Source organism: Sturnus vulgaris, chromosome 12 (genome assembly GCF_052056855.1).
Source record: "Sturnus vulgaris isolate bStuVul1 chromosome 12, bStuVul1.hap1, whole genome shotgun sequence".
Taxonomy (NCBI): Eukaryota; Metazoa; Chordata; class Aves; order Passeriformes; family Sturnidae; genus Sturnus; species Sturnus vulgaris.
The window spans coordinates 2,608,534-3,761,966 of record NC_142254.1 but is presented as its reverse complement, the minus strand read 5'-3'; the positions used below and the strand labels follow the sequence as shown (position 1 = coordinate 3,761,966).

At 42.5% G+C, this 1,153,433-nt stretch overlaps 17 protein-coding genes and 5 long non-coding RNA genes across 38 annotated transcripts; 11 read left to right on the top strand and 11 right to left on the bottom strand.

The window, feature by feature from the left end:
* Positions 1-4,686: 4,686 nt before the first annotated feature.
* On the top strand, positions 4,687-20,085 carry LOC148222337 (uncharacterized). Its single transcript, XR_015806160.1, has 3 exons — positions 4,687-5,226; positions 16,736-16,852; positions 19,565-20,085. It is a non-coding gene; the product is annotated as an uncharacterized LOC148222337 (long non-coding RNA).
* A 57,609-nt stretch (positions 20,086-77,694) lies between these two features.
* CEBPA (CCAAT enhancer binding protein alpha) lies at positions 77,695-80,549 on the bottom strand. The gene has a single exon (XM_014881937.2). The coding sequence runs from the start codon at positions 80,274-80,276 to the stop codon at positions 79,299-79,301; it is 978 nt and encodes a 325-aa protein (XP_014737423.1). The 5' UTR covers positions 80,277-80,549; the 3' UTR covers positions 77,695-79,298.
* A 17,061-nt stretch (positions 80,550-97,610) lies between these two features.
* On the top strand, positions 97,611-105,364 carry CEBPG (CCAAT enhancer binding protein gamma). Of its 3 annotated transcripts, XM_088171822.1 has the most exons (3): positions 98,541-98,636; positions 102,263-102,415; positions 103,309-105,364. In XM_088171822.1, exon 3 carries the CDS (start codon positions 103,419-103,421, stop codon positions 103,869-103,871), a length of 453 nt encoding a protein of 150 aa, XP_088027948.1. In that variant the 5' UTR covers positions 98,541-98,636; positions 102,263-102,415; positions 103,309-103,418; the 3' UTR covers positions 103,872-105,364. The 3 variants fall into 3 exon arrangements, with proteins under 3 accessions (XP_088027949.1, XP_088027947.1, XP_088027948.1); XM_088171823.1 differs by lacking the exons at positions 98,541-98,636; positions 102,263-102,415 and adding an exon at positions 97,611-97,852; XM_088171821.1 differs by lacking the exon at positions 102,263-102,415 and having other exon boundaries at positions 98,517-98,636.
* On the bottom strand, positions 101,997-246,967 carry PEPD (peptidase D). 3 transcript variants are annotated; one of them, XM_088171819.1, is made up of 15 exons: positions 246,876-246,961; positions 241,409-241,592; positions 240,077-240,204; positions 224,670-224,733; positions 222,668-222,715; positions 221,055-221,116; positions 214,738-214,782; positions 208,424-208,499; positions 206,972-207,018; positions 170,838-170,906; positions 164,110-164,187; positions 147,595-147,743; positions 130,212-130,396; positions 118,358-118,549; positions 101,997-102,279 (listed from the first exon to the last, which is right to left on the bottom strand). In XM_088171819.1, exons 1-15 carry the CDS (start codon positions 246,917-246,919, stop codon positions 102,136-102,138), a joined length of 1,515 nt encoding a protein of 504 aa, XP_088027945.1. In that variant the 5' UTR covers positions 246,920-246,961; the 3' UTR covers positions 101,997-102,135. The 3 variants fall into 3 exon arrangements, with proteins under 3 accessions (XP_088027945.1, XP_014737398.1, XP_088027946.1); XM_014881912.2 differs by lacking the exon at positions 101,997-102,279 and adding an exon at positions 109,733-110,382; XM_088171820.1 differs by lacking the exons at positions 101,997-102,279; positions 240,077-240,204 and adding an exon at positions 109,733-110,382 and having other exon boundaries at positions 246,876-246,967.
* A 52,597-nt stretch (positions 246,968-299,564) lies between these two features.
* Positions 299,565-482,451, top strand: CHST8 (carbohydrate sulfotransferase 8). 2 transcript variants are annotated; one of them, XM_088171818.1, is made up of 4 exons: positions 299,565-299,613; positions 342,039-342,263; positions 478,811-478,848; positions 481,034-482,451. In XM_088171818.1, the coding sequence occupies exons 2-4, from the start codon at positions 342,155-342,157 to the stop codon at positions 482,180-482,182; spliced, it is 1,296 nt and encodes a 431-aa protein (XP_088027944.1). In that variant the 5' UTR covers positions 299,565-299,613; positions 342,039-342,154; the 3' UTR covers positions 482,183-482,451. The 2 variants fall into 2 exon arrangements, with proteins under 2 accessions (XP_088027944.1, XP_014737385.1); XM_014881899.2 differs by lacking the exon at positions 299,565-299,613 and adding an exon at positions 299,735-299,856.
* Positions 394,920-499,955, bottom strand: LOC148222336 (uncharacterized). Its single transcript, XR_015806190.1, has 3 exons — positions 499,868-499,955; positions 482,755-482,885; positions 394,920-395,199 (listed from the first exon to the last, which is right to left on the bottom strand). It is a non-coding gene; the product is annotated as an uncharacterized LOC148222336 (long non-coding RNA).
* An 18,103-nt stretch (positions 499,956-518,058) lies between these two features.
* Positions 518,059-564,102, top strand: KCTD15 (potassium channel tetramerization domain containing 15). 3 transcript variants are annotated; one of them, XM_088171817.1, is made up of 5 exons: positions 518,059-518,532; positions 524,131-524,306; positions 547,072-547,216; positions 554,682-554,987; positions 560,282-564,102. In XM_088171817.1, exons 2-5 carry the CDS (start codon positions 524,143-524,145, stop codon positions 560,435-560,437), a joined length of 771 nt encoding a protein of 256 aa, XP_088027943.1. In that variant the 5' UTR covers positions 518,059-518,532; positions 524,131-524,142; the 3' UTR covers positions 560,438-564,102. The 3 variants fall into 3 exon arrangements, with proteins under 3 accessions (XP_088027943.1, XP_014737371.1, XP_088027942.1); XM_014881885.2 differs by lacking the exon at positions 518,059-518,532 and adding an exon at positions 518,702-519,010; XM_088171816.1 differs by lacking the exon at positions 518,059-518,532 and adding an exon at positions 521,321-522,721.
* LOC106856498 (transcription initiation factor TFIID subunit 4-like) lies at positions 563,804-709,598 on the bottom strand. Its single transcript, XM_088171815.1, has 15 exons — positions 708,547-709,598; positions 704,731-704,903; positions 691,107-691,244; positions 690,202-690,429; positions 689,220-689,342; positions 687,540-687,629; positions 685,502-685,759; positions 676,130-676,235; positions 672,012-672,126; positions 664,226-664,395; positions 646,075-646,205; positions 644,066-644,191; positions 633,795-633,851; positions 609,085-609,207; positions 563,804-565,510 (listed from the first exon to the last, which is right to left on the bottom strand). The coding sequence occupies exons 1-15, from the start codon at positions 709,568-709,570 to the stop codon at positions 565,346-565,348; spliced, it is 3,027 nt and encodes a 1,008-aa protein (XP_088027941.1). The 5' UTR covers positions 709,571-709,598; the 3' UTR covers positions 563,804-565,345.
* A 243-nt stretch (positions 709,599-709,841) lies between these two features.
* On the top strand, positions 709,842-711,712 carry LOC148222335 (uncharacterized). The gene is made up of 2 exons (XR_015806189.1): positions 709,842-710,171; positions 710,311-711,712. It is a non-coding gene; the product is annotated as an uncharacterized LOC148222335 (long non-coding RNA).
* Positions 711,713-714,398: 2,686 nt separating this feature from the next.
* On the top strand, positions 714,399-732,713 carry LSM14A (LSM14A mRNA processing body assembly factor). 3 transcript variants are annotated; one of them, XM_014881838.2, is made up of 10 exons: positions 714,399-714,751; positions 722,105-722,268; positions 723,479-723,611; positions 724,549-724,668; positions 726,325-726,501; positions 726,813-726,875; positions 727,464-727,643; positions 729,104-729,275; positions 730,123-730,351; positions 731,389-732,713. In XM_014881838.2, the coding sequence occupies exons 1-10, from the start codon at positions 714,631-714,633 to the stop codon at positions 731,410-731,412; spliced, it is 1,383 nt and encodes a 460-aa protein (XP_014737324.1). In that variant the 5' UTR covers positions 714,399-714,630; the 3' UTR covers positions 731,413-732,713. The 3 variants fall into 3 exon arrangements, with proteins under 3 accessions (XP_014737324.1, XP_014737314.1, XP_014737336.1); XM_014881828.2 differs by having other exon boundaries at positions 714,400-714,751; positions 724,546-724,668; XM_014881850.2 differs by lacking the exon at positions 726,813-726,875 and having other exon boundaries at positions 714,402-714,751; positions 724,546-724,668.
* A 505-nt stretch (positions 732,714-733,218) lies between these two features.
* SS18L2 (SS18 like 2) lies at positions 733,219-734,702 on the top strand. The gene is made up of 3 exons (XM_014881818.2): positions 733,219-733,369; positions 733,534-733,610; positions 734,183-734,702. Exons 1-3 carry the CDS (start codon positions 733,301-733,303, stop codon positions 734,268-734,270), a joined length of 234 nt encoding a protein of 77 aa, XP_014737304.1. The 5' UTR covers positions 733,219-733,300; the 3' UTR covers positions 734,271-734,702.
* Positions 734,703-735,259: 557 nt separating this feature from the next.
* Positions 735,260-795,398, bottom strand: GARRE1 (granule associated Rac and RHOG effector 1). Of its 3 annotated transcripts, none has more exons than XM_088171813.1 (14): positions 795,340-795,398; positions 765,833-767,164; positions 757,907-758,113; positions 755,493-755,633; positions 755,115-755,210; positions 754,816-754,977; positions 753,778-753,936; positions 749,304-749,401; positions 747,113-747,238; positions 745,662-746,647; positions 742,202-742,367; positions 741,194-741,328; positions 739,041-739,119; positions 735,260-738,624 (listed from the first exon to the last, which is right to left on the bottom strand). In XM_088171813.1, exons 2-14 carry the CDS (start codon positions 766,325-766,327, stop codon positions 738,307-738,309), a joined length of 3,168 nt encoding a protein of 1,055 aa, XP_088027939.1. In that variant the 5' UTR covers positions 766,328-767,164; positions 795,340-795,398; the 3' UTR covers positions 735,260-738,306. The 3 variants fall into 3 exon arrangements, with proteins under 3 accessions (XP_088027939.1, XP_014737293.2, XP_088027940.1); XM_014881807.2 differs by lacking the exon at positions 795,340-795,398 and adding an exon at positions 794,527-794,546; XM_088171814.1 differs by lacking the exon at positions 795,340-795,398 and adding an exon at positions 789,990-790,114.
* Positions 739,711-744,225, top strand: LOC148222334 (uncharacterized). Its single transcript, XR_015806188.1, has 2 exons — positions 739,711-739,815; positions 744,031-744,225. It is a non-coding gene; the product is annotated as an uncharacterized LOC148222334 (long non-coding RNA).
* A 21,885-nt stretch (positions 795,399-817,283) lies between the features above and the next one.
* On the top strand, positions 817,284-839,044 carry GPI (glucose-6-phosphate isomerase). Its single transcript, XM_014881793.2, has 18 exons — positions 817,284-817,463; positions 821,591-821,681; positions 822,053-822,121; positions 824,850-824,969; positions 826,789-826,872; positions 826,958-827,104; positions 828,818-828,889; positions 829,912-829,956; positions 830,714-830,767; positions 831,661-831,721; positions 833,183-833,226; positions 833,455-833,607; positions 833,927-834,056; positions 834,428-834,504; positions 835,750-835,878; positions 836,307-836,382; positions 836,465-836,531; positions 838,000-839,044. The coding sequence occupies exons 1-18, from the start codon at positions 817,345-817,347 to the stop codon at positions 838,121-838,123; spliced, it is 1,662 nt and encodes a 553-aa protein (XP_014737279.2). The 5' UTR covers positions 817,284-817,344; the 3' UTR covers positions 838,124-839,044.
* Positions 839,045-892,312: 53,268 nt separating this feature from the next.
* WTIP (WT1 interacting protein) lies at positions 892,313-976,497 on the bottom strand. 2 transcript variants are annotated; one of them, XM_014892588.2, is made up of 8 exons: positions 974,662-976,398; positions 946,234-946,335; positions 917,793-917,860; positions 904,658-904,720; positions 902,086-902,216; positions 900,963-901,014; positions 899,195-899,263; positions 892,313-896,386 (listed from the first exon to the last, which is right to left on the bottom strand). In XM_014892588.2, exons 1-8 carry the CDS (start codon positions 976,100-976,102, stop codon positions 896,234-896,236), a joined length of 2,079 nt encoding a protein of 692 aa, XP_014748074.1. In that variant the 5' UTR covers positions 976,103-976,398; the 3' UTR covers positions 892,313-896,233. The 2 variants fall into 2 exon arrangements, 1 of the variants encoding a protein (XP_014748074.1); XR_015806187.1 differs by lacking the exon at positions 917,793-917,860 and having other exon boundaries at positions 896,318-896,386; positions 974,662-976,497.
* An 8,191-nt stretch (positions 976,498-984,688) lies between these two features.
* Positions 984,689-1,001,409, bottom strand: UBA2 (ubiquitin like modifier activating enzyme 2). Of its 4 annotated transcripts, none has more exons than XM_014892589.2 (17): positions 1,001,211-1,001,409; positions 997,598-997,681; positions 997,257-997,327; positions 996,065-996,129; positions 995,540-995,640; positions 995,273-995,394; positions 994,533-994,600; positions 992,283-992,404; positions 991,447-991,546; positions 990,749-990,909; positions 989,886-989,979; positions 989,683-989,795; positions 989,110-989,265; positions 988,455-988,551; positions 987,828-987,933; positions 986,922-987,058; positions 984,689-986,008 (listed from the first exon to the last, which is right to left on the bottom strand). In XM_014892589.2, the coding sequence occupies exons 1-17, from the start codon at positions 1,001,352-1,001,354 to the stop codon at positions 985,725-985,727; spliced, it is 2,025 nt and encodes a 674-aa protein (XP_014748075.1). In that variant the 5' UTR covers positions 1,001,355-1,001,409; the 3' UTR covers positions 984,689-985,724. The 4 variants fall into 4 exon arrangements, with proteins under 4 accessions (XP_014748075.1, XP_088027935.1, XP_088027936.1 ...); XM_088171809.1 differs by lacking the exon at positions 1,001,211-1,001,409 and adding an exon at positions 1,000,741-1,000,866; XM_088171810.1 differs by lacking the exon at positions 997,257-997,327 and having other exon boundaries at positions 1,001,211-1,001,384.
* A 1,285-nt stretch (positions 1,001,410-1,002,694) lies between these two features.
* PDCD2L (programmed cell death 2 like) lies at positions 1,002,695-1,008,259 on the bottom strand. Its single transcript, XM_014892585.2, has 7 exons — positions 1,008,062-1,008,259; positions 1,007,814-1,007,977; positions 1,007,616-1,007,685; positions 1,006,206-1,006,597; positions 1,005,085-1,005,198; positions 1,003,346-1,003,494; positions 1,002,695-1,002,845 (listed from the first exon to the last, which is right to left on the bottom strand). Exons 1-7 carry the CDS (start codon positions 1,008,170-1,008,172, stop codon positions 1,002,715-1,002,717), a joined length of 1,131 nt encoding a protein of 376 aa, XP_014748071.2. The 5' UTR covers positions 1,008,173-1,008,259; the 3' UTR covers positions 1,002,695-1,002,714.
* A 2,184-nt stretch (positions 1,008,260-1,010,443) lies between these two features.
* On the bottom strand, positions 1,010,444-1,019,410 carry LOC106863215 (fatty acyl-CoA hydrolase precursor, medium chain-like). The gene is made up of 14 exons (XM_014892590.2): positions 1,019,276-1,019,410; positions 1,018,061-1,018,253; positions 1,017,127-1,017,271; positions 1,016,546-1,016,679; positions 1,016,053-1,016,206; positions 1,015,130-1,015,231; positions 1,014,233-1,014,322; positions 1,014,065-1,014,118; positions 1,013,439-1,013,579; positions 1,013,268-1,013,354; positions 1,012,198-1,012,345; positions 1,011,879-1,012,010; positions 1,011,482-1,011,554; positions 1,010,444-1,011,064 (listed from the first exon to the last, which is right to left on the bottom strand). Exons 1-14 carry the CDS (start codon positions 1,019,346-1,019,348, stop codon positions 1,010,890-1,010,892), a joined length of 1,701 nt encoding a protein of 566 aa, XP_014748076.2. The 5' UTR covers positions 1,019,349-1,019,410; the 3' UTR covers positions 1,010,444-1,010,889.
* A 4,684-nt stretch (positions 1,019,411-1,024,094) lies between these two features.
* Positions 1,024,095-1,034,905, bottom strand: CES2 (carboxylesterase 2). 2 transcript variants are annotated; one of them, XM_088171808.1, is made up of 13 exons: positions 1,034,744-1,034,905; positions 1,033,361-1,033,565; positions 1,032,888-1,033,026; positions 1,032,490-1,032,623; positions 1,031,843-1,031,996; positions 1,031,500-1,031,601; positions 1,030,663-1,030,761; positions 1,030,054-1,030,194; positions 1,028,793-1,028,873; positions 1,027,834-1,027,981; positions 1,027,093-1,027,242; positions 1,024,715-1,024,787; positions 1,024,095-1,024,565 (listed from the first exon to the last, which is right to left on the bottom strand). In XM_088171808.1, exons 3-13 carry the CDS (start codon positions 1,033,005-1,033,007, stop codon positions 1,024,376-1,024,378), a joined length of 1,392 nt encoding a protein of 463 aa, XP_088027934.1. In that variant the 5' UTR covers positions 1,033,008-1,033,026; positions 1,033,361-1,033,565; positions 1,034,744-1,034,905; the 3' UTR covers positions 1,024,095-1,024,375. The 2 variants fall into 2 exon arrangements, with proteins under 2 accessions (XP_088027934.1, XP_014748079.2); XM_014892593.2 differs by lacking the exon at positions 1,034,744-1,034,905 and adding an exon at positions 1,034,097-1,034,321.
* Positions 1,034,906-1,035,232: 327 nt separating this feature from the next.
* CIAO2B (cytosolic iron-sulfur assembly component 2B) lies at positions 1,035,233-1,037,070 on the top strand. The gene is made up of 5 exons (XM_088171806.1): positions 1,035,233-1,035,390; positions 1,035,531-1,035,608; positions 1,035,800-1,035,925; positions 1,036,343-1,036,388; positions 1,036,852-1,037,070. The coding sequence occupies exons 1-5, from the start codon at positions 1,035,250-1,035,252 to the stop codon at positions 1,036,947-1,036,949; spliced, it is 489 nt and encodes a 162-aa protein (XP_088027932.1). The 5' UTR covers positions 1,035,233-1,035,249; the 3' UTR covers positions 1,036,950-1,037,070.
* A 17,334-nt stretch (positions 1,037,071-1,054,404) lies between these two features.
* Positions 1,054,405-1,058,468, top strand: RRAD (RRAD, Ras related glycolysis inhibitor and calcium channel regulator). The gene is made up of 5 exons (XM_014892587.2): positions 1,054,405-1,054,547; positions 1,054,768-1,055,105; positions 1,055,212-1,055,285; positions 1,055,795-1,055,999; positions 1,057,458-1,058,468. The coding sequence occupies exons 2-5, from the start codon at positions 1,054,772-1,054,774 to the stop codon at positions 1,057,733-1,057,735; spliced, it is 891 nt and encodes a 296-aa protein (XP_014748073.1). The 5' UTR covers positions 1,054,405-1,054,547; positions 1,054,768-1,054,771; the 3' UTR covers positions 1,057,736-1,058,468.
* Positions 1,058,469-1,107,193: 48,725 nt separating this feature from the next.
* Positions 1,107,194-1,112,133, bottom strand: LOC148222333 (uncharacterized). Its single transcript, XR_015806159.1, has 3 exons — positions 1,112,070-1,112,133; positions 1,109,030-1,109,135; positions 1,107,194-1,107,389 (listed from the first exon to the last, which is right to left on the bottom strand). It is a non-coding gene; the product is annotated as an uncharacterized LOC148222333 (long non-coding RNA).
* Between the last annotated feature and the right edge of the window lie 41,300 nt (positions 1,112,134-1,153,433).

Genomic DNA, 1,153,433 nt, shown 5'->3' with positions numbered 1-1,153,433 from the left:
CAAAGCAGATCTCTTTTAAAGCATGTGATGTTTTCCAAAGCTGTTGAACTGCTGTAATTTCTCAATTAAACAAGAGAGATGCTGGACCTAACTTTGTTTTCCACCACTATATAGATGTATCTTCATACAGAGTTTAATTAATGCTGAAATTAGTCACCAAGTGCTTTGTGTTTTCTTGAACCTTGCCTGGAGTTTAAAAACTCAATGGGGAAATTAAGGCCACTCAAGCTGTCTTCTTTTCTATAATGGAGAAATAAATACTAAGGGAGATTGAAGCTGAGTCACAATTTACTAAAGAGGCTTGCAAGAAACACAGCAATAGTAATAAATGATTGTACAAAAAGAAAATGGTTTAATCAACAAAGGCAAGATATTGCCTGGTCCTCTCAAGAACAAAACCCAAATGGTGGCTGTCCCCAGGCTGGCTGCCATGTGGAGCCCAGGAGAACAAAGGCAGCACACCAGAGGTTCTTGCAGTTCAACCTCCTCCTCCTCCCAGCCTGGCAACAAGGCAAAAACAGGGCCAGAACAGAACCTGGAGAGGCAGCTTAGCCCAGAAACTCTTCTGCCAAGCTGCTGTGGCACTTCTTTTTCTCTTTCTCTTTCCTTCTCTCTCAGCACCAACACACTCTGGGCCCCAGCAGGTTTGGCTGCACGTGGCTTAGCTGTGCTGGCATTGTCCTGGTGCTCCATTTCCCCTGGCTTAGCTGTGCTGGCATTGTCCTGGTGCTCCATTTCCCCTGGCTCAGCTGTGCTGGCATTGTCCTGGTGCTCTATTTCCCCTGGCTCAGCTGTGCTGGCATTGTCCTGGTGCTCCATTTCCCCTGGCTCAGCTGTGCTGGCATTGTCCTGGTGCTCTATTTCCTATGGCTCAGCTGGGCTGGCATTGTCCTGGTGCTCCATTTCCTATGGCCACCTCCCCATAGGAGCTGTTTTTTCCAGGCTTGGTCTCCATGGGGCTGGAAAAAATGTCAAGCTGGGGACCTGCAGTGCTGGCAGTGCCATCCAGACAGCCAATATCCCTCCCCAGCACCAAGCCAGAGAAGACTGGCCCACCCTTCCTCTTCCCCCTGCTCCCTTCAACAGACAGCCCATTAAAGATGATGTAGGGGAGTGTAGAATACTGTTTTGGTTTCCCTCACATAATGCTAAGCTCTGCCTCCTATCCCTGTAACTAGGACAACCTGTAGGTACTGTATTCTGATCATCAGATGGGAAGTGCTCTACTTTGTTTCTCAGCAATATTTTGTACTCAGTTTTTATTGTCTGTGATAAAACTCAACCTCATTATTATCTCAGGATTTGGGTGACAGTAGAGAATGCATCACAGCAAAGCTAAAGCCTAGCTGAGAGCAATTTTACTATTAGAGACACAATTACTGTCCATTACAAATTCCAGGAATGAGCACAAACATAACTTTAATAGGTGACTATGTTGCAGTAGCATGCAGAGAAAAATGACATCCCTCCCTCAGCACAGAAGAACAAAGAAATAAATAAAAGACTTTTGGTTGCATGCTCTGCATTGAACTCAGGCAGTCCTGAAGGCATTTGGCTCTTCAGTGCAAAGCAGCCTGGCTCCTCTGTCTGTTGCTGTTTCACTTGATTTAGGAGACTATTTCAGGCTGCTGTCCTGCCTGGTTAGGCACCTGTACAGAATGCAGTTAGCTCCACTCAGTCTGCCTGGGATCTCTGGTTCCTGTTCTCCACAGCAGTGCTGGTTTACCAGGGTTGTGTCTGACTCTGCATCCACTCTTCTTGTCCCAGAGAAAGGATGGGTGTTTGTGTGAACATTTGGACACTCCTAGGCCCAGAGTACAACTGGAGCTGAAAGTGATTTTTTTTTCTGTTTAAATAGCAGCAACTGAAGTTTAACTGAAGTTGTTTGCATTTAATTTATTTTCACAGTTCAGTTATTACTGCTTTAAAGAAAGCTTTTTTTTTTTTTTCAATAGAAATGAAACTTGGACCAAGAGTCCCTTTCAGGAAAGCACTTCCTTATCCTGATAGCTCTAAAGTAAATTCCTGATTTTAAACAACTGCCCAAATGCTGTTGACTCTCCATCTCCTAAGAATTGTTTAGGCAAGTGAATGAAGCACGTTAGAAACAAATATGAAGCTGAATAAAAAAGCAATCCATTTTCATTGCTCATAACCAGAGAACAGCACAAATGCTGAGGAAGGGGTAAGTGCTGAAACTCTAACTGATCTTTTTTTTTTCCCTCAGCAAAACTATTTAATTTAAATAATCTCAAAGTTACATTTGAAATAAAAATTACATGCACAATATCGTTCCTGTTCTTTTATGAATATCTCTTCATATCACACTCATGTCTATGAAGAGTAGGCTCTTGAAGACTGGAGACTTCAGTGAAGGCTCTTGAAGTCTCTAATACCTTACTTGGCATGGGTTCTCGTTTTCTTGCAACTTCAGTAATTCATCCAGCTATTGCAAGAAAGGGGAAGCTGTGTATACAGGTTCTAGACAACATTATTTCCATGCTCACATTTTATAACTTTTAAATTAATTTCTGTTCTTGAGGTAACAACATAAGTTGTTGTAGAGATTTAATCATATATGACATTGTAGCTACCTAAACATTTGTATTTGAATAACTGTATAAGGTTACTCATTAGAGCAAGATCTCAAATCCAACTGACTGGTTTTCTTTCCCAGATGTCTGTCCTCCTGTCCTTGAGTTCCCTTTTGTTTGGCAGTGTGTTGAGTTTATAGCATTTTGACCATATGACATACAAAAGCTTTTCTGAAGGAATAATGGAGAAATTGTCTTCTGTGTCTTATTTTCCAATAGAGGATCAGCAGCTCAAATATTTTTTGCAGTCAGGCATTGTGGGTGTGAGTGAGGCTGGGCAGGGGTTGAATGGATGAGCTTGGAGGAGTGGTGTGCTGGGCCATGGCATGGGCATGAGTGCTTTGTGTTCCAGTTATGCCCCATCCAGGTGTTACTGCAGACCTCTGGCCTTAGAAGTCAAGTCCATGGCCACCAAATACAATTCAGGAGAAGAACAAGAGCGGGGAGTTGGTGGCTGAAATTCCTTATCACTGCCACTGACCTAAGCATGGTTCTGGCCAAATTACCTGCTATTCCATTTGTAACAACAGGAGTAACTACAGCCCAGTTGTAGTGAGCTCAGCTGGACTATGGTGCTGTGCTAACATGAAAGAACACAGTCTATAATGCAGTGAAGAAAACAGTGCAAGTGCTTTGGGTCATTGCAATAGACTTTCTCTGGGTAAGTGACATAAAGAAGTAAGTGATGAGTTTTGATTTATTTTTAATTTAAAATACACCTATTAAATGAATTTTGCATGAATGCATTGCAGGCACTCTGCCTGTTGTCAGCATTTACATCTGTAAATGTGAATGTCCAAGGCACGGTGCAGTCGTGTTAATTCTTACTTCATGGGAAAAAGAAACAGAACAAGGAGTTAAGTGCCCTTTTTTCTTTTTTTTTTTCTTTTTTTTTTTCAATTCTGTGTCAATAATCCAACTAGCTTAAATGTATATTTATTCTATGTTGGAAATGCAAACTATTCAGAATGCTATGAGAGCTATGAAAAACACAGGGCTTGGAAAACTGGCAGTTTTTGTGGTTTTGGGGTTTTGAGTAAAGTTTCACAACCAATCAGCCCAGAATAATGTCCGGCATTTCTGCTTGTTAGTCTATTTATTTATTTACTTTGGCATTGTGAGGCAAGGCAAGACACATTTGGAGGAAGGTCAGTGAAAATACTCCAGCTCTGCCCAAGGGGCTGATGCTGGAAAGTGCTGAGGTCCTACTGCAGTTGAGGAGGAGCTCAGCACCCCTGTGAGTCAGTGGTCAGTCAGGAACACAACCTGCCTGCTCGGGCAGCATGGGCACTCACAGCCTTCCCGAGGAATCTGCACAGAAAGCAAAATCGATATTGGGTCCATTTGACTTTGGTTTGGTGGCCGCTGGATTTTGTGCGTCTCCTTTCTGCTGGTGGCCCTGATCTCATCTGCATCACTGGAGACCTGCCCTTTGCTTGCTGCTGTTTTCCAGCAGCCTTCCCATGGCGGCCCCCAGCCTGCCCCCGTGGCCAAGCATGAACTGTTTAACTGGGCACTGGCAGAGACTTTGAAGACAGTGGATGCAGTCTGTGGTTCCTGTCCCTGCTCCCCAGAATGTGCTAACATGTCATACAGTATTTTGCTCGTGGGTTTATGTCCTTGGGATATTAGGATGACTCGAGTTCAGGAGAGGAGACCTCCCAGGAGGAATGTGTTTGCTCAATGGTTTGTTCAACTTATTTTGGGCATTTCCAGTGGGAAAGGCTCCCCCTGCTCAGCTGTCACTGGGTGTGCTGCCCAAGGGAGGATGAAGGATGGCTCCAAAAGGACTGAGGTGATTCCTAGGGAACGCAGGCAGTCCTGAGGCTCACAGTTAGCTGTCCCACTAGTTGTCACCCCGTGTTATTTACAGTGGTGCCGAGGCCCCAGTGCCGCAGGGAGCCGGGCTGTCCTGCCAGCAGAGCCTCAGGCACGGGCTGTGCTGCTCTGGGGCCAGCAGCCGTGTGTGCAAGGTCCAAACCAGGGCTCTCCTCTGCGGCTTTGTTTGTGTCCTTGCGTGTCACAGATGGGGCAAATATTCACCACCAGGAGGCCTGTGGAGAGGAATAAGCAGTCCAGGGAAGCAAAGGCTGCTTCCCCATCCCGCAGCAGCCCCCCAGCCCCTGCCCCGCTGGCAGGGTCTGCGCAGCCCCCTGCAGCCACCGACCCGGAGAACATCACAGCCCAGGGAAGATGTGGGGCTTTGCTGTGACAGCCGCCGGCCTTGCCGGGGGACACAGGGTCAGAGGGTCCCGGCCACGCCGAGGTACCGAGCACCAGCAGCTCCCGGCTCCGGAAGATCCCGGCGGAGAATGCGCGGCGATTTCCCGGGAGCACTGCCACCTTGTGTCTGTGCAGCCTGTGCCGTGTGTCACATGCGCTACCTGGGACAAACAGGTCACCCGCGGCCTGGGGTGGCTGCGGGACACTGCTGGCTGTCCCCGCACTGCCATCTCTCTCCTGACAGCCCTGTGCCCAGCACCCACTGTCACACGAGACAAGGGTGACAGCACAGCACGGGCTGCGTGTCCCCACAGGAACACCGCCAGCAGTCCCCTCCTACAGCTGATGGCTCTGTGCAGCGTGGGAAGAGATGCTCTAGAGGGTTTGCTTTTCTTCTTTAACCCGAAAGGTCAGTTCTGGTTATCCCCATCCTTTCCTGGGTGCCCAGGCAGATTGTTCAGAGCTGCATGCTTCCAGCAGGCACATTCTGTATTCCATTAGTTTAATGGCACTGTCACTATGAATTGCAAACTTTCTCAGCTCCGCCCTTGCTGGTGAAACATGGCAGCATAAGGAACATCTGTTCTCTTACCCTTTGCTGGAAATGGGAAACATCATATTGCATTTTTGTTATTAGCCTTATTTGGATGCCAGTGGTTTTGTTTCTAAACACATCAAGGCAGCTGAATAACCTAATTGAGTACTACAGAAAAAAAATGGTTTCATGCAAATACGGCTGCCAGCATAATTATTAGGACAATACTGAACTTCTATTCCTGAGATGGGTTCCAGTTTCTTGGTTTTTATATTGCTCCCTTGCTGATGAATTTCATTATAAACATCTCCACAAAAACTGATCTATAGTTAGGCAGTAAAAAAGTTAAGTTCTTAATTTTTAACATTAACAGCCAAACAAACCTAATTATTACAAATATGAATTTAAGCCTTTATTTATACACAAAATAATTACCCAGTTTTCACTAGGAATAACTACCACAGGTAAAACTCTGCCTTATATGGCTTAAAATGGGCTCCAAGATTTTTAGTGCAATTTCATTAAAGACAACAGATTTTTGCAGCTCCTATGGAAGATGTCAGTATGTATAAATAGAATCAATTTAATAATTCCCAGATTTAATTATGATGGATTCATTGTTATTGCATGATCAACCACAGCACACAATGGCAATTAAGAAGAGTACATATATACAACTCTCTAGTCCACCTATTATATAGAATCACTTCATTATTAAGCCTGAGGGCAAGTCAAAGAACAAGATTACAGTAAGAATATAAAAAGTGGCAGAAACTGCTCCAATAATTTTGTTGGTGTCTTTCATGTCCTTCATGATGTGCACACCTTTAATGGGCCTTCATAAAAATATTGCACTTCTATCATATCTCCTTTACTAGCTTCCTAGAGCATTCTAGGAAACTGCTAGCCAGTTGTGGTGTGCTCTGGTTTTGGTAGATTTATCTAGGTTTGAAGAAGTCTTTGGTGAAACCTGAATATCAGGCATCTGGTGTAAACGATGGGGAAGCTTTTTACCCTGATGATTTCATTAGGTTTTATTTTCTTTTAGACCCATAGCAGAATTCAAGGCTGTTTTGGGTCACCTGTGAAGTTTGTTTGGTATAATTCCTAGGAAAGGCGTGCTCATTGTCACAGAACAATTGTCCCTAATGTCACATTGGTAACAGTTTCTCTTTAAGAAAGGCAGACTGTAAAACCAGTAATCCTGGCCAGGTCAGGATTGTGTTGAATCAGCAGAACTTTTGTGGGGAAGCTTGCACAGCACGTGCCTGCCCTGTCTGGCTCAGTCCATCGTCTTCACAAATAATAACATTTACTCCAAATTTAAAGAGGCGCAAAGTTCAACAAGCCAGATTTATTCTGGGGGTATCTTCACTGAAGTCAGTGAAGCTTGTAAACTTGGCCTGATATTTGGTGTTGGATGAGTGAATATAAGAACAATTCTTCAAGTGTTTGTTTGCTTTTTTACAATCACAGAACAAGGCAATTTTCAGCAAAGTGTTGCATGCAACTGCTCTCAAAATGTAAGTCATAAAGGATGCTGGATTTGGGTTTTGGTTGAATTAATGCTAGAAGTTTCCACTAGGTTTATGCTCATTTCTGACTCCCCCAATACCTCCTCTGTGAGAAACAGACTCCCTGGATACTCTAACTAGTCCATTCACTGGAAATCTGTACAGATGGTACCCTATGACAGTGGGGGTATGTACTTATTTGCTTCATAAAACTCATATTTCCCTAAAGCTTTATCCACTGGTATTGTTGCACATAGTGCAATAATGTAGTGTAATTATCAGCTAATCAATTAAACTCGTGCCTGGACCTCAATGCAGATTTGCCTATGCTTTTGCCAATTAAAAAAATGGCAAAACTGCCTGTGAATTTTTGTATGAGTTGATATCAACCAGTTGCATATGCTACAGCCAGACACTGAGAATGAAGAACAAACATCATCCTGACAAGGGAAGATTGTTATGGCAGAATTTGTTCAGTACTTTGCTTGGCCTATTTTATTCTATTTTAACAAATCTGCATTAGTAAGTTTACAGTGGTTTGTAGTTTGAGTACAGTGTGTGCTATGCTGTATTTGTGATTTGCTATTAGTAAACAGTTCTGAGTGCACTATTTGCAGAGCCTAAGTAGACCTTCCAGTCTACTGGAAGTAGCAGTAGCAGTTCATCATGGCATGTTTCCCATCATCACCTCTGCAGCTCTGATGCTGAGAACACAGAACCAAGTCCTCTTGGAGCTAGAATCTGTGGCCATTTGTTTTATTAATCAAAGAGGGAAAATTCAATGCAAGCAGGGCACTCCAGTGTCCTGAGATGCCTAATTGCTGAATAACCCCATTTTTTAAATCTTTCCAAGGAGATTTCTGTCCTGGGGAATGCATCTGAGACCCTTCCTCTTCTCTGGCCCAGCCTTGGAATTTGCCTGGGCTGTGACTTGTGCTTCCAGGCCAGTGTCACCACTTGCTGTACGTGACCCCTGGGGTACCCTTGACTTCCCCAGGCCAAGCAGGGTGATGGGAGTCTCATGGAGCATGCTGGTGCCACTTGCTCCCTTCTGCTTTGCAGCCCAGGGCAGGGGTGCCACGCTGGATGCCCCAGCAAGGGTAGCTGGCACTGCCAGCACGAGTTGCTCCATTGCAGAGGTGGGAGAGAACAGGAAACAAGTGGTGACTAACAGTCCACATTCTTTGCTTTGGAGGCAGCAGAGCCACACACAGCCCCTCACTCAGGGCAAGCTGCTCAGGCACAGGCTACTCCTTGGTAAAATTCATTGCATCTGGTGCTGCTCATTTCCTTTCAGTTTTTATCTAGTCTTTCTATGTTTCCTGTTAGCACCTAGAGCCATTCAGGACAGCTCAGGGACTGCTGCTCACTGTTTGCTGTGCAGAGACCAGTAGTGGTTACAGCACTGTGATCCAGCTAGCATGTTTTGGTGCATGCTGCCTGTACTTTTCCATGTTCTTGCAGTGGGTGAAGTGCAAAGGATGAGGATCTGGGGCATGGAGGGACCTCAGTGAAGTCTGTTAAATGGATCCTGTGTTTCTGCTGGAAAAGACCAAGGGAAACAAACAGCAAAGACCAGAAAGCTGTGTGTAAAATGTGGATTCTCATGTGTCTCTCTCTTTGGCTATCTTTTATTTGTGCTGATAAAACCATCCACTCGAATATTTCCTGCATTTCTCAGGTCTGTGAACTCCTTTATAGAGTGAGCTTGTTTGCCAGGCAGGTTTTCCTCAAATTCTCCTGATGCCAGTAATTAAGGGATTATTGTAATTACATCACTGGTGCAGATATTGAGTATTAGTGCTTAGGCTGAATGTGCCCACTTTGATTTCTCTACAGTGACGCTAGGTAGGCTGTGCCTGAGCTCTGCTCTAAATGAGCACAGTGTCATTAATGACACTGCTTTTACAATGGGCACTTTTGTGCTTAAGAAGCTTTTTATACCTTAATCCAACCTGATGCAAGCTATGGATGCAAATGCATTACAGGTACAATTTACTTCGTGGCATTAACAAAACTTAAAAACTGATTCGGACTGCACTGTGAAGTGTTTAATGAGCCGTGTGTCAGATCCTTGGAGCTGGCTGAACTCCTCTGGCTGCAAGTCAGTGTCTAATGCTTTCATTTCCCTGTCCTGTGCCTGGCACTAGCCTTAATGCTTTGCTCCTTCCAGGCATGAGAGTTCTTCTCGTTTACACTGGCCTTCAGGAATCAGAAGGAATTGAAAAATATTGTAGACTCTTTGTGGATCCCCTTCCTCCATCTCACTGCAGCAGGGATGGTGTGGCATGCTGCTGACAGCCCCTGTGCCATGGTCCAGGTGCAAGGGAAGGCACGGCCAAGGCACACACATCTGGACACACAAAGCCACCCCAAGTGGATACAGACACCGGGAAATGTGCTCCTGCAGGTCCTGAGCAGAGGCCTCAGCTTGGGCTGAGTGCTGCGAGGAGCAGAGCAGCTCTGCTGGAACTTCTGCTCTTGTGGTTCAGCACATCCAGCACGCCTGCCTTTCCAGCCTGTTCTCAGTGACTGCTGAGCCTTACCACATCTGGCTCTTTCATCTTTGGCCTCGAATGGCCTTTCTCCTAATGGCAACTTTTCCACTGCACACAGGCTCCTGAGTTGATGATAAAATTATGTTTCCCTGTAAGCTGTGCATGTGAAGCCGTGTCTTGTTCCTTGTCTTATTTCATCTGCAATTAAACTGGTGATGAAACCATTCAGATCCTGAATGCCCTTGCACTGTGGTCAATACAAAATTCTAACACTCACGAGAACGAAGTCTGATTCTCGAGCTCCCTGGCAGATCATTATTTTTTATCCCTTTCTCTGCCCTGCTCCCTTTCTAAACCAGCTGTAAAAGCATTTGTGCTGTAGGACAGACTGTCCCTCATCTGCACCATGAGAGAGCTTCATTCACAAACGACCAGCCCGAAGCAGTGACAATACCCATAGAGAAATAATCTCTACCATTTCTACAGCCTTTAATTTTTGTTTGTCCTGCTGCCATAGAGGTTGTATATTATGTATGCCATCCTCACTTGCTTCCTGTTCCTGGCCAGCTGTGGATTGATGATAGCATCTTCAAGTTGTTGGACTTCCTCTTCTTGTCTTTAATCTTTTGGTTTCAAAATGGCCCCCACATTTACAGTTACCAACCACAGCAGGCAGATAGCAGCAGCTGGTAGCCAACCAGACAACACTGAACACATTTTAAAAACAAAAAGAGATCTGGTCTTTAGGTTATGTAAGAAGTTCTAGTTCTAAGATTTAGCGAAACAGAGTCATTTCTGAAATGTTTGGCAGTTAATATATTAAATGTGCTAATTCTTGACATTTTCAAATTCACATTGGTTCAGTTTGACTCACCTGTACTTGTAGAAGCAGTGATATCCAGTAACACACTTATGCTACATAGCATATAAATTCAAAATGTAGCAACTGAAAGGAATTTTATAGTCCATGAACTCACTTGACTTGCAGCAGGCTCCTTCCTATCACATCACGCATTCCTTCTCCTATTACTAAAGACTGCTGTTCAGGAAAGCAACACTTTTTCTGTAGTTAACACCTGTGCTCGCAGCCAGGATAAAGCAAACCTAATGTAACCATCCAGTTCTTCAGAAGCAAAGCCACAGGTTATTTTGCTTCCCCTTCCTTTCCTTCTTCATTAAAATCTAGTTTCACAGGGCACAGAGCCTGACTGAACTGAAGAACAGATGTTTTGGAAAAAGTCCTGGCTATAAGCTGCTTTTTGTCTTTTTCTGGTTGGTTTTGTTTAAAGATTGAGAGGGAAATGGACCTTATCGTACATTACTCCAAGATGTCTGAAAAGTAAAAACAAGTCAGGAAATGCAGATTTTCTTCAGTCAAATGCTACAGACCTCCCAGCTGGGTGTGCAGCCAATGTGCAACTCGCACAACTGAAACATCCACATGTGTCAGGATTAGGAAGATGAGACAAATTCATTCGTTTGCTGCTAGTATGCACTAGTCACTTCTAACTGCTTTTTGAACTTATTTTTATGCCACAATCATGCAATTCTGCTAATGAAGTTATAATTCAGTACTGTTAACATCAGAGTTTAAGCCTGGGCTGTCAGTAACAGGTCTTGCTTCTGAGGTTTCTTCAACCACGACCTATTGGTTCAAGATACTGCAAGTCCTTGCTTTCTATATTCCTGTCACAATCCCAGATGTCTACGTTTCTACATTAAGTGGTTTATTGTAAAAGTTTTATCTAAGGCTATTATTATCTACTCAGTGTTTCATTGTGAGGGAAGTTATGTTTATCATTCAAGAATCATAGCCACAACCAGGAGATCTATATTCAGTTCATGATGTTTTACCTTAGGCCTCAGCCCTGCAATGTGTCAGGTCCTTGGGCAAAAGCCAGTTGTGCATGATCAGTATCATGGACTGGTAGAGGAAGGTAGAGGGTTTATGTCCTCTAATCTGTAATCTCCTCCTATCTCTTGATTCATTTATAAAACGGGGACTGTGTCATAAATGTTCCTTCATCAGCTTGTTTTTAGGGTTCTTTGGGTAGCTTTGGTGCCAACCATCTTCTGTTAAAACCCATCTACGTTCTGGGCTTGATCCAAAATCAAGGACATCAGAACAAATCAGGCCAAACTCCCTGAGGCTCTGGGGAGAGGCTGGGAAAGGTTATTCTGTGCCAGTCTGAGGGGCCAAAATCCCCTCTGATGGCTCCAGAACTGACTGGCTCTGTAGCTGATGTCCAGCCCCAGTGTGTTTGTGGCATAGCCAGGCTCCTAGGCTGACATGATCAGATTCGTTCTGTCCTCCTCTCACCTCTCTCCTGTTTTTTGACTCCAAGAGCCAGTCCAGTCAATATGGTATTGTTATCACAACCACTGTCTCATCTGTCTAGCCTTTAGTGGTAAACACCATGCATGTTACACAGTCATTCCATCTCCTGGCTTTACAGAATCCCCTGATTGTCCAGGAAGCAGCTCAGCTGCCTGCCAGGGGTGGCCAGCAGCTGCCTTGGAGTACAGCTGGGTTATGTTTTTCAAAGGGTGACTTCCACCCCACACCCCCAGTCTCAGGACAAGGAGACACCAACCACGGGAGAAGGAGACAGTGACCAAAGAGCTCAGCCTTGTCTCATTGGGCTGATAAATGCACTCCCTCTGCCCCTACCTGTGATCTCTGTGACCTGCTGATGCAGAAATCAAATAGTCTTTGGCAACAATCTATGTTGGCCTGAAAGCCACAGATTAGCTTCTGAGAAAACCTGATGTAACTTTTCATTCTCATTCCCAAGTCAAGAGGGAAGACACCCCCTCACACACCTCCTCCCTCCCCTCAGTTAAAGGATTTCAATTTCCACTTAGTAGCTGATGGTGGTGGTGGATGTGATACACGTGCTTGAATAGATATGTTTAATGTGAGCCAGGGAAGAGCTGTTCTCCTCTCCAGGGTGCTTCATCCTTATTTTCCCACTGAGATTGTGCATAATACACAGCACTGACTTTTCAGAAAAGCTGAACCAATGGGAGCTGTAAAATTGCAGCTTGTGTTTCAGCCCATATGTACTTTGATTTTGTGGTAGAGAAAGAAAGAATATCCCTTCTATGATGTAAGCAATATATTCTCAAGTGCTGGTTATGTTATGTTAATGTTACATGATGTCATGTTATGTTATGTTATGTTATGTGTTATGAAAAGCTGAATACTGATTTTTGCCAAACTGGTTTAAGTTCAGCCTTTCTCTACTGGTCTTGGGGAAGGCAGTCTGGATTTTCGTTTCAAAGCAATCGTGTCTTCACATTTCCAAAGTAATTACATTTACTCTCATCAATATGAACAGAGTATGCAAGCAATATAGAAACACTAGGAAATGGGGGAAGTCTACCTTGAAAGTGCAGCAAGACCTGCCCTTATCAGCCCAGGACGTATAAATTAGTTTCTTTTCCAACTCATTTAACCTTGGCCAGTAACTTTTTGTCTCAGTTTGCTTCACTTCCAAAAATGTATCCAGTTCCTCTCTTGATGCATGACTAAGGCTCTTTTCTATTGCTGACTCTGTCAACTGGGTAGTATTCCAGCCCCTTCTCATTGTGTAATTCTGCCTCAGTTTAAATATATTATTCCCCTTTTGCTTTCAAATGAGTTATCTCAGAAACAGCACTGGCACCATGACGTCCCATTAGCTTTCTGCTTTCTGTGTGCCTTTCCTAGCCAAGCTCTAACTACTAATTTAAATTTCCTTTGCACTCCCCACTACCCCATGTACAGCTGCTCTAGAGCCCATGAGACACCCAGGCAAGAGGGAAGGAGAGACCCAGTTGCTCTTTAGCATGAATAGCTCAGAGCTCAGTTTAGTGGTGCCAGCACTGAGAGAAGCTGCAGAGATGCCTTCAGCTCAGCCTCAGGGGTGGTTTGTGCTGTGGATATGAGGCACCCATGAGCTCCTGCAGCTGATACACCTGCTGTGCTGGACACTTGGAACCAACATGTGCCACAGCTGCTATGTGTGTCCTGTGGTGGCAGCTGGAACTCAGGAGTGTCCGAAGTAACATTTGATGGCACAGCAGGAGGATGAGCAAGAGTGTCTGTGCCCAAAGGGGCTTCTGAGACAGGCTGCTGGCATTGCCCTGTAATGACTGCTAGTCTGGTCTAGGGGTGTCTGTGTTTCAGAATAAAGCTCTTAAAGGGCTAATTACAATTAAACCAGACAGATTGTTGGAAATTAAATCCATGGGCTGTGTATAGTGATGTTACCTCCATAAGGAGATAACCTGCCTTGTGCTGAGTCTCAGGTGTGCTGTGAGCAGGACACAATGAGCTCTACAGTCTCTGCATGTGCATGAGGGCCACAGCAATTCATTCCTTCTGCTGTTTATTCTTGCATAGGAAGTGTGAGAAAACATTATGATTAGTGCTAATCTGTTTTAAATGGAGTTCAGTGGACCTTAGGGGATCAGTGCACATATTCCAGCACAGTGGGCTGCACAAATTAGACAGCATTATGTAGCCTGCAATTATGCAGATGTATAGTGTTTCCATAATGTATTTGTGTTTTGGAATAGATTGTATAAATCTTTAGGTTTCCTACAAAAATGTCCATCTTTGCTATCACTGCCAGCTCACCAGGCTGTTCTGTCATCTGCTCAAATCTTGTTAGGTCTTTGGAGTGCTGTGCAGAAATATCTCTCAGTGAGATGTGTGTTGTGAATTAGTCCTGACTATCAGAGGGTGCATGCTGAGGTGTAGCATTAATATTCATTTGGAATGGATGTCCTGGCTATTAGCCAGAACATAACCTTGTTGTGTTAGATGTTGGAGAAAAACGTCCTGCCCCTAAGAACTCAGTCCCTATATAGCAAGTATTAAAAATATTTAATATTTTCAATACAGTTAAAAGAATAGGTAAAATAAAAGTGTGGGTGGAAGTAATGCTGTAATAACTTATTTTCCCTGAACTGAAGAAAACATTTCCAAACAAAGGCTAATTTATATATTTACTTTAAATAGTGTTTAAGTGTCCTTTTTCACGGCATTTTTACACTGGAAACCTTAGCTATAAAATAATTTCATTTTGCTTATACACCGATAAAGATGTTAAGTAAGTGTTCTTTAACTATTTTCCTTCTCTATAGAGTCATGGGAATGTAGTGACACCATATTTAAAAATCTTCTTTCCTCTTCCTGGCAAGATTTTTAATTCCAGTGGAGAACGACATCTCCTTCTGCTTTGTTAGTGTCATGCATGCATGTGCCTGCTGTTGTTGCAGCACAACAACTTCACACCTGACACAAATGAGCAACAACAGGCAAAGCCAAAATAAGACTCTGTTTATGTTGATAATAGCTTTCCTCTGTGTTTTGTGTGCTCTTTCTAGGGCAGAAGCTAATTCCAGTTTTGGACCAGTTTGCAGCTGGTCATCTGCTCGGATGGCTTCAGATGTCACGGTGTGCTGCAGGGTTAAAATATGCACAGATTCTGCCAATGCCATTTGCAGAGGTGAACAGCAGCTGACTTGGCAGAGGCTGGACACTCCAGAAGTCCTGCAATGGCTCCTGTGCCAAGTCGTGGTGATGAATATCCAAGAGTTAAGCTACACGTTTTTGTACATCCTCTCTGTTCTTTGTGTGTGCAGCAAGATTTGCTCACATTTGCTTTTCTAAATTAAGATATCTCCTGTCAGGAGCTCACAAGAACACTGCCTGAAATGATGCACACTTTCTGGCTGTTGGCCATTCAGACATGCTCCCTGCAGATATGTAGACATGGTCTCTGCACCTTGATGGCAGCACAGGGAATTGTGAGAACTCTGGGAGTTGGGACAATTAGGAGAACTCTGCCCCCAGAGTGTACCATTTCTATAAGCAATGGAATTCAACCTTCAAGATTAGAGGCCAGGAAAGAAATTAACTCTATATAATGAATACCTGTGAAGCATGTGGATGAGGAAAAAATTGCCAAGGGCCTTTGAGCCTCAATCCTTCACTCTGGTTACTGCTGAGGAAAGAGTAAGAAAAATCATATGACTTTCCCTGACCTACTTCCATTTCACAAGATAGGAGTGGTGATCAGCCTTTCTTTGATTCACTTTGATCAGTTCATCTTGCCCAGAAGAAAGAAAGAAAGAGTCATTTCAAAGCTTGTAGCCCTACTGAGGAAGCTCCTGGGGGTTTTTTATCCCACACAGAGGAACAGTGGGCTCTGCCCATCAACATTGATGACAATCCAAGGCAGCATAGAGGGCAGAGGCTTGACTCACCACCATGGGTGCAAGAGCAGCTCTTTGACCCCACTGCACTCATGGGGGCATCTTTCCTGGAGAGGTGATTCATCACTGAGGAAGGCCAGGCTGAAGTATGGACACCACCTTTCCAAAAGGGACAGCTGTGATCTCTTGCACAATCTCTTCCCCTGCCTGTAGTAGCACTGGAAATGACTTGCTGCTCCTGGGAATGAGCCCCATGGTGCAGATATCAGGGACTCTCCTCACTGTCAGCTCTGGATTACTAAAGCTGAGCCACTACATGCAATGTCCCCTCATAATGGGGTCTTTGTCAAAAAGGGCTTGCAGACAGTTTAATGGGTCTTTCTCAGGAGCCATAAAGATTGCACAGGGATTTCTGGAAAGACCCAAGGCTTTTGTCTTTTTCACACTGCAGAAATCTGATGTATGTTTCATCCACCTAGTGCAGGAGTGTCGCATACTCTGTGGTCCAACCTTGATTACACAAGGTGACAGCACCAAAAAATTGGTCCACTTCTAATCAACAGTTCTGCTACAAATAAGCCAAACTTTTCAGGGGAAAATCTGATAATCCACTGAGAATTGAGGGGGATCACAAAGGGGTAAACCTCAAAAAGGGGCACCAGTCCTAGACAAAGAACTGCAAAAGTGAAGGGCCAGAAAGAAACTGTGTAGGTGAGGAAATGTGGGACAATATGTGTACCATGGAACCAAAACATTTTAAGGGTTTGTAGCAACTTTCAAGTGATGGACAGCCCCAGTGGGTGACTTTGGGCTCTAGGCATCTTCTTCATGAGTTGTGGTGAAGCTTGAAGGATGGGGAATAAAGGAGGAGCATGTATGACTAAAACTCAGTGAAAACACAGATGAATAATATAGAGGGGCATACATCCAGCATGCAGACAATGAAGAGCATCTGAAGGGCAAATAAATAAGAGATCAGAAAGACTAAGTCTTGAGAAAGCATAAGGATTAGAGAAAGCACAAGGACTTGAGGGATGCAGCCCAGGGCTCTAAGTACATCAAAACATCCTTGGCTCCAAAATTTTCTAATCTGGAGATGGTGGCTGGGAGAGCACTCAGGGGAAATGTTTTATGTGCTTACCCTGTGTTCATACTTTTCCCCAGGCATTTTGCTTTTGCCCACTGTTGGAGACAGGAGCTGGATGGACCTTTGGCCTGGCTCAGTGTGGCTGCTCTTCTGTTCTTGTGTTCTCATATTGTGAAAGAGTTGGAGTCCTTGTGGTGAGTCTTGCGTTCTTTAGCACAAGCTGCAGGACAAACCATGCTTATCATGGTGCCATTGCTGAGTCAGACACAAAGGGATCTTGCTGACATTCCACATTGCTTTGCACACAGCATGCTGAACAGATTGTCAAGAAAAGACTCTGTATTGCCCAAAAACTACCAGGCTCTTCACCAAGATGACTCTTATGGAGGTACAGCAATTTGCTTCTCCTGCAGCCTCCGGCTATGGAAGGGTGGCAGCAGCAGCTTTGTCTAAGAGAACGTGGTTTGGTTTAGCATCCAGAGTTTTGTATTGCTGGGACTGCCCGGAGAGCCTCTCTGGGGCACTCCCCTCACCTCTGTCTCACTGCAGCCCGGTAGCCTCTGCTCTAAAGGCTGTTCCCTCAATGTGCTTGTGAGGCTGCTTTTGTTCTCTGAGGGGATGAAGGTGTTGGCAGTTCTTCCCATTCCTCTCGTTACTTGCATCTCAGCTGGTGACAGGAGAACTTTCCGAGCCTCTCCACTGGATGTTTTGGCTGCCTTGCTCCTCCCCCACTTCTCTGGCTCGCTAATCCCAACTCTCTTGTATTTGTAATTGTCCCAATGAGTAGAGCTAACCTGTCCTGACTATCAGGGCTGGAATTACCAGGGAGGGTCTCCATTTTCCAAGAACACTGTGGCACTTTTAAAATATAAGTATCTCCCAAGGACATGAATCTCCTGAGACCTGCACTCACCTTTTACCTTTTTCCTTTTTCCTTTTTGCTTTTCCTCGTTTATTCATTCCCATGGTGAGAATAGCAATGCCTTTTCCTTGCCCAATATTTTTTCCCACAATATTTTATCGTTTATCCTATTTATCAGGTAGGAAGAAGGGAGGAATTCGTAAGTAGTGAGAAAGGGAATTTGCTCCTAGAGTGAATGAGAGGAGGGTCAGAGTTCCAGAGCAATGTTTATACACACGTACAGTAATTTCTTGCTCAGTGTATGCATATGTATGCACGTGAACTACATATGTTAACAATATATTTTTCCTAAGGTCAATGTTGTGCTCTGCAGAGCCCAGACCCCACTTAGGGGAGAAACAAACCTTGCCAATAAATGGATTCAATTTAAAAGAAACTAGGTGGAAATAATGATGAGGAAATGAGAAAAATAGGCTTTTGATGAAATAATTAATGACTAGTTGTGACACAATCTCACAGCAGCAATCCAAGGCTCAGGGAGATCAGAGGAGACAATTTACTGCCAGACAATGCTTACTATGCAAAGCCAAGTAGCCTCCTGTTTGCAATTTAAAATCATACCCATATACATGAGCTGCAGTTGGTGGTGGCTTGTTTGTTTTAAACTCTCTCCTAACAAAGTAACAGCACTCCCTTCACGTTGCATCTGAAAGGGGAGCAGACCAGCAGCTTCCAAGCAGTTCTGTAGCATTTCAGATGGGTCCAGCTCTAAGGCAGCTAAAGCCAGGAAATGAGTGTTTCAACATGTGTGAATTATTTTACTGCCATCAAACTGAACAGAGCTCTGCTGCTCACAGATCTGGTCCAAAAGACTGAAATTAGTTATTCTTAGCTGGGGGTGTCTGAGCTAGGAAGGTCTTCTGAAGAGTCTGCAAAAGGTGCAAAGGAAAAGCAAACCTTTTGTCAGCAGGCTTGCTTTTGCTGTCACCAACCAAACACCAACAGGGGGGTTGGCAATATTTTTATGAACCCACAAGTGGACAAAGAAGAAAAACACTTGGCACAAAATATTTTTTGCAGAAGGCTCAATTCTTCTCTCAGAGATGATGTTCCTTCCACCAGCCATGCTGAGCTGAGGGTGGCAGTGGGTTGGTTCCACTGAGAAGAAGCTTTTGAAGAAAATCTTGCTGTTGTCCCCACTCACCCAAATCTGCTTCCATGGCAGCGTGGTCTTAGCAGTCCAAACTGGATTGCTCTGCCCAAAAGCACTTCAGGAGTGCACCAGATGGGCTGGGACTGCTAGTGGGGGTGTTCAGTCTGTATAGCCAAGCTGCAGATAGTCCAAAACCACCAAAATCACTGCGACACAGACACAAGGATGGCCACACAATGTATTTCCCAGCACAATCTGCTTCTTTGCAAGACATTACCTGTCATTCCAGAAGAGCCAGTGCCACCACTCTTCACTCAGCTCCTGAGACAAAGGTTGTGGAGATGCAGAGCCGTGGGGTTTGCTCCTTTCACTGGGCTGCTCTGCTCATCTGCCATGCCCAGCAGATTAGTGGAGGAAGGCATGTTAGGAGACAGTCCACTCCTAATCACTTCCAGAGGTCCTGTTTCCAACTTGGTCAAGACACTGCTGAGTCATTTTCATGCAGAATGAGTTATGGCTGTGTTTAAAACCTCTTTATTACCCTTCAGTAATCCAGAGCTCAATCTTGAGTTTTTAATGTTGCTCTTCTAAAGGGCAGATTTATATGTAGAACACTTTACACTTTGGTTTCCTCCTAAATAATAACTAATGTTGTTCTATGAGTGCTTTATGGCATTAGTTAACTAGTCCTGACAACACCCTGGTTTTACATATGCACAGCAGAAAGTTTGGATGAGCTTCTTAAGTCTGGTGTTTTCAATTCTCATGATTTTATTGTGAGTCTAGGGTGGGCTTTTTCTTCAAGTCTCAGCTTCTGGAAGCACACAATCACATGACTGTCTCACTTTTCCTTTTTTTTTTAGAATAAATTTCTAATTCTTTCAGTTGCAGGGGAATGCCTGAAAACGTGATCCTAATGCTTTGCAAGACTCAGAAACCAGATGCCAAACGAGAAGCCAAACCATGGTGCCATTTTAAAGTATCCAAAGCTTTAAGGTGGTCTAAGTATGCCCTGGGTCTTCACCCATGTTTTCTGAGTGTGGGAGGGTTCAGCAGAAAGTAAAGCTTCACATTTCATGGACATGAAGGCAAATAAAGCCTTCAGGGCTGTTAATATTCTCCATCTCCCCTCTCTTGCTTATTTGTTCCTGATTTTCATCCTGCATGTGCTTTGCTTTCCACATTGTGAGTAGTCACATTCCTCACGGTGTAAAGAAAAACACACAAATAAATCTTTGCTCCAGCAAGCAGTTTTTAAATCAAATTTTTACATACAAGCAATGTCAAGATTTTAAACTCTTCTATCTGTTATTATATGCTTGTAGAGTGCACTTTGCATCAGGCTGGGGGATACAGTTCATGGATCTCAAGGCTACTGTGACACACCAACCATTACAGCTATAGATGCTTCTAGTACCAATAAAATAGAATTATAAAGTAGACTTTGTGATTGTGTTTATCTGCTTAAAAAGTTGCAAGGAAGCCTGTAGTAAGCTTTTCTTATGCTATGGCACTGCAAACCAGCTTTTTCTACGTTGTAAAAGGAGCTGGGCAACAAAAAGGTGAGTGACATACGGATTTTATGTCATAGATTTTGTGGGTTTTTTACTTCATTATTGGTTTTGTACGGAGCCATTTAATTTTCCCCATTATTTTCTGCTGACACAGTTACAGATTAGAGACCATAGGTAGATGAAATGACTTCGGAGCAGTGATTTAGATTTCTTTCACAGGTTTTTAGTCCTGTGTAATGCTTACTGCTCTGCATGGGAATCTAATGCTATTTCAATTACTCCACACATGTATTTGTTCTTTAGCTATTAGAAAATCTCTGTTGGAGTTGGAGGCCAGAGCTTTCCCAAAGAAAATATTTCCTAGCCTGGAAATCTTAATGATACAAGATTGTCTTGATATTTATTATAAACTGTCATTTCTTCATTTTCTCCCATTGCTTCCACACAAATATTTCTGTGAGTCCCTGAACAAATCCCTTGTTTCTCCAAGTTGGACAGTTGCCTCCCTCTCACTTCTGCTCAGCTGAACAATTATTTTTTTCTCCTTTAAGCATTTTAATCATGCTTGCTGTTTTTTAAACCATTGTCTCTGTTTGCCCACATGTTTACATGCCGAGGAGAAAAAAAACCTTTCATAAGTAGAATCAAAAGAAGCAGTGGTTTCCATCCTGTGGTGCCCAGTTAATATGTTAGCACACCTTCACATGTCAGACTGCCAGCAGAACCACAAAGGAGCTCCCTGTGCCAGCCACCATCACTCCACTGAAGGAGCTGATGGGAGAGTCAATTGCCTGCTTCAAGTATTGACCACAAACCTATTTAGACAGGTTTTGTCTAGGAATGGAAGAATTCCTGCATTACAATCTTCCTAGGACCTTCCAGTTCTCTGCCCTCTTCCCTTACTTATCTGCCTAAGTAAGGTTGCTCTAATTTTGAAAACGTGCTCTGTTTTGGTTCCAGTTTGGAGTGTTCAAAGCCAGACAACTCTAGTTTATGTTTACCCTTGTTAAAGGCAGCCTGTTCTACAGGCACAGCAGAACCAAACCAAGACAGAGTGCCATTCACTTAAGAGTTGGACTTGATGATTTTTGTGGGTCCCTTCCAACTCAGAATATTTTGTATATTGATATTTTACACAGAGGAAAGTGACCAAGACTCCAGTTGATGAATTTGCTAATATCAAACAAGTGAAATACTATCCAGCACAAGACAGCCACAAATAGGTCCTTCCCAGCAAGGAGCTGCCTCCCTGCTAGACCCTTTCCTCTCACTTCCAGCTGTTCCAGCTTCCCTTCCAGGAGGAAAAGTGCTGCTGTCGAGCTGAGCTGCATGCTGCTGGTGTGACAAGGTGCCTTGGCAGTGCTCCTGCAAAGTCAGCATCCAAATAGGAGCAGGCTAACGTGTTCCTTGGACAATACAGGGCCAGGAGGGAGGGATTTAGATGGGGATTGTATAACTATGCTGAGGGTATAAGATGGATGGGCAGTCTAGCAAAGGAGATGGTTTATATATGCAGTGTCAATAGCTAACTCAGTAAGATCATAGAAAATACCTTGCTGAATTGAGGAGTGGAAAAGAGATACAAACAGTACTGATTCAGCTGGCTGCTCTCCTCTGGGTCATTCCTTACAGATTTACCATGTACTTTTGGTTTGATTTCCCCTCTCCAGTCTTTTAGAGAGTGATTCCTTTCATGATGATTTAACCCACACCTTACAATATAGCAACTCAAGATAGTGGATTGAAAGATTTGTGTTGCTGATTCTGCAACAAACTCATCGAGTGCCAAATGTGCTTTCAATAATTTCCTGCATCAAGCTGAGCCAGTTGGTCAAAGGCATCTTCAAACCAACCCCTCAGTAATACCTGGGCTGATTTGATCTACTGTCTTTCATTTCCTGCTATTTACTGCAGAGCAGTTTGTTTCCACTTACAGCTTTGCTCCTCTACCAACTACTGAAGCTGTTTAAATAAGCTGCACTCCAGGATTTGGACATTGACCTGTGTTTTACTTGTTTGTTTAGTGAAACTGCCACATAACTGACCCAGCAGTCAGGAGTTCTAAACAAACTTTAGCTGCAGAGTGTGTGTTTGGTTCAGCTTTCACCTTGACACAAAGCTCTGCTTTCTGGAGGAGCAGACACTCTCTGGAGAACAGTGCACACCAACTTCTCTTCAGTAAAGCACAGCCAGAAAAAGGCAGCAAAAAGTCCCATGGCATGCAGAGGTGGATTGCTCTTGTTTGGTTTGTTTTTTTTTTTTTTTTATTTTAAAGCACGTGGGATTAACTTACAAGCTGTTTATGTTAATGTGCTTCAGCATTAGGCTGCTTAATACCTATATGGTGTATAAAGCTGCTGTGAACAGATTGGCCTATGATCTCATTTATGTCACCATAAATCCAAAGTGACTCACTTGAAAACAAAACTTACACTAAGTCTCCATTAATGTTCCTAATCATTAATTTATTCTATGGTAGGTTTCTGTTCCTTACACGTGAAAATGCAAGTAGTTTGGGGTGTTTTGAAGCAAAATTATTTGCTAAGGCTGTAAACACTTAAATTCCTCTAAATATTGTAATATATAAATTCTGTTCTATTGAATATTTTAGTCTGAGCAAACAAGATTTACATTGAAAATGTAATATAAAGTCCTTAATCTCTAGTTTAAACTATTAAAAGGAGTCCAACTAAAGTTGACTAAGAAAATAGTTATGGTATCAATTCTGTGGTCTCTTGCAAATAAGTGTCAACTGTTACTGCCTGGTTATTATCAATGCCAGGAAATGACCACCATCCATTTTACAAAGTTAGCAATGCCTTTCAGAAATAAGTCTTTCAGGAACTTGTGGAGGCTTCTTATGACTTGGAGGAGCTTTCAGCAGGGACACGGCGGCTTGGACAAATTGACAAATCTTTAAAACTATATGTTTGCACCAGTAAATTAATTCAAAGTCATTTTTCCTAAAGAGCTTCCCTGCAGGGGAGCTATTATACATGCTCTAGCCTGAAACTTGAGCTGGCCAGAGAGTGGAAATTGTGTTTCACAGACAATTTTGAGATTTTGAAATTTGTTTTCATTCCAATTCAAAACAAAACCTCAAAATGTTGAAATTCTCCACAAAGGAAAATTCCACAAAAATAAATAGTTTAGGCTGATTTAGATCATTATAGCTTTTTAAAATGCATATATTATATAAAATAAAGAATCCTAAATTTTTTATTTTAAAAAATATTGGGTTGTTTTGGGTTTTTTTTCCCAGAAAAATAGTAGGTAAAACGATAGTTTCAGCAGCATTTTGACAGAATGACATTTTTGGAGGAAAGCTGCTCCATTAGATAATTCTCCATCTGAAGTCCATTAGAGTTCCTATTGCCACATTGTCCAGACCTTTTGTTGTAATACAAAAACTCTACAAATAGTCCAGTGCCAGAGCCACGGTCTGTAACATTGCTGCTTCTGGACTTCTTGTTGTACATTTGTGCCATGGCAAGACCTACAAGGTCCACATGGGAGTCTCTTTGTTCTTGGCAAGGTGTGAGCAGCAAGGAATGAGCACCATTTCTGAAAGAGCTCTCAAGGTGTGAGAGAAATATCCTGCAGTTGCTTTTGCTGCTGTCAGGCCCCCAAACACAAGAAATCCTCTCCCTGGTAGGAGAGGCAGCAAACAAACCAGCACTGAGCATTAGTGCTGGCTCCTTTCACTGAAAGAAAAGGACCCAAACAAGGAAATGTGCCTCCTCTCTGTCCCTGACAGAGCAAAGTCCAAGTGAACAGACTCTAGGACACTTCAACATACACCAGTGTCAACAGCCTGCATCCCACAGGTCAGAAGAGACAGTGGTGACATGCTTTCAATGCCTCTGCTGAATTTTGGAACACTTGTGCAGTTCCAAGGTTACCCAAGCAAAGGGGAGTCTCGTTTTTCATCCATGTAAAACTGGGATCTATTGGACACCAGGACCAGACGGAGGATGCCTCACAGACTGAAGACTGCCCAAAGAGGAGCTTTGGCTGATACCCTCCTGCACTGCATCACTCCAGCAGCGTGAGAGAGAAGCACTGAGGCTTGCACTGCATTCAGAGCAGAGGCAGTGAGAGCAAATGCTCTCCTGCATCAGCTGCTCTTCCACCCCTCCTTAGGGACCTGGGCAAAATGGATGAAGCTAAAAGACTTTACATGTGCTGCAGCCTCTTTGCTTCTGATAAGCACAACATTTAGTGTGGGTTGCTAGTAATGACAGTGGCAGGTGAAGAGGTTATTGGATGACAAACCTGTTCACACAGGTCTAGTGAGATTCTTGCCCTGCATGCTGTGCCCAAGAAGAAGGAGCAGTGTTTGACTCCCTATTATATGTAACAAAGCCAGCATGTTGTCTGCAAGTGGGACATTTAAGCTTGGAGGGTAATTCTGGAATATGTTTTTTTCCTTGGGATATTTCTGAACTGCAGTCACTAGAAAGTGTCATGTAGGAGTCACCCTTACTTGTTGAAAACTTGGTAGGATGTCTGTACAATATTATGGCCATCAAACTATGTCTTAACCTAATTGGTTGCATGTGAGATTAATTGCTTTAATATAAAGAAGTGAATGCACTGAAGACCTGCCAGAGGTTGTGGAGAAGATCAAAGAAGGTCAGATAAAAGGCCAAGTGTAGCTTTAGTAAGAGCAATTGTAAATTGTTATTCCTTTCCAGCTCCAGGCTGGGGCTGTGATCCTTAGGATAGGCTTAGACAGAGCCTGCCCTTGACAGCCATGTCCATCCTCTCATGGAAGCATTATGGGCCAGGCAGCTGCATGGTTTCATCTTCATCTGGGGCCAATAATTCAGTGTGATGAGTTCAAAATGCTTCAGTCCTCTGGGAAGTAAAAATCTCTCTTGAGAAATTTATAAATTAAGTGTCTTAAACTATTGTCAGAAACTCCATAAAAGCGTCAGGAGAGAGGCACCAACCTTCCTGGTTGCACTGCCACCCTGCCATCTCCCAAAAGACCATCACCACTGCAAAGCTGTTACCATCACGTTGTGCCCACACACAACAGCCCCGCTCAAAGGCCAAGAATTCACTGCATTGTAAAGATCACTGCAGTTCAATACCAAGCATGCAGGGTGCAGAGCCCTCAGTGCCTTGCACAGGACCTCACCTTCAGAGCCCACTAGCGTGGAGCTGCAGGGCACAGGTCCATCCTGCTGTTCTGCCAAGTGCAGATCCATTTGGGGAACAGGCTCACAACAGCATCGAGAGAATATTGGCATTAAGGTGAGACAGGTTTCTAGATGAGAAAATGCCATGAACTTGTTTTCCCAGCAGCCAGTTGTATCAGCTGTTCTTTGTTGGTTTAATGCCATCTCAGAGCATGTGAGCAGCCCTGCTCAGTGTTCAGAAGCAGTGAGCATCAAGGAACAAGGGTGATTTTGGTGTTTTGGTGCAGATCTTCAGCAAACGTTCTGGAGCAGAGCAAAACCTCAGCCCCTGCTGGGGGCACAACCAGGAGAGGCTGCCCCTTCTGCAGGGCTGCACATTACCTGGCCAAGGGCTTATACAGGATCCAAAAAACTTCTTCAAGGCTCAGTCTGTGCAATGAGAGATGCAAGCCAGAGCTGATTGAACAACACAAGGTGTTGCCATTAGGTGTACACAGGGCAAAGGATCAACTCCAACACCTGAGCTGCATTTACATTTTTGCTGCCATAGCTACAATGGTCAGGAAGAGAAAGGCAGTGCTCCTCTGAGCAACAGAGCTATGCTGGCAAGAAGCCTGGTGTGAATAGCCAGGTCCCCTTTGTGTTGTGCACCCCTCTAGCACACTGGGGATGATTGATTGCACAGGAGCCCTCTCCAGCATGAACCTGTCCTTTCCAAATTGGCATCTTCAAGCTTCCAGGGCATCCCTCACCAAGAAAAGGCAAGGAAGACAGCCCACACTGAAAACTGGAGTAGCTCTGGGCACACTCATGAGGGAATTTGCCTGCATCTCTGCTTCTTCACAGCAGTTCCCAGTGAGGCTGCAAAGACACGAGGACAAGATGCAAAAGCAGAATCTTGCCAGACATCAGGTTTGATCTGCACCAGATTCCCATCTTTGGGGCTCTTCTCATCTTTACACAGGGCTCTGTGTCTGGTCCTGGACATTTTAGGACTGGTCTTCCCTGATGGGATCTGGATGAATTATGCTATTCTGTTACATGTACAAGGAACTCTTGAAATATGCCTAAACACAAGCCCTGTAATTACGGTGCGTGTGTTAACAAATTAGAACAAACTGAGTTAAGCTATTAGACGAGGCTGCAATTGCATGCTTGCTTTCTGCTGCTGCCTGGTCAGAGAGGGCACTGACACAAAGTGAAAAGCTTGGCAGCACGTGAGAAGGGCAGCTGAGCCCTCCAGGTTCTGGGAGATAAAGGTTAGATGAACTAGAGTCATTTAAGTACAAGTACACCTGACTGAAATAATGAGCACATTTTAAAGCCTTTTATTTCCTTAAACACCAGTGTGTATTTAGGCATCTCTAAAAGGGCTATGCCTACTTGGCACTCATCAGCCTGCCATGGCCCATTAAGGGCCTGCCTGGACTCATGGCAGAAGCCAGGACTGGTGCTGAGCACTCCAGAAATTCCTCTCTAGCTCCAGTTCTGTTTGTTTTATTATCTTTGCAGAGTAAGTCATCTACAAGTCACTTTCTGAAGGGCCCCATACTAAAAAACACCAAACACTCCATGGCACTAAGTGGTGACTCAAACCAGTGCTATTTTTCCCCAGGATGTTTGGGGAAGCCAAGGCACTGTGGCTGGAGTGTCCCTGTGACCTGTGCTTGTGACTTTGAATGGCTTCCAATGGCTTTGACCTTCTCAGCACAGGGTAGAGATGCAGTGCCTCCAAAGTGCTGAGAGAGAAGTCCATTGTGAACAGTATCCATGGGTTTGTCATTCCTTTTTTTAATTACCATTTCACTAATTAGTACTAATTTAGCAAATGAATGCCACGATTAGCTTGATTGGGACTAGAATGAAGGGGGAGGTGTGGGATGTTGAGGAGTCTGCTCTGGTTTCAGTGAGGAGCTGCTGTCCTGCAGGGATGGAAGGTGCAGCTCAGGACTGTGTGGGGCTGGCCAGGAGGAGTGGGCAGGCAGACCCTGATCACATCCCCAGGGGCTGTGAGCTTCAGGCTGCTCTGTGCAGACCCTGATCACATCCCCAGGGGCTGTGAGCTTCAGGCTGCTCTGTGCAGACCCTGATCACATCCCCAGGGGCTGTGGGCTTCAGGCTGCTCTGTGCAGACCCTGATCACATCCCCAGGGGCTGTGAGCTTCAGGCTGGTCTCTGTGCAGACCCTGATCACATCCCCAGGGGCTGTGAGCTTCAGGCTGCTCTGTGCAGACCCTGATCACATCCCCAGGGGCTGTGAGCTTCAGGCTGCTCTGTGCAGACCCTGATCACATCCCCAGGGGCTGTGAGCTTCAGGCTGCTCTGTGCAGACCCTGATCACATCCCCAGGGGCTGTGAGCTTCAGGCTGCTCTGTGCAGACCCTGATCACATCCCCAAGGGCTGTGAGCTTCTGGCTGCCAGCGTTGTGCTGCAAGCAGGGGGATCATGATGGGTTGATGTTCACGTAGAGCCTATTGAGGCTGCAGAAATGTCCTGGAGAGGGGGACACTGTTGCTCTCTCTGGTGGGAGGAGAGGAGCCTGAGCCATTATTCATGAGGTTTTTGACTGTGGTGTCCCCTTGCAAATGAGCAATGTGCAAGACAGGCACCTTCAGAGACTGTCACAGCATCTGCAGAGTGTCCCAGTGACATTCATCCTTCCCAGCTTCTACCTGCTGCCATCAGATCCCTGCACCCAGCCTGTCTGTGTCCTTGGCACCATCACTGGGGTCCTCCACATCTCCCAGGGGAGAAATTTATAAGCAATTTTGTAATGGTCTTTTCCCATTATCATGCTGCCTGATGAGAAAAGAGGGTAAAATCTCTACACAGGAACTTGGACAAATGCTGTCCAAAATATGACCATGGAAAGCTGCCATGTGCTGGAGTGCTGTGGGCACCAAGCAAGGGAGTTGAGCACTGCTCTGGCACCCTGGTTCTGCTGCTCATGGGGTGGCTCAGGCCTCTCCAAGAGACACAGCTCCTCCAGTGCCACTGGATCCAGCCAACTCCCATTGAGCAGATTTTACTGCTTTCATCACAAAATATTACTGCTGCTAAGAGCTGTTCAGTCGATGCTGCACGTATCTCATGGACTGCTGCAAAGTCCAATTAAATTAAGAAATTGTGAGCTCAATAATGGTCCAGAGGAAGCAGCAATTACGTATCTATTGTCTGATTGCTGCTTTTTTTTTTGCAGCAGGCATGTCTCCTTGACATTAGGCCTATGGAATCTGCACATTAATAGTAGCTTTAAATGGTCAAGAGGTTACAGCAGTAAGGAATGTTAGCAAAAAATGTCTCTGTGGAGTTTAAACAACCAGTATTTTAGGCAGGGCTTGGTGGGTTACTGTCCCTGCACAAACAACTAGAATGTGAGAGTCTGGGCTGGGAAATACTTAAACTGTTTGGAAAAACTTGTTTTGTGCAGCTTGAGAGTGTCCCTGGAGGCTGTGGCCCGATGCCATGACTCCTGGTAAAGGCTGGGCTGCAGTAACAATGAAGCTTTTATGGGGAAGCTGGAGAACAATCAGAAACTTTTTGGTCCCAAGGGATTATGGGGAGGGGAGTTCCTGGGTTCATGATGTCTGGCACATTATGCACATTTCCACCAGGATTTGGGGGTGTTCTATGGCATGCAAGGTATGCAAATTGCTAAATGTGTTTTCAATTTTGCTGTGTTGTGCTGTCTTTCTTGGGTGATCATTTTCTCTTCAGTGCAGCCAGAAGACAAGATGGGTTTGTAGCACAAGAGGAGAAGTGTGTTTGTCTCACAAGCAGTATTGACCATCTCTGGTTCTCCAGCATGCTCCTGGCTGGGTGGCTGCAGGATATTCACTAACTAAAATTCCTCCAGGACAAAGTGTCCTGAACAGAAGGGCATCTCTGACGGACCTCCTCACCAGAGGGATCAGTGTACATAGAAACTCATTTGTTATTGCTGCAGCCTGTCGTTTGCATGCCATAGCAGATGTCAGCAAGAGGTCTGGAAGTCACTGGACATCCACTCCATCAGAGTTATAGCAGTAATGCAGATTTTCTTCAAAGGCATCACACTGCTGGCAATTAATTTGAGGACTTTGTTACAGAAAAGAAGGCATTTAGACATAGACTTTCATCACTAATGGTGTTAGCTGCTAGAAAAAAAGACAGGGCAGGATGGACCCTAAAGCCAAAGGAGAAGTTCAGCCTGAGGGCCAAAGTGCCACTCTATGTCCATTCTAGTATTTGGTTTGGAAACAATAACCTGACCCAATGCCCATTGAAAGCTGTGAAATGATTCCTGTAGATTCCAGTAACCTTGGAAGGGAGCATCCAGAGGCTGAGGAGCAGGGAACCCAGCTGCAGGAGCAGCCCATGCCCCTGTGAGCCTGCAGGGCAGGGCATGGCCGTGCCCTGTGCCCTGCACATACATGCCAGGACAGCAGAGGGCTGGGCAAACCCTTGTTTGCCTGGGCAAGGGAAATCAGCCTGGCACTGAAGAGCGTGGAAGTAATTTTTTTTTTTTTTGTGATTACCAAGCTGAGACTGCCCAAAGCTTGTAGGATTCAATGTGTTTTATTGCTGCTCTCTTTCCCTTCTCTGGACTCTCAAGGAAGAGAACCAGTGACAAGTGGGCTGGCTTGCTCATTGGGTTCCCCTGCCAGGGTCCCCTTATCCCCATTCTGTGCATCTTCCCCCACCATTTGCTGAGGTTTAACCTTAGGCCTGCTTCCAGTTTGGAAATACTGAATAGTCCTTAATGACAGCAGCACAAACAAAACCCTATAAAGGCAAGATTTGTTATTTCCATGGGGTTAATTACCACATCAAGCATGTTTATTCACTTCTTTAATAAATTCTTAAGATAGGAACATGTACTAGCTTGACCAGATTCATCTGTGCATATATTTTTCTTGTAGCCATTTTTGCAAATCTGTATGTGCAGTATAGAAAGAGGCAAGGGATGCCCATTATTTAGACAATAACTCATGAGCTGTGTGCTTTTCTACCTGAAATGGCATTTACTTCAGATCTGGCACAAAGTTGACTTTATCAATACTTTAGTTGCCTTTTTTTCTAAAAGGAAATGAGTAGATCATAAATGAGTATTAACTACAGCAGTGTGATCTATTATTCTGACATCCACTTGCCACAGGAGGAATGTGAGGTCTATGTCTGCTTCTGCTATGCTGATAACACATGATCATTATATTCCTGAGATTAAAAATCTGCAGTGGCAGATGCTGGTGCAAGCCCAGGATCTGTGATGTGAAGCTGTGCTCCTGTGAGGGTCCTCCAAAGTTCATCATTTACTTCCATATTACTGATGAGGACAAGTTGAAGATTCACACCATCAATTTGAATTAATAGCTTGGTTTCATTGGTCTGATTTACTGACATAGAGAGGTGACCAGTGGCCTCTGGTTCTAGGTGATGAATCACTTGAATAACTCTATGGGGACCAGTATTATTAAACACTGCATCTGATCCAGTTGCATTCTGATATACACAGGTGGCAAATGGGGTTTCCTCAGCTGCTGATTCAAGTGTAGCTGCCAGGGTTTCAGTGGTCACACGTGTGAGGTTGGCTGCAGTGTCCCTGATTTCCTAGGAAGGTACTGGCAATGGCTCAGCACTGCACTGCATGGGAGCCCCCTGCCATGTCTCAGGAATTGGTGTCAGACAGAACATTTCGTACAACACAGGAGATTTGTCACCTTCAGTCAAAGGAAGCTGTTTGTGTTAATGCCCAAAGGTAACGTGAGACAAGGCAAGCTCTCTGGAACACACATTGTGCCATTGATGTACAGTACAGTAAATATAAAAAACAAAGAATCCACTGTGGTATTTACCCTCACTGCAAACGCATTAGCAAAATAGGATTATTTGCAATCAAATAAAATAGTACTGCTTTTAGGCAGAAATCTTGGGTGTTCAATGAAGTGTGCTCCTCAGGTTTTTTACCATTTATCAACCCCAACACATTCCTCCCCAGTTTTTTTTTTTTTTATGCCTTCCATTAATAGTTAAGAAAAACCTAGGGAAAATAAACACTCTATTCCTGATTGTTTATTCACCAGTCTCTTAGGAACCATAATTACGTCTCCCAGGAATTGTGTTTTATCATACTGTATATCTTAAAGAGCCACTTTAGGTAAAATAACAAGGAGTGCCTTATGAAAGAAAATTGGATTAATTTTAAGATTTTTTTAACCCTCTGAAGAATGGTTCTTTGTTTACTTCTTTAGTGCATGTGGCAACTTGCCCAAGTAAATACTATGCTGCATAAATACCAGAGATTGGTATTTATGATATTACATAAACACACTGTGAATAATGAGTCATTGTAACAGTGAAGAAGAACATGAGCAACATACATTGCAGTCAATGCACTGTTCCTCATCAATATTAAGTGTCACTGAAGCATTGTAGTACAGCATGACACTGAGAGTGGAGAAGAAAAACACTATTTAGCACATCAGAGTTTACTAAACAAACCAGAAAACAGCCAAAACAGGAATCTGGTGAGGCTAAGAAACACAGCAGTGAGGCATCAGCATGCAGGGGTGAGGGATCAGTGATTAGGGGTATTTTGGGGTTGATTGGCAGAAGGCTCAATGCTCTTTGTGCTCATCCTGCTGTTACAGGGAGCTGAGCTCATTCCCCTGACCCACAGTGGTTCAGCTCTGCCTGTGCCAATAGGATGTTCAAACCAGTTTTTTACTCACCTTTCCAATTTCTGGAATCTTAGTTTCTCCAGCTGTAGTTCTATTAAATATTTACCTGTACTTCAGCAAAACTGTGTGTGTGCAAGGATTTGTGTGAAGTGTTACTGTGCCACACTTTGCATTATTGCCAAATGATCTGGCTCCTCTGCTGCACGGGGTTCATACCTGAAAAATCAAAACCCTTAAAGGAGGATGTGTATGCCAGACCTTCTCTTTTAAAGCTAGCAGGGTATTAACAAACTTTATTTTTCAAATCTCTGTTATAGTCTGTCTCATCTAAACAGAAAAAAAAAAAACAAGCAAAAATGCAAACACTCAAATCCTCGAAGGTGTACTGAACCCCTCCTTTCAAAAGTATGATAAAAATTGCCACCCATAATAAAGCACAAGCCTAAAAGCATGATTTAAAAAAAAAAAATTCTCCTTCCCTGGAGCAGTCACAGCCCTTGAGTAACAGCAGAGAGCTCCCAAAGGCAGAGATATCCACAAAGAAGGTGGTTGATCCTCCTAAAATCCAGAAGTTTGGGGGTGCACTGTGCTGGGTGCAGCTCCCTCCCTGGGTGTGGGTTTGCACATTGGGAAAGAAGGCTGCCTCCTTCTGCTTGCTGTGGTTTGCTGTCCACAACAGGGACTTCCTAGGTGTGAATAAAGGGATAAACTGAGGAATACCCCTGGTGTCCTGCTCTCCCACCTGAGAAGAGAGCTTTGGATATCCCCAGGGGCCTGGCAAAGCTCATGGGCTTATGGAAACCTCTGGATTGCTACCTGGTTAGTAGCCGTTTATTGTGGTTATTAAACCAAATCTTATTCCTCTATTTTTTTCCCCTGGTTTTACTTCCTTAGTCAAACACACTGGGTTCAAGTAGAGCTGTGTTCTGATGTTGTTCTGGGTGCCACGTGCTCTTCCATCTCATGCACGAGGTCTTACAGATGACTGGAACTGGCAATGACATTTTTTCCCCTTGTGCTTGACAGATTTTGTACAAAGCAGGAGGTGACACAGGTGAGGGGAGAATAGAAGGCTGCTGGTCTGCAAGGAGTCACGTTTAGAGGATGTGTTCTGGGCCAGGACCCAAATGCATGGCAGGGTTTGACAAGGCTTTGCTATCAAGTCTGGGAAGGGCTGGCATGTCCCCTGTGCCATTCTGTGTGACACAGGATTTGTGCCCAGGCCCAGGCAGCTGCCTGAAGCACTGCAGGTCCAGGCAGAAAGTTACACCTTCAAGGTTTGCCTGTATTTCCTTTTTTCCCAGAAAAAAATGAAGCAGTAATGTATACTGACAAATTTGAGAGAACAAGAAAATGGTCAGATTTCAAATTCAATTCAGTCCCATTTTGTATTTTAGTGTTATTAAATCATCAGCACTGCCCAAAGCCTTCAGTTTCATGGTGTATGATGCTCTTCAAACATATACTGGGATATTGTGCCAAGACATCTCCCCTTTGTTTGGATTTTGGAGCCATGTCTTAACTAGCAGTTATCTCAAAACACATATTGAGACCTGTCCCAGGCAGTTTTAATCTGAATTCTTTCCTCAAGTTGTTTGGGGTCTTCTGTTCTCAGTTCCTGGGAACCTGAGTGATGAGATGGCAGACTGAGGTCAGCACCAAGTCCTGATAACAAGAAAGGCTCATCCAAGCCCCAGAGAAATCAGTGGGAAGGCTTGGGTGGACAGCTCTCATTTTGACTCAGGTCCGGAGATACTGGGAAAATAACAAAGGCAACAGAAAGAAATAGCTTGGTCAATTTTGGGGGGTTATTCCTCCTGTCTTTTAAAAGGAATAAGTCTATTGCCTTTGTTACGTATTTATCTGAGAAGTTGTTTGTGTTCCCAGTCAGCTGTGTCACAGCAATGTGCCTGTGTGATGAAGGCAGAGTTTACAAGTTTAAAATTTCTTTTTCAGCATAGTTCATGACAGGGAACTGCGAGTCACCAGTCTCCTCTCTAACATGCTGGCCTGCTTGGCATAAAAGCATTCACACACTTAACATAAGCCTGAGGGTCACAGTGGCAAAGAATGATAGCACTGCTTCAGTAGTTCAGTTGGTTATTTAATCATTTAAATGTATGCAGATCTGAAGCAGCTTCCACACCTCTGATTAGTTTGTAACTTTTATTCTGTTCTGTCTTGTTCTTTAGTTTTGCACAAAAGGATGCAGACACTATTTCACTGCCACTCGCTTTGGGAACACAGCCCTCTGTGGTACCTATGGAAGGAGAAAACAGGCAAGACACTGCTTTCATTATTTCTGCATGAGTAAACTGCACACCCAGGATCTCAGCACTCACTTTGCCTGCAGAAATGCACATGAAAAATACTGTTCCAGGCAAATGTGTCTATATGGGGCTAGTCCACAGGCAGAACTTACAATTCATTTTAGATTTTAACCTTTTCAGAAGCTCAGCTGTCTAAACAAGGCCTTTATGTTTTGTGTCCTTGCCCCAGCTATTGCTGCACTAGTGAGTATCCATGTGATTGCAAATGGAGACAAGAGTGATGCAAACTCAGAATATAACATCTGTTGAAGTGGCTTAGAAGAGGATCTTATAACTTGAAAATGGTGTCACGGCTCCTCGGTGGTCCTGCCTCCTTCTGCCACTCCCCACACATGCAAACAAAGAATTCTGTCTCCCAGTTTCACCTGTTGTTGTTTGTACAACTGGCATTTTTCAGACATCTTTTCTGTTGTTTTTCAAGTACCTTTTCTGATATTTTACTTTATTTTGAAAGTAGAAAGATAAATAAATCTGCAAACCAGACATGGTCAAGTGTTAATCAAAGTTGTCTGGCAGGTGAGAAGTTGGCATCGATTTACCAAAGCAAGAGACTTGTCTCTTTGCTTAGCCAGTTCAATATCAGATTTTGGGGATCCTGAAAAATATAATTGTTGTATAGAAGAGAATATGTCTCCCTTGTATCTCAACTATGCTGAGGGGTAAGAATGGTTCATATTAAGGATTTTCTACTCCATAGATAATGTTTGTTTAAGAAATTTGTAAAGATTCTCACATCAAAATTATGCATGGACCACATCCACAAATATATTACATTAAGACAAGGCGTATAGCTATGGATGTATTTAGACAGGGACCAATGCAAAATTATTTCATTGAATTTTGTACATTTCTGCGTAGAGTTAAACCTCATTAAAATGAAAAATTGCATTTTCATTCTACAGTTCATTAAATCACCAGCCAGGCCCACTCTGGCAGCACCTGAGGAGCTGGGAAGGACCCCAGGCAGAAAGTGGTGGCTGCAGAGGGAGTGCTGCAAAGTGCGAGGCACTGAGGCTGGACAGTGTGCCCTGGCCATGGGCACACATCAGGCTTTTACCCAAATGTATGGAAACCCCTTCCTGCCCTACAGTCAGAGGGCAGGACAGTCACCATTCCTGCCACCCACCTGGCAGCAAGGAGGGGCAGGGATGGCTCAACATTCAGGTTTTGTAGTGGCATCACTCACTTGTCACCTGCCCCACTGCAGCTGGGACAGGAGCCACAGACCCACAGGCACTCCCGTGCCCCTGCCCTCCCTGCTCCAGAGCATCCTGCACTCCAGGGATCCTCATCCATTCTCATCCCACACAGCTCACTGACAGCTTTTGGCCTTGGCTTTGCATCCCTGTGGGCTCTTGGCTCCTTTCAGCCAGATATCTGCTTGGACAAGGGATCAAAGTGCCCCAGACTGACTGCAGGTGAAGGAAAAATACACGTGAGAATCTCACTGAGAATAGGCAGACTGAAGGTTATGTTGCTATTATTGATATATTTCACTTTTCCTGGTATTCCTTCTAATTTCTGGGCTATGGTAGGATTCTGTTCTTGAATTTCTAAAGAGAAATAGGCTGAAAAAATTACCATTTCACCCAATGCTGTGCAATCTATCCTTTCTTATGCAGATGCCTGTGAAATTACTTCAGTACATTTTAGCATAAGACCATTAGACTAAACATATATGAATTCTTATTTTCCCATTCCACGGTACCTTTTGTTTCTCTGCACCATTAAGGATTTGTCCCCTCTCTGTGATACAGCTTACCTGTTCAATTCATGACAAAAAATTTACAGCAGATGATCTGAAGAAAAGCTTAATGCCAAAAGGTACTAAGTAAAAAAGGTGCTCAGCTACTTGGTAGCTGTACAAGAGATGTGGTGTCAGAGATGTGTAAGAGCAGCCTCAGATAATAAACTGCATAATAAGGTGGATAATAAACTACAGCAGTGTCCTGGATAGTTGATACAGTTGATTTTGCTGAAAATTGCCTTTGGTCAGTAGTTAGATGCTTCATCATGCAATGCCACAAGTATCAGTGCTGCATTTAAGGATAACATACTTAGTGTACTCAGGTGTATTATCCACAAAATATTTTCTATTAAATCAGTAGTTTATTCTAGTAAAAAATATCTCAGTGTTCTTGTCAGATACCTCCAAATGAATCACTAGTCATTCTTGCTCACTGACGAGGTCAACTGATATTTTCCTTATCACCAAAAGCTTTAAATTCAATCTGTGATCTGAAGAAAATAGGCAGTGTATGCTCTTTCATTTTCATCAGTGTGCTAATAAAGATTCTGCAATTGGATCTTATCTGACAAGATGATTAATTGCATTTCTGCACGAGGGTAAATAGAATTCAGGTCCATCTTCCATCCTTGCATTTGGCTCTCTCTGTAGTGAAGGGTTTTTGGTTCGTAAAAAGCGTGCATCCTGAAACTGGATCTGTTGATCAAATTCCATTTTTTACCACTTCTATAACCTTAACTAGCTTTTTTTGAGAAAACTGAGATCAGCCTCATTGATGATGTTCCATGAGTCAGAGACATGTCAGGCTAGAAGGGTGATAGCTGCTCTCCTGCAACCACAGGCACTCAGCTGGGATTATTTATGTGCCATCCTTAATGGAACATGCTCAGACTTGAAGGACTAGTGCTGACCTTCCCTTGCTAGCTAATCATTTATACACTCCTTGTTTTGAGTGCTCCACCTTAAGGCTTCTCATGACTCACTTTCTCTCTGCAGTGAACAAGTAAATGCTGAAGGACACTGCACTTTTCCAGGTGTGTAAGCTGTCCCTTCACACTCTCAGCAGCAGAAGCTCTCCAGGCAGCAGTGCTACTTATTGTGGTGTGACCCCAGAGAAACAGGACCTAGAGAGCTGAGAGGGTGGTGATGTTCTGGTTGTTCAGGCTTCTCTGGATGAATGACAACCCAACACTGTCACAGGTGCTGTGAGCAAGGGATAAAGTTCCTCTGCCTTTTGGAGACAGTGAAGTGGCACATTTATTTGGGAACCCCAAATATTCTGATAGATTACCTTGACCATAGCCCAATGCTTACTGAAGCAAAATGAAACCTGATTATATCTCTTTGGGATATGTATATATAAACCATATATAACATATATAATATCTACAATATAATATAGAATTTGTTATGGTATATTGGCAGTTCTACCTTATACATTAGGTGGGTATATATGCATGTACAACCATCTATTCATATGTACATGCACATATATGTGTGTGTGTGTTTATAAACACACCTCTTTTAAACCATTTTTGTTCATTGTATATGGCTGAGAGTTCTTAAGATGACTCACTGAATGGACACTGGCAGACATGTTTTGTGTCTGAAGGGAACTGTAAATTGTAAATTTCTGTGTTGTTTAGACCCAAAGACAGTCAGCTGCCAAGGATGCTGTTGGTAACTCTTACCCTCCCTGCAGTGACTGCTGCATTTGCTGAGTGGGGTTCTCATGCTGACACCCCCACTCCCCTCACACTGCTTTTAGGACAAATAAACAGTAAGTAGCTGCAAATGCTTTGAACATACAATGAGTGTACAAGGGTTAGTGTTAATAATATGCTATGGAATATAGCAGTAATGGAAAAGAATCAATATTGCCATTAATAAGACACACAGCAGTTCACAAACAAGACACTGAGCTTGAGAAACCGAGTGGAAGCAGATGTGAGAGGACATAGGTACAAGAGTGTGCAAGGAAATTCCATCTTGCCTTCATCCTTCCCTTGGGTAGCTCTTCTCCAGGAAGCATTGGTGGGAAGGCTTCCTCCAAAGAGAGCTTATCTGCCTGCAGCAGCGTTAGTTTGGTCTGAGGTCAGGAGCAGAGGGAAGGGAGGAACATCTTTTGGCTTATGTTCAGCAGAGGTTGTGGGATTGGAGCTTAATTCTAAGGAGCTGCAATAGGCCTAAATGGGTGGGGAACACATCCAAATGTCATTTTGATGTGATCTGACATGCTAAGAGCACTGCTGCCCTCATGGTCCCTGGGTGAGACACGTGTGATGGGATGGAGCTGCAGCACAGCAGTCCCAGGGGAGCAGTGTGAGAACAGGGCACTGGGGGCTGGTGCAGTGTGAGGGACTCAGACTGCAGGGCTGTGATGCAGACAAGGATGTGGTTCTTTTCATTCCTTCCCCGTGTCCCATTGTTTCCTTCCCAGGCACACACAGAATCTTCCTCTGCCACTCCCAGCCCAGCTTTTCTCCTCTCTTTGGCTTCTTGTCCTTCCTCTGTTGTAGAGCCAAGCTCACCAGTACCCACACCCAGGGCAGTGGGGACTTGCCCATATTGAGTTAAATTTGTCTTTTTTTGCCGTTTCTCCCTATCTGGGACCCATATGTTGAGCAAAACAATTGTAAATGGGATTAGTTCATGGCTTTGGCATGGGGCAGCAGGAGGCAGGGCCAGAAATGGGCTCCTCAGAAAAGGTTGTATTTCACAGATGTGCCCATTAATTGTGCTGGGTGGACTCACTTTCATGAATTTACAGTGTGTGATCCCAGCACAAAGTGCACATTGGAGCCAGGTGATGTCTCCTCCCTGTCAGGCAGGAAGGTGCTGGAAAGGCCTGGGAGCCATGAGCACACAGGCAGATCTTGCCTGCCTGGGATGTAAAGGACATGACCTGTCCTGCCATCAGCTTCTAGAGCCAAACTCTCCCTGGCTTCAGAGGACACTTTATGTGAGTGTGAGGAACCATGGCAAGGTCAGGGCTAGATTGCTTCACATCACCAAAATATGAATTCATAGGTTCATCCTGGAGCAAGGGTTGTGCAACAAAACTAAATGGAATAATATAAAAGCTGGGAATGGAGTGCAATATTACTGGAGGAAGCACACCAACAGCCTCATAGGAACATGACACACAGATTAATGCAATCAAATTAACCAGAGATTTTTTTTTTTTTTTTAAATCACAGACATGACCTTAGAGCTTTCCTTTGCATGCTAAATATACCACCTTTGACACTGTGAGGTGCATTGCAGAACTACATCTTTTAATGGAAGTTCCCAGGCAAGCTGCCAGTGCTCTGCAAACAGAGAAATTTATGGTCTTTCAGGTACAAACCAGCATGATTTGTGGTCTGGAGGAGGATGTGGTTCTTTCCATTCGTTCTCCCTGTCCCCCCCTAAGCCTTCCAAAGCACACATGAGCATGGCTCAGCAATGCACTTGTCCCAGGTCTGGTAACCTGGGACACTCAAGGTTATTTATATACCTTCAGCAAAAATAAGTAAAATTTCCATAAGCACAATCTATTAATCATTCTGCAAAATACTACGTTGGCTTCACCAGCATAACTCAAGATGTCCAGCAAGGGTATGCTTTCTTCTTATTTCTGCTGCTGAACCTGTGCTCTTTTGCTACTTACAATAATTTAAAAACAGTTTGTAAACTGGGAAAATTCCTCTCTAGAAATTGGAAATGTATTTTCCCATACTGATCTTGCACCAAAATAAACAATATTCACCCTGGAAATGGACCTGATTCGAAGTTCTTGTGCTATGCTGAATAAATGTGTGTCTGCAGATGGTGCAGGCAGCCCTGAACTTGCTTTGCTGGCACTCAGTGCTGCTTGGATGTGCTCCACAGCCATGTTCCACAGCACCATGCCCCAGCTGGCCCCGTGCTCACAGGAGCACCAGGCAATGGAGAACAGCATTTATTTGGGCCTGGCAGTGATGAGCAGAACTGCTCTGTCTCTGGGGCTACATGGGACAATACAACCGTGCTCAGGTGTGCAAAGTCACCTGCCATCCATGGTGTGACATTAGAAAAATTCTAAATTAAAGCCACATCAAGTCCCAGGTGTGCTGGGATGGGTGTGACAAAGTAACAAATGCTGTGATTTATAATGAAGCAGTGATTTATAGCCCTGCTCTTTTGACTGTTTTCTGTCAGCTCAGAGAGAATAATTTGTGATATCCATCTTGAGCCCCCAGTTCATGGCATTATTGCTCAGGGACTGTAAACAGGGTAAGTTTGGTTACTTTCTAGATTTTCTGCCTGTAGTAATAACGTGCACCAGGGAGGGAGAGAGGAAGATGTGGAAACTGCTGCATGCACAATAATATTCATGAAATCTTGTGCTTAGATATTTCACTGTCTGCTTGGTAACATGGCTTTGTTTGCTTCCTCCATTCAAGGCTCTCAAAATGCCTCATAGCAATTCATTGAAGAGCAGTAATATTTTTATTAGTTCAACTGATAGGCAGACAAACTTATATTTAAAGAAACAAACATATATGGGGCCACAAAGACCTGTCTCCATTTAAATATAACCTGCAACAGAAGCAGCAATTTTCAGTGCTAAATATGGGCTAAGAGCTACTGTGAATTCAGGTAACTGGTGCAAGGTAACTTTGCTTCTCAAAGGGTACCAGTGGGGCAAACAGTGCCTATTGCTGCTCCAGAAATGCAGGCTGAGGGGTGGCTTGGCTTTCTTAAGATTAGCTGACAGTTTTGAGAAACTAAGGAAGCCTTGATCCAAGGCTCCCAGTTTTTACTAAGGCCATAAAATCACATTTTCCTTCTTGTGGACCTTATTGTGTCAGAAATAGTTTCGATTATAAAGCCTTTTTCTGCCTTTGGGATGTTAATGTTGGCATATAGGTGTTTTCAATCTTCTCCAGAGAATTTAAGTTGCTCTGAAAAGGGAATTAAGTAGGGAAGATTTTCTACAATTTAAAAAATCCTGCACTTCAATACCCATCCTCTAAGAAATGCTTTGTGATCCAAAGTATTGTTGTCTGTCATTGCATTGGCAAGCCTTCCTTTGTCAAAGCCTTTCCATTTTTTCTTCCTAGGATATTAACACAGACATAATCATCAGTGAAAGCATCTACTGAGATAAAACTTGCTTCTAAAACTGGGTTGGCTGGAAGGGACATCAAGTTATTTATCTTGCATTTTCAGTGGTATTTTTTTAAGCATTAATAATTATCCAGATTATTGGTTTTGCCTCCCTTCCAACAATAAGGACGAAATTTGGAACTGTTTCACAGTGATCTTGGAAGAACAAGAATGGGATGCCTTGTTCCTTGTGTAGGATTCATTCTAAATTCATTGTTATTTCCAGACAATGTCTTCACCTGGCTGTTTGCCCTGCTGTCTCCCTGGCTGTATATTGTTAACCTAAAGATGATTTGAGGTAACTCAAACTTTACCCTCCTCAAGCTGAGTTATTGGAAGTATAAATGACACTTTTTCCAGCTGTCTTGACAGAAGTGCTGCTTGCCATTACCACAGCTGATTGTGTCCTTAAACCAAAGCATTTCCAGAGTCCATGTCCTCCAAGGTCTCCAGAGCCACAGCTGTGATGGCTGAGGCTGTTACTTGTTGGTACCAAGCTGATGAAAAGCTACTAATTATTATTCCTCTGCACAGATTCACCAGAAGTCAGATGTGTCTCCATGGGCCCAACAAAAACCAAGAGTTTTGTGCAGGTGTGGTTTGGAAACAGCCACACTTCAGAGGTCTGGGGCTCTCCTTGTAGCATGACATGGGGTGCCCTTTAAATTCATGGGACACTTGAAATCCCAGCCAAGAAGAGGCTTTTGAGTGGTTAGATGCATTTTAGAAATATGGGTTTCAAATTGTTAGTTTTACCAAATTTATTAGCTGTCATGGACAGGTAGAGCCTTCACTGTCCCTGTCCTGTCTGAGCACACAGGACACTAACGTAGCAGCATCAAGCCTGGCTCACACATGACACTGCCACTGTCACAGTGTCCAAAGCTCTCCCAAATGGTGGAGCAGGGCCCCCCTGCCCAACCTTGCACTGTGGAGCAGGGAGAACCCACATGTCAAATGCCAAAGGACATTTTTTATTTTTAAGCAACAGCTGTTACTTGCAAAACAAGTTTTTTCTGCTATGGATTTTTTCCTTGGTAGGTAAGTTAAAGTAATTGTGGATGTAGGTGTAGAGCTGACTTCTGCATGAGAAAGGAACACATAGGATCTGCTGCACAGGATCACATGGGAACACAGGATCCTGCAAGCAGGAGGCTGCTCTGTCAGTGCTGCTGCAGCCAGGGCTGGATCACTTGCAGCCTGGCACATCCCCACCCTCAGCTCACAGCAGCAGAGCTGTCTGGCTGCTCTGTGCCAACCCCAACTCCCTTCAGCCACTGCCAAATCCCTTGCAGGGCCAGTGTTTTCCTGGTATCCCGTCAAGAGCCCTGGGGAGGTGGTCTAGCAGCTCCCAGCAAGCATCTCTGCTGGGTCAGGCACCACCTGGCCACTGCCCTTGGCTGCTGGGCCATTCCTGGCAGAGGTGACTCAGAGGCAGGGAACCCTGCAAGGGCCCTGGCACAAGCCTGTCCTGAACCACTGCCTACAGACTCCTGCCTCTGCCCAGCTCACCCTTCCTGCCGCCTTTCCCCCAGGGTCCTAACTCCCAACTTTGTTGCTCTATAAACATAACAATAATTATTCTCTCATTGGACACATAGCCATCTTCTTTGTTTGCAGCTTAGATAAATATCATTCAAATCATGGAGTCTGATTGGTGAGTCAGGATGATGGCAGCCCTCCAAAACCTCCTGCCCATGGAGTGTGTTTGTGTGAGAGGGAGAGAGAGTTTCACTGTATGAAGAGTAAGAAACTGGAAGCCAAGTGAATTAAATACAAAGCAGATAATTATATGTAATTCATTTACTGACTAATGATTGCACCTTAGTATGGAGGTTCATGAATTCATTTGACTCTGCAAGGTTCTCAAAAACAATCTCTGCTATAAGATAAAAGCTGGCTGACTTGTTAACAGACCAGTGTTTACATTAGTGTTATTGTAAGATCTACCTTTTTGGCTCATTTCATATTTTATCTTATGACCATTTTCACTTCTGCTGGGTTCATCTGGTGTCCCTTGGCCAGTTACCATTGCTCAGGGCTGGTCAAGGCTGGGTGTCACTGCAGACTGAAGACATCCTCTGAAAGCAATTAGACCTGGTTCTTCTCTCTTGTCTGCTGTAGCCAAACCTTGCCATGGAGACTGTGATTTTGGCAGGGAAGCAGCAGGTCACAGACCCCTTTCCCCACTGCTGGGGTTCCCAGCAAACTGGCACTCTTCATGGTGTCACCCAGTTGCCACCATAGCCTGATGCCATCAGCACCTTGCAGCTGAACACCAGCAGGCAGTACAGACCTCCACCTATGGACTCTGGTTTCAGGTTGAAGACACAAGGACAAAGCCTTTAATGGGGTGAAAAAGCTTGTGCTAACCCAGTGAAACCCAGCAGCAGTGTCTCAGTGTTGATGGCACTCTTAAGACCAGAGCCTGTGTGACACCACTCACACCTGGCACTCCCAGACCCCAGTGCCTGGGCAAGCAGGGCCTGGGCACTGCATCTGCAGTTGCAGGGTGGAGGTGTGACCCATGCCAGGCAAAGCCCCATGCCTGAGGGCTCACTCAGTGCTGCCAAGGAGCAGAGGTGCTACCCAAGGTGACATTTGTACCAAGTGACACAAACAGAAGAGCTTTTGAAGTTGTGCTCCCCATGCAATTGCTACACATAAGTGGAGTCCCTCTCTTACCCCTCCCTTCCAAGTAAAACTATACAGTCAGTTAATTGCTCAGGGCCTCTGTGATTGGGGTTTGTCAATCAACAGACATTTGACTGGGCCATCATGTAACTGGGAAGCTTTATTTTATCAGTCAGTTTAAGCACAGGGCACAGCATTTGTGCACGAGGCAGAGGGCAACATCTGCAGGCACTGGAAGAATGTACTTCTCTATGAGATGCACCTAAAGACTGAATTTGGGAAGGGAACAAAACAAGAATGACGTATTCTTAAGGGAATAATAAGGGAAAGGGGACGTTATTTGGTAGTTTGAATAGACACTCTTTAATAAATCATGACATGGTGGCACTGAAGGAGGAAAAGCCAATCAGGGGTTACACAGGCATACACTTTCTGCCATTGCCATCGTGTGCTGCAGTGTCACACTGCGGGGCTCCAGTGGGACAGCAGCAGTGTCTGGGGTAGCTCCCACTGCTGCAGGAGCACACACTTACAGGTGTGTCCTTGGAGCTGCCTCCAGCCTGGGTGCATGAGCTCACTCACAGCCAGCCACCCCTGCAGGAGCTTTGCAGCCCCCTGGGCAAGTGGCAGAGGTGCTGCTTTCTACATCCATGGCAGCCAAATAATGAAAACAGCAGCAACAACAACAAAAAAAATCTAACCCTCTGCTCTGCTATTTTTTATTTGAGCAATTTGTAATGAGAAAAGCCAAAACCAGCTCATCTCGTTGACATGAGTATTCCCATTGACTAAAATGCAGTCACCATGCACTTTAATTTTGAGCCTGTGCAATCCTTTTCCGATGAAGATCTGGCAAGCCAGGGCAGATTTCAGTCTGTGAGATACTTGCAGTGTGATAGTATTTTACCTGTAGGTGGATCTTCATTTTAGATACTGAGATGCAGAGCCAATGAGCCTGATTCACGGCTGTGTTACTCCAGTTTTGCAGTGGAATAACACCACTGAATCATCAGCAAAGCTGAAATAACAAAGGATAAAATGGGAGCATTGTGTCAAAGTGTGCAGCGAGTGCATGGAAATGACGAGCTAGCTCCCTCTTGCAGAGCCATTAACTTATATGGACTTTTATCAGTTTGAAATGAATCAAAAATATGACAACGTGCCTAGGCTAAAGTTTTACATGTCAAAAAAAATTAAAATTTAATATAACAGCTAGTGTGGGAATCTCTCAGTATCTCGATGTGGTAAGTAATATTTAATTTTCAGTCAGAAAAAGAGGATTTTTGAGAAGAGTCCTTAAACAGCTTCTAAGAAGATGCAAGTTTAGATGTGGTTAATTTCTATGCACCAGCTGGGAACCATGTAGAACTTAGAAATAGGGCAAGTTAAAAAGACAATCCTGTTGTTTTGCTGTTTGGGTTTTTTTTAATTTGTGAAAACACTCGTTGAACAGTTGAAAACAACTGAGTAATTGTGAGGTTTTTGCAAGTAATGCTCTGGAAAAGCCAACTGAAGGTAGTAGGCAAGCTTGCAATTAGTATTTCTAATTATAAAGTGTATACATAAAACAATGTAGCATCATAAATAAAGACCAAATGTAAATGATGCAATAGGAACAGTAGAACATCATATAAAGATGGACAAAAAATCCAGCAGAGAAAGACTTGTAAATTATCCATGTTTTTCCAATAATATCAACAACAACAACAGCTAAAAGAATAGTGGTGCTTTGTTTTATTTTATGCAACTTTTACAGCGTCCCTGTCTCAGTGCCACCTGATGCACCTGCTTGTGCTGTAGACCAGAGTGTGCCTGGGGTGATTCCCAGGAAGGTGTCAGAGGCAGTCCTGACAGCCCATCAGACACACAGGTGGTGTGGGAGCCCAGGCTCTGAGCTTGGCTCTGTCTTTCACCTTACCCATGCCTCATGGCCACTGCCACCATGGCAAACAGCTGCCAAATGCCACAGTGGAGGGGGCTTTGAGCCTGACCCCGCAGGGCTTGGTGAGCCAGATTTGTGTCAAATTCAAGCTCTGGGCCTGAACAGGGACTAACTGAAGTGCTACACAGGGGACTGTGTTTAGTGGTCTGTGGTATGTTTAGATACACCCTAAGCTCTGCCAGGCTAGGAAATGCTTTATGTAGAACAGGGGAAATGGGAAACTCCAGGGCTCTGGAGTGTCCCCACTGCAGCCCTGCCCTGACTGACACCTGGGCAAGAGCTCAGCAGCATTACGTGCTGCACTCTCACAGCTCTGCTCTCCAAATAAAGCCCTGGATGCAACCAGAGAAGGTGAAGAGACATAATACCTTAGGGAAATGTTTTTATTTATTCTCCTTGGGTGCATATATGGCAATCACCCATGCAGCATGATCCAGGATGTTGAAAACCATTTCATTATGTTCTATAAATAAAGGACTGATGTGGTTCAATTGTATCAATTATGCAATTCTTCTAAGTGGTGTAGTCAAGGGTAAATTCAGGCAAAGGGCACTCCCTTTGTAGCTGCTTCTGCTCTGTGCACTTCTAGTATTTACCTGCTCTTTATATACCACAGACAGATGAATCTACCCACTATTATTTACCACTATACCACTGACTCCTCTTTGGCCAGGAGCTTTTCCTATGCACAGATGACACAATGAAATAGAAAATGGAAGTCAGGACACTGCTGTGTGTTAGTCTGTTGTGCAAGATATGTGGCTATACAGTAATTTTGAGCAAAGCACCAGGTTTAAACTGACACCATTATTATGCAATATTGTTAATTATGGCTAGGAGGGTATTTGAGGGTAGTTGGTGCTACCTGTGTCTATTTTATAATTATACCAAGAAAAGAACTACTAAATTGTGCCCAAGCTAATTGTATCCATTTGATTTTATCCCTCCTCTTCACCATTGTAAGCCACTTGCATTCTGAGCTGTAAGTTCTTTTGAGGGGTTTAGGTGCATTTGAGCTAAATGCAGTGGAGCTCAGCATTGACTGGGCAGCTGCAGGTAACATTGCAATAGCAGCACTAACAACAGCAATAATAAATACAGCTTGTCCAAGTGATAAGTACACAATAAATTTCACTTTTTTCCTGTCACAGTTACCTGCAAGAGGTTTATCCTTATCTGTTCCTGTGCTGTGTGTTCTAGGATGTGCTTGAGCAGGGAGATGATGAAGCTCTGCAGCACAACACGGTGTCCTCCTGGTGTGACACCTCCCAAGAGCAGCTGGGGACCAGCAACAGCTGGGTGCAGCAGCACAGCAGTGCCAGCCCTCCTGCCAGCTGTGCTGCAGGGTTTCAGTACTCAAGGGATGCACAGGACAGCTCAGCTGCTCCAGGGGATGGAGATGGGCATCCTGAAGTGCAGCCACCCTCCTTCAGCTGGCCCAGCTCCCACAGAGCCAGCCTGGGCCAGTGGCTGTGGTGCAGATGTGACATTGTGCCATATAAGCTGTCTCATTTGAATGTTACCTGTCAGTGTCGGGAAAAAACAAAACTAACAAAGAAACAACCAAAAAACCACCCCAAACCTAACAAAAACAGACAAACAAACAAACAAAAAACCCACAAAATCGAAACCAAAACAAAACCCAAAAAACCCACCAAAATAAAACCAAAGAAAGAAAGGAATCCCCCAGTGTCAATGGATTTACCCCAGAAAATAATTTGCTAACCCATGGTCTTGTTTGCCTATGACAAAAGGCTAGTCTGCCATTGATGGCACTTATGTAAAATAGAACTGCCTGCAAGGCCTGAATGCTGCAATTAACAGGCAGTTTTAAAAATTACTGGCTAATGCTATTTAATGGAAATATTGCCAACTATTGTTGTAAAAACTTGGTTTGTTCCTTTGGTATTAATATAAAATGACTCAGCATGGCTTCATTGGGAAAACATACCTCTGTCTGTTACATATCATTACCTACATTTTTACACTGGCTAAACAGTATAGTGCAAATATTGGAATTTAAAGATTTAATTTCTCAAAATTAACTAGAGGGTCAACAGCCTACCGAGCAACTACAATGCTGGTGATACAACCTGGCCCTTTTCTTGTAACATGGCATTACTGCCTGAGCCTGCTCCTATGGCAGCCAAGGCAGCTTTTGCCACTGGTGGTGTTAAAGCAGTAGCAAGTTTAAAGGCTTCTATATCAGGGAAATACACTCCTGTAAGCCTGAGCAGCATTTCCAGTGCACTGTGCACAGTATCTCTCAGAGAATTAATACACATTCTTGTTCATAAACTCTCTGGACCACACTGGAGAGTACAGGTAACTCCAGGATAATGTGCTCTGCTCATGTGATGTAGCTGTTCTATCACCTAAGAACACTTCCACTTATTTCACTTCAGTTGCAATAGTGACTAAAAGGTTATTTCTCAAACCTTGTCACCCAGGAGGTACCAGCTGAAATGGTTCTGTTTGATTGCTAAAGAGTAGAAAGCAACAAATTAATATTGGCAAATTTTAGATGAGGCATGATGGCAATGTTGTACACCTCAGCCTAATGCCCACCTTCACTTGAGGGAAAGGAGAAACCAGACTTGCAGACACATTAATTGCCTCCTGGTTTGAGAGTTCCCACTCACCTGTTTGGAAATGAACTCCAGAATCACCCTGCTTTCTATTTACTGCACCGAGAGCCAGTAATCTCCCAGTGCTTCCAAAGAGTCGTTAATTGCACTCCTAATACGGCATTTTATGATGCCTTTTAATGTATAGATTTAAAAGAAAAGGCAGTCCATACAGAGATTGACCTTCCTGATACATGAAGGGGAGGCAAAGTTCTCTCTCTGTTCAGCTGGAAGTAGCACAAAGGTGACACTGCTTATGTTTGGGACAGCTCAACAGCGTGGGCGTGACTCACCAAACCAGGGTCACCTCACCTCAGCTGCAGCTCTCTCAAGGGCAAGGATCAGACAGTGTCAAACAAAAACAGAGCTCCCAAAGTCTAGCTTCTGGCTGCACCCACTGGGAGTTTGAACATACAGGGTGTGCATCCTTTCTGGGGCAAGAGCCAATGCCCATACATTTTTCCTAAGGACAGGCACTTCGTAGCACACAGGCATTGATGTGGGTGGTTGGCACCTTCTGGACACGCCTGAAGTAAGCAAGACAGGGACACTGACAGCACCAGAGGGATTTGGATACCCCATCCCCCTGGCTTTCAGAAGCTCTTGGAGAGCCCTGTGAAACCCAGAGCATAATCTGATGCTAGTTCCAACCTGCCAAGCTGAAATGCTGGCTGGCATTGTCTGTAACCTGCACTGCTCTCAGAGCAGCTGCTCTGCAGTGCTCCTGCCCAGCAAGGCACAGGAACTCCCCAGATAACTTCCCTTTTGCAGACCCACATGCACGTGGGGGAGCAGAGACCCAGGACAATAAGGCAAAGCACTCCCAGGTCTGGAGGCTGGGAATTCCCAGTGCTGGGGTCAGAGACAGGACTGCAGTGTATGGCATGGCTGTCACTGGCCTAATCCCTGCCTAACATCCCTGCTAGGTGACATCCCTGCATCAGATGACACTGATACTACAGTGCTTATAGAGGCTGTGGAGCTTGTATATTAATATATTGAGTGAATTGATTTCACCTTTCATTGCTCTCTCTTCTCTTTTCCCTCCAGTGATCTGCACATTAAAAGACAATGTATCCCCTTGTCCAGGAGGTCCAATGTATCCTTGTACCAGGAGAATCCTCGTCCACTGGCTAGAAACAGTGAAGATGTTAATGCATCTTCTCTTTTGAAGTGTTATTCCATCCTTCCATACATCTTTCTTCTTTTGTAACTACAGTCGGCCATCCCCTAGGACTTACACATAGATAAAACCAGATCTTGCTAAAGAGATGGCTGCTCTTGTTCCACAGTGTGTTTATAAGCTTTTTTGGCTACTATATATGATCCCTAAATGGGAGCCCACTTCCTAGGTAAGGACTCTGGGGTTTAGCATTTGCTCTGTGGAACAGGTCACTCAGCACAGCTCTCAACACCAGAGCTCTGAACCTTAGAACCAGGGCAAGGGGAGGCTACACTGGCCCTGATGAAGTGTTTGGGAACATCCCCCCAGTGGGGATGGGCTCCACAGAACCTGAGCCCAGCCAGAAGGGCTCCATGAGCCTTCTTGCAGACTGTGATGTATCTGAAGCTGCACCAGGGCCCCTTGCCTTGCTCCTCCTGCCCTCCCTTCCCAGGCAGAGCCCTGCTCTCTGGGGCTGAGGCCCTCCCTACATGCTTGGCCTTGCTTCTAACAACCCCCAGTGATGATGGAAGATACTAAGCAACCCCAGAGCTTGGTGTGGACATGTGGGACACTGGTGCCAAAGAAGTTTCAAAAGGTGAAGGGAGGAAAAGTTGCCTACTGCTGGTACTGTAATGGCTCAGCTCTGATACCATAAATAAAAGGAAGTGTGCTGGATGTTTTGTTTTGCTTGTGTGTAAACTGTATAGTTAGAATCGGAATAAATATATTTTGTCGATTCTATTACCTTTTTGATACAAACATAAATAATCTTAAACAAAGAAGGAGTGGAGACTGGCCAAGCCAGACTGGTTCAATAGGAACTACACTGACAAGGGAATAATTTTATCCCACAGATAAGGGGATGAAATTACAAGCTTTCAGGATGGTAAAGCCCCTAGAGTAGGAGTTGTGTTTTACACAGGAGGCTCTTCAAAAAAGAAAGGAAAACCTAAAAACACTATAATTTTTTTGCTGCCAGAGCTGCTTTCTAGCCTAATGGGAAGGCTGCATGCAAACAGCTGCTGAGAAATAGGAACATGACAGGGTAACAGCAATTAGGAACATTTTAATGATCATTAAAAAATCACAAGGAAATTATACCAAGTATTAAGTAACTGAATATAAAACAGACATCAAGAAATCATGCTTTTACTTTGCAATTAATCTTAGCAATGAGTTCTAGGCTTACCACTCTGATGCCAACATGGGAACTTCCAGTAGGCAGCAACACATAATTACTGCTGGGTAGGGGTGAATCAACCACTTTCTGTCATGAAGCAAAGGAAAGACCCTCGGACAATCTGCCAAAGGTGGGTGGGTGGGTGAATAAGAGTGTTACTTTCTTGCTAGACTCCAATCAGGGCACCACACCTTTTGATAGTATCTCTGTAATTAGCAAACAACTTTTAATGATATTGTGTCACTCCAGGAGGGTGACCCAGCAAATCAGGTTTCATTAATGCAGAAGGACTGCAGTGTGCAGGTGCTCACACTTACCTTGGGATCCTGGAATCCTCAGCCTGCCATGCAGAGGAATCTGTGTCTCCTTCATTATCAATGCACATGGCTCAGGCAGCACTGTCACTACACTAACATCCTTTTTGCTTTTCTGTCTATCACTCCTAAAAGTCTTCTAATGTGCTAGTAAGGAGATTACAGGTGTAAGTCCATCACAGAGTTACCATCACATTAGCATGGGTACAAAAATGATGAATTATTTATGTTTCTTCCCTTAGCAAGACATGCCCAATGCTGCCTGCCTGAGTGCCCCTACAGTTGTTACCAGCCACCACTGTGCTGCCTCTTCCTTCAAGTGCAATTCCATGCTCCAGTTTCAGTCACAAAGAATGTGTCTGCTCTGCTGAGTCTTTCTGGTTGTGAAGGCCCCAGTGAATCCCACAGGACCACCTGTGAGGCTGGCCCATCACTGTACTGACCAGTGATTCCAGGAGTTTTGTTTTCCACAGCAAAGGGGCAATTCAGGGCATGGCACAGACACTGCCTTGGCTGGGAGCAGGTGCTGTGGCTGCAGCCAGGCCCCTGTAGCAGGAATAAGTCTCAAGCCAGCCAGATGCAAGCCAGCTTGGCATGATAGTATTCATCCTGCTTGGGCTCCACAGTCACACCTGGTGGCTTTTCAACCATCTCTTTCTTACCTTCTATAGCAGTACCACTGACCTCAGTCCTGTATTCAGATATCTGTGAACCAAAGCTATAACCAGTGAAACTCAACTGTTGTCTCTGAATTCAAACCACTGTAGGCCATTGTGCAAATGTGTTTTTTGACAAATGCCTGGCCTTTCCTGTTGACTGAACTACTCATGCTCTCTAGAAAGGATCATGCCTATCCCTAACACTCCCTGCAGCTAACCTTACCCTTTCTTCCTGCTTATCTTTTGCTTTTACTCCTACTATTTGAATCTTTGCCAGGGCCAGGCCCTGGCACCACCATACTGTACTGTCCAGTGGCCTGGTAGCCTCATTGCCCTGCTCTTCCCATTTCTTCCTTGTAGGGCTCCTGCTCTGAAGTTACACAAAGACCACAGCAACAATGGCAGGAAGATTGTCCTTTGGTGGTGGGGCTGGGAAGAAAAGGAGTCCCAATGGGGGAGAAGTGGGAGTATCCTGGTTAGGTTGCTTCTGGGTTTGGCCTGCTCAGCCACTCCCTAACAAAAATCTCCTCATCCACCAGCACAGGCTCATGCTGAAGGTCTCACGAATCCAACACATGTAATCAGCCTGCTTGTTCTGAAAGGGATTAGCTAAAGCAAAGATGATGTTTTACATAAGATATCCATACATTTTTCCTGGGAATGTTATGGAGCAAATCCACAAAGGAGCCATGTCCAGATACAAGAAGGTAACAGCCAGAATGTATCTAAAAGAGACAAATTGTACCTGACTGGTGTAGTTGTCACCTGTACTGGAATGATGTGCTCAATGGACAAAGTGGGGGAAGCAGTGGGTGTCTCTTTATTTTGCTTCAGCATGGTCTTTGGCATTGTCTCCCATATGGGCCAATCTAGGATGGCATTGCCTGAATGGATGCACCACAACCTGCCTGAAAAAAGCTCACAGGTATCCTGTAAGGCTTGAATGATAATAATAGTCAAGAACTAGACATTTAATTGGTATTAACAGATGGCATTCTTCAAGTGACAACACTAGGGCCAGTCTTCAGCAGGAATCTAGATGACAGAAAATAATGGTTCTTCAGCAAGTCTGTGCAGGACACTGAATTGAGGTTCTATGTCATTATGCTGGAGGACAAGGCAGCCATTCAGGTGGTCTTCAGCAATCTGGAAGACAAACATGAAAGAAATCTGTTGAAATTCATCAAGGACAAATGTAAAGTCTGCACCTGAGACAGAATAAACCTGTGTGACAGTGAGCAGCATGCCTTTGCAGTGCTGATGGGCAATGCCACATCTGCAGGGATGAACAGCACAAGAACAAAAGAAATTGCAATGAACATCACAGAAGAAATTTTTCAAAACAAGAGCAGTTAAACTCGAGCAGGTGCCCAGAGAGGTTTGTGAAATCCCCATCCTTGGAGATTTCAAAAATGTAATGGACAAAGCCCTGAGCAGCCTAAGCAAATGCTGAGGTTAGCCCTGCTTTGAGGAGGTTGGTGTACAGCCCTCATGATGTCCCTTCCAACCAATATTATTTTGTGTCAGTTTTGTTGGGCTTTTTTGTTTGTTTTTATAGCTGTTAATCAGGGACAGTCATCTGGAGTAAATGATTCCCCAGAAAGAATGGAAGCTGTTACCAGTACTGTGGTTGCCTGCCAATTATTTATTTATAATATGAATGAATTCTGACTACCATCACAACTTCAGTCAAGAGACTTCACTTCAGCGATGTTGTGTTTAAAGATTAAAGATATTTCCTCTCACAGATCTTAAAACTAAGCAGAAAAGAGGTTCTGCCTCCAGATAGGAGTCAAATTTGAAAAAAACCTCCTCAGTTCAGAGCTAGCAGTAGAAAGATTATTTCTCGGCTTTGTTTTGGATATATGCTCTCACATATTCTTGTGGTGGCAACTCAACATGTTGCGAGGTTTTCTAATGAAAACATTGTTTTCACCTGAAAGCAACACCTGAGATGTTGCCTCCAAACAGAACCTCTGCTTCAGGATTTTCCTCACTCATGATTTGTTAGCGTAGACACCACAGCCCATCTCCACTCCCACTGTCCCTTGCACGTGGCTGGGGAGCAGCCTGAGATCCCAGGTATGTGGGGACAACCTTCCAGGTTCTCATACACTGCACAGAGCAGGACACACAGGGAGTGTGTGCAGCACTGAGCAACTCTTCACACACTCACACACACAAACACACACCCACGTTCACACTCACACACACAAACACACACACTCACACTCACACACACTCCAGTTGTGTGTGTGTGTGTGTGTGTGTGTGCATTCAGCTGCATCCCAGCCAACACACTGTTGGCACACATATTATTTGTGCAGCCATTTGTCCAGCGGCCCAAGCTGCCAGAAGTTCAGGAAAATAGCTGCTGCCATGACAAAACCACAACCAAAGTTGGTTGCTGAGTCTCAGCAGAACCTGCTGCAAACATTGAGGCATGGCAGACCATGCCTCCAAACAGCACAACAACACCAGGTGTGTCACTCGAAAAGTGGGCCAGGATATTGAGATATATAGGATATATAGGATATATAGATTGACCTGCTGGTGTCTCTGGAGAGACACAGATCACTCCTGTGAGTCACAGACCCAAATTCCCCCCAGCCCTCAGCCCTTCTGTATGCTTCTTTTTGTCAGAAAAACGACGAACTTCAGAAAAGGCACAAGATTTGTGCATTAAAAATAATAAATGCAGATCTCTGCATTAGTTGGTTTTGGTGACACCAACATAAAACCTGGGCCAAAAAGGAAAAAATAAATAAATAAAGTAAAACCCCAAAACTATTTGAAAGTATGTTCAGAAACTAATAAGCAAAACATCTTATCCAAACAAATTGTAGTTAGATCTTGGGTGACACCATGCTTATTAAAGTTTAGCCAAGGAGCTTGCTTGGAGATACTTCTCCAGCCTTAACATTACATTACCAGCCTGGACAAGTGCTACTAGAAAACACCTCATTAAAATGCTGCTGTGGTATTTATGTATCAATGGTAATTTATATCACATCCATCACACACACTGATCTGGCAACTATGATCAGCAAATTGGACTGCTTCTCCCTTTTGGCTCAAATCCACTCCCCAACGTCCCCCACTCCCCAGCCAACACAACTGCTTCCCACTGGGTATCTGCATGTGCTCAACCTGGCAGGACTGTCATTCTGAAAAAACTTCTCTCTGTCCACATTTATCCAGCCCTGCAGCACTGCAAACATGCAGGTGGGATATCAGAGAGATGCAACAACCACATCAAGAGCCAGACACACATCTGTGGTGCTCTGCAGGTAAGAATCCTTGGGTACAATCATCAAAGACATTACAGACCTTATCCCTGCAGTGGACAGGCAGCTGGAATCTATATTTGCTGCAGGGCCCAAGTGGCTTTGGAATGCATGAAGGATAATAGCAGAGAAGCACATCTGCAGGTCACAGACACTAGTGCAACAGCCAGTGTGGTAAAACATCCTTATAAGAAAGCACAGGGTGTGTCTTCCGTGGGGGAGAGGAAAAAAAAAGGAAAGAAAAAAGGAGAAAGAGAAAAAGACTGCCCAAAAAAAAAGACATTAGGTGAGGTAGCTGGGACTGCCAGGAGCAATGTGAAATCAGTTTACATTAGAGCAGGTTGCTCTTGATTTCACTACAGTAGTCGTCATGCTTGGTAAGAATAACAAGCTATTCATATGTGCAGCTCAGCACATGCAGCCCACCATAAAAAAAATCTGAGCAAATGCAGTGGCTAGGATGGGATTTTTTAACAAAGCACATGAGATGGTTATGTAAATGAATTTCACTTCAGGAATCTGTTTCAGGAATCTTCACAACAATGGTTTCCCCATAAGGGGAATTTGTTACCTGATGTTTTACCTGAAATCTGCACTTTGGATTGAAACACTGTCATATACACATCCCTGCAGCTCCTAGATCTTTCCCACTATCTGGCCCCTTCAGTCTCCAGCTTACTTTAATACTTTCAAGCTCAGAAGATCTAGATTTGCACCTTCATGCATGCCCAGAACTGCCCTAGTCCTGACAAGGCCAAGCAGCTCAGCCCAATTCACACCTATGTCTGATCAGGATCAAGAAACTAGGCGTTGCTTTGCCTAAATCCCCCGAGGGCTTTGATCGGGGATTATATGTTACCTGGTGACTGTTTCATGTAAAATGCATAAACAATGCTGAGAGCAGAGTCCAGAATCTCAAACTGCCAGGAGGTAGGACAGCCATGCTCAGCTCACCACTGGTGCAATGGTGTTGCTCCAGAGCAGCAGCTCCTCAGCAGAGCACTGGCCCTGAATGCTCAGCTCCCAGCCTTGAGGCTTCCGTGCTCTGCTAGAGGTGGCAGCTGAAAACAAACAGCTTCCAGAGAACAGTGACCCTGTTTGTCACTTCCTGGCTGCTGGTAATCCACATTTCACATTAGGTATTTGTGCTGTGACAGAAGGCTGCTTCCAGAAGTCTGGATCACTGCAGCAGTAGCATTTAAGTCTTAAAATTTCCCTATTAATTTCTCTGGTCACCACCCTGAATGCTTTGATCCTTGTGTGGAAGTGCCAGGCTTGCCTCAGGCATGCTGAAGGGATTGCTGGCTCTAAAATCAGGAGCTGGGCTCTAGAAATAAGAAACACAGAGCTTAATACTGAGATATCAAAGTACAATATAGCTTTAAAAACTTGCAATTACATCTGCAAATGGATATACCACATCCTTAGCCTAGGTACTCAAGTCTTGGTGTTTGATATGAGGCACGTCATGAATTAACATGAGCTAAGTGACAAAGTCATTAGGAAAATCTGCACTGCTGCTATTGCTAAAGGGAAACAAAGTCCTCCCCTACCCAAATAGTACATCAGCTTCCTCCCTGATAATGCTCTCTTCCTAACAACTAGTGGTGCATTTGTCCCATTCAGGACCAAATCTGGGGGGAGAGCAAACAGCCTTGTTTCTTCTAAAATAGGGGGGAAATTGCATTTATATCTTTACATAGCAAAATTATTTCTGTGTCTACATTGCTCACAGAAGAATGATTTTGCCATAAAAATGCACAAATTATTGCATTTCTCTGAGGAAACATCCAACTGAACATGCTTCCATATGGACCAAATTCATGACAGTGTGCAGCTTTGTCTGGCTGGTTTCCATTTTTACTAAAAAAAAAATATATTTGTGATGGTAGAAATTGATAATTCTGCCCTGGAGGACCAAATACACAAACGTGCTTTGAAAAATGCAGTATCTTGCTTATAAATGCAAAGCAGAGGTTGTTTCTAAGTTTCACTTATTCAAGAACTCTTCCATATTGAATCTCCTATTTGCTGCAGTGCTGAGGGCATTCCTTTGGAAACCAATCAGCACACCCAGTATACAAACCAAAAATATCAGCAGAGAGCCACAGGCTAAGTTGTTTCTCATAAATGCTCTCAGACTTCCATCTGAGATGACATGATAAAGAGCAAAGCTATCCACATTGCTTTCATGCCATGATTTGGAGGCAAAACCTCTTTCTGATACCTCAGAAGAATGACAAAAAGAAAGAGAAAGCTGGGAATGTGTTCCTGAATTGTGCACTTCAGCCAAAGCAAGCTCCACCACGACTTTATGACTAATGCCACAACTCATCTTTGGACTTCTACTGCCTTTGTCATCACAGGCAATATTAGGGACTCCCCAGCTAAAAGCTGGGAGCAGCTACTGACTGAGCTCTACATCACCAGAGCTGCTGCTCTAAGAAATTTGGCTCCTCCAGTACAAGGCAGAAGCAGAACACAGTCAGTGGTGGGTCCAACCCCAAGACCACCATTAAGAGGGCTATGGATACTGCAGGGGTGGAAAAGGAAAATAACTTTCTCTGAGGCTGGTGGATGCCAGGGTGCATGAAGCTGAGGAAGCAGGTCACTGTGCTGTCCCCCAGCAGTGAAGCTCACCTGGTGCAGCCATGGCAGTGCAGAGCTCTGATTCACAGCACTGTTTGCAGGCCCACCCTGTGCAAATCACTAACAGCTTCAGGGGAAAAGTAACAGATGGTCATGGGGAAAATTCCCAGGGTTTCTTCCTCCTCTCCTCTGTGATAATAGGCTACTTACGGTTGTCTGAAACCACCTGCATTTTTTCCCAGGCATCCTGGCTACCAGTTAGAACAAAGTGTATGTCTCTACAGTGGTGCTGGCAGCACTGGGCTCGCTTTTCATTAAAAGCCCCACCTTTGTGTGCAAGAGACTGTACAGTCCAGAAGCTCACTGCCATGATGCCACTGAGGGGTGACATGGTAGTGATGACTAATACTCAGGCTTAGGTTCAGGGAATACTTAACATTTTCTAGCTAATCCCACTGCTCAGGTAGCACATCCTGGTACCCCAGTTTTTCCACTGCTGTAAGAGGAAGAATTAAATCATCGCCCGGTTTTTAGAGAAAGAGTGCAGCAAATCAGTGTTGTTAAAGACTCCTGCAACTTGCTAGGCAACTTAGAAACAACAGATGTTACCCAGAACAAAACACAACATGAGGAAATAGCACACAATCCAGGGAAGGGAGCACAAAATGCTACCACCCTGAGTGTATACTGCTGCAGCAAATGTGTACCTAACGTGCAAGCTGAATTTTCATGTGACATCCTGATTCTGCAAAGTCTGCCATCTAGTAACACTTACTGCTCTCCCTACCATTACATGTGATGCACAGCATAGCCATGTGCTCTGCCAGAGCAGCATAGAAGCACAGGATCTGGACTTTTGCCATCCTTCTAGCCTTGCTTAAGCTACAAGATATTGCCAAAATCCCCAGCTCAGCCAGATGTCATAAAAGTGAGCATCAGTTTCACTTAACTCCCTGTTTCTGACACCAGGTTTTCTGGGATGAGCATCCTGCACACACAGGTCAGTTCAAGGATCTGTACTGCTTGCCAACCACCCACTTAAAACCCATCATGCAGGCACAGACACATAGGGCAGCATCAATGATGCTTGCTTCCCTAGGACACTGTGTGTCCTCCACTCCCCTCCCTCCCATCCTAGACACAGAACACGGTGAGGCAAACACGAGGGCTCTGGGGCACCCAAAATATCTCTTTCCTGGCAGCAAGAAGCCACTGGTGCTGCCTCCTGATGTGTGTGAGCACTCAGTTGCACGAATCCTCTTTTCCTCCTGCTACAAAGACCCTACAACACATCTCACATATTCTTCCCAGTATATTCTGTTCCTTCACATCAGAATCTGCTGCTCAGCCTCATTGTCTTCTGCTTGGTGCAGATAAGCAGCTTGGTACAAAGCCATTCCTTCCCTCTCCTGCTTGTGTGGCCAGGCCTTGGATGGAGGCAGGCCCTGCTCCCTCTATGGCTACAGAGCTCAGGAAGATCCTATTAAAGGTCTAGCTCTTGAAAGATGCTCTGACTTCACAGCCAAACACAACCTGCTCTGCAGAGACAACCTTTCCCCTCCAACCTCTCTCCCTCCCCCAGGGTTAACAGGCAGTTGGGACTGCTGGAGTGGGGTTGTTGATTTGTTAAAGGATCATTGCCTTTCAAATTGCATTCCAGGAAGCTAGGAATTGTCACCTGCAGGCTGCATGATTTCTGTTCCCAAAGGTGATCTTGTGTGTGTGTGTGTGGTGTGTGCTGTGTATGTGCCACCCTCCCTTGAGAAATAACCACACCTGGGGCAGCCCACCCTCAGGCAGTGGCACTGTGGGGCCACACCAGCCCTGTCCTGCTGCCTGCACTTCACATCCCCTATTTTGAGGACTGGATATGTGCCTCAGGCCAGGCCACTGAAGGACAGGAGCACAGCTGAGAAGCTGTGGTTAGCTGGCAGGTGTCACAAGTATTACTTTTATGATCAGTGGCTCTAATGGCAAAACCTTTTCTAGGGAATCCTATCAGCAGCCAGTGGATGAATCACAAAGCACAGACCTATCTCTTTTCCAGAATACTGTTTGGTATCTAAAGACAAGTGTTTCTTAGAAAATGACTGTGGTTTTTTTGCAAAAAGCAATGGCAGAACATGGGTCACAACGCATAAAGTACACTTATGCTCAGTCACTTGGAACAAGGATGTGCTGTAGCACCCCTGTTTGAATTTTAACTGTTGACTGTGAGCCAGCTACAGAGGTGACGTAGGTGTTTTTTTAAATTACATTAGTAACTTAGTGGAGTGTCTGTAAGCAGGCCAGCTGCACCTCAGCTCTTGACTGGCACAATTCTATAGAGAAGATGCACAGGTCTGAGCCTCAAGGAGAATTTCCAGGAGATAAATAATACCTTATCTGATATTTCAACCTTGATTGCCTTCAGTATCCTGAGACAAACATTGGAAGATATATGGAAAAGATTTTGCTGTTGTCATTGTTGCTATTGTCCCTGATTACAAACCCTCTCAATAGATCTGGAGATGTTGAAAATCATGTATGAGAATGTGGATTATTTCTAGCTGGTATTTTAGTCCAGAACTAGAAATAATGGTGATGGAAGAAAAGCTAAGCCAAGCTGATTTGTTACAGTAAAGTTGTGCTGTACTTTAGATTACTTATTAACAAACAGCAAATGGGCCTCTGCCTTGACCTTTTTCATTTGAGCAAATATACTCTTCCTGCCCCTTGTAAACAGAAGTTACTGGTAACTGAGTCACGTACCCCCTCACATCCCTGGAGTTAGTTTTTTTTCATCTGTGGCAAGGATTTTAGTCAAATTGAATTTTGCCAGGCTCACCAAGGTTATTAGCAGTATTATTAGTCTTAATAATACAACAGTAATAATACTTCTTGGGATCACCATAAACCTGAAAGCATCTAAGTACCTCACAAATATTAATTAAAAAAACTCCACAGGAGATCTGAGAAACCAGCAGAAATTGTCAGCTTTGCTTCAGAGCTGAAAACAGTCACAGCAAGCACAAGTGGCAGTTTGCCTGATGAATTTCAATTAATGGCTGTGCCCTTGGTGTCATGAAATGCCAGGTGCACAGTGCCTCTGGCAACACTGTCAGGTTAAAAGCAGCAACCCATAGCACAAATCTGGAGCAGCAGAAGCCAGTAGTAGGTTTGGGAACTGGAATCAAAATGATAGGTTCTTCCACTGAGAGCTGGGGTTTCAGTAGCTGCTGTGCTTTTAATGGGACTGTTGGATTGCCCCAGGTATCTCGTGCCTTAGGAGTGAATGGCTCCTTTGGAATATCCCTCTTCTGCAGATCTTCAGTGAACTGAAGATCAAGAACATGCCTACAGATCTGCAAATATCCAACAAGCTATGGCTATCCACTCCTTTGTCAGCTTTTATGTTAAACCTTTTTGAATGAAGGAGGCAAACTCTGACAACCACAAGGAACTCCTCTGCAAAGCTGATGACTACTTTTCCTACCTAATTATTTCCCTGACTTGTCTGTACTGGTATGAAACCTCCAGCAGTGGCCGAAACATGACAATAGCACCAAGGAGTTTGTAGAGTTCATCTTGATTTTAAGTTAATTTATCCTGCAGATATCACCCAAATCCACTCTGTAAAGGAAAACATCAGGTACTTGGTAAACAAGGTGAAAGTTTCATCTAGATTCTTAACCAGTGATGTCTAACAGTTTTTGCAGCACGGGGTAATTACTTGTACTAATTGCAGACTCCTCTAAGGAACATCATGCCACAGCACTTGGATGATTGGATGTACTATCTGGAGGAGTGACTTTTTGTTTTGTTGATTTGTTAAAAAACTTACCATTTGTAGGCATAGAAAGGAGACAAAGTCAATCTGGACACAGACAAAGTCAATCTTTTCTTGTAGTCAGAAGGACAAAGTCCTAATAACAACAGCCCTCACAAGTGAGAGATCCAGGTGCAGTTTCTCACTCTGACACAGACATGCCCATTGAGCATGTCACATAAGCTGTCTGTCCCCAATAGTAAAATTAGGATAATAGTAGTTAGTTCACATCAAAACAGTACGAAAAAGAAAGTTTGTCTGCACTGAGTCTTCACCCATCAGTGTCTTCTTTCTTACTCTCTGACTATGCTCACTCCCATGCTCCACACCTTGTGAAGACATTGTCTGAGAACCTCTTTTCTGGAAAGGTGGATGCTCTGCCTTCCCCATCACATTCATCCAATTTACTCCATTTAATTCCTCCAAGTTCTTTAGAAAGCTCTCCACCTTTGCAATGAATTTGAAGCATCTCATTTGTTGACAATAAATCCTTACGTTTCACATATTCCTTTACATCTCCTGTGATAACTACTCCAATTGCTCCTCACAAAAAAGACACTGGTCCTATGGCTGGAATTCTGTGAGGTCTTGCTATATCAGGCATGGTAGAGTTCATTTCCCTCCATACACTTCCCTGTTTCCACTGCCCCAGCAGCTCCTCTGCACAAACACATTGCTGCCACAGAAGTTTTGTCATGTGATGCCCAGTAACTTTAATGAGAACCCCATAGCTGCCACCCCACACAGTGCTTTGAAGATCTGGGCTCTGTGTTCCATCCCAGTTAGACAGTCTATAAAAGCATGGCAAACAATTCAGGCACAGTCTCTGGCTTGGCCAGCTTTCTCCACTTGTTATTCTAGAGCAGAAGCAGCTTCTGGGCCTACATTCAGGCAGGAATGGAAGTGATGCTGCATGTCTCTGGGAGCCCTGCTGGCCAGCAGATCCTAGAATACACAACCCAAGCAAAGGTGGGGGTTCTCTGCACACCCTGCTGGTCTTGCACTCTCCAGGCATAACATTTTGCAAACATCAGAGGAGCAGGAAGAATCCTGCCTCCACTCCGTTCCCCAAGCTTGGCAGGAGTTTTGGGAGTTTCTGCAGGGTAAGGCACACTGTCCAGTTACATGCCCTTGGCTGCAGTCATTCACAGAGCCATGGAATTACACAGAGCTTTCTAAAGAGCCTTGGTGACTGCGATGGAAAAAAATAAGCAAAGGTAGGGAAGCATGCTGGAGTCTGCTGCCAGCCTGAGAGGACACCTTGCATGGGAGAATTTCCTGTTCACAGCCTGGGGACAGCTGTGTATAACCTCCACTTGCTAAGGGCAGAGGCTCTCTGGATTTGTGTAGACCCCACTTTGTCCTAGCTCTGTCTCACCCAGCTGTGGGCTCTGTGCTCTACAGACACGGTTGCCTTCACTGTTGGCCCTATTTTCCTCCCACAGCAGGGAAGCACAGACAATCCTACAAGCAGGCAACAGGACCATAATGTGGGACTACAGTAAGGAAATGGGTTGCTGAAGTCCCAGACTCATGGACACATGAGTCCAGTGCAGGTATCAAAGAGCAGGATCATGCTGCCACAGCTTTCTGCATCCTTCTTCCTCACTTCCATGAATCCATCAGCTGCCAAAAGCAGCTGCCTGGTGGGGCAGGCCTGCTCCACACCACCCAAATATCCAGGAGCAGGGCAATGGTGCAACAGATCCTTCCCTTCCCTTCCCTTCCCTTCCCTTCCCTTCCCTTCCCTTCCCTTCCCTTCCCTTCCCTTCCCTTCCCTTCCCTTCCCTTCCCTTCCCTTCCCTTCCCTTCCCTTCCCTTCCCTTCCCTCCTTCATCAAACCCTGGGCTTGTCTCCTTCACTGAAGAGCACACCTGGGTGTGATGTCAGGTGAACAGGGAACAGTGTATCACCATCACCCTGTTCTTGGCTCTCACACAATTGCAGCAGAGGGTGTGGGATGACCATCCCTAGGCCCAGCTTTGTGTCCAGAACTTCAGCCCTCTCCTTCTCTGTGGAGGTCCCCCTCAGCAGTAAAAAAGAAACAGAAAGGATCTGGAAAGCTCTGTGACCCAGTGCTGTTTTTGCATCTCTACACACATTACTCTCTGAATGGGCAGAGATCTGTGAAGCTGCTGATTCATTAACATCTTTGCCATCTTGGCTGCTTCAAATGAGAGTTCACTCTGACCCAAGAATTATTTACTTCTCTTGGCTGTTCATCACAAACTAATACTGTCTCCAGTCCCTCAAACCTTGAGGGATTTGTGTAAAAATAAATTTTATTGAATTTCTTGTGGAGTTGTTACTTTTGAGCAGTAAAACACTCAAGTCTCTGACAGAGAAGGGAATGATATCTAGAGTTAGTCTTGGGAGAAGACTACTCACCAACTTCATACCCAACCAACTTCATACCCAGCCAACTTCCTCAAACCTATCAATATCAGCATATTTGCCAAGTCACAGCTTGGGGACCATGGAAGAATGGATGAGAACCTCTGACACTCAAGGGCCCTGAACTGGGTCTGTGCATGGATTGGAAATAGGCTTCCAATCCAAGCTGCCAAATACTGCACCTGTTCATTGATATAGGCTACAGCCACTTTCTGTCACATCACCAGAAAATCTTCATTTCCTTCTTTCTCACCTCAGCTGTCATCAGTAGCTGTTTTTGCAGATGATTTCAGATTTAGTCCTATTGCCTTTGCCTCCTTTCTTCTCTCATTGTGCTCTAAGAATCTGTTACTGCCAATCTACTTTCCTATGAATGATCAGTCTCACTAAGCAGGGTAAAGCTGTGGTCAGTAAGATTTCCTGCCAGTGCACGTTATATGACACTATTGTGGCCAAGAAACTGCCCCCTTCCTCCCCTCTAGCTATGTCTTCCTACTTGTGAAACCATCCCCTCAGAACCAGAAGAACCCACTCCAGGATAAGATGCCTGAGTTGGGCTAGCAGGATTTGGCCCTGAAACTTTGTTATTAAGAGCTGACACCAGAATCCAAAGAGGTGCTACTCAGCTGCACCTCCCATTAAGATCACTGGTATGGAAGGTGGTTTGCATACCTCAGTGTTAGCCCAAGCATTATCACATGGCAAATCAAAACCATCATAATAAAATTTTGCAATAACCTCGGTTTAATTAATAGTAAGGAGGAAAGAAGTCTTGCCAGGCCAGATGGCAAACTCTTGGTTTCTCACATGATGACTGTCAAATTAGCATCTCCACAAAAGAACGTCATGGAATATATTTGATAAACCTTGGAAATGTTTATCAAAGTGGCAGTAAAGATCCTGACTGATCCACCTGGATCTGTCCACATGAAACAGCCAAATGTAGACTAGGTTTAAGGAGTTACCACCAATAAAGGACTGAAGTGCATAGAGCTAGGCTTTGGCAGTACTCAGGCACTGAAATTCAGAGTCACAGAGGTCTCATGTGCCTGTACTCTGTGGTATCTCCTTGGCTCACATTCAAGATTTATGCTTCCACATCTGGCCAGAACAGCATCTCCAAGGAGATGCACTTTACACTATCCTCCACGGGCATCCAGAGATGAGATGCCTCTTCCCTGAATGCCCTAAGGGATGGGGTCTTTGTAAACCAGCTCTGAGAACACCAAATGCAGCCTGAGGCTCCTCAAACCAGGGAGCTCTAATCCCTTCACTCTCAAACAGAAGCTGCCCACCAGTGGGACAGGGAGAGCAACCATCCCACTAGTGGAGGGCATGTTTTCACCTTCACCCAGAATAGCTGATCAGCTGGCAGTTAGACAGTCTTATGGGAAGTGAGAGACAAACACTCTCAGATTGAGGAAGGCATTGAACTCAGGTCTCCCACTTCCTCAGTGAACGCTCTGTAACAAAGGACAGTGACTTAGACATCAAGCAGAAGGAAGGAACACTACTCTTTTATCTCCAAGAGCACTGTCCTTGGGATGATGCATGCCATCAGAGTGTTTACAGGACTCAAGCACTAAGTTCTGAGTGCTCTGATGGAATGGCAGGGATGGGAGAGTAGAAGATTTCAGAAACACCTGTATTTTCAGTCTGCCCTCACACACCACACATGGTCTCTGGGAGTGAGATGTCTCAAACATCTAGGTTAGGTCTGAAAGTAGCCCTTACTTGAACAGGGACAACGAGAGGGAGAAAGTGCTATGTCATTGTACAGCATTGCTGCTCCATTTCTTGGGAGCCTCCACTCATCTGGACTAGGATCCCTTCAGCCCATCCTAGCAGCCTGCTGTCCTCTCCTGTCCATGGGCTAGGAAGCCTTGGCACAACAATGCTGCTTTTAGCATTAGGGTCTGGCTCTTGAGACTAGAGACACTGGCACCTCCTCTCTGGACACTGAGCCCTCCACACCCTGACTTGCACTAAGTCAGCACCACTCTTGGGGTGCCCGGGTGGCACTATCAGCACCAGGGGCTTGTCTTTCATCTGTGCTCTTTGGATGAAAGGATGTGGTTCATTGAAGGATTATAGGTTTTTGGTTAGTGAATGGACATCTTCTATGGGAATTTGTTTTGGTTCTTCTTTATTTTTGTCTTTTGGTGGGACAGTACACTTTGAAAATTCCTTTCCTCCCCCCTTACAGAAAATAACAGAAAAAATGACTGACACTTTCATACTGCAGAACAATCTCTACACTGTACTAAGTTCTGTCTCAATGTACTTTCACAGCCTTATCTGTTATCTTGCAATAACAATAACAACAATAAGAAAATGAATTTTCCATATAAAACAAAGCAATAAAAGCGCATCAGCTGCAAGCGCTAGTTGGTAATCCCATGAAAAAAAGGCAATATGACACAATTTTTGTAAGCTGTTTCTCTTGGCAGATGTTATTTCCATTTCCAGTGTAAAGGCTGAAGTGACTGACACCACTGTTAACTTTAGTTAAACCCTTCTATAGTTGCTGAAGCCACTGCAGGGTTCTGCTTTCATGTTGCTGCTAGCACAGGGAGTTTCAGAATAATTTTGGATTGGCTTGGATACAAGTCTAGCAGGGTTCTACAAATAGAAATAGCAGAAGAAGGTAGTAGAGTAAAAATATGCGGTGCTAGATCACGGGTGGAGAAGTAGCACAGACAGGAAGCCAATGAAAGCAACAGGCATGCTGCTGCTCTCTGACACTTGCTAGATTTTGAATGCACTCTATTTCCAAATTTCTGAAAAAACTACCACTTGCATTAACCTTGCCTCCTACCTACATAGCAGCATTGGTAGTCATTCTGGATAAAAAGGCAGCCATGACAGGAAGGGGAACATCTGCTTTAAAAGCTGCCCTTTCAAAGGCACCCTGTGCATTGCATCACAGTTCACACAGTCACCGTGCTATGAAGTTTCATCTCACAAACAGGTACACTGGGGCACAACCCTGCACTTGAACCTCTCTGACCTTTGGGGATACCTGTTTTCAGTCTGGGCTCAATCCATTCCTATGATGGCCCACATCTGACAATCTGCATGCCTGCAGCCAGACTTTGTTATTGCACCTAATGGCCTGGCTTGTTGGCCAAGACCACGACCAATTCTCACTGTCTCATGTGGGATTTGTAAGGAAGGAAAATTAAGGAATCTGAATCTGGATTTAGGAACCTAACTTGTGGCACTTGGAGTGGAAAACCTTAACCAATAAGACTTCACAACCCTATTACCATGACAGCTCAGGAATGCCAGAACTCAGCAGTCTGCAATAAGGGGCCACTTTAAATGTAGATTAAACTGAAAACAGCCCTTATGGCCTAGAGCACCTGGGACCAGTGTCTGCCAGCTGAAATGCCTTGAAGGTAACTATTGCTGGTGAATCAGGTGCTGGCTGAAGATGCCTACAGTTGCCTCAAGACACAGACAGAGTTTTGTTCCAGAGACATTGGTTTGGTTTTTTTTTTAGTACATAGGAAACTTGTCAGCTCCAACTCTATGGAGATCCATGCAAGCCTCCTGCAAACCTCCTGCTTGCTTTGGTTCCCATACACATCCACTGAATTTCACTCACTTCAGCCTCACAAATCTCCAAACTCAGCCTAGAGAGATAAACTATGCCAAGCCCAGGCTCCAGCTATGGAGCAGGACTGTTCCCCTTCCTTTGAACACTACTGTATGAAACCAAGTTGCCCTACTGTGACACAGGAAAAATATGATCAGCATCCAGTGCAAGGTGTTGGAAGGATGTATTTTCTCATCTGTTTGCAACTGAGGGTGAAACAAAGGGTGAGTTTTTCCCTGGCTGGTGTCTTCCTGATAGCCAGAGACAAAGTCACTTGTCCTTTAGATTCCCTTAGATGTGTCCAGCAATGATCTCAGAGATTTGTTGACATGCCAGTGGGCACTTCTGACAGTGGATGGGGTGCCAGTGGTTCTGCGTTGTCTTTTCCGACAACTCCCAGAGGACAGTGATGCTTTTATGCTTAATACATGCTGTCATTTTGTATTATAGCTTTTCTTTGGAAGTAACTTCATAAAGGACCAAAAGAAAACACAATCTCAAACCCCAAAATCCAAACATCATAGAAAACCGAGGAGTTCTGCAGACATCACACATGAATTACTGCTCCTTCAACTGACCCAGAGCCAAAAGAAGCCATAGCCCTGCCTGCTTTACAACATGATCTGCCACTGGCTGGTGGTTACTGGTCACCAGCATGACTTCCCTGGATTTTTGCTCTTTTTCTTCTCCAGTCCCATGATGTGGTGAGGCCCTTGATAGAGGCTTTTGCTGCTGTATCAGCGTTTCTGGCATGACAAAAAAATTTGTGACAATAGAGCAGAAGTTTGGATTCCACAGCTATGTTGCTTGAAGACACAAATGACCAAGCACAACCCCAGTGCCTAACTGTCCTCCTCCTCAATCTGCCCTCCCATGCCTGATTCATGCAGCAGTCACAGAGTGACAGCAAGAGTTACAGTCTTGCATAAAGAATTCACAAATGACTTGCTCAAAGCAGACTGGATGGATTTGCATGTAATGGTTCAGTGTGCTGGAATAATATTACAAGCACACTCCATCCAATTTCATCTTCAGCTTAGTAATTCATTCAATATTGCAATACACTTGACAGATTAAGAAACACTTTTTATTTTATTAGGCTTAATTCCCTTTGTATCTCTCTTATTTTCCCTGCATGACAGTTTGGGAATGCCATAGAGTTACAGGACCAAAAATAGACTAGTATGTACCAAGTGTGTGAATGACTATGCCCCGTGATAAAAACAATGCCATAACTTTGGGGTGATTTTTCAGTAATTCTATTTCTGTTGATACAGGTTGTCTGAAAACATAATTGACTAGGTTCTGGTGAATAAATAAAACCAGATAAATGATAGATGGGAATATACCTCCTGCACATCCTGGGTTTTTCAAAAGCATGCCTATTCCCTACACTCGACACACAATCTATACATTTTAAGGTCCAGAAGGCACCTATTTTTCACACCTAACTTTATAATTTTACACTAGGCTTCATAATCCTAAAAATATCTCTGTGGCACAAAGCCACATATACAATACGTGGGTGGAAAAGCTGTTAGCATAGTGGGAAAATATTCTGCTGAAACTCAAAACTTTGAAGAAACAGCTGAGTCACTCTTTCACAGTTAAGGTAGTCTGGGCTTGTTACTCTCTCCTATACCCCTGGATGGTGTCTGGCACACTTCCCCCATCCTCTGACTGCCAGTGACTCCTGTGCACTGCTAAACAAGAACTGCCTTGGAAATATTGGGTTTTCCTGGCACGGGTGAAAGTTTCCATGCAGGCACACAGACTGCACGAACACTGCTTCTCCTGGGGACTCCTTGGGCACGTGCAGCAATGCAGGTACCTCTGCACTGACTCACACACATCAGCTCTGCCTTGCTCTGCAAGGTGATATTCAGCAACATCACCAACTTACAATACGATCACAGTTCTCAAGGCAAACCATGTTTTCCTGGCCTGAGATAAAAAAATCCTTTTTTATTTAAAATCATGAACATAGGCAAAATTTCAAAACCTAGCTCAAGTGCACTAAGCTAAAGGAATGAGACAAAAACTTTGAAAACAAACTCGTTTATCATTCTCTTATATTTTCTTTTTTCTCCTCCTCTCCTCTCCTCTCCTCTCCTCTCCTCTCCTCTCCTCTCCTCTCCTCTCCTCTCCTCTCCTCTCCTCTCCTCTCCTCTCCTCTCCTCTCCTCTCCTCTCCTCTCCTCTCCTCTCCTCTCCTCTCCTCTCCTCTCCTCTCCTCTCCTCTCCTCTCCTCTCCTCTCCTCTCCTCTCCTCACCTCTCCTCTCCTCTCTCCTTCCTTCCTGATTCTACAGTCAGCATTATTACTTTGGTAAAGAAGAGGGAGCTGTCTATGAGCCATTTACTACTACGTAAAATTACTGAAATTACAAAGGTCTGTAAGTAGTAACTGCCAAAAGATTATAGGCTCAACTAATGCAGTCACCCATGAAATACATAAGGCTTATTTTAGAAAGCACTCTAGTACAGCCTATACATTTTGATCCCCAGAAAATAAAACTTGGCTTGAAAATATTTTGATCCTCTGACCTGCATTTTAATGCAAGATTTCCCTGAAAACTTGTTTGTGTGTGTACAAATCAGAAAAGCTTACACAGATGTCAACAACAGCTCAATTTGTATGTGTAGCAATGTGCCAGTTTTTCAGCCTGTAAGAATCATTTTCATATGAACTGCAACAACAAAATATACTAATTAGCTGCACCATACACACACAGCAACGATGCAAATGCTATTGTTGGGATTCACAGTGGCTTGAGGGACAGGTTTGCCAAAATGGCAATATCACAGGTAACTTTTGCATTTCAAGCCCTGTAACAACAAGCCCACTTTTACTGATAAATCTTCCATAAAAGCCTATTTCCCAGTTTTGAGTTATGTGCTAATGTGATAGCTTCTAGCCAGTCTGATATGTTTCCTCCTCTACTAGGAGGACACAGTCCATATTGTACATCATAAAGCAGTGCTTAGGATGTGAACATCCTCCAAACCTGAATTACCTTACTCTGCTCTACCATCACATTGGAATTATGGGTGGGACTCTTGGTGAAAGAAATGGAGGGAAGGATTTCCATATATTTTCAAAAAATTTTCTGCAACTTTCCTTGTTCTCACATTTCACAATATCCAGCAGTCCTCCAGCAAGAGCACTCTGCTTTTCACGGGAAATTATTCTGTCTGGGGAAAAAATACACTTTTCTAAATAAACAGAGTATGTTATATAGCATGAAAGCTAAAAAAATAAAGCAGGCTCAGCATACCTACACCCCACCTGCCATCACCAAGCACACAAACATGTCCAGACTTTGGCTGGATAACATTTCAAGTGCTAGGCCCTCCAAGAGCAGATGTCCATTTTCTCTCTCTCTGGGCCTTTTTCTCCTTTTCCTGTATTTTTGTCCTTGAACATTTGCTCCCGGTCCAGTTAAACTCAATGCTAATTTTGCCACTGGAAGAATTAAAATCTAAACAGCCCCACATCCTAACTGCAGCCTTTTTTCTCCTCTCTTCTCCAGCCTTCCCTCAGCATCACATTTTCTTCTGAATACATCCCTTCTTATGTCCACTGACATTTATGCTTCTGCTGGCTGGTGGATGCCCATCACTGGCCTGTAATGCCCTGTGCTGTGGCACCATGCTGGTGAAGGGAAGCCTGCTCCCTCATTCACGTGTGTTTTACACATCCAGCAGCACTGGGGACAGCACTGCCAGGCTCATGTGAAGGGTGTCTCTATGCTCCTTTGCTCAGCCCTGTTTGCTCAGTCACTCCTGAGCACAGTCCCTGCTGCAGAGTGAGCAAGCAGAGGCAGGGCACAGCTTCCATCACTGTCAGCTGCAGCATTTGCAAAGGAAGAGCAACCACATCAATATGTAAACTTCCTATTAACAGCATACCCCAAAAGAAAAGGCAGACACAACTTGATGTGCTTCCAGGAAGCCTCCTCCAGCAATGCCCAGCAAAATCAAAGATACCTGCATGCCATAATGGCATCTTGCATTTAAGTATGTAAGCCTCTAAAAATCATTGCTCTGTTACAGGCACAAAATACAAATATACATACTGTCCACCTGAGCCCCAAAATGTTATCAATCCTTAAAATCTTCTATGGGCTACTGAAAGAGCAAATTTCACTCGACTAAATGAATACATGAAAACTCTCTCAGCTGGCTGCTCATGAGCTCTTGCAGGGATAATTCAGGCCACTGATGTAACACTGAGGAATACATCCAGCTACTGAACAAAAGTCACGATGAACATCACTTATGTCAAGAAATATCTGCTGCTGTTTAAAATTCTAAGCTAATCACAAATTAGCTAATGAAGTTAGTTATATTACTGATAGCTAAATAATCACATTTCCTAAAGCACCTGGTAATCCCATTACATAATATATTACATGAGATAAATTAAAAACATTAATGACATTCTTCATGTATTATATAACGACCTATATATTGCTATGGATCTCATGAAATACCCACTTGGAATTTGCCTTAGCAAAGGCTGCCTTCAGACTGTTTTTATCAATTCAGAATACTTCATGTGCTATCTGTAAATGTTATTTCTCCCAATGCAAACAGAAAGCAGTATACCTAGAGCTTTATTTATTTACATTGCCTACATGTGCACTTCAAATCAGAACTTGACACTGTCCTGTGGAAATCATAGACTGACTTTTTCAAATAAATGTTTCCAATAGAATTGTTATATACATTCCTCACTTAGCAAACCAAATACACAGTGTTACTCTTAAAACTGCAGTCTAGGGAATCAAATCCCAGTTTTATTCCAGTCAACAGGAACTCCCCTCACTTCCAGAAACAATTTGAATAAGCCAATTATGTAACAATAATAAGATAGGTCAAGAAATGTTTGGTATGAAAACTCTGGCAATCCCATTCTTTTGATATTTAACATGAGTTCCAGTAAACACAGGAGGGTTGCTGACTGGAATGAAGCAAACAGCAGTGCCACATAGCCTTTCAAATTTTATATTAGATTATGAGAAGTCTAAATGCTAATTTGCACAATTATGAATCAACAACATTCATTTCAGCCTGGCTCTGTCATCAGCATTTTAACTGAACTGACATACCAATAAAAATGTGAACATAACTTTTAAAAAGTAAGGGAAGATACATTCCCAGTCCACCAAACTGAACATGGTTCCACCACAGCAAATTAAACCCTAATGTATAAACAGTATAAGAAAGGAAAATTTACATGACAGAAATTATTACAAGCTTGTGTATAAGAGCTAGAATATGTGGCACTTAGTGACCACAGCAGATCTGGCAGCCAGCCCTGATCTCAGAGTTGCTGCTTTGTGTGCACTTACTGTTTTTCACATAGTCTCCCCTCCCTGAGGGAACTGAATACAAATCATATGGTGGATCCAATATGTAATAGCAGCTCAAGATTCATTTGGTTGCTGAAGCAAGTCTACAGTCAGATGCATTAGGAGCTGCAGATTGAGAGCGAGAAAACTGAGACACAAAATTTCCACAGTATTCAAGAAAGTTCTGAAACATTTTGAGGCATCTATTCAGCCAAGGTTTTCCCTGTCTTCAAAATTATTTGCCAAAGTGGTTTGAATGTCTAAAGTGGGGTTAATTCCTAAATGTGGTTCTTTATTTTAAATGTAAACAACTAAAATCACAAAACCCCTCTCAGAAAAAGCTGTATGCTAATTCCTCTCTGCTTGTCAGTGAAGCTGTACTCAGAAAAGCATTCATTGCTGCCTTCTACTGAGCATTCTCCCGTTTTGTAGAAGTCATCAAACTAATAAAGTCATGCCTAAAACTAGGGGAGGTCTCGAATCTCTCTGTTGCCTAAGAACTGTTGTTAAAACGTAAGTTGCCCTGCCACACAGAAAATACAGTCAGTGCAGGTAACCAGAGCCAGCTCCTACCACATGAGCCCAGTCCTGTTCCCACTGAAGTCAATGGCAGAACTCCAGCCCGTCTAATGGGAAGGGCAACAAGCCTTCTATCTACTTAATACAAATGAAGATACTCATCTCCTCTTTGACATATTTTGGGCTCTAAGCCATTGGCTGACACTTGTTTGGTTCTCTGCACGTATGTGACTCATGGGATAATATAATGCCTAACTTCCATTCTGCCAGACCTGTCTTTCTTTGTGGTAGACTATTAATTTCAGAGGCAAGATGCAATACTGCAGTAAAATAGGATGGTGTTAAACTAAGAAAATTGCACTTACTGAGAGTAAATGAATCAGATTCCCTGTGTGAGGATTCCCTTCCAATTAAGGAGGCATACCCATGTAGTCCTGAAGGCATCAGCCCATTCCTCCTGCATAGAGAGGGAGCTTGTGGAAGGCTCTAGCAAGGTACTTGGCAGTACAGGTAGTGTAAACATACTGCCCTTGCCCCACCAGGGGTAACCTGAGGAGCAGCCTAATAATGGAAAGGACGTAAAAATATCTGTATTCCAAATAGCTGATTTTCATTTCAGGCTACATACACAAACTGGGTTAATGTGGATATACAGGTGTTCAATCAGCTCAGCATATGCTGATTTTCCACCAAAGGTGTAAACCCTTTGAGATACGGGCTGATTTTCTCTCTTTAGATCCATAACTGAGTAGTAGTACCATAAAATAATAACAATAGAATATAGACTGGAAGGAATATCTGAACAGACTTTCTGGTTCTTTCAAAGATTTTTGTGATATACTTATTATTACTAAGTCTTGGCTTTAAAATGCAGTATGCATTTTATGTATGATAAAGCAAACCACACTGTAACACTGGTACTTGTGTGGTGTTTGTATGCAATTTCATGTGTATAAACATGTATTTCATTACAGGGGAAGAAAGACACACCCAAAAACAGAGATGTCAATGTATAAAATGTAATTTTTTACTTCATTATACCAAGAGAGGGCAGTGGGCCTGTTTCTCCACCCTTTACTCAGACATTTGCCATTCTTTTCACCACTGAATTGCGTCAAAGCCAATTCAACCAATAAATCCGAATCAGTAAGCACAAAACACCTGCTTTCTCCTACCAGCAAAGCATCTCTCACTGCCCCCTTCAGTGTAGAAATTTGTTCCTTTCCTCCAAACTCCTGAAGCAGGTAGATGAGGAAAGCTCCTCAGGGGCAATTCGCTTGTCACAGCAATAAAAAATAAAAGACTGAGAAATCATGACATTCCTCTACCACCCCCAACCTGCTGCAGGACTTTGCCATGGTCATGAGCAATCTCTCAACTCTGTACACAGTGCTAGAAGACAACTACTCCCTTCATCCTCAACATGTGATTACTTGCTCAGCCTCTCAGTCAGTGCCCAACCCCCCGCCTCACCCCCTCCATGTCCCCAGCCCCACATCTGGGACTGGTGAGGGGCAGGGGTGGAGAAGGAAGGACTGCACAGTCCCACTAGTGCAGCAGGACGGGCAGAGGCTTGGCAGCATTGCAGCAGTGCTGTGAATAAAAGGAACAAGCTCAGTGGGAAAACCAAAAAACCACCCAGCAGTCATGAAGATAAATGTTGCTGAGTACATACACCCACAGCACCCTCCCAGAGCTGGAGATGATCAAGCCTTTGCCCACGTCAGGCAGTCTTGGGATGCCTGTGTGCAGGGGGATGAGTGGCAGTGCCAATGTAAGAACAGTCCCTGCTCATGGTCCTGTCCCTTACCTGTGTGTGCCCACAGCACAGCACAGCACAGCACAGCACAGCACAGCACAGCAGTGCTGCCTTCCTCTGCAGCAGCACAGACTGCCAGCTGTGCTCGTAGGAGTGAGCTGCTCCACACAATCCCCAGAGGTCCCTTCCAGCTCCAGCTGCCCTGGGATATTCAGAGTGGATGGTGCATAAAATCCTTTCCACCATCCAGCTTGTGTAGTACATGCTTAAATACTGCTGAAACAGGCAATGCATGGGGTCATGTATGAGACTGGAGCACTGCAGGACTGCAGGCTTTGACCCTGCTGCTAAGGCACAAGTTCCTGGACATGCTGCTTTAAGAACTTTTTTCATCTGGGCAATGATTTGGGGACTTTCTGAAGGCTCAGCTGTGTCCCAGGGTAAGGGTTTGGTTTGAAAGGAAGAGAAAATGCAGTTCTGGAGCTGGGAAGGGCTGGGAGGGGGCTGCCAAAGCAAAAGGCAGTCTGCAATGAGCACGTTGAGACTGCAAAAAGCTCCGTGCTCTGAGAACTGTTTAGTCTGAGCCATGACTGAGGGCCTTGTCGAGGGCTCAGCCTACAGTTAGGGTTAGGATTAGAGAACGCTGCTCACTTTGGCACTGTGTTTAAGGCAAGTGTCTCTAAACACTTTTATGATATCAATAATTTACCCTTCGTACTATTCCAGGGCATTCTGTGTTTATATAACTATTGAAACACCTATGTGGTAGACAGGTGATCTTACTGTTGAATCACAGAATGGCTGATTCTTCTGCCACTGAAGACTAGTTTAATCTACAGTTCATTTAAATTAATGGAAAAATCTGCTTTGTGAGGCCATAAATGATTTGCTGAAACCAAACACACACACACGGTGAGTCACAGTTCAGAACGTAACTCAAACAACCAGGACTGTATTCCCATGCTCTAACCACTAGATTACAGTCCCTCCCACATATACCCTGCAATAATCTTTGCTCAAATGATAACAGCATTTCCCCACTTTACACGTTGGACAGCATTACTCAGTAAGGCACATCCTACCCGACGGGTGTATAGCTCTACAGGGCAGGGGAAGGAAGGAAGCACAAGTAAAAGTCATTATTTTTGCCCAACACCACTAGATCTTAACTCTCTCCTTGGAAAATTACTAGCTCTGGACCCCACAACTTACATTTAACTGAAAAGTGAAATCCTTGATCCCGATTTGCATTCATCTTTCACCACCCCAAGCAGCGAGTTCTTGCTTTCGGAAGAGCAGCCTTCCCTTCCCTTCCCTTCCCTTCCCTTCCCTTCCCTTCCCTTCCCTTCCCTTCCCTTCCCTTCCCTTCCCTTCCCTTCCCTTCCCTTCCCTTCCCTTCCCTTCCCTTCCCTTCCCTTCCCTTCCCTTCCCTTCCCTCATGGCCCACATGAACCCCGAAGCCTCTCGGAGCTCCCGATCCAGTGCAGGGCCCGGCAGCGCTGGGGGTGCACCTGCACCAGGCCGAGCCCTATCTCCCCCCATGGCTCGCACATCGCCGGATCACACACTTGTGCATCCAATTCTCTCTCTCTGGGGTGTTTAATTTCTGCTGCCATGTGCCGCACTGGACACCATGAGGGCGATGGGCACACCATGGAGCAGCGAGCGCTCCCGGTGGATCCCCCTCAGGGGGCAGGTCGGCACAGGCGCTGCTGAAGGGCCAGGGCTCGGGGCAGCTTTCCCTCCCTCACTCGCCTGAGGAGCAGCCCCAGCCCAGCCCGGGCCGCCCGCCCGGGCACCGAGTCCCGCCGGAGAGAAGGGCGGGCGGGCGGGCGGCGCCCCGAGACCCCGCTGACCCCTCACAGGGCGCCCGGGCACTGCGCCACACGCCGGGAGTGATTTCACCTCGGGGCCGGCCGCCCCCACGGGGCAGCTCCGGGACGGGACGGCCCAGGCGGAGCCGCCTCCCCTTCACGGCTGCCCCTTCCCGCCCCCATCGCCGCCCGCTCCCGCGCCACCTCCCCGCCATGGCCCGCGGCCGAACCCCGCCTGCCCCGTGCCCTGCCCCGCGTCCCTCCGGCACCGAGGGGCCCGGGGCGGTGCCTCTAGGCCCGACCCCGCGGGGGCGAAACCGCCCCGGGGCGGGGAGGGCTGCGTCTGCCCGGGAAGGGACGGGCAGCGGCGGTGCTGCCGGGCGAGAGGGGTCCGGCCCTGCCCGCCGCCTCTTTCCTCCAGGCCCCGCTGTGCCCCGGGCTGGCCCCCGCTGAGACCCGTGGCTGCCCGGCCGGCCGGGCCAGGGGCGGCGGGCGGGCTGCGTGTCCCCGGAACCCGGCGCCTCCCTCGTCCCTCCCGGCCGCCTGTCCCCGCAGGCCCCCGGCCCGGCCGCGGCGGGGTGAAGGGTGAAGCGAGGGGTGACTCACGGGCACACATCTGCCACCGCAAGCGTTTAGGAAATTGCCGTTCTCTTAAAGGCAACCGTGTACTTATTTCTCTGGGGCGAAAACCGGGGAGCTGCACTCCATTAACGCGTTTCAGTCACCAGCCCTGGCAGGGGATGCAGAAGTCAGTGGAGAGCTGGATTGCTGGTCTGGAGGAAGAGGAGAGCTTTTGCACTCCTGTTACAGGAGAAGGACTGGAAACAAGCAGAGAGGCGGGTGGTTATGGTAGAATATATGCTGTTTATTTATGAAGGTAACCAGGACTTCCGACAAATTTTATATGCAGTTTCCCCCCCCCCAAATTAAAAAAAAAGACCCACCAATGTGTGTGCATATACATACACGTATACATACCATACACACACACTGCACACACATACACACGCTGCCAGCACTATGCTCTCTCTGTCATGCTTTCAAACAGCTCCATCCACCTTGTTCTCTCTTGTCAAGACTTACTTCAGTTAGACAAATTGTTATGCAGCTACGGCACAAGGAAGAAACGTTCTGCATGGCTACCAGAATGCCCAGGGGGCCTGTTTGTTTGTTTATTTTTCTCTCACTCTGGGAGAAGCTCCAGAGTCCAAAGGTGCAGCAGCACCAGGGACAAGCCTCCTTGCCCCACCGCAGGCATCCTGCAGCCCCACAACCCACGCCCCGTTCCAGGTATTCCTGCCTTGAGGTCGGGAGGCAGCAGCCAGTACAGGACAATGTGAAGAAGGCAACACACATTCATACTCACCCACCCATACAAATAATAAAATAACGTTGCAGCACAAGGGCATAGTCTCTGTCACCAGATAAGAAAGTTGTGTGATGGCAAAGATCTAAGTAAGGCAATAAAGTATAGCTAGTGTACACGGAACGGCTTTCACATTACATGAGGCACAGTTTGGGAGGACAGAGACTTGGAGAAGAGCTAAATGTTCTGGAATAAAGCAAAATACACTGAAAGTTCATAGTAAATACCCGCATCAATAGGTATTTATTCATTTGTGCTTCGCCACGTCGTGACATACAGTACTAGACACTGCTGCTCTTTCTTTCAAAGGAGAGAGCTCACCATACTCTTGCAAGCTGCTGTTCCATCAGTCCCAGGCTGTCCATCGGTCCTGCAGCAGGTTTGGCCCTTTGCCTCCCTCCCAGCCAAGGTAGGGGCCAGGGCTCGGCAGAGGCAGCCCAGCCAGGCTGCGACAGTCCTGGCAGCAGTCTGGAGGCTGCCCCACACCTCAGTGCTCCTGACGGGCGTCCAGTGCTGCACATCTCTCAGACTCAAGTCGTCTTCTCATCGCTGACTTCCCCAAAGCTGCTCCCGCCTGCTGCACTGCAGGCCAGCTGGAAGGGGTCTGGCAGGACACCCCAAACACCCCAACCCTCAAGCCTGCAGGTCCCTCATTCCCTCTCCTCGCACCCTGCAAGGCTGGAAGGCATAGTAAGCCCCAGAGCTCCTGCAGCCAGCTTTTAAGGCACATCTGGGTTTCTATGTGTGCTTTATTACTGTTGTTGTTATTATTATTATTATTATTATTATTATTACTGTTATTTACCCTGTGTAGACACGTGGTCTTTTAATTCTTTCTTCCCCTTGCCTTTCTCCTTAGAAAACCCACTATGTTTTCAGCTTACTCGTGTGTCATCTCTAAGGCACAAACCTTTTTATACTAGAGCTGCCTGGCTTCTTGTATAGGTCGTGGATTGATAAAAAACAAACGAAACAAAACAAAACCAAAACAAGCCCCCATTCCCCTCCCCCCGGCACACCGCGCTCGCCGGTACAGAGTATCTGTGCGCGGGCAGGGCAGCCCGGCCGGTCCCGGAGCGGCGCTAGGCGCAGCTTCCCATGGCCTTCACCAGCGAGCTCTCGGGCAGCTGCCTGAAGATGCCCCGCAGAGTCTCCAGCTCCCGGGTGAGCTGCTCCACCCGCTTGCGCAGCCGCTCGTTGTCGGTGGTGAGCTCCAGCACCTTCTGCTGCGTCTCCACGTTGCGCTGCTTGGCCTTGTCCCGGCTCTTGCGCACCGCGATGTTGTTGCGCTCCCGGCGCACCCGGTACTCGTTGCTGTTCTTATCCACTGTCTTTTTCGATTTGCTCCGGTGGTCCGAGGGCATCATCTTGAGGGTGCCCGCGGCGGGCAGGCCGCCGGGAGGGTGCGGGTGGTGCGGATGGTGCGGGCTGGGCACGGGCGTGGGGGGCGGCGTGGGCTGCCCGGGCTGGAGGTGCATGGTGGTCTGGGCGCAGTGGGCGATCTGGTACTGGAGGTGGGACGGGTGCTGCTGCGGGGCGTGATGGGGATAGAGGGCCGACAGGGCCGCCGACTTCACCTCCTCCTCCTCGCGGGGCTCCTGCTTGATCACCAGCGGCCGCAAGCCCGGCGCGGCGATGCGCTCGTAGAGGGGGTCCAGCTTGCCGTCCATGTAGCCGGCCACGCAGCCGAAGAGCGGCTGCTGGTGGTGCTGCGGCTGGTGCCCCGGCGCCGAGGCGGCGGCGCCCGCCCCGTGCATGGTGTGGAAGTCGAAATCCCCGGCCAGGATGGCCTTGGCTTTCTCCTGCTGCTTGTTGTGCTGGAAGAGGTCGGCCAGGAACTCGTCGTTGAAGGCGGCTGGGTCGATGTAGGCGCTGATGTCGATGGAGTTCTCGTTCTCGCAGATGTCGCCGAGCTCCGCGCCGCCCGCAGCAGGTGCCGCCGCCGAGGGAGCTTCTCTGTAGCTGTAGGTGCTGCCGGGCAGGGGAGTCTGGAGCTGGTGGTGCTGGCCGCTGCTCATCGGGGGCCGGGAATCGACCTCGTAGAAATTGGCTTGCTCCATGAAGCAACTACAGTCTGCCGGGCATGGTGAAGGGCTCCTGCAATCCAGGTTTCGAACGGGACGGCAGCGGCAGCGGCTCTAACAATCTCGCGGCGCGGTGCTGCACGGCACGGCTCGCTGCGCCCGGAGCCCGTCCCCCGGCCCAGCCCCGCTCCGCTCGCTGCCTGCCCTGTTGCTAGTGGGCTGCCGCCGTCCTGCGTGCCGTATATATACAGCCCGCAGCAGGGCCGGGGATCGCCCTCTAGTGTCCAACCTCCTGCTGGGAACCTTTGACCGCCGCGCAGCCGGGTCCCAGTGCCCCGGCCGGGCACGGCCGCCCTGCCGCCGCCCCCGGGAGCCGCCGCACCGCGGAGAGCGCGCCCCGCACTCCTCGGCCCCCCCTTTTCCCCCCTCTCCCGCCGGGGCCCCGAGCTCGGCGGGCGCTGAGGGCCGGCTGACTCCGGCCAAGGAAGCTCCGCGCTGATAAGAGGCCCGGGAGAACGGCGCGGGGACTTTGCGCCCGCGCTGCCGGGGCCGCTCGGCGGGGCAGAGCGGCCGAACGCGGCCGGTCCATTTCCACCGCCCGCCGCCTCTGCGCCCAGAGCTGCGGCACAGCGCTCCCCGGCCGCGCTTCGCACACAGTCTCAAAGTTCACCATCCGCGCATACTTGCAAATATTTGGCCAGTCGGGAATATTCGCCCCATCGGGTTTGGGACCCGAGGCGCTGCCTGCCTGGCGGTGGTTACCTGCTGGCAGAGCTCTGTAGCCGTCGGGCTCGGAGCAGCCGCCCGAGGCTGACTGCCCCGCATGCCACCGCGGCCCGGCTTCACCGGGGGGGCTCGCCCGGTCACAGCGGGACCCGCGGAGTCCGGCCCCGAGCGCCGCCAGGACGTGCCCGGGATGGCGCCCGGCGGGCAGGGGCTCAGAGCTCAGAGCTCCCCGGCTCCGCTGCTCGGAGGCGATCGGCCGGGCCGCCCTGCCGTGTCCGGCGGTACCGCCGGTCCCGAGCCCGGAGGAACTGACCCGTCTGCACGGAACAGCCCGAGCCGGGTCACCTGCGGGCCGCTTCATTCCCCGCACGAATCGAGCAGGTAAATTTAATGATGGATTTTCCCAAACGCACACTCAGCGATCTCGACCAGTGCCGGGTATCCTGACCCGGGATAACGGCGGGCGCAGCAGGGCCCGGACCCTCCGGCGCAGCGCTGCAGTGGCCAGGTATCCCTGTACTGCACACGGCTGTGTGCCCGGCCCCGGCAGCAGCCTTCCCGGCCTCCTTTTTCTGCGGGTTTTGGAGGCCATCAGTGTTCCCGCAAGTGCGGGACTGGAGAGGAGCTGCGTGTCCCAGGCACCGCTTGCCGTGTCCGGGCTGTGCGCCTGCATGTGGCTCTGTGAACAGGCCACAGCCTCCCCGGGAGCCTCCAGCTCCAGCTCCAGTTCGGGCGGGGTGGGGATGCACAGAACTCCTCTGGCTGTCATCACTCGCACGACGCAGAATGGATGTGTCTATTCCGACTTGCACAGCACCCAGGTGCACCTTGGGCAGTCCACGGGCATTTGGCTCTCCTGGTCCTGAAGGTCCCTTTGACAGGACAAGCCAAGCCCACTGGAGTAGGTGCGGGCTTAAAATTGCTGCAGAAAGATCTGTGGGGAAAATGAATCAAACACAGATTGATGTCTAGAGAAAAAAAAAAAGATGCAATTCTTAGTTCTGAATGTTCCAGCAAAACAGAAACTTGTGACAGTAAATTCCTCAGAAAGGGTTTGACAGATTTCTTGCAATTAAAAATCACTGACAAAGAATTCAACAGGAAGCAAAAATGACAATGCACCAAAACCCCATGTTTTTGTTTCACCCAATGCAGGTGTGAACTCTTGTTTCATGAGCAAATGCAAGGCCAGCAGAGTCAGTTGGCACACTCCAGTGTCCTCTCAGGTGAATGGATTCTGTAATTACAGCAGGGAAACATTAATTTACAGATAGCAGAGTATCCTTTTCACTATCAATTGAAAAAAAAATTAATCCTAAATTGTTTTTACATGCAGTCAGTATTTTCTAAAATGATATGTCTTGGTTTCAATGGCGTAGCAGTGCCTCACAGGGCTGCTTCCACTGGGAGCTGCAGCACTGTCAAAGCCACAAAAACACTCATAAGAACTCTGAACAAAGTACTGGTACAGCAGAAAAGCCTCAAGTCTGTGACAAGAGTGAGTTTTAGGTGTTTCAGAGTGGAGAGTAAAATGTCCCTGACTGCACCCAACTGTCCAAATCCAGCTTGTTCTACTCAAGTGAACCCATTTCCAGAAATGGGACAAGCACAGAGCTGGACTTATTGCTTGTTGGGAGAAATATCATCTGGAATAAAAGCTGGTAAGCAGTTTATGCTCCAGTTTTCAAGAGGCCTTGTCTGACTCTGAAGTCAGCAGAAACAGGAATAGGCCATGAACATTCAAACTAAAAAGTCAGTGCTGCATGAAAGAGCAGAAGGATAACTAAGAAAGTGTAAGCAGAAGTGTATCACTGAGTTTGTGATTTAATAACAATACCTACGTCTCTCTAGTCTTTAAAACACTCACATTTTATAATCATTCTAAAATTAAGGCCTAACTACATATTAAAAAAAATATTAAAGTAAATCAGAATGTTTAGGATCAGATTCCATTCCTAATTACTGTAATTAACGAACAAGTCCCCACAATTTAAGGACTGGTTTGCTCAGTTTTGGTTGTTTTTTTTTTTTTTACATAGACCACTTTTATCTAAGTTAAGAACTTTTAAGTCTTCCATTTTTACACAGAATCCTAAATTCCTGTTCAAATTATTTTAATATAGTATAAAATGAAGTTCCCAGCCTTATCAAAAAACATATCTTTGTCTTTTTATTTTCCCTCCCCGTTTGAAGACAAATAAAATGTTTAGAACCAGATCATCCCCAAACAAGCACAAATGCTTATTTCCACATTCATATCAACAGTGATTGATATCAAATATTTCAAATATTAAAGAGAAAGCTTGTTGCTTATGTTACATGAACCAGGGAGCTGATTTAACTAAGAGAGGAAGGATGTGTGTTGCACACTGTGGCTCCCTGAAGCAGTGCTGTCAACTCTTGAGGGTGCTATTCTTCCATCCCAAAGCAGATCTTGCTGTCCAGAAGCTCAGGGAGGGCGAGTAAAGTGCTCCACAATTCAAAACAGCACCAAGAGTCATCTATACCGAGTCAGCTGTACTCCTTTCTGCTTAGGGAAGGAAACTGAGCAGAAAAACATAACTGTGAAGGAATGTGACTAAGTGCATTTGTGACTATAAGAGTTTTTAATTGCACTGGAACACTGAAGTCTCTTTTGTGCTCCTGTGGGTTACTGGCTGTGGGCAGGATGGTGCTCTGCTTGCTGATCCAACAGCCTGGCAGTTTGTGTGCAACATAGCATGTGGCAGCCTTGTTAGGAACCAGAGTGCAATTGCACATTTATTTTACTACCTTGTTAAACCAGAATATTTCATTGCTACTGACAAAGCTCCAGGCAGGAGTCTGCACGCAAAACTTCTTGGGGTTAATGGCAGCAACAGCCCAGCCTCTCCTCTCTGCCACCTGCAGAAGTGCTGGGGGAAAGAAGGGGTGGGCACTGTGGAGCAGAAAGGATGGGACAGCTGCTCTGGAGTGACAGGAGGATGTTCTCCTCAGCTGTGTCCTGAGTGCACCTGAGGAGTAGGTAGGGATGGAGCAGCAGTGGTTTCCTATGCAAATAAAGAGCTGGCAATCTACCATCTTACTTGTTGTGGTACACTGAAACACAAACTTCTCCCCTCTCCTGTTGTGTTTTCTGCCCCAGGGAGGAGACACATGATACTGCACATAAAAGCTGCCACACATGACAATTTTCAGAGGAAAAGACTTTATATGCCAAAGCCTTGCAGGCCTGTAGATCAGCACGCAGTGGTATCTCACAAGCCAACCTTCCCTTCAGCTGGAAATGGCAGCTGGGGACTGCTTATCCTTTCGAAATGTGCATTTTGGTCCAACAACAGATGATTTAATGACTTACCATTCCAGCTTTTCTCCTTTGGAGAAACACAACTCCAAGGTGAACCAACGCAAATCCATGCTATCTCCCTCTTCTTTTCTTGTACCATTCCCCTTGTTTTCAGGGGGTCTATGACCATGTCCTCAGTTCTTGCTATCCTGGTGTACTGACTTCTGGCTCTTCTACTGAGAACTCAGCTCTTTGCAATTTCCAAGCTAGGTGACCGAGGGTATTTTCCACTTCCATTTACCTGAGAACTGTTCACTTGCATTCAAATGACCCTCACAGCCCAATCTGTTTCCAGCTTGTCACCTGTAATCTTGCACCAATCAGTCTGTGAAGTTGTTTCTTATCCATTCACAATCTTTGCATGGTAAATGAGCCATTGCATACACAGCTCCTCTTATAATTAGGACCATATTTCACTGACCACATCCACAGTGCCCAAAACACTGCAGATGTTTTTCAGATACAGGATTAAGTCCTGTTCCAAAGAACATACAGTTGAAATACCACAAAAAAAACCCCAAACAAGTGACACTGTTGCTCCTCACCTCTCAGGGTACTGTTTTCTTCTGCAGTACTAGGCCATCACCTTTGCCTTAAGACTTGCACAAATGATGTTATGATGTTTAACAGCAGTCTTCCAATGCATTAGTTATCCCTTTGTTCAGTATTTGGCTTATCCACAATCATCCATTCTCTCTCTCTTTAGTCTTTCACCTCTGATTAAATTATAACCTCCTTTCGTTCACACCTGAACTTCCAATCTTTTGTCTTTACCTTACAAACTTCAATGGTTTCTCTCCTCATGAATGGTTCATCATCTTTATTTTGTTCATGCTACATGTTCCTGGACAATGGAGCAGTTTATTACTCTCTGTTTCATAGCTAGAGAGCTGTGAGATGGAATGACTTGCCAAGGCCATGCAAGACATACGTAACAAAGCTGAGAATTTAATCTCTCCTATGCCCTAATACCAGCCTGCTAATATAAACAATGAGCATGCAAAAGTTTGACCACTACATTCCTACAAAGGAAATCCTTTCATACACTGCTTTCTTGTTTGTTGGTTTTTAAAATGGAAATAGGTCAACTTTTTTTTTAATCTGAAATAAATTTATCTCTGAGGTGAACTGCCAAGAAAATGTCATTCTTTTTTATTTTTGCCATTGTATACTTAAAGAAATATATACAAAATACAGCTTATTTTCTTCTAGACCCTAGCCCTAGTCTACTGGATTGAAGACTCTCATTCTCAGTAGGAACCTGTGCAGACCCTTACATGGCATACAAACTATGCAGCAGAACAGTAAAAGGGTATCCTACCCCAAACTCAATTCTCAACTATGCTTTTAGGGAGGAGTTCTCAAAATATTCTCTGAACATTATGGCTCTTAGACTTTGGCAAGTTAATTTTCATGGCATTATATAAGAGCTAGTCCAAACCCAGAGATTTAAAATCCTTGTAAATCCAGAAAAATTATACTTTTTAAATTTTCCGCTCAGGTGACACCAACTTCTGGCATCTAATTAAGATGCTCTCAAAGTGCCTACATGAGCTGTGCAGGGAGCTTAGATTTACAAATCTCAATGTCCTAAAACTAGATGCTGAAATAACAGCAGCTTAATAGTCTTGTCAGCAGGACTGCACACCTGGGTTAGCATCAGCATTTACCAAAATCCTGCTAGTTAGAGCAGTAGCATCTCCTCACTTGCATGAGTAATTCACTCTGATACCCAAAGTACATTATGATTATGGGCTTCTCCATAAAACAGCAATTTGCAATAGTACCCAAACTGCCATTTAAGGCCAAACAACTGCAGTGGTTTCAAAGCACACCTATGTGAACACTGAATCACAAAGAAGAAAATCCCCTTGTTTGTCTCTTATACCTGTGTCTCAGCAACATTATTCATACTTGTCCTTTTAATGTAAAGGTTGTTTTTAAGCATAACTTTGGCAGTCCATAGTCAATCCAAAATCATCTGGTTTCGAGAATCATCTGGTACATCTACAAAACTGAGCTAGTGCTTGAGAAGACTGCCTAAGTAATGAGGAATCTTTCCACTGACTTAGAAGTTAAAATTTGCTGTTCTCAAAAGACTTTCAAAAAGAAAATGAGACAGCATGTTTCAGGCTTCATCACTCTTTATAAGTAGTTTGCACTGTAGACATTATTTTTTGACTTTCTGAAAAAAAAAAAGTCAAAAATACCAAAAAATGTCAAGCATTTTCTAGAAGTATAGAAAGAGATGCTTTGCTGCACAAAGAATGTACAGTCAGAAGAAGATATGCAAAGTGAGAGCAATGGGACTGGAAATGAAGAGAAAGATCAGCTGATAAAAATAGTCATGGCATTTCTTCATTATGTATTTTAGTACATGACACATCCTGTCATAAAACTTAGTCCTTGGCATGGACTAAATTCTGTGTTCTCATCCAACTTACTCCCCTTTAGAAGACATTGTTACAAGGATCAAGATTAGGCTAAAGAGTAAAAAAGTAGTAAAAGTTTACATTCTGTAGTACAAAATGGATCTGAAATCCTCATGCTGTTGTTTCACAGATGAAGACATTGCTAAATCCATGTCAGACTTCAGCATGAGAGCCCTGACAGAACTCAAGGATTTGGTGGGATTTTTCCACTGCTCTTACAGTGAAGCTATTGTGTGATTTGCTGATCAGACACTGGGATAACCCATGACCTCACAGTTTTTATTGCCAGCCTGCAAATATTTGATACTCAAAGTACCTATGGAATTAAGGACTAAGATTTTAAAATACAAAGATAATATACTTTTGGTGCAAACCTTCTTTTATTAATGTCATAAAGCATTCAACTTCAGTGGCAGAAAGCTTTGGGAGCACACTCAACTCATATTTTAAAATGTCAGGTTCTGTAATTATTGACTCTAAACTAAGAGGAAGCAATTTGACTGCTCAGAGCAGATGCCATCTTCTATCTAAAAATCTGACTCCCCTGTTGAGATAAATTCAGTTTTCTTTAATTATCCCGCTATTAGCCCAGGGATTACTGGTATGAGTAATCCAAGCAAGAGCTGGCCAACTAAATAAAAAATGTCAATGGCAGCAAGAGGAAAGGGAGCTCAGGAAGGAAGGAAGCTCAGCACAGTTCTTGGAGTCGCTCAGTGACATCACCAAGGGATCCAAGCCATGATCAAACCAACCACCAGCATGGTGGAGCAACAGGTGCACAGAGGAATCAAGTCAGAGGCAATCTTAGCTTGAAAAGAATCACAGTTTTTCTTATCAATTTCAAGCTAATCATTGTGGTACTGCTGGCATCAGAATTCCCTTGACTCTCCTAGAGACGAGCCCTGGGAGGCAGCTCATCCTTTGGAGGCAGCAGGCAGTGCTGAAGTTCCATCCTGCAGGGATTCCCAAGATCCCTTGAAAACATCCAGAGAAAGAGCCTGGCACTCCTGGGATAACAGCTATTCTGACTTGTCAGCCTTCACTGGAACAGAAGTTGCCCACACTAACATTCAACATGACAGTCCTGCTAATAGAAATAAAGAGTCTTTACTCACCACTGCATGAGTTCCTCAAGACCTTCATATTTTTTTTGTCCAAACTGAAATCTTATACTCTAGGTAAAACAGATCTTAAACTTAAGTGAAATAAGAGTTAATCACAAAGCAAGTGAGTCTAAAGATCAGTAGGGTTTTCCTGAAAGAATCACAGACAGATAAAAATCTAGAATTCAAAGTTTCAAAATTTTGGAGGAAACAGGGCTGGCTACTTCAAATGATGATGTTGGAATAAACCATTGCTTCTGCTTAGTGTTTAAAGGCAGCTGACATCTGAGATACAGAATACTTGAAATAAATATTATCAGAATTCATACAAATACAATCAGAAGATTTATTTTGATGGAAGACATTATATTTTTTACTAATTTTATGGAATCATAGAAGTATTTTGTTTGCAATAATATTTCAGAAAGTAAAAAAACAGTGACAGTTCTAGGGTTTTGGCAAGGTTTGGGTATCTAAATGCTCATAAACAATGCTGAAAATTGTTTATGAGCATTTGAGCAACAATGTCATGTGATTTACCTGGCCATAGTTAATAGTGGAGCTAAGTGTAATCAAGGCTAATCATTCAGCAAGAGCCCAGGGCTGAGAGGTTTCTAATTCTGAACAAAAAGTCCTTGCAAAAGATTTGTGTTTCCAAGTAAAAAATGAACAAACTATGAAATGGGCTCCCATGCAGCAAAAATGTCTATTTTTTTTCTGATGTAATTAAAGATAGGAAATGGGAATAAGGTTTTGGACTTTAAATTATTCACTTTGAATAATTCTTTCAAGACTAAACAATTATGCTAGATGCCAATTTTAATCAAATTACATATAATATGTTAATATGAGTGTAAATCCTATATTCCGTGACAAACACCAAGATTATATTAATGTTACATAATTATATTAATGGGGAATATGAGCAGTGCAAGCTGCTCACATTTATGACATGAATGTGGTAAATATAAAGTGAAATTCAACTTGGCAAACTGAAATTTAATTTCAGAAAAATAACTCTTGTCCTCTTCAAAGAAGGCAAAATTTCCAGATTTTTAATTATATGAGTTACATGATTCTAAAAATAATTCATGCAACATGCTTTAATGTTGGGTGCTATAGCCCTTGCTTTTATTTTACTAAAATATATAACTTTAAAAAGACTGTGATGATTTAAAAACCTGTGTGGCACAGAACACATAGCATGGGAAGGCTGAATTCATGCTGGTGTCTGCAATCCGACACTCAGCTGCAAAAGACAAGGACAGGAAAGTGTAACTTGGCACAGAACCCTGTTGCTCCCTGTCAGAGAAAGAACTGCTGACAGTAACCACAGCCCACACAGCTGGCATTTATGTTGGGTAAGACAGCACAGCTGATAGGGGGTCAGTATTTTCCATTTAGAAAGGGGTTATCCCCCACCAGCATGAATGTTCTGGGTCATTTTAGAAAAGCTTAGTTGATGGAAGTATTTATGTGACTAAGTGCAGGGCTTATGGACCATTTACATTTAATTTAAGTCATCAAGAGATCATTTGCATCTATGGTAGGGTCTAGACCACATGGGAATTACTTTTCTCCTTTTTTAATAAACTGAAATAAACATGACTTACCCAGCTCAGCATGTCACTGATAAAGTCTGAGGCTCCCATTCCCTTCTCTTTCATGGAAGTTGAAGACACTTCAACTCCTGACTACAGTTGTCCCTTGAACATAGCTGTGCAAGTTCAGCTGCTGTTTCCACTGAATATGCAAAAAGTGGTGCCAGTGTTTAATGGAAGACAATCCATGTAAATATGTGTGTCCCTGTTAAGAAGAAATGCTTTATGTTCAAGCTGTGGAAAATGCTGCAGGAAGAGCTCAGATGTTGTGACATATCAACTGCAAACTCAGTCTTCAGGAAGGTGCTTTGCCCCAGTGCCCTTTGCCTATTTGTCCCACAGTCAAATCTCCCTTGCAGCACTGAAATACCTCTTAGTCCTTGGATCTACATATTTTAATCACATCCATCTGGTGGGCAAGTATCCGAATGTGTGACTTATCAAATTTTAAGTGGACTGAAAACCTTTCCAGAAATCTATTAAAAACCACTCCAAAAGAAAGTGAAAGCATGCAGCTCTTCAGTCTCCATAACTCAGCTACCAGTTCTGCTATAGCATGAGGTGTCTGAGAGCTGCAGTCTTCACATGAGGGAAGCCAAAGATACTTGGGCTGTTCCAGACTGCTGCAGTACTCTCCACTGATGTTGAATAAATGCCCCTACATTAAATCAGTGTTCAGAAAAATGAAATATTTTGTTACAAACTTTTTGTGTTTAAGGCATTGGCATTTGTTTTGAAAACCCTGTGTTTTTTCAGTTATCTATGGCACCACTAAAGCACAATGTCCCATGTTATCTTGCTAGCAGTGCAGAAGTTTCTCAAAGCAGGAGTTCTCTGGAAGGTGCTGCCTATGTGCATTTTCCTGCCAGGAATACACATATACCTGTGTGCACTCATCCTGTCTTCCTTGTGTTCACAGGAATGAAAAAGACCACCATGTGCATTAGACCCTTTGTCCCACTTGCTGAGTCCCTAAATGTCAAAGGGCTTCACACAAGAAGAAAAAGAGGACATGATATGAAAGTACACATAAACAAACATACCTTGAAGAATCTCTTTTCCTGATATGCAAAGTCCTTTTCTCCAACTGCCAAACCACATTTACAATAGGACTGCAGGAAACTTGAAAGCAAAGCCTGTACTCCCTGGAGGAGAGCCTCAAATACCTGCACAAATGATTGTGACTTGTACCATATTCATTATGCACTTTCTGCAATTCTGTGCACCTTGGTGAAGTCGTCTTTAGAATGTGTATGCTCAGCAAATATTGAGTCTGCAGCAAAAGACTTCAGGGACAGCAGTGCTTTTGCAGAGTGAGTCCCAGTCTCTGCCAGCTGGGTGCAGGTGGTTGGTTGAGTGCACATGCAGCACTGGGAGTCTGTGAGAGCAGGTTCAATGTTTTGAAGTGTTCTGTGCTGTCATCAACTTTTTCTTTGCATGTTACTCTCTTTGGCTCCATATTTTGCAAACAGGTTGTTCCACTCTAAGTCAGTGACATCAACTTTGTTGTAACATTGCTGAGCCTGAATTCTCTTCTTGGGAAGGATTCCTGATAACTTCAATTGGTGTCTTAATTGTGGGAGAACTTCTGATCAAATAAATCATGTCTGATGTGTGAAACCCCCACATGATGGCTAAACAACTCAGAACGAGGAGACTCCTCTGTACAGAGATGTGCCAAGTTGAATTTTACAGCCATTGAGGTACACAAACATGAATGCAAAGAACATGTAGTGATGGAGGGAGCACAAAGCTTCTCCTATCAGAGGGAAGTCTGATCTAGTTACTGTTGAGAGGAGAGAAAACCAGACATTGTTGTTCCTGGAACATGCTACAAAGTGTTTTTCTCTACAAATTTGTCTGCAATGTTTATATTCAATACAAACCCAGATTGTGTTTTGTAAGTTCACAATGACAAAGATATTCAGATACCTGCAAGTGTAAGTGCAATTGCTTTGTTCTTCTGGGAGCCTGCATTAAGTTTGAAGGTTGGCAGAGCCAAAGCAGAAAGCTGTGCCCCACTGTTTCTTTGGAAATTACTTCTGTTTCAGGAGGCAAGAGAACTGATACCTTGGAGTGGCTACCTAAAACAGAGGCTAGACAAAATTCAGAGAATAAAAGCAGGTATTTACTGAAGGCCTTCAATAGTACAACTTAGGCAGTCAAAAGCCTCCAAGGGGCTACACCCAGGATGGACAATGGTCATGAGGTTTTCATACAGTCATAAGTTTGGTCCATTTATATACCAGGGTTAACCCTCCAATTACAGCTTCACGTAATGAAGTAATTTACTCCAAGTTTATCCCCTCCAATTCACTTGTTTACATCTCTTGGGGCCTGAGACAATAAGGTGTCCTTGAGTTTCAGGCCTAGAGAGGAATTGTTATGTCTGAATAAAATGGGAGAACAGTAGATGACAGGCTATGGAGTTTTAGAGTTATACACTAAAGCAGTAGAGGGCCTGAAAATATAAAAGCTAAATCCTAAGGCATCAGAACTAGAAACAGTTTACTCACCAAATGCAAAGAATTGACATTCTGGAAGGAAGATGGCCCTGCTGAGCTAAGTACTTACCTTCTTTTCTCTTGGGGACAAAAGATAGTCTGCTTGCCTGACCAAAGTATCAGTCACTGATTATCTTGTCCAAAATTCTCCTCAATGTTTAGCAGCAGGAGGTCAGTGACAGACAGGTCAATTGCAAATATTGCAATTGCTAATACATTTCCTCAAATGTCCTCTCACATATTTTTTACAAGGATAAATAATTTTCTGTTTTCATTTTCTATTCACACTCATGAACAGAATTGAGGTGGAGTAAACAATCAGGTGGACTGTCCTCTGCCAGGTGCCAGACTCTCAGTTTTGTGTTTCAAATGGCCATTCCCTGAGCTTTTCATGGTATTTAAGAGGTCATATTGGTCACAAGAAATAATAAAGCATTTATAAGAACGCGGTTTATTTCCTCATCTTTCCAAAACCATGATGCCATAAACAAAGCTATGCTTCTCCAATTTCATCGCTTTTCTGGAAGGGTATTTATTTTAGGCTTCTGTTCTGAACCATTTTCAAGTCTGGATAAAATTAATGACTGAAACTATTCACTCTTCTTGATATCATAGGAGTAAGGTAAAGTTCTTCACTGGAGTATACCCTGTGATAAATAATGCCCTGGTAATTATGGGTGGGGATTTTCGCATGGTGACTGATGATGCCTTGGAAAAGAGCCATGGCACTGTGCATTCAGAAGCTAAGCTATCTAAATCCTTGCAGGCCTCATTTATGCTTTTGGGAATATAGGACAGGTGTGGCAATTACTAAACCTGGATACTTGAGAATTCACCACTTATTCCCAGGTGTGGGCCATTAATTCTCGCTCAGACTTGTTAGAACTGAACAAGTTCTCTTTTGAACCAGATTTTATATGTGCACATATACTCACACAATAAATAACATTTTCCTTTCAATCCATTTATCTATTTTGTTTTTACTCATCTTTAGCTCTGCAGCCCTCATCTTACCTAACATTTTACATCCACATGGCAGCAAACCCCCAGAATGTTCAGTGGCAGATCCCTGTCATGTTCTGTAGATACCAGAAGACTTGCAGTTTGCATTGTTTCGTACAATTACTAAAGAGGCTTGGGTAAAACTCAAGCCAAGCCCCAGTGAAATTCACAAAAAAGGCTATACGAATTTTTATTGGAACAATAGACATCAGAGCAAAGCCAGAGAGCACTCAAACACAAACACGTTTGTAAAATCTTTAAAAAAACCCCAACAAACTGTAAAGGAGTATAGTGTTCATTCTTTTTGTTAGATGATCTTCCAGAAATCTGAACACTTTGGGTTGACGTACCTAGAAGCCTCCTCACAGACCAGGCATTCTCCAGGGACATATTTGATATTTTTAAACTCAAATACCTACAAGAAAGCTTCTAATTCCACATTCTGATATTCCCATAGGAGGTCACAGATAGTAATCTCAGCTGCTTCATTCACTTCAAAGGGACGTGTGGCTACTGAACACTAATGTATATCTGGTCATGTTCATATACCTAAAATATATTGGTCATCTCCTAAGCAGTCCTCTGGAATACAGTGGAGAGATGGGATGATATGTTAAATTTTAAAATAGCAAAAATTTTTGTGACAGTATTTTTATGTGCAAAGAATTGTCACAAAGGTAACAAGATGTTCCTCTACCTTCAAATCCCTCAAGAAGCCATGGCTGTAATGGCACACTTCTCAGGTCAAAGTACCATCTGGAGAAATGGAACACTGGCATTGGAGAACCTGAGCTGGCTTGGATTGAAGAACAAATTCCTGACAGCATGACAGCACAGACTGAGTAAGGGTTCCATTAAAATATAAATTTACAATAAACAGTATTTTGTAGCTATGAAAGAGAAGACTCTGATGTGTGACTGCTGAAGAACCCAACCTACTAACCAGAACACCACACAAAAAAGTGAAACTTGCAAAAATGTATCTGTGCAGTTGGCTGATTCTGAAGGTGCTTGCTAACAGTTTCTGATTAAAAAAATCACCTTCCTGATAACAGAATGAAACAAAAATATGGCAATTAGGAAATCAAATCTCTGGGCACTGCTATTGCAGATTCTACCTAGATGAAACCAGTTCCTCAAGCTTGAAGTACCAAACCTCTCATTCCCCTCAGAGCTGTAGAGGGAAATGTGAACAGCAGTAGCTGGAGAAGCACGGTGTGTAATGCCTATAGAAGTGACAGCTTGGGTTTGTACAACCATTTGTAAAAGCATACAGATCATCAATGCATTCATTTTCTACTATATGATGTATATATCTCATAGATCTATTAGTTTTTTTCAGACTCTGTAAGACTTCTGGGTTAGCCTGATTCCTTTTGCTATCACCCAATAGCTGCTGAAGTTGTGGGGAACAGTTGTCTATTATGGGTTTTTTTGTCCTCCTCCATTTAAGAACCATTGCATTTAGTTTGCATGTGTAATTGAATTGATTGATTTTTCAGAAACCGGTATAAGTAACTCTAGATAGCCAGATAACCTGGATATTTTGATAACTGCAAATAAAGGGGAGTAATTCTGGAAGATGCAGGACTAGAAACTGGAAATAGTTAGTTACAAGACTTATTAGCTGCACAGAGAGAAAGAACAAAGGCACCAGATTTTTCCTGCAAATGAACTCCAGGCAAATGTGACAATAAAATGGATGTTTGCTATTAGTACAGATTGGTTCCTTTCTTTACTTAGTATTTGCTAGAACAAAAGCACTGTAGCTTTCCAAGGCTGGAGTGAGTCAGTGCTAGAATTAGCAGTACGATACTGAAATAGCAATCACTACTATGCAGTATTTCCTTTCTCCTCACCTAGTCAAAAAGGCTACCTCTGACAAATCAGCTATTAACAGATAAGTTTCTGTCACTTAAATTATTCAATCATAGTGAAAACCCAAACTCTGCACTTAGGAGCTATAAGCTTTTTCAAACAAATAGGCTGAGCTATTCATATTGCTTTTTCTCTGTGTTTAATTTTTTTATATATATAGACAGAGCTCTGAGAAAAGAAATTCAGCAATCCTTCTGCTTTCTGAAGCTTTAACAGCCTCAGCTCTGCAAAATTCAGAGTTCTAACAATAGGATTTTGGTCTTGGTACAGGTCAGTCCTGAACACGAAAAGTAATTATTGTAATACCAAAATGCAGGGCTGTTAAGAGAAGGGAGATTTGCAATAATAAGATTATGGAAAACCTCTATTACAGACTTTGTACTTCTGGGATATTCCTGAATGAATGCCATCTGCTTGGTGATCATAAGGAATGAAATCATATTGAGAGAATCTTTCCAGTTTTGAGTAAATCTGGGTTGAGACTACCAAGAAAAGGGATAGTAGTTACCAACAAAATGTTGTATTTTGGTATAATTCAGTGCATTTCCCCTTAAATACATCTGAGTGTTCCTCACAGCCTGGAATTATGTGTTTTTACCTAAGGGGCCTATTTGTTTCCACCTGTAAACTACATATACAAATATATTTATTCTTCTCTCTTCTAAATCACTGGAGAGAAATTAGCAATTTCTTCTCTAGAATTCAAAGGCATGACTGTTAGACCATAGTGAAAAAGTACACAGCAGCATCATATGTGAAAAGTAAACTTTTTACTGAAATGTGCAAGTCTGAAGTAAAAAAAAAAAAAAAGAGGGAAACAGAGGCAAATGCTTATGGAAAGAAACAATTTTTTAACGTGTAGGTTGTAGTCCAGGAGGTTGTAGGGTTTTTATTTTAAGACAAAGAAATAATTGCCCCCGAAGACAGAGGAAATACGCGTGAACAATGGAATCAAACACAACTGAAACTATTCCAAGGGCAACAAAGTAGTTTTTGCTCTAAGTGAAAGGCACCAGGGAACTTTTTACTGTTTTTGTGTTAAAGGAACATACTGTGTGGGCAGTAAACAGGGACATTTGTCCCAACAGGCTCCTCTCCCCTTTATACCTTCTGACTCCAGTTCCTGCAGTTTCTATTTCCTCAATGGCCTTTCTGCCTCGAAATGTGAATTGCTGCAGATTGCTTGAAGACACTGAGTATCAGTGTAATTTTTTCCAGGACTAAAGTCTTCAAACAGTCATGAGACTGGATAATGCATTTGAAACTAAGATACTATTCCAGAATTATCTATTATCACAGGGGTAGCTGGTTGCTGTAGGAACACAGCCAGAATCAGAGTGAGAAGGGCTCTGTCCCAGCAGGGATCAGGCTGCTTCCAACACCCCACTCCAGAGCCACTGCTCACCTGGCACAGTTTGTACACAAGAGGTGAAGCGTGTGTTTCATTGCCACATCCCAGTCGTCCATGTATTTCTGTGCTTACTTTTTAGGTTGCTTCACACTATTCTATTTTTACTGTATTGTAACATTGTGGGGAAGAAAACACCCTGCAAAAACTGAAGGATGCTGTGTGATGGTTTCCTTTAACAGGATATAATGCCAACCAAGCACTGGAGTGCCTTACATGCAGGGAATTATGTGTGAGCCTCAACTTTCAAAATAGTCAGACTCTGTGAGAATAAGTTTGTCTGCATTTTATTTTCTTCAGCTATCTTTGATGAGGATTAATGAATGAATGGTCATTAAATGCTCTAAAATCCTACGAAAGCATACTAAGAGCACACATTTACTTAACTATTGTGAGCAAAGGATAATGTTTGAAGCTTACCTGGAATTTCACTCTAGCTATAGATGGATGAGTCGTTGTCACAGAAAAGGTAACAGTTTCAATTAAGAAACAGAACAACATTAGAGAAGCTAAAGCAAATACTTGATAATTGGCAAGGAAAAGTATGTTTGTGGTAAATGAGCTGAGTAAAACTGTTTGCCCAGACTAACCCTCAGAATTTTTCTGTAAATATGGTTTATTTTCCACAGGGTTTTACAAAAACAAAACCCCTCCACAACATCAGCCAGCCATAAAAATGGTAAATATAAATAATTGTATCTATATTACTGAGCTCTGCAATTGTATTTACAAATCTAATTCTTCACAGGTCTTTTGCAGGCATAAAACATTTTCAAGCACGTCTATGTGTTAAACCAGAGTAGCATAGGTCCTTAACATTTTTTTCTCTGCATTAAAAAATCCCACTTTTCCAATAGAATTGTTTTCACTGCCTGAACACTTGAACTTGTTCTAAACTTGCCTACCTTACAGATTATTTTCAGACCTGCCCACTGCAAACACACTCACCTGTGTATTGAAGTGCACATTTCCCACTCAGGGAGCTGCAAACATACCTTGCTCACACACAGCTTGAGATGTGAGCCTATGTCTGTATATATATACATATATAAGTATATGCTTGTTTGGGCAGAACTAAAGTGATATAAACCAAAGAGTCTGGAAATATTAAGGGCAAAAAGAACTTTTCTCCTCAAAAAGTGAAGTATTTTATAACAACAAACATACCAGTGAAATGGTGCATAATCTTCCTGTGACATTTAACTCTATAATCCAGATGTTTCCTAGTCTGCCAACATTTAGGATCTCTTTTCTAAAAAGTTAGAAAAGAAAAATTAACCAGGAATCTAGGAAATTTAGAAATTTGCTGTAATTTCTGCTGCAAAGAGAACTGTTGATACTTTTTTGGGATGTCTTTGGCATTCCTTCCCCTTGATCTCACAACATTCTACAGAGGCAAAGCACACAGCAGCTAGGATCGAGATGGGAATACACTGCTAGGTGTTAATTAACAGCCTGGGAACAATTAGGATATGCCAATCAGTACAGAAACACACCACCATCAACTTGGATGCCCGTGGGGCACTGGCCAGCTTCACCAGACTCACGGAACATTCTGAGCTGGAAGAGGCTCATGGAGTCCAGCGCTAACGCCAGAGGCCCACGCGAGGACCGAACCCACGAGCTGTGCCAGGTACGCCCAGGAAACCGCCCGGCCCGGCCGGGCCCGGGCACTCCGCAGCTGCGCTGTGCTCCCGCCGGGCCCCGGCCGAGCTCTCCGTGCCGGGTCTCACCGGGCAACGCGCTCTGCGCTTCTCCCCCTGCAGCTGTGGGAGGACCCTCTCCAAGTACGGGCGGGCCCCGGTTCCTACCGGCGCGGGGACGCGGCCGCCTCGCTCCCCGCCAGCCCCCGGGCCGGGCAGGGCGGCCTCTCAACCCGGTCCCTGTCCAAGAGAGGAAAATGGATCCCGGGGGCCCGCTCCAGCGACACGCCTGCCCACGAGCGCCTTTTCCTTCAGGGACACAAACCCTGCGAGCGGCCGTGACAAGGCCCCGGCCATGGCCGGACTCCGGCCGTGCCCAGGGTCAGGCCGTGACGAGCCCCGGCCGTACCCGAGCTCAGGCCGTGGCCAGGCTCCGGCCGTACCCGAGTTCAGGTCGTATGAGCCCAGGCCGTGACGATCACCGGCCGTACCCGAACTCCGGCCGTAGCGGAGCTCAGGCCGTGACGAGCCCCGGCCGTGGGGGGGGCTGGAGCGGAGCCCGAGGGACGCGCTGCCCCCGCCCCCCACCCCAACACCTCCGTGCTTGGCCCCGCCCCCGGCGGGCGCTGATTGGCCGCGCGCGCTGCCAGTCCCGCGGCGGTTGCATCACCCGGGGGCGGGGCGGCCTCGCGCGGTGTCGCAACCGGCGCTCGCCGCACGCGCACGGTACCGAGCGCGGCCCGCCCGGCCCCTCCCGCCGCTCGCGCCGCTCAGGTAAGCGCGGGGGGCGCGCGCCGGGGCCGGGGGGCCGCGGCCTCCCCCGCCCGCCGGGCCCCGCACGGCAGCGCGTGATGCAATCGGCGGGCGGCCCCGGCTGCCTCCCCTCCCCCGGTGAAGTCACGGCTTGGCAGCGCCGGGCACCCCCGCGCCCCGCTCGCTCGGGGGAGGAGCGGCGCGGCCTCGGCGGGCGGGAGGGCGGCCCGGGGAGGGCGGCGGCGGCGGCGGCGCCATGGGCCCGCCGGGGAGGGCCGGGCCGGTCCCGGTCGGTCCCGGTCCCCCTGGTCGGTGCCGGCCCGGGGGCGGGGGGAGCGAGGCCGCGGCGGGGCGGCTCCGGGGGCGTTGGGCGGCGGGGCCGGACGGGAGCGCGCCCGGCCGGGGGCGGCCGGGGAGCGCGGCCCGGAGCCCCTGCGGTGCCGCCCGGTGCGCGGCGCCCTGGGGAGCGGCTCGACGGATGTGTCAGGCTCCTGACGGATTCCCATAGCTCCAGTCAAAGTTTCAAACCAGAACTTTGGCAGGCAGGGAGCCCCGCGCTGGCCTTAGCGCTGACATCCGGCAGGAAGAGCAGTCGCAGCTCCGTAACAGTGCCGCGCAGAGCCACTTCGGAAAGCATAAGCTTTTATAACTTGCAAAACTTTCGAATTGAAGGAATTGGTTTATCGTTAGACATCACAGCTGTCGTTTTAATTCGAAAGAATTTTTTAATGCCTCCTTGCCTCCCAGTATTTGGGATTCTGTCACGTTAAAATGCATGCCTTATGTGTTGTGATACCTAAGTCTGTTAAGGATATCAGAGTGCATTTTTCTTGTAAGACGTGTATTAAAAATGGAGATTCTGAAATAAATGTGGAAAAGTAGTGTTGTCAGCTATGGCAAGAAATGATGGGATTGAGCTACCTCGTCCCAAAAGCCCAGCCTTCAGTACGTGAGAGTTAGCACCAGCTCCTGCAAACCTGTGAGTGTGAACCATGCAGGAGTCGGCCCTCCCACTGTTCAGCAGATGTGTGCCTGGAGTTCTGTGCCACTGTCCTTAGTACAGGGTCACTGGAATCTAGAGTCGGATCCTGGTAGGGTATTCCTAGTGAAATCTAGGAGAAGAAAGGCCAAAATTGCTGTTCAGATTGGGACCGATTTTGCATTTGACAAGATAGCTTTGTGAATTTGTACAATAAAGTAATTCTGACTAATGATCAGAATCACAGTCACACCTCAAGAAATGAGCAGAGAGAAGCTCTCTTTTTGCTACCAAGTTAAAAAAAAAAGTTAAAAAGATTTAATTGACAAAACACTTTTTTTTTCCGCCAAAGCAAACATTTGGAAGTTTAATGTCTTCATTTTTATTTTTTGTATGTGTGAAAGCAAATTAAGGCCTTCATTGCTTCATTGGTCCCTGAGGAGTACTGTGAGACAGTAAGAAACATCTTTCTGCCTGAGAAGACACCTCTTGAGTTACCAGCTATTATGCTGTAGTGGGTGGCCAGTTGGTTTCCTGGGTGGCCAGTTGGTGGCCCAAGGAGAGAACCAGGCAGTTCTAACTGGCCACTGGAAACAGTACCATGTGTTGGGTGGAACCAGCCTAGGGCTGTTGCTGAGCTGAAGCTCATGAGTAGTTTTATGGGAACAAGATGCTGGGAAACTGGGCTGGCTCTCTGAGGAGTTGTCTCCTGCTGTGCTGGGGCTGTCACGCAGTCACAGGAAAGCGACCTGTGTGGAGAGGTGTGGAACAGCTGACTTGTGCTGAAGGATGGCCCATAGCACCTGCTGCTATCTGGGGTAGCCTTCTGACAATTGGTAATGGGCATCCAGCCTCCAAACACCAGGTGGAAAAACAAGTTTCAAGCCTCAGTTGTTGGCACTCCTGTAACTTCGTGATGCAGTTCAGTTAGTGCTACTTGCTCTGCATATTCTTTGGAGCAGGACAGGAATCCAGATGTCACCTGTCCCAGTTAAGGGTTCTGATCATCAGGCCAGATAAGAGCGTGTCTCACTCAAGAAATAGTAATTTAATAAAAAACAAATCAGTTCCACTAGGAAGGAACTGAGGGAGGTCTGTGAGCAGGCAGGGCTAGAATTCTTGCTTGAGAGGTGTGGCACTGCTTATCTTCTCTGCTTATACCTATGTACTGCCCAACTAAAATATTCCATTAATGTTAGGTTTAATGGAACAAATAACTTTTTCATTGAATTATGGGGAAATCTGATAGAGATAGGAAAGAAGTGTTAAAGAATTATTAAATAGTTTTGATAGTGTAGAAAGAAGTAGCACATGGAACCTGGTGATATGAAGAAACTTGTCAGGTGTTCCTTTTGGGACAGGAGCCACCTCTTCTCTGTAGTAGCTCATGGAGCACAAAAATCAGATCGTGAAAATGGTGTGGGTTACATAACTGGCTTGTCCAGGTGAATTTTGCAAACACTGAAATGTGTTGAAGCAGAGGGGACAGCAGAGCATTCTGTCTGATTTGGAAAAGGTGTCAAAAATCTACTTGTCAGAGACAACCTAAGAGAACTGTATATGCTTTGAGGGCTGCAGAGATCCTGTATTTTAAAATAAAGTGTAGACAAGGCCAGTGTGTGCTCTAAGAGGAGCATACACTTACACCTTCACTAAAAAATGTTTGTGCAATTGCACATGCACAGCTACAACTGGCCCTGCCAGTCTGGTGTTGGTGCACAGGGAACACCTTGTTAGCTGGGTATTCAGTTTAACTGCCCAACCAAACTGCTTATTAGGTGAGAATCTGACACTGAATCACGGTTTGCAAAAGTTGCTTTAAGAGTTGCTATTGGGAAAATACTAATACAAAGGTGTTAGACACTATGTATCTAGATTCAGCTCCACAGATATCAAAAAGTTGATGGTCTCATTCTGCCCTGAAATAGGAAAATGACAAGATTTCTTGATAGGAAGGGTGTGGGTATCTCACACATCTTCACAAGTGGGAAGACTTCTTGGTGACAGAATATTAATTTTGAGTAACATTCAAACCAAATTTAGTGGGCTTTTCCATGAATGTTATTGAACCACATTCTGCAGCTGCATCTCATTCTGGCTCCTTCATCATGGAAGAAAATATGCAGTTGATCTACACAGTTGAATTTTAGCATTTTAATGATAGCCCATCCAAAAGTAAAACAGCAACTCAGACTGCTGAGAAAAACAAACAGGAACAGTACACAGGTGATGAACCTTTGAGTTTAGAATTATTAGTGACACACAGGAGCTGGCTTACAAGCCTGTCCCCCATCCCTCCATTCATCAGGCAGACAATGAAGCCATCCATCTGCTGCTGTGGATGCCGGACGTGTTCCTGGGCTGGACACTGCCCACCCTGGGCAGTCAGCACTGCCTGTGCTGCTGCAGCTGCTTGCTTTTCCCCAGGCCTCTGAAGGATGTATCACACTGGTTGTGTGATATTGCATGTCTGTGTGTGACAGTGCTGGGCTGCACTGCAGCCACACAGTCTGACCTTGGAGTAGGATTGTTTAGTGCCAGTTAAATGGTTTTCTTCAACATGACAAATCCGCAGAGATTTGACTGATCAGTATTTTTCATTGGAGTCGTAGGTAGGTGTTTCAGGAGCTTAGGACCATCCTGTTGTCCTTCCCCTCTTCTCTCCCAGCCATTTAGGAAGTCATCCTGTGAGATGAGAAGAGAAGGGGACCAGCTATTAGCCTTGCCAGGGCCATGGCCCTGCAGCTGTGGTGGAATCCTCCTTGTGCCACCAGTAGGGCCAGGAGCAGGCTGACCTGAGCAGCAGGAGAACGTGAGTCAGGTGAGAGGATGTCTTGCTCATCAGGATGGTTTGTCTGCTGGAGAGTGGACAATGACCAGTGCACAAACTGCAGCAGGTGACCTTATTTGTGGATGAGTCAGCTGTGATTGCTGTCTTTTGATGGGTGACAATCCTCTGTGTGGTGATCTACATTGCCATCACCCTGTGTTCCTGTCCCACCTGCTTGGTTCATACTGTTACAGGCTCAGCATGCTGCTTGTGGTACAGTGTCACCCAGACACAGCATTTGCAATGCATTACCTTTCTCCATAAATCTCTTTTTCCACTCTGTACTAGCAGACCTTACGACAGCCATCAATTTGAACATCATCTTTAAAACAAGTGCTGTAAGATGGTTGAGAAAAGGTGGACAGGCTGAGCACCCTTGCTCCAGAGAAAAGAGATCAGGGAGGAATTTGTCTGTGGATACACCCAGAGATGTGGTCCGAAGAGGACAAGGATCAAATACCCCTGTTGGTCAAGAGTCAGGCTGTTAATAGGTTTAAGCCACAGAAGGAAAACTCCAGTCTGAAAACTAAGAAAATTGTATAACTGGAGGAAAAGTTAGACAGTGGAACATGTTGCCAAGACAGAGGTTGTGAAACTGGAGATATTTGAGGCTAGGCTAGACACCCATCCATCAGGGATGGCTTTGGAATAACTGAGTGAAGCCAGTGAACAATTCAAACAGCTTGACTAGATGACCCAGTAATAGTCCCATCCAATCCAAATATGTTTGAGGCTTCAGAAATGTAGTTTACAGCTTGTCCACTTCCAGCACAGTTATCATGTATTACTGCCAGATGTACCATCAGTACTTTATGCTAAAGCCAATGATGTATAAGACTGTAGTTGAAGTCAGCATCTTTAATAACTTTTTTTTCCCCTACTAGGTTCACCTTGCTCTTAATCCATGTGAAGATCTGTTGGAAACACCTTCTGGAAACCCAAGAGTTTTCAATCTCCTAATAAATTCTGTTGTGTCCAAGAAGAGCCCGTCCAAATGAGCAAGACATCCCAACAGAACACCACCACAGATGCGAGCGGAGTAAGTGTGATTCACACCCAAGCACACTCCAGTGGTTTGCAGCAGGTTCCCCAGCTGGTGCCAGTTAGTCCTGGTGGTGGAGGCAAAGCTGTGCCTCCGAGCAAACAGGGAAAGAAAAACTCCTTTGTGGACAGAAACAGTGATGAGTATCGTCAGCGCAGAGAGCGAAACAACATGGCAGTGAAAAAGAGCCGGTTAAAAAGCAAGCAGAAAGCACAAGACACGCTGCAAAGGGTCAACCAGCTTAAAGAAGAAAATGAACGTTTAGAGGCAAAAATTAAACTCCTGACCAAGGAGCTGAGCGTACTGAAAGACTTGTTCCTTGAGCATGCCCACAATTTTGCAGATAACGTGCAACCTGTTGGCACTGAGACCACCACAACAAATCCAGAAAACAGTGGACAGTAGACACCTGCGACCTTATGAAACAAACTCTTGAGGAGCAGCTTGTCTGCAGTGCCCATGCAGTAACCAAGCAAAAACTGTACCTTTAGTCATTGTTTTGTGGAGATTTTCTTCTTTAAGATTTAACACTGAAGATTTGTAACAATTAAACCAGAAACTGGTTAGAGTATTTGTTTTAAATATTTTTCTTCTCAAAGATTTATGCAGATCTGAACTCATAACCAACAAGGAATGTAATATTTAGGAGATGACGTTTTCACAGGAATATTCACTCACCATTTTAGACTTCGCATAATGGGAGGAATCCAGCAGGATGGCTCACTGTAGTATCAGAAACTTGTAATTGGATAGAACGTCTTTTAAATACCTGTTAGTGTATTTTAGCCCTTTGTTTTCTCCATTACATAGTACAAACTGCAAAGGCTGTGGAGAATTTTTGCTTTTTAGTTTAAATCTGTAGGACAAGTCCTGTGAAGCACCACGTAGGTCCCTCCTGCCCAGGTATAGTAAATGGGGAGGTTGTAGTAATAGTGAGCTGGGATGCTTACCAATGTTCACCAGAAAAATAACAATATGCTCTGATGATGTGTACAGGCAGTTGGCCTCCAAATGGCACGGGAAGCATCATGTACAAGAGGCAAAGCAGCACACTGACAAAGCTTTTTATTTAAGCTTGTATTCATATTGCTCACATAGTGACTGGGGCCTTATGAGAACAAGAGTTTGTTTTCAGAAAGTTTCAAAATGCTACCAAAAAGCTGTGCCCTTGCTGGGAAGGAGGTATTGGGGAGGACAAGAAGTGCAGCTTGGCTTAGGAGTGAAAGGGGCAGGACAGCAAGTGTTCAGCTGGGATGTATGGATCACTGCTGGCTGACATTAATCTTACAGAAATTTACAGTGATTTTAAAAATAAATGGCCCTAGTATGAAAAAGTGATTTGGTGGAATTTCTACATCCATCATACAGCTGTGTGAAGGAGTATCTTTAGTCTTATTTCCATAGAAGTTTTTCTGTAGCAACTTTTTTATTGCTACTGCTTAGTCTTTGCCATGATCCATAATGCAGTGCTATGTGCTATATTGAGGATTTAAACAAAGTAAAACAGGAACTTTGATGTAACTTTAATTTATTTTCATTTTTAAATATTTCATTGATGGTTATTTTACATTTAACCTGTGTGTCTGTCTTGTAGATTACTACACTGTCTCAATTTCCCTCTTACACTACCTTTGTCCATAGATTATTTTGGAGGATGCTTGTTTGCTTTGTATCTGTACTTAGGAAAAAACATGGATGTTATCTCTATGAAGATACTGTTAGAGTATGAAACCTTGAAAAGTTCTTTTTTGAATTTAAACTTTTAATACATTTGGATAACTTTATGGATTGTTTTGGATTATGTTAGACTTTTTACAGATATGTTTTTTTTCATTCTAACTGCATCTGAAGTTGGTAGGGTTGAAATACCAGAAGCTAATAAAAATGTTTTGCTTGTAGTGGCCTCATTTTTCCTGTCCCTTTTCTATTTCCCTCAAGTGCAGTTGCCCAACTCACACAGCTATCTTTGAGAAATCAGTGCAATAGTCTCTGTTCCTCTCTTCCACTCAGGTTTCTGCTCCCTGGAAGCCATCAGAAACTCATTACAGTTTTGTCTTAATGTCTGATTTAACAAAAAAGGAAAAAAAATTAAGACTGAAAATATATTGCAGTTAGAGGGGAGGGGAGATGAGCAGAACACCGAAACTTAAAAGAAAAAAGAGGACCTGAAGGCATCTCATTTAACTGCACCTCCTCTGGTGCAAAGGGCAGCGCTGATCCCTTTCCTGGCCGTCTGCCTTGTGCTCTGGGACTCCGTGGCCCTGCTGTCCTGAAGTTGGTTTGCCAGGCTCATGTGGGGCCCTCCTTTAGCAGTCTGAACAGGGGCTGCAGATCCTGGCTGTTTGTTTGTGATTCTGGTGAAGATGATTTTCTTAGATCTCCCGTGAGTGAGGGTGATCCTCTTCTCGACTTTTCCACCTGCTGCTCCTGACAGCTGTGATCCTGTTTCCTTCATGTTTAAAACCTAACCACTGAGTCAAAAAATGACAAAAGTAATTTGTTTGGAAAACGAAATTTCTAATTTATCAGCCCCTGCACTGGTTTTCTTTATTGATGTTGTGGTTTAAGCCCAACTGGAAAATAAACCCCAGGAAGCCACTCCTGTCCCCTCACCCCCTCAGGTGAGAGAAAAAAAAATGCAGATTAGGGGTTGAGATAACAATTTACTGTAACAATTTAGCAACAATTAACAATTTAACAGCGACCAGGTAAGAAAGCAGCCAGTGGCAGCAGCGGTGACAGAGGTGAAGCCGCGCCGAGCTCCGAGCCTGGGACTGAACAGAGGGGACGGCAACGGCGGCGCGGCTTCTGAGCAGCGCCTCGGGCCTGAGCCCAGCACCGCGGGCCTGAGCCCAATGCTGGGGTCTGAGCCCAGCGCCTCGGGCCTGAGCCCAGCGCCTCGGGCCTGAGCCCAGCACCGCGGGCCAGAGCCCCCAACGCCTCGGGCCTGAGCCCGGCGCCTCGGGCCTGAGCCCAGCACCGCGGGCCGGAGCCCCCAACGCCTCGGGCCTGTGCCCGGCGCCTCGGGCCTGAGCCCGGCGCCTCGGGCCTGAGCCCGGCACCTCGGGCCTGAGCCCAGCGCCGGGGCCTGTGCCCAACGCCTCGGGCCTGAGCCCAGCTCCTCGGGCCTGTGCCCAACGCCTCGGGCCTGAGCGCAGCTCCTCGGGCCTGTGCCCAACGCCTCGGGCCTGAGCCCAGCGCCTCGGGCCTGTGCCCAGCGCCAGGGCCTGCCGGCACAGGGACAATGGGACCTGGGCATGGGGACAGCGGGACAGACAGCGATCCAGGCATGGGGACAGCGAGACAGCAATCCCTGGCCTTGGGGACAGTGGGACAATGATCCCTGGCCTTGTCTGACAAGAGGACAACAATCCCTGGCCTTGGCTGACACTGGAACAAGGACCCCTGTCCTTGACTGGCAATGGGACAATGATCCTTGTCCTTGGCTGGCACCAGGACAAGGCCTGGGAGGAGCAAGGGGCTCTGTGCACCTCACTGCCATGATTGTAACAAATCAATGTTTTAGCCTTACTTCAGTGAGAGGCTGGTTCCAAGCAAAGGGTCAGTCTTGTCTTATTCTAAGCCCCCACCTGCCAAAGTAGCTCCAAGGCGCAAAGGTCGTTTCCTGTTTCCCCGAAGGTGAAACAGCCCAGGCTGTATGACAGCAAAGTCCCTTCATGTCACCCCTCTGCTGCAAGGCACAGAAAATTTCAGTGTAGACCTGTAAAAGTTAAGATTTTTCTTTTGACATATTATTCTTAACTCCAGTCTGTGACAGAATCCAGTGCCTGTCAGTACACAAGGAGTTACAGCACTGCCCATTTCAGCAGGAAAGCTGATCCCATTTTCTCGCCGTAGCGCTAAGGGAAGGGGTCTGCTCCAGCCCCCACTGGGAGCTGCACTCCTGTAACCACAGCTGCAGCAGGATAATTGGCAGGTAAATTCAGAGTGCACCCAACCCCAAGGAGCTGAAGCAATTTGCAGAAGCAATTTACATGTGTCATTTCAGAAGTGCTCAGACGTTTCTAAACACACAAATTTGCTCAGCACAAGATACATTCTGTTACTTCGGTGCCAACTCTATTCAAGTCGGTTTGTGCTAAGGGGAAAAGACATTTGGGAAAACATGACAGTATAAAATACCTTGATGTAGTCAAAAAGAAAATTTACCATAACCTGTACATTAATATACTTGAAATTATTTAATGTAACTTTTTAAAATATTGAATATCACTTTGCCTTTTTAAAGAAGGCTTATTCCCCCTCCTCTCTCCAATTTAGGAAAAAAGGTCTATTTCACTTTTTGCTTAAGTGGACAAAAATGATCATAATTACTGAACAAACTTCTGGAATGAAAGATGAAATTTTGATTCCCCGAGTTTGTAGGCTTGGTGACGAAGGAAAATGGGAGCAAGTGCCTCATCCCAGAGCCAAAATCATCCCAGGTGGAGCGGGGACCGGGAGCAGGGACCGGGGACCGGGAGCGGAGCGGGCGCTCCCCGGGCCCGCGGCAGGACCGTGCGCGGCCACACCCAAACACAACCGGTTCTGCTGCTGCACAGCCCGGCACTGCCCGACCGGTTCTGCAGCAGCAGAGCCCAGCTCCTGCCAGCATTCATCACGGCCAGGGAAGGCCCAGGAACTGCACCGGCGTGACGGCTTAGCTGAAACAGTTCCAAAACTCTCCTTCTTTCCAAATCTGTGAAGTGTTACTATAAAATAGTAACTGCTGCTGCACCCAAGCACAGCAGGTTTCAGAGCAGTGAGCCATCCATCCCCTGGGCGTGTTCAGAGCCTCCACTTGGCTGTGGAGGGAATGGGGCTGAGGCCACAAGCACTGCTTTCCACTGAAAAAGCCCGAGTTTTGGGGGCAGATGAGTTCAGAGCAATGCCAGTATAATCTCTGTGTTCTCATATCTGCAAGGCACAGCAAAGCCTGATGGCTCTGTGCAGGTGCTACGTTTCAGAGGTGGAAGATTCCAGTCACCACAGCAGGAACATCAATGCAGCAGCACGTCCAAGCTTCTGATCTCACAACCTCGCTTCCTGAAAAAATAGTTTCCCTTCAGTCAAGAATTCCTGCACTTGCCTCTTACAAATTAATGTCAATAAACCTCTAAAAAATGTAAATAGGCTTATTTATTAATTGAGTGACATTAATGGAGTCCTCTGGATTGTTTCACAATGTTTCTTTGGTCTCCCATATGAAGTCTCCTACACAGCAATGGATCACCAAGCTCTTGGGAATAAGGAGCAGGTTCTTGTCCCACAGACCAACCTGCTAAGCAAAAAGAGCTCTCCTAGAGCAACGTATATGACACTTTTAAAGGAAATTATTTCAGGCCTAGATCCAGTCGGGGGTGAGGGGCACAAAGGCAGTGGGAGTGGTTTCTGGTTTCTGACAGCACCCAGGCCCATGCTGTGCTGTGCTCCCCACGTGAGGCAGGGCACTTGCAGGAGCTCACAGTCCATCCCATCAGTGTCAGTGGCCTGGGGTGAGCAACAGAACTGAGCTGCTCACACCAAGTTGCTGAGGCATCAACTCAGATGATTCCTTCAGTGGGAAAATCCTCACCTGGCAGGCAGTGAGATCCAGAAAGGCCCTGATGCTCTGCTGTGGCTTCAGCTCCCCCCAGCACAGCACAGAGATGTTCTGGAGTGGCTTTTCAGTCAAACTGCAACAGAATCTGAATATTGAACAGGAGTTTTGATGTGTATGTAGAGTGAGAAAGATTATTTTTATGTAGTTACCAGCACCTAGTGCTATTTTAGGATGCAAGAAATGTATTTATTATTCTGCAAGCTGATGAATACCTACAGTAAAGAAAAGCTTCTCTTGGTAATTCAAATCTTGCATGAGTGGAAAATAATTTTGTGACCAATATTAATACGTTTGTAAGGTATCCAAGTAAAATTTACATTATTTCATTCTGAACTGTCAAACACTGAACAGTTAAAAATAACTCTATCATGCTGCACAGCATATGCTGCTGAATGACCATGAGCCATGCAGCAAAGATATTCCCTTCTTTCAACTTTTGAGGCTAGAAGCACCATAGCAATCTATGTTTTTAAGGAACAAATGGATGAACAAATCTAATGAGCATGGGGCTGTGTGTGAAGGATCAGTACAGCCACTATCCAGAGCAGAAAACTCTGGCTAGTGAAGGGTCAAAGTTTGCAGAGAACAAATTGGTAGTAGGGTCAGATAAAGAAGCAGGAACTGGAGCAGAAAAGCATAATAACCACAAAGTTGTGAACACAAATGATGCCAAGGTGAATTTTAATAAAAATTTGGTTCTGCTTATTGCAAGGATACAGATCCATAAGAAAAATATGTGTCATTATGTCCACTGAGAACAACTGATTTTTATTTCTGTTTTTCACAGAACTTGTGATGAAGTTTAAAAAAGGAATTAAGAGTGTTACAATGGCTCATAGCTTTCAGATAGTCCATTTGGTATTTTAGAGTCCCAATCATCAAAATTCAGATTTAATTGCAAAATATATGTGAGCTGAAATCTGAAAGAAATATGATAAGGCAGTAGGGCTATTTAGCTGCCACTTGGTCACATAAACTGCTGATTGCAAGCAGCAGTTGAGTTACCTGGACCTTCTACCTTCATTTTTAATGCATGAATTTTTCCAGCTAATAGCCTGCCTGCCTCTCCTGCTATTAAGAATTGGATTCATTTTATTTTATATGCCCTAGCATTAAATCAGAATGATGACTGATTAATTGGGGCAATAAGTATCATCCTGAAGTTTACTGCTCTTGGCTGGAGAGGCAGACAAATGATTTGGCACTGCTCTGGCCCTCTGCCATGAAAGCCTCAATTTCCTCCACAGTCCGTGGGACACACGTGAGCAGCTCCATTCCGGTGGCTGTCACCGCGATGTCGTCCTCGATCCGCACCTGCACAGGGAGCACACGGTTACCAAGGCATTCCACATGGGATGGGCAGCGCTCAGGCAGCAGCAGCAGCAGCAGCAGGGCACAAGGTGCTGCTGCAACCCAGGCACAGCATCACACTGCAAGCATGGAATTGCTTGGCACCACCAGCGCTTTGGCACGGGGCTCTGCAGGCTCCAATTCCCCGTGAGCCACTGGCCTCTGCCACCCTCCTGGGGTCACACAAACTTTTAGTGACCCCTGGGGTGGTGGTGGCCCCTCAGGTGCTGCTGCTGCATTGGGTACATCAAGGACAGTCTGAGCAAGGTGCTGCAGCACTGAGTTCATGCTATGTCATTCCACGGGGCCAGTAAATCTCAACCCCCTGACAGCAGGAGCAGTAAAAAGAACATTCTTCCCTGGGTTTGCCTCCAGCCTTCTTAGCACACGGCTTGCTAAGAACAGCGCCTCCTGATGCCCACAGTGTCTGCTATCAAAGCTGTCCTGTTGCTGAGCTGCAATTCAGGTAGCTTCTCTTTGCACTTAAAACTTTTCTCTAAACACAACAGGCTTTCAAAGTGAAACTTTGAACGTGAAATAGCTTGTAGCTGATATTCCAAACATTGAATTTTGAACTGATGAGAAAGTCCTAACCAGGCTGGACATTTCTTTTAAAATACAATCACTAAATTTCAAATCGTGGAAGGAAAAAGCAGATCCTCTCAGTTTTTCTTTTTCTCTCAGTTTAACTCTTGCTATTAAAATGAAAAGTGTGCTTCATTTCTGTTTGTCTCTAATCTCTTCTTACCAGTAAATGTGCCTACACAGTCATTCCCGTTATCTTATCAGAAAAATGTTGCTAAGTTGCTAAGCTGCAATAAAAGCAATTTTAGTAAGGTGCAAATCCAAAAGAACACAAACCCTGGGTACTCCCACCTTACAATTGCTTTAATTGTTTCTGACCTCTTGACATTTTCAACTAAAAATAAAGCTGGTTAACATTTGTACTTCTGATTGCAAAATAATCCATTTGTTCAAACAAAATGAGTCATCCAGTCCTTATTAAACTGTTTAATGATGTCTTTGCCAGATTATTTCTTTTACATGGTATCAAGTTAAGTGTATTATAAAGCAGAATTAAATAAACAAAGTCCATTGAGTTTACACATTTGTTTTGGCCAGCTGTAAATTTGAAAGCTGTGAGGTTCTGTATGCTCAGTATGCCTGAAAGGCCAGTGCCTTGCTGCAGAAGAGAGCAGCAACACATGCAATGACTGCACTTGATCAGATTTTACCAGCATGGGCTTTTTGATTCACTGCTTCAAATCTGACTGCAGAGCAAAACAAGGATCCAGCAGTAGGGTCCCATGGCATTCAAAGGCAAATCCTGCTGTGTGCCTGTCCTGCTGGGTCTTGGGCCTGGGTACAGCCTGCCTGGGTGGACCAGTCCCTGCCAAAGACCTGATGGTACCAGGCAAACCCTGCAGGAGTGTCAGAATCCAGGGACAGAGCTGGTAAGATGGTAAAAGCCAAAGCATCACATTGGCAAGCCCAGCCAGTGTAAATGGAGCAATGATGTGGAAAGTAAAAATGTCAGTGCAAAAGTAAGTCTGAGAACAGAGGGAAGGCCAGCCAAAGCTAGAACTGACTGTGCCTACAGAGAGAGCCTTTTCCCAAGCACTGCCAGGCCAGCTTCACAAACCTCTCCCTGCCTGAGCTGAAATTCCCCAGCTACAGCGACATATCAGCCAGAATTCATCTGCTTAACCAGTAACATCAGCAAAAAAGCAAGAAAAATGGTTTGTGTTTTCCAGTTTGGTGTTTCATGCCTTCACCAATACCTCTGCACTCTTTAGGAGGATGGACTGATTTAAAAGCAGAGCAGATGAAAGCCAGACTATAGGAGGGAAGAAAAAGTGGGGCAAGGTGTCTGTCCATGCTGTTCTCTATCTAGGCCACAAGAGAAAATCAGGGTGGGGAAGGAACTGGGAAATAGTCAAGAGTCATGAAAGGACCAGGGAAAGGAAGGTATAATGAGGTGAGACAGGACTGACAAATAATGGACAAAGAGAGCTGAGACTGGCTAAGGAGTCCAGGATAGGGAGATCCTGGTGGAGGTGAGAAGTGAGACATCCCGAATGAGGAGAGCATACAGAGACTGGAGCTGCCAAAGGCAGGGAACTGAGGGTGACCAAATGGAGAAGGATGAGTGCCACACCCAGTGACTCCTTGTATAGGAGGAGCATTGTTAGGAGATCATAAAATCGATCCACAGTTGTGATCTGCTGTGAAAAGTGGGAGAGCCAGTACTGTCACATCAGCCCTGCTCAGCGTCAGCACCTCCAAACGGTCTTTGGGATGTGGATGGAGGCACACAGAACCACTGGTCCCCTGGGACCACCCACCACTCCCTAGGAACACGCCACTTCTTTCCCTGGAATCTAACCCTTCCTCCACTGGATGAATCTCACCTGAAATGGATGCTTGCCACAAGACAGAAGTCAGATTTCCCATTTTCAGGGCATGATTTTTCCTTTGCCTAAAAGCAACATGAGTGCAGAGGAACAGACTCTCAAGGGGAAGGGAATGGTTCCACTTGCTCTTTTCTTTCACACCCTCCACGCTTCACCCCGAGTTTAAACTCAGCAGCAGCAAGGAGCAGCTTCACAAGACCTGCAAAACCTTCCCCACAGGAGAGCCTGTCATTTGGTCTTGTCTTCTGTCCAAATGGGCAAAAGATGCTGGATCTGCCTGGCAAGGCTCATTCAGCTTGGGACTGCCTTTCCCAGAGGGGGACAGTGGTTATGAAACTTGCTCTCAGAGCTGTCCCTGTTTGCAGGCTCTTTGTTCATTAGTACTGCTTGTTTCAGGGCTACAGAGTGGTTTGGAATTGGGCACTGAAGTGTGAGGCTCACAGCATCCCCAGCTTTCAGGGTGCTCTGCAAAAACCTAGGGGAGGCTTTACTTTTTTTTGGTGTGAAATGGCAGACCATTTACCATTCCTGTAAAGATGCAGTGGCCAGGAATGCCAGGACTGCTCCAAAAATGCTCCAAAAATTTTCTTATCTTGGGTAGTGGCATGATCTGTCTAGATAGACTTGATTGCACAACTGCCTAACACCAGCAACAGGCCATCATGTGGCTCAACTCGATGGTCCCAACTCTGTCCCAAAGCAGGGCTGTGGGGGCACAGCCAAGGACAGCACAGGAGTTAAATACCAGGGCTGGTGTCAGCTCTGTACAGCCTCGCACTTTGTCCTGACTTACTAATACAGTCATGCTCCCCAGAGCCTCCTGTGTTACCTTCCAAGGGAAACAGGGTTGAACTTACTAATTTCTTTTGGATGATAATATATATACAAGGCTTTTGACAATCAAAAAACTCTTTTGGCCAATTAAATAATCCAGATTTGCATGATGACAGATCCCAGATGTCAAAAAAGGCAACTGGTGAAATGTCTCTCCTTTTTTTTTTTAATCTATTGATCATTTGTTTATGACTGTGGAAAGCAGCAGCACTATCACTGCAAGACCTTAGAGTGGGCCACTTGCCTGGAAATGATGACAGGATGTGGCCACACATGGGACCATCCAAAGCAGACCAGCACACATCCAGCTGGAGGATCCATGGGTCTGTTCCTACAGCTGCTGTCCTACAGAGGCAGCTGTGTGTAGCCAAGGGAACTTATTTCAACTCAGTCATCAACTTACCAATAATTTTTAACAGAGCAAACTCATCATGAGCAGAGTTTGACTTCTGTATCTCAGAGGGATAGGAAACAGAGCTGCTACATCAAGCCCAGGGTGCAGGGATGGGGAAGGCTCCTTCCCCTTGGTACACACTGGCTATGCCAAGTGTTTTCTGCAGAGGCTCCAGGCTCTGTGCCAGTGAATCTCATCCTATGCTGGAGTCTTCCTGGTACAAGCAGGTTTCATTCACAAACAAGTCTTCGTGTCAAGAGAACATTAATTTTAAATGTCCACATTTAAGTGTTCACATTTTTATAGAAGAGGATCAATATCATTAGGGTGAGGCCATGTATTTTATTAGATTAACTGATGCAGATGGAAAAAAGCCTCAGGGGCCCAGTCCTTTCACCCAGGCTCAAAAAGTAGCATTAAACTACAAGCTAAATACAGGTTAGAAACAGCTCGACTTACTTCAACCTAATTATATTAATTACACAAAAGAAAAGGGTTAAAGAAGATTCATAAGCAACTAGCAGTAGGTTTTGGGTTGCCTACACCTATCACTTCCCTTAGAAGAACTTTTAAAGGAAGTTAAGTATGTACATTGTGACAATTGCTTTCCTAAGAAAACTTTTGAAGAAATGCTGTGTAGCACTATTACTGTGATACAATAAGCAGTGTTAAAAAGTAGATGAGCATAATATTTATTGCCTAGTAAAATTTTTCATTTCACAATACAAATTCACCATAAACTCAGAAACAGGGCCTAATCTTCTGAAAAATAAAGATCAGGACAGAGACAGCTACATGGCTCTCTGAACCAAAGGTAGAGGCAGTTAAATATCTTGTTCTTTATTTGCTTTAGCATTTATTCTGAGTAAGGGAAGTAGTATTGTTTTGAAAAATATTGTAATATTAGCGGATCTTCAAGTTCCTGGGCTTTGTAAATCTGTTTAATTTTTAAATGAGAAAAATCTGTAAACGGAAGAAATTAATGCATTTAACACCCATCTGTCTTTCAGCATTTTCTCTGAGTTGCATAGTTTTCAGATATTAAGTCTAGTGCTAGTTCTACAAATCCTAGGGAAAAATAAAGCCTGAGCAGAGACTGAATGGCTTTACTGTGTCTTTGAGAAAACATCATATGAACTGCATGAATCAGTAATCAGCTTATGAAGAATGGAAATGTCAAACCCTAAAGGGCAGCATTTGGAGTCAGCATTTCCCCTTCCCTGAGGATTCAGCTGCTTTTCCTGAGCAATACATACAGCCATATGCACATCCCTCTATTTGCACATCTGTGTTTATTCAGGAGCATGTGGGGCAGAGTCCAGGCAGAGCAAAGGTGCCCTGGGCCAGGCACTGTGCCAGCGTCCAGCAGCAGCCCCTGTCCCACAGGATTTATGACCTCGGCAAACTGGACCTTGCTTTTGCAGATGGAGAACTCAAGTACATGTGACTGAAACGTCCCAAAATTGGCTGAGGAAGTTGGTGAAGGACTGAACTCAACAGCTGTCAAAGTAAAGAGTGTGGGGCTTCAGACAGGGCAACGTGCCCTGAGCACTGCTGGGGGAAGCCAGAGGTAAAAGGTTTGGTAAAAGCCCCGGTGAGGAGGGCCCTAAGAGCACTGCTTAGAGCAGCAGTGACAGCACAAAGGAAGGTGCAGGAAGGTGTGCTGGCCACGGACCTGTCCCAGCAGGGCAGGGAAAGGAAACTCTCTGCTGATTCTTCCCTGCTCCTGCAGCTTCCACAATCTCTTCGTGGCTAACTCCAGGCAGCACAAATCACAATAAATGGCTACACTCTTGCCCTTTCTGGCACACTACAAGAGCTTTGCTTCTCAATGCAGAGACTTTCACAGTCAAGACAATTATCCAAAGCCCAAAAAAGACATGAATTCAAGGTGAATTTATTAAAAATCCACAAATTCCCTGTGTGGACAGACTTACTTAGAATTACGGTGGTGTTACTTCAGTGAATGTTAGTTCATTTTTGAAGTGAATTACACTAAACCAAATTAAGAACATTTTAATTAGTGCTGAGCTCTGCAGAGGGAAATGGAGAACTTATTTCCTTTTGTAGAATGTATTTTACTTTTACACTTAAAGGAAGATTGGACTGGCTGTAGTGAACTCTTCAGCTAGAACTGACATCAATACTAGCCCCTGTACTATGAATATTTGTCAGTAAAAACATTGGCCTTTACAAGATGTTTTTTAATCCCATAGAAAGAAAGTTTTCTGGCATGTTTTTGTGAGAAATACTCTGGATAAACTAGAATGAAACATCTTGTTCATAACTAAGCACTCTACACAGCACGAATAGCATCTTCTATTTATGCAGAATCAAGTCAGAATGGTAAAGATGGAAAAACTTATTTTGATTGCATTATAATTCCGCATTTGTGAACAATTCAGAAATATTCAGATGTATTCCAGTCTCAGATTTTATTTTCATTCTTCTCCTGGACAAAATCAAGTGACAACATCTGGCTCGGAGTTTGTGTGTATTATTATTTTTTCTCTCTAAGTAAAATGTATTGTTCACAGGGGGATCAGAGATTTAGATTTTTGCTCAATCGTTTTTGGGCTGCCCCTTCTTTTAGCAAAGTTTGTTGGCTAGCTCTCCTTACAAGTCATCATTACAGGAAGCTAAGCAAAAATGAGGGAACAAAGTTAGCTTGAAATCTCTGGAGCAAAAGTGCCTGATCCAACAACTTATTACCAAAGTAGAGACCCCGTGCTGTCACTCCTATTCTGTGCAACCACAGGCACGGGTAAAGCATAGACACACCTTAGGCTGCAGAAATGGAGCGGGCATTCACAGCCATTTGGGAAAAATGTGGCTTTGCTGAGCAATTTCAGGAAAAGCTCACCAGGAATCAATTCAAATGCAGAAAAACTCCCACGGAGTGTTTACAAGGAAAACTAAGACAGTTAAACCTGTTTCCATTGCAGTGTCAAGCTACAAAAGCACATCCCAGTGTTCTTTTAAAATGCATTTCATCGTGTGGTGTCATACAGAACGTGCTCACAGTTAGAAAATGCAGAATTAGCTGTCTTTTGTTCACAAGCACTTCAGTTGTCTGGCTGGTAAATCTTGATAAAGAAACAACACAGAGACAGATAATGTCCCAGACCTCGGCAGTGAATTCAATACCAGCAAGGGTAAAGTCCTGTGTTTCTTAATAAGGCTGCACCCATACCATGGGTGGCTGCCCTCAAGCCTGGTTGGCTCACATGACCGGGGACAGCACACACAGCTTTGCAGTCAGGGCTGGTGGTTCCAAAGCAGCTCAAACCAAAGTGCTACAGTAATCACCCTCTCAAGGCTGGGGTACAGTGATAAATCGGTCAATGGCAGCAGCAGGCAATCCCTATCGAGTGACTTCTCATAGCAGAAAATCACGGCACTGCCAGCGACTGCTCGCTGTATTGAGACTTAGCAGAAGAGCCATGGGGAGGATGTGGAAGGGCAGCTGCCTACTCTATCTCCCCTGTGCAGGAATACAGAAGCTCAGAGAACAATGTGGCACCCTTCAAATGTTTGCTCTGCTGAAATAAAAGCCCACTGGAAGCACTGCGACTGCTGAATGCTCTGCGAGGGCGGTGGCTTTGAATGGGAAATGTGCCCTGGACACTGTGTACAAACAAGGCCCCTCCACTTGCCCAGCAGCTGCTGCAGGGGAATGATTGCCCAGATCACCTCCACCTCCCGTGGCCAATCCTCCTGTGCACACTGCTGCCCGAGCCTGTCACACGGAGCACGGGTGCTCTGGAACCCCATTCTTCTGGAAAACGGGGAAGGTTCCCCCGAGGCACAAGTTTCATGTCGTTCTGTCAATAATCCTGTAAGAGCAATTATTGCTGTTTTCATCTACTGCCTCCCCAGCTTAAACAGCATCAGGCTCTTCTGCCCTGGCAGGAAGCACTGGACTGTGCTGCTGTCAAGGAAGCCAACTCTGGACCACAGAACTCAGTCTCATATTTCATAACATACATGTTTCACACATTAGACAAAACACCTACCTGGCAAGCCACTGTATGGTGCTGGCAGAGGATATTTCAGTCAATGGGAAAATATGGGTCTATCAATAATCATTAGTACAAAACCGCATTAAAAGTTAGAATGAACCCCCCACCCCCAGTTTGCCTGCAGAGTCAAATGGTCCAAATGACTCAAGGTGCTGCTTCAGGAACAGCCCTATATGCAGTACATTACAGCTCCCCGAAGACTTCTCCTCAGATACACAGTGAGGGCAAACAAAGAGAAAACCAACGAATAAAAGCATCTGCTAAGAAAGACTCACCCCGCCGAATCCTCGGAAGCGCTGCAGGACGCTGCTGTTGATGAAGCAGGCCTGTGCAGGGTCCCTGAGGGCCTGCTCCAGCAGGGGCTCGATGAAGTAGATGCCCGGCTCGATGGTGAGCACCATGCCCGGCTGCAGGCGGCGCGCCGTGCGCAGGCTGCGCAGCCCCGGCTCCTCGATGCGCTCCACGCCCTGCGCGACACAACAGCTCTCACACACACACCAAGGCAATGCACGGAGCACCTCGTGTCCAGCCCTCCTATGGGACTGCTCCATCCGACACACAAAATGTGAACAGTCATCATAAAGGAACTGAAATTTCGCTATGTAATTACCTCCCTCCCATCGGTCCTCATTTAGCTTTCGCACACAGTGATGACCAGTTTTCAACTCAATACCCCAACTGTTTTTTGCACCACGGAAATCTTGGCTTTGGATATGTTTGGTACTGTTGCTCTCCACCTTGGGAGAAATACTGCACTACAAAGCAAAAAAAAATTACTTGCACTACTCCTTGCTCTAACTCCCTTGCAAAGTATGATATTGTAAGCGACATGCAAATTTTGAAATGCCCCTGCCACGTCATGGCTGAAACAGCTGAACTATGAAGCAGAGAACAATTTCTCCAAGGATATGCAAATACTTATTCTCACCAAATGTTATTAAAACTACACATTTACGATCTTGATTCAGGAGCAATGAGTCTACACATGACCTCATAAAAGCAGCCCATTTAAACTAAACTTTTGTCAGATTCAGACTTTCAGGCAACATGGTGCTGACTGGTATTATTAAAACTTAAATCAAAACAAGTCTCAACTAGCAAAATATTCTCTTCTTCCCAAAAGGTGGTAAAATAAAATGATATATGAGGATATGCTTAGTCAAGGAATTAGAAACACTGCAAACACCAATTCCGGATATTAATTTTCTTCCCCCAAAATGTGCCAGGTATTGCAATATCAGAATAAATATATCTCAATCCCATTAGGTTTTTGAAAATCCTTTGCAACTGTAGCAAAATTTCCCCAACAAATTATCGTAGTGACCTGTGAACAGCTCACAGGCCCACCGGCTTGCAATCACGCACACACACTCTGCTCACAAAACCTTTTCTGCTTTAGCCAGGGAGTCAGAGGTTCAGATGGCTGAGACCATGGCATTATTTATCTGGTCTCCACACAGCTTTCCCGAATCTCGCTTCTGGCCAAAGCCACGGTGCTTTCCCTTGCCAGCAGAAGGGGCAACTGGTGTCAGCATCACTATGTGGATGACGGGTGTCACGAGGATGAAACTTCCCCTTTCTCCCAGACAAACCCAGCCCAGCACTATCCCAGTGCTGGGGACCACGTCCTGGCACAGCCCAGCTCCCATGCTCCTGCCAGGCCAGGCCAGGGCAGGGGGAGGGAGGGAGGCCAGAGCACACCCTGCACATTACCCATGTTTTCATCTTACTGATCATTCCTTCCTCAGAGTGCACACAGCCCTGCAGTATTGTTTGCTCCTGAGCTCCACTTTCAGTTCAGAGAAAGCCTATTTTACAGAAATACTGCTTTGCAGCAGCCCCTCCACAGTGTTTGCTTTATTCTCACTGATTACCCAAGCAATGCTGGGGTTGCTTTTGTTCCCTCTGCAGAACTTATTCTGTTCCTACGTACAGCATCTTAGAGTAGCCAAGATTTCTAGAGTGAACCAGCCTGGACATTTGGACACAGGTTTGCCCATTTTGACTGTGTGTTCGAAATGTTTCATGTCATATGTTTGATTTGGACTTTGCAGAGCACTATATATTACACTATATATTACATATTCTTAGAACAAGAAAACATGGTTTTGTTTTACTAAGCCTAGGAAACAAGAATACTGTGATATTAAGCAAGGCATTTTGAATTTGTATTCTTATCAAAACTCAAAGAAAATCAATATATTTCTAAACTTGAAACAATAACTGCACTGAAATGGAGCCATTTTTTCTCTCATACTGCCCTTTGGGGTTTGGCATTTCACACATTCATTGTAATGTGTAAAGGAAATGAGGGCATCCAATCTTGTGTATTAATCTCTCCATGAGCTGTAAACAATTAGATTAGTGTCTGGACCTTTTGGTGCCTCGCCAACTATCTATCGGCTACTTTACAACAAACAACCCATATTTGGCTTTTAAGTACACTTCTCAATTCTACTTGTAAATGCCTTTTCCAAGGCAGTCAATCCAAGACAGATGCTAGAAAGACAAATGCAGAGCGAGGAAAACAATCGCAAACATCCTCTGAAGGCAGCCCTGGCACAGCATCCATAATTTTTTGCCTTTACTTAAAATAAATGGTGTTTAACACCATGTGTGACAATAAAGCCTCAGTAGCCCCCTTTATTTACTTCTGTACAGCTGCTGAAGCAATGGTAGGCATTTTGTCTAGACTGCTTGCAGTCTGATCCTGCTTTTAGTTCTTCCTTCAAGAAGCTAACAGCAACTCAGGAACAAGACTCAAGACACACATTTGGATAGTCTCTTAGCAATGCAGGGAGACTTCCTGAGGAGCCTGAATATTGCTGCTCACCCAAAAGCAGCATTTTTACTTCTCTAGAAGGAATTCACAAAGTCTTTTTGCTATTCCCCCCATCCTATCTCAGTGCTGGCTCTAGGTTTCATCTCCAGATCTTTGGATTCTGCAGGTACTGATGCAAGCTATACCACAAAAGCATCCCTAGCGGGCCTTCAAAGGAAAGGTAACACTGCTCAGCTTTTCAAAGCTGAAAAGCAAGCATGACAGCAGTGGGTGGCCTTGTCCCTTTTAGGAGAGGCTAGCAGGGTGCTCACCAGAAGATGTGTGAAATGGCTGAAGAGACCAGGTTCTGGCTATGGCTTATATGTGGCCACTCACACTCTGAACACAAGACTGCCCCAATGCAATTTGCTGCAAGGCTGGAGGACAAAATGAGCTGGCACACGAAATAAGAAGAGAGGGACAATGACCAAGCTGGGTAGATGACAAAATTCCTTCTTTTGAGAACAGTGCTGGATTAAAACACACATCAGACCATGGCTTCAGCATCCCAAGTGACATCTGATCTCTGGCCACTCATGACCACCTTGGTAGCCACCACACCAATCAGGTCCAGGGGCTGACAGCTCTCTCTGCTGTGGTTGTTTATGAAAAGTAGGACAAACTGAGGGCTTTTTTTAATGACTGAAACACCACAATCCACAAACAGAAGATGACAGGCCTGAAACGAGATTTGCCATTTTCCATTAAGTCAAACTCTCTTGGGAGCAAAGGCCGACAGGGCAACCTGGCACTGCCATCCTTCAGTGTGAATCTGCTGCCATTAATGGATTTCCTTCCTTGAGAGGAGGAACCTTCCCTACATCTCACAGCTAAACAGCTCAAGCTTTGCTTTCAACAATGACCATGATGTTGTTTTGCAGTCAGACAAAATGAATGGTGAAACTCTGAGTGCTGGTACAGCAGCTGTGTGTGTACCTGTTTCTATCACCATTATATCCTGGTGGCCTGGCCACTGAGCAGGACTCTTGTCACAGTGCTGCACAGAGAGAAAGTATAAGCTGATAATTTGCCCCCAAAAAGTGTACAGAAAAGTCTAGAAAATATTAATGCCTAGGCATCTAAAAAGAGACTTGCAGCTATATTCTGTGAAAACTAAATTTTGAATAACTGTTTATTCTCCTGTATATTGCAACAGCTGACTATATCTGAAATTGTTTTCTAAGACTGACTTTATCTGGAGGTTCTGCTCATATTTTAAGATTGAGATACTCCTTCCCCAGTAAGCACAGATGTATGACACTGTCATTTGTGACTGTACTCCTGCCAAGAACATTGGATTCCAATTAATGGTTCATCTAAGGTAACAAAAACCAGCATGCCTAGGCAATAAGGACTGTCAAGGGAACAAGAGAATTATTATGTAAACTGATTTTATTACTATGTAAGCAAAATAAAAGTTCAAATTAAGAGTACAGTAATACAAAATATTACTATTTTTGGAATAAGCAGGGAATTAGGAAGTATGCAAATCTGCCTATTTCCCAGAAAAAGGGCTGTGAAAGACTAGAATTTGCAATATCCCCAGAATATCTCAGTATAAAGATGAATTACTGCTTGCTCCTAAGCAACTCAATGGTTAATACGTTGCTTTTTCCATGGAAGAACTCCATTGTGTATCATGCTGGACGTTGCTCCATCAGCAGCAGAGAAAGCCCCAGGCCCACTGGGGCCTGATGCTGGGTTTGGTTTTGGGTAAGAGCTGAGGGAAAGCACAGGTGATGTCCCTGTGCTGGCTCTGCTCACCCATAGTGACAGTAAGTGCAGGGAGGTGCAAGGGCACCCTGCCTGCCAAAACCAGGGGCTGCAAGCTGGCATCACCCCAAAGTTTCCTCAAGCCAGCAATGGCAACAGACCCCAGGCACGGCAGAGAACACCTGAGGTACTCACAACTGCAAATACACTGAACCACAGTAAAAGACTCACTCGTGACACAATCTAGTTTCACATTCTCTTTTCCAGCTAAATCATCACAGAACTTTTTGGAGCCTGACAGACTGTCCCAGTTGGAACACATCCAGCACAGTTAAGTCCTAACCACTTTACCAAGATAAGTGCAATCAAGTATTTAAATTAATCAGAATACTAACATTACATTTAGATAATATTAAATGAGCACTAAAGTGAAATCTCAGCTCTTTTACTCTTCCCTATTCTCCCACTGCACATACCTAACTTCTAATTAGCTCATTTAATGTAAAAAGAACAGAGAGCTCTGTGCAGGTAGGAAAATAAAAGTCTCAAATTGCATTTCACGTGTCTCCTGGTCCCTTCTCTCTAAGCCCTGGTTTCACTTGCTGAGTGTTACTAATGAAGATTAGTTTATTCAATCTCTCCAGCTTTTCCCCAGTAGCCTGAGCTGCCTATAGTGACCTGAAGGAACTGCTGTCAGTCCTGCCTTTGAAATGAGCAGCAGGCTACAGGAGAATATGCCCCAAGCAGCACAGATCACTCCTGGCATTTGCAAATCAAAGCTTCCACTTCTGCAGGAGAATCGAATTATGAGCTGGAGCTTTTGGGACACAGCTCAAAGTTAATATTGGCAGAATAGAGGACACATGATGTTTAACTGGCTATTTTACTTGAAGTGTTTTCTTCTTTTTCTAAGTATTTACTGTGGTATCAGGTTTAAGTTACCTAATAATTTTCCTGATATTACAGGGAATGAGGAAAAATCATCTGCCACTTATTTAAGGCACTTCTGCCTCATGATTCAGCTGGAACTGAATTTCAGTCCATCACCACAGCATGGTTCAGAGCAGAACTCCCCATATCATTTTTGCTTTCTGATCCTCTGATGTTACCAAGCTGCAGTGCTATCATAATGGAAATAACAAAACATATGGACTACATTTTTTTCTCTTTTCTTAGAACCTAAGTTTGAGGGAAAAAAAGATAGCAAATAGTAAAAATCACCAAGTTGACAACTACAGCATTAACCCAGAAGATGAGGAGAATATTAAAAAGAAACTTATGAGAATTTTATAAGAAATGAGAGAAAGAATTGCAAAAGCTACCAACAACAGTGTTTTAGAATGAAACCAATGACAAGCACCATTTCAAATCTAATGAACAAGTTTCTTGTGACACACAAAAAGCAGATGTAGGCAATAGTCTTAAATGAAAGGGCTTTTTCTTTTGTGATCTTTAGATACCATTAGTGAAAATTGTATAGCAAAAACCCCAAAGTATACCAATGACACCTTACTGTTTCTCATGTAATTGAAAGCAAAACTCTACTGTTTTGTTTTTCTCTCCTACTGTACCTAGAATGAATTGTTCAAAAACACCCAAGCTCCATTAGTTGCTGCTAAAATTTCAGAAATATTTGGACAATAAATATTCAGATAAAAGCTCTGTTAGCACACAAAGTCTTTTGCAACAAACTTCAATAAGTCAAAGAAACATAAGCAAGAATCTCCATTAAAAAGAAAAATTAAACAGAACTAATGAAACCCAAACCAAACAACTAAAAACCTCAAGTCCTTAACACCCCCCTTCTCAGCAGAGGAGGGGAACTCTGTGGTGTAACAGGGCATGTCTCCATCATGGCACTGCACTGACACAGCAGCTGAGCCTTCCCTCCTTTCCTGCCACTGCTCAACTCCTAAATCCCATTAACACCCAGACTCCAGCATCTATCCTCACAGGGAAAAGCTGCTGGGAACTGATCACAGCTTTTCTGAACACAAGATGACACAGCAGGGTGAGATCTATTAGCCTAACCCTGGGAGAGGTTTAAACCCCACACAAGAATCCCAGGCTGCAGGAAACTCTCCTGGTTGCTGTTTGACCCAGCAGGTAACAATAAGCACCAGAGATTTCCGTGCTGCTCTGCAGTGGAAGGCAGGATCCTCTCATCTGTTTCCCTCCTGCATGCTGCCTACTCAGTGGCTGTATATATGTTTTTGCTATGCAGGAATTCAAAGAATAAAAACCAAAAAAACCAAAACCAACAACAACGAAAAGCATTCAAGGGGTCCTCCCATGAATTAGAAGCAGCGAGTTTTTTCTCCTAATCTTTTCTCAAAGTGTGCAATCACTTGCGAGAACAAAACCAAAAGCTAAAACTAATGAAAAGCTTTTACTCTTTGTCAAGTAAAGGCACTCTAAGTGCCTTCCATACAGGTTGTTTCATGTTTGCAGGTCCTGGGTAACCAAAGCTGGAGCAGGGCTTTGCAAGGTTATGGCAAATGAAGCAATTTGCACCACCAGCGCCCCACACAACAGCTTTAGGCTTCTTGGTAAATTCACTTCATCCTCCGATTCTTAAAGGAAAAAACATTAATGCATCATTTGCAATGCTAACCACAAAATAAAAAATGAAATCTGCTTCAGCAGAAAGTCAGATACATAAGGAAAATAGTTTTTGCCAGAACAAGATTATTCCTGTATTCTCCAGGACGTTTGGTGACTTAAATTCCCAGTCAGTCATCTGGGATCTGGGAGCAAGCTTTCTATTAAAGCCACACACAGCTTGTGCACAGCAGAGATGCTCCCCAAGCATGAACAGGGACGGAAGGATCTGGGAAACTCCAAAACAGACCTCCAAACTTAATTTGTGATGCAGAATAGCAACAAAAGGATCAGCTTTTTATGAGAATCGAATTAAAATTTTAAACTAAGGTAAATCTTATAATTTTAAAAAACAAAGCAAAATTAAACTCTTAATTCATAAGATGCGAAAATCACAGTAGTTATTAACCTAACTTAAATTAACTGGCTTATTATTATAGAAAGTCATCAAATGTACTTAGCATTCTTTAGAGCCTTATAGTCAATTAATATAGCATGAAATTGAATCAACTCAGGCATCTAGAGACATGGAACCTAGATTTAAATGAAAACTTCAGCCTCATCTACCTCAGGGTCTGAAAATTTGGGGCCACCTACAACATTTTCTTCATTGCGACAGGCACAAACCCTCATTTATATCCCATATCGAATTTACCCAGAAACAACTGCAAGAATGTGAGAAACCCATCCCCATGATTAAATTTTACAGCAGAAGCTAAGCCCAGTGGGGTTTTCACCCTTTGAAGCGAGCTCTGTCTGACTGAGGGCCAGATTTTCTGAAGTGATTAGTACCACTGGGGCTGAATTTTCACAAGTGCTTGAGCTGCAGTCAGCCCCTCAGAAGAAGCAGGCGGGTTTTCAAAGCAGCGCTGGGATTCCCACGAGGAAACTGCCGTGCCCAGGGAGCTGCTGGCTGCTCAGCACTCCCCAAAACCACAGCACTCCCCAAACCCAGAGCACTTCCCAAACCAGAGCACTCCACAAACCCTGAGCACTCCCCAAAACCAGAGCATTCCCCAAAATCAGAGCACTCTCCAAACCAGAGCTGTCCACAAACCCAGAGCACTCCCCAAAACCAGAGCATTCCCCAAAATCAGAGCATTCCACAAACCAGAGCTGTCCCCAAACCAGAGCACTCCCCAAAACCAGAGAACTCCCCAAAACCAAAGCACTCCCAAACCCAGAGCACTCCCAAAAACAGAGCTGTCCCCAAAATCAGAGCACTTGCATAACCACAGCATTCCCCAAAACTAGGGCACTCCCCAAACCCAGAGCATTCCCAAAACCAGAGCTGTCTCCAAAACCAGAGAACTCCCCAAACCCAGAGCACTCCCCAACACCAGAGCTGTCACCAAAACCAGAGCACTCCCAAAACCACAGCATTCCCCAAACCCAGAGCATTCCCCAAACCCAGAGCACTCCCCGAACCAGAGCTGTCCCCAAAAGAAGAGCAGTCCCCAAAACCAGAGCACTCCCAAAACCAGAGTTGTCCCCAAAACCAGAGCACTCCTAAAAACAGAGCAGTCCACAAACCCAGAGTACTCCCTCAAACCAGAGCTGTCCTCAAAATCAGAGTACTCCCATAATCACAGAATTCCCCAAAACCAGAGCTTTCCCCAAACCAGAGCATTCCCCAAAACCAGAGCACTCCCCAAACCAGAGCACTCCCAAAACCAGAGCTGTCCCCAAACCAGAGCTGTGCCCAAACCCAGAGCACTCCCCAAAACCAGAGCACTCCCCAAAACCAGAGCTGTCCCCAAACCCAGAGCACTCCCCAAAACCAGAGCTGTCCCCAAACCCAGAGCACTCCCCAAAACCAGCACCTTCACTTGGTGCTTCACTGGCAAACAATGCTGCTCACACTACTGTGAACATGTTGCCCTAAAATAAGGTTTCCAAGACACATTCATTGCTGGCCAAAACCGATTATTCTTTATCACAGCAAAAATTAGGAAGGGAAATGTTATATTTTCTAATATCTCAGAGTATACTTTGCAGAAAATCTGCAAGCATTTAGAACATTTGTCAAAGAAGAAAGTGCTTGTTCAATGCTGCATGTGAAAGCAGCTTACTGGAAAAGATGAAAACTTATTGCCAATTTTGAAAAAAGAAATCTTTGGCTACCAATGAATAACTAATCTAAGCTAACAATGTCTGGAAATAGTTTTTTTGGAACACACAAAACTTTCTGACGGATAAAAATTAGGAAATTAACGTTTATTGTATTATTTCAAATGTAACTGTTTACACTTGAGGAAAATAATGGAATAATATCCACTTGGAAAGTTTTTATTTTTAAAAAATCGTTTGTAATACTCCCAGAAATTCCCTTGGCCAAAAGCAAAGAAGTTGCTTTTTGACCAGCTAGAAAAAAGAACATGATACTACGGGCACGGGCTCTGTGTACAATAAACACCAAAATGACTTCATAAAAATCTTTGTGAAGATCTCGCTAGCTGGTAAACATTTAAAACGTACCACAAATTACTCCAGAGTATACTAGATGTCTTCAAAATGTGCTTTTTCATGAAACAATGAGGCATGGATAATAAGCCTTCTCCCATTTCAGGCAGACACGTCCCACCCTTGCAGGAAAGGTGCTCAGCTGCTCATGTTTAGATTAACTTGGGCAGAGGCACAACCCCTGCATCCTTCCATGGCACCCTCCCATCAGGGTTCCTAGCCCAGGGAAGGCTGATCAATTCCAGCTCCCTGATGGGCTCCTGGTGTGTCCTTCCCACAGCCAGGTACCTCATCTTAGCCAAAGGGCCTCCTGCTTTGGGTCAGAGAGAAGGGAAGGGTCTACCAAAGGTGAAATTAATGCTGCACACAGAGTTTAAAGGGGTTGTTCTTCTGCAGAACTTGGAATTCATAATTTTTGAAATTAAGGTGATGCCATACACCCATCTACGTGCACTTTTATATGCAAATTAGCTACTTGCTCGTGAGCTTTCATACATGCTTCACATTCAAGGAATTTCTGTTTAGGATTAGATTTTGAAAGGAAACTAGCCATGCAAACATTCTTCATGTAAGAATGCAGTCACATGCCAACTCAAACAAATAATTTTAGTATTTGCAGGTATAAAATTCTGTGTAGAGCTCTGGCATTTTTACACAGTAAGTATTAAACTGGAGAGCCTATCTCATTTGACAATACAGTCCCTATATCCATTTTTATCTGTAACAGGCTGCTCTTTCTAAATTGTGGCTAGATCAGTTTGCTTTCAAAAAACGATTCTTAAATTATATAATACACCATATAATAACAATTATAAATTCAATCATATGGAAACAAAAACTATTGTCAAAAAATGATTCTGTAGCTTGTATGTCATACTACTGAAATCTGCTGAGAGATGGAAGGTGTACAGAGTCCATTGCTCCAGACTCACATTTCTAGAAATCAGTTCTAGAAATCTCCCTTGACAGTAAGGTACTTGCTCTAACCTCAAAGGATACAGTTTTTAGGCAAAACCAAGAAGGGTACTTTGCATTCTCTGAATTCTTCTCACTTGTTCCTAAAATTTAGTTATCTCTTTACCCTACCAAGTCTTGAACACATGCTCCTGTTTTCTAAGTCCACCACATTCAGAGAGGTTATTCACAACACAAGTGAAAACAATCTAAACAAAGGCATGCAACAGTAGGGTCCTGGATTTAAAAGTTTATGAACTCTCCAAGTAACCACAGTCCTTGTGCTTTGCTGAAGGTCTCTATTTGTACACAGAGAGAATGCACTTGGGAGGAATAAAGGGACAAGCATCCATCCTTTCTGTATCAGCTAGTGCAGAAACCTTAAAAGCAGAATAGGACTGCTTTTGATTTTTGTTTCATTTTTATTACCTGTAAGTTTATTAGCTGATGCTAATACATCATTATCACAATATTGTATCTCAACTATAATTATATTGTGAACATAATAAGTATCCTCAAATATTATATACTGTTTCCTCCCTGCCTGCAAAACTGAACCAGCAATGCCAGCTGTTATGTAGCCTGGTCACCCAGCATGAACAAGCACCAAAATATGCTTAAACCTTACCTGTAAAGTTCCTCGTTTCTTTTGCAGATTGTTGCAAAAGAACAGCTTACATATGAGAGGAGACAAATGATCCATTTCGGTACTGTATTACTGAAAATCCTTAAACAGTTAGCCTCAAATAACCACAACCTAACACAAACACAATCCTTCTGAAATCTTTCTGAAGCTACTGCAAACTTCCTTTATTAAACATTAAGTACAATTAGCCTTAGAGATTTTATTCTTTTAGCTATCATTGCAGACCCACTGCTGTTAATTGGTTATAGAATTTTACCTATTCTGCTTTCAGATCATAGTCATGAATCATCAAATTAACTCAAGGAAATAGACAATCATTCTGTGTTTTCTGCAGGAATTCAGAACACAAGAGGTTACACTTTCCCATTTGCAAAGACTGGAAGACTTGATGGACTTTTTTTCTTTCTGCTCTCACTCCAGGACAGTACATCTACCCTGGTGCCCATGCTGACATGAGCCACCAAAACTCAAGGCAGGGCTGTGAGCCAGCTTGTTTCCATATGACACAGCCCCTGGGATTTACTTCCAGGTACAGCATGGGGCTCCTGCAGCTGCCTCACATCTGGAATGGAGCAGGTGAATCTTGCCAATACAGGACTCAGGCAGACTGAGATGCCCTGCCACAGCACAGGGTACTTGGGTGGTACCTGTCAGAGCAGTGACTTATGGAGGAACAACACAATGTAGAAATTGAACACATTAAGAATGCCCAAAGAGCACCATCAGAAACAATTTATGTTTCAATGAACTAATAGATTTCCTTAGAGCAAGCTGCATAAAATACCACATCTACAAAAGAGGAGACACTTAAATGCACATCTGCTCTACCTCTGAGAAGATGCAACTGGGTAAGCACACATAAAGTATGAGCAGTGCTGATGGAACTGAGGGGGTTAATCTGCAGGAGAGTGGGGAATGGACTAACACTAACCTCTGGGTAGCCTCCAACATCGTGCACGTCGATTCCAAGTAGATGTCCAAGTCCGTGTGGCATAAATATTGCACCCAGATGAACCTTCACCATGTCATCTACATTGCCTTTCAGAATGCCAATTCTAGTCAGCTCCTCCAGATGGACTCTGTCAGCCAGACGGTGCATATCAGGCCAGGAGACCCCTTAGAGAGACAAACAGGCAGCTGAGTTAACTATTGCTACAAGTTTATTAACAACAACTTTCAAAAAACAGATATAAGACATGTGCCCTTTGTTTATATAAAAAAACAAAGGTGGAAAGAGCAACTACATTTTCACAAAAACATTTTAAACAAGACAAAACTATTTTAACATGTCTGTGAAGTACAGAAAACTGCAAACAAGAGAAGCAGCAGCACCTTAGAATCCAGACTGATATGAAAAGATGTTAATACAACGTATCTAAGCATGCCCACACAAATGTAAATGAATCGGTGAGTCTCCCATAAGAATGTCCACTGTAGATTGAAGTTATTTGAAATGCAGAACATAGACCATTACTATCCTATTCTTTTCAAGAATGATCATACCCATTTAGAACATCTGACACGACACTGACATGGACTTCTTTTCTACGTACATTGAAGATTTAAAGCCCACATCTTTCTGGCAAAGACACTCTCCAGAAATTAATGGTTCCCTTGTGTTAATGGGCTGTGTAAAACACAACTCCTCTAATACATGTACTGAAACAGCATTACAAAATACTGTTGTTTGACTGGAGACAGAGTGCCAGGATACATTAGGTTGCTATTATTTTGGTATAGGATACAATTTTGTTTGACAAAGTGCTGGGGAGAGGAGGGAGGAAGAAAGCAACTCTTTTGTTAGTAACAAAGTACTGTCCTAATTAGTTCACCATGGCATTGAGTCATCATCAACAGAGCAGCAGTTGCAGAGTCAAGACAACTAGGGCTAAGGTACAGTTGAAGAATATTTTCCTTATTCAATTTTGGCATGATTAAACAAATAAGAAATGAGCAATTTTTAAGGCCGAACTCCCACCAAGTTCCGTTTGCTTTAATCCAGTTAAACATGCAGCTCTAGGGTGTTGTGAACATAAATGTCATATCTTAATTGCATTATCACTTTTTGCTGAAGGTACTGAGGCTTCAAAGACCAAAATAAAATCATCCTATGGGAGTGCTTGGATAAAGCACTCAGCTGTCTTTTATGGCTCTGATATAACGATCAGAATCAAACTGAGCAGCAAGTGGCTGCTCTGCTCTGTGCATGCTCTCACAAACCAATGCCCCTCCACACTCCCACTGCACTGGCTGGGAAAGAGCTCGGTGCAATCAGTGAGCAGGCACTCAGTGACCCCCATCACATCACCCACACACCCAGCCTGCACACAGCTGCTGCCTGCCAAGCAAGGCCACAAGGCAGAGGACAGGCACACACAAACTCTCACTTGCTACTTCCTCACAAAAGCCAACAGTGCCCAAGTGAGTGATGCTCACCCACAAAATGTGTGCTATTTTTATGATTTCCCTACTTTAAAAAGGAATTAAGGTTTTTCATCCAATACAAACCAATACAGCTATAACCAGCTGCTCTTTGACAACTGTTCAACATATTCTGTAATTATTTATCTTTCTGAATATTGATTGTATTGCAATTTTCACTTCTCTAGATTCACCTGTGCCTCACAGCTCTCTCACATTAGGCTCCACTCTATTGAATATAAATTGAAATCACTACAATCCATCACATCAATATTACAATATTGACAATATTATTGTCACACTAAAAGTATTACTGAATCACATTTGCCTTCCTGTTTATTTTATAGTTGTGGGAACACAGAATTTCTATGTCTAAGTCGAGGTTCAGCTTTTGCAGTTTGCAGCTAACTCCAACTGCTCTAAAAATGTTCAATCTTTTTTCCTGAGGAAACCAGCTGTTCTTTCAAGATCTCTTCCACAACTTCTTAGCTGAGTATTACTTCAAGTCACCTATTTTCATTGCCATAACTGCAAAGGCACAGGTAACAACATCTGACCCTGGTCAACTGTTTGAAGCCTCACCCTCTCTTGTTAAAAGTGAAGGTCAGAACTCCATGGCTGGAAAACAAAACACAGGCAAATCCTGGATGCAGCTGAGTAGTTTGGGAGAAGTGGAGCTGAGGTGCCTGCTCAGCTTCCCTCTGCAGCTCTGCTGGCACTGCTGGTCTCAATCCAAACCCACAGACTCCACTTAAAGACACATAGCCACCTTTATCAAACTGAGAAAGAGATACTACAGGAGATACAAATATCAAACTGATCAGAAATAAAAACACCCGAACCACATATGCATTTGTATGCAGAAGTTTAATAGAGCAAATTAATGACACTATTGCCCTAACTGAAAAGACTGCCATGGTAAACCCTGAGTATTTCTAGGCATTGAGCAAATCCATTAGAATTCCTTCTTCCCTCGTCCCTACCTTTTTCTTTTTCTCTCATTGGTCTTAAGTGCAACTACTTCTCCTCCCCTTCTGCCCAGTACTCTTAATTCCCCATCTGTTTTGGTTTTTATTCATCTTATCTGTTTCATTAGAAACTGAAGACAACAAAAAGCTCTGCTGTAAACTAAATAATGAGGCTGGATGGAAAATCTGCAGCTTTGGGCTCTCTCTTGGAGCTAGGGTGGTGCTTCAGACAGAGCCCAGCAAAATTACTCTGGAGCACTCTTTTATCATGCAGCCAGTGCCATGAACTCTGCTAGATATGAAATATGTCAGCTCCAGTTCTCTCCCACATGCTGCTAGAGCTGCAGACTGGGGCAGCTCTGGCACAGGGAAATTAAGCTTCTGCTGGAGGCACCCTGCTAAATAATATAAATCTTGGTTTACAAATAAATAGGTATTCAAATAGTCTAAATTAAAAAGCAAATGTATCTGGTTTAGAGATAGATTGCACTTTCTAGTCTATTGTCTGGCTTCATGCTTTATTCTGTTATGACTATGGGGTGGTGGCCACCCCCCTCCAAGACACTTAACCTACAAGCCTTGCATAAAACACTCATATACAGAATATTACTTGAGTGCTAAGACAAAATAGGAAGAGATTTTGAGCTAACTAGAGACAGTGAATTAAGTGGAGTGATTTTTCTGGTCTTCACTTAAAAAATGGTGATATCCTTGTCTTGTTTGATATGAAAGGATTCCCATCATGCTAGGAATAACCTTTAAGAATAAGGGTCAAACAGATTTCTACCCATGTCTTAAGCAGGTAATTTGACAAAGAAAGAGGATCTAAATGCAAATCTTCAAACATTTCCTACTGCCTTTAAAATATTAAAAACATTAACTTTGTGAAGAGAAAAACTATTTTAAAGTACTAAGGCAACTGCTTGAAAGTACAGAAAAAAATCCACTGGAAAAAAGGAACAACTGTAATTCAAGGAAGATGTCTTTGACCATTTTATACAAAAGTATATTCATATGTTGTAGACATTTATTATAGAGTGAACAGAAATATATGATGCTTTAGAGTTATTTTAAAACTAAAACTGTATTATTATTAGTTTTATCTGGCAACTGGAGTCTTTATAATGCAATGGCCTGTGCAAGCCCAGCTGTCCCTGCGACTGACTGGCATGTCTGCACTCAAGTGTCCTTTAGATAACTAGTATGTATACTTAAAGAGTAGAAGTCCTTAAATTCTGCTAATCTAATTTTCCTCTGTAGATACTGAACTTCCAATAATTGCAAAAAGCAGAGAAAGGAGGAAAAATTAAATAGCAGAGTTGGTAGCTTCATCAACCTGACAACCTGATAAGAAGCCATGAACAGAACTTTTTGGTATTCTCACACGATGTGCAACTTAACAACCTGGAAATGCCACAAGGACCTGCAGTGAGAATATGTGAGCCCCTCTCACAGCCCAGAGGTGTCTCTGCTCTGCTCAGATGTCTGTGCACACGTGTGTGGATAGCTTTAGCATGTTCAAGAAAACAGTAACAAAGAGTCTGCAGGCAGCCAGGGAACAATCTGCCCAACAGACTGCAGACTTGCAGATGTGAGGAACAAGAACACTGGCCAAACAGTGCTGAATGTACAAAAATTTGTGCAAAGAATCCTTAATTCATGGAGGCTCCTTAACCTTCAGACACCAGCTTTTGGATTAGTGGAGGTCCAGCAGAGACTTCTGTGCCCTGCTGCAAGCTGACAGGAGAAGTCAAACACCACATTAGCATTCTTGTAGGGAGAAAAAGCAGCTAAAAACCAACCAAATATCACAACAACTTCCACACAAAGGGCCTCTACCATCGGGGGTGTGAGTTACTTCAGTGGCTGTTTGCAGCATGGGCCAGCACTGACCTCCCACCAATCCCTCACTAGGATGTTTTACTCATGAATTATTCAGGACTATTATTTTTAGGCTTTGGTGAAGTTTATCATAGTTGTAGACATGCTTTTTGTGTAAGAACTTCTACGATAGTTGCAGAAATGGTTTTTGTGTAGAAAGGTTAGTTCAGTTATTATCTTTAAGCCAATTTATAAACCAATTATAGTCCAGTGACAGATGAGGCTTAAAAAGTCAGATTGGAGGGTCCTTGGACTTTGACAGCTTGTACCAAAATGAGTCTGTACTCAGGAAAATCTGCTGATGAGGTGTCTGCTTCCTTCTTAATTCTCTGCCAAATGAGATACTGGGTAATACAGGTCACTGAACCAGTGCTTGGCTCCCCAGGAAAGCTCAGCTCCCAAGGCTCATTAGGCTGTGATTTGTTCCCTGCCATGCAGCACGTGCTCAGCACAGAGGTCAGGTCAAAACCCACCTTTTCCAGCAACCAAAGCACTTGAGATTCCTTCAGATACAGAGTGAATGAACTACACAGCAGCAAACAGACACTGGACATGTCCAATAATGCAATAAAACAGACCACGGATTAATTAAACAACAAAAATCTGGGGAGTTTATTAGTTTTCAGACACCATGCAAACAGTACATTGGAGGTTTGCAGATGTGTGAAATGGCAAGCTTAGTGCATTAAGTTTGCCAAAAGTTTTTTTTTTAAGGTATCCCCATAAAGCTAAATGTTATCTGATACTCTTAGATATTACTGTGAAAGAAAGGAAAAAGATAAAACTAATATTATTTTATTTCCTTGAAAATATTTCCTCTCTGATATCTGTTTGCCAAACCCCAGAAAATTTCAGATAAAACCCCAGGTTCAAGGACTCTGGAACATCATATAAAAATCTCTGCAATAATGTGTGGCCTCTTTGATCACACCAATGGAGGAGATTTTTGTACCCTCTTTGCCTTCCTCTAAAAAGAAAGAAACACTTCTAGTGAAACCAGAAATCAAAAGCATTCCTATCTTTTGATGAATATACCATAAATTTTTAAACAGTAGAATTAAAAAGATGAATTGCTATAACACATCACACTATAAACTGTTCCACAGTTGCTGTTAAATCACTAGTATTTTTATCCCAGTGATTATTATCTGAAGTTTTATTAGAAGCCATTTGAGAACATAAAGTAGAAACAGCATACAAAAATAATTTAGAATTACTGCGTGGTATTTAGCCACTTTGGTCAGAAAGTACTCTGAAAAGGACTAACAGGATTTTTTTGGCCACGACTTAGGGTACTTTGTGGTTGTAATGTGACAATGATTAAACCACAAATGATTTAACAGGGCTTTTTTTGTTGTTGTTGGGTGAGGGTTTTTTGCCAACACAGATGTCACAATCTTACTAAAAAAAAACGAGTATGGCAAGGTTGTAGTAACTTCTCCCCAAATTGTGCTAAGGTTAAGTTACATTTAATTTCCAAGTGTCCACAGACAAGGACAAAAGGCCCAGTGTCCCCTGGCAGTGCCACTGAAATGCAGACAGAACACACAATCCCAGTCCAGCCAGCAACCCATTGGAACAGATTAAAATCTGCCAACTGGCAGACACCATATCAGACATAAAACAATAGGTCTTTTGAAATTCCAATCAGACCCAGTTTAAAAAACAAACCAAAACATAATTTAAATACTAAACCAATTATCTTTTCCCTCCTCATTTGGGTGCTAGAGAAACAGTTGTCGTATTTGTGATTTTCATGCTTTCTTTTTGGCCCACTACATGAAATATTCAGTAGTTGCTCTGGTTTTGAACTTGGTGTCTTGCAGCACCAGGAAAGGCAACTCTGCCATGGGCCAAACCCCCCAAATGCTGTACTCTAACACTGGCAACGTTTGGGCAACAGTGAAGCTGCTCAAAGCTTCATCTAGTGTGTGGATGAGCACATGGCTCAAGGGATGAGCACAAGATGATTGCATGGATGCCTAATTCAGAGGTGCCATTTTTGATTGTACTTTACAACTGTGGCATGGCTGCAAACTGGCTGCCATATGATGAGAAGAGCCTGTTGATTTTCCCAGCCCAGTTACCTGAGCTGACCTTGCCCTGTGCCTGGAGCCCCAGTGCCACAGCTCTGAACCAGGATGGGCTCCTTCTACAATCATCCCTTTATTCCCAGAAAGATGCACCTGCCTTACAGGCATGGGAAACAGAGATTGATCCTCACCATGTCTGAAATGTGGACTTCTTCAAAATGCTGAGCAGCCCTGTGCTATTCAGCTGTACTGTGCCATTCCTTTTGCATCAGTATGGTGGAGGCTTTCAGCAGTAAGTGCATCCTCCCAGGTATAAACCCTGCACAAGGTGAGCTGTCACTCACCAGGAGCAACATGAGGATAACATTCTGCCATGCACAAACATTAAACAAAGCAATAAGAAGAGCTGCAGATGTGGAGCAAGAGGAGGGATTTTTTTCCATGTCTGGAGCAGTGCTGGCAGACACTATAGATTTTACAGCATGTTCCTTCCAAAACAGGTGTATGTTGAAGACGAAAAAAGGAAAAAGATTGACAGAATGAAGGAAGTGCTTGGAGGGAGTGATAGCAGTGTGGAAATTTATCAATCTTCTGAGCTCAGAAAAGACTCTGTTTAGATAAGACTCAGGGCAAACAGCATAATTTATGTCTAGCAGGTTTGCACTCTGTCAGCTACAGCTGATGCAGTGTCAAGATTGAAGGACTTGTGAACTTTGCACTTCAACTCCAATTACAACATATAACAAGCACAATTCCTGAACACTGAACTGTGAGAAAATCCGTGCAGGTACTAAAAATCAGACAAGGTACAGGCAGCTTATTCCCCAAAAATCACTATTAAAACCAGAATTGTACAATGTTACAATATAGAGCATGTTACAATTAGGGAAAAAAGATTTAAAAAAGCCTTAAACCAAAATCCATTCAGTATAGAAAGGCTAAAAAACCTGCAACCAATTTAGGTTGAGTCTGTAAAGATATCTAAATGTATTTGCTTGTGCAAGCCACACCTTTGAAGAATCCATTAAAGTAGTGAAAAAATCCCCATGTTGAGCTGGAAAGCTGCAGGTTTGTCCCTGAGCCATGGCAGCTCCTGCTCAGGTATCTGAAGATCAGGGGGACTTCAGGGCTGAAAGACCCAGCAGTTCCAAGTGCCTGTTTTTACACCCTTGGGAGTAACTCAGCATTATGTGAGGCCTGTGAATGCTGCAGTGCTCTCTGTCTGTGGGGCAGGAAGAGCAGCTCCCAGGTTTGCAGTAGAGACCTCACATTCCATCAGATTGCTGCTTTCACAGGGGGTCTGCAGGACCCAAATACTCCCTTTCCTTTCACCTCCTGCCATAGGTTACTGCTGTGCTGAGCAAGGTTAGGTTACTCGACCAACGAGAGCTCTGGCAATCAATCCTACCAGTTTTATTTAATATCTTGAAAGAATGAAGATTTTCAATTTGATTGACAGTATTGTCTGTGCATCCTTTAGTGCCTTTTGCTTTATTTCCAAAGTAGTAGCAATGCCTTAACCATTTATACCAACAAAACTAGAATTAAAGCACCACAGAAAGCTGTGCTACCTTTGCTGGGTCCAACTCAGAGTCAGTATTCAACTTCTGTTGAATTTTTTGTTTCTTCATTAATTGATGAACATTCATACCAGTAAAAAAGTACAGCCAACTCCATTCAATAGAGAAGAGAGAGAGCAGATTGCAAATAGATTTTAAAAACATACATTGACAAGATTTACTTTCCAATCTGTCTTTCAACACAGTAATGCTTTCTGAATTGCAAGGAGGGAAAAATAATACTGCAGTGCCATTCAGCAAGATTTGTGAATATCAAATATTTGCTACAACATGCCCTAAAAGCATTTGTTCTTCAGAGGAACTGGACTAAAATCTTCAACTTCTGTCATTAATATTTTATTCCTGAGAAGAATTGTTTTGCTGCAGATATTACAGCAGATTAATAATGATCAGCAGTGCTTTGACTAAAATATGACAATCTGAATGGGAATAATTCATATGGGCATCTTGAAATTATACAAACTGTAAAACAGATTGTGCTCTCATACCCTTCCCTGTTGTGCTATTGTCAAAAATTCCAGTTTACAGTCCAGTTTCTTTTTAAAAATTCACCAAAATCAGCTACTGTTTTTATACAGCACAACAGTGAAGCAAGACCACATGGTGTTCCACTGTTCTGGACTACACAAAATTAAATTCAAAATGACTTCCATGCAAAAAACACCCACTGCATGTGAATAAGAACCTTCTACCTGGGAGGACAATCATTAGTAACAGTTACAGTTATTTTCTTTGGGTATAATAGATTTCAATCCTAGTTGGATACAGTGACAATTACTCTAAAGCAGTATTAGCAACCAAAAATAAATCTGAATTGTACAGAAGTTTTAGAACTGTTGTGGACAAAAAGAAGCAGTAATCTATGAAGCTGCAAATTTTGAATTTGCATATGTTGCCAAGCACAACTCTGCTCAATTTAATAACAGAAACACCTGCTGGTAATATGGTCTGCTATGCCAAATATATACCCTAGCTATTAGTTTTCATTAAACTGTTTTTATTAAACAGATCTTTAATTGAGTTATTTTCATCTTTGGTCTTAGTACTATTCTACCTGAGCTGGATTCTCCACTATTCTTTCTTTGTTAGAGGCATTTTACTGGAAAATAGAACAGGGAATCATACTGCTGCTTTGAATTCAAATCACAACATTTTTGTTGTCTAAACAGGTTATTTATGAAACTAAACTTACTTCCTCTTGTCAGTCTCAATGAAAGAACTCTGCCTCAGTATTTAGATGCCAAAGGAGGACACACCATCCAAAATCTACATCCTGCTCTACTAAAATACAAACCATTCACCCTGTAAAGTCTCTGGGCTTACCCCTCTACCCCCATCAGCTTTTCCACTTCAATCCTTTAGCATCAGGCAAACAGGGAGGAGGCCAAACACTAGAAAATAAAATGGCTTCTTTGTTTTGTTCTTCTAATTCACAACATTCCTTGGAAGGCTGGGCATGGGAAAACTAGCTAAGACAGCCCCTCCATTGCAAAGCAGTTAGGAAGTTACAGCAATAAAGGAAACCTGAAGAAATCAGGAGAAACACACAAAAAATGGTCAGAGTTTCACAGAGCAGCTCCACTCTTATGCAGTTACAGCTGCCCACAGGACAAAGACCACATGGGATTAACTTTGTTCTGCATCCTGCAGCTACAAATCCTCCTGAATAAGGGGAGAGCAGGGGTGGCTGACACTCAAACTCCAGGAACACACTGAGCCTGCTTTCCAGGCTGCCTGTGGCAGGTGGCTCACGGCAGACCTGTGACATTCCACCCCAGAGAACTCCCAAGGATTGCTTCTCCTGGTGTTCAAAGGAAGTCCTCAGAGCCAGAGCTACACAAGGGGCCCCCTCTGAATCATTCTGTATCTCAAACTGCTCATTTCAAAATCGTCTGAACATGACAAAGAAACGACAGACTGGAAGGGTCGCTCCTAACATTAGAGAAACACTTCAAACACCTATTCTCAACTGCAAAATGCAAGATTTGACCCAGTGAGGCACCTGGAGCAAAGACAGAGGAGGGACCATCAGCTAGAGACCCTTCTGAACTCTGCTTGGCCTCTCTATCTCAAAACACCTGAGTCTTTTGAATTTATTTAGCATCTACAGCAAAAAAGAGGAGCCACTTCTTGTAGACTCTGAGGATCAAATGGTATCTACATGATTAATAAAAGGATCTTTCATTTGCTTGGCATGTAGGTCTACTTCTTTGCCTGAAATACTTTTGACTGTACTTGAAGTGTACTTGACTGCACTTTCCTGAACAAAGATTATGTGGCAATCCTGGCATCAATGAAATCTGCAAAGGCTGATCTTTGATCCTGGAAGACAGCATTTAAGAGCTTAAAGAACCCACATCTTTAACTGAAACTGGATTTCTGGGAAAACCACACACAAGGAACCTTCCAGCCCTAACATGGAGAAACCTCCATCTTGTGTTGTCAGAGCCCTGGTACAGAGATTTTCTTCAAGACCTTCCTCAAAAGCATTTATCGGAAAAGCAAAGCCTGAAGGCCAGAGGCAAGGCAATACTCACTGTCTTGGACAGCAAAATGCACAACTTGGGGATATGCATATAAAATGAGCTCCAACTTGAAAAATGCAGAGATACAAATTCTATAGGGAAACCCTGTGGTAATGTCAGTATCCCAAGGAGGAATTCACACTGCACATAAACTGATGTGATGAACAACAACTTCTGTGCATATTTGGAACTAATTTTTATTTTTCATTTTATTGAAACAAACAAACATCAATCAGCAAATATTCCCAGCTGCATAGCTTAATGTCTGAATGCAATTTTGATTCAATGGGGACTCTGTATACACAAGCTTTTCAAATCATAAAAATGTAGAGATAGGGACTTGAGTGACTGCCAACCTAGCCTTACTCAATTGTTCCTTGGGAGCAGTTTGCTAGACAAGGAGATCTTTTTTGAAACTGGAATTTAGGACAATAGACCTTACAAAGCGAGGTGCTTTAATTCCTTCTTCCTTGTACCCCAAATATTAATGTATATAACTTAAAAGATTGAAAATAAGATTTTTTTAAACATAGCTTTTGCAGTATTACCAGGAATGCTAAGCATAAGTAGCTCCCTTCCTTCTCCTTCTCCTGTGATTTTCCATTAGACTACAGAGAAGACAGAGAGTAATGCTTGGAGGTCCCAGGATGCAATTGCAAAAGGATGAAGATGGAAAGTATGTGATTGCTCCAATATTTAGCTCATTAATCTTAAAGACTCTGTTTATGCTCTAGTGCGTTAATACAAAATCGTTCTAATTGCAAAGCTGAGAGATAGGCACACTTCCTTTTTACTTCTTCTCAACACAGTAGCAACACATTTCAGAAACTTCAATGTTTCTATAAACAGAAACTGTACATAGAAGTTTTCTATATGTAGCAACCATACCGTCCTCATCAACTAGGAATTAAATTTATAGAACTAAAATTATTAATATTCTCTAAATGCTTAAGATAATAACCCAAACAATAAATAGCAGAAATCACTTGAGAAGCTGCACACAGTCATTTGCTGCAGAACAAAAAAGGAGCCACTCCACAGAAACTTCCCCAACACTCCTGGACTCGTATGTATCACTGACAGCACCACAATGGTGCCCAGGGCTGGGCTAGGAATGACTGCACTTCACACAGAGACTCCAGCACAGCCCTGCCTGTGGGCTGGCAGCACCACCTGCCCTGGGCAGAGCCTCAGCTGACTACACTGATCCTCACCTGCATCTCCTTGGCATCCACCACTGGCATTTCCATGTGCATGGGTCACAGCAGCATGGGCTGGCTCAGCTTAGGAGGGATACCAGGAGGGTACCAAGCCCTGGCTCAGAGTAGGGTGAACTTGAAATTTAGATCGTGTTTCTTCAACAAATTGTTTCTTGACGTTTCAGAGAGGGACTTAGAGCAAAACAAATTATTTCACACTTTCTTTTCCAAAGAGATTTATATTAATTCCAAAAAGCAAACAATAGCAGTCTCCCAGGTGTAACCAGCTACAAATCATGGACAATAAAGCCAACACATTGACATTGGATCTAACACAACTAGGATAAAGAATGAAGTGAGACAGTTTTGGGAACCATGCACATGTGCCCTTTCTAATCCTCCAGAGCTTTCCACTATTAACAGACATGCCCCTCTTGCTCACAAAAGATCTAATCTAGTGCTGCAGCTCAGGCTTTCAGCTGCTGCCATGAGGTGTCCACTGGAGGTGCTACAGCCATCAGGGCTGAGACCTTCACCCCTGCACTCTGCAGCCTCATGCCTACTCAGGGTGTGCTACACAATCCTTTTTTTCCACCACAGTTTGCTTTTTTAAGCCTGGGCAATTATGGGGGTGGGGGAGAGCTACACTAAGAGCAGTAATTTTATGGTTCTAGCATCAAGGACTCTGGAGTTGAGCAATATCAACTGACACTGTCTGTGTGAGCTTTGCTTGGACCCTTGGTGCTGACATGTGATGGTTCAGTCCTTTAGTTACATGAACATCTGCTCCTCTACACAGATTTCAATAGTACCTAGGTCTTTTGATGATGCTGCCTATCCCAGTCCTGCAGTAAAATCTTAAAAAATGTAAAAGAAATTTCAATGGCACTTGCCAGAGGAGCAGACCCAGGGCTATGTTTTGCAATGTAGGCAGCTGGCTAAAGGATAGAAGACCTCATGCAGCAAAACTGCAACAACCATTCATGTGTTACTGAAGATATGGAGGAGAGCCTCAGAAGCACCAGTGGAAAAACTTCCACCACACCAAGCAAAGCTTCCCACCAACCACAAGATGCAAATCCACAGGAAGCTCCAAGTTCATTTACTTCTAGGGCTACCCAGTTTCCAGAAGACTCCAACCTCCAAGGCAAGCACAGCTCCTGAAACCACTGAAGATTTCTGTTCATTATATAACTCCTCTTCCATCTGTTACAAAAGCTAAAAACAATGAAGAAAAAGCCCAAGAGACTTCACAAGCAGGCAAGCATGGCAAATGCACCTAAAAGTTGCCTCTGGTAATCAGCAACCTTTCTTGCACGAGAGCCAGGTTCCCAGCAGGATGCTAAGCAACTTGCTTCAAACACAGAGATTTTTAAAAAATTATTTTACATTTTTTCATTAATCATTTTCTTTCATTTTACCAGAGTATGGCTTGACAATCTGGAGTGTAATTTGTAGAAAGGCTGGGCACTGAACAGCTGTAACAGAGGTCAAAAGATCTGGGGTTTGAGCAAGAGCAATGTTCAACTCTCCTCAAAAAGATCTTGAGGCTGATGAATTTCCCTCTTGGAATCCCAAATGAGTCAATAGCTTTTACATTAACTTCTCTGGCCTGTTGGCTCCTGCCTGCAGAAGGGGGACTGCTGCACACTTGCACATCATTGAGATGCAGTCTGAGCAAACCCACTTGCCTGCCCAGCATCTGTGTGCTGTTATGATGAGCACTCTAAGAAAAACTGGTGAGGACGTTGATAATTTTGGATTCAGAGCAGGTTTTCAACAGTAGGCAATAAACAGCTCCAGGCCATGCACAGAACAAAAGGTTAAACTAAATTACTGCATAGCTGCTCATTAGCTCAGTTCTTACTGTTATATGGGTTGTATGAAGACAGCAGAGTGAGAAACAATGAATGTATCTACAGGAACATTTAATTCCAATCATCCTTGGAGGTGAAATCTCTTGGCTGTCCCCACTTACTGTGTTTTTGTTTACACAGTGGAATTTTGAAGTGCATGAATTGAATTAATTTCAGATGAAAGTAGACTGGGACATGTGCTTCAGGACTGCATTTAATGTGCCTCAACCTTTGGCAAATCCAATGATATTAATAAAGAATGCAGAAGTGAGACAAATTAGGACACTAACTTCTGGAATACTCTGAGACATGTGGCTTTACAGTTTCACTCTTTTCAAAACTATTCCTTCTATGTAGCATATCTCTATAAAGCAAATTTTATCTCAAATCACTGTTCTGAGAAAGAAACAGACAATGCCTCAGCCACTGGAGGAAATGAAAGTGTCAATATTCTGCACATGTGCCTCTGTATTTTAGTTCTGTGGAAGAGGAAATTTAATGCAGATGGACTTGACACAATTAAGAATATCCCCTAAGCAGAAATGCAACATTCCTCTCTGACATCTTGGATCATAGGCCTGACTTTGTAGGAAAGACAATTAGCCCACTGCCACACAAGCACACTTAATTTTGACTTTCCCTTCAATGACAAGCATCACTGTCTTCATCAGTGCTCCATGTTCAGTGGTTTCAAAATTGCTGCTTATGCAAGACTGAGTAAGCCCTCAGTCCCTCCCCTTTTACTTTTAACAAATTTTGTTTGTGGCAGAAGTTGTGATAACTGCACTGAACTTGGGCTGTAATCCCACAGAGAGTGTTTCTTAACTTTCAGAATATATCATTTGCCTTGCAGAAGGAATTCTGTTCTTGGAGTTATAAGGTAAGGAGACCAATATAAATGATTAGAGCTGTTTGTACATTCAGACCATGCACAGAACGTAGTCAGATGAATGCTTATCTAGAATGAAATAAAATGTTCTGGAGTGTTTTTAAAATTATAACAACTATTTGTATATAGAAATATAAAGAGAATGTATTAGGAAGTCTATTACCTCTCAGCAAGTATCTGCACTCAAAGGTTAATTAGGTTCATATGAGAGCCAAACTGAAAAAAGAAATGCAAATCTCTCAGGCAGAATGTTTAAGGTTGCTAGCAAGCTGTGTCCTTCCATAAACACAGTTATGTAACCCAGTATTTGGTCAGTGACTCTCCCTGAAGTACTTGCTCCCTATCTTGAGTCAGAAAGACCCCAGGAATCATTAACACCCTGATGACAACTACTAGATGTGCCCTGTGACCCTGTGCCACAAGGCACAATTAAAGCCCCAGTTGTGCAGCAGGAGACAAAACCATTTCCTACAGCTGCTGACTGTGCTGTGCCCACTCTGCTCAGCCTGCTCCAGGAATGGCTCCTGCCACCTGACCACTCACTTGGCTGCCTTTCATCTCGGGAACTCTGGGAGCAAAATAACAGCAAAATTAACATAGGCTCTGTAATCCAGAAAATCTCACTAAAATGTGATGGCTCTGGATTTTAAATTTAGTGCCTCTAATCCTGCACACTCCTCTGCCTCTTCTTTTGGAGACCCCAAGTATTACAGGGAGGAGAGACACTTGTGAATTCACATCATCATTTCCCACTGCTGTCTGCGACAGTACCTGGCTCCCCCAGGAGCAGATCCTGGTGATTTAGTCAAGGAGCTCACAAATCAGGTTTGTTTAAGGAGGCTGCAGCCTCTCTCCCTGAAACCTCTCCCTCTGGACAGCACTGACAATGCATCCATGGGCATCAGCCCCTTGAGGGGCTCTGGGGTTTCTCAGCAGCCTGACAAGTATCTGATACTAACCATGCCATAATGGTCAGCCTTTCCATTTCTTCTTTTTCAGAATGCTGGTCTTCCAGGAGATCTTAAAAACTTACTAGACTCTTAACTGGATCTGTAATTCAAGAGTCCAGGTTGCATTTCATTGCATACAAAAGGAATGAAACTAATGAACCAGTTCACAGACCATTTTATGTTGATACAAAATTCATGATTACTAGTCTTATGAAGAGTGGAAATGCATTTGCAGTGTTCTTCCAAACAAGCAAGACAACAATATGAACAGAAAGTTCAGTCCCTTTTTCTGCCAGAGATTAAGAATGATTTGTCTATCTGTGGATCTCAAGCTCCCAAAGTAGTAAAAAACCTTTGCAACTACTTCTCAGAAATACTCAGCTTAGTATGTCCTTATTTTCTGACACAGTAAATAAAGTGTTCAGCAAACGGAAAAATTCTCTACACCATCCTGAGCACAGCATCATATTAGCTCTCAAATTCTGAAGCCGGTCTGCAGCTTAGCATAAAATATTGCTAAAAATGTTATCTGAAATTAAAGATGACACTGAAATGCAACACAAACTGTGAAGAGGAATAGGGATGAGTCTTCAGGGGAGGAAGAGCAGATGATGAAGAATGCATATTGTTATTAAAATAACAAAATATCTAGTCTCATTTTGCATTTAAGCATCGAGTGTTATTTCTCCTGATGCCTTGAGAGGCTGCCTAGAAGAGAGGCTGGGCAGTGTTAAAGGAATAAAGTAGATATTTATTAAAAAGGTTTTCAAAAGATTCACCTTGGGCAGTACAAGATCCTAGCTGTGACTCCACCCAAGACGAACAACAGATCACACGTTTTCACATTTTTATAAGTTTTGATCCATTTACATATTGGGGTTAATTGTACAATTACAGCTCCAGGTTCTGCAGTCCCATCCTCCCAGACTGCTCTCCTCAATTCCCTGTTGTTTACACTTTTTGGGGCTGAAGCTGCAGTGGTGTCCTTGGTTCTGGGGCTGGAAAAGGATTGTTTTGTCTGACTAAATTGTCAGGAGAACCTGCTAACACTTTATATGAAGTTCAGAGTTATATACTGATGCAGTGCAGAATGTGGATAATATGAAAGCTAAAACTCAAGGCATCACTCCCTTCCAAGCTGCCCAGATAAACAGTGCTGCTGCCAGCCTGTATAACAGGAAAATTGCTTCTGTTCTGACTGGCAATCCAGAAGCACAGGCACTCAAGGCCTGACGACTGAAGACTAATACAGCACATTTAAAGGATAAGTGTGCTTTGTGCATTGAGTACATTCTTCTCAAAGATGTTCCATTAGTAATACTGAGAAATGCCCAAGTACCTTCGCCAGTGACAAAATCACAGCAGCAGCTAGCTCTAAAATATTTATTTGCTGGCCTGAAAGCAGAATGGGAGAAAAATAAGGCTTTCATTAAGCCAGACAGTTGTTTTAAATGAAAATGTGTATTTGTTGAATCACTTTGCCTCCAATTTAAAGGCATACAGTGAAGTACTCAATAGCCAATGCTTTTGAAGGCTTTTTAAGGTTAATCATCCTTCCCAAAGATGCATACTGCATCCCCTTTTTCAACAGAAGATTTCTATTGTGTCTACACATAAAATATAGAAAATGCTTAAAACAAATTGAAGAACAACATGTTCTTACTTGAACTCTGACTTCAGCATTTTGCATAAACTTCCTGAAAAGATGGCTCTCTGTGTAAAGACATACCTGAGTAACAACTGCCATCCTTAGAAGAAGGGAATTAAAAAAAAAAAGAAAATAGATTGAAGTGTCTTATTAATTGTGTTAACAATTGTTTCTATGTCATGTCTTTAAAAGTGTATGGAAAATGTTGTGTATCCTACCTCCATAGATTAGGAGCTGCTTAACCATGGAAATTAATTTTATCATCTTGTTCCCTCCCTTCCAACACTTTCAAAAACGCAAACATAATTGATTTGACAGCCTGAATGCTGCTCTCAACTCCTGCAGACAGGCCCTGATGTTTTACCTGGCTTGATTGCTTTCATCACAGCCCGTGATGCCTTCAGCACTGCCTCGTAGATAGCCCTCTGGTCAGCAGTGAACTTGCCATTGGCAGGGAAGGTGCAGGTGATGTCAGAGCTATAGCAGTAATATTCTCCTCCCATATCAAACAGGCTGAAAAGGAAACACAGGGCAAAGAAATGAAAATTTAGCTCCAAAGATATAGTAGAAGGTAGCGGACCCTTCTCTTGGTCTGCACTTAAAACCATGGACATTTTGGTAGATCACCAATATAATCACTACCTGAACATTGTTCTAAGTACAATGGGATGACAGTCCCTTGGAATCTCCTGGCAGAGGGGTATCTGCATTCCACATAGGTTAAATGGACACCCTTATGGTCCAGGATGGGAATGGGCAGAGAACACAGAAAGGAAGATAAAAAGCAAATGAAGAGTCCACTTTAAGCTCCTCAGTTACAGTTTCTAGGAATTCTTCTCAGAAGAGAAAACATGTCCTTTTTTTCTGTCCTGAGAAATGCTAGCACCACATACAGCATCCAACATCCAAAACAGAATCCCACTTAACAATGAAATGTTAATGGAATGTTAAAGGATTATGGAAATATCCAACCATAGAAGTACACATGGTACAGCTTTCTGCATCACAGACAGAAGAAAGAAATTATGAAGTGCTTTCTTTTAGGGGACAAAAAAACTGGCTTACCCCTTGAGAAGTGCATTTATTCTATACATGTATAAATGATTCACCACTGATTGCTGAGCTGTCAGAAATCAATCTACAGGAACAGCAAATGGGAGTCTATACCCTTGTGAGGACCATGTCAGACATTTGTAGTACCATGCTTCTCAAGCCTGCTTGATAAGGTATTGCACTGCCTTCAGCAGGCTCAGAAATCAGTAAATAACCAAATAACCATGTGGACTAGACAACACTTGAGCAAATAACCCCCTTGGCTCATCAAATATTGATTACAGGAAGGCACAATTTTTTTATCTTGATACGGTATTTGTGTGACCTCCCGATTTCTATGGTAATGAGTCAGAGTTGAAATCTGTGAATTTAAGTCTTCTTCCAACCACCCCAAACAACTGTGAGAGTCTAATCACCATAAGAAATATGATTTTCCTTCACTGTGTTTGAAAACCTTGGAGTTTTCCTCCTCTTGCTGCTTTTTCACAGCAGGATCAGTCAGACAGCACAAGCAGAAGGCAGGGCACTCCACTGGGGCACCCTTCTCTGCCACTGAGTCCCAATTACAGTAATAATTAGCAAAACTGGAGCGTAGCTCTGTCCCCAAGCAGCATATGTGACAAGGTAAGGATAAATATAAACTACCACAAAAAGTGCTATCACACTCTGCTGTAGCTGATCATTTCCAACACAACTGCTACTGAAAGCAATGGACAGTGAGTAAACAAAAGCAATCACGATAAAACTAAAGAATATTTCAGCAGAGCTAGGACTCTTCTTGCTGCACTGCACACACAGACACATGCTCACGAAGATTTACTCCAAGAACTTTTAAAATCCACTCGACAATTTCCTCCATGAACAAATCTCTGCCCTGCCTGCAGTCTTTGGAGCCTCCCCAGTCTGGGCACGGTTCAGCTGCAGACAGACTTGCAGGACTGGAACATCAGGAACAGCCCCAGTGGCTGCAGCTGCACGAGGCTTAAAGCTACAGGAGCAAACTCCTCAGGACAGTGCTACAGAGAGAACTGCAAAGGTACCTGTGTACACACCAGCCCAATGCAAACACCACATTCCTTCACTCAAATATGCAATGCTAATCCTGAAAGTTGCTAGCTGAAAAAAGACACAAAACAGGCAGCAAACATCAGATCCACAGGGTGAAAAAAACATGATTGGACACCAACATAGAAATTGCAAACCAGCCTGGCCAGATCTCAAAATCAGAAACCCCATCAACATTGCCTAAGTTTTCATTTTATGGCTAGACTTGCTTCTAAAAATAACTGAAGGTACACATAAAAAATCTACAGATACAGAAAAATAGTTGCAGCAACTAAGAATCACAGAAGCTGCCACATGCTGTAATGTAACAAGAAGAAACAGATCAGTTCTAAATCTCTGAACACATCCCAGACTGAGCCTTTCAAAGTCACAAATCACGTTTCAAGATGGGTTCTGCAGCAGTCCTGTGGCCTAACTCTGTAGCATTTACAAATGTAAATGCCCACTCAGCATGGTGAAGGTAAAGCTGTGACCAACAACTTCAGAACTCCCCGTACACATCTACTGGAAGTTGCTATATTTTATTGTATATATTACCTGCAGAGTAGTTATTCTGAACTTACCAAGGGCAGAATTTTACCTATGTCTTTAACCTTACAATTAGCAGCATTTTCTCAAACCCATTCATCACTCAGTGGCTGGTAAATAGTTCTTGAGTTATTGGAGAACTGAGCAATGGAAAAAAAGTCACAAAGCTGATGGTACACCAAAACAAAGCTCACAAGCTAGGAAGCACCATTTGTTCAGGTCTCTTGGCTTCCAGACAAGAGGAGACATGAGGGAAGATGATCTTTCAAATTCCACCACAGATCACAGCACACCATCCAGCCTGTATGCTTCAGAGAGAAAGCATCCAAACCAAATGGGACATCTGGGAGATATTTTGGCTCTTATCAGGAATTCTCTTCCATTTAACTTCAGTTGGGAACATATCCATTAGCTAAAATGTTGCCCAAGACATGGAAATAGCCCAAATATTGTAGTTATACTGAGAAAATAATGGGAGCCTGAGAAGATCCCAGTTTCATATATTTGCTTGCCAGGCAAAATAAATGGTGAAGCATATTTATATCAAATAAAATGTATGACAGCTACTATCTTTTCCTGTTGACTAACCAGAAAAAAAAATCTAAAAGAAGGTTCCTTGGAAAAAATACATTTATTTTACCCTGAAATTAGATGATTAATTGCTAGTGAAAAAGATACTATTAGTGCATTCTAGTTTGTTCTCAACTGCATGTACAAAATTACCTGTCCGATAGTGCAGTCTTAAAAGAGTCAACAGAGAAACAACCACTTAATGTTATTTTGACTGTTATCAAACGTAGCAGCAATATAAACAAACCAAATGCAGAAATGAAAATGGGCCTTATAGGCACCTTGATCTGTAGCTTACCTCTTAAAAGCTGTTTAAAACAGATCAACATACGCAATAATATCATAAATATTCACCAAACCCTATCAGATTTCCCTTTTAGATAAATTAAGTGCTCCACATCTAGCAGACTGTGTATGTCATCGTTACATGTACGTTGCATATACATTATATTTTGTATAACAAAACTGTGAATTCAGTTTTCTGCTGAATGGTGAAAAACTTCATTCTAAAAATACCCTTTCACCACTCCTTTTTCAGCAAGAACACCATTGTGAATTGCTGATTTCAACGAGATGGTAAGTCTGAGGCTGTCAGGTTTCTGAGACACTTGAAAGGGATGGTGAATAGAGGAGACATTAGGTTTTTATGTCAAACTGTTCATTGATTTAGCTTGAAGTTGAGAAGGTCAGCTCAATCTCTTTCAAAACTTTCTGAGAGAAAGCTAATCTTGCTTTGCATCATTTTGTTGTGAACAAAAGTAACACCTTCATTTTAGGGTAAAAATTGCATGATGTTGTATAAAGCAGATTTAACAGTCAGAAGACCTGAGCACCCCACGAAAATTCTATGCAACTGTTTCTATTTATTTTCTAGAATGACTAGGAAGCTGCACCATAAGTAAGAGATGCATAGCAAAAATAGTCCAAACTTCTTGGAAGTATGGGCATAGCTCTCCCAATGGAGGCCTCAGTTCTTTGTGCATGCATAATCTTTCCTACAAAACATATTGCAAAATACTGTAAACATTACTAACTAAAACTGAACAATGCAAAGTGTAAGAAAAATCAGATAACCTGCCAGTTGCTCTACTGACAGAGTGCCTTGCTCATGTACCAGTAATCCAACATTAGCCAAGAGCAGTGGAATAGAAGGCGCCTTCTGCCTGCTTTATAAGTCACCATCAAAAATAACTCGGAGCATTTAATTCCTTTCATAGGGAAAAATATAAACCCACAACTTTAAATCATTTTGCACATAAACCAGTTTCATAGTCAAAAAGAAGAAGAAATGTGTGTGACATGCCACAGCCTTGCAGAAAGGCTTGACTGGACATGCCTCTCCTCAGAGCAGCTCCCAGCCCTTCCCAGCAAGTCCCTGCAGCAGTTCTTCCATGTACAACCCAACTGGGGCTCTGCTCCCCATGCAGGAACCCAGCAGGGAAGTTTGGAGGAAATCTTTCAAGTCCTGGCAATTTTAAAGTGAATACAGGTTTTAAGTCAATGCTGGAACTGAAACACAATGGGATGCACAAAAAAAGTTCCTTTCCCCTCTTGTCCCTCTGAAACAAAATGGATGAGTAAGACATGGCTGCGTTACTTTCACAGAATATTGGCACCACAAAATGCAGATTTATAGTTACATTTTTTGCTTTCAAGCCAAGAAAAATAATATGCATTTTGATATTGATTTTAGCTTTCTTAACCTTTGACTGTGAAGCAGCATGAAACACTTTGTGTAACACTTTAAATTTGAACACTGTGGACTATAAAGAGTCATAGTTCTTTTCTTCATAAAGTCACTGTATGCCATTTTTCAAAAATAAAGCATCATCTTCCTTTAAGCATGTGTTTTACTTTTATAGGCTTGCTGACACTTTTATTGTCAAATAATTTGAAACTGCCAGGCAATGAAGCAAATTATGGCCAATATCACAATGGGAAGCAATACTTTATTTGGGATATCTGAGCCATGTGTATGAATTGTTATGATCCAACCACCAACCCAACCCAAAGACAAGCTCTCGCAGGCATTTTTCGGGAAGCCTACATCTACTCCCACGAGCTAATGCATAAAGCTGTCACCTTCCTGCTCTAGAGATCTGCTTGATCTGTACACTCAGAACTGCATCTCCTCACGATAGTTATAGAATAATTACTCTTCAGCAGCTGTTAATGTGGCAGAGCAATGACTGGGGTGAAAGCCAGGTGGGTGTCCTTATGCAATGCACCCTGACACTCATACTGAGCATCACCCACCTGCACCCCTCATCCTCCACAGGGTCTGCTCTCAGGACAAAGCCTTCCCTTCCCCTGGGTGGGTTTGCAAGAACAGCAATTAGAAAACTGACATTGCACTATCTTACCGTGCCCTCCTCACATCTCAGGTTAAACAGGTGTGAATACTGAAGCACTTTACTCAGCAACATGTACTGAGGTTTTAAGGGTTTGAGCCATTATTAACCAGCACATCTATGAGCAGCCACACAGATGAGCTCGTGCCAGCCAGTCTCAGGACAGCAGGGATAAAGGTCCCCACATTCTTATCCTGCTCTTACTGCCATCAAAGCAAGTCATCCCCAGCTGGAGATCTACACTGTGTGATCTCAGCATACTCTGCTCTAAGTCCACAGAGCGCACTCTGTGCTTTACACTTGATACAGCAATTAAACCCTTAAGTATCCACACACTGACAAAATCCACCGTTTGTTTGGTTAAACACTTCTAAGGCAATTTCAGGCTTAGGGGAACTAGGTATCAGCATTTCTATGAGATACATTTTGGAAACAGGCCAACTGATTTGGAAATAGGGTGTTTTTATAGGAGACCACAAGAATGAGTTATTGTAAATGATATCACAAGGAAGAACACAGAGAGATAAGTGACACATACTTTTTCATACACTTCCATCTTGACTAGCCAAGAGTTATCAATTAAAAAAGCAATAGTGGGTAAGATAACATCACAAACCCCAAGAGAGAATTGGGACAGCATAGTCCTACCATTCTCAGGAAGAGGTTTTCTAAGAGAAGCCTTGCTGTTACCAGCTTCCATCTGACATGGCAGACAAGGAACTTGTACTGGCTCTGTCTTGAAGCCAGCTTGGCTCACTGGTTTAAAGCCAGCTTTTTGTCATCAGCACCCATAGAGTCAAAAATAACCTTTAAAAAGTATTCAAGAACACTTTGTGCATAGGAAATTTGATTCTGGGTATTCACAAGAAATCAAGTTTTTGTTTAAGGCTCCTGCTCAAAAGAAGAGGCTGTAGTCACACAGGTAAATGCAGTTACAGCTGCATGACTACTCTCCACCCAGCTGCAAGTTAGGTAACCATGTGGTCCCACACTTGTTGTACCTCTTGTACCACTGTCTCACTTCACAGGCTTTCCCAAACTGTCTCAAAGATAATGGGAGGCTTGTCTCAAACTTTTCTCACAGAAGACGACAATATCCACCACTAACTAAGCTTTGCTCAGATAGAGTGTGATAAAAATAAATACCTCTCTCTACATCGAATTTTGAAGGAGAGAGGATTGCCTGCCTGTATCTCTACAATTCCAACTACAGACACTTCAGTGGATGTAGCAAGACTATACAAAAGTTTGGGCTGGCTGGATTAAAAAAGAAAAAAGAAAAGAAAGCAACCAAACACAAAAGGTTCACCAGGTGCTGGTGCCTGCACTGCTCAGGGTTTCCCCTCACTGTCACAGATACAGGACTCTGGCTCACAGGATCAGAGCAGCAGTGTGGTGATGGCTGCTGTACCCCTGGCAGGGAGCTGTGCCCCTGCTCTGCTGCTTCAGCCCTGACACTGAGAGAAAACCAACAATAGTCTGTGGGAGTGTGTAGGAGTGTCCTCTCTTACAATGATTTGTCCCAAGCAGACCTTCAGATCCATTCCGCCCATAAGATACAAAATCTAAATCTCACTGAGTCTACCAAATGAGCTGCACATAAGAGCTGGTTCAGTAAACACCCACATATACTAGTAAGATTGCTATTTTCATACACAGGCTAAGAAGGAGTCCCTTGCTTGCAGCATTTTATCTTTTGCAGAAATCTATGACAAGATCCTTAAGCTTCTGTGCTAAAATAATCAATTTCCATGATCAAATATAAGCCCTCTTCTACCCCCATGCAGTTTGCATTAATGCCTTCTTAAAAATGTTAAGTTTGCCCAGAGCAAAGAGCCAAGAAACCTTCTGATTGGCTTGTTCACAGATAAATTGGCCCCCAAGTGCCATTCTCAGTGTTTCAGCTAAAGCAGAGGGATGTTTCTGTGCTGCACACAAATAACAAGTACTGGGAACACCATGCCAGTAGTGCTGGATTGGGTGAAGGAGGTGGCAGCAATGAGGGTTCCACAAGATGCAGAAGGCAGCTGAAAAGCTCAGCCAGATCCATGATGACAGTGTGCCAGAGACCAGGAGCACACTCAGGGGAAGCTCTGATGAAAGGGTTCCCTATTTGACTTGTCTTTTAGCTGAATGGGTGATTTCTTTTTTCTGTCTTTACTACCCTAATTATTAGCCATTTTTAAGAGACCTATTTAGTAAGTCTCTCAACTAATTCTCTTTAGCAGTACTCTCTTTAGCAGAGACAGTTTAGTGAAAAGTCAGCAGAGATGGCAGCAACCCCCAAGTTTTGGCCAGTTTCCATCCATGAGGAGCCTCCCCATTGGAAAGGCAGTATCTGGGGCTGCAGCTGACTTGCTCAAACAAGGAGCAAGGAAGTCAGAGCTGCAGGGAAGAGAGGGGTGCATTCAGGGAGAAACCTGTATTGGCAGCTGAGTACTTCCCATTCAACATGACACCAGCAAACCTCACTGGCTCCTCACCAGAATGTCTCACCTGCACAGGGTAAAAACACTACAGCTGCCTTTGCAAGTTACTAAAACTTCTGCAGCTGACTAAACCTGCCCATTTCTAGATGTCTCCTGAGAAGTGGAAGGTACTGAAACTGAATTGTACAAGTTTGACAGTTCCAATACAGGCCACGATTCTTGGGTGCTGACATTCAGAACTACAAGGCTTAGCTTTCAGCAGCTGTTTCTGGACACTGACCTGCATTGTCCAGCCTTGACAAACAACCATTGCAGATCAACTGAACAGGTGAAGGGTCAGGCCTTACTTGATGACTTTACTGTAAATATTGTCATGTTTTCTTACGTGTGTATGTCCATGCTCATGTGGTTCCAATGTCTTTCCATGATGAAAACTGGGCCAGTGTCACTTAGTTTTTTTGACAGCTTCTGTTTTTTTTGTTGATTGTTCAAGGAACCTCCAAATTATCAGTTCTCAAATGGAACACAACAGACAGGAGTTTTAGAATACTCTACAGAAGCTGACAACTGAATGAAAAAACCCTGAGAAGACAACTGCAAGCCTTTCCATGGACATGTCCAAAAGTTCAAGCCAAGTGCACAGTAGTGAAGGTAGCAACTAGTATTTCCAAAAAGGAGGCTGCTTGCTCCCCAGCCAAGCGTGTTATTTAGCCTGTAAGAACATTTCTTTCCTATTTGAAAGAAATACCCATTCTTCAGAGCAGAGCCTGAGGTGGAAGTACAGCACTGCATTCTGCAATTAGAAATACTCCTGCCCTGAGCACCTCAGTGGGCTCAGCCCCAGTGTGGAGCAGCAGAACTCCTCCTGGGGCTCTGCCACACTCTGCCTCTGCTCTGGGGCAACAAGAGATTCTCTGGACAGACACAAGAGACCTAACACTGACCTGAATACAAGGACTGGGAATTGCATCTGGTTCAGGGGGAGCACACAGAAGTTGTGTTGGGGACTAACTGGACCTTCCCTCTGAGCCCTACAGTGGTTTAAGAGCCAGGCAGACTCCCACTAAAATTGTATTTTGACCTACCCAGCTGAGTTCCCCACACCACTGAGAAAGATTTGACTACTGATTTCTATCCAACACAGGCAACATCCATCAAGAGTACTTCTATCACATTTCATGTGTATTTGTGTTAAAGACCACCACAAAAAGTAGATTACAACTCCAACAACAGCCAGTTTTTTTCAGAATATGCTAGGAATGCTACACTAAAACAATGACAGATAAAACTCACAGTTAACAATTAAAAAGACATTTCACATACATTATAGACAGCAGAAATTTGCAAGGCAGACCATAATATAGCACTTTAAGGAAAGCTGAAATTTGTTACAGCAAACACACTACTAATACTTAGTGATCTTTGGTGAAAAGGCTTATACACTTCTGACACTAAGCAACCTCACAGTCTGAATTAACCAGTACTAACAGAACACATTCAATTACAGCAAAATTATTGTTAATTCTAGCAAATACATTTCTCTATTTTTAATCCACTTCAATTTTTCTGAATTAGCATAAAATTAATATAGTCCCTAGGTAGAACAAAATGAAAAATACCTACACTTGATGAAAACACTAAATATTAATCAAACGAGAGGAATCAAGCCAAAGGAATTATTTCAGAAATGGATAGCCAGTTAATTTTGCAATCAACCAGTAAGTAGTAGCAATGTACTTTGTATTATTATTAGAAACAAAACCATTACTACAAACAAGCTGTTTCAAAACTGCAGACTGAAAAGTTAAAGCTAACCATAATTTTTGCATATTACAGCACTGAACTTCAAAATTCATAAAAGTGCACAAGGCCAAATGAAAATACTAGTCTCACCCACGTAAAATAGTTGAGCATTTACATCTGACACATTAACATCCTGAGATCTTACAAGCAGTGCTTTCAAGAAGTAATAAATACAAAATTTTGTACCGTAGGATAGATGGTTTTAACAGCAGACACTGAAGAACTTGGGTTGGAAAAGGAAGGACTTCTATTATGTGATGGAAAAGAGACAGTTCCTGCGTTTTAAATGCAACATTGCCCCCACCTGGACAAATGAGTTTTGGTTCTGGGTTGATGTTAGTATCGTAAAACTCGACAAAATACTGATATTTCCAAAAAAGAGTTTGGAAAACAGATACAGCAAACTTTGATCATCTTTTCTCGTATACCTATTTCAAGCTCACCTAAATCTTTTCTTGACTTATTGAAAAATTTCCAATATTTTCCTAAAATAAATGACAACCACTCAGTACTCACAGAAAGTCTTATACTTACTCATGCATTCAAAGATAGTGCATTTTCTACAAATAAGACTGTATAATATTACAATAAATATGTGGATATAATTTCAATGCAGTATGTATACTGCACATGTGTAGTGTGTGCATATATAAAAGATAAATGCACATAGATTATACATTAATTGACAAATCTTTTGATTACAGAAAACTATCTATTATGCTTTGAGGTCAAAGAATTAAAATCAGCAAAGTAACTTTTATTTTAGCTAATAGAAGGATTAACCATGAACAACTGATTCTGGCTAGCTTTTGCAAGAAGCAATTTTCTTTTGTGATATTCTTCCCAGAATCACAGAATAGGCTGATTTGGAAGTGACCCATCAGGATCACCCAGCCCCTGTCCCTGCAGCCCCCCAGCAATCCCCCTGTGCATTCCTGGGGAGCCTGGGCAGTGCCAGCACCCTCTGGGGGAGCAGAACCTTGCCCTAAAACCCAACCTAACCCTCTCCTTCTTCACCCTCCTTGGAGTGACCAGCCACTGCACGGAGCCTGAAAGCTGTCCTTTGTCCCTTTTCAGTCATTAAAAATAAAAAACCCCAAACATTCAACATCTTCCCTCTCTGCTTCATCCAGAACAACCTTTCACAACTACCTGTACTTGCAGCCAGGAAGAAATCCCTGTGACAAACAAAGCTTCTGAAATGACAATAGGAGAGGTGCTAGAAGGATCTTTTGAGAGCACCACAGGTAATAACAAAAACAAAACACCAAAAGCTACATACAAATGACAAATGGAAGGAGACAAACCCAAGTTTGACAACAGAACACATACATGTAAAGGCAGTGCTCCCAGAAGGAGCTGAGTGTATGCTCTGGCAAGTACAGGATGTTACCAATGTGAAAACTTGGGCAAAGCTCACTTCTTTCCACAGCTCTTACTTTAGTGCCCCCTGCTGTCAGTATTATTCTGATGATTTAAATTTGCACTGGGATATTAAGGAAAGAAGTAGAAACAAAAATATGCCTCAGAGTTAAACTATTCAGATAAAGGCTTTTTGCAATACTAGACAGTTTTCCATATCCCCAGGTCTATCATTTGACTCAGCAAATAACTGTGGTTGTTGGTATAGCCAAGACACATTTAAATCATTTAACATTATGCTAAGATTGTACTTTTATCACAGATGTGTTTGGTTTTGTGACACTAGCAAAGCTTTCTGATACCTGATTGCAATAAAACTATTTCCAGGTAAAACTTGTTTTCCTATCATCCACAGCAGTGATGGCAGTTATGGGAACAGCAGTGAGAGACATTGTTTCACCAAGGATAATGTAACTCTGCTGTCATTGAAATCAATGAATTATTTCAATAAAATAAGTAATCATTGAGCAATTACATGAGTGTTAAAAGAAACAGTCAAATAAAATGAAAGACATCATCCAATGATCCATCCTGCTTCTATTTAAACTTCTAAAACTTCCAGTTTTATTTTATAAATAATAGGTTGCCCCACTGTGAATACAAGGTTAACGGATTTTCTCTTACATCTGCTGCATTTCCCAAGCAGTTGATGCTGGTTGTACTCTCCTTATTTATGCTTCCACCCAAGCCCTCTCAATAAATGACCCTCTGGCCCTGGCTCCAGTGAGGACCAGTGTCCCCTCCCAGCTGCCAGTGCTGCAGCAGGCCCTGGCCCAGGTGAGTGCCTGAGCTCCTTGGGGTGTGGAGCAGACCCTGCACAGCCTCAGGGTCTGCTGCTCATTAACTTTGTGACTTTGGAGGATATTTCTAAACATTAAAAACGCTTTTTTTTTTCCCCAGTAAAATAGAAAATTATTTTGCAAAGCCAAAATGGACCTACTAACCCCCAAAAATGTCATTAAGTGCTTGATGGTCAGTGAACCTGCCAATGAGAGCTGTTTACAAAGTGCTGAATTTTCACTGAGGTACATTTGTCAGATGCCATAAAAATACCAAGACCTGCAACTCATGACACCTGCAGAACAGCACCTCAGGTGAGAGCTGTGTCTATTTCAGTTACACCTGGGGTCAGGCTGATTTTCTTACTTTTCTATTATTTAAGTGTAAACCTCATAATGAAGAATCAACATTAATTTTAAGATCAAAGAAGCATTTTTCTACTGCCAAACATTGCAGGAGTCCTGTTGATCAACTGCAACAGAACAATCAACTCCTGCCACGTGTTTGGCACACGGCAATGCCAGGAACCCACAAAGTCAGGCTGCACGAGCCACCAGGCTGCAAATCAAATGCAATAAACTACAATTTTACTCCAAAACTTCTCAAATCAAAACATAAAGTATACACTTCAGGGTCACATCTCTGATGGTTTCCAGAACAAACCAGCAGACCACAGAGGTGAGCAGAGACGTTTGCCTTGCCCCTTCCTCTGCTGCACGTGGCTTTTATGGCCTTCCCCTCTCCCCCCAGCCATGGTGTAACTCCACACTGCAGCATTGGCAGGGCAAGAGCAGCAGGCAGAAGGAAGGATAAAAAGCAATTTTCTTCTATTATTTTTAAGGAAGCTTTCATTTTCCAGATGGCAGATGCTGATTTGTTGAGACAAAACACTTTTCATAGAAGCACGCTGGCTCTTACTGAACTTGTTCTGGATATTGTTTCCCAGGTCAAGTCATAACTTCCAGCCAAAGTCAGAGATCAGTTTAGCAGAACTGAAACCAGTTTCCACCTCCCTCTAACTTTTGAACCACTATCTTTCTGCAGTGTGAACAAAAGCAAAACTGCTCATGAGACACTTGTCCAGAAGAATGAGCCAGTGGGGGCTGCCCTTTGATGAGCAGGAGTCCCATGTGCACCTTTGCTCTTGATTTGTGCCTAAAGGACTCAAATCTCTACTCCTTCAATTTATTTGGGTTATTGTCTTCTTGAGTAGCAGCTTTTAATTTCATTCTACTCCTCACCAAACTCTGAAAGACCTTTGGTTTTCCAAAATGCTGGAAGCCTCTTGTGTGCAAGGCAGGAGATTGCAAACTACAACAAGTACTTTAGCTTATGACTCCACTTCCCTTCTACCAACTGCAGTTACAGCCTTAGCACAGAAACAGAAGGGGCCTTGGCATCCAATTACTAATGCAATACCTGGAGAGGATGCAGTGAACCTCAGTCCAGGGATCAGTTCCAATCCAAGCTGTCAGAGCTTTAAGATGACAAAAGAAAATCAGTATTTGTGAACAGCCTGGCCATACATCACTACTGCAAGCTGTGATTTGCAACATTCCAAATAGAAGATTTTATTTAAAGCTAATACTGAGTAAAAAGACCAATTGCTTACAATGGTGACTCAGCCTACCCATTTATCTGGATGACCTTTCCAACCACAGAGAAAACAGACACCTGCTTAGGGGGAAAGTGCTTGGTTTAAAGCAAATTGATAATTTCAATGTTCATCACAGAATGTCATAGTACATGAATCATTTATACAAAACACTGCTGCTATTGTAGTATTTGCTTTTAATATCCATACCAGTTAAATATCTGTATCCTGAATACCTAAACTTCCCTAAAAATACTGATTTCTTTCTCAGTCAATCACAGTGCTTTGTGTTAGATAGCTATTTCAATATTTAACAGATTGAAAAGAATAGCCCTGCTTAGCAAGACAGTGTGAATTAAAAAGAAGTGTCAGAAATTCCCTTGATAGTCCTTTGTTTTGCACTGGGATCTTTTAGTGCATAAGCTGTACCTATAAAGTGTGGATTATGATGCAGCATCAGGGATGCAATTCCATACCAGTATCTTAGAGAAGCCATAAACCTACTTGATATAGGTTAATTTAAAAAATAAAAAAAAGACCATCATAAAGCCAGGCTTTTCTAAATCTGCCACAGCTTTTGACAAAGAAGTCAGAGTAACAGCCTTTAAAAAAGATATAAAAAAGCAATAGCACAAGTATTTTGGCCTATGATCTTTTGATGCAACTAAATCCTTGTTACTTATAGTTTTAAAAGAGCAAACAATGCATGCACTCAAGCATTTCACAGAAGCAAAGCCTTAGTCTTCCAAATGTATTTTTTCTAATATTCAGGTGTTTAGTCGACTTATTTATGATACTTACTGCACTGCACTGCTTTGTACATTAAAAAACTGAGCAGAACATTTCTGCAAAACCCATGAATGTTATTCATATCCACTAAGTAATGTTGAGAAAAAGCTACGAAATGCTACTGAATAATTTATTAAAAATCATACCAAATACCCACTCTCCCAATTCTATTATATACAACCCTATGAATAGTTAAATTAATGTTATGCCAAAACGCCAGAGGAAACAGAAATAACCCTTAAAATACTGTTACCTCTTTTTCACCAAAAATAAAGTCTAGTTTTCCCCATGTTCAGGGCTTCCTAAGACTATCCAACAGAGGGCTCCCCATAGCTATTAAAAAGCTTAATTGAAAGCCAATATATAAATGCTAATATACCCAGACAAATCAGCACAGTGTCATTTTAATGCCTCTTCTGTATGCACACACACACCCCTTCTACACCCAAATCAGACATTTGTAAAGGCACAGTGAAACCACTCAGGTAGTGCCTTGGCTGAATTTGTATGCTGCTCATGTATGCTACACCTCAAGACTTTTTCTGAAACACTATTTTTAACTGTGGAAAACGAGTGCGTTTTTAAATTGTCTTTACAGAAATTAAATCACTTTTTCTTATTATTCTTTTATTCTCCCTTGAGATAAATACTAAGAAGCCAGTGTGGAGCAGAGTTTGCTCTGTGAGTATCAGCCAGTGGGAGAGGCAGGGCAGTGGCTGGAGCCTGGCCTTTGCTGACACTACCTGCACCTGAAACCTTCCCACCCCGAGGATGGTGCCACTGCACCGTGTGGGCAGGAGGTCATTCCAGACTCTGCCAAACCTTGCTCTCTTGGTTGAGGCAGAGGTGCTGCTCAGCAGTTTTGAAACGCTGAAGTGATCAATGTATTTGGTAGGCTATGGTTTCCTGACACTCAGATACCTGAGGCTGATAAAACCCAAACATATTTTAAAGACTTTTCCAGTACTGCAGAAAATAAGGGATTGCAAAGAGTCTTGTATGAGCTCCTGTGGTTTAAGAAGGACTACAGCCATCCACTAAACTGTCCTTGGAGACTGTAAGTGAAAGATTCCTACACATACCCTCCACCCTGAGGTCTGCCTCACCATTTAAAGACCTCAGTTTTAAATATGGGATACCATAATGCACTGTGACATATCTTCTCAGTAATATATGCTGAGATTTCCTGTATGCTACACACCTTCTTTTTTAAATTTAATTGAAAGACACAGCTGGTACACTTTTATGTTGGTATGCCCTTCCTGATCAAAAAATGCTCATAGCATATTATCTACTCAAACACAACGTAATCATAAATCAAAACTATTGCCCTGCAATAAATTAACTTCATTATTTGATGGGTTTAGTAAGCTATTAACCATAGATGAAGATAACACATAAACTATTGTACAAGAAGCTTTAAAAAAAGTTTTTACAGTATTATAAAGAAATTATCTATCTGTAATTCCATAAGTTCACTGTGCAGCACCTGAAGATGTGCCTGGAACTTTAGCCAACAAGGCATATTTTTTAACTTCTGAGATTCAATTTGTTTTCCATAATAGGTTTTGAGCTTATCGATGACAATACTAATTTGCTTTCCTTCATACATTCACATTTCACTGTGAAAATACATACCTGCAATCTTCCTGCACAGGCTACAAAGGTAATCCAATACAATTCCTCCACTGAATGTCAGTGATTAACTTCTCCAAAACTAGTTCTGCATTCTTATAAACAAAGGCTTTTTGACCCATATCTTTGGAGGTAAAGTATGAAAGTTATGATCTGATCTATTACACAACAGGCAAAAAGGTCTGTCTTTCAATTGATGGGAATGTTTTTGGTGCTTCCATTCACTCTGCTTTTACCTGCAGTGATACTGCAAAGCATGTGGACCTGTAGTACACAAAGAGAAAATCTTACGGCATTTGCAGCTGTAAGTAAATCTTTATAGGAAATTTTTGGCACAACACAGAACTGGAAGCTCCCTTCCCTGACCTGAACCGAATTTGATCTCTTCGAATATTCTAATCTGTGCTTTCTTGTCAGGGTGTCTGTGTGCACACAAGCATTTGTAAGCTCTAATCCATTCTGCAATTTGATGCAATTCTCTCAAAGCAGCCAACACTCTTGTGATCCTCCACCCCTCCACCAGAGCTGAGGTTTGCACCTGAGGTTCGAATCTGAGGTCCAAGAGCAAACTCAAATCACGAATTTTGCAGCTGCCTTTGTACTTAGAGTACAGTAATTTCCTAAACTAAGTGCCTCTGGTCCAGAAGTGTTTGAAACAATATCTCCTTCCCCCTTTCAACTGGAGATGCAGGTGTACAGGACCTTTGGAAGAAACCAGAATAATTCGGCATGCAAAGCTATCTTCTATTTTAAAGATTTAGACTTTTTATCAGTATGCAGTCATCTTTTTTCCACAATTCCTGTATGGAAACAGCAGTAGTGAAACAAAAATATCAAACAAGCTCTAACTCTTTACTTACCATAAGTCTCCATCTTCAATAGTCTTATCATTTGGGGCTCCAGCATGGCCATAGTGCAAAACAGACGAGTTCTCCCCACTGATGGGCAAAACCAAAATTAGCACAATTAGTGGAAGAAGAAACATTAACACTACATTCATAGGACATAAGAAGGAACACTGTAAGCATCAGTGTATCCACATCAAGAGCAGCCTGTGAGAGCTGTCACAATCCCTGCCCTGCTGGGGGCTGCAATAGCTGCCCCAGCACTAGTGCAGCAGAGATGAGCATGGCACAGGAATTGTGCTAGCCCAGCTGTAAGACAGCACCTTGCTGCAGAAGGAACATGGCACAGTTCATATGAATATATCCTCTACCCATGACAGTGTAAAGGAAAGCATTATGCACAAGTAATTTTTTCAATTTACATCCATTTATTATTTTCTGGTGGGGTTTTTTTTTGGTTGTTTGGGTTTTATTTTAATTGCTTAGTGCTATTTTTCCCCTATTCAAGATTAAGTAGTCTTATGTATAAAACAAACTATCTTCCAGTGGGGGAAAATGTGACATTTGAAACACTCTAGGAAACACTGGGACTGGAGAAATGCAGCTGTTCAAGGGAACAGCTCCAGTTCCCTTCTGGCATGGCTACAGGTGGTCTCTGCTGAAGGGGTGCACTGCCTGGGGAACAGTCACAGCTTACAATGCCAGGAGCAGGCATGAAAACTGTCACTCTCTTCTTACCTGTTGTTGAAAAATCACATTGCAAAGAAAAGGTTTTTATTCCTGGAAACCTTGCAGAGTAAACTGCTGATTCACAAGAATAAAACAGCTCCAGAGAAGGATGGACACTTGTTCTGTTGTTCTGAAGTTCCATGATCCCCCAGGTGACCTACATTTGGCCTTGGCATCCTCTCTTGCCTACTGATATTCCTCTGGGTCTATAAAATGTCAGTTAAAAGGCTGATAAAGATCTCAAGCTCTACCTATTCTTCTTTTACTGTGCTCTTCAGATAGATGCTCTTGCTTTTTCTCTTCAAAAAGCTGGAAGAATTACATCACATCCAAAAATACACGTTGGGACAGGGTTACTGCAGCTCCTCTCCAACCCCTCCAGCTCACTTGCCAGTCTGTACCTCAGCTTTCATCCAAACCTTTCATTGGTAACCCTGCTCAAATCTGGTTCTTTCAAGCTGTGATGCTGGAACAGCTTTGTATCTTGGATGACAGGAATCTGAGGCTCAATTTCAATCAATCTTTTGTTGTATCTGGAGTAAATGTGACATCTGACATATTTCTCATATTAAACTTTAGATGTGTGCAATTACAAAAACAGTGAGCATGCACTGTATCCAAAAAGAGACTACCTTCAAGACACATGAAGTACTTGTGATATTAGATATTTAACAGATCATCAGTCATCCAGTTAATTTCATAAGCAATGATTATGGAGTGGAAAGTGGAAAGTTTCTGCAGGCTCTCAATCTAAATGGCTGGGCTGTGTCCCTGGAAGTATTTAAAAGGACATGTAGCTGTGGCACCTGGGGACACAGTTCAGCAGTGAACTTGGCAGTTAATGGATGGACTGGATGATCTCAGAGGGCTTTTACAACCTGGCTAACTCTACACTGATATTTTGAAAACAATAAGTATTTATTGTTAAGGTTTTTTTAGCATATAAGAATCATTATGCAGCAAGACAATGAAAGGTGATATTTCAGAACCACCGGGATGACTTTTTGGTACAAAATACTTCATAAAATTATACACACCCCAAACAACAAAATTAGAAAATTTAAAAGCTGTTAAATCAAGAGTTAAAAAGCCCCATAGAACTAAGGCTCACACATCCATTTTGTGATGCTGGTCCAATGGCTTAAGCACAGTTTCACAACTGGATGGATGCTTTTTCCTTGCTGGATGCTGGACTTGAGAACCTCTGCTGCAGTGCAGATAGCTAAAAATGGACCCAGAAAGCCTGTATACAAGATCAAAACAGTCATCTTTCTGAGACGTTCTGTCTCCTGGGCACTGTCGGAATATTTTCCACACCAGGACACTTCTAAAATTAGTTTGCTCTATCTGAAGAAAAAAACTTTGTAATGGGGCAATGGAGTGCAATCAAAAGAAAAGGTGTCCTGTGCCAGGCACGGTGTCCAGTGGGAGCAGTGCCAGGTGCCAGGGGTGCAGGCTGCTCCCATCCCTGGGCTGCACTGTCGGCATGGGGAGGATGCACCACCACTTCCTGCCTCAAGAACTGCTTCCCAGGTGGGGGGGATGGCATGTGGAAGCAACTGGAATGACCTTGCATGACATTGTTTGGTGTTTAAGGAAAAACAAGAAATTAAAAAACACCAATAGCTGGCATGCAAATACATATTCCACAGCAGTTTGTTAGGAATTTAGCTGCAGATACTATTCCTTATCTCCCTCCAAAACTGGGGATAAAGTACAAGAAGCAAACAGCACATGCATATATTTATGATCAACTTTTAAAAAATTATCATGAACCTTAAGGGCATGACTCCATGCTTATGTATTTGCAAACAGCTCGTTTACTCATCAAGATATGTTGGCACCCTCAGCAATATATACCATACCAGTGCATAAATAAGTCATATACTCAAATTTGACAACTACACAAATGCTTTCAACAAAACACACTGCAAATACAAAGATGAGAGGTTTCTTTTGCACATTTTAACATAAAGGTTTTAGTTTACAAAATATTTCTGCTAGGCTCAGCACCAACTGTGATGGGAGCTGCATGAAGGATGTGTTTTTCAGCACCGGTGGTGAAGTGTTAAACAGGCACAATCTTTCTTGGCATTCAGGCTCCTGATCTGTCAGGCACATCTTGGCTCTGTCACACACATGGGATCACAGCACAGAGAGCACATTTGGTGCTGAAGACCAGACCTGCACACCATATGCATTGCAGGGGTTTGCCTGCTGGGATTTATTGGTGTGAGAGGATCTGCTCCCCTAGGACTGGCTCTGGGCAGATCCCTGAGCTCAACACCCATTAGCAACCATGGCAGAGCTGACATGCTCCTGAAAGCTCTCCCAACTGCTTTTCAACCAAAACAAATCCAGCACATGCACAGTACTGATCCCTGGCTCTGAGCAGGCCCTGCAGCTGAGGATGAGTGGGACAGCTTGACTCAGAAATGCTCTAGTGACTCAAATTAAGACAGCAATATGGAAACCTCCAGCAGGTTCCTGCTAAGATGTGCACATCCAGTGTCCCCTGCAGGGTGCAGCTTTACCACTGTCCTGAGATGAAGGCAAGGAAGATTCTTCTGGAGCAATACTACAGAAATGATGTGTACCCACAAGGTAAATGCTACAGTTAGCCAGAAATTGTTCACACTGATTCACTAAGCCTTTCAAAGTGGCTTTAAAACAATTTAAACAAAAGCCCCAGCCACTGGCAAAGCAAATGAGCCTTCATGTAGAAGCCTCTTCCTGCTTTTTCAAGAGGCAACAGTTGCAAGGTCTAGCATTAGAGCACCAGGCTGTGGTTTAGGATGAAGAGCTGTGGGGAGGTGAGGATCACTGCCTTCTTTTCAGTCAGCACCTCTGAAAATCACTGCATGCCAGTGCTCACCTCCAGGCAGCCAACCTGAAAATCCTCCCAGAGGTCTCTGTGTATCCATTTCAATTCCTTTAATAACTTGCTTCTAACTGGAGCCAAAGACATACAGAAAGAATTGCATGAAGCAGCAGAAGAGCTGCAAATTAACACCCTGAGAAGGCAAACCACAGTAAGAGATTCTGATTACTAGCAAAGGAAAACAATCCCCCAAGATTCATTTTAGATCAGAAAGCACCCTGAAAGCAAATTACTAGAAAAAAGAGGAGAAATGTCAGCAATACTTTGAGGATAGAACTATGCTGAGCATGAAGCACTAGAAAAAGTGTAGCTAGTAGCTCTATATTAAAGAACATCTAAAGAAAAACCAAAAGACCATTGAATAAAACTGGAACATATTTCCATCATGATTTAAATCATCATAGAATGAACTCAGAAGAAAGCATTAATCCTTCTTGCCACTTTTTTGTCTAAGGCATGTAATCTTAAAAAGTTGTACAGAACTGAAACAAAGAAAAGCAGATTCAATAAGTATCCTAATCTGGCCCAAAAAGCTTCACTTTTGGCGACCCTCAGATAGAAGAAGACATTTCACTGCACAGTGTTATTCCTAATGACTGATAGCACTGGCTGAGAGCTGCCATCTGCCCAGAGAAGATCAGTCAAGAGGATCTGAACCTGAGTGTCAGACAAGAGAGTAACAAGCAGCAGCTGATGGTGCCTTCTGTGGTGGTTGTAGAGATACCAATGCCTCCACCACCACCCAACTCCAGCTGGAACCTCTGCACCTTCCCAGTGGATGCCAGGACACTGGCAATGCACCACCTTTGCTTAGCCATTTGTAAAAATGGTTCCTTGCACCCTAGGTACACTGCAGTGAATAATTCTTTAGCATCAGGACACTACTTGGAAGCAGCACTTTGTAGAGGAGTGCCAAATAGATCCAAATATGCTTAACAAATTCTCCCATTCTCCTTTCATGGCAGTGATGTCTGCACTTCAAACCACTCCCCAGCTGACAGCTGTGAAAGTATCACTAACTCCAGGACTAATCTCAAAAGGTAACACCCTGTCACACTCATCAGTGTGTGCTATTATTCTCATAATAACACTGAACACATCAAGGAGTTTTGGTTTGGTCACACCAAATATTCATTTAGCATCTCCTCAAAGAGCATAACACTGCACAGGGACAGCAATAAATAAATAAATATCACATGACAAGTGATTTATTTCTGAACTGAAATGTCGTATTGATTACTCCTGATTTCCAGCTTAATCAGCATATTTTAAAAAAATTTGAATAACAAACTTGGTTTTTATTTAAAAGGATTATTCTTTTCTATGGAAACCATTATCAGGCTTGTGATCTAAAAAGGAAAGATCCTATCAAAATATGCCCATTTTAAGTGTAAAATTCAGCATGCATAGAATAAAACATTCAAAAATCCTAATTGCAAAAGCTATTTTTAACTGTAAATGTAGTTAAGTGAAATATTTACAATGCATGACATTTTCACAGTATTAAAAATTGTCTATTACTTTTGCCATTATTATGTTAATTGAATTCATTCATTTATTAGGAGCTAGCTTAAAACTGTTAATATTATTCATTCTTACTTCATCACTCATAGTCAGAACACAGAATACAAAGACCTTTGTCTGTAAATTGCTGTCTCATGTAATTATTTTTTTTTAATCGAGTTTGTTGGCACTTTCAATTCTAGTGGTAGGATACAATGCCAGCTCCTAAGGACAACAGTGAGTCACAATGTTGTTTGGACCTTGCATTCCAAGGATAATCCCTCTCTATGTTTTAAATCCTCCAATAGTTCAGAGGCAGCTCTAATCCCACCCCCATGCCCTGCAGAGCAGGACAGGACACCCAGGGGGCTCCTGTCAGCCCCCAGGCCAGAGCTACTGTTGGAGCTTTCCTCCTCCTGGCTTCCCCAACACATGGAATGCAGGCCCTGGGTTTTTCAGTCCTGTGGAGAGAGTTCAGCCTGTTCCCACAGGCCACGAGGACCCACTGCACAAACACTGGCTAGACATTTCTATAGCTTTAGCAAAGTGATTTGACCACCAGTACCCAAATAGATCCTGCAGCACCGGCTCTGATCCACTCTAAGTGAATGTGAAGTCTGCATGGCTGTGAAAAATCATAACATCACTGTCTGTAACAAAAGCTTAGAGATGGAGTCTTATTTCACTGGGATGTTAATTCTCGAGTTATACAACAGTACTTAAACCAGAAAACTTTTCAGACAATTTAGATACACAATTTACCATAAAACTGCTCATGCTCCTGCTGCAATTTTGCATATAGATTGGAAAACTGCATTTACAAAGAAGCAATAGAGTAAACTGCAGAAAGAAGTGAAGGTGCTAATTGTTCTTAGTACCTTCAAAGCAATATAGCATTATTGTCATTGACATAAAAATTATCTTTTGTAAGTGTATGTGACTTGAGTGTAGGGCAAATGTTCCTGAGTAGCAGCAGAACAAGTGGAACATATATACCAACATCTATGGCTCATCTAACTGTCATACATCTCTGATTAGATTAATGCCACTAAGTAAGATTAATCTCTGCATGAAGCACACAGCTGTTCTTCAGCATGTATCCCACACTGATTTCTTGTGCATTTCTACAACTGCAGGGAGAACTTTTATACTACTTTCCCAAATCTAGCTGTTCAGCAAGAAGCAGAGAGAGCAAAAAATTCCAAATTCCAAATTAGTAATTGCATACTAATCTTTGAGACACAGAATTTTGAGGATGATAAGAAATACTTAAGGTGTATTTCAAAGAAAGTATTTTTGAGCAACAGAGAATAGTTCTAAAGCCCTTCTCCAGGATGCTATTTAATAAAAAAAGGCAACTGCAGCACAGGGGTGAGCATAAACACATTCTTGGCAGCAGCAGCAGTCATTGGGGAACCTCTGGAGTGCAGCAGAATCTATTACCAAGTTATGTCTTCAGGAGACAGAGGTAGCCAACTACCTCTCTCTGTCTTTTCCAGTGAAAACAGGTCAGAACTCACTCTGATGGCATTTGCAAACACATGACATGCCTAAAAGGACCAATTTTACAAATATCCAGGGGGAAACAGACGATGAAGATTTCACAGTTCAGTGTAAATCATCCTCTTACCTGCCACAGATGCACGTGTAGGAGGTGTGGCGCATGCCACCTCGAGTGTAGCAGTAGTGCTGGAACAGGCTGCAAAGAAACAAAGGGGGTAATGAATGATTTATACTAAATCACCCCAAGACACAGAGAAAAACAAGTTCTGCTTGAGTACAGCTGTGTTGGTGTAAATCCCCAGCTGCCCAACAAGGCTCTCTGGCCATTTCTGCTCAGCTGAACACTTCACTTGCCCCACATGCAGGCTCAGCAGCCCTGCAGAGCTGCATGCCATTTCCCCAAGCCATTCAGCAACTCTGCAGCAAAGAGGGGCTCAAGTGCAGCTCAGTGACCTCAAATGGCAATTGCTTCCCTTACAGCTCAGCACCAAAAGGGAAATTACTGTTGGCAAGAGAGTTCATCTGACCACAGAACAAACAGGATGGTAACAGTGAAAATGCTGAAGCTGGTAAAGCTGGCCAAACTCTCCAAAGTGGAATTGAGAAAACCACTGCATTGCTGCATTTCAGGTACACAACCACATCCATGATCCTTCTTGTCAGTCCTGCTGCCCTCAATCTATGTCAAATAGATTCAGGAAAAGTGAAGTCCAACCAGCCTTTCATGGAGGAAGGAGCTTGCCAGACTGGTCAAAACTCTTCAAAATAATTTCAGCTGAAGCCCTCTCATTTTTACCACCTCACAGACACCTTCTGCTGAAGGTGAATCAAATATCCCCTAAGCCTGATTTGAATCTAACTGTTCACCCTCCTCTCCAGACAAGCCAGCAGAGCTCTCCCTTCACATAAAACCTGGTACTTTGTGCATCCCAGTCCAGGCTGGAATGCATAGTCTCAAGAAAACATAAGATTTACTCAATTTCAGAATGTGGTACCTGAATACCTCTATGATCTTTCCTGTCCAAACACGGGGAAAAAAATTAACACAACTCAATCCCAAGAGCAAGAAGATCACGTGGTAAAATGAGGCCAAGTCTCCTGCAGTCTATAAAGGACAGCACAAGGCAGCATTGTTTGCTTTTGTGTGTGCTTGGGACAGGGAAGGGAAGGGAGAGCAGCCCCTGGAACCCCTCTGTCAGTGCCATCCTGCTGGAGGAGCTGTTTGGCCTTAGAAAGAATTACAATATTTTCATCTTCACTGTCAAAGTCCCCTTCACATGAGGGCAGATGTGCCCAAAGCACAATTAATACAGGATTAGGTGCTTTACGAGCTAAGCACATATCATGGATCCTTTTATTCTTTTTGAAATATGCTCTAGTCACAATCCCATTCCCTATAATGCTGAATGAATTCCAAAACCTTATTTCTTGTAATACTGAAATAATTTCATTAACATAGAGTGATAATGGTGCTATTCAAAGAATAGAGATGTTGTGATTTTGTCCTTCTTCAGCAGCAAGCCACAGAATACAATTCAAATTCAAAAGATATTAAAGACATTACATGCTTGTAAATCTAAACTGGATTTTAAACTTACACAAAATCAGAGTATTTAAAGAGAAACAAAAGACAACATACAAATTAATCACATATGAAAAAAGAAAAGCCTCCACTTAGAGACTCAGTAGAAGGCCACCCTGCTTACAAGATCTCTTTTCTGTTCACAATACCGTGGTGGTTTATAAGGCAGAAAACACTGAGTTTGTTTTGGCCCATAAATGAATAATGGCAATGAGTAAGTAAAAAGCCAGAGAAGCTAAGGAGAAACTCTGACATGGTGAGAGCCCAGCAGAGATCTCACTAAATTGAGCTAATAAAATTTATCACCTAAACTGTCATTTTTTCTGACACAGACATTCTTTCACAGAAATGGACATTTCATATGGAAACATTTGTTTGCAAGCAAGGTTTACTCTGTAAGACATGACACTATACACAAACATTCTGCACAATAATTATAGTTATATATGTATAGTTACATTTTAGGAAGCACCTTTTGTGCATTTTATAGACCCTTCACCTGAAATGACTGAATAAACTATGTCCTTTAGAGAGCAACTTCCAGCAACCTAATAAAGAACTTAAGAATGAAATGTGAAAATGAAATAACAAATGCTCTAAGCATCTTTCCATCATCAGTGATGCAGGATAGCAAGGTTTCTTTTTCCATATGACAACTGATCATATATTCATAGTTGCAATTACTATGAAACTATGCAGCCAGTAATAGTAGTCACCTCTTGAAGTACTCCCCGACTAGCAGTAAAAAGCAATAAATAAATTAACATATGCTTTGTGTAATCCAGCTGTTGCCTGAATTTTGTTTCTGTTTCATCATGGACTTCCTTTGAAGACTAAGAAAGAAGGGGCTATCTATGTGATTGAGCTGATGATAGCACAACTTTGCCAGGTGATGAGTTTCCTGTTAGTAAAACTACTCACATCACTTTTTTGAATTTACTTTTCCAGGGTATGACTTCATGCAATTGGAAAAAAAAAATACAAAATTTCCATCAGAGACAGCCAACATCCTTGTATGATATGGCCTAGGTAAGTGAAGGCCTGGATATCCTGCTGATGACAAAGGCTGGCTTTTCAAAGCTAGAAAGTGTCCATGTCAAATTAGAGAAGGACTTTAATCTGGCACTCTGCATACATTTCAAATATTGCATCCTGAACTTCTCCTGGTCTTTCTGATTGGAGGATATGTGTGTTCAGTCAGTTTTATGTTGCTGCTGGATGCTTTGCCCTGAGCTTTTAATGCAACCAACAAAGGTACAGAAAGGAAGCAGCCCTTTCTCTTCTTCTTGCATGGGTTTAAAGCTTCCTGCCATGTTTTGTGCACTATTTCTCCAGAGGGTGTGTGTATCACTTACCATGCAAGGATGGCCTCAATGGTGTACACAGATCAACTACTGGTGCATTGGCTTGTCACATGTCACCTTCAAAACTTTGCTAGAGCTAGCATGGGCTGTGCATTGCTTTGGACACAACTGGTTTGTTGCTGTTCCTGTATAGAGGAACATCCTCGGTTTGGTGCTCTTTTTATTTTTTTTCTCCCAAAACCATCACTTTCTTTGACTGACAATATGCAGAGACTTAAGGCAGTTTTAAAAAAATTCCCTGTTTTTTCCATCAATTAAAAAAACCCCCCAAGTATTGGTCACCACCAAGTCAAGTAAATCTGACATGAGTGCACTTCCCCTCCTAGAAAATTTACTGAGGCACAAGATAATGTTAACCCCACTGCTCTGCTGAGTCTCAGCTGCCTCCCTGACTGTGCTGACTTGAGAGAAGAAAAATTCCCCTTTCAGAAAATTGGGTTATTCATCAGGAGCAATAACAGAACAAGTATATACTTTCAGATCCTATGGAGTACTGCATACATCCAAACAAATCTCCAGAATGCTTAAAGAGCCTCAACTTCAAAACAGCCTAAAAAGCCAGTAAAGTAAAACCTTCTACAAACAGTCTTTCTGACAATGATGTTTGTGTTTTATGATCATCTCTGGTCCAGTTTCCACTGCTATCTAATGAACATTGACAATTACAATCACCTGTGTGCTATGAATTGAAACTGCCTTAAATAAGGTAGTTTAGTGTCAACAATTTTCTTAATTTAAGTGAATTTACAGAATAAAGACACGTAAAGCAGGAGGAATAGAATTATTTGTATTTATTGCTCTCACATTTTGCTTTTTTTCAGGTCTTCCTCATCACTAGAATACAACATATCCATACACACTCAGCAGCGTTATTTTTATTTCTAAAAGAAGTACATAAATAATCTCTAATTTTAATTCTTATAATCTGTTCTTCTTGAGTTATAAGAAATACTGATAAGAAAGCAACATTTTGATTTCTCAGCTATTCATTCCTGAAAATAAGACACTTCTAGATCAAAAGGTTCAAATTTTAAATAAAAATCCAATTGAGCATTTTGACCTGTATCTTACAAAGCCAGTAAGAAATGCAATTACAGAAAGCATAATAAACATGGAGAAAAGAGAGATACAGAAAGAACTAAAAGCAACAAGAATATCTGAGTTTGTTAAAAAAAAAAAAAATTTAAAACCTCTCCAGGTTTCTCTAACACTGCCCAATCCATGCCTCATCTTGTGATGGTCCCACACCTTTCAGTAGCTGCAGCCAAGTGCTGCAGAATGAGACATGAACATCACCTTGGGCTGGAGGAACAATTACTCATCCCAAGGTTTCTCATGAGAGAGAGAGAGACAGAAAACCACTGAATAATCCTGTTCATTATTCCCAGATGCTGCATCTAGAACATCTGTGGATACTGGCAGCTCAAGAACCCAATTTTTACGTTGTGTATCAGAGATCTGCTGCCAATTTGTCCTGTGAAGCATCCAAGTCCACAAGAGTCAAGGACACTTGTAGGTCAGCATCTCATTATGGTGTTTATATTGAAAACATATATTTGAGAAAGTTGCCTCTTGATGAAAAGAAACCTTTGGATACTTCAAAATTAGTATTCTTTGAACATAGTCCTTGAGAGTTACCTTGAAACGCAAGCAGGTGGGTTTCAACTATAAATTGGAAACCACAGTAATTTAGGGGAGTTCTGGACAGAAGTTGGAGGATTTTCTGTAGCTCCTTCTTTTATTTTTATCACTACAAACAGAAGATGTAGGTGAATATCTATTAGTTACCTGTGCACTGAATTACTTTTGAATTACAACTAGAATGTGTGCCTATGCTTTTGTATGGTGTAAATATGAAGCATACAGGCTAAAATCCAACGCCTTTCCAAAGCATTCACAAAAGGCCAAATATTCCAAAGCTGATCTCTCTAGTTATAGCAGGACTGAAAGCCATTACTTTGATTATTTAGACACTCAAAATCTCCACATAAGAAAGCTGTAAAGCCCAAACCCCAAAAAATTGTTGAGCCACAATAAATATAATTTGCCAATGATTGCTAAAGCATTTATACTTAACATCAAACTAGGCTGAAAGAAACATGCTCAGAGGAAAGAAGGCAAGGTGTCAGGAACAGCCTGGCAGTGAATACAGGAGCAAAGTGAGCAGTGCTTCCTTTAATTCCACACTAAATATAGTGAGGTTCTTAAAAACAGAGCATTTTTCTTTGTTAACCTACTTACTCTGCTAATGTAATGTATTTTCCATGGGCAGCTAGATGCTTAAAGGCTTAGCCTATCTAATCCTATTTTCATTTAGTTCACAACAGCACACTGCAGTACTGCAAAACATCTCTGAGGTTGTTTTAATACAAAAACAAAAAAAAAGTCAGTACTTCATTGCAAAAGGGTAAAATAGAGTGGAGAAGTGTAGGAGGAATAATCCAACTTACTATTAATGAACAAACGATGGATTACTAACTTGCAGCCAAGTAAGACAAACAGCACAATGAGCAGATGAGCAAAGTTATTCTATACCTTGGAGACAATATACTTACTTATTTATGCCTGGAAATTGTTTAGAACAAAACTTGTAGATCCATGAACAACAGGAAACAAAACCACTCCTGTGCACTGACTTCTTAAACTAACTGGTTACACTACTCCCAGTAAAATTTTAGATTAAAATCCCTGGCTGGGTTATTTTGCATGCTCACAGAGGAGAACTGCTGAAGCTTATTATCAACCAGAGATACTGAAAGGAGCTATACTTTGAAGCATGTCTATTTACAATTGTCCTAATTCATATCATGCACAAGCAGAAATAATATGTGATTTTTAAAAAAAGAAGTTGATCCTTCTGAATTCTAACATCTAGTTTCTGTTCTCATTTTTGCTGTATTTTCTTTAAATAAGTTACTTTTCATTATGTGCATCAAATGCTACATAATAATAGAACCTTAAAAGTGACCAATGTTATTTGAGTCCAGCATGACAGAAGAAGTAACTTTGGCAAGCAGGTGTGACACAGGAAACTGGCAGTACATTTTTTACATTTTTACATTTAATGTAAATACAGTAAGAATGTTTATGAAGTAAGGAAGAGCTGTGTAGGAGCAGCACAGAAGTAAGTGTACTCACATCTGTAATAATTAATATTGGGATTTCTAAGTGTGTTACTTCTCTGTACTAAAATGGATCACAAGCCAGAGCTCATGGCAGGAACAGAGGGTAAGATTACCCTAAAATGCAAATATATTTTAAGATATAAAACAACACAGATAGAAGGAATACCATTCCTTCAGGAACCAAAGCCCATCAAGGTAAAGCCATTAATACTACCTGGAAACCAGAGACACATGAAACAGAAAGTCCATAAATAATACAAAACTCAGCACTGTCACATATGTCAGATATGATTTGCAATGATTGAAAGCAATTGATAATATCAGTTCAAGAACAGAGAGTTTAGGTGAGGGGTAATTAGCATTTTAATTGCATAATTGGGAATTATAAATTACCTGTCTTATGTAAAGAATAACTGAAGAGCTTATATGAGATGAGTTGATAATTCATCTTTTTGTGTAAGCTGCACAGGTCGGTGAATTCAGAGAATCAGGAATTGCATTTTCCTCACACACAGCGACATTTCCTTTCCAATTCTTAATTTTGTAGCTCTTCCTCATATCTATTCCACATGAAGAAAATTCCCCCCATCAATTTGCAAATCTAGAATTTTTGATTTTTGAGTCAGAGAACATGACTCTGATACTGCAGTAGTTTAAGATTTCCTGTGGAATGATCTCCCCTTCTCCCTTCTCCCTTCCAGAGAGGTTGATGTAAGTTTTTTTATAACAGGACTGCTGGAGTTTAATCCAAGTTTTTCTTTTTCCACTATGAGGAAAGGACAAGAGCTTTCAAAGATGGGATTGTAAAGAAGTGCATATGGAGACTGTCACTTGGTTTGTCTTTCATCCGATTCTACACTGGTGCCACACCTCTTTGACTCTGAAAATTCATCAAGTTATGCTTTTTCACAGAAGTTCAGCTAAGCCATTTCATTACCAATGTTCAAATGCAAACAATGATTATGTAAGCCTATAACCTCCCACTCAGTTGCTGCTTTTCCAGAAGATTGGCAAGACAACAAAATGGGTACCCTAGAGACAGGACAGTTAACAAGAATGCTCTGTAAATACCACTTTTCAGTAAGTCAATCTTCACCTTAACAATTAAGAAGCCTTTAAAAATTTCTTTAAAATGGTATGGTTGTCAAATTACTATTTTACTGAAACTCTTTTAACTCTACTCAGAAAATTCACCTATCATTTGTCAGAAGTGTTTGATTCATCTGCATAAAACCCAGTTGATTGTGGAGTCAAATATTATGACTATTATGCTACTGAAATCTTTAACTATCAATCCTGTTGAAATACAGCTAGTGTTTCATAGTAATTGAGCTGATTAAGATATTAAAAATAAAATGGTTTAATGTCAACTCTGACAGACTTGCAAGTCAAGGTTTACCTCACCTGGTTTTTGGTTAACAGAAGCTCAGAGGCAGGAGGTGTGTGCCTCCTGCAGAGCTGCCAGCTCAGCCCAGGAGCTGTTATAGAGAACAGAAATCCTCAGAAATGAGGATTCCCCACAGCACTGCAGCAGGCTCCAGCCAGGCCAAGAACCCCATGTGCAATGGGCAGGAAAGGCCTGCCTAGGACGAGAGATGCCATGGCTGGAACTCCAGCTGTGATGACACCAGCACAGGCAATGGAATGGAGCTGATGTGAGTGACCACCCTGCTGCCTGCACAGCCACAGCAGGGAGAAGGTCACCTCAGTGCTCTCCAGCTGCGGGGCTCAGCACGGGTTTGAAGGTGGGAACTTGTCCTTCTGTGCTGTGCTAAGCCCACCTTCCATGGGCTCCCTCCTGCCCCTGCCCCTGCCCCTGCCAGGCTGCCTGTACTAACACAGAGGGCTCCTCCTGCTCTGCTCCTCTACAGCAACGAGGAGCTGGAAACCTTCCAACAGGATTTGTTTTCATCCATTTTCCAGAGCAGAGGGATTTTCAAATAGTTTTCAATCTTTACTAAATACATAAATGGAAAACAGATCCCACTGCCACACTACAATGCAATGATCATTAAAAGAGTCTCTGTTTTAATTCTTCACCAATTCAAAAGACCACTTGGAATCACATCCATTACTAACAAGGCAGAACAAAGTTCTGCACTGGCCTACATTTCATATTTAATTTAATATTACAGAAAGACATGGCAGAGATGTTTCTGAGACTTATTGCTCCATTTCCAGCTCTAGCAATTCTAGATCACAGCCTGTGGCTGCTGAGGGAGGCAGGAATTGGACACCTCACTTCAAGGTTCCTCCACAAGAGCCGACCTTTATTAGGCACAGTTCTCCTCATAGAGCTCAGAGGGTCCGCGCAATCAATTCCCATTGGCTGACCCAGCTGCCGCTCAGCCAAGCAGCCAATAGCGGCTCACTGCCGCTCAGCCAACCAGCCAATAGCGGCTCGCTGCCGCTCAGACAAACAGCCAATAGTGGCTCACTGCCACTCAGCCAAGCAGCCAATAGCGGCTCGCTGCCGCTCAGCCAAGCAGCCAATAGCGGCTCGTGTCCCCAGCAGCCTAGGCCTGCTCTGTCCACACTGAAGTTACATCACAAGGTAATTATATAACCAGTCACCTTCCAGTTATAAATGGAGATTAATTATAATTGTGAGGCCTTCAGGCCAGCTGTTGGCCACCACAACAACTGGCATACTTTAAATTAAATTTTTTGTAGTTTAAACGTATTTATCAACAGCTAATTAACGAGGTCTAAATCCTTTGATGACAGAATGATTAAACTGCATTTTAGCTAATCCATCTTTAATTAAAATGCTGCCAGCAAACCATTTCTGGATATGTAAAAAAGACACATTTATAGATGCTCACTCTTTAACTATGCATTATGTAAAGCCAATAATTAGAAGAACTCATGATTTCAATTATATTTTAATTACTGTTACATATAAAACATGCTTTAATAGATGTAATGCAATACATTTTCTTTCTTTACAACCCACTAATCATTCCTATTGGGGTGACAACCAAATAAAAGGAAGTTTAATATATGAGATAGTAGAGGAATCTTTTTCTAGCTTTGAGCCAATTCTCTCTCCATTTCTTCTTCGCAGCAGAAAGGTGCTTAATTATCTGCAAATCTAAACCACAAATGAATCCCTATAAATCCCTGTTAAAACTCTAAAAGGAGATTAGCAGTAACTGACCATAATAAAGAGAAATGCTTTATCCTTATTACTGCACCAGCATGTTTTCAAGTTTCTTCAACTCAAAGCACAAGGCTACTAAAAGCCTGTGCTTTATGAAAAAATAGAAGGTGACAATTAACCAATTTTCCTATTTAAATCCTTTCTAATTTAACAAACAAGAAGAGCCAAGAGAGGCTCTAGTTACTGGAGGAGCCATCAATTTTCATTTCTCTAGGACATCCTCTTACCTCCACCAGGGAGGGGAGGCTGGTAGGTGAACATAATGTCATGGCTGCAGCCAGCTCCCATCACCTGCATTAATGGCAGGCTGACACTTACAAATGTGACAGAGATAAAAGTTTAACTATTCTTTACTATGGGTAAGTCAGTCTGCAGTGCAAATCTCTTTCTAAAGCTGGTCAGGAACACTCAATACCCCATAGCAATTCAACCTTTAAAATGGCATGTTATTGCAATAGATTTTGTTTAGCTAAGACAAACTAAAACGTGATGAATTACAGTTTTTAAACATGTTTCTAAGCTCTCCTTGTTCCAAGTAGTTGTACATTACTGTAAACTATTTTATGCCTTCATTGCTTGCAGTGATCTAAATGTGACATGAGGAAACCAGTAACTGTAGGAGAATCCTGTTTACCCATTATATTGTATTTACAAATATTAGAAAAGGTATATTTTATTATTTAATCTGACTCATACATGTTAAAATTGAATTTTCATGTTGATTTCTACTGTTTGGATATGTTAATGAAATTGCTGGTATCTCAGTTTACTTCAAATTTTCTCTAAAAATATTTAACATTTAAAACACTGTGATAGTTGTTTCCACCACAGGCACCTATCATGAAATCACTGAACATACAAATACTGAAATAACCACAAAACAAGACTTGAGCTGCTGCCTAGTTTGATTTACATAAATCCTATCCTCTCATTTTCATTTTTGACTATTTATGCTTATAAGCAAGCTGACTGGGGGCAGCGAATTTATTTTACTACCTTACAAAGTGCTTTGTCCATTTATATTCTGATGAAATAACAACAGCTTATTTTGAAGAGTATATGAGCTGTATCTTCTCGAAAGAAGATGTCTAGAAAGGTCATTTGGAATATCTAAGTACTCAAATCTAACAAGAACTAATGCTGATGTAGCAACGAGCTTTATCAAGGTTTATTGAGAACATTCATTACTTTTTAAAAGATTGCAGTAAATCTACCTGGAAGAGAAAACACACCTCAAAACTTCTTATGAATGGTACCTGATTGCAGTTCCCCCAGGAGCCTGGTAGTGCCAACAGAAGTGACAGAGGCTGAGAGATGCAGACAACCCAGACTGCATCATCTCATACCACCTGTTCTCCCAACCACATTGCTGCTTTTCCTGTCTCTCCATCATACCTTGGTAGTATGAGACCAAGGACACACAGTAACATTAAACAAAATGAAATATTGAAGAAGAAATATTTTAGCTGTGAGAAGCACTGGGGGAAGGACAGTAAAAAGGCCAATACCAGAAATAGCATTATGATATAAACTAATCAGATATATATTGACAGCTTGTCTTACTTTCAATGTAATGCACTGCTTCATTTGAATGCTAACTGTAGTAAGTGCTTTTGTTTGAAGACAGCACTTTGGCCAGAAGTGTTCTGATTTCCTCCTCAGTCTACAGAGACTGCCAGAGCAAGGACACAGCATGTAAATGCCAGCTGTCACCTGAGAGGTGACTAACATCTTCTTGGGAGGATATTTACTTGGAGGAGGCTCGTGCCAGACAATTTCACTTGCCAGAATTCAGAACCCTGCAACCCAGCCTAGATCTCCCACATGATTTCTGGAGTAACACAGTGCATTGCTGCTTCTCCAGCAGAGAATATGCAACTAAATACAGAAAAGCTGGTTAAGTATTTCAGAATCTTCTAGCAAACTCCACAACACTATCCAAACTTTTCTTAAAATTGCATTTACCCTGGTCCCAGAAGCCTTGAGTAACATGGTGTGTTTGGTTGGGTCTGCTTCCAGATGCTGTATCGTCAAAAAGAAAGGTTTTTTGGCTTGATAAATAACAGATCAGAGATGTCCTTCTCTAATCTTTTCAGACCATGTTTCAAGGGTCCCAGTCACATAAAATGAGTGAATAGCTGTCCAGAGGACTACACCATTTACCACAAATTACTTCTTTATGGAAGAATCAATTTTATAGTCTCCTGAATTTCAAACACTTGCCTTTTCAATCCAGTGGAATTACTCTTTTGAGAGCCAAGCCTGAGATAGATGACTCTAAGGATCTACTCTTGGGGTTGTGAAATATCTGTTGTAAAAATCTAGAGAGGACTTATAAGTCTTTGCAAAAGACTGAGTAAAGAAAACATGTATCAACACTTTAAAATTATATGGCAAAAAGTGTCCAGACTAATCTGTTGAGTTTCCAACAGTTTTCTGTCCTGACACACCAGCAAGCTAAATTCAAGTCAATCCAATACAACAGAACCAGAAAGTGTTATCAAGAGACACCCCCTCCATGCTGTCCTGGAAACTCCCACGTGCATGGTTTTCTGCTGATGCAGGGAGAGTTTTGCAAAGCTGAACTCATGAGAATAAAGCTTTAAAGACACATTAACTGATTTCAACTCCTAAGGAGACAATAAGCAACTTGGAAAACAAATACCACTGCAAGAGCTGGGGAACAAAATGAAATGCATCCAGGAGAGATGATTCCAACAGCTCTTAAGCTCTTGCAGTCTCAACAAGAAATCCATAATACTGATCGTGATTCCCTTAATCCATGTCTCAGAGTACAAATCATCATCTGGGTGCAAGTGAAGGGAAAGTACACTCTCAACAGAACTTTCAACAATTCAAGCTGTCACACAAGGCTTGACAAATCCATTTGCCTGCTTTTAAGTGGCACACAGAAAATTGCCTGACTCGGTGTTCATCAGTTTCTGCAGATCTACTGATCTTATTGAAAGAATTAAAGCTGTAAGGATTGGAAAGATAGTATTAATCAACTATAAATGAGCCTAGCATTTCACTGCATGCCTAAAACTCTGAGGGTGTTTCAGTTATTCCATTCATGGCAGAGCCTCCACTAGCAGCAAATAGAGCAAGAATTCCAGTCCTTAGCTAACAGCATAATGTCTAGAACGATCAAAATAATGAAAGAGCTTTTGTCCTGATGCTGCATGTCTACCTAAAGATGGAAACTGTTTATGTCAAGATGTGAAACTGCAGAGAAGAGCCCTGTCTGTGGGAAGGCACAGTCCAGCTCTTGCACCAAAATGACATAATCTGTTCTCTCTACATCAAAGATTTGTTACCCACCCACCCCGGTTCCTTCTCCCTACAGGAAGATGAAGGCACACAGAAAAACAAGCAACACACAGAGGCAGCACTTGCAGGACCACATCTCTCAGACTTAACCCCACAAACTCTTCTGTGCTTCCTGCTGACGTTGCTGGAGAAGAAATCGCATCCCCAAAGATGGGTGAAAAAGATCTACACAGGCACTCTGCCTTAAAGCATGTCCCAGAGTCTGATGCCACATCCAAGCAGCAGTGGATTGATCTACAGAAGTTCTCAGCTCTTATTTCTTGCCATGTAAATCTCTGCAACAGGAATGTGAGTAGCTCTAACAGGTCATCCAGGATGCCTACAAGCCACTAATTCTGCCAGGAATACAAAGTCTAAAATACCTCTTGATTCAGCTGGCAATAATCTTGTCACTAGTACACTCTACCTTTCAGCACCTCTGGAGGTGCAGAAGAGGTAAACATCTTTCACTGTGTTCAGTAAACTGAGCAGATATAAACAGAAATATGGGCTTTATTTGCCATTCCTCCCAAAGCAAAAAAGATGAGATCAGTGCTGAAACCCCCCTAACAGGCTATGGACACAGTCACTCTTACCATTGGATCTGACAGGTCTCCACAAACTCAAGGCAAAAAGATCTGACTCATGCCCTGAGCACCAGGTAGGGGTAAAGAGCAGGAGGGATGGTAAAAGACCAGGATTGTTGAAGACCATGGAACATCAGGAAGCAGTGAGGGCTGCTGAATTCTCTGAATTCAGGGTGGTTAGGAACTGCCCATTGGTTTGTTCAGACACGTGCATTTTTACACTTAAATTCTGAGTCCTTCCTTAAAAAAGTCTTTGCCAAAACAAGCTGGTTCTCCATTTAAGAAGTGCTGATTTTGTAAACAGGTAGAATTCACCATTTCCTTTGTTTATAATTTATATCTTATCTGTGCCTTTCAGTTTCTATTCAATGTCATCTGGCTTCACCATACAGTTACTAAACATGTGGGGCCTTTTGTTTAAGCACCCATGCAGCCCCCAACAGAACCTGAATGTTCCTTAAAGAATTGTCTGTATTTACCAAAACGGCTATTGTTGGATAATGCTGTGCATAATACAAGGCCCTCACATTTCTCAAGAAAGAAGTGTTCTTTCCCAGCACATTTAAAATGGAGCTGACATTAGAAGGCATTAGCTGTGACTTTCCACACAGACACCAGGCACAGAAACAATAGAGTGAGACATCTAAAAAACATTACCTTGGACTAGAGTCATTCCCCCTGAGGTAATTAAGTCTTTGTTCTGATGTATATACAAACATCTCATTAGCTGTTTCTGAGTCTTACTGCACAGAAGACATGGTCATTGTTTGCAAACTCTCACATCTAAATTATTTCCAGATCACAAGTGCAGTATTCTCTAGCTTTCATCTAAATTCTTTCTTCTTAAACTTACGACCTTTCATGTTTATATTTTAAAAATGATATATTGATAGGCTCAACTGATTAAATGATCCAGATCTTACTGCTCAATTCCCATCATTTTGATAACCTACTGACTTTCAAAGATCTACACCTATTCAATTTATTGAGATCTAGAAGTTTCTTCTGAGATGTCAATACTGCCAGATTTAACATCATCTCCTTTGCAACTCCACTTGTGAAAAAAGAACAAGTGTTAGAAGATGATTCGTTCCTGACAACCACTTCTGTCAGTTAGCCAGGCTTAAATCCCCTAAATGTGTACCTTATTAATATGGTTATACAGCTAATCCCCATGTTGTGTGATAACAAGTCAAATGCACAGCTGAAGGATAAATATGTTAAATATAAGCCATGGAATTAAGTTTATCAACTAAATGTAAACTAAATAAAAAATTAAATCCTGATTTCTTTAATAAGATGTCCTTCATAACACCACATTAATTCAAATTAATTAATACTTGTCCTCCACGACTGGAACTTCATACCAGCACTGCTGTAGTTTCCAAATAAGCTTTTTTCATCATGAATTCAGCCTGATATCACCCATAACCCCAGTCTGCACCTACTGGTTGCTCCCTCTCCTCCTGCCCCAGTGTAAATCAGAACCAGATGATCTGCTAAAATTTAAACCATGTTTTCGAATTTCTATATTGAATACACATATGGATAATAAAATATTTAGGACACAGTAAAAGCCAACAATATTCATTCATTTCCTCATGGAACAAATATGCAGTTTTTAATTTTTAATACTCACTGAAGAAGAAATGGAACTGCTAAAGGAGATCTGTCTGCATCATACCTTCATTTAATAAAGTTAATAGTGAAATTATGTTTATATATATACATGCATATATATATATGTGTATGTATAAAACCTGCATTTTTAAAGGACTACTTATTTAACTACAGATGTCAGATGACTGGTAATTCTACCAAAAAAATTCCTTTTCCGCTTCATTTTTGAGTTCTGTTACTTTTATTTGTCCTCAATTATTCAGCAGAAACCAGCAACATCAATAAAAAAATGTCAATTTTGATCTGCCTCATAAGATGCAAGAGCTCTAGATACATTTTCAGTCAGCAGACAGGGTGAGTAGAACAGCTATTACTAACAGCTGTTAGACAGAGTGGCAGGACCAGAAGACAGCTCCCTAGATTTAGGCTGGATTAAGTGGATACTGTACTCAGACAGACCTTCAAGCACTGTAAATAACTTTAAAACTCTACATTGTGGCTGTATTCTCTCTGCTGTCAGAATTGGTTAGGCCACATCATGAGATGGTTTACAGCAAAGTGACAAGGACTTTGCTGAATTGCAAACTTTATATGGCTTATCATAATAAATTAAAATTACTTAATGCAGGTACTGGAGCAAAGGTCTACAAGAACGAGTGAGGCAAAGAAGACTGGCATAGAACTAATCAGAAAAACATTACAGGAGTGGAGAAACTACAGCAGCTTTGCTAGAAAGTTTGCTAGCTTTTAAATAACATTTTCTGCTTCTTCCCATGCTATCAAAACATTCTTTGGTGTCTGAGGTTGCAGTGTAAGATGTAACCAGCAGTATGTATTCCATCACCATCTTCACAAGCCGTTCAAAGCAGGTGGGGCAGTGATCTTTATCTCTTCCATGACTCATCCCTGATAACTCTGGGGGTTATCTCTGCTAATGGCCCACTGAGTCCCACTGCATGACTGATAAAATTACATCATCCCACTGTGAGACGCCCCACCCAGGAGGAGGAACCAAGCATTCCTATCTGGATACAATCTGAGGTTTGGAATAGCACAAGCAGCCTTATCTGTAGGATTCCCAGAGGACCAGAGCTACATCAGCACCACTGGACCTTCAGAGGAAAATTGAACCTTTCTACAAGATCACCACTTCAACAGAACCACATCTATCCCTTCAAGACGACTGCAGCCACCATTTAATGAGACTGCTACCCCCACCCTGACTGACAGGGTGTCAGGTTGGATTCTGACTGTCAGTTTAAGCCACCGTTTTCTGTCTTTGTTTTAATTTTCCTATTCAATTGTAGTTCTGGCTTGGAATCTCCTGCTGATTTGTTTTCAAGCTAGTATATTTGGTTTTATGCCACTTGTATTTAAAATAGACTATTAAATGGAAATAACTTTTAATTGGGCAGATACCCAAGTTCCATGATCGTTGCAGATAAATACCCAGTTTTCATGACCCAAAGACAGGACATCAGTATTATTCATATTAAGAAAGGAATCAAAGCAGTATGTTTCACAGCAGTTCCTGATCCTGTTTAACAAAAGCACAGAGATCATGCTAGCATTTAACTTTCTTTTTCCTTTAATTTCTAACATGTTTGTCAATATCCATCTCAAAAATTAAACCAAAACCCCATAATATATAGAACAGAAAAAGACTCCAAACTCAAATAACCCAAAACAGATACTGGTGAAGAGCTCAAATGCTCACAGAAATGTTGTCATTTCTTTTTTACCATTAATATTTTCAGGTCCCCCTTATTGCTCTCAGAAGTTCCAGGATTGTATTCCATAGCACTGCAGCTTTGGAATAGAACAAACAATGAGAAAGTGACTTTTATTCAAATATTTTGTGCTCTTATACTGATTACCTCCATGAATTTCAAGAGAGATCCCTTCATGCAGCATTCTCCTCATCCCACAGCCCTGCTCAGGAGCTGAGGCAGTGCCAGTCCTTTTGGAGGTTTTCCTGCCCTTGCCTCTGCCCACCCCACACTCACTGCACCAAGCTGGTGTCCTGTGTGCCAAACCCACAGTCCTGCTCACCAGTGTCTTTACTGGGCTTCCAGGGAGGAAGATGGCACACAGATTGCACAAACTTCTGCTGCTCCTTTTCAACAGGAACACCTCTTCATGCCCATCTTGCATTATTAATAAGCTTTAAAATGAAGAATAGCCAAGAAGGTAGGAGGGTCATTTCAGAAAGCACTTAAGTATCTTAGAAATTTAAGTATAATTTAAATATTAAAGACTGATTCCTACTCTATCCAAAAAGATCCAGTTGGATTTAAAAATCTAGCCTTTAAAACTTTAAATTCTACTGAAAAGGTGGTATGGAAGAGGAACTAGAGCACTTTTCTAAATTGAAACCAGTCTTTCCTTACATTAACAGCAGCTCCTTTGATAATTTAAGCTGAAAGGAATCCAATATATTTTTCACTCTCTAGTCTTACTTTTAATACCCTGTTAGCTTGGATAACGAAAATAGATGAATCCATTTCACTTGCACTTTCTTGTGCACCAGGTGAGCTTGCCAGCCCCCAGCACAGCCCAAGCCTTTGGGAAAACACAGCTGCTCCAGGCTTCTCCAGGTAAGTGAATGGAATGACTTCTATTGCTCTTCATTAGGAAAAATGGGAGAGGAGTTGCTTAGGGATAATATTTATCAATTGTGGTTACTCTCGGGGAAGAATGCAGAGTTTTAATTTCTCTGTTTGAATTTTTTGTAATTGCAACTGGAAAGGGATGCCATTATTATAATGCACGCAATTAGGAAATAAACTGCAGTTCTCCAAACTATTTTGTTTACTTTCCCACCAAAAAACCAATGCAATAAAAACTCTTCAAACTGCTACAAAGCATCTTTTTGATCACAGCTATCCAAAACAAGACTTTTTTTTTTTTTTTTTTTTTTTTACCCACAGGAAAAAAAAAAACTTCTTTGTGCTACTAATTTTGTAATACATTTTACCATGTTTCTCTTGAGTGAGTTTTCTAGAGAATCTTGCCAAACTCATTTACAAATACTCCCAGCTTTTGGGACAAAATCAAAAAGTTTCACCTATTTACTCCAGCTGCTTCCAGTACCTGCAGTAATCACCACACTGGGGTGAACTGCAGTTTAGAGATGACCCAGACTCATGTTCCTATTCCCATTTTTTACAAGCAGTTTAATTTTGTTTTTCTTATATTCACTAACCTGTGTTGAGAATCTTTAAAAGCAAATGTACCACTCCTTTAAGCAGTAATTTCCTGAGTTGTATTCTGCTTTTATTTTATCTCTTAACGACTAACAATAACTAAACCCCATCTCATAACAAAAACAATCTGAAGAGCTTAACAGAAAACTGAGATTTGACTCTCAAACTCTAAAGGAGTGCAGCTGTGGAAGCACCTGAGCAGGAAGAAGGCCTGGGGTGGTTTTGGGGGCACACTTGAATGTTGCACAGAGGAACAGGAGATCCAGCTGAGGATGGTCATTTGCTGTTACAGGTACTCCAGGGAGAACTGGAGTTTCTCTGTGTCCACAGAGACAAGATATAATGAAAGGAAAAACATCAGGTGCTCAAACAGACTTGCTTGGCATCTCCCAGCAGAGCTCAGAATGGAAACACATTTTTAAGTTCTGGTCCAAGCCTTAGCCCCTGGATATGCTGATCCTTGTCCCAGCTGGCTGACTTGGCAGTGTCTCAGCTGGCAGCTTTCTTGATTTCAGCTATTAGATGAGCATTTATTATAATTCTGTTCTGTTCTCATATGAGAACTTCAGTGCAAGGCAAGTTCATGTAGCCCCATTAATGAATTGTGTATTAACAGGATTAAAAACCCAGGTATTTTTCATACCTCAGGATGTACAGGCTATGCATTGGCACACTGGCACTTAGTGATGTTTTTTTACAATTCATAGCATCACTAAGGTTGGAAAAGCCCTCCAAGACCACTGAGTCCAACCTGTATTCAATTCCCACCTTGTCCCCAGCCCAGAGCACCCCATCCAGGCATTCCTTGGACACCTCCAGGGATGGGCAGTCCAAACCTCCCTGGGCAGCCACTTCCAATATCTGACCACCCTTTCCATGCAGAACTTCCTGCTGATGTCCAGCCTGAACCTCCTCATGTGGAGGGAGGGAGGAAAGAAGGGAGGAAGGCAGGCAGGCAGGCAGGCAGGCAGGCAGGCAGGCAGGAAGGAAGGAAGGAAGGAAGGAAGGAAGGAAGGAAGGAAGGAAGGAAGGAAGGAAGGATTTTGAAGCAATTTCAAAGAAACAATACATGAAAACAGATATGCTAAAAATGAGGTTGAAAGTTTAAACTGATGTCTAATCCCACCTGAAGTCTGGAAAGCAGAGAAGCTGAATTTTCAGCCATGATTCTTCAGTGCTACATGTGTATAGGAGCCTCACCAGAGCTCTGACCTATGCTTCACAGTCCCTGTCAGCTCTTGGAAACACAATCACAGCTGGCACAGAATTTCCATGTCACCTTTTCTATACATCCCATTCAGAAAAAAAACCAGCATGCACGTAGAAAATGCCATATTTTGAATTTTGAGCAATGTACATTCAGTCCAGTGTGCAATATGATTTCACGTGTATTTACAGAAGAATATCTTGCAAGACAACAGTTTGAAGCATTTGTTCAATGAAATGTCATTCCTGTCAAGTGCACCATTCTTTGAACAGCCACATCAGACCATTTTTTCACAGCAAGGAGTAGCATGAAAGTCTCAAGGCCAATGTGTTTTTCTGGGTCTTTTGTGTAAGATCAAGCCTGTATCAGAAAAAGGTAATCCAGCTTCCCCCAATTCTTAACAGGTTTCTTCTTTTCTATTATTCCTTAAAGATGTTCCTCAGCATAGACTGAAAGCTTATTCAGTTGCTCACACTCAGACCAGTATTACCATGCAGGGTTTGTAAGTGTATCTCAGACAGGCACACTTCCAGGAGTTTAACAGATACTTTGCTTGTACAATACAAATCAGCAAGACTAGTGGCTTTAAAGAAGTATTCTTGTTAGCAAAATGCTCTGTGAACATTACTTTTATCAAAACCATGTGCCAACTCACTGCACAAATAAATTGCAACCTCATAAAATTGTCAAAATTGTATCCCTTAGGAGCAACAAAGCACTTTCTGCATTGTAAAGTATTTCATATTTTGTTTCTACTATGTAAAGTGTAATAGGCTACACAATTTGATTTATATTTTGGGGATCCAGTACATCTATTAGCTATGTAAAACACAGCACACCAAATATTTCAGTGTTTATGCTCTGAGTTTCAATTATCCCTGACACTGAAATAATGAATTGGTGTAGGCAAGAAAGTACTGGGGGGAACAAAAACCAAAACCCCAACCAACAACCCTAGCCAGAGGGTGCTGGGCACTGCCCAGGCTCCCCAGGGAATGGGCACAGCCCCGAGGCTGCAGAGCCCCAGGAGCCTTTGGGCAGCACTGCCAGGCACAGGGTGGGGTTGCTGAGATGTCTGTGCAGGCCCAGGAGTTGGACTGGATGGTTCTTGTGTGTCCCAACTCAGTTCTGTGAATAGAAAAGAACTGTCTGCTGACTACTGCCAGCCTAAATCATTCCAGAGCAAAGCAGGAGCCAGACTGGCGAAACATTAAGGTAAGAGACCAAGAAAGGATTTAGCTACATAAAGAAATAGTAGCTTTCTAATACTGGGGTGGAGAAACATTTTAATGCATGCCTGTACCATCATTAACATTGAAATCAATATTCCTATGTGAACTAAGAAAGACTATTTTATTATGAATAAAAAATAATCAATTAATTTGAAATATGAGGAGGAAATAATAGATAATTTATAGATTGATTGCTGCTATGAATGAAAACCCGACCTCAGCTCACAGTTTTGGAAATGAAGATCATATCTGCAAGTTAGCCATTTTTTTAAAAGTTGCATACAAATCCTTGCTTAAAGTCCCTCTAGAAGTCTGTCCCATGCAGTAAAAACTCCTGATACTATCTGCATGTCAACACAGGAACACTGACAGCAACCTCTGCACAACAAAAGTCACACCTGTACATTTGAACAATTCTTTCCATTTTTCACACTATGAAAACCCAAGTTTTCTTGTGTTTCTTTTTTAATCCTAGATAAATTGCTCTGAGTAGTGGAAACAATTGGTCCAATACACATATTAAAACTTTAAGATCAGCTTTGTTATGTATGTTGAAGTTTAACTAATGTACCACAAAAACCCTCCTGTGCATGCAAACAGCAAACCCCCAAATCCCCAAGCAATAGCTCTGCCCCCCTGCCATTAAAATGACAAACTGCATCCCCAGCTGCAGCACACCCAAACTCTGTAACAGATTACATTGAAAATTGAGCAATGCACCAAGGCAGCTATTAGTCTTTCAACTCAAGTGTCAGCTTCAAACAAATTAATGGCTGAGCAATCTCAGCCAAATGGCGTCTTGACAATTACAAACTGCAATTCTAAATCCAAATTCCAGTGCAAGATTACTGAGTAAGTTTTCTGAACTGTAGTAATTTGCTTGAGTAAAAAAAATATTGCTGAATGTGATTCTGCTAGTTATCACATCCACTTCACCATCCAATTCTGTAAAGAAAGACACATACTGGAGATGAAAGAAGAAGAGATCAGAGCAAGAATTTGATATACAAGAGCTGGAAGTTACAACACTTGCAACCCTTGTCAAATTCCTCCAACTACACCCATCTACACATAATCTACAGCTAAGATGAAACTGAATATTTCCCAAGAACCAGCATGATGTGAACTGTATCTCAGCTTGAAACTACAAAGGAATTGGCCAGTAGTTGAGATTTTTGCACACTATCATCCATTTTCAGCACACACTCTTGGAATTAGGGAAGACAAGTAAGCAGACAGTAGCAACTAATTGTATGGCCCTTTCCTTTTCCTTAGAGCTTTATTTTTTCTCTTCAAAGCTTTACAGATTGATTGCAAAGCTATGCTGTAAATCAAAAGGAAGCCACTACTCATTACCTGCTTAGAATTTTCTGAGCTCTTTACTGTGAAGCTATTTCTCTGCTGTTTGATCCACAGGCCACTGGCAATGTCTGCAAGTGCACTACCTGCCATGGCAGCTGAGACTCATTTTTTCCCAGATCTGTTTTCAACAGCCTGATGAATTTCCACCTGCTTCCAGTTCTAAAGAGAACCACCAGGGCATATCATTCATGGATTCAAAATACTTGTTCAGAGCGAACAAAAAAGAAAAAAAAAAAAAGTAGTCGAATAGCAAGTCAGAGTAAAAGAAGGTGCATGGTCTACCAGTGTAGACCAACATGCCCAGCTGTGATTACCTACACTCCACCTGAAAAATAAGGGAAGTAATGCCTTTTTCTTCTTCTTAAAAAGAAAATTTTAAAGTACTGTTGCCACTGTAAAAGTTATCCCTCAGCAAGAAAAAATACATTGAAGGACACAAGCATCCTGCTCAACCCTATCAGCTTCTAACTTTCTTCCTGATGTATAAAAGATGGCAGAGAAAGTTTTATTTTGGGGTTGTTTTTATCTCTGAAATAGACCAAGTCTCTTCTCTCTACTGCTGCTGGAGGACACAACTGAAACAAATCACTTCCATTTTCCAGTCCTTCAGCATGCAATAGTGCACTCAGCCCCTCAGCCATGTTCTTTCTAGATAAAAGTGAATCCTTTCAGCCATGCTTTCATCACTGGCAGCTTTGAGAAGCCCTGTGCCTCTTGTTTTAGTGAACACAGCTCCAAATGGCAGGTCTCTGGCAGCAACCCAGCCTTGACTGGCCGAGCCCTATCAACTACAGGAGGCACCTGTAGGGATATGGGTGTATCCTGGGACACTGATGACACTGGATGCTAGCAGAGGGCTAGTGAGCCCGGCTGGGAGCAGTGCAGGAAGATGAATGGCACCTGGTAATGATCTGGCATTTACCTGGCATGACAATGGTGACATCTGTGATTTGCCATGATTTGTAGTTGGAAGGCAGGAGCCCTACACCCATTCAGGTGTTGAGGATTAAGGCAAAGCCACCAGCAGTCAAGATTAGTGTGGTGCAAAGTGCTGGCTGGCAGGGGAGCCCCATGCTTGAGCTGGTCCTGCTGGCACCCCACACTCCCCACTCAGTCCCTCTGAGCACAGCCAAGGACTGGCCCAGCACAAACCTGTAACACACAGCCTTTGTGTCATGCAGTCTCAAGTGAAATCCTTCAGCAGTCTCTTCCTACATGCTTCATTTTTCCAAGCTGTCTTCAGAGCATCAAAGCAGTGCAAAGGGCATAACCCTGCCCCTCCTCTGTCACCAAGCAGGAGGGGAAAGTGGAGCAAGGTTAAATGTATAGACTGAACACTGCAGGAATGAATACAGCTGGCAAACAACAAAGTGATTTTAGGTAAAAATAACCCGCAGGGATCATGCTCACAGATGCAGGTACAGCCTGCAGAGCAGCAGTACATTCTGTGTGGATCAAGTGGGACAACATGCAGGAGGTCACAGAGCTGCACCTGAGAGATGGAAATGTCACCTGGGCTACAGAATAGGGCTCAGAAAAGGAGAGCAGTGCATTTCCCCATGTTTTCGAAGAAATTTTTCAATGCTTGTCACAATAATCTGAAATAACATTCTGAACTGCTGAAAGACCTCACAAAAACTTTTAAAATTACTTATGCAGCTAAGCAAAACTGAACCAAAACCTAGCGTAACTTCTAGGAAAAAAAACTTGTTAAATTTCACTGGAAGTTCCACATAATAACTAAAAGATACCACTTGTGTCTACCCACACAAATGAAATCTGCAGCCTTTATGAAGCAAAAAAGCTTCTGGATTCTTACTTGCAAGATCCTCTCTTCACATCTCAAAACCAGAAGTTTTTCACTTAATGTTGCCTGAGACTATTCTGAGTATCATAAATATTTTATATTTGGAAAACAAGGTGATGAACACAAATCACTAACGGAGAAACAAAAAGTACAAGTAAAGGTGACTCATCCTGTCCCAGAGTTGATCTATTTGGGACCTATTTGTCTTGCATAACATTCCTCTTAGCATCTCACAACTAATGTCACTTTGCAAAAGTCTTTGAACACATGATGCAAGTTCTATCCATTTTATCAAAGTTTTGTCACAGTTAATTATCCAGCACCGAAGAACATATATGAGAAAATAGGGAAGGGGCAAGAATTCTGCTGGGTTTGGATCTGTTACTTAGGTAACATGTGGGACACATATTGAGAAAGTAAGAAAATTACAGCCTGAAAAATATTCCAGGCTGAAGCTTCTCAGCTCTGTTCTCAGCCGATGAGCTGGTCCAGCTCAAGGCTAGGGAGAATTTCTCCCAGGGTGATAATTTGGTCAAAATAAAAAGGAATTAAGAACAAGATAGAACACCTGTTGGGGTACGTGACCAGGCCCTAAGCATGGGGTGTCTTCTCTCTGAACCAATCACCTTTTCTCTACTCTTGGGGTTGCAGTCCTGCTATAAAACCAAGTGTGTTTCTGAATAAACTTGGCTCTTTCTTCCTGTCATGACAGACCACCATGTAGCTGTGCATCTTATTTCTGCCTCACTTAAAGGGTTAAAACCCCTTTCCACGGCTACAGTAACAAAAAAATATTATTTCAATTTCTGCTAGGAGTAATGGCCACGCTCTGATTTGGTGAGTCTTAAACAAAGACCGGAGTGAAGGAAGCAGGAATGCACACCCACGCTGCAGCCCCTCCAAAGGATGTGCGTTTCCCCGCAGGCAGGACGAGCTCCCGGTCCCGCCGGCCCCGCGGCTCCCGTGCACCGGAACGTGTCCCCGGGCTGCCGCTGACAATCAATCCTGCCCTGTTCCTAAGCAACCCCGCACTCCCTCCACGCTCTGCCCCCGCCACACAAGAGGGTTTAATCATCAATTCACTCTGCATGCAACCTGCCCGAGCCCCATCAGGACAGGCTTGGGCACAGCACTGCATTAAGCAGCATCAGGCAGCTCCAGCCCCAATTTTGTCTTCACTGAGGCATGCAGACCGCAACTTAAAAGGCAGCACTTTTACCTTTCAGTTGTTTATAAAGAAAAGATTTTTTTAAAAAAATCCTGGCTCAAACATAAAATAATGCAAATACAAGCTAAAAATTTTTATTCTTGCCAGCAGGAATGAAAACATTCTGTTGGAGGTACTGAGGGTTAAACTTTTTTTTGACATTTATAATATTCAGTGCTGGAAAAAAAATCTCAGCAAAGAGTAATTGCTCCCACAGGGACCAATCCATGGGTCACAGTTTTCTGCACTTGATGGCAACAGAGCCTTGACTGAGATTTTCTGTAAGACCCAGATTTAAGCTTGCAGCATAATCACAATGTTTGCCCTAACTCCAGAAGCTGAGCTAAAGCACCACTTCTACAGTGTAATTATTCTACATATGTTCCAAAAACCCATGGGGAAATTTTATTATTCAGAAGAATAAATAGGGTAAAAATAAATGGTTTTTAATTTTAGCCAATTTTTAAACTCCTTATGAATTTTCATTTTTCTTATGCAAGTTTAAGTCCATGGGAGAAAGGATTTGCCTTGAAGAAATAATTAAACTTTCATCTTCAGTTACGCTTCTTAGCAAATACACAGCCACCCACATAGCACACAACGCATAAGTGCTGTTCAGTGACAGAGTGCCAACATAATCACTAATGCCTCATAATCTTCCTTTCACTTTCAAATTGAATATTTGAAGTTTGAACTTGTGTTCAACAACCCAGAGCAAGCAGAAATGCAGTAAGGGCTTAGGTTAAAAGGGCGTTGGTTTCCCAGCATAGAGCTTAATTTGCCCTCAATAGATTTTTGAATACTTGAGCTATTCTGAGAGGAAAAGGCAGTAATTTGTCATTTGGGATATGCAAACCTACTACCTTAAGGATAATAAAAGATTATAGCACTCAATTTATGATGACAATGTCTGGACCAAATTTAATCAGGTGCAGAAGTCAGAATTTTGAAGGGAAGGGAAGCTGAGGAAGCCGTTTCAGGAAGACCCAGACACACTTTGCAAGTCTACCATGACACCTTCTCCAGTTCCTGGGAACATTTCAACATTCTTTATGTAGGGACCAAACAAATGACCACACAGGTGCTCTGTAGGCAGGTCAAAAAAATCTGTACATCCCCTCACTGGTAAACACCTTGCACCCTGTTCCTTTCACTGGCCTCAAGCCACATCCATCTGGACAAACGCTGCTCCTTTTGCCTAGGCTGCTTTCCAGCACCTGAGCTGGCTGAAGGATAGGGCAGAAAGACCAATCACCAACAGTGGAAATCAGAGGTTAATGCAGACTGAGCCACTGAAACAGGATTAATTTTCAATTGTTATTCTAAACTGCACAAGGGACCCAAATCAAGCTCCAAGGGCTGGACATATCAACACAGGTGATAAAATCACTACATCAATCCCAAGTATTAGAGCCAATATGAAAATGAAGCACAAAATAAAACAGAAAACTATCAGAAAGAATTTATATCATCTACCCAAGAATGCCTTCGAGTAACAGAGCCAAATAACCAACACGTTCACCTAATCCAAACAAATTCTAAGCACCCTCAGAGGTCTTATGGACACAAGTCTCTAATCTACAGCAGCAACAGAAAGAGCACTGGCCCTTCCTCAGTTTAATAATTTCCTGTCATACAATACCCACTTCCTTCTCACAAAGACAGAATTACTGATGAAAAGCAGATAACTCCTCGCTCAACATCTCAGGAATCTCCCCCAAATCTTGCAGGACTGGGAAGCCAATTCCTGAATGCCATTGCAATTTCCAACCCAAACAACATATGTAGTAATAGACACGTTCTTATCTTCCTTCAAACACACAATAAAGAAACAAAAACCCAAAAACTGGAAAGTTGACCCAAGGTAATATACTACATCGAGCATCAAACCTTCCATTACAGAGCAAATCTAGAGGTTACACAGGCAAAAGGCTATTAATAAATCACATGGAACATCCTAAATGTCACACAGTCCTAACATTTACAGTTACACTGTGCACCCAAATAACCTCACACCTGCTAACCAGACAAGAGAATGCTTGCCCACCTCTGCCACTCAGTACTGACCAAAAGGACATAACAGGCTCAATCTGAAAGAAGAAAAGCAGAAATCCAGTCCAATACTCCTGAAGGATAAGGCACTTTACAAGAGGTTTGTACCAACTGAGAAGTGATAGCAACTGTATCATACAGTTACAGATTAATTTGTGCACCCTTCACATAGTTCTTTTAAATATACAGGTTTCAATAGATTCATTGGGAGACCCAGAGTCAATTGTCAGCAAAGTTCTTTGTAGCTCTCACTTGCCAAAACTGCCTGAAGGTTCAATTTGATTTTACCAGAAACATCACCTCTGCTGTCTAATGTCATTCAGATTCCTCTCCAGCCCTAGCATTTTCCATTCCTTTTGCCTGCCTACTAGAGGTGTCCTGCCAGAGGTCCATTTGTGAACAATGGACCAGTGGTGGGTGAGTGGTGGCCAGTGACCATCTTGGGCAGAGTGACCACGAAATATTAGCGTTTTCTATACTGGATGAAGTAAGGAAGGACACCAGAAGAATTTCCACCTTGGACTTACAGCAGGCAGACTTTAGCCTGTTTAGGACATTGACTGATAAGAGTCCCTTGGGAGCCAGCCCTGAAGGACAAAAGAGTCCAAAAGTCTGGACATGCTTTAATAAAGAACTGTTAAGCATTCAGGAACAGGCTGTCTACATGTGTAGGAACACAAGTTGCTGGGGAGAAAGACCAGTCTAGTTAAACAGAGAACTTAGGCTGGAGATAAGGGGAGGAAAAGAGAATCTATCATCTTTGGAATAGGTATCAGGTAACCTGGGAGGACTACAAGGATGACACGAGGTCATGTAGGGGAAGATCAGAAGAATCAAACCCCAATTAGAACTTGATTTGATCTGTCCAGTTAAACACAACAAAAAGTTTCTATAAAAACCTTGGCAGTGTGTGTCTCCAACATTTCTTGAATGCAAGAGGTAGTGCAGAGACAGGGGATGAGGAAACAGCAGAGGTACTTAATGCCTTCTTTGCCTCAGACTTCAATATCAGGACAAGTTGTCCTCAGCATACACAGCTCCTAGAGCTGGAAGTTGGTGATGGGGAAAAAATAATAATAATCCAGAAGGAGGTGGTTAGTGACCTGCCCTGCCAGTCAGACACTCACAAGTCTATGGGCCCTGATGGGAGCCACCCCAGAGTGAAAAAAGAACTGGTCAAACCACTCCTCGTCCTCTACCAGCAGTCCTGGTTAACTGGAGAAGTTCCAGCTGACTAGAAATCAGTAAATATGACACCCACCTCCAAGAAGGGTTGGAAGGCTGATCTGGGGAACTCCAGGCCTGTCAGCCTGACCTCAGCTGTGGGCAAAGCTAAGGAGCATTTCATCCTGAGTGCAGGACAACCAGGAGATCAAGCCAGCCAACATGGATTTCTAAAAGCCAGATCCTGCTTGATCAGCCTCATCTTCTATGACAAAGCGACCACTTAGCAGATAAGGAAAAGGCTGTGGATGTGTCTATCTAGACTTCAGTAAAGCATTTGACACTGTCTGCCACAGCATTCTCTGGAGAAACTGGCTGCTTGTGGCTTAGATGGGTGGACTCTGATAGGTATAAAACTGGCTGACAGCCATGCCCAGACACTTATGGTGAATGAAGCCAAAGCCAGCTGGGGCCAGTTGCTAGTGGTGTTCCCCAGGGCTCCGTTTTGGGGCTGCTCCTGGTTAACGCCTTAATCGATGATGTGGATGTGGAGTTTGAGAGCAGCCTCAGTAAATTTGCAGACTCCCCAGTTGGGGGGGAGTGTGGATCTGCTGGAGGACGGGAAGGTTCTGCAGTGGGACTTGGACAGACTCGATCCATGGGCCAAGGACAGCGGTGTGAGGTTCCACAAGGCCAAGTGCCACAGCCTGCAGGTGAGCAGTCACCTCAGCGTGAGCCCAGGTGTGCCCAGGTGGGCAAGAGGCCAATGGCACCTGGGCTGTATCAGCAGCAGTGTGGGCAGCAGGAGCAGGGCAGTGCCTGCCCCTCTGTGCTGGGCACTGCTGAGGCCACACCTCGAGTGCTGTGTCCAGCTCTGGGCCCCTCATTTGAAAAAGGACATGGAGGGGCTGGAGTGTGTCCAGAGAAGGGCAACAAGGCTCATGAAGCTTCTAGAAAACATGCCCCATGAGGAGCAGCTGAGACAGCTGGGTTTGGTCAGTCTGGAGCAGAGAAGGTTCAGAGGCCACTCTTTCTAACTACCTGGCAGGAGGCTGCAGGGAGCTGGGGCTGATCTCTTCTGCTGTGCTTACAGTGAGAGACAAGAGGAAATGGCCTCAAGCTCAGACGAGGAGACTCACACTAGGTATCATAAAAATATTTTTCAGTTTGGGTGGTAGAATAGTTTGCTCAGGAAGAAGGTGGAGTCACCACCCCTGGAGGTGATTAACAGCAAGCTGGATTTGGCACTGGGAAATGGTTCTTGATTCTACATATCATCCTGCAACAACCCTGATCTTGCATTTTTCAATACTGTTGATAATGCACACACTCAAACTACCACCTGCCAAAATAGTACACAAGTCTGCACAATTCATCCCCTAGACAGATGATGCAACCATCAAACAACCAAACCAAACAAAAATCAAACAAACAAAAGAGCCATCACAATAGACATCAGAAATGCTGCTTAATAAGCTGCAAGGTGTCTCTTGCACACTATGCTGATATGGATGCTCTAAGAACAAATTTGGAAAAGAATTTATGCAGTGGGCATGCCAGCAGCAAGGAACAAAATCTGCTCTTTTTCTTTTCATGTGTGTAAAATAGGTTTCATTTTCAGGTCAGTGTGTGATATCACTACATTAATGGACAGTCTTGGTATTCTACCCATTTCCTTCAGAGAGCTTCTGGTCTCTGATCATGATCATGAGCAATTCTGTTTATCAAAAGATGGCCAACAAACACAAAATTCTCATCTCTGCTTAATCAGTAATTAGCAAAAATTATTGAGGTAAAGCTTATAATGCAGATAAGGCCTCATACACAGTAGAATCTTTAAGTTTGACTTGTCTGAACAAGCATGAACAAAATCCACATCAAATAATAATTTCAGCCTGCTGTCTTTTACAGTAAGTTTCATTTCACATATCTCCAATCTTAGTTTGTCATTAGAAATGTTAATTAGTTCACTATCTCAATACCACACTAGATTCAGTAAAAACTAAGATCATTGCTAATTGAAGAAAGCTTGTTCTTCCTTTAATATAGTAATAGTCACTGCAGTGACTAATAGAAAGTCACTGTAGAAAACATCCATAGAAATTAACATTGCTTGCTATTTTCAATCGGTTACAAAATGAAAATAAAGACACTAATAGTTTTTAATTTCCAAGAAGATAATCAAAGGATAATTATGAAATATCACATTTACTGTATTACTAACCTTGTGAGGACATACAGTGACACAATAACCAAAGTTATCTCTTGCTATGCCATGAGCCAAGTTCTGTATGCACACATGTGGTGTACATCCTGCCACAGCTCTTTCTGAAGGCAACCATTTTCCAATATGAGCGTGGTAGTTGTTCTTTGGTATCTCTGTGATGATAGAGGGGCTTCTTTTAAATTTCTCACATGGTCCAAGCTCACAGTTTTTTGTAGAAGGTAAAACCCAATCGTGTGGAATTTCAATCATAAGTCACAAGAGTGGCCTGTGCAATTAAACAGTACTCTTGCACCACGAGGTGACTGGGAGAACATCCGAGCTTCCCCAGGACCTCCTGCAAAGGGCAGATGCTGAGAGAATACTGGGAATATACTGAAACTGCTCTGCTCCCCCCCAGCAGCTGATGGAGTCCATCACCAACCACCATGAACAAACTGACCAGCAGTTCAGGTAAAATGGGTCTCAGAGTGCCCCAAGAAATGTCTAACTCCCACATTTCTCCTGTCAGCTGGGCAGAAGGGGAGAGCAGGAAAACTGGAAGTGGGAATATGTGTGCCAGGGCTGGGGCAGCTGAAACTTCTGCAGTAGATTTACAATCCCTAAAGCAGATGACATGCTGAGACAGGAGGTCTCCATCCTCCCAAGTAATGCTCTCCCCCATTTCTGCTGAGTCGAGTGTGCACACATTTGCAATTGTGTCTCTGTATGTCATAGAAGAGAAACAATGCTCGGGGGTTTTCTAAAGCAATTTTTAAATTTACATTTCTTTAAAGACTATTTACAACCTTCAGCTGGATTAGGAAATGAGTGGCGACAGCCTAAGTTAAAACATCAAAGGACCAGCTGTACACAGGGAAGGTGGGCAGGAGGGGAAGGCTGCAGGAAGTGCCTCTCTGAATTCACTTGCTCTTCCAGGCAAACACATTTTATCTGACTTCCCTCTGGGCACTGAACACACGAGATTCAGCAGCCCCTCAAACAAAGCAATGAGCAGGTACTCAGCATGTGCTGTCAGAGATGTCAGCACTAAGCTGCCTACCTGGCCCTGGACACTGTTGGTCATTTCACATCACCATTTTTAGGAAGTCCTGGATGACCCCTGCTGCCCCTAACACAGGCACAGGTACAGAACCACTATAGCTACTATTCACTGCCAGCCCCAGTGTATCCATGTTCAACAGAAGCTCCTGGGCTGCTGCACAGTGAGGATTTCTTACTAAAAACAGAGATTGTGGCCGATCCTCCTCTTCCTTCAACCCTTGGGCTAGAACTAGATACACAGACAAATCAATAATATCAGGTACAGGATCATCTTACACCAAACCACCATGCAGACAGCAGGCAGACTCCTGTCCTAACACACAGGCCTGCAGAAACAAAGGAAAAAATTGTGGATTGCACTGGGGTTTTTAAAATGTGGGAAAAGGTCACCTTCCACCTCTCTCTCTGTTTCTCATGTATTTTAAAGTTTTAAAAGTAACCTTTTGATAGTGGCACCGCATGTTTAATAACACATCACCTCTAATTGCAGTTTGGGAAATAAGGCAGTCAAGCCATTTCCAGGCTACACAGCATTAATTGTTAAAAAAAAAAAAAAAAAAAAAAAAGAAGGAAAAGAAACAGACATAAAAGACATCAAAGACATCAGTAACGGAGCAGACTGACATACTGCTTGAGACTAACCGAGTCCTGGTCTCTTGTTTTATAAAAATACACAAATATCAATGAGGGTCATGACACAATTCCCATGCCAAAAAGCAACTCTGAAAGATTCACCTGTGTATTTTTGTCAGCTGCAGTGGGCATTCGTATTTACTATCTATACACACTTATGTGAAGGACTTAAAAAGGTTATAATTGAGCTGAAATTCTATCCAGCTTCATGAAAAAAACCCAACATTTTTCAAGATCATTTGCTGCAGAAGTCAGTGAAAACATTTGAAAGAGCAAATTTTTTCTAAAACATTCAAAGAGCAAAATAATCAGGAAATGGTAAGTGGCAAATACTGATTAGCTAAAATCATCAGTATTTCACTAAAAGGAAATACCCAAAGGAAAAGAAAATTATTCTGGCTATTTTCTCTTTTTTAGTGAAATAACATGTGTGGTTTATTTTCAGTTTGTTCCACTGGAGCAGAGGAGAGAGAGAAAAATAAAAGATGAGAGCCATAATCTGTGAGAGCGCTCTCAGACTTCCCCAGATAGAGAAATTTAACACTGACATAACAGCAACTCATCTCAGAGCCCAAGCTCTGCTCTGGAATCAGGGACAGCACTGAAAAGAACAGGGATAAAGAACTTTTATCAGCCTCAGCTGGTAAGAGGGGCAAGGTGTAAAAATAGTCTGTAAGCATTGTAAACCAGCAAGAAGAAACCTCTGTAGCTGCTTTCTTGACATTTTATTCTTCAAATTATTGCTGTTATAGAAGAGTGGAGTTTAAGTTTAGCATTAACTGCTGCAAAATTCCCACAATTATTTCCCCTCCAATGAAGAACTTTTTCCTAGTATCCCATCCAGCCCTGCCCTGTGTCAGTTTGAAGCCATTCCCCCTTGTCATGTCACTCCAGGTCCTTCTAAGTAGTCTCTCCATCTTTCCTGCAGCTCCTTCAGGCCCTGCAAGGCCACCCTGAGCTCAGCCCAAAGCTTCTCCTCTGCAGGTGAACAATGCCAGCTGTGCCAGCCTTTCCTCCCAGCAGAGCTGCTCCATGCTCTGCTCATCCTGGAGCCTCCTCTGGGCTCTCTCAGCAGCTCCAGCTCCTTGCTGTGCTGGCCCAGGGCTGGGGCAGCTCTGCAGGTGCTCAGGGTCTCACCTGGGGGGCAGAGGGGCAGAATCCCCCCTGCCCTGCTGCCCACGCTGTCTGCTCTGTGCACCAGCCACTGCCCCCTGTGCACTAGCCACTGCCCCCTGTGCACTAGCCACTGCCCCCTGTGCACTAGCCAATGCTCCTCTGTTTTGAAAGGCTCCACTCTGCAGAATCAGAACCCAGGTTTTGGGCACTGGAATCAGTTCTTTGCATGGTAAGCCCAAGGTACTCCTGTGTTCAGCAGCTGCAGAGGTTTCTGAAGAGACAGTCACATAATCCAGGGGGTGTTGGACAAGGAAATGGGTGTTTAGGGCTGGTTTAGTGCTGCCAGGCATCATCAAGGCAATGATAAATACATCATCATTTAATGAACTCAGCACTGTGCACACACTCCTGGCACAGTGACACCAAAAGGGTTAATTCAGTTTACTGTGCCTGTGAAGCTTTTAGCAAAGAAACAAAGCATGCAAAAGCTGCTTTCAGCAAGGACAGTTGGAAGATAAGAAGCTATCTGCCTCAAGAATGCCATGACAGAGAAAACAAAGGGCTGAATCTCTGGGAACATGGCATGGAAATGGCTACATTTTAATATGCATGTAGCAACTGTATATAAGTAACATTCTTACAGATCCACATGTTCATGTTAGGTTAGGATTTCCAACACGAACCTCAGGCCTGAATAAATGACACTCTTTTTTAGTATTGGAGAGTCTTATTCTGATATTTTGGATATTTGGTAACAACAGCACCTTGAGTGCTGTTAAGAAGAGGATAAACCCCCACAAAATGGGCAATGCATACAACAGCTGTGTGTCCAGAGCTCACGATGCAGGAAGTCACTCACTTCACATCATTCCCCAATCAAAATGACATTCCAGTAGCCACCCCAATCCTGAAAATGTTCTTTTTGATAAAAAGGGAACAAATGAGGAAATGCACAGAAGATACCACACTTCATTTGGTAAAAAGTACACAGATGAAATCTAGAAATTGATAAACACTGATGCAGAGAAGTTATCTGCAGGCCTTCAGAGCACTCTGGAACAGGTAACTGTAGCTCCTAATTAGTACTTTCAGTGTGCTTATATATAGACACAAAACATCTCTTTCTCAATATATGCACACTTAAACAACTTTGCTGAAATCACAGATTTTATTCACACACTTGTCAAGAGGTTTTTTTTACTATTTTGCTGTATTTTAACAATATATTCACTACAGAGCAGTTTCATAATTAAAAGCCTTTAATTAAACATGAGATAAGCACAAATACTAAACAAACTGCTCCAGAGAAAACCCAGAATCTGACCTACCAAAACTACTTTACATTGAATTCCATGCTGTGAATTACTGTTTGTAGATAATTGCTTTGGCTGTCTCCTTAAAGTCAACCGACCATACATTAAAGTTAAATAATATCAAACCAGAAAAGTCAGGGCTGATTGGAGTTACAGGTAAATGCATTTATTTTTAATATATCTCAGCATTAACACATTACTGGTTTACAATCATTTACCAGCATTTAACCAAATGGACAAAGAAAAGGCAATTCAAGTCCTACATCCAGTAACAGGAAATTTTAATTGCTTTTGGGATCTCTGCCATTATTCTCCAGCAGATGGAAGAATGGCAAACAGTGTTAAATTTTTAGGGCCCTTTTTCCTTAAAGGAATGGGTGCAGGGATGAATTCCACCAGTAAAAGCAACTGAAATCCTAATTATAGTCTCCAAGGCAGACAGAGTAGAGCAGTCTGCCAAGACCTCTTTCATTAGCTGAAACTCTTTCAAGAAGTGTAATCCATCAAGATGTTTGGAAGAATAGAAGGCAATTTTAAATAGGTGTAGTAGCTGCTTAATTTATTTATTTTTTCAATTGAAAGACACAAATAATCTTTTCAAAAGGTTGATGTGTACCAAAGGAGCTAGCCAGTGAAGAATGAAAGTCCTGGACAACAAAGGTAATTCACCTTACAGACTTACAGAAGAGTGTTTATATATGTAGTTGCTGTATGACATTTAAATCAACCTGCCAGGATCATGACATTTAAAAGCACCTGAGAACAAATTCTGCTCTAGGGAAATTTTTGATTGCTAATGATTTTCAGACCCAAAATTTCACTATCAGCATGTATAGCATGGCCAGTGAGTAAAATGAACAGAAACACAAAGTTCATAAATAAAGACAGAATGTACACAATTTTTTCCCCTGTTACCTGGTGGTATATGTAAATGCAATTTGAGGCACTGACAAATTATAGACATGAGCCTATAGTATCTGCAGAAATTTAAACTGCTTAAATGCAACATGAGTTTCTCCATATTGCATATGTTCTAAGGGCTTTATTTGTCTTTTGTGCTACCTTGAAATCCTGATGACAAATATTGTGGTCTCTTTATATTCCCCTCCCTGGGTGCTGCTCTAGCCTGCTTACAAGCCTTGAAAAATTACTGCCAAGAAACAACAGTAACTGACATATGACTGCTATTTTCTATTTCTTCCTTATGCAAATACTTTGAAAATTGAAAATACCACGTACAAGTTAAAAATAAATGGACTTGATGATCAAAACCAAGCTTTCTATGATAAATGCTGGTGATCTAATGTAACTATTGATTCAAGAGAGGAGACAATGTTTTCCTTAGATCTAGACACATCATCAGTGTAGCAGTTAGGACCAGCCAAACCCCTCATGGATGGGTACAGCACGTTCTTTTCAACATAAGAGAGATCTGCTGCTTTCTTATTGCCTTAGCAGCTGTAGAACACCCATCACACATGTGAGCTGAGCTCCTTGTGCAGGCTAAGTACAGCCACTGCTGGCTTGTAATTGCAGGCAAAATGGAATTGAACACAGACTTTCATAAGACTCTTAAACACCCACTCATGAGCCTTCTAAGCACAACCAGACTAAAGGCAGTGTTTAACCATAAACACCATTTTATTGCATGGCTTCAAACAATGAAAACAGCTATTTACCAATTTACTTCTGTAAATTATTGTAACTACAGAAAGACAGATATGTTACACTAAACCAAAAAATAATCACAACTCATCAAAATGCATGTTTGAAACAGATTAAGTACCACCTCCAAATAACAAAATAATGCTTAGAAAGGCCTTCAAACACCAACGACCTCTCAGTCTCAACTGAATCCATGCTACTGCATTGTCTCAGCTATGGCTTTTCCCCCTACTACAGAGATATTATCTTTTTTATTATAATTAGTGTAAGAACTCTTACCTCTCCATCTCGTATTCTTTCATTCCCACTTTTACAGCCTTCATTACCTGTAAGATACATATTAGCATGGGACCATCACAGCAGGAGGGGATCTCATATTTATAAATTTATGACTTATGACTATCTCCAGAGAAACCTATATTACAAAAATATAATCTGTACTTCATTTAAATTTACATCAGTAGATGCATTTTAAGACTACACTGGAATCAAACACTTTAGTCTTTAAAAATGCCCGCAGTTTCCAGCAATAAAGCAAGTTTAATTGCCAAACTATTATATCCTAATAAAGTGCAGCTCATCAAAATACCAATGTTCAACTGGGAAAACTGTGGTGAACATGGCAGCAAGTCCTTTTGTTCTACTTGGCAAAACAAGGCTATGAACAGGATTATGCTTCAATAGGAGAGTCTCTTTTATACTTTGAAATCTGAATCAACAGAAAACTACTAGAGCTAATACTGATTTACAAGTCTTAAATCCGGTCCTTGTTCTCAGATTTGCTAACAAAGTTTTATTCCTTTGTTTCTGTATTATAGAAGCTCTAGGCAGCTGCTCTACAGAAAAAAATACTCTCAGATGTGGTAAGATTATTCAAGGATGACAAAAAACCAAGGAGTACGAATGCAAAATGAGAAAACTCCTTTCAGTTTTCAATTTTACAATATTCATTTTAAAACATTCTTACCCTTCATAGTTTGGATACCTGAGGAGCAGGAGCCAAGACAACAGCTGGGTCAGTAACCTCATCAGCTGCTTTCACCTAAGCTCCCCCTGGTCATCACCACTCTCAGAACTCACAGGCAGATCTGCATCACTGCACGGAGTACAGGACTGACACCCAAGTTGATTTTGTCATCACCACCAGGAGAGGAGTGCAGCTCCCCTGGTGTAGTGCCAGGCTCAACCTGATGTAGCCTTGCTGAGAGCTTGGACTTGTCATTGTCACACTGGTATGGCAATGGAACAGCAGGGTTCAGCACTGCCCCAGGGACACAGCCAGCTCTGAGGAGCACCCCGAGGAATCCTTTCCCTGTCCTACACTGTGCATGGAAAGACTTCCCCCAGTCCCTCAGGATCTGGGGACAGCAATCTGCTAGTTAAACTTTTCAGAGCTGCACATGGGCCTGAATAATCTTGATATTTTCATTCTCCATCACTGCAGAGGTATTTGTGCACACAGAACAGATAGACTGCATGCAGGTCACCTTCTGCTGAGGTGAGCTCTTACCCAAACCCACACTTCATTTCTCACACATCACAAACTCACCAGTGAGTTCAAGGACAATGCAAGGTATATTACTGGGCTGTAATAGAAGGGATATTATCCTCTTATTTCTATCCAGCCTTTCCATTATTTTATTACTAAGCAATTCTGGGTTGCTTGGGACATTTTCTGAGTACCACTGCTACACTAAGAGCAAAAATTATTAACAGTAAAGGATCCATTACCTCTTTATGAGCTTCACTGGAGATTTTATTGGTGTAGCGCAGAACTTCCAACTCCATGTCTGTCTTAATGACACGACTTAAAGAGAAGAAGAACAGATAACATGTTAGACTGCAGCTTCACAGCTTAAGAATGCAAAATGAAAAAACCCTGAAAATAATATGCATCACCTATAATAAGATTAGATCAAGTACACCTCAAGTGCAAACAGCTATTACAGTATTCATGACAGCAAAGTGTTGTTGGCATTGATTCAGCATTAGCAAAACAATCTTACAAAGGCAAGTCACAAGAATTTCAAACATCAGCCTGCCCTATTTAGTACTTACAAACAAGTGGTTCAACCAACATTTTTTCAACTCATTTTACAATACATTAGAAACAAAACCAATGCAATTCTGCATTTGTCATAACTCTAACACTTCAAATGGAACATTTCTGCAAGCATGCTCCATTTCCTTTTAAACACAATTTGAAACTATTTTACATATTTAAATTCCCAGAGCTCCCAGAATTTCTGTTCAGCACAATCCCAACTCCCACCTATTTGCAATACCTCAAAAGGTGGGCAGGGGGTGGTATGAAAAAATGCTATTTTTGTTTGGTGTTAAAAAACCCAAGCCATGAAATTCAGAAGCCACAGCAGCAGTAATTACAGCCATGATGTCCATTCTTTCATATGCTTCTGAAGGAAGATAAAAAACATAAACCCCCTAACAAACCAAAGCCCTAGAAACCCCATCCTACTCTTTGTGCCTTATGAGATACTGAATTCATGTATGTTTATGAGCCCTGATACTCTCTTCTGAACTCATGTCAAAAATGCACCATTTAACTCTTCTTTACATGTATTTCTATCACATATTTAAAATAAAAGCAGCTATTGAGTGTGACATACACAGTAAAGCAGACACAAAGTTCCATAACCTCTATTAAACACCATATACTCTTTCCACTGTTACACAAACTGAATTCCTGGTATTTTTCATGCCCATCTCAAAGGCAGCTGTGAAGTACATACTGTTTACAAAGTACAGAACTACACCTATTGAATTGGATGAAAATATTTCAATCTTGTTTTTGAGCTGCACTCCAGGGCTTGCAGCAGTTACAAAGAACCATAACTGTCATACTTTGAAACTGCCACCAAGACCCCTCTTTTTACTGTAGCATGCTCCTCCTCACACTGCTGTAGAAAACTGTTGGCTGTATTTTTGCTCTGTAGTTTGTTTTAATGAGTCCAGAAACAGGTTTCTCAGCCATCAGTGCCTCTGATGTGAGATTACAGCATTTCCCACACACAGTGCATTATTACAGCACAGCCACTCCCTTTCAAACACCCCTCTTCTGGCAGGAGTAAAGGTATCTTTGTAAAATCCTGATATTGATCAAAATGCTTTTACAAACAGAAACACTGTAGAGGGGACTGGATTGACTTTCTTAGTCAAATGGAATATGACACAAAATAATCACTATGCAATTGAGAAGGAGAAGTACAAGGTTTTAAAAATGCACACCCAGGTGAAAAAATTGCACTGGGGTAGTAAAATCTGCTGACCACGAGTGAGGAAACAAACTTCCACTCTTGTCTTTCAGCCAAGACATAAAAGAGTGGCTCAAATATATTCCAGTTAGAATGAGGTAGCAAAGGCTTACAGATTTTTTTAAAAATTCTGTTCCTTGGACGACTGCATGTGCTAGCAATGTAATTTAATACTTGTTTGATGTGCCTTTATATTACTTTCAGTATATAGTACATATCCATGATCTGTAATTGCCTGAAAAATTGGTTGTTTCATAATTCAGTTGTCTAATCTCTTTGTTGGAATCCGCTAGTAATAAAAGTTAGTAACTGCTCCACAGCAAGTGCAAACAGTGTTAGAAACAATTTCCCTTAATGTGGGCATAAGGCTTCAGAATCAAGGTATTTGTATTAGATCACAACTTCTCAGGTATCAGTCTGAATTTAGGAATTCATGCTCAGCCTCAGACTGACTATTTATGCAATGCAACCCCTTCATTTACACAAGGTCAGACACTGAAATACTTCACAGAAAACATTCAGGCATTCTGAGACCAGCAAAATCCACTACCCAACCACCAGAAGGAGGGAGAGGGAGGATGTACAGTTGTGCAGGGAACAGGATCAACTTCAGCCCACAGCAGGCACTGGGCTCCTGGCTTCCAGTGGTGCTGCTGATGGAGTTCCCACACCCTGCCTGTATTTTACCCTTCTCACTGCTCTGACAGTGCAAAAAGCAGCAGCACACTCCCAGCCAGGTTTACAGCAGTGCTTGGCACTTCAGGGCAATCTTGCACGTGATGAGTGTCCACAGTTCTCATGATGTTTTCTCCCACTTCCAAAATAAGGATAGGAAGAAAATCCCACCTTTATTCATGAATGTGAACTTCAACATTCTATTAAAAACAGTTCTTGGACCAATTACAGCCTTTGCATAAAGGCATTAATATTTTAATGGGAACAAATAATTCCCAGGCTCTGGCTAATGCAATTACCACAATGTACAGATTGCACATGCAGGGCACTCAGATCAGCAGGGGGGACCACTCAGTGCAATCTAGCTGAAATACATTCACAAGTCTCTGACTGTCAGAACTGACCTAAAACTTTCAACTTTTTTCCCCCCATGGTTTTACCAAAGTAAAAACATTACTTCTTCCTCATTCTCCTTTTACACATATTCTCTGCTTTTATTTTCACTTAGCCATATAAGCAGCTGGTCTTTTCACACATGTCAGTCATCCAACTGGACAGAGAACCCTTAATATAAACAAGTATCATTTCAATCCTGAAAGTGCATTTGGGCATTTTAAATGTCTGGATATCAAATTACATGCATGACCTAATCAAGTGGTCAAAAGAATAGAGAATTTAAGGCAATTATGAGGCTGAAACTCACATAACTCAACTGTATATTCCTAAAGCAGTGCTCTTCTCAAAGATACATAAATTGGTTCTCTCTGTGCATTCTGCAGCTCTGATAATGCTGCCAGAAGTATTTGTTTCCAGTTATCAGATCAGTGTTTTATCAGCTGGCTTGTTTTGCTGCTTTTTAGTACATGTGTGCAACCTTAATATCTCCTTTCTGTGACATACATGGAAAACACCTGGGAATGTCCACTCCTCCTTTTCCTTCTGTAAATATTAGATTGACAGGCCACCTGACATGTAAGGATGATGCCCATGTGGGCAGACTTCACAGGCCTGCCTTATTTTTACCCTTTCTCACCTCTGCTGTTACCTTTGCACATTTTATTTATAGAAATTTCTCTACCACAGTTTATACATTTATGCTCTTCTGCAATGCATAAAGCCTTGCTAACTGAATTAGCATCAAAGCCATCAAACACAGCAATGCACAAATGTAAAGGAGAGGCATCACAGCACAATTCTGAAAGACAGGTGCATGAACACCAAAGACAGGAGTTCAAAAAAATGTTAAGAAGTTTGCAGCACAGATAGAAAAACCTCTGAAAACACAAAAAGCAAATGCACAGTTTTAAGACATTAACGTACAGATCAGTTTTCACAAAGAAATAATTACAGCTTTCCATCAAAATAATGCAAAATACAGAACATATGAAATCACATCAAACTATCAAACCCCATTTTCACTGAGCTTACAGAAAAATACAGTATATACAAAGAGAGCTGCACATTACTAAATGTTTACTTCTAGCAACAGCATGATTATGATAGACACTGGAAAATTACAGGAACAAAAGGCCATTTAGCTAAGTGTTGGTGTCAAAAAAACCTCCTGATTACTAAGGAGATAATTTGGACAAGTTTGAATGCTTTCTTCTGTCAGATGACATCTTCTTTTCAAAACACTGGAATCAATACTTAGCATATCCATTCACTATGAAATTTGAAATGGAAGCATTTAAATCTGAAATGAAACTTTAAAAATTTGTTTGGAAATACATCCACTCAATAAAATGAAAAACCCCCAAAAAACCTAAAACACTCTCTGCAAACTGCTGAAATCCAGCAGAAGGTTGAATTCCTGTGTTTTAACTTTAAGTTCCATACCAAGTCAGAAAATTATGAGCTCTTGAAAAAGTGAGCAAGAGAGGCAACAGATCCTTAACCACAAACACTTTGCCTCTTGTCAGTATTGAACCATTTTTCTGCATTTTATTAGAAGACTGTGTAATACTAGAGTTGGCTTTTGTAGCTCCCAGTTCTCCCTGGCTGGTTCAGAAAGCTCAGCCATTTCATCTCTAGCTGGCAGTTTGACAGCATGGCATATAGCAAAGTTTTTCTGACAAGTACCATGTAAAACACAGTAGTTCAGAGCTTGCCAAATCTGAAATGAAATGCATCCCTGCAAGGAGATGATTCAAAGGATGCAATTTCCTACCCCAGAATATAACCCAAAAGAATTCATCTTCCTAAAAGAAAAATTTTCTTAACTCTAAAAATACTGCTTTCCAAACAAACTTTCTTGGCTGGTAACTTGACATTCCAAGGAGATTTCTACTTTTGTAAGCTTTAATATACATGACCTGTCATTCACATGGTAATTTCACCAGACACTTAAATCCTAACAACCGTCTTTAGCATACTTCTCACTTAAAATGAAAGCCACTAAATTCAACAGAACCTTTAAAAACATTTCTGAATAGAATTCTGAGCTTTTTCTTTTCTTAGAATTTCCTTTCCTTGAAAGGCAGGTGTAGGGAAGGTGCAGACCAAGCACCTCTCTTCCATGAGGCTGCAGGAAAAGCTAAATCAGAATTGCAGGCTGCCACTCACAATTCACTGAAGAGATGATTCTTTCCACCCCAGCTCCAAGTGCTGCCTTTCTACTGCCCCGATGTTCCACCTCTCTCAGTACAATCTCCAGGGCACAGAATTTATGTTTGTCCATACTTGAGCTCCCTAAAGAAGATTTAATCACCCTTTAATTGAAACCCCAGAGGAGAAAAGCTTCTGTCACCTTGGTAAGGTAGATGGAAACAACCTGAAAGCTACCTTGGGAAAAAGTCTGCAGCCCTGCTCCAAAGCCTTCTGCAGCTAAAACTGCCACCTCTGTCCCTGTTGTCTTGCTGTATCTTCAGAGCAAAGCTTGGAAGTCAGACAGAGCCCTCTTAAATTCAGAAATCAAACCTCTAACATAACTTCTCTGTTTAGGAAAAGTAGAGGTGCAAATTCTATTAGGACAGAATGGGCAAGATGTAAAAATCATCCCCCTTACACTCATGAGCAGGAGCAGTAAGTCCACTAGCACAGCTCCAGGCCCATCCATGACTCAGGGATGGAGCAATGTCTACACAAAGCCTCCCCACTTCCCTTTTGCAGCTTTATGTCCTGCCAAGCAATGAAAAATATCTGCCACAACAGATATGTGACCTTTCAATAATTCGAAATGTTCTGAAATCACTGATGTTCCAAAAACATCTCCACAGTTTTCAAGCTGGCAATTAGCTGTAGATGGAGACAGCAGAAGATGGTTCTCAGCATATGTGCTGAAAATAAACTAAAAAGCATAATATGTAATAGCATGCAATACAATAGTCAGAGGGTGCACCTGTATTTTGTATTTTAAGCTAATCTGTCTTAACTAAGGATTTGCTTCCTCATTTCTAGATTAATACACAAAAAAAAAAAAAAAAAAGCTTAGATAAAAAACTAATTCATTAACAAAAATCCACTATGTTCTTTCTTCAGTGATTTCCTAAATGGAAAATTAGAGAGCCTTAGTTATGGAGCAATCCTGTGGACAAAGTCAGCAATGTTGACCAAAAGAGGAAAAGTGGTAAAATGGAGCAGCTTTGCACTTAGTCACACATCTAGTCTGTTTGTTTCAGATAGGATACAGCAGAATTCCCCAAGAATTACAAAGTACAGTTACATGAATAATAATTCAACAAAATTAAGGCTGTTAAAATAAATCCTGGAGAAGAAATGACACCTAATTAAATATTCCCTGTTTAGACAGAGTTTTGATCTACGTTTGATTTCTGTTGCTATAACATAAATTATCCTCAGTTCTTTCATTTACACAAATTCATATTTACATGAATGTGACTTCAACCCTAACACATCCTAGAGAAATGTGCATCCAGATGCAATGCTTAAGAAATGTTGCATAAATTCTTTGGTTTTCAATGCTGTTACCTAGCCCTATTATTGCATTTGTACATTATTTCCAGTCCATAACATGAAATCAAAATTAAAATTCCTGTGGTAAAGTAGGAGACTTCTGCTGAGGGAATCTCTCTGAAGCAATGGTACAGTATAAGCATGTTCAACACTACTTATAGAGAAAGATTTTATGTTACTCACCATTCTGCAATTTCAGGATGAAGAATCTTGTTGTTCACATTAAATCTAAAGAAACACAAAGACACTAATATTAAAAAGCAGCCAGACACAACAGAGACCACATACTCTTTTTTTTTTTTTTTAACTGTGTCTTCTCTGGGAAAGTAAAGTGAAAACAAGTGTTGTATGGGACTTCAGTAGAGAACCCAGTGAGAAGAATGCATTTAATTTTGGAATACATGAGACTGAACCAGATACATAATTTTAAGGATGTGTAGAAGCCAGCATAACAGTATGTTTGAGACATGCTTATCACACTTCTTTTGACAATGATAAAAGGTAAGGTTATCAGTTCACTGCTGTGAGTGTGGGCTGGACCAGACTGACCTCCACATGTTCCTTCCAAATTATTCCGTGATTTTTACTTTGTTCCTCAAACATCTCAATGAAATTAAACCCAGTGGGTTGCAGATTTCACCCTTTGTTTCATGTGCACAGAAGGTGGCCAGGTGATAAAGAAGCTTACTTAGAGGATGGTGAAAGGGAAAATGAGCTCTCCATGTCTTTGCCAATCTACAGAAAAGGCAAAGCAGAAGCTTCCAACTCACCTTGGCCTCTGACACTTCACTATTTTTCTGTTTACTTTCTACATGAGCAATTAATGTATTCTTGGAATGATTTTGAAGCTCTCTAAACAATAGCACTACAGTGGCCAATAAATAGAGTAAGGAGCTGAGTAATAAGGTGGAACACAAATGGATTTTCAAGCATTGTTAAAGGGGTTTTTTGCTTACAATTTAAATGCCTAAGGAGTGTTCTGCATCAAAGATATTTTTGTCTGCTCATGACTTTTGGCTCTCCAGTTAGAGTATTTAAGAGAATTAAAATGTTACCCAACAGTTAAAGCTCCCAACAGTTCTCCAAAAGAATGTTATAAGGCAACAGTTTATTTTCCCACATTTTTGAAGGAAAAAATTAAATCTATTCCAGGTTATTAACCACTCTTTATTCATCAGAAGGGACCAATGAAAGCACAAATCCAATTTTAAAAATTACTTGGAAGTCACTTTTAATTGTGTAAGGGTCTTCCTGCATCCTGAGAAAGCAGAACAAAAAACCTCTATGCTTCTCTTTTTCAGAAACAGATGCTCATAAACTTCTAAAACCCTAATAAGGAGAAGGCTAGTGGCTCTGTCTTCCTACACCAAGACACAAACCAACAACTTATTACAACATTCAACAAGGACAAGCTGTATGGTATTCAATGTTATGGGTATTAATGAGAAATCACTGTAAAAACAACTCAAGACAAAAAGCCACCCACCAGTCACAGAACAATGCATCATTATATAATAAAATTGGTCACTTGGAAACAAGAAAGTATCAAAAGGGCATATTTGCAATTTAATCATCACCATCTAAAAAATTATCATTTATGTACACCAATGCAGAAAAAATTCTACAATGGAAGAGACACAAAAATACAAATCTATATGGAATAAAATAGTAAAATCAATCTATGAAGAGTCTAAGAAGCCAAAAGCCTGAGCTCCCTGTGTGGCTGGAGAACACACCAAGTGACACCACCACAGAAAACCTAGACAGAATTATGCTGCAGCTGTAACAACAGACACAAAACCTTTCAATAATGACATCAGTATGTCAGACACAAAACTGATCACTGAAGGCAAATGTAAGGAGACAGTGCAGCACTGGAGTGTCCAACACCAGCTCTATCCAAACTGGAGTAAACTGACATTGTGGAGTAACAAAAGAAAATAAAGCACAGGGAAGGGCAGCTACAGAAGGCAGCTGACTTTGACTCTGAAAATCCACATCTCAAAAAACTGATTTGATCACTTTAGCCACAAGCACAAATGGATGAAATCAGAGGCAAATCAAATGAGCCAGACATGAACCTCATAAAAGAAGACTGTCTAACCCAAGCATTCAGAAAAGGGGGGAAATGATACACTGGTGTAGACTTAGAGCGGCTCACTCTTTTAGAAAAGCCATTTCAGCTACAATCCCCAGATTTTATCTTTCCTGGCAATAAAGGCTCTTCTTGAAGTTTGTGCTGCCAGAAATCCAAGTCTTGCTGGGTGGAACCACCTACTAAGTGGCAGTTCCTTAAAATTCTGGTTTGCTGTCAATTGGGGAAGCTCATTAAACACACAGAGAGGCAGCAGGATTGAATCAGGAGGGTGCTGGTGGGTGGAGAGGAGCCAGGAGGTCATCAGCTGAACAGAAGTTCTCTCTCTTACCTGAAATACAAACTTTCTGATGTAATGCCAACTAGAAAACAAGATGTTAGACCTCTGAGACACAGCATCAATCCACATGAGCCAGGGAATGTATTGTAGGTCACTTTCTCAGGGAAGTCAAAGATTAAGGACAGAACTGTCTCTGATGAGCTCCACTCATCTCATGGAAGCTGTGGGTCCTGTGTGAGTGGCCACAAGGCCACCTGTTTATAACTGTGAGACTTCTAAGGCTGACAACTCAAATTACACTTCAGTTACTGCTGTGGTTTAAGGATAGCTTTCTCCAATTTAGTGCTCTCCCTAAAACCATGGTAGACAGCAAACAACTTACTCATAACAAAACATGTACTACCTAATGTTAGGGGGATTAGGCAGTGCAATCTAATTTTACATTTTTCTGCAATTTGCAAATTGACAATACTTAGATGATGAGATATGTGGTCTTGAGGAAGAAAACAAATTGGCATTTGCTACAGCTGCAATCTGTAATGTATTAATGCTCCCATTTAATCAATGCAGAACTAAGAAATACTACACTTTAAGGCATGTCCAAATTGATTTCATACTCAGTTGTCCTTGCACATGCAAGACAAATTCATTAGTTAAAATAACCCTAGAAATCTACACCTCCCATATAAAAGCACTGCATAATGAGACCTCTTTTTGTCAGTTTAATGAATATACTGCGTGTGTCTACAGTGATAAAGATCTAAAACATAATCACACACAATGTTAGAATTTTCTCCTCTTCTTCACCATGGAAAGTCTCTGTCCTAATGATGATTTGGCTATGAAATATGAAAAGAGGAATTCAGTGCAAAACTTTAAACAATAGGTACATTGCTTCAACTGTCCATCATTTACTTCAATTGACTCTGAGGATGAAAAGACCCCTGCCAATACAGTGAGCAAAGATTTATTCAACAGTGTTTTAAAGCATATGGCACATTACTGTTCAACCCTACAGGTTAAAATCCATTTTCTGTATGGTGAGTCACATCCTCTCAAAGCATTTTTACATGGGCTACATAACTGATGTGCTAAGATTAAAGAAAATCCTGCACATTCTCCAGTCTGAAGAATGGATCCATGAATTAGGAAAAAAGCCTGCAAACACAGAACCGGCCTCTATTACCAAATAGAAATATTAATTTCTAGAAAAGAAAGTGCTAGAACTACTTTAGAAATCTGCCTTCTGGGGCAAGTGAGCAATCCACTTCTGCAGGATTCCAAAGAGCTGCAAACAGAGCTCAGCTGAGGGGAGTCACCAGGAGCAGCACCAGGAAACAGTCCAGGCCTGCTGTGTTAAGCCCTGTCCCAGGCTGGGCCCTCACTGACCCTCTGCTGAGCAGGGACCACTGGCCTCTGTCCCCACAGCCTGTAGCAACAGACCAGCTTTTCTGAAGGACAACACCCCTTGCTATATGAGAGAGTTACACATAAACTAATGGAGACCATTAAATAATTCACCACCATAGACTCTATAATCAGGATAGAATCAAGCTTAGCATGACAAAAATAACTTCAGGGTTATCTTCAGGGCACAGAAATGACCCACAACCACAGCAGTCATTTTGTCTCCAATGACTATTTATGACAGTAGAAAAATTAACCAAATAGCTTAGGTAGTAATGTTCCAGAAGAAGTTCAAAAGGTTCCAAAAGTAAGACAGGGGAGCAACATCACTAGGGCAAGAAAAACACAGCTCCTGACAGAAGCAGATGAACAGCCTGCAAAGAGAGTAAGATTCACCTTTTTCAGGAAATCAGACATTATTTTCATTATTATCCACCATGAAATATCCCCCACACCCCCACTGGGGCAGGTCAACCTAGGAGAAAAAGGACATATGGGAGCAAGAGAAACACAAAACGGTCCTAGCAGGAAATTAGATCCTGGCCAGGAAGCCAGAAAACAAAACAAACATCTCAGGTGTAAAATAGAGCATCATGGCCTGGCTGAGGCAAGGACTGAGAGAGCCAGCAAGGCACAGTCACAGGCAGGCAGGCAGGAGGGAGCACAGTTTGCAGGAACACATTGCTGTGCGTGTAATCTTCCTGGAAACAATCAATACATCTGAAATATATCTTTCTGTAATGGAAACAATTGCAATAGACAGTTACACAATTCTGAGGCAAGCAGAGTTTAAAAGGAAGCCCAGCCCCTCCTCCAGACCATCAGTTACCCCCGGCACGTGGAGCAAGCACGAGCCCACCAGAGCCACCACAGCCCAGGAGAAGACACAAATGGAATCAGGGAGATCAAAGAAAGGCTGGAGTGACAAGTGGTTTGAAGGCATGGTCTCTGTCAGGAGAGTTGACCCAACAACAAAATCAGTGCATGCTCTTCCATACTGTGAGCTTGGGAGGAGAAGGCACCAACCAGAGCTGTCAAAGGCAGCAAAATGAATGACCCAGTGCCTAGGGCTGGACAGGGATGAACATGTGCCAAGTCTCAAAAGAGAAATACCTGCTAACAGCTGGAAATCCCTGCTAGGAATGGAGAAGCACTCTTCCTGGAGCACATGGACAGCATGTTTCACACTAACTGAGAAGCCAATGCTTAAATATCATTATGTCTTGTAGGACACACTCTATTAAAATCTCAAATGAAGTGCTAAATGGAGTGGCTTCCTAGCTTTATGTTGACTAGTGAATGGGCTACTAATTAAACTCTTTAAATGGAGTTTAGTGAAATTCAGGGTAAAAAAGGGGATTTTGGTAGTTCAAACAGACTTTTGTACCTCATTCCAATTAAGAATTGCTGGTGAAGTCAATAACTGTTTATATTTCATGTGGAGGTGTATCAGAGAAAACTGGAGATATTGCTCCACACAGATTTTGGAGTCCACCTGTGTGTGGAGAGTGTAAAATGAGTATCTACTTGGACAAAGCAACAGAACTCTCACTGGAAAGGATGCCAAACACTCATCAGAAGTGACCTGCATGTACTGTGGAGTAATTCATACTAAACTCAGTGAGCATAAAAGATGTGCCTGGCACCTTGTTCCCAATATCCCTCACAGAACCATTACATTCCCATTTAGGATGCAGAGAGGAGAACTAAGTAATTATGAAATCAGATTCCAGATTTCAGAATCACTTGACACAAAGAAAGAAAGAATCCCAGCACAAAGCATGTTCAGACCATACAAATGTGTGCCCAGACTTGCAGCAAATTCTGTGCCCTACCATCTTCATTGTAGAATTAACATGCTGTTAACAGAGGAGGATGGAAAAAAAATATAGTGGGGTGACTGGGAGCCAGCTATCATAAAAAATGCTCAGCATCTCAGCACAACTGTTTATTTTAACAGGATTTTTAATGAGGAGGAACTTTTTGCTATACACTTGAGCTAAAAACAGAAAATTATCTTCTTTGAAAGATATTGTAACAGAACAGACAATTGTATTTCATTAAAAATTGAGGCCATCATCCTCATATCCCAGAGCAAGCTGTGATGTATTTCTATTTACTGCCCTTTCAAAATACTGCATGCAGGAAGACATTTCACCTCACTAGTAGCCAAACTTCATAAAAAGACAGCATTAAGGGACACTAAAAGCTCACATCTAGACAGAGAAATGATTATTTCTTTTTTTGTGATTTGTGATTTTATTTTACACCTGTAATGTAACATTTTTTCAGAAGACTGTGCATAACCAGAATCCCTAATATCTAGATTAATAATGTACAATGAACTCAGTAAGAGAAAGAAGCAACTCTTAAAGATTAATTTTTCTTCAATCTGAAAATCATATGTTCCAATCCCAAAAGTGGAAATGGATGCACGAGGATGGGTTTATTTGGTTTTAAATAGCTGCAGTGTAAACACAGACAAAGAGAAAATTTGGATTCACTTAGCTAAAAGAGAGATTAAAAGAAAAAAAACAACTGACTGTATTTCAAGTCATTAGAAACAGGGATCAAAATTTCTTTGGAAATAAAATGTTTGGCATCTGATCTGCCATTCAACATCCTTTCATTAAGAGAAAACATCATTTAATTTGAAATATAAAATGAATTCAACATAACCATGTAACAATTAATGTACAAAAAAGCTGTGTCACTTACTGGCTGATCCCCTCAAACGAAGCTTCTTTGGAGACATTTCCACTATCAGTATTAATACCACGCTGGGAAGAAAAAGATTAAAAGGACTGTGATTCTCAGCCAAACACATGTATTTAAAATTTAAATCATGGGGAGAACTTGATTGCAGTAAGTATTTGGGAAAACTTACACATAAGTGTACCTGAATCACTATAAATAAAAACCCCCAACTGTTTGTTCAAACACAGTCCAGTACAAGAAATAATCAGTTCCATAGCAGACCAGCACAGAACTCAGGTCAGGATGTGCTGCTTAGGAAAAAGGCAAGCTTTGATTTCTAATGCCCTTACATCTTGAAAGGGAGGTGTGAAACTATAATATAATTATACAGGGCAAGAGAATGAAAAATAGGCAGGGTTTCTTCTAAAGTCATTTAATATTAAAATAAATTATTATGCAATGCCTTGGCAATGTTACTATTTAAATTTGCTTGCTGCTCCCCTACAGCTTTCCATTCAAGCAAGCAGCATAAGCAAGAGTATTTTGGCTGCCACACAGCAGATGAACACTTGTGACACGTGCCTGGGGAACCCTGCAGAGCAGCAGCTCTGGAATGAGACCACAGGAGGAGAGGACCAGCTTTCCATTCAGTAGCAGACAGAGAAATGCTCTTCCCTTCTCTGAATACTTCTTCACAGCAGTGGGAGGAATGTGAAAGCACCACAGCACCCTCCTCTCAGCCAAAAATTATGTGAAAATTCCTGATTACAACAGGATGCTCCCAGAGTGGTAACTACTCAACAACTCCATGGGAAGAAATGCACAGTAAGAAGCACAAGATAGTCAAATATTCAATTTCTCTCATTTCTCTTAAAGAACATGAAATTAAGACATAAGGGCATCTTTTAAGTGTATATGTGAGTATAAAAATATAAGTGAAAGAAAGACTGAAAAATATTTAGGGCCTCTATGCTAAATGGATAAAGAATTCAGATCTGAGGCCATATAACTTCCTAAGGAGGGATTTTTTTGTTAAGATTTCTGTCTGGTCTCTATCATAGGAAAACAAGAAATCCAGGAGCTGCCACTGCATTTGCTGTAAGGGAAACTCAGAGTCAGCAAATAATTTTAATAAAGACTGGAGACAATAAAACAGATAGTAAGAGTTTACAAAACACCTGTAAAGCAGGGTGGGAGAGAGGTGATGGGGAAGGAGAAACTTGCAGTCTTTGCCTCCAATCATTCATGCTTCTTCCCAAGAAATAAGCAAGCACCATTCAAAATATTTAGCAAGCAGAAAGCCCCAAATATGTTCATGATATGGCCAGAACAGCATAAAAGGAAAAAGGGATTTGAAGTCAGTATAGATAGGCTGGAGGCCATCATGGTCAATAAGCTTGTCATGTTTTACCAGAAAACCAATACAGCTTCTGCAGACAGAATGCAGACTGGATGAGGCTAGAGGATACAAATCTTGAAATCATGGAGGAGCCAGACACTAGACTGCTATACATGGGTGACCTCAAACTTGGTGTAAAAAGGGGAGGTAAAAATAGAGAATGACAGTGCAAAGAAATGCTGAATAAACTGGTACCCTTATTGAAGAAATTTAGTATTTTCAGATTATGACTTACCAAAGTCAAAAGTACAGCAGGTTTCTTTGAAGCCAGTACGCTGGATATCTAAAAAGAGGTTTTAGATTACTGTTATTAATCTTTCTTCCTCATAACCACATTGATACCAATTTCATCAATATTCACTGTATATAAAGCAAATGAGCTGCAAAGACAAAAATGTTCCTCTGATACCTTTCAGATATTGTAGTATTACCTGAGACATGCAACAAGAGATAGCAGAATACAAAATATTGACAGAACCACAGTGATCAAGTTGATTGTGTCCTTTAGATATAAATACCAACTATAACTCATGTCTACTGTCATCATTAGGAAGACACAACATAGGAGTCAAAAAGTAGTAATGTCACACAGAAATAAGGAACAGCAGGGTACTCCATCTTGCACATATAACACTTGCATTAATATTATTACTGCAATGTGCTAAATGCTTAACAAAGAATATTTACTGTTCTTCTCACTGGGTCACTTCTAATGACTAATCCTTTTATTAGGCTCCTTCAGTGTCCTTCAAACATTCACAAACTGACAACAAAATCACTGGGCTTTCAGACCTGCTGCAGAAGGGTGGGTGCTGAATTACACATACCTTGAGGCAATGAACACATGACACAGCTTCATGGAGCAATATTCTATCAACTTTAAATCACCTTAATAGCACACTACTAATATTAACAAAACCAAGTATATGGTAGGAAAGTTCAAAAATATCAATTGCACCCTTTACTTTTTTTTGTTTCTTAATCTCATGAATTATCAGGATAACACACCTATACATGTTCACTGACAAAAAACTATTCTATAAAAAAGGCCCCTTGTGTCCTAATGGTGGAAAACCAATTCCTCAGCAAACAAGGCAAAAGTTATAGAAGGAACTGTTGAGAGCCAGTTATGCAAGCTTCAACAGCTTCCAACTTCAATACATGCAGTCCAGGTCAAAAGCAGCCTTCGTTTTTAAATTTATTTACTGGTCCACATAAAGAGCTCTTTTTCCTATCCATTAAGTTTTTAAGCAGTAAAAAAGCAGTGAATAGAACTGCAATAAAGATATTTGTTGACAGAAAGTGACCCAAAACGACTAAAGTGAATGTGATTTTTAAAAATAAAACATGTATTTTCTACTTGCAATTTATGAGCACTGGAGCACCTGAACACTACAGGACTTCAACTCACACATGGCAAAAATCAACCTCTCCATAGCTCCCTCCACTTCCAGCTTCTGACATACTGATCAAACTTTACTTTGTTGCTGGACTCATTATCAAAATTAAATGAAACCTCCTCACAGCTGATGAGAGCAAAACTTTTGGTCTAGAGAGCCAGAGTTAGTGTTCTATGGGAACAGAAGAATCAGAGGAGTCTTCTTTAAGCTGCTCTCCATGAAAGTGCCACACAGAGCTTGGCAGGAATTCTGTCCTCACCTGCTGAGCCTTCCTGCCAAAGAAACCATTGCTGGCCAGGTGCACAAGTGCACAAACATCTGCTCAGAAATTAAATCTGAAACCTAACTAAGCAAGGCACACTTGCACTGAGAAATGGGAATATATTTGCTTATTCAAGTAATAGGCTGATTCTGTAGAAAATAAGAGTGAGGCAGGCAGCCTTTCCCAACAGCTTTTTGGAGGCATAAAAGGAACATAGGCTCCTAAGTCAGAGCTAGGACATGCAACCTCCTTGACAGTAATCTCCTCAAATCTCAAAGGCAATCCAAAAAAATTTATTGTATTGGATAAAGCCACACACTGACAGGTGTGGCTCATCATGCACAAAACGTGTTTATGAGAGTGCCTTTGGATTAAGAATGTGGTCAGATCAAAACAGCCTTAAAAAATATTTACAAGTGCTTTTTAAGATAAAAGGACATTTTCCAGTAACAGAGAAGATCCCACCAAGTCAGGAGACATCCAGTAAGGAGGAGACTAAAATTAAGCAAAGTCATTGCCACTCACTGTGATTTTGTATTCACAGAAAAAAATATTCAGAGACACAGACAACTCACCTCAGTCACATAGTGGGCTTCATCCACAGCATATTTGTTCTTGAAGAATTCAGGGGGATGAATCCTTTGGAAAACAACAAAAAGAAATATTTGGGTTTAGCTTTGCTCGTATATTTAATAAGGCCACAGACAAAGAAATAATATTCTCTACTACACAACAATAGAATCAGATAAGAGGAATGTTTTACTAATCTTATCTTTAACTCTATTTCTCAAAAGAAGAGATTACATAGAAAGTTGCCACGGCTACAAAAATCAGTGTGCTTTTATCCAGTCCATGCTTAGATAGCACAGTCTCCTCAGAATGAAAGCGGTTTTTTCCCATTCTAGGCAAGACAGTTTTGTTAGGGACTTCTGCCATGCCATTTATACCCAACTTTCCAGCTCACCAAACTTTGGAAGGATGTGGAAATAACAAAAGGCCAGCCTGCCCTGTGTTACATTCAAAGAATGAATAAAACATTCACTTTTTACCCTGGTAACTGCTCTAGCAGACTGAGGGCTATTAAGACATGGGCTCTGCTGCCTCTATTCTTCAGGACACCAGAGATCCACTCCCCTAAGCCAACAGAGCAGGCAACTTTACAAGCCCATGTCCAAAACTAAATCTCTTCTACTCTTTTCTCCTGATATCCAGCCAGAGACATTTTTCTAAAGGCAAGAAGAAGGTGAAGGATCTGCTTGCAGTCCCTCCAGGGCTCTCCTGCAGTATTCTGTACCCGTGGCTGTACTGCTCATTCCTTTTACTGAATGGTAGCAGCCATCCAGGAGACTTCAGCCTCTGATTACAATCTCCATGTCCCCAACACTGAAATAAATACAACCTCTGTAATCCTGAAAATGTGCTCTCAAAATAATAAAATCACCCAGTTATATCTCCTTCCACCAAGAAAACATTTCTTTACTTCCAGAGTAAAGAAAACAGGAGAAAAAGCCATGACTGGAAGTGCTGGAGCTCAGAGGATCCCGTGCATTTTGCTTCCTGAGCGACAGCAGGAGAGCAAGTGATGCATGCAGGACTAAAGCTCCAACTGTGTCAACACCACACAACAAGAGCACAAGACATCTGGGGAAAGAATAAATGAGGCTGGAGGCCAAAGAGCATTTCCAACCCTTGCAGTGAGGACCATCAGAAGTGGTGGGGCAACCAGCTCAGCACCTTGAGGAGCTGCTCCACACTGCAGCACGTGCCAGAGCTGCTGGCAGTACCAGGATGCTGCAGCACTGCCTTATGTTCACTTCTTTAATCTTGTGTGCTCCTTTATCACTTACAGTTCTTCATGCTCTAAACAATACTTGGCTGTGATGTGAACAACATGAAACTTTTTATGGTGTTCTCAAGCAGAAAATCACTGATTTTAAAAAATTTATTAGCTGTGAAAGTACTACTCGAAAGTAACACAAAATTATCTCATTATATGTTCCCTTTTGCAATACTCCTTGTGTCTCTTCCTATCAGTGGCAGAGATTTCAAAGTAATTATCATTTATCTTTACTCTCTGGCTAATTTAAAATAACCCACCATATCCTCTTATCTTTATATACCCTCTATATTATAGCTCCCTTACCTCCAACTTTTGCATACTCTGTTTCCCCTGCAGGCATCTCCTTATTCTTCCTTCATTCCTCATACATCTAAGTATTTTAATAATCCAGAAACATGATAAATAGATTTAGCACCTTCCAGTTTTGTTCTCTTTTACAGTTTTAATCAATTCACCTGGTATCAGAAGAATCCCAACTGTAAAACCAGCTAATATATGGCCAATGGTAATTTATGGTAACATATGCTCTTTAGAGCAATACATCCAAAGCACCTTTTTATAATTAGTTACATTGTTTAAATCAAATAACTGTTTAATTTAAAGTAAATATTTCATAAAAGTATACCCACAAGTGTGCTAGATTTCACTCACTTCATTTAAACCAGTTAAAGTAAGAATAGGTTTCATTTTCTATGTCTCCAATAAGGAAATTTCTCTTTTCCCAAGCTCTTTCTCAACTTCTTTTTTGTTCTTGCTGCTGCTAGTTGCCTCCTATAATAGTGTAGCCTACAGCACACAGCCACTAATTTAATTCTTCAGTTATGGTTAATATTAATCTGTTCCAGCTTTAATCCCTCCAACATCTCTTTTTATGTACACTATGACTCTTTTGAGGAACAAAAGTGGCTCATCATTCTTGCAAGGCTGAGGAATTTTTCTCTAAGAGAAAGTGAACGGCAGCTTCCCACAATCCTCCATCCTCTCCCTCAGTTATTAAACTAGGTCATCGTTGAGATACTTTTGACTTCATCAGGCCTAATGACAAGCTGCCATGATTCCCAGATGTCATCCTCCCTGCTCATCCTCTTGCTATCTCGCTCAAAAGTCAGAAAGTTTTAGCATGAAGTTGAGAGCCAGACTTCTCAGCTCCTCTCTGAAGCACCCACAGCTCTGCCTCACTTTTTTTAGTCACTTAGCACCTCCAACTAGATGGAAAAATAAATTCATATACTTCCCACAAACTACCATCCCACAGGAGCCACGATGCTCCAGTGATGAAGCTGTTTCTCCCACTGGGAAGATTTCTAAGACCAGCTCTATTGCAGAACCACAGAGGTGCAAGGAGAAAGTGTACATAAAGCCTGTATCAGAGCCAAAAAATTCTATGCTGTCACATACAGAAAAGCAGTATAGAAAGCAATCAAAGGTCAAGGAGAAGGAGAAGCAAGAGAAGAAAAGCATGCCAAGGGAGGCAATTCTGCCCCTCTGCCCCCCAGGTGAGACCCTGAGCACCTGCAGAGCTGCCCCAGCCCTGGGCCAGCACAGCGAGGAGCTGGAGCTGCTGAGAGAGCCCAGAGGAGGCTCCAGGATGAGCAGAGCATGGAGCAGCTCTGCTGGGAGGAAAGGCTGGCACAGCTGGCATTGTTCACCTGCAGAGGAGAAGCTTTGGGCTGAGCTCAGGGTGGCCTTGCAGGGCCTGAAGGAGCTGCAGGAAAGATGGAGAGAGACAATTGGCAAGGGCTGGAGGGACAGCACATAGGGAATGGCTGCCAGTGGCAGAGGGCAGGGCTGGATGGGATCTTGGGCAGGAATTGTTCCCTGGCAGGGTGGGCAGGGCTGGCACAGGGTGCCCAGAGCAGCTGTGGCTGCCCCTGGATCCCTGGCAGTGCCCAAGGCCAGGCTGGATGGGGCTATTGGAAGCCTGGGATAGTGGAAGGTGTCCTTGCCCATCGTGGGAGGCTGGAAGTCAATGATCTTTAAAATCCTTTCCAACCCAGGCCATTCTATGATTCTGTGATCCTCAATGGTACCTTTCCATAATCTCTCTACTCTCTTCCATTTTTTCCCCAGTTTAGTGGGGCTCAATGACAGATAATTATGCAAAACATGGTAGTTACTGTAAAAAGCACCAGTGCAGAGTTCCTGAACCGATAAAGGGCTCAGTATCCATTTTTATGTAATTTGAATGCAAAACAGGCTAAAGCTAGCACTGATCACTGTTGTCACAGGGTATCTGCCATGAAAGGCTCACTGGCATAATGAAAATCAGAAGTTACATTCAGATATCATAATTTCAAGTACATCTGATACTTCCCAGGGATGAGGAGTACGTTTCTCCACAAATGACTCTCAAGAAGCTAGAGTAAGTTAACTGGTTACAACTTTTAGGTTTGGCTTTGTCATTTGTAACGCTGCTATGGGCTGCCAGTTTTAGAATTCTGATTAATCACTGCAGAGACTACGTGTGAAAAACCCCACAGCAAACCATAAATTAATTAGAAGGATTACCCAAGTGGAAGATATGATCCCAGATATTATTGAATCATGCCTATTTACCTATAAAAAATTAACCCCAACCCTTTTATAAACAGATGTGAACAGATGCAAGGACCTAATTTTTACAGGCTTCAGGCAGGGGCTTGGGGTGTGCAGAGTTGTTTGGATTCCCTGACAACACAACTTGGCAAAAACCCACAGAGAGTAATGCACATCAGCCCCAAAAAGGCTCAATATCCTTTCCCTATTGTTTTATAACTCCAGCCAAGCAAATACCAGTGTTAAATAGAATTGTCAATAGTTAACTTGCAGAATAACAGGAGTCATCATTTTCTCTTACAGTGGAAATAAGGAACTCCACACTCCTGGAACATGCCCATGTACACAAGGCCAAGCATCTAGACAAAAATCTGGGAGTTCTGCACTGATATCCATTTACATGAACATGGTCCTCATTTTTCTCATTTTCTGCCACAAAAGACCCCTTAAACAAGAGGCTGTCTCTACTTCATCACTCACAATTTGTCCCAATTCCTGGTGAGAGAGCTCGAGTTATTTTGAGGTAAACATTAAGCCGTTCACTTTCTGCTGTTGCTTATCAAGCAACTCCTCTCTCTTCCATGTTTTTCTACCCCATCTAAATCACCTGCTTGGTTTCTTATTCTCAAGATTTTCAGTGATTGGGAAATGCTGAAGATGGCCTAAAGACGTGAAGCTATATTTTATCTTATATTTTTATTCTTACACACTGCCTTATTTTAACAGCCACGGTTTTATTTAAGCACCAAATATTGAAGATTCATCCTTCAATGATAACAAGTGACAACTTTATTTTAAACAAAATTCTACTCAGGTAGCAATGGAAAAAAAGAGGTGGGGGAGCAGCAGTAAAACTCACTGTAAAAATGCAGTGTGAAACATGAAGTCAGAGAGTAAATTCATACCTTACAATAACTGTACTTCATTTCTCTTACACACATTTATCAAACACAAAAGCCACCAGCAAAAGTGTAAGGGAGCACATTATTAAAAACTAGTAATCACAGATCCCAGTCAGTTATTCACCTTAGTGAAAAAATCCAAGTTTATTCTAAACTTTTCCATTAGGTTTAACTAAATTCACATGGTACATGATGGCCTGTTTAAAAACCAGGATGCTTCATCAAGTCACAACCAAATCACACCAGTTCAGATTCTGCCAGACCCCATTATTAGGACTGGTTTCACTTTGATGTGATCCTCAAATAGGAATATAACACTGACTCTTCTGTTTATCCATCAGCAAGATGAACAGCTATGATAGTTCTATAAATCACTATAAATACACCCAAAATTCATTTTAAAGCTTTTACATATTTGGACAATATTCAAATCACAATTTCTTTGCAGCAGTTTATCAACCATGTTTTGTTTCCACTTTAAACCCAATAAAAAATTTGGTCTCATTGTCTAAAAACATTTTAAACCTGTTGTTCATTACATTGCACAAGAATTCATAACACAAATCTTAAGAGATTTGTACAAATTTGACATTACTGTAAGAATTCCATTAAGCAACATTTCTTTGTATGCTAAAGGACTCTGGAGCAATAGTCTTGTAATGCCAACATGATAAAAAGTGTTCCAGTTTTCAGAACTGTACTCAGAAAAGAGGTAAAATTAGATGGATCTAAATCACAAATGCCAAAGAAAAATTGTGAACAGAATTTATAACAGTTGATAGCTATTCCTGAAAGAAACACATCTAAGCCACCTGTTAATATATTTGCAGCCTAATTGCTGATACACATTTTAGGTATATGCTTTCATTTGCATCTAAATATTCATCCAAACTTCAATATATTTAACACTTATTCCTAAAGGTTGCTTTGTATTTCCATGTTTCAGTGCTTCTAGGACAGATTTTCAGTTTTTGGTTTTTCCAGTGCATCTGCTCTAAAATAAAATTCAGCTTTTCATTGGCATTTTAGTTGGAGTTCGTAGTTCAAGATTAGTTATCTCACTGCATAGCCTAGAATGTAGAATATTCATGTAGGAGAAAAATATTCCAAATGGTATGTTCACTAGGACTATTAAACAAATTATACACATTTAATGTTAAGATTTGAATGGTTTCAGAAAATTCCTTAAGTCCTCACATTGACCTTTTTTGTGTTTTACAGCTGTTCTGGAAGAAAGGTGTTTTACTGCACTGTTACATAGAAAAGAAAGCAATAGGTGTTGCCTACCATAAGCACCAATGTGATGTAACTGCTCTTCTGCAAAATGAAATATTAACTTAATATCAAATGGCACAGACAACAAAGCAGAATTCTGGATGTCTGACCACACATGCTATCACTGAATTTATATTAGGGCAAATAATGGGAATTAATTACAATTTCTAATCACTGTATCTGGCTTTTGCATGAAAAAACAAACAAAAACCAAAAACAAACAAAAAACCACACACACACACAAAAAACCCAAAAAACAAAACAAAAGAAACCCAAAACCAACCAACCAGCAAAACCCAACAGCATTTATTTAAAAGGAGCTGTAGGAATCTCAAAATAACCAGTCACCAACCATTTTGAGGAGCTCCTACTATGTCAGGGAAGAAGAGTCTTATTATCTTTAGGATCCACAGCTCCTGACAGATACCAGAAAGTGATGTTTTCACAAGCAGTAATTAAAAGTAAAGATTAATATAGTTGGAATAATAACAGAATAGATCAATAACAAAATACAAAATAATGTTCAGGGCACAGTACTCTCCTAATAGGTTCTGCAAGTTTTATTGCCTAAAATACATGACAAATTGTTCAAGCTTTTATCACAACATCAGGAGAGGATGATTCTTGATGTAGTGAGACAGCAAGACTAAAACTAGTGAACTTCACAGTAAAGATTTCTGCTTCTTCCATTCAACCCTGACATTCATATTAGAGTAACAGATACAAAACACCACTTTATGGCAAAATCACTTTGTCCACATTATCCTGCAGGTAGCACCTGTATATGGCACTGCAGCACACACACAAGGCATGAATTAAATTACATTTTTCCTCACTTAAATGAGGGAAAGCACATGCACAAGGAGAAAATTGGACAAGCATAATCTTCAGCACTTGAAGTTCTACACAGTCAACAACTCATTGGACAACAACATGCTAGAATGAGCTTAAAGCAGAGTATAAATTTCAGAGAGAGTGCAAACACAGAGTAACAACCTTGGCAAAATTTAAATCAGATAGAAATACATCAGCATATGTAGAGCTGAAGGAGGAAAAGGGATGCAAAACCAATGTTTTAATGCTGTCAGAGATTCACCAATAAACTCCCTTCTCATTACAATATCATCAAGTTAACAGATGGTAAAGCATTAACCAAACAAGAGGGTGTCAAGAACTGCTAGGAAGAACAACACTGCACACTTTAAAAGACACCAGCAGATGTTCCTGATTTTGTCCAAAAAAGTGCCATCACCTTTATATCCAAAAGGAATTCCACTATCTCAAACAAGAAGATTAAAAGGCATCAAGGTAGATTTAAAACAAAACAGTACTAATGGGCTTGCTGGTATCACAGCCAACCTCCAGCAATGTTTTGACTACCTTCATGGTACTCCCTTTCCACATTTCTCTACATTACTGCTACACTCTTTGAAAGAAAACTACCTGCACACATGTAAACTCCCTGCTCCTTTTGATTCAGTCTACAGTAAGATGGATTCTGAGAAAACAGGGGACTTTAAAAGGAATCAAAATGAAGATGACAACTGAAGCTGATCTGATGGAAAACAAGCAGGAGTGTAAGCACAGCCCCATCTGGCTGAGGGGCAGAGAAACAGAGTCCACAAGCATGAAACTGGACACAAGGTGCTGGGTGTGTGACACTGCACTTCCCAGTGCTCTACAGATCATGCAGAATCAGAATAACTAGGAGCAGCAATACAGGCCTCTGGACTTAGGAAATCAGAAATAAAGTATGGAAGAGAATGTCACAGTAAGTCCTAGTAAAAGCCAAACACTGATCTCCCTATTTCATCCATTTCAAGTGTACAGTCTCACTGCTCCCTGTGTAGCTATTCCCACTATATGTATTTCCAAAAGATGAACAGTTCTCTAGACTTTCTATAAATTCTACCTCAAGTAGCAGTGTCTCAATTAGACATTTAAGAGACACTATCAAGAGCTACCCAACAAAAACACAGAAAACTTGCAATTGGTAACCTTTGCTTATTCCTCTCTGCAAAATTCTTCCTTGGAGTCAAGGGCTCTACACAGAAAGAACTGTGACTAAGGAAATGTTTACACACTGAAATCCCCAAAAGATTTCTTGTAGCTCTCTTCTCAAAAAAACAAAACGAAAATAAAGCACAAGAATTATAGTGGTTAAGGTATTAAGTGTAATTTCTAGTCACTATACACAGTAAGTGTTTCACTCAAACATTGGTTTCAATCCATGCTTCTTAACAAAGGAAATTATATACTGAATCTGCCAATAGCAGATGTTCTGCTTGTACTTTGGAAAAACACCAGTACCGAGGTGGGGGGGTAGACAAAGCAGCACTGATTTTTACAGCAGGATTAGATGACCTGAACAGCTTTAAGGAGGAAAGGGATGATAACATTCCCATTTTACAACTTTTAAGGAAAGCCATACCACAAAGAAATTCCATGAATTTGGCACAACAACTCAATGGGCACAAAGAAAAGACAGAACCTACACTTGCACACAGTGCCCTACCCACAACGTCATGCTGTCTCTGACTGCCAGAGCCCCAGCAAGGGGTATACAACAGTGAAACACAATCTGCCAGCTTTACACTCATATTTAACTTTTAAGAAGCATTAATATTGATGATACATTTCCCTAACATATTTTAACAGAGCAGTTCGGTTTGTCTTTTTCTTTTTTGGTTTCTCAACAGAGACCACACTCTTTCAGAGAGTCCTTCCTGAGTATAGATAGGTCACTGGGAATAAAAAACCTAAGGAAAACAGTTAACATCAAGAGCTAAGAATGTGGAATTTCAGAAGTGCAAGAATAGAGGAACCACTGTAGGTATTTCACTTGAGGTTTTGTTCACTGAAGCTCCTTCCCAAATGCAGGGCAACAAGAAGCAGAGCTCTGCCCTCAGGCTGGGCAGTGGCACAGCAGAAGGCAGTGTGGAGGTGCAGAGCTTTGTTGAGGCACTGCTGGCAAACCCCACGGACATTGCTGCTGCTGCAGCTCACCCTCCTACCAGCAACAGCCAAGTCCTTGTAGGAAAAACACACGGAACACCTCATAAAAAAAAGAAAACTTGGATTCTCTGATATTTCAAAATGTTATCAGGAGTTATATCACTGAACTCAGTACTCCTGGTAGCACATGACATAAAGTATAAAATAAGAAATGCCTGGTGGGGGTTATCAACATTCCCTGCCACACCACCAAAATGAGACGTGCTATCTCCATGTGTGGTTGGAAGCCACATACGGATATTAAAAAAACTCTGGTGCAGCATCAAACAGATTTGCTTAGTGCTGGTTCTTTTCTCAATACATCTGAATCAAAAAGAGGAGAGGAAAAAGAAGCACTTTGATGTTTACAAAACCAACAACTGAAGCATTCACTTAAAGGTGTATGCTGGTAGACATGGCCAATCAATGGACTGATACAAATTGCTATTATGGTTTCAAGCCTTCTCAACAAGAAACTTAAGCTGTTTAAGAAAGCCATAAGAAAACAAAAATTTCTAAAAATAATTACTTAGTAAAAGTGATAAAAACAATACACATTCATCCCAGACCAAGAAAGGCTTGTGGACAGTGAGAATACTGGGACAATGACTACACTGAACATGTGAGAAGTCTGAGCATTTCAGCAGTGCTTTTAGAGAAGACAGTTGTCAGTAAAGTGGCAAGAGATTCCAGACATTAATTATTCTGAAAAAGTCATTTTTATCCACAGAGAAATCGGCCAGCAGGCTCATGAGACTCATGATGTTTAACAAGACCAAGTGCTAGAGCTGCATCTGGCTGGGGCAATCCTCAGGATCCATCCAGGCTGGGAATGAACAGGTCAAGAGCAGTCCTGGGAGAAGGACCTGGGGGTGCTGGGGGTGAGGGCTGGCCCTGCCCTGGCCATGTGTGCTGGGACCTCAAACCCCCCTGCCCTGGGCTCAGCCCCAGTAGGGGAGGGGGGATTCTGCCCCTCTGCAGAGCTGCTTTCAGCCTGGGGGTCCCAGCACAGGAAGGGTGTGGAGCTCCTAGAGAGAGTCCAGAGAAGGCACCAGGATGATCAGAGGGCTGGGACAACTGGGATTGTTCAACGTGGAAAAGAGAAGTTTCAGGGTGACCTAACTGCAGCCTGACAGTGCCTGAAGGAGCCAAAAAGAAAGATGGAGAAAGTCTGTTTTCAAGAGCCTGGAGTGACAGGACAAGGGGGAATAGCTTCAAACTAAAATAGAGTCGGTTTAGATTATATATTAGAAATAATTTTTTCTCTGTGAGGGTGCTGAATTCCTGGCACAGGTGGCCCACAGAGGCTGTAGCTGCTCCATCCCTGGAAGTGTTGGATAGGGCTTGGAGCAACCTGGGATAGTGGAAGGCGCCCCTGCCCACGGTGGGAGGTTGGAACTTGATGATCTTTAAAGTCCCTTCCAACCCAGGCCATTCTATGATTCTATGAAATACAATAATAAATGAATGAGGGGAAAGAAATGGAAATCACTGTACCAGGGAGAGAACTGGAATCATGGAAAATAAACACCCCAGGGAATTGCACAAGTAAGTCTTGTCAATCAAAAGCAACCAGCTCTATTGTGCAGTTTTGCAATGATCAGATGAAGGGTAAAGCAACACATGTACTACCTGAGTATTTGTAAAATATTTGACAAAAAAAAAAAAACCTTTCTCAAGACTGCTACTCTCCAAAATCAACTCAAATTGACTTGGACAGAAACACTACAATGTAACCTGAAACCCAATGACTAGTCATAGTAAAAAAGCAGAAAAGCCTAAAGCAGAAAATAAAAATAAATAAATAGATAAAAAGATGAGCATTACCCAGGCTGGGAAACCCTCCAACTGCCACACTGAGAAGTGCTGTGTCAATTTAGATGGATGTTCCCAGAAGTTAAAGCAATAAACAGAAACAGACTGTAAGTCTTGATTAGTGGGATACTGCAAAGATTTAAATTAGTTCTGACACTACTCAGAAACAGAACTGAGTGTGTTTGAGATCCACAGAGAACATTTCCAGGTGGTACCAAACTCTGCAGATAAACTGCAATGCCAACTGGTACAAAGCAGTAATAAGATGACCTACAGTGATTAAAACCTGGGGTTTTTTTAAACTGCAAAATAAAGATTCAGTAGGTACTGGAAAATGATAAACTGCAGTAAAAGATCAAATTGAGACACATAGAAAAAGAAAAGCATATTTCATTTTAGAGAAAAAATTACAATAAAAAACAGCAGGAGATGGCAGATCAGTTCTGAAGATAAAACCAAAAATCACACAGCTCTGGAGCAGGCTATGGACAACAGGACCTGCATGCTCCATTAATAAAAGTCCTGTAAAAAATGTCCTTCATTCCTGCAAAAATGTGCATTAAGAAGAGCAATTAAAGTAATCTGGAGTTTGTTCCCTATAATCCCCAAGCACACTCCACTCCCTTCCCAAATAGCTGTCCTCACTGTCAGCTTCTCTTCTACAGACCTTGCCCTGTTGTTGCCAGAACAAGGGTAATTAATGCACCAGTCTCCATCACCATGATACAGTCAGATGAACAAACCATGCTGTGCACCATTTAATACTCACAATTATTCAAAATACAGATGCCACAAAATCTCACCCATCTCCATGAAAAAGATCAAGAAATCAATTTCTCAGCTTCTAATTTTCATGGTCACAAAAAGACTGTGAGAATAAAAAGGTAAAAGCCCACACAGACTGAGAGGCTACTTTCTTTTACAAAAGTGTTAAGGGGGAAAAAAAGCAAACAACAACCAAAAAAACCCCAAAAACAAACAAACAAAACCAAAACAAAAGAACACCAACAAAAAAACCCAAGAAAAAAAAAACACCAAAAAAACCACAAAACCCCCCCAACCATATACTTCTGCAGTTTTTTCAAAAGGCAGTAAAACTACTCAGCTTTGCTGAGGTCAGTCAAGTGTAATCATCAAAACCAAAGGTTGATTTTGGTCTTAACCTACCTGAAATTGATGACAAGGTTTTAAAGAGCTTCCTCATTAGGTCACTGAGAAATAACTAACATTTGCAAAGCATTTCACTGTGTTTTATTACAGCTCCAAGTGCAAATCCAAGGTTCAACTTTGAACACACAGATAGCTTTCAATCAAATTCATGGAAAAACACTACTTATAGTGTGTGCAATGTCAGATTAAAGCTGCAATACTTACCAGTCATCCAGAGAAAACACAGGAAATTGCAGCATTAATTGGGCACCACAGCACCATTTTATTTTTATGAACCATCAATACATTTAATATGTATTTCTAAAGTTAGAGTGTGAAAGGGTTAAATACTTTTTGTCTTCCATTAAAAACACCCTATGTGGCAAGGCTATTAAGTTATTCTGGCATGCTCTCCACATAAAGCAGCTGCTGTACAGTATGTTTTACTTTATAAAATATCTTTAATCAGCACACTGACTAGTTCTGTCATTTATAATTAAGGAGGTAAATGGCAGGTGCAGCATAAATTAGCAAAACTGAAGTCTTTATGAAGACTTCCAGTCATACCAACTCAAGGCTTTCTAGGAACAGAAACGATGGCTTAACAGCTTCGTTGCACCAAAAACTTGACTAGGTAAGACTATGCCAAGAAAGAGGGAGATTTACAAAACATTTACACTTCTGAAGCCTTTACTGTCCTATATTACCAGATTCATTTCTTAAACTCTTCCTTCTAAAGTTAAAAACAGAAGAACATTGAGGAGCAGAAAAGCCACCCACTGAGCTCAGAGTCATTCTCAGAGTCTGTGTTTCTGCCTTACACATAACACAGGGACAGGGGCAGAGGTACAGGTCAAGTGACAGGCAGAGTGGTTCTCTTACTTGAAAAGATTTTTCCAGCCAACAACTAAGAAACCTGCTGGCCCAACATCTGGAGAAATGCCCACACCCATAATTTAAAAACAGAGCAATGTTGCTGTGATCCCTTCCATGAACAAAAGATCACCAGTCCTACAATTACTCTCATAAAAATTCTGCAACTGTCACCTTAAGTGGCTTTGGTATTTTTCAGAGAAAGTCCATAGTCTGCAAGCTAAACTAAGTATGTCCTTCCCTTTAAAACTGCAGAGGTTATTTTGGCTAGAAGGATTTCTGAAAGGTATTTTTACAAATCTTCAGAGCACACACATTCAGCATGAAGTCCTACCAGATCAGTAACACCTCCAAAGTGGCAGCCACCCCCAACACCAGAAGTGCTTAGTGCTGTGTCCTGGGCTGACCCCAGCCCAGAGTGCTGCATTCCCACCTCCATTCCACCTTCTTCTCCAGAGTCTCCAGGCACCTCCACCTCAGCACCACTCATAAAAACAAGTGCAGTGGTGAGGCTGGAAAAATTTCAGTGCTCATGGTCTCATTTGGAAACTTACAGCTTGCTGATCTCCAAGAAATCACTCTCAGACACCACACTGGCTTTGGCCAAACTAAGACTGCAATTTCAATGGAGTCAAGAAGCCCCATTTTTGTATTACTTCAAGGCAAAAAGATTAACCTTTCTGAATGACACATTATCCACACTATGCTTCAAAAGCAACTCAAATATATGTTCTTCAGAAGTGAAGGCACAACACAACATCAAATGATACATTTAGTAATACAGCAGTGCTAAAACTAGCAAAGAACCTCTTGCATTAATTTTAAGAGAAGCTATGTGTTTCTGCCCAAATCCACAGATTCCCACACCTGTCTTAAACAGAAAGCAGAATAAACACCAGGCAAAGCACCTCCAGCCTGTGCTATGAACAAGCAGACCAGCTGCAGACCTCTGTAAGATACCAACCTCTCAAGCACCACACAAAGCATGACACTCATTTGTGCTTCACTGCTGTTTAAATGACTGCTCCTTCAGTGGGTACACAGTGCCTTCCACAGGCCCAGAAGGAAGCACTTCCAAGGCAAACTCTAGGATAAACTGCAGTGGATGGAAGGCATACTTACTTGTGGTTTTCTTTCAGTGCTAATTTTGAGTTAAAATCCCTAGCTGCGTGCAGTACCCACTGCCAAACAGCTTATGAAGCAGAACTGCTACTGACTCACAAATGAGTTATTCAGCCATCCTCCTTCTGACAAGCAGAAAAAGTACATGACCAGGGCTGACAGAAGAGAAAACAAGATTCAAACAGAGAGATTCAGGAAGGGTAAGGAGAAGGATTTAGAAACAACAAAGACCATTTGTTATACTCTGCAAGAAGACACAATGACAATAAACCACCTTTAACTAGACTTCATAAATTCCATAAATGGACAGGTAAGTGCTGCACAAACAAATCAAAAAGGCCACTTATATAAGTTATAAGCACCACAATATTTTGTTTGAGAATGAAAAATAAAATGCTGGAATTTCAATAATATTTTTAAGCTTTTTTAGATTAGGCACAATCAGAGTGGGTATGAAACAGCTGTTTTGAACTAGCAGAAGAGAACTTAAGGATAGGAAAAAACTGTCTATAAAGTGGGAGCAAACATCAAGTGGGAACTGATTTCAGAGTACACATGTGGGGCTCCAGAATCTGCCCTCCCACACAGGGGTGGCTCACAACTAAAATATTTCAGACAGCAGTATGCAGATTTGTATGCCATCACAATTTCAGTCCCCAGACAGGTCTAAGATAGTGAAATGCATATAAACTCCCTGAGAAGACAGCAGCCATGCCCTGCCATATGGTCTGGCACAGTTCAGCACTTGGGATCAGTTACAACTGTTTTCCTTTTCCCAAAATTAGCATTAAAATACAAGTGATAGCTTCAATTAGAAGTGAAGCAGCTTGTCAAAAGATTAAATTAGAAGCAATCCAGTGTTCTGAGACAATGTAGATGATACAAAAATTTACAGTTTGGTAGAGGGTATAAATACAACTAAGACTGAGAAAATAAATGAACACATAAATAAATCAATTAATTCCTCCACTGCTATGGCCCTGTGCAGTATTTGTACCAAGGTAGATGGAGAGATGTTTATGGCATACTCATAGAATAGCATTAAAATCACATTTTCCTGTCTGTGAGTTCACTTTGAAAAAGCCTGTCAGAGACTAAACTACCTTATGCCATTCAGAAAGCTTCATTAGCTAAGGCTGCTGCAAAATGGCAAAGCAGCTTAAAAAAGCCTGCTTTATTATTTAGCTTGCTTGGACTTTACACAAGATACTGACTTTTCTTTATGGTTCACCTTTCTCTCAGAGCTACCACGAGACTCATGAGTTCCAATTCTAAAGGTATTGTGTTCCAAATGGTGGTGGATCATTTCATATCACATGATCAAGATCATATTTTGTATCTTTGTATATATCACTCTATGTATATATCATTGATTTGGTGGAATCTGATTAAATGACACAACACTGGAGCTCTACAGGCAGTTATGTTATATAAAGTACTTGGATACCCCAGAATGCAGTTAAAAGACAGGTCTTACTTTCCCATCCAAACAGCATAGCTTTCAGGGAGTTGTGGAACAAAAAGCATAGATCTTCCAGTATCAACATCTACTGCTCCAAAGCAGCCTGCTTCAGTTACTCCAAAAGTCCAATGAAAGTAAGATTCCTAGGTTAAAACAAAATATATTCTTAGAAGAAAGACCTCACTTCTACCAGCTCTAAATATACACTACAGTACATATTAATTCTTATTTCCCCATATCTCGAAGAGATCTCTTGCTTTTGGAGGGAGAGAAATAGTTTAGGTCTAAACCTTTTCAGACTGGTTAGTTTTAGGTTAGAATAATACAAATCCCTTTGTTAGCAACTGGAAAGGATCAGAGATTAATAAACTACCATAAAGAGGTTAACTCAGCAGAATAAACATTAAAATACATTCTACCAATCTAGAATTAGGGAATGTATTATCAGGGAGAAACAACCACGTCACAAGAGACAAGGCAAAAGCAGAGTGCAGCTTCATTGGGTTGTGAAGGCAGAGTGCTGAAGTGAAACCCCAACCTTCCCCAGAGAAGAGGAAACTGCACCAGGAAGAGCCTTTATCCAAGAATTATTTTAAGAACAAGCAAGCAAACAACAAAACACCTAAGAATACAGAATTTAATTTTGGTAAGGACAGACATATGCTCCAGTGCATCTCCTCTAAAACCAGACTAACAACTACATTAAGATATGTGCTATCTAAATTAGCATTTACTGTGTTTGTTTCTTCATAACATATAACAGCTCAATTAAATTCACAAAACAAAGTGCTGCAGAATCTATGCAGGGTATGAGATATGTGTAATTTGAGTTCTTTTCCACCAACATGCCCAGAACATGTTAAGTCCTATTTGTAATAGAAGAACACATGAGTACTTAAGGAAGAGTCTAATTCAAGAAGACACATGTTGTAACTTCCAAGATATAGGCTTCTGTTTTATAAAACCATGAAATATACTTTTCTATTAATTCATTCAGCTTAGGTCCACAGTAACATATTTTATTACACAAGGAAGGTTGTTTTTTGGGTCACAAAGACTGGAAAAATGAAGAGATATTCCACTGCTGTCTTTAAGATTAGATTCAGTGATGAGCAGTAAGGCCTTGAACAGGTTTAAGCCCTTTAAACCAGATAATGAGCCTGCACTAAAGCACTGAATGTGAGAGCAGCTCAAAGCTGAAGAAGCAACGTTATGATGAAGCCAATTTATTTAAGTGAAGCAAGACAATGCACATCTGAGAGATAAAGAGAAAATAATTTAAAATCATTTTAAAACTCATGCAGTCAAAGAGAGTTTCTTAATTTGAAGTTTTGATTCAGCCCTTACCTGGCGAAACACAATACCAGTATCAGTACAGTATCTCTGGGTTTCTTCTCCACCCTGCAGCAGAACAATTGAATTCTTCTGGACATCCTTATTCTGCCTCAGGCGTTCACACAGCCGTCTTCTGTTCAAGGCAAAGAGCGCTAGGGGCACTTTCAGAGTCTCATTCCCCAGCCAAAAGGAGGGTCTAGAAGAGATTTTTTCAATTGACAATTAATGGCAAGGACAGCAGTTAGCACAATTTAGATGCACAGTGTTCACCAGTTTAGTTTTAGTTCAACTCTACTAACAAGAGGCTCATCACTCATGGAGAGATGTTGTACATATGCATTGATCTCAACCATCAAACATTGCTCACACAAGTACCAGAGGAAAAAGATGGAAACAGGGGACAAGGCTGGCTGCAGCTACAGCCCTCAGCATGTCCCTCATTACATCCCTTTGGGTGACACAGCACAAAGTGACTACAGCCCATGTCAGCCTCTCAGAGGAGAGGCAAAGCAGGAGGGCAGAAAATTAGTTCTGAGTTGCTGAAAACAGACGTGGAAGTTTACATTAAGTCCAACTTTAAACTTCAGCAAGTCCTTCTGGGAAACGGAGTGGAGAGAAAAGATGATGGATAGCAGACACAGGACATCATTCCCCATACTCACACAGTATTTCAATATATGTATGTTTGTTCTTGCATGCACATAAGCAGCTTCAACCTGTGACTGAACTCCAACACGTGGCCACAGAAGCCTGTATTGGGTACTAATGCCTGTCCCTAAGGCCACACAAATGTGCCCAGACAGCCCAGAAAGTTTCTGAAAGAGGGCACTCAGCAGAGCTGCAAGTGCGAGGATACAGTTTAAAAGCAGAGCTCGCTGTTACTAAGTAATTTTAGATGTTGAAAGTACCTCAAGAACATGTGGCTGATTCACTTACATTTGTTTGGCGTCCATGAGTGCACTTTTTGGAGTAGAAACACTATAACCTTTCTGGGATATGGAGCAAGGGAGGAATTTAACCAGATGATTTGAGAAAAATCTAAAAGCAGTTTATTTTGGGAGTGATTTTTTTATGCTTAATATAGCAAAGCTGTGCTTTGGAGCTTCAGTATTAGAGATAATGAATAAAATTTATCCATAAAATCCTATTATTTAAGTCCAATTTGTCCCTCTACTCCAGCTTTTCCAAGACTGACTGACTGAATGGTCACTTTCTGTCAGCTATGATTTACAGGAGATGCCAGAAAGGTGCAGTTAACTTGTTACTGTGTTAAGATGACAAGAAATGAACCAACCACCAAAGGACTTAACCTTAGAGGAGCAAAGCTCCACATCTTAATTATTATATAGCTTTCATAGGCAATCTGAAAGGTAACCTTTGATTTATAGCTGCATAACCTCCTAAAAGACTTTATCAACCTCAGAAATGTAAACCCTATAATTTCCTACTGCAGCCACAGCATAAAAGAGCTAATAAAACACTTTATTTTACTTGCTTATAACAACTTGATGTAACAGCATAAGTAATTTTAGAAGGTAAAATACTGTTCTTGCTAATCCAATTTTCAAACTATCTGCTTACAAGTTCAGCTGATGGTACACAAAACCCAAATGTGTTTATTTTTATTCCTTCTAAAACACACCTGACAACCCAGCACCAAGGCAGGTAATCATCACAAGGGCTGCAGACTGCTTATTGCAGCACATCAGCACAGCCTGGGAGCACAGCATAACTTTTGTTTTGGTGTCCCCATGCCTGTAGGAAGAAGGAAGCAAGTTCATACAATCCTATCAAGAGCTGGAAGAACTGGAAGTTCTAAGCCAGATAGTAAACCTTAAACTAAAGATAGGCAAGGCTTTCCAGATCCAAAGCTGTGGCTTAGTAATTCAGCAGTGCACAAGAGGCTGAAAATGCTGTTCTCCATGCAGGATCATCCCTTGCAGTAAGTACATGCAACAGCCTGGAAATCATATGCTCACCTTATGGGACATTTATAAAAGGGAGGAGAGAACATCATCAGATGCCCTCATACCATATGTTGCTCTCAGATCTTTGTGTCTGCTGATTAAAAAAAAAAACCCAAAAAAATCCAACAGGCAGAGGCCGTAGCACAGCCTGTCTCATGCTTTGCTTCAAAGGAAGGAAAAAAGTCACCTTCATTGCAAGTTTACTCGCTTCAAAAGTTTGGAGATCTTTTTCTGTGATTTAAAAAAAAAAAAAAAAAAAAAAAGAGAGAGAGAACTCTGACCTCTCTCCTCCAGGCCTATTCCTACACCCTGGAGTTCACAGAAAGCTGCTACAAAGGCATATTTTCGTCTCCCTTAAGTCAAATATGAATGCTTTTATTACACTTAAAACCTTTGGCAATCCAAATGAGACTCAAGGAGAAATAATGGCATCAGGCAGCAATTCATACCAGTAGTTTTACTGAGCCACTTAAGGGTATCTTTTACAGGGCCCTTAATGCTAAAGTGAAAATGCATTCTAGTGCAAAATGATAGTTCTTGTACACATTTTCTCTAAGTGAAAATGTGTTCTTCCTTGGACATAACAGATCCCACTTTCCCTGTCTGAATATGGTGCCACAGTATAAATCCACAGCAGAGCATGGCCTCTGCTGTTGTTTTAGAGTGGCACAGTTTCTTTAGGAGAATGGCCTTGGTCTGTGTTTTAAGGCTACTGTAGAAATCACATGAACATGCTGGACCCTGCAGCAAGGGCTGCAGGACCCAGGGGCTGGGCTGAGTGCTGCTGCAAATCCTGCTCTGTTCTCAGGTTCTCTGCTGAGCACTCACGTTAATTCACATCTCAGACAGAGTGAGCTGGCCAGGAAATACACCTACTTTTACAACTGGAATTCTGCAGAGAAAACCAGCTAGGTTTTAGAGAGAATATTCAACTTAGATGAGTTTGCTTCCTCCACAGCTCTTGTTCTCTTTTTTCTCCTGCAAGCACCCAGATACCAAACTGATGGCACTCCCATGGATGGACTGACAACACAGCAGAACACCCACAGGTGCTGCTTTGCCTATGCCTTTGCAAGAGATCCAGTCACTTGGCACACATGAGCTGTGCACAAGCTCTCCACAGCTAACACAGAGAGCTCTTTTCAGAGACAATACTGACAGGGGCATTTAAATCTTACCAAAAAGTGTATGGCTGTACACCTGGCTTTCCATGGCAAATAAAAACTGGGAAACAGAACTCTCATAATACTCAAGATCACAAGAAAAAGGTCACACATAGGACTGGCTGTTCAGTAACTTGTAGTAAATTGAGTGGGTACATGTATGTAACTGCCCCACATGTGTATCAACCCTACAGATACACATGCAGTTACACTGTAGGCAGGGTAAATTTGCCTCGGAACAAAACTGCCACAAAAACTCTCTCTAGGGAAGCTTTTCATTTCGGTCCATGATCTCTAATCATTCAGCTTTATCCCACAAGACACACAAGTCACAGAATCATAGAATGGGTTGGACTGGAACAGACCTTAAAGATCATCTTGTTCCACGTCCCTGTCATGAGCAAGGACATCTCCCACCAGACCAGGCTGCTCAAGGCTTTGCACAGCCTGGCCTTGAATACTGCAGGTGCTGGGGCATCCACAGCTCCCTGGGCAATCTGTTCCAGCATCTTACCACTCTTACAGTTAAGAATTTCTTCCCAATATCCAGCCTAAATTTCCACTCTTTCAGTTTCTACCTATTACTCCATGCCCTATCACTACAGCTCCCGATGAACAGTCCCTCTCCAGTTTCCCTGTAGCTCCTTCAGACACTGGAAGGTGCTGAGAGTCTCCACACAGCCTTCTCCTTTCCTGAACAGCCACAATTTTCTCAGCCTGTCTTCTTACAAGAGGCACTTCAGTGCTCTGATCAACTTTGTGCTTCAGCAGAGTTCTCAGAATTAATACAACACATTGGCTGGTCCTTCAGGGTCGGTTTCTTCTGTTAGCACAAGGACTCCAGCATCTCCAGACACAAACTCAACCCAAAACTCTCATGTGAAGTTACACATTTAATAAAGAAATGTATTTGATACAAGCACTGCTTTGTGGTGCATGCATCTTTGAAGCTATGCAGACTTCTGCAAATAAACCTTAGCCAGTGTCAAAGTGGATATCTGCAAGAACAAAACAGGGCAAGAGAAGCTCAGCTCCCTTGTTTTCTCCAGTCTGGTACCAGCATTCAACCACTGCTCAGCCTGGTAAAGGCCTCCCCCAGTAGCTGACAGTTTCCTGCTGGCTGTCACATACAATTTTTATGATCACTTAGGCTCAAGCTCACAGACAAGCTCTTTTATTTTATTATACTGCAAGTGAAATATAGCTAGGAACATTAAACTACATCTGTTCATTTAAAGGGTATTTTTCTTTTGCCTGGAGCTCCTGATTTTCAATGCTTATTTCAGAAGTTTTATATTTTAGAGAGCACACATTCTGGCACTATATTCATCTAACATTTTGGATTTGTTGTAAAGCAACCACCAGAACATACTGGTAACCAAAACTCCTATTTTATCTCTGGTTTTCCTACCATTTTTCAGTTAACCTTTTGTACTTCTGGTCTTTCTGAGCAGAAAATTAATGGACTGCCATTTCTGTTCTACTGAGATCCCACAGAGATGATCCAGATTTCAGTGAAGATGAGAAACCACTGAAACTACTTCTCAGAAAATTTTCACTTGTTTGTTGACTGGGCCTTATTTTTTTTATTTGTTTTGTGCAACAGATTCATCAACATCAGCCTGAAGCCTAAACAATTGTCTATGCCATTTCCATATCCCATATGTAAAGCGCAAGAGGCCTATACTAACAGCAGGACAAGGAAACAGTAACTACAGCTGTTCAAGGTATAAAATGGGTATCTTCTTCAACTCAGTGCTTCTTGTAAAGTTGACAGCTGGAAGTCCCGGCGCCGCTCCACGTCGTTCCCAGCAGCCCAGCCCAGGTGGGAGCTCCCGGGGCAGGGCACGCCCGGACAGCGCTGGGGACACCAGAGCCGGAGGGGACCCCCAGGGCAGCGACCTCCCCAAAGCCCCGGGTCACAGCCGAGCCCCAGCGCGACCCGCGTTCGGCAACTTTGGAAACTTCTCCCTTCGTTCTGATACACTTATAACAGCACCTTCTTACAGCACGGGAAGAAATGGCTGGATTTTGCTGCAAAACGTGGGGAAACCCTTGTGCTGTGTAATCCAAACCACCTTTAAGCACCGCTTCCAAACCTGACACAATTTAAAGGATAACGCTCAGCTGAGGACCCTTCACAGCCCTCTCATCGCCCCGCGCAAAACCCGAAATCCTTTCGGGGAACCCCGGGTCCAGCGCCCGCAGCCCAGCGCCAGCCTATGCCCTGCCTGCCTGCCCGGCCCGGAACACCGCTGGCCCACCGGGCCCCCGCGAGCACCGTGCCCGTCGCAGGGAGCGGGGTGCCGGCTGTCCGGGGCTCCCGGGGCCGGTCCGGAGCGCACTCACCCCGCCGCCGCAGCCATGTTCGCTCGCCAGCCCTGCGCTGTCATGTGACGGCGGCGCCTCAGCGCGGGGCGGGCGGAGCGGCCCCATCGCCCTGCCCTCAGAGCCCAGCCCGGCCCTGCCTTCACGGCCCCATCGCCCTGCCCTCAGAGCCCGGCCCTGCCTTCACGGCCCCGCCGCCCTGCCCTGCCTTCACGGCCCCATCGCCCTGCCCTCAGAGCCCTGCCCTGCCTTCACGGCCCCACCCTGACCCTCAGAGCCCGGCTCTGCCCTGCCTTCACGGCCCCACCCTGGCCCTCAGAGCCCGGCTCTGCCTTCACAGCCCCGCCGCATTCCCTTCACGCCCGGCCCGCCCTGCCGTCACGACCCCACCCTTCCCTCAGAGCCCCGCCGAGCTCCCATCACGCCCGTCCCGCCCCGCCCTCACAGCCACGCCCTCCCATCACAGCCCCGCCCTGCCCTCACAGCCCCACTGCGCTCCCCTCGCGGCTCCGCTGCCTTGCCCACACGCCCATCCCATCCCATCCCATCCCATCCCATCCCATCCCATCCCATCCCATCCCATCCCATCCCATCCCATCCCATCCCCTCAGGCCCGTCCCGCGCTCCCTTCACGGCCCCGCCGCAGGCCGGGCTGGCACCACCCCGGGACTCCCCCGACCCGGGGGTGCCGTCCTGAGGGAACATCTGCGGCTGCCCCGGCCCTCTCCGCCCGTGCTGGCTTCTAAGGAACAATTCCAGGCCTCGAAGCCAATATCACATAATGTAAATACAACCTTTTACAGGGATTGCTGCCCGACCGCTGACCTCTCCTCAATTAATGGTCTCTCAAAAATCCATTTCATGTGCAGTTCTACTGTAATCGCTGGAAGAGATGTTTTGCACCTGCATTTTGAAGTGGTGAAAGGTGTTTAACAGTGGCCTGGGGCGTGGTGTGCTGGAGCCTTGTTTTTTTCCTATTCATACAGATTACGCCAGAACCCAAAACGACTCGTTCTTGCCTCAAAATTACTTGCGCTTGCTTCAAGATCATAAGATACCTGAAGAAACTATCATAGTCCAGGGCACACATATCAAGTAACTCAATGCGGTTGCAAAAGCAAATACTCAGGAGCGTGAAACACAAGAATGAGAGATTGGAGCTCTGCACCTGAACACAGGGTCCTCTGCTGTGTGCAGCAATAAAACAGCGATTAATGCAGCTCTGGGCAGGCAGGTAACCCTCCCTCCCTGCGAAGGAACTGTGAGTCCTTGCTCTGGAGCTGCTCAGTGATGCCACTGCTCTGTTGATCTTGCACTGATCTCAAAAGAAGGTACAGTGATACCTGAAACACTGGGCTGCTGCACATGGAGGGTCTGCTCCCACCACAGACACTTGGGAAAGAGAGGAATGCAGGGCAGTGCAAAGCAGAGTATGATGATAAAATACATGGAGCTTAAAGTTCACGTGTGTAATGAAAAATCAGTGCACTAAGACATGCACAATTAAGTCCCTTTTTCTTGTTTGGTCATATTGTCCTCTAGAAGTTGCAAGAAAACTGCAGCTACTCATGCACAGCTGGCTCTGGAGTGGTGTGTGAGAGCTGCAGAGCAGTCACAGATTGATTTCAGGAAGTCTGGATAGGCACATGTAAACTGATAAAAGTAGAAAAGTCAAGCAGTCTTCTCTAGCTCTTTATGTTTTTACATCCAAGAGTCAGAGACCTTTAGTACAAAATACATAATGAAAAGTTTCTTTCATGAACTCCACGTTTGACAAGTAACAATACTAATTTTGGCCCCATTTTAGAAATAATTGGTAAGTTGTTGAATTTCAAGAAACTTCCCTCAGTTTTAGCAGACTAAAAAAAAGTGAACTGTAGTGAAATATTTTACTGCTTTCAGTTCCCTAGAGGGGATTCCTTCTGCTTAGGTTCCAGCAGAACCACTGGGAGGAGGCTGGGAAGCTCACTTTGCTTTGCCTTCTCCTCTCTACTAGAGAGAAAACACTAAAGCCTTCAAGGCACTCTTCCAAATACTGCCATTAGTGGCTTTGGGCATTCATCCTTCCCTGCTCCTCTTTGCCTACTCCTACACTTGCCCTCTGTAAAGGTCTCCTGCACTGTAGTATCTGCTCTCTAAAATGAGTTTTTTGGGTCTCTGTCCTGTTTATTTTAATTTTCTTCTTGGTCATTTTATCTGCCTTCCAAAAACAATCACCACATTTAGAAGTTCTCAGCAGGAAATAAGACTACATTCATTAGGGGGGAAAAAATATCCTGTTTGTCTGTCTTAGGATTTGAAAGAATGAAACTCCTACCTGTGCACAACTTAAACTCATTTGTAAGTGCCTATACTTGAAATGCCAGCCACAGGAATGGCACTGGCTGCCAGACTGGGAGCAAGCCCAGCTTTATTGCACACATAGACAATTCTGATTCTCTCCGTGCTGCCATTGACTCTGCATCTGAGAGGAGTAACCTTAACATCTGAGAGGCTGAGTTTAGAACACTTCCCTCTACACCAAGATCTGACTGACCATTACTGTCACTCGTGTCCCAGCAGGACTCTCAGTGAGCAAGAACATCCTTTCTCATGCTGAAGGCCTGATTTTGTCATTCAGGCAGCTTCAAGATTCCCACTGTAGCAGTTTGGATGTACAAGAGATGCAGGACTGCAACATGTGATGAGATTCTCCACTAGCCCTCTGTATTTCAACTGTTCATACTGCTGGCCAGGCAGGATCTTAGAGTTCAGCACCATCAGTGCTGATTGCTTCTGTTATCTCAGCTGAAAAGAAATAATGTTAGGTAAATAAACTTCCTTTTATCACATGAAAATTACACAGCTGTTGTGAATACAGGTCAAGGCATTTGCTCCTGGTTTTAGAGTACAATAGATGAAAATCCAAAGTTAGCAAGGGCAGATGCAGTCCAAATATGAACTAGTGGAAAAGGAAGGATGCTGCAGCTGTAGTAACAGCACGTGCTTGGGGAGCATCACCTCTCCTTCTGCCCTCCAGCCTAGAGTGGTGTCAAATACTGAAGCTAAATACTCTCTGACTGCTGCAGTGTCTGAACTTCTCTCCTGCTTTGGGAAAATGCAGTTGTGGAGAGGCCAAATCACCTGGGAGTGCCGTGCAGGATCACAGAGCCACGCTGAGAACACGGTACCACAGGAAGAAGTCTCGAGCTGCCAATACCATGGCATGAAGTGGGAACAGGGTCTAATGCTCAGTGACTAAGGTTACCCTCCCTAGAAAATCCTTACTTGATATATGGTTTCAATACAAGTTTCAACTGATTTTCTAAATATCCAGAAAGCTTTCTTATCATACGTGCCACCACAAAAACAGAAATAATGATCTGTTTGATCATTATTGATCAAATATTGATCAATGCTTGATCTGTTTTTCTGCTGATTGTCCCTCCAAAATTTTGGAAGGTAGAATACTGCTGGCTGAAATACTCTGTGACCCTTTTCACTTGGATGGGGGAGCACTGGCTAGGCAAAGAACAACAGATGGATTTTGTACATATTTGAGTCAAAGTCTTCCATACATTGTAGAATCAGCTATTAGTCCTAAGTAATTATACAGACTGGTATGTTAAAATGTGTTAATACCCTGGAGTTTTTTAGTAGAATCATTCTACAGGGACCCCTACTGCCTTTGTTTGATATAATGGCCATAAGTCTTTAATGGGGAATTAAGATTACAAGGTCCCTTCAAAGCAACAGATTGAACAAAATCATTTGCCTTTGGCATTTTCATCATGAAACGATTTTTAGTAAATTTTCCCTCAAGCACTCAATGTATACTGTTGTATTGATCTTTTGGATCTTGAAATGAACGTGTGATTTTCCCAAAGCTTGCTTGAACTAAATTATTATAAAAGACAAGAAAGGTAAAACATTACATTACCTCATTACTCTCACCATTGACTTTCAGTTAAGAGTAAGAAAATCTAGTATATTCAAAATGTGCCCATCAAGGATCACACAGGCTAAGGTAGCTTCTCCAGCTAATGTTTGATCTTCACAAAAATGTATAATTTTTTTTTAATGTTCATTAGTATAGACGGTAATTGTTTTATTTAAATCAATCTGCCCACCAGTATTTGTAAATTGCTGCCACAGTAACTCCTCAAAATCAAAATGTATTAAAATAGCGCTATCAAAACTGCTTCAAAGGCTTCCTTTTTAGAGGTTTGGGTTGTCAGGTTTTTTTAAGAATTAGTTGCCAATATGATATTCTCTGTTCTGCTTCTCTAATATCCCTGGCAGCCTGAAGGAATCAATTTTTGTATATTGCAACATATTGCTTTGCTTCAATAAAAGGAGACTTCTCAATGATTTTTTCAGTCTGTTTGCTCATATATTATGTTTTTTGTTAACCCACAGGCCAGGAAGGCACAGTTTATGTCTGTCTGTTGTCCTTTGCCTAGTGGCCAGCACCACAGCTCCTTTCTGGTTTTCAAGTTTGAGTGTACTTGTACTGCTTTAAAAATGTGACATGAGTGCAGTTCAGTCATGGCTAATTGCCAGGTATAAGAGATAGGCCACTATCCTGTATCTCCTTTTTAAAACTGATACTAGCTAGCATGATAGATGAACATTTTTGTTTATTCTAAGTAAGTTTTAGTGAACAACCTGTAGTGCAGTTTTGCAACAGTGAGTTTGGGACATGAATGTAGTCAGTATCACTGAAGCCATTAACCCAACAGCATCACCAAAGTTTTACAGACACCACGTCTGAGAACAAAAAATCATTTTACATTACTCATCGTCTATTTCTTCAGCATTTCTCACTTTCAAAAGCACAGCCTCTTTTTACAATGAGGAGTGGCTCTCTGGCTGTATTTTGGAGGACACAACCAAAGGGGCTTTGCACCACCTTCTACAGCAGAAGCACGGCAAGAGGCTGATGGAGCTTTTGTAGTGTGTTACAGAGAACTTGTGTAGGCTGCACAGGTACCATTGGTACAATGGGAAAGCACCCCTTCTCTGCAAGCTCCCTCTGGTACCTTGAACTTATCTGAACCCTTGCAATATATTGTACAGTTTTAATACAGAACAGGTTTACAATGCTTATTTTTTTTCATTAGTGTCTGCATAATATGCTCTCCACCCAGTGCATAACAAATCCCCAAACAAGCTTATAATATGCATATGTAAATATTTTCTCAAAAGATTAATGCCTTCAGGTTTTTGCAGATTAAGATCCGTATCTTCACACCAATTTATAGTCAGATTTCTCACTTTATTGGTAGGAAAATCCTCTTTAATTATTGTTTATCTGGAATGTATTTTCCACTCTGAAATCTTACAATAAAATTGTAAGCCACTGGTTTGTCAAGATGTGTATTTTGTTGATGATGAAGAAATTGCTTTCTCTTACACAGACATTTTAGAGTCGTCTGAAATGAGTTCTTTCAGGCTTTGCACAGGCAGCATTTATTTTTCTGCTTGAAACAGTCCTACCCTCCTTGCTAGGAAAGAAAGGCATGGTTGTGATGCTGCCCTCTAATGCCAGGAACCACTGCTCCTGTAGCTTTTCCTTTCTTGTGCTGCTCTGCAGAGTGCCAACAGTCGGTCTAGGAATGACAGCAAGGTTGCCATGGAGCCACGTCTGCCACCGCATGAACTCAGCCCTTCCCGGCCAAAAGTCATCAGTGCTGCTGCCCCAAAGTACCTCCCAGCACTGGCCCTCAGTGCCAACTGCAGATGATGAGATAAATTACTTCTTTTTCCTGCAAACCACTCATCTAATCTCCTCTGCATCTGACTGGAAATTTAACCCAGCTGCCTTCAATTTAAACCTAAAAACCCCCAAGTGATAAGAAACTGGCCATCAGATTATCTAATCACAGGCTATGTCCTGGGACTTCAGCACTTTTTCAGTTTGGTCAGACCACTTACACTACCCAGTGTCCAAAGGCCTCTCTCATGAGCCAGCTTTAACCTGGGAGCTTAGGAAGGAGCAGGGGGACTGTGCAATAACATACTAGAGGACAGAGAGGATAAAAAACTAGAGCTTGTGAATCAGAGAGTTCAATTATCTTTTGAACTGTAAAAAAAGTCTGTTTTGCACAACCACTCTCTCCCCTAAAGACATTACACAGCCTCTCTTCAGGCAGTAGAAACTGTGCCAAAAGCACAAAGTTCACTGAGGATGTTATCCGCCTCTTTGCCTTTTAATGAACCAACTGACTAACATTTATTTTTAAAACGGGTCATATTTCCAGGCATTTTTCAAAGACTACCAGTTTGATGAGAGTGTGACTCGGTTTATTGCAGAGACAGCCCTTATTTGCTGAGTGTTTCTCCAGGGGTACAAGCTGGCACCTCCCTGCACAGGTATCTACAAGGTGACTTGGATGCCTGCATGAAAATTAGGCTCAATGAGAGTCAACTTGGGCAACAAAAACAATATCTAGAGTCACCATCTTCTGCTGCCTAGCCTCTAAATTCAGATCTCATTGTCTATTTTTAATTTTGCAGTTATGAATATGGAGATGATTTCTAAGGTTTTTTTGCTAGCTACCCTTTGGCTCTGTACAAGTTTAAGCTTTTTTGAGGACAGCTTCTCCTGGTTCATGTCAGCACTAGCAGTGTTAATGCCATTTATGCAAAGGAGATTCAGAAGGGGACCTCAAAGAACGTGTGTGCTTTAACTGTGTGTGTGTGTGGTGTTTCCAAGCATCCTGTGTTTCAGGTGGCATCTGTCTGCATCCTTGAGAATGAAAAGGCTCATACAATTTCATTGATGTGGTGCTACAGCTGTGCCATTTTTTCTGCCTCAAGCCCTGACAGGCGTCTTTGTTTGCTTGTATGCAAGGGCCCTGTTTGAACTGTTGCCTGGTGTCCTTGCTTTGTAGGCTGCAGGAGAGGTCTTGGGGTTTTTGGTTTTGTTTTGTTTTCATTTTCAGAAAAAGTGGTAACTTTTTTGCATCTGTTACTGTTAACAGCAATAACTTCTCTAGTCCAGGCTGACATTATATGATGGCCAGAGACAAAGGATTTAGCTTCAGAAAATTGTGTGGGTTCTCAGTGAGTCCCAGAACTGGGGAGATGCCAAGCAGCAATAAAGTGCAGGCTTTACTCTGGGATGCTGCTGTGGCAGGCAGCCTGCTCTCCTGCAGCCCCAGCTTCTTCCCAGTGATAACTGTTAGGGGTTTATGCTGAGTATCAGGAGGTCTAAAGCAGGTATAAACCAGAACAGTTCCAATATTAAATGTGACCTAACAGTGCTCATTTAGGACATGGCTTTGTTTACTTCCTGCTGATTGCATGTTTAACTGTGCAGCACCCCTTTGGTGATACCACCCTTACTCTTGTATGAGTAAGGGCAGAAAAAGAATAACATTGCTTTCCCAGGACTGTAAAGAGGTGATTTTCACTTGTTTCCAAAGATATAAAAAGCAGAGAAGGAAAAACCTCTTCAGGCTCAGGCTTCTTTCTGAAATCACACCTTGGGGCATTAGGGTACCATCCATCAGTTCATCAGCTGCTGTGGGCTATGCCCATCTCCCTTGCTGTGCAAAGTCTTCCCAGTTTCACTTTTCTGCAGTAAGAATGGGAAAACAAATCTCTGAGCCACACAGCAAAGTAGGCCCAATGACATGCTGACTAATGGTGCTTTGACATCGTTCAACAGATTTTATAGAGAATAAGGTCCCATCAGAAATTTGTCAGCAGTAGTTTAGGAAATACTGACTGAAGATTTGCAGAGTTAACAGCTTTGTGGGTGTTTGCTGTTTGGCCATCTACCTAAACAAACAGCTGGTGCAGTTGGAATCAAGTCAGCAAAGTTGTTACTAATTTACATTCTTTGGGCATGTCTCTGCTCCAGGCACAGACATGACTGAGCTGGAGCATACTGGCAGCCCAGCTATTTTTAAAGCACCTAGCTTGGTACTGGAGGAAATCAGTTACAGTAGCACAGAGCTTATCATAAATTCATTTACCCAGTTTTTTGGCTCAAATATTAGTGCCAGCAGGATTAACTAAACCCTTTTAAAATGAGAAAAAGGAGATAAAAGGACTTGATTCAGCAGCAGTCCTGATTCAAAGAGAAAACTCACAGTTGCTCACTCTAGGAGCTATGACAGGCTACATTGATGACGACAAGATGACAAAAAACTTGAATTTGCTGTAGTGGACATTGAGGTGGGGATGGGGGGCAGGGAGCCAGTAAATACAGTGCCTGCTGTGGAGAAGGGTCTGCCCTTCACTGTGAATCCTCTGTGTCACTGCAAATGGAAAATGCCACATGGAAATGAAGGAGACGCCTATTAATATAGAGTCATTGGGGTAATGTGCACTGGAAGAGGAGGAGGGATTGTGTCTAGTTGTAGCTGCAAGGAGCTTTATGTGCTGCAAGAGCTCTGACTTACTGCTGCTGGAAGACTCTTCTAACTGCAGTGGCAAAGTTCAGGGACCTTTCCCTCATTCCCAGTGCTAGCTGGCAGAACCACCCTTTTGCAATGATTTCTTTTAAAAATTGACTTGTTTTATGCATGTGACTCTTGCCTGTTAGGAGCTGGTCAGACTGGCAGGAAATAGCCCAAGACAGTCGAGTGCTCAATGTGTGTAACTTCTGGCCAAGAGGAAGGCCATAGCCCCAGTCACCCAATAACCTATTAACCTATCCCTAATCTGAGAATTATGCCCCTTGCTATCTTGAGCAACAGTGAGAATAAAAAGTGTAATTAAAAAAAAAAGTAAAATATAAAATGGAAATATCCAATAAACTTCAGACCTCCAGCAGGAGCCACACTATTTGCTGGGATTTCAATCTGTCAGAACAGGACTTGCTGGAAAAGCAGTTCCTTGTAAAAATCTGCCTTCTTGTTCAGAACATTGAGGGCCATGGCTAAGGCACAGATTAGGGCTAGGTCCTCACAAAACTAACAATGAAGACTAGGGAGCTGTACATTAAGAAGCCCCCTAAAGCTATACCAGCCAAGTCCAAAGGGGATGACAGTAGGAAATGTATCCAACTATTAAATGGGGAGAAGCACAGCCCCTAGAGTACACCAAAGGAAGAGTGAGCAATGTCATTGCTGCAGCACAGCACAAGCCTTGCAGACTCTAATGAGACAGGCTGACTAACAGGGAAAGGACATGGGAGACATTCAGCAGGAGCAGGCCTCACCTTGGAACTGAGCCCAAATTCTGTAGCAGACAGTAATAATGAGAAAGGCAAGATCAGAGGAGACAGCTCTAACAAAGAGAGAAGGAGATGGGTAAAGACACCGAGCACTTGGCTCCTCAGTCCTCTGGCTCCCACCTGACCTGTTCTCCCAGCTCTGTCCCATCACCTTGGCACAGCTGAGCCTGCTGAGCAGGGCAGTGCAGCTCAGCTGCTGTGGGTACATGCAGCGTGCCTGCTTGATACATCCACAGCCATTATGCATGGGTAATCTTTATTACCCAGGGGCATTTCTCTTTTACATATCCCTAGCTCAAATTTTACTGAAATAATTTTCTTTTTTTATTGGCCTCTTACATTGTTAGAGTGCCCATGATTTCCCCAAGGTTAGATGATGAACGACAACACATCATGCAAAGACAAAATACAGGCATTTTCCAACTATAAAACGGATTTTTTTCATTTGATATGTTTCCTTTTCTTGTGCAACGATAAGTAACCTCAATGGGATGAACAGCACAAATAGAAGTTTAACAAACTCTCTTCTGAATCCAGGATCACACAAAATATAGATTTAGTAAAAATACTAGATTTCTACTAACATGACAGAGCTTCAGAAAATGGAGCAACCATTATAAAGACAATTTCAAATATAATCAGCTGAGTTCAATCCTGCAATTAGCTGTGCCTAGGCAGCCAGCTGAGTCCCTGAGAGGTTCCAGTGACCTCAGTAAAATCAGTGGGAATGTAGAGACATAACCTTCAATCTCTACACTATCAAATACAGGCTCAACTCCTCATCAGTTTAAGTCTCTCTTTTTCCTCCTTCCTTTTCCCCAGGCCTCTCCCTCAGCCCAGCAGCACAGACACCAAAGGGGCAGCAGTGCCCCTTTCCCTCCCACCCTGCCATCTCCTTGGGAGCATTTGATAGCAGCAATACCTCCCAGCCAACCCTGTGCTGGAGGCAGCTTCTGTACAGAAGTATTTTCTGTTCAAGCAGGCATTTCCAGCTGCTCCTGGGGAACAGAACATGAATATCACTGCTTTTCTGGCTGAAGCTCTGTGCTCTAAGCCAAACCAATCTGACCAATAGGTCTTTCCTTAAAAAGCCAGGCAAGAAGTAGCAAGCAATGTGTGGGTGCCCACAGGCAGGTACCTGGGGTGACAGTGCTGCCTCACCTGTGGGTGGAAGAAGTTCAGGGACATTATTAATCCAAACATAAGAACAGATCTTTCCTCTCAAACATATGCAGATTACATGGGCAGCAGCAATTTGACCTTAAAAAAAATCATAGAAAAGAGGAACTTAAATTCAGAATAGAAAAATAAAGTAAAGGAGAGATGATATGAACTATTTTATTATGGCAAATACTTCCAGAAAATCCAATTATCAGAATCTCCAAGTGAACACTGTTATACTTACTGTTCTGAAGGTCACTGTATTGGTGATAAATGGTAGGATATGCAAATACCAAGTGCTCCACACACTCCAGAAATACTTCTAATCAAATACTGTTCACCCCCTTATCCATACCTATCCATGCCACACTGAAGGGAGAGCAGGTAGACAATTTTTTTCAGTCTTCTTTGGTCCTGGCTGCCAAGGGTAATGAGCTGCCACCTCAATTTCATCCTCCTTTTTGAAGAAAACTTCACTGAAAGACTTCACCTGATCCAGGGCTTTGGTTCACCCTCCCACTACAATTTCTTCTGTTACTAGGATGGGAAAAATAATTTTGTTTAAAAAAAAGTACCAGAAAAGCTAAAAATCCAGCAGAATAGAATTCCAAGGTATCAAACATAACTAACAGGGCTCTAAGGAGAAATACAAAGCAGAGAGCATAAATAACATGTAACCCAAAAAGACCTCAGAAATAAGTTACACACCTGAACTTTTGAACTCAATCTTTCCCCTGTAGTATCATGTATAAAAATGGTATGATTGATGGGCTTGAAATTCACATTTCAAATTTTGCAGATGAGATTAAATTAGGGAAAACATCCAAACCATTTCTAATACCTTGGAGGAGTTAGATTGATTATACTCTTGGATTAATAGATGGTAATTGTAGATACACAAAGACCTTTAAGTCTTCAAGCAAAGGACTTGCAGAAGAAATAACTATTATTTGGAAAGGCACTGGGGCAATCTACCTCATAAAAGATAAAACTTACAGTGTAATATTGTTAAGGTTTTCAGCCAATGTACATATGAAATGAAAAAATAAAGAATCAGATTGCTGAAGGAATAATGGAGAGATAAAAGAATGACAGTTTTATTTTGCGAGGCACTGGTTAGATGTCACAGAGACTTCAATCACTGAAATGAAAATATATTTTCACTCTACCAGTAGCAAGCAGAGAAAGAGTAATATAATTAAGGGTGTGCTCAGACACACAGTGTAAAACCTCTGCTATGGAAGAGTCAACAGTAAAAAAGGTTGTTCCACACAGGGAGTCAAGGCTACACAACACTCCAGGTACTGCCAGTTCAACACAATGCACCAACTGAGGAGGGGTAACCCAGGAATTTGCCCTGCCCTGGAAATATCCATGGACTCATTCATTCAAGGATTAATGCAGGCCTTGAGCTCCTCATGATGACTGTGTGTACCAGGTTAACACAAAATGTACAGTAGATGATACAAATCTGGGTAAGTCTCCTGCTATGGTTTTTAGACAAGGTGAAATTGGGACTCCCCAGTGTTTCAGGATTAGGTGGCAAGTGAAAAGGATACAAATGCAATAGCTATAAAATCTCATGGTTGATCTAATGTTTCTGTGCTTAAAGTAGGCTTTTATATCCAAAGTTCTGCCAATCATATAGAAATTGCTGACAAAACAATGAAAATCAAAACTAAGGGTTTAGAAATGCAGTTTTACTTAAACTATCACAATATTGATAAACAGACAGGCTGAGTGCTACAAATGCACAAGCCTGCCCACAGCAGGTACAAGATTTCTGCTCTTGCCTACACGTACATAACCATGGCTGACTCTCACCTGTGTTCCTTTGATTAGAACGATGTATTTGGGATTTTTAAAGTCTTCATGAAAGCAGGATATATTCGATGGAGAAGCGAAATGATCAGAGCATTTGCAAAAGCTACTACCTTTTATAGTCCTGGAACAATCAATATTGGTCACAGTATTATCCAGCATTACTGTGACAGAGCTGTGCTGCAAAAGCTTAAGGAAAAGCAGTGTTGGATCAGCCCTGAGGGCCAAAGAAAAACAGATACCACTCACCAGAATTTGTTTAATCTACAAAATAAAGTCCTTTTGTTCACATGCAGCAATGGTTAAGAAGTATTGAATCTTGATCTATCTGTCACAAAAATGCTGGGTGATTTCCAAACTTCCCCCTACCATTGGCATTTGCAAAAAAGGAAAGCTTCCTGCTATTCATGTCATTATATATAATCATATAACCTGAAAAACTGGTGGCACAGCAGTGCAGTAGCCAAGGGCTTGTGTAGCAGTAAGAGCAGCTTCTTTCACACATGCAAGCTTTGGGGGTTTGGATTGAAGCACAACATTTATTTGGTCACTTGTGGACAAACATGGAACCTACTGAGAGAAAGCTAACTGGAGAATAGCAGATTAGACTAGGAGCCCAATCTTATAGGCCTCAGCTGAACCTCCTGAATGTGGGAAATGTGAGTTCAAATTTTTTTTGGAGTGAAGAAGTCCCTTGTCTTCTAACCATCACCAGTTCATAAAAAGAAAATTGGAATGGATCTGTTGTGGGACAGCTCGTGGCAGCAGGGGAGACCTGAGCAAACCTGGCCTCCTGCTCTCTGCCTTGCCTATCTCTGTACTAAGAAACCAGGGCCCAAGCTGAGACAACCTGAAAATCCTGCCTAAATGCCCATCTCTCCTGAAATCAGTCCATTCTGCTAAAAATATTTTAGCAGCATTTCAGCTGGAAATGAATTCTTGTGTCATTTTCTAAGCACCAAGACATGCCTGTGGAAGGGCTCCAGCCACAGATGTTCATCAGGAAAACTTGCCCAAAGTCAGTGTGCTGAGACCCTGGCACCACGGAGCTCTGCCCAGCAGCCTCAGGGAGTGGCATGAGTGCATGCCTGGCATTGTTTTATCTGTTTCCAAGGCTCTGAGGCTCTGTGGGATCAGAGGGATCTGGATCATCCCTGCTAGGGTGTGGTTACTGCACTGCAAAGAGAGAGACAGGACAGCAACACACACGGAGCTCTTTGGGGGAAAAAGGCCAATTTATTGTACAGACAGCCCGGATTTAAAGTGTGTTAGTGCAGCCAGGACAGGACAGGAGCTCACTGGACAATTGGGAAAAACATCCTTGGGACAGCACCTCAGGATGTGTCCCACGGGAAAGACACCAGGGGTTAATGTTGGTGATGAATTCCACTCTGTTTGTCACCATGTTGTCACCCTGGGAGACTCCTCCCTAACTGAAGCTGCAGTCAGCTTGTCAGCCTGGGAATGGAGCTGAGAGTCAGGAGAAATCCAGGCCTGAAAAGAATTTCCAAGCTGTAATTCCCTGGCTCTCCGAATGTGTGTGTCCACACTAGGGCAGGGAGTTGTCAGCCACGCGTGGCCAGCACTGCAGCAGAATCCTGGGACACTCCTGACTTGCCCAGTGCCAAGCACACTTGTGATGATTCTCATGACAGGCTGCTCATAGCTATGAAAAGAGCAATCAGAAGACCTCCTGCTTCAAATGAACCATCTTAATTCACTGCAGGACCTGAAAACACTTTTGAGACAGAGTTCAAAGAAATAGAGGTTGTTTTTACAAAACCTGCAAATTTTTAGTCCTAGCAGATTTGCCACCAAGTCTCAGAGTAAAACAAATCCCCCAAAACCCCCAAACAAACTAAAATCTTAGATTATTTAATCTGATACCTGTTTTCCTGCTGAGTTTGTGTTTAAATTCAGACTTAATAGAATTTACTCCCATAGAACAAACTCAGTCTGGAAAACAGGGAGCCTCCTCACCCTACTTTATTGTTTAAACTAGACCTTCTGCAGACAGTTCTTCCTTTGCAAGTAAAACCTTGTTAACAGTGACAAATAAGATTGAGATCAGTGTTTTATTAAGGACAGACTCTTGCTACAATGTACACAGATTATTTTAAATCATGTCATTGTGTCTAAATTACAATTTTCATTTGAATAGGATTTTTGAATAGAGAAAGGATTTATTCTCAAAGTCTGGAATTCCTATAGGAGTACCAAAAATACAGCAGGTTCTATTGAGAAAGTATGAATTCTTACATTAAAGCTATTATCCTGACCAGAGCTCACATGTGCAGCACAGTACATATACTTGTGGCTATCTTTATTTCCATTTAGATATGTTCTATAACAAAAGCAGATTTGTGATTCTAGCTTTTGCAGTGGAATTGGAGAACTTTTAAAACAGGAGCAGATAGAAAGGATTTAATTAATCTTATCTCTGCACATTTGCACATTTCTCTCTTGAGAAAACCAAACTTCTGTGCATACAGTTGTTTGCAAGCTAATGCTTGAGATAGATTTCTGAGTAGAAGTTAAATTACTTGCACATGTACAGTAAATTGATAGCTAAACCTAAGTTGGGCTGTCCCTGAACAAAGCAGCTTCTCTGAGAAATGATAGCAGGTATTAGGTTCTGTGCACTTAATGCCCTATCAGAGGGCAAGTGGCTACAGGCTTCTGAAGGAGCCACCTCAGGTAATATCGTACTGAAAAAGTGCATCAATTTCAGAGTGCAAAACCAGCAGATATTTACACTTTTACTTAGTTATAAAATGCATCTAGAGCACATGCAAAATCTTAAGTGTAGCTCACTGCTGGTACCATTGCCAGTATCCAGCCTCTGGTCTGACCTGCCTGACTGAAGGACATGTGCACACAGAGCAGCTCACCCTTGAGTCTGGGAGATGGACAGGAAACTGGGCTCTGCAAAAAGCTCATCCTCCTTGGGGACACAACACTGCATGCTGGGCTGGGCTGTGCTGTGCTGTGCTGTGCTGGGCTGTGCTGTGCTGTGCTGTGCTGGGCTGGGCTGTGCTGGGCTGTGCTGGGCTGTGCTGGGCTGGGCTGTGCTGTGCTGGGCTGTGCTGTGCTGGGCTGTGCTGTGCTGGGCTGTGCTGTGCTGGGCTGTGCTGTGCTGGGCTGTGCTGGGCTGGGCTGTGCTGTGCTGGGCTGTGCTGTGCTGGGCTGTGCTGGGCTGGGCTGGGCTGGGCTGTGCTGGGCTGGGCTGTGCTGGGCTGGGCTGTGCTGGGCTGTGCTGGGCTGTGCTGTGCTGGGCTGGGCTGGGCTGTGCTGTGCTGTGCTGGGCTGTGCTGGGCTGTGCTGGGCTGTGCTGTGCTGGGCTGGGCTGGGCTGTGCTGTGCTGTGCTGGGCTGGGCTGGGCTGGGCTGGGCTGGGCTGGGCTGGGCTGGGCTGTGCTGTGCTGGGCTGTGCTGGGCTGGGCTTTGCTGCTGCGTAGGCACCAAAGCAATGGGGAAGGCACAGACAGGGGAGACACAAGGACCTGTAGGATTTGGGTGTAACTGCTTGGAAGTGAAATAGGGGTGGTTGCAGGGGGGTATGTAGGGCTGTGAATCCTTCCTCAGCTGCAGCAGGACAGTGATGGAGATGATGACCAACACGGGCTGAACTCCTCCTGTCAACAGTTATACAAAAAGATTTCTGCTGGCAGCAGACACAAAATGGAGGGGGACAAGCTGTAGGAAGCTCTTCATTCTGGGTGTGGATGACAGAGCCACAATATCCTGCTAAATAGCACAGTGCATGCCCATGACTTGATTTGAACCTAGAAGAGACTAAACATCACTGCAAATTTTAGGACTGTAATTTTAAAAGCTTGGGTGAGAATTCGATCAGAATATGGAAATGACATGCATAAACTTAGTTTCTCTGCAAATGTTGACACATGCTCCAAATCTCTCCTATTGACAAGTTTTCTGTACTGAGTTCTCTCTTGAGATTTAAAAAAAATCAGAGCTCCCAACTGCAAGTTTCTGCTCTATGTGCTATATTTCTTAAAATTATAATGAAAGAAAACTGACATTTTCATAAACTAGAAGGATTGTATTAAGGTCATGCAATGGGTATTTATAGTCTTGTTAGTCTTTAGTCCCTGGTAGCAACTACCAAAAATAATCATGTAATGTGATATTATCACACTCCTACTAGTTACAGTGTGAAAGTGAATTAAAACATGGTTAAAATTTTCTCCATGGAAGCTCTGAAGAGAGGCCAGAAGAAGGACAAAGGAGGACACTGAAACACAGATCTGAAAGCACAGCACATCCTGCTGTCACTCCATGTGAAGATTAGTGGCCCACCATGCCCCAGTGGAATTGCTTCACCATTTTCTGCTGCACCAGCAGGAAGAGACCAAAGATAATTAGCAAAGAAAGTGTCATTTGGATTTGTCCAGTAACAAGTAATATACCTCCAAAGGTTCATCGATTCAGGCTGTAATTCCACCTTAGGTTATGACCACGTCAATAAACAGTTCCTTCTGGTCTCATGGATCTAAGACACCTCCAGGCAGACTCTCAGAGGAATGAGATGTGTGGCACTCACTGTGGGCAGTGTGGGGGTGATTCCAGCTCTGCTGGTTATTTTCTTCATGAGCTGCATCTCCTTCCTTCCATAGCACGCCCCCCATTTATTCCCTTTGAATATACAAGAGCAGATATTCTTCCTCCTCCCTCCAGAATACTGCATCATCTTGGTCTTATGTGGAAAGATGGAGCCAAGAGGCCAAAAGTTTAGTTTCATTCCACAGCACAGAAGAAAATGATAAATTTATGGCAAATCACTAAGTGTTATCCTGCAAACTGGAGAAGGTGCAAAGCAGAGCCATCTGGCAGTCTCTCCTCCCTCCTTCTGAATCGCTGTCACATTTCAAAATCAGCCTGTGTTTTCCATCAAAATTGGGAACCCATGGGCCATGGGCTGGGAAATATCTCTAGAGTGGGTGGAACAGGGGGCAGAAAGCTTGAATCCTTACTTGATGCTGCATTTTGTGGTGATTTACTTCCAATCTGCTGCTTCCCCTGCTCCTAGGAGGGGGAGAGGAGATGGCAGCTGGTGGTAGGCACTCACTCAGTCCTTTGGCTACAACCACAAATGCTGGAACAGTTGACAGGCAGGACCAAACCCCAACATTTTCAGAAGGTCCTTCATTTCTCCAAAGTCATGTGATCAAAACAGTCATCCTACCCTTCCTCTGGGAAAAAAAACATCTTTTCCCCCAGCCCCACTCCAAAGCTGCAGCTATGCTGACGTTTTTGTGAATGTTTTATATTTTGCTGCTTTTGAGTAAACAAGCTTCTGTGGAGAGATAGAGAGAAGTGTGAACCTAAATTCAGCTCTTTTGATGAAAAGAGAATGTTTCTCTGTGTAGGTATGTGATTGTTTAGGCTCCATCTGAGCAGAGTTCATGGATACAAACAGGTACCCATGACAACCCAGCACACAGAGGCCTGGATATTCTGCACGAGGATGAATGGGTTAGAACATACACAATGATGAGGATCTTCCAAATGAAGGATGACAGCAAATCACTTCCATCTGTGATGTAAAAGAAAACCTTGGCATTTCATTCTACATACTTGATCTTCTCTAAGTACCTTCCCATTTGTTCTGTAAATAAATAATAGTTTTACTTTGAGTGTGCTCTTCTCCCAGGTAAGTGGAAAAGACTTGTTCCCTTATCAAGAGCAGAAAATGTGCTATTGGTTATAGGAGTGTCAACAAGGCATGTACTGCCCAGCAGACCCCAGGAAAGAAAATAAAACAGAAAAATAGAGTGGCTCCAAGTTTAATTTGTTTGCTGTTCTCATTCTGTCCCTTCATTTCTGTTACCAATCCAAAATTCTTAAATCTTTTGGATAAAATACTAGCTTAACTAGCAAAACAGAACTACACTGTAATCACAGTTCTGACCCAATTATTTCATTCTGCTTGGTGATCATTCCCTTCCATGGCAGAAAGCTGCAATGTAGAGCCATAGTCTGGAGTGAAAAAGCTGCCCAAGAGCAGGATTTTGCCACTTTTTTATCCCCTCTACTGTTGTGAGGCATCCTTTGAGCAGTTCCTTGTGAGGATACAGCACCCTACAGCACGTACTTCCATGCATTTGCTTATGAGTCATGGAGAGCTTCATGTACATCTTAGTTCCATAGCTCTTCCATAGAAGGACTACTTTTTAAAATGTTTTTTAACACCAGCCATAAATTCTTAATCCAAGTACTCAGCTTCATCAGGACTTGCTCTCACGTCAGACTGCATCCCTGCATGAAAAGACATGCCCTTTAAATATTATGGAAATATTACCTCTGACAAAGATGCACAAAATGCCACAGACTGCAGAGTGCACTTACATCTCTTTTACTTATGCTGAGATATTAGAATAGTTCTACTATTACCATTTATTTGATTGGAGAAGTTTTTACATATTCATGCTAATCTCAAGCAAGTGCCTCAGTCCGATTTATGATGTAAGTTCTTTTCATTTTTTAAGCCATTCATGCAGGCTTTTCATTAAAGTAGAAGAGAATCTATAATGGATTCAATATGTAATGCAAAGATCAGCTTTGAAAATAGACCTATTTCTGCCTAAGTCATCAAATATTACATGTACATGACTCTAAGTTCTGAGAAAGCCAACTGAAATGAGAAACTGCCTCTGAAGATGATACTGTGGGTGCTGGGAATTAGAGAGATTTTCCATTTGTTCAAAGTCTCCTTTCTACTTCTGTACTCAGATCTTCCTTCCCAAATCTGTATATCCTCCCTTCCCATATCCTGCAGCCTCTTTTGCACCTCTGCTCGTGAAACTTGCTGGTGTCTTGTCCTTCTGGCAGTCTTTTGTCCTCCATCATGCTTGTCTAAGGTATGAGACATACAGTGAGAGGCCTCCCAGTATTTCTGTAGCACTGAAACTGGTACCTGGCCCAAACCTTTTATCTTCTTTTGACAAAGCTTCTACTAAAGTCATTGGTTAAACAGACAATGAGTTATTTTTCCCGATTTGGCCTTAAATGCTGTGTATATTAAAATGGGGAGAAAAGCAAAGAGATGCTGTCAGTTAGCATCTCAGTACTGAGCACAATATTAAGAATCAAAGTCTTTTCTCAAATTAGAGCGGACATGAACTCTTAAGAATAGAGGAGAACCTACCAGTAAAACATACAAATGAGTTCTCAAAAGGTATTTCTATTAATAATGAGTCACTGATCCATCTAGGCAAGATTTCTAAGTCCCCAGGGACATTTACAGGCCAATAAGTGAATCAAATAGGGTAAAAAGGAGACAAAGGAACAGAGATCTTCAAGGCATCAGCTACAGTAAATGGAAGCAAATGAGAAGATACTCACAGCAGGTTGCTGTGAAGGATCTGCCAAGGGCAGAAGGCAAAATCAAACTCTTCAGGAGCAAACCCAGCAATGACAAACATCCATTTGGACATCTAGCAATGCACAGCCAAACCAGACAAACAAATTCATGAAGAATCTGAGCAGCTTAATAAGGTGTCCTACAGAACTTCAAGGCCAAGTCAACATCACTAGTGAGCCAAGCTAATGCTAATTATGCAGTTCTTTGACATTCTACTAGAGGAAACCAAAAATTGTTCAATTCATATTTGACAAATAATTGATCTGACAACTTAGTTGATTTATTTGGAACAAGGTATATAATAATTGACCTTCCTCTTTCCCATATTTATTTTCAGCTCATAGAGCTGCATAGATTACTTGTGAATATATTCAAGATTCCTTGTGAATATATTCATTGAACATTTTATTGGATCAATTTCTCAAAGATGCTTATGGACAACCAATGTTTTTTCCTTTTAATTCTCTTGCTTATGTCATGCTGCTACACCAAGAGTTATGGATGGCCAGGAGCACAAGAATCAGAGCCTCAGGGAGCCCTCATCCTTCTTGGTTACAAAAAACAGCAGCAAGCACCTCTTCATTAGCAGCTACAAGAGGACTTACAACACACCAGTGGCAATCCTGCCTCCATCCATCAGGATCATTCCCCTTTTACCCAAACCACTGCAACAGCCTTGCAAACAAGAGAAAATGTAGATTCTTGCCTATTGCCAGAGAGCTGAAGTAGTCCAGGAACAGAGATTTTACAATGCTTAAAATTTTGCATTTACTTTTAATGTCACTCTGTGTAGAGCCAGAACCATTCAAATTCTTTCTGTAAAGATATTTCAGTAAAAGCTTTGCTGATAAAATGAGAAGATGCCTGTTGTTTAATCCCCACATCTTTGCTGTATTTTTCCTGCTGTTCTTGTTGTGCTTAGTTCCTTTGCTACTGGCTCAGTAAGAAAGCAGAGCATAGTGCTACTACTCGTTTAAGTACATTTTGGGGGAAAAAAGGCAAGCCCTGTACAAAACCCTAACTAACAAGATTGCTGTAAGCCCTGAGGAGCTGCAGCATTGCCTCTGTGTGTAGGTGGCCTGAGCCAATGGCAAATGCAGCAAAGCACCAGGAATCCAAATACTACTGCAGAGTTGGGGATCGAGCTCAGTTCAAGTGTAAACAAGTGAAACTCCATCCAAATCGGTGCCTGTGCCTGCTTTTCCCAGGAGGGTTTTCTGCCAAGTGTGTATTCCAGAGGCATTCCCTGCAGCCAAGGCTGGCCAACCTTCCAGAAGATACTGCTGCCAGCAAGGAGGGACAGCACTGGGAAGCCTGGTTAGCCAAAAAACCTGCCATTTCACAAACATTATTGTTTAGCACTGTGCTGTTGTTTCTCCTCTAGGAAGTCTGTACTGCATGGGAAAGGCTCAAAATGTTGAATTCCTTTGCAAGTGCCATGTTTACATGGCATGCTTGCACATCACCTTTGCTTTGCTGGGAGCAAGGCAACGACCAGATCAGAAGCTGGAGTTTCAGTCATCAGCAGAGTCCCCTGAGACTCCCCTCTGAAGCCCTAAAACAGCAGGTTTTACTAGGTACAGGTCATGTGGAAACTTGCAGAATGTGGAAAATCAAACAGCAGCACAAATCCAGCTCAAAATTGGTGAAGATTGTGCCGTGCTCTGTTTTAAAGCATTCTGGTCTGAGTGGTAGAGATTACAGTGACATTAGGGCAAACCCTGAAGCAGATCAAAGCTCAGAGGGACTGTTCTCACACACAAACCCTACTTCAAATAGAGAAATCAGAGAAGGGGAACAGGTGATAAAACATACTCCAAATGCCAAAATTCATCCCCTAGCTGCTGCTGGACCAGATTAACTTGCCATGGCACGCAGGGAGCAACAGCATCACCAGAACAAGCAATCCAACTTCAGTGTCTGATACCACTTCATCACAGTGAAAGATGTTTGGCCTGTCTACCATGTGTACCCCAATCACAGATTCCTCACACTTTTACAGCAAGCCTGCTCATCTTTCTTCCTAAAACAAATAATCTCTGAGGCTCATTGCAAACCACCAGTGACACTTAGTATTCTGATCACTCCATGCAAGTCCACCTGGTATATTGTGTTTTAAATCCAAGCACTGTTATGGCTATGCATTTTCACTAGCTCCATGGTAGAACACAGTAGCTCTATTCAGTAAGAAGTAAATCTAAATTTCAATCCTTGACTGATGAGGGTTATATAACAGTGGTTTTTTACACTTTTATGCATCTTGAAACCAAATCTGTCAAAACATGTTAACTAAACAATAGGATACTTAAACACTCACTGCAATATCAAGAAGCTTTTTCTTCCTCCCATTTTACTGGTTACAAACCTTTTTGATCTTAAACGGTGACAAAGGATCATTGAAAAAGTCCCCACTGTCTGGTAATGTCTGGAAAACACTATTTATCCTAGACAGTATATCAATGTGTCATCTAGCTCAAGGAGATTATAAAAAGGGATGAAGCACATCAGCTCCAGAGGGACTTTCAGAAATCTGACAACACCCCCACTTGGCTCATGGCTCACCTGCCCCCACATCCCTACAAAAAAGGATCCTACCAAGATTTCTACTCTGCTGCCATATGGATGGAGCTGTGCAGTACATCCTTTGGCTTGGCACTGGATGAAATCCCTGACCCTGCTTCCTGATGGTGTGAGGTGTGATCCCAGGCTGAGAGGGAACAAGAAGCACATGGAGCTTCAACAGCAAAGGCAAACAAAATACTGGATCTGCTCCCAGGACTACTGACATCACCTGCAGTTTCTGCAGAGACCTCGAAGCCTTTGTGAACATTTTTGCTTTCTTTTAGCTAAAGTCATTGATGAAAGCAGGATAGATTTGAGTTCCAATCTACCTAAGCTGCCAGATCTAAATAGTGTAATGATAGAAAGGTAATAGTTTCCTGTAATCCTGTAAACATCTCTCATTTACCAGTATCCAGCTCTCCTGTCTGCAGATATTGCTCATACTTCCCCATTAGCCTCTCTAGCAAAGATCAAACTTGTATGTCTCATAACTCCTTGATGTGATTTATAAAGCTATCTAACTTGTTTTCTTCCTAGCTTATCTCATGTAACCTATTTGTCTTTTTATTACAGCATCTTATCTGCCCCTTATTTGCTGTAGCTATTTATCAAAGACTTACAGTAATACCTCTTCCTCCAGCATTATTGATGTGGATGTGTGCACAGCCAAACCCCAGGCTGGCTGTACTGCTGCAAGGGGGACAAAGCTGAGGCTGTGGAGCAGCAGCCCTGCTAACCAGCAGTCCTGCAGGGTGACTTCACAGCCCTCCACCCCAGCTGTGCCTGTGGGTACCTTCACTGGCCTCAGGTGGGATGTCCCTGCCTGTGTCACCCAGGGAGTGGCAGGGCCACAAATCACAGCCACCAGCAGCTGTTTGCTGCAGCTGATGAGAGAGCACTTCAACTTTTGGGGACTGACTCACACTGTCTACCCTAGCCTGTCTGTGGTAAGTGAGTTATGCTGGTGTTTTGCTGCATGACAAGAGATGTACAAGTCTTAGATCATTCAGTATATAGAGCCCTCTGGAGATGAGCTCGGTTTTATAACTCTATTGCCAATACCAATATTATTGCTTGCCATAGTTGTGGTTATTTTCAATCAAATACCTCAGCCAGGAACAGCTCTTTGTGGTTGGTTTTGAGTCTAATTTGTTGCTTAACATCAGCTTAAAAAGGCAATGAAAAGCAAAATAATGATAAAAATATTGGTCTTTAATATTAAAAAAAGGCTTGTTAGGGTGCATGTATATCCATATACATGTGCATATATATCAGAGAGAGAGATGTTTTGTGAGCAGTAGAGGTCTGCCAGGTATGATGTCTCCCATGCAGAAGGGCTCTGTGCTGTGTCCTGGGAATGCCAAGAGCACAAACTCCTTCAGAGCCATATTCTGTGTATTTATATCTGGATTTGAATATTGTAGAAAACTAAAGTCCATCTTACTGTGTGTTCTCATGAAGAGATCTCATCAAACTTTTCTGAAATAGAGATGCCACTTGACCCATCCTTTAAGCAACCATGTGCAACCACACTGTCTACAATGCTCCTGAAATCTTTCCTGAGCAGGAAACTCAGCTGGCTGCTGGGGAGCTGCTGCCTGCTGTGGATGTGTAACAAACTCTCTCCTCGGGGGGGTTATTTCAGAGAACACACACTCTAAGTATACTTTAAGCATATGTCTTACAAATTTCTTCTATTAAGTAAATCTTCTCTAATTGTATGAATTCTTATGAGCCACATAAATAAATATCTTTTCCCATGAACATTACTATATGTCGATAGACAAAAAGTAGCAAGTTCCAGGCACTCATGATGTATGTTTAAAAACTTACTAGTTTTTGAATTGTTGTCTTTCTCTTGTCAATTTAATATTTCCATGCCCTTTTATTTTTTAAAGCAGCAAATAGGAAGGAATTTGACTTGAAATTCTGATTTATATATCAACTCGGACTAGTTTTCTTAGGAACTAGCTAATCTTGACCTTCTAACCCTGTCTTCACACAGAAATTTATCTAATCATTATCAATCCTATTCTCATTTACCAGATCTACCAGGTGCAGGAAAGTCTTAAAATGAGCAAGTGACAAGCATGAGAAGAATGATGAGAAAGAAAATGAGGTGTCAGGTTTGTAAGTAAGGGAAGATACAAAAGAAGTACTGGGAGAAAAGCAGGTGAGGGTAGCAGTGCCTTATTAGTTGTAAAAGATTTGTTAGATTTTTCCAGCTCAGGCACTGAGTAGCTGGCCAGGAAAGCTAGCATGAGGCCTGTGCCCTCTGGGAAATGAAATTTCTCTAACCAGGGGATTAGGAGCCTACCATGGCAAATTTGCTGGAAGGAAGATGAATCAGACTGAACTGGGACACTGGAGGAAGGATCCTGCTGGAGTTGGGAGAGGCCAGGGGCTGAAACTAGAAGGGGGAATGTCAGGACCTACAAGATGGTCTCCTTTAAATCTTCCACAAAGGCTTCCTCATGCACTGGTTAAGCCCACAAAAATTGAGACATCACAGAGATGTGGATGACAGGGCAAGAGGAGAGGTCAAACCTGAACAAAGGGAAACAAAAGGCACCATTTTATCTGTAGGAGAAAAGCAGTGGGATGCTTCAGGTACCGAGTGACCTGAACAAGAATACAATAAGCATTACAAAGTCTGCATTAAGGAAGGAGAATAATTCTTTCTTTTCAAAATCAAATTCAAGTAGAAGCAGCCTTAGCAAAAGCCACTTTATATAAATTAACACAATTCTTTCATATATCACAATGTCTGGCTGGGCCAGAGGAATTTTATTGTCTGCAATTTCCTCCCAGCTGTGGTGCTTCGGCTGCGCCGCACACGGCTGCGTGTGACACTGCTCAACAGAGCAGCTCAGCAGGAGGACAAGGGATGTCTGTGACATTCACCAGGAGCCTTCTGCCTCCCAAAAGGAACATGAAGGCCAGGTCATCTGAGATCGGCTCATTTGGTCAGAGCATGGTGCTCATAACACCCAAGTTGTGGCTTTGGTTCTCATATGAGCCACTCAGAGTTGGACTCCATGGTCCCTGTGGGTCTCTCCCAGCTCAGAGTGCTGTGACTGTGTGATGGGATTAGTTTGTGCTAACTCAGTGTAGACTGAGAACAGGGGATGGAGATGACTGATGGTTATTTCTGTGTGATCACTGAGCAACCCTGGGTGAGCAGGAGGGCAGCAAAGGGGTGTGACAGCAAAGCCCTGGTGTGCCCAGCCCTGGCCCCAGGGTCACTGCAGTGCTGCCAGCTGGGCTGTGTCACCTGGTGTGCCCAGCCCTGCCAGGGCAGGCATGGTCACAGTGCAAAGTGGGCTGGAAGGTCAGTGAAATCACACAGTGTGCTACAACTAAGAAGTTACCTAAGAACCCTAATAACTGAGGAAATTGGAGGAAAACCAGGAGTGTCACACCTCTGTATGGCAGAGGTGAATGCTAATGATTTCAAGGCTTTCTTGTGGGAAATAATCTCCATCAACAGGTCCACAGTAGGTGGACAACAATTAAGACCTGGGATGAAGTAACTATCACCATCTGCATAAAGGGAAAGAAAACACACAAACTGAGTTTCAAGGGTACTTGAGTTAGTCTGGTCTCTGTGATTGCATCAGGAAAATCACCCATAGGTCCTTACACAGAACTAGTCAGGGGCTAGGAATTCACCTTGGAGAAGTCATGGAGAGGCACAAAACAATTGGAAAGTGACAGTGCCCATGCTGAACACGGGGGAGGATGGCAGAGTGAGGAATGAAAGGGCAGCTGAGAATGCTGAAACAAATAAACAAGTGATTTGTAAGGCCAGGGAGGACATGAAGGAGATGAACAGCCCTGTGCATGAATCTGTCATGTAAAAATAATATCAAAACAATATCATTTCATTTTGCAACAAGGTAGCAGACCTTGTGGTGAAGGGAGAAGGGCAAATCTCATACTTAACCTACTAAGTCTCTGACACTGTTTCTCATATTTTTGTATAAGCTATGGATATAAAATGTAGATTAAACTTCTGTAGGAGGATGCAAGAAAGACAGGGTGACTTAAGCTGGGGAGGAGTTATTGATTGTTTACTGTTCAAAATGGAAGGATGCACAAAACAAAGGCACTGCCTGGGGATTTGTCCTGAGCCAGCTCTGCTCAATGCCACATGGCTGTGACCTGGAAGATAGGATATAGAGTATTCTCAGTACATTTGCAAATGACCCCCAGCCAGAAAGGACTGCAAATGTGTGGGAGGACAGCATCAGAATTGCAAATGGTCCCAGCAAGCTGGGGAACTAGCACAAACAAGAGGGTGCATTTCAATAAGAGCCTGCAAAAATACTCCACTGCAGAAATACAAGATGGAGGAAAACTGGTTAGCTGGAAGTTCTTTGGGAAAGGATCTAAGAATTATAGTAAATTATACTGAGTGGCAATCAAGAATGCCACAATTTTGAAAGAGACAGGCATGCACAAATAAAGGGATAGTCTGCAAGTTGTGCAGTTTGCTGGGGAAGATGAGCAGTGTAGGGCAGTGTCCCTCAGGAGGGACCTGGACTCTTGGTAAGGGTCTGAAGGAGAACAGTGGGAAAGGTCAAAGCCTAGAAAACAGGCCTACACAGAACTGTGAATGAGTATTTTTATTTAGCCTAATGCTAAATACAAGCTAGCTTTGGTGAAAAGACACGAGGAGTCAAATGCTTTCTTTGTCCACAGCTGACAGAACAGAAGCAGTGTGGAGCCCAGCATCCCCAGCCCTGCACAAAAAGGAGCATCAGGGCCAGTTTGTACAGACACTGCAGATGAGGGGTTTTATTAGAGGAAAAAAAATCCAAACCCACTGGAATAATCTGAAACCAGGTTAGCATGGGCTCACACAACTACTTCAATAATCAAACCTATGATGAGAAAGGCATGGTCAAGCTCAACATACAATGATCAAGGAATGTTAACCACTGAATACTTGAGTTCAAGGTGTGCCAGTCAATCAAGGTGAAAAAAAAATCATGTCACACAAATCCTTCTTCAAGGATAAAAAACTTCCATGATTTGTATTTTCAGATGATTGCAATATTATAAGAGGGGTCGGTACATTGAATATTCATAGATTGCCTTAGGTAATGCCCTAAAGTGATCAGAGGAATCTCTGACTGCCCAGCAGTATAATTTTATTTGTTCTTAATTGAAATTTGGGATTGATCAAGTTTTTGTAATTGTCCTTAAAATGCTCCCTTCCTGGATGTTTATCCTGTCCAACCTCACCTCTGACTGTCTAGCTGTGTTTTGTGGGCACTGCTTTTGTGCAGTCTCAGCTGCACAGAGACTACTCCAAAGCTCCAAAAGGAAGCTCCTTAAGCACAGGCAGTGGCAAGGAGCCCTTCATTGCCATCCCAAACCCTCCAACTCCTGTAAACCACTTTGAGAGTGATGACTCTTCAGCTGAAGCACAGCAACACAGCACCAGGAGTCCTCTGGATCCATGGGATCCTGCTGGGACCCAGTGGTGGAGAGGGACATCAGGACACAGCCCTGACACAGCTCATTTCCAGCAACCCACCCCCACTGCCTGCTTCACAACCACCCTGCTTTTTGTGCCTTATACCCATCATGACAATATCCATCCTGACAAACTCCCACATCTCATTATGACACCAGGCACAGCACTGTAAAATTAATGAATTAGCAGGAGGAGAAAACTACTCATTTGGAAGAAAACTTCTGGAGCAATATAAAGCTGCAGGAAACCTGCCTGATTTGTCTGTTGGCAAGTTCTGCTACTAGCTTTAAATTAACACTGCAAGTGTTCTCAACTGATTCTCTACAGGAACTAGTCAAGTGAACCTGAACACACCTGTAATTGCACATTGAAGTTACTCAGACCTCAGTTTTATGTCTTGGAACAAATTAGGTTTATTTTTAGGTTTTTATCTTCACCTGAATCCAAAGCTACAGCTACAGCTTTGTAATGTTAAATTCACAAAGGTCAAAATCAGAAGAAAATTATTGCAGCAGCTGTTTTGAAGTGAAACATGCATTTTACAGAGATCTGCTGGTAATGTTTTGTTCTGCTTCTCTGTTCTTGCACAATTTTCTGTGCAAAGAGACTCTTTTGACATTGGCATTGTATTCTGCAAATGCTGGCTAGGAACAACTTCTCCAGCTTACACAAGGTTTTTAAAACTAACATTTTTTTTTTTTTTTGTATTATCTTCATCCTTCCCATGTCAACTTAGCAGTGATTGAGAAATGCTAATTGGGGTTTTTGGGTTTACCTTACATCTTGAGTGTAATAATGTGGATCTATTTGTTTTGTCAGATTAGGGTGGTGTAAGAGCTAAGGAAATTTTTATGTCATTACAGCTCCAGTATTCAAGTTAAGACATGATGAAGAAGAAGAGGAAACTTTAAAATATGGAAAAAAATGTGGAAATCTGAGCTCTTTGAAACTATATATAAACTATGTAAAATTTTAGCACTATATAAGGCATCCCACATGCTTGCTCCTGTTGCTAAGAGCAATCTGGAAGTCAAAGTCAACAAAAGCTCTCACCCCAAGTAATTCACGTCTCAGTCACTATCAAAACCTCTAAAATGTCAGATCTTACAGTCAGCTCTAATAAGAGTGACAGGTGACAGGACTTAGCTCCTCCTAACCTTGGTAGCACAGTACCTACATTTTCTCTCAGCTTTTCTTTGTGTGCCAAACCTTGCAGTTTCCCTTGCCAGGTGGATGGTCCCCATTGCTGGGCCCTGCTGTCCTCTGTGGTACTCTGCTGGAGGCTGGCATTCACCACAGACACTCAGAGCAGCCTTCAGATGTTTTTACTCCCCCTGAAAGACCAACCCAGTGCTCGAGCAGCACAAAGTGAGGCAGTCCTGCAGGTGGCTTCAGCATCAGCGAGCTCAGCTGGAGTGGGACCAGGAGAGCAAAGCAGCAGCTGACAAGACCCTTCACATCTCCAGCATGTGGGGATCATGGGTTTAATTTGGATTCGATTGTTCTTGATTATTCTTTGGGGAATCAAAACTTTCTGAAGAGAAAAAGCATTAGGTGCACTCTAAAATACTCATCTGGTGTGTAGTGCAGTTCAGAGCCCAGTGTCCTGTTAAACACCAGGCATGATCAGATGGTCAGCATCAAATCAAGCCCTACCTAAACCACTGTGTCCAACGCCCACCTTCTCCACTCCTCTGTCCCAAATCGCTGGGAAGTTTCTTAAGGTAACTGGGGAGGAATGTTGCAGATGCCTTGAAAGTCAGGATATCATGCAAATCTGTCAATCTCTGTTATAAAGTGCCTTAATTATGCCCCACTGTGTTCATTACACAGGTCTTATTCCCATTTGAAATGCATTCAGCTCCCAGCACAACCATTCCATTTGATTACCATAAGATTTTTAGGAAAGGGTAGCACTGCTGACTCACAGAAGTCTTCCTGAGCTATTTCAGCCCTGTTTGATTTAAGGAGCTGTGCAAATTTCCCTTCTCTGTGCATTACAAACTTCATCTGCTTCCACTTAGTCACAAAGCTGAGATCTAAAAAAGGCAAAATCCCCAAGGCTGACACAAAGAAACACCCTGACTTACACTCTCAAACTATGAAGAAGTAAATTTCCAGCATAGTGAGCTACCCACCTAGCTGCAGTTATTATGTGTTAAAATTCCCTGTACACCACACAGAAAATTTGCCCTTTAGCATTTTTAAACTTTTTTCCCCCATCTTACAAACTTCCAGAATACTAAAGTGACTTTTAGGAAATTGCTCTTACTGGCAAAAATTCACTGATATCCAAACATAAGCCTCAAACACAGAGGTCAGAACCAGCCCTCTAATTTAGAGTAGGTAGGGATTTTCTGACAAAACATGTTCTGTCAGAAAATGTCAATTAATCAACTTTCTCCAAAAAGGAGACTTTGTCTATTTCATTAAAATGTTCCCTGAAACATGGACAAAGCAGGCTCCTTTCCTGCCTGCCTCCCAGCACAAATCAGAGCAGAAGGAGGGGAACCTGCCTGGACTCTTCTTCCCAGGAGCTCTCCCAGCCTCCCATTTTTACTGTTGTTCTGTTCTGCTGTTTACAGAATGAACCTTTTAGCCCCAAGAGCCCACGGGGGGCAGCCCAGTGGTTCTGCCACCCTTGGAAGAGCAGCAAATCAAAAGGATGTCTCCTCTCCAGCCCTAGGTACAAACCATCAGGACTGGATGTTAATACTGGTGTCCTGGCACAAAGCTCAGTCCTAACATTCTCAGGTAACCACTGAAATTACTGTAACTCGCTGTGAGTTTTGGATAAGTACAGGGAGGAGCTTTGGACTATGGCAAGTTATGTAAGGGTAGTAAATAATAGGGATTTGTCATTTCCTCTATGAGAAAGGCTATCTGCCAATCTGCCCCACTCTCAGTGCTATCAGCATCCCACTCCCGTCACAGGCTTGGGCCAATACATCACACACTGATGCTCGTGGCTGAAATTCATTAGAGGAGATATATCTGGGTTAGTGCTTCCACAGGAATGAGATTTTCTTCTGGAAACTGTGAGCTGATAAAAATTCCCTTTGTAAATATCAAGGTTGCTTGAAATTTTCTTTGTAATTTTCTTTTCTGAATGTGAAGGATGATTCTGAATGTGAGGGAATGGCAGAATGTGGGGAGTTTTCCTCCTGAAGCAGTCTACTTTTTATGGAAATGTTGAAAACATTTTCATTTTCTCCAATTCTGAACTAAAAATATTTATTTTTGCATCTTCTAAGGCTTCTACAAGAAATTAAAACTTTTCTTCCAAAACCTAAACATTTCATAAAAGCAGGCCAGTGTTTCCCAAAGGAATAAATAGCAGCTGTGCCTTTCAGGCCTGCTCAGCATATTCTGCACATCAAAAAGAAAGATGTGTAAAACTATTGATCACTTCTGCTTGAATGCACTAGAAATCTGAATTTAACAAAAGTGCAAACCCAACACTGGAAATTTCTGTATGTTCCCAAGACAAGCACATTACGAGATGTGAGGAATTGCTCATGGTGCCCCAAGTTCAGTTATTTTCCCCAGGAACAAAACCTGCCTTGCTCCTGTTGCAGGTTACAATCAAAGCATCCAACATTGACAGGCTGTCAATTAATGTTCAGCTTGGGAGATTTTTATTATGTCCATAAAGAATTACACTGTGGCCATTGCACTCACACATTGAATCAAAGGGGAGTGATAAACAGTCAGAGCAAGCCTGAAATAATGCCTAGCTAGTAATCTAGCCACATTATTTTAATTCTCTCTAATTCTCTGTGCTTGTGGAAATCCCACAAGAGAAAATCTAAATAAATGAATCATAATTATAAATGTTGTTTATGTAATTGGTAAATGGTGCAGAGATAAGTGAGCACTGTTTATTCCTACACAAATACAAATTACATCTGGACACTGCACCAAAGATGTGCCCCACAGTACTCCAAATTTAACAAGACCCAAAGATAAAAAGCTCAGCCCACTGCTGTGGTTGTCTCTCTGTCTTACCACACTTTCATATCTAAGCACACCCATACACCATGGTTCCCAAATTGGAATTATGGATCAGATAATTTTAAGAAAACATAAGCACATTTTTCATATCCCAAGTGCAAAAGGAAAGGGCAAGATAATCCGTCAGCAAACGAGCTCCTTATCGGGATCACAGGCAGTCCCATTACTGCAATGACAGCTAGCTCAGCTGCCAGCCAAATGTCTGCAAAAGGGCAGCCAAAAATCCATCAGTAAAAGCTCATTTTTCACTGCTGAAGGAAAATCCAGTGCTGCCATAAAGGCTGGCACTGGCAGGGCTGGCTCCAGAGCGAGGTGTGCAGGGCTCAGCAGGGAGCTGGAAACAGCCACCTCCCATTCAAAGAAAACCTATTAAAGCAGGAATAACAGCACAGGGCACGGTGGTTTGCAAAGCTCAGAGCTGAGTGTGTGTCCTGAGTCACTGGGACCCCCCTCCAGCCAGGAGCCACAATGCATTATTTCATTATTTTATCAAATGAACTTTAGAAGTTCAGAGGATAGATTTTTTTTTTTAAAGGTGGAGAAAAGAAGACTACAGGCAGGCTTTTAAGCACATCCTAGCTTTTTTTTCAACTGTGTATTCCAAGGAAGCACAGTGCCTCTGTACCTTTCTCTAGAAACATCTTTTTGAGGTGCTCCAGTGCCAGTGGAGGCACAGGATTGACAACTCTGGAGATTCATTCTGCTGTTTACCCACTGAACAGCCACAGTGCAGGCAGCACAAACTTTACTGAGCCTGCCTGACCAATGTGCCTTTGGCACCTGTTAAAAAATTCAGCACCCTCCAAGACATGGTGAGCATTGCAGGGGAAGCAGGCTGGGTGCTCAGCTGGCAGCTGCCCCTCGTGTCCCCAGCCCTGGCACTGCTGCCCTCCTCCCTCACTGCACTGCCCAGGGATGAGCAGGACAGGAGCACACCACAGCCGTGTAAACTCGGGATTCTTCACTTTCAGCAAGAGCCCACATCGAGCCTCTCAGAACTGGTGCCAGGCAATTTGCCTGAGGGATGTCAGGAGCAGCAGATTCTCAGAGGTGCTGCTCCTCATTCCAGCAGCAGCCTGGCAGCTGCTGCAGAAGCAGGGCAGTGATGCAGGAGCTCAGAGCATGAGATGGAAGTCTGCTTTTAAAATATCTACACTGTGTAAGCAGATTCAAGCTCATCTTGCTCAAATTGCTTTACTAACCACATTAACCTCTGGGACTCCCCTTTGTTTCCTGGAGTGGGTGAGTAATAACTCAGGGATCCAGCAGTAATGGCTGAGCTCACTTTCCAGTGAGTATTCTACCAGACAACATGGGAAGCTGTGGTTTCCAGAAATGATATATTGTTAGTGCTGCATCTGAAATAACCCAGTAATTGCTTAATGCTTTATATTTACATAGGCTGTACATTATGTTTGCTCGGAGAGAGGGAAGGAAAACTAAGCAGGAAAGGAGTTTGCAATAAACCTACAGTAAGCAATAAAGAGCTATAAATGGTAATCTGTCAATAGCACCAGCTTCACGAAGGGCTTGGTTTAGGGAAAGAAGAGCATCCTTAGCTCCCCACAGATCTAAACCAGTCCAGACTGATGTAGTACCAATCAGGATTGAGTCCTTCCTGAAGGATGAGCTATTAAATGTAAATATACATAAAATCTTATTTGAAAGATCATATTGACTATTAGCAAGGAGAAAAAATGATCTTCCAGATAAGGCACAGGTATGCTGGGACTCTGCAGTGAGCTCCAGCAATACCATAGATTCCTTGCTTCATCCTGACTTCCTCAATGTCCCTGTTCTTCTCATCTCTGCCCTCATAATGGGGATCATTCCTCTCCTTCCCTCCCTGTACTGGGCTGTGCCATCTTTCTGTGAGCATGTACACTTCCCATGTGAGAGGAGATGCCCCAGGCCACCAGCTGTAAACTAAACAATGATTTGTAATCTTTCTCTTTCTTTCTTTTTCTCTCTTTCTTTCTTTCTTTCTTTCTTTCTTTCTTTCTTTCTTTCTTTCTTTCTTTCTTTCTTTCTTTCTTTCTTTCTTTCTTTCTTTCTTTCTTTCTTTCTTTCTTTCTTTCTTTCTTTCTTTCTTTCTTTCTTTCTTTCTTTCTTTCTTTTCTTTTCTTTTCTTTTTCTTTCTTTCTCCTTCCTTCCTTCCTTCCTTCCTTCCTTCCTTCCTTCCTTCCTTCCTTCCTTCCTTCCTGCCTTCCTGCCTTCCTGCCTTCCTGCCTTTTATTTGTTTAGCAAATGTTTAACTCTACAGAGTTTACCATATTCACTAAGAAACTGATGCTAAGGAACTTTCACCTCTTCCAAGTTTCCTATCCCTGGGAAATTGAGAACAGTCATGCACACCAACTTGTGGGTGCTCATCTGTTTTCAAAAACAAAAACTTCTGCAGATTTTAATTGCAAAATTGCCTGGCCTGAGAAATAAACAGCCAAAGCCTTGTAAGTAAGCAAGAATGTGCATGTGTGTGCAGCATGATGTGAATACAAACCCAAAGGGGCAGTGGGTAACCAAAGTTTGCAATCTACTGGTTTTCCAGGTCTTCAGTCTTTATGTTACATTGAATGCAAAATGAAACAGCTCTTATATGAAGAACCCCTCTGAAATCAACTGGAATGGCTAAAAGCCATTAGGCCAGGAATTTTAAAAGCATGTGCAATGTGAGGAAAACCTAATGAGAGAGGACTCTGCCTGAACCAGCAGCTGTGGTGGAGTGTGGGCATGAGGTGAGACCAGGAGCACTGCCCAGCCTCCCAGCAGCTACACACTGCTACATGGTGGATGGTACTGCACTGAGAAACTGGCAGGTACCAGGCTACAGGAGAACTGGGAGCTATAAAAACTCTGAGGATATTATAGAAAGATTACCATGTTAAATATATTGCAGCCTGCTGTGGGCAAAAGGAAAGAAAAATAAGAAAGAAGGGAAAAAAGAAAGGAAGAAAAAACCCAACCAAAGCTAATTCACTCAATTCATATACACTTGTGTCTTGCAAGTAAAGTACAAGATTCAGCTATTCCAGTTTATTGCTAGACCAAGGGAAAAGCTGCTCGATTGGCACAGGGGTGAGCAGCAACCAGAGCAGAAGCAGCTGTGATCAAGAGTCAGGGGTAGGAGGGAGTGAAGGGCATGGATCCAAGGTTATAAAACCCAGGCAGGACTCCCATTAACATGACAATTGTCTCTCAAGGATCTGCAGCCTGTAAAACAGCACAGGCCAGTGTGACAACACCCAAAATACACGAGCATGAGCAGGGCCCCAGAGCACAGCCAAGCAATGCCTCACCTGCTCAGGAATCATCTCAAGGTACAAACATCCATGCAAAAAGTTATAAAATAAAATAATTTCATTCCTGGTCTTTGCAGGGAACCTCTCACTGACATGCTCTCCCTGCCCCTCTGCACCCCTCATCCAGGAGAGTGGGCCAGTGGGACTGGGGGCAGCAGTCTCACACTGCCCCACTGCTGCCCAGCTTCCCATGGGGACAGCCACCAAGGACACCAGCCTGCCAGGCCACTGTGCTCTCACACAGACTGAGCTGAAATCCAGCACAAGACACTCAGGGCTTTGGTGGAATGACACAGGAGCCACAGTCCTGACATCTGTGGTGTCACACACTGGGCCAGGGGTCGTAGCCTGGCTGTGAAGGAGAACACTGCCTTCTGCACCTTTCTGATAATATTACAAAATAGGCAGGGGAGGTGACAGGACCCTGTAGGAGATGCCACCATACCTTGCTACTGAGAGTTCTTTATGAAAATTGTGGGAAGACAGAACTAATTAGCAGTGAGTGGTAGGAGCAGATGAACCTTTTAAAAAGGAAGATCTCCATTTTATGCCCAGGGCACCTCAGTAACAAGCAGAAGGAAAAGTATAGAAAGTATATGAGACTAATGAGGAATTATTTGAAGATTCATAGAGCAGGACTGGGCATTTAGTTACAATGACTGAACAAGAAATGTGTTACTGCTCCTTCCAAGGAGTTACTGCACAGAGAGAAAACTCTTCAGCTCCAGTGTGCCTTTGCTGGGGCAGGGATTCCTGCAAGTTTGCAGACAGGAGAAGGAACATTTCAAGGTGTAGCAGCACCTCAGAGAAGGGGACCTGCATCTCTTGAGGCAGGAGCTGTGAATGCCATCCTGTGTCTGGGGAATGATAGAGAAATCACACTCACCTGAACCAAAATCAATCTGGGCCCTAATAAAATGTATCCTGTTATGGACTAACCCAACCCACACAGAGCAAAGACCTCACTGACATCAGGGAAAACAGCAGAGTCCCAGATGACACTTGCCAGAGACAAATGAAGGAATGTTTGCACAAAACACCCTTTAGAGGGACAGTCAGCAGAAGTCCCAGGTGAGCCAGAAATGGAAATACTGAAAAGCTGTCTTCCCATTGCCTTTGGAGCCTGTCACAACATTCCTGGCAGCAGTCTGGCCATGAACAGTGCTGCAAAGGCTGAAGAATCTGGCCGGCAATTTTTATTTTTCTGACAAAAACCTCAAGCCCATCCCACACATGAAATCTGTGCAACAAGATACTATTGCAATAGCTTGCATGGAAAATCTTCCAGTTGGTCAGTCCAACTGTGGAGCTGAGTAGCTTGAGAAGTCTGAATACATTTAACTTTCTGTTTTCACCATGGAAATGCTCAACAAAACTGGCCTTTTCAATTTCAATAAAACTGGATTTTCCTGTAGGTCCCCTGTCAGCCACTGCAATAATAAGTGAGAGTGCTAAAGCCTGGAATTATTAAAAACTGAAAAAGAATAAAATGGTGTCCCAGCCCCACTGCTGCTGAGCTGGATCTGACTGCATTCACTCTGCTGCCAGAGCTGTAGTGTCCTTCAAAAATTTCAGAAAATACAATTCCATCTGTGATTTTGCTGATGCCAATCTGGAGGATCTGCTGACTTCTTGCTAGGTCCCACTCAGAGCAGGATATGGCCATTGCATCTCTGCTGACACACTGCTGCTCCTTTCACCTGGGCCAGGCCATTTCTGGGCAGTCCTGGATACTGCTGAGTGTCCTGGGGGGTTTGTCCTTCCTCATCAAGATCTCCATTTACCTGTTCCCAAGCAGAGACTAAGACTCAGTCTTCTAGCACCAAGGAGGGTGCTTTTCTTTGCCATTCAAGATGCTGCTCTCCTCTGGCTGGCCAGGCCAAGGATGGAAAAGGGTACAGATGGGAAAATGGAGCAGGATGGGGCAATGGACAGGGGAATGGGCAGACACTCATAGAATTATTTCAAACTCCAAAGTTGTCTATGTTTTTTACCAAGAAGTTTTGGCATACCTGTCCTTCAGGCTATGATCAGTCTCAAGAATAATGGCTATAAAACATGACTAGAAAAATATTGATGTCTGTTTAGACATGCATTGTTAAGTAACCATCATTTGGCAGTAGTTGAAGAAATTATTTTGTCTTTAACTTTCTCCAGTGTCTGTGTTCAGGAAAGTATCCTCAGGAGTGATGAAATTCAGCCATTCACATCTTAGTCAATGCTTTGAGGATTAGGTAGTTTTGAAGTATCCAAATCTACATTTCACATGTCACTTTTTTAGCAAAATATGGATATGGGTCAACAAAATGTGAAACAGAGCAGCTTTTAATAAAGCCCTCAGGTTCCAGCAAACCACATTGTTAACAACAGCTACAACCACGTTCCAGTGTGTCTCTGTCCTCCCCACACTGTCTTAGCTCCAAAGGCTTTATTTTCCCCTGAGATTCAAAAGGGGCTGTTAACATGCCAGTTATTAACACTGTGCTCAGTTCAGATATTTCACTTGTCAGATAGACAACAACATCTGACTGAAGCCTATGGTCAGGGCAGAGCTGCTGTGTGGCACAGGGAGCCCCAGAAACCTGGGAGTTTTGAGCTTTCTGCCTTTTCAGGCACTGACCCCCATGAGAACACTGCTTTTGACCTGAGGCCTTGGAGAAGGCTCTCACATTTGAGTGATGGAGTTAAAGTCATGGGTGTGTAGTTGGAATAGAAGTGTGTGATTTCACACGGTGGAGGGTTTGGAATTTGAAGGTTTTAGAATATATTAATAGGTATGGGACAAGATGGAGGTTCTTGGGCATTGTCTCTTTCTGTCTTCTTCCTTCTTCATAATTTCAGGCAGTAGGTTTTGGTTGGACAGTCAGTGCTGCACTGCGGTGCAGGTGTTTGGTTATTGGGTCAAAAGTATAAATAATATAGGTGTTAGTTCTTTATTGGACTGTTTAGCTTTAAAAGACCTTGTAACTAGCTAGATTCACCTCCATTTTGCTCGTTTCTAGCTGGTGGCTAGAAGTGTTGCTAAACTTTCTGGACTTTTGATAAGATTTAACAAACAACCAAGTCCAAACACAAGAGAATTCATTTCCTTAGTGTTTTTAATCCTGACTCTGAGTGAAGACAGAAAAAGATGAAGACAAGCCACTACTTAGGTGGTGCAGTTACCCCATTTACACCCCAGGACACAGCCCTGCCCCAGCCAGCTCAGGGATTCCCAGTGCTGCTCTCCCCATCCCTCACACACACAGGGCTGTGTTTGCCATCCTGTCATGAAGCCCTGCCTGGCTATGACTGCAGTGTGTTACAGGGACAAGGTTGGCCACTGCCAAGTAGTAGTGATGCCATTTCCATCTGAAGTGTGTTTCCATCCATGCTGCCTGCTTGCCTAAAAGAAAGATCCAAAACCGAGCCTAACCCTTTTCCTTGGCAGGTTTACAGATCCTTTGCACTTTCCAAAGTACAAGATCTTGCATATCTGTGCTCACATCACTTTCCTTCTTTTGCTATAACGACAGAAGTTTTGGGTCTCTCTGTTCCCACAGTGGAATTAATCCCTGGAGGCCCAGCCTCAGCTGAACCTTATTCAGTTTTTGTTGGCTGCTGCAGAAGTGCAGAACACGCTGCTCAGGAGAGAGTTCACAGCTTTTGGTGCCTCCCTGCTGTTCCTTGAACAGAGGCATGAAAGGAGAAATACTCACATTGTGCTCCCAGGTACCAAGGACTACCTGGGGATGGAGCTGTGCCTTGTCCAGATTCCTCATCTCTTCCCAAGAACTCCTCGTGTGCAGGTGTCCCAGTCCTCTTCTGGCTCCTGGACAAAACCTGGCTGGAACAAAGGGCAGGCAGAGCCAGGAGCCCGAGTAGGTGCTTGCACATGGGGAACTGCTGAAAGCTCCTGCTCCACCCGACTTGCTTTAAGCTCAGTTTCTGCTTCAACACAATATTTTTTCCTTGACAGCTTGAGAAAAATAACTTCTGTTATTCTGAAGGCTATTGAAAGTAAAAGCCAACAAAAATAAAATCTCTTGCTATTTCCTACTTCCATGTAACTTATTGCAGTTGCACAGTGCATGTGCTGCCCAGCTCCCCCAGCTGCCTGTGGGGTCAGAACCCTTGGGGAAGACACACACCAGATCCATGGGATGAAGTGATCCATGCCCTGGAGAACTTACAGCCCCACGGGGTAATGGTACCTTTGGGGCTACTGGGACACCTTCAGGGAGGTTCAGGTACAGAGAAGTCTGAAGAGTAAATTCAACTTTCAGAAGAGTTAATTCAAAGTTTTAAGTTCCCTGGCATTAGTAGCTTTATGTTCCCACCAAGAGCCCTGTCTCTGCCAGCTGCATCTGCACTGGGGAGCCAGAAATGCCTTCAGTGAGGAGGCTGACAGGCCTTGTCAATACAAGGCAAATGACAAAACTAAGGATTTTAATTACTTATTTCATACCTCCTTAACAGAAATAATGGTCCTGAAAACCCATACCAAATCCAGCTGAAAAACAAAGGAATAAAGGGAGCAAGAGAAAACCTAATCCTGAAGTAAGGATGAGGATGAGCCCATCTACCAACTCTGAGTTAGAGCATTTTATTTAAGAACATTTATTTTTGCTTTGTCCTGTTTACCAGAGCTTTAGACCTTTGATCCTGCCAAAGGCTGTACAGACGATTGCACCTGACACATTGCCTCTACCAGTGACATTCAGATGCCTTTCAGCTGCATGACCAACACAGCTGCAGAGCAGGATGCTGCTGGAAAGTGGATTAGGAGATTGCTCATCCTCTCAAAAAGTCACCTGGGACAGCTGTGTGTTGCTAAGCTCTGCATCAGATGGAGAGGAAAGGGTATTTTGCACAAATCAGGAATTTGGTTTAATTGTCACAGTTCACAGCTTCAGCAGGAACCCAGGGCATGAGGCTGGTGGTTCACACTGCAACAAGAAACAGAAGAAAACAACCCAGAGGTTTTTAAAATAGGCATGGCACACCAGGCAAACCCTGTGGCAGAGAGAGGGAAGATCCCAGAGCATCAACATCCCAGCTCCACTGCAGGCTCTGTGCACTCAGAGAAAGGGCTTTGAGCAGTGCTGGCCTCCCCCCTGGCAGAGACATGAGCTCTGTACTTCCTACCAGCCACCTGGCTAGTGAGTCAGAGCACATTTAAAGCCAAATGCTTGTGAGATTGGTGGTGGGAAGAGAGGAGTGAGAAGCCTCCTTATTCTGCAAGAATTACAGGACTGATGTGGTTCTTCATTTTATCCCTGCTCAGTACACACAGCATGTTCAGAAATGTTCTTCACAAACAGGGCCAAATGCAGTGCTGGTGCCACCCCCCTGTCCCTGTGGTACACAGAAGGGAACTTGCCCCTTTCCTCCTAGGAACTGTGATTCCTATTACCTTCCCAAAACAATTTCATATGAAAGTGGACTCAAAGGAACCATGAAAAATCAAAGACTACCTGAAGGAAATTAAGCAAGCCTCTTTCTGCATGCCATTAAACCCCAAATTCTAAGGAAATAACCTTGTGTGCTTCAGACAGTTTGTTTCACTCTGCTAGTTTTACAAATGATTTTAAATTACACATGCTCAAATAGAAAAGGATGGCAGTAAATAGGAAGCTGTAACTAAACATTGCACCTTAAGAGGTAGCAGATGAGATACCAGCCACACCATACAATGGCATCAAATATATACAGATTTTCCTAATATTTTCCATCACTTTGATTTAAGGAAAAGATGGCTTCTATTTGCAGCCTGTCATGGAGTGCTTTGAACACTTCTGTGGTCTTCCTTTGGGTTCCCTATAATTTATCTAATTTCCTAAGCACATTTCTTAAGAATCATTCAGGGATATTGCCACGTTTTTATATTTTTACTGAGTTTTCCTCAAGCCACGTATCCCCACAGGAATTAAAGCAACTGAACACAGAATCCTGACCTTTGTGATCTGTCTTGTTTTCAAGAGATGCAGCTCTTTGTGTGGTCAAAAAAGACAAGCCCAGGCATTTGCTCTACACCACAGCTCATCCTTCTCACTCCTCTGTGCAGTCAGTAATTCTGCTCCCCTGTTATCTGCTCCCTGCATGGCAGCCTGGGTACCAAGGCAGAAAGTGAGGGTTTATGTGCCACACACACCCTGTGAGCACAGACAGGGCAGCCTGGCTCTCTGTGCCCAGAGTAGCCCTGGGCATGGATGTAATTCCATCCAGTTACAGCCCCTACCAACACCTGCAGGAGCCTGTCACCAGTGCTGCACCTGTGGTGTCACACCCTGTCAGGTGTCAGGGTGTCACTGCCTGTGCAGGGACTGTGGGGAGACTCTTCCCGTGGTCTGTCCCTGCCGGGACAGCTCCAGCAGTGATTCTGTGTTGTTGGAGTCTGAAAAACAGAGGCCTCTCTGAGTTCCTCAGAGAGAGATCAACAAGCTGCAGTGAGAGCTGAAAAACATAGTCCAAGGTACCAGTGTAGAAAACAAGTCTTAAAAACAAGTCTCTGTGAAGGCTCCAAAACATTGTTTTAGACATAATAAAAATACAGTAAGAATATTGCCTACATTTTTCAGATAGAACAGATAGGCCACGTGTGTAGATTATATGTTAACTTTCATACTAAGAAACGAGAATTGTAATAGGTTAGGAAGAAATGCTTCAGATTTGTGGTTTTAGCTCTTTAGGTAATTTGTAAATAAGAATCCATGTATTGGAGTGAGAGCTCTCTCTCTTTGTTCTCCTTTCCTCCATCACCATCATCATCACTACCACCACATGAAGAAGAAGAGGAAGAACAAGAAGAAAAGAACACAAGAAGAAAAGAGCAGGGAGCACCTGCCTCTTGATACTCTGTACCAGGCTGCAGCCTCTGCTCAGGACTCTGTGCTAGGCTGCAACTCCAGCCCTCTTGGGACCTTGCACCAGGAGCTGCTTCTGCTTCTAATGGGACTTTTCTTCTATTTGGGACTCTGTGCTGAAAGCTTTTAACATGGACTTGAACACTTGGGACTGTTTGCCTTTTGAGACTGATGTGCCTTTACAATAAACAACTTTATAGCAACAACTGCTCAGCTCTTTTAAAGAAAATAAACCACCCAACACCGTGTCTGAGTGCCTGCCTTTGCCAGGAGCCTGGGCACCACCTGCTCCTGCAGACCTCTGCCTTGAAACAGACATTTCAAAAGTGCCCCAAAATAAACACTAATAGCTGCTGGGTCAAACTGTTTGCTGGCTCAGTGGACACATGGGGCTTCCTCCTGCAGCCTTCTCTGCTTCCATTTGACTCCTTTGTTAAAAATGCTGAGGAAAAGATACTTTTATAAATTAGGCTATTATCTCAGATTCACCTTTTCTCTTCCCTTAATGAAAAACAAGTCTACAGCAAGTCAAATAAATAGCCCTTAAGTACAGTACAGCCAAATTCTTCTAATGTGTGTCTTGGAAAACAGGGAATACTCACAGTGGGTGCAGCTGTGCATCTGTATCCTCAGAACCCCAGCAGGATGATCAGCATCTCTGCACCCCAGGAGAAAGCAGCACCACCTCCCTCCCTGTCACCAGTGCCATCCACTTTCAAAAGCACTCTCTTCTCAATTTCCTTTCAGGCTTTTCTTCTCATTCCTGCCATTGCTCAGCCTGTGAGGGAATGCTCTAACCTCAAGCCTTACTCTGGTTCCCAGAGCCTCATTTTTTTTGAAACTATGAGACTTCCCAGCATCCTCAAGCCACTCCACATTTTCCTGTCCTTTTTCTAACATATGCCTTATCCCTTCATTTTTGTTTACTACTCTTATCCCCTTTACTATTTTTCCCCATTTTTTTATTGATCCATTTTTCTTTTTACCCTCTTCCCTTCAACTCTTCGCTTCTCTTTTTTCTCCCTGCCCCATTCTAGTGACACTTTCTGGCTAGATGTATTACCCACTGTGCTGAGGGGAAGCAGTGCATCTGAATTCAAGCTGCACTGTACAACGACAGCAATACTATATGTACTTACAGAAACAGCAAATCAAACTCCGAGTGTTCTCGTCTCCCCGTGCTAAATTCCCAGAGCCAAATGCCTCCCATTATCAAAACAATTTTAAATAAAGCTAAGGGGAGGATTAAATGAGAAGTAAATTGGGCATTTAAAGGCCAGTTTGCAGCACTCAGCTGCTCTCACTTCAATAGCTGCACTGCTCACCTTCCATCAGGCCCCTGCTCTGCAGAGCAGTCTCTGTTTCCCCACTCTGCCAGAGATGATAGAGACACCCTGCATGGCCAGATAAGCAATACATGTCCCTCTCCCTTGCCTAAGATTAAAATGAGTACATCAATTTATTTCCTATTACAGGCTACAGCACAAATCAGAGAGGGAGAGGGAGCACGTTCTGCACTTGGCTCTGTGCTCAGAACTGTGCCTTGTCCCACACACCTGGGGCCTCTCTGCACACACCTGGCCAACACTTTTGTGGTAAACCCTCAGCTACTTCTGAATAAAATAGGTGTCAGGAAATAACTACTGCTCTGGGATGACATGATTTTGTACTTTTTACACCTACAGCAAGTGAATGCCAACCTACCTTCTAACCACATCCTTTTTGGATAGGCCCTCCCCAGCTGGGTGGGGGCAGAGCACACCTGGGTGACGTGTTCCCTTCATGGCCAAGGGAATTTCATCTGAGAAATGAAAGTGCTTTAATTGAAAGCAATCAAAAAGAGTGACGCCAAGAAATCCTTTTTTTTTTTTTTCCCAGCTCTAAACAAAATGACAATTAAAACTGAGAAATTAGTTGTTCAGAGGTCAGGAGAGGACTAGCTAGAAGAAGATAATGCTACATGTTTATACATTCTACGTGTTTTCTTTCAATTTTAATGAGAATCATTTCTAAACTGGCTGACACTCATGTGTGAATTATGACATCTGGCTCTAGAGGTTGTAGATACAGGCAGTGACTAAACACACATGTACTGCACCTGTCCTGCTGACACAGGGCACTTTCTTGCACTGCTAAACGAATGCAGAGGAAGTAACAAAGAAATGCTCATGTTTAAATTAAGATTCAGAAAAGGTAATTCTTCTTGTCAAGGAAAAACAACAGAGTATTTACACAGATGCACATGGATACATGTACACCTGTGCAGGCACTGAGAGGGGGAAGGAGGGAGAATGAGACACAGGAACACCATCAAGATCTTACTGTTCTCACCAAAACACTCCAGTCCTTTTAACAGGAAAAGATCCAGTCCTCATATACATATATATTCCCAGGCTGTGGTCTAATATGTACCTTTTGCTTTTTATTTAGCTATACTCTTTGACTGCTGAGTTACATATTTAAAATACACAGAATCAGTATAGGGAAGCGTAGGAAAAAGCAGAAACAGGTTCCTCCTTAAGACTCAATTGAATTACTCTGAAAAGATTAATTAAAATTGAATTCTCTTTTGACACAAAATCTCCTGTTTGTTAGTTCTTGGTACGTCTATTACCTAGCTTCCATTAGGAGATATTATAGTCTGTAATGAAATAAACTTCAAGGACCCTGTGGGATTAAACAAAAAGTTTACTGTATTCTGAGAGCTGCAGGAACAGCGAGCTTCCAGTGCAAACTGGCTTGCTTAATGAGAAAATGTTTACATGTCATCACTGAACTCACGTCACGGATCTCTATCTTTCCTTTTTAAGGTACAGAAGGGCAAAAAACTGAGTGTGGATTGGAAAACAGCTTGATTTGCAAAGTGGCAGCCAAAAGTAAGGTCTTTATTTGCTCTCTCCAAAAATCTAGGAGGAGGGGGAAGGAGGGGATTTCCTTCAACCCTGAGAACAGGGTTTAATAATTCTAGGGTTTAATAATACTAGAAAAAGAATTAGAATTATGAAAGAATAAGAATAAGAATAAGAATAAGAATAAGAATTATTAAAAAGGAAAGGCCATTGACACCTCCAGCATATGGCTGTGGTTTTGCTGCCAGTATTCGGGGAAGCCATCCAGGGAATCACCTACATTGGGGATCAGTGTGAGTGAATTAGATACAAATTAGATACAAAAGTGAGAGCATTTACATTGCAACTGGTGCTTCAGGTCTGATGTGCTACAAAATGCTCTGTGTTTTACCATGTCACACTTGCAGCCTAAGGAGACACTTCACAAACCCCTCAAAATGGGCCTGGGGGCAGAGTCTGGCCCTAGATGACATAAGGGAGAATTTCACTGTAGTGTTGAATTGACAGTAGCACAAAGAGTCACTGACCACTTTAACTGGACAAGGAAAATCAGTTTGAGAGAGACAGAGCAAATATTATCTGTGTCCTTTTTTTTGCATATTCTCATTTGATGGCACTTGCAAGGACACCGTGAAATCCCCAGTATCATAAGTCTTGGCCTCAGAAGCTGCCACTGATATCAAGAGGATAATATTTGTGTGTTGGCTCTTTGGGGCACTGTAACAGAGCCCACCAAACAGGTATTCACCACATCCCAAATTTGTGCTCCCAGCTACACAGCCAGCACCCTCGTACTGGAAATGTAAACACAAGCTGCTGTTTTAGTGCAATCACACTAATGTAGTAGCTTATGTTCTCTTTTCCTTTATTTCCAGAATGGACGGGGTGCCTGAATCAAACCACAGCTAATACTTTTTCTATTTTCTCCTTTTTTCTTCTCCCTAAGTGTTCAGTCAATTAAATCTTGCTTACATAAGGAATTCTTACTTGCCTTATTCCTATAATGACAGTTGACAATGTTCAGACTAAAGGATGCCAAAATCTGTTTTTCCCTAGACAGTAAAAATACAAACAGAAATCAAACTCAAGCAGACTAATAAAGGACTACAAGAGCTGACAGTGCTTTGTGAATTTGAAAGGTTACATTGCTTGGTTCAAAATAAACCTGAAATCCTGAGTCTGCCCTGAGATTTTTGCCTCCCCTGTTCACAACCTTCTTCCCTTTGTCATATAGATAGTTGTTCACAAAGGAGTTCACTGACATCACCTTGCTCATGTAGTCCAGATGGCCTAAAGTGATGAAAATCCAAAGGTATTCCAGGAAGTGACCTTGGAGGTGCTTTAGTGATTCAAAATTCAGGGAAGACTGAAAGCCTGACTCTGGAAGCATCACAGCTCTAGCTCTAAGGAAAACCTGTTCACCTAGGCAGCAGCTGCCTTTTAAAGGACAACAGCAGATTCCCCAGTTGACAAGACATCTGCTACAGTTTCCCACAATTACTGATTTACAAAGGAAATAAGAGCTGGTTTGCATCATGTATGTCAATAGCTGGGATTTTTTCCTTCTTACCCTTCGGCTTGTGTTACCTCTAATGAGACAAGATGACAATGCCTGTTCAGAAATGAAAACAAGAGGGGGAAATCTATAGAACAAAGATAGTTTTACTTCATTTTCCTCTGAACTGATCTGTTAGCTTTCCTCTGAGAAGCTGGCCAAACAGAAAATCGCAGGTCTGTGATGCTCTCACCCTCTGGGAGATTAGATAGATAGATAGATAGATAGATAGATAGATAGATAGATAGATAGATAAAGATATAAAGTACCTCTTCCCAAACCACACTCAGCTTGGCAAAATAAAAATTAAATCAAGATGGTTTTGCAACACAAAAGCCACCCTCTCACTTTTGCTGAGGACTATTTGAAATAAAGATGGATCATAGTGTGAGTCATTTATCTCTCCTCTCTGATGCATTCACACACGCCTACCACTGCAGGGGGATTCAGAGCAATGACCTGAATCTCAAGCACCCGTGGGTTTGCAAACAAAACCCAGCCAATGAGGTCATGCAAAGCCAGGTCTAAATGTATGGCTTCCCCTTTGCCCCTGGTTTGCTCCTCTCAGTATTTCAAACAGTGGAAGTGCAGGAGAAACAAGGAGTGGTGCCACGTAATGAAACCATGGATCACAGAGCAGCTCCAGAGTATGGCATTCCCAATTCACAGGGAGGGTATTCAAGCAAACAGACTAGGTGAAATCCCAGCTGACCACAATACTTGCACTTATTTTAATCGTTTATTGAAAACAGCATGCCAGATGCAAAACTAAGGGAGAATGAAGAAAAAGAAACATCGGCTTCATTAACAGCTTCAGCTTCAGCTCCCTCTGCATGAACCACATACAAAAATTCTTTACATTATATGTTTAAAAAAAAGCTGAACTGTTAATAGCAACATGAGAGGGAAAAGACAGAGGTAGCAAAGAAAAGAAGAGGAAGGTCTGGTCAAAGACAGGTTTGTTTGGGCAGCCAGTGGGTGGGATGGATGATGCAGAGGTGCACTCCAGGAATAAAGAAGCAGAAGGCAGGAGATGCTGCAGAGAGAGAAGGTCTGTGATAAGGGATCAGGAGCCAGGCCTAACATGAGGCTGGGAACAGCCTCATTTTGTAGTTATTCTGCTTTGGTTGGTCCTCAAAACAGTGGTTCAGCAGCAGGCTTACATGCCTGCACAGTGTTCCCTCTCTGCTGACTCATACCACCAACTTACAAAACACATAAAATTGAGAAGAATGAATGCAAGTGTCAGGAGATCTTCCCCTGTTCCCAGCAGCCAAAAAAGGAACTTGTTTATGCCACCTATGAAAGAGCTGTGACACATTCTTTCAGTGATGGAATGATCCCACTAGGATCACTTTTGCTGGCCAACATTGAGCATATTTTTCTTCAATTCATCTTTCCAGTGTGATTTATTCCACACATCCACTTGGAAAAACATGCTCAGCACCATCACAGCAGCTGCACAGAAAAGTCCATCACTATATTGATAGATCATGGTTTCATTTTCTTGCCCAAACACAAACAAGGAGCTGCACATGAGGTGCACACAAATTCTGTCCCTGAGCTTTACTGTCTCAGGAAATGACAAAGCAAATCCATCCAGGACAATGAAGCCAATCCAAAAGAGCCCCAAGCCCCAAATGCCAGCATGGATAAGATTTGAATACCCTCCTTGAAAACCCAAACTTAGAACAGCACTCTGGATCACCTGCACCAAGTTAGTCCTTGGAGAATGGTTACCTTATCTTAAGGTTTGGTTTGGGGAGCCATCAGCAATTACTCCATCTTAACCACCATTTTTGCAGGATGGACGAAAAACAGGAGCAGTAAAATACTCCAAACCCCTGCACCCTTGTATGTTATTCTGGGGAGTATTTCAACACACATCTTGGTGTGTCCTGTTCCTTCCTGCACCTACCCAGTGTAAGGAGCACAACAGCTCCAGCTCTCAGTTACTCTAAGTTATTGATGGAGTTTCCAAGGAGTAGTTTTGAGTGCCATTTTTGGATTCTGAGTCTGGCAGGTCTGGCTGCTCTCACTTATGACTAAATCAAATGCTTCTCAGGCTTTCCTGTCTAAACCATATTGTTCCTTCTGGGCCCTTTGGCTATATTTTATGAAATAACTGATGTTCTCTATCTCCAGGGGGCAATTTATTACTGCTTCTACCAACAAGGAACCATATGATCTAATACATCTCTTCCAGTTCTGTCTTTTGAGGTTTCTATAATTTTTCCTGAGATTTTTATTTTGCTCCCAAATAATCGTTTGTGTACCCTACAATTTGTCCCGTGGATATTTCTTGGTCTGAAAAAGACACTGCTACTACTATAGTTGCCAGCTACTACCTATGCAGAAGCATTGCTCCAGAGGCAGAGTGCATGGAATTATTTAATATTTTCTTCATTTTGGTTAACTCCAGAAAATTCACTATTATGCCACTTTCTTCTATCCCTAGCATTACTCTGTGTTTTCCTCGACCCTCACTGGCACAGTCCCATACCCCAGCTCACCCTGACTGGCTCGTTGTGTGTAAGCAATTTTAAGAAAATGGTCTTCAGAGAAAAGCTCTGTTCCCCCAGTCAGGTCTTAGCATCAGTAACATAATCAGATCCTGGAACTGGCCAGAGAAGAAACTTAACTCTGGCCCAAAAGCCTACACGGGCAGATGTTTGAACCAGGGTTTTACCAAGCACCTTTTATTTCATCTGGGTGCCAAAATGAGTGGAGCTTGCAAATGAGCTTGTTCCCCATGTAGTTTACATATGGGGCTCAATTCCAGGTGCATTAGCATCCTGTTATCAGCTGCTTTTTGAGGGAAAGATCCAAAGGGAATGAAGGATTAGAGACCTGGGAGACAGCATGGCCCAGATCTGCTTTAGACAATCCAGTGAGGCTCTGAATTTGCTGCTTTTTGCACTAAATATAGGCACACACACACACACACACACACACACACACACACACGTAACTACATATTTTTTTCTTCCATAAACCCCAACTGCTTTTGCTGCTTCTTGAGGATGGTGGTTTTGAAATGTCCCTTCCAAAGCTGGGACAGATGTTTCCAGTGTTGGGGTTTATTAAGTTCCTGTGGCAGCTATTTCCAAGGCTGCTTTGTCACACATTTCTTTGCAAGAGACCAAGAATGGCAGAGGGGCTTTGGAGATAAGCATTTCAATTGCAACCTTTATACTAAAGTGTAATAGGAACATCAGGGAATTAAATAAAATTATATTTTTCCTAGATGTCTGCTTAAAAAGGAAATTCAAGATTTTATGGATGCCCCAGAGACAAACTATTACATTACATTCCCTGCTGTTCTTATTTGAGTTCTGTCTGTTTGAGCACCTCAACTAGCACAGAATCATTCATAAAGAATGGGCAAGAGAGACTGTGTCCCATCAATATTTCAAGCTTGGTTATCAAATCAAGAGAAATTCATGAGTTCTGCTCCAGCTCAACATTTTCAGGTTTGATACTATTGTTTGACAGTTTAGAGGGTTTTCCCTCTGCATTCTCATTGTCATTAATATTTTATATGATGTTCCAGTTGATACTATTGTAATATTTATTAATTTTTTTTACTTGGCTGTACTAACCACTTTTTTTCTTTTCTCTTTCAGCAGGGAGAAATTCACACTCATTTGCTATTTGTGGGGTGATGACATAGTGTGAAGAAGCAGTAATGATGACTGACTGATAGAAGACACCATATGTTCTCTTCATTTTTCTCTGTGCTATTTTCTGAGAGATGAATAAAGACTCAGTATAAGACAAGCTTTCCTATATATAGTATTTTTTTAAATTGACCTTTTTTTCCCAAATAATTGGCAGGATGGGAGAAATGATACTTTTTCCTAAAGCATTCAAACATTATTGCTATAAATATCAGGCTCCAAATCACCAAGATAAATAATTTCCAGTCTTTTCCACCAGAAACATTTTACATGTATCCAGACACCAGAAACAATTTTACAATTAATTCCACTCACCCCCAAATGTTCTCCATCTTTCCATAGCAAACATTTTGAAAATATAAGTTGCATTTGCTGATGACTAAGCAAAGGTAAACAATTCCTTCCGGTGTTAAAAGAAACTAAATTCTACATAGGACTCTAAGTGACTGTGTGCATTGCATGATAATCAGAAATCCTGATTATAAGCACAGTACTAGCATCACGATACTAGATTATATGCTGGGGTGTTTCTTTGCACCCTGAGTGTCTGAGTCCATGCAACTAATAAAACAGAAGATTGCCTTCAATACATATTGCCTTTGTTTTAACATATTTTAATATAAAATTAATTGGAAATCTCATTTCCTAGAAATAACAGAATAAAAATCTTTTATTGTTCTAATATACGCATTTACCAAGTATATTTTTTTCCTAAACAAACATTTTCTTTTTTTTTCTCTGTCCTTTTTGTTCTTTCTACCCTCTCAAAACCAAGGCTTTGTGATTGTTGCTCTTCCTCATAACTTTGTAATAGCCACTAACCAGCCCCAGAATACAGCAGAGCCACACACGTATCTGCTAATAAGCAGTCAGGAGCAGAAACAAAGAAGTAAACAAAAGGGATTCACATTGCCTTCTGTTCCATTGGAGACAGAGAGGGGAAAAAAATAAAAATCAATCCTCCAAACAAAAAAGTAACCCCCAGAAATCGTTTGTTTAAGATACCTTATTTTTCAAAATTTTTCTAAGTAATAGAGCCACAATTGGAGAAAAACATAATTGTGAGTCCTGCAAGGCAGCAGGGCAGAGAACTCGCTGTCAATGGAGCTCGTGCCAGGACTCTTGTTTGGGCTTTGTTTTCAAGGTCACCCATTTAAAGCATTTTTCATAACACAACCTGAATAAAGAATACAGAGGCACATTCTGCTCACCCTGCTCACAAAGGCACCCAGCACAGATGTAGCAGGAAAGGTTCCTTATGCCAGGAGATGGCCCTTGGAGGACGTTTTCTCCCCGGTCACCTGCCATAGCAACAGACATCCAGCATGTTTTACATTTATAGTATGCAACTCACTTTACCCAGTTATAGACTTATTATTTTGCTGTGACAGCTTATGCACCCTGCACCACAGACAGCAGGACAGAAGGGGCTCAGGTAAAGCAATGACTGCAGTTTTTACATGTTATTCTTCCTTTGAACTCCAAGTGGCATGAATGCATCTTCCCCTGGAAAGCTGTCATGTGCACCTTCTTTTCCCATGACAATGGAGTTACATAAAGTCTGACCTCAAAACTCTCATTTAAATGTTCCATCCTATCAGCAATGAGATGCTGGCTTAAGGACTACAAACTTGGGTCCCTAATCAATATTTTAATAAATAACACCTACTTAGAACAATTGACTGCTAGGGAGCAGAGTAAGTATAATGTATTTCTGCTAATCTAGTCACAGGATAAATGTCATCGTTTATTTGTAAGACACACCTGAAATGACTCTGAAGGCTGTAGATAGGATCCATCTTGCCACTTGGCATTTCATACTGTACACACACAATGCCAGGTTAAGGTGAGTGGTGGGCATGCACTCAAGGCAGCACGTCTGGCATTGGCAAGCTCCCAACGCCCCTGGGCTGCCAGAGCTCGGTTCTGTGGCTCCCTGGCAGCAAGGGCACCTCCTGGGACCCACACTCCAAATCGAGGAGTGGGTGCAGAGCACAGCATATCCCCCGATGCCAGGGTCTGGGGACACTATGCAGTCGAATTAAATGGCCACTTCATTGCACTAGCAATAATAACCGAGGCCATTCTTGGGCATTACAGCCATACCCCAGTTTTGCTGCCACGAGACTCCTTATTTTGCTGCACAATTATGTGGGAAAAGCCTCTCTGTATTTTAGGGTGGGAAATAGCCAGCAGAGAGTGCAAGAGGTCCCTTCTGTTCTGTTACTCCACAGTCCATATCCAGGCTCAAGACAAGGCACCTTGGTGCCCACCATGCCCTGGCTACAGTGTGTCTGCTCCAATTTGTTGGTCGAGGACACCATCACTTCAATTCTCTTCCGATTATTTCTGTGTCTGCCCTTGAGGTGTGTGTTCACAACCTTCTTCTGGGAGCAGGTATGGGCCACCGATCTTCCCAACCAGTCTCAAAATACTAATATATGTATATACACATATATTCTACAAACTGCAGCCCGGAGGAGACGCCCGGCAGGATGCTTGTATCCACAGGGAGGATATGGAGGAGCCTCCCTTCTCCGTTCCTCCCAGACGACACCCGGCAGCAGAGGAGCAGGGGCTTCCCCCGCAGCCTGCCCGGGACCTTTCCTCCCTCTCCCGGGGGTGCAATATTCCGCCGGGAGCCGCGCGGGCCGAGGCTGGGGATGCGGGAGCCGGGAGCGCGCAGGGCGGTCACGGGCTCGGCCCGCAGCGCTCCGCTCCGCGCCCAACTGCCCTGCAGACAATGCACGATCCGGCGGCCGCGGCGGGGAGCGCCCGGCGCCGCCTGAACGTGTCAAACTTGAGAGGCGAGAGCACCCCTGGAAAGGCGGCGGCCCCGGCCGGCCCCGCCCGCGCCGCGGCGAGGGAAGATGCGCCGGGGGCGCGGCAGGACCGGGAGCGCTCCCCGCCGGAGGCCGCCGCACCTGCTCCGGGAGGTGCGCGCTGGGCGCGGGGCGGCGGCCGCGGCCGCCAGCGGGGCCGGGGCCGGCGGGGCGGGAGGCGGGAGGCGGGGAGGGGGGCGGCGGCCTCCCGGTTCCGGGCGGGCTGTCCCGCTTTACTCTCTCCTCCCCGCCGAGGATCGCGGGCGCGGAGCCGCGGCTGCGGCGCGCAGGGCGGCGGCGGGAGCGGCGCGGAGGATGCGCTGAGCGAGCGCGGGAGGCGGCGCGGCCGCGGCGCAGGTCAGTGGCGAGACCCCCTGTCCCCGGGCCCGGGACGCGCTTCGCCACCCGGATCCGTCCCCGCATCCCCCGGCCGCTCCCCAACTTTTCCCCGCACCACTTCGGGAAAGTGACCAAACTTGCGGCGGGGCCGCGCTGGGGCCCCTGGTCCCGTGTCCCCTCCTCATCCCCGGCGGCGCGACCCCCTGACCCCGTGGCTGTGTCCCGGCTCCCGGCGCCGTGATTCCCGGTGCCGGTAATTGTGGGGCGGAGGGGCAGCGGCGGCGCTCGGGGCCGGCGCGGTGCGGGGCGCGTCCCCTCCGCCCCAGCCCGCTCCGCTCCCTCCGCGGCCGGGCGGGGCCGGCCCAGCCCCGCTCGGGCACCGGGACACCGGCACCGGGACCATCCAGGTGAGGATGGAGCCGGCGGCTTCGACGGGCTGAACGCTCGTAGGTGCGGGTCCGGCACGGGTTTCTGTAACGAAAATGACGGGATCCAAAGCAAACTAGTTGATAAATGCAGGCATCTCCCTCGGCTGGAAACCCAGTTCACCCGGAGTTCAGTCTATGCGAGCAGGAGCGGTATGAGGGGGCACGGAGGTATTTTTAAATTTCTGAAGTTATCTTTAGAGAGCAGGGGGTTTCTTTGGGCGCTGCTCTCCCGCAGGAGTGCTTTTCAGCACGTCCCGATTCCCCTGCCCCTGCTCGGCCACACCGGCAGCTCAGACCTTGCAATGCCCCTTTACACCTCAGCTAACCCTCCAGAATGGGTATGTTCAAAGCACGGCAAACACACAGCAAAGAATGATTTGTACAAGTGTGTTAGCCCCAGTGTGCTGGTGCTGGGCAAGCGGACAGCACCCTGCTGACGTCTGGGATTCCCGGTGCTGGCTAGCCAGGAATGATGTGATACCCGGTCGTAGCTGTGTCATTAGTTTTTTTAAGATTTTCCAGGGGTTAGGAAAACCCTTTATTGTAATTATGTCGTAATGTTGCTTTCTGTCTGTAGCTGACTTATGTTGCGTGTAGATTAACATGTTTAAAAAACCCAAAGGTGCTATTTTTTTAATGTTAGACACCTACTCTGAAATTCTTGTATTTTATTGCAAGATTTAAAAGTTGCAGCTATTAAGAGAAGAGGCTGTATCTACAGTACCAGGGAGAGAGGGTGAATAGTAAACCTGAACGGTCTCAGAAATGAAAATTGGAAATGCTGCTGCTAAATCTGTTTTGTTTATTAATGATGCTCACCATTTGACAAGAAAGCTATCCTCAGTTTATCCCAAGAAGATTTCATTTTGTCAGATGCCTGGTGTCTCATCAATTCCTTTCATGTCCCTGGGATTTTCTCTTTTCCAGGCTCAGGCCACAGCAGCTCTCTGTGTTGGGGATAACTGTTAAGCTCTTCTTTTGAATTCATGAGCTTCCAAATTAAACTTTTGCTGACACCTGCTACCTAGCCTGGTTGAGCATAATGACAGTGTCACCCAGGCCACTAGAGCTCTGCCACCAAATTAAGTAAATTGCGAACAAAAATAATTGTAAGGTACCTGGACTAGGTAACACAATGATTTGGGGGACATCTGGGAAACTCTGGCTACTGGAAATCCAATCAAAGTCTGCTTCTAATGGAGCAAACTTTCCAACAGCAATCACAGGCAGGAATTAAATCCATAGAGTAGATGGCAACAGAGATTAATAATCATCATCAATTAGCTGATGGAATCAAACAGAACAAAATGAGGGTAAACAAAGACCTGTCTCCCCCTCCCCCTTGAATCCAGTCCCACCTTCATTTATCCAGAGTCAAGACTCTCTCCTGAGCACTGGCTTCAAGTGCCAAAAAATTTAGCAGGTGTCATAACATAAGGTCAAGACTTAATTATTTATATGGAGACATCAATCACCCTGTGGGGATGATTTATTTATAAATCACCAGAGCTGTAACACAAGACAGTGAATTCTGATTTCCTCCTGCTCCTTCCTGAAGGGATCAGGAAGGTCCACACTGTGGCCAAAGGGCCTCAGGAACCTATAGAAGTTTTTGCCCAGCCCCACATGAAGGAGGTTTTTCTACACCTCTTAGATCGTGCAACCAAAATACCACCGGGGAAATCTCATGCATATTTGCTACATCTCAGTAATGAACATTTACTGATTATGGATTGTCTGGAGAATTTAGCTTTTTAAACATTATTCAAATTTTTATGTTTATGTAAGCTAATAAGACTAAGGAGATTCAGTAACTACTCTTTGCCTTACGGTATTTGAAAAGAGTGTCCACGGGGCTTAGCTCAGCATCTTGCACAGTCACTTTTAAAAGACTAAAATAGAATTTTTCTGCCTGAAAAAAACCACCCTATCTCTATTGAGTAAAATGTTCTTTGCTCACAATTAATGCCAAAAGTCAATTTTCTAATATGCTTTTTATGTTTCTGCTGAGCACAAACAGGATGGCACAGTAAAAGCTTTTATTGCCATCTGATTAGGCTGCAGTGGGGGTAAGTAAGTGGCTTGGGCCAGCAGGGCTGCAGGATTGCTGTGCTGAATGCAGAAAACACAGAGAAGGGCATGGGATGTGAGCACCAGCCACAATCCTGCTCTCAGGGTCATGGAGAGAAATGTTATCAGTTCTGTGGGCAGAAGCAGGATCAGGCCCATTAGGTTTTCTGATAGCTGGACAAAGTCAGGAACATGTGCTTGGGCTTTTCCTTAACCTCCTCTTCTGGGATTTTGATTAAGGGTTAATTACAGCCAAGGATTCACAGAGATTTGTCCATTTATTTATCTGTTAAGAGGAATCATGCTATTGATCTTATTCACATGACTGTTTTTCAGGCAGGGAGGTGATTTGAGTGAAACTGGTACAAAAAGAATATAGGAAGAGACATGGAAAGGAAAGTTATGGTAAAAATAAGAGCTAGGATGGAAGGTTTCCTTTGCTTTTCTATCATTATCTTGTGAAACTGTGTAGCCCAAACCCATCAGCTTTACCATCAAGGAAGGAGGAGCACAAGGAGTATCCAGGGCATCTTGTGATCCTTCCGAACTCCATTTTGGCAAGAGCAAGTCAATAAACTCTCCTGCACATCCATTATTCTGTTCCCACTGATTTTAAAAGAAGACCATTCATCACTGTATTTCAGCGACAAAAATACTAACATAATGTTTCACTGGGTTTATAAGAGGGTGTGAAAAAGGATGGATGAGCTGGCAACGTCTTCAAGGAACAATTAAGACATTAAGAGTGTGAGAAAATATTGTTAGGAAATAACTAATTAGAGAGAAAATAGGAATTTAGGACCCGATTCAGTTATGAGATGTTCCTCAAGCACCCTCTGGATTTTGCTCAGAGCATGTGAAAAAAATGAAAAATTCATAGTATTTCTTGTAGGCAAGACCAGTCATCTGCTTGTGTGTTTTTATGGTATACTGGGTATATTTATAGCATTGAGTAATGCCAGCAACATTCAATGTAAAGAGTAACAGATGCCTGTATTGTGAAACAAGGCACTGGCAAGGCAGGTGGGAAATTATTTCCAAAATATTGCGGCAACCAGGCTAGGAGAAATCTAGGAAGATGGTAAACATAACAGACCTAGGTAGCTTCAAGCAAAACCAGGGTTAAAGCCCCAGGCTGAGCCCTACACGTGTTCTGTAGAGGAGGAGAGTCAGGACTCCTGTGTGCAAGCCCCAGCAGAGGTGGCCTCCACACCACTCCAGCCTCAGTGCATCCAGGGGCATGGGTGACAGTGAAATTGCAGTGGAGTGCAGAGAGAAGAAAGGAGGGGAATGAAATTGTATTGGCTCAGCTGCAAGAATCAAATCACAGACTTCCCTAATCAGACAGATGATGCCTAACTAGGGCACAACGTGAACCACAAAGAAAGGTGGCAGATTTCACAAATTAGTCATGGCAAAAATGGTGAATTTCACAGCTTGAAGTGAATTCATGTTATAGGATGAAACAGCACAAAGTGATTAAGAGCTCTAACTGATAGGAGCAATAAGCATGTGAGACTTAGTCATCACACAGCAGCCAACATTTGTCTCTGGCTTCTGCTGAGCCACAGGAGCAGCCCTTCAGCCTCCAGTTTTTGACGCTGAGTGGGAGCTGGTGGGGGCAATCACAGACAAGATCCCACAGATGTTTGCTGGAGGTTTCTGTGAGGTACAGCCATGGCAGTCCAATAGAGCTGGAGCTGCCACTCTGCAGGGAGATGTTCTGCAGGCACAGCCCCGCTCCTGGTGCCACCACTGAAACCTTGGAGCGGTGGCAGCAGGACCAGCAGGACCTCATCCTCACAGCATGACCCCACTGGTGAAGAGCAGAGAGGGAAGACGGCTGGGAAGGGTTGGAACAAGAGGGGTCACTGTTGCAGCACATTCCCTGCCATGCTGGGGATGACCTTCCAGGTGTGGCAGTGCCATTTTTAGAGCCACTAGGTGCTGGCACTTGCCAGCTCATAGTAACCACACCACAGCATGCATCCCTAATAGAAAATAACCATTGAACAGTCAATTCCCAATTTTTATTATTTCAGGGGATCAAAACCAGCGTCACAAGCCTCTGTCACAGGTGGTATTGCGTGACTTTTGCTGGTAAAACATTTTAATAGCTGTGACAGCACACTTTCAACGAAATGTCTGTTCCAGATACTGGAATGTTACCCCAACACTTGTATCCTTGCTTAGATGAAGATAAAAATTCTGGAGAAAAATGTCACCATTACTTCTTAATACTTTTGTTTTCAATGTACGCTCTTCTATCATAGCTATTGAAAATCCATAGAGCAAAATGGAAGCAAAGTGAGCTAATACCAACCAGGACAAGCCACCCTGGGGAATTCCTCCTCTGACAGCATAAGCCTCCTTCAAACTCTTGCCCGGCTGCGGCCAGGCTGGGGCGGTGCCCCCGCAGCCCCGAGCCAGGGGGGTTAACACAGCCAGGGCTGGCAGGCGGAGCCGAGAACCCTTCAGGGAGCAGAGCCTGGCAGCTTTCCTCTGATTATTGAGGGTGTTCCAGCACCCTCGGGTCTGCTGGGCACAGCTGTGTTAATATTGTGCAGGGAGAGGGGAAGCTGTGGAAGTTGCCACGACTGAAGCCATAGAGGAACGTAATGGGGCGGTGCCAGTTCCTTTAAATGCCACCTGGAACTTATTAGCCATCCACGGGGGTTAGTGGAGCATCTGCATTCCAGGTTATCAAACACTCACCCTCTGTGCAGAGTCCAGCTGCACCTCCGCTGGGCACTGTGCAGCCACAGCTCCACTCCTGAGCCAGCACTACAGGATTTTCAATTGTGCTGTGAAGAAAGACCCCAAGAGGAATTGACCACTCTTGAACGAGGATGCAAATACAAAGTTTGAAAATAAATATAATTTCTAAAGCATTTTGAAAAGAATGCCTTTAGAGTCCTGGTAAGGAACTAGAAAGGACGTTTAAGAGGGCAGTAGGGGGGAGAGAGCCTCTTCTCCTACACTGATTTTGGAACCTGGCAAGTTTTAAGAGATCCTTCAGTAACATTTTGCAAATCTATGCTAATTTGATGTATTGGAGCTCAGCACTGTGCCAATTCACTGTCAAACCAGTATTAACTAGGCATTTTGGGGGAACACTGAGAGTTCAGGGTCCATTAAGTATGCAAACCTCGCAATTATTTCACCACCCTTAAAATACTTAATTTGAAATGTGCATCAGAGCACCCATAAATGGTCTGTCAGTCTTCATCAAAATGAAGCCTCCCTCTCTGGAAGGTGCAAGTCAGTGTCCTGGGAGAGGGGGCTGGTGGCTGTGCTTGGGATGAAGACAAGAGGCAGGAGGGGGCTGATGCTGCCTGAAGTGCTGCCATGGAGAAGCACAGCCACGTTGAGGTCTGCTAGGGCCTGATCTGCCAACTGCCATTCATACAGCAACCAACCTGGAGACAGTCAGGAAATGTTAAGTAAATGGCAAACCTCAAGAGAGCACTAATTACTCGCCTTGGGAAAGGTGGCCAGATCAGTTGCATAAACTTTCTGAGTGCTTTTTCAACCTGAGTGCCTGTGATCTGACATCCACTTAAAGCTGGGAGCTAAATAAAAGTTGCTTTATTCTTTAACAGTTGCTAATTTAGCCAAAGCTGCAAGAGATCGTGGTCTTTAAATCTCGGTTCCTTTAATGCCTGCATGGAAACTGGTTGAGAGAGGTTGGCTTCTCCTTCTGTTCAGCATGGTCCTCACATACAGACCTGACCCCCTTCAGAGTAGGGAGAATCACACAGTAGTTAGCTGGTAACGTGTATATTTAGATGACTGACTTCAGGCACCTACGTTTGAATATGTGATTTAATATGCCTTCATTTTTATGTCCTGAAATGGGGATACTACTTAGCTCAAAGAAGATGAATTCATTTTTGTGTTGCTTTTAAGTTCTTTAATGGAAGATGTTAGATAAATACTTATTTAATATACTTTAACAGGGTTTTTTTTTTGCATGAGCTGCTTGATCTGCTTAAAGCATATAAATCAGAATGAGCTGATTAGTATTAGTATAAATCACTATTGGCTAATTAGTAAAATAAGTTCAGAAATCTAAAGAGTGCATCAGAAGTTAGACTAGTGCATAAAAAGGGGTAAAAGCTAAAAGCTAAGTTACTCTTTCATTGGCAAAAAGCAGACATTGTTTTTTTGTGACCCTTTAAACTTCTCATTTCTCAGGAATCACAAAATCCATTTGTGAAAAGATCTAGGAAATAAAGAAAGAAATTGTACAAGTTGCATCCTGGTCAGTAAAGCATGTGAGTCTGCAGGCACATAGACAGGATGATGCCATGAATCTCCCCTTTGTGTTGCAGTTGAGAAGAGGAGTTATTTTCTTCTTCTGAGCAGATGCCAAAGGCTCAGAGGAGGGCGAGCAGCCCCTTCCTTGTAGCAGAAATGAATTTGCCTGGTTTCTCAAGTCACAGAGGAGAGAATCCCGTGCTAATCTGCAGGGATGAAACCTCTTCCTCTGGGGGTTATCACAGCACTGGTGTAGGGCAGAGCATGACCAACTGTTATTTCATCCTTCCATCCCCCAGTCCACAACTTATTCCATCCAGTACAGATTTCCACGACTATCAGTTCTAGGGAAAGTTCCTTCCCTGCCATCTCTGTGATATTTTACAAATCCTTACGTGCTTTTTTCCATCTTTGCCCGAAAGCAGACTTTATCACACTCACATCCAAAAACCTCTCTCTCCAACTACAGAAGCTAATTTATTACTTTTCTGGCTTATCTTCTCAACCATTATTCTGATCCCATTGTTAGTGTTTCTTCCAATAATACCAAAGCCCTGTGACAGTGTTTTAACGAGTCACTTATAACCTACTAGCAAAATAATTCACATCTGCCTGTTAGTTATGGCACTATGATCCACCCAAGGAAGCTGCTGTCCAATAAATTACTGAACCATCTGCCTTCATACAGTATTCCCCAAACTGTCCAGCATCTCTTCATTGCTTTCTATCACCTAACTTAGTGCAGAGACTTTTCAGCACTTAATTTCACTTAATTTCAGCACTTAATGCCAATATTCCTTTGCAGACTAGGGGGAAAGGATTTCCTTTCAAATGCCACTGTTCCCAGTGAGACTGGCAGTAGTATTATCTCACATCTTTAAATACCAGTATTGGAGTTACCAGTGTGACAGCAAGATGCGGAGATTTTATGATACAGAAAATTTACATGAACTATTTTTTTTCAACATTTAAAATCTAAAGTTACTTTTGAATCCTTGAATTAATTAATTAATCCTTTTCTCATAAACACAGTAATTGTTTAATTCTTTGCACTTCCCATATTATTTTGTGTATGCTACCACTCCTGCAGGTCTCAGTGACTCCCCACAGCATTAGATGCTGTATATGCACCTAACACGTGTGAGTCTGTGGCTCACACAAAGCTCTTCTCTTCTCTACCTTACACAGGAGGGCTACAGCACTGATGGCAGCTAGTGGATAGTATCTATAAATAACAAATCATCACACTTACCTGCACTGTGTTCCTCTTATACATTATTATTAACCTCTGTTGCAGCACTTTTACTTCAAAATATTAGAATCAACTTGTTATTCTACCTTTAGTTTATACTGGGAGAAACCTCAGCTCAGGGTAATGTCAGGAGATTATCTGAGGTCTTTGTTATAGTAGCAGCATGTGTTGCTTGCACAGAAATTCATCTGTTTTTCATAAATATTTGATAGGGCTCTATCATCCTCATCATCATTTTGGGCTGGTTGGAAGAGGATTCCCCCCGTGATTGCAACCCATTTCTGAGTTGTCATGGAAAGTCAGTCGGTGATATTTCAATCAGAGTGTTCTTGTAACAAATTCCATTCAAATTCTGTCTGAAAGGGAGTTAAGGTTTCATCCTGCTGCTTAGAGAATGATATGCTAAATGCAGCTTCCCATGGGCTTGGCTGCAGTCCAGCACTTTGTAATTTATAGTTCTCCTTCCGAGTTCTGGCTGTGACCTTGGGACTGCACGGTGAAGTTCTCCCAGCTCCGGCACTTTTTGCTAAAGCACCGTCCCGGAGTGCTCGTCCCCTTCCCAGGCAGCGCAGGGCAGCTCGGGGAGATCCGGGGCAGTGCTCTGGCACACGGGGGCAGCAGCACAGGGGGCTGCTCACCTTCTTGTTTACTGTTAGCAGCAGATCATGGAACGTTGTTCTTAAATGACAGAAATTATTAGCTAGCTTCAAAGCGTGGAATTCATTCACAGAAAAGGTTTAAATTATATTAGCCAAAGGTGTTTTCTGCATAGATAGCCACAAAACAGCTCTAATTTGAGATCTCCGAACAGCTGTTGTGCCCTATGTATTTATACTGAAAAAATAACTTGGAAGATTATGTTAACAGGCAATTACAATTAAAAAAGTTTTAACATTAATACTGATCTTGTTGATAGCATACAGAGGGTGCCTAAGATGCTTTACTGAGAAATGTGTGTGTCCATGGCCAGAGGAACTGACAACCCAGATTGTAACACATGCCACTTTTAACGGAAAAATTGTGTAATTGAGAGAAATTATTGCCCCTTGAAGATTACATTCATTATAGATTGTAACAGAGATATGTCTTGAGAATGACTGCAGTTCCCTTCAGTTAAAGAGCTATTCAGAAATGCCAGTGTTTGAGCTCATGGACATAGCTGCAATTGTTTTAGCAGAGTTAGTGAGGGAAAGCAATTTAGAGGAAGGTACAGCAGACCCATGCAGCTCTTTTGTTTCTTTATTCTTTCCAGATTTTTCAAGGACATATCTTCTGAAAGTACTTGTTTGTACTTACCTATTTGGATTCCTTAGGATGGAGAATAATTTTAAAATAAAAAAGGATGACTTTTAAAATAATGATTTAAAAAAAATTAATATCATTATTTTAGAAGTCTCTCAGACTTTTTATTTTACCAGTAATTTCCATGGATTTTCTGCAAAACGAGCGATATGGATTTATCTTTGAAACCAAAGAAAAACAACTCTTCATTTTTTCATTTGGTCTTCAAAGTATTGCATCTGACATTTTTAGTGATTGGCACTTAGCATAAATGAACCTTCTCTGTAACCCAGTTGTATCCCAGTTGTATCTCTTTTGAAGTGCTTCTTCTATTACCTATTGTGAATACATCAGCGAATCATTATGTTAAGTAGTTCTTTGTAAACAATAAACCAGCAAACCCAAGAAACTGCATTTGCTAGGTGCTCATCACCAAGATACGGTACAAAGATACACCACCAAGATACAAAGCATACATCAGCTCCCTGGACCAGTCTGAAAATGGTGGCCCTCCACTGGAGGACTTCAGCAGAAATATGTTAGGCTTTTTTTGCTTCACTTGTGACACCACTACAGTGAAATGATTCCTCCTGTGGGCAGTGCAGAGGTGAGGTGTGTGGAAAGGCCCCAGGGCAGTGGTGCTGAATGCAGTGCCCTGACAGGAAAGGACAACTGGCAGTATTTATGGCAGGCTTCTGTGCAAGAGGTTTCTGTGCTCTACACTGAGTATTTATTCTGGCAGTAGCTCTAATTGTGCTGTAAACCACCCTGGGTGCTGGTTGCTGTGTGCCCAGGAGTTTGACTAGAAGCCAGCCAACAGTGAGCTCTGTGATAATGGTGCATCATTTCGCCGCAGGAGCCTCATGCCCGTGGGTAGCAACAGCCTTCCTGCTTCCTCCCACGCTCCTCTGAGCAACCAAATCCCATCTCCAGGGTGTCTGCTGGACTATAAACTGGTTGTTTATTATTAGCACGCCTTATGAAGTGTGAGGCTGGTTAGAGAATTAATATCAGCCTGTCTCCAGCCCAGCTGACCCCATTCCCATGCATTTCTAGGGCAAAGAAGTAGCAGGGAGAACTTGTGCAGAGGGGGCCAACCACCAGAGTTTATAATTTCCTCCAGGAAAAAGTGTTCCCTTTGCAAAGTCCTGCTCAGCCCTGGGAATCTCCTCATTCTTTCAGTGGAGACCAGTCAGTGTTGGCTTTTGCAGTGCTCTGAGCAGCAGAAGTGGTTTCTTCCAACTTTTCAGTGTTGCAGAGGTTTTTGTATGATCATTGGTATTATTCATGCACACCTCCAGCTCTTCATCCTTAAGTGACTTTGAGACTTCCTTCTAATCCATCATATCAGCAGCCCTCTTGGCTGGCCTTGCCTTAGTGACAACTGCTTCTTCTTCCAGCAGTTCTCCTGACACCTCTTGTCAGTGGGACAGAAAGCTGAGCTCAGTAAGAGGGGACTAGGTGGAATTCATCCACATTTGGATGGGAAGGGAGGTGTGTGATGGATAAAGGACACACGTGGGAGAGCATCACAGGAAGCAGCTGGGCTAATTCAAAGCAGCAGCTCTGCCCTGTAATTCCATGTGTCACTGTGTGCCATTACCTGGAGCAGAGCCTGTGAGACCAAGGAATACTCCTTCCATGTGAGCTGGCTCTTGTGTGTGTGATTAAAGCCTCTCTGCATTTTCAGGCCATACACCATCTCACTGGCTGCCCAAGCCTGGCAGTAATGCCACACTGGGCACTTTGCCTGCTTGGCTATTCAACTGCCCTGTTACTTTCTTTTCTCAGGGCTTCTTTTCCCCTCTGATATCTCATCTCAACTTTTTCTTTCTTAGCTTCAGACCATTGCTCCCTGGCCTACAATTTTCTGAGACTGTGAATAACTTCCTTCATTTCTGTTGTTCCTTTGATATTAGACTGTGGTCATGTTCACCCTGAGCCATCTCTCTCACTGAACTCTGAATTTGGCTTTCTCAGCCTCTCCACGTTATGTTCTCTAATCTACATGTCACTGTCCTCCTTTGTTTTCATCTTCTTTTTGAAGTTTGGTTGCTAGAAATACAGAGCATCATGGTTTTAGATGGCTATTATTTGTATTGACTTACATGCACTTCCCACAGTTAGCTGTATTTTCTTACCCAGAAGGGCTATTTTTGTTTATATTGGTTTACTTTATGAAATTATCTCTCTCCTCTCCAAATTTAATTTTGCAAATGAAAATATATGAAATAACTCTCCATTTTGCTGCCAAGGTATCAACAGAAAGCAGTAAGACTAAAGAAGACAACTGGTTAGAAAGGCTCCAAAGTTCAATTTTTGTTTGCTGCAAAAGCTTTGTATGAGTTTGGTGCAGCTCCTGCCCAGGTAAAGGGAGGCAGGGATAACCTCAGGGTCATCCCTGGGTTGTGTGTAAGGATCTCTGCCATTTTGGAAAGTACTATCATGTCCCCAGACATTGAGTTTCTCCAGTAACATGGTTTCCTCTGATTTATCACCAAAATATGAATTTCTGTCCTATGGGAAGTTCTACATTTGGGGTTTTTTTAAGATTAAAAAAATCTCAGTTTTAAAACTTGTCATGACATACAAAATTCTTGGGAAGGAAATTCAGTTTGGTGGTAGCAGAAACGCTCCATCTGGATGATTTTGATCCAGCCTGGGTGATTTGGCTGTGCTGATGAATCTCCCCTTGTCTCACTCAGCATCCCACAGGAGCTGCCAGTCCCAGCCCACCCTGCCCTGAGCTCTCCCTGGTAGATCCCAGGGCTCAGCCAGCACCAGCCTCTACCACACAGCACTGCCTCCCTCACCTTGTTGCTTTCCCTAGATAACAAACCTACACCTGAAAAGTGTAAAATGCCGAAAGCCTCAGGAAAAGGCTGTATGCCATCATGGAAAAGGAGATCATGCCTGGGAGTGAGATCCTGGTATGGTGAAAGAATTGCAGTTCCCCAGAGCAACAGGGAGGTTGAGAAGAAGGGAGGAATCTGAACCTACATTTGTAAAATGAGGCCATATTAAGATTTCTAACAATGTCAAAGATCTGAAAGATGGAAGCAGCCTCCTGCACTGTAGCATGTTGGGCTCTGTGGATTGGATTTCTGCACATGTGCCACTCCCTGCCTCCAGCCTGGCACCACCAGTGGTGTCCCTTGTAAAGCACAAGAACCCATCAAGCCAGCACTTTTCCAGCTTCCTTTACTCCCCAGCACTCAGTACCAGTCCCTTGGTTTGCTTACTCCTTTATCCTGTGAAACCACAGGCTCTTCTTGTCCTGGGCTTGTAATGGCTTTGCAGTTAGGGTGTCAGTTCTGAAAAATCATGAGAGAAAGAATACCTGTAATAATACTGTTTTTAAAAGAACTAATTCTCAGTTCTACATTGACTTATTGGAAAAAAACCCTCCAATAACTATTAACAGCAATGCACATGAGGACTGCTGATGTAAAGGACAGGATATTTCTAAAATCTCTCCCATCTTTGTACTCTATAAATATTTATTTGTAGCAGTACTGCCGATTTCACTGGCACTTCAGCTCACTCTGTGTCAGCAGAGCCATGACATCTTCATAGGACAATACCAAGTGAACAAGTAACATCTGCAGAGCCTCTTCCTGCCTGAAGAATTGGCCTCTGAATAATTTTTCTTTTCAGTGGTTGAACCAAAATCAGTAGGGGGAAGAATTGCTTCAGTTGTCCAAAAGACACCTCGAGTATTTTGTTTTTACCACTGAAACAGAAATCTTCAAAATTAAAATTAATTTCCAATACAAAAATTACTTTTTTTTTCTTATAAGTGTCAAAATAAAACATTTGGATTTTTTTAAGTTCAGAATAATGTTTCTCATGTTTAATTAGTTGCTACCCTCATTTAAAAAAAAATCAAAAAATAAACAAATAGTTCATGAAACACATAATAAATGAAAGATCCCAGCAAGCCTCAGCAAGAATTACAATGAAGTAATTACCTTTTAAGCAATCACTGTTTTTAATGGACACTGAAATGCACTTTGGAAATGGGCTGTTGCATCTGTCTTTTAGTTAATTATTAAATTCCAAATGTTTGAAATATGTATTGTAAGATGACTTTATTTTAATTTTCCCAGCAGAGACATTGACAGCTCCTGGATGATACTACACTGAACTGTCCTCTTTAATGACACTTTCTTTTTAATAATCATTGATCCACAAGAATTTGTCAGTTCCTAAATAGGAGCTCATCCCTCACGTTGCTTGTGAGAGCTCTGTCAAGGGCTGAGCATGGCACAGAGGATCTCCTGCTATGCAAGTTCACCATATAATCACAAGAGTAGGATATGATTTGGATTCTAATATTTTGTGACTGCTCTAAATACCACAGTGTACCAAAATGCCATGTCTTTTGTCCATGTGTGCTGACAACATTCTGAAAGGGAAGGTAAAATCCTGTGGTGAATCATAAGCAAAATAACCTGATTTGGAAAGCTGTATTTCCTGTCTGTTCCTAAGACCAAGAGCCTCTCATCTCCATCTCCACCCTGTTTGGGCCAAAATATCACCTTTTCTTAGCTGATTGTTTAAAAGATTGAGCATCCCAACCCAGTTGTTCATGGAATAGGAACACAGAGATTTTTGCCATCCTTCAGCAGATGACAGGGATGGCTTAGCCTGCCTGGGCCCTCAGCATGAGCCCTGTCCAAAACCCAGGGAACAGGCTGTGCTCTTTGCTGAGGGAGCAGGAGGGCAAAGCAGGGGGAAAGAGGGCAGGCAGGGAGAGCACACAGTCCATGGTGAGACACCAATCCATTAACTGGTTTTGCCTCTCGTGCCCTCCTGTCTCTGACACTGCTCCCAGCATATCCCTCCCCAGCCCCCACACTGACAGCAAAATACACTAAATAAAATCAGGCAAAGACAGCAGCCCATGCATCTGCTTAAGGCAAGAAAAGAGGGATCTGGGCTGTCTAGGGACCCTGGTGAGGCAACAGACATGAGGCAAAGGGGTAAAAGGGTGCAAGAGGAAGGTGTAAATTCAAGACCTAGAGCTGAGATTCAAATATAAGAGTGAGAAGCCAGACAAGCTGAAAGGGGAGCTGGCATCCATGCCTCAAGGGATTCATGAAGAACAGAAGGCTGCCTGGCTGTTAAAGTGTCCTTTCAAGGACACCAGGGAGGATGAGAACAGTTTACAGCAATTCCTGGTGGCAGAGACAGGATGAGTCTCCTACAGGCTGGACCTTGAATCAGTCAAAGTGTTGCAAAGCCTTGCTTTTTCCTCTCACTGCTCTAGGTCTTGTCCTAGAGTCACCTTGAATGTTATGAAAGCAAACACCTTCTGGAAATGAAATTGTAACTTGTGGTATAAGAGCACACGTGAAGCCCTAGAAAACCACAGACATTACAAAATCATGTTATAGTGGGTCTGGTCCTAAGGAACAACTGGGGCTTCCAGCTGTTGTACAGAGCCTTGAGAAGCATCATCCTCTTTATAATTTTAAAAAGAAAAGACATCAACACTTTTGTGACTTCTTCCCTTTATGGGGAGTGCTATGAGGGAAGAGATGGGAAAGGCCTCCCTGTCCTTTCTCAGAGAATCCCCTGGATTAGGGAAAGGGGAATCCTTTTGGACCCCCCCTAGATACCACTACTACACTTTTTCTTTTTTAGTGATTTCCAGCAGTTCTCTCAGATTAGTACCCCCTCAGGACAGTTCTGCTCACAGACACATAATGCTGTGTTTCCTCCTTCCCTCAGCATCTCCCCTGAACTGATATCCTTGGGAAGGAGAAAGGTTTACACTTTTTCCCCCTTTTCTCTTCTAGTGAGCTGTACTCATTCTCTGCTGCTACACAAACAATAAACCAGGCACCCAAGCAGGGACTGTCTTAGTAATATTCCATTTCTCTGTCAGACTTTAGGTCAGGTGATAATTTTGGGTGAGGTATTGTCTGCAAAGACAATGAATGCAAGAAACCATTTTTATCCCAGCAAGGGATAAACCAGATGATCCAAGCTATTTTCTCTGTTACTATCTGTGTTTCTACTATGGAATAAACTGTTGGAGGAGGAGAAGGATTCATTGCTTGGACTGTAGTGATGGATACTTCCAAAAAAGCTCGACTCAGGTTATCTCCTCATTGCCTCGTAAGGCCAGCAGTGTCCAGCAAAAAAAAAGGATATTTCCCTGCTGTGCAGAGACAACCTGGAGAGCAGAGCCTATTCCCCCTGAAAGGTGTCACAGACAGCAAGGATTCTTGGTGTGAATGGCTCAGGTCTTGAATATCTGCAGGAACTTGAGGCAAATTTTGAATTTCTTTGTTATTTCAGCCTTTCTGAGATATATTTCATTCTAGAATGAATTCTTAGGACTTGTGTTCTAAGAAAACTCTAGGAATACTGAAGTAGGGAGGAGAGTTCTGGAGAAATGCATGGATTACAGCTTTTCCCTTCCCTGGATTCCTGAACCACATTCACAGCCTGTCCATTACCAACCTCAGGGCAGGGAGACATTTGCAGTCCTGATGCCAGCAGAAAATCTCTCCATGAAGCAGTTTGTTTTTAAGATCCTATTCATTATACAGTAAAGGTCTCACAGGTCAGTCTGTTGTTTTATTTTTTAAATGAGAATGCCATAGTCCAGCTCATAACAACTGTGAGGTACCAGCCCTCAGCTTTGTACATTTGTTTTTCCAGGCAACTGAAGGAAAAAACCCTTTAGTGGGTTCAACAAAGGGAACTAAATATAATTGTTTATAGTATATAGACATGAAGGTGACTCGTGGATGTTTATACTTCCCAGACTGAGAAATGTTATTCAGGGGAACAGGATGTTTTGAGCCTACAGCATCCTATTTTTTTTTTCTGTGAAATAAAACTCCACGGTATCACAGCGTCAGTAGTTCTGCTGTTAGCCCCTCAATTCTATTAAGAAATTCTTGAATATTCTTTCCCTGCCTCTTTTCCCTTTTTCATTTTTTTGTTTTGTTTGTTCTTTGTTTGTTTGTTGTTTGTTTTGCTTACCAGATATAGAAACGCTTCTCTTAAAACATTGTAGTCAGTGTCTGTAGCTGACACTGCATAAAGTTGTCATTATGATTTAGGATTTCACCAATTGTGCTTTATTACTTTTATATTTTGCAAGAGGATTTTAACTTTCATTTTGTGTATTTATAGAATTGTTTAAAGTGAAGGGGCTTTGCCTTACTAAAAGGATATTGAGGAGAGCCTGTTGTTATTACCATGCAAGCCAGACAGTCTGAACTGTCTTTTAGTCAGATGTAAATCCACAATTATAAATCACCATGTGAAGGGGAATAGCAATCATTTCATTTTGATCTATCACCACAATACTTTTCATATAAATGTACTGACCAGAATTGGAAATTTAGGTGTATTTTCTGTGTCTTTATGCAGTAAACATCTCTTTGAAGCACCATTTGTGCTAGACCTCAAGAGTATCTCTGAATAAGAGCTGCTCACATAGAAGAGATGGTGCCAGCCTTATGTACAGCAGAGGGATTTAAAAACCCACAAAAACCATTCTGGGTGGAAGAACTGCATAGGCCTGTCAAATTTCTACAAACTGGGGTGTATAGCATGTGTAGTTGTGTCCATATAATGCTTAAATAGTTCCCTCTACTTCAAAGAAAAGGGCTGTCCTGGGAGCTATGGGGCAGTCAGAGTTTAGTTCTTGCTTTGGACTTCTGTGGTATTTTCTGAGAGTTGTTTCATTTCATTGTGCCTAAGTTTCTTCATCTGTAAAATAAATCCTTCAAATACAATTGGATCAGCTTCATACAGCAAATTACATCTGATGCTGAATCATGTCTTTTATCTCTCTATCTGCCTGCTTATTTTTATTGTGAGCTCCTCAGGGCAAAGACTATCACTTGAAGTCTCATATATAATAAAAGTGTCTTTAGCACCACAGATCCCATTCTCAGGGACTGGAAGCTTAGTGTAATAAAAATAAACAAATGTGATCAGCCATGGGAATTAAAATAAAGCATCCAAGTCAAAGAAAATCTATACTTATGACCTTCTCTCATGAATATACTGGGCCCCAGAACAGACACACTGTTTAGATGCATCCCAGATGTAAAACACTTTGTTGTTTGGCCAATTGGATGTGTAAAGGAAAGCTTTCTTGCCACTGCAGAGCCATGTAAGAATAAAATAAGACCATTTCCTAGTCTAGGAAATGGGGTAGTCAATGTTTCAATGACCTTAACAAGGGTTTGCAAAGGAACATTAATATTCCTGAACCTCTTATTTTCATTTGTAGGAGCAGGTTGGTTAGTCTAAACATATGTGAGCTGGAGAAAAATTGGGGGAAAAAAGGATTTTTCTGGTGACACCGACACGTGGAGGTGGGGTACCTGGAAAAGAGAGCTGAGAACACAAACAGGTCTGCCTGTTTCCATAGCCAGGGCTACCAGCCAGGTTTTGTGGCATGCTCACATAGGATAGAAAGACTTATTTTAAAAGGTCCTTCTTAGAAGGCAGAAGCTAAAATTTTGTTCTTATGGACCATGTCATCTCCTGATACAGAATAGAGATACAGCCTGAATGAAAACATGACAGGGGTTTGGTCTGATGAGCAGTTTCAGAGCATGCTTACCATACTTCATCTGGTCAAAAAACTAAAGAGCAGCAAAGATAGGAATATTTTCTTTTTTTAATGCCTAGATTTGAACATTATTTGCAAATAAAGACAGAGGAGATAATAGGCTTATTAGGCTGTAGAAACACGCTTGAAAACTGTGGGAGGAGCTGAGGGGTCATTGAGGTCAGTCCCTTGAGGTTAAGCAGGAGCTCTTTGCTCAGACAAAGCTCAGTGTCTCCCATTCACGTTGGTTGCAAATCCAGAGGCCAAGGTTGTGTCCTAATGATAAGCTCGTGATACATTGCTCATTATTTTTCATACATATGAAAGTAATTTTGTTCCCAGAAGAGGTCTCTGGGGTCAGCAGACACCCCTGCTTCCCGTTCCCTTCCATGGCATTAACGCTTCTGTGGCGGCTTCTCAGCAATTTCGCTTGCTGGGCCCACATTTTAAAGAACATTATTTTCTTCCAGAAAAACATTTTAGTTCTTGCAATCAGTGCTTGTTTCTGTAAATTAAGGAATGAATTGTGCCAAATTGTTCTCCTCTTCTTCTCTCTTCTAGGGCTATTTGCAATGTAGCTTATGTTACTGTCAGTACATCCACTTCGTGCTTTACAGGGAAATGAAATCATTACACACAACACACATTGCTAGACCTCTTTCATAATCACACACTCTTAATTGGCATGCAAGCACCAAGATCCCTGTAATACATGCAGTAAAATGTCTCTGACTCATTTTTTTCTCCCAGGTTGAAAGGTCAATGAGAATATTTTTCTTTAATTTGACAGGCACACAAGAAATAATGCAAGACTCATTTATGGTCAGGTAATGCACAAAGAAATCTATAAATCAAGCTAAGGGGAATATTAGATCATGCTCATATCTGAACCCATCTGGCTTAGTTCAGGAAAGAATCAATATGAGGCAGAGAGCTCAGTATTACTCGTGATTTATGCTCTTGCATCTAAGGGGAGAAACATTTGCAATTTTTAATTCTCTTCATCTAAAACAAAAGGTGGAAAAGAAACTACAGTTGGCTATTACAACACATGCCATAGGTAAGTGATAGGGTGACAGATTCCAGCTGCAGGGGGAAGGGATGGTTCGTTCTACTTAATGACTCAGCACATTGTTTTAGCGTTTTCATCTTCACATCCCTCCCCCCCAAAACGTATCAGTACAGAGCTATTAAGAAATAAAATTGGCTAGATTTCCACAAGTTTTGTATTTGTAAATGAATTGCAATTGATAGTTCACAGGCACAGTACTGTTAGAAAATGTAGCATATTGTAACACAATTTTCTTCACTGTCTTCTTTCAAATACTACTTTCACTAATAAACACCACACCTAAAAACGTGGCATGGCTAAATATTCATCCTGCCCTATACCATGGTATACACATAAGCTTTTGATCCTTTTGTGAACACCCAGGATTTACATGAAAGATTTTTACTTCTACAGTACATCTCTCAACGAAATAAAATCTCCAGTTGGCCTCGAGTTGAGCCTCCCCAAGAGGCAGGAGGAGGAGTGTCAGACGGCATTGCTGAAAGCTGTGCCAGTGCACGGGCTGGGAGGCAGAGGCAGAGCGAGAGATCCCCCAAAGCAATTAGGGTATGAAAAACACACTGCAGTGATGGGTGCCATAAAAGCGTCAGGGGAACTGGGGCAAGTAAAACATCCATTTCAGCTTCAGTGATTTGTTTTACATACACTGCTAATATCCTTCATACAAATACCAAATGCAGTTTAATTTAAATCTCGGAAGCCATTTAGACTAAAGTGAGAGCCTGACATATTTTTCTCACAGCTAATGTGTACGAGAAAAATCAATAATTTTCCCAGTATAATTTGATAAATTATTACATCAGACATTATTGATCCAGTCAAAGAAGAAAGAGGTCAAAATAATGGAAATCAGTTGGTTGTGATTAGAAATGCTTGGGATATTCATTTGGAAAAGGTTGATAACTAAAATGGTCTATGGGCTTTACACTTATTGATTTAATAAATAGAATAAGCCTTGCTGATCCAAAACAAGGTTACTTGTATAGGTGTTTCAGGGGGTTTTGTTGCTGAAAGCCAGTCTATATGTCTTCTGTATGTGTTTAAATTATATTTTAGTTCAGTACACTGAAAGCATTCATTTTAAACATCTGTTCCTTTCAGCCACAATTTTCTACTGCACTTTGCTGCCGAAAATTTCATTCTGGTAGTAGGCTTAATACTCTTTCAAGTATTTATTTTAAAGTTTTGAGTACGTTTATGTCATTATTAATAGTGAATGCATTAATTAATCCACACACACCTTATAAACATGGGGAAGGATCCAAGAGCCTCCCACAGAAGAGGGTATGTCCTTCTAGCAGAGAATACAGTGTTGCACATTTCAGTCCAAAAGACTCCAAAATAACCTTAACTGGCACTTAGCAGAGATCATCCTCCACCCAGGAAGGCCCAAGCCTGAGACATTGTCGTGCAATGGCCCGGCAGTGCAGAGCCCTCAGCCGGGCACAATCAGGGAGCAGAGGCTGCCCTATCACTCTACACACAAGGGAGAGAAAAAAAAGAGGCAGAGTGGGATTTATCTGGGCGGGACACAGTCAGGATACAATATCCACAGCTTTCTCTGCCCTTGTCTTCATACCAAGGGAGTCTCTTCTATTTTGGGCTTCCCCCTAGTCTTTGTTCCCTCACTAGCTTTACTGTCCGGGCACTATTCCCTACCTGGGGTTCAGTTTCCTTTTTGCAATCTCAGCTTTCCACTTCGTGCTTCTGCTGTTACCATGGTCTAGGCTGCCCGTTCTACAGGAGACTGCTGCAGTGAACACTGCGACCATGGCCCTGTCTGCCTCTCCCCGGCCTGGCCCTGCTGCAGTGCCCTCAGCAGCCTCAGCCGCCCTGCCCAGCCTGCGCCGCTGTCGCTGCCCGGCCCGGCCTCAGTGCCCTCAGGAGCCCTGGCCTCTCTGCCTGGCCCTGCCCGCCCTGCCCGGCCCTGTCTGCCTCCCCACGGCCCTGCCCGGCTCTGCCTCTGTGCCCTCAGCAACCTCAGTCGCCCTGCCCAGCCCTGCCTGGCTTGTGCCATTGCCCCTGCTCTGCCCAGCCCTGCCCGGCCTGTTCCATCGCCCCTGCTCTGCCCAGCCCTGCCTGGCCTGCCCTGCCCTGCCCAGCCCTGCCCAGCCCTACCCGGCCTGTGCCATCGCCCCTGCCCTGCCCAGCCCTGCCCAGCCCTACCCGGCCTGTGCCATCGCCCCTGCCCTGTCCAGCCCTGCCCGGCCCTGCCCGGCCTGTGCCATCGCCCCTGCCCTGCCCAGCCCTGCCTGGCCTTGCCTGGCCCTGCCCAGGCTGTGCCGTAGCCCCTGCCTGCCCCCCTTTGCTGCCCCTCTGAAGCAAAGACAAGGGATCAGCTCCCTTGTCCCCACCCCCTGCAAGGACTTTGAATGCCCTCGGTAAGAGCAATATCTGCCGGCTGCTGCTAAGGAAGCAGTGGACCTGAATGTGTTTCACCTGCTCCCTCCCAGGTGGCATTTTGCTGGTGCCCATCGGAGCAGTCCAGAGCACTGCCTCTGGGAAGGGCAATTTAACTGAGCATACAATACAAGTATTATTACTATAGCCCTGAATTGAAAAGAGAGTCAGAGCTCTGCTACATCTCTGGGAATGTGGTCACATCCATCCGCTTCAAACCTCCTTCTAGCACAGGAAATGTGTATGTGCAGATACGGCTCATTGGAAGTTTAAAATTTTTATCCTGTCTTCTTTCCTTACTTGGAATTACTCCAGATTTTCTCTTGAGCATGAGAAGAAACTAAATATGCTTTCCTTAAGGTCTTCAGAAATTCCTTGCTCTGGTTCTGGTGTAATAAATACCAACTGACATTTGAGGTGACAGTAGTTACAAAGCCTGGGCCACACAGGACAGCAGTATAGTGTGAAAAATTAAAACATCCATACGTACTGCTTATGTGCTGCGAGTAGAAGGAGATCCTGAAAAAGAATTCCATATTTCATCCTAATCATCCTTCAGCATGGCCAATGCCTAAAAATATGTGTGTTTTCCCTTGCCAGAAGCACATCTAGCAGGCACAGCAGCTAGGAGTTAGATAGCCAGGGTGACAAAAGTCATTTCCCAGGCAGGTAGAAAATGATACAAGCTGTATGGCACATGACTGGATTGATCATACCTGTTCTGCACCTATTTGAAGGTACAATAGCAGAGCACAGCAAGTTACACTGGCTAACTCAGTGTAGCAGCATCACAGCCTCTCTACTGAGTTAGAGTTACGAATCTCCTTTAGACAGTACAATGCAACTTTTCCTTCTGGATAAGATCTATTATTTTTGTCACCTGCTCTATAATAAGACATCTGAAACACCATTATCCCAGACCAACTTTAAAGGTTCTTTTGCCTGCCCAAATTGTTCCATCCTAGAACTCACCAGAATGAGCAGTGTTAGGATGAGAAGAGCTGGCTGGGGTAAAATGGAAGAGAAACACTAATTCCCAGTTCGTGTACATGCTGCAAGATGAAGCAGAGTCTTCTGAGTTACAGCAATGGGACATGGCAAAGCTTTCTGGTCCTTTCTAAACAGCCCAGATTTCACTGAGCTGAGCCAGGCTGTAAAGTGTAAGACAGACAGTGCTTAAGGGGCCATTGCTAAACATTTCCTTTGCTTTCCAGGCACTGAGTTTGGCTCTGGACATTTACATGCAGTAGTGGTTTAGGATTAGATTGAGAAGTACTTCATGCCTGGGATTACACCCAAATTCAGGGAAGTCATTTCAGATCTCTGTGGAGCAGTCGTAGCCTAAAGCAGAAAGGCAACTGTCCTGTGCATGGTGAGATGCCGAGCACTGAGCTCTTAACAAGGCACCAGAGAGTCGTTTGGTGTCCCTCACCTGAAAAGAGAGATGATTTCCCCAGCGGGGAGCCTGGTATTTGTACTACAGTCAGGTCATAATGTTTGTATCTCTGTTAAAATAGCTTGTTACTCCCAACGCCACTATCTTTCTGGCCACAGAGGCTAAAGCAGTATTTCTTGTTCATACTTTCTGTGGGTTTTTTTGCTGCAAAGCTTCACTTCTTTATTGTTTCTTATTTAGAAACTCTGAATTATGTAAATAAAGTGTGTGGCTTTTGCTTTTCCGGGGGTTGGAGCTGAGTTAATGTAGAGCAGTGCCAAGGAGCAAACAGTGTTAGAGCATGTTTTAAATTGCCATTCTCTTGCTTGTAATTTATTCTTCCTATCTCTAGCATTCCTCTGCAGAGATATTTGTAAAAATAGGTGTTCCATGCACTGTATATCACAGGTTTATTTAGGATTGTTGTTGAAGATTTACACTGCTCAAAAGAGCAGTCATAGCAGATAATTCCATTTGCAAGCTTCAACAAAGTGTTGTGGGGAAAGTGCTGTTATCACCGTGAAGAATTTTAATGATGGCAGGGTTTACAGACAACTTCTTTGGCAAGCAAGGCTGCGGCAAGATAACTCAGCAAGTTCCTTTGCCAGTGGTGCTTTTGTATTTCTGCTGCTGCCTGTTAAACACACATCCACCTCCCAACCCTCTCCAGAAGTTTCAGCACCATGTCTACCCTGCAGTGCTAACCTAAACATAAAACACCTCTCAGGATCTCACTTAGAAGGGCTGCTGGGTGCCTCATAGACCGAGCACCACTTCTTCTGTTATAAAACTTCTTGTTAAATAAATGTGTTTTGGTTTGCAGTTACAATAAGGACACTCATAATATTACTAATAACCTAACATGATAACAATGTGATCACAGGAGAAGCTGGGTTGAACTACTTTTTACTTTCTGGAAGATTCCTCATTAATTCACATCTTGCTGACCACAAGGTTCACTATTACAATAAATTAATACTCTCTTTTAGTAATCCATTACTAACTGTTGGAGGGAGTGAGGAAGAGAGAAGTTTGCAAGTTGGTGACATTCTTCACTTCATAGTCCTCACTGACCAGAGACCCTCCCTACACATTTACACCTGCAGGGACATTTGAGAGGGATTTCAGTGATATACTTGTGATATATTGCATGTAATATGTAATTATTATGTGTCATATATTGCACATATGCACATAATATATAATGATAATACAGTGCTATATATTGCAGTTATCCAGGTTAGCTTCCTTTCCCTGCAGACAAACTGCTTTTCTGTTTCACAAGCCTTGGTAACCCCTGAGAAGCTGCTGCCTTGGCCACCTCAGGGTCCCCAGTGCTGCCAGCCCTGCCCCTGCTGAAAGGGGAAGAGGGACTCAGTGTCTGTGGCCTTCCCTTCACAACCGTTCACTGCTTTCTGGAAAAGGGAATTTTTGCTGCTCCTTCTCATATTGCTTGTTTTCAGCAAAACCATCAGATTTTGGTGCTGTCAGTCTGGCATCCCCTCATTAGCACTAGAAAAGCTCATCGGTGTAATTCTGTGTATATTGCACTGGAAACCTTGCAAGATGCCACAGAACTCCCTCGTGATATTTTTTTTTTCCTTCCTCTCGTTGCTTTTATGTTGTCGGCTAGAACAAAAGCAGTTTCAGTTAATTATCTGTGTATTTTCTGAAACCACTAACCTACATCCCAGCTAGCACAGAACAGTTGCTTGACTGAAGTTCTTGGCAGATTTAAACACCTTCTGGTAGTAAGTTTAAAAAAATCTATTCCTATTTTCCAATTTGCATATTCAAATTTTCTTATACAAAAATAAACATTCTACTTTTTTCACTATTCTCCAGTACCTAAGGAAAAAGAGGATGATTAAGTAGTTTGAAAACTAACCTGAAGAGTGGAGGGTTCAAACTCATCCTCTTTTTGTCCACAAATTTCCCACTTCTGCAGGCAAGTTCTTCAGTTTCCTTTGCCACAGCTTTACCTTTGTAAGAGGCAAGCAACAGCATTGTTTTCATAACTAGAGATTGTGAAAATCTCAGCTATTACAGTAACAGGAACAGTGCAGGTGATTAAATAGATAGACTGTACTGTAAGAACAGAACTTGGAGGCATTTAATCTGGTTTAGTGCTTTGAAAATATATTTATCTCCATGAATATGACTTTCTTTCAGTGCCATTCTGTTTTGATGCACTGTTCCTGAGCTGAATCCATTTCCTCAGCTCACTTCACTACCCTAAGTATAGTGAGAAGAGAGCTCAATGACACTGTGCCAATGTAATGCAGCACACAGGATGAGATGGCTCCAAGTATTAACTTCTTGATTTGAGCCACCACCAAACAGCACATCATAGCCCTAGAGTTTCAGGAACATTTCTTTTGCACAGTAGCACATGACTTAGCTGGAGCTCAGTTAATGTTTCCACTGATTTTTCACAGATCTGTGCCCTTGCATGCAATATGCAGACAGACACGTCAGTCACAGTCACCTCACTGACGGGTACAAACTGAATGTCACCATCTATGCACCCACCATGTTGTCCTCACCCTTGATGGCAATTAAATGTGATTTCTTTTCTCCACTTGGGGAAAAATTAAACAGCTGCAAGATGTGGAGATTTTATCATGTGTGTGGAGGGAGAGGGTTCAGATGTCTCTCTTCTGGCAGATAATTGCTTAATTTAATGAGGAAGTTTTGTAGTATTTTTAACCATTGCTTCTTTGCCTTGTTTAATTATTTGCATATGGCATCATCAAGTTAAAAAGAGTGTATACATTCAGCACTTCTTCTAAGTCTTGTATTGGACATTAATGAAAAGAAGCCGAGGATAGGTTTCTTGCTAATGATGATGGAAAATTAGCTTCAAAACCCCAGAGGTGTCTTGCAAGATACACCAGTGATATATAAAGGTCCAAGGAGAGAAATTCAGCATAAAATATTGCCTAGGCTCTTTTAGACTGTTTCTCCAAGAGATCCTTTTCCCTTTTAATTTTGTAGTTACGAGGGAGGATGGCAAAGAGTAAACACAGAAGGTTCTCAGAGACTGCAAGACTGCAATACTCGCAGCAAGTGAGTGAGGCTCGTAAACAGCACAGCCGAGACAGCGAATGCCAGCGTGGCATATACAGTAAAGGTTACATGCCTGGAGACCTGCAGCAAAAGACAGATTCTTGGCTTTTTTTTTTAAGTCTTGAGCTAGTGAAAAGTTGAGTGTCTGGAGAAGAGCAACTCTTTATGCATTAGTCATAACGTTTTGAAGGGCAGCAAATCCACAGGCAGGAGCACAAGAAAACAGTTGCTAGTCCTTTTCCTCTCGTTCTGTGAGGTGCAGCCTCCAGTTTTTCCCAGGCACCTCAGGCAAACAAGGACCCAGTTCAGAGAGGACCATGCTCTATTTCACTCCATGCTACCCTATGCTTCAGCATCTCATTTGCAATCCTGTGTATTGTCTGATAAGGTTGTTTGAGTTCAGCAGTTGTTTTAAGTGTGAGGGGAAGAGACAGTGTTGATCATTAGGATGGTTCAGTCAGTGGTGAGAGTCACTCATGAGAGTGTGTAATACAAGCCACATTTAGCAGTAAGGGATCTGTTTGCCCAGCTTCATGTTTTCCTGCAGCTAAATTGGGAAGAGTTGCAAGAGGGAGGGTCAAGGTGGTGCTGCTGACATGGCTCAACCATTTCAACAGTCACATAGGTCTTCAGTTTGGGAGGTTGTTTATTTTCCTGAACAATAGACTCCTAATTTTTTGTTTGAAGGCCTGCATAGCTCTTCAGATAAATAAGTCAGTCTATGGCAATAAGGCTGCTTTTTTAAAATAATTTCCAGAACAGTTTAGATATAGCCCGTATACACACTCAGCTTGAGAATTCCTGCACCACACAGCTGCCTCTCACTGCCTGCACTTGCTGTTTGCATTGTCTCCTATGTCCCCTGGGTTATCCCTTTAATGGCTTTGACATTAAACACCTGAACAGTTGCTCAATATACAGAATAGGAAAAAAGGATGAGGCAAGATGGATAAAAGATAAATGGAGGTGACAAAGAAGGTATCACTAATGGTTCAAACCAAAATAGCTCTTTTTATGTTTGAGCAGGTCCTTGAAACACAAGTGCATCACAACCATTAGCCATAAGATGCACAGTTTGCTTATGTTACTCTCAGTGCTCTCAATTCACTTTGTTTTACTGATCTACAATATTTTAAACACAATTATGATTTTGTAGTTACAGTTTAGCTATGTGGGAAAGAGGCTTTAAAGTGTTCTTGTCACACAGTGTGTGCTGGAAGTAGAACTAAGGGTTTGAAGAGGTCCCAGGTGCTTCTTGTTTTGTAGTCAACATTTAGCAATAGTTCAGTCATGATGCTACTTTTAAAGGGTGCAAAATTCACCTGTAGGAACAATCAATAAAATTGGAAGAAAAAGTAATGGACTGGAAGCTGGAAAAGGCCAGAATAAAATCTAAAATAGTGCACTTAACATCCCTGTTTCACCCTGAGTATTTTGGGGATCTGACACTGGTCCAGCCACTTTTAGGCACACACAGCAAGGCAGTATTTGGGTAAAGTTGTCGTTTTCCCTGTGGTGCATATACATAAACTCTAGTCCTGAGTTACTGTTAGCCCTGAAGGGGGCTGCAGAGCTGCAACATTGCTGTCTGGAACCATAAAGTTCCTCTGCTGGCTTCTGCAGTTTGTTAAATTAAACTTTTAGAGCAAGTTGTGACACCCAGAGCAGCACAGTGAAGTTTTTGTTCTAACCACAGCTTAGTGCTAGTGATCAACCCACACACTGCTAATTGCAAGCGGGGTAGAAATAATGTGCAGCCTGACTTGACTTTAAAAAAGTGTATTTTCCTCAAATCCTACACTGATGTTCCTCTGTCAGAGTCACACAACCATGAAGTGTCATCTGATGAGGCAGCAGAACATAAAAGGTATGGATTTCAGGCTCTGAATGGTTTCATCTAGCCAGGATGAGTAGAGGCATTGGTCTGAAAAGTTACTAAGGAGACAGAAGTTGCTTTCAATGAACTTGAACAAACCCAGGCCAGTGACAGGACTTCCTTGGGAAATAACCCAGCTGAGCTGTTTGCAGCAGCCCATCCCTGTGGTGTGAGCAGAGCCCGCTGCCCAAGTGCTCGCTCCTCTCTAAACCAAGCCATGTTGGCAGTGCAGAATTGCTGTGTCAGCCACTCTTGCTGAGATTAGAAGGCACAAAATCTTAACTTATTCCAGTTAAAAGGTGTGGAGTGACTGGGCAGGATCTGGATCAAACTGAAGGAAATTTAAGGAAGAATACTCTTCCTTCTTAAAAACCAGACCTCTCTGCTCAGAGGTTTTATGGTGTGCAATTAATGTGGCCATGTGATACAGCTCCAAGTTTTTGCCTGGAGGTTGGAGCCCTTAAGAGTGTCTTGTATCAATACATTTTTGAGTCCTTAAGTGTGTTTTGTATCAATATGTTTACCATGCAGTATGTATGTATTATGAAATTAGAGTAATATTCACAATATTAGTTTTGGCAATGTAGGACACAGAATTTATCTTTGTCAAGGAAAGCATCCCTTACATTGCAAAATTATGACCAAAGAAAACATTTTCAAAAAGGTAGCATTTTGTTAAAAAGCCATTTTGGCCAAGAGAATTGACTTGCTCTAATCAAAACCACAACACTATATAAAGCACAATATAAAATAATGGAGAAGTGACTACACTTTTGTGTGCATCTGAGCATAAAATGGTGAAACAAGATTACCTCTCAAATGAGGGAACTCAAAGGCACATTCTGTCACCTACCTACTGCTCTACCCATAGAAGGGAGAAATCATCCTAGAGAGCACCTGAGTCAGGTAAAGAAAAATCAGTGGCATTTCATTTTTCTGCTTTACTGATGTCAACTGTTCAAAATTCTTGAATGACACTCTCCAAAATAATGAGGTTTAAAAATAGTAAATGTCATAAATGCTTTCTGGTTTTTATTCCATAATCAAAGTAATTACAACACTATTTAAGGTTAAGTGCCTTATTAATCTTTCATTACCTGTGATTGAATTAAGGGCTAGCAGCTTTCAAACCGGTCCTGCAAGCACTTGCTAGCTGGCTACTACCCCTTTCTTAATATAAGCAGCACAACTCTGTCGTCTCAAGGGACTCTAGCAAAACATTAGCTTTTGTAACATGACTGGAAAGGTACCAAGTTTGGGTTATTTTCAGTCTGTGGGAGTAAGTTCTAGAAAAAGAACTGGTTGGGGAATTCTCCAGCAGAAGGTTTTTTTAGCAAGAAAATGCCCTTTTCGCACAAGCGATGTTTTCTGTGTGGAAAAAGAAAATTTTTAAAAATACATTTTTCCCTGGGAGAATCAAAACAAAGGCTGGCCCAGCTGCTGCCTGCTACACACTCCCCACTTCCACTTTGAGCAAAAAGTGGGTTTAACAGCTGCTTCCCAGGCAGGCTGCTGGAGTCCCCCTGACATGTGCCAGCTGCAAAGGGAGAGGAGCAGGATGCAGTGGGGAGGATTGGAGCCCTCCACATTCCTGGTGAGCCTTGGTCAGTTCCCAGGCTTGCTGCACACCTCTGAAAGTCATAGCAGCCACACACAATGAAAACACTACTTCAAGGCCCAAGAAATTAAATTTTTCTGCAAATCCATTCCTACAAAAATGTCACTTTGACATTTTGTCCTGGTTCAATACACCTGTTTTCCCTGGGGAACAGAGTTGTCTGGTTTTGAGATGATTCTGCCCACGGATGGCAGGCTCTTAGGAGAACCCCCTGCCACCACTCCTGTGGGTGGAACAAGGACACAGTGTCTGAGTGACCCTGCTGGCCATGGGCAAGGGCTGTCCCAGAGCTGCTGGGGTACCTGAGGAAGCAATTAACAAATTGGCCTTGAAATTAGAGCTGAGATCAGAAGAAAAGCTCCAATCCCTCTACCACCAGAGCTATAAAATGTTTATTCCAACCACAGCATAGAAACATGGGTTTAATGGCACTTAAATTTATTGGTGTCTTACAGCATCCTAGGACATGAATATATTCATCTCTTTGCTTAGTCGCAGGAAATTGCAGTGATGGATTGACATCATTTTGTAATTGCATGCCATGCACAACCAAAACAGAGCTCAGGCGGTGAGCTGCATTCTAAATAAATGCTCAGCATTTGTTAATAATGAAAGTTCAGCTAGCTTGATATAGGAACTGCATATATAGGATGCAATATTAATTTATTATGCTTCAGTTGAGATTTTTAAGGTAGTCTGATTTTCCTTGAATGCATGTGTTTATCATTATCAGCCTGAACACAACTAGCACTCTTCAAGATTTCTCACTGAAAAGAAATTGAGCGTGCAAATACTCTTTCATCATAATCACACTGACTGTGCAGGGTAATTCATAAAAGAGCCCAAAATATATTGAAATTCAATATTATTTTAGTCCAAATCAATATTAATAATTGTTTGTATTTTAAAGTGAAATTTACAGTTGAAAAATGTACAGAGATCAGCCCATAGTTGCTAGCACATCAAATTTTCCTATTAAACTTAAAGGCACAGTAATTTTACTTCAAAATGTTTCTTATAATGCAAGAGAAGGCATTGATCTGTGAAAACAGCTATCTATTATTTATATGAACAACATTAGAACAGATTTTAATTATAAATGAGTTGAAAGGTCAGTAACTATTTTATTTTAAGGTCTTGATTTTAAATTTGGGGAGCTTAATAAAAATATTTATGTGGTTCGGCTCCCAGTGGAAAATGCACAGAAGGATTAGGCACAAAACACTCTATCTACAATCAAACCCCAAGACTATTGGTACCTTTTACAGAACCATGAAATGTGAGTGATTACAGTAAACTCATAATAATTTCTTTGATCTTCAGTCATAGAATCATAGAACAGTTTGGAAGGCACCTTAAAGATCATCCAGTTCCAACCAGATTTCAATTTAGTTCCTTCCAGGTTCTTTTGAGTGTGAATGCCTTGATTTCAGTACCAAATGCAGATAATTTGAGTTTGCAGTGATGTTGTCTGAGCCCTCAGCCAGAACTTGATCAGTGTCAGCCCACAGGAGAGATGGCAAAGGGAAGGGTTGAATAACCCTGTGTGCCACAGGGCTGCCCACACCAAACAGGAAAAGATCCCTGGTTTGTACCAGATTTACTGCTTCAGTGTCTGGGCCCAACTCAGCAACAGGCTGCTTCTACAGCCAGAGCAGTGGTGCTGGGGAGAGGAATGGCAGAATGCCTTTTTTCCCTCCCCAGGAGGAGTCCTCTGTGTCACAGAGACTTTGACAGATGTTCCATTTCCTGGAGCAGGCATCATTGTGCCTGTCCACATTACAGCAAAAAGAGGGAGGAAAGGATGAAAGTTTTGAGGCCGTGTCTACCTTCTCCTCCCTGAGTGCAGAAGCTGAGAAGGGATGGAGTTACAAACCGGGTCTGATGTCAGGTGCATGGAGTCAGTAGAGTATGTCCATTCCTACAGAGAGTCAATGGAACAACAGGAAGTCTGCTGGTGACATCCAATATTTGCAGCACACAGGTATGCCTGGCAGCTACTTGCCTTATCTGTTCTTATTACAAATCACACAAAACGTGCTTAAAAATAACTGAATACCAGCAAATCAAATAGTGATATTCTCCCACTGTACCAGCATTACAGAACTGATTTTAAGGAAATCTCCTTAAAATGCCTATTCAGAATTCTCATTACAGCTCAATATCAAAAATTGCATTCTGTTTAAAAGACTGAGTAGTTGCACTGATACCCACGTGTTTCCTCTGGCTGTTCTATCCATGTTTTCCTTTGAAATTCTTGCAGAGTAGCTTGCAGAAAAGGAAGAACTAGAAGTGTATCACATGTAGGAGTCCAAGTTCCTTTTACAGTCACCATCGTACTGGTGTCTGCTCCTCTGTGTAGCCAGGACCTAGAGACACCTTGCAGCTCCTTTCTCACCCACCCAGTCTCACACTTGGTGCAGCCTCCTCCTAAGGACACAGCCCCGTTTGTGAGCACAGCCTGTGGCCTCTCCTCCGTGGATCTGTTGGCAGCTGTGCCCTCCTGTTGTTCAAAGCAAGGCTGTGCTGAAGCTGCAGGTGGGATTCTACCCCTTCCCCAAAGCTGACTTTGGCAAAAAGCAAAGCTTTTGGAAATGCAGGGGTGTAAGAGTAGAGTAAATGTTCGCTGTCCTGTGTAAGCAGTGCTCCGGTATAACACCAGCAAACATTCCCTCACATTTCCTTGCAGCTGGCACTCTACCCCAAATGTCACAGCTCTGCCTCTCTGCAGCCTTACCAGCTTCCACATGCACCTGTCCTCACTCACCATCACACAGAACCATTTCACTCCTTAAAGTGATGGAAAAGTTTCCAGATCCTCCTCTTCCCTCCTGCACACCTGGGAGATCTCTCAGTGTGCAGATCTTCCCTTGGTTCCACAAGGCACATGAGCAGCAGGGGCTCAGTCCAGGCCAGCCCATGCAGATGGGGGCACATCACAGCTCTGCCTCTGCACACCCAGCCAGCCCCCTTCAGCACTCACTGCTGCAGTAACACAGTGACTGAATACAAATAAAAATTCCATTTCCTGTTGTTTAGAAATTGCACTTCAAAAAAGCAAAAAAAAGCAAGTATCTGTTTCAGTTTGCTTTATTCTAGGGTAAAAGTTTCATTTGGAGTCAAAATATAAAAGGCATTTTAAAGACAAAACCAGTTTCCCAAGTAGATCTAGTTGTAAATGTCTTCTCAACTGACTGCTTTGTTTTAACTGCCCAAATCAAGAACAAGAAAAAATACCTCAGCTCTGATATACAGGCATAGTCTAAGTGAAAAAGCACCTTGACTAAACAGATCTTTGATTAGAAAGAAAGCAAATTTCAATAAGAAACAAATTACTCATGGCTAGAAGGACTGAGAGTCAGTATTAGCTGAGAACTGTCAAATGTGCACCATTACAGGAGGTGCTAGAGTCAATAAAGGAACCCTCTGCACATCTACAGCAAAAGGTGCCATTTCAAGGTTAGGAGACCTATTTTGTTCTTCCAGTAGAAGAACATCATCACGAACCCACACAGTGTGAAACAGGAGCTTGTTTTCCTTCTGCTTTTGCAGAAATTTTGGTGTCTTTTGTTTTCTTCAAGTGCACAATTAAAACCACCCTCACTGGTGACAGGGACCATTTGGACCATTTCACAGTTCTTCCTTTTTTTTTTTTTTTTTGCTTGCTTATGTCTCCCATACACAGACTCTCTGCTTCAGATACTTTTGTCCTTTAGAAAAAGGGAAATAAAATTGAGGAGTCATGAACCTCTTCACTGCATGAACTGTATTACACATGGCACAGTTAAGCCATAATGTTGAGGAAGAGTTCCCCATACATATATATGCATAAAGCCACTCAAAATTAATGCTATAAAAAGTATTTAAAACCTCATGATATCAAGAAATGTGCCATGGGAATAAAACTTTTACCTAATGAATAGGAACATATTAACTTTTTATACACACATACACATATATACATATATATCAGCTGCTCATAAAATCTTTAAGTTTTGTCATTTTTTCCTCCTTATCATAACACACCTAAAACTGCAAAAAAATTAATTTATAAAGGAAAAATTCAAATTTACATTTGCTACATACTGACATAAAGGAGAAAGGATATCTGGGGTAATCACTTGTTTAGTACTCCTGGAAATCCAGCTTATTCCAGATGCATTGTAACTTCTGAAAGAAGGCATTTTGATTTGAAATACCCAGGAAACCTATGCAATAGACAAATGAAGCAAGACAACTGAAGAAGAATAGAATATCATATAACTGTTTTATGACAGTGCAATAATCTAAAAACCCTTTGAAGATGTGAGAGTTATTTTAAATAGAAGAGAGATTGAGGCAAGTGGAGGGAAAGGAAGCATTTCAAATTGGCCTGTAATGAGAACCAAGTGGGCAGCTGAATAACCAGAACTTTTCTGCTGTATTTTACAAGAGTTCAGTGTTCTCCACACAGCATATTTCTATATGTAATATTGGATGGGGATAACATGCCTATAAATCCTGCTGCCAGGCAGTGCCTGGAAAGGCTGGGCTGCCGTGCAAATTGTGTGCCTTCCCCTCCAGTGTGGAACAAAGCTGGACAAGTTCATTATTGACACTCACTGTTTACACTGTCACTGTGCAGTTCCTGTGAGATGTTAATTTGAAACACAGTAAAAAAAAACTTTTTTCATTTCAAAGGCAAACTGCTTTTGAGGTGATGTTTTAGTTTAGGAATAGAATTATAACCCCTCGAGGATGTTGGAGAGGTGTGTGTTGACTTGCTAAGGCCCTGCTGCAGGACTGAGGAGATTAGTAACACATGATGCCTGCTACAATTTGCACCCAGAAAGATAGGAAAGAAATCTTCTTGACTTTGAAAGGATTATTTTGGTTGCTTACTGAGTGCTGTCCCTTTTGGTCTTATATTGTAGATGAAAGTAGAAACGAGAAGTGCCTGCTTCCTATTGCAACTTGTGATGGAAATGAGAGGAGCAGCATTAGCAGATTTGCCAGTGGTTTTGGAATAGGAAAAAGGGGTCATACATTACCACTCTTGACTTCAGCTACATAAAGCAATAATAGAGCTTTCTGCAATTATGCTGAAATTCAGGCTCTGGCACATTATGTGGCTTTAATATCCCTTTTAGTACTGTGTGGGTCCAAAGGACAACACTGGTGGATGTGGGAGAGTAGAACTGGACCCACTAATACTTGACAAAACAAGTTTCCAGCAGAGTAAGAGAAAGCTTCTTACCCCCCTTTTCTGCACTCTTTTGGGTAAATGGATTGGCTTATAGGTGAGCAAATCTTGTAATTTCCAGGAATATCTTCCTGTCAAGAATTCCTCGTTTTGCATAATTGGGAGAGATATGAAAGCCAAGACGTGTCGTGACACCAGTGACTGGACAGTAGAGCTGTTAATAGGCAATAAGTTCTGCCTAATTTGCTGCTGTGCACTGGTGGCAGGTAGCAGAGGAGCTCAGCTCAGCATGTGCGTCTGGGATCACTGGGATGCAGGAGAGGCTGTTTAGGCAGCAGGGGGAAGAGGTGTCAGCCCCTCAGGCTGGTCCCCAGCTCAGCAGGTCCAGTTCACCCAAGTGCCAGTTCCTGCCTCTGCAAGTGGTTCTTGGGGAAATGGAGAGTGGGAAGCAGTGCTGCACAGTCACACAAGGCAGGTGTGTGTTCCCTTCCTGAATTGCAGCTGCTGAACTGGTCTGTGCATCTGCAGTGCCCGGGAGATACCCCCTGGAGCCACCTAGGCCAGGGTTCATCATGGTCCTGAGGACACCAGGCTGAGCCACCCCTCTCCACTCAACTATTTCACTTCTGATTTAAAAGGATTTCAGAGTTGGAGAAACCCTTACCGTCTCTGCTGATTTCATCAAAATAGGTTTAATTCCTTTCCCCATAGGAAGGGAAAATATGAATCCAGATCTTTTCAGAAGAGAGTTTTGGGGATGTTCCAGGAGCAGGATTATTTTGAACAGTTTCAACTTTCAAGTTAGTATTTCACCTTTCTCCAAAATGCTTCTTTTCTATTATTACACAAAGAAGAACATGATTATGTATGAAGTCCAGACAGAATGTTTTGATTTGAAATATCGTCTGGAAACCAATTTGTCCTTCCCAAATCTCAGGGAAAATCAAAGTTTTTGTTCTATTGATACGGGAATGATATATAGTGATAGAAGATACACCACCCAAAGATGAACATTTGATGAATGGAAGTAGCCACAGGATTAATAGTTTCCTACTTCTTTTTGTGCTAAAGAAGCTAGAGGATTTGGGGCATAATACTTAGGATTCATTTGCATTCCCTATTTCCAAGAAGTGCTGACAGATACAGAATAATGACTTTTAGTATCTCCACCTCTGCTTTTGTAAAACTCCTATAAGAAGTTAGTTTTGCTGGTGAATATGAATAATGTTTATAAATCCAATCTTTGCTTCTGTAAATGTTACAACAAGCCTTATCTAGAAGTCAGGGGTAAAACACACTGGACACTTGAGGGATGGGAAACCTCAGTGCCCTGTCTTGGAAGGCCTTTTGTCTCTGTAAGTGCTTTGAAGCAAGGAAACCCATGCTTGGCTCAGCTGCAGAGTGAGAAGTTGCTGTTGTTCACACACCTCCTAGAAACAGCTAATGGATCTAGAAGAGATCACTTCAGTAATAATAGTAATTTTCCCCTATATTCTTGTAGTAATAATATTCCCTTTTTCTTAATTCGGCTATTTACCTAGTATCACTATCCCAGTCTCTAACTATATTCCACAAGTAAAATTATCGTAATAATGCAGAAAGTAAGTGCTTCATTATGATTCCAGACACCCAAAAGAAAAAAAACCCCTCACATCCCCCAGCTGCCAACAGCTCCCAGTTAAACTTCCCCAGATCAACTGCAGGCGTGCTGAAATTTAACATGTAGTTTTTATTGCTGTCAGGCAAATCTTGACTTAGAAAAACATTTCTGCATTAAAAAGTATCTCTCTGAAACTGGCAATCCTACCAGTGTGTGCTTTAGCTGGGGACAGGCCATCAAGGGTCAGACACCACTGAGGCTGCTCAGTGCAGTGCCACGTTTCTCTGTACACAGAACCTGTGGGAAGATGGGTTGATAGGATAATGCAGAAGGCAATTTCTCCCAATGAATTCCAGCTGTTCTGGTTACTGAGCAGTGCAAACATCTGTGCCTGCCCAGTGAGTTTGGGTGGTATCAAAGAGTGGCTGGCTGGCTACAAGTTACAGTTTGGGTTGGAGCTTGAGACCCGGAGTGTGCTGGCTGTGCTCTGAGGAAGGGACATGTGGTGGTGTCAGGGACAGACAAGGTAAGAAGATGCTGTGTGAGGACAGACAGGGTTAGGTGGCTGGGAAAGGGACAGGTTGGGGTTTAGTCAGTCATGCAGAGAGGAGACAAAGTCAGAGCTGTGTGGAGCTGCCTGTGAGGAAAGGAGTCAGAGTTGCATGAGAGAAGTCTGCTGAAAGAAGGCATGTAAAGTTTTCTGTTAAAGGACTGGTGGTGATGCTGGTCCAGTCTGTCTTGACATAATTACTACAAGAACCTGGATAGTGGCACCTCCACAGAGTTCCACAGCACCAGAGGGATGCCCCAGGAATGGCACAGCCAGAGCCACAGGAGTGGCCAGGCTGATCTCTGCTGCTCAGCACCTGGTTGTCCAACAGCACATAAGGTGCTGATTCCTGAATCCCTGATTCCAAAAGACACCTGCATCCTGCTGCCTCCTTTGAATAAACAGCAGGCTCTTGCTCTGCTCTCAACTGCAGGAAGAGCAGCTAAACCTCACACAGCATGAGCAATGAAGTTTACCATGTATGTGTGAACTAGGCATTTATATTCATTCTCAGGTGATTTGTAATTGTCCAATTTAGTCATAAGTAGTTTAGCGATTTGCAGAGAATTTGGGTGTTTTGTTGACTTGCTGATGTATATGGCAACAATATATAATGCTGAGGCTGGCATTAGTCTGTGTTCCTTGATTCACTGGCAGCTGCCTTGGCACCCTGCGGGGAAGCCTGAGAAGGGAGAGTATAAAGGTGCCTTGCACACCTCTCTGGCACACCTTGACCCTTCCCTTCCCCTGGTTCCACAGAGGAAAAAAACTTCTTTTGCTCTCATCTTGGCACATCCATCTTCAGGCTGATTTGGCTGGGCTGCTCACCAGCTCTGCAGTGGAGTGACAGCACAGCAGCACCAATTACACAGAGGGCCAGTCAGCTTGGGCTCTGCAGGGTGGCTCAGGTGACCAGCCCGAGACAGAAATGGAGCAGCCTTGGACCCTCTGTCCCTCCTGCTCTCTGCAAATGGCCAAGCTCTCGTTCAGCAGTTGTTGGCAGTGCTGGGAAAGCTGCATACCCTGAGATCATGTTTTTCTAAGGCAGTCTTAGATTTGCTACACTCGTACTGACCTCAGCTGAAGAGAAGCCTTTTCCTGGGGAAAAAGGGACAGCTTATCCTGCCACTTTGCTCTGCAAGGTTTTATTTTACTTTCCTTTGATGCATCAGTGTGGTTAGAGAAAGATCCAGTTCAAGATGGAACAAAGGCTAGCTCCTGAGTTTCAACCTAAGGATTACACCATGCCCTTAGATTGTATCTCATCCATGACTTGTTAGCAGCAGACAAGGGAGAGAATATCATGTCTGCAACACTCCTGGATGGACAGATAGCCATGAGGTATCAGACATCACCTGAGTGCAGCCTGGCTCACCCACCTCCCACTAGGGATCAAACAACAGAGGTGCTGTCTTTCTTGAACTGAGCCAGTATCATAACACCAGACTGCCCACAGTGAAAGTGTTTGGTCATTAGGCCTCCAGGCAGAGATTGCCAAGAGCAGACCTACATAGCACTACTTTCAGAGCCACTTTTGTCAGAAGATTTAAATAAATGTTTGCAGAGTCTTTCCATACTGCTTGGGAGCAAGGAGGAATTAGTTCTGCTTCTGTGTTTGTAAAGAAAAGATTTGCTGCCAGGAAATTTTGCTATAATATTCAAGTATTTTCCACAAACATATTTGGATTTATTTTTTTACCTAAAACTGTACATCTTTTTCCTTAAGTCTTGCATTGATGATCCAACACCCATTCTCCTACCTCATGCTAATACTCCCTCAGCTCACAATTCATAGGAGTACTGTGGTGATTGATAAATGTCTTGGAACTGGAAAGTGCTGAGTGTTTGTGCACACTCATGCTGCTTTTGAGTCCAGGACAGTCACATACCAATGTAATGGGAAAGCTTAGGAAAACAGATATTGATACCTAGGAGTTTTCTCCACCATAGGAATGTAATAAGGAAGAATAAATTGAAAGTTAGATGTTTCAATTCATTATTGCACATTCTAATGAACCTCTTTCCATCTGTTTAATAGGTTCAGGGCAGCTCAAAATGGAGTTCAAATTGAAAGCTGCTTTGCAACCTTATCTGCTTGCACTCTGGGTAATGTGAAGAATGACAAAAAAATGTTATTGCCCATTATGAGGAGCACAGTTAAATTATGTGACCACAACGTGCAAGTTGAAGGGTATGGATTCATCCAAATTCTGCCCCCCAGATGCTGGGACACTGGCTGGGTCAATGCAGGGCTCCCACATAAAGCATCCATCACATGCCTGAGGAAGTACTGCCTGATGAAACTGTTAGGTCAAGCTGCACTCAGGTTTTTTGTAGGTTTTTTCCCTCATCCATCTTTAAAATGATGTGATTGGAGTGTAAAGGGTATTTTTAAATGTTTCCTTAATGAGGATACTTTGTTCACATTTATCAGCCAGTGCTAACTGCTTTCAGAGCTCCTCTGCTCCTGTAACTGAACCACCAGGCTGGGAGGGCTCGGGAAGCACATGCTCAGCATCAATAAACCAGCCACTGCCATTCACCAGCTTTGCTCACAGAGGACATGTTAATTAAAGCCAACTGATTGGAAAAATAATTACAGGAGAATAGGGAGGGGGAAAGCTTAGACCCATCATTTAAAGATCTGTGACGTTTGTGTGTTGTTGAGAGGTAGTAGTTTTATTGAGAGGAAAGAGGATCTCTTCCTTTTTCTTTCTCAGATTCCTGTGCTCACTGCTTGCAGAAATATGCAATGGCTGCAGGCAACAAGCAGCAGTATTTCTTTAGTTCTGCAAGTACATGTGGCCTTCTATTCTTTCAAATATATGCTTTCACCTAGCTTTGTTACTGTTGTATCTGGAGGTGTCCTGAAGAGGCTGTAATGTTCCAGCCAAAAAGGTTCTGCATTCCTGGACACAGTTATTCTATAGGATGTGGAATAATGTAAACACTCTAACTGTTAAAAACTGCTATTGTAGCATTTCTTGCACTAATTAAAACCTGGCTAGGGATCTACTTTCTTGATGATGCTTCTACTTCAAACAAAAACATTTCAACAAATCAAATCCATGGAAAATGGTTTCACATTTTAAGCTAATAATAATAATAGTTTTAGAAACCCATTGCTCAAGGGTATAATTCATTTAAAAAGACCTTGGAATTCAGCACTAAGCAAATATAAACCTCTTGTTATTTGGGGGTGGATGTTTTACAGCTACTCCCTCTCAGGTGATGATTCTGCATTTCTCACCAGCTCTGTGTCCCACCAGCTGCATTCCAGCAGGGAGGGGCAGTGCCCAGGGCTGAGAGACTGGCAGCCCCTTCAGCTCCCTGCAGCATCATGGCCTTCCTGAAAAACCTGGGGCAAGGCACCTGCCTTGTGCCTGTTGTAGCTTCCTCCTCCCCATGGGCATGCAGAGAGCATAAATAGGTGACAAAAAGGAAATGCTGTCTCTTCAGAAACCAAATACAATTCTTAGAAAGCTCTGACTGCACAGATTTTCAAAATGGTGTGAGTTTGGTGTTGTGCCAGCCTTGCCACCACTGGATTTGGTTGGAAGTGCCCATTTATCCAAACCCCTGCCTATGTAGCCAAACAAATACTGCAGTGAACCAGAGGGAGGGTGAGTTGTGTTCCCTGTTTGCTCATAACAGCAGTGGTTGGAACTGGAACACAGTTACTTTGAAGGCTAATCTGACTCCCCTGGTGCTTTAGAGATAGCATTTGGCATTCAAAGGTAAACATATGTAGTAAATGCAAATGTCCATCCATACTAGATTCACAGCAGGCACAGAGGGACCTGCACTAGGACTTAGAAAACTTGGCTTTGCTGGTGCTGAAAAACAGTGATATTTTCATTTAGTTTTACTTTTAAAGGTGTGAGAAAGGTTTAAGTTTAAAAAAAAAAATACACAATTACTGTCTGCTGTAATTTGAACAGAGAATAAAAGCTGAATTTGTTTATGCATAGAGAGAACTTAGTGCTCTGCACTCATTTAAGATACAAGCATCCCCCAGTGTTCCTGGCCTGGAGCTCTGGCTGCTTTACACACTGAATAAATATAGTTGCCACTAAATAATGTTAATAACCCTATCAGTCAGAGTCACAGAATGACTTCATCTTTCACACCTCATGTTCTTCTTTGATGCATTTTAGAAATTTAGAATGCCAGTGCACTACAGAAATTAAAAGCTTGCCAAGGAAACCATGAAAAGCATACAAGTTGCCCTAACACCAAATATTCCAGGCACATTAAGGACAAATCTTTAAAGACTTTTCCTGACATAACTACTTTGAATCATCACCTCTCTACAACCCATCTTTTCTGCAAATTGATGTTATACAGTGCTTCTGTATTTAAAATCCCCTTTGTAAACAAAGACTAGCTTCAAAAACTTTCCTTTAGAGCAGATCACATTTGCAGTAAAAATATGAGAAAAGCAAAGTGGTTGCTACCCCTGGAACCTGTTGCTGACCTCCAGCTAAGCCCTTATATTCAATAATTTGCTACTAAGAAATCCAGTTACATTTAGGGAACCAGTTCCACTGCCTGTGCTCTAATGCACCTTTCCTTGTGCTACTGGGAAATGCAGGGTTGGCATAGCTCTGTGGCAGAAACATTCACTTTAATTAATTAAGACATGCATCCCTGGTAATAGTTTTCCTCCCTGGTTCCCATTTCTTCACTGTTTTACTTGTTAGTGTCATACAAGGACAGACACTTGTTCCAGTAGGACTTTTTATAGGTTTAAAGCCTCAGGGCTGTGCTCAGTGAGGGGTTTAGAAAGACACACAACTGGTTCATGTGGGACCAGGGCTGCTTTGGGACTGCAGTGCCAGCAAATGTCAGAGCCAGCAGTGAGGATTCACAGAACAGCCCCAGAGCCTCTCTGGAGCTGCCAGGGGAGGAGAGGAGCCGTGCCCGTGGCTCCTGCACAGACTCCTGCATCCTGCCCTGCCACTCTCTTCCCTCGTGTTTAATGCCAGCCAGTAAAAGGGCTGACCAGGATTTCCCCTGGAAATCACTTTGCCTGCAGAGCTGCTTCAATGGGTGACCTGTGGTGGTCGATTTGAGTGTGAGTGTTTTTTCTCAGAGGTGAAGCAGCAGCTGCCAGTTCTGTGTTTGGCACGAAGGTGCAGCTTTCATGATTGTTCCCCACACATTATCTCCCTTTATGGTTTTCATATTGTTTAATCAGTGAGAAATAAAAAGTGACATATTCTAAGCAAACTGTTGAGAGGGATTTCTCTGAAAATTGCAGTCATGGTATGACTGTTCTTCCCAAAATGCAATTTTTAACTATATACTACTTTGTCTTTTCTACATGTTTAGAAAAGGACATAAAATTAAAGACAAACTGATGGGACAGAAATAGACTGGATGATTGCAATTCACTGTACAAAAGAAATACTAGAGAAATCAGTTATTTGGTCTAAATGAGAAATCTACTAATCTTGGAAAAATAAAATTCCCTCTATGCTAAGTTTTAGGGGTTTGGTTTCTTACTTCTTGTAGACACATTACACCAGACTTCCAGATGAGAGGACGAAGACTATGAGTGAAGAGTGTCCTGGAGATCGTATGCACTTCTTTTCCTGGCTCAGAACTGGATTGATCTGAGAACAGTAATTATGAGGCTGACATGTATGTTCTCCTTCATCTTGCTGTTTGGAGCAGTTGGGCTCGTTGTCTTCATTCACCTGCAGGATCCAGAAGAAATAGTTCATCAGCAGACACCAGGTTAGCATTCCTGTTTCTGTTTGAATTACCTGCCCTTTCATGATCAGTATTTTGTACTTATATTCTCAACGTGTTTTACATATTTCACAGAGAATACCTCAAAATAAGTATGTCATTCTTAATGAAGGCTACCTTGAAAGTAATTATCAATGTCTAAAAAAACCCTAAATAAATAAAAAACATTTGCTGAAAAAAACAGTTCCAAGAACCAATGAATTGATTATACAGGGACCTTTGCCAATGTGCATAGGGTCAGCTGGGTCGAGTTAAGTTTCTGCTAAGGTTGAGACCAACTTCTGCTGCCAACTATATCAGTATAAATGTGAAAATGAGAGATTTCTTCAAAAGTTCTGTTCCTGGAAATGCACACCTCTGAATTTACCTTTCTTTGTGTATGGTATTCAGTGTGTCATGAGATGCAAAATAAGAGCTGTGTGAATGAGTCACATCCGGAACTTTAAATACTTCAGGATGCATTCACTTAATTAGCTTAACTCCAATTAAACCTTTAATAACTATCACTCATATGCATGTTATCTTCCTGCACTACTAACTTGAAACTGTGAAGAGCCACAGAGGCCACAGAGATAGGAGAACTAGCAAATTGTGGGCTGAAATAGTAGTTTCTTTTTAAAGAAATGCACAAAAGAAGTATGAAAGGACCCAAGATCTCTTGATTTACTTACAGTCCTTTTCTCTTTGACTATGGCTGTAATGAAGGCTACTTTAGAGCCTAGACAAATGCCAGTGCAGTTACTCTTGTTCAGGATAATGCCACTGTGTTCTGGAGTTTGGTCTTTGTGTTTGCTCTTATATGCACTGAAATTGTCCCTTGACTAAACAAATGCTTCATGAAAAGCTTATTTGTTTGACATCTTCATTGTGCAGTGAACACAACTGTGTCTATTTAAAATCATTGCTAACATTTATAAAGAAGCTGAACTGTAACACTGAGAACTCTTAAATAATTACATTAATTGCTAATTTCTGTGTCTAGGTTTGTTAAGTGCTTGTTTCCATGTCACAAAATAATCTGTACTTTAATATGTTGTTTATTTAGTCCAACCAAACACACCAATTTTGAAAGCAGCCACTCAGCTGAAACTATAGAAGTAATAAATCTTCAGTGTTGTGCAAAGCAGGGAATTAACTAGTTCCTTCAGCACTTTTATTTATTTATGTATGCTTAGATGCAAAAGAGTTTAGAGATGAAAAACAGAGGTACTGGCCATACTTGACTGAAACTGGCCAGTAGTTTAGCATGGGGGAAAGGTGTATGGACAGCAAATACAGGCAGTACTCTAATGCATCTAAGAATGTGTAACTTTACATTGAAAAGTTATTTCTTTGCTCCTGAAAGAGAAGGTTTCCTAGTGTGGTCTCAAAAGCAGTGCAATTTCTTTTCCATTCTTTTCGTTGTCGGTCCCTCATCTTGACCTGTTCTCTGCCATAAACCTCTTGAATGCTGACTGCTGACTGTAGTACACTGGAAGTGATTTTTTAGAGCAGTGTAACTAGAGACAGGGACACTGAAGCATGTTTAAATAAAAGCAAGTTTGAACAGAGCTCCTACCCCTGGCAGGGAAACCCACTCTGTAAAGTGCTCAATTGCTGTGGATACCTAAAACACAAACGTGCCAACGATGCTGTTACTGCCAAAGGTGTGTAATCAATGCCTCAATTCTCATATTCCATTACTATTTATGTTAATAGGAACCAGGCTATACCCTTGAGTAAAAGGTGCTCAGTACAATTACTTTTATTCTGTTTGGCTGATTTTCATGTGTGTTAAATGCTTTCAACTCCCAATGGACTGAGAAACTCCTCATATCCACTACTTTTGAAAATGATACCAGTTATCACTAAAACATATTAGGTGACTTAAAGAGCAAGGAAAAAATACCCATTCATTTATTTAAAAAAACAGATTGGCATATTTCCTTCCTAGACAGTCTACTGTGAAAATCTATCAATCACAGGCAACGATTTTGGCGTGCTGAGAAGGATCCTTCCCTTTCTCTGCTCAGAGTGTTTCTCCATAAAGGGGCCTGGTTCTAATGGAGATGGGATATTGCTATAATTTCCTTGCCTGATTGCTCTCTTGAGAGAATTGAACAAATGCACGTATCATTAAGCTACTTAGGACAACAGATTCTGCATGGAAAAGCTTTACTGGATTAGCCTTTGCTTTTGTATTTCCTATGTAGTAAAACACATTTGCCAGACGCTGGAATCTCATCAGCAGGGCTGGAGAGAAGTTGGTAGAACTCATTTTCCACTGAAAAGCAGCATAGGAGCCTTTGCATTGTCCAAAAGGACATTTTTGTTGTTAGGATGTTAAGTCATCTTTAATTTAGGATAGAACAACTTAGGAAACAAGATTAATAAAAATACTTTGGTACTTCAGTTTTATCTGTCTGTTTTGGAAATTGTCCTCGATTGTTTTAGTCCTAGTAAGCATGACAGTGAGACCTTGATGTATTACTTAAACCAGTATAAAATCCACAGTCATAAAACTTTAAGTAATGCTTACATTACTTTCACTGAGCAAAGTACTCCTGACAGTAGCTGTTTGTGTTGATTTGTTACTATTCATTTATTCTTTCCCTGTGCTTCACATTGCTACCTAATTGTGATGCTGTACTGAGAAAGCAATATCAAAGTAATTTTCCACAACATTAGTTACAATTTTCTTCTGATCTTTCAAGTGAAAAAATCCTATCCTGTTGGCTTCTGTGAGCATATAAACCTTGATTACATTTATCTGTTGGAAACCAATGCTTATGAAGTACATGTGCCCAGGACAGCAGGCATAGGGCCTTTTTTGCTGATTGACAAACATGCTGTCTGTGTAGTTTTATTTATATAACACACATCACTCTGAGCAGATATATTTAAGACAGACAGCCATTTGGGGTGGGCAGAACAGATTTCCCAAAGCAATATATTAAATACAGTAGATATTCCTGTGGCCATTCCCAAAGCAATATATTAAATACAGTAGATATTCCTGTGGTCATTAAAGAGACAATAACTTCACTTAGGACAGTTCTTTTCTTGGCATGTATGAAGAGTGCTCTTGCTAGGGGGAGCTCAGGATAAAAACTGAGGAGTGGTATGAGTGATAGTCATACCCCAAAAAGGAACACAATGTTCTTGTAATAATTCTGTATAATTATATATGCCCCCTGCACAAACATCAGGGCACAAATACAGGCTGGGCAGAGAGTGGACTGAGAGCAGGAGAAGGACTTGGGGGTCTTGGTGGCTGAGAAGCTCGACATGACCTGCATGTGTGCAGAAAGCCAGCCCTGTCCTGGGCTGGACCTCAGCGTTGGCAGCATGTCAAGGAAGGGGATTCTGCCCCACTCAGGTGAGACCCCACCTGCAGAGCTCTGGGGTGCCCTGCACAGGAAGGACATGGAGCTGCTGGAGACAGTCCAGAGGAGGCCATGGAGCTGCTCCAAGGGCTGGAGCCCCTCTAGAGCCAGGCTGGGAGAGCTAGGGGTGCTCACCTGGAGAAGGCTCCAGGGAGACCTTAGAGCCCCTTCCCGTACCTAAAACAGATCCAAGAGAGCTGAAGAGGAGCTTGGGACGAGGGCCTGGGACAAAAGGACAAGAAGGAATGATTTTAAACTGAAAGAGTGTTAACTTGGATCAGATGCAAGGAAGAAATTCTTCCCTGTGAGGCACTGGCACAGGTTGCTCAGAGAATCTGGTTGCTCCATCCCTGGAAGTATTCAAGGCCAGAATGGATGAGGCTTTGAACAACCTGAACTAGTGAAAGGTGTCTCTGGCCCAGGGCAGTGGAGTTGGACCTCGATGATCTTCAAGGTTGCCTTCCACCCCAAACCATTTTACAACTCTATGATTTCATGATGTAAAACTTGCCTTCTGAAATAATCATACCATTATTCTGAAATAGACACTCTAAAAGATTTGTTCTAAGTCAAGCACATTTGCACATGGTGCACAAGAAAAATTTAATATATATATCCCCATCCTAATGCTAATGTATAAATGTCCTGTCTGTGACAAGATAGTAAACATGAAAAAAAGACTTTACAGTAACAAAATAATTTAGCCACTTCACCACTGTGTTAGTCCTGGAACAGATGCCAGTTTGGTTTTTTAACTTTTTTCTATGTTTTCTGTATTCTTTGCACCTATATTTGTAGCTCTGTAGCCTATTGTACTAGTAGCTAGTTTTCCCAGTTATTTTCCATGGCCTTTCCCTAAGCAGAAAGACAAAACAAATTCCAGAGCTCCAAGCCCTGGAACCCTGTGCTGTCTTGATTCTTCCTAGGAACCAAGGCCAAGAACAGCTCTTTGAGATCCATTTAATGGACAAAGTACAGCTGGTGCTGAGGGGGGGACCCTCTTTTGTATCACCCCCTTACTAAAATTATCTCGAGTTTCCTTTCCAAGTTGGGGAAAAGGCAGCAGAAGCACAAAAGAGAAGGGTCCTGTCCAGCCTGTGGTAGAAGGAGGCTTCTTCAGCATAGAATGTGCTCCCTCTGTTATCAGGGGCTGCAGTGAGAGAGTCAGCAGGGCAAATGAGCCCTTCCCAGTCTTGGCCAGGGCCACAGCAGCCCATGAGATCCCTGGGAACATGGGCTGTGAGAGCTGCATTTGGGCTCTACAAGAGAGAGCAACTTGGAGCAACAGCAACACTGAGAGAAGAGTCAAAGGGCACAGCAGGTCCTGGCAGATCTCAAGTACATTTCAAACACCACATAAACTTCTGAGCCACAGACCAGCCAGTCCATGGGCTGGAGACAGGGCTGTGGTCAGGAATAGCAGGTGGCTGGTGAGGTCCTGAGCACCAGGAAGGAGCACTGCCTCCACTGGCACCGGGTAAATAGCTGTACACAATCCCCATAGCTGCACAGTGTACTTGAGACTGTGCTCTATGGACTGTAGTCAATAGAGATAGGGTGTTTTAAAATGGCATAGACTTTTCTAATAGCAGATTTTGCCACATAAAAACTAGAGGAAGTATTAATAATCTTCTATATAAGTCTGTGGGGAGAAAAAAATAATTGCATTTTTGCCGTAGGGTTACCAAATCCACAAACCTGTAAGTATTTTCAGTTAGAACTTTTAAGATGAGTATATATGGTCACATGCTTCTCTGGGAGCTGAAAAAAAATGTGGAAAATACATCTCAAAGGATCCATATTATAAAAGCTCATAAAGGGCGAAAACACGGAATGGCTTTGCACTCTGACTGTATCAGAATTTGAAAGTCAAATATGAATATAACCAAGCCTGAAACTCATCTGACTGAGATTTTGCAGTGATTCCCATCTTACCTCATTGACCAGTTTCTAACATTATTCTATCCTCTTTATTTTCTGCTTTACTGAGGCTGTGATGGGGAGGAGAGGGAGGAAGGGGAGATGTGGGGAAGGGCTGGCACAGGGATGCTGCTGTCCCTGACAGCACAAGGGGGGCACAGCAAATACTGCAGCAGCCTTAGAGCAAATACCAGTACTACAGCTATACTCAGAGTTACTTATTCAGAGCACACACACCTTGTTACTCACAAACTACACTCCTGTGCACATCTCCATGCTCACTGTACATTTCCATAATGCTGTCCCAGTGCACAGTGCAGCGTTTGTTTGCCAGAATGGAAACTTTCTATAAATACAGTTGAAAATGAACTAGCATTGTTTAATTTCAGAAGTCATTTTTCTGCCATTTGCAACTTACTGCTCTTTATAAGCTAGAAACCATTTAAACTACTTCTCAACTGAAATGATGAGCAGAGAATCTGGTGACTGTAGCAGAGGTGAGGTGGCTTGCTGATGCTCTTTTGAGGCAGAAGAAACATCTGTTATGTGTGTAGGGTAGTTCTGCCAACTCAAGAGAGGTTGAACCTTCTGCAGTGCCATACTCTGAGTCTTCTTAAACTGAACTTCCCCGAACAAAGAACTTCCCTGCAGACTGGTTCACAATGGTCTGCAGTTATTGGGACAAAAAGAGAAATATCTATTTCCTTGTCTGCCAAGACAAGGCACTTAGTCGGGACTTATGAGTGTATTCCCTTTCCTGCTGCTTGAAATGGTTGTGCTTTAGACTGTGAGTGTGACCCTGGTTGTTTTTCACATTGGAAAGAAGTGCTAGCAATGATTTCACCAGCCTACTGCTCTAAGGGATCAAACACTGGCCAGATGGTTTCAAAGGAAACCCTACCCCACACTGCCAGTGCAAGTCTGTTCGAAAGAAATGTAGTCCAGTGTAGAAAGCAATAACAATTAAGCTGTTTTATCTCCAGTGTACTATACAGAGATTGTCTCCTACAACCTTCTCCTCGCTTTCATGGCTATGCCATATTCTTGGCAGTTTTATAAAAAATGCAGCATTTATTTATTACATGGTATTGAGAAGGCACCACTTTCGTCCCCCCCTTTTTTTTCTTTTTTTTTTAGTTTCTGTTAACATTCTTGAGCCTAAAGCCTAGTAAAGCCATTCCAGCTCTTATGCTATAGCATGGCAGACCTGTATTCATTTGACAAGTATTTCCTGTCAACCATCAGCAAGTTTTTCACAGGAGTCACAGCACTGAAGTGTTAAGTCTGTGGAACTGGGATCCAAAGCTGCTGTGATTTGCTCCTGTCTTGCCCTACTGCTCATAGATTGTGCTGTATTGTGTTATATCAGGCAATTCACCCATTCAGTGTCTCCATTTCCTCTTATAACAGGAATTCTCTGCAGAGGATTCAAGGTACCTAAGGACTTTTTTTAGATACCAAAAGAGCAAACCTTATTAACTATGATATTATCACCAAATCCAGCGCCCTTCCAGCAGCACTTACAGTCCCACTGCAGTGGTGCACACACACTGAACCAGATGACTGAACCAGATCCACTGCCCATTTATTTCATGGCATAAAGACCACGTCACCTAATCCCAAATGTATTTATCAGTATCAAACCAGAGTGGTGTAGTGCTGACTCACTCCTGTAGGGCAGCTTTCACTTTCACAAATTTCCCTATCCTCTCTCTTTCTGTGAGCATTTCTTCTCTGACTGGATTAAAAAAAAAAAAAGGTTTAAAGGTTTGGTATTTCCTTTAAAGCTTAAATTTTAAAAACTGTCAGAGGCTGACACTTCCTTGTTGTGTCTGGCAAAATAAAAAGCAACCTGCCATCTCCGAGCTGCATTCATTTATGGTGCTTGGCAACATATCACGGCCAAAACCCAGCTGCACCATGTCAGAGGACTCTCAGAGTGGCAGCTTTCTGAAAGTATATTCCCAGGGAATGAGCCTGGAGGCAGCTAAGATTCCCCTTTTGCAGAAGCATTACAAAAATGTGCAAAAGTTGATCAGCAGACTTTAATTTCACCTCAAAACATTTATTCTAAATATAAGACTGTATTTAATTTTCCATAGAAAATGTGTCTGCACTAGAAATTCTCCTTCCATATGTCGGCTATCATTCAGTTTGCATGATTTTTAAAACATAGTAACATATTGAGGAGTTTAAGTCAGTTTAAAATACTTCCTGGATTTTCTGCAGTTTATGCCATTTTGAACATGTTTTATAATATATGTTTCCATTTCTGGAAGTTAATAATATTCCCTTAAAAGCTTAACCAAAACTTTCTCTCTCCAGCAATATCATCCTTTTTCATTTAGTAAACATTAATTTTCCTTTCATGATTCTAGTGGAGCTTGAAATTAAAGGTGGCTTTCTTTCCTATTATGGCTTTCTTTGCATATCAGCATCAAAACTGCTAGTTTACTGCTTTAGCACCAGTCAAGAGAGCAAAAACACAAAGTAATTGATCTTGTGTAGGCCCTACACAAGATCAGCTTCATGGGGACCTCTTTATAATTTTCTCCAAGCAAACAATCTATCTCTTTTTGAAAATAAATGACTGGTTTGAGATCTGTCACCACTTGGTATACACAAGGTGGTTAACTGATTTTAATTTTGTTCTGTACAGGCCCTCTCCTGTAAGACACCATGCCATAGCAATAGTGCAGTAAAGCACTTCCCCATCAACTGAGAGACTCAGCTGCTGCCTCTGCTCCAGTTCCTCGAGGGCTCTCCTGCCCAAGGGTCAGAATATTCTGCATCTTGTCAAATTAAGTCCCATCTTTGTCACTTTTTAGTCTCAGCCACTTCAGAAGATCTGTGTGATGATTAAGGGTCAAAATGCTCCTGCCAGAACCTTCCTGTACTGCCACTTCTGCACATCAGGGTAATTCAGAGATGTTCTTTCATTCTTTTCTTTAGAATCACTATCCATAACTACAGAAATTGAGTATTTTGGATCTTCTGTTCCTATGCTTGGTTGGAAACCACACAACTCTTGACAGGGACTGTATGTCTGATGTTTTGCTCTTTGTATCACATTAGCTGAGAAATCTGTGTTTACAGACTTTGGGTGTCCCTAAATGATGAAACCAAACCCCACTGTGCCACCAAGGATGTGTGAGCACAGTTACACGGGGCTGGGGGAAGGCAGGGACATCACGTCCCTTTATGGAGCAATTGGTACTGAACAGCCTCAGGAGGGAAAAAAGGCAGGGTGTGAATGAAATTCCTCATCCTTCAAGAAGGCACCTTGAAAGGTGCTCCACTGCCCTGTTCCTTTTGCATTCTAATTCATTTTCCTTCCTCCTTCCATTTGGCAGTGCAGAGCTCTCTGTCATGATGGCACACACAGTGCTTGGGACAAACAAAGGTGTACTGGCTTTAGAATTACTTTAGGCTTGAATTTCCAGGAGTCTTTGGAGGCCTGCACCCACTGCAGTCAGAGTGGCTGATATGGAAGCAGAGGACACACACAGGTCCTTATTGTGGCCAGGAGGACAGAAAGCACAAGCCTAAAGAGAGGAAACTGGTCACTTGCCTAGTGGCTACTTGAGAGGCATGGGAGGGCAGACTCCTTTTCTCAAGGAGTAATTGTGCTCTACCTTTTCTGTAGGCAGTGCACAAAAGCCAAGGTCCTGCATACCAGTTTCCAGCTTGCTGCATTTTTTTTTCTTGACTTGTTTGACTTGACTTCATTTGTTAACGAAGTCCTGTACAACCTAATACCCCTAAGTCAAACCACGAGAGAAATTACAAACAGCAATCATTGCTGCTCTGTGTGAATGGAATGCAGCTTTAATTGAGCCCTCCTAATTGTGTGTGCAGCTGCTCAGGGAAACATGATGATGCTTATCTCATACAGGAAAACAAACTCTGCTCACTATCCCACTGTATATGAATGAGAAGGTGTGTATTCAAATGGTCACAAAGTAAATATACCCACCTGCAGGAAGGGACCAGGAATTTTATGCCATGGCAAAGCAATTCTGTACTCATTGAGACTTCAGTGCAGTTCACTGTAATTGCTTAAAACTCATCCTAAAGACTGTGTGGAGAACTTAAACAGAGCTGGGATACCATTTCATGTGCTGAAAACCAATGTCAGCACCTCAGTGACCGAGTTCACTTGGATACTGTGGACAGCCAGTACTAACAGTGGAAACGAATCCTCTGCTTTTCCCTGAGCTGTTAAATTGAAACCTGCCCCTCCCTTCATCAGCTCAGAGATGCTATTTCCTTGTAAACAGGACACATCCTTAAATCATTATCTAATTAAAATTCCCATTATTCTGCATCTATGAGCTGCTGATGCTTCTACTAGTGAAGGGGATTACGTTGCTCAAGAATGTACCAAGTGAGGTGTTATTTAACACCTCTGCACTGGTGATGTAGGTGTTCAGTGCTGCATGTTAAACCAGCCACATCTCTGCGTGGTCCAGTGGTGAGTGCCACCAATACCTGCAGAAAACTTCCTGGCATGATTTCTATTTTGTAGGAGAAAAAACCAAAATGAACAGACCTTACCAAACCATTGTAACAACAGTATTAAGAACAAAAAGCAGATGATGTCTCCCATACCTCTCCTACATATGTGGAAGAGGACCAGGAAAAAAAACCCAATGTGTGCAGCAGAAGAATGGTGGGCAAGGAGGTCTGAGAAACATCAGCTGAGACAAATGCCTTTTCTGTTCCTCACATTTGAAATTATCCAATGAAACGAGTTTTGTGGGGTTTTTGTCGGAAAACATACAGAGAGACTAGTTCTGCTAGGTACTTCAACATTTTTTTAAAAGGAAAAAATTATTATTAAAATGAAAGTTTTTAATTAAGTGAGAATATAACAAAATTTACTGCAGTTTTATAATGTCTGATAATAGGCAATGGGTCCAGAATGGGCGTGACTGAAGTTCATGGGGTGCTACAATGGAGATAAGGGAAGTAGGAAAGAAAATGTACAATTACTACAGTTACCTTACAGGAGTTACCAAACTTAAAAAGAACACCTGGAATTTTTAAAGCACTAAATATTTCTAAGGAACAATAATGATATAATTATATTATACTCTTACATACAAATCTTTGGAACATAATACATTCTTAATGTCTACACGTTTGCACACCATATTTTTCCTCTTGCTAGTTCCAGAGATCAAATTATATATTCAGTATATTCTGATTATTCTCTGCCTGTTCCTCTAAAGGCAGTGGCTTCACTTCTTAATTGCGACCCAGTGGAGATAAGTTCACCACAACATAATTTAATGAACTATGGAAGAGTTACCTCTTTCAGCATGAAGTATCAAGCTGCATGTCAGAGAAAGAATATCTCCTAGGTGATGTTTCAGTAGATAATAATTAAGTAAGACATTTCCTACAATAACACCACCCACACACAAATGCAGCCCTTCCCCCCAAATTGGACAACACATAAAGAGAATTAATAAGCTAAGGTCACTGTTCCTAAAAGAGATTCAGTCCCACAATTTCTTTCCTCCATGAAATCACAGATAAGAAATCAGAAACCTACAGTACAGACAAGGGAATTTTTCTGTTTTTCCCTTCAGCTCCAAAAGCTGAAATGTACTTTATTTCCCCTTCACATCGGTCTTGGATGTGCCATCACCAGAGTCCCTTCCAAGTGTGGAGCCTTTCCTTTGTGCCCTAAATGATCCTGAGCAGATCAGCAGCAGCACTCTCAGCACCTCCAGCCCCCTTTCCTGGGCCCTTTGGGAAGAGATTTCTGCAGCACCAGCCTTACTGTATTTTTAACTTAGTTATATTTTTGTGTGGAGAAAGAAAGTCAGACTTTAAAACATCCCCTGTGAGGTGGCCTGGGGAGCAGGACTGAGCTGTCCCCATGTCCCTGCCATCACACTGCCATCCTTCATCTCCCTCATCCACAGCATCTCCCTCATCTCCCTCATCCACACCTGCTCTTTGCAGCCTGTCCCTACCTGCAACAGTGAAAGCATCCCTGTGTCCCTTGATCTTTGTGTATTTTTGTTGCAATTTAATCTTAATTAGATTTCAAATTCCTCAAATTAGGGTGTGCAAGTAAAATGCTGGCTCCTACTGAGTTCAGAAGTGTGTGTGGATTTTTAGGCATTTTTACAGCATTCAGCCACTTTCCTCACAGCTTCCACACTACCACTAACACATAGTCATGTGATTAAAATGAAAGATATTTCACAAAGAACTGCTGAGACAGCGTTTCAAAACTTCTGAATATTTTAATATTCATTATTTAAATGTTTCTGTGTTTCTGCCCTTTTAGCAATCAACCACTGATGCTGTTAAAACATTGAAGGGCTAATTATTCCTATTCCAAGAGAAACCCGATTTGCTGCCATTAGCAAGGCAAACCATCTTCTTGTAGCCATTTAGCAGAACCAGAAGCAAGCACAGAGCTCTGATCTTGATAGTAGCAAAGCATTTGCCATCTCCTTCCCCATGAAGAAGGTGCATGGTGCTAGAGGCTCACCTTGGGAAAAGGCAATTCTGCTTTCTGGCTGTGCCTAAACAAAGCATTTATTACACCTGTTACATATAATGACTGTTTTCATAGCCTAGTTGCCTGAATCTGTCCCTATTTATTTTATTTAGCAAGCTTAACTATTCTTTGTCAGGAATTTCCCAAAACTAAGATTCCTTGAATGCACAGGTGCATTTGGATTGTATGTCCATCTTCTCCACAGCTGTGTCTTAGCTGTGGGGCACCTGTAAGATGGGAACCCAGGTGCAGGTGGCCAAGCAGGTTTTTTAGACAGAGAATGGGAAAATCCTCAGGTTGTTTCACTGATAATTTCTCTGTTCCCCATCATGAAGCCAGACCTCCATGGCTTGGAGCCTCCAAGAAGGAGTGACCAGGTCAGGGTATGCAAAATATGTGGGAACCATTCTATGCCACATTTTCAAGCCCATGGATTGGTTTTAAGGCAACTAAAAGGTGCAAACAAAGGGAAAAAGAGTAAGCTTGCACCTAGCAAACCTCAATATAAAGAGGTCTGTGTGTCCACACAATAATTTTAGGAGCTCACAGACTTAATGGATGTCGAAGCTCCAGTTTAAAGGGCAGAGTAACCAGAAGTGCATCTAAAGCTATGCATTTGGTTGGAACTATAATCTCTCCAAAAGGAAATTGAAGTAAAGTGTATTAGGATTGCTCCACACCAGATACAAATAACCACCCAGCTGGAAAGTTGCATTTCCTCACTGGGCCAGTGCAGAAGGATGGTTAGCAGTAAATGTTCCTGTGCTTAAAGGCCCTTTTTGCAGCCTCACTCAAGTTTACAGGGAAAAATCCCAGCCCCAGATTTCTTCAGAAGTCATATTTGCTTTGTCACTGTTCAGAGAGCTTTTGAGGATGAGTCTTTGAGGGTGCAGAGCTCTCTTCCCCTCAGTGTGGTTCCCCATGCTGCTGATCCATGGCTCCAGCAGTGAGCAGTGCTGTGCACAGATCACGTTAGACACACTCCAGCTGCTCACAGCAACCACATTTTAACCCTCCTGCAAACACACATATTTCAGATTTCTTCTAACATTTCTTTCTATATATGAAACAACAGAAAGATACATCTTTGTGTATATTGGGAAATAACCAAAGCTTCAGAATGGTTAGTCTGTTTCAACATTCATCTCGACCAAAAAGTGATGCAGAAGTGATGCATGTAGCCTCTGCTGCAGCTGGTGCAACCTCATCCTTTAATCTGTACTTCCATTCAGTTCCTGTCCCTCTGCCCAGACAACAGTGCAAGCCCCTATGGAAATGACAGGAAGGGATAGTATCCAGAAATCCTGCAGACATTTCTGTAGGAAAGGTAGAGTGGGAAGACCCTGAAGTAACAGGGGTCAGTCTCAGCAGGTTCCAGTGACACCTCTGCTTTCAAACTTCTGGTGCACTGGGCTTTAGCCACTCATACACAGAAACAGCTGATTTGATCAATGATTATGTTGGCTCCTAAAGCAGGTGGAGGTCCATGTACTTTTAAAATAGCTTTAGAAAACCTGATTCAAAGACTGTTGGAGAGAATAGTAACTTTTTTCAACTCACTTTCAAGCGTGTCCCAAGAATTTATCAGTTCCTGCAGCCTCTGCTTCAATCGAGTTGAGCTCAGCTTACTGAACATGATACTCTGCTTTTTTTCTTATTACTGGTTAGAATTTATATTCACAGTGCAGCACTTTGAATCAGAGGTTTTCCCCAGATGCCTCTGATGCTTATCCTCCTTTGTTGAAGAGAATGCTACTTCATCTTGCAGAGCTGGTGGCCTCTTTTCAAAATCTACCACGCTGCAAAGAATGATGTTGTCAGACAGAATGATCTTTCTCCAATTGCTTTTGCAGCACTTTTGTTATAAAGATGTTAAAGATAACACGGAAGAGAAAAGGAACAGATTTAGAGTCTTGGGATAACAAAATACAAAGCATGACAAAGAATCATAATACTGATACTTGTAATTGAAAGAGCTGCTGAGTAAGTCTATTCTGAGTTTTGGGGAAGAATAAGGGAAATTAGTAATGTAGGTTGCTAAAAATAATAAATAGATTTTTGTGAGAAATTATAACAATATTCTTTTAAAGGATTGTTCATTGCTTTGTTTCAATGCTGTAACTGATACTTATTTGTGCTAACTGGAAAGAGCATCAGTCCAAGATAGCACACCTTCAGCAGTCTGAGCCTCCAATTCACAGTTAAGTTAATCCAGGGAACTATTAAGTACAATAAAAGGCCAGGAATAGCATGAATATCATGGGCAGATAGAGCCACAGCACTTACTCTAGCCCTGTGAAACAGAAATTATAATGAAAATATTTTAAAATGCATTGATATGGAGAATCCTTAGTAACATTACACCAACTTAAAAGTGATGGCCCAGCTTTTGGGGCTGAGTTCTGCTCACGGGGTCAAGATCTGTACACAGACTGCTAGATGGTGTTTTCTCAAAAAAAGACCTCAATCTATCTCTTACTGGTAGCTCTATGTTAGCACATTTATACTAGTGCTAAATACTTTGCAAAACCTGAGATACTGAAGAGTAAAAAGATTTAACTAGAGAAAATCTCGTTAGAGGTACAGGGGACAAAGCACAAGCTTCATTATGCAACTACACATGTCCAAAGACAACTTGTGCAAGAGTGAAAGAGATTCTTCTAATATCCTCCTTCATGGCAGTTGTTCTATTCTTCAAGTAAACAAAAAGTACAGGTCGCCCTGAACTCACCTTATTTTGGCTAGATTTCCTATTTGGTGGAAATAGGAAATGGAAAGAGCCCTCCTCCCGTTGAAAGGAATACAAAACCCAAGGGAACAAGAAGCCCTAAGACAGTGCCTACTGTTAAATAAAGCCTGGATCTCCTCATTGCTGAGGGACTGTCCCCTGTTCCACATGGATGGAGCTGCAGTGCCCAGAGAAGGTTCTTGGAGCAGGGTTGGGCTGTTCCAGGGCTCAGTGCCCCAAGTGTACAGCCAGCAGCTCCTGCCTTCACTCCTGTGATGATTCTCTCTTTATTGCACCTAGTGAACAAGCTTTAAAGGATGCAAACACCAAGTGGAGAACATACCTGGTGGGCTCTTTCCAAGTATCTTTTTCTTGCTTTCTACCTTTGTAAACAAGTTAAAAATGCAGCAAAGAGGAAAATTCCTAGTGACACTTCAGACCTTGCTGGGTCTCCTACCATTACCACTCTCAGCAGCACAGAAGAATAGTTATGCCAATTAAAAGAGTTGGAGTAATGACTTTGGAATAGCAGATGTCTAACTTGTCATTTCTGAGTGAAGTCATCTGACACAATTTCTGAATTTTCTGGATTTTTTGCACAAAGTATTATAGCCTGCACAAGTCTAATAATTAAAACGCTATCATAGTGAATAGCATGTACCAGAGCTGAGGATTAGGTGATCTTACTCCTGTAATAGGATTTGCCTGCTAATTGTCACTGAGATGACAGCAGCCTGTGTTATTAGGAGCAGAGATATTGCCATGCTGGCTCAGATCAGCAGCCCTTCTATCCATTAAAATATCCTGTCTTTAGCTCCAAGCAGTATGTACTGGTTTAGAAGAAAAGGCAAGGTAGTCTGTTCTGGAATAAACTGCTGTCAGGTAAAGGTTCTTCAGTATTCTCATTACTAACACACAGGTTATGCCCTAACCCGGGAGCACTCTTATTTCTTACAGAACTCCTTTTATGTTGGCAAAGAAACACAGTCTTTTAATTTCTCTTCATAAAATTGTCTTTCTGTGACTGCCAGACAATTGCTTAATTCAGAAGATACATGGTGTGATGGCTCTCCTTGTTCTTCACCTGAATTTGTGTGTGGCATCCCAGTCACGCCCAGAGCAGCCCCTGATGGTTGCATGGGTAGAACTTCATGAGAGACAAAGCCCAAAAATTGAGGGATTCACCCAGAAATGTGTGACACAGTGATGCAAGAAGTGACATGTATAGAGAAGACTCTTTCCTACAGCCTGTTCCTGAAATCATCAAGCCTCAGGGTCAGTTCAAGAAATCTTGGACTTCACAAGACAATAACAATGGTTGTGGAAATTGTAACTGAATTCAGTGATAACTCCTCCTGCCTTTTGGAAAACAAATTCAGATTTTTGGGAAGGGCAGTCAGGAAAGAGGTGAGCTACAGCAGCTTCCCAGTGACAAGGGCTCCAGAGCACCAAAGAGCCGCCTTTGCTGCATCAGCACAGTCCTGCCCTGTCACCCCATGAATAGAATGTGCAGGGAAGGAGGATGCTGAGGAGGGAGAGGAATAGAGGTGGGTGATGTGAGAAGAGCAGCTCTCTGAATGCTTGTCTCATCAAAGCTCAAAACAATCCCTGCCCATGGCTAGGTCACAGATCAGTCTGCTTCTGACTTTACTTGTAAGCTGGAATAATTTCATCATTTGGGATTCTTCTTTCTTTATACTCCAAAACCAAGTGATCATTCTGAAAACTCACACTATGACTTCTGCATTTTTGTTTCTACTGCATAAGTAAGACAAAAACAAGCTGTGAAAGCAGTACACTGCAATAGCAGGTGATGGTATCACAATATGCTCAAGCTCTTTCAAATCTTTCATTAGTCAAACATCTGCTGCAGATTAATATTGGGCCAAACTTGTCTATTGGGTAATTCAATGGCTCCAGTACCATTTAAGCAAGGGATGATCTGTTCCAACACATGTACTGTCTGTGGGTAATTTACTCTGGTTTAGAGCTTCTCCCTTGCACTGCTCCAGCTGAAATCCTCTTGTAGTGCAGTTGCTATTTACTAGCTTGTGCTGACACATCCACTTTTTCTGACTTAATTCAAGAAAATTCAAAATGCACACATTGCCAAGGAAATTAATTTATTCAATGAGCCCAGCAATGTCTACTCTTGCTAATTCTGTAATGCTGGAATAAACAAAGTCAGAAATTATGCTTGGCTTTCTAGGCATCAATAAAACCTCATAAAACTGGGAGGACTCATAAATTTCACTGTATAAAACCTGATATTAAGGCAACCCTTAACTTAGAAAAATTCATATTACATTTTAACCAAACAACAAATGAAGCTAATATGTATTGATTGCATTAAAAATTCATAAATGTGCAGAAAATAAATAAACAGTCTTTCTAGCATTGCCGTGTCTTTGAGGCATTGATTCAACTCTGTAGATGCTGGTCTGCCACTCCAGCAGCTGTTCAGTAAGCCCAGTGTTTGTCCATCAATGTCTTTTGTCATTGGTCTGACTGTCCTGCTCTTTCCCAGGTTGGCAGACATTTCAAAAAATGAACTGTCGCCATGGGATAATCAATTAATCCAGCGTGAATTGCTTGACCGAATCTCCTAATGAATGTTAACATGTAAACACTTGTCAGGCACTTGCAGACCAGAGGGTTTGTGTGGTGCTGTTGGTGTCTGGAGAACTGACTGGCAGCACATCCCGTGAGCACAGACCTAGCTCATTGTGTTAATAATGCACATTGCTTACAAGGATCTCTTTAAAATAGATTAGCTGCAACCATAATGATTTTATTGATTTTACAATCTTTTCTCCTTCTGTAGAAATTGAGATGAACCTTTGCAGGAAGAAGTTGGTACCCTACAGGGTCTAGGGGAGTATGCAGGGTATGAATGGTTGATGCATTTTCATGAGCCATTGCCTCTCCTCACAAGAGCAGTTTGCAGCCAATCCCTGTAATTACAATACTGCTTAGCAACACCCCAAAAGTCCTATTGCTATTTCAATGATAAGCCTCATTCATAGGGATTACATTTGTTAAATTAATATTAAAACTATGCAACAGTTCTCCGTGAAGATGTAAATTTTAATTATTTTGTATAAATACGGTGCCTTAAACCACTGGGCTGTGATTAGAAGAGTGGAGGGTAACTGTTTCAGCAAACAGTGTTAATTGTCTGCTATGCTATCCAGGATCCTAAGGCACTAAAGTGTCAATTTTTGTTCTCTAAACTTATTCTTGAACCTTTAAATAAATTAATTTATTATCCAAACTGGTCAACAGAATGAGCCAAGGAATTTTTTAAACTAAAGCATTTTGTTTTTAAAGTCACTGGCTTTCAACCAAGATTTTGGATTTTGTCCCTCAGAAGTTCTGTGGGTTTTTTTTTTTCCCAACAAAACTCACAAAAGAAAAAATTCCATATGATATTTTTCTGCATTCAAACACAGCAGTTTTACATATAAATACACTTTTTTCTGGAGCACTTCCCCTCCTGAACAATCTCCACTGAACACTGCACTTTTTTAAATGAGAGCACTTATTCAGATGAAGGATTATGGATTTAGTAATCCAACTTTAGCCGGGCTGGTTGTAAATTCAGTCGTGTCTGTGTGGTGATGAGCTGCTCTGTGGAGTTCAGAGCAGAGCTCTGCTGTACCCGGGGGATGTGCAGGGTGACGCAGCCCAGCAGGGTCAGGCTTTGCACACAGCAACGCTGTGTTCTTTTAAAAATTCAAAATCGCGATTTACGGACGGGAAGCAGCTTTTAACTTTCATGTTTTGGAGATGCTGCCTGTGCTGTGAGCAGGTTTTTGAGCGGGCAGCGTGCCGGTCTGTGCCGCCCGTGCCAGCGCTGCCGGTGTGCGGGAGCGGGCACCGAGCGCTCGGGCTGGGCTGGGCTGGGCTGGGCTGGGCTGAGCTGAGCTGGGCTGGGCTGGGCTGGGCACTGGGCTGGGCACTGAGCTGGGCTGGGCTGGGCTGGGCTGGGCTGAGCACTGGGCTGGGCTGGGCTGGGCTGGGCACTGAGCTGGGCTGGGCTGGGCTGGGCTGGGCACTGGGCTGGGCTGGGCACTGGGCTGGGCTGGGCTGGGCTGGGCTGAGCACTGGGCTGGGCTGGGCTGGGCCGGGCTGGGCACTGGCCAGCGCTCCCCGGAGCCGGCACACGGGAACGTGTGTGGGAATTTGCAGAGCTGCCGGCATGGAGGGGCTGCGGCTGCGCTGCTCCCCGGGCACACCGAGCCTGCTCCCCATGGCTTTCCCCGCAGCCCCGGGGCTGTTTCGGGAATTGCCCAAAGGGCAGCGCAGCCCCAGCCGGGCACCCTCGGAGCCCTCTGAGCACCAGCGCTCCAGGAAAATGGCATTGGCATTATGATCACTTTGTGATAATTGATAAAAGATTCGTGTTAATCACAAAAGCATTGGGGTTTGTATAAACCAGAATACTGAGCTCTGAAGTGAAGCATGGACACTAGATAAAGGAAATTATATGATTAAATAATTCTGTTTAAAATCACCTTGTTATGTTATGTTGTATTATGTTACATTATAATATGATATGTTATGTTTTCCAAATAAGTTGTATCGGCTACCAGGTTGCAAATTCAGACTTCCCAATAGCCCTTCCTACCTTTGTCTGATCAATACAGCCTATCCCAAAAACCAGACTCCCAGAACTTCTCAGGTGGTTATCTCAAGGACCAGATGGCTATCTGTGACTGATTATCAGCCAAAAGCTTTGTGAATTTGTGTATGGATATTTATTCAACAACCACTGCTTATGACAACAAAAACCCAAAAATTATTGATTACAACGAGAAACCCCAGTATAAGAAGAGGCTGCAAACCAAGGTTTGGTGGAGTGTGGAGTGGGCGGTGACCCCTCACGTTCCCCAGCGCTGCTTGCTCTTTCTATATCAAATGAAACAATCTAAATTTTGCCGAATATCGAGACTTTTGTCTCTCATTTATAACAACTTTATTTAGTGAACTTCCTCTATGGAAATGGCACACCGACCTTTGGAACGATGTGCTTTGGCTTTTCCTTGTGAAAGGAAGCAGTATGTTCTTTTATACCTCCCAGATCATACAGTGTTATTAATCTAATATAAAAAGCATCAAAGAATGAAAATGGTATCTGAGACAGTACGCATCACACTGTATACCTGCTTTGCAAAGCATATAAAAATATGAAAATATGCTTCCAGTTGGTCTAATGCTAGTTACCCTATATATTTCTCTTTTTCAAAGAATCATTAAGGTTGACAAAGACCTCTAAGTTCACCATCAACTTACAAGACCCAATCTTTTTGTCACATTATTGTAATGGAATATTTACCTAGACTTACTTATATTATTGCATCCAATGCAAACAGTGAAGTTAGTTTCCAGATAGTGACTAAGTTTATAAACCTCGGCTTTGTCAACTTTCCAAAGCTTGAATTTAGATCAATGTATAGCTGTTCTGTTTCAATCAAAACTGATTTTTAATATTATTGCTTCTCTGGAACCACATGAGTGATAGAGCAGAGCAGCATGTTTCATTCATTCTTACATTGTAATTTGTAACATAAGTGCTTCTTCTGAATCCCCATGAAATTAATATGTAAATGAAGTAGGAGTTATTTTCTCAAAAAAAAGACATGCCTTTGAAGGAGAGGCAAGCAACGAAATCCCACCCAGGCTGCACAAAATATTATCTAGCTGTGCCCTCTTGAGTGTGGTCTTCAAAATAAAAGGGAAAAGAGAAAGGCTATGCTCAAGTGTAACAAAAATTTATCAGTTAATACAGCTATCAAGTTTATTTTGCTTATCCTCATGGAGTCTGATTCTCATTTATGCTTTTCCACTATAATTTATACCCTGGGAAAGTTCATGTAAATAGCTAGGCAGTGGAGAAGAATGTTAATGTAACTAAAAGTAAGGTTCTCATAATGACTTTATATATGTATTTATACATAAATGAAATAAACAGCCTGCAGTCGTCAGACATGACTTACAAGTTTTATTTAAGGAATGGACATTTTTGCTACTTCCCTGGATTTAACAAAGTCAGTAGAAGGCAAACATAAATATGAAGGATTGAAAAGCCATTCCCTACATTTTTGAGGTCTGGATTCTCCCTACATGGCATTCTCAATCCTTTAATATTCCGTGGTGGCATTTTTGGGCTGATAATAACTATTCTATGATATTGTCCAGGTTTTGTTCCCAAGCTCATTCAAGCTTGCATATCTGTGTAGCTGCAAAAAACCCAAAATCCAAACAGAAAGGCACGTTGTAGCAGATTCATTGAATCTGTGACCACGGTGGAACCCCCCTGCTGACCTTGAGCAGGTAATTTAGGCCACTGCCCCTGTCAGTGGCTCTGAGCAGGCACCACCACACAGGAGCTCCTGTCCCATTGCAGCTTCACTCGTGTCCAAAGGCCCCCAGGCTGAACAGATGACTCCAGCAAACCCCAGCACTGGCTTTTAATGAGATGCCCAGAATAAGTGTGCATGAAAAGGACATTGCAGGGATACCTGAGAGCCCCATCTATTTTCAGCAGTGCTCACTTTCGTTTATGGAGCAGCAATGACATTTCTGACACGTGCTCTGTGGCTGTCATAACATATTTTCTTAACCCTTTGCCAAAAGCACCTGGGACTGGACTGGAAGCTCCCCACTACCTGCCATGGACAAGTCCTGCTCCATGAACAATTCCAATGTCACCTGGAAGCCTCAGCCCACCAGGAGCTGCCTGTCAGCCTCCTGCATTTTCTAGTTCAACAAGGACTTGACTTTGGGGAATCTCTGAAGTGTATTTCATATAGTTTCAAATCCATTTCCATACCTTCTAAAGTGCTTTATCCACAGCACATCTGTGATTATCTAACACCACGTTACAGGGACCTTTTTGGAAAGACTTTGCCTGAAGCACTGATTTTGCAAACGTAGTCATACATGCTAAACCTTGATCGTGTGCCTACTCCTGTGAAAACCAGTGACACTGTGAATATTTGCTTTATACTTAATACACTGTGGAGTGATATAATGACAGAAAAACTTCTCTGTGTAAACAGACTAAGGATTGTGAGAAGCTACACAAAGAAACAACACCCACACTCCTCCCTTCTTCCCTCATTGCAGAAGATTTTTTCCTCTCTCAGTGGTATTACTGTATATTTCAGCTTCTACACTTTTAAAGCTGTTTTTAATTCAGTATTTTCATTTTAAAATGCTGGCTGAAGATATAAAGAACCTATAGCATCAGTATTTTGAAGGCTAATTAAACTCGCAGTATCAATTTTCAAGCTTTTAAAAATTATTTTATATTTATTTGGTTAATCTTAACATAGCAGAGGTTTGGGGGTTTTTTTTGCAGTCATCTTTAGTATTTTTCTGTTAAGATGAGGGCAGAACACTTATTTAATGAAACACAAAATGAGAACTACTCACAAAATCACCTAATTGCAGGAGAAAGGGATTTGGTAAAAACCTCATGCATTTGAACTATTTTTTTAAATCACGCTTACAATATGACAACAGGTGTTTATTTTGTTGCTGTTGTTAATATTATTTCCACCTTTCCCCAAGGCCAGCTCGAGTCTGCCATGGAGCACAGTTGGCTCACACGGGGAGCTCAGCAGGTGCCGCTCAGGGCAGGCAGGGCTGGCAGGTTGGGTCCAGCTGGGGAAGGAGCAGGAGGATGCACAGGCTGGACCAGTCCTTAAAGCTTTGGGATTCCCAACACCTTGGTCTGCCAGGGAGCAAGGACTGGGCTCCAAGGGCAGCTGGGAGCCCAGAGTGTCAGGACTAGACCCGTGCTGGCAGCAGCTGTGAAATGCAGCCCCTGCAGCCCTGCAGCCCCTGCAGCCCCTGCAGCCCCTGCAGCCCCAGCCCAGTGGCTCACACAGGCAGCAATATCCTCAGACTGCAATGGCACAGCAGACTTTAATGTCAACTTTCTCCTGCTGCCCTTTGAGATAAATACAGCATCCTTCTTAATCCTAGCACTGGCTTAGCTGTGCATTTGCACTACCTACAGCTTACAGGATCAAGCCTGGAGTTGTTAAATGATCCCAGAAAAATGTATTTCAGGATTTTGCTATCTTCAAGCTTTACAAAAAAGCTATTGGTGAAAAAGACAGTGAATAATCATATTTGTTCCACTATCAAATGGCAAAATATAAAGAAACCGTTATCTGAATTGGATCGATTCAAAATGTTTATGCTGCTACTGAATGCCACTTGAATATTGCTGGGTAGATCAATTGAAAGATGGAATTTACCTCTAGTTCAGAGTTGGAAGTACAGGCTGCACACAGTATGCACCTGATTAATCCACAGAAAACAGCAAAATACACAGGAAGAGGAGAGTCTGGAACCCCCCCAGCAGCACAGCAACACCAGCTCCAATCTGGAGCTTTACTGCTGATGCTCATCTCTGACAGAAATTGTTTCACTTTTGCTGAGAAACAAAGGATGTTCTTTAAGAAATGCAAGATTCCTGCCCAGCTGGTGAGGCACACAGCATTGCAACCACTCCTTTCCTCATACAAGTTCACCCCCACCCTCACTCAGGGGCAAACCCTGTAAGCCAGCTGCCTTTTTCTGGTACTGGTTTACATCTTTTGGCTGCTGTTTAGTGGAGCAGGCATTGCTGTCAGAACATACACTGGGAGATTTAGTTTAAAATTTACCTGACACATTCCAGATAATCAGATCAGATCTTCAGTTACTGTAATTCCATCAGAGAAATCCTTGTGGGGAGCTAAGGAGAGCTGGTTACCTGCTGGATTTCTCTGGCTAATTATGTCATCTACACCGAGTATTGTTTTGCAGACAGCATAGCACACATGCTGAAAGAGTTCATTAACCAGTAGAGCAGCTCATGTTAAATGTTTGTACTGCCTGTACTTTGTTGAAGAAAGCATAAATCTATTTAGAAGAGGAATCATTGCTATCATACAGGAAATTAGCTCAAAGATAGCTTATTTGTCAGCTAAATATATACCTGCATCTCTCTCCCCACATATGGATAAAAATAATTACCTTTGTGGGTTTTATCTTTTCTTGCTCTAAATTAACACCTCTGTGCCTAACAGGAATGCCTGGCACAGCTGATGAGCTCACCTGAGCTGGTCCCAGCATCCTCAGGGATGTCACAGCTTTTCCACTGCAGAAGTGCAATCCTTGCTACCCTCTCAATCAATGAGCAATTCCAAATGCGACCCAGATTATAACATTGACTGATCTGTTTTCCTGGTTTTGTTTCAGCAGTTAAATCCTTGCACAAATGCAATCTGAAGTACCAAACAGGTTCAACTCTTTCCTGGTCTCTATGCTCAAGGCCCAGGGAAGAACTCCTTCATGCTTTTTGTCATTTGACAGCAATGTCACTCTGACTTAAAACTTTAGATGGAAGATGTAAGTACCAGTAATGCAGAAGGTCTATCAGTAGCATAAGGAGACCTTCTAAAAGCCTAAAATTCATACAACTGAAGACCCTCATTTTCATAAATGTCCCAAGTGGCATAAAAGAAAAGCTTTCTGTTGTATTTAATAAACATCACATGTAGGCATGCTGCCAGCCTTCACATGGGCCAAGGGACACACAGTGAATTCCTGCATCTTCAGTGTTTACTTCATGGCTCCTTTGGAAACAACAGTGGCTAACTGTGTTGATGGAAACGTTGCCTGAGGTTGCTGAGCAGTCATTAAACCCTTAGCCTTCTGTTCAATATGAAATGACGTGCTCATTCTGCATTTCTTCCACTGAGCTGCGATGGAGGAGCCATGATTCAATTGATATGCCTGGCTCAAGCCCAAAAATGATTGCACTGCACTTTGCTGTAGCAGGCTGTCAGCTCACATTCAGAAAGCCATACAGGATGCAATTGTCTGGTCACTGAAAATAGCTTTGCTGCATATTTAAGCCATTTCAATGTGGCAATAAGAGAATTAATTCTCTCTTCTCCTCCTGGAAATGGATCATTTGCATGGCACTGCCGCTCAGTGTGCACGGAATCATGGCATCCCACAACATATTAATATTTTAGTTTGTTATGTCTTAAGTTATTTTTAGCAGCCAACTGTCCTTGTGTGAAGCTCCAAACTGCAGCAGGATGCTCAGGCCTGTTGTGTGCGTGGCCAAGGACGCATTGTCATGCAGCTCTCAGCAGGCTGCAGCCTGCTCTATTATTAAAGTCATCTCTGAACTACCACTCTAACACATGTAATCATCAGACACAGGATGTCTTTTCCCACCTGCTCACTGTTTATTAGCCTGTTATCCTGCAAGTTTTAACAGCAACTTGCGTTTCAGCTGATAAACACCTAGAACTGAGACTCACTGTAAGAAAGCACAGCATTCTGAGATCGATGTGTCTTGAGTGACTGATGCATATTCTATTTTTTCAGTAGGCATTTCTGGTTTTAGCGTTGGTTTAAGGATTGAGACATTTATAACGATCAAAAATAATTAAATATCAATATTCTGGCTCTACAGGCAAGAATCACATCTAATAAACCAAGTGGGTAATAGAATTCTATTGCTTTGTCCTTCTTTTTTGAAAATGCACAAGTTTTCTATAGGAGCTGAAATATCAGAATATCAATTTGGAAATGGATTTATGTCAAATTTTATATGCTGAAGAGATCCGTGGTCACCAACTGAAACTTTTGCTGCTTTTTAGTGACATAGTAAAGGCTCAACAAGATCTATGATGTGTTAGCCATATATACAATGTATTAATTATCTCAATTTCTTTACTCCTTTAGGGCAGAACCTTTTGCATTTTGGCAAGTTAACACGGTGCATATAGGTATTAAGGAATATATTATTATTTCCCCCCTTCCAATAGAGAGAGCGAGAATATGGGTTGCTGAAATCTTCAGCAATCATTAATGTCACAGAATTTGAATTTGAATAGGCAGAAAACAAGGGAAATACCAATGTCAGTGGAGGAGCCTTGCAGGCTCCAAGTCTCATTGACTTCACCTTTAGGAGCCAGCCTTTCTGAAATTATGGCTTGATTTTGCTTTCCCTCCACAAGTAACTGCATTGCACTCCTGATGGTCTCTGCAAGAAGATTTAAAAAAAAAAAAAAAGAAAAGAAGAATCCAGCTCATATTCACCTTCAAAACTGAAGCAAAAGAAGTGTGGAGAGCTCTCCCATGATTTTGCTTCCTGTGTGATTTCTGCCCAATATTGATCTGCAGTTGCCACCATTAAGAGGAAACTTCCCAGGAAGTGCAAATTTGGAGCTGGAGCAGCACTTGTGCCATGCCCCCTGTCCTTGCTTGTTGCTGCTGCAAGGCACAGGGACACATCCCCAGCTCCTTCCCTTCGCTGCCTCTGCTCCATCCCTGCAGCCCTGCTGCCCAAACACCTGATCCTCACAAAGCAGTGGAAGCAGCAGGGCTGGAATGTTCATCCTTAGTAGGTGCCAGCTGGCTGCTGGAGTAGCAGGATGAGGAATCCTTGCTCTCTGCACGGCTCCTCTCTGCTTCACACCGAGCAATTTGCATCACCACTAAACCAGGGATGAGCAGTGTTTGGGCTGCCTGTGTTTAAACACTGCTGAGGGGTGGGTGAGAAAACAAGGTCCAAAAAACAAGAAATTCCTGATTTGTGTATTTCCCAAAGCAGCTTTACTTCACTACAGGAAAACCCAAGTGGGGGATCCTACAGTTGTTATTTGCTGTTGAGATTGTTCTGTGCAGTGGAGGTTGGGTTAATAGAATACAGAAATACTAATGAAGTATTGCTCATTCAGCTTTTGCATTTTTTTCCAGCCAGTTTCAGTGGAGTTTTATTTTTCTTTCTTCAGTCCCTTGTTTAAAGATACATACTCATGTTCACTCTCTCATGTAGTATATGATGTCCAAACTTTTAAAATGAATGTATTTTGCAGGAAAAAAAAAATCTATTGTCTTATGTCTGTAGTAATTATGTGATATTACAAATACTACAAAACTGGTATAAAATAAAATCTTAATTCATACTATGCAAATCAATAATAATAATATGATAGCTCTTCTTGAGCAAATCGTATTTTCAAGAAAAGAGATACAGATTTGAACTATTTTTTAATAGTAATTCTACAGTCATTCCATAATAGATTATAAAAATCCAGATGCTCAGTACCAAACTATCTTTCAGAATATAAGAGGCATATGACGGGGAGGATATGAAAAGGGTAATTAATTGGTTCATAATTTATTAATTATAGAGTAAGGAGTTGGAAGGGGTGGCTTTGTTTAAAACACCTAGACTTCACCATAACCACATGTTAAAATCTCAGCAGGATTGCTTTTAGGGAGGAAATGGGATAAAATCACATCATTAATTAACTTATAATTTATTAATTAAAAAGGAGGTGGAGGAGGCAGACTTGTTTAAAACATCTAGACCTCTTTGCTAATGAATGCTACAGTCTCAGTAAGACAATCATGTCTTTCATTGTGCCCAACATGTAAAGCAAGGACTGCACCAATTCCTGTGCACATATCTGAGGGTTGGGGCTTGTCTTCATTTTCTTCTGCCTAAATTCAGAGTCAGGATTAAAATCATGAAGGAGATGAACTTTTTCATGTTCAGGCTTGGTTGTTTATGAAATCTTATCTAAAGTACAAAGAGTTCAGCAACACTTCTAGCTACCAGCTAAAAGTGAGCAAAATGGAGGTGAATTTAGATAGTTACAAGGTCTTTTAAAGCTAAACAGTCCAATAAAGAATTAACACCTATATTATTTATATCTTTGACCCAATAACCAAACCTCTGTGACCCACAGTGCAGCACTAACTATCCAACCAAAAACTACTCCCTGAAATCATGAAGAAGAAGGAAGAAGACCAAAAAGGGACAACACCCAAAATCCTCCATCTTGTCCCGTACCTATTGCTGTATTCTAAAACCCAAATTTAAAACCCTTCACTATGTGAAATCACACACTTCTATTTAACTACACACCCGTGATTTTAACTCCATCACTCAAATTTGGAGGCCCCAGGTCAAAAGCAGTGTTCTCATGGGGGTCAGTGCCAGAAAGCACAGAAAGCTCAAAACTCCCACGTTTCTGGGATCCAGCAGGGATGGGGGCTCTTGGCACATCCCACTTAGACACAATAGCCAGGACTGTGTTTGAATGGCAGAAATACAGCACAGCCCAGGAAATGAAGAATGGGCTGTGGTACAATACAGCCACACTGTCCCTCCCTCTACTGAAATTCCCAGGTTGTGAAAATCTTGTCGTGCATACTTGGTCATTAAGGTATCAACATATAAAATGCCCCAGGAGCCTTTGGGCTGAAAAAACTGGGATGAGTGCTTAAACCTAGATAAAAAAGCACAGCTTTTGGTAATTAAAGTTGATAATAGGTTGACTGCAGGTCTGTATCTAGCAAAGCACTTCCATGCATGCTGAGCTTGAAGTAATTAATTAGTTTTGCTTGCACACTTTAAAAAAGGCAGGTGAATGACTTCTGTAAGCAGCAGCAGATCTGGAAAACTAAGCTGAGGCTTACTTTGGAAAGAGATTTCTAAAATAACTGCAGTTTTGTTTCTGTGTCCCTCATATTTCAACCTTGTTAGGTCCTACATGGCAGATAATTAGATAATACAACACTACATCTGAACATGTGCATTCACTGCTTAAATTCACTGCATGTCCTAAACAAGCCAATAAACAAAAGGTCTCAGGTGCTCAGCAGCACTTTACAGGATAAGGCTGGTAATGAGAAGCAACTACTCATAGGTCGTGCTTGCTGGGTAATCAATGACAGAAGATGAGGACTCTTGCTTATGTCTACAGTAAAAATACTCCTGGTGCAGCCTCCAGATAATCACAAACATCAGTTTCGTTGGTGGGGGCAGGTAAGAAAATGCCACAGCCCCATCTGAGAGAGCTCTTTGTCATTTCTTTCTCCTGTCTTAGAAAGCAGCAGAAGCATGGCATTGCTGAGTACAGCAGGAGCCACCCACAGTAATTTGATCCGTTGACTCTTCTGTTTGAGTGTGTTTTTGGGAGCAGCTGTACAAGCCACAGAAAATGTCCTGTGAAAAGCAGGGCTGTGTTTAACATGGCTTCAGTGGCTCACGAGCAAAAGGTTGCTGACTGCTGAGCATTATTTCACACAAGTGTCACCTGTGCCTCACACCAGCATCTGCACACGCCAGAGAGGTGCTGAATACATATTTAATAGGCTTGTTCTGTAAACACATCCTAATGGAAACAGTATTTGCCAACAAGGGCAGTTCTGCCCGTGGCTTTTAGTGCTAACACTCAATGAGTAAAGTGCCTCTGTGCTTTCCTGTGTTTGTTCAGGAAACAAACCTGTGCTCGTGTTCACGTTGGTAGAAAAACTACACTGGGACTTGTTTTCATATCTGATTGCAAAGGCAGATGGCACAGTTAGCACATGCCCCAAGGGCAGGAAAACCCAAAAGAGCCAACAAAATCTGTCCCATCTCGAGGAGCTTTTCAAAGCGTCACCATTAACAGACCATCTATAATTATTGAAATAATTAGATTAGAGTTATATAGAGGCAATTCGAGACACTGGTCCCAGATAAATGGGTGATTCATTTAAAATGGCTCTTCCTAAGCACAGAGAAATGACTGCAGACCAAACCAGTTACCTCACCATCCTGTGCCTGTCCCCAGCGAGGGCCACACAGCACCTCTCAAAAGACTTGGAACAAATCATACCCAGGGCCACAGCAGTGCTAACTGGAAGAAGCAGCCTAGTTTCATTCATGTCATTTTACTTTGTTTTTTCGGTGTAGTCTGAACCAAACTCCTCAGCCCTAACGAAACACTCCTGGAATCTGGCATCCTTCTAATGTAATTGCCAAGGCATTTATATTTGTGATGGAGCACAACTTTATATCAAGCCTGACTTCCTCATGGAGATTCATTTCCACAGTCTTTTATTTCCCATTGACTGTAACAGTTCAGAGCCACAACACCTCCTGCTCTTGGGTGAAGAAGTTGCAGAGGTCTGCAGCAGGAGCTGAAGGAAGCAGCATCACCAATGCACATCAGTGCAGGGCCATCAGCAGCATTCCTATGGAACAGCTGCATATTAAAGTTCCTCTCATCTACATAACTGTGACACAAACTCTTCTAGTGCATAAATCACAGGGGTATTAAGGGCTGAGCATGCAGACAGAGGCTGCTTTAGGAACTCTACCTCAGAACAGCCAAGTTAAGCCCACTATTATAAGAAATCCTTACTGTTTAGAAAATCCAATGTGGCAATAATACCTGCTAAAAAGAATATGTTTCTTTCAAAGCGAAAGGAAGCAGAAAACTTAAAGAAAGTACACTTTTAAAAACGTTTAAATATTTGCATATTTGCTGATCTAAAGGAAGAAAGGATCCAGGTTACCTGAGAAATGGATTATTCAGAAGAATAATGTAAAATTCTTTCCCACTAGGTGTTGGTTGTTGTAACAGGGGAATCAGACCCCTGTGTTTAATTTCCCCAGACAGCTGTGCAGACCCAAACAATGTCAAAGACACTGCTTCAGGGACACACATGTGGCAGTTTGCTAAACCAAGTCTCTCTGCTATTTTCCACAGCAACCTGATCCTTCCCTTTGATTTTTCATGAAAGTATAGCACAGGTAGAGCGAGGCAAGAAAGGGTTAAGAAGAAAATGTGGTCTTCATACTTTTCTGATTTTGTGAGCATGAATCTCTTTCATGGAACAGCTGTCAAGTCAGCCAACGAAACAGGTCTACTTAGGTCTCCTGACAATACCAACTGCTGTTGTTCATGTATCCTCAGTGACAGCAGCAAGATGAAAATCGAAATGAATCGCTCTACAAATGAGACACTTTTCTGCTTTGACTTTCCAAAAGTGACAGTGTTGTTTGTTTTTTCAGTCAGCAACATTTAGAGATGTTAGAAGGCTCTGATGTCAGGAAGTTGCTCAGGGGGCAGTTTCAAAAATTTAAAAATAAAAGGGGGGAGAAATCTGCATAACAGTTGCCTGCATAATAATGTTTGAATTTCTGTCCATTAGTACTACTGCCACAAAACTGAACAGCAAAATATTCCAAATAAAATATTCCAAACAACTGCAGGCTTTGAGCAGCAACTCAAACTGTGGACATTTCATATCTCACGACAAAGTATTTATTCATTATCCTTAATGTGCTAGGGCTGCAAAATGTGAGTTCTGACCACAGAAGCCACTGCTCAGCCCCAGCTCCCATGGAGGGGCTGCAAAGCACAGATTCCTTTCTGTCCTTGGCTCAGCAGAACGTTTGTCGAATTACAGAGGAAAAGAGATTGTTAAAAGTGTTCTTCAATATGAGTATGAAATAGGAACATTTGGCCTCATATGCAAAGAGCTGAAAACACCCTCCAAACAAGCATCTGCAGTATATGTGAATTAATATTTCTCCCCAGCTTGTACCAGAAGAACCTAAGGCACAAGGTATGCACTGAAACCCATCAGTTCTCTCTTGTTTTGTGCAATATGCAGCAAGAAACAAAACCTAAACTTGTAAAAGACTGATTTTAACAGTTGCATTAAAACTCATGAGCCATATCAAAACAAACACTGAATATATTTTTGCACATCCAAATGAAACCTTCCTTTTAAAATGCATCTTCATTGTCATTTTTCTCCTAGTGTAACATCAATACAATACCTATTACAAGAAGCACAAATCTAGCTTTTAGAATTCCCCACAATTTCAAAAATAGAAAAAATGAAATGCTATCCCCTCCCCTCCAAAAAACCCCAAAACAGCAACAAAAAAATCCCACCCCAGAAATGGAGAAGGCTTTTAAAAATGCATTATGTATTTATTTGGCTTCAAAGGACCATGGACCTTACAGACTCCTCTCCATGGTGTAACAGAAATGCCTCTCACAGTAGATCAGCTCAGGCACTGCAGCAGCACAAAGCAAATTCTCTCACATCAGGATGGTTTTGGAGTGTGCTCAGGGATTTCATGTGTAACTGGCTCAGTTACACAGTGATATCCCAAATCTCTAGAAACTTTCTGAAGTTTTCTGTAAATCCACTGAGTGAAAAGCTGTTCTCAGTCCATGAATATTTCTCCAAAGCCCATCCTTGTCAAACAATCAACTTTAAAACTTCCTCTTCTGTCAGGCAAAATTTATTTTAGGGAACAGCCTCCCAAAATCCCTGGGTTTGCAGGTGCCAGCTGTGAGACATCCAAAGAGCCCAATTCTGTTTTAATAATTAATATCAGTACTATGTGCTAACAACACTTCCAATCTGAGAGTCTCAAAGTGATTTACAAATACTAATTAAGCCTCCAAACATGTTGTGAGTGTCCCCACATTACCAATGAAGGAAGAAAACTCAGTCATCTGGTCCCTTTATACAGAAAACCTGTGGGATTTGTCAAGAAAGAGTGTCAAGAACACCACAATTCCAGTTCTGTACTGCCAGCACAAAGCCATCTTGTGTTCCTGGGGTTTTGTTAATCTTTTTTTATTAAATTGTTTGCAGATTATACAGTATTTTCTTGAACCATATGGGTAGATAAAGCCAGAAATTCTCCATCATGAACTGGTTGGTTTTGATAACCAGATTATTTTGCATCTGGTCTTTTCTGAAGCTGAGGAATAAGTGAAGATGAGCACCATGTCACTGCAGTTACCAGCACTGCCTTGTGAGATCTTGTAGTTTAGCTGCTCAATTTACAACTATTCTTTAAAACTCTCCATGCTCACAATGTCTAGTTGGGCTGCTTTTTTAACCCTCTTTTTATTTTCCCCACAAATTAAGTGATACAGCAGATTTTAAAAAATAGCTGGGGAAGGGGAAGAGGAATTGAGGGTTTTCTGTTTCTTTTTAAACTGCTGGAATCAGGTGTGTGTTCTGCTGAACAAGTGGCATTGTTGCTAGTAAAGGGACAGTGTTGGTGACAGATTTGCCTTTTGATCTCCTTGTTGAAAGGGACTCACATGTGACCCTCTGCCCTCAGTGAAGACAATTTCTTCACATCTCTAAGTCAAAGACCTGAGAGTCAGTCCAAACCTAGGACTCAGAAAAACTAGATCAGAAACTAACAGAATAGTCAATTATAGAAAATCTTCATCAGATGACTGATGATAGTACTGATAACATGATTTCTTTTCATTTTAGTGCTGATGCTTGTGCATCACAAACCTCCCTCAGTCCATCTGTGGAAGATGCCAGAACCCAGAAATACAGAGTATTTTGTTTAGGCACTCTGAATCCATGTTCAAACAAGCATGAGGTAGCTCAGTTGACAGGACTGCACTCTGAAGGTGTAACAAGCAATCCCAAAGTGCAGGCAAAGGCTTTCAGTGCTGATCAATCATTGCCCATCCCTTCCCAAAGGGCTGCTGCCACCTGGCACAGGGCCAGCACTGCCAACTGTGACACTCCAATGAGAGGCTGGTTGATAAATAATGCAACACAATTTAATTCTGGGATTTTTGGCACCACTGAGCTGAAGGCAGAGGAGTAAGTAGGAACTTCCTGGGCTGTTAACAGAATGTTGCCCTCCTCCACTGCAAACCCTGCCACAGGGACAGCCTTGGCAAATGTGCATGTAAACCACTGCAAATTTCAGCCTATTGATATCAGGCCATTGCTTCCCCCTTCTGATAGTTTCTATTACCTTCTTCTCCTTTTGAATTCTTCCAGAGCAATATCCTCTATTTTTTTAAGCCTCCAATATTCCCCACCAGTGCATCTGGTCCTTTTCCATTTGACCACTCCATCTGAAAAGTAGCTCCAGCCTTGGAATATCTCTACACTCCCCTGACAGCTAGAGTAGCAGGGCCAGAAATTATAAATTACTCTATTGTGCCCCAAAACTGGCAGCCCAGGCTGCTTGCTGATGCATTGATCTACAGAGAATGCTCCTGTCTCAGCCATCCATGTGCCAGACTGGAGCTGAGGTGAAGGAGCAAGCCTGGCCAGAGCCAGTCTTTTACTGGGCTCAGTGTAGGCATGCCAAAGGGACCACCCTGAGGACATCAGGTTTGCCAGCTTGCCCTACTCTAGGAGATCAGTGGGTTTTTCATAGCATTTTAAATGTATAAATAAGCTGCTCTCTGGCACAACTGAGATGGGTTCGGGCTGCAAAAAGCAAGAAATTTTCACATCTGTCAGATTAATTTAAATGAGGTTGGTTAGTCAGAGCAGTTCAGTGGTTTGGAAAGTAAAACTAAGTCCTCAAGAGATGAGTAGGGCCTCGGGGAAATCTTCAATAAACAGACTTACCAGCAGGCTACACAATTTACTGCACATATGAATCCATGAGTGTGAAAGGCATGTGTGTATGTGTGTGTCTGCAATGTGTATGTGCACACACACATTCACCAATCAAACTCTAGAGAAAGACCAAGGGCTCTTTTGTCCCTTAAGTCGTTGGAGCTGAATGGATTTAATCAGCAGGTTGATAAATTGCAGCCTCCTTCATTTGCACAGGTGCCACCACACAGACCTGTGGCAGTGTCCTGGACAGGGGATGAGTGGCAGTGCCATGCCTGGCCCTATGCACAGGCAGCCAGCAGGAAAGATCTGGTATTTGCTGTCCTGAATTTCCTGCTCTGTCCTCCTTTGGTCGTTGAAGGAATCCTTCCTGCTACAGTGCAGCTTTTAAGTCAATCTGCCTTAACAGTTTTCCCATCACCTTAATGTCCTGACCTAGGTATATGTTTGAAGAATCCATATAATAAATATATTATTTTATATTTTATTTCGTTATTATATTTTACCTACACCAGAAAATGTAACATTGACTGTTTCCCAGCATTTTAGAGTATGCTTTGGAAGCCCAGGAAACCCAGGATGATTTCCTTTTATTTCTACCTGAGCATTTCTTTTTCAGAAAGCCATTTGACTGGCTTTTCTGAATGTAGCACCATAAAGAAGCACATATTTCCAGGATTATAGAAAGTGGGTTCACTGCAGAGTTCAAGCATCAGCTGTTGATCTTTGTTCCTGTACTTTGTCATAGTATTACTGCAGCCCCTAAATAACACAGGACTGAATTGCCAAACTAAAACCACATCGTTTGTACAGATTCTCTGTGACAAAAATAGTAGGACCCAAATCATCAGATAATTCAGCTTCCAGTACTGCAGGGAGTAGATCAAGCAGCAGATTGTAATCTCTTTGAGCCCAGTGTGAATAACCAGCTATGGAGTGGTGTATCAGGGATCAGAACCTGCCCATGGAGTGCACACAGCTGTTTGTTTGCTGTGCTCCAAGGGTGAGGCAGGCTCCTCAGGCACTGTGTGCTGCTGGGGAACGATGTGTGCTAGGGAAGGTCTCACCTGAGCCAGCCTGCCTGTTGGACAGCTCCTAAAGGGTTTTCTCCACATTGCCACAGCCTGACAAGGGCTGAAATGGCCCAGAAAGTTACATTTGAAATACTGAGGAAATTGGCTGCAAATTTTGTGTGTTACGGAAAATCAAACAACACCCAGAGTAAGTGAATCCTGTATTATTTGAAAGTAAAATGCACGTGAAGGTCACATTGGTCAGGATGTGGTGACAACCACATTTTCTAAAGCCATCCTGAAATCCCAGTGTATGCTGTGCCATCCCAACCTCTGTGCTCAGTGCAGATGGAACTTCACATCCTACTTTCATTAAAGATACATGAAAGACTTAGCAAATTCAGAGACTTTCCTGAAAACAAGGTCCTGTGGTTTATTTATTTATTTTAAAAATGGAAGCATTAATGGTATACACAGAATATATAGCTCAAAAAGTTTTTGACAGCTCAAGAAGGGAGCTTTGAGTATACAGAAGATCAGGAGTCATTACTTTTTTTGTTATTCTGATTTGATTTTGCTATTGATTTACTTTGTTTTTGACAAAGACCATGTAAACTGAGTTGTAGTACAAAACCTCTAAATAAAAACCTCCTGCCTGGAAGCATTCTGGAATATATTTTGCTCATAGTCCTTACCTCCTTCACGAGGGAAATTCTTCTGTGAGTAGTTTTAGAAAGTTGTTCTGCCAGGAGCTGACTTTTGGCCGTGTGCTGCATGCAGCATTTACACACAATAAATTTAAGAGAAGGTAATCTCATTATGCAATTGTTCTTGTGAACATTAGGAAAGCTATTAAAATTTGATGTGCTCGTTTATCACCAGCATAGTTATTACAAATACTAATACAACAGATGTGATTATAGTTTACAAGTCAGTGCTACATGGGAGGATGAGATGTTGGCAATTGTTTGTCACACTTGGCTCAGAATTAATTTTTTAAATAATATTATAAATGCATCATTTTGTTTTTTTCACTCTGCTCCAGGTAGACGTTCGTCTTCTAGTAGCTCACTGTATAAGTTCTCTAAATAGCTGTAACTTCTAATATAAAAATGGGTAAATTACTAAATAATGCCTAATATTTGACATGATCCACATGTCAAACCCAGTTTGATACAAAGAACTGGTTGTGCGTTTTTCAGAGTGCCAGACACATTGTACAAGTTAACCAGCTTTATAGCAAAATGTTCCTTCTGGCTTGATGCTAGCAAATATTGCTTCTGAAAGGGGATTATTTATTTATTCACAACAAAAACCCAACAGTCCCACCATATGGTTTCATGTAGGATATGCAGTGTCAGTCAGGCATGCTCTGTTAGCCAACACCATTTGTCATGTATAAAAATCTCTTTGTTCTGTGTTTACCTTTTGGACCACTTCTTTTAGACATACATATTTGCTAATATCCAAATGCTAAATAAATCAATAATAAATCAGACTTTGTGCAAACAGGAAGAGAAGATGAGGTGTCTGAGCACCAACCTGGGACACATGATTGACAGTTAATAATTTCCTACCTAGTGATCTTATTTGTGCTTTCACCTTAATACCAGGTTATGTGCAGCTGGCATCAAAAATACCTCTTCTGCAGTCATTTATAGTGGCTGTTGCACTCAGCTGATTTAATAACCTTATTCTCCAGATACTATCAAAAATATGCAGCTAAATAATAGTACTTCAAAAATTGCTAGAATTAGTTTCTAAGGCCCTAATGTTACCTTTAATTAACTGCAGAGGAGAAACATTATCACTGTCAAGTGTAAGATAATCTATTAAATTTAGGATTTTGAATCCTTGGTGGTACCTGTAACTTCGGCATTTTCCTACCCTACCTCTTCTACCTGATTTTCCAAAAAAAGTTGGAATGTGCAAAATGTGGAGGGTCTTGAATGATGTCTTTAAAATAAGGGTAGGGATGAGCCCAAATACCAGAGGATGGAAAATTAAATTTAAGGGTATATGAAAATACCCCTGCCTTTGAGTTGCCAGGATAAAATGGAGCAGATACCTCTCAGTATGGGGCTGTCTTAGAGAGAGCTGAATTCATTGCACTGCTTAATCCAAGGAGAGGAGAAACAGAGCAATTTATCAAAAGCATAAAACAGTATTTTCATCCTGCTGCTCTCCACTCACACAGAAAAAAAAAAAGAGTTGTTTAGAGGAGCCATAGATAGGATTATGCTCAAGATTTCCAGGGAGAGGAGCAAAACTGGATTTTGTCCTTGACTGCTGCAACCCCTGCTGCCCATGGCACCAGGGCTCCCTGTCCTGCCATCCCTGTCCTGCCATCCCTGCCATCCCTGCCCTGCCATCCCTGCCCTGCCATCCCTGCCATCCCTGCCACCCCTGCCCTGCCATCCCTGCCCTACCATCCCTGCCATCCCTGCGTGTCACTGTCACCCCGTCCAGAGCTCACGAGCTCTGCACAGAAACCCAGGAGTGCTGACTGCTGACATGCTGAAATCCATAATGACTTATGAGGCAAAGAGGTAATGCTGGGCCTCCCCATAGTTTCTGTGAAGACAAATCAATTATCAGCTTTTATAGCTTAGATGAGTTTTAAGTTTTTAGCCAAGTTTTTCCTAATTTTAATTACCACATGAGATAGAACTAGACAGTAGGGAAGCTGCTGCTTTCACTTCCCACAACACTGGAAAACCCAGGAGTTTTTATTCGACCCCAAATGACAATTTTAGGAGGAGAGACAGCCAGCAGGCTCTCTGGCCTCACAGGTGTGGCATGCACTTGGAATACAGATGACTTAAGATCCTGTCCTGGTACCAAATTAAACACAACAGAAGGTTCAGCCTGAATTTTGCACATCCCTGTCAGCCACAAATTCTGACTCAAATGGTATTTAATTCTTTCCAAAAGGAAACTGTTGCAGCTGAGTTTGAGAGCAGCACTTACACTCAATTGACCTTGTAAGGCAAGTCCAGCCCAAATATTCACACCCTTAAAAGCCAGACAGGAGATTGAGGAGACTGACCAATCTCTTATCATTAAAACATTAAAATATGTTTTGTCAACTACCTTGGGTGTAGTAAACAGCACACTTCCCTAGAAAAAGCCACAAACACAGATATTTGCATCATTTCCAAATCTGCCCCAGGCAAGGCTGGGGCAGGTCCCTCCTTCACCTGCCTTGGCACAGCCAGCAGGGCCTGTGTTCTTTGAGATGCCCAGGTATGGGGGCAGGATGCAGGGAAGGCTTCAGCTTTATGAAAATGTTATGAAAAGCTCTTCAAAAATTGCTTCTGGGGTCGTAAAAAAAGGAAGGGGAAGTGAGTATTGTTAACAAAACAGAGCCCCTTGAGACATATTTTATTTGCCAAGCAATGTACACAAAAACCAGATTAATTAAAGTTACATTCATATATTTTAAACAGCCTTAAATTATTCATTTCCATTTTAAAAATATATGCAACCACAGTTTCTTCAGCAATAAATTTTTAAGATGGTGGGACATTTTACATCATACCGTTCTCTGGAGACCTTTCTTTGCATCTTGGGTTGTTCATGAAGCCAGGAATAGTGGAATAGGAATGACTGGACAATATTAAGCAAGGCACTTCTGCATCTGGACTCACTGGGCACAAACACCAGGAGCAGCTGAAGTGGAAAGAGGGAGCTGGAGGCCCCATGTGCTGCTGAGCTGGCACATGCTCCAAGGAGCAGGTCCAGACTGAAGTGCTCTTCCAGAGGGATGCCCAAAGCAGGTTTGCTACCCCTGGCAGCTGCTGCAGGCTCTGTCTGTGCAGAGTGCAGAGAGCTCAACATGAAGTTTTTTGTCAAAAGCAGAGAATTCAAATTCTCCTGCTCTGCTGCTGTGACCCCCTGTGTGAGCCTTCCAAACCCAGGTGTTGAGCTTTCTCCCAGTGCCACCCTGCAGAACAAGATGATGTCTCCACTACTCCCCTGAGACACTGAATAGGGCTGAACAGAACTTCCCTGCTTAAGCTACGAGGCAACTCCTTCATAAACATTTCCTACCATCTCTGTGGACAAATCAAGTCACCCTTTCACAGGACAGCATCACTTTCCGTTCTAAAATTGTACAGAGCAAGTGGTTAAATAGACCAATAAGCCAAAAATTTGCACAGAATTTTTAATTCAATGTTTTACTTTTCAAGCTGCAAGTTGAGTGAAGTTTTACTTCTATCACGCAGGTGATGCATGCAGGAAAATTTTCATAGATTAAGATTTAAGTCACTGAGTTCTTGTAATTTTTTCTCAAAAATGAAGGGCAATAAAAAGCATCTAACCTGTCCCTCTCCAGCTCCACAGAGTGAGCAGAATGTGCAGTGAAGCACTGTCAGAATTGGTGCTTGATGTGAAAAACGGCCACTGAAGCTGAAGCTTGCAAGTTTTTGACAATTAAAGCTCTACCCTGCTGTCCTTCAGTGAAGCTGATGGGAGGTTTGCCTGGAATTGGTTTTGTGAAGCCAACAATGTGAGACTGCCATGAATATTTTAAAGTAAAGGAGTTGGAATACTCTAATGATCTTATGTAAATCTAGTCTAAGAAATTCATTGGTAATTTTTTTGAATGGATCATTAAGCAGGGGAGAAAAGGTTGGAAAGCAGCCGGAAAAGGAGAACATTTTCAAAAGCCAAAATACTCCCCAAATGCTTCAGAACCATCCAATTAATCTAGCTTGGGGAAACCAAAGGAGAACAAAGTGACAGAGCATCAAATACATGAGTAACTATAGGCAGATGCTCCAGTTTGTCAGGAGACAGCAGGAAGTCAGTAATGCATAGTTACCATGATTAAATGCTGAATTTGAACCTTATATACATTTTAAAATATTTGTGATTTAGCATTTTGCTCCTTAGCATTCGTGCTAAAAAAGGAAGTCCTGTAAAAATTCCAGATTAAGCAGGAGTACAAAGCATGGTGGTGCCACCACTGGTGAGAGTGCCAGCACCTCGTGGTTCCCTGGCTCACCTAAAGCCTCAGCACTGCACAGTCTGCTGCAGGACACTTTTGATTAGCTGTTCAACTAATTCTTTTTTTTTTTTTTTTTTCCTGTGAAACAGCACAAATATTTCTTAAGAAATTGATTTTTTGAAAAAAAAAACCAATGAAACTGCCCTTGGCAACTGAAGAACTTTTAATGCCTGATTTCCTTAGTCTTTATGTGAATGCATACTATTATTTGGAATGTGGGAAGAGCATATTTATGAACATTTTTGGTGAAGAAGTGATTGGGGTAAGGCTATATGTGCACAGTAGACAGTTTCACAGTCTGTCTGGCAGAGTTCACTCATTAAATCCCATCAGTTTTCTGTTGACTTTTCTCTTGAAGATTTATTGCAGAAGCAGCACTATGTCTGCAGCATCTAAGTCACAATAGCAATTACTTACATGTGTGTGAGATGTTGAAATAAATATATACTTATTCAGCTGGTGCCCAGGGAAAGGACTGCTCTCCAGTGTAAGGTGACACTGAGCTGTGCTCAGAACCTGCACTGCTGTCCAGCCCTACTGCTCCCAGGCACAGGTGGTGTAGCAGGTTCTCCCTTGAGGTCATGAGTTTTGAGCTAAGGATTGATGGCACCTTGTGACCAGCTTTAATTTGGATTGCTCAGACTGAAAGCATCAGTAACCAGGATACATTTAGATCATATTCCTACAAATTCCCCCAAGAGGATTTTTTTTTCTCTAATTCCTGCTGTAAAAGTTCTGTTCCTGTCTGATCCTCATGACTGCAGCACAACGATCAAGTTCCTGGCAACCTGCAAGACACCCTCTTTAGCTCTCTGAGTGAAAAAGAGCCCTTGTCTTGGTTTGGAGGCAGGGAACTGAAGTTCTCTAGGAGAGATGTCCCCACTGAGGCTGCAGTGACAGCACTGCTCAGTCAGCCACTTTGGGCTGGTCAAGCACCACTCACATAATCAGTGCAAAAGAGGATGCAGAACAGCAGTGGGGCACAGATTGAGGAACCCTCCCTCTGAATTTCCAGGGTTTGGCAAATTTTCAAATGAAGCACTCATCTGAAATGCTTGGGTCATTAGAACAGGTCAGCTGTTACATATGCAAATATCTGAATTAACTTCAAAGAGGTATGTCTTTGAAAAAAGGATCCTGGTATAAAATCCAAATAATTTTTATGGGGAAAAAAAAATCAAGTTTCCATGGTTTTACCTAGAGGTACTGCTGATGGCAGCAATTCTGGGAAAAGACAAGTTTGGGTTTATGTGACAAACAAATCTTCACAAATTACTGAGGCTGCTTTGTAAGCAAATGGTGACCCACTGAAAGGAGTCATGCAATATACAGAAAAGATCTGGGGCCACTCCAGTGATTGAATAAGACCAGGACAATGCCAAGTACAAATGGAGCTAAAGTTTGGGAAAAACTGTAACAGTGAAGCCTCCTGCAAATAGCTAATCCAGATGATTAAACAAGAAAATCACTAAGGAAGATATCATCCCTAGTGACATACTTAGTGACTTCATAAAGAATTCAAAAGTTGGTGTTTATGTGTGCTGGAGAAAGAATTGATACCCAAAGATGTGCTCATCATAGACAAAAATATTTAGATGGCTTTTAGGGAGAATTAAGAGACTTGGACCATTCAGAAAGTGAATTAAAAACTATTTTGTTGACAAAATAACTAAAATTGGTCAGAAGAATTTTACCTAAATTCCTGCTCACAGGTCAGACACTTGGGAATGTCTTTCTCTGTGATTGAGGAACCCAAATTTCTCTCTGTTTTTCTCCCTGACGCCAAGTGTCTGCTTTGGCCTCTGCTAGAGTGCCCTCTCCTAAATGAGGCTCAGAAAGCAAAATAACACTTCCCATCCAAACATCAAAAGGAAAATTTGGAATGGAGATGGCAGCTGAGTACCAAATGGCTTGGTGTAAACACATCTCATGTGTTTCCTACATAAACTCTGTGCTTGAAAATACCACACTGATCAGGAAGGTCAGAGTTTTGCATGCCATGAAGCATCAGAAGCATTTCTTTCATTCTTATTAGGAATTAAGAAGTAGAGTATAATTCTCTATACTATTGATAGGGTTGGAAAGTGTTGCCTATATTTAGACATTACAGAAATCTCTCTTTCACAAGCCCTGAAGTAAGTAAACATTTTGGATATTTATAAACTGGTTCATTAGTGCTCCCTTCCTTCCCATGTCAAGTTACACAAAGAATGAACAGGAGCACAAAAATTCACCGAGGCCCAAGGTATTATTGATCAGAATCATAACATTCCAGTGACAGCTGCTTACATTTACTGCTGCACTAAATATTAATAAGGGTTAACTCTAAGTTATTGGCATTATTATAGAAAGAAATTGGATGTCACATTTCTGTGTAAATTCCACCTTTTCATCCCGTAAATATCAGTGCATGTTAAATATTTGAATTTTCACTGTATTAAAGGATCTAAAGTTCAATGGTAATTAGTGCAATCAGGTGCCAAATGATTCCATTTCCCAGGAGAGCAGTATTATAGAAGGAACTATGGCAAAACTTCAAGGACTGAATCTATACTATAATTAGTATAAACCTCACATCTTTAGCATAATATAGTACTTACATAATTTGTTCTGTGAATTTTGCAAAGCACTACCTATAAAAAATTTTGAAGCACCTTAATTTGACAAAAATAAGAATTTAATTATCTTATAATGCTGATATTAATGTTTGACAGAAAACAGAAATTACTTTAGGAAAAAAGCCTAGTTGGTTGGGGAGAAGTTTCTGCAGCGTAATCCAGAAATCAGAATTATATCTAAGTGCTGTCTAATGTTCCCTAGTATTTACTCTAAGTCTCATTTTCCTCCTACCAGAATAATTTCTGTTTCACAGGTGTGATACTGAACCCATTATCAGTGAGAGGTGGTACCTCAGAAATGAGAGCATACATATCTGCCATCAAAGTAAATTGTACACAACAATTAGCAGCCATCAATCCAAAATCTAATTTTAGATTCTTGATTCTGGAAAACCTGTCAAATAGTTGTGATTTCACTCCCATGAACAGCACTAAGGGATCACTGAGAAAACAGTTAAGAGCTTGCTTATAGGCAGTGATGTCTTTCTGGAGATCATTTGATTCCAAAGGTAAATTCAAAGATCCCTGGTGTTTATCTCTTATTAAAAATAAAAATCTCTAAAGGTAATATTTTAATTAAAGCTATATAATTTCCTTGAATACACAATTTCCTCTCTGTCCCTCAGTCTGTTCAGCCTGGCCTTAGGTAACAGGAGCAGTTTTGTGAGCAGCAGCATTAATGAAACCCTTGTTTCCTACAGATTTGTGTGACTTCATTGACAGAAAAACTGAGCTGCTCAGGCTCAGCTTTTCTAGCAGTTGGGACATTTTTTAAGTCATTTTGTCTTGCAAATTCTTGCACACTGTCTGGCATGAGAGCTGGCTGTGTCCCCTTCCCTGAGCAGAGGCACTTGCTGGACTTTCTTGTCCATCCAAGCTGCTAAGGGTGTAATCCTTGCTGAGACCCCTCCTGCTCCTTCTGTCTGATCCTGACTACTGGGTTCAACAGGTATGAGAGGCAGGAAAACACACACGGACCTATACATTTGGATAAGTCTTTTCTTCACATAGCCAGCTTATTTTTAAAATAAATGTGTGGCCCATGCCTGGAGTGACACAGCAGGGAGAGGGGCTGGGTGAGTTCAGACACTGCAGCTGCTGCTATCAGGGCTGTGATAGAATACAGATAATATGATAGTGTAAATACAAAACTGACTCTGCCCTACTCCCATCTTACTCAATGTCCTTCAGCCTCGTGGGGGCTGCTCCCTGTGGGAATCAATCCCGGTGGCACCTCTGAATCTTCTCACTGCAAAGCACTTTGGAGTTCAGCCATTCCCCCCAGGTAGCTTCAAAGCCACATGATAACAATGCCCTAATAAAAGCTGTCTTCATCATTTTATATTGATGGCACCCATTTGTTATAAATCCATATTATGGTATTGGCTTTTCACAAATATTAGGGTGGGTGCCATATGTGTGGTGTTGAAATGGTTTTTAAGGTATAGTTTTCTTTAGCAGTAGCACAGGCTGATAAAGTGTCTGCAGTAATGAAGTGCCCTGGCTGGATAACAGCCAGTGAAGACACTGCTACTGACACAGCAGCCACCAGCACCCACTGTCTGTGCACACTGAACACCACAGCCCAAATTAAGACTGATGAAAAAAAGAAATTAAAACCACAGCCAAAAATCACACACGCTCTAAAAAGGTGGACTCAAAGAGTGGCCATGTAAAACAGTTCCTGGAATATGGGCAATAGTTTACAGAAAAGTTTGAAAATGTCTGATAGGTCTATGAACATGCAAGGGGCTGATGGATTTAAGGGCTGCTCTTGGCTGAATGCCAGGCACCCAGCCGATAGAACTTTTTGCTTTATTGTTTGTCTTTTATTAAACCTTTTAAAATCTACCAAGAAAGTGAGCCTCGTTTTTCACACATTCCTCTAGCCTTTCTCCAGAAACGTTTATGAGATATGATGTTAAATAATCACCTAATCTAAATGACACTGCAGCATGCACACACCCAGTGCACCATGTAGGTGTTCTCCCCAGCTGAGGAAACTGACTGTGCCAGGCTGATTTGTACTTCAGACAAACAAGCCTGGACGCGTTAGATCTGTCAAGAGCTGCATTTTCTGTGTTTCACACAACATTCACAGAGTCACAGAGAATGCTGAGTTGGGAGGGACCCATCAGAGCCATGCAGTCCAACTCCTGGGCCTTCACAGACACCCCAACAATCCCATCCTGTGCCTGTGAGTGGTGCCAAACTCCTCTTGAGCTCTGGCAACCTTGGGGCTGTGTCCATTCCCTGGGGAGCCTGGGCAGTGTCTCAGCACCCGCTGAAGGAAGAACTTTTTTCTGAAATCCAACCTAAACCTCCCCTGGCACAGCTCCAGCCGTTTCCAGAGGTCCTGTTCCTGGTCAGGAGAGTGAAGAAATCCTGAAATCAAAGAGAAATCCTGAAATCAAAGAAATCCTTTGTGAGGATGTTGAAGACCCCAGTGAGGTCTGACCTCAGTCTCTTCTCCAGGCTGAGCACACCAAGTGCCCTGAGCTGCTCCTCACTGAGGGCTTCCCCTCCAGACCCTTCCCCATCCCCATGGCCTCCTTTGGGCACTCTCCAATGGCTCCAGGTCTTTTTTGTGCTGTGGTGCCCCAAAGTGCCCCAGTTTTGGGAGGTGAGGCCGCCCCAGCCCAGAGCAGAGCAGAACAATTCCCTTCCTGGCTGGGCTGGCAGTGCAGGGCCTGATGCCCCAGGACAGGGATGTCCCTCCTGGCTCCAGGGCACTGCTGGCTCACATCCCAGTGGCCACTGACCAGGAGCCCCAGGTCCCTCCCTGCAGCTGCTCCCCAGCCTCTCATTGCCCAGTGCACCCACACAGCCAGGGGGGCCCTGGCCCAGGGCAGAATCCAGCCCTTGCCTGTGTGAATCTTCACATGGCTGGGGATGGCTCCTCTCTCTCATTTGTCTGGCTCTCCTTGCAGGGCCTCTCTGCCCTCCAAGGAGTCAACAGCTCCTCCTAACTCAGTGTCACCAGCAAACTTCCTCAGTGTTCCTTGGAGCCCTGGGTGCAGATCATTAATGAAGATGTTGGAAGCACAGGGCTGAGGATGGAGCCTGCAGAGCCCAGCTGGTGACAGGGCCCAGTCTGATGTCACCCCAGCCACTGCCACCCTTTGTGCCTGACCTGTGAGCCAGCTGCTCACCCATCCCACCATGTGTTTATCCAGCTGAATGCTGGGCATTTTGTCCAGAAGGATCCTGGGAGAGATGGTCTCAAATCTTTGCTGAAATCCAAAAAATTCCCTTGCTCAGCCAGGTGGGTTACCCTGCTGCAGGAGATCAGGTTTGACAGGCAGGGCTTTCCCCTCCTGCTGGGTGTCACTGATGACTGCATGGTCCTGGCTGACCCTCAACACCTCCCAGAAAAATCTTTCCCATGATTTTACCAGGCTCTGAAGTGACACTGACAATCCTGTCATTTCTGCGGTCCTCCTTCTTGCCTTTCTTGAAAATCAGGATACCATTCACAGCTTTCAGTGAGCTGGGACCTCCCCAGATTCCCAAGACTGCTCAAAAATCATCAAGAAAGGTTTTACAAAGACATCAGCAGCTCTTTGACGATTCTTGGATGGATCCCATCAGGCCCCATAGATTTATAGGGATCCAGCTGGAGCAGTAGATCTCACACAATTTCAGGGTCAACTGGGAGTTGATCATTGTCACAGTCATGGTCCTCCAGCTCAGGGCACTGAGCCCCCTTGGTCCCTGATCCGTGTTGAAGACAGAGACCAAGAACACAATAAACACTTCTGCCTTCTCCCTGTCCCTGTCTGGGAGGTGACCATCCTCATCCTGGAACAAGACACTGTTATTTCTGCATTTCCTTTTGCCATTGATATATTTGGAAAAGCTCCTTTTTATCATCCTCCACATTTCTATCAACTTCAAGTCCAACTGAGCTTTGGCTGCAAAGATTTTTCTCCCCATAGTGGTGAGCACCTGAACTTGCTTCCACTGGGTGTATACCTTCCTCTTTTGCTTAATTTCCAAGAGGAGATTCCTGATCAGCCAAGACACTCTTCTGCCCCACCTGCTTGACCTCTGATATTTAGGAATTGCTGTTCCAGTGCCTTTAGGAGATGATGTTTAATAAGTGACAGCACTGATGGACCCAGCACCTGCCACAGCATTTTCCCTGGGGATTTAACTCAGTAGTTCCCTGAGCAGCCTGAACTCTGCTGTACTTCATAAAGTGTGGTTTCTAAACTCCTATCTGTTTGATTGACAATTTAATATCTTTTTGGATCTTTTTATTCCCCATGAAAAAAGCCCACCACTTCAAATGAAGGATGCTGTGTTTTTAATCAAATGTCAGATTTGAGCACCTCAGCTCCAGTCCTTTGGTGGAAAGCATTTGGCAATACAGGGCATGTCAAAATGAGTAAAGCAGTAACAGCCAGGTAGAGAAAGAGTTCCCAAATATGTTCTCCTGCTCCAAGGTTATCTCTTATGTTGAAGATTAGATGTTCATTTGCCTTGGCTTATGTCAGGGAGTGCTGCCTTGACTTGGAGAAGAACTTCCATCCCCTCGAAGTGCAGATGTGCTATATTTAAGGCTGAAATCTTGAACAAAACTATGCCTTTCATATATTGCTGTGCTTGAACAAAACAGGTACATTCCAACCACTTCAGCTGAGTCTCACAATAAAAATCTCTCATTCTCCTCCCAGAAAAGGTTTATGTAAATCTTAATTACTGCATCACAATTCCAATATTTACTGACATGCTGTAAATCCATTGTGTACAAAGCAGACTAGGATCCAATAATACAGACGCATTGTTTAATTATATGTTTATTAGAGCAGTAAAACTAATAATCCCCAGTAAAATCTTTGAAAATTATCCTGTCATGATAGAGTAATCACTGTCCTTTCAGCACAGGATAAAAGCACAGCAAACAGACTTTGCTGTGTCACAAAGCTGTAGCAGGCACAGTGACATGGCTCCAAGTCCAATTCATTCTGTCAGCCTTACACAATCAATGTATTTAAAAACATGCATTAGGAAAGCAATGGAATAATTCAACTTTCGGTGCCTATATCAATTATTTCATTTCACTGGATCTCACTCACAGAGAATGGATTCTAAAAGCTCATTTTAACCACGCAGCTTTGATCCAAAGCCAGAAACAATTAGGGGGTCTTCCCTTTGGACCAGCCATCTGTGAATGAGGCCAATCCTGACAAGCCCTCTCTGGGGCAATTCAGCTGGGTTCTGGCAGGATGTTTTTGATATGTGCAGAATACATTTCTGTTCAGTCAGGTAGCATAAGGGCATTTTGCTTTTTGCAGGTTTACTGTGCACATGCCCTCTTGGTTACAGTGAACCATAATTCATGAGGATGCAAGCTGGTCATGTAACAGAGAAAATGCATATTTATCACCAGCTTTCCCTATAAATTAATTCTAATGGGGAGAAGAACACTTATTACAATGTGCATGCACTTTTCCACGTGGAGACAAAGCATCAATGTCTCTTTATCTGCCTGTGAGTTAAGAAGCTGTTCTGGAGCCCGTGGGCTGTGGCTGTTGCTAGGACAACTGCGGTGCAGCCGTGCCCAATGTCCGTGATCACGCACCACAAGCTGCAATTTACCCACAGGTTCCTCATTTATTAGAGCAGAGAAACAGCAGGATGGCTGCTGCACCATGTCCCACACGATAAGAGCACCAGGAGTGTGGAAGGAGTGGCTGTCACCACCTACCCTGGGTCTGGATGGATGGTGCATTTGAAAGGAAACCAAAAACTTGGTAAATGCTTTATCAGAGGAAAGTGTAGCCTCTGAGCCTGGAAAGGAAATTAAGGAAAACCCTAACACTTTGTAATTGCCACAAATGAAACACAACTGTCCACATTGTAAACTTTGAAGGACTGCCTCAGTTTTGGGGCAGACCTGTAATGACAGCTAAACGTGAGAGTCCGTCAGAGACTGAGGAAACAAGCAAGAAACAGCACAGTCTGGGGCTTTGCATTTGTCACTCCATTACCTGGCAAAGAATAGAGCAGTAATTAGCTAATCATGTAAGTAATCATGCAGAGCCAGCACTACTTCATGTAGTGTGTTTTACCACGTGGGAGGATGTGCTAACAACAAAAGTTTTTTGCTCTGTAAATTATCTGTATCATGTTGTTCACTTTCTGGGAGCACCTTCAGGATCAGTCACCAACCTTAAAGTGTCCAACTCCTCAGGAGGAGACTCCAACAGCACAGCCTTCCCTACAGCCTGCAGGATTCCACAGTCCACAGAATTCATTTGGCCAGCAGAGTCTTACACTCCTGTACTGGCTAAAATATAAAATTATTGAGGTGCTTCTCTAAAGTCAGTGTGTTGTAATCCTATCAGCATGCAAAAGTAAGCGCTGAGTCACTAAAGGTTAATGAGAGAGGGATGAGGAGAGAGGTCTGTGCTATGGGCTGAGCAGTCACCTTCTTGCACAAAGGCAGGAAGATGTGCAGGGTAACCAGGCAAGGGGAAGAAAAGAGCACCTGAACACTCAGATTACTGGAGGAGCTCTTAGGGCAGCAGCACCTGCCGACAGAATTCAGTAAGGCACTCTGATAATTCTGAATTTGGGTTTTAAAATCTTCACAGCACTTGCAGTACACAATGGTGTCACATTGTCGCTGCAATGACACTGAGACATCAGAAAAAGGCACTGCTTGTCTCGTTTTGTGTATCCAGCCTTCACAGACATGCACCCTGTGTTCAGGGGCTTGTCAGCACCGAGCAGCCGTGTCTGCATTGCTGCTGATAACAAGCATTAGTGAGGTGAGAATTGAAAGACAACTATAGAAGGTAGCTACGAAATGCATGTCAAATATTAATTTTCTTGTAATCCACTACTTCCATTGCTCTGAGACATCACCAAGACATTTGTAGCTACAGGTTCCCACTCAGATTTTCTTGTGGACATCAACCAGCCAGTCTCATTACTTGAACAGTGTTTCACACTCTAGAGTGTATAGGTCTTTAAAATTTTTCTGCTTCCTCCTTGTTTTATCATGTATTATGTGCATAACTATTTTAGTTTACTGCAATAAAATCCATTCTCCTTAAGGCACAATCTATAATGAACAAATAAAAAATGTTATTTTGTTCAGAATGTGTTATGAACAGCTTAGTATCAATTTTAAAGAAGTGTGACTAGCTTCCTAATGGCTTCTTATTTCAGTTATTTCTAGCTACAACTACGCCAGACAAATGCTTTAAAATCATTCCTATTAAAGCACTTGAGAGGTTTTTAGCAATGCTTAGATGTGCCATCAGTAAGACATTTTAAATAACACACCTAAAAATAGAACTGTTTCTAGAGATCATACAGGAAATGTGCCATAAGGGAAATATGCTTATGATAAAAGAGATTTCCTATACATATTCTTAGCTTCATAAAGCCACTTGAGAATCCCATTTTAGAGACAGGAAATCTATGTACCTTAACCCTTATTTATATTCTTTAAAATCAAACTGTCTTCCAAGCTGCTCATGTTTGAATGCTCCAGTTATGCCCTAAAGGCTCAGCACTTGGGAAAATTTCTGCCTTGCAGGATGCTGAGTTCAGATTTAGGTTTTGAGCATTATTTTCCATACTTGGAGTCACAGTGGAGTCCAATATATCTGAGCTCAAGAAACTAGCCCAAATTTCCCTGCAGCAATTCACATCTCCCAGGCTTCAACACATACTTTGATCAATCTATCCATTCCCTGATTTCAGCATCATAATGGAGCTCTCCAAATTCCATGGAACTCTGTGGGACTGCTGAGCATGAAAGAAATGGCAGAGCAGCAGGAGAGGTGCACATGTATGTCACTGTTGAGGCAGGGGTGACATACAAACAGACACACTCCATTTCAGAAGGCTAATATCCCGTTTATTACAACACCATGCTGTCTTTTCTACCCTCTACACAGTTTACACTTTGTTCATTGGCTACAGTGGATCAACACAACATTCATTGGTGTAAAACATCTACGCCTCTGTTTTCCACAAAACTTTTCTAAAAATATTTTTCCCAGCTCAGGTTTCCTTTCCCACTTATCTCCTTCTTCTCTTCTTGGTCTCCAGGCCAATGGAAATAGAACACCTTTCAGAAATAACCCTTTTTCATTGACCCTCTCTGGCTCACACACCAGCTGTGAGTCCAACCATACATGTACATCCCACTGAAAGTCTCCTGGTGTTCCTTCCTGCATTCCTTGCCTTTTTCCCAAGAAACACACTGACAGCATCAACATTGCAATCAGCTCTTCAAACAGTACAGATATTCAAATCCAAGGAATGGTTCCTGTTGTTCTCCATTTTCTTTTCAATTAGATCTGTTATACAGGCATCCCTTTGCTCACTCTTACATTTCCCTGTCATCACTGGAGCTGAGCAACTTCCACAAAAACAGGCAAGTCCTTTGGGCTCCATGCATTATTTGGATCTTGGTTTTCATAGGATGGCAGAACTGAATTCAAGAGACAAATTTTATTTTTCGGTAGAGGAGAGTGAGTGTTTGACAGTATTTGAGCTGCTCTGGTCTGCCCAGGAAGCAGCTCCCTGAGTAATGAGTGCTGGTGAGTGCCCTGAGGGTCTGTGCCCCTGCATTCCCCCTGTGACACACAGGGGTGACACATCGTGGTGTCTGACTCCACACATTGTCCACCAGGCTTCCAGCCACAGGAGAATCTGCAACTGCCCAGGAGTCTGGCCACAAATTAGACATCATCCAGCACACCTAGCAGGTCCTTCATTTTCCTCATAACAGGAACCTATAAATAAGCAGAAAAAAATATGTGGTTTTTTTGCAAATAGTATAAAAGGAACTAGAGAATGTCTTATATGTCCCCTAACTGTAGGAGTGGTTCTCAGAATGGATGAACTGCTCCTTCTGCTACCTGGCTAGACAACTGCTGCTGATGAATTTTGACATGGATAGTATTAATGAAAGTCATTTATGTGGAAGGAAAAAAAGCCCAGTCTTCTCTTTATTATCTCTTTTGAGATAATAGCAGAGATTTCTGTCCTGTTCCTGAAGAAAAAACAAAAAAAGCCTATAAATTCACTTAGATGTGTGTATTCAGCTTTCTATATATTACTCTGTAGTTTTAATTTTTAGCACATCCTATTTATTAACAACCTGACTTCCCTTCTAACATAGTACATTTTAAAATCCATTCAAGAGTAAGACACACAATTCAGTGTGACACAAAACACAATACATGAATATATCCCATTAAATCCTTACAAGCCCCTTGTCTGGCAGTTAAAAATCACAAACTGTAATGCAGCTTCCTCCTCACTTCCCATCACCTTGGACTTAGCCAAAAAGAAAGGAGTTAATTCTAGTACAGAAGAGCAAGGTCCACTAATTTAATTCCTTTCTTATTGTCTCATTTTTCTTAGATCAGCTTAAAGAGCAGGTACTTTGTTTTAGAAATTGAATCACAGTTTCACTTTGGAAAGGCAAGCCCTGTCAATATAACAGATATGAAAGGGGTTGTGAAAATTCATACCTGCTTGGGTACCTATAGGGTGATACTTATCTCTGTTGGATCAACTGCAAAAGTACTCAATTCAAAAGTACCAGTGTTATAAATGATATCATAAAGGCTGGACCAGGAGTGATTAGAAATAAAAGAGATGAAATGGAGTAGACCCCAAAAATGTAAGATTTCTTTTCATTATTATATAGATAAAAATTGTGTATATAGAAATTTGCATTTGAAGGGATGTATGTTAGGTACTAAGTCAATAATTCAAGGAGGAGAGAGGAAGCAGTGAAGCAGAGACAGCAGTGACCAAAAGATCTGTTGGGCTGTATTTTTGACTGATGGAAGCATTTGCATTTTGCAGGAAAACAAAACAAAACAAATCAAAACAAAACCCTCAAACAAACAAAACAGAAAAGAAAAAAGTAACAAACATACCAAAGACCACAAAAACCCCCAAACACCACCAATAAAACCCACAAAAAACCCCAAACAAACAAAAACAAAAACAAAACAAAACAAAACAAAAACAAAAACAAAAAAACCACCACAAAGAACCAGAAGCATAGTTCATAAAGAGAATTGAGTTTTTAAACTTATCCAAAACAGCAAAGGATTTTCACTTCTCTGTAGAATGAAGCTCGATGGTACAAAAAGCAGGTTTTTATTGGGGGGGTGAGATTCTCCATTCTCTCACCCTCTGTTTGTCCCCATTGCCCACACCCTGCAGCTCTCACTCCTTCCCCATGGCACCTTAGCCTGGAGCCTCTCTGACAAAGCAGCTCCCTGACAATAGCGAGAGAAGAGAAAGAGAATTCAGAGAAAAAGGAAATTTGACATAAATATTACCTGAGAAAAGGGGTTTTGGTGGCACGATAATGTTTTGGTATCACAGTGACAGGACGTGGCAAGCTGCAAAACTGTGTTCAGGCAATGAGGAGCCACCAAGGAAAATTCATCTCCCAGGACAAAATCTGAAACTTCCAAAGGCAGGCAAATTTCCAAAACCAGGCATTTATATTTGTTTCAATCTCCTGTGAAATTAAAAAAAAACCTATTTACTGATAGAATTCTTTAAATGTAGTTGCTATGGTAAGTTAACTATTCATGGCATTTTAAAAGAAAGCAACATTGGGGTTTCCTCCACGGGTAACATGGGTGCACCTGGGCAGAGGAAAGGAATGAATAAATGACTGTGAAGGTCTTTTTCTTAGACCTTTTCTTTCAGACATGAAAGCATCTGTGCTAAAACTATCACTAACAAAATCCAGATGATCAAAGAGCTTGCAGTTAAGTCTGAAATGTCCCAAATAAAAACAGATTACTTAAATTGCAAATCCCTGAACACAGTGAAGTGTCTCCACAGTTTGGTGAATTACCCAACTAAAGGGAGGAAATATAACAAAACTGACTTAAATAGCTATTCAATAACTGCCACCAGCAAACCTTCAAAAGGAACTCATTTTTAAAATGTCTTGATTAAAAACAAATATAAAGTATTCCTGCAGAGCAATTACAGGGTTCTTTATGTCTGGCATGCCTTCACTAATGAGGAAAGATACTGAAGTTAATTTTTATGAAAGTTCTTGTCATCTAATACTATTAAACTGGACTGGCTTTCAAGGGGCTCATAAGCAATTTGTTGACACTGTATTAAAAGGTTCATGTACTGAATTATAAGGAGTATAAAATTTTGGAACAGAGGCACAGAGAATATTTTTGGCTTCCATAATTGTTTACCATGCAAAATACGTAGCTGGTAATACTCATTTGTATATTACCAAATTATACTGGAAAGAATATTGATCCCTTGCTATAAATGAAATGGCAGCAAAACCACAAGGACTGAACAAGTCCATTTGATGAGTTGGTAAGAAGGACATCAACATTAGAGTCTGCTGCTTGAGGAACACTTACAAGTCTATGCTTATGACATTTAAAAGAGTTTACTTCTTTGTTCAAATAAAGGACAATGGCTTTAATAATTATTTTTCTAAATTAGTTTTTAAAGTATTTATTATCAGTGGTATGAACACTTGCTAGTATGCTGAAATAAAAGAACTGTTCCTGGATTTAGTTCTGAAATACTGACAAAATTAAAAAATGATTTGCAAATAGGTTAGATATTCTCAGCACAGACTGCACTGTAATGATTTAGACATATAAAGAGGCAGCTGCATGGTGTGAGAGCCGTTTCTGAAATGGCTGTTCTCTTCTATTTCTGAATTTTACACGCAATTGATGAAAAGGTTCAACTTCCTTTGTTGGTGAGGTGTCTTTGTTATCCCAGCACCCAAGCAAGCATTTGAACAGTAGCACATTGCATTTCTTTCCAAAGAAATACTCCAGGGAGATGAGGGCAGCTGGCACACTGCATCCCTCAGGAGCACACAGAAAAGGAGAATCCAGCAGTGGGGCTGCAATTTGGTTATTACAGAATCAAGGGATTGCTGTTTTATTCACAGGGATTCAGTGAGAGGCATTGCTCAGATTCTCTGCTCCCCTGCCCCAGCAGCAGCTGATTAAAAACAGGTTTGTGATGTCTCACCCACCTGCAAACTGTCCTGCAAACTGTCCTGCTCCCCTCTTTGGGATCTGCCAATGAAGATCAGGAATGCTACAAGAGCTAGAACCAGTTTTGTACAAAATTGGGTTTTGTTATTAAAGCTCTGTGCAGATGCACAAACATAAAACAACTGTAATGTACATACAGCTTCATCATTTTTTTTAAACTGTTTTAAAACCAGCTGGTTTTCCTCAGCTGTACATTGTCATTTTATCTTGCTTTTATCTTACATATACTTTGATTACTTTTTTTGTCATTAATTCTATTCCCTTGATTAATATTTTAATTTTTCCCTATCTGTCTCATTTTCTTCCTCCCCCCAAAAAAAGAGGTTTGCAGTGTAATTAATTTATAATGGTAGGAAAAAACCAACTGAATGGGATTCTATGAGCTTTTTAATTTTGGGTGCCTTTTTTTTTTCCCCTAGAGGATCAGTTATTAAGTTTTACTACCTTGATATTGTCACTTGAACTTAAGACCTAAAAGCAAAGTGGTTGCCTTGCAAACAGCACATTTGGACCATTTTAAACAAAAATTGTCATGATCAGCAAACACATCTAACTGAAATGAAAGCAGTCTCTGAAAAGCACTTGTTATGGAAGGAGCAATTTCAGACAGCAGGGGTCAGGAGAGGGGGTGCTGGGAAGGTTCCTGTAAATAGGGGTATCTCTGTTAGGTTCATTTAGTGAAATCCTGTATCCCACTGCTCCTGGGGGAAAATTCACACACTAAAGTAAAGGCCTGGCATGCAGGCCACTTTCAAAAATGAAAACAGTGGTTTTTAAAGATGATTAAAAAGCAAAGCTAACTTTTAGCACTGAATATCTCAATTTGATGTGAAAGGTCTGCACTGCACTTCAAAACATCCACACAGCAGCACTGCCCAGTATCCAGACTACAGCACTGCCACACAAACATCTGCATAAACATCTGTCAGCCTGCTGAGAGAGCCCAGAGGAGGCTCCAGGATGAGCAGAGCATGGAGCAGCTCTGCTGGGAGGAAAGGCTGGCACAGCTGGCATTGTTCACCTGCAGAGGAGAAGCTTTGGGCTGAGCTCAGGGTGGCCTTGCAGGGCCTGAAGGAGCTGCAGGAAAGATGGAGAGAGACAATTGGCAAGGGCTGGAGGGACAGCACCCAGGGAATGGCTGCCAGTGGCAGAGGGCAGGGCTGGATGGGATCTTGGGCAGGAATTGTTCCCTGGCAGGGTGGGCAGGGCTGGCACAGGGTGCCCAGAGCAGCTGTGGCTGCCCCTGGATCCCTGGCAGTGCCCAAGGCCAGGCTGGACATTGGGACAGTGGGAGGGGTCCCTGCCATGGCTGGGGTGGGATGGGAGGAGTGTAAGGTCCCTTCCCAGGCCTTTCTGTGATTCTGTGATCTGGGCACCTGTTTTATAAAGATGTTGGGAAGGAGAGCCATAATCAGATGATGTTTAAACCCCTTCTGATGACTTGATAGGCAATAAAAATTGTGCAGGAGAGACACTGAGAACTGATTAAATAGAGAAGTGTCAGATGCAGCACTGAGGGTATGAGAGAATAAGGAGTTTAAACATTTGGATAAGCATTTTTAACTCTCCCTACACACACTTCTCCATCAAAACAGTTTGCAGCATGACTCCCCACAATTTAGCCTATAGATCAACCTCAAAGCAAATTGACTCACAGTGTGCTAAAAAAGAAATGGAAATTACTTTCTTCCCTGCTCCAGAAGTGATAAAATTTACCCATAATATGAATCAATCGACGGATTCCAAATCTCTTAGCCAGACACTTCTACTGATAGGGTAAGAATAAACGTTTTTATTTAAGGAATGATTTTATAACCTGTTATCAAAATTACAATTTATTTTTCTTTTATAAGCAAACAAACAGCACTGTGAAAGAGAGAGATTTTGTAGCAGCCTGGCAAGAACTCTGCTTTGTTAAGGTGGCAGGGACCAAGGTAGGTGGGAGTGCTGGGAAGGTAAAAGGAGCAGCATCAGCACCGGGGAGTGACTGCAGGGCTCGGCTGAGAGATGCTCCCTGGGCAAGCTCCTGTGCTTCCCCTGCTGAACAAACTCCTGAGTGAAATACAGGTGGGAGAACAAGATTCTTGGGTATCACAGAAAATGCAGAGAACTGTAGCTCAGATAGAAAACTCCAGCCCTGCTATGCTCTGATTTTCCTGCAAGCCAACCCTCGGCTGGGATCAATAGCCCAAAGAAAACAGGAATGACACAGCACACAGCCACTGGCTGCACCTGAGAACAAAACCCTCTTTGGAGCATCTGTTTACCAAGTCAAAGGGGATTTAGACTCCAAACATACGTGGTTTTCCAAAATGATGCTTTTAGGATGTGTCATTCTTCATCTTACAAGAGGCAGATGAGAGCAGAGAGCAGGGCCCGGGGCTGTGGGCTGGGTGCATTTGTGCACAGAGCACCTGAGAATTTACAGCCTAAACCAACAAGGCTTAAAACAACAACCTTGTGTCCAAGGAGCTGAGTTTGTCCCCGTTCTGTACCGGGGAACTGGGCCACAGGAAAGTGAAATCACTTGTTCCTTCCAAGGAGTGGGCTCAGAGCTGTGAAAAGTCCAATCTACTAAATCCTTCACTTCGAATTTTATCTGCAGAGATTTCTTTCCAAATCCCTTGGAGAGCCAAGGTATTTCTCCCTCCATTACTAGTTTTTCTTTACACTAGAGAATTTCCAAACAATTTAGTGTCTCAATTAAGAGCTGAAGTTTTAACCTAAGTGAAATATTTCCCAGGGCATGATGCCAGACCTGAGTGCCAGCAGCACCTGTGGCTCTCAGCCAGGACACTCCAGACACTCCACCTTACAGTGTGGGGAAGTTCTGGAGAGCCACAAGGGAGATGAAAACACAGAGCCTTTGGGCAGGATTTTGGAAGGTAGAAAAGCAGTGCACAAGTTGAGAAATAATAACACAAGATCCCCCTGAACTGTGCACACGTGCCCAGCCCTACTCAAGCAGCCCCAATGCCAGCATCTGCTCAGGACTGGGAGAATTAGACCCCAAAGAGAGCTCCTGACCCTTGACAAAAGTATAAAAGCAAGATGTGAAAACTATCAGGAATGCATTTTCCATGCTAACAGTGCCAATTTCTGTGTGGTAAATCTAAAGGCACCCTACATACTTCTGCAAAGGATTGGGGAGTGGGTTAAAGGGCCATAAATACGAGTTTTTTCCCCCTACACCATGAAAAGCTGAGCTGATTTTGAAAGCATTCCACGTATACTTTCTCTGCTATTTCTAAAATAATTTTCCTTCCTTCCCAAGATGGTACATGGTGATACACTGGCCAAGTTTTGAAATTTAATCTGAAAAATGCTTGAATCTGCACGAGATATATTTACAAAGAAAAATCTTAAACCTGCCAAGATTTGTAACGCTGCAAGATGAAAAACTCCTGGGTATTTTAAAAGAATAAATGATTGTATACTTGATACCCCAGAAGAATCAGCTTCTACTGCAAAGCAAACTGAAGCCAGAGGAAAGACTTCTGCTACCTTTTGTGGGCTTTATTCCAGCTTTTGTACGTCTGCAGCATTTGATGCCAAGCTATAGATGGAGCAGAAATCATTAACCAGCATTACATCATTTTGTTGGCTATATTTTATGTTTTACTTGAATTTTAACACAGTCTCTGGCATTATATTTCCCATTTAAAAGTAGTGTATTCTTACCTTTCTTCCACAGGTTATTTCAAAGAGCATTAAATTGATTGTTGTGTTACTGGCACTGATTTTACCAGTTCAGGCTTCTTTAGGAAAGGCTGGTTTTAATTTCAAGTAGAATGCAAATTAAGATAGATATTGGACTACAGAACTCTCAAAAGGTTTCACAATAGTCATGAAAGATGCCAGGTTGATAAAAACTGGGAACTGATATTTTGTATTTATCTGCATAAGAGATGCAGCTGAGAAAGCAAATTTCAACATCTTCCCATGCCATAAAGCACCTGCCACTCAAACCAGCCACTCCAGGGCTGGGGGAGCTCAAGTCTCTTGTGTCCTATCAAAACTGCATCTCCTGGCACTATGACTATGCAAAACAAAGCAAACAATATTGAACTTCCATCCTCAAAGCATTAATTTAAGTTGGTGTCCACTTAGAAACATTTTGAGAAACAATGCCAAGGCACTGGGATCCACATCTCTCAGAAATATTTGCATAATGAGATCTTCATTTGGGCATACACAGTCAGTTTTGAATGCCTTGACTCTTTTTACAATAGCATTGATAAATTAACTCAGAGGCATTACAAATTTGATTTGGGGAGCAATTAATTTACACCTTCTGAGGCAATTTATGCTGCCCAGTTTTTATCTGGGTGAAAATCAGACAAATGCTTTCCATATGGAGGAGGGAACCTGATGTCTCTTAGGTGCCCAGTGGCTGTGAGGGCATTGCAGACTGCAGCAGGTACCCTCAGCAGATGGCAAGGCACTGACAGCTTTAGATGTTCTAAATTAAATGAATCAAGATACCACTTGTTCCAAGTGAGTGGGTGTTTAATCACATTGTCCCTTTCTGTTGTTGAGAGATAATGTTGATTTTGGTAATAAAAAAACATGAGAATTGTGCAAAAGATGGAAACGTGCTTTAAATTCAGAACAAAAGGTCAATTTTCCACTCATAATCAACTCTTCCATTCTCCTATCAAATCACATTTGAAATAAAAGAACTTTTAAAGGTAGAAAAATCTGGCAGTTTCCACAGTGAAAGTAAATAAGTTGTTATAAGTTGTGTGCATCTGGTCCTTTCTGTTACTCAGAAATACAATACAGATAATCAGCTCTGATCTTAAACCTTTAGGCTTTCCAGTCCTTGTGCCACAATTCATATAAAAACGTTAATCATTGCCATGTTAATTGTCACTTGAAATATCAGGCCACTGATTTCTACACATCTATTTCATGTATCTCATGTTAGTAACAGATATTTGAACATTATTCCTTCATATTTTAGCTTGCATGATAGGCAGAATATGAACCCAAAGTCTGAATACGCACTTATAAATCCAAAATGAAAATGTCATTATTTCCTTATGTGCTTACATACATGGAAAATTGGGCTCTCTTCATAGAAGTCTTTGGCCTGATTTAGGGCTTGAACAGTCACCAAAGGGATCAGTTGCATGATCAGTATGAACAGGAGCACAGCAGACTACTCACTGCTACTCAGACTTCTCTTATTTGGGTTTTCCTCAAGAAAAGCAATTCTGTTTAATGCCATAAATTGACACGAGCTGCTACTTGAGCATGAAAGCAATATCAGCAATTCTGCTTAATGGCAGCATTTGGTCAGTTATTGAGGAGCAAAGTGGTGTTTTAGCAGGTGTGGTTTAGGCATGAAACACTCATCTCTTTTCTTTTATCAAATAAGCTATCCCAAAAAGAGTAAAAAAATACAAGACAAAAAAAAAATTAAATGCAGTGAATACTTCATAATTTTAGTTGATATTTAACTTTGCCTTTTTAGATTTATCTGCCATGAATTCTTCCTACCAAGTGTAAACATTCAAAGCTCTACAGAATAAATTACTTTTCCTTTAAGGGAAATAATGTGCTGTCCCAATTAAGAGAATTCTCACGTACTAATTTTATGCCATCTAATTAAGGTTCATTTATGGCTCTAGGAGGCTGGCCTGGACTTGTGGTGAATAGCAAAGACTTTGAACCTCCAAGGCTGGAGGTGCTCACCCTGCTAGGTCACAAGCAGCCTTGAGCTCTCCCTGGAATCACTGCAGCAGCAGCTGTGCTGCAGGTGGGGCAGATGCAGAGCAGATGTGCAGCACCCCGTCCTGAGGCTGTCCTGCACAGCTGCCGAGCCCAGCCAGCTCCCTGCCCTGCAGCCTGAGCCCAGCTCAGGCACTGCCTCAGAGTCCAGCCCTGGGCACCACAGGAAAACCCCACCCAGCCCTTTGAGGGCTCTAGAGGAGGGGCAACAACCTCTTAGACCAAGCCCCTGGGGACACAAAGGCTCCCTCTGTGCCAGGGACACTTTCTGGAAACTATTTTGTGATAAAAGACCATAAAGCAGTGCAGTGTGCTGAGGAAAAAGAGCAAACCCAAGTAACCTGTAACACTTCAGTGTGATGGCCACAGCACTGCACAAGGCTGAGGAACTGCCCCAAAGATGCCATGTGCCCTGCACTGACAATGGGAACGGCTCTTTATTACACGTCTGGGCTGGAGACAAGGACAGATGCTGAAGTAAACCTTCCAAGGGCTTCACTGTTTGGAAATGTGTCCCAGGGTGCCAGGTAACTGCAGCCAGCAGTGCCCTTGGCACAACAGAAGGGAATGTTTTCAAAAGGATGAACTGTTCCTGAACAAACTCTGCCATGTGCTAAGGCACAAATAAGCACTGATTCAAAATCAGCCACAAACGTCTTCAGCCCCAAACTCTTTTCACCTAGTGGGCAAATTTATGGGGGCCAAAGCAGCGTCACTGACCACGGTTTAGAGTTGTCCCTGTGGAAGCAGCAGCACTGAGTGTTACTGCTGGAGGACATGTGCATACATGTATAGAGGGTGTAGAGATATAGGCACACAGCCCCTTGCCACATTTGGTGTCAGGGAGCCACAGAACACCCACCCATCCCCACGGGGCTGTTTAACCTTCCCAGCAGCAGCAAATGCATTTTCTGATCTGTGCTGTGCTCAGGAGAGCCCTGAGAGCACAGAACACCCATTTCCCCAGCCCCCTGCAGGTCCTCAGCTCTCCTGTGCCTCTGCAGCTGCCACCAGAGTTGTCATTACTGAGTGTCTGACCAGCCTCTGCTCCCACAGAAATCATTACCTCCTGCAGACAATCATTTCAGCAAAGAGTAGAAAATACTATAGGACTAGAAAAAGAAAAATGAGAGCTGGTAGGCTTACCAAGATTAGATGGGTTTGTTAGACTGGGAACAAAATCAGGTTTCTTGTTAGGAAAGGGAGAAAGAAGAGGCACATTTCCAACCTTAATTTTAGCCCCTTCTGGAAGGCTGTAATGGGTTTGGAGGAAAATGCTCTCCTCCTCACCGAGATTTCTACTGCTTCAATTGAAATTCCACTGCGCAGTCTGGAAGTGTGCTACAGAGACCTAATTCATTAATTTTTATTTTATGTTATAAATAAATAATATTATGAAATTAGAGCAAAATGCAAATTCAAATATCTGTGTTTAGAGTGCACATATAAGAATTCATGGGCAGAAATGGAGAAGCTGTCAAAGCACAGCAGAAACAGATGCAGTGGTCTTGCTGTGACACTTCCTGCATTTTTCAAGCATGATAGCAGGGAAGGAAAGGCAGCCCAGGGAGAGAAAACACACCACCTATTACAGCTACACTTCCAATAAGAATTAAATACAACAAAAAGCTAAGTATCATCCTGGAACAGTCAATATTCTCTTTCTCCACTTGGTACAACATTAAAATGAGTAGAAACTGCATCAGCATCATGTGATTATAAACCTTGCATCTGCTGCAGGAGATTCAAAGAGTAGCTTGCCTTCCAGCACTCTTGTTACCCACGAATTTTTTTTTTGTTAGTGCTGACTCTAAGTCTCTACTTAGAAAAAAAACATAATTCCACTGCTAAAAGATGGCCCACGACTGTTGTTGTTGTGCTTTGTTATACTGTGGATCCAAAGGAAGGTTCATGCCTTGTAATATTTCCCTTCACTCTTCCTTGAATATATGGAAAGCCTACTGAAAATACCTAAACTGGCTGCCTAAAGAGAGACAAAATGAGCCCTCACAAAAAACAACAATAAAACTCCCCACAACTCATAAGTGACTCTGTTGGTATCTTATGTCTTTGAGAGCAGTACAGCACAGAAATATCCAAAGGCAAAGGAGGAATACAACTCCAGTCTATAAATAACCAACACAGCTTTTCCTCCAAATCTCCATGCCTGTGCTGGAACTTTTGTGTTCCAGATATTTTCTTTTAAGGTTTTAAACCTGCTGGAACAGATCATTCCTTGGTGGCCCATGGTACTGCTAAAGGCATGACCTCCAGTGGTTGTGTGTGAGGAAATTCAGCTGAAGGTGAGGATGCAATCTGGTGAGGGCAGGCAGTAACTGCAGTTCTTGCTTGCCTTGGCTGCAGGAGAATTTACATGTTACAAAATAAATGGCTAGATTCTCCAAAACATCTTATTGGCTTTCAAGTCAATGGTATTTGTGGTCTTAAACTACTTAAGTGCTTTCAGAAATCCAGCACTAGTCTGTAAATCTGATTTGTTCTGTCCAGTTTGCCCAAGAGGCAGCACTTGCAAATTTTCTTCCAAGTCCCAGAATCAGCAGTCACCTCAAGAATCTCCTTTCTTAGAGACAGAAAGTGAAAACTGTCTGAATTAAGAAACCTAAAATACTCAAAACTTCTGAGACTTCTGCTTCAGATAGGACATATGACTACTTTAAATGTTCTTGCTAAAAAATAAATATTAAAAACAATTCATTGTGAAATGGAGAAACAATTAAATTGCTAAGTTGCAGTTCAAAGCTTCCCCTTGCCAAGAGAAAAACCAAAACTAAAACGAAATAAAACTAAATAGGAGAGTATATATAATATTCCCATCCTGACTATGAACCTTCATGATTCTATGATTCTGTAATGACCCCTGTGCCAATGATGGATGTAACAACCTAGACAAAAGCTGCCCCCTGCTCCTTGAAGCAAAACTGCTCTTACTCATCTTAGAGGTCAGGAATGTGCCAGGAACACATCAAATTCCAATCTGTGTGTTAAACAATGCCAATGTTTTCCATGAACTTCCAAAGAAGACAAAGTACAGTCAGAACTCATCCAAAGCTTTGAACTTTTGTAGCATCAAAAGTGACAGAAATAATACAAAGAATTGGAATTCTTACCAGCTTTTTTCAGTCACAAGTACTGGATATGAAATGTAATTCGCAGGATGAGAGAATTTCAGATAAAATTAGAGATTTCCAGGAAAGATAGTTAAATAAATGCCAGATAAGTGCCTACTGCAGCCCTGTCTTACCCTCTGTGCCTAGGGTGTTTCCTGAGATTGCCATCCCTCTTCCACAAAGCTCTTCTTACCACGGAATATCTGTTTTAATCATGTGCATCTATTGTAAAACATAAGTGCAAAATCCCTTATAAGAATCAGGCATCAAAATTGGCCTTTTTAAAATTGGGCCAAAACATATAAAATTAAACCTTCTGTCAGAATTCCTACTGCTTCTAAAAAAAACAGGAATTACATTCACTAAGTGAATTACAAGATTATAAATGGAAACTGATAACTGCAATTATATATGACAGAAAACAAGCTTGAAAACTCCTAGGGATATTATATGAGGCTTTCTTTGTATTTCCTTCCCTCCTTTTCCTTGTAATGAAGAAACTGTTACTGGCAAGTGGAATTAACCACGAGCTGCTTTGAATGCTTTTAGTCTGTCACTCTGCTTTACACTCAAGAGCTGACACTGAAAGTAAGTCCCTTCTAATAACCCCACAACATATTTTCTGCCTGCTCTGCTCTCTAATCACAGCCATGGGCACTTTCCAAAGGAAGTCTGACAGACCTTAGCCTGGCACTGGCACTTTAAATGCCAGCTGAACAAAGTCTCTCTGCTGCATGTGATCTTTAGGGAGGGAAAAACTTTGGTTTTCTTCAGTTACAATTTGTGAACATCTGAGAGGCTGACGTGATTCCTTTGGAGAGCTGGGTGCAGGTGTGGAGCCCCCAGCACAGCTCAGACCTGCTGCAGCAGAGGAGGCACCAGGACCTGCAGGGGCTGGAGCATCTCTGCTGTGCAGCCGGGCTGGGGAGCTGGGCTGCTCCAGCCCCGGGGAAAGAAGGCTCCAGATGATCTCACTGCCAGTCCAGTGCTTAAAGAGGGCTTAGAAAAGCAGGGAGAGGGACTTTTAAATGGGCACATGGTGACAGGAGCAAGGGGAATGTTTTGAAACTAAAAGAGGGGGGATTTGTATTAGATGTATGAAAGAAATTCTTTACTCTGAAGGTAGTGAGGCCCAGGCAGAGGTTGGCAGAGAAGTTGTGGCTGCCACATCCCTGGAAGTGTCCCAGGCCAGGTTGGATGGCACCCTGCCTGTGGCAGGGGGGATTGGAGCCAGAGGGACTCTTCTGCTCTATTGTCTTTTCAGGAAACATAATTAAAGTGAACCCTTTTGACTGTATAGCACAGGAAATATCTGAAAGAAATAGAAATAGATCTGGAAGTTCTGACTCCTGAAACCTGCCAGCCTGTCCTCCTTTTTGGTTATCTGCATTCAATTCCCATTGGATCATTTAAGGTGCTGTCAGCTAACTAAGGCATGCTGTGTTGGGAGTTATCCAGGTATTGAGAAGGGCAGGAGATGTTCTTGTGCTGGACCTAAATAATCCCTGCCTACCAACTTACCCACAGCAGTGTCTGCTGCTGTACCAAACACACTCCAGAGGAAGGGATGGGCCAGGCAGGGTCCTGGAGCCAGGCAGCCCCAAGGCTGGCACTGCAATTTTCAGCAGCTCTCACTGGCACGGAACTTTTTCCCTTTGTTTTGAAACCTCCTTTGAAACACGGGTCACAATTTATATGTGAAATAAGTCAACAGTGTAATTGTGCACTGTTCCACTGGAGGGACAGACTGCTGTGTGCCTGCCTGTGGGTGCCATCAAAATCCTGTGCCTCATGTGATGGCATTCCCTCCTACCCTGATAGCTTCATGCTCTGATGGAAAACTGACACAAAACTTATGTTCATCATAAATCCTCAAACTGTAGTTTATTACTATTATGCTAGGGAAATATTCCCACTTACTGAGGCTGTCCAAGGATGGATACTGTGTGAGTCTTTCTGACAGCATCCAATAAAAATGCTCCCAGCCACGGCTGCACAGATAAATCTGCACAATAGGCACAGCAGAAGTGTCCTGTGCTGGCCATAAACTGCTCCAAGAAAGGAAGGCAAACAGGGAAAAGTCCATTAAAGGCACAGCAGTGATACAACCAGGACTGCACACAGGCTGGTTCTAACCCAAAACTTGGCTTGCCATAATCCTGCCAGGCTCCTTTCCCACATATATCTGACATGCTCCCTTTCCTAGGTGTATAAGGAAATCAATTTATCAAGTTTATCGATTACATTTCATCTGAAAATAATATTAGAAAATACCATGTACTGAGCCTGCAGCAAAGAAGTGAGATCACCTGAAAATTCCCCAATATAAAATGATATTTCTGGAGGTAACAAAGTGCAGTGTCACCTATTTCAAGCTTCGTGGCACAGAATATAAAAATTGGAGACTATGATCATTGATTTGGATTGGAAAGGGTTTTAGCCCTTTACAAATCTGTGAACTGTTATCCTAAATTTTTAGACATTTGCATTCAAAATAGATTCTATCCTTTAAAACAAAAAACGAAACAAACCAACCAACCAACCAAAATTAAATAACAAGTATTTCCCCAGGCAGCAAAACTAATGTAGGGTGTAGAGTCTGTGGTGGCTGATAGAGTGCAAACACCATTTGAAGGTTTTCTCGTGGCTGGTGGAGTTCCTAACATGTTAGAGCACTTGTGCAGCTGAAAAACCCCATGCAAAGCTGGCAGCAGTGGTGCATGCACAATCCCTAGAAAAATAGCCCATAACTTTGGAGCTCCAAAATGCAAAATAAAATTATACTCCCCCTCTTATGTTTCTTTAGAAAGGGTCCATTTGTTCTGTTTGCTTTTAGCAAAGCCAACACCTTGTAACACAGTGCTCACCTTCAAAGCCTTCCACTTCCCTATGGCACAAGCAAGCAAAGCTGGCTGCACACAGAAGCTGCATCTTGCTAAACAAGGGCTCCTCGTTTCACTTTTCTTTTTTTTGCATCCCCCAGTCACAGCAGTGCTCTTGCTGCAGCATCCACCCCACTGTGGGCACTCCCATTAAATGCAGGCGGGTGCTCAGCAAAGCACAAAGTTCTGAACTCGGGGCTCTGCATCCCCAGCACTCAGGAGAAGCCACCCTGAGCTCGGGGGACACCAAGTGCATTATTTGAGTTTGTTCCACAGATCTGAGATTTCAGAAAGGTATCTGTGATGGATCCCATTTCATCACTTCTATTCTTCAGTCTGTCTATTTGAACATATTAATAAAATATGTGCAACAGACACTGTCAAATTGATCAGCATTCAGGAAAAAAAATTCACTAATGTGTTTCATTTTATTTTGACTACTTCACACACCTTTCACCTTGTATATTCATCAACCTTTCAGCATGGCAGGGATCTACAGACACTGGAAGTTGTCTCATTGGTGCCAAAAATTCAGTTTATATTGCAAATGTTTTAACACTCTGACCTCTACTTGAAGAAATTTATGTGTGTCCACGCCTACCTAAATATTGGAGGTGTCATGGTGAATATGAAGCTGGAAGAGAATGATTTGTTTTCACTTATAACTCTTTTCTTTTCTCTGAAGTTTCACATTAACAATCCAGAGACCTTCCTGTTAATCATTCAATTTTTGAGAAGTTTTATTGCCACTGAGACTGCACCTGAGCAGAGAAAGTCTGCCCAGGCAGCATCAGCCTGCACTGCTGCTGTAAGACTGAGGTTTCTTTTGTTCATTTGGTGAGCAGGAATAGAAATGCACAGTCTATCACCCCAGTTAATGAAATTTCACAACATCAAAGATCTCTTGAAATTCACCCAAAAAAAAAAAAAAAAAAAAAAGACCAGCAAGGTTACCTAAGATATCATCCTCAAAACTCTGGGCTGTTCTTTGCAGCTATTTTTTTTTTTTTTTTACCAAAACAAGTTTGAAAAGAGCAAAGTGATGGGATTTTACAGCCCTTTCCTTGCAGCAAACAGAGACAGGAGTTCAGAGTCCATATTATCCTGGCAAAGGGCACAGAAATAGCCAAGGTGTTGCACACTGCATAGATCAGAGCACAGACAGTGCTGGCAGCAGCACTCCCAGGGACACTCCAGCAGAACAGCAGACACTGGCACAAGCTGCCACCACAGGAGTCTAATTAGTGTTTTCCACAGCTTCTGTGGAATTTTTGCCACTGTAAATCCAAACATGCTGCATTCATTGTCATTTCATTAGGATTTTTAATAGCTTCTGAGTGGATAATAAAGAGAAGAGAAAAATATTCATATAATGGGAAATGAACGCCAGAAAATCTTGTAATTTGGTCGTTGTTAACCGTGTGACAGTGATAGTTTTGACTTTCTGTGATAGTTTTTTTTCAACTAAATGTGAAGCAAACACAAATGCTGCTCTTGTTTAGAGTCTTTCTAGACTACCACAGGTACCCTAAGATAACAGAGTAAAATTAATTTACTAGAATTTTCAGCCACTTAAAGCTCTCCTGAAAGGAAAAGGAAAGAATTACAGATGCAAGTGCTTTTTAGACTACAGTGCCCAATTCTATCCTTTTAGTTCTGGCACCTTTCAAGTCGAGCCTTTACCTTTTCCTGAAGGTGTGATAGGAAGCACTTTGATCCCTACCTGCTTTTGACATTCCTTTGTGCATTCACAGCATTGTTCTCTATTACAAATACAGGTGAAATTGTAGCTTAAAAATAAATTAACATTGTGAAGCATGGGGAGCTGATGTCAAAGCTGAATGTATGGGTTTTTATTTAACACTGAAGTCTGTGCTTCCTAATGCTCCTAGCTCAAAGCATGGTAATTCAACAGCAAATTAACACAAAGTAGCCCTAACTTTGAAAATTAGCATTATACATCTTCTATCACATTAAAAAAAAATCTTGCTGTAATGTATCTGAGACTTTTCCATTTTTGATACCCTGGTGATAAATAAAAAAATCCTCACATACACACCCACCAAGCAGTATCAGCTCAGGCACAGCACACTGAGTCTGAACTGAACAAATACCTCTGGCAGGGGGTGAGATTGGAGGAAAAAGGAGCAGGACTGACTCAGATGGAGTAACTCAGAGCACTGTTTCAACAAGAAGGAAATGTATTGGTAATTCAGCAATGTAAACCCACAAAGAGGAGTGTGGCACAGGTAACCTGATCAAGGTATCCAGGCTTGGGAAACCCTCGAATGGATGTTCTGCCTGAGAGAACTCAGAGGAGTCTGGAGCTCAAGAGGCTTAAAAAACTAACTTAGCAGCAGAAACAGAACCAGGGGAAAGCCATATCTTCCACCTCTGCACATGATCAACACTGGTTCTGCAGTATGATATTAATACAGTTTAATATAATTTAATATAATTTACCCTGCTGCAAAAACACTGCAATCTGGTGTCCTTTCAAACTCTTTATGTAGAGAGTTCGCTCACAGAATCCAAAAACTCTTACAAAGCCCTTGGTTTCTAATCTCAAAGAAAACTGATTTAGAATACACTCTTTTCCACACCTCCGTTCTGAAACTATTTTTTCTGTCCAGCCCACCTGGGAGCCATCGCAGCTGATCCAGACCAGCCTTTCTGTGTCACTGTTTAAGCAGCCCCAAACGGGCATTGCCAGCCCACCCCACACTGCTCCCACCCCACACTGCTCCCAATCCATACTGATCCCACCCCATACTGATCCCAATCCACACTGATCCCACCCCACACTCATCCCACCCCACACTCATCCCAATCTACACTCATCCCAATCCACCCCACACTGCTCCCACCCCACCCCACACTGACCCAAATCCACCCCACACTGATCCCAATCCACACTGCTCCCACCCCATACTGATCCCAATCCATACTGATCCCAATCCATACTGATCCCAATCCATACTGATCCCAATCCACCTCATACTGATCCCAATCCACACTGCTCCCACCCCATACTGATCCAAATCCACCCCACAGTGATCCCTGTCCATCCCACACTGATCCAAATCCACACTGCTCCCACCCCACCCCCCACTGATCCCACCCCAGCCCTCCTGCTGCCCCTCCAGCACTCCCAAACAATTTGCAATCCCAGCATAAAGTTATGTTGGCCCCCGAAAGTGCAAAAACGTCCGGGTTGTGCTATGAGTTCTATTTTGTGACTTTGCAGAACCTCCCTGCCCTCACTGCTCCCACAAGCCTGGGCTCACATCTGCTCCTTGCACACACATTAATCCACAGGGTTAAGCCAGGACTGATCTCTGAGGAACATCACAAGCAATTGATGATAATACCCCTCTAACAGGATCTGGAGCAACCTTCTCTTTAGTTAGCTCCCCACAATCCTTGCATTGATTGGTTTGTATCTTCAAAAATGAGAAAGTACAGGTGCAGCTATCACACTATCTGCAAATAGCTGCTTATCTCTGCTTCTGTTTCTTTTAACTGACTGGCAGTCTTGTGAACTGACCATAAAATTGCAGGAGATAGAATTAAAAATATCATCTTACTCCTTTTTTGTTTGTAAAATCTGCAAAACCATTTTGTTGCTCGTCATTTTGAAGATGGCTGCTCTTCACAGTGCTGCCACTACCTTGGCCAACTTTATTTCTAATTTAAAGTTATTCTGGAATCTCTAATCCCTCATTTGAAATTTCCATTACTGGGGGCTCTAATCACAATTTCCTTGGCAAGAAATACATTTACACAGCTCCTGTCTGTTAGTGCCAACCTAGTCAGCCACTCCATCAGAAATACCTGCTTTCAGGACAGGAGGTGCCTTTGCACAAATACAGATGTGCACTCACCCAACAGTCAAACCATTTTCAGTTATAGTGTCCCTTGAACCAGTGGCTTTTTCCTGACAACATCAAAAAATTGGGATTTTGGGGGAGTTGACATTAAAGGTAAAGGCAAAATATTTTGTTGCTCTTCCTTCTTTTTTACCTGGCAGGTTCTTTTTGATGAGGAAAAGAACAAATAGATTTCTATTATGCCATATCAATCAAACAGCTTGAACTCCATCCTGGAGAGCAGAATTACCAGAACATAACTCCTTTAATGAATACTTGAGTACTTTGTGCAGCTTTGGACACCACAGTATATAAAAGGCATGGAATTATTAGAGACTGTCCAAAGGAGGCCACGGGGATGGGGAAGGGTCTGCAGGGAAGTCCTTGTGAGGAGCAGCTCAGGGCACTTGGTGTGCTCAGCCTGGAGAGCACCGAGGTCAGACCTCACTGGGCTCTTCATCATCCTCCCCAGAGACAGCCCAGGACAAGGACCAGCCTGTGCTCTGTGACCAGGGAGCAGCTGCAGCTGGGCCAGGGCAGGGTTGGGTTGGATCTCAGGATAAAGGTGTTCCCCCAGAGGGTGCTGGCACTGCCCAGGCTCCCCAGGAATGATCCCAGCCCCGAGGAACTCCAGGGGCGTTGGGACACCAGGGATGCACAGGGGGATTGCTGGGGGGCTGCAGGGACAGGGACTGGGTGATCCTGATGGGTCACTTCCATTTTCTGTGTGTTTTGGTGTGATTTAGCCACTTCTATAAGTATCTCCTGTAGATATCTCACTTTTTTTGCTTTCTTCACACCCCCAGGACTTCCACTCAGGCTCTTCATCCATTCATTACCACCTCCTCTCCAGGATCACAGACTCTGCTTAACATAAAACACATTCCATCCTTTCCAAACTGCTCCATACACTTATTTTTAAAACATGTTGTTTAATTCCAACTCTTATGCTGGAAATAATAGAAAGCATCCTTCTTGAACGAGATGATAAATATATAAGTTATAACAGACTCATTATCTGTAATTTCATGAAGTTCACTAAGCCATTCTACAGAACCACAGGTTTACTTGGATTCACTGATCACTGCTCCAGGTAAAGGTAATTTTACAGGATTCTGTCAGTCTTTGTTTAAAGGAGCTTTTGCTCACAGCTGCTTCACCTTACTCTTAAAACCCAAAATGCACAACTTTTGCTTTTTCTTTGGCCTGTTTCCCTCTTTGGCATAATTCTCAAAGCATTTCACTGCAGAACTTCTGGTCAGAACAACTTTTAGCAACTAGGGGGTTCTGCAGGGGCACGAGTAAGGTCAAGTCATTTAATTCTCACATTGATACACTCACCATCAGACATCCAAGATATAAAATATTCATGCACATAGATGTAATATTTGCAATAAACATTTGAATCATATTATCCATCTCAAGCCTGCCCTCTTCTCCAGTGACACAGCATTGACAATCATTAATAAGTCATGCTCAGGCTCTGTTCCACTCATTGTTCTTCCTGCCAGGACACTCAGCCCAGCAGGTGCCTGTAGAGCACACACTGAAAATTCTCCTCCAGCCTGTGTCACATTTAACAAATGCCTTAAAGCAAAACCTTGGGAATAACCTAGCCTTTAATAAATACATGGCTTGCATGATAAACACTACCCTGATTTTTAAAAATGCTCTCTAGAAGGAGCTAAATATTTACTGTTGGTGCTCCATCAACTCTTTGTAAGGTACTGGTGTCATTTTCACCCTGAAGATGAGAATCAATATTTTCTGTATGTTGTTTTATTCAGCTGCCAAAGTTACCAGAAAATGTTGTAACATAATCAGGGTGGAAGAGGGTGAGTTTAAAATCGTAGTCCATGCACAGAGACATTACAAGGGAGTGTTTCTGCCCCTTAGTGAGGGGCTTTTATTGCATTGCTGAAGGTTTGGGCTGGGAGAGGGTCAAAACCAAAAAGACAGACATATCTTAGCACACACATTTTTCTAGTGACAAGTCTGAGAGTGGAAGATGCAGAGCAGAGTATCTACACTTGAACAGAATGCAAACTGACTCCTTTGACTCCAAGCATCAAATGAGGATTTTTAGTTAAGTATACTTTGAAATAATTGATCCCTTACATTATGTACTTGGAACCTTCATTGTGCAGCACACTGGCTGTATATTATCATAACCATGCTGAAGTAACTAAATCTGTGTATTAAAAAAAGGGAAAAATAGATGCTAGAGAATTTGTTTTCATGTTTAAACAAAACATTCCTTTATACTGAAAGGGAGATAGATCATATGGCAAATGTGTATAAGCAATTACTTTCTAATTAATAAATTATTTTAAATTATTTAATTATTTATGTATTGAATTAATTATTTAATTAATTTTTAATTAATAAACCTAAGAAGGTTTATACTTCCCATCTAAATACATGACTAGATGGGGAGCAGAGAGAAAGGTCAACACTCATTAGGCAAAATGAGGGGGGGAGAATTAATCTGATTAATACATTAGCATACATATATATATATATATATATATATATATGAATGACAGCAATCTTGAACCTCAACACATTCCCAACCACAAGTTCTTAGGGGTCATCCTAAGTCATCCCTGTCAGCCATAAAATTGCAGCAATCAAAGTGGCAGAGTCATTGGTAGGAAGGAAATAACATCAACTTTGAGCAAAAGGATAAGTTTAGCATAAGTCTTTTCTAAAACTTTGTGATACACTATTGGAATGCATCATAAATTCCAGAGGCTGTTAAATATATTGCCTGGGAAGAAGATTGCAGAAACACACAGCTAAAGTACAATTGGATTACAAAAGCTTTATAAGTTACTGCCCTTCATCTCAGTCACTGCAACTGGTGCAGGCTTTTAGCCTGCTCTGGTGCACTGTAAACTCAATAAGGACTCTTGCAGTAAATAAATTTCAATTCACCATTGCCATGACACACAGTTTGTCCAAAGGCAGTGGCAGCAGCTCAGCTGAAAATGGCATCACAGGAAAACACCTGGTGACAGGGAAGTGCCAGCTCACTTCCTGAGGGGGGAGTTTTGCTCTCAGGCAAAGGCAAAAATATCTCAAATCCTCCTGATATTAGACAGAACTTTATAAAAAATACCCTCCCTTACCCAAATCCATCTTCCACTTTATATCTAGTTGGTAGCAGCAGACTTAGCTGAAAACACAGTACATAATGGATATATAGAAACTCTGATCATAAAATTTTGATATTATATTGTCTCAATATTCCTTTGTTTCATGGTGGTAAATTTACTGTTGCTAAAGGAAGCTGGATGTACATCATAGTATTTCCAAAAACTCTTCTGAAACATATTCTGTCTCAACCTTTATTATCTTACATCTCTGCAGTGAGTAAACTCACCCACAGACTTGTGAATTCTGCTTCTCCATAAGAGACTAGGCATCCTAACAATCCTCACATGCAGAAAAAATTGTATTCATTTCTTTATCCACAGTTCTCCAGCTTTCAGAATCAACCAACAAAACAAAATTTTCCATCTAACTAAATCTCTCCATAAATCCAACCACACAATTGCCTTAACTTAGAGATAAAAAAAATAACTGCATTGCAGTTTATGATCCCAGATCCAGAGATTAAAATGAACTCAATAAATAAACAAGCTGTGGTTTGCTGCATACTGAAAACCAGATTCTTCTTCTGCTTAAGGTACTACCAGGGATATTGTCTATCATAAACTGGGTAAATGGTCAGCAAAGAGGAAGTTATCCATCTTGCAACTTACAGAAGAAGAAGCCAGTAACAGAAACAAAGCATTCCTTGGCTGACACTGGCTAAGAACGCTGCCAAGACAATAAAGTGAATTAGAAATTGGGCTGATGGTATTGGAAATAAATCAGAGGGGTGGGAGGGCAATGGGAGGGAGCACTGGCTCACAAGTTCAGTGTGACTACTCAGACAGCAATGCTAAAACTCAAAATTAAGTCCAGGGAACTGAAATTTAAACGCAGAATGATTTTCATTTAGAGATTTGCTGACTTTGTTCCTGGTCCCCACTCAGATGTCAGCCTGCCAGAGCCCCCAGACAAGAGAGCCAAGGGAAAGCACCCAGCCCTGCATGAGGCTGGGCAGGGACCAGAAATCAAGGCTTGTTCTAAGCACATGGAACCAGCAGAAACCAGCTCAGAATTCCCTGGATTCCCCAGGGACAAAAAGGTGAAACAATCCCACAGCAGCTGAACATCCATCCAGCCTGAATGTTCAAGAGCAGGGCTTTGCACCCACAGGGATTTAATTTTTATCCAGGCTCTGAATATGAGACACTTGCTTTGCTGTTTGCTGGTTTAAGGTGTACACAGAATTGGAGCAAACAGAAAAATCAGCAAAGCACGAAGTGGGGAGTACCTGCAGGGACAGGAACCTTTCCTGCTGAGAGCTGAGTGTGAAAATTCCTGAGCCCCTTGGCCAGATCAGACCCGTGCCTGGACCCAGGATCAATTTATCCCCACTGACTTCTGTGCTGCCTCAAAGCAGCTCTTACAGAATAAATTATTGCAAAATTCCAGAGTAAGTTTCCTTCCTGCATAAAAAAGTCCTATTTCATTTACCTCTCCTTTGCATAATTGGTAACGTTTTTCTTCAGCAATTAAATTAGTATTTAAATTAATTTCTTCAAACATTAAAAGCTGGGCATCCTCTGTAAGCTAGAGATTTTTATTTAAAATATTTGATAGAACTGGAACAAAGCCAGAAAAAACTAACTTTCCTCTAACTTTCAAGACTTCAACTCAAAGGTCTTAAAAATCTTTTTTTTTTTTTTTTTTTTTTTTTTTTTTTTTTTTTTTTTTTTTTTTTTTGTATTTGTCATTTATGAAGCACCTTTCAAAAGCACAGTCTTAAGGACACTTCAGATTTCTGATAATTACACTTCAAGTACCACTACAGCTAGCACAAGTGTAAGCATGGAGCCAGATTTTGCCTTTAGTTTGGAAAGGATTTTGGTTCTCACCAGCCTTGGTCTAGAAAGCAGGAATCTCCAGTGACCACATTTCCATAGTGAATTTCCATTTTATTTGGTGGGATTTTACACATATAACAGAGTCTGCCCCACTATATAAAGTTATTCTTTTCAAGTAAATCTGTATCTCCATAATTTACAGACTATGTCAGAGCACAAAGAATAGTTCAGTCAATTGGGGATTACAGCAAACCATCATCACTAAAGGTGATTAATATCCTAAATGCAAAAAATTGAATGTTTTTCTTCAAGCCCAGTGTTAATAAAAGACTGTCAGTCAAAATGGGGGTCACAACAATTATGAAAAAAATAAAGCATGCTTTAAAATATTTATTTCAGCATTTGTTGACATATAACTACTCAGTGGAATAATAACTGCAGGAGCAGGAACCTGCTATCATGGCTGGAAATTTAATCATTCAAGTACTGAGAGCTTCATCACTTATTGATGGTGTAGAACATCTCCACAGCACACAGAGCCTCCCACTGCCTCTGAACGTCAGGAGCCAAAAAAGCTGTGATAGAAAACAAGAACATTCTGTAATGATCCTGAGCAAAAATGTATTTTTGGGGAGCTTCCTTTGCTCCCCCCCAGTGCTCCAGTGGCCAGAAGGGGACCATGTGCTCATGGATCTTTGCAAACACAGGAGACACTTGTAAGATTCTTGTTTAAATCACTGACCAGGCTTCCTGAAGGTCTGGAGTGAGAAGAGAAATTCATCTTTTTGCCTTCTAGGCCCAGCCCACCAGAGCACAGATCAGAACAGGGAGTTTCAAGGAAGGTACCAAGAGCACTAAAAGCTTTGGGAAAAATGGAGGAAAATTCAGAGATTCAGCTTTTTTCTTTTTAATGTAAGAAAGAGAACAGGAGAGGACAGAAAATGAATTGTTTTAATGTAAAACACTTACTAGGAGGGAGCTTGATGAATGATTTTCTGTGTCTGCTGAGGAGGAGGCAAGACAAAATTGGCCTAATTTTCAGTGAGAAGCCCTTAGATTGGGATAAATTCCAGACATCAAAAGGCAATTATAGCAGAGCAGGCAGCTAACAGAGGTTATGCAAACCTGTCATTCTTTACAGCACAGGTTAGGCAAGACACTTGTCAGGCAGAGGGCAGGGATAACCTCCTCCTCCTCCTCCTCCTCCTCCTCTGAAAAGCTGCTGCTCCTAAACGGTTTAAGCCTAGAAAACTTTATATACACTAAATTTCAGCTTGCCTCAAGGCCTGCCATGTGATCCTTTACAAAGTGTGATGAAAGAAAGACACTGGCAGAGGGGTGAGCTCATGGACTGGCTCCCTGGGCTTTGCAGGCTTTTCTTGCAATCCTCATGCACCGGGGGGAAAAAAAAAATTAAAAAATTTTAAAATAATTTTTTTTTTTAAAGTAACATTCCGGGGGGTTGTTCCTGTACGTGTGGGTAGAGCACAGCCTCCCCCAGCTCTGGCACAGTGACTGGGGACGGGCCCCAGGCTCCCCAAGCTCTCCCTTCACACCTCCAGGAGAGGGGAGGGGATGTGTAAGACAGGAACCCGTGCTTTGTTCAGGTCATGCAAAGCCTCAGGTGCTCTGATCATCTTACTAATAACCCCCTAACCACTTTTAAATGTGCATCTGCTTTCCTGACCCTGAATTTCTCTGGATTCCCTTTGGAGCAGGCAGGAGCCAACATTTGCTCCAGTCCCTCTCTCAGCCCTGCCCAGCCACATTAACATAAGGTGCTTAGCTCTGTCAGGAGAAAGAATTGCTGTGGAGAACTGCAGGATTTCCTCCCTGTTAATGAGTAGATGAGCATTTAATCGTTCTAAGTCAATTTAAACTGCCTGCTTGTCTTCACAAGCTTAACTTCTAATATTCCTTCTTAAGTGAATACCACAGAAAGAATATTATTCTGTCACACCTCCTGGGTGTCCCAGTATCAGTGCATAGGGCCACTGATGAGTCACAGCATAGCAGGAATTTCTTCGTTTGCCTGCAACTGGTGGAATTTTAAAAATACTTTCAGGGCCTGGATTAAGTGCATGTGAAATGTGGTGCTAAACAACTTGGCAATGTACAGGCACCAGGTCAGTCCAAACTGAAAAGAACAGTTTAATTTCCTTGGCATCCATAGATTTAAAAAGCAAAATAAAACAAAACAAATCCCAAACGAAAAATCTGAACACCACAACCTGAAGCTTCCATCCAGCTGGGATTTCAATGTTAAAGAGACAAGCAACAGTTCATCTTGATATTCAAGGATAGATATATATCTTTTTTAAAAGCATTTAAGTAGCAGCCCTGTGGGTAGTGACATACAGGGGAATGTAAACTGATGTCATGCAGTGATAGTAACATTTTTCAAGGTTGTATTTTTTAATTTAGTTGCTACGATCTACTTATACTGCTAAAACTGTATAAAAAGGGACTGCAGCTTTTCATTCATAGATAAAAATGACTAAAATTTACTTTTCTCATTATCCATTGTCTGAAGAAGGCCATGCTCATGAGGCAGAGATAAGAAAGCTCATTTAGGGATATTTGTAAGGACTAGGATTTGCACTTGTGTGTTCAGTAATAATTATAGCCACATACTCGCCCTGCCACACATAATCTATCATCTGATTACTGCTGTCCACCCACTGAAGGTTAGTGATGCCAAATGCCTCTCATTACCAGGGACACTGGGACTGGGAGGCACTGCAAAAGCAGGAGACAGCACTAGCATAAATAGTATCAACAATAGGAGTTATTTGATATCTCTTATGAATTGCTTTCATTAAGTATCTCAGAAGCCTGAGGTTATTTAGAAATTTGTCACTGTCCAATTAGACTTTGTGACAGAGCAGCCCTGGTACATGCATGTGGTGAGCAGAGAGTGCAGGGAGGGGACAGGAGTCAGTCACCACTGATGTGCAGAGCAGAGAGACATCATCACCATGAGGAGCCTTCCAGACCAGCCCTGGCCCCAGCCCGTGCTCATGACCTCCTGCACAGCTCTCATGGACGTGCAGGATGAGGAAATCTTTGAACAAATCACCCAAGCTGTGCCTGCTAAGGAAGGAGGGGAGTTTAGTTGCAATTATGTTGAGATGGACTGGAGTGGCATCACCACCAATCTTTTATTAAAAACATTTCCTGTATCTTTCAGTGAACTTTTCCCAACAACTCTGACTCCTTTCCTCACAGGCAGCTCCACACAGCTCTGACTTTGTCTCCTCTCTGCATGACTGACTAAACCCCAACCTGTCCCTTTCCCAGCCACCTAACCCTGTCTGTCCTCACACAGCATCTTCTTACCTTGTCTGTCCCTGACACCACCACATGTCCCTTCCTCAGAGCACAGCCAGCACACTCCGGGTCTCAAGCTCCAACCCAAACTGTAACTTGTAGCCAGCCAGCCACTCTTTGATACCACCCAAACTCACTGGGCAGGCACAGATGTTTGCACTGCTCAGTAACCAGAACAGCTGGAATTCCTCAGGAGAAATTGCCTTCTGCACTGTCCTGCACTATCCTATCAAGCCACCTTCCCACAGGGTTTAACCTGGCAGAGGCAGCCCAAGCAGCCCCAAGGAGCAGCAGTGCAGGGATTGTGTTTGCTCAGCTCTGAGCAGCTCTGTGTGTCAGGAGCTGCTGGTCCCTGTCCCCACTCACTGTGCCGTGCACTTTGGCACCAGTGTCTCAACAAGGGCTGAGGTTTTTAGCCCAAAGAGAGGCTTTGAGCCCAGCTCTTCTCACAGTGAACAGCTCAGGTCCGTGCCAAGGCCTCCTGGAGCTGCAGTGACCAGCAGGGAGCTGTCACAGATATCCTGGGTTGCACATCAGTCACTTTGGAACAAGGCTTCCAAGCTCTACCACCACTACCAGGTTTCTAAATGCTCTTCATTTACAGGATAAAGCAGAAGTAGAAATTGATCAGAAACCAAGTAGAAAACACAAACTAGGGCCATACTGAATTCTGGTGATCAGCATTTCTTCTTCCTTGCTTTATCAGATTCTCCCTCATGTTGGACCAGTCCCTGTGGCTTCCCCCAGTGCTCTGATTTGCAGCCTCCCCCCTCTGCCTTGTGAATTCTCATGGTGTCACCCAAAAGGCAATCACTGATCCCCAAATCTTTCCCTGATGCTCAGCACTCATTCCTTGTTAAGCCAAGGTACAGCCTCACCTCTGAGTAAGGCAGCCTTTAACACAGCTGGGTATTCGAGATACCAGGCCAGGACAGGGGGGAAAAACAACAGGATAAGAGAAAGCAATGATCTTGCATACTCCAAACAGAGGCCACAGACTGACAGAGATGCACTAAAATTGCCTCAGCATCAAACAGTGTCCGTGAGCTGTGCATTTCCTAAAGCACTGCAAGCATCCTATTTTTAAAAAATGAGCTATGAAAATTAACAAATACACTGAGAACACTTCTTCAAGACGCATTTCTTGTAAGCCAAGTCTATTTTAAGTATATTAGCATTGCCATAACAGACAGCACACACAGATGCATAACTGAAATTCTGCTGTCCTTTTGCAAGTAGTATTTTTCCATCTGTAACCACACAGAGCCAGAATACAAACACCCACAGAGGATGCCTTAACTTCAGCACCCCCTGGGCTCTCCTCTGATCTAGAGAGATTCTAGAAAAAAAGAAGATGCATCCCAGCCACCCTTTCTTAATGCAGACAATGAAGGAAGATGACAGATCTTTCTCATACAATTACATTAACTAAATTATACTACTAAATTAGGATTAAGTGTGCCATTCAAGCCATTCCTGAGTTCAGCAGGTGTCAAGAGATGCCAGCACTTTCTGAGCAGCAGAGGAAGTGTCAAATGTTTGGAACAGAACTGCTGCCAGGGGAGTTGGGTTAGGAGTTATCTGCATATTTCTATGTCATTTATTAAAGATCCATTTTGTTGCTATTTTAAACATAGCCACAAGTGCCAATCTGGGGAAACAAATGAAGTCTTAAGAATCTTCCATTCTATTTGCTTCTAAATATCTAGAAAAATCCAGGGGAGAGGAAAAAACCCTGGCAATCTTTTCCTTCTCTAGGTGGCTCAGTCTTCACACCTTGAACATCTGAATCAGTACTTTCCTGAATCAGAAATAGGGTTTTGGATTAATCTTTCTTGGCTTTATCTGGGTTGCTTCTTAGTAAAATCACTATTTCACCTAGCAAATCCAGTGGAATAATTTCCATTTTGTCTGTTGCAGTTGTGTTCTGTTGCTTCTGTCGAGGATTCAGGTTATGGTTCAACATTTAACTCACTCCTGGAGAATTCTTTGCTGTCATCTTCAGTGACAAGTGGGTGCAGTTTTCATAATCACAACTAAAAACTGTAGCTCAGAAAATAGATGTGTGACTTCAAACCTTCACAAGGAACATCTTGACATTTAAATCCAATTGCACTTTCTCCTTCCTGATGAAAATATGATACCAACTAGAGGAAAATACTCCTACACAAATATATCATATTCTCCAGGCCCTGTAAACTTTTTGGCACCACTTCTGGTATTACACATTGCATTCTTTATCAGTCATTTTACAAAATAAAGGGTTAGAAAGTGTGTAGTGGTTGATAGGTGAAGCCAACAAGTCTATAAAAAAATTATTTGGAAAGGCTTCATAGGATGATGATCTTGTCCCCAGTTGAAATCATTAATTGCAAAACCGGAATGAACTCCAAGTTAAGACAGAGTACTGCTCTTTGTAATAAATTAAACTGTCAATCACTCAAAGAACCTTTAATAACACACTGGTTCCCTGAGCTCTTAAATTACAGGCTGAATTTCATTTGTCAGTCTGCTCTATGTGAAAAAGGATTAATTAAACTCATTCCAGTATTACAGTAAGGCCCTATTTCTCTTAGTACTACAGAATAATTGACTGCAAATGAATTGAAAAGTGAGTAAGTAATTGTAGTTATTATTCTGATGTAAATATTAGTTCTCTTTTGACATTTCAGAAGATTCAGTAGAGGCACTTTAGTGATAAGACAGATCATTACCCTGGCTAGGAAAAAGAGATAGCATAGAGAAAGTGAAATTACAATCATTAGTTTAGATACCTAAAAATATTCCTATTATTTTCTTTTCATATAGTTATGTACCTTAAAGTACATTTTCATTAACTGCTGCTCCTGATTTATTGTATTTAGTGCACTGCAGTAAAGGCAATGGATTCTGTGCTGGTGCTTTGGAAAGAATTCAGAGGGGATATGAGTTCTGACAGAGAATGAGTGAGACACAGTCATGACACTGCCAGTGCTATAAAATTCAAATCAACAGATTGCCATGGTGAATGACTAAGTTTAATGAAAAAATTATACCAACAGGCACATTGAACAGCAAGAAATCACCTTTTAATTGGACAATCAGAATAGCTCAGACAAGGAACTGCAGCATCTCCAGAACGAAGAGAAGATTTGCTGTTCAGAATTGTGGGTAACAGGAGATCACTGAAGCCATTTTCTAAATACAGCATATCCTGGCATCTGTCTAGAGATCAGGGCCACACACACCAAACCAGCTGCCCAAAATTTAGCTTCTCACTCTGCATTTTCATTTTGGGGGCAGCTAGACTGATTTCAGCAATTCTTTGTCCCCTAAAGATTGGGGTTTTTATAACATTCTTGTAAAGCAGAACCTGGGGGAAAAAAAACAAACCTGAAGCCTCTGAATCTGGGATTTTTTCCCAGGTTTTGCTTCTTTCCTCGTTTCATTCTTTACCTTCTCTGCAGTTTTGATTCTCAACCTCTCAATAGAAGATCACAAGAAAACTTCAAAGCAGTTTCAGCCTCCTGAGCAGGGAAAGAATGGAGCATTTCACTCCCCAGCATGGCCTGGGACCTGGCTGTTCTCACTGAACTGGCAGCACAACTTCTGCACATTTCAGCATTACCATGAAGCCACAGTTCAGACAGACTTTGCTTGTTATTGTTTATTTTCTGCTCCTCTTTTTTTTTTTTTTTTCTCAGGCTAAAACAGGCTGTTTACCTCACAGAACTTTAAATAAATGTTTCTTCCTCAAGTGCACAACACACAAGCCTGCCAAGGAATGCAGATGGTATCTAATTTCTCTGAGAATTTATCTGCTCTTTAGAGATATCCTTGTTCTTTCCTTTTTTCCTCCTGTAATTGAAGAAAACTCTTCAGCAGTTTGGATGAATGTTTAATTTTACACATCTTTGAAAGCAGAGCATCATAACCCAGATATTTAGTACATATCTAGGCTTTCCTGTGGGTTATAATAGGAACAGGTGGATAAATGCAAGTTAGTTTTGAATTACCATGAGGATACCTGAGGGTAAGTGGAACCAGAAACCCATTTAAATCAGTTAATTCAGGGAGCCAATTAGCACATTGAGATGGTGCAAAAGAAGGACCCTGTGCAATCATTGGTAAAGGAACTTCAACAACAAGAACATTCTTCATTATTGAAATGGAAATGGAAATGCAATGTGCATCAATAGCTCAAAATAGGCAAGGCATTATCGAGAATAAATATCTAAACAACAATTCATATTGAAGTGGATAATTAATTTTTTCCAGCTACACTTTGAAGACCATTAATGTCAGAGATTTTTGTGTTTCCTCCTTACAGGTTTGTTATAAAATACTGCACTTTATAGATAACAAAGACATTCTGCAACTAGATAATTAAGTTTGCTCATAACTTCTTGTACATTAAGGTAGCAAATCAATGTGGCCAATGAAGCAAAGTGATTCTTTAAATTAAAAACAAATGTGTCTGCAGTTTAGGGTTTGCCACTACCCTCCTTGCCTGACTTGTCACCAATTCTTTGTTTCAAACAGGCACTCAGATACAGCAGTCATCAGACAATTGAAAAGCCTGGCTGGGGAAAATAAAAATAACTCTATTTTCCTTACTTAGTTCCCCCAAAACATGGAAGTGTGCAAAAGGAGAAATAAAAATAGATTACAAGAAAAAGGATCAGGTTATTGATAAAACTGCTGTAAGAGAAATAAGCCATAACATTAAGGAGTGATGGTTTACACTCCATGGAAAGTTCAATACATTAAATAAACCTTTCAAAGGGTCATCTCAAACCCTGTAAAAATCCTCTTATTTGGCAAAAGATAAGTATCTACTTGAAAGTAGAAACTAGAGGATTAGATTAATTTCACAAACGTTTATATAAGATCATGAGTTTTATAGAAATCTGTAGCACTCTCTTGGAAATTAGGCATATTTCTTGTGCAGAAAAAGGGGGCAGGGGAGAAGTAATTGCATGGCAGTCCCAGAGAAAAATATATCAAAGATGGGCTGGAAAATAACACGAGCCAAATAAAGTTACACTCATCATGCAGACAACATAGATCTGTGGAAGGGAAACACTTCAGATAAACGAGGCATCACTCCATCAAAAGCCCCAGGAAAGATGGGGAAGGAGATTTTCAAATTCATTTAATTTCTAGGTGCCAAAATTTGGCTGATAAAATAAAAATGAACTTCAGTTTTTTGCCTGAATCTCTCCAGGCAGATGGTACACTAGGAAATACGGGTCAAATTCTTTGATCTATTTGCCTTAGAACATTCAAGTGTTTTGCAAAGGGAAAACTTCTGCAGCCCAAGCTCTGCAAAAGTTTCCCAGCATTGTGTCTGCCTTTTTCCAACACTTTAATTGGTAATATGCAGCTCCATAAAGTCATAATGCCCACTGCAGAAACCATTCAAAATAAAAATGACAGCCTTTAGCCAAATCCTGAGATTTGTTTTTATTGAAATCATTCAATCCAATAAGAACTGCCATACTTCATAAAATATGTAGGATTTAAGACCCAGGTTTCTCAAACATCTGAGCAATACTGGATAACAAATGGAATTAGGGCATTAAGAAGGTAAAATAGGATTGGAATGCAGTTGCCTAGGAGGGCTGTTACAGAAGCAGGATACAGGATGTCAGATTCTCCACCTGGCTAAGCATAGCTGGTAAATTGGTAGTTTCAGGTAAAACCTGTGTCTTTATGCCTCAGCTTTCCAACTGTGAAGCTTGAGGAAAATCCTCCCCTTTAAGACACTGAGATTTCTCAAACAGTGATGTGTAATTCCAGAGTGTGTTTGCATCTTCCCAGGGCTCCCTGCATCATTAGTGCCAGCTGAACAGGCACCAGCAGAAACACAAAGATGTGGATTTCATCTGAAAACTGCAATTGAGGAAATGCTGTGAGGTGCTCCCAGTGTAGTGACTTCAGGGAAATATCCAGCATGAAATGATGATGAAATACATGGGTAAGGTTCTTGCTGACCCAGAAAGGTTCAGGCATTTATTCAAAGGGAGCAGGTATAACAGCATTCTGGTTTTTTTAAAAAGTTACCATAAAATCAAAGCAGTGTTTGCATCCAATGCTGATTCAAATTAAACCAGTAGAAAAGCACTCAATAACTTTAGTAGAATTAATATCCAGCCAATTTTATTAAAACTCTATGGGCAATTACAGCCTTGGTTATGTGTAACATAGTAGTAACACTGGTGCTGGAGTTATCCACAAAGTTCAAACTCTCCCATGTGGAGCCCCTGGGTCTGCCACAGCTCCACCCATAGCCCTGCCCTGGAGGGATGTCCCTTGACTGGGATGTCCCTTGACTGGGCTGTGATTAGCTTATCCCAACCCTCCTGGAGAGATGCTCCTTAGGTTGGCACATCTTTTTTTTATCATGGTGAGCTGTCCCCGAAGGCTTCAGTGATCCTTTGTAACCCATTGGTCTTTCCCCTTGGTACCACCCTTGCTTTCCCCCATAAAACCCCCAGTTTTTCCCCCAGTTCTCCAGGGAGCTGTGGTCCCTGGCTCCCATCCCAGAGCTGCTGGATAATAAAGGAATCTCTGGGGAATTGCCATATGGCCACTCCTGTCTCTCTGTCCCTGGGTCAGCCTGGCAAGCAGAGCTGACATCACTGAGCTGAGATCACTGATCAGAGCTGATCATTTATGGCCACAGGCCACAGCTTGCTGAGGTTTATCCAGAGCTAGAGACCTGCAGGGACCCCTCAGAAGGCAGTCCCTTGTGGGACTCTCTCTGGGAAGGTTGGCACCTTCCCAAGTTGGAGCATTGGATCTCCACAGACCCCTCCCAGCCACTTACCATTGGCACCCGAACTGGGACTTGAACCCTGGACCCTCAGATCCCAAACTCCCAAATTGTAACGAGTTTGAAGTTTAGCCTAAGGGGCAGCAACAACTGGAATCTGTGCTCATTCACTCCTGCTCCTTTGTGTGTCTGGAGGTGTGAATGCAGGATCCCTTTTGCCTGAGCTGTGTGCAGGTGGCCCCGGTGACCCAAGGGCTCCTTTTGCCCACTGCTGCACACACAGATCAGCTCCAAACTCCAGACTAACAGGGAGGGACAGCCAAGACTGCACAGAGCACTTCACTCCTGTGTTGAATTAATGGCATAGTTAAGGTTGATCACATTGTTTAAAATTTTCATTGCATAGAGGATTCAGGAGAATCTTTAGACTGCAGCCGAAAGCAGAGGTTTAATAATGCCTGGCAGGCTTCTCTCTTTTGTAGTTACATTTTGTGATCTTCATTCTAGTGACACCTCGTTACCCAAACAGGCAGTACTGCCTACTTTAAATTTCACCAAGCTCATGGTTATGGGGATTTTTCATCCAGCTGCTGTGTACATGCACAGGAGAGGGGAGAGTTCTTTTGTGTCCAGCTTTCAGTTCTTTCTCTCATCTCCCTTCTTGTGCCACAGTTGACTGACACACTCTTGACTCTGTCCCCAAAGCTGCCCATCACACCCTTCTCATTTATTACTGTGCCCTTCTACTGTCTCTGATAACACAGCAATATTATGAAGTGCTTGGTTCAAACCAAAGACAGCACCCTTTTTGCTTTAGCCTTCAAAAAACATGAGTCAAAAGATTTCTAGGACAATGACTCATTTAGGCTCTGCCTTCAAAGTTCAATTTTGTATGTGCCTTTTAAAAATTGAATTCCAGGATCCTGCCAGGAAGTAAAGGGCATCATTTCCTAGGGTTCAGGAAGGCCATTCTCCCTTTGCAGAAATCATTTTGTTATGCCCTAGCACAGCTCTGAACTGTTCAAGTCAGGATTTCAATGAGTTTCTAGCTCAGCATGCATCATTTGCTTTCAGGAAATGTCCAGGCAAAGGCATCTAATCCCAAATCCTCTGTCCATGTGGTCACAGGCACTGTGGAAAACATTCCCAGCACAGAGCAGTCTGCCTGCTTGTGTGCTAAATCTGCTGCTCTGGAAATGAAGAAACCCACACTGAGTTCATTCAAATCACGTTCTCTTCTTCATGTTCCTTTTTTAAAGTTTCCTAACATTTTAATGATGCTTCGTGTTCCAGGGAACATCAATACCTGACACTGTGTCAAGTAGGTGGTAAACACACACACCCTGCATGGGAACTGCTTTGCTATTCCACCAAGAAAGCAGGAATATTAATGAATGCTCTGTTCTATTCTCCTACATATCCTAGAATATTTCTTCCTCTTTCCAAATCTGCAAGAGTCCAAATATTGAACTAATATTCTTTAATTATGGTGCTGTTGCTAGATATTACCTCTAATTATGAGCATATTAAAATCCTGCTGTTCTGCCTACTGTGACACACAAAACCAAGTTTATTTTCTCAGACCTTCAAGCATCATGATGTACTCAAGTCATTCACAAACACAAAAGATGCCTTGATTGAACTGCTTTCTAGTTATTCTTAGAAAAAACTTTAAACTGTAATGATGCATGCCTAATTGCCATGAAAAAAAAGTCTTTCAACAATTTCCAGAAGAAAACATATAAAGATTTTGCCTGTGCTCAAGAATTGACTTGAAAACAGAAAATAAATAAACACAAAATGAATCTTAAAATTGTATTTCACAGTCATGCTTAAAAGATCTGGAATTCTACTACTGACGAAAATGGGCTGCAAAACTTGCTAGCAGATAGAATTAAAAATTCTAATTAGAATGGAACATCACATCAGTTGAGTAATTTCAATCTCCAAGTGGTCTCTAGGAATTGTTATTTTAAGAAGCTGTACCCAGCCCTCAGGCCCTCTGGAGCTGCAGCTCTGAGTGCCAGCAAGGTCAGCACACAAATCAAATGTCACCTGCTGTCTCCAGCTCCACACTGATTTGTTTTAACTGAAACCAGGTTTGCTGGGAAATAACTGGCAAAATGACTATCAAATGCAGTACAAACCTCAGCTATATACCTAATTATTTATTGGTATGAACAAATCTGTTAGCAAGACATCTAAATCTCCTTTCCTCCCTCCTCACAATACACGGCACACACGAGGCACATGTGCAGTAACTGCTCACACGAAATCAGACCCTACAAACCCACTGGAATTTTTTAAAACTCAAAAGCTAAATCCTGCTCCTTGGAAACCAAGATGTCATCGAGTTTAGTTTGCCCATTATTATTGGTGAAGTATTTCGTGCTCCCAGCAGGGCTGAGAGACACCCAGTGAGTTGTGAGGGCTCTGCAGAATGAAGAGAAAGGCTGAGCAGTCACTGTTCAGGGCTGGGGAGATGAAGGCATTTTCACAGCGTTGCTACAGCACTTCTGAAAATCTAATTTAACATTTTGACTGCTCTTACACATACATGAAATCTAATCATCCAGATGGCAGAAAAACTTCTTAATATACGGGATCACAGGGAGGGGCTGGGGTTTGGGATCTTTTTTTACTCCACATGAAAAGGAAACACAACCTTCTTTCACGGGTTTAACATTAATTAAATATACATAGATCTCTGTGCTGACTGCAGTATGCTACATGGTCGTTTCTTTTCAGCATGTAACTCTCTAATTTCCTTTGAGTCCATTTAGAAGTCTATTACATTAAGGGAGGGAAATGCATCACTTTGGTAATTATTCTGTTTACACTCACACTAACCCACACAGCCTTAACCACAAGACAAATAAAGATTATTTCCCAGGTTAATAAGGGTTACATTCATGACAAAAAAAACCTCGTGGAGTGTGCCACAAAACACCTTCAGATCAATTCTGTGCATGTCTGCTGCTGTAATTCAGGAATTGCACTGCTGGCCCTGCACCAGAGCAACACTGAGCAGGGCTACAGGCAACCTGCACCTGTGTCTGCCTTAGCCCAGTTTGTGTCATCCACTGCTGCTTTTGATGCAGCCCAAGAGGAAAAACTGAGTCCTGTGACTCATTTGGATTTTTAATTAACATCCTTAAAAAGATTTGTGCTTGTCTACACAGTATAGGTTTTAAACTGTGAGAGCAATACAAAGTGAAGGGAGTAAACTTTAATTAATCGTGTTTTCTTTAAGGCACATTAAGGATTTCACTGTGCAGGACGTTAAATTATCACGAGATCTCTTTCTCCAGGACCTCTCTGTTTTATGATTTCTTTGCAGTTAATTACTGGGGAGATTGTCTGTCCTCTCCAGGCTGATGTGACAAACTGCAGAAGGAGCTGAAAGGCTGTCAGCAATCATCTGAACCCTCATAAATGCCCCCAGTGGTAATTAGCCAAGTTGAAGTCATTTCCAATTCAAGGTATTAAAGTTAAAAGCACTGTTAGAGTGAATTTACAGGAGGTTTTGTGTGACTGAGACTCTGGTTAGTGATAAAAACTGTTATGGCTTCACCTATTTTTTTGCCATGAATTTACAGGAATTATACATAGTCTAATAAGTATTTTAAAATATTGACATTTGCATTTCCTTATGCTATTCCTAGAAGTCATTCTCTGAATTACTAGGAGGAGAAACTGGAGAATCCAAAATTGCAGGATGGTAAATGTTAGAGAAACGCTCACATTGCAAAGTTCACACCCACAATGCTGAACTTCCCCAAACTAGTGGGAAAGCAAAGGGCTCAAGGAAGCTGCAGGTGATCCCTGAGGGAAGGGAGAGTGTCCCTGAGGGTCACTGTGACATGGGCACTGTGCAGGTGCCATGCTGTGAGCACAGGACACAAGGCCAGCAGTGCTGCTGAGCCAGGCTGCTCTGCTGAAATCCTGCGCCTTCCCCAGCAACCTGGAACTGCTTCTTTTGGCTTCCTTAGAGCCAAACCCCCCCCACACCACGCCTCCCACAAAGGAAGTTCCAAAAGGAAGATTTTTATTGATCATTTTATTGTAGGTTGCATGGTCAGTTTGCTGATGCTGGTGGTGCTTGGAGGTGTTTGCTGGGAGGGGTGGCCAGGCTGCTCCTTCCTCACCTCGGTCCAGGCTGCCAGGAGGGAGAAAGGCTCCTGAGCACCCCAAAAAGCTTGTCTGGAACCAGCACTGCTGTCCCTGGCCCTGTCCTGGCTCTGTGGCACTGCTGATATTCCTGGGAGTGCCCAGGCCTGGATGCTGCTGCAGCCCTGGCATTAGGAAAGGGAATTCTGTTATGTGAACTATTGAGCTTCTTCAAATGGCAGAGGAAATAAAACAAAGTTAATTAGAGAGAAGAGAATCTAGCCTGAAATATGCATAGTACAGAGAGATGAAAGAGGACAGAATAATCCAAAAATTATATTGTGAACAAAATAAAGGAGGCACGCTGAAAAAGAGGTCAGGAGCTGTGTGAAGGAGGGCACGAAGACCAGAGGGTAAAAAGCTGATTAGCTGCTAATACACAAGCAGATCTGAAATGGTGAGGTAATTATCTTAGGAAGCAAGAGAAACTTAAAACAGTCACACAGTAGAAACACCGAGTACAGAAAACTCTTTGAAATTCTTTTCTTTGGAGAGCTTTATACAATAAAAAGAACTCAAAGGGGCTGTGATGGGTACAGTAATTCAGAAATTGCAAAAGGCATACAAGCAAGGGGAAAGATACAGGAAAAGATCTAAACGTGCAGTGCATTTACCATCAACTGCCCAGCATCTGCAATGTCACAGTATTGATGTTTGGTGTCCTGGAGCTTTGCCTTTAAACTGAAAGAAAAATCAATTGAACCTCAAATAGCAAAATTTTGGCTCTGTGAAACATGGTTCTAGGCACCACTTTTTGGTAAAATTCTTGTAGAAAATGAACAGCAGACAGGTAATTTAAATTATGAGAACACTGAAATGAGCAAGGGAAAACAGTTTCAGAACAATCCCCTCTTAAATACTAGGATTCAACTTACATTTTTCTTTAGAATACTCTCCTGTATTCACCTGTTCCTTAAGCCTAACTGGATCTTATAGTTCTGCTCAGAAGTACTGCAGAATATAATTCATAAAATCTCTTCTAATTCTTTGGGGAGTCATTGGAAGTGCTAGAGATTCCTTCATGTTTCCAAAGGCAGCTAAAGTATTTTACTGTGGAGCTGTGAAAGCCAGCATTAAGCAGTACAAAATATGAACACAATAAAAATGTGATGACCCACTAAACTCGAGGGTGTCATAGAATCACAATAAAAATCAGGTTGCAGGGCACTTCTGGAGGTCTCCAGTGCAACTTCCTGCTAAAAGCAGAGCAGGCTTTCAAGTTAAATCAGGTCGCCATGGTCTATCACACCTTTATGAGAAATTGCCACAGAGATTAAGAATAAGTAGATACTTCTAGGAGCCGGTTTTCTTCTGTGGTCTCTGTCCAATCAGAAATAACAGTCTGGATCCTGCAAAGCAGCCTGACCCTCAGAGAACATTGGGAGCTCACTGTCGGTGGGGCAGGTGCTTTCATTCTGAGTAGATGATGGACAAAGCAAGAGCCCAGCTCTGGCCAATGCCCTTGGAAGAAAAGCAGTGTGGGCTGCAGGCACAGGGAATGCAGGCTGGTACAGCTCTGCCTGCCAGGAACTCACCCAAAGCCATGCCCCAGTACAAGAGAACTGAAAATTGCCTTCTGTTGGCATTTCTGTTTGGAAGGAGGAAGTGAAGTACTTCTGACCTCCGTAGTTACAATTTTTAGAAACTCATTCTCCAACAGATAATGGATTCATTTCTGCTGCATAAAGCAATATCCTCCTAACTAACAGGATTTCAGGGGAAGAAAAAGCACCTTTATCCCCAGTACCATCAAAATGCCAGTGATGTTAACAGGCTCCTTAAAGCCCAGCCAAGGTTTGCCCTCAGTACCTGAGCACAGCAGTGAACTGTACAAGCTCTCAGGGAACCAACATCCAGCCCAGGTGTGCTGGGGCAGCAAGGGGAGCAGGGGCTTTGTAAACACCCCTGCTCCCCATACCAAACACAGCGTGTGCTACACTGCAGAAACACACACACACACAATAGTACAACTCCTGCAAAACAGTCTCTGGTTCCTTGCTTAAAAACAAACCTCATTGAACACACTAAAAGCTGTTAGAGCACTCTTGTTTCCAGTTTTATCAAAACTTCCATTAAATGATGCTGACATGCAATTACTGTGCTGTTAAATACCAGGCCACTGCTGGGCTTGGACTAAAGGCCACTAATGCACAGACTGGCAAACAGGCACTGGATCATTGTCTGTGCTGGGGAAGGCAAAGAGACGCTCAGTCAAAACTGCATTAAACTTCTATTTACCATTGCTCTCATAAGCAATAAAAGTCTGAAACAGCAGTAGAGTGGCTTCTACCTTACAGTCAGAATATTTGGCAATCCAAAGTGGTGTTTTATGAGCAAGTTTGAAGAACCAGGGTACAATGGCTGCAAGAAGAACTCGAACATTCCTTTGAATTTGCTTCGTATCAAGTAACTGACACTGCTTAATAGACAATCACAAAATTACAACCTCATCTCAGTGACATTTTGACCCAGGTGGTCCCTTCCCCACCAGAGTTTATTGTCCCAGTCCCAGCCCTGTGCCTTCAGCCAAGGCATTAGCCCAGGCTGGCTGCACAGCTCGGGAGCAGCACTCAGAGCAGGCAGAGCTGCTCTCACAGCAAACTCCGGGTCAGGAAAGGAGCTGAGAGCTGGGCTTGGGTACACGGGGGTTGAACACAGGTTGTGACAAGGGGTTCCCCTCATCACTGAAAGACCCTTCTGAAAAACTGGAGAGGATAAAAACAAAGGGAGCAGCTCAGGAAAGAGAGTTTTAACACAGAAAGGTGTCCCTTGCAGCCCAAGAGCAGCGCTGGGCTGTGGTACCTGGCTGCAGGTGTGCAGCAGGATGGACACAGCACACAGCAGGGCCATGCACAGCTCAGCCTGCAGCTCCAGCTGGGGTGGGGCAGGCACCAAGGAACACCCTGCACCCAAGGGGGACACACAGACCAGGATTTTACTGCCCAGGCTACGTGCTGTATTAGTTCTCTTGAAACTAAAATGGTTTTGATCAGATTGAGCAACAGTTCCTTGTAGTGATGCTTTATCATTGATACCTCTGAAAGAAGACATCACAAATAAGTACAATTTAGGCTGTTGGAACTGCATTTATTTAATGCAGGTTTATTAATCCACACTTACATCAAAGTAGAAACCTTTTGTTGTAGTGAAGAGAAGAAGGGAAGGGATACTTAGAATCTTTCAAGCTTTTAGACTCCTAAACATAGGAGAGTATTATGAAAATCTTTATTTCATAATCCCTAGAAAGAATTAAGCAGATTCTAATGTGAAAAACTTTAAACTCTTACATTATTTAAAATTCATTGTGAAAAAAATATTGACTAGGGTAAAATTTTATAAACAGAGACACTTAAAAATATTTTAGCATGAATCCATGGCTCTCACAAAACTGCTCCAGTTCCACATTCTGTGAGGTGCTATTTGGGAATAGGTTCATTGTCAAAGCATCTTTCTTGACTTAAATTTAAGGCTTAGACTACTTTAACTTGGGCAAAATGACCCTGATAAGTTACCCCATGTAACAGCACAAATTGCTTTCTTAGGCTTGCAAACATTGACAAACACTAAATGTCACTCAAGTCTATCAGGATCCCTCAGAGTCATTGAAATCTTCCCAAACACAGCACTGCTTTCAATCACACCCATGCCAGCTGAGACACTGCAGCTTTTTTACAGCCCTCCTCTTGACTGACAGAGCCTTCTCTTCCCCTGAATTTATTGCCTGTGTTGTTGGAGGTACAAAATAATCCCCTCACAGCAGCCCGGCGTTGGGAGACCCTGACCCTCCTCATCTTCCTCACAAACGCCCACTCTCGATGTCCTGAGTGCAGCTGGAAGTGCAGAGTGCTGCAGGTAGGCAGGGAGGGCTCACAGCTCCATGTTGTGATTGCAAGGTCGATCTGCTGGCAGCGGATCTGGGTGTTCCTGCCCTGCCCTCGGGGCTCCCCTCTGGCTGTGCCCAGCAGGAACCACCCAGCCTCTCCTCTCTGCACAGGCAAACACAAAGGGGGATCAGGCCCACAGAACTGCTGCTGGAATTGGCATTTGGCAGGAGACTGGGCAAACAGCAGGAGCACTCCTTGGAGAAAAGCAAGACCTGTAACTGTTCAGGGACAAGGAAGGTGGGGATTTTTCTGTGTGAGCTGCTGAGGATTTAGTTTTATCCTGCCCTGCATCTCCTGCTCTCAGTGCAGTCTGTGAACCTGCACTGCTGAACCAGCAAACAAAAGACACAGGAGCTTGTCCAAAGCTAGGTCAGGAATCCTTTGGTAAAGACAGGAATAAAATCCAGCCATGGATGAGCCTCCTGTCTTAAGTTCACACTTGGAAGTCAAAGCCATGATGTACTTCTGAACTTCAGTCCTATGAACTCCAACCCATTGTACTTTTTGTGATCAGCCTAGATAGCTTGAAAAATAATTGAACTTGTGAGTACTTTTTTCCAATAAAGGTACAGACAATAAAATATATGGCAAGTCTACATTTTTTAACCTTCTTGATATGGCACAGAAATCAAAATAATTCAGTTACAAGAAGTGAGTTTCATTTTGCAGCAGCTGCAAGGTGCAGCTATATTGTAAAATACATTCTTGTATTTACTTTTGGAGTCTAATAATGATCTACCATTCCCCATTTCAGTGGTATTTGGATATTACTATGTTTCTGTAATATGAATAACATCATAATCTTCATTAGAATGCAAATCTATAGCATCTGACAAGCTCTTGTTCTCGTCCATGAGCTCCTTTGTTGTTGCAGCCTCATGAATTTCATTATGACACAAGATTATTATCAGACAGTGGGAAATGGGGGTGGGGAATACAATGGCGTGGAAATTATAACTTCTTGGTTTAATAATGAATCCAGTTTCACATTCCAGTTTGTTTTTGCACAACCTGCTTCTCAGAGAAAAGGGAGCAAAAGGGAGGAAATTCTTCCAAAGCTGCTTCTGTACAGTAACCACTCAAGCAGATGCCACTGGAGGGAGATGTTCCTCAGCCCTGAGTTTCATTTACATTTCAAAAAACAACAATTATTCTATCCATATGCTTTTTTCCATTCATAGCTTTACAGATGGCAAAAGAAAACAAGAGAATTCATGCCATTCAAAAACTCGTGGTCATTTCCTCTCCAGTTAAACTGATACCAATTATCAGTCTTCAATCTCCAATCACAATAATTATTAAAAACCTGTAATTATTCCTGGAGCAGCCTGTGGTTGTAAAAATAAAAACCATTTGACAGTGCAAATATTCCTTGCAGTATGAAAACACAGAGCCCACATCCTGGGCAGGCTCCAGAGCAGCCAGGGCTGTGTCCCCTCAATTCCAGCATTCCCAGCTCCCTTCTGGGGCCTCTCTGCTCTCACCCAACTTCCCTGTGCTTTTAGGCTAGAGGGACTTTAGGGCAAAGCTAAAGGAACAGAAATGATGGGGTTAGGTAGGAAAAGTCCATTGGGCCTCCCAGCATTGCCCTGCCCAGCCCTGGGAATTGTGCAGCTCCCCCAGAGCTGTGGGAGACACTGCACACCAGAAGAGCATCCAGAATTTTCTTAGCTAAATTAAAAAAAAAAACACTTCTAAGTCATATAGGATACAGAAATTTCTAGAAGCAAACATGATTACTTAGAAAATAAATTGAAGTCACTAATGTTGTGTTGAGATCCAGTATTAAAAGCAGATTTCTATCCTCCCTGTAAAACTTTGTATTTTACCTGAATTACTGCCTAGGTAATTATAATACCCAAATGAACCTTATTATTAAAACCTACAGTGTTCCCTACAAAAGGCCACACCCAGGAGCTGGTTTGGATGTTTGGTCAATTAAAGAAAATCTGATCAGCATTAATTTGGGATTATCTTCTCCTTTCCTGATAAGTATGACTGCACATCAGCCAACATGATCGTGTGAATTTAGGTAACATTATCTGCTCTTGTTTATTAACCAATTTGTTCGAGGTCTCCCCTTCTCAAAGGAGATTTTATTTCTAGAACAAGACTTATCTCCAAAAACTCCACGAATGATGTGATTATTCTAAGCTATTTATCACAGAAAAGATTAGTAAACTCAACCAGAACACCCAATTTCAAAAGCTAATTTTGGATTACTTACCACAAAGAAGTGTGAATTATTACATTATGTGACCTACAATGTAAGATCTCTTTGGCTTTTTTTGCTATTTAAAACTTGTATTCAAATGCTAATATAAATATGTTTATATTTTAAAATGCAGACTAGCAATTCAAAATTACACATTAATTAAAACACTGCCAATTTTCCCATTTTCCTAGTGGGTGCTGTCAAAAATCAGAACTTTTGTCGTACTGAAGTTGCACTGACAAGCTCAGAGCTGTTCACTTTATTGTCCTCCTCATTAAGGAAAAACCTGTCATTAAAAGAAACTATTTAAAGCAAGAAAAGAAATGTGTGACTCTATTTAAAGCAAGCAGGGAAATGTGTTTGGACTTTGATTATGGCAATTAAAAAGCCCTGCTATTCAAAGATGGTGAATTTTTTAGTATTTAAATAACACTTCACATTCTTCTAAGACATTTTACTATGAAGATTGTTCAATTAGGTGATAAAAGGTTACTTTTGTCTTTGAAGCTGAAATATGTAACTATTATTTCTTATCTGTCTAGAATTAGAAAAGCTTCAATATCATACATTTTACAGGACTCATTATCAAAATTCACCAGACTTCATAAAACAAACAAATGCTTCACTTCCTGCCCTTGTTTAATCTCAGTAAGGCAATTTCTTCCTTGTTTTGAAAAGGAAGAATTCTTTCAACCTTTGATGAAGCAATATTTTTTTATTTTCAAATTGCACAGGCTGTGGTTGGGAAGCCATAACCACCTTCCTTTCAAAGCATAAGAAATGGGGTTCTTGTCAGGAGTGAATTTTAAGAGGAAGCCTCAGACAGATCAGGGTTGGCAAAGAAAAACAGTGTTTTCTTTTTTTAAGGCCAGAACAGGACTAAAATGCAACTTAAAATGTCCAAGTAGGTCAGACTACAATGCAAAATTATGTACCATGACACAAAATCATAATTATTTAAATAATAATAATAAATTAATCTTTATCTCCTACTGATTTAAACGCTGGGAAATATTCATGCCATTTATACACACAAAAATTTTTACTGTCAAAATATACAGAGCTGAAAAATCCTATGATGAATTACATTTTCGTATACTTTGTACGTTTTCACTACTAATCCATCCTGCTGAAGTGACATCATTTCAGATCTCTAAGCAGACTTGCAAAGTAGTGTCAATTTTTAGATAATCCATCATTAGTATTTCCATCACTAACCTTCAAATTTATACTTCCCACTAAATTCTAAATGATGTTGGCCTAAGGATGTCAGGATGCTGCTTATTCACTCTGGGACAGAGAATAAGGTAGAGTTATTTTAAACACAGCTTTGATTAGAAGTAAAAGTGCATAATCCATTTCCTTCAATGCTCACATCCATCACTGAAATCACAGAATCAGCCAGGCTGGAAAAGACCTTTGAGATCACCGAGTGCAGCCTGTGACCCAACACCCCCTTGTCACCAGACCATGGCACCGAGTGACACATCCAGGCTTTCCTTGGATATCTCCAGGGACAGTGGCTCACTCACCTCCCTGGGCAGCCCATTCCAATGCCCAGTCACCCTTTTTGTGAAGAATATTTCCTAATGTCCAGCCTAAGCCTCCCCTGGTGCTGGTTAGGGCTGTGTCCTCTTGTCCTGTCCCTGTTCCCTGGGAGAAGAGCCCGACCCTTCCCTGGGTGCCCCCCACTGTCAGGGAGCTGTAGAGAATGATGAGGGCTGCCCTGAGCCTCCTCTTCTCCAGGATAAACATCCCCACCTCCTGTTGCAGTAATTACATCAAGACAGACTGGACTGGCATCATCACCAATCCTTGATTAAAAACTTTACATATTTTCTTTCAGTGGATTTCTTTCCAGGCAACTCTGACTCCTTTCCTCACAGGCAGCTCCACACAGCTCTGACTTTGTCTCCTCTCTGCATGACTGACTAAACCCCAACCTGTCCCTTTCCCAGCCACCTAACCCTGTCTGTCCTCACACAGCATCTTCTTACCTTGTCTGTCCCTGACACCACCACATGTCCCTTCCTCAGAGCACAGCCAGCACACTCCGGGTCTCAAGCTCCAACCCAAACTGTAACTTGTAGCCAGCCAGCCACTCTTTGATACCACCCAAACTCACTGGGCAGGCACAGATGTTTGCACTGCTCAGTAACCAGAACAGCTGGAATTCATTGGGAAAGATTCCCTCCTGCACTAACTTTACAAATTATTCTCCTACACCTACACTTAAAAACTAAACCATTCTCCTACACCTACAAACTATTCTCCTACAAGCTCCCTCAGCCCCTCCTCACAGTTCCTGTGCTCCAGACCCCTCACCAGCCTTGCTGCCTTTCTCTGGACACACTCCAGCCCCTCAACATCCATCCAAAATGTGGGGCCAGAACTGGACCCAGCACTCCAGATGTGCCTGCTGCTGTCCTGCCAGTGCCAAGGGAAGGCCACTGAGCTGCTCTTTGCTGTGCTGTGGGGCTGTGCTGCCTTCATCCACACAGGATCACTGCATCCAGCAGCACCCAGTGCTGGCACGTTCCCATTCCAATGGCACCACACCAGTTAAAAGTACTCAGCAAAAGCTCTCTGACTACTAACAGTCATGCCTTCACCAACGGGCTTAATTTCAAAAATAAATCACTTCGTGGATTCTTCTCCTTTTGTCTTTTACCTTTCCAAGATGATCCATGCTCTTCTTCCAGACTTAACCATCCCAAATCAAATCCATTGGAAAGTCAGTCCAGTACATGTTATTTTAAGCTGTTATTTTAAGCAGATTCAGTCATGAAATCGTATAAATAAAGAGATACAAACACAGGACAGAAAATGTCCCAATCCAACGGTATTTTAAGAATTTTGTTGTCCTCTGTAACTTTTGTGAGACTTGGCACATTAAAATTCCCAACATTGCTGCAAGGCCCTGAGTGTCAGAAAAGCAAAGGTTGGCACAAAGTCTGAAGAGAGGAACTGCAAAACTCATTAGACAGTTCAACTTCTTAAAGTTCATGCATTTAAATATCATAAACTGTTTGGCCTTACTCTTCAGAAACAAGCCCTTTTTAACATGCTCTCTTTTGCAACCTTGAGTTAAGCAGGATTTCTTGTTGACTCCAAAACTGGGGAATGCCAGCCTATTATGAATATTTTCCTAAGTACTAGCAAATTATTGCTTTCATCTGTGCTTTAATTAAGGGTTGCATCTACACTTGTGATAGATATTTATAGCTGGAAATTTTTTTGAGATCTTACACAAGGTAGTCTTGCAGTGACTACATGTTAATAGACACTAAGATCACAGTGGCTTGGTAAATAGAATTATAAATAGCAATATCAAAGAATATGGAAAAAATCCTTGAAAGAAATGATTTACTAAGAGCGAGAAGAAATGCTGTTTCACAGGTATCAAAACTAAAGAGTTTTTAAATTAAAAAAAGTCTTCCTGCAAGAACTGTCTCAACATACAAACCCCAAGAGTCAGCACTCACAACGAGGAGCACAATGCAAGGCAATTAATTGCTCAGGAGCTCCTGCCTGTTTTGGACTTTTAACCACTAAAATGTTTCTCCAGCCCAGCCTGCTTGCTGGCAGTTGGTGTGGACACCACCCCACAGAAACAAAAACTTAAAAGAGACAAGAAAAACCATAGAAAACTGGACTCAACAACCTAATGTCTGCTGAATCTGCCCCTCATTTTTATAGAGTGAATTTGCTTGGGTAGAGCCCTATCCCATGGGGTTAAAGATCATCTCTGGAATAAAGCTCTTCCCAGCTGGGTTCCACACCCAAGCTGCTCCCCCTGAGCATCTGCAGCAGCCAAGGCAGGGGGGCAGAGCCAGGCTGGAGCCTGAGCCTGGGCACCTCCATGGGCAAGGGAAGGAGGAGAAACCTCACCCAAAGCTGTTTGCCACTGCAAACGGTAATTAGAGGCAAACACACACATCTGACAGAAGGTTAAGTAAATCTCTTCTTTGATCTGAGATCTCTTCAGTAGACTCTGAATTTATAGGTAAAACATGCAGTGTTCTAGCTCTGGAAATAAATCACAATTTAGCACTTAAAAATCATAAGTATTATCCTCACTGTGCTGCAATTCAGACTTTGGCCAGCAAAATGCAGGGACTGGAAGCCAGCAGAAGCAGAGGAAGGAATATAAATTGATATTTTATTATTCAGACACAGCTACCACCATGTCTGTCCATACAAGCTTTTAATAGACCATTTCCTCCCATCTATTTCAGTATGAATTGTTCATTAAACAATTGGAAAAATAATGCCTAGTGAAGAGTGAAATGCTTCAAATTCTGTCTTTCTAGAAAAATTTCAGGCAAAAATATCCAAATGTCCTTCTCAGTCTTAAACAAAATGTTTTCATTTTCCCTGATAAAAATAATTCTTAATTTCAAAAGCCTGTAATGATGAGTTGTGCAAAAAATTGGGGAAAAATTTAACCTTTTGAATTTATAAAAATATCTCACTTATACCAAGACAATATTTCTTGTAAAATTACAGTCTAAGAAGAAAAGTCTCTCTTCAGCCCTAATTATTTCAAATATGCAAAAGCATCCACATTTGGCACTTGATTCTGTGACTGCAACCCTTGCTCTTGTAATTGTTCCTAAACCACGATAATGCAGTATTTGTTTAAAATAATAACAAGGCATAACAGTAATCATATTTTGTGTAGTAAAAACAACTTTTATTATGCAAATCATTAAAAAGAATGCTATCTAATCCCTGGGAAAATCTTATGTTAAATTGGATAAATTAAAATTCTTATCATTACATTTACAGAAGGCCTTTTATCCCATTTTTATATCCAGCACATTTCAATTCACAATTAGAAGAGATGCAATGAATGCTTCAAATGAAAACAATTCAATAAAACCTGAAAAATGTCTCATTTTTCCTATTAATAAATGGGCACAGTGAGAGAGCAGACAGTCAGTAACACGTGGCCTTCATAACACCCACCGTTAATTATGGCATTTTAATTCTCCAGCCAGAGCAGTTTTATTCTTGCCATCTCTGCTTTCTGGGAATGCACTGTGTGGTTTTGACAGCTCAGGATGTGTTATGCTGCAAAGGAGAGGGGAAAGCAGCTCAGGCTGTGTTTTGGATCCCTCCCTCCATGCCCACAGCTCTCCATGGAGCTGGGCTGAGCCCGTGGCTGCTCCTGTTCCTGCTCTTTCTGGAGCTGTCACAGTGCAAGACAATGAGAAAATGAACCTCCAACAGCAGCTCCAGCTTTACAAACACCATCGAGCTTCATCGTTAATTAACTTCTCTCTCAGTTTGGGAACCAAAAGTGATGCAGTGAACGTTTTCCTGCCCTTTGTTGTTCCCATTGTCTCCCAGTTTTCTCTGACACAGCAAATGGCCCCATATTTGATTGTGTCTGAAAGCCCCAGTGTTGCAGAAATAACATCAACAGCACTTAGAGGAGCTGCTTGTATGAAAACAAATACAACAAAGTGCTGCACAAAAGTTTGCCTCTTCAAAAGCCAGAAACAATGAAGTCCACCTGGAGCCATTTCCAATAGGTCTTGAAAATGACCACCTAAAAAACTACCATGGATTTTGAGAATGAAAGGGCTCCAGAAAAAATGCTGGAAAATCATTACATCTGCTCCAAGCTGGACATCAGCATGTCTGAAGGACAGAGCCAGCTGGTTTGGGAAAATACATTTTTCCAGTTTACTTGGAGAGTTTAAATGTAAAATTTGGGCTGTGATTTTCACTTAATTTTCATAGATTTCTAATTTAAAAAATAATCTCTCAGCAGTATTTAGGGTGTCTCAATAAACCAACTTTTGAAATATTTTTAAAGTATTTCCTCTTTTCGAAAGAGCATTCTGCTAATAAGTAAGACATCAGCAGGAAATAAATTGCATTTCGAGTCCAAGGTGATGTACACTTTAAAGTGAAAATCCTTAGACTTGTTTATAATTAACACCATTATCCAGCAGCTCTCCTTTAAACACCCTACTACAGCACATGTTTGCTTTCAGATTTTTGTCTTATGTTGGCTTTGTTCCCTTTTCTCTCCTTCTTCCAAAAAACACAAGATTCATAATTACATATCAAGAAAGCAATTTCTCATTTAGGCTAACTGGCTAATTACACTCATTCAAAATCTTCAAATACCTTTTATTCTGTTTAAGGCAGATGTAAATCAATTATTTTTTTTCCAAACACTTTATCGAGAGCATGTGAAACTTGGAGGAAACCATTGTTAGCAAAAATCACCTGAAATGCCCAAAACACCAACTTAATCAACAATTCAAAAACATTGTTTCTTCTTGATTCATCACAAAGAACAGCAAATTAAAATGTTTTCAATTGTGCAATATTAGCCCTTCTAAATAGAATTTAAAATCTTTAGTGCCCATTTATTTTTCTATGTTTCTTGGAAAGGTAGAATTATTGTGTGTCAGGTGTGGCCATTATGGCCATCTCTAAAGCCAATAAAGAAGATATGTGTGAAAAACACAGCCAATGTCCCCTTTCCAAAGTCTGTTACTGTCTCCTCTGAGCTAACAACTTCCTCTGTTAATTCATTGCAACACCAGGGATTTCTTATGCTACCTGTGTGCCTCAGGAGAAATAATCTGGCAATTAGTGACAGCTAATGGCTCCTTCAGAACTTTTCCTCCCATTGCAAAATATGCACACAGTGTGTTCTGTAAAAATATGGACCTTCAAAATTTCATTGTTGTTGGTTGCTCCCCAATTTCTGCAGTGCACAGAGCATCCTAGTGCCTCACAATCGTTCCTGTTCTGAGTCAGGGAAATCAGGTGTTAATATCTTCCTTTGCCTTCCTCTCTCTTTCACAGGCAATGAAAAAAAAAGGCTTAAATTTAAAAAAAAAAAAAAAAAGAAAGAAAGAAAAAACTGAGTTTTGTCAAGCCGAACTATCAAGGCTTCCTTTATAAAAAGTAAAAACCTGAAATGCATGTTATTCTTGCTATTTTTTATTACTATAATCTATTCCATCAGGCTTTCTTACATGTACCCATAAAGTGATGCAAACAACAGAAATTATCTCAGTAAATACAGAGCTGGTTTTCATTCTGTGCCTGGAACAACCAGGCTTGCTGATAGGAAATTTCAGTTATTACATTTAACATGGAAAACTACAGTCTTTAAAGGGATGAAGTTACATTAATCTCCACCAAATGGGACTGTGGCTGTCACTCAGGGTAAGCTATTACACAGAGCTACTTCCATGAGAGTTTTAATTAAATCTGTTCCCTTTCTGGCCAGGTTGGGGAGCACAGGAGCTGAGCCCTGGGCACCCCTGGCCATCCTCAGCACAGGAGCAGGAGGCAAAAGGAAAAATGTCCAGGGGGGACCCCTGTGTTTGGAGCTGGCCAGCTGCAAAGTGCATTTTGTTGATGCTCCATGGAAGGAGCAGCAGCACTGGGCTGCTCTGCTAAGCACAAAAAAACACCTTTTGTCTTAAAATGTGGCCAGCAGAGCTACAATGCTCATGGCTGGTGCCTTGGGGGTTTCCACTGCGGGTTTTGTCTTTTCAGACATTTCCATATAATCAGACATTCAAACTGGACCTTTCTTTATTTATAAACGAGCCAATTCTCACAGACAGGCGCAGTTATGGCTCAGATAGAAATTAAAATGGTGACAATGAAGCAGATTTGGTTCAGCTCCCTCAGTAGCCCTTCCCAGCTGGAACACTTTTCAGGTCTCAGTTAGTAGGAGTGGGTTAAACAGCTCAAAAAATATATCTGGCCCAAAGATTTTCTGCCTGAGGCAGAAACAGCCACACAGCAAAGCAATCATTATTCCCATTTGCAGGAAGGAATGACTTGCCTAACACCCCACAGGGAATCTGGAGTAGAACTGAACCTCAAAGCTGCTAAGCCCAGCTTGCTCCTTCATCGGCCTGAAAAACATGGAGCAGACATGATGCAGCTGTTTAAGACTCTTTGAAATTAAAAGGATTTTGACCTCACATGGACTCATAGGTATTTAGCATCCATGAAAAATAAAAAGCTACATAAGAAGGTGAAAAAAGACAGAAAGAAAATGCATCTGTGTTTTATGGGGGATGCTGAAATGGATTTCCCTTTTTTAACTATGCTGTGGAGCTCAGTAGGAAAGCTGATTTATCCTGTGAGTGCACAGCAGTTGCTCCCTGCTAGAGCTGCTGTTTAAGTTTAATTGGAATACAAAGCATTTGTGTAATGTTCATATCATGGAGAACGTTTAAGAAAAGCAGAAAGGCCCTTTCAGTTCAGCACACATTTCTGTTGTGATCCTGATCACTGAACCCAAAGGGAAATATGAACAATTAAATTATTTCTTTGCTGCCTGTTTTAGTCAGTGACTCCAGGGGCAGAAATGGCTGCTTGCAGAAGAGAAGGAAAATGGGCCAGGGCTGGCTAACTCAGGGGACTGGCAATGGGACATGGAGCCTTTCATCTACAGGTTGATGAATCCAGCACAGGGCTGTAGCAACCAAAAAATAATTCCCATCAAAAGGAGCTTCAGTGGCCTAAGAGAAATCAATTAAATGGTTTCTGCTTCATACAGGCACTTGCAGCAGAGAAATTATTGCTGCAATTAGCAGTGCTGCATAGTCATCCTTGATGTGGAAGCTTTTGGTGTGTTTTTACATTCCCAGAAACAGAATGGTGTCCCTGAAAAAATCCTGTCATGATTATTATGGCCAAGAATATTTTTAATAAACCTGAAGATTTGGTTGTGGGTTTTTTTGCATTTTTATCATCATTTTAGTTTTATTTAGGCCCCTTTGGTAGTTTTCTTTGCCTTTCCCCATGTTATAGATCAGAAGATAAAAGTCTTCTCCAAATGATTTTTCCTAAAAAGCAATTTACAGAAAGGCTGTGAGGTGAAAAACTGCATCCTGTCCAAAACAGAGCCTTCCACTGTTAATGCATTTGCATTTAGCTCAAACATTGAACACAAAGTATTCTTAACTGAAAACTTCCCATTTTCCAGGGAACTGGGTGGCATTTTTCATTTTGTATTATTATCTATAATGTATTATACTATAATATCATGTATAATCTATAAAATCCACAGGTTTTCGAAAGAAATTTTAGCAAATGTTACCAGAGCCTAATGCCAATATTCGAGCATAAGTGATTGGTTTAGTGCCTGCAATGAACGTGGAAGGAATTTCCTGCAGGAGCTGGGGCTGAGGTCAGGGCTGGCTCTCAGGACACTGCTCTGTCTCACACCTCGATGTTTTCTTTGCCATAGGACCATAGAGGGGTTTTTCAAAAAGGACATTTAAAGGTCACTGAGACCAACACCCTGCAGTGAGCAGGTGCACCTTCCATGGGATCAGCTTTCTCAGAGCTGTGTCCAAGCTGACCTTGAATATTTCAGGGAAGAGGCGTCCACCCCCTCTCCATGCAACCTGCTCTGCTGTTTCACCCTAAACAATTTCTTCCCTACACCCAGTTTGAATCTCCCTGCTCTTAGTTTGAAACCATTACCCCTGGTCCTATTGCCACAGGCCCTACAAAACCTCTGTCCCATGTTTTCACTTTCTGGGACTGACACTTAGCCCAGTGGGGCGACTCTGCTCTGGTTTATCCATGGGGCAGCAGCCTCCTCCAGAAGCCCTAAGCAGCACTCACAGTGTGGACACACACATGTTTAGAGAGCCAGGGAATTACAGCTTGGAAATTCTTCCCAGGCCTGGATTTCTCCTGACTCTCAGCTCCATTCCCAGGCTGACAAGCTGACTGCAGCTTCAGTTAGGGAGGAGTCTCCCAGGGTGAGAACACGGTGACAAACAGAGTGGAATTCATCACCAACATTAACCCCTGGTGTCTTTCCCGTGGGACACATCCTGAGGTGCTGTCCCAAGGATGTTTTTCCCAATTGTCCAATGAGCCCCTGTCCTGTCCTGGCTGCACTAACACACTTTAAATCCGGGCTGGCTGTACAATAAATTGGCCTTTTTTCCCCAAAGAGCTCCGTGTGTGTTGCTGTCCTTTCTCTCTCTTTGCAGTGCAGTGACCACATCACAACCCTCCCAAAGTGGGAACAATGATCCACACCCTGACTCCAAGCACTGGGGAAGGCTAAAGCCAGGGCTGGATTCAGGCAGATATATTCCTGTTGCATCTTGTATTCCAGTTAACATTTCCAATTGTATCAATCTCATTATGCAGGTGCAAGTGTTACAGCAGAGGTCACACACTCACAGTTTAACAGCTACAGACACGCTTGTGCTAAATAAATTTGTGCAGTTGCATTGTGAAAATTCTACGTTCAATAGGTCTCATCAAACGTTGCTGCCCAGATTGGTTTAATAGCATGTTCAGCTGTAGAACAAAACATGCAAGGGCAACAGTTCAAGAGCTTTTTCTACTCTGGTGGTTCATGTAACGTTTCTGCAGTTAGAAAACTCATATATACACATGCCCACGCTCACTGGATTTCTTTACTGACTAAAAAAGGTCTCTGCATATTTATGGTAAAGGTTCTGCAAAGTATTCTGAACACAGAGCCTTATGACTACCGAAATGTAAGATCGTTTTTTTGAAACAAAGTTACAGCACACACTCAGAAGATGCAAAGGGATTGTTGAAAAGCTAACAGCATATTACAATAAAAATGCAATTATGTCTATGAAACTTCATATGCTTCACACTACAGAGTGCTACACAACAACACTGAAGATATGTTACATAGACAGTTAGAATTTAATTTGGGGGTATAACAGATTCCTGAGTCCATAACAGTCACTCCAACATTCCATTTAGGTCCATCCACAATAAAGCCTTTCCTATTTTGAAATAAGATAGTGATCACAAAAGAGACAAGCTCTAGTGCAGTATATGAATGGAAACCCAAGGCTTTTTTCTAGAAGACACAGGGCTATTAAAGCAAGCCTGTATTTTGTAAAGGTTAGGCTTCACAATTCTGCCTCTTGGTTATCCTTCAATAAATGGCCCATTTATTTGAAGTTTTGGGGGGGTGGTGTTTGACATATTAGGTGCAAAATGTAGCATGACTTATAATTCTCAGCTCAGCAGCCAGGCATACCTCATACAGCTCATAAGTGTCCTCACATTTAGCTCTGGCTGTGGAACAGCCAGCTCTGGTGTAGGAGCCAGTTAAAGCACTGTGGATAAAAATCTGGTCCCAATGCAGTGAGCATCATTGCTTCAGAAAAACAGACATTATACCATAAATCATGTAATTGTATTCCTGTAGTGAGGAACAAACAAACGGTATCTCAATGAACTGTAGAGGCAATTAAGTTAATTGCTGTCCTATAATGTTTTAAGAGAACACTATCCTTCCCCAAACCATCAGAGCAATGATTCTTTTTCTATTCTAAGCTTTGTAGGATGACTGTAAAAATCTGCAGGAAATCACTGACTGTGATACAGAAGACAGACTGAGGGCCATGACAGAAGCAGAGACTTTTCTTTATTAAATTGATATCTGCACCAATTTACACAACTATCCAACATATTCCTTTAGTTCAGCTTTTACTTTCCTGATGTGAGGGGCTACCACAAAGAAAGGATGGGAAAAGATCAACCTCAGCAATGAGAACTAAAAAGCCACAGCAACCCCTCACATCCCACATCTGTCAGTCCTAATAGTCAAGCTGAAAGCCCCTCAGCCTGGTAATCCCTGTCCTACAGGGCAAAGGCACAATTTTAGGGAGTGTCTGAGCATCCCATCCCAGGGAAGCAGAGCCTGAACTCTCCCTGCTCACCTGCAGACACCTGCCCTGCTGGAACAAAAACCAGCCCAACCCCAAAGGAAAGCCCCAGAGCAGGAACTGAGAAATCCCACCTTTGGCAGGGTCACCCCAGGGTCACCCTATTCACCTTGTAGGGTTCAAAGCTCAGCCTGGACTGGGCTGTTCCCAGAGGTTTATAGACAGGGATGGCAGGTGATGAACACCAGCAGCTCTTTTCAAAACGGAATTTAAGTAACCAGGGACAAAAAGGAAAATTTGGGGAAGGCAAATCATGGTTGAAGAGGAATGACTGCTTTGCCATGTTTCTAACAATATCAGCAAGGAAGCAGTAGAGGAAAAGCAGAGGAAGGTAATCTCCTGGGGTAGGTGTGGGTAGCCAACCCCACACACACTTTTCTGCTCCCAGAATTGTACCTAGCTATAAATTCTCCACAGCTACAATGACTGTAACATGCCCTGAAGCTCCTCAGACCTCAGCCAACCTACTCTGAGAATTTCCACTCGTGACAGACTCTGTGTCTTTCCATATCCCATTTTTCTCATTCTGGTACCACAAGACACATCTCAGGCTGTCCTGTTTCAAGGTCTCCAGGAATCTGCAGGCAGCTGACCCTTACTGCAGCTGCTGCATCTGTCAGGGAGGCCATATGAGCTCCCTCCTTGGAAAGTGGAAGCTCACTGGGTCCAGAACAGTTCTGCTCCTGCTGCTGCAAGGCTTTCAGAAACCTGTGCAGAGGCTGCAGTAATTCAGAATTCAGTTGATACAGCTGGAAAAGAAGGGAATGCAGTGATCCAGTCTCCAGCTGGATCAGATGTATTATAGATAATTGCATTTGTCTATGATGATGGTACAGCACGAGGTTTTGAGAAAAAGAAAGGTGATGCTGAAGCCTCTCTCTGAGTCTCGTCCTGCCAAGCTCGGCACCTCCCGGTTCCTTTAATCACATGAAATTCAGATATCTCATACACAACCCTTCCTGTTTCTCTCCCATTCTACTGAGTCTGTTTGTACCTAGAACCCTTTCATTCTTTTTTCTCTACGGTAATTTTGCACTAAATATTATTCTTCTGTGTATCTGTAACACCTAGTGAATTAAGTGATTTACATGAAAATGGATACACAATGTGTTCACTGTAAGAATCACTCTCCAGACCAAGGAAAGGCACACAACTCTCACACTGTCAGCAGGCTGCAAGGCAATGATTTAATGGGCATTGGCTCCAGAGCAGGTTGCCTATTATCTCACATACATATGTTATTCTATTAATCATGATGGCAAAGCCAAATGAGAGCGTGGCCACTCTATTCCTCACCAGTGCCACCACAAGGAATGCAGCTGGGGCAAGAAACATCCATGGGGGGACAAAACTGGTCATAACACCATCACTTTTGGAGGGGCAAGAGAAATGGGACTGAAAATCCTTAAATTTTTTTTTGTAGCACTGGAAGGAACAGTATCAAGAGATGAGATAAAGCACCGAGGTTGTCAGGAATTAATGATACATGAAACTGTATCTTTTTGCTCTCTAAGTGATCCTGTAAGGGGAATCAAATAAAGGTCGGGAGAATAACAACTGGAAAGCTACAAAAATAGAGCAGTTAGGGAGAGAAAAAGAAAAGCAGACGAGAATGTCAGTGCCTGTCTTTGTTAAAACCCCACAGCCGAGAGTCTGACTGCAAGTGTCACACCCGAGGGCCACTGTCCTTTGCCCCACACTTTGCTGTCTGGAGCTGAGCAAGCCATCATTCGACTGGGACCCTTTTCTTGCCAATGGGAAAGTGCCTCGAAAGCAGGGAAGTTTTGCATATTGACTGGAAAATCCTCTAGAAAATCCTCTGGTGTTTTAGCATTTCCCACTCTGTGCCCACCAGGCACAGGTTCCACAGGCAGCAGGAGTGCCAAAACAATGCATGTGCATCTAAAAATTCTTCATGTATTTCACCTTTGGGGGAACAGCCCATCTTCTGATGCATGTAAACCTCATTTTATTAAAAAAATGTGTTCTTAATGCAGTCCATGTGTGTGGTGTGGGCTAATCCTGGCATCCCAGGACTGCAGGTAACAAGCCTGGTCCTGGATTCAGGACTTGTGACACAGGAGGGAACACTTGTCAGGCTGCTGCAGTCAGCCCAATAAGCCTTACATTAATGTATGTTTTGTCCTTCAGTAACAGGAAGAAAAATAATAGGGCTATAGGTCATGTGAAGTAGTCAGACGCCCTGAATTTTCCCCTGATATATCCTTAATACAAGAAATAGCAGATATACAGCAGCTGTAAGAGTCACTTGCTAATAATTAAGTATTTATGATTTCATCTCCTTGCCAATTTTAAAATGCAGAGTGGAGGAGGCAAAACATATTAATCTTATTCACAGGGCTTTTGTTTGGAAAAATAAAATCTCTCTTTACAAAACCTGCACAGCCATCTAAAATACTGTTTACTTCCCTCCACAGTTCTGTTTAATATGTATTTGGGACTAGAACATACGATTTAAATGCTGACTCTCAAGTGTAATATTCTTCTCACTGTTACTGGAAAACAGAAATTTTTGCATAGAATCAAAAAATGAAAGAAGGTCATGACATTCTAGTGGGCTTTTTTATGGTTTATGAAACTCTTCATTAAACTTTTAGAAGCCAGAACACTGAATGGTTTTGGGAGAAAGCAAAAACCTCAGAGTGCTTCTGGGGAACATCACCTGTAATTTATTCACTTTGAATGCTTTTTATGGTGCAGCTCAAGACAGCTGCATGTCATGATTCCAACATCCACAAACCCAAGGCATTAAGTAATTGAATCCATAACCAGAAGCTGGTAAATGGGTATTCTTATGAGTTATTCTGTAAGTGTGACATGGAGAACAGCTTGCTTCACAATCATTATTTTACTGTAGTGCAGAAATCACATAATGAGGACTTCATGCTGTTAGGATCCTAAGCCTTGATTGTTAGAACATTTCAGTCATATTAAAAAAATGATATATTGAAAGCAGATAGGAAGAAAAACAGTAATTGGAAGCTCAGCAGTGGGTTAAAGCCACAATTTATTTACCATTTCCTTTGCATTAGATGAAACATTAACAGGATTATTAAAGATTCTGTATTGGGTTTGTCACACAGCAGCAACGTGTCATCCTATTCTGCTGCCAAAAGCATGTCAGTATAGTTTTCTTAAGGCTGCAGAGAAATCTTATCTAGTCTAAAATTACTGAAATATGTTAACTTTTATAGCTGCTTGAATTAGTACATGACCTTTAAAATAGAGAGGCAAAACCCATACATCCATCTGATGATATTGATTTCTTGGTTACACAAGGTGTCTGCATTAAGGAAATTGAATTGCAAATTAAAATTCAGCAGTGCTTTATTAAAAATCAGGTGTTGATGAAAAGTGATTCTCTTTACAAGATGTTTTTCTAATTTCCATTGCGGTTGCTGTCACCAACTGTAGTCATTAGTCCCCAGAAGATCTGGGTTTATTTTTGGTCATGCAGTTATAATTCAGAATTGTTTCATGGTTTTTTGTATTACTTTGCCATTTAGTTGGGAATATCTGATTCTCTGATCTATGGCATTAAAAAAAACCTGTCCTCCTTCAGCTGTTGCTCAGGTGCCCAGAACAATCTCAGAAATGGGAAGGGGAAAATTGGACCAAGGGGCAGCCATTGATCTCTGCAAATGTGAGCAGGTTTGGTTATGGTAGCAGAACTCCTCTTGTCAATTCACCTCTCTGCCAAATGAGCTTCAAAGGCAGCTCACTATTTCAGGATAAAGAAAAATAAAAATATTTCGCTTTAAAATATCTCAAGTGAAATCACTCTGAATTTGCTGTGACAATTTCTCAAGGTAGATACTTCATGGCGTTTATTTTTAAATTCCTGATATGAAATAATTATATAAAGTATTTGTCTTAATAGTTCATAGAGCAACTGGAAGACAAGTTCATAAAACTAATATGTATATGACAATTCAGTATATAAAATCTCCCATAATTTAAAGATATTCCCAGTTCATTTGCTCAAAGGAGAAATGTACTATGAACAGTTTTTTATTTGTTACTTTATGTATTTTTGAATATACAAACACCTTTTTTTTAATAAGTGATATACCTTAGGTCAGTCTCAGAACACAAACTCAGCTGCTGCAGATTGGATGAAAAGTCAGAAAAAAATAAACAGGAGGACTTCTGATCTCAGGTTAGGAAGGAGATGGGAGCAGCTTGCTTTGAAATTATTATTTCACTGCAGAGTAGAAATGGCATAATGAGAACTTCACACTGCCAGAAGCTGTAACCCTTGATGGCTGGAATACAGCTGTCACATTAAAAATGACACATTGCCAGTCGAGTGGCAGAGCTGCAGTAATCATAGATTTCACATCTGTGCTGCACTTGCCCAAATAAGGAGCTTCTCAGTGCAAGTCTAGGCCAAGGTTAATGAAATTATTTAATATGCTTTATTCCAGCAGGGTTGTTCAAATAAGTCAATGGAAAGGTACATTAAAACTTATTATTCCAACTGACAGTAGAAAAAAAATGAAAAGCCAGAACCTATTATTCTAGTAAATTGTCCTTAAGAACCCATTACATTGTTCAGTTATATCTACATATTTTAAAGAGAAATGCTTAAATGAAACCAAAGAAAACAGTTCTCATCAGGACACTGATTAGGAAAAACAGGCTTATGTACATCTTCAATGCAGATCCTATATCTACATGAATTCCACATTTCTTTATGAAATCCTACTCCTGTGAGCATGAGCCAGGTGATCTTCCCTGTGTTCCAATTCTTTATTGTAGCCCTCCAAATAAGAGCGAGCAGAAGTGATGCTTGCAAGGCTGGAACTGCAAACAGGATTGCAGCTACCAACAGGAAGAACATCTGGCCACAGGCTGAGCTATTCTGCTTCAAAACAAAATAAGAGCAAAGCCCTTTCACTGCTGGTACTATCTACTCAACAGAACACTGCCTTGTGTCCGAATTTCCACATTTCAGAAAGAGAAATAATGTGTTGAAATTCTACCAGCCACTATTTCCTTACTGTGAATATCTTCATTACCATAAATATAACAACTTCCAGTGTTTGGATATGCTTGTCTGTCTTGAGGGTGGTACAATCTTTAGCTCTGGGAACAAATACCTTATAGTGAAAGCCTAGTCAGAAGTAACTTGAAGTCTCTCTTGTCATTCTGAAGACTTCAGGAAGCCAAGCAAAACCCTCACCATACAATTCACAATGATCTAAGAAGTTCCTTGATATGGCAAATGTTGCAAAAAATCCTAGAGTAAATCAGATTACACTGGATTAAACAGAGAATCTTTGTGGAGTCTCAGCTGGGTAGACAGCATCTTCATGTCAGTTACTCAGTGGATTGGGTTGTTTGGTAGTTTGGGTTGGGCTCTTGGTTTGATTTGGTGGTTTTTCTTTGGGAGGTGAAGGGGTGGTCCCCTCTTTCTCAAGAAAGGAAAGAACTTCTCTGCTGGGATTTAACCCCAGCCAGCAACAAAGCTCCACACTTCCCCCATGCACGGTGGGACCAGAGGGAGAATTGGAATTTAAAAGGTAGAAAATCATGGTGGTGATAAAGAGAGTTTAACAGGTGAAGCAAAAGCTGCCCACACAGGCAAAGCAAAGCAAGGAATTCATTCTCTGCTTTCCATGGGCAGGTGCTGAGCACCCCCATCACACCCAGCAGTGATTGGGAAGGCAAAGGTCATTACAGCCATTGTTCCTGTCTTGGTTTGAAAGACAGGTGTTTGTTAAGAAAGGCAGGAGCCTCTCTTGAAATGGACAATGTAAATCCCCTCCCTCCAAATTATTATAATTTTGAAATTAAGGAGCTCTCAAGCAAAGATATGGGAATAAGAATAACAGTTCTGTACTAGGAAAATTAAAATAGAAATACAGTATTACAAAGAACAAACCCAAAACCACTAACACAGGCAGAATACAACCTGACACCCCATCAGTCAGGTGTTGGTAGCAGTGCCATTAAATGGTGGCTGCAGTCCTCCTGCAGTGACAGATGTGGTTCAGTTGAAGCAGTGCTCCTGTAGAAGGGTGCAGTTTTCCTCCAAAGGTCCAGTGATGATGTGGAAAGGTCCGATTTTCCTCTGGAATCCAGTGGAAAAAGGCTGCCTTGGTGTCCCAAATCTCAGATTTTATCTAGGTAGGAAAGGCTTGGCTCCTCCCCCTGGCTGGAGCATCTCCCATTGAGATGATGTAATTTTATCAGTCATTAAGTGGGAGTCAATAGGATGATGTAATTTTATCAGTCATTCAGTGGGACTCAATGGCCCATTAACAGGAGATATCTCCTGGAGGAAGGATGGGTTGTGGAAAAGATAAAGGACACTGCCCCAACTGGTTTATCAGATGGTGATGGAATTCATACTTTTGGTTACATCCTGTATTGCAACCTAAGACAGCTCCTCACCTTCCCCCGTTCCTCAGATTTACATGACCCTTGGGTCACTTGGGGTCAGGTGTCCCCTCCCAGATTCTTGTGCACCCCCAGCCTATTCCATGGTGGGTAAGAAACAGAAAAAGCCTTGACTTTGTGTAAGCCCTGCCCAGCAGTAATGAAAATATCCCTGTATTTCAACACTGATTTCAGCACCAATGCAAAACACATCGTCACACTGGGTCTGTGAAGAAAATTGACTGAGTCCCAGCAAAAGTCATAGTTGTCACTAATTAACATTTGATGACAGCAGAATAGGAAGAGTTATTAGGAAGGTTCTGACTGAGTTCAACAGAGGCAAGTTAAAAGTAAGCAGCAATAAGGAGAAGGACAATAAGGAATGTCACAGGTCTGTGTTTTCATGGACTCCTGGTTTTGTGACTGAACACAAGGAAAAGAAAAATAAATGGGCAGAACATTACCAGAGCTCTGGGTCACCTGTTTTTTTGTCTGTGGTTTGGGTTTTTTTGACTGGGGATTTTTGCTGGTTTGTTTTGTTCTGCTTTCTTCTTTTCCAACCTTTGTGTAAACTATTTAAAACATGAGGAGGACATGGAGGCCTCTCTAGAGTGATTATTCTGGTTTTATCATGAGCCCTGGATGATGTGGTGCACCCCTGCAGACTCCTGCCTGCCAGACTCTGTCTGGAGGGGGGATAGAAAAAGAGGAAAAAAATAAGCAAGAAGATAAATGCCCCATGTGTCATAGTGACAACTCTAAGCAATCAAAAACCATGAGTCAGACTCAAAAGTGCCATAATTTTAGTCTAATAAATCTGAGAGTTAAGTAACAAAATGACAAATCTGATTAATTTTTTAATGTTTTGAGACGGCCTTTAGATCCTATTTTACTGGCAACTCGCTTCATTTCCCAAGTGACACTGGCATAAGAGGCAGAGGAATATCACCTCATAAAACATGAATATACACTGGGAAATTCTGCCTTTCCCAGTGACCTGCAATATTCTGAATTCTCCTACTGAGGAATAGAGCAGGTTATGACTTGGCTTTACAGCTTTACTGGACTCCATGAGCACTGAGTGGCATGAAACCATTTAGAGGAGCAGCAGCATTAGAGATTTAAGTGATAAAACCCCCCAGACACCCTTCAGCTGAAGCTCTGCTTCCATGTTCCACACACACCAAGGAGATTGCAGATACCTCTGGCACCAATTCCTCTCCTGCTGCCTGCAAAAACCATACCAGGCTTCATGGAAGGAGGAGGAGAAATGTAGACCTGGCAGCTAGAGACCTCTGTGTCCTGCAAGAGGGATAGGAAGAGCTAATACTGAAAATATCACGTCCCATGTGAGGCAAAAGGTCATTTACTAAAGGTAGATGGGGAATCTGAATAGGTCTCTATGACAGAGCTCAAAGCCCATGAGAGTTTAATAAATTCACTGAGAAGTAAATTGGACTTGTGCACCTGGGCAAACAGTTCAGAAGGTGATGCCTTAGAACTGCTTTAAGAAATACAGAACTAAGTTTTGCCCTATGGCATTATTTTGCCCAAATTGAACAGTTAATTGGACAAAAGCTAATTGTTATGATTTGTGTAGCTACAACCAGATATAGAAGGCAGCTTTTCCACTCTTTGCAATGGTAGCAGGCAAAAGCAAGCTTGTTAGTCTACTATTCATAGAAAAATTCCCTTTCACAACAGCCTCCTGATTTTCCAGACAAATATATTTATTTCTTTGTACATACTTATCCAGAGTTGGTGAGTACTATGTGCAAAGCATCTCAAGCCTCCTCATGATTGTTTCTCTGTTTGTCTCACTACAGTTTGACACTACTTCAGACAACCACTGACTAATTTAAACTCCACCAACACCTATTAAGATGAAGGAAGAATTTCTGTAGTTCTGGTACAGTTGTAACATGAACATACTAACACAGAGTGGAAAAAATATCCATACACATATATATATACATGTATTAATGTATACATACATTCATTTTCAAATAATTTGGGCTTTAACCATTAGCAGCTACAAAAAAAAAAGGAGAAAGCTTCATGAAGTGAGGAAATTCATTGTGATTTTAATGGATGTGGAGTGATGTCTCCCAGTACAGGCTTAGCTCACTGAGAAGTTTCATATTTGCAAGCTTCATTAAACACACACACTTACAATTTCCTATTGCAGTGAAAACAGAGATAATTTTAACACCACCCTTATTAAAATAGCTCAACTTACAGCATCAAATTGTGTCATGCATTGCCAAAATAAAAATAGTGCTCTCAGTCTTTATTTGACAATTTTGGTAGAACAAAGCAGTGCCAAGCTCAGAGCACAAAGCTGCTGAGAGGCCTGCAGCTATTTATGGGGAAGGCTGGCAGCCATGGAATTCGTTCAGAAATTCTTTAAAATGTGACAAAGGGAATCAAGTTTAAACTCTATATAAGAAAGAGTATTTTTTACAGTTTATGTTCCTATTACTATATTTTTTCCTATATTGAAGGGAGAGGCTATCTGAGCAACAAGATTTACAAAGACAGAAAAAAATAAATAGATGTATTTCCAATGTTTTGTTATTAGGCCTCACCAAAGAATTTAATAAGTTGAATTTTTCTATTAATGCAATTGAAAATTTAATGAGTTTCTTAATTTATTATTGCACAAGACTTGAATTATAAAACAATAACATAAGCTGCACTCTAATTGCCTAAGTATGTCTGAGGATGACAGCGTGTTTAGGCTTTCACTTGAGCATCTAATCAAAATATATTAACAAATAGCACAAAAAAAACATTGTAGTTGTTCAAAGAGACATTGCATTATTATTTTTTGTGACAAATAAAACCATTCTATTCAAGCATTATGTTTACTGTTGCATTCCACATGTGATGAGGAACTTCCAAGCTCTTTGCTTTATATTAATACAGTTTTGTGCACTCCTTGAGGGCTAGTTAGGAAAGATTATTCCCACTGAACCAGTAACCCAAACAAGACTGAGCTGGTAGCACCATGGAAGTTTAGGGGCTGGGCCAGGTCTGGAAGGATTGTGAGGTCAGATCCTCCAGGTGCTCTTAGGTGCTCAACTTGTCAGGTTGTTTTCTTTCATGAGTTAAGCAGCTCATAGTTGCTATAAAGTTGTTTATTGTAGAAGCACATCAGTCTTAAAGGCAAAAGTAAAGTGAAGCAATGGCAAAAGTAGATGGCATTAAAAGCAATGGCATAAAGTGATGGCATAAAGTGATGGCATAAAGTGATGGCAAACTGCAGTGGCAAAAAGCACCAGCTCTCCCCAGTGCATGCTTTTTATAGAAACTTTCTAACAAGCTAAGACACAAACTCAGACCAATACTCCTTAACCTGTTAGAATTCTGGTTTCTTAGCACGCCAGGCTGTGTATAAACTACATACATGGCCTGTCTTGTTCTAACTGAAAAATGTCAGCAATATTCTTAACTCTAACTTTATTGTGTCTGAAACTAGGTTCTTGGAGCCTCCACAGAAACACCAGTATCTAGAACAATGTTTTTCAACCTTCACTAGAACTCGAACTTCTATACTGGTATTTAAGACCTTTTACTTACTAAAGGCACTAAAACCCCATTCCACTTACTTACTTGCTTGTTTATACTAAAACTTAAACGTTCACCTCTGCCTTATGTGTGAGTGGCTTAACATACTTCAATCTATCTAAAGGTTTTAATCCAATCCTTGCACTCTGATCTCTCTCTGAAAAATTCAGAGAGACTCCTGACTGACTGACTCCAACATGGGATGAGCTCAGCTCTTTCTGCATGGCTGCAGCTGCACACATCTGCATACAGCTGCTCACAGCTGCACACAGCTGCTCACAGCTGCACACATCTGCACACAGCTGCTCACAGCTGCACACAGAGCTCCAGCCTGCTCTTTGCCCTGTCCCATGGTACCTTTTTCTTGAATGACTTTCATTTCAAAACATCCTGGGTTCTGCAGCTGCCAAGGGGTGGCTGGGCTGGTGTCCTGCAGGTGACAGCCCTGGCTGTGGCAGGGGACAGCTCCATGCCCTGGGCTCACCTGGATCTGGCCACACATCTCATCAGGACAGCTCCTCACCAGCACACAAGGGATAAATCATATCTCTTACATGAAACTCAGATTTTGAAATGTATCTCTCATTATCCCAAACATAAGTTTTTATATCAGAAAACATTCAAAAATATTTATATCCAACAGTTTTATGCTCTTTCATGAGAGTTTAATAATATTGCTAGCTACAAAATCTTTACAATACATAGGAATTGATGTTAGTCATTTTTTTAATTGCCTATACTGTTTTCTTCACAATAAAAAACACACAAGGAAAATTAAAACACTGCATATTGCATTAATAGACTGGGTGGGTGGATTGGTTGATTTGGGTTTTTTTAAACATGTTGATACTTCTGAAAGTCATAGAAAATATATTCCAGAAAATATCATTGTAAGAGAAACTGACTATTCCTAGAATGAGAGTTTCTTAAATTAATCTGATGTTTTCATTTCATGAAAGCTTACACTCTAAGCTTCCATCAAGATCCTGTTTTCACCTGGGCATAAACAGAAAAAGAAGTAGTACCATTTTTGTCCTTTGGAAGGGAGCTTTTTTGTTTAATTACCTGTGCATTTGCACCTTGTCGCCTGGAATTACATTATTCATAAATTTGAATTGCTATTATGCCTGTCTGCCAGTCAACCCATCAGGTGGTGGTAAAGTTGGGGCAGACCCAAAAGTTTCAGAGTTCGAGTAAATTCCAGTCCAGCTCAAATCAGCTACTTACATAACATCTGTTAACTCTCACAATGAGAATTGTTCTGTCTCCCATAGGACAATTGGCAGCTTTTTTAAGGGTCCCAGACCTTTGTGGCAAAAAGGAGCAGGTTTCTGGAAATTCTGGTTGCTGTAAGGTGTGCATCACTTTCTCATTGTCCTGGCTATGCCATCAGACCACTTATTGCAAGAACACAAAAAACTCATTGCAAGTGGTCTCAGTGACACGTGGCAGTTCCTTTCTGAGGAAACAATCTACCTATTTCAGAATTTCACACATTTTGTTGGTGGAGCTGAACGATCTGGAAGGCTGTGAGGGACTGGAATATTCTGGGTTAATGGCTCAGAGCACTGGCCAAGGGCAGAAGCAGCAGTGAATTCCTGGCAGGAATTGCCCAGGGGCAGAGGGGGTGAGGAGCCAGCGCCGAGGGGAGAGCAGGGCTGGGAGCCAGGGGAGGGAAGAGGCTGAGCAGAAGCTGATGCTGCCAGCGGGGACAGGGCTCTGGAGCAGGACAATGCCCTCCCTTCCACAACTGGCTCAGCCCTGGCAACTCCCCTGGGCAAGGCACAGGACACTCACACACAGGGCTGGAGCTTCTCATCCCTCCACACGGGCCATACCTGCTCACCTGCCCTGCCAGGAGAGGCAGGGCATGGCTTAGAAGGGGCCATGAACCATCAGAGCCCCCCCAAAGTGCCCTGTGATTCACAGTGTGACATCAGACAGTGTGAAACTCCCCCAGGGGAGTTCACCCAAACCTGAGGCTCTATTAACCCACAGAACCTGGTGTTTCATGGGCTTCCCCCACCCCTGAGGGATCAAGACTTTGGACACTTTCACCATCACTTCAACAACTGGACTTGGAAATTGCAACAACCAAACTTCACCACTGGATCCACAGATGGTGACCATTCCACTCTTCTCCTTTCTGTCTCTTTCTTTCTGTCCTTCTTTTCCTAACTTCTTCTTCTCAGAATATATTGTAAGCCAGACTAGAAATTCCAGTCAATCCTTAGTAAGTGTCTTGTTGTGCTGGATACATTCAAGTTGGCTAAGTTTGAGTTTGCTAAGTTTAAGTTTGCAAAGTACCTTATTTTGGATGTTGCTTTAAAATTTGCCAAGTAACTTTTTCTCCCTCATTGTTCTAAAATTAGCAAGTAAAGTTTGTTATTGAACCTCCTGAGAATTTTGTAAAAATTTCAAAGTAAATCAAACAACCTTCCCATTTACCCATTGAGAGGATCAGGGCTGTGAATGACTAATTGATATCTAGCTTGGTTTAATTTCCTACCAAGACAAACAAATGCTTTCTATCATCCAACATACTGATTTTTAATTTTTTTTTTTTTAAGGAGGGCAAGTTCTGTTTTTTGCAGTCAGGCTCAGAGTTAGAGGAAGGTAAGGAATAGAAGGATACCATTTATAAGCATCAGTATTCAAACCGTCTTCCCTGGCCTCTTCCTTTCTCCTCCCTCTAAAGATACAGAGGAAGAACAAGAATAAAAGTAGTTGCAGGGTCTAACGGTGCCATTTGTCACTGCCAAGATCCATCAGTGATACAGGATTACAAGAGGGAACAACTGAAAGGCTAAGGATTTATCTAGAACATCGGAAATGGATATTAAACTGAGATTTAGAGCAAAGTGATTAATGAAAATTAATGTTTTCTGTCTTAGCTACTGTAGTACTGAAAACAAAGAAACTTGTTCCCTTTCCAGGAGCCTTCATTGACCTCTTCACTTGCTAGCAACACTCAGAGTAGGTACATATGTTAAAAATTTTCTATTTTGACTTTACTGTGCAGAAATTTAGACAAGAATATAAATATGTTCACAGGACTGGAGTGCTGTAAGCACAGAGGCAATGACTTCTGGAGATGACTGTGAGAAATAGGTTTTAGTGTCTAAATATGGTTCACTGCCTGCTGAAACTGAGACCCTCTGAGCAATAAAAAATTTCATAAAAGCTCATGAAGGCAGTTTTATTGGTTTTGTGGAGCTGTGATCAGGATTTTCCTTTCAATATCTATCTGGTGACACGCTTTTTAAAAGAGTTATAGGCTTTGCAAAGTTACAGGAGATATTTAAAAGACAAGGAGTGCTGGGGGAGGGGGTGCTGGGTTAATGGTTGGGCTCAGTGATTGCAAAGGACATTTCCAACCCAAACGATTCCTGTAAAGATCAATGAAAGCTAATGGGCCGTGCAGAGGAGGGCTGCGAGCTGACACCTTGTGCCTGTGCTGCTCGCTGGGCTCCCCGTGACTCGGGGACAGAGCGGGGTGATGCACGGGCACGACTGAGCCACGGGAAAACCCGGCTGGGCTGCCCTTCCCTGCAGCTGCCAGCTGCTCCAGAAGGGTGGGACACATATTGAGAAAGTGAGAAAATTACAGCCTGAAAAATATTCCAGGCTGGAGCTGCTCAGCTCTGTTCTCAGCCGATGAGCTGGTCCAGCTCAAGGCTAAGGGAGAATTTCTCCCAGGGTGATAATTTGGTCAAAATAAAAAGGAATTAAGAACAAGATAGAACACCTGTTGGGGTACGTGACCAGGCCCTAAGCATGGGGTGTCTTCTCTCTGAACCAATCACCTTTTCTCTACTCTTGGGGTTGCGAGTCATGCTATAAAACCAAGTGTGTTTCTGAATAAACTTGTCTCTTTCTTCCTGTCATGACAGACCACCATGTAGCTGTGCATCTTATTTCTGCCTCACTTAAAGGGTTAAAACCCCTTTTCACGGCTACACAGAAGAATACTTTGTTTTTTAATATGAAATCTCAAACCTGAAGTTTTTCATGTATATTAAAAATGACAGTTTCTACTATAGAAAGGGAGAAGAAAAAAATCGCTATTTCTATGTTATTTTTTTGCCATAAGTGTACTTTCTCTATTTTAACCCCTTAATGTGGACACAAGAAATCAACTAAAACATTTTTCTGCTCTTACTAAATTATGCTTAACAAGATTTGAGTTCTTAGTGCTGTAACTTACTGTCTAAAACACTAAAGACATAACATTTAATCTGAATTAAATCAGTGGTATTCTTAAAACAATTTAGGATGAAATGTGTTCATTAGCATGTTTCTCCATTTCAATAAAGGTGATATATAGAAGGATGAAGAGCTTATTTAATAGTTTTGAACTAGTAGTAGCATTTTATGTGTCATGAATATTTGGACGTTTATTTGATTAAAGGAGATATTAAATGCAAATAAATATAATTAAATACAGTTGAAACGAACAGCATTCTTCACTTCACCCAGCATTTTTATATTACTTTATTTTAATATTCAATAATTCTCTAATTCAATAACAAGTGAATTAGGGTTCCTCAGTCCCTGTGTAGATGTAAGTCAAAAGAAATCCCTGTCTGGATTTCTAATTATTTGTAAGTTTATTGCTTAAACAAAGCCACATACAGTTAAGGGAAAGCAGGAAAATATTCAGAACATTTGACATAATAATAGGCATTCTCTTAAGATGTTTGCATACATTCATTTTGGCTACTGTGATGCCTTTAGGGTGTTGACAGAGAAGAAGAAGAGTGCTGAGAACAAGGGAGAATTTGTGCAAAGCAGTAAAACAGACTCGTTCCTCTTGGAGGACTCAGAGAGGAGGTGGTTTAAGCAAAGATGCTACAGCTAGTTTTAAATCTCTGTAATCTTAACAGCAAAGATTTATTTCTATTATTTTACTGACAAAGGTGGAATCATGTATTAAAATTACTAAAACTCATTTTAAAGAGTGTTGGTTATGCAGATTTTGAGATTATGACCAGAAAGTAGTATTAAAACAAGAAAAACAGTAAAACTACTTCATATAACAGTCACATATCCGATCCACATCCAAATTTGTCTGAAACACTCTACAGAACCAAATAAAACTTACAAGCTGAGCATTAAAAGTCATTGAAGTGGTTCACACGTCCAAATCTTAGTTTCTCAAGGAACATTTCTGTTCTCTACATCAGTTATTCCAATGTGGCACTCTAGGTGATATAGAACATGAGGCCAAACAATTGGAAAATGATATTTTAAAACCTATCCTGTCAAAGGAGAAGGCACAGTAAGAGGATTGGGAAAATGTTTGTGTCGACAGCATGTCCCTCAATGTTAACATAAACACAGGCAGGACTGGGAAGAAATCCCAAGACAAGTAAGGTGACATAAAACATGTCAGAGGAACCTTTGGGGCAGAAGTTAGGGGGAGGAAGAAGTAACTGTGTTCAAAAGTGCTGCTTGTGAGCAGCAATTTCATTCTCAGCCATTTGATACGTTAAGGAGAGCATCCTTAGAATGTTTGCAGAGCCCTGACCACTCGTGTTCTGGGTTAATCAGCTTGCAGCACTGCACTCCTCTGAGAGAGCACATCCTTCCTATCTCATAGCCCAGGAGACAGAGGCAGAGTCAGGAATGAACCCGAGTCTCCAGACCAAGCCAAGGCTGCCGAGCTCATAACTTTATGTTACATGGGCTCTGAAACCTCCCATGCTGCACACTCTCGGAAATTAAACCCATTTAAAATATAATCAGCAACGCACAAAGTGATATTGTCTACATTAATTAACTCTCATGGCTTTAACTTCAGCCAGTAATTAAGCACCACAGCCACTTACTCACTTCCCTTCCCAGGGGAGAGAAAATCCGAAGAGCAGAAGTGAGAAAACTCATGCTCGAGATAAAGCCAGTTTAACAGGGTAACCCAAAATGTTATTGTATTCCACATCTATCTGTGCCCAAAATTGTTACAGTGGCTTTAAAATCTGATGCCAAGGCTGGAAATGGGATCGGGAGCCGCTGGGATCTTATTAAAAGTTGGGAATCTCACTCTGGCCTCGCAGGCTTGGACTCAAGCAGAGTCGTTTGGCTTTGGTCTTGGGGCTCTCCTGCCTCTGGGGCTGTCCTGCCCCTTGGGATTCTCCTGCCCCTTGGGATTCTCCTGCCTCTGGGGGTTCTCAACACACAGCAGAGGCAGTCTGGGTGAAGGTTTCCCTTTTGGGTTCTCTGTTGGTTTTTTAGAGCTGGGTTTGTTCCTCGGTCCTGGCGCGACCCGGGCGAGTTCGGGCGGTGCCTGAGCCGGGGGGACCGGAGCGGGCTCGCTGCTGTGCCCGGCCTGCCCGCCGGCTGTCCCCGCTGTCCCCGCTGTCCCCCCTGTCCCGCGCTGTCCCCGCTGTCCCCGCTGTCCCCCCTGTCCCCGCTGTCCCCGCTGTCCCCCCTGTCCCCGCTGTCCCCGCTGTCCCCCGCTGTCCCTGCTGTCCCCCCTGTCCCCGCTGTCCCTGCTGTCCCCGCTGTCCCCGCTGTCCCCGCTGTCCCCGCTCTCCCTGCTGTCCCCCGCTGTCCCCGCTGTCCCCGCTGTCCCCGCTGTCCCCGCTGTCCCCTGCAGCCCCGGGCCGGTTCCAGCCCTTGCCCCGGTGGCTGCTGTCCCCCGTCCCGGGGCATTCCCGGGGCCATTCCCCCTCTGCCCTCCGAGCCGCCCCAGGGGAAGGGGCTGAACCCCCGGTCTGGGTTTGTCATTGTCCCAGGAGCTAGTGAGCCTTGGCAATTCTGTGTCTAGTGATCCTTCACTCTTCTTTCTGCCTGTTGCTGTTTTTCCTGTTAGCAAACTGCTATTTTTTCACTCACAGATACTTGTTTTTCATTTCTCCTTATTGGTGGAATGGAATCCGTTAAAACTACAGGGGAAGGCAACTCATTGTAGGGTGTCCACGTCTGAAACTGCCTTAACCCAAGGCAGGCAAAGCCAAGGACTGCACACAAGCAAAGCAAAGCAAAGCAAAGCAAAGCAAAGCAAAGCAAAGCAAAGCAAAGCAAAGCAAGGATTTCATTCCCTGCTTTCCATGGGCAGCCAAAAGTTCAGCAGGGAGTCAGAGGTTGCTCGGGCAGGCAGACACCATCAGCCCATCATCCTCCTCTTCCTCCTGTTCCCACAGCTTTACACGCTGTCCATGATGGAATGCCACAGCCTATGGAATACCTGGGTCACTTGGGCTCAGCTGTGTCCCCTCCCAAATTCTTGTGCACCCCCAGCCTATTCCATCGCAGGGCAAGGGACAGCAAAGGCCTGGGCTTTGTGTAAGCCCTGCCCAGCAGAAATGGAAATATCCCAGTTCAACACTGACTGCAGCACAAATGCAAAATGCAGCTCCATAGCAGCTACCTTGAGAAAATTGATTCAATCCCAGCCAAAATGAGCACAGCAACAACCTCTGAAATTGCCTGACCCATACATAGCCATTTACTAACAGTAGATTACTTCAGAATTTTTCTTCCATTAATTCACTTCAAGACAATATCTTCCAACTTGTGATTTGACAAAATTTTTTTTAATAAAACACACCATTATGAAATACAAAATTAGGCACTACAGAAAAGATATCTTGAGGATGCAGTGTTGCAAAAATATATTCAGACTTTATGCCAGAGGTTCTGTAGCTAAACTTTTAGGATATTATAGCTTCTCTGTAAAAATAAAGCAAGCAATGAATCATTCAGTCTTTCAGCAAGTTCCCCAAGCTAATCCAGCAGCACTAGGCTGGCAGCTGGGTTCAGCACACCAGCCAGAAACAAGCTTGCTAAAGACCACACTGCTTATCTTTCCCACAGTGTATTTCTTTTATTACAAATGTAGTTTGAAAGCCTGGCCTGAAGTATCTGACAGTCACCAAGGAAATCACTCACATTGCTTCTTCCAGCATTTACTGCCAACATATTGGCAATTTCCACCTTCCTTAATGGGGAAAAAAAGGAAAACTATGTCAAGTGAGAGGTTGGAATCTCATTTGTCTACAAGAAAATTTGAATCTATAGCTCTGTTAAGGAGGTACTAGATTGAGACCAGATCAAGCTTACTACAATTTTAATTATTTCATTTTTTTACATAGCATATTCTTCTTATAAGATTACCAGCCCTGAACCTCATACAAAACATACAAGTGAAAATGCACATTTCTCAAGTTCCTCAGGGAAAAATTGCCTTGAGAGATTCCTCTGAGGAATATGCCCTAAAGAATTTCATTTTTGTGCAAGAAAACCAAATACAAAAGAAGTTATGGGAAGGGATTTGAGGCTATGCTACTATGCATTTTCTCCAACTAAGTGGAATCTTTATGTTCTGAATAGCAAAAAGTATAGAAAAGCTATCTGAAATTGTATGTGATGTGCCTCTACAAGTTTTAGTTCATTTCAGCTCCACAAAGTTTAGAGCATCCTTGAAAAGACAATCTGAGATTGCATCACAAGCATAAACCCAATTCCTGCCAGAAAGCCTTTGTTGCCTTCAGAGGAAAAAAGAAAATCTAAAATGGATAAAAAATACCCTAAAAACAGCAAAGCTGGATTTGCATGAGGAAACAGAGACAGACATTTAAATTCATTCTAAAGAATTATGCAAAATATTTTTATTTCTTTGTCCTTATGTTTTTGACATCTTCACTTTTTGGATAATTAAATCTTTTCCTACAGAGATGTATGACAGTTTTGTAAATGCTGTCCCTTTTTATTCAAAGAGAGAAGACTGGAAAAAAGTGAGAGTGTGTGAAGTAGTGGTGTTCTTTTCCATGCTTGTTCCTCATGGTTTTAGTTTTTCTTGAGGCAGAGGCACAAAGAAATGAAAAATGAGACCAAACCTTTGCTGCAAGTATTTTTAGCAAATAGTTACTTTCTCGTATTATAGTTCTTGCAGAAGTAAAAAAAAAGTCTGAAAATTTGATCCAATAATTTTTTTTCTGAAATAAAATTTAACAGGAAGAAACTTGCTTTTTGCAAGCCCATAGTAGTTTCCAACTGGTTTCAGAGGAGCAGCACTAACTTCTCAATCCTTTCAGGGAAAAGTAAAGTGAGAACAGGGGGCATTGAGTAAAGAGATTAAGAGAACAATTTACCACCACTTGAAAAAATATGTTGCTGCTTGCTCATGAAGGAGCTGACCTAGTACCCACTGAAGTAAATGCCAAATTTTCATATTTCAAAAGACAATGTTATACAATCATAGATAACTATTGCTTAAGCAGAAGTTGATCTAATACTGCAACAAAGGGAGTTTTAAACCCATACTTCCAGTTCTCGGAGTAGCAAGTCTTCAGACAGTGGAGTGCAAAGGTTTTAAATATTTTATTACTGAATAATGAGTAATAAGAGTTCGAGAACTCAGTCATTTGAGTAAAAACTTTTTTTTCCTCTTTCGCCCATTGGATCAACTCTAAGACCATGAAAAGATCACCAAATGAGATTGTCTAATATTTACACACAGAGTGCAACCTGCAGGCGCCCTCCACAGAAACATAAGATAGAAAGTAGCTGGATCTGCCCACATCTGAAGCAAAAGTTGCATCTCAGGTGGAGCAAAGAGCCAGCTCAGTAAAGGTCTGTAGTGCCCCACTTTTCTGCAGTCCTGGGGGTCAGGCAGCACCAGAGCAGAGCAGCCAAACAAGTGATCATGTTGAATTGCACAGTGTAAGCTCACAGCCAGGCTTCACTGCCAGGAAAGAGCTCCCCATGGCAGAGTGGGGGCAGATTGTGTCAGAGATCCTTCAGCCAGTGCTGAGCAGAGAGAATGGGTCATATATAACTGTATGCAAGGAACTGAATGAACCATGGTTGTATTGAAATGCTCTGAACAACAACTGGCATAGAAAAGCTATCAGTGAAATCAGACACATTCACACACTAAATAAAAGTTCCATTCCTAGCTAAACATATCCAGCAATCAGTTGGCTACTTACTGTTTGTATGCACTGACTTACAAAATCAAATGATCCAATTGTCATAGCAACAGTATCCCAAATTTGGGCTGTCAGAGTATATGCAAACAATCCATCTCTCAATTCATACAGCCCCTCCTTGGGCTGATGCAGCATTCCACACTGGGGTACTGGGAAATACAGCAAGTGCTACTGTGTGTGCATGAGAAATGCAGATGTGCCCATGGAGTGGCAGTGGCTGAAGGGTTCTCACTTCAGGTACCACGGTTCAGTCTGATAGAGAGAGCAACCACACGAGCCCTCTGGCTTCTGCATCCCAGGCTTTGTAGGAAGGAAAGAGGGAAGAGTGACCCAATGGAGAGCAACTGTCTGTTCTCCCTGCCAGAACAGATGTGACCCCTCTAGGAGAGCAGTGTAGCTCATCCATGTGTGTAGATGAACAGAACAGCCACCAATCCCCACAGAAGGCTGGTTTCCTCTCCCCACATTCCCGAGGTGCTGCATCATCTCCTTTCTTTCTCTGCCAGATGCCGAGTTCTGTGTTGCAGAGGAGGGGAAGGCAGTGCAGTGACCTGGAAGGGGCAGGGAGCAGGGCAGTGAAGAGATGAGCCATGGGGTAGGTGAAAGCCACCTCCTGTAGCAGCAGCCCCGTGTGCTCCCTGACTGAGCTGTTCATGGCCAAGTAGGGGTGGAATGAACACCAGAGTTGTGCTGGGATGTGCAAAGGGAGACAGCACCAAAGGCTTCTCTCTAATGCCAGTACCAAGCTGCAAATGGATCAGAGTCTGGGATATCCAGTGGTAAGAGTTGTGAGTTGAAGTTAACAGAGCAAATGCCCTCCAATTCCCCCTGCCACTGAATTGTCTTTCAATGTTCACATGATATAAAGCTTTGTTAAGATCAAGCCTTATGTCCTGTAAGCCCCTGAACCTCTCAGGCACACACCACATGAAGCATTAAGTGTCCTCAGCAAGGTGTGTCCAATTTAAACTTTCCAGGTGTTCCACTACCAAATTTCATTGAACTTTGCAAGGCCAAGGAGAAAACATGAGCATAAAATTGCCACTTCACTGATGGAGAAATTGTGAATTCCAAAAGTTTTCGAGCACCTTTAAATGGCCTCCCCTTACCTTTAAAAAGTATCAAGCTTACTAAAACTCAATACTAGCACTTTGAATCCTCCTATGTGGGTTGCACCTCAGGTCAAATCCTAGGTACCATCTAATGTCACCTGAATCTTGGCAGTAGTTAGTACTCAGTTTTTGAGCAGAACCATTTCTTCCCCAGTCTTACTGATAGGAAAGTCAATTCAAGACACTATTCTCATGCAGCCAGGTTGTTCTACCCATCAGTCACGAAAATCTGGATGAAGGAGTGCAAGGGAGCTCCTTAACAAGAAACAGAAAGATTTCCACAAAGAAGAAGAGTAGAGCCAGTGAGAAATGACAAACAGCAAATCCCCAGTGCCCTTCAAGCACTCAGGAATAAAGGGCCTGGCAAAGAGTTCAATCCCTTAAACTGAGCTTCCCAAGAACTGCTTCTTTCTCACAGGGCATGAATCAAAGTCTGTCCAATTATCACCCTTCCTGCACCCAGTTTTGTAGCTGTTACAAGTGTTAACCTTTTTTAATGTTCTATATTGATCTTTTATACTAAGAAGACTTGTCAATAATCAACTATGAGAAGAGGAGAAAGGGAAACTCTATCAGTTCCAGTTAATTGATTGTAACATAATAATATGCAACATTCGGATACACATCTGGGCTATTTGATCTACACTCAATCTATCAAAGCAGTGAATTTCAGCACTCAGAGGCATGTCTGTGTAGACATACTTTTTCAATTTTTGCCTGCAGCCTTCTCTCTTTCCATTTGTGCTTTCTTTTCCAAAGAAACATCTCTGCAGAGTGACATGAAAGCAGCCCAAAATTCCACCTGTATCACTTTGTCTCCCTTCCAACAGAAACACCAGTGAAGCTTTCGTGTCCAACATGCTCAATGTCTTGAAATATTTCTGGGTTCTGGTTGAGCTATTCTAATTAGCTACATGAAGTCAAATTACACGAAATTGCTTGAAATTCATTGAAATTCCTCTGGTTACCTGGATAGTTCTATAGGCTACTAAATATAAATGCAGTGCTAGACTTTAAACTTTAGCTTTTACTTTTTAATAAATCTGGGAAAGTGTAATGTCCTTGCCAAAGTCGTGCTACGAAGGCAATACGAAAATATTAAATATGAGAATGAAGAATAACTGAAAGGAATTAAGCAGAAATTGCAAGTAACTGCTGACAGTGCCTGAAAGCTAATGATGTTAATTAACAGTATTCCCAGGGATAGGTCCAAAGAAGGAATGGGGAATGCAATAACACAGACCTGACTTTTCTTTATAGAATTCTTATTGAATATAAATTAAGTCAGGAAATGGCAAGTTCTAATTAGTATGTCTGGATAGCAAAGAAGACAAAGTAAACAAGTAGTTATACCTTCCTCATAATAAATTCACAAACAGCTCCTCCTATTCTTTCAATTAAGCCTCCAATATAAATGTGTCGTGCCCCCTCCTTTATTGCTATCATGGAAGCAGAGCAAGTGTGAGTTGCATCATTATTTAGTCAAGAAGATGGATTAAGTTTATATTAGAATATAAGACCATTCTGAAAAAAAAAACCAAAACAATAGTATGTGTTTTTCTCAAAGAGTTCATATACCTGTTCTATTAGTATGTTGCAATTCAAAGAAATATCAGGGTTTCCAAATCCCAGTTAATACAAGAATCTTTTCCTCAGTCAACTTCCAACCTCAACAATAGAGGACAGTTAACAGCCCCATTACAAACTCTGGATATAAATTTATAATTTTCTGGACAACAGTAACACCACAGATTCACACAATACTCAGCTATCAATATCAGCTGTGTAGATAGTGGGACTTCCCAGAATGACACAGCAACACTTTATTTGGGTTTTGATTCAAAAGGAATTTATTCCTTTAAAATGTTACTCTTTCTGTTTCTGCTTCTCTCCTGCTTTCACTTTGATGAATAAACAATTTGCAAGGCAGCCCATATCAAAACAATTATTTCTCACATGAAGCTGTGTTTAGAGTAATAAAAAATAAACAGTAACTTTAAGAGATGGTATTTCTGACTAGTACACAGCACAAAAATATGTGCAGCAAACAGGCATGAGGCAAGGGCTGCAAAGCCTTTATGAGGGGGTGTGTTGGTTTTTCATGGCCTGGCTCTTGGTAGCAGGGGGGTCACAGAGGTGACTTTTGGGAGAAGCTGCTGGAAGCTTCCACCATGGCTGGCAGAGCCAATTCCTGATGGCTCTGAAGATGGACCTGCTGCTGGCCAAGGCTGGGCCACTTAGAGATGATGGTAACACCTCTGTGGTAACAGATTAAGAAGAAAATCTAAACAAAGTGGGGCATGCAGCAGCTCTTCTTCATGCAGCACATAAAATTCAAAAACCCCAGGTTTCTGGGATCTAACATTGGCACAGTTTGAATTCCAGCTAGAAAAGAGGAGGAGATGAGAACATGTGAGGGAAACAACCTGGAGACACCAAGGTCAGTGGAGAAGGAGGGGCAGGAGGTGCTCCAGGTGCCAGAGCCAAGATTTCTCTGCAGCCCGTGGTGAGGACCATGGTGAAACAGATGTGCCCCTGCAGAACACGGGGATCCATGGGGATTACAGAGATCCGTGGGGATTACAGAGATCCATGGGGACACAGAGATCCATGGGGACACAGAGATCCATGGGGACACAGAGATCCAGCCCATGGGGAAGGTGCCCACGCTGGGGCAGGTGGATGCCTGGAGCAGGCTCTGATCCAGTGGCAGAGCCAGGGGAGAGAGGGCTCTGCTCCCAGGCTGGAGCAGCCTGTCCTTGGAGGGCTGCAGCCCATGGAAAGAGAGAGCCCCGTGCCAGCAGTCTGGGAGGGCTGTGTGCCCCTGGGAGGGACTCAGGGTGCTGCAGGTGTGCTTTGGCTGCTGCTCCTGGGATGGAGCCAAGCTGGAGAGGTTCATGGAGAACTGTCTCCCGTGGGAGGGACCCCATGGTCTCACAGGGAAGAACTCCTCTCCCCGAGCAGGGGAAGAAGATCTCAGTGATGAACTGATCAAAACCCTCACATCCAGTCTCCTTGAGGTGTTGGTAGGAAGGAGGGAGGGGCTGGGGGAAGAAAATGTGGTTTTAAGGGCTTCTTTAATTTTCATTATCCTCCTCTGACTTTGATGGTAATAAAATTCACTTTACATCTCTAAATTGAGCCTGTTTTGCCCTTGGAGTGTTTTCTCCCAGTCTTAATCTCAGCTCATGCACTTTTCATTCATTTTTTTCCCTTCTCCTCTCCCCAGCTGTGGCAGGGGAGGATGAGTGAATGACTTCTGTGGGCTCCTGGCACTTGGTCAGTGTCAAACAAGACGGGGGAAACAACAACAGGAAGATAGCCTGGGTATTTTGTCTGAGAAATGTTGTGTAGGCACAAACACCATCCTCATGTGAAGCCATATCTGCAAAGAGCTGCACACACACTGATCTTTTACTCCAAGATTCCCTTCCTGCAAAAGGCACTGCCAAGAGGGACTTGGCTACGAGAGAGTTAATGAGGGATCCGGAGGGAAGCAGAGACACCATGGCAGCAGCTGTGACTCAGGACTGTGCTTCAGAACAGCTCTGTGCAGATTTGCTGGTTCCAGCACACAGGATCAGCTGCTGGTGCCACAAATCAACCGGGAATATCAACTTCTTTGACAGTATGAAAGTCCTCAAGAGGCAAACATTAAAATATCACTTAATGCGTGTACTGATCTCTGCTTTGGCTCTCTGATTTGTAATTTTTTCTTGTTCAAACTGATGGATGAACTGAATGTTTTTAATTATTTCCAGGCTATGCCCTTCAGAATTGCATTGCTTTCCCTGCATACAGTACTTCTGTCCAGAGACTCCCTTGCTTCATTAAGATGGAAAGTCATTTCAGTTACAAAAAAGCCAAAGTAATCGTGTTTTAATCAACTGAAGTGCACACAAGCTGCTCCCATCCTAAGTACCCCGTGACACAAAGGCAGCAGCACAAGGCTGCATTGCTGCCTGTGGGATGGAGGAACCCCAAATTTGCTTTAGAAATGACACCCACAGTTTCACTTCGATCCCATGTCTGCATCTCTGAAGCTGACTTGGACATAAAAGCAGAAGAACAATGGAAAGCTGTGGTGTGTTAGCACAATACTAGCACAGAAGAGGGGAAAGTGAGGCTCTCTTTTTTGGCAAGTGTTCTGCTTCACCACAACTACTGCTTAAGAATAAGCCATCAATCAGAGTTCAAAATTCCTCAAATAGTTGGCATTTAAACTATTAGAAATTGTATGCTTGACAATGGTGGGATTTAAACAAAAAACTGAGAATTCAGGGCAAATGTGTTACCTGAGTTACAAAGGAATTCACACATGAAAGAAAGCTCAAAGAGACTGAAAATCTCCAACCCTCAGCAGCTTGGCAAACTTATGTCTTCCAAAAATAGGGGGGAAAAAAGAAGCTCTTTACTCAAAGAGCCGTGATTAACTCCTCACTGCTCCAAAGGCCGAGTTTGGAGACTGAGAAAGAGCCACAGAAACATTCCAGCATTCCCCCAGTGCACAGGAAATCACCACCCAACCTGTCTGGCAGGGACTGGACAGGTATCCCCTACCCCAGCATTCCCTGCCAGGGGAAATGCCAGGTGTGGGAGGTGACAGCACACACTTGCAGCTTCCCTGGGGGCTCGGAGGGATCAGATCATGCACAGGTGCTGCACGGGTTTGCTTCTTTCCTCATGTACAATTCAGGATGTGCTACTGCTGTGCTAAACCTTCTTCTCTTGGCCTCATTAATGCTATCTGTATTAAAATGAGATACTGTGTGTAGCTTAGATGGAACCTTTGAAAGCATTTTTCCAAATCAAACTATAACTTTATATTAGAAAAAGGATTTACAGCACATTGTTAAAACAGACACACATATAAAGTCTGTTCAAATTAGGCCTTAACTTCTGTAGAAAATGCTTTTATTTTAGAGGTTTGTATATTTCAAAAATATTCCAGATGTGTATACAACGTCTATATTTTATGTAGATGTAAAACCAAATAATTTGCTATGGTAGCAATCTTTAACTAAATTTCTTTCCTGAGTAATTTAATTCAAATATGCAAAGAATTGGACACCAGAGTAAGTTAGAATCAGATACGAGCAGGTCTTTTATACTGCACAAGCTGAGTTAAGTTTAAATTAAAAAGAAAAAAAAGGAAAAAAACTGTCTTTATTTTCTGACCAGTATTTTTGGGAAAATCTTCCAGCTAAATTTTTTTCATTCTTATCAGAATTCTGAGTACTACTCTATTAATCATTCTGCAATTAAATACACAATTGTTGTCTCTTAGAAAAGACCTCAGACTGGTGTGTCTGTGGCTAGGACACTTGACACAGATGTTCCTGAAATGCCATAACAGCCCTTCCAGAGGAAATTTCACAAATGTGTTTGGATGAAGCAAACAACAGCACTGTGTGCACAGAAGCCCTGTAAAGGATGAGTTGCAGATGCAGACTTGAAGTTATCATTTTTATTAAAAAATACTTCAGCTGTAGTTGAGTCTCAAATCAGAGCAAAGCACCAGAGGCAAACCAAAATTTGGTCTTGAAGCAGAGACAGAGGAGAAGGCAGAATGGTGTAATGCTAAACAATATTACACAAGGAAGATGAAGCCATTTTATTGTGCTGCTGGTAGCATTTGGAAAAGAAAATAAAGAATAGATCACAGGGAGTTTCACTGTGTGGTAGGACTGGGTAAAACAGGCCAGGCTCAAGTCTGGAAAACCATGGTCACACAAATGGAAAAGAACACCATGAAAACCAACATGAAGAATCTGTAATTGAGAGGATGAGTCTGTCTCTGCTATTCCCTCTGTGCTTGGGCACCAGTGAGATGTTGGGCATCATCACATCTGGCACCTAAGAGTTATTGATCACTGCCTTCAACTGCGTGTACCACACACCAGTGGTTTATTTATGACCAAAAACATGACCCTTTTGGCAATAACATCAAAGACCTGGTAAAAAATATGGATAGTAAAGGTGGATCATAACGATAAATTAAGATTTTGATTAGTATAATAGATCTGTGCAATATAACTTCCCTGAATCCACTGCACTTAAGAGGTTTCTATCATGTAGATTTAAATCTAAGTGGCAGACTGTATCATGAGAAAGACAACTAGAGGAAGCCAAACTGAGATGTCACAAACTCAGAAAACATTGAAGAGATTGGCAAGCGCTTCACCAAATATTTCTATTAAGCAGGAATTATTGTTCTGATTACATCTTAAAGCCAGTAAATTAATAACCATCGTTTTAAATGGTTACTCATCTCCTAGCATTTTTTTTTCATTTTTCAAAGCAAAGCATATCAGTACAAAATACTAATCTCCCAGATAAGTTATCTTTATGAAACACTACTACAGAAACATAATCATAATTAACCATAAAATAGTTATACCTGCTCTTTGCACTTTCGTGGGATTTTATTAATAATAATTAGTCGTGACACCAAATTTAAGAAGTAATTAAACAAAGTGTGTGGATTTGCTACAAGGTACCAGATCCTGCTTTAAGTCAGAAAAAATGACCACAACTGAAGAAAACTAACCCTAAGTTACATTATGATTTGGACACAACAAATGCTCCAGTGCTTGAAACTGATTCCATCCAAAGTACTTCCCCAGTTTTTTGATAAGTGACCAAAAGTCTTTCCTCACCTATTGAAGTTGTCAACTGTAAAAAGCTCAAAATACTTTTGGAAAGGGAAGTTCATCTTCCCCATCTTATGAGTTAAGTAACTACTCCAAGTAGCTGCATTAATGATGTTACAGCAAAGGCCAAGCAGATCAAATATCTTAAAATTAGGCCCTTAGGGTATAGCAAAAAAGAAGCACTTACATTTACTGACAAATACAACATTTTCATGGTATAAACAGATCACCCACGCTTTAGTATCAGTGCTGGTGCTCAGATTTTGCTGGGGTTTTTGGACTGCAGGTTCCTTCCCTGCCCCGCTCTGTAACATGTTATACAACAGTAAAATAAATGTGGTTCTTTAACTGACCTCTTCAGGAACTGGACAACAGCTCAGGAACATCTCCTAAAGCCTGGTGCAGAAGAGTCAGCCTCAGGTCAGAATGCACACAGGAATGCTCCAGACAAGCTCTATTTCTCTTTAGTAGATACCTTCTGACTTTAATTTGCAGCTAAACATTTTTGAGCAGCAGCTAGGAGAAGGCTTAAGACTCCTGTAAAGTGTCCAGAATTTATTTCTGATGAAGTAAAAATAACGTGCTCTTTACTTGTAATAGGCACAGAATCACAATATCCCACACAGCCTGGAGTTCATTGCTAACAAATTGCAGAAGTGCAGTTAAAGCTCAAACATAAGACAAAAGCATCATGAACACTGTTAGAGGAGCTCTTGGAGCATAGAAATAACCAGAGCAATTTTATTTAGACTCTACTGTGAATATCAGTTTGTAGCTGTGATTTCAATAATAAAGCTGGACTTGCTGCCTTAGCTGCAGTAAGTCACGATGTGAGCTCCGTGTGAGGAGTTTGTGAGAGCTTTCCTGGTACTGTGAACACCAACCCGATGGGACTGAGCTTTCACTTAATGCTGTGCAACACCTTTACCTGTAATTGTCCTTGTCCAAAAGGCTGTGGATTCATCATGCTCACTTGTTAAACTGAAGTCTTCAGGCAACATTGACAATGATGACAGCAGTTGAAAAGCTTCAAACAAATGTCATAATTCAGTAGCATTTCCATTATCCATTCCCCTGTTATTAAGTTATACCTAACAAAGGTTATGGTCATGAAAGAAACTCTACACATCAGCTAAAGCTGCCATCTAGGATTTTCACACCTTTATTATTCTATTTTCAGGTAAATATTACTGTTGAAGTCAGAAGATTAGAGAAAATCTGGTTCTGTATTGTTTGCCTGTCCAGAAGTGTGCAAATATGACCTCACTTACACATGACTCCAGTGTGTGTTGCCTTTACAGCACAGTACTCCAAGCAAGCTGTTATCATGATTAAGTACTGTCCTATCCAAAGTTTCAGGGTAGAAGCCATACAGCTTTGGGTAAATACACAAAGGACAGCTTGTTTTTCTTTTTTAGATCTCTAGCCTGGAATCATAACCTTCAGCTGATTCTTGTTCTGCTACTGGTCTTTTAACTGAGGTTAAACAATCACTTTTGTTCCACTTTTTCCTCATCTGTAAAAGGGAGAAAGTTATAGAGTCTTTCACTCCATTTCACAATTTTTATGACATCTATACATAAAGAGGCCTTTCAAGGATTATTATTACTATGAAATATACAATAATTATGATTCACCATTGGTCTATTTGTCATTACATTGACAACACTTGCTCTATCAGTCTAGAAGAAAATAAACGAATGTTTTTTATTTCTAAATAATTACTTTACTTTCTTTCTTTGTTTAGGGATAAAATATAACATGGGATTCCAGCAACCAAAAAAAGTAAGTTTTCAGAAGTACATAAAGAAAATTGTACCCATATTCTGAGTATGGAGTACAGATAGAGATGACTCAGATAAGGCCACTACACTGGAGATGAAGCACTGAAAAGGAAAGATGCATCAAAAGCTTAGCCATGAAAATATAAATTTTCCTTTTAAAGTAGGAATTTGATAAGCTATGCAACTTCAGTTTTATGAGTTTTTTCCTAGACTGGATATTGCTAAAAGATTTTGTAAACTTTGCATATATTAATATTCTGTACGAAATCGCACTGATCAAATGAATGCCTTGAGAGGTACTTAAAAAACAGGCTAAAGAAAAATTCTGGTGGAACTCCTCCATCTAGTGGCAGTCAGGCTGCACGGGGCTGCCTCTAATCCTCAAAGGACAAGAGCAAAGTGTGCAAAGGAACGGAACTGCAGGGTCATTAAAGGGCCAGAATTCTAGGAAGCCTGAATTTGATAACTTTTAAATATCAGCCATGTCATGAGTAAATAGGATTGAATTACAGTCAGTCTTGTAAAGGGTGATATTTAGAAATACATCTGGTATTTACAAAGACAAACTTACTTCTGACTACAGAAACAACATCTGAAGATGGGAGTAGAGTACAACAATCACTCCCAACAACTGAATAGTGTTTTGCATAACAAATTGTCAGTGGGTTTCCCAGTCTGCACAACACATTCACTACCAGAACACCCAACCTGAATTCTGCAAGTGTCCTAAAACTTATGTTTAAAACTGATCTGTTGTGTTCAAGTTTTGTATAGTAATTATCAATACAAGAAAGTCACCTACAAAATACAATTTGGATGTTTTTGTTATTTTGCCAACGATGTTTTTTGCAATGAATTCTGAATCTCTTTGCTGAGACTTTTTTATTCTTTGACCCTTTAACAAGAATGTGACAAGATATAACCTCTGTGACAAAACAAGTTTGTCACCTATTGCAATGCTTTTTTCAGACAACAAAGACTTGTAAAATTGATTAAGATTTAATCTGCCACCCTGAAAAAGCATGACCTTTCTAATCCCCAACTGTACACCTTAAAATTCACACAGTACCCTATTTCTAAGCCAGTTTTAAATACTATCGGGGAAACACTGAAAATCAAAAACTTAAATTTAAAATTTTAAACCCTCTAACTAAGTATTTTGGGTCAGCAATAAATATTCTGCAACTACATACACTCCTCTGTCGAAATACTCCATGGTAGTTCATATGATCCAGGTTACCTCAAAATGGGGATGATAGTTAAACAGTGACCAGAACCTAATTCTAATCTTAGAGGCATAGACAGGATTTAATTCAGCTGCTTGGAAAAGCAGGAAGTAATGGATACACCTGGGCTGTATGCAGGAAGTATTAACACAGAGATTCCCCCAATGAAAAAGAGCAAGTCCCAGCAAGCCTTACCCACAGAACTGCTTTATTTATTCCATTTTCCCTGACCTAATCGGAGCCACAGCTGCATTCCCACCTCTCACTGCTTCTCATCCAGTCTCAGTTGCTCTGCTCCCAGGCTCACCTCACTCAAGCCTCCCTTTGGGGTCCCCTTCATGCTGCCCTCACCAAACCCATTTCTTGTGTGCCAAACCACTGCGTTTGCACTGACATCCTTCCTGATTCTCTCTGCCCACATTTACATCTCACCCCACCTTACAAACTCAACAAGCCCCCCTCCCTTCCCTGTTGGGCTTCACTCTGTGCCAAACTGTTCTCACTGCAAAGATAAATTACTGACATGGGGTGGTGGTGGGAAACACACAACCCAAACAAACCAACCCTTCAGTTTGTGTGACAACAGGGCCCCTCTGGAATAATTAAGCAAGTCTTCAAAATACTCAGATACTATTTTGTAGAAATTTCAACAACATCTAAGACAAAAGTATCTGTCAAGGTCTGGGTACACCACCTAAAATACAGTAATACAATTAAACCCAAATGGGAACTAGAATTTACTGGAAATTTAGACCAGTTTCATCTCTGCCTTTGAGTTTCAGATAAGCACATAGCAAGGTGACAAGAGAAGAGCCTGTACCACAGTGCAGTGCTGAGGGCTGGTGGCAACATGTTTTGTTGTACAGTTCTAAAAGTTACAAAAGATCCACACGAAGTGGTGAAAGCTGTAAGCAGTGACAATCTCTCATTTGCTAATATCTTTAATCTATTTTTCCTCAGGACTGTGTTTCCATCAATAACCAGGATAGAAGATTAAGAAAAAATACTGCAGACAGAGCAGCAGCAGTTAAGCAGAGCAATTCATCAGAGCCATCTGAAAGTGTGCCCACCAAGCTTCAAAACCCTGACAGAAGGCAAAGCAGCGTCATGTTTGCTATGAAAGATCAACAGAAAGGTGAAGAAATTAATTCCATCAAGCTCTATAAACGCAGGAGGAGGTTTATAATTAAAAAGAGCCCAATTCTGATTTCCATGAACAGCTCCATTCTCAACCTGCCCACGCTCAAATATGAGGATAGAAACAACAGCAAGTGGAAAAGTCTCTATCAGATCCAAGGAGAAAGGAAGCGCATTATGAGGGAAACGTGCTCAAAATACAAGAGTAATAACAGAAGAATAATCACTCCTTATCATGTGTCTAGAATATTTGTAGAAGACAAGTACAGAGTTTTATACTGTGAGGTACCAAAAGCTGGCTGCTCTAACTGGAAGCGGGTGCTGATGGTGCTGAACGGGCTGGCCTCCTCCACAAAGGACATCCAGCACAACACGGTGCACTATGGAAACTACCTGAAACGGCTGGATGGCTTCGACCACAAGGGCATCTATCACAGGCTCAACACCTACACAAAGATGCTCTTTATTCGTGAGCCTTTTGAAAAGCTGGTATCTGCCTTCAGGGACAAGTTTGAGCATCCAAACAACTACTACCACCCGGTCTTTGGAAAAGCCATCATTTCCAGGTACCGTGTCAATGCCACCAAAGAAGCATTAAGGACAGGCTCTGGAGTCAAGTTTAAAGAGTTCATTCAGTATCTCCTGGATGTACATAGGCCAGTGGGTATGGATATACACTGGGATCATGTCAATAGGCTTTGCAGCCCGTGTTTGATAGACTACGACTTCGTTGGGAAGTTTGAAAGCATGGAAGAAGATGCAAACTTTTTCTTGCACTTAATTGGTGCTCCACGAAATTTAACTTTCCCCAAGTTTAAAGATCGCCACTCCAATGAAGAAAGAACTACCACTAAAATTACACAACAGTATTTTGCACAGCTTTCTCCTTCTCAACGACAACAAAGCTATGACTTTTACTATATGGATTACTTGATGTTCAACTACTCAAAACCTTTTGAAGATTTATATTAATTTGAGAGCCTGGATATTTCCACAGTCACATCAGTTGTATTGTGTGACAAATTCAGGTGGCATCTGTTTATGTATACTTACCTGTTAGCAAACTATTGGTTGAAGAGCAGGGAAAAACCCAAACCAGAATATAAACAGATGTTTACATCTTCACCTTAATTGCCTCCTTTTTCAAATCATATTTTTTTCTATAATTTCTCCATATGAAATGTATGTACATATATGTATAATATGTCAGGGCCCCCAAATAAAGCACAGAATTTTCCAGGCTGGTGTGGCCTGTGTTTGCACTTGGGGGTCTGTGTGTTTGAAATGAGGGAAACAGAGCTGGCAATTCTGAAGTGCAGCCAGTATTTCAAACATTTCTTATTTCAGAAATTTCTTGTTTCAGAAAATAAGTCTTTAAGTGATGGTGTAGCAAGAAAGAAAATACACTGGGTAATATTTACAGTTTGTTGAACTGGTCAAGGCATGAAGCCATACACAGGCCCTATGTGTTTGAAGGTGGATGTTGATCACAGTTTCCTGATATTCTTAAATTAGTTAGGGAGAAAAAGTCTAATCATACTTACACTGTTCATAAGCACACTGGTGAAAACAACTAATACTTAATGACCATGTGAGAGCAGTATTAAACCAGATGTTGCAATTCAGAGCGAGGATGTGTTCTCCTCCTTCGATATTTCCCTTATGGCACGTTCATCTGCAGAAAGATAAAATGCAGGCGAACATTTGTATCTTTATAAGTGTTATTAAAATTCCTTTAATCCTTTGCATTAACATAAATCTCTGGTTTAATTTTCATAGTCACCAGGAATATCAAATCTTTCCATCATAATAACAAGCAAGAATAAATGTCACTTCCTGCCCAACAGGATAGTTCTTTTCATTGCTGCAAACGATTTGCAATTGCTTATTTTAGTAACAATTATATCTAACTTAACATGTAAAAAAATATTCCAGGTGTTTCAGTTCAATTTCTGTGCTTGAGAGGACTTTCTCATCTCTACCAGTGTCTTATGAGAAAAAAGTACTTGACATTCCACTAGTTACTGTCTCTAATCACAGAATATTCTGGTTTGGAAGTGACCCACAAGAATTCTTAAGCCAAACTCTCAAGTGAATGGCCCATACAGGAATCAAACCCCCAACCTTGGCATTATCAGCACCATGCTCTGACCAACTGCTGAGACCAGCAGTCTCAGCTCTGTAAATTTTCACTCAAATTCTGTATACAGAAATCTTGTTTACATGTCATTTATCCACTTGACACGATATTTAAGCTGGCCACACTGCAACAAGGATCAAACTCCATCACAATGCCAAACCTGGACTCCCCAGTAACTTCCAGAGTTTGTATTTCACAACCAAGAATTCCACCACAACTGGCACTGTACAAATGCAAACACCTAAGAGACAATGCTTGTTTCAATCTGTTTCCAGGTTCAGATCCTCATAGAGATAGTGTCATGCATCACAAGAACTGGCATTAGTTTCCTCAGAAACACCCAGTATATTTTTCGGGTTTTAAAAATTTTAATGGGGAAAAAATTGTTTCCAAATGTCTTGTAGTGAAGGCTTCTCTGACAAATACTTTATATAACAAGTCTGACATCACATTTTCCATCTTTGTTCAGAGAAAAATTGGTTGCATTAGAAAAATAATGTGGAACCATGTTACCAGTTACCCTTCCCTGTGCCCAAGCACCTCATCACTGCCTTGCTGCTGCAGCAGCCCCCCACCCATCCCACTTTTCCATACACTCAAAAACCTGTTGGTCTGCTCACAGGACTGCAGAACAGCCTTTGTGTTCAAAGCAGTGTCTCTGCTGGTCGAGCTCAGGTGAGCAGGAGCAGGCAGGGCTGTGTGAGCTCAGACTGCCCAGCAGCAGGCAGGCACAGCAGCCTCAGTCAGCAGCCACAGACAGGAGCATCCAGGGGAAAACCAGGCACAGGCATCACTGCCTAGTGCAGATGGAGCAGATTCTGATAGTGGTGGGAACTCTTGGAGGGTGGATTGGGGTGTGAGGAGTCATAGCCAAGACCACCACTAGGAATTGAAGTTAAGCCACCCTTAGCATTTAACAATATTCAGTGCTCTGAGAAGTGATGGTGTTCTGACTGATGCAACTGATGGTCTGCAGCTACAGTCACCAACACAAGGAGAGGACATATGGGATATTGCAGCCTCCTAGGCTTTCTCAGGGTCTGGTCCTGCCAGCAGGTCAGTGTAGCACAGCTCAGTGTGCTGAGCTCATTCCAGTCAGCAGCTGAACTTCCCCTGGGAGACGAATCTCAGCTCACCTTATTGCAGCAGCACTGCAGCAAAGGGAACAGGCAGAGGCATGGGGCAGCTCTGTGAGGCAACCAGAATAAAGCTGGCCATCATCTGGATTCACACCTCTGCTAGTTTTAGAGTGCTTTAAGGGTAAGATTGAGGGACTTAATCCTTCAGCTGGATTCACATCGAAGACCTGACTCTCCTTCCTCCTCCTGCCTCCTCCCAGTTCCTTTTCAGCTTAATCTACAAATCCACATAAATTCATACAGTCACATTTACATCTGAAGTGCTTGATACATTCCATAGCAGCAGTGCTCACTGTATGAGTGAAGAAAATGACAGCAATACCAGTGCAAAAATGCACTTCTGACTCTATCAAACCTGTGCTTTACCTACCCCTTCCACATCTATTTTAATTAATCTACAGTAAAAGATAACAACAGGGAAGTTACATTTTTAATGACAAACCAAGGTGAAGACTGACAGGGTTTATCTTGTCTGGGATAACAAGCACTCTTAAAACAACAACTGATCAATGATTTGCATGTTTATAACAAGCTGGATATGGCACAGTAGTATCTGGTTTACAGTTTCTCAAGGAAGATAGAAGCATCCTTCTAATACTGACAGGTACTTAATACTGGCCAGTTGCATTAATTTGGCTTTGTTACTTTCAGCTCCTATTCCCTTCTGAGTAGCAGAAACAAGGTAACAAGTAGTTTTAAAAGAATATTTGTTAAGATACATTTTAAACCCAGAAGAAATGCAATATCTTGAACAAAAAAATCCAAGGCAGCAGACAAGTAAACTAATATTTTCATGTCAAGAAAAAATTTTAAGTAAAAAGCAATAATTTTGACTAGATTGTGGGAAGCTTTCAGACTGCTTATTTCCCTTTGGATTATCTTGTCTTTTTTCCCCCACATATAAAATCTTGGCATTTTCATTTCAATGCAATTGAATTTTTTCAGAGGTGTTCATTCTGATTTCATTCCTATATTTTATCCTTCTCTTCATAGAGAAATATTTCATTTCTTATGGAAAGTAGAAATCAAAGACTGCACCAAAAAAATCCTGTTTTCAAACAAATAGTTTAGCTCAGAGGTCAGCCAAGGTAAATATTAGACAAAATAATTTTGTTAATCCAATTGGTTTTTAAATTCTTGTTGAGGTATCTTAGGTAAGAGGTAAATTTTGTTGCTACTGGACTGATTACTGAATGTACTCCTAGCTCTCACTTTAAGTTTTTCAATATTTTTATTCCTGTTCCTTTTCTGCCCTTCCCCTCCACTCACAACTCCTACTGTCCTAGAACTTTGCCCACCCTTGAGTCAGTAACTGCAAATAGCACAGCTACTGAGAGCCCCAGCATCTTCCCCACCCACAGCTTAAACAAACCTCCCTCATCTGTGCCTGGCTTGCTGCCAGCACTGGGGACACCTCACTTGATTCCATCCGGGGCAGTTCTCCATTAGACTGAAAATAATACACCTGATATACTGAAAACTCCTAAAATCCCACCTTGGGATTCCATCAGCTCCTCTATGGAGTCAAACACCCCCAGGGCTGATTCAGAGGAAAGGACTCAGCTACAGCAGCCACAGCAGGTGAGGTGTGAAGGCACACAAACAGCAGAACAGAATCTCCCACCACACTCCTCAAAGTGCTCTAAAGCCTAGAGCAGAAAAAGGGATTTTCATAGGCATAAAAACAAATTGTGTAACTAAGTGTGCACTTTATTATCTGCTTTTGCAGAGGCTGAAACTGAAGACAGCTATAATATTTTAATTAGGGGATAATTTAAGAGTTTGATATTGAGATGCTCTGTAAATGAAATTCATTGAGATCTAAACAAAATCATGTTCTTGAGACCTTTATGTACCCAAAAAAGTCATCCTTGCAATGTGCACAAATTGAGTAATGGTGATTTGCTGGGGTTTTTATCATTCAAGTCCCCTCATTACCATATTTACTTACCATGGCTGACCTCATACCATAAGTTTACAGTGGCTTATGCCTCCAAAAATAAAGTAATCAAAATATTAAAATTAGTTTTCTTAACTCCTTCTGTCCATAACTTTTCAGAATTTCCATGACGGGGTTTCAATGCTTTCTTCCATAACAATCACCAATGTTTAAGCACATCAGACTGCACAATGTCAAAAGAGAATATGAATTAATAGGATAGCAGTTCACTTTTTTTTGCCACAATTTGGACTCAATGATCTCAGAGGTATTTTCCAACTTAACTGATTCTGCAATTTGGTTCACTGGTTTACAGCTCCTCTTATATAATGATTGAAGTAAAGAGTTTTTAAAGTTTTTTAATTGTAGGTACTGAATTCTGGTGATTCCCTTCCTCTCCTGCCTCATTTGAGCAACTCACTGAGAAAATCCACTCTTTGGATGATCAAAGAGTATCCTTTTTGAGAGAGAGGGATACACAGAGTAAGGGAGAGGCACACACATGGACTGCATGCACCACACTGTACATGAACCTAATTCCATTTCTTTGCACTGCTTTTCCTGTTTGGGCATCACTGACAGCAAGTGCACACTTATGACAAATCCATGAACAATTATCTGCTTCTATGCACACATACAAAGTCCATAGAAAAAGACCCTATGCAAATAGCATCATACATACTAAGGCACCTACAAACTTGCAAATGCATGGAGGGAGATATAATGCCAAAAAAATAATTAGAAAATTAGTTCAATGAATATAAAGCATCTGCATTGTCTTTTACATAGTTGTTTTTAGTGTCTTTGTACAACAGTACAAATTCATTTGTCAGGACAATTCAACTGGTACATTACCAGGAATGAACAGATAAAAAGGGAACTTTATTTTCTGATATTGTTTCTCTTAGCCATGGTTACTTTCTTGATCCAAGCTGCTGACACTCAGATGAAGGATGTTCTTTTCCTACCCCCAACAAGAAATCACAGAGGTAGCTGAGCATATTTGGAACACACTGTACAAATCCCAGCCTCACCATTTCAACTTCCCTGACTCTGGAACACATCTGCATGCAGCATCTCTTGGTTTTCAGAGCACAGGAGAGAGGCAAGGCTGAGCACAGCCTGTTTGAGCTGATACTGCTTCAAGGGATGATTGTCAGGTTGGTATTGTTATGAGTGGGAATTTCAAAGCCTCAGCATGCACCTGCAGGCTCCTGAGTAATGACTTGGGAAGTGTCTCAAGCTTCATATGGCAAGATGCATGGAATTTTTGTCCAAAGACAACAGCTACTTAAGAAGGACCAGCAATTTTCTTGGCTTCTCTCTCTGGAATCTCACAGGTAAGTCTGCAAACAAACATCTCTAATGTCTTCCAGCATGATACTGCTGTAAAAATGCACCAGAGTCAAGAACAAGACATCTTATTCCATTAGCTACACTAGTGACAACAGATACTTACCCGTGGTAAGTCATTTTTGCCAAAATTTCTCAGAACTATCCATTCCAACAGAGGTGCCCAGAATTAAACATGCAGTAAAGATTCACAATGGATTCTAGTTTTGAGAATAGCAGGCACTCCCCCATTCCACATTCAGTTTAATCCTGGAATATGTTAAAGCATTATACACAGTGCATCACTTGAGCAGTGAGGGCAAGACAGTCCAGAACTGGCACAGAAGAGGAAGACAGACATGACTAAGCCTTGCTCACTGCCATCAAACTATTTCAGTAATATATTGTGAAGCAATTGACACAGTTAGTTGTGACTCATGCAAGAGAATAAGAATGATTGCTTTACCACAAGTCTAAGAGAAACATTCAACCTTGTAAAAATATTTCCTGGTCTGGTTTAAGGAAGAACTCCAAATATTTCGTTTAAAATGACACTTTGGGAAGTCCTATGCATACACACACGTTAGTGCACAACTAACTTGCACCTAGTAAAGAACATATGTACATAACATATGCTCCCTACATATCCAACATATCCTGTGTGGATAAATCCAACATATCCTATGTGGATAAATACTTCAAGAGTCATTTTCCAGGCAGTTTGTGCCACCGTGACTTTTACACAATTTGACAAATAAGCTCGTTCAAATTTTGCCATCTGTTGCCATTTTTGTCACCAACTTTTTTTTTTTTTTTTTACCTGAAGACACACCTATCAGAATTGCAGCAGAGGTCAAGTTTTCCATTGTGTACCTACTTTGCATGAGACCCAAATTCTTCTGTTTAAATTCAACAATTACAGCAATGCTGGCCCTATGTTTCACATTCAGCTTTATGGGATCTCTATGGGTGATCTTTTCTAATAATGTCATCTTTTTTTTTCATGGAAATGATACTGTCAAGTTAGGGAAAATGAAAGAGGCTTTCACAATCCAACCTTTCCACAGTTATGCTCCAATCTGGGAATTCTGTCCAGATTTATTTTCACTTAATATAGGTAATTTCCTCTCAACATTTCCAAACATAAGCATGTCACGAGCTGCAGAAGGTGTTAAGATTATGTTCAAGCAGAGAGAACAGCAGCATGGGAAGCAATGGCCCAAGGCAACTGCACTGAGAGCTTGTCCCAACCCATTAAACACTAGTGGAGGTGGCTTCTTTCTCAAGAAAGGAAAGCTCCAGGCTACAGTTCACCTTCAAATTCATGGATACAGACTAACACACGTTATGATCACAAGAAAAAGTTCTTTTATCTTTGTTTTAAGTGTGCACCCAGTCAGTATAACCCTTCCTGTGTGCCATGGTGGAGCCACAGAGAAGTCAAGTGAAGGTGATGCCAGCCCACATCCAGTTCCCTCCACTGAAGTCCACAGGACACACTTTGAGCTGTCTGCTGTGTAAAATGTCAAACAGCTGACCTGTTTCTACAGTATGCATTCACAAATCTGTAGAATAATACCAATACTCCTAAACCTAGCAGTAGGCAGCTCACACTTAGGGCAGGTGACTGGGTGCTTCAGGCTGTGATTTACCTCTATCTGACTGCTTTGGGTCCCCTCTAGAATTGCTCCACTTATCTTTCCCCATCTCTGGTGAGGAGGAAAATGCAGAATGGTATAATGTTTAGTGTTTTACACTTCATTTTATTTAATGATCTCAATTTCATTTAATTCACCTATTGCAAAATAGAATGGAAAGGAGTTTTCCCCACCAAAGTTACCAGAATATTGTTTTCTTAATAATACCAGGAAACAAAACAAAGCAAAACAGCAACAAACACAGCCACAATAACAACAACAGAAACACAAAAAAATCAAAAACCAAAACCAAGACAAAACAAACAAAAAAACCAACCAACCAAAAAAAACATCACTACAGCACAGGTAACCTGCCCAATAAAACAGACAATGTGATAGAGCAAGCAGCTGCAATATTTATATTGTCTCACGTTATATTTCTCCACTGAAATCCATAAAGACATGAATCCTGCTCAAGTGACACACTGTGTACTCATCAAGGTGATACTGTCTTTATAAATCAGGCATACAGTGACCATTTTAGGCACTGTGGAAAGCATAGCAGATATAATATGAGATGGGCTATGAATCTGACAATTCATCCATGTTTATCCTTGAAAAAAGGGGGGTTATTTTTATTATCTAAAATAAATCTCAGAACTTCATTAGATCATCCCACCAAAATTGAATGTCAGGTTTATATTACAGTCTACAAAGCACACAGCAACTGGTGATTATCAAAAACATTTTACCTTGGAGCTCTTTCACAGTGAGTTTCAAAACTGACCATTCAGAATAAAAGCTAAGCCTGTCATACTTGACAAAAGAATACAGCTTATGAACACTCCAGAATGAACATGTGCAGAAGTAAAATCAATTTTAGAAAAATTCAGAAGATAAAAGGGTTGATAGTACACCCCATTTATCCCCTGTCACAAGGAGCTACTTCTTTCCCACTATTCACCATTTTAGACTGTGAGAAAAAAGTAATACTCAGAATTACAATAAAGACAAGCTTCAAACACATTTTCCCACTCCCTACCTTCAGCTCAGAAACCTCTTTCCTTGCAGCTATACCTGACAAGCAAAGTACTCTGAGGTAACACCTTCCAAAATCCTGAGCTTCCCAATCCCACTGGATTAGAAGGCATTGAGTCGCCTGTTTCTGCAGTGAAAGGAAATACTGACACAGCTATTTAGGGAGCATTATCCACTCACCCACTTTGTATCAACCTTTGACTATCCAAACCTTAAAAATATCTGGCTCCTCTTTTCTTGTCTTCAATTCGGATTTTATGTTGTAGTATGGTTTCAAACCAAATGGGTTTTTTTATCACATATCAAAATCTCATATTCCTCCTGAAACCTCCATAATGAAACAGGGCTGGGGAGAAATGACACTGTCTGGTTTGAAATGGCCTGAATCTTCTCAGAACTTTTAAATGCTCCTGCATTTAACACTACCTGCACCAGAACCTACCTTTTGCAGGTGTAGCATGTGGCATAAAAACAGACAGGTCTGCTAGATTTGAAAATTTAAGTCAATAGTGTGGATTCACATTCTCCCTGACAACAATCAAAACCTGCAGATACACTCAGCCTCACTAATCCCAATCTGTGGAAGAAATGCTAATACAAATCCAAGTAGATACATGCACACTTCAGTTCTGCCTTCACTGACTGATTGGTAATTAAAGCATATATTTGGTTCCAGAGGTATAGATAAAAACCCAAATCCCAAAGGAAGCAGTCAAATCTGAGCCCAAGGTTATTAATCATACTGCCTCTAATTGTATATAAAGTATCTTTACTCCCTCAAAAATATGTTTTTAAAATATTATGGGATTTAAATATGTCACAATATTCTGGATATCTTGATTAGATCTCCTTTAATATACTGCCTCTGAATAATTTGTAATTTATTTAACAGGAATGAAGAACTCTTACTAATCATTAAGATTAAGCAGAATTTTTAGCCTGACTAGACTAGCAACAAAAGTTGATAAGGGTTTTTTTTGTTCTTAAACAGTGCTTTTTACTGTCTTCTTGTAATTAAAGTTTCAGCCAAGGTCCCATTAGGCTGATAGTGATTCCCCTGTGGATCAGACAGACCCTCAAGTCTTCAAGTTTCCAGAGTAGTCTCATTGGTGACTGGCATCTGGGAAGGGTTTGACTAAATCAAGCAAAAACTCACTAAGATTCAAAGCCTAAAGAATTTTGCTCCTCATTGACATTTAAAATACTTTCTACATCATTCCCCTGACCCAGCCAGATGACATGTCCTCACAAAGCACCACCAGGGTTAGGTCAGCCTACCTTCCCTTGCAGGGGCCAATTTCCTATCAGGCAACCAAAGCACACTAAAGCTCACTATAAATACCCTCCCTCATTCAGTGGCCCCTCAGGATTAGGGCACAAAAATCAGTCCATTAAAAGTCAGGGAGGACAGAACCTGTGCCAAGAAGAAAGCCAAGGAAGGGAAAGGGAAAGGGAAAGGGAAAGGGAAAGGGAAAGGGAAAGGGAAAGGGAAAGGGAAAGGGAAAGGGAAAGGGGGAAAGGGGGAAAGGGGGAAAGGGGGAAAGGGAAGGGGAAAGGGAAAGGGAAAGGGAAAGGGAAAGGGAAAGGGAAAGGGAAAGGGAAAGGGAAAGGGGGAAAGGGAAAGGGGGAAAGGGGGAGAGGGAGAGGGAAAGGGGGAAAGGGAAAGGGAAAGGGAAAGGGAAAGGGAAAGGGAAAGGGAAAGGGAAAGGGAAAGGTTACACAGGATCTCTGAAGAGAGGAAGAACTGGCTTGGGTGAAGCACTACAGGATCTGCCCAAGGTAGAACACACCAACTACACACTGCAGCTGGGCCAGGACTGCTCCTGCAGTGGGAGTGCTTTGGAAGTATTCCTCACACCTAACAGAAGCTGAAGCAGGGACATTTTTCTTTCTTTTATGGTTTCCATGCCCCTCACATCTTTGTAGTCCTTCCACAAGTGTCCCAGCTTTGGTAAAAGCCACCACATCCCTCCTCTGGCAAGAGCACTTCCAAATTTCCTTTCTAAACTACAGTAATACATGTTCTCCACAGGGCTTCATCTATTTATCACCTTCTGATCCTGGCTTTCACAGTTTCTCTTCTATGTTACTCTTACTGTTCCTGTAAGAATTCCCCCTCAGTCTTTTCCCCTTCCCTCAATCAATGTGCCAGATAGCAAGACCAAATTCAGGCTTTCAGGCTCTCTCCTTCAAGGTCAAGATATTTTAGAACTGACTGGGCACCAGACCACCCAAATCAGCTTTCTTCATTCCCTGTTTCTTCAGTTTCTCCCCCTTACAGCTCCTCTGTAGCTAATAAGCATTGATATTAGCATATCTACAAATAACTATACCTTTGGATCTTCCAAGTCATGCTCACACACCTTGAAAAAGTTCAATTTAACCTCCTTCTTCCTAATACTTGTTCCTCTCCACAAATCTAGAAGATTAACCCACAAACACTGAGTGGGCCAGAAGGGCAGATGTGCTGAAAATGGATAATCAGAGCCTCACACTCACAGCAGAGACAAGGTCAATCTTGTCTACCCATCAAGGTCTTTAATACAGTTAAAAACATCTGTACAGTCAATCTAGAGGTACAGGTAAGCAAAGCCAGAGACTTTTTCTTTAAAAAAGGGATCCCCAAATGTAGGCAGTGAAAGTCTTTCTGATACCATATTTATGCATCAATGTATGACTGCTTTTTTTTAAGCTTTTACCAAACATATCTCAAAACAACCACAAGCAAAGGATCAAGGACTGCTCATAATCAAGCATTAAAATAAAAAGGACACATTTTGTCATACCATAACAATGTGAGATTTTATATTTACCATAAAACAGAAGCAAGGTTTTATATGGCATTTGATCAGATGAAGAGTTCACCAATCCCAGTATTGTGTGTTAGTATTTTCAGCTCTAAAGAACTGAAAAAAATAGTGGCATTGTAGCACAGTCAGTCAAGGCAAAGGGAAAGCAAATCAAAGCACCAAATGGAGAAAAGGTAGAAATCCATACATTCCAGCTCTGCATTCAATGTTACCTTCCTGCTTAGAAAAAGATTTTCCCTTTCATTCCTTTCTGAAGAATTCAATACAGCTTAGTGCCAAAGGCAAGATTTCATATTCACTAGAAGAAAAATTCTGATATTCTTTGGGAAGTCTCATTCAGCTTGTCCCAATATGTTTCTCTGCATCCTACTGCTTGCCTGTAGCCTTAAAGAATAAAGGTGTTTTTATTACACAGGTGATCTGGTGGCAGCAAAGTATAAACCTTTTATGTAAAATACCTTGCTGCAGTTTGCTGAAGATTTCCTTGTTCCAGTTTTGAGGAAGATAAGGTATTTCACTGGATGAAGTAGAATTTTAAGATCTAATTAAGTTCCTTAATCAAAAGCATTTAAGTTATGATACTTTGTTCTGTAGGTACTTAATAGAGCTATTAACCAAGAAAAGAAATTATTATTCTTTTTAAATGCAAACTTTTCTTTCAGAAAGAAGTAAAAGAAAGATGCTGCCATCATTTACAAATACAATGCCAAACACAAGAAGCTTAAGTAATTCTTGCTCACAGAGTGCTGATCTGCTTCAAAAATCGAGTAACTACAGCCAGGATCACTTAAATTAGAATTGTTAATGTAGTAAAAAGGTGAACAGTTCAATTAGCTGTTCAAAGACAAAAATTGTCATAATGAAGTTTGTCCAAGATGAAAGGTCTCAAACATATCTGGGGGTGCCAAGGCCACTCCAGCAAGAAAGACTTTGTAGCTCTGTGGCCAGGACACTCTGAAGAGGTGTCGTGGTCTCCTGCCATGCCCCAAAGAGCAGCAGTTCCTGCACAGCACAGAGCATTTCATACAGTCCCAGGGGAACTGCCAGAGACACTTTGCAAAGGGCCCAGATGGTGCCACTTGAGGAATGAATTTATTGCAAATAAGAAAATGGTCACAGAAATCAGGTGCCTGAGCTATTGCTTGAACCGTTGCTAATCTTCTACAAGACTCTATAAATGGATGCATTGGATGTTTCCTGGAGTTTTCTATAACTTGAGAATCAAGACTTCATATGAGACAGAATAAGAGTACTGGCAAATAACTAAAACAGCAGCACAGTACATTCCAGTAGAAAGACACCCAGGAGTCAGCTCTGATTGGCCTCTGCTGTTTCCAGGTACCACATAAATACATTTCAGAATGATGAGAAAGAACAAAATTAACTTTCATGTTACTGAGTAGAAGATACCTACTCAGTCCTCCAGAATGCATCTGTCAAAACACATCTTCATTTCCTACTGCAATTTTCTTACTTTTCTGTCATTCAACCTTATGAAACAAAAGGACCACTTGAAATGAGAACAAGGAAAATGCACCTGACAAATTAAGATACTTTATTTACCCATAGAAAATTGCCCACATTGCATGATAGGAACTATTTGGCACACTGTTATTTCACTTCCAAGTAATCTTTGCCATACTCTTTAGGGTCTCTACCTTTATCTCGTTATTTCTCCACAGTCATAGATTATTTAAATATCTGTCTTGGAAGAGGTGGTCTTTTCCTTTGAAAACTGGAAACATTAGTTTGCATCCTAAGCAATAGTGATCTCAAGTTTATAAAGAAGGCAGGGACAGGGAAAGGAACTTAACCTTTCATAAACTTTCCCATTGGTTTTGAAAAATCTGGCAGCTGCCCAGAGGAAAAGATTGTCCCAATAATAGAGAGTGTGCTGCTGAAAAATGTCATTTCTAAAACTGTTGATCATTAGCGAAATACCATAGATCAGGATCTTTTTAACCAGAAGCACTAGAATAACTTGAGAGGGTGACTAAAGCCAGTGAAGAGTATTCCCCATAATTACTGAAAAATGAAACTAATTTCTTTTCACCCTGAACAGCTTTCACCTCTTGCCAGAGGCATTAATGTAGAATAGGGATGTTAATAATGAGGATAGTAGGAACAAGAAGTGTTTTAAGATTTAAAGGCTGGCTTTTTAATGGTGTTCATGTTGTAGCGTGGCATGCCATATAATTAATGCAACTCCTTTTTACCAATTCAAAAATGTGTACTTCTCTTCACAGAGCTGCAGTTCTGACACTATTTAGAGCAACTCTTGGCCCTTTTGAATCCTCTCTTATCTCAGATCATTAAGTGCTTTGAGTGACACCACAGCGAGGCAACTTACTTTCATTTTGTAAAGTCTTTAATTTCCAAACAGAATGTAGCTAGAACTGTAAGATGGTTTCTACTCTCAGCACCCCACCTGACAAATAAAAAGACTGACAAAGTGTAGGTGTAGGAGAAGAGATTACAGGCAACCTTGCCCCTGATAAGTCACAGTTGAAATAATTACCAAAGAATCCCCACCCCTGTCATGCCTTTCCTACAGTTCACATTCATTCAGAGCTGCACAAAGACTGACAGTTTTGCTCTTACTCTGTTGAAATTCAATTTATTTGAATTGCAGCAAGCCTAACACGCGCCCAAGTTTTCTTGGGAAAAAAAAAGAAACAAAAAACCAGAACACCAGCACATACCGCACCTGAAAGAGTTAATTTTCAAAATTCCCTATTTTTCCTCAATTGCTCTAAAGCCAGATTTGAGCAAAATCTTATTTCTTTTGTTTAGGGTGAGAGGGGAAAGTGTATTAACAACTCCACAGCTATATTCTACATGCAAATTTAGATTAATGACCAGCTGGGTTGTCTTTGCCCTTTGACCCTCAATTATTCCCTTTACTTCAATTCCCAGAAAGCTTAGGAGAGCCTACACAGTAATCGAAGAATTTAAAGTTTTGTGGCTTTTAATCAAAGAACTAATACTGTTGCATGGCTTTAGAATTCACACTTCTATGACTGCATTATTTCAAAAGACAAAAGTGTTCTTTGTTAATGATGATAGTCTTGCCACTGTCTGCTGCCCTGATCTCACATATTCACTGTAGACTTTAGTTGCAAAGTTCTTTTAAAATACACGAATGTTTCATGCACTGTTGAAATGTCGTCCTGTTTGTAGAAATAGCCTGAACTTGACTTTGTGACATTGGATGATAGGAGAGAAAAAAAAAAAAACAAAAAATAAACCCACTGCATTATTGGGAATGTAAACATGTTGTAAAACACCAGCACCAAATCCCTAAACATCTAGTACAGAGCGAGGTCAACAGGGTATGGTTTCTATAGGAGTCTCCTCTTTGCCATGGACTTTGTCACTTAAATAGAAAGAACCTACAAATGTCTATTCTGTATCTTCTGTAAGTGATAACATTTCCATGAATAGCACAAATTGATGGGGAAAGTACCTTCTCTAATTACTCACTGTGAAAGCAGAGTCCAAACTGGAATTCATGATCAGCTTAAATAATAATCAGTCTAATGACTAGTTTGGCAACAGACAGAAGCTTGAAGGAGCAAGATGAATTGCTGCAGGGTTATCATGGAGGAAGCTGTTGCTTATGAGCCAGAAGCTGTTGAAAAATCTCCTCTGAGAGTTTGAAGAGACTTGCAGTGGGGGACCACAGAGATCCAGCACCAATTGAAAGAGTTATAAATAATTTTTGTACCAATGCACTTTCCATACACGAGCAGCCAGAGGATGCAGCATCCCCAAAGAGACCAGACAAATTTATTAGGATCATCCTCATTGAAGAGAAGACTGTAAACATTTTTAATGTAGTGCAGCAGCATGAAAGACAAGGACTGTAGAATGAAAACCTACATTGTGAAGGTGTCACCTTCAGGATTTATACAAATATTAAATTGTGAAGGCTACAAATAGAGCAAAAAGAACAAGACACTGCTTTCAAATAGATAAACAAGCAAAGGCTTACATGGGGTAAAACCAATTGGTTTCTGCTTCATGATGATCCATGGCTATAAAAATACATATAGCTCCATATTCACAGCCCTGACAATGCCTAACTCTGATAATGTCTGTGGCATGGAGAAGCCCTCCCCACCTTTGCTGCAAAACATATTTGCTCATTTCCTATTGCCTCTTGTAAAGGATACAGAAATTTTCTTTGCCATTTCTGGCAGTGGGTATTACTGCATACACGTATTAACTCTTCCAGTTAGCAAAAGATGGCTAAGAATCAGTGATTTTCATCTTCAAAAGGCTCCTGATGCAGTAGGGACTGAATTCTGTACACTTAAGGAACACTGAAAAGGCTGTGGAAGCATTGCTGATCTCTGCATACATATCCATGTAGAGGAAGCCTGGGGACAGTGTTCAGCAGTGGTCTTCTGCACCACTCACTCTAAAATAGACAAGGGATGAGGGAGAAAATAAAAAAGAGGCAGCACCAGCTCATTTATTTCATTTGTATGGTATGCTTTTTAAATTGTTCTCTGGCTTTGCCTCTGCATTAGCTAGCTAACTACCCTGACCACAACCTCTCAAAAACACAGGCTTGAGTCCTGCTCCATTCCATCTTACTCACTTTTCAGCAGTACACACGACATTGCAAAGCCCAGGCCTTCTTGTGCTGAAGCCAAACTTCATCTAGCTATTTTTCTCTGACAGCTACAAACCACAAAAAGTAGTGATGATATATTTAGGCTGTTGTCCAAAAAATACCAGAAATGTCTGCTTCTTTTATATTGCTGTACCTCATGTTATGGTTTGAGCAAGCCCACATCCAGCCACCACAGAACCACTTAGCATTCTCCAGCCATGAAACCAGTCCTACTGCAAAAGAACAGGGGAACCCTCTCTCTGCATGGCATAACAAATGAGCACCACAGAAACCTTGTCATTTCCACCTCAGAACACAAGTGAGATTGAGAAATGGCTGATTGCAGAGCTTCAGGAAAGGTAATTTAAAAACTAGTCCTCTCCCTGGCCTAGGCCAGAAGTAGGATCCGAGCAGAGGGTGGCAGATGAGGAGTGAGGGCACAAAAGTTCTCTTTAGAGAGCTGTCACATTCAGTTGACTGCTAGGAATTCTCAACAGACGTGGCAGAGCCCAGGCAACCATTTTGGAAAGGTCCTTTATTAAGAACACTCAATTACCGCAATTTCCAAATAATTGCAAGCCCTGTGCATTTTCTGAATTCCCTTGTACAACTAGCTCACAACTGAGCAAAGCCCAGCAGCTCCCAGAGCCCATCAGCTTCTTGGGTAGATGGGGCTTAAGGGCAGGTACCACAGCACAGCTGGAGCTCTGCGAGGGGCTGGAGGAGACATTTATTCCTCCTGACACTGTAACTTACTGTGTCGGTCACAATGTTATCTGGGTCACCGCTGCAAGTTTATGAGGCATCAACAGCAGCTCTGCCGGCAGCCTTCCCCTCAGAACCCACGGCGAGGCAGTGTTAGCACCCAGACCTGAGCACTGCAAAACTCAGATTACAAACCTAATCCAGGTAAAACTTCAGCTCCAGAAGAGAGAGGGGGATTATCAGTGAATGGCAACATCATTAAACGGCGTTCTGGCTGTCAGACATCCAGCATGAGGATTGTGCTGCAGCTGGCAGCCAGCCCATCTTTCAGAGCAAACTTACTACATTTACTTGTTTGTTTTCCTCTCCCTCCATTTGCCTCATGAACCAGTTGTGAAATGTAACGGTGGTGGAGTTTTGCACCACTTAATTAGTGGTTTGTCTGGATTCTCTTCTGTCTTCACTTAGAGCCAGGATTAAAAAACACACAAAGGAAACGGATTTTCTCATGTTTGGCCTTGGTTGTTTATTAAATCTTATCAAAAGTCCAGAAAGTTTAGCAACACTCCTGGCCACCAGCTAGAAGTGAGTAAAATAGAGCAAGATCCAGCGAGCTACAAGGTTTCTTAAAGCTAAATAGTCTAACAGAGAAATAACACTTATATTATTTATACTTTTAACCCAATAACTAAATTCCCGTGACCCTCAGTGTGACACTGACTGACCAACCAGAAACTGCTGCCTGAAACCATGAAGGAGAAGGAAGATGAGCACTGATAGAGACACCACCCAAAATCCTCCATCTTGTCCCACACCTATTACTATATTATAAAAACCCCAAATTTAAAACCCTTCACTATATGAAAGCACACACTCCTATTTTAACTACACAATTTTAACTCAAATTTGGAAGCTTTCTCCAAGGCCCCAGGTGAAAGCAGTGTTGTGCCGGGGGTCAGTGTCAGAAAGCACAGAAAGCCCCCATCCCCAGGTGGGTGGGACGCAGCAGTGAAGCAGCAGAAGGGCCGGGCACTGTCGCCGTGTCCCGCACAGGCAGCGTGGGTGTCGCCGTGTGTGCGGGCAGCCCTGGGGCCGCAGGGATGCTGTGCGGTTTCCATGGCAGTGCCGGGCCCCGCTGTGTGTGCGCTGCCGCCCAGCCCGCACACGCTCCGGACGTGCCGCTCCTTCCTTCCGAGCCCTCGCCATGCAGCATTCCCTTTGTCTGCGCCTTTCCCCACATCCCCACCGCCGCTAATTAGGCCGGCACTTCACGGAGCCCACAATACTTGTGCTTACCCAATTAAGCAGGCGCAAAGAGAAGCTGGACTCTTTCCGCGGAAGGCAGGCATGACGCTAGAAAAACCTCTCACGGCTTTTTCCAACATATTTCTTTTCTTTCCCCATAGGAAATATCAAGAATTAGGTGCATTCAGAATAGAAAACCCAAACTATCTGCTCTGAAACTTATGCTTCGAATGTTAGGATTTTTATTTCTTTTCATTTAATTAAATTAATTACATCGCGGAGGTTGCTTCAGTCAAAAAAAAACCAAACCAAAACAAAACAAAAAGAACCCGTACTGTATGACAGAAAAAAAAGTCCCAGGATTGCTAACCAGGAGATTACAAATGTACCTGTAAAAACAAGCAACAGCCACCAAAAATTCACCTGACGACCTTCACCCTTCCTGCTTCCCCCAGGAGGAAAAGATTGTAATGAGTGAAAAACATTCTTTCAGGTACAAAATGCCCAACACTTGGGAAAGGAAATAAACAGGTATTTGCAAAAGTGACCTCCTGCCCTGCTCTGTAGGATGACATTAGAACAGGAATAAAGGCTCGGTGTCCAAATTTAGTTGTGATTAACACAGTATTCAAAGACAGAGAGAAGGAATTTAGTTATGAGGAAAATTGGCTGCTCTTTCATCTGAGCCTTTCTTCTGTTTTTCTGTTCTCTCTGAAAAAATATTTTACCTTAGAAGAGGAAGAAAAAAAAAAAAAAACAAATTTTGTGTCATTCCCTTTTCTTTCCTGTGACAAGCTGTCACTTCTAGACATGGAAACCATATCACCATGTTGCTGGAGAGAATAAGTGGGGCACGATTTCTCCTTTCCTTTGATATGAACAAAGATTAAAGTAATAAAAAACTAAGAAGATGAGAGTGAAGGAAAAGCAGAATTTTTCAGCAGAGCTGATGTTATTTTAGTATGACATTCTGTGAAGCAACAGTGGCATCCAGTGGTAAATTTCCATAAGCAAGTTTCATATCCTACTTTCACTAAGTTTTGGCTTACATCAGATTTTTTAAATTTCTTTTTTGGCAACAGGCTCTCAGGAAAACCTTCCCCTTCTTCCTCCTACTTAAACCTCCAAAACAGCCACCATGTACTCAATCCTCAATAGCAGTAATGGAGACCAAGCTATCAGTTTTCTCAAAGGCTGTACATTATATCTGCATAGTCAGAAATTCCAGTTGTTACTGAGAAGCTGCAACATTGATACAAACACATTTTTGAATCATTCTCGGAAAAATAAAGGGCATTTTTCTCCTGGTGCCCACAAGAGCGCAGCAAACATAATTCTGTACTGTCCCTTCCTCAGTCCCCCTTCCCATTTTGTTTTTCTGCAAGGCAATATGATCATTCTTTTCTCATTTAGTGACATTAAGATTATTTCCACTTTATGATATCTCCTAAGTAGATGCCCTGGGCAAAAATGAAGGGCTTATAATTATAAGAGTATACTACAGAAGAAAGTCGATTCAGTGAATTTATTATGGTATTTTCAGGCTGAAATCACATTTACTGTTAAGAAAGCACCTTATGCTAGCACAAGCTCAGTATCATTGTCAGTTATAATTTGGTAAGAAGAAGAATTGTCTCCTCACCAACACAGAGCTGAGAACCAAATCTTGTCAGTCTGGCTCTCAGGTCAATCAAAATTTCTTGTCTGATTTTTTTTTTAGTATGTGTCTAGAGATCCTTTAAAAGAAGCTATCTCAACATCACTAAAAAATATGTTTTTCACTTTAATTTCCAAAAGAGTTAAATTAGACTATCTTCTCCCTTTTGATAGGACAATTTCTCTATCTGCACATCCCAAATTAACCTTCAGAAAGCTGACTGAATTAATGAGGTTCTCTGAAGGAAAGCATTAGATTTGTTTTCCCTCCCAACATGACAAAACATAAAACATTTCATGAAGAAACTGAAGCTTGGCCTGTATCCAGTCTTCATATGACAATACAGTAACAGAGTTAACTGGTTTTTAATTTATGTGGTTCCACAAGTATGAGAGTGCCTACTCAATCTATCCCAAGAAATGCAGACAGAAAAGGATAATTACTGCCACCCTGCTGAGAAGGAGGGGGTAGATTAGCAACAAAGTGTTAACACTGAACTGAACTGCACTGAAGTGTATCAGCAAACTGTCTGCCACAGGTCTGCTACCCAAACCCATTTGGATTCTCCAAACCCCTGCCCACCAGAAGCAGAGCAGAACAATTCACTCCTTGGAGTAAACAATGTATTTTATTCAGCATGGTACCAAAATGTCAGAATTCATGAATATCATCCATTTGTGACTCTAATGATGAGGTGACCTGAGAAACAGGTGGCTCACACATGCTGCTGTTAAATGCCTGATGTGGCTGACCAAGAAGCCAGACACCTGAGATAGGTCCACCCCATTGCAGTCTAGCATTGAAATGTTGGATTTGTAGGTTTAGGTATTTGTTAACTTGCTTCCCTCCTTGAACTGGCTACTTCCCAAAAAACATTATTTTTGTGTGAGCAGGCAAAAACTTGCAGATGGAGTCTGCCCCCAAAGCAGGAAAAGGATTCAGAACTCTTATAATATATTGTTCTAGCAAGTGAGATGCTAACATTAAAAATAGAAGAAAAATGCATAAAGAACAAAAGAAGCTCAAGATTTATTGCCTTCTGATGAAGGGGGAAATCCCCCATGAGTGGGGCGGGCAGTTATGCACAGGAGATGAGCCTGAACTACAAAGCAGAGCCACGACTGAACTTGTGCTATGCTTGGGATAAAGCAATCTTTCAGAAGCAAAGCTGTAACACAGAAAAATCTCAAGACTGACATGGAATGATCAATATCCTATGGAATGAAACCTCAGAAGAATCAGGTATTTTAAAGCAGAGCTGAAAGATTAAGATGAATTCTCTCTTTTTTTGTTTTCCCCTGGGCCTTTGAGCTGAGCTAGGAGGTTCCTGAACATCCTTAACACATAGAGCTCCCAATGAATTGCAGACTCTTTTTCCTCAACATACTTTGGAAACGAACACAACAAAGCAAGATCTCTGCAGCTCTGAGCCCATCCTGATTTTATGCAAGTTCTGACTCTAGCAATGTGACACCAAGCCAAAGGTAGCTCCAGTTTCCCCCCCTCCTTCTCCTGCAGAGTTCCTCCCTCCTGCAATACAAGGCTATTCCCACACTCTGCACAGAAGCCTGCCCACTGCCACCAGCCCTAAGGGAGCAGAACACCAGAACCCAAGCCCCAGTGCTGGGCTCCAGATGAGCCTTCAAGCCAGGGTCATTCCAGTATCTCCCAGAACAGCAGCCTCAAGTGATCCTGATAATTTGGGATTTGCACCTGGAAGCAGTATTTCAGAAAACTCCATAAAGAATTCAAGTATCAAAAAACCTGCTAGGATCATCATAGTTACTTAGATGACATCTTTCTGAAAAAATATTTGGATCCCCAATGATAGCTAAACCTGTACCATATTAATGTATTTTCAGTGTAGATTAAGAGTCTGGGGAAGAATTTAACAAAATAAGCTTTCTTTAGTAGCTTAGAAGAGATCACTATTCATTAAGAACATAATCATGTCGTCACGTATTCTGGTTTGGACAATACGAAATAGGAGATCACAAAATATGTCACTCATCTGAATTTCATCTCAAGCAGTGGTTTTAAACAACATATAATGCATTTTTGTGCCAAATAATCCCATTTATGGATGGGAATCTCTTGCTCCTGATACCATCTTTCCACCAGATGTCACACTTCCCCTTTACCTGGTAACTGCAAACCTCAATATAACCCTGTACACAGATGCATGTGTTCTTTTGCTGACCATTTCCACACTCTATCCTTAATTAAATATTAGCCATTCTATTTGGTTTACAGTAGGACCACTGCATTAAATACCAAAACATATCACTTGTGCAGCTAAGTTTAAGACCTCACCTATGTATTGGTGCTTATGCTGTCATAAACAATAAAAAAATCTGCATTGTTACAGTCCAAACCCCACACATTTATATACATCAACAGGTTATTTAAAATGACAAAAATTCCTTTCCTAATGCCCATTTTTAAACATTGTCATTCTTCAGGGTCTCGTTTTCAGTCCTCTCAACACCCTAAATTAACTAGAGGGAAAAAATCCATTCACATTGACCAAATGCACCAAACAGAAGCATTATTTTCAAACCCAAATGCCTGAGTCTCAGCACTAAATAAGTGTTTTATAATACAATTTAACACGTGAAAAAATGGGAGGTTCAAATCAGTAATATTTCAAGCATAAGAGCAAAGTTTGGTCCAGCCCTGCCACCTCCTGCTATGGTTTGTTTTACCTTACTGTTTCTAACTGCTGTGTCAGAAGTAACCCATTAGCATTAGCTGTCTTTAGAGTCTGCAGCCATCCTCCTGTTTTGATAAATACAGTGTTAATGTATTACTCTAGAAAATAATCTGTGGAAGGCAACAATTTTGAAAATAACATTACCTCAGCTTCAGAGTATGCTATCACACTAGACTGCAATGGTTTAGTTTATAGATTTATACAATTCCTTTCCTGTCCTTTGACAATGACCTATTTTTAGACACACATCACACTGAGTGGGTATGTCACTTGATAGAATACCATCCTGAAGATTCAAGTCTGTCATAAATAAATATGTAAGACAAACTGGTACATACAAGTTGCCTCTGAGACCTGCTTTCAAGTCCATTCCAGAATGCAGTGAATGAAAATCATTTCAAATGAATGTCTGCTGGTCTCTGCCATGTTTCTTCTCTGAGAATTGCACATCACGACATAGTCAAGCATTTCCAAACAGACAGCTCAAAGAAGGGACAGAGGAAGGTAGAAAGGAAACCTTCCACTAACCAGGTGCTATCCTTTTGCAGCTCTTCCCCTTGCTGCCTCTTAGTGGGGAAGGTCTCTATTGAGACTCAGCTGACACATCTATTCTGCAGAAGGCAAAATTACTTAATTAGAAAAACAAATAAACAATAGCAAGACAACTTGCAATAAGTATTATTCTGAGGAGACAGCAGTTGGGTTTTGGGGGTTTTGTTGTTGATATTTTTGTTGGTTTTTAACTCCACCTAGGAAATATTGCCTAGCAACAATGGGAGAACCCTTCTAACAAAATGAATCATGCAGGTATTGGCTGTTTATTCCCATGAAGGGCTGTGTTTCCACCCTGTCAAATGACATCAAGGCCATGTTGCCAGAGGCATTGGGAGTTTTGACCTCTAAAAGGCAATTTTCTCACTGTCTGCTCAGAATTGTAACATTTTTCATATTGAAGGCTTTTATATCATATCTTGTAGGTTTCAGATCTATAAATAACATACTAAAATTCTCCAACACAACAAAGCACAGTTATTATCTTTACCTATTAACACTGTAAACATTAAATATCACAAAATTAACACTCTATTAGCATAACTATCAGGCACCAACAAAAAAAACAAAAGAAAGAAGAAAAATAAAAAAGGAAAAAAGCCGCATTAAATTGCATGACCAAGTTTAATGGAAATGAACAGGGGCCATAACTTGATTCATAAAAGTTCTGAATTTCAGAAAGAAAGTATCTACTAGATCACCATACACCTATGCAAGATTAACTTTGAGTTTCCTTGCTCAAGTAAATCCTCCCTTAATTTCTTAATGGAGCTATTACAAAGAAGAGTTTTAAGTTATAGGCTGAACTAACAGCATGTAAACAGAAAAGCTAAAACCTATTATTTGCATAGAATGCAGAAGTATAAGTCTCACCAATAAATGGGCATGTAGAGTGTGTGTGTCACCTCCCAAATTATTTCTTATTAAAGGTTTCCTATATTTTAATTTCAGCAGCTCTACTAAAAGCAGAGTGAGACAGTGAGCTTTGCTCCTAAGATTACTGCTTTCTCAGTTGCTCTGCAAAGGATTAAATGCAGCTTGTGACAACTAAATTTAGCCAACAAACATAGTTAACTATAGCTTTGTACACCAATATTATGTTTTTCAAGTAAGGAGACAATGAGGAGTCCAATAACACTACAAGCCTGTTCTGCTAACTGCCCTGTTCAATACCATCAGGAGTTTGTTTGCTTGCTTTTGCCCACAGTAAAAGAGTCATCAAATCTTTAAGAGAATCAGCATTTGCAAGTCATGGAAAGGCGAGCAGGTTGTCCCTGAGAACATCAGCATTCTCACAAAATTATTCTGTCTTGGGGGCGATGGTTGATCAAAAACTCACCATGAGCCAGCAGTGAGTGCTCACAGCCCAGAAAGCCAAGGGAATCCTGAGCTGCATCCAGAGGACTGTGGCCAGAAGGTCGAGGGAGGTGATCCTCCCCCTGCTCTGCTCTTGTGACCCCACTGGCAATGCTGCATCCAGTTCTGGTGTTCCCAACAAGAGAAGGACATGAAATTGTTGCAGCAAGTCCCGAGGATTGGGGCACATCCCCTGTGAGGACAAGCTGAGAAAGCTGGGGCTGCTCAGCCTGGAGAAGAGAAGGGTCTTTGTGTGGAGACCTCAGGGCACCTTCCAGGGTGTGAAGGGGCTGCAGGAAGGACACTTTGTCAGGAGCTGTGGTGGTAGGACAGGAGAGTTACAGATGGATTGGATATTAGGAAGAATTTTTTCGCTGGGAGGTTGGTGAGACACTGGAACAGGTTGCAGATTCCCCATGCCTGGAAGTGTCCAAGGCCAGATTGTACAAAGCCTTGAGCAGCCTGCTCTAATGGAAGGTGTCCTGCCCATGGCAGGGGCTCGGGACCAGGTGATGTTTCAGGTCCCTTCCAATCCCTTAACAGAGTGTCATTCTGTGATTCTCTCAAGCTTTTTCACAAAATTATTCTATATAGCTTACAGAAATCAAATCTCTACATACCAAAGCAAGTACTTCTGGTGCATTCTTCAGACTAAAGATTTCAAACTACACAAGTAGATGGTCAAGAAATTAAATTACTAGGACTTCAACTTCCACAATCACAGACAATCTGCGAAACAATGAGGTGTGAAATGAGGTAGAAGCACTCTTAGTGGGCTGGGTTTTATAAACAATCAGTAACTGTTCTCAAAATAATAGAAAGCAATATTGAATGATTAAGTAATAATTTTCCTCAAAAATGTTCAATAAAGATTATGCTTTGCTTCCAAAGATAAGCTACATATTGGCAACCTTTCCCAGATATCTGTACTTTGGAACAGATATTTTTTCTATGTTCTTCAACAATATGATTTTTTTCTTAATTTATTGAAGTATAAAGGCTCAAGACAAATAATTGGTTAGGACTTTTTATATAAAAGCAAAATATTAAAGTGTTTATTCTCCTGTTCAATTAATTTCCTCACATTTTCTTAGAACTGACTCCTATACTGTGTATTTTCTATCCTAGAAATGCAGTATAACTCATAACCCACCACCTTACTACTCTGTTATTTTCTAGAGGCCACAAAGAAACAGTAACACAATTTCTGTTTCAAACACTTTACTTAAACACCTATTTCTGGGAAGCCAAGTGTCAGCAGCGTTGGCACCCTACTCCTTGGAGAGAAAAAAAAGAAAAAAAAAAAAAAAGCAAGAGTTAAGACAAGCTTACCATGCTTTGCAATGCAGTGTGAAACTCCAGAGTTTATGTGTAATTCTATGGCTAGATTTATTCACCCATACTGAATCCAGCTTCTGTATCATCTTCTTTCAATTTGGCTTGTTGAGAGAGACATTCTCCCTTGTTATCAGTCTCAAAAAGAAATTAACTCCAAAATAAACACACACAAACACAGACATATATATATATATATATATATATATATAAATCAGGTGTTTTTCATCAAGTTTTTGCTTGAACCTCATTGTGGCATTCAGTGTCATGGTCAAGTTGAGGTGTTAGGGCATGGGTTGGACTTGATGATCTTGGAGGTCTCCTCCAACCTAGTTATTCTGTGATTCTGTGATTCTGTAATTCTGTGATTCTGTGACTATAAGCAAATCAGACACATCCTCATCACAAATATGTGTTTAAATGCATGGCTGATACTGAGTTTATAAAAAGTATATAGCCAAAGAGAACAGATAGTAGACACTTTGACATGCACTTGAAAAAAAAAAAAAAAAAAAAAACAGGAGTGGGTAGGGGGAAGCTTATCGTAAAATAAAACCAGAATCTAACAAGCGTCACCTTATTTCTCCTGAGGACTCGTGACATGACTTTATCCCAGCACAAATCTATCCGGAGGTCTAAGTGCGCTCCAAACTCCAGCCCTAGAAGCAGGTGCCTTTATGAGAGCAGGCAAGGCTGGCAGCAGGACAGTCCCCGGCATCTGGGGAGATGCTCCGCTACCGGCACACACGGCCAAAAGCAGGTGGCAGTCCTGCTGAACCACAGCGAGCCCTTGAATCCAGGAATTCCCAGGAATCCCATGTGGAAGAGCAGAGAAAAGAGCCCTACAGGAAATTAGCCAAACTACTGCTGTAACTGCGTCAATATTGGGTATTTCTTCTGTGGTAGAGCCACAACAGCAGAGTTAAGCGCAACACAGAACCCAGACAGATTTATAAATAATTTTTTAATTAACTGAACTCTAGAATATACCTTTGCTGCGACAATACTCCTGAGACCCCGGTAACACAGATTAGGCTACCACACAGGCATTAATTAGAAACAACAACACTCGGTGCCCCTCGGAGGGCCGCGCTCCCCGGCAGATCCTGCCGGGAGCTGGGTGGAGCCGGGCTGGCCCCGCGGCCCCGGGCAGCGCTGCCGGGCCGGTCACAGGCCCGCGGGCCCCTCTGCGCTGCCACGGGAGCCATGGGCCCTGCAAGGCTTTGGATGGACCCCGCCCAGAGGGTCCCGCTCAGCCCCGGGGCTGCTCGGCAGTGCCGGCCCCACAGGGACCCCGCAGCGCCGGGCGCATCGCTCAGCCCGGGGCGCCGCTCCCCTGCAGCCCCCTCAGCCCCCGGGCAGCGCCCGTCTCCACGGCAACGGGGCGAGCGCCGAGCGGGAGCGGGGCTGGGGCGACAGCGGGGCTGAGGGGACAGCGGGGCTGAGGGGACAGCGGGGCTGGGGCGACAGCGGGGCTGGGGCGACAGCGGGGCTGGGGCGACATCGGGGCTGAGGGGACAGCGGGGCTGGGGGGAGGCTCAGGCGGGAGCGATGCTCAGGCTGGAGCGGGGCTCAGGCTGGAGCGGGGCTCAGGCTGGAGCGAGGCTCAGGCTGGAGCGGGGCTCAGGCTGGAGCGGGGTTAGGCTGGAGCGGGGCTCAGGCGAGGCTCAGGCTGGAGCGGGGCTCAGGCTGGAGCGAGGCTCAGGCTGGAGCGAGGCTCAGGCTGGAGCGGGGCTCAGGCGGGGCTCAGGCTGGAGCGGGGTTAGGCTGGAGCGAGGCTCAGGCGAGGCTCAGGCTGGAGCGAGGCTCAGGCGAGGCTCAGGCTGGAGGGGGCTCAGGCGAGGCTCAGGCTGGAGCGAGGCTCAGGCTGGAGCGAGGCTCAGGCTGGAGCGGGGCTCAGGCGAGGCTCAGGCTGGAGCCGGGACTCGGCGGCTGCCCCGGGCCCGAGCGCGGCTCCCGCACCCGGCCGGGCCCTGCGGGCTCGCCCCGCGGCCACCCTGGGACCGGAATGGCGACACGGGGACAGCCGGTCACCGCTCGGCCCACGCCAGGTCTGGGCAAAGCCCCGACCTCGGCCATACAAACGGGGACCACAGCTTCTGTCCTGCATTATTCATGATCTCACCAGCGGATATGGGGGGGAACCCACCGAAATATATCTATATATTCATTTAAAACTATTTTTCCGATTGCTTCAAAATTCAAATTAATTAAGATTAATTAAAAATTAAATAAAAAATAAAAAGCTCCAAAAGTGATTTTTAAATTTCACTTACATCTTTAATGTAGAAGTAACTCCAGTGGGGTTGGTATTTTTAGTTTCATGCAGCATAACAGGAGAGATGGGGACTTGCTATTCTACTGTGGCAGAGCTGCCGAGCAGGGAACAATCAGACGGGGGCCTTCATCTGGAGAAACAACAGGGAAAACTGTAGGGATGAGGAGGGGGCCAGGAGGAAGACTGGCAGAGATGTCCTCCAAGAGTGGCTCCTTTCCATTACCCAGTTCCCTGCTGGCTCCACCAAAGGTGAAGAGAAAAGGGAAGAGGAAAGGAGAGAGCCTTCCCTGCTTCAGCCATTGCTGACTCCAGGAAAGCCATGGCCACAGTCACCCACCCTGCTTTACCATTCCCCAGATGCAAGAAAGAATCTTAATCCTCTTGGAAGAGCTGCCCTTTTCACAGGCAAAATGTGTGCCCTCCCATCCCTGCCATTCTGGGAATATGAATGTAGATGCTCATGAAAAGCAAGTAAATACCTGGTCCACAGGGGGAAGAGTCTGTGACTGAAGAGTGAAACTCTAAAAAGCAGCAAATGAGAAGGAATATGGGATCCTGCACAGACCCAAGTGTAATTTTCACTCTCATTCTTTATCATTTAATCAGAGCTGACGACACGACTCTTGCAAGCAATTGTGTGGTCAGTGTTGATGTCCAGATGAGAAATGGGCTCCAGTGTGTTGGATACACAAAAGTATCACTGCTCTAAAAATTACCAGTGTCATTTGAAATTGAACAGCAAAGCAGCAGGGGGAGGAAACTGGAGGGTCTTGGCGATGTAGATGAGATTACTTGTCCCTGGACACCTTCATGGTCCTGTTGAATTAAGATCATTTCCACCTCTTCAGTTCATTTACCCTTTTACTATTAAATCACCAGTTCCTCAGAGGAAAGGCAGCTCCTAGCCAGGAGGTTCCTTGGTTATGTCATAACTCAAGAATATCTTGTGAGGAACAGGAGGTGGTCTGGAAAACTAACTCCAAGATGGGGTTTTACAAGGAGAGACACTCCTGAGCAAGCAGCAGAGCAGCCAAGGCTGATGTCCTCTGTTAGACTTAACACAGCGTATTCAAAAATGAGGGATTAAAGTGAAACAGTTTCGTGCAAAGACTTTTCAAATGCCTTTATTCACCAAAGAATATCACATCTGAAAATATACGTGCACCCTTTTCCCAAGAGGATGTCTTGACAACAGAAAGTGTAACTGAATAGCATTCACAAAAATACTAAGTGTGCACAACGACCCTTTGCATAAAGCAGACTTGGCATAATGCTCCAAAAATTAACGAAACAGAACCATGTAATTGCTGCTACAAACCACTTCAAGAAGGCTACTATACTGGGGCTAGTAGTATCAAATAATTTTTATTTCAAATTGTATTGAATTAATCTGTTTATAGATTTCTTCTACAAATTCTACATCTCAGAGGCTAATTGCAAACTAAAAGTTGGATATAAAAATACAAATTAATTCCTTCAATAACCGTTCAAAGTGAAGACTAGCAAAATCTGTGACATTGTAATAAAATGCTTGAACTGAAGTTTAACCAAGGGTTGAACAAAGACTTTTATTACTCTCTTCTTTATGCACCATTCAACATGCACTTCAAGATGAGAAATATGCCTCTTATTTAAGGAGTTTATTCCAACAAGCATTCTGTTCTTCTTTTTCTGAGAAGAAATGCATGACAGAAATGTGGAATAATGCAATGTTTACAAAGTCAAGAGTGCAAATCCATGGAAAATGAACATGCATATGCATCCTCAAAGACACAGGTTAGAACAGATAAGTATAATTTCTACTACTTGGCAGTGCTGTTTCTATATCAGTTGCTCTAGGGATGCTTGTTTTATTAACTTTACATACTTGCATGTCATCTGCTGTGACACCATGAATATAAAATATTCTACAGAGTCAGGATGCTGAAATTTTACTCTCACAGAATACCCAGCTCTGCTTTTTCAACCAAGGACAGTGTTAAAGTAAAGGATATCCCCCTGTGTCTGTCTGAAAGGATGCCAGACAGGGAAAATGGAAAGCTCTGATAGCTGCGTATCTGAAATCAGTGAAGCAAAGGAGCAGAGACCATCAGGGACACTGCTAAGGTCCCCGATTCTCAGGCCCAGTGTAAATTAGAGCCCAGCTGGCAGTGGTACTCGGGAGACCATACGCTAGCCGAGGATGGCTGGAGCACAGCATGTTTCAACCATATGTCTGACATACTGCCTCCTTTCCAAGGGTCTCTGGCATAGCAGGATTTGGATAGGCTCTCGCTCAGCTGGCCAGGTTCAGAGCTCTCCTCTTCTTTGTGCTGGAACAATGGCAGCGAGGCTGCAGCCCGGCTCAGCGCGGCGAGCAGCACCGCCGCGCATCAGCCCCGTGGTAGGGCCGCGTTCTGCGCTGGAAACGCTCCAGCTGAGCCCGCCTGCGTCACAGGTGGGCAGGGAGAGCCACCGCGGCTCAGCACGCAGAAATCATGGCCCACAACACTGTTACAGCTCCCTTTTCATACTGCTAGCACTAATGAGTTTTGCTCTGTATTGTGCCTCGCTCTGCACGTTCACCGCAGTTCCACGAATTCCAATTCGCTAATAATTTTATCCAACGGATGAACATCACTACCTCAAAATATTCTCTTAGTTTTCTCCTTCCTATTCTGATTTTTTTTTCTACTATTGAGATATTTTTCAAAATAAAGGTGTTCTTAATTCCATTTCCGTGTGCTGTTAAATTCAGGTTCTGGAAGAACTTGCTCCATTTTCTTTTTCTTCCACTTTCATGTCTTTGTCGTGATCCTTTACTGAGCTGCTGCTCTCTCAGGTTCTGTCCCTGCCACACATGATCCAAACCCCTTTGGTCTGGTATTTGCCAAAGAAAAAGCCTGCTGAAATGCTGCTACATAAATAAGCAATGCACCTATGATTCTAGAAGTGCCTGTGCCCAAAGATCCTAAAAAGTGTAAATGATTTGTTACAAAAGGGCCATTATAGCTCTTTTCTTCGTTCTCTATATTCTGTTAAGTGATTTTTCTGCAGTTTAACATATTCCAGACCTTTGCTGGCAGAAGCAATGCGTATAACCTCCCTTAGAAGTGTATTCATTTGGGAGCTGCCTGGCTACACAGGATTTTATACATCGTTCAGCTAAGTCAGCGATCCATATGCAAAAATCAAGCGCTCAGGGACACCATGTGGATTTGTGACATTCTTCAGAGTACATTGTGTCTCTAATAAACCAATGAATGGATTAAACTCAGCCATAAAAATGTTTTCTCGTCTCTGTGACATATACAATATGGATAAGCTTTATTTAATAAGTAGCTGAAAACTAACACCACACACGTTACTTAAACAGGTTAAAAAACACTCCTTGGTTTTATAACCCGTTTAAGAAGAGGAGGCAGAGCACTTAACAAAATGTATGAAACTCAAAACACAGTGATGAACATTAACATGGGACATCTTGATTATGTACATTTCATTTTGGAAGCTATCTTTGGCTTATAACAGTTGGAAGCAGAAAAGACAAACAAACCTTCCCAATACTGTATTTCCTGACAGGCTATTTCATCTTGGCATTCCAGGACAGATTATTTCTTTGCACCACACTGTTGTCACGAGTTAGGCACTGGATAATGGATAGTTTTAAAAACAATCCATCTGTATTTAGTCAATAAAGTAATGGTTTGTAAACTTACTCAGCAGCAAGCTGTTTCTTGAAAAGAATAGAAGAGCATTCAAGGGAAAAGACTGACAAGACTTGGTTATTTCCTAATGATCAGATTTTGGCCTTTGCACGGTCATGCTTAGTGCTCTCAGGAAACCCCTCATCTGTCTACAAATGACAAACAATTATTTGACTTAATTAGCAAACCCTGGGTAGAGTTCCTGTTCCAGAATGATTGGCACTGCAACTGGCTTGAAAACTTGCTTCAACTGGGTGATGTCCTTTCTTTTTCTTATTCCTTATATGTCAACTGACTGTAGCAAGTACTGGGATTTCAAGACGCTTAATATTTTCAGGTTCCTCACAAGAACAAACCTTTCTGGAGGCTCAACACATATGTAACATCAGCTTCTGCTTGTCTCTCATTTCCAGTGATGGAAGTGATGGTGGCACTCCGAGCACCCACGGCCACCGAGCTCTGCGCTCAGGTGTGTTTGTCCCCGGTGCCTCTGCGGTCCAGGAGATAGAGCCAAACCCATCACAGCCCTGGAAAGCCACAGAAAGCAACAGACATGCAGCCTTTGCTGACTGAGCATGCACCCGGGGTCCAACAACTAATTTTGAAATCCCAATTATTTACTCAAAACTTCTAAGATAAAAGTCCATCTAAACTCCAGTGGTAATTGTGACTGGGAGGAGTATCAATCTGCATATAGACATTGATTCCTTTGTTTTAAAGGAACAATCCCTTAATTCTCATTTATCTGCTTTAAACATTTAATAAAATGATCCATTTTCTCCCTTACTGCTTTATCTTAAAATGCCTGGTCGAACATGGCGAGTTTCAGCGAGGACCAGTCACTCCAGAGTTTTCTCCCTGCACTTATTGTAGTTGATGGAAACGTAGGTATCATCACCAGAATGCCTCAAGTTAAATTATGGAACATAACAAGTGATGAAGTCAGGTTTAAACCTCAGGATAAAACATAAGAAAAAGATTAAGGACTTGGATAGGATGAGGTCTACTGCCACAACATCATACAGGGCTCTCAAGAACACCACCAGCTGGAAGTTGTGCTGCTCTCATTCAGAGAGCATGGTGCAGAAGAGGTTAATGCTGTTTGTCAATTTATGATACTTTCTTCCACACATCTCAAAGTATACTTGGAGCATCTTTTTGACAGGAAACTTATATTCCTTCAAATCAGCATATTTTCATGATCTAGTAATATTCTGTCCTGTAATATACGTACAATTAATTATTTTGGGGGGAAAAAAATAATAAAGAAAATGAGCTGAAGTTCCTTATGGCTTCCCTTTCACACTGTCTTAGGTGTATTGATAAATATTTTAGCCATTTATTAAAAAAAAAGAACGTAAACTATAGAATAATTAGGTATAAAAACAGATTACAAAATAGTTCTGTCCAATTCCATTTTTAAGCATCTGCAGAGAATACAAAGAACTGTTGGTAAAAAAAAATCCAATGTATTTTGAAGTACTTGGAATTGTAATAAACACATGCTGGGCATTTGGTTAGGAACTTTTAAGCCCCTATGATAAATTACAACTTATAATTTCTAATTCTAATATCCTGCAACTGAGCTCAGGAATCTTTTACAAATTTTGCATTGCTTTATAGGGAGGATAATAGAATTGTTGAGAAAATAAGTTCTATTCAGTTCTAACAGTATTTCTTCTTTTTTGTTCACTACATACTATTTAATATTTTCCTTTGTACACTTCTTGATAGTTGAGCTTTAAGTGAAACTCTGAAAAACAACATTAGGATTCAAAATACAGTGGAAGATTTTATTTTCAGGGTCACAAGTAGCATAGTGAGATTTCTCTCTTAAACAATGACACTTAGTATCTCTGTAGTTCTATGAATACTTTTGAAGTGTCATATTAAAACCAATCTCTTGGCCTTCAGGCAAAGAGAAGCAATTAGTCTTGGAGTTGTGAATAAATAAAAATCCATTTATATACCCGTCCTTGACACGTACCTTGCAAATCTTAGAAACTTCATCTAGTGGGAAAAGAAATGTTAAATCATGAACACCAATACTAATCATACCGCAATGTTGCTTCCTAAAACTGTTTAGTTTATATCAATCTTTTAAGTATTGATTCATATGTATATATTCATACATATTGAAACAAAACAACAGAAAGGCACTCACACACTTGAGTGAGAAGAAAGAAACGAGAGCGTGCATACAGAGCTCTAACGCGTACCTTTATTACCCTCAGCATTAATAGAGGCAAGAAAAAACACAAAGCTCCCAAGTACATCGTCCTTTTCTCAGAGACAGTAAAAGCAATCCCGCACAAGTTACGTACCATGCGCGGGCTTTTTCATTCCAAGTGCTACTGTGTCTTTGCTTTGATCTACAAGCAAACAAACAAACCGAATCTTTCTTATCTGTGCATCCCATTTCCATGCAGCACAATTAAATAGTGCCTGTCACAGATGTGTTGGGATGAGTCAGATCGCAATTTCTACTTTTCGTACAAGTGCAGTATTTTTAGGTCTTCTCTTTCCTCTTTAGCGTGCCTCAGCGCAGAAGTATCCTATTTTTATGCTGCTCTGATTGCTGTTCGAGATTCCCGTATTTATTTTTCACTTAGCAGTCAGTAATTCACAAAGGAAGTAAAAATTATGATGCCAAAATAGTCCGCCCGCACCCCTGCAGAAAAGCTGAGTGAAACTCGGGCTGCACGGCAGGTCAGGTCTCAGTGGAGTTTATCCTCCCCGTATCCACTTGTTGACCAGAGTGCCGAGGAAATGAGAGAACTGAGGCTACAGCCTTGTGCAACCATCAGGTGAGGCAGCTGGCTGGGGACACGCTTGTGTGCGTGGGTTATTTTAGAATAAAATCGAGCCCTTTGTGCCGTGCTCACACAGTCGGGGTGCCAGCCCGGAGGTCAGAGGTGGGACAGTGACCCCTACAAAGATCACACCTGGGCTGAGGGGATGGTCAAGGAAAACAAATTTTAGTCTGTTCTGGATGCAAATCTCTGTGCTGACCTAGTTCTCATTCTCCTTTTCATTTCAGAAGCTCAGCTAAAAATCCATAAATTAAGGAAATTAACTGATGGAGCCTCCGGCATCTTTGTAAGCTATTTAAATCTTTAAATTTACAACATCTTCTGCATATATCAAGTAATTGAACTAACTGCAGGGATGTAACTTTAATGAGAAAATTTCCCTCTTCTCCTGTAGTTTGTACTCTAGAAGGAAAAAAAAAAAAAAAAAAGGCTCCCCTTAGGAAAAAAGTTTCTGTTTATTCCTGCCACGGAAGAAAACTTTAAACGTCCCCGCAGTTTTCGGGTGCGCTGCCTGCACGGCGCCCCGGCCGCTGTGTGGCGGGGGCAGCGCGGGGGTCGCGGGGCCCTCCCCGCTCTGACCTTCCGGGGCCGCGCTCCGTTGCGTAACGGGCGCGCGGCGGCGCGCGCTAGTGGGCGCTGCAGCCCCGCCGAGCCGGGGCCGCCGGCGCGCGGCGCCGTTCCGCGGGCGCGGAGCCACCGGGGCCGACCCCCCCCGCCCCCCCTCCGCTTCAACATCCCCTCAGCGCGGGGCGCGGCCGAGCGCCGGGAGCGCCGCGGGGCCGCCCGCCGGCTGGGGCGCGCTGGGGCGCGGAGCGGCTCCGCGCCCTCCGCCGAGCTTCCGTGGGGAGCAGCGCGGAGCGAGCGCGCATCCCCCGCGGCGGCGCGCAGAAACACGCAGGCACCGGCAGACCCGCGCCTGTGGCTGAAAGTTGAGGGAGGGATTTGCCTTTTTTTTTTTTTTTTTTTTTTCCCCCCCCTTTGACGGAGGGGATCCCTGCCGGTCCCCCCCGGTAGGTGGGCCGGGCGCGCTGCGCGCCCGCGGAGCCGCCCGCGGAGCCCCGCGCCATCGCGCCGCGCGCTCTAATTGAAATGGCGCTTTTGGCCGGGGGCGGGCTGCCAGGGCGCTCCGCAATAGCACAATGCATGTCGATAGACGTCATTTGGTTTTAATGGCCTACAGGAAATTTGGCGTTTACAATGCGAGACATTAGCAAAGGGTGAAAGGGAGGGGGAGGCAGGCAGGATGGATGGCTGGGAATAATTGCAGCCCCCCCCCCCCGCCCCCGAGGCCCCCCGTCCCCACCTCGGCGGCGCTGGGTGCTGCAGGGAAGGGGGGGCCGGGGCTATTTTTTTTATTATTTATTTTTTAACTTCATCTAGTTTATCAACAAGTGCAGAGTGGGTGCTACCCTAATTGTAACAGAGGAGTCAAGAGATGTGAGAAACGTGCCCTGTGTTACTTATTTGGGAGCTGAAAATTTATGCCTAGTTGAAAATGCCTGGGGAAATATTACATCAGACCAAATGACAATGATTAAAATCAGCTTTTTTCCCCCCTTCCCCCCCTCTCTTTTCCTCCTTCTTCTTTTCAGTAAGTCTGTTGAAGGACGTGACAGTGGCCTGATCCTCCCCGGCACCGAACCGTTATCCCCCGGCAGGGCCGGGCCGGGCCGGGCCGGGCTCCGCGGGGCAGCGCAGGGCTCAGCGCTCCCGCCCCGGCCGCGCCGCGCGGAGCGGCTCTGCGGGCGGCGGCGCCGGGGGCGCGGGCTGGGGAGCCGGCCGCCTTCCCAGCCTTATTTCATTTTCGAGGGCTGTATTTTATTTTATTCTTGGGGGGGTGGGGGGGGGGGAGTAAATCTGCAGACCTTCACCAAAAGGAGGGAAAAATATCCAATTTTCATCGCAAAATTAGCTAGGGCGAGAGCAAAGGGCTGAGCTAATTGTAGCCTAATCCTCTGCCCTGCAGGCGTTTGCAAAGCCCTGAGCAAGAATTCGCTTTTTTTCCTCCTCTTCTCCCTTCCCTCTGTTATTTAGAGACGGGATTATTGCCTTTCTTCTCATAACAGCCTCGGCAGTTTCATTTAAAGGCTTTTTTTTTCCCCCCTCTCACACACACACACATACACACACACGCACAAAATAAATAGAAAAAGAAGCAGCAAAAACAGGGGAAGAGAGAGGAGACAGAGAAGCTTTAGAAATAATAATCACAGCAGGATCTGCGGAGCAAAGATAGTAATAAAAGCAAAAAGCTGAGCCCATCCACACACAGCCCCGGCAGAGCCCAAAGCCAAAGGGGGGCTCGCAGATCTCTTCCGTGCTCAAGGTAAGGACGGCGGCAGCGGCTCCCGCAGCTGCCCGTGCGCGGCCGGAGCGCGCCGTACGCGCCGTGCCTCGCCTCGCATCGCGCCGCACCGCGCGCTCCGCGCCTGCTCGCGCTCCTTTACCCCCCTCCTTTTTTTTTTTTTTTTTTTTTTTTTTTTTTTTTTTTTGTAAAGTGCCTCTTCAAACTCACTCGGCTGCCGGCTCCGGGGAGCAGCGGCAGGGTTGTTTTTTTTAAAGCTACAGGACACGTTTGCAGCCGCCCCGCTTTGGTAGCGCTGCGCGCGTGTGTGTGTGTGTGTCTGTGCGTGTGCGTGCGTGTGTGTGTATGTTTTGTTTTGCTCCGCTCCAGCATGGGCAGCGCCGGCGGAGCCCCGCGGCCCGGGGTGCCCGCGCTCCCGGTGCCCCCCCGGCCCCGGCTCTGAAGACGGCCAAGCCCCAGCGCGGCGGAGGCAGCGCGGCTCGCTCCGCGCTTTCGCATGGTACGCGCGGAGCCGCGGGCTCGGGCGGGCGGGAGCGCGGGCAGCGCGGGCCGGGGCGCGGGGGCTGGCGGCGGGGCGGCTCGGCACAAAGGGAAGGCGGGCGACAATGGGGAGCGCCGCGTATGGAAAACACGGGCGGGCTGTGAATGAAACTCTGGCGCCAGTGAGAGTGGAAGGCTTGGTTTGGGGTAGACTTCAAACCACTCTAGGCTATAGTTTGCATTCCTGCTCCTGCATGCGATGTGGCACACTTCTGCAAAATTAATACATTAGCCTGGCTAATGCTCACCACCATTGGCTGCGCGGAAAATGTGCAGGATCGGGGATTCGGGCTTGACTTTTTTTTCTTGCATTCATCTAAGACATCTCCTTTCTTGTTATGTGGGAATAAGTAAAGGACGCCATGTTGTGCCTTTTTTTTTTTTTTTTTCTGGTTGAATTTTACCTTTGGGCATACAGTGTGTTCAAAAGAAAAAGGCAGAAGTTGAGTGACCGGGTGCGTTGCTCGCTGGTGATTTCCCTGACCATCAGTAGGGAAAAGCATTTGGGTGACGTGAAACTTGCACTAAATAGACTGGAGACTGCCAGAGAGAGGCGGGTTGCGGGGGGGGGGGGGGGAGAGGGGGAGGAAGGAGAAAGCCTTTTTTTTTTTTTTCTTTTTCTTTTTCTTTTTTTTTTTTTCGGTTGGGGCAACCAGAGCTCCACAGGGAGTTCCCCCTTTGCCCCCCATCCCTCCCCCCAAAAAAAGTTTCGGGTACCATCTGCTCCGTCTCTGGGTGCAGCGTTCAGTAAAGCAGCGTGGAGGTGTGTGCAAATGTTTACGGACTTTTAATTTTGGAGCCGCCGAGCCCAAGGTTTGCAGCCCCCCCCGGCCCCGCTTTGTCTTTGGGCTGGGAGCACGGCAAGTTGTGTCGGAGTGGCTGTGGCGGCAGAGCCGAGGGTCGCCGTCCCTGTTAGGCAGACAAAGGTAATTGCCCAGCCTGGCTGTGCCCCTGCCTGCGGCAGCGCCCGGGGACACAGACACTGCCCTGGAGCCACGGCAGCGCCGGGCCAGCTGCCGGCCCGCAGTGGCGGCGTGGGGCGCTCGGGGGGCTGCGCTGGCTGCCTTTAGCCCGGCGGCTGTGCCCGAACACAGGCACGGTCCCGGGGGAGCAGCAGCAGCTTCCCGGCCGTGCCGGGGGTGCAGCCGGGCCCGGCTCCTGCGCGGCTCCCCGGGAGAGCGGCTCCATGGCAGGTCCTAAACCTGCCGCTCTCGCTGCACGTCTTCAATGTGCATGAAGGAATTAAACTGCACGAGTGAATAACAGCATTAGTTTCAATTAATTTTTATCCTGGCAACAATAAACTTTAGAAACAAAGCGCTTTTACATCCTTAATTAGTCTTGCTTCCCATCTGTAGTCTTTTAAGTGCCTGCTCCTTGATTTAACTTTGTCCCTCCTTCAGAGCCGCCTCCTTTTTTATTATTTTACTTTTTTTTTCCGTTCCCCCTTCCAGACTGCTGCCTGTTTCTTTCCTGCAACCTTTCACCTCCCTTGTCCCTATCTGTCTGCTCTGCTCTGTGCAGTTTATTTCTCCTGTATTTTCCCAACATCAACAGCAGTATTGGTTACCATGGCCCCGAGCTATGTGCAGAGGTGGGAAAGCTTCATCCGCCCAAAACTTCTTACACTTTTGAAGTCTTTCTTTTAGTAGGATCTGAAATGTATCATCTAGAGTGTGTATTAAATGAACAGTATTCCTGAAGGCTTTAGAGCAAGAAAGGCAACACCCTGGAAAATTCTGCAGTCTTTCAGCATTCTCTGCCCTAGGGTTATAGCCCTGGGCACGGAGCTGAATGGAGCTCTTACAACTGCCTTCTGTTTACCTTTTATGGTTAAAATAACAGCTTAGCAAAGAAGCAACTTCATGGAGAAACGATTCAGTGAAATCATCTCAAGCTGTAGCAGCATAGCTAGTTTAATCACCCCTAGAGAGCTGAACAACTGTGAGCACAATGGGACACAAAATCATTTTGTGTGTAAATGAGCATGGCATTGTGATTATTTCACTTTGCATGGGCAAATAGTTTTTACAAGCAGTTAGCTTAGGAAGGCAGAAAAAGATAAGCTGGCTCTGAAAGATCTTGGTGTGTAATGTTTGAAAAACTAAATATTCACATAATTTGGGAATCAGGCTCTATTGATTTTGCCTTCAGCAGGTTCCTGTGTTACTTATTAGAGCAGGGTTATTGTCTGTGCCACTAGTTGGGATGCTGTATCCTGTTGTAGGCAGCTAAAGAGCAAGGATTATTTTACATGGTTTAATAAATGAAGTTTGTTAGTGTTTCTGCGATATTTACCCTTAAGGTTTTAATTTTCTCATCCATATTAGAAAATATGCGCATAAAGACTTTCACTGGATAAATACATTTAGGATTTTGCTTTGTGCATAAAATAAGTACATTACTCAGTGTGATAAATTTTTGCTGTGTGTTACATTGAGAAGAGGACGGAGTCATTAGAAATAGGGTTACGGTACCTTAAGAAACAGGGGTATTTTTTTGGAGCAATAGTGCCCTTTACATAGTGCTTAGCAGTTGCGCCTCTTGATAATTTGCTCCTACAGAAATTATCAAATTCCACACCTCTAATAAAAATCTAGGATTCATTTTTTAATATGAGTCCTCTCCAGCCAGTGTTTTAATTCCCCTTCTCCTCCTCTCCTCCCAAAAGCCAGTGGCACCCCCAATAAGTATGAAAAGCCATAAAAGTTTGAAAACTATTTTAGCTTTCCAGTGATTTTCTATAATTAAGTGTTTTTTCAACACATGCTCTAGCTGAGAAATGCCAAAAGCAGAGGATTGTTCAAAAGGTCCCTCCAGTGAATAGTATAAATTAAATATCTACTGTGTGAGTATGGCCTCACTGAGAATCTCAGTCTTTACAGATCAAGGAATTTACTGGTATACTAACATTAAACAAAATCCTAAGATAGCAGCAGTGTTTAAATATGCACAAATAGATTCATATCACTTGATCTTTAGCTATCTGTGCATATTTTAAAATTGATGTCTGTATTTCAAGACAAATGGTTAAGTGTAAGACACATTTACAGAGGACTGGAAGTCCTTTGATTTCATTTGGAAATTGTAACAAGGGGTGCAGATGAGCCCTAATTAGACTCTTGTTTTGTGAAACTGCATGAGATTTATTTCTAAGGCAGCCCTGTACCGTGCAAGGTCTGTACCTTTATCATTAGTGATAATGGTTGGGGTCTGAACAAAGACAGGGTTGACATTCAGCCTGGATCTTCTGACCCTTTCATTTAAGTGAAGGAGTAGAGACTGAACATGAGTTTACAGTGCTCTTTGGTAAGAAAAAACCCAGCAACCTTTGTCTGTGTTGGCAGACAGATTAGTAAACACGTTGCTAAAATACTGTAGGTACTTCCATACTAAGTTGTTTATAAAAGTTAGTTGTTTTATTTATGCTATATGACATATTTACTGAAGGCTGGCTACAACAAGCTCTTGTGGGAAGCAAGAAAGCAACATCTTCAGTCATGAAAGGATTCAGTCACTTTCCTTGAAGGTGGTGCTGTAGTGAAAATGTTAATGCCCAATTTCGCATCGGCTGCCACAGAAGTCCTAGGACAGAGTTGGCATTTGCTTCGTGTTCAGTGCAGATGTCCATCCAGCCTCTGAAGAGACGAGGATGTGGATTCATAATGGGGTGATGTATTTCTGTGCTGTAGATGCAAGAAATTCTTAGGAGCTAACCCAGATGAAATACAGTAAATGGAGATGTCATGATGACTTTGTGAAGCTGATCAGATGTGTTAAGATTTTTCAGTCCCTTTCTCTGTAACTTGGAAATTATTTTACAAAGAATGTTGCTAATTTGTGTTCATCAAGTGGCGTAGTCTGGCATCTTGTGCAAAATACTGCTAAGAGAAAGGCAGGACCAGCTTTAGATTTCTGAGAAACGTTGTCAGAGTAATGTGGGAGAAATAGAAATTCACTTTGCAATGCTGCATGTAAAGTGCTTGTCAGATGCCAGGAAGAGCCTGGGTGCTTGGTAGCATGCTTGAATTACAGAATACCAGGAAAATTAGATTATATTCAGAAATGTCTTCAACCATAATGTTTTGCATATGTTGCTTTCCCCTATAAGGGGGAGAATGGATGTACATTTTCTTAAACTTTTCTGAAAGGGTTTTTTTCCTGTTTGACCTGTGTGCCGTCTGCACCGATTGAACTGAAATCAGCTCTGAGACACACGTTTCATACAGAATAAGCTGTGCTTTTCTTAAGAAGAGAATTGAGGAATTTTCTTTTGCTTGGTTGTCCTGTTAATTTTTAAGATATTTCAGTATTTTTAGCTTTGATTTTGCTGAAAATTTTTGGATTAAATTCAGTAATTTTACTAATTTTCCAATATTTTTAGGGCAGGAAACATTAGGTGGATTGTGGAATTTATAACTTCACGTGCTAGATTATACAGTACTTTCTTGTCCTGAAAGCATGGGTCAGTTTATTTATCTTTCTGTTTTCACTGCTTCCAGGTACTAATTGCTTTCAGTTTGAAAGCTTATTAGTTGTTTAGGTCTAATATTAAGGCTTAACTGAAAATTACCCATTTATTTCACAATTATTGAAAATAAGCCGGAAAAATTGATCTTAGTTTGATGTGAAATTTACTACATGTATAAACTAAATGCCTTAGGTACTAAGGAAGTCACTAATTTAGAGGTGTCTTGTTACTGAGACAAACTTGCAAAAACCCCCTGAATCCCAATTCACAAATTGGTTATTCGTTTGTCAGGGGATATTTCACATCTAACACATAAGCCCACGACCTTTAATTAGAATTTTGCAGTTTGTTTTATGCCCCTTGAGGCTGACACCTTGAAAATTTTTTTCTTGATTTCTTATTGCTAATAAGCATCTTTCTCTTCCCCTCTGGTACTTAGAAGAAAATGATGCAAATACACTTAATTACAGCGGTGGCAATAATTTGTTAGCTGAATATGTGATCAGGCAGATGCAAAAATGATCTGATTAGATCTGTGATCACACTGGAGAGAAAGGTAAGACACTGCAACATTGAAGAGGAATTGTTCTTTTTGCTCCCCGCCGCAGGAGGGAAGAAGCATGTCCCGTCTGTCTCTAACACGGTCCCCGGTTTCTCCTCTGGCTGCTCAAGGAATTCCTCTCCCAGCTCAGCTCACCAAGTCCAACGCTCCCGTGCACATCGATGTAGGAGGACACATGTACACCAGCAGCCTTGCTACCCTGACCAAGTACCCAGACTCCAGGTAAGCCCTTGGTGCTGCCAGGCTCGCTGCCTGCTCTGTTCCCTGCATGTACCTGTGAGGAATATTTCAGTGCAAAGTACGATTTATTATATATTCACCACTTATGAATAATTCAGTTTCTGATTTATACAGTAACTTCACTAGGGTTCTGCAGAAAAAAGGCCTGTACAATTTATATATTATTTAGAGAGTCTATTCATTTTCTCTCTCAACATCTTCTGCGCTCTGCTGATACGTTTGAAGCACCTGTTGGTGTGCTGCCCTAGATTATTTCCAACTGTACCAGGAAACTTGTTTCTTTCAGATTTAGGGGAGAAAAATTGGGTTTTTTTGATTCCTCAAGGAGAAAGAATGGTTCTACTGCTGTGGGACTAATGGATGCTTGTGTTGGCCAGGCAGACTCCTGACCTCACTGGTAGCTGTGTGCCTCAGCTCCTTGGGGCAGTGCCTGCCTGGCCCGCTCTGGCTGCTGCAGCTACAGACTGCATTAAATCCCTCTGTGTTTAAATGCAGTGCCTTGTGCTGCACAGGATGGTGACATGTGTGGCAAGAGTGATGTAGATCTAGGCAGTGTTATCTCAGGATAGACTCCAGATACGGCAGATTAGGGAGAGATGTGGCATGAGGTGATACCTGGGTATGGATTGTTTGCCTGGCTGCCAGTCCTGCAGGGTACTGGGCTGCCTGGAGGATGGGGGATCCCTGGCAGGGATCCTGGGCAGCGTGGAAGGCACTGCTCTGGGAGGGCTTAAAGCATGGCAGGACAGCACCTTGACAGGTGCCTGATTCTCATTTACAGTTATGGTCACTAAACCAGTTCATCTGTTTGTCCTTGAGGCTGCTCACGGTGCAGAGGGTGAGTTCCAGAGGCTGAGTGTGAGTGTGAGTGTGAGTGTGAGTGTGAGTGTGAGTGTGAGTGCAGGGCAGATGTGGCTGTGCCAGGCCAGGGTGCCCAGTGCCCTGTTGGCCCCAAACCAAAGCCCGGGTTTTGTTGCCAGAGGTTTTGCTACCTGCCTGGCCAGTATTCCATAAGAGAGACTTTTTTTTTTTTCTTTTTTGATAAGACAACCAGTGTAAAGAGCTAGTTGCATCTGAAGATTTTTCTTTTAAAAGAAATAAGGGGTTTTGCAGATTTGGCAGCTTCCCAAGCAATAAATGACATTTATGGAGACACCTTGAAATGCTTCTAATATCATAAAGCATATGGCTGTGATTTCATTCCAAGGAAAGAGAGCTGCTGAAATTCTCTATGGAAAAAAGCCCAATTATTAAAATATCTATATTTTATGGTCAGACCAAAACAATGTGATTTTTTTGGACAGCGTTTAATAATGTCTTTGTGGTACTACTTTAATCATAGAGAAGAAATCTGTTTAGTGAAGAGAGATTTATAATGGAGGAACATACAAATGCTTCATAGCGTTAAAAAATACAGTGAAGATTCAGCAGTTGTAGTAGAGTGACACATCTGTTTCCACATTTTAAAATATCACTGCTATTTTTAAAATATGCCCCACATCAAACTTACTTAATAAAAGCTTCAGTTATGGAAGCTTTGGGAGAATATACATAAATTCACAGATTTTATTTCAAGAGAATAGAGTACTGAACCAAAATACCTTTTTTTCCTTCTTGATAAATAACAAAAGCATATTTCTTCAGATTTTGAAAGTACAAAACTGACGAGAGCTTACACGCTGCCTGATGTTTTGCTGTGTACCGTCTTTTGTTTATGTTGCTGTGTTATCTCATAAGGCTTGAATGCTTTTTCAGCTGCTCAAACTTCAGTTCTCACTGAAGTGAGAGCTTTCAGGATGAAATCTGTAGATGACAATATTTTTATAGCAAAAGATAACCCTTCACCAGCATCCCAAGTAGGACATATTGCTCGATACATTACAAAACTGGGTGAAGGTTATATCTTAATTTATTATCTTCTTTTTAATTATTTTTAAAATATTATTGTTTTTTCTGCAGTGCTGTGTAGTATACTTAGTTTTAAGCCCCTCGTTAAGTCTGTCTTGCTTTGGCTGGGGCAAAGTCCTTGGAGTTATTCCCGTGGGATGGTTGGAGCTTCCCTGCCCTGTGTGCATGTTCCATGTGGCACAGACTGGCTGGAAGAGGATTCCTGGGTCTCTCATGGGGCAGGAGGAAGGAGATAGCTCTCCTGAGCAAAACTTCTGGAAATAATGCCAGGGCACTGCTGGCTGCTGCTCAGAGGTGACATGTAAGGGCACACTGATCCACGAGCAGAGCTTTCTGGATTTATTTTGGACAGTCTGAAACTTTAGGTTCGAGCGTGAGTTTAAAAGCTTCAAATCCAAGAAGTCACACTAATTTGTAGATTGTGTTTCAGCAAAAGATATAAGCATGTGCTGAAATGCTTTGCTAAATCTTAGCTGCAGTCACATAAAATAGTTTGTGCTCACTGAAATTGAAAACTTTGGGAATAAACTTCCTTTTTATTTGTTTTACAATTTCTGTTGCTTTCTCTGCGCTCCCAGACCCCAAAGAGCTTTTAGCTTGTAGGATTTTTAGCATATACCGTACTTGGGTTTTTAAGGACACGTGGATTGTGAGCATGTGTATAAACACAGCCCAGGTGTGCATACACAGAAACATCACCTGCTGATGGAAAACAGGACAAAATAAATCACCGAGTCGTGTTTCAACTTCCTCGATATTTTAAGGAGGTCCAGTCCTTTTGAGTCCTGAGCAAAGTGAGCTGATGTTGGTTTCAGTGAGAGGGAGGAGCTCCCAGCAGCTGGCCAGGTCAGGCGCAGCAGGAGCAGGTGTAGGTGTGAGCAGTTCCTGCCTGTACCTGCTGCAGCCACCCCTCTGGAGTGACACAAATCACACCTGACAGCAGCAGCAGGGCACATTTCCCCTGGGATCCCCGGCTCTGCTCTGCCCGCTCTGCTGGCTGTGCTGTTCTGTGTGTGCTTGGCTCTGCTTTGGGGAGCAAAAGGAAATGTTCGGGAAACCTTACTCGAGTTAGGGAATGGCTGTTAATGTGAAACCAGAGGCCAAATCTTGCATTTCAGAGATCCCAGAGCTGTTTCAGAGCAACTTTGACAAAGTCTTTGATGTTGTTTGTGTTAGTGCGGCTGCTGTGATCAGAGCATTTGTCCATTGATTAAATTTGCATAAGTAAAGGGTGCCAGATTAGCCATTAAAGGGGGTAGATGTCCTCCTTCCCTTTTGTGGCCTACATAAATTCTCTTAAGAGGAGAAAAGTTGAGCAGCGATACAGCCTCTGTCAAAGGTGGTTTCTCAGCCACTCGCACTCACCCTATTCTTGCACACCTTTCCAGTTGGCTTTTTGAATTAAATCACACACAAGAAAAAAACAAGCTGGCCTTTCAGAGGGTGAAAGGCAGGAGGAGTGAGAAACATAAAAAGAAATTGTGACCAACTACAGTATAATGATGTTGGTCTCAGAAATTACCTCACAAATAATATTATTATTCCCACATCTTATACCTACTTTTGGCCTCTTCCATGCATACCCAAAATTGTTGTTAAAGTTGACAAGCTTTGAAGGTACAGGGAGTTTGATGTTGTCTTACCTGGATCTGAGGCTCAGTTTCCGTAGCTTGTTTTCAGCAAATTCTCCTACTTAAACTCCCAATTCTTGTAGTTCTGAATTACAGCTAAAAAACCCAAAAAACCAACAAAACAAAACAAAAAAACTCTATTGAGTTCTAGTGACTCTTACCATAAACATCTTATTTCTGTAATAACTGGCTAAGTAGGGAAATAATTCATCTTTGTAGCATTTGCTCTGGAAATTTCATTCCTGTTTTCACCCAGAGGACCTCTAAAGCAACCCCTTCACACGTTGACACTTGAATGTGGATTTATATGACAGATTGTAAAGGCTGCAAAACCTTTAGCACATCTGCAAAGTGAGTTGCAAATTGTATTTATCCAATGGAGTGAGATAGTTTTTCCATTTAGAAAACAAACCTGCACCCAAAGTCCAAGCTCCTTACATGCATTCAGGAATACCCAAAGGCATTGCCAGATCCCCCAGTCTTACTCCCACTGAACTCTGGCAGACATCTCATTGACTTCAAGCAGAAAAGAAGTTGAACCTCCAAATCTCTGTAGACCACAGCAAGACCCAGCTTCTTACTTCTTAATTTCACTGGAAATTTTGATACCACTTTGAATTTTTGTTGGAAAGCAGAACAAGACTTTTCATCAGAAGCCCGTCCTTCCCACAGTCCTGAGCAGTGTTTTTATCTCAGAGAATTGCTCTGAGCTCTCTCTGGGTTGTTCTGCTATACGAGGTAAATCTTATTTACCTTCCATTCTTGGCTAGTTTGTGTTTGTGTGTAACCCTCTGTTAAAGAGACTTCATTTGCTATAAAAGCTCATTCTGTCTGTGGCATTCCTTGTGACAAAGGGGAGCAGGAATGATTTCCATGCAGGCTCTGCTGTGCAGGTGGGAGCAGTGAGGGTGCACAGAGCCCAGAGAGCTCCCCCATGGTTTGCATCCCTTGGGGTTTGGGAGCTGTGCTCCCAGCCTTTCCCCTGGGGGATGGAGCTCCTGGCCCTGGGCACTGAGGCAGGGCAGCACTGAGCCCCTCCTGATCTCAGCTCTGGGCACTGGGCATCCCAGTGCTCCCTCCCAGTGCTCCATCCCAGTGCTCCATCCCAGTGCTCCCTCCCAGTGTTCCATCCCAGTGCTCCCTCCCAGTGCTCCATCCCAGTGCTCCCTCCCAGTGCTCCCTCCCAGTGCTCCCTCCCAGTGCTCCCTCCCAGTGCTCCATCCCAGTGCTCCCTCCCAGTGCTCCATCCCAGTGCTCCCTCCCAGTGCTCCATCCCAGTGCTCCCTCCCAGTGTTCCATCCCAGTGCTCCATCCCAGTGCTCCATCCCCAGTGTTCCATCCCAGTGCTCCCTCCCAGTGCTCCATCCCCAGTGTTCCATCCCAGTGCTCCCTCCCAGTGTTCCATCCCCAGTGCTCCATCCCAGTGCTCCCTCCCAGTGCTCCATCCCAGTGCTCCCTCCCAGTGTTCCATCCCAGTGCTCCCTCCCAGTGCTCCATCCCCAGTGTTCCATCCCAGTGCTCCCTCCCAGTGTTCCATCCCCAGTGTTCCATCCCAGTGCTCCATCCCAGTGTTCCATCCCCAGTGTTCCATCCCAGTGCTCCATCCCAGTGTTCCATCCCCAGTGCTCCATCCCAGTGCTCCATCCCAGTGCTCCATCCCAGTGCTCCATCCCAGTGCTCCATCCCCAGTGCTCCATCCCAGTGCTCCATCCCAGTGCTCCATCCCAGTGTTCCATCCCAGTGCTCCATTCCACCACCCCATCTCTGCAGCCTGTGCCCTCCAAGGCAAACCAGCACAGGTTCTATTATTTGTTTCAGGAGCTAATGACCTCTCTACAAGACAGTAGTTTTCCAGGCATATCCCTGCCTGACTTTCCTCTGAGCCCATGGAATTTTTTGGTGATTGACAAAGGAGTCCCCTGAAGCCTGTGTCTTCTCTGAATGCTTCTTGCCAAAACACATTGTCATTCTTCTGACCCACCCTTAGACAAGCTCTCCTACCAAGTGACCCGATTCTAGCTGCTCTCGAGGTATCTTTGGGTTTTAATTCCCCTGCCTTTTCCTCCAGCACCTCCATCTCTCTGGTTGTTGGAACTCAGCACTGACACCCGAGATCTGCTTCTCCCCTCTCCTCTGCAGCCACACCAGCCTGGACTGAGTTCAGGGGAATTCTCTGCTCCAGGTTTGAGGACCCCTCTGTTTTCCCTGGTGGAACATGATTCCTGTATCCAGTGGTTTCATAGCTCAGACACACCTGCTGAGATCTACAAGACACATTTTCCACATCATCCTTTTATATGAAGGGCTCTGTACTGTGCCCTACTCTGCACTCCTTGGGAGGGAGCAGGGAAATTCTTAATTTGGATGTATTTAGGATGTATAATTCCCTGCATTTAGCAGAAATGTGAACATCTTATACATCTTGCTCATGTATTCAGTGTCAGCCTTCTAATAATTTATTTGCTAATTTTCCATCAAATCTGTGTATTATTGAGGTTATTGCCTGAAGACAATGTCCAATTAGCAAATTTTGTCACTTACCCCATGCTGGCAGTTAGGGTGTAAATCAGTGATTAAACAAGGCCTCTGCTCAAGACAGGTTAAGTGGGGTGAAGGGCAGATGTGTTCCTCAGCAGTGAGTGTTGGTGGCTGTGCAAGCACAGCACAGTGAGGAGGGAAGGATCCCATGTGGAGCAGTGTTGGCTCTCCTGGGACAGCCCAGCCCTGTGCTCTGCACCCCTGCAGTCACATCCATCCCTGCTCAGGTGTCTCCAGGTCTCTCCATGCCCCTGTCACTCCATGCTGTCACCCACCCAGCAGCCGTGCAGGGTCTGGTCCCTCTCCAGTCCCTCCTCATCCCCCACATGCTCTTTCAGGCTCGGTGAAAGACACAGGGGCACATTTCAGCCTCTGGAAGGCTCCTGTTCCCACCCAGGCAGCTGTGGGGTGCCCTGTTTGTGGGGTGACACTGGCGATCCCAGCCTGGGAACCCGTGTTCCCCAAAGGCAGTTCCCAGTCAGATCCAGCACCCCACGTTCCAGCAAAGCACTACAAAACGTGCCTGCCTGTGAGCTGCAGCACAAAGCTCATTAATTTTAATAGCTATTGTGAACTTAACCCATACACTGACTTCTAAGCAAAGCACCTGAAGAGGTAGGAGCAGGTATTTTCCCTGGTTAGGAGCGCTGTGAGAGGCAGAGTCTGGGCACGGTGCAGGAGCAGTGCCACGGCAGCTCTGCAGCCAGGGCTGAGCCTGCCAGGGCTCCCCGGGGCTCTGCCCTCTGTCAGGCAGTTGGGTGTATGCTGCAGATGAGAACAAGCAGCCAAAACCCAGAGGTTTTGGTTATATGCAGTGCTTTTTCTGAATTAACATATGAATTCTTACAGAGATTAACATAGTTTTTGGATTCATATCATGCACTTGAGATTCAGAGAGAAATCTTTTGAGTTTTTCTTATCTGATCATTGAGCAGATATCTCTCTGGTTTCTAAGGGAACTTTGACCAGCAGAACCCATAAGATAAAAACCCAAAGGAGGGCCCTTCCCCCTTTGCATCCTCTGTTTCTCCCCAGTTTGCCTGTGGACGTTGTATTTAGTAAAGCAGGAGTTGGAGCAAGCAAAGAGTCTCCCTTTGCCAGTCTGCTGTATCAGGTGGTGTGAGCTGAACCTGTCTGTCCCCATCTGCAGAGCCAGTTCATTACAGGTGCTACATGGCCAAGGTCACACCAGTCCTTGAAGCACTTGGATAAGCTCTGGGAAAGGTGTGAAGTGTTTGTCCCTACAGGGGTTGTGTCCTCCAGCACTGAGTGTTGCTGCTTGGGCACATCCAGCACAGCTCCCGAGCAGGGGGAGGACTGACCAGAGCTGCTACAGCTTGAGCTGCACCTGTCCCAGGTGCCAGAGGAGGAATACATGGCTTGGTCTCTGTGGAAAATAAAAATAATCTGTATTAGGGATGTATTTACAGCTGGGAATGATGGTGTTAAGTACTCTGTTGCTATCTGTCCCTAAGTGGACAAAGTCCTGGATGTCCAGGTCTGTCAGGGCCCGTGGAGGAAGCACACTGTGGTAGCAGATTTCCACGTGTTCCCTCTGTTGTTGCACAGCTGGAGCAGTAGCTTTGGTGGTAAAGGAGAATAATCCCTGTAACCCTAACCCTGCATCCCATTGATTTAGGGAGATAGGAAGAAAGGCATTTGTATAAAAACTGATTCTTCTGACCTGTTTGTGTCCACCTGTCCAGGATCTCCTACTACCTGGCATGTAGGGAGCCCCAGCAGAGCTGAGCTGTGATAAAGGTGTTCACTCCCTCCTGCTCTTGGTAGCCACTGCCTTGCCCAGCACAGCCACAGGCTGGGAACTGCCCACAGCTCTGGAGAGGAAAGCAGAGTTCAGGCTTTGGGAGTGCAAATCTTACTGTAACTGGGGGGGTTGTGTGATGGGCCTGGGCTGGGTGCAGTTCTAGGCACAAGTGGGTGTTACAGTGCCTGGTAAGGGGCAGACAGCAAATCAACCCTGGGATGATTTAGAGAAATAACGTGGTTGTGGTGCTGTGCCTGGCACAGGGTGTTCAGAACGCCTGAATTTGAGGGAATTGCACATTCCTGCCCAGGTGGCAGCTTCCTTGCCTCAGCTAGGCAGAAGGAAGAGCAGGTCTGTCCATGCAGCCAGGCTGGGGGCAGGAGGGATGGCACCTGTGGCCTCTGAGGGCATCCAGAAGATGAACATTGAATGGTGTGTCCAGTCCTTTGGTGCAAACCCCAGCTGACCCTGCCCTGGTTTCTGCTCTTCCCTTTCATGCTCTGCAATGATAACATGCCTCTAGCTGAGTTATACTGACCACATTAGTAATTCCCACCCTTCCTGCTTGCAACAGGCTGAAAACTAGTCTGTTTTAGTAAAGACAAGCCAGCAGACAAGGAGACAAAAATTTCAACTTTTTTTTTTTTCATTTAGCACTCAGTTTCTTATTGGTCAAGGTCGGTTTGTCATTTCTTTTGTTGCTACCTATGCTTACCACTTCCCTGACAGGGCACTTCGGTACCAGCAGCACAGTGTAAGTATTTTTCAGCATTCAGTTTCGGGAGGGTGAGAGGAAAAGCATTAGCAGCTTATGTTGAGAAACCACTCCCACAGGATGCTATGGAAGGAACTGCCTCTTTTAGGTGCTGCAGGTGGAGGCTCTTTCCTGCTCAGCAGTGTGGTGTAAAGTACTGTAAAGATGCTGTACAATGAAATACAGCATCTTTACACTTAAAACAAAGGGGGATCTCCTTTATTGATTGCTGCTTCATGTGCTGTGCATGCAGCTCCCTCCTGGCATGCAGAGGAGTTGTGTGAAGACACAGGTTCAGTGGCTTTGTGCTGGAAATCGTGTCCCCAGGTCACAGCTCACCGCTGGAGCTGATCCCCCTTCCTGGCTGGTCTTTGAACACACATCACTGGTGTTTGTCTTTTGATTCATAAACTTTGGATTCATAAAGACCCTGCAATGGCAAGTAGACCCAGTCTGCTTAGGGGGATATTTCATGAACTACTTAGGAAGTTTATAAAACAGACTGCCTAGATTATGAAGCAAGGGGGTATCTGTTTTGGAAGGAGCATGTTATGAAATGGTTTTGTCTCTAGGCCTACCTTAATTATTTTAATGATCCTACTGGTGGTTGTCGTAGGTGTCGTTCTGTGTGTGTATTGTGACCTACATGCTTGTGATCATTTGTGAAATCTAAAGATTTAAAAGTACATTGGACCTTATTATTTCCTTGCCTCCTTCCACTTGAAATAAATGGAGGTGGTTTGGGTATTGGTATGTTGGGCCAGGTCTCTCTTCCAGCGAAATCAATGAGAGTTTCACTGTAAGCTTAAACGAAAAGAAAACAAGCCCTTTTGTTTTAGAAAATGAGCCTAATAATAGACCTGGCTAGAATAACCCTTAGTGTGACCCTGTTGTCCTCTGTGGAGTTACACCAGGGGTTGAGCTGGTGTGCTGCATGGTGAGGAGTTACAGAACCTGAGCCCTGCAGTCAGATGTTCTGCTGGGTGTCTCAGACACTTCAGAGGGTATAAAACCAGCAGTCAAATGAACACTGAGTGTCCTGCCCTGCATGCACAAACCTCTCCTGGCCTTCCCAAAGACAGGACTCTGCTGGTTTTGAAGGAGTTCCTTTAAATTTCTATCTGTATAACTGAAATCAGAATTAATCTATTCATGGGTTAATGAAATCTTTAAGAACAAAGTGCATATTTAAATAGAAGAAATATGCAGGCATGCAAACACAGGATTCATTTGTGAAAGCAGAAGGGAAACTGGGTCTCTGGAGCACAAAGTAACAAGCTGGTGTGGAGGATCCAGGCAGGAGCTGGTGCAGGCTGTGCCCTGTGTGCTGTTACCCCCATGAACTTTGCTAAGTTTTTGTTATGTAAAATGTAATAAATTGATGAGCATAGCCAGGCCTTGCAGTCCCCCAGCTTGTTCCCTTGTGCTGTGCTGACATTAAATGCATAATCTGATGGCAGGGACAGGTATTGTCAGTCACTTTAATCGCTGCCGTTGTTGCCTGGAAAGGCTGACCTGGAACAGAGACTAGACAGAGCAAAAGGGATAAAACAGGAATTTATTGAAAGGATTCACCTTGGGCAGTGCCAGAGCCTGGATGGGGCTACACCCAAATCAAATCCAAGATGGATCCAGGTCACGAGTTTTTACACTTTTATAAGTTTTGGTTCATCTACGTCTTGGGTTCAATTCTCCAAGCACAGCCCCAGGCTATGAAGTCTCAGCCCCTGCCTTGCCCCCTTTCCCTCACTGTTGTTTATGATTTTTGGGTACTGGGTGTCCTCAGTTCTCCAGCTAGAAAGGAATTTTTTTGTCTAATTACCCTGTGGAGAGAACTTCCTAACACCTAATGTGAAGTTTCAGAGTTACACACGCTAAGCAGCAGAGATTCTGAAAAATAGAAAAGCTAAAACCCGAGGCATCACTATAACTCCACTGATACAGAATTACACCATGTTGGTGGCTTCCCTAATCTGAATTTACACCTGGGAGAAGCTGCAGAGCTGGAATGAAACTCCAGAGTTGTAAACTCACTTCTCTATGCTCTGTCCACCAAACTGCCTATTCCTTCATCTCAGCTGCTGTGATTAGCATGTACTTCATTCTTTGATGCTTAAAAATGAAATGACATCTGTAAAAACTTTATGGGGGTTTGTTTTTACCTGACTTGCTCTCACTTGAAACTCTGCCAGGCAGAACTCTCAGTTTCACAAGTGTGCTCGGTTGTGTTCGTGGTGCAGGCACTGACAGCTGCCTGTGTGTCAGGGCACAGGGGCAGAGCACAGGATTTGGTGTTCACCTCTACTGTGCTGAATTGTCTCTGCTGCAGGATGGTGTGTACTCAAAGGCTAAAATTGCTGCTTTTTTGTCTGCTGAAGTTCACATAAAGCCTGGGAGGAGTGCTGCACGTGGATGCTGGGAAGTTTTTGTGCAGCATTTGCACCATTGCTCTTGGTCAGACTCAGAAGGGATCAGTTGGCGAGCACTGGGGACCACAAAGCTGCAGCACTGCAGGAATCCCAGTGCACAGGGCAGGCTCCTGTTTCACCTCCCTCCTGATGGAGTGCAGCTGCTGCCAGTGCTGCAGGTAATCTGTTTAGGTCTGGGAGACGCTCTGGCAGCAGCAAATCTCTCTCTTGAGAAAGTGGACAATGAAAACCAGGGACTGTCTTTAACCTCTTTGGTGTCATGCTGTGTTAGGCCAACAATTTGTACCAGTGCAGTTCACACCGAGGGCTGCAGCTTTGGCATTTGGGGAATGTGGTGTGCAGACTGCTGCCTGAACTCTGCCCTTGCAAAACTCACAGGCAGCTCCACGGGCAGATGTGGCCAGTGGAGCTCCGTGGGAGCCAGGACATGGCAGTGGAGAAACTGGGTCCTCTGCTTGTGCCAGGGTTGTCTTGGAGGGAGCAAGGGCTGAATTTTGGCCAGCAGTACATAAGATTGCTGTTGAATGAGGAAAAAAAATGAATGACTGCTTTTTAGTCTTACGGAGGGGGGATAATAAAGCTTGGAGTTAATACCAGTTTCAAACATATTTCTGCTTTGTTTCACATCCAGTTGTATTCTGTTTGCAGGCATGAGGGTTAAAATGGGGGCCTGCTTCTGCTTCTAATTAAATCAGAGGATGTTTTGGCCTTGACTTCACTGGAACCAGAATCAAACCCCTGACCAGAGTATTGTATTTAAGAATGAATCTCTCACAGTCACATAAGAAAGTCAGGTTCAGCTTTCAGTAGCTCATCAGAACTCAACAGTTAAGAGCTGACTTACTATTTTAAAGTTTTTGATAAGCTTAATTTTGTAGGGCAGGTGTCCTCTGTGCAGTAGGTGTATTGCTGTGTGCTTCCCAGGTGTGGGTTCCTTCTCCATAGCCCCTAGACAGGAGCTCCTTTTTTTGGGGACGTGGCTGTGGGGGTGGGCTCTTCCCATCAGACAGGGTGGTGGTGCCTTGCCTCCTGTCTGTCCCTGAAGTGAAAAACCTGCTGGAAATTCCTCTTTGTTTCTGCTCACCTGCCAATGGCTCGGGCTTACCAGCAAAAAACTTACACAAACCTTCCTGCTTGGTGTGGCTCCGTGGGCTTTGGGGATTGTTTTCCCGTTGAAATAGCTTTTTAAGAAGTTGTTCTTGATGTGTTCAGTTTCTTTAAATGAACAGCCAGGAAAAGCACATTGGTTACAGCTTAATCAAAAGTCAGAATAAACAAGAGAATAAACATTATTCGCTCATCATTTGAAATGTGATAATAAAATACAGATAGAGAGGGCTGGATGCAATTCCCCATCACACTCAGGCTTGTAGAGAAATAGGACCAGTGACAGTCTCCTGGAAGTTCCTGCTCCAGAGCAGGTGCTGATGTGAGCTGTGCTGCAGTGTGCAGTTTTACAGTCTGGGACTGGGCAAAATAGGTGTAGTTTACTCAGTGGAGGACACGAGATTGGGCTGCAGGAAAAGCAAATGGAGCAAGAATGTGAGACAAGCTGGGTTCTTTCCAAATTATTGTCAGCAACAGGAGAGGTGTACCTGTTTGGTGGATCAGCATACCAAGGAGCTGTCCAGGCAGCAGGGGCAGCTGCTTGTAAACAGAAAACTGATTTATCAGTACCCAGAGAGACTGGGACCATTCCTGTTCACAGCACTGAGGATGTGTAAACAAAAAAACTGATTTATCAGTACCCAGAGAGACTGGGACCGTTCCTGGTCACAGCACTGGGGATGTGTAAGCTGAAAGCTGATTTATCAGTACCCAGAGAGACTGGGACCATTCCTGGTCACTGGGGATGTCCAGTTTGGGCACCAAGGGTCACTGGGTGTCCCTGCTCGGCCCAGGTGATGCAGAGCTGCAGCCTGTGTCTGGGAACTATTTCCTGTGAATCTGGAAATAATGGGGGAGAAAACTGCTCAGCTTTCATGGTGTGGGGCTAGAAGGGGAGGTGTGAGACTCTAGCAGGTTAGATGTTCTGGCTGTGTATGTGAGCACTGTGTAAACTCAGTGTGTTGGTTGTCACCATTTGTGCTTTGTGAAAGGTTGTGAAGCCCTTGAGTCAATGCCATTCCTCTTTCTGCTGCTGAAACATCCTGGTTTCACAGCACCCACACATGCAAAAGATGTGGAGGGCCAGACTCACACCTTGAAAGGAAAATGAGTTCCATTTGAAATTTTCCCTGCATTCAGTGAGTCTCAGTGGGAGTTTCACTCCTGACTTCAGTGAGGATTTAGCCCATTTATATTCTAATATAACTAGTGTGTGCATGTCTTCAGCCTCCCAGCATGCCCAGTTCTGCTGGGGTGTTGGCAATGGAGGTAATGTCCAGATTTAGTCAGATTGAAAATCTTTGTAAAATACCAAGTTATCCTCCACTTGAAGTTCCAGAAAGAAGGTGAGCAGCAAGAGAGCTGAGCTGGTGTTTGGTGCAGCCCTGCCCTCCCCAGGGCCCTCCTAACACCATGGTTAGGGGAAAGGGATGGTTAAAGGAACAGCAAGAAAAGACTTGTACAGGCAGGAATGTTTTACTTGAAATTTGTATCTTCTCGTGTATTAACAACGTAATTTTCTTGAGTGCCTGCAACTCCCACAGAGTTTGAGCTGCAATGCAGTTCTTGCAGGATTGGGACCTTTGGAATACCAGGAAACTAAGATGCTAGTTTTGAATTGTGGTTTAAATTAAAGAATTTTTGTTCTGGGTCTATTTTCATGACCAATATTTAGTGTAAATTATGTGTTGAGAAAACATGAGAGGCCCAGAATCCTCACAGGCCTCAAATCAGAGCAGCAGGAACAATGGCATAATAGAGGATAAAATATAAGTTTATATTAATATTTTTGATCTTCCTCAGAATTTCAGTTAGAATGAAGTAAAAGGCACAAGGAGAGAAAAAAATAGCCTGAATGTTAAACTGGAAAAAATCAATAGCACCAGAAATCCAGCTTACATGCTTCTTTAAGTGTGAGTTCACAATTTAAAATAAAGAGAGGAATTCCCAGGTAGATGGACATTACCCACAGTGTAGCAACTTCTGTGTAGTTACTGGATCTCAGTGTGTTTCATTGAAAGAATAATATTCAGCTCCTACCCTAAACACATTCTGTGTTTTGAAGGCTCATAGTATATTGTAATATTATTGAGTTACTTGTATTAAAAATATGCATGTCAGGCAGGCTGTGCTGTTCCCACTCTCCCCAGACAGTGCTGTTTGGGAGCAGGGCTGGCAGAACTGGCCTGTCCTGCACTGCAGTAGCAGCAGCCTCTGGATCCTCACCCCTGCCGTGGTCAGAGCCCTGTTCTGGTCATGGCTGCTCCAGAGCAGCTCAGCCAGAGCTTCCCAAACAATGGGAATTGCATGGTTCAGCATCAGAATCATGGGAGCCTCTTGGTCACTGTCCCTGGTGCAAAAGATGAACAAGCCATGCCAGTGGCAGGCAGGGAACTTCTAATGAAGAAATGCAGATTACACCTGTATTTGAAAGTTACATTTTTTTCCTTGTTGAGCACAGCAGGTGCTTTCCATCACTGATGAGGTGTGGTGGGATGCTGATGTGTGTGGAGCAAAAGGTCTCTGTCCTCTGTGTGTGTCTGCTTCTCTTACCTGTGGATGTAGGCATGTGCCAAATTAAATTAAGGGATTCGTGATACAGCAATTATCATACTAGAAATGTTTGTTTAGTGAAGTATTTTAATAGCTGTTAGTGCACTAAAACAGGCAAACTTGAATAGGGGAATTGGAGCCATGAGCCTGATGAGGGGCTGGTGGCTCAGCAGCACTGTGCTCCTGCTGGTCTCCCACACCAGGGAGGAGCTGGATGCTGAGAAATTGGGGATTAGTGACCAGTGCTGATGGGCCTCAGAGTTTGGGGTTAATACCTTTGTACACCTGGTGAGAATGAAAAGCTTGGAGAGGAAGGATCTCAATTCCTTGGTCTGCTCCTTGTAATTGTTTGCCCACTCCTCCTCCTTCCTGTTGGGATGTGTGGCTGAAGGGATGCAGGGCCAGAGTGGCTTTTGGCTACCAAGAGAATGTTTTCATTCAGGAAAAGACACAGGCTTCTCTGCCTGGGATTAGTGTTTCCACTTCCTTGTCTTACATGCTAATTTATGTTGAGTTGGTACTGTTTCTACGAATTAAGAGATAAGTGTAGTGCATCAAAATATGAATACACACACATTTCCAGGAAGTGATATATCAAAGTCATTTGCTAAAGTGTCTTAAATGTGGAGATAAGCTATAAACAACAAGCATCTCTCACCCTTACCATGAATGCTTTGTGGTATTTCAAAAATAATAGGTAATTTCCACTTCAGTGGATTTTATTACCTGTTGCTCCAGTGGACTTTAATTGATAGTGAACAGTGAACAGAAAACAGAATTGTCCATGGCTTTGTTTTAACTACAAAATCCATTATATACCTAATTTTGCTTTTTTAGTAGTGGTGTAGAAAGAAGAAAGAAAATCCTTCCAGAGCTTCCTAAGAATGATTCTGCATGGTAGATTATAATGTTCTTTATGGATTATTGACTTTTAAAAATACATGTTGATACTATATAGACTAGCTCTGATCTGTAACAAAAATAGATATTGTAGCCTGAACAGCAAAATATGAAGTATTAAATCTGGGTAATAGATCCTGCAGTTCCTTCAGGTGCTCAGTAGTTAATGAGTGTAATATCCTTCAGATGCACAGCAAAGTGAGCATATGGCTCAAAAACTCCTATGGCATTCCAGGATCTGCACTGGGAGGCAGGAACAGGAAGTTACAGGGATTGGATGTGGATAACCGTGTTACCTTGTGACTTACCTCCCTGTAGTGAGTTGACCCTGGCTGAACTCCAGGCACCACCAAAGCTGCTCTCTCACCCCTCCACAGCTGGACAGGGGACAGAAAATACAATGAAGGTTCATCAGTTAACGACCTAGAGAGGTCACTCAGGAAATACCATCACAGGCAAAACAGGCTGGAATTAGAGATATTAACTGGATTTACTTCTAACAAAATCGGAGCAGGATACTGAGAAATAAAATAAACATTTCCTCCCAGCCCCACCTCCTTCCCAGCTGTCTCCTCCCCTGATGGCACAGGGAGACAGGGAATGGAGGTTTTGGTCAGTTCATCCCCCATGGCTTCCCCTGCTGCTCAGGGAGAGGAGCTGTTCCCCTGCAGGATGGTGGGATCCTTCCCACAGGAGAGTTCTGTAAGAACTGCTCTGGTGTGGCTCCATCCCAGGAGCAGCAGCCAAAGCACACCTGCAGCACCCTGAGTCCCTCCCAGGGGCACACAGCCCTCCCAGACTGCTGGCACGGGGCTCTCTCTTTCCATGGGCTGCAGCCCTCCAAGGACAGGCTGCTGTCTGGTCACAATTACAACTGTGCAGTAACTTTTTTTTTTCTTCTTAAAACAGTTATCACAGAGGCGTTGCCATTATTTCTAATTTGGCACAGCCTTTGCCAGTGGCCCATCAGTCTTTGGAGCTGCCAGGGATTGGTTCTGCCAGACATGGAGAAGCTTCTGGCAGCTCCTCACAGAAGCCACCCCTGTAGTCCCTCTGCTCCCAAAGCTTGGCCATGCCAACCCAATACACTCCTCCACCCTTCTGCTGAGATTGGACTGTACTGCTTGGTGCTCTTGGTAAAAATTGAGGCTTTAATATCTGTGTTTTATTCTCACAGGTCAGTTTTGTTTTGAACATGTGTGGTAGCTCACCTGTGTTACCAGGACTGACAGGTGTGGGGCTGAGTGATGGCAGGCAGTGCCTGTGAGGCTCTGGCACCTGAGCCTGCCTTGCTAAGGGAAGGTGCTTGCCCAGCCAAGTGGGAGAGAGAGGAGCAGGAGCCGATGGTCAGGGTGCCTGGAGCCCGTGGAGTGGTGGGTGCCCTGTGTGACACCACAGGCTGGGGACTGGAAGTTGGTGCCTGATCTGGTGCTTGCTTTTGCCACAAAGTCCTTTTGGGGCACCTCTCTGTGCCTGCAGGCACTCGGGGCTGCTTGGATGGCATCGTTTGCAGAGCAGCAGTTTATACCCAAAGTTTAAGACTCAGGCTCTCACATACTGAGTTTTTCCCTCATCAGTGTCCAAACAAAAGATGCTTAAAAGTCTCCCCAGCCGAGCCCAGCTCACTGCCTGCAGCAGTCCTAGGTGGTGCAGGTGCTGTCTTTGATGGAGGTGCAGAGCCCACAGGGTTTGTGCAGCCTGGGTGGACCCTGAGCCTCTCCTCTGTGCTTTCTTCTCTTCAGCTGCAGAGGGGCTTAAAATCACTGCTCAGAGAGCAGGGAGGGGGGAAGGTATGGTAACTGGCACACTCATTTTAGCTGAAGTTTTAAACTGAGGCAGATCACAAAACCTACTGCAGCCAGATGCAACTTTCAGCCACGTTCCTTGCTGTGCAGGGCATGAGGGAGCTTGTGCCCTGGCAGAGGCAGTGCCTTCACACCTCTCATAACTCATGCCAGGTGAGAAGGCAGAAGACACCCATCTGCTGGGCTATCCCTGTGCTCCTCTGGCCAGCCTGGCCTGCTTTTCAGACAGCCTGGGTGTTCTAAGGGAGCTCCCTGGGGACAGCAGCTGCAGGTGCTTTCCCCATTATGGTTTGCTTTGCTGAGATCTTGTGCACAAATCCAGACAGCTTTATAGAAATAATGGAAATAGGAAAAATGCTACTGGGAAGGGCTGACAGCACTGTCCACTGCCCACTCAGGCTGTGCTGCTTCAGCTGGGCTGTGGCAGTGCCAGCAGAGAGCTGGCTCCTGGCACAGGCACTGCAGAGGCTTTCAGGAAGGCTTTGCCAGCAGTGTCTGCCCTGTGACGGGACAAGCAGCAGGCTCCTGACAGACACAGCTATGTGAGCAGCACTGCCAGGCACACTGTAAGGCCTGTCGAGCACCTCTGCTCCAATTCATGGCATTTTTTCTCTTCCAAGCAGATAACAGTATCTGTCCTACCCACCTTGAGCAAGTATTTCAGAGATAAGCAGCACTGTTTGTGCTCAGCAGTGGCTGGACTCTGCTATACCAGGGATGCTTTGCTGCCGTGTCCTGCAGGGCAGTTTGAGGTCATGCTCAGTGTCCCACCTCTAATCAGCCTCTTCTCCCTCTCTGTGCCATTTCCCACAGCCAGGCCCAAAAGGCAGGAGCAGCTGGGAGCCCTGTGCAGCACAGGGACATGTGCAGGGCAGGAGGGGCACGTTCAGCAGGGAGGACTCTGGCTGCAGCACAGACCCACCAGCTGCTTGCAGGACCCACAGACAGGCATTTCTCCCTCCTTCCCCTGTCCTCCCACGAAATTAGGGAAGAGACACATTTTAATGACAGTTTGCTGAAATGTGTGTTCCCTGCTGATTTGACATTGGGCAGAAAAAGTGTCTACAAAATCAATTTTTAATAAATGTAAACAGCTAAATTATGAATGACAAAAATATCACTGAACAGTTAAATATTAATCACGTAATTACTTAAATTAATACTTTTAGTGCAATATTGTGATAGAGAGTTCTGCTTACACTGTGTCACTGTGCTGGCCACACCAGTGCACAGGGGACAGCAGGAGCACAGTGGCCCCACAGCAGGGGGACCTGGGGGGTCTGGGGGCCTCGTGGTCCCACAGCCCCAGCTGCTGGTTGTCTCACAGCTCCCACAATACTGGGTGCTCCTCTTGAGACCTCTGAAACCAGATTTATCAGGAAAGAACTTTTATTTTCTGTTCAAAATAAAGGTGTCAAGAAAATGGCTAAACTGGCCCAAACCAAAGAACAAAGTGCTCCACCCCAAAAACGTGTCTGTCCCAAAGTGCCATGAACCTCCTCACAGCTGTGTGTGATGTGCAGAGCCACAGCTGTGCTCAGTGCTGACCTTTGGGGAGACCAGAGGTGCTCTGGAGGGAGCTGGGGGTGCCAGAAGCCCAGTGTGCTTCTGAAAGGGGGCTGGGAGAGTTGATGGAGGAGGTGGTGTGTCCTGAGCTCTGCTGTGGGGCTGCACTTCCTGCCCTGCAGCCCCTCTGTGCTGCTGCCTCAGCCTGCAGGATTGGCCACCAGGGTTAGGGGATGGGCAGCACAGCTTCTTTCCTTGCCCAAGAAACTAAGAAAAGAATTTACTGGCACTCTTGTCCTTGTGGGTTGGCTGTCTTTTGTTGTTTGTTTTTAATCTAATAAAAGAAGATCTTAATATCATAGTAAAATTGGTACAAAGCTAGAAACACCCCTCGGCGTTTTGGCGAAACATTATTGAAAATGTAAAAGCCTTTAGCAGGAACAAGAGAAGCACAAAGGAACAGCAGGAATGGGATCAACAGGTTGTGTGCTGGCTCTTGGGAGAGGCAGGGCTGGAGGTGCCAGGCTGGAGCTGGACACCAGAGGACAGGGACCTTGGGGGGCTGGCTGGGAGCACTGCAGGGCAGTGAGCAGGCAGGTGGGACGGGCACACGGCTGGGAGGAGGATGAGGCAGCTGGGAGGAGGAAGAGGCAGCTGGGAGGATGTGTGCCCTGGGCAGGGGGGGTGAGCATGGCAGGGCTGGCCAGGGCAGTGGAGGCAATGGAGAGACACACTTGGCATCCTTAGGCTTGTAACTGCTGGAGTCAGTCCTGGCTCAGTCTGCTCCCCGGATGGAATTAAATACTGGACACGGATTATACAGGTGTTTCTAAGTTAGAAAGTGAAGCATTTCTTGCAGAAAGGTGGGAATGCTGAAGCAGTGCTCATTGTTCAGGCTTGCCCTTTGCTGTAGGATCCAGTGCAGCTCTTGGTGCCTTGTCTCCCTTTCCCTGTGCCTCCTGCCTCTCCACAGGCATCACTGCAAGTGCCATTCCTGTAAGCAAGTGCCTCCTGAAAATGCCATTAACTGATTTGTCCCCAGTACTGGTTGCCATGACCACTCATAAAAACAACCATTTTCAGGGTGACTACTGCCCAGTCTGAGCTGCAGCAGCTCCCCATGATTTTAACTCGGGGCACACAGTGTCTCTGTCAAGCCTGTGCAGTGCAAAGCCCTTCCTGTCCCCCTGCTCTTGCTGCCTTGCCAGCTCTCTGACCCCCTGAGTGCATTTTGCTTCTCTGCTCCCGTGTGAGGAGTTTTGTTCTGGCCACCAAAGACCCATCCATGGAGAGCTCTATGTCCCAGTGCAGAGCATGGAGCTGCTCCTGCTCACTGTGCTCTTCTCACGGCTTCACACATGGTGAGGAATCCTTCCAGGAGTCCCTTTGAAGCTGCTGTGTGAGCTCGTTTTGTGCTCTCACAGCATTGCATTTTCCAGAGGACTTTTCCCAGGTGTGGTTCAAGCTGGGAGATGGGAGAAGCGGGAGCACTTTCCACATGCAGCATTACAACATGCTGCAGTGAACTTAGTTCTTGGAACATAGCAGCCCCCTAAAATGTCAAATAAATCCTTAAACTATTCATCACTCTGTTTTTGGGGTGGCAGTTAAGTCTTTCAACACTCTGTGAGTTTCTTTCCCCAGCAGTAATTTTGCTGGTGAAGAAATACAGCTCAGGGCACTCCACAAAGTGGAGCCTCAAAATTCATGTTTTGTTTTCATTACCAAAAAAATGCTTTACTACATTAAAGAGTGGCCCATTAAAATTTTGTACCCTGTCTTCTCTGCACCCTGTCGTTGTTGGCAAACCTTCCCCCGTGCCCTTACAGAGCTGAGCAGCTTTGCTTCTGCAGGCTGCACAGAGAAAGGGCAGCACAGGAGAGCAGGGTTCAGCCACAGCTCAGCTTCTTTAGATGTAAGATCTCAAAACTTCCAATAGCCATGCAAATTTACTCAGTAAATGTATGTACTGAACCTTAAGCTATCCAGTGCTTCCTCTGCTTTCAGTGCATCCCAGCACAGCACACTGCCAAAGGAAATAAATTAACTGTCTGGTTGCTGGAATAAAATGTAACTCTGTACAAAGCAGTATATTTAACTGTTTTGGGCAAATGGCCTTAAAATAACAACAAAAAAGAACACAGTGAATTACAGGAGTCTTACTGAACCTTGTGATTGTATAAATTGAAGTTGCCAGGTGATCTGGGTGATATTCTCTGATGCTGTAGGAATGCTGGAGGTTGGAGAAAACAGTAAATATTATAATTAGGGTTTAGGAGAGGAGAGCACTTGGTTATTCTCACAAGTAACCCAGACTAGCTGTACTGTGGCATGGCCACGAGAACAGGCATTAAAACCTGGAGCTTCCTTAATTAAGAGGGCAGAAAGGTTTTTTTGCAGAATTCAGTGGAGACGTACTAAGACCAGTTTTATTTAATATTTCCACATTTTATTTAGCTATAAACGGCGCATGAATAAATTCACAACGATATTAGTAAGTTAGAAGATCAGAGCAAGGTGCAGCTGTGGGCCAGGGCCCAGGGCACAGCCCAGCAGGGCAGAGGGGCAGCAAAGGTGCCCCTTCCCAGCACCTGGATGGGCACTGGCATCACTTCCAGACTCTCCCCACGCTGCTGGGCTGGGCTGGTGGTGCTGGGAGGAGGAGGAGGAGGAGGAGGAGGAGGAGGAGGAGGAGGAGGAGGGAGGCAGCAGGGCTGTGGCTGCAGCATTGGGCAGCAGTGCTGGACACTGCCTGCAGCAGGGTTTGATGAGCTTGTTTTCCAGGGAAGGGGAAAGCCCTGCCCTGGTCTCAGAGGGGATTTCACGGGCCATTGGAAGGGGTGGCTCGATAGTGAAACCCAGCCAGCTGTGGGATGGCCTCTCTGGGAAATGGGGGAGTCTTCCCTGGCAGGATTATTTAAGACTTGACTTTGAAAGACGAGCCACTCTGCAGTTGGGAACAATGCTGCCCTGTCAGAGAGATGGACTCAATTACTTAATAGGTCGTTGCTGTCTGTCTCCTGCGTTTTCCCTTTCAAGAACATATATTCAGCTGGGTTATTTCTCATGGGAAGACAAAGCATTGTGAGAGGAGCCAGGCATTTGGAAGGGAGAGGCTGGAGGAGTGGCAGCCAGGCAGATTCCTGCTTTGCTCTCTGCGGAGCAAGCTCCTTGGGACTTGAAAAACCTGGGGTGGTGTAGCTGATGTGGTCCTTTGGGCCTGCAATCAGCTGATCCCCCATCTCACAGCTCTTGCTCCCGCTTTTTTTTTCTCACAAAAGATTTGCCGTGGTGCTCTCCCCCTGCCAGGCTCATCCCCAGGACTGCTGGTGGTGACCCTGTGGTCCCACAGGCTGTAAGGGCTGCGTGGCATTGGTTTCTGCTTTTCCAAACCATCCTGCCCTGGATGGACACTGGCAGGTCCATGCAGCCCATCCCAGTGCCTGGGCAGCCTCTCGTGCAGCACAGAAAGGCTTGGATGTGTCTGAGCAGATGACAGCCGAGCTGGAGGTGAGCTCGTGGCAGGAACCCACCCTGGAGTGATGATGGTGAGCAGGGATGTCTGACAGCCAGGGACTCGTGTTCTCACCAAAATCACTGTGCCAGCCATGGCTGAGTGTTCCAGGGTGCTTTCCTGGCTGAGGACAGCACGTGCTGGGTGCCAGGGCAATCCCACTGCCCACACCCAGGGCACCCTCCCTGCCCTCTGCATGTGTTTGTCACCAAATTAACATCCTGCATTACCTTATGCACATTGAATTGATGCACCTCAATTGGTTGTTCTTAAGCCCCAAGGCTGTAATGAGATTTTGTCTCTTTTGCTCATTTCTTTTTCTCTTCTTTTATTTCAGAATAAGTCGTCTGTTTAATGGCACAGAGCCTATTGTCTTGGACAGTTTAAAACAACATTATTTCATTGATCGAGATGGGGAAATTTTCAGATATATATTAAGCTTCCTAAGGACATCTAAGCTACTGCTCCCAGATGACTTTAAGGTAAGGAAAGCTATAGTCTGCAATCTGTTTTTTCCTCCTGTTCTGTCATTTGTTTTGGTGCAGGTTGGTTTGTGTGCTTGACCTAAACAGACTTAACTAAATGTTGCTGTTTATTTGTTAGGATTTTTAGTACTTGTGTATTACACCAGGGATGCTATTATTTAATAAATGGACCAATGGTTGTCATGGATACCAAGAAAAGTTAAACGATGAAGCTGTTTCAGTTTTTCTAAACTAATTGTATTTTCTCACATTTTTAGCTTATTTATCAGGGTATAACAACAATTAAGAAGCAACATCAGCAGCTTGCATTTGGCAGGGTTTAATGCTCAGAATCTGAAAGGAATGTTTTAGATTTGATATGCAGAGGACTTGAACTGTGTAAATTTTTTTCTTGTTGGTACAAAAAAGAAACCCTTAAACAAGCTCATTTGTGTTAGACAGAACCAAGGCAGATACTTGGATATCAGGAAGTAATATGCTCACAGTTAATGTCAAAATATTCTTGGGAGATGGAATTGAGTGAGGGCTTTTTAAGGAGCAGGACATGTGTTGGGTGAAGTCATGGTGCTGGTTGTTTCTTTGATTGTTTAAAGGCTCTCCTTTTAGCCTTGTTTGTTTGCCTTTGCACTTACGAAACTTCCAACATTGTCACCCTTATGTAGGAAAATTAGAAGACAAAAGTGTCCAAACTGTAGATGACAAGATTCAACAAAAGCACCAATTCCAGGATGAAATGATGAATAAATTGGGATTGCAGATGGGGATGTGCTCAGTTAGAGGATGCAGAGCATTGGTAGGAAGGGAAGCTCCTGCTTTCTCTGAAATGCCATTTCACTTTGCTGCACTGGCTGGGCCACAAGGTGACTGTGTCAGTGGCTGAGTGCAGAGCTGTGCTGGTGGCTCTTGCTTTGCAGTAGAACTGGTCCTGGTGCTGCCAGCTGAGCCATTCTCACCTGAGTCAGGAGGACCATCAGGTCTGACCCCACTGGGAGGGTCTGCAGCTCACAGCTGTCCCAAGGCAGGGCGAGGTTCTGGCAGTCCTGGGTTTGAGCTCCAGCCCAGAAGGGCTGAGCACTGGTGTTCCTGGTGAGGGACACATGGGCTGGGGAAGCTGTGAGATGTGGGGGGAGCCAGAGAAGTGAGGGCTGGGTGGGAGAAAACCCTGTGGAGAAATGAGAGAAAGCCTGTGTGTAGCAGTGAGGCTACAGCCCAGCCCCGGGGTTGTAAGGTGGATCAGGGAAAGGGGGTGGATGGAGAAGTGGGAGAGGTGCAGGAGGGATGCTTTAGGACAATCCAGTGGGACAAGGTGTGAGAAGAGAGGGCAGGAGAGAAGAGAGAGGTGGTTTGAGCTGGTCATGGCCTCGACCAGCATCCAGATTTGAGGTGCTCAGCAACAGAGCCAGCAGGATTTGGCTGAGCCTGGAGGGGAGGGTGCCCATGGGTGCCAAGGACTTGTCTGTGCAGCGAGCCCTGGCAGGGCTGGAGAGGCTCAGGGAGCTGTGCCCAGCTCAGGCCCCTGCTCCAGAGCATCCCTTTGCACAGGGTTAACTGTATTTTATTCAGTTCCTCCCTGGGAGAGCTTCAGAGCAAACCCCAGGCTAATGAGGGCTCAAGAACAAAGCAAAGCATTGCTAGGTAGGGAGTAACTAAATCAAAATGCATAGAAGAATGCTCTGTAAAGCTGTATTAAAACTGCACTGTAAACGGATTTAACTTCACAGAAATCGTGTAATTTTGCCAGCATGATTAAAGTGACAGAAGACAATAATCAAAGGCAGCAAATGGAATCACTCGGTGTTTCTAAATGCAAAACTCTATTTAAGGTATAAAACCTGACAGCTTTTCCAGTGAGACTTGCATTAAATGTTCTTTATGTCAAACAAAGCATTATCAAGTGTTTTGAATATTTATTAGTTTTTACCCCTTAATTTAATCAAGCAGTTTATTAGCCTCAAGGTTTAGCCAAGTTGCTTTTCAACTTGAATTGCTGCTCAGATGGTTATTTTGGAAAGTTTGGAATGTTAGTACCACACCAGCATTATTGTGTTTGCTACTTCAGTGTTGTTTTCAGATTAAGTTAACACTGAAATGCAGAGAAAGTGGGGTGTGTGTTCCTAGGCTAGTGATTCTTTATTATCAAGTCTGAGCGGTGTGTTTACAGTGAATATTAATTACACTTGCAACTACTACTAAGCCAGAACTTGAAAGTGTCTCCCAGGTCTTCGTGCTGAAGGTAGCACTCTTATGGTTCCTGTAAGTTCCCTGGGTTTGGGGGATTTTAGGCCACATGGAGTGTGCTGAGGATGAGTGTGAGTGTTTGGGTTCTGCTCTGCAGCCAGCCCATGCCAGGCTGCTGATGGTGCCTGGCCTGGAGCTGCTCCAGCTCCCTGTGCCTGCTCTGGGTCCTGTCCCAGGACCAGAATCACTGGTGATGCTGTGGTGAGCAGAGCCTGGGGCCAGCACCCCCAGCCCTGCCACAGGAGCTGCAATTCCTGCCAGACCTCGCCTGCAGTCACTGGGGCTTCCCCAGCACATCATGAGCAGCACACACCAATGCCTAACTGCACGCGAAAATGGAGCTCTTGTGCCTCTTGTTGGAGACACTCCCTGCTCAGAGAGCATCAAACAGAAATGCACACAGGCAATGGGTGTGTTGTCACTCCCTCTCAGAGAGGGGAGGAGCACTAAGGCACAGGACATCTGAGTTTTGTGTGGATTACAGAGATCACCTGTAGCACCACAGTGACAAGGCCACCACTCTAATTTATTAATACAGTTACTAAATTTGTGTGCTTGCATCTAAAGTCTTCACAAATTGACCTCAGGAAAGGGTGCAGTTGTCATTGTGGAAGTGAGCAACTTTCTTTCATAGCCAGGAGTCAGATCTTCACAGCACTAAAAATATAAAAGAAACATTGAGTTAGGGTGACAGTTTGTTGTTCCATATAATAAAGAATAACAAGTGAAAAACGGACAGAAAGAACCATTCCAGCCTGTTCAGGAGTCAACATTAGGTACAAACATAAAGGATGTCTTTGGTACAGAGAGAACAGCATCAGGTCTGTGGGACACAGGGTCCCAGTCTCTGCCTGGGCAGCAGATCTGTCCCCTCCTCTGGCACTGCCATGGAAACAGCAGCACCCCTGGCCTGGGGTCACACCTCCCATCTCCTCCCAGGAAAATGTCACCCTTGGCAGAGGTGACTGCAGAGCTCAGCCCACTTGAAATCCACCACAAAAAAAAAAATCTTTTCTGCTGAATTATTTTGTGAAAGGCAAAAGGCTGCATCTTTGAAAGCTCTGTTTATGTTTCCCATGAGATGCAGGCCAGAAGCTGTGGCTGGAGAGAGGCTGTGTGCATCCCACCTGCCTCTCTGCTCCCCTTCTCCAGTGACCTGGCAGAACTCCCCACCAGTTCCTGCTGCAGCCACAGGAGGCTGAAGGCTCATGGTAGCTATAAAGGCTTTTTGTGGTACTTTACAGAAAAATTAAAGGCTGTACTGTCTATCTCCCCTTTCAGGCTATCAGAGCACCCTGCTTGTGACTGCCACTGGGGGTGGGGATGACTTTTGGAGTAAAATGTTCCTGGGCTAAACAGAAGCAGCTGCACTGTCTGTCACAGTGCTTGGCTCTGGTACTGCTGTTAGGGAGCTGGGAGCACAGGGAAATGATGCTTGTGAGAAATGGGAGATGTATTAATCTTGCAGGACAAGGAATTCCTGGGCATTGTACAAAATCTGCTGTGGAGTGCTGCCTGCTGCTCAGAGCTGCCCTGCCACCAGGCTGGAGCCTGTGGAGAGGGTGCAGTGTCCATGTGCAGGGATCCGTGCTGCTGTGGGACAGTGCTGTGCTCTGGGGTTGAGTTTCAGTCAACCTCTGTGTCCTTGGCCACTGTGGCTGCTCCCTGCCTGTTCCAGGGAGATCCTGTGCCTCTCCTGGATGGGGCTGGGAAGATTCATGTCTGCATCTGCTTCTGATAACTTATCAAACAGAATGGAAGTGTTTTCATGCAGCTCCTGTGGCACCTCCCTGGCGAGAGCTCTGGTGGGTTTAATTCTTCTGCTTTACATTTCATATTAAACTTCAGTAAATCTTCAGGGTAGGATTTGATATCTACAGTGCAAGGGTAGAAATACCTGTGCCAGTATTACCTGGGCATCCTAATAATGATTATTGCAGATAGTCCTGAGCTGGGCTCTCCCAGTCTGGTCACAGACAGAATTCTGAACAGTGTATGAAACCTGAAGGAAAAGATTGTGGGCTTGGTGTGCAGAGCCCATGACCCTGCCCAAGCACAGGATTTAGAGAACTGGACCCCCGTGCTGTGAGCCACTCATTCTGTATCCCTGGGTTTGTGAAATCCTCTTCCCTCCTTAAACACACTCAGATTCCCTCAGGATGCCCCAGTCCCTCCCTGCAGAGAGGCCAAATGTCCCATCAGAGGAGCAGAGCACAGCCTTTGCTGCTGGTGGCTGTGGGGTCACACAAGGTGTCCCTTCCCAGCACTGCCACAGTGGACAGCAGTGAATTTCTCTTGCCTGCAGAAGACACTTTTTAATTCCCTCCACTTGTTACTGTGCTACAGCACAACAAATTCCCCTTATTGGCAGTGACAGTAGGTGCCCTGATTCCCTGGCATCACCTCCTGGCACCAGCACACCTCAGTTCCCAGGGTTTGCTACAGGGCCCTTCTTCAGGTGCACAGCCCTTCCCATATTTGTGCTCAGCCCAAGTGTGGAATAGACACAGGCATGAGAGTCTGACTTTAGGGACCAGCCCAAACAGCCTGGCTCAGCCCAGGCTGCTGTAGCAGTGCCCACCTTGTCCCCCAGAGCACTGATCCCATCCCAAGGGATGCTCCAGCACAGCCCTGATGCCCACACAGACACCTCAAGGGTGCCTCTGTCACTCTGGGAGCAGCAATGGAAGAGCTGTTCCATTTGAAAGCAGGTTTTCTTCTCACAAAACAGTGTCGGAATGTGAGAATGTAAAATTGATCCTGTTCATTTTAGGGCAAAGGACAGCTATCAAGGGTCACTACAAAGCTGCAGTTGATGGGATGGGCTGAGTTGGCTGTGGGAGAAGTAGGGGTGGTGTGATCCTGGTTTTGCTTGGTTTTTGGCATTGCTGTTGTGACCCGAGGGTGCAGGACCATTGAAGTGCTGTGGTTCAGGATCCTGTCAGGCTGGTCCAAAGCCAGAGAAGGCAGTCAGAGGTTCTGTAATGTCTTGGACTCTGCATCCAGCCTCAGGAGCACTGTACTGCTCTGTGCTCTCAGAAATGAAGGACTGTTCTTTCTGTCACTGTACCATCTCTTCCAGGTTTTACTGTTGAGTTTTCTTAGCACTGATTCACTTGATTGATTTTACAAACAATAACCTATTTTATAGTGTCCATCAACCCATATACTATAAAACTGGTTTTTCAGGACCTACAGAAAACAGCAGATGACTTTCCATTGCCTTCAGAAATACTGGATGCTCCTGTTCACTCTACACCATTACATTTTTCCATAGCATTGCATGTTTCCTTGCTTGAAAAAGCAATCCATGGCACCAGCAATGCTGGCAAGTGAACTTTTGGCAGGCCACTGCACACACCTCTGTAGTGAACACAGTTAGGTGTTAGACTGTGCTGATTCAGTGTCCTGCACAGAGATTTCAGAATGATTTTTTTTTCCTAATTTAGGCCACTAATCCCTGTAGGTTTAAACTGATCCCCTGTGCAGTAGCCAGGGAGCATCCCTGGTGAACAGAGAAAAGCAGTAATGGTTGGTGGGAATACCTTCCATCAGAGCACAAGGCTTTGGGGCTGATGCTGTCTCACCTGAGCCCAGGTGGTGCAGCAGCCTCCCCACCTCTCTGTCTGGCCTGTTGCCAGCACTGGCCGTTGGTTGTTTGCAGCATGCTCTCTGCATGATTTCTTCTTTAATCTTCTCTTGTTTTCCATCTTCAGGCTGTCCCGTGAGAGTGTTTGTTGCCCTCATTTCTTCCCACTTGCTCTGATCCTGCTTCCTCTCTGCTCCTCTTATCCTCCAGTCCTTTTTTCTCCCTTAGCCTGTGCACATTGTCCCAACCCTGGCAGACATCAAAGAGCTGTAAAGGGTTGGATGTCCCTTTTGTGAGTGGATCACCTTGCCCTGTCGCTGTGAATATTCATGTGTCTCCAGGCAGCCCAGGGTGAAGGAGCACCTCCACCACCGGTGGGTCTGTGCTGCCAAATTTGAGCAGAGCTAACTGCTTTGGTTCAGTAATACCCTGCAGCAGGAGATTTTACAGGTTAATTCCAAACCACTCTGAAGAGTGGCACCTTTTTGTGCTGCGTGTTCACTGGCCTTTGATTCCCCTTCCTCCCCGAGTCCTGGGGCAGCAGCACACCCGTTATTTTTCATGTCATTTTGGTGCCCATTTCTTGATTGCTTCTTGTCATATCATTCTTCCCAGTCCAAATAATTTCAGTCATTTCAGTCTTTTCTTGTAATTTCATTTTATTTTTCATTTCACTGGTGCAGAACTGCCTTTGTCTCAGGTGCTGTCCTCCAGCACAGCCCACAGGAGCACCTGTGGGCAGCGTTTGCATGTGTAAAGAGCCAGGGGAGCAAAGCCAGGGCTTTGCAGGGAGGAACCTGAGTTTTGTTGCTGCTCTTCCCCTGGGAGGCCGGAGCAGGCACAGGGGGCTCAGCAGCTCCTGGGCTCTGGGGATGCTCACACCCTTTGCCTCCCTGCACTCTCACAGATTTCTGCTGAGGTGGGAAGATGTGTCAGAATTCGATGAAACGATCACTGAGCTGGGAATTGGATCCAGTTGGGAATTGGAAGTGCCCAAAGCCCAGGTGAAGTGATGGAGAAATGGCAGGGAAGAGCTGCTTCTGTTCAGCCACTGGAGCACAGAGCTGAGCAGGATGGCCACTGCCTCCTTGTCATTTACAGGGCTCCAAAGCACATTTTAAATACATGAATAGTCATCAACTGCAGGCACAGCTCAGCTGCTGTAGCTGAATTTCAGCTCGGCAAAGACAGGTGAGAAGTGAAGCTGAACTGACATCTCCATCTCTAGCGTGTGTGAGAGGGGAAGCCCGAGATCTGCTGTGAGATCAGAGCTCTCTCACTGGAGATCAGGGCCTGGAACATCTTCTCTTACATCAGGAAGCTTTGTTTATTGCAACCAGCTATTTTGATTTCTTAATCCAAGAGTCAAGCCTTCTGGCATTGAGCTTGTGGGATAATAAATGAAAGAATTCAGTGCAATGGGAACTTCTCAGTCAGCAGCTCAGGCAGATTGAACACCAGCACTGTGGTTTTCTGTGGAGGTGTGAGTACCTGGGTACCTGTTGCCTTTGCTCTCTTGCTGACAATACATAAGCCTAAGTAGGTCAAACAGGAACAATACTCATTTTTAAAAGAGAACTATAAGCATTTCTAGTTTCTCTCTCTCCTTCTCTCTTTTCTCTTTTTTTTTCCCAGGACTTTAATCTTTTATATGAAGAAGCAAAGTATTACCAGCTGCAGCCAATGATTAAGGAACTTGAGCGATGGAAACAAGAGAAAGAACAAAGGAAACATTTCCAGCCTTGTGACTGCTTGGTTGTAAGAGTGACTCCAGATCTGGGGGAGAGGATTGCATTGAGTGGAGAGAAGGCTTTGATAGAAGAGATCTTCCCAGAGACCGGGGATGTCATGTGCAACTCTGTGAACGCGGGCTGGAACCAGGACCCCACCCACGTTATCAGGTTTCCCTTGAATGGATACTGCAGGTTGAACTCCGTGCAGGTAATGAATGAATGGCCTTTTGTGCTGCCTCATGTGTCTGGGGTGCTTTTTTACTACGTCTTGTTCAATTATATGCAAATTATTTGCTTCTGCCCAATTACTTTCAGTGCTTATACTGCAAGGAAACATTTTTCTGCCTGGTGAGATCACAGTCTTTCAGGTTTTCCTAAGTCTAAGCAGAAAAATACATTTAGATTTTGTGTACGTTAGTGCCATGCTGGCCTCATAATGGTGTTATACTGATAAATGCTAATTTTTTTCATCAATGTATAGCCTTTGGCAGTTTTTTTTTTCCTCCAAAGTGCCTCTAGGAAGAAAGAGAGAGTTCCAAAAACTACAAAAAAAATCTCCACACCATTTTATAGAAAATGCAACAATGTGTAAATGCATAATTTATGTCTCACTCATAATTAAATGATGGTGCCTGCGGGATGGACTTAAAAAAATTGATCTCTGCACTTTTTTTTTTTCAAAAGGATGTTCTATAAAAATTGCCCAGAGTATTTTAAACAAAAATGTATTTCATTTTATACTCAGAGTTTTGACATTAGGTTTAAAATTAAACATATGAAACAAAAGAAGATAACTGGACAGATAGGGGGATGGCAGCAGGAATAAATAGGTGGTCTGTGTTGAGGCAGCAGCCTTGGGCCAGCAGGGCCATTGTCAGGGATGCCCAGGGCTGCAGCAGAGCTCTGCTGTGGGGAGGAACAGCCATGTCCTGGGCTTGGCCTTCCATTAACAGAGCTCTTGGTTTTCCTGTTTATTCCTTTGGAACACGCTGCAAATACTCGAGTTCTGGGAGGGAAATCAGCCTGCAGGGGAGTGTGGCCCTCCTGTGCAGGTGGGCTGTGGCTGCAGGTGTGCACTGGGCTCTGGGAAATGCCCAGGTTGCCCTGATAAACCCCTGTGGCAAAACCCACAGCAGGGCTGGCTGGGCAGGGAGGACAAGAGCCTGGAGCTGCTGTGCCCGTGTGGGTGCTCCCATCAGTGCACCCTGTGTCCTGCCAGGGCACATCTGCACCTGGGTATGTGCAGGTAACAGTGACCCCCCTGTGCACCCTGCTCTCACACACCCTGGGCTGAAACCAGCCCAAAACTGGGTGGGTTTGGTTCACCATTCCCCAATGGGGTACTTGGTTGAACTTCACCAGGCTGTGGTTAATTCTGCACAGTCCTTGGCAGTTTGACACTTGGCAGGGTTTGGGGTGTGTTTGGGAGGGTTTGGGGTGTGTTTGGCAGGGTTTGGGGTGTGTAGGGCAGGGTTTGGGGTGTGTTTGGGAGGGTCTGGGGTGTGTTGGGCAGGGTTTGGGGTGGTCAGAGGCTGCTCCCTGGCTGGCAGGGGACAGGGGGGGTTCTCCATTGCTGTGCTGGGAGGAGAGGAGCAGTTCAGCTCAGGTAAGTGGGTAGGGGAACAGCATTTGTGTCCCAGGTGTCCATGGGACCCTGTTAGATCACAGAGGGAATTACAGGGACTGGAACCATGAAGGGTCACAGGGACCAGCTCAGCAGTGCCTGGCAGAGCTCTGGGTGCCCACATGGATGAGCACTCAGATCTCTTTTATCCAGTGCTGTAACTCGTGGGATTCATGTGTAGTAAAAGCTGAACACTAATTACTGTTACTATTTGAATGTGTTTTGAATTCAGTCAAAATTCAGACAGAATCAAAGGGTCTCTTTTCAAGTTCATGTTGTGGAAAAAATTTCCGTAAAAGAGTTACAGTGTAAGTAATACTGTTAGATTACATCATTTTACTAAGTTACATCACTTTACTATATAATTAATAGAAAGTGTTTTCAAACACTTTCTGGAAAATGATGCATTTCTGAGACCAAAGGCTGATGAAATCAGCAGCTAATTAGTATTGGCTCTGATGAGCTCTGGTCAGCACACAGGCACTGCTCTTCCCCCTCCAAAGATTTTTTTGGCAGAACAATATTAAGTCAGAAGTTGGAAGTACAGTGAGGCAAATGCACAGAGTTAAGGAAGATGGGTGGTGGTGGGAAGAGCAGAATTGCTTGCAAAGAATCCCAAAGAACAGCACAGAAGCCTGTCTGCTGTTTGCTGAGGTGATACATTACTTCTGGCTCCCTGTGCTCTGTGTATTTGGTAGCACAATTGCAATATTTATACATTCTCTTCTATATTTGAAAAATATTTTCATTGCATGCTTTATATCTAGAATTGTGCATATAAGACAACATCAACACCTAATAGGCAAAAAAATACAGTAACTCTTAATTTTACACCCATTTGTAATTATGTATAGGTTTTTTCCACTCCTCGTAATAGGTTCTGACGGGAATCATGAAGGTACCTTAGAGAAAGTTCTGTGATACTTGTGAATGTTGAACATTGTCTTCATCATGAAGAATGTATTTGTTAATATTCTGCAAAATTTAAATGTGAAAGGGTCAGGTTTCCATTTGGAAAACCTTCCAACAAAATCAGATGTGCGTGGAATATTGGAAGACAGCACATATTAAATCTGAGCACAAATCCTCTGTTTAATAATGTGCATGTGTCCCTGTACATGAGAGAGTCACAGCTCATGCTCAGTTTTTGGCATCTTCTCTTTGGAGATTTTCAGCAAAGTAGCAGAGCACTGCTTTCCCCCGTCTGTATCTTACCTTCACAAGAAAGAATGTGCATAGAGTCAAATTAAATGGAATTTCAACCTGTCCATGTTCAAAATGCTGCTTAGTCTCATGCACAGAAGCACTGAAAGGAGCCTTTCTCCCTAGACCTGAGCTCATCCTCATCCAGGTGACTTTTAAAACTGCAGGATTTAAACATCCTCAGCATTGATCCCAGGATTTGGCCTGTTCTGTTTCTTGCCGGGAAAATGGATGATCCCAAGGTTTTTAATGGCAGACTGTAGCCTGCAGTCTGGTCCTTCCAGCAGAAGGAAGGAGCTTTTGCTCAGGTTCTGGGCAGAAATGAATGGCTTTGTTGGGTGTGTGGTGCTCTGAGCTGCAATGTCTGTCTGGGCTGGGTGATTGCACAGAGAGGCTCAGGGAAGAACAATCCTGTGTTAACATCCAGTGTAAAAGAATCCTGTGGTAACATCCAGTGTAAAAGAATCCTGTGGTAACATCCAGCTTTCCATGGCTTTGGTCTGAGGCAAGCCAAGGGCACCCCCCTGCTTGTTTTGTCTTAGAAGCAAATTGATTTTAAAAACTTTTTAGCAAGGATTTTGAAGTCCCATCTCTCAGAAATCTTACCTGTCAATCCTCTGTTCCACTATCCAGTTCAGTGGAAGAAGCCTCCTTTCATGGCTGGGTTGTCTCTCACCTTCCTGTCAGGGCTAGGAGCAGTGATCATGATACAGGCAGGATATATTCCAGCCTGTGAAACAGCAGCCTGCTGGTGTCTTATTCCTCCTTCCCTCTCAGACTCCTCCTGCCCTCCTCTCTGAGGAGGAGCAGTGCTGGTGTCTGCCCCCCATTCCTGTCCTGCAGGCCCCATACAGCCTGGCTGGATGAGAGGGATGAAAGCTTGCATTCTCTGTCTTAAATGTATTTTATTAACCCACTCTCCTGCCTCTTCTTTTCTTCTCTCCCACTTCATTTCACTTCCGTACTCTGGTGTGCTTTTTTGATCTTTCAGTTCTACTACTTCCTTGCAGTGTAGAGCATGTAAAATCAGGGCAAAAGTCAGGGAGATTTGGCAGATGTGACTTTCTGAGAATGTTAAGTCCCTGTGTCCCAGGGCCAGGCAGAACTCCTCAGGCAAGTTGATTTTAAGCAGACTGTGCATGACTTAGGCAAAGCTCTGCCTCTTTCCTTTGCCTGTCCTTAGAGCCAGGGTAGCAAGAGTAAAACATTTTAGTTACCCCTGAAAAGCCAAACCCTGGATTAAATGCAGCTGGACAGCACAGGCAGCCCCTAAGGAGGGATGGAAGGGATTAGAGCCAGCAAATGCTGCTGCCATGGTTTGCAGTGCACTAGGACAGCACCCTGCACACAGCTGTCCTTCCAGAATCCTGTTTCTGCAAAGAGCCAAGCCCACACTCAGGCAGAAGTGGGGCACTGAGAAATGCACGGTGGGTCAGGGTGAGGGCAGTGCTCTGGTGGCAGCACTGCCTGCTCACAGGGACACTGAACACAGACCAAACTTCTGGAACCTCAGCCCAGCAAAGCTCGAGCTGCCTCTGGAGGTGGAGATACTGCTCAGACACTTGTCTAGGATGAAGAACAAGTGTGTAAAGGGCTTGGTCCAGGTTGCTGTGGATACAGAGAGATGTCACACGGGACTGCTGTGACCAAGATCCTCCAGGGTTTAATAAACCATGGAGTCACTTCCCTGTTCCTCGTGCTGCCACAGTGGGAGCCACACTTGGGGTGAGGCTCTTGGAGAACAGCTCAGGCTGCTCCTTGCTCCTTGCATTTATCAGTAGAGGAAAACACAGCAACCATTCTTCCAGGACTGCCCAGGAGAGCCTGAGTGGGTCCTGCACTGTGATCTGCCCAAGGTGGATCTGGCATCTGCCCTCACCTGACTCTGGAAAAGCCTGGTGTGTCCTGCTCTGCTGGGAAGCTGAATTTCAACACACTCACCATGTGAAAAACGGCCCTGATCCCAGTGCCAGGGCCAGTATATCCTGGGGAAATGTGCTGTGTGACAGGCACAGAAATTAAAGTTGCCTCTGGGTTCCTTAAATTCATGCATCTAAATCGCACCAACTTTTCTTTAGGAGGAGAAAGAGAAAATATGTATTTGGGCAGTACAGATTAACCTCTTTCTTGGGCAGAACATTTCCCTGTTGTCCATGGCCTGGCTCTGCATCCTGTCCCTGCCATGCTTTGCTCCCTTCCAGCGAGGGCAAACAGCTGTGATTGCCACGAAGATCTGGTGGATGTGTCATTCGAACTCCTAATACATTTTCATCTGCCAAGGAAGAGCTGCTCAGCCCCCTTCTCTCTCAGACTGTTCATATTACTATGAATAATTGGCACTTTTTATTAGAACTTAAACGTGATGTTGCTTTCTATAAGGAATGAGAGTATCAATATCACCACAGTCCAGTATTTTACTATATAATGTACTAAGCTGCTCTGCAGAGTGCAGAGTAATTCTTTGATTAATTTTTGTTTTCTACAGAGGTTTGCTGAGAGCGAGACTTTAATCACAGTATAGTCATTTAACAATAAGTTATAGAATTATAGCTGAATAATATTCATTCAACGAGGACTCAAAAGACTAAATCCATCATTTACATCTGGTGCTTCTGAATGCTTTTATCACTAAAATTCGCTAAATATTAATTTGATTCTTTCCCTCCACATTGCAGGTGCTCGAAAGATTATTTCAGAAGGGATTTAACGTGGCAGCTTCCTGTGGTGGTGGGGTGGATTCCTCCCAGTTCAGCGAATACGTGCTGTGTCGTGAAGACAGACGACCACAAGCCACCCCAACAATCAGAATAAAACAGGAGCCCCTGGACTAGACCCTCCCCGTGCCCCCTTTGTAACCATAGAAGTGTTTAATAGTCCCTTATGTGAAACACTAAGGATTTGCAAACAGTATTAGCAAACAGATTTGGACTTTATGTTGCCAATTAGTGGTATTCTGAAACTACCTGTCACATAGCCAGCCATGGAATGCGTTTGGAACACCTGCTGTTCACGGTGGAGTTCCTGAGCACACTCAGCATGGCAGGGCTGGGATGGACTTTGGGCTGATGAGCAGTGGTGTGGAACAGGCAAAGCTGCAGAAACCCTGGCCCTGGACTGGACTTGTGCAGCAGGAGCCATGGGAGCAGTGGAACAGACCAGCAGGAGCCCAGGGACACCCCAGAGCTGCGCTGCGGGGACGGGGGTGTCTGCGGGAGGAAGAACCCTAAAAACTGCACTGAGAACCTTCCCTGACTGCTCCCCCTCCATATCAGACATGCTTCACACCCCCAGCATCACGGTCACCTGGTGATTGTACTCACCCACATGAGCAAATGGCTTATTTTTATACTTCATTGCCAGCTGAGGTCTCTCTCTGTGAACAGGATCCAGAAGCAGGAAAGGACTGATCCACAGTCACTGGTGCTCAGTACTTAACCCCCCACAAACCAAACAAAACGAGTGACAAGAAATTAGACAGCCCACTTATGGCAATATTTGCAGCAGTAGGATCTGGAAGCACAAAGTAAAATGCCATCCACCATCACACGAGGGTCACATATCCCACATGGAGCTGTTGCTCTTTCAAAGCCAATCTTGTTTTGACACAGCAGCTGTGAAGTTTTGCATCATCAAAGAAATGTAGTTCTACCAAGAAAGCCAGCCCTTGTTAATCATTCACTAACCATGTTAGAAGCCCACATTTAACAGGAAAATTTAAGAATTTTGGACAAGCCCGCTCTTCATGGATCTGGAATTCTTGCAAAGAGTTGTTAAAACCCTGTATTGCCACTGCCAGATGAAAGCAGGCTGCCTTCAGTTTAAATTGTTTTTTTTATTTTAAATTATTATTAAAATTCTGTAGCTGCCCTCTCTCTATGTAACCTTCTCTGTAATGAAGTCAGGGGTCTGCAGGAGGGTCCTGCTTCTGCCAGGACCTGGCACTGACTCACAGGGCTTTCTAACTCAGGAGACAGCACCATGCTTGCAGGTGCAAGGCTATAAATAGCATTCTGCTAAATCCTGTTTATTGGTGTTTAGCATGATTGGGTCCTCAATCACTAATTCGTGTGTTAATCACAATTTAGTTTCTCCCACATTAATTTATAGAATACTGTTGTAGATGCTGAATTTTAATTAAACTCTTTTTAGATGCATAAATATGGCCATATGGAACAAAGGACAGAGTATTCAGTGGTCAGCAGTTCTTAATGCAAATTGATTGCAATCAGGCAAAATTTAAAAGTCATGTTTAAGACTAGTATTTTCAAAAGCAATGAGCTGTACTGACTATCCAAGGTAAAATCTAGGCAGGGGTCTAATTTTTGGAAAAGGGCTGGATACCTGTCCATGGAAAATCAGACCTCTGCAGGTTGTCTCACCTTGGTCACCCAACTCAGAAATCTCTAATGGCAATCCTGGCCACTTGGCCTGCTACCTTAGCAGAACAGTTGAGCAAATCTGTCTACTTTAAGAGTTGTAAAGTTATTTTATTTTGTGGTTTTATACTTGTACGACATTCTAAAGTTGCTAGGCATTGCCATATTTAAATATGTGGCACAACATTCACCTTTGTATGTAAGATATCTGTAGAATTGTATATTATACATTTAATATTGTAAAGAACTTAATGTATAATTGTCATGTATTTGTGTATGCACATTTCTTATACAGTACTTCATGCCATAAACATTTCTGTAAAGTAAATGAACAAAAACAAGCACGTAGGGTGGAACACTCACTGTATCTCCCATGTTGTTTGAAAGAGGTGAGAATTTTTGATTGTGTCTTTTCCAGCCCTTTGCTCCATTCAGCTTGATGTAGCCATGTCTTACAAAAAGATAGAATTGTTTTATTTATTATTTTCATACCTTTAAGTCCAAAGTATCCTTCAGGTCCATTCAGGTTCTTGTTTTTATCCTGTATCCTGTATCCACTCCTGCCCTGCCCTCCTGCACGGGGTGAGCTGAGCACTTGTGGCAGCACACCCTGTCCAGTTCTTACCTCTCAGCCAGGGAATAAAGGTGATATTCCATTCCAGGGGCTTCTCCAGGGAATAAAGGTGATATCCCATCCCAGGGGCTTCTCCAGGGAATAAAGGTGATATTCCATCCCAGGGGCTGCCCCAGGGAATAAAGGTGATATTCCATCCTGGGGGCTGCTCCTGCCCCTGGTGCTCTCCCCAGGCAGCTCTGGGGAGAGCAGACTGGGATGGTGCTTTTACACATCTGTGGAACGTTGGAAGTATTTGTGGTTGGTTGCTTGGTTGGTTTTTCCTCAGTTTGGTGTTTACTGTATTTTTTTATGGCTCAATAAAGCAGCTCCTGTAGTTGGGGCAGCTTTGCTGAGGTGGCATTGGAAGGGGTTCCAGGCTGCACCAGCCGAGTTAAATGTGAACTTGAGATGGAAAGTTTAAACCATGACATCACAGCATTGACTGCAAAACAGCACAAAGGCAAGGAAGACATGTGGAAACAATCACTTTCTTAGAAGAAATATGCCTTTAAAAAAAAAAAAAGTTAAGCTAGGACATGTTCTTTTAGTTAGTAACTTCAGGTCACTTATTTAAAGATTATTACAGTTTCATTTATGTATTTTTTACTTATTTCCCTATATTTTTAGGCATCAATATCAGCAAAAACCGATTTGAATATTTACTTCTGGCCTTAAACCACAGCAACATAACTTAATGAAGAACACTGCTCAGCATCACTAGGATGTTTTACAGCACCCGTGGTGTGCAGCCAGCTCACGTTTGCGTGGCCAAGGCCAAGAAGCAAAGCACAGCCTGGTTTTTCACCTGATTCCATCGAGCAAAAACTGTTCTGATTTTGCTGTTGCTGAGCACTGGCCCCGTGCTTGGGCAGCACGAGGCTCCACGAGCACTTTGTGTCCAGGCTGTCACAGCTCCAGTGGCAGGCACAGAGGGAATGTTTGTGTTGTGCTTGTCCTCGCTCAGCCACTGCTGGGTGCATCCATTCTCTGTACTGATGGCACCGAGCTTTGTTGACAATTTTATTAGATGTTTCACAAAGGATAAGAATCAGCACAACAAAACATGGAAGTATTTGGTTTTAATATTTGTTTGTGGGTATTCTGTTAATATTTTAATGCAAAATGTTTTCTGACCAGTGCTTAAGAACTACAAGACAATGTGAAATTCATGTTTGATAAATTAATACTGTATGTCACTCGATGTGTTACTTTAGTAAATTGTTTTATTTCTTTACAAAATAAGTACAAATAAGGGAGTATGTTTTCACACAAATTGGGGGTATTTACCAGTATGTACAGAAATCATCAAAATAACGTAACTCTAATAAACACAAGGCCTTTATAAACAATATGTACAAATTATCAATACATTTAAAACATAACTTTACACTTCCTGGCCTTAAATACCTTATGAATAATCTTTTGGCTAAATAGCAGCAGTATAAATTTTCTTCTGCTTTTCATAAACCTTAAAAAATAATTAAAACCTTTGTTTTTAAAACTATTGGACAAATAGTTCTATTTGTGCTTTCGCTATGGTTTCCCATCAAAAAAAATACTGCCTCCAAAAAGTGGCAAGCATAACATAGTAAAAATGGAGAAGATAAATAAGCAAAAGTCTCCTTTCCACGGTGCCACTGTGAGCTCTGCAGCACAGCCCGTGCCCCACTGGATCCCCTGTCTCAGGCTCACGCCGACTGCTCGGCTTCCCTGTGGGCCCAAACTCAGCAAAGCATTTGAAATTCATCCCCCACCTTTAGGTACTTACAGCTGCTCCTCGTGCTCCAAGCCACGAGCCTGTGCAGGAGCTGGGGGCCTTGGTCCAGCTGTCCAGGTGTCCTCACTCCAGGTGGCTCTGCCAGGGCTCACCTGCTCTCCCGGCCCCCAAAATCCTTTACAGCGACTTTAAAAATCCATATAGAATACTCTAAAATCTTTACTGAACAATATTCTCTTTTAAAACCACCATTAAACCATACTCTTTGCAATAAATAAATTAACATTTTTTTTTTTAGAAAATAAAACCCAACTTTGAATCTTGTTACTAACCAGCTGCTACAAATGCGCAAAAGGTTGATGAGATTTAGAAAACAACTGGAAGCAAGTCAAGGTAACTCAGCTGAGACCCTGCACACAGATTTCATACAATTAAGATTTGGTTCAGCAAATGGTTCAGGAAATGAGCTGTGCAGTAAAAGCACAAATCCTAAATACATAAAATTTGTGGGAGTGTGCAGTGGCTAGTCTCTTGCCTGTGCAAAAAATTGCCATTACAACTAAGTTAAATAGCAACAGGTATCACTGTGGTTAGTGAGACTGTGCTAGTAAACTGAAAACAAAACAAGCCCAGCACCAGGAGTGAACACTCAGTGAACACCAAGGCTGGGACCCACTCCTGTGAACCCGTCCCAGGCCTGGCCAGGAGATGGTTTAGGTGAGCCATTGCATTTGTGTAACTTCAACACCAGCTACTTCAGCCTTACCTAAAATGGCCAAATGGAGCAAGACCTCAATGTTGATTTTATTTATGGAGTTAACATTTCAAAACCTTTTGCACATTTTTTTGTGGTTTTTATATATATATATATTTTTTTTTATACATAAAGGGAATTTATTGCATGTGTCTGACAATTTTACAAAACAAAATTACTGGAACATTGACTTCTGAAAAAAATAGAAGGCACATTAAAATGACAGCTTTCAAAGCAAGTTGAGCTTCTGTGGAGCAATCAGTACAAGTGTTGGCTTTATTTAAGCAGAGCTCGGTAGAGCAGGAGGGAATGGCTCATTTCTCGCTCCTGTTCCATGTAGAAGATGAAGTCCCTGAGGTTCACTCGTGTTATTTTCTGCCGGGGGTACTGCCTGGGGGAGGCTGTGCCCAGCCCCTGGCTGCCCCCACACAGCCCCACGCCCTGCAAGAGAACACAGCACAGCTGAGTCTGCAGCAGCCAAGGCTTCTGCTCCCAGGGCTGCAGCTGCTGCATCCTTTTAAACAGCTTCAATGGATCATCAGGAGCCTCATTCTGAACACATCACATGAGGGCTTTCTTTACTATTATTATTTTTTTTTTTTTCTGTTCTGAGTCTCACCGAGTTAACTTGCAAGCACGTGAGGCTAAACCTTGCTCACTTACAACTCAGGAGAAAAACATCCTGCTACAGTTATGTTCACTGTGGATGTATTTGACCAGTTTAAATTCAGGAGCCTTTTAAGAACAAAACGATTTTCAGCAGGTAAGGGCATTAATACATCAAATGTTTGCACAATCCTGCTGCTCATCCCAGGACTGGGAACAGGTGAGTGGCATATTGGGAGTCCCCACAGGGACCCTCAGTTCTCTCCTCTGGGTCTGCTGAAGAGAAGGGCTCAGTGTGGGGAGATACTGAGCAAACAAAAAAATTAAATGGAAAAATCACAAAGACTCAGACATTGTGTGATGATAAACAAGTATACTTGTTTCGACAGCTATGTTCAATAATTATGTATTTTTTTAATTGGTTCATTGGTATTGAATTATTGAATACCTCATCCTGGCTTTGTATATAGAGAGAAAATTCTTAAACTGGGCCTGAGAACGCTGTGATCTGAATATTTAGAAAAAGAAATGACATAATTACAGCCCCTGCAGTCTCCTGAAGTTCAAACTGAAACCTGATGCACACACATGTTCAGTTGTTTTTTCATCCATAGGAGTCCATTGTTTTTATTAATTCCAATTGGTTTGTAGCAAAATAAAGTGTTCTAACTTAGAAAAATAGGTATTAATCTCTGAAAAGATTTAAGCTATTTTTCAAACCTCTAAGACATCTGGTAAAATTTTCAATGCTTTTAATATCCCAAATTTACTTACTGCTGCTGGAACCTACCTTCCTTTCCCCAGGAAATACTTATTCTAGGATCTTGACTCCAGACATTAAGAATACAGTTAAGGGTGATTTCACTACTGAAAGGTTGTAGGGGACACACATATGGTCTGCTGAGAGCAAGGCATGGCACTGTTTCCCTCTGTCCTTGCAGATCTGCACCATTCACGTTATTTCTGCCATACCTGCTTATTGGACGCAGCACTGGGGCAAATCCTGTTCTGTCACCACAAACACAAAAGGCTTCATGGAGTGCAATCAATGTGGCTCAGCTTGCAGGGAACAGAGGGACAAACCCACAACCTTTGGGCACCCAGAGCATTGGAGCTGAGGGATTGTGCTCCAGTATGGAGCAGTTTTTGTTCATGAACTGATTGAGCACTGAACCTCAGTGCTCACAGGAAATGCAGCTGCAAGGGCTGCTCATCCATGCTGAAGCCAGACATGCCCAGTGCATAATCCATGGATTCAGCAGTGCTTCGAGTTCACACCTTAACCCAAGAAACATTTTGCATTCCTAAAAGAAACAAATTCATTTAAACTCTTCCTGTCTCTTGGAACACCTTGACTGCCTCTCACTGCACTGACCATGCACCCAACTCTGCCAGGGCTGTGCCTCTAAGTCCTTAAGAAACCACTGTGTGTGAATTCATTTTAAATCAAACTGACTCAAAAAATACTTCTCCTCCTTCTCTGTTCCCCCATGGTGCATCTCTCCCCTGCCCACAGCACTAATTTCAGCTTCATCCTGAGCACAGGACCTGTGACAAATACACTTGTAATGAGCGTGGCCACCTTAAACTCCTTGGAAGCCACTGCCCATAGCACTCCAGACTGGGAGCATCCCACACACACTCACCAAACAGTCAGAGAAAAGCTGCATAATTAAAAAAAATTAAAAATCTTCATATAAAACTATTTCTTGAGTCAGTTGAGTTACATTTACAGCAAGGAACTGCTCTTCTAGTTTGGACAGAGTAGCTGGAATTAAGATGTGCCAAGTCACATTCACTGCATTTATCACTAGAGGTACTGAACTTCAGATAGGAAGAGCAGCACCACAACACAGCACCAAGCTGCACATTTGTAACCCCACTCATGAGCCCATCAGTCATGTTCTGGAGTTGTTTTACAAGGTGAAAAATAATCATAACAATTATTTTAGAAATACAGAAGCACATCTGTAAGCTGACAGAACAGTAATTTGTATGTGTCAATATGATCACTAATTTAAATTAAAAACCAGTTTGTTTGGTACTGCATTGTACTCAAAATTATTCTGCAGATGTTACATAAAAAACCAGACTACTAAATGCCATAATTGTTTAATTGTATACATGAATTCAAGTATAGTTAAAAATAGGGGCAAGAATAGTGGAATTGAAGTAACTCAGAATTTTCTCAAGAAAAATCACATTTTTTATCAGCATGACAGATATTTCATCAACCCAAACAAGCCCCTGTGTTGTCTGTATCTATGGCAACTAATCAGAGTTACACAGATAAAAGCTCTAATAAAAGAATAAATGGTTGTAAATTGTTTACCTCCTTTATTTCCTGGCCTGACACATGCAAGCTATTCCTGAATCCCACACACTCAAATATACATCAGTGCTAGATTTTGTACCAGTGAACTTCTAGTTATAATTTCAGGAAAACTTGAGACATTCCAGACCAGAAAAAACCAAAAAAAACCCTTGTAATTTATGTATGAACTCTCTGCCTCTTCATTTTGAGACATTCCAAGCATGAGTTACAGTGACTCCCTATCCCCTTCCCTGCTGGCCTCTGCTTTTCTTCTCAAGCCCCTTCAGCCCATTTTTGTGACACCCCTGGGGACTGCCTGGGACCTGGCAGCTGCAAATCCCCCAGCACAGGGCAGAGCAAACAGAATTCTCTGTGCTCTCCTTACAGGGCTCCAGGGGTGGGGAACACCTGGGACTCCCCCCAGCTCCTGCTCCCAGCCAGGGCTGAAGGGAAAATCAATTCATGGAAAATCCCAGGTGGGAATTTGTAACCCAGCCACGGTGCCCTGCTCTTGGTTAACCTGTAATCCCAGCCGCAGTGAGACAGTGACAGCCTGTCTGCCTGAACAGCTTCCCTGCTGGAAAATCACCCCTGAGCTGATGGGGATAGAGCTCACAGCACTCCAAATAACAGTGCTGCACTGACGAGCTTCATTCAGCTGCTGCAGCTTACCTAGCTTGAAATTATGGCTGCAGAAGAATCAGAGGAGTTACTCGTTCAGTAGGCACACTTTGAAATCATTCTGAATTTATGTCAGATGTGACACAAGATTTGGGCCACCTTTCTCAGCCTGTTTGCTATTGTCATGATTTTCCTCTATGAGAAAGCTGTTCACAAAGAGAAATACAAATAGTTCAGAATAAACTACTGACTGAAGAGCTGGTACTTCAGTAGCTAAATATCCAACAGTCTGCCACAGAAACAAACTCCCTGAGTGACAGGGAGCCTACAACAAGCCCTGTGCTTCTGTACAGCCAAAGGCTCCCACAGGAGCTGCAGGGACTGAAAATCCCAAGCTCCCTCCTAACCCTGTCCTTCTGCTGAGCCCCAACACACAATTTAATCCCTAAGGATCCCCAAAGGTTTAAAGGCTGCTGGGAAAGGTGACTGGGGCACACAGACACCTCTTCCAAAATGATCTCATTCCAAAATGGGCAAACTCACTCACTGCTCACAAAGTACCAGTGTCTTTGTGCATTAAATCACAGTAGTTACAGCAGCAGGTGGATGGAAATCAGAGTGTGTAAGTCCCAAAAATGTGCTGTTCCCTGCTCGAGACAGAAGTGCTTTCACAGAAGAAAGCAAATGTAATACAATCTACACTTATTTTTATAATGATTTCTACTGTTGAACAATTAATTTTTTTTTGCCTTCACAAACCTGCACCCCTTCAACTTTGAATTACAGAACCATGGAAATACAGTACAATATTCCTGTCAGGGAACAGAAAGATAAGGGCAAGTAGAAGATTGCATTTAATATTTCATCCATCCTTCCTTCACCAGAAAACAATTCAGTGCTGACATCTCTGCTTTGAACAGAGCCTTGATCTGTGGCTATTGCTTCTCTGTGAGCCAGAGACAAGGCAATAATGACAAAAGATCTGCTGAGTTTCTTCCCAGGCTGCATGGCACATCCTTGTGGCACACTTCACTTCAAGCCAAAGTCTGAAAGTGGCAATCATACAGCAACAATTCAAAGCCAAGCCATGGAGTAAAATGCACCAGGAATTTTGTCTCAGCAAGCTGCATGCACTGCACAGGAGAGGGAAGATAGGGTATCTATTAGTCTGCTCTTATGAATAAGAGGTCTTGAATCACAAGAAACATTCTGGAGATATTCTGCAGCAATTACGTTTTTACTTGCATAAAATGCTATTAGATCTTTGGCTGAGAGGCACATGAAAAACAGGTATAATACTATGTATGATTAGCTGTCCCACATAAATTAGGGTTTAATTCAACACCTACTGAGGCTAATAGTAATGATTTCACTGAAACATCCTAAAATTAAGATGCCTCTAAAGTACAGAAATGTAATAACTGTTCATCAGCACCTCAAAGATTAACAATACTATATGAAATATAATTATATCCACAAAAATACTGTGCATCTTCATATGTGCAACATGGTGGCTCTGCAAGTGTCCTTAGAAAGATTCATCACCAAAAGCTATCATTTAGGCCTTCAGATGAGCAGCATTTACAGGGAGGATTAGTCCCATGCTTTCTTCAGAAGCTGCTTATTTTCACTTGCCAACATTTTTACCCTGTACTATTTTAGTGCAACTGTTCCTACAGACACTTTTGGCACCCGTTCCCTTGCTACACCCTCCTGGATGCAAATGCATCTCCTTTCCCCTGGGCACATAAACACACACCTCACCCTGCAGACAAACATCAGAAAAACTGATTTGCACAAGTACTTACAAGTACTTCAAATACCAACACAATTGCAACATTTCAAAGACAGCATGCAGTAATTTTTAAATTAAGAAATAATAAGGGGAAGGTAAATCAAACTAAGTCATGGATACCGTGAAAATGTTTTCTTCAGATGTGATCACTTCAGTTTGTAATTACCTGATGTTATTTGAACCCAAAGAAATGGGCTGCCATTACAAGCAGAAGATTTTATAGGTACCTGCTCCCTGCCCTTATTACATTAGGCCAAGTCCCATATGCAAGTACTATTAAAATAAAAAACCTGCTCGGTAAAGCAGCATCAAACCAAAGCCTTCCAGTTGAGGGAACTGGGCATCTATTCCCATCTCACCACTTACTGCTCCCTCTAAGACAGCATTTTCCCCCCAGCTGAATGAGAACAGGCACAAAAAGCAGGCTATGAGGCATTTCAGTGGGAAACGATCTGGGAAGAAGAGGAGTCTGCCCCAATGCCAGCAAATGATGAGATGAGATGAGGTGTAAGGCAGCTCTGGGCTATGACATTTACTTGCTCAAAGGAGATGGGTGCTCAGAACCCAGTCCTCGGCAGGGCACTCCAGGTAAGAACCACACTGCAACTCATTTTCACTCCTTAATCAATGTATCCAGTGTGTGAATCACCACTGCATTGATGTGAGGAACACAAAGTCAGGTTTTTGAGATAAGCTCTGCATTCTGCAGAGACCTTTGACCTCTCCAAGATTTTTTGGTACCCCCACTGCCCACTTGGTGCCTGGTAAGAACACAGAGTTGTACCTCCAGCTCCTGGCAGCACACTCACGATGTGCTGGTGCTGCAAATTCTGGGTCTCCTCATTTCCTTTGCTCTTCAGAGCAGCCACGGGTCCTGCCAACATCTTTATCCACAAGCATCTCATACCCAACACAGCCCACTGCCTTACTTGGACTTAAAAGCAATGACAATTTTACCTGATTAAGAATTCTTAAGTTTGGGCTGCATTCTTGCCATGGTAATTATAAGTGGAATATTCTATTTATCCTGTTTCCATCATACACATATATTTTCATTTTGCTTGGAATGTTTCTCCTCGCATGCTTTTCCAAATGTTTAATCAAGTGCTGCTCCCTTTGAAATACTAATCCTGCCTAAGTTTTTTATTGCTATTTTTCAAGCATTGTGGTGCTTTACCCTTCTCATCTTTCAATACCAACATAGAGGTTTTTTTCCCTTGTTTTCAGTTGTTTTGTTGAGGTTTTTTTAAGGATTTGTCTGTGTTACTCCAGCCTAGTCACTCTGTACATCCCTGCACTCTCTTACACTGGGAGTCAAGAAACATCAAACCAACTTCAGGAGAAGCCCTACAGCCCAGTTTGTAGGATTCACATTTTCCTTGAGACATATTTGAATCCCATCTGAATTTTTTCTAATATCCTTGATATTAGTTTGAAACTGTCTCAGCTTCACATAGTGGGTGGCCCCTTCCTTTCTAACCTGTATGACTGTGACTTTCATTAAATCAGAAACATAAAATTATTAAAATATTCTTGACATTCATCAATCTCTAGACACATATAACTGTAAAATTTAATTGTTTAAATATCTAATTAAAATATATATATAACTGCTGTGCAGTAAAGGCTGTTTTTTTCGGGCTCTTACTGAAAACACTCTGAGAAGAACAACTGTAGGGACCACAGTCATCCAGAGCAGGTTTTGTGAGAAGTCAGCACTCCCACATGCATCACAACAACCCATACATGTGTCCAGGTGACACCCAGGGGTCACCCAGCTGATTCATGTCCAGGTGACACCCAGGGGTCACACAGCTGTTTCATGTCCCAGGTGACACCCAGGGGTCACACAGCTGACTCATGTCCTGCCAGCCCTCCCATGGGAGGGGGACAGGCAAGAGACAGAGAGCAAAGTGTCCAAATCTTCAACACAAACCCACTTTCTCAGCTCTTGAGAGCATGAATTGCCCTCATTCATCTCAGCTGACTCTCGGTTCTTAAGCCTAATTATGATGTATGACACCCAGACTTTATAATAATTGTGTTTCCAGCTGTTGGCCATCCTGCTCACTCCCAGCAACTGTGCAAGTGCCAATCAAGGCACTTTATGCACCGCTGCCAAACAAAGGACAAAAATACCCACAGATCTACCAGCTCCTTAGGACTTTATTCCTGTGTCAAATCTGCTGGTGGATTAGTCACTCTCCCTGAACAGTGATCTAAACCTTTCCTTGTAATTATCACAGGCTTCTCTGTGGATTGAGGGTAGTGCAGGGCCCTTACCTGCACCCAGCCCATTAAACAAACCAAAATAAAGCAGGCAATGCAGTTATCTCTGGATTGAGTGGCAATAAAATTAAGCCCTAAATGCTAATACCTTCAGCTCTCAGGATAAACACATTGCAGGAACACAGTCCAGTGTGCAGGAAAAAAGACATTATCATTTGTAAATAAAAGGTGGAAGACAGCTAACACTCTGTTACTGCAAATATCATGGAATATAATTAAGGCTGGTGCATTTCAGACATAGGGAGAAATTACAGAGTCCAGCAGGGAGAAGTTACCAGATCATTCTGCCATTCAGTTCTTGATTTCTTCACATTTCTTACAGCTGAGTCTCACTCTTGGCTCTTTTTAAGTTAGTGGTTTGCTTGTTCCAAAAACATTTTAAAAACTTAGATTGGCACAAAGAACTCTCAGAAAAAAGGCTCCCAAAAGGAAACCAATCCTACAGATATCAGTGATCTCAGTCGAGCCCCACTCCCTGCACTGCTCCCCCTTCCACACTATGAAGAGAGTCCCCTGCACATCCAGGTCATCCAGGCCTGTTTCCATCATGCTCTTTCTCAAGTCCTTTCCACCTTCCTGTCTCTCTCTCCCACACCAGGATCACTTGTCCAGGACCAAGCAGATCCACTTGGAGATCTGCATGTCTCCACCACTTCTGACTGCTCTGCATTAGTGTTAGACTACCTCCCCAATCCACCCCTAAACTTCCAAAACCAGCCCTCTGCTTCATTCTGTCCTCTAACCTCTACAGGTCAACCCAGGTTTTTCTTCTCTCTCCATTATTAGACAGCCAAGCCTTGAGTAACAAGCAGATCATTTTAATTTATAAACACATCACTGACAATTTAAATTTTGCTCTACACTTTAGAAACCCTGTAATCCCCTTTCTTCACAAATTCCCAAATCCTTATCATCCTCCAGCCCATTTCACCACAAAGCAACAACCAATCTTTTAAAGACACCTTCAACATGGCCAACAACAAAGAATAAAGCTTAAATTTCAAACCGAGCTATTTGAAAAAAAACTCAAATATACTTGTCTTTTGTAAAGTTAACCCTTGCACACACTCACAATTGTCCCAGCTCCACCTCACTGCATAAACAGTGGGATTAAATGCATCACAAAAACTTTCCAAAAGATTCTTTAATCAACTCTATCTTTCTGTAACAAAATGACTGGGCAATCCATATCAATATCTATAAAGACTAAATATTTTCAGTGTATAGATGATCACGGAGGAGACACAGTGATGCAGAAAACCATTTCTTTCAGATGTTAAAGCTCTACTCTTAGTTATCTCTAGCTTTTCATTTTTACTATTACTATTACATATTACTATTTCTATTTACTAGTCTGGTTTCAACACCACTCAGACTACCTCAAGAAAGGAAGACTTAACAAGTAAATGTCACAACTATCACCACCTTTCCTTTATTAAAACTATCCCCAACATATATAGTTATTAATTATTTAAAATAAATTAAAAACCAGGTAGTCAAAATCAAGCGCTGCACTGCAAACAACTCTAATTAAAATAGACCCTAAAATATATAATAGAAATAGGTCTAAGCCAGCCACAAAATCACCTAATCAACCATCTGATACAAACTGAAGACCTTTTAGGGATGGGTCCTGACAATTGACAGTAATCGATGAATAAACCGACAAGTCTATCAGATCTAATTACTCCCAAAACAAAACAAAACACGGATGTTGCATTTAAAAGAAGGCTGTAACTACAAAAGAAAAGCCTTTACCGAAGTAGTGGCTCAGACCAGAGGCTGGTGATGGTATTTGTGGCCAGGCAAACAGAGGCAGTGGAGCTGGCACAATGACCATGGCAGCAGCGCCGTGAGAACGCAGCAGATGCTGGCAGAGGGCACCCAGGCACAGCAGCCCCAGCACGGGAGCACACACAGGGATTAGAGCAGCAATTACAGAGCCAGGACAACAGCAGCCCCTTCCCCATGCTCCAGAGCAGGCCAGGGTGCCACTGGCCTATTTTCACCACTGGCAGTAGGAGGGGAGGCACAGCAGCTCCAGGAGGAGCAAGTGCATTATGATACAACACAACATGAGCATTATAAAATGCGAGATGAATCTCAAGCCCAGAGGCTCTTTAGCACCACTCCAAATCACAACTCTCTGCCTTCATTTTTCTTCTTTGCTACTATTCCACTTGTTCTCTCAGTACTTCTGACTCGATTAACCCTTTTTTCTCTTTCTGGTCGTCTACCTTGCTGTTTTCATGGTATCACATCAGATTCCTTAAAAAGCACCTGAGAATTATCAGCAGAGATTCCAGATCAGCAGTCAGGTTTTCTGACATACTCTAACCCAGTGAAGCTCCAGTTGTTTCCAGTGAGAAATTTATCACTTCATTGGCACCTCAATAAGACAGCATGCTCTTTTGACAATCTGGCCCCTGAATAAAAGTTACAAAAATCATAAATCAAACTATAGCCTGTTTTTAATGGTCTGAATTCAAGTGCTGCGAATTTGTTTTTTTCTTCAAATACTTTCCCCAGAAATTCAAGTCTAACGAGCCCAAAACAGACTTCCTGAAACACAAGCTTCATTTTTGTTTTCTGGGAATCAGAAAAGATGCAGTTATGTGTTACACCTAATTTTTGGTATCCCTTTCTGGAATGGTGAGTTCTGTTGTTTGGTTTAACAAATTACATCTTTCTCATTAACCTGGCCTGAAATGATGAAATCAATTTTCTAAGCTCTTTTTTGGTCTTTCTACAAATCTGTGCTAGAATCCTTGATCTCTGCTCACTGTACACTTATTGTGCTACCTGAATGCGTGCAGCAGCAACATATGGTACAGTAGGTTATAACTATTTTACCATCTGTTCTAGCTGAACTCTAACCTCAATAATCCCATATCAGCTTTTCCCCTTAACTGCCACAGCTCTTAGATCTTGGCTTCTATTCACTCTTTTAAAATTAAATTGCAGCAAAATGCAAGGCCAGATCATAGACTGCTCTTCAGAAACCTGCACTGCTCCCCAGGTGACTTCATTTGGCCAGGGTCTTAAACAAATTATGCCTTCAGAGCTACAGGCCATTTTTTTTTTCAGTGAAAAAGATAAATCAGTAACTGGACCATTCTTCATTCTGAAAAATATTGTTCAACATCCCACTGTATCCCTTACATACTCATTTCCAAACACTTTGTTTCTATTATGCTCTTATTTAGAAAAGGCCATCCCTTTCAGTGGAACTACAGCAGATTCCACACTTTCCAGGAGCAAACTTCAGGGCTGTCCCATCTACCCACCTCCCACTATGGGCCTAATTTGGATTTTCCTCAAACAGTGCCATCACTATAACCCCTCACTGCCCTGCTACTCTGTGTACCCATAAAACCCAAACAGTTGCATCATAGTGAACAATGAAATGTTAATTTTATTGCAATAAATCTAAGTTCTATCAAAAGTTCAGGACACTGGACAGATTTTGTAAACTGAGAGAAGACATTTGAAACTTTTATTACCATTAGGGTTTGCTGATTTTGTGTTTGGTTTGGGCTGTAGGGTTTTTGTTTTGTTTTGGTGTTTTATTGTTTTATTTTGTTTTACTTTTAAGACTTGGATCTCATGTCATCAAGTTCTATTTCATATAGATTTTGGAATTTGAAAGTAAGCTCTAATTCCAGCCAGAACAACTCATCTGGTGGACTGCCTTCAAATTTAAAGTCTGCTTCATTTACAAAAACTTCAAAAATAGCTACATAGTAATTAAAATCCATGAAAGACTGTGGCTTTGGTATAATTTATACATACCCATGCAAAACTACTACATACACACAGACATATGGAAAACAAAAATATATTTTAATGTATACTAATCACAGCCACAAGAATATGCCCCTCTATTTTTTGCTATACTACCTGACAATACCAGTTCTTATGGATGATAAAATTGAAGAAATAATCAAATATGATTATCACCAATTACTATTTTACAATATCCATATTCAACTCAAAACAGTAAATCATAACAGCTCAGTAAACTTCTCTGACTCATTATCAACTGAACCAGACTGTAATGCCTACACAATGAAAAAACTACATTTGTAAAAGAATATCTTGGTAAAATTATTCAACTTTTATAATCAGTATAATGCCTTCTCATTAAAAGTATTTGTATCTTCTCCATTTTGAAATACCACATCTTGTGTACAAACATTGCTCCCTTTTGGAATCCTGTTTAGTATTTGAACAAAAGGGAAATTCGATTTTTTGAATGTGTGAAGAAATCAGTTCGTGAGATATAATTTTGCTTTTTCACACATGAGCAGTTTAAATATGTTATTCAATGTTATCTTGAGGCACAAACATAAGGCATGGAGGTTAGAGAAGTCAAAACTACATACTAGTCTGTTACCTCAAATGTCTTCCAAAACATGCAGCTGAAGAATATCGTGGAATCTATGGTTTAATTAAGGAATATTGACTTTAATTGTAATCTGGGTCCTATTACACAGATGGTATACAGTGCCTATACAAATATACAGAGTCCCTAAATATATAATTCCACACATGTTTTCCAACCACACAAATGGATCTATACGGTTTTGTTCCCAGAATCTTCTCTGAAGAGAGTGGCCCTTTTGTTTCTTTTGGAGTTCATGCTAAAACAGCCTCTCCCTCCACCCCTCCCACCACGCAAGGGAAGCAAGAGCTGTAATGGTTAACAACTGGACTTCACTTTTCTCCTCCCAGTACAGGACTTTGGGTCTGCCCTCCCCCACCAACTCTCCTTTGCATTCAAAATATTTTCACCTCTGCATAAAAATTACTTTCTTATTATGCAGTTTCAGAGAGTTTCCTAGGTGGCACCCCAGGAGCGTAATCCTGATTCAGGGAACAAAACCACCTAATTACCCCAGCTGCATAATTCATTGGCCCATGGACAGGAGCTGGCCAAGGCATGATCTTATCTGGCACACTCTGGGGAGCACCTGTGGGAATCTGTGCCCCGGGAGAGGCACCAGCACCTCCCTGGGATGGCCAAGGGGAAGGAGGACAAAGGACAGGAGCCATCGTGCAGCCTGGACTTGGGGCTCTGCAGGCACTGAGCCCTGCCTTTGTGTGCCCAGTCTGCCTGCAGCCCAGTCCGTGCAGGAGAGCTTTCCTGCAGCTGTGATCCTCCACACTGCAGTGAGCCAACACTTAACTCGGCTGCAAGGAAAAGCCTTGAACTGGAAATACTCTAAGTATATACTACAGGTTTACTTCAGTCTTGTTCAGGGACAAGACTGTAATTGGAAAATCAGACATTGCTCAGATGACAGAAACAAAACACAGTTATGGAGTATTCCTTACTTTGCATCTATTTTTTTCTATCCTGCTGATGAAAAGCTCACAGTATTCTGGCAAACTTCCCAACAAAAACATTTTAGACACTGTCTTTAGAGCATTGCAGCAGGTCCTTTTATTACTGCTTGTTTGTTTGAATTTACCAGAGTTGCTCTCAAGTCCCGTCTAACCTTGGAAAAGCAGCATCCTGTTTGTTTTCACCATCAGGTCTCTGCCATTCACTAAATTACAAACGAAGACCAGCCCTGCACCACTCCTGGTGCCAGCTGCCAAAACACCTTCTGGTCTCAGGTGAATTTCAAATGTAAAGTATTGATATTTAAAAGAACTATGAATTGGGTTTCTAGCGTGCAACATTCTACCTTATAATAAAGACTAAGCCGGGAAACATTTCAATTCTCAACAACGTTTTCATCCTGCATTATAACAAACATGAGTGGCAGAGAGACTTGTCAGCCCAGTGGTTGAGGCACTATTCATCTTTCATCTCCTGCATCTGGGCTGCAACCACTCGGCAATAGACTCACTTTCTCACTAGAAATGTCATCTTGGAGCTGAGAAACCTTCTTGACAAATATGTTTTTGAAACAGATGTATTTTTGCTAAACATTTTATCTTTGACAAAAATGTATTTTGACAGAGGAAGTTTCATAGCAATTTTTTTTTTTTTTGCACCAGCTCTAATAACAACTTAGACTTTTAGGGCCTAAATGGGGAAACTGCTCAGACTGTGCCTTAGTGATTGAGGCGAGGGCTCAGTGGCTGGAGCAATGGCCACCCCATGGAAATCCATGTCCATTATCCACTGCTCTGTCCCCATCCACCACTGAGCTCGGGCAGGCCACTGTGAGCAAGGCTGGCAATGGGACACGAACTCCTCTCCTCCTCCTCCTCCTCCTCCTCTTCACAGCTCTGTCTGAATGACTACTTTGTGTACTTAAGTAGTAATTAACAACATAAATGCTTAGAATCAACAGTTAGGACTGGGCATTTGAAAAAAAGAGTTAACAGATGTCCTTAACATTGCTGCTGGCCTAATAACGTTCCTGCAGTAATTTATTTGATGTGGAGTTTATTTAGCTGCTGCAAACATGCAGGCTTATAATAATCATAAGCAGGTTGCATTAAGCACAATACTACTTGGGTGTGTAACACCCAGTGTTAAAAATAATCCTAGAGACTGTATGCCTTGAAGATATTAGATGTGCAGTATCTTCTACAACCTGATTGTGAAAAGCTAGCCAGAAAGCACCTTTCAGACTTAGAAAAAAATATTAAAAGAAATATAAAACCCAAGACTTCTTTTACAGATAATTTCGCCTTTAGTTTGGGATAGCAAGCATTAAATTCAAACATCAAATCCTGGCATACTTCAGTAAGCTATCAGCACAGCAGTGCTGCCTTTTTTCCTTTGAAAAATGAAAGAATTAAATTCAAAACAAACAACTTCAATTTAACACCAAACTACAGGATAACCAATCTTAAAAATGTCAAATTGTAATGGATCTTAATACCCATATAAAACACAAAAATAGTGGCATTGTTCCTTGGTAATGCATAGCAACCTTACAGAATTTCAGTGAAGGAGAAAGAAGGGAAAAACACCTTATTACTTCTAACTCCTGCGAGCCATTTTGGTCTCCAAAGGTTTTAGAGCGCCGCGGGCCATGTGTCTGCAGTGTTTCGGGAAATGACTTGCCTTCGCACGAACACTGCTATGTTCTGCAGCACTGCTGCCCCCCAGCATCCCCGCTCCATTTCTAGTTAACTCTTCCTTACCTGTATCAGCCTTTCTCCCCTTTTTTTTTTTTTTTTTTTTTTTTTAAGCAAGATCCCAGAAAGATTCTGCTTAGGAGGAAAAAAAAAACCCAACCAACCGAATAAAAAATCCCCCCCCCCCCCCGCAAAAACGCAAATCAAAAACCTCTCTGCTTTTTCTGACAAGTTTTCTCAGAGAGAAACAGGACTGGAATTTAACTCTATAAACCTTGGAGAGAAAAAAAGGAAATCGATTTGAAAGTAAAATATTTGGCAACACAACTAGTTTAGGTTAACAATGGCCATGGAGCTTTGAAGTTTGATACTGCTCTAATGTTTGGGTTTTGCCCCGGTTAAAAAACAACAGTCAGAAAACAAAAAAATCAACATCCCCAAGAATACAATGGCACTACTAAAATCTTTCACTTATCTCTGGATTTAGATTTTTAATTACTCTCCCAGCACCACTTACAGGCTTCGATTAAGTCCCTGGATAAGGCCTCATAACTATTCACCAATTTGTCTCAGCAGCAGGATTCGAAGGAACAGGAAATAACCCATCTAACACAGAGGGGAAGAGAAAGATTTCATCCTCCATATAATGTACTAAACTCACTTAGAGACCTTTTGTGTTTCCCTCTATTTTCTGTAAAGATACATTGCACACAAAGCTATTCTGCTCGATGGGTTTTTTAAAAATCTCCAGAAAATTCTTTGCCAAGGTCACTGCTGATTGACTCAAAAATATGACAGTGTACAAGGCTACTAAAATATTCTGTTCATCTCAGAGGTTGAGTAAGCAGCTCTAACTAAGAGGAAAATCAATATAATACTTCACAGTGAGGAAGAAAATGGAAAATAGTTTAGCAGTTAAGTGGTTAATGCAATTCCTAAGTGTTCAGCAATCATTGCAATTTAGTGCCATTTCGATTATTACACAATAAACAGACCATGTTGTCTGGAAGCAAATTTTTATGAGTATAGCTGAAGGGGTTGCAACTTATTTAGCTGCTGAAACTCTAAGGGAAAGAACATTTCTGAATGCTAACACTACAGATCAGAAATATACAGGTACACTGGAAAGGTTATTTTTAGGTCACTACTATGGTAACTAACCACACTGACCTTTAAAATTAGTATGCAGTTCAAGAAAAACGAAGTTCAGTAAAATGTTCTTTAAACAGCGTAATTTTAATAAACAATATTGCACATCCTTACAGCAGAATTCTGTCACTTTTTACAGTTATTAATTTTACTTTTATATCATAATATAATGTACAAAAATATCACGATGCAGAACCGACTAGGAAAAAAATGTAAACAGCCAGAAAACTGATTAAACTATCATTAATTTATGTTTAAAGAAATTAAAAAAAAAAAAAGAACAGCTATATTTATTTCTGTAGAATAAAATAAAACTGCTAGCTGGAGAAGTGCAGTTTTTCATAAAATGTAAAGTCATGGAAATATTCAGAATGGGCACAGTTGAAATCATCTTACTTTGTCTCATTTTGAAATACAAAATTTTAAGTGGATGTCAAAAGCAAACCCAGTTCTGCAATTTATAAATCCAAAGAAACAGGCAAGAATTATGTTTGGGGCAGATGAGATAAATAGCAAGAGGCTGAGAGTGTATGGTTGATGGCAGCAGGGACTCAATAAAGGAAACAGCATTTTCAACAAGAAGTGCTCTCTGAATCCAAAATACTAAGACAAAACATCAATTAGAATCATGGCTTTAATAAATAATACATAATGTGCCAGTCCATTAGGTAAGAAATGGAAATCAAACTTTGGTTGGTCATAAAGGTGTGCTGGCTGTCCAAGAAACCACCAAGCACACAGAACACACTAACAAGAATTCAGTGCTGGCACTTGGAAAGAGCCAATTTACCCCAGCAACCCATAATCATCAAACACAGAACACAACTCTTCGAATTTTATTTTCTCAGCCATGTTTGAGACAGCTTATAATGTTATGTCAAATGGCTGATAATAAATCACAGACATAATCAAAAATTATTTTATAAGCACACATATGTCTATACATGCACATGTACAAGGAGAGCTATACACAAACATTTCAGTCTAGGCCATATTGTAGATCTTTTTCAAAATGTGGCTCTTCCAGAAGAAGATACAAAAATTAATTTTAAAGAGGGGAAATTATATCTGAATTTTTCAAACCTCAATATGTGAGTAACATTGCTCTCAAGTGACTTTTAAATACCTGGCTCACAATTGCTATGAAAAAGGAAAAAAAAATCTCAACAACTAGTGGGATTCTGGGTGACCTGTACAGTGTTCCTGTGTTTCCTGAATTTCATATCATACCTACACCTCTGCTAGTCTCAGGATGCTGGTCACTGAGAACTCTATTCACCTTTAAGGCCATCTGGAAACGAGCCCTCTTACAATATTCACTGTGCAAAGACACAGCAAGGGACAGGCACAATTTCCATCCTAACACCACCAGCAACAAAATAAAAACAACCAAGACACCCCCAAAGCAGGGATGATAAACTGGGCTGTGTCCTCCTTGTCCTGTCAGTGCAGCCATGGCAGTGAGCTGGTGCTCGTGGCAAGGGGACAAACGTGTGCAGGGGACAGTGGCCACAACCAGGACAGTGGCCACAGCCAGGACAGTGACCAACAGTGACCACAACCAGGAACCTGCCCTGACAGCACTGGGCTCAGGGTTCAGGGACACGTGTGCCAGGTTAGAAATTCAGCTCAGAAGCAGAGATCCCACCTGCCCATGGCTAAACCTGGGCACACAGGGCAGCACGCTGATTTCTCTCCATTGGTGCTCAGTGAGCTACCCTGGCAGCCACACTCTTTCTCTTTTTCCCCCATCTCATTAACACTTAAAATAGTTTTTCCTGTTAGTAAAAAACAACTTAGGTGTGTTTAAAAAAAAGTGATATAGCAACAGGGTCTTGTTTCCAAAATGTAAAGCAAAATCTTGAACTTTGTTTCTCTGAAAATTTAAGACCTACTAATTAGCCTCCCCTGCCTTTCTATGGGGTAATTTTGCTGATATAAATTATCAAAATTGCCATTTTTTGAAAGCCAACCAAGACTCTTGACATCTTTTTAGCCTAGACTGCTTCCAGCTGTTGGGCAAAGAGCTTACTGAAGGAATGGCAGGCTGCAATGTGCCAGCCAGGTGAGAGTCCCTAGCAGGGAACGAGCAAACACAACAGGTAGAATGCCCAGATGGAAAAAATCTCCCCATGGTATTCTCTCATCAGCAAAGACATTCATTCTGCTCTAATGAATGTTACAAACTCCACATTTATATTAAAACAGATAAAGGATCTGAGAGGTTATTTTTCATTTTGCTTGACTGGTGTTTACACAAACAAATCCAAATTTCACTTCAAACAAACAAACATGCTCATGTAAGTGCTAATTCAGAACTAAGATCCACCAAGATTATATTTTCCAGCCTGACATAAGAGAAACATGAAGCAGAAATAATTACTGTCTGACACTAGGAAAAATGATGCTGATTAACTACCCAGCTTTAGTTCTAAAATACAGATTTCACTACAATTCTATGGCCACATACAAATATCTAGCTTTAAAAATAAACTGCTAATTCAAAGGAGAACGTGGAGGGGTTTCTTGAGTGTATAAATATATATTCTTTTCATCTATTTAGTGTGCAAATTTATTTAGAACACAATAAAATGACAGGCAGGTCTAAAAGCTAAATATAAAAATATAAGAATGTGAAATGAACAAACTTTTTCACTCTGCAGTTTTTATTTTATTATTAGATGCTATTCCTAACTTGTTAAAATTCATCAAATAGAAAGCTGTGAATAGAGAAAAAATTAAGCCAACTAGAAAAGTGTGACTTGGATTTAATATTTTATAATTGCCAAGGGACATACTGAGATCAATGAATTTTTGCCCGAGATGAACGTCAGAAAGAGATGTACTTCAGTCTTTTAGGGAACATTGGTCTATTTAATTCTTGTGTCTGATGCATGTGAAATATGCCTGTCTTGGCCTTCCTCGTGCCTGCAGGCCATGCTGGAGGCACACATTACCACTTTTAATAGGCCGCCATCTGAGGGATGGCAAGGCATCCAATAACCCATCGACTCTAATGGATTTGCCTGTTTATTCACTTACACCTTTTCTGCAGCTAATTTTAGTTTTGCATGCTGAGTTGTTTCACTTTAAATTAAATGAATAGAAACAAAGGGGGAAAGACTGTGCAGCTAATAAACCATGATTATTTTCGAAGTTCTTCACAACAGGATTCTCCATATACTAAGGTATATCACTTGAGAACAGATTTGCTGCTGCGTTTTTCCACTTGTTGTCACAATTAACAAAGCTTCTTTTAAATTTAGTGAGACAAAAAGTAGGTTATTATAAAGTCTTACTTATAATGCACTAATGATTTGCAGCAGGATAAGGCAACCAGCTTCAAATCATTATGAGCATCTTCAAAGAATAATACAGGTAACGTTAATGATGGTGCAGTATTATCACAAACAAAAACTGTATACAGTTTAATCTAGTCCTTCATGTGCACTTTGAAGATCACAGGTAACACTTAATGTGTTACTTATAAACTCAGAGTCCCTCTAGATACAGAGGAACTCTGAGTAATAAAAATTTCCACTACATTTGATCCTTAGGAAAAATATACATTACGGGCTAAAACTTATTAGGGGATATAATCTCTATATTTGGACTGCATTAATATTTTGTTCCTTTACAGAAAAGCTCTTCCTCCCTTTCCTTAGGAGATGCCCCTTGCATCCCACTCTCCACAATCCGTGGGTCCTCTGCAAAAGCTCCAGGTGATCTTTAAGGTCCCTTCCAACCCAAAGCATTCCATGAATTATTCCAGAACCTTCAGCTCTTTTCAGACCCACAGTTCAGGTGCTTTGCTTTTGTCAGAAAGGCTGAAAGGAACTTACTCAGGGGCTGTCACTGCAGGGCACAGTGACAGAACAGCTGTCAGTGAGTTCCAAAGGGGCTTTTTCTGCAGGTTTGGTTGAATTCCCAGGGCTCCCAGTGTCCCTCAGGTACCAGAGGGGCAGACAAGGGCCAGGTGTCACCTGCTGCTGACAGGTCACTGACTGCAGCTCTGCAGGAGCCTTTCTGTCCCTGCCTGGGGGGACACATCCCTCCGGGCACACCAACAGCCCCTGCCCAGCCCAGGAAATCACTGCGGCTTTCAGACATCAAATCTAGGCAGGAATCATCCTCCTTTGAAGGCATAAAAATAATACAGCTCCTACCTCCAGAAAAGAACAGCCCAGGCTTGGTCCCTGAGGTAACCAAAACAGCACCACCAGGGTCAGCCCAGCAAAAACAGCTGCTGAGCTGGGCCAGTCCCCAGAGACTGACCTCACTGCTGCAAAGAATTACACTTTCCTGTAATAAAACTGCATCAAATGCAGCAGCATGTGGTCATTTGTTCCCTCTTCACGACAGAAACCAAAACGCACGACATCTACAAAAGGCTGTAATATGGGGTAAGGTTTGTTGACCAAACTGCAGGAATATGGATTTTAAAAACTAATATTAAGGGCCAAAAACGTGGGAGCCAAAACTCTGCATCACTCTGGGCCACAGCTGCAGGGAGAGCAGATGCAGCAAGAGGGGAGCATGTGGACTCTTCATTTAGAAAAATACATTTAGTCTGGGTGATGCTGCCCCTATAAAGTGTCTGTAGCACTAAACAGCCATAAAACAATGAAAAACTCTCTTTGGAGAGAAACATATTACAACAAAAAAGGGTCTGTGTCATTCAGAAGGGTCCACAGCACTCCCAGTTACTAACACAGATGGAAAACAAAGCAGCTACAAGTCTTTTTTTGTCTCTAGCTGGTTATGTTTTCCTTTAAGGGATCACATTATGAATCTGACATCTCCTTATTTTTGCCAAAAAGACTTCACCTCCTTTTATATCAGTTGCTGATCTCTTACAGATTCCTTAATAACATGGTGTGACACAGAATCAACTCAGAGGCTTCACCAGGGCTTTTGGGCTGGATTTGGGTTTTTTGTCACTCGGTGGCTCACAAGACACACAAGTATGTATTTCACAGGATGATCCACACATTATGAAAATTGACATCTTCGCTTTGCATTCATTTTATTGCTAGGGAATGTTTTATCTTGGAATTGAGACTGCAGTGGAAGACTTTTTCTGATACAAAACTATCACTAGTATCCCCTTAAATATACAGCAAGAATTAAAATAAGGCTCCTCAAATAATTTCACATCAATCTACTCATCTAAAGCTTAAACCTGTTGGAGATACGTATTTTTGGATAGTTACAAATCTAGCCTTCCTTTTAAAACGTTAACTCAGACCTATTATTTAAATGTCACAAACACCCAAGACCAACAGGACATTTTACAAGCACACAGACAAGTTAAAATAATCTGCCTGCTTTAGAGATGTGCAAGTGAATCTGCAAAACAGAAGAAGTTAATAGCAGCAGAATTTTTTTTCCCCCCAAATTGTATTTGTAGACCTGGATACTAACTCCCAGACACACTGTGGAAAGAAAAATGGGAACAACAGACTGAAGTTGGGATTGATTTACTTCATTAGCTGGGATTACAAGTTTAACTTACAAACCAGAGGTCAAAATTTCTCATTAACAAGGGGGCCATGAATCGCTGCAGGGCTTGGTTCAAGAGGAGACCACTCTTATTACTAACTACACATTTCAATCTGTCTTTGATGTTCTCCTTCTACCCTCCTCCCTTTTATTTTTTGGCAGAGGAGTTGATTTTAATTGTAGCTATACAACACAGCTCAGTTTGCCTGAGAGCCAGCCTCCACATCTGCAGTGAGTGCAGTTCTAGTGATATTGGGTGCAGTCCATAGCTTAGGGCTAATTTTAATGGCTCCCCTTTTCATACAAGGCTCAGATTGTTTTCCACGTGATTCCTGTTAATTTAGCTGCAGGAAAGGGCATCAGTTTTCCTTGCGAGTTTCTGATCCATACTTCTAAACTAGGTGAAATGTATTAAAGGAGAGAAATGATCATAAAATAAGAGACTGAATTTTCTACTGCCTCCCTAAGTGATTAAGCAAGTATTCCCACTATTTTAATACACAAAAGAAAAACAGAAGATACAAATGGTATTTTTCTTATGTCTGTATTTTGATAAACAATTTATGAAATGTTGTAAAGAAGCTCTTGAAATCTCTAACAGTGCTAAGGGTAAAAAAAAGGAAAGCTTAAATGTCTGGATATTGTGCTTTTTCAAAATCTACAGATTCCAAAAAAGATTTCACAGTACGCTTCTCAAAACAAGAGTTGTGAGCACCATGGGAGCAGATGGTGGAGTACCCCATCAAATAATAAAATGTTTAACGAATATTTTCTATTTTTTGATGAACAGAACTAAAATATAACTGAATAGTCAAAAGTGGAGTATTTAAACAGATTAAAAGTGTTCATTCTACAGGACCTACTTCAGTTCTCAAAGGAAAACATGCCACTGATGCTGGTTAAACAGTTAAAATTTTAATATATCACGTCTAGTTGAAATCATAATTAAATTTGTCTCAGCAATCAAAGTTATACTCTCTGCAGTTGGAACCACCTTTGAGCATTGCCAAATCAGAAAACCCTCAAAAAAAAGAGCAGTCAATTCTTACAAGTAAAAAGCAGATATCCTTCTAACAAAGATAAAGCGTTCATGATTTAAATGTAGAAAAACAATTGCTAAGGGTAATGGTGACCAAAATAATTTGTCATAGATACACAGTTTCTTGTCTTTGTTTACACCCATCCATTTTGACTACAAAGAGGTCCCATCTCCAGCTTCATACCTATTTATTACTGGTAATGAAAGACAATCGTGCACACGGTAAATTCATGCAGACTTATGATGCAAAACCCCAAGGTGAAAAGACAGGAATGATCAGGTGAGTTTAGGACCAACACAAATTCCTATTTATCCCAAAAGACAAAAATCTCCTGTATACTATGCAGATTGTTCCACATTTCCCTTTTTCTACTGGGCCAGTTTCCACTTCACACTTGGGGGTAGCATGTATGAAATCACTTGGTTGTTTGCATTAGCAGTTGCTGTTAATTCTCCCTTTCCCGAGCCTTTCCAGTTGTCAGAGCATTAGGAGGGACGCTTTCACTCCACGCTCATAGCCAGGAATTAACTTCTCCTGATGGCCTTTTGTGCAAGGCTGCCGTTGCCAGCGTGTAACTAATGTGCCTCTGGAAGTCCATAAAGCCCCTTTGTGTGTCCCTGGAGCTGTGGGGCAGCCTGGGCTCAGGGTGGCAGGGCTGGTGGCCACACGGGTCACGGCGGTGGCCACGGATCCCTGGCACGTCCCGGGACGCGCGGCTGCTCGGGAGCGTCTCATCAACACGGGGCTGCAAGAGCCACCTTCAGCTTTCAACAGGGGGTTATCTGAACAACTAGACATCTTTAAAAGGTCATTATTGCAGTCTCATTTCAAACTGGCACCAAAATGAAGGCTTGTCTTTGTGCAGGATTAATTTAAAAACCTCAGGATTTGATGTCAGTGGGAAATAACCAGCGTGGGACTCATAATGCTGCCTTCTCCTGCTTCTGGCCAGCACCTAGGGCTAATTTCTTAGGAGATGAAAACTATGACAAGCCCTTCAGTTAAGCTGAAAGCAGGCAGCAGTCCAGTAACACCCACAGGCCTCAGAGGCATCCTGTGACCCCCTTAGAAAAGTCACATTCACTTTGCTCTTGAGAAAGGAAAAATAATGCTGGAGGCATTTTGTTTTAAACCATGTGAAATAAGGAAATGTGAGGATGTGAAAATGAAGTGAAAAAAGTTAGAATTCATTTCCTCCCTTTGCAATGGCTTAGAAGCAAAACTGGTTCATTTTGAAAGTGTGTGTAAAAATCTGATACATTCACCAGTAGGCAGTGACTACAAAATGCTTAAGGTAAAATATGTAAATATGTAAAATAATCTCTTGAAAACCATCTCCTTTTGTGCTTGAAAGCATTTTGTAAAAGCATCTTTATTTCTCAGTAGCATTAACAGACAGTCAGAAAGAAAACTTGTCAAAACAAAAAATAGCAACAAAATTCAAGGTACTAGAATAATATTTTGAAACAAATCTGCAGAATAGTGAAAGGGAAGAAAATTAATGCTTAAGTTCCTTGGATGACTTCTGCCCTTTTAGTATTAATCTGAATAATAATAAAGGAACATGTAAATTACAGTTTCAAAATTTTAAATGGGGTTATTTTAACTATCATAGACTTAAGGCAAATCTAATCTGCCAAGTCTTCACTCTCATTTCAGTCTAAAACTGTGTCTCACTTTTTTACTCCTATTATGCCTTTTAACTTAGATGGGCTTATTATCTCCTAGCTAAGCACATCCAACCTCATTTCCTTGTTCCCATTAAAGAGGTCTACACAAATGTGCATTCAGTCTGTTTATTACTTGCCACAGACTTGTTCCAAAATAGTCTCACTAATAAAAGGTTGCAGGTTGAGGACCCACTAAAATGCTCAAATTTAGAGAATACTTAAAACTTTCATTCTTTGTCCAAAGTTCTTGAGATGTATTACATATTATCACATTTAACCAAAACCAAGTGGCAGTGAATTCATTAACATTAATGCAATTTTCAAAAACTGTTCCACAAGTGAGGTCTCAAATCTGAAAAATTAACTCCAGCACTGAAATAATTTGTCTTGATTTAATTTTTTTCCTTATGTGAAGAAAGCTAAGAATATATAAGGAAAGCTGAGATAAGGAACATGCAAGGGAGAAGACAGGAACAAAGGCAGAGGGTGGGAATCCTAAGCCACTGCAACACACAGGTACTGAATGATTCTTCCAGCAAAAGGCTACGGGGGGTTGGCTGAAAAAATTCACATTGTATCAGTCCTCCAGGGGGTATGGAACTAGAGAAACACCTACACTAGACAGGAAAGAATGATAAACTGGAATTATTTTGAGACATGGCAAAATTTGCACAGTCCAGGAGTTTTTATAAAAAACTCATCAAAATTAAAAATATTTCCACCTCAAAAATGACAAAAGAAATTATTTGCAGCATTACATCTGAGCCCCACAACCAGGCTACCCCCCATTCATTTATGGGGAGTCAGATGTATTTACCTTGTTGTAGAGAACCTACTACCACCCCAGAATACTGACACCATGACAAGCTGAAATGTGGGAAGCTGATAATGCCAAAGAATGACATATCCAAAGTCTTCATGCCTCTCTTTTCCACATATGATGATTAAGTGAATGAACAGTAGGAATGGCAGAAGGATGGTCTGTATCAGTATGAAAGGGAATCAAAACAGCCAGCCTGATTTTCCTGCCTGCCATCCCCTCCAAACTGTGATTTCTCAGAAAACCGAAGATGGAACGATGATGCAATGCATCTTGACATGCTTTTAATATGCAAACTATTCATCTTAGAAGCTATGATTCTGCAAAATTTTTAAGTCTGAGGTGCATGCTTGAGTTAAGTATTTAGATAAATTGGCTTTTTTTTTACCTAAGACAGCTATAGTTAATGGGTCAAAACATAATTTGCCTGTCTTGTTTGAGCTCACAGACATTTGTACAAGTGTCACAATCATTCATGTGACACTTGTCTGCTTTATTATTCTATGCCAAAACCCAGCAAATGTTTACAAGATTTGTTTTTCTGAAGCATATAGGGAACACATAAGAAAAGGGAAAGACATAAATAAGAGTAAGCAGGGAAGCTTCAGAGATACCAAGACTGCTCCTTTCCAACACCGTTTTTTTGAATGCAAGCTTCTCCTCCCTGTGTTCTTTATGGTGTCATTAATTTATTATGAGAATGTTTATAATCAACTCAGTTATGGTCAAGTGTGCACTGGTCTGTAAATTCAAATATCCTGCCCTCCCATCATCCATTCAGTTCCTCACAGGCACAGAGAGGAGCTTCACGGTGGGGATATCCCGGGACTGTGGGCACATGGACTCCTCCTGCTCAGCTCTGACCGCCAAGGAGGGAGTTTGCACTCAGCTCTTCCATGGCAATCCCAGCACAACTAAACAGCTTCTTTGTGTAAGTCTTTATTTTCATTCCACAGCTGCTCTTTCCTGAGACTGACACATATAACCATTGCTGGGAAAGTATAGGAAAGTTAATAATTGTTAAAGGCTTACATGAAAGTAATTGTTCTGTTTCTTCTGAATTGCCAATACCGATTTTGCTGTGAGAGGGGATTATAGAAAGAAATGGAACACTAGAGACGGGAAAGTACTGTTACCAAAATAATCTAACAAATGCAAATACAGCCCCCAGTATTAACAGAAGTGTCGAGTCTAAGAGCACAGACAGATGTTCGCTCTGGATCCAGCTGTGCTGATGAAGGGCTTTGTGCCCCCCAGCTGCTCCTCGGTGCCCCCTGCTGAAGTCATTATCCTGCGGATCCGCCCCGATTCACTGGGGCAGGGCCAGCCCAGCCCACAGCCCGCTCACATGGGCCCCAGAAAATAAACCCAGCTGCTCCTGCCCCCAGTGGGTGCCCTTGCACAGCCCTCGGCCCGAGCCAGGGCACTGACCTCCTCAACACCTCACCTGATGGCAACCAGAGCACTCCTTGCACTGCCATGCTCCTTCTGAAGCCCCAGAAAACACGCACTGCTAAAATATCACCTCCCTCAGTAATAGAAATAAAAAGCGTTTTTAAAATCACCTAAACAAATAAAGCAATGCCTAGCACCTGATTTTTTTTCCCCCAACAAACATACCCATGGATTTTTTCTACTGTACTACAGACAGGATTCAAACAGCAGTGACATCTGAAAACAGCACAAACAGTAAAGATAACTTAAAATGTGCACAGCACCAAAACCATCACCTTTGTTCAAATAACACTTGTAAGTGATCATCAATAGCAAGAACTTAAACCATAAGCCAAAATATTGGTTTGTTTGGTGATTCTTGATTTTGAGGACATAGATTGTACTTGAGACAACGTTCACACTGAAACAATCTGAGATTTTTGTTTAGAAAGACAAAACTAAATATACAAATCAGGTAACATTTAGAGCTGCAGACTCCTCATCTAGAGTGACATATTCCATTGTGTCACTGTAAAATGCATTGCAGAACAGTATTTTTTTCATTTAAAACTTGCAAGAAAATTTCATGTCATCTTTCACTTATTTTTGGAGGTCTATTTCAAACCATTCAACACGTATTTCCTAGCCTAACCACAAGGTGCCTACTGTTACACTACACATGTTAAAGGAGCTCTTTAAATACTAAATACTGTGACCACCTTTTCAGTTGGATTTCAGCCTGTTCTGGTAACTTCTCTCTTCATGTGACAAACTGCAGTAACTGAATTCATTACAGCCTGATTAATTATGCTGTTTGCATACAAAGGAAAAAGAGACTTCAATCAGAAGTGGTAACCTTAAACAGTACCTGTGCAGCAGCGTATCAGAACATCAATCCCACATCCATGCACGTCCATTTGCTTTGAGAATTCTTAGTAATTACTTCTCCCTTACTAGCACATAGCTCAGCTCAACTCCAGGGTCTGAGAAACTAAAGGAAGAGGTTTGGAGCACACCAGTTCCAGCTGATAGGATTTATACCAGTTACCAGAAATGCTCAAAACTGCACCTTATGTTCTCCACTTGCTTACCATGACCTAACTACACACAACCAGCCTTTTTCTCCCCAGCTGAACACAGCAGGAGTTTGGGGAATAAAAGGAGAAAGAGGAGTGGAGCCAAATGTCAGCAATCTCTTTTCTCATACAGCTGATGACTTGCCAGGTTTTCATCTTGTAGGTATTTGGAGACAATTTCCTTAAATGATGCAGAAGCTGAGAAGCACCTGGCCATTACCTATCACCACAGCACAGAGATGGCACCTAGACAGCAATACTGCTTTTGCTTGCCTGCCTTTTGTGCTTGTTAACTTGCAAAGGCAAATTAATGTAAGACAAGGATCTGGCATATGTGTCTAAAATACACACTGCATAATTAAACTGGGAATGAAAACAAATCAAAGGTATATATGTTCAGATAGTATTTATTGTTCCTTTACAAAAAGGAACAAGGAACTTGGCAAATATTTCTTAAGAATAAAGACCCATCTTCACAAAGTATGGGTTATGAATAGCAATGAACAAGATAAGAGCACAGGAGATAAAGCCAGCTAGAGTAAGGCACAGATGTAAGCAGAGCCAGACTGACAATGGAAGAATTCCCACCCCACCGGGCTATGGAGTGCTCTCCACACAACCATTTAATGCCAACACACATCAGCATTTACACACTACAGGAGACACTTCAGAGAAATATTTTTAAATGCAAAGTTTGGGATATCTCTTTTTTAATATGGATAATACTCAAAGCATAGATCTCTCTACAGACTTAGGTCTCTGGTGCTTAGTCTGTAACATGCCTGTGTGCTCTGCTGCTAACGGCGATTTAAGGAATTTGCTGTACCTACAGAATTGTATTATGGAGATCCTAGAGGGGATGACTAAAACTTGTTGAAATTAAGTTCTAAGGAAATATATAAATGTAGGTGACTGGTTAGGGTTTGGTTAGAGTCAAGAAGAGAAGATGCTCTCAGGTTTCTTTCTCAGAGCCAATTGCCTGTAATAATAAATACACAGGGTTGGCTGTGGAATCAGGAGAAATTGGAGAAAAATAATAATGCATTACAAACACTGCCAGACCAACAGGCTTCCCTGTCTCATTCAAACCCACCATTGTCTTGTATGAACAAAAACTGCAGGAAGACAGCTTAGACTGTCACACTTAGGCAAAAGGAGCTGGCACTGACTGCAAACAAAATGCAGTGACAAAATGTCATCCCTCTTGTTCTTCACTTAGGATGCCCCTGCATTACACTTATGGACCCAGGTTGTCACATCTCTTTTAATTAGGCAAAATAATGCTGCAGCTAATACCTAGCAGAAGAATTTACCATGGCTCTGGGAAAAGTATGAGATTAGCTTGCAAAACCTCACTCCTAAAAGCAAAAAAAAAGGAAATTAAACTCAAAAATAGATCCTTTATTAAAGAGCATTGTTTAAACACTTAGGGCAGCTCCTCATCTTTATCCAATTTCTGTAAATAAAGCTGATTTTTGTCACAGGTAAGAGATTTAAAACCACAGAATAACAAGTAATCGAAAAATGTTTTGTGAATTAATTAGAAAAAGTTGTGAAACTGTATTATTCACTACCTTGCTAACACATTCTTCTAAAGAGAATGAAATGTAAAGAAAATTTCAATGGATTTATTTTCAATTATATGACTGCCTTCTTTTCAATATTTTCCTCAAAATTTAACCATGAAAACAGCTTTTGTATGTCTGAACAGAGATGAAAAGATACACTTAATATTTTATCAATTACTATTAACCTTGCTATTAGTATAAATATTCAAAGACTTAAAAATGTATGTTCCAAGGATATATATAAACCAGCCAAAAATTCACCTTTAAAAAAAAAATGCACTAGGGCAGAAACCTCTCTCACAGTCTTCAGATTTGGCTGGCTCAACCAATCTGCTATGGCCACTCAACCAGTTAAATAAATTTCTATAATGATTTCACCATTTTAGCCTGCCTATCTGCAAGTTCCTACTGTCAACACGAATTACCCTGTGTGCTGCAATCCCCCCATCATCTGAGACAAAGAATGACTGTTGTAGTGCTCTGGTAACATGACATGCTTCTCACGGATCTGTATTCCAGACGTCAGGACAATCCAGCACAGGCAGCCAGAAGTGTCCTGTGAGCAGACCTGGGAGAGCAATTCCCAATAAAGGGCACAGCCCAGGCAGGTGCAGGGTTTGCTCTGGGGTGCAGGCTGGGGCTGGCTGTCAGGTCTGAGCACTGGGGTGGCTCCAGTGCAAGCAGAGTGTGAGTGGCTGTGGGGATTAATGGCACCCAGCTCAGGGTGTCTGCCTGATGGGACACCCATCCCAGCAGAGCAGGGCATTGCCTTTGTCTGGGCAGGAAGGGATGTTATAAATCCATATTATGGTATTGGCTCTTCACAAATATTAGGGTGGATGCCATATGTGTGGTGTTGAAATGGTTTTTAAGGTATAGTTTTCTTTAGCAGTAGCACAGGCTGATAAAGTGTCTGCAGTAATGAAGTGCCCTGGCTGGATAACAGCCAGTGAAGACACTGCTACTGACACAGCAGCCACCAGCACCCACTGTCTGTGCACACTGAACACCACAGCCCAAACTATGACTGATGAAAAAAAGAAATTAAAACCACAGCCAAAAATCACACACGCTCTAAAAAGGTGGACTGAAAGAGTGGCCATGTAAAACAGTTCCTGGAATATGGGCAATAGTTTACAGAAAAGTTTGAAAATGTCTGATAGGTCTATGAACATGCAAGGGGCTGATGGATTTAAGGGCTGCTCTTGGCTGAATGCCAGGCACCCAGCCAATAGAAACTTTTGCTTTATTGTTTGTCTCTTATTGTCTTTTATTAAACCTTCTAAAATCCACCAGGAAAGTGAACCTCGTTTTTCACAGAGGCTTCAGGGCATTAATGGGACACCCACCCCAGCAGAGCCAGGGCAGAACCTTTGTCTGGTCAGGGAGGGGCTCAGGGAGCCACTCATGAGCTGCTCTTGGGTCTTCTTCCATAGAAAAGTTGTTCAGAAATTCAGCAAAAAGTTTTCATAAAGGAGCCACTTACATAAACCAACTGAATGCTGGAGATAAAAATGCCCCCCTGAAACTCTTAAAAACTATAGTTATTGTTAAGGTTTATAGGATTACACATTTAATTAAAAAAAAAAAAAAGAATCTCAGTATATGCACTACTTAAATAACTCAGAAGTTACAGATGATACTGCCTCATTAAAAAATTATTTTGAAATTAGAAGGCTTAGGCTAAATTCATTATTTAAATATGACAATCAAAAACCTAATTTTTTAGAATCTGTAGTTGGAAACAGTTACACAAGAAGAAACACAGCTTTGCTATCTCCCACCCACACACTCAGTACAACTTAATACATTTACCACAGCAGTATATAATACCTAGAGAGTGAGGGCTGAAATATAGAAAATTATGTTAAAAAGTAATTGGTCTTCATCACCACCAGAATAAAAGGCAATATATAACTTTTTAGAAGTTGTATGAAGCCCACAAAATCTTGTATCCCAGTAGAACTAATATAAGAAATGCAATTGACTGCAGACCAACCAGGATTTACAGCCCAACACAGGCTGCACAAGCTGAATTATGGATTACATTACATTTTTTTATATATGGCACTGTAGAAAAGAAACCCCAATAGGTCAGACTGACGTATTAATCACTATAGCTAAAATAAATAGTATATGTGAATAACATCTACTCATGGGCCACAAAATAGATCAAGGTAGAGAATTCTGAAGCCACTTGGAACATTGGAGTCTTCGGTACCTATCAAAAATATCAAGTGAAAAGCATTAAAATGCTCATTAAACATTTGTAATGTCCATTAATTGCTGCAGATTGGGCAGACTCACACTGAAATACACAATGTACACATCCAGATGTGGTTATGGAGAGACCAGAGACAGGACAAACAGCTGACTCCAGCCCATACTTTAAGACTTTACTCCAGATGTTCTTCATTAGGAATTTTTTTTCTCTAAAATAATGTACTATTGCTTAAGTGATTTGGACACTTAAAACTGAACATTAATGATCTGTGGTGGAATCAAAATCAAATCACCTGTTGTACTACTTCTTGTCCTCAACCAGGAGAAGCCACAGAACATGTCCCAGTACAGTTAAGCTCCTTAAAATAAGGAACATTTCACAATATTAAGAAACAACTAATTGAAGATTCAGGCTCATAGTACTTCTTGAAGTAAATAAAAAAGAAATATTATGAAAAGAATACTTCAAATCTTGATGTATGTTTGCTTTTAACACCACTGGCTAATATTACTACTTTAACTACCTGCACAGCTGACAAGAATACCAGGGAACAGTACCTGCAGTTCTTCATTGTTCTGTTACTCAGGAAGGTAAAAGCTAAATCAGCAGTATCAAATTTATCCCATCTCACTGTAGCTACACAGCTGAAGATAAAACCTTTTGCTAAAAGAATTTTGTGGCAACATTAAGTTTTACCAAAATGCAACACAACTATGGCTGTCCAGGGGCAGGACTTGTGTGGAGTGCTCTTTGTTTCCTCTTCCCTCCTTTAATTGAGCTTCACTGTACTGAAACTGAATGCTATTCATAGAAATTACTTACAGAGATGAGAAAAGTAATTTTGGCTTTGGAGACAAGCAATAGGCAATTTTTCAAGTCCATTAGATGTAGCTCATTTTTTGCTTTGTAAAGATGTCTCTTAAAGTTGCTTTTTAAAAAACTGTAATAGCATAAAAATGAAAACAAAATAAAAAGAGAAAATGGAGGGATTAACAAAAGCCTGCAAACGAGAGAAATGCAGGTGGTTTCTTTTATGGATTAGGAAAAATGTTGCACAGGCCAGTGATATGGCCTGGGAAAAAAAATGCCCTGTGCCAACACCTCCCCTATAGATAAAGCAGGCTACAGTGCTGCTGTCTTTTTGATCAAGAGAAGAAATCCCACACCAATGACTGTTTCCCCTGACAGACTGCTTGTCCTTTTTAATGTTACATGAGAGCACCAGGCTGAACTTCCCTCCCCTCAGAGCTCATACCACTATCACTGATTAGAGATGCTGGTCTGCCTAGGGGTACTCACTTCTTTGGCCAAGGCTGTTTAACCTGTTGTGCTCCTTGTATTCCTTACCTTCTCCTTTAGAGATAGAAACCTTGCCTTTTTTATGGAACTTTTTGCTCATTCTCCTGGCAGAGATTCTTCTAAATTGTTCATTAATTGGTGCATCATACAGATGTTCAGCTCGTGTTAGGTTTCTATCTTTGCAAGGGAGTGTCATGCTCAAAAAGCCTGGAGAATTATCCCTTTTCTTGATAAAACTATAGCATGGGCCAACATTATTTTCATGCTGCTACAGCACAGAAATCAGTATTTATGATACCTTCTACTTTCTCAAACACAGCTGCAGAAAACCTCATAATTCTCCTCATTTGCCTTCCCATACAACACTGTTGTTCACTGCCCTTTTGTTTGCTGAGATAATTATTATACTGAGAATACTACAAAAAGAATAACAAAAGCCAGTGAAAATAGGTCTACTGCATTACCTCCTTCAGACACCTCATTCACAGGTCAGCTCAAAACTCATCAGGACAGTTGGAGGGTGAGGTAGGGTAGGAATTCCCAAAGTGATTCAATGGCCCAGAAGTCTGACTCTTAAGGACTGGAACTCCTAAGTGACCTATGGTTTCCACATCCAAGTTTTGTAATAATTTAACTTAGTTTTAGTTAACTCTGTGAAATGTCTGTGTGTATATTCAGTCAGGCTTGGAAAAGTGATCTTGTAACTCATTAGCAAAACCATTAAAACTCCAGAATCCCACAAACTCACACCAGTTAAAAATCTATAATGACCATAATTTTATGCAAATCACTGTAACTTCATATAGGCCAAAAAACCAAAACTTTTCTCCAAAGACAGAAGGAAAGGGAGGGAAAAAAAAACCTCCTTCTGACTTATAAGTCTTGGAGACATTCATGATAATTCTATCACCACAGTCCTCCTAGATGGTAAAAAATTTCCTTAAGTTGTCGCTATTTTTTAACTTCTCTTTTTGACCATCTCTCGGGCTGCCAGTATTAAAAAAAAAAAAACCCCAAACTCCACCAGCATAAGAAATGCTGCCAAGGTCAGGGAGCAGCAGTTCTGCCTGATGCCCTTCCCTCCCTATTGCACCTCCCCTGCAGGAACTGGCTGCCAGCCTGTAACTTGAAGGCAAGCAGTAACCAAGTAACTAATAAATAAGGAGTACACCACTAAAGTAAACAGTACCCCAGCTATAATTAGCTAGAACAGACAAGCTGCTGGTGGTAGATGTCTCTCTGAGTTCCCTCAGGCCCTCTCCAGCCCCCACAGAATCCCTTTAACCAGCATGCTCCTGTTTGACTCCAGGCAAAACAAAAACAAAAACCCCCTTTTTTCCTAGTCATTCACTAGAACAGAGTATGTAACAAAAGGAAGACCAAGACGAAGATCCCACTATTAGCTATTTTTACTGTATTATTTCTTTGAAAGCAAAATACTGCCTGTAACATCCAAGACTCATCAAGAACTTCATAAACCTGCATTTAACACACACTGATTAGTCCCAAACACTTCCACGGTCAAACAGCACGAGACTTTCCAAAAGCACACACTATGACCATTTCTAGAAAGAAACCCCTGGGTTTACTATAGAAGCAAATAGAGAAAATAAAGTGTTTTCCTACACCAGAACCAGATAGGGATTAGCAAAACCGAGCTCATGCAGTGGGAAATGCAGGGAGATTGACAGGAGCACAGGGCTTCAACAAAAGCTTATTGCAGGTAATTAATGTTCTACACGAGGCACATTACTGACTTCAAACAAACTCACCACTCTGCCTAAAGTTAAGCATGTGCACATGTCCTTGCAGGTCTGGAGCTCCAACGCTCAACTTCTCATGAATGTGGCCAAACAGGACCCACTTTGCCATCACTCCTACAAAGGAAGGATGTGCAAAGCACACTGTTCCATTATCTGGGAACAGTTTTAAACAAAGCTGAAAAGCTCGTTTCAGTTCAAAATTTAAATATTTGAGCTCCACCTTGGAATTTTATCATTGGCAAATTTCAGCCAGATTCTGAAGGAGGAGTGTGCACAGTAGGAGACTGGTCAACACATGTAAAAGAAGGGTGAGCATTCCTTTCCAAATTAAACAAGTATTTGCTCAAAATACTTAGAACAGATCACAGGGATTAAAATGCATCATGTTCCCTGAACAGCAAAGTTGATCAAAATAAATTTGCCTACACCACAAACTGCTGATATTGTGTCATTCATGATGACATCACTTAAAACCTGTAATAGGGATGTGCCTTCAAATTCTGTGCACAGATATACATATAATATGCACACATTAAACACTCAGAAAAGCATTGTGACTTACAGTAAAACCTTGGAAGATTTGCACATGGTAAAAGGAAACCAGGAAAGGCCTGTTTTCATTTCTCTTTCTTACACACTAGCGTGTTTTCGATTGAACTACTGAAAATGAAGGGCTAATTTTTTGAACACATAAAAAGACAGCAAGTTCTGAATGAAATGTTGATCTGTTGGGCTTTTGTTTTGTTTTCTTTTTAAATCAAGAACTTATACTTTTTTATCAACAGACCACATTGAGCTGTAGGATGCAGGGGGGGGGGCATGGCCATTGCTATTCTGTATCACTCACATCCTCACTTGGGATGTGGCTTCTGGGGGGAAGAAAATGTGGCCATATGTGGAAGGGGCTTAGAGCTGGTCTGTGAGCCAGAGAGAGTTCGTGGATGAGGTTTGTTTCTGAAAGGAATTTTACCAAGGCCATTGGTATGGAGACTGAGAAGAGAAGAAGGAGATAAGAAGAAACCTGCAGCTGCGAAAAGTATTTTTAGAAAAGTTTTATGAAAATCAGTGGTGGAGACTGCTTTGCACCAATGGACATTATGTTGCTCTATTGTAACCAATGAATAAAGTGTAAAGTTTGTAGAGGGTATAAAAGGCAGCTGGCTGCTATAACAAACAGATATGAGCCTTCTGAAGTGTAGTGCATCCCTTTGTACATGATATCCACCCAACAGCGACAGCCATCCACCGGAGTTGTGGGGTTTTGCTGAGCTCCTTGCCCAGGGAAGTTGCTGGAGCTGCCAGTGCCCAGCAGGACACGGTGGGGCAGGGGGTGCAGCTCTGAGCAGAGAATGGAGCCGAGCCCTGCTGGCCACAGCAGGCAGAGCCTGGTGGCCCATCCAGCTCCTGCTGGGTTTGTCCATCACTGCTGCTGCTGCCTCAGGGACACAAAACGCCACTGTGGGAGCAGTGGGAGCACCACCACCTTGGCTTTGTCCTGGGAACAGCCTGTGTGGTGTCATGGCTGAGCCACAGGGACAGGTCCTGTTCTGAAATGGAGAACTCATTTTTTTTGTAAATCTCCTGCTCTTTTGTGCCTTCTGCTATGGATATTGTTCTGTTCCTGTGCATTTCCTATCCCAGTGCTGTTTGTTTTCAGTAAATTGTTATGTCATCCCACATTCTCTGCCTTCATCCTTCTCTCACTGGAAGCAGGGGAGAGTGGAGTGGCTTATTTGGAGTTTAATCCCCACCACAGGGACACACAGCTTGGACAATGGCTTGGTTCTGCCATTGACAGCAGGTAAAATAACAATTCTGCTCAGCACTTCTAGGTAGGGTGTTTACTTTACAAGCTGGCAACCAGATTTCCCTGAAGTTCAAGACTGTTTGCCCAAAGGCCCAGGGTGAACTCAAAATGTTAAATGCCTAATTATCACTCTCTGTAGGACCAACACATTACTTGACTGCCTATAAAAGAATTAGCTGAAAAAATGCAAAAATGTGCATCTTAATACATTTTAAGTTCTTTAGACTTTTCCCAAACTTTGACTTCAGTAAAAAAGGTTTTTTAGACAAAAAGGAAATAGAATATGCCACAAAATTTACCTAGCACTGAACAGGATCGAAGCAGAAGGAAATGAATCTATTTGATGATTCATCTGACTGCTCTAGGGAAGAATTACTTAAATGGGAAACATTGCCACCTTAAGATACAGGTATGAATCTTTCCATGTACAGGTTGAAAAGTTACACCTTGAAAATTTTCTGGTCAGGTTTTAAAAATTATTTTCACTGACATCTAAAATTGTCTAAAATTGGTCCTTACCTTCTAAAGTCAATGGATAAATCCTCTGCTAGACCCTTCCACATTTTCTCTAAGTCTTACCAGTTTTACTTAGCTAGAAGAAGGAAAAAATCTGTAATTATAACCATCAGAAAAACAGAGACTGCAAAATAGATTCTATCCATCAGTGTCTGAAAATCAGGAAGGCAGAGAGAAGACAACTGAAAACACAGAAAAACTCAACCCAAAACCAACTCCCAAAAAACCCCAAAACACAAACTCACCCTGTCCCCACACATCCTCAAGGTAGCTGCCTTTTGCAAGGAAAACACAACCTTGCCAGGAATAGCAGCAGAGCTCCATGGGGATTGACAAATAATGGATGAACTCGGAGCTGCTCAGACGTCTTTGTGCCAAGTTCTCATTTTCCACGCTAATAAGCTGCACACACTGTATTTACAACATATCCATAAATAAAACAACTGTATTTATTATTACCATATCGATACCATTTTCTTTTCAAAAATGTGGTAATTTTTTTTTTTTGTAACCAAGGAGGAGGATTTCTATTTCTATTAAGAAAAAAAAAAAAGAACAAAACACTATTTGAGTAAAAATGCAGTAGAAACCTTTGAGAAGCAGAGAAAAAAAATGCTCTGATGGTCTCCTCCTGCATGCTACATCAACATCATGCAGTCAGGTGGGACCAACTTCCATCTCCAAATGAAGTAAAAATCAAATTTGTCTTGGCCAATAAGGAAAAATTATTAATACCATTGAACCTCTGTCAGAGTATTTTGTATTCCATAGATCAAAGGAATACACACAGCATGCAAACCTGTTCTACTAGTAAAAAAGAAAGTTTTTCCTGGCACAGAGCCCACTTGCTATTTTCTTGCATTGCTGCCTGGCTTTTTCCTCCTGTGAACTGAAATCCATGCAAAAATGTTCTACTGCCTCCTGACCCACTGTCTGTATTCCTGCCTGTTTGCAACAGGCACAGAAATGTATTTCCACACATTCACTCCCAGTTACAATTATTAATCAGCAATGTAAACATTGCATTATCCATCATCTTCAACGTCCTCCTAGTTTTACTGCTAAGTCTGTAAAGAAGCATTAGAGTGATGTTTACAAGTTTTGTTTCACAAAATAAAACCAGAATTCTAAAAAAAAAAAAAAACAGTTTGTGTTCATCATGACAGTTTGAATTAAATTTTTAAAAATGAAAACTCATCACTGAGGCAATTGATTTTTAAATTGAAATCTCATTCATTTAAGAATAAGGAACAAAGGTGCAATTACTAATTAGGATAACATCTATAGAGTGTTTCAAAATACTGATTTTGAAACAGATATCAACATGTTTATGGTGAATTATTTTAACATTTATTTGATTTTGAAAACAGGAAGTAAAACAAAACAGATGTCAAAGAGAAGTCGAAACCAAACTTGAGAGTTTCAAAGATTTATAAAGTAGTATGCATGTAATTCCATTAAAAAAATATAAGGGCAGACTCCTTTCTTTTGTCTCCTTGAAAATTTAAACCCATAAATTTAAGTAACAGTTTTGTGATACCTCAAATGAAATCATAACTGTCAGCAGCAGTGACATCCTACACCAAAACGGGTGTGAGAGAACACTGCATTTTATCATATCAGTGAGACATGGAGCAAAGAGTGCTTGAAAAGGTAATGACACAACAAATCATAAAAATTCCTCCTGTTCTGCTCTTAGTCTACAGGCTTAAAAAGCACAAAAAGCAACTTTCACTTCTTGATCCATAAATGCTTATAAAAGATGTTCTGCTCCATTGTATCTTTCCTATAACTCAAGCTTAACCAGTATAAAGGGCCTTTAGATTCCAGTCTTTCTAAATATATCTTGACCACCTTAAACAAAAAGTTATTTATCAAGAGTTGACCATCCAGCAGGAAGACCAAGCTGATACTTGAGCTGTTGAACAAGTTGTTCCAAGGATCTTTGAAAGTAGATGCCATAAAATAAACTTTAGTTCCAGAAAGGTGAGGGAACAGCCCAAAGATTTACTCAGAGAATGGCAATGCTGATGATTGGTGTTGTTCCCCAAAATAAAAGACTGTTCCTTGCTCCTAGTTCTTTTGGGTCTGTCAAGAGCAGTTATGCCTCACATATTGGCTGATTCATGACCTTCTAAAGTGGGAGATATTCACTGAGTAGAAACTTTGGACAGAAGCCAAAGCACAACCCTCCAGTAACAGAGACTTCTGCAGGACACACTACACATCTCTTATGGTTTAAAAGGGCAAGAAAGAAGGAAACAAAGCCAGGTTTTCCAAGAGACAGCTCATGTCTAACCCATTCAAAAGGGAAAATTACCTACTATCCTGATTTCTTCTTAATATTGTTACAATATTGACAATGGATTTGAGGAATAATTGCAGGTGTTGCTGAAATGTCCGTGGATAACCCAAGCATGAAGTGAGAATGTCAGCTGAAATGGTGAAACGAATCACGTTCAGTACTGCATACCCAAAAGACACTTCAGTCAAAAGGACTTTTTTCTAACTATAGCTCATACCCAAGTGCTTCCCACATAATACTGAACCCATCCTTATATTTCCACTTAGAAATCAGGAGTTACTAAAAGTATAAAGATCTAATAGAGAGCAATATTTAGTAACTTCTCTTTGTCTGCCTCTGGTACAACACAGATTTCCAAGTCTTAAACCAGAATCTTAATCATGTTTTGTACAAAACCTAAACATGAAAGCAACTTTAAAATACTCAAATTATACCATCTGAAAGATTAATTTAATTAAAAAATGTGGTGCCTCGTACCCAAAATACATCTCACAATCACTTCAGTAATTAGCTTTTCTCTACACAAAACATCTCTGTTTTAACTGTTAGTTTTGGGACTTTCCACGTCTGCAAGAACATTATCTTTCTTGACTAATATAATGGCTGGAATATACTGGATGAGAAAACACACAGTATCAGATCTCCCTCGAGCACTGGCCCAACATATGGTCCTGCACATTTTGAAAGATGGTGTTTGGGATAGTTTGCTGAATATTCTTAAGATGACTGCTCTTCTGCTGTGTGAGGAAGAGGGCTTTTTCTTATCCCTAAAATGACTGTCTTCAATAAGTGGTGATTCACTGAACTAGCCCTGAAGCTGCCTTTGGAAGCTCAGTATTCAAAAACCATCTGTGCCAGCAAGTACCAGGAGAGGGCTTTCACTTGATATTTAAACAAATTATACCCTCAGATATTTCAAACATATACTCTGTATTTATGTATTTTGGGATACTAGCCATAGATCTTAATGAAAAGCCTGATTATTTAATTATTACTATTAAATAGAGAAAGATACTTGTATTTAACCTCTACACTAATTCCATAATAAGAAATGAGGGACTTGAAAATATGCAAATTCAGCATTCATGCCACCTTAGCAGTATTCAAGTATTTAGCTTGTAAAGATACCTGACCTAGTCTTGTGATGGCTAATACTTTTTTAAAGCCTTAACTCCTACAATTACATGAAAATATCTATTTCATAAACAAACCAACATTTTAATGCTAACTCTTAAAAGGCTTATAATTCAAGAAAAAAAAAAAAACAAACACGAAAAATGTGAACTGAACAGATTCAAAATCAATCAAAAAGTAACTAAGGTAAACAAAAGCAACCCAAACCTTTTATTTAATCTGACATTAGGGATGCTAACTGAAGAACTTCAGTGCTTGCTGTCCTGAACGTTGTAACCTGCTTGTGTCACCCACTGCTGAGTGCCACAAGAGCAGCACAGGACAGATCAGACCTGGGCAGCACTGCTGCTGAACACATCATGTGGGCCAGGGTCCTTAAATAGCAAATTGGATAATCACGTGCTAAATCTCAAAAAGCTGTGACTTCAGAAGATATTTTCCAATAATTTTTGTCTAATATTACTAAAGAAATGGAAAACTCCTAAAAAATTCTGCAAATGCAGTGTTTTCAACTCTGCCAGGCAGAGAAGCTGAATCCTTCCAAAGGTAGCTCACTTCTCTTTACCTCTCCTCCTTCACTCTTGATCTAAACCACATTATAATAATAAGCAGGCTGAATTACTGATGAGCTGCTGGCTGCTACAGAGACAGCTGTGTTTCTAGCAGATCATCTCAAATATGAGCACACACAAAAGGTACTAAAAAGGAAGTGAATGAAGTGCAGGTGATCTCACATTTGCTGTCTCTGGTTGTAAGTTCCTTTTGCAGTGTTCACTGGGCTCTAGGCCAAACTACTTCAACAAGCAGAGCAGGAACTATTCACTTTTTACTGTTTACTGTTATATCAGTCTTCTTCCTATTTATCAAATGGAGATGGGTACAAGAGCCAGGGCCAAGCAAAAGGGGCAGGAAGGCAGGGATTGGGACAGGGGTCACAGTGACATTAGCCCAGCCACTCTGTACTCATGGTCAAACCAGTCACTCACCTGGCAGCAGTGTTATTTGGGAACACTCAGCCCCTGCTCATCATGTTCTACAAAATATTTTTCCCATGTTTTGGAAAGGCATTTTTTATATGGTTGCATATAGAAGCAAATTAAAAACAAAAAACATGCAGTAACAACCTCACTCCAAGACTGCTGATCTTCCATGTCCCCAGGTAAAAGTAGTAAAAAAAAAATTAGCTGTACTAGTCCAGGAAAGACAATTGATGGGCCTGGTCTTGATAATTTATAATAATCCTGCCATCCAAAAAAAGAGGTCTATTTAGCTATGGCTTGAAAGCGAGCAAAGAAGTCCAAATGAGCTCTGGCAACGTGATGTGAGACAGAGAACAAGTTTCAAGAAAATACTCTTAAATAAAGTGCTGGTAGAAAATACTTACAGTTATTAACACAAGCTTTTTCATATTTCCAAAAACTGTAGAACTATTTCTCTCTAAGCAACAAACAGTTCTTAAATACAGAAATACTAATCTTTTCCATCAACTTCTTGTCTTAAATAGAATATCCATCACTACTCCTAAATAAACCTCCTGCTCAGATGAAAAGAGTATTACTAAAAAGATCCGATTAAAAAAAAATTGTTAGTATTTCTGTTAAACCAGGAAGCTGGACTGAAATCCAGCACTGCTCACTGAAAAATGGCCAATGCAACTAAGTCAAGTGTCAAACAAGAGTTAGTTCAGAAAAGGGAAAAGAAAAGGAACATGCCAGGGTGGCAGGATTTGTAAATGACATCTCTTTGGATCAGTAAACATGCAGGGTCCCCAGCTGCAACAAAAGCAGGCACCTAAGTCAGAAAAGGTTAGTGAGGAGGATAGCAACTTCAATGCAAAAACTGGGTATTTTGATCAAAAAAAAAAGGGCAGGCAAAAAAAGCTCTGGCCAAGTCAGACCTTGCAAGCAGAGATTATCAGTAGCAAGGGCTTTAAGCAGCTTAGAAATTGCTGGGAGAAATGAGTGTCACCACAGAGGAGGTCGGATATTTGAAGGTGGAACTGGGCTAAGGGGGTGTTGGTACCATAGAACACAGAATCAGAATGATGTTTATAATCCCCAGAAACCCAAAGAAGAGATAATACAAAATTCCAGTACCTTTTTACAGTGAAACATTTTGGAGGAGTTGAGTTAATTTCTGCATTAGCAGCCCGAATAATCTCAGAAGAATAGCAGAAAGGGAGTTTCTAGGAGCCAAGGCAGTGAGACACAGCTTCTACAGTACTTTAGGTGCTGTTCCTTACAAAAGACATGGAATAATGCAGATACAGTTTCCAAGACCTCGAAATCAGCTTCCAGCCAGCCATGTCTATGAGCTGGCCAGGATGGTTAGAAGCTAGGAGAGGAGGGATGGCAGCAATTCCAGCTGAACTGGCACACAATCCATGGCTCCAGGAAATCCATGGATCGGCAAAAACTTCAAGGACAGTTTGCCAATTGAACAATACAGTTGTTCAGCAAAATTTGGGCTAGGAGAGCAGCAAAAGGAAGCAAAAACATCTAGAAGCCTTTGGAATTTGCCCCAGACCTTTATTTTTCCTTGAAGCACTGTAGCAAGAGAACAAGAAGCTTCTAGAGAGAGAGAGAGAAGCTGTTCATGATAATCCATTCAGATATAGAGCTCTGATTAAAATGCTTCACTCACTGAAGATGACCATAATTTTGTTCATCAAATTATTAGTACTTACAAAAGAATAATTTTTTTAAAGGGACAATAGACAAAATTAAATTCTGTTCCTTAGGAGAAAGCATTCCTTTGGTGGAGTATTAAAATCTGAAGAGATTCATGTATTATTAGAAGGTTCAAATTATTTTTAAATGAGGGAAAACCAAAGTTACGACCACTCAGCTGAGCTTCTAGTGGAAGTTTCTTTGGCCTGTTGTGGTGAGATTTGTTACAGGTGCATGTGGAGGAGAACAGAATTCTTTACTGAATGTAAGATAAAGGAGGGAGACTGAAAGAAAGGAAATAACAGGACAACACAAAACCTGGGAAACTCCACGGTCTGAAACTAATTTTACCAGCAACAGAAACACCTCCTACGTATCTGAAGTCCTAAGTCAATTTTAGAATATAAACAACATCCACTTCTGTTCCTAGCCCAGCTAATTCCCTAGCACTAATCTTAGCACACAAAAAGAGAGAGAAGTCGATAAAAGCTATTCCAAAATGGGAAACAAAAAGGCCTTTGGAAATGCCTGGCATTTAGACAGTCAAATGTCTGAGCCAAAACTGTTAGTTCAGTTATTCAAAACAAAATGTTTGCATTTTCCTCAGAACAGGCATGTAATGGGGAGAATTCCTCTGACTCCACTGCGTGGGCAGACTCAGCAGCAGGAGAAGCAGCCCAAGTGTATCTGCACTGAACAGCACAGTGCTCTCACAGAGCCACCCACAGCACTGCAACCACATCACCCTGCCTCTCCACCTGGCCTGATACACATCGGCCTTCTGACAACTTTGCATTTATTGTGTAGTACAGCTACTTCTCCACTTAAAATAACAGGAGGATCATGCTAATGAATCTGATCCTATTTCTAGAGCACAGCATCCTTATGGAAATTACAATTCAGCATGATTATAAACTCATCTTTGCAGTGCTGAGGGACACCTTGACGTTCTGGAAGAAGTTTGGACACATTTATCATAAACTCACGCTGGAATTACTACAAGCTTTTGGTTCAAATTGTTAGCAAGACTATAGTTATGGTTTCTCAGATACTTCCCCATTCCCTATTCTTTTTGGGTTTTTTTCAGATTATGCAGAGGAGAAAACAGACATAAAAAGCAGTGAACAGTTTAAGACCTACACTTTGCATTTAACAATTTTAAAAATATTCTTAATTATCTGCTGAAAGTTCACACTTGAAAATACAACTAAAAGGGGATGCTGTGTTAACTGTGGCAAGACAAGCTGGGCTCCCGGTGCTGATGTGCATTTGCAAATGACACAGTCCCCTGAGAGCAGCAGCAGCTCCAGCTGTTCCTGGGAGGTTCTGAAGGAGTCATTTCGTGTCCCTGGCTCGGGGTGCACACTTACCTCTCCTCCTATGCTGAGCAGGCCGGGTGCATCCAGCCTCCGTTTCTTGCGGGGACCGATGGCTGCCAGGGCTGTCAGGTTGGCATCCCTCTGCCTCATCTGGGCAAGCTCCTGCTGCTGCATCTGTCACACAGGAAAGAACTCTCTTTAGCTTTTATTCTCCTGCCATAGCCACATTCAGACCTGCAAGCGTGAGGTACAAGTCACACATGAGCAATCCCCGAGAGCATTTTACTGCTCCCAGTACTATTTTATAGAGTACTATAGTACTAGAGTACTAGAATAGAGTACTATTTATAGAGGAATAATGAAGTACTGAAGTTCTCATGACTTTTCACAGGATTTCTGCTTCCAAATATCTCAACTGTTTCCAAAAACACCATCCTTTTCACTAAAAACTGCCTTAGCAAGTACTATATACTAACTGCACTTCTCTAGTTTAAGACTTATGAGAGTAATGTAAATACCAATTCAAATCTTTAAAAAACCTCATTTTTTAATCTTATATTTATTTTGAATATTTCAAACATACTTAATGTTTTCTTAAAAAAAAATCTAAGTTAATAAAATATCTCCATCTAAATGCTAGCCAAAGGTAATGCTGACAAAAAACCTTTACAAACTAAATTTACCAGTGCTTTCTGGGCTTAGGCTTTAGGTAAGAATACATTTGACTAGTTTGAAGCAACTGCTAAGCTGAATTATGTAACAATATAGCACGCTATAGAAAATAGGAGAAAAGGCTGTGGCCAGAAGAGAGGCAAGGCTGCATATTCACTATAAACTGTGTAATTCTTTCAGAGTGTTAATAAGTGTCATCTTCCCAGGAACACTAATATTTTAATAAATACTCTGATCAATATCACAGAAGAATAATTGATTAGGCAGCACAATATATTATTTTAATTAGATAAAAGCATTCATAACTCTTAGCAATAATTCTTATTAATCTCAAAACTTTGGGTTTGCAAAATCTATCCATAAACTGAGATATTATGGGTTTTTTCTAATCCCACGGATGTCACTCTTGTTCCCACTTCAGCAGCAGTGCACAGAACAACACTGAGAAATTCAGTGGTGGTAATAAAAACATTGCATGATACAGGCACAATTCTTCATTAAAATGGAACTGAACTGACAAGTAGAGATAGAAGTGTCTCAGCCATTCCCCACACATGATCTGTACACACAAGCAGGGCCTGAATTATCTCAACCAACGTTACCAGGAAAGGAGGTTTAAGCATTAAAGTGCCAGTGTAGAGTCTCTTTTCTCCATGTACCTGTGCCCAGATCCACCTCACACCTTGTCTTTAGTGCAGCTCTCAGGTGATTCATTCAGCAGTCGATACACAGTGACCAAGCACTGTGTCTCAGCACCTTTGGTCACAAGCTCCAGTTCATGGTGCCAAGCCCAGCACAGGCTCAGAGCCAGGGCAGGGCTGGCAGGTGGCCCAGAGGGCTGGCAGGTGGCCCAGAGTGCCCCTGGAGGGCAGCACCAAGGAACTGGAGGCAGCAAGGGAGTGGCACCAAAGCTGGACACAGCTCGAGGTGTGCCCAGCACAGAGGGGCAGGCACTGCCCTGCTCCTGCTGCCCACACTGCTGCTGACACAGCCCAGGTGCCATTGGCCTCTTGCCCACCTGGGCACACCTGGGCTCATGCTCATGCTGTCAACCAGCACCAGCACCTTTCCCATCTCTGTCCATGATGCAGACACTGGGACCAAGGGCAGCCTCAGCAACTTCCAGCGAGCTGGAACTGGGAATGTTCAGCCTGGAGAACAGAAGGCCCCAGGAAGACCCCACTGTGACTTTCCTGTGCCTAAAGGGAGCTGACAAGAAAGACAGAGAGGGACTTTGGACAAGGGTCTGCAGTGACAGGACATGAGGGAATGGCTTCAAACTGAAAGAGTGTGTTTTTGGATTAGACACAAGGAAAAAATCCTTCCCTGGGAGGGTGCTGAGTTCCTGGCACAGGCTGCCCAGAGAAGCTGTGGCTGCCCCACCCCAGGAGTGTCCAAGGCTGGACAGGGCTTGGAGCAACCTTGGACAGGACACAAGAAGGTGTCCCTGCTCATGGCAAGGGGTGAACAAGATTATCTCAAAAATCCCTTCCAAACCAAACCATTCTTTATTTTCTCATCCTTCAGAAAATTGAATTCAGTCATTTAAAGTTTGAAACCCCATTTTTCCCACTTCCATGCTATATATTTTATTATCATAACTTCAATATAACATTATCTAAAAATACATATATCTCATCTACAGGAAAAAAGAATTCCCTAAATACAAAAAAGAAACGCAGAACAATATCTAAATAATAGTGCAAAGGTCTATACATACTTCTCTTTGCCAACTCATATTAGGTTTTTAGCTCAAATATCTTTGGCTCTCTTCCAGATTAAATGCCAGTTAGACAGAGCTGCCCGCTTACCCTTTCAAGGTAGATAGCAACAGTGGTGAGCTCTAATCATTTACAAAGGTCATGATCGGAAGCTAGCCCCTAAGCAGTCATTTAAAATTCGATTGATCCCTATTTGTAGTCAGGGAAAGAAAATGGACATTTCAGCTGTATTGTAATTATGAGGCTTCAAGGCAACTGTAAATAGATGTGCAAATCCAGATACTGGCAAATACCTTAGAGAAGAAATTATTACTATAGTATAACATATATCCAGGAAAGGTTGAAGATAAAACTGCATATAAAAAAAGATCAATCATCTTTTTGCTAATTTGCCTTGCTTGCCAGCCTACAAGGGTTATCACAATTATCAGAAGTCTGATGAATATTTAAGCAAGGGCCAACTGGCTTAGAGTGATCTCAGACGAAGTTGTCAAGCTTTGCAGAATAAGAAATTTTGCACTGGAGTAAGTATTCGTTTCCTGGGAGGTGCAGATCAGAAATACAGTCTGATAGATAACTGGTATCATGCAAAGGTTATATGAATATTGTATCAGTATCCTATCCAAAGCCACCATTTTCAAACCCACAGGAACCTTACTTAGCTCTCTGTGCTACCTGTACTACACCATACCCTGGTTATTTCCACGTGGAATATCAGCACACAGTGCCTCTTGTTGGGCTTTTTGCACATGTAAATTGTAAAGCAAAACATGCCATTTCTCTAAAGTTCCCTTAGTGGGATAAATCTTGCCCTCACTTTGAAACCTGCAAACTGGTGCTGTTTTACCAGGAAAATATGGAATAACTTCAAGAGTCTGCAGAAAGGTTTGCACTCATCTATTCCTTAGGTTCTTTGTCCTTTTTTAATCAGTGGGAGAAACTAAAGACGGTTTTTGATATCACATACTAATTTTGATAAATGCACAAGATTTTCCACTAGCTGACAGGACACCTGGCTCAAGAGACAGAGCCAAAGGAGCTGGGCTCTGTTCTACCCACACTGGGTAAATACTGGTAAGACTTGGTTCCTCACCTCCCCGTGTCTCTCACCCCACATCACCCAGCTTGTCTAAGTCTGCTATAGGCTCTCCAGACGAGGATCCTCCTCCACTGTGTGCCTCACTTATCATCAAGGCCCAGAGGGCTGAATAGACATTACTTTAATACAAATAAGGAATATGCTGCCAGGTACAAAAGATCCAGACAAAAATCACAATACAGTTTCTGATACTGGTTTAACAGCACACACCGTGGTAAACTACAGCAGGAAAGAATAACCTTATGTAACCTTCATGAATGCTGATCAAAAAATTTCTAATACATCAAACACACCATCAGTGAGATCACAGTATCCTGATGTTTTATAACACAGCAGCTGAAGTGCTGAAAATACTTGATAAATTCTGCATTGCACAAATTCTCAACAATCTTTTATAAATTATCACTGGTGGTTTTTTAGGTTTTCTTTAAAGCTCATCTGAAAGCAGAGAATCATAAAATTACATTTAAAAATAATCAGAAGAGTTATGATCCTGACACTGGTTCCCAACAGAGGCCCTCATCCTGCAGAGGTCAGTGTATTCCAGCTGACAGGAGAGCATCTCTGCACACTATTAACCATCAAGCTGCTTACAAGAAAACATCTTTGCAGTTTATGGATACTTACTAGCAAGACATTTGACAAGACCTTATTAAACATCCCAGACCACCCTTTAACACACCACCATTGTTGGCTTCTTCATATCCCTAACCCCACTTGATCTTTTCTCCAAGTCACATACTTCTATTTTTTCATAGCCTACATCAGATTACCTGCACCAGTCTCTCTCTTACCCATCATGAAAAATATTATCCCCAGTTGCAATCTCTGTTTAAAAGAATGTTTTTAAAAAGTGTTATCTTGGCTTTGGTTCAAGAGGGGAGACTGCACCAGACACCAAGTGCACACCCTGGCCTGTGGAGGCTCCTTCCCCCAGTGCACTCTGGAATCACATTCTCTGTGTCAAGTGGAAATGACTTTGCAACCAGTTTTGCTTACCTGGTTCCACAGAAATCACCCTCTGAATTTTCAGCACTAAGAATAACATGAATTGCACGTCACCATCTTCAGTGTTCTGAAATTACTCTTAGAAGTACCAGTAAAACTAAAGCTACTTAAGCTTCTTACTTTACATGATGAATTATATTTTAAAGTTAACAGAGCAGCCTGTTATTACAACACAGTTTATCTTCTAACTCAACCAGTTACTAATTTCTGGATGTTTAAATAAATGAAGCACCTGTTACTATCTGTACATCCTGATAAAATAATCTCCTGTTACTTAAAATGATTTACCAGAAATGAATCCAGCTCACTACATCAACCAACAAGATGCAATCGTTTGATAGTTGCATTCATTCACACTCTCATTTTCATATTGGGCTGCTGATGCAAAATCTTCCTTTACCTTGCTTTTATCACAACTAATATGGGTATACTTATCAATAGCATATTAAAATTTCTGCCCTCTGGGAAGAAAGCAATGCTTCAATTCAGAACCACACTCATTAATAACAATTAACTTTTTTGAAAGTAAAAATATTTATCTAAAACACAGACAAATATTCCAATATATTATACCAGAAAAATGCTTACAAATGAGATATCGTTCCTTGCTCCTTATCAAATCCAAGTGCATTTTTAGCATGCCATTTTCTTACTGGGAGGTCTCTCATTTGATGAAAAGTACTCCATAAGAACAAAGCACTGTGATGGTGGCACAGCATTAAAACCACACAAAGAACACGATTTCACCACTTTACTGAAGTGCAGCTAACCACAGAAATTCTAAAATTTTAGTTTGTTTTCTGTAGATCATTATTTGTTATGATACATTTAGGTATTTAAGAAAGAAGTGCCACGAGCCATATGCCACAAGCAAGACAGCCATATGTCTATGTGAAGTATCAACATTACATTTTAAAAAGCTAGGTTCAGTAATTTCCAAAAACCAAAAATGCACTTATTTGTCAGGAAAAACCCAGGCAAACAGAAATGAGCTTTGTCTAAAGCAGAGATGTAGATAAAATATGGGTATGAGCTGGAGCTGCTAAGGACTAAGAGAAATTTCCTTCTATATGATCAGAAAGTAAGATGATGGCTGGAACTCTTAAAAATTCTAGTCTACATAAAAATGCCTTCAAAAATTAAAGGCATCACATGAGAGACAGAAAGGTCAAGGAGGTGTTTCTGTGCCTACGGGCAAAATTCAGGGATATTTCTGGCCTAGAAGGAAAAGAACCCAGTGACAGAGACACAGAGATGATTGTGAAGATAAAGAAGAAAGAGCTTAAGGAAGTAGCCATATATGTTAAAATGCTGCCAATACAGGATTTGATAAGGTAATAAAAGCCAAATTGTAAAAGTAAGTTTCTGTAGCCACAGAGCCAACTCAGCCCACCAGGATCTACATTTTATCTACTTACAATTCCCAGCTTAATTCAGAAATATCACCTAAGAAGAAATGAGAGGAGGCTCCCAGCACCACAGAAACTATAAATATCAACAGCATTCATGGCTGAAGACAAGCAGCAGTGACCCCTGAGCAGGAAGCTGGCAATGGAGGGTGCTAAAAGGCAGAAATGTTTGATGAATGCAAGATCATATAAACAATGATCTAAGCATTGATTTCTAGCCAATAGGCATCCATAGAAATCCCTCCTAATTCTGTTTGCAATGGATGGCTCAATTCCTGATAACAGGGTCATATGCTGAGAAAAACTTGTCTTAATTGATGGTTCTGTAACATATATCTATCAGTCTGAGACAGTGATTATACCCCCTGGAAAAACACCTTTTCTGCTGAGGAGTGCCTGAAATGCAGAACCATTACACATGTCCTAAGAAGCCTGCAACAGAAGGTGCAATTAAAAATGAAACTCATTAAAAATGTTGGCCAGAACCTCAAGAAGTCCAGGACAGTGATGAGGAAGGATGGGTGTCTCAGGGAATTTCAGGGAGCCTTGCAAAGCTCGTGTGTGCAGCAGGTCTGTGTGTGCTGAAACCTCTCAGGGTCAGCACAGCTCCACTGCTAAGGAACTGCTCCAATACTGCAGAGAGTACAACAGGCACTGCAAAAATGCCACACCAGAGAGGATTCACCTGTGTAACAGCAGCTCATACACCAAACACATTCTGTGGGACTTAAACATGCACGGCTCTGACAAATTGTATCTCCTTTTCTTCAGTGCAGAGCTGGATGCTGCTCCTTCACAAGTGTCCTCCCACAAGTCAGGAAAAGCTCCAGCTGTCCCTTGCAATGGCTGCACAGCTATTTGAACTAGATCAAGATTTTTCTTTACTCTGAAAGATGTTTGTCTGTTGGGTTTTGGTGGGGGGAGTTTCTTCTTTTTTTCTTACCCACACACTTTTAACGGCGGTTGAAAATTATTGCATAGCATTGGGAAAAAAATCACCCTGGGCAAAGACCAAGCTGGGAATGTTTCAGCCTCAAGATGACTGTTTCTCAAAATAATGAGCATCTGAACACAGTTCTGGAATCTTAACTGGGGTACTTTGGACCAAGCATCCTTCCTACAACAGACATTTCTGTTTATTACATCTAATTTCATTATGTTTTACAAGTTTACTCAAATTTTCCATTTAGACGTGCCCTATTACTTTCAAGACAATGTGTCAAACTCTGATACAGAAAATGCCAGGTGCATCCTGCCTTTCATTTTTATTTTTCCCTCAAATAAAAGCCTGAATTGTAATATTCCCCAGTCTTGTGCATTACACAGTTAAATGGGATTTTTAAAACAATTATCCTTATATCTATAATTTTATCCCCTTACTACTCAAGACCACATACTGTCTGAACTTTTATACATATATGTGTGTATATATATGTGTATATATACGTGTGTGTGTATATATGTGTGTATATGTATATGTATATATATGTGTGTGTATAAGAGTCACAGGTTTAATTTTCTTGGAAGTATCCTTAACAGCTGACTTATAATTTATAAAAAATCAAAAGCATGAAGAATTTGAGATTTGATTTTAAACTCTTGCAATTTTTTAACATACTGGGTCGCATTTTTTTATTTTCCAAATACAATGTGCTATTATTTAATTATTTGCTAATTTAAACCCATTTATTTCTGCAACAGTCCAGCTATTTCTTAAGCTACATATTCCTATCTAGAGTAACACAGGGTATAATAAATACTTAAGGAAGATATTCCTCAAACACCTCTGAGTTCTACAACAATGGATTTTTTTGTCCTTCTAGTAACTTCAATCACTACATTCCTTTACTCCTCAGAATCTGTTGTTTGAGCTGCAGTACAAATTCTCTGGTTTTGGTTATATTATTCCTCAAACAATTTATCTCCAGTAGCACCAGTTCCAGGCTCTCCTATGCTAGGCTGGAGACACATCTGTTTGAAACTTTTATATTTGTTAGGTCCTGTAAGAGTGTGTGGCAGATTTGCCAAACCAAACTGGAGCAAAGCCCATTTGAGCCATCGAGGGTTTCTGAGGCACAGACCTGGGCAGGACCAGCACTACAAGAGCTGGCAGCTTATTGGAGTGAGAGCAGAAAAAAAACGCTGAACAATTCCCCAAGATCTGTCCTTTTGTTATTATGTCTTAATTTTATTTTGGAGCAAGGCAGCTATGGACTATCACAAATCTTCCCAAGCTGCTCTTCAAAGGACACAGCAGGATGACTTCAAGAACACGAGCCCAGGAGCTCAGTGGTTTTACTCTGGGGCTCCCCAGTTCAGGAGCACCCAATGGAACATCCTCACTCCCAGGGCCTGGCACGAAGGATAGGATCAAGTATTTTCCCAGATTTTTCATCTAAATATCCTCCCCAGATTTCTAGGACCTTCTCCTTTCCCCCTGAAGTGAGGACTCAAACTGATGCTTTAACCAAGATCAGGGAATATAAAACACAATGAAAGCCTGTGTGGAAGTTGGTCATGTCTAGAGTTACAGACTGAAGCAATAAGAGCAGGAAACCTGTTGAGCTGTGGCTTTGGGACAACTGATAGAAACACTGGCATATGGGAGGGCACTCAACAAAGAGTTTGCTTTTTAAAAATCATGCACTGGAAAATAGGAGTGCAAGCAGTAACTCCCAAAGGCTGTGCTGCCCACTGTAACACCGTGCTCAACGTTGGACTAGAACATGAACCAACTGCTCTGCTTTTCACAGGGTGAAGTATCCATGAACTTTTTTGGAAACACCCTCTAAAGAATCTCCCATACAACAGCATTTGGATGGTGAGAATTCTCCATGGCTGCTGCAATTTTGTGTTAGTGTTAGGGAGTCTGATCAGGAATTTTATCTGCACCATCTTCTCTGTGCACCAGGGGTTTCAAGCAGAGCACGACCTTTTGTTACTTTTATTTCTGTCCATCTGTGGCACACACTTGAAATCTGAATTAATTAGACACCAGTAAACCAGAATTGCACCAAGAAGATGAAGGAAGTTCTTGGCTGTCCTATCAATGGAGCCAGCTAAAGACTGAGGCACACAGGAAGATCTCATCTTCCTGGAAGTGAACAGTGACAGTTATTTCACACCATAAAATCTCATGTCAGCCTAAACCATTTTCCCCATTTTTCCCAAATTAGTATTTCTATTTTTTGGTAAAATTTCTCTGGCTATATGCCATTAGCACAAACTTCAGAATAGCAGAAATTTTAAGTGCATTTAAAATAGCAGTTAATCAGAAATTCTAGTAAGAGGCTTTAGTAACTAGATTATTCCAAAAGAAAATGCCCAGATTTTGATACCAGTCCTCTAGCATTCTTATGGGAAATCTGCATCTTGAAACTGCCAGCCTCATTTGAGGAAATGAGGCAAATGTAGCAATCTACTAAAAATCATTTGGCTGTAATAAGTAATTTTAATCAAATAGTTAGAGAGAATGGCATTGGAGTTAATGTCGGAAGTGTCATGAACAGATGGGAAATGTGCAGTGTAGCGACTGGTTGTGCACTTTTAACTCAATATCCTCTTCTGCAGCCTGGATTGTGGTTTGATCAAGTCTAAGTGACATGACAAAAACAAATTTAATTTATTCTGAAACTATATTCAACTAAAGAATACACAATACAGCAAGTGTGCTACTCTGCTGGCAAGTGATGTTCGAGGCACAGCAGAACACGGGGAACAAAAATAGCCACACGCCCACCCCCTTCTTCCCCTTAAAAGTTGTGGGGGTGGTGCTGGGGGTTCACTTGTAAAATGGAAGTTCCACTGGGGATGCAAAACAAGCTTGAATTTAAATAATCTACATCTTTTCTATTTTAGATTTAACTATAGCAAAACCGCCACTGCTCATTTGTGCTGCAGATCAAGGGAACAACGCACCACAGTGTGGGGACAAAATATTTCAAGCAATTTCTCAGACACTGTGACAAGTAGTAAATTAGGGAATCTTGTAAGTACAATACAGTAGTCATCCCCTTCTATTGATCACATATAATTTACATCTTACAAAGATGTGAATTCTTGCATTCTCACTCCACAAGGAAAATCTCAATGATTTATTCATTTCAAATAAAAAATAGAAGGTAGATGAGAAGAATTACTTCACAGGCTGTAGCTTTCTCAGGGCACTAGTGCTAGGCTCTTCTTTCGCACTGCCCGAAGGGCCTTTGTGTGCAAGTCCCTCTAATTAACAAGGTGAATCATGCAGCAGTTCCCTAATTAGTGAACATGACAAGCCAATGGAAACAAGCAGACAGACCTGGCGTACAGATATGGTCAACAAAAGGCACAGCAACACACCATTAAAAAATGCCTATTTCATGTAAATAAAATAGCAAGAGAACGAGCCTAATACTTAATTTTCCTTTTCATGTTTTATGCTTATTCCTCATTTATTGCAGATATAAATAACGACACGATAAATCAAGGTTTCCAACTGCAAGTCACACCACCTCTCCAAAATCAAAGACTACTTATCCTACGTGAATAAGCATCTGCTCAAGGGGCATTATTTGTTTTCTCTCTTGTTTTTCTGCTTTAAAGAACTGCAGTTACACTAAGCTTAGGACTTTAAGAATCCCTTAATTAATTCTATTCAAAATTATTTTTTCTTGAAATCCTTTTACACCAACAGATGAAAGGAGTGCAATAGTTACATTATTATAGCAGTATAAAAAATGCCTACATTCCCAACATGTCATAATTTCTACCTTTTGTATGAGAATAAATAAGTGAATAATCAAAGAATCAGATTTGCATTAGAAAGGAAATGAGATGATCTAAAATGCACATCCTTACCTTCCTCTTTATAAGTAAAATACTTTTTAATCTTTCACTCTTCGTTCTGCTTTTCCTAAAAATACCCATCCCATCTCCAAAACAACACAAGGAGGTTAACTAATTTTCAATTTACTGCATATTGAACCTTTGATTTAGATTTTTACAATCCTTCAACGTATTACAAGTCTAAAATGTGTGTCACCACCAGCAGAATATAATTCTTCACAGAAAAACTCCACTATGTTTTTTGCTCTCTATTCTTTTGCATATTATCATAAGTAAGGAGGACTACAGATTATATCCCAATTACAGGCTCCTCTTTCTCACAGTCTTGGGGAAAAAATTCTGACTTTCCTCTTCAAATCATGAGGGTAAAAGGGTAAAACTTTCTTATGTTCTAAAACTGATGTTCAAAATACTAATGTCTAAAACAACCCACATTTTCTGACCAGTCCAGCCTTAAAAATATGGGAATTAAGCTAATGATCCCCAGGAAATAATTGTTCCACATGCCCTTAAAGGTTGTTTTTCGGCTAGAAATTTGAAGAATATTTAATGATGTTCCATTATAGAACTGATCAGCTGTTTCACAGCAGTTTTATATTCACAATAAACACTCTCAGAGATCACAAGAACACTGGAATCTCTACTGTTTGCTGTGCTCATTTCCCCCTTCTTGTCTGTGTGCACTTCCCAACTAATCTGGGATCCCACCCAGCACAACCCTGCCTAGGACAGCTCCAAAGCCAGGCTGGAAGTATCCTGTTTTACCATCAAGGCACAATGGATAATCTGCTAACAAGTGAGCTCTGATGTGCCATATGCAGGCAGGAAGGATTCAGCAAACAAGCTGTCACAAACATTTACTGTTGCACAGAGCAGCCAACTCAGCAGAGCTCTCAGTGGGCTCTGCACTGCTCACACTCAGCCACACCATCAGCACCACACAGCTGCACTCACAGGGAGCTACTGCAAAGGCACAACAGCCCCTGCACTGACAGCCTCCACCAGCCTCTCTGCATCCCAAATCACAAAAGCAAGGTGAGGAGATGGGACTCAGACACTAAACAGGCACAGCCAGAAATCAGTGCAAAATCACAACATTTGATTGATTGCAATTGATTTTCAAATAAACTGCACACACAAACACAGGTTATTTCATATATATAATTACAAAAGTATTTTGCATTTAAGCAATAATGTTAGGTGCAGCTGATAGCAATAAATCCTAATTGTCCACAGAGGTTCTTATGAGATTATATCTAATACCAGAGGGACAAATTCTGTTTGTTTTGAATATTGCTACTGATGTCAACAGAGTTATTCCATACTTACAACAGTGTGGTAGAAGAATTCAATTATACCATTTAAATGTAAGGGACACACATTTAAAAAGTGACAGGAGCAAAAAATACACTCAGAGGTACACAGGGCAAAACCAAAAATCTCCAACACAAACCAGTCAGATCATTCTCATACTTGCTACATAGCCTGCCACATGTCCTCAGCACTGCTGAATGCTGGCATGCCTGCTAAGGCAGACATTTCCTTACCTATTGGATTTAGGATGCTTGTTTTTCAAATTTCAGTACTTCCCAGACATGATTTCTCCACATAGCTAGATGGACGGATGAACATTTTTTAACTGAGGAATTGTTTTTAAAGCCTCAGTTAAAATTACCTGAGGATATTTATGAAATGTACATTTATGATTTTTTCTTTTGTATAGCTGAGCAGATCACAGAAATCACCATACACTGCGATGTGAACAGAAGCATCCATTGACAATTGAAGCAATATATGCATTTTAAATAACATAACAATGTATTTAAATGTTATGGTAGCTCTCTATCCAAACCATCAAATAAACACAGAGCAGAACACTGTCCCATATTACTGAAACCCAGCACCTTGGACTGAGCACCACGACTGCACACAAAACAATAGTTCAGTAAAGCATATTTTATCTCTATGTAAATTACCAGACTAAACCTTGACAAAACTGGCATAAAAAATGGTCTCAGGAAACTTTGCCAGTCTCTCATGGCCTCAAGTTACCTTTCTCCTCTGCTAAAAATCAGAGTGTTGTTTGATTTCTGCACCCTAAAATAAGGCACAAGTTTTCAATTTGAGACTTAATTACAGAAGCTCTCAGGGTGAGCTAATGGAGCTTCATGTTCTTTAGGTGTTTCCATGCAACCTGAAGGTCTGCATCAATCCATCCTGCAGTCACCTAGATCACTAAAAAGGTAAAAACAGCAGAAACATGCAAACAAGGTATTTCTTAGAGGGAGGAAAAAATCATGCCAAACTTTTGTTTTCTGATACACACAAGAGATTCCTGAACATACTGCTTAAGAAGGAAAGACTAGCAAATGCTGATGACAGACCATTATTAAAAGAGAGAACAATTTTGCTGAATATTGAATTTACCATTCCTCAAAACAGGAAGCTGAAAGTAGTTGACTTAATTAAACAGCAGCATATGCAACAAAATAATGATCCATATTGAATAACCTTCTCAATCATTACCTGTCACACAAAGGCAGGGCAGATACCCTGGATATTCTACAGGTACCCCCAATGGGAGCCCATCTCACCTGGCCTAGCTGGCAGGTGGCCACTGCAGCCACCACATGTTGGGCTGCTTTAAGACTAAGGGCTCTATGAAAACACAGATCACACATCCCCAGAATTTCAACACAGATTTTGAAAATAAAGACAAAATTATCCTATTTCTCATCAAAATATGCTCTCTTCTCTAGTACAGTGTGATGCCTTGGGTTTTAGCTTTTATATTTTTCAGAATCTCTGCTGCTTAGTGTGTAACATTGAAACTTCACATTAGATGTTATTAAGGTCTCTTCACAGGGTGGTTAGAAAAACAATTCCTTCCCAGCTGGAGAATCAAGGACAACTGGTACCCAAAAAGCAAAAACAATGGTGAAGGAAAGGGGGCAAGGCAGGGGCTGAGACTTCATAGCCTGGGGCTGTGCTTGGAGAATTGACCCCAAGACGTAGATGAAGCAAAACTTACAAAAGTGTAAAAACTCGTGACCAGGATCCAGCTTGGATTTGACTTGGGTGTAGCCCTGGCCAGGCTTCTGCACTGCCCAAGGTGGATCCTTTCAATAAATTCCTATTTTATCCCTTTTGCTCTGTCTAGTCTCTGTTCCAGGTCAGCCTTTCCAGGTAACAAATGAACATTCTGCTCATCTCCTTTGTCCTGAACACAATTAATCCCGAGTTTAGCACTTATGCTTTATTTTCCTATTTATGATTTTTGACACTTCCCTAAAGCTTACTTAAACTATCTGACAGGTTTGCCAGATATGAGTTCTTCTGCCAGGACAGATTTTTTTATTATTACTGTTTTTTAATAGATTTTCAAGCACCTCACCACATGAATATGGCTTTTGGCCATTAAGAGAAATATTCAGAATCTACACGGTGTTATTTCTGTTTCAAGAATAGAAAGGTCTGTTCTGGATATAAATAAATTTTCTACTTGTGGAGGGAAAGGACACAGCAATGTAAAAGACCTACTCTGGACTTCATGGCTGTGCAGAGTCAATAAACCCATGAGCTGTAATTACATCACACTGGTTTTCAACTTGCTTCACTTCAACCCTACCTGATACTGAGGCATCAGTTTTTAGGAAGCTCTAACACCTCAGTGTACAGACACTCATCAGTATAAATGCATATTTCCCATTCCAGGAAATCAGGTATTTACAACCATTTCCATGGAAATCTAGAAGTTAACCAACAATCCAGCAGCAATTTGTAATGCTAAATGAAAACAAAACTCCTACAAATCATTACTCAACTGCCCAATAACATTAAAAATACATTAATACCTTTCAAGTGCTCACATTTCAGAAAGAATCATACCTACCTTTAACAAGGATATTTGAGGGGAAAACAATCTATATTGTGAATGATAATAAGAAATTTTATTTATTTAAAAGATTACCACTACTACTGCAGAGTAACTACTTTCACAGAATATGCTGAGCAGTATCTCATTATTCAGCTGATATAGTTACTCTTTCACAGGCTGACACAGTATTTTTTTAACAAGACTTAACTAAAAATAGGAAATAGATGCTAACACACCTTTCATGACCTCTGCCACTTACCTTGTGGTTTAGAGAACAGTTGCATAAAAGCTAGCTACAGTCAGAAATGTGGAGTGTTTAGTTAACCAAAATGGACACATTTTTCCCTACTGTTAATGGTATAAAGTATTTTCAAAAATGGGCTGGAAAGGAAGTTTTAAATTACTCTGTTTAAAATTTTACTACTGCATTTCAACTTCTGCTTTAACTGTGCTCCCATGAATTCTTTCATCTTCCACTACCAGGTGAGAAGCAGATCCCAGCTGTTATGAAAAGCAGTGTGCTCTATGAAATGTATACATTCCAAAGGAGGTGCAGCCCTCTTGAGAAGACAGAACATGTGAACACCCACCCAGACTGTGGCAGGGAGGTGGCAGTGGGGAGCAGAGGGAGGTCTGGGTGTGGGGTTTGCACAAAGAGAGCTGGGGTAGGAATTAGAGGATTCAGGAAGTGCAGCCCCAGCCCAGCCCAGGACAGGCACACACGGAGCAGGGATGTGCAGTCCCAGCCCAGGACAGGCTCACACGGAGCAGGGATGTGCAGTCACAGCCCCAGCCCAGGACAGGCTCACACGGAGCAGGGATGTGCAGTCACAGCCCCAGCCCAGGACAGGCTCACACGGAGCAGGGATGTGCAGTCCCAGCCCAGCCCAGGACAGGCTCACACGGAGCAGGGATGTGCAGTCCCAGCCCAGGACAGGCTCACACGGAGCAGGGATGTGCAGTCACAGCCCAGGACAGGCTCACACGGAGCAGGGATGTGCAGTCACAGCCCAGGACAGGCTCACACGGAGCAGGGATGTGCAGTCCCAGCCCAGGACAGGCTCACACGGAGCAGGGATGTGCAGTCCCAGCCCAGCCCAGGACAGGCTCACACGGAGCAGGGATGTGCAGTCACAGCCCAGGACAGGACAGGCTCACACGGAGCAGGGATGTGCAGCCCCAGCCCAGGACAGGCTCACACGGAGCAGGGATGTGCAGTCCCAGCCCAGCCCAGGACAGGCTCACACGGAGCAGGGATGTGCAGTCACAGCCCCAGCCCAGGACAGGCTCACACGGAGCAGGGATGTGCAGTCACAGCCCCAGCCCAGGACAGGCTCACACGGAGCAGGGATGTGCAGCCCCAGCCCAGGACAGGCTCACACGGAGCAGGGATGTGCAGCCCCAGCCCAGGACAGGCTCACACGGAGCAGGGATGTGCAGCCCCAGCCCAGGACAGGCTCACACGGAGCAGGGATGTGCAGTCACAGCCCAGGACAGGCTCACACGGAGCAGGGATGTGCAGTCACAGCCCAGGACAGGCTCACACAGAGCAGGGATGTGCAGTCCCAGCCCAGGACAGGCTCACACGGAGCAGGGATGTGCAGTCACAGCCCAGGACAGGACAGGCTCACACGGAGCAGGGATGTGCAGTCACAGCCCAGGACAGGCTCACACGGAGCAGGGATGTGCAGTCACAGCCCAGGACAGGCTCACACGGAGCAGGGATGTGCAGTCACAGCCCAGGACAGGCTCACACGGAGCAGGGATGTGCAGCCCCAGCCCAGGCTCTCCCTGGATCCTCCCTCTCCCGTCCCCCGGGGCCGTGCATGTGACGCGGCGCCCGCAGGATCTGGGGGCAGATGAAAGCTGGCAGCTGTGGCTGCCTCGGGCGCTCCAGGCTGCCAAACAGGGCTCACAAACACGTTAGCTCAGCAGCAGAATTAAAGCCCTCATTCAGGTTTGTTTTGGAGTAAGGAACCCATTCGCACAGAGGGGATGGGGGTAATTTGCCCTGCGGCCTTAAGCCTAAATACACCTTGACCTCCTCCTGCAAGCTGTATAGAGTAGAGCAGGCTTGACTAAGGGGCCGAATCATCTAAATAATAATTTATGTTGTTGTCCAAGCAACCTCCTCAGTTTCTGACAAGCAGACACAGCTGACATTTGCTGCCCTCTACTTATTAAACAGGCAATCATATTCTAAAGTGCTCTTATTCAGCCAAATTAGCACAAAAGTAAATCTGTTGCAGTGTTCAGATAAAACAGTTGTGTGATTTTTCCACATTCAGAGCTTGCTCTAAAGAATTTTTTTTCTTTTTTCCCCCGTCTATGCCAGTGTGATAAATTGTTCTAAACAAGGTTGCTTCTACCTGAGGAAGACACGTATTTAAACAGAATACCACTGAAGCAAAATGAGAAATGGAAATTTAGTCTTGACCTCTCCCTTGCACAAACTGATCTGGTGTGAATATATATATATTTATATATATATTCAGAAAGAGAGTGTTTATGTGTGTTTATAGTTAAATAGATTTTTTAAAAAATTAAAAATCCTTTCAGAAAAGGAACTACTGTTGCATGCATTCCTCGCTGCTTCCTCTGCAACCTCTGGATGCAATTGTCAGTACTCAGGACCCAAACCCAAACCACCTTATCACAAATCTTACATGCCAAACATGGAAAATAACAGCTCCCTTATCTCTGCACTAAGCTTGGTTGTCCAGGCATCCAAAAGGGATTAGAAACAGGGGGCTGCCACCCTCCACTTGTTCAAAATAAAAAAGCAGCAGCACTGGTTATTCCTACAGACACAGAAGGAAAACTACAGGAAATCTGAACGTCTGAAGGTTCTACTGTTACCACCTTAAAAAAATTCATTTTACAAGAGGAAGGCCCTGCTGGAGCATTTTGGTGAAATTCAGAAAAGCTAAGTCACCTTCAGCTTCAGAAATTCTTTGCAAAAAGCTTTTACCATTCTAAACCCAAGCTCTGGAAATGCACATTCAAGTAGTTCTGCTGCTGTCTAATGAGAGGCTCTTTACTTAACAACCTTTGCTGTGTTAGGCAGACTCATCACGGTGAGTGTGCTCTGGAAGGTGATGGAGACAACAGGGATGGCTTTCTCCTTCCCTACCACCTTTCTGCTTTAAAAAATGAAATCCATTAGGTAGAAAAGACTTTGTAACAGCTCTTTAGGAACTGTTCAAACACAACCCAAATATATTTCAAACCAGAACTAAACTCTACTTTGAAAATGAGTCTTCCTCACCAGTTTTACTTGAAAATTAAAAGAGTACACAGTTATTTACAATTTTGTTAGAAAACATGACAAAACAAGAAATAATCACAAAAAGAAAAGTCAACTTTTACAGGTGTATACAACTTAGCTGTCTCATGCCCCCCACTCTCAGAGCACTAAATGGGAACCCTTTTGGCAGCAAAGTAAGAAAATCATGGTATTTCATTGGTTATGAATATCTGCTAAAGCCTCAAACAGCAGATTGCACCAGGACAAATACACTTGTCACACAAAATCTAAGGAAATTCTATTGCTGTTGAGTTAACTTGAAGGTTGATACCTTTCAAATACTCAGTGAGACATCAGCTAAACAAAAACAATGCTTGACTAGATAAGGAACAATTGCTTTCTTGTTCCTTTGTCTTGTCACAGCCAGAGAAGCCCAGAATGGTTTGGCTTGGAAGGGAACTTAAAGATCCTCTCATTCAATGGGCAGGGACACCTCCCACAGTCCCAATGTCCAGCCTGGCCTTGGGCACTGCCAGGGATCCAGGGGCAGCCACAGCTGCTCTGGGCACCCTGTGCCAGGGCCTGCCCACCCTGCCAGGGCAGAGTTTTTTACTAATATCTAATCTAAACCTACCCTCTGCCAGTGTGAAGCCATTCTCCCTTGTCCTGTTGCTCCAGGCCCTTGCAAACAGTCTCTCCATCTTTCCTGCCAGCTCCTCCAGGTAGTGGAAGGTCACAGTCAGGTCACCCTGAAGCTTCTCTTCTCCAGGCTGAACAATCCCATTCTCACTGTCCCATTTTGTTTTGCATAAGCCCCTGCTTTCCAAGCTATGCCATCTCATTTTTCCTGCTTATGAACACCCCCAATAAAAGCCCCACAGATCTGACAAGGACCTTTGTGAGGAACAAAACATGGATACAATACAAGGATCCTTCTCACACAAGGCACTCACATCGGTGTAAACCAAGTTCCAAAAATTTGTTTTCTAGGTAGTAAGTATAAACAAAGATAAAGGAGTGTTCTTAATTTTATACTATAAAGATGGTGGTATAAAAATAGTTTGTTACTTAAGAATGGCTGTGTATTTAGCTCCTCAATTAGTAAAACAGCATTTCCCTTTAAGAATGCTAAAGCCAACAGTTTACATCAGTCATGAAAAATAAGCATTCATGTTAACTAAACAAGAGCTGGGCAGTATGTGTGTGCTGGAATAATGCATCACTATGGAATGCCACCAACTTGATTTTGTAGAAGAAAATTATTACACTGGACAGCATTGGATTTAATTCAGATTTTTCGTAGACTAATACCATAAGCCTGGGTTAGAGAAAAGACAAAAACCACCCCAGCCTTTGACTCAGCTCTAATTAATATACATTTTACCTAAGCAGGAATAAATAATTTGACTCAGCTGGAAGATATCATGGTCATTTCTCTGATTCCCCAGCATTTTCCTGTCAGTTATCCAGTTTCTGACCCTCTGTACAGCCAGGGTGACACCACACTTCAACTTCAGCCAGACAACTTCTGCTCTGAGCCCAGGAGAACAGGTTGGAATTGTCATCACCTTCAATTTTACAAAGAGATATGCAAGAAGCTCTGCTGAATAGTAAGATTGCTATTGACCAAAATTCTTCAGCACTTGTAGAATTCATTGCATTTCATCCTTGGAAACACTGAGAATCTGGAAGACTTACACACCAAGATCCATATGTAACAAACTTATTACTGTATATAGATTATCTTGCTCCCCCAGCACCATTTGCACATGGAAATGTAATGCCATGCCTCTCTTGTCCTTGGTTATAAGCTTTATAATCAACTTCAGGCATCAGAATTTGGGACTATTGCCATAATATACCTGTACATCTAAATAATATCCGCTAAAAGAAAAAAAAAATCACACCTAATTTAAGCAATAAACTTGCTAATGCAGCAGGACTTCCAGGAGAGTATTTAGACTAATAAGACAGGACCACTCCTCTCTGAGGTAAAAGTTTAGTACTAACATTTTAACAATTTTTTAACTTCAGAAAAATCTTGTACTCTGAAGCCAAACCCAGGGCAGCATTGCACAAACTTAAACCAGACAGGAATGGTCAAAGTATTTTTCTGGGTACAAACAACAGACTTGTGGTACAGGGAAAGAATAAAAGAAGTGAGTGTTACCTGACTTTCTACACTTACTGGCAAAAACACTTGCATTCCTTCTGCATCACAGCTGTAGCACTGGTAACCTGATACAGAAAACTATTCAAGAAATAAGTCTGCTCTGCAGAATCAGTGTGGTCTAAACACTGCTTAATCATTACTTCAAGTATCACACTCATAGCTTTTTCTTCTTCCCACCTACTGACACTCAGATGGGTTAGAGAGCTATGTGGAAATTTAATTTAAATTTATTCCTGTTCAAGTGCCCTATTTCTCAGTGGACTGTGTTACAAGAAATCAATTTAAGATAAGATTGCTGCTTTTAAATCAATATTTTTATGTCAGGTATGATGAGACAGAAAACTTACTTAGACTTCTCATCACTGAGACATTGCTTTTGTAGTACAATCTTTAAGGACTTTGGCTTTGCTGAAAAGGTGAATAAATGAACTTGCCAAACAGAACAAAATCCTTTTCATTTGCATTTCATTTTCAGTAATTATGATAACTGCAGCAAACTATCATTTAAATATTTTAAAAGAAATCACTCCTATTGAGTTGATACATAAATATTAGTACAGTGACAATAATTTATTTAGTGTAAAGCTGTTTTCCTATTGTAATCACTAAGCACATGATGCTGGAGTTCCAGTAGCTCTGCTACAAGTTAAGTTCTTCTGGGGGGTTTAAAACCTCCAAGGCAATGTTAGAATCATGTAACACATACATCACAGGATGCACATATTTCATTATTTTGAAGAGAAGGATCCTATAGCTTCTTCAAGAGCTCCATCTGCTAGCAGTCCACATATTTTACTGCATAAACTCCAAAAAGGATACAGGCCAAAGTGTGAACCTCAGCCCAGCAGGGCTCTTGTTCCAGAGGACACTGCAGACATGGGGGATGCAGCACCCAAGGGTGACCTCAATGTGCATGAACAGCCTGTGCCTGCTCTGCTCCTGCAGGAACCCAAAGCCCCTGGCCAGGGAATGCTCCCAAACCCCTGCAATGCACAGTCAAGGACCTCCCCCAGCCCCAGGCAGCTGGGCCAGCTCTGCTGCCAGGGACACACCGAGGGCTGGCCCCGTGTCTTCCCCAGCATCCCAAGGCTCCTGGGATGGAGATCAGCAGGTCAGACACCTCCCCTGCACGGCTGGTGAGCACATGTGAGAACAGAGGGCACTGGCTGTGACCTAGCCTGAGCTGGGGCCTGGATACAGCCCCACACACTCATGGGGGCTGGTTTCAGTTTTCAGTATTATGCCATATTCTTGGTTGGTGATGACACAAACATTTGAACCAAGTTCATCCTTCAGGATCAAGCTCAACAACTTGATTTCTAAACTAAATTAATTCTAAATTAAAACATTTTTTAGGCAACAGAGCCTGATATGCAGAACACCCCTGACAGAAAGGATGTGGAGGATCTCACTCTCCCTGCCTTTCTTCTAAACCATTTCTATCATTAATTACTAGGTGTTGACTCAGATATTCCTAATCTTGATCTATTCTTGCTATCAGTTACATGGCTTGTTTTATGTTCTATTTAATAGAGCTTTTTAAGGAAATTAGAGAACTCATAATTTCTTTAACCTACATTTGTGACTTCCAGACTACATAAATCAGTGTATTTCCTAAAGCTTGATTTTAAAAGCTTTAGTCATGCTTTGTTCATTGAAGCTTATCAGGGTTAGTTTAGCAAAACTTAGTTTCAGTGATTTTCTAATCACACTCTAACAATAGCAGTTCTGTGCAAAAACTTAACTATGTGTTGGCTAAAATGGAAAATGGAAAATTCCATTGCTTATGATTAATACCCCGCTTATTATTAATTACAACAATTAAAAAGTTAATTTAAACCATTAATTAGAAAAAATAATTAGGAAAGTTTTATAATTTCCAACAAAACAGACACTGCTCACAAATGATTCTGTTTCTTACATTAAATTGTACCAAGTCAGACATCTCAGAATTTGTTATAAAGCAATGCAACAAATAATAGCTGAAAAGCCTTATTCTTCCCTGAAATAGTCTCAATAGAAACTATTTTTCAGTAGTTTATTAAACAGGTTTAGCATGTGATTGTTTCAATGGTATCCAGTGAAAAAAGGCTGCACCAACTCAGAAGTGTGAAAGCAAATGTAGAGTTTTGAGCAATATAATCCTCCACAGGCACATTCTCCTATTGCTTTCACTCAAGTGCATTTGAAACAGGCTAATACCAAAGCAAAATCAATCACTCAAAGTGAAATCAGAGTGGGTTTGCAGTGCCTTAACTAAAACAGTTAAAACAGTCTGGGTGTGAATGAAACCTGACTGTTATGTCTGTCCTGCAGATGGGTCCTTCCTTTGTTTGGGTAAGTATTTAAATGCAGTTTAAACTTGATTTATGCCAATTTGGTTTAAATAATATGCAGTGGCTTGAAGACTGGCTAATAAATGGATCAAGATGGAACTACAGAGAAAAAAAACCCAAATCTTCATCTAATAAAATTAATTTTAAAATGTGTTCAAAGGATTCCACTTACATTGTCTTCATGGCATTAAGAAGCAAAGAGAAAACTTTCAACTGGTAGACATTCTGTAAAGAAATCGAGCTAATCTTTTTTTCTTCTTAAATTAGGAAGAAAAACAGAGCCTTACAGAATGAAGACTCCAAAATATCCATAAAGGAGAATGTTTTGGAACAAATAACCTTTCCTAGTTTTCCTTCTTTCCTCTTCATCCTATTATTCCTTGTATTAGAACCTTTATTTTGCATTCCAAAGCAGCATTTTCCAGAGTTCCCTCAACGTTTTGAATAAGTTTTTCCTTTTAAGGAAAGATTTAGAATACTTTAAGACATCAAATCACTTCTTTTGGTACTTCACTTTCTCTCTCTGATTTCTGCCAGTAGTGTCACTGTTCAAACTGATTAAATCCTGAACCATTATCCATTTTCAGAACATAATAATGCTATTATCAGCTGTTTTGCTGAGATGAAAAAACAAGCTATCTGAAAACCACATCATTAAACAAGTAACACAAACTAGACAAACTGCAGGTTTCTTGGGTGCCTTCTTTGTGCTTTTTAAAACACCACCTAACACCACTACAGGCCACAAGAATATCTGTGCAACAAAGATCTTCAGGCAACGTTCAAGCCACAGAAATCATGGAATCACAGCTTCCAATCCAGCTTATTATTGAAGCTCACAGTATCTCATTCATCAGCTTATACAAAACCTGGAAGAAACACAATTCCTCTCTGAGCTAGGGGTAAGAATATAAGCACATTTAAGACTAGCCCAGCTAGCAGTGAAGTTTTGAAATTTTTGACATTTCTTTTGGCATTGATTCAAAACTTTTAATTTCAAATGACAAAGCCATACCAAAGACAGTTTTTCTAATCAACCTTTTAAACTATAAAATGATTTATTTTTTTATTTTGGCAGTGCCAATATCAACTGACATGTCAGCATATATCCAGTGCAGAAAAAAACATGAACAATCTTAAAACAACATCTTGTCAGTACCATGCCACACTCCCCTTTGCAAAAGAAAATGTTTTTACTAACTAAATTTTAAGTGAAAGTCTCTAGAGCTTTAAAACACTGATTTACTAAAACCAGACACTGATGCAGCAGCAATGCATTTAATCCCAGCTCTGTTCACTGCAGCATGGCACCTTTGGCTCTCAGCTCAGCAGCCCTTCCTGCCTGCCATCAACTGCTCTCAGAAATCTCATTCTTCCTTTGCATACACTGGCTACATACAAAACCCAAGTATTATTAAAATCCTGCTTCTTTTCCTGCCAAATAACTTGATTACTCCATTTCATTTCAATACTTGCTTGACAAATCCAACTCTGGAAACACTAAGGCCTGGTCTAATGTTTACAAGAAGTCATTTCAGCAAGTCTTAACCACAGAATGAAATGAAGACAAATAAAACTCATCCATGTATTTGGATTTTTTTGACTCTTATATACATAAAATCTGTGTAGCTAACGGGACTCCAGAATACTGCCAAGAGGGAAATGAGACAGGAAGAACAGGTCAATATAAAAAACTTGTTATATGCATTTTTCTGTATATCTTACCTGCCAGTGCATAATAATTACCTGCTAATGTGTATATCCAAACAAGGTGGCTAAAAAGAATGGCTGAAATTGCTTTCAACTGATGGATATTTTAATCTAATTGATTTAAGTTACATCCCCATCCTAAGATGCCTTAAGCAAAGGACAGTCACTCATTTATAGCAAATTAAGGTACTCTTAGAGTAACACATCACAACTTCATAGGAAATTATTTGATATTTTTTAGATTATTGTAATTTAGACAAATGAGTAAACACTGAATCACGGGGTAGAGAAAATGATTGGCAATTACATTACCTGAAAGAATGTTACCAGAAGAAAATTGTTAAGTAACACATCTCTAAGAAAGCGACATTTTACTAAAAGACAAAGACATCTATTTTCCACCAAAATCTAGAGCTGCTGTCATCAACAAGCCAACAAAAGCTACAGCTACCTAAAATGGAAATGAAAATGTAATGTATGGAAATATTCTCTTATAAAATCTCCTTAGGCTTCACATGTATTAATGTATTAGTTTGCAAACATTAAGATCAAAGGCAAAGCAACAAATACATCCTAAAAAGTTTTTAGTCAGATTTTTATTAACGATATACAAGTAGCAAGGCATAAAAAATTAATATGTTCAAGCCTTGAAATGTCAAGTGTAATGATCTCTAGCTCTGCTTACCTCCTTTGCTTTTTGTTTCAGTCTAGCTTGCTCTGGGTCTTCTTGCCTTGAGCGACTCTACATGTTTAAAAAAATGGGGAAAAAAGGTTAACAGATGGTTTAAGAACCCCTCATCTGTTGCAGTAAGTTAAAAAATAGCAAATAAATAAGAATAGGATACAAGGTATCAAAGATGGGACACTTAAATTGATAGAAGTGCAATTTCAAACCCATAAGCCTCACCTAAAAGACAGTTAAATGTTCTGTTATAAACCAGATGTAGTCGAGATGTGAATTTAAAATACCAACCAACCAAAAAAAAAAAAAAAACCTGCAAAAAAGCAAAAAAAAAAACCCCAAAAAACCTCCAACCAACCAACTAATCAAAAAACCAACAAAAAACACAAAACAAAACCAACCAACCAAAAAAACAAACAAACAAAAAAATCAATCCAACCATGTTTTTGTCAATGTGGAAGTTTCCATACAGGTTTAAATTTCAATTATTTAGTACAAACAAATTCAAGCATCCAAGATCAGAAGTTACACTCTTTCCATTATCCAAACTTTTAAATTTAAGTCCTTACAGTCACATAATTTAAAATGTACTGTTTACAAATAAGCTTGTATTTAGCTCTTGGTAGAGAACCTGAAGAAAACCATTGTAGAGTTGCCCTCACAAAAGGTAAATCTTTAAAATAAAGATGTTACTATTTCATATGAGCTTCCTTTGGGTACAGCACAGAAATACACTCTGTTAAACCCATTCATCCACTACTAATATTAATGTTACAATTTTTAAAGCTGGATTAATATTGCTAAATGACAACTTTTGCATTTTCCTTCAAAACCAGGAACAGCTCTAAAAGCAGATAATTTAATTGCAATAACAACTTTTAACATTTCTTTAGACAGACTATTTAATAACCATATGTTAAAAACCATTAAATTTATATTTGTGCTCACTATGCATTTTTTAGAATGATGGAATTCAAAACTCAAGAGGCACATAATACACATATTATACTTTTATAAACGAGTCATAGATCAGCATTTAGCAAATGTTGCATAAAAAATTATAAGAAGCTCCAATAAAACCTGTGGCATCCATGGAAAACTCTTGTTCCTGATACCTGAGAGATGTAATAGTTCTACTTCAGTATTTCTTTGAGATTTAAAGTGATATAATTTACACAAGTCATAAAGGAATATCTGTGCCCCCTCCTATCTGTCACTGCTTATTGCTATGCTGAAGGCAGACCTGAAACTTGAAAGAATATTGCAAACTTACATATTCTCTGATTTTTTTCTGGTGTTTAACTTTTTCATACTATATTCTGGTCAGAATTCAAAATTCCATTAAGAAAACCAAAGGGAGATAGGTTTTAAGGGCTCACACTTAAAATGGTTGTGTACCATTTTTGATATACCTAGAGAGTGCCTTGGCTTGATTTGGCTCAGTATTCCACATCCTTTCTCCTGTTAGTTCTGTTGGGTTTTTTTTGAACCTGGATTTTTTTTTTCAGCTAATATAGCACACTATAAAACACAGTGCTGATAATGCAGGCTGACATTAAATAATAATGAGATTTTCAGATGTGCATAACTCCTCCACTGTACACATCAGCTTCACCTTCCAACAACATCCACAAGTGCTTTTGTGTCTGTTGGCATGAGAGGTTGCTGGACAGGACAGTGTCTGCAGCAAAGGAATGATAAATTGAATTTTGAGACAGCCAATGACCAAAGCAGACTCTTGTGTTGCAGTTGTGGCACCCAAGGAAGAAACTCCCACCTCAACACAGGCTGAGGTTCCTTCTAACCACTGTGGCCAGACAAAAAGAAAAAGGTAGATAATGTGACCTAGTTAATGTTGAAAGGACAAAAAGGTATTTCATGAGATATGTGGGTCTGTCAGAGAGCTGGGTTTCTAATCAACACAGCAATTACTAACAACTTGATTATATTTATACCTATTAGGTTAAAAACCAAACAACCAAAGCCCAGTCAGTGAGCTGCTCCTCTAGGACATGGGCTCAGGCCAGTATTTATGAACAGAGCTGAACAAGGTCCTTGCTGTCATCCTGCAATAACAATTCAATCATTGGAGCCTCAGTTTCTCCAGCATGATGTATGGAAAAGCATATTTAGCCCTTTCATGGGTTTTGATGATAAATTTATAAATGTACAATGAACTTCTGTTGCCTTGTGAGTGTCACAGTGAAAGCAGAACAGAAACACAAAGTGTTGTTATACTCTGTATGAAAATTCACCAAATGCAAAGTACAAGTTAAAAGCACGTCAGCTTGAGGAGAAAGCAGAGTGTCCTGAGAGAATCCAGCTAAAACTTCTAATATTGTAACTAACTTTCTACAAGGAAATGACAGAATCCTGGAAAACACACCAGATGTATGCTGTGTTTGGGGACATTGTAAGAAAAATTAAAGCAGTAGATGCAAAATAACATTGTAATTTCCTGGGCTCCATAAGTGAAGGAAAAACTCTGCAAGTGCTACAGAGTCAAGTAACACATTTAAAAGCTGGGGCTTTTTCTTTCTTCCCCAGAAATGGACCAAATAATGGCAGATCTGGAGTTCAGGATAATCTCAACATGCTAAAGCAAATCTCTGTAAAGCCCAAGTGTGTTCACAGTAAATATAAGATAAAAATTATTGCAGAGGTGAAAACAGGTACTCAGCTCCTGAACAATATAAAATATAAGAATCTTGTTCCAAAAATGAAGATTTAAAATACTAGGTGAAGTTAAATATATAACCCAGATTGAAGGTGAAGATGGAACTACTTTTACATTTAGAATAACACAATAATTTTCTAGTTATTGCTTGAATCCAAGGCAAAGAGCTCTTCCAAAGAATCCATGCTAGTTCTTCTTTCAAACAAGCAGAATTCCAACTTTATATTGGATGTACCACTACTGCTAAAAATTAAGGAATTTAACTCTCTTGTGTTCAGATAAACTTTAACAGATTTTTTTAAAAGCAGATTTTTAAGAGTAAAATACTTTCCTGCCGGATACCATGCCAGTAAGCTTCAGAAATAAAATCATCAGCATATGGAGCTAAAATGTACTAAAGGACAAGTACAAACATCAACTCTTTCATTAATTCTTCATTTTATGATCTAATGTAAATTATAAAAGGCTTCACCAATGCTCATGCAGCACAGATGAAAGCAAATATAAGCAAATGCAAATGTCAAGCTTAAGAGAGGTGCTTAAATAAGCTTTAGAAATGTCACTGGATTCCCTTTACACTCCATTCCACATGTGAACATCTCTCCCTTCCTCTGAAGAATTTGCACAATTTTGCTGCTGCTCAGCTTTTGTAATGCTTGTCTTACATGTCAACATCACCAAACAATTATTTTAGTATTTTATGCTTACTTTTGTCAAGCTACTGACTAATCATTCCTAGCTTTTTTAATTGCTAGGATTTAAATTTTAAATTCTAAACTTTTTTTCTTCCACTTAATTCATATTTGGGGTTTTCTCTTCCTTTCTCTCTAACATCCAAATCTTGATATGCAGCACTTCACCTGTTTTGTGGAACATGCTTTTCCAAAATCTTCCAATGCACCGTCTCCTTCTTCTAAAGCTTTGGGAACACCCACTAATCAGAGAACCCACCAAACCAAACACTGCCAAGGACTTCATCACAATTCCTTTGCCTTCTCCTCCCTGTTCATCATGTCTAGATCTGAAAATAAAGCAGGCTGCATTTTTGTCATGTATTTTCCTATTAATGAATAAAGACCTTTAAAAGCAAGCAAGCTTCCCATAGTCCTTTTAGAGAAATCCAGGACTGATCCTAAGCAGATAATACACTTCTAAATATATTAAATGCTGTCTCCCACTGAGAATGTATTCAGCAAACCAGGTTTATTAACATTTCTCCCAAACAACAGCTATTTTATTAGACCAGACAACGTGATATTTTAATTGTGAAGAACTAAAGTGCTTTGTGTTAGAGAGTTCTTTATCTGGAAAGTGAAAACTGCATAGATCACATTAGGTCTATGGAAATACTGGACTTCCAAAGTATGAAAAGCAGTGTATGTTAAATGTGTGTATTCAAAACAACAGAAATAAGGAGCTTCATTTACATATTACCAAACTCCCTAATGTTCCAAACCTCAGCTCTTCCTCTGGCTTGTGTTAAGGCAGGAGGCCACAAAAAGAGACATCTAATTAAACATGGAACAGTGTAGTTTTAAGGGTATTTCAGATTTCATAGAATTGTCTTAAATTAGAAAGTAACAGTGGTTTTAAAATTGTATATTTATAAATATGCACCAATTTTTAAAAACTTTTTAAAATTGGACCATGCTCAGCATCTATGCAGATGGACAGATTAAAATTATTTCTGATGTGTTTCATTATGATAATTATTCAACACTTTGCTTGATTATTAACATTGAAGTTGCACTGTTGCTACATTTTTGATCCACTAACAAAAATAAATTTTCTGTTTAGATTTGTAAGGACTCTAAAGCCTCAGATTGTTACTCCTGTGTTGGGAAATGTCTCACAGGGTCTCTCCTGCTTTCAGCTACATCTGATCCCAGCTAAGGCACTTGCAGCTCTATTGCCCCTTATCAATACATACACTGGGGGTCTTTAATGCCTCCAATTCATCATTTTTCATTAAATAAAAAAAAAGTTGAGTCACAACTGCAGGTGCTGTACTATTGAGAGCCACTGCTGTGCCAACTGCTTCAATTTTAAACCTATTTTTCCCCCATTGATGACATTAGAACTTCACCCACGGCTGTACCAGCTTATAACTTTCACTTTTAATTAAAGAAATTAAATTGGCAACATGAAACACTTTGCTTTTACATTAGCTTTGTTAATAAAAAGTGAAAGTTAAAAGCATCATAGCTGAGGGTAAAACGCTGCTCAGTGTTACAACCATGGTGAGGTGGAATGCAAAGGCACAGGTCTGAAAAATGATTTATATTAAAATCATTAAAATTGCAGAAGAAAACTCCTAAAAAATTCAGAAAATTATCTCAACACAATAATTCCCATTTTGCTCTGCTCTGATCAGAAGTGAGTTCCAAGTGCTCATGCAGACAGGAGGCTGCACTGAATCCACTGCTCTCAGAGGAAAGGATTCAATGGAATGACAGCACAACTCAGACTCAGGAGCAGCCCCTCACGTGTGCCAGGAAATCCAAATTTCAGTGAGCTCTCCAATAAAAAAGCCCTTCAGCCTAGAGTACTACCCAACCCATAAATGCTTATTAACTTTACAAACAACTCTAAACGTAATTTCCCATTTACTTACGTACATTTTCTTTTTACAGAACACATCTAAATGCTGTGACAGTTGTATTTAAGATCCCAGAACTTGACAGAATTGTGCTACTAATACATAACACCCACAATAACAGACTAATGGAATGCATATAATGGAAATTAAATTTCAACATTAATTTTATAATAAAATACACAGGCATTCAGCCAGTTTGAGCAGATCAATTAACACACTAATTTTAACATGATCCACTTTATCACAGATTAAAACACAGAAGCATCATTCATTCATTTTCTGAGAGCCAGGACAACCCCAAGCTGTAACTCTTTATGTCACCACTCTCTCCAAAAAAACAATTCAGAAATAAAAGCAACAAAACAACAACGAATCAGCTGCAGCCTCCTACTCCTTCTGCTGCCAGAAATATTCTCATTATTAGCCCAGAACCAGAACTTCATTCAAGTTGACAGACACCACCTGCATTTTCCAGGTTTTGGAAATACAGATTTACTATATTAAGACCAGTGCTTTGTTGGGTTTGGTTTGGGTTTGTTTTTTTGTCGGTTTGCTGGGTTTTAGAAAATCTGCACGAGACACAGCATGTCAAATGTAAAGGTAAATTCCCCAAGTGATTTTAGTCTGGCTTTTGACCTTTCTGCTGCCTTAAGTCTCCTGAGTGCTGCCTGCACCATCCCCAAAGGCCCAGAGAGGATGTCTGGCTCTGCACACACCTGGCAACAACAGCCAGTGGCCAAAAACAAACCTGGGCCAAGAGTTGACTCTCCCAAATATTTCCTTTCAAGAGACTGTGCTCTCCATATGTGTTCATTCACAGATGGTCTCTCCTTTTGCCATTTTTTTTTCACCTGTGATGCTCATGTCAGGAAGGAAACCCAAAATCAGTGACAAGCCAGGCTGATGCCTTTAGTTTTAAGTTTTCCTATTCTCCTTGGATGTGCTTTTCTGATGTGCTAGGGTGATGAAGACAAACCAGTCCTATTCCAGTTAAGAACTCAAGGACAATTTCTCCAAACCTCAGGCCCTAAGCACAAACTACGTGGAAAGGTGGAGGGTGGGTTCATGCAAATTAACCAGAACCTATAAAAGTGTAAGATTTTGTGACCAACCTCCTCCTTTCCTTCCATCTTGGAACCATCCAGGCAGGGGCCACCACTGTGGCACTTTTATTGCTAGGGTGTGGCTTTTGTAGGCCTCACAATAAATATCCATTTTATTCTCCTTAACTCTGTGTGTAGCCTCTGCTCCAGCTCCTCAAGGCAGCTCAGTCCCTCCCTGCACAGCTTCCTCCTTTTGACACATCACATTTCCTGGGGGCTTCAGACAGCAGCAGGAGGTGACTGGATGTCACATTTGGGGACCAAGTTCTATAACCTTCTTAAACACTTCTATAATAATATAAACAGTTACTAGAAAATAAATTAGAGAAAAGCTTTGGGACAGACATTCAAGGCTGGTATGGGAATGTTGTGGGACATTCTGGAATGCTGTGGAACACTCTGAAACATTGGGGAAGGCTTTGGAACATGATGCAGGATCCCTGAGATGCAGGAGGTCATTCTTGCTCCTGAAACAGCATTTCAATTTTTAGATTTTTATTGTAAAAGAAATTGTATGTTGCATTGCTACTATAGCATACCATGATTTTTCCTTTCCTGTCAAGTTTGTCTTCCCTCAAAATATCTCACTGGAATGAGAACATCACTCAGAATGATTCTCAGCTCATGGAATGAAATTTCTATTTCTCAAGTATTTCCCAGGCATGAGACATAAGATTTTGTAAAATTCTCTCATTTAACAAGTTAAATAATACTGCTGTTTTGTTTGAAATACTACTGGTGTAGCACCACAGCTAATTTTAACTTCAGTGACTTTTCTTAGAATGTCAAAATTGCATTTTTTTGAAACTTGACTTTGTTTTCCTTCTACTTTCTCATCTGATTTGAGCTCTCCTTCTCCCAAAAACATTTCCTGAAGCAAAACCAAGCCCATCTGAGTGCTTACAAATTTTGCAATCATTTCCTACTGTATCAACTGCAATAACGGTTGCAGATCAACCAGAACACTTGTGTCAAATATTTTTCCTTTCTCCTCCTAAAGAAACCTATCTACCACTCAAAACAAGAAAAACCTGCAAACCTGACACTTTCTTTGGCCATCATTTACCTTTTTTTTAATTACCTTTTTTTTAGCCCTTACTGCACTGCAATGCTAAATTACCAGATCAGTTTCAAGGCTTCCCAAAGACTCACGCTGCCTCTGCTTTGATTTCAAGCCATTCCTTCATTTTTCATTATCTTCTCCATTGATTTATCCTATTACTAAGCAGATTATTTAACACCATCTGCTTCAATGCCCAAAACATTTCCTTCACTATCTTATTCTTTGTCAAAACCTGGGCTTTGGCAGTTAACAAGGCTCCAAAGTGCAAATAACTTAAAAAGATTTTTCACTGTGCAAGTTCAATCTTTTTATGCTCTTCCATATGAGACAGCACAAGAGGTACCACCAGCAGAAAGTTCTGAAACTTTTGACTTAAATGGTTCTGCTGAGTACCCTTAAAAACATGGTTGCACAATAATCTGTCAAAACACTTCCAAGATAAAAGATCTCTAAAAGGCTGTCTCTAAAAGGCACATTAATGAGTTGCAGTTATAAATAAATACGATTTTTTAGATTTAAGCATTTGTAGCAAGGAAAACAGAAGCAGAAATTTCACTTTAAACCCCGAAGTTTTTTATATTTTGAAGACAGCACTGTCAAGGTGACAAAGGTGCTATGACAGGGGGGACAGTGCCTTTGCATGGGGATATTTGAGTCTGCAGAGCCAGACACAAACATCACCAGGACAAAGAGAAGGGGGTAATGATGGGCATCACCTCACCAGGCAGCTGGGGAGGATTTGAACTGTGTCCACTTCTTTACTGAATCATTACAGTGACTGCATCCCTCCCACAGGGGCTGAGACTTCCTCTGACAACATGGCACATTCAGAAAAAAACCAAATCCTAGGTAAGGGGTTAGTGCACAGGAATTCAGAAAAAAGACCTCAACAGATATCACTGTTCATGTACAGGTGCCTTTGCATTTGAGCAGCACCAGAGAATCTAAGGAAATAATGTAAAAATACATCATTTAGAATACAAATTTGTAATCTGACCATATTTTGCCAAACCATGTCCTACTTAAGCCTTGCAATAGGTCACCCATCCATCAGAACAGACTGGGGAGCAGCAGCTGAACAAAGCAAGCTCAGCTCCAGACTGGCATTTCCACTTAAATCTCAGCATTGCATAAGAACCTTCCAAGGGATCCACAGGGTTTGCTACTTCTCTCTCTAAACATTAATGCTGATAAATCAGCACTGCTAATGGCTATTCTGTGCTTTGGTTTGGGATTTTTAACACCTTCATTTATTTTCCACCTTCATATATTTTTATAGTATATTATGCATTTCTTCCAAGCTGTCTCCTAGTTAGGGAAGATGAAGTATGCATTCAATAATTTCATTAAGGCCATTTTTTTCAAGTAAATTAGGGGACTCTTTTACTTTTTTTTTCTTGTTGTGGAAGTCTTTAATTTGCTCTTCTTGTATTTTATAGGAACCAAATTTGATGACCATGTATTTATTTCTTAAATTTACACTTAACAGGACTTTATTATCCAAGACTGAAACAACAACAAAAAAAACCCTGTCCAAAACACAGAGTATCAACTCATGAAGGAATTCAGGTTGGAAGGAACACCAGGAGGTCTTCTAACCCAATCTCAGACCAGCCTGCATAAGGCTTTGTGCAGTCAGGGAAACATTTCTGAACTGAGGACTATAAGCTACTGCATTTTTCTCAGTGTCTGTTAAAAAAATGACCAATGTAACTAACAAGCAGCAGGATACACAGAAAATAATTCATTAAGATGTAGTCACTGAATGGAGAAAACAGGATAAAAAAATAAATAAGCATTTCTTTATTTTTAATAAATAAGAATTGGGAACAAAAACGGCAAATACGTTTTTATCAAAACATTTAAAGAGTATTTATGTTGTGCAAAAATTTGTGGAATATTTAATAACATGAACAATTATAAATTAAGAGTACAAACAGGACAGATTAAAGTAGTTTAATTGAGAATAGATTTCTAAATAAGCAAGGTTTGGGGGTTTTTTTTAACCTTTCAATTTGTGAGCATTAATGACATAAAATCAGGAGGCTGTGTTACAATTGAACATTGAGTTGTTCTGTATAATCTCTTCAGAATATACAATAAATAACTCAATGAAGATTTAAATACAATTAAAAATGGGATAACTAAGGAATAAACTTATATGGAGTTAGATATGATATATATGATTAAATTCAGTTACAAGCAGAAGACTTATCTATACCTATGTGCTCTTGAAACAATATTATATGAGTTTGCTCTACTGCACTTATGAACACTCAGTCTCTGGAATTAAAGTTACAAAGGAACAAGTCCTGAGTTAACTGAAGCCAGGCATGGATCTATCAAATGCTGCAGTTACAGAGAACACATTTAAATGAGGATGAACAAAACTGTTTAAAAACAAAGTCTAAAAACCAAAGAAGTAAAAAACCTCTAAAAAAATTTATCAGAATTGACTGAATTTGTTTAAAGACCAGAAGTATAGGCTATGAATCTCCAGTGGCATAGAAACCTTTGGCATCTATTAAATTTTAAATTGCAAAAATCATTTCACAGAATTCTTTTGAAAGTGTTAGCCAGTGTGTCCTGTATTTCCAAGAACTCATGAGATTTGGAGCTGTATGTTGAAAAGACAGAGGCAGCCCAGGCAGGTGGGTCTGGAGTGAGCACAGAGCAGAGCCTGACTCACGAGTTCAGGGTGTGATGTCACACCGCCAGGACCTTCCCTACTGCAAGAAACAAAACGTGCTTCTGAAACACAGATCACAGAATGAAATCACTGTTTGAAGGCTGTGCATTGGTGAGCAGTTCAAAAAGCAGTAAAAGTGATACCTTGGCAGCCTTCAGCAAGATTTCCCTCTCTTGTTCATCTTTCCTTTGCTTTTCTAAACGCTCCAACTGTTCAAAGAACTTGAGCTGTGACCGGACATCTGTGGCTTGCTCGTACCATTCATCATCCTGTAAAGCAGGGACAGCCTTCAGAAAAACAGCCACGTCATCAAACACCATGCATTTAAAGACTCTGGGTGTCACACATTAAAATATTTCCATTGTACTAAGAAAAAAAAAAAAGAAAATTTTAGGTTTTTTGAGGCTCGGGAGAAAGAAGCCGGCCTATGGTTAATAATGCAAGGAGAATCTGATAATTTAATTAATATCTAAGCAACAAACAAGGATTGATTTATCAGCACCAGATACATAAGAGTTAAAAAAAGTAAAATCAACTGACTTAATAACAAAAACAGCTAAAATGCTTAACTTTATTACTGAATAACCCTAGCTAGAGTTTATAACCAGGCTCATAACCTATAATTCCTGCATTTGTGCTAATCTTGAACTAGTAACAGACTTTCCCAAGATGCAGCATTATAGAAGCATTAAAGCTCAAAACTCAGTTGAAAATAAGCCTCTAACTCCAATTAAAACAGAAGCTTATGACAACTAAGAGCATGCAGAAAACTAAGTTTTCCCAGCACACAGCAACCAGGAGAGTTTATGGCATGAGCCACATGGAGAAAACTCAGAATGTCAGTCAGAAAAGTAAGTTATCCACATTACTTTCATCCCATTTATCTGCTTAATGTTTTCCTTTCTGACTATCATGCTATGAAATTAAAGAATAGCATTAACCAAGAACAGTAAAGAAAACAATGACAATGCTACATTTCAATCAGAGACAACACTATTTTTTTTCCTAAGGATCTTTTAAGACATTGTTTTAAATGCTTCTTTGGCTCAACAGGGACTAAGCAAACTGTTTTCTTCTCAGACACCATCCTAGAGAGAATGAAGGAAGGATTTAACACTTCTGAAGATGATAAAGAATACTGAAAAGAAACAAGGATATTTTACTTTTAATCCGATATAATAGAATATATCCATCAATTGCAATGACAGATTTAAGTGTAGGTATTAATCAGGAAGATTGGCCTTTATTTTTTAATCCATTTTTCTATCACAATTATGTTGATTATAGTCACAGATTCCAGAGATGATTATTTTTGCAAATATCACATAGAATTAGTCCAACCATGACTCAAAGTCAATAGGGAAATAGGTGGGCTAAGACACAGTCCAAAGCTGTTTGACTAGACTGCCACTCCAGGAATACAAAAAAGTACACCACAAACCCAAGGAATAAACTAAACCAGAGCTATTCAATGTATACTTATGCTAAAGAAATCTAAACACAGCTTAGACAACACACAAGTAGTTATTGCCATCTTCCTTTGACACCAGTTTAATAAATATAATAAATAACAAGCATCTTACTTCTACTGAAAAAGATATTTCAAACATATCAATAAAAATGTTTGATTCATTTGAATTTCAAACTGGTTTGTAGATCTTTATTTAAATTTCCCCCTGGTTTGAGATATCAAAACTGTTTCAATTAGCTTCAGGAATACAATCACTAAGAAAAGAATCAGTATCATTTTAATGTAATTTTTTTTAATAGAAAACCATGTTTAATTACAGTAAAGAATTTACAGCTGAATTCTTTAGTTGCTAAGGCAGCTTTGGTAAAATATTAGTATTTCCCACATCCAGAAAAGTTACTATAGATTCCAAAATACCAAAGCAATTTGGATCCAATTCCTGGATACCCTGGACAAAAAGGAGCTCTCAGGAATCAAGTGTTGTCACAATCCACGAGAAACAGCTCAGCACATGCTCCACGCCAGACACTTCAGCACAAGAAGACACAAACAATTCTAGCCCCAGACTGGCCCAGAGAGGAGGAGGAGGAGGAGGAGGATGAGGAGGCAGATGCAGCAGCCAAAGCTGCAGCCCAGGGGAGCTGTGCTGGGCACTGCCAGCCCTGCTCGGGCCACACTTACTTTGTACGACTCCATCCGGTGCTGGGTTATCACTGTCACCTTCTCCAGCACTGCTCTTAATCTGTTCTGTGTTGCATGGGAAATAAAAGTAACCACCTCAGCTGGCACATCAGTAATTCCTAGTTTTTTAGCTAAAAACAAAACAAAACAAAACAGAATTAGCTTATCCCCCATAGAAAAAAACCAAAAACCTAAAACACAAACGAAGCTCTAAAGGACTTCACATCACAACTTTGTTTTCCTGAATAGAAAAATCCATGACAGCGTGTTTATGAGGTTCTGGTGACACATTCACGACACCCTGAAAAGGGTGTGACTCTACAGGTATAAAACAGAAATCAGAGAATTTCTTTAATACTTGAAAGCATTTAAGAACTTTGCTGAAGTTTAGCCTGGCACATTAAACCGAGGCATATCAGAGTATGAGAGTTCTCAGTTGTTCTACACAACAAAAAACAATTCCTTTATTTTCAGAAGCATTAGTGCAGATGAATTTCAGTGTTGAGCAGGTGCAGTCCAAAGCATTCTGTTGCATCCTTTAGCCAACACCACTGGCATAGTATCAATAACAGAAATTCTTTAGGAAAAAAAAAACCAACCTATTAATTGAAGGCAAAGAAATACAGTCACATTAAAAAGAGTTGTTTAGAAACACCAGCTGTCCCCCCCAACACGTATTCATGGTCACTTGACATTTGATACTTCGTGCTGAGTTTATAACAAAAGCAAACAATCTACAGTCAATGCATTTATATATTTAAAAAACGCCCAAGCTACAGAAAAAAAGAATATGGGAAAAACTTGACTCCCAAATTCATCACAATAATTACTAAGTATTGGATATAAATTGGTAAGTAAATGAATATATGCATTTACTTAAACTACAGTCCTACAAAGGCATATGTGGTCCCGGCAGGGCAGTTTTCTGGATAGAAAACTCCCTGTGTGCACGCACAGATATTCCTATTTTACACAGGATAAAAACAGGTAGTTGTATTTTATATGGATCATTGGTGTTGACCCACCACAAAAGAATACACATGCTGAGTCAGTTTTCCATTGAATGGACACAAGAATTTCAAAAGCAGTTTGGCTGGGACACATGAATGGCTATGCAAACCACTACAGGAAACGTGTGACTTTCGGGAAGTGCTTCCTACAGAGCCAATTGCATGGGGAATCCTCGCCTGAGGAGCGGTCCCTTAGCAAAGGCGGCCTCGGCTGTACGAGAGCGAGTGTTTGCTTTGCGAGGTGTTCCTACCTTCCCCTGGCTCAATTCGAGAGCAAGAAACCATCCCACGTCTAAAAAATAATGTGCGAGAAGTGAGCGGGACAGCACCGGGATCGGAGCGGAGCCGCGGCCACAGAGAGCCGGCACCTGCCCCGACCGGCCCTTCTTCCCTTCCCCGGCCCCGATCCACCGGGATCTGCCCCTTCTTCCCTTCCCCGGCCCCGATCCACTGGGATCTGCCCCTTCTTCCCTTTCCTTCCCCCGATCCACCGGGATCTGCCCCTTCTTCCCTTCCCCGGCCCCGATCCACCGGGATCTGCCCCTTCTTCCCTTCCCCGGCCCCGATCCACCGGGATCTGCCCCTTCTTCCCTTTCCTTCCCCCGATCCACCGGGATCTGCCCCTTCTTCCCTTTCCCGGCCCCGATCCACCGGGATCTGCCCCTTCCTTCCTTCCTTCCTTCCCCTTGCCCCGTCCCGCCGGGCTGTGCCCATTCATTCCCTGCTGGCTGGACCTCAGCCCCCCCGCGCTCCCCAGCACAGTTCCCTACTGCAGCTATCGCCGCTGTTCATTTTAGGGATCCTTTGAAGTCCTTGCTTCTTCAAGTAACTTCATCACTGAGTCCCCATCTTACATGTTACCTTAAGGATTTCAGCAAGATGTATATATGATTTTTAAGTAATTTTTGCCTTATAATGGGGAAAAAAATAAATTAAACCTTTCTTGGTGCCCAATTTGTGCTGTGTAATAGAGCTGGAGCTGCGCTCAGGTTGCTGAAAGCTGAACATGTAATGGGAAGCAGACACACATTAAATCCCAATGCTGCAACTGCCACCCAGGCAAATGAAGTCCTTGAAGTTGGGAGGATGATTCCTATGGGCAGGAGCAATTCCTCCAAGTCAGACTGGCAATATCGAGGTCTATTTGAGCATGCATCATTTTATTATGCAAACACATGTAAGCAAAGCCATCAATCAGAAAACCCTAGTCTGAAAGATAAAATGCAAGTAAGAAGGGACATTTAATTAACTAGTATCCAGAAAAGAGGCTTGGAGATGGAAAATTCTGCCCTCTTCTAGGTAAGGATGAGAATGTGTAATTGTTAGAGTTCTTTGAATTTCAGTGTAGCTGAAATAGCTACCCAACTTCCCTGAAAACACACACGCTGCTTTTTAACAAGAACTGTTGCCACCTTGGTTTTTCACAATAAAGGTCTTTCTAATCTTAAAGAATTTTATTCTAAGTACAGTCAACCATTATATCACATTTCTTGTCCCTTTAACTCTTCAGAAATTCATCCATAATCAATGAATCAATAATAATTTTCTGAGATACCTGATGCCGTAAGATTCTTGTCCTTCATCAGCCTCTGCAATATCCCAGTAACTTTCTTCTCCTAAAATCCCTCAACACAATATTCCCAAGTCCAGAAAACTACCCAGAGGCCAGGCAGTCCCTCGGGAATGTGCCCTGGGACTTCTCCTTTTTGATGGGTGTCTCAGGGACCCCGGGGTGAGACACGAAGCCCCCTCACCAAGTGTGCAGATGGCACCACCCTGAGCAGTGCAGAGGGAAAGGACGGGAACTCCATGGAACTCCTGAAGGACAAGGGCAAAGGCCTGTGCTGGGCTGGACTCACTGGAATGCCAGGGGCTGGGGTCAGCAGCACACAGAGCCTGGAGCTCACAGGTTAGCCAGCTTCCAACCCTGGCACCCATGGGCTGTACCTACGGCAAAACAGAAAATCTATGGTAACCAGCCCACCAAGGGAAGCAACTAATCCTCCTCACTCAGCCCACAGCTACTGTCCTGCACATTTGGGTCACCTAGTACAAGAAAAGCTTGAAAAACTTGAACCCAGGAAAAAGTCAGGATGGTCATGGGGTTGCAGCACATGACCTACATGAGCAGAAAACGAGAGTTCTTTTTCCTGGAGCAAGAACACTTAAGGGAGAGTTTATTGAGAAGATGGAGCTGGACGTTTTATTAAGCTTGCCTGGAACAAGAATGAAAAATAAATTCATAAACTGAAACAGCTGTTTCTGACTGGATATAGGGAAGAATTCTTTCATGGAGACAAATAATGGAACACTTTGCACAAGCACGTTGTAGACTGTCCCACCTCTCAAGTTTTAAAGACTTGGCCAATTAATGCCATAACAACCCAGTCTAAACTGAATGTTGATCCAGCTTTGAGCAAGAGACTGGAGTGATTCAATGATCCCTGTCCCCCTGCATACGTGCTTCCATATTCCTCATTACTGCACAACACTGTGACACCTCTCCTACATCTCACATCATCCCCTGGCACATCTCCCAGTCCATATTTGTCCAGCTCAGCACAGTCAGAGACCCTGAGTCTGGCCAGTCTGTGCCAGAGAGCTCACTGGCAGCCAAGCAGGCAGAAGAGCAAAGAAAAGGAAAAAATGGGTTCATTTCCCCCTCGACTCAGACACACAGCTCCTGATTTATCAATTGACTCAAAAGTGACCTGAAGAGAAAGAAAGGCAAATGGAATATTCAACCACTTAAGGCTAAAATTCTTTGGAAAACAGGATAAGGGGAAAAGAATACAATTTCCCCCAAAATGAATTAGCATCAAGGAACCAGACTACAAAAAGATTTTTTAGAAGTCATCTTGTCATCCACATGATTCATCATGTGTGGAAGCATCATCACATCTTCCCTGCTCTAAATTACACTAGTTAAACCCTGTTAGCTTGGGATGTCAGAAGCAGGGTGCATTCCAAAGCTGCATACTACATGAAGATTTGGCACACTCCTTAAATACTTGGATTGTACTTGGGGCAAGGGTGGGAAAATTCCCGATTTCATCTGTGCTTGGAAATGCTGGCCTGGTTATGCTTCACACACAGTTGCTCACACCACTGTGCTGAATCCCCTGAACTACAAGATGTTGTGATAACACTGCTTAGAGCCTGTCCCTTGTTTGCTTTCTGCTACTCAGAAAAAATGCCAAATAGAAACTGAATCTAAGCACAGGGCTGGCAAATGTTCATTTTCATATGTTTCTATATTAAAGACTGAGTTTTGTTTTTTTCTTTTGACTGCCACTTCTCCTCTTGAGATCCACTCTCATTTATAAATTTTTTAAAATTCAAATGTACAAAATTTCATCCACTCTCATTTACAAAAAGCATACTGGAATCCTGTCTGCCATCAAAGGAAAAGAACACTTATCTGTAAATAGGAAATTCCTGACATATTCTTCTAGTCTGCTTAATTACTTTTCCCAGTGTTAATAAGAAAAGGCTTCTCTTCCCTTTTCAAGATTCCCTAGAGTGATAATGATGTGGGAACAGAAATATGATTTCTACTTTAAAGAAATGTATATATACAGATGTATATTCTAAAATACTGAACATAGTTAATTGTATCACAACACACAAATATCCTTGTTACTAATCATCTTTCCAACCAAATTACTGGACAGTGGACTTCATCTACTGATATTTTTATTTAGGCCCTAGCATTCTGAATTCCAGTCTTCATTGTACCATCTGATCTTTACAATATATACATTTAAATATGTGCAGAAACCAACAAGAAAATTAAGATTAAAAAAAAAAAAGGACTTACTTCTATCAACAGTGCTTTCCCCTGTCTTCTGTTTTTAAAAAGTTGACCTTCTTTCTCATTTTTAGGTGATCATCTCAATGAGATTTAAGTTTGATGATGTGGCAATCTTAACTTGCAGTCTTGCGATCAAAAGTATCATATGTGGAATTTGAAGAGTGTTGCTTGCTTTTAAATAATACATTTGTTAAATTTAGACATTTTGGATAACAAGTATATGCCTCAAGTCTTTAAAATTACTTTAGCAATTTTGAACTTTTCCTAGAGCTATGATAAAAATATCATCAAGGTTAACAACAAAAAAGGAGCTGGAGCAAAGCAATGCTCCAAGCCATAATTTTAACCCATCTCTCCAGTTGAATTCAAGTTTTGATATTTTTAAAGACAAAACTAAGGTCATACTCTTTTTATTTAAGTGCTCTTGCCAGATCTCTATTACACCAGAAATGTGCAAGACCATCAAGAATTGGTGACTGATTGAAAGAAAACTTCAATTCTTTGTGGCAGAACTCAGTTACAGCACATCCTCAGAGGCATCAGATGCTACCCATGAGTCACAATATCCTACATGAGAAATATGAGGGACAAATTTGCACTCAAAGTGCAAATTTTGTATCTGCCAAGCATTACAGAACAACACAAAGTCTGCCTACATGGTAACTCTTAATTACATGTCTGGAAGCTTTAATAGAAAATCCTGGTTCAATCAGAATTTAATAAAGATCTACAGTATATGAGCATGCAAAGAAGTGTGTTAGGATATTTTATTACAAATATACTATATTATGTTTAATTTTTTTTTAATATTGCAACAGAGTTACTATAAAGTCAGAACTTAGACACAAGTTCCAAAAACCTTGAGGGAAAAAACGTTCAGCAATATTATTCTGATATTGGCATATGTGTCAGTAGCACAAGATTGTTTTTTACAAATATAAAAGCAGCTAAACCTTGTAACTGAAAACTTTTTAGGTCTCAAGAAGTGAAAATTCTGCTATCATCTGCTTAGCTATCTGAAAGTCACTGCTTTGCTGCACTTTAAAAGTTTAATTATATTTTATTGATCAAAAACCAAAACAAATCATAAGGAGGGTACTGCCCTATTTGGGAAGCAGAAGAAAAATACTGTCTTTGCAGACAGGGTTTCAAAGAATCAAGAAGTTACTTCAATTATTTATACTATAAGAGGACTGACAGGATTGAGATCAAAGATTAAAAAAAATTATTTGTAAAACATCAGGTCTGACTCTGATTATTGATGTGATAAATTATTGAGTGCCTGTATAAAACTTCTTTACATTTACACTCAAAACAAAAAATCCTTGAAGAACTGGCTTTAAGCAGTTAAACAGCTCATATTTAGGGCTTGAGTTGTCCTTCAAGGGCAACACTGTGAGGGTGCATAATTAGTGTCTATTTGCCCTAATCACAGGTCACAAACACAGAAAGCACTTCTATCACCCTAACACCAGGAGTAACTTCTTAAATTTTATATTCTATGCATGAAATATTGGCCCAAGATCCAACTGGAACCAGTCTTGTTAGGTCCAGACCCCTTCTGCCATTACAGCTGGCTTGCATACCACAAAATAGAAAGCAAAGTTCATCCCCCTCCAATCTGAGCCATTATTCATGTTTTTGTTTAACCTCATTCAACACCATCAGATCTAGGAAAATGCAGCAAAGAAGCATCTGGTCAGACCTACCCACCTCCCTCCTGCCCAAATCACAGCAAGTGTTGGCCTGTGCCTTGGATTGCCTCTACAATTGATGCTCAATTCCTGTTATCCCAAAAGAACCACCACAGTTTTGTGCCTCAGTCCCCCTGCAAGCAAGGGAAGGCAATGTATTGGAAACACTACCACTTCAACTCCTGCAGCCTTCCAAACTATTCAATTCTCTCACAAAGAATTCTATTCTTTCATTTCACCACCATAAGGGAAACTGGTAATTTTATAGTGCTGCTGTAGATGTAGCAGTGAAACATTTAAAACATCTTAAATCTCTGTACAATTACAAATAATTATATGTGACATGACTAGTTAAGTAGACACTGTTCAAGAGTTACAATATACAGGAAATTCTGGAAATTACAAGCTGAAAAAATTGGGGTGAGGGGCAGAGCAGTTCACCTTCTGAAACTAGAAAAGTGGTATTTGTGTAGGACTCAGCTTGTGTGGTCTCTACAGAAAGCAAGCCATGAAATCAAGAGAAAGCAATTGGAGCTTTGTCTGATATTGTGTATTAATAATTCTAAACTGAGCAGTCCCATTCAACTGTCAGGCTGACTAAACACAAAGGGGAAACAACTCTACTGTACTAACAAGCCTTGACATCCTGAGAAGCACAAATGGCAATTCTTGAACTCACTTCTCCCAACCTCATCAGGTGGAACTTAAGAATAGAATATGTCTCCCACAGAGCAGTGTCCTCAGCCCACAAACTCATCCATAATACTGCATTCCTAGTGCTATTAAGGGGAAAACCCAACCCTACATATTAAGCTAGAGAATGAGGGATGGAACACAGGAAAGGAAAAAATTAAGGAGGTTGTTTAGGTTCAGAATACCCTGGGGTTGTGTTGGGGGGAGCTATCAGTGCCCCAGAGAGACTTTCAGACTTCAAAACTGAAGGCAGAGCTTGTTAAACAGTGGTAGGGCAAACAGCAACTCCTAGTTCTGATGATTAAAATTAGAGATTCCTAGGGGTGCAAGATAACCCAGAGATCCCAGGCAAAGGAAACAGTAAGATAATTTTAGCTGTAATCTTCTGGTTTCATCCCCTTGAATAAAAGCTTCAATTTAAGTCTTACTAACTAAATGCATAAATAATTAATCAGTGTTGACTTGCTGAACTGTTAAGCTGGTCTGCTGCTAGAAGACAGTGTGAGGAAAGGAGAAACTAGAAAACTTTAGCTGCTACCCTCACAAAACCAGAAGCTGAAGGAAGCAGTGGAGCAGGCACCTCTGAGGAACCTGTAACCGGGAGCTGTTTAGGAAAGCCCCAGGCTAGGGAGTGATTCCTGCCAAACAGAGAATCCCTGCCAAGTGCTGGCAGATTTGGTGCTTGGTTCCTGCAGCAGCTACAAACCAGCACCCTCTGCGAGGGGCAGATGGCCAAGGCAGAACCCACAGCTCCAAAACACCCTCAGCTGCAACAGGAAAGGGTTTGCAAAGCAGTGTCTGATACTGCTCAACACTTGCAGGGCACCTGCATGGGGACTTCCTTAGAAAAAATGACTTTTTATTGCCTTGTAATTGGTATTTACAAAGCAGTGGAAAGCCCTGCATTCCTTACTTCACTAAGCTTGTTTGTAAAAAAAACATTGCTCCTCTCAGAGCTTAAGCACAAACCCATGACAAACTGGACAACCTTCCTGAGAACTCCCAGTCTGCTGGGTGCAGTGTTTGTCCTACACTTCTTCAGGATTACCCACCTTGGGCTGACTGCCCAGGAAGCATTTTGTGAAATTGAAAAACTACTCAAACGTTGATTATTTCTTAAAAATCAATACAAAACTTGCAGATTAAAAACCTTAAAATACATACCATGATCAGCACAAGACACAGCAGGGAAAAAACATAACCAGCCATGTAATGTAACCTAAAAGAATAAAAACGCTGAATAAAACGCTACACAATTTTTAATATTGTCTTCTCCTGCCCCCTCCAAAGTAAATGACAACCAAACTATTTTAGCAAAGTAAGATTCAACTGAGACTTCAAGCTCTGTAGTGTCAATGTACAAGCACAAAAACATTCAAAGTATGTTTCAGGCACTGTAGTGGATTTAATTTTTTCAGTACAAACTGTATTATAATAAATACTTATGTATTTATATAACTGTATAAAAAGTTAAGTAAACCTACACTGGGTAACAGGGTCCCTAATCCTAACAGCAGCATTAGGAGATGCTGCTAGAAGATTATTAAAATAAAGAGTGTGTAGGGCTCATTGTGCACCAAAATTAAGCCCTGGTCTGTCCTAAGTTAGAGCATCTTACCTGTCTGCTAGGTCAGGATGGAATGTTTTTTCCATTAATTTTTCAAGTAATTTTCTGAATCTGCCACATGGTAAGAGTTCCACAACTTAATTACACACTTGGCAAAACCTACCTTTTGGTTCATTTTGAACTTTTATTTTCTAATTTTAATATATTTTATTCTTGTCGAAGGAAAACAAGCAAAATAGCTCTACTCTAGAGGGTCATATTGGTGTAATTATTTTAACACAGAGAGATACTTGCATCCATGCAAAATCTGTGTGTAACCCTGGCCACAGCCTCCTCCTATTTTCTGTGCTGATCAAAGGTTTTATATGCAAGTCCACAGGAGTTGGGGCAGGACAAAAAAAATGTGTCAAGTAGTGACAGAATTTCTCAAGAATCTTACTTAAACCAAACTATACAACTTGTGTTTTCTGATGGAAGTCATATAAGACTGGGCAGCAAAAAGCCTCCACGTCTCTAAAAAGTCCCAACCAGTGGGTAAATCTGGGAACTTACTCATAATTCACGAGTAAGTTCTTTCTGGCAAAAAGAAAAACTACTTTGAGAAGAGGTCTGTGCTAAGGTATATATAACCAGACAATCCAGTTTCCAAAATTCTGTCTCTAAGCTAGATAATTAAAACAGCTGAAAGGCAGCTGTTAATCATCCACAAAGAGTCTTTTTTATTACCCTCAGTGGTTTGTCTCTAACAGAACACAGCTAGTGACCAAACAGCATTCTGCAAGGTATGTGGAGGCTTGGAAAGTGGAAGGAGTTGCATGGAAGCATACACACACAAACAGTGCCTCTAGCAGCAGAGAACACTTGGCACTCCAACAGCAAGGAAAGCTTGCAGCTTGATCAGAGAGGACAGAAAGAATGTCAGCTCTGAAGAAACATAAGGGCACTACAATTAATTGGTTCCCTGCTCTCTTCTGTAACTGAACTGTGTATCACCTAACTTCTTTTAGAAGAAATTAATATCTCGATGTGTTAAGCAAAGACAATATTCTTAAATTTGATGTTTAATTCCTCCTCTTTAAATAATTCAACTTAGAGATTATTTTTGTGCCATTTGATGTGTGTATTCTAAAAGAAGGGCAGGTGCTGAAGTTAATAAAAGGAGGCACTGAAGGACAAAGTCTCTGAGAGCCACAGCTCCACATCCTACCCAATAATCCCAGTAATCTGTGCTGCAGCAATTGAACAGTGTGAGGAAAATACTGAAGACAGAGGAGGGGATGAGCTCTGAAATGGCAGGTCTCAACGAGTCAAGTAAGGATACAACAGATTACAGTTATATGATCTTTTGTTCTTCATCTTGGTTTCCCCAAAACAAAAAATTCAGCATAATAAGCATGTCCAAAGACATTCAGGAACAGTCAAGAATAAGCACAGAGTGACTGCAGAGGACTAGAAAACATGTTCACTATTTTTATGAATAATAGTAAATGTCTCAATGCACTTTAGTGCTTGGTTACTCACTAGAGTCAAATCAAAAGAGATTTTTACAGGGACCACACTAGAAAGAACTAATATGGCAATGACACCAACAGGAGTCCCTAAGAAAACAACAGAGAAGTTGTTAGTTGGGGATTTATCCATTTTCATGCACAGCAGACAAATGTGTTTCCTGAGCTAAACTCAAAATAGTAAACCAAGACAAGGCCTCAGGCTTAAACACCACAAATACATGATTATGACAGTACACCAGGTAAGACAGAGATGGAGCAGAACTTCTGTCAGAGATGACAAACAGATGCCATCATCCTAGAGCACAGTCCTCACAAGGACCAGAACACTCATCACATCCACAGGATTCAAAGGAATACCAAGTGTAAGAGTTTGCCTATGTGGTTCTGTTCTTTTAAAAGTAAATTGTGTGAACAATACAGACATTTTGACAATTTTTTTCCTCTGAGAAACCATCTCTGACACCACAATCAGAACAGGTACCACAGTTGTCACCACAAACCTGATGCCAGGCAGTTACATGTGAGGCTTTGTCTAAGGAGGCAGGATGGGCATGTCAGACAGGGAGGATATGCACAAAACCCAGGAAATTCAAAGGATACCAGAAGGGTAGACCAAAGATCATAACCTGAATTTCAAAATGTCAGCACCTTCATCTCTGTATGCCCAGGATTAGAATTAACACTGCCAAGATCAGGACACCATGCCACATTCATTAATACCAAACAGAGCATCCCCAGATCCACCACTGCAAAATTTAACCAGGTCAGGTACGGCCACTTAATTTTATAATATAAACTATCATAAACTAAAGCTATTTTTAAAGTTGCACTTCTACACTATTGTGCAGGAACAGTTGGTGGTACCTCATCTCACACAACTTTGTGTTGCAGCTACTTCCTTGAAAACAAATACCCTTTGGTTAGCAGCACAATGTCTTTGTACCACTTCAATATTTGGCTCTGACTTATTTAACACGAGGGTCTGCAAAACTGGTTAAACCACAGATTAACTCTCTCTGCATTACAACCACTGAAAAAGAGTTAAATTGCCAACGAGTTACAGTAAATTCTGGACTTGTGTGCAGTAGGCTCAGCAACGTGAAGGAGGCTGACAAATGCAATTCAAACTCATGGGAGAAGGAAAGACTAACAGAAGTTTACAAAGTTTCTCAGTAATTTTAAGAAATGAAAACACTACAACCTTAGTATGAGCAGCAGGATTGCCAAATAAACATAATGAACAATCATTCCAACATATTTTAAAAAATATTACCTTTTACTTTTTCCCCCTTTAACGATCCTTGAAGATGCTGCTCACTGATCAATGACTTCCTCCTCCACAAAGATGTTCCAACATGTGTTGAGCACTGGGGACATTAGCACCACCTCTAGAGCATGGAGTTTGCCTACAGGGATAATGTAAGTCAGCTTTATTGCAATATTGAATGGTTCTCTAAGGTTTTCTTTTTATTGTTCTTATTTTACATCCATGGACTTTATAAATGAATCTGGTAGAGAATGCATCTCCACAGAATGATGATCTTAATTTTACTCTCCTTTGCAGAGACCTGGAAATTTAAGCTGTTCAATTCCCAGATGCAAACTTATTCTGAGGCTGGGTAACATATTTTGGTGGGCCCTGAAGGCCAGAACTGCCTTCCACAAATAGCAAGACCTTTTAAAGATGGTGCTTTCACTACATTCACAAAACAGAATGAAAAACGGGTGAAAACAAAATTATTATGGTGAAAACAAAACTTGAATTCTCTAAATATTTCTGAGATCAAGTGGTATGGTCATGCTCTCGGTTCAGCTGGAGCAAAACCTTTGAAAATGATGCCTGGAGAAGCAGCATCATTTTCTTCATAACTAATCATAGTTTAAACATAGCTAAATTAATCATGCTTATTTTGAGAAATTACTACTTGATGAAATAACATCAGTTCTGACACCTAAAGGTGATACTGCTAAAAGTATAACTCAGATTCTGTAGTGTTGCAGAGCCAATAAGATGAATAAAAAGAAAACCTTGGAAATACACAAAAAATATTGAACAGAAGCTGCCCTACCTTTCACAGAAAGGCAGACTCCAAGCTCTCAGGTGGTACTGAAGTTACCATTCCAACACATGTTGGGACATCTTGTAAAACAGGAAGTCTAAGCATGGACCTATTAAAGAAAGAACAACAACAGGGTTTAACATTCTGCTGAAGTACTTACTGGTTATGTTTATTTGGCAACACTGCTGCTGATACTAAGATGGGAATGCATTCCCACCTTTTTAAAAAAGGAAATAATAAATATAAATGAAATAGAATTCTCTTATAATATTGTAACATTAGCAATTGATTCAGTTGGAATATAAAACCAAATTCTCTATTGAACATGTACAGTAAACTCCAATCTCAGCCTAAGGAACAACTATCAAAACTATGGACATTGCTTAGAAAACTGGGAGCAGTGCACAGCTCATCTAAATACAATTTCTAGGAAATTGCTTGTTTTATACTAATGAAAAAAGCCCAAGTTGCAGAACTATTCCAGATGCCAGAACGTGGATACATCTCTACTGCCACATCCCTGCAGTGCCAGACTCAACTCTACACAAACTAGAGAAAGTCCATGCTTTTGGCATGCACAGTAACTTGCAATTTGGATTATACAATACCTAACATGACTTTTTTTGTTCCCTGAGAAAAAGCAAGTAGAATCCAGAGAGCTCCACTGTAGGTACAGCTCAAGCAGACTAAGCATGTCCTTAGGACAGTGCATGACTTCCACACTTATGAACAGGAAGGTGTTAGAGCAATCCCCAAACACAATCAAGAGTTATTTCCACAGGCATTTACAGAGGTCATCCTGACTGAAAGATGCTGATGGAAAAAATTATATTCAAACAAATACTTCAGTTTGAAGACAAATCAACTTATGGACAAAAAGTTAAACGTCAGCAGTGAAAAAAACATCAACAAAAGTCACATCAACGAAAAGTGCAGTGAAAATAAAAAATTATATTCACAGGCAATCAGAGAGCTCAGAATTTCAGAACACACAACCAGTGTAATTGAAACAGCTACAAAAGTCCTCTGAAGTAAAGCAACCAGAGAAATAACTGTACCTTTATGTTAGAGCTGCTCTGTATATGAAAGAGCACTCAACAACAGGACAGTTTCATCTCATTCAAACACAAATACAAATGCTGACAAACAAACCCAGAAAAGGAGGATGACTGAACTAATAACAAATGCTTTAAATAGAGGCTGAAATCACCTGGACTGTGTCCATGAAGGGTTCTCCATGGGTTTTAACATGGTTTAGCAATATAAAATGCCCTCTAGAGCACACAAATTCTTTATTTAAAACATGTACATATGCACACAGCCACTGCCATGCCACACACTAGACTCAATACACTCCAGAATAAAGAGAACACTGATAAACTATTTCTGTATGTTTTAACATGCAGTTTCATAGCAGACATGCAATTCAAGCCTGGCTGAACAAAGAAAGAATCAAGGCAGAGCAATGATCAATATTTCATCAGAGAGAATTAAAAACATATTTTACATGGAAAACAACAAAAAGGTAAATCTATAAATTATGTTGAGCCTAACCATACAACTGTTATATTGACAGAAACAGTGGCTCAATTCTAACCAGCCAAGCTTTTCTGAAGTTGTTTTAAGGAAGACTGTAGGCCTTTTAACTACTGAACTAGGAGAATGTGGATTCATCAGCACATTTTCCAGCTGTATAATAACTGGCATGAACCACTATGTGTGTTCTAGAATATGAATTTATTTACACAAAGCAAGTAAGTCCAGAACTACATTTGTGGTGGGAAATACTGCAGATGATGCTATGTCAGTACAACAGACTATTTCCAAAGGATATTGATAACCATGCTAGGTAACAAATACAGCATTTTGTAAAACCATGCTATAGACAATCTGATTTCTTAATGCAGATGTAAAAAACTCTGAATGAATGTAAAATAAAAATATCATGGCTGATTCTTCAATAAATTTCTATCATAGGTATTTAAGTTAAAACAATTTGAAAGATACAAGATGAACAGTATTCAGAATGTATTCAATGTGGCCAAACCAGTCCCATATTTCTTAGACTCTCACATCTGGTCTATTCAGCCAGTGCTCTGTAACAATAAAACTGAAGTAGAAAAATGGGGTGAAGAACACAAAGTGAAGAGAGAAAGGAACCATCTAAGTCAAAGAATACAATATATCAAACTCTTGCTTAGATATTACTGCATTATGACAGCTAATTTATGGTTAGGGTTCACCACAAGTTGTGAGATTTTACAGGGAGTTCATAAAAGCAAAAATGGCATCACCTGGTTGTAGCAGAAATCAGTTAGAACTAAAAGTTGTGGGAATTAATAAGCTGCTGCAGAATGTAAGCCTGTGGAAGTATCATGCTCTGTTGTTCACAAAATATAAAGCAACCCAGTGAAGGTTTGAGAGACTACCAAGTTCTCAGAAAAGTACACGAGACAGCTGCTCCCTTTTTGCAAGGATTTAGTTATCAGGCATTCTAAAAAGGATCATGTTTGATGCCATCCTTTGCTGTGTCCTGCTACCTTTCATTAATATTTAATATAAAATGAAGTCTTGTTCTTATCTGCACTCAGAACACGCTGTAATCAAGGAATTAATCCAAGGAGTCTCTATTTTCACAAGATGGTTACAATCTACAGAAAACTGTAACACCTAAAAACTCACTTTACAAAGTGTTGCCTGTTGTCTCATTCAGAGAACAGCAAAATCTCAGAATGTAAAAAAACTACCTTCTAAAACCTAACAGCATTCTTACCCAGCAAGAAGTAACTTAGGAATGAACAAAAGTGAAACAATTACAAATTATTAAGGTTATTTTTCTTGTTTCATGCCCATAAAGCCTGTTGAAAAGCTAGGAGTTTTCAGCAGTATTTATTTGTGAGGGCCTAATTAGGTGGCTTGCCCTCTGAAGAAACACTACTCATTGTACTAACAAAATTAAAGACCTAGAAAGTGTCAGGAGTTGGTATGCACATGCATGATGAATATCAACCTCTGTCTCTCAACTTCCCAAAAAGAGAAACAAAAGCCTTACAACCCTTTGTATATGTTTCATTGTGCTATGCTGTCATGTAGAAAGATCAGGGTTTAAAGTTTTATGATTCCGAGTGGAATAACAAAAGAAATACATTATATGCTGAGAAATACCCACTCTTGATTTGGCATCAAAGAAGAATTTGAAACAGTCACAGCCTTGCCTTCCTACATGAACAAATGGCAATGATTACCAGCCCAAAATGACTAGATACAAAATTGGATAAGGAAGCATGTGGGAAGTGGATGAATATCTTTGCATGAATTACCTTTCAGTTACTTCTTCCATTTAAATGGATCAATATTAGTCCCTCAGATTTAAAATAAACTTTGGATTATAACACTGCCAAGCTCAAGTAGAGATAAGAACATACAATGTATTAAGAAACCTCTTTCACTATGACTTTGAGGCATCTGGCTGGTGGTTACTGCCAAAGTCTGAAGAGCATCTGCTCTCACTTTAGCAGTTTATATTCTGACTCTGGTGAATGGAAGCACAATCTCTGAAACAGCCTTTGGGGAACACTACTGAGTTGCTCGACAGAGCTCTTACTCAGAAAGAGAGGAGGAGATTAATAGTACAGAAAACTTGAAAGATCTAGCTTCTGAGAAAGGAGAAAAGAGCAGTTTCCTAATACTGTACACACCACAAATCTCTCTTTTACTAAAACATTAAAAACCTGCCCTAAAACTGAAGTGATTCAAGATGAACAGACCTAAAGGTAGAAAATAACATCTGTTGAAGTAATATTCAGGCAAAAGTAAGAAGAAACAATGTATCTTAATTTGTCAACAGGCATCATGAAAACAGAAGAATGAGGACTCACATAACAGACCTTTTCCTAATGTGCTCGAGAAGGTCACAGGCGCTTTGATTAGTCCTGGTGTTGTCACAGCAACATATGGCAACACTGAGTCTTGTCATGAACTTACAATGTCATTATTTTAAGTGCCCAGTAGCAGAAATTACTAAATTTGTGTGTGGTCCTAAGCAAACAACAAATCTGGCCACACACAATGAAAACCCAGCTCCTAAAACTTCAAAATCAGCTGAAGAAATTCTCTCCTCAAGAGCCATAGATCCCAGATAGTAGCCACTTCTGAACTCCACAGCCACTTTCAAAACTATAAAAGGCTTCATGTAAAACCAAAATAAAGCTCTAAAAGTGGCTGCAGGAGATCACTAGGAGTGGCAGCTCTTCTGGATTCACTGCTTTTGAGAAGTAAATCCCTGCAGCTGCTTCTAAAAGCTTTGAAAGTTTCATTTCAATTATCAAAGCCAATAAAGCTTCAAAAACAGCCATAGGGATTTGTTCCTCAGAGGAGCAAACCCCAAAAGGCAGTGATGAATAGTGTGATGGGTTCTGTGGCTCTTAAAGTATGTACAGATTCCTGTAAGTCCTGCATTTGTAATTACAGCTCCATGTTGTGCAGCAATTGTTACAGCCAGACAGCTCATTAAGGCTGATGTGGCAAATTCATTACTGATTTCCCATTCTTTCTCAGTTTTATGTCTGTTGCCTTTTCCTTTTTCACACCTGTATCAAGTCTAACGTGAGCATCCCTCCCAAGACATCTCGTGTGTCCCTCCATGACCCAGGAAGAGCTCGCAGGCTGCAGTCCCACGTGGTGCTAAGCCAGTCCCAAAAGGCAGGACCTGCTTTCCCAGCTGTCATCACATCCTCACAGCCAGCTGACTACAGCCTGCTAAACCATCCCTTCCTCTGAAGGGAAACTTAGAATGGCATTTTGTAAAGTGTAAGAGTGAAGTCTGACAATAAGTCAATGAAGAACTTGCCTGCAACTGCAATATAAAAAGGGTCCCGTTAATTCAATGAACATGAACACAAATAACATTTCAGAAGCAACCACATGACTTAAAAAAACCTAACAGCACTACTTTGCAACAAGATTTTGGTCTTATCTTTAAAACTCCGAGAATCAGATCCCTAAAAGTTTGTGATGTAAGCATAGATCTGAAAGAGCTACAATTTACACCCCTAAACAACTGGAACTTAGTATATTAAGACACTGATAGCATTGAAAACACTACCAAAATTATGCTGAAAAATATACATTTAAGTATCAGAACACATACAGAATATTAATAAAGTATATTGTATAAAATACATTGCTTTATAGAAGCACATTTCCTAACATTAAAACATCACTGATTTTGAAGAGTTGCTCTATTGAAGTCTTTAATTCCCACTTTCAAATGGCAGAATAAATAAACATACCTTTTTGCCACAATAAATAAACACAGCTTTTTGAAAACATGTCATAAGAAAATCTCTATGAACTTAAATAGATTCAGGTGTTAAGAACTCAATAACCGGCTTGTATGGGAAAGAAAAAATCTTGTCAGGAAACTTAAACATTCTGTTAAATGATATTCACAGGTGTCCTCTGTGACCTGTACTACTTACTTTACCTCTCTGTTTCAATCTTCTCGTGTGTAAAACATGAAGGAGGATTGTGAGAAATAATTAATGTTTGCAAAGAGCTTTGAGATCCTTGGATATAAAAAACATGAGGAAAGCATGAAGTTCAAAAGTACCAGCATGCTATTTTATTTCCAACTTGAGGTAAACTACTTTTATCACAAAAACCTTGAAAGTTTAGAAATACAAAATTATGTAACCAAATGTTTAAAAAAACCATCTTAAGTGCTAAGCATATTCTGTTCCTCAGAACCTCATCACTCTGAAGGACACACTCAGTCCCTGAAGGAAAGGATGTGCTTCTCACCCGTTTCAAGTATGCGTTTGTGGAGAGGTATAGCAGCAAGAAAGGGTTCATCTTTACAGGACTGCATCTGGGTTCCAACCAAGTCAGAGTTGGCAGCCATAATTCGGGCACTTTCTTCATTGAGATTAACACCAGCCATAGAGGCAACATCATTGATGTCATCGTCATCTCTACAATTAAAAAAAAAAAAAAAAAAGCCATATAAAACCAAATTCTGTATGCAATATATTCATTTTCTGCATCATCAGCTTCTCCAGAAGTAATCATCATGCCACATGCCCAATGGGTGGGCCAATTGAGACACAACCCCTAGTATCTCCATTTTCATAGCATATCTTCAGAAACAACCACTTATTTCTCTGACTGTATCAGGAAAACATCAGAAGCAGGAAAATCTGACTGGTAACGAGGTGTGCCAGAGGTGTCTTCATCTGAGAGTCAGTGATATCAGAGAAACCAGGCTGATCAGGACACTAAAGGCAATGATCACCACTAACAACTGAACATTGGGCTTTACTCTTTATAAAAAAAAAAACTAGGCATAAAATGGTAAAATCAATAATAGAAATTAAAAGCAAAACCATGAATTTTTAATCCTGCACTGTTTCACAAGTTCCTACTAAAAGAGGATCAAAGCATTTTCAGCAACAGTCAGGGAAGATTCTTTGACCATGCTGAGCTCATAGGTAAGCCTGGGCTCCAATCACTGGCTTGAGAATGTCCTGGTATTTTCTCTGGCAACATAGATACCAGTTGTGTCAACAAATTTTAGAAAAATGAGCTGTATTTGAAAGGATCATAGCAACTGCCAGGCCATTTTTTGCCCTGCAACATCCTTTTTAACAGCTTGAGAAAGTACAAACAAATTTGAGTTTCCATACTGATATCACCCAAGCATCTTTACCTCCTACCTGTCTGAGGTATGACTCAGAGCTGTGGAAACAGCCATCTGGATTTAGCACATTCTGTTTCACAGCTATTATTGACACAAACACTATTTCAACATATTCTAGAGTGATTACACAATCTTTGAGTATATTATTTTCAGAATATATATAGATAAGAATATTCAAGTCCAGGCTCCTATTACTGTATAAAGTAAACAAACAAAAGCTTAATTTAAAAGATTTTTTAAAAATTCTTACATACATGATGTCCAGTGCACCTTAAAATACTTTGTCACTTGTAACAAGTTTAATGCCCACAGTAAACACCAAGAGTTGCAAGTAAGAACAAAGGAGGGAAATCCAGAAACCCATAATCTAGGTCCTCTCCCTCCTCCCATACTTTTCCTGTTATCTGCACTACAGCAGCCAATTTTGGTGGAATACAACTACAGTTGGATATATACTGGTTTTGTTTTCTTTTTTGCGAAGAAGTCAAGAAGGGACTTTCGTTTGTGTAAACCTTCAGAAATATGCTTAAAGATTGAGGCAGAAAATTTTACAATGCTTTTCAGAAAAATTCTACACAAATGAGCTCCTATTAATTTCCAGGTGTGTTAAGCACTTGATTTCTTGTCTTAAAATGAAATTCCTGAGAACAGTGTTAAAACATCATAGAATGGTTTTGATTGGAAGGAAACTTAAAAGCTCATCCAGCCCCACCCCAGCCATGGCAGGGACCCCTCCCACTGTCCCCATGTCCAGCCTGGCCTTGGGCACTGCCAGGGATCCAGGGGCAGCCACAGCTGCTCTGGGCACCCTGTGCCAGCCCTGCCCACCCTGCCAGGGAACAATTCCTTCCTAATATCCAATGTAAACCTATTCCCTTTAAATTTGGAGCCATTCCCCCTTGTCCTGTCACTCCATGCCCTTGTAAATGGTCTCTGCCCATCTTTATTGCAGGCTCCCTTCTGGTACTGGAAAGCCACAATTGGGTCATCCTGGAGCCTTCTCCTCTCCAGGCTGAAAAATCCCAATTCTCTCAGCCTTTCTTCCTGGGGGAGGTGCTTCAATCCTCTAATCCTGTCACTTTTACATCTGACATGGTGTGGACATGATGCTCACAGAGGGACCCTGGGCTGCAATGAGGAATTGGCTCTGTGCCCACACACAGCCTGCCTGGGACTGCCCCAACACCTCACAGCCAACACTGACCCAAATACTCAGGGACCAACTCAAAAAATTCAATTACAAAATTAATTTGTAATTCTACACATGAAAAACCACAGGTAAAACGGAAAGAAACTTAGATTTTGTCAGGTTAAAACCTGAATGCTTGAAACAGAATGAGAATCACCCAGGCCTCACAAAGCCCAAATCCAGCAGGCCTCAAACCATGGGAAAACCAAACTTGTTGCAATTAAGTGGAGATGGAGACTGGTACCACCACCAGTCCTTTATTCACAAACTCTACCTGCCTTTGTTCACAGACCTCTCTCTCATGCAGCTTTGGCTCCTCCTTTCACAGGCAGCTTCTCACAGCACTCATTCCTTTCTTCACAGGCAACTCCACACAACAATGACTTCTTCTTCCACTCTGCTTGACTGTCTAAACTCAACCCATCCCTTTCCTGGCCACCTAACCCTGTCTGTCCTCACACAGCATCTTCTCTCCATATCTGTCCCTGACACCACCGCATGTCCCTTCCTCACAGCACAGCCAGCACACTCCTCTTATCCTGCACACTCTGGGTGTGCAACTCAAACTGCACCTAGTGGTGAGCTAACCATTGTTTTATATCACCCAAACTCATTGAGCAGGCACAGATATTCCCACTCCTCGGTTAGCAGTACAAAGATTCCCTCCTGCACTGTCCTTTCAGCCAACTACCCACAAACTCCTATCAAGGCACTCACCAGAACACAAACTGCAAACTACCTAAAACAGCAGAAGCTTCTGGAACAGAGACTTGGACCCAGGATTTCAAAATAAAGCTGAAATGCAGTGGTGAGGTCCCATGGGACTGTGGCCCAGCCCGGGCCCTGCAGGAGCTGGAACCGAGGGGTCACAGCCAGCCCCGTCCTTCCCTTCCATCAGCAGCCACCACAGCTGGGCACAGCTGGCCAGCAGCAACCACGAGCCTCATCCTGTATGTCCCCTTCAGATTGCCAGGACAGAGGTACTTCCAGCTCCTTCAAGCAATCATCCAGTAAAAAAAATAAATACAGCAGTCCTGACTTCCAGAACATAACTTGTAAGAGAAGTTTATACTTCTGTCTCCTTTTATTTCATAGCTGAAAAAAGTACCATCAATCTTTACCTTCCTTCTGCTTAGCAGTTTAGCTACCCCAATTTTTATTGAGTGTACAGATCTGTGACCACATTATAAATAAATATTCTCTGAAATAAAACCAGACAAGTATTTTGGACACAAATTAGATTTCAATAAAAATATCAAAACCAATGCAATAGCACTTACAAAGACCACCACTGTAACTCCTGGACAGAATAATTTTCTTCCATCTTAACACTTGCAAGCTACAATCTGCAAATACATAAGTACTTTTTTTTTTTTTTTTTTCCCCAGTATTATACGGAAGACAAATTAATCACAGCTGGGACTACATTTTTTTGTGGCAGGAAAAACCCTATCCATACATTCTTCCTTACTTCGAGGAATCTCAAAATTAAAAATGTTTGGATACTGAAACATACATTTATATATAAAGAGAGTTGCTATTCATGCCAAACAGTTTCCTATAAAAGTGAACTTTTAAGCCCAGATAAGTGAGTTTTCAGAAGTCATTCTGTGGAACAAAGATGCCATCCAGTGGTCATCTAGATTGATGATTACTGTCTAGCTTTCCTTTTTAACAATTTCATATTTCTTGGTATATATGACTATGGCCATCCTGATTCAACTGTTTCAGTAAATATTTCTGGGTTTTACTGAATTAAATTCTGAGTCTCAGGATGAATCTAGCATTCTAACACATATAGTATTTTTAAGACAGCATGAGCTCTCAAACTCCTTTCAAATACAAACTGTATTTTAAAATAATCCAAGAGTCCAATTCTTCCTCCTATATTCAGCCTCTTGTAACAATTTCCCCTCTCCTTTTCATTAGAAACATTCCTGCAATTAACCCAAAGTATTTGCACAGTTATCTGTGAAACGTTTCAAAGATTTTGTTTAAACTAAGACAAGCCATTATAAAATCCTGGTGATATTTTCTTTATGAACAAACCTTAACTGCATGATTGCCCAGCTTTTCTTTCTCATGTGCTTTGTCAGATTAGAGCCACTGCTGTCCCAAACTGCAATACTGAACTGCTCCTAAATAAGCCAAAAGAATGCATAAAGCAATGGAGACAACATTATACTATTGACTCCTCTCCCTCTTACAAGGGACATGCCATTAGGACAAAGTCCCTACATCCCACAGATCCCATGGATCACACAATCAGAGATTAACAACAATACATGGCATATAAATGGTGACTTGAAATTACTGGAATAGCCACTATTGTATTATATGTGATAATGGCATAGATTCCATTTACACGTTAATGAGAATGTTTATTCTGACTTTCATGTTATAATTTGGAATGTCTCCCCAGTACTGCTTTGCCACACTATTTATGGTCTATGTAGAATCTTCTCCCTGATAAGCAAAAGGGCTGACAGAACAGATCACATTTATGGTCAGCATTTTTCTTTATTTTGAAATATATGGAAAAAACACAATCCCCTTATAGCATGGAATATTCATTTGGAAAAACAAAAACTTTAAGGGCAAGGTTTTGTCATATACCAAACTCTGAAGCTATCCATTTAACATACACATTAGCTTTCTACCACTTCAAGGGCAAGCTGCTTTGCTTATGTTGTTAAACTTTTATTTTTAAAAATTCAAATAAAATACTAGAAAAGAGACTTTTTTTTTTGGTTATGCAAGGGAGGTCAGAAAACAAATTTTTTATTTCCACATAGAGTCTACCTCAAAATGCAGAATAAAACATAGATACTAAGATCAGCTTCAAATGATCTCAGAGATTGGACAGAACTATCTCTGAAAACAAACCCCATCACACTGGCTGTATAAAACCTGGCACTGCCAGGTTCCAGGAGGTCAGGAGTAACTTGGAAATAGCACTTCAGAAAAGGAAATGTTTCTGTGGAAAGGAAGGAGCACTGGGCTACCTGGCAGCCTGTGGCACACAAAGCACAGCATCACCCCACACACCAAGGGCCACATCTGTGCACATCTGGCCCTGCCAGGCAATGCCACTGAGCCCTGCTCAGCACAAATTGGAAACACTGGGATAACACAAGAGGACCAACATCCACCTCCATCCTTGGAGAAATGCAGAGCACATATGGACCAGGCCCCAAGCCAAGCAAACCCTCCCTGAGAAGGAAGCTGAACCTTCCAAATGAAATTTTTCTATCTCAACATCAGGAGTGGATGTTTCCACCAGGTCCCTTTCATGGGCACTACCTGAACTGTGGGTAAGGATCACTTGGAGCCTGCTGCTTTCAGCACATCAGGAGGAGCTGTGTCACTGGGAACTCTGAGGGGACCACACCAGGTCATGAGCAGGACAAAGATGCAGGTCCTGGCAGACTTCAGTGGGATTTTTGCTTCTCTCAGCTACAGAAACCTCAAGCTGGTCTGTTATGGCACAAACCCAAGTCTAGACCTCTGCTTGCAAAGCAAACAGAAAAATTACTAAAAATCAAATTCAAATTTCTGTCCTTAGATTTTAACAGAGTTAAAAAGGCAACTAACTGGGGTTCTCTCTGAAAAACACAGCAACAACAAATTTAATACCAAGAAGGTGACCTAAAATTTCACAAGCACAGCTTCACCTTGTAGAACTCTGCATCACAGAACAGATATTGTAACAGTGAACTCATGTGAGCAGTCTTACAGTTCATTAATAAATGCTGACCGTAAAGGCATAGCTGCAATTTGCAAAATTCTTAATTGCTAGGTCTTTTATGTAATTCCATCTCCTACCTCCTACTTTTCAGAATAGAGGGGAAAAAAAAAAAGAAAACAATGAAGTTCAAATTTCTGTTTCTAGTGACCAACACTTCGTTCAAAAAAGCAAAAGGCTCAAATAAGTTATTTTAAAGAAAGCAGAATGTAAAATAATGAAACAAAATATGCAATAATAAAACACTAAGGGCAAAATAAATTTATACATAACACAACTATTTTTCAAAATTCTTGCTTTGCTTTAGATGCCAGTTTGCCTTCTGGCTAAAAACACATTCTTCACACACGCTGGGAATGTTGAGGAAAACTAGTCAGCATTCAGAGGATTAATACAGATTTCCAGCTCTGTGCCTTTAGGCTTAATAGTCAGACATCTATTTGTCCTCAGGAGAGGTTAGGGGTTGAAATGCAAATATGCAAACAACTGAATTCTTTGTTAAGATATCAGGAAAAAGCTTGATCTTTGCAGCTGTTTAATAAATCCTTGCAATTTTATGGACTTATTTAAATGCAGCTTTGTGTCTTACTATTTTGAAGGCGAAAACAATGTAAGGAAACAAACACATTCATTCTGACTAAAATTTGTTCTCTAGAGGAAAAATTACATACACCCTTGACAGCTTATTTACCAAACTCACTAAAGATTTATTGATTTATCAATCAGTGCCTTGAGCATTTGCTTCTCCCCAAGGGAAAATTAACAATTCCAGCTAACCTAATATATTCTATGTATAAACTAAGTGAATGCAAGAATCAATCCTGGCACAGTTTACAACATCCAGTTAAAAAAATGCTGTCCCTTTTGGTGTATGTAAAATTGAAAGCTATACTAACGAAGAATAAATGCTCATGTTGCTTACAAACATAAAAAATACTTATTAAGACAGTACAATTGAACCCAACAGACATTTTAATTCATTTAAATACTCAGTGGGAGGCAAAAGCATTGGAAAATAAAAAATGGGATGATTTTGCTTCCAGATTAATACTAAGTACTACCACTATTAGTTGCAATACTGACATGCCTCAAAGCAGAGATATTTCAAAGAGCTACAAATTCTCTTTTACTTCACCTGCAAAAACATAAGCCTGAAAATTAATTAGTGGTTTGATTATGTCAGAGCAACATAAGAATCCCAGAAGATGAAAATTAAAATCTAGGAATATTTGTCATTCAATAAAGAAAGAAAATATTTTAACACAACTAAAATGGTGTTAGCAAGAGCAAAATGCAGGAAACGTAAGATTTGCTTTTTGCTACAAAGAGTAAAAATATTCCAAATATATATAAATAAAGGTTTGGAATATAAAGAACTGGCAGGGCAGCTCAGTGAATCACTGCTACTGTGCCGAACCTTTGGGCCCACAAACCACCCAGCCTCTATGACCCAGGGAAAAGCAGGAAGCTCAGACACAGCAAAGGCTTCCCTTCAAAAGCAGGAACAAAAATCCCCCATGCCCAGGGATCCCCTCCCAGGCCCCCAGGATTGCTCCACAGAGCCCCTGTCCTCACAACCAGCATCTTCCCAGTAAGACACATTCCACAGGAGCAGCACAATCCAGTGCATAACACCAACCACAGATTCTTTGAAATCCTTGTGCACATAATTCCATTCAGCAGAAGTTTTATTATAATCCACAGAATTTACGGTTTTGTTAAACATTAAAACGTGCATTTAGAGAAAAATCCTCAAGATATGTCATGATCTCCTCCCTTTTTTTAAAAATAGAATTAAGTATGAAAATTGCCATCCAATCCCAGGAAAAAAAGACAGGAATTATTGTAGAAGACTGCCCTCTGGTGTTACACCAACTCTAAATTCTGTTTTATACTTCAGATCCCCCCCGCAACCACCCCGCTGCATTTTTTTATTATTATTTTTTCTTTTTTTTACCTGAAAGAACCACCTCCAGGGTCATTCAGCTTGTTTTTCTGATTTGCAGAGACCTGAACACCAAAGCCCCCAGGACTTTTACTGGCTTGTATTGTTGGTGCCTTCCCTACTGTGCCTGAAAAACACCAAGCAATGTTATTATGAGCTGTCTTAGACAATTTACATCAAAGAACCTTCTGTCCAGGAACTAAATTTAACTGTCTGTAAATTGCAAACAAAGGAAGTTATTATTTTTAAAGACTATATGCTGAAGAAGAACAATTTAAAATACAAAATTTATATTAACATTACAGTTTGTTCAATATTAATAGAACAGTGAAGATTCCAAAACTGAAAACCATTGGCCATTAACAGCTATAATATTTATAATGGCTGTAAGTGTGTTTGCAATTGCTAGTAAATCATTTTTCTGGATAATCTGTACAGAATAAAGAAGGCAAATTTGAAATGTTCCTAATACAAACACTTGAAGTCAGAGTTACTCAGGGTATTAGCCATGCATTTTACATTTTCTATATAGTAATTGCTCTTTATTGCAGTGAAAAACATGTATTTCAAAGTTGAAAGCACTGCATGTATTTTAAAATGTTTTGCATTGCTTATAAAAGAAAAACACTCTTGCCAAATTTGGCACCCACCCCCCATAAAGGTTGTCTTTTGCTTTCTCATCTTGTAAGAATGACTCGAAAATAATTCATGTCTGTATCTAGACTTTCCAAGTATTCAAGTACAAGTAAAACAGGGCTTTGTAAATGGGCCAAAGTGTGGTGGACATTCAGTAAACTAGAGAGATCTAAATTCCTCTCTGACATGAAACTTTGGGAGCAGGCTCTCCTTGACTGCCCAAACACATTGACTTGGGTTACATTTTGGGTTTTCTTTAATCCCACCTGTGTTTTGGCACATAAAAATAACTCAGGTGTACTTGATGTAAAAGATCTCACCTCTCTCTGGTGTATCACTCCATGTCACTGAGCATTACAGACGTAGTGTTTGAGACTTTGAGGAGGATGTGAAGGCTGTTCCTGCACCCCAGAGACTCAGGGGCACACAAATGACATGCTAAGAACCTTGGTAGAGTTACACTTTTATTTCATGAATAGTAAAAACCTGAAACACAACTATCCTAATAAATCCTTTTAAGAACATTTATTGGCTAATACAAAGCTGCTACCTTTGACTGAGTCCTGCATTACATTTTTTTTTTTTTTGAAGTCTTCATCAACTCCAATATATGATCTTAAAGAGAAACTAATTTGATAGTGTTTGTTGAGTTCTCCATCTGTATAAATAAACTGTAATGTGGACTCTCAACATTAGCAAATACAAAACCAGATTTAGGACTTCAGGCTCAAGCCTGGGGAACAAAAATATTTTGTCATCAGAATATTCAAGGTCCACGAGATGTCACAGACCACATGAGTTCACAGACCAGGCAATTCATTTATCTACTTCAGATGAACTAATGGAAAGGTTTTCTATTAAGTGAACTGGAAGGAAGGAAAGAAATAATAGAATAATAAAAATTAGCAGATTTCTGCTTTGTACAATTAAGATCTAGAAGATTAAAAATGTGTTAACCTTGAAAATTATTGCAATGGTAAAATTAAAGTAACAACAGTGCTCCTCCAGAATTAATATTTTTTTTGGAATCACTATCCATGCTTTGTTTTCTATAGATGGTAACTTTTGATCTAAAAACACCCCCAAAATATGTATATCCATATGGATATGGAAGAATTAAGTCTCACATTCATCCCAAGTATATGTAATTCTACTCAATGGATCGGGCAAAATGAATGTTAGATTTGGGATGACATTTATGTTTTCTGGTTTAAATAAATCACAACTGTGCATGACTAAGGATTAGACATAAAATATGCCTGAAACATCCATTTTTATTATGGGCAGAGCATATTTTGAAAATTAAAATCACCTGTGGGCCTAGATATTTCATGGGATTGGTAATGACATACAGAGTCTTTCACTACTGCATCCTTGCTTCAAATTTTAATTAGCATCATCTAGAAGAATAAGCCCAAATTTAGGAGCTTATAAACTCCTAGCTGTATTTCAGCACTGGTTAAATAGCTGCAACAAATACTCTAGCTAATTATTTTATTATTTGGCTCAATTCCTCCATCCATAAGATGGAATTAATCTAATTAGTATACTAGTAGAGTGCTTTGGTAGAGGAGTGTGAATTTTTCATGCAGTAACAATGGTGTTACTTCCACTGGCATGAAAGTAATTTTATTTATATAAAGGATCTTAAAGCTTGCCAGTTTTATCTAAACTACTGTTTTAAGAAGCATTATATGGATGTATTGAAGATACATTACACACTTGGAGATTCACTCCTGTCAAGGAGGAAAATGCAGCACTTTGTGGAGGTCAGCTCAGTTCTGAGGCAACTATTCTTAACAAGTCACACTCCACAAAATTATGCCACTGTGATTTTTTTTAGAGTATGTCCTATTCCACTACATTATCTCCTTCTGCAGGAATACCTAGGTCAGTATAAAATATCATTTCACTGGTGTTCACAGTAAAAGATTTCAACAATATATCACAATGATGCACTCTGTGTGCTGCCAGCACACAGGCAGACTGCTCCCTAGACGTGGGCTGCAGGATGAGTGGTTTTACCCTGGGATTTATCTAAATGTCTATTCTTGTTTGTTTCATCTGTGTAAATAAAACAACATACTGGAGGGCTTAACCAAACCTGTTAATTGGAATAAGCTCACCAGAAAGTAGGACCTTGCACAAATTGGCTTTTATGAAACCATCTACCATAAGCCAAACTGCCAATTAAGTTGCATTGCAGTGGCTGATCAAGGGCTGAACTCATATTCTGGATCTATTGTTTGAAAGACAGATGCCAGTATCATGCAAATTCTCAGCACACTGTTGACATTCACAACTTGGAGACTGAATAAACAAAGAAATGAAATCTGCCTTCACTCTCAGACACATTAGTCAGAAGTGAGAGCTCATGCTCTAAGATGCATGGACATGTTTAACTCAGGACATGAGTATCAGTGCTAGCAAACAAACACATTTTATGGTGAGTAACTGGATTTCTTCCTAACTTGGAAAACAGCCTCCAGGATTACAGCAACAGCTTGGTCTCTGTGTCCATTCAACCTTTGGATTCCCCTAGGAGGGCAGAGTAAGTAAAACATCAACTGCTATTAAACATTTTTGATGCTTTTTTTCCCAAGCAGAATAGAAATAACCAAGAAATGAAGTCAAGTAGGCAGCAATAGCTTTTATGTGCATTTAAACTAGTTTGATTCCTGATTCAGTACCTGAAGATGGCAAGCTCTGTATTCCATTACAAACCCTCAGTCATGTAAATGCCCACATCCAATAAGATACTCTCACACATATTCAGGAAAAATAAAACCCAAGCCTAAGAGGTTCAGTGGCAGAAAGAAATAAATTAGGAAGCAAGGAGGCTTCAGGAATCCTCTTAGAAAGTGGGAAGTATCAGCCAGACATGAACCCACCTGTGCACAGACAGATGAGGACAGTGTGTACAAACCACATGCTGTGGCTCATCATGGCAAGTCAGGTTTCTGTAGCCAGCTTCTGGCCTCACCAAAAAATAAACACACTGACAGGAGTCAAAGAAAACCAACCTGAGGCTTGAGAAATTTCTCTAGGGCTCCCACCTTGATTTCTGTAGCTGCAGAGACAGGGACTACCATGTTCTGCTTCAGGAGTATGAATTAGAAGTCAGATGATTAAATTGAGGTATCCACTAGGCTTCAGGAAAATTAAGAATTTCTTTCTTGGCCCAGAGTTACAGTTTAGGACAGTGAGAGCCAAGTTGCTGACTTGGTTTAGAACTTTGCATGAAAAACTTCTAAGTAAGGAGCTAAACATGTGAGAGTTTAGTCCTAAACTTGTTTCAAAACATTTCACTGTGTTGGTCTGGAACACCTTGAAACTACATATGAAAACATGCATTCTTCTGCCAGCATGAGGTAAAAAGAAATGTCAACAATGTTGCCAATGTCAACACTGTACGTTTTTCCATGCTACTCGTTTGTAATTACAACAAAATTCATACAAAGGTAACAATCTCACTAAAACATTGAAACCCATACCTTGTGGTCTAATGGTCTGAGTTATTACCACTGGCATCCTAATCTGGGTAGTCTGGCAAGCAGGGGTTCGTTTCACAGTTTGAGCAGATGTTGACTGGATAATCTGCTATTATTAAAGAAAAGTATACTTATATTATACTCTTTATACACAAACACACACAACGTAAATACACTAACACCTGTAATTACCAAGATAAGCATGTGGATCTCTACAAGCACAACCAGCTGGTGACAAAAGTCAAATTCATGTAATGCATGTGGTTGTGTGTGTGTGTATATACCTATTTTGCCATTCTGCTTCAAAAATAATTAAATAGACGACACAGATGTCATACCTCACAACCTTCACTAAAAATGTATTTCAAATTCATAAGGTTAATATTAAAATTCAGACTTTTGTCTTCAGAAATTTTACTAGGAAGAAAAGCAGTCTTGAAGAAGAAAATGTTGCAATAATTGCAGCGGTATCCACCTACAAACATCAGGCCTTGCACTAAATATCTACGCTTTTTAAAGAAAACATACTGAAAATAAATTCTAAAATATTATGGGTTCCAAAGTTAGATATACACAAGAAAGCAAACCAAGTTTTGTGGTGATTATATACTATGAATCTTTTAAATGCTAATTTGATATTCTCAAGGTTTCACTTACTACTAATTCAGGTTCTGAAGTCCTTCCTCAAACCTAAATCTGAGTCAGAAACTTAAAATTTGACCCATAAACAAATCAAATCAAAAAGAAAACACGTTCAAGGGTCATGTTTAATCAACAGCAAAATATACATTCATATGATCAGGGCCAAGGCAGGCACAGACAAAATGAACAGAAGATTCAGAAAGATGTGTGGATGCTGCTGAGCTGTAAAAAAAACCCATAAATCAACTTTGAAAATAAAACACTGGCAAATGGCTATTTGAGTAAGACTGCAACCACAACTCAGGCACGGCCACTTCAGAAGCCACGAGCTCCTCCCAGTCCCAGCTGAGTTCCTCCCACTGTGAGAGGCACCTGCAGAGCCCCCAGCTCCCACCCTGGGAGGGATGGGGCATTCCCTCCTGGAAGGCAGCCCCACACTGCCCCACTGCCACAAACAGCACCTAAAACCATCTCACTGAGCTGCACAACAAATGGGCAAACCTCTGACTGAAAAGAGCCTATGGAGAAAAGGAAAGGAGAAACAGATCTGCAAATGAGACACAAAGGTAGAGGAGGAGCAATGCAGAAATCGTTCCATTAGCAGGAACCAGGGCTCCAAATCTGGAAGGGAGAAGGTGAAAACTACAAACAAGGAAAGAGGAATGAGGGATCTGTGATGTATTCTGGAGGAAAAACAAATAGGGCCATTCTGAAGTTACAAAACTGCTTTTTGTACATCCTAAAATACAGAGAATCAAAACGTTATAATAAACCTGTGAATATTAGCAATAACCAGCTTGCAGAAAGAAAAAAGGGAAAAAAGATTAAGGATTCAGCTTCAACTATGGACACTGAAGGAAAATGGAACATTTGTACTAAGCATGGAAATGGAGAAAATAGATATAAATTTACTTGGTCAAGACAGCAAGTGAATAGTCACACTCAGAGGGGAAAGAATAAAGCACCTACCATGCTTCAAAACAGGAAAGAAACAGAGTTGGTCAGTGAAAATAATAGAACAAGAAAGTTGACTCTAACTGCATTTCACTGCACAGGAAACATGAACAAGTGTGGTTTTGGTAAAAGGACAGAATAGTCCATGTTAAGAAAACACACATTGGTATAAAAAAGGAGAATGTTGCCACTTTTACCATAACTTATTGGATCGGTTTTCAAGGAACAGTGAAGAAAAGCTGCTGTACCTTAATGGGCCAGAAGCCAGGCCATAAAGGAGATGTGTGGGACCTCTGGACATGGACAGAATTACTACCTGGTATTACAGTAATATTCTGCAATTGCTTTTTTTTTTCTCTTTGTGAGAAAAGTTCTACAGTTCAGAATGAAGTTGTGTTTCCCTTGATTAATATTTTCATGTGAATACCCTACAAAATGAGCCACTAGCACCATTAAAGATAGGACACTATTTAACCATTTAAGATGACACAAATGGCAATGTTTTCTTTACTTCCAATACATTCCAAAAACTGTCTTTTGGCAGTTTCTGTACTAGGACTTCAATGTATGTACAAATGCTGAAAGTCGAGAAAATTATTGTGAAACAAACTTTTCCAAGGGGCAGAGACCAAAATCATCACCTTAAACATACAGACACCAATCAGCAACAGACACTCTCTCAAAAGAACAACTGCACCAGAGCTAGGGTAGCATTTTACACTAAATCTCACTTTCTATACTGGAGTTTTAAGAAATATTTCAGCACAGATGCAATCTCCAGATCTGGAAGTCATTAAGGAATTAACATTAGCAATTTGTTTCTGAAACAGAGTATGTAGCTTCTGTGCAGGCAAACTGCAGCAAAATTCTTTGCAGGCAATGACTCAGAGGATCCTGCATTAAAATGTGTAACTATTTAAGCCACACTTCATCAATTAAGATAATTTAAAGTGTTCTAATCTTCTTGCCTGTTTTCCCAACAGCATTACATTACTATTAAGTCCTTAGCTTGACCTGAAAGTTGTAGACAATGAACAAGTGTACTAGCAAGCTGGTTGGGGAGATGATGAACTTAAATTATTTCTCACAGACTAAGAACACATACAACAAGGGTACCCCATGTCATGTTATCTGCCCATACTCTGAATCGAAGCTGAATGCCACTGATCAGTTGATGAGCACTGCCCCAGACTGAGAGAGCACATACAGAAGTTTTAGGACACCAAGGTTATCAGGGACATTACTCCAGCCTTCAGAAAAGGGGAGATCTTGGTGCTGCTGCAAGCACCTTTGGGAAGATGTAGAGAAGACAGCCATACTCCTTCAGATGTGCAGAGCAGAAGGATGTAACACAAAAGACACAAGCTGGAATATAGGAGATTCCAGTGTAATATAAGAAAAAAAAATTAGCAAGACTATGGGCAAGCTGTGGAACAGGTTGTCCGGAGAGGCTGTGCAATTTCTTCTTGAAGACACTCAAAACATGGCTGGTCACATGGGAGGCACCCCAATGTGTAAGCAGGAGGCTGCCCAAGACACCTCCACGAGTCCTTTCCAACCTTTCACCACCGTGTCCATAAACACATCATCACAGATTTTATTAAAATGCTGAGTCACAAAAGGTAACAAGGCAGAACACAAAAGTCTTCAGAGCTTAGAGAAACTGTTCATCATTGCACCTCCACTAAAAAGGGAAGCATTTTAATTATGTACACCTCTGAAGACAGCAAGCACAACAACAGAACAACACAAGCTACAACAAAAATAGAAAAGACAGAATGTGATTTAGTCATTGCCTGGATTTGATAGTTTGGAAAATGGCAAAATTACCAAACAAAATTATGAGCGAGACAGTGTTGAGACAGTAAGTACTGTCATATACTAGGTATTGCTCTTCAATTTATCTGTCTAAAATTGAAGAATCATGTCCTAGGCTGCTGCACTTTGGAGCTCTTCAAGGAACACACTGAAGCAGTGAAGTCATGGCATTGCTTCTTCAAATGCAAAGTGTGAACAGTTACCCATATTTTTCTTCTATAAAACAACGTTTTTCTGCAAAGTAAGATGTACATTTTTCAGAATAGAAAGTATTCTCCCTCTCTTTTTATTTCATCTTGGCCCTACTCCCCTCATCATCTCTCTCCACTATTCACATTCACTTTGATTCACCATTTGTCTTCTCTGCCAGACCAGTTCTTCCCCTCACCTCCTGAATACTGCAGATACTACTCTGCCCTTTGCTAAAGCTGACTCTATTTTACAGGTGAAAGAAGAGATGTTTATACAATGGTGCTTCCATAAGGCAGCAGGCTCATAAAGACAAAAAGGATATAAAACAACCACACTACTGATAAGCAGAATAACAAAGAGGTGACAGCTGAAATACTCTTTTTTTTTTTTCTATGGGTTTTCTTCAAAAAGCGTAGATTTGGTAACTATGAGAATAAAGTAATGGTTCTTTTTGGTCCTAATCTCCAGCCAGAAGGTGATGGTCATTCCATGACATCTTCTACTGTGTAAGTTATTGCAGGACAGAGAACAAATTACAGACATGAACACAGACCAATAATCAGCAACAAAACCAACAGATACAGACTGAGAAATAATCCAGCCAAAGCACATCAGAAGTACAGAAGCAGAAAGAGAACAGAAGTTATCAGTCTTTCTCATGCCTGCTCAAGAGAGACAAAACTAAGTTAGAGCCACTACCTACAAACCACTGCAAGGAAAATTCCTTTAGGACAGTAAGATTAGAACTCATTGCTAAAGTTTCTGAGGACAAGGATTTTGCAAATCTCCTGGACCAGTGCAGACGCATGAGGTTCCAACCTTTATTGACAAGGGCTGCAAAACCAGCCTGGCTCAATTCACAGAAATCACCCTTTGCAACAAAAGCATCTGATCCAAAAGCTTAAACCTATCAAGTCCTGCAATAAAGACAAAAACACAGTAAACAAGACCTTCTGCAGAGAAGCTAAACTTGAAAAATATATCCTTTATCAAGCATTTTTTTCTTTCAATTAAGTTCAAAAGATATTGTGGAAGGAAGAAACAAGACATGCATAAACATATAAAACTCAGAATGGCTGTGGTCTGATATGACATTTATCTTCACTCATGAGTAAACACTTGCTAACTCACTTGTGGCTATGCCACTTGTGATTTATCAGTCTACTCACTCCTGAAGATAAATGTCATATCAAACCTCAGCTATCATGTAATCTGGCAGCATTAACTTACAATGTTCATGCTTTTATGGGCTTGGAATTCATATTTACCATTGTTTACCATACTGCACCTACAGTTTTTCAATGGTGCCCCAAAATCTGCATAAGCAATTATTTTTCCTCCCAAATAAAAACTGACTATTTAAAAACTCAGCACATAAATTTTGATATTAATATGATAACAATATTATTCCATTGAGTATAGGTTTTCAACAAAAAATGAAGAAATAGTAAACAGAAGTCACAAGATCACTTGTAACACCTGCTCCTCAATTTATTACATAATTCTTCCTACAATGGTCAAATGGTCTACTTTTGAGTGTCTTCAATTATGGCTTTTCATCACTGTGTTTGGGAGCCTCATCAACCATCTAATATCCTCTCTTACTTAAAGGATATTTTGCCTTATATCCTACCTAAATCCTACTTCATTTAATTATATCCTGTTATTCATATTTATACCATCTTGGTCTGTTCCAAAAAATTGATTCTCCCTTTTAATCAATGTTTGACCAAGTTATGTGTGTTCAATTCTCTTAAGCTCTTCTTTTAATCTTTGCTTTCAAGCCTGGCCTTTTGTTATTGGTTTCCAAACACCAATCAGTGACAATATTCTCCTTACATTAAGGTACAGCCCACAAAATTCTGAAAATAAAGTCCACGACAACAACTCAGAAAACCACTAGGCTGTGTTTCAAATAGGCATACAATTTGTCAAGTATAGGCTTTGTTCTTGTTAATGGATCCCAGATATCTACTGCTCAACAGCCATTTTTATTTAAATGTTACTGCACACCAAATTCCATGTCAGTGGCTAGATCTTTATTAGTTAATTAATAGAAAATACTCCTATTATCCAAACAGCCATCTATTACTCTTCCATTTCTAAGCTGCCTTGCAGACAAGACAAAAAGAAAATTATTTCCTAAAATTTCACTAAAATGTGTACAAATTACATTCATTCATGAACAGAAAAGTGATGCCAGAAAAGCTTCAGTGGAGAATTAATAAGCCAAGCAGAACATCCCCATATAACATAATTCTTATTCTGTTGTTGTATCTTGCTTGCAAATTCCATTACTCTATCTCAACTCTGAGAGACTCCAACCACTGTGACAGTGCAGGCAAAGTGTCAGTAAATGTTTGAGCAAATCCTGTTCTAATGTAACTTAGAATATGGCAGAGCCTACCCCCTCTGGACACTGTGCCCAATTAGTGCAGCAGTAACAGTGCAGATGTATTTCCATACATCCCTCCTAATTCTAGACCTACATGAATCTTTATACAGCTCTGTATATAATTAAATTTGTTTTAATTAAGATGGATCACTGATTTTCTTACTGGAATTTTTTATCACTCAAGTTTAATACTTGGCTCTAACCTCCAGGAGTGTTTCCTCCTTATGATGCAGTCAGTGCCAACACAATTCATTAAGTGCTAATCCATCTCCACTACCCATCAATCTACTTGGAACCTCAACATGTGTAATAAAGAACATCTCTCTTATTCATACCAATTTTACATGCTGCAACACCCAAAACAAGACAGGCAGTGTCTGCATAGATGAGGCAAGACAGAGCACATGGCAATTTAGACAAACTTTGAACATTGCACTTAGAACAATTAAAAAAACTGATTGCTGGCTTATCTCATTAGTCTCATCAATAAAATATTAGCCTAAGATTGTTTCCCTTTTCTTTCTGTAGAAGTAGCACTATCTAGCTTTATAAAGCATTGTTTTTCATAGTTTGGAAGATGATTCCAGTACTTTACAAAACAGATTAAAGGTCTCCTGTTTCATGTCCACTGTACATTTCAAAGCCTTTGTGCAAGCTGTGCTGCATGCTGCCAGTGTACACAGGATTTTCATGTGGCAACTAGGCTCAATGTAAGAGAAAGCATCACCACAGCTGCCAACTTTGAGAAACAGGAAAAACAAAGGAAGGAACAGCTAGCAGACCCTTCAGGTTTGAAGGGAAACTGGACTCCTGTAAACTGGCTGGTATGAAAAGATCTACATTCTAAAAGAAGCTTGCCCTTCTGCAGCTGGGCAGTTTGCAAAGCCAGCTGGAACTCCCTCCAATGAGCTTCAGGCTTGGAAAAGCTGGAGCTCAGCCAGTTCTTCCATCAGTGCTGGCTACCCTCAGGCAAGCCAGCTGCAATCTTCCTCTTCTGGACAAGTCCAAGGCAAGATGGCCAGCAGCTCTGTGCTCTGATTTCGGGGAGCACTGAGAACTGTGACACTGTGATCACTGTCACTACAAAAAAATCAATACTTATCAGCAATTGCTGGGGTGATATGGAGCTGCTGCTCTCATGTCTGCTTGGCACCTGAGTTGATGGTTGCTGTATTAAGATTTTTTGATGCAGTAACTCTTGATGTCTGATGCTGCTTTTGTCTGTATAGAACTACTCTGAGGGTCATTAAGTGCCTGGTTAATGTAATGTTTGATTCTATTAACTAATGACTGATAAATTTAAAATAAATATGAAAAGTCAGTTTCACACTAAAGGAAATATATTATGATTTTTAATGTCTTCTCCCTATTGTTTATATATTTTTAGATATTATATCTTTTCCAGAAAAGAAACAGTATCAACCATAGTTTTGCTTTGTGCAGTTTGTGACCTTTTGAAAATGTAGTGGTCATTTCACGTACCCAGTAAATGAAAATTCAGCCCTAGACCTGTGACCTCCTTACAGACCAGCTTCTCTTGCTCATCAGATCGATCTCCACAATGTTACTGAGCAGTTTTCAGCCCTCCTGTGACACAGGTATGTCAGAAAAGCTCTTCACATTGTTAATCTCTACTCAGGTTAACATCACAATTGCTCATTAGAGTACCTGTTAACATGAGACAAGCAGAACATGCCTCTCCCAGAAATTTGGCTTTATCCCAACCAGAAAATACTCCACCAGAACTGTAATCATAAGAATAAGAATTCCTGTGGTCTTACCCATTTTTGCCCTACATCAGTGTTTCTCAAAAGGTGGAGTGAATGAAACCTGCCTAGTGGGTACAGGAGCACTTAAGGTGGGCTGCACAACGTTGGAAAAAGCCATGTTAATGGCAGTAGGACAGCCTTAGATTGTGGCATTAGGCCAGACTTACTAGCAAGGGACATTTCTACCTATAAGCAATCTGTCAGCTACAGGCAGAAATTTGCTTAACCTGGGACAGGGAGTAATTTTTCCACCTACTGCCTGTAATTATCACCAGTTTCTGCCTAGAAGAGCCAAAGCTATTGTCCATTCAGTCATGGACAAATCAAAGAGATGTCACAAAAAGTGTAAGGAACACTTTCCTAATCTATACAACAATCCAGACAGGGTGAGGAGAAGCCATCTCAGAAAAAGAAACAATTCAAGGGCATGGACTTGCATTGAAGCAGCCGAGTTAAGGTGAAAAACACCCAACTGTCCTGTGTGTAATACAAATGACAGTCAGAAATCTGACCATTCGAGATGTTTTTACACATTAAAACTATGCTCACTAAAGGATTATTACATTATATTAATTTCATTTTTAAGTTAATAATTTAACCACTAGAAAGTGTTTGTAAGGTTCAAGACACAGTTCAGGTATTTTCAAACCATGCACTGCTACTTTTAAATTAAAGCAAAAGAAATATTCTCTCTCCACACACCTTACAAAGTATTTATATGCTTTATAGAGCCTATAAACTCAAGGATACATGACTGTAAGGTTTTACATTATCACATTTGCATTTCTCGGCCTTGATAATATGAATTTCTACCGATTTGATACATGTTCTGGAACCTCTCTATATGAGTCTGAAACCTAAGTGAAGTACTTTACTCACACATACACACAAACAACAGACAAGGAAAATCTCAAAAAGGGTAGTAATGCCTGTATAAACTCAAGGCCTTGTAAAAATCCTTACACCTCTTAATTACAAGTGCAAACACACACACAAGACCCTGTGTAAGAGCAGGATAAAGTCCCCATGCTCTCAGTGACTACCTGGCTGTACAGTGCCTCACTGACAGTGCCTCTGAAATTAATGATTCTAAGCACTTAATACTCCACTGTGCACAACAAAGATACAGTTCAGTGAGTAACAGAATGGCATTACTGCTAAACAAAACACCCTGGTACAGCACAGCTACTCTTCTACAAGATTTTATAACTATGTGCAGAAGAGTTTAAAATGAGAGAGTTAATTTTAATTTGAAAGCGAAGCAGCATATCTAATGACATACTCAACATTATACTCTTGCCTGTAAATCTTGGAAAGCTTTTTGTTCTACATTTGTAATTCTGTCAAATTCCACTGTGCTCATACAACAACCACTCTATTGCAGACAAAAAGACCAAGAATGCACTTCCTTAAATTTATGTAAATAATCTGATCTAAAGTAATGGTTGAGCATACATGTAAAACGACAGAAAATGAGATACTACCACACATCACATAACATGATAGGAACAAAAAAGAATTTTCCCGAACAAGCTGCAAGGAAAGTGACACTGAAAACTGCTACACAGTTCATTAAGAAATCCTTTTTTATACTAGAGTACCTACCAGTTGAGAACTCTGATTTGACTGTACCACCTTAACCTGAGGAGGCTGCACTGTATTTGATACAGACACTGTGCAAATGTTGTTTGGTTGCCTTATTCCTATTGTCTGCGTGGTGACAACAGAGGAGATGCTTCCCGAGGCAGATTGAGGTATAACTTGTGAGAGCTTGCTCTGCTGGAGTGACTGCTGAGACGGCTGGCCTTGCAAAACCAAATGCTGACTATTCAGTAAGGATTGTCTCAGTGCAGGTAGACTTTTCTACAAACAGAAGAAAGTTCATGAAACATCAAATTAGGCAGACTGATAAAAAGCATTTTGAAATTTGCTGTAAACATCATTAAAAGAATTTTTTCTTTCCAGTTTTACTAACTGCCTGTTCACCAAACAGAACTAAGATTTAGCATATTTTATATCAGAAAGTTCAGTTTTTAATAAGCTTTCCATTTAGATTTAGCAACCCTGTAGATTTTAGCGTGCCCTTAATTCCACTGTAGCAGAAAAACGTAACACTCTTCTTCTCAAGACAATCTAGAACTTGTAGCTTGGGTCTTTGGACAGGCAAGAAATAGAAGCAGATAAGGCAGAACCATGGAAAAACCCTATTCCAAGCAAGCTGCACCAATTTACTCCTCCTAACACACCTCCAGTACCTAGAACCAGATGATTTCACTCTCAGTGCCCTACAGCAGGAGCTGTTTATTGTATTATTTCTGAAGTAATGTATTATGAGTGGATTTAAAAATTGTACTATTGCACATATCATTTCAAGGAAAACATACTTCAAAAAGGCTGTACTGTACCTTCCTGAACAAACTTTTTACTTTTTAAGTGGCAGAAGTGTTCTTTTGAAGTGCTCCCCTAGGCAGCTGTAGAATGCAACAGTGTTTAGCCCAAGCTACAGCTCTTTCTAAACTTCTAATATTGATTTAAAAACTTAATGCCTGTTACCCAGAAAGGACTTCAAAGAAAGGATATAAATCAAAACTTAATCATGATGCTAGAAGTGACTGCAATAAAAGCCACAAACAAGAGTTAATGTTAACATGTAAAAACAGGAGCAGAAGTTCTGAAGCAAAGTTGCAGGGAGGGAAGAGAGAGAAAATCGGCCCTAAACAGAGAAGTTTTGAACTAGACAAAAACTACTTTAAAAATCATATTCGTGGTTTTGTTGGGACTTAAACATGTTTTTTATGTTTGCATATAATCCTGCATATGGAAGTTATTGTAGCTGATTTACAGAACCAATTAAATTTACATACACATACATTAACTTCGGACCATACAATAAATCTGTCTAGTATCACACCAGAAATCCTACTGTTGATTATTTCCAGATTAGAAGTAGAATCATCTAATCAACACTTGATCCAGTTCAGTTTTTCATAATCATTGTTACTCGTGGATTGAAAGTTATCAATGACCCAAATACAAATTAGGAAAACAGTATGGCAACAGCTTATTAAAGTGCTTGAAGTATTCTGTAAAAAATAACTTGGGACTCTTTGAAATGTGAATGCTTTTCTTCTTCACAAAAGATTACCTATTACCACAGAAAATGTATTAATTCTAAAAGTAAAGGATCACTACAGAATAGCCAATGGATGGTTTCCAAACTAGGGAGTAACTGTTTGGGGGTTTTTTTATCTAATTACTGCAATGTTCTAGATCAGGGCTACTCAAGCTGTGAACTCCAGATCAGCTCTGGATGACAAATACATTTTTTTTCAAACTCAGTCAAGGTCCCAAACACACAAGGTCTCCTTCCAGTGGGAATTCCCTGCTCCTCCCCACTGTGCCTGGGGCAGCCCAGGGCCACTGAGGCTGTGAGCAGCACCTGCCTGGCCCGACACAGGCACAGCCTGCACGGGGCCTCCAGCCAGGAGGATCTTGGCAGAAACGGGGAGCATTCAGGAGTAAAGGAAGTGCAGTCCTGCTCTGGACTACAGTGAAAATAACACTAATAAAAAAGGATATTCTAAGACTTAATGGAATGAAATTTTGCACTGAAATAAATCTAACCAAACAATATTCACATTACCTTAAGGAAAGGTACAAGATATGGCTGAGGAGATGATTTGAGTTCTGTTTGAAGGCGGCCTGTAAATTCTTCTGGATCAATCTTTGCATCCTTCAGGGTGAAGAAAAAAAAGCATCAACATCTCAGTTCAGTTGTTTGGTTGCCTTTTCCCCAGTTACTGTATACACATGTCTCTCTAGCTAAAGAGGCTGCCACATCAGAAACTTTCAGAGCTGAAGTCCCTTAAGTCCTCTCTAAGATCCTCCTGCCAAGCATTCAAACATGTAAAACGCCACTCAAAATTCAGGGAATTCCTTTGGGGATGCACAACTTAAGACAAAATGAGGGCCCAGAAACACTCAAGTCTCTTTTGGGACTCCACTCTCTTGCTAACATGTACATAGTGATTTCTTTCTTTTTCAATAACAGGTTGTTGATGTAACCTTACAAATACAAAATTTGTCAGCCTTTGTAATAATTCCAAAACCAATTCTGATGATAGAATTTAACTTGCAGAATCCATATATATAAAACTATATATGTAAAGCATGGCAATTAGATAAAGAATGCTTATAAGTAGATATAAAATTTTCTCCTCTATGAATTTGTATGTATACTCACAAAATACACACTTATATCAAATACACAGTCAATCATTTATTTAGTAGTAATTCTAGAGAATTCTAACTTGGGTGCATTTTATGATACTTCTAAAGTATCATTAGTTAAAAGTTCAGGTTGTAATAAAAACAATAATTAGCTTTCCTGTCTGATACAGAACAAGAGAATAACCAAACCAAAACAAGTTTCAATATACATACTTATGATATATGTGTGTTGGTACTTTGTTTAAAATACTGTAAGTAGTTACCTTTACTTATTTACTCTCTTCAAGTCTTTAAAAACGAAAACAAGTTTTCACTGGAATCACTGAATATGATTGTTGAATGGCTCACACTTGAAAACAGTCTTAGGCTTGTCTAAAACACACAGATTTCTCTGGCAATGAATTCAGAGAAATGTATAGCAACTACTTTTAAATCCAAGTTTTTCATAGACTATATTACATTTCTTTTAAGAAGTTTGAGTCTTCTCCCAGCTCCAGTGACCTCTGTCTGCAGCTCATTTACACAATTCACTGCAGTATCTGTTGCACTGGACACTGCAGCAAGCCCAGCCTTTTTCTGGCCCCGAGGACTCCAACACAGCTTTGCCTGGCAGGGGCATCTGCCTGCAGAGCAGCTGAACATCAGCAGCTCAGGAAAATACTTTTCCTTCAGTCCTAGAAACTCCACATCACATTGTGAAGGGATTGTATCTGCACTCATTATGTGCTTCAAAAATTAAGTTTCTTGTTTCAGAGAAGATCAGAGTTTGGAAAAAAAAAACCAACTTAACTTGAATCCTCAAGAAAAAATCTTGTCTTTTGCTAAAGAAACAACCAAAATATTACTCGTCAAAACAAGAGTGGCTTTGATAAGTGCCTACTAAAAACTTTGCTGCATTTCCCCTTTCAAAAACAAAACAAAGGCTGCCTTTAACAGATTTTAATATATATAATGTACAGAATATTGCATTTTGATGAAGCCCAACTCCTTTCATTACAGCCAAAATAATTGTTAAGATCAAAGCAATAGTTTTCAGCATTTATAAATAAGTTTAATAAATAACTGACAAAATAAAAGGTAACTAAATATTTACCAGCAAATCTTGAACCAGAGCTTTCACATTGCGGGACGTTTCTGGAGATGGTGAGTTATGAGAAGCAAGTTTTATAAGGGTAGCTAAAAAGTTTTTACATTTTTTCACATTCTCTTGCATTTCCTGCAAAAGCCAAAGAAAACAAGTATTAGCTCCATACTATTTTTCTATCACAATCAAAGCATGCTCTGACCACCACAAATAAGGAAAATGATGAAATTTTTCTAATTCAGACAGGCTATATATGAAATTTGTTTTGCTATTATTGCTTGTTACCTGAGACTTTCTTACCTTCTTCAGGTAACTGAACATCATACCTCGCAAATAACAACAACAAAAAAATCAATGAAAGAAATACATGTTATATTTTACAGTCTGCTTTGGTACAAATAACCTTAAATATGAGAAGTAACACAACAATTTGCTTGAGATGCATTCCCCTTTGAGATGCCCATTAGACAATGTACAAACGTTCCCCAAGCTATCTTAATTTGTTAAATTATTGATTCAGTATGTTTTTGTACAAAGCATCTACAGCAGTAAAATCAAATTAGAAGTCTTCAAACATCATCATATCTAGTCTTTTTTTCATTAGTAGTAAACCAAGCCATTATTTTTATATGGTGTAATTGCTCCAAGAAACAGAAACGTCACACTTCAGTGTAACCACAGTTTTGAGTCCCAGCAACAGGATAATCATGAAGTCTATAGAGTGAAGATTCTGGCTACAGGAACAGTAGCTCTGTCACTAGTGCCACACACATGGCAGCATGGGGAAAGCTCATCACAACTGTTCCTCCTCCCTCTCAGAATCTGGATCCCATTCAGCCAAAACCAGGGCAAGGGTCTACCCGTTTGTCAAGTATTTGTTCCACTGGGAGATACATGCCTGCTTGAAGAAAAAGCTCTTCCTACTTCTGAAGGTACAGGAGGAGTTCCTAAAGTCCTAATAAAACCATGTTTCCACTGATTTCCCACTTGCCTGCGACACCACTGTAGTTCCGGGCACAGGAGAGCTGGGGATGACCAGGGGCTGTGCTGGCACCTGCGCTGCCGTGTGAGGAGGGAGTGGCAGCCTTGGCTGGCCCTGGGGCTGGGCTGAGCCCTGGCTCTGCCCACCACTCATCACTGCAGCCTGCTGAGGAGCTGAAGTTCCAGTTGCTACTGTCGTCTTGAACAAATTCTGAGCGCTCGTCGTAGCTACTGATACCTATTAATTAATATTTTATAGAGAAAAAAATATTAATTCTCACTTTCAAAAAACCATGTAAATCATAAAATCACAGAATGGTTTGGGATGGAAGGGACTTAAAGCTCATCCAGTTCCACTGTCCCAGGGTGCTCCAAGCCCCATCCAACCTGGTCTTTCGTGGGAAGTTAGGTTGTAAGCATAGTGCATTTTTTCCCAATGAATTCCAGCTGTACTGGTTACTGAGGGATAGAAATATTTGTGCCTGCCCAGTGAGTTTGGGTGGTATCAAAGAGTGGCTGGCTGGCTACAAGTTACAGTTTGGGTTGGAGCTTGAGACCCGGAGTGTGCTGGCTGTGCTCTGAGGAAGGGACATGTGGTGGTGTCAGGGACAGACAAGGTAAGAAGATGCTGTGTGAGGACAGACAGGGTTAGGTGGCTGGGAAAGGGACAGGTTGGGGTTTAGTCAGTCATGCAGAGAGGAGACAAAGTCAGAGCTGTGTGGAGCTGCCTGAAAGAAGTTCATTGAGAGAAGGCACGTGAAGTTTTTAATAAAGGACTGATGGCGATGCAGTCGTGTCCATCTCGACATAATTACAGCCAGGGATGCAGGGACAGCCACAGCTATTCCAGACACCCTCCCAGGGAACACCTCCTGCATGTCTGTGCCCTGGACGTGCCCTCGCTGTGGCACTGACCGTGGTGTGGGGCAGCAGGGCGGCTGCTGGCAGCGTGGCCGTGGCGCTGGCGGGCGCGGCCGGGGACGGGGACGGCACCACCTTGGCCTGCACCGGCAGCCCCAGGCGCACGCTGGGGCTGCCCACGGACGGCGGCTGCTGAAAAAAAGGAAAGCAAAGCGTTTTACTTTCTTTTCTCCTTTAGTAACTTCATCTCCAAGGCTTTTTAATAACGGCGATTACAAGAATAATCATTATTAATACAGCGAAAAAAAAAAAAATCAAAGCTAGTAATGTGCTTTTATATATATATTCATAAATACTGGAAAAATTAGTTTTCTCATGTTCAATGATAGGTTTGCAATGTTTCTCCTAAAACCTACTACTCGTGCAGCTGTATGGAAAAGACTAGAAAAAACAAAAGCGACCTGCAAAAAAACTGATGTTACATTGATGCATTAATTCAGTTGTAATATTTATGTGTCAGTACTCATCAATATTTGAGTTTATCACTACCAGTAACACATATTGGTCCTCTTGGTATTTACGGGCCTGTTCTAGTGCTTTTTCTTTATGAAAATCAATATGGACAGAAAATTCAGAAAGCAGAAAAATATCCTTAAAATAATTTCAGATGGAATTATACAGAAACAAACTTGCAGAGAAATGAAATCTAAGCATTGGGAGAACCTTTGTCATAGAACACAGGCTCTGTACCCAGACAGCAACTGCCATGTGAAGGGCAGACAAAGGAAAATGACTGACCTACAGCTTTTCAGTCAGTACTACATTCTGTAGCTCAGGAAATGTATCTCATTTAGCAAACATATTACTTATTTTGTGATTTATTTTCACTGCAAGCCTGAAATCTCTTGCCACCTCAAAAAAGGACAAGATTTAGGAATTAAAAAGTGTCTCCACAGAAGTTACTTAATTCTGCAGGAATATAAATACCATTATAAATGAAATGCATCATACAATATGGCAATTATGACAAAATGAGAACCACACATTACTAAAAATGGAGGCCACATTGGTGTCTTAGAACTTGCATTTATTAAGATATGCATTCACACACTTGAAAAAGACAAATTTTCCAAGTGGATAGAGTAATACATCATGGCTGATGTTGTTTCTCACAAGATAAAACTAGTTTTCCTTGATTTTAATTTTAATTTGTAAGTCTCTAAAATTCATATTTTATAAACAATTGCTTATTTTAAATCCTTACATTGTCTATTCAACCTACATAAAATACTTCTCCAAAAAACATGTAGTCTACTCTAAAATATCTCCAAAAGGAACAGAAGCCCAGGCAGGCATTCAGAGCCCCAAGCATTCCTTACAAATCAGTCCAGCAACGTCATCTACTGGATATCAATCTTCTGTACTGGGGGAAAAAAAGGAGGAAAAAAACCAAATCAAATAAATCTACCTGACATCTGAACAAACCCCTTCTTTTGTTTGTGTAGCTTTCAAGATTTTTAAAATCTTGACTAGGGATGCGTTCCATCCTGAGACAGCCTGGAGACAATAAACAGCATCATCATGAAGAGGAAGAATTGTCTGGTTTTTTGGAAGAAGGACCATATAAGCTTTTTCTGTTTTAAACACCCTACACCTCTTTTCTTCACTATAAAAATGACCAAGTATTTTAAAATACTGTTTGAATGAAATTATATCTACCCCATGAGTGCTGCACTTAAAACATAAATATTGTTTATCTTGTTGACTTGCTTATAATCAATTTCCAGCCTAAGAAGGCAGCATGCCTGTGATATCTGCCCCCTTATCAGTCTGGGCTTCCAGAAGTGAGGATTTAGGAAACAAGCAGACAGCCAGGGGCAGATCTGGAAGCTACTTGCTTCCAGGCAAGACCTGCAGCCAGAAATCCACAAATACAGAGTGAGACTGCAAGCTAGAGAATTTTTCTCAGCTAATAAATGCCCATTATTCATCACAGGAACATACTTCAAAATAAAATTAAAATACAAATTTTCACTATTATAATACTCAACTAAGAATGTATTCCAATGTGCCAGATGTCAGCAGCAAACTGTGAAACTTGAAGACTAAATTCACCCTTGGTTTTAAAAATCAATAGTGACAGAAGCCTTTGATAGAAAATGGCAATAAAATCCACTACTGTGCTGGGTATGAACAAATCCCTCACCACCAAAGAACTGCAAACAAAGTAATGCAATGGTTTTACAAACCTGGCTCCAAAACTCAGAAGGGTTAAAAAAGTAAATAAGAAATGAGGGGATGAGAAACATAATGAGGGACTAGCCTGGAGAAATTCTTAAGTATCATGGAAATGATCTTCAAGTGACAGCTACAAGTTGCCAGAAGACACTCAAAGGATTCCCAACATGAATGCTTCCAGAACTGATAAAAACGATTTAGAAAGAAAAAGCTGTGTTTTCTATGGAAGGAAACTTGTAAACAGACCTCATGAGAAATATGTCAAAAAGAAAACAAAAATTATGAACAGTACTTTAACAAAAAATCGTAACTCAATGTGTCAAGTTCCTACTGGAAGAATCTAAAAGAATTCATGATGTTGCTTAAGGAAAAGCTACCGAGATTGGGTAGGATGCTATTAAATTCTGCAATTACCAGAAGAGTTAGAAAGAAATACATTTTCAAATGTAACTATTATTAGTATTAGATAAATCAGATTTTTTACATTCCCTAAATACACAGAAGTACCACTGAAGAGCCTTTTGCCCTGTGCTCAGACACGAACAGGCAGGAAGGCAGAGCATGAATGAGCAGAGTCCATAACCTGCTCCTGATGCCCAGGGGACACTGCAGGATGCATCTGCACACAGACCTGAGCTGGCTCTGTGCAGCACAGTGCTGCAGAGGCAAGGAGGATTTCAGGAGGGACAGCCTGGCCTGGGGGGGTGTCCCAAGGTTTATTCTGCCTGCCCAAGTCACACAGGTAACCCATTTCAGGGTGCCACAAGTCACTTCCACTTAGGCAGTCAGAGCACGTTGGAACTGTTCACAGTGCAGAAATATTCAGTGTCCTATAAATTTACTCCTTAAACAACATCTCTACTTTCCTTCTCCCCAGAGCTCTGGGAACATGAACAAGGAGGCAAAGCTTGGGAGACAATCCATTGCACCTGCTGTGCACAAACAAGCTGTTTCTGTACTTCAACGAATACACAGGGCTGCATTTGCAAAAGCAAGTCACTTGAATATGGAGAAAACAGTCAAAATAGCCAAAGATTATTTGTCAAGGCAGGACTGTACCAATTTTAGAGACTGCATTGCATATTCACAGCTTTACCAAATGAAGTCAAACTGCCAGAGGGTTAATATGCAAATCCTTGGGAGCAGGTTTGGGTTACACTTGTATTTTGCACTACAAAACCACGTAATGACCAACACTCCAGGTACCAGCAGCACAGGCTCTGCACTAGAGCTCACTTCTGACAAATAAGTTCCACACATTTTTCATGATCATTCCTGTCAATAAATTTGGCCACCATCAACCAAAAAGAAGAAAATATCCCAATAGCATTTGAACAAACACTAACACAAAAGCCAAGGTTTTCTAGAGATTGTGACACCTCTTTACATCATCCAATACATGGCTTCACTAAGTGTTATGCAAAACGCAATTTTCATAAGATCTGAAAAATCTGAAATGAAATTCAATTTTATTTCTAATCATTAATCTAGAAGACTTCTTAAAAATTCAACAGACCATGCTAAGATGCCATCTGAGATGCCTCGAACAATCAAGGCACTGTTTAACAAAGAAAACTGAAGTGGGATCACAGACACGGGCAGAAGCCAAAGGTCAAATCTGGGAGCTCACTTGCACTGGCTTAGCATGGCCAGGTTTTGGTGCTGGGGTGGCTTTGTGAGAAGCTGCCAGAAGCTTCCCTGCGTCCAGCAGAGCCAAATTTGGGCCCATCAGGGACAGTGGCAGCACCTCTGGGGAACATTTAGGAAGGGAGAGGAAATCCCCGTGGAATTGCAGCTGGGTGAGAGGAGTGAGGGGATGGGAGAGGAGCAGCTCTGCAAACCCCAGGAGGGGCAGGAGCTGCTCCAGGGCTGGAGCCCGGGGTGCAGCCCAGGGAGAGGCAGCTGTGCCCCTGCAGCCCCCGGGCTCCAGGATGGAGCAGAGATCCCCCTGCAGCCCCTGCAGGGCCCCCCACGGGAGCAGGGGGTGCCTGAAGGAGGCTGTGACCCCACAGGGGACCAGGGCTGGAGCAGCTCCTGAAGGACTGACTGCACCCATGGGAAGGGACCAGGATGGAGCAGCTCCTGAAGGACTGACTGCACCCATGGGAAGGATCAGGATGGAGCAGCTCCTGAAGGACTGACTGCACCCATGGGAAGGGACCAGGATGGAGCAGCTCCTGAAGGACTGACTGCACCCATGGGAAGGGACCAGGATGGAGCAGCTCATGGAGCTCACTGTCTCCTGTGGGAGGGACCCCACACTGGAGCACAGGAGGAGTGTGAGGAGCCCTTCCCCTGAGGAGGAAGGAGCAGCAGAGATGACCTGGGATGAGCTGAGCACAGCCCCCGTTCCCCATCCCCCTGCACCACTGGGGGAGAGGTGGAGAAATTTGGGAGTAAAGTTAAACTCAGGAAGAAAGGAAGGCTGAGGAGAAGATTTCTTAAGATTTAGATTTTATTTCTCATTATCCCACTCTGATTTGATTGGTAATGAATTAATTCTCCTCCAATCAAGTCTGTTTTTCTGTCAGTAACAGGTGAGGGATCTCTATCCTGACTCACAAGACTTTCCTTACTCCTTATTTTCTCTCCCATCCAGCTGAGGAAGGCAAGGATGGAGAGGCTCTGGTGGGCACCTGGTGTCCAGCCAGGGTCAACTACCACATAATTTTTCAGTAACTACTTCATCCAACCTTTCTTCCAGGCATGGCTGCTATTAATCCATCATAACACTCCCCATTAGCAAACTCGGCTTCCTGAGACTCAAACTTCCGAAGAGTTATTGGAGAAACTTCACATATTGATTGACTGCCTCTCAATTCCTCTGGTTACAGTTCACAAGAACAGGCACTTAAATGTCAGATGCAGAGAAACTTTTTATCACAGATTTGATTTTTTTCCAGCCTAGCAAAAATACAGTGAAACTGACCTAAAGTATTATCCCTTTACAAGCCTGACATTTGCACACAATTACAGAAAGTTACTGGAAACAGAATGTCTAACAGGTCAGACAGAGGCAGAACCTTACTGCCACCACAGTGTCACCAAGTGCAGCATCAGAACCCAAAGCAGGGACATGTTGCTCTGTTCCTCATGTGCACGATGTCCCTTTTGGGATAATAGGGCAGGAAGACACAGAACTGAGAGCAATTACACGGGACAGGCAGAGGAGTTTGGGGCCACAAGAAAAAGCCTTCAGAAACCAGGGGTTCTAAGTCCAAAACCTCTATTGCTGAAGCAAATACTTATCAAAGTACTTTCTCCTCTCTGGTGAAGTAGCTGGTCCTCCTGCAATCACTAGGTTTCATCCAAAATATCTGGTGAATAAAAACCAGCTGAATTTTGTCACTTCAACTCCTGCATCTAGTGCTTAGTGCTGCCTGCAAATAGAGATAATCCACTGTAATCAATACTCTTATGCAATGTATTTCTGAGTGCCCAACTTGCAACGTGGAGTTTGTGACCAGGAGTGGCCATGGCAGCAACTGAAGGCAATGAAGTCAAACTGAACACAATAAATTAACCAGCATTTTTCATTTCATATTTTAAGTAGAGACAATTAGGCTCCATTTCCTACTTACAAAAGGAGGCCAGTAATCCCCTTAACTGCATTGTTGAGAAAGTTGTTATAGGGATAAGCTTCACAAAAAAACCTGCTGGGTTATTAATTCCCACTGCAGAGGGGGCAGCAAGTAAGCCTGAAGCAACCCACTGAATAGTGGAGGAAAAAATATTATATAAATCTTCATTAATTAGGACTGTCCAGCCTACACACTGTAGAAATTAAAAATAATAGTAGTACTTGGTCATGCAGCATAATATATATGCACATGGGAACCACTGTGACTGTGCTCAGGAACCTCCTTTACAGCACATCCTAATCTTTGAATGTTTAAATTTACAGCCTTATTAACATTTGAGTGTTTCCTAAGTTTCAGAGCTGTGTTAATGCTACAAAAATGTAAACAGTATCATTTGTAAGTACTGAAAACCTATTGGCTGCTTAATACAGAAAAGAATTACTCATCAAGAAGGAAAACAGTTTTGTGGTTAAAGCACAATAAACACCACACATTTCGTACTCCCTCTGACCTCCCAACCCATCTGCCCTACTACCACAAATGTGCTCTCCAGAACACTACAGAGAAGCCCAAAAATCATCTATACAAAAAAAAAAAAAGAGTATGGAATAGCTTATCTGATGATAATGGCAGTGCACCTCAGCAACAACAAAGATCCATTTGCTTAAAATTTCTGCAAACAGTAAAACAAGCATTTGTCAGAAAAGCAGAAAGAATGTGAAAAACAGAAAGAAAAACAAGAGTCGATAATAATAAATGAGGAAAAAAAACAACAAAGCTGCCACAGAAATATAAACAATGCTGAAAACCCAGGCAAAAGTGTATCACCAGGCCAATCTCAGATTTGAAGGGCTCTGCTTTAGCAAGAACAGCAGCTTGGGAGCCATCAGCCCAGCTCAGACTGCCCTGAGCACCAAATGAAGGCACAGCCTGGGCGGCTGCTGCTGCTGCTCAGAGCGTGTGCCACCACAAAAACACGGCCACAACCACAGCAGGGCATGCAGCTCTTGGCACACCCTCAAAAAACTTCTTTTTTTTTTTTCATTTTAAAAACAGATGGCAAAGTGAAATGTAAAAGAAAGTGAATATTGAAACACAGAAAACAGTAAAGTTCATGATAGAAATTTCAAATTCCAAAGAGTAAAAGTTAGAAAAATGCCTGAAGCAAGAAAAAACAAAGCTAGAAAAAACTGCCATTTAAAAAAAATAAATTTAAAAATACATTTATAAAAATCACTGTTTAGACAACAAAAACAAAACACTAAACCATCAAAGTTCACATATAACTGCCTTTTCTGATCACTAAAAATAAACAAACCTTTATAATGGAACACACATTTTGAATCAAACATGAAACACAACATTTGTAAACTCTGAAGACAAATTTATTTTCAGCAGCAGACCCATGAAAAGTCCAATATACATTCTTTCACCTGCTTTGAAGTTCCAACAACAGATATTCCAAAATAAAATATTACAAGCCAAGCTAACACTGGTCTTTCCTGTCTGATATTCACTTCATATTCTTAGTTTACAGCAGCACTTAAATTTTGTAACTAACATAACTGCAATTAAAAAATAATTTCAAATTAGCAACTTTTTTTGCTATTTGGTTATGAATGTAAGCCCACGTGAGTATTAAGATACTAAAAGCCAGTGGAAAAAAACACAAAGGCATGAAAAGCCATAAAGTGTACAAATGAAAAATGCAGATAAACAAAAGAAGCACAGCAAAGGAAAACTAGATGGCAGCACCTCCTTATTTTTCACAATTTCACAAGTCTGATTCAAAACATAGATATGGAGATATCTATGGAGGCAAAAATTTAATGCAATCTAATTACCACTTTTAGAAGACTTCTGAATTTATTTATTATCTCTGAAGAATATAGTAGTGCAAGCAAACCCACACTGTTTGACCAGAGCAGAATTCTTCTAAGATCAATTTAAGTTCTAACAAATTGTGGCTTGTTTCCTAAAAATCCTGTACCTTAACTAATATTTTAATGCTGATTAAAATTTGGCAACGTTAAAAATTTATTAATATTCGGCTAAAATTAATGTAAATCAAAAAGTAAAAGGTTAAAAAGTAAAAAGTTAAATTAAAATTATGCACAACTGAGTTTAAAACATCCAAATCATGTTTTTCAAAAGAAGCACATTATCACTCTCACAGTACAACAAACTTGTATCAATAATTATAAATGATAATTATTATTATAATTATAAATTATATCATAAATTATTATTACTGCATTATAAATATTATTATAATAATCAGGGAAGACCAAGTATTTCCATATAAACCCCGAGGTAATAATTTAAAAAATAAAAAATCAAAACCAAGCCTCTTGTAGCTGCACTGATATGAAAAATACTTTTAATATACCTGAGTATTGTGCAATTTTTCTCTAAACAAAACAGAGAAAAACTGCAGTTAGGAGTAGTTAATAGAACAGAATTGTAGATTCATTTAGGTTGAAAAAGGTCCCAAAGGTCAATGAGTCCAACCATTAACATCCTCATTACAATCCTACACAATCTCATAATTAGAACTAAATTAAAACTGTTATTTGGTAAAATTGCACTTACACATGCTTTTCCTGAATATTTTAAAGATACCAGAAATACAGTAAGTGGTAAAAATCATTAAAATATCAAAAAATCTTTGTGTTACAGGAACTTCTCAGTCACTGCTCTCTGTACTGTTGTTACGTCCGGGTTCTGATGATGGGGCTGGATGTGTGTCACTGCTCCTGTGTGGGGCCTGTGCTGCAGACACTGCCCAGCCCCCTGGGACACGGGTCCCTGTCCCCCTGGGACACTGCCCAGCCCCCTGGGACACGGGTCCCATCCCCTGGGACACGGGTCCCTGTCCCCCTGGAACACTGCCCAGCCCCCTGGGACACGGGTCCCATCCCCTGGGACACTGCCCAGCCCCCTGGGACACGGGTCCATGTCCCTTGGGACACTGCCCAGCCCCCTGGGACACGGGTCCATGTCCCCCTGGGACACTGCCCAGTCCCCCGGGACACTGCCCAGCCCCCCGGGACACGGGTCCCATCCCCCGGGACACGGGTCCCTGCTCCAGCTCCTTTGAGCTCAGCCTTAAACTGATCCCAGCTGAGCTCCCCCTTACAAGGTATGTGATTATCCCCACGTGCCAGTTTTCCAGAATCCCACTAAGAATGGAAACAATCAGATTTTATTCATGCTCTACACAGCAGCAATTAAGAGGGGGATAACTAAATGTTAATCAAAGATTACCCCACCTAAGAGTCAAGAAGAACCCAAGACTTCCTTTCAAAATGGATTTGCCTCTCTTGTCCCAAGAATATAACACAAAGCTACCCAAAGCTGTGCATCTGCCTCTACTCCTGAAAGCTGCAAAGAACAAGATAAAGATACTAGAAACAGCAGAAATCAAACAACTTAAATAGCAAATGCAAGCAATTAAAGAATAAAAAACATCAGATTTAAGTCTGCTGTGTAACTCAATCGTGTGCCTTGACTGCCCAGCTGAAGCATTCGTCGTGGAAGGACTGGAATTCACTGCACACCCACAGGACACAGCAAGGTAGTACCAACAGGATCTTAGTCTTTCTGAACTCCTGTGTTTGGCACTGCAATCCAAATACACCTTTTTTTAAACTTGGGAAGGGAAGAGGAGCGGCTCTATCAATTCCCTGCAACAGTAAGTGCTACTGTATATAGATATTTAACTTCTGAACCTCCAACAACACAGTATGTAAGGACAGAGCCACTGACTTTAGGGAAAGCCTTTACTCAAGCCCTTACACAAATTCCTCAGAGGAAACACACTACACTTTCCTTATCTCAGCAGCTTCCATTGTTCCCAGAGGAAGGTGGCTCCTTCCTCATACACTGTCCTGAAGCTAGAGGAATTTTCAGGGAAAACATGGCTCATTTTTCTTCCAAAATATCTGTGAGCAAATGATAACCCTAGGTATGGAAAAAAAAAATCTTGCAGTAGTATCCAGGCTGCAGAAGTAGCTTAAAATTTGAACAGTTCTGTAGGTATTGACCAAGTCAATCTTATTTCAGAACATTTAAAACATTGCCTTATTTTCCCCTCCTTTTTTGAGACTGGAGAAATTACACAGTTGTCAAGGGGAGAGAACCAAAGAACTTTCAAATTTAGATGAACACTTGGTAGTTTTTCAGACACTCCTTCTTCTAGTTTTAAAAAAAGTAATTCCAAATCCATTTTATGTTCTCCAGTTAGCACTGTCAACACTTCTTAATGAGTTGCCAAAAGTAACTGCCAGCTTTTGCAATTTCTTTGGCATGTTATTTAATATCCTGTATTTTACATCTAGCTGCATAGCTCACAACAGACTTTCTCATCACAATAATTAAAGTGTATAAACAAATGAAAACAATCACTTAGCTGAGTAACTTGTGACACCTGAATGGCTGTCATTAGGCTAAAAATTAGGACAATCTGCAGAACAGCAACCAGAATACCCATGAAGTATGAAAGCCCTGTCTTTTTCTGATGCATTCTTCATAAGATATTATTTCCTAAAATCCTTAAGATTCTAGGAAATAATACCTTATGAACTGCAAGTTTCCACCTGTACTGACTTTCTACATAGGGAGAAGAAGGGTAAAACACAAACTCAGTGACAAAAATACAATGCTAAGATCTACAAATTTAAAGCACTCTGCATTTTAATCCAAATAAAGCTATCTTAAAATAACTGAATAAAGATACAGTAATTAAGATGAGCTCTGCACAGTAAAATACCAACCATCCCACTAATATCAGAAAGAAAGGTTAAAACTCCATAGCCTGCCATGTTCATCCATCTCACAGACCACTTTGCAGGATTCAGGCAATTTATGTTTATATTCTGTCTTGAGCTAATAGCACCACAATTTTCCTGTGTTTCAGTCACAGTGGACATCATGACTCTTGAATATTCATACTCTATATAAACAAAAACCTAGGGGACATTATTTTTTATTAATTTAAAATTTCTTCTGGAAATTTTAATTCACTGAATTCAGCTTTCTGACCACCAGAAAGAGATGAAACAGCTTAATTAAAAACTCCCTGAAAAAATTATTTTTCAGTACATACAATTTCCTTTACTTTAGAACCAGATCCCTGAATTGACTCATTATAATGACTACTCAAACAAATAACTGGCATTTCTAAAACCTTAGCATAATATTTATCATTGAACATTTCATCTGGAAAAACAATGAACAGTCTGGTTATAAACCAACCCCTAATCAGATAAAAGTCCTATGTCTAGTTCTGATTAGATAAACTTTTAGAATTTATATCTTTACAACCTTGTTGTAAAAGGCTGTCAACCACAATTTTTAAAGAACACTCTAAGGTCAAACATACAAAACATAAGCATGTCACAACGAAAGAAGACTCTGAAGATCAAGTGCAGAATCAGGGAAGTTCAATGTAAATTTCCCAAGGGCAATATTAATTATTTCTTAACTCCGTTAATTACAACAAATAGAGAAATGATGCAGTACAGTTTGGGCAGCTACCACTGAGATATTCAAAGGAGATGAATCCTGAAAAGCTACAATATCATGATTCTAATCCCCCTACACTAAAATAATCAAACTTTTCCATCTTGCAAGATATTGATCATTCCTAAGGCCTTGCTGGCTTCCTCTATTCTGAGCCAGGGTGTTAGCACTAGGTAGTGTAAAGGCAAAAAAAAAAAAGGAAAAACAAGTGTCCAGTGCAGTGGGGTATTCATCTGCGCAGAAACCTTTACAAAAACAAACACAACTTTCTAATACCTGAACTCCAGATTTCAGCTGACTCTACAAACACCTGAACATGCAGTATTCTCATGGGTTTATTTTTATATAAATCCATCAAGTAGGGTTATACTCCTTCTACAACATTAACTGCTTCATACAAGTAGAGAACAGCTGCCTGAGATCATCATGATCTACATTTGCTGTGCACACATCTGAAGGCTGACTTTGGGATCCAAACCCCACACTGAACCCAGAGCCAAGCAGGGGAGTCTACACTTCTGCACACTTCATTAGATTCCATGTGCAGTAAAGGTTATTCCTCAGAAGTCCTCAAATTACAAACAATTTTTTAATATCTCTTATGAATACTTCCATATTGAGTTTTAATTCAGTATGCTGGCCATATAGAAAACTAACAGTGTGGAAGAAAAATAGCTAAAACTAGCAGACTTAGATCCCACTGTTGGTACAGTCCCACCACACACCTGTTTTGCACTTACACTACACACTTGTCTCAGGACAAGTGCTTGTAGTAATTACTAAAGAAGTGCACTTATTCACAAAGAAAGTCCCCAACAACCAAAGACAGATGTACAAATTCAGGAACTGGCTGCAATTTTGTTCAAACTAGTAAAAAAAATAAATGAACACAGGCTTATCTCTGTATTTATTTTCCTGGAATACATTTCTCTTTGAAGGTTTCTACAAGTCTTTTTCTTACAGATACCAGAAATTTAAACATTATATGGCTGCCTTTTCTGCAACGAGTTCTTTAACAAATTTCATCCAATTCTGCATTTACCTCTCTTTTGAGAGCATAAAGTTTTTCCAAGTGATTCCAGGCTTTCATTTATGTCTTTCCTAACAATGAGCTACAGTCTTCCTAGGTACACTCACTTCTAAAACTTACATTCTAGTCGGCTACTCTGTGGTTTATAGATTGCCTCATCTTACTATTTTCAATTCTCCAAATTTATTCCAGCTTCCTTTTCTTGTGAAATGTTTATCATCGTTTTCAGTTTTGAATTAAACTTTAAAATCTTTTAGACTATAAATGCAGTGCAATACATAAAGCATATAAAGGGAAAGTAATGAAATTATACATATTGGGAAATACCTGTTGAACTTACTTCAAGCAACTTCTACAACAACTAAAGAGTTGTAAAGGCACCTTTTTAATCTTTCCATACAGAATTACTTATCTCTTCTGCAAATACAGACCTTAGACAAAACTACCTTAAACTCCACCTCTTATTACTGTGGCACAGCAGCCCTGTACTAACATCCAAACATGTTTGCCTCTGCATTTCAGAGAAATAGCTCAGTTCTAGCCCTAAACGGCCCAAAGCTAAATTGTCTCTCTAGAAACTTTTGAACCAATGCATCCTTCAAAGAAATTTAAATAAACAACAAAACAAAATAAAAAAACAACCCCTACAGAAACAAAACACCAAAACCAAAACAAACCAAAGAACACAAGACTACCCCACATTCATCCTAGGAAATAAATCAGCCCCAAGTTCAAATCAACACATTCCACTGATGAATTTGAGATAGGAAAGCACTCTATCCTACTAATCCCTAGAAAAAGGGAAATGTACTCACAACACAGGCAAAACTTTCAGTGTAGGCAGATCACACCCAGAAGCAAATTAGAAGAATCAAATCAATCTTTCTTTTGAAGAAAGTATATTTGAAAAGTTATTTAAAAATTATTGCAAATCCTTGGATAGAATGTGATTAGCTTTCTCTTTTCTAATGTCCAGTGAAATCAGCTATCCTGGGATATCACAGTACTTCTGATTCCGAGCAGCAAGGGACACTTACTAAACCAGTGATACACAGTCCAGACTAAGACTGAGCTTTGTAGCCTCCAATCATCTCTCATTCTCAACACAGGTCTTAAGAGACTCTCTAAAGCAGATTTTTTCCTTAAATTAAAAAAAAAAAAATCCTAGGTCTCATAAAATAAACAACATTTGAATAAGTATTTCCTGTTTTCACAACAGAAGGGGAAAGAAAGCACGGCTGCAGAAACAAATGAGGTAACAATGTGTAAGACATAATGCACCAAAGTGAAATGAAGCCACACATACCTGAGCTGTTGACAGGCGAAAAACAGGGCCAGTGGTGGGCACAGAAAGCCTGGGTGACATGCTGGCAGGACCCTGTCCCTGTGTCTGCACCTGAGCCTGCATCTGAGCCTGTGCCAGAGCCTGCTGGGGCACCATGACGAGCTGTCCCGCATCCGTGCGCACCAGGACCATCCCTAGGGGGGCAGGGAACAGTCACTGCACAGCAAACAACAGCCAAGGTAACACACAAAGAACCACAGAGCAAAATGCAGGTAAAGCACTCTACATTATTCTCTATAGTCTACCTTTTTTTGATTCTCATGTAACAGGAGATTTTATTGCAAAGAAAAAAAGGAGTCCCCACTAGCACACCCAATTCAGTTTGGAATTTAAATAACTGCAGTTTAGGGAAAGCAGTGATGAAAAAAGCAGCCACTTGACTGTTTGGGGGACAGTGGTTTCTAGCAGTCTAGTCAGGGTCAGGAGAACAAAATTAGAAATAAATGCTCATTAAAAGTAAAGACTGTAAGGACAATGCAGCTGCTGGGAGCATAACTGAGTATGTGCATTCCAGGGACAATGCCAAGAGAGCTTCACTAAACAACAGCTTATGAGTACATGCAAATATTAGGCCAGACACACTTCTGGGTATACAGTATTTGAGATTTACTTAACGCTGAGCATTAACAGTTTAATCTATTTGGTACCCACCATCACCTCTTTGGGAGGCACTACCTATGGTTTCAACATGAACAACAAACACTGTCAGGCCCAGAGAACCAACACGACTCCTCAGCACACTATGGTACACTGCAGCAATTTTAGACAATTGGCAAGTGTTTTCTAACACCTTCTGGAAGTAAATGACAATTTTTTCAGATTATTTTCTTGTAAAACACCTCACAAATAGAGGCCTTCTAGACAACAGAGCCATTGCCATCAAGCTGTGCCCAAAGTTTTGTAGCCAGCAAGCTGGAAAAGGGGAAACAATGGCTAAGTTGGTCCATGGATCCTGGAGTTTCACACGTTCAAGGTCACTGCAAAGCATGTAATGTTCTTCCTACAGTTCACTCAGAACTAAGAAGCAGCTCTCCAGACAGATTATTAAAAAGAATTTCCAAGTCAGTTCCAGAATACATTTTAATAATTTAACCTAGATAGGATCCAATGAGTCAAATAAATAGGAAAACATCTTGTCTGCAACAACTAGAGAACCAAAACCTAAAAACCTATGAAATCATTTTTAATCTGCTGATAACAGGGTCAGTAGACACTGTTTCTACAACTTTTCTCTAAGTGCAAATTGCTTAATATACTTTTTTACCTTTTCAAAGGAAAATGAAGAAGGTAAACTCTTATATCCACTTCGAAAGGTAAAAGCCTACATCCAATTCTAATTGTTAACTCCCCAGGGGAAAAAACCCCAACACCTTGCTAAAGGGACACACTTTGCAGCATACCCTGAGGATAAAGAAATTCAAACACTATTAAGACAAATTTCAGAACACTATAGCAAGAAAGCCTTTCTTTCGGTCTGACATGGAAAACCCAAATCTGAATTGTGGGATGAACATGTGAGAGAACTGCAGCACACATAAAAGCCCTCACTCACAGAGCTGAGTGCTTTCCTGCTAGAAACACAAACAGAAGGCAAATTTCTGCCACCATAAACTAAAGATTCATGGAAATCAAAGTTTAAGGTAACAAGCATACAGAGCTACAGCAAGGACCACATCCAAAAGCCATAATAACAACTCTCTTTCAAAGCCAAGAGTGAAACTCATTAAAAACTCATCTAAAAAGCAACTTTTAAGGTCCATTAGCCATTTGAGCACCAAGCTTCACAGTTTATATTTGCAGAAAATCCTGCAAGCAGATGATATATTTGGCATATGACATTCCTAAACCATCTGGACACCCCAATATGCCAACTGGCCAAACTGGTTATCACCTCCCTGATTATGTTGTGAACCTTATAAAAAAATCCTCACAGGATAATGCCTACCACACATTAAAAAATACATGTTCTATTTGCATTACACAGATTCACAGGCGTGTTCTTAATTTATCTTCGGATTTGCTAAACCTAATCCTGAATAGAGAAAAACTGAGTGGAAAGGACAAATGAATTGCAACATGTGCCACAGTCTCAATCAAATCGGCAGACACAATTACTACTATAAATTAATAAATATTCATGTGTTAACATTATATTTTAATTCAGTTTGGAGGACTACAAATTCCTGTTGCTGAGCAGCTGGTACATGCCAGAATCCAGTTAAATTATGAGTTTAATTTTACCTTCCTGTCAGTCACATAAAGATGAAATATGCAACTTATGACCATTATCTGCTACAATAATAATACCTGTCCTCAAAAAATTATTCTAAATTTCTGTTTTATATAGAAGTTTGCTATATGAGAGTTTCAGATTAATTATCCACCGAGTTAAAAATCCAAAACTGACATTGTATTTTCTGCATAACTTCTTTTTAGAACATACTATCTTCATGTTTATGCAAATTTAATGGATTTCCAACTACCTTGTAATAAAATCAAATTTAAATTAAAACTTTCTGGTGTATTATTTCCATAGCATTTTCTAAATCCTGGATCCAACTGTTTTCAAGATTCAGTTTTCCCACTTCTGCTTGAAAGTAACAGATCAAAATATTGACACAATGAACTTCAGAAACTGTGTGAAAAGTTACAATGCACATTAACATCTGCATAGAGTAACCTTCAACAGATTAACAAAGGGAGGTAAAGGTTAAAGGCACACAGTCTGAACAGCAACTTATCTGTTTCAAGTTAGTTGGGTCTTCATGAAACCACCAAGATTTGTATGTTTGGAGCATCAGATTCTGGAGGATTTTTCATAAACTAGGGCCAAATACACAACTACTAAAAGTCCACTCAGAAGCAAACATCTACACCATCACATTGCTGCTCTACTTAGCTAATAAATATCAAATATTGCAAGAAACAAGTTGGAAGAACTAAGTTATTTCAGACTACATCAATAGGTCCACATCTTAACATGCTATTGATATTAGCACGATACTAGGAAAAAAAAAAAAGGAATTAGCTTAAATGTTGAATCAGCTCCTAAATCAAGAAGGCACGAAGATACCAAAGTTTTTGCAACATGAAAAATCTAAGTAGGGGACCACAGCGCCCTTCAGATGAAACAATATACAGATTAAGAGTAGGAATCATGAGGATGAAGGGATGCTGGATGAAGGAAGCTAGCAACTTTGCTGAACTCAAATTTTTAGTAAATAAAGTTAAGAAACTTAGAGGAGTACAAAGAGCACACAATCGCTTCAGAGTTGGAAAAAAAATCTGGTGATGTGAAGACTACCCTCACAAAACGTAAACTTCGCCATTACTGAAATGATACATTTTAGATTACACACATTTACCACCTGGTTCACAGCACAAAACATTCTTTCAAGTAGAAAAACTTTTCAGGACTATCAAGCGTAAAGCAGAAGATAAAGTCCTTTAAAACCCATATAAAGTTATTCTTAGCTATCGCTCCAGCTCTTTATCCCGTGTCCAACTACACCATCACAGGGTAACTCACTGTAAGTACCGCTCTCCCCAGGACAAAACCAATAACTCACCCCACAGCAGCTGCAATTACTCGGCATTAGCCGTACCAGTTACACCCTAATTAGCGGCAGCCTGTTCGTCAGACGGTGCCCTCAGACAGGTGCCTCTTCTTTGGTATCCAGCAGCAGGAACATGACAGCTTTGGGGGAAAGCAAAGCCCTCGACCAAGAGAAGAAGGTGAGAGGAGCGGCGCTGCCGGGAGCGCTGCGCAGCACTTACCGGGCGGGATGGTGAAGCCGGGCGGCAGCTGGATGGTGGTCTGCGGCGGCGGCCGCACGATCAGCTGCGGGGCCACGATGCGGGGGGCAGCGCCCAGCGCCGGCCGCGGCGATACGGCCTGGGGGGCGGCGGGCAGGGCAGCGCCCGCCTTGGCGGTGACCGCGGGCTTGGGCGCGGCGGGGGCCGCGGGGGCCGGCGGGGCCGAGCCCGGGGCCGGCGGCGCGGGCGCGGGGCTGGCGGAGGCGCCGAGCGCGGTGACCGCGGGCAGCGCGCCGGGCGCGGGCTGGGGCTGCGCGGCGGCGGCCCCGCCGTGCCCGCTAACGGGCGGCGCCGCGCCCGCCCGGGCCCCCGCGCCCTCCCCGTTGGGCGCCGCCTCGCCGGGGCGCGGCGCGGGGGCAGCGGCGGCGCCCTCGGCCGCTCCCGCCGCTCCGCCGCCCCCCGCCGGGGTCCCGCCGCCCCCCGCGGCCCCGGGCGCGCCGTCGGCGGCGGGCGGGCTGGGGCCGGGGCTCCCCGCGTCCCGCGCGGCGGCGGCTGCAGCGGCCACATGGTTGTTGACAGGCTGGGCAGGGGCGGCGGGCTGCGGCGGGGCGGGAGCGGCGGGGCTGCCGCCGCCGGGAGCCGCTCCATGTGATTGCTGCACACTACTACTGTTTACACTCGCTCCCCTCCCCGCCGCCGCTGCCGCCGCCGCCGGGGTAGACGGGGACGGGAGAGGCCCCTGGGCGGGGGCTCGGCTCCCCGCGCTGCCGGGGCGCGCCGCCGCCTCCCCTGCCCCGGGCGCGGGAGGGGGCGCAGGGCGGCCGTGCTGTTGCCGGCCGGGGCTGCTGCCCCCCGCCAGGCTCCCCTGCTGCGGCTGCGGCTCCTGGGACGGGGCGGAGGTCCTGGGCGGGGGCGGCTCGGCGGGACCGCGGCCGCCGGCCAGCTGCGATTCCAGGGATCCCACCAGGTCGCTGAGCGCCTTCTCGTCCACCTCCTCGGAGAAGAGCAGCATCTCCTCCAGTGGGTCCGACGCGCCCGCCGCCATCTTGCGCTGAGCTGGGAGCCGGCGGCGCTGTGCGCATGCGCGGGGCTGTGCCGCGCGCGGGGCACCATGGGAGGGGCCACCGCCTCCGCCCCGCCCCGGGGCGGCACCGGAGGCACCCGGGCGGGAGCGCGCTCGGAACCGGCACCGGGACCGCCCGAGCGCCCCGGCAGGTGCGGCCAGCTCGGGGGACGCCGGCACTGCCCCTCGGGAAGCCGCGGGGCGGCAGCGGGTGCAGGGAGGTGCCGTAGGGGCGGACTCGGTGTGGAGCAGCCTCCCTGCCCCGCCTGTCCGCAGGGAGCCGTCCCGTCCCGCCAGGAGAAGCGACCGAGCCTCGGCTGCCCCGCCCGGCCCGTCCGTGCAGCGGAGGGAGCTGTCCCAGACTCCAAGCACGGACAGATCGCGGTTCACTGCTCTGATTTGCACCTGCCGGTGTCCAGAGCTACTCGCTCTAGCCAGACCAGAAGGGCTGCAGTGATACAGTTTCCTAACGGGGACGCTGTTGGCAGAAGATTTGGAAAACAAAAATAAGGCTCCCTCCTTCCATCGCCAGAGCTGCTGCCCTGGCGTGCTGTTCCCTCGGCAGCCTCGCGGGAAATTCAAGGTAGTTAATTTTGTTGCTAATGTTTCTGTTATCGCAATTCTGTGTGCCTTTTTCCCACCAGCACTTCCTCACACACTCTGAAATAACTTTTAAGAGAAAGACAGTGGTCCTAAATCATCGTTTTCTTAACTAATGACAGCACGGCGTCTTCGATAGACCCCTCCAAATAAAAGCTCTTTCCCGTACGGATAACATAGAAGGGATAACCGTGGATTTGTGACCTCGGCAGCAGCTCGGATTCCAGATCTGTCTCTGCTGGCCTGCACGAGTGTCTGCAAAACTGGGATGCTGCTGCTCTCTGGTCTGAAATGGTGAATCATTCCTCGTTTTGCGATCTCTCAGGGCTTTCCAAAAAACTGGAAAAGGTGTTTCCGTGAATAAGGACATTCAGTTGTTCCATGCCCTGGTGGAAGGAGTGGGGGCTGGCTCAGCTCCTCTCCAGTCCTGGCTCCATGTGCTCAGTCCTGCCGTGTGCGACCCGCTGGAGTCACAAGCTGCTCCTGGCTGCTGTTTCCTCTCGAAGGAGGTTACATTTTTATTCAGGATAGTTTCTCCTGATTGTCGTTTAGGAGCAAGTTTATGATGTATGAGAAGAAACCACTTTTTAAATGCATTAAATATAGGTCGTACCAGTTTAATTAGGATAAGTTTAAATGTCTCCTGAAATTAAACCAGTGCATATTTCTTCAAGAAAACAGCCAGTGAAATTACTGAAGGTCCAAAGGTGTGGTAGGATGTATGAGCAGGAGCTGGTGCAGTGCATGAATGGGAAAGTACAGCAGTGTTTATGAAAAGCAGCATTAAATGTACACAAGAGATCTATACATAAAAAAATCTGCTCAGAAAATGAGCATTACTTTTGTGGAGTGCTACAGCTAAATTAAATTTGGTTTTTTAACAAATACTTCTATCTAGAAGTTTAATTAAAACATAATAGATATTACGATTCAATTTGCAATTGCATAAAGAGTAATTATTTGGGTTGGAAAAAATAGAAATCTATCTAATATGACTTTTTTTGAGTCATAAACTATTAATTATATCAGAATGTTCCATGCAGTCCTCACATAGTTGCCCTGCTCCTGAACTTCATTTGCATATGACCATGTCCAGAGTTTTCATAAGAGAATGGAAAGGTAGATACATGATTCTGCAACTAGTCCTGACTATGAAACAAATTTTAGTGTCCATTTTTCTAATACATTAAACTGGGTGTTTCCATAAAAACCAGCCTGGAGGAAACTGAATTGCTTTGTAACTTTAGACGAAAAAAGTTGCCTTCCCACTGGACAGAGAAAATGGCAAGTATTACAATTTGAATGTACATTGTGCATGGGTAATCTGTAAAACATTAATTAATATTTCTCCCCACTCACTTCTTTTAAAACGAGCCATTTTATATATATAAGCACACAGGGTAAGGAAGGGTAATAGAATCTTTTATTTAATGAAATATGATGTATACTGACTCACATTGGACTTCCTTCAAGTCAAAAGGTGAGGATACCTAAGAATGTTTATAAACTTGTTGCTGAAACTGCCTTTAGGCTTGAGCTTTTACATAGGGAATAATACTTCTGATAAAGTACAGAATCTCTGTGAACTTTTGTATTCTTTCTATTATAAAAATGTTTTCCAAATATTTTCATGCATTTCATCAGAAAAAATATTTCTGAATATATTTGATGCTCTTTCATTTTTTGGAGTTACATATATACAGAATACCAAAAAAAAGAAAAATCTAAGAGACCATTGTGATCATCTCATCTGATCTTTTAAGATACAATCTTTCCTGAATTATTTTTTGTTTAAGATAGAGAATGGTCTTTAGAAACGTTAACTTCTAACCATGGTCTCAAAATTGCCTGTGGAAGAAAATCCATCACAGAACTTGTTGAGCTGCTCTTCAGTTCTCAGCACTGCTCAGGCCTGTGCCCTGCTTAGAGCCCAAGTTTGTCATTAATAACTCAATACACAGCAAAGTCCCCCTGCCGTGTTCAGCTGCACAGAGGACAACAGGGCATGGGGATGAGTAACCTGTTGTCTTCCACAGAAGTGAAAGTGCTTAGAAAGGAGCACTATTCTCCTGCTTATGTGTCATGGGTTTGTCTCAAATACACACTTTCAGTGCCTTCAAATATACAATTTAATTATATTAAGTTTAATATCAAGATGCTACCTACCAATTCAGGTAAGATTTTAAGTTAACTTCTTAAAATGGAGAATTCCTTATCTATGTTATTGAAATTCACTTTACACTATAAAAATATTCCTTCAGCTGCTCATTTTAAGTACAACATAGTACAAAAATTGGAGAGCATGAAGATGACTAGAGAACTAAGAGCTGTCCTAGCTGTTCATAGGTGTAGATTAAAAAGGATGTCTAAGATCCTCTCAGCATTGCCAAGGCCACCACTAACCTATGTCCCCAAGTGCCACATCCACATGTTTTTCTCTCCAGGGATTGGGAATCTGCCCTGGGCAGCCTGACCACGCCTTTCCATGAAGAAATGTTTCCCAATATCCAACCTGAGCCTCCTGTGGCCCAGCCTGAGGCCATTTCCTCTCCTCCTGTCCCTGTTCCCTGGGAGCAGAGCCCGACCCCCCTGGCTGTCAGGGAGGTGTGCAGAGCCAGAAATTCCCCCTGAGCCTCCTTTTCTCCAGGCTGAGCCCCCCCAGCTCCATCAGCTGGTCTTCATAAGATTTCTGTCCTACATCCCTCACCAAACCTGGGTCCCTGGCTTGGAAGGCAGAATATGTGTAAATTTAGTTTCGTGTACTTCAGTTGCAAATTAATTTCATTTTAAATATGGCTTATAGGAATTTTGGAGCTTGCAAAGTTAATTATAAATACATGTTTAATAACCTAGACAGGACTTGATGGTGAGACTTAGGAATATTTGTCATCAAGGTAACAATTTAACCCTTAAGTGCTTCAAGGGGGTAGTTTTCTATTCCTAGGCATTTGTGCAGGTTTTTTGTTTGCTGGTTTGGTTTTTGTTTTGTTTTTGTTACTCATTCTGGCCAACTTCTCTCTTCCAGAAACTTACAAGTTGTTTCGGAAAAGGCTGTTAAGGCTGTTCAGCTTAGACAGCTGAGAGGGGCCCTCAGCCCTGTCTGTCTGTCCCTGTCTGTTTCTGTCTGTCCCTGTGTGCAGGCAGGCTCAGAGCAGTGCCAGGCTCTGCTCCAGGCCAATGGCACCAGAGCCACGGGCAGGGGCTGAGCCCAGGAGCTGCCCCTGCACAGGAGGCACAACTTCTGCCCTGGGCAGTGCCCAGCCCTGAGCAGAGTGTGCAGAGAGGCTGTGCAGTCTCCTCCCTGGGGATATTCCAGAGCCACATGGACACACTGCTGTGCCCTGTGCTCTGGGATGGCCCTGCTGGAGCAGGGAGGTGGCACCAGATGAGCCACTGCCATCCCTTTCATCCTGGGATTCTTTGAAAAATAAACCCTGGCTGTTTTGATTTCTCCTCTGCGCTGCTCATCTGTTGTGTCCCGAGCTCAGAGAAATGTCAACTTCTATTTCCTCTTCCAACCACATGACCTTGGAACCCTAATTCTAAAAATGTAGAATAGGAAGTAGACATCTGATTCTGCAACTAGTCCTGACAATGAAATAAATTTTAGTGTCCATTTTTCTAATACTGTGACATTAAATTATGTTTCCATAAAAACTACCCTCTCCAGTTTTGAGAGGCAGATGAGAGAAGCATTAGGAAGATGTGCACCAGACCTTCAATCCTTCCTGGAATCCTTCCTCCCTCACATCCTGTGTAAGGAAATTCATGTAACACGGGGTGTAGCTGATCTCTACGCTCTTGCAAACCTCTCCGCCTCCCCGAGGAGGTTGAGCAGCGGCCCCAGAGCAGCCTCCTTCCTTGTCACCGCATGTTATATGGGACTGCTCATGGGGGCACCAGCACTGGCCGTGCAACCGCCGGGCCCCTCAAACACCCCGAAACCTCCCATCACCACAGCTCACGAGCTGCACCGGGGCCGGGGCTGCCGAGCAATGACACGGGTCGGCCGGGCCGGGGGAACGCTGGGGCTGCGAGGCCGGGCCGGGCCGGGCACAGCCGAGCGGGGCCGAAGCTCCGCTCCCGCCATAGCGCGCGGGACCCCGATACCGCTCCCTGACGTTCCCGCCCCAACTCAGCGTCCCCGCTCGCAGCTCTCGCGAGAGCAGCCGCGCTCCCGGCATGCACCTGGCGGGCCGGGCGGGGGGGCGCTGTGAGGGAAGATGAAGGCGGCGGCCATGTTGGGAGCCGCGGGGCGCGGGCCGTGTTGAGCGCTCCGCTGAGGGTTGTGCCGAGGGCTCCGCTGTGCGGGGAGCGGCGGCTTGGGGCGGCAGGTGGACAGCGCCTACTACGACTCAGGATTGGGCTTTCTTGGCCGCTTGTGCCTGGCTTAAGGAGCCCCCGGCAGCGGCGAAGGGGTGTCCCTGACCGAGAAGAGCGCCATGAGCGGGGGGACGCCCTACATCGGGAGCAAGATCAGCCTCATCTCCAAGGCTGAGATCCGCTATGAGGGGATCTTGTACACCATCGACACCGAGAACTCTACGGTGGCGCTGGCCAAGGGTAAGGACGCGGCCGGCCGGAGGAGCGGGCCCGGCGGCGCTCGGGGAGGGGCGGGCGAGGAGCGCGGCCGCGGGACGGGATCGAGGCCGCGGGACCGACATCGAACGAGGACCTGGAGCCGCGGCGCTGTCCGGGCGCTGAGGGGCCCCGGCGGGCGGCCTGCAGCCTGCGGGGCCCGGCGGAGAGCCCGCCTCGTCCCGCCGTCCTCCCCGCGGGGCGACTGCGGGGGAAGTGGAAGCGAGATAGGGTCTGGCCGTGAGAGCGGCGGAGCTACAGCGCTGCGAGGCCCCGCTGCCCCCCGTTCCCCCTGCTCCGGGAAAGAGCCGAGCAGAGACGAGCCGGGAGCGGTACCGCGCCGGGAACTGCTCAGAGGTGTTCCTAGTGCAGTGCAAGTATGAAACCCGTGGCGGTGGAAGCGCTCCAGAGCTAGTGCGTGAAAGGGAGTAGGAGGGGGAAGCTAGAAAGAGATTTTCTTTGCATTGTTAAGAATTACAGACCTACAGGGGTACATGACTGGATTGCTCTGCGCCTTAGGACGGCAGACAGCTCGAGTCTGAAGGGAATCCTGAGTGCTGGATTACGGACAACAGCTGAACACAAGATGTTAATTTTGGAGGTATATGGCACAGTGTAGTTCGAAGTGGTAGGAGAATGTTATCGGCCAGAAGAGATACATACGTGTATCAGTATTTTTCTCCTTTACATTTCTCGCATCTGTGAAGTCTTGCTAAGTAATCTAAATTCGTGTGTAAAAGCAGAGAGCCTGTCCAGCCATTAGGTAAGAGGAAAAATTGCTGCTTGTGCAAATGAAATATTTGGAACAGAGAGGATTCCAGAGCTCGGTTCCTGGCTGATAGGAAAGGCTTAGCGCCGGTCTGTTCCGTTCTGCACAGCTGCCGTGGGTGCTGGTGCATACCAGGAGAGTGTTCGCTTTCGCTGGTCTTTGTGGTCATTCTTGTTTGTGCGCTGTGTCACTTTAAGGCCTTCCCTCCTCGCAAACAGCAACCCCCGTTATTGTTTAAGAAATAGGTTATTACTGTTTTGTAAATTGTGATATATCGGCTTTGAAACACTTTACAGTGAGTTCGGACTTGACTTGTACAGTTCGTTTACCGGGCAGTTAGCTTTCATTATGTGATTTTTACTTATTTTTAAAGTTTTCTTTAGGTTAAATTGCCTGGCTGGAATTGCATTATCTACTTTGAAAGGACAGCTGGTTTTGGTTTATGCAAGTAAAAGCTGGATAATGTGATTAAAAATAAATGTCCAGAAATTCCAGTTGCATGCTGTGATTGTTAAGGTTTGTGCAAAAGCACATAGAAAAAGAATCCTATCCTTGAGGTCCTTGTGATAGTCTTGTCCAAAATTAGACTGATTTAATGCTGACCAAGCCAATTTTGCATGACTTCTCGAGAGTGGTTAAGTCATGTTGTGGTGTGTCTGCCAAAGTGTACATATTTAAGACTGATCAAACTACAGTTATAAGTCTGATCTACTCTCTTCTCGTAGCTCTCATCAGAAATGTAAATCTAAACCATTGAATTTACTTTAATAAAACTTGGCTGAGTTAGCTGAAGAATGTGTGTGTTTCCTAATAGTGTTATGATTCAGAAGAGAATAAACCAGTATTTCTAGGCCACATGGAACCAAAAATCGTGAGATTAATCTGGAGCTGATAACACCCATATTAGCCTGTAGAGCAGTTCTCTGTGCTCATGAACAGAATGCTCCACTCGGGTATTTAAGTTTCTGAAGGCTTAGGCCATTGAATGTATATGACAGTGTATATGTAAGACAGCAAGTGTGCTTAGTTATTGGCCTGTTTGTCAAAGAAGCAGAACTTTAGCTGTAAATATGTTGATCAAGTAATAGTTACCTCTTCTTGTGCTGAGTCTGGAAATCAAACCGGAACTGTTTGGTGTGAGTCTTGACCACAAATGGCATGGTTTTTGGCAGAGAGACACAAAAAAAAAAAAAACAAAAACCACCCACCCAAAAGACTTTATACTTTCAGTTGCTCAGCTGTGTAGTCTGTGTGACGTGACTGTTCCCTGAATTGAATGCAGGGCACCTTATCATTATTCATATTCTAACTGAGGTTACTGAAATGGTGATATGAAGTGCAAAAGTAGAGGTAGAATCTGTTATTGAATAACTACAGATTTGCCCACTGTAGGATTTGTGTGGGCTAGACCAAAGTCAGAGATTAATCTCATTAAGTTGTATTCATGGAATGCCTTCATTTGCTTCAAATTGTCTAGGGTTTCAGTCAGAAATAAGCTTTTTCAGTTGCCAGCACAGACTGTAGTCCTCCCTTACTGGGGGCAGTGTGCTCTAGTTCTCTAATCAGCATTTTGTTTACAACGTTGTGATCTTTTCACTCAGCAAAACATGGGGCCTCTATCTCACAATTAAAGATAGGAACAGTTAAATATTGAGCATAACATTTTTAATCTAAACTGGAGTCTGATAAGGTGAAGTGATGCATCCTTTCACAAAGTGTTTAAGTGTATAGTTATATAAATAACAGGGGAAACATCATCCATAGTGGATTCCAAACACTAAGCAAGCTGTGCAGACATTTGAGGTTCTTAAATGTTATTGGTGCTCGTGTTTTCTTTGGATCGACAGCTTTTCAGAGACAGTGTCTGGAACCAAAACCCACCCACTCCTGTTGTCAAGCCTCAAGTTAAAATAACTTAAAATGTCCTTATAGTTAATGGTTCTAGGTAATGCTTAGTTTTTAAAAAATGCATTATTAATTTTTAAAACATTAAGCCCAAGCAATTTAAGAGGAGTTTGCAAACCATAGTTAGTTTTCTTGCTGGAAAATGATTGCTGCCCTACCTGGGGCATTTACAGAATAATCACAGTGCTTCATCTTAAGTGTTGTGGCATTAAAAAGGAGATGTGATCTTTCATATTAGTTATACACAATGCTTTTCTGTTTCAAGGCACTGACTTAGAGAGAGTTATTTTTAATGCAGGTAGGCTGTGTAAGAGCAACCATGTTGGGTCAGAAGAAGCTTTCTTCTTTCAACAACGGAATCCTTAGGTATGTGATTATAAGAAGCAAAATTATACATTGTCTCTGCTATAATGCATCAGTTCTCATTTGGACCATTGAGAGTTGCATTTGGAACCATTATAACTGATAGACGTTAATGAAACAGCTTTTGGTAGTTTTAAGAGTAGTTAATAGCTTCTGGCATTTTCAACATCTGTGACAGTGTTGTCCATGGTATAATGATACATTAAAAGGAAAACTTGCCTTTTAGACTTACAGAACATTAATTGTGGGTGAAAGACTCAGAAATGCAGACAGAAGAAAGTTAAAATCTTCGGAAGGCTTGAGCTCATTCAGGGGTGCGAGCAGGAAAGGGAAGGGTTAAATTTCTGTCAAATTTTTATGAATGTATATTTTAAGTCAGTCAAGTAATGTGCTCCTTGCATGTCTTGAAGGTTAGGGCATGTGTGCTAAACCAAACTTGTGCACAGTATGTCACAGCAGGAAAATTCCTCTTGTCAAAGCCCACTCCTGCCTACTGCCCTCATCCATCTCCCTGCAAGTAGGGGAATGCAGGCTGAATTAATTGTTCTGGAGAAATGAGCCTGGCATGAGCTCGGTGTGGTGTGCAAGCATCAAAGCACGTTTGCAGTGAAAGGGTGGTGATGTTTGGAGAGAGGTGGCAATTGAAATGACTTGTTCACTTGTGGTGGTCTCATTTTAGTTGTCATGCTCGTCCTGGGTGCCTTAGGAGCAGGGTTTCTGTGTGTGTGCTCCTCAGGGAGTGAGGACAGTGTCAGTGCTGTGCACAGACTGAACTGTTTGCAGTAATTCACCAAAGTCCTCTTGCTGGCAGAGTCAATAGCTTCACTTCTGATTAACATTCTGCATAGATTCCCTGTGTTAATCAACAAGTAATCATATCTATCAACTGGCCTGGAAAGTTGAAATGTTGCCATTAAATGCTACAGTATAATATGGTAATATACATCGAAATGTAGTGGTAATATCAGAGTCAAAATCTGTACAAAAATTTGCTCACAACACTGTAATATGAAGTTGTGGAACTACGAGGGCATAAGTTTATATATGAATAGGCTTAAGAGAGAGAGTTATTTTAGCTAGCTACTTAATTGTGTGTACTGACACTGACAAAAAATAAGTTTGCTTTTAGCATGTACTGCTTCTCCTTTTGTTTGCAAGTCCTTAAGCGCTCTTTCAAAAACAAAAGAAAGAAACTACCCTGAAATCGACAAGGTAAGATGAATTAGATTTACTGCGGTTGTAAGATTGTCTTTCACGTGTTTATTTTCATCTCCTCTCACTCTTCAGTATTTTGCTGTATATGAACTACTGAAGGAAGGAGGTAGTCTGAGGAAATTCCCCAAGAGACAGAGCTGGATAGAGCTCTAAGCCTGCTGCTGCTCCAACACCTTGGGCTTTTGATACTCTGGCAACTTAGTATTTCTGAGTACGAGAAAACAGGGTTAAAGTTATTTCTTTCTAAAATTCTGTTATACTGCCCACTTTTAATATTAGACTTCTTACTTTCATGAGCTCAGATTGTGTTAAATTCTAATCTAAGTGAGGAAAACAGAAACTGTAAAGATAGGTATGCCTTTGCAATATACACAAAGTAACTTTCAACTCTTTAACAGTATTCTGAAGGAACTGACAGGACTCATTTAATAGCCCTTCCTGAGATCGCCACATAGGCAGTTCTGGTTCCTGCTTTAAAAGGAAACTGGGCTTGGGGTGGTTATTTTGGTTGCTTGTGGTGAGAGGCTGAGTCTGAACTGCAAATCTGGGGAGTTTGCTTACCCCTCTTCAGCAGAGCAAATCTTCGTTGGATGAAATTGTGCTTATATTTTGCAGACGGCTGTGGTAAAACCAGTTTGATTTGGGGCAGGGGAGAAGTAAAGGAAGAGTTAAATTTTTGTAGCAAGTCTTGATGTGTTTTATTGCTAAGCCATTGGCAACCATATCAGTGTCTTGGGTTGGCTGCATAGACAGTTGGATCGCTTAAAGATGAGTTCTAAATTTTGGCATTGAAAAACTTCCTTTTGATGTTAGGGTAATTTCATGGTGTGGAGAAAGACATTGTTTTTTAACATACACTGAAATCCCTTTACTTCTTTCAGCGTGTCAGTAAATGAAGGTCTGGTGGTTCCCTTTTTTTAAATTGGTTTAGAATGGAGGAAGGTAATTACTTGGTGTTAGAATGGTTCCTATATGTGTCATGGGACATTAGTATTAATATTAAAATACTTACCTGCGTCATGTAGCTCTGACTTTAGAAAAATATTTCCAAAGTGCATTTTTTCCACAGTTCATCAGATTTTTATTTCCATGTAAAGGCAAGATGCAGCCCTCTAACATACTACCCTTTCTCTGTGGTGTTGCTATAGAGTAGTTTCTTCACTTCAGCTAGAAAGTAAAATCCTTTGGTAACTTACTATCATACTCTGGCCATTTTTGTGTTTGTTTGTAAACAAAATGGCTACTAGAGAAACCATTTCGGTGTGGGACAGAGAGAAGCAGTACAAAATCAACTTTGGTTTTACTTACCAAGGCAGCAGGTCAAATGATGAAATGAAAGCCCAAGATAATTTATTAGTTATCTGATACACAGAGTACAAGATGGCCAGAAATTGAGGGTAGATCCACGATCAAGACAGTGAAATAGAAAAGCCTGGTGAATAAAAAGCAACAGAATTAATTGATCCAGGAATACACATGACCCATTGATAATGTTATTAAGCTACAGTGCATTTCTTTGAGTTAGTTGCTGCAAATTCTTAAGCTCCAGACACTGTAGAGGAAAAGAAGACAGATTCCTCTTCTAACAAGGACTGACATTAACTAAAGTGTGTGCCTTTTTACATCGCTCACACTTTGTAGTACCAGAGCAGACTTTCAGATGCACAGAAACAGAACAGATAAGCAAAGTCAGCTCACGAAATGATACATGAACAAAATAATTGTAACCACTTCATGTTATTTTTCTTTATAGTGTGGACATAATCTCTTTGCCCCTGAATTATGCTTCTTAAAAAGATTTTAATACCTGACTGTTAAGCTCTGTTTGTGCAGTATCTCAAGAAGCAGCAGTGATGGAAGATGGCTGGTGTAGCCTGAGAAATGACTCAGTATCACTTTATACATCTCTATGGGAGACTCTGGTTTTCTTGACTAATGATTCTGTGGCTGCAAATAAGTGCCTAATGATGTCCCCAAAATGTTGATGCATCTGAAAATGGAGAGAAATCTAATTCTGGTAAATTGAAGCAAAATACACTTTTTTTTTTTTTCTCAGCATAACCTATACCTTGCAAAGCAAGCAAATACTTTCTAAAAGGCTGGAGCAAAAATGGTTGTAAGGGATTGTTAAAGCTGCTCCAGGCTGATGAGATTGTGATTGAATGTGACTGTGTCATGATTTTGGAGTTTTGGTTTTTCCCCTCTCTGGTTTCAATCCATTGTGTAGTTTTTGCTTACAGAACTAGCTCTTGGAGACAAATCTTTTCTTCAGTTATTTGTTTGTTTCATTTGATACTCACCCAAGGTTGGCAGTCTAAGGGTGGGGAAGAGTTTCTGAAAGGGCAGTGACAGCAAAGTGATGGTATCTCTGTACAGTGGTAGTGATTATACATAGTGCAAAAGAGAGATCTGGATTGCTTCATTGCTGTGCAGTCAGAAAGCTGTTGGAATTCATACAAGGAATTTAATGTCTTGCTATGTGCACACTAGGAAGATAGTTATGCCCCAGTGAGTTTGCTTAATTTGACAGAGATCATATGACATTATCTGAACCTTACACCAGCAAGAAGAATGCATTTTGCATTGTGAAAATTGTATATAAATATCACAGAATACTTGTTGTTTTATTAAATTTTGAATCTCTTGAGAAATTCAGATTTGATAATTTTTAATATTCCAGATTCTAGTAATATTAGCATATTTTTCCTGTTTTGCAAATACAGAATATGAAGTATGTAAACTCGTATTCCTTGATTCCTAGGGTTGACTTACCAGCCAAAAAAACCTGCCTTGCTGCTTCCCCTTACCCTCACAAAACAGTTGAAATATTCAACATGTAATTGATAGCATAAGTGATGTCTCAGTCTTTCAGCTTGGGTTTTAACTCAGATGTTTTAGCTAAAATTACTTGTTTGTCTGAGGAGAGTCGATAATGATAAAGAATATGGTGCCTATTCAATAAGGGTTTTTTTCCTCAATGAAATTTTATAATTTTTATTTGAAGCTGTTGGTCTGTGCAGTATATGTGAAACCCTTTTGTTGAATGTGGGCCGTTTCATTGTTTTTCTCCCTTGCCACCTTTGCAGTTCGCTCCTTTGGAACAGAGGACAGGCCCACGGACAGACCCATCCCCCCTCGCGATGAAGTCTTCGAGTACATTATATTCCGTGGCAGTGACATTAAAGACCTGACTGTCTGTGAGCCACCAAAACCTCAGTGCTCCTTGCCACAGGACCCTGCTATTGTTCAGGTAAGTCAAAACAGTTTTAAATAGTAGTTACTGAAGAGGTAACTTGCTAGCTTAAGTGCTCTCTAGCTGAGTGTTTAAAAATTGAAATGTTTATCACTGTAAGGTTCACAACCCAATGTAAAGAACTCTGGAAGGATTTTCTCCTTTCACGGTCTTTAACTGTGAAAATGAAAGTTGAAATCTGACTAGCACAGTGCACTACATACCAAAGCTGCTGTCTTTTCAAAATCTACTAATGATGTTTTGTAGGTCTTGATGCCTTTTTTGAAAGGGACTTGGCTTAGGAGGACACATAGTTCTTGGGAAGATCAGACTTGGTATAAATCAAACTGAATAGATGCTGAAATATCTCCAGATCATTAGTGACTTTTGTTTGCTTGTTTGTTTTATTTTTTGTTTTAATGTTCAGCATTTTTTGCTAACTATAACTTTAAAGTGTTTCATCTAGCTTTGTGTTTTTAAACAGGCTTCATAGTATAAGGCAGTTACTTGAATAGTGAATACTTGGTTTCTGAGAGGAAAGCAACTTATAACTTGAAGCCTTCACATTTAATTAGTCTGTCATTTGAAGTAAACAGACTGATAAATAGTTTTCTCAGGAATTTGGTGGCTTTTTGATTGTGCTTATGGGGTATCTTAACATCATCCCTGAGAGCAAGAGGAGATCTCTTGCTTCAAATGGAGATTGATAATCCCATGTAATATGGTTCTACTGCTTTATCTATTGTGTAGGATAAAATTTTGGAACTTCCATATGAGGTGCTCTTGCACTTCTCCAAGGACGTTTATTAAATTTGGTGCCAGTCCTGCTGTCAGTTGTAGTCAAGAGTGGTGAAGTTGCATTACTGTGAACCTCAATAATAGTGATAACCCCAGCCTCCTCCAGTATGCTTGGGTGTCTTATTGTACCTGTGGGGTTAGAAACTTCAAGGAAGAAGATAGGACAGTTCCTCAATTTGCAAACAAAGCTTGTATGTGTGTGTTGGACGAGACAGTCTGGTGTCTGAGGTTATAGGAAAAAGATTGCTAAATTTTGTGGTACTGTTTCCACAGGTCTGTGATGGTGGAAGGGTGAAAGTGCTTTCTAAGCTGTACCTTCTTGTAAAAATGTTTATTTTAGAGTTTCTACATTTCTTGCCTCACAGAACTATTTCCTAATTTTTTGTGTAAATACGAATTTTTGCTAGTGTGTTGTGTGTTTTGTCTTTAGTCTTCGCTAGGATCTTCGACTACATCTTCATTCCAGTCTGTGGGGTCCTATGGTCCTTTTGGCAGGATGCCTGCGTACAGTCAGTTCAGCCCGAGCCCGCTGGTGGGGCAGCAGTTCGGCGCTGTGGGAGTTGGTAGGTTCACTTTGGTTATCCAGTGTTCTCCTGGGACTGAAGCTCTGTGTGTGCACAGACTGTAAGCACTGCTTTGAATTCCATCAGTGTCTTTTCCTAAGGCACATTGAGTCTTCCATCTCTGTTAGTTCTGCAGTTTAGCTCGAGAGTTCTTCGTAGTCTTTGCATCTTAAATCAAAACAATTATGATTGAGAACTAAACACCTATTTCAGAGGGACAAGCATTCATTGTATTTCACAAGTGGTAGAGGCAGCCTCTCCAGAGAAGCCCCATAGCTGTGCTGTTGGGTTGACCAGGTGCTGTGTGCCTGAACTAAGGATTTGGATTATTCAGCGATCATGTGCCAGCACAATCCTCCAGCTGTTCATGAGGTGTTGGCTAGGTGGGAAATAGATGCTGGAAGTATTTGTGAGCTGCATGGGCTAGTTGCTCCTTTATACTGCACATTCTCTCTGAAACTCACCAGCCAACTTTCCTTCCTCCCGGAGAGTTTATTTCACAGTTTAGTTTTTCTCATAGGAACTTACAGTCTCGTAACTGTTATGGCAGCAGTGTCACTCCTGGTACTGAAAATGTTAGCCATGCGAAAGAAGGGCTGTAGAATTGGCCATAATTTGATACCAATTAATGAGATGTGGCAGTCATATTTTTGCTGAAAGGATCTTAAGTGGAAATATATACCGATAATATGTATGGTTCTGTAAGATGTCTGTGTTTTGTTAATACTTGTGATGATGAAGTTAGAAGTATTTGTCATTTTAGAGTAAAAAATCAAGCTATTAGTGTTACCATCTTATGTGCATACATGTGTTAAAGGGCAGACTTACACGAGCTCTGGATTAAGTGCCTAATAAAGCTTCACTAATCATTTAGTGCTAATTTTTAAAAAAAAAGTCTAAACCAGATTTTACAACTATATTATTTCTTTCAAAGCAGGAGGTTCTTTAACATCTTTTGGAACAGACTCTTCAGGCAGTGCTAGCATGTCCCAAAGCACTGCAGTTGGTTCTGCATTTACAGCAGATGCAAGATCACTAAAAACACAGATGTCTCAAGGTAAAATCTTTTTTCCTGACTTCAGTCATTTTTTGACCAGTTGTGTCTGTGATTTTGGTGGTTGCTAGAAATGCCAACCAAACAGCTGAATTCTCTCATGAAAGCACTTGGTATTAAACCCAGGAAACACTAATAGGCTTTGTTTGCTCTTTAAATGTGTTTTCTCTACATCTTGGAGTGCTGCAGGTACTAACACGTGCATTGTTACCCTTAAAGCATGTGTACTGACAAGTAGGACTTAATTAAGTGAAATAATGTTAGCAAACAGGTACATGTGGAAATTCAGTATTTAGTCTTATTGATAACATGACAGAACTGCAGATATTTCATACTGATTGAAATGGGAAGTCCTTCAGCTTTAAATTTTAAAATCTTTATTCCTACCTGTAGTTCTTCTATTCATGTATAGTTACATAGATGATATTAACAGCAGACCTGATTTCCTGTAGAGGTGGTGACATGACTTTTAAGTCAGCTTAATAGTAACAGGAACTGTATGGATAGTTTATGTAATATTGGAAAAATGAGATTCTGGATGATATTTGAATGGCAAAGAGGAAAGAAACTTAATACTGAGAGCCTTCACCCTCACCCTTCATGCAAATGCTGTTAACATTGTTCCTTAAAAACCCAAACCCCATTACTTCCTGCTCTTCCACTTTTCCTTGCTGTCGAAATGTGTGCCAAGATACATTCCTAATGCTGCTTTTAAATTATGCAGTCATGTTAAAAGGCAATAGCCAATTTATAGCAAACAGGTTTTTTTCCTAATTTCCAGTTGAGATTTGTATACCCATTAGGAGTGTTTCTAGGAGTAGTTGAGTGGGTTGCCAAAAATAGATTAATTCAAGGGGCAAAAGTATGCTGAGCATTTCTTTGTTGAAGTAGTAGTTTGCTTTTCTATAGTTTTAAAACCTGTATTGTTTGTGGACGTATGTGGATATGTATGACATGCTCTAGGTAAACATGCATTCTGCCACATTTCCTGTGGGCCACCAACAGGCTTTTTTGACTGTTTGCTTTTAGAAATATTTTTTGGTTTTTAGATTGCAAGTGTGATATGGTTGGATTTATTGTTTTGTTCTGTTTTGTTCATGGGTTTTTGTGGGTTTGGTTTATTTTTCTGTTTTCCTTATGTTAGTTTTATAATGAGATAGAACCTTGTTCTTCTATTTATTGGGACTTGAGTCTTACTCTAATTTCTCAGTAGATTTACCTAGTTGATGTTGTAAACATATCTGGCTGGACAATGTCTCCATTCTGAAGGTGCTTGTGGCCCTGTGTGAGCAGGGCTGTGTGGGGCAGCTCCCCCAGCTCCTTTCCTGCTGTCCTTGGCAGCAGGGATCCTGCAGCAGTGTCTGACCAGCTGCTGCATCCCAGGGAGGCAGAAGGAGCATTTTTACCTCCAATCAATAATCAATGCCAAAGTTCCATTCTGTAGCACATCATTAATGGGTTGGTAGGGATGGAGCGTCCTACCCATTATTCACCCATTATTTCCTTTTTTTATTTTTTTTTTTTTTGACACAGCTGTCTTGACTGGTAAGGCAGATAAACCTGTCAGTCTAGATTGGTTGAGACCAGTAACTCCAGTAATTCACCTTTGAAGATGAGAAATAACCCTGTGGGGTTTGCTTGTTTTATGTTTTTCCCCAGGTCGTTCAAGCCCTCAGATGGACCATTTGAGAAGGAGCCCCACCATGGAGCAAGCTGTACAAACAGCTTCAGCCCACCTGCCCACTCCAGCACCAGTTGGGAGGAGGAGTCCTGTACAAACCAGACCTTTGGTGTCTGCAAGCCAAAAATCCCTAGAGAACCAAGAGCACAGACGAGGTAGCTTTGGATAGTTTTCATACAGCTTAATTCCTTCCATACACGTACAAAGTGCTCTTTTAAAGGTTAATACATAGGAATTTTCCTGCTCTCTATTACTGGTAGGCTGGCCAGCAGAGACCTGGATTAGATACCCATTTCTTTTTAAATTTAAGCATATATTCTAAATTACTTTTTTTTCTTTTATGATTTAAACATGTGGTTTACATTTATAGGTTTGGATTTTTTTAAAAATCTGAACTATATATACAAAAGTATGATCAAAAATACCTAATTGGATAAACAAATCATGTTTTTATTTCCAACTTTAGCTGAAGCACACAAGGTTTCAAGATCAGAAAATGAACTCAGAAATGAAAACAAACGACAAATTGGTAAATCATGTTTTGAGAAATAGCTATCGTTGCTTTCAGACCAATAAGTTTTTTTTTAAATTTGCTAAAATGCATAAATTCTTTCACGTTTTGCTTCAAAGGGGTAACAACTTTGCATTGAGCCAGAAGAATACAAGCAAATGAAGTCAACATTAAAGAGAAAAATCTCTTCTTGTTGCTTTATACTAAGGAATCAATTTAAATAAAAATGTAAATCAAGGACTATTCAGGGATTTATAAGCATAATAGCATGAAATAAAAGCCTTTCTAGAAAAATACTTGACTGAAAAGCCACTAATATTTTAACTCTTCTTCCAAAAGTTTTTAATGACTTTTAGAGAGTCTTCTAACACACAAATTTAGTACTGTTATGCTTTCTGTGTCACTGCCATCATTACTGTAAGTGAATTTACGAATTAGAAGCTGCTCTGATGGGCCTTTAAACAGCAGGCATTCTCTCCTGCACTTCTGAAGTCCCAACCTGTTACCCCAGGAATTAGAAAGCAAACCAAAAAACAAAACACCCTCCACCACCCTCACAGAAAAGCCAATCCACAAAGCAAAACCAAACAATTTCCCTTTTTTCAGTTCCAGGTGCACCTGCAGCACGGAGAGGCCGTGGAGGTCACAGAGGGGGCCGAGGAAGATTTGGTATTAGGAGAGATGGTCCAATGAAGTTTGAGAAGGACTTCGACTTTGAAAGTGCAAATGCACAGTTCAATAAGGAGGAAATTGATAGAGAATTTCATAATAAACTTAAATTAAAAGGTAAATCAATTTTTGCTTTAGATTTAAGCATGGAAAAACTATGTTGTTATTTTGATCCTACCTTGGGGAACAACTCTTAAAAGGCATATACTATTAAGTCTTATTTGCAGTCATTAAAAAATAAATTTTAAAACCAATTAAATAATAAATAATCATATGTTAATTAAATACTTGGAATAGTGTTTGAGTTTTTAATGAATTTTAACTAGCAGATACAATCTCTGAAGTTCTAACAAGTCTCTGTTAAAAAGCAGAGTACTTAACTAGAAGTCCCAATAATGTTTGTTACTTTAAAGTTCTGGAAAGGATGCAATAACAGAAAATCCATGTTTTAGGTTTTCAGTTATTAGACAAAAAATTTTAATGTCAGTTATAGACCAAAAGCAAAGGAGTTTGGGATCAGGACTTCACTGTAGTATGCAGGAGAGTTTGTTTGAAAGTTTTTAGCATTTCCTGGCTTTTATCCTTTTCCAGAGGAGCACAGGAGTAGTTAGAAACCATGCTGCCAGCTCTTGTTTTCTAGCAGGCTTCTGTGTTGATTACCTCATTCTCTTGTGACCAGCCACCTGTTTGTTACACCGCTGCTACTATTTTTGGACAAAATTGTTGCAGGTTAATAGTGAGTTCCCTATTTCAGTGAATGATTGGCTAAAACCTAGGAAACAAAAGATGGGAATAAATGGTCAGATTACACTGCAGAGTCAAAACACCAGTTCAGTCCCATAAGATTTGTCCTGTGGTGCTTGCCTGTTTTTCTGGAACATTTTTCAATGAGTTGGTTTGCTGTTGATACTGTTTTTTTCAGAATAATAAAGAGAAAAGAGAAAGCTAACCATAAATAGCTATAGAAATGTTTGTGAGTGTGAAAATTCTTGTGTGTGGTGTGGAAAGGTTGAGCTGGTTAGCTGAAGTTTATGGAATCTCACAGCATTGTGAGATTTAAGCTGTAGACATTTAGGAATGAGATTTGAAGATTGTAATAGATGCTGGTGTTGAACCATCAGCTTTGTTTTCAGTACCAGTTAAAACAGTAAGTTGAACTGGAGGTATTATAAGGAAATAAATACATCATAAATTCAGAATGCTGGCCCTGCATCTCAAAGGAAATAACAGCAAAAGCAGAAGACAAAAGAGAAGGACAATGGGGATGAATAAAACCATGGGATGGCATTTAGGAGGATTCACTGAATGAGGCTCTTAAGCCTGGGAAGGAGGTAGCTAAAGAGGGGAGAAAATAGATGGCTGTCAAATCTGTTCTGTACCAGGGTTTTTTGTTAACTAAACCCACAGGAAGCATAGAAACCTCCAGACAGCAGCAGCAATGCATCCTGATTTACATGTCAAATTATTTGACTTCCACATTAAATTATTTTTGTAGCATTCAGTATAGTTCCTCTCTGACTGGGAATAAGTTAATAGTGCTGGGTTTTTTAGGCTTTTGTTTACTTCTTATTTTCCAGAAGATAAACTTGAGAAACCAGAGAAGCCGGTAAATGGAGAAGACAAAGGTGACTCAGGTGTTGATACCCAAAACAGCGAAGGGAATGCTGATGAGGAAGATCCACTTGGACCCAATTGCTACTATGACAAAACCAAATCCTTCTTTGACAACATTTCCTGTGATGACAATAGGTATGGCCTGCAAGGAGAAGCTTGTTAGTCTGCTTAATGCATGTTTATATCATAAGGTACTGTCAGTGCTACTCATTAGTCAACTCTGAATCAAAGGTGATTAGAGCTGATTTCCACATGCAGCTGGCAAAAATGAAACAGGAATAAGAAGCACAAAATTTCTTTGCAGGCAAGTGCAATATGGTCACAGGAAGGTATTTTAAGTTGTTTTAGAGCCATACTTTTAGAACTTACTGCACAAGGTCTAGAGTCTCGTTTCCAGATTTACTAAGATGTGTGGGGATTTGTTTGTTTTGCTTTGCTCTTAAATTAACTCTTTAGTTAAATCAATTATTAGCCTGCTTTGATAATGGTTTCTAAGCAGATTACATAACTGTCTTGGCCAGTAGTGTTGCTCAAATGGGAAGATAGCATTTCAGGGAAATTAAAGCTTATCTTTTGCTGCTGCCTTTTTATTAGACACGATGATGTGGATTGCTGACCTATTTTGACTTGCAGGAGGGGGAGGGGGAGTTTTAGTTGTACTGACAGCCAGATAAAATAACATCTGTATCTGTAAACTGTTTCTTGCTTTAAACTGTGCTTGCTTTATACTGTGTGCAGAGGATACAGAGCGTGCTCTTCAATATGGCAATCTCTTGGAGCATTATTAATATTTAATTAATGACTCTGTAACATGTTCATTGATGAGTCCAGTCAACTGTGGCAGACACCTGGGTTCTTGTGGAAGGGATACTGTGGAGATTTACCGTGTGATTAATGTATTCCTTTGCATCTCGGGCTTTTTGGCGCCTCTCCCTCCCTTCCCAAGTGTTTCACAGCAATCCCTGTTGGTTCTGTGCTGCAGGGAGCGGCGACCCACCTGGGCCGAGGAGCGGCGGCTGAACGCCGAGACCTTCGGCATCCCCCTGCGCCCCAACCGCGGCCGCGGCGGCTACAGGGGCCGGGGCGTCATCGGCTTCCGAGGGGGCCGGGGCCGGGGCGGCGGCAGGGGCGGCTTCCCCGCCCCCCGCGGCTTCCGCGGCGCCTTCCGAGGAGGCCGTGGAGGCCGGGAGTTCGCCGACTTCGAATATAGGGTAAAGTGCACTTCATTCACTCTGACCCAATCCACTGCTCTGGGAAAGGAGCGGTCAAAAATCTGCTTCTAGATTTGATGTTGAACTAGAATTTCTTGAGCAGGGGCTCTGAGCTGCTTTTTTGAAAGTTCATTATTGCTGCAGTTTTAGTTACATAGCATCATTTTGCTATCAACAGCAACCAAAAATAAAGGTTGCCTTTTTGTCACATGCTCTGAGCTATTTGATAGCTGGTATTGGGGAGGAGAAGAAAAAGAAGGGGAAAAAAGTTCTACAGATGGAATGCAAGTGTTAGAAATGTAAATTGCAAGCATTTTCCCAAGAAAAATTGTAAAATACAAACAATGAGAGGGAATAATTTAACTTGCTTCCAGTGTGCAACAAACTTTTCAATTCTTCGTGAATGAGTTGGCACAAATCCTATAGTGTACTGGTTAAATCAGTAACAAAGACAACTATCCAGATTGGTTCAGATAAACTAGGCTTTTAGAGTGCTGACTGGGACAGAACAACACCTTCTGCCAGTTTATTGCATGAGCAGTTAAGAGTTTTGCAAACAAGAATCTCTGACTTTGGATAGAAATGTTAAAATTTTTAAACTAAAAAAATGGGTTTCATCACACCACATTTCTCTCTATTGTGAGACATCCCTCAGCTGTTCCTTGATTAGTTTGCAACAGTTAGTCCTATGACTTAAAGGAATTTTGGGTAGCTGAACGTGAATGGAAATGAGGGATTGAAGATGAGCAATTTGAATTTCTGAAGAAGAGTTTTGCTGCCTTCCAGTTGAGTAGGAGGTGGTGTAAGGGCTGAGCATTTGTGCTGTGCTCGTATTCAGAGTGATGAGCTGCTCTACTCAGTGCCAGACTGAGGGGGTTTGAGCAGATGCCAACCTGATCTCCTCCAGAGGTCTCCTTTCTGCTGCAGGACATGGGGAATACAGCACAGCACAACTGCTCCCAGGGCTGTTGCCCAGATTAGTTTGTAGGGTTTGTTTTGCAAGATGGATTTCAACACTGTGCTTTTGTTCTCTCTAGAAAGACAACAAAGTTGCTGCGTAGTCTACAAGAAAGCTGAAACCAGGTGAACGTCTAGATCTTCTTGAATCAGAGAATTAGTTTTGATCTCTGCAAAGAATGAAGTTAATTTGCTGTATACTTGTCACCAGCACTGGGATTTAACTATTTAATTTCAAAGGGGTGTAATGCAGTTACTTTTGAGAAATGGCCATCTTTGAAAACAGTAAGCATTAAATATATTTGAGACAGAAGGATAAGTAATTTCTTATGTATAGTTAATTATAAGCAGTACTTCGATGGAGTTTAAGTATTTTTTCATCACTGAAAGGATTTTTCTTATTACTAAACTGTATTTGATAATTGCTTCAAGTTGTAAGGACAATGGTATGCAGAAGGCCGTCGATACTGTGAGTGTTTTGACCCACCGAAGGTTGTTTTTTGGAAATCCTGTAAAATCCCTTTTGAGGTAGTTGTTCTTGTATCAACTAGGGTGCTGGACAGTAGAAAACTTGCTTTGTCAGTCAGATATGTACACACAGTAAATACTGTTTCTTAGGCAAAGGAAAGTTTTTATATAGTTGTAAAATTCCATTATATCCCATTGCCAAAGAAACATTACAAACTTTGTATAGCTGTATAAAAAGCAACTAATTTTTTAAAGAATAAACATTTTTAAGTCGGTAAACATACTGTTATTGCAGAAAGTTGATATGCTGAAGAACACTGAATTAGTTGGGGTTTTTTTTCTTTAGCAGCTTTTCAAGCTTAAATGTTTGATTTTATATTTGGACTATAATGAAGTTTTGAAAATGTTCTTCCATTACATGAGACTGGATACACGCTTCACTGCTCTTGCAAGAATTTGATTTTGTAGTTTCTGGCATATCACAGGATTTGACCAAGTTAAGGAGCTATTTTCAAAAAAAGGAGAAAAGGAATTTTCATATGTCAAGATTTGCAATTAATTTTACTTAGTGAGAAATATTAACTTTTTTTAATAATGGACCAGGCACACGAGTTGGTGATTCTCCTAGAATGCCTGGGATAAAAGTCTGTCTCCATTTGTCAATTCTTGAAACGTTGACTTTGTTGTAATACCTGTAGACATGAGCAATTTAAAGAATTCTTAGTGTTTGAAGTTGTTTGCATTTTGATAGACCGTAGCTTGGAGACATTGAGACTCTGGTTCTAAGACCACGAAGTCATAAATGACAGTACGGACTTTTTGCCAATTCTGGATAACTAGTTGCAACTTTCTGATATGCTGAAATAGAAACCTGGTCATTTGTGTCTGTGTATGTATATGAAGGCCACAGGAATAAAGGGATCCAAAGATTACATCACTTTGATCTAATTTGCTGATTTATTTTTTTTTTACTTCAAAATGTTCAGTGGTGATAAAGACGTGAAAAACTGCACTGTTGAAAAATTGGAATATTTAAAAGTGGTTGATAGAATCTTAATTTTATAACTTTTGTATAGCACTACAACGAAGTATTTTGTAATTGGTTTCCTTATTAAGGTCAAGTATTTGACAGCTGTAGAAGTTAGATAATATTGTTTAGTAATGTTTTTGCATGTTTAACAACTGCCTTTTGGGATCCACAAGTCATGATTCTGAACACCGGTTGAGATTTTTGACCGTAGAGGCAAGTGCTGTCTGTTGCAATAACTCTTTACTGTCTGAGGTGTTCCAGCTGTAAATACCCGGGCCGGGAGCCGCGGGCGGGGCAAACCCTGCGTAGCCCCGCCCCTCCCGCCCAGGCTTTCTGTTTTTTTTAATTTTAAACCAGAATAAACTGTTCAGTAAAAGCGGCACGGCGGCGGTTGTTTGTTGCGGCGCGGGAGGGCCGGGCCGGGGCATTCCCGGCAGAGCCGTGCGCGTGCGCGCGGGGGCGGGGCCGCCGGGCCCCCTCAGCCGGGAGCCGCCATGTCCGTGGCGTTCGTGCCCGAGCGGCTGCGCGGGAAGGCGGAGGTCAACCAGGACACGTTGCAGCGGGTGAGCGAAACGGGGCCGGGACGGAGCCGGGACTGAGCCGGGACCGGGCCCAGGCTGAGCCGGACGGTGGCGCGGGCTCTTCCGGCCTGCTTGGCGTAGAGCCGGCCGGGGCGGGGCGGGGCGGAAGCCGGGCGGGCGGGCGGTAACGGCGCTCTGTGCCGCAGCTGCTGGAGGAGAACGATCAGCTGATCCGGTGCATCGTGGAGTACCAGAGCAAGGGCCACGCCACCGACTGCGTGCAGTAAGTGACCCACGTGGGCGGGGAGGGCGGAGCGCTGGGGGCCCAGGTGTCGGTAACGGGAGCGGAACGAGGCTCGAGTTCCGAGAGCTTTCCTAGTGCTAACGGGAAAATGCGTCTGGGCTTACAAAGGGGTTTCCCCAGAATCGTTTTCAGACACGTATAAAGCAGGGAGCGACCCGGCCCCCTTGGTCAGGGTGTTTGCTCAGTGTTCCTGTGTCGCCCGCTCTGCCCGTGTGTGGCACAGCGAGCGCTGTCACAGCAGGACAGCTCCAGACCGCTGCAGCTGCTCACACCAGCCCTGTCCTCCTGCTCCGCTGCCCATCTGCGGCTTTCAGGGTCGAGCTGAATGTACTACTTCCCATGGAAGTTGGCTAGTAACACAGGCTCGGCTACCGAGTGCAGATCAGTGCGTTGTACCGGGATTCAGAATAAGAACAAGTTTTCCCTGATTTATTATTCTAGTTTGGTATTTTTTCTCTAACTGCAAATACTGATAAGAGTACACGAGTGCAAGTAGGAGTAGTTGTTTAGAAAGGAATGTCTCCCAGATCCTGTGTTTCCTCCTCTTATAGGTACCAGCATATCCTGCACAGAAACCTCATTTATTTAGCTACAATTGCTGATGCCACTCCGCCCAACACGCAGAAGCCTGTAGACTGACTGCAATACCTGGACGTGAGCAGTGCTGCTTTCAGAGTAGAAATAGTTTAGAGTCCCACTTTGAGAGCCAAGAAAGTCTGGGTTTGAAAAATTCAGGTAAAAAGTGATCTGTACTTCCGTGTTTAAAATGTTAATGTTGTTTTCAGTGTAGTATTCAGCCAGCTTTTCCCCTGTTACTGTAACTAACACAGTTTAAGAATGAGAATTATCACATTCCCTTTTCCCTCTGAAAAACTCAGTGTACTTCAGGACAGCACGCCCATTTCATGAGTATGGTTCTGTAATAACAAGGTAAATGTTACACTACGTGACTCCTACTTCCAACGTGTTGGGCAATTCCAAAGCTGGACATATGTTCCATATCTAAAAGCAGTAGACTCTTTTGTATCCTGTATCAGAACAACTGTGCTAAATAAAGATGTTCTTTGTAAATTGCAGTATATTCTGAATTAATATAATTACATTAACGAAGGAGCTGCTCTGTGATTTGGTCAAACAGAAATGTTAACTTTCCTAGGATTGGTGGGATTGCTGCACCACTCAGCAATTATGTGCAGGGGAGAACTCAAGCCATTATTTTAGCAAGCTTTTTCTCCGTGCTTGAAATGCTCTGTAAACAAGTAAATTCTTGCATAATCTAAATGGGTTCAGTGTGCTTCCTGGGTACTGTCAGCACTGCTGGCCAGCTGCATGCTTGTGTACTCCTATCCAGGAAGGAAGAAAGCAGTTTTGCACACCCTGCATACAGCATTCCAGTGCCACAATTAACACACATTAATCTAATAGCCTTGATCACAGCAGGGAGGGGGACAGAGTTTACTTTCTGCTTACTACCATCAAAATTATTTACTCCCATGGTTCCTAAAAATTCAAGGAACGTGATTTTGGCAATGTTCACCTGCACTACTGGTTCAAAGACCCTGCTGAGGCTTTGTCTATATCACGTTCTTCTGTGCCATCACTTGAGAAAGCAGCTTTAAAGATTAGACTGTGCATAAAGTTCATTTTTATATGATAGAGTCAGTAAGTAAGCAGTTGACAATTTTCAAACTGTTAAATAATCCCATATTAATGAAATAAGATCTTTGTTTACAAACCAAAGTTACAGTTTAAGGTGCTGCTCGTTTTCAGCAAGGTGCATATTTTAAACAGGTATGACCTATTAAATGTATATCTTTAATAAAGCAAATAGTTTACTTTTACAGAAGCTTTAAAATACAAACTGTACAGTTCCAGTTCAGAAGCATTAGCTATTCACAAGAAGCACTGCAATAAGGGTAAGTTAACTAAGCACCAAACCCTTGCACTTGGCAGTGTAAGTGAAGTTTAAGGGCAAGACTCATTTGCCAAGTGCAACAATTCTTAAAATTACCAGTGTTCAGAACAATCGGAAGCAAAGGACAGAGTAGCACCCACGTGGTCAAAATGCAGACAAACTTTCTTTGTTTTCACAATTCACTTATGTAGGTCCAGAAACTTGCCAGCATTTGTAATTATGAATAAACTGCAAAAACTATAGCAATCATTTTGGCACTTGTTAGAAAAAAAGTTCAAAATTAAGTTGTTTCATTAACTTCCATTTTGGTCTTAGTATGAATAACCAAGTAAGTACAACCAAATTTGGGATTTAATATTAGATCTAAACAACAAGATTTAGGAAACTCGAAACCATTCATGAAGTTAAATAACCACTAACATTTTCAGTGGAGGGTTTTCAAAATTATAGTAGTACAGACCATTAACAATTTACAGACAGAAGCCACACTGATTGTGCAAAGCACATTACTGTAAAAAGTCTATGTACAGCAAACAAATCTTTGTAAACATGGTAAGTATGAAGTTTCAGAAAACATGGTGACAATATCATAAATACAGGCAACATTGGCATCCTCAAACAGCACAAAAGGTAACAATCTGGGCCTGCAAATAGAGCCCGTCACCATACAAACAAAAAAGGTGGATGGGTTTTAAATACCCAAATGTTTAATAGTTTTAGTGTTGTGTATACTTTTTATTTATACATATATATATATAATGTATTTATTTTTTGGTATCTTTAGATATAGATGTACTTAGTTTGTAAAACCAAAACCAAAAAATGTGCTTTATCTTCATTGAAAAATTATGTAGTTAGAACCTAGTAGTTAACATATTAGAATGATATGACTTAAGAAAAATACAAAAATAAGATTAATACTGTCAAAACTCTTATACCAGAAAATATTGTGGTTTTTAGACTCTTTCAAAGATGAAATATGAAAATTTAAATAAGCTTTAACTATATAAAGAATCTTCTGTAATCTCAATTCATATACAGTGGGATAGGTATACATATATTTACCATTGTTCTTCAATTTGTAAGCACCAGTCACTCGCCCCAATCCACTTTGGTTGGAAGATTATTCCTAATTCCACAGGTTCACTTAATGGCACATATTGACTGCAAATAATTACTTTATCCTTTTAAAAAAAATAATGTTCTTTTAACTAAATGCTACCCCACATTTCGGTTTTAGTATCTTCTGAGCCAGCTCACAATTTTTAATCGACTGTAGCATCTGAAATAAGACTTTAAATAAATGCAAGTAGTCTCTTAGGCTTTGCTTTCACACACTGCAGGAGCACCGTGTGGATATTGCCTTTGGCCACACACAGCCACAGGACAAGGTTTGTGTGACAGCCAGGGTCCCACTGCCCACACAGCTGTGACAGCCAGGGTCCCACTGCCCACACAGCTGTGACAACCAGGGTCCCACTGTCCACACAGCTGTGACAGCGAGGGTCCCACTGCCCACACAGGTGTGACAGCGAGGGTCCCACTGCCCACACAGCTGTGTGACAGCCAGGGTCCCACTGCCCACACAGGTGTGACAACCGGGTCCCACTGCTCACACAGCTGTGACAGCCAGGGTCCCACTGCCCACACAGCTGTGACAGCCAGGGTCCCACTGTCCACACAGGTGTGACAACCGAGTCCCACTGCCCACACAGGTGTGACAGCCAGGGTCCCACTGCCCACACAGCTGTGTGACAGCCAGGGTCCCACTGCCCACACAGCTGTGACAACCAGGGTCCCACTGCCCACACAGGTGTGACAGCGAGGGTCCCACTGCCCACACAGGTGTGACAACCAGGGTCCCACTGCCCACACAGGTGTGACAACCGGGTCCCACTGCTCACACAGCTGTGACAGCCAGGGTCCCACTGCCCACACAGCTGTGACAGCCAGGGTCCCACTGCCCACACAGGTGTGACAACCGAGTCCCACTGCCCACACAGGTGTGACAGCCAGGGTCCCACTGCCCACACAGGTGTGACAGCCAGGGTCCCACTGCCCACACAGCTGTGACAACCAGGGTCCCACTGCCCACACAGGTGCCATCTACATCAAGCAGCTCAGGTAACGTTGGCAACACAAGGCTGAGTGGTTCTGCTGATCTTCACCTAGAGTAAGGAAACTGCCACAAAATTCAGTTTTGCAACAGTTTCTGCAGCAGTTCCCAAATGAACTCGCTTGTGTGGCACAGGAAAAGCTGCTGTTGCACTTCATTTTAAAAAAGCTGCCCACAGGCTGTAATGGAGAATACAAAGGCTCTACAGCTTGTCCTTTATAAATTTAAACACAAACAGTGTTGAGCAAAGTGACCACTATATATTTGCTTCAACATATTCAATGTGTTTCAGTAAGATGTTTTAACTATAAATCTATATGAAAAATAGCTATAAAATACAGTGTTTCTTGTATGGTAGTCCTTCAGCAGTTCTTTTTAGAAAAAAAAATGTCTTGAAAGTAAAGGCAATTACGCATTTTTAAAAGCATTTCTACATCACAGTTTTGGGCTGTTTCATGTACACCAAACATATTGGCCATATTTGCTCAGCACTGTAACTCAGAATCCAAGAGTTTGTCTATCTCACCCAAACCCCCTCAATCCCACATCAAGAGAGAAACAGGATATAGCCAACACAGCACTGTGAATCAAAGTAACGTGATTTCCATTTGGCCCTGTGCTGCATTTTGCAGTATGAAGAGCAGTCAGTACTGGTGCAGGTAAGATGGTCTGCGCTCGTGCTTCACCGGGAAGGATTTAAAGCCCTTGTTGATCTGTTTGTGCTGGGAAGCCTGTTGGGATTGCTGCTGCTGCTGCGCGTAGGCGAAGCTGGAGGAGATGGCGGCTGCCGGGGCGCAGTCGCTGGCCCACATGGGCGACTGGAGCATCTGCATGGTGTCACTCCACTGGCTCACGGGGCTGCTCATGGGGTACAGGGACGTGCTCTGGCTGGGCAGCGTGCTGGGCACAGAGGATGTGTGCTGCCACGGGGCCTTGGGAGGCCACGTTTTGGTCTTGTTATCCTGAGAAAACAAAAGCAGTTGGGAGTGGTTTGGTTTAACAACAGAAAGCTGCGTTTTTGAGACACTAAACATGTCACCTTATCACCTCAAGATACTTTCACAAGAGCGGTTTCTATCTGAAAGTCAAACTGATAACTGAGGTTCTCAATTCTTAAAATAACTGCCCGTTAAAAAACACTTACTTCAGCTTGACACACAGTGGCCCCACTAAAAGGGAAAAGTGACTTCCAATTTTAATGTATTAAGCTTGGTGACTTTGACAAAAGCATCTCATGCTATTTGAGTGCAGATGGTTTAGCTTTTCACTGAAGTAAGCAATCTGGAGATCCAGATGCTTTTCCAGTTGACTGCCTCATGGAGACTCAACCCCAGATGCCAGCAGGAGAAAGGACTAAGCAAAGCCACGCTGAGCTCACCTGACTGCGGTCATCTGCTGCAGAGAGAAGTGGAGGTGATGGCAGTGTGCTGGGCTCCTGTTCACCACTGCTGTGTTTTCTGCCCAGAAAGAGAGAGACATTCACGTTTTGGTTTTAAATGAGTCAGCCTCATTCATCTGCCACTGGCACAGATCAGGGAGCCTGCAATACTGTTTTCAGTGTATGTGTTTTCAGAAACATCTGGTTTTCATGTACTTTTTGTTCAGTACAGGTAAAAGCAACAATACAGAAACTCTCACTAGTTCTTGGAGCTACAGCTTCAACATTTTTGTAGAGGTGAAAGGAAACTGGGATAGACTTTTGCCCACTTTCAAGAAATCTGCCAGAAATTGTGGTTTTTCTTCTGCTATCTGTTCTTGTGGCTAGGTTTCTTTTGAGTTTTTTATCTTTTCTGAAATAACCTTAGAGATAACACGAACAGCTGAGCAAGTGAAACATCTGCTGAAGCACAGTAATTTTACTGAAGAAAAATGTTTCACCTTCAGTTTAAATTTGTAACCTAACACCTAGTTATCAAATAGAAATCCTTGTGCATTCTGGAACATTTTTTTTCTTGGGTTTTTGGTCTTCATTGTTTGTTTGGGTTTTTTTTTTTGTTTTAGTTTGTTTGGTGAGGTGTTTTTTTGTTTGTTTTTGCTTTGTTTTGTTTTTTAGGAGGAGCAATTAAGGACATGGATTTAGATTAAAGAGGAATCTTTTATTTCATCCTTATTGTAAAAAACCCAATCAGCATGTTCCACTCGGGCTCCCATGGGTAAGCAGCCCTTTGCAGGTCAGCTTTAGCACACTCAACCCTTCTACCCCCTCTTACTGCCCAGCTTTAGCTCTGCTATGTTGTCAGGACACTGCTCTTCCTACAAGTAACAGGACACAGTAGTACTGTTACTTAGCTGAGGTTTTTGGTCAATGAAGCACCCTCTTTGGAAACTTTCTTCTGCTATTTAGAGCACTGTATAAACCACAGACTTTTCTTGATACATGATCAGTCTCCAGCTATCTACTTGGTTTGGATGTTAAGTCACTTTGATGTGTTTGTTTTCTTTCCCTGCTGCTTTTTTCTTTTAAAAAATCAAGTAATTACGACTTTTTCTGTGACTGTTTGAGATGGCTCTTTCCCATTAATTTCAATTTAACATTAATTGAACCTCAGTTTTTGTTCCCTCCCTACAGTCTTGGCTAAGTTGAAAGATTCAGAAAATGGCTACTCTTACTCCTTTCTGATGATGCACACAAAAATAGCTATCCAGGTAGAATCTGTGAGAAACTGGCACTTTTTGCTTCATTCACCAAGAAGCAGACAATCTTGTATCTATATAATGCCTTCAAATTAATCTGTGACTATAAACAAAGCCAGAATATTTGGCCACTTACTTCATTTTTAGAAAAGACTGAAAAATAGTTTGAGGGAACAATCTCAGATTGGAATTGGGTTGATATTCATGCTTCATCTTGTGCCTTTTGTTACTACTACCCTCTGCTGTGGAATCATTGAGGTTCCAAAGACACCAAGCCGCCAGCCCTTTAGAAAAGGAGAATTGCTGTAATTCCCAGTACTGATAGAAGTGAACTGTTCGTAGCTGAAAACCCTGGCTTAGTTTTTCTATTACTGAAATTATTTACAAAGACAATTTGGCCTCCTCTTCCTGCTGTGAGAAACAGAGGACTAAGCAGGTGTGTATTTCTCAGTCGCAGAAGAGCAGCAGCTGAGGTGAGCCAAGTCCTCACTCAGTTAGCAGCAGCTTCTCCCCAGTGCCACGGGGCTGCAGCTGAGGCAGGAAAGGCACCACGCCAGGCACTGCAAAACCAGTGAGGACCTCGGCAAGCCCCAGGGAGTGGCATCCAAAGGACACTCTCAGGGAAGAGGGAAAGCATCACATCTTTTCCAGCCATACTGACCCTCAGTGAATGGCTGGCTGTTTGCACAGCTGCTGGTTTGTACAAGGAGAAAGAAAGCTGCTAATACAACTCACTTCAGGAATGCCCCACTCCACATCACCAGTGTAGGACACAAACTCATATTTGTGGAGACTTGTGTCATTGGCAGGAATTTCCTTTGTCTGGCTACTCAAATGAAATTATACATAAACAAAAAGAATCGTACAAAGTGATCTATTTCTGTTCATTTTGCTCACCTCCTCTGCTTTACAGCAGCAACAAGGTCTGGCCCTGAGAACATGGAGAACAAACTGTCTCCATTAGCTGAGGAGGTCTCATCACTTGAGCTGGCAGAGTCTCCTTGAGTACCAGACCAGCTGTTTGTCACATCACTGCAAGACACAAAGTTGTATTAGTTATTTACAGTTATTACTGTTATTTACAGTGCCTGGTCCAGACTGTGTGCCACAGTTGTGCTGAATCACAGGTGATACCTCAGAACACAGAATTTCAGTACTTGGTAAAGTGTGCCAGTAATACAAATACTCTCACTAGTTCTGAGTGGTCACATTAACTGCTCTGTTACAGCCTCTTTATATGTATTTTAATAAAATAATTATATCAATTAGAAGCACCCCTCCTGTTCAGGAAGGAGAAACAAGTGATGCTTGGGTTTGGAATCACTAAATACTTGACTTTTCCACTGCAAAACTGAGCTAGAACACATATTCATCCTACTGGTTTTACACTAGAGAGTCACAGCTCTTAAATTATGAACAAAGGGACAGAGAATCTTGAAACACTTCTTGTATAGTAAATAGTTATGACTTGGAAGAGATTAAAAACTACAAATGTACCTACTGTGAGGTACCTGCCTTTTAGTAGCAAGATTAAGTGGCTAAAATCTGGAAAACTGAATTCAGTCAGGCACTGCAACTTTGACAGCATCACTTTTCATCAAAACTAGGTCTTAAAGCTGTTTTCATGATACTCAAAGGAAACTGTCCTGAATACACCTGTGCTGTAGATTGCTTATTTCCTCTGTTGGCATCACAGTCAGTATCCATAGAGATGACATCAAGCATGTCAATGCCTTGGGATCAGCAAAGCAGGTGGGGGATCACACTGCTCACTCTTAACAGTGAAATGCAGCTTTCACAGATGCAGCAGCAACTGAAAACACACACAGTATTCCCACATTCTGCCAAGCCTGGGTGCAAAATAAACTTACACAATACAAACACAGAGCCTGTCCAGTGCCTTACCCCTCGGTGAAATACTCAGGGAAGGGCCAGGTTTTGTGAGGATCATCAGGAAGAGGCCAGTTGCCACGCGTGGTGCTCGGACGCCGGACATGCTGTGCTTGCCTCTTCTGTTGCATAGCCTGGTTCACCCCAGCAACATAGCGAGCAAACTCTGGATCAGAGCCAACTGAATGAAAGAAACCAACAAGTCCATTGCTGGCACTCAGCTATTTCTGCTCAACTTTCAACCCTTTACGTTTGACCATACTGCCTAACACAGTCATTCCCTCCCTGATGATAAATGACAGCCAGCAGTGGGTAGGTCTTCATGGAGCAGTGAAGAACACTGAACAGGAAATGTTTTACAAAGATGAGATACACAGCATCCATGGTGGATAATAATTATCACATGGAAGTACACCTGCCTCTTGCATTCCATCAGGGAAATGGTGTTTGTACTATGATCATGTCTATGCTGAAAGGTCCAATATCCATCAGCAGACACTGATGAAGTGGACACTATGTGTACATACATCCACACACATGAAAAAAAGCAGAACAGTCACTGTAGTTAATACCAGAGTGCCACATGATTTCCAGCTATGATCAGCTGTGTCCAGCTTGGATCATACTAGAACACAGAGCACCAAAACTGCCTCCTTCCTACAAGGATGAGACAATTCTGGAAACGTTCTGATCCTGATTTACAAAAATTTCAGAATAAGAATTATATTTAAAGAAAAAAAGCAGTAATTTAAAAATTCTTCCATTCTCAATATGCTTTTTGTGTCCCAAGCATCCAATAAGGAGTAAGCACAGTCTTGAGTAGACACAGGAAAGCCTTAATCCAAAAGTGTTTCAAATGCTCCACTGATCAGAGCATGCAATTGCTGGATTCAAAAGACTGCTGATAATGAGTCACTGTAACTGAGTTTCCACAGCTTCTCTTTCTTTTGCCTTTTTTCCTTCCCTGAGAAAAAACTTGGCAATCTGACTGGATTTATGGAAGATGTCTAGACTACATGCACAGTAATTGCAGTGGGAAGTACTGAGCTGCTGGCTTGCCAGCCTCAGTTAGAGATTGAGTGAAGACTGAAGAACATCCAACAATCATGCACAGCTTGCAAAGCAGAAATCTCTTTCATCTGATGGCTCCCTACAGCCCATACTGCATTTAGAAAATACATTTCCTTGTTCTCATTTGACACATCCAGAAAAGACCTGCACAATGTTTTGCTGGATGCAAATTAAAAAGACAGTGAAGAAAACGTCCTTTATTAAGCAAGGGCTATCTGAGAGCTGTCTAGGAACAGAACATCCCCACTAGTGCTTGTTCTCCCTCTGAAATATCTTCATGTCTATTTAAGATAAGGCTGGAAGCCAGACAGTTCCTTAGATCTAAGAATAGAGTCTAGATGGATTCTGGCTTTTTTTTTACCTGTGGACAGCATTAAGTTCTGAAGTGCTGGCATAGTCAAAATAAAAGCTTGTATTAATTTTTATCTTTCTGAAAATATCTGTGAACAGTTTTTTATCAGATAGTTCTGTACTCCAAAAGACTGGAGTTACCAACATTCTTTTTGCTAGTTCTTATTGCAACATTCCTTCATCAAGTTCTTAGTGATGATTAAAGTATTACAAAATACATTGTTGGGACTAGTTTAGTCTTAAACATGAAAAGTCATCAATTTCAATTTTATAAATTCTTAATCAGCAGTTTTGCATCTGAAGAGAGACATCATTTTCAGACTCTAAAAGTATTTATCAAAAAAGTAATGTGGTTTGTTTCAAATGACAAATGTACAGTCCTAGGAAAGCCTGGAAATGAAAAACCGTTTTCTGTCTTACAGCTTTTTGTACTACACGAAATCTCAAAATGAAAATTTCTACACCACAGCTCAACCTGGCAAGTTCTATGAAGGAAAGTTCTTTCTAGTGGAAAAGTATTCCATGGAAGGATTTTTTTTGGTTTTGGTTTTTAAAATGCCAGATCTGTGAAAAATACTGTTTACTTATCACCAAAACTGCAGAAATGTGTATCTTAATCCACTGAGCACCATTTATGGAACTTGAGTAAGTCATCTTTTCCAAATACCATTTTCTATGTCCTTGACATTCACCAAATGGAACAAAACAAGTAGTTTTACATAGAGCAAAAGGAAAATACTAAAGAAATATAATATATAACATATATAATGGATTCAAAATCCTGAGAATATAAGTCTTTTGTATACCTGCTTTCTTTTCCCCACACACACGTGGATTTAGTGCTTGCTGAATATAATTTCATTCTTCCTTAGAGGCTGTGATAATGCCTGTCTATACCCTAAATATGGTTAAGTAAGATGATGCTAATTCAGACTTGCAGTTATTAAGCAACAACAAAACTATGGTGGCTATTTTTGCCACAGAAAGTCCACTAATTTATCAACTAAGTTGACAAAATAACTATCATAATTATGAGTCAAAGGAGCTGGTTTGAGACACCTACACATTCCAAACACAGACAAATGCAAATGAGCACAGGAAACTGAGCCCTGCTTTGATAAAGGCTTTCCCTGTTCTCTTGCTCCTCCCTCCAGCAGTTGCCATAAATGCACACTACAGCATTCCTGCAGCTGTGTTCCAGGCCAAGAGAAGTTACATTTACAAGGGAGCAGCTGTGTAGTTGTTCTTAATACTAGGATCAGAATCACACAGTCACTGAATATTCTGAGTTGGAAGAGACCCACAAGGATCATTGAGTCCAGCTCTCCAGCCAATGGCCCACATGGGGATCAAACATTCATCTCCTCTTGGATTCCACAGTCAGTTTCTTGGCCTGGAGCTATTTGTTTATGACTCTAAAATTTTATCTCACTTAATCTGTGAGAATGAATAATTCATCTATATTTACAATTTATTGGTGGTCCAAACACATGTGGCAAACCTCATGGCACTTGCTCTTTAGTCTCTAGTGCTTTGACATCCAGACTTTTCATTGCAGAACCAACTGTGGAACAGGAACCAGAATGACTCCCAGGGAATTGGGAAGCAATGGAGAGAAAATGTTGGGATATAGCAAAGATGCAACCCGGCTGTATCTCTAAGATACAAGACTGGTAAAGAGCAGGAAGAATAATTTTGAGGAGAGGGAACATACCTGAGCTCAAGAGTTTGATTTTAAACAATTTTACAAACTAAGAATAGGAAGAACATCATCTGCTGTGCTCCATATAGGAAAGGTCAGACTATTACAACTGGGACAAGAAACAAGGAATTAGTTCCCATGCTGCTTATTAATGAGTTTTAAGATCACCTTCTGTTAAAAAAGCAAATAAAAAAAGCAAATAAGCACACACACAAATCCCTGCTTGCACTGGTCAGCACCCTTACATCCAGTGGGCAGCACGGGGAAATGACAGTTATTGCCAGCAATATTTCACAGTATTCTTTTACAAAGGACTCTTACAAAAAGCATAATAAAGGAAAAGACACACACCTGCAGGGTCAAAAGGCAGGATTTCTCCCAACATCCCAAACACTCCATCAGTTTGGTCACGATTTGGCCATGTGTTGTTTCTAGGTCCTTGTGGTTTCTGTCCTAACATCTCTGCCATCATATTGTCCATATAGCTGCTCACAAGACCCAAGCTGTACAAATCAGAGCTTAAATCTGAAAAACCGGGATTGTTCCACTGATTTATATGAGACAATCCAGTTCCAACAGCCGGGGCTTGCTGCTGTGAAGAGTTACTGAGCCATTTGGCAGGTACACGTTGCTGTGGTCCAATAGGTTGAAGCAAGTGTTGGTAATACTGCATTTGCTGCTGCTGCTTTTGGGACTGCTGCTGGGACAAGCCTTGCTGAGGAGGATGCAGTGGGGTGTGAGACACAGACTGTGGCTGCTGTTGAACTGCTCCTGACTTTTGTTCTGTTGCTGTAGAGGATGCAACAGAGTTCCTTCTTTTCACCATCGGAGAAGTCTGCTGAGACTTGCCCATGTTAAAACCAGACAAGAAATCTATAACATCCTGCATTTCTTGGTCAGTTGGTAAATTCATACCTTTGTCATCCTTGCCATCATCTGGTTTGAAGAAGCTGTCCCGTCTTTCCACTAGAAAGCCATTGACGAGCTGGTTATTGGTGCTCTGGACTGGCTGCAGAGCATCTGCGCTCCGAGGGAAGTTACCAATGTTCAGGATGTTCTGCAACCGTGCATCCATGGTAGTGGGCATTTTAGCTTTCTCCTCTGAGCTGGAACTTATGAAGACATTTTTGGAAGGTGTATTGGGGATTGAGTAACTTCCTGTGTTACTTGTACTGGTGCAGGAAGTTTTTTTTGTAAACCGTGAAGTCAGTTTTGAGAATGTCTTTTGCAGACCCCCTGAAGATTTGCTTCCATTCCCCGATGGCATGTCAACTTGGCTCCCAAAGTCTGAGATCTCACGCTGTAACTGGATCTGAATACAAGGCAAAGCTTGCTCCCTGCATCAACAAAAAACATGTATATCAAACCACCTAACACAGAACTGAGTTTGTACTTTGGGGGAAAATGTGTATTTCAATAATAGTTCAAGAAAGAAACAACACCAAAGATTGCCAATCCCACCAGCCTACTTCTTATGGTAACAAAGCAAATTATTCCTCATATTTGCAATACCTTTCATTCCTTAAATTTTAGTTGTGCTTCTAGACCTAAATGGAGACCAGTTTAATATAAGTCAAGTATTTTTGCAAGAGAGAAGCAAATACTTTTATAGCCTTAGATATGTTGCTGATTTGGTTTTAAGCAGTCTCCTGTATCTGGATGTACCCAGAAGGTATCTATGGGGATTAATAATGTCTCACTCTCAGTTTGACTTTCCCCTTCTGATGAGCTGGCACTATCAAATCCCTCGGCACAGATTATTCAACAACAACAGCTTAGTTTGAACTAGAAAAGAGATGTACCTTCCTTCCTTCCACCTGTGTATATCAAATACAGCAGTATAGAGCACATCCACCAGCCCCAAAGTCTTCTCCGGATCCAGACTCCTCTGTAGCAAAGACATTGTTGCTGGGTCTTCTTTCAGACACCTATCATCATTAAGTTTAAATTAGAAATCAAAATGCTCATTTTTTACATTAAACAATTCTGCCATAAGAATACAGAAGGCCAATTGCTGCACTCCTGCAGAACAACATGGCAATGCCTAGGGGCTCCTGGGCTGCAGCCTGAGCAGTCTCTGCCTGCTGTGGAACACAGAGCTAATCCAGCAGTGTACTGAAATCATCACCCACAAGAGCTCTTCAGCAGACACAGTTCAGGCACAGCAGCAACGAACACCAAACACACAACATCCATTTCTGGAATACGGCAAGAGCCTGCCACGACCCAGCACGTGCCGAAGCCTGATCCCGGCAGGGTCCGTGCGGAGGCGACGCCGCAGACGCGGCCCCGCGGCGGGGGAAGGGCGATGTGCCCGAGCGGGACCCGGCGGGCTCGGCACCCGCGCTACCGCCCAGCGCCACCAGGCGGCGCTGCCCCGGCACCAGCCGCGCCCAGCGGGGCCGCTCCTTCCTTCCTTTCCTTCCTCTGGAAACAGCACCTGGACACTCCTTCCTTTCCTTCCTCTGGAAACAGCACCTGGACACTCATTCCTTCCTTCCTCTGGAAACAGCACCTGGACACTCCTTCCTTCCTTCCTCTGGAAACAGCACCTGGACACTCCTTCCTTCCTTCCTCTGGAAACAGCACCTGGACACTCCTTCCTTTCCTTCCTCTGGAAACAGCACCTGGACACTCCTTCCTTTCCTTCCTCTGGAAACAGCATCTGGACACTCATTCCTTTCCTTCCTCTGGAAACAGCATCTGGACACTCATTCCTTTCCTTCCTCTGGAAACAGCACCTGGACACTCCTTCCTTCCTTTCCTTCCTTCCTTCCTCTGGAAACAGCACCTGGACACTCCTTCCTTCCTTCCTTCCTTTCCTTCCTCTGGAAACAGCACCTGGACACTCCTTCCTTCCTTCCTCTGGAAACAGCACCTGGACACTCCTTCCTTTCCTTCCTCTGGAAACAGCACCTGGACACTCCTTCCTTTCCTTCCTCTGGAAACAGCATCTGGACACTCATTCCTTTCCTTCCTCTGGAAACAGCACCTGGACACTCATTCCTTCCTTCCTTCCTTTCCTTCCTCTGGAAACAGCACCTGGACACTCCTTCCTTCCTTTCCTTCCTCTGGAAACAGCACCTGGACACTCATTCCTTCCTTCCTCTGGAAACAGCACCTGGACACTCCTTCCTTTCCTTCCTCTGGAAACAGCACCTGGACACTCCTTCCTTTCCTTCCTCTGGAAACAGCACCTGGACACTCCTTCCTTTCCTTCCTCTGGAAACAGCATCTGGACACTCCTTCCTTTCCTTCCTCTGGAAACAGCACCTGAACACTCCTTCCTTCCTTCCTTCCTTCCTTCCTTCCTTCCCCCTGGGACACTGCACCAGGACACTCCTCCTCCTGGGGGTGCCAGTGTAAGGAGCAGCTGCCTCCGTCAGGAGTCAAGGGAATGAAATGTGTTGTACTGAAATTCCTAACACGGACTCCTCCCAGGTGAGACAAGTGCTGCCATTGCTTCCTGTTCCCACTTCTCTGAACGGGAAGAAACCCTCACAAACTGCAGATCAACCATTATTTACTAGACAGTGACCTAAACTGGTAGGAACAGCATCTCTTGGAGCCCAGAGGTCCATGGTTCACAACAGCACCTCAAGAACAGCCCAGTGAAGAAAGAAAAGGCTCTCACATTAACTCAGCCCATTCCTGGCCTTCCTGAGCTACAGCTGGGACCTGCCAGGGCAGACCATAACAGATTATTACTGGTAGATTATTATTCTTGAAACCTTCTCTTTTATCATCAAGCTTTTACATTTCTTTCAAGTCTCAGTGCCCCAGCACTTGCCATGCATCCTACAGAGGCAGCTGAAGAACAGCCTCAGGAATGGAGGAGTTCAACCAGTCCAGATAGAGGAACTTAAGGAAGCTGTGCCATAATTGTGCACATTCTCTCTTCCATTTGTACTGCAACCATTTTCCCCATATACTTCAGTCACAATGTACAATATTTTGTAGATTTTATACAATATCTACAGTATTTTTATTTACCAAGTTGAAGGAACTTGCACCACAATTCTTGATCCTTCTAAACTTATCTGAGGAGCATAGGCTTCTTTATTTTCAATTTGTGCCGTGTCCACAACCACCTAGCAAATAAAAGGGAAGAAAAATAAGAATTAGTTATTTTATTAGTTATTTTATACCCTGTAGTTAAGCTCTAATAATCTCACCTCCCAGTCATGCTACAGGGACAAAACCCCAAATAAAACCAAACCAACTCATGAAATCATTGTAAATTTACTTCTATTTTAATATAAAATTAGTTTAGTACAGAAACCTGTATTTCAAGGACTTAATTCTTCTCAGTTACATAGTAGTAATGTATCACTATGTCATTACCAGCTGCTCTACCTCCCAGCTGGTAGTTCTCAGTGGCTCCACACAACAGCCCTTATTTTTGAGTTTAGCACAGTTACTACTTTAAGAACTCCAAACACCTACTCAGCAAAATGTTTTAAATAACTTAACTGTAGTGCATGGTATGATACAGACAAATAATATTCAGCCAGAAACCCTTCACAATTCCTAACATACACCACCACCCCCCTTTTAAGGTTATAAAATTCCACACCAACGTTTCTCTATTCTACCTAATGAAACTGTATTATTATTAATTCCTGATTAAATGAAGAGAAGTGACTGTTCAGTTTGTTGGTGATGTTGTGACATCTGTAAATGTCATGAAGATATATGGAAGAGGAAAGTCTTGAAAATCAACATTGTGTCATGAACCTTTCTTTTTAGACAAATGGAAAAGGAAAGGATTCACTTCAGCTTCATTTAACCTTTAATTTAGTGATAATAAGTTCCACATTTGGTTCATGCTTTCTGTTGTTGTCCAGTCTGCGTGGGTTGGCCTTTTTGATCATTTCCATAATCTCCTATTTTGGTCATGCTGAAACAGCAGCTTTATGGCAGCAGTCAGCAGTTCCTGCTTCAGAGACTCACAGATTAGCTGTATCATTTATCCTTGAAATGGTAAAAGTCCTCTGGTATAAATGAGCCTCAAGGGACATTACTGACTTTTTTTGCCATCACCCAACCTACATTGGTCCTGTTGTCTGTTACTGGGCATGAAAAAATGTGAAACATAATGCTGAGTTTTTCCTCTCTCACTTCAACAAAACTTCAACAAAGAACAACTGAACATAATTATTTCCCACCTTTCAAATATTTTATCATAAGGCCTTCGTTTTCCTTCAGTTGACTCTAAGCATTTCCCCAGGTTTATTCAGTTTTAAACGTGTCTAAACATGGTGACAAAAGGCCACACTATCATCCACCCATGAAAATACTTCTCATTTTGGAACAGGGCAATCCCAGCACTGTTTTCTTGGTGTTTGTACATTTTCTTTTTATTTAATTGGGTCATCTGCAATTCAGCCCTATTGCAGTTATAACTGTGTTAAGAAGAAGTGAACTCGGGAGTGATTGTTCTCAGCTCCAAAGAAAAATAGAGTTTGCACCTCAGACCTGCAGTCAGAGGTAAAACTCTGATTTGTGCAGACCTGTGCCAGGTTCTGGTGCATGGTTGGTACCCATGGGCTGGGCTTTGTTGGGGTGTTCCTCCCCCAGGAGAAACCTTCATTTCTTCTCTTTGCAAAAAGCTTTACATTCCTCAACATCTATCAGAGTCAGGACGTCTGGGATTTAAACTTTACTAGGGGATTTAGTGCTCCTGCAATCCATGTTGGTGTTTGCTATGGAAAGATCTACTAGCACAAAAAAACCGAGTTTTATTTGTTAACCTCTTTGCATGAGGCCAATTGGAAATTTTATTTCTGCTCATCCTCTGAATTCAGCTATTTAAATGTACATTATTTTTATTCAAATATGCAGATTTCATCAGCTGACCCAAATCTCAAAATGCAATTCTTATATACATGCTAAGGTAAGAACTGAAAATCCACACTTCAAATTAGTTCTTATGTTAAAAAACTACAGCCCAAAGTAACCAAGCAAACTAAGTCACAACTCACTGTGCTTTCCACTCTTAATGAGTCACTTCTTAAAAGGTACATGGCAACACAGGTTAAAAACAGTGAGACTGTCAAGTAATGTTTGTTCAAATTGGGCATTTAAGATACAGATCCACACAATTGTGAATGAATGCAGACAGCCACAGCCTACATAATACTGTGCCATGATTCATTTATCTGCCTTCTTCACAAAATAAACTTAAAATAAACACATCCTCCCTCCCTGCCTGATGGTTCTTAGAGAACAGCTTCCTGTACCTCACTCATCCATTGTTCTTGCTTTACAGGTGCTTCCTCTCTCCCTTCCACCCAAAGAACTCTCTAAAGACCCAAATTACCATTTCTTGTCACTGCATGAAGCTACATACAAGCATAATTGGATGTTTCAAAAAAAGATGGCACATAACTTATAAAGAAAAACCTCAACCCTCACACCCCTCTAAACTGTAACAAATCAAAGTGAGAATGAAGCAGAGCAGGCTTGCAGGTCTTCTGTCATGTGCACAGCTCATTATGTGTCTTTGAAGAGTGAAGCCTGCTACTTTCAGAACCTGAGGTTCATGCAAAAATCTTTGGAGACATTGAGGATTCAACACAAGTAAAACTCCATAGCTCAGCACTGTCATTTGGGAGAACGTGTAAGTTTTATGCTGACACTCTCCAAAAGTGATGACAAACCTGAAGAATGTCAGTGCTTCAATTACCAGCAGGTCTAACTCGTTATGTCTAGACTGGGGGACAGCAGATTTCCAGATTCCTGAGTCCAAATGTGCCTCATGCCACTCCTCAAACCTCCTCGGGGCAGGACTTGGGTGTGCACAACACTGAAACCCCCTGGAAAGGAAATGGTGGAAGGTGCAGCATCCTCCCAGGCACTCCTCATCCAGACACTCAGGAGCCATGAACTGCTCCTGGATCAGAGCTCACTCCCACAGGGCTGCTGAGAAGCTCCTTCCTCCCTGGCCTCATTTCCTGTACCTCACTGCTGACTCCCAGCATCCTACCACCAACTGTGGCACCTGAAGACACAATCCCATTTAACCATATCCTTTTTCCAGTCCTCCTTGTATTTATTAATATTTAATGCATGTTTTCCTTCAAAACACCTAAGTAGAAATATGATAAATCCTACTATTCCACAGTTTCTCCCCCTGCAAAGACACCACCTTCTTATGCCTCCCTGTAAAACTTCTCAGACAAAGCACTACCATCTCCTGTCCTTCCATCCCTGTACCTCAGTGAAACAAGGACTGACAGCAGGCTTACTCTGTTATGACAGTGATGGTCTGCACCTTTGCTTTTAGGCTGCCTTTATATGAATAGTCAGTTGAATTCCAGTATAATTTTAACCTACTTCTCTACCAGGCATTTAATATTAAGGGAATATCTAAGATCTGATCTCTAGTATCAAAGGGCTGCTGAAGTAGAAGTATTTGGAAAATTCATCATTTCCAATGTATCATTCAACATTACTGGAGAACCTCTGAGCAGTACCAAAACCACATGGTTTAATTTGCTAGGATGGAAGGTCTAGGTCACCTAACCAGCTGTGTGATTTGTCTGAAAAACAAATTTACAAAATATGCAGCTATTTGTGTCGTTTAATCACAAATTAATTATGAAGCCCTCATGGTCTCCCATCACCTTGAACAAGGAATCAACAATGAACCAGAAACATTTAAATCACTGTAGGTTAGAGACAATGCAAATACTTGACAAAACTATCACAGGCTACAGTGTACCTTTATTCTTGCATTTCCTTCCTATGTTGAAGGCACAGGCTTTTCCCCTACTCTCAGTAGTCCAAAAAGCCTACATGTCATGCAGGAACACTTCACTAAGTGCAGAGATTGCAGTAATTAGTCATGGCAGCACAAATGCATTTTCTTATCAGGGTATGTTCCAAGCATCTATTTTTATCAGCTGCTTCAATACTGTAAATTCCACTGGTTTTCTTCCCCTCAAGAACAAGAATGTCTACAGCAAGGCATTTAATTGCTCTGTCCTCTGTTGGAGATGCCAGGTAGCATTACCTGGTGCAGAGACTTGCTGGGTTATGCTGGGGAGGAAACTCAGCTTCCAAAGCAGAGAGGAAATGAAAAAATAACAGGTTTTGAAGTTAATTTGAGAGGGAGATAGATGTGTGTTTGGATCCTTAGTTTTTTTTAACATGATCATCTATAAATTTGAAAATATTTCTATTTCTCAAAGAAGCAGCAGTTCCATGTCCTGTGTTGTCTCTAGAAACACAGACCAGGAAGCACCTGGTGCATTCCTCTGTTCCTGTCAACTCTGGACACCACCTACAGACTCCCATTCCACAAGGACACATTCTGCTCAGCAATCAAGTTCACTGCAGCACTAAAAATAAAGCAGCACGGAATAAGACACTGCAAACGAATTTCTAAACTCCAAAATATCTAGTTTCTCTTCAAGGTGTTTACAGAACCTTTGTTTTCCTCAGACTATTGGTAGTCACCTACCAGTCCAGCCTGGCCAAACAAGAGCTGCACAGCAGTTTTGCAGGCTCCTCTCCACGTGGAAGGGCAGACCTGGTTCAGCACTTCAGTCACGGGAGAGTCGTCCCGGGGTGTGAGTCCATTATGGCATCCGGCCTCCTTGATCAACTGCAGCATTGTGTGCTGCAAAAATAATAAACACACCGTGCACAAATGGTATCACCAATGCTTCTGCAGGGATTTCTCATTGTTCTACATGCTTCTCAAACAGCTACAATGCAGAGTTCCCTTGCAGAGCAGAACCGTGGAAGATCATCTCTGCTGTTTGGAACACAATACTGCTCCAAAATCATAAACAGTATTTCTGCTTATATTCTTGCAAACCAGTTTAATCAAAACTACAAAAAGCACTGCAAAGACAACAGAAAAGCAGCATTTTGAGGAACTTATTATTTCAGGAGCAAGGAACTGGGGTGTTAAAAAAAAACAGTGGAAGTGCTGATTAAAACTGCCCAAATTACTTCTGAATGGACATATTTTCCATTTGTTTATACTGAAAGTACAATTAACTTCTCCATAATATCTTTTTTTTTTTTTTTTCAATTGATTCCAGTTTGTAAGGTGATATCAAAAGGAGCTCTGTTACAAAGTATTTTTTTCAAATACCTCCCTTAGCATCAGGCTGGGCTGACTTATTTGGGCACCTAAGAAGATGAAGGCTCTGACATTCATCACCTGGCTGGGGAATCTGCAAGGCCTCACTTCCCTCTGTACTTCTTCATACCTAACACATCTATTTTCAAAAAGTTCACAGATGCTTCATTGCCTGCCAGATCTCTATGCCTGTGCTTCTCTCGGATTGGACTGAAATTGCTCAGGTGGTCAAAATGTCATCACAAACAGGCGTAGCCCTACACTGTTATCAGCATCATGTTTCCACAGGAAGCCAGGCTTTTAAACACAGGTTTGGCACAGAACTTCTATTGCTGTAGTTCTCTACATTTTAATAAATTCTCCTCTTTCTCACCCATCTTTATTCTGTGGTTAATTAGCAGTTATTACCGTTTTCAGCTTCAGGTTTTCTGCTGCAGACTCATTGAAGGAGATTCCTTTCAGAAAATGGGACCCGATCTGGACAGGGACAGTGGGCAGCTCACACTGAATGGGCTGAGGTGGAGTCTGTCTCCTTCCTGTTTGCTGGGCTTCAGCTTCACTGCAACAGCCCTGAAGGACAGAAGAACAGCTCAAACAGAAGGAACTAAGACATTAGAAAATCCTAATATGGGTCCAAATATTTCTGTATTTTAAGCACCCATTTCCAAGGTGAGGAGGGATGAAAGAGCAGGCTTAGCAAATCCTACCTGAAGACTTGCTTCAATTGCTTTTGGGTTCAAGTGGAAGCCAGCCTTCATTGCATATTCACAGTGACCCAAGCTCTCCAGAGCCACTTTGTAAGCCTGACATTAAACAAAAAGTTGAGATAGCACAGGTGTATCAGCAAGGAAGCAAGGACACAGTCACTGTGTCTGGGTACAGACAGGGATTGGTACAAGGATTTACCCCACTCAGTTCTATGGCAAATATACATTTATCATGTAAGACTGCAAAGCTGTAATTCCCAAATACCTCTGTGCTGTCTGTGGTACACAATTCTGCAGGAACACATTCCTTCCCTATTTCACTCCTTGACCCACTGACTGTACTACATGCACATGAAAGCAGCAGACTTGAAAAACCACCTGCAAAGCACTGTCAATTTTCATGTTCAGCTCTTTGAGCTGATGTTCAGGGATGGCCACACTCTGTGAGCAGAAAAGTTGCTGAACTTCAATTCCTGCCAAACATCCATCACAGCCTCTTTCTCGCAGTCGAGATGTGGCCTGTAAAGTAAAAAATAATCCCGGGTGAGGAGGTCAGAATTAAACCAGGTCAGGCTTAAGTAAATTTCAAAAAAGAACAAAAAAACCCCACAGACTTTAAAACCTTCTAGAGGAGATGAGAAGCAGCACTTGGGGGAAAGGATCTAGAGGAGCCTTTATTGTAACTTCCTCAGTTTCTGCTGCTGCTTTGGAAGCAGAACCCTGATGTAACCTGCAGAGCACACGGCTGTTGGCCAGCACTTGGCTCCAGCATTGTTTGCTGTTGCTATTTCAGCTCCCTCTCAGGGCCTGGGATCCTGTTACACAGACCACACCATGGCTGTGGTTACCTGAGGACGGACTCCTAACTCCAGCATAAACACAAAATATGTTCAGTCATGTGTACAAGCACTCCTGTGTTCACAGGATGATACATTTCCTGAAGTTATGGGGGATTACTGGGGTGCAATTTGAGAAGAGCCACACAGTGCTAAGATCATCTTAGACAGCAAGAAAATAGCTTTGTGTATATGATTTTGAAAAACAAGAAATAAGCCAAACATCTACTTTAAGCTCTAAAATCCTACATCACTGAGCAGGGGAAAGCAAATAAATATGAGTTATTTTCCAGTCTAGGAAAAAGTCTTGCTCTAAAGCAGGATGTCCAAATTGGAGGGTTCTGGTACTACAGCCAATGGACAGAATTACTGCATTTCCCAAAGTAAATCTTCAAGAGCAAAACCAGTTTTGAGCTACTGACAAAGTATCACCTTAAACTTCACTGTGAAGCAGCCATGTCCTCCTGCCAGAGAGGCTGATTTTATAGGAAAACAATGTATTGCCTTCCACTCCAAAGTAAAAATTGGCAAGGATTCAGTATTTCAGATCTCCTTCTATGAAAAATATTTATATTAGTCTATCTACAATTATGAGAGAGAGATTTTATTTATTTAGAAACCACATTTTTTCTTATGCTATCCTAATGCCCCACACAAATACTCCAAAATCAATTATTTCAGTCAATAATAAAAACTGAGAAGTTTCTTCTACTGTTATTTTGGAGCTGTGGAGAATCTGTATTTTATCTCTCTCCTCCCCATGTATGTTTAATACAGGATTTGATTAGTATACTTGTACAAAACTATTTTGAAATATGGGTACTTCTGAAAAACAGAAATAGGTGAAGTGGGTTGCTCATAAAGTAAAAAATAAAGTTAAGGTCCCTGATTCTGTGAAGCCAAGTTTAATTTTAACCACAGTTTAAACAAATTTTAGAGGAATTGCAGGGCATTTCTAGAAATAGTAGTTTTAAGAAGCTAACTATATTACACATAAAATTAACTACTTTTCTGCCAAAGAAGGACAGGATTAGACCTGTTACAATTATCTGTAATACACCTAAAGCACTCCCAAATCCCTATTTTATCCAGTGAAATAAATTTATGCTGCAGTAAAAATTACACATAATCCTTCTGCATTCATGTAACTCATTTGCCTTCCTGTACCTTGCAGATGTCAGTGATAAATGGAGACCTTGACAAGAGTTCCAGTCAGGATGACTAACAAGCCATGTGGGCCAAATGAGACTGCTGCAAAAGCACATGCTCCAAGTCATCTGAATTTAGGGAAAACACACACTCTGTGTCTGAACCCACACTCATCCATCAGTCTGCACACTTCAATAGTGCCAGGGAAAGCAGAAAACCTCCTAAAACTGGATGTCTTTATAAAATGCTGGTTTTGGCTGGCAAAGTAAGGATTCCACAGATGACAAGTGTTTGTTAAAGTACAAGTCCAGAGAGTGGCACATTTAATTAACATGGGTCACACTGCAGCAATGGATGGATCAAGTAACATCAACCTTAACAGCATGAAAACAAAAGTGTTAAGAATTACCACAAAGATTTTAAAGTATAGAATAGAATTCATGCTCAAAATTTGCAAGAAATAGACATCACCTAGATTATTTTTCATCAAGATTTTGTTCTGTTTTCACAAAGACTCGTTGAGTATTTTTAATTCCCTCTATCTGCCCTATTTGAACACTGGCAGTTCAATACCAATAACAAAAATCTGTTTGCACTGCTTGTGTGTTCCTTATGTAGAACCCTACCACAAAGAAAACTTTACACAGGGCAAAGATAATGCAAACATCACATGACTAAAATGAGTTTTAGTGTTTGAAACCCACTGTGCCACACAGCATGTCTTCAAAATCGGGTATTTTCTTCCTTTATTAGGACACCCAGGCTGACTTTAGGCTTCACTCAATCTACTGTGCAAGACCTCCATACCTCTGCTGCTCCTCTCCATGATCTTATTGCATCTTCCAGCTCATTCGTGGGGCTTATATTTGAGGCTCCAGTCCCACTAACATTCTTCCTCTCCTGAGCTACAGCTTCAGCAAAGCAGGAGTGTGCCACTGGCTGGACTTTCTGCAAAGCTTGTGACAGGAATTGGAAGTGGACCTGCATCACTGTCAAGAAACATCGCCCAAGAACCTGTGGGAGACAAACAAAGCACTTTCAAGCACATAGAAAAGCTCATGGAAGTTCCCCTTCTTCCTTTTTGTTTGATGTTTGGGGTAAGGAACTATGTTAAACTCTGATCTTTTTTTATTAAAATAATGCTTCAGATCGTAAGCAAGATATGAAATTTAACAACTTACTTAAAATAAGAGAGCATTAGTTTCTATGAATGAAGGGAACATCAGACTAGTCCTGAATAATCTTTAGTTCTGCACTCAAGTTCTGACTACTCGATGAACGAAAAGCTTGCTCAGTTACTTGGCAAAATCAAGCACAAAAATGGGAGTAGCATATTATCACAGGGACCAGGTCAATACCAAAACCCACCTGCACAAAGACCTGGCTGAATTTCTGATAAAAATCCAAACCAGCAACAACAAAACACGAATCATTTTAAAACATTAACATAAAATGTAGGAGTTGGCCCAGCAGTTCACCCTGCAGGCAGAGTGGTCGTGGGCAGGCAGTGAGCACTGACAGCCTTCTGCCCCAAAACCCCACACAGGGTGCCCAGAGCTGAGCCTGGCACTGTGTGACACACTGCCAGCCCCGGCACCGTGTGACACACCTGCCAGCCCCGGCACCGTGTGACACACCTGCCAGCCCCGGCACCGTGTGACACACCTGCCAGCCCCGGCACCGTGTGACACACCTGCCAGCCCCGGCACCGTGTGACACACCTGCCAGCCCCGGCACCGTGTGACACAACTGCCAGCCCCGGCACTGTGTGACACAACTGCCAGCCCCGGCACTGTGTGACACAACTGCCAGCCCCGGCACTGTGTGACACACTGCCAGCCCCGGCACTGTGTGACACACTGCCAGCCCCGGCACCGTGTGACACACTGCCAGCCCCGGCACTGTGTGACACAACTGCCAGCCCCGGCACTGAGCTGGGTCATGCCATGATTCTCAGGAAGGCTAGGCCAGGCCAGGGCAGGGCAGCCACGAGCTCCCGGGCCGGGAGAGGGGACGCTGGGGACAGGGGGACGCTGGGGACAGGGGATGCTCTGCAGCCCATCCCCCGCACACTCCGGTCCCTCCAGCTCTGCCCAAACACACCCGGACACCTCGAGTGCCACGAGCACAGCAAAGCTGCTGTGCCACAGGACTTTGGTGCCAGCACAGCAGTGCCACCACCACGCAGGGACATCCTGGAGAGCCAAGGGCTCCAGCAGGACCGGTCTGCTCCGGGGCCACACTCCCTGCCCAGGACAAAGCTGACAGCCAAGTGTAAAACTAGAGAGCTGCAGAAAAAGGAGGATTTTCCACTTCACTGTAGGAAGTATTAAAATGCTATTCAAAGTGTTTCTTTTATGAAGTTTATCACACAAAGAGCTTTAAAATGTGTATTTGACTTTGATTTATTAAAAAAGACTCAACTTGAATTCCATTTTAGGAATAATTCATAAAATACACAGATAATGTACAAAGCCATCATGCCTCAGAGCCATTAAATCATCATTATTTTCAGCTACATTCTTCTGGAATAAAACTATTCAGACACAATGTATCTTCCTGGCAGGACTCTCCAGTCACACCAACAGTTATATGCATTTACTATCTACTTCAGAAGAACCAGTGGTAGCAATGCTTTTTTCCACTGCATCCAGACTCCTTTTGACATTCCATTCTGGTTCAATCACTTCCCTTCTTTGTACAAGGCATAAAATTAAACATTTTTGGTACTTTGACTGACCTCTGAAAGTGGAGCTTGCCTTATTAAAAAAAACAGTCAGCAAATGATAAAATGAAGAAAACTCCAACTTCCCTGGGTATGAGATTAGAAAGATTTATAAGAAAACTGCAGGAAGAGGCAACTGGTGATCTGAATTATTTCTGTGTAGGGAGAAGGCAGTTCTCAGGGGAAGATGAAACTAGTACTCATTAGGAATTTCAAGCCGATTAAATTTCAAAGAATAATTAAGGTACAAAGGTTGAAGTTTCCCCAGCCTGGGAATAATGCTCAAAATAAACAAATAATTTAGGTTTTAACCAGCACACAACATTCCTATAACTTAAGATGTTAAACAGTGAAGATAAATAGTAACATCTGCTTTACTGAACTTTTGTTTTGTTCGAAAAAAATCCGTTTCTCCAAAATGGGTAGGGATGGTTTAAACTGCTTTACTATCAAAGTGATGGAAGATTTTTGCACTGTTAAACACTCCCTCTGGATGAATGGCAGATGCCAAACTCCCTTTAAAGAGCTCACTTGGTCAGATTTTCTGCCAAAGAGCCCAAGCTTTGCCTTGTCCATGGGAAGGGGCAGCTGGCAGTGAGCTCCCCAGGCAGGGCTGGCACTGACCCTGTGCAGGGCAGCATAGGAGATCCCTGCAACAGCATCAGCACATGGATGCAGTGTTACACAGTTACAGACACCACCATGTCTTTTCCATGCAGAGGTGTGTGACTTTCCTCCTTCAGCCCAGAATAAACATAAACCCTACAAACTATGCAGGAATCAAAGCTGAACTAGAATCATCTCGGGTGGCAAGCAGTGGGATTTCCTTGGGAGGGTGATGTTTTCTTCATTTTTTAGATTCATTTATATTGCACAAACAGTGAGGTCTTCAGCTTCCAAACTTTTTGTCCCACAGAGCACAGCTCCACCACCTTGACTTCCCTGGCCTGTATCAGGCTGGTTTTCCCCAGCAGAGCCTTACCTGAAGGAATCTCTCTTTACCTGCTGAGGCACTTGGAAGCAATGGGATTTCTGGTTCCCTCCCAAAGGGGAGCACCAGGTGAGATGCAGTGTTAGGTTACTCCATCCTGCTTTATCCTCCTAATGAGGGCACACAATCAACTTTGGAATATTCCACTGGACAAAGTGTACACAAAGTTGCCAGTTTTCATTGCTAAACAGGGATGCCATACAAATTGCCCAGCAAGAAAATCTTGCACAACAGACTCCTTAAAACAGAACACTACCAGTCATAAAGTCAGCAAATAACAAGTGTCAGTCTTCCACACTTGGTACAAACACTTGCAGTTTTCCAAGTACTATTTTATGCAGTAGAACTTTGTTCTTTTTTTCCTTTTTTTTTTTTTTGGCTATTTCCTGAAACAAGCAGAATGAATTATTTGGTGGTTTCCCATAACAGCATCCTTAGTGGCACAGCCTGGCTGCCACTGAACTGGTGTGCCCCATTATGAGCCAACAACCTTCCTGTACCTTACCAGAAGTGGGCAGAGCATTACTCGTTTTCACTCTGCAGCACTTCCCAAGAGTGATCTCATGAGCAGAATCCCTCCAAGGGAAGACAAAGTCCTGCCCATGGGCTGGAATCACCTGCAGGCTGAGCTAGATTCCAGCAGAAGCTGCAAGACTTGGGAAACCCAACAGACTCATTTCTTCCAGCAGTGACCCTAAAAGCCACTCATGATAATCTGATCTTGACAGCTACTGCAGTGGTCACTATCATTTAGCAGAAAAACAATTAAGTGTGAAGCACTTTAAAAAGCAGCAATTAAAATAAAATTTGTCTTACATTTTTTTTTTTTGCTACTAACAGTTTGTCAACTCAGAAGAGTCTGGAGCCGATTCCTGAAAATCCCAGGAAGGAATAATTTTAAAAATAGTTAAATCTGACTTTACTATGTTTGCTAAGAAAAGTCTACATTTAATATTTACTCAGACATTTTTGTCTCAAGATTCTTGTTCAAAAAAAAATCTTAGGCTATTTTATACACATAGCAGCCAAAAATTATCTCAATTTAATACAAAACAGAGCATCCAAGAATATATCTGGTGCCCATCCATGCTTTCCTTTTGTACAGGAAGGCAACGTTGACATTCCTCTCATTACTACCACTTACTTCTAAGACAATACACAAGCCCTGTGTAACTAAAAGTCATTCTTTATATTTTGCAATACTGAAGCTTCTGCAAAGCTTCAGAAGAGATGGGAAAATAGTCTTACTTTTACCAGTTTTACTCCTTCCTATAGATTTGCTTTAATGCTTTTATTACCAGAAGCACAGAACTACTGCATTTCCCCAGCTAACAAAACAGATATGGAAAACACCCTCTCATTTACCCTGATTTCCAAGCTGTTCCTCACCCATACATGCACAGAATACCCAAGAATTCAAAGGTGGTTGAAAGGGGAAAAGAAAAAGAAGAAAATAAAAATCAGCATTTGCATTTCTGAAATAAAGAAACCTTGGCAAACTCCCATCTGTCACCACACTTTGATCAAAAGAAGTCACCCTCTTACACAGAAGGTGTACTGGAAGACAGTTCTGAACTAGCAAGCTTTGTTCTAAATAACAAATAAATTAAAAACCTTATCCCGTGGTGCTATAGTCCAGGTTGCACAACAGTTTTCAGTCCAAATTCAAGCCAGGTATGTTCACCAAAACTGAAGTTTTCTTGACATTGCCTTCCCTGGGGGCAGAGCCCACTAGTACATAAAGACACGTGGCACCTCAAAAGCCACAGCTCTGATTGATTCCTAAAGCCAAACCTGCTCTGTTTGGGCTTCTCACTCCTCCCAAGAACTACAGCCTGTGTCAAGCAAGGTTTAGGAAAATCACATTTTCTTTAGCTGGGCTCGCACACAGAAAATCTCGTTCTTGTGTCCTCCTCGTGAATTTGGGGTTGTGCCCCACTACAGCCCGAATTACAGCTCACCTCCCACTGCTGCCATAACATCCCTCAAATCCCTCCATCCCTCAAATCAGAGCCTCTGCAGAGCCATTCTGAGGGCCCTGCTGAGCTGCCACTCAGGGTTTCAGCATCTCTCAGTTCTCTCTCAGAGCTCGGAGCTCCTTCACTCACCCACTAGAGAAGCTGACAAAGCATCCTCAGATACACCTGTATTTCCCTCCTGGTATTTTCCAGGGGAACAATTACACTGCCTCACACTCTTCCCCCATCACCTCCCTGTTCAGTAAACTGATGAAGTCAGGCAAGCCCTTTATGTTTTTTTGCTTACATTGTGAATTTTTTAATCCTGCTGGCAGTTTTATGAAATGTTAACTTCTCTATCCACCAGGGGGAAAAAAAAAAGCAAACTACTTTTTAAACTGAAATTTCAGCATCAACAGCTCAGTCTTCAAATCCCAGAAAAGCATAATGGGAGAGGATCTCACCAGGTGACCCTTCTGTCCCTAGCAAGGAGCAATTTCACCTCGGTCAGTTTTGTGAGATGCAGGTTTAACCTGTTCTGTAAGCTCTGCTCCCTACCCTTTGTAGCAATCCACATCAGTGCTCCACTAACATTACAAAGGATTTCCACAGCATCTAAAGTGAATCTTTCCTTCTGAAGTTTAAGTTCCTTGCTCCACCTTACATGGACATGAAGAACAGACACTGACATGTTCTGACAGCTTCTCACATACCTGAGCAATTTTGATTTTCTTCTCAGTCTCCCCTTCTGTAGAGTCCACCTTTTCAATTTATCCTCTGATATCCTAGTTCCTGCATGTCTAACCACTCTTGCTACTCTCCTCTGCTGCCTCTCCAGCTGCTCCCCATCTCTCCCAGTGCCCCTGCAGTGCTGTGCATGTGAACTGCTGTGTTTAAGGCCAGAATAGCCAGTGAGGAGTTCAGTGCTCAGTTCATGGTTCTTGCAGGTTAGGGTTGTGTTAAATACATGGTAGCAGTCTCTTTGCACAACAGCAACAGCACTGATTTATTATTTCCAACTGCACAACACTGACTCTTACCCAACACACAGCTCCCACAAGCCCTAGGACTGTTCTCCAGAACTGCTGCCCAGTGGGCTCCACTCCTGAGGCTGAAAAAGTCTATTTAAATATTGCAACATTCAGCTTTCCCCTCTGAATTCCATCCCAACTGGAAAACTCATTTGTTCAAGATTATTTTTTAGTTCAGCAGGTTTCCCAGCATACTTATATCACCTACAAACAAATATACTCCTGTACTGGCCTCTGCCAAGGTCCATTCCAACAGTGAGCAGCTCCTGGGGCACAACCACCCAAGCCCTGTGGCTGCAGAATCCACTCCCCTACACCCCAGGCCTGACTGACCCACAGAACAAGCACAGGAGTCACTGTCCAATCCCTGCATTCTGCTGCTGCTGAAGCCAAAGCAGAACACAACACCTGGCTCATTATACACAAGTTCCCATCAATCTTGCATATTGAGTTTTTTCAAAGCCATGCACAAGATGCAGTTTTAATTAAGAAAAGAGCTCAGAAAAGGATGATGAGAAGTGGTGGGACAACCCAAGAGGTGCAGGCAGGAAAGCCCAGAGGCAGCTGCTCTGCTGGCATTCTCCACCACAGAGGGCAGGGAGCACTGCAGGTGCACACAGAGCCCAGAACAAGTGTTAGGCCTGGCCAGGTAAAGCTGGGACTAAATCAAGTTTCTCTGGCTTTAGGCTGGCAGGACCCGCACCCACCCAATGCAAACCCTGCTTTGCTTCTGCTCCTCAGCTCCCTGCTGAGCAAACCCTGCCTGCCCAGCACCCACCACTGCCTGCCCACTGGCAAAAGCAGTTCTACAGATGGCTCCAAGGCCACAAAATACCCTAGAACACATCTAGTGCTTCATGTATTTTTTCTTTTTTTAATTCAGAAAGTCTTTCAGCACATCTACTAAAGATCAATTAATTACAAAAACTCACTCTTTTTTATATACATTGCTGTAGCTTTAGCTAAAAGGTGATGTTATTGGATTGTCTTTAAAAATATTAGCCTACAGAAGACATTTATAGCAAATATACAGCCCATTTTACTTCAGCCTATACCAAGTACACAACACTGAGAACTGTCATACACAACTGCAGGGAGAGCTGTGACTGACAAATTGCATCCTCCTCAATGATTCCACCTGGAAGTGGTGCAGTTAGAGAAAGCAGATAATGCCTGACAGGCACAAATATTCACTCTTACAAAGTTACTTGACATCTAAACCAAAACCAAGAGAACTCTAAAGTAAGTTTTCCATTCAGGATGTAGTTCTGAAGGAGTAACTCTGCAAAGACTGCTGCAAAGTGAAGAAATATGTCAAAACACAAGGAACTACTTAAAACTCCAGGGATTTATCTGTGATCATCACTTAACACTGCCTGCTATGTAACACGTTTATTAGAGGAGAAATACCCAGACCTTCCCAGGTGGGAATTTGAGGATGCTCTCTGAATCCTGATTCTTGGGCACTTGCTGCCAGCATATGAACATTATAGTAAAATCATGACAAATTTTTACAGCACTAGTCTCTCACACAGTGTTTTTTTTTCCTCTTACAACAGCTCAGAAAGACAAAAACGTTCTAAAGAGTGATAAATTATAAATAAAATATAAAATATTATTAGTCAACTAATACGTAGTTTTACTGAAACACTGATGACTACTCCCACGTGCTCAGGTTTCCCCTTGGAAAGGATAATTCCAAGGCAAGTGTAGGCTGATTTAGAATACCATGGCATAACACTGCTAGAAATGTTAGGTAACAGAAAATGGTTTATAATTTTTGTCTAGTTGGTTCCTCTACAGAAATACCTACTAAATTGCTAATTTAACATAGATGGAGGTCAGATCCCACAAATGATTTGGTACTCTCTTAGTACATAAGAAATGAAGTTTCTTTTTCCACCAGCATTACCCACAAATACACAGCAAGTTGGAGAAAACTCTTGGTGTAGAAGGGATTTTGAAGAGAAATCCAGTTAAGAAGGAATGACACAACTCACTGTGCAAAAACAGTCCAAGGTAACTTACCTCAATGTCTTGTAGGCTGAACTCTTTTTGATCTTTGAAGTTTGCAGCTCCTGCACTCAGTTCCATCAGCATTTTTGCTATTTCTGGTTTTATTGCTGCTGTGAGTCGGCTCGCCGCTTCCATGACATGTTCCTGCACGTCTTTCAGTTGCATAGCTGCCTTAGAGTAGTGCGAGTTCCTGAACACGCTGCTGAAAAGCTCTGTGAGGAAAGTGCTCGTACGGCAAAACACGTTGAGTGCATCCAGGTATTTGGAGATTCCCTGCTGGATGTCAGCGATGGGAGTGGTGTGGGAGGCGGGGTGGGAGCAGCCGCCCGCAGCAGCCGGGGACACCAGGGGGGTGCTGGGGGTGGCCGATGCCAGCGGGGCGCTCAGGGTCCTGCCCAGCTCGGGCATCTGATACTGCTGGTGTTGCTGCACTTTCTGCTTGGACCCGCCAAGCAAAAAGCGCCGCTTGTAGTCCATTTTGCTTTCTTGTGCACTGCAGCAATACATAAGTGAGTGCTTGTCCAGAGAGTTCTTCAATTAACAATCACTTGTCAAATTCCTTCCTCGAGTATCTATGTACAGTAACAATGCAGGACTGTGTACATAGGTTTCACAAAAGGCATTTCAGAAAGGCAAGCGTCTGTATAATCTGTATCAGCAGTGGCAATGGCAGCGCATTTGCTGACTCTGTGTTTTCAGTGTTCGGTGCAGCCCTGCTGCAGTTATAAACTGTACTCAAAAAGCAAGCCCGAGTGTCTTAACAAAGCTCTGTCTCTTGCGTGGTATCCCCTCTGCACGCAGAAAAGCCACCTGGAGCAGAGAAGTGATCGCCTACAAGTTCTTCACGAGCATAACATTGTCACTTGCTGTTACATCTACAAAAGTTAATTTTGTCAATGCAAATAATAGGTTTAGAAGCAATACCTTAATACAATTCTCCCATTAGTAGTATCAGGAAAAGTGGAGCAAACCACCGATCAACAGCGATTATAAAAGCAGTGCAGAGGCTCTTTCCTTGAAAAAGCAAATCCTTATGTCAGCAGATCAAATATCTTCAAATGTCTTGACAGATCCAGTCTGCCAACTCAGTTTACTTGTAGTGTCTCTTCTTAATATTGGAAGGGGAAAAAAAAAAATCTGGACTGTTTACAGAAGACTTTGCAAATATAAGCTATTAAAAACCAGAGTGTTTGTTATTGCAAGCCTTCTTCCCCCTTCCCTGTTTGTTGAGGTAGTTGTTTCTGTTGTAACATTAAGAAGTGGTGCTTCCAGACTGCGTTTGCCTCAATTGCAGACTCAGAACAAAAATGCACGAATGTATTTGTAAGGCCTCTAGGTCATTTCCTGTGAAGGAGGAAAAAAAAAAAAAAAAGTTTAAACATTAGAGAACAATGAGAAGGTTTAAAAATTTAACTCCTGCAGTGTCCTGGTTCACATTTCTGGGGCACACAGTCAACACCACCCAAGATCCAAAGGAAGAGAGAGCTGCACTGACAGTTTCACAGGCTGTTAGAATCCAGTGTCATCCTGTTGCTAAACTCAACACTGCTGAATATTTTCTTGTTAATTCTTTCATTCTAGGCTGTCAAACTTAAGAGCCTGGTTAATCCCCAGTGCAAGTCTTGCACTGTTAAGAACAGTGAAAGGTTATTACTGCAGAGCTCAAGGGGAGTTAATCACATTTTCTAATCTCATCCTTTAAAATAATTAAAGAATGAAATCAATTAAAACTTTTTTTCATGCACCACAGTTTATTGCAGAACGCTCCCGTTCACTTTAATAGCTTACTAAGTCAACAGACACGGGTCCTTATTTTTTTTTTTAGTACAACAACACACAAATCTGCCTAATCCTACTTGAGATTAGCTGAGAAATACAACATTGTGTTCCATTGCAGTGTGATGGGCAGGCAGCATCTCTCATACACAAGGTGGTCTATGAGGCACAGCTGCCTAAGAATCTGACAGGTCTAAATAACACCCTCAGCACACGGGAAAGCAGGGAGGAAATCCAACTTCTGCACTGCCCTGCTCCTGCTGGAGAGCCAAGAGCTCCCTGAGGGCATCTCAGGAAGGTGAACAGAGCCTGAGCAGTGGGAAAGGGCCAAGATGAAGCAAGAGGTGTTCAATGCCAGACACTGATCAAACAGTGTCAGGACAATATCAGGACACAATTCCTTCCATCACTTTGCCCAGCCCTAGCTCCAGTCACACTTTAGGCCACTCTCTCCCTGTCCTGCACACACCCCACTTGACTCTGTCAAACAAGGACATCCTTTTCCTTACTGCAGCAATTGAAATGTCCTAGATACTTAGAAGAATAATTCAGGAACACTTCATTTAACAAAAATATGTTCCTTTAGCTGTTATATTTAAGCAATGAAATCTGTAGTAATATTGTCAAAATGGTTGGGGAACAAAGATTTTATTTTCAGTCAAAATTTCTTATTTCCATCTGTCTGAACACACACAATATTCATTCATTCCCATTTTGGCACATATGTAGGATACAAGCATCCCACAGATAAAGAAGAAGGCAAGACACAGCAGGACAAAATATCCAGAGCTGAGTACTCTCACTCCCACTAAAACAAGACACAAGTTTTTCAGGAAGTTGTTGCTGCAGATGGTTCTGCTTCAGAGATCTAGAGCAAATATTCTTTCATATTCACATTTTTGAAAACCTAAAACTCAGCAAAACTACCATATGCATTTCAGCATCCTTAAAGTACTCCAAGTTGGCTACTTACCTCCCTAACTACTTAATATTTCTCTCAATATTTACACTGAATGCGTCAAAATGCAAGAAATTCACTAAAACCATAATTTTCTAGGAAGTCTTGATGTCACATGCATAGCTGAAAGTAATTTTCTCCTTGTTTCACAAGCTATGGTGCCTTACAGTAGAGAGCATAATTAAATTGGCTTCCTTGATTGCATATAAATGTAGATGGAATAAGAGAATTAGTTAATTTAAATGCAACATGTAAGTAAATTAGTGATTGTTTTTCCTAAGCAGACATGACATTTCTCATTGCAGAGGAACTCAAGAAATGGTCATGAAAGAAAAAAACTAAGGAGGGGTTTTCAAGCTCTAGGGCACTGAAATAGGTGAGATTATCAGAGATGCAGCTCAGCTCAGTGCTTGTGATTACACACAGTGCCTTTCAGGACCAAACACACTGAACTCAGCATTTGGAATGGTCAGATATTTACCAATACATAAACCTGCTCCATCCTAAAAGAACCTAAGTACTATGAATAGAAAAAAAAAAAAAAGTGGCTTCATATTTTTTACAGTTATAAACAAAAACGACAAATCATTGTGTTCCACTTCTAGACAATTTTGTAGTCAAACCCGCAGGTACTTACTCGATTCTTCAGCTTCAAAATTTCCCTGCAATAAAACCTACACAGAAGCTTAAAGAGGACAGCTTGTATCTTCAGCTGATATTTACTCAAAGAGAGGAAAGCTGCATGCCTCAACACCAGACATGTGTCTGAATAGTATGTCTGAAACTCTATAATGAGCCGTCTGACATGCTACATACAAAATAAACATTCTTCCTTTTGCATCTTTTCTTGAAAAAGTGAAGAACAGAAGGTTCCCACGCCCTCCCTTCCCTTCCCCACTGCTTTTGGTGCGTGGACTAAATGTGAGAGCTCCTCACTGAACTGCAGGGACTTTGGGCCAAGCTACCTCTTGCCACCTCTTAGAGGGGAAAAAAAGAACCCAATGTGTTTCCTTCTAGTGGTACAAGAACACCATGTTATCAACCAAAATATAAACCTCAATCTTACATTTCATTTTGTGGAAAACAGAAATAGTCACAGAAATCAAGTGAAGAAATCATCCAAGAAGTTACCATGCCACAAGAAAAGGTATTTTAGTCCTTTCCTTATGTAATCAAAACCAAAACAGTGCGTTCAGGTACTATAAAGACCACAACAGAACTAACATATAGCATAAACCCAGCTCCACACTCAACACTATCCTGCTCAAAATGGCAAAACAATACTGGGAAAGCTCAGCACAGTTTACACTTCACTTCAAGGAGTTAATGCTGAAGTTAAGGAACTGCTACTAGTTCAGACTGTTTGAACTTCCAGAGAATCAGACAGCTGCACAAGCTGCTCTGAAAATGGCCACATTTGCATAGAGGAAAGAGAAATTGCAGGAAAATTAGTGCAAATGCAAATTTTGCTACGTTTTTTAAATGTAGCATCTAAATTTTTTTGCTTAGATACTTTCCAGAAAAATGCTTTTTCCCAACTTCACCAGCTGCAAGAGATATGAATAAAGAGGGAAGACATTCAGACAAGTGCAATTTGCTACCCCCAGTTTGTTTTGGACCAGCATGAGGGGTCTAATCCCTCATCTATCCTGTTTGGGATGACCCTGCTAGAAGAGAAGGCAGCTTTTCTCCTGAATCAACACAGGAAACCGAGCAGAGGAAGCAGTGCTTTAAAAAAAGGTTCTGACCTCAACTTTAAAAACTGGCAAAAGTTTGCCATCAAATGGTGTTCTTTATGGATTCTGTTGTCCTTCCAGTGAATATGCAATAAAACACAGGACAGTAAGATAGTCCAAAACACCTGAGCTAAGTTTTTGGAATGTAACACTTCGTGTTATTTCGTGCTGGTTTTAATTTTATGAGACTCAGATTCCAAATCTCAGCATGAACTTAACACCGCACCCACCACTGATGTAAAACAAACTAAATTCAATTAATGTTCAAAAAAAAGCTAGCTCCAAAAGACACAATCCAGAGCAACCAGATTGCTTACCCAGGAAAAGCCTGAACAAACAAACCCACTGCAAGGCCAAAAGGCCAGGAAGCTGCCAGAGCCAAGGGCCTCCTGGCAAAAACACACAGAGCTCCCTCTGGCATTCAGCGATACAAATGTGGTGCAAACCTGGAAGTTACTCCACGAGCAAAGGTGTCATTCCACATTCAGTCTCCTGCCACTAACCTGCACATCCCATCCCATCCCATCCCATCCATCACCTGGCCAGGCCACCTGGGCTCCAAATGTGAATAGCTTCAACCAAAGAGATTCTAAATGGTCCTCAACACCTGCACAGCAAACTGGGAGCAGGAGGGCAAGGGAGGCCCCTACACCATTTCCTGAGCCTGGTCAGTGTCCCTCTGTCCCCACCACAGCTGGCTCAGGGCTACAGGAGTGACCAGACAACAACAACTGGTGTGTGGGCATCCAGGTACAAACACCCTGGGCAAGGCAGCCCTGGATGGGTCTGTGGGGCACAGAGCACCCCAGGACAGCTCACCTGCAGCTCACACTGCCATGGATCCCTCACCAGGACAGCTCACCTGCAGCTCACACTGCCATGGATCCATGCCCAGGACAGCTCACCTGCAGCTCACACTGCCATGGATGGCAGGGACCAGGGCCAGGCCTTCTCAGGGCAGCAGAGTCCTGACTGTGGACGTTGCAGAGCAGCAGTGTGGTGTGAAGGCACAGGCATTACTGAAGCAGGACAAACGGGAACAGTCCTAGGAGGGAGCCTGGCAAAGGCAGCACCAGGTGAGCCACACCCAGCCTGCATGGCCGGGGATCAGCCAGGGCAGTGCAGAGCAACAGGGCCCTCCCTGCTCCTCCTTTCACACAGCTCACTAATGCACCTAACAACACAAGTGGACTAAGATGGATGGTGGGAATTCCTCCAAGTAAACCTTTCAGGATCCTCATAAATAAACAGGTTAAAAAAGCCAGTCAGGTATCCCCAACTACTTTTGGGGAGGATTTTAAGGCAGACATCACATTTTTAACTGGGAGTTGATTCATTTTAAACTCTCCCAAACTGAAGATGGATTACATCTACAAAACATATTCATTCAAAAATACTTGAAATTGGAATCCACAGACCAGGGATTCAATATAAAGAACCATTCTAATTTCAGCAACAAATCACAATCTGATAAATTAAATTCTGACTTTGACTACAACGTCTCCACTATACTCATCAATATACCACACCTATTGATATTAAAATTGCCACAGGAATGGCACCTGTCTAATATATTCAATCCACCCATGAAAACACATCAAATGAAATGTGTGTGGGCTTCTAAAATTGTTTTCATTTTCAAACACTTTTAAAAGTTTTGAACATAAAACTTTTCAGAATAATACAAGAGCCGAAACTACATTTCAAAAATTAAACTTCTCAGTCAACAAGAAGAGCCACCTTCAAGTAATGCTGACTGGCAGAAAATAGGCACCCATCTCTGACATCAACCAAGTTATTCTGCACTCAGAATTTCTTACCAACACACCATAAATACTTAACACATGCAAATACTTTTACAGGGGATGACAAGTATTGATTATCTTCACTAGCAGGGCAAAGGAGGCTTGGGGTTTTTCCAGACTCACTCCCACAGCTGGCAGGATGCAGGCACAGGACAGCAGCCCCAGCAGCCTGGGGATGCCAGCAGGGAGAGGATCCTCCCCACCAAGCCCTGCCTGCCTCTGCTCTGGAGCTACAGATCCATGAAGCAAAACCAGCATTGCTTCCCAAGGCTTTCTAATGGGATGGGCTGCAGCCCCCAGGAGACCCAGGCACCTCCTGGATGGGTTTTCCAGTTTGGGGGTTTTTTTTGTCACCCAAGTTGTAAAAATCTCCTATTAGAGGAGGATTGGAGGAAAGTCAGAAATAGACCATTATACCAAAATCATTTTAGCTCTTGTTAGCTCATGAATTGCTCACTGGGATTCCTTTTTGGCTGCTTGCCCAGAACAGTTGGAGGAAAAAAAAACAAACCAAAACAAAAAAGTAGTCAAGTGAATCCTTAGTGAATCCATGAAGCTCCTGTTGGGTACATTCTTCTCCCAGGGTGTCCCCTTCCCAACACCAGCTCAGAGCCCACCCTCCTGGCTCTCTGGGGGCACATGGGGTGCCAGCAGCCACACTGCAACTGCCCCTGTGCCCTCCCTGCCCCAGCTGGGCACCAGAGCTCCCAGCCCACGCTGCACAGGGCCTGGGCACTCAGCACAGTTCAACTGCAATCAAACTGAGCACCTCAAATTTCAACAGAGCCATTTATTAATTTGGAACCTGCTCTCACTTACCACTGAAGCAATTTCCAACCAAAGCACTGAGATCTGTTAAACCAGCAACCTGGTTAACTCCAAAGGCCAATTTCACTGATTTTACATATATATACACCCCCAGATATATAGAGATACCTAGATATACAGATTGATAGATCGATCTAGTATTTATAGAGAGTCTCTGAACTACTTTATTATGCTTTTGTCTGGAGTTTTCTTCCCTTCAAAATGACACTCCTTAAAGCAACAACAGTAAATTATTTGTGCTGATTTGTGTCTTCTGCATTTGTACTGAAAAATCCTGTAGAGGCGGATGCCTGTTAGGTGTCTGAAATAACAAGCAAAGACAAAAATATGTCCATGCCCTGCCCAAAAAAACCCAAATAACCAAAGACTCTGTCATGAAAACCACTCAGAAGCAGAGAGAACTGGAAAAGGCTGAAGAACATCACATTTGGGGAGTTAGGTAAGTACTGATGGTCCTGCCTGCTCAGCACTACACCACCTCACATCCAAACCTTAATCCTTCAGAAAAAAAATCTCTATAAACCTGTGTAACTACACTCCCTAAAAGATACACATGGAATGTAGGTGCTCTGCAGTCAGATTCAGACTTGTCAGCACGCTGAACTGGATTTTTCCACAGCAGAGCCTACAGTCCATCAGGAGACTTCCTGCATTTTGTTTGAAGTAAAACACGTAAAAAACCACTCCGAATAGCACGAACTCAAGTCTCAGCAATAAGATATGACAGCAAAAGGAAAAGCTGGTGAAAGGAATGTGTTAAACCAGAGCTTCTTTCAGCCTTGTGTGCCAACATCAAAAATAGACGCCTGTGTCAGATCAGGATCACTGTTTCAATCCTCCCTTGGCAATAGGTGCTTACGTTATCTATTTTGAAAGCAGGACCAGCTCCCCTTTGAAAAGAGAAAGAAAATAATGCCCCATCTTTTGAGGGAGCAGCCTTACAAAGCCCCTGCACACAGCAAGATAAATTCCCACCCGTGACTGTCAGCCAGGGGAGACTCCAGGCTCCATCTCTCGTCTCCCAAAAGGATGCACTCACCACCAGCCCCGAGCACACTCCCCCACTAGAGCTGGAAAATGTGCCAGGATGAGGAAAAAGCTCGTGGGACCAGGCTGACAGCAAGCATAAGCAGCACCAATTTCTGCAGAAAAGGCACAGCTCTGCCTCCCAGAACAGCTCACCTACAGGGCTGCTCAGGAAGAGACCCCTGTGCACACGGAAAACACACTTCCCTTCCAAACACAGGGGAAAACTGCAGAGCTGCAACCCACGGAGAGTGAGCTGACAATTTCTAGAAAATCCTGAGATTAAGTTAACATGTTCCTGTAAATGATCACATATTTCACTTCCTGCTGAAGGGAAGTCAGAAAGGAAAGGCTGAGCCAGAGAAATATTCAATTAAGCATATGTGGAACAGGAATATTACTTGGTCAGGCTTACGCACCATGGTCCAGTTATGGCAACCTGAGATAATTCCCAAGTCTGTCTTTGCACCCCCACCCAGCACATCACATCCACACTTGAAGTCCTTCTAAGCAGAAGCCACCCACACGGCAATTCTTCACCCTGTCACTCCTGATGACTGTATTCAAAACTAAAAATGTAAACAGAGTCTAGCACGGTGTTTTCTTTTTAAAACTTAACAGAAAAAAACAAGTATTAAGAAAACAAATTTAATTGGTTTTCAGTTGTGTACTGAAAACTCCAAAAATTACCATTTCCCAAGTTTACGCAGGATACCAGCTTTCACATGTTTTTTTATTGTATTGTGTTCACCCCACAACACCAAAAAGGCCCTTTACAGTAGACATCTTAAACCTCTGGGCTCACTTCAGTAATGAACTTAGGCACATGTTCAGCTCCAGGTCCAGTGAGTGGTGTCTCCCACACAGGTAAGAGTTAAACTCCTTGTTACACCATCAACTGCAGCTTTCCAGCATAAGCAAATGTCATACTTCCTTTTCAGTAACATTAACTGGGAAGAGATGTTTTCAATGCACATTTTAAGATCCATGCTAAAAATTTCTACTAAAATTCGTTAAAGAGGTTTAGGAAATGACTTTGAAGAGCTTAGTTACTGCTGAGTCTGTGCAGATCAAGAAACCAGGCAGAAGGTTCCACATAGAGCTTTATTATCAGCTTTAAATGATTTGTCCATGGACTCAAACACCGCAAAAAACGCTTCCACAGCCAAAAAAATGGGAATAATTCCCACTCTTCAACAAAGTACATAGAGAGAAATAAATGAAAGACATTCTTCAATACATCTTTCAGCAGTTAGGTCCTTCTCAGGAAGCTTTCATTTTCCTGAACAAATCACACCTTAAACAAGACTTGGAAAGACAAGTGGGAATAAGAACCTGGGTCAATACTGCACTATTCAGGCATGACATACTGCATGCTCTAACACATTATATATATACAGGACTAAGGGGCAAAAGACACCAGATTAATTAGGGATACATTTATCAACTCATACATGAGAAAAGAATCCTAACCTCACACACAAAATGAAGGGCTCTGGTCTGATCATCACCACTGAGGAAGATGATTTCAGTGACCACTGACTGGTTTTGCCAAACATAAGCCTGATACTGAATGGCAGAGTCAGAAGAATAGATCTCCAAGGGAACAGCCACGTTGGAAAAGCCAAACACATGCCACTGCATAAATCCATGGTTTACCCACATTTCAAATTTAACATGCAGCTCTGGTCCTTTATCACCCTCCTTTACAGAGGGGCTCACTTAGGTTGCTGAATATTCTGACCACAGGCTCAGGAACCCACATGCAGCAAGTTGTTGAGCACAGTTTTAAATTAGTCTTGCCCACAAATTCACCCTGCTCTTGCCTTTCCCTAGATACCCATTTATAACCTCCAAGGGACACAGGAAGTTGAGGTGGATCTGTTTTGAAGCCCAAATCAGCCACTTTTACTTTGTCACTCTCTCCACCCCAGCAAGCACTGAAAGCAGTGGAACAGTGACAACCACAAAGTGCCACAAGGACACACACACACTGTTTACAACTCCTCTGCAAACAGAAACATTTCCTCAGCTCAGCTCCTCCGTTTCAGACTTGCAGCCATTCTGCTGCTCCTGCAAACACTGATACCACATTTCATAAATGCTCCAGGACTTGCACTTCCCAGCACACACATTTGAATCTTCTCACTGAAATAAATATCCCTAAGCTAAATTACTTTAAGAGTTTGTGATGCTATACAACTTTAAAAAAACTCAAACTCAGAGTAACTTCAGTAGGCATTTTAATTATTTTAGTACTGCTAGATAAAAGTAGTATTTCAAGACAGAAAATTATAGATGATCTACACATTTAAAGCTCCTCTATGAAGAAGGAAGTTCTGAGTACTAGAAACATGAGACAGATTATGTACAGCAAATCCTGTAAAGCCTGTATGCGATTTTTTTTTCCCTGTTTGCAGCAAGGATGATGAAAGCTTTCAAAACATTTTGAGTAACTCAACACCAACAATCTTCCCTTACCCAAATTACTATGCTGCTCCTGAATTCTCAACACTTGCCACAGAATTCATCTACAACATTCTTGATACCAGACTACATCAAAAAAATGAAAAAACCCTGCAAATGCATTTTGTTAGCTGCATTAAATGTACTAACCCTAACCCCCTTGTAAAACTGAAGTGGTGACTACTAGCATGTATTTCCACATGGAAACTATCCTTTTTTTCATTAAATAACTATTACCATAAACACTCCTTTGTGATTGAAATTAAAACCTAATCCAATACTTACTAATATTTATTATCTTCAATACAGAGTAGGAGCTTTATCTTAATGCTCTCCCAACTCGTTCATTGAAAGTCTCCTACTTGAAAAGTATTAAGTATTCTGAAATGATATTAATTTCATTTCCAAAAATAGGAAACAGGAGCCCATATCAGGAGAACTGACATCAGCACATCCCCTCAGTGCCACAGGACAGTTGTAGCCACAGGGCTTTTGCTGTCTGTGCACACAGAGATTCTGTCTCCAGAGCACAGCCCCTGTCCCAGGAACAGCCTCTCCAAATGCTTTATGGGCTCACTCTATTTGAGCAGCAGTAAATTCATCACTGAACAGCTGGAGTTTTGCCCAGGAAAACAAACTATATTCTACACTGAAGAGAGGGACATGATGATTATGCCTTTCACATCCCTCTCATGTTGAAAATTATGGAATTACCAGAAAACTGTAATCATGAAAATGTTAAACTAAGGAAAATGTATTTTTACAGCAAATGAACATAATTATGTTTACCATATTTGGGCCCAAAGCTGGCTGGCAATTCAGTCTGTATATAGACAGCAGTATCTGATTCACTGTCACAGGATATGAATAAACCAGAGCAATCCAGTGTGAATTACAGTCTCTCCCCATAACAAAACCAAACATTAGTGTGTACACAATACTATAAAAGCATAATACTACTGTAAATAGCAATTCCATTAATTGTAGTAGCTGAGTAGTTTTCACTTTAATTCTAAAAATCATTCTTGAACTAGACCTCTGTAACAGGAGACTTTTGGAACTGTCAAAATGCTTTATTTCTAACAAATCTATGGTTTGTAATATATTATCTTATGTAGAACTAATCCCTGCAGCTGATGAAGGAACACTGGTGACAAGTAATTTGAGATCATAAAGATTAGCAAAGTAGAAGCAGTAGCATGCATACTTCATAACCTTTCCTCACTTTTTCTGATCAAAAAAGCTGCTTGTGTGTCCTGGGCACAGAATTCACCTCTGCATTAAGACCAGAATTTTTAAAGCTTAATTAAATATAGATGAAATTTTTAAAATAGCCCTAACTCATCCTGCAGAGCTGGGGCCAAATTTGGATTAGTTATAAGATCAAATATAGCACCCTTCCAGTTTATAAATCTCTAATAAAAATTCAAAGGAAAAGACAGAGCCCAAACTTGCCACCTTGCCTTTCCTCCTCCAAGACCACCCAAAGCTTAGTGCTTATCTAGTTGTTCTGCCAGCTTTACACAGCAGACAACTGAAAAAATCCTTCCCCAAGCTGCTCAGTCTTCTGCAAATGCTGTGAACAACCTGCTCAGGCACAGGCACTGGGGACAAAGGGATCCTGCTCCTGCCCTGTCCCAGCCAAGGCCACAATGGCAGCAGCTCCCATCGCTGGCACTCCAGATTCCAGTGCCCTCCATTAGCTGCTCCAGTAATCCCACCTGCTATTTCAGTCCACACAATCATTTGTTGCCTTTCATCCACACAACGTAAATGCCAAAATAAGCCACAGGTCAACATCAAAAAGCTGCAGGCTGAGCAACTCTGCAGCAACCTTGGGTCTCCTCCATCCACTCCTCACACAGAGAAAGCTGTAATAAATTTCTGTCTTCAAAAGCTATTAGTTACCTGGGGTTTACATTTAATCAAGCTAGTCTTTGTAGGAAAAGCATATAAAAGTTATTTTCCTTTTATTAAGAAAAGTATTTTAGTATTTTAACAATTGTTTTGCTCCTTCTTTCAAAACAGATTTAACATTCTTAAAAATGAAGTTGAATTTCACTCAATACAAATAAATTCACACATTTGGAAAATAAATCTGGTGTAGATGCTACCAAGGAGTATAAATAACTTCCCCCAAGAGCTCTTTGTTAACAAATGCATACACAGAATTCTGCTGGCACTCTCCTCCCTCCCAGCTCTAAGCTGCTGCATTAACTATACAGCAGGGAAAGGCACACAGCAGTCAGACTGATGTGCACACAAACACTGATGTGCTATGGCTGATGGAATGGGACTTTTTTTTCTCCTTTAAAAAACCTGCCTTGTTCTTAGATTGAAAATCATTCACCAAAGAACTCTCAATTATTTCTCAATAAAGTCATCAGTAGTTAAATAATTATCAATCCTAATCTACAACATATAAAACACAGTCACGCCACTTTACCATGTCCTGAAATTAAAAGACTGATAGTTTTATATAAACAACTAAGCCCTCAATCATGAGCATGATTTGTCACCAGGTTATGTGCCAAATATTTCTGCACTGAGTTGTGCAAGAACTCTTTTGTGCAGCAGAGGATACAATGGGATATTTATGCTAGTATAATGCATTTTGAAAGAGAAACAAATGTAATGTTTTAATCCATAAAACAAATTAACACAATGAGATTGAGCTATTCAGAAGAAATACAACATCCAGAGGCAAACCTGAAGACTTAAACTTCCATTATTTGCTAGATCTTTCTGAAACCTCAGGTGTGCTCCCCCTGAAGCACCAAGTCCAGCAGTGGCAGATCCCAAGCCCACACCTAACCAAGCACAAGCTATGGCATCTCTCCATACTCTTTAAGGGAGCTGCATTTTGTTCACAAACTAAGATAGAAGAGAAACATTTAGAATTTTAAGTGGCATCTTCTGATGTGTCAATTATACTTAAAATTTATTAGCAACATGAAAGATTAAGCTTCAATTAAGTGATATTTAGGTGACTTGAGCCAAATGATATTTAGGTGACTGACACTCCTTCCCAGAACCTTTTATCGACAAAGGGCTTTTCTGCTGCACTAACAGCGACACAGTAAAGTTCTGCCAGCCATGAGACATTGCAAAGGTGCCAAATTCATTTAAGCAATGTCTCAATCCCAGCTGATGCATCTACCATGGATTTGGGCAGGCCCTTCCAAGCACATTTCCCCAGTATCAGGTTTAGAGGGAGCGTTCTCAGCACCAGGACTGCTTGTGCTGGCACCAGGACACCCCTCTGGTACCAAGCACTGCCCATGACTAATCTGGCACCAGCAAGGAGAAGCTACAATGCACAAGGCTCAGCATCAGGGCAATTCCTCAGCCTGGCAGTTCCTATTGTGTGTGTTACTACAAACTCCCCCAGGCACCATTTTTAGCCACTGCTGGATTTCGTCCCTTCTCCCATCCCCCAGCCAGGCTCCAAACCTTGAAGTAACCTTGTTCTGTTCCCCCCCCAGAGACAGCTCCATGCCTGAAACATAACCTCTAATCTTATTTTCTATTTCTAGCATACAATTCACGAACCTTATCCCAATTTTTTTAAATTAAATATCCTCGACATTGCACACTCTGCTTCCGACAGTCAGGACAGCGCATGGAGTATGTCAGAATTTATAGCCATATGTTTCTTATTGAGGACAATTTAACATTACTTTTAAGAGCATTAGAAACAATGTATTTATACAATATAGGTTTAAAGCTTTCTCTGAAAAAGATATTAAATACTACTGTCAGTACTCCACTGCAATGAAACAGCTTAATTTGTTGGAAGGTTTATCTAAAGACCTTAAAATACAACAGATCTGCACTTCAGGGCAGTTTGCAATGCAGAGCATTAACTTCCAGCAATTATTCATACCTTACAGACTATCTGTGGACATTAAGTTAAATCCTACCAATTACAGGGGTTTGTTACAATGCAAATCTCATCTGACACCACCTATTTATGAGAACTTTGCTTAAACTTGAGTTTTTGCAATAACAAAATATGTCGTTTGTTTGCCATTGACTGTGTAACTTTTGTTAAAGCCAATTAAAAGTGGCCTACTAGACCAGACACCACCCATCTAGGCCACAATGGCAGTGGTCAAGATCTCTACTTTTAATTAATGACCACTATCCATAACCCTCTTTCATATTCTTACCAATTATACCAGTTGCTAGGGCAAATGTTTTTCCATTAACAAATTCTGCCACAAAAGCACTTTGATACAGAACAGCTCCCAGAGGAATGAAAAAAGGTTCTTCTGTCTCCAAAGTGCTGAAAAACAAGAAGTTTCCAGGATGCATCCCAATCCTGGAGGCTGCAGCCTGACATGGGCAGGCCCTCTGGGAGCTGCCAGGAGGGACCAGCAAGGCTGTGTTCTCACCAAGCACTCTGAGCACGCCTCTGCTACCCCAAAATTTGGGATTTCAGTCCCAAAAAGCACCCCCAGGAGAGGGAGGGAGCGCTGGGCACTGCTGAGCTTGCTCTGTGCTCACCTTGCACAGAGGGACCCACCTGGTCCCTGCCCCTAAGGGAACACCCTCACTTAAACCGAGGGAAAAACAGGAATTCCCATGGACCCACATCCCAAAATATTTATAACACACTAAGACAGAAGCAAGTGTTTCAAAACAAGGCAAAATATACTGATATGACTTGATTAATCAGAGAATTAGCCAGCCTAGGATGCTAACAGCAAAGAAATTGCCACTAGTACTTCACAAAATTACTTTCCAAATTATATTTCAGACATAATCAATTACAGGACAACTTGAACAAAAATTAAGAAAGAGGAATAATCCTTAAATCATGACATTAGGTGTTATGACATATGTTCATTTTTTTAGATATATATACCTTACCAATGTGCTTGACCATCAATATGGGCTGTTTCCCACCGGTTTGCACAGACAGTTCCAGTAAATACCATCAGTCTCTTCTACTCCCTCCCACTCCTTCAGCTTCCATCCTATTCTCAGCAGGGCATCATTTGAATTTCTTACCAGTTCCACACGAATTGAACAGTGTAAGTGGGAGGACAGCCTCCACCAATCAAGAATAAAAGCAGATAAGTTAACACACACCAGACTAGAGAAAAGCAAGCGTGACAATTTTTTAGGTTAGCAGAGCTGGATTTTGGAATGGACTGAAAAACAACAGACAAACTGGGAAGTCAAGAGTCATCTCATTAATATATTTATCCACTGCTGGGTATCATGAAACAAAAGTTATCAATGACAGGAGCAGCACACCCAGGAGCAGCCCATGAGATTCATTCCTAGGTGACTCCTGGGGGATAACAATACTTTCTTTCCTTTAAAAAAATAGATTAAATTACACTGTCAACATAAAGAAATAAAAGTCAGGACTGCCTCATCCCTCGGCAAAAACATGATGTTAAAAACCCATATTTTGAATGGTAACTTCATTGAGTCTTCAGGGTCAACATTTGAAAACTTCTCTACCCCACCTCAAAATGAGGACTCGAAGCACCTTTAAAAAACCTCACTGAGATTCTCATGTCAATGAATGACAGCCACAAAAATTTCTCATGCCACTAGGAAAATATGTGAAAGAATGTTTTCAAAAGGATACTGTTAGTCAAATGGAAAAAGAATATCACAACAGCACTGTCCAATAACCCATCTATTTCAAAATATTGAATTAATTAAGCATTTTATGGACACCAGACTAATAAAATGCATAATTTAAAGAACTAATATAATATTGCCTGTCAGTGTAAATATAAGTTAATTTTCCCATAGTCTCTGCCCTTACTATGAAAGGTACTGAAGCAATTCTGAGTCCTCATCGAGGACAGCATTAAAGTTTAATTTTTCAGCACTGTTTCCACTCCCATTTTTCATAAACTTGTGGGAATACAGCATAGGTGGGTTTAGTTATGCTAAGAATATTCTTCATTAGTCAAAGAATGAAACTCAAGTTGTACCAGAGTGAATCTATACAGAACACCATTTTAAAATCATTACTTCACAGGGAAAGGGCTCCTGGAGCACAGTCACTGATGCAGGCTGGAGCTGCATGCTCATCTGTGCCTTCATTTCCAATAAAACATGCAATGCACATTCAAGTATGTCAAAACAACCCTTTCAACACACAATCGTTTACAGGAAACATTCCAATTACTAATGAGCACATGAAAAGCTTCGAAGCTCACTGAAAATTCAGCAATTTTTTTTTAATTTCTGAAAGGAAACATGAGAATTATTTTTTAAAAAAAGAAGCCTTTCACTTGGAGCACTCAAGCATCACCAGGTGAGTCAGGAGGTGCTGGCAGCAGTGCTGCTATCAGAGCAAGGTGAAATGGACACTGAGCACCAGAGTGCCTGATGGTTTTCTTTGGTATTTAACAACACAGTCATTAAACTAATGTTTAAAAATTAATTTAACAATTTAATTTAAACTAGTAAGTACATTCCTAGCACCTGCAAGGATACCAAGGTGATGTAGTGAGCACTGTATTAGCCACTGTGCCTGGTGACTCTGCCACCTGCCATGACCTTCCCTGGCACACCTGGCTGAGCTCACACAGCTTCCCTGCCAGGACACCTGGAGCCTGCTGGGAGGACCCTGCACAGCCACCCCCCTCAGGAACACAGCAGCCATCTCCCATCTGAACACTGCTCTCAGGTAAGACATTCCCACTACTCACTACTTCCTCCAGCCCCAGTGGAACCATCACACAGCACTTATGGCTCAGCCAGGCTGATTTTGGACAAAACTCAACGGCCACACTCTTCCACAATCAATATTATGGAAATAACTTCCACAATGGGTCTGGAGAAGGTAAGCAAAATTAGTATTAGGGAAAAATTTCTCCTTGCATCTGCTTGAAGCAGCACAGTAACAGAGCCCAGGCAACAATGAAGTGGTTGGGAAGGACCCTGCTGCTAGACCTTGACATTGAAGGCTTGAACTTGCTCTGCAGTTCTTTATTATGTTCTCTATTTAATGATAATGCCTCTTCTCCCACAGTTTTTTTCCCATTAGGCAGGCTCTGACAAAAACCTGAACTTGTGTGTCCTGTGCCCCTGAATTACTGATGGCAGCAGAAAGTGCCAATGGCTACAGCACAAACCAAACCAAACAGCAAATGCTTCTTGCAGGATTTCCATCCACTCCTGCTCCCCACAGTGCCAGATGGGAAAAAGAAGGGAACTGTGTCCCTACTCTACCAATACTCCTTCCTTCTAGAGCTCTGCAAGGATTTTGCTCTGCTTGTAGAATTATTCTGTTAGGCAATTACAATATCTATATTCTACATAAGCCCACAATACATATCTGTAGAAACCTCTCAGGAAACACCAGAATGCATAAACACAGGAATGCCTCATTTATTTTCTGCATTTGTATTATAACATGAAGTTTGTAGTTTCCTGCAAATTTTCAACACGAAAAGCATATTCTGCTTTCTTGCTTCCCATCCAACAGCACCGGTTTATTTTCAATTTCTTTTCCCTTCTTTTAGATTAACTCCAGACAGCTTAAACCCCACAGTATTAGACAAGCATCCTTACTACACACTGAGGTATTTATAGATTTGGTTTTATCCACAGCAATACAAAATATGGATTCCCTGCATGTACCTAACAATGCTTGTTACGTGCACACTGCACCATGAATGTTCTGCCCACTGAGAGAGTTGAATTTCAGTGAGACATTTTCTCAGAATTTCAAGTCTAGAAATAAATAAAATAATTACCTTCCTTCAAAGCATCCAGTAACACTCTGCAGCTAGAGCAGGCCATACCACTTTGTGCATTTATTTTATTAGGAACAATGTGTTCTAAAGACAGAATTGGGACTAACCACAATCACAGTATTATTGAATACATCAAGGGGTTTTATCCTCTGCTACCCCTTGTGCATTTACATGAATCAAGGAGAATTTAAGCAGTGCTTCAGCTGCCTCAGGGACACTAACTCACACCAAACTGAGTAACAACAGGAAATCTTTTGCATTTTCAGTGCAGCAGATTCCTCTCCCTATCTTTCAGCTAACATTCCAATCCTCACTGTCTAACACATACAATCAGGAGAGTCTTATATTAAATTAAAGCCTAAAGCAGAAAAAAAGGAGTAAAACTAAAAGTAAGAACAAAAATAATCACAGGGGAGAGTGACTGGATTCAGCAGCATAAAAAATTAAGATGATTCTGGGTCTGGCAATGAAACTGATGGGATTTTTACAGAATATCAATATAACAATATTCAAAATTAAGATGAAACTGTATCTTAGGGCTCTCAAATGCTATTAGTGAGGCATCCTCCTGCTTTCTGAGTTGCTGCATACCTACCAGCAAATCACCTTAAACAGCAGAGTCACTTGCAAAATGGAAACTTAGCTCCTCCTACAGCTAATGTTTTATTTTCTGTCTGAAACAGAAAATTATTCCATGGACTACTTTTCATATTTTTCAGGTGATTATGCTGGTATTTCTTTGCCTCTGAAGTTATAAACATACCCTCTGTTTAGGAGTCATTACTTTGTCCACACTTTGGTCAAAACAATGGATTTTTGTTGGTCAGAACCGAGACTTATTTACTACTAATAAGAACTATTTCAATGTTATATTAAGCAATCTCTACTAGTCAGCACCTAGAAGGTAACTTACTCAAGAAAAAGTATCAATGAAAAAATCTTGTGGCACTGAGGTTTTCACCACATACCAATGTTGTAAATGCCTGACTTATCCTGAATTCATAAAATGGTTTGAGTTGGAAGAACCTAAAAGCCATCTCATCCCACCCCATGGTAGGGACCCCTTCCATTATCCCAGTTATCCCTGGTTATTCCAAGGCGCATCCAACCTGGCCTTGGACATTTCCAGGGATGGGGCAGCCACAGCTTCTCTGGGCACCCTGTGCCAGGGCCTGCCCACCCTCACAGGGGAGAATTTCCTCCCAATATTTTATTTAAATCTACTCTCCCTCAGCAAAGGCAATTCTCCCTTGCCATATCACTACATGCTCTTGTGAAAAGTGACAGATTTAAGCTTGCTATTCAAAAAGGAAAATGTTTTTTACCTAGCATTTATAATTCTAAAAGATTACATTGAATAGTCTCAATTACTCTTTGAGTTCATGACTATGAGCAGTTGCTTTGTTATGTTTCTTACTACAGTCTTCTCATATTTAACAAAACCCAACATTTTGAACAAACAAAAGAAAACAAAAAAAGGAGAGGCACTGCAAGTAAGCTACAAGTAGCTGCCACACAACCTTCAGCTCACCACCAGTCCAGGACGAGGCAGCATCTTCCATAAAGAGGAACATGAAGCAGCAGTTTTAGGAAAAAAGTCATTTCACCAGTGAAAACAAAAATCACTTCTTCCCTTCACATCAACTACAAAGCATCACTTTTGAAGTATCAGTCCTTTAAATGCTGGTTCTTACCAAAGAGGTACACAACATGTGACCTGCTGTGCTGAACACCCCACAGTGAACACAAAGGCATCTTACACACACTGATACATGTCAGTCAATTTGTCAAGTGCTTCCATCCTCCCAGGGTTATTCTACAGCTCCAATCACCATTCCTTGCTTTTTTTCAGAATCTATTATGTGGGTCCTGTGAGATTACCAGGTTTGGACTGTTCTAGACAGAAACCCACCATCCTTTGGCCAAAACACTACCTGCCTGTGACAGCATAAGGTCAAGGAAAGTCAATAAACTGCAGCACTTAGGTCAATGGTGTGATGTAAAAGAAGAGATTTTTAAAAATCCCCAACACAAATCTTTAGTGACAGCTAAATAAGGGATTTTAAGTCCACTAAAGCAACAGTGCTTTGAGGCACGATGAGTTTTTCACATGCTACCGAGCACAATAATCAATACTCACACACAGCTACTTGCATTTTTGCCTCAAGTCTGCTGCTCCAAATTATACCAGTTTAACTTTGCTCACATTAAAATTCATTTCAGAGGAAAATATTTAGCACAGACACAGTATGCAAGATGCCCTGCATTCATACTATAATTTATTCTTCAACACACTGAACATCTGAATCAAAACACAGCACACCTTCCAAGGAACACTCGTGATTATGAAGATTGGATCACTTACAAAGCTTTAAGTTAAAAGGAAAAGGAGCATGATTATGTAGTGTAGAAAATTTCATAAACTATACTTACCCTTGTTTTTCTTGGTCTTTCATTTCATGTGCAGCAAAATACAATCAACACAGCAGAAAGAACTCATGCTCCAGATCAGAATATATCGAATAGCATATGCAAAGAAGACATAATATATTACGTCCCTGAAACCACAAGTATTTTTGGAAAGAAGTTGCCTCATCTGTCCTACAACAATTTCAGACCAAAATACAGACACAACCTTTTAGCAGAAAGCAACTGACTGAAATCCAGAATCTTCTCCTGTCTCAGAATGTGAATTAAAATACCAGTAACAACACATTACATCAAACAGAGAAAAAGCAGCCACATGCTGCAATGTGAAGGTGAAAAAATGCCCATAAAAATGTGAATGTCTGAGGAAAAAGAACAAACGACAACATGAAGCCAAATGTTGTCAGTCATATAAAACCAGTTGTCTTCACCTCTCACACTGCTCAAAGTTAAGGGCCATGGTGGCCTTTCAAGTGAAACACAGCAAAAGATGCTGAAACACAAGAGAAGGCAGTGTAGACAGACCTTTGCATCAATAATCCCCCAAGTGCAAGGGAATAATGAATAACAGAGTAAGGACAGAGGAACCTGAAGAACAGCAACATGCCAACCTACAGACACGTCCTCAGAAACTGACCTGAGAAGCTTAAAAATCACTGCAAATTATCACAATCCCCCCATCAAAGCACTGCACAAGCAACAAACTGTACAGCTGTTTAAGAACAAATTAAATTTATATATTGTACCTTTAAAGCCAGAGGAGCTCCTCAGCCTTGCCCTCTGCTACCCTGAGCCAGAGCAATTCCCACACCATGTTCACCTAACACATCTGACCAAAGAACACCTTCAAAAATGTGTCCAAATACACAGCAACCACCTGGCACCTCCTGGCACCTGACTGCCAGCTCCTGCCATCTGATGATCACTGAAATATGGAAAAGGAGGGCACACACAGAAGAGCTCTCGTCTCCTAACCCATGTTCAGCAAAAGCACAAGTACAGAGCAGACCATGGTCATTTGTCTGACTGCATCAGACAATCCCAATCAAACCTCCTACAACCCAACCATTCCAGAAACCAAGACTGGGAAAAACAAAAACCAAACAAGCTCTTTTCCTGCTGCATCTTCAAAGGAAGAAAATGCACTTTACCCAAAAAACATTTCCCTAAATCTTGTGTGTCAACTACAGATTTAATCTATCATACCAATTCATCACCACAAAAATGTTACATTCCTATACAAAAACAAAATATGTATCATTAGTGGTTTTCAACAGATTTCATATCCAGAAACATCTGCAGAGCAATGCATTCACTTAACCAGGCAAGGAACTCTTCTAACCACTAAACCAAGCAACAGATTTACTTCAAAATAGCACAGGTCAGATGTACCACTTTTCCATATGGAAAAAGCTCTAAGTGCACTTGACCAGAGCCTGCCAAACCAGACCATATACTGTCCCACAAACCAGCAGCTGGTCTGAAAACTGAAGTAGTCATTTATGTGAAATACAACATTTAAATTAGGGTTGATAACCTGGATCTGAAGAATATCTTTGCTAAGAAGAAGGTGCAAACAAGTCTTGTGTTAAATTCATGGCCAAATTTTATATAAAATTGGCTAATTATCAAAGTTAATTTGTAATACCTGCCTAAAAACTTTATAAGGTTTGCTCCTCTTTGGGACTGGAATGAGGTCAAAGTGCTGAATTCAACATCACAATCTGCTGCCCTGGAAATTATTGCAATGTTTACACAAAGAAGTTTATTATGAGATCTAATAGGATTGCTCAAAAAAAAGTTTTCATTATCCTTCTGAAAGCAATACAAGACAGACAGAAAGACTCTTTTGAATAAGGACTTTTCCAACATTTTAATACAGAACCAAGCATATTCCCAAAAGTAGAATGTTGCTAAAATATGCTCTGTTTTTCAGGGTTTTGTTCTAATAACTGGCATTTCCTTCCAGGACTCCATACAATTTTCATCAGCATGAAACAAAAATAAGCCACGGAATCAGAAGCTCACGTACACTTGCTTTATTTTAGGAAATTTAATTTTTAGTTGACCTACCCTGCTCTTCTGTATATAACCTTCAGCAACTTCTCTTCAGAAACAGCCAAAACAAGTACAACACTATCAAAGCCTTAACCTTGCTTCTATCAGAAGATGTGCATCTATTTACACTGGTGGAAGGACAATTTATTTGTACTGCAATATGTGTTACCAAACCATGCCCAGTTTGCTCTCTGCATGTAAAGGAAGTCCAAGTACCCACTCACACCTCTGCTCTCCTGCCAACAACAGCAGTCTTGGTTTCATCTGCACCACTCACAACTGAACTCAGTGAAACAAAATTCTGATCTTTACCAAGTTTCTTCATTCTCTTTTGTTTATGTACTAAATTAAAGGGTTTAGTTTTTCCTAAAGAATACATGCATATTTAGCAGAAGACCTATTTTTCATCATCATATTAAAGTTTTTGCTTGCATCACTTGCTTGCAAATGCTCATCTCATACAGCAAAAACGGCTGATATTATTATTTAAATTAGTTATTTAAATTACCTTATTATTTAAATATTTGCAAGCTGTGTTGCTCAACTGAAAAACCACAAATACCTAACTATGTCTTTGGTAAGAGGCTAAATAAAGTTTATTCTGCAGCTCAGACTTCATCACATGAACTGATGAAGCAGGATTCTGTAACCAGGTATTTGCACAGTTTTAGTTAACATTATTCCACACCACCAGGCCTTAACTTCTGCTTGGACCAAGAACTGCAGACCACTCAATAGAAACAGCATTGCTACTCTCCCCTTCCACCAAGTATCTTCTCTCCTCAGGAATTTTCCATCTTTTACAAAACACGGGGACCTCTAACAAATGATGAGCAGTTGCATTCATTTTTACCTGCATTTGACAAACATGGTTTATTCTGAGCATTTGCAGATGACAAACTCATACCAAAGTTCTCCTGAGGAAGAACATACAGAACTGGAAGAAGAACATACAGAACAGCACTTTCAGGTACCCTCTTCCTCCTTGTATTCTTCCTCCTTCCAAAAAACACAATACCATCAGATGCAAATAGCATCCTGAGCAACATTTTGAAATACTCACCAGAAAGAGGTTCTGTTCCTCAAATCTTTGGGGGTCTGGCACAAAATTACATTTCCCCACTGTGATCCTTCCCCTGTGATTCCCCAGTCCTGAACTGCACCTGTGAGGATGCAGACACGAGAGGAATCTTTCAAGAAGAGGAGAGTTTCTGTATGTGTCCTTCCTAGGCACTACAGCTCTTCTCTGCTTTTCAGCATTTTTGTTACACGATCATATAAAAAGAATATCTGGCTTCTTCGGGATGAGACTGCCAGCTTCAAATATTTTTAAGGAACTTTTGAAAATATTACCTTGTACTTAGACTCTTAGGAAGCAATACTTAAAAGATCTTCAGACTTTCCTGGAATGTGAGCTGCAGACATTCAGGTGCTTTATCTTTCCCCAGGGAAGTTCTTGTGCTTGGACTCAAAGTGTTCCCAGGTACACAGCCAACTTCTGTAATATGTACAGAAGAGCAGGAAGTTCAACTTTCATTAAAAAATACCTAGGAACATTGCCCTGAATATCCTGGTATGAGACAAATCATGTGAACAAGCTTCAAAGGATCTAATTTTACCCCAGTGAATCCAGAGGAATTCCCAACACCATCCAGAAACTCACAAACATACCAGTTATGACAGTCAGGTAATCTACTTGGGAAACTAAAAACACTCAGTTACTGACAGGATTAGAGATTAATTTCTTTGGCAGACAACCCTCACACGAATGAATCACAGTAGAGATGCCTGTGGAGAAATGGAAAAAAGATCCACCACAGCCCCTTCTTCCTGCTCTTCTCCTACCCTCTCCTCTACAACTCATTCTATACACTGCTTTAGAGTTCCCAAAATGTGTTAAAATAAATAATTAAAGAAACAAACTTCAATATTATTATTTCTATCAAGGGAAACAAACTTTCTCTTACATTAAGAAGCTGTCTAGGTTGAGGACATTTATTCTGTTCCCAGATTGCAGAGTACACGACACAGAGCCCGAGGAATTTTCTATAATTGGACAGTACCATTTAAATGTCAACTTTGAGTGCACAACTAAACAAGAGTCACACCTAAAATACTGTTATTAAACAGCCAGTTGACATGTTCCCTTACAGCATTGTAACCAGCACATAGGTAGTGTCAGGAAAGAATAAAAATAGAATAACTCAACATGAGGAGTGACCGACAGGGTGGTGGAAGAATTTTCCTGTTGAAATTTTCCTCAGAATCTGTCTTTTGCAATGCTGTTGTACAGAAATGCTTATCAGAAAATGTTAATGCCTGACAAGACCCCACTGTAATATGGCTTTATAAACCAAAACAGAGTCCCATTGACCTCAAACCCATCCCCCCCTTAAAAAAGCAGAAAACTGTTAGGAACTGTTAGGCACTCACTCACCTGCCCAGCAACAAAAGACCACGAAGAAGGAACAATGGAAATCTAGCTAGCCTAAACCAGAAAATACTCATCAGGTATTTCAGGGAGAAAATGTTCCTAAAAACATAAGCAGGAATTGGTCACAGTTTAGGGAGGTACTGTAAAGGTGTTTCCTAAGGCATTATTTTACCTGATGTGACCCTAACAATAAAACATGGGCACTTACTCTACAGCCAATTTTTTTTTAAAGTTTTTGGTTTGCTTTTTAGCTAATACAGCAAAAATTCTATCTACCAGTGCTATCGTGTTCTCCTACGGGGGCTTTCCTTAGAAGGAAGAATATTTATTTCCTTAGTGAAAACGGTTCTTCAAAGCCAAGTCCTAGAATATCACACTTCCAAATTGAGTTGGATAAGCTGCCGTATGTTATCACCAGACTGAAGCCAATTTGCCATCGATGGAATGCAGAATCACAGCTGGGAAAATGCCTGACGTGCTGCACAGCCTCTCAAAGATGCCTGAAAGCCTCACAGAGCCTGGGCTACTCCCACCCCAGACCCACCCATACACTCAGACATCCCCCAGCTGTACCTGGAGTCCTCTGCATTCCTCTTTTCTGTCATTCTTCAAAGCTTGAGCAGCATTTCTAAACCTTCTATTCTGCTTTTTCTCACACACACTTACTCCTTTTTCTTTTACTCCAAAGCACTCCAGCCTGAATTCCTGGAAGTTGCTTTGCCTCATGCAAAGCTTGTGACCTTAACAGAACCACACGGATGAATCCCCCAAAATTTATCTGAAGTAACCAACACAGTAATTCATTAATTACAGCAGGGTAAGGCAAGATTGATATTCCAAGACCACAGCTCTCAAAACAATTTGTCTTGTCACATGAGAGCTCTTCAAAGTGAAACACACCTCATTATCACCAAAATTATCATTTTGAAGTTTCATTAAAAAAAAAAAATTCCCTTGTTTTAATGACCGTTTTGACAAAATTCAAGGACTGGACTAAACCAGTTTATCCACAGAACACTACAAGACTGGAATGCTATCAGACCAAATTGGCAATTAACCTGCAAACCAGAATTTGTGAATGGAATGTGTTCTATTCCCTCACACACACCTTAAGGGTTTCTTTGACAGCTGGAAGGACAAATGTCTCAACAGCTCCTGATGTAAAATTGTCTCAAGGTACTTAAACAGCAGAAGAGAAGAAACACAAAGACAGATGTACAACAAACACAACTTCAAGCTTCTTCTCAGTGAGTTTGGGACCCATCTTTAACATATTCTACTTAATTTTCACAGTATTTTTTCATCCTACAAACCAGAATTTCAGATTCTACAGGTATCAAGACACAGGACCTCCTATGGCTTAGATCCACAGTCCCCATTAAGTTTGCAGCATGTACAAAATCCAAACAAAGGAATGCACCGTGGCCCAGGAGCATAGGATTGCCTGCAGCATGTCACCATCACCTGCTGCCCAAAGGCCTGGGAGGGGTATCCAGACCTCACCAAGCTCCAGGAGGAGCAGAGAGATTGCAACAGAGATTTTTGTCAAGCGTGGTTGCCCTCGGAGGCAGCCCCAGCACAATGCCCTGTGATGAGGTTACCCATGCTGCTGGAAATGTCATCTTTCATGCATGATATAAACCCCTTCTGTAGCTACTAACAATACCCTGGCACTGTTTGCAACATGTAGGGTGTTGCACTGACTAACAGCATTAATAATGTTCTATCTACCTACAATCACCAGAAAACACTCATTCTCAGCCCCAGCTGGCTCTGCAGCACAGCAGCAAGATCCCGAGAGCTGCCACACTCCAGCAAGTTCTGGATCTCCCTGTGCAGTTATCTGCCTGCATCCATCAGACACGTCTCTAAAACTCTAGAAACACCTTGAGATTACTGCGAATAAAGGAGCTCTTTTCATACAGCACAATTAGTCACAGCAGCAGTGATAGCTATTTTGAGCAGCACCCATTAATCACTATCATTAGCAGGATTTCTGGTGTACCAGCATTCATTGTACCAAGAACAAGTCTTTTCCTATTACAGTACTACTACATAAACAAAAGCAGCAGCAGCACAATTTCTCTTGACATAACCCTGTTTTGAGTAAGGCAAGTGGCAGCACTTGAAATGACTGTCAGTGCCAGGTTTAAAGAAAAGCTTACGTAGGACAGAAAAATACAATTGTTTTGCTGCAAAGAAAATCCGGCCGTCATTTGTATGCTGGGGGAGAAGGGGTGTTGAAAAACCACAAACAATGGGAAGAAGTGGGGAATAAAGATCTCAAGCTGGAGACAGCACACCTTCAAAAAAATAAGATGCCAGTGACCAAATCCAAGCTGACGCCCAAGAAGCAGAAGAAACCTAGACTTCACTTCGAAACGTCAGTAGCATATATTTGCCTTATTACATTTTATGAGGGATTATTTACCCGTTAGCCAAATTTCAGAGTCTCAGAACGGACTTTCAACCTGAAAAATATTCCCCATCCGCATTATTTCTGGTTTCCTAAGCACCCTGAGTAACTCCTGATGCAGAATGAGAAAGGCCAGTGGAAGCATTCCTGCCTTACACTGACCAAGGAAGCACCACAAGATGCACGGAAAGCAGTGTGTGAGCTGCTCCCAGCCGGGCTCCTCCAAGCACCAGGAACGCGAACATTTGACCCGAGCACACCTTCATCACAACCACAGATTAAAGACTAAGAAAGTTCTGCTGGGAAGGAAAGAACAGAAAATATAGGAAGCAAGAAAAGCCTTCTGCAAGTCTTGAACTTGGAAAATTCGCCATTCTTTACAGAAGGGTCCAGCTTTATCTTCTCTAGAAACATTGCCTGGTAGAAGACTCGAGCCAAGTGCAAAATCATGTTGGTACCCAGGATACACACACTGCACCTGTGCACATACCAGAATGGGCCAACGCTGCTGATCCCATGAGCTGCATACCAAAACCTTCATGTGGCCAGGAGCCACACAACTCCTACCACATACCTCAGCGAGGTGAGGGAAGGGGAGCTTGAGCCGCCTGTGCCCACAGAAAACAAAAACAGCTCCTCAAGAGCACCACTACCTCTTTGCCGACAGCACTGGGCTGAGGAAACAGAAACATCCAGCAACAATAGCTTTAAAATGCACAAGGTGTAGACTGGAGGCTGTCCAGCAGGCAGCCCGGCGGTCACAGACGCAGTGCCATTTCGGGAGCCAAGCCTCAGCCCTGTGCCAGCCGTGCGTGCCCCCGAAGCCACGGCTGAGCCACTCTGACACCGAGTTTATTGCAGCTACGCACCACTGAGGTATGGCCGCTCTCCACAGCGCCCAGACATCTGTGCCTCTATAAAAACAGTCATGATAATAATAACGGCCAGTTTATACCCGTAACTGGGTTTATAATCTCACATAAAACAAACAAATAAGACCTTCTGACTGCTTTCAAGTTCCTAAGCCGACAAATACATACCTCTACCACTTCCTCTCCACTCCAACGAATAAAACCCCTCGAGCAGGGAGAAGCAAGGGAACATGAGCAAAGTTTTAAGCTACAGCCCAATATGCGTTATTCTCTTCTGCTGGCAGCTACCATATGCACACAACACAAGGCTCGGCAACAACAAGCGGCACTCGCAGCTCGCATCAGGTGAACAATCTGTACGCAGCCCCTGCAGCGGCCGGGGACGCCGCTGCCCGCAGGCCCCGGCCCGGGGGGCGCGGAGGGGCCCGGGGAGCCCCGAGCCCGGCCGGGCTTTGGGCGGCGCCGCTGCCCGGGGAGCTCCGGCCGGCGCCGCCCGGGAGAGGCCGCGCGGCGGGGCCGCCCCAGCGCCGGGGGCCGGCGGGGCCGGGCCGGGCGGGCGCCCCGGGTCACCGTGGAGCAGGAAGGTGCGCAGGAATTCCCGCAGGCGCAGTCCCGGCCCCGCCGCGCTGCCCGGGCTGCCCGCACACGGGTCACGGGGGGGCGGCCGCAGCCCCGACACCGCCCCGGGCTGCCCCCGCCGCCCCGGCCCGGCCCCTCCGCGGCACCGCGGCCACGGTCCCGGGCACCGCCGCCTCGCCTCACCCCCGGCCAGGGCTTCCCCCCGGCCCCAGCCCCCGCCGGCGCCTCCCGAGCGGCCCAGGGGCTGCCCCGGGCGCTGCCGCCCTCCGATCCGCGTCTCCCGGTGCCGCGGGCGCTGCCAGCCCGGTGCCGGCACGGCCGGGCCCGCGGGCCGCGCTGCGGGGCTCGGCCGGGCCGGGCCGGGCCGCGGGGCTCGGCGAGGTCGGCGCGGCGCTCACTCACCTGCCCGCGACAGCCCCGGGCCCCGCGCCGAGCGCTCCGGAAACGGCGGCGGCTCCGCCGGGGCCGGGGAGGGGCCGGCGAGGGGCGGGCGGAGCCGCGAGTGACAGCGGGAAGGGGCGGCGGGAGCGGGCGGAGCGGAGCGGGGAGGACAGGACGGGAACGGGAGCGGGAACGGGAGCGGGAGCGGGACGGGAGGGGTCGGCAGCGGCGGCACCGCGGGGCCCGGGCGGGGCACAGAGAGCCCGGCACCGGCCCCGGGTACGGGAGGAAGAGCCTGAGGGGCGGCCTGGCGGCACAAAAAGGAAGAAAGGGATGAATTAATCAGTGAATATTTTATGTGAGCTCAAAATTGTGAAGGTTCTCGGTCTTTTGTTTTGGGGTCAGATGCAGTGTCCCGATTCAGGAGAGCTGCTCGAGGTGGAGGTCGCCGGCGGCACCTGCAAAGTTCTGTATTCCTTTTCTGAACAAACTGCAGGATTCAACACTGGTGTTCAATGCATTTATTTGGGAATTAAGTAAAACGCACAAGCATCATCTCAAACTGATCCCTTTGAGATAATCGTCACGGTGCTACCAGCTTCAGGAATTGTTCAGAAATAGGCCTGGTCTAGGGGGTGAGTTTAAACTGGTTTCATATTATTTCTCAGGTTTAATGCTGGTTTTATACAGAAAAGTCTGCTGTACAAAATGATGTATTTTCGAATCCTATTTCTACAGAAAGAGTCTCTGTTAATCCTATCTTCCTTAGTAAAAAGTGATAGCTTTTATTTACATCACTTATTTAGCATCTTACGTTCTAAATGGAACAAGCATTTAGTAATGTACAGAAATGTCTTGTAAAGTTAGAAAAGAAAGTAATGTGTAGTAGTGAGAGGATACTTAAAAATTGTTGAAATACATGTAAGCAAAAATTTTGCTCACAGGGCTCAGCATCCAATCATCTGGCTCTAATTCTTCCCCAAAAAACCCCAAACGCACACACTTGGATATGATACTCATTAAGTGAAAATAACAGTAATTTCAGTGCTGCTAATCAGAAAACTCTGTGGGGAGAAGTGAAATTGTCAATTTATTGGACACCTTCTAGCCACAAGCTAGAAATAGTTCTCAAGTAGCGTCTGTGGGAGCTGCCTAGGAGCAATCTGTGGCTTTGTTTCCTTCTCCAGAACAGATGGTTGCTGGCAGACCAGGCTCCTCATCAGTGTCTTCCCTCTGAACTCTTCTGATTCTTGCATGTCTCTTCCTAGTAAATTGAGTCCTCAAATTAAGAGATACCTGGGAAATACTTGGAAAGACACAAGGTAACAGAAGGCTGTCTTATTGTTGGCTCCTTAAAGAGAGGAAGAGCTGTTGAGTATTCTTTGTACTGGAGGACTGCAATAAAGGGCTGGAGGTGGTAATTTTTTACTTTTTTTTTTCTGCTTTTGACTAAATGGCTGCTGAAACATTGATTTTTTTAAAAAGGATAAAAAGTTATGAGGTTTCAGCAAGGCTTTGTTTGGAAGAAGGTATAGTTATGAAGTGAAAAACCTGAGTGTAAAGGAAATCAAAAGAAGCTGAAGAGAAAGAGAAAATAAAATACTAGGATGGTTTTTCCTTCTTTCCAGGACACATATTGAGGCAAGACCTAAAAGTAATCTAAAAAAAACCCCACAAAATGCCTCTTGTTTTTTTGGTTTTGCATTTTTTTGGTTTAGTTTTTTTTGGTTTAGCGTTATTTTGCTTTCAGGTTTTTGTTCGGGAATGAAGAGGGCGATATTAACATACACAAACAGACGTGTTTTGGGGGATGCTTATCCTTCCTGGCCATGGGGAGCAGGGTGGCCCATCTGGAGCAGCTCTCGAGGAGCTGGGGTGTTGGTGCTGTGCTGTGTCAGCCCGAGCAGTGCTGCAGCAGGAGGCAAACCCCAGGAGCTACCAAGGCAAACTCTGCACTCTCACTTGGGCTTGCATTGGGACCCGCCTGTCCCCTCCAGGCCTGGCCCACAGCAAGCCTGGCTCTACTGAGCTCTTGTTGCCCGTGCTGCTCTCCAGGGCCCCTCTCGTCCCCAAGGCACGTCCCCTGTGGCTCCTGGCCAGCTGAAGGGTGTCATGTGCTGCTGACAGGACACAGCCCCTCCTGTCCCGGGCAACAGCTGGGAGTGCTGCTGCAAGAGCTGACACCGCCGCAACTCTTTTACCCTGTTTTACCAAAATGCAGTTTCACCAAGAGCTCCCAAAACTACACGAGCCATGCTGACTAAAATGCACTGCATGTGGTCACAGGCAGAAATCTGTTCTACAGACCGAGTCTTACAGTGCAATACACCAACGTGCTCTTTCACACTATCTGGAGGTGTCCAAATATTCTCCTACTTTGTTATCCTACTGATTTAATTGTATTCAGCAGAGCGTGCAGAAATTGGTTCTGTCAACACTAACAGTGCAGTTACACACAATTGTATTATTTTTTTATTTTGACTCCCTGGATTTATTTACATATTGTTATAGGGGTTGTTTTTACAATGTTGTATAACAACTTCTAGCACATAACTATCTCTAATGAGCAGACATTTCATTTGGAGTTTACTGCAGATTAAATTTATAGATTGAGAGCATGAAGGCACAAAGGACTTGTAAGAATCGTAGCCTTGAAGTTAGTATGTCTTACCAGATGGCAGGAATTTTAGACAGATTGTGAAATAAATAGGAAGTTCACACTTCCTGATATAAACAGGGCATGAAAACATGCAATTCAACAGAGTGTATAATAACCAATGCAGAATAAAGAGGAAACTCTCAAGGGCTAGAAAATATGTAGTGTAGGTATCTATTGTGACACTGTACATTAAAATTATTTTTCTCAGGTCTTACAATGCAATATTTATTTTTTTAATTTTGTGAATTGTATTTTGAAAGATGGTAGTATGATTAACTATTCAGTCAAGTCCTATGTAGATCAGCATAGAATAGATCTATTCAGTTATATTTATGTTTTCCCTATTGATTTTACATGTATGTAAGAAGTGCTTTCCAAGACCTCCCGTGAATAGGAAGGGAAGGAAGTCAGTCAACAGCTTAAACAAAAAACTGTAGCAATGTTGTTTAAAAAAAGAGGGAAGCAGCTTTGAAACATATTATGAGTGCAACTCAATGTCATGGGCTATGGGAGGAAGAAATTAGCTTGGGAAAAAAGCAGCGCTGGCACAATAGCCATGTGCAGATGTTAATAAGGATATGCCTATCAGCAAGGTGTGGGATAAGATTAGGAGGATGAACGTTAGTAATATAATCCCTAAAGAGTATGTTAAAGGAAAAACCTAATTCACAAGAGGTTGTTTTTGTTAACCAGATGGAGATACATTTTGGAAAAGGAAATGTGGGGAAAACCAGGGTGATTTTGGAAAACGGACTTGACCGCTAATGTCCTATTGTATCAGCAGAGATTCTCCCTTTGTGGTCAGTGATTAGTGTGGGTGCTGCAGGGAGAGCATGTTGCAGTGCAGGGTGAGCAGCAGCAGTGCTGCCCGGCTCTTGGGGCTGTGTGTGCAGTGGGGTTGGGCAGCAGAGCAGCAGCTCTGCAGTCTGTACAGTGTGTCACAGCCCTCTTGGCCACAGCCTGACCCTCTCCTGCTGCCTGCATGTTAGACAATGCAGGCATACATGTAGGCAAATCGGGCTTCTAAAAATACATTTCACAAGTCATCCATTCCAGCTGCCAGGGTGAGAGCAGTCCTTTTGTCCTGCAGCTCCGGACAACGAAAATGCCATTTCAGACAAATGAAATTTAGTCCTTTTCTGCCCGTCAGGAAAGCTGCTGACCTGTGCTTTATGCCCTCGGTGCTCTGCCCCACCATTGTGTCCACCCTGAGGCTCAGCACACGAGCTGGCCTCTCGCCCAGAGCCTCTGGAAACAGCAGCCACTGGGAAAAGCAGGCGTGGGCAGAGCCCCCAGCGCTCCCTGGAGCAGCTCCCGCCCGGTACCTCCACAGGGCCAGTCCCCCTCTGGAAACACTGACCATGGCTGGCTGTAAATGCCCACCCAAAAACTAAAATAGGAACAGTCACCTTTTCTTGTCAGACAAATCAAAGATCCAGGTCACCCTAAAAAATGCAAGGCTGCAAGCCATGCTGGTTATAGGGAAAATAAATAAATATCTGAAGTATATAAACCTCTTAGTCCTGAGTGGATCAGTCCAGTTTTGATCAAACTGAACGGAGGCCATGACTTCAACTGACACTGGATGTGTCCCATGACCTTCTGGTTTATATATTTAGACTCCCCATACTAATCTTCTCTTCTACAGGTCTGATGTCATCACCATTATTATAAGCAGAACTTGTGACTTGATTGACAGCAAACAACCTTTCCAAAAAGTAGCCAAGGAGTAAGAGTGTTTTGTCAGAGTGACATATGATCATGACTGCCTGCAGTCCACTCTTGTTTACAGGCAGTGGAAGAATTTCAGATATTTATAAGGTCAGTGTCCCTAGTCCAGAGAAGAAGAAGATGTGTTTGGTTTTAAATTGTTGTTCTTCTTGAAAAATTGACTTGCAGTTGGGCTTGAACAAAGGACTAGGCTCTGACATAAATGCTTTGCCTGTTGCAGCCTGGAATGGGCTGCTCCCAACTGCACACACAAAGGGTCACTGGCATGCCATATTTTTGCTTTAGGAAGTCAAATGCTTAAGCATATGCACAATTCTTTTTGACTGTCTGGTGATTCAGATGTCTGGGATCTCATTTTGCTTGTTATTTTGAAAACTTTCACAAAAAGGGATCAGCTTGCAAAACCGCAAAAATGTACTTCTCAGCCAGCTGTGGTAAAATAGTTTGCATGGCCATCTCGATACTGGAAAAATCTTTATATTAAAAAAAATCATTCTGATGGGTAACAAATGAACATGAATTCATTTTTAGTAAGGCATTAGCAGTTGCCTTAGAACCGTTCAAGTTATGCCGCAAACACGAAGGTGGTGAGAGAACATTTGTGAGACAAAAGAACTGCTGACATTCAGTCCATACTAGAACTTAGAATATTGTTTTAAAACAGATATGCTGCAAATGTGGGAATGGGAACTAGATTGGTTTTGTTTTCTACTTAATTTGGCATTTAAGTAATATGACACCGTAAAGTTTGACAAAAAGTAAAATGTAAATCTATGTAACTGACCCCACTTATTAATAGGGTATTAAGGACTTGTAATATTATAGAGTCTAAATACTTTTTAGGAAGAAGTGAAATAGAATTAATCTTAGAACATTTATAAACTGGTATGGAAAAATAGTGTCCATTGTACTAAATGTTAGAAAATAGAGGCTACCTACCAAATTATGTTTGTTTGACCTCGTTCAACTGATTCCACAGAAGTGTTGTGTATGTTTCAGATAACAAAATTCAACTTTTTTTAGCAAGCGTCTTATGTTGGATATAAAATTGTTATTTTAACAGTCTATACTAAATGTTTTACCATAAGAATGGTAAATCTTATTTAACTTAATATAAATAAACAAAAATAATACATATTTATAAATATACATAAATATTTTAAGTGGTCTAGAAAGAAGCCTAAATGGTAGTTTTAAATCATTTCCATGTGGTAACTCCTGCAATATGGGATTATTGCAGAGAGACTGGATAGGGGCCCAAATGCAATTGCATTGGCTTAGTTTTTGTCAGGGCACTGTAACAAAGGCAACTAAATTTCAGCTGCCTTAGTAGTACTGTTATTACCTTTTGCCTATACAGATTTTTATTGTGGAAGACTGCCAAATACAGAGTAATTTTGTAATTGAGAACATGGAATTATGAAAGTAGTTTGAACAGAAGGATAACAGGGAAACATATAAGTTAATATTTCATGGATGAAACTTTGCTGAATTTCTTGATAACATAGAGAAAAGTGTAGTAGATTCCTCATTAATTACTGAAATGCTCCGTGTTTCACTGTGTATCATAGATCCATCTATGCCTGAGACTGGGATGGAAGAAAGCTCCTTACAGGAGGGCAGGAATCCACTGGCAGCAACCCCCTGTGCCACTGACAAGGCTCCCCTCCTCAATGGCTGCTGCTCCACCTGCCATGCTGAGCCTCTTCTGGGTGTCCTGTCCAAACCAGGCCAGGTCTCCTGGTGACATCATGAAATGGGAGATGCTCATGAGCCTGTCTTTGGCCACAACAAAGCTTTGGCCACCTGTCTGCCCTGTGCTTGAGGAGGCACTCAGGATGTTGTCAGAGTGGGACTTTAACTTGGCTCGTCTGTTTTCCATGGGAGAGTGCAGCCCTCAGTGCTTGATTGGCTGGGGACCATTTTCCTCTGGCTCCAACAGGAAAACCAGCATAGGTGACCTCCCTGGCACCAGCACAGGTGACCTCACTGGCTGGTTTCAGGTTCCTGATTTGTTTAGTCAGCTTCCAATGCCTTCATACTTTCTCAGTGTCTGCTGCCAAGAGTGTACATGGTTTGTTTGTATCATCAGCCTCTGGGGCCGGGCTCTCCTTGGCACATCTGATACCAGGTTTGAGCAGCTTGCTCCCCTCATCACTAAACTAAAGTTGATGATACAGTGTCCTGTAATTTTTTTATTTGCTTTCTGCTCTTTAAGCTTTCTCAGCAAAAAATGGTACCCAAGTGGCTGTTATTAGGTACAGATATCCTGCACTGCTGGACACATGCCAGGGATGCAGAAGCAGATCTCACAGGGGTAATTGTTCACTCTGCTGGTGTCTTTTTCACAGCCCAGAAATTCCACAGTTGAAAATTAAGGGCTACCAGAAGTTATTTCTCTGGCATCCCACAAAACTGAGATCCTGCAGCTGCCCCAGGCAGAGAGATGCCCTTGATGTCTGAGTGACTGCTTAATGGTGCTCTCTGCATCCCCTGTCTCAATTTCTGTGCCCTCCTTGCTTTCAAGAGGCACATACAAACCTCTCTATTGTCGTTGGGCTCCAAAGGCCACAACTCATCTGTCGATAGAAACTGTGTGTAGCTTTGTTGAAATTGATAATTGTGATTCCCAGCTCTTTTGCATGACGTCTAATCAATTGCAGTATTGTAAAAGAAGGTAGAATAAGCTAGCAAGTCTGTATCAGACTATCAGATCACAGTTGTGCCTGGTGTGAGAGGCAGGAAACAAACCATCAGTCCCACCAGAACTGCACATATGAATTATGCAACTCTTGTGTGAGTTGTCACGTCTGTGAGCACAGGGGACCATGACACAACAGCCCCGTGATAGCAACTGACAACTGAGGGAAGGAAGATTTTCCTTTGTGTGTGCACTGCTAAATAATTCAAAGGCAAGATAAGCAGTACCTATGGATGCATCTTTTCTTCATTTCACGGTAATGAGTCAATATACTCTAAGTCAAATATATGTATTTCATATTCTTTTAAGCACCCATCAAGCCACCAGCTACTAAAAGATAAGGGAGATAAACAAAATTATCATAGGCCATACAAATTCTATATATCAGTTGTTTTCTGTTGTTGAGTTTTCATATGTTAGGTTTTCTTTCGGAATTCCAAGAGTAAGGAAATTATATGATATAATTCTTGCAAAGTTAAGCTTTGATAGTGGTATTGAGTGTCAACACACTGTATTCACATCTCAAGGTTCATTGTAATTCAAGGAGCTGGAAGATGAGAAGGTAATAAATAATAGGGTACAGGGTGAGCTCTTCTTCCTTTTTAATAGGAAAATATTTCAGCCACGGTGATGCAGTTGACAAACATTTGGTTTAGTATAAAAGAAAAAGGAGAAGAAAAGAGATTGAAATGCATAGTCATATAGGAAATAAAAAACCTAATCAATAAGTTGTCACAAAAGCAGTGAAAACATTCTCCTATAGTGTTCTTAAATTAAAATGTAGAAGATGCACATGTATCCCCCAATCTGCTCGATAGCATCTCTAGAGAAGAAATAATCTGTAGATTTGTCAGGGTAGCACAATTTGCTATTTCCTCGAATAACTTCCCACAAACATGAGCTTGACCCCTGTGTTAAACTAATGAACTCTTGCCTGTGAATGGAGGGTGATCCCAGAGAAGTCACATTTGGATATTAGACACAAGTGTCCCTAGCAGGAGTCGGACTTTTCTCCTCATACGGATTAAAAACCCACAGACCATCTTCAGAGTTGCTAATTTAGGCCTTTCTGACTGCAAGTTCCAGGCAACTTCATGTTTTGCTTCATCTTATAATTCTAGGAATGGTGGGTTCCTGAGAAAAACAAGCTCATCAGGCTTTGGAATGCTCTCCCATGGTTTCTGTGAATGCAGGATTGGCAAACCAGCACAGAACATAACAAGTATGAAGTTCAATCTGTAGTGGTTTTACACCCTATGTTTTTAAGAGTCTGCAATCATTTCTCTGAAAACATAAGAATAGAAATCCTTGTAAAGCTCTTTTCTCCAGCTGTACAATGGTATACATGTAATTTGGGGGTTTTCAGCCATAACTAGTAGCACTAGCTAAAGCTTGTAAGCTTCAGTCATGTTTTTTCTTAATGATTTTAAAAATCATGGTGCTGGTCTTACAGTGAGATCCATTTGTACACATATCTCATTGGAGGCCCAGGACCTGTAGTTAGTGTGATACCATTCTGTATCTAATCACACTCCCATTTTACATAAAATGAAAGTGAGATGTTGTTTCAAGGTCAGCAATTTATTTAATGATAATAATATTTGTAAATATCCTCAAAATCCAATTCAAAAGGGATTTGAAGACCTCAAAAATGCAAAGATCTGGAGAGTTTATCCCCTGAAAAATTGGACAGTATCATGATGACGAGGTATGAAGTTGTATCTGTAATTTAAGAACCTGCAGATATTTGCAGTGTAGTAATTTTTGCCCCCTGTATGACCATGGCTTTAAAATTCAAGCATTTGATAATACAAACAATCAAAATCAAATAGCTGGGTAATTCAAACAGAATCTCTAGAAAGGACAGCAGTAACTTGTAGACCTTTTTGAAAAGACTCAGTCTATAGAACTGAGATTTTAAAGAGAGAGACTGGCAAAAGAATCAGACTCATCTGATATGCAGAGGAAAAAAATGTCAACCTGAGGGTAGCATCTTCTAGAACAAAATCTACATTTCCAGAGAACTTCCTTGAACTGAAACAAGCTGCAAGATGGGCTCATTCCTTAAAAATATTAATAGTAAACATGGGTGAGACATTCTTACTATGCTTTCACTGATGCAAATTCATTAAATTGCAATGATAATAAATCTCGAGACATTAAGTTTATAATAGAATATCAGATGGTTGTTTCTGGGTTTTCTAAGACCCTGAGATTTGTTTGGCATGCAGCTGAACCATCATTTATCTTTGCTGACAGCCCGGTTTTCATTCCCAGGCTTTGTGCTGCTGTACACCAAATGACACTGTCCAGTTGGGGGTATTTTTAGTCTGTTCTGTAGCACATCAGGCTGGCACATCCCTGGCTATTCCAGTGCTGTGGGTCACATTCCCAGCAGGAGCCCCACCAAGAGGGGAGGCAGGAAATCACTTGCAGCAATGGGAGTGGTGCAAGGGCTGAGCCTCAGGGCTCTGCTTCAGTGGCTCAGCTGCCAGGAGCTGTGTGTGAGCAGTGCTTTAAAGCTTCCCTTCGGGGACTCCACTTGCAATTGAAATATCACACATGAGGAATTTGCCAGAATTTTGAATTAATATGCACATGACCAAAACAGTTAAAGACACCTCCTGTTTGGTGCTGTGAATTCCTCCTCCTCAGATATGAATTCTATTCACTGCAGCAGTGAAGGACATTTAGAGAAGTGAGTGTAGAATAAGGAATATATCCTCAGAGTTTCGTTGTGCTGCTTTTTAAATATGCATAAAATTAAATTTAACATCTTTGTGTTAAATTTAGCTGAGGAGATCAGGCTGTATGACTGCAAAAAAATTATTTTACTAGAAACGAAAGTAGCTGAAATGTCTGTATTAAAACATTTCCATTGTGAAAAACACCTCTAATCTAGCATTTAATGTCAATAGCATGTTATAAGACCTTTACTCTCTATTGTATAGTATATGTGAAAATTAGTACAACGTGTGATATGTATATAATTATGCATATTTATAATGATTAATATTTAATTGATGCTAACACAACAAATAATAAATGTAACGATTACTTGAAAAAGTAATAGTTAGAGGAACTGATGTAATTCAATTAACAGAATGGATTCCCCATTGTTTTCAGCAGAACCCCATTTCCCCAGCTGGTGGAGTCACCTTATGAAAACAAGACCAGGACAACTGGATCACAGACCTGCAAACCAGGCTTGGGCAAGGTGAAGTTCTGCTTTTACTGTGAATGTAGCCTAAAAGCACACATATTTTAACAGCTCTGATACCCTTCTACCTGAAAAAAAATCTGCTTGCTTTCTTTTTAGATGAGTCCTTCTCCTGCTGCTTTGTCACCACTTAGGACTGAATAAACTCTCTGGCTCTTGCATCAGGAGCAGAATTTTTGCTTGCACTCTCTGAATTTATCTTCACTTTCATATTGAAGTCAGCAATAATAACTTTTAATATTAAATGGGCCAGGCTGACAACTAGTAAATTGAAACTGTAAACAAAATGTGATATAAAAATCAAAGGAGTCACCATTGTTTCTCTTCCAAACATTTGAAATAAAAGTTTGATTTCAGCTTCACTGCTTGTAAAGGGGGAGAAAGACCGGGTTGCAAGAGATGAAGTTTCTGTGTGGTGTCTAAAAATACCTGTGGAGGAGTTTACCTGTCAGGGGGCCTGGCTTGCCCGGGTAATGTCTGTGCCACAGCCACTAATTGACCGTGAAATTTTAGCCTCCAGTCACACCTACATATCTGAAGGGATTTTGCACTACTACAGAACTAAATAAGTGTTCTTGACCACCATTAAAAGCTCTGTGTTCTGTAGCAGTGTTACTGAAAATTCGTGGTTGTGTGCTTATTATTCAAAAGAATCCTCTTACTTTCTGATATAATGGAAAATTATAAATTAATTTTCTACACAATGGTTACAATCAATTGTCTAAAGAGGTATTGTACCCGAAATTAATGTATTCCTGGGCTACCAAAAGTGATTTATATCTGGTAGCCAGAAATTATTTAATCTAACAAAAAATAGCAGTCTTTGTTAGAAAAAAAAAGAGACATTTTAGAAATTCTATTACTTGGTAGCTTTAGCAAAACACTAATTAACTGAATGGATTTTTTTTTTTTTTTTTGGTAATAGAAGCAAATTATTGTCACAATTTGTAAACTCAGGAAAAGCATTTCCTAAAACAACTCTTCCAGCTTTGTCAAGTGTAGGATTCTGCTGCTGGGTTTGTCTTCCATGATCATCTAAACAGTGGTACCCGTGCTCCTCTCCAAGGAAATGCAGGGTTTAACTACACTTGCATCTTAGCAGAGATGAGACCTCAATGTGACAAAAAGGAAATTGCTCTCATCTTTACAGATTGATTAAAGCTTTAGGCATAGAGCTTTTTAAATGACAAATGCTCAGTGAAATAATATTAGGTCTTTATACTCCAGAGCACTATTAATCTGAGGTTCTAGGACTTTGAGAAATGTTAATTAACTCATTACCATTCACATAAAGTGTTACCATTACATTCATTTTGTGGGCTGATAAGCAAAGCATGGAATTATTATGTTTTTTGGAAAGAATGAGATTGGGGTTCTCTTCCATGTGTGTTCCCTATCAGGTATTTACAGAGATGTTAACTGTTCATGCACTAATGAACTCCATGGATTTTCAATCAAGTTAGCCCAAAAGGAACAGCAACGATTTTGGGAGAGACTGAACAATTCAGCAGTACCCAAAGCTGGATGTTTCTGTATCCTGAAGCCTTGTGTTGGGTATTTGGGAGCCCAAATTTCATGGCTAAGAAGCTAGCTAGTGTTCTTAAGGGTTTGAAGAAGTTCCATGCTCCAGGAAAGAACAGAGACATTTTTGGCTGTTCTGCAGAAATGTAAAGGTTTGCATCATTTTAAGTAATTTTTTTCCCCAGGAAGCTGCCTGTTCTTATAAATTAGGGTAAATAATGTGCAAATTAGGAAGCTACTGTTTGGTCCATTGAACTGCATCTCAGGCTTGCTGCAATCTGTTTGTGGTTTCAGTATAACGAAAGAATATGATCACTGCAAAACTCAACTCACCACAGAAATGTTGTGCAGTGTGGGTACAGAATTTGTTCACCTAGTGCACACACAGCCTCATGCTTTGTTTCCAATGGAAGCCACCAACAGATGATTGGGGGAAGATGTAGAAGACCCATAGGTAAAGAATAATCTGCTCTATGCATTACATCTCAGTCTTAAATCTGGTTTTATGGTAAAAACATGAAGCATGATCTTCTCATACACTTTCCACAAGTTTTTAGTCAAAGAAATCACTGCTTTCCCACTGGTAACAATTTAGCCACTGAAACTCTTTTGAATCTTGTGAAACTGTTGGTTTCAATGATTTTTCTTAAGAATTAGGTTTTGTAATATAATTATCTGTTTCTATTATTATTGTTATTTTTTAGATTTCACAACAATTTTTCCCTTGTCTCCTGTTGCAAGACAGCAAGAACTGAGGTTCAAGATCTACCTTTTTTTGTTTGTTTGTTTTGTTTTGTTGTTGTGTTTTGGTTTTGTTTTGGTTTTATTTTCTTTTTTCAAAGCCCTTCATGCCTGATTCATTTTTAGGGTAAAAACGAAACATCTTTCAATTTGCCTTTTCTGTTTCCCAGGTCATTCTTCTCATCCTTTTAATAATTTCTCCTAACCCTGAGGTATCCTTTATTGAGATCTTTGAGCTCATATCATTACACTTCCTTCCATATGAAAATACTGATTTATCTAACATTCTTCAACTTTTTAATTATAATTTTTTATGCACACCAACATTTTGTTTACCTGTTTTGACCACAGCTAAACATGACCTCAGTCTGCTCTCTAAGTTGGGACCCTTTATAAGAATGAATCATACAAGTAACTCCTCTTCTTCCCTTCAGTAGCTCAGCACTTTGTACTTAAAATCTGAGTTTTGTGTGCCATCAGCCTGCCCAGGTGATGTTACCCAACTGGGTCTTTTGAAATTCTTTCTGGGCCTCTCTAACCCTCATATAAATAACCTGTCATCTACAGATTTTGCTGCTCCCTTGTCAAATTTTGCTTTTTTCCAAATCAGTGATAAATATACCAAATCACAGAGAGTATTATTTTATTTAGTACAATTGCTAGTATAATTCCAGTATTAAAAAGCTCCTGTTGGACAATTTTATGTCCCTCTGAAAGTTAGCCCATTTCCTACCTGTGTTTTAAACTTTAGTAGCCATTACCTTTTTTAGAATGGCAAGTGATTAAAACATGGTGGTTTAAAACTCACTTCTACTCTGGCTCCCTTTTCCAGAGATGAGAAGCTATCTGTAATAAAGATAAACTGATAGAAAATATTCCTATTATACAGAATTTGATATTTTTCCCTACAATAATAGAATTTATGTTCTCTCCAGGGAGTTTGGCCCACATAATTATTTCTTTAAAGGAGAAAGATTTTTGAGTAGTCTTAAGAATCTGGAGAGGTCCCAGCTGACTGGAAGCTGGTGAAGATTTTCAAGATTTTCAAGAAGGCCAAGAAGGACCCTGGACTGACATAGGCTTGTCAGCGTCACTTCAGAGCCTGGTAAAATCATGGGAAAGATTTTTCTGGGAGGTGTTGAGGGTCTGCCAGGACCATGCAGTCATCAGTGACACCCAGCAGGAGATGAAAGCCCTGCCTGTCAAACCTGATCTCCTGCAGCAGGGTAACCCACCTGGCTGAGCAAGGGAATTTTTTGGATTTCAGCAAAGATTTGAGACCATGTCTCCCAGGATCCTTCTGGACAAAATGCCCAGCATTCAGCTGGATAAACACATGGTGGGATGGGTGAGCAGCTGGCTCACAGGTCAGGCACAAAGGGTGGCAGTGGCTGGGGTGACATCAGACTGGGCCCTGTCACCAGCTGGGCTCTGCAGGCTCCATCCTCAGCCCTGTGCTTCCAACATCTTCATTAATGATCTGCACCCAGGGCTCCAAGGAACACTGAGGAAGTTTGCTGGTGACACTGAGTTAGGAGGAGCTGTTGACTCCTTGGAGGGCAGAGAGGCCCTGCAAGGAGAGCCAGACAAATGAGAGAGAGGAGCCATCCCCAGCCATGTGAAGATTCACACAGGCAAGGGCTGGATTCTGCCCTGGGCCAGGGCCCCCCTGGCTGTGTGGGTGCACTGGGCAATGAGAGGCTGGGGAGCAGCTGCAGGGAGGGACCTGGGGCTCCTGGTCAGTGGCCACTGGGATGTGAGCCAGCAGTGCCCTGGAGCCAGGAGGGACATCCCTGTCCTGGGGCATCAGGCCCTGCACTGCCAGCCCAGCCAGGAAGGGAATTGTTCTGCTCTGCTCTGGGCTGGGGCGGCCTCAGCTCCCAAAACTGGGGCACTTTGGGGCACCACAGCACAAAAAAGACCTGGAGCCATTGGAGAGTGCCCAAAGGAGGCCATGGGGATGGGGAAGGGTCTGGAGGGGAAGCCCTCAGTGAGGAGCAGCTCAGGGCACTTGGTGTGCTCAGCCTGGAGAAGAGACTGAGGTCAGACCTCACTGGGGTCTTCAACATCCTCACAAAGGATTTCTTTGATTTCAGGATTTCTCTTTGATTTCAGGATTTCTTCACTCTCCTGACCAGGAACAGGACCTCTGGAAACGGCTGGAGCTGTGCCAGGGGAGGTTTAGGTTGGATTTCAGAAAAAAGTTCTTCCTTCAGAGGGTGCTGAGACACTGCCCAGGCTCCCCAGGGAATGGACACAGCCCCAAGGTTGCCAGAGCTCAAGAGGAGTTTGGCACCACTCACAGGCACAGGATGGGATTGTTGGGGTGTCTGTGAAGGCCCAGGAGTTGGACTGCATGGCTCTGATGGGTCCCTCCCAACTCAGCACAGTCTCTGATTCCATGGTTCTATGATAAAGTGCCTGTGGTTTAACCCCAGCAGCTCCCAGGCCCCTGCAGGGCTCGCTCTCCTCCCACCAGTGGGATCAGGCAGAGAATAGGGAGGGGAAAAGTGAGAAAACTCCTGGGTTGAGATAAAGACAATTGAATAGGGAAAGCAAAAGCTGTGCACACAAGCAAAGCAAAACAAGGAATTAATTCCCATGGCAGGCAGGGGTTCAGCATCTCCAGGAGAGCAGGGCCACATCTCCTGGAACTGTGACTTGGGAAGACAAACACCATCACTCCAAACCCCTTCCTCCTCCTTCCCCCCTTCACATACTGATGCCCTAAGGTGTGGGATATGCCAGTGGTCATTTGGGGTCACCTGTCCTGGCTGTGTCTCCTCTCAGCCTCCCCCAGCTTCGTTGCCAGTGTGGCAGTACAAAAGTAGAAAAGGTCTTGGCTCTGTGTAACCTCAGCAATAACAAAACCAATGTTCAGCACAAATTCAAAACATAGCCCCAAACTGTGAAAAAATTAACTCTACTCCAGCTGAAACTAGCACAATGTCTTACTAAAAAAAGAAGGTTTCACACTTCAGAAATTGAGTTTTATATATATAAAAAATAATTTCATGCTTTGGACAAATCTCTAGTATTTTAAGGGTGGCATATTTCAAAAATGTTTATTATTAAGAGAATTCCCAGTGAAACCACGGATTCTCCCGTTACCTGCCGTGGGTAACGAGATGGGCCGCCCTGATGGCATCCAAAAGCACCATCGCGTGTATGAGCAGCGAAAGCAGGGAAGTTGAGAATTCCTTTTCAGGACCGTTTGGCAGCTCCCGGACAGGGAAGCACCGGGCGGGTCCCACAGGCGGGTGACGAATTCTCGGTGCGGTACCGCCATCTCTCGGTCCCGCTCCGCACAGCAGCGCAGCGGCCCCGAATTCTGCGCTCTCCATCCCGCATCCCGCACTCCGCATCCCGAATTCTGCACTCTGCATCCCGCATCCCTCACTCCGCATCCCGCACTCTGCATCCTGTACCGCGCATCCCGCACTCTGCATCCCGCATCCCGCACTCTGCATCCCTCATTCCTCACTCTGCATCCCGCACTCCGCACTCTGCATCCCGAATTTTGCTCTCTGCATCCCGCACTCCGCATCCCGAATTCTGCATTCTGTATCCCCCACTCCACGTCCCGCTCTCCGCACTCTGCATCCCGCGCTCTGCATCCCCTATTCTGCACTCTGCGTCCCGCATCCCGCACCCCTCACTCTACACCGCACCTCCACACTCCCGCATCCCGCACTCTGCATCCCGAATTCTGCACTCTGTATCCCGCACTTCGCGTCCCAAATTCTGCCCTCTGCATCCCGCATTCCGCACCCCTCACTCTACACCGCACCTCCCCTCTCCCGCATCCCGCACTCCGCGTCCCTCGCTCCTCATTCCCGCACGCTGCTTTCCGCATCCCTGAGCTCCGCGCTCCCGCACTCTGCGCTGCCGAGCTCTCCCGGCTCGCTGTGGGTGATTCCGGCCGGCCGCTCCCGGGAGGTGGCGTTTTCCCGGCAGGAACTGCCCTGCCCTGCCGGGCTCGGCTGGGCGCGACAGCGGGCGCGGGGCTCCGGCTCTGCTCGCACCGCTCACACCCTACTCCACACCGGGGGCTGCTTCCCAGGGCAGAGTCTGCCGACACCCCGCAGGTCTGTAACTGGAATATTTAAGAATCCCCCACCCCTCGGAGGGGGAAAGTAGAGAGTGCAATCTGCAGAACTTCTCTGCATGAGTTTTAGAACCTGTAAAACCTGTGATAGATAAAAAGGGTATTAAAAACACAGTTCTAGCCAAGACATGTTTACCTATCACGAATCTAATCGACAGCTGTACTTTTAAGTACAAAAGATGTGGAGCAAGACCTGGGATTGGGCGTGTGGAGTCCCAGTTGCAGTGACTCACCAGGAACCTGTCAGAGAACAGGGCAGAGGTTCATTTTCTGAGCACTGCCTAAAGGAACTGCTCTGCAGCAAGTTTCAGGAGTGCCAAGCATCTGGACAGTGAATTCAAAGTCCTGGAGGTACTGAACTCTGCACAAGATCCACCAATATCTATGTTTCCTAAACCTGGACATGCCAAAAGTCTTTATGAGGACTATATGAACCAAACAATTATTTAATACAGAAATTAATTACAATAGAGATGCAATACAACACAGAATTAGCAGTGGGAGCCTTAATCGAAGTTATCACCACCTATGATTGCTCTCCTGACCACCAAGTAAGACTTTAAAAGTATTCTGAAAAGACAAGCCTGGGAACAAAAATGACAACATGGATATATAATGGAGACATTGATCTTACAGTACATGACATTTTCCACACACAAATCACCTCATGGCCCAAAGGAAACAGATAACTGCTGCTCTCTGTTCTGCATAAGACCCATATTACTTTTTCCCTTGTAAGTCTCCTCCACTGTTTCATGTGCCAAGTACCCTTTTCTTTTCTCCCTCATGTTGTCTAACTGATTTACCCAGCAAAGTTAAATTCAGAGCAATTTCCTCCTGTCTGTGCTTAGCATAAAGTTTTCTCTCTCTGTCTCACATCTGAAGAGGAGTTTGCATCTGAACATTACAGTCTGAAAAAAAATTACCTCTCCTTGCAAGACATCCCAACCTTGAAAATGCAGGACACTTACTTTATTAGAAATACTTTAAAATGCAGGTATAGACCAGCAGCTCAAGTATTTCTGAGTTAGTGCAGTGACACAGCCCCCTGACCTCGGGTTGCTCTGTGCTTTTGCCCCAGAGCTGCTCCAATCCCTCCAAAGTGCTCTCAGCCCTAGTCCACCCAATTCCCCACAGCGAGCTGCAGCCAGGTTTGTCCCTGAGCTAAAAACAAAAGCTGATGGCTGTGAAGCACTCTGCAAATCTGGGTCCTTTTTTGTCTTTGAAACCAGGGACTGGATTTGAATGTTTGATCTCTTTTATTGTCAGTTGTCAGGAGAATCCATTTTACTACTTTCTATGTGTCCATGCAAGTATTTTGTTCCATTACTGGAAGAAGAAAGCAGGATTCAAGACTGTATGTTTGTTTGCTTTCATGTAATAAGTTAGTACAATGGATTTAAATGGAAGTGGAATTATATATGAAAATTTTTTATCATGACAGAAAATTTCAATTAGGGGAAATTAGCCACTTGGTTCTTTCTGATAAATTAATCATAAAGATTATCTATTAAATGTGCTACTTAACCTTTCTGGCATAAGTGCCTGAGGCAGTAGTATTTAGGCTCTCCACATTAATTTGGAAATACTAATTTCTAGGCAGCTGTCTTCCAAAATGGAATTTTCTCTTGTCTTTTTTTATAAGTAGGTCATTGTGCAGCTGTTGTTAATAGAGGCTGGCATTTGTGGAATGGTAAATCCCCCATTGTACCCTATCGGCACAAAATTGATCTCCATCAATTACAGAATATCCTTTACTGAAATGCCCTTTCTCAGCCCCAAAGGGTGTCATCCCTTACTGTGGTAGCCTTTGGCATTTTCTGGAATGGGAATGTGTTTCAGTGGGTTATCCTGCAGGAGCTGAAGCACCACTGTGTTCACACTCTGCCTTCCATGAGATAAGGGATTGCTTTGTATTATCACTTCCATCTACATTAGAGCTGCCTTAGAATTAATCCTGGGGGAAATCGATATGACAGCTCTCAGCTGTCAAAGGAACAGCTGGTTCAGCTGCTGAACACCCAGTCCAAACTTTCCTTGGACCTCCACAATGAAATCAATTGGTGCTTTCACTCGGGACAAGGCCTTGCTGTCCCTGTGGTGCTCAGCTGTTGCACAACTTATGGAGAGACAAGCAGCTCCTGGAACTGCCTCAAACCTTGTCCTGTGCTCTTTCAGAATTAGAATCAGGACCTTGGCCTGGTTACCTTCCTCATGTGTCAAAAAATTTGCATAGTCTGCTGCAGGAATAGTTTGAACTCTTGAACTCTACATTCTAGGAGAATGAGAAGTAAGAAAGTGCTGGAACCAAAGGAGGCAGTCTAAGGAAAGAAAATATGAATGGATGACAATTTATATAATTTAAGGTTAGTGAAATGAGAAAGAATATCTCAAAATCTTAGAAAAAAATGTTACAAAAGAAAGACAATGGAATATACATTTGTGAGCAGCAGGCATATTAGTTATAGGTAACCAAATCAATGTCCTAGAAGGTAGAATTGGTAGCCAGGCTGGGATGTCACAATCAGCTTGTCCCTACTGTGAACTAGAATCAATAGATTATCAATTACCTTATTGATTACCTGAACCTATAAATTCTTGCACAGATACAATTAAGCATAGAATGCTTGCAGACTTGGGATGTAAAGTTAACAAAATCCTGCTTACTTTGGAATTGGGTCAGATAAACTTGAAGGTCTTTGAGGTTTAAGATATGGAGGATTTTGAGATAATTGAAATAGTGCAAGGACTATGATAAAATAAGACAGGGAAGGGGAAACAAAATTGACACATGTCTCAGTCAAAAATTAATTAATTGAAATTCAGACTTGGACTGAGATACAGTTGAGCAGCTGTGCTGCACAAGGCCATGAGATTCATATTTTGTGTGAAAAGAGAAAGAATTCTTTCAATAATAACAATTCTTGTGATCAGAGCAGTAAGAAGCTAATGTGGCTCTGTAGTTTAGGAAGAAAGTGGAAAAGTGAAGTGGCCAGAAAAGAGAATAGTAACAAATGAGGAATTAAGAATTGCCTAAAGCAGGTTTTAGCAGGTCTTGTAACCTGACTGTGAAATCCTGAACATGAAGAGAGTAACAGCCCAGACACCATCCAAATTTTACAGTGAAAGTCAGGATGGGAATTGCCAGTTTCGAAATAATAAAGGTGGAAAATTTGGTGCAAAATTGAGTCATTATCATCTTTTTTTTAAGCAACAGGATAGCTGGAAGGACCCACAGAAGTGATCGTTAGTGTGTAAATCTGGCAGGCCTTTGGCTGATCAGTAGAAAGAGGTGAAAGTGCTCTGAGAACAATGCCTACTGCTAATAACAGCTGAGAAGCTTGGGAAAATGTGTGTGTGAGATCCCTGGATTTGATAGGGATGTGGAAACAACAGTTTAATGAATTCTGCTTCCCCTGATTTGAGAAAAATCTGACAGGTGAGTCAGGTGTGTTTCATGGCTGAATATCAAACGCTGTCAGTGAGATTAGCATTTTCTAAAAGGGTGTTTGCTCTCTCCCTGTGACTAATAGATATTTATTAAGCCAAAGAACTTTACATCACAGGTTACAACTGGGTTACAGTTCCTACTGAACAGAGTTTGTGGTTATTCAGTGTTTTATCCTAAAGGTTTTGGATAGGAAGGAAAATACATAAAGGTGACACAGCAGTGTGCATGATATGTCTTCTTAAAGACATACTGAGCACTTGTGTTCTCCTCTATGGAATCAACTCTAAAGTTTAACTTTTGCCATTTTATTTCCTGCCTTACATGAAGGCATGCAGGGAACCACATGCACTGAGAAATGGCCAGGTAGATTTGGGTGGCATGAAAGAAGCAGCTTTGTCTTGGTAAAGTTGTCCAAACCTATGACTGGCAAGGCTGAGGGTGGCTTCCAAAAATGTAAAAAAACCCTGAGAATATATCAAGTGATTAAGATTTATTTTGCTGAAGAAAAATGTTTTGGTCTTTTTAACAGTTCTTTAAGTCTGATAAAGCAAACCTCAGAAACAAGCAAAAGTGAGGTATAGAAGGACTTTTGTTAAGGATCAGTTATGAATGTTGTTTGTTTTGAAGCAAGGACAAGATGCTGAATCTTCAGCTTAAGACTTTGGCTATGATTTTAGTGCTCTGAGTCAAGTTCATGCTCTGTGACTCTGATTTGGGCCCACATCCATAAAGGAGCTTAGGTATTTAAAACATGATTTCACTGGGATTTGCTCCCCTAAGCTGCAGAATGCAATCTCTGGAATTTGACAAACTCCTTTATACACCCATGTTTAAACAACATCCTGCTTTATGCCCAGAACAGCTTTTGCCCCAAAGGATGGCACAGCTGCTGCTCTGCCTGCTCCAGCCTGCCCAGAACTCAGCCAGGTGTGGTGGGCAGGGTGGCAGGAAGGGATAAGGGCAACAGGGCAGGGATAAGGGCAACAGGGACACGGACAGGGGTCTGGCACACAGGGACATGGGAAGGGGTCTGGCACACAGGGACACCGGCAGGGATGAGAGCAACAGGGACATGAGGAGGGATCTGGCACACAGGGACACAGACAAGGGTCTGGCACACAATGACAAGGGGTCTGGTACACAGGGACACAGGGGTCTGGCACACAGGGACACGGACAGAGATCTGGCAAACAGGGACAAGGGAAGGGGTCTGGCACACAATGACAAGGGGTCTGGCAAACAGGGACACAGTCAGGGGTCTGGCACCCAGGGACACCGGCAGGGGTCTGGCACCCAGCGCGGCACCCGCTGCCCCGGCCGGTGCGCGGCTGTCGGGGTGCGGATGTCACGCAGCCGTGTCCCAGCCTGGTGCCGAGGCCGCCTCCGAGCGCTGGGGGTAAAACCAGCCCGTCAATGGACGGTATTTTCACCGTACAGCCGCACAAGCAGCGGTCCCGCACAGGTGCCCGGGGAGCGCTGCGCCGTGACTGGGACACCGCTATTCCCTCATACTGGAGGTACAGCCGGGAGCTCTGCGTGTTCCCCGGGGCTCCCGGCCTTAGCTCCGGCCCCGGCCTTAGCTCCAGCTCCGGCTCCAGCTCCGGCCCCGGCCCCGGCCCCGGCCCCGGCCCCGGCCCCGGCCCCGGCCCCGGCCCCAGCCCCAGCCCCAGCCCCAGCCGCCGCCGCGCCCGTGCAGGGACCCGCAGGCCGCTCCTCCCCGTCTGGCGCGGCACGGAGGGAATCCCAGGGCGGAGGGAGGGGAGGGGGCCGGGCCGGGCCGGCCGGGGCGGGGCGGCCGCAGGAGGCCGCGCCGCCGATATAAGAGCGGAAGCGGCGGCGTGAGCTTTGCTCGCCTTGCTCGGTTCATCCCGCCTTCCCTGCTAGTCCCGCGGAGATGGCGCTGTCCGGCGACCCCCATTTCAAGAAGCTGGTGGAGTGGCACAAGGCCAACTCTTCCAAGCTCGTCCTGAGGCAGCTCTTCGAGGCCGACAAAGATCGCTTCCAGAAGTTCAGGTGAGGCCGGGCGGCCCCGCGGGCCCTGCAGCTGCCGTGCCCGGGCGGTTGCCGCGTATGAGGCCCGGGGCCGCGGCCGCGCTGGGCGGGAGGGGCGCGGTGCGGCCGGGCCCGGGCGGGCAGGGCTGGCGTGGCCCCGCTCCGCTCGCTCGCTCCCCCCGCGCAGGAACGGGGCCGGCACGGAGCGGATGGCGCACGACCCGCGGTGCCGTGCCCGCCACGGTGGGGCCGCGCCGGGCGGTGCGAGGCCGATGGCGGCCCCGGCACATGGGCCAGCAGTGCCGCCGGGGGCCTGGGCCGGGGGCGGAGGGAGCTCCTCGCCGCGCCGCCTGCCCTTGACTCATCCTTGCAGCAGGGTACGTGCCGGGCAGCACAGCGCCCGCTGCGCTCGCACAGCCGCACTGTGGGGCGGCATTCGCAGCCTCTCGCACTCCGTGCTTAGTCATGATAAGCTCCGCGATAGAATCGCGAGGGGCCGCGCATCTCGGTGAGCCCCCTCCGCCCGCCCCACCCTGCCCTGAGACGGGCGGCGGGGTTGGTGGGGAGGTTTAGCCCTCCTTCGCCTCACGCCATCGCTGCTCCAGAAAATGCCTCGCAGCGCGTAGAGGAGGAAGTAACAAGTGGAAGCATCGTGATACCGTTCAGCGCCTTCATCTTGTAAAGTGGGACGCGTATTTTCTGTACGCTGGAGACCATGCTGAGAAGGCGCGTGTATGGTTACGTTGTTGTACTATAGCAGTAGTCGGAAAAAGTCTAATATTAGAGACGCATCCCAGATTTGAGTTTTAAAGTGTGCTTGAGTAATACAGATAAACTGATCCTCCGTTCTAGGGTGTTGTGATAAGACTTGTTGCGTGCATTAAGCTTTTCATTGCTGTCCTGCGTAAAGGGATTTTTTCCCCTTCTTTTGAGCTCATTAGAAAAATCTTACATTGTAATTTAAGACTGTATTTGAAGTCCTGCATATCAGTATATGAGAGATAAAACATCATTTGTCTCGATGGAAAAAGTATGCTAAATTTTTGGAGTACTGCCTTCACCTGGCCCTTTTAACAGTACTTTTTATATTGTTAAGAAATTAATCAGTAATATCTTATTAAATCTGCTAGATCCTCACTAATAGACTTAGTTGTCATTGCAAGTTTTCCTTATCTGCAGTATTTTTTAGTGAAATGGTCTTTACTGAGGTTATTTATTTCAAATAGCTCCCCTAATTCATGTCCTTTTGTGCTGCCCGTAAGTAAACAGTTGAAGTGTCTTAGGATTAAGATAGACGAAGTAAACTTTTCTTTTAATTATTTCTGTCCTGTTTCCTGATAAGCAATCTCATTCTAGTCTAGGAGAACTTCCTCATAGCAAAGTACAATTACAGAGCTGAGTACAGCTCACTGGTACTCTTACCAGTGCTGGCCACTCTGAGCCAGATCAGCAGGAGGATGGTAGTTAATATCTCTTGGAAACTTAAGTAGTCTGGAGGTTTGGCCACATGGCTCTGTGTAGTTTTCAACTTCCCTCATGTGAAATTAAGGCTCATGAGTATCTTTCAATTCTGCTAGATGTTGTTGTAAAATCATTGACTCCCTTCCTTTAGAAGGAAAAGGAATTTCTACCCAGGTGAAAGCACTTCCTGATACTGGTTCTGGAGAAATTTCCACTGATGTGGATAGCTTTTAATCTGAGTATTTTATATCTGGGCACAAGTATCTATTTAATATTATTTTAAGAGCCTTACACTCACTCACTAAATCATATCAAGTATATATAGAGGAGATCCTTTCTTCCTCTTGTCCTTTTTTTTTTTTTCTTTCTAGTTCAGAATTTGTATATCCTATTTTCCTGATAAGGAGTGTAGTCACACCTGTAAGAGATCTTTGCCTCCTTTGCCATCCAAGGTGGTAAGGTGAGGTCGGGTAGGAACAGGAGTTCTTATCAGTGTAGGTTCTTCACTGGAAACTGCTGGTTTTGAAAGGAAAGAACAGATTATGATGCAGCCATCATAAAACTCAGCAGGTAAGAGACAGCTGGCTGTTGACAAAGGTATCCCTGATGCAGATAGCAAGTGCAGTAATGACACTCTGCTGCTTGGCTTGTCCATTATCAAGGATAAGAGCCACCAGTGTAAATGGACAATGTGATGGGAGATGAAATCATGGAGATGCTGCAGGTTGAGGGCTGCATCACTTACAAGTGGCTGTGGCTTACGTGACAAGGCTCTTGTCCCCCCCCGAGCAGCAGTGCCACGAGCTGCTGCATTGCAGAGTGGGTATTTGGGCAGAACACAGCTCAGCTGCAGGTTTGGGGCTTCTGCTAAAGAAAGGGTGGATGGATTTCTTTTGGAAAGGGCTTAACACAGGATTACACTGTACACCCTGTGCTCCACCTTGTGTGTGGGAAGTTAAATCTGGTAGCCATTACTTGATTTGGTTTTGCCTGAAAAGTCTTGGGTAGCACATTTCTGCACTTTCTTCAAATGAACAGTGGCTTTGAATCCAGTCATAATTTCATGAGATGTTTTGTCTTCTAGGTCTAGTGATGTTGATTTCATTCATATATGTAAAATAATAAATTGTAGGTGGAAGACATGTCAAGTAAACATGAAATGTCTTTGTGGATAGAACACTGGGAGAAGCTATCATCTGTAGGTTTAATGTAGACGGAGAATTTCAAGAGTTCTGCTTCTCTAAACTGGAGAAGTGTTAGTGTGCTAATGATGTTGATGTATCATTAGTGAAATGTGTTCAAGTCTGAGATGTCTGTAAATAAATTGCATCAAATATCAAAGACTTGTTCTTATTTTTCTTTTGTGCTGTATCTATGAGTAACAATTGTGGTGGGTGAGCCAAACCAGTCCTTCCATTAGCTAGGTGTGTTCCAGAGATCCTAGTGCTGGGTGATCAGGGTTTCAGGATTACAGTTGGCAGCCTGCTGAAGAGACGGGTGCTTAACAGCACTCACACTGCTTTTCCTTGCTTGTCTGTGTTCTCACTTATTAAAGAAATATGGTTCTAAGGCTGTACTTGAAAATCCCTTCCTGTCTTTATTCACTTGTATACTTTAAGATGATAAAAAAGATGTTGCTGTTGATGAACAGTTAATGGACTTAACAGTAAGTGAAACCACTGAAATGTTAAGGCCTTGCTGGTTATTACTGTTATTGCAAGTTCAGCTCCATTCTTCCTTTGAAGACTCTTGCCTGCTCTGTCATGTTATGTATGAATAACAATTATGCTGTTGTGTGTCCCTGTGAAGTCTCTGGCATATGTGGTGGCTAAAATAAGAGCATGTTTCTGTGCTCAGGTATTGAGATAGAAAAAGCAGGTGAGACAATGAACAAGGCAGAAGCACTGAGAATTTAAATTTAGGTGGATGCAATTTCCACCTAAAATTAGAGGGTGTGTGTGGAGCAACAGGGAAAGATGTGCTTTTATCAAAGACTGACTTACAGAATTCAGCTCTTCAGTTAGAGTAATAGTATAGATTCGTTTGGAAATGATTGCAGAGAAGAAATTAATAAAAAGCCAATATTGTAAAGGACTAGTGGAACTATAGAACCTATCATAGACACAAGGATAGTAAATACAAATGCACTCACTTGGTTTCTGCTGGGCTACCATTTCTGTGTTTCCTCTCAGCTGTGAACCTACAAGCACCTGTATTCTGAAGGGTTAGGCTGTAGCTTGCAGATCATTTGTTAAATAATTTGGATACCTCCACTGAATCAATGAAGACTGCAAGACTAAACTATGAACAAATGGGGTTTAATTCTGCATAGTAGTTGACAATGTTTCTGTTCATGATGTTATATAGATTTTAAAATTAGACTTGTTTGAGACTCTGTATTGAAGAATGACAAGACCTGTAGGACTACAATTTATTTTTTCAGCAGCAGAAGAACGTGACAAACTCTTTACTGATCATACATTAGGAAAAAGCTGAGTATTGCTAGAGATGCTGGTGGCTGAAGGGAAATAGTATGTGATTGTCCAATTATGCATCAAATATACTTCATTGTATCTGGGTTTTCACAAGCAGAAAGTGAACACTGTAATTCATACTGTTACCGTTGTCTTGTTTAAATCAGTCACCCCTCAGGAATATGCAATTAAACAACCTGTTGGTTTTGACAGTTTGACCCTGAATACTGACCATGGGGATATCTTACTGGATTACTCCAAGAACCTGGTTACAGAAGAAGTGATGAAAATGCTGGTGGAACTGGTAATATTTAAAATCTTGCATTAATAAACAAAATAGCTATTGCCTACAACTCACTATTCTAGCACTGTTTATAAACATGAGCTAGCATATAAGTTAAAAGGCATCTGTTTACAAATCTTGGCAGGATTCAAATTCTTGCATTGTCATCTAGCCCCGAGTTAAAAAGCCATTTTCAATGCATATCTGCATTAAAATACTTCCTTTTAAAAAGGAGAAACAATTTCTTTTACCTAGAATCTAGTTGATCTTTTACTCTATCATAATTTGTTTCCCTGTTTTGTGTTAAATGTTCATACTCTAATGTAGCTGGACCTTCATAATGCGTGTTGACTTCCACTATTTTAAGAGGAATCTATATTTACCTTTCTCAGGCAAAGTCAAGGGGTGTGGAAAGTGCCAGAGAGCGCATGTTTAGTGGAGAGAAGATCAACTTCACTGAGGTAAGGCTATTTCTGTCCATGGTTCTTTCCACTTTAGTTGTGCCTGTGTATTATGGTTGTTTATGCTTTGTGTAAGCAAAGTCTTCAAAAAACTTATTTTAAATACTCCTTTGAAATCCTGAGTGGTTGTGATGCTTGCTGCACTACTTAGAGAAAATTTTGCAGATCTTACTAAAAAAACCCTCCTTCCTTCAGTACATCTTATTTTAGAGATTTTGGTGTTATTTTTTTTTTCTTCTCTTCCCTCTTTTGTGGAGAGGAAGATGAGTTAGACCTTGCAAAGGGCAAGGAGCAGAGTATTGCATTGCAGGTATCCCTTACCTTATCCCTGGTTAGTGTTCATAAAGCTTAGTAAACTGCCTAAAGGGTGTGAGGGAGGATTGAGTAAGACCACCTGCTTTGGGCTGTGATGCTGCTTGTCTTTGGGCACATTGAACAGGTAAGACTATAAACAGTCTTGGGAAATTAGCCATGTATTTCAGTAGGAGGATGAGTACCTTCCCCTTTTTGTAAATCTGAAGGTTGTATTTATGGTTAAATCTTTACTAAAATATATAGAAAGCTAACTATACTTTTTCTGATATTAAAAATAGGATGAAAACTGGGAACTCAACAGTACAGTGGGTTTGATTAGTCTGCATTTAAAATTAAGGCTACTTAGTATGTTTGAGGCAAATTCAGAGAAACCAGTATTTCCTTTGACTTGGCTATAGAATGATTTAGCTATTGCACAAACTGTTTGCTTAAAGTAACTCAGCTGTTGGACATTGTATTGTTTGGAATGATTCATGTTTGTAAAAAGACACAGAAACAGTTTCACTGCAGGAATGGCTCCTGTTCTTTTGTATTAATGCCTTCAATTTGTAGATAGAGCTACTGAAAAAAGAAAGCAGGGAAAGAGGGTGAGGATCTTAAATCTGTCTGGAGGGTTGTTTTGTCTGATATTGCCTGTCACTGTTCATCTCTGACTGCATACTATGGAGTTGTTCTTCATTGTGTATTGAGAGCAGGTGTAGCAGTTGAAGTCTCAGAAGGGTGCAATTTTCACAGAAAGCACCTAAACACAATATCAAACTCTAATGTGTTTTGGTTTCTGCTGCTAGCTCCCTCTTCTCCTACAGTCTTGATACCACTTCGTGTATCTTACAAGTCTAGAAACACCTCTTATTAGGCTGTTTTTCAATTAATTCTTTCCAATTCAGAAGTCGACTTAGATGGAGTTTGCCTAATTTTTCTGTTTGTATAGAATATCAGATCAGGTTGGTTTAGCTCTGGAATAGGAGCATGTGGACAATGTGAAAGTGTCAGATGTTAAGCAGGATGCTGTCAGACAACATGAATAAACCTAATGCAATAAGACATAAGGGAGTTTCTTGACGGCAAGAACTGACTAGCCCACTGCTCTTGATCTGCTTTAGAACATTCTTTGGATATTTGTCTGAAGTATTTTAGACTTGTCTGTATTTGGTGCTGCAGGCATTGGCTGCATGTTGTGTGCTTATGTGGAAGTTCTTTATAGTGCACCCATGTGTGCCACTGCCAGGTGTTTGTCCCAGATGAGTTAAAACTTGGAACTTTATGGTACAAGGAGCATTACAAGGTAACTCATCTGACCACTCATCATGGGACAGTCTTCATAGCCTGCATGGTATTTAGAGAGTACTTCTGCTTAACCATAGAGATCAGGTCAAGAAGGCCTGCTCTTGATTAGACAAAGCATCCTTCAAGCTGATAGCAAGCAGTACTTACCAAATACCATTCCATGGCTGAGTGCTGCAAAAAAAAAAATCTGTTCACCCCAAATTTGAGTGGGTATGCTTTAATTAGCAAGTGAAAGAGGTTTTTTTGTATTCCAAGGCAGTAACCACAAACTCAGTGATTTTTGTATTAGCATTTGGTATTTAAATCATAACTTGGCAGTTCACGTTGTCTGTGTTGTCTTTGTTTCACGGTGCCTCTTGTAGTAGTAAAGAACAGTGAGGTAGAGCAGACTAATTCTTAAATTTGTTCATTAGTATTGACTAATTCTTTCATTCTGGATTATGACTGTTAAGCTCTTAAAGAGCCAAACCACAGGCCAGATTTCAGTGCTTTGACTTATGTGTAACTGTGAAGAAGTAACATAAAATTGTGCATGCTACAAGATTTTTGTTTTCTAGCACAACCACTACCTACACATTTGGTGTGAAAGCATTGAGGCAACATTTAATTGTGGGCAGTGGATAGAGGGATGTGATTGTCAAGTGTTTAAATTATTTGTCTCTTCATATAAGAAATAGGCTACTTAGGATAATTGAGAAAATGCCTGAGAAAATAACTTCAGCTGCTTGTTGTAATTGATTTTTTTAGTATTGTCATCAATAAGAAATGATTTCATTTTTGTATACCTAAAACATGCCAAAATATCACTGCATTATGAATATTGCTGAACTCTGAACGTCAATCTCTAAATGCTTTTAAAGGGATTTTGAGCCTTTTTTCCCCAAGTAAACTATTACTTTGCATATTGTGCTGTGGTAAGCCCCCTGCATTGAGTCACTGAAGTGAGAGGGTGATTGAGGTAGCTGCTGCTGTGTATGCACACACACTGAAAATACTGCTCTACTAATCCCAGCTAATCTAAAGGATTTTCAAGTCTTGATGATTGTACTGCCTTCTGGATGAGGCATCTGAGGCCCAGGGTGTAACTTGGAAAGAGCCTCATCTTGGTATTTTCCCCTTGTTTCAGAACCGAGCTGTGCTTCACATTGCTCTGAGGAATCGCTCCAATGTGCCAATCCTTGTGGATGGGAAGGATGTTGTTCCAGAAGTAAACAAAGTGTTGGACAAAATGAAACACTTCTGCCAGGTATAGTGCCACCATAGCTTATTTTTTATACATTTGTTCTATTCACAGCCAGGTTCTTACATGTGGATTGTGAAGTGTTGGTTGTTGACTGGTTCACATGAATTATTGTGTCCTTCTTTGAGGTTTACAATAGTTCTGGCTCAAGCATGGCGCTGGAGCTGATTTTCATTCACCTTTTTTCCCCCCTCTGTTTCCAGTTGGATTTTTCTTTAATGGGCTCTCTAGATTTTGCTCTTTCAGCAGTAATCTTGTATGTACTTTGGAAGTCTTGTAAATCATTAAGTACCATTCAAATATTGCTTTATTTCTTGCTAATTTTTCAACTAATTGGCTGCACCAGGTAGAAACTGCCTCTTAACATTTGTGTAAAACCGAGAGAGCAGTGGAAGTTCCTAGCTCAATTGCAATTTGATTATATTCTATTTAAATATTTCCTTTAGGTCAAATTACTTTGATTCTATTCTGTTTGCAGAATAGCCACCTGGATAGTTTGAATGCCTTTTAAACAAGGCTGTGAGGACCTGGACCTGCTTGGTTGCTGTTGTGAGGAGTCTTACCCAGGGGGTAGTGCCCTGTTTCACTGCCACCTCATACTTCTAACCTACGCAGAATGTGCTTGCATATGTTATTGATGATAAATGCCAAACCTACAATAACTGACACCAATTGGTGTGAATTTGGTACCTTCCTCATATGCTATGAGAATTGAATGGCCATGGATATTCTGTGGTGTCTGCCACTGTAGAATTTCTAGCTGATGAAGGTTTTGATAGTGCCAAACAAGAGTTTTGACTGGTGCCATCCTCTTGGTTGCTCTATGGTTTCAATTATCAGAACCTGTGAATCACTTTCATGCAGATGTATCTTCTCTGCAAAATACACGTCATGTTAAGTAATTTATTTGAAAATATTAACAAAGATGCTGGTTTCAGTTGACTTAGCAGATGGGACTTTAAGACTGTGGCAATATTATCTATGGATTACAGGAATGCTGTTACTAAAAATGGATTTGCTGTTTGGAAAAAAGAAAAGCTTAAACATTTGTAGTGCAGGAGAGCAAGTATCAGCATAATGAAGTTCTATGTAGAAAAATTGCTTTAGAATTGGGGAATATACTTGGAAGTATACTCATGATACCAGAAAGACTGCTTTTGTGATTGGAACAGATTGAATGTATAGGTGGTAGAGGATAGACAAAATTCAATGTATAGTTTGTTATTTAATAATTGTAATTTTGTTTTGGAACTTTCAGTGATGCTTAAAGAACAGGAATAGAGCGGGAACTTGTACCATGTGCTGTTAAGGTGCAGCCCAGAAATAAATCCTAATGCAAAGCATATTTGCAAGAGAAGCTTTTAGAATGTTTGGTTTGCCAATAAACCTTTTATCTCAGTGGTTTTATTCATACTGTCTTCTACTTTAGTTAGTGAAGCTCTTTCTAATGAAAGACACTTGAAATATTGCTTCAGCTTCAAATATTTATTGCACATGGTTTAATGCCCAAGATTTTTTCGTTTTTGGATAGATGTCTCTTGCCTTAGCAACCACTGTAAATGCTACAGCAGTCCACACAGAAAGAGGAGAGTTTCAATTTCATGAAGTGTTTGATGTTGTGTTATTTTTACTTCTATCTTGGTGCAGTGTCTAGCTAAGCAGGTAGCTCTGAGTGTAGGCCTTAATGTCTAGAGGCTTAAATGCTGTCTTTTGCAGCTTTCTGCAACCCTACCTGAAAACAAAGCCTGTTACCTGGGTTAGCATCAGTAGCTTTAGTGAAAATATAAAATGGTCATTGTCTTTTTTTTTTTTTTTTTTGCCACAGAGGGTCCGCAGTGGTGAATGGAAAGGCTACACTGGAAAGGCAATCACTGATGTGGTCAATATTGGGATCGGTGGCTCTGACTTGGTAAGCCCTTGACTTCTGTACACCCTGACCATCTTTGTGTATACAGTTACAGTGAGAATAAAATCTAATTGTGGCTTCTGTCCAGGGCCCTCTGATGGTAACTGAAGCCTTGAAACCGTATTCCAAGGGTGGCCCTCGTGTTTGGTTTGTATCCAACATTGATGGTACTCATATAGCCAAAACCCTGGCTGAACTCAAACCAGACACTACTCTCTTCATCATTGCATCAAAGGTATGTCTGATACAAGCACTGCCCATAAAGAATTCAGTCAGAAGGGAGGGCTGTCAGCAGGAATAGCTAGATCAGGGTCTTCCAGTGTGGATTATTCTGAACAGGCCTGTTGTGATTTTCTAAACTTGCAGTACAAGGTTGTCTTGCTGCTGAAATACTTGGGGATCTGTAAGTCAAGTGCTGAGAATTACTTAACCTAAATAAAATACACGAACCATTTCATGTTGTCTGGGGTTTATTTCTCAGTCAATGCAAGTTTTAGCTTTATTCCCAAAAGTTTGTTTTCCTGCACTTCTCTGTAGGTGGAGTGTAGGATCCAATGTAGTTATTTCTTTGAAATTCTGGATATTATTTCATTCCTAAAGGACTTCTTATGAGTGTACTTTTTAAGTTTTCTGGTTTTTTGCATTAATGAATTGCAAGTACTTTAAGAATCTCCATTTTATAGGGTAGTCACAAAATACCTTCACCTAAATAACTTAAAAGCTGAGTTCCTTGAGCACTATAAATACTAAGCTGCTTTACTTAAAGAGGTAAAGATAGTCTGCTGGTACTTCATAAGATGACACCTATTTCTGATTACAGACTGAATAGCTGCCTTTAAGTCTTGCCTTGCTGAGAACTTATTCTGTAAGCAGTAATTGCCAGCAGCCCTGTCCTGCTGAGGAATGCTTGTGTCTGAGCTGAGGAAAGAGGTGGAGACACACTTCATGGTTATGTAACTTGGGTCGCCTTCATTTGTAAAGCACAGCAGAACCTTTCTGCTGTTGGAGACAATCTGCAACAAATGAACATGTGCTGGCCATGCTCTGCACAGTGCTCATTATCTTATCTTGGCACTGCTGCAGCCGGGCAACAGCTTATGGAGTAATAAGGAAACTGCATAAAGTAATACTAATGGTCACTTGGGATAATTGAGTCCAGGGATCACGGTTCAAAGGCTTAGAAAACTGCCAGATTGAAAAAGTAACACTTGAGTTTGTTTGCCAGACTGTAGTTAGATAATTGGATATACTTGGAAGAGGATGAATGGCATTTTTTTCTTTCCATAACAGGCTTATGTTTCATAATGAAATATTTCTGGAGATGGATGAGAGTAGGATGAATCTAGTGTTTGCCCTTAAAGCTAAATTTTGATGGCTGAGTAAATCAGAATGGTTGTAGATACTTGCAAAACTGCATGACTGAACTTCTATGCACACTTCATGAAGCAGGAAAATGCTTTCCTCTAATCAGCAAAAGAAAAATTATGACAAGAGTCTTGGTAGAAATTAGTGTTCTTCCACGAAAAAGTAGGAATTGAAGAACAATAGAACTATGAAAGTCCTGCTGGGTTATCCTACTTAGATATTCAGTTAGTTGGTTTTTTCAGTTGAACAGTAAAACTTTAATTTTTCAGTAAAAGACTGAAGTAGCTAACTTTAGTCACAAAGTTTTGCAGAACAGTTTGGAGAGTGGGAAGGCAGGAGATAGAGAATAGTTATTCCAATTTCAGATACATACTAGTTTACGACTAGATGGGTAAATCTAGCTATATTAGTGTTTACTGGATTCATAAGCTTGCTTTTTTCTGTAATCTGGCAGCAGCTGTGCATTATGAACCCCTAGAATCACTCTGCTCTGGTTATCTGAACATGTGGTGCTTTAGTAAACTGAAGTTGTCTCCATTTTAAGAACACTGTTTTACTTATTTGCTTGTTTTCCACTGTGCAGACTTTCACCACGCAGGAAACCATCACCAATGCAGAAACGGCCAAAGAGTGGTTCTTGCGTGCTGCTAATGATGTAAGTCTGAGATGTGTAGCTGAAGTAACAGAATGCAGCAGTTTTTGTTGTGCAATTTCTTCCTGGTCATTCTGTGTGCTTTGGAGCAGAGCCAGTAACTGTCCAAACATAGCAAATTATGTAGTTAGATCATTTTAGTGCTTTGTTAATGATGGACTGTTTTTGTCCAAACAAAGTGATAACCCACTCGTTTCCCATTATAGATGGTTCTCATGCATTGTTCTCCAAATCTTGCCTGTTAGGTAATAGAGTGTAGTGTTTGCCTTAGAGCTAAGCAATAAGTTGGTAGAACTACTGGTAATGAAAATACAAGAGTAGTGCATGTGGTGCTACCTTTAAATTATTGCCAAATCTTTAAAAACTAGAAATGAAACTATGGTTGGAATGAAACACTGACATTTCTATGGCAGATGGCTGTGCCATGAATAGCAACCTTGTATTTGGCTCATTCTCTCCTATTTCTAACTCTTAAAAAAAAAAAGAAAAGGCAATTACTCCCTGTTCAGGTAATTAAGGTAGTCTGTAACCTGTTCCAGTCAGGGTAGCTGTACTCTAATTTGAAAGCTGGGTTTTGAAATTCTTCCTTGCACTACTGTTCAGACAATTATCTTTGTTTACAAGAACGCCTTCTAAAAGACTGAAGTCTGAATCTGGAGCTTGACATTTATCATTAATTCTGGTAGTCTTGTTTTTTTGCCCCTGGCTGTGAGGGCAGTGGGTGTACATGGAGCTCCATCTGCTCCAGAGCTGTGGTGGTGTCCAGGCTGGTGACAGACTCTGAAGGAGAGGGTGTGCCCCTCTCTGGAGGGAATGCTGCTGGAGGGCTTGATGGGATTATCATCAGAATGTTCTCTTTGGGTATGCTGCCAAATCCCACACTGAATGTGAATAAGATGATTTCAAATTAGTAACAACTGATGACAGTCAACAGCATTTTGTTTAAATGGTAGCAGATCAGCTTTATAACTAGAAATGAAAATAGTTAACATTCTAGATCTAACTATGTGTTTGTTTTTATTAAGCCTTCAGCTGTGGCCAAGCATTTTGTTGCCTTGTCTACCAATGCTGTAAGTATAGTCAATCTAGTAAATTTTTCCTATGTACCTTTAAGGCAGTCTCACCTTAAAATCTAGTAAGGAAGCCTATCCTTTAAGATGCTTGAATACCAAATTTTAGCATCCCTGTTGAAGGGAGGCCTTTTTCTTCTACTCAAAGTAATGGAAACACTGAGGATATTGAACTATACTAAGACTGGACTTTGATTATAGATATATGCTTTTTCTGCTAGAGCTCTAAATGTGAAATCAAGTGCTCTTGTGCTTGAAATGACTTGTTATTAATGAGTGTTACCTCTAATTGCCTAAGTTGTGTGTGAATGCAGTTACATAAACGTTATTCTGAACTCCAGGTAAGAGCTGAAATAGTGCAGGCAGTTTGAAAATGCTTATGATGAGCACACTCTGTGGTACTTCATGTAAAAGTATGAAGCAGAGAGACTGGCAGCAATTAGAAGAACACTGTGGTCATTGGCAGGCTGCCAGGGACTGACATTATGGTACTGGTAAATGTAAACTGAATGTCAGGCCAGCTTTAACTATATGGCCACTTAGATTCATCAGAAAATGAATGTATGTCATTGAGTTTTAAAAGTGAGTAGTGATAGCTATTTGTGGAAATGAAAATGTAATTTTTATGCTATGCATTTTTTAAAATAGATGTAGGATTTTTTATTTAATAGATACCAAACTTGTATTTGCTTGCTTGGTATAAAGTTTTTTATGACTGTTGGTTTTACTTATGGTGTTTTTTTAATGTTTATTTTAGCCTAAAGTTAAAGACTTTGGAATTGACCCAGAGAACATGTTTGAGTTTTGGGATGTAAGTAAATGTCTGATATTATGTGGTAGATGTTAACTGTTAGCTTTTTCTGAAGCAAGTAAGAGGATTCCAACTAGATGTCTGGAAACTGCAGAAGCAGCAACTCCTAAATGATAGGAGCTGTATTCAGTGCACTGAAGTACCTGAAAACCCTTAACTAAAGGCAAATTGAGAACTCTTGCCCATTCTGTTAAAATCTTTCAGTCAAAGGTCTGCAGAGGAGTTTTCCATGTTCTTAGATGTCCAATCAGCTGTTGAGTAACAGGAGATAGTCTTGGCTTATTACTCTAAGCAAGTAGTTATTATAAGCTGTGACATTTGCCTGTTGGTGTCTATGGTATATAACCTAGGCCTGGTAAAGGTCAGACATCAGAAATGGGAGCCTGATTGGAGATTTTGCAGCAGATGCATATTTTAAGTATACTGCCCTTAGTCTTGGTCCTTATACTTAATTAGAAACAGATTAGTATGTCTCATTGACTAGTTGCCTGACAAATGAGCTGCTGTTCAGAAGTTATTTGGAATGTTACCTTTCCCAAGTGTCAGAATTTTTGCTGAAGCAGGCTTTCCCTGTAGAGAAGCAGTACTATGAAAGCAGTTATACAAGCTGCAAATTTGGGATTTGGAAGTGAACTGGAATCAAACTATACTTAACAGATGTTATAAAAATTGGACAAGTAAGATAACTTCAGACTCTCAAAAAAGGCATTCTTTAGGGTGCACTGTGAAGTGCAGGTTCCCTTGACTATGCCAAATATGTACAGTCAACTGTCACCAGAAAGAGTATTGATTTTTGCTAGGAACAGTCTAAGCACTGTTCTATGCTGCTGTTTTCAAATGGTTTGAATGTAAAAGCTTTGCACTTCTCTATCTCAACCATTTCTTGTTTGCAGTGGGTTGGTGGCCGCTATTCCCTGTGGTCTGCTATTGGTCTCTCCATTGCCCTGCATATTGGTAGGTATTCCTGTGATGCCACCATGCCAAGAATTGCTCTGTTTGCTTCATGAATGTGACTATGGAGTGCATTAACCGTAGTGGATTGTGAATCAGATTTGGGGTAAATAGTATTTGCCTGCTTACTCTGAGTGATTGGATGTGGGCGCTAAAAAGCAATCTGCAATGTAATGGAAATGTTGGTATTTTAGTACTGCAAATAGGATTTTGGAAATTACCCCGTACTTGGGGACAAACAGTCAAATTGCATTGCTTTAGTCACATAGCCAAAAGTGCCTGAGTTTTTTTAAAGCTGTGTTGGTGTTGAAAATCAGACCTTGCAACTGACATTCCCAAGCTTGAAGTAGAGTATTTAGTATCTGTGAGTATACACACAAACACCAAAGTCCTGTCTTCAGTTCTGCATATGAGCTCTGTTTAGCATTCTTAACTATGTCTTTCTGCTATTAATTCCTTTTGTTCCCAGTACTTAGTCTAGGCTGTAGGGCCTGATGATTACATTTATTCCCTCATTAGTGCTTTCAGCTGTTTAAAGTCTAAAGCTATAGTGTAATTTATTTTTCTAGGCAAAAGCTAGAAGTCCCTTATACTGGGGTTTGAAGAATAACATAGGGTTTGGGTTTTTTGGAATTATATGAATAGGAGTCTTCATGTGTAGAAAAATCTATTATAAGAGCAAAATAAACTTACTGTTTCGTCTACAATAAACTGTTCATTGCTGCTGTCAGACAGATTTGGTGCTGACTGCTGACATGCCAGCTTATCTGCACTTCTTCCTCTTAGACATCTCAACTCTCACAGCTGGCCTCTGACCACAGGTAGAGCTGCTGCTTTGAGTCCAAACACTTCACCTCCCAATTGTTATGTAAGAATCAGGATTTCTGTTTTTGCAGGAAAGGCTAGCTTTAGTGAAACTATTCATTTGGGAAAGTGAATGGAGATTTAAATACCCTAACAACATAGCAAAGAAAGCTCAGGTGAATTGTTGAGAGAACATGGAGGGGAGGGGTAACCTTTTTCTTTCAGAATATCTTATTAGAGCTGTTTTCCTACACCAGTGCAGAAATCCCTTGCCCTGTTTTTTTTGGGGGGATGTGTTGCCCGCTGGCTGTGATTAAGTGTTCAAAACTGCTAAAAACTGTGGCCTCAAAGCAGGCTCTGTATTAAAGGCCTCTGTTTTCCTTCTTGTTGCTCATTTTGCCTGAATGGGGATTTTTAGGCAAAGGTTTTGGAATTATGTTTCATGAAGTTGGACTTGCTCTGAAGTTTGGGCTTTAAGCATAAGTGAATGTCTTACTTCTGGGATGCAAAATTCAGAAGTTTAAGTGCAGCTTTAAACTCAATTAGTAGTTGGCAGCCTTGCTGCGTAAAGGAATCAAAACTGTTTCACAGTTTTCTCTATAAGAAAAGTCAAGTTTGAGTTGTAATAGTAGCTACAAACTGACCTCTTTCCATTGTTAGGTTTTGACAACTTTGAGAGTCTGCTTGCAGGAGCCCACTGGATGGTGAGTGTGGGATGTCCATTTCAGATTTGTTCCTCTTTGAGCTGTTAGTAAGGAAATGGAAGGCAGGTTGATTTCTAAAGTTCAGCTCCCCGTGTCCTCATCAATGATGTTAAAATGAAAGTTGGTGGGAAGCTCTCACTGGATCAACACAACAATAAAAACAATATAGGAGTTGGGAGGGATGGCAGTTGCTTTATGAGAAGTGTAACTTCCCTTTGTGTCCCGCAGGACAAGCACTTCCACACTGCCCCCCTGGAGAAGAACGTGCCGGTTCTGCTGGCCATGCTGGGGGTGTGGTACATCAACTGCTACGGCTGTGAGACCCACGCCCTGCTGCCCTATGACCAGTACATGCACCGCTTCGCTGCCTACTTCCAGCAGGTAGGGCTCCCACAGCATGGCTTCCAGCCAGGAGGGGACAAGGTTCTGCCCTGGTCACCATGTGAATGCGTGTCAGATAAAACTGCACTCACTTAACGCGTGTAGTCAATTGCCTAAAGAGACTGGTGCCAAGAATCGATTTCAGCTTGTTTCTGCACTTAAAGACGTTTTCCTCATACCTCTATCTAAATGCCCATAAATCAAGCGGCTGTATCCCTGATGCTTAGAAAATTTCTATGAACAAGCACTATTTATTGTAGCTGAAGTATGTGTGGAAATGTGTACTGATGCTGAGTGATCCTGCCCTTCCCTTCTTTAGGGTGATATGGAGTCTAATGGCAAATACATTACCAAGAAAGGCTCTCGTGTGGACTACAGCACTGGCCCTATTGTGTGGGGAGAGCCTGGCACCAATGGGCAGCATGCTTTCTACCAGCTCATTCACCAAGGTAAATAAACTGTTCAATACCTTGTCCTGGAATTCAAGTCTGGCTACAGAGCTGCATGAGTCAGCAGAGTTTGCACTGTTTAGAGGTTGGACTCTTATCTAACCTAACATCACATTGCTATGGGGCTTTAATTAGTGGCTTGTGAAGGCTACAAGATGCAGGTTTTAACTGCAATAAGGAGGTCAAATAAAGCTGAATGTACTGAGCTGTATGTTACTTCCCCCTGCTGCAAATAATAATACCCTTCTAAAAAGCTTTTAAAAATGACTGAGTCTGCCATTAACTCTGAAAATGGGGTGAAAAGTGAAGGTTTTCTAAGACTTACCTGCTGCAGGGTTATTTATCTGGCTTTTTTTTTTTTTTTTTTGCAGGAACTCGCATGATTCCCTGTGACTTCCTGATCCCAGTGCAGACCCAGCACCCCATCAGAAATGGCTTGCATCACAAGGTACATTCTTTGTCAGGGCACCATATTTCTTGTGGCTCAAGGCACTGAAGCTTACTTGATGTTCTTTTGTGTGATACTTCTAAGTGTCCCTTCAAAACTATACACAAAAGCTCTGTCAACATTCACAACGTATTTAAAAATACCTAAATTATAATTGCAAATTATATGTAATATGTAATGCAGTGGTATGTTTATTGAAGCAACTGCAGTGACAGCTTGAGGCAGCTCAGTGGTGTTTCCTGTGGGTCTACTGAAGCTGGAAAGAGTTGAGCAATTAAGTATTTAAAAGTCCTTGAAGAATTGTAAGGAATGTAGTTCTTGGAGAGTAGGAAGAAACAATTTCTCAGACCTGATGTGACGCCATCTCTGATAAAGCTTTCAGGTATTTAATTCTAGGACAAAACTTGGTCAATCAGTTTGAGGGGATGACCTGCACAGATGTTTTTAACCTGTCCAGTTTTTAGCTTATCATCTGACTAAGGATTTTCAATGAACTAAGACTTTTCTTAACTTCCAAAGGCAAAAACATGTTCAGGTTAACTATTTACTGCATACTTCACAAAAAGCATCTTTACTCACTGAATTTCCATCTTGTCATAATTTCAGATTACAAGGGCTATTTGAATTGTGTAATAGTAATTTTTTTGTCTAATAAGACCAAATACAGGTGAAAATTTAGAGTATGACTTGACAAAAGAAGGGGAAAAAGGTTCCATTTGACTGTAAAAAACTTATTGTATCTTCAGGTAGGACAAAACCACAGATAAATTTGCAGGCTAACATTAGACAGAGCAATAAGTTAAAACCTTGCACTGCATTGGTGTATGGTAAGCTGTGGGGATTTTCTGGCATTCGGATGAGTAAATGCATCTTAGCTGGTTACCTTTGCACCTGGTCTTCCATGAGATGGTATAGCAGGAGATAAAATCATAGATTATACTGAGTGAAAGGGTTGTGTGAAGTCCTGGCTCCTCTGGTGCTATTGGGAGACTTGCTGCCAGCTTCAGCAGGAGCAGGATTCTGCAGAACTGTCCTGGATGTCGTTGGATACATGTACTTAAGAACAGTAACTAAGTCTCCTGGCACTCTGAGGAAAGAAGCAATAGCTAAAATGGCTGCATATTTCACTGACACAGTGTTAAAACTGACTTGTAAGTTTAGATTAAGTCTTAGTGTGGGTTCAAGCACCAGGTACCACTATTCCAGCTATGCAAATGGTAACTTGTGTTTATTGCTACCTGCTAGATCCTTTTGGCCAACTTCCTTGCTCAGACGGAGGCCTTGATGAAAGGGAAGACGGCTGACGAGGCTCGCAAGGAGCTTCAGGCGGCTGGGCTGAGCGGAGAGGCTCTGGAGAAGCTCCTTCCCCACAAGGTACCCGGGCTCGGGGGGTGCCGTGGCTGTGAGGGCTGTGCTGGGGGCGGCTGGGATGGGGTGGCACCGATGGCACCTTGGCAGGGCACTTGGAGCAGGCTGTGAGCAGCACTTTGACCCTGAAACCTTAGCTCGTGTCTCCTGGACCACCTCCATCTCAGCACTGCCCTGGGCTGGTGACTTTTGGGTTATTTCTTGTAGCCCATAGTAGCCGGCAATGGTGCTTAGAGACACATTTTCTATTGTGTTTGTAAAAAAAACATGGGAATGATACAATTTTATGGTTGAAGGCCTTTAAAGCTTTCAGGACTTTGTATTTGCTGCTAATGCAAATAGTCTAGTGTGAACTCTAAAGGAGATAAAACCTGCAAGTTTCTGGTGGAAGTGCTACAACATACTAGGTGATATTGTAACTCTTGTTTTGAAAGGTCTTTGAGGGAAATCGACCAACCAACTCCATCGTGTTTACAAAACTCAACCCCTTCACCCTGGGAGCCATCATTGGTAAGTAAATACATTTCTCATCTGTGAATGCTAATGAAAACTTTCTGATCAAGTTTATTGATAAATTTCTTTCTGCTTATAGCCATGTATGAGCACAAGATATTTGTTCAAGGAGTCGTCTGGGACATTAACAGTTATGACCAGTGGGGGTAAGTTTCCTTCATTTGTTTCATGTGTACTTCTTGACAGATTTTTGAATCTATCATGAGTTAGAGAAAAGACAATCAAAAGGGTTTTATACTTGGAGCATAAGTTATGGTTATGGGATAGCTTTAAATGAAAACAGATTTCTGGGGATAGGTTTCCATGCCATAATGCATTATGCATAGGTTAGCCATGCACAATGACTTGTAGATAGCAATTTTGACTAATGACCTCTGAATTTAGAAAAACACTATGAATGTAAAAAAGATGCAGTAGTGAGAAAGATAGTCAAGCAGGCTGAACATATGCTCTGAGAACTAGGAAGGAAAATATTTTCCCTATAGTGTGTGAGAAAAGTGTTATTTTACCTCTAGATTAGTAGACAGTTTGAGTGACATCTGTGGAGCAAAAGATTGATTACCTCTAATTTTCTTATGCTGGAGAGACAACATTCCTGGCAGAGGTCTGTGCATGCAGCATGGTTTCATGCAGGCTTCATCTGTGACTGAGGGCTGTGCTGGAGCTCCATGTGTGCAGCAGCAGCTTGGAGAAGTCTGTCACTGTGTCACATAAAAGTTTAATTAGGAGCTAATCAGGTTCTTTCATCTGTAGTAATATGAACTGTAAACATACTGTGTGTAGTCTTAGGTAGAGAGATTGGGAAATAAGATTTTTCAGGTGCAGCCTGCTTATGCTGTGAGGGGTTGTTTTAAACAGCACATATGTTCTACAGGTGTAGAATATCAGCTTACACTAAGCTACCTTAGTCTTTGTATGTGTTCTTTGGTGCTGTGCTACCCCACAGCATGTTGTATAACTACTGTAGCAGAACCTGAAAATAGAAGACTGTCTAGTACAAGCTGATGTCTGCTATAAATTCTGAAATCAGGAGTGTGGTAGGAATAAGTACAGCTTTTATTGCCCCACATGAAATTCCAGGATAGCATCCAAAACTGGAATGTGGGGATGCTGTAGAACCAGCCTAGTTTCTTGCAGCTGTTGCAATAGCCCAGGTTCTTAGAGGTGAGGCTGTAATTCCTGATAGGTGCTGGGGGTGCTTCCAGGCTGCAGCTCAGCAGATCATTGTTTGGGTGACACAAATCAGTGTTCTGAGCACTGCATGCTCAATAGTGAGCAGGAGCCAATTGAATGCATTCTGCACTGGGGCAGGCTGCATAACACAAGTGAACACTGAGGTGAAAAGACTGCTTAACTTTTAAAACAAAATATTCACTTAGACATCCTGTAATTTGTGCTGTGTGCTCAGCTAATGAGCTATGAGAACTCCAGTTTTTCATGAACGACACTGAGTTGAATACTTTGTCAGTAATTTTTGAGGGATTAAACCATCATAGTGTTCACTGGGAAGTTACTTTTTGCTGGCATTTATTTTTTTAATATCAATGGCTTATTATAAATACTGTAAATACTTAGTACTAACACTGTTTTCTTTTCCTGCTTTTGTAAACGCAGAGTTGAGCTTGGAAAACAACTTGCCAAGAAAATTGAGCCTGAACTGGAGTCAGATGCTCCAGTGACATCTCATGATAGTTCAACAAATGGGCTGATCAATTTCATCAAAAAACACAGAGCTTGAAATTAAATACTTGGAGGACGTCGACAATCTCACCATGGAGTACCCAAATCTGTTGTAGTTGTGCTTTTTTTAGCCACTTTTAACAAAAATAGCACTTTACAGATGTAGCTCTCTTCACTTGTTGCAGTTCATCTTGTTGCGTCAAGTGTTACAAATGAAACTAGTTTTGTGAAACCCTGAGATTCTATAGTTGCTTTCTATTTCTGTGGCTGTTAATCTGTAAAGTGCAGCTGATATATTCCTCAATTCTTACCCCTCAACTTCCTTAAAGATGGTCACCTACTGATACTAGAAAATAAAAGGTATGATGGATGAGTAAAACTTCTTCACTTTATCTTCAAAGTGCAGCCCTAGTAACATTTGCCTCACTCACTGTGTAGGGTCCTCTGAAGCCAAGTAAGCCGACTTTTGTCGTTTTGGACTGGCTCTGCTGTATGCTGGAAACTAGAATGTGCTTAAAGAATCAAACCTACAGCTGTAGGTTGTTCGGTTACATTTCATCCCTTTTGAGCAAGATACAGACTTTTTTCCCCCCCAGTGCTACTGTGAAAATGCAAGTTTATTGATGTATGGTGAAAGGTTTCCTGTTTTATCTGTAAGCTATGTGCACAGCTTTCCCAAAAGGGAGTTCCTGAAGAGACAGTGATATCTTAACAGTTTTCCAGAGTTTGTGAAGTAGAAGCTTGTAATCACTTGGAGAAGAAATTGGTTTTGGTATCCTCCAGGGGCGATTTCTCACTGTTTAATCAGCATCACTGTCTCACAACAATAATGAAAAAAATAGAGAAACCTGTTGTCAATAAGTTGTTGATCCTGTTTTGTTCTCTACTATTGTTAACCTCTTTGCTAGCAAACTGGCATGCTCTGGCTATTGTTCTGTAACACCTTTAATAAAGGTAAGACACAAGCATTGAAAGGAAACTTTGGTTCTCATACCCCCCAGTGCTGACTCCACTGTGTGAGCTGGGACCCCTTAGTGCCCATCTGTGTGTGGCTTCGCTGCAGGGGGCTGCTGGGCTGAACCTCTGCTGTGGCCCCTCCATGGTGCTTCACCATCCAGCTGCTAGGCTAAGCCTCGGGCGGCTGGAGCAGTATTTCCATGTGCAGCATGGTCAGGAGCAGACCCCGCTAGAGCGAAGCGCGCAGTTGTCACGTTGGCTTTGCCCCGGCTCCCGCCATGCTCAGTCCCGCCCGCTGCGCTCCCGCTCCCTCCCTGAGCGGCCATGGCCGCGCGCAGGGCGCCCCCTGCCGGCGCGGCCCTCAGCGCCAGCCCAACGCGTTCCGCTGCCGTGAGGGGAAGGAGCGAGAATGGCGTGAGGGGACCGTGCCCGCACTGCCGGCCTCGGGCTCACACCGTGAGGGGAAGGAGTGAGAATGGCGTGAGGGGACCGTGCCCGCACTGCCGGCCTCGGGCTCACACCGTGAGGGGAAGGAGCGAGAATGGCGTGAGGGGACCGTGCCCGCACTGCGCCGAGGGCTGCTCTGTGCCATAAGGCCGGGGGCCTGCGGGCAAACACAGCATCCAAGCGGTAAAGAGGCTGCTTTTCCCTGCGCTGGTTGAGGAGGCCACAAGTAATGTACAAGGGAGGGTCCATGGCTGCATTTCGAAGATGAGCTGGTATAAAACCCACGTATGGTTTAAGACCCTGCTGTCAGTGACAGGAAGTTTTTGTGGCCTTTGGGTCTTTACTATTCTCTTACAGGGACTCAGTGCTATTTTCCGACCCTGACGCGTCCTGTGGGGTAACACAGCTGCTTTGTGACCCATTCTTGAGCTCCACTGGCCTGGTTTAGATCTTTCCATTTAATATCAAGCCCCAGCATTCTTGCAAGAATAAAAGTGACTTCTGCATAAACTGTGCTCTGGTAATGAGAAATTCCAACTCATTCAAGTATATCTGGGAAATGGTAATGGGCATGGCTAAGGTGTGATAAAACTGTTGTCATATAGAAGAGAGAATGAAGGGTAATGATGTGTCAGAAGCTAGCAGAAACTTGTCCTATCCCTAAAATGGCACACAATACCTAATCCTCAATCCCATCCATTACCTATAAGACCTATTCCATGTGAAAGCCTCTCAGAAAATACTGAGTGGAGGTGCTTCAGTCAATGTAAGTTAAGTTGATGATATATTTTATGCTTGCAATGCTGATTTAACAATCTAATCATAATAGCATCTCAGTGTCAAAATTCATGAATGTATTTTAGGAGTTCTTGAGAAGGTAATTACTGTATTCATGGGAAAAATCTAATACTTAAAGAAAATTATGCTAAATTCATATTGTATTCCCACTGGACATGTACTTAATATAGATTGTGTGGGTTTGAGTTTAGGGGAGGGATATGTTTGTATAGCAGTTAATCTAAAAAGACTGTCTTAAAAGAAATATGCCTGTGAAGGTGTCTTCCAGTCTTTTTGTTTAAAGAGGATTTGGCAGGAATAATCAATGAGTGATCCCTTTTGGCCAAGTCACAGTGATTTGATCTACTGGGACTGTTCTAATTTCCAAACTCTGCTGAGTTTCTGCAGACTTCTTGAGCTTAGGCTGAAACCTTGAAGGAGGATAAGATAAATAAAATTCCTAATTTTATTTATTTTATATCTGTGGTTCCCAAACTATACCAAGAACTTCAGTTGAACCTGTTGCTGTTATGGAGGAATAAAAAGCACTTGTAGATCTGCAGTGGTAGTGCTGCAGTGCTCAGATCATGAGTGTGTATTGATCAGTCAAGTGAAAAGAAGATAGCTTTGCATTGTTTGTTCTTTGCCTATTTCAGGTATAGTGTTTATGTTTAGGTGCTCTTTAAATTATTCTGCTTTGGCAATTACTGCTGTTATTTTTTTTTTTGTTTGGCTTCCAGAGAGAATGGTTAAGCAACTTGGATATTAATGAAAACTTAGCAGAGAAGAGCTTGCTTTTGGCTTCTAGCTCAGTCAGGCTTTAATGCTAGTAACTGAATTGCTGTACTCTCTCTGAAAGAAAACTTCAAGTTTTTTTCTAGTGTTGTGGCACATGGATGGTCAAAATAGATCAGATAAAAAGTAGTCCCAAAGCTAAACATTTCCAGAGGGCTGGTAATATCCAGACAATTTTTTACATCCTTTTTCTTTTGTGTTCCTTCTTAGATGATTTTTCTGAGAGAAGAAAATTATTAAATCCTAATGTTCTGTTAAAACAAGATTTCCCAAACCTGCTGGATGTACTTGAAATTTCAAAAAGTATACTCGCAAAAGAATTTGTACTCAGGTTGTCATAGTCCCCAGATTTTAGCTGATTATAGTTTCACAAGTAGACACAGTTTTAGGATTTCTCAAAACCGTTTTTTGTGATTTATGTGGTCTTTCCTCTAAGGAAATATTTTGGGCCCAGACCTGTGGACCGAGAAGTGAGGGCACTCCTTGTGGCTGTCTGTGCTGAATGGGGCTATCCCTGGCCAGGGGCAATGAGAGGAGCTGGGGAATGGATGATCCTGCAGAGTCTGGAAGCTGGCTGTGCACGCAGGATGCAGCTGAGGGAAGAGCTGCATGTCGAGGAGTTGGCCTGCGACCCTGCATCTGGAACACTCTCAAGTATGTGGTAATTCCCAGAAAGGCTGAGCTCTGCCTTTCATCATCAGCAGCAGCCACAAGAGACAAGATCTGTTAGAAAGACCCCTCACTCAGGATAAAAGCAGAGCATGTTGTTTGTTGTTCTGAGTGCTGGTGAACTGTGAAGAAAGTTAAATCTGGAGTAGCAGTTTTTTGTTGTATATTTCTGTGTGGCTTTGGACTTACTAAAAACACCATATTTTTTTCATTCTAAGTCAGTGAAATGGGTAAAGCAATGAGTTTGACAAGTTCAGACCTTGTCTCTGATTTTTCGTACAGTTTTCAATTTACAGTTGATTTAAATTTAGTTGGACACTGCTGGATTAACTGAAGGGCTTTGCTGTGCTAGCAGAGCTGCTCATTTTAGAACTGTTTCTCCAGGCTTTTCAAGACATGCAATACCTTTTTTTCAGCTACCTTGAGAAATCTATTCAGTTTTGTTATGGTATTGATACTTTATCTAATAGGCTTCAACACAACAACAAAAGAGCAGTTGGCATAGCTCTGTGTCCGGGTAGTCTGTGCTTTAGCAGCAATGTTCCCTGAGCTGTTTAAGAAAACCAGTATTCCAAGAGCCAGTACAGGACATCAGGACAGAACAAGAAGGGCCAACCCTTTACTCTCTTGTAATAGGATAGGAGGAAATGGCCTCCAGTTGCACCAGGGGAGATTCAGATTGGATACCAGGAAACATTTCTTCACTAAAAGAATTATCAAGTATTGGAACAGGTTGCCCAGAGAAGTTATGAAATCACTGTCCCTGGAGGTGTTCAGAAAGTGTGTAGATGTACGTGGACATGGTGTAGTGGTGGACCTGGCAGTGTTAGGTTAATGGTTGGGCTTGATCTTAAAGGTCTTTTCCAATCTTAATGATTCTCTGATCATCTAGAGCCTCACTGGAGTTCTCAATAAATAATTCTCAGTGTTGATCTTCAATGGATTTTAAACATTAATTACTTAATTTTGAGCTGGGTGAATGTGCTGGTTTTGCAATAACTGACTTTTATGAAGCGGGAAAAAATCAGCCCCAGAAGTGACAATGTTCTATTCACAGTGAGTGATAATGGTCTTATTGCCTAAGTCATGTTCAGTTCTCAGCTCATACACCTGCCACGTGTAATCACAGTGGATTTTAGAATGACAAAGAAGTGAAATTAAAATGAGTACAGGGACTTCACCCACTCTAATCTTAGAGCTGTGAGTGTGCTGTAAGGACTGCTGGCCAAGGTCCATATGTACAGCTTGGATCAGATCCTGCTTAGTTATATTTCCACTGGATTGAGACTTTACTGAGGAGATTTACTGTCTTAGAATTCATACCTAGGATTTCATGGACCTGTGAAAATGCCTCATTGACTTCAGTAGACAGTGGTCTGTGCCTCGGATTATTAACTGCAGTCATGAGGAGTTTGGGGTGACCTGGATTATATGGCAAAGATATTTTGGGCTATTTCAACCTGGTTACAAATCTAGCTCCCAGAAAGTAAGAGTTAAAAACAGGAATCTGCAGTAAGAGGCAGATGCACAGTCAATGAACTTCCAGTGTAGCCTATAGGGTCTTTGTAATCTGGCCTCATTACTCTTTTCAGAGGTGAGCAGTATTCAATAATAAAAAACACCAATTTTTTTTGAAATGTGTACCTTTGGAGCTAAATTAGAAGATGAATGATGCTCTAACTGTTTAATGTAACAGAGATCCTGTAGTAGTGCTCTTCCTTGCTGAAAACATTTTGCTGCAAAATAAGTTTAAGATGGAACAAAAATAATATGGTGGTGTCCTTAATTCTTTTAATAAGAAAAAAAGCATACATAGGTATTTTAAATAGATGTATGAGTTTTACATATATAAAAATATATTAAACTTATTTTCCCTTTTAAAGCCTTGGAGATCTTCCTTGTGGGAGATACTGACATTCCCTTCATATTGGGTGGATTTACCGCAAGGAAAGCTGGAGAAAACTTAAAAGTGTCCGGTTTTATTTAAAACCTTGGTGGTCTTTAACGGCTGCCCCACAGTTCCAGCCTGGTACAAACTTAAACAGAGCTCTTTGTTGCTCTTGAATGTGACATAATCCTTTCATCTGGCATGCTGAATGAAGTATGCACATGGCTTTTTTGCTACCCCTGCTGGGCTGCCTTGTTACACCTTCAGAGCAAACCACCCCCAGTAAAAAAGCTTGGGCTCTGTCATCCACCCTAATGCCAATAAACAACAGATAACTATGGCATCTTTTGGCTTTAAAATGCTGCCCCTCATTAAACTTGTGTGTTGAGGAAGGAAACGGCTCCCCACATCATTGTTTCTTCTAGATACAGAGTACATTTTTTTTGTTGTTTGCATGTTTGCTAATTTGAAGCTCTTTGAAGAATCCTACAGAGAGATCAAAGACAAAAGATTAGAACGTTTTTAATAAAGTGAAGAAGGATCAGGTTAGATCAAAGGGACAAGCTGACAGGAAATAAGTAGGTGCCGTTGTTGGCTGACACTTGCATGCTGTAGGGTGATTTCTGTGTTAATGTGAGGTCAGAAGGAGGATTGCTTTACATCTTATTGTCTCCAGACTTTGCTGACTGGGTGTGTCTTTGTACTTCACTTTAATCTCAAAAATTAAAACCCAGAAAGTCACAGTTTGGCTCAGCCACATGATTTTTCTAGTTATTTAACTTTGATTTTGAAATAAAAATAAAATTTGGAATGTACCAGCAGGGTATGGAGGTAATTAATTGGCCTGCAAGGGGATTCAGCTACAGGAATATTCGTTATCAGAGGCACTGGGCCTCAATCACCCCCACTGTCATTCTTCTGACTTTAAGGGAATTAAGTCTTCCCCACTGTCACAGGAGGAAAAGTATTTTCTTTACATACACACCAAAGCCTTGCATACTCACATGCTGTAGATAAACCAGTACAATAAATTAATTTAGCCCCTTCAGTTTATGATGCAGTTTTATTAGTATAGAGCTGCTAATTGGGCAGAATTTATTTCTCTGAGAGATTGAAGTTGCAGCACTAATTGGAATGGGCTCACTGGCCTCCTTGTGAACTTCAGTGTCTAGGTTGTGGTGGATGCAGCCTGGTATCTGTACATCAGAAGTAAAGTGCCTCAAAAAATACTCTTTTAACAGTAAATCATCTTTCTGCCTAATGTAACTAGGACCTAATTTGAGGAGTCAAGAAACAAAGCAGATTTCTTTACTATATGATCCATGGGTGATTTTGGAGTTCCACACAGCTTGATCTCCCCATGTGTCTTCCCAGGGGAAGAAAATAAACAAGCGGTCAAGAGGTTTCTGTGTCTTTGTGATCATGAAACCTCCTCTGAAAGGATGTTTCCAGGCACAGCTGCAGGATTGAGGCCGCAGAAACGATTTTGTTTTGTTCCTCAAAGGCTGGAAGCACAAGTTCTCTACTCCAGTCAACTCCTTGTGGAGCTGCTCCTCCAGCTCTGAGGATTCTGCTGCCCCAATGCAGAAGGGCACACACGTGGTTAGGTACCTTGTTGGGCGTGGTGCAAGCAATAGCTGGCTGTTTCCAGTCCAGTCATATTAAATCAAATTAGCAGGGTTTGGTATGACCCAAACAGAAGGAGCTGTACTCAGCCCCTTGCTTAGGACTGTGATACAGGTAATAATCATACTTGATTAGAGAAATGTATTTTTATTGTATTTTGTTATTTTTGTCTTGCAGTTGGTTATGTAAATAAGTGATCATTCTACTAAAACAAAGTATTCTGTAAAATAAGGTTACCCAAACTTTTTGGGGCAAAGGAAAGCCAATAGGAAGAGATACCTGTTTGCAAACTGAAGAAAGTTTGTGAGTCTCAAAGAGATGCAAGAAAGAGCACTGGCTTTGACTAATAATGTGCACCAGTTGAAAAAAGGGTTCCTTTGCCCTGCCTGTGCTGTGGCTGAGCAGGGTTGTTCTCTCCTGGGGCACATGGCTCCAAGCTACAACATGGAACATGCTGCACCACTGCTTGCTGCTTCACACCCTCCTCACTGAGGGATCCAGTGGGGAGGCATAGAAAGCCACACGTGAGATTGTGGGAAGTGCTGCTGTTATGGATGCAGCCAGGATCACTTCACAGTGCAGTCTGTGAAGATTCGGTTTCAGGACACACCATGACCCTGGGATGCAGTGCCATTAAGTCAACAGTAGAGAAAGACATGGGAGGGAAATTACATGGTTTCCTTTTGAACATTGTCTCTTTTTTTGTGTGTTCCATGGAGTTTACTGGGTCGCTTGGCTCTTAGTTTTTGTGCTTGGTAGAATCAAATTAAAATTGCTTTTAAGTCAGAAATATGCAGCATTCAAACAGGAAAAAGACTGAAAGCTCTCAAATAGCCCGAGTGCTTCTGTGTGCCACTTGTGACAGCCATGTCCACCTACCTCTGCACCCAGACTTGACCTCTCACCTTAGTCCCTGCTGAGTCCCTTGCTAGACTTGGCTTTGGTGGGAAATATGCCCTGATGTGCTTCTTTAAGCTTTTGGATTTAGAAGTGGCAGGTCATTCTTTTTGAGATACATCTGTCCAGTTAAAACACTGGAATTTTGCCTAATTTTAGGCACTGCATGAACCTCTTCTTTTGCAATAAAATACAATCACAGGAAAAAGACTGATTGAAAAAAGGAGTAGTGCTTGTGTAGCAGAAAGCTAGGGATCTTTGGGATCTCAGCAGTGGACAGAAATGTTTAAATCCCACTGAAGGTGTGAAGGATTCTAATGAGTCCATCTTAACATAGGCTTCTGGATTATAGAAGTGCAGGAAAAATAGACCATCTCCAAATCAGAATAATCTGGAGCTGTAAATTGATTCAATTAAATTTGTGCAATCTTTCAGTATATACAACGCCATAAACCTACAGGCATTGTAGGAGACTGATAGGATTGGAATGTAGCAGAAATTCAAGGTACTCAAAGCACTCTAAGAGTATGAAAGGAAATGGAAGAAAAAGAGAGTCTCTTTTAATGGACTTTGCAGAATGAAGATTAACAATTCAGGGAGAGGTGCAAAGCAGGGAATAATGATGTTGACAAAGTGTTATGGTAACAGAAAATTCAGTGATGAAATGCAGAATTCCCTGAGGGAATCATAAATCAGCTTTAGTCTAGAAGGTATGTTGGTTCTTAAATCAGCAGGAGTCTGGTACCTAAATAGCTTTGCAGTCCAGTCCCAGATGCTTTACTCTGGACTTTTCGCTTAGGTTTCATGTAGTTTTAAATTTAACAAGGCACTTGTTCCTTTTGAACCAAAGCATGTTAATAGTGTCCTTAATATTTTTGTAAAGCAAAGAAAGGAAAGCTTGGTATTTTTCAGAGTTCAGAAATGCTAAGTGTTCTAATAAAGTAGAAAGTATTAAGAAAAGGTTGAAAAATGACAGGGAGTGTCAAGTTGAGACTGAATAACTTTGGAAGATTTGATTTATCCCATGCTTGAATTTTTAATGTGTCCTTTTGTAGTTCCTCGGATGTGTGGCTGTAGTGGTAGGGTACTTCGAACAAGTGTGATCCAAACACAGACACGGCAGTTTGTCACTGATGAATGCATCAGCCAAGGGCGATGGGAGGCTCTCCCGTGTGGGTGCAGGTGGGAGGGCTGGAGCCGAGCCGCAGGACAACAGCCCGTGTCCACTAGGTGGTAATGCTGGGTGCGGAATGGGCTCCCTGCGGCTGCAGGGGAATTCCCAACAGCGATTTAATGCCACCTCGGATCCGAGAATCTACCGCCTTTTCAAGGAAAGCAGGGCTCGGTAAACATGGAGCTGGTGGCAGCGCACCAAAGCCTTGTATAGATGTGCCTTATGCAGTGGCACACCTCTGTAATTTCTCTATGCAAACTTTGGGATGGTTTCTAAAGTTGTTGACCATTAACTCTACAATAGCTGTGTTCAGCACCTGTTATTATTATTTTTTTTTAAATCTTCCTCATAGTAAATTATAGTCTTTTGTCTAAATAATACACAGAACTGGGTAACAAAGTGTTGTGACTGGTGTCTGTGTGAAGGAAAATTTACTTGCAGTGAGTGATTTGTGGGGGGAAAAAATGCTGAGAGACATTTAAAATTAACTAAGTACAGCAATCTGTATGCTGAAGCCTTTGCTTAATAGTAGATCCTAGTGCCCTGGACTTCTACAATGTCAGGTTAGAAACTAACCCAAATCGAAGAGGGAATCTGGGGAAGGAAGAGTGTGATTATTGGATCTAGAATTTGAAGAAAATTATTTAAGAAAAATTTCCTTGGGTCTCCAGACAGTAGAAATCCGCTACATTTCTATTATTTTTCGTGAAGACAATTACCAGAAGCAAAATGTTTTGTGGATCAAATATTGGGTCTTTCAAGACTACATAATTGCTCCTTGCTGCAAGGTCTAGGGATGCCCACCGGAAAACTCCTGCTTCAGTCTTGAAACCGCACAGAGCAGTTTCATCTTCTATTTCGCTGGTGAGTCTATGAAACAAGCCCGTGTGTGGTGGGACCATAGATAGACATGGGCTCTGCCACAGTTCTACTGTGAAGGTCTGTCCCTGGAGGGGCTGCAAACTTATGTTGGAGTAGAAAGTAAAAATTCTGGGACGTTTATAACAGAATTTCAGGAAATTCTGAAATATGTTTTTGAGAATATTACCCTGAAGAAAAATAAATCTAATTTTGAACTCTGTATAAATCTTGAAAAATGCAAAAGAAAATGCAGCTTTCAGCTGACAGGTGTTAAGGTTCAGTGCTGTACTCTGGGTCCTCTGGTCCCGGCTTTGCTCAGGCAGCTCTCTGTGCTCATGTGTAGCACTGATTGGAGAGGGATGAGGAAGGCATTGGCCACATTTAGCGGGGAAGGGGGAGGCGAGTTCCCCTGCCGATGTCAGGGAAGTGTGAGTGGCACGGGCAGCCCAGCCTGGCGCTGGAGTGCCAGTGTTTATCCGAACTGGGCAGTGTGCAGGGCTGTGGAGGAGCAGCGCGCCTCGCCCGGCCCTGGCTGCAGCCACTGCCCTGGGAGCAGCAGCGGGGTGAGCCCCTTGTGCAGCCAGCGGCTCCTCCTGCTTCCCAGCGCCCAACAGCCTCTCGTCACACCCACGGCGAGCTTATCAGACGTCTGTGGGGCTGGCACACTTCCAGCGAATGAGCTAAACTGCAAGCCAGAGGTGAGCAGAACCACTATGCCATTGCATTGTGGGGGAATTGGCTGTATTTTATTTTTTCCCCGGCAGTCTGAGCTCAGTGTGGAGTCAAGCTGTGCGATTGCTGCTTTCATCATCTTGCCTTTTCTCTCTCAGTCAGGTGTTTATCTCCCTCCAAGTGTCGATATAGTTCAAAGTACACTTAAGCCCCAGCATTAACTCTAGACTCAAAACAGCCCAGTAATGTCACTGGTATAAATGAAAGCTTACAGGAACAATAGATGTTACTGTTTTAATGCTGGCAATAGAGATTACTCATATCCTTTTTGAAGCAAATTTTGTATTTTTGCAGTGCACTTTGTTTTTCCCAATTAGATTTCTTGTCAGGCTGTGCTGTGTAACTTAATCTAATTTTGCTAAGCCTGTCACTGTAGAAAGAAACCAACATCGACAACACTCAAACTTGGTTTTCGTTTTCTTGATCCTGCAATCTCATCCACAGCGATGGCACTTTTGGCTGGTATAGAGCCCACTATTTAAATGCATTTCTTTGTGTGCATAATGACTCGATTGGGCAAATCAGTGCCCCGGTCAAGAACGGAACAGCCAGGATTCACTTGGAGTAGGAAATACGTCTGTTAGAACATGTTAGGTCTACTACATACCTTGCCCTGCCCACCTGTATTTTGACTCTAAGCAAAATAGAGTTCATCTCTCCATGGGAGATTTTTTTCCTTTAAAAAAAAGAATCCCATTATATATTTTTTTATTTATCTGTACTTACTTAAATTTTTTACTACCTGTATTTGATGTAATTGTAATTTGCTGTTTTAAACTTATCTCTAATACTTTATGTTTGTGTGACTGGAGAAAAAAACCAATCTTCTTAACAAGTCAGAATTTCATTTTGGCACTATCAAACTTCTCCCTCAAAAGTAAAATATTAACATTAGGTGGAATGAGGCACATCACCTAATATGTTAATTATGGAGACAGACAATCATTAACTTTATTAAAGATCTTGAGACCGATCCAGGATTATAGAAAACAAATTGTATTTTTTGCTTATATTTTGTTATTTTAAAATGTGCAAATGCCTTGTGGATGGGATTTGAAAAATAGGCACAACAATCTCAATTTTGTAAAGAGTATGTACACTCTTTCTATACAACTCTGACAAAATGTAGGATTTAACTCTAGGATAAGCCTGCTGAAATATTTGAACAGTTCTCTCTAGAAAATGTTAATTGAAACCTTAATATTTTCAACTTAGAAAAAAAAATTGGCATTTTTATAGTTTAAAAAAAGTCAGCAAGACAATTCTTACTTAAACCTGTGTTTTTAAGACTTTGGATCTATTATCTGTTGCTGGAACTGGAAAAGACATAGAAGAATATTCAAAACACAGTAAAACCCCAAAGTTATAGTGCAGGTATTTGCTTGGGGAGACTGGAAATATTGAAGCAAATAGTGAATATCCTACAAATGAGCAGGGCATTTCTCTTCATTGTACACCTAATATTGGCATTAAATCCTCTGGCATCAACAGGCCACAAACCCCTCTGAGGAGATGTGCAGGGCACAGAGCTGACTTTGGCCTCTGCCCTTGGGAAACTCTGCCTGTGCAGTGCTGATGTGCAGGAGCACACTGAGGGTGTGGCCGTGTCCCTGAGGTGTCACTGACTTGCTGTCATACAGCTTCTGGCCCAGCCTGGCCATGGTCCTGTGTAGCAGTCACTTTCTGTCACACAGCGAGATGGAGAAGCACAAACTGGGAGGAATGTTGGGGTTTTAGCACACTCCACTTCTTGCTTCTCCTAAGTCTTGACTGTCATTGATTAGAGAGTCTGTGGCCACTGAAGAGCAAAAACTCCAAAAGCAGTAGCAGCCTGTGGCAGGTGTCACCTGGAGGAAAGGAGCAGTTCCAAAGGACGGTGTCTCACCCTGAGTAGCTGCTTACAGGCTCCACTTTAGGCTGTTTTGAGGCACGACGGGGAACTTGTCTAAGCCTTTTGTTTAAGACTACAGGTGTTACCATCTCTGGGTCCCAAGGGAAAGCTGGTGCTTTTTACTGGGGAGTCCTGTGTCTTATTTGCCTATTTTGAAAAAAATATAATAATACCAACACTTACACTTTTTACATTGAAAGATTGAGCACTCTGTGTGTACTGTGGAACAAAGGATTGTTACTTTTTTTCCACCCTTTATTATTTGACAGTTAAATCACATATTCCTTTGTACTCCACATTTCCTGTCCTTTTGTAAAATGTTGTCCTTGTAGGTACATGTAATTTGTTCATTAATGTTCTTAATGTTTCTTCTTCTGAAGAAGAAGACAGATGAGAGAAAACTGACAGTAAGACATGGAGTGCTTTAGACAGTTACTCTGTATAGTTGCATTAATAGAAAAGGAGAGATCATCTTGGCATGTGCTGGTTTGCTTTTAAATAGTAGTAGATGTTTCTTAAAAGGCAATGGGCATGTGATGTTCAACTGGAACTGGACTAAAGCAAACACAGGCTTTCTCCTTTGACAAGCTTACAGTTCATTAGGGTAAATTACCCAGTACTGAGCTCCCTGTATGATTAGATGGTTATGTGATCCAACCTAATTAGTTTAAAGCTGGCTTGGGTATCTCTGCACAACATGGCTGTTATTTCTGTGCTGCTGTGCAGACTTAGTCTAAATTCTTCATTTGAAGTCCATTAAAGTCAAAGCAGCTCTTTCTGTTGGTTGAATAAGCTTTGCATCAGGCTGAAAACATGTCAAGAGTACAGTACAGAAAGCAGAGAGCCTGGCAACGTGGTCCAGGCCTGGCATGTTTATGGGGATGCAGCGCTGTGGGGAGGGGGCCAGGAATGCAGCACAAGGTGGCACGGGAGGGGCACAGCAGGCTCGGGGGCCGGACCAGGGGCACGGTGAAAGGGTCTGGTGTGTAATGGAAAAGCACAGCAAGGAGAGGAGGAGAAATTGGAGTGTCAGAGAGATGAGGGAAGACTTCTGAGGAGTTTTGCCAGCAAGGGGAGAGGCTTGGATTTTTGTCCGGAGAAAGGCAGAGCAGCAGCCGGTGGAAAAGTGCTCAGCCTCTGGGAGGAGTGGGTGAGAGAAGGCAGGGCTGGCATCTGCCATCAATGGGAGGGAGCAGCCAAGGGAGGAGGCAGCCTGGGAGAGGAGGCAGCACAACCAACCTAGTGGTAAATATTCAAGTGTTCTTTTCCCACTGCATGCAGGGATTTGCTGCAGCCAACGCTCCCTTTTAAAGAAATCCATCCTGACAGCAGTGGTGGAGCAGCAGGTGAGCCCCAGGGGCTGGAACAGACAGTTGCTCCTCAGACTGGTGGAGACATGACCACGCTAAGGAGCGATATGCTTCTGAAAAAAAAAAAATCTGAAAAAGCATAGCAAGCATATTTTAGGGCAGGATGGAATGTTTGCTCATTTAACTAGTCAAAACAGGATTTCTTTGTGTTCCTCACAGCACTGCAAAGGGATCTCCCTTTATAAGAATTAAGTTCTTTGCCTGTATCTTTATTACCAACAGATACTGTCTTCAGGAGTTTCATTAGGGTTAGTTGTTGTGGATTAAAGAAACTGTTCTGTCCTGACCTGGCTGCATACAGAAGCAATAGGGTCAAAATTAGACAGCTTGCTCAAAACTTGAAGGATTTGTGATCACACTGAATGTCACAATACTTTTCTGCTCATGTAAGGAGGACCATAAGATCAGCAGAAATCATGTTTTCATCAAGGCTTGCCCACTGCCACCGTGTGCTTGGGGTTTTTTAAAATCCTAGAACGGTCTTCAGAACACCCACTTCACTCATCTACAAACTGCAGGTTGCAAAACACACCCTATAACAAACTTCAAACTGTTAATCTTCTATAAAAGATCAAAAGCAGTAAACTGCTATGTCCTAGTAAAAGGGATCTGGAGTGAGAGCTTCATTCTAACCGTAGGTCCTTACATTAACATGAAACTTGTTAAGTGACATTCCCAGATTAACTGGAAAGCAAACTATGCACTACGGTACACAAGAAGACAAAACAATTATTGTCCTGTCCCTTAACAATATGATCAAATTTAAACGTTTTGCCTAACCCTGTGCATCAAAGGTGTATAATACCACAAAAAGCATGAATATCCTGACTCTATAAAATGTTTGCTGCTTCAGGGAAAAGGCATCAATTTTCCCTCTTCCACCACAAGTCCTAAAATGTTGTATGTAAGATGGAGAAATATATGCAATTTCCTAGCTTATTTTGGACAACAGGGGTACAGCACAGATATGGTGCAAAAACCACCATCTCCTTAACATTAAAAGGCCATATTAAAATCAGACAAGACTAAACTAAGCAGACCAGCCTCCCTCAGCCTCACACCTGCTCTATTGTACTGGGATTTGACATTGCCTCATAAATCTGAATCTTCTATCCTTTTTTATATTTCCTGCTTGAATTAAGAGAAATATAGTATTTTTTTCAAGGTTTATACGAACAGAATATGCAGCAGTAATATGTCATCTCTGCTTTAGCCGGGGTTCTCACTTTGTGACCTGAGGATTGGGTGAATCATTTTGGCCATAGTGTTTCATGAGATGCTGCTTCCCCTGCAAACCACCCCGTCAAGGAGGGAGCTGTGGCCTGCAGTTTTCATGTCAAAGGCACAAACTTACATCTGACTACTTACAGTGCACACAGCCACTCTATCAAGCAACTGGTTTGTCTTGGAGCCCTGCTCTTATTACTATTTGCTGTTCTCAAACGGATGCGTCATCTGTGGATTTAATATCCAAACAGTTTGAATTTTTTTCCAGCTTATAGGTAAAGATACTAAAATGTCTACTGTCAAGAACCAGTTGGCTGCAGCGGCTGTTATTGCTGCAGCTGCACCATTGCTGTTTGTTTCTCGCTGGTGAGAAGAGCTTCTTTCTTGTTCCCAGCTGTGTTACCAAACAATTTCTTCTCGGGATAAGAGCTTGGGCTCCAGCCCTCACTCAAACAGTAGAATGAGAGGGAGGACCTGTTCTGTGTGAGGCTGACCCATCCCTATGGCCTCAATTGGGCTAAGACAACCAGTCTAGGGCATGTGCTGTGCCTGCCTTGGCCCTGTGAGACAGAGTCACTTCTGCTTGGTGCTAGGACAGCTTGGGTCAGCTCTTTCAGTGCTGATTCCTGAGCACTGGCAAGGGACAACTGTAGTCCTTTGACTTGGGCTCTTCTCAGGGTCCACACCAGGCCTGTGAAGTGTTTTTCCCCAGCCAGGTGGCTCAGCCTGTGTTGTCAGTGTAGATCTGCACATTGCCAAAGACATGAACCTCCTTGATGTCCAGGGAAGAGCTCTGGACTGATGTTTGCACAGTGATGTGTGTCTGCTTGCTGATCACCTTTAATGTGCAAGAGACTTCAAGAGGATAAACACTGGCTTCCTCCAAAGAGGTCTGTGCCACAAAATGCAGCTCTAGGCTGCATAACTGAGGGGACTTACTCTGGACAGTTCACTGACTTCTGTAGAGAAGGGCAGCAGCAGGTGCAGGGTAAAGGCTGCTCTCCTGCAGCTTATGATAAACCATTTAATTCCTTTATAATGTGTTTCACCCTTGTGTTTCCATATGCTGTAGAGCTGAAAGTAGACACAGAAAATGGTGGAATATTGCCATACCTAAAAATGGATATATTAATTTCTCAGCCATCTATTGTAGTCTCTTCAGAGCTGATGTTTTAACCTCATTCGTGCTGTACTATAATGAACAGGGTGCCTAGGAGACAGGAGACAGAGCTAGAATGGGTGCTGAGGCTGAAGGCTAAGCTGTAATTTACATGCATGCTACAGTCCTCAGATCTGTGGCTGTAACCATTTTTATATATGGTTGTATGTAGTCCTGCCACATTTCTCAAACATCTTAAGCAACTGCTGACCAGAGCCAAGGCCAGTTTGCTATTGTAGCCATGTGAAACTGGGAGTGTGAGTGGTGGCTGCTGCCCGACAAGGTGGCAGCATTGTTGACTGTGCATTGGTAAAGAAACAGAAACCTTTTTGGTGTCATTTTTGTCTGCAAAGCCCAGACAGTACAGTGCAGTTCAATGACTGGCTTGAGATGTGCAGACCCCCTTGCTTGTCTTGGGTTTTTAATGGTGGGGGTTTTTTCTAACAATGCAGCTTTTCACTTTACATTGAGGAAAATGTGGGTTGTATTTGCTAGGAGCAATTGAATAAAATATAGTGTGAAGTATGATAATAACTGATAAGCAGAAAAACTTTGTTTGTCCTCCTCTCGACTAAACATGCCATATGAAAACAGAAATGTAACCTGGAATAGGCTTCATTCATTCAAAAGTGAGCAAAACTCCTAAAGGCCATTAGCTATAACATGGGAAATGTGAAAGCCTAATACACCTCTTCTTTAATCTACAAAAATAGCATTCTAATAATATTGCCTCAAAAACATAAGCAACCCCTTATAATGGTCTTTGGTTTGGGTTCTCTTCCCATTTTTAGATAAAATTTCATTTAGGCAATCAGTAGCTCATAACTGTGGATACTTCACAGTTCCTCCAAATGTTGCTCAGGAAATAAAGTATTTCTTTGTTTTGGTAGAACCCTTTGTACTAACCTTGAGTTTGAAGAATTTTTTTCACTTGTTTTAATATAGTTTAGGGTTTTTTTCTGGTTTGCATTCCTTCTGATGCTGCCCTGGCTACCTTTATAAACATCTGAACAGTTACTCTGTTTTCAGATACAAAGAACAATAGCACCTCAAGTGCAGTGAAAATACCAAATATTGATCTGTCCCTTGAATGCCAGAAAAGCTCAGCAGGAGGCATACAAAATATTTCTGAAAAATGATAGCTTATCACCTGCAGACCAGGAGATTGCTGTCTATTATTACAAAGACTTGCTGGGGGGCTCCAGTGACCTCGAGCTTTCAGCTATTTGTGTCTCTTTCAAGGCAAAGAGAAAAAATCTCAACCCTCTCCACAATGTTTGCATTCACCTCATTTCCCGTGTCTTTCACCTAAGTTATGGAGGTGCCCTGAAACACAACAGCCACAGTGATGCAGCAGCATGAAAATTTCACAACAGTGGTGGGACCTGATGCATGAGCTGCTTTCAGAGTAAAGATTTAGCTACCTTGTTTACACCCTTGCAATATCCCTATCACTTAATCAAGTGAGGTGGTTTTTGGAGATGTGACTCTTACTATATATATGTTTAAAATCAAGCTGCACTTTAATGCTAATTACACAATGTATTCTCTGCTGTGGTAATTATTTCCCTGTTAAAAACATGCTTGTGTTAACCTGGGGATACCAGAAATGTTAATGCTGCTTTTCCAGTCAAATTTGGCCCTGTGGGGGCAATGGGTGTTTCCATTTGCTCTTCCTGGTCTGTCGGGTGGCAGTGACCAAACCCTGCTGCTGAGGGGCACTCACCAGCCACTACAGGTTGCTCAGAGAGCAGCAAGAGTCACTGTAATCTCCAGAGTCATTCATTTTGGAGAATCAGATACTACTTCTAGTTTGACCTTCACTTTTTCTTTTGGACAGGTCCTGTGTGGTCCCAGCAGCCTGTTTTCCCAGTTCTTGGTCTTCCCTTGGTGTTTCCCAGAGCGACAGTGGGTTGTGGGCTGCTGATCTCTCATCAGAGAATAGAAAGTGTGGTATTTGAGTGAACAACTGTTGGTGAAAGGCCAAGAATTTGAACCCTGAGCTTGTGGTGGAAAGTAGAGAAAAAGTGATCTGTGAATGGTGAACGTGCCATAGGATGAAGTGCTTGAGAGCACCCACTGCCCACAGCCCCTTGGGACCCACTGCCCACAGCCCCTTGGGACCCACTGCACACAGCCCCTTGGCACCCACTGCCCACAGCCCCTTGGCACCCACTGCCCACAGCTCCTTGGCACCCACTGCCCACAGCCCCTTGGGACCCACTGCCCACAGCCCCTTGGGACCCACTGCACACAGCCCCTTGGCACCCACTGCCCACAGCCCCTTGGCACCCACTGCCCACAGCCCCTTGGGACCGTGCTACAGGACTCCAGTCTAAGGTGCAGTGTCCCTGTCTGCTGTGGGAACGGGGGGTTACGGCGTGGAGGTGGCAGTGCCACCCTTTGGTGTCACACAGCTTTTCTGCCTGCCTTCATTTTTCTTTTATTGTGATCATGAGGTAGTAATGAGTGATAGCATCTCCCTTTTAGGGCTGTCATAACTCTGGGTGATAACTGTTATGACAACTCCACAGACATGACATTCAGCTGGAAGAGCTCACCTGAAGGTTTGCAGGGATACATGGTGATGTGCAGTCAGCGTGTGTGCCTGGTTGGGGATGCAGTAGGAGCTGTTACCTTCAGTTTACAGCTGCAAATTAAAGAGTGCCTGTTCCTGGTTCCACTCATGGGAAAGGTTCTGACACTCTTAGGTCTTCCGTATTTTCTGGAGAGAAAATGGGTAGAAGGCAGTATTTGGGATGGGGTAGGTTCAGCTCTCAGCTTGGCAGGGAAGCCTGCCTGGTGAGCAGAGGGAGAAACAAGAGCTGAGCACAATGGATTTGGTTTCCTTATGAGCTTAAAAATACCAATACCGAAGGTAGGTTTGGCTGAGTAAAATGATTAATCTCCATGTATGGCATAAATCCACATAAAATTACTACTTAAAAAAAAATCAGTTAAAAATATCATATCAATGTCTGTTATGTAGTAAATTTCCTGCAATCCAGTTGGTTTGTTATGCTCTACTGCCAGGTATGTTCTAACTGCTTTCACAGTCAAGGTGATACCTCTGTTCTCTTGCCTTAGGCACAAAAGCAGGTAACTTGTGGTCCTTTTAAAATGTCACATCAGTTATTATCACAACATGGGCTTCCTCATGTCCTTTTGGTTTAGCTTACTCAGTCATTTCAGTACACTCATTGTGTATACCTGTAGTGTTCCCAGGACTTTGCTAACATTTCACTCAAATTATTAGTCTGAATTAGCCACCCATGTCAAACATAGGGTCATATGCACCCCTACTGCAACCCACAAATAATGAATGCCACACTAAAACTGAGTTTATCCCAGTCTGGTCAGAGTCTGCCACTGAGAAAAGCTTTTTTGAAAACTGCAAATAAAACCCAAATAAACCAATGCTTAAAGCTTCAAATCTCTTTCTCTCTCTCTCCCTTTATGACACAAAACCTATATATTCTCCTATGGTTACTAACACCCGAAATAATTTAATCTAACTCTTTTTGTATCCTATAACCTGTTTTCCCCTCCTGTATAAAAATGGTCAGTCCTTGCAGAAATTGCAGTGAGAATTAAAATTTAGGTTTTTTCCTTCTGTTTTTCAACAGAGGGAGCTCTAAAGAAGCATATCTTTCCATTGAAAGAGTAAACAGACTGCATCTTCAAAAATGCTTGAGGAAACAGCAACTCCAACGTGCATGCCTTTCATGATCATGTTTTTAAGTGAACTAAGGCCAGTCCTGAATTCTCTAACAAGTGAGAGTTTTCACTGATTGCTGTACCGAGGCTGGTCTGTAGCTTTTTCTTATTTGATGAGAGTCGCTCTGGAAAACTCATCTTCCAGCCCTTCCTCCCTGGGAACACCTGAGGGCTCTGCTCCTGCTGCCCCAGGGGAAAGGTGGTCCTTGTTAGAGAGATTTCCAGGGAGCAGGGATATCAAGGTGGGTGTTTTCCTAGGGCTGAGTGCTCTAATGGAGAAGTGAGTTCACACAGACTGGTTAGAAATCACACCCTGTGAGGCTGGCAGGGCCCAGGGGACCTGTCCCAGTGACCTTGGTAATGCTCAGGTGTTCTGTGTGCAAGAGCAGACCCATGGGGTGGTGATGGAGCCAGCTGGAATGTGGGGTCACTGCCACTGGGGCTTTGAATGCCTCGTGCAGCCATGTGCTCCCCTGGGTACAAAATGCACACCAGAGGGCCTTCAGACTTTAAAGATACAAATGTATTAGGAGTCAGGCTAGTACTGAGTAAGTGTGTGTGTAGAGACTGGGGCTGGTTTTATCAAAGCCATCTGTTGACAATATATACTTAATGTCTGGCAGGGACCTATGGAGTTTTTAAACTGTATTTGTATATACAGTACCTGGAAACACAAGGCCAAGTTCTTCCAAAAATCATTTTGATTTACACTTTTGGGAGGAAAAAGGCATACCGTTGTAAAAAACAGAGTTTTTGCTGTTACAATGCAGATATACATTTGGCTATATTATTAATGCTTTTACAAAGGGTTCCTTTTACCAAACACACAGAAAAATAGATCTGAGAAAAATGACAAATGCCACCCAGCCTTGCTGCAGCTTCAGCTTTTAGCAGCGGCGGGGTGTGGTTTATGGACTCGGTATACCTTTGTTCTCATAAGATCATCTTTGCTCTTGTCCTTGAACCAAAGCCTTTTAGTAACAATCACATATTCATTGTCTTTCATAGACACTTGTACTAAAATGAAATTACTCTGTTTCTAAAAAACGAAAGCCTAAAAAGCCTCTGCTCCTTCTCCAGCTGACAAATACTCTTTAAAGTATTACAAGGTGCAGCAATCTGTGCATTCTGCTGACATACTAGAAATCTTTCTCAGTAATAAAATGGCAAAGAATAAATACTAAATTTTTGTTCTTGTAAGTCTTCACCTTTGGGTTAGTAGGGTGTTTGTTTTCTGGTTTTCTTTAGTGAGCCAGCTCCTGACATGGCTAACATTGATGGTAGATGTGTGTCAGCTGGGAGGTGACCGTACATCAACATAAAGGATTTCAGCTGTGACCAATTTAGCTTTTTTCTGATTTTGCTCTGCACAATTCTGTAGCGTTTTAGAATACAGTCTGCTTTGTATATTGAATCATATGATTAAGGAATGCAAACTCCTATACTATTGCACTGAATTGGTGTTCTCCCCCCCACAATGGTGACTGTAGAAGGCTTTTATTGTTCTCTTCAAGTCAGGCCCTATGCAAGCAAAGGTCAGGCTGCAGACATAACTGTATGAACAAAAACACTTGCTAGTAGAGGTTGTTTTGCTTGTAAACTGATACAAGGTAAGTTGGTTTAAAAGCAGACAATCTGTATTTTTTTACTCATGGTAGACTGCATGTATTCTTAGATGTTTTTTTCACCATACATGCAAACTGCAGGAATGAGGCTCGTTTTGGAAGGAATTATTTCATGAGTGCCTCCTTGGAAGTTTCAGGGGTGTGTGTACTTGTGCAGCAGCAGCTCCGGAGCTGTGCTGAACCTGACACCTCACGGGGCGGAAGCAGCAGGAAGGCTCTGTGATCCTTATCTGCCTGCCTGTAATTATGAGAGCTTAGTGTGAGAGAAAACTTGTATCACCGCTGCTGGAACTCTGTGGAAATTGTCTTTAGTAATTCAATACATTTTGTCCTTAAAATCTTGGTGGGCTCTGTAGTTCTCATGCACAATCCAAACCCCCCACACTGTTACTGAAAGAGAGGCTCTATTTAAACAACATAAAATGTGCATTGCAAGTGGGGCAATGTCTGGGACCAGCATGGACAGGTCAGAAAAGAGCAGCCCTGGCCCAGGAAGCCTCGTCCAGGCAGGAGGAGGAAATGTCAATGAGAGAAGTGGGTTCAGGACAGAAGAGGCAGCACAGTCTCTCGTGCCACCCTCGTCCTCTACACTGCTTGCAGGAAAGCTCTGATTGCAGGATGTTCCGATGGGGGAACTTAAAAGACTCCCCAGTTTATCCTGAGGAAAGGCTGAGCCAGGAGAGGTTTTACAAGTGCCAGCTAATAACTTGTTGACTGTGACACATGACATCCACCCCACATTTTTAATTCATTCCTTTATTGTGCTTAACTAAGTTTCAGTTTAATAATACAGAGCTGTTAAGGTAAGAGCAGCAGTACAAAACCTTTAAAGAGGGAATAATTTGAAATAGATCTAGAGATGTCAGTCTGACTTAAGAACACCAATCACTGTTGTGGAGCAGTGCCTTTCTTATACAGTCATTTGTATAATTTATAGTAACTGTGCAGTTCTCATAGCCACAAAATTATCAGCACTCTTTCAGACAATATTTTTGAAAACACATAATAATAAATCCCAGTTGGCAAGAAATCTCTTCTTTTAACTTTTAAAACTTCTTTAAAATTTCTTTTCAAGACCACAACAATGTAGAGCTTTACAGAAATGTCAGGTTTGAACAAAGTCCATGTTCTTTGAACAAAAAAACTCCTTCAATACTAGAAAATAAGAGTAGGCAGAAATATCTTCCAAGTAGCGTGTTTCAAATTTCAATTTGCTGCCAAGGGCAAATGGAGATACGAGGCTGGTGCCAGTGCCCTGGTTCTGGCTGGCTTGTATCACCTGAGAGCTGCCTTGCTGTTCTCTCACAGCTGTGCCCAGCCAGTGCCAGACGGGAGGAGACACCTCTGAGTTAGCCTGACCCAAGAATACACCCTGGCTTGTTCTCCATGTTGCTTTTCTTCTAGAAGATGTTTGAGAGTATGGTTATTTTGTTTGTAAAAGTCAAGCACACAACCAACAGCTTTCTCAGATACTGCCATGTATTTGTGGAGCACAGGCCCTTGCAAATGGCAATTATACAGAAGAATTCAACTGAACTTTGCATATGTAAACTAGTGTAAAAAACCGTAGGTTTTTGAGGTTTTTTGTTGTTTGTTTGGGTTTTTTTTAAGTGAGGCTGATATTAAGACTATATCTTTCCTATTTAAATATTAATGCTGTCCTTATTTTTTTTTAATGTTAGTAGCTAATCCTATTTATATTTGCCCAAGATGCCCATGAATGTCAATTGGCCAAATTCTTTCTTGTTCACGTTTGTTGCACCTGTCACATTGTTTTCAAAAAAAATCAGCCAGTTTTGCAGGTATGCAGTAGAAATGCAAAAGATATCCTGCTTAAAAATTTGAGAAGCAGAGTTCATTTGAGGAGCACAGGTGAGGTGATGGTGGGAACAGGAGAGAAGGATGGGAGGGCTGTGGGACTCTGGGCTCCAGGAGGTGCATTTCAGGTGTTGAGTGTGGCAGGGTCAGCAACCTCTTCCCCATCCCCTGGCTGGGATCAAGGCCAGCTCTGATATGGGGCACCTGAGTACCTGTGGATCTGCCTGGTGTGAACAAAAGCTGTGAGAAAGCTTTGTGAGGCCTCTCTCCTTTTAGGAGTCCCACTTAAGCTCAGCTCCTTGCCTGAGTGCATGCCTGTACCTGACTGTGTGTGTGGCTGACCCTGACCTTGGCTTGGCTTCCTGGCCTGAGCTTGGCCCTGCCTCATCCCTGCAGACTTGTCTGGTGAGTGGCTGACCCCAGGTAATGCCACTGGACCTGCTCTGCCTGCTCAGAGGCTCTGGGACTGTGTTGCTTATTTGGGAGGTCCCTGCCTGCCTTGCTTTGCCCCTGGCCCTCCCCTTGCCTCCCTGGCCAGAGGTCTTGCTGCTCCCAGGTATGTATTGAGGATTTTTTCCCCCACTTTGTCGAGAAAAAATTGCTGTCCAGTTGGTCTGAGTGTCTGTGAGAATGAATGTGTCTGCCTGGGAGGATGGACTTGTGGAAACACGTGAGTGTAATTAATCTGATATGGCATTGGTTTGGTCATTAATGAAATTAATTGTACTGATCCGTGTTCACAAATGGTGCTTTCTGTCAGAAGGATAAGATGAGGGTGTTTTGGTGATGTTAAAAAATAAAAAGAAGGCAGGTGATTATTGATTACACTGCAAATTCTACAGATGAGGCTTGATCTGTCTTAGTATCTAAGAGAAGGAAACTATATCAGATATTACAATTTTTCTCAATTTAGTGGGTTGAAAACTCAGAGCTGAAAAGGGACGTGGTAAATATTTCTACTCTGATTTTGTAGCTGAAAAATTTTGCACCTTTTAGGTTGCTTTCTGTGATGCCCAGAGCAAGCTCTCCTCAGCTGTGCAAGTCTGAGCTGATGTTGCCCGTGCCCATGGGAGGCCTTAACCAGGTTCATGTGTGCAAAGTATCCAATTTTAAGAAGAATAGGAAAATATAAAGATGGCAACGAGAATTTTGTGTAAGTCCAAAAACAATTTGTTAAATCTTGGGGAATAACATTGTGCTTACTGTCCCCTAAAATAAAGCTCATGACCAGATAGCAGGTAACTAATTCTTTCACAAGAAGGAATTCTGCAATAAAAAGGGTACTTCGATGGTAAAAACCCTCACACTTTGGGACAAAGCTCCTTCTCCAGCTCACTGCTTGTGGTAGCTTTGTTGGCAGAGCAGGGCAGAGGAAGAACGAATTCCCTGCTGTGTGCCAGGCTGAAGCCTGGCAGAGCTGCCCTGCCTGGAGGGCTGCCCAGGGGGACAGGGGCAGAGCTCTCCTCCTCCACAGTCCCGGGTGCAGGGTCCCAGCTCCCACCTCATTTAGCACTTGGGTTTTTCTTGAAGCAAATGCTGCTCCTGCTCTGTGCTTGGCATTCCCCCTTCCCAGCTGGCCCAGAGCCACTCTCTCCCACCTGGCCTCCCCTGTTGGGGACCCTTTCTCCAAGACTGCTTCAGTGCTCTCTGATGACTCCTCTGCTCTCCCCCTGCAGCTCTGAGGGATTTGGTCTGGGACTAAACTAGTGGAGGACTTTGAGAACCTGTCAGGTGCTGCTGTGCCACACCACTGCCTGTGGCCAGGGCCAGCCTGGGTGCAGCCCCGCCCTGCAGTGGCTGGGCCTTTCCTGAGAAAACCCTCTTCTTCGGTGGATGGGAAGCAGCCAGCACAAAAGGACAGCTACAGGAGCTGAGGAAATAGCTACAGTATGCATAACAATGAAAAATAATGGATCTACTGTATTGATGGTTGCTCTTAATTTTCAGTTTTGACAGGTTGTTATTAAAGGACCAGACATGTTTTAGAAATGGTGGGTGTAAACATTACTTCATGTCTTTGCTATGAGTGCTTGGTGGAGCTCTGCTCCCTCTTCTTTTTATTTTTCTTCTTCCTTAAGAAAAGAGGAATGTTTTCTCTTTGTGAATAGGTGTAAAGTACTAGCTTGTGCCAAGATGCCTGGTATTTGGCCTCCTCACATGCTTGCAGGACATGGGCTGCATGTAAAGCAGGAGAAATGTAGAGGGTTAGGACAATGGATATTGGAGAGTAATTGAAAGATTAAAAAGAAATCTCAGACATCACAGGGAGACAAAAATTGTAATGAAAGTAAAAGGAAGGAATAAGGGCAAAACTTTGGAGGGCAAAAGAAACCTTTTTTTTTTGAGGGACAAACACAGTCGTGCAGCTTTTCTTTGTTTCTTGGCATTTATGTACTTTTGGAATAACAGGAGCATTGCAGAACAGTTTTTTGGCAAGAACTTAGATTAAAATAAAAATCTACAGTGCTACTGTACTCTTGTTCAATTCTGTGCAGGCAGTGATGGAGAGAAAAAGGTAATGACACTCAAAATGTTTTCTTCTCTATGAATCTCCTCTCTTCTGTATGAATTATTATTTGAAACCCAGTTAACTAAATAACTCAGGCTCGAGGCCAGTTTGAAACTTCACATTAGGCAAGAGAAGTGAACAAAATCTGCTGTTCCTCGCAGCTTAGCTCAGTAAACAGAGGTTCCCGTTTGCCTGTTTCCCTGAGCAGGCTGCACAAGGTGAGCTCAGGCATTCACTCCACCCTCCTGGGCCGGCGGTGGGAGGCAGGAGCGGGGCAGTGCCCTCTGCTGCGGATCACAGCAGCTCAAGCCTTGCTCTGGAGTGGTCTGAATGCACGGCCTTAGTTGGGTTGTTGGGTGGAAGGGTGCCTGCTGGCCTAAGGAGCCACGAGCAGCTGGGCTGACAGTGGCCCCACTGGCTGTTCCTTGGCTGCAGGAAATGCTGCGGGTTTGGTTGCATCAGTGCCCTGTGGCCGGGGCTGTGTCCCCGAGGCACAGCAGCACAGCCCGGGCTGGGCTCAGAGAGCCTGGCTCTCCGGGGACTGCAGGCTGCCATGGGCTGAAGTGTTTAAATACAGCCTGGCAAGGATTGGGGAATTCATCTCTCCACAGAGGAAACCGGGACCTTGGTCCGCCTCCGACACTACAAATGTACTTTGAAATAAATATAGGTGATTTACCATTTCCCAAATAGAAAAACCTTTTCAGAATTCTTGAATTCTGTAATAATTTCTTAATATAATTTTTCCCCCCACAAATGAGCATTAGTAAAACTTTGCAGAAGAATTAATCATCTTTAGAAGAATATAACTTTAGAAACACGAATTATTGCCTGGAATACCTCAGTCTAAAAGATCTTTCTGTTATTGAGCACTCTATTACTTCTTAGAAGGAATACATAAAAATACCATATCAGGTTCTGTCACAACTCAATAGACTTCACAGCTATTTAAAATAAAAGTTAGTACTAATATAAACAAATAAATATTCTCCCAAGTATATCTGAACAAGACTTAATGTTTACATTTTCTTTTGCATAAAAATTCTTGAACTTCTAAAACCACACGAGTTTTTTTCCAGAGTAACTGTATGCCTACCTTGGAACCTAAAAGAAATAATTATTTAAACTGCTGTAATGCCATACATGTAGTGCTGTACCACTGACACTGTTGCATTAGGTTTTTCCTGTAACACAGAAACCCCAAATTTTCACCTAAAACAATTGGAGAACCTGGAAAATAATTTTTATTTCTTACTGAAAACAACCATCAAGATTTTATTTACAAAATAGAGACTCGAATTTTACGTAGCTACATTAATAAGTAGAATAAAGACATTTTAAAAAGAAAATCCTGCTTTGTATGTAGGCTTAGAGAGGACTCTGGGAAGATCTTATTGTGACCTTGCAGTATTTGAAGGGGCTTATAAGAAAGATAGGAACAGACATTTAAAAGGATCTGTAGTGAGTGGACAAGGAGTAATTATTTTAAACTAAAATAAGGTCACTTCAGCCTAGATACAAGGCAGAAATGTTTCTTGAGGAAGGTGATGAGGAGGGGGTGGATGCCCCATCCTTGAAACCATTCAAGGTCAAGCTGGACAGGACTCTGAGGTGCCTGAACTTGTTTAAGACGTTCCTGTTCATTGAAGGAAGTTTGGACTTGATGACCTTTAAAGGTTCCTTCCAAAGCATTCTGTGATTCTAAGAATAATTTTTGGAAGTTGGGATGAGTTTCCCAGAAGATCTAAACCCTTATTTTGTTTTTCATACATGAATATTTGGTTGACTGGAGATTTTTTATATATTTAAAAAAATCAGTCACTACTGGGATGCAGACCAGGACACACATTCATGCTCATGAAGATTGATGAGGCTGCTGCTGTTCTCCTCTCATTTCACCCCCTGCTGGGGGCCAGCCACATGCTCTGAGCCAGGTGAGGCAGGGGCTGAGCGTTCGGACAATATCCACCCCTCCCAAGGGCAGGAAGGGGGATGAGGAGGGGAACGAGGCATTTTCAGGAGTGTTCCCCTAGCGTGGTCCAGTTGAGAGCAGCTGCCTGAGCCGAGCCTCACATGCACTGACAGACTGCCTGCTCTCCCTGTGCAGGGAAGCACCAGCAGATTGACATCTATTGGTGGGAATGTCCTAGAAATAATTTTTCAGAGGTCTGCTGCTCTGACAGAGACCTATCATTTTTCAGAAGATGACTCAGGAAAGGCCTGCGTGGTTCTGGAGGGCTGACACGGCGTCAGGAAGCGGAGTCACGGCTCGCTGCCTGGATGGAATTCTTTGAAGATATCGCTGCTCAGGAGATGTGAGGGACAAACTATAAAGACACAACCTAATGCTTGCCAAAGTGTGTCTGAAAATGGTGTTGTGCTCGATCTGTGTGTCGAGCCTCTGCCCTTTGTAAATGCCTCTTTTAAAGCTATATGTATAACCCTGCATTTACAGAGTACAGCCACAGCCAGTTTGTGAGCATCGCTGAGGAAATCTCACAATTACTTAAATGATGTGCTAAGAGCAAGTTTTTTTCAGATTAATAGTGACAAATACTGCCAGGAAATTGAGCCTGATAGCACAGTATGAAGTTGCAGCAGTAAATAGTAATTTGAAAACTTCACACAGTAGAAATAATTTAAATTCCTTTTCATATTTATATCAACAATAAAGGAATTCAAGGACAAGAATGAGAGACAAAAGTACTGTTTCAAAGAATGGATGACCCATTGCATGTCTGAGTAAACAGATCAGCTTCAGGTTGTTTTCAGGAAGAACTGGAGAAGCTGTAACTCTTCTCCTCCGTGGAGTCTGTCAGCAACTGCTGCATGGGGCTTCACATTCTGCAAATGCAAAATGAGACCTCAGGGGCAGCACCAGCCTTGTGTGCTATCCTCGTTGGAGTCATGCAGACCTGAGTGATTTTACCTGGGAGCTTGAGGTGATTCTTTTTCATAGCAAGTTCCACCCTTACTGTCACTGAACGCTGAAAGACAACCCATTGAGTCCAGGAGGAGGAGGCAACATCCTGTCTCTGCTTCCCAGAAGACTTGGTTCTAATTTCTCAGCTTCACACATCTAGAGAATCTGGACCAAGTTTCAGTGCCTGGTACACAGTAGGTCCTTTGCTGTGTACCAGGAAGAGGAAATGTGACCTCCAGTAGCCCTTTGTGCCAATTCTGGCACCTTTGTGAAGATGCTATTTACTGTTAAGATTGTGCAGGTTTAATCAGATGACAAATTTGGGGAAGAAGAGAAGAAGAGCCTGTGGTCTTAGGATGTCATTGTGTCTGGGATGGAATGAGCTACAGGGAGCCTGAACCTGAGGGGTCAGGACCTCGAGGGCTCTAGAGGTAGCAACGGAGACTGCTGGCAGATGGACAAACCAAAATGTGTTTTCTCGAGAAAAAATGTGGAAACCTCTAGGATATGATAACGGGAGAAGGGAAAGAGTTAAATCAATGAAACTGCTTCATCATCACATGTCAGAAGAAAGAAAAAAATGGTGGAGAAAATGAGGATAGGGATCTAAATTTCAGTTTTTCACCTGCCAGTTCCATTCACACAGACTAGACACTACCTTTTCAGCTGTGGGTTTGATAAGGTCTAACACAGGTGTTATGTTGGGTGGGTTTTTTTCAGACTTCCATGGCATTAATAAGATTTTTCCTAAGGAAATCATGCCAGAGAAGGATTTTTGACATTACTTTATGAGTCCCCTTATAACTTCTGAATTTTGGGCCAACTTGTAACCAAATTTGGTTGTACTTAAAAGTGATGTGAAAATAGCTGCCGAGAAAGAGGAAAGAACTTTAACTTTTTCTGAGGGAAAAACTGTATTCATTAGAGAATCCTCTGAGGACTTCAATCTTGGGACATAAAATCTATGAGAAATAGTATTTTATTTTGCTGCTCAAAGAACTACTTGTCTTAACATCTTAACGAGATCTTTTAAAAGTTACATTTAAAGAGAGATCCCTCTCTCATTTTGAGGCTATGAATCCCTTGTGCTACAAATGTTTATGTGCAAGACTAGTCTTGGCAGATCATTAGGCTTTCAAGCTATTCCCCATTAAGCCCGTGTATAAATACTTGCAATATCAGATATCTGATGAAACTAAAGAAATGCTAGAAAGAACTTTTTACTGTGTCTGGAATGAAATGTCTTCAGTGATGGTGCATCATGCCCTCCAAGTTTTGGGGTTTTTAATGAAAGGAAAAATGGTAATGTTCAGCTTGCTCACCATACAGAGATCTGAAGGGATAATCTTTGTAAGGAGACTTACTGACCCTCTGCTCCAGCATAGTATAGCTGGGAAAAACAAACTCTCAATAAATTAGATAAAGAAATTTGATTTTATGAATTATGGTGGTAGAAAAATGCCTGCAAAGTGCAATTCTTAAAAAAATTTAAAAAAAGTTTAAAAAAATTGATAAATGTTCTATGGCTATTTACACAAGGGAATGGAAGCTGAATCAAATGTTTAAAAAAAACCCCAAAACCAACACAGTTTCTCTTGATTATTTAGAAAATACAAAAAAATACCACACTGATGTCAGACTGGCACTGTTTTTCAAGATTTAAAATTAGCATTGAACAGTCTGTTCTGGAAGCCCATGGTTTTGGTACATTTTTTTTTCCACCACAGTCAGCCTGGATTGACTCGTGCTGCTCTCTGTGCTTCGAGTACTGTGGCTGATGAGCCAGGAATGCAAAACTACAATGAACAACAGGGAGGAGGAATTATTAGGATTGTTTACAAATTTCGATTTGCATGAGGGAGTGGAGATGTTGACAGTTATACTTTGAGAATCAAGCTACTGCAGCTGGATAAACATGTACTGGATATCTCAAGGCTTCGCTTTCTCCCACTCCCATGGCAGAGAATGAACCAAATGCAAGTCCAAGCTAATCTGAAAAATAATAGAACAGCTTTCAACAAAACCTATTTATCTATGAGGTCAAAAAGCCTCAGCCTAGTTACACTCCTAGACAGGCTCTACTTGACAACATGGTCATACTATCTCAGGGGCTGGGAGCTGTAGTGTTACAGACCACCCAGAATTATTGCTCCCACAAGGCAATGATAATGGTGCTATGATTTCACTGCCTACAGACCTGAGGTAACAGTTAATGGCTTGGGTAGCCATGGGAAACCTGCTGCACTTTTGTGTTTTATAGATCACTTTTCCTGGGTACATTTTAGGCACTGATAAAACTACGTTTGTAGATGCGAAAAGTAAAGAAGGATCATAAGAAAAGAAATGAATAAATGAATTGGTATTGGCATGCAGAGTTTCAGCAAAGGTAACTGTGATTAATGGGCAGGTTTTATCTTCTTGGGCTTTGGTGTGTTTGACACACCAGAATTCTGTCAAACTCCTTATGGAAGTGGAATAGCTGATAGTTTTTATGGTTAAAATATAATGGTATATTCTCTGGAATGAAAACGTGAATGAATCCCAAATGCCAAGGACCCTCAGTGTTCTGAATCCATAGACAAACCTTCTGGGGCCTTTGGGTGCATCAGCAATGTAAGTATGAGTGCAGGCTACAGGAAATAAGCACTTGTGAAAGTTGTTCTGACCTTGTGTTGAGAAAAGTTTGTAGAAATAAATTCCCATAAATCTACTCAAAGTGCTGAATTATCTTTGAGCTGATGGACCATTCCCTATGTAGGTCTGTTTGAAACAGCAAAACCAAAACAAACCCAAAAACAAACCCCAAACAAACTTGAGAATGTTTTTGTAGAGGTTGGGTTTCTATTCTTGCTTCCTCTGAAGTCAAAAGAAATTCTGTCCTAGGTTTGAATGGGAGCAGATTTGGCTTAAGGAAGGAGCAATTTTCATGGGAAAATATTTGTACACATGGAGATCTGTTTGTGTAAGTGCTGATTTACATATTCAAGTGCCTGTTTGCATAGAGAAGTTTATTTGGGCCCAGCTGTTCATAAATACTGCAAGGTGCATGTAAAACTCCTTTTCTCTATTACTGTTTGAAAAAGTCTGTTACGATCCAGCTGGAGCTGCAAAGTAACATAATCTCTTTTGTCTTTTTCTTCTTGCCCTCTAAGCTGTCTCACATCCCAAATCCAGTATAATAGCTGTGAATTATGGGAGCTATCACGTTGATTTCCAGGTAAACATTTCATATCTACAAATAGTTTTTTGTTACAGTCATGCAGGCATGAGTAATGTTACCTAGTAGGCTGAGATGAATCTTTTTATATCATGTTCCACTCTGGGTAATGAATAGCCTATACTTTAATCAACATACTTTCTCTTTTTGTGGGTTGTTGTGTTAGGTTTTGGGTATTTAGATGGTTGATGTTTGGCTTTGTTTTTAGTGCATTAGGATGTAGTGACTCACATCTGTATGTTTGTGGTGGGTTTTGAGTGAGTGTTTTGTTTGTTTCATTGGACACATTTTCAATTCTGAATACTGAAGTCATGTCTAGCACCAAATGGGAATGGTGCCATCATTGTCTTCCCAAGAATCTCCCAGATTTGTGACTGCAATTCTACTCTCTGAATTGTAATTTAGCATAAGAACAAACACTGCCATAAATATCAGATTGAACTGAATTCCCAGCAGGTCTCCCATGGCCACACCTGGTGTTGGGATCCCCAGTGTGTGAGCACTTCCTTTAAAATCTGCTTTCCAGTGATGATTAGCTCTGGTGTTGGGGGAAGCACACACGGAGAAGGAAGAGGAGGCAGGAACTGCTCTGATGTTTCCCTCTCAGCTCCTTCAAGTGACTTTGATCCCAAGTAGTCTCAGAATTCAAAGCCCTTCCATAATCCTCAGTGGTTATAAAGTTATAAAGTAAGACATCATACAGTTAGCTTGAACTAATTTCTTAAAAAAGAGGGTGTTAGCTTCAGATAGTCAGTAATGCTTCTGTATGGCTAGAAATGTTTAATTTCCATCGGGATACTGGGAACTAAAGCTGACTTTCCACAATCTGTGATCTACTTTGAATGTTGCAGCTCTTTTTTACTATTTTGATATATATAAACCTTGTCATGGATTGAGAATTTTGTGTGATTTTCTTTTTTGAATATATCACATTAGTCATAGATTTCTTTGAGATTGGGTTTTTTTCCTCCTTGTTTTGTAAACCACAGAGAAATGTCCCACTCCTTGTGTTGTTGTTAATTCCTTGAGCAGCATGCCAGAAGAATGTGGTGTCACAGAAACATCTCTTCCCATCTGAGCAGATGGATTCCATGGTCAGGAGTGGGTGGGATTGGTGTGCTGTTCTCAGCAGCCTGACTCATGTAGCCCAGGAACAGAGCTCCTCTGCAGCACTGATTGGGTAGGGTATGGCCCTCATAATATCTCTACAAACTGCAATAAACTTGTGGTGTTCTTCCAAACATGGATGGTTTGGGCTGTGATGCACTCCTCGGTCTGATCTCCAGAGAGAACTGTGAAGCCTTTCCCTGTTTCTTTTTCCAGATGAAGAAGTTTTTGTCTTGAAGAAAGACCCAGATACTTGATCTGGTTTGAAAACTGGCCCCAGTGCTTTTGTTTGAGATAGTGCAGGATGGGATAAAGTGGCACCTACCCCTGCAGTGATGTGGTCCCCAGAATCACACTGGGCATCATCTCCAGTTCCTGTTCTTTGTCACCTCCCCCATCTCAGCCAAGTCCTGGGTGAAGTGTCCCCCTCTGCTCTCCTGGGCACAGCTGCTGGCTGGGGGCACCCCAAACATCCCCCATTTCCCATGAACTCTTTAGGCCTGACCTCAACACCCTTCACACACAGCTGAGTCTCTGTGCAGTTTGGGAGTGCCCAGTTCAGCTGAATCCAGCAAAGCACCTGTGTGTGACTCATTCTCTGTGTGGTGTATTTGTTTTGATGGGTTCCTTGGGAAGCCTTAAGAAGTTTGTACGTTTTCCAGCGATCTGGCATTGCCCTACATGTGGGTATTCTCTTCTAAGGGGGGAGACTGAGCTGCCCGTGCCCCAAAACACCAAGGAAATGTCCCTCTCTGAGATCTCTCAGTAATCTGAGTGCAGCTTTTGCTCAGAGAGTGCAGTGCCAGTGTTGCATGTGCTGAGATCTGAAATGACCCCCTTAAAACTGGAAAGGCTATCAAAAATACTCCAAGATGTGAAAGGAATTAAATAATTACTGGAAAGAAAATCCCTTTTTGTTTTCTCTGGATCATTCTAGGTTTTATCACCTTTCCCCCCCCGATTTTAGAATGGGGCACAACTGGTAGAAGAGGCAGTTGTTCCATGGGAAATACCTATTTTGAACTTGCAAAAAGATGCTTATTTTTGATCCTAGGAAAATGTTTGGTAAATTCAGTAAATTTTGGGGAAAGATTACTGTAATCTTATTGCAGTGGCTGAGGGCTATGTTTGATGTTTTCAAAGACTCTCTATTGCTTTGTAGCAAGCTCAAAGTCTGTTTTTGACTTAGGAGTTCCTCAGGTGGATTTTCATGGTTAAAGTTCACTACTGAAGAAGGATCCTGTGTGTGCCTTGAACATGAGCAAGGAAAAAGCTGCCTCTTTCCTCCTTGCACACGAAGGTTTCCAGCCCTGGAAGAGGAGCTTATTTCCCTCACATCCTGAGGCCATAAAAACACAATGTGTTCAAATTTTGGCTTTGCTTATTTGTTTGGTTGTTTTTTTTCCTAAAGGGAATGATAGAGCCTTTCATGACAATTGTCTGCTCCTGATGTTGATTTCCCATTTTTCAAAGCAGTCCCTGGCTCTTCCCTTGGAGATCAATCTCATCCCTGTGGCAGCAGAAGCTGGTGAGCTTTGAAGGGGCAGAGGGAGTCTCAGTGCAATCACTGCAAACAATGCAAGAAGCACTGATGTGTGACAGCACATGGAAATGCAGCAGACACCTGTGGTGACCTCTGCTTTGTCAGAAGCACCACTTTGTGTCCAAGGAAAAGAATGTGCTGCCCTGCTCAGGTATTCAAGTATTCAAGGATAATAAGGACCTAAGTCCTTGGGGGATGTTGTACTTCTACCAGACACCCAAACATGGACATTGGCCTTTTTTGATGTTCTGGAAGATGAGTGTTGATTTTAATTATATCTTGGACATTAAATTAAACCACTGTGTAACTGTAACTACATGAAGGACTTCTTTAAAAAAATAAATAGATGCATCTACTCCTGTGAAATATTTTAGCTTTTTTCCCTCTGAAAACCAGGTTTTGCCTTGGGAAGGAGAGCTATTTTTATCTTCAGAAATCTGCTATTTATCTTGTAACCATAAGAGATGCAAGCATGGATCTCAGTTGACTTTCAAGTCACATGAAAGTGTCCAAAATATTTGCAGTGAAATGTTCCACTAGGAAACAGCTTTCAAAATTTCATCTAATGATGGAAAACAATCTGTCTTGCCAAAACTTTCCCTACATGTCTAACAGGATTTTAGTTTAAAAAGTCTATTTCCTACTTAATAGCAGAAAATCTGCAGTTGGAATGCAAGGTGTTTTCAGACTTTGCTGTGTGGGAAACCCGTATTCAAACACTCCTGCAGTAAATGTAACTGTTTGTTATGCTTATCTGTTTGCCAAATGTAATATTATTCCTCTATTAATATTTGTCTGTTGGTGGTTTCATAGTTTCTTCTCAGTTACCTGAGAAATGGCCACATAAACATGAAATTTGAAATCTAGTTTTGATGCAAGATAATAATATCATCTTAAGAAGTATATTTTTGAAAGCATGGGGGTGTGTGTGTGTGTTTATCAGCTTTTTAAACACAGTGTGATTTTTTTCTCCTGAATAAAGCTATAAATTGTACTAAATACATGGTGGGTCTGTGTCAAGCACTGTCCCTCATGCAAGGAGTACCTTTGCAAAGAATTCACTGACCCAAAAGTCACTCTTAGTAAATATTAATATCCATGGTAAAAGGCTCTTCCTAACTTTAAAACTAAGGTCTTTGCCCTGGTTTTGCTTGTACATGTGGATTTTATCTAGTGATTCCCTGTGACCAGCAACACAGAAATTTGCTGGTCTCCTAAGTATTATAAATATTCTGTCTGTGCTTTTGTATCCAAGACAATAACTTTTCACACAGCACAATTCAAATGATGTGACCACAGGGAATAAGGAGAGGAGAAAAATGCTAAGATTAGAGATTGTCAGACTATTTGGGGCTGAAAAAAAAGCGATTGAAATGCATCACTTTACTTGAGCATCTCTGGGACCAGGAGATGGAGGAGGAAATATTGGGAGAAAAAAGATTGCTTGCACCTGGGACATGGGAAGAAAAGTGCCTGCTGTGTCTGAGATAAAGCAGATTTTCAGTCCAAGTCTCTGCAACATGGCAAGAGAAATCTTGAATTTGGGGTCCCATATCCCAGTGAAGTACCCAGCAGGTTCTTTGTGTTTCTGATGGCCACTTCCATTTGTTGAGAGGAAATGTGCCAAAACATCCATGTTTTGTTCCTTATGCATTGTGGTTCTAAGGAAAAAGAAAAGGCAGTGCCACCATTCTGGTTGCCACAGAAGACTCCCCTTGTCCTTGATCTGTTCCAGTTAGGACTGAGTCAAGCTACTCATTAGGTCTGGAGTGACTTGTTCTTTGAGTGTGATGTCTGTGGGAGTTACCAGAGCCCAGTTGCTCTTCGGGACTTTCTGGCTGGAGTCACCTTGGTCATCCCTCTCTGTACCAGTGCATTTCTCTCCTGCAAGCCTTGTGCTCCCCACAGGCTCCACCACTGCAAATGTTAAGAAAGAGATCTTGTTTTGCTCTGCTGTCATTTTTGGGAAATGAATGAGATTAGTTACTGACCAGACTGGTTACCAAAAGAGTGACTCTGAAATCATGGAAGGAGCTAGAATTGAGGGAAGAAAAGCAGTAATGAAAATAGATGTGAAACAATAGCATCAAATTTTGTAATATTTGTCAACTGTGCCTTGCTGGGTGTTGTCAGCTGTCCTTAACTGAGCTAAAAAGTGGTGTAGGATGATAAAAAGAGTGTACCAGTAACTAATCATAACTAAAACCTGCCACAACTGAACTCAGAAGTGCTTGCCTCAGGAACACTTTTTTATTTGGTTCACTGAGATAGGTGACTTGTATTGCTCTTAAGTTGTACCCCCTTGGAATTGGAGTAAATGCACATGTCACCCAGCCAGTTTCAAGCCTTAAGGTTTTAACTGGGGCAACATGATTTTTTTCTGGTGTTGAAGAGCTAGCTTACAGGTTATTGTGGTGTCATTTGACTTCAGCAAGCACCACTCTGAATCCTCCATTTAGGAACGCAGCAGGGATGTGCTGGTGTCTAAGGACAGCAGCCCTGGGGAAGCTCAGATCAAGGCTTGGTCAGATACAGAAACTTCACGAGAGTCTCACATCTAACATTTGCTGATAATGTAATTTTATTGATTTATACCAGAATTCTTTCCTCCTCAAGTATCAGCTGTGTGATTCTCACATGTGGTTTGTGAGTGTCTCTACTAGTGAGGAAGGAAATCTTGATCTTGGTTAATCTTCACACCAAGTTTGCTTGCTAAAGTGCAGTCCTTATGTCCACCTGAATGGTTCCCTTTTATCCTCATCGTTGTTCTTAAGGAGGGAATAAACGTCTAGTGCAAAATATCCTCTTGGTTGTCTCACAAGCACAGGGGATATTGCCATGGAAAGCACAGTCCGTGGTTGGAATTCTGCCAGGAAAAGCCACAAAGACCTTGTGTTGTAGTTCAATTCATTCAGAAACTCTCCTTCAGTTATATTTCTTAGTTAGAAGCTCTAAGTGAGACAGTTGGATTTACATAAGTAGCAAATATTATATGTTTGCCCACCCAGAACTGTATTTTCCTCCCTTTCCACAAATATCTGTTTCTAAATCTTACCTGGTGTCCATCACTACAGAGTCAATCAGCAGACTGACATCAACAAATGATTTCTTGGGATGGCACTGGTTGCTGTTCCAGCTCCAAGGATGGGTTACTGGGGCTTAAGCAAATTGCTCGAAGACAGGCAGTGAGAGAAGGCAGGAGCAGATGTGTGAAGTATTGTCCCTGACCCCACTCCTCGGGCAGTGCATGGAGGAGCTGCTCTCTGTCCAGCTGACAGGAACCCACACTGCCTCCCTTCCAAAATTTATGATAGCAGACTTGGAAACAAATGTCTCTGCACTTTGAGCCCTATTCCTTTTGGAAATCTCAGCTTTAGAATTGGAGGGAGGCTCAAGTTTCAAAATGCAGTTCTCATCTTTGTTGTCATTTCACTGACTCCTCAGCACTGAGGTATTGCCTTGCATGTAGCTGTAAAAAGACTGCAGAGAATTCTTTTCAGTAGTGTGTGCAGGCCTGGGCAAAATGTCCTGCAACATTATGAGAGGTTTTAACTAAGTTAAAGAGTTCTTGGTGCTCTTCATATAAAACTTTGTAGCAGTTCTTGAGAATGAAGCTATTTAATCTATTTAATTCCTTTCAGAGTATCCACTTGATATGTTGATTTGTGGAGCTTCAGTGCTTTCTTGGTGCTGTGTATAAATACTGCCCACCCATTCTCTTTCCCAGTGTAACTACATGATCATGGTTGTTAGCTGTTGTTCAGCTCCTTAGGAAGAATGTCACTTAAGTAGAAATGATGCAGCTCTCTGCTGCTAATAGCCCTGTTACCTGTGTTTTGCTTTGTTCGTGAGAGGTACATGCTTAGTGTTACCTGGGTGAGTCCCAGACCAACACCTTTATTGCTGCCTGGATTCCATCAGGTTTCTGTTTTCACAGTGGGGAATCAGGAGGACTCGATCCTGCAAGAATCTATTTCTATAGTTGAAATTAGCAGCCAGGCTTCTGCTCAGAAATTATTTACCCACTGTCAAATACTTGCCAAGGGATGCTTTGATCCATGAACGGGATATCCTTGTGACCTTTGTGAATCTCCTCTCTATAACAATGCTTTTTTTGAACTTTGTAAAAACATCTGAATTAGTTTCAATTTCTAGAGGGAGGCTTCAGAAGGTCGAGCGTGTAGAAACAAATAAAAACAAGTCTGGGAGGGGTATGTGTGTACTTGGAAATTACTGATTGTGCCTTTCCATTTTGTCTCCAGGGTTTTCCACTCAGTCACAGGGAATTGACTGATCTTGTGACAGGGCACACCAGTGATTCCTGCACAGGAAACTGTAATGTCAATATGGGGTCTGTACCTGCACCCCTAGAGACAAGCAGGAGATGTGGGAGACTTTTTCCCAGAGGATTCTGCTGGATTGCCAGCAATGTCCCATTTATAAAAAGTCACAATACAAGCTTTTGCTGCTTTGGCAATATTATCACATTGCAGTGCTACAAGCAAAGCAAGAAAACACAGATGCATGCTCCAGGTCAGTGGAGGTTTGTGTATAGACAGAGAAGCTCTTTGGGATGGAAACAAGGTTCAGCACTGCTGACCTTGCAGGTGAGGCCAGCTGTGATGCTCCCTGGTTGCCCACAGAAGGGACAATATGCAAGGATCTGAAAGGAAGGGATGGACTGGAATGGGCCCTGCAAATGAGCCATGGTGAAAGTTGTCAGCAGGGAACTCAGGCAAAGCCAGGCCAGTGCTGCCAGCTCATTGCTCCCAGGGCTGGGCAGCCCTGGTGTGCACAGGCAGCCCACGGGGCTGAGCTGCTCCTGGGGACAGGCAGTGTGCTGGGAGAGGAGCAACAAGCTTCCTCCACACCTGACCTTGGCAGGTTATCTTGGTCTCCCTCTCTCCTGCACAGGGGTATCTCTGTTAGTGCTGGGTTTGGCATGGCAAAGTGGTAACAAACAAAGTAGCTGGAAAATAAAGGAGGCAGGTACCTGGGCACAAACTCTTGAAACTCTTAAAACCTCATTGGAGTCTGATTTAGCAATTAAAATTTTTTTTCCATGCAACTGACTTCTTGGGTCTGCAGTCAGTATAGTCTTGGGCTATACTTTCAGGTATTTAAGCTATAGCTATATAAGCCTCCATGTAAACATCTGAATTCCTTTTTCCATCCTTGTATCATTTCAGAGCTTGTGGCTACAGCAAAAAATGGATGTGGAAGAGGTGAGTATTCCTTAGGATTTGTTTATTTATTTGTTTGTTTGTTTACTTACTTACTTACTACTCCTCATGAGCCCTATGAAACATTCACAACCATGGAAAGATTTTGTCAGTAATTGGTGGGGGAGGGAGAGGGATGGGAAAAGAGGCCTTCTGATCTATTTTAATCCTCCAAGATGGCAAAAAACCCCCCTAAAAACTGCAAGAGTAATCCAGGCATTAATTCGGAACTCTGTTTGTTTCTGCTGTTTTCTGCTTGTTATCACAGCAGAGAACCATGGTGTTCTACTGTCTTGAATTGTTACTGTCTTTTAGTGATAAAGTTTCATTTAAGACATCTTTGATAACTCAATTCTCCTGTTTCATAGTTATTATACACAAGCAAAGAGCAAGAAAACATACAGGCTTTCTCATTAGCAAATTTGCCTGAAGTTTAACAGGTTTGTTGGAAAAACAGAGCATAAAATGAGGGTTTCTGCTGTGCTTCAGACATGCCAAAGGGCTTTGCTGGAATGGCATATATAAATGAAGATTTGAGAGGAATTTTACTCTTTGGGTTAGCGTTGCTGTTTCTTATTTTTCAGTACATTGTAGACTTAATCATGAAACAGAATAACTAATAGACTGTCTGACTCTTAATTACAAGTGAAGAGCAGAGTTGAAGGAACTTTTGTGGGTTTGGCCAAAAGGAACATTTGCCTTTAATGTTTAGCATTAAAAATGACACTTCAGGGAATTTTTCCGTTTTTGCTGGTTTGAGAAACAAGACAAGCTGAAAAAAAAGTCTTAAGCAAGTCAACAAAAAATAAAGTGACCATGGATTAAATTAATATTTTTTATATGGTACAGGAAAACTAACTTCCAAAAGCTATTTTTAGAAACATCTCTCCCATTCAAGGCAGAGCTGGATTAATTGTGATTATACTTTATTATACAACCTTATCTAGGCAATTGAGATTTGGGGAGATTTGTGAATGGGTTCCCATTGAAATAAGTGTTCCACATCCATTAGGAAACACCACGGTTGCTCTGGGAGAGCACTTGCAGGTGTCTCTCCCTGTTAACCAGCTGGAGCAAGAGCACTGGTGCTGACTCTTTCGTTTGAACACTCTAAGATTTAATATTCCTTTGATGTCCTTCTGATCCTCCTCTTGAGGAGCTGAACGAAGTGAAACCTTTACTGTAAACACAGAAGACATTCAATGATGTTCCAAAGAGCACATTTTTGGCAGCAGCAAGCTTTTCCGGATAGCTGCCTGGGAATTTACAAATCTGTCACATGTGAGTCCATTTTGTGAACCTTTCTGGAGGCTGCACCTGCCTCCCAGAGACAGGGGGAAAGGGAGAGGCTGTAGATGTGTTATCCATTTGCTGATGCCTCATTAGAGCTGGAAAGGAACAGCCATGCATGGTCTGATTGCAACACCTTGGGTGGCAAAACCTCGTGTCACTTGTGAGGGAGCGCTCAGGGGGTCACTTCGGATTTCTCTTGTGTTCTCCCCAGCCCGGACTACAGGCATGGGGCTTTTCTTCTAAGTGAAGTGTAACTTTCTCCGAGTTATTCTTGCTGAGAAGAGAGAACAAATAGTCAAGTAGTGGAGGTTGAGTCACCGGGTGGGAGAAAGATTCCTGGCGCTGCTATATTTATCTGGAGCTGCTGCTGGAATAAAGAGGGCAGCAGCGAGTCACCATGACTGGGTGTGCAGGTGACAGCAGAGACATCTTTGGAACGTCTGGAGTGCGAGTTGTGCTAAGTCATGTTCAGCAAGTGCATATTTGCTGGTCAAATGTGGGTCACAGTAACTCTTAACTTCAAAATTATCCAGGTGTTTGTCTATGAAACATGAAAGCTGTTTTATTATTAGGAGTTGATAGATTGCCTGCTGTCCTGTTAGATTCAGGTATAGAAAGTGAATAAACTTCCTAGTGCACTTTCAAGGTGAATTGATGATTGTTCCAGCTCAGCAGCTCTGGAAACGAGCAGCAGTTCTTTTAGGAACAAGACAGACTTCTGGGTTTGTTCCTGTCGTTTCTGTCTGCAGGACAGTTTTGCCTCTGAGCTCACTGGGTGATGTGACTGTCACAGGAAGACTGCAGCTTGTTTGGTTTTAATGTTTCTCCAGTCCCAGGTACAACCAGTTTGATGTGAGCAGCCACTTACTGGTAGAACTGAATGCTCTGAAATGGCAGACGGGATCAAAAGGCTCATTTCTTTTGTAACAGCTTTTGGTCAGTCAGAAAAACAAAACCAGACTGGTGGAGTCTGGATTTAGATTTTTGGATGCAGATGCTTTATAGCCCCTTTGGCTTTAGTCAGACCAAACAGAGAGGTATAGATCTGAGAGGAGTCAACTACTCACGTTCTTCTCTTTTCCACAGTTTTGGGAGGGATCTCCTAATCTACTGCATCCCTATTGACTTTATTAAAAAACAACATTGACACAAGTATTTACATATATACAAACACAACTGTATTCTCTAAAACATAAATGCTTTCTAATTCTTTTTGAAGGCATAATTTCAAGGCTAGCAGTGACTTGAAGGTAGAGCATCTACTATTTTTTACTAATTCTAATACCTGTTTTTAAACACCTGTTTCTAGTGGGATTAGAATAGAGAGAGCCCAGAAAGACTTTAAGGTAAGTCCTGAACAGTTCCAAATGTAATTTATGACGTAGCTTTGTAGAGGCTATTGTAGCTTTACAGATATAGAAGGCATCTGTACAAATGCAAGGCATTTTTACTAACAAAGAAGTAGTTATTTGCAAATAACTGTTGGGTTTTATTAGCTCTTCTCCCTTTTTCATGGCATGAACATTTTGCTAAAATAGTTTGAGGCAGCCTAAAGCTTTACCACAAGTATTTGTGACACTCTGTACAGCGCAATCTATCTCCACAGTAATGCATAACAAAACACTTTGTTCCTTCTCCTGCTTGTTCCTGCTCATTCCTGCACAAATCTCCTGATAAAAGCCTGGGTTTATCTGGGAAGGTACCAATATATATCTCTTTCACACCTAGCTAAATAATTTTTCACATGACAGCTTTAAAAGCCTCTGGGCTTATCAGTGGAAAAAATGCTTGGAAACAGATTTAATACTTAAATTAGTTCTATCAGCGCTCCTTTTTTTTTTTTTTTGGTTGGCAGGGACTTGTTCTCACAGAACTTCAAGCTGGATTATTTGTGTTAAACTTCCTGACTGAATTCCGAACAAGTCATCTTTCCCCACAACGCTGACCTTTAGTACGAGGCCAGTATAATTTTAATTTGTTTCAAGTTTCCCTTATAAGCAAGAGAACGAGAAACCATATCCCTCTAAGACCTGGTTAGCAAGCTGCATGGCAGAATATTTTCAAATTCTAAGGGGAAAACCCCCCAGTAAAGTTGGATATTCCACATGGCATTCAAATGGCATGCATCCTGAGTGGGGTTAGTTCTAGCATCTTCCAGGCAGCTAGTCTAGAAGCTAAGGAAAAACACAGGCTTCAAAGAAAGCTTCAACTAACTAATCTGATTTCGATCAGGGTTATGCCCTAGTGGAGGCATGGCAGGACATATTCCAGATTTCTGCTGGCAGTTTCTGGCCGTGGTGGGGCAGAGATGATGCCTGGGGCTGCAGCTTGCTGAATACATCAGGTGCCAGTGCTGCCCCAGTCTCCTGCTGGCACGAGTGTCTGTTTGCCCATGCAGTGAACAGGACCCAGGTAATGGATCTGGCTGAATGCAAACCCTTTTTTCCTGTCTTTTTCTCTTTGCTGGAAGAATTTTAACCCAGTTTGATTCCCTGATCTGTTCCACTGCCCAGCTGCATGACTGCCTGTGCCACCCCATGGGAGCAGGTGAATGTAGGAGCAAGTGACTTGGAAGGAGCATGCTGTGCTTTCATTTTATAGCCAGGATTAGATATGAGGACAGGAAGTCTCAGTCCTGTCATGGCAAGGAATTGCTGTGAAATTAGATGGTTTTGACTGAAGAAAATCTTGGTAGTTCCCTGTTAGGAAGAGAGCAACATGTTTGGTGGGACAGAGTTGGGAGGGCCAACAGTGGGGTGAGCAGCTTGGGTACCCTTGAAAATAAGCAGATCTGCTTACTACTCATCCTAACCCAGAGTACTGAGGAGATGTGCCCCAGATAACAGAAGCCACAGTCATGTCATTTGTGGGATTTCTTTCCTCGTCTTTATCAGGATAAAAGCGTGTTTCCTGTGTGCAGTTTTGTTCTCAGACTTGCTGCTGTCCATAACTGGAAGTGCAATCATGACTTTCGCAGAGACTTGGCTTTTGTTCCTCCCTGCCGGACCCTTGGTGTCAACTGCACTTGTGGGACTGCAGAGGACAGTCCCAGATGTGGGGAAGTGATTTGTTTCCAGCACTAGGTGGCTGTATGGCATTCTGCAGTGTCCTGTACACAAGTATTTTAAAAGTTGAGATGTGGGCCATTCACACCTCTACTTCAGTATCATCTTTTTGAAAGTTAAGAAATCAAGGAATTAAGGCATTTTAATTGTATAAGCTTGTCACTGACTGCAGTCACTTTTATCTGTGTAGAGCTGAGGTAGGCATGCAGCCCACCCCAAAAGTGATGCTGGTGACTGGGCTGTGATTGTCACAGTTGTGTGGCATTTCTGCTTTTTGCTTAGAGGCCTGGATATGAACATTAACAGGAGAATCTGCACGTGGAATATCTGGTCCAGATCTCTCCAAATGCTCCTGCTACTTGGGGGCCACATGGTGCTCCCCATGGAACACGAGGATGGTCAGGAGCAGAGTGTCCACTCTGCCAGGGGACACAGGGCAGTGGGTCTGTCCCAGACTTCTGGTGATCCTCAGAGGGGTGGGGAGTTGCACCAAACTTTGCTCATGGACCGAGAGCTTTGAGAGGATTAAGTTGTCCCAAGACCTGGCTATGCCCCCAGGCTGAGTGGCTTTGCCAAGGCCAACACATTCCCCCAGGAGCCGTGCTCAGCTGCTGTTTTTCATGAAACCCAGCCCTGAGAAGCAATTTATCTCCAAATGTAAGACAGGCAGTTGTTTTCCTTGGGCACAGTCTTCTCTCCTTGCTCTTTTCTCTGCCATGCTTTAGTCTCTGTACATTTCCTTGCCCATGCCTTTCCCCTCTCATTAGCAAAGAACAAGAACTAGGTTTTAGCTTAAACATGAATATAAAATCCCAGTGTCGTGATTTGTGGAATCCTACATACATAAAGGCTGATGCAGCAGGGGTTTGACAATGCTCAGTGGTGCCCCTGGTTATTTCTTCGCAGCGAACAGCAGTGAAAAACCTTTCACAATTGGAATCCTTTATGTGTTTGAGCTTCATCTTTTGAATATTTTTTTGTGACTGAAGTTACTGTTATTTTCTTCTTTTCCAGAGCTCTCTGGGGTGAAACTCGTGCCACTCCACACCAAAAAAACGTAATGATTCTGACATTTATTTTGCATTTCCATGATGGCACATTCAGTGTGCTCATACTTATTTTTAAGGAAAGAGGCCTAGATGAGGATTAAAGATGTTCAAAGCTGCTGTAAATGCATAAGGTGAGACATCTAATGAATTAGCAGGTCTGCTGAAATTGTTTATTAAGGGACACAATAATACATTAGGCCTCCATTGTGCTGGCTACTGTATGTGGGTAGCAAGAGGTTGGTTTAGGCCCCCAGATGTTTTTTGTAACTCTGCTGAAATTCTTAAATGATGTCACTTCGCAGCCTTGTTTCATGCTTGTTTTCTCTGAATGATTTTGAATGAAGATCCCCAGGACATAAGAGTAATGTGCAGGAGTATTTGTCCCCAGGATTTTGCACAGTTGATCAGACGTGAAAAGGAGACGCTGCAGTGACTCATCTGACCTTGTAGACCCAAGAGTGCCGACAGTGATCTCTGCTAAGGTCCCCATCACAAGAATGCAAAGCATTCCAGAAGCTTTCGTCAACAATTCTAGATAGCAGCCAGCAAGTTTCTCACCAATGTTACATAAAATGGACAGGGAAAGCAAAAGGCTAATTGAGTAAATGATTGCAAACTGCTCATGGAATCTCTTTAATTTATACCTAGCAATGTAAACCCACTGCAGAAATGGTACTGCTAAGGATGGCTGTGATACATTTTTTTTCATTTTATATTTTTCATTTTTAATAAGGATAGCTTTCAGTGCTAGATATAATTTTCTTTTCCTATAGCAGAACCGCTATTACATTAGGCCAAGATTTTGGCAATACTGAAAGATTTGTTGGTGTTTACTTGTAACCTTACAGAGTTGCAAGACTGTCTTCCTTGTAATTAAAAACAGGGTTTTTTTCCCCTCAGAAACTTACTGTCCAAATTTAAGCAGGATAGATACAGGTCATAGCCATAGCACGTTACCATCTCTAATTGGCAAAATTCATTTAACCATAACAGCAGATGAAGGTATTAGGGAGGGATTTTAAGAAATATAATGAGTTAAAAAACTTTGCAGCTCCTTCTGAATGCCAATCCTCTGCAATCAGGAAGGGCCTTTTAGGAGCAAGGCAGAGAGCACAAGCAGGCAGTGGGAGGGAGCACCCTGGGAGCTGAGCTGGGTCAGCACTGCTCGGTGCCAGCACTGGGACAGAGCAAGGACAGAACCTCTGGGCTGCCTTCTCCAGCCCAAGCACACATACACGTCCAACTGATGGCTTGGGATATCCTTCATGGAGAACTACTTGGGCTACAGCTTGGTTTTGGTTTGTTTTTTGCTTTTCTGGTTTGTTTTTTTTGGTGGGGGGAGTCAGTTTGTTTCAGTGTCTAATTTTATACTGGAAGCAAACTCCCTTGTTTGCCCTCTGAAGGCAGAGCTGAGCCTGATGTGTCTCGGGGGGGCAGCAGTGCTGGCCGGAAGCGGCCTGCCAGGGCTGCTCTGGGATTTGTTTTCTTTTGATTATGGGAAAAGTAACCCGAGATATTTCTGTGCATACAGAGCATTCTTCATGACTGACAAATCTGTTGTCAAGTAGGCGCAAGGGGGAGGTGCCATCTTGAAAGACGACACAAATATGCTTGAATCAGGCTTAAAAACCCAAACAAACTTATTTTTAGTGACTTCCAGAATCTTCTACTATCAAAAAATGAAAAAAAAAAAAAAATTGAGATAGCTCCACAGTTAAGCGTGGCCTTGCTGCTGTGGGACTCAATGGAGCTCAGTGCAGTTCCCAGCACAGCAGGAGGCTCTTTCCCCTGTCCCAGGTATCCATTGCTGCTCTCCTCCCTGTCCCAGGTATCCATTGCTGTTCTCCTCCCTGTCCCAGGTATCCATTGCTGTTCTCCTCCCTGTCCCAGGTAGCCATTGCTGTTCTCCTCCCTGTCCCAGGTAACCATTGTTGATCTCTCAAGCACAGGGGCTTGAGGAGCTCTTGCTCTGGCCCTCAGCTTCCAGCCATTTTGGCAGAGGAGGAGGAGAGGAACTGGAGGTGCTGTTCTTGCCTTTCTAGTGCTCACTTTGGTAGTTGACCCTGCTGGGCACACCAGGAAGCACTGGGAGGACAAGGGATGCTCCTCAAGGGTATCTGCTTTGAAATAACTTTGGTATTTCTGCTGGAAAAGGTCCTCTGGTGACATTCCCATGTCCTTCAAAGTTGGTGCACTTGAGCAATGACCAACTGCTCTTCAGTCCAGCCCCTGGCCGGGTCACCTCTGGCTCTCCCACCTTTTGTCCACCTTTATTTAGTTCTACATGCTGCAGCTTTTTTCTTCCACCTGAGACCCAAACACAGCAAACCCCAGGAGGGTTCATCTTGCTGTGCTCTGCTGGGGGAGGCTGTGGGGCAGCATCCAGAAGCAACCCCCAAAGCAGCACTGCAGTCTGGTCCCCATCTTTGGCCATGGCCTGGCCCCAGGCTGTGCCCTGCCATGGCCATAGTGGGCATTGCCTCTGCTGCCTGTCCTTGGGTGTGGATCTGCAACTCAGACAGGAGGAATTTCCTCCTGGTAAAACAGGATATTTGGTAGACTTCAGCTGGAGAGGGAGTGAGGAGTAACTACTGTCATCCAGTGAGAGGAAATGTACCTGGAAGCGGTGTTATCATCTGCCCATAAGGAGTAACGAGTCATATTGGGAAACATGTAAAATACTCTGTAACCCTTTGTCAGTGAATCTGATGTGATCAGCTTCCCTCTAAAAGGAGAACTTTGCACACAACAGCCCTTCAGCCCACTTACACCTCTACATGTGGATGTTTTAGTTGTATATATTGAGTACAGTATTTACAGTGAGTTCATATATATGGGATTGGGGCTTTTTTGAGGTGGGAGGTGCTGTAAGGACAAACAAAGCCTTTGCCCTCTTCACGAGCAGATGCACAGGACAACATGCAGTGATATTAAACTGCCCAGATTTTGGACAAAGCACGCAGAGATGCACCACATCAAGAGAGCTTTGCTGTTCTTCACAAACAGGGGCAGCTGGCACGTCACACCCAGCTGGGCTCGCTGTCTCTCCTGTTTCACTGCTGGGCCTCTGCAGTAACCTCTCCACAGAGTGCTGCTCGCTTTGGGGCTGCACCCACAGCGCTGCAGCTGAAGATGCAGCTCAAGGAAAACCTTTGGTACCTCCTTCTCTGTCCTCCCTGACTGTGCCTGCTAAGTCTGCAAGCAAATTCCTGCTGCAGGAGATCCTTGGACCTGGGTGCCAATAAAGCCATAAAACTTTTGGGAAAGGTGATATGGAAATCACTGACTGCAGTGCAGTAGCTGCCTAACTTCACCTTATCTTTTGGCTCATCAGCAAAGGAAAATATTTCACCTCTGAAGATATTGTGATTAATGCAGGAAAAAAAATCAGCTAAATTATACCCTGAAATCCATCATGCTTTATCAAAGCATTGTCTTGTGGCTGCCAGAGCCATCAGTTTAGCAGGTTTTCTTCTGTATGTTGCAGAATGAAATGAGAATCACAGAATATTAGGAGTTGGAATAGACTTTAAGGATCAAGTCCCAGCCCCCCTGCCATGTGCAGGGACACCTCCCACTACATCAAGGTTGCTCAAGGCCTTATCCAAAAAAGAAAACTTTGTCTTGCTCCACCTTCCTTCTTTTCTGATTCTGTTTGAATTGTACATTTTTAAGGACTTCTGCTTCTTTTCAGGGGCATTCATGAACTCTTCTATACAGACATTTTTGTAAATTTTTCCCCATTCTGATGGGGCTTCTAGAAAATGATTGGCCAGTTATATATTAACTAGCAGTACATTCATTAAAAATAGGGGTTTCTGGCTTTAAAAAATAAATTTTTATCTAGAGATTTGAAAATGTGCTGTGGGTAGGTGAGCAGCTAGCAGCTGATTGCAAGGAGAGTAGGTACTTTTAAAAAAAGTTTACAAATATTTTCTTTTAAACAGAGAATGAAATAACATTTACAGCCAAGTAAAGGCAGGTCTAAATACAGTTGCATGTCTGTCACTTTTACCATTAACTGCAGTACACTGGGGTGATAAAAGAACAATGAGCCAAATAAACTGCAGCTGTAGCTTTTATGGGTGAGGAATGTAGGTAGCAAATGAATTATTCCACAAGATAAGACGTCACTAGAAGCAGTAGAATGTGTCAAAGTGGCCATAATGTTTGTTGGACCAAGACGTGCCCGTTTTTACAAAAGGATTCACATGTGACAGTGACCTTGTGCCCAGGAAGAAGTGAGAAAAAGGATGAACTCCCAGGTGAGCCCAGGCACAGCCATGTGTGGAGGAATGTCTTCAGCATTCTTATGGGAGACAGGCAGCAATGCCTGATGCAGGACACCAGCCCCTTTTTTTGCCTCACTGAAGAAGCTCTGTGAAAAAAATTTTGGGAGCCATATCCACTAATACAGGTAAGTGCAGTTAAACATGTGGCTCACAGGCACTGCAGAAAACTCTTGTTATTCTTTCCTTGGCACTGCACCCTGCCACACAGGCCATTTTAATTTACTGCCCTACTCTGTTGTGTATCCGTCCATAGTGTGTGAGCTTTGAAAACTTCAGATCAAGAAACTGAGGTGAGACCAGAGCCCCACAATACCTGACCCTCACAGAGCAGACTTTATCACTGCTTTATTTCCCTCTGATGTGATTGCTGTGTTTGACTCAGGAAGTTTTCAGCTGCAAACCTGAGATGGTAAAAGACACAGCTTGATCCAGTGATTTCCTCTCCTGTCCCAATGGCCTTGAGGACTCTCAGGCAGCAGGACCCAGCACAGTGCCAGGGTCACCAGTGCCAGGCTGTGACACCATCTGGGAGCTGTGTTGTCACCATTCCCTTCCTGTGCTGGAGGCACTGAGGCTGTCTCTGGCTTTCACTTGCCTTGCCAGAGCAGCCAGTAATTAACTGATCAGTTGGCTTTAACATTCCTGCAATAGTTTAAATGTGCCAAATTTTTAATGAACGTGTTTTTTCTTTTGGATAGTCCACTTAAGCACTTGAATTACTGTGACTAAGCAAAGCAGACTTTGTTCTTCAAGGTGATGGCTTTCCAGACATGTACATACAAATGAGAGGGTTTGAGGATTTCTTTTTTCAGCTGTCATGCAAACCTTTAAGAATTTGTTCTTAAATGTGTTGCTGGATAGATACTTTATCACTTCTGGCACACCAGATCTCATGGTTTCTTACTTTTTCTACAGTTTTCAGTTTGCCCTTCTCCTTTGCTCTTCGTGTGAGCACAGTGATTTATGCTCTCCAGTGTTGTGTATTGTCCTCAGACGGGACAGAAGTGACAGCACAGGGACTGCAGACATGAGCTAGTTCTTAACACGTGTTCTTAAACAACACGGGAACTTGGGTTTGTTGTCTCAAAGTGTTAAGAGATGGTGGGAATTGTATCGAGCACTATGATAGGATCTCAAATGAATTCTGAACAGGAAGAGAATATTTTTTTGTCTTCCGGAGTTTTATCAGAAGTTATGGTGAACCCCCTAGCTTTTAAAATACATAAATCAGTTGCTGCTGAGCCCAGTAGTGGTGACTGACCTGCAATTTATTCCAGAAACCAATGCCCTGTGTTTAGAGGGTGACATTTTCATGTCCAGCTTAGACACCCAGAGAAGACTGATGTCTTCTACTCCATGTCCAAGTAGCTCTTGCTCACTATTTCCAGATCTTGCTTAGTAGTTCCTCCTTCAAATTTTCTTATCTGCAAGTTGCCCCAGGCATGAGGTCTGTTGGAGCAACTGGGATCATAGTTTTAACAAATTCGGCTGAGTCCAATGATAATATCACGTTGGGTGGGAGTGTTGAGCTACTGGAGAGTCGGAGGCTCTGCTGAGGGGTCAGGACAGGTGGGATGGACGGGCTGAGGCCATCGGGCTGAGGGCCAACAAGGTCAAATGCTGGGTCCTGTCCTTGGGTCACAACCACCCCCTGCAGAACAACAAGCTGGGGCAGAGGGGCTGGAAATCGGCACAGTGGGAAAGGCCCTGGGGGTGCTGGTGACAGAAGCTGAACATGAGCCCAGACTGCCCAGGTGAGCATCAGGGCAGTGATTGTCACCCTGTACCTGGCACTGCTGAGGCCACACCCTGAGTGCTGTGTTCAGCTGTGGGCCCCTCACTACAGGAAAGACCTGGAGGGGCTGGAGCGTGTCCAGGGAAGGGAACGGGGCTGGAGCACCTGGAAAGGGACTCAGCCTGGAGAAAAGGAGGCTCAGGGGGGCCCTTGTGGCTCTGCACAACTCCCTGACAGGAGGGGACAGCCGGGGGAGTTGGGCTCTGCTCCCAGGGAACAGGGACCGGAGGAGAGGAAATGGCCTCAAGTTGTGCCAAATGAGGTTTAGGTAGGATAATAACAAAAATGTTTTCACAGATCAGGTTGTCAAGCATTGGCATAATTTCCCTGGGTGGATATAAAAGCTGTGTGGATGTGGCATTCGGGGACATGGGTTAGTGGTGGTCTTGGCTATGTTGGGTTAATGGTTGGACTCAATGATCTTAGAGGTCTTTGCAAACCTAAACAATTCTATGATTTATGTACACACGTTTTACTTTGTGTGTGTGTGCATGTTGATGGTGAGGTGTTTCATCACATGACATCTTGCCCAGCCTCATTTATTCTGAGTTTATGAACTGGGGGACTGGAGACAGCCTCACCAGCCTAGTTCACATATTCCTAACAGTTTCTATAATTAGCCAAATGTCTCTGGGTCAGTCCTGGCATGACCTGGCAGAATCTTGTTTTATGCATTAGCTGCAAGGGGAGGGGTGCAGCTCTGGGGATTGCTGGTGAGGTGGAAAAGCAGGGCTGGCCAAGCCCTCCCAAATTAACTGCACAACACCTTGAGCAGCCATGGGATTCAACAGTGCCAGAACACACGGGCTGGGGCCTGGCTGCCATGGCAGGGACACAGCACAGGGCAGGGACAGAGCACAGGGCAGGGAGAGCACAGGGCCAGGGACAGAGCACAGGGCAGGGAGAGCACAGGACAGGGACAGAGCACAGGGCAGGGACACAGCACAGGGCAGGGAGAGCACAGGACAGGGACAGAGCACAGGGCAGGGACACAGCACAGGGCAGGGAGAGCACAGGACAGGGACAGAGCACAGGGCAGGGACACAGCACAGGGCAGGGACAGAGCACAGGGCAGGGACACTGCACAGGGCAGGGACACAGCACAGGGTAGGGAGAGCACAGGACAGGGAGAGCACAGGGCAGGGACAGAGCACAGGACAAGGACAGAGCACAGGGCAGGGACAGAGCACAGGACAGGGACACAGCACAGGGCAGGGACATAGCACAGGGCAGGGACACAGCACAGGGCAGCCTTTGGTGGTGCTCTCCTGGGAACTGGGGCCTGACTCACACCCACCCTGCCGTGAATGAATGTTCATTTTTCCAGAATGTGCTTTCTGCACAGAGGCCCACATGGAACAGTTAAGATCTTTAAGAACTCTGTTCTTCTCAGGCTGATTATGAGTTGGTGTAAATTCCTGCTGCATTAAGATGTCGCAGATTTTTATTAAGTACACTTGTGTCACCATGTAGTAAGGCCCTGTTAAAATGCTTTGAGTTGGCCAGTCTTTGTGCCTTTAAGGAGGGCATGGATTGCTCATTTTGAATGAGTTTTTGAAAATAATGAGAAAATAGAATGTATGTGAAGGCCCTACAGAAGTATGGTACATCTGTTTCAAAGCACCAAAGTGCAGACTGTGTCCCTAAAACAATTGTGGCATCTGTAACTCTTTCCATTCTGACTGTGCAGAAGAAAAATTTGCCAAAATAGCCATTGTGGCAAAACCTCCAAGAAGTCTCTTTTCCAGCTGTGAAGCCATTTGGGCTTTGCCAAGCCAGGGTGGCAGAGCTGCAGAGGCCCCTCTGATGGGAGGGTGGCCGCACACCCAAAGAGCAGCTTGTGAGGGTTTGATGTCTGCCAGGCACTGCAGGGAACACTCACCAGGAGAGCACAGTGCTGGTACAAAGGAGGGCACTGAACACGGGGAAACAAGGAAGGAACTGGCTGCTGTCCTCTCCCCTGGCCAGCTAGAGACAAGACACCAGGGCCTGACAGACACAACTGCTCCTGCAGAGCTGCCAGGTGAGGAAGGTAAAAGTGACCGAGCTCCATCTGTGCCATAAAACTGGAGACAGGAAAATTGGCAAAATGTTTCAGAAAGGCAAAATAGATACACGTGCATCTCTTTGATCCTATCAGAGCTCTGGCCACGGTTTCTGCATTACTGTGACTTAGAATATAAAGAAAATTCCCCAAACCAAGGTCCAAGTGCTTCAAGCTGTCTCAGTTCACTGCCCAGGCAAATACTTCTCTTGTGGAACACTCCAAAAAATAATGAGAGTTTTGAAAAGAAGTGTTCCTCAATACTGACTGTCCAACATGTGAACTAGCCAAACTGGTTAAAGCTTAATTAAAAAGTGCCAGAGTGACTAAATTCTTTTCTAAGTGCAGCTGCAGAACTTTAGCTGTGGGCATATTTTAGACTTTAATTAGTAACACTTGCACTAGACGACCAAAATCTTTCATGAATGCAGCTGCAATCAATTAATATCAGTTAGGCATTTCTGTAGGCAATACAAGGGTTCCTGAAAACTGTTTTGATGCCCACCTAGATTAAATAAAAATAAAATACTTCCATGCAACAGACTACAAAACCAGAGATAACTACAAAATGTCTTTATTGAAAAAAGCAGATTATAGCATCTAAGGTTAAATGAAACTTCTGACTTTAATATTAAATAACTTAAGATGATAGCAAGTAGCTTCTTCTTTAGATAAATAAATCTACATTTCCCAATTTTTTTCTTCAACAATCAAGGGAATCAAACACTGAAACACAAAACCACAAGTAATTCTAAAGACTAAAAGACAGAAGCACATGGAAAGGTTTTACAAGGATATATATATACAAAAATAGTTAACTAATGTATATTTTCAGCATGTAAACTAGTTACATGATATACAAACTGGGAATTCATATATTTCCTACAAAATAAAAATCAATGTTGGTCCAAGTTCTTGGAAGAAAACTATATTCTTTTAAAGAAAATGAAAATATTTTTTAAATGAAAACTTAATTTAAGTCAAATTATATACTCTAGTTACGGCATTAGTTACAGGATGAATCACAAACTTTTAAACTTTTCTTGAAACACAAGAAAGCAGCTTTTGTTTCCTTTAGAGCTTTGGTTTACTTTACTACTCTGGAATTTCTGGTCTTAAAGAGTTCCTCTAACCATGTTCTCCTTTTGAAGCTCCACCTTACAAAATATATACACACACGTGCACACAAGTAAAAGGAAAAAAGAAACCCAAACAAACACCTCTCTGTAAGCTCAATTCTCTGAGTGCATTATGTTTTCAAATGATTATTTTGGTCCTTTCTTTGGAACATGTCCTCCCATGGACGAGGGACCCTGCAGTGCCCACAGCAGCTTGAGCTGGGGGGGCTTGGGAAGATTCCCTTCCTACATGGGAAGGAGCCTGATACAAATGAGAACAGATTGTTATTGCTGTAACTTCATGGAAATATTTTGAAAGTACAGTAAAGGCTTCTGAAGAACAATTGTTGCACAGTAAGATGAACTTAGGAAGTTTTCATCTGTGTTGAACTGATTTAACATAAGAATATTCTGTAAGAAAATCATTAAAATGAGATTTCTCATTTACATAATTCCCCAGGCAGGAGGGAAAATGTGCAGAAACTGTCAATAGCACTAAAGAGTACAGCATATCATTATTTTAGGGTTTTTGAAACCAAACCTGGCAAATCTCACTCAAGACCCAGTTTTTATAGTAAATGCTGGAAAAGCAAAGCTGTACTTGATAATACAGTAATGGAATGCATCTGTCTATAGAAAATACTAAAACAACAACTGCTGCTTTCTGGTTTTAAACAAATTGCTTATTCTGTATTGACATATTACCTTTCAGAATTTTTACCATGATGACACTTAACAGATCAGAACTGCACAGAACTACAAGAGGCTGAAAAATCAGCATGTGAAATGAAATTAAATATTCTGTTCTACAGGATGATTGTTTTGAAAAAAAAAAAACAACAAAGAAATGGTGTGGTATGTACATGTTTGAAAATGTGCTGGCCCTTGGAAAGATGTTGGAAATTTAAACCTGCCCCTGATGGATGCAAGTGTCCAGGAAGGTGCTGGCTGAGCACTGGGCTGATTGCCAGAACAAGTCACCTCCAGCTCTGTCCACTGTCACTATGGAGGTTGTGCTTCTCTACTGGTAGAGCAAAGCATTTTTCCAGTTCAGCAAGTAACTGGTATTTGTCCCCAGGAACAGACCCAAACCTTCTCTATGTATTTTAATGATCTTTTCTTAATCTGGGTCCCTTAACATATATTGTAAAGACATGTAAGTGAAAATGCCTCAAAGCTAAATGTGGTCCAAAGCACCCTCCCACAATGGAAAAAACATTCCATTGCAGCTGATGCTGAAAGTTTATCCTGAAGCTCTGGCACCCTCCACGTTTGTAATAACCTGAAGGAATTGACCTTGTCATACAATCCAGTTTAAGACATTTTTTCCCCTTTCTCCAACATTTGCTGGCACATGTAGTTCCAGTTCCTCCTGAGGCTGAGCTGCTGACCCTGGGCACAGAGGGTGTGTCTGCAAATGCAGACAGAAATGCATGTGCACTCCTGGCCTCTCATTTGCAGGCCAGGCCTCTTGGACCACAGTGCAGAAATGGGGCACTGATTGCACTGCAGTTCCTTCAAATCCTGGCATTCACATTAAACATGTGAATTATAAACTGATACATATTAACTACAAAATGGAGCCTTCAGTAGGACAGGTTAATCTAGGCCAATGGAAGTCTGGCAGAAGTTCAGGAAAGCATCCCTTTTGTTCCTTACAGAAAAAATGGTTCTCAGGAATTTTTCCTGTTCCCCTGCCCCCACCTTTCCCCATAAGGAAATTCCAGACTATCAAAAAGTTCTGTTAAGGGAGTTAATTATTCCACTTAGGAATTAGTGGCTATTGGATGCTCTTTGTGCTTTTCAAGAGCACCACAAATGGCTTTCAAAAAGTCAATGGAGCATAAGAAACTAAACTGCAATGGTGTTGCCAAATAAGTCATCCCATCAGTCTGCATGCTGAATTTAACATGGGATCATTTCCGAATGGATCAGGCAGATTCTCAAGTGCTGAGAACTGGCATGGAAATGTCCCAATTTACACATGCCAAGAATCCAGTCTGGTATTTCTACTTCCTCTGGAGCTGAAGAATTTTATTTTATTGTAACTTTGAATACTGTTAAAGACAGCAATGATAAATTGCGGCTTCAGGAAGGCTGGGTCAATTCTCATGAGAATGCAAGGAATTTTTTTGACATACAGATGTGTGATTTGCATGTAAAACATCAACACATGGTAGAAAACAAACCATAAAAAAAGATTCATCTAACTTCCTATATGGAAGACATATATTTCTCCCCAGAGGTCTGAGGGTACTGTAAAAGCTTATGCAAAACATGAAAGTGTGTACATTGTATGTACAGCTAATACTTGTTGTAAACACTGATGTTTCATGGTCTGACTCTCTAAATTACTGTTCCTGCCATGCTGCACTTTGTTTTCCAATGAAGACAATCACCATAATCAGTTCAAAACTAATCTCGAAAAGAACACAAAGCTGAAAAGGTAATACCAAACCACCGTGCCTCTCTTTAATAATGTCTCAACATACAATCATGAAGCAGTTGGTAACAAATGAAGTCTTGGATAAAACAAGCAGTATAAAGACAAGTGTACTTTTGCATAGAACCCTACTGAACAAAAAACAGGTTTGAAAGATGAATTCTTTAGTAAGTGCCAAATGGTCCAGTTGATAGGAATGCATTTTGAAGCCATGGCTACACAGCCAGCAGTTACAGAGGGCTGCAACTGCTGACCCTGCACATGCCAATCTTTTGGATACAATCCTCTGTACCATGGGTTTTACATCAGCTGCTTGCTGTATTTCTTGAACAGGCTAAATAATTAGTCTTTGGATGACTGTGGGACCCTGTAGGATGGAGAGCTGGCCTGACACTTCTTTACACAACACCCTTCTTTAACCTCACTGAAAACTGCCCTGGCTAAAACACCTGCTTGCTGCCTATTCCCTACTTCTGGAATCTAAGTATTCTCTAAGACCAGAATTCAACAAAACTAGCTAAAATGCTAGCATTTATCTTATCATGCTTGCTGCAATATGATAAGGTGCTAACTTTTGGAAAGTAATTCTACACTCCTTACTTGGGTGAAATCTCCACTGAAGGAAGTGAGTAGGGAGTGCAGAACAGCCCTTTGTACCATTGTTTTTAGAAATGCTGCCATTTACAGTTACAGTTAAGTGGTGAACTATTTATTCAAGTAGCCGGTGTCTCAGTGAAAATGTCTAGATAAAAGAATGCATATGTACAAGATCAGAAAAGGACCCCTCACCTCTGATTCAAAAAATAAATAGCTCGTTTAGATGGTTATTACCGGAACCTCATCTTTAAAGGAACACGAAATTAATTTTTACATTTTTGTCTTCTCTTTCAAACGGCTTATGGATCATGGAAATGTCTTTCAGAGTTCTGTGACATGCATGGGGTAGCTGGGAGGTGGATGTGATGGCAGTTTGATATTAAGGCGCCTGATATGACAGCTGTGGCAGAGCAAGTGGCCCTCTAAGGGGTAACAACGATGGCCTTCCTCATCATTGAGCTGCAAGCCACAGTCCTAAAAGAAAGAGAGACATCCCAAATCAGTGAGTGACTGAGGCAGGGCTGTGACAGCACTGCTGGTCTGTCCTGCATGGCCCCAAGAGCTCCATCCCCACCTCCCAAGCCAGCAGCCTCCACAGCTTCTGGGAGGTGCACCCTGACATCTCACACTGACACTACTGAAATCCAACACGACAGGTTATAGCAGTGCCCAGCCTTTTTTTCCACCACTGTTTCCCATTCTGGTCTCTTCTCCATCTAGAAAATGGTGATGCAAATCGAAAGCCTAAAAGCAGGCCAGCAGCCTGACAAATACAACCTGGAAGAGGCTCAAACAGAGAAGGAGCTCATTCTGTAGAAAGGCAGCAATCAAGATGTGGGGGAGCATAAGTAGAGAATGAGGGGAGGGGACTCCTTACTGCTGGAGCAAGTCTACACTTTCTCTAATTTGGAATTAACTTAAAGACTTCAAGGCCAGTGGTTCACCTTTAGTGGAAATGCTGGTACCTCTGGGACTGACATGTGACTACAGAGAGAGACAGAGAAAACAGAAAAGCAACTACCAGTGATCCTGCCTGCTGACTTTTATGTTCACTGCAGTAGGGACCATCCTGATTTCCAGCTGCCATCACTGTAATTCTGACAGCATCTGGAAATTCTGATGGTATTTGGAAATCATTGAAGTTTGGTGCTCAGATTTAATGTTTCAAGTATGTTAAATACTTAGAAATTATTACTGTGATCAGTTCTCAGAAACCAGAGATTCTGAGTATATATATCTCTGTGTGTTATCTTAATAGAAAGAAAAAAAACCCAACAGAACAAACTGGGCATATGGGTGGTTTTAGTACTGAAAACAAATGCAAAGCTTTTCACTGGACACAAAGTATAATTTTTCAGCTTTCCTTCACAGCTCAAGTTTAAATCCTCAGATTTTACAATACTAAAATAAGACTGAAAATGGGTTTTTAAGTAAGCTTTAAAACTGGAGTTTAGTTTAGGGAGATCTTAATCCAAGTATCTGCAAAGGTTTTTTTTTTTTTTGTATTGCAACATATTATATAATGATTTTATAGCAATTTATACAAGATTTAAAATTAGAATTTACCAATTTCAGATGCCCTACATATGTGCCAAGTGTTTGTATCTTTTTCTCTCTCCAAAACTGAATTCCCTTTCTGCAAGGAAAGGCCTTGTCAGTGGATTCCAGTTTCAGAATGAGGCTTCAGTGATCTGAAAAGGGCTTCAACTCCTCCACAGAAGACAAGTGGTTGCACATGAAAGGGATGACACAGAAAAGCTGTAAAGTTTCCAACTTAACCACTGGCTGTGTGTGGCCATCAGGTGAGGATGACATCAACAGCAGAAGAGAAGTGGCTGCCTAAGTCATGGCAGCCTTTGCTAAAATCTTCACGTGCACACCTCAAAATACTGGCACTCACTTTTCCAGCAGCATTTGGGGACAGCAGTGGACAGAGAGCCTGATCTGAGAGCATCAGGCAGTAACCCACCCCTGCTGGCACACGGCTGACTCCTGATTTCTGTACATAAATGCACTCTGCCTTTCTGGGCAGATGTGGAGGCAGCTTGATTTGCCTCAAATGGGATGGAGAATGGGGAAATGAATAATGAAACAGAACAGAAAATAAACCCCCAGTGGGACATTCCAGCATAAAGTCAATAGCCTGAGAGCAGGGGAGGGAGCTGTCATCTTAGGTGAAGCCTGCACAAAGCAATAGGTGGGGGAAGGAGGAGGCAAGTTCAGCTCTCCAAAATACTGCGATTTCCTGTGCCAATTTCTCTTGAAAATTGCAGTAGAAATGGATGGAGTATCAGGTGTCTGTTGAAAGGAGATCGCTGAGTGGATGGGGTCTTCCTTACATTTAGGTGCAGAACATTTCAAGATACCCTGAATTTTGTTATTTTCTCTCTCAGTCAGAAGATTCTTGTAAAACCTTTGTGTAATAGTGCATGAAGGCAGCACTGCTGTATTGTTACCCCTGGTGCTAACAGGTAAGATCTGTGTGGATATTTGTGTGTTATGTCAGTGTCAAACCTATGGCAAAAGGGAAGTTTTTGGTTGATCCTAACTTAGTGAGTTTGTCTCCTGTCTCATGTTCGTGGATGAAGAACTAAGGATGAACTCAGGTCTCCTCTCTGAGGCAAGAGCACTAATTCCACAACTTCATCTGTGGCAATAAATGTTTAAATGTTCTGCACAGTAAGAAACTATTCCCCAGAAAGTGACAGAAAGTCAATGGTGTCCCTGTCAATTTCCTAGTAAAGAATCAATATTCACTCAGCATGGAAAAACCAGATCCCCTAGAAAGGCCTTCCAGTGTGACACCTTTCCTGCTCAGCCAGTGTAAATTCAATTCTCAGATCAGAGCCCTACAGACTGTACCTAGAGATGAGGAAAAACAGAACTGGCACGTAGTCTTTGCTCACTCCCCATCTGGAAGTATTAAGAAAACTCAACCCAACATACCAAGCTCAGCTTTGAAGTTAATATATTGAGGAAAAAACCCTCCAAAACTAATTTGGTACTGGAGATGGCAGCACCACTTCCAACCCAGGCAGTATTCACCCCTTTGTCTTCCTCCAGGAGCTCTGGGGCAGAGCCCTACCTGCCCAGCTGTGCAAGAGACAGCAAGTGCAGCCCATGGGGTGAGTCAGGGTCCCCCCAAAGCAGAGCAGGTCCTCCCGAGATAGAGCAGGTCCCCCCCAAGGCAGAGCAGGTCCCCCAAAGGCAGAGCAGGTCCCCCCCAAGGCAGAGCAGGTCCCCCCAAGGCAGAGCCTCCCCCGGGGCCGATCCCGGGCTCACCTCGCAGTGGTAACACTCCACGTGGTAATCCTTGTCCATGGACACCACCCGGATGGTCTCCTCGGAGCCCTGGCGGGGAGCAGAGGAAGTGACAGTGGTGTCTAAAAGCATTTTGTGTCTGCCCGCAGTGCACGGCCCCTCGCTCTGCAGAGCTGTTCCCTGCGGGATCCCCCCTTCCCCCACGCAGCCCAGCTGTGTGACCACTGCAGCTCCCTGGGACATGGCACTGCACCACTCCCGAGCTGTGCAGCAGCAGCCTGGGTGTCTGGCACATCTAAACTGCAGAGCTCATTTGGGAAGTGTAGCCAAAACCTCATCCTCAAGGAACAAATCAGCCTTGAAATCAAGAAATCTTCCAAGGGCACCCAGGATCTGAACAAATTACCAGTCATTGGGTAACTTTTCCTTGTATACATCCTGCTCTGTTTTCCAGGACTTGCATTCCTCTCAAACCATCTGCTGCACAGCTCTTTTGCACATGCACATGTCACTGTGTCCCCACAGGGACTGACATACCAGTCTGGCAGGTAAATTTATGCACAGGCCGAACCTCAGGTGAGGGTGGGTGTAGCAGAGTTGTGCAATTCCTGGCTGAGCCCCAGGCCCTCCAGAGCAGCCAATACCCTTCTAGTAACCTCACAGGCTCTTTTCCTGATCCACTCTGAAGACAGAGCTCATTAAATTGGTTGCCTTGCATTGTTTCCAGTTCCAGGCGTGGTTAGAGCACCAGATATGATGTGGACTATGTCTGAGAGAAGTTGTGGGCAAGTTAGCACCTGCACTGCTAGACTTGAACTAACCTAAGAAATCTCCCTGGGAAAGAATATGGAGTGTGTCCTGCTAGGCATCAGGTGAGTCAGCACTACGACTGCCTTTTATTTCTTTTTCTTTCTTTCTTGAAAAGAAAAACATAATTTTTAAGACCCCAATTCAGTGACATTTACATAGAGAAATTTACATTTCTCCTCACAACCCATCAGGACAAGCAGTTCTGGTTCAGCCTTTATAGGGTTTTTTGGTTATGTAAGACTTGGCCAATTAACAGAAATACTAATGACAAATGAGAGTAATGTGCAGAGTGATGGGGGTGGGCACGTGAGAGGCTCTAGCATCAGGCTTTACTGGGGCACAGCAGCTTACAGGAGGGAAGCTCTGGCTCTGTAAACATGACTGGAGGAAAAGCAGGGAGATGCTGAGGCCCTTGTTTACAAATGAGCTGGTCAGTGACCTCAGCAAAGACAGCTCAGAGGGTCCTGCACCCACCAGAGCACAAGGGAGCCCCACTCTGGGCTACTTGTGCCAATAACACTGTCAGAACAGGCTGAACTTGCAAGCAGCTTGTTCCATTTTTGTTGCTGTCTTTTCAACACCTTTAAGAACTTTCATTCCATGTCCATGACCTAAGGACAACAGACTGTGTGGCCTTCTCACAGGGTCAGGGTAACCATCAGATCCTTTTCAAGGGCTTTACTCCTCGAGTTGTTTTTGGAGTCCCAGTCAGTGTTTTCAATTAAATGAGGTTTCTAACAGATTAATGAAGACCTGGAAAGCACCCTGAAGATATAAAAGTACTATGCTGTAGAAGTAGTATGACTATTACAACCTCTGGGAATGTTTGGGAGTGACTTTGCTGCTGAACTGTGTTTAATTTAGTATCTAACATAGTACAGATTCTGGGAGAGGAAGGAAAAGCCTTTAGTGTGTTTTTAGAAAATGCCCATATGCCAAGAGCTGTTTTCCCTAAGAGTCAGTGCATGTTGACACCTACCTGTGCTGGGAGGATCGGCTGGTTACAGGAAGCACATTTTGGTGCAAAAACCCTAGGGTGCAAAAAGAAAGTGTCCCAATCACATTGAAAACATCTTCAAAAAGTAGAGCTAAGAGAGCCATTCTAATCATGACTTGTTTTTAGGAAAATGGAGATCCACAGGATTTGAAACGTCGCTAATTTTACATGATATTGAATGAAAAGAAGGTTTGGGAAAGGCTGATCTACTCCAACCTTATTGTTTAGGTCTGCCTGACCTTGAGGCATAGTGAATCCACCCCTCTTCCTGTACATGCCATTTTTCTTTGCTTCCTTTATTTATAAAACCATTCAAATTCCAGAGCCCTGATGCTTGACTACAAGGCAGCTCCTGACTTAGGGACTGTCACTCTGACATCAGAAAGACATAACCATGCCTAACAGGAGAGGGGCTGATGGTGGCCAGAATCTACCAGCTAAATACACAGATGGGTTTATGGTCCACAGCTGCATTTTGTGACAGTCACTGGGCCAGCACTCCCTGTGTCCTTGTAACACAGACAGATTGGCACCAGTAGGGTTGAATTCAGGGTGATTGACTCCTGCTGCATAAGTGAGTTATTGGTTAACTGGAGCTAAGAGCAGGATACCGTTGCCTTTGAGTGGAATCAGGAAGGAGTCCAAAAGCAATCTCTTCAACTCTACCTTTTGTCAGGTAAGGCTCAAATTGTTCTAACACTAACTGTTAATTACATGTCTTCTGTCTCAGTTAACAAAACTTACACCCATGTCAAGCACTGCCAGAACCTCTGCTCTTGAAACTGCCAGCAGAACCTACCAACACTTGCAGAAGTGGCCTGGTAAAATTAGTGTTGGTAGTCGTGAAAGAAGTAGAGAACAGCCAAGAAATACATCCTCTGACACAATTTGATTTTCAGCCTCACTTGGCCACTGTATGCCATACTGGGCCCATGAAGCACTACTTAACAAACCTTAAAATACTTAAATGCAATACATGAAAGAAGCAGTTGAGGGACATCTGAACAAATAGGAGTGACCTTTTTACCTATCACAAGCCTTATAACTACATCAATGATTTAACTAGTGTAATTTTTCTGAGCAGGCAGTGGATTTGTGTACTCACGTGTGGTAGTCTTTGACACAGTAAATATTGTTTTCCACATCTACAGTGAAGGGGACTCCATCCAAACACTCGTTGCACACCACGCAGCGGAAGCAGCCAGGATGGTAGGACTTTCCAAGGGCCTGTAAGATCTTATGAGGCAAACAACAAAGTAAGTGCATGCATGATTACATGAGATATTCTCTCCCCATAAATTGCTGTGTCTCTCTCATTCTTAATAATGACAGTGAGAAAAGCACTTCAGGATGAAATTACCACTCTGCAGATCTGTCAGCAAGGAGCCTCTTAAAACAATCAACTGGCTTATTTAAGTGGGTTTCAATATGCTCCCAACGAAGAGCAAGAACTGAAAAGCAGCTAAGCCCATCAGCTTTACCTCTGCAGGGCTAGGACTGCCAATGGGAATTAAAAATGGCTTCACTACTTCTGGGGAAATCCCAAATACAAGTTACTGGGATACAGAGTTATTTTACAAAACTTAACAGGCTGTGACAGACTGAATCTGAGCTGGTCATTAATCAAAAAGTTAAATAACAAAACAAGCAAATAAAGAGGTTCCTCTTTATTAACTAAAGATCCTAATCTCCCAGTTACTGACTGGTTATGACTCAGTCATAGGGGCCCACTGGTTTCTGATAAAATTCCATCACTATCCATCTGTTTGGATACTGATCCATGTACCTGCCCAGGCTTTTCCCATGCTGACCTTCCCTACTGCATTTTAAAGGTTTCAAGCAAAGATCTGATGCAGTCTTGGCTGCACTGCTACAGAACAGATCCTCCACTCCTGACATTCCTGTATGTAACAGTCAGTGTGGTACTGGAACATCAAGGAGGATGCTGCAAACCCATGAACAAGCCCCTGGCAAGAGGGAGACACAGTTATCACTTTCAGGCAGCTCTCAACAGGTTATATGACCAGTTCCATATATTTTGGGTGTAAGAAGTATCTTTGGAAGGTAATTTCAAAATTTCAGCTGCTAGCAGTGCTCAGCTTGGAGCTGCTGGGAAGCTTGAGATGAAAATCTACATAGACCAAGCTCCATGTCTCTGTAAGTGATGCTATGAATAAAGATCAAACCAAGAGGAAACAAGCACAGAAAAAAAGAGGACAATTTGTTTTAACTTTTTTTCCCTCTCTGATGAAGTTCTGTAGTTCAGTGAGTGGGATCAGACTCTGTTTGACTGGTAAGGCCATTCCAAGCTAGAACCAATGAATGGTCCCTGTACTGGGCTTGGTGCTGCTGCAGGAGCAAATTGTGGTGCCAGCCTGGCACAGCTGGTGCAGCCACAGGCACTGAGCACAGGGCAGATCCTCACCCAGCTCTGCCCTGCACAGCCCCTGCCCAGCCCTGCACAGCCCCTGCCCAGCCCTGCACAGCCCCTGCACAGCCCCTGCACTGCCCGAGCTCTGCCCCAGGCCAGCACACGGCAGGGCTGGGCTGCACTCCCATGCAAAACCCTCTGGAATTAGCCAAATAGGAGCGTTTGAGGAATGCTGAATTCCTGGAGCTCCCAGAGCTGTTTCCTTTTGTCAGAGCACACTTGCTGATGGGAGAGAGGCAGACAAGCACCTGCCAAGCTTCCAGCTACTGAGCTCCACCAGTGAGATATTATGGACTCTTGCCTGGGATTCTGCAATTAAGGGCCAGCTCAAAGCATGCAAGTCAGGATACCCCTCCCCCTCCCAGCATGACACAACTCTAGAAATTTGCTGTTGGGCTAAAACGAACAATATCCTTGTCCAACCAGTGGTGCCAGGATATGAGCCAGAATCCTCATTAGTGAATGAGGATTCTCTGTTCCAGCTCCGACTGAACCTCCGTGTGTGCAACACAACAGCTACTTCTCTTAAGCACACTGAGGTTCATGCACACTTTAAAGCAAGAGGAAAATAGATACACTACAGGATCTGCCCTTCTTCATTGTGCAAACCACTTCATTGTGTTTGGGAATTTCTGCTTAGGAAGAGCACACAAAACTCTTCCTACTTTCACCCACTGAAATGATGCCAGTAGTATCTGGCCAACCCAAAGCCCTTTGATTTTTTTTTTTATTACAAAAGTAACTCTGACTATTGGCTTCCTGCAAATCCCAGTGGCAATAATACATTTTAAATGACGTGGAACAAGCAACAGAGGGTAAACAAAGCAGGTCACAGAGCAGGTGACAAAGCTCAGGATTATTGATACTGTCCCTCTCTGCTCTATCCCAGTTTCCACACACTACTCAGCTCTTGTTATCTGCTGTCTTACAGGGCACATCCACTGTATTCCTTTACCATATTCTCATATGAAGTTGTGCTGTACTTTCCCCCTTTAGTATTAAAATTCTATTTTATTTTAACTCACAAATGACAGAATAACAGCCTTCCATATTCCTAAGTAGCAAAGAAGCCCAACTTTCTGTACTTAATAGTAGTAATAGAGCATGAAGGTATTTTTATTTACTACCTCAGTTTCAAAAACTATACTGACAGCAGTGAAGCCACAATACCAGCCTGGGTAGGGAAAGCAGATGTCTCACAGTGCACCTCCCAAGTTACCCGTCATTAGGAGTTTAGGTCTCTTACCATTTCCATTATGAGGTGTCCACAAACAAAGCACTTGTCTGCTGTTTGCTGAAAACCTGAATACTGTTAAAATGACAGAAAAGAAAGGATCATTAGAAGGCACTCCTCTAGGAGAAACAGAAATACCTTTTAGGTGAAGGCTGAGCTATTTCCCAGCCTATGCTGTGTATGACACAGGTTTGGGAGACAGTGATTCAGAAGGCTTCGCTCGGCTCTTGCAGCACGTTCAGGTGCCAGTTTGGCCTTCTGATCCACTGCAATATTTCCACTGAGATTCTCAAAGTAACAGTATTATTGTAGGATTGATTTTCTATTTTTAAAGTCTATATGGAAAGTTTTTGTTTGATGCGCAGAAATTAGCTTGAATTGACTCTTTTGGTGGTTGTTTTAAATAACAGAGGACTCACCTCCCAAATCCAGCTCAAATTAGTGACCTCAGAGTTTGGACCTACATTTCACTCAGTGCTATTTGCAAGCTAGAAAAATGAAGACAGGCCCAAGAAGGATTTAGCTGCCTTAGATACCAAGCCTTCCAGCCAGGGAAGAATCCAGCAGTGCACTCACAGGAGCCTGGGCTCACTGCACAGTAAGGGCAGCAGTAAGGTACCTCAGAATGATGGTCAGTGCCAAGGGCATGGCTCTGGGGAGATGCTTTGCCTGCTTGGGACCAAAGCTCTGTGTTCCCTGCCTGAATGGTCCTGCCTTAACTTTGTGCTCTTGTCCCCAAAGCAGATGCTGTTTCAGATGCCAAAGTCTGCTTTTAGCCCTCTGTTTCGAAGTACAGAAAAACCATTCAGGTTATCAGACTGACCTACCAAACCACAGCCTACAAACAAGAGACATCTTCCTGAGGAACTCCAGCCATGTACATTTGAAACTGGTGTTTGCAGGGGCTGAACTTTCCCCTCACCCTTTGCAGCCCCATCTCAGCTGAGAGCTGTGTGTGCACCATCCTGTCAGGGGGAAGGGGTGCCCACCTACCTGGGGGGGTTGCACAGTGATGCTCCTCTAGCAGAGCACATTTTGTGCTGTAGTTGCACAGCATAAAAGACGAGGAAGGGGAGGATGAATGTAAACCAGACTCTTCTCCCAGAACACAGGTTAATTGGCTCAGGCACCTAATGCATCCTCTGAGCCCCAACAGAGTGTGTATCTTGCTCCATTCCCCCCTGGTTTAGTGGGGATTAACTGCTCCCTCACGACAAAAGCCTGTGGTTCCCTGCCTGGAGCTGCCATATGTTTTCCTTTTTATTGGAGTGAGGGGATTACATGTTATGTTGGATCAATAGGTTGGAGACAAAATTATTGTTGCTGTGCAACAAAGTGATTATGAAGGGAAAGGTCTCGTAGACACTTTGATGGGCCCAGAAGTCAGTAAATGATATAGCAGCTGTCACAGCCCAAAATTTACTATGCCCTAAGAAACACAGCTCATGCAGTCATAAGGAACTTTGAAACTTCCCTAGAAGAGATCAGGGGGCAGAGGAACAAATACAGAGGCAGGCAGTCCTAGCTGGCTATTTCTGCAAGATACTACTTATATTGGTTTTTCTTTCTTCTTACTGATGCAGAAAAGAGGTCTCACTGCTTGGGAAGTTTCTTGGCTGCCCCGTGGCTAAGTAACCCTCTGGCTAGACTGCTTCCTAGGGCTGGGAACTGCAGGCTTACTGGAAACAGGTGGGCAGGTCCCAGTGACACAGACAGCAGAGGATTAACAACAGCACAAACCCAGCTAATTCTAAAATCCTGCTGGAATGAATTTACCAGTACCATCTGGCTGTCATTTGATAAGGAATGCAAAGGAGCATTCACCCAGGTATTGATTAAGAGGGGACGTTATTCCCCAGGAAGAGAATGGCATAGTGGTCAGATTAATGGCATTTATTGCTAACTAGATTTTCATAAATTATACTGTTTGTCAGAAAGAAAAGATTTGCTGACACAAAATCACTCTTTATATAACTAGCCCTATTAAATTAAAACCATGATTTGTTTTTAACAAGAGAATTGCTATTAGTCAAACACATCCAGAACTGGATTACCCCATTAAGAAGACTTTGCAAAATGGCAGTAAGTCTAACAGCAGTGACAAAATATTTCACGGGCTCAGGGAGCTGTCCTTTACCACTACACTCTTCCCTCTCCTGGCCACAGAGTCAATCCCAGACAGACTGAAGGCCTGGTTCAGTGACATCAGGGTTTTGGATCCAGGTCTGCTTATATTTTAAATCTATTTGAACTGGAAAAGAATAACAGCCTGAGAGCCCAGCAGCACTGTTTTCGACAGGATGGCAATACTGTGGGCACTGCTGCTAAAAGTAATAAATTACTTTCTCAACATTTCTGGAGCTTGCTGTAAACTGTTTCTTTGCACTGTTTGATCCTGATTTGGTGTGTTCAAACAGGGCTACTGTACTAAGCTTTGAATTTTAGAGGTAGAATTTAAAAGTCTTAAAACACTAATTAAAATTGTCAACATCTGTCTTTGAAGCAGTCGATTATTAACAACCTTCCCAGATCCCGTGTGTGCAGTGGGAGAGGTGTTGTGACTTGCTCCAGACTGCAGACAAGGCAGAACTGCCTCTTTATTGTCTGTCAGCACACCAAGAGCCTCCCAGGGTGGGCTCCCAGCATGGCTGGCAGGGAGAGGCACCCAGAGCTTGTGAGCAGGAAAGAGAGAGGATGTTCCACTGCACACACTTGGAGCCTTTCTTAATAGTGACAGAGCAGGAGGAGTGAAGAGAGCCTTTGAGCACACCAGCCCCACTCCCAGTCATGTAAAACAGGCTGAGGTGAAGCAGTGCAGTGACACAGAATGACAGGCAAGACCCTCATCATCATCATCTCAGCTCTGGTTCCTGCTCCCCTGGTATTCATAGGCACAATTTCATTCAGGATTTAAGGAGTGTGGGCTCAATTCTAGCCTTACTCTAGAAGGGTTCCCTCTGTGCCAGGTCCTTGAAAAAAAGGATTTTGTTGGCAGAGCAGTAAAGTGATGTAAATGCAGACCAATCTCAGTCTGGATGGAAACAGTCCGAAGTTTATGGACACTCTGTATCCACAACAAATGGGAAGCATAATTTTGAACTCTCCCTAATATTCATTACAGATACTCCTTAAGCATGTATAAAAACACTCAGAGAAGTTGTTATTGAAAGACTAGCTCTGAAATTCAAAGCTGAAAATGAAGTGTTACCCTTTACTATCCCTTCTGTCACTCAGGAGTAGAATGCTGGATACACCAGGATGCAAAGAAAACAAAGTGCAAGTTGAAGAGCTGGCATATAATTTTTCCTGATTTCTCAGTCTGGTCTCAACTGTTTTCTCCCTTATTTACCTTGTCATTGTCTTCTCTACCAGGATAATAAAATCTCATTTTATATGCACAAATCAAGACTTTGTAATTCAGCTCCTCAATGACACTTACATAAAATAAGACTCTGGGAAACGAAATAAACCTTGAGAAATATGTTAATTATGTTAGAATAGAAGAGTAAAAGTAAAGTAGAAGACTTGGCTGGCTGAACTTTTCTTTTGTTTGCTGTCCAATATACTTTGATTATCAAACAGGAGAAAAAAAAATCTCTAATGATCCTGTCCAAGAGTCTTTGTTCAATGTAAGAGGAAAACAAGACCCCTTCTGTCCTGAATATTTAGGCCTGTTAGTATCCTCCTGTGATAATCTTGGGATTTATAACTCTTCTCTCTAATATGCAATATATCTAAAAGAAATTAACAATGAATTTTGAGCATATCATGAACAATTATGCATGGAGGATAATCCCACCAAGGAGATATAATTTCTCCTGCCTGTTCTCAGTCCTGTAGCAAATCTTGGTTGTCCAACTTTTAAAGTTTGATGTTCCCATCATGATTTTCGAAAGAAAAACATTCAGAAAATAGTGTGCCTGAAAAAGGCTTCAGGACCCAAACCTTCTACCTTAGGCAATGTCAGGCCTTTGAAAAGACAAGTCACTGCTCCTCCCTCACATGCCTGACCGTGCCCAAGGAGGGGCTGCTGCTCTTCCCTGCTGTTATGCACTCAACAAAACAAAACCTTCCTCCTGGAAACAGACCCTGGAATCTCATTCAGGCCCATTTGCTTCTTTGATGAGGATGTTCAAAACCTGCTGAAGGTTTGTGCAAGCAGAGCCAGTGGGTTACATTTCAGTGGGTGTGGCAGCTGCTGCCCCGGTAATGGTATGAAGCTGTAAAATCTCCAATTCACTGCTGCAGCACTGCAAAGTCACCGAACGGGGCTGCTCAGCCTAGGCTTGAGATTCCTGCTCTTTTAGGCTTTAAGAGCTTTTGAGCGGGATGATAAGGAGTTTTTGCCAAAATGCTTCAGGCATTTAATTCTGAAAACTAATTTCTGAATTGGGTGCTATGCTAATAATGTATTCCAACCCCAGGCTGCCTGTAATCCCTCACAGTCTCTCTGCTCCTTGGTTTCCCATTAGCAGAGCATCTGTCTTCTCACTGCTGTATTGTTTGCTCTCTGCATGGGACCCTTACTACATGGGACACAACAATGTAAGAAATTCATGGGATCGCGTTAAGAGAGGGAGCAAATATCAAATTTGGTTTCATGCAGATGGGGTTTTGTTGTTGTTTTTTTAGACACATATTGAAATGCAGTGATTAAAATGAACTGGACAAAATGGGGCCTTCTCAGGCTCAAAGATAAAGGAGCCTCGTGGCAGGTGACAGATTAACTAATGGAAAATAGTCCAGAACTTTACTCTTCATCCTGCTGAAACCCTTTCATATATCCTGTTGCTTCACTCTGTCTTGCTCTCTGTGAGGAAACACTACACAGCAGTTTGCCTTCTTGCTTCTCTCTTTCCACTTTGTTATGTTTGAAGGACAAGGACAGGGCAAGGAGGGACTCCACACTCAGCACAGAGGTACCAGGTGGTCTGGCCATGCACAAAACTCTGCCAGGAATTCAGCTGAGCCTGAACCCTGCCTCTCCAGTCAGACATTTTATATCCCTGAGAAGAGACCAGCCATTTACATCCTACAGGACCCACAGAAACCCTGGGTGAGCACTCACCAAGGCTGCTTGCTGGGTGATTAATTAGGAGCCACTAATGATTTTCTTACCTAGATCTTCCTTAAACAAACTCCTGTGGGAGCTTCACAGTGACGATGATCAAGAAAAAAGGCTGAATCAACAGCTGTAACTCTGCATCGTATTACAGAGCCCAACATTTACTGACTTGATTGCCACTGTAAAACACTTCACACTGCACAGGGCCATACTCTGCTGCAGGTTGTTTACTGTCACTGTTACCATCTGCTGCATGCACTGAAAGAAACTGTTTACACAAGAACCTATCTTCCTGGAAAAAAATTATCTGGATTTTATTCAAAACAGTTGTTGAGAGATTTCAATTCAGAACATATGAGCAGCTAATACCAATGTTTATTAGCAAAGTGGAAACATGCCACTTTCTCACATGGGCCTTTTTCTAACCCTCCCATAGAAAAAATTAATGCTGTCTGCTTACAAGTGTTTGGCAGGAGTTAAGACATAATTAGAAAGAGCTCTAGTTCTTTTAAGTGTGCTTCAGTTATTGTAATTTACTTTTCAATGTAATATTAAGAAAAATGGATAGTCTGACTATTTGGATCACCATCTCAAGAGGAAACAGGGGAGTGATTATCTGGCATGAAACCAACTGGACTTCCTAACAGGCACTTCCAACATTCCACCAGCAAATGTAACACACAGGATAGTTACACAGGGTAGTCAGTAATAATACATCTCAGAAAAACCTGTCCTTGCCTTTCCTTGTCTCCTCTGCCGTGTCCCACAGAGTGATTCCTGTGACTCATTCAACAATCTGCAACCCAGCTCAGGAAATGCTGAGTGCCCTAATAGTGAATACAGATCTTACTGACACTGAAATCTCATCTCATTATGTTTATCTGCATTATCACCAGGGCCTAGGTACCACCTGTGTATTGATCTTTTATAAACCTGAGATGTCTCAGGACTCCAGCTGGTTTCCTCCTGTGGCCCCAGTGTTGTCCAGATGTGTCCTGCACATGGTGCTCACAGCCTTCACCCTCAGCTTCTCTCACTGTTTATGGGCCCCAGCTTTAAAACTTTGTCCTCTGGGGTGAATCCCTGGGAGAAAACCCAGATGCCCCCCTGAAGACAAGGGGACTTCTGCCACCAGCTTCAATGGACTTGTAACTTCTTGATCCAGGATCCAGCGCTCTGGGATGCAGTAAGAGGCAAACCCAAACTGTCAGCTCTGCACACTCTTCATGCTGATTCACATCCAAGTCCGAAGTGCGGAGGCAGGCCAATATTTGACCAATATCCCTAGATAGTATGAAACTTGAATTTTAAGCCCATCTGTAGGTTTGACCCAATGCTTCAATGCAGAATAACCCAATTAATCATAATTACTGTCAAATTCATTTATAAAATAAACCCAGGACCACTGGCATACTAAAGACTTAAGGAAAACTAAGGAAGGAGAATATTCAAATTTTTTTGGCAGGGGAGGGGCTGGAGCAAGACATTCACAAGCAGCAACATGACTGCATTCCCTCGTGCCCTGATTGGAAACATGCTATAAACTGTCTTTGTTTTCAGTGACAGCATCTGGGAGCACAGCAATGCTTGGCATTCATGATGCCTCTGGAACCTTCTGTCCCAACCTAGAGCAACCAGCACCTTGAAAACACTCACAGACTTCCTTATGTTTCTGTACATCAGGAACATTGCAGCAAATCCCTTTCTAAGCTTTGATTCCATCATTGTTTAAACAATAAGCTCCCATGTCTGTCTGTTCTCGACTGGAGTATGGCTTCTAATAGCAAGTTTCCTAAACACAACATCCTCCCAGTTATCTAGAACTCCATGTGCTCTGGGATTCCCATTAGATAGGAAATGGACACAAGCTGCAACTTCAATCATTCACCTTTTCAACTGAGTCTGTTTTTTTCTAAGAGTCTCACTTAGAAGAAATGGGCTCTCTGACTAATGCACCAGTCCCAGGGCTCCATCCCAAGGGAGACTTCCAAACATTTATAGTCACTGAGATGGAAAATCAAACCTCTGACTCCAGCTGACACCAGCTTCCATTACACTAAATAAAAACTATCTTCCGAGGGCCCCAGCAAGTGGGACAGGCCATTTCCCACACTGCCAGGCTAGGAAAACAGCATGTGCACAAACTGAGAAGAAAAGCCCCATTAGTGTTAATATTTACATTGCAGCCATGCCCAGGGGCCCTGGCTGGGGTAAGGGTCTTGCTGTGGTTGGTGCTACAGGAGATGAAGGTGCAAGCCCTGCCCTGATGAGCTGCCCATCACTCCTGAGGTGATATCCTGCCCCTTTCTCCATGAAAGGCTGAGCATTCTCATTTCCCACCTGCCTCCTGCTCTTGCACACCCTTATACTTCTGCATTTCTGAAATCGTTGTGACTTTGACAGTTGTGGGTATAAGACAAGGCCCTCTATGTCCTCTGTAGCCAGCTTGTGCATTGCAGTGACCAGCAAAGAGAAGTGTCCTGGGTGGGGACCAGTGGCTGGAATGGGGAGACAGGGATCCAGAACCCCACCAGGCTGCATGGACAGGGGAAGGAAGCTGGGGAGAGACTGCAGGGCTGCAAGGGGCTCTGCTGGGGCTGTGGGCTGCTTGCTCTCCTCCTGCCACAGCCCTCTGGGGCTGGCCATCCTCCTGGGCAGGGCAAGGAGGGGACACCCTATGCAATGCACGGAGTCTCTTTATGTTGTCATGTGCAAAACGAAGTTTTTAGAGCCTTTCTCTTTGAGGATTTATGGGCAGAGTTCCTCCAGTCTTACTCACTGAAATGGATGAACAGCTCTAGATGAAACTTTCAACAACTAATGACAGCAAAGTTAGCCAGAGGCAAAAGCCTAGCATGAAGAAGTTCAGCCTAAATGATTAAATTTGGCAAAGTTTTAAGACAGTGAAAAAGAAAATCTTAAAAGGGGAAGTTTTGGATGACCTTAATGCAATGTACTGCAGCCTGTGGTGTCTGTAATAGGTTATTTCCAGAGCATCTGAGCGTCTTCCAGTAGTGCATTAAGCAATGTAACTAACATCTGTCACAAGGTTCATTTTCCCTCTCATCTCCTCCCTCGAGGGAAATTCTCTCATTTCTTAACCTCTACTGGACCCCCACTCAATAATGTTCATTACCTCAAGAGAAAAAGGAAAAGCCTATCAAAAACAGGGAAAAAAAAGAAAAGAGATAGATAATAGATCTAAGATTCAGGCTGCTTTGGTGACATTTTTAAAGTGTTTCTTGCCAAGCAAAACAGTATTTTTAAAAGAATTTCTTTACCTGATATTTAAGCGTAGAAAAGGAAAGACAAATTAAAATTATTTTTCCTTCACCCATGATTATGCAGCAATTTATCAACAAAATGAAACACGAACATCTGACTGGGATTATTTATTATACAGTAAGGCATTTATTTTTTGTTCACTTCACCAGGAACAGTGTCTCTGTTATGGCTAGTTAGCCATCTGTGTCCAAAGAGCTTTCAGGAAAGGATTAAACTGTCATTTGTTTTATTTCTTTTCATGAAATAACTCTCTTAACAGGGCTGGGGCAAGACTTGGGTATTGTTGGACTTGTTACTTTAGGGTGGCATTTAAAGGAGTAACTGGATCTTCTCTAGAGCTAAAGCAAAGCAATGTAAAGTTTGGGGGGCTGTTTTTGACACATGCAGTATCCTGCTGGAAGTGGCACAGATCAGCAATGTCTTAAGCAGAAATAGAATTATCCGTGGATTTATTTTTAAAAATCTGATTCATTCACTTCATTCAATTAGCCAATAAGGGTTTAAGCACTGAGAGAATGTGCAGCTAATCAGGGCTGGAAGCACGAGGCTGACAGAAATAACTCTGGAAGCAGAGGTGTTCCACATCCTCCAGGTGCAGGGGATTCCCAGCCCCACAGAAGGCAGCACCTTGCCCACCTACAACTGCACAAGTGGGGCAAAAAACTTCTGACACTACTTCCCTGCAAAGAAAGAGCAAAAGAAGCCACCTGGTGTGGAGACTGTGCCCTGAGCAGGAGCAAACACGTGGGAAGTGATTTGCCAGAAGGATGTACCCTGTGTGCAGGGTGTGCTGGGCCAGCCTCCCAGAGCTCACCAGCAGCACCAGCACAGCTCACTCATCACCTGTGGCCACAAACCAAAAGTGCTTTTCCAAGCAAGGGGCAGATTTGGGGAGTTTGATGCCAGCAGCTCCTCACGCCACACTTTTACCGACGGATTTTTTAGAAGCCAAAGCTCTCAGGGGCTCAGTGCCAGTTGTGCTCTGCTCAAACGTGACCTGCCCAGGAGCTCGTGGCCAGAGTGCAAAAGGAAGAGATTTCTGGAGCAGCTGGGCCTGGCACTGGCTGGACCTCGAGGGGGACACTTTAGCCAAGGAGGGCTAAACATCTGAAAGGATTGGAAAACGGGTTTTCTCAAGGTTTTGGCTTCAGGGACCACACGTGACACTGCAGTGAATTCCACATAGCGCCTCTGACTGAGTGGAAGAGCTGATTTGTCCTAAGTGAGTGGTGGTTAAAGACCCAGGTATCCCATCTGAGCCACTGACTGCAGCTCTGAGACTGCTCCAGCTGCAGCTGGTCTGGCACAGCAAAATGCAGTATTGCAGGAGAAATAAAATACTGACATCTATAGGATGTTCAATATTTCTAGCAGATACAGTAGGAAGAAGCTCATAAGTAATATCCAGTCTTCACTACAATTTTCTGCATTCAATCCCATCAAGAGCCATTTCAGCTTTTCTGCCCATCATTGTTCAGGTGCTACTCACTGCAGCCCCAAAATCGCTGTGTCCTGCCTGGACTGGCCTGCAGGACATACCCAGTTTTAATGGTGGGGGTGTTTTGTACTATTTAATTAATGGTTTGTTTGGAGTTTTTTTTTTGTTTTACTTTGAGCTAGGATTAAAAAATATACAAAGGAAACTGATTTTTTTTGTGTTTGGGATTGGTTGTTTATCAAATTTTATTAGAAGTATAGAATGTTTAGCAACACTTCTAGCCACCAGCTAGAAGTGAGTAAAATGGAGAGAGATTTAGCTAACTGAAAGGTCTTCTAAAGCTAAACAGTTTACTAGAGAAGTAACACTTATATTATTTATACTTTTAATTTAGTAACTAAATTTTGATGTCTTTTAGTGTGGTACTAACTGTTTAACCAGAAACTACTACTTGAAACTACAAAGGAGGAAGATGAGTACTGAAAGAGATACTACTTAAATTTTTTTATTTTGTTTTATACTTATTACTTTGTTATAAAAACCTTAAATTTAAAACCTTTCACCATGTGAAAGCACACACTTTTATTTAACTACATTCTTGTGATTTTAACTTTATTACTTAAATTTGGAAGCGTTTTTTAAGGCATTAGGTCAAAAGCAGTATTCTTTGGGGGGGTTAGTGCTAGAAAGCACAGAAAGCTTAAAAAAACCCAGGTTTTTGGGCTCCAACACCCAGTGTGACTGTGGGAATGACAGGGAGGAAGGACCTGCAGCAAACGAACGGGATGAACAGAGGCAGCAGGGGATGGACAGGGCTCTGCAGGAATGGGGCAGGCTCTGCTGCCCAGTGACAGGACAACATTCCCCTCGGGATGCTCCTGCTGCAGGGACGTTCGGTGGCACTGTGAGCCAGGGAACATCGACCTCTCCGTCTGGGAATCCGTGGAAGGATGGCGAGGCTGGAGCACGCCCAGCCCGTTGTCACCTGGGTGTCACCAGTGCCACAAAGGGACAGCACTGCTCCTCCTGCCACATCTTCTGCGGCTGCTCTGCTTTCCAATCCTTGCTCTGTTTGAAATAACCTGGTCACGGGCTGTGGGGCTGCCAATCCACAGAGCTGGGACCCCACTCCCTGACCAACAGGAGCATCTAATTCTCCTGATCAATTCTCACACAAACAAAAGCCAAGAAACAGGAAGGGCACCCACAGCAGGCAGCATTTTCTTAGCAGCAATACAATTATAATGCAGTTAGGCTGTATCTGTTTACATCCCCAATTTAAAATGATCTTTTTCTTATCTCCCTGCCTTAACTTCCCTAACATTCCACTGCCATGGTGTCAGCAGGGAATCCTGCTGCACACTAATGGAGCTGTACTAAAGAACTGCAGTCATGGCAGAGACTGAAATTCTCAGTTCTACAGAAAATGCATTTCATTTTCTGCTTTGGACTGAAAATGCCTCTTCTTGGAAAGGATGGGGGTTTCCCAATGTTCAAGAGGAAGACCTGGGAAGATGAAGTAGTTAAAATAATAATGGCTATTTTGCAGCCTTTTTCTTTTGTGTTCTCCTTGTTCACAAAACCCTAAAATAGGCAAGGTTGTTTGATTTCATTGTGATACCATACAATTCCTAGGATTCTTGCTAGGACATTTGCTCAGGGGAGCTGAGAGAAGATGCAATTACTTCCTGAGAAGCAGTGATATTACCACAAGCAGGGACAATGTCAGAATTTGGTTTCTTTGCTGACAGGGTTCCTTTGTCTGCTTCTCCCCCATCCCTCTGCTACTGGGAATCTGCTAAAACACACCTGTGGGAAGTTTGGGCTTTTAAATCTGTGCCTTAAATGTCCCGACGGTTCCCTAACTTGCAGAAGGTTTATTCCTATCAGCTCCTTAATCTCAGTTTTTCTGGAAAAATCTCTGCAAGTATCTTCCTATCTTCCACTACAGACCATGCCTGAGCTAAAGAGTTCTCCCCCCACACCCCATGAAAACTGAATGTTCTCCAAAAGATTAAGATTTTTAGATTTAAAATTCTTGTGTTTAGGCTGAAATTACAAGCTAATAACAACAATCATGTCATTAAGTCTGGATGAAAGGTTTTGATCATGGGGAAAGTACATTCCAACACAGTTCAAATGAAAAAATCTCAAAGGTTTGAGCCCCTCCCTCTCACACTCCATCTCCTCTCTCCCTCCCTGTGCTTCTGCAGAAACACAGTAAAGAAAGAGCTGAAAAAAGCAAGGAAGAGAAAAGAATTTTCTCTCCAGAATGTAAGCAAAACTCTAACAGCATTTAATTATAACAAGATACTTATTTTCTGCACAAAACACATTTTGGTTTCCTTTCCAACAGGTTCCAGCTCACAGTAAAGGTGTAACACATGGAGGCAAGTATAGCTTATATTTTAGGAATTTCCATTATTTTTATGGATTGCATTGATGAGAAATGCATTTGTGCACTTTGAATTTCCAGTAACAATTCTGTTGTGGAATATACTTTGAATAATTCCTTTGCAAGAAGCATGATTATATATTCATTAGAAATGGAAAGTCGTCCTGGAAGACTCAAGCTTATAAATTAATGGTATTTCAAGAAATAAGGTGGCATAAATTCAACATACTGATTGTCCAATTCATCTTCCTCTCAGCTAAAATATATCATTGCTCTCTAATTGCAATTCCCAGCCATGCCATCCTCTTCATCTTAACTCTAAATGGCCTGCACTTATTGAATCATTTGTGGTGCACTGCACAATCCTCACCCTTAATTGCACGAGTATTTTATTTTTGGAACAACACAGCTCAGCAACAGGCTTCATTTTTCTTTTCCTGACTCAGTCTCTATTAAAGCAAAGCATTTCCAAAAGCTCTGTGAGCAGGGAGAGAACCTGAGTTGCCCCTTCATGGCCAAGAGCTCCCTGCTAATCTACAAGTCAGCCCCAGAGCCCCGTGAGCAGAGCAGTGATTAAACTGTGCCTCAACAAAGCAACTTTGTGCTGAGCCCTGCCGTGCTCCCGGCACAAACGTCTCCCTCCTGTTAGCATTGGTATTCCCCAGATGTTTGACTTCGAGCTCAGCCTTGGCAGCTGAGTCTCTGTGGCTGCAATTCAAGTCCCAAGCTCGAGCAGCTCCAGTGTTTATTCTCGTAATTTACACTTTGTGATGGCTTATGGACAGTTATGTGCTTGGTTTTACAGCCACCACTTCAAACCAAGGAGTCAGTGGTAGATGCTTCCCAATGTCACCACTGGCAGGAGGCCCCACATCATCAAACTGTCTCTTAAAGCAAACAAGCCAACAAAAAAGAATGATTTGCTTTAGAAATAAGCAAAAAAAATGCCTAAAATCTTACTTACTAGGAAGTCTTCTTCACAGTACACCTTGCCATTGACATTGTAGAATGCTTTTCCTCGTAGTCTTCTCCCTGTTAAAGCACAGGACCATCAGAATTTTGTTCTTCATCCCCAACCCAGCTGTCCAGGATACAAAAGCACACCACCTGTACCTGTCTGTAGGATCTGTTCCTGGCCCCTCTCTTCCCTGAAGGGCCCATCCAGAGCCAGGGCTAAGGGTCAAGCTCCTGGCTCTGTCTGGCCATACCAAATCAGGTACCAAACCTTGCTTTAGATAGCAACTAAACGTCATCTTTAAGTGTGGGTTATGGAACCCAGTTGATAGCAGTTCCTGAAAAACATGCAATCTAAGCTCAAAATTGATTTGGGGGAAAAGGCTCCTTTGCAAATTGAGACAATTTTCTCGGCAGGTAAAATCCCAGCAGGCTCACATCCACTGCAATCAACAGCAGCAGCATCTGTCTCCAAAGGATTACACATGGGATACTGCAGATGGATGCTCCTGCCACCCTCAAAAATATTAATAATCAATGCCACAGCAGTTCCCTGCGATGCTAAAGCAGTACAAGGCACACATGATAGAGGGAAGGGCAGTAAAATCACACAGAAAACAAGAGATTTTGTATTCAAGTTTTGACATTTGCCATTTCATTAGCCTATGCAGAACTTGACTGACAAAGCCTGTGACAGTCATTAACTGAGGGCTCCCTTTACAGTAAAGAAATGCACAGCAGACTCCTGAGAGTCCCAACAGAAAGGATTCAAACCAGCAACTCGAGAACCACCGAGCCAAATCAGTTTGTAGATACAGCAGATCAGAACTGTCTTACACCAGAGCTGTTCTATTGCAAGCAGTGCTGCTTCACCAGTGCAAAACCAGAGAGGGAGAAGGGAAAGCACAGTCATCCCAACTCACCTCAATCCTGCTCTGCCAGGGTCCCAGTGGCCAAAGCTCCCAGCAGCCCTTTGCAGAGGGACAGGGCTGCACTGGGCTGTGCCAGCAGGGACACAGGGCAAGGGACAGGGCAAGAGCACAGGCCAACACAGCCCAGCTCAGTGCCTGAGCTTCACTGCATGGAACCAGCCTGGATGTCTCCTCCAGCTCCACCAGGAACACCACTGATCTCCACTCCTGATCTCTCTCCAGAGGGTTTGATGCTGGCTGAGCCAGCTGGCCAGCATGGAGGTCAGGAGTGCTCTCCACCGTTTCCATAAACAACGTTGAGGAAAATATGATTAATTTTCAGTGTTTGAAAGCGCCTTTTACACGTTGCCACTGTGATCTGATCCTGGGAAACAGCGTGTGGCACAAAGGAGTTGGGATCTGGGCTGATGCTTTTGGGAAATCACATGCTGCATGCGGTTGTCTGGTGGTTTTACTGTCGTGGCTGAGGGAAATGCTTCTTTTGTGTGCACATTCTTGAGCTGTCGATCTCACGGGCTGTTGTCTCCATACTGCTGGTAGGTGGAGTCAGCTCTTGTTTGTCTTTCCAGCTGCCCAGTGGCTCTGGTGGGGACCAGGACCTTGGTGACAGGGGCAACGTGCTCATCCCCTCCGAGAGTCTTAGGCAAAACTGGGCCATCCCCTGAACAAGGCACAGGGCTGGGACAGCCATCAGGACACCTTGGGGCCTCTCTCAACTGATGCAGGAGTAACCATACCTAGATCTTCCCTCCTGTTTGTCAAAGCTGTTGTTAAACCTCTCTAGGGAAAGATAAAGTACATGGAACGAAAGGAAAAAAGGAAAGAGGCCAGAATGGCTTTGGAAAGGACACGTCTCTGTCAGATCCAGCCTTGGCACACAACTTGTCTTTAGCTGGTGGACATGAAGTGTCCAGCCAGAATCAGGGACCTGCCTTGCATGTGCTGATGCAGCAGTTCCCTGGTGCTCCCCCCAGAGCTGGTGTTTGCTGCAGGGGAAAGAGCACTGGCCATCCCCTCAGACACAGCACTGTGGTGAGAATGGATAAAGAGCACTGGCCATCCCCTCAGACACAGCACTGTGGTGAGAATGGATAAAGAGCACTGGCCATCCCCTCAGACACAGCACTGTGGTGAGAAAGGAGCAGAGGTGCTGAGGGACAAATCTCAGTGCCGGCTGCTGGAAGGATCTCTGCAGGAGAGCCAGTGCAGGGAGGCACCAGCATCTCCTGAGGCTCTGCAGAAGGGGCAGCCGGACCCCAACATCCCACTCTGTACCCCAGCCTGCCAGTGCTGAGGCTGATTGGAATGGCACAAATTCTGCTCTGGTTCTTTCCTTAGCACAGCATCACTGGCAGGAGCCAGTGGGGTCAGCACTTTCCTGGACTGGGATGGAAGCCTCTGATCCAAACCAACAAGGCAAAGCCACGTTCTAGAGTGCCTCTCACACACAGCAGGTCTCAGCTGCATTGGCAGCTGCCTGCCCTGTGCCTGGCCCCATTGTGAGTGTGCACATCAGCCCTGCACTGCTGGGATCCCTGCACTGCTGAGATCCCTGCACTGCTGAGATCCCTGCACTGCTCGGATCCCTGCACTGCCCCAGAAGCCCTCACCTGCCCAGCACACAGAGCTGCTCTCCCTGCCCTACACCTGCCACTTCCACACCACACTGTACTCCCAGCACAACACCTTTCAAAACTCAGGGAAAATACCATTTCCCCATTTTTCTGCTGAAAAAACCAAGACACCTATTAGGGAACTGACTTGCCTAAACTCATAAAGCAGGCAAGCAGCTTGCTCACATGATAATGACTATTACTAGCAATGATTAATAAGATTGACAGGCCTTTTACCTTAGAAGAATTTCATTCAGGGATTATACAATAATTATCTCATAAACAAGAAACAGCAAGTTATCACTCAAACAACCATGGATGCCTACATTGGCTTCTACATCCTGCATTTCAGAAATAAGAGCAGAAGTGTACATTCCACTGCCCTCGGGAAGGGTTGACTAAATGACAGCACTGAACATGGTCAAACAGCACCCTGAGAGTGTCTGGGCATCATGTGCAAACTGCAGTCAAGAGAGAAGTGCTGGCAATTGCAGCCAGGCAGACAGGAACCCCGAGGAGAGGCAGGGCCACAGGAATCCCGAGGAGAGAGGCAGGGACACAGGAACCCCGAGGAGAGGCAGGGACACAGGAATCCCGAGGAGAGGCAGGGACACAGGAACCCCGAGGAGAGGCAGGGACACAGGAACCCCGAGGAGAGGCAGGGACACAGGAACCCCGAGGAGAGGCAGTGCTGGTGCCCCCAGCCCCAGGGCAGCAGGGTGGGTGCTCCACCTTCATGTTGGGATGCCTGCCCCGAGCTCCAAGTGCTGGACAAGGGGGCCTCACCTCTCAAGGTCCTGGAGCAACTCGAGAACCTGCACAGCACCAGGTTCTGTGTAGCTGTAATCTGTTACTGCCAATTAGGCAGAAATTACGAGTTAAAAACCCTGTGATGTTCCTTCAGCCAAGCACCTGGCCAGCCAGGGAAGGTAACATCACCCTGCCCACCGGTACAGGCCCTGCTGCTTGGCTTTCCTTTGAATGACTTCGTCTAGCCAAGCCTGGTTACTATTTGCTTTCATAATATTGAAACAAAAAAAGTCAAGAGCTTCTGACAAAACTTGATGCAACTTGCTGACTTGCTCATTATAATAACAATGAGCAGCCTAGCGCAGAGTTCAGGAGTGTGGGGTTTCACAAACACTGCACTTGGTTCCTCCTGCTGCTGCACTCCCACCTTGGCACGCCTGCCCTGTCAGACCAGTTTGCAGCAGCAGCGAGGAAGCAGCTCCGATTCACAGCGGCAGAGCAGCAGAACAGGGAGGAATGCACAGGGGACCCGGCCCGGGCAGGAGCCACCCGGCTGTGCAGGCTCCTCACTCCAGCAGCAGCTTTTGGGGGGAAGCTTCTTCTCCCCCGAATGCTCTCCAGCCTTGCTTTCCCAAAAAACAAAGTTTGCATTGCCAGTGACAAACAAGTAACTCCCATTACTGACACCCCCACCTTGGAGAGGAGCGAGCACCAGGCTAAGGGAGCTCCACCACCCGGGGTGGGAGACAGAGACCTCACAGCACTCCAGCCAACAGTGCAAACACTCACGAGATAATCTAGCAGATAATAAAATGAAAGCTAGAAATGACTATCCCAAGGACCGATCACAACTGATCATTGCAACCAACATGACAAACATCCAAAAGAATGCAGGTTTGTGGAACTCTTAAAAAGTAGAACCATCTCTAAGTTTTTAACAGTGGTTTGGACATTTAACCAGTTGATAAGTCTCTGCTATTTAAATGTGTCTGTCAATTACTTTCTGCACAATTTTTATCTCCTACATGACACAAACTAAAAGGAAGGAATGGGAGAGCTGTTCCTTTATCAAAGGATTCAACTCAAAGACAGCTTGCAAAAGGAAAAATAACCCCCAGTTGACATAGGCTGTCCACAAGTATTCTCCCCAGTCTCCACAACACTTTGCTGGGTGGTGAAAACACGCCAGCCAGGAAGCCAAGATGGAGTAAAACTTTTCCCAATGCTGTTTCAAATTCTGCTCCAGGCTCCCATGGAACAAAATGTGAATGAGCCCAGGTTTTAGAGCATTGGGGACATTGCCCAAAAGAGCACTGGAAGGGTCCTGCCCCCTCCCCTCCAGCCTGGAAAGCACCTCCCGAGCCCTCCCTGCTGCTGCTGGCCGGGAGTATTTGCCTGTGGGGAGCTCAGTTTATCAATCACAGCCTTGAGTGGAAGATCTCGTGTCTCACACAGGATGGATGCAGCAGGATCAGGGGCTGATACCCCCTCGCCGCTGTAAGACAGGAGATAGGAATGTCTCACTGTCACAGCAGGGTTATTAGACCTAATTACTGCTTGCAGCCTGCTTTGAAGTTGAAAAGTGCCAAGCATTATTATAATATTTTAAGTACTTTGATGATTGAAAACACACAACCCTTTGGTAATCACGATTTAGTAGTACTGTAGAGTAAGCAAGTTCATGTGAGAAGCCTGCATTGTCTCCATGCCTGACGCTACTCAAACACAAACAGCTCCCCTCTGACATCATGGGAATGCTGCAGCCCCAGCCCTGCCTCCCAGATAATGCCTGGTGCATCCCAGAGATTACCAGCGTGCTGAAAAACCCACAGCAGAGCACCCCCTCACCAGCAGGATCCCTCTCGTGGTATTCTCAGCAGAGATTTGCCTCTTTTAACTTCATGTGGGAAAGTTTCAGTGTTAGAGGGGACAAAGAGTGAAGTGACTAACAATGTTTTGTTATTGCTAATGTCACAGCTGTGTGGAACAAGGATACTATTTTAGCCACAAAATGTAATGAAACCTTCCCATATGGAGTGCAATCCAAGAGTTTAGTTGTAGGTATGACTGCTAAAGATAGGAAATTCATTAAAGCTGAGCTAATTAACAGTTTGAACAGCCCGAGTTAACACTGTGGAATATCACTTCAGTGGCTGCCATTCCTGTTGGCTGGGGACATGGCTGTGCAGCACAGAGAAGGTGCAGGCAGTGAGGGCTGCAGCGGCCAAGCCACAGGCAGGACCAGGCAGGGTGGCTGTCCCTGCCCTGCACAGCACCAGGATCTGCCAGAGCCCCCAGCATGGCCATGCCCTGCTCCTGCTGGGAAAGGGGCACCCAGGAGCTCCTGACTTGTCTCACAGCAGCAAGACAGATCCACAGCATCCTTCTTTAACAGCTCTTTCTGGAAGAAAAAAAAAATCTCACATTGCTTCTCTCCTTCAGATGCTTCCTTCTTCCTATTTAATGAACTGTCAGTGCTGAGGCTGATGGGAACACACAGCGAGGATCTCTGTGCTCTGGAAGCTCTGGTCCATGACTTGCTCAGCTTCCTGAGCGGGGCAGCCCGAGCTCTTCATGCCTGGCTGACCAAAGAACTGTGCCTGTTTTAGTTAGCAATATTAAACATGGACCTAATTGCTTGTTAACTGCTTCAGATGCCATCTCAGCAGTGACTGATGTGACACCAGCACCAGTTCTTGTCTCATCCCAGCACCTTCAGTGACATCTCCCAAAGCCTTCAGACTTCAGTGATGTGTAAACACACACACACAGAGGATTAATACACAACATTTGCTCAAATACTTCCCTGCTACCTTAACAGTGAAGGAAAATCCTCATGTATTCCCCAAAGCCTTGTGCAAGTGGAACGAGACACAAGATGGACTGAGCTGAGCAAATGCTTCTGCCTACTGCCCACCTTGCCACACTCCCCATCACTGCTCAGTGAAATGGAAACTTTTACCAGTCCAAACCTGCTTGGTGCTTTGCAAAATGCCCTGGCTCTTGGTCTGGGGCTGCTTGGATTCTGAGCTGGTCTGTGGTGCACCCCTGGGCTGCCCACCCTCCCAAAGGCACTTTTCCAGCCCAGGGTTCTCCCAAAGGTCCTGCCCACAGCAGCATCACAATGGGCACCACTGCCCACCGAGGTCTGGTACAGCTGCAGCTTCTCTTGGCATGCAAGCAGTGGCTGTCCTTCTCACCTGTGTGACACCACCTGATGCCTGAGCACACAGAACTCAAAAGCTGAAGGGCAAGTGAAACCTCCAGAACCCAAACCAGTTCTCCACAAACCCCTAGGCTGGACAGCTACTATTTCTGAACAGTGGAAGCTAAATTTTAAGTCACCAGACGAGTCCAGGAGCTGAAACTTCAAGAGAAATACCAAATTTTACAAATACAATAAATAATTGAAAACATTAAGTAACAACAAGCCATCCCTGCTACTTCCTCTGCCCAGACACCTCTGGCTAAAACTGGAGCAGAATTTCACCCAGGAGAGTTGCTTCCTTTTAAGCAGTAGAGGAGGTTGCCTGCCTAGGAATTGAAGGAAATGAAGATGTGCCGAAAGAAACCAAAAGCTTCTAATACTTTTCCTTTATTTGTAACCATTCTTTCTTTACTCACATGTGAGTTTGGGCCTGCAGTTCCTCTTCCCTCCCTCTGGCTTACACTGCCCCTCTGCACAGAGGTTTTCTTTCCACGGGGTTCCTGCCACTCCACCCACTGCGAGCAGGGCAAACCGAGGCTGCTTTAGCCTCTCAATAAGTGTTAATTAAATTCTTCTCCTCGGTCCCCTACAGTGGACTCGCACAAAGCCACGAAGCACAAGCTCTCGGTGCCGGGGTCCCGTGATGAAGCTGCCACCACAGTCAGGGTGCCAGGAGGGGACTGAGCTCCAGCCCAGCCCCTGGGCTTGGAGAAACTTCCATCCCCCCACTGCCACGGCCCCCTCCCCTCCTCATAATGCTCAGGCTTTGTGAAACAAGGGGTGAATTTCTAGGGTTTTCAGGGGTTTTAAGATAGGGGAAGAAAAAAAAAATCAACGCCAAATTCCTTTGAATAGAAGATACTGCCTGTTGGCAGAAGCCACTTTTCACAGACTCCAGCCGTTTGAAATCTGAAACACTAAAAAGTGGCTACTGTGGATGTGCTGTATTCTTCTTTTCAAAGCAATCTGGCACAATTTTGCTCCCCTGTTCCAGGACCCAATCCTGCATTCCTTTCACGATCAGACTCCCATTGACTTTAAGGAATGCAGGATTGGATCCTAAATGCGTGCTTTACTCACATAATAGCTCCTCATGGTTAGGATCTATTGAGAAAGGCACACTTTAAAAACCATTTGGAATTGCAGGCTCATCCACCAGGCTAGAATGCCTGTAAAGATCTCCCATTATTTCAGGAAAAATGCTCAGTGTCTGGATTGCACACACACACACACTCACACGTTTTCCTGGTTTCAAGCTGCAGGCACAGCTTAGCTTGAGATGCATCAAAATATTTTGAGCACTGACCTGATAGCTCCTAAAGAAACCACGTGTAGTTTTAGGTTTTTAAAAAAAGCAAAACTCCGGGGAAAAGAAAAAAAAAAAAGCCACCAAAGCAAACATATAAGCAGCTGAATCTTAAGGTCGGTTTTTCAGAGAACTTTTGTAACAGCCTCTAAAAGACCTGCACTGGCTAAGACAAAACAGAGCCTTGCACTGCTATTTTTGAGGATGCTGTATATTGAGTTACGAGGCTATTACGATGCAAATCTCAAATGTACAAGCTTTTTACTCGGCCATAAACACAAAACAGTATACATTGTCCTTTCAGAAGAAAAGGTTTGCTGCTAAAATAGCAGAAGCCCTACGTAAATAACCAACATTCTTTCTGCCTGAGGTCACTGACTTGGCCTATTCAATTCCAGGCTAGTCTGGGATTTGACAATCTAAGCAGGGGAGAGGCCCTTTCCTTTTTTTCAAAAGAATGCTGGGATTTTATTTGAAATTTAAACTCTTGCAAACAAAAGGTGGCATCGTATGTTGGAGGCCTATGAAGGTAGAGTACAGGATGTGTATTGTTTTCTCCCTTTACATAGGTTCTTTCAGAAAGAGTATTCAGACTGTGAGCAGATTCTAATAAAATATTATCATCAGATAGGCAGACATAGCAAGATATGAACGAACACTTTAAAGAGACTAGGAGATTAAATTTCAAGAAATATTGATGTGGAAAAAGCATAAAAATGGTTTTAAAATAATTTAAATATAATTTAAAATAAGTTGTTTTCAAATTAATAATTGCAAACCATTCTCTAGTTTAAGTTCCTATAGTAATTCATATTTGTACACCAAAACTGTGCTTTTCAGTGCAAATTAACCGTGGCTACAAAGTCAGCATTCATTCTCACTCTCCACCTCGCCGCTCTGCCCTGGGGAGGCAGATGATGGTTACCAATTTTTCCTGCCAATTACCATTGCACAGCTCTTACTTGGACTCTGCCAAAGGCACACGGCTTTTGTGTGTAACACAGCGATGATGTCCCTTCAGGGCTCTTCTCCGGGCACTGCCCTGTGCCACCCTGGGCGTGGGGGCAGCAGAGCAGCCCCAGGTGGCACCGTGACAGAAACAGGGCTGTCCGGGCTGTGCCCCCACCAGCGTGGTTACAGTGCACATGAAAACACAGCACTCTGTCGTTCTGACGTGTTTGTAGCCCAAGGTAAACTCGAGACTCTCCTCTGCAGTTTACCTTAACCTGCCACGATGTTGGAGTGAAAAACTTCATTATCTTGCCGGGGGTTTTGCCCCGTGGCAGCCATGGCACAGAAGGGAACACGTCTGGACTCAGTAGGTGCTCCTTTGCTGCATCCAGCCCCCTGCATCCCTGCATCCCTTCACTGCATCCCTGCAGGAGCCAGCCCACCGCAGCCCCAGGTGGGGGCTGAGGACACGGAGGGCACATTTCTGTCCCAACCTCGCTGCATGACTGCAGCTGTCAGCCTCCAGCAGGATTCTGTAGACAGATAGCTAATATCTTTTGTTACCTTGCTGGAAAACCCCACCTTTCTTGGCAGGGTATCCATAATCTCCCTGCCATGTTTACTCTAGTGTGGAATTCTCTCTTCCTTTCTGTCTCCTCCTACTCTTTGGTCAGGTTATTTAACTGAAAGGTTGCTTAAAGCTGCAGGGACAAGAAGCTCACTGACCTCTGGCCCTCTGGCAAGGCGTTCCTGTGCAGACTGTATTATAAACTTAGCAGATACTTTCAAGCTTCCATATAATTTGCTGAAGTTTAAATTGGCAGATGTTTCCTTTCTCTCCCACTTACATATTTATTCTATCCCATACCACCCATCAATTTCAGGGTTAACACATAAATTATTTCCACAGAGCTCTAACAGAAGAACTTATGCTGAAAAAGGGTTTGCAAAAACATAAGCCAAGCATATATTTAAAAACAGAAATACAATTGCCTGCATTGATCTAACAGCTACTTTAGGTCTATATATTAGCATATATCTTAAAATGTATTACTTAACAAGCCAGCAAGTGGCAACACAAGAAAATGTAAAATAAAGCTCCAAGTGTACTTCAATTTAATGTTTTTCCCCAAGGGCTGAGTTTACAAATGCAAAGAGCCCCCACCAAACCATGAGGGGCCTCCCCACCATTCGACAAGCTGGGAGGGCGGGGGGTACAGCTCTTCCCCCAAGGTGGCTTCCACTGTGGGAAGCTTTCACCATTCCATCACAGCCTCTTGTTTGTTATCAGCAAAGAATTCCAATTTTCCAGCTGCTGCCTGTGAGGCAGGACTTAAAAGAGTACTTGTCTTATCACACTATGCCAGGGTCCAAGTGCCAGCTCATTCTATGGCAGAGTAAATCCATGCCCAAAGTGCAGCCCACTCCAGCCCAAGCCCACCAGGCAGGACACAGCCTCCCAGCAGCCTGGCTGGCCCCTGCCCGTGGCTGGGTGGGTGGCTCTCATTCAGCCTCCAGCAAGAACCACCACAATGTCAGCAACAAGGATCCACCTATGCTGGCATCCTGTCTCCAGATCTGGCCAAGAGTGGAAGTTCATTGGGAAGGAGCTCTACAAACAGGGCTCACACAGCTGCAGTGTTCCCAGCAATAATCTCTCAGCTTCCAGCAGCCAGCACTTAAGGCCTTCCTGCACCACAGGTTGCATCATAACTATTATGTTTAATAGCCTCACTGGACCAATTCTTCCCTAATTTGTCTAATTTCTCTATGAGATCATTTATATTTTTGGCCTCCATGATGTCCCTATGGCAGAGTCCCACAGTTTCACTGTGCATTGTATGAAATGTTCCCTTTCTTTCTTTCTTTTGAACCTCTGCTGATCTCAAGCTTCTGTTGCACCCTAGAGAACTCAGCAGCCTCTGCAGTCATCACCACCAGACTAAAGAGCTCTGTAAGTCAAACTCTGAAACTTCAGCTGCACCTGGCTATGAATGGGATGCACATCTCCAGCACAACTGGTGTTTTTATCTAGCAGCATTCTGAGACTCTGCTCAGGTCTTCTTTGTACAACACAGGTGTGGACACACACACATGGAACAGAGTCCCTGAATCAAAGTTAACACTGTGATCTCCTGAAGGAGACAGGACCAACCTCCTGAGTTCTGCACTGCCTCAAGTTCCTGAGCAGCCTTTGTGACGGGGGAATTGCTGAGAAACACAGCAGGAGGCAATTCCTATGGGAATACATCCAAAAGAAGATGCTACTGTATTCCAATAAGACTAAAGGAAGAAAAGAAGGAAGAAGAAAAAAAAGATGTTTGGTCCTCAGTGTCATGTGAACATTCAGAGCAGGGCAAGAACCCACTGGAGGCTCCACCTGACAACCAGGAAATTCTGGGTAAGGTTGCTGGACTGAGGTTACTGCAGACCCCTCACCATTGCTACCAGGCTCTTTCCTGCAAGTCATTATTCTCCACTGAAGTTCAGCCTCAACTAAAAGTCCCAGCTTAGCCAGGCTCTGAAGCAGGTGAAGAGAAATCTGAACAGGAGCTGGAAGAGCAGGCAGGTTGCTGAATGTCATCTTTGCATGGAACGAGCTGCAGCATCACCTCTCCTAACATACAAGCAAGTATGTTGAACAAAAGGAGTGGACACAGCCCAGTCCTGTGACAACATGCAGGAGAGCCTCAAGGGAGATGAGCAATTTCCCTAAACTCTCTCCTGCGTTGTCTCACGAAAACAAGAATGGATTTGCAAAATTCCTGCTTCCTCGCAGTAGCACGGTGTGAGTCAGCACCAGAGTGGGCAGCATCGAAGGGCGCTGCTGCTGAACCTCCACACAGCAGCAGGGCTTGGGTTGAGTCATGTCCACAACGTGCTCAGCAGCCAGCACCAATGGCACCCCATGCTGGTGGCACGGAAATCGAGCTCACAGTGCACAATTCTCCTTCCCTTGAGATGAATCTTTGCAATAAAGTGAGATTGTTAAGATCCACAGTGCCTAGAAATGACATCTTGAACAAGAGCTGTAACTCTTTTCTTCATGGGACTATGGAAGAATGTGTCAGAGGAGTGGCCCTTGTGTCCAGAAGCACGAAGAAAACTTAAGAGAGGATAGTACACAGTGAAAAACAAAGTTCAGAATGATAAAGTATTAAAGCATCTGCTAGTTCTGAAGGACATTCTTTAGGTTTACCTGTAACTTTGAAAGACCTGCACAGACATCAACTCTCCTGTTACCCACACTGGTGAACAATTACACTGATGTTAATAATGTTACTTCAGATTTATCCTGGGTAACTTGGAACAAAACTTCGCTAGGACCTTAGATATGTGTTTTAGACAATATTCCAGTATTCTTTGCTGTAAACAAAACAAAAGTGAAAATCGTAGTTGTACTCAATTACTGAAATGGACTGGGGTTCGCTCAGCCAATTTGAGATCTAATCAAAGATCAGCCCTCCTTGGGCTGCCCTTGATATTTTGTGCTGGACTGACCATAGCTTCCTGCAACAGGTCACATTAGTACTGAACCCACAAGCAGCTCCCAAGCCAGAGGGCTGAATAGGTACAGCTCCTGACAGTACACTCACTTCTTTTGGCACTCAGGTACAATAAGGATATTGTTCCTTTAATGCTTAGCTTTCCTTTTAAGAAGCATGTGAGGTTTCAGCCAATTCTCCACAACGATTAGTTCAGGATGAATGTACTTAACTCAGGATTCAGCTGGAAAGAGCCCAAGTAGATGCAATCAATTTTGTGCTAAATCCACTTCCTTCCTCTCTTCTCTACCCAGCATGAGACATCAGCTCTCCACTACAGCCACTGGTGACTAAGACACTGCAAACCTCTGTCTTCGGCCATGCTTCTAATCAAAGCTGGTTGCTCCTTCTGATTTCCCCTGGTTTTCCTGTTTTGCATATCCTGTTCACTTGCCCAACATTTGGGCTAGGGGAAAAAGGCTATGGAAGCAGATACGAAAAAGCAGCTATACAGCAAACCACAAACATTAAATGCATTGGCTCCCGTGTCCCCGAAGTTAATCACTCACAACTGCACAGGATCAGCTGCAGAACTTCACTGATAAAGGACCTTCCCCTTTGTGCAAATTCTGAACCCTCCTCGAGGTTTCAATGTGCAGGTACTGTATGATCTGGCAGCTTCCAAACCCCACGGGACTCCAGAGAGAGAAGCCCCCGGCCCCTCTCCCTGAACCAGCCTCAGGCAGCAGGGCCCAAAACAGCCCATTGTAACAACAGGGATGATTTGCTACTTGAATCTAAACAGGGTAATAAAAAATAACATCCCTTCGAAAACAAGGCTTAGAAAACATGATCTCTGGCTCTCACCTACATACTTTCTTAACAGATTAAGTAGATGATTTCCAGCCTTATTTTCCCAAGTGCACACATTCTGCTTTGTTAAATAACTCATGGAATCAGCAGAACAAGCCCTGGTGGCTGTGTGTTCTTTAGGCTTTCTTCCCCTAGTCCAAACTTTTGATCGTGCTCCCCTACCAGTAAAAAATGTTTGCACATGCATTCGAATACACTTACATTTATATACTGATAAATGATATACATCTACTTGTGAAGTATTTTCTTCCTGCACCCTGAAGGGTCATCTTGAACACTCTTCTGGGAAGTCTGCACCCCACTTTGGAGACTGCTGCTCTAGAGACCACTGCACTGTTAATACTGATTCAGCAAATTGTTTCCATGGGTCTGAATTTACACTGCTGTAGTTCCTGAGGTCAGTAATCCACTGACTCACTCAATAAAGTTATTTGCATTACTTCCAGGAAAAATTTTGCAGGCAGTGCAGTTGGAAGAGTAACAGTGCAGAGTACCCAGGCAGCCAGGGGAGTTGTGTGACTGAGGTTCTGTGACTGCCTAATTTAATGTCAGGACATAGCACACTTGTGTTTTAGAGCACACTGGCAGAAAACTGCTGAGATGCAAAAGTGAATAATCAAAAACGACTGCTAAAAGACTGCTTTTAAATATGCACTAAATCAGACACCTTTCACTCTGCACAGGCACAGCTAGAAGAGCTGGAAGGTATTGGTGGTTGTGTGCTGGCACAGCCACCACACCAGCAGAGCCAGCCCTGCTGGCTGGAATCAGAGCCACTGCTGATGCTGCTTCTTAGAGCAGATACTTTAAAAAGTGTCTCTTCCAGTTCCCTGCCTGGCTCAACATTCACTTTTACTACCACTACTGTTCAAGTTCACAGGAGTTTGGTAAAAACATGGTTTTCACTGCTGGAAGGTTTTAGGTAAGAAAAAATCAGCTTGGGGGATGGTGGAGAGGAGGAGAAACCCCTATGGGGACATCCAGAGCAGGAGTGCTGCTGGAAGCCCTTCCCAGCTGCCGTGGCTGCCTGGCCCAGGCTGGGCTGCAGGAGCTGAGGGAGCAGCAGGGGATGGCAGGACAGGACGTGAGGGATGGCAGAGCAGGAGATGGAGATGAGGGATGGCAGAGCAGGAGATGGAGCAGGGAGGGATGGCAGGACAGGAGCTGAGGGAGCAGGGAAGGATGGCAGGGCAATGCCAGCACTGAGCCACCACTGAGGAGCAGTACAGCATGTAAGGAGGCGCACGGGGCCCAGAGCAGGAACTGGAAGGAACCCCGGGTTTTGTGCACCCATAAAAGGGGCCTGTGGAGACCAAAAGAGCAGGACAGTGCACAAAGCAATGAGGGACCCCATCACCAAGCACCCAGCGCTGCTGTGCCACCAGCACCCCATGGCATGGCAGAGGAGAGGGAGGGTCTCCATTGGAATTGAAACGTGGTGCTCCAGGCCTGCCCCAAACACCACCAGGCAGAAAGCACTCATGGGGGATTTTGGGAATGGCTTTACAGGGCCCCAGTAACCTCAAAAGCAGTGGAGTTTACCTTGGGGTTTTTAAACCCCATTGCAGAGGCCATGATGGTCAAACAGCCTCCCGGGCACCCTCCTGCCCCAAAGTGCCTCTCCCAAACAGCAGCAGAACACTTGAAAAACCACTGAGCTGAAGATGATTTGAGAGGATGAGCAACACTTCCTGCCCCACAGGCTGCCAAGCCTCTCCAGTCATGTCACACACAAACACAAAAACACAAAGCTACACCTTCACCCATCACTTGGCTTTGCAGGACACGGGACAGAGACTGAAATGCTCTTTGCCACTTCAGTGGAAAGGGTGGGCTATTCATCGCCCAGGAACAGCCATTTTGTGGGTGAAGTACTGAAGGTCCTGAGCACCCACCACGCCAAAACAATGGCAGGAGGTTACTCTGGGCCATGACCACAGGACACAAGCTGTTCCCAAGTGCCCAGTGTCCATGAGAAATGGAGCGAGAGGCCCACGTGTCCAGCAAACACTCAACACCATTCCCAGAGGAACCTCAACACCATTAAACAACTCATTCAAGAACTCATTCAATAACACCATTCCCTCTTCAGTCCCTGCGTGCCCTAAGCCTGCAGGGATGTTTGGGACAGGCAAAGAACATGAACTACACCTGAAGTTATTACACTCCTGCTCTCTCCACTGCTTGAAGAAAATAATCCTCATTAATTTGAAGCCAGGAGAGTGGGTCAGCAAGAGGGGACAGCCCAGCACCGACTTCCAGCCCAGCACCAACAGCACAGCACATATCTCTGCTCCATCACACACCAGTCCTGGGAACTGCCAGAGGGAGCCACTGATCCCTGTAAAGGGAGGAACACTGGATATGGATGGACTGGACACTGACCACTGGCAAGACCATGGTGGGGTCTGCTTCAGGTTTCCTTTCAGAAAGCATCTACTGTACCTAACTCAGAACTGTGGGATCAAGTTTGCAAGTGTGATTGTTGCCTATTTTTACTTACATCAGTTCAGTGCAGGGCACTCACGTGTACGGTTCATGCTGGTAAAATAATAGGAATTTCACAACAAAACCATAAAATAATTGCTTACTTTTTCTGGCATGGTGCTCAAAATCCAAGCCATATTGCAGAATTACATGTTTTTTTTATACAGCTACAGGGAAGAGACCCACCTGGGGCAAACCACAGGATTACTCCGAGTGTGATGGGAGCAAGCTCTGGCTGCCCAGCTCAGAGCTCTCATTGCTCTCCATGAACTCAAGACTACCCCAACACTAACTGAGACTGGATTTGGCCAGGAGTGATGATAAATCTAGAAAGTCCCAGAAGTTTTGGTCAAAGTCAGGATTTTCAGGAAATGAGATATTTATTGGAAGCAAGGGAAAAAACCAGCTTTCTGGCCAAGATTGAATGTACTGAGTTTGTTCCTGTTCTGTGTTTTAAGGGAGTAAAGCAGTGAGGGGTGGTTGGAAACAAGAGCTCTTCATTACCTGGGTTAAAACGAGCTAAAATTTCCTGAGAAATCCAAGGAGAGGAGAAAACATCCACTGCTGGTAAATAAGTCTCACCTGTCGAAATGAATTTACCAGAACCAAGCCGGTCAGTCTGTAACAGTAAGTTTATAAGCAGGCAAAACATTCAGGTCATGTCAAATACCAGGGGTTACTAAAGCCCTTTCCTTGGTGCCCAAGGCCAGCCCATTGCTGCTATAATCAGCCAATCCTCCCGAGTCCTCTCATTCAAATGAGAAAAATTTATGGTTGTTTATGTAGGCTTCACGCCAAGCCTGTTTCTCTGATAAGCTTCTCTGGTGCATTTGTGTCTCACATCCGATTTAGAGTCCTCTGAATACTGGAGACAGCATTCCTTGGATACTGAAAATAAATTAAAAACACAACGTTGGGCTTGGACAGAGGAATGGGAACGCTTTTGACGTGGCCCAGGCACTGAGGGCTCTTGGGAGCAGTGCTGGGAAAGCAGGCTTTTTAAAATCTTGCATTAGTCCATTTATTTAATGATATATAATCCTCAAACTGGTCCCCCATAAACTGTAAATACACATTATTTGAGCAAGTAATTAGTTTCAGTAGCGTGTGGTAGCAGCTGTATGGTTTGGCTGCCAGACACTGCAAGTGTTTCCTCCAGCAAATGCGTCTATTTGTGATCTAACAATAATTACTGAGAGATTTAAAAAACTTCTCACTTCTCCGGTGCTTTGACCTCAGATCTCCATTTGAAAATACTGAAAGCAGCACAGTATCACCCAGGTGAGGGAGGAGAGAAGGATTATGCCCACATGGACCAAGCCAGACAGGTGATCTGTCCAGGAGGACAAGGAAGCCTCAGCAAATGGAGCAAAACCCTGTCCTCTGCCTCACTGGGCTGATCCAGCCCTTGGTGACCACCAACCTACCAATCCTCTCAGCTAAGAATTTTTCCTCTTGTTTGCCAATATCCTCTGCCAGAAGAAAGTCTCAAATACAGAGTGCTGAAGTCCGCTGCAACTGCATATTTTATAAGTGTGAATACAAACTTTAGCAAAAAAAAAAAAAAAAAAAATCTTTATTTTGTTTTGTACATGGCAAGATTCTTATGGGAAAGAGCTTTTCTAGACCCACAAGAAGCCAAAGCATCCTTAAGGTGAAGAGTGGCAGTGGAAACCTTTGATCTGTAAAATGAATTTGCAAGGTAAAACCCAGGCTGCTTTCTGGTGAGAACTTTAATGTGTTTTCAGGCCATACAGACAACTCTCCCTGGAAATAAGCAGTTAACAAGAATTAAGGATGAGATTGTAACCCAGCCTGGACAGGGGGCATGGCTGAGGAGCAAAGCCAGAGCCCTCCTGCCAGATAGCAGGGGAGGTGGAGGCAACAGAAGCAGCAAAACCCAGATTTCCTGATCATGCTGTGTCCTCTGCTAAGAGCTGAGAGCTCCAGTCCTCGTTAGGCTGGGCCTGCAGTGCTGGACTAAGAGCTGGCCTGGCAGGGGGGGAGAGCTCCTGTCTCTGCAGTGTCACCAGGGATGACAGCAATAAGTCCAAGACTAGAAATAGTAGGAAAAGAGGTAACAGGAATAAGAATTGAAAACTATTTTGAAGTTTTGAAAAGGAGCTTTGCCCCCATATCAAGGAGGCAGGATTATACCCCTTTGCAGGCATGGAAACTTCAGCCTGTCCTTTCTCACCAGCAATCAGCTGCCAGCAGTCCTTAGACACTGGGAATTCCAGGACAAGCAAAAGACACTCAAAACAAAACAGGAAATTATCAGGGTACAGTAAGATTTCAAACTGCCAGAGCAGCTCACTATTTTCTGGAGAAGAAAGTTAAGATCTTGACTGAAGTCATCCATTGTGCCTGCTTGAGATGGGAAACAAAAGATGCCCACACAGAAACAGTAAGAAAGTTTGAATTCTTCAGTAGCAAAGCAGACACATCAGAGCAAATGCAGGCAGAAAAAAAGAAAAAAGACAGCACATGGGGAATTGAAAACTTCCCACAGGATGCATCAGAGACAAAAACTGAAGTTCAACCCTTCCAACACACCAGAAAAACAATCAGGTAGTGGTGACCCAGAGACCACACTTTAGTCAGTCCAGAGCAGCAATAGTGAGATCAACTCCAGGGCAAAGAAAAGGTGGAGAATCACCCAAATGCCAGGAGAGCATCCAGGTGATACATGGCTTTAGGACAGGCTAAGGATAAAATGAGGATAAAATGTACTGAGACAGGCACCAGGAAAGAAACAATCAGTTGGTTGTGGGTGGGATTAACTGCATGTGTGGACATAGAATTGACTTTTTGTTGAAAAACTGATGATGATCTATACTACCTAAGAAATTATTTCAGAGTTTAGTCTGCAGGTTTAGTTTTCAGATGAGCAAAGATCAAGGACACCACTAAAGCACATTTTCGCACTTGGCAAAATATATAGGGACAACATACAGGAGAAACAGATCAACAGAATTACAGGAAACCAACCCTGTGTTTCTCCTTGAATTCATTCTCTTCTCTACTTTTTCCTTCCACCTGTTTTTTGATAACACTTAAAAATTACAGAACCTGGAAATGGGAAACAGAAACATCTGTTGACAATGTTGGTGACTTGCCTGCGCTCTGTTCTGGATTATCTGGATTTCTTCCCTTTTGAGAGACAAATCTAACAGCAGCGCAAGGGAATCTCTTCTTTTGTAGAAACTGAGGTGTGTTCCAAGAAAACATTTTAAATGGCTAGAGAGAAAGGTAAGAAAGAAAAAAAAAACGTAGAAGGGAAAACTGAACACCCAAAAGATGTGGCTTTCAGAGAAGACCATCGAGACCTGCAGATAAAAGATGTCAGTAAGGAAATGGGGAAATTTGACCAAATCTTGTTACTCTAGACAATAGGTGACATTTCAGACCCACAAAACTATGCAAAGAAGTGATTAGGTTCTCTGGAGTTTTTACAGAAATAAAAATCAGAGACAGAAACCTTGTTAATTAGAGCATATTTTTGTACTTTATGTGTTTTCCAACCCTTGAAAGGATCACAGGTGCTGTCAGTGAATGGCTCCACATTGTGAATACAAAAATGTTGTGAAAGGAATACATCTATGGTCAGTCAATGAACACAAAAGAAAATTTCCATCATGAGTTGCCAGGCAACCCCCATCAATTAAAATAACCATCAAAAGCCATATATTTCATGCTGGAATCATTAACAGCAGAATGCAATTACAGCCTTTCAAGGAAACAAGGAGACAAACCATCAGCCAACAAATGATCACATGCCCTCTGATCACCAGCAAAAGAGAAGCATTTCCCAGTTCCCTGGCAGCCAGGTACTGATCCCACCACCTTTCCTTAGGACTGAGCATCCTGCTCTGCCAAGGCTGCTAAAGCAGCTCTCAGAGTGGCACTGTACCAACAAACACTCCCCCAACCAAAACAAGCTTTAAGCAACATGCATCTTCAATATCTGGGATGTCCCCATGGGAAGGAATCAGATGAGCCACCCCTAAAAAAACAGGTTCTCTCCTAGAGCTGAATTAAATTTAAATTAAGTCACAGAATTGAAAATTGACTCATCAATCAATCATGAAATCATGAAATTTACATAATGTTTACATACTATATTATATACATATTATATGTATACATAATATATACATAGAGTATTTACAGCATAGTCTGTAGAAGGCATCCAGCAATGGACTGCTTTATTTCCAGCCTGGCACACAGATCAATGCCCTGCTGGGCCAGAGCTACCTGGGACAACAGACAGCAATGCAGAGAAATACAAAATGCCTCCTAAAATGTAAAATCCAACTACATAAATTTTAAATAAAGGAGACTTTCCTGCTTTTATCCTATGTCAAACATTTCTGATGACCCTTTTCCATCCCATTGTTTTTGTTCTTCTAAAGCCTGGGATATTATCAGACTAACAACGGATCAAGATAAAACATTTTTCTAGCTATCAGTACCCAAAGGTACACGAGCTGGTATCCAAGTTTGACTTTTAATTAAAATTAAGATTCCTTTGCTGAGACTCAGCCATGGCTCAGGGTCTTGCCCAGGGAAGCCCACACCATGTGAAGCCAGCTGTCATCTCTGCCATGCACTGCCTTTCAATCACTGCCTTACAGCGAGCACCTCCCTTTCCTGAGCTCTGCGCTGGGGGCTGCTGGGGCTGCTGCTTCAGACACACTCGAAATGGCTTTATCCATCTGTCCTGAGAGGTGTTAAATGGGAAGTGTGGGGCTGAGCACAGGCTGGAACTCATCCCAGAGATGCAGAGTGACTCAGGCAGAGCTCTGCCCTCCTGCAGCAGCAACACGAGTTATCTCAGTGACACGTCCACAGCACACACCCCAAATCCTCCCTCCCACCTCCACACAGTGCTCGGCTTTTCCTGGGAATCTCATCTCCCACCATCTGCCCCACGCACAGCAGCACTGCTGCCAGCTCCAGCCGGGCCTGGAAAACACCCAGCATCCAGGTGGCCACAGATCCAGGCCAACCACGGGCCAGAGTCGTGGGTGAGCAACAAGGGCAGGGTGTGAGCTGAGGGGGTCGGGAGGGATGCACTGAGTCACTGCTCAGCTTGGCCCCTGAACACCAGGTATCAGCCAGTGCCTCTGGCAGGATTACACACCAAAAATCCCAACATTGCATCCTGCTCCAGAGTGCAACAACACCTGGTGAGAAAATGGCAGGGAAAAGGGCACAAGGACATGAGGTACCCAGCAGCCTGTCACTGCAATGCCCACGAGCCCCTCTCCCTGCAGGGCTCCTGCTGGGTTTCCTTGATGCCCAGAAGAGCTGGACAAAGTGGCTGCAGAAAGATGAACAAATACTGAACCTGCAACTAAGTCAGTGAAAAGTCAGTCATGAGGCACCAAGGGTGAACCACTGACACAAAACCACACATTTGTACCACTGTGATTACTCTAACACTGGTGGACACACACTGTAGAGCTCACAGATTTGACACTGAATTTTATTTCTTGGAAAATCACATTTACAGACAATTTAATTTGCAGCTACAAAGCAAGTACTGGCAGTGTGCAATTTGGATGCAGCGACTCATGCCAAACTTATAAATACACTGTGGGGACAGAACAAATACAAATTGAAAATGAACCTTCCACTGGGAATTTGGGTATTTTAAAAACTCACCAACTGCTGTAAATATACACCAAAGGGACACAGCTTCCTTCAGATGTTCTGTGCCTTACTACCACCAAGAGCAAACAAAGGTTCAACTTGGGGCAGCAAATACGCAAAAGACCATTTCCAGTGTCACAAGGAACTTCTCTGGGACGTGAGCAACCTCCTATTAATAGGCACCCACATGCAGTAGCACTGAATGGCCTCAGACAGAAGTAAAAAGGCAGGTTGTGACTGTGGCCATGAACTGACTCCCTTTTCCCATCAGCTGGGGGCAAGGGCATGTTCAGAAGTGCTCTTCATACCCTCAGGGTAATAACAATACTCTTAGTGTGGTTGTCCCACTTGGGCCTTTGAAACCAGCAGCTCTGTCAGCCCTCCCTGGGATCCCGTCCCAGAGACCTGGATGAGCTTGTGAAGGCTGAACAAAGGCGGCAGCACTGCCCATCATCACCTAAACTGTGACACCTTTGCCACCTGTCCCTCAGAACTGAAGTGCTCCAGGCTGGCCAACAGCCATCAGGTGAGAGCTGCATCCCTTCAGATGCTACAGTTTGCTTTGAGCTTCTGCTTGATCTTGCCATGATTTTCTGTGCCTTAAAACCAGCAGCAAAAGCTCCAATTAAAGATGGTCAAGCATTTGCTTTCATGTAGGAGAGCAGAACATGTTCCTGGTTTTTATGGTGAAATACATGTCAGCTTTGAGAATAGAGCCTTCAAACCCTTAGCACTGATACTCCTCGTTGTAAAGATTTATCTTACTGCAGTTTCTGCCATCATTACCAGTGGATTAAAATTTCCAGCCTGAAAAGACACTGTGGACGATGTTGTGATCTGCAAACTGAAGGTGCCTGGTAAGGTCTCTTCTTTAATGAGTATCAACCAGAGTCCATTAATTCCTGCAACTGTTCACCTGCACTTAGATCACACAAACAATCTGGCATTACAGCAATTATCCTTCAAGAAATCCTGTCATGCTCTGAAATACTATCAAGAGGAATTAGATGATGAGCTGTTCAGACAGATATTTTTCAGCTCTTGTCTTCATAAGCAAAATCTGCAACTGAACTCCTGCCAAAGCCAAGATTTCATACTTAACAGAAGGGACAGATTATGTTGTTGCCTGAACTAATATCTGTTATTTAAAGTTCAGCAAAGCAATTTTACATATGACTAATATAGTTAAACACATCTAAGTGCTTTGCTGAATCAAGGCCTAAAAGAGATTCTGTTGGTATCAGGGCTGAGACAGAATCTGCATTTAAAAACCATCCTAACAAGCTTCAGTTGTTTCCCCTAAGAGATTGTGAATAAAGATCCTCATTGAAATACCTGATCTCAGGAAATCAGATCACTTTGGCTTCTACCTTACCTGAAGAGAATTATTTGACCTCTGAAAAAAAGCTATCTAAGGAGCATGGCTTTAGGCAGAAGGCTGTAGGGGTTTACAGAGATGTGGCAAAAATCTACTGACAAAGCAAGGATCTGAGATGCTGAACTTGCTCAGTTATGGGAGCAAGGCTCAGCCATCCAGAGCCCACTGAACACATCTGAGAGGCAGAAAAGCAGCACATAAAACATACCCAATAAGTCATCTACTCTTCATTTCCATGTTAATTCTAATCTCAATTTACTGAGAAAAAAATCTCATTTTTTTGAGGAAATCCTGTACAACTCTGAATCAATACATTACTGAGGGATTTTCCCAAAGTTGCCAGAACCTAAGAAGACAATTAAGAGATTTACCATCTGAGCATTTTACCACAATGTCTAGAGGAGACAGGAGTATTTACTGTGTACCTGAAATAGTTTCTCATTTTTCTGCATTCATATCCTCAAAGAGGGAACCGCCCTCACTGCAGGAGACCCCAGTAACCCCCATTCCATCCTTACACCTCTACACTGGCAAGGCTGGAGCCCCCACAGAGGTGTCCATGGCTGAGAGTCTGTTTTTGGTTTTCCTCTTAATTACAAGCAACACAAACCCCTCAGCAATGATGTGATAAACAATGGTGGGAGTGGGAAAGGACAGCACTGGGAGCTCCTGGGAAGGCACAGGATGGCCTGTCCTGGCACATGCTGCCCTCTTCAACCAGGACACTCTGACAGATGGCACCTGGCACTGAAACTGATGATAAGCTCAAAGAAATTCCTAAGAAAAGGCTCTGATTCAGGCAGAATTTCCACTTCTCTGCACAACTGCACTTGTCTTTGCTGAGTTACAAACACTGACTGCCAAGTGAAGAAATGAGGCCTTGGAGGCTCCATCATTCATTATCACATTTCAGCCTGAGTGGTCTCCAAACCACAATTTTTTCCCACGGGATTGAAATATTATCTTATTTAATTGTAGCAGGTTAAGTATTGAGCCCTTATCTAAATCAGATATTTTCAGGTGCAGAAATATTGTTCTTTGGTTATTGCTTGTATTTTCTACAACCATTCTATTGAAAGTAAAATTGAAAACTGCTAGAGATGAGCTCAGATAATTCTTGTTATTTGAGGGAAAAAAAGACAGACTAAAAAAGACAGAAAATTTCGTGCTCCTATTCTCACATTTCTAATTTGTGTTGTGATGGCATGGCCAGGTTTTGGTGCTGGGGTGGCTTTGTGAGAAGCTGCCAGAAGCTTCCCTGTGTCCAGCAGAGCCAAATTTGGGCCCATCAGGGACAGTGGCAGCACCTCTGGGGAACATTTAGGAAGGGAGAGGAAATCCCCGTGGAATTGCAGCTGGGTGAGAGGAGTGAGGGGATGGGAGAGGAGCAGCTCTGCAAACCCCAGGAGGGGCAGGAGCTGCTCCAGGGCTGGAGCCCGGGGTGCAGCCCAGGGAGAGGCAGCTGTGCCCCTGCAGCCCCCGGGCTCCAGGATGGAGCAGAGATCCCCCTGCAGCCCCTGCAGGGCCCCCCACGGGAGCAGGGGGTGCCTGAAGGAGGCTGTGACCCCACAGGGGACCAGGGCTGGAGCAGCTCCTGAAGGACTGACTGCACCCATGGGAAGGATCAGGATGGAGCAGCTCCTGAAGGACTGACTGCACCCATGGGAAGGATCAGGATGGAGCAGCTCATGGAGCTCACTGTCTCCTGTGGGAGGGACCCCACACTGGAGCACAGGAGGAGTGTGAGGAGCCCTTCCCCTGAGGAGGAAGGAGCAGCAGAGATGACCTGGGATGAGCTGAGCACAGCCCCCATTCCCCATCCCCCTGCACCACTGGGGGAGAGGTGGAGAAAGTTGGGAGTAAAGTTAAACTCAGGAAGAAAGGAGGGGCGAGGAGAAGGTGTTGTAAGATTTAGGGGTTTTTTCGCCATTATCCTACTCTGATTTGGTTGTTAATTTTTTTTTTTTTTTTTTTTTTTTTTGGTGCTGTGTCAGTAACTGGTGAGGGAGCTCTCCCTGCCCTTATCTTGACTCGTAAGTCTTTCCATTTATTTCCTCTCCCCATCCAGCTGAGGAGGGCAGGGATGGAGAGGCTTTGGTGGGCACCTGGTGTCCAGCCAGGGCCAACCACCACATAAATACACACAGATAATAATACAGCACAGATATTGGTTTAGGCAGAGAGAACCAATGGACTTCTCTACTCTCCTATCAAAGGCTCAGAAGGAGCACCAGTGTGTGTGTTGTGACCCCTCGCCTAACAAAGATCATTAATGATCACCCAATTACCTAAAGCTTGGCTCAACTTAAAATATTCTCCAAAGGGACATTTGGTCTTAATTTGAAAACAAAGAAGAATCTGCCACTTCTCTTGTTATTTTGTTCCAGCAGTTAATCACCCTCATTGCAGAAAAACTGTCTTTGATTTCCTATTTGAATTGTGTAATTTCAGCCTCCAGGAAAGATCTCTCCTGTGTTTGTCCCCAGTACATGTGAGACCACTTTCTAATGCTGTTTTATGGTTCATGTACTTAAAAGCTCCAGCCACATCTCCTTCCCATAATTTCAGATACCCAAAATATACTGGGCTCTCGTGATTAGCTTTTCTCCAGCCTTTAATCATCTCTTTAAGTTCTTCTGGGTCCTCTCTGGTTACTCTCATCCATTTAAAGGTGGTCACCAAACCTACAGCTCAGGATTCTCACATGGGTCCCAGCAATGTCAAAAGGTGAACTCCCTGCTCATAAACTGCAGTCCTGGGAGAAGTCTCCATTTGCTTGGCCGTGAGCTCCTTTCAGCACCATTCTCAAGGGTGCAGGTCCCACAGACAGGACCTGCATGCCTTGGTCCTGGGGTGTGGATCTACTGGCACTGTACTGAACCTCTCTGGGTTTTCCATGGGTTAAACATCCCAAAATGCAGTGAGAAACAAAAGAGTTAATGCAACAACCTCCTCCCAGCTACGCTCATGTTGATCCTATTTCAGAGCTGAGTTGAGAGGAAAAGCTCTGCTTTGGACTTGCAGCGGTTTGAGTTTGCCAATTTGACATCTCCAGGCCAATGTACCAATTGATGTGGTGCCTCTAGCACTGGCTAAATTGCCAGTGCACCCACTAGAATTATTTACTCATTTCCTGCTGTGAGATAGGGTTAGGAGGGAAGGCAAAGCAGGCTCAAACTTTGAAGGGTATAAAGAAAACTTTTTTAACAGGAACTGAAAGAAAAAATAGTAAGAATCAGAATAAAACCTTCAGAACACTTGTCCTTCCCCTACACCCTCTTTTCTCTCAGAAACAAATCAGTCAGTTTACCATCTCTAACATAGTCTTTCTCTAATTTACTTAGGGAGAGGAGTCTCTCTCGTCAGTCTATGAAGACCTCTCCACAAGAAAACAGTTTTCTCATGGCTTCAATGTCACAGCAAATCAGCTGCCTGGGAGAATGGAAATCTGATCACCATGTCAAAGTCCCTTTCCTCGACTTACAGTTTTCCCCACAACATGTCAACTTATGGGGTGCTACTTTTAAGGATTTTGAGTAGTTCAGAGCAAAGTTCTCTTCATCTAACTCTGAGATCATCTTCAGCTCTAGGAACAGAGGTCTTCTTCTTCTCTGGGGAAAAGGGTCTTCATCACTCTTCTTCTCTCTCTGGTTAAACTTCTCATGGGATCACAGCTACTTCAACATTTGCTTACTTCAGCAAGAATGTCTTTGCTCATGTGTACAATGCAAATGCTCCACTGCCCCATACTTCTCATGAGTTACAGGGAAAAGTCTGATATATCAACCATATCTTCTCCATAGCTTACAAGAGAATTTTAGTCCAAAACATCTCCAATCCCCTCCCATCAGACACCTGACTCGTTCTTCTTGTCTAACCTCGATGTCCCCATGCTGTTTCTCTATGTATCTTCATCTCTGTCCTTCTCTTTCCTCTCTTCTTTCTTTCTCCTTTCCTTTCACTCAGGAGGGAGAATCGATGGAGGTTTTATCTGTGCAGTGAAAGGAAGTGCCCAAACACTCCCCTGCCAACGGGGTTGTACCAGAGCTTGCAAACAGAAGGAAATCCAAACTTTCTCACTGGTGACCTGTCCTGGTGGGCCCTCCAGCCCAGAGCAGCACAGTGAGAGGTTCAGAAGACAACCTGGAGCATCTCCCTGTGCAGTGACTCATGGGAAGCCTGAATCACCAAATTCCAGGGCACTGAAGGGTGGGGCAAACAATGCTTCAGGAGGACATGTCTCAAGTTGCCCCACGGTAGGTGAACACTGGCCACACACACCTCTCCAGAAGAGTTAGAAAAGCTTGTGTGTTTAAATAATTGAGCTGGGTTGGTATTTTGCTGTTAAAATACACTTCTTGTCCCTTATACACTTTTCTAAGGAACAGTGACGTGCATACAGAGCCCCATGGTAGCAAACATGCAGCCTGAGTACTTAAAAACAACATTTCTGCCCCAGAGAGGAAGCTGGAATTCACCCATGCAATTAGGTTAGGTAAATGCTGTGGATAGACATTATCTGATATCCTATTTTGTAATCCTTTGCTAAGCAGGATGCTGTTCACTTTGGGAGCCAACAAAACAGCTACTCACTTACTCTGAGACCTGAGCAAAGTCATGAGCAATCCCTGAGGGTTTGAGATGAGTTCAACCCCACATCTGGTAACAGTCCAGAGTCATTTAGAAAGGTCAATAAATTCTACATTCTGGTTGAAGGTTTCTTTAAACCAATATTTATCAGTACAGATCTCAGGAGAAAAGACAACACTTCTGTCAGAAGTGAACTTTACAATATTCTTCTGATTATCAACTTATTTGATTCTATGCCAATAATATTTTATTCTTTTTCTAATCCTTAATTAATTCTTTTCATAAACAATCTGTGCTCAGCACATTCTGCTCAGACTAAATCTTTTGCTGATATGTATCATAACAAGATTTTCAATATCCAGGCAAATATTTTCATATATAAGGAACCTCACTAGATGTGTGCATAAAACAAGAAAAATCACCTGACTCCTGAAAATTGAGCTCTCACACTTCCCTTGAGCTTGGTGGGAATTTGTGAGCTCTCAGCAGTTACAGACAAGACACTGAGGAAGTCTCCACAACTTCAGTTCACAATGCCTGACTTAAGGCACACTTCTGAAAATGCTGCCCTGAATTTTCCATTTCCCCTGGCAAAGCCAGGACTTCCCCAAATCACACACAAACACATCTCTTTCAGATTAAAAGGGAAACCTAAAAAGGTCCTGAGAACAGCAAGGAGGAAACAGTGATTTATCATCTAGTTTTCCCCCACAAAAATAAAATCTTGTAATAGCATAAGACATTTCAACACACAGTTTCTGTTTGTTCTCGTCACACTGTCCCATAAGTGAACAATTTTTGAGCACTGTGCATACACAGAAATGACAAATACACATGCCTGACTAGACTTGCATTTGCAAATAGAAAGTGACAAAAAATGGTTTTGGCTGAACAAATTTCACCTTTTTTTTTTCTATAAAAATGATACATGCACATTACAGTTCCATAAATGCCAAGTGATTTAAAGCATACAGTGCTTCTAACAGCCAGGCTGAAGCCATTTTGTAAATGCAGCCCTTCAAACAACAAAACAATACTTTTCTGGGCTGCTTCTTAGGAAAACATCATTGAGCACTTACAGATGGCAAATAAAAACCAACTTTTGAAGCAGGAGCCCTGCGTGGGAATTTTGCCTGGGGAAGCAGGCAGGATGAGGTCTCACTTTGTGCACTGGTTGCTAAAGGCAGCCACAGAACGAGGGCACGGCAGATCTGACTTACCACAAGAGCAGCACGTGAAGCAGTTGGTATGATAGAGGTTACCCATTGCTTGGCAAGCCTGGCTCGCTCCATACACACCTTTTCCACATTTTATACAAATACCTACAAAGCAGAAAGAGAATCAAAGTTAAAATCCTCCACAGCTCCTGAAAACAGCTCGAGGCCATCGATTCACGACACTCATGATACCCCCACCAGGCCCTAAATCAATGAGCTCCTCACCCTGAATAGACTGAAGTACCCAAGAGAGCAGAAGGTGGCTGCAGTCAAACAAGTGTGTGGAAATTAACCCAAAATTAGGGGGGGCCAAGCCTCTGCTGGTGTTTCAATGCAGGGAGACCGGGGCTGGCTACAGACAGAAACCCAGGGGAGGCAGGTGCAGCCAGAAAGGACAGAGATATCCACACGCTCCCTGCAAACAACTCTGCCAGCCCAAGAAATAATCGAGTGAGACCTTCACAACAGAGTGCTCTACCACATGACATTCAACAACCACTGATAAAACAATTCAATCCAAGCCCAAAAGATTTCTCCTTGGCCCTCTCCACAAACACATCAAACAAGTCTGTTTGCAGTGAAAGCCACTGGGAAAATGGATCTGTCAGTCACATTCAGTAATTGTTTAATTCCCCGTGAACAGAGGATGTAACCTCATAAACACAACCTGGCACCTTACCACACAGAACAGGAAAGCCTCTGCCTTCCTTTTGGTCTCGGGGCAGAAATTCAGGCTGGCAGTTGTGCTTCAGTGGGCTCAGAAATTCACCTTTACTGCCCACGCCTGCTCCTGGCAATGCCAGGGATGACTCCCACGCAGTCCTCAGGAGACCAAGGCACCAGGAGCCAACAAGTCAGGGGTCAGCTCTACACATGGCAAACTCACAGGGAAGATCATGATTTCAGTAAGCTCTACTTAAGAGGATTTTTTTGGGATGGTTTGGTTTTGGGGAGTATTTAAAGCTATTTCCTCAAAGGTTTGGTTTTTTGTTTTTTTTTTTTTTTTTTTTTTTTGTCTTTTCCCTATGCATTTATTTCTACCTATGCATAACCTCTCTAAATTCAAACCAAAGGAGGGAATTAATTCAAAGGTTACTTTGGTTTTGTCTCCCTGTGAAGAAAAACTTAAACTCTAGAGAATCCATGTCCTACTGTCACACAATTGGGACAACTGATTTTTAAGTTTTTCTGAGATGTCTATAGGTCTCTATTCAATCCGAGCAGGACAGTCCATCAAGACAAGGCTGGTGATATTTTTAAAGTATTATAGCAGAAAATAAAAATGGAGAATTTTTTTTTTTGCTTCAAACAACTCTAAAGAAACTGCTGTGTTCCATGTGTTGTTTGAGGCTCTATTTCTACAAGTGCATGCACAAGCCTGGCATTAGTCATTAGCACCAAGAAAACTGCTAGAACACCTAAGAACCCAGGAACTGCAGAACTACAAAACTGGGCTTTTGTCTTGCAGAATTCTCCCCTGCTGTGCTGTGAACATCCTATATAAGCACATGCAAAATAAAATGCAAGTTCTTTGGGGAAAGATCAGTGTGCTATGAACAAGCATCCCTCTCCTGTCCTGGGAGACATCCCTCCATGAACTTCTCCAATGTGAGAGCTTCCACAGGCTGTAGGAACTGCTCCATCCTGGTCCCTTCCCATGGGTGCAGTCAGTCCTTCAGGAGCTGCTCCATCCTGATCCTTCCTATGGGTGCAGTCAGTCCTTCAGGAGCTGCTCCAGCCTGGTCCCTTCCCATGGGTGCAGTCAGTCCTTCAGGAGCTGCTCCATCCTGATCCTTCCCATGGGTGCAGTCAGTCCTTCAGGAGCTGCTCCATCCTGATCCTTCCCATGGGTGCAGTCAGTCCTTCAGGAGCTGCTCCATCCTGGTCCCCTGTGGGGTCACAGCCTCCTTCAGGCACCCCCTGCTCCCGTGGGGGGCCCTGCAGGGGCTGCAGGGGGATCTCTGCTCCATCCTGGAGCCCGGGGGCTGCAGGGGCACAGCTGCCTCTCCCTGGGCTGCACCCCGGGCTCCAGCCCTGGAGCAGCTCCTGCCCCTCCTGGGGTTTGCAGAGCTGCTCCTCTCCCATCCCCTCACTCCTCTCACCCAGCTGCAATTCCACGGGGATTTCCTCTCCCTTCCTAAATGTTCCCCAGAGGTTCTGCCACTGTCCCTGATGGGTCCAAATTTGGCTCTGCTGGACGCAGGGGAAGCTTCTGGCAGCTTCTCACAAAGCCACCCCAGCACCAAAACCTGGCCATGCCAGCCCAGTGCAACAAACCCCTTCCAAAACTGAACTGCAGCAGTTCAGAGCAGCATCAACGCAGCCATCAGTACGAGCTGTGCAATGTGATCAGACTAATGGGGAACAGTTTAAAAATACAAGTTAAAAAAAACTACGAATTCCAGTACTGACATGGAATGACCCTTCATTAAATCACAAGGTTTATTGGTGTTTATATCTTTAACTCCCTCATTTCATGTCATGATGGAACGTGCCTTTCATTCAGCTAGCTCAACATCCTGGCACAATGTTGCCATTTTAGACTATTTATCAAATGAAATGATAAATGTAAAACCCAATACATCCATTAATATTTTTTAAAGTCTTAAACCTGATTTCAGAAATTCAGGGAGGCAAAAACTATAAGATCAACAGCTACCCAAGGTAAACCTAGTGAGACAAACTAGCTGCCATCCAGATCCATCAGTTTATTGCAAACCTGTCAAGAAAATGCCAGTCCTTGGGCGAGCTCAGCCCTGATGCATGAAATGGGAATTTCAGAACATTTGTTGCCTTTTCCAAGGCTGCCAAGCCTATCCATTTATTTGTTACCAAATGTTATGGAAAACATCTATTTGCCCTGAGTTAAAGGTTAACTGATCAAAGATGGCTATTGATTACTGTGGGCACTGTCACTGGAAGAGCTGTCCTGTGAGCCAGCAGCTGCAGGAATTCCTCACTCCTGGCAGCAGCACAGAGCCCAGGACCCTGCAGCTGTTCCACCACACCCCCGGGGCTCTGCAGGGATCCTGGGGCAGGAGGGGCTGCACAGAGCAGAGGGGGCACACCTGGAACACGCTGGTGTCACCTCAGCATCAGGCCCTGGTCTGACGTCTCTGTTCCCTCTTGGCCGTGGGGACAGAGCAGCCCCTCCAGAGCCCCCCAGCTCCTGGGCGCTCCTTGCCCACCTTCTCACGCCAACGCTGGCTGCTATTGATGACCTGGCTGGCAGGTTACACTGACAGAACTACACATTCCCATCTACACTTACAGCTACTCAAAGAAGAGCAGGAAACCAGTCTGTAACTCTGGCAATTCTGGCTCTGAGCTCTTGTGCACAAATCTACTACAGTCCACAGTGCTTTGATAAATGAAAGTTATTACCTCATTTCTTTGCCATTGCTGCACTGAACCATCAGAAGCAAAAGAAGGATTTATTGTGGATGTTAGACTTGCACTGGCCTCTCCAAGCAAGTGATTTGTTAGGAGCAGCTGTCATTTTGTTAACTTGTTTTCTCCAAGAGAGTAGTCATTAACTCCAGGAATGAATGACCACAGAGATTATTAGCATACTAAAAAAGCTTATGTAAAATTCCAGAAGTGTATTTTGGAAAATATATATGCAGCTGCAGTGTGAGTTTAGTGTGAGCTCATAACTGTCTAGGAAAAGCCCTGGTTACACGGCTGCCCAGGTCTGCTTTTCCACCAGTCCCAGCCCAGACTGCACACTGTGGGCTTGTGAAGCCCTGACACAACAGCTACGTCACTTTTCCCCCCTTCTCCAGATTTAATTCCAAGGCTTGTTAAACCACCTATGAAGAATGTTCTGTTGCAGAGCAAGTCTGGTTTCTGACACTTTCCTTGACATGATTTCAGATCAACTTCTGCCTTCAAATGATTCCTTGCCTCTCCTGACACCTCGATTCTGAGCAGTCAGCTGTACCCCAGATCTTTAACACATCAGCTGCCATGTTTCTACCAAGGTCATCAGCTCTCCTACAGATCCAGTGTCTCAATCCAGGAAAAGACATTACAAGATGCTGCATATACTCAAAGCTGCCATGAAGGCTGGAGCACAGCATCACAGCAGCCCTTTGCTGGGGTGGAGGTATGTTCACACCCTCACAAGGTGTAGAGACTGAACTAACACCCCCTGGAGTGCAGCAAAAGACCATCAACAAAAATGGTACCAGAAAGAGAAAGAGCTCCTAGAGACTCCCTGCTGGACTCCAGCACACGGCCAGTGCTCCCCACACCTTTAACCAGTCCACTTCACTGAGCTTGACCACATCAGTGAGAACATCATCTCTGGACACCAGCCCAGCAAGCCTCCAGCATGGTATGGCAACAGAGCTGGCAGAGGCACAACGCTCCCTGGATAACTCCTACACCAGCAAACATGGATATCAGCACCAGCAGAACATCACACAGGTATTTTCTATGTGTTCAGTGACTTTGCTCCAGACTCGAGACCAAATACAATGCATTATAGGCATCAGCAACAACCTATTTTTTCAGCCTGCTGATACCTGTAGGAGCTCCCTGTGCATTACAAGAAGTTCAGTTTGGGATCTGTACATCAGATCCTATAATGCTCTTTTGGCCATGCCAGTACAGGCTACTACTTCATACAGACTTCACCAGGAAGCCAGAATTAGGAAAAAGACTGATAAATGCCATGCATATCATGGCAGATATTTAACCACCTTTTGGCCAAGCTTTGTACTCAGACACAGGTGGAATTCAGCCTGTGCTTGCTGCCATCCTTATGTAACCTAAAGGCAAAGGTTTAGCATGAATGCAAGAAAAATGGTACCACATGGCCTCAACTCCAGCAGGCAGCAGCTGTGTGAGCTGGGAGAATCCAGCTACACACACTGAGCACCACGGCCCGGGCAGGAGCTGCAGCTTTACTGCCTTACAGCCACACTGTACCTCCAGGATAACTGCTACATGCTGCCTACAGCAGGAAACAACCAAGCCCTGTCATCAAGAGCTATGGTAAAGCTAAAATTAACAACTAACACATGGCACAGATGACTCCCTCCCTGCCTCTGCAGTTCTGGGAAAAGGGCGGACGAACATCACGCTGGGCCACTGCAAAGTCCCCTTTTCTTCTCTCAGAGATGGAAAACCACCTCTACACAAGCCCCAAACAAGATTCTTCACACCTGCAGCCTATCCATGGCACAGGGGCAGGGAAATGGACACCCACTGCCATGGAGCAGGGAGAACAAACGAGGAGGGAAGTCTCAGCTCCAAAAAAAAAGCCAAAGTGCAGCAAGAGCTGCAAGAGCAGAGGGCTGTGGAGGGGCTGGATCAGCACCTGCAGGTGCCCCTGGCCAGGAGAGGTGCTCTCATACTGCCTGCAGCCAGTGATGTCACACACAGTGCTGCTGCTACCTGTAAAATGTGTTTTAGAAGAAGAAGGCAGGTGACCAGTGGAGCCCCAGAGCTGCCCTGGGCCCAGGCAGTTGCTGCACTGCTGCTGCAGAACCTGCTGGGCTCCCAGCAGCTCCCCTGCTCATCCTGGGCTGGGGCACCTTGGACTGCAGAGGTGACTTCAGGGCAGAAAAATGCTCCTTTCCTTCCAACAACCACAGGAGGAGGGATCTTCCAACACACATGTAACCCCTCAGTCAGGTGCAGACAGAAGACATGGGGCAGAGGGAGGGAGGCAGCCTAGGGAACCCTCCCAGTCCTCGCCACCATGGGCAGCTCTCACTGCAGGCCTTTCATCTGTTACCAGGCCGAAACCTTGCAAATGTACCAAGGATTCAAGGATATCTAACATGAAATGAAATCTGGTACATACAAGTTATAAATAAATACAACCTGGACATGCCAAGCAGCATAATCCTGTGATAGGAATGATGGAAGGACTGCCTGGCTAAGCTACCAGCACTGCCTCTGCCCCAAGAAAGAGCAGAAGACACCACAACTTGAATTAAGGCTGAAAAATACAGGTTAAGAAAACTGAGAGATGCTCAAGTGAATGTTTTAGGCTCTCCTGCCAAGCTCCAGCTCATCCACACCTGGCACCCCGACATCTGGCAACACAATCCCAACTCCAGCTTGGAAGTCCCCACGTGCTCCCTGCACCAACTGTGCTGGAGTACACTACACTGGAGGAACATGGGCAACAACACCTAACACAGCTTAGGCAAAGCAAGGCAAGAAGCAGCCTATGGACTGGGAAACTTGGTTGTCACTGTTAAACCTTTTTTGAGATTGCCCCTAATCTTACTTACATCCTCAAGGAATAAACCATAAACTATTTAGGCCCTTGAGATATGCATCTGCTGACTTAAAAAGATCTTCATCACTTCAGTGCCTGTCTGCTACAGGAGGCTTTACTCAATTAATACACAGAGGGATGCATGTGTAGAACTTTACTCAGAAAAATCAAAATTTGAGATAATTTACGTTTGGCTACAAATGCAACAAACTTCACATTCACTGGAAGTTTTAGGTTCTGGAATAGTTTCTAGGTTCTGGAATAACTTGCACTACCTCCACTCTGCCTATTGCTTAACAAGGCTTGTGTGGGACAAAGCTGCTGGGAGAGGTTCATGGCCACAATGGAAGGCACTGGGAGCAGCTCCAGGAATGCCAGTGCTGATCAGAGCACAGAGCCAAGCTCTACCTGCCTGAGGATAAGCACTGCCAGCAGGACTCAGCCTATTCCTGCTGGCTCTGAAAGCAGCCATACATGCTGTCTGTTCTGTTTTATCCTTAACCCTTCTGGAGTTTCAAACGCAGGGTAAGGTAATGGGCAAGTGTTTGGGAACACAAAAGGCCACAGAAACAATTCACTAACACCACCCTCCCTGACTCCCTATTTTAGCAGCTCCAAGCCCAGGGCATGTCTGTGAGTTAAAGCAGCTCCAGGCCAGCAGTGCAGAATGGAGATGCCACGGGAGTCAGGATCAGCCCTGATCAGCAGCTGATACAAACTGGAAGGAAGGCTTTTGTTACTGCTGAAGTAGATCCACCCCAGCACACAGTGAAAGCCCGAAGCCAGCACAGCAAATGCTTATTGCTCCATACAGTATGTGAAATTACTGCTCTGAAGCATGAAATTACTGACACTATCTGCAGGGTTCAGCCTGCCCCGGTGCCTCTGCAGAGCTCCCCTTTGTGTGAACCTCTGACAGCACAGGGCTGAGCATGGCCCCACTGCTACCTGCACTCCTTTAGTTACACTGATGCTTGCTTTACAAATATTCACTCATTTCTCTATGTCTTGGTTTAGTGCATGGCAGTTCCAGGGTAATTTATACTTCTCATTTGGCATTTACGGAAAAATCTTTTGCCACTGAGGCACTGAAGTGGAAGACAGAGGAGCTCTCGTGGCTGCTCCACGGGCTGTGCAACTTTGGGTTGCTTTGTCTGGGATTCAGGGCTCAGCTGACTGCTCAAGGCTCGTGCTCACATTGGCAATCACAGCACAAGGGGGCTTGCAAATAACTTCAGCAACCAAAGTACTAAGCAACAATAAAGACAGAAAAAAAAAATCCTTTTTCTGAAAGTACCTTGTGATGACTGGGATTACCAAAGCAAGGAGACACACAGCTAGGGTGATAAAGGAAGGCACCACTGGGAATGAATAACTTAGAGGGAAAGTCTGTAAATGACATTCCCTGTCCTACTGCCCCTCCCCTGTTGAATACCTGAGTGTCTTGATGTGGACATGAGCACTCTTAGAGCTCAAAGGGATCAGGTCAACAGGGCCCTTCAGCTCAAACCACATTTCCTGTGCCTGGAGCACAGTGAGTGTAACCACAGTTATAATGCAGCCAGTTGAGGAGGGCTGCATTTCTAGCAGCATAGCAGCAATCAGAGGAGGACAGGCTATGGCCAACACCTGGAGCTGGCACAACTGCTGGCAGAGGACACAGCAGCACAGCCAGAGGCTCGGTGAGCCCAGCACACACACACAGGTAGGGCCCAGAGCCAGCAGAGCTGAGCCATGCTCCTGCAGCTCCTGGCTGCAGTCCAGACTCATCAAATACCAACATCCAAAGCTCCACAGTGCTCCTGAGCAAATTCCCAGGAATTAGGAAGCTGGTGTGAAGCACACCAGGGCATTCAGCCCAGCTCTACACTCAAACTGATAAGGAAGAGAGCAGACCTTCACACTGTACATCCCAATATAATGGGCAAGAGAAGTGGCAGTTCACAGAGGGTGACAGAGGAGATTTTCCAAAAAAAAAATTTACTTGTTTTTTAGTTATCATGGATGCTACAATTTATACCAGATGCTGGTTATACCAGCTGGGGATCTCCTGAACTCTGGGGTGAGATGCTTGCCATTACTTCAGGCTTTGGCATAATGCAGGTCAGACTGTAGACCTTTTATGTTCTATTTAAGCTCTTATTAAAGTTTTATTTTCCAGTGACAGGTTTACAGACATTGAGACAGTTTTATTACAGCAAATAAACAATAAACTAAATATTTAGAGCTCATATGGCCATCGTCCTTCCTTCCTGCTGATCCCACACATTAATAATAATACATTTATCTACACATTGCAGATTTTTTTCTAAATAAGTGACAGTGTTCACAGTACAGAACCAGTCAGAAAACCTACTGCACCAGCCCCCTTTTCCAGTTTTGATGTTCCTAGTTACCTTTAGTTTCTGTCTTGGCTCTTTTCTATATTAAATGTGAGTCACTGACACTTCTGTGGTCTTCAGAGTAAAAACCTCCTGAGACGACAGAGAAGAGAGAGAATCACTTTAAATACTTCAGCTTAGAGAAATCTGTGCAACCAGGTATCAACAGTGATACTGAGAGCACCAACAATGCAGCCCCAATACCCTGAACTCCAGAGCATGTCAGAGCTGCAAACATCAGCTGCACAGACGTCAGCCTGGAGACTTTTCATTACATTCTCCTGACATTGCACCATGAGTCATCACTCTAATATATGGCAGAAAAAGGTCATATATTACAGCTGCCTTCCTTGACATATTTCAAATGGGTTCATGATTAAACAAGAAGACTAGTCTAAAAGTTTCCAGGTGCACTTTCCTATTTTCTTAGATAATGGTCTATTTCCAGCACGAGCATGACAGTCTGGAAAAGGCATGGAATTACGTAACCACGTTTGGTTACAAACTCAGCAGCTCCTTCCACAAGCAGCTCCCGGCCCCACAGGGACACCATAGCCCCACAGGGGGACACCACAGCCCCACAGGTCCAGCACCCACCTCACAAACCTCTGACACCTCTCCAAGAGCCCCAGGGAGGCTCTTCACCATTCCCAGAAGCATAAGTAGGTTTGCTCAAACACAGCCATGCACATAGGTAACAAGCTAATCACAACAAGCTAATGTTTAGACAGGCTGAACTATTCACTTAAGAAAAGCTGGAAGTGACTTAAAAATCTGTCACCTCAACCCTCTGAAGCAGTTTTTTTTTTTCAGCCACTTCAAGCCCAGTGACTCAAGGATGCCTTGAGAACATCAGGAGGAGGAATGTACCTTGCTGTAAAGTAATTTGCCACAGGTTTTCTCCCACCTTTAGTCATGAAGGACCTGGCAAGCCTCAGTGAAATGTCTCCTCTGCAGCTGAAAGGCTCAGCCCAGGGAGGAGCTCACTGCAAACACACTCCACTCTCACAGGAAGATGCTCAGACTGTCCTGATCTAGCAAGTTGAAAACCCTTGGGACAGCTGGTCAAATACAGCTCGAAGGACATGTAAACAGGATATTCTAATTTTGCCTCCTCTACCTTTGGGAAAGAGCAGCACTAAATGCTGTAAATGTGGGCTCATTTCCTGCCTGGGAATTCAGCTGGGGGGGAGAAGTAAAAGTTAGAAAATCAACACACTGCCCATGTGTTTATGCTCTCCAAGGCTGAGCAGAGGTGGGCAGGGGATTGTTCCAGGCTCCTCTCTGCAATGATTCCTGCAAGAGGGCAGCTCTGAGCCTCCCAGCACGATCTCCAGTCTCACCTTCAGGGACTGGCTCCCCCAGCAGCACCCAGACCTGCAGGGGTGGACAGGTCTGACTGACACTGAACTTTGCACTGACACAGGCAGCAGCACAGGAGGCCACGTTCCAACACCTGAATAAATCCAGCTTTCCAACTCTTAGCACCACAGAAAAAGATGCCACACAGTGTAAAGAACTGATAGCTAACTTCATCTTGGCAGGATTTCTGCTAGGTCAGGTATCTTCTGTCTGGACTGCTTTGACTTTTTGCTGGATCAGGTATTGTCAGTCCTGGATCAGGTAACAGCCTGCTCTCCAGCAGCTGGAATGAACTCCAGGGTATGTGGTCTGTCTGGCTAATTCGACACAAATGTGAACACACACTTGACCCACATCCAAACAGTATCAATGAATGATCCAGAAATGCACAAATATTACACTCAGGACCATCCCTCTCCCCTACTTTGACCTAGACTGTCATCTTGACGTGAAACAGGAGCAAAGTGAGTATAAAAGGGCAGAAATTGGAGGGGGAAAAAAAAAAAAGAAACCCATAGAGCTAGTTTTCTCTGATGAAAAAGGTGGGAAATGGATATGGTCACAACACTCAGCTAAGAAGCACATGTTAAATCTGCTTATGCCCTCAGTTATGAGCTCCCTCCCAGAGAGTGACACACCAGCAGCCTGAGCTGGCAGACTGTGTCTAAAATCACACTTTTTTTTTGCCACCCACCTTTTCTCTTCTTGCAGACATAGCAGTGACACAAGTGCCTGGCTGCTCTGCAAAACCTGGGCACTGAGGGAGAAAATGTCCAAGACAGTGACTTAGCTTGGAAAGGACCTGACACAGAAGGCAGCCCCCACCTGTACCAGGGTTTTGGCATCATCTGCTCTTTTCACAACCTGCCCACTGCACCTGCAGCCAAAGCCTTGGCCCACAAGCCCTGTAGAGAAACCTGCAGCCACTCAGCTGAAGTGCTAAGCTGCTGCTGGTAAGGAACAGTGTCCTGCAAGAGCACTTGGCACTGAAATGCAGACAAACACCCCTGGCCTCAATGGCTCCTGTCAAGGAGCAATTTACTTGAGAGGGAGAAGATTTCTCTTTGCTAATGATCCCTGTGCACAGTGCTGGCAGAGCCCTGTCTTCACAAAACAGCTGCCAGCCAGCACTGCAGGACCAGCCACACATCACCAGAGGCCTGTGCCCAGAACTACACTGGGTGCCTTCTCCACACTCACCCTCCTCACCATCTCCATGCCAGGACAGACAGGCATCCTCTTTGCAGGATGAATTTTGGAAGATGGACTGTTTCTTATAAGCTGGATGCCAGACTCAAGTCAAAGTGAGGAACAAGAACAAGATGCTCTTCTCTCCCACTCCTGACACCTCACCACCCCAACATCTCTTATTTAGTAACTCATCAGCTCCACCACCCACAGTCATAAGACAGCAAAGGAGTGGTGGCTAAATTTCCAGCAACCCTTACAAAAATACAACTAAAGCAGAGTTGAAGAGCAAACTACCCTAGTATAATTACTTTTAAAAAATATTTTTAGAAACAGCAAAAAATCACCTCCTCACGAGCTGCATAACCAGGGAAAGAGTGAGCAGATAGGAAAGGGTTAGGAAGGTAATTTTTCACTTTGTTAGTTACAGTAAACATCTCCAAATAAATGTGATCTTATGAATTTCATCAGCCAAACCTCCCTTCTCCACTTTGAAAGGTTACATGAAGTGATGAAACGTTAGTTAATTTATGTGTTAGAGGACTGGCTAAAAAATAGCAGAAACCTGTAATCTTTTCATAATTATAAGTCAACACTTAACTGATATGAGAAGCCTCTATTCATAGCCACTAAAAGGAGCATTCATTCCTCTTTACATCACCCCTTTCCATTATGTCTTAATGCAATTTTCAACAGCAGGTGAAACCACTAAAAATTGGAAACAGTGCGAGAAATTTTCCTCTATCTGGTTTTAATTAAAACCCTCAGCAAAACAGAGAAGTGATAAAAGAGAGGCAACCCTTTCCACCTCAGCTGCTGCCTGTGCACCCATCCTTGGAGAGCCCTTGGAAACCTCACGTGCAATGTCACTGGTTCAGATTAGGATCATGACAAAAGCAATAAAAGACAATTCACATCTGATTATGAACTATGTGGCAGTTGTTTGGTGTCCTTTTAGGTGTCAGGGGACCCACCTGAGAAGTGGACACTGGAGGGAAACCTGATTTTGGGAAACCTGGATGAGACCTGAGCTCCCCACAGGCTCCCATCTCACAGAGACACCTGGGCACTGGGTGGGAGCTGGAGTGTCCCACCCCACTGCCAGCCCCTGCTTCAGACACAGCTTTTGGGGGCAAAGTGCCCAGACTGAGGCTGGACCAGGCACACAGGTACCCAGGCCATGCAGCTTCAGTGTCCCCACGAGCCAGGGTGGTCAGACTGAACTGCAGCTCAAGCTGCTGCTGGTTTCCTTTGCCAGACACACCCCGGGCCCTGGAGGGCCTCTCTGCACAGCTCCCAGCACTGGAGGAGGCTGTGGCTCCCCAGGTGTGGGACTTGGCTTTTCCCTGTGTTGAATTTTATCACGTTCCTATTCCTGCATTTCTGCAGCCTGTCAGGGTCCTGCTGAGCAGCACCACATCCATCCAGTCCATCGAGCATTCCTCCATGGTGGTACAATCACAGGCTGCCTAGAGGAGTGCTCTGTCCCAGCACCCTGGTCATTAATGAAGATGTCAAACACTACTGACTCCACCACTGGCTCCAACTCAACCTCACCCTGCTGTCACACCTGAACTTAGACAGTTTTCAGTCCACCTCACAGTCTGTACTTCACCAGTTTGTCCAGAGGGATGTTATGGGTGACAGCACCAAAAGCTTCACTAACGCTGAGGTCACTGCTCCCCCCTAACTCCCCAAGCTTCTCCTCACAGAAGGCCAACCCAGCACCCCTGCTCCACGTTCTCCCTGGTCTTCCTTTCTCTCTCATATCTGCAGAAGCACTTCTTGACTTCCCTAATTTTCACCAGGGCCAGCTCCAGACGAGCCCTGTGTCTCCTGATATTCCCCCCAGGTCACCTGTCCCTGCTTTCACCCCTTACATATTACACAAATCCTTTCCATTTCTTTCTTCAGAACCCCCTGCTCATCAATGCAGGCCTCTTGCCACTTCCTGCATGTCAGCATGGACCATTCCTGAACCTGGAGACTGCAAGCCTTGAAAAATCAACCAGTTTTCCTGACTCCACTTCTCCCTACCTGCTTTAGAACTCCTGTAAGTCAGCAAAATACAGAATTTATATATTAAATACTCGAAGTTAGTTCAGATCACAGAAATGCTCTCCCCTGGTGTAGTACTGGCCAAGTCTGGACTTCAGCTTCCAAGTAAATCTTACCCTGTCTAAATTCACAGCAAAATGATATGGCTAAGTAAAGAGCTACCTGTGAATATTCACACATTAAATGACTACATAAAGATTTAACTCCCCACTGGATTCTCTTTGGACTTAAAAATAAGCATAAACGCATTTCTGAGTCTGACCTTTGATCAAAACATTCGAGATCAGTGTGTAAATCACTCAGTTGGGATTTTTCCTTCTCATGTGTTAAATCACTGCAGCACAACCGAATGCAAACATTCTGTTAATTGCACAAAAGCCCTTTTGGAATCTCTCCTTCCACTGTATTCACGAAGAAACAGGTTTCTCAATGCTCCCCTGAAAAAAAAAACAACAAAGCAACTATAACACAACCCACAAAACTTATCTTTTTAAAACTAGCTAAAAGAATTAGTTTAGTTGTTGGGGGTTTTAAAATTCATTTATGCTTAAAAAAAAAAAATACTAGAGCCTTTGTCTCCAGATGAATGTAACCTCTTCTGTAATAATATCCATGAAAATAAGGGCAGCTTTTACTCAATCAATGACAAAACTCTTTACTGTGCTTTCTCTGTAAGGTTAAGAGTGAAATACAGAGTTGGTACTGAGCTGGTGCCTGCACATCCCTTGCTTCTCCCACTGGTGCCTTTGACAGATGAAGGATTTTATAATTTCTCCAGAGAAGCTAATTGTCCCCCTTAGAGAAGGAATCATTGTTGATCCTCAATTAGAACAGAGTGTGCTTCACTTCAGTACCAGTCACAAAACCTCTTCTCTGCTTGTCTTCCACCACAGCAAGAGAGATGTTTCTTCAAGCAAAGCAGAAAAAAAACCAACCAAACCCTAAGAGATCACTCAAAATGTTGTTCCCCATTGGTTTTCAGCTGGTGGAGCCACAGCTTTTATCCTGCAGTGGAGTCAGTGAGTCAGGCTGGCAGGAATGGCTGTGCAAGGAGGAACATGCATCCCTTTCCCTGTCCTTCCCTGAGCCAGCAGCACAAAGCTGTGTGCTAGGGAGGAGCTGAGCACCCTGCCCTGGCACTGCCCTGTCCTCTGCAGGGCCAGGCTGCAATCCCAGCCAGCACACAGTCCCTCACCTGCTGGGGAAGGCACAGCTCAGCACCTCCAGCTCACACCTGAGACACTGGCTGTGCCTCAGGCTCCAAACTCCTCTTCCCCTGCACGACACTTTCAACTATTTCTTCCTGACCTGATCATGGAGCTCTTCCAGAGAAGAACATCTGAAGTATTTTATTCCTGTTTAGGACTAGACATGCAGACTGTCACCTGTTCTGATCTCTGTACTCCAGTCTGCACAGAACATCCTTATCTCACTGCTTCCCTCCCCTGGTCCTTCCAAGCTTGTGCCCTGCCCTGGGCTGCAGCATGAGCACAAACATGCAACCATTTGTTCCCCAATGGTCACACTTGACTTTGAGCCAGTCTTTCTTAATTTAGACCCCCGGACAACACTTACTTTGTTGACCTAAGTCAATTGCTTGGTGAGAAACTGCAAGCTGCATGGTCCAAAGAATCCAAACAGCAATTGATTTGCAGGCTTACTGGACACTTTTTCTGGCTGGTAGCTATTTTTGTTGGGAACAGCAAGAAACAATGCGTGCAGAAGTGAGCCTGCACCAGCAGCACATCCAGCTCCCAGATCTTCCTTCAAAACAGGAATTCATGGCCACTCTTTAGGGAGATTTTTTACATGGCGTTGTCACTTGGATGTGCAGCTCTTGTCTCCACTCTCATTCATCTCACTGCATTTTGGTTGCACTCCCAGTCAAATTTACAACATGTACAAGCAAAACAGAAGTCATGACCTAACATTCCTTCACAGTGCCCCTCTAATTTGGTTCCTGGTCAAAATGAAAATGGCTCAAATTAAAAACAAAGTGAGTTTATACCACTTTCAGCTCAGCCCTGGTGCTGGCAGTTCTGGATCAACAGACATTGCTTTGAAATGGCAAAACCCCAGAAAACACTTAGGGGGATGCAAATACACATGCATAAGCTTCATAATAAAAGTGAAATAATGTATTTCTCAGAAACTTAAGCAAATATTACCATGTATCTGCCAGAACTCAGCAGTCTCCCTCGTTTCTTTGTGTTTTTTTTAATCGAAGTTCTCTCTTCCCTTTTCCACGTTGTATGGGAACATTAAGTCAGAATCTCCCCAAATATACACACTTGTGAACACCTGGAGCAGGGCTAGAAACTCCCCATGCAGATATTGACCCAGCTGGGAACAGAAGAGCTCTAAGTCAATGTTCATTATTCACGGGGTACTTTGCCAGAAAAACAAAGTCGCCCTCCCCAATCTTGAAATGCACTTTTTCTCTGACCTCACAATAACCTAACACCAGGTTTCCCATTTCTGCCAGTCCAACCAAGCAAAACACCCAGTAATTTCAAAGGAAGTTCTGCCACAACAGAGTCCAAGATTTGTCCTTCAGCTCAGGGGCGTGGGTGTTTTGTTTTGTGGGTTCGTTTTTTCTCCTTTCATGAGCTACAGAAATGAATCAGAGCAAGTAAGAGGTGTCCAGCCAGAGCCAGGCACCACATGGGTTTGAGCTGCTCCCTGCTCCTGACACCCCCATGGGGAAGTCAGACACAGCCCCTAGAGGAGGGAAGCAGGGAAAAGAGGGAAAAGCAGAGCTTCACACACTTGGCACAGCAGGAAGCTGATTTGCAAGTCTGCGCTTGGCACAACTTCAGAGTGTATTCTTTGGGGTTTTGTGATCTGTGGATCTCCTCCTTCTGGGCTGGTTCTTCACTGGCCTGGATTCCTCCCAGGTGGGAAAGAGGGGCTGAGAAAGCCTTTTCCCAAAGGAGTCACCAGTTTGCTCTTACACAGCATGCAAGGCTGCTTCAGCCCAACCCAAGCTGTCCTTTCTCTTTTTGTATCTTCTTAATAAGTCAGGGAGGTTGTCTGGGTCATTCTATCCCATGTGGAAATGCCCCACTGCTCTCAGGCAACGTGGGATTTGGTGAGTGGATTGCCACATCTCCACTCTGCCAGAAACTCCTGGAAGGGGCAAACCCCCTCCATGCTGCCCTCAAAGCCCAAAGCTGCAGTGCATTTGAGTCCTTCCCTCTCTCTGAACCGGGCAGTGACCAACTGCAGGTGCTGCTGCTGTGGCTGCACCACTCTCCACGAACAGGCAACACCTCCTGCACTGCCCCTCTCACCACCCTCACACAGGAATGTCTCCCTAAAAACCAACACACTGGGAAATTCTCTTTCCAGGCAAAGCAAAACTAGCTTTTTTTCTAAATTGTTTGTGAAACAGCATCTGAGTCTAGCACCTGGTGACTGCCAAGATTTCATAAAAAGACATTAAGTAAGAATAGGCAGGAACTATTATTTTGCTGCAAAACAAAACAAAAAAAAAATGCAACCAAAGGAAGAAAATGGGAAGAGTCCTCAGAGCCCCAGCACCTTACTGAACACAGGCAGCACCAGGGTGATCTCTAGAACCATGTGCATCCCCCCATCTGTGCTGTACATCCTCTCCAGACTCTGCTCTGGGCTCCTTTAAGGGCCCCTGCTCTGGGCAGACGGGAACAAGGAGAAGAAAAGCAGAGGATGCACAGCTCACATCTGGACATGGCCTGCATCCCACCACACCCATCTTCCACCCCATCCTGAGAGCAGAGCAATCTGGAACTCTGTGCCCAGAAGTGACTCTATAGGAGCTGGAGGAGCTCACAGGACACAGAGCATCACAGCTCTGTCCCACACCACTGACTCCACTTGCTCATGGTCACCATAACCAATTCCCTGCAAATTGTCACACAAGCATTTATCAGTGAAAACACCAGGTTCCCAGGCAAACAGCACATGGCTTTTACAGCCCCAGCACAAAGCTGTGACCATTCCATGGTGGGCATGGCCTGGGTGGTGCAGGGGCTGCTGGACAGGCCAAGGAAAAGCACTGGTGTGAATTTACTCATTCCCTCATCTCTGTGGTGTCATAAAAACAACTCCAGATGACTCCCAGCTGTCAGAAACAAGCCAATAGTGCCCCCATGACCTAAACACGACTGCCATTCATGAGGCACCAGTGGGTTTGTCACATGTGCTCCATCTTCTAAATACCCTGCACGAATTTTATTTTGAGATGTCTTGAAGGTTCCTCCCCCACAACTGAGTCACAAAGGTTTGCACCCAAGGCATGGGAGTTTCTGTTGGATCCCTGAAGCCTGGGAGTTTTGAGCTTTCTGTGCTTTGACACTGACCCCCATGAGAACACTGCTTGGGACCTGGGGCCTTGGAGAAGGCTCCAAATTTGGGTGATGGAGTTAAAGTCATGGGTGTGTAGTTAAATAGAAGTGTGTGCTTTCACATGGTGAAGGGTTTTAAATTTGGGTTTTAGAATATAGTAACAGGTAGAGGACAAGGTAGAGAATTTTGGGTGTTGTGTCCTTTCTGTCTTCATGATTTCAGGCAGTAGTTTTTGGTTGGACAGTCAGTGCTGTACTGCAGGTAACAGGGGTTTGGTTACTGGGTCAAAGTTATAAATAATATAGGTGTTAGTTCTTTATTGGATTATTTAGCTTTAAAAAAAACTTGTAACTAGGTAAATTCACCTGCATTTTGCTCGCTTTTAACTGGCAGCTAGAAGTGTTGCAGAATTCTCTGTACTTTAGATAAAATTTAATGAACAACCAAGCCCAAACACGAGAAAATTCATCTCCTTTGTGTTTTTAATCCCAACTCTAAGTGAAGACAAAAAAAAAAAAAAAAAAAAGACAAGCCACTAATTAAGTGGTGCAGATACCACCATTACAAGTCTCCAACAGAGCAAGTGCATCACTGCTCTGCATCACTGCAGCTCTGCAGTGCTGAGGCCCAGCCCTGCTCTAGCCAGGAACAGGTACAACAAGCCAAGAGACCTTCCAAGACAACCAGCTACTGACCTACACTTCAAAAAAATTACATGCTTATTTCTGAAACCAGCTCCAAATATGGGCTCTAACACACTTGATTGGTGTGCAGGTCTGTTTTCTATTGAGTGTGCAGATTTGGGAAACATGGTTCTGATTAAAAACAGGCAACTCACCAACTGCAGAGAATTTTCACATAACTGCCTGGCAAAAACAAACAAAACAAAACAAAAAAAGAGCTGCAACAGTTACTGCCATTCATCAAGACTTCTGCCTTGATCCCTGAGGAATTGCCTGTTTGCCCCACCCACACCTGAGAATGCACCTACACCTGGGATTAGAGCAAGGTTACACAAGGTTAAGAGCAAATGCACAGAGAAACATGGAGAATCCAAGATTTTACCAATTACAGCTCTTTCCACTGCCTACTACACAGTTGTTTTGTCTTAGCTGATATTGCACTCCAGTATCTTTTGCTTCTTCCCTTTTTCTTTAAAGAAAACCAAAAATCAACATTCCCTTTGAACCAGCACGGTTGTGGAGAGATGGAAAGAGTGAGAGTGGAGCATTCACAGACAGTGGGTCCGATCCTGCTGCATTCCATGCTGGTGACAGGGACAGGCAGGGCAGCAGAGAGCAGCACATGGCCAGGTTAACACAGTTTGGTGAGCAGGGGTAACCACAGGAGTGACAGAGTTTATTCACTATGCCCTTGCTCAGAACCACTCCATCAGTGATTATTTTCCTGTCATTCAATATTCGACCCAAACAAATGGATAAGCAAAACATAGGAAACCAAGATCCTGCTCTGACTCCAATGCTACTGAAGGCAATGTCACATCCACAAGGCCAAGCAAACAGAACCAGCCACAGCAGCAGAGCCCTTGGTTGTCTCAGCTCAGCCAAGTCCACGTTCAGGTCCAGACATCTCCCACCTGGTTAGAAATCCCTTCCTACCAAAAGTTTCCCATCCACACACACACAGACAGGAGCCTCAGATCCTTGGAATTAGAGTTTGGGACATCCACGAGCTGTGTGTCAACAGCACCTGACCCAACCAGGAGCCCACTCAGGGCTGGCCCCACCTGATGTCCCCTGGGCAGGACCAGCACAGAGAGAGGCTGCAAAGTGCAGCAGGAGCACCCAGCCCGGCCCAGCCCAGGAGCTGCAGCACAGGGAAAAGGTTTGTGCCATGACCACCAGAACAAAAGGGTATTTCCCATGCCTGGGAGAGGCCAGAGGCTCTCCACAGACCACAGGAAATATGATCCAAGCCAGCTGAAGCATCTAAACATGCACAACTGTCAAACTGCATTTAAGAATGGCTTTTTGTTTCTCTTTATTTTAACTTTGAAATTTTCTCATTTTTTCAAGTGACCACATTAAAGGAAGAAAACATCTTGTTTTCTCTTTCCAGGAGTTCTGAGGTGTCAGCAGTGAAACAGTTCACCAAATAAATGTTTGGATGGCTGGGAAACAATGAAAGTCCCTAGCAGTCCTTCTACAACAGCCGTCTACTTTCCCAAAAAACTATCAATACATTCTGAACTGAAACAAGCTTTGTGCAGCCAAATTCTTAAAAGACCACTATTACACGTGAGACATGACCTTTTGTAACCTATTAAATGCCTCCTGGCTGTCCATTCGATCCACTCCCTATTTCATGACAGCCTCTGATATTAACATTCTTACACCTGCACACCTCCCCACATTCCCAAACACACACATTAACCCCAAATCACTTCACTGCTGCTGCCTGCAATTAAACACCTCACAATTGAGGCTGGAGTTGGGGCACATGATAAAGTATTTATGCTGTTATTCCAACCCAATCATATCCCTCTTTCAAAGTGTCTTGGTTTCAGTTCAAAACCGGGCAGAAACACCAATTTAGTGTAGTGGTTTAGATTTGCTAATTTTAATATACTTATTTTTTGCTGTGAGATACAATTAGGAGTAAAAGTAAGGCAGGCCTAAAAATTAAAGGGTATAATGAAAACGTTCCTACCTTCTCCTAAATACTAATGAATATAAAACTAGCACACAAAGTCACTTGATTTCTCATCCCTGGCACCTGAGGAACTCAATTCTCTGCTGGGTAGCTCAGCCCCCAAAGCCCATCAGGGGTCCCAGGGCAGCTCAGCCCTGCTGGGCAGCACCAACCCCACCAAGCCCAGCAGCCCAAGATGGTTTTTTCGGGCAGGCAGAGCTGCAGCAGGAGGGTGGGACATGGCCCTTGTGCCCCACCCCAGCCACACCAGAGGCTCAAACCCCACTGCCCACAGGTTTCCATGCAGAGCCTGCCAAGAAGAACTTTTCCAGCATCTCAAATGTGGAAATAGGTGTCACTAACAATAAATCCCCCTCCAGCTGAGTCCCCCGGGCAAGCCCTTGCACCTTTCTGTGCACAGTAGTTCTCAGCTGAGCATTAAATGGGTGTTTGTGCCCTGGGGTGCTGAGGCTTTTTCCTTCATGAGTCATAGGCCTTTTCTTAAAAGTCTGCTGGAACACATAAAAATGTGACATTAGAGATTTAGTAAAAACTGCTCCAAAAAACAAGGAATGAAGTTTCAGACAATGTGAAATACTCCAGCTGGAAGAGATGCATGACTTGCTTGGCCACTTTTCTGTGCTCAGTCTCAGCACAGTAACAAGCAAGGCTACACTGACAGGGAGCTAAAACAACCCAGTGATGTTAATAAGAAGAGATAACACATACCACAGAATGGAACTATCTGCTGCAATGTAGAAAAAAAAGAAAATCCACTTCCAGAGACAGCACCCACACCGGCACATTGAAAAATCACACACAAATCCAGCCAAACACCACATTTATTGGTTGATCATTAGCACATTTACTAATTTTGATCATTGCACATTTGCTAATTTTGTTCAGAGCTGAAGGCTAATAAGCCAGCAGGAGTCCTGCTGCCAGCCTCAGGAGCTGTCACACCCCTGGAGCAGCTCCAAGCAATGCCACATCACAGCCCCAGGTACCACGGTCCTGTCAGGACTTGAACCTTTCAGGCAGCTGAACACAGCCCTCCAAAGGGAGCCTTTCCAAGCTCCTAATAAACCTTGCATGCACATTCCTGGATCCCATCCTTCTGGCTGCTTCAGTTTTGCTTGATTTCACACATCCCCATCCCTGTCACAGAGGAGGCACTTTGTCCAGGATGGGCACAAAAATCAACCACCACATCATACTCTAAGGCACTCGGCTTCTCCAGCCACAGAACATGAAATTATTTTGGACACAACCAACCAAACTCTGCCAACGTACTGTGAAGTGCTGTCCTGAGGTATTTGGGACATATGATGTAGGCAGAAGGCCAAGCCTGGAGCTTATTAAATGTCTGCATAAATGTTCTGATCTTAGTAAAACTATTTGGCTTATCACTGTTAGTTTATTTTCTTTCCATTGCTGAACAATCCTATTATATACCTGAAAATTACTTTGCCAAGTTTGGAGCAGTTTTTAAAAATAATCACTTCAGGATTAGGCAAATTCTCCTTTGAGAGTTTTCTAAGTACCCAATATCCACACAGCTAAGAGACATTTATTTCCTAATTTATTAACTGTGGATATTAAGGATTTCAGCCTAAACCTGCTGCCATGAAGCCATCAGTGATAACACACAAACTTGTACCATTTACATATTTTAGATGCAAAAATGGTACAACTTCAGGGATGTGTGCCACTGAAAAAAATCAACTTCAATCAAATTATAAAAACAGTTACTTTGACAATTACCTGTTTCTTCACAGCAGGGTATTTCTATTCTGCAAAATACAGTGTCCATCGAACCCATTAAAGTCATTAAAAAGTCATTTAAAGTCATTAAACTGGGATTTCTTCCCACTTCACACACCACCATGTATGACCCTCCAGTGAGTGACTGGACCTCAAATGGGACATTCACACCCAAAAATCTTCGTGAAGATCCAGCACAGAGGTGAGGCAGACAATCCAAGTTCAGCTCTGCTACAGAACCAATTCTGACTTTCAGTCTTGCTTAGGATGTCTCCCTGACCCACCTGAGAGAGCAGAGCTGACTGGGCTGGGGTTTTTTTGGGGGTGAGGGGCTAGGCCAAGGGGGAAGGGCATGTTTAAGCCTGGTGTTACTTCTGGGATTTATCCTTGAGGAAAACAACACAGCCTCGGCCTGGAGGTTGTGCCAACCCTAAAAGCTGAGCAGAAGTAAAGAACTGCTCAGCGTTTCTCACAGCATTTCCTCTCCAAGCCAAACTGCAGCACAGGCTCCACTCAGCCCCTGCAAACCTTCCCTGCCCAGCCCAGCCTGGCTGCAAAGCCTCACTGGACACACACAGGAGCATCTGCCAAGCCCTGGGCAGCAGGGGAGGGTCACAGAGCAGGTACCAGCACAGCAGAGCTCCTCCTGCAGTCACAAACCTCTGTACTGGAGCTCACCTTGGTACCTCTAATAAACACGTGGCAGCTCTTTGGAAGCTCTTCTTTCCCTTTTACACACAGTGCTTTTACAAGAGTAAAAAGCATGTGCAATAAAAAGAAACAAAAAAACCCCATTTGCTATGAAACAATTCCCCATCCACAGTCAAGTGTCATGCAACTGAAGAAAAGGTTTGTCCCCATTCATAACACAGGCTTCTGTCCAAGTTACAGCCATCCAAATTCCCATTTCATGTTAATAACATGTATCCAATACTTAATAAAATAAAAAACCACACATATTCCACAGCTCTCCCCTGCTGTTATTACATCACTACCCAAGTTCAAGGAGAGCCATAAGGATGTGCATGGCTAGCAGGGACTGCAAGAAGACATCTCAGGAGCATCCCTCAGAGCACATTTCATGCCACAGACAAGACTCCTTTTTCCCAGTTCTGTAGATTTGTGTTATCCTGTGCTTTTTTCATGTTAATTCCTTCTACTTTGTCTCACCCCACCTTCCTACTCCTTCCTCCCTTTGGATGATGCTCCAGCTACAGACTTTATCCCTCTCCACCGTTACTTCCTTGCCCCATTGAGGGGACAGTGTCCTGGCAGTCCTGAGCCACAAGGACGCTGCTACTTCACAGGCACCCCAGCACCTCCCAGTGCAGCTCCTCCTGCACCTGCCCCCATGAACACACACCTCCCTTGCCTGGCCCCTTGTTGAAGGCTTTCTTGCTCTTTGGAGAGGGGTCAGAAAAGCCTGACCACTCTCAGATTAGTTTCAGCCATGTATTTTCCAGCTGTAATAGGGAGCTTAGAAAAGAACAGAACTCTGAGATACACAGCCCGTTTGAGCACTTCAGGAGACCCCACCATGTGAGTTTATTTCTATTTAAGTGTTTGCCTATCAAAGGCAATTTTTTCCCAGGACAGCCTCAACTGTAAATGCTGAAGGACAACAGCTGCTTACCAACTCTGAATGAATTTCTAAGCCCAGAAAAAGAGAAATATAAAGTAATTACCAGACAATAAATCTTTGCTTATTCCCCAAAACAAGTATGATGTATTAATCATTACCTCTACTTTGATGGCAACAAGAAAGATCTAATATTTCACAAAGAAACCTTCAGGAACTCCTAAGACTGAAAACAACTTCATAGCAAATCTCTCAAGTGTTCTGGTGACCAACTGCAAGCTCACCTAAATTTCATTCAAATTTCATCTCTGTGCAGTACAGCTTTTAGAGAGTCACCACTGTTACCTGTCTTAATTTTGATCCCACTGGCATAAACACCCTTCCATCACATCAACCTGCACACACAGAACAAGCACAAACATACAGCTCTGAATTCATGAGCATATTGCAGGGCTCAAACCCAGATTTACACGGATGACTACACACATAAAGGGCAGAGAGGGCCTGGATGGGTCTAGAGATTTATTTCTTCCCTTCCCTCACCTACCAGGCCAAAGACTTTTCAACACCATGTTATCAGCACTGTTTCTTGGTGGTACTCCAAAGGACATGTGCTGGTACTGCTGGATGGCTTTCTGGAAAGAGAGCTCTCCAAAGTCAAGGCTACCCACGAGGGTAGGCACGGGCTGTGCCAGACTGAGGACTGCATTATTAACAGAATCCAGATTTGTGTCTCATTCTGAGACATCATGCTTCCCCTAGCAAAGCTCCTTCAGTCCCCAGGAATTCAAATCCCCTGCTTTTATCTGCCTGTGAAAGGCAAGGAAGGTGGCAGCTCTGACAGGATCACTTGTTCTCACTGAGCAGCAGCACACGTGGTGTGAACTCACTTTGTGCTGCATCTCAGGGTGAGGTGGCAGCCAGGGCTGGGGAGGGCTCTGGGTGTGCAGAGATGGGGAAACACATCTTCGCAAAGGGCACTCCCTGCACAAGGGGAGCTGCAGGACAGCAGCAGAGCTGCAGACTTGCTTGTCTCCCTGGAATTTGCACAGGCAAGCATCTGCACCCCCCACCTCCCCAGGATCAGGTGCCTCTCGCAGCTCTGGCAGAGGACAATGTGACAATTAAGTCACTTCTTGTGCTGGATTCCAGCAGCAAGATGAGCAGAGCCCTTGTTGGGGATGTCTGCAGCACAGCAGGGCTGCCAGCAGTGTGCGAGTGCTGCCTGCACCCCTCCAGCCACTGCTGACAGCACCAGCACAGAGATCTGCTTCAGGAACAGCAGCCAGGTCAGACTGCTCAACATGGACCTTTCCCTGCCTGGCAGCTGACAAGCCATGGGTTTACAGTCAGTCCCACAAGGTTGCATGGCTGGGATGGGTGTGCCAAAATACAACTTTAACCTTACTTTTTTTTTTCAACACCTAGACATTAGACTGAAGTATTCTGCAAAGAAAACAGAATTTAAGACAGTGCCAGAGCTCATGAGTTTCCAACACCCACTAATGTCCTGCTGAAACCTTGGGATGAACATTCAATTTAAAAAACATTCCTGAAACAACTTTCACCTCACCTTATACCAATGTTCAGCACAAAAGAGTTATGATAATGAGTGAAAGTACTCTTTATTACCTCACTTCTCAGCATCTGTTACTAAACCAAGCACATTTACTAAACTGTCAGTACCTTGACAGGTCTCAGGGGGTTAAGGAAGAAGAGGTTTGGGTAGGGAATGCACAGGAAGCAGCTACAAGGGGAACAAAGTCTCACAGCTTTACCCAATTCAGCTGCTGCCAAAGCAAGGGTCTCAGCTTTCTGGAACCCTCTGTCTGCACTCTCTGCCTTGGGTCAGCTCCAGCCTTCTCTTTGACAAGAATGAGCTGGAGCAGCTCACCAATCCAGCTCAAACAACCCTTCCTCTTGTCCCTCCTTCTCTGCAGGCTTTGTTTTCATCAGATCAGTGAGTGCAGGTGGCTGCAAGGTGCTGGTGGGAGCACTTGGGAGTGGAATGGTGCTGTCCCTCACCTGTGCAACTGGGCAGATGCAGAGCCTTCCTTTGCACCACTGGTATCTTTACTCAGATTAAACCAAGTGCAGGAGGGCACCTTCCTTTCCTCTACAGATGCTCTGAAGCCTGGGAGAAGGAAGGAGAGGATGGAGAAGTTGAAGTAGTAAAGCAAAGCTCCCAGCACAGCACTGCTCAGGGAGACAGCTCTGAGCCCACCAGAGTTGAGGGCTTGCACCTTGCTTGGCTCCCCCAGAGCCTCTCTGGAGATCAGGCCCTGCACTTCTCCCCCATTTGTATTTATCTGTCCCAGACTACAGGTCTCTCCTGAAACAGAGCAGGGAGGTGTGGGAAAGCAGCCAGGGCCTGCCAGCACCAGCACCCTTGGGAGAACATTCACACAAACTGACCCACAACCAGGGTAGAGCTGCTCCTCCTCCAAGCAGAGCTGGCTTGTCCCTTGACTTCAGTTTCAAAATAGCACACTGCTCGATTTTTAATTTTACTGGGGATGTGGGGAGGCAATAACATGATGACAGGACACAGAGCACAGTAAATACCTGGTGTCCTCATATCAGCATTTACTCATTAGAGAATTGAGCTCATCTCATTAAGAAGCAGTAAAGCATCTCTTCTGTTCCCTCCACCTTGTTGGACCTGTTGGCTCAACACTTCTGCTCTCCACAGGCACCAAAGAACACCCACCACTGCCTCTGGAGTATGCCAGACACCAGTGCTAGCTAAGCAGACACTCCACAGCTGCAGCACGTACAAACTGCAATTAAAATCAATGCATTTTCCTTGCTTCTTTTTATTAACTTGTTTAAGACACTCTCGGGTAAGTTGAACTAAAACCAGACTTCTCCCTATTCTGTTCTCACTCCCCTTGACTCTGACCAACAGCCTGTGGTCAGCCCTGCCAGACTCTCATGCCCCAGCTCAGCCAAAACTCAGTATTCACCTCCATGGATCATCTGAACCAAAAACGTGGGATCAAATCCACCAGGATTTATCAAAACCCCAACAACTCACAGAATCAACTTTCTCTTTCAAAGCAGCTCAGTTTTCTGGGTTTCATCTGCTTCCAGGGTGGAAGGCACAGCAGTGGTCCTTCGTGCTGCCCCAGCAGGAGCCTCCAGAGCAGTCCAGAGCCGTCCCAGGCACAGGCTCAGTGCTCATCCTGCATTTCCTGCTGCAATACCTCGCTATGGAGCATACCTGCGAGCAGGGGCACTTCCAACAGCCCAACTGATAAATAAGAAAATTTATCCACAACACAGATTCCTCACATTTGCTCCTGGAACCCCTGATCACACATCCAGTTTTCCCAGGCCACTGGAAACAGCTCCCAGAGGCTCAGGACAGATAATTTGTTTCTTACTCTTACATTTTATTCCTCAGTCTCTCACTATTTACCATGGAAACATTGAAGGTAACATTTCCTGCAGTTTGTGTATTACAAGCCCCATGCAGCTCCTGCACATCCTCCAAGGGAACCAGAACTGTCCCCAGCAGGATCCTCAGCTGCTGAGGAGCATCTGCCAGGTGCCAACACTGCAAAAGATGCAGCGGGTGATCCATCAGCTTCCTTATCAGCCCTAGACGGATGAAGGAAGGCAGTAAGCACTGCATTCAGCCTCCTTTGTCTGGGCACAAAAGCCTGCAGAAACTCTGCCACTGCAGTTTACAGAAAGGTTTTCCTGGTAAAGAGGCTGCTGCTCACTTAGCTACCTCCACTGTGTGGCCCAGGTCTCTCTCCCAGAGAAGTGAAGGCAGCCCTGCAGCTCCTTCCTGCCCTGCACAGCGCACCAACGCTGCGCCAAAAGCACTCCGAGCCTGCCGATGGCATCAGTGACCAAGGTACCCCACGGCTCCATCCCCAGGAACGAGAAGCGGCCCGGCAGCCTCTCCCACACAAAGCAGGGAGACAGCCATTCCCTCAGAGGCCTCGGGTGGGGCTGGCTCACCCACACCCCTCACCTTCCCGGCTCTTCGTCCCTCCCTCCCTCCCCTGCGGGAGCTGTGACATCGCTGCGGAGCCCGGCCCGCTCGGTGGGAGCGGGGGGCGAAGGAGCCGCTCCCGGGCTCGCCTCAGTCCCCAGCGCACCAGAGCCAGGGCAGCACTTGCACGCTCCAATTTCTCGCACGTGTTTTAGCCTTTGCCATCCCGTACAAAGAAAGAAAGACAGGGGAGCCTAATCCTAACTAGTGTGGCTATAAAACACGTGCACTCATCCGCGTTTCTGTAAGTTACTCTTCTTCCATAAAGATGACAAAAATTCGGATGACCAACAGGCCGATTTAACCTCAGCAAGGGCTCCTCTCCGGTCCCAGGGATGTCCCTTGTGCTGAGCAGACCGTGCGAGGCCTCGCAGGGCGGGAACAATGCTGGGCTCCCACAGGTACTCTGAACTAGCACAAAGATTTCATTGAACGAGGCACTAAGAGCTGTTCCGCCAGCCATACTCATCATCTACAAAAGTTACCACAGACTGAGAGCAGGATCGCAAACACCACAGCCCCTGGGATGCTGGAGGTTAGCAGAGAAGCTCATGAGGAAGGGAGACAAACACTGCAAGCCCCGACTGCACAAACAGCTCTCGCCACACTTCAGACAAGCCTCCCACCCGCACGTGGAAAGGGCAGCATCACACATCCCGGCAAACCGCGTTGGGAAGAGACACGAGAGAGCTCACATACCGGCAGTGAACTATGGTGCAAGCACTTCGGACACCAGACAGTGTCTGTGGCCATGTGAGACTCCAGCAGGTACCTGGTCCAGAGCAGCCCCGGGCATCGCACACCCGCCTTCTCTGACTCGGCAGGCCCCGCGCACCGCCGCCCTCCAGCCGCCCGCTCCCCCCGCCCCACTCACCGAAGTACTCCTTCTTCATGTGCATTTCCAGCTCCTTCTCCAGCTCTAGCGTCAGCGCCTCCAGCCGCCTCTCCGCCTGGCTGGGGCCGCTCTCCCGGCACGGCGTCACCTGGTAGGGGAGCTTGAATTTGGGAGCCGAAGCGGAGCCTTTGGTCGGGCTGTAGGCGTAGGGGGGCGGCGGCTCGGGGGCGCCGGCCGGGTGCTGCTGGTCGTGCCGCGGCGGGGACTGTGCATGGATGCGGTGGTACACGTCCCCCAGCTCGGGCACGGCGCCGTCCTCCTGCAGGCCGGGCCCCAGCAGGGACGAGCGGGGCGACGGCAGCTGCAGCTCGGGGTAGGCGCTCATGGAGCCGCGGGAGCTCCGCGAGCTCTGGCTGGAGATGCTGGAGCGGGGGCTGACCACGGCGGGGCCGGCCGAGCCACGGCCCTCGGGGCCGCAGAGGCTGGAGCGGGGGCTGGCCAGGGCGAGCCCGGCGCCGGCCGCCCCCTCGGGCTCGGCGCTGCCCGGCGGGCCGTACCTGCAGTCCGAGTAGCTGGAGCGGGGACTGGCGGTGCAGGAGTACTGGCTGGCGGTGCTGGAGCGGGGGCTGGCGTGGCGCTGGTCGTAGCCCATGCTGATGCCGCTGGTGCGGTTGCTGCTGGGCTTGCTGCCGCCGCCGTCGTAGCCGGTGAGGCTGGCGCGGGGGCTGGAGTGTTTGCTGGTGTCACTGGCCGTGCTGGCGTAGCTGGAGCGGGGACTGAGGGCGGCTCCGTCGTACTGCACCAGGCTGGCGCGGGGGCTGCCGAACTTGTCCTGCCCGGGCACCACCAGGCTGGAGCGGGGGCTGGAGAACTTCTCGTAGGGCAGCGCGACCGCGCCGCCCAGGCTGGAGCGCGGGCTGGAGAACTTGCCGTGCTCGGCGGCGGGGCCCGGCGAGGCGGCGGCCAGGCTGGCCCGCGGGCTGGCGGCGCCGAACTTGCCGTCCGGGCCGCCGGGAGCCCGCCCGCCGCCCTTGGCCACGTAGCCGCCCTCGTAGGCGCTGCCCGCGGCGTAGCGGTAGCCCTCGGCCGAGTAGCGCTTGCCCTTGTCGGTGAAGCCGCTGTAGCAGGGCAGCGCCACCTCGGAGCGGGTGCACAGCCCCTCCTCGCAGCACGGCGGGCCCGCGGGCGGCTCGGCGGCGGCGCGGCCGTTGGCGCGGAGCGGGGCGGCTTTGCCGCAGGGGGCGGCGGCGGGGAAGCCTTCGGCGGGCGGCGGCGCGGCGGTGCCGTTCATCTTCCGGCCCCGCTGCTCCGCCGTCATGTGGGCGGCGATGACCCGCTTGGTCTCCTCCAGGTCGGGGTGCAGCGCCAGGTCCCGGCGGCCGCCCCGGCCGTACGGACCCTCCGGGCAGGGCTCGTACAGGGACAGGTCCTCCATGAACTTGGTAGCCTTCAGTGCCATGTCCTCCTCGTACTTCTCCATGCTCGGCCGGAGCCCGGCGGCGCGGGGCGGGGGAGGGCGGTGAACTCTCCGCGAAAGCGCAGCCCGGAGCGGAAAAAGAAGAGGAGTGGGGAAAAAAAAAGAAAAAAAAAAACAAAAACAACACAATAAAAAGCCAAAAAGCACCAAAAAATCCCCAAATCCGGCAACACAAGAAGCACCCCAGAAGAAAGCCCCTTCCCGCGGTCCTGGCGGGGCAGCGGCGGGACGCGACTCCTTGTCCGGAGAGTTGCGAGGCGGCGGCTGGGCTCGGGGCGGTCACCCGGGCGGCATCCCGCGCCGCGGCGCTGGGCTCGGTGCGGCCGGGCTGCCCGGCGGAGCGCGGCCGGCGCAGACGAGGCGCCCCTGTGTCACTTTCCAGCCTTAAATAAGTTGCTCGGTCCAGTCAATGGCGCGCTGCGCGGAGGAATTTGCGCTCGGCGGGTCCCGGCCCCCGCCGCCCCCGGCGGCCGCCCCGCGGCGGGGCCGCGGCTCTCCCGCACCCCCGGGCGGGGGCGAAGGCGGCGGCCGGCCCGGAGGGGCTCTGCGGCGCGGCGAGCGCAGCGCGGGGCGCGGCGAGGCAGGGACTCCTTTGTGTGGGGCAGGAATGCGAGGAAGGAGACTGGGCGCTGCGTCCCGCTGGAATGTAGTTAATGCCGGAGCCAAACAATGATTTTCCCCGAGTCAGTCAGGGAGAGGGCGGCCGCGGCGCTGCTCGGCGGCGGGGTCGGCAGCTCCCTCCTCGGCTGGGGCCGGCCGAGCCCGGCCCGGGGCCGGCGGCGGGCGGTGGCGGGGCTGTCACCGCGCCTGGGTCCCCACGCGGGGCTCGGGGAGCCGCGCACGGAGCGCCCGGGCAGGAGCGCTCGGGGTCCCGGCCCGGGGAGGCTCCGCTGCCCGCGCCCCTCGCTGGGTCTCTCCGGCAGCACCCACGGCCTCGGCCCGCGCGGGGAACGGGCGGCTCTGCCCCGCACAAACACCGGCATCGCTGCGGGGGCCGCCGATCGGGAGCAGCCCCGCACCTGTGCGGAGTCCCCAGCACTGGCCAGGTGTCTCCGCTGAAAGGACTTGTGTTTGTAGCACGGCAGCTGAGGGTTGTTGCCAGTTATTTATTAAGCCTTTAAAAAAAAAAAAAAAAAAAAAAGGGGAGCGCTAAGACATATGATAAACATATTGTGGCCTAAAGCAATCTGTGAGCTGACGGGAGTGTAAAAAAGCAGCTACTGTGTGTGTGACTGCAAGAGCTTCATCTGTTGATCGCTGACGAACACCCCGGCGCCGCTTGCTATTTACATCTGTGTGCTCACGGGAAAGAGTGTCAGGAAACAGCCCCTCGAAAGGACAATTGAACCAAGACCCTCGACACTAAACCATAGCCTACAGTTCTTTTTTTTTTTTTTTTTTTCCTCTTTATAACTGAGCTGCAGCTCCCTGACAATCATTTCGGTTGATTGCAGAAATGCTGACAAAGTCCTAGCAGCAGGTATCTGACCAGTGTCCTTTCACTGCTGGGTGCTGAGCACCCTTTGAGGGGAGAAATATGGCTCAGGTTTGAGCTATAGGCACTCTGCTGTGCCAAGAACATTTTATTCTGTTATTGGACCTAATTAAACGTTAAAAGCAACTGTGAATTCAAAAATGTCCCCAGCAGTGGAGGGCAATTGATTGGCAATCTTTTCTTGTGTGTGCAGGGATGGCGGAAAAAAAAATCCAACAAACAATGTAAATGTGCAGAGCAAGACCTGAAAAACAAATGTGTTGGGCATGACAGAGGTAGTCCACGTCCATGTAGACATACATAAGCAAGCACCACAATTCTTGGGAGTCAATGACTCTTTTCTACATTCATTACTTTCATTACACTTTTTGCCCCTCTCTTTAACAAGCTGTTACCATGTGTGGTGCTTGTGTAACAAGTTGCACTTCACCCGTAGCCTGGAGGTGTGTGATGGTCGAAGGCACCTTTGCAGCCGTGTCCTGGTGCAGTCCTCTCTGCTCCCACTCGCCCAGGGCCTGAGTACCAGCAGCAAACACCGCCCAGCAAACGTGCCCTGGCTGTGAGGGGATCAGAGCAGCAGCTCAAGTCCCTGTCCCATTCAAGCCAGGGACTCTGGTGAAGTTGTCAGCACAGACACCAACCGCTGTCAGCCACGTCACATGGACACATCCCTTCCAAGAGCAAAGAGAGGTTCCTCCCACAGAGCACATGGAGACCACCTTTACCTTGAGGCTTCATCTGCCCCACCTGGAGTGAGGTTTGTTTGTGGCAGTGGGCATTTCATGGCCTGCTGTTCTTTCAATCCTTCCTGGGGCCTGTACAAGGCTGTTCTCTCCTGTTACTGACTTAGCACCACTTAGCGTGAGTTTTTGTAAGGTTGTCTTCCTGAGAAACTGGGAGACGCTCATGGACAGCTTGGAAGGTTGGTCCATCAGAGCAAGTGTCAAGAAAATGTACTTGGTTTTAAGGGTGTCTTGTTTTGTTTTGGTTTTGTTGTTTGTTTTTGGGTTTGGTGTTTGTTTATTTAACATTACAACATTAGATAGCTTTATTATGAATCTGACAGACTGGGTAGGACATGCTGAGAAGCCCTGCCCATGTGCTCATGCAAGGATGCATTTTGGGCAGGTATCCTTACAGCAGGAACTGCAGAGCTGAAGCCACAGCTTACACTTACAGCAACAGTGTCCTTCTGGGGCTCTGTCCTTCTGAGCCACAATCTTGCCTTGCTCTGCCTTTTGAGGCTGCTCAGTTCTGTGCTGCTGCTGCTGCTGCCAGCAGGTTTCTGCACTAAGTCTGTTGGTAAATCACTCATGAAAGCATGGGCTTTGTTGGGTATGAACTCATGGCAAAAACATGCTGGGGAGTCTAAGGAAACGGCCTGTTTTAGTAAGCAGTGTGGATCAAATGGTAAAAATCACTTACTTTTATTGTTAGAAAGCTTATATTTGACAAGTAACATCCTGGTACTGTGTTCCCATCTGAGCCCTGCTGCAGGGACAATGCTCCTGGCCCACCAGGGAGTTGTACTTGTGTCACACACATGAAGAAGCTCACATTTATCTGCAGTACAGCCCGGGTGTGGGCCATACAGGTGGGATAAATGTGCTTGCAGTGGTACACAGGACACACAACACTGCTGCACTGCTCACAGAGGACCATCTGTACCAGGCTGTGCAAACAAAAGGAGTGGAGTTAAAGCTGCTGTTGCTGTACTAAGCAGCCCCATCATTCTCCTCACTGTTAGATACATGAAAATCCAAACCTCTGGGTAGTTACAGCTTGACAATCCTGATGTGGTTTTCTCCCTACCTAATTTTCAAAATACTTAATTATAACAACCGGCAGTAACATGTATATACTGCAAAAAGACTGACACTTCTGCAACTAAGAGCACAAGAGCTGTGGGAGTGTTGTTAAAGCTGAACATTTCATGGTTTGGTGTGGTTATTCTTATGCCTGATTTTAAGTTATCTCAGTAAATCAGATATTAAGGAAAGCCAGCTGCTTCTGCTAAATAAACTCCATTGTCTAAGCCTTAAAGGGAGCAGAATAGCCAGGTGGAGTTATTGATCTGTGAGTATCAGCTGGCTGGGCCTCCCAGGCAGAGCGCTCCTGTTCCTTGTGATGGCCTGTGGCTACAAGGGAGCACAGCACGAGGCAGCAGCCAGGCTGCTCTGCTGGCCTTGGCTTCCCTGAGCTGCAAACAATTTATTGCCAACGAAGCAGGGAATCTGTCAGTGTAAGTTTTCCCCGTGGAAACTTTAGCTCGGGTGAAGACAATGGCAAAACCCCCATGACTTGTGGTGTGGTGTGTGTGTGTGTTATATCAGACCTGACACAATGCAGGACAGAGTTCTTTGTCTCACTTCATCAGCTGAACAATTTGAAGCTGCTCCGCAGATTTGCCTACTGAACTGGATGCTACCTGCTTTTTTGCAATTTATTTCTTTGTCTCCAGCATTAAGAAATCAATGAAATTATACCTTGACGTCCACAGGGTAACTGTTTTCCACTTTTACAATTGATTGGTTTCTTGGTAAGGAGCTTAAATGATTATTCTTTTATCTCTGGTCTGTTTTAAGCCTGATGAAAAAAACCCCAAACCCAAACAAACAAAAAATCCCCCAAAACTTTGTGAAATTAATTCAAAAATTATGCTAAGAAATGTTTATATTTTGGGATGAGAGACTGAAGCTTTGATTTTCTTTGAAGTGGTAGCTGTATTGGGTTTATATTGCTTTGTTTTGCATATCCTGTATGTTAATTTGTGTCATAATACTTTTTAGTATAAGCAAAAATTTTGGAATACGAAGTTTAGATATTAGTATGCATTTGGACTTGGGTGATTTGTTTGCAAATCGCTCTGTTGTGATCCGTTTTTTAAAATTCTTATTTGCAGTTGGTCGCAGCTTCTAAAAATTGCAGTTCTAGAGTGTGTTTTAGGGCACCATCTTCTGGCAGACAGCACACACTGTATTTGAATGGCTGCCCTCGCTAGGCACAACTATTTAAAATATTTCTGACTAACACCACTCTGCAGGCTTACAGGTCGTTTCTCATTCTAAATCTGCAATAAAACACTATTTAACATTTTTTACATTCTTCTTATTCACTGCAACTGCAGCTATTCACTGTGCTGCACAAGCATAGCTTGGGACAGACCCTGTAAAATTCCAGTCACAACAGGCGCTTTGTGAACGTGCTGGGGTAGACAGACAACATCTGTCCAAGCACTTATGATTAATGCACCATATATGTATCTTATTTCTTTTATAGCTTCATCTTCCACTTCTCTTCATATTTCAGATAATCACCCTTCTGTCCAGCGTGGTTTATGGGCTCACACTTTGGAGGCTACACAGGGCACTAGCTATAATTCCTTGCACTCACAGGACACAGTCACTGCATATTCCAATGCAATCAGTTAGCAACCACTACATTTGCATAAATCCATCATTTACTTGGTCAGCTCAATTAGCAGTGCACCCACTTAGTACTTTTAAGGAGGTCTGAAGTGATACAGCTTCTGGTTTCAGAGACTTGCAGGAGCTACAATTTCTCTTGACATGATAAAATGGAAGTCCTGATTACAACATGCAAATCTTCATCCAGCAAAGGAATCAGAGAGCATTAGTGCACTGAATAAAGAACAGAAACACTGCATGAGGGTCAGGCTGCCAGACACATGGCCCCCTCTGCTCTGGTGGTGGAAGGTATGAGCCTTGACTGTATGTGCCTTTTCATACCCATTAAAGAAATGAGGCAGGCTACCAGCACTGACCTCCTGACCTGGCAACACAACACACTTCAGCTGTGATGAGAATGATCATTTCAGAAAGGACACTGGTTTGTTGAGAACACCAGTTACATTTACATTTAATTATATTTTGGAGGTATTATAGAGAGGTATCACTCGTTAAACTCGTTAAACTGAAAACAATGAACAGATTTGCAAGGATAGAGCTGTTCCATAAGTGTAACTAATGAATTCTGGTCTCTGTATTCTGCATCCTCTGCACTCTCCAGTTGTAGCTCCTCTCCAAATCCCCAATAATGCTTCAGTCCAGTGAGTCCTGTGTCCCACAAAGCTCTGAGCCTGCACTTACCCACAGTAAAGGTGTCAGTCCCACACCTCCAAAGCCAAAGTGCTACCACAGAAGCTTCCGAGGTCTGTCTCCAGCATTGCAGGGTTGGAATTGCTGAACATTTGCAGGTATCTTCAAGTGTTGTTGAAGAGGACTGGCAGAGCAATTCCATCAGTATCTTCTCTTTTGGAAATTGTTCTGCAAACTTCTTTTTCTCATGAGGGTGAAGGAGTCTGCCAATGAGAGAGATAAAGATAACGTGCATCTAAACAGCAGTTTTCTTCTTTTAATGTAACAGATATCAAGCTACATCTACAAATACTTGTAATTACTTCATCCTGTTCCTCCCTAAAAAGCATCAAGGCCTCAAATCAAAGCATTGCCTCTCCCTCGTGTACATTTGTCTGCAGGTATAAGCTCCCTGTAGTCATTCTGCTTAGGCACCAGTCCAGAAACAATGTCAGGTAAGCAAAACCCAGATAACTGACGTGTGTACAATTTGCTGTATTGGCCTGATCCTAGTTCCTGCTTTCTTGCAGATTCTGTATATTAGATGCACAAAATGGAGGGCTTTTTGTCCTTTTAGCTGCAAAGAAAATAAATCTCTCTACTACAGAAACAGAACAACACGAAATCAATTTCCCTTAATTCTGTGTTTATTCAGTTTTCTAATCCAAATTTAAAATTCTGGGGCAGTAGAAGTAAGGCTCGAAGCAGGTATCAGTGGTATCTAAAGACTGAATACAAGCTGATTTTATCTTCTGAAGTCTAATAAATTGTTAGCAAGAGGTCTTTGTTGTAAAGGTCAGAACTTGAAATGGCACATCAATCTGCTCTGAGCTGTCAGAGGCGAGAGGCCAGGAAAGGATGCACCTCGCTCTGTGGTTCAGCTGTGGAATGGTTTCATAAAGTAAAGGTAAAATGTCACACAGAAACGACCACAAACACTAAATGGTCATCCACAAGTTGCAGTGGCTCTTTAGGAAATGGGCTGTCACTAGGGCCCCAGAGTTCCTTCTGCTGAATGGTTGTCATTTGCCTCATAAAGGTGATTCTCTGGATGCTTTGGGAATTCCTTCACCCTCCATCAGAACAGCTTAATGAATCTCTGGTTAACTGCTGTCAGTCATCAATGGTCAATATTCCTTTCCATGCTCTGCTACAGAAAAGGGATATTGAACTGAAAGTGCAGACACTAGGTACATTCTGTAATAGTCTGTATTTTCTTGTCCATACACGGCACTCGAATTCACTAAGTAAATTAAAAACGCAAGCATCGAGAATTGTCTCTATAAAAGCAGCCAGCAAAGCTTATCTGTCTTAGAGAATTTTGAATGAGTATAAACAAACAACTTGAGAACCCTGTGTGACAGCAGAGCCAATTTGTATCACTGCAAATAGCAGTTTAAATAGATTTAATGAGCTAGCTCCAAAATTGTTAGTGAAGACAGAGCCTATATTAGGTTGCTGAGCCAAAGCACTGGGAAGAATTTCTCGTCCATTTTAACATTTAGATCTTGTGCCTTCCAACTACACTTCCTTCCATATGACCATTGCTGCTATTAGGGGTTGAATAAATTGTCATTTGAAAGAGGAGGGTTTTTAATTACTTGAAAGCTTAATTAATACTTCAATTTATATTTTTTTCTAAAGAGCAAAAGAAAGTTTAACTTGGAAGATTCTACATTAATACAGTGTTGGTGACTAGTAGCCAATTAAGGACACTCATACTCCACCAGTTCTGAAAAGCAGCTTTTCATTCAACACAGCAGCAGTTTGCATTTAGTGGCTCGTTCTGTATTGCCAAGCTTCCAAAGAACTGACCAGAACAGCCAAGAGCTGTCCCATGTTCTGTGGGAGCAGCCCGTGGAAATACATTAAAAATCCTTCACTTCAAGGTGTGTGTCAGGAGGGATTCAGGAGCATTCTCGCACTACCCAGGCATGAGCAGCACAACTGCACCTTCTAAACACATCACCAGTCATTGCTCGTGCACTTCTGGCCTTCCATGCTGCAAACCAAACAATGACACAAGGGTAACAACAGTGAACAAGTAATGACCTGAGGTGCAGCCAGAAAATAGAGCAGAACTGCCCCTGCTTTTTTTTTGCCCTTGAATCTGTTCGGTGACATTTCAATCCAGCTCGTACTCCACTCAGCTTCCAACTTCAGTAAAACTACAGCAGAAAGTGACCAGGATTATACCCTCTACTGGTGTTTTTAAAAGAAGTTAGAAAATGAAATAAAGCAGTAATTTTATTTTTAATAAAGCTTAAAACCAAAATATGTCAGCCTTAATTTTTAGAAGGTGTTATTAGACATTAAATTCCAGTGCGTCAGCTGTTTATGGCAAGATGTTTTCCACTGTAGCACTGAAATCCTTTTTCATTTACACCTTCACCTCAGACTACACTCCTGCCAGCCAAGCAGCAACTAACTCAAAAGATTTCCCTGCAAACTCTTATGCCTCCAAACAAGCCACTGCATATGACTGTTACGGCCTCAAAGAAGAAATAAAACATTAATTGCCTCGTAGAAGCTGTTTTGCAAAGCATTGGCAATTTTAACCCCATGATGAGCTGGCCTTTGTTTTTTTAACATTATCCTATAAAATTCCCATTTGCTTTACAATTCACTGTCTGCAAACTGGAACAAAAATCTTGCTGCTCAGCTGCTGTGCTCTGTAAGGCTCACTGCACACTCACCTATGAATTGGAGCAGTTCTGGGTCCCTGGCACAAAAGTGGGAGATTATTTTGGTACAGTGACAGAAATGGCCAATTAATGCAGTCTGAGAACCAACAGTGACAGTTTTGAGAGACACCAACACAAATGGAGTAGGATTTAAGACACTGATTCTAAACATTAGACTTTTGTCCTACACATGAAGTGTAATGTATAAAAAATCAGAGCTTTCTTCCTTCTGAAGGCATGAGGTGCTGAAAGTGTGTGTAGTGCTGCAACTGCTGCAGCAGAAGAGCCCAAGAATTGATTGTCCAAGAAAAAAAACATTCACAAAAGTTTTATTAAAAAAATTCCCCTTTCACCTCAAACAAGTGAAGATTAAGTTCTGTACTACTAGGTTATGTTTAGAAAAAATGGAAATAATACAGTAATTTTTGAAGGCTATACATTGTAAAATCCCGTAAGTCAGCATAATCTTGGACTGTGCAAGCAAATATAGCAAGTATTTCAGATGTTATTTATTTGGTCCATCAGATGTACAGTATAGTAGTAGTATCTGAGTTTACAAAACATCAAATATAAATAACCTGAAACTGTAACAATACACAAAAATTTGCTTCTTACATTGACATACCAGGCAGTACGAGCTGAAAAACTGGAGTAAATTAACAGTTTTACAGTAATGTACATAGTGCCAGCTGATGTTTAAGAACACTGTTAGAACATGGCACTAATTTGCTTTGTTGGATTTTCTTTTTTACTTGTTCGGGGTGTGAAAAATGTTTAGGACTAGGCCAAAAATGTTATTCTGCAAGCATCTGTGTTTCTGTGAATGCTGGAGGTGGAGCAATCACACTTGCAATATAGCCTCAGAAAGGGATAAGCAAATGTGCAGGCAGGCCACTGCTGGGAAACTTCAAAAGTAATCACTGAAAAATAAAATGTGTAGTTGCTTAAAATGTGGGCATCTGATGATGGCCCTTTCACTGAACAAAAGTAGGAATTTTTTGTCCTGTTGGATGATACCTAAAAGGTATTTACACAAAAAGATCATGCTGTTTTCATGACTGTTTAGGTAAATACTTATCTGTAGGTATTCATAGACTATGTTTCTACTACATTTAATATATGGAATAAACTTCTGAAAGAGTCTATTGATACGAGAGCTTTATCATCAAGAGAAACAGACACAAATTATTTAAGCCAGTGATTTGGTATCCACTTTGAACCAAGGCCTCAGAGTTAGTCTAGTTCTGGACATTTTTCACATCCCACCACAATTTGCTGTTACAGTATGACATGTGAATCACTTGGTGATTTTGGAGGTTCCCCCAAACGCTCTTCATCTTGCTCTTAGCTCAGCACACGCTCTTCGCCCCGACGCACTCGCACCCTTTCTCCTCGAGTTTCCTCTTGTGGCTCCTGCTCTCCTCCTCCCCAAGGCTGCTGGCAGCACCCTCATCCTCAGACTCCACGATCATGAGGTCGTCCTGCTCCTGCTCCGTGCGGGATTTCTTGGCCCCCACGCACTCACAGCCCTTCTCCATCTTCCTCTTGCGGCTCTTGTTCTCCACATCGTCAGCGTTGCTGGAAGTGCCTTCGTCCTCAGAGTCAACAATCACCACATCATCCTGCTCTGGAGCTGCAAAACACGTGTTTGGGTTCAAATGGATCCTGCAAAGACACTCTGCTCTCAAACCATGAGAGTGTTTTAAACATGGACCGTGTTTTCATACATAAACAATTGGAGCATTCTTTATCCGCATTCTTTGCCATGCAACTGCAAGAGTATCTTAAATGTCCCTGAAATTACTATAAAATATGGTTTTCACACTGCCATTTCTTCTTCACCACAGGAGTGGAAAATACTGCAATAAGCCAAAAATATGGGAAATGTGTTAGTTAGCAGGACTTTCTTTACATGTACAAAGCAGAACTGCTGCTGTCTGCAGCAGCTGTTGGGAAAAGACGCTTTGCACACACCAAGCTGTAGAGCAGCCTCTCCTTTCCCTACTGCACTCAGCACAACTCCAGGAGAGAGAAGCCTCAAAGAGAGGGACAAGTGGAAGTGTGAGCAGATTTACAGAGCTAAAGGATAACAATGGATAGTATGAAGGGAAGAGAGAACCAAATCTGAACTTTCAAGACACCTAGTGGATTTTGTTTGGTTTTAAACAAAATAAACGTACTAATTATGTTAAATTATGCAATTTTTACTACCATTTGGAGGAAATTTCAGCAATATTCTCAAAATTTAGTTTTCTATCAAACATAAAGGAAGGGACTACATATTTTGTGTCTTAAATCTGTGCACATATCTTACAGGCAAAGGAACACCAGGTAAATAACACAATTTCAAAGTGTATGTACTATAAACTTTTCTGCCCTTTGTAAAAATTGTATCGTGCATTTTTCTATTTAGTATTAGTTATACAGAGGCCATTTATATACTTTTACTTTGTATTGGTGAAGTTAAATCACAAAGCTGAAGATAACTTTAATTGGACTGCACTAGTGAAAGACTGCTTTGTTTAATATTGATTACTGTTGATTACCTGTTGATGTTGAAGGTTGTGCTCCATCATCACTACCATTGCTAATGTTCTTGGATGTTGGTTCTGATGCTTTAGGGCCAATTCTTTCAGGGGTATCACCAACAACTTCAAATTCTACATCTTTTTCTAGGTCTTCACTGCAGAAAAATACACATGCTTTTAAACAGCCAGACAATAAAATTCTGTCTTTTACACAAAGAGACCCATTCAAGTAGTAGAGCACCCTGCAACTGTGACAAAATGAGAAAACATTCTGAAAAAGAGGAAAATTTGTTCAGTCCGTGCTTTGTCTATTCCTAAACACTATTCCACCCAGTGCTATGAGCACCAAATGCTTAGGAATGAGAAAAACCACTGCCTGAGCTTACCCTTCTTCCTTAACAGCACAGCCCTACTCCCACTGAACGTGCAGTGTGAGCTTCTGTGTATGTCTGTTATTACCCAGGGTTAAATACACACCCCAGCTAGCTCAGAGGGACTTCTGAACACAGGTAGTCAAGCAGAGGATTTATTGTCCTAGCAGGCTGGGGTTTTTTGCCTTTCTAAATTTTAGGGTTTTTTTAAAATGCCAGTTTCTTGCTTGTTAGTTGCCCCAAAAGTTAATTTGTTTTTGCAATGTATTTGTATGTTGTGTAACAACAAATTACTGAAATAAACCTCTTTCAGTTACTGTTGTAAAAAACAAAACCACGGCAAAACAAGACTACAACAAAAAAGACATAAAACCAAACAAAAACCCTTAAACTATAATTTCATAAAAATAACCATTCCTCCTTTGCCTCTACATTTCCTTTCAGCAGCTTAATCTTGGAACTCCGTTCACATATTTAAATGGTGAGTGAAAAATTCCCCGTGGAACTATGTTCTATGTATATACACAAAATACCCTTATTTCAGAATCCTTACCTATGAAGCACATTGATTAACAGAGTATAGTCCTGGAGGAAATCATCTGCTTGTAGTCGAGTGCCATTTCGAATTCCAAAGTCTGATAATTTCCTGTGGTTATTTGCTGCAAAAACAGTAAAAAACCTGCAGTGTATGGAGCTATTTACAGAATGATCCTTACATCTAGATAAATATGGACTACTCCAGAACTTTTATGCAGGAACTTAAGATTAACACGTATTAGCTATATTTAAATAAAAAGCTGACATTTAAGCTTATTAGGAGTTAAAGCTACTTATGTTTGATTTATTTACTCCTCATGCCATCACGTTCAAGCGCTTCACAATTACTGCATTTGGGAACATTTTGGAGAAAGCACCACCTAGGAGGCAGCAAATGCAGGGGCTTGGTGGCAGGTACCTGCTCCTGAAAGGAATCCTGATGTGCCAGCTGAGCAGAGCTTTGTGCAGGAAAGCTGAGCTGCACGTGCAGCTTGCACACAATAGCCCTGGCTATCATCAAACCACTTAAAAACCCTGCAAACTCAGCTCTCTTCAAACTGCAACATCTGCTACACACCCACTCTGTAAAGTCTCTTCCAAGGGTTTATGTGCTCTTACCCCAAACCCTCAGGAGCATACATACCTTCTGTTTCACCTTCTTCTGAAGAGATCAGGATAGTTCCCTTTCCATCTTCTATTTGTACATCTGGTGCGACCATAGCAAATTTTTCTTTCAGTATCTGAAAATACAAATATATTAAAATATAGTCAATCTCTGACTTAAAAGATTTATTAAAAAAAACCTCCTTGAATTATGTTGATTTTATTATGGCTCATTTTCAGGCATCTACAGAAAACCTATACTTTTTTGCTCACTTCCACTAACAAAATTATTACATTTTTGAGGTCTGATACTTACAGGTTCATCTATGCTAGGAAATTTTTTGGAATACTTCATAAAATGACAGCATTACAAATCAATTGTGACCACCACTGTAATGTAGCTACTGAACTTTCAACTGAAATGCAAATTTTGTTGTTTTTTTTTTTTTTGCTCTCCAACATGAATAGGCTTTAAAACCACCAACATTTACAAAATGCAAACATTCTTTCACAAGCCATACAACACATATGGGCAAGAAGCATATTGGCTAATCAGTTCTTCTTGTAGCTGAGAGAAATGTAGAGTAAATATAAACAAGAGATGCTTGGTCAAAATATACTGAGCAAATACCTTATTTTAATAATCTTCAGTATTAGAATTGAAATGAAAGCTGTAACTGTAACTCAAGATTTACCTTATCCTGGAGTGTCAACACAGTAACTTTGTGTGTGTTAAGTTTCACAGTCACTTCTGGCTTACTTGCACACACATAACAATTGGGATTTGGTGGATCCAAAGCACAAGGAACCAATAGCTTCTTCCTGGGATTTGGCTGCTTGTTCAGAAAAATCTTGAGAACAGACAAGAAGAAATCAAGTTATTCTGTAATTACCAGAACATCTAAAAGCCTGTTTTCCCAGATTTCTTGTCCTGGTCTCACAGGCTGTCCTGTTCCCTAATCCTCTCTGCTGAGCAGGGGTCTCACACTACCAGTGCAGCTCCAACACCAAACAACCACACTGCAAGTGATGGCAGCCTGCTACTCTCTCCTATCCAGCAGCAAATTTTTATTGTGTCATAGGAATTTATTGATCCTTAAGACCTGCTCTTCTCTTTTCGTTGTGACTGAAAGGTCACAGCATATTCAGAATCTACTGAAATGACAAGTGGGAGACAGTAAAACTACACAATAGTGAAAAAATGTTAAATGTAACTTTTAAACAAATAATAAATAGCAAGAAAGCAAAAGCATTTCATTCCCACTTACCGTTCTACACTGATCTATTTTCCCCGATAAAATCTTCAAACCCTCCAGCACTATCAGCCCAGCTATCACTGCATTGGTAGTAGCTATGGCTGGGATAATATTTCCTGCCATTGCTGCAAAACAAACAAGAGTATGCAGATTTTTAACAGCAAAAGAAAACAAGATTATAATTTAAATAAAGCAATGTTACATTTTATCCTTACACTTGATATCAAATCTGCTCTTCATATTCATTCCAAAAACATGCATCCTGAGGTTTGCAGCAGAAGTGACAAAATCCATGGCAGAAGGGTCATCCTAAAAAGAAGTTGATACAAAAAGCATTTAAAAATCAAATTACTCATTGGAAAGAGTTTACAGCACATGGTTCCTAAAACCTTAAAAAACAGAATTAAAAAGAAAAATTCTGTAGAAAATTCAATTTCCAAGTCAATATACTTCCTCTTTCAGATGGTGTACTCAGAGCAGCAGTACTTTAAATTCTAACTACAGGTTTTAAACATGTATTTTAGTAGCAAATTAGTATTTGTACTATTGGTCGTAGTAATATTTTAATATTTTGCGTCCCCGTCTCCCCCCCCCCGACTACTTTTTGTTATACCAAATGATTACTGACTGGAAGTGATATGGTGTGTGGTGACAAAAGAGAAAATTATTGTCTTCTTTAACACAACTTGTATTGCACACCCATCATTAGGTGATTGCTCATAACCTCAGTAAAACCCCAGCTATTGATATCTGGCTAAGAGCATGTTTTGGAGATAGATGAGAAGGAAAAAATGAAGTTGCATTATTTAAATATTTTCAAAAATCAAAATATGACAAATACTTGTGAATTTGTGCTTTTATGAGCTGGAGAATTTGGTGAATTAAGTTATTTCACACCACAGCAGTTAATTCTTACCCTCAGTGAGTTACACAATATAGTGTTTAAAAAATATGTTTACATCTGGAAGGTGTTTCCATAACGTGCCAGATAGTTTTGCTCTAACATTTTGGAAGAGACCTGAATGAGCCCAACTAATATCGGTATTAGACATGTAGAGTTTATACATGGCAAACTAACCTTATCCCATATAAGTGCTTCTCCATCAGCCTTCTCAGCCAGGTGAAGACTCAGGGTTTTAACACTCTTGGAAAACAGGTCTGCATAGCTCCTGACATTGAGAACCTGCTGATCCTTCAGCACTGCAGAGCTCTCGTTCTGCTGGTCAGCTATGTTTTGCTCTTTGGGAAAAAAAAGAGAAAAAAATGACAGCAGGGATATTTATAAGTTCCACAGAAGTTCTCTCGAATAACTTTCCAATTTAAGCAAAATTCAGCATTTTCTAAATTGAGGAACAATATTCTTAACCTACAGTAGCCCAAAAATTTTACAACAAATCTGCATTTAAAACTGCAACTGTAACTATGATATCACTCACCTAAACATGCACAAATTACAGCAAATATAAATTTTCAACCAAACAACTTTCAGAGATAAATTTTGTAAGTGTTTATGGTAAGGTGTCCTAGAAAAAGCTGACAAAATTTTGTTAAATGTGTATTTTCTATAGCGAATACTGAGCATCTAAAACAACTGCAAAACAGTCTTAGAAAAATATTGTCTATACAAAGAAAAATTTGCAATCTTCAGCAAGTGTAAAGAATTAATATGGCCATTATCAGATTTCAACTGCAGCAGTAAAAAAATGTATGTATCACAGAGATGCATTAATAAACAGCAAGTACAATTTACAAATATCCGGGAGGAGGGAAAGTTACCTTGCTTTTGTACCTCAGCCCAGTCCAGTGGCACTGGAGGCTTTCTTTTCCTCCACAGCTTATCCATTGTCAGCAGATATCTAATGTCATCTTTGAAAAGCTAGAAAATATGAAAAAAAGATTGAAAAATCAGCAGTACATTGACAAGGTTTTGGTTTTCTCCTTGACAGTATTTTTAGCTACATTGAAAGATTCTAAAAACTTATTCCCCACTCTTTAACACTCATTGCATAGAGCAGACACAGCTCTGATTAATCTGGGGAGGAGTAAAGTGAAAAATCAAGAAACAGTAGTTCAAACAGTGGTTTTACTTGTCTACTGAAGCCATCCCTGCAGTTCTTTGTATGCCCTCTCTGAGACAAGTGAATGAGCATGCCAATGAATTTCCAAAGAAAAGTTATTGTTACCTATGAACATTACACTCAAGCTCATTTCCTCTCTTTATCCACTTTCAGTAACTATTGAGAACAAAAACTCCTACATCAGTTTGTTTTTTCTTATGCCAGAGCCTGATAAAACACAGATGACTGATAGCTTTTAGGTCCTCAGATTGGTTCTGATTATGCCCAGTGCAATTCCAGAGGTCAAAGAGACCCTTTCCCATTAAAAATAATTGCAATGGGGTTTTGTCTGCACAGTGGCCAGGCTGCTGCAGCCACCTCTACAGATGGAGAGGGAATCCTGTAAAACAAGCAACTCAACAGCAAAACCGGTGGATGTCACAACTTGATCTCATAATTGATGGCTTGCATTAAATGTCCAAGCTGGGGTTTGATTTAACTTCACAGCACCTCATACATTTCAATAAAGACATTTATCTGGGATAAAGAAAATACCTTAGTAAAAAGTTTAACTGGATCATAGCCAGTGGATTTAGCCCACTCCTTGGTTGAAACACGTTTAATCTCACCATCTTCATTGGATGCTAGTGCTCTGGCTTCTGCTTCTGCTGGTTCCCCTATTAATAAAGTGATAACCAATATTTAAAAAAAAATTAAAAATCCAAATATTACCCCCAGAGTCAATAAGCAAAATTATGCAGGGAGCATAAAATGGCTTTACTGTACCCAACAAAAGCTGATTTGGGCACAGTGTGCCTGTTCCTCTTTGCCTCTGCAACTGCAACTCACTGATTTAACTTGGTAACACACAACTCTTTTATTGGCAGAAACAATTGTTTCCCACTAATTTTCTCCACATAATGTTGCTACTTCAGAAATGTCTTACCACCCCTTTTTAGTAGTATCTTTTCTGGCTAAAGTCTTAGTTTGGTTGGGATTTCAAAACAAACAAAAAAATTGTTTTCCTATCTCTGTTTTTTTGGTTAAAAAAAAACAAAACAAGAACTCTATAAAGATGCTAACGATTTTCTTTCTTTCACATCCAACATTTGCTATCATGATTTCTAATAATCTGGTTGATGTTTTCATAGAACTATGTATTAATGCCTTGACTGAATGAGAAAGATCAACTCAGATACCATTACTTTATGTGTAAATTTGTGAATGTTTTCCCCCTTTCACCAATGCATCATTTGCATTATTTCATATTTATCTGCCTCATGTATCATTGCCCAGTCATTTTGTATCGTGAAGCTTTATGCTACTTTTTGCAGTTAGTCCTTTTTTATTCTGAGTGACTTTACCTATCATCTGTGCTGAACAGCACACATCTCCCATCTGAGACTCTTCTAATCACCATTAATCTCTATCATTCAAGTAGTTTATCCACTTCAGGATCTTCAGCCTTTTTGTCCCCTTGGCTGCTTTATGTCCCTCAGGTTCCCCTCACCAGTTTTTGGATCTGCCCCCGGCACATTTCCCTTTCTAAATGTTGCATTGACTCTTCCCTGGATGTCCTGGTTTGGGCTGGGAGAGAGTTAATTTAACTTCTAGTAGGTGGTCTGGTGCTGTGTTTTGGATTCTGCAGGAGAATAATGTTGGTAACACACTGATGTTTCAGCTGTTGCCAAGAGGTTACTCCAAGTCAAGGACTTTTCAGTTTCCCATGCTCTGCCAGTGAGCAGAAGCACAAGGAGCTGGGAGGGAGAAGAGCCAGCACAGCTGACCTGAACTGGCCACAGGAATATTCCAGACCTCAGAACATCCTGCTCAGCACATAAACTGGGGGAGTTGGCTGGGAGGGGCTGATTTCTGCCTGGGGACTGGCTGAGCATCCACTGGCCAGAGGGCAGTCAGCAACTGCGTCACTTGTTTGTCTTGAGTTTTATTCTCCCTCTCTTTATTCCAATTATTATCAATAGTATTACAGATTTGTCTCCACTATTAGCAGTTCTTTCCCAGTCTGTGAGGTTAAATTTTTGTGTGGTTCTCCCTGCTCTGGGTGGGGCGGTGAGTGAGGACTAGGCAGTGCCGAGCTGTGAGCTGGGGTCAAACCTGGCCACTGGCACCTCTGTGGGCAGTCTGTCACTGCAGACACCAGGCTCCAGCTCAGCACTCCTGTAACTGCCCTGCTGTCTTTACTTAAATAAGTGGCATTGCATTTGCTACTTGTCAACTACTTCAGCAGCCATTGTTTTAAGTAACTTTATACTGGCACTCTTTTAAAGACTCACCTATTTCATTCTGTACTTCCTGTAGGAACAACCTGTCCAGTGACTACTATCTGATGGTCAAAGAATTTGAAGAGTCAGAGGATCCTCTAAGCTTCCCCTCCCAAGTCCATTCATCTATCAAAGGATCCAAAAGAAGCAACCAACAATGATGCTTATCTACTTCATAGTAACTATGATTACTGTCCTTAAAGAAAAGTACTGAAGAGCTATAAAAATATCACTCAAAGAGGGCATATTTCCTATGTAGATCAATGCTGAAGTGTTGCAAGCTAGAAGAGCTCAAACACAATTCCCGAAGTTCCTTGCAAACCCTCAGCTAGAAGTGGGAAATGCAGAGTAACTACAAATATCACTCAGTAATCTGTTCAAAATACAAGTCTCCCAGAGGCCAGAAGCAGAATCTTCTTTAAAGAAAATGGAGCTGAACTATCTAATCTTAGGAAATGTACAGAAAGGAGTCACAATCTCTGAAACAGTATTTCAGTAAACCATCAGCTTATATCACACTCACAGGCAGCCTCAGGATCAGCTCTGTCAGGTGAGACTTCTTGATCAGCATCTTCTTCTCCAAACAACTGGCTATATAACAATTAAGAACAAGACTAGAATTTCAGCATTTCTGGTTAAAGACTTGAATGTTTGCTAATGGATATATATTCATTTTAGGATTCCTTGCTTTCAGACAGATTGCCACTTCATACATTGCTTTTTCAACTGCTGGGATTCAGCACAAGCGGACTTAACATGGACAACACAAAATGCCTAATACAAAAAATGAATTCAGCAAAACAGATTTCTGTATAACTCATTCAGTAGCTCACCCAACATTCAGCCTAATTTTTACACTGCAGTACTAGATGCATTTTTAGAACCTCTGGGATATCCAAGATTCCAACAAACTTTACACTTGTTAAAACATGTATTAAAATGAAGTATGTGCTTACTTCATACAAAGATGAAGAATAAGCAACCTCAACCTACGCTGCTGTGCCAAACTACTCTGCCAGATTTTTTGTGCTATTAGAGCAAGGCCTAATGCTAATCAACCTTCCATCTTTATAACCACCCCAGAACCCAGGTCAAGGAACTGGAGGCTTTCACCATAATCCATCTAAATCAATTTAAAATGAATTTAAAATCTATTATAATAAATAAGAAAAAAAAAAGTGTGTCAATTTTATTTCTTTCTCTGTAGGTTTAGAAACCAGAAGAATGAACCATAATACCTATTTTTTTAAAAAAGTCACTTACTTGAACAAATACTTGGCCCACACAATGCAATGGATAGGCTCCGAGGGCGTATTTCGGATTGTGCAGCCTGGGAATGTTTTCTGAGTTGGTTTAGGCTGACATTCATAACATTCTGTCACTCCCTGGTGAAAAATGAAGTATTTACTTGTCACTCCGAGAAGGCTACTGATAGTTCAGGCTATTAACAGATGAACTGTAACTCTATCTCCAAACACCCACTCCCTGTTGTCTAAAATAGCCAATGACAAGAGTGACACCCCACCTAACCTTTTTGATAACAGTTACTTGTCCAAGGTAGCCTGCAGTTCCACTCTCTATAAGAGGAATATCAGCAGCCAGACACATCCTGTTCACGTGGTTACGGGCAGCTGCAAATCAAGAGGGTTTTAAAGAAAAAAACTGAATTGTTAAGAAAAAAGAAGTTTTACTTCTCCAAATTCCAACTAGCATCTATGCACTTATCTTTACTATACCTTGTTTTTCTATAGAGCACTACACTATTTTACACTATTACAAAGCCCAGTTTCCCATTCTCACAAGATATATGGACGTTAATAAACACAGCAAACTCAACTGACTAAACTACACTGCACCCACAGCACCCAGCAGGTCCCAGAAGCAGCAATTAGCAGTGCAAATTTCCTTTCAGAACATCTGCAGAAGCACTAACCACCCTCTTCGAGTTTTTAGCAAAACACACAAGGCTTAGTCCTACTGCAGATGGGTTAGGAGGATATTGTTATTCAAATGACACTGCAGCAAGGAAATATAAAATCATAGTGAAAACTTCACCTCTGTTATCCAGAGCATTCATAACCAAGGTAAACTGGCGGAAGAACTCTACGTTATAGTCAGGGCTACAGAAAACAAAAACAACATTTCAAATGGCACATCCAAGTTGTTGGTTATTACTGCACAACAGAAACTCTACACATGCAACCAATGCTCGTGTGATAAATTACACATATTATACATTTATAAATTTAGCTACCCTTTAACTGCCCCATTTGTCTTCTGCCCACTTTAAAGCTGGGTGAAAGCATGAATTTTATGCTGGTGGAAGGAAGTTACTGCAATTAGTACTAATTTGACCAATGAAATGGGCAGACAAGGGAAAGTGATTAAACTACTCTGACCTAATGAGTAAATTGGCTGAGCTGTGGTAACTGACCTTAAAAACCATCAGCTGTGGCTAAAACATGCACACTGTAATTACCACAGCTCATCAGACTGTGCATAATTCATTGTGCTGTGATAGCTCCATTGGTTTGATTGTGTGGTCATACCCTGAGGAGCCAAAACATGGGACCTTAAATCCTGACACTTCAGTTATCTTTACATTGCATTTTTCTGACTTAAAGAAGAAGGTGGAGAAGAAGAAAGAGAAAAGAGGAAACAGGATTAACAGTTTCAGGAGAAGGATGTGGTGAGTCAGTGTTTCACTGGCTAAAAGCAACATTAGAATTCAAACCTCCATGGTACAGAATACCCATTTTTTAGAAATTGGGGCAAATAGAAATTAGAACATGGGGAATAACTAATGGAACCCTACATAACCTTGTACTCCATTCATTGGTTGCAGATCAAAAAGACTAAATTTCAACATCTTGGGGCATATAGAAATGATAGCTACCTATACATACACAAAGGGCTTAATTTTTTTAATCACAGACTTGACATTCACATGTCTTTTAATTTAATTATTGCTCAAGACATCAGGACATCCCTACAGAGTAGAAACTATTATGGCAAATGTTGCCAATAAAATGAAAAACAGACACAAACAAATGACTACAGCTTACTACTAGAGCTTAAAACCCATGCAAAAGTCACACTCCCACTCAGGTGTGTGGTAGCTCACATTTACAGGTATTTCTCCTTGCTGAGGAAGCTTTGTAAAATACCTTAAGCACACCAATGTAGCATTTAAATAACACAGTACTTGCAAATCAAACATGTAATTAGAGCTTAAAACCAAACATACTTCATGATGCTATCATGGTAAGCTATAATATTAGCTTCTGGACAAAACTGTAACACGCTTTCCTTGGCAACCTAGAAACAAAACAAAAAAAAAGAAAACAAAAAAAACACTTATTATTTCTTCCTTTCTTCTAAAAGACAGACTTGATACCAGCTGTGTAGTGAGTAAGTTGACTACCTTAAGAGACTTAAATACTTGAATAATGAAATGCTGTGGACAGCCACGATCATCCAACCAACACTTACCTCTTGCAGCAGAAACTTAACTGTGACATGTTTCTAACACTACACATAAAATAATACTGAGTAATAATGAGGCTTGAGCTTTGACTTTTTCCTTACCTGTGATTTTGATCTTCCAACATGTTTCTTCTGAAACAGAAACTGTCTGTTGAGATTGCTGACATCAATAGTATCCAAATCAATCTATAAACACACAAGAGAGGCATTTCACTTTCACAGGAAGATAAGGAACAAAACCATGAACACAATTTGAAGAAAATACAATTGGCCAAAATGCAGAAACTTTACAGAGCCCTTCTCACACCTTTCAGGTGTTACATCAGCACTAGGGCAACTGAAGAGGCACAAGTGGTCACCTAATTATCTTCAGGAATCCACAGGTTATCAATGACTGCTGACAGGGGACCACGACAAAAGTGCAGGGCTACAGGAGAACAAACTTTCTGCAGAGAGCCCCTGCTGAGAAAGCTCGTGACTCTTGAGAGACATCCACACAGCAGTGAGTAGAAATCAACACCGATGGTGCTGTTTGCACAGGATAAAGATTTTAGTGGCAATTCCTGCGGAGCACAGAGCAAGCTCAGGTGGGAAAATGCAGAAATCCATGGGGACAGGTCCAGCCAGCCCACCCTGCACTGCCCACCCTGAGCACTGGCTCCCCCAGGCCCAGGAAAGGCTGCTCCAAACCAACTGGTTCTTCCACTTCATACAGCATGGCTTGAAGCACTTGAATGGGGAAATCGAGGGCTGCACAGCCATCTTACACACACACTGCAGGCCAAAAGCCTTTACAGCCTGTCCCCAGGACTAACTGCCTAAGTGCACGTTAACCAATTATGAAGTCTACCTGTAAAAAGAAGAAATCCAATCACACAATCAAAATGTTTAAAAACATACAGCACAGAGCACAAAGGATGCTATGACTGCGATTCCCCCAACAGCTATGTTTCTATTTATTAATATATACACAGGAACAGCATAAATTCCAATATCTTTAGCCCCCACAAGAATTAAAAAGATTTAACTAGAACTTTGACATTTATTCCTAGCTTTGTTACCACTACTTTTCATGCAATTAAAGTTTCTTTGATCAACAACTCTTTTTAGAAGTCTTCTCCTGTCCTTAACATTTTTAATGAGGAGAGTGAGTTTTTCTGAGCATCAGAGATATTTCTCCCAAATTCCCCCAGGTAATGCTGCCACACTCAGCACAGTAACACCTTCAGCTACCCAGAGAGAACTCTCAGGCTGACTGTGCAGTGTGAAGTTTAAACACGACCTACTCAGGGTGCTCTCACATGTTTCTGACTTCATTAACTAAGCCTGAATTATGAAAAAAGCTCAGCACACTCTCATTGAACATCCTCTGCACGAGAGATCCAAACCCCAAGATGAATCCACCTCTTTTCTGAAGGGAGTATTTTCAATTGAAGGACTAAGTTTTAACATACTGAAAACTGCAATAACTACAGAGTTTTATTTAAACAGTTAATAAAAGCCCCTGTGGATATAGAGGACACAGAAAAGATACAATGTTTTAAAAATATATTATAGAGCTGAGACTGTAAAACGTTACTACCACAGTATCACAGTAACTACCCGTAGCCTTTTCTCTATTCATTAAAATGGTATTTGCATAATTCACATTTCTACCTCCATTCCTCCCTCAAAAGACACACAGCTTGCTTATTCCAAAGCTAGAAAGCCCAAGAACTTCAAGGGAAAACAGTAAAGTGCAAAACTCTGTTAAAACCTTCACTACCCAAAAAGCTTTGAATATTTCAACTGGAGAGGATGAGAAGCAACATCAGCTCCTAGTGAGAACAAGAGTTACAGCACTAAAGGGAGCAAAGGGAGCTCTCCAGAGAGAAAACCTGAGACCATTAGACCTCAACAGAAGCTTCAGTCTAGCGAAGAATGATGAGAATTTAACAGCTCACTTATAAGACAACTACACTGTTTCCATTTTGGTAACCTGGGAGAAAAGGCATCATAACTTAACATTTACTCATGTTCTTAATTCGGACCTGGATCCTGAAAAAACAGAATTTTGCTCTTCATTCATAGGACAAGGGTATGCCTTTCAACACACTATACTGAAGTCACATATTAGTCAGTTGTCTGGTATTCAAAACTACTAATTTTTATTTTTAGTATTAACATTATTATTTAAAAATCATAAGTTGCTTATAAAAACAAAAAAGTATTTTCAGATGTTCAAGTTTGTTAATATTTAATAACCGAGAAAAATTCTCAACAGTATCACAAATGTTGACAAAAGCAATTTATTCTGCTAACAGCAAATTCCCTTTTTGTGTAACAAGTCTTCTTTTGCTCTCACCTTCTCTTGTACCCACCTGTTCCCTATGTTACCAAAACATTATGTCTTACATAAAACACTGCCAGTGATATTGTTATATGAAGACAGCCCTGATCCAACGTGTATTTAAGTTAATGGAGTCCCACCGAGGCAGCCTTGAAAGGCAATACCAACACCCAAACTGTAACAAGTGAAACAACAAACACACCCCGATGAGATTTATGCCTAATGACTAACTGGAAAATCAGGAGCTTTAAGCTCTGTTATAATGGACTGCAGGAGTACATAACTGATGCAGCAGAGTAGGGGGGGAAAAAAGAGAGGAACAAGGCAGAAAATGCTTCCACTCCTCGGCAGTTATTGATTATCCCTTCCCTATTTATATTCCCTGGCAATGTTCAAATTGGATAGGCTCTCAGACCAAAAGGAAAATTTGGAATTAAAGATACTCTACAAGTTTAAAAAGAATTCCAGTAGGAAAGCCCAAGGTGTAAGAATAACACGACAAACACATAACTGTTTTCTTCTAGAAGCTGATATGGTTTTAGATACGAGCTCCTCTGCTCAACAAATCTGACTGCAAACCCAAACTTATCACGACCTGTCACACAAAACTCTCAGATGTGACTCCGGGGCACGTTAGTAAAAAGGTATTGAAGGAAACAGACCTAGGCTCCAGCTGGATTTAAAACCATATGCTCTTCTTTACTACAAAAAGAAACCAATAAAGGTCTGCACACCAGGCAATCACAGTTTCACCAACAGTATTTCTCTCTATCTCTTTTTCATTACTACCCTCTCACACCTGCCCTTCCTGTACGCATTCACAGATTAATATCTGGAAGCAAAAGTGAAAGCACGAGCCCGCGGGAAGCGCCAGCACTGACGGGTTTACAGCCCGGGATCTGAAAGCAGAGTTCACCTCTCCAGGGGGTTTCTCGCTGCAATTCATCACCGGACCACCAACCCCAGCACCGGCAAAGGCGGCACTCGGCAAAACTCAAGACTCTGAACATATCGCGGGCAGCAAGCACGGCACAGCTCGGTCTCCCGGGCGGTTTTACCCGCGGACTCGCGGAGATACTCGGCCTTGCCAGGGAGGCGGCCTGACCTCGGCGGGGGAAGGAGGAGCTCCCGCGCCCGGCGAGAGCCCGGCCTGAGGGGGGGCGGCGATGGCGCGCAGGCCGCGGCCCCTTTGTGGCGCCCCGGCCCGGCGGGCCCGCGGCGGTTTTGGCGGGCAGGGCCGCTTTGAAACCGCGCACGCACCGCGGCGGCGGAGCGGCCCCGCCGACACCGCGGCCCCGCCGAGAGGTACCCGCGGCCCCGGGCTCGGCCTCCCCCCGCCCGCCAGCCTCGGAACGCCCCAGCCCCCGCCCCGCCATCGACCCGCACCACGTAAATGTTGCTGAAGCCGGTGAGCACCAGGTTCTTGAGCAGCTCGCAGCCGATGCCGCCGGCCCCCACCACCAGGACCCGCGCCTGGGACACGGCCTGGGCCAGCTCGGGGCTCAGCGGCCCCGACAGCGCCGCCGCCATGACGGACACGGCGGCGGCTCCGCGCGCCTCCTCACGGGCCCGCCGGGACAGAGTGCTGCCCGCGCGCGCGCAGCGCCCCCTGCCGGCCCGGAGGACCGCGGAGTGCCCGGGAAGGGCGGGGCCGCTGAGCCGCGAGTTCGAGCCCCGCTGCCGCCAGGGAACCCCAGGGCCACAGTCTGGTACAACAGGAGATTTTTTTTTTTTTTAATTGTTGTATTAATTTTTAATATACTTATAGTTTAAGTATACATATTTAATGTATTTATATGTTTAAGATTTTTATGTATTACATTATTATTATAACGAGAGCTCAAGAAGCATTTGGACAATGCTCCCAAGCACATGGTGGGACTCGTGGGGCATCCTGAGCAGGGCCAGGACTCAGTGATCCTGATGGGTCCCTTCCGACTCAGCATATTCTATGATATTTTTAATATATTTATTTCTAATGTATTTTTTTTCATTACTTCAGCTAAGTTAACTAACTTGCCTCCAGAAGTCGACATGGTAAGCTACAATTCTTCCTTAAAAACACAGTTTTGCAAGCATTCCATCAGCCATGTGTCATTTCCTCTCCTCCCCACCTCTCCTTATTTTAAACCCCCACTTTTATTGCATTAATTTATGTTGTGGCAGTAAACCTGTACAGAATGCTCTTTTCCTTCACTCAGTGAAGATACTGCAGCCAGCCTAAGCCAACAGGGAAGGCACAGGAGAATGCAGATGGTTTTAACTAAAGCTGCACAGTCCCCCTGCACCGAGGCAGGTGCTGAGCCCACCCCAGTTCTGTACCTGTGAGAACACAAGGGTTAACTCACCCCTGCACCTTCTCCCCACCCAAACCCATGGCCACAGCTCATTTTGCCATACATATGAAACCTTTCCTTCACTGGAAAAACAAGGAAAAGCTTCACGTTGGAAGGCTGCAGGGACAGCAAGGCCCTTCAGCCACTCCCCACTGAATTTCCAATCCGTGGTCAAATCAAAGCAGAACTGCTTTTTAAAATCAGGCTGGCTTAAAGTTCTCCACTGCTAATTGAATTCTGTGTGGCTGATGGATACTAATAATATATGAGAAAGGTTTTCTCCTTCTTTCCCAAATGCTAGGAGTAACTAGAACTGAGAGACAATCTCTACACTTCAATTTCCACGTGTAACTGAAATAGGCAATTTTTGCCACTACATTTTAGAGGCATGCTAAAATCTTTCAATCAGTTACTCTTGGAAATAAGCACAATGCCATCAAATAAATTTAATTTATCACCACATCTGAGGAAAATTCTGTTACATAATTACATGCTTGTAGTAAAGGAAACCAAAACACCTCAACAGACTTTTCATTTATGCAGAGAAATACAATTTATTTAAATAATCTCTGATCCGGATCTTCTTGTACAAAAATAAATTCTTCGAGAGGGGTTTGATGATTTGTCGGCCAACAGCTTCTCTCACATGTGTAAACTATAACAGTTCCAAATTCCACTGACAGATCTAAAAACAAAGCAACACAGGTACATAAGGGTATGAAAAGTAACACAATCAGGGGCTATTGCTTACCACTAGACTTCAGTCTTTGCACAAATTAATTCAGTCTCCTCTGTAAATAGCATTTTCAAATGTTAAATATTTTTAAGGCAGCAAATCAGAGTTTTTGAAGAGATTTTTAAGTGTCTGCATTTTTATCTCACAGCATTTATTATTTTCCAAGGCCTCCTTTAAGAGGCAATAAAGACAAATACTCCCAAGGCCATGGAATTATCCCTACTGCACTTATTAAAGTTCACTAGTGAGCAACTCAAGCTGCAATCAGAGTCTCCATAAAGCAGAGTTCTCTCTGCTCAGTGATATCTGTAATGGAGACAGCAGATCCTCTGAACACCATCACTGTGGTTAAGCACATGTGGGCAGCTGTAAACAACCCAAACTGCAGCTCACTGCCCTTCTCCCAAAAAGGAGACTGTTAGAAATATTGATTCAACCAAGTCAAGCACCTGAGTCACTCTGGAGCATGCTGACCAGCGTGGGCATCAGCTGGAACTCAAACACTCTGCTGCTTCCACAGTTACTGCAGGCTGGAATACCCTGGTCCAGGTTGGCTGGAGGACACGTGATGAATAAAGGCTGGCCATCCCAAGAGTATCTGAGAGAAGACAGGCAGGAAAAAATTACCATTTTTAAAAATAGATAAAGATGATAGGAAATCTTACATATTGGCAACAGTGTTCAGGATTTGCTGAAATCTCTGAACCTGCTTCAAGTAAAAAACACAGCTGTGAATCAGAAGCTTCAAAGGAGCTATGAACTAAAAAATAAAGGGAGGGAGGGAGGGGAAAATACTTGGTAGGTTAATGCCTGGAAAATCTTAAGGAAAGAGCTGGATTTAGAGGAGATAAATGCTTTGATTGACAGCTCCAAAGTATGCTGTACTGGAATCACTTCATTAAGCAAACTACACATCCCTGAAAAATGGAATCCTAAATAGTGGCAATAATGAAATTCAACAAGTAAATGTTTAACACCAAATTGGTCTCAAAACCATTGCAGCTATTGCTCAGAAGAGATGGTTTATTTGTAATAGCTATCAAAGCTTTGCAGCTAACAGGAACAAAGACCAAGGATGGTTTCCATGGAATGCCAAGCAGGAGATTGTGTGCTCTGCTGAAGGCCAACAGGGAGTCTGCAGGCAGGGGAAATGGGAATCTGAGAGCACACTGACAGTCCCCAGGGAGGGCAAAGGGAGGCTATGGAAAGACTGTAACCAGGGACAGCCCAGGGAGCACCAGAGCTGATGTTTTAGAGGAATGGCAAATTCAAAGAGCACAATACTGCAAAGTGACAGATCCAGTGAAAAGCTGTCTGAAAATGCTACTTGCTCTCTGCATTAGAAAATCTCCTGTATAATCTCAGACCATTAATAAAAGTTTTTCATGTTTCTTTTCTGTCTAAGCAGTCAATCAGACTTTTCATTCCGCATCAAAAAGGGCCCAGTTAGTTCCACCTGGTGCTGGAAAGTTGGTAAACAAAAGCCCTGTCACTACACTGACACAGCCTGACCAGATAGGCAGCACTGGACTCCCTGGAACAGTTGGTGTGATCCATGAAAACCTGTATTTTCTGGTACTGTGAATGACTCATGATTTACTCTTTGCTATACTCCCATCCAGAATTAACTCCTCTCTCAGGAAGAGCTTTTGTTCTAGGAAAAGGAAGACATTTACAGGACATGAAGACTTCTGGGTGCTGAGGGGAGTCCACAATGAGCTACAGAACTGGGGCTTTAAAAGAAGTAATTCCTTGCAGGACAGACATTTGAAATTGCAAAAAGATCCCAAAATTTCAGAGCAGACAGCCTTGGAAATCTATCACAACAGCACACCACTGTGTTGTACTTCCACCTCAATACTGTCTCTTGGAAACCTCTGTGTCTGGATTTCAGTGAGGCTTCAAATACAGTCAGGGTCTCTTCTCATCAGGTCTTGTGTCAAAAGTCTCCAATAGCCAGAGCTTAGGTCTGTGATCCTGCTTTGCTTCTCATCTACTTAAACCTTGTATAAAGTCCAACGAGTGACTGAAGTCTGACCAGAGACACAGCAACAGCATCCATAGCAGGTTTCTTTTTGTTAAGGAATTAAAACATACACGTATTTCCAATTAAAGAATTTATTTTTATGTACCAACCATCCATGCCAATGATTTGTATCTCCCTGTTACAACCAGATTATCAACATACCTTAGAATCTGTTCAGGACACATAGATATTCTTTTCATGAATTTATGGAATGTGTGGTCCCAGCTTTTGACTTCACTCTTCTCATATTTTTCATTACCATCTTCGCCAGCAAAACTGTATGAAGACAAGAAACAAACTGTCCAGTAAGGTTTTCAGTATGACCTGAATGTTTTAAATAAAGAATGGTTATAAATTCACATTAAATTATACTAAATACACTGAAAAAATTATATACATATAAAGAGAAAATTCCTGTTAGAGGTTGCAAGTGAACATTTTGCATTTAGTTCTTTGCTTTCTGGAGACTTACAATTACTAACAGTTTTTCAAACTATCACATGGGACTCAAGTCCACCAGATTTATTCCATCAAAAACCCCTTCCTCTAATAATTTCCCAAAAATTTTTGTGGTTTTTAAATTATTATGTTGTCTTTTTCAATTTTGAATCAAGCATAATTAGAGTTCTACAATTTTATAAAGTCAACTAAAAGCAACAGGACCACCACTGCTCAAAAGTCTTCTATGTAGATTCTGCAGCTGACAGCAGCTTTGGCTATAAACAAATTCAATGCTGTCTACAATTCAGGCACAAGTGGTCGAAAGTCCCCACTGTGACCACCTAAGTTAAATATTTTACTAAGAAAATATTTTCAGCAACCATGATCAACAATTGTTTTTCAGGCAATCTTTACTAAACTTTCAGGTGTCTTACCATCATTCCAGTCTCTAGCCAAAATCGCTAAAAATTAAACTCTTAAAAATGCAACTGAAATGTAAGATAAGATTTAGCCCTGTAAAGAAAAAAGTGTGAAATACCATGATATAAAGTCATGACATTTAGCATAGATACTGTTTCAGAGATTAACCATCCATTGCACCACGTGGAGCCCATGGACACTGCAAGTGCTCAGTCACTCAGAAATAGCTGCATCTTTGAGGAACTCCAGATTTGGCAGCACTGGGTGCACTGTTCGGCTCTTCCTGCACAGCACACCAATGGTTCCTAAAGGAGCTTCCAGACAACATCATGCAGGTTTAGTGAGAGTTTAGATCATGAGTCAGCATACAAGAAACTACACAATTCCTTCAGTTTCACCATGAAATCCAGGCCTGTTCTCACCTTTCTGACATCATCTGTTCCAAATCAACACACTCTCTCTGCTGATACTCCTTCAGTAGCTTATCTGCATGATCTGTATCAAGCAAACCCATGTAGTCTTCCTCATCCACAACATTAATGTAGAAGGGCTGGAACACAGGAGCTGAATCAGCCACTGCCATCACCATTTCCTCACTGGCTGCAGGATGTGTGTCCTGGCGAGCTGGGCCATCGGCAGGCTCAGACAGCTGGAGCTGCTGGAGCTGGGATGCACACTCCACCTCGCTGCTCACAGCTTCCTTTAGGCCAAGCAGCTCAAGGGAGGCACATGCAGGAGGCTCTGCTCCATCACAGGCTCCCCAGTCATCTGCATCGTCACACCAATCCTTCGCAGCAAAGTTCGATTCTTGTTTCTGAGAACCAAAAAACAAACAAACAAACAAAAAAAAAAAAATAAAGGGAAGAGAACATTGCCAAGGTCTGCCACCCTGATGCACTTCAAATTCAGCTTCTAACAGATGAGAGAACTGAGACCTCAACCTAATGCTCAGTGTTATTGCATCTACTCTCCTCAACGTGGTACTTCCCAACACATTTACTTCTCACACCTGCACAGTTATGGCAATAACACCTCACACTGGAAAATTAGGGCAAGAATTAATCAGCCCTTCGAGTGGCCCTTGTGGCTCCTGCTGCCTGCAGCCCATGCCAGCTGTGGGGGCAGCTCCATCTGAAGCAGCTACTGCACCCAATAGGAATTCTGCACCCAAAGGGCAGAATACAGAAGGAAATAATAATAACACCACCATCATTTTACCAGAGTAAAAGCCCATTTACCACAGGCCAGGATTTCACATTGCAAATGCACCAATTGAATAAACACTCCCTGCCTGCCTCCACTAGTTTGGTGCCACCCTACTCTTCCAACCTGCTTTAGACAACATGCCATTTTTCCTCACAAGTATATGAATAATAATTCAGTCACATTAATTTAAAAAGCTCGTGTTAAATTTGAAGAGATCAATTTAAAACAGAAGACAAAAAACCAGGATAAAGATCCAAACCTAAACAGTACAGCCCAACCACCTGAAGTTGAAAAATAAAGTTTAGTCAACTAACTAGCTAAAGTATTAAGTACCAGTTTTGGCCACACAGCTAGACTGCAATCTCCACTTTAAAACCAGCCTGACATAGATCACAAACAGTAGGCTAAACACTATTTAACTTATAGTAAACAGCACAGTGCAATGACAAAAACTCCGTGCCCACGACTTCTCCACAGAACGTGACTGGAATCCATCACAGAGCGCAGCTTCTGGAGGAAGGTTCTGGTTATTTAAACCAGGAGATGCAGGGTGTGCGGGTCATTGTGGATCAGAGCGTCCCCCCTGCAGCCGCAGCACAGCCCGGGCAGGCAGAGCTGAGCTGTACCTGTTTGACGCTGACATCTCGGCTCTGTTTATCCTGGGCCGGCGAGTACTGGGAGCGCAGCACCTTCCAGCTTCGATGTGCCGGGCAGAGAGAAACGGAGGGTGAGGGGACAAGTGATCAGTGGCAGGAATAACAATAATAACAATGATAATAACAATAATAGCAGTACGAACGATAAGGACCCGGCCCCGCGCTCACCTGCGGGCGGCTCCCCAGCAGCGCGGCGCGGCGCAGGCGAACACGTGGAGCGCGCGGTGCGCGGGGCCGCGCTCCAGCGGGCAGTACACCTGCACCAGCAGCAGCAGCGCGCTCCCGCACCGCGCGCACCGCGGCGGGCCCGCCCGCACCGCCGGCACCCAGTCCTGCAACACCGACACCACCGCTCAGGCCCGGCCGGGGCCCGCCGCACGCCCCGCGCCCCCCGCCCCGGCCCGCCCCGGCCTTACCGCGGTGCCGCCCAGCTTGTTGGTGGCCCATGCGGGGAGCGGTCCGGCCGGGCCCGATTCCGCCATGGCGGCGTCGCGCAGCCCCAGCAGCACGGGCGGCCCGCCCGCCATGGCCCCGCCGGCGTGCGCGTGCCCGGCGTGCGCGTGCCGGGCCTAACCCGCCGTGCGCGTGCGGGCCGAACTGGCCGTGCGCGTGCCCGCGTGCCGGCCTAACCCGCCGTGCGCGCGCCCGCGGGCCTGCCGCTCCCCTCACGGGAGCTCCGTGCTCGCTCCCGCCCTGGCGCAGGCGAGGCGCGGAGCCGTGGCCGGGGACGCGGGGCTGGCCCCGGACAGGCCCGTCCTTGCGGCAGTCCCGGCATTGATTCGTTCACGTTTCTGCGCAGAAACTGCACTGGGAGGCAAATCCACGAAGCGAGCGGCACCACTGGCAAAACTTTCCGCTGTTCACACCTTTTAGCAAACAAAGGCATGAATGTTTATTGGCTACACGTTACATAGTTCTCTTTTTAATTAGTATTCTCTCTTCTATCGGTTAATGAGTGTCTCACTTCTCATGCCAGTTACTGCCATGCTCTGTCCTTCTCCTCCTTTGGCTCGGTGCTTTCCTGTGCGGGAACCATGAGTTGGTGCTCCTCATCTGCCCCTGCCACAATTCCCCCTTACCCACTCCGAGCTGATTCCACACAGTCGCTGAGTTGCCTTTATTTGTTTCTTCCTTATCTTGGGGGTTCTGCCAAATGTCCTCGTGGCCCATGAATTCTTCATTCCTCGTGTATGGGTGGAAATCCTTCTCCCTGAGCTTTGTTAACCTCCCCGGGGCTGAGATCACTGGGGCATGTCCAGCCCCAAACCTCAACAAGGCAATTCTGCTGACCAGGGATTTGTGTTTCCAACAGCTGGACATCACTGAGAACTTGTTGGCCGCTCTGTTTCATGGATTAAATCTCCCTCCTTGTTGATTAGGCTTGAAAGTTACAAAGATCAAATAGCAAAAAACGTCCTATCTTAATAAAAATGTACATATTTCACACTTAGCAACAAGATGATCTGAGAAGCAGGACTGGCACAGAACAAACATACTTGGTGACTATCTTGGAAAAGCAATTATAGTAATTATGGATAAGTAATAACACTTTAAAAAAAGGTTTTTATTGACAGGAAAAGAAAAACAGAACAGCAGCAGTTCTTGCTGAATATTATCAGTAAATATACTGATAAGAATTTCTTCAAGTACAGGTGCAGCTGGGAATCTATACCAAGTGGCCATGAATACTAAAGCTATTAAATAAAATGAAGTTTGGAACATAATGTCAGAATCTGATGCTTAAATGCAGCTTATACACTGTGGCCATGGTGTTATTCCTTTCTCAGCTGTTTGACAGTGTACCAGTCTTTATATTTGGAGTTTAAAATCCACAGATGTACAGAACACTTCCTCTCACACAGTCAGAAACTGCTTTGTTATCATGTGTGCCTAATAAAATACCTCCCTTCAACACATACTTAGGGCTTTGCATTCCCAAAGACACGGGATTTCTTCTGCCTTGTTCAAATAATTTTTTTTGTGAATGTACAAGGTCAAACACATTGATTAAACAAACACACCAATAACGGACATAAAGGCTGTGTCAGACCAAAACAAGGGAAGGGGGAAGAAATGTGACAGAACTAGCAGTATGGCTGCTGCAATTAGCTGTTACTAATTGCAGCTACTGGTGGATTTCACAGGTTATGGAAAATGCACAAAAGGGGGTGGCCAGGTAGTGCAGACCACACTGCTTGAGATCCACAGGTGTGCAAAAGCAAGTGAAGCCAGAGGTGAGGAAGAAGAAGAAGGCACCTGCAAAGGTCAACACCTGCAGCAGGAGCCCCCTGGGGTGCTGTGGGAGCTGGGCACCAGTTAAAGGGACAGCTAGAGTAGGGCTGTTTGTTTGTTTGTTTGTTTATGGTCATGAGGAGAGCTCTCCTGCCTTCCCGGATTCCCACATTGTTCCTTCGGATCCTGCTTGTCATGTAACTTGGCAAGAAACCAGGTCACTCCCTGTGTGCCCGGAGGCTGGGGGTGCACACTCTGCATGCCAGCACATCTTCCCTAATGCAGAAAACACCAGCAGCCTTTGCTCCATGGTCTGTCCTGCCAGCACCGCATCCTCCCTCCAGCCACTGGACTGGGAATTTGCCAGGAAGGCTTGAAGGACACACAGTCACACCCTAGAAGAGTTTGTGAAAGAGCCTTAAGCCTCAGGTCCTGCACAGAAACCTGAAAAAGTCACACCTGAAACCGTTTAGGTGGAAGAAAGAAACTGGGCACATTTCTGGCTTCTTGGGCATGGCTTAACCTCTGGGAATTAGCCTCTGTCAGTTGAGTGAAAGAAAAGGAAGTTCCAAAAAATCAAAGCAACATTTATTTATAACAATTCACAAAACAAAAAAACAAGTAGAAGTTTTCTGTCCTCTTTTGTGAGATGTCAAGCCCACTTCACAGATGTAGTTTGATGGATGCTCTGCTGCTTACAGATGGATGCTTACAGATTTCAATTCATTTTCCCATTCCCACCTCATTATTCAGTTTTGATATGCACTGAGTAGGTACCACGGTCTGTTTGGACCTGGAAATATTGTGGGTTTTTTTCTGCTTGCCTCATTAAATAGTGATTTTTAGCCTGACAAACATTCTGAGTACCCCTTGTTTCTCTCCTTTCACTGTGATTAGGACAGAAGATTACAAAACAGTGAGTTAGAAGGTAATTATTACTTTGCATCCTGACAAACTCATTTTGTTTGACTTTCCTTCGGGTTTTAAAAGCAAACTGGACCTTCCACAGCTCTTATAAATCTGTGTGTATTTCCCTTCCAGTCTGAGTTTGTTTCATGAGTTGTGCCCAAAACTCCACTCTGTGTTCTTTCAGCTTCTCTGCTGTCTTTTGCTTCAGATCTATTTCCAGGTATTTTTCCTTTAGGTCATACTGAGGCCAATGGACCAAGCCCTCTCCGTTGGGATTTCTGGAAATAATAGAAGGAAGAGTTAGCTCTCCATTTGCCAATCCATTGCTTTCTGACTGATCAGGTTCAGAGCATTTCAGAAAACCAGCAGGAGCCCAGATTATGTGATTCTGGTACCTGAATAAATGGACAGTATTTTATGAAAATGCTCATCAGTGGAACAGCAAACGAGTAATAGTTGCCATTAATTTTAGATCTAAAACTCTATTGCAGATGGAGTAGCAGCTCTTAGATTTTTTTTCTCCTTGTGTCTGCAGGTTCTTTTCAAAGACCATCAAGAAGAGAAACTGCTTCAATAGTTCTCTTAAATTCTGCCAAATTTCCAGGAACCACCATATAAGTACTGCTTCAGGCCAGCAAGTATGTTCTGGGCAGCACAGACAAAATTTGAGCTGTAATTAGCATTGTGATCCTCACCCATTTTTAGCAAAGTTGGTCCAGTATTTCATAACAGTTCTGCTAAGTTTATTTTCTTCTTTTGTAGCACCTCCTGCAAAGGGAGAGATGAAACAGCCACATTTGAAAGTAAATAATTAGTATCAGCTATATCAATTACAACACTTCTACTTGTAACCCTGAGCTATTGAGCTTTTTCTAGGAGAGAACTGCAGATGAATGATGTAATGAAAAGTATCTGCTACTGAAGACAGAAAATGTTTATGCTCATAATAATGCTTATGATATATAAATTATGCTTGTAGTATATATAATGCTTATAAGACAGAAATTAAATTCTATTCTAAAGCCCTGCAGTAATTAAAAGGAGTAATAATGAAGTTCTAAAAGGAATATGGAGTAAGCATGGATACATCACCAGCTAAGAATGGCTTTCCAAAGACAAAGGTAATCTCAGCTCCATGATCTGCTTTTACAAACGCTGGTACCAAACCATCCAGTGAACTTGCTCGATGCTGGAATTCATAAAAGTAGACTGGGTTGCCAGCATCTAGAGGATACAGAAAATGGCTGTTTTGAGAGCTGAAAATACCTGCTCTGAAAATGATAAACTTTCATTGAAAACTGTTTTGGTTAAATGAAAACACCACCAGTTCTCTGGATAGTGAAAAGTGCTGCACACTGTCCACACCATCCCCAGATAGAATTCTGCAGTTGTTCTGAAGCTGCTGAGTTACCTCTGTGGTGTCTGGCCACTTCCACAGATGAGATGACAAAGTAGAGATCTCCCATTGCATCCAGGAGGCCATCTCGGACCTCAGCAGGGCTTTTTGCATCCCTTATGTACTCCTTGTATACTCTGTCAGCAATTTCAGACACAGGGCCCTGAAACAGCAATAAAAAGCGCTTATAGTGATAATGAACATATCAGCAGTGAGTGTGGCATCTGCACATCCCTGGCTAATCCCCAAACATCACCTTTCAGAGAAAATCCTCAGCTGTGTCAGAGTGGGGCTCAGAATTGGAGTTACACAACTATGGATACAGGTGATCTCAGGGAAAAGAGGGGTGCAAGATCAAAGGATCAAACAACTTTAGATAAATAGCAGTCAGTGATGCTGATTGTCCTCCCTCCTGTGGAAACAACCCTCATAACAAAATCCTGCTGGATTTCATAAAATCCATTGATTGTTGTAGATGACCATCATTTCTCCTGTTCAGAACAAGCCTGGGCTCTGCATTTCTAAGTTCATGGTGGATGTTTGTGTCACTGAATTACTCCTTACAAGTGCTGGCCCTACTTAGAGAGTCCTTAATTCTTACCTCTTGATCAGTATTTTTCTATGTAGTAGTTTCAGGAGAGCACAAAGGCACCACAAAGCCAAGTGATTTGTAAATTACAGGGAAGCAAAACCTCAAGCAATCTGAACGTAGGTGTCAGAGCACCCTAAACCTCTCAGGCTTTCCTTTGCAGTGCCCAGCTACTGATTTAGGAGGTTGTGTCCTCTCATGCCTGCTGGTACTCTGCATGTCTTGCATAACCTGGGGGGGGTATCTAAAATGTCCCAAGAGACCTGTATGTAGGTACCTGCATTACTCCTGGGTTCCCACAGAACACCTTTTTAAGAAGAAGGCTGGAAATTTAGTATTTCCAGTCACGAGAGGTAACAGGAATGCAACACATCTCTGCCCATTTCTGCCCAGTTCAGGGAGCTGTCCAGCACAGTGGCATTTCCCTGTGAAATATGTCTCTCTAGGGGTAAAAACAATGAAGCAGCACTGAGTTATTGTGAAAATGGTCTCTTACCTCAATTATTAGTGCTAAGTTGGTCTGCAAAAGTTGACGTGCAACATCTTTATCCAGACCATCCACGAGAGGAGGGTATTTCATAATCTGTGTGATACAGAGAATCATACTTAATAAAAAAGCTTCTATTTACAAAATGATGTTTAAATAACAACATTTTAAGTGTCTTACCATAGGAAGTCCCCATCCAAATTCACAGTTATTTACTCCTATTATGTATGGGACCGGACTGATTGATTTTTCAGATAGTAATTCCCTGGGACTCTTGGGAAAAAATGCACCATCTACACATGCACGGACGAAAAATAAATCCTGAACAAAAAGGGAAAAAAGAAAAATAAAGCTTCATTAATGCATTCATTTTGCTTCTAAAAGAAGTTCAAATTTAACTTCAGTTCCAAAGTGAAGCCAAATGAAAAATACAAGGAGTAATGGTATCCAAGCCGTCTTAACATTTTCTTTGACTGATTTTCTGCTCTAGGCAGGAGATTCTGTGAAGATTAACATTATTATATTATATTAATGTTTGTGAAATGGAAGTCATTATGTTGAATCTACATCTTTTCTTAGTTCAATATGGCCATGGATACGTGGAAGAGTGGGGAAAAGCAATTTCTGTATGGAAGTTTCAAAGGCACATAAGCATTGTGATAAGAGCTTTTTAGTAGGACATAATATATGATTTGATTTAGAGGTTCTCCAGAATAATCTGTGCCATTTTCTTTTCCTTGCCCTGGCAGAGCATGACAGTAAACCACAGGTAGCTCCAAGTGCATGCAGAGTGGAAGGGCAGGAACCTGTTTGCACTTGTCAGGCGAGGCATTGCCGCAGTGCTGCAGTGCTATCGTGTCCTGAAAAAGTCAAAAAAGTCAAAATTAACATCCACTTCAGGTTCTCCTAAATTCTCTGTTATGAAAAAGTCTGAGATGTCATTTACATGCAAGAAGTACCATTTTCAGTGTTACCTGTACTAGCTCTTCTTCTGTTTTTCCTCTCAAGCATTCAACCATTGCAGCTGAACTGGATTTTTCACAGCCAGAGACAGCAGCAATTTTCTGCAAGCAGTGAAAACAAACAGTTTTGGACACATTTCCTCTCTCTGGCTCTATGAGGCACCGAGTCCAGCAGGAGCAGCTGAAGCTTCTGCACAAGAGTTGCTGGAGCCTGGCTTGTCCCAGCTCCAGAGGGAGGGCACTGGAAGCCCTCACAGGCCTTCACACCACGGGCTGGGCAGAAGGAGAAAATCTCTGCCTCCAGATTTTTTTAATATAGAAATATTCTAAGACAATTCTGGTAAATAACATGCTGGGCTGAGAAGGCTGAATGACATAAAGGAGTTAGAGAATAAACCATCTGCAGGGTAACAAAGAGCACATTCTATCACTCTTGCTGAAGTCTTTTTTGGCTGGACCAAGAGCTGTCATTAGAGAGAGCTATCTCTTTTATGTGCCAGGTTCCTGGAAATCGTTCCTTGCAGTTGAAGAGAAAAGAAAGGGGTGGAATCTGGTACATCTCCAATTAAAAAAACCGAATAAAGTCTTGTTTATTTGCTCACTACAGGCATCAAACAGGAGGGGAAAAGAGGTCTGATATAATTTTCTAGCCAAAAATTATAGGTTGACTTTTCTTGAAGACGATACATGTCACGATATTCCTTTACATTTAATTCTTCTTTGTGGATATTTGGATGTTTGAAAAGCAACGCATCATTAAACATGTACTATTTGCACACAAATACTGTCTTTAATGACTGTCTGTTTTGTTTCACAAGAAAAAGAACATGTTTCTATATTTTGGACTGAATAGTTCAAGATATGCAAAGCTATCTGGAAAAAGTAATTAAAACTACCACAAATACCCACTTTTGCATCCTCCTTAGGCTGGTCAGTGAACAAGCCCAGGGCTACAGTACCACTCTCTGAAATGGCCTTGTGGAACAAGCCCTTGGCCAGGGGAGATATGACCTGTGAAAAAGCAAGAATAAGCATGACAAGCACTGTGTTCTACCCAGTGATTTCAGATTTCAGTATCAGCAGTGGGCATTTGGAGCATTTTGAAAGCCCACAGTAGTGGTAGGAGTGTTCTTGTGTGGCCTCTGACCACAGTCCAGCTGTGCAACGTGCTTTGGCAGGGATGAGGAGTTCAGCTGCCTTTCCCCTCCCACTGCACTTTGCTTCCAGAACTTCACAGCACCACACTGCAAGCCAGGTACAGACTGAATGTGCCCAAGGCTCTGCTTCAAAAGGGCAATAAAGAGCTTTGGGCCAGAGGAAACAGGGATTTGTATCCCATGTACAATAACTCCGGTTTGGCTGTGTGATCAGTACCAAAGTGTGACAGACTGCAGAAGGAGAGTGTCACAAACTGCAGGGCTACTTCAGCTATCAGCACTGCTCACCTCGATCACTTTGCACAAGTGGCTGTCAAAGCAAACAGAAAATGGGCAAGAGTCCACAACTCCTCTTAAAGGACTCTTGTCATGAAATTAAACTTTGAGGGTTTTTACATTGGAAAAAACCCCAAACCAATCAGAATTTGACTTAGGAGATGAGCAATAACATTCTGTTACTTAACTACAACATTTGCATATGAGAATTACACATTTTTATCAGTCAAAACCTGTATTGTTTTGCTGTGCTGTTGCCTTGTTGTATCAAAGACCCAGGTGATGTGCCACTGTAACACCATCCCTTTTCTCTCAGTGACTTCTCATGAAGATACTGAAAATGGATGGAGGGTTTTTTTCCCCCTAAGTAATTAAAATTCAATATTACTGTGAACTTACAAGAGCACTAACACTGATTCCTCCTGCAGATTCTCCAAAGATAGTGACAGATCCTGGATCTCCTCCAAAATGTATGATATTTTCCTGAATCCACTGAAGAGCTGCTACTTGGTCTAAATATCCCCAGTTACCTCGGGCATGCTCATCACCAGTGCTGCAGGGAGAGAACAGATTGGTTTAAGTGCCCAATGCAAGCAAAAAGGCAGAGTAAAATACAATGTGTGATGTGAGAAATCATCTGCCATTCTCTATACACTGGAATTTCTCTACACAACTGACAAATGAATGGCTTGGAAAGCCCTGAGATTGGAGCAGCAACCCCACAAGAGCAGATGTGGAAGCTGCCTTGGGACTGGAAATTGTCCCCAACTCTTGCAGATGCCATTCAGAAATGTTTCTTTGCATAAGCAAGTCTGCTGCACTTCTCTTTACAAAGGTTTTGTACACATCATTTTGGAAACCACTTAGGAAAAACTGAGATCAACCATCTTACCTAAAATATCCAGCAGTACCTAATCTGTACTGAATTGCTACAACCACCACGTTGTCAAAGGCTGCTAATGCTGAGCCATCATATGATGAAGCTGCTCCAAAAACTAATCCACCTCCATGGATCCATACTAAGACCTGGAAAGAGAAAAACAGGATCAACCCAGCACAGGTATGAGCTCCCAATCATAAAAACTAAATATAACCCAAGATATAATATCTTGTGCTGTTTCACTCCTGATTCTTTCAGATCACATTTCACAAATTGTAGAAATCCTTTGAATCTAAATCCTGCAGATCTACAACATGGCATTGATTTTATTAAATGCCTACACTGTGTCAGTGCCCTGTGCCTTTGGACAGATCATTTAGATTAAATCAAGCACTGCTTAGTTAAAATGCCAATACAATTTTACTCGTAAAATAGGATTTTGTGTCTCTTCTTGATTTCAGGTAATATTTGCTGGGGCAAAGCATGTAAGTGGATCATCACTACAAAACTGCCCCTGCATGTCTGCTCATGGCACAGGTTGAAGGTTTGCTGTCAGATAATTTTGCTCAAGGTGTTAAAAGGATTTTGCTTACAGGCAGCTTCTCCTGTTTTCCAGTAGGAACGGGTGTGTACACATTTAGGTACAAGCAATCCTCAGACATTTGGAGAGCAACTTTGTCTTTTCTGTTGGTAATCATGTCTGAAAACATCTGTCCTTGTTCTTTGTCCTGTAGACACCTGAATAAATGAAAAAGTAACAAGCAACAGAATTAACTAAAACATAAAAGCTAACTAAAACATGAAGAGAAACTTTTTTATACTTCAACAACAAAGTGCCAACCAGAAACTGATCTCTAGTACATTTCTAGATTGGTATCAACTGCAAACATAATATTTTTTTTGTTTTTAATATATTTTCTTCCTTTGACCTGTCCTTAATGAGATCTGTAAAAATAAAGCCACTGTAGTACACAGTGACATGCAGACACAATTTTGCATGTTTCAAAATATCACAGAAATATATCAGCAAATACATATGGCTATAAATTACATCAATGAAAATATAAATTAATAATTTACATCTCCAATAGCTTTTTATGTTGCAATGGTAGATATTAGGCTTGAGACTCTAAACAAGGGCAGTAGGACAATGGGAGTGAGACATTTACAACGTAGATAAGAATTGCTCTGCATTTCTTATGTGCCCTTTTAAGCACTTGACTCAGCAATATTGTATTTCCTCAGCTTTTTTCTGTCTCTGCTGCAAAGGTTTATAGTGATTAGTAAGTGATGTTATTATCTGTAAAGTGCTGCTCCATCTCAGTTTGTCACTGATGCCCATGAAACAGCAGCTTTTGGTAAAGAGAGCAGCTCATAAAGTGTCCTTAGAAATGCATCCACTGCAACAGCTGCAGGTGCAACAAGAGAGCACCAAGGAATTCACCTTTGTGGGTGGCCCTGTGTGTCCATCAGTGCCATGGAATTGCACAGAGGATAACATTTCTAAAGGTTTGATCATTGCCTTACATTGGTGGGTAGGAAGTGGCATCTCTGACACCTTCCCATGGCTCAGGTGGCTGGGGTGCAGAAAACCTCAGTGATCCAACTGGAGGCTTGGCAAAAGGAAGTCCCAAAAAGACATTTACAGTCCTCTCAGCTGAGTCTACTTTGAATTGGTACCCTTGGACTCTCCCATATTTGGTCTCTGCTTCTGGTTGTTCTGTGGGAGAGGAGCACAAAATCACATAATTGTTCTGTTTGTAAGTAATTGCTAGATTTGCTACTTAAAGATACAGCTTTGTGAACTTAAACAAGTAGTTTTTATACATAAAGCTTCAACAAACTCTAATCAGTTTTAACAGTAAACTATTCTAATCTGGTATTTTATTTTACTGTTTTATTTTACTAATTTGATTATTAGTGTTTACTCATTTAAATTTTAGATTTACTAATTTATTCTAACACACTTTTATTATCCCTTTATTAAATCAGTACAGCTGACATTATTTCAGCCTTCATTTTGATTGGTCTGTATGTACAATCTCCTTCAGGTATATAATATGTATTATCTTACCACACATGCATTAGTGGTTGCATATAGATCTTAATATTTTCTTTTGGCTTGGGTTATTAAATAAAAACCCAGTAGATTGCTCTCATTAAGAAAAGACAATGAACAGTGAAAATATATTCCTTGATAGTATGTACAGCCGAAAGAAAAAGCTTCTAACACCTAAAAAAAATCTGGCACAAACAAATCTTGTTAACCTTTAAGCAGGACTCGTTTTAAGATCTGTGTCAAAGTTTTAATATCAAATTGCAGTTGTGGTACTGTGGCTGCTTGGCCTCAGCAGGCATGATTTTGGGACAGGGATTTGATTTTGCTATTTGCAAAGAAAGCATATAAGTCAAATGACTGAAAGCAGATTAAAAACTGAAATGAACTCTTTGCTCCTGCAGTTCAGTTTGTGTGCCCAGCTTGTTTCCAAGGGCTTGTTTCCAGCTCTGCCCAGGGTTTGTGCCCAGCTCTGCCCAGGGTTTGTGCCCAGCTCAGCCCAGGGTTTGTGCCCAGCTCTGCCCAGGGTTTATGCCCAGCTCTGCCCAGGGTTTGTGCCCAGCTCTGCCCAGGGTTTGTGCCCAGCTCAGCCCAGGGTTTATGCCCTGCTGTTGGGTGGCAGCGGGAGACAGCTGCAGGTGCCCTCTCGCCCTACAGGGACCCCAGGACAGGTGTCGCCGTGTTACCTGCTGCCACCAGCGCCGTGCTCCCGACACAGAGGATCCAGGCCAGCAGCACCGTGTCCCTCGCAGCTGCCATGGTGCCACTGGCACGGGCTCCTTAGGGCGGGCTTTAAGGGCTCGGCCAGGGCCGCCTTACGCAAGGCAAGCACGGATGGGGCGAGGGAGTGCCCGGGCTGCGAGCCAGGAACGGCAGTGCCGGGCTGGGCTCCTGCCCCGCGGGCTCCTGCCGCCTCCCCACTGCTCCTTTCGAACCTTCCTCCCAGTGTGATAATTGATAAAAGATTCGTGTTAATCACAAAAGCATTGGGGTTTGTATAAACCAGAATCCTAAGCTCTGAAGTGAAGCATGGACTTTAGATAAAGGAAATTATATGATTAAATAATTCTGTTTAAAATCACCTTGTTATGTTATATTATGTTGTATTATGTTACATTATATTATGTTATGTTATGTTATGTTTTCCAAATAAGTTATATCGGCTACCAGGTTGCAAAATCGGACTTCCCAATAGCCCTTCCTGCCTTTGTCTGATCAATACAGCCTATCCCAAAAACCAGACTCCCAGAACTTCCCTGGTGCTTATCTCAAGGACCAGATGGCTATCTGTGACTGATTATCATCCAAAAGCTTTGTGAATTTGTGTAAGGATGTTTATTCAACCACCACTTCTTATGACAACAAAAACCCAAAAATTATTGATTACAACGAGAAATCACAGTATAAGAAGAGGCTGCAAACCAAGGTTCAGTGGAGCGTGGAGTGGGCAGTGACCCCTCACGTTACCCAGCGCTGCTTGCTCTTTCTATATCAAATAAAGCAATCTAAATTTTGCTGAATATCGAGACTTTTGTCTCTCATTTATAACACCAGCATCTCAGCCCCGGCGGCTTTCCAAACGCTTTGGAATAAGCCCTGCATTGACCGGAGCGGGGTCCTGCTCCTACACCACCCCGGGGACAAGGACCGGAGGGTTCCTCACCCTGGTGAGGCCAGGAAGGCTCCTCGGTTCTACTTTAACACATTTATGTCATTTTGGTATTAAGATCTCAGTGTTAGAAACACAATATAGCCAAGTCCAAAGCAATACCCCTGAAAAGTGTACCTTTACTGAAGAAAAGTTGTGTGATTTTTATTCTCATAAAAGGATACTTTATGACAAAAAAACAATACTAGAAAAATCCCAGCTTTTACTCAGGGTGCAGGAGACAGCTGTCACTCAGTTCTGTGTGTTCAGGGATATTTGGTATAGTTTTGCAATACAGTTACAACAATAAAGAGGTGAATTACCGGCTTTTGTAATGTGGGAACAATATTAAAAGGTGGTATTTGGGTGGTAACTAAATATATCTAATGTCTCTAGAAAATCCAGGGGATTTATTTTGAGACATTTCACGTCCATAATTGAAGGATGATATGAAAAGGAGAGAACAGAATAGCTGAATAGAGATTTTCTGCTCACATTAACTTCTGTTGGTTTTATGCAAGTATTAGGCTCTGCCTTTTTCTCATTTTTTTTCCATGACTCAGTAGCTCTTATCCCAGAAAGGCAGTTTTGCAATTTCAGATCGTGGGAATTCTCAGTTGTCAGAAAGAGTGTTTCAAAGAATCATTTGATATGATCACAGAATGGTTTGGGTTGGAAGAAACCTTAAAGCTCTACTCATCCCACCCCTGCCATGATCAGGGACACCTCCCACTGTCCCAGGCTGCTCCCAGCCCCAATGTCCAACGTGGCCTTGGGCACTGCCAGGGATCCAGGGGCAGCCACAGCTGCTCTGGGCACCCTGTGCCAGGGCCTCAGCACCCTCCCAGGGTGGAATTTCTTCTGTATATCTGATTTAAATCCACCTTCATTGCTTTGAAGCCATTCCCCCTTGTCTTGTTGCTACATGCCTTTGGCAAATGCCTCACTATTTCTATTTGGCTCCCTTGGGGTACTGCAAGGGGCTCTAAGGTCTCCCCAGAGCCTTCTCTTGTCCAGGCTGAACAGACCAGCTCTCAGCCTGTCTCCACAGGAGTGGTGTTCCATTTCTACAGATGCATTCCTGCTCACACCTCTCTGCAGCTCAGTGGGTTACAAGACCCGGTCTTTAAATTAGGTTAGCACATTATGCACCTGTTAATCCTGAGTGTGGTGTCTGTGCTTGGGCACTTTACACTCCAAATGCTGCTTGTGTACTTTACTCCTAATCTTCCTCTGTGCATGTGCACAGGTGAGATTTACAGCCCCTGGAGATAAACCCCAGTCAACTTTAACCTGGTTGCTCACAGAGCAAAGTGTTGGCAGGCACTGCAGGTGCCACCACGCAGTGCATGCTGTGTCACCAGCCTTTGCTGTGTTTGTGGTGGCTCCTGAGCTCTGTCCCAGTGCAGGTCCTGAGGCTGAGGGCAGGGCCAGTGCTCACTGTGCACTGGCAGATGGGATTGCTGAGAAAACAATGAGGTGAAAAACTTGGGTGCAGAATTACAATGAATTGTGGCTCTATAGGTGTTCTGTGGCAGACTTTTTGCCTAAAACTGGTCTGGGAGTAGTCTGCACTACTTCAATATACAGTCTATACAGTAATGACAGATGTGTGCATTGTCTAATGCAATTAATGGCACAGGGGCCTGGGGTACCAGTGATGGAGCTGACAATAAGTTATCTTTTACCTGTATCTGTGTGATGAAGGTTTCTGAGACACCTCAGAAGCACTGCACAGGAGTAAATTCTGCCCTCCTGTTTGCCTGCTTGGGTGCTGCTGTAAATTGTCTCCTCTTACCTTAGACTGCTTTGGTTCCTGGCAAGGGAATACTGTTTCCAGGCAAGGTAGAACTGCAAGAATCCCTCCTTGTGGCTCAGCTCCCACACTGGTGGGCATTCATGTCTCTGCTCACTCGTGACCCACAAGCTGCAGGAGGGGTCCTTTGCTGCAAAGCCAAATACCCTGTACTGTACCTGCTGTTCTCTCCTTTTGCTGTAACAAACTTTATTTCCAAAACCAATTTATCTTCCATCTCCTGATTTTACTAGACTCTGTATTTTCCCATTTAATTTCCTTTTATTTCCCCCCTTCATTACTATTTTAATGTCCAAGCTTTTCTCTTCAATATTTATTATACTCACTACTTGCCTGTCAAGTACCCACTCTGCAAAAAGTCTGAGTCCATATCCCATCCAAAGGCTTAGAGAAGCAGCTATTCTGAAAATGTTACATGTGCAAACCAGTTTCTGCAAACTGCCCCATCTTACTTACTGTAAGATAACAAAAAATGGGATCTTAGATCCCTACAGCCTTGTCTGGAGATACTTTGGTGGATCTGCAAGCATGGCCTATATGCTTTGCAAATGTAGAGACTCTTACCTCAGTGACACAGACTGGACTTGCAGAATCTGAGGACGGTGCTACATAGCTGGTGAGTACAATTCTTGAATCCTGTTTGGCATTAATTTAAAGAGATTTTGCAGCTTGCCTCCGATCAGTGAATAATGCATAAGTCAAGGGTCAATCAAAGAACTCTGCCACACGATGACCTTTGCCTCTTTGTACTTTAATGAACCCGTCCTGATTCCAACAGATGAAAAAAACAGACAAATATCACAGCCCCTGCTGGGGATTCAATGAAACTACAGAATATAAAACTTAGAGCTAGAGCCTCTGAAGCTTGGACAGCTTCATAGACTGAATCTCACCTCAGGAGGGCTCTGGGATGGGATAAGATAAGAGCACCACAGTGCTTATCTCTACATAGAAATGAGTAAGATCGTCTGACATTTCCCACTGTGATTTATTTTTGGTGCTGTCCTGTGGTAGGAAGTCAGTTCAACCACACTTCTCTGCATGCACAAGATGAGCATGCATTCTGTGCACACCCATGCAACACTGCCTGTTTATCTCCTTTTAAAGGAGGTGGCACAGCACCTCAAGGGTTTGTGCAATGAAGATTTAGCAAGACTATTTTGAAACTAAGTTCCCCTCACACAGCAAAGGAACTAAGACAAAGAAGCAAGGACAGATGTTCAGGAGGAAGTTCTGCTTACCAAAACTGCAGTGGTAAAAGAGTCTCACCCTGCTCCTGAGTTCTGCCTGGCAGTAGAACTTGGGCAAGAAGTTGTAGAAAATCGCAGCCTACTTCTCCCAGTAAAGTAATTTGGAAAGAAGGGATGGGTAGCTAGTGCTGTAGGACATTATTAGCCATGGGCAATTTAAAACTCTTCCAGAGATATAGAGGGGAGCCGAAGGAGGGGGAACTGATGTTCATTTCCCTGTAGGATCTGTGGAGCTACATCACTGCTGTGATGCACCAGTGTGAGCAGAAATGTGGCTGGGATAGCTGGAGCAGCCTAGGAGCCAGGTACAGGAGACAAAGACCTGGCAGAGAAGTGATTGACAACTCTGCCATGAAGTGTCCAGGTCTTGTTCTTGGCAGGCCAAGCACCAATCAGGCAGTGAGGGCCCTGGAGTGGCCTGGGACAGACCCAATGCTGGCACTGAGGCTGTGAGCCAGTGGCACAGGGGACAGCCAGGAGCACAGAGAGAAGCACTGGGGAAAAGACAGAAATGTTAATCCTTGTAGGAGAGTTACAACTAAACTTAAAAGCAGAGAATTGTGGGTACTGGAGAAATTTTCTAACATTTGGGAGAAGTCTTAATTCCAGCACTAATGTTACAGACTAAGTACCACAACAGTCAGAACTATCCTGTCTCAGCTGTAAAACCAATTGACAAAGCAGAACATGCTGTAGTTTCATCTTTCCACAGAGGACATTTCTGTATCTACACCACACCAAAAATTCTGTACCACTGGTAAACTTGGCATCAAGAGAGTCTTACTCACAGATTGGGTCTGCATTGATTTCACTTTATTAAAACAACATTGCTGCTGCATTCTGTCTTCAGTCATGGGGAAGTGACAGAAAAACCTGAGCATTGGGGTAATCTGGTAGCTGTATTTAAAAAGTGAGGACCAACTGGAATTATTCCAGTGAATAATTGCAAGTGTGACAACTGTGAAGAAAAGGTAAAAAGAAGGGAAATGTATTTTTATCCTCAAATATACTTCAGGTAATTTTTTTGAATATCCTAATAATTTGCATATCATGTTCATGTTTAGACTGTAAACTATAACTCTAATTTAAACTTATTGTTTTGCATGTTTTTCTTTTTTGTCTTTTCAAGGATCACTTTTTCCCAGAATTCTACCTTCTTTTCTTTCAACTTTCTGTCTTTCTTTTGCTGTAGATTTATCTGCAAGTATTCTTCATTTAGGTTATATGACGGCCATTCTACCAGACCCTCTCCATTAGGATTTCTGTAAGCAAGAGGAAAGAAAGAGTGAGTGCTCTTTTCAGTCACAGGGGAATTCAATCACACAAGTTAAGACTGAATCAATAAAACAGCCAATTCCCCATGGGGCCTGTACAAAGCAGCAATTTCTGTCATGAATCTCATGATTCTTACCCATTTCGAGCAAAGTTAGCCCAGTACTTCATTAGAGTTCTGCTGAGGTTCTTCTCTTCCTCTGTAACTTCACCTGAAAGACAAAACACAGAATAGTTACTCTGTGTGGCAAAACCAAGACATTGCTACTGCAGCAGCAGCATTTTCATGCATGTAAAAATTTGGCAACTGCAACAGAGACAACACCAGCAAAACCATCAGTAATACAGCAAACATCATGGGATTTCAGCATAATCACCCTACTGTAAAAATCAGAGAATTCAGGAACAAGGAAGTAAGATGGTGTGCCTGTAACCTTCCAGGAAACTGGAGCAGAACCAAAAAACTCCCATGTGTCCTTTATCCCAGGACAACTCCAGGAATGGGCCACATGGCTGTGTTTCCTGGATCCCATTCTAGTTTTGTGGCACTGAAATTCTCCCTATTATTCAGAGCATAACTAGGCAAAAATTTATTCATTCTCACACAAGATGGTGCCATTCCATTTCTCAGCACTTCAAGTGTATTTCTTTAAATATAGTTACACATAAACTCACTGTACCACTAGGTGAGAATTATTTCAGTTCCTATGTGTTTTTAATTATAAATGCATCTCAATACACTAAGAAAAATATTTGGTATCTTAAAGCCCTTTGTACATTCAGGCAAAGAGGTAAAGATTGCTCAGTGTTTTCTAGTGCAAGGTAAGTAAAAAAATTAAAAAAAAAAATAAAAATATATATATAAGCAAAAGAAAAAGCCTCTGGTAACAGATTAACAAAGGGCTTTGCAACATAACTGGATTGCTCCAAAGGACAAAAGGAAATACTTTCACTTATGTAAGCTTTGACCAGACTATGAACTACTGTGCAAATGACAAAAATAAAAGAAAAAAATATAGTAAATTCACTTAAAATAAACAGAATTTTCGTGTCTCTGTCAAAATAAGAACTGTTCCTAATCTGTTCCATAGGAAAGAAAATACTCCATGCTGAGTATTACTGTCTTAGGCATATGTAATTAAGGACTATTGCTGGATTCATAATGTTCCTTAGGAAGTGGCATCATGTTTCTTAACTGTTCTGTGTTTGGTAGATTCATTGGGAATGCAACAATGTGGAATTCTGCCAGAAAGAACTTCCAGAATGCCATGGAAATTTTGGGAGTACACCTTTAATCCTCCCACAGTGGAGGATTTGAATAAATGGTCAAGTATGAACTGAATTGTGAGGCAAAACAGACTTGACTTGTTGGGGAAGATGAAAATGGAAAACTTTATAAATATGATTGCCTGGCAAAAGATTTTGAGAATATGGAAACTATAAATGAGATTGAAATGAAAGCCATCTTTGAGATACCAAACCTTAGTTACTGAACAACTAAAAAACAATAGTATGGCCAGCTGAAAATAATCCCCTCTTGACTGAACAATTTCCTCTGCTTGCAGACAGGTCCAAAAGGCAGAGAAGACCCTACTAGCTTGGTAAAGAGGGTCCAAAGAGTAGTTTTTAGGGTTTAAAGTGTAACACAGTATAGTATTGTAGTGATTCTTATAGGCTGTATGTAAATGCTACAGTATTTGTATCTTGTATTAGATTGGTTAGTGAAAATTAGAATATTCAACAGAGAAGAAGATTGATTGTATTGTAACGGGAACCTCGCCCTCTTACTGCTCTTACGTCTCCTACCTCTCACCCCTTGCTGTCTCTTTACTCTTTTTACTCTTGCCCTCCTGCTCTCACAGGCCTGCTCCAAGCAGGGCCTCTAGCCACGCCCTGTGCAATAACCCACAAGTTCCAGCACCCGGCTTTAGAGATCTGTCCATCAGTCCTGACCACCCGCAGCTCCTGCACTAACCATTAGATCTTCACACAGAAAATGAAACACTGGAATTCCAGGACTTGCTCTGAACACAGCTGGAATCACTTCCTGCAAAAGAGACCAAGTCTCCCATTCTGACAGCCTGACAGCCCATGGGATTTCTTGGAAAGGAGAAGACACTGGCCTAAACTCCTCAGGAAAAGAAGAGATCCTGGATTTCCTGCTTCCCAAGCACTCTTCAAGTTTAATTGACCTTCCCTTCATTTTCAGCCAAAGCTATTTGGCAAATTCATGCACAGTGCTGGGATAATGACAGTGAATTTTCTAGCAAATATTCTATTTGCTGAATTGCTGACAAGATGTGAAACTTACTGTGCTTCAGAATGAGCAAACTGTAAAGGAGAGAAGATGGAGAAGATGGTTAAATGCATAAGACCAGTTCTGTCAGGAGAAAAGCTTATGGCTTGGTCTCACTGCCAATATATGCACTTTTATATGATGAAAATGAATAGAACACTGAATAGAGAAATGCCAAGGTTACAGGACCAATTCAGGAGTGAATGGTGTCTGTTCCTTACTGCAGAGCTGGATGCCCCCAGTCAGAAATGGTCCCCCAAAGACAAAACCAACTTCATCCCCGTGGTCAGCCTTCACATAGTCTGGTTTGCTGTCCCAGTATGCACTGCGCCGGTGCTGGAATTCAAAGAAGTAGGTAGGAGCTCCAGACTCTGCAAGACATAACATTTAGGGAGTTACAGAAGAGATCCATACACTACAGCTGTCATCAGCTGTTTAAAATACTACTTTAAACAAAGCTTTATACTGGGCACATTTCTAGTGTAATTGTTACACTCAAATTAAGAACTCAGCACTTACACACACACACACAAAAAAAAAAGAATTGGAAGATCCACCCTAAGGAAACTTAGAGAAAGTAAGTTATCAAATTATTTCCACTTTTGAGTATCTTGGCATGGCTTATCTACATCTGAACACCAGAAAATTTACAGACCACAGAGCTGATTTCCCAAGTAGCCACGGGCCAAAGGACAAAGATTGCTTTGATGTGTTTTAATTTTCAAGCCTGCCTACTTCAGTTAGTAAACATTTACCTGTGTTACCATATATACTGTGATTATGAGCACAGTGCAAGAGACTTATACAGAGATAAGGGACTACACCCTGCAAACCTGTGCCATTCCTCATGTTCCCAGGAGGAATGTCAAGGATTGCCTACATATGACAGGATTTGTGTCTGCATCGTTTGATCCAGCCTGCAGTAGGAGGTTTGAGTGTCCCACTGCTGTTGATGAGCTTACCCCTGTGATAATTCAGTGCTTTAATGGCTGGCATGACAATTGCCATGTCCCCCAGCAGGTCCAGGAATCGGTCCCGGAGCTCTGCAGGGTCCTCTGTGTCTCCCAGATATTCATCTAAGATCATGGGCAGAAAATCTGAGGGTACATCCTATGAGACAAGAAACAAACAGACAAACAATCACTGTCTGAATTAGCAGCTAAATTGCCATTTTTTAAACTTCAGAGATTCTGCAAAGGCACAAATGTCCAGGACAGGACCCATGTTGATGGGAAACAAAACCCATTCAAGCTTTTTGTGGGCAAAAAATACCAAACAAACCAACCACCTCAGGTAAAAAAATTTGCACCAGATTTATATGGGTTAAAACTCTACAGGAATAAGTGTAGATCCAGCAATTTTTCCTGACAATATCTTTGGTTTCTGTTTTCTTCAGGAGAAGAGAGATGAGAATCACAAAAGTAAATTCTCAGTCCTTGATAGATTTATGGGCCATTAAGACAAGAGGACAAGACCAATGGGATCTCCTAAGTTTTCAGAGTTTCAGAATTTGCTGCTTGAAAGATACACCTCAAACCTAGGAGTGCAAAGTAACTACTTTAAAAGCTACATTTAATGTCGCTTTTAAACATACTGAACAATACACTTGAAACTCCCTAAGCAGGAGATTAGCCATGAGATTCCCTTAGCATTAGGGGGATACTATTACAGTAATCCCACAAATATGTAACATAAATGTATTGGTTGAGGTTTAGAATGAAAAAGGCGTTTTCCCAAATCCCAGGCCTGACTCCATCCTATTTCTGTGTAATTCCATACACCCTGGTCTCCTGTCAGCTTTGCTGGGACTCTCCCCAAAGCACAACCTGAGCCCTCAGTAACACTGTGATCCAAGCAGTGAGAGCCAAATCTGTTACATACACGAAAAATTCCCTTCTCAGATTAGTGCAGCAGTACTTACGATCATTGGTAGAAAAACCTCTGCAGTTGAGGCAATTGATTTTCTATCTCCTATTTCCCTCAAACTTTTCATTTTTGATGTCTGTAGAGAGAAAAAAACCCAATATTATTAGCACCTTTCAATGTCTCAATTTTTTTAAACAATGGAACTATATTATTCCATTAATTCTTACTACTGGTGTTCACTTTTGAAGCATCATATCATGTGCAAAAGTGCAGCACGATACAGCAGCTGTCTTGAGAAGTTTGTATTTACTTCAGTAAATGTTGCCTTGGTTTCTACATAATCATTCCTAATGCACAGTTAATCCTTATATCAACATTAAGAAGCTTGTAAGACTGGGAAACATGAGGGCAGAGTTGAAGCAAAAAGCTGCTTCTGTCTCACAGGCTTATTTTCTTTCTGTGGGGGGAGATCTTAAAAGTCACTCGCAGTCTGTGTCTAGTCCAATTGTGTGAGCCCTTTGAAATAAGGATAATGCAGTGTTCCTCCTCTTTTACAGCATTACATAAAACAACTCTGCTGCAAAATAAATTGAAATAAATTGAAACAGATTTTACTTTGCATTGTTCTTCTGGGACTTAGAACCAGCGTGCTCCCAGCCACAGTTGCTTCCTAGATTCAGAACAAATGCTTTGTGCTACAGAAAGAAACCAGAATATTTAGGAAAGAAAAGAAAGGGGCAAGAAAGAGAGAGGACACAAATCCATCTTCTGCAGTTTTGTGCACTGAGAACATTTGCTCATGTTTTGGAGTTACCCATTGAGTTCCCATAAGAAAGGCTGGACACCTGCATTGTCCCCTCACTCAGCCACAAATGAGATTTTCAAATGAAAGCTCTTTGTGCAGGCTGGTAATGGTACCCAGGGGAAGCTGGTCTAGGTGGTCAGTAGCACATTTTTAAGCACACTGTGTACCAACCCTGATTACTGAGCCTTGTGGGGGAAAGGATTGGCTTTATTTGTCTTTCAGTAATAAGTCCTTGATTGTTGCATTCTTCTCTCTGCCTGGATGAGGGATTAAAATTTTAGGATGAGAAAACACTGTTCAAAATTGATGTTCCCACTGATGTGCCCATGTAGTTCAACTTGTAGGATGAAGCTTTTCTCACCCTCTTGTGACTCAGTAATTCTGGGTCACTGCAGAGCTATGATGCAAGTAATGTTTACCTTGTATGTATTTCCAACAAAGCAAAGACTTCTCCTATCACTTAACACAAACATTAAAAACACATTTAAATAAAGAATAGATATTAAATTACCGATCTAATATTCCAGCCAAATTCATTGTTGGTGACTCCTATCATGAACGGGACTGCATTGAATTCTTTTGCAGCCAATATCTCTTCAGGTGGCTTATTAAGAAATACTCCATCCAAAACTAAGGGTAGAAATGAAACTTCCTGAAGGAAGAGAGAAAAGATCAAATTAGTTGTTAATAGTACTTCAAAATTTTCCTTCAAATCATGTAAGATGTCCACATTAAATGTCCTAAGTGCAAAAAAGGGCTTTAAGAAATTCAAGGATCTACAGCCACTGGAATATAAATTTAGTTTGGCACAGGAGTAAAAAATGCAGGCCTGGCTGGGTCAAGGTGTAGTGGAGTGTAATGGGTTCCTGATCCTGTTCTGTTCTGACATTAAAACATAGGGATGCTCAAACATTGCTCAAACTTCACAGGTGCTGTGACACTGCCAAAACTTCCAGAAAGAAACCACGTCTGAAATTATTTCCACATTTAAGGAGTATTTTGGCAAAAGATAAGAAAAATCAACTTTGGAATGGACCACCAATGAACTCTGATCAGAGGCTGAGCTAAAGTTTTGCAAGTGAGCCATTAAAAAGTTCTGTTGCCATGAAGTCTCACCTACCTTGCTCTTATGGATTAAGTCCTCTGCTTCCTGCTTCCTCAAGCAGTTCAGCAGGGAGAGGGAACTGCTCGTCTCACACTTGAAGATATTGGCAATTTTCTGAAAATTATCAACAAAGATAAGCACTGTTAGAAAGCCATTATACACACTGCTGTTAATAGCTTGATTTAGTGGCAGATTTAGGTGAGCTTGATAGATCTTTGAGTGGTTTATTTTACTATAGAAATGCTACAGTTTGATCACAAAGTGAAATCATTCTGGTGTACTTCTCTTTCTTGCTGTATTTCCATTCACTGTTTTTCAAACTTTGCTGTAGAGATAATATAAGCTTGTAGCATAAACCAAATAAGGAAAGAAAATTCAGAAACATTTACATTATTACTATTTGCCACTACAGGAAAAGATATTAAAAGAAAATGATTTTATTTTAAGGTTTGGTTTTTAAAAAATATTTAATTTATTTACTTCACATAAAGGCCCTCCCTAAAACACTGTATGTCAATAAAAAACTGAATTATTCTTCTGGATTCTTGTTAAACTTTCCATAATAAGTGTCACAATTGCTGTACAGAATACAGAGGGTATGAAAATGGACATTTGCCTAGCTTGGCATGTGTGTGAAAACACCTTTGTCAGCTCCCAGCTGTTATAATCATACAGCTATACAACCTATTTCTAACACCAAGCAGACCGAAATTAAACAGGTGTGCTGCAACAATGAATTGGATCAACTTTGTTGCACAATATGCAATGAGATTTCCCCTTTTCTCTTTTTTACATAGAAGTATCCTATTTTAGGCTATATAGACTTTAAAATGCAAAAAAAAAAGAGCTTACCTCAAGATCTGTTGAAATATGTAAATTTTTACTAGGGGGGATTATAATTCCACTCTCTGATATTGCTTTATGAAAGAGGCCCTTAGATAAAGGAGACAACACCTGCCAAGAAGGGAAGAACAAAAAGTATTTATTCTATATTAAAATCCTTACCACATAACTTTATGCTAGTTATAGTCTAGTCAACTCCTGGATTCAGCTGGGAATTACACATCTTCATTTGTTAAATCTCCAGATTTCGCCCAATGTGCTGTTGAACTTCCTGTCAAAAACCAGATTAAGCATGAAATATTACATTAATTGAGCATTCAAAGATTTTTATTTTTATCTAGTATATACCTACATGTGCAAAAACAGAGCAAGATCCTGCAGATACCCCAAAGAGAGTGACAGATGCTGGGTCTCCACCAAAGTGCTCAATATTTCCTTGGATCCACCGAAGAGCTGCGACTTGATCCAAGTACCCCCAATTCCCACGGGCGTGCTCGTCACCGGTACTGAAAGGAAAGCAGCAGAGCCACTCGTCAGGAACAGTGACTGCCACTGCAAGGGCAATCCCAGCAATCTGTGCTTTGTGCCAAATGACCTACAGCCCCTCAAAGTAACACCTTGGGCCCTGACTCCCCTCCACTCTCTCCTCACCTCTGCACAGGTGTATCCCTGGCCTTTACCCTACCTTGAGATTTTGCTTTACACAGCAGAGGATGGAAGCAAAGGCCAGAACAAACATCCTGTCCAGCACCAGATAAGCCCAGCTATGATCTGGGCATATCTATATGTGATAGCAGGCTGCAATCACATGACCATGCAGATGGAATATACAGACATTTCTCAGTGTTCTGAAGTCCTTATGTCAGTGAACAATGTACATTTAAACCACTGAAATGGGGGGAAGCTGATACAGAAGTTCAGCAGATTTAGCAAACAGAATTACCCATGCTTTAAACACGACAGCAAATATTTTGTAAAAAGTGAAACAGGTGTTCTTACTTGAAGTATCCAAGGAGTCCCAGTCTGTACTGAATTATTACCACCACAACATTCTCGTAGGCTGACAGTGCAGAGCCATCATACCGAGCAGTACCACCAAATTTAAAATTGCCTCCATGGATCCACACCATTACCTTGGAAACAAAAGGGTGAGACACACCTTTATGCACTGCTTTACAGATTTCACTTGAAAAAGGAAAACAACATCAGAGAATTAGGAACACCAAATCACTGAAGCACTATGGCTGCTGAGTTTCAGATTGGTGGACTTTGAATTTTACATTCTAATATTATTTCTGCTTGTGCAGTATCACATTTTCAAAAGCAATTAAGTCTCTTAGGAGAAATCATTACTTGCAAGCTTTATAAGAAACAAGTTTGTTCAATGGTTTACATACAGGTAACTTGTCCTTCTTGCTTGAGCCAGCAGGGCTGTAAACACTCAGATACAAACAGTCTTCAGAAGTTCGGAATGCAATGTGTTTTTCTTTAAAGTTTTTTTCAGCTATTTTCAACATGGACAGATCTTGAGGACAGCTTCACCAAAAAAAAAAAAAAGAAGAAAAAAAAAGCAAGCAAAAAAAAAAAAAACAGAAAAAAAGCAGCACAATTATTAGTACTAAATCTGCAATAGCATCAATGTAACAATGGTAGAGAAAACACACTTTTGCCCCTGGCTGAATCCCTACAGGTGCTTGAATTTTTGAGAGGTGCAGCCTGTAAAAGCACATCTCCACACCTGTACTAGAAATACTCCAGTATTGGCAGTGGATCCATTACCAAATATAAACTCCTCAGCAAAATCTGCACCCCAATAAACACAGCTCTGACCAGCACGGGCAGGTTCTGTCTACAAATTAACAGCTCTCACAGTGGTGGGTGTGAAGTTGCATCTCTCAGACCAGTCCAGGGTTCAGGTGGTTCAGGTGGGGAAAACCTCAAGGGACCAAGAGGGGCTTTTGCAAAAGGAATTCCAAGGAAAACATTTACAAGCTTGTCTGTCCCCTTCACATTTGCCTGTGTTCCTTTGAGCCGTCCAAGCGTAATAGTCACTTCTGGCTCAGCACCACTCTGTCCTAAGTAAGACAAAAGGAAAAAAAAAAAAAAGAAATAAACTCCATCTTCATAATTATCACACAGAACTTTTCTATTAAGTATTTTAAACTGACTGCTCAATTTAGAACATTTCAGCTTATTCCTTTCAATTTTGTTCAGTTTTCATTTTGCTTTGGTGCAGTGACAGACACTGCCAAACCCTCCTGTCAGTGATACCCGGAGCTAGGTAGGGAAGAGTCACTGTGCAAAAGCAAATAGCAAAACTATTAAATTTCCTAAATTCAGCATCATTCAGTAAGTTTTCTTTTTTTTTAGAGAATTCAGAAATGTTGTTGCTTTCTACCTTTGAAAAAAACACAGAAAGCTTTCTTTTCATTAAATCATCTCAAAAACAGTTTCATCTCACAAAACCAGTAATTTTTGCAGCATGAAGGCATTTTTGCTGATTGGTAACCAAAGCATAGGAGATTTACTGCCTTTGAAAAAGTCATTGGAACTTGTTGGCGCAGTGGCTTCCCCGGGGAGCAGCAACAAGAGATCGCGGGGCTCACCTTGTGTCCCGCACACCAGCAACGCTGATAGGCACAACAAGGCGCAAAGCAACACCACGGGGCTCGGAGGAGACATCTTCACCCCCGATGGGACTCCCGGTGATTCTCTCCGGTTTTAAGCGGAAGGAAAGAGGACAAAGGTCCCAGCCAGGGCACTGGGTGCACGGAGCGGCTGAACTGCGAGCGTGAGCCCCGAACGGCTTCGAGTAACCCGGGGCTGGCAATGGCCCAGCACCGCCCGGCAGCGCCAAGCGCGGGTCATTCACCTGCTGCCAGTGCCTCCGGCACAGCAAACACGGCAGCTCTGAACACACTCCAGAGCTTAAATACTATAATGTTCTTTAAAAAACCCTTAAAACAACAAAAATATCACCATAACACCACCACAAACAAAACAAAGCAACAAAAACTCCGACACCTTCTCCCCACCCACAGCCATGACCAGAGATTATTTGTAATCTCTAGATTACAAATCTAGAAACTAACAATAAAAACAAATCAAAATAGTTAAATCTTGTCTTAATCCCCTTTTAGACGGGTGTATGAAGCCAAAGTATGTCATCGCTACAGTCTATCACTCCAGTTTAAATTTGCACGTTTTATTTTTGTTTGACTCCTCAAAGTAGGGAACAGATGAAATAACCAACTTTAATCGGAACATCCTTGGCAGCACCGGGCCCAGCCCAGAGGCGCCTGGCGGACGCTGCTCCGCCGACTCCATTGGCTTCCAGCCTGGTGCTGCAGCCGATCCGAGCCACGGGGAAACCCAACAGCCCCGCTCCCGCCCCCGGGAACCGCCCGACGAACCGGGCCCGGCCCCGGGCCCGGCCCCGCTCCCGCCCCCGGGAACCGCCCGAAGAACCGGCCCCGCTCCCGCCCCCGCTCCCGCCCCCGCTCACGCCCCCGCTCACACCCCCGGGCGCCGCCCGAGGAACCGGGCCCGCTTCCGCGAACCGCCCGAGGTACCGGCCCCTCTCCCGCCCCCGCTCACACCCCCAGGAACGGCCCGAAGAACTGTCCCCACTCCCGCCCCCCGGGAGCCGCCCGAGGAACCGGGCCTGGCCCCCCTCCCGCCCAGGGCCCCGCGCGGTGCGGCGCCGATCGCCGTCCGGGCTGGTTCCGGTTCCGGTTCCGGTGCGGTGCCGGTGCCGCCATGGTGGGCCCGGGCCCAGGCGCAGCGCCGCTGGAGAACGCGAACCCCCTCATCTACCGGCGCTCCGGGGAGCGCCCCGTGACGGCCCGTGAGGAGGACGACGAGCTGCCCGACGCCATCGACGACCGGGAGATCTTCGATATCCTGCGGGAGCGGCGGGCAGGGCCGGGCGGGTCGGGCTGGGCTGGGCCGGGCCGGGCCGGGCTGGGCTGGGCTGGGCCGGGCTGGGCTGGGCCGGGCCGGGCCGGGCCGGGCAGCGCCGCTTTCCTTAACCCGCACATCTCATCCGCTCCATCAATGATCCCGAGCACCCCCTCACCCTGGAGGAGCTGAACGTCGTCGAGCAAGTGCGAGTGAAAGTGAGATCCCGCCGGGCTGTGCTGCCTCAGCCGTCCCATAACTAATTGTTTTTTGCTAATATTTAAATGTATTTATAGTAGTACCTAAACACAGTACTGAAAAACGTCAAAATGAACAAATCTATGAGCGAGCCGAATTCGCCCTGGGGGAGGTTGGGGTGCGAGCAGCGGGTTTGTTGTGTTTGCCGCAGGTGAACGATGCCGAGAGCACGGTGTCGGTGGAGTTCACCCCTACCATCCCGCACTGCAGCATGGCCACCCTCATCGGCCTCTCCATCAAGGTCAAACTGCTCCGCTCTCTGCCCGAGAGATTCAAGGTGAGCGCCCAAATCACTGGGCAAAGCAAAAGAGGGGGGTTGTGTTTGGAAAAATTTAAAAAAAGGCAAAAAAAACCAAACGAAAACGAAGCTGCAGGAAGCAGAAAGGGCAGTGGGCTGTAAGATCAGTGCACAGTTGTGCTGCTGGGGCTGTTGACATGGGGGTTCTGAGGGGAATCACTGCAGTGCTCTGGGGCACAGCAGGAGATGTCTCACCCTTGTCTGAAGCAGGCTTAGACACATGTAAATGCAGAATGCTCTGCGATTTTATTTTATTCTGTTGTATAGAGTAACTGATAGTGGCAAGAATGTTCTTTCTCCCTTCCTTTTTCTATTATCCTGTTTTTATTAGTTTGAACTTAATCTTCAGATGTTTTGTTGAGCTCATGCTCTGTTTTTTTCGTGCTGCTGTTTCAGCTGGATGTTCATATAACGCCAGGAACACATGCCTCTGAGCATGCAGGTAAGGCTTTTAGTCCTCTCTTGTGTGGTCTTTATATTTGTTTTAATCTTGAAAATGAGCGAGGAGGAAGATTCCCACAGCTGCAGAGCAGCTGCTCGGTGTCCGGGACTTTCTGTGCGTCAGATTCTGGGGGATGTTCCAGAACAGGAACATGGAGTGTCACTTAGATCGTCCTGTAGTGTTCTTTAAACATCTCCTCAGGCAGCCAGTGCTCTCAGACAATCACTGATTTGTCTGAGCACTCAGAAAAGGGGAGGAAAATGGGGATTTCTTGTGTTCCACCCCCGGAGTAGCTCCCTGCAAAGCTGTGATGACAGAGAGGCTCTGCCTTGAGACAGCAGCTCTGGGGTGCACTTGGCATCCTCAGAACTGCAGCTCCATGGCAACTGTGATGATGTGACTCAGCGTGAAGACATCGAGTCCCAGTGCCCTGACTGGTTTCTTGTGGGTTTTTCCTGCACAGTTAATAAACAGCTCGCTGATAAAGAACGTGTGGCAGCTGCTTTGGAAAACTCTCACCTGCTGGAGGTGGTGAATCAGTGTTTGTCTGCTCGGTCATAACTGCCTGGTGAGGAAATCATTGCTGTTCTGATCTGTTAAACTAATTTTGTATATAAGTGGTGATGTTACAATTTACATAAATCTATGAGCAAAATAAAATCATTTAAATTCTCTTGAGGAATTATTTCTTTGCTTTTTTCAAAAAATACTATATGGGGAATTAACTTACAGACAGCTACAAAAATATAATGAAAATCGTCTTTTTAATTGTATGAGTCATTATTGCATAGGTACAATTTTCCACTAAAAATATTTCTTTCAACCTGTTTTTTGCTGGTTTCTCACTACTAAAAGTAAGTTATGAGCTGCATTTTAGAAGTGGATTTTGCACACTGGACTTCACAAGTACACCAAGATAACTTTTAATTAAAATCTTTACATTCCTGTGACAGTTTCAGACTGCTAATACAGTTTACTTTCGGACATCACAAGTGGTACAAGCTGGTGTGTGCAAAGTTGGAGTATTAGCAGTAAGTGTCCACACTTCCAAATCATGTGTCTGGTTTTAATTATCTTGTCTTAGATAAGTCAAATGTGGAGGGCTCTTTAGACCTGTGTAAAACATAAATTATTTTTAATTACTGCTTCATTGTGGTAGGAAATGCAGTATCTTTGAAGGGGGTTTTATTTGTGCACCTGCAATACAGGAATCATTACCAGTTCTTACTATGAACAGCCCAGCAGGCTCTGCTGAAAGACTGTCCTGGGAGTGTTTGACAGCTAAGGGACAAGTTTTGCTCTAAATGCCTTGAGATTTAATGCTAAAACCCAGCCTATGCTTCTGGTTTTGAAACTGTGGCATTCATTAAACTGTTGTCTTTGGCAGATATTGACAGTAGAAAAACTCATTAAGAGCTAATTTGAATTTTTGTAAAAGATGTCTCTAGTCCTGGACCACATAGAAAAGTAACAACCAGTTATTAGATCCTGTTGGGTATTTTAGTGAGTGCACCCATTACAGTATTGCCTTCTTTGCCATCACTTATCTGGAAAATAAGAAATACACTTTCTGAAAATACAGGTTGTGCTCACCAGTTTGATGGTACTGCTTTGTACTCCAGTAGCATTTTCTCTGGGAGGCTCTCAGATGCTGTTTGGAAAGGGTGAAGCTTAAGGACACTGTGTAAAGCTCAGCCTGGCAGTCCAGTCCAATGCTCCAAGTGTGATGACCAAAGTCAGAGCAAAGCAGGAATGAAACAAAGCCAGACTTTCCCATTTCAGAACCGAGCCTCTCTGTGTGCACAGCAGAAAGCCAACTCTGCAGCAGCATCAGCCTGCTCACTTGGCTCAGCATCCTTTGAATGGGCAGCACTGCTGGGATGTATGAATGAAACAGCAAATAAAGACAGTATTTATGTAATATTAATATTGGGCAATGAACAGAATGACCCAGCTTTCCTCTGCCTCTTGTTGAATCACTGAACTGATTAGTTGTGACATTGCCAACATTTGCACCACAGATGAAACTCCAGACATGGTAATGCATGCAGGCAGCTCCTGGGCACCACGTTTGGTTGGTTTGTTTTTGTTTTCTGTTTTTTGGTGGCTTTTTAAAAGAAAACAAATTTTGCCCCCAGATTTTGGGGAAGAAGGAATTTCACATATGTGCCAGGGGGAAAACAGGAGGCTGACTAAGCTGCCAGCAGATTGCTTCCCCTGCACTCCAAACAGAGAAGGGATCAGTAAATGGCGCTTTGCTGAAGCTCTCTGCTTGGCTTTCACCACTACATAATACTAGTGTTAAATAATTTATTGGCATGTTGGCACTTGCCTCGTGAAGCACACTGTGCACAGCAGCCCTGGGGATGTACTTTGTACCATTTACCTTCTCAGAGAAGTAACAGAATGTGTTTGATGGTTTACATTTATAGTTAATAGTTGAGGGATGACTTTTCAGTGAGGGGAATCTGCTGTGTCTTTTCAAACATAAACTGCCTTTGGCTATTTAGGGATGGAAAATGTGATTATTTTAGATCTGGTGTGTTAGTTTAAGTGATGTGGGAGTTGTATTTATGATAGAAACAACCACAATGACTTTGCTGAAGGCCCAGCCTCCTGTCCAGGCTCCTTCAGCTCTGTACTTGCTGATAATGTACCACCAGTTCTGGTGAAAACCTTCCATCCTGCTTTTGATGACCATTAGCTGGTTCCTGTTGTATGGACACGAAGTGGGGGAAAAAAAATACTAATTTGTTAGAAATACTTCTTTTCAGGTGTTTGTTATTCCAAAATGACACTCCTAAATTTAGCCTCTGGAATGTTTTGTAATAGAGAGAAATGAGAAACTATGACCCTTTGGAGCAGCTGTGTTGAACACAAACAGCCTTGTTTAAGTCCAGGAAAAATGCCAGGAGCAGACATCTACTTCACATTGCTGAGCTCTGAGCAGAGTCTTTCAGGGGTATCAGGATGGCATTCCCCTCTCCCAGTGTGATCCCAGGGGTATCAGGATGGCATTCCCCATTCCCAGTGTGATCCCAGGGGTATCAGGATGGCATTCCCCATTCCCAGTGTGCTCCTAGGGGTGGCTGGATGGCATTCCCCATTCCCAGTGTGCTCCCAGGGGTATCAGGATGGCATTCCCCATTCCCAGTGTGATCCCAGGGGTATCAGGATGGCATTCCCCATTCCCAGTGTGCTCCTAGGGGTGGCTGGATGGCATTCCCCATTCCCAGTGTGCTCCCAGGGGTATCAGGATGGCATTCCCCATTCCCAGTGTGCTCCCAGGGGTATCAGGATGGCATTCCCCATTCCCAGTGTGCTCCCAGGGGTATCAGGATGGCATTCCCCATTCCCAGTGTGCTCCCAGGGCAGCTGTCTGTGCTGTCCCTGCACTGACCTGCTCTGGAGTGTGTTTGAGCCCCAGGCCAGGGCAGCACCTCGGGGTGGGAGCAGGATCCCCCCACTGCTCCCAGTGTCCCTGCTCCTGTCCCAGCATCCGACCCTTCTGCAGCCCCTGCCTGCCTCAGGTTCAGCAGAGCCAGGGAAGCAGCTCAGCAGCTTCGTGTCCAAGGATGCAGCTGAACTCTCCATGGAAGAGCTTCACCCTTGCATGGCATTACTTCTTGTGGCCCTGGGGTGGAGCAGTGCGTGCCACACACTGGAAATGTTAATTAATAAAAGCTATTTCAGCATTCTGGCCATGCTCGAGCGTGATGTGTCTGCGTCAGTAGAGGGCTTTGATAAAAATCTCCTTCTGGAGCTTTGAGTTATAAACTCAGTGTTTTACAATTTTTTTTTTTTTTTTTTTTAATAGCTGTTAAAAGCATTTCCCTTTGGCCTGGACCACTTTCCCTTCCTTTACCAAATGCACTGTTTGGCATAAATAGAGACTGAAGAAGTGGCAGAGTCGACGTTTTTCCATAGGCAAAAGAAAAGTTCTTAGTAAGATCTCTCTGATGTTACTTAGTAACAGCAAAGAAAACCAAAGCAGGGAAAATTGAGGTGTGTTTAAGTTTGCTGGTCTCACAGCCATTTGCCGGCAACAGTTAATAGCATATAAAATTTTCATTCCACAAAATGCTAAAAATACAGGGCATTTTTACAAAATGCAGAAATGGCAGAGAGCCCTCATTTTGTCCAACACACTTCAGTAGCTGCAGAAGACATTCTGTCCCACTCTGTGATCTCTTTGCCTATCTCTTATTACCAACTCATACATTTATTATTTCATGTGCTACCTCTAAAGGGCTTTTGCATCCTGCCACACACAGGTTATCCCCATTCCTTCACTTTAATTTTGTGGATCTAAGGAACAACACTGTCTGCAGTGATAAAAACATCCTGTTTTTTGGATGGATGAGACCCTGCTCTCCGAGTTTCATTCTACCACGGCTCAGGGTCTCTTGCCAGTTGTCCCATCAGTTTGTTGCCTTGCAGCATCTCCTTACAGCACCTTCAGACAGCAAGGTTCTTGAACAGGAGCTAAGGCAGGACCTGCTCCTGCTGCAGCTCAGCTTCCAGAGCATCATAGGAAGGAGAGAACAGGCCAGAAGTTAATTCCCACTAAATCTATGAAAAAAAATGTGACCTGGGAATGAGGACCAGCTGCTGGCAGGGAGCTTTGGGAAGAGAGAGAGAAATGGCAGAGATGTGCCACACGTCCCTGCGCTGCCACTGCTGTCACACGGAGCTTCTCCTCTGCTGGAGGCTTTGTCCTTCTGATGGCAGGGAAATTGTCAGCTCCCATCACCTCATGCTGAACACCTCCCTTGTGGGACACATATTGAGAAAGTAAGAAAATTACAGCCTGAAAAATATTCCAGGCTGGAGCTTTTCAGCTCTGTTCTCAGCCGATGAGCTGGTCCAGCTCAAGGCTAGGGAGAATTTCTCCCAGGGTGATAATTTGGTCAAAATAAAAAGGAATTAAGAACAAGATAGAACAGCTGTTGGGGTACGTGACCAGGCCCTAAGCATGGGGTGTCTTCTCTCTGAACCAATCACCTTTCCTCTACTCTTGGGGTTGCGAGTCATGCTATAAAACCAAGTGTGTTTCTGAATAAACTTGTCTCTTTCTTCCTGTCATGACAGACCACCATGTAGCTGTGCATCTTATTTGCGCCGCACTTAAAGGGTTAAAACCCCGGCTACACTCCCTGCCCTCTGCTTTCCTCCTTCCCTGCTGTAAGAGCTGAAATGAGGGATGCCGGGCTCCAGGTGGCTTTTTAAAATGCTGTTTATTGTATCCAAATGATACAGCTATTTATTTATTATTTTAAATGCTGTTTATTGTATCCAAATGATACAGCAATTCACGGGTCGTGGGTGACAAGAGCCCAGCCCACAGCCTTTTCAGCCACAGCTGTGGCTTAGTCTGAAGCCACTCTAGTTCTGGTTACAATGCATTATATACTTTTCATTGCAGAGCATCTTAAAACCTGACAACCAATCAATACCTTTACTATTACCTATAGCCTATATTCTAATCATTAACATAACCATGTTCATGTTACTACTTTCCAATCACAAAGAGTTAGTATGTTACAGTTTAAGCTAGAAGTTGTTTTTCAGTTTTCTGGCAATGGAAAACTTCGAGATCTTTTCTCTACTTGCAACATTGGCTTTCTTGTTTGCCTGTGAAGATCTTTTTGCTTGGTAAAAACATCTTTTGTTTAAAGTGGATATATTCTTTGCTTTAAGTCATAACTTCTTCCAGCTTACATGCTAACATACACTTTGCCTTCTAGTTATCCAGTAAAACTGGCTCAGCAGTTCTATTCTTCTATATCGAAACTTGCTACCATTTCTATTCCTTCTTCAGATTCTACAGTCAAAGATCTTTTTGTTATACAGACACATTTGTGAGACCTTCCTGCCAAATCCTTATCTTTTCCAACACCTGTGAGCTGCTGCCTGGCCGGGAGGATCCCATGTGGGGCTGCAGCCGAGCCCCAGGCCCAGCCTGTGCCCTGTGCCCTGTGCTCTGTGCCCTGTGTTCTGTGTCCTGTGCCCTGTGCCCTGTGCTGTGCCCTGTGTCCTGTGCCATGTGCCCTGTGTCCTGTGCCCTGTGTCCTGTGCCATGTGCCCTGTGTCCTGTGCCCTGTGCCCTGTGCTGTGCCCTGTGTCCTGTGCTCTGTGCTCTGTGTCATGTGTCCTGTGCCCTGTGTCCTGTGCTCTGTCCCCTGTGCCCTCTGTCCTGTCCCCTGTGCCCTGTGCCCTGTGCCCTGTGTCCTGTGCCCTGTGCTCTGTGCTCTGTGTCCTGTCCCCTGTGCCCTGTGTCCTGTGCCCTGTGCCCTCTGCCCTGTGTCCTGTGCTCTGTGCCCTGTGTCCTCCCTGTGTCCCGTGCCCTGTGTCCTCCCTGTGCCCTGTCCCCTGTCCCCTGTGCCCTGTGCCTTGTGCCTTGTCCCCTGTGCTCTGTGCCCTCCCTGCAGGGCGCTGCTGCCTCACTGCAGGTGGGGCACACACAGCAGGGGGACCAGGACAACCCTTCTCCCCATAATTCCGACGTTTTAGGTTGTTGGATCCCAGAAACCTGAGTTTTTTAAGCTTTCTGTGCTTTCTGACACTGACCCCCTGAAGAACACTACTTTTATCCTGAAGCCTTTGAGTAATGAAGTTAAAATAATGGGTATGTAATTAAATGGAAGTGCGTGCTTTCACATGGTAAAGGGTTTTAAATTTGAAGTTTTTATAATATATGGGGCAAAATGAAGGATTCTAATAGGTGTCTTTTTCAGTGCTTGTCTTCCTTCTTCTTCATGATTTCAGGTAGTAGTTTCTGCTTAAACTGTTAGTGCCACACTAAGGGTCATGGAAATTTAGTTATTAGGTTACAAGTATAAATAATATAAGTGTTATTTCTCTATTGGACTGTTTAGCTTTAACAAACCTTGTAGCTAACTAAAGCTGCTTCCATTTTGCTTGCTTCTAGATGGTACCTAGAAGTGTTACTGAACTTTCTGTACTTTTAAATAACATTTAATAAACAACCAAGCCCAAACACAAAAAAAATCCGTTTCCTTCGTGTATTTTTTAAATCCTGGCTCTGAGTAGAAACAAAAGAAACTCCAAACAAACCACTAATTAAGTGGTGTAAAACACCCCCGGTGTTACACTGACCCATTGGGCAGCTCCAGGTGCAGTGGCCAAAGGGTTTGGGCACAGCTGTGCCCGTGCTGAGCCGAGCAGGACCCAAGGGATGCCTGCAGAGGCATCACTGCCAAACTCTCCTGAGCTGATCCTCCCTGGGTGTTTGTTGTAACTTGGAGATGATGGTTTATCACAGCACTTTTTCCCCTATCTACCCAAAGTATTTGTCATCTGAGTTCCCATCAGATGTGACCCACGTGGACTGAAATAACTTCAGGAATTGTCAGGAGCTTGCTTAACCCTGGGACCCCTGGAAGCTTGATTTCTTCACTTTGCTAATGGGACAGCTGGCACATGCTCTGCCTAAGGATTATGAAGGTATCTAAGCAGAAAAATACTTTTTATTTCCCTGCAAAGTGACAAATAAATCATCCACATAACCTGAAATGCTTGCAGAAAAAAAAAAAACAATCAATGCCAGCAGATTCCATTCTTTTTCCCTAACAGTTTTAATACAAAAAAAAAAAGTTTTTATTGCTGAAAAATCAGAAAATGGTTTCACTAGCACTGCAGCCAACTTTAAACAAAAAGCCAACCAAACATTTGCTTTTTAGGCAGAAAGAAAAGAATTAGGGCTGAGTCACATAAATTGTTTCTCTTCAAATTTGTACTGACTTATTTTCATAACAACACATTTGTGCACTGGGTTTTTTGAAACATAAGTCAACATTGTAAAGAGCCTGTCAAATTCCACTTTAGTAATGCTTCTTACTAATGACAAAATCGACTAGGAGCCTGAAATAGGAGCTGTTATTGAAAAAAAATTCTTCCCCTTTCCACTTACCATTTTGGGTCTGATCCTGAAAACTTAAGATGTGGGGTTATACTCTGGATTATATTTTTAGCATAGAAGTGATGAAGTTTTGTCACATTTATCTTTGTTTGTAAGGACAATATTGGGCCGTTCCTAGTAAAACAAGAGAGTGAATTTATTTTTTCAAACAAAAAGTAAACATTTAACTTTAATTTCAGTAATATCTGCCTTCCTTTAAGTGCATGTATCATTTGGGTGCACAAGGTTCAGTTTGTCTGTAGTTTAAGCACTTGGCTGCACAGTGCTTCTGCAAGTTACCAAGTCACACAATTAACTTCTTTTCTGCATTTTATGGCTGAATAAGTAAACACTGTAGCTTAGATACAAATTCTGTACACATCATATTAGATTAGCCCTTGCAATATATTCTGCTAATCCTTAAAACTGCAGGAATTTTCCTGGGATCGTTATGAAGCCAGTGCAACATCCCCTGACATTCTGCTGCCCTGTGTGCTTCAGCCTCCTAAAAGCTGCTGGAGTCTTTCCCTGGCTACAAAGGAATTGTGTCTCCTGTCCTGACTCACTGGGCAACCCCTGCTTCCACAGGATGGGCCAGACACGAGCCGTGCCTGGGTCCAGCTGGGAAGAATGAAAGCCAGCCCACGGAGCAGGCTCTGGAGTACACAAATAAAACAAGATGCCAAGGAGAGGAGAGGCGTGAGAGCTGCCAAGGCTGTGGTACAAGCTGTGATGGAGCAGCCCTGATCATCAGGTCTGGAGCAGGAAAAGCGCTCGCCACCGAAGTCCCGCACGGAGCCCGGCCCGGCACAGCCCGCACAGCTCGGGGCGCTCCAGGATGGGAATTCTCCTGCCCCAGGATGGGAATTCTGCTCCAGGATGAGATTTCTCCTGCTCCAGGATTGGATTTCTGCTCCAGGATGGGATTTCTGCTGCCCCAGGATGGGATTTCTCCTGCCCCAGAATGAGATTTCTCCTTCTCCAGGATTGGATTTCTCCTGCCCCAGGATGGGATTTCTCCCGCCCCAGGATGGGAATTCTCCTGTACCAGGATGAGAATTCTCCTGCTCCAGGATGGGATTTCTCCTGTACCAGGACGGGATTTCTCCTGCTCCCCGCAGCTCTCTGGGCCGGGCCGGGCCAGCCCCTGGCAAACAGCGCTCGGCAGCGCCACAGGTTCCGTGTGTGACCGCACGGACACACAGCCCACACATGGATAGCAGGGAACGGGGAAATGGGAGAAATGGGGGAGATGGGGGAAATGGGGGAAATGGGGGAAATGGGGGAAATGGGGATGGGTCCCCGGCAGATGGAGAACAGGGAATGTGGGGAATGGGGACGGGATGGGTCCCCGGCAGATGGAGAACAGGGAATGTGGGGAATGGGGACGGGATGGGTCCCCGGCAGATGGAGCTGCGCTCTCGGCCGGCAGCGCGGAGCGGGTCCCGCCCGGCCCTCGGGGCTCCTGCAGGCACTGACACTGCCCGGACACCTCTGCCCGCCCCCTTTGCCGGGCTCATGGCCCTGATCCCGGGCTCCAAGGCATGATCCTGCTGGATCTGATCGGATTTTCCGTTTGCACTTCACCGAATCCGTTCACGAGCAAAAAATCAGTGTATACCATCCGCAGCAGCTCTGTTCCTGCATAAAGTGATGGACTGTTCTTACAACAGGATTTCTTTTCCATTCATAAAACCTTTTTAATTTTTTTTTTTAACTGACACAGTTTCAGCTGAACTGAGTTGCAATTTATTTCGGCTGACTTGACAATTATCGAAGCATTCCATTTTAATCTGGGTGACGGTTAATGAAGTCTGCCATAAAATCATTTGTGGCTTTAGTCTTTGTAGAAAAACCTCACAAATATGTAATAGATATTGAGAAATAAATAGGAACAGTATAGAATGCATTATTATTTTCTGTCACAGCTAATGAAGGGAAGCCTATACATCAACAGGGCTTTATGGTTCCAGGATGACAGACTCATTTCTCCAATGAACCATTTTCTTCTTATATGGCAAAAAAGCACTGCATCTGTATGAGATCATCTAGAAAAATCCTCCTTCCTGAAAAATACTATATTCTTTTTTGTTGCCTAGCTACATGCTGCTGTTACCTTAGAAGGCTGTAGATTCTTCTTGTGGAGCTGGTGTGCTTGAACAGAGGAGTGATGCAAATTTATAACCCTTGTAAAGATATGAAAGAAAGGGGTGAGTGTGAAAGAAAGGCTTTGCAGCAAAGCAATTGACTGTGTATATTGTGGTTTTTTCTGACATTAATTATTGAATAAAGACCATTTCACCCCACGGCCCGGGGTACATGAGCAGGCAGTGACTGACTGACACACACTTGATGTTTTTGATGTGAGAGTCTGATGCCAAGGAAACATTTGCCTGGTTCACATTAATTACTGCTGTGAGTAAGTGTAGAGGAGGGAAAAGAATGTTGAGGCCTGATTCTGATCTCATTTCCAAAACTGTTACGTGGGAAAATGCCATGAAAAGCAGCTATGTGCTGAATTCCATTAGCACCAGAGAATGGGATGATCTCCCAGTCTTTCACTGAATATAAGTAGCTTTGATGACTTGGGAAATGAAGTTCCTAAAGCCCAAAGGTTTACATTGTAATGTGCCTGTCAAACAAACCTGTCTGGAAACTCTTCATGCATGAGACACGCAGAGATTGAGAGCAGAGCAATAATTCCCTGTCGCTTTCCCAGCGTGATCAGCAGCTCAGGATGCCTGAGTGAAGTGAGGTGAGGTGAAAGCTTCACTGGAGACTCCAGTGTGCTGCTACTCCCTAAATGTGGGGATTTGCCTCTGGGAAGATGACCAGGAAAATAAATACATATAAATAAATATTTCTCACCTACTTCACTGTAACTGGTTTGGGTGTAGGATGTCCTTGATGCCCATCATGATTTTGCAGTTTTGTCTTTAGGACTTACAGACTTCTAGCACTGGAGTGCTAATTCAGATTTATCTCGTTAGGGCTGACTTTCAAATTAAGATCTGTATTTGCTTTCACAAGATAACATTTTTCAAGTCTACTGCCTATAAATCCCTTTATATAAGAAATATACTTCATACCATTTTCATACCTCAGTCTAGCTTCGTGCATGTTCTCTGTATTTAATCATGAGCCTAAACACTGACCATTTTATATTTTTTTTGAGAGACAGTGGTGGATAATGAAGCATATTATGAATATAATAATTACATAACTTCATAAGAATAGAATCAGAAAGAAATTCGACAATTTAAAATGGAAAAAAAAAAAAAATATTTTCATTCTAGTATAGCACTGTAATTAGAATTTTGAAGGTTTTTACCAGAATGTCTTGTATAGCAGCAGAGGCAAAGCAGGAAATGTGACATTCAAAAGAAGCAGAGATTCCTTTTACTGCTATGATGCAAATACGGGATTTGCCAAACTCAGCACATTCCAACTGGACAAATTCTGAGTTTTTCCTGGAGGAGTTGATAACATCTCTCACATCCAAATTCCCACACACTTTACATGGATCATTCCACTCACCACAGGAAAAGACACCATAAATTCTGCACTGGCTTATAAAGAAGTACAAAACTTTTCCAATTCAAATCCTTAAGTGTCCCCTATGACAGTGAGTTTCTGTCCCTGCTTCAAGGTTTCATTTCCTGAAATGTAAGGAAAATGGAGTTTCCCCACAAGGGAGACAAGAACAAGCTTTGTCACCTGAAGCAGAAGGGCAGCTCCGTTTGATTCTGGTCCCCACCAGGAGCCTCATGTGACGTGCAGTGATTCTCAGCCTTGCAAACGCGTGTTTGGACACAGAACTGAAGGCATCTGTGTAAGAAAATGGACATTAAACACTCCTTGTCCTTTTTTTCTTATCTGGTACACAGAAGAGGGCAGCACAGCTGAAGTTTTGCTTTATATTGCCATAAACAGTTAAAATTGTGTTTCTGTCCTGTGTCCTTCCCTCAGCAATGCATCCATGTGGCTCTGAGTGCTGGAAACCTCTTGGGTGTTTCCTCTGAGGATCACAGGGCTGCTCCTATTATGGGTTTTCAATCCAGGGAGACTTTTCCTTCTTCACCTATCATTTTCATGGAAATATCTGCATTATGACTACTTTATCCAGATTTTCAGAGCTACTAACAGGCAACTTTTGAAGACTGTCCTGCAGGTGTAAGGAGAAATGAGTTCTGTGGGTTAGCAAGGGTGGCTTTAGGCTGTTTTCTACCCAATTTCCTGCCTATTAAATGCTTAGGTCCTCAATAAAATAGAAGTAGGTCTGCAAAAGTGTTACTCAGCGCTCAGTTGACACTGTAAACAGATGCTAGGAATTCTTGGGATTAACAAAGGAAGCAGAAAGCCTCATTATCCACAGTGAAAGTCCACAGGAACATGTAGTTTGAATAATTCATGTTTCTAATCTGTACTTTCTCTCCCCCAATGTTTAAAAAGATGTATTAGTAAAGACAGAGAAGGGCAAGTAGGGATTCATGTTTATACATGGAGTGAGGAACTCCAGGTCCCTAAGCCACAAGGGAAAACTACTGCAGAAAGCTGTAAAACCACTGCATGTGTGAAGGAGACATGAGGGAAATCTTATTTTCTGCTTCACCATACAGTAAATGGGGATGGTATAGGGTATTCAAAATCTACACGTGTTAAAAAACAATTAGAAAAACATGTAGAGAAATCTTATATTAAGAGCCTCTGGTGGTTGTGTGTGGAGTTTTGATTGTGTTTATCATGTTCTTATTGTCCGTTCTTTTTCAGATGTCTGCTACAGACAGCTGCTGGAAACTGGCTGTAAGTTGAGTCTGACCTAGGATGGCTCCTTTAATTTGTTATTGTAAATAGACTCATTCCTCTTGCCAAGAGCTATTGCTGGTAAACAATAAATCTTCCTTTCTCGGTTTGCTCCCTTAGCACTACGTAATCCTCAGTAAGACAGACAGCCACTTACTTTGCCCACTCCCTAAACCAACTGCCTGTAAATTCAGAAACCTTCTCATGGTCTCTGAATTCCAGATATTTCTCATGAAGGGGCTCTGAAATCCCCAGCAAGGAGAATACATCCTGCAGGAATTGTAAGAGGATATTTAGCATTCCAGTCACGGAGGGATGATGCATGTCACACACGTTGGCTATGACAGGTTTCATTCCGAAAAAGAGGAATTGGAGGTGATTAAAGAAAACAGTTATGGAAATATCTTAGGTCATGTTCTGTTTTTACTCCCAAGTTGAAATGCAATAGGGGCAAACAGCTGACCACATCCAGGACGTGCTGGGAGCCCAAGGGGGACCCAAGCACCAAACTCTGCCTCCCATACCCAGGCTGGCACGAGCAGTTACTGCCCCGGTGAGAAGAAAACTAAAATTAAGTGGGAATTTGAAGTTAAACTAAGACAGAGTGCTTTCCCCAAATATACCCCAACATATATTAGCAGTTTACTAACAGTCTGTGGAAAAGAAGCAGAGGAACTCCATGCCACAGTGAAATCGGATCTGCCCCTTGTGCAATTCCTTTTTTTTGGAGCCATGATTCACCTGGTTCCGCTGGTCATCAGCTTATCTAGCACTGGAAGTTTTGTAGCTTACTCAAAGCAGTGAGAAATCCAGAGCAGCTGAAAGATGAACCACATTTCCAGTTACTCTCGTCCCAAGTTATTTTTTGCACTTCTTTGCAAGTGTTTAAGACAGGCCTTTGCTTTACATAATGAGCATGGACTTAAAACGTGCCTATTTTATCATTCTCTACCTGGAAATGCAAGCAGTTCTGCATTCTTTTGCAGTGGTCTTTAGAATTTCTGGTCTGGAGCTGATAGAAGCACAGCAGCCATGAATGGCTTATTACCTTTGCAGCTATAACAATGGATTTAGTTGGGTTTCTGCTTGCATTTCCCCCTTGGCACTGTGTGTGAGCTTTCTAAGCTGTATCGATTTCTGTTGCCTCCAAAGCTCGTATTTCTCACATTATCATTGCAGCCCCAATTCATGGCTACCACTAGTCATTTAAAAATATTACCTGCCCTTAAATCCAGGAGTAGTTATGAGGGCAAGCTTGGCCCCTTGGCCACTGGGTGTGCTGCCTTCCCTCGGCACCATCCAAAGGCAGGGCCAGCATGGATGTGACATTTGTCACCTTCCCACAAAGGAGCTCGTGCAGGGCTGAAAGCTCCACCTCTGCTGGTTCTTGTACAGTTCCAAGAGCCCCTTGCTTTTACCCCATCCATTAACTACGAGACAATGGACTATAAACTTGTCTCTTGTGAAAAGGTCTGACACAAACTGAACCAGTTAGCCCAGGGCTGTTCAGCCCACACTAATTGTGATTTTAAGGGTGATGGTGAGGAAAACTTGATACCATATTTGCACTATATCCTACTTTTTGTAGGATAAGGAAAAAAATGTTGTTTTTCATTTCCCTGTACCCTCTATCTCTCTTGTTTAGGTTAAAACCCCAACATATGTCATGCTGCTGCCTCTGCCTCTTCTCCCAGTGGCCAGAGTGTGTCAGTTCTGTAATAAAAATAATAATAAATGCTGCTATTTCTTTCTCAGTCCAGGTATTTGGGAGGTAGCCAGGCTCATGCTTCTGCAGGAGTAGTGCTTCATATAACTTGGCAAGAACAGACCCTTGTGGGTATGTCTACCATTTGTATAGAAATGATTTCACCCACATAATGGCTGATTAATTAGACTTGAGCAGTGCAGATGAGTTGAAAAGTAAGGAGGAGAGAAACCCACAACTTCAGTGTAGAGCCACACTGAGAACAATGCTGACCCCCAAACCTCACTGCTGCTAATCCAGCCTTTGGGCTATTCAAAATATTCTTATTATTCCTAATCAGCTGTGAAACAGTTTTGATGTAAGAGAGCAGCAACCCCAAAAACTGCAATTCAGTAATAATATTAATTTGATGTAAAAAATATAAATGCTATTTATAATATGGCATTTGACCTTGAACAAACACTGATGAGGAAGAATCACATAAAGTTCATGCAACCCCCAAATTTTTCTTTTTTAAGCTGAAAATGCAAAGGAAAGGGAGTTAGGTGTTAGGTTTTACAGTGGTTTAGTTTAGTTTAGTTTTTTTAACCTACTTTATCACTGCACATTCTGCAAAGTCTGTGCTTGTCATTTAGACCGTGAAATGCCCTCTTCACCTAGCACAGAATAAAGGAACTCCTTTGGCTTTGTTACCCCAGGAATACATAACTGGAAAAACAGGATCAAACTGCATGTTTTACATTTTCCAGATGATGAAATGTACTCAGGCAGAGAGAGTGCACTAGAAATGAGCACTGGCACTTCTCAAAAACTTGAGGAAAAGTGAGAGGGAAAAGAAACAGAGAAAGAATAAAACAAAACAGATAACAGAAAAAAAGAAACTGGGTATACTACAACAGTAAAATGCAAAGAAAGGCACCGTAAGTGGAAAGTATATGAAACGAGGAAAATTAAAATAATGCAAAGATGAAATAAAACTGAAAAAATGTAACCTTTTTTTTTTAGAGAAAAGTAGAAGATAGAACAATAGAAAAAAAAGGTAGAAAAGCAAGGCATGAAAATCTCTCTTAAATAGAAATAAATTACAGTTCATGTGTCTGTTAGAAGCATGGTCCCACAGAAGTGGGAATGGAGGGCAGGTGGGAAGGAGATGATCCTAAAGTCCTTCTAAGAAACTGGAGGATCATAATTTGAAGCCTGTGGACTCATATGCACTCTACTGAACTCAGTGGGTGCCACAGTAATGTATAAATGAAAATACAATAATTGCAATAATTACCAGCAAATAGGAAAAATGCAGCAATCATTACCAGCAAACTGAACTACATGCTATGTGAAGAAATATGTAATGTTTCTTAAGTGATTAATCTGAATTATCAGCTAATGCCTTCCAGCTTCACAAAATAGCTGGATCTATTAAGATCAAAGGAAGTGACCCAGCTCGTGACCCCAGGGATGCCCTGGGCAGAGGGGAGCAGGAGCAGCCTTGGCACCGTGCTGCTCTTCCCTCCAGGAACGAGCACAGTCCAAGGCCATCTCACTTTCCAGTAAAGGACACTCGAAGAACCCAGTGCCAGGTCCTGAGCAGGATCCTGTGACCATGGTGGTATTCCATAACTGTTAATTCATTACTTGTACCTGAGTGCTGGCAAAATACCCCAGTGTTTGTCATGAAATCCTGAATTTTCTGTATGATTTCTACTGGGTAAAATTTTATTTTCAGTCCCTTTTCCTGCTGGAACACTGTTCTATCAAAGTTTTTTATTCATCACTTTGACATATGTCTTTCCTGATAGTTTTTGGCTAGCAAGTGGTCTATCTCACATTTACATCATTAAAACATCCATAATTCTCACCAGCAAAAGGCTTGGAATAAAATACAGCTTCTTTAAGTCATGTCAGTGAAATTCCCATTTTTAGTGTGTTTCCAGTCCAATAGTGCTCTGTGTGGCACAGAAGTGGCACTGTCTCTTTGGTTCTGTTGCTTCTCAGATTTCTCTTTTTTTCATTCAGAAAAGAATTAAAAATTCCCCCACTTCATATGTGACCCTGACACACAGAAAAGGCACGCAGCAAAGTCTGGTGTAAAAGACACAAAAACTTCCTAAAAATAGTTTCAGGTGACAATGTTAGGCAGAAAACCCCAGAAAATTTTAAGGAAGTCAGCTGAAGACCAACCATATCTAGAATTAATTAATTGTCTATAAATTCAGAAGGATCAAGGTGATTTGGCAGATTCCAGTTTATCCAACTAAGGTAACCACAATGTAATTCCAATGCTAACCATAATTTATTTAACATACGGTTCCAAATGCTAGCCAGAGGTTTCTAACCCAGCTCAGTTAGCTGAAGCACGCATGTTTTGCCACCAAACTCCGACTATTTAAATTGACAAGGCTATTTTGGTTGCTGTTTTGTGAGACACGGACAACTTGCTGCAAGCACTTGGTGATCTTTAACAACCACATTAACACTCCCAAATGCAGTTTATCAGCGTGAAGTGGCCAAAACCACCCCAAAAGCGTGGACTGGAGAATTATAATTGGCTCCTGAAAATAACAGAATATTCACCCACTTAGCTCAATCCCACAGAGTTTTCTTTTCCTTACTTTATTCCCTACATCTCTAACTTCGTTTCCATCACCTGCCTACTTCTGGCCTTCTTTCACCTTGTTTCTGGTTTGGAAACTCTAAAACGGACACGAATTTGATGGCAACCGTCCACGTCCAGAGTCACAGGGATTTTCCCGCTCTGCTGGAGCTGTAATCTTTCTGGAGCAGGGGCCGGGGCTATTTTGGCCATACAATGTCTGACATGATTCGGTTGCTAGGAAAACAACAAACTGTATACAGGGTGAGCCTCGCAGGAGACAAGTATAGTTAGTTATCTGCTGAGTCCTTTCTTCACCCGATCACATGCGAATGACTGTGCCACTCATGAGATAAGATTTTCACTGTCCCTCTTTGCTGCTCAGGTGAAAGCGAGAGGACAATTTGACCTTTATGTTTGATGTTGACCCCTCAAGCCGCTCACGCCGCCCGTGGGGCAGGGGCACTCCCGTGTGTCCCCCCCGGGCACGGGCGCTGGGGAGAGCCAGCACAGGGGATGCAAAGAGCGCATTCGGTATTTTCTAACACTGCTGTACACGCCAGGAGTACGCCCCAGGGAAGCTCCCTGAGCGCTCTGTGCACGGACTGGGAGGGGGAACGAGCGGCACACACAGAGCTAATGCTGGGGGAATTGCAGCGTGAGCATCCAGAGGGCAGCGGCGGGGCTGAGCCCGGCAGCCCCACAGGCTCCGGGGCCAGCCCTCGCCTCCCTCGGCGCTCGCTGCGGCCGAGCCGCGCTGCCGGGCGGGATCTCCGCGCTGACAGCGGAGCGGAGCCGAGCGGATCGTGCCTCCCGCACCCCCGGGGGGCTCCCGCCTCCTGCCGGGCTCCCCGCGCCGCCGCCGCCCCCGCGCAGCGCACCGAGCCCGCGGGGGCGGCGGCGCTGCCGAGGATGCGCTGGCGGAGCGCCCGGCGAGCGTCACGGCGGGGAGGGGACGGGACGGGAGGGACGGCCCCGCGCCTCCGCCGGGACATAAAGAGCGGCGCGGGGCCGGTGGCGACAGCAGCGCTCGGGGAGCTCCCGCGGCAGCACCGGGGAATCCCTCAGCGATCCCTCAGCGATCCTTCACCATCCTTCACCGATCCTTCACCGCGCCCTCGCTCCGCGCCGTGGCCCGAGGTAAGCGCGGCTGCGGGGCTTGAGCCGTGTGGGGCCGGGGCTGTGCGGGGCCGGGGCTGCGCGGGGCAGGGGCCGTGTGGGGCCGGGGCTGCGCGGGGCAGGGGTGGTGCGGGGCAGGGGCTGTGCGGGGCAGCAGGTGCTGCCGTGCCCCTAGCCCGGGGCTGACAGCCGTGCCGTGCCGTGCCCCCAGCCCTGGCTGACAGCCGTGCTCTCCCCGCAGCCCCATGACTCTGAACCGCGGGGACAAGCGGCGCGGCAGCACGCCGTTCGCGGCGCAGCAGCACCTGCACCGCCGCAGCATGCCCGTGGACGAGCGCGACCTGCGGGCGCTGCCGCCCGAGGATCTGTCGGGCTTGGTGCGCTGCACCTCGTACAGCCCCGGCGGCGAGCACCGCCAGAGCTGGGCCTCCGACTCCTCCGACTCCGTCATCTCCTCGGGCAGCGACTCGGACGGCAGCCTCTACAAGGTGATCCTGCTGGGCGAGCACGGCGTCGGCAAGACCAGCCTGGCGCGCATCTTCGGCGGCGTGGAGGAGTGCGCGGACGCGGAGGAGGCCGGTGAGGGCACAGCGGGCTCGGAGCCTCCCCTCCCAGGCAGGGATGGAGGAGAATAACTTCTTCTGCTGAAGTTTTTTTTTAACTGTTTTTTTTAAATTTTCCGCAGGAAATACGTACGACAGATCAATTATAGTTGATGGAGAAGAAGCATCTCTCGTGGTGTTTGATATATGGGAGCAGGTACTTACAGCTCTTTCCTCATGTTTTTGCTTTATGGCTTGGTCGGTAGCTCTCTTAAAAAAAAAAGAAAGTATAAATGGAACAACTATGCCTATTTCAATCAGATAAGTGACATTAAAAATCAGAATTCATACTGCCTTTTGTTATCTCTGCAATTAATTTCTTGTAGCTAGGCAGGCAGTTTAAAACCCTGAATAGAGCTGAGTGAGACTCTCTTAATGCTTTGAGTAATCAGTATCATACATGAGTAGCCCAGGGAATTACTGTAATATTAGAGATTGTCAATCTGATCAGTGTAGACCTGATATTATTTCTGGAAACGAGAGAAATTCCTTTTGTTTTGTATTTTAAATAACAAAATCTTTGAAGTTTTGGGCACATTGGCTTACTTTTACTGACTTTTTATAAGGCTAAGAACAGAATCTTTAAGGTGCTTAGAGTAATAAATCATCACTCAGTGTTGGTTGATTTTTCAGCACAATAAATCTATTTCTTGTCTGTTGTTTCAGGATGACAGCCAATGGCTCCAAAACCACTGCATGAAAATGGGAGATGCCTATATTATTGTATACTCAGTGACAGACAAAGTTAGTTTTGAAAAGGCTTCTGAGCTAAGAATCCAGCTGAGAAGAGCAAGGCAGACAGAGGACATTCCTATTATCCTTGTGGGAAATAAAAGTGACCTGGTCAGGTCCCGGGAGGTCTCAGTTGATGGTAAGAGACACTGAATTTTACAGGTGCTGTCTAAAGTAGCAGCAAAGGCTATGCAGGATTGTGGCCAATAGGAATGGTCTGAGTTTGATGTAGAAAAATGTGTGATTTGAGGATCTGGGGAAGTGGAGCCAGCTGCTTTGTGCTGAAGGGCTTGGTACCACAGAAAAAACACTGGGGATGGTTTGGGGGAAGATGTGTGGCTGTGCAGAGCTCTGAGCTGCAGTGTGTGTGAGGAAAATGCATCAGAGCTGCAGCTTCAGCACAGGACTGCTAAAGCCAGGCTTGAATTGTAGGATGCCTGTGCAGCAGCACTTGCCAGGCTGGGGATGTGGCAGTCTGAGCTGTGCTCTTTAAGGGCCACAGTGCCATGTCACAGAGCCCAGGCAGCCTCAGGAAAGGGGATCCCTGTGCAACCCTTGCTGCTGGAGGTGACTCCATCACATTTGAGCTGAGCTGGTGGGACCAGGCTCACACAACTCAAGTGTCTTTTTGTGTATCTTCTCCAGCTGTGATCAGTGAGAATTCTCTCAGCCAGTTCCAGCTGGCATTTAGGTACCTGGAGCACAGGAACCACTACCAACACCACAGTCTTGATTCTGCTTATTTAAACACTTTGTGAGGCTTTTTCTTTGGCCAGATTTTGTTTTGTTTTGGGGTAGGTTTTTTTGTTTTCCACTGGAAAGGATACTTTGAAATATTGGTGCCTTGATGATGAACACTTTCTCCCTATCTGGTTTGCCATGCTCCCAGTGTTTAATCCTGCACAGGGATTTGATTGGAGTTCATCAGGAGATTACTTTTTCAGGCTGGGGCAGGGCATGGTTGACCTGTCCTAGTTCTGACATCTGTACTTTCCTCAGGTTTACAACTCTGCTGTTATTTATCACAGTTGACTCTGGACATTTGTGCTGCAGCATGCCCAGAACTCTGAACATCTTGTATTTCAAATTCAGCCCTGATCAGATTCAGTGGTGCACAACTTTGTGACCTCTACTGATGTGTTCAATGACTTGACCTTGTGGCCTGTATCAGCTCCACTCCTATTGGTGTGGAAAACTCACTTGTTACAGCAAGGCAGAAGTGTAGAATTGTTCAGTAGCTTCCAGAATAAACCCCATTTCTTTCTGTACCTCACACTGTTCTCTATCAAACAGCAAGCATGCTTCCAAGGGCCTCTCCTAAATCAGCTTTAGCTCTTAAACAGTATGGGAACAGTCTGGCTGAAGGGATATTGCTCCATGCATTGGTTTCCATTGATCCAATAGCACAACAAAACCACGAGGAATAAGGGGGCAAAACCATGAGAGCAAATTTGGGTTTTCCTGTTTTGCAGTAAAGTTGTTTCATGGTGTTGAAGGCAGTTCCCTTGCTTAGAGGCAGTTTTAGTTTCGTGTTTGTGACGCTGTCTGTGAAGACACAGAGCCCTCTGCTCACCCTCCTGGTTGTGTTTGTGTGCAGAGGGCCGGGCCTGTGCTGTGGTGTTTGACTGCAAGTTCATCGAGACCTCGGCTGCCCTGCACCACAACGTGAAGGATCTGTTCGAGGGCATCGTGCGGCAGATCCGGCTGCGCAAGGACAGCAAGGAGGACAACGCCCGCAGGATGGCCAACACCAAGAGGAGGGAGAGCATCAGCAAAAAGGCCAAGAGATTCCTCGGCAGGATCGTGGCCAAGAACAACAAGAAGATGGCTTTCAAAGCAAAATCCAAGTCTTGCCATGATTTGTCTGTGCTATAGGAGCTTTGGGCAAGGGCAGGTGTGGCACACGGGATGAACAAGCGCCTGCCTGCTCAGAGAGCTGCAGATGATGCTCCTGGTGATAACAGCCCCGACCTTCCCTTTGGGACTCTCCTTAATGCCTTAAGGTGCTCAAACAAGGCTGGAAGTTACACTACAGTGCTTCATTGATAAACGGTTTAAGTTTCAGTGTGTGCAAGTAAATGAACTAACTTGAAATATGAGGCTTGACATGCCCATGTGTATGTTCTATATCTTCTTGTCTTGTGGATGCCAGAGGTGCAAAGATAAGAAAGGATAACTATCACCATAGACTTGTCTCGTTTGCAGAGCAAAACTTAAACTTGTACGCAGGCTCGTACACTCTTTTTAGTATAAAGCAAGCAATGATGAATCTTTTTAAACTTAAATGTGGGGAGGGAGGAGTAGAACCACAGTAGAATGAGAGAAAACAAATTCTATATATATATATTTAAATACAGAACAGATATCATTTTATGAAGTTAATTTGCACTTCCATTAACTGTTATTCAATTAATTGGTTACTTGTTTACATGCAGATTTTATAATAAAATATTATTTCCTGTTATAATAAACCGTGCTTTTCTCATAGTGTGCATAAAGAATGAGAGAGCAGTATTTTTATACTGACCTTTTTCCACTGTACAAAATGTACAAAATGTTATACACAGACTGAAGATTTACATGTGATAAAGTTCTGGAACAAGATAAATTGGGAAAATCGTCTGTCCTTTTCTTTAATAGAGAGTTTATTTGAGAAGTAAGCCCTGCTTTTGTGAACACTCTACTTCAACAGCTCTTCTTGGGAAGGGAGCCCATGACTCCTCATATTATTGCTCATCCTCAACCTGGTTCTCTTCAGCTCTGTCAGGAGCTGGGCGTTATATACTGCCTTTAGTGAGATTGATGTGCTGTGTTTATATTGATAAATTGAGCCCTGTAATGTCTGAAGTCCTCTCCTGGCTTGAAGGTCTTGTGTTACAGCCAATAAGCAAATGCAGGAGGTTGTTTTTTTCCTTTTTGGCAGCAGTATAATTGTCCAATCTTGTCCCACTCCTGTAGATAGCTTCCAGTGGTTTCAAGAAGTTCAAAGCAGGCTGGCAAGGGTGTTTGAAGGAGTTGTAGGATTCAGTTGTGTACAGTGGCCTTCAGTGCTGTTTTTTGGTAATTTAGTGTGTTATAATTGGTGTTTTTGCATGATTTTTCCCTATTTGCTATTAATGAAGTTAAAACCAAATGTGTTGCAGTGCAAGAACTGGGACTTGCAGCATTTTCTTTATAATTTCCTCTTCATAGGATATATTCTCTTAAAACCAATCCATAAACTCTGTTCTCAAAAGCCATAAAACACACACTCCTCTGCCTCTTTCCACTGTCCCTGCATGAGTTCAGTTCATGAGAGGTGGTTCCAACTGCCTGAGAGCCCAGTTTGTCCATGGTTTTAGAGTGGCTGAGCTTTCCCAAAACTCTGGGAGGCTTCCTCAGGTCTCACACCTTGCACTGGGCTTCCAGAGCTCGGGCAAACAACTCTCCATGGAGTTATCCCAGGGCTTGGGCCCTCCTCAGGGAGCAGTGCAGGAATTCACAGGGGGAATGCAGGAATTAGCAAATTAGCATTTCCTGCTGTGCTGCTGGTTAGATGCCCAGTTTAGCTTGAGTTGCTGCTAACAAGTCACATTTCTTGTGAAAAGAAGTGCTTTGTGTTCTGAGTGGTCTAAAGTGAATGATTCTGTCCGGCAGTCAAAGCTCACATTAACCTGAGCAGACACTTTAATTGGATTTGGCTTTATTTTTCCACTAGCCTTGCTTCCTGGCAAGCTATTTTCTGTTACATATCTATCACTATCTATTATATATCGATTATTATCCATTATGGGACATCTGAGCACTGTCAGAGTATGGCACCAGGCATCTCTGTACACGGAAGCTTCTAATGTCAACACCAAGGCAATTGCTCTAATCCTGAATATTCTACATCAAGAGTGTCCAAATCAGGAAGGTGCCAAGGTTAATGACAAACCTCCATCGTGTTCCCTGTTGGCAAAGCTTCAGACTTCTGTCTGCCCTTTGCTTTCACAGGGACCAGGAAAGGACTGACCTGTCTGATGGATTTATGGGATGAAATCCTGTCCATAATAAATGCCCGGAATGGGATGCACACCCAGAGTGCAAGATTGGGCATTTCACAGTGACACTGATGTGCTGCATCACTGCAGCTGCAAAACCTCCTCAAGGCTGTGGTTACCAGCTGGGGTTTTTGCACACTGACATATAAATCAGATGGCTTTTACTGCTCATGAGCTCAAAGGTCATTTTGGGGAGATTCTTAAGCCTAAGATATTTCTGAGGAGCTCTAGCACATTCCTAGTGGCTCATTTAAACTGTAGGAAAGAATTTGTATTTTGGAAGTATGTCATATAGGAGACAATAAATTGTGAGTCACCCTAAAGAAATATGGGCTAATCTAGAATGTTTTCTACCAGTAAATATTGTACAACGGAATACTTATTCAAATCCTCACTGTACTAATTTTTTTCATTCATTTGTTGAACAGGTATTAGCATAATTCAGCCATGGCTCTTGAGAAAGGGAAGGATTATTGTTACTGCAGCTCTGACATTAATCTGCTCTAGACCAAGATCATATTCTATGCTGTAGAAGTATTATCATGAGTACTACTTTGCAGAGATTTTGAAGCTCCTGGAAGATATTCTGCCCAGAAAAAAAAAAAAAAAATTTGGATGCAATTTAGTGGAATTTCCGAGTAGACTTTCTGGAAGTACATATGCAACACAAGATATAAAACAGTAACATGCTGACAAATGTCTCTAAAAATCAACTTTCTTCAAGAGGTTATCTGTATCCTCAAACATTTGAAAGTCATCTAGAAGTTTTTGTAATTTGAGATGTTTTACTGGTGTGGTTACTCATATTCTTGTCATTAATGGGGTGAACCTGTCATGTGAAAAATAGTGAGTCCCAGACAGCAACATTTTCTCTTAGTTATTACCCAAGTAAAACAGAATATAAGGGGTAAGTGTGAGTTTTCTTATTTTTTGCCAATGCACATCAGTTTTTATTTGGAGAGACAGCTCACACAGTCATTTAATCTTTACTGCTTTCTCTGCTGCTGCCAGCTGAAGTTCCTACTACTGCTAATTGTGGTGGTGGATCCTGTGTTGGCACAAATCTGTTTGGAGCAGCCACTTATTAACAACCACAGGGCAAGGATATTGCCTTTTATGTGTGACACACATGTTAGGAAAACAAATCAAACCCTCTGTGCTTGCTGGGCTAAACTAGACTCTGTACGTTCTTCACCATATGAAAAATGGGAAAAATATAATTCCTCCACCTGCCAAAACCACGAAGCATAAAATCATGTCCCATAAATATAGATGAAATGCTATCTGCTGGGGAAGACTTGGCATCACCAAAAATGAAGTTTTACTCAGAAACAGTTTCTCAAAATAGGAGTAGAAAAACCAGAGCATGATCTACATAGTAACATTGCATAACATCACTGTTCCTTATTGAGAAGGAAAATACAGTGAGTTGACAGTGATTAAGAATGCAGTGCATGACAGAAAACGGGTAAAATGTAGTCTAAAAAAAGTGAGTTAATACTTAGATCATGCTGAAATTTACTTTGGTGCTCTAAATATTATTGAAACACAATACAGATTTAATTTCAAGTACATCACAGAGATCTGAATGAATCTGCAGTTGCAATCAGAGAAGTGATGCCTGTGCATTCCAGGAGGTTCCTTTAACTCATAATTTACCACAATACCTCTGGCATAGTAATGACACCTTGCCTCCCTCTTTGCACAAAGGAACAACTGAACACCAATGCTACTGAAGATACAAATCTCTAAAAATTGAAATAGTAAATTACATTCACTGTCCTTGTGCTCTGTGCCACGGGTGTTGAAGAGAAGTAAAAGAGAGAACAAATCCCAGTTGCACATCTGTAAATAATGTTTCTGTAGCCAATGTTCAGACTTCAAGAGGGAACAACTGTTTAACTTAAAAATTGCACTAAGGATTCCAGCACTAGAAGGTAGGAAGTAGGCGAAAAAATTTACTTCACCCAAAAAATAGTCTCAGTGAAGTACCACAGAAATGTTCTGGCCACTGGTTGAAATGGCAGTTGTATGTCTTGAACACTTTCCTCTCTCTTGCTGACTTCTCCCCCTCCCCTTTTTTCCTATTTATAAATGTGCTGCTGAATGAATCACTGGAATCCAATTAGGAGCCTACAGATTTTTTCCTAATAATTCCCATATTTATCACAGGAAATGAAGAAAATAGTAATCTGAATGACAATTTAGTGCTCAGAGACAGAGATAAATAGCATATGTTTGAAAAAATTAATTTTCCCACCCTCCTAAAAAAGCCTTGCTGAGCTCTTACACAGGGTTGGAGAAAGGAAGAGATTTGGACCACAAGTTTAGTAAGACCCAGGAAAATCTCCTCAGCTTGTTCCTGACAGTAAGTCTCACTTCCATCAGCCTCACTCACTTCATTAGCATAAATAATTATGGTCCTGTTAAACTTGCAGTCCCACTGAAGGCTGTGACCCTTTTTTTGGGGATGAAAGTTTTCAGTTCAGAAGATGCCTTGGCAGAGGAGCAGTAATTTTTGTCAGGTCTGAATTGGATTATTGTAATGCCCTGTGCTTACCAAAGGTGGGAAATGCAGCCCTGGGGATGGAGCTGGCTGTGACAAAGGAACCCAGCAGCCCTGGGCAGGGCTGAGCTCCCACACTCCTCACCCTGCCCAGGGGAAGGCATGGAAATGGCTACACTGCCTCACTTTGTTCGTGTCTCTGGGCTGCCCGTGAGGCTTGTTGGACACACGACAAAGCCAGCAGCACAGCTGGAATTTGGGGTGCTCCACAAGAGCCAGCTCTGCCTCTCTGGTGGCAGGGACTCAGCGAGCTCCTTGCAGGGTTTGGGGCCACCGCAGCTGAGGACACCTGGCAGTGCCTGGGACCTGCAGCAGGTCCTGCCCTGTCTGCTCCTGCTGCAGGTCAGGGATGCCTGCCTGCACTCACACACACGGGCAGCTTTAAATCCATGCATTTCCTTCCCCTGCAATTCAGAGAGGAGAGTCCTCCACTGCCCCTCAGAGAAAACAAGAATGGAGCTGTGGGTGTCAGCCAGGTGCTGAACAACTTTCTCACGGATTTTTCATCTTTGGGTGTCTCAGTTGTGGGGACCTTTGTCACAGGCTTTTCGTGTCAGCTGCAGCTTTATCTCTGCAGCCTCCATGGTAACACTGTCACCCTTGCACTGCTCTGCTGCTGCACGATTTCCTGGCAATCATCAGCTGTGACACAAGCCTGAGCCCCCAGCTCACTGCTTTACATAATATTGTCTGGGTAAAAAATGTCAGATCTTGCTGCACTTAAGTCCCTGATTAAGACAGCATAGCAAATTAAATTACTCTCTTCCTGAATGTCAGGGCTCTGGTTGCATTTGGAAGGCAAAGGGAATGCAAGATTTTCATCTAATCTGTGTATGGAGAAAAGAAAGAAAAACTTATGGAATCCAGTATCCACCTCTCGTTTTTACCCTCTAGCCATTTTTAAAATGGAAATAGTTTTGGCTGTTGAATATTGTTGAGTATATTCTTCTGCCCTCTCACCACTCATGAATTCTTGGGTCTCTATCCTTCCTGCCCAGTCTCATATAGAAAATCTTAGAAGTCTAACACATGAAATCTCAGGGAAAACAAGTAAGGTGAAAGATATGAGCAATTGCAAAGTTTGCATGATTTTGAAAGACACTAGTGAAAGCATATTCTTCAACAAATTAACATTGCTGTGCAGGGTTTACAACTCACAGTCTACAGCTCTTTAGTAGCCCATTAAAGTAAAAAATAAAATCTATGTTATAGAAAGCACAAAACTATTAGTCTTCATCAATAAGAACTATTTTCTGTGTTTTTCTTGATACTCTGCAGCAGATCTAAGTCTGTATGAAACTGCACAGAAGTAGAGAAAAAGACCAGGCTGTTCCATTTTACCTTTTTGTCATTACCAAAAACGAGCTTTCACTTGTGCAAGTAAAGACCCTCAACTCATATGTATGATAAATACACAACAAATGCATCTACATGTGGTCATTACTGCCAAACTGGTTTTCTTTCTTTTTGCTTCTTAGGTAGTAATTAAAAAGAATAATAATGGAGGTTTAAGTTATGGCATAGAAATAAATAAGCACAAAAATAAGGCAGCAGACAGCACTGAGTTAGCAAATGGTGCCTCCTGCACTTCCCATATTCAGTGTTAGGTTTTCAAGACCCTGCAGAGCTGAGGGATCTCTGCATTCTGCACAACATTTATCCAAAGGCTGGGCTGGCCAAGGACCAGAGCAAAACTCCTGAACATCCAAGTCCTCAAGCACAAAGATTTAGGCTGCAAATAAAACCACTGTACCTCCTACCTTCCCAGGGATTTCATCAGCAGAATGTGCAGCTCTGTTTAGAAAGGTTGCAGGGGTTCTAGAAAACAGTACATTGTCTTAGAAGAGCAGAGTCAAAACCAAAAAGATGTTAGGAGCTTTTTAACAATCAGTTTTATATTCAGCCTTCAGAAAATTAGTAGTACGTTAAACTCTTATTTACATTTTACAGATCTTGGCTTGGCTAGTAATCGGCTCATTTTTAATTACAGAGTAAATAATTAAGGAACAAATCTTAATTTCAGTCCCAAAGTAACGTTCTGCCCTTCAAGGGTAAGATGGATTAAGGAGCATTACATTTTAACCACAGAAATTGTGATTTGGCTGACTTTCTCTTTTTTTGCTGGCTTGGATTGCAACCCCTTTAAACTCACCCTGCTCTCACCTGTCCCCCTCCAACGTGAGTGAGGACATCTCTAGACCAAAGTGAGCCCTGAGTGGTTTTCCTGCTTTTCTGCTTTTTCATTTCTTTTTGAATGACTACTGCTAACACAGTGTTCATCTGAGGAGTCTGATGTAGAGCAGATGCCAAGTCCAAAAGTACAAACCACATGCAAATTTTGACAGTAGTTTGGGTGTTGTGAATATTGGAAAGGCAAATTAGTATTTTGGGTGGTAACTTCAGGTCATCCTTGGCTGGACAAAGACTTTCAGTATTCTCATTAATAAATGTGTAGCCAGCACAAAAAATATGTCAGTATTTTGTAGTTTTGTTTTCATTTAAGAGTTTTTAAGCATTCAAGTACTCTAAATTTTCAGTTTTGTGCTGAGTGGGGCAAGTTTGGTGGCAAGGATCAAAAAGAAATATTTCTATAAAATCACATTTATTTATTGAGTTTTCTAGGATTCTGAATTTGCAGCCAGAGGATGGAGTGGAGAAACAGGGCACAGGGATCCTGCAGGTCCAGGTGCTTTGGGCACCCTGGGTCACCCCTGCTGCCAGCTGCTCCCTGCCCCAGCTCCAAGCCAAATCCAGGGATTCTTGGGCTGGGCAGAACAAGGAAGGACAACCAGAGGAGGAAAAAAAGCATCACTTGCACTAATTCCTTAATTAATTTAATTCACTTAATTCCTGGTCTCTGAGCTGCCTCAAGCAGCAGCACAAGGATTGCTGACTTCAACAAGGAGCTGTGCCTTGAGAAGACCAAGGGCAAAGTCCCCAAAGTGCTCAAGGAGGAGTTTGCTGTTCCATGCCATGGTGGGAAACTCCCTGCATCTCAAAGCATCACCTCCAGCCTTCCTACTCTCCCCTCCCTGTTTCCCCCAAGTAAGCTATTTTTAATTCACTGATTGTAAAGCTTTGTTTCCAAACAGCAGGATAGAGGTTTAATTAAAACTCCACCTGGTACTAACATAATCCAGCAAAATCCATTCATTTCAGGAAATAAATCCTTGATGAGGTTGGTTAACCCAAGAGATGCAGTTTAGGCAGTTTTTTGCACTCTTCCTTGAATTGTGCTGTATTTCTGTGACAAAAACTGCCCTAACTATTCAAATCCATGAAATGTTTTACATGACATTGGAAATGCTTATTAAGGTCACTTGGTGAATGATGGACAAAAAACATTGACTGCATTTTAATGTTTTTTGTCATTTCCACAAGGATGAACAGTAAGAAAATCCCAAGCTGAAATTCCCAGGAGTCCTGTCCCTACCTGGAGGGCAGAGAAAGCACCTCTGTTGTTAAATGAACACACAGCTTTGTAATTTCTGATTCAACTCAGGAATATTTATGCAAATAATGTTATTAGAATCACAGGACAGATCCTGCTCTTTTCTGGAGAGTCAGCAATTTCAGGCTCTGCTTTTGGAAACACCTGCACTTGTGTGCTGTCAGCAGACGTGTCAGCATTGCATGTGTAAAACTCCATGAATATTTCAAAGGTTTAGAATTGTGTTATTGCTACACTATGGGAAAAACAAAAATAAAACTTGGTGTTGCGAGAGGGGCTGCATCACCTTGTGAAAATCAGTGGTGCATTTACCTTCTGAAAACAAAATAATTGCAGGGCAATTTCTGTGAGACACAACCTCACTGGGGCAAAGATGTGAGCAAGCAAAGAGAGTTCTCCAAACTGATCAATACCAAAGCCAAACAATTCCTCCACTGCTGGGGACCATTCAGAGCCTTTAAAGTGAATGTTATGTTTTTTCCCTTTTCTTTCACAATTCAGACCCATTCCAAGGGCATCTTGGAGAATGGATGGTTCTGGACCCAGCTGCTTCAGCTTCCAGAATCATTGCCTGATGAGATCCCTGCAGGTCTCTAATGCAAACAGGGAATACTCTGGGGGCTGTCCTGAGCCTGGGAATAAGAGCAGAGCTGAATGTCCCCAAGAGCTGAGTGGGAGGACAATGCTGAGCCTGACAAATACGATGTGATAAACACCACCCCAGTGAAGACACTGAGCTTTCCCTCAGACCTGACCAGCTGCATTTCCTCTCAGCAAAGATGCAGTACCTTGAAAAAGCACAAATGGGAAAAATATTTCCATTTTCAAGGGTAGTTTGGACAAAATGACAAACTATGCACAGAAAGAATTTGAAACCTGTACCTCATGTTACGTGTTTTACACAGGAATGTTTTGACAGATGGATGCATTCAGACAGAGAAATTAAAATAATGAACCCAGTAAAGGTTTCCTGATTATTTTTGTTTCCAACATCTCAAATATTTGAATGACTAAAAGCAAAAGTATGTTTCTATGTCTGGGAGGCAATTAACAACAACAAAACTGTGGACAGGTCTTTCATTCTATTTGATTAAAAATAGAGCAGAGGTCAGAGTCCCACAGTGACAAAGCTTCCACCACACCGTGTGCTGCACAAGAGCTCTGTTGAGTTCAGAGCAACAGCTGGGATGAAACATCTGCTGGGGTTTTTGGGGAGCTGCCCTGCCCCAAGTCTCTGTCCCCCTCTCTGCCAGCAGGAGCAGATCCTGCTCCCCACACTCCCGGCTGAGCCAGCTCAAGGCACAGGACGGGAAGCAGGGCTGGAATACGACCTGGATGCTCCTCAACTGAGTGGGGCCATCCTTATGTGTGAATGTCAGGAAAATTAATCCACAAACACCAGAGGTTTATGTCCAAAAAGGAGACAGAGGAGTCCTTTTTGCTTTATTCGAATAAAGGGAGAGGCCATGGGACATTCCCCTGGGATCTCTCAAATTTTTGGAGGACGCAGCCTCCTTTTTATCCTATTTTCCCGGCACCATTTCCCTCTCTCTTTCCCCATGGGCTGAGGTACTTGAGAGGCACAGACTTCCCCGAACGCCTGATACCTGAAATTCCCCTCTAATGTATAACCCTCCCTTTTAATTTTTAATTCTTAGGGAATTCATGGGTTTTCCCCATTGCTTCTTTCATCTTTCAATATCCAATTTCGTTTATCAGCAACCCTACAGTTTGTTTGTAAAGGCAAATAACTTTTATCCCTTCATCAATCAGTGGAATCCATCCCATTGTTTCTTTTATCTCTCAGTGCTGGTTTTATCTACCAGCAGATCCACAGCTCATTTGTAAAGACAAACCCCTCATTCCTCCCATGGACAACATTTCAGAGATCCACAGCACTGTCCCAAAGCTCTCCCATCACAGCTGCCACTGCTGAGAGCTCTCCTGTACAGGCTGCTGTGTGTCAAAGAATGGATGGGCAGCTTCACTAAAGATAATTTTATTATTGCTCCTTCCCTAATTTGCTGATGTTTGGCCTTGTGCTTGATGCTACTTGAATAAAATACAAAGTAATTCGTGCACGTGCATTTGCAGAGCTGCTGATCCAGTGACTGAGAAGGACATCCACTGCACTATGGCTCTTCTTTTTTTAAATAAAAACCAATATTTTAGATATTGGTTATTAATCACTGAAATTTTAATTGGTTATTAATATTTAAAACCAATATTTTAACCTCAGAATAATTTGTTTTAAAGACATCAGAATAATACTGACAAATTAAAATAGCACCCAATAGTTACATGAAAACAGGGGAAATCAAAAGCATTCATCCACTGTTGGATTTTGTGGCTTTATATCATGGGAATGGTCAATTAAATTTATTCAATTCTTTTAATCTAGTTTATATCAGGGATGCAATTAAACCAGTTTTCTGACACTGAGCCAGACAGTAGGCATAGCTGGCTTCAAAAATCTTTTTTTCACATATTGCCATTCACTTTCAGTAAACATAAGCACTTCCACACAATTCTAATAACCACCCATCTTATTTTAAAAAATAGTATTTACAATAAATATTCTTCTTTAATGTTCGATTCTAATCAGATTGCTACTTCCAATTTTCTGGTATAAATGAGCTTTTATTTCACTCTGAAATCCCTTTCACAGGGCTATTTAAATGTCAGGCTCCAGGTGCCAACACACCCATCATCAGTCTCATTTCTGGAAAAATGTCCCAGTGAGGTCCCAGCACAGCAGCAAGGGCAGGGGGAGCTCAGCCCATGAGCTGAGATCCCTGATAAATAAATGCCTCCCCTGGCACACACCTCTGGTTAAGGCTGCTCAAGGGTGATGGCTTTTTTTCGTTAAAACTCTGAGCCTTAAAAAGAAAAAGCATTTTCTTTGAAGCTATAAATGAAAAAATAATCCAGAGCCATGGTGGGTTAGAGTTAGGCCTTCTAGAAACAAGTCAGTGTTTCTTTCTTTTGCTCTTTCTTGTGTCTGAAGGGTCCAAGAGTAAATTTAATGAGCAGAGTAACCACTAGAAGTGTGCACAGTAGGACACTTACTGCCAGGGGAGTAAGCAGGAATCCTCCCGATTTCTTGTTTAGATGCTGTGTATTCCTAGTTATTAGTTCATAGGCATAACTATATGCATTTTAATAACATTTTAACATGTTATTTGCATCTTACTCCATTAATGTATTCTGATTTTTTTTTAGTTATTTCTAAACATACCAGAAGATTAAAGTAGGCAAAAAAAGTTTCGCAGCTATGTTCTTTTGTCTCATTTCAGAGTGTTTAAAATAAAATTTGCTGCCCACTTATTGATCATTTCCTTTTCATGCCTGAAAGTAGAAGCAGTTTGCTTCTATTAATAACTTTGCTGTGACACATACCTTAGGATTCCATAGAGCAGGTATTGTAGGACTCCATATGCAGCATAAAATCAAACAATCCCAGAATCCCAGAATGGTTTGGGTTGGGAGGGACCTTAAATCCCACCCAGTGCCACCCCTGCCATGGCAGGGACCCCTCCCACTGTCCCAATGTCCAGCCTGGCCTTGGGCACTGCCAGGGATCCAGGGGCAGCCACAGCTGCTCTGGGCACCCTCACAGGGAGGAATTTCAGCAGAAGTCCCTGTTAAAAGAAGTAGGAGAACATTATAATAGGTGTGGTCTTGTCACTGACAAGAAATAAAGCATTCATTTTTTCAACTTATTTTATCAGCATTAAAATAAGGAAATAAGCTTTTAGAGTTAAGTACAGACTTATGATCCCAGCTATGCTCCATTCTAAAGAAGGAAAGTCCCTTCCAATAAAAAAATCCACTACAGGGTTGTCATCCTCCTATGAGTAGTTGCCTTATTCATGAGCCTAAAACTGGAAGTCTGCTCTAGAAAGTGGGTGAATCATGGCCTGAATCAAGAGTTATTCCACTGAATTGAACTCACACTGCTGTCAGATCAGAATAGATTACAGAGGGACCCCTTCCGTGCTTCTCTTTTAAATTAGTATGCAAAGTGAGTCTCAGGCAGCAAGGAGAGCAGAGACTGGAGTGAGGTGCCAGCTGGCTGTAGTAACAGAGGGGCAGAGGAGGGGATGTGCTGCTCCTCGTCTGGAGGCAATCTCGGTGGGAATCCCATTTGTGCAGGTTACCCTGTCCCCTGTCACCCACTGCCAGCCAGACTCACACAGGGCAAGGCTGCAGTGTCCCAGCACTGCCACGTAAAGCTGCCTGATCCACAGCAGTGACAGCAGGCAAGGAGCAGGGACACCTTTAGCTCGGGGCTCTCTGAACTAACTGAGTCTCAGCAAAGGCCAGCTAAACCCAAATATTCCGAAATATAGGGTGATCAGACAAGACACGCCTTCACAGTAGTAATAATGGGATATTTGGATCATAACACTGTGATCTAAATGGAACAGGGGACCAAAAGAGTCCTTGGTACCACAGATACTCCTCATGGATCAGAAAAAGTGTGAGTTGGTTTTGTCCCTAAGTACACAATGAACCTACTCTAGGAGTTTGAACCATGAACAGAAACCTGACTATAACTGGGATTACAATCTTATAACACATCTGTCCACAGCCAGTTTATTATTGCATTTGTTCCATAATTAGATATAGAAGGGTGCAGGATGACAAAGGCAATGTCCCAGTAAGCAGAAAAATTGTGAAAATAAGGTGAGAGCACTGCAGGAGATGATAACAAAGACTTGCAAAGACTCAGATAAATCTCAGAGCTGTGCACTGACAGAATATTGAACCGCAGCCACTCTCAGTTTTGCAGGAGTGAGTTTGTGCTTTGTCTCACTTGGATACCACACTTCCCAAGAGGGAGGATTCATCACAGGACACGTCACTGGTATTTCTTGCAGTGCTGACGTCTGCCTGTGGAGTGACATCAGCACCAGAGGAGCACAGCCTCCATTTCCTTGCTCTTCACTCCTTCTGCATATTAAAGAAAGATTTACAACACTCCTGTGAGGTGTCTTCATCCTTACCAAGAGTTATAGGAGCAGCCTGTAATTATTTATATTCTTTTTCCCTCTCTGTGGTTCACAATACAGCAAATAGACAAAAGTTATTTTCCAAATTTTTCCTTCGGTGCAGTGAAAACATCTATACTGTTTTGACCTATTTTTCATTGGACAGGCATCATACAAATTTACAAAGTAGAGTTTTATGCAGGATTTGGTTAAACCCCTGTTTCCTTCATTCAGAGGAGTGGTAATGGCCTAAGTTTTTCTCACTGCTTACTATGCACAGAGTTGTTAACTCAGCTAAGAGTGAAAGGAGGCAACTTATTTACAGCTCATATGGGATATCCTGTCTTTCCTCTGGGTCATTTTAATACAAATAGGAACCCCATATCTGAGAAATATATTTTATACTGGTACACAACTATACAGTAATGTCATAGCAGTGTGTAAGTAATGGAATTTGTATCAAGGAGTCCTAATGGCATTCTGTATCAAATAGGATGATAGGTTTGTGACACCATTCAGTGTCCTTTTATGCTTTTTGCCTAGGATGTAACTGTGGAAAACATCAAAACCAAATCATGGGAATGCAACACCTATCAGTGTCCCAGTTCAAGTGTTCTCTGCTTCCTCATGTCATCTGACGGTCAGGGATTTCACAAACAAATGTTTCTGCTGTGATGGGAATGAGATGATTTTTTTCCACCTGATCTTTACAAGTGCAGAGTGCTGTCACCTGAGCAGCCACCTGTGAAATCTGCCCGTCTGTTTAATTACCCTAAGATTTATCCAGACCTGATTCAAGGTTGATGGTGATTATTCAGATGATCATGAACCATAAACTTATTCTGAGGCAAAATTTCTCAGGGGTACCTATTGCTCAGTTTTTATTCTGACCATCTCTAACTACAATAACCTGCTAGGTGGAATTTATTAAAGAACAAGAAACTTGACTGTGCATGGTTCTTGTACCAGGTACTGAGGAGAGCTGAGGAGCTCAGACCAAACCCAAATGCAATTACAGGTTGGTTCAGAGCTCATTCCTGAGCATTAAAAACTGCTCCAGATTAGGCAGATGAGTTCAAATAACTGTAATTAGAAACCTGACACATTCTGGATGCCAGGTCATTCAGTGGACATTGTCAATGTCCAACACTACTCAAGATTAAATCCTCTATCACAGTCAGAGCTTCTCCTTTCTACTGCCAGAAACAGTCTGGACATTTCCTGAAGTGTAGCCAGATTTCAGCCATTGGGGTCACATTTAAAGGGAAGATTAAACACACAATGCTGTGTTTAAGTTTTTAACCTATGCAAACCTTTCTGTTGTGTAGGAGCATTTCTGTTCCGTGCTTAGGGGCACTGTACAAATTAACAAACAATTATTCTGATTAGAAAGAGGAGAAAGGAGGACTAAGGTCTGCTCTAATCATGCCTATCAATCACCTTCAGAAGACCAGGGAGTTATGGCACTTAATGAGTTTGGTATTGGTTTCATTGCTGAGAGCAAAGACATCATTCTGGTTATTTGCAATTGATTCTGTCTGAATTAGGAAGAGAATTTATCTTTTAGGTTTTCATGCTGCTATTAACAATATATCTCATTAGAATATGTGGAGGAAGCTGAAAGGTAGGGTGGCTCAATCTCACTGTGTTCCTTATGCTGCCATAAAACCCACCCAGGACTACACAATTATTGTTCTCCCCTCATTTCCAGTATAGTGACATCACCAAGGTGCATGAAATGACACCACTGTAAACCAGGAATGAGCCAAACACACTGAGCTGGCTCACCTGCACTCCACAGCCTGGTGCTGCTGACAGGAAACCTTTCAAAAGGTAAAGAGAAACTTTGCATCTCAGCTTGCTGTGAGCTTTCCAATCCCTTCTCCTCCTCAAGGTCCCTATGGCTGGTATCCAGGAAATACATGAAAAAGCCACTAGTATCAAATAAAAATGTATTGATTTTAATATTTCTGTCTTGAGCAGCCTCTTGTTTGCTTTATATCCAAAGAATCTTTTATACTGATAACACTTTTGAAACAGACCGAGAATAGAAGTTGAGTGTAAATAAGGGACTGTAAAAGCTTTGTCTGGTCTTTATTTACTTAAAAGAATTATCTCAGTGCTTAAAAGGAGTATTTGAAAAATATTTTTCCTCCAAGAAAAGTATCAACAGAAATACATAAGAATTAAAAAAAAAAAAAAATCATAGAATAATTTTAAAAAAACCTCCTGAAACCTTGGGCCTGAATTGGTTGCTGTGGTAGCTGCAAGAAGTCACAGCTCTTCTCTCTTCTGCAGCACGAGCTGGGTCTCTCACAGGCAGCAGGCACCCATAAAACACCAAAGTGTTCCTGCTTCTTCCACATTAACAGCTCCCCATCCTAGTGCATTAAAAAAAAAAAAAAAAAGTAGGATAACAAGGAGGTAGGCCCACAGAGGAGAGGAGACCTATGAGACAATACTTTCTAGAAGGCTCTGAGGGTCTCCAAATATATTCTTTACTACTTGAAACTGTATTTTTTCAGTTTTTAGTCAGCGGCTATGTTTTCAATGAAGATTTTTACATACCCAGCCTGTCTTGAGGTCTACAATTACTATACTTTATAACCTTTGCACAATGAATGGTGCAAAACAAACACAATATCCTACATTTGTAAGGATAAATGCTGTTGACTGGAGTCGCTAATTTCAAATACATTTTGAAAACAATGTATAGTGGGTACTTGGGGCCTCATAAGGCACAGGGAGGTTTGGAGAAGGCATCAGAATTATTCAAAAAAACAAAGTCCCCTTAACTTAAATTTTCTCTTCCTCCTCTATCTTATCATGGAGCCTGCAACCAAAACAAAACAAATGCCATTGATTCTGTTTGCCTTTTAATTCCTGACAACCAGCTTGACTTCAGTAACTGCCCTCTGCTAGAATAACAAATGGAAATTCTCCTTCCCAGCCATGAGCACCATCTGCCATTTCACAGGTGCTTCAGTGACTCATTAATCTCTACTTAAATTGACTTTGCACAGAACGCTGCCGTTTTATTGCTGCTGTGCTTTGCAGCAAAGAAAAAAACTCCTTCCAGGTTTGTGTAACCTTTGCTGGGACTTTATTCCCAGTCTTATATTATTTTCCCCACCTCTCCTCTTCTGAATTCTGAGAAACAATTATCATTCAAATACAACTGTGCTGTTTTTCATAGGGTAAAACTAATGTACACATTTTTAAAGGGGATTTAAAAATGTTTTTATGAGCTAAAAGTGTGTTTGGATTGCATAACTGTCCAAGAGTGAGTGCAGAGTTGAGTTTTGTGCACTGAAATAGATATTAAATGCATGTGGAAAAGTACATCTAGAGGTATTTTGGATCTTTCTTGAAAGGCTACCCAGAAAATATTAGTGGAACCTCTTTAAATAACAAATTCATACTAATTTGCCTTCTCCTTAAAATCACTTTCACATCCTTCTATTTCTGTAAACTTTATCATTTTTGAATAGAGACAAAATCCTTAAGGTCATATTGCTTAAAAAAAACCCCAGAAATTCTTATTACAACCAACATATTCTTTGTCCATGTCTACAAAAATGTGTTTTTCTCCACACCCCGTTTCCTTTGTGGTTGTCATGTCCCCACTTGTTATGTCAGACCTGAAGCACCTGGAGGTCACTGGATGGAAAAACCAAGTAGCCCCATGCAATTCCAGATTTCTGTCCCTGAGACTTTGCTACCAGCAATGGCAGGACCTGCAGGTCTCAGCTTTGATTTCGTGTTCCCATCACCTTTTTCTGAGGGGGAGATGGGGCACGGATTCAGATAGGACAGAGAAAGTCTCTCTCCACACCTCATTCTGTTTCTTTTCCCTGTATTTTAAATATTTTTTTTTAAACTGGACTTCAAACATCACATGCCTTTTATTAGTGGTGGATAATAGAAGTTTTCCTACTGCTCTAGTACCACCACGTGTATTATAAAACACTTTTAAAAATTGACATTTGGAAAAGATGAAGGTGAGCAGCCAGAATTTTTGAATTCCGTGACCATAACCACAGTAAAAGATGAAAAAAGGCAATATGACCAAAGATGTGTTTCTTCTCTGCAGCTCTTAACAAAACAAAGTGACAGCAACCTCCCAGCTCCTTTCTAAAAAGGGGCATTCCTGTTTCTTCTCCGACTTTCAAAAATTCTGCACATATCAATCTTTGTAAATTAAGTCAATAATTTCATTAAAATTATTAACTTTATATAAATCACATCATTTTTATACTAGTAAGTTCAGAAATTATCTGCATTCCCAGAGAGAAGACTAGAACAAAATATTAGAAAAACCCCAAGTATAAAATACCTTCCCTCCCCAAAGATAATCACAACCATCCATGTGGGAAGGAGAAATACCATGCCTTACTCTTTGGGATTAGGGCATTCTTCTAATTTGCCATTTGGCATTATGAACACAGTAAACAAAGAGAGAAAATATAGAAACCATGTGACTGCTTGTTCCATAGCCTCTCACTCAGTGCTGCTGGAGCCTTGCTTTCAGATGTCAGTACAAAGCTGCCTGCTCACTGATGCTCAGTAAGAAATGTCAGGGAAGAGATAAGCAGGCTAAAAGGAGACTATTTTAGAAACATGGTCTGTTCTATCATTAGTTCTATAGATAAACTTCCCAACATATTTTTGAAGAGCAAATGTTTTTCCTTAAGCAAATGTAAAGTCAAAAGGAGAGAGTGTTTAAATATGGAAGTGGGGGTGATTTCAGGACCTTAGTTTAGGGGAGATACTTTAAACTTGTTAGGCTGGTGGTGTAAGCTGCTACTGTACTTAAGCCTTTATGTTAAAATGAATCTGCTTGTCAGAAAAATGGGGAAAATATAAGTCTAAATTTTCAGAACATAAATCAGAAGTAAAAAGAAGATTATCTATCTTCATGTAAGCATTCGGATGATATGGACTGGTAAAAAAGGGCCAAATTCTTGATAAGTCTCAGTTTTGCAAAAAAAGGAATTAATAGAATCATTGAATGGTTTGAGTTGGAAGGGACCTTTAAAAGCCATTTAATCCTACAGTGATCAGGGACATCTTCAGTGAGATCAGACTTCTCAGAGCTCTGTCCAGCCTGACCTTGAAGATTTCAGGGAAGAGACATCCACCACCTCTCTGGCCAACCTGTTCTGCTGTTTCACCACCCTCACTGTGAAAAATTTCCCACACCTCTTAGTTGGAAACCACTGCCCTTTGTCCTGTCACCACTGGCCTGAAAGTGGTGAGCTTTTTTCTTCTGCCTTCACTCAGAGTCAGGATTGAATGCTCGAGAGACAGATTTCTTGTTCAGACTTGGTTGTTTATTAAATCTTATCTAAAGTACAGAGAGTTCTTCAGCACTTCTAGCTAACAAGTTAGAAGTGAGAAAATGGAGGTGAATCTAGCTAGTTACAAGGTCTTTCAAAGGCTAACTATCCAATTAAAAACTAACATCTATATTATTTATACTTTTGGCCCAATGAGCAAACACCTGTGACCCACAGTGGTACCTTTTAACCAATTAAAAAATACCACCTAAAACTAAGAAGAAGAAGGAGCAAGAAGGAAGAAAGAGACAATGCCCAAGAACCGCCATTTGTCGTGGGTCTCCATACCCATTGCTATATTCTAAAACCCCAAATTCAAAACCCTTCACCATGTGAAATCACACACTTATATTCCAACTCTACACCCATGACTTTAACTCCATCATTCAAATCTGGAAACCTTCTCCAAGGTCTCAGGTCAAAAGCAGTGTCAGAAAGCACAGAAAGTTCAAAACTCCCAGGGTTCCAACACTGGCCCTGCTAAAGAGTCTGTCTCCATCTTTCCACAAGCTTCCTTTAGGTATTGAAAGGTCACAACAAGGTTTCCTCAGAGCTTTGTCTTCTGCAAGCTGAACAAGCCAAGCTTCATCAGCCTTTCAGCACAGGAGAGGTGCTCCAGCCCTCTGATCATTTTTGGAACCTTCATCTGGAGCCAGCCCAGCAGCTCCAGCTCCTTGCTGTGCTGGGGCAGCTCTGCAGGTGCTCAGGGTCTCACCTGAGCACAGGGGCAGAATCCCCCTGCCCTGCTGCCCTGCTGCCCTGCTGCCCATCCTGCCTCAGCCCAGGGCAGGGTTGGCTCTCCAGGCTGCAGGTGACCATGACCAGCTCACGTTGAGCTTCTCTCTACCCAAACCCTCCTCCCTAGGGCTGCTCTCCATCCTTTCATCCCCCACCTTGTTCTGACCCCGGGGTTGGCCCGAGGCAGGTGCAGGACCCTGCCCCAGATTCATGTGCACACATTTCCTGAGCTGGTCATTGCCCTTTGTGTTCCCTGTCCCAGCACACGGGCTCCAAACAGCCACCAAAGGCCATGCCACTCATCTGCTAGAAATAGCCCAAAGGGTTAAACTGCAGGGCTTTGTCAGCTCCCCAGCAAAAAGGTCCATTAAATTAACTTAAATTAACTCTGGATCTGCTTGTGGTCTACTAACACCAGAGAGCAGCAAATCAGGGGCAGCACATTTTAGTTGTCAGTGCTTACAACACAGAAGAATGTGTTTGGACCACAAAGCACAAGAGGTGGTTTTACAGCCCTTAGGTAGCACATGGTGGACATTCTCCAAGACTGGAGAGGTGACAGACCAGATAATGCTCTCATTTCTTGTGCTGATCCCAAAAAGGCACACTCAATCTGTAGATCACCTTTACCTGCAAGCATGTATTAAAATGTTCTATTTTTTTCCCAATAAAGCATGTTAGTTAACATATTTTTAGAAGTCCTCTTAGTCACATCTAAATGCACGCCAAAGGGATTTAATTTAGACTGCAATTAATTTTCTTCTCCCCTACACAGCGAGTACAAATGGTATAAAAAGCTCCTACATGAAAGTATTTCAAAGGCAGCAGAGATGTCAGGCAGTCATGATGTGAGGCAGCAATCAGCAGAGAATGTGACCTATTTGGTACTTACTCCAGTCCTCTTGCTTTGTTATAAATCAGGAGTAACTCCACTGAGCTCTGGTTTATTATACTGATGGAAATGAGGTGTAAGCCAGAGAATAAGATCCTTGATTAATCACGAGAAATTTCTTTCTGTCTGAAATACTTAGTTGTCTTCAGTGTGAAGGTTTCCTCAGTATGTTCTTTTGGCTTGCACTGGTCATGCTGTTTTGTATTATTTTGCCACACAAGGTGGCTTTTGACAGCAATATTTGTTAAATTGTAGACCTTGTAAAGGGTTTGCTGTGTATTTCCATATGTTTGCAACAGAGGAAAAAGTCACTTCCCACCACAGCAGCAGAGGGATTTATAGTGTGATGGCTAAATTAGTTTTAATGGGTACTTGTCATTTGCTCCAATCTGGAACAAAAAGTCTTGAGAACAAAGGGAAAATGGGTAAAGAAATGGAGTGCTCCAATCCACAGTGCTACATCACTGACATTTCATGTAACAGTGCTTTGTAAAGCTATTTGCCAAATATTGCTGCTGTTCCCAGTAGTGACCCTCACATCAGTGCAAATCCACTGTGCTGGGTTAGGTGATTTATTAATGTTGAATCCTCAAGCAATGTTGAGGATTATTATTAATTATTTATTAATTATTAGTAGTAATAATTATTTATTATTTATTAGCGTTGAATCCTTTAGCAATCCTAAAGCAATTCTGCAAAACTTTGGTGAACCTGCACTATCCCTCAGAAGAAGAAGAGACACATTTTTGTCCTCTCAGGTCCTTTGAGATTCCTCACAAATGTCAAACTACAATTCCAATAACACCATTGAATTTGCATTTAGCAAATGCTGCCTGATTGCATAAGCCACAAACACGTGGAAATTCTCCACAATGTCCAGAAAATCCCACTTACATTGGCACAAGGGCAAAGGCAGAGTGTAGCGAGGTTTTGTGACTAGCTGCCTCTAGTGTGGAACACAAAAGCAGCTGTTTAATGCCCACACAAAGGTAAAATAGTAACTGTTTACTCCAACTGTTTACTTTCATTTTGAGAAAGTAAAGAGCACAGTGTTAAAATACAGAAAGGAATGAATGGACATTGTTCACATCAGGGAAACTCACTGAGTTAAACCAACACTCCAAGCAGAACATCTGTTTGGTGCCTACTTCACACTTTTGCTAGAGAAATGGGAGAATTGGGTTTCACTCAGAGAAGAAGATGAATTTTTTCGAAATATTGCCATCCCCAAGTGAGGGTCCTTGACCTGAACTCGTGTCTGAGCTGTTGCTGGGCTTCTTGTGCCATAACTGATCTCAGTGAAGGCAAAAGGAAACCCCATGGATCCAGCAGGAAATAAATACTCCATCCCAGCGTGGTGGGTACAGATGAAGATGAGGCCCACCAATATCTGTGCCCTGCATTTCCATCATTTGTACAAAACACTGTGTTTTATTTCAATTTTGTGCCTTTGATGAGCCACCAGGAGATCCTGCTGGCACCAGGAGAGACACAGGTGCCTGAAGATTTGTTCTATTTCCTGCTGTGCTCCTTCCACACACCACACATACAAATATAACAGAAAACATAGGAAGTTCTTTGACCCCAAATTCTCAGGTTAAGTTTTCTGCCTGACAGTTTAAGAACAAAACCAGCAAGAAGCTGTCTGTACCTTCTCCACACGTTTCCAAGGCACAAGACACAGCCTGTGAAAAACATCTCCAGCTGAGCTGAAGGGTTTAAAGAGCAATAACTGGAAAGAGCCTCCTGTGCCCAGAGCCTCAGGCTACACTTTATAGGTTTTCTGTGCAATCAGGAAAACTTGCTGTTCCACCACAGCCTAATCAAAACTGTCAGCAGATGGGTGTGTGAGAAAGACAACAAATACTGCAAGAGTTAGTGGGAAACACAACAAATACTGTGAGGGCTGGAAACTTGGAGCCTCCCAGTGGGGCTGGTAAGGAGCACAGGGAGGCCCTTGGATGCCTCAGGTGAAAGGTGCTATCAATATCAATATCAATATCAATATCAATATCAATATCAATATCAATATCCTCTTGCTGGAGTCTCTCAGAAGATAACCAAGGCAGCCTTAAGATTTAAGAACAGAAAGGATATAAGTTTAAAAAAACAAACCACTAAACAGGCAGAGAATGCAAGATCAGCTTGAACACAGTGATGATGGGAAGGAACACATTGCTCTGCCTTTTCCACCTGAAAAAACCACCAAAGCGCCATACAAAACACCTATAAATACAATGCATTTAATGTTCTCGGGGTAGGCAGATGCTCACTGGGAAAATGAGTGTGTCTATACAAAGGATTTGTTGTGTTGGACCCTGCTGGGTTTTAAATTACTGTGCCACCCGAGACAACCTGCAGCCCTCCAGCCTGGAGCATCCTTTGGCCTGGCTGTGCCATTGACTCAGATCCCTCTTTGTCCTGCTTTGGGCTGGGACAGAGTTAATTTTCCTCCTGGTAGCTGGTCCAGTGCTGTGTTTTGGATTCTGTAAGAGAATAATGTTGGTAACACGCTGATGCTTTAGTTGTGCTAAGTTGTTCTTACTCCAAGTCAAGGACTTTTCAGTTTCCCATGCTCTGCCAGTGAGCAGAAGCACAAGGAGCTGGGAGGGAGCACAGCCAGCACAGATGACCTGAACTGGCTACAGGAATATTCCAGGAATATTCCAGATCTCAGCACATAAACTGGGGGAGTTGGCCACAGGGCAGGAATCTGTGCCCAGGGACTGACTGGACATTGGTGGTGAGCAATTGTATTATGCATTGCTCATTCTGTATATTGTTTTATCATTATTGTTATTTTCCCTTCTCTTCCTGGCCTACTAATCTGTCTCTGTCTCAGCCCACTTTTTCCCTGGCTCCATTCCCCATCCCACTGAGGGTGAGGGGAGCAGTGAGCAGGCAGCTGAAACCCTGACACTTCACACCAAACACTGAGTTATGGTACAAAATCCTCCCACAGGCTCCAAGTCACCCTTCAGAGCATATGTTCCAGAGAGATTCAATGACACAAGGTATTTCTTTATCTGTAGAAGGTAAGATACAGCTGGGTAGTTCTCTCCTGGTTTGTATTGAAGTCTTAGGAAACAGAATTCAGTTTTCTATTTTGAGACCCTGTAGAACACAGCCAAGCATGTGAACGAAACAAAGGAATGTTTTTAGAGGCTCAGGGATGTACTGTCTCTTTTAGAGTAAGGCTCTAGGTTGGGAGAGCTGTTTGGGTGCTGCCACCACATAAAGAAAAACTCCTGAGCTCCCTGTGCTGCTCCAGTGATAAAACCCTGAATAACCAAATTCACACATAGCAGGGAAACGAGCACACAACAGAGCAGCTGTCACATCACAGAGCTCCTTGGGTTTGTCTGAAAACAAGGTCCTTTAGTCATATGTGATGTAAAATTTTCCATCAGGTTTTCTGTTCTGATTTTAGGTTACCTAAGCAATACACAATAAATAAACAGAAACACAATAGCTTGGCATTACTCACTGAGTGGAACTCCAGGATGATCTCAGTAATACCAAGATCTTCGTGACTCCAGGCATGGAGCTGTACCCCAGACTGCATCCCAATGCACCTCCCACCAGATGATGCTGCCCTGATGAGTCCTGCTCTAATTTCTTTTGTCAATTAAATCCAGGAACTTCTATTTTATAGTAGATTATTTTTCTGAATCTGCAGATCATAAGGTACAGCTGAGAATGTGCAGATTGTTGTCCTTGAAAAACACTGCCTGATGCTTTGTGTGCACCCACACGGTGCCCCACCACCAATGGCTGGGTTTTCTGTAGTGCACTGAAAGGTCTTTTTGGAGTTCCTTTTGTGTGCCTGCAGTTATTTTGTGCTGTATGAGATTCTTGAAAGACTAAATCCATACTAACATAACAGCCATAAAAAGTTTTGGAAAGTGCAGTTAAGAGATAGATGTACGGGATGGGGATTAAATAAATCTGTCTGGGTTTTTCTAAACCTGTAATTTGGAATTGTGTCAACAAACTGCATATTATTTTACATCAGTGGGAAAGAAAAGAGGAAGGGAAAGGGAGAAAAAATACTTAGATAAAAATTACTTTCCTTTAAAAAAAACCCTACAAAATAATTGCAAAAGAGAACTGCAAAGGTCAAATGCCTGCTCCCCCAAAACAGGATATCCAGCCTGAGAAGTTTTTAATTATATGCTATATTCCTGAAGAACTAATGTTTTGGCCTGGGCTACAAGGAGCTGGCTCTGTAGTAGATTCACCTTCCTTGAACATTCTGAAAATGACATTTTATACAGAGAAAAGTAACTTGAAGATATAACAGTAGAACAGGACAATGCAAAAACAATAATGGAAAGAACTGGGAAGGCAGAGTAATCTCAGTATTTAAGAAGCTAACCTAGGTCACAATGCCCTGTTTAAATGCACAGCACTGCATTTTGTTACAACAGCACAGTGGTCATCACTCCATATTCTTTATGCAAGAGCATGGAAAACTTCTATTAATTAATTATAAAGTAGAAGTACTGGTCTGTGAACTGCTCCTCAATGTATTTTTCACTTATTTTTACATTTCCCTATGCTGTGCAAAGGCTCACCACCACAATGGGAAGAACACTTTAAAAAAATCCCAATGCTGAGACAGTATTTAAGTGTTTTTATGGAACTGGGAAAATATTTTTTTATGATGGAAAACCAGCTCATGGCCATCATTGGGGATCCCTGTTTATGTTTTAGATAAAGGCTGAGGTCAGAGTAACACTCAGGAGCAGTGACCAATCTGAGAGCTGGGTTCTTAGGTTATGGGAAGGCTGTAACTGAACTATCACTGAACACGTGTGTCAAATTAAGCAACAAACACCACAAAGAAAGCTTCCAATGAAATGAGATATTTTTCCAGTTTTCTAATCTAATACTGCTCCTCTGGGATGTAAAATGAAACTGTCCTTCAGTTGATTTTCTTTGTTCCAGGAGCAGTTTAACAGTGGAACACATCATCCAGATAACTCTTCTTTGGGTAAACAGATGGAAAAACACCAGGCTCTCAAAACTTCTCTCTCCTGGCTGCTGTAACTTTTGTACTGACACAGCAACCTGATACAAATCTCATCTCTGATACAAAAGCAAATCATCCTCACAGAAGTGCCCATCTTCCCTCATTCAGGAGTTCAGAGAAATTTCCATGGCTTTCAGGTATTAGTCACTACAGAATCATTACAGAAAGCTGCATCACCAGCTCGACAGAAATGTAGGAGGGAAGAACATTCAAAGATAAATCACTGTCCCCCCTCCAGGCTCTTTGAAGATAAGATTAAGCCCTCCATCCCCTCCCACACCTGACATTCCCAGCTCCAGTCAGAGATTACTTGTACAGAGGAGGCAGGAAGGTAACCTAGCAAAGCCCTGAACTGGAGGAGAACTGCAGAGCACTTGGGGAAGGGCAGGGCCACCTTCAGCTGGAAGGGCAGGGGGAGAGGTAGGAGGCACCAGTGAGAAATTGCTGGTGCTCAGGTTCTGAGTCTGCCCTCTCTGGGGAAGCTCTGGACACCCTGAGTCAGCTTCACATCATCCCTGCCACCATTCCAGCCTTCATCCCTGTCACCATCACTGCCATCATCCCTGCCTTCATCCCTGTCACCATCCCAGCCACCATCCCAGCCTTCATCCCTGTCACCATCCCAGCCTTCATCCCTACCATCACCCCTGTCACCATCCCAGCCTTCATCCCTGTCACCATCCCAGCCTTCATCCCTACCATCACCCCTGTCACCATCCCAGCCTTCATCCCTGTCACCATCCCTGCCACCATCTCTGTCCTGCCTCACTCACACCTTCCACACTGGCACACCAGGCACACCAGGCTGCCTCATGATGGAGCATTGAGGAGCTGGTGTTGGCTTGTCTAAAAGGATCCCTCCACTGGAAATGGGGAGGGGGACTTCCCTAAATCCAGATTTTGCAAGCTCTTCCCCCTGGCTGCCTGCAGTAGCAAAGGAGTGTCCTGTGCTGTGTGGTGTGCAGTCACATTGTCACAAACCCCTCAGTAAGGGATGGTGAGCCCCGGTGAATGCATGGCCCAGAATGAAGCAGTGGCTGTCACCAGTGAGTGATCAGATCATTACATATCCCTAAAAGGCTAATAATGACACAGAGGTGTCATGGAAAATGGGGTACAGATCTGTCTCAGAAACCCCAGATTGCTCCTTGCTTCCTCAGGACCTTGCTGCCACTGGCAATAACATAAGTGGGGTGGACCATAAGTACAGAAATACAGAAAAATACACAAACTCGAGAATACAGAAACATCCTTGTTGCAAGTAGCTGCTGTAATTATTAAGAAGCAATTAACAAGGAAGGCAACTTAATTCCATGTTCCTGGACCAGCTATCATGCGTTTGCAAAAGAAATATAAATGTCTTTGATAAGTTTCCTTTATTAAAGACAGTTCTATGCTGGACATATCCTGAGTGAGCAACTGTCATCTGATTGTGCAAGTCAAAGATTTGGGGAATTAGTTTCCAGGAAATTATGCCTTAGCAACACTGGATATTGTAATTATGGAGAACACTCAGGTGCCATTTCCCTTCCAGTACTTCTGAACATCAGTTATCTTCAGATCATTTCCTAGGTAATTCAGAAAATCCTGATTTTCAAGATCATTAAACTCAGATGAGCTGAGATTGTCCCACAACCCTAAATCTACTCTGTGCAATCTTAAATCTACCCAGGGTAAATCTTTGGATTAGGAACATTGGCTTTGATGCTGTAAACCTGTGATTAATTTAGGTTTATGAATAATCCCATTAAGCTCAGCCTTTTTTGGTTCATTTGCAGAAATGCTGCCGTGTGCACAGGTTTGTTATGAAAGGCACATTTGCTGTGTACTGTACATTGGAAAACAAAATGGAAACATGGCAGCAGAGGAACGTGGCCCATTTAATGAGGGGATCAGAAACAGCTCTCAGAGAACTTCAAGAGACAACTGACAAGCATGGTTCACTTACATGAAGGGTTTAAAATCATCTACATGCCTGTGCTTTGGACTGACAGCCTGGATTTTCTCCTTGGCTAAAGGAGAAATACTCAACACTTTTGCATTCTGCCCCCTACATTCTTGGGAATAACTAAATTCACTGCTAAATTCACTAAATTCCCTGCTGCATTTTCCCAGGATCCTGCTCCAGCCCTCAGTGCCTGTTCAGCAGTGACAGAAACACAGGGCTGCCCAAAGCAGAGTAAAGCCTGCTGGTTTATTTATTGGGACTCCAAAGGGAATCCCTCAAGCATGCAAAGATTCAAAAGGGATAGGAAAAGGTTGCTTAAAATAACAATCTTATTTTAAACATGGATTAGAGACTGCCCTGCCTTTCCTCATAGCACAGCAAGAAATGCAGTGAGGAGAGTGAGCTCCCACATACCTTGGGAACACAGTCAGAGGGGTTAAGAGGCACAAAATCTAAACAAAATCACCCAAGAAACACATTAATGCATAAACAAAGAGATGTTTAAGTTAGAATGAGCCTCCATCAGAGCCTTGCCCTGGTGTTCTGAGGACTGATGAGGTCCTGCACACCTCCCATGGGTAACAATCCCTTTCTCCTCTCTCCTTCTTAGGAGCTGCTCTGCATCCATGGAGTTGAAAGGGTTTATGGTTTATAAAAAGAACTGACGAGCTGTATTTCATGAGGATTGTACAGTCCAAACACAAGTGTGTGTAGCTGCATTGCCATGGTAACAGCAAAAAATGGGTTATCATTTTCTCAGAGCTTGCTGTCCATTCTTCCATAAACTATCTGGCTTAAAAGGCTTTATTGCTTTTCACCAGTGCAGTACTGCATAAATATTTTTAGCTCCACTAATTCAATTTCATATTCAAATCAATCTGAAAATGAGTTACCTTTCAGTCTGCCAAAGGATGTCAGGCAAAGCTTTCACTGATTTGGTTTTGCTTTGGCTTGTGGTGATGGAAAGATTACACCCTGTAACAACATGGAAATGTGTCCCAAAGTTCTAGAATTCCATTATTTCATTATTTCATTTCAATTTCATTATTACCCATTTACATTTTATATAAAATGTTGTTCTTTGAGGAATTGTGGAGGCTTGCACTACCTCTTCAGAGGTCTGAATAATAACATAATTACACATTCAAAAGTATCTCAAAGCAGATTGAGAAAATCGCATATAAAAGTCCTGCAATATTGCAGAAGACAAGCATAAATTATTATTATATTTCACACTGCCTGATGCAGGGTATTTAGACATTCATTCACAAACCCAGTAAAAGCCAGTAGAAACCAATTAACTTCAGAGTCATAACTACCCTGCTTCCTGATGCACAGGATGAGCCAAGCCCAGCATTTCTCCATTCCCAGATGCCTTCTGTAGCCAGCAGACCACATCTCAACACTTTGGATAAAATGAACTGCTTAAGGAGCCCTTGGCACAGCCTCCATCACAGCTGCACTGCAGGGAGATGCCAGAGCTCTGCTGGCCCCAGCTTTGCCCTGACTCTCTAAAAACAATAACTGAAAAAAAGGATTAAGTTCTTTTGATAAGAACAAACCCAAGGCTGCTAACACCAGAGACAAGGTTGCTTCATACTCAGTGCAGGGCAGTGCTCTGAGTAGATGATTTCTGCAGGGCAGTTTCATTTCTATGCCTGCTTATTCTGAACAGCAACTTCCTGCAGCTGCCAGCAAAATTTTAATGCAGTTTCTGAGGGACCCTTTGTCCTTGAGACTTAAACATTCCAATATTTTTTTTTTTAAACTTGGAATATTTCATTTATATTAATACTTTATCCATGAATCCAGGTTCATGGGCATAGAGGCAAAGTAGAGAGGTCCATTAGAGTTTGAAAGGGAGTTCTCTCAGGGCTTCTTTTTTTTTTTTTCAGTTGATCCAGCTGAAAATATTTATGTAGTACCATAGTAGAGAGAGTAAAGACAGAAAAAGTCAGGCACAGGTAAGGAAAAATACAAGGAAGAGTCTGAAGTTGTAGTATGACTTCTTTGAGTACTGCTCAGAACATCTGAGTACAGAGAGGATTTTGTTAATATGGATTCATGAAACTCCACATTTGTGGAACAATAGGATTCTGAAAGATAAGGCAAGGAAAACAATCTTTTACTTGCTAATAACTCCTTGTGTCACGGCACTTGTGTTTCTGTCCCTGCCACCCTAATGCTCACCTTAATGGAACATTTGTGGGCAGTGGGGAAATGCAATGATCTCATCCTCCAAAGGAAAGGACACGAGGCAGAGGCACTCACCCGAATTCCCACAGGCAGCCAGTGACTCACTGGGAATTATCCCTGTCCAGTGCCTTACCACTCACCTCCTCCCTGCAGGAATAAGCTCCTGACACCAGTGGCAGAAACCAGATCTACTTTCCAGTACAGGCAGTCTGGGTTAAGAGAGGGATTTGCCCTTCGACTATAAACCAGGTAATTTCTCACATATAACTCGGATTTTTATTTTTTATTTTATTCGGAGCATTAACTCAGTTTAGTTTTTTTTACAATAGTATTGCTTTCCTTGATACTTCTTTCATAATTATTTTCATGGGATTATGTCTCGTGATATTTCACTATGTAATCAGTTGAATCACAATTCTCCCAAAATACCAGGGGTACCAACTGTAATTTACCTGAAAACAGAATTAAAGCCCCAGCCTTTGGCCCAGTGAGGAGAGAAACATGTTCTGGATTAATGGTGCTGCCCAAGGCCCTCTGAGGGAAAGGAGAGCACACAAAGCAATTTAGGGACTCCTGCAGCAACACAGGTCTGGCAGCAACACCTAATCTGGGTTTAAATATTGTTTCATGTCCTCCTAAACTTGATCCCAGAATCAATCAGCCCATAACAAGCATTATTAAGCAAGAGTACTGAGCCAAATGTTGAGCTGGGTAGACACACAGCACTGGTATTACTGTCCAAACCCTCTTGTCTTAGATTTTCTGATGTCCTCACTGGGATGCTTCTGTCCCACTTTCCCAAAGGGATGTAAGGGCAAAGACTTCAGAGATGTTTCAGAGATGTAGGAACATATGGCCCTGGATATTTATAGAAAGAGCCCTGGGACTTCCATGCATGAGGAAAGCCTTCAAGCTGCCATCTGGGACTCTGGAGTTGTTTTCTGTCAGTGCAGTGGCCAAAGGCTCTGAGCCCTGGTGGACATCAGTGGCCAGTGGTCACCTCAGGGCTGTGTGTCACTGGGTGCTGCATGTGACACAGACTGAGCCACCCTCAGCACATCTGCAGGTGACAAAAGCTGAGGGTGCAGGGACAGCCCTGAGGGATGGGGACATCCAGAGGCCTTCAGAATTTTCTCTGGGATCTATGAAACTGGGAATAGTGCATGCAACAAAGCCCTGCTCAAAGACCTCTATTGACAAACTCTCATTGTTAAACCCTCATTTGACATGGGATCAATGCTTGTCAGAGACATTTATAAACAGAAAGCAATTTTAGCTCTTAAAAAGCTCTGTCTTTGCAGTCCAGCTCATGGGAGAAGCTCTGAGCTTGTGGACAAGCCTGAGTACTCAGCTTGTTTTGGTGAGGCATCACTTACAGAGCAGAGGGCCTCTGAAGTTTAGAGCCTCTACCAGCACAGCCCACATGCTGCATGGAGCAGCTGAAGAGTGAATTTTTATGCCTCCCTCTACCTGAAAACACAATTGACAGAGGCAAAAAAAGGAGGAATTGAAAAAATTTTTCTTTTTTAAACACACTAGCTGTCCCCTATGGTATTCTCCTCTCCTGTTCTTGTATCCATTATTTCTGCTAATATAGCACTAGGCTTTGAGTAACCTATTAAAAAAAAACTTATTGGAAAGCTTTATATAACACACGGGTTTACATATACATATATATATATATATAACACAAGCTGCCCATGCAGCTCAACACAGAACTTTAACAATTTTAACCTCTTTCACATCCTTACAATTTTTTCAAAATATTTTTTTACTATGAAAAGTCAGATGAATGTTTTATATATCTACACTGCAGATCACAGCAGAGCTTTGTACAAATGGAATTATTCATGCCAAATTCTAGTAAAATTAAAAAAAAATATTTAAACATATAACTGAAATGTTTTTGGTTTTTTTCATCAATTTGAGCTCTATCAGCCTGAGTTTTGGGGTCTTGCTGGGAGCAGGGACAGGCTGCTATAGAGTGACCCCCCTGAGGTGCTGATAATGGGGAGGGATGGGAATGACAATCTGCCAGCATCCAGCCAGACTTTTATCAGGCAGCACTCAAGGAGCACAGCCAAACGTGAGAATGGTTCTTAAGCAGTAACTCAGGCTGTGAAATCAGGATGGGCCTGCCCCAGCTCTGAGAAAAAGCAATAATTTACTTAGGACTCAGCTCACAGCCTTTGCTTCAGTGAGAATCTTCCCTTAGAAGTGGCTAAATGAGAGAAAGCAGTGAATTCCTTTTTTTTTTTATTTTTTTTTGCACAGGACTTGGAAGAGCATTTGAAGTTTCATTGATTTTGATCTACAAGAGACATGATCACCCATGAAGTAACAAAAAACCCTTGAGGAAAAGCTTAGAGATCAGCAGTGAGGAACTTACTAAAAATGCTGAAAGACCTCATTAATATAATTGGAGATGAATCAACAGTACCTGAATATTCACTATTTATTTCTCATGTCTGTTTCTTTTAACAAGGCAACTCGTTATCACATTCTTTATAAAATATATATTACAAAAAACTCTCAAACCACTCTAAATAACTTCTTATTGTTGAGTAGTGATCAAAGAATATACATAATTTAAAAAAACCTTTTTACCTGCTGTATTTATGTTTGGGCTTTTTTAATTGTCTCTCAGCTCAGTGTTCCAGTTTGCAGGAAGTGAGATCATCACAGTGAAAGCAGAGAATATTAATGACTCAAAGACTAATAGGCTAATTGCTTATGGGATACTGAGCCAGAAGGCTCAGGTATCAAATGGCTTTTCATTTAATCCTGGCAGAGACATCTGAATGATAAGCAGGGAAATTGGAGTGATAACCTTACAGGATGACAATGTGGGTGCCAGGGCTGTGTCCCCTCCCTGCTCAGCAGCAGCCCTGGCCAGTGGCTCTGGGCACAGCAGGTTCCTGCAGGAATTTATTTATTTATTTGCAGGAATTTCTATTTTTCTGTAGGAATAAATTCTCACTGAGATCCCTGCTCTGGGCACCACTGTGGCAGGGACACAGCAGGGACACAGCACTGCTGCAGCTCCAGTGCCACAGGCACTTCTACAGGAACCTTCCACATACCAGTGGCATTCACTGAAGTGACCAGCCTGGCAGACAAATCCTTTTTACCTGGAGTATCCACATACACAGACAATTCTACAATTACAGGCAATTGCACAATTAACCCTGCACCGACCAAACAGATCTCTCAAACTTTGTTATCCTGACTGTTGAAATCAGATCTTGGACCAGAAGGGCAAATTCCTTTTTGTCAAACTTACAGCATCACAGACCCTGTGCTAGACAGGACAGTAAAAGAACCTCTGCTTCTGCAAAAAATATTTCCTTTGGGTCAAGCAGTTCACTTGTGTTTCCTTGTAACATTTTCCTTAACGAGCTGGAGGTGAACAGCTCTCCCCCATTCTCACCAAGGGCTGCTCTATTCTGTTGGTGAATTCCTGCCCTGCAGTGCCTGCTGAGTGCTGGGACAGCATCTGTGAGCAACTGGGAGGTGTTCCCTGCTGCAAAGGCTTCGCAGAAGCATCTCCCACAGTGATTGTCATCACAGCCATGGGCCTGTCTCCTGTCTGTTCTGTACATGAACAAGCTCAGACACATTGTTGAACAGCCCAGTAAACTGGGAAAGACACGGGGACTTAGATTTGTAATATATTTATCAACCATGAACGACAATATTTTAATGAGTTAATAGGCACACTCCTGTTGGCCAGTGCATGGGGAGTTGCCCTGCCTGTGATTGTACAGAGGCACAGTCTGGGACTGGAGGGGCTGGAAATACATCCACAGGTCTGCTTTTGCACCTTTAAGCATGTCTTTGAGTACATTCCATGACTAGTCCATGAATTTGCTGCTTTGGGGGGTGTGTGTGCACCATCTATGCAGGTGTGCAGGAAGATTTACCTGTTCTTGCATGGGCCTGTATCTGATATACAGTCAAAATCTGTTTGTACAGATTGTGCACCCACTAGTGACTGGGTGAGTTGGACCATGGATAATCTTCTCTGGATGTTAAAAACATCAGAGAGAAGGCTCCCAGAGCATGACATTTTTCTAAGTCCAACATCCACACTGAGACATATTTACACACAAATTGTGAAGGGAAGAAGGGGGAAAAATTACTGTTTGTTTTTTAAAAACTGCTGTGTTTCAAGAAATTCACATTTCTATGCTGTCTGTGGGAGTTAAAACTGTAATAAAGGATACTAGTTTTCAGAAGACTTTAACAGCACAAGCAGTGGGCATACTAACTTGGATATCTACACATTTGTATGTACTGGACAAAGTAACCCAGTGTGTCTTGAGGCTTTTGCTGCAGGTCAGAGTTTTATCCTGCACACCCAGGTTTGACAAGGTCTCCTTTCCACGGGTTTCTGAAGACATGGCCTGCTCAGGTTAGAACAATGCTCTGAAAACTGAGAGCAGCCTCAGTAGGATTGACAGCTCTTTCTCACAATCCCAGTATTTCTCAGCTGTTTTTGGAAGAGCCTGTGAGGGCTCAAGGCCAAGATAAACACAGCTCAAAGCAGAGCAGTGGCTCCAAGCACCCCTGATAAATATCTGACCCGCTAAGATGTTGTCAGGCTTATTATAGAAGGTGCAGTGTTTGATCTCAGAGGGGCCAGATTAACACAGCAGAGTGGAAAGTTTGCTGTGCCAGCAGCTGTGGCAGGAGTGCTGACACCCCCAGGGCTCACCCTGCACTGGCCCCCAGGGCTCACCCACTGGCCCCCAGGGCTCACCCTGCACTGGCCCCCAGGGCTCACCCCCTGGCCAGCTTAGGCACTTGTCCCCACAGACAGCTGTGACACAGGGTGAGGGCAGACCTGACCTTGCTCCCACTAAAGCCAGAGATAAAATCTGCATTAATTGCCCCGGGAAAAGAGTCAGGCTGGTTGTGGTCGGATGCTGTGGCCCAGAGATGAGTTCAGAGCTGGAAATCCGATGGCACTGGCACAGTGTGGGACAGGGACTCATTCCTGAGCCACCGAGCAGGAGCACAGCAGGTAAAGCTGATATCCAACCTCGTTCACCCTTCTGATGGCAGAACCTTCACAGGAGGAAATGACCCCAGACAGGCCCTGTGACACCAGGTCTGCAAAGGCACCTCAGGGTTTTAACCACAGACAAAATAATTTGAAGCTCGTGAAGCAATGGCTTAAAATTTGTTCACATTAAGAGATTATGACTAAAGCCACAGTCTCTGTTTGTATACTTGATCCTTAAAAAGACTCAGAGAACATGTGTTATGGTACATTAAAAGCTGAAAGTTGCACTTGCATTGCAAACTTGGTATTTTTAGATGGGATTATTCCCAGGTCAAAGTGTCTAGCAGAAGAGATTTACCAGTTTAAACTAATTTCTACATTTAAACCTCTGGGCTAGATAGTAAATTCCAGTTTGAAAACAATACAAAGTGCCATTAAAAACCCCAATCCAGAGTAACTGTGTGTTTTGTAGAGTAAGTCTGGGTTTCTCTTGGAATTGAAAACAGAATTTCACTGTGTTTTCAGCTCAGACATTAGACTAATTCAGCTAATAAACACTAGAATAGTGGCAGCTCCTAATACAAACTGTGGAACTAGAAATGCTATTTCTAACAGTGGATGCATGAAAAACCAATAGAAATAACTGCATGATAATTTTTTTAATTGTAATTTTATTCAATCAGCTCTGTCCATAGTTTGCTCTTACTGTGGTACCATAGGGAGGTGTTATTAGTACTAAACTGCCTGAATATGGTGGCATCTGACAAACTAAGTTATTATTCCCAGATATTCACCAGCCTGTGGACTGATCTTGTGGAGCACTCCTGCCTTCTTCTAGCATAAAATCTAATAAGGGTTATTTAGAAGCAGTTCAGTCTGGCCTCTAAACTTGAACATCTTATTTTCTGAAGATTTAAGGTAACAATGCCTCAATGACCCTTTTGGGCCTTGATTTCACTGTTATAAATGTGTATAGGGCAAAGAACACAAGACCTTCTAAGCAGAAAAAAACCCAAACCCAACAATAAAAAAACAAAAAAAAAAAAACAAAACCAAAACCACCAACCAACCAAAAAAAACCCCTACCCCCCCCAAAAATCCAAAACCAAACAACCAAAAAAACCAAAAACCAAAACCCCAAACCTACCCCCCCGCAAAAACCAAAAAAACTCCCCAAAAAACTGAATAAAAGGCACTTTAGTCTTACTGTAAAATATATTAACCAGGGTCACCACTCTGCCCTCACCCAGGGTGTGTATTAAACTCACCTCTCCTAGAACTAACCTTTAATAATTTCTACCTCCTATTTAGCTCACATACAATTACTTACAATAAAGGCCACAGATATGTGGGTGTGAAATCAAAACCCTAGAGTTTTTTTTAACTTGTCCTGTGTTTTAAAAAGGATATTTCCTTTTTAAAGGAAATATCTGAGAAACAAATTCTAAACCAGGTTTATCACTGTGGTCTTTACCCTGTGGTTTTCTACCTGAGATGAGGATCTACACAAACCCAAAGCAAATGGAGAGTAGCCAAAAAGAGCAGGCAGAGCTCAAACTTTCCCTGTCCATTCTTCTGCAATTACATATGGACTGAAATACCTCCCTGCTCTTACTATCACAGTAACATTTTCACTAATTAGTTGTGACATGGGAATTTGCTCCTCAGTCGGGACACTGTGACACTGACACTCTGCAAAGGCAGAGCAGAAAGGAGCAAACCCCCATTCCACACAATTTACTGCTCTGGTGTTTCTGCTTGGCCAGGGTGAGAGGAACACCAGAGCTGAAGAGATCCTTACAGTGCAGAGATAAGGACTGGGTGAAGGTCCACGCTGGAATTCTGATTTACCAACAGCCCTTACAAAATGCCTTTGTGTCACTAAGAGTCTGCTGCAGTCACAGCATGAGTCCCCCCCATGCAGCTGAAACAGTATTAAAATAAAAACAACACAACAAAACAAAAATCCTTCTGTTTGTTGTAATCTAGTTTCCAGTAACTCCACTTTTCTATAAAGCCCAAACTGTTCCCTCTTTTCCTGCTTGGAAAAGAGCAAAATGTGATATAGAGCTACAAAAGGAAAAAGGGAGATACAAATATTTATTTTTCTAAAATTAAAATTAAATTATCTCCTTCCTAAAATATAGCTTTAAGCTCCTGGAAATTAATGTTTTGTTCTTCCTCTACCTTAATCGGCAATTTGGCTGTAATTGAAGTGGCAAGTGATGCTGCAGAAGAAGTAAACAAAGGGGCACTTGTTAAAATAACGTGAATTATTTCTACAGTCACCCCATGAGTAGATGGGGCTGTGAATGCCTGGCCTTACACTCTGGTGTCACCTCTGCCCCACTGGAATCCTGCTGGCTGAGGGGTAAGAACTGAGCCCTGGAGATTCATTTTCCTTCAGGTTTAAGTGGCAATGACAGAAGTCATTAAACCACAGTGTCTTTGTTGTCCTGGGACCGCATGAGTCACTAATAAAGGCAGTGAAAAAAAGAGATTATCTTTTAGTAATTGTGTCGTGCAGTACATCCTTATTGGTTTATTTCTGTGTAAACCAGCCTTGCCTTGCTGCTGACGTCAGTGAAAGAGTAAAAGCTGGGATTTTTGGTGTCATCACTGCAAGTGCTAATGCTCCTGAGCAGCCAGCCAGGTAAGTGATGACATCCTGCCAGTGAGCTCAGCTGGAACAGGCTGTCTTTAGTCCCTGCATGTCACCTTCAAGGAAATTTTAGCTCCTGACAAAAGTGGCATAAGGTAAAAGAGAATATTCAGACCCAGGTACCCAGCACGTTCTCAGTCAATAACTTAATAAGTACAGGCTAGCAACTATCAAGTATCAATTTTAGTACAAACTGTTCATAACACAAGGTGTTAATTCAGAACTGAGCTTTCAAATGGTTTATTTGAATCTGAAAAGTTAAAATAGTGTTTTATCCGATTTGCAGATGACAAAAGTACAGAGTTTGCTGCTGCCAACTAAAAAGGCATTTTGTCCTTAGCATGTAACACAACCCATTGAATCCCAGCAGATTCCAGGAAATACTCTGCAGCAAAACAGGAATATGGCAAGATTATATCCAAGGGACATGGGTTTAATTACAAAAATACATTTTTATCCATTGGTTCCACTGCCTCAGGAGCCAGTACTTTTCAAAAGCCTTAAAAATGAGAGTTACCTGTGTTCCATGGGTTTCTCCAGACCTTAATCTCTCTGTTCAGATGCCACTCCTGGCTGCCTTCCTCCCTTGGGTGTCTCTCTCACAGCATGGGCATAATCTGGGGAGCAGGAAAGGACCAGCCCTCAGTTCCACCCCAAACAAGGATGAGGGGAAAGCCCTGCTGCAGCTCTCCATCAACTTGTATTTTCATACACTGCAAGCCTGGAAACAGGAGTCCAAAGGGGCTTAACATATTCCCAGTGGGAAATGTGTGGCCAGAGCCTGAAAGCCTAGAAACAAAGAGAAAAGACTGAAGTGCTTTTTAAAAAAAACCCACACCAGCACACTTATAAATAACATACCAGTGGTCCACAAAATTCTGGGTTTGAATCAAGCAAAATCCTGAATGGAGTTTAGATAGTTAGATCCCAAAGTCTGAGGAAGAAATCCATAGCACTCTCCTAAATTAAACTAAATTAAATTAGTCTTACTCTCCAGAGTGCTTAATTACTCTCATTTCAATGAGCTTGCTCAGATTTCTGAAGTGTAGAATTTGAAGGGTAAATTCCTAACTTCCTAAGAAAAAGACAGTTTTCTCTCTCTGGTCAACACATCAGTCACATTTCTGTAGGAAAAGTTCCAAAGGGGAAAAGCATTCAGCTCATCCTGCCACTGACAGCTCCAGAGGGGAATTGCTGATGACAGGTGGAGAGTGGCAACAGCAGGGAAGGATGAGCTGAGGTCTCACAGAGATCCCCAGCACCACGCTGCCTGCCCTCCTGAATTCTCTGTACCCATCACTGGAGATTGCAGAGATTATTTTAAAAGGTGGCACACAGGAGCACGAGTGTTCATGTAATTGCTATTAAAACTGGGATAAGGTTCCCAGCCCATGGCAGAGGAGCTGGAATTAGATAACCTTTAAGGTCCCTTTCAAGCCAAACCATTCTGTGAAACTGCCATTAAAAACTGTGGCTAAACTAACTGGGATAAACAGCAATTGTTTTTTTACTTTTCCATAAATCACACAAAGCCAGAGATGATTACAGGTAACCCCAGAGTCCTTCAGCACAGGGTAATGCTTCAGAGCATGCATGAGTTTGTATGGGCTGTGTTTACAGAGCAGCCCTTAAAGAGTGAGATTTTATTACCATAACCCCATTTACCATCTCTGAGGCAATGCTGACTTTGTTTCAGTGTTTGGTAAACCAAAATGATTCTGTCTCTACAGGTTTACTGTTTACTGTGATGCCAAGCCAGGCACGTTTGAAGGTAAATCACCACATCCAAGACAACTGGAATTTAAGTGTCCATCAGATTATTGAGGTGTTGAGAGAAATTGTCCCTACTGCTTCTGATCTGGATCCTTCATTTGTTTTCTTAGTTGTGAGATACTCATCCAATTGCTTTACTGTTTTTTGTTCACCTTCAAAATAATATTTATCTGAAAGGACACAGGCTAGGTAGAAGGAATTAAAGTATTTAATTTGGAGATTTTAATGCTTAACTGTGATATCTGAAAAAAATGCAAAAAACATTAAAAGCATAAACAGAATCCATAATTGAAGAAGAAGAAGGGCCCAAGGAGAAAATAGGACCATAACCTTGACTCTTCTCTGTATTCTGCTCATTTTTCTCTTTTGGGGACTGAGAATAGCTCTACCTACTACACTCAACAGGTGAATTTCAGGTTCTTTCCTCTGGAATGAGAGAAACATCATCCAATGTCAGTCTTTTGAATTCTTGGAGTTATTGTGATGGAAATGCCTCTTCTTGTTAATGATTTTGTCCTATCTTAATTACCACAGAGGCCACGTGCCAAACCCTCCAGAGGCTCCATTTGCTGCTCACACACAGCTGAGCAGGGAGGGCAATGCACAACTCCACAGGATGCTCTGGAGCTGTGCCCTGGCCAAAGGCAGGAAAAGGAGATTCCCAGCTGCAGTGAAACCTCGAGCTGTGACATGTGGGTGTCTTGAGCAGTGATGCTAAAAATGTAACACGGGGTCCTTACAGCCCAGCCAGGTACAGGGGACAGCTGGAGCAGAAGTTGTTACTCCTGTTCCATGCATAACAACGTGGGCTATGGGCAGGTTTATCAACACCAGCACTGCTGCATGCTCCTTAATATTTCTAGTCAAAGCTATGTATCTATTCTATAAACTCTTGGAAAGTTTCAGCTTTCTATCAAGAGGCTGAGAAATAAAATTATGAAGAATGTTTTGGATTTGGCAGTAAAGGCTGTTCTGGCAAGAACTGTAATGTGAGGATTTTATTCATGCTGTAGCTGAGATCATCAATGTATTATTTACTCTTCCTCAGACCCTTATTTGCACACCTTGCTATCCAATGATTATAATAGCCAGAATCAATAAGGCAAGCTATTGGGGAAACAATTTTGTTCAAAAGGACTTGTGGACTGTTTCCTTAATGATGCTGGGGAGTTTGTCAAATCCACTCAAGAGACTGAGCTGTTCCAGTAGCACCTGGATGATGCCAGTTGAGGAAAGAAGATAAAAAAGATGTTGATGCTCTGAAAACATTTATCACACTCATGGTCAGCTTTAAAGGCCACTGGTTTTTGATAGCATAGCACATTTTCTTTTTTATATTTCCTCTTTTATACACAACCTCAAGTGGACACAGCAATGGTTGAAAGAACACCCAGGGTAAGAGTGAAAAGGTTGCCCATGTTGTAAAAGCACAAATCTGGAATTCTGGGTAGAACTGAGGCAGTATCTAAGGCTGATGCTTTGGCACCTTGCCAGCAAGCACACAGGCACCAATCAGCTAAAGCTTGATTTCTTTTAGAGCACAGGCTATAACTCAAATTCCTTTCTATTTACCTTGGTAATGTGTGCCCAAACAACATTAACACAAGAGCATGGATTCTTTTCAGAGTAGATAAATCACTTATTAATAGGAACTGAATACAAGAGAATACCATACAAAGGAACTTAAAGAGATCTAGATTTTTTTTTTCTGCCAATCCAGCAGTACACCTTTTCATGAAACTTACCACATCTGTATTCTATCTCAGACTTAAAGTTTGTTAGCATTGATGTTTCTTTTCCTGGACTGCTTAGTGCAGATTCTTCCTTTTCAAGCTCCTTAATTCAAATTCCTCCCATCTGAGAGAGTTATTTGCATTTTCCACCATTTCAAATATTCCGGACATCTAAATTCCAGGTAAAAGAGGTGGGCATCCCTCCAACCCAGCACAGCTCTGCTGTGGTGGAGCTGTTGTAGCCTTTTACAGTCATTCTCCAGTGCAAAAAATTTAAAGAATTGTACAAGCTATTTCAAATGCAGGCAATCAAATTACAAGATTGTTTTAAAGGATGTATTACACACAATCGTCCAGCTTCCAACACTCCAATATACAGACTGCAAAATTATTTCAAGAGCTAGGACATTTTAAAAAATCAAACTAAAGAACAATGGCCAAGAACATGATGAGAGAGTGCACATGGGAAACTCCTATGATTCTCTTATTTTTGAGGGCAACATGAAGATAGAGGTTTCTGGCATCTAATTTTGATCCTTAGATGAAATTATCAAAATTGACAGATCATGCTTGGCTAATTTGAGATCCTTACTCCATAAAATTCTTCCTTTTTGGGTTATTTATTCCTGGAAAGGCAGGCTACCTGCACACTCAGATCGGTGGAGAGCATTCTCAGGCACTGTGGGTACTGCAGGGATTATTAGAAACCTTTGGTGGGGTTGTTTATTCCTGCAAAAATCTATTCATTATTACAACAGAGAAAATGTACTGTAACCTACTACAGCCATGTGACAAAAAGAATTTTCTTCCACACAAAACAAAAATTCTTTGGTAGCCCTTTCCTTTGTTTCAAAATTAAGTTTGCCATTTCATAAGCAAATTGAGAAAGAGTCCCTTAATGCCACAATATTATATCCTGAGAACCAGTAGGAAAAGCTGAACAGCTCTTCCTGGTTTCAAGGCTGAGAGGAATGAGGGATTTGTCTTTACAAACGAGCTGTAAGTCTGCTGGTGGATCAAACCAGCACTGAGAGATAAAAGAAACAATGGGAAGGATTCCACTGATTGGTGAATGGAAAAAGTTATTTGCCTTTACAAACAAACTGTAGGGTTGCTGGTAAATGAAATTGGATATCGAAAGATGAAAGAAGCAATGGGGAAAAACCATGAATTCCATAAGAATTAAAAATTAAAAGGGAGGGTTATACATTAGAGGGGAATCTTAGGTGTCAGGTGTTCTGGGAAGTCTGTGCCTCTCAAGTACCTCAGCCCATGGGGAAAGAGAGAGGGAAATGTGGATGGGAAATTGGGATAAAAAGGGAGGCTGCGTCCTCTAAAAATTTGAGAGACCCCAGGGGAATGTCCCATGGCCTCTCCCTTTATTCCAATGAAGTAAAAGGACTCCTCTGTCTCCTTTTTGGACATTAACCTCTGGTGTTTGTGGATTAATTTTCCTGAGAAGGCCTTAGCAGAAATTCCCCCTGCTTCCAGCCTGGCTGGGACAGCTGCACCTTGGAGATGTCTCTGCTCTGTGAGTCAAGGTGGTGGCAGCCACATAATCCACATTACACTGAGTGTCACAAACATCCAGCCTTCAGTGTGACTTCTCCTCCCCAAAAGCTGCTTTGCAGCCCGGTGAGCCTGGGAGGAATTGTGAGAAGTGCCAGGCTGTGTGTGAGGTCCAGGCTGCTCCTCCAGCACCTCCAGCCATGCCCTGCTCTGGAGCTGCTTCTCCTCAGGGATTCACACACAGTGACATCACCAACAAGCTTACCTTAAAAACCCTCCAAGGAAGTTGGGCAGGAATGCTTTTTTCAAGGCTCTGAATCACATCTAGCTGTGACAGCAGATGGGGAATCTACTCCTGCCGTTGTGAATGAAAGAACCATGTGTGGGAGCAAGTGCTGTGAGTTAAAACTCGTCTGGGGCTCACCAGGCTGCTGTGAGCTGCCCAGGGGGAGGGAGGCTGGCACTCAAACCATCCCCATCAGCCTCAGCTGCTAAACCACTGACAGCACGGACCAAAGAGGGGAAGGTCAACAAGAGGACTGTGACCACATTTCCTCATAGACAATTGCAGTGAGAATTAAATGGGATGATTCATTCCTGAATATAAATAGTGCCAAGCACTCCAAAAGCCCGGTCCTGAAGAATTTCAAAATCAGGACTGGAAGAAGCTGAGCTCTGCATTCCCAGCTTTGGGTGCTGGGAGCAGGATTAGGCACATTGGCCTAACAGATTTGGGGTTGTTACTTTTACTAATCCAAAAGTTTCTTTGTTTGGAAGATCAATCCCAGTCTGAGATTCAAAGGGAAGCAGTACACTGCTCCTTCCTTCATTTATTCATATTGGCAAATAAAAAGAATTTGTGGCTTGGTTTGGATCCCTTTTTTGTCCACTAGCTTTGGAAGAGATTTTCTAGACATGTAAATTGGATTTGCAATTTGAGAAATACTAACATGAATTACAGACACTGCTTGAGTCACATGGCAGGGACTTCTCTTGCAGGTCTCTGATCATCACTTCTCTGCCCTTCATATCTACTTTCTGATTTAATAAAGTTGTGGGGGCACAGGAAGTTAGCATTATGCATGTTTCTTTAAATGAAGTGGAATCAGTGCAACACTAAAAGTCATTATTTTGCTTCTGCTTCAAAATCTGTTTCCAGACATCACATGACATCACCTGAGACATGAGTCATATAGACATTGTAAGAGTTCTTTTAGCAATGTTGGAATGACACAGCAGTATCTTCATTTTCAGCTGTTGCTTCTAAATCTCTGCTTATAAAATATCAGACATTAAAACCTGTAGCTCATGTGTGTGCAGGTAAGGGTGTATTCTTGTAGGCTTGGTATTCTGTAAAAGACTATTGCAGTATTTTTCTTGCAGTTTTAAGTAATTAAAGAACACTTGAACACCTTGCTCTGGAAATCCCACACTAAAAGAGTCTCTAGGAAATGTACTGATGGAGTGCAAGACCGGTGGAGCTCCTGGGATTTTCTTGCCCAGAGAGGCTGGCAAGGTTGGAAAAAGCTCATGTTGTTCCCTTCCCTAGTGATTGGTGGTATTAAGATCCCACCACAACTGCAGTTCCAGGTAGAAGTCCCACACAAACACTACACTGAGCAGCTTTGCTCTCTGTGCATCTTCCAGAGAGAAGTGGGCAAGTTAAATATTTGTCTCTGCTATCTACAAGGCATGTCCAAGGTTGGGCAGGATATTCACAGGACACTTTGCTAATTTGGCAAATTATATTCCCTTACCTTCCCTGATTAATCTGCACCTGCAAGGATATAGGGCACCACCAGACTCATCATCAGAATGGTGCATTTTGACTTTAAAATCTCTATATCTATGAAATAAGAGTGTTCTTCACAGTGAACATTTCACTGGTCTGCATGATTTGCCTATTTATCCTGAGCTTCCCAATGTCCAGACTCCAAACCAAAAGAAACTGGCTTCCCACTTCATTCCCTAAAAGCTGAGGACTATTTAGATATATGCTTATACATTTATTTAAAATCCCAAGCAAGCAAACTAAAATAAACCCGCAGACATGTTATTCAGAGAATTGCCTGTTACAGCCCTGCCTTCCTGCCAGCTTTATGTTAAGGCTGCTCCATGCATTCTCACTGATGCTGTTTTTGCCACCTTGCTTAGAGCTGGTGTCCATGCCAAAGCACAGTTTTAGGAGAAGTTTTGTTAATCTGACAATGTGCCATGGAAGCTCTCTGTTACCTTGTCCCAAAACAAAATCTCCAATATCTCCATGTTGCTGCTGAGCACTTGCCTCTGCATTTGGTAGTCACCTGCAACTTCAGTGCATCTAGACAGTGAATTATTTTCTTGTCCTTGTTCCTGTCTTGCCACCTGTAATGCAGGAAATAACTGAAGGGTATAAGTCTTGCCCCAGACCTTCTTTTCTCTTGCACCTCAATCTAGATTGTGTTCAATGTCCCAAAACTACACCATTCTAATTATCCATTCATATACTCCATTTTAATTGAAAAGCACATTTTAATAATAAAAACTCTTTATGGAGTTTATCTGCTTAATAATTCCATTAGCAAGCTTTTTTCCTGTACTATAGGCTCAAGGACATGCAGAGATAACTGGGTGGAAAAACAGCTCAAGTGTGTTTAGGAGAAACTGGGGGCATAATGTCAAGGGTTTCCAGTGGTGGTATCCACGTGCAGAGAGGGACTGCAGAAGACAAATGAATTACTAAGCAAGCAGGAGGGAAGGAGAAATTTGTCTCCTGTAGCTTGGTAGATTGACACATGAATAAGAGATGAAATCACAAAACTAAGATATATAAGCTGTTAAAAACAAGTCTACGTAAATAGTAAATTGTGTTTGACAGACTTAATGAAATTTATTTAAGGGCAAGTGCAGAGGACACAGGAGGCTGACCAAGGCAGGAAATATCATCCACATTCAGGAAAAGACACCTCTTTTCCCACAGCCTTGTGGACTATCAAGTGGAGGTAACAACAGGACAAGACTGAGAAAATAACACTAAAATATGAAAAAGGAGTAATGGCAGGAGTCTGGAATGGGGCCTCATCTGAATCTGCACCACAGCACTTTTCAGCATCTGTATCACACGAGTCTAAGGAAAACAGCCTCCAATGTATCCTGCATGCTGACCTTTGCCTCTGGCCTTGAAGGCCCAAGTTCTTGTACCTGCTATTAAAGAAGTCATGGCATCTTAAAATAGAATTACGAACAGATTGCTAACATGTTTTTTTTTTTCCCCTGCTGTTGTCAGTGACCTACAAGATCCATTTATAAATATTGCTCACTAGTTTCTCCAGGCCCTTACTCACCAGGGTGGAAAGGCCAAGGACTGTTACTGCTGCAGCACAGATGAAGAAAATTATTTCCACCCAGAGAAGAGAGCAGTGACCTGTTTTTCTCTTATATAGCCAACTGGTATCTGTGAAGAGCTTCCTTGATTGTCCTTGGTTAAGATCTCATATCTGTTTCCATGAAAGGCAGGATTAAAATGCAAAATTAGGAAGGGCTTCTGGATAAGTTAATCTGAGTTTGAAGCTGGAGCATAGGGGGCTACCAAGCCACAACATTCAGGGCAGATTGAATGTTATTCACCTAAAATGCTATTTCCTACATTATTTCTATGTTCTTCTTTCCTCATTTCCAGGATATTGATGATCAGTGTCTGGTTTCCTGAACAGTTTGGAATGTACCAGCCATGGAGTCCACTGTTCCTGATGACCCTCAGCATTCCAAGGGCTCGAACCCAAAGGAAGCCCTCCTGTGACACCTCTGGGACTGACACCACCTGCCTGCTCAGGAGATGGAGAGTTCCTCTTGGAATGAGGCTGTATTTTCCTCTTCAGATGAGGTGCTCTGCAGTTTGTAACTGCAGGAAACCAGAGTTGAGCTCCCACCTCAGACTGAGCACCTTCACTCTGTGTAAAATGCCAGAAACAAAGCCCCCTTCAGTTCCTGTGCCCCACACTGAACTGTGCAGGATGCACACCGTGCCTTTTCTCAGATACCTGAGCTCTCTGTGCCTCCCTGAAAAATCAGCCCAGCACTAGCAGCCAGCAAAGAGCACAGGAAGGAAACCAGCGTGACCAAGGAGTCATCCAGCCCTAGGGCAGCACACCTTGATGACACTTGAGGGAAAACTGAATCTCCCTCCTTTGGTTTGCTGCTCCCAGCTACAGCAGAAACTGTGAGATGGGCATGGGTCCTTTGACCAGCCAGGCCACTGCACCTGGTGCCACCTGCTTGTTGACAAACCTGGACACAGGAAAATTGTATCCTGGGCCTTGCCTGGCACTGCTCTGGAGTGACCTGGCAGTCCTGGGTGTGGATATCAATGTATCTTGGTTTGAAAGACAGGTGTCTGCCAAGAAAGGCAGGAGCCTCTCTTGAAATAGACAATGTAAATCCCCTCCCTCTAAATCATTATAATTTTGAAATTAAGGGGCTGTCAGGCAAAGATATGGGAATAAGAATAACAGTTCTGTACTAGGAAAATTAAAATAGAAATACAGTATTACAAAGAACAAACCCAAAACCACTGACACAGGCAGAATACAACCTGACACCCCATCAGTCAGGTGTTGGTAGCAGTGCCATTAAATGGTGGCTGCAGTCCTCCTGCAGTGACAGATGTGGTTCAGTTGAAGCAGTGCTCCTGTAGAAGGGTGCAGTTTTCCTCCAAAGGTCCAGTGATGATGTGGAAAGGTCTGATTTTCCTCTGGAATCCAGTGGAAAAAGGCTGCCTTGGTGTTTCAGATCTCAGTTTTTATCTAGGTAGGAAAGGCTTGGCTCCTCCCCCTGGCTGGAGCATCTCCCAATGAGATGATGTAATTTTATCAGTCATTAAGTGGGAGTCAATAGGATGATGTAATTTTATCAGTCATTAAGTGGGAGTCAATAGGATGATGTAATTTTAACAGTTATTCAGTGGGACTCAATGGCCCATTAACAGACGATATCGTCCTGGAGGAAGGATGGGTTGTGGAGAAGATAAGGATGACTGCCCCACCTGGTTTTAACAGATGGCCCATTAGCAGAGAATATCTCCCACAGAGCTAAGAATCACTGCCCCACCTGCTTTCAACAGATGGTGATAGAATTCATACTTTTGGTTACATCCTGTGTTGCAACTCAAGACAAAATGGATAAGGAAACCAAAGTGAATGCAAAACTTGAACAAAACTTGAACAGTAATTACTCAGGGCCTAATCCTAAGTAAGGACACATTAGCTGTGGGGATCACATTTGTCATGAAATTCCATTATTCCATGAGATTTCTTTTGCAGTGGGGTCCTGATCCCAGGTTCTACATAAACTGGAATGAAGCTGCACGATGGTCTGATACACAATTTGCCTGTTTAATGAGCTTGGGATCTTTAATAGCTAATGCACTGCAGCGTGCTTTGGCTGAGTCCCTAAGATGTTTCAAAGCCCAATTATCTCTTACAAGGTCAGTAGGCACTCACTCTTAAGGGCCCATGATTCAATATATGTTAGCATTCTACACTCCCTTTAATGTTTTAATGTTTGTTATAAAAATTGCCACAGTGATTCATTTGCATGTATTTCTTCTTTGTTTGGAAGGGAGTCATTTGGAGTGGCTATTTTAGGGGTTGTTAAGTGGAACAATCTAAGTGTGAACACTCTGAAAAGATAAATGGAAACATTTAATATTTATGCTCTGCTATTCTACTGTGTCTCAGTCACGTAAAATCAGATCACTATCCTACAGCTCTTGTTTTAAAAAGACAGCACTTAAAGTAAGAAAATGTAGCAATAATTGACTTGTTAAAACAAGTGGTGATAAACAATTCAGAGGCACAATTCTGTCATGCTTGCAATGCTGAAAGTGTGCTGAAACCATGCTGAAATAAAGAAATTAAAAAAAAATACTCTGCTATGCTCAGGCAACTATTTTCAAGTGAGGCTGCTTCATCCACGCATCCAACATGATTTTGAGCTGTATTAGATTTTTGCTCCTGCTCCCAGTACATCCTGAAGGTGCAGTTCCTATCTCCTGGCAGCAGTGTTAGTTTACAGAGTTCCCTCGATTTTGTACACAATTTTCTCAACACAACTGCTTGTGAGTTTACTGTACAAATCTAATAATGGGTTCTTGTGTTAGCAAAAAGGGACTGTGAAAGGCAGCACAAAATCTCCTCGAATGGGCTTTTCCACAGAAACCAGACAGTTCCAAACACGCCTCCCAGTACTGCAGGCAAGATCCTGATCCCAATTCTGTGAGCAATAAAACTGCAGATATGAATATGCATATTTTACCAAATCAGAACTGTACTGCCTCCAGGATCAACTGAGAGCTACCAGAGCTCATGGAACTCATGGACAATGGCACAAGGACAGCACCCTGAGTGACAAACACAGCTTCACCTCAATGCCATTCCCTCTGGAGACTTCTTCCAGCCTCGAGCTGTGAGCTGAACACAACAATTAAACTTGTCCTAGGGTCAGCCAGTATAAATTTAAACATTGCCCATATACAGAGCTAATTTTGAATCTTACTGCTCAGTCCTTAAATTTCAAGGATTAGGAACCACTGTGCTACACAGACAAAGGGATTCCTTGTTTAGAATATTTTGGATCAAGCTCCCACAGATAGACTGATCTGCATTTGTAAAATCTCTAAGTGTTCAACTTCTGGCATAACTTGGTCTCTGATTGAATTCTGAAAGACTATTTTTGTCCTTCAAATTGCAGTGAACAGATCTATTTATCATTTCCCTGTAGGTTTTGAGAAGAGTAACAGAGCTATTTTTTCCTGCTGTGAAATATTTGCCAAACGTTTTTGACTGACAATGAGTTTTATAGGTGCAGACATTTGCAGGCAACACATGAACTGAATTTCACCATTTAATTGTTTCAAGTCATTCACCCACTTCTAACAATGTCTGGTAGTATCCCATATTAGGGTTAAACCTTCATTCTCAGAACTGAAACTTGGCTGCTAAATATAAACTTGAGCCTAATCCAAGATCTTGCTTCAAAAATGTTGGTTTATACAGCTGACTGTGCTAAGTGGGGATGGAAGGCTGTTATGCTGAAGAAGTTCTTTACTATTTTAAAGCAACTTTACCAGCAATTCCTTTGCTGTATCTCTCCCTGTCACATTGCTGGTCACAGCTAAAAATACACGGAATATTTTTGCCATTCTCCCTGGGGCAGTAGGTGAGGGCAGTGAAGTGGTCAGGGGTTTTCACAGCTGACATCCTGTGTGTCCAACCACACAGTTGGCAAGGAATGAGGCTGGGTGAAGAAACACCAGCAAAAATAACCCAAGAAGACTGGAGATAAACTCCTAACTTGTGAATAAAGGTCTGTTAGAGCACTGAGAAGCCTCTGCTCTCCTCAAAAGAAGGGGGTACACCCACAGCACCTGGTGTGACACTCAGCCACATGGCAACTGCTTCCTCCTTCTCCTCCTTTCCTCCTCCTCCTCCTCCTCCTCCTCCTCGCACTAGGGTGCAGCTTGACCTTGCCTTTACCTGTCCTTTAGAGTTTGATCCATCTACAGCTGTGGAGAGAAGCAAAATCTTTTAGGTGGGATTAGACCTTTAAGATAGGGTTTCACTGCTGAGTCCACACCAAACAGGTCCCTGTGCTCACATCTTCACTTGTGCTTGGCTATGCTGCTCATCTGTGGAAAAAAAAAAGCAAAAAAAATCAAAGGTGAATTTGGCTGCCAGCTGGGGATTTCTACTCTGAGAATATTCAGAAACACTTGCACATATTTTCTTCCACTCTGTTCCAAAATCAGCAAAGGAGGTATAAATAACTATCTTGCTGCATGTTAGTAATGACCAAAAAGAGCTAGAAACTTTGGGTGAATATCAATAATTATTAGCATTAAGACTTTATCAAGTGGGACCTCCTTAAGAGCTACAGCTCCACCTCAGTCTTACTACAGAACTCCTCTCCAGGTGAGCACCCCCAGCTCTGCCAGCCTGGCTCCAGAGCAGAGGGGCTCCAGCCCTCAGAGCATCCTTTGGCCTCCTCTTGATGCCTTTAGTTTTAAGTTTTCCTATTCTCCTTGGATGTGCTTTTCTGATGTGCTAGGGTGATGAAGACAAAACAGTCCTATTCCAGTTAAGAGCTCAAGGACAATTTCTCCAAACCTCAGGCCCTAAGCACAAACTATGTGGAAAGGTGGAGGGTGGGTTCATGCAAATTAACCAGAACCTATAAAAGTGTAAGATTTTGTGACCAACCTCCTCCTTTCCTTCCATCTTGGAACCATCCAGGCAGGGGCCACCACTGTGGCACTTTTATTGATAGGGTGTGGCTTTTGTAGGCCTCACAATAAATATCCATTTTATTCTCCTTAACTCTGTGTGTAGCCTCTGCTCCAGCTCCTCAAGGCATTACTCTGGATCTGCTCCAGCAGCTCCACATCCTTATCTTGGGGTCCCAGAGCTGGATGCAAAGAACCAATTTGATCTTGTGCTCTCCCTAGGTAGTGTATTTGCTCAAGACAGGATCAAAGGAGAAGTTAGTGTGGTCTCCATGGCAGCCTAATTAGGCAGAATTTGTTCCCCTTTTTCCCACATGAGGTACCTACTATTAGAAAATGGCCCTGTGGCCCTGAGGGGCATTGCTGTGTGTGGCAGTACCTCAGAACACCCTGATCACACTGGTGTACCATGAGTGTACCTGTGTTTGGCCACAGCACAACAGGCTGTGCTCTTAAACACCCATTCCAGCTAAACAGCTTCTCAGCCCTGTCTCTTCAAACAGGATTGTCTCTTTCTAACCCTTGCTTCTTGCTCCTGGTTATCAGAAAATACTCTTCTGTCCCCTATCTCCATAGTCCAGTGCAAGTGGTAAATAAGGATATTTCCTTTAATAAAGAGCTACACTGGAGAGCTACAGATTTGTCTGGGAAGCTTTGTAGCAACTTTGTAAATTTATGGACTACAAAGGAAATCAACAGAACTGGTGATTAGCACTTATGAGATTTATTGGTTTATAAACCGTATAAATCCAATTAGGTTTACTCAATATTGCAGTGAAATGACCCGTTGGTTTTATCTGATAAGCAAAGTGATCTGTAAGCTAAACTGTTCACTAAATATCTCCCTGGTTACTCCTAAACTGTACCCATGGAGTGCCAGGCAATGGATAAGCATCATCAGTTATTAAAGCAGCAGCATCAGCACTCATTTCTTATCCCATCCTTCAGTAATGAAATTCAGTAAGAAGCACTGTTGTTCTACATCGTTCTCCACAGCTCTAAGGAATCAGCTAGAAATCACTAAAAACGTAAAAATGTGAATTTACTTAGCTCTTGTACTAATCCAAAGGTTCAAGTGGCCAAGGAATATCTTCTGTAACTGAAGCCTGGCAGGTTTGTTCCTGCTTTGTCTCCAAAGCCTCCTCCTGTCACCTGGGACAACACAAACACATTTTTGTGTGTCCTGACTGCAGAGAAAAGCCAGCCAGGTTAAACTTACACTGTCCCATTTGCAGGGGTGGTTTAGGGTAGCCACGGTGCAGGTCAGCTGAGGGATGGTGACTTCTCAGGACAAACCAAATCAGTCACTTCACAGCTCTTTATCTGTGTCTGCACACCTGAGTGAGGAGAAGGGAGAAATTCTCCTCCAAACCCACAGAATTGTGCTTTTAACAAAATGGGACTTTGGTGGTATTCACATGGCAGCTGCCAAAGATCCCTGGGATCTCTGGATGTGAGGAAAAGTTGTGTTTTGGTGGGGAAAGTAAGTGTACCTCTTTCTGAAACAGCTCTAGCACGTACCTCTTAACAAGCTCCAGTGTATGGCAAGTGGAATTTTCAGCTACATGCATAGGAACTCAGCTTTTCAACGGGGAGAGGCTCCTGAGCCAGCAGAAACCATCCCTATTCCTTGAGGTTAACAACCAGAGAGTCTCACACACACGTGTCATGAAGAGAAGAGCTGAAGTGGTTTCTGTGCCAGTCTTCCTGTTCCCTTGCACTGTAACCAGCCCAGGGTGTGACCCTTGGGGTGTCCTGTGCAGGACCAGGAGCCGCCCTCCATGGTCCTTGTGGGTCCCTCCCAGCCCAGCTGATTCTTTGGTTCTGTGAGTTGTTTTGTTTCCTTGTATTTTGTACCTGTCAATCCCTTCCTCTTGTATCCACTAAAAAAAAAAAAAAAAAAAAAAAAAAAAAAAAAAAAAAAAAAAAAAAAAAAAAAAAAAGAAAAAAAAAGAAAAGAAAAGAAATATACTGGCACCTACAACTTCTTAATCAAAGAAGAACATTCTGCCTCACTAGTCTAGGCTAGGAAATACATTGAATTACTATTCAGAGCCAAGGTTTCTGTGCCAGAAACCAGCAAGCACATATTCCCAATGAAAGAGGGACTTGCACAGTGAGAACTCTCTGGAGTCAAGCAAGCAGGAATTCACACACTCATTTTGTCCCTGGTAGCAGTTAAACATCTTCTCTTTATCTAATCCTAAAGTTAAGCATGATCAACAAGTTTCTGTAGAAATTTCTCTAAATTCTCAACAGAAAAGTTATTTTTACTGCCTGAAGGGAATGACTTTCAATAATTGCAGCCTGTGCTTACAGAGGCACTTTGGGGCAGTAGAATGAAAGTTCAGCTCCTTTGAGCTGGGCTCACACTTAAACGATGCTCCTTGGAAACTGAAATCCAGGCAGCCAGCTGAGATTGCTTTTTGAGCATGAAGACTTCTCATTTATAATTCATAGGAAATAAATACTCATCCTGGATGGTTTAGAAGAGTGGTTTTGTACCTTTGTAACAATGAAGGGAACTTCGTATGAGGGAATTTCCCTTGTCTTGTAATAAAGGGGGAAAAGCTTTCTTATAATTGAGGCCGATTTCAGAGTTTTAAACTTGTAAAATAACTAAATTCACTACCTGTATAGCTGAACCTATTTTTTAGTAAGTCTTAACTGGAAATACAACTGAAATGCAGCATGTGAGAGAGCAGGGAGACAGAGGAAGTGCACCAGTACTTTCTGTTTAGGCTTGGTACTGAACTCTGCACAGAAATCAAACTGAAAAACACAAAAATCATAGAAAGGGAAATGAAGAGTTTTCAATCACTTTTGGAACCAAAAGTCCTATCTAGAAAAAAAAAAAGATTACTGAAATCAGGTAGAAATATTTTGGAAGCTAATTTTATAAACCTGTGGAAGCTTGAGGGGCTGCTCGGTCCCAAGAGGTTTCCAGATTAAAAAATGCTGAAAATAAGCTACTAGGTAGGAACTCCTTTACGTTAATCTAGTGAGCTTTTCTGGGGATGGGAGGAACTAACACCTTGAATAAAAAAGTTCTACAAAGCAGAAAAGCAGACAGAAGTTTGAAGGGAAACTTCGATGAAATTTTCATCTTGCTTACTGAGAAAAGGACTAGGCTTAACTTAAAGCTTAACTTAAATGCAAAGCATTCAGAGCAAGAGGGACACCTCCTCTTTTTATCCAGGGATCCTCACTCAGAAAAAGGAACCTAATGAGTTAAAGGCAGTTTTATCTTTTTTTCTAGCATATATTTCTACCAAGTCTGAGTGAAGTGCTCAGGAGAAAGGAGAAAATACTGATATCTTTCCATGGCACAGGATTCTGAACATGCTGTGTTAGGTGGTTAAAGAAGCTAATCAGGTGGAGTACAGTTTGTTTTACATTTTGTTGCAGGAAAATTATGTATTTCCCAGCAAAATCATCTCTAATGTACTTGACCAAGAGTTTCAATGCAGTTGGATAAAACTTCCCCTAAGAAAAAGGGAATACTTGAATATCTCTTATGAGTGTTCATTCCCTTACAATGGTAATCCTTACAAATGAACCAAGTTTCTTATGAATACTTGGCACACATTTTAGATGGAGCCTTTTGGAGAATACTGTTTTGTTTAATGAGAATCTAAGCAAACCTGCTGCCATTTCAGAAGTATCCTCTAAGGGTGTTAGTGTAAATAGTTGTGAAATTCACATTATAAAATAGGCTTTATTATTAAAATGCACAGCTTGGGTTAATCAAACAGGCAACACTCTAGTTTGGCATGAAAGATCAGAGGAGCCTGAGTGAGAGGCAAGAGGTTCATGGCAGGAGAGAAGCAAGTCATGTCTTTGTCATTCCTAAAACAAGAGCCTTGCTACACAAAATGTGACCAATTGAACCACAGGGCCTCAGCTGATAATCCTGATGATACTATCTAATTAATTAAAGCACACTGATTAGCCCTGAGGCATTTGCTTTGGGCAGCCAGGTGCTCTTTACTCAGATGGAACAAGAGCTGAAGAGCATTCCAGTGGAGCCATTAAGGTGAACTTCCTATTTTTAGCAGTCCAGAAAGCAAATTCTGTCAGAATCACCTCAGCATTCAGGCAGCGAGTAGTGAGGGGAGCTGAGACTGTGACGCCGCCCGCCTTCTCCACCCCGCACCGACTGGCCCAGCCAGCTCCCGAAGGCGAGCCCAGCGCCCAGAGTGGCGCACTGCCAGGACTGAGGGGAACCCGCAATGTGGGCAGGGCTCTGAACCCGAACGGCCCCACACGCGTCCGGGGACGAGCAAAGCATCGAGACAGAGTCCTTCTGAGGGTCCGGGGAAGCAGGATTTATTGAGGGAGGAGGAACAACTGGGATCGGGGGAAGGGAACCACAGAAGGCAGAGAACACAGGTGTGCAGCAACTTAACGAGGGGCCCTCCCCCAAGGGAGGGTACAATACAGAACCAGTCGCTACAGTTTGGGGGTGTCACATAAGGCGGGGCTGATTATACATACAATGAATAGGGGAAACATAGGCGGGGAAATACATGTAACATCAAATCATGTGCTAAGGAGGGGATGACTGATACAGAAGATACCAGAAGGATAGGAGGGGCTAGGAGGGATTGACAATCTCCGGGGCAGGGACTAGAGTGAGGGACAGGGAAGGTTCTGGAGGGTGGGTTTGGGCTTGGGTTGATTGATCAAGGGAAGGCGGGAATTAGGGCAACTGAATTATAACGGGGGGCACCAACAATGGAACAAGCCATCTAATAACAATAAAATAACGCAATACAACAAGACTGCATTTGTTAAAACCCAGATCCTGGCAGTTCGAGTGTCAGACGTTCCCAGGGATGTGCTGATGGTTCTGACAACTCCTCTCAGCCTCCCGTGCAGAATTTCTGCTTTCATGGTGGAAATGTGCAATTTACCCAGACCCAGAAATAACACCAGCTCAAAAGGGGCCAAATGAGACAACTTTCCAGTCCAAAAGTAGCTTGAAAAATGAGCAATGACTGATTAAATAAACAAACCAAAAATGAGAATAGAGCCTCTATACACAAGGAATGCAAACATGAAGCATATTTTTAAACCTTTTTCCATCCCCAGAATGGTGCAACACCTTAAATAATGCAAATGTTTGCTCTGGAACTGAGGAAGAGCTTGGTAAGTACCATATTGATCTTTTCAACTGATGTACAAATGCATTTGTATTGACAAATTTCTGTTAGCAATCTGTTCAGCAAACCAGCAATGATCCCCTAGCACCCTGTTTGGGAAGTTAGAATATACTCCCAGATCTACACATGGATACACATTTTTATTTTGTATGTGCCTAAAAAAATAAATATATTCAAGTTCCCGTTTCACAAAGATTGGACTAGCTGGCCTGCTAGAAACCTGTGATGAGAAAATGCATTTTCAACTCCACTGGCAACCTTGGCACCTGAGCTTAAGTGAAAAGTCAGGTAATTCAAGTGTAATTCACCCTGACCTTTTGGATGGTCACCTATTTAGATGAAGGGTTCCTTGTTTTGCCTGTGCAGTTGGGAACCCAACAAGGTTTACATTCTCTATTGAAACATTTGCATGGGAAACTAATCTAACAATACTTCGACTACTTCTAATACTAGTACTAGTATTTAACTTTGCCTGCAGAACCTCCACATCACATCAGGTGTTGCTCTGAGGTAAAATGCTTCCTTTGAGTTCCTTGTAGGCTGCTTTATTATAGAACTAAAGTTTAGGCATCTGTGCAGTTTTATATTGATGTCTACTCACTTGTGCATCTCAGCCTCAAAACATATTTTGAGTCTGGTGAACAATTTCACATACATTGCAAAATCTAACACTATCAATAAGTTAAATTTATGAGGTGAAACCGCTGGGCAGCGGTGTCCAGTCAGCTGCAGAACACTGAGTGTCACTCAGCCCAGGACAGGCAGCTGGGACACTCTGGCTGGAATGTGGCAAAAAGCTGGTGAAGGGCAGCAGAAAATCCTAGGAAACACAGGAAAGATCTGGGGAATTGCAGGGAAGGTTGTGGGAGATGTGGGAGGGCTGAAGATGGTATGATGAGATATGAGAGATGAGATATGAGATATATGATATGAGATATGAGATTATATTAGATGAGAAGTATTATAAATGAGAGACGAATGTCTCGATTTTCAGCAAAATTTAGATTGTTTCATTTGATATAGAAAGAGCAAGCAGCGCTGGGTAACGTGAGGGGTCACCGCCCACTCCACGCTCCACCGAACCTTGGTTTGCAGCCTCTTCTTATACTGGGGTTTCTCGTTGTTCAGAAATTCACAAAGCCTTTGGGTGATAATTAGTCACAGATAGCCATCCGGTCCTTGTAGATGACCACCAGGGAAGTTCTGGAAGTCTGGTCTTTGTAGATAACCACCTGAGAAGTTCTGGGAGTCTGGTTTTTGGGATAGGCTGTATTGATCAGACAAAGGCAGGAAGGGCATTTTGGGAAGACCGATTTTGCAAGCTGGTAGCTGATGCAACTTATTTGAAAAACACAACATAACATAATATAATGTAACATAATACAACATAATATAACATAACAAGGTGATTTTAAAGAGAATTATTTATTCATATAATTTCCTTTATCTAGTGTCCATGCTTCACTTTAGAGCTTAGTATTCTGGTTTATACAAACCCTAATGCTTTTGTGATTAACACGAATCTTTTATCAATTGTCACAGAAGGATGTGTGTTTATAAACTGGTGCCTTTTTGGCCTGGCCAGCTCTGGCTCAGAATCTGCCCTGCAGGTTCCAGGCAAACAGAGAGCAGGGAGAGAGGGAAAGGACAGGAGATGATCTCCACTCCACCAGCACAGAAGGGAGACCTTGCAATCAGAACTCACCTTTTTCAGCACCAGATCATCCATCCCTGTCCAGATCTGTCTCCCTGAGGATTTTCTGGTGTCTAATAAGCACACACTCCCACTGCAGCTTTTCCAAGTGCACACTCAGCTCTTCCTGTGGCATTTCTCTCCCAAGTAATACAGATTCATATCAAGTTTCAGCCTTTTAAAGCTCACTTAAAATCCATCAACTACAGGAAGTGAATAGTTAGACAACCAAGTTACATCAATGTCTCCCAGTGAGAGTGAGAATATTAGTTTCTCTTGAAGATCTTTTTTGGTTATCTGCATCACTTCTTGCTCTAGTATTGTCTTTCCAGTACAAGGCACATTTATTGCCATTCTGCCTGTACATCCAGTGCCTGGAAAGGAGAACATTTTACACACATGTAATTTGAAGACAAAGAGCATTCACTATTTATTTCAATGAAAAAATTGCATTATGAGCATCTTAAAGCTGTAGCTCCACAGCCATTTCAGACTTCAATAAAATCACATTGTCACTGAAAGGAAAGATTTCCAAACATCTCCCATTTCTTGAGCAGAGCAAGCATACACAGACAAGCACTGAATGAGATTAGCAACAAGAGCATTTGTCAGTCAGCTTTGGGAAAGGATCTTTTCCACACAGACTGGAATTTTGCCTTTTTCCTGCAGTCTCCCTGGCAGCCAGGCACCCCACCTTTGGCTGCTCCCCAGCACCCTCTTGCCTTACTAGGCAAAGTGTTTCAAGCATCCAGAGAGGGCTCACACACCCTGCTTGGGTTCCTCACTCTGTTTTCTTGCAAAAGCTGCCAATTTAAACAGTTCCTGTTCTTAGCTGCATCCACATCACTCCATCCACTGCTCCAGCACAGCTGATGTGCCAAATGTGCAGTGCACAAGATCATCTTAAAATGATGTTAAAAACAAATGCTCAGGTGTTTCAGATGGTCACAGCCCTTCACTTCTGTCCATGTGATGTGGTGACAATGCACAGGTTCAAAAGATGAAACAGCTCCCTGGACTGAGTGTGGTGAGTCAGTGGTTCTGCCTGCACAGAGTAAATATCACACATGGAATCAGGAATTCTTGGATAAAAAGGTTAGTAAAAAGCCCATATTTAGTAAGCAAAGCAGAAGAAAAAAAAGTAAGAATGTACAAAAATAGAAATAAATGAGAATCCAGTAATGTTAAACAGCAAAGTCACTAAAATACCTTGTACTTTGAGGCTGGCAGTGTGTTTATATTATAATTATAGCTGGATCCCAACAGGTACAGTATGAATAGAAATAGCACAGGAATAAAGAATGACCCCTCACCACACATTCTCAAAACCAGCATATCCTCAACACATCAAAGTAATCTTTTGGGGAAAAAAAACCCCAAAATCACTATGAAACACACCCTCAGACAAAACATTGATTCCACACCACCTCACTGGTATGATTCTCTATTCAAGCCAGAGCTTTTTAGTTTGGAGTTTACCTGACGAAGCTGTGAGAAGGAGACTCTGCTGTGGGAATACTGCAAAAATGCCTCAGAGAAACAGCAATTATATAAATATTGTGTGCAAGGCACCAGGGGGGCAGAATTACTTTGGCTATTGAAGCAAAGTCTTCCTGTGGCCACAGGAACTGCCTGTGCAAGCAGTCCTCAAGATAGATCATTGACATATTTACGTACTGATAGACTTGATATTGGTATATTTGCATATAATTTGCATGATATTGAAATGAAAAATGGAAATTTAAATGCAAAAAACCCCCAACATTTCTACATTTTGTGCTCTCAAATGTTTACATTCAAGTCATAACCCCACTGCTGCAGTAACCAAGAGCTGGATTTACTTTTGCATTCAAATTTAGGAAAAAATCCTCAGTCTCAAAGATTAAAGAAAATTCTGCATCTGTGTTTAAAGCTACCGAGTGAGATGTGTCTCTAAAACTGGGCAATGGGCCTGAGGAAACCCTTTTTGTGTAACAGAGATCAGTCTTACAGATGATACTGTGAGCAAACCCTGAGTAGGAAAACTGCCCTTGACCCTTTCCTTCCTCCTGGCCTTTGGCCACACATTCATACAAAGAGAAAGCTGAATTGGGAAGGCACTGAAAAGGCAACTGCAAGGTTCCCTTCCAGCTGGCCAGGGCTCCCTGTCAGCCCCAGAAAGGGCTCCAGAACTGTGGAAAAGCAGAGGCAGGCTGTGTGCCAAGGGTGCTTCAGCCCTTCCCTTTGCTTCCACCCTCCTCCTGCTGAAACCCTTCCATGGACAAGGGAACATCCCAGGGACAAGGGAACATCCCAGGGAAACATCCCAGGGACAAGGAAACATCCCAGGGACAAGGGCACATCACATGGACAGGAAAACATCCCAGGAACAAGGAAACGTCCCAGGGAAACATCACAGGGATAAGGAAACTTCACATGGACAAGGAAACATCCCAGGGACAAGGAAGCAGCACAGTAGGATGAGTAAACATCCCAGGGAAACATCCCAGGGACAAGGGCACATCCCAGGGAAACATCCCAGGGACAAGGGCACATCACAGAGACAACAGAACATCACATGGACAAGGAAATATCCCAGGGAAAAGGGAACATCCCAGGGACAAGGGACCATCAGTGCCTGCCAGCAGCTCCCTGGGAGGGGCTCCAGGGCCAGGGCAGGAGCCCCCCAGCCAGGCAGGATTTGGACGTTTGGGTGTCCAGGTCCCACAGGCACCTCCTGCCTGGGCACCTGGAGCCCTCAGCACAGCCAGGCCAGGTGAGGCTGGGCAGTGTCACCATCCCCATCCCTCCACCTGCATCCACCTGGAGCCAGCCCCTCAGCCATGGACCCCTGGCTGGGATGCACTCAATATTCACTTCTGTGGCTTTATATATTCCAGCAAATTCTGGCAAACAGCTTCAGTCCAAGAGTCCCAAATGGAAGGAGTTATCAACATAAAAATGCAAGCAGTCAAATAATCAGACATCACAAGTCAGTGGATCCCCAGTGTAAAATCAGATTTCCCCGGTTGCTTTTCTTACCAATGCAGATGATTTTCTGTTCACAATAGGATTAACAGCAAAGAAACAATTACTGGCTAAATGTTAAGGTTCAAAACTGACTAAATTTCAGTTCATCATCAGCTAAAGCTCCAGCTCATCCATTGCATTTTATAAATAGCAGTTTATTATTTGGCATTTGTTATACAACTGGGAAAGGAAGAAGGAATTTAAAAATCAGTGTAAATGGGAGGTGAAACATTTTAAAATAGTATATTGGAAATGTTGTAAGAGCCTTAATTTAGAAAAAAAATCCCCTCAAAATATTTTAGTCTATTCAGGTTGTGATGCATGTGTGTAGTAATAGCAAAAGGAATTTAATCTGCTATAAAATTTCTCAAACCAAGGCAAAGGGCTACCTGCATCTTTTAGTCATTATGGTAGAGAGATATTGGTTTGTTGACCCATTTGCAAAACCAAAAGGAATAATTTTGGTTTAGCTTTTAGGATGAAGATGGGGATGACAACGAGCAAGGGCTGGGTGCTGTCACCAGGCTGTGGAGAATCTCCAAGGGCTGTGCCAGGAGGGCTGGGCTCAGCTCTGAGCTGCTGGCTCTGGGCTCCTGTCCTGGCAGCTGTCCTGTTATCCTGTTGGATCCCAGAAACCTGAGATTTTGGGGCTTTCTGTGCTTTCTAGCACTGACCCCCATGAGAACACTGTGTTTGACCTGGGGCCTTGGAGAAGGCTTCTGAAATTTGAGTGATGGAATTAAAATCACGGGTGTGTAATTAAATAGGAATGTGTGCTTTCACATGGTGAAGGGTTTTAAATTTGGGGGTTTTATAATATAGTAATAGGTATGGGACAAGCTGGAGGATTTTGGGTGGTGTCTCTTTCAGTGTTCATCTTCCTTCTTCTTGATTTCAGGCAGTAATTTCTGGTTGGATAGTTAGTGCTGCACTGCAGGTCACAAGAGTTTGGTTATTGGGTCAAAAGTATAAATAATATAGGTGTTAATTCTCTCTTAGACTGTTTAGCTTTAAGAGACCTTGTAGCTAACTAAATTCACCTGCATTTTGTTCACTTTTAGCTGGTAGCTAGAGGTGTTGCAGAACTCTCTGTACTTTAGGTAAGATCTAATAAACAACCAAGCCCAAACACGAAAATATTCATCTCCTTTGTGTTTTTTAGTCCTGGCTCTCGGTGAAGACAAAATAAACTTCAGAGAAACCAATTATTAAGTAGTGCAAATACCAGTGTTACATTATCCCACACAGCTCCTGGCAGGGAGCCCAGCCCAGCTCAGCCCAGTCCAGCCCAGCTCAGCCCAGTCCAGCCCAGCTCAGCCCAGTTCAGCCCAGTTTGGGCTCTGGTGCCTCTGTGGGTGTCTGTGAGCTCAGGGACACTCCAAGCCCACAGGCTGTGTCTCATGGACTGCAGCTGGGGTGAAATTCCCTCGTGTGGAGGAAAGGAGCAGGCAGGAACAAATCCCAGTTTATGAACTGCAAAGGACTTGCCCAGGTTATGAATTTGCAAAGGACATGCCCAGGTTCCACACACAGGAGCACCATGGCCCTGCCTGGGAACTCCCTGGAAAGGGAATTTCTGTTGTGTCCCTGTGCTCTGGGGGCCTCATTTCAGACCCGTCACTGCATCCCAGTGATGCCTTGGGTTTTAGCTTTTATATTTTTCAGAATCTCTGCTGCTCAGTGTGTAACTCTAAACGTCACATTAGGTGTTAGTAAGGTCTCTCCACAGGGTAATTAGACAAAAAAAATTCCTTCCCAGCTGGAGAATCAAGGACAACTGGTACCCAAAAAGCAAAAACAACAGCAAGGGAAAGAGGGAAAGCCAGAGGCCTGGGACTTCATAGCCTGGGGCTGTGCTTGGAGAATTGAACCCAAGACGTAGATGAACCAAAACTTGTCAAAATGTAAAAACTCGTGACCAGGATCCAGCTTGGATGTGATTTGGGTGTAGCCCAGGCTCTGGCACTGCCCAAGGTGAATCCTTTCAATAAATTCCTATTTTATCCCTTTTGCTCTGTCTAGTCTCTGTTCCAGGTCAGACTTTCCAGGCAACAGTTCTGGCGACCCAGATGGGACATCAAGGCATCTGGAAAACCCCTGGACTGGAGGAACACCCAATTCCAGGCAACACCAGGAGCTGCTGGGATTATTGGAATGGCCCTGGCAGCAGGGGCTCAGGAGCTGCAGGGTGTGCCAGGGACAGCTGGGCACACACAGGCTCCTTTCTCACCTCCAGAGTCCTCCTCACCACCACAGCCACTGATGCCAAGGTTTTCTGTGTAAATACCTATCAGTCTGGATGCTCCAGGTCTCTGGTCAAGCTATTTCTAAGCACTATTCCAGAAATAGCACATGGTTTTATTTATTTACTGTGTAGCAGTCCACGTTAATTTGCCAAGTGCCATTACATAACAGCCATTAATTCCATTATTTCTTCATTACTCGATGTGAGCATAGACTGTGTCCACAATGTGCTGAATGCATTTCTGTAGCTCTTCTCAGTAGCTTTGAAGGAAAGATAAATGAGGACAAGCAGAGTGCCTAGATTAACAACAAATGATAAATCCAAGCCCCTTCATTGAGCCAAATTAAATATTCTGTTGTAGGCCTTGACCTAATTCCAGCTACTGGTTATTTTTCTTGTACTTTTTCATTAAATAGATTTTTAAAAAGATCTGGGTCTGCCATGAGAATAGGCTGACTCTTCCTTTAGACATACCTTCAGAAATTATCTTGCAAACTATGGATAATTTCAGATGGCTTCAAAAGTTGATATTGGTTTTCTTGGAATCTGGATTTAATTCTCTATTTAAAGAGAAAAACTCGTGTTTTTTAGAATAGTAATGTATCTACCTTTTAAAAACTACAAGCTATATGTGCTTGCAGATGTTATTGCCAGGACCTGGTCCTTAGGTTTAACTTTTTAAACTTTTCTTTGGCTATTCTTGTATTTTAGTACACTGCTGTGTCCAGAAGATACATGTAAGTTATGTGTTGTATACCCCCCTGGCACACACACTATATGCTGTACTTTACTGTTTTATCAGAATTGTACCTTCTTTCAAGCATTTGTAAAGGGCAGTCAACACTGTACTGAATTACTTTGAAGTCATTAATTTATTTAATCTTGCCTGGTTTAGCAGCCTTAGAATCTCCTGAATTTCTTGTTTTAGAGCTTTGTTTTCTCTCTCTGCATCTTCCCTGTAGTAAGTGATCTCTCAGTCCCTAGGATTTCTTCTCCTGCATTAGAAAAACTCCAGTGTGTTCTATCTCAGAGATTCAAAATCAGTCCTAAACTACTCTGACCTATTTTACCCCAGTATCATTGTCAGAGAGGAGATGTGCCAGAGGTCTGAGATGTTTCATTATTCCCTCAGGGAATCTGACCTATCCTAGAATAAAACTAAGATTGCATGGGAAGGACCAAACTCTGTTTTCAGGGCCAATGAACTCACTGGACAGGTTCAGAGTCCTGGAAATGAATGTGTGTCCATACTGGTGTGGCTGGGGCAGAATCTGCCTAAAGAGCTGCTCTCAGAACAACAGATTTGCCAGCTGGTTACTAAACTCAGTGCTAAACTGAGTTTGTCCTGTGCTCTTCTTGCCTGGAAAGGCTGACCTAGAACAGAGACTAGACAGAGCAAAAGGGATAAAATAGGAATTTATTGAAAGGATTCACCTTGGGCAGTGCCAGAGCCTGGATGGGGCTACACCCAAATCAAATTCAAGCTGGCCACGAGTTTTTACACTTTTGTAAGTTTTGGTTCATCTACATCTTGGGGTCAATTCTCCAAGCACAGCCCCAAGCTATGAAGTCTCAGTCCCCTGCCTTGCCCCCTTTCCCTCACTGTTGTTTATGATTTTTGAGTACTGGGTGTCCTTGATTCTCCATCTGGGAAGGGATTGTTTTGTCTAATTACCCTGTGGAGAGACCTTACTAACACCTAATGTGAAGTTTCAGAGTTACATTCAGCAGCAGAGATTCTGAAAAATATAAAAGCTAAAACCCAAGGCATCACTGTTAAAATGCTTTTGGCCCAGGTAGGCTCCAGACAAGTGCAGGTGTTGGTGTTCATGACATCTCTGATGCACTTGCTGGGCAAAATGTCCTTATTCAAACTCAGTGCCAGGTCTGCTCCTCCACAGGCAAAATCCCACCCATGAGAGGACATAATCATGGGAGTAAATAACTCCACACATGCTTGTTAAGTCACTTAACTGTACAGCTCTAAAAACCCCCAGAATATCTGCAGTGTCCCTGCCTTTCACACGCTCCCTGCACTGAGGCTGGGCTCTTCCAGGATCCTCCTCAGCCCTGTTTACCTTCCATAGCACACTTTGTTTACTTCTCTTGTCCAACCCTTTATAAAATGTATTTATTTTGACTTGTCTCACAGCTGATTTTATTGTATTCACACGAATTCCAGCCCACCCTGACCCTGTGCCCTTGCAAGCCAGCACTGCCACCTGATCCCTGTCCTTGCTGTGCTGTGTTTGCTGGGTGGTAAAACACTTCCACAGCTGGAGACCTCATACCTCATTCCAAACTGTCAAAACAGAACTCACTGCTCTGTAAATATCATTTCCTCAGTTCAAATCCAAAAAGGAATGATGCATACAGAAAGAAGAGAGGGGGTGATTTTAATGCTCCCTACCATCTGTAAGTTTCTAGGGGTATGTGACTTTTTTCATTATCAGAGTTCAAAAGGGATATACAGATAAAGCTCTCCTAAGAAACACACTCAGCATTGCAAACATCAGATTTTGCAGCAGATTTTGAATTATACTGGCTGTGTATTTGGGGTATCTGCAGGGATACAGATAGAACTGTGTCTGTATAACTTCAAACAACCATCTCTGTATCCCAAAGTGCAATCCTGAGGTGACCTTTTAAACCTCCACCGATTCATGAGAGAGATAATTGAAATCTGTGCCTATTCTGATTAAATCCAAACTGGACCAGAAAAAAACCTATTTGGTGACCTCTGTACTGCAGTTGCTTTTCCAAAAAGCAAAAAAAAAATTACAATGCTGCAGTTGACAAACAGGAGCTTATATTGAACAGTTTTGGTGGAATGGGCAGTGACAGGACAGGCTTGAAGGCACAATAACCTGATCTTTCTTTGAGATGGCATCTCAAGCAAAGCTTTTAGCATAGGGGCTGTCAGCACAGGGGAGCTTACCCTGATTCTTCTTCTGTCATACAAGTTATTCAGCTGACACCAAGAAAAATTTACCCATCTACTCCAAAGAAATATGAAAATCACTTCATAAGTGTAAGCACATTTTTGGGCATTTTTACTGTAAACAATTTTGCGAGGTGTTAATTAGATTTCCAGGACGTGAAAGAAATATAATCAGAACAGAGTTAGTAGGTACAGAGCTCAGTCAGAACAAGAAGAAACTGTAAACTCTAAGTATTCCCTATGGAAAAATTGGAGTGTCTTATTTTAACATGTCAGCATTGAAAGGAAAAATCCTGAGACTTATGACAGCAATGAATGCAGAGCCCACAGTCAGAAGGCCTGGAAAATCTGTCCAGTGCTCGAGGGGAAGGGAGACAGTGAAATCACATACACTGTAAAGATCCATACAAATTAGATAAGCAAATTCTTATTTTTAGCATTTGCCCAACAGCAAAGACAAGGGAACAGCTCGTAAACAACTCAGAAGGGAAGCAGAAACCTAAGCTAGTCCAGGGTGCATTGAGCAGCCAAGTTCCAGAGGCAGGAGGTGCTCGTGGAACTGAAGAACATGAACTCCTATAAGTGAAAAAAATTGTAATGGGCAATCAAACAGGAAAGAAAAAACACATTTTACTGTCCCTACCTTGCCACTCCAGGAGGGATCTTGCAAAATGCCAAGGGTCTTTTGCTCAAAACTGAGGGCCAGAGTAAATCAGAGACTTCACTTGCCCAGAATTATGAGAGTAACTTGGCACTTAACTGTCATTAAACTGTCATGAAAGTCAAATGGGGTTTAGGAAGATGAACCTTGGAGGATCCAAGCCTTTGGTACCTAAAATAAAACTTAAGCTTAGTTGAAAACCGGCACCAAAATGGTGATTCTGAATTATTTTCAACCATCTGGAGATGCCTGATATTTTTAGTTTTCCCTGTTTTTCTGAGAGAGGCATAAAGATAGAACAACTCTATAGCATAGAGAATATGGAAATCAGTCTTGAGCTCTTACACTCTGACATATTTAAAAGAATTTCCATTTCCATACCTCCTTCCTGAGCAGCTGCCTTTACCAGAAAAGGAGACACCACCACCCCCTTTCCTCCCAAAGAACCTGTCAGGACAAAAGGGAAACCCTGCTCTGCTGTGTGGGTGAGCAGGCAGAAGGGGCAGAGTTGGGAAAAGCTGTGGGATCTGAATGGACAGAAGATGTCCCCTGACTGTAGAGAATAAAATCTCTTGCAGCTCAGTGTGTGAGATCCTGCTGGTCCTCAGCACTTCCCAAAAACCAGCACACAGCTGCCTGCTCGGGTGGGACTCTCCAGATCCCTTCTGCTGCTCTTCCCAACTCTCCTGCAGCACTGGAATACAAAGTCTGCTCCTGACATCAAGTGCCAAAATGTTAGGAATATATCTGGCCTTGAAGCCAGCGAGAATTCCACACCTGCTGAAGCTCCTGTGGAAAAGGGACATAGATTATATATTTTATATATATAATTACATTCTATATTTTGCAGTATATCGAAGAATTTAAGATCTGTCTCCCAGGGTATAAGACAATATAGGAGATATGCTCCTAGGAGCTTGTCTTGCCCCCCCCCCAAAAAAAATATGATCTACACTTGTTCATGGTATAAACAGAGCTAAATTGCAATTCTCTCCACTGATTCAATTCTGTTTGTAAGTAAGGAAAGCAATTAAAGATGCCATTAGCCTGGTGATGAGGACGTTTCCATCCTCCACGTGACTCTTACTTGAGCATCTGTGCTCTTGTGAGCAATCCTGTGATTAAATTCATGATCCCTCTGAAGATAATCTCCTAATTTCTGCTTGCTTATTCTCTCAAATTAAAAAAATTGTTTGTCTGAAACCTGAAAACGATACAATTAAGTGTATGTAGCCTAAAGTAAAGCCAAATTTTAGAAATTATATAAATTGTACCTGTTGACTATGTCCTCTGCTCAAGACAAAGATTTTTGCTAGGATTGGCCAAAGAGATTTTCAGAATCTCATTGCTTCAGGCACTTTGTATGACTGCATTGTAAGAAATCTGAACAATAGCAGTAAAAACATTTTCCAGAATGGAATCTCCTGGAGTGGGAGCCAGTGTGACCCACAGGCTGCTTGCAAAAATAGTCTAAGGAAAATCTCTGTACTTGACATGGAACAAAGATCAACAAATGGCAGCTCTGGGAAAGACTGGGGTGTTTATTAGCTTTTGTCATCACCCTTTTAAAAAAGATTGGTTGCAATATCAGGAGCCTAACTTAATCAGTACCGGTGAGGGAGGGGTAGGATCTTAACTAGAAGAGGAAAAATAAGGATTAGAGAGATTTCATATGGGCTTAGAGAATTTTGTCATCCTTGGTTATTTAATGAAGTAACTGAAGCAGTGCTGCAGCTCATAATAGTTCTCTCTCAAAAATATAGCACAAGGGTACCAAGGGGAAAAAGAAAAAGAAACACAGTTCTTATCCTAAGAAAGAGTGAAAGCAATTAGCAGCTAGGGAATTATAAATTGTACTCATTAATTAAAATTCCAGGGAAAGTACTCACATATTTTCCAACATTTTATCAAAGCACATGGGAAACCTATAGATTCACAGGCATCATGGATTTACTGAGAACAAACTCTGTCAAGACAATCTAATTCCTTTCTCTCAAAGACAACTGGCCCTGGGAATGCAGAAAAAGCAGTGGGAGTCAAATGTCTGGGCTCCAGTAAAGCCTTGGCTGCTGTCTCCTGGAACATCCACACGAGGAAATATCCTCTGGATGAAATTACTGCAGGACCTGTGCAGGGAAAGGACATTGAGGCTGCAACATTCAGTGATTCAGAGAAAACTGAAGGACTTGTGCCTAATTCTGTCCCAGAAAATCCTGTTTGTGCTCTCAGTGCTGACTTGGAAGATGGAATAGAGAGTGTCCTTATTAAATTTGCAAATGCCAGTAAGCTGAGCCTGCAAGTACCCGGGATAAATAAAAGTATAAATAAATAAATGTCTGAGAAGAGATGCAGGTCAATAGGAAGAAGTGTTAACACTGGTCCAAACAGAAATAGTCCACTGCAAAAATACAAGGTGGGGAATAAATCATGAGGGAACATTAATGCTGAACTTGGGAGCCTCAGGGACTCAGAGCTGGACATGAGTCAGGGAGCCAGCACTGCTAATGCAGCTGCAGAAATGGGATGTGCAGCAGGAGAGGGTTAATGAAAGTGAAGGAATATTCTGCTCTGCTCTGCAGTGGTGCCACCTCTGGACCCTGGTTTTGGGGCCATTCTTCAGGAAAGATGCTGCTGAGTTTAAGAAAATTCAGAGCTACAGTGAAGGACTTTTTAAACTCTGTGTAAGAATGAACGAAGTGGGATTGTCTTGCTTAAAGCATTGAAAACTGGGACAACAAATAAGTACTCGCCAGATGGACAGGAAAAGGAAAAAAAAAATATTTAATTGTAGCAAAAAAACCCCCAAAACCAAAAAAAGCCCACAAAAAACCCCAACCAACAAAAAACCCCAACAGTGTTCAGGTTAGACATTAGAAGAGTTTCCCAAGGATAATAGTGAACTTTCAGAACAGTTGATCCTGGAATATTTTAGTCCCCAGCACTGAAAGTCTCTAAGGACACTGCTGAGGAAAGGCTCAGTGCAGTTTTCTCACCATGTGGCTGGGGGATGAAGCTGGTGATAAGCTGAGGCTTCCTAGAATGATTCTCTTTGACTTTCTAGAATGCCTGAGTCTCCAGCTGCTGATAACTCCCCTTTCTGGAGTAATGCTAAGCCCATTTTTATGGACATTTTTTGTCTCTGAGATCCCCCTGCACAAGCCCCTGCCTGTTTGCTGGGGGAGGTTCTGTCCACACTGCCCCCATTATTTAATGGCTGTATTTAAAACATATTATCTTTCAATACCAATCTTCATTTATCTAATTTTAGGATATGGATAAGAATTATCCAGCATATTGCTTTTACAAAACATTAATCACCTGCATAAATGCAACAAAGTGGATGTAAACTCAATAGAGCCATGTGTGAAGATACCAGGACATAAACACATTGTGGAGCTTGAATAGACAAAAAAAGGAAGCCCTACACATGTGTAAAAGCAGTAACACTTTGTTATTCAGGTGAAAAGAAGAATATGAAACATATTTCTTTATTTTGTGAGTGACTTTACTTGAAACAGATACTCTTTGAACTAATAATCTCATCTATGGATCAAGCCTTAAGTGCCAGAGCTTTTCCATGAAAATTTCTTCTTATAACATGCAGAACAGGTAAAAGCAGTATTGAAACTGCACAACATTTTCTTTGAAAACTTCACTATTAAATAACACCAGAAAAAAAACCCAAAACACCAAAGTTGAAAAGGTTACTGCTGCATATTCAAAAAACATCTTTCTATGTTAAGAGATCTTCTTGAATTTAACCTAAAATTATTTCTTTACTTCTTCCTATCAGTTAGGAATCTTCAATATACAAAATGACGTAGATATACTGAAACATGTAATAGCTTAATAGTTTTCTGGTTTCCTCTATAAAGTTATTCTATACATCCAGAAGCATTGATTTAACAAAGTAAACTCTTCACATTTTTACATTTTTAAAAGAAAAAAAAACCAAACAAAACCCCCAGAAGCCTGTTGATTATAATTTGGGCTATTTGTGTGTTTATAGAGAGTTTATCTCTCTGATAGCTGATAGTCTCACTAACAGCCCATTCATCTGGATTTTCCCCCTAAATCCCTGGGACGTGATTCCAGGGCTGCGAGCAGGTGCCTGGGGCTGTACTTGGTGCCTGTGCTCACGGTGATGCTCACAGATTCCCTCCCTAAGGATTCTACAAGAAGATTGGCTCCTAGAAGAAATATTTTTCAGGAAGCTGCTGAAATAAGGAATAATTCAGGAAGCAAGTCTCACTTCACCTCACTGAAATGTATGTTGTTCATCTCAGAAGAATTTACTGAATGAACTTTACATTTAAATCTCTTTTAAAGCTGCTCAGAGTCACCGAGCTCCTGGCTAGTTTTGTTCTCTGGATAAGATTGAGATGTTATTGCTCCCAAGAAACAGACAATCCCAAAACTATGAGCACTTGATCAGCTCAATCCCAACCCCTTTTCCCAAGTGCCCCCAGCCCTGTGACTCCCACTTTGGTTGAAAAGCACAGGCAGGAGTGAGGGACTGGCACCCAGTCCGGACCACTCCCAGTTTGCTGCACCTCCAGCACGTTACAAACAGCACTGACAGGAACTAAACACCTTCCATACAATGCCCCCAAAATTATAGCAGCAGAACACAGAAGACCCAAATAAAGGTGATGAGATACAGATCAAGACTGTTAAAATACACAGGATTGTCCTCCTGTGTCCATTAGAGGTTTCTGTTAACTGTCATATTCTTTTTTTTTCTGAAAAATCGAATGAAATTGTTGTTTATGTTTTGATTATGTTTCTAAACACAGATCTGCAACTGGAGGAATTTACTGAGTTTCTTATCCAGGATCTGCCCTCCCTCTCTAAGTACTAGCCAAACAATAGTTCTGGAGAGAGCAGGAGCTTCGTAGCAATCATGGCTCATTGAGTGAAATAAGAAATCCACTCTGGTTTGTGCCCTGCTACAAATAGAACCTGCCTGATCTACAGTCTGAGCACAGCCAGAGCTGATAAAGGACAGTGATAATCCCTGATGTCACCATTGCTGAAGACACTCAGCAAAACTCAAAAAGACTCAATGTACTATAACAGTGATGCAGACTTCCCAAGCTGGGTATAATTCCATCAAAAAGAAAGACTGAGTTTCAGTAACCCTGTTAACCCTGGTCTCTTTCAGCACTAGTGAATTTTGCCCATTCCTGCCTCATGTAGGAAACCTTTCATGTTGTTACAGCAACCAGCTGAGCTTCTTTGAAAAATCATATGCCTGATAAAATGGAAAAGATTCTGTTCCAGTTAGATATCAGCCTGTTGGCAGCCATGGGCTATTTTGGGAATCACGCTTCCAATACTGCATGTCAAGCCAAGATATCGACTTCTGCCAAGGATACAGCTTGATGGGAGTTTAAAAGGACTTCAGGTTTTCTAACCAGATCTTAAAAAAACTATTTCTGTAATAGTTTTTTCTTGATTCTGCTTAAATCAAGATTATAGTATGTCAAGGGATTTACTGTTCTGTAGTGAAGAATATTACATGCACCTTTTTATAGTATGTGAATATAATTCAGCAAGGTACTTTAACGAGTGTTTTCTGCTAGTATATATTTCAGGGTATATGCATGTCTCTTGCTGAAGGAAAACCTAAATTACTGAGGATAAATTCTGTGTCAAATTGTCAAAAGCAGCTTTTCACTTTACTGCTTGACCAAACTGGTGTGTTGCTAAGAATCAAAGTGTAATTCTGCACCTCTGCAGGTCTCCAACCTCCTAAAAACTCTACTGCTGGAAGACAAGTTCTTCTGTGAGGACTGGAAATGATGAGAGGGCTGCTCTCTATGGGTGTGTGTTCTTTACCTCCACAGATGCTCACATTTCTCTCCATGTGCTCTCAAGTGTCCCTGCCTGTGGGCTGGCCCTGCTGAGCAGAGTGTGGCACTCACACTGTCCCTCTCCTCCCCTCACCCAGCACTGATTTTCTCTTCTGCACAGCCTTCAGTTTTATTGGAACTTAATTATGAATCAGACTTCCACATTTTTAGTCCCATGGGTATAAAGCATCTCCAGGGAAAGATAACGATGTTATGGATGAGAGTATGATAATATAAATCTCATTTTTGTAAGAAGCTAAGCTACACAGAAAAATGTCTGTCAGAGGTTATAACTTCCACGACTTCAGTGGAGCTCTCCCAGGACTTCAGCTGGTTCCTCCTTATCTCAGAAGGCAAATCTGGGGAAGAATCATTAGACTTGTTTCTTTCTTTGGCTGAGAATGTCCAGTGATTGAAGTCACTGTCCCCAAAGAAAGCATTTTTACCACCTGGTCTAAGAAATTCCAGGGACAGTGACCTCCAGAGTGGAAGATGTTTCTGCTGCTCTGCAGGTTTTCCAGAGACACTGGCAAAAGACAGAAGGAAAATAGTCCAGTGTGTACCATGGGAAGGCCTGGTGAACATTTTCTGGATACAGTTCTTATTTTTTTTTACATTTTTACCTTTCCTGAGTATGGTGAAAAACAGCTTGTAAGTTCCCAGAAAATGTGTATTTGGATGTGAAATCTGAATAGTGCCTGACACTCTAGCAAGTGTCAAATAAGTGGGTGCCTGTGTGTCTGCTATTTTTATTTAATTCATCGAAAATGCTCCTTTTCTGATTTGGAAGAGACTGGAACTAAAGAAAACAGCTGACACTTCAGGGCCAGTGTTAACAATGGCTCTACAAATATTTCTTGGGGCTTCCAAGCCTTGAGAATAATGAAATATTAATTTGATTTCTTTTTAAAAAATTGTAAATTATACCAACTTAAGAGGCAAACTTGTAGATCCCTTTAATGGCTCTTTCCTGCTAGCTTAGAACTGTGGTTTGTGTACAAGCTCTCCTTTCTAGAGGTGGGACTTTAAAGGAATCATTTGAAATTGGAGGCAGATTCTCTTTGCACGTTATCAAAACAGCAGTGAGCTGTGAAAAACACCAAAATTTCTCCCAGCTGCAACCATGTGCCTGGAAGCTGCTTTCAAACTTATTTTTGGAGTTTCCATGTATCTTGTAGCACCACTGAGCCCTGCAGTTTTGCAGGAAAGGTCTCCTGTTCCCGCTCGGGCTGGACTCGTGCCCAGGTGAGGAGCAAAGCTGAGCCCCAGTAAAACCAGTGCCAGCGAGCTCGAGAGGCTCATTAAAATAGAAATAGCTCAGACAAGTGGTGCAGCCACACAAAATTTTCCTGGCAGGGGAGGAAAGGGGTGCACTTGAGCTGGCACATGAATGTCAGGCTCAGGATTCCCCTCCCGTGGTGATCTCACCCTAAATCCTAACAGGGGCTGCCTCCTAGTAATGGTTTAGCTACAAAATACCATTTCCCCTCATTCAGAGAGGATGACAGAAACCCAAAATTACCTTCTTCTGTTCTTTTCATACTTCTACACCCTAGTTGTTTCAGTGAAACCTTCAGAAAGCCGGGATATGGGAATGAGTTTCCGCTTGCCCATCTCCCTGTCAGCCTCCAATTTGATTTATACTTCAGCAGCCTATAGATTTGGTCTTTTGATACTTTGTAGTTTTGGAGAAAATAGGTAAGAAAGGCTGATTTTTTTCATTTCAGCTATTGAGAGTGTAGACTTTTGCAATTATTTGATGGCCTGACAGCAGAGAATGTGATGACTCACAGAAGGCAATGAGGAGGAAGCAATTGTCTTTCACGGACAAAGCGAGTGAAATGACACAAAATGGAGTTTTATTTCAGAGATTTCCATAGAAACAGCAGAAGCAAGTCATTTGTACAGATTCAGAAAGATTCACAAGAACAGACCTAGGACAGAAAACACCTTGAGATCACAGATCTGGGAAGGTCAAAGAGCCACCTTCTTCCTCCAAAATGCCCTGCCAAGACTGGCATCTACCAAACACAAAGGAAGCAAGCAAGCCATCAGCCAGACAGAAATCTGGGCTCAGGTGCTGATTCTTGCATTGCTGTTGTCTCCTCTCCCCGTTCCTGCCACCAGGTCTGGCAAGACTGGGATGAGGAACCTGGAAAGGAATGGAATCCTTTCATCCTCCTGGGAGCTGTGCCTTCCCTTGGGCACTGCTGCCTGGGGTGGTCTCTGCGTGGCTCCTGTGGGAGCCCTGACCCGTCTCCCACCAGCCAGGGGCTGTGAACAGCACCCAGAAATGGGGTGAAGGTACAATGCTCATTAATTACATCCTCATTACCTTCTGAGTGGCAAAGGCTCAGTGTTCCATGGCAGAGCCCCTCCTGGGCTCCCTGAGCCCACTGTGAGATACCCCAGGCTGGAGGCACCAAAGGGGAAAAGGACTGGGAGCACCTGTGAAATATGAGGTTCACTTTCCTGGTGGATTTTAGAAGATTTGATAAAAGGCAATAAGAAATAAAGAAAAAAGCAAAAGGTTCTGTTGGCTGGGTGCCTGGCATTCAGCCAAGAGCAGCCCTGCTGGTTTGGAGACACCCCTTAAATCCATCAGCCCCTTGCATGTTCATAGACCTATCAGACATTTTCAAACTTTTCTGTAAACTATTGCCCATATTCCAGGAACTGTTTTACATGGCCACTCTTTCAGTCCACCTTTATAGAGCGTGTGTGATTTTTGGCTGTGGTTTTAATTTCTTTTTTTCATCAGTCTTAATTTGGGCTGTGGTGTTCAGTGTGCACAGACAGTGGGTGCTGGTGGCTGCTGTGTCAGTAGCAGTGTCTTCACTGGCTGTTATCCAGCCAGGGCACTTCATTACTGCAGACACTTTATCAGCCTGTGCTACTGCTAAAGAAAACTATACCTTAAAAACCATTTCAACACCACACATATGGCACCCACCCTAATATTTGTGAAGAGCCAATACCATAATATGTGTTTATAACACACTGACTCAGGGACTCCTTCCTGCCCTGCTGGGAAGGCACCCCTAGCTGCAGGAGCTCCCCATCCCTGGCAGCCCCACAGCAGAGGGGGAAGCTGGGCTGTGGCGAGCACTCAGTGACTTTCACAAGTCACACTTCCCTGCTGGAGCTATTTATAGCCACTGCCAGATTATGCAAGGATTCCCAGAACACTGCAGACTCCAGTTGGAAATTATATCTGCATAGCCTGGAGTTTATCAAGCAATATTTTTTAAAGCCCATTGTTAGCAGAATGAGTGTCTTGCAGTTAAAGCTGCAGGAAAGCGAGGTATATTTGGAGAGATTCCATACAATAAAGAAGTTAATTTTGTTTTGTTTGCCGGTAATTTTGGAAATTTATAGATTTTTTTTTAAATCCCAAAATGTTAGTTGCATTTAAAAAAGCCTGAAAACCCAACATAAATGGCTCATTTGATTGAAAAGTGAGATTTTTTCTGATGTTTGGAACAGTATATTTTAGAAAATGTGAGGGAATGTGAATAATTTGGACAAGAATACCTGAATTTCAATATTTTAATGTCAACGTTCTTTCAAATTTCTGACAAAATACAGTACCTTGCTATCCATTCATCCATGGGATAGGAACTTTCAGTGAAATCTTGGTTTATGTTGCAAATGTTACAAATTTCTTGCACTTTCATGTTGAAAATAGCAAATAATAAATCTGGGACTTACAATATTTCAGTGACATTTGAAAACCTGATAATCCTCAAGAAAGCAACTTAGTAGGAGAGCCATATGGATATAAAAGTAAAATACATATTTCACTCAATATCCATGTCTTCAATGGAAATACACTGCAAACACCTGCATCTATTTATTTTCCCCCAACTCTTAGGCCATGTAAATTTGCAGTACTTTTATGCTTTGAAATAGGTCAGTTGGCAGAGCTAATTCTTAATTTTTAAATGGCTTGTGACTCCTGAAGCAGGAATATCTGAAAATCAGACCCAAGAAGACCCATTGTGAAAATTTGGCTGTGTTTTGTTAAAAGCAAAATAGATTCATAATTCTATTACACAGTTTATTATCACTGAACCATCACAGATTTTTCACTGAAACATTAAATACAGACCCAAGTTTGGGTCAAGTCTGTTCAAAAATATAACCAACAATGATAATTTTCATGCCAGTGCATTCATTAATTTCAGAACTGAATTATTGAAGGATCCCAATTTATTTCAGACAGTGAAACAGTGAAACTCTGCTCACTGGTTTGCTGGTTAGCTAATCTATCCAAAAAACAAATTGTACTCTCCAGTATGAAGTGAACTTTGGATTCTAACAATAAATACAGCTACAGAGTCTGCACACTCATCTTCAGTAATAGGCTCACTTAGTAATATGCCTGGGCTTAACTGTAACATTTCATGAAATGTCTTAAATATGCCACAAAGCAGGGTTTCTACAGCTAGAATTAAAAACCCAACATCTGTGCTTGATTTAGAGACGGGGAGTGAAGAGTTTCCTATCGACCTGTTCATGCAGCATCCAGATCTCTGTACCTACATGTCAGGTTCTGCAGCTCAGTCCATTAAAAATAGAAAATAACTGGGAAGAGGGGAGAGAAGGAACGGAGTGGTTTCTAGACCCAGCATAATGTGGAAGGGATTTTTGTGGTATTTTTGTTTAGTGATGTCACCTGCACCTTTATTTTCACTCAGATTTGAACCTGGGAAATGCCATTTTTCTGTCAACAAACTGTGGAAGGAGTGATGTGAGATCAATTGTGTCCCCAGTTATCCATCACTAATGGGCTGGGCTGCAACATAAACCCTCAGGAGTAACTTTAGAGTCAGAAAGGAGCCAGATTAGGCAGCTTGAATTAGCCAGGAGTGGTTTCTTCCCAGACCCTTCATTTTTGAATCCAGCCTCCTGCCTTCCACTGCTCTGGCTCCTCAGCCTTTGGGCTCTGCAGTGACTCCCCAAGGTGTGAGGAGCCCATTTTTAGCTATCTGGGACAAAGTTAGCAGCACTGCTATTCTCACTGGGCACAGCATGCAACATCTATTCCCACACTAGGAGAGCATTTAGTAAGGTCACAAGGATGCCTACTCCTTATCAAACACATTCCCTGGAAACTTGGCAGGGGTTTCGTTTTACAGGAATTTAGGTGCAAATTAATGGCATTTGTTTTAGACTTATTTAAATTTCCCAGTGTTTGTGCAGAAAGAGATTTGCATTACCAACATATAACAGAAAATTCCCTGTCGGCAGCTTTCAAAGTCTAATTTTGCTCTCGTCAAATTGATTTTGAATCCATTTCATTGACCAATTCTGGTAGAGTTGCTTTACATTTGTACAGGAAGCACGCTGCATTTACACTCCTAAGATTTATTTTAATCTATTTAACCACTTCATAAGGGAGAAAACTGAGCTTTTAGCATCATTTTCAGGATAATAACAACGAGGCTGGAGGCAAGCAGAGTGATACATGCAAGGATGCAATTTTCCATGTTCAAAGAAGATCTTACGTAAACCAGAGACACAGAAGTGATGGACGTGTGGCTCTAAATGAAAACAGAGCCCTGCAAAGAGACAAGACTTGGTCAGAACACTGTGCCAGTCTGTCTAATAATCTGTGGTAAGAGGGGAATCCCCCACAGACTTTTGTTTCTTGTCCTTTTCCCAACATTTTCCAGTGGAAAGTGTCTGTGTGTGCTGGGCACGTTGCCAGGACAGAGAGGTGTAAATCGAGCTCCAGCAAGCACTGATGGTGCCCCAGAGCTCCCAGAGCATCTGTGCCAGCACAGAGGGCTCCTCAAGCCCTGCTCCAGCCACACCAAACTCATCCTCACAGGATGCAGTGAAGAGCTCATCACAATGCATCCAATGGGGAAAGATGGGATATGCTGGATCCTGAGGAAAGCCTTGTTTTAGGGAAGAGCCTGTTTTAGAAAACTTATTAAAAGGGAAAAAAGAAGAGCAGGAATAGAGTTATTATCACCAGCAAAGGCTGAATAGAGCCTCAGTAAATGGATGAGGGAGCTCAGACCACTCTGAGAATGCAAGAATAAAAAATATTTCATGTATAAAAATTTATTATGGATCTTAAGAAATATTGTATTCAGCTCTGTATCCTGAAAGCAGAATATTCACATCCCATACACAATACAAAATACTTGCTGTGGCATCATCAGCTGGGGTTTGTCCATTTGTTATGCATTGAGGCCCCTCCTCCACTTCCTCAGACTCAGCCAGAAATGAGAATGTGAAGATGGAGAGTTCATTGGTTTCAATTAATAGAAAAAAGCCTAAAGGGTGCCTTGTACAAGCCCTGTGCAATCAGAGCCCAGGGACCACGCCGAGTCCTTTTTTTGCAGGCGGGCAGAGCAGGTCCAGCAGGCAGCAGAGCTCTGCTCCCACTCTTACACCTTCATCCCCACCATGCTGGAATGGCACCCTGGATGTGCAGAACACCCCGGCCAGAGGGTGGCATTCGGGTAAAGCCCCACTCCAGCACCCAGCACAATAAATCCTACCAGCCTGTGTGTCCCAGTAAAGTCTTCACCAGAGGACACCTCTTGTCAGAGGTTGGCAGTCCTGCAGAGAGCAGCCACGCTTTGGGAACTCTCACATCTGCCTCTGTGACCTTGAACAAGTAATTGGCTTGTCTGGGCCTCAGTTTGCTGCCTGAAAAACATTTGCAGGGATTCTTGAGGATAAGATTGCACAGCCCTCGAATACAACGGCACTGAGGACGAGAAAAGCAGACAAACTTTTTTTTGGAAACACAGCTTTGTACTTCAACTATCAGAAAAAAACCCCAGCTGCACCAGAGTTCAAGCATGGGGGTCAAAAAAGGCTGTGATAAGAGAGGGCTCCCAGCTGTGCTGGTGGGCAATGAACATGTCCTGTGGCACTTGCCCAGCCCTGCTGACTGATAACAATGCAGTGCCTTGGCCTCCTGGCCACACGGAGGGACAGCACAGGCAGGGCTGGAGCTGCTCTGGGAAATGCAGCTCCTGGAAGGCTCCAGCAGGCAGGACACAGTTATATAATGACCATTCCCTCTGTCAGACACTGCCTGGCTCTGCTGGTGCTGGGAGCTCACGGCTCAGTGCCTCCCTGCCTGCCGTGACTGTAAGTGGCAGTGTCAACGCTCAGGCCAAAAATAACCCCCTGATGGATGGCATGGACACTCCACAGGCACCCAGGCAGCTTTTTATAGCAGCCCTTTGATTTCAGATACCAAACCTGGGCTATTTTGGGCACACAGGCTCGGGGAAACATTCATGATCTTTAGCTTACATGACTACTTGTGCACACAGGTGCTGTCAGAGTTCTTGTGGCTCTTCTTGAAGATAGGGAATATATTTATCCCACTGGACATTTGTACCCACGGAGGGATAACTAACCTAGAAAATGGAGACTGTACTATCACATGAGGTTTTCCAAATTGTTGCTGGAGTCTAAAGGACTTGTCACTTCCAGAAGTCTTAAGATGTCTGATGGTTTGATACTCAATGTAACTGAAAAGACTAATTTTGAATTGAATTAACTAGAAGTGAAATGTAACCTTGGGATGACTTTGATGCATTTCCTCATTTAAGGACTAGGAGAGGATATACATATATACACACATACATATATACGTACATATATTTATCTTTTAGTAAGAGAATGTGGTACTAATGGCAGATGTCTGATTCACCCTTCTGGCAGACAGAAGTTCACTATTTATTGATGGTGTATATTTCCCTATCCAAACACATTTGTTAAAACAGAATGTACCTCTGGTACAACTCTACCAGCCATAAACAGCACTAGAATCTCCTGTGTGGGCAGAGCCCTTGCTATGTTCACATCAGTTCAGTACAGCAGGGTAACAGAACTGGAACATTTTGGCAGCATCACCTGCTTTACACATTACTATCAACATCCTAGGGAACTGTATTTCTGATATTCACTGTTGTAGTCAGAGCCAAATCTCAAGGAAAGGTGTCTAGATGGTAAAAGTCCTTGAGTAGCTTGAGGAATGCTGGCCAGATCAGACCTAGTTTACCACAGCACACACAAATCATCACTGGCTAAGATTTTTCAAAGGAAGATTGTAATTCCTATGGCAACCACCTCATCTGCAGCTGATTAAATACTAGTTCAAACTAACAAATCAACTTTCACCTAGGAAAACATAACACCAGGAGACAGGAACAAGCAGATGCTCTGGAGGGACAAATTTAAAAGAGAGAAGAGGCCTTGTAAGGTGCCACATCTGGAATTCTGTATCCAGTGTGGGCTTTGCTGCTGTCCAATGCCTCCAGTTCAGAAAGTCTCTGCTCCCTGCACCTGGCACCACTCACAGAACAGAGAGCAGCATCTGTATTATCCAGGACAGACACAGCATTGGGAGGTAAAGAAATGCAGCAAAAACAAATCCATGCCTCAGCATCAGAAAAGCTGGAACAGATGCCCAGCTGTACTTTAAAACTTCTCATTGCAGTTTCTTGATCATGTTACCTTTCAATATGACTTTATAGCCAAACTAGGCAAAAAAAATGCACAAGCGAAAAAACATCAGTGTTATGAACACTTAGCCAATATTTGGGATAATTGAAAAAGTTAATTTCACAAGAAGTCTGTGAATAAGGCCTTATTTCTTCTGGAAATAAATCTGGTCCTAAATACCAGTGCATTAAGGCTTCTTAAGGCTGGAAGTAGGGTGATTCCAACTTGTCCTATTTTAACAGAGTATTCCCAAGGTATGCTTTAAAACTACAGAATGCAATTCATTTCCCAATTACTTTGAAAGGATTAAAAACCTGACCAGATTAGATTCAAAGCCTGGGCAGCAATTGCTACAGCTGAGTATTTTCATATACCTATGCATTTCAGCTGTTCCCTGATGGTAAAAGCCCCTGGTCATCAAGGAAAACTCAATCCTTCAGCCTTTCTCCCCTTAGGCACACTAATGAATTTATTTATGGATGTTAATCCAACTAGGAAATTGTTCCTCTGTACATAATCTCCCTCTGCTTTAACATTTGACCATTTCAAAAGCTGGAAGAGAGACTATGACCTTCAATGGAAACACTAAAATTAGAAGAATAAATGAAAACAAAAGATTGAAAGGTTACTACAATTATGGTTAAAGTAAGGGGGGAGAAATTGCCTTTTATTTTTAAAGCTGACCTACAATATCCATCTATCTGTGCATGGGTGTCCCTATGCTTTAGCAGGTTTCTTCTTTACCTTTTCCAGGTCTCCATAGTCTGGTCTAGCTCCAGGGAAAGCCCATTGAAGATTATATATCTTGTTGTGCTGCATCTGCCAAAACTGCTTTATTTGAGAAAACAACAGAAAATAGGCCAAACTAAGATTAATAGAGATTCATAACTTACACTGTCAATCAGAGCACAGGCGTCAGAAAAATATATAGTAACACAATGAGTTGATTTGGATGTAAGGAAGTTCCCTTCCCTTCCCTTTGAAATTCAGTAGTGATTTTTAATTCTGCCGTTTGTCAGAAAATGTACTAAAATATGAAAGCTTAAGAGAGATGCAGCCATGATCAGAGAGGAGCTGCATTGTCATAAACCATCCTTCTCTCAATTTATTAGTGTTATAAAATCTGACAGGAAATCAAAATGGAAGAAACTCTTTGCTGAACATTCCTAGTGTGGGGAATCTGCTGAGGGGAGACTCCCAGGCTCTGCACAGCAGGACCAGCAAGTCAGGGTAAGCAAATACTGATTATTAGCTATTTCCCACAACCTCCTGTGTGCCAGCACCTCAGAAAGGAAACCAGTCCACTGCACCAAGATGCTCTGAGAGGAAGGCAATGCCTTCCCCTTAAAATGGAAATGTGCAAACCTCCCTGAGGAAGCTGCGAGCAGAGCCAGGATGAAGGGCACAGCACCAAGGAACAGTCCAGGAGCCATCTGCACTCCCAGCTGGGCACTCCCCAGCCCCTGCTCATGGAAATTGTCCAGAGGATGGCTCTGCACTGCACAATTCACACCACTAATGTGCACTAACTCCCCAGTTATAAACTAATTCCCCCCTCTTACCAGGGATTTATCACCACACACTCCAGAGGGTGATGGTTGTACCCACCAGGAGCTGCCTGATCCATTCTAAATACCCAAGCCAAGTCTCCCACTATATCACACTTGTGTCATCCCAATGGAGCATGAAAATCTCCAGACTGATGACAAAACAATAGGTCAAAATCTTGATTATTTTATTTTTCTACTGTTTTTACCTGAAAGCATTATTTATATACTGTAAGTATGTAGAAGCATATAAGAAATACCTAAGTTTTATGATTACATGACTCAGAAAAATAACAATGAGCATTCTTGGACACAACCTGACAGCAGGTTGGCAAGTGGAGGGAAATAATTCTGAATTCTCTTCATTTCAGCGTGAAATAATGTCAATTATTATTATTCATTATTGTATAATGAAATAATTATTATTCTTCATTATTAGTTCATAATGAAATTGTATAAGCTACAGACAACTCCCAATTAATGTCTGAAATACCCTTGTAATTTAGCTTTCAAAGGGGAAAAGTTGAAACAACCATCAATTAAAGATCAAAAATATCAGACTGTTGTTTTTGTATCTAAGTGTTATCAGTCTATTTCCAAGATTTTTAGAAGTCCCCGGTGTCAGATGTGAGCCCCATTGTTTGAGTACAATGCAAATTGTCAGGCATGCAATGTCTGGGGGCTTTTCTCATCCCCAGTGCGAGGTGCTGGGGGAAAGGAGGGCTGCTGACAGGAGACTGATAAAACTCACATCTGACTCAGATGCTCCACAGCCCCACTCAGACAGACAGACAGACAGACAGACAGACAGACAGACTCTGCTGTCCCTGACATTGGGCAAAGGCAGGGGAGGGCTCCCAGGTGAGGACTGAGCAGTTTTTGGCTGCCTGTGCCACCTGCACTGCCAGATGTGGGGTTCTGACCTCCCCTAAGCTCACACAGGGAGAATCCCCCTTCCCAGAAGCCCAAAATGGGCTTTTCAGCAGATGTGAGTGCAGTGTAGGTTAGCAGATTTCTAAACTCACAGGTGAAAAACTGGAATCAGAGTGAATTACATAGTTTAAAGTATTTCCATAATTAGAATTATAAAAGTCTAAAGAATGTCCATAATTAGAACTGCTAAAGAATCTGTACTAAAAAAAATAGAAGCACTGGAAACCCATTTTTGGTAGAAGTTCTCATTCCCCTTGCTGGAAACCAAGAGAATCTCTGCAGGCAAAGCCCTATTCCCTCATTGCAAAGAGTGCAGAACCTGAACTACTTCATCTTTTCTCAGAACCAAGCATCTCTGCACACAGCACCTCTGCTCCACTTACCTCCAGATTCCAGCAGTAGATTTCCTGCCTCTTTTCTGGAAGGGCTGGGATATTTTTACTGTAAGCAGGCAGTGTTCAGTGTTTGCACCTGCTCCAAGTTGTGAGCAGCAGCAAAATAACTCCCAACTGCTCTTGGAGCAAAAAGCTGAAAAGATTTTAAACATTCTACCCACAGCTGACACCGTTCCTTCTTGTATTTAGTTCAGCTCTTTCATTTCCACCAAGTACCTGGAAAAAAAGAATAAATTGTAAGGTGCCAGATGAGGAGCCATTTTTGCCTAAGTGGAGCTGTAAAAAAGAATACTTTTGCTCCTAAGAGGAATTGATTGAAATGTAGGCTGTCAGCCTATTAATTGCAGAGCAGACACAAAAAGTTAGCCCAAATGGATAAATAATGGTATTGCACTTCATTTAGACTGTAGTGAAATGAGCTACCTACTTTGCTTTCATATGCAGTCACTCCACTAAGACAGAATTATTCTAATTTAGTTGGATCAGTTATTTGAGCGTTCTAGAAAAATATTGACAGCTAATTAAAGTTGAACAACTACTACTTCTACTCTTTTCCTACCCTGTGTTTTGGTCACAGCTTGACTCTGTTCTCTCATTGGGCCAGGGGGACTCAGCTGATGCTGCTCCTGGAACTGATTTTTCACCACCTGAACAAAGTGCTTGTGTGTTTTCATGCCTCCAGTTCCAGCACTGTTCTCTGTGGTGGATCAGACTCATTAATCCCCAATTTCCATGAGTACAAGTAATTGGAATGCTGGTTCTTTAGCAGGCAAATTCTGGCTGTAGTTATTCATAAATATGTCTTTAAAAAACCCAAAATATGGTGCTGCAATATCAGGCAGTGGTTTGCTGCTTTAGAGATGGCAAATCTTACTGTGCATAAACTCCAGAACCAGAATGCTGTGTTCCCATACTAATATTATTTATCTTTAAATTAAAGTTTGGTAGGACAAGTGGTATTTCAAACTGTAGATAAGACAACCTATGTGAGACTTTGAGAAGTCTTTGGGAATCTTGGTTAATACTTTCAGCAGAATAGTGGGACACTACCACTTTTATACTCAGGAGGAGATAATTTTAAATTAGTCATAGTTTGAAAAAAAAAAAGGCAAAAAGCTTCAATCTTTGAGTATTGTTTTTTTTTTTTCAAAAATGGGAAACTTTTATTATGCAATTAGTTTTAAAAAATAGTCTATGGTAGCCACAGATTCTGTTCAAGTCTTCCTTGTTTTTAGAGGGCTGGGTGCTCTTCTGTAGGATGGCTTAGAGACTTTAGTAGGATTTCAGATATTTTTGGTAGCAGAGCTTTTGGCTCTTCTCTTCTAATGGTGAAGCCAGTGCAAATTGGGATAGCAGGAAATTCTCACTGCAATGCAAGCACACATTCTGCTCGGTCAGCCTGGGCTTCACAGATCTCACCACTTCCAGCGGCTACTTTGAAGACATATGCAAGAAAAAATACACCACAAACTGATCTTTCAATTGTTGTTCCAGTGGAGAGCAGAACTTTAACTGGTACTTTCCCATGCAGAGTTCCCACCCTCTTCCAGAACACAAATACTCAGCCATGGCTGCAGAACAGAAAATCCCAAGTGACAGGGATGCACAGCCATTAGCAGCAGTGTCAGAATGGTCTCAGCACTGGCTGCTCCCAGAGACATGCCAGGAACCAGCCAGGGACAATATTCCTTAGTTCTCCACTGACAGAGAAGTAATCTTAGATGCCATAAGCAGCAAGTAAGTTGAATGCATAAATTTGTGTCCTTGGCAGAGATTTCATGGCTGATCCCCTGCAGACCCAAAGCACAGAGCCTGAGTGCCCAGGCACTGCAGTTATTTGACAAGTGTGGATTAACACGAGTTCAGAGGCACCAGCTGTGCTTTGACTGGACCCTTCCCTACTGAGCTCTAAACCAGGGATGCTCCACTTGTTCCATTTCTCTTTCTGCACAACTGTTGGCTTGAATCTGCATTTTGAGTTAAATGTAACAAGGCAAACCCTATCACAGAATTAATGTTTAAACACCTTTGTACAGTAGGCTAAAGGCAGTATTAATACATCCCATTTTGTGCCATTTCCAATGCCTTGTCAAAGATAAGATAATCTCATTAATCCTGTTGTGCTCCCTCCCAGGAGGTGAAACACCAGACAAAAGAACACAGAAATAAGGTGGTTGAAAAGGGGCCTGACACCAGAGCATCAGAGCAAAGCTGTAGATGCTGCCAAAGTTTCTGAAAAAGCCCAAATTTGAATTAGGGATCTTCACATTTTGTATCTCCCACCCTAGACTCACATATAAAAACAATTCTTTTTGACTGGTCTAAAGTGTGGTGGAAAACAGACAGCTTTCATTCACTCCTGCAGTTACTCCCTAACTTTGCCTCTAAACAATTCACAGTCCTCAGAGCCTCAGAGAAAATTGTGAAATGAGAGCATTTTTCCCAATTCAAAGTAATACAACAAAAATATATAAATACACTTTAAGCTCTGTTACTGTTGCATTTATGAAATATATCTGTCTCTTAAGCAGATATAATATTTCCTTCCCACCTTCCTTATACTTTCATTTGACATCAATTATTAGTTCAGAAGACAATAACAAAAGGTAAGACATTTTGTATCAATTAGTTGTATTAATATTAAATAAGAAATGCATAGAGGATTGTGGTAAAAGTTAGAATTACACAAACTGCATTTCCACACTTACTATTAAAGTAATGGGAATTCTGCAAACCTGGAAAATAGAAATTTCCATCAGGGCTCCAGTAAAAGCAAGAGAAAACTGTGAAGAGCCTGTGTAGCATTCAGAGGTTCAGCTGCTTTCTGCTCACAAAAATACAGCTTTAGTCAGTCACATCCTGAGGATAACTCATGACTCCCCATTTTGTGCTTTTATAACCAAAAAATGCCTTCACACTGAGTGAACTCTTCTTACAAGATTTGGATGATAAAAATAAGATAGAAGTAACAAGCCCTGGAGAGTAAAAAGCAACACATGAAACAGAAGGAGAGTTGTCATCAAAACTGTAAAAAATACATTATGAAAATAGAGTGTCCAAATGAACATGAGGGTTAAATGCAGAGTTGGAAACTTTAAGGAAAACCTATCAAAGGGGACAGAGATAAAGCCTCCACACCAACCATCAGCTGCAGACCATCAATCCTTGCCTGACACAAGTGGATTTCACTCAGCTACTTGGGGTTTTCAGTGTTCTGGAGAGAGCTGTTATACTTCAGTCACACTCAGTGTTACACAGAGATTCTGTGTTTGAAAACAGAGATCAGAATCACACAAAGAATCAGTTGGCTTCAAGACTTCTCCATTTTCTAAAAGTTTTTAGTTAGCATTTTTTTAGCTGGGCTGTCTGGCCTTTGGACACAAACAGATTTTCAGGCTGTCTGAAAGCTTCTCATGGATTTCCTTTTTTCCCATGGAATTCCAGGTTTTAACTTTGTGTTTTCACCCACTCCCTGCACATGTTGCAACTCAGAAGGAGCAGTGATTGCTAGCAATCACTTCATAACAACAGAGAAAGCTTTCTGTCCTTGTTACCAGGACAAATGTGTTCTCAGATAATTATTTCACAGTATCATTGGCATAAACTCCCTCAGCTCAGAGCACCCAAAGCTGTGAACATCCTGGCTCAGCAGTCTCAGCCTCTGCAACAGACACCCACAGTGAGAGACACCCAAGAGTTACTGCTTGCCAAAGACTTGCTGGAAGCCCAACTAAGTATTTGGGGCCAAATTATTGGAGGACTACTACTACTACTACTACTACTACTACCACTACTACTACTACTGTTATTAATAATGTTTTACATTTTTATAGTATAATTATGATGGTGGTGATGATGATGAATGAAAGTATCCCCAAATGAGCCAGTTTCTTTAATCTTGAGACACCAAGAAACAGGAACAACCTGGTGCCATTGGCTCAGCTCAGCTCTCCCAGCAGTATGGTAACTCCTTGGAATTACCAGGCAAATTAGGAAAATGTGCTCTAACACCAAAAAAAAAAAAAAAAACAACAAACAAACCCCAAACCATCAGTCAGCCACTAACAGAAGTCAGCCTGTAGCCAGAGAGCATTCACAAAGGATTTGTAAAGCTCTCCCTAAGGAATGATCCACATCTCTACTGTGCAGGAAGCAGCACGTTCCCAATCCAGCCATGGCACAAGTTTCTTCCCAAGGGAAAATGGAATAAATGTGGCCTTGAGGACCAATGGCACTGTGATGTCATGATTCCACCTGGACCAGCCTGGATAACTCTTAGACAGAGAAACTTTTAAAATTAATGCTTGCTTTTATATAAGCTGATCCTGAATAAGCCATTTAACTTTAAAAAGTGCTGATGGAAATTCTGAATTGCCTTTTCATAGGAAATTAAGATTCTTCATTCCTACCCTGAGGGGGAGAAAAATTTATTGCAGACATTATTTCCCACTAATATTTTGTTGATTACCTCCAAACATTCCAATTTTTATCCTGTGAAAATCAGCAGGTAAGTCTGTGAAATGTGTGACTGAACAATCCAGTTTCTTTAAACCAACAGAAAATTATTGTACGTCTTATTTTCAAATGAAAATCAGAGCTCTGTAGGCCATTGAAAAAGCTGTGAGTGCTTAAAACTTTTTTTTTTTTTTTAAGAAAAACCTTTTCATAAATTAAAAATTACCGTTTTAAATCACCTTAGTGATTGCCCTAATGCTGTAACTTGGCAGGTTATAGGCTTTACAGACAACTTGTAAACCTTCCAAATAGACATCAATCATAGAAGTAATTGCATGGTCTTTATAAAGCAATCTGAACAATTATGCTCCAATACAAAAATCAATTTCCCCTATAACCAGCGATGAATCAGCTGCCCATTAACGAATAAAGATTGTGAATCATCATCTGTAAAAGATTTAAGACTGGAAAATGTAACAGCTTCTTAAAATTGGCTCCTAAGCTTGTCTGTTCCAGTGACTGCATGGCCGAGGTGGTTGGGAGCCACTGGAGTTTTTTCCAGTGTCCCAAAGTTCCCCTGATGTGCAGCTGGGAACTGCCTCTCCCAAGGACACACCTGTGTGGGAATGTCCCCTGCTCTCACCTGGGCTGGAAAACATCACAGATTCACAGATTCTCTGAGTCACAGAATCAGCCAGGCTGGAAAAGACGTTTGAGATCATTGAGTGCAGCCTGTGACCCAACACCCCCTTGTCACCAGACCATGGCACCAGTGACACATCCAGTCCTTCCCTGAACACCTCCAGGGACACTGCACAAAGCAAAAGGGCCTCCTTCAGCTCAGCATCCATAATGGGTTCCTAATTTCCTATGAAACCATTCCCTCCTCCGCCAGTATCAATTAAACGCCGTGTGAGTCAGGGGGCAGCAGAGCAGGCTGGCTGCTGACTAACGGGGCAGGGCAGCACCAGCTCCTGCAGAAATTCAGTGAGCTGATGGTGACTGGCAGCTCTGAGCAGAGGCAGCCACTGCAAGCACAGTGTCTGTGTTTTATGGGTGGGGATTATTGCATTTAAACCACTACCACGAGAAGACAAGATACACCACAGAGACTTTGATACAGAATAACCCAAATCTACTTCTGCTTGCCAATGTTTTGTAGTTTATGAGTATTTTACATTCTTTCCTCACTCTTTTTGCTGAGACTTGTTTGTGGTTACTGCACTGCAAAGAGAGAGAAAGGACAGCAACACACACGGAGCTCTTTGGGGAAAAAAGGCCAATTTATTGTACAGACAGCCCGGATTTAAAGTGTGTTAGTGCAGCCAGGGCAGGACAGGAGCTCATTGGACAATTGGGAAAAACATCCTTGGGACAGCACCTCAGGATGTGTCCCACGGGAAAGACACCAGGGGTTAATGTTGGTGATGAATTCCACTCTGTTTGTCACCGTGTTCTCACCCTGGGAGACTCCTCCCTAACTGAAGCTGCAGTCAGCTTGTCAGCCTGGGAATGGAGCTGAGAGTCAGGAGAAATCCAGGCCTGAAAAGAATTTCCAAGCTGTAATTCCCCGGCTCTCTGAATGTGTGTGTGTATGCCTAAAAAATTTAGGCAATGTGTTATTTTTAACCTCTTCTTTTTATAAGCATTGTATGTGATGTAAATCAACACATCCTTTGCCAGAAGGAAAAAAGTTTGCCAATCTGCAGAGACCAAAGGAAAAGGACAAACATGCAAGAAGTACTTCAGTAATTTTGAAATGAGCATGACAAATTTATTTTTCAGGTCACTGCATTCTATTACTTTATTTTCCTTAATCAGCCCTGGTTTACACTGCCCATAGTGTAATTAAGATCACTAATTTAATCTAAAATTGAAATAGATTTTTAAAAGTCAGTTTGTGCTTTCAGCTCGGATCCTAACACACAGCAAGTCAGCCAAATGTGAGGTGGTAGTTTTGAACTCGGTGCACAGGATTTTTGCTACTGTCTCCAAGTCTTCTGAGCTTAACAAACACTAAAAATCTGTTTAGACCAACTGCCCATTCCCACTTGCTCGGTTTTGAGAGAATGGTGTTTCTTTCCATGGAGGTTGAGGGTTTGGGGGAATTTTTAGTTTTTGGAGAAGGGACCAAAATTGTAATAAGGCACAATTCAAAGAATTCAATTGAATTTGAATTAAATTCAAATTTGAGCTTCAGATTTCCTTCTTCTGACTTCAGAATACTCTAATTACTATTTAGATAGTCTAATTTTGCCACAAAATTCATCTACATAGGTACATAAGAAATTTCCAGTTTTAGGGGAGTGAAAGAATGATTTCTAAAATAAATGTCAAAAAACACAGGAGGAAAGACAGACATGACCTTGAAGTTGTGCAAGTTATGTGCATTAACAGTAGAAATGACAAGCAGAAAAAATAAACAAGTCACAAACACCACAACACGATATAATTTCAGGTACTGCCTGTGTCCTTCCCATTAGGATGGTATAAGTGGGTCTAAAAAAGTATTTGCAGTTTTGTCTCAATCCAGCAGCTGCCCTGATCCCCCAAGAGCCATGTGACAAACGGGGAAACCAGCCACCTGTCTTGCCATTATCACTGCTTCTTTTCTTAATGCAGTACCATGAGCACAGAAAAGTCATCTTTATCTTTCAGACACAAATATTAGATGTTTTATTTATAAAAATAAAAAGATTTGTAGCCAACACAATTTTTCAAAGTTGAAAGTATCTCTTTAAAGAGTCCTCTTGAAAGATCGAATGCTTGGCATAACTCGATGAATTTTGCAGTTCTGGGTGTGAACAAGAAAAACACCTCATGTCAAAGACATTTCATAGTGAGGAGGAGGAAGCAGGACTTTCCCAAGGGCTGCTCATGCCCATGGCTGAGTCTGAGCTCAGAGCTGGGCACTGCCAGGGCTCACAGGATTTATCTGTTCCTACCATTGTCTGATCTCAGCAAACTCTCTCACTCCTCTGGGTGCCCTTTCTGCCCTTTATTCCTTTCTGAGGTATTTACAATATTCGTATTTTATGTTTTGTGTGAGGAGAGGGGCGAGAATTGGGATTGTTCACCTGCAGAGGAGAAGCTTTGGGCTGAGCTCAGGGTGGCCTTGCAGGGCCTGAAGGAGCTGCAGGAAAGATGGAGAGAGACAATTGGCAAGGGCTGGAGGGACAGCACACAGGGAATGGCTGCCAGTGGCAGAGGGCAGGGCTGGATGGAATATTGGGCAGGAATTGTTCCCTGGCAGGGTGGGCAGGGCTGGCACAGGGTGCCCAGAGCAGCTGTGGCTGCCCCTGGATCCCTGGCAGTGCCCAAGGCCAGGCTGGACATGGGGACAGTGGGAGGGGTCCCTGCCATGGCTGGGGGTTCTGGATGGGGCTTTATGGTCCCTTCCAGCCCAAAACACTCTGGGATTTTATGATAATGTAATTCTTAAATATCAAATGCCATAACTTAGAAAAATGTCCTCCAGCTCCCCCTCATTTCTTTATGGGTCTCAGGGTGCTCACCCTGCACAATGAGCTTTGTTCCTCAGTGAGGAAAGACGAAATCAATTACTTAGGGTATTATTTCATGATAATAAAACTGACTGGTTTGGCATCCAGCCATGTTTGAAACGTGCCAATGAGGGAGGAATTAGAGCAAAGTCTTCATGCATGCCCAACTTCAGAGTTCCAGTTCTGGGAGGCACTGTGTGCCCAGAGTTATCAGTTCTGTGTGCCCAGAGTTATCAGCTCCCAGAGGAATTTGTGGTGGCCTGATGCAGTGAGTCTTTACTCTTCCATCAGGGTAGAGAGTTTACAGGATTTTCCTATACTAATCCTGCTTGAGACAGTGAAGTAGAGTCACACATCCATAAATTTACCTCACCACCTCAGCACTGTGTGTTGATTCAGGAGTCATATCTGTCTTTTACATATAAGGAAGACTGGCAGTGGTTAATAAGACTTTAATTTCATGCAAGCCTCACGTGGAGATAACTCAGAATAGCAGAAGATACCAGAAATCGTTTATCCCATTGTATATACTTCATTTATTTTCCTTAGCATTAACTGCCCTTATTTTTTCCTCTTTCTCTTCTTCCAGTATATGCTGCCTTGAATCTCTTTTTCCAGATGGTTTCTATTACCCTTAACAGTAATATGAAAATTGCCCATGTGTTGTTTAAAGGTTCAGAACCAATTAGCTAAGACTTTGTTTTCATTTCACCAGCTCAAAATTTCTGTATATCTGATCACATTGTTCCAGCTGTGATCCTAATGAGCTAGAATTTCTCATTTTAGGGGCCCCTAAATTCTATTTATAGAGTATTTTCCAACAATGAATTCATCTGTTCAGAAAACAAGGTCGGACTGTGCTCAAAAATAACTTATAATGAGCCATGTCAGCAAATACCAGATAAAGGTAGTGCTGAAAGAGGGAAATGAATACTTTAAGCTCATTTATGATTTATGAGTTCAGGGTTGAAATGGAAGTGGCACGTAATAATGAGCAATGGAAATATCTCTTGTTTGGAAAGTGCAGATGAATAGAACTTTGGGCTTGAATAGGTTATTAATAGGTTATTGATCCAACCTATTTTTGCTGCAAGAAAATAGAAAAGAGACCAAAGCTCAAAAACTGGTCAGCAATAAACAAAAATATACTCCATCAGCCAATAGCCAAAGTAGAGATGAGCCATATGCACAGCCATAAAAATAGAGACCTTTAAGCATCAGTCATGGATATCTCACACATAAAACCACACTGCACGTGGAGGCACAATGTGCACATCCAGGGCTCCCACTCTTACTCCTCCCAGGTTTTCCAAGCAGATGACAATTGACTCTGGACAGTCCCAGGATGTCGTGGTAGTGAAAATTGATGTGACCTCCACGGAGAACACAACATTTCCTACTCCACGCCAAGGAATCAAAAATTCAGTGATTTTTTAGAGGTGGACATTTGCTTTCTTTCTACTTTCCCAGTAGAATTGTCCTATTGAGCAGTGCCTGACGAGGTCTGACTTCTGTGCAATGCCTACATCACTGGCATGTTTGGTTTTAATTCAACTCCATCCTGGGAAGCAGAGCCAGCCTTTGCTCTGTTCCTAAGGAACCTGTCAGAAATACAGTAATGCCTCTGTTCATGGCAAAGTTCTTAGAGCAGCTAAAATGTCATCAAGCTGAGAAAACCTCCTTAGCCAAAAATAAAAATTTAAATGGATGCATATTCATACATCTCTTTTTTTTTTTTTCCCCACAGAGCATAAAAATCATATTTTCATTGCAAAAATGTGTTTAAAGCAGGAAGATCCTGGTGGTCATGGCTGCCCTGGATCCCAGCTTGCCTCCAGGTCTTCCTCTGTAGATCAAGTCATGTGCTTAGCCACACTTACACAAAAATAATTTATATACAGCTGCAGCAGTCAGTCTGGTGAATAGTACAACCTGTTCAAATTTATTTAGTAATTTTGTTATATTTTAACTAGGTACGAAGGCTCCTGCTGAAATTTGCAGTTTTCACAAAACATAATTGCAAAATACAACTCAAGGAGAGCTGTTTGATTACTGCTGTTATTCCCTGGGCACCATGTGAATATTTTGCAATAAGAACATAAAGTAAGAGCAGGTTCACCTGTTGCTACATTTCCTGAGTTACATTCTTCCTCTTGCTTTAATTAACCAGAACTTTGCAATTCCTAACCTCTTCAAAAAAGTGCAAAAAAGCAATAGAAAATTCTTACACTAAGCTGGAAAGGCAGGCGATCAATTCCATCCATAACTGGAAAGTTTTTGAACTCTCTCAGCGACAGAAGTTTCGTGGGAGATTGTTTTCATCAGCAGGATGAATAAAAGATGAGTTGGCAGGTGAATCAAGTAGAAATATTTATTACTAGCATGCACTGAGAATGACACTAGAATGCCTCTAAAAGCCTGACTGGGGGAAAAAAAGAAATGAAAAAGTTAACTCTCACTCCAGAAAAGGAAATGAAGATAACCAGATAAGTAAGCACACCATGTGATTAAAAAAACCACACGAAAATTGAAGTCAAAACAAAATTGAAGCCAAAATGAAATTGAACCCCCTTTTCCTTTACATGGTCATAGAAGGGCAACAATGCCCCGTTTTTTCTGTGGGTTTTACAGAGGTTTCAGGCTTTTCACCACAGAAAATCAGACTATTGGCCAGTGCCATCTGCTCCACTGCAGCCAAAGATTTCAGAGACACAGGGCTTACCACAAAGTCAATATAAAAAGAAATAAATCCCTTTTTCAGCAGCGTTAGGGATTTACTACTATTGCCATAATTTCAATAATACAGCCATTATCTCTTACTCATAAATTAAACTCTGCAAGTGAGGGGAAGGGTCTGTGTGCCTGCCTTGGGAATTCACAGGGGATTTCACAGCAGAGAACCTGGCAAAGAGCAGGGTCCTGAATGCATGGCACATCAGGATTAGGGCTGGATGCGCTGATTTTGTTTTACATATGCCTTTGAACAGTCAGAAATAATTATTTCAGGCTTTTTTAAAAATAGGATGATGCAACATGAGCCCAACCCTGGAAGATTTCAATCATGACTTATTATTTCCTCTGAAAATCTGGCCAATCACTGGATTTCACTTCTAATAGAGTGAGAGCACAGAAAAGATCTGGTTAGCAAAGACTCCAAATGGGTTTGAGATCAGAACCCAACCCAAGGCCATGTGTGGAGCAAGTCCATGGAGGACCAGCTCCAAAGTTCACAGCTTTGCCCTGCTCCACCACTGCCCAGCATCTCAGTCCTTCAGTTGAGTTCCACTCGTGGTCTGGTTGCTTTATTTTCATAGTGAGTGGTTAGAAAGAGATTCAAACAAACTCCAGGCTGAAGTTTGGGATTACACAAAAAGTAAAGCTGGTCTAAGAGGACGATGCATTACTTTTATCAAATAGCAATGAGGACAAAGTTATTCCTCTGTCCCCCAGCACTTCTGATGGGTGTTATTTGCTGTGTTAATTCTGCATTCTGTGACAGCAGCAAACAGTGGGAGAAGCTTTTCCATGGAACTGTGGATTATTCACGTGTGCACCTGGCTGAAACCATACCTGGTCAGACTCTGGAATTCCCTCACCCTCCTGTGCGGAAGAAAGTCATGTCTCTCTTCTCATACTGCTCTAAAATGACAATGTTGCCCCTTTTTCTTGATGTAGTTGCTCGGAACAATGATCAGAAAATGTAATACCATGGAGTAACTGGAATAGGAGGGGGAGAGGCATGTGGGAAATGTGACAGCAAGAATACACTGAAGATGCAAGTTTTGGTAAGTTGCATTCAGTGCAGGCAACTATGTCCAGAAAAAAAAAAGAACTGGAGATAAAAGGAAAGGGTAAAGGGTGAGGGGAGTCTCATTTTATTCAAGAATGCCAGCTGACAATGAGGCTGGAGCAAGACATCTCTGTGAACACCCAGACCAACAGTGCATCCCCATTCCTCCAGGAGCATCCCAAGACAATTCCCGGACTAGAAGTTTGTCCCAATGAAAATGTTTTAACATAAGCAGCCATGGCACTGCAGCTGAAGCTGCACAGCAGCAGGAGGAGACACGGGGGTTATGGCTGAGCAATGATTTCCCCAGCTCTGGAAGCATCTTTTCCTCTTGTGCAACTGCAGACTCTCCAGGAAACTCAGGCAGGTGTGTCCTGGCTTCACTTGGATGTTCTTGTACCTCACAGTGCCGGGACAAGGAGATTATTCCAAAAAGCTTAACCCCTTAAGGTACTTGGGCCGTTCAAACTTGATCTTGAAAAAGAATTAATGCTAATCAAACTCTTGCTCAGATTATCCCGTTCATAAGTTTAAAGTACTAATAAATCACAAAGAATTTTTAACATGTGTATGGGTGATGGGTGGCTTTTTTCCCCTCTATTTTCAAGAGCATCTGAAATTTATGTTATGAAAAGAAAAAGAGCGAGGAGAGGCTGGTCACACAGCATAGCAACGCTTTTGCAAAACTCAGGTGACATCGTCTGGCCAAGCTCGGCTCTGCAGGTACCAAAGCAAGGATTATCCAGTAACGCACTGAAATGGGAATTCTGCTTG

Bases quoted from the DNA above. Each gene is read 5' to 3' on its own strand.
- CEBPG (XM_088171823.1), top strand. From the start codon at position 103,419: ATGAGCAAGACATCCCAACAGAACACCACCACAGATGCGAGCGGAGTA.
- GARRE1 (XM_088171813.1), bottom strand. From the start codon at position 766,327: ATGTATTGCTGCAGTGCACAAGAAAGCAAAATGGACTACAAGCGGCGC. The intron at 755,634-757,906 runs GTATGGAGGTCT...TTTACTTTACAG, and splicing joins CATGGAGAGGAGCAGCAGAG to GCCACATCTCGACTGCGAGA. The intron at 754,978-755,114 runs GTAGGATTTGCT...TCTGTCCTTCAG, and splicing joins CAATTGAAGCAAGTCTTCAG to GGCTGTTGCAGTGAAGCTGA.
- LSM14A (XM_014881828.2), top strand. From the start codon at position 714,631: ATGAGCGGGGGGACGCCCTACATCGGGAGCAAGATCAGCCTCATCTCC. The intron at 729,276-730,122 runs GTATGGCCTGCA...TCTGTGCTGCAG, and splicing joins ATTTCCTGTGATGACAATAG to GGAGCGGCGACCCACCTGGG. The intron at 730,352-731,388 runs GTAAAGTGCACT...TGTTCTCTCTAG, and splicing joins TCGCCGACTTCGAATATAGG to AAAGACAACAAAGTTGCTGC.
- WTIP (XM_014892588.2), bottom strand. From the start codon at position 976,102: ATGGAGAAGTACGAGGAGGACATGGCACTGAAGGCTACCAAGTTCATG. The intron at 917,861-946,233 runs GTAAGTCAGATC...GTGCTTTAACAG, and splicing joins CTTCACGTGCTGCTCTTGTG to GGAGAAGACTACGAGGAAAA. The intron at 902,217-904,657 runs GTAAGAGACCTA...TTGCCTCATAAG, and splicing joins GACACCTCATAATGGAAATG to ATCTTACAGGCCCTTGGAAA.
- PEPD (XM_014881912.2), bottom strand. From the start codon at position 246,919: ATGACAGCGCAGGGCTGGCGAGCGAACATGGCTGCGGCGGCGGG. The intron at 207,019-208,423 runs GTAATGGATCCT...TGTATCTTACAG, and splicing joins CCAGTGAAGCTCATAAAGAG to GTAATGAAGGCTGTAAAAGT. The intron at 130,397-147,594 runs GTAAAACATCAG...TGTCTCTCTAAG, and splicing joins GATGAAAGCAATCAAGCCAG to GGGTCTCCTGGCCTGATATG.
- UBA2 (XM_014892589.2), bottom strand. From the start codon at position 1,001,354: ATGGCGGCGGCGCTGTCGGGGCCGCTGAGCCCCGAGCTGGCCCAGGCC. The intron at 996,130-997,256 runs GTATGTTTGGTT...TGTTTTCTGTAG, and splicing joins TACCATGATAGCATCATGAA to CCCTGACTATAACGTAGAGT. The intron at 995,395-995,539 runs GTTAGGTGGGGT...ATTTTTCACCAG, and splicing joins AAGTAACTGTTATCAAAAAG to GGAGTGACAGAATGTTATGA.
- PDCD2L (XM_014892585.2), bottom strand. From the start codon at position 1,008,172: ATGGCGGGCGGGCCGCCCGTGCTGCTGGGGCTGCGCGACGCCGCCATG. The intron at 1,007,978-1,008,061 runs GTAAGGCCGGGG...TCGGTGTTGCAG, and splicing joins ACAAGCTGGGCGGCACCGCG to GACTGGGTGCCGGCGGTGCG. The intron at 1,006,598-1,007,615 runs GTACAGCTCAGC...TTTGGTTCTCAG, and splicing joins GAGATGTCAGCGTCAAACAG to AAACAAGAATCGAACTTTGC.
- LOC106856498 (XM_088171815.1), bottom strand. From the start codon at position 709,570: ATGGCGGCGGGCGCGTCGGACCCACTGGAGGAGATGCTGCTCTTCTCC. The intron at 690,430-691,106 runs GTCAGTGCCACA...ATTAATTAATAG, and splicing joins CCCTGCTGCCCCACACCACG to GTATCAGTAGCTACGACGAG. The intron at 644,192-646,074 runs GTAAGTGTGGCC...CCTGCTTTACAG, and splicing joins ACCGGATGGAGTCGTACAAA to GATGATGAATGGTACGAGCA.
- CIAO2B (XM_088171806.1), top strand. From the start codon at position 1,035,250: ATGGTGGGCCCGGGCCCAGGCGCAGCGCCGCTGGAGAACGCGAACCCC. The intron at 1,035,391-1,035,530 runs ATCCTGCGGGAG...TAACCCGCACAT, and splicing joins ACGACCGGGAGATCTTCGAT to CTCATCCGCTCCATCAATGA. The intron at 1,035,609-1,035,799 runs GTGAGATCCCGC...TGTTTGCCGCAG, and splicing joins TCGAGCAAGTGCGAGTGAAA to GTGAACGATGCCGAGAGCAC.
- LOC106863215 (XM_014892590.2), bottom strand. From the start codon at position 1,019,348: ATGGCAGCTGCGAGGGACACGGTGCTGCTGGCCTGGATCCTCTGTGTC. The intron at 1,015,232-1,016,052 runs GTAAGTTCACAG...GCTTTTTCACAG, and splicing joins GAATCAGTGTTAGTGCTCTT to GTCATATCTCCCCTGGCCAA. The intron at 1,014,323-1,015,129 runs GTGGGTATTTGT...CACTGCTTGCAG, and splicing joins AGCCTAAGGAGGATGCAAAA to AAAATTGCTGCTGTCTCTGG.
- CEBPA (XM_014881937.2), bottom strand. From the start codon at position 80,276: ATGGAGCAAGCCAATTTCTACGAGGTCGATTCCCGGCCCCCGATGAGC.
- GPI (XM_014881793.2), top strand. From the start codon at position 817,345: ATGGCGCTGTCCGGCGACCCCCATTTCAAGAAGCTGGTGGAGTGGCAC. The intron at 822,122-824,849 runs GTAAGGCTATTT...CCCTTGTTTCAG, and splicing joins AGAAGATCAACTTCACTGAG to AACCGAGCTGTGCTTCACAT. The intron at 833,227-833,454 runs GTGAGTGTGGGA...TGTGTCCCGCAG, and splicing joins TTGCAGGAGCCCACTGGATG to GACAAGCACTTCCACACTGC.
- KCTD15 (XM_088171816.1), top strand. The intron at 524,307-547,071 runs GTAAGCCCTTGG...CTTTTATTTCAG, and splicing joins ACCAAGTACCCAGACTCCAG to AATAAGTCGTCTGTTTAATG. The intron at 554,988-560,281 runs GTAATGAATGAA...TCCACATTGCAG, and splicing joins GCAGGTTGAACTCCGTGCAG to GTGCTCGAAAGATTATTTCA.
- SS18L2 (XM_014881818.2), top strand. From the start codon at position 733,301: ATGTCCGTGGCGTTCGTGCCCGAGCGGCTGCGCGGGAAGGCGGAGGTC. The intron at 733,370-733,533 runs GTGAGCGAAACG...TCTGTGCCGCAG, and splicing joins ACCAGGACACGTTGCAGCGG to CTGCTGGAGGAGAACGATCA. The intron at 733,611-734,182 runs GTAAGTGACCCA...CTCCTCTTATAG, and splicing joins CACGCCACCGACTGCGTGCA to GTACCAGCATATCCTGCACA.
- CES2 (XM_014892593.2), bottom strand. From the start codon at position 1,034,172: ATGTCTCCTCCGAGCCCCGTGGTGTTGCTTTGCGCCTTGTTGTGCCTA. The intron at 1,033,027-1,033,360 runs GTGAGAGCTGTT...TTTTTGGTGAAG, and splicing joins GCAACTTCACACCCACCACT to CTGTCCTCAAGATCTGTCCA. The intron at 1,024,788-1,027,092 runs GTAAGGAACAGA...TTTGTCTTTCAG, and splicing joins TGGGGGCATCCAGCTCTGCA to GTGAAGTTACAGAGGAAGAG.
- RRAD (XM_014892587.2), top strand. From the start codon at position 1,054,772: ATGACTCTGAACCGCGGGGACAAGCGGCGCGGCAGCACGCCGTTCGCG. The intron at 1,055,286-1,055,794 runs GTACTTACAGCT...CTGTTGTTTCAG, and splicing joins TGTTTGATATATGGGAGCAG to GATGACAGCCAATGGCTCCA. The intron at 1,056,000-1,057,457 runs GTAAGAGACACT...GTTTGTGTGCAG, and splicing joins CCGGGAGGTCTCAGTTGATG to AGGGCCGGGCCTGTGCTGTG.
- CHST8 (XM_088171818.1), top strand. From the start codon at position 342,155: ATGAGGCTGACATGTATGTTCTCCTTCATCTTGCTGTTTGGAGCAGTT. The intron at 342,264-478,810 runs GTTAGCATTCCT...TTCTTTGTTTAG, and splicing joins AGTTCATCAGCAGACACCAG to GGATAAAATATAACATGGGA. The intron at 478,849-481,033 runs GTAAGTTTTCAG...ATTTTTCCTCAG, and splicing joins GATTCCAGCAACCAAAAAAA to GACTGTGTTTCCATCAATAA.